Source organism: Neodiprion fabricii, chromosome 4 (genome assembly GCF_021155785.1).
Source record: "Neodiprion fabricii isolate iyNeoFabr1 chromosome 4, iyNeoFabr1.1, whole genome shotgun sequence".
Lineage (NCBI taxonomy): Eukaryota > Metazoa > Arthropoda > Insecta > Hymenoptera > Diprionidae > Neodiprion > Neodiprion fabricii.
In genome coordinates this window covers 25,442,715-26,591,060 of record NC_060242.1, presented here as the reverse complement: position 1 = coordinate 26,591,060, position 1,148,346 = coordinate 25,442,715, and the positions used below count along the sequence as shown (strand labels likewise).

The 1,148,346-nt window shown below is 37.7% G+C and overlaps 54 protein-coding genes and 2 long non-coding RNA genes across 135 annotated transcripts; 19 read left to right on the top strand and 37 right to left on the bottom strand.

The window, feature by feature from the left end:
* Nucleotides 1–9,944: 9,944 nt before the first annotated feature.
* On the bottom strand, nucleotides 9,945–10,920 carry LOC124181496 (CXXC motif containing zinc binding protein). Its single transcript, XM_046568129.1, has one exon. The coding sequence runs from the start codon at nucleotides 10,592–10,594 to the stop codon at nucleotides 10,109–10,111; it is 486 nt and encodes a 161-aa protein (XP_046424085.1). The 5' UTR covers nucleotides 10,595–10,920; the 3' UTR covers nucleotides 9,945–10,108.
* Nucleotides 10,921–11,563: 643 nt separating this feature from the next.
* LOC124181498 lies at nucleotides 11,564–13,609 on the top strand. Its single transcript, XM_046568133.1, has 2 exons — nucleotides 11,564–11,682; nucleotides 12,106–13,609. Exons 1-2 carry the CDS (start codon nucleotides 11,643–11,645, stop codon nucleotides 12,396–12,398), a joined length of 333 nt encoding a protein of 110 aa, XP_046424089.1. The 5' UTR covers nucleotides 11,564–11,642; the 3' UTR covers nucleotides 12,399–13,609.
* On the bottom strand, nucleotides 12,536–19,454 carry LOC124181488 (balbiani ring protein 3-like). Of its 2 annotated transcripts, none has more exons than XM_046568112.1 (4): nucleotides 19,355–19,454; nucleotides 14,502–14,784; nucleotides 13,866–14,078; nucleotides 12,536–13,717 (listed from the first exon to the last, which is right to left on the bottom strand). In XM_046568112.1, the coding sequence occupies exons 1-4, from the start codon at nucleotides 19,359–19,361 to the stop codon at nucleotides 13,705–13,707; spliced, it is 516 nt and encodes a 171-aa protein (XP_046424068.1). In that variant the 5' UTR covers nucleotides 19,362–19,454; the 3' UTR covers nucleotides 12,536–13,704. The 2 variants fall into 2 exon arrangements, with proteins under 2 accessions (XP_046424068.1, XP_046424067.1); XM_046568111.1 differs by lacking the exon at nucleotides 19,355–19,454 and adding an exon at nucleotides 14,970–15,253.
* Nucleotides 15,480–20,068, top strand: LOC124181463 (dynein regulatory complex protein 9-like). 2 transcript variants are annotated; one of them, XM_046568068.1, is made up of 9 exons: nucleotides 15,480–15,509; nucleotides 15,755–16,041; nucleotides 16,131–16,284; nucleotides 16,405–16,677; nucleotides 16,764–16,937; nucleotides 17,859–18,202; nucleotides 18,275–18,558; nucleotides 19,374–19,621; nucleotides 19,692–20,068. In XM_046568068.1, the coding sequence occupies exons 3-9, from the start codon at nucleotides 16,267–16,269 to the stop codon at nucleotides 20,004–20,006; spliced, it is 1,656 nt and encodes a 551-aa protein (XP_046424024.1). In that variant the 5' UTR covers nucleotides 15,480–15,509; nucleotides 15,755–16,041; nucleotides 16,131–16,266; the 3' UTR covers nucleotides 20,007–20,068. The 2 variants fall into 2 exon arrangements, with proteins under 2 accessions (XP_046424024.1, XP_046424023.1); XM_046568067.1 differs by lacking the exon at nucleotides 15,480–15,509 and having other exon boundaries at nucleotides 15,861–16,284.
* A 344-nt stretch (nucleotides 20,069–20,412) lies between these two features.
* Nucleotides 20,413–25,222, bottom strand: LOC124181466 (dnaJ homolog subfamily C member 3). Its single transcript, XM_046568074.1, has 6 exons — nucleotides 25,029–25,222; nucleotides 24,816–24,926; nucleotides 24,354–24,553; nucleotides 23,514–23,839; nucleotides 23,084–23,427; nucleotides 20,413–23,000 (listed from the first exon to the last, which is right to left on the bottom strand). The coding sequence occupies exons 1-6, from the start codon at nucleotides 25,075–25,077 to the stop codon at nucleotides 22,576–22,578; spliced, it is 1,455 nt and encodes a 484-aa protein (XP_046424030.1). The 5' UTR covers nucleotides 25,078–25,222; the 3' UTR covers nucleotides 20,413–22,575.
* A 5,589-nt stretch (nucleotides 25,223–30,811) lies between these two features.
* LOC124181455 (ATP-dependent RNA helicase bel) lies at nucleotides 30,812–37,137 on the bottom strand. Its single transcript, XM_046568051.1, has 9 exons — nucleotides 36,934–37,137; nucleotides 35,592–35,673; nucleotides 34,402–34,747; nucleotides 33,969–34,203; nucleotides 33,366–33,844; nucleotides 32,284–32,588; nucleotides 31,861–32,160; nucleotides 31,358–31,633; nucleotides 30,812–31,124 (listed from the first exon to the last, which is right to left on the bottom strand). Exons 1-9 carry the CDS (start codon nucleotides 36,976–36,978, stop codon nucleotides 31,027–31,029), a joined length of 2,166 nt encoding a protein of 721 aa, XP_046424007.1. The 5' UTR covers nucleotides 36,979–37,137; the 3' UTR covers nucleotides 30,812–31,026.
* A 1,572-nt stretch (nucleotides 37,138–38,709) lies between these two features.
* On the bottom strand, nucleotides 38,710–41,620 carry LOC124181485 (60S ribosomal protein L8). Its single transcript, XM_046568106.1, has 5 exons — nucleotides 41,483–41,620; nucleotides 41,037–41,184; nucleotides 39,999–40,140; nucleotides 39,351–39,664; nucleotides 38,710–38,951 (listed from the first exon to the last, which is right to left on the bottom strand). Exons 2-5 carry the CDS (start codon nucleotides 41,172–41,174, stop codon nucleotides 38,772–38,774), a joined length of 774 nt encoding a protein of 257 aa, XP_046424062.1. The 5' UTR covers nucleotides 41,175–41,184; nucleotides 41,483–41,620; the 3' UTR covers nucleotides 38,710–38,771.
* A 917-nt stretch (nucleotides 41,621–42,537) lies between these two features.
* LOC124181454 (pyrethroid hydrolase Ces2a) lies at nucleotides 42,538–51,803 on the top strand. 2 transcript variants are annotated; one of them, XM_046568050.1, is made up of 6 exons: nucleotides 42,538–43,079; nucleotides 45,196–45,481; nucleotides 45,811–45,996; nucleotides 46,645–47,412; nucleotides 50,155–50,458; nucleotides 50,867–51,803. In XM_046568050.1, the coding sequence occupies exons 1-6, from the start codon at nucleotides 42,804–42,806 to the stop codon at nucleotides 51,258–51,260; spliced, it is 2,214 nt and encodes a 737-aa protein (XP_046424006.1). In that variant the 5' UTR covers nucleotides 42,538–42,803; the 3' UTR covers nucleotides 51,261–51,803. The 2 variants fall into 2 exon arrangements, with proteins under 2 accessions (XP_046424006.1, XP_046424005.1); XM_046568049.1 differs by having other exon boundaries at nucleotides 42,539–43,079; nucleotides 50,152–50,458.
* Nucleotides 51,804–60,872: 9,069 nt separating this feature from the next.
* LOC124181460 lies at nucleotides 60,873–127,614 on the top strand. Of its 2 annotated transcripts, none has more exons than XM_046568062.1 (4): nucleotides 60,873–61,159; nucleotides 104,482–105,119; nucleotides 123,140–123,503; nucleotides 126,081–127,614. In XM_046568062.1, exons 2-4 carry the CDS (start codon nucleotides 104,891–104,893, stop codon nucleotides 127,258–127,260), a joined length of 1,773 nt encoding a protein of 590 aa, XP_046424018.1. In that variant the 5' UTR covers nucleotides 60,873–61,159; nucleotides 104,482–104,890; the 3' UTR covers nucleotides 127,261–127,614. The 2 variants fall into 2 exon arrangements, with proteins under 2 accessions (XP_046424018.1, XP_046424017.1); XM_046568061.1 differs by lacking the exon at nucleotides 60,873–61,159 and adding an exon at nucleotides 82,867–83,509.
* Nucleotides 127,615–136,301: 8,687 nt separating this feature from the next.
* Nucleotides 136,302–156,388, bottom strand: LOC124180703 (ichor). The gene is made up of 3 exons (XM_046566449.1): nucleotides 156,378–156,388; nucleotides 152,991–156,288; nucleotides 136,302–136,312 (listed from the first exon to the last, which is right to left on the bottom strand). Exons 1-2 carry the CDS (start codon nucleotides 156,386–156,388, stop codon nucleotides 154,269–154,271), a joined length of 2,031 nt encoding a protein of 676 aa, XP_046422405.1. The 3' UTR covers nucleotides 136,302–136,312; nucleotides 152,991–154,268.
* Nucleotides 156,389–189,991: 33,603 nt separating this feature from the next.
* LOC124181486 (beta carbonic anhydrase 1) lies at nucleotides 189,992–193,075 on the bottom strand. The gene is made up of 5 exons (XM_046568107.1): nucleotides 192,782–193,075; nucleotides 191,902–191,986; nucleotides 191,494–191,681; nucleotides 191,216–191,407; nucleotides 189,992–190,958 (listed from the first exon to the last, which is right to left on the bottom strand). Exons 1-5 carry the CDS (start codon nucleotides 192,872–192,874, stop codon nucleotides 190,749–190,751), a joined length of 768 nt encoding a protein of 255 aa, XP_046424063.1. The 5' UTR covers nucleotides 192,875–193,075; the 3' UTR covers nucleotides 189,992–190,748.
* Nucleotides 193,076–193,686: 611 nt separating this feature from the next.
* Nucleotides 193,687–197,502, bottom strand: LOC124181482 (ras-related GTP-binding protein A). The gene is made up of 6 exons (XM_046568102.1): nucleotides 197,055–197,502; nucleotides 196,808–196,907; nucleotides 195,406–195,790; nucleotides 195,126–195,341; nucleotides 194,922–195,037; nucleotides 193,687–194,470 (listed from the first exon to the last, which is right to left on the bottom strand). The coding sequence occupies exons 1-6, from the start codon at nucleotides 197,064–197,066 to the stop codon at nucleotides 194,379–194,381; spliced, it is 921 nt and encodes a 306-aa protein (XP_046424058.1). The 5' UTR covers nucleotides 197,067–197,502; the 3' UTR covers nucleotides 193,687–194,378.
* Nucleotides 197,503–199,325: 1,823 nt separating this feature from the next.
* Nucleotides 199,326–210,411, top strand: LOC124181465 (MFS-type transporter SLC18B1-like). Of its 3 annotated transcripts, none has more exons than XM_046568072.1 (8): nucleotides 199,327–199,554; nucleotides 200,760–200,855; nucleotides 202,284–202,574; nucleotides 204,972–205,092; nucleotides 206,779–207,006; nucleotides 207,081–207,252; nucleotides 207,580–207,748; nucleotides 209,184–210,411. In XM_046568072.1, the coding sequence occupies exons 1-8, from the start codon at nucleotides 199,444–199,446 to the stop codon at nucleotides 209,487–209,489; spliced, it is 1,494 nt and encodes a 497-aa protein (XP_046424028.1). In that variant the 5' UTR covers nucleotides 199,327–199,443; the 3' UTR covers nucleotides 209,490–210,411. The 3 variants fall into 3 exon arrangements, with proteins under 3 accessions (XP_046424029.1, XP_046424028.1, XP_046424027.1); XM_046568071.1 differs by having other exon boundaries at nucleotides 199,328–199,554; nucleotides 206,779–207,002; nucleotides 207,077–207,252; XM_046568073.1 differs by lacking the exon at nucleotides 207,081–207,252 and having other exon boundaries at nucleotides 199,326–199,554; nucleotides 206,779–207,031.
* Nucleotides 210,412–216,279: 5,868 nt separating this feature from the next.
* LOC124181448 (titin homolog) lies at nucleotides 216,280–262,006 on the top strand. 4 transcript variants are annotated; one of them, XM_046568032.1, is made up of 11 exons: nucleotides 216,280–216,518; nucleotides 247,706–248,200; nucleotides 249,415–249,577; nucleotides 250,640–250,777; nucleotides 251,118–251,242; nucleotides 251,427–258,326; nucleotides 258,506–258,920; nucleotides 259,012–259,431; nucleotides 259,595–259,796; nucleotides 259,892–260,086; nucleotides 260,341–262,006. In XM_046568032.1, exons 2-11 carry the CDS (start codon nucleotides 247,798–247,800, stop codon nucleotides 260,512–260,514), a joined length of 9,135 nt encoding a protein of 3,044 aa, XP_046423988.1. In that variant the 5' UTR covers nucleotides 216,280–216,518; nucleotides 247,706–247,797; the 3' UTR covers nucleotides 260,515–262,006. The 4 variants fall into 4 exon arrangements, with proteins under 4 accessions (XP_046423988.1, XP_046423986.1, XP_046423989.1 ...); XM_046568030.1 differs by having other exon boundaries at nucleotides 250,637–250,777; XM_046568031.1 differs by lacking the exon at nucleotides 216,280–216,518 and adding an exon at nucleotides 237,619–238,022 and having other exon boundaries at nucleotides 250,637–250,777.
* On the bottom strand, nucleotides 260,829–264,394 carry LOC124181493 (dynactin subunit 3-like). Of its 2 annotated transcripts, none has more exons than XM_046568121.1 (2): nucleotides 264,361–264,394; nucleotides 260,829–262,955 (listed from the first exon to the last, which is right to left on the bottom strand). In XM_046568121.1, exon 2 carries the CDS (start codon nucleotides 262,952–262,954, stop codon nucleotides 262,388–262,390), a length of 567 nt encoding a protein of 188 aa, XP_046424077.1. In that variant the 5' UTR covers nucleotide 262,955; nucleotides 264,361–264,394; the 3' UTR covers nucleotides 260,829–262,387. The 2 variants fall into 2 exon arrangements, with proteins under 2 accessions (XP_046424077.1, XP_046424076.1); XM_046568120.1 differs by lacking the exon at nucleotides 264,361–264,394 and adding an exon at nucleotides 263,429–263,627.
* LOC124181471 (heparan-sulfate 6-O-sulfotransferase 1) lies at nucleotides 264,078–785,060 on the top strand. Of its 8 annotated transcripts, XR_006870474.1 has the most exons (10): nucleotides 264,079–264,969; nucleotides 267,454–267,857; nucleotides 268,284–268,463; nucleotides 276,975–277,073; nucleotides 287,556–287,683; nucleotides 299,173–299,563; nucleotides 752,138–752,335; nucleotides 781,484–781,587; nucleotides 784,310–784,427; nucleotides 784,489–785,060. XR_006870474.1 is itself a non-coding variant. In XM_046568081.1 (6 exons), exons 1-5 carry the CDS (start codon nucleotides 264,570–264,572, stop codon nucleotides 287,679–287,681), a joined length of 1,209 nt encoding a protein of 402 aa, XP_046424037.1. In that variant the 5' UTR covers nucleotides 264,078–264,569; the 3' UTR covers nucleotides 287,682–287,683; nucleotides 287,955–287,965. The 8 variants fall into 8 exon arrangements, 6 of the variants coding, with proteins under 6 accessions (XP_046424037.1, XP_046424035.1, XP_046424036.1 ...); XR_006870475.1 differs by lacking the exons at nucleotides 752,138–752,335; nucleotides 781,484–781,587; nucleotides 784,310–784,427; nucleotides 784,489–785,060 and adding an exon at nucleotides 297,952–298,186 and having other exon boundaries at nucleotides 264,078–264,969; nucleotides 299,173–300,447; XM_046568081.1 differs by lacking the exons at nucleotides 299,173–299,563; nucleotides 752,138–752,335; nucleotides 781,484–781,587; nucleotides 784,310–784,427; nucleotides 784,489–785,060 and adding an exon at nucleotides 287,955–287,965 and having other exon boundaries at nucleotides 264,078–264,969.
* On the bottom strand, nucleotides 273,407–277,150 carry LOC124181491 (SPRY domain-containing protein 7). Of its 2 annotated transcripts, XR_006870477.1 has the most exons (5): nucleotides 276,697–277,150; nucleotides 275,781–276,058; nucleotides 275,575–275,677; nucleotides 275,226–275,441; nucleotides 273,407–274,121 (listed from the first exon to the last, which is right to left on the bottom strand). XR_006870477.1 is itself a non-coding variant. In XM_046568116.1 (4 exons), exons 1-4 carry the CDS (start codon nucleotides 276,797–276,799, stop codon nucleotides 275,344–275,346), a joined length of 582 nt encoding a protein of 193 aa, XP_046424072.1. In that variant the 5' UTR covers nucleotides 276,800–277,149; the 3' UTR covers nucleotides 273,407–275,343. The 2 variants fall into 2 exon arrangements, 1 of the variants encoding a protein (XP_046424072.1); XM_046568116.1 differs by having other exon boundaries at nucleotides 273,407–275,441; nucleotides 276,697–277,149.
* LOC124181492 (60S ribosomal protein L35a) lies at nucleotides 277,813–297,930 on the bottom strand. Of its 3 annotated transcripts, XM_046568117.1 has the most exons (5): nucleotides 297,785–297,930; nucleotides 291,347–291,348; nucleotides 279,108–279,361; nucleotides 278,231–278,389; nucleotides 277,813–277,888 (listed from the first exon to the last, which is right to left on the bottom strand). In XM_046568117.1, the coding sequence occupies exons 1-5, from the start codon at nucleotides 297,913–297,915 to the stop codon at nucleotides 277,865–277,867; spliced, it is 570 nt and encodes a 189-aa protein (XP_046424073.1). In that variant the 5' UTR covers nucleotides 297,916–297,930; the 3' UTR covers nucleotides 277,813–277,864. The 3 variants fall into 3 exon arrangements, with proteins under 3 accessions (XP_046424073.1, XP_046424075.1, XP_046424074.1); XM_046568119.1 differs by lacking the exons at nucleotides 291,347–291,348; nucleotides 297,785–297,930 and adding an exon at nucleotides 279,947–279,970; XM_046568118.1 differs by lacking the exons at nucleotides 291,347–291,348; nucleotides 297,785–297,930 and adding an exon at nucleotides 279,874–279,953.
* LOC124181467 (probable hydroxyacid-oxoacid transhydrogenase, mitochondrial) lies at nucleotides 280,719–285,932 on the bottom strand. The gene is made up of 5 exons (XM_046568075.1): nucleotides 285,661–285,932; nucleotides 283,739–283,850; nucleotides 282,282–283,175; nucleotides 281,212–281,493; nucleotides 280,719–280,911 (listed from the first exon to the last, which is right to left on the bottom strand). Exons 1-5 carry the CDS (start codon nucleotides 285,711–285,713, stop codon nucleotides 280,828–280,830), a joined length of 1,425 nt encoding a protein of 474 aa, XP_046424031.1. The 5' UTR covers nucleotides 285,714–285,932; the 3' UTR covers nucleotides 280,719–280,827.
* On the bottom strand, nucleotides 288,131–305,488 carry LOC124181453. 3 transcript variants are annotated; one of them, XM_046568048.1, is made up of 9 exons: nucleotides 305,311–305,488; nucleotides 292,400–292,769; nucleotides 292,282–292,318; nucleotides 291,978–292,194; nucleotides 291,290–291,879; nucleotides 290,857–291,190; nucleotides 290,407–290,772; nucleotides 289,943–290,312; nucleotides 288,131–289,746 (listed from the first exon to the last, which is right to left on the bottom strand). In XM_046568048.1, the coding sequence occupies exons 2-9, from the start codon at nucleotides 292,754–292,756 to the stop codon at nucleotides 289,354–289,356; spliced, it is 2,664 nt and encodes an 887-aa protein (XP_046424004.1). In that variant the 5' UTR covers nucleotides 292,757–292,769; nucleotides 305,311–305,488; the 3' UTR covers nucleotides 288,131–289,353. The 3 variants fall into 3 exon arrangements, with proteins under 3 accessions (XP_046424004.1, XP_046424002.1, XP_046424003.1); XM_046568046.1 differs by having other exon boundaries at nucleotides 291,978–292,318; XM_046568047.1 differs by having other exon boundaries at nucleotides 291,987–292,318.
* Nucleotides 323,941–324,636, bottom strand: LOC124181500. The gene is made up of 2 exons (XR_006870478.1): nucleotides 324,578–324,636; nucleotides 323,941–324,128 (listed from the first exon to the last, which is right to left on the bottom strand). It is a non-coding gene; the product is annotated as an uncharacterized LOC124181500 (long non-coding RNA).
* On the bottom strand, nucleotides 326,800–335,275 carry LOC124181473 (zinc transporter 2-like). 2 transcript variants are annotated; one of them, XM_046568086.1, is made up of 8 exons: nucleotides 335,020–335,275; nucleotides 329,446–329,639; nucleotides 329,206–329,316; nucleotides 328,980–329,128; nucleotides 328,559–328,710; nucleotides 327,583–327,784; nucleotides 327,189–327,429; nucleotides 326,800–327,049 (listed from the first exon to the last, which is right to left on the bottom strand). In XM_046568086.1, exons 1-8 carry the CDS (start codon nucleotides 335,049–335,051, stop codon nucleotides 326,904–326,906), a joined length of 1,227 nt encoding a protein of 408 aa, XP_046424042.1. In that variant the 5' UTR covers nucleotides 335,052–335,275; the 3' UTR covers nucleotides 326,800–326,903. The 2 variants fall into 2 exon arrangements, with proteins under 2 accessions (XP_046424042.1, XP_046424043.1); XM_046568087.1 differs by lacking the exon at nucleotides 335,020–335,275 and adding an exon at nucleotides 331,218–331,794.
* On the bottom strand, nucleotides 336,754–348,725 carry LOC124181450 (UDP-glucose:glycoprotein glucosyltransferase). Of its 3 annotated transcripts, XM_046568039.1 has the most exons (25): nucleotides 348,437–348,725; nucleotides 347,593–347,812; nucleotides 346,937–347,172; nucleotides 346,450–346,632; nucleotides 346,208–346,380; nucleotides 345,366–345,561; nucleotides 345,055–345,268; nucleotides 344,712–344,932; nucleotides 344,413–344,634; nucleotides 343,976–344,334; nucleotides 343,330–343,573; nucleotides 343,044–343,238; nucleotides 342,646–342,907; nucleotides 342,421–342,529; nucleotides 342,116–342,301; nucleotides 341,810–342,016; nucleotides 340,602–340,994; nucleotides 340,149–340,326; nucleotides 339,804–339,986; nucleotides 339,616–339,719; nucleotides 339,352–339,523; nucleotides 339,067–339,183; nucleotides 338,716–338,857; nucleotides 337,963–338,035; nucleotides 336,754–336,843 (listed from the first exon to the last, which is right to left on the bottom strand). In XM_046568039.1, exons 2-24 carry the CDS (start codon nucleotides 347,810–347,812, stop codon nucleotides 337,998–338,000), a joined length of 4,554 nt encoding a protein of 1,517 aa, XP_046423995.1. In that variant the 5' UTR covers nucleotides 348,437–348,725; the 3' UTR covers nucleotides 336,754–336,843; nucleotides 337,963–337,997. The 3 variants fall into 3 exon arrangements, with proteins under 3 accessions (XP_046423995.1, XP_046423993.1, XP_046423996.1); XM_046568037.1 differs by lacking the exon at nucleotides 336,754–336,843 and having other exon boundaries at nucleotides 337,653–338,035; XM_046568040.1 differs by lacking the exons at nucleotides 336,754–336,843; nucleotides 337,963–338,035 and having other exon boundaries at nucleotides 338,719–338,857; nucleotides 339,006–339,183.
* On the top strand, nucleotides 349,202–359,823 carry LOC124181451 (cullin-associated NEDD8-dissociated protein 1). The gene is made up of 17 exons (XM_046568041.1): nucleotides 349,202–349,541; nucleotides 350,717–350,886; nucleotides 351,174–351,387; nucleotides 351,495–351,787; nucleotides 351,896–352,058; nucleotides 352,691–352,964; nucleotides 353,773–354,279; nucleotides 354,438–354,721; nucleotides 354,834–354,965; nucleotides 355,084–355,252; nucleotides 355,317–355,614; nucleotides 355,997–356,195; nucleotides 356,294–356,551; nucleotides 356,610–356,798; nucleotides 357,873–358,116; nucleotides 358,676–358,822; nucleotides 359,493–359,823. The coding sequence occupies exons 1-17, from the start codon at nucleotides 349,500–349,502 to the stop codon at nucleotides 359,624–359,626; spliced, it is 3,717 nt and encodes a 1,238-aa protein (XP_046423997.1). The 5' UTR covers nucleotides 349,202–349,499; the 3' UTR covers nucleotides 359,627–359,823.
* LOC124181476 (DDB1- and CUL4-associated factor 7) lies at nucleotides 356,645–399,364 on the bottom strand. Of its 2 annotated transcripts, XR_006870476.1 has the most exons (6): nucleotides 398,507–399,364; nucleotides 397,087–397,639; nucleotides 396,726–396,960; nucleotides 374,303–374,470; nucleotides 372,006–372,238; nucleotides 356,645–356,781 (listed from the first exon to the last, which is right to left on the bottom strand). XR_006870476.1 is itself a non-coding variant. In XM_046568092.1 (4 exons), the coding sequence occupies exons 1-3, from the start codon at nucleotides 398,757–398,759 to the stop codon at nucleotides 396,726–396,728; spliced, it is 1,041 nt and encodes a 346-aa protein (XP_046424048.1). In that variant the 5' UTR covers nucleotides 398,760–399,364; the 3' UTR covers nucleotides 356,663–356,781. The 2 variants fall into 2 exon arrangements, 1 of the variants encoding a protein (XP_046424048.1); XM_046568092.1 differs by lacking the exons at nucleotides 372,006–372,238; nucleotides 374,303–374,470 and having other exon boundaries at nucleotides 356,663–356,781.
* Nucleotides 375,427–390,412, top strand: LOC124181479 (transmembrane protein 205). The gene is made up of 4 exons (XM_046568097.1): nucleotides 375,427–376,017; nucleotides 388,061–388,254; nucleotides 388,446–388,609; nucleotides 388,720–390,412. The coding sequence occupies exons 1-4, from the start codon at nucleotides 375,701–375,703 to the stop codon at nucleotides 389,005–389,007; spliced, it is 963 nt and encodes a 320-aa protein (XP_046424053.1). The 5' UTR covers nucleotides 375,427–375,700; the 3' UTR covers nucleotides 389,008–390,412.
* Nucleotides 400,543–404,646, top strand: LOC124181472 (bystin). Its single transcript, XM_046568085.1, has 3 exons — nucleotides 400,543–400,810; nucleotides 401,920–402,845; nucleotides 403,226–404,646. The coding sequence occupies exons 1-3, from the start codon at nucleotides 400,667–400,669 to the stop codon at nucleotides 403,455–403,457; spliced, it is 1,302 nt and encodes a 433-aa protein (XP_046424041.1). The 5' UTR covers nucleotides 400,543–400,666; the 3' UTR covers nucleotides 403,458–404,646.
* On the bottom strand, nucleotides 403,826–409,021 carry LOC124181480 (ribonuclease H2 subunit B). Of its 4 annotated transcripts, none has more exons than XM_046568098.1 (6): nucleotides 408,758–409,021; nucleotides 408,031–408,269; nucleotides 407,620–407,905; nucleotides 407,260–407,480; nucleotides 407,013–407,095; nucleotides 403,826–405,663 (listed from the first exon to the last, which is right to left on the bottom strand). In XM_046568098.1, exons 1-6 carry the CDS (start codon nucleotides 408,843–408,845, stop codon nucleotides 405,648–405,650), a joined length of 933 nt encoding a protein of 310 aa, XP_046424054.1. In that variant the 5' UTR covers nucleotides 408,846–409,021; the 3' UTR covers nucleotides 403,826–405,647. The 4 variants fall into 4 exon arrangements, with proteins under 4 accessions (XP_046424054.1, XP_046424056.1, XP_046424055.1 ...); XM_046568100.1 differs by having other exon boundaries at nucleotides 407,013–407,062; nucleotides 408,758–409,020; XM_046568099.1 differs by lacking the exon at nucleotides 407,013–407,095 and having other exon boundaries at nucleotides 408,758–409,019.
* Nucleotides 409,719–414,044, top strand: LOC124181474 (replication factor C subunit 4). Its single transcript, XM_046568088.1, has 6 exons — nucleotides 409,719–410,013; nucleotides 410,863–411,138; nucleotides 411,968–412,361; nucleotides 412,878–412,991; nucleotides 413,672–413,755; nucleotides 413,862–414,044. Exons 1-6 carry the CDS (start codon nucleotides 409,901–409,903, stop codon nucleotides 413,952–413,954), a joined length of 1,074 nt encoding a protein of 357 aa, XP_046424044.1. The 5' UTR covers nucleotides 409,719–409,900; the 3' UTR covers nucleotides 413,955–414,044.
* On the bottom strand, nucleotides 415,786–433,364 carry LOC124181449 (mediator of RNA polymerase II transcription subunit 12). 6 transcript variants are annotated; one of them, XR_006870470.1, is made up of 14 exons: nucleotides 432,327–433,362; nucleotides 430,983–431,641; nucleotides 429,505–430,285; nucleotides 429,074–429,396; nucleotides 428,466–428,997; nucleotides 427,764–428,360; nucleotides 425,959–427,634; nucleotides 425,267–425,647; nucleotides 423,232–423,691; nucleotides 421,889–422,157; nucleotides 421,174–421,338; nucleotides 417,370–417,541; nucleotides 417,181–417,271; nucleotides 415,786–416,194 (listed from the first exon to the last, which is right to left on the bottom strand). XR_006870470.1 is itself a non-coding variant. In XM_046568036.1 (13 exons), the coding sequence occupies exons 1-12, from the start codon at nucleotides 432,868–432,870 to the stop codon at nucleotides 417,371–417,373; spliced, it is 6,558 nt and encodes a 2,185-aa protein (XP_046423992.1). In that variant the 5' UTR covers nucleotides 432,871–433,362; the 3' UTR covers nucleotides 415,786–416,194; nucleotide 417,370. The 6 variants fall into 6 exon arrangements, 2 of the variants coding, with proteins under 2 accessions (XP_046423992.1, XP_046423991.1); XR_006870472.1 differs by having other exon boundaries at nucleotides 417,181–417,538; nucleotides 432,327–433,364; XR_006870471.1 differs by having other exon boundaries at nucleotides 415,786–416,054; nucleotides 417,181–417,541.
* On the top strand, nucleotides 433,495–438,513 carry LOC124181477 (presenilins-associated rhomboid-like protein, mitochondrial). Of its 3 annotated transcripts, none has more exons than XM_046568094.1 (8): nucleotides 433,495–433,970; nucleotides 434,040–434,226; nucleotides 435,698–435,799; nucleotides 436,014–436,179; nucleotides 437,304–437,524; nucleotides 437,613–437,714; nucleotides 437,859–437,956; nucleotides 438,021–438,513. In XM_046568094.1, the coding sequence occupies exons 1-8, from the start codon at nucleotides 433,939–433,941 to the stop codon at nucleotides 438,118–438,120; spliced, it is 1,008 nt and encodes a 335-aa protein (XP_046424050.1). In that variant the 5' UTR covers nucleotides 433,495–433,938; the 3' UTR covers nucleotides 438,121–438,513. The 3 variants fall into 3 exon arrangements, with proteins under 3 accessions (XP_046424050.1, XP_046424049.1, XP_046424051.1); XM_046568093.1 differs by having other exon boundaries at nucleotides 433,497–433,941; XM_046568095.1 differs by having other exon boundaries at nucleotides 433,498–433,785.
* Nucleotides 438,942–443,265, bottom strand: LOC124181484 (S-formylglutathione hydrolase). Its single transcript, XM_046568105.1, has 5 exons — nucleotides 443,006–443,265; nucleotides 442,399–442,469; nucleotides 440,779–441,156; nucleotides 439,453–439,678; nucleotides 438,942–439,185 (listed from the first exon to the last, which is right to left on the bottom strand). Exons 2-5 carry the CDS (start codon nucleotides 442,467–442,469, stop codon nucleotides 439,003–439,005), a joined length of 858 nt encoding a protein of 285 aa, XP_046424061.1. The 5' UTR covers nucleotides 443,006–443,265; the 3' UTR covers nucleotides 438,942–439,002.
* On the bottom strand, nucleotides 454,277–468,983 carry LOC124181468 (mothers against decapentaplegic homolog 3). The gene is made up of 6 exons (XM_046568076.1): nucleotides 468,375–468,983; nucleotides 465,498–465,706; nucleotides 465,031–465,233; nucleotides 463,454–463,677; nucleotides 462,938–463,251; nucleotides 454,277–460,693 (listed from the first exon to the last, which is right to left on the bottom strand). Exons 1-6 carry the CDS (start codon nucleotides 468,575–468,577, stop codon nucleotides 460,425–460,427), a joined length of 1,422 nt encoding a protein of 473 aa, XP_046424032.1. The 5' UTR covers nucleotides 468,578–468,983; the 3' UTR covers nucleotides 454,277–460,424.
* On the top strand, nucleotides 483,183–498,494 carry LOC124181461 (serine/threonine-protein kinase Pak). 4 transcript variants are annotated; one of them, XM_046568064.1, is made up of 12 exons: nucleotides 483,183–483,331; nucleotides 483,577–483,727; nucleotides 486,023–486,141; nucleotides 486,981–487,176; nucleotides 487,554–487,565; nucleotides 488,215–488,383; nucleotides 488,676–488,802; nucleotides 489,114–489,231; nucleotides 489,377–489,657; nucleotides 490,263–490,758; nucleotides 491,426–491,644; nucleotides 493,898–498,494. In XM_046568064.1, the coding sequence occupies exons 3-12, from the start codon at nucleotides 486,086–486,088 to the stop codon at nucleotides 493,979–493,981; spliced, it is 1,758 nt and encodes a 585-aa protein (XP_046424020.1). In that variant the 5' UTR covers nucleotides 483,183–483,331; nucleotides 483,577–483,727; nucleotides 486,023–486,085; the 3' UTR covers nucleotides 493,982–498,494. The 4 variants fall into 4 exon arrangements, with proteins under 4 accessions (XP_046424020.1, XP_046424019.1, XP_046424021.1 ...); XM_046568063.1 differs by having other exon boundaries at nucleotides 483,183–483,499; XM_046568065.1 differs by lacking the exon at nucleotides 483,577–483,727.
* On the bottom strand, nucleotides 497,571–503,974 carry LOC124181494 (methionine-R-sulfoxide reductase B1). 4 transcript variants are annotated; one of them, XM_046568122.1, is made up of 4 exons: nucleotides 503,840–503,974; nucleotides 502,556–502,655; nucleotides 500,989–501,161; nucleotides 497,571–498,924 (listed from the first exon to the last, which is right to left on the bottom strand). In XM_046568122.1, the coding sequence occupies exons 1-4, from the start codon at nucleotides 503,925–503,927 to the stop codon at nucleotides 498,734–498,736; spliced, it is 552 nt and encodes a 183-aa protein (XP_046424078.1). In that variant the 5' UTR covers nucleotides 503,928–503,974; the 3' UTR covers nucleotides 497,571–498,733. The 4 variants fall into 4 exon arrangements, with proteins under 4 accessions (XP_046424078.1, XP_046424079.1, XP_046424083.1 ...); XM_046568123.1 differs by having other exon boundaries at nucleotides 497,571–498,888; XM_046568127.1 differs by lacking the exon at nucleotides 503,840–503,974 and adding an exon at nucleotides 502,817–502,971.
* Nucleotides 504,242–511,073, top strand: LOC124181464 (F-box-like/WD repeat-containing protein TBL1X). Its single transcript, XM_046568069.1, has 6 exons — nucleotides 504,242–504,378; nucleotides 505,307–505,594; nucleotides 506,832–507,184; nucleotides 508,754–509,098; nucleotides 509,518–509,886; nucleotides 510,595–511,073. The coding sequence occupies exons 1-6, from the start codon at nucleotides 504,321–504,323 to the stop codon at nucleotides 510,724–510,726; spliced, it is 1,545 nt and encodes a 514-aa protein (XP_046424025.1). The 5' UTR covers nucleotides 504,242–504,320; the 3' UTR covers nucleotides 510,727–511,073.
* LOC124181469 (G patch domain-containing protein 4) lies at nucleotides 509,918–514,294 on the bottom strand. The gene is made up of 2 exons (XM_046568077.1): nucleotides 514,092–514,294; nucleotides 509,918–512,919 (listed from the first exon to the last, which is right to left on the bottom strand). Exons 1-2 carry the CDS (start codon nucleotides 514,138–514,140, stop codon nucleotides 511,619–511,621), a joined length of 1,350 nt encoding a protein of 449 aa, XP_046424033.1. The 5' UTR covers nucleotides 514,141–514,294; the 3' UTR covers nucleotides 509,918–511,618.
* LOC124181495 (succinate dehydrogenase cytochrome b560 subunit, mitochondrial-like) lies at nucleotides 514,461–517,239 on the top strand. The gene is made up of 5 exons (XM_046568128.1): nucleotides 514,461–514,810; nucleotides 514,902–514,958; nucleotides 515,998–516,197; nucleotides 516,285–516,427; nucleotides 516,960–517,239. The coding sequence occupies exons 1-5, from the start codon at nucleotides 514,791–514,793 to the stop codon at nucleotides 517,062–517,064; spliced, it is 525 nt and encodes a 174-aa protein (XP_046424084.1). The 5' UTR covers nucleotides 514,461–514,790; the 3' UTR covers nucleotides 517,065–517,239.
* On the bottom strand, nucleotides 517,901–520,221 carry LOC124181475 (replication factor C subunit 3). 2 transcript variants are annotated; one of them, XM_046568089.1, is made up of 5 exons: nucleotides 519,647–520,221; nucleotides 519,180–519,317; nucleotides 518,796–518,961; nucleotides 518,375–518,693; nucleotides 517,901–518,284 (listed from the first exon to the last, which is right to left on the bottom strand). In XM_046568089.1, the coding sequence occupies exons 1-5, from the start codon at nucleotides 519,731–519,733 to the stop codon at nucleotides 517,927–517,929; spliced, it is 1,068 nt and encodes a 355-aa protein (XP_046424045.1). In that variant the 5' UTR covers nucleotides 519,734–520,221; the 3' UTR covers nucleotides 517,901–517,926. The 2 variants fall into 2 exon arrangements, with proteins under 2 accessions (XP_046424045.1, XP_046424046.1); XM_046568090.1 differs by having other exon boundaries at nucleotides 519,990–520,220.
* LOC124181452 lies at nucleotides 520,835–548,611 on the top strand. 3 transcript variants are annotated; one of them, XM_046568044.1, is made up of 13 exons: nucleotides 520,835–521,484; nucleotides 521,813–521,955; nucleotides 522,396–522,558; nucleotides 522,764–523,004; nucleotides 523,134–523,237; nucleotides 536,438–536,718; nucleotides 539,507–539,852; nucleotides 540,992–541,344; nucleotides 542,173–542,551; nucleotides 542,711–542,978; nucleotides 543,151–543,336; nucleotides 543,724–543,861; nucleotides 544,870–548,611. In XM_046568044.1, the coding sequence occupies exons 1-13, from the start codon at nucleotides 521,285–521,287 to the stop codon at nucleotides 545,113–545,115; spliced, it is 3,048 nt and encodes a 1,015-aa protein (XP_046424000.1). In that variant the 5' UTR covers nucleotides 520,835–521,284; the 3' UTR covers nucleotides 545,116–548,611. The 3 variants fall into 3 exon arrangements, with proteins under 3 accessions (XP_046424000.1, XP_046423998.1, XP_046424001.1); XM_046568042.1 differs by having other exon boundaries at nucleotides 522,384–522,558; XM_046568045.1 differs by lacking the exons at nucleotides 522,764–523,004; nucleotides 536,438–536,718 and having other exon boundaries at nucleotides 522,384–522,558.
* Nucleotides 525,228–527,454, bottom strand: LOC124181459 (prolyl 3-hydroxylase OGFOD1). The gene has a single exon (XM_046568060.1). It carries the CDS (start codon nucleotides 527,132–527,134, stop codon nucleotides 525,233–525,235), a length of 1,902 nt encoding a protein of 633 aa, XP_046424016.1. The 5' UTR covers nucleotides 527,135–527,454; the 3' UTR covers nucleotides 525,228–525,232.
* On the bottom strand, nucleotides 560,110–581,211 carry LOC124181490 (LHFPL tetraspan subfamily member 2a protein). 2 transcript variants are annotated; one of them, XM_046568113.1, is made up of 5 exons: nucleotides 581,075–581,211; nucleotides 563,001–563,210; nucleotides 562,684–562,914; nucleotides 561,782–561,895; nucleotides 560,110–560,717 (listed from the first exon to the last, which is right to left on the bottom strand). In XM_046568113.1, the coding sequence occupies exons 2-5, from the start codon at nucleotides 563,128–563,130 to the stop codon at nucleotides 560,575–560,577; spliced, it is 618 nt and encodes a 205-aa protein (XP_046424069.1). In that variant the 5' UTR covers nucleotides 563,131–563,210; nucleotides 581,075–581,211; the 3' UTR covers nucleotides 560,110–560,574. The 2 variants fall into 2 exon arrangements, with proteins under 2 accessions (XP_046424069.1, XP_046424070.1); XM_046568114.1 differs by lacking the exon at nucleotides 581,075–581,211 and adding an exon at nucleotides 578,957–580,761.
* On the bottom strand, nucleotides 583,701–682,669 carry LOC124181487 (syndecan). Of its 3 annotated transcripts, XM_046568108.1 has the most exons (5): nucleotides 682,426–682,669; nucleotides 592,672–592,870; nucleotides 589,319–589,407; nucleotides 587,964–588,129; nucleotides 583,701–586,887 (listed from the first exon to the last, which is right to left on the bottom strand). In XM_046568108.1, the coding sequence occupies exons 1-5, from the start codon at nucleotides 682,498–682,500 to the stop codon at nucleotides 586,706–586,708; spliced, it is 711 nt and encodes a 236-aa protein (XP_046424064.1). In that variant the 5' UTR covers nucleotides 682,501–682,669; the 3' UTR covers nucleotides 583,701–586,705. The 3 variants fall into 3 exon arrangements, with proteins under 3 accessions (XP_046424064.1, XP_046424065.1, XP_046424066.1); XM_046568109.1 differs by lacking the exon at nucleotides 592,672–592,870; XM_046568110.1 differs by lacking the exons at nucleotides 592,672–592,870; nucleotides 682,426–682,669 and adding an exon at nucleotides 590,429–590,556.
* LOC124181497 (ATPase inhibitor mai-2, mitochondrial-like) lies at nucleotides 683,204–685,829 on the bottom strand. 3 transcript variants are annotated; one of them, XM_046568130.1, is made up of 4 exons: nucleotides 685,300–685,328; nucleotides 685,154–685,219; nucleotides 684,672–684,804; nucleotides 683,204–683,727 (listed from the first exon to the last, which is right to left on the bottom strand). In XM_046568130.1, the coding sequence occupies exons 1-4, from the start codon at nucleotides 685,311–685,313 to the stop codon at nucleotides 683,599–683,601; spliced, it is 342 nt and encodes a 113-aa protein (XP_046424086.1). In that variant the 5' UTR covers nucleotides 685,314–685,328; the 3' UTR covers nucleotides 683,204–683,598. The 3 variants fall into 3 exon arrangements, with proteins under 3 accessions (XP_046424086.1, XP_046424087.1, XP_046424088.1); XM_046568131.1 differs by having other exon boundaries at nucleotides 685,159–685,219; nucleotides 685,300–685,324; XM_046568132.1 differs by lacking the exons at nucleotides 685,154–685,219; nucleotides 685,300–685,328 and adding an exon at nucleotides 685,668–685,829.
* On the bottom strand, nucleotides 687,474–690,106 carry LOC124181483. Its single transcript, XM_046568104.1, has 3 exons — nucleotides 689,651–690,106; nucleotides 688,505–688,895; nucleotides 687,474–687,770 (listed from the first exon to the last, which is right to left on the bottom strand). Exons 1-3 carry the CDS (start codon nucleotides 689,933–689,935, stop codon nucleotides 687,526–687,528), a joined length of 921 nt encoding a protein of 306 aa, XP_046424060.1. The 5' UTR covers nucleotides 689,936–690,106; the 3' UTR covers nucleotides 687,474–687,525.
* On the bottom strand, nucleotides 690,173–698,715 carry LOC124181458 (protein scarlet-like). The gene is made up of 11 exons (XM_046568059.1): nucleotides 696,725–698,715; nucleotides 695,968–696,016; nucleotides 694,709–694,889; nucleotides 694,442–694,640; nucleotides 693,182–693,374; nucleotides 692,709–692,921; nucleotides 692,121–692,226; nucleotides 691,791–692,012; nucleotides 691,075–691,316; nucleotides 690,729–690,829; nucleotides 690,173–690,625 (listed from the first exon to the last, which is right to left on the bottom strand). The coding sequence occupies exons 1-11, from the start codon at nucleotides 697,005–697,007 to the stop codon at nucleotides 690,444–690,446; spliced, it is 1,971 nt and encodes a 656-aa protein (XP_046424015.1). The 5' UTR covers nucleotides 697,008–698,715; the 3' UTR covers nucleotides 690,173–690,443.
* On the bottom strand, nucleotides 698,855–732,475 carry LOC124181457 (ras-related protein Rab-32). Of its 6 annotated transcripts, none has more exons than XM_046568052.1 (6): nucleotides 711,990–712,845; nucleotides 710,439–710,876; nucleotides 709,003–709,580; nucleotides 703,362–703,590; nucleotides 700,753–701,078; nucleotides 698,855–699,755 (listed from the first exon to the last, which is right to left on the bottom strand). In XM_046568052.1, the coding sequence occupies exons 1-6, from the start codon at nucleotides 712,318–712,320 to the stop codon at nucleotides 699,642–699,644; spliced, it is 2,016 nt and encodes a 671-aa protein (XP_046424008.1). In that variant the 5' UTR covers nucleotides 712,321–712,845; the 3' UTR covers nucleotides 698,855–699,641. The 6 variants fall into 6 exon arrangements, with proteins under 6 accessions (XP_046424008.1, XP_046424009.1, XP_046424010.1 ...); XM_046568053.1 differs by having other exon boundaries at nucleotides 709,003–709,577; XM_046568054.1 differs by having other exon boundaries at nucleotides 710,439–710,772; nucleotides 711,990–712,235.
* Nucleotides 736,258–750,704, bottom strand: LOC124181478 (mitochondrial folate transporter/carrier). The gene is made up of 6 exons (XM_046568096.1): nucleotides 750,289–750,704; nucleotides 747,275–747,428; nucleotides 745,212–745,464; nucleotides 743,896–744,009; nucleotides 742,448–742,593; nucleotides 736,258–736,702 (listed from the first exon to the last, which is right to left on the bottom strand). The coding sequence occupies exons 1-6, from the start codon at nucleotides 750,440–750,442 to the stop codon at nucleotides 736,501–736,503; spliced, it is 1,023 nt and encodes a 340-aa protein (XP_046424052.1). The 5' UTR covers nucleotides 750,443–750,704; the 3' UTR covers nucleotides 736,258–736,500.
* Nucleotides 785,061–802,376: 17,316 nt separating the features above from the next.
* On the bottom strand, nucleotides 802,377–919,977 carry LOC124179413 (bromodomain adjacent to zinc finger domain protein 2B-like). 12 transcript variants are annotated; one of them, XM_046563744.1, is made up of 30 exons: nucleotides 918,766–919,977; nucleotides 856,351–856,405; nucleotides 850,087–850,249; nucleotides 839,463–839,690; nucleotides 838,599–838,784; nucleotides 838,226–838,373; nucleotides 837,747–837,764; nucleotides 837,349–837,589; nucleotides 836,603–836,861; nucleotides 835,926–836,302; nucleotides 835,306–835,608; nucleotides 834,812–835,086; nucleotides 834,141–834,222; nucleotides 829,938–830,204; nucleotides 825,622–825,687; nucleotides 824,619–824,663; nucleotides 822,835–822,888; nucleotides 819,120–819,318; nucleotides 818,908–819,027; nucleotides 818,173–818,746; nucleotides 817,774–817,990; nucleotides 816,096–816,858; nucleotides 815,492–815,752; nucleotides 814,431–814,929; nucleotides 813,740–814,085; nucleotides 809,582–809,703; nucleotides 808,986–809,127; nucleotides 808,419–808,546; nucleotides 808,054–808,338; nucleotides 802,377–806,461 (listed from the first exon to the last, which is right to left on the bottom strand). In XM_046563744.1, the coding sequence occupies exons 3-30, from the start codon at nucleotides 850,238–850,240 to the stop codon at nucleotides 806,284–806,286; spliced, it is 6,537 nt and encodes a 2,178-aa protein (XP_046419700.1). In that variant the 5' UTR covers nucleotides 850,241–850,249; nucleotides 856,351–856,405; nucleotides 918,766–919,977; the 3' UTR covers nucleotides 802,377–806,283. The 12 variants fall into 12 exon arrangements, with proteins under 12 accessions (XP_046419700.1, XP_046419698.1, XP_046419704.1 ...); XM_046563742.1 differs by lacking the exon at nucleotides 918,766–919,977 and adding an exon at nucleotides 881,074–882,577; XM_046563748.1 differs by lacking the exon at nucleotides 918,766–919,977 and adding an exon at nucleotides 881,074–882,575 and having other exon boundaries at nucleotides 813,851–814,085.
* Nucleotides 919,978–921,699: 1,722 nt separating this feature from the next.
* LOC124180131 (mediator of RNA polymerase II transcription subunit 29-like) lies at nucleotides 921,700–922,898 on the top strand. Its single transcript, XM_046565241.1, has one exon. It carries the CDS (start codon nucleotides 921,859–921,861, stop codon nucleotides 922,507–922,509), a length of 651 nt encoding a protein of 216 aa, XP_046421197.1. The 5' UTR covers nucleotides 921,700–921,858; the 3' UTR covers nucleotides 922,510–922,898.
* A 2,718-nt stretch (nucleotides 922,899–925,616) lies between these two features.
* LOC124180134 lies at nucleotides 925,617–933,828 on the bottom strand. The gene is made up of 2 exons (XR_006870215.1): nucleotides 933,501–933,828; nucleotides 925,617–933,139 (listed from the first exon to the last, which is right to left on the bottom strand). It is a non-coding gene; the product is annotated as an uncharacterized LOC124180134 (long non-coding RNA).
* A 6,476-nt stretch (nucleotides 933,829–940,304) lies between these two features.
* Nucleotides 940,305–1,096,435, bottom strand: LOC124180123 (probable nuclear hormone receptor HR3). Of its 8 annotated transcripts, none has more exons than XM_046565229.1 (11): nucleotides 1,025,459–1,025,850; nucleotides 1,013,560–1,013,934; nucleotides 1,013,225–1,013,443; nucleotides 965,895–966,122; nucleotides 949,768–949,927; nucleotides 948,872–949,095; nucleotides 947,744–948,088; nucleotides 945,506–945,778; nucleotides 944,334–944,558; nucleotides 943,272–943,611; nucleotides 940,305–940,346 (listed from the first exon to the last, which is right to left on the bottom strand). In XM_046565229.1, the coding sequence occupies exons 3-10, from the start codon at nucleotides 1,013,379–1,013,381 to the stop codon at nucleotides 943,352–943,354; spliced, it is 1,872 nt and encodes a 623-aa protein (XP_046421185.1). In that variant the 5' UTR covers nucleotides 1,013,382–1,013,443; nucleotides 1,013,560–1,013,934; nucleotides 1,025,459–1,025,850; the 3' UTR covers nucleotides 940,305–940,346; nucleotides 943,272–943,351. The 8 variants fall into 8 exon arrangements, with proteins under 8 accessions (XP_046421185.1, XP_046421183.1, XP_046421184.1 ...); XM_046565227.1 differs by lacking the exons at nucleotides 1,013,225–1,013,443; nucleotides 1,013,560–1,013,934; nucleotides 1,025,459–1,025,850 and adding exons at nucleotides 970,879–971,305; nucleotides 971,579–971,632; nucleotides 972,709–972,871; XM_046565228.1 differs by lacking the exons at nucleotides 1,013,225–1,013,443; nucleotides 1,013,560–1,013,934; nucleotides 1,025,459–1,025,850 and adding exons at nucleotides 970,879–971,305; nucleotides 977,171–977,796.
* On the bottom strand, nucleotides 985,889–1,134,549 carry LOC124180122 (structural maintenance of chromosomes protein 5). Of its 4 annotated transcripts, none has more exons than XM_046565222.1 (14): nucleotides 1,134,254–1,134,549; nucleotides 1,133,369–1,134,035; nucleotides 1,131,963–1,132,091; nucleotides 1,131,398–1,131,605; nucleotides 1,131,171–1,131,302; nucleotides 1,130,131–1,130,658; nucleotides 1,129,518–1,129,647; nucleotides 1,129,207–1,129,453; nucleotides 1,128,588–1,128,995; nucleotides 1,127,662–1,127,889; nucleotides 1,127,227–1,127,406; nucleotides 1,126,901–1,126,996; nucleotides 1,104,959–1,105,053; nucleotides 985,889–986,014 (listed from the first exon to the last, which is right to left on the bottom strand). In XM_046565222.1, the coding sequence occupies exons 1-14, from the start codon at nucleotides 1,134,310–1,134,312 to the stop codon at nucleotides 986,011–986,013; spliced, it is 3,111 nt and encodes a 1,036-aa protein (XP_046421178.1). In that variant the 5' UTR covers nucleotides 1,134,313–1,134,549; the 3' UTR covers nucleotides 985,889–986,010. The 4 variants fall into 4 exon arrangements, with proteins under 4 accessions (XP_046421178.1, XP_046421177.1, XP_046421179.1 ...); XM_046565221.1 differs by lacking the exon at nucleotides 985,889–986,014 and adding an exon at nucleotides 1,097,123–1,097,396; XM_046565223.1 differs by lacking the exons at nucleotides 985,889–986,014; nucleotides 1,104,959–1,105,053 and adding an exon at nucleotides 1,124,687–1,125,849 and having other exon boundaries at nucleotides 1,134,254–1,134,548.
* Nucleotides 1,107,742–1,127,639, top strand: LOC124180125 (histidine decarboxylase). Of its 4 annotated transcripts, XM_046565232.1 has the most exons (16): nucleotides 1,107,742–1,107,864; nucleotides 1,113,525–1,113,557; nucleotides 1,115,783–1,116,069; nucleotides 1,116,839–1,117,093; nucleotides 1,117,542–1,117,685; nucleotides 1,118,601–1,118,667; nucleotides 1,118,764–1,118,926; nucleotides 1,119,067–1,119,137; nucleotides 1,119,962–1,119,981; nucleotides 1,120,273–1,120,371; nucleotides 1,121,126–1,121,346; nucleotides 1,122,011–1,122,120; nucleotides 1,124,651–1,124,821; nucleotides 1,125,013–1,125,089; nucleotides 1,125,364–1,125,493; nucleotides 1,125,807–1,125,938. In XM_046565232.1, exons 2-16 carry the CDS (start codon nucleotides 1,113,530–1,113,532, stop codon nucleotides 1,125,821–1,125,823), a joined length of 1,860 nt encoding a protein of 619 aa, XP_046421188.1. In that variant the 5' UTR covers nucleotides 1,107,742–1,107,864; nucleotides 1,113,525–1,113,529; the 3' UTR covers nucleotides 1,125,824–1,125,938. The 4 variants fall into 4 exon arrangements, 3 of the variants coding, with proteins under 3 accessions (XP_046421188.1, XP_046421189.1, XP_046421190.1); XR_006870213.1 differs by lacking the exons at nucleotides 1,107,742–1,107,864; nucleotides 1,125,364–1,125,493 and adding an exon at nucleotides 1,127,451–1,127,639 and having other exon boundaries at nucleotides 1,113,246–1,113,557; nucleotides 1,125,807–1,126,030; XM_046565233.1 differs by lacking the exon at nucleotides 1,107,742–1,107,864 and having other exon boundaries at nucleotides 1,113,246–1,113,557; nucleotides 1,125,810–1,125,891.
* Nucleotides 1,134,550–1,135,041: 492 nt separating the features above from the next.
* LOC124180128 (protein TIPIN homolog) lies at nucleotides 1,135,042–1,137,083 on the top strand. Its single transcript, XM_046565238.1, has one exon. It carries the CDS (start codon nucleotides 1,135,334–1,135,336, stop codon nucleotides 1,136,201–1,136,203), a length of 870 nt encoding a protein of 289 aa, XP_046421194.1. The 5' UTR covers nucleotides 1,135,042–1,135,333; the 3' UTR covers nucleotides 1,136,204–1,137,083.
* A 2,591-nt stretch (nucleotides 1,137,084–1,139,674) lies between these two features.
* Nucleotides 1,139,675–1,144,072, bottom strand: LOC124180127. The gene is made up of 4 exons (XM_046565237.1): nucleotides 1,143,918–1,144,072; nucleotides 1,142,918–1,143,048; nucleotides 1,142,326–1,142,691; nucleotides 1,139,675–1,141,136 (listed from the first exon to the last, which is right to left on the bottom strand). Exons 1-4 carry the CDS (start codon nucleotides 1,143,979–1,143,981, stop codon nucleotides 1,140,807–1,140,809), a joined length of 891 nt encoding a protein of 296 aa, XP_046421193.1. The 5' UTR covers nucleotides 1,143,982–1,144,072; the 3' UTR covers nucleotides 1,139,675–1,140,806.
* Between the last annotated feature and the right edge of the window lie 4,274 nt (nucleotides 1,144,073–1,148,346).

Sequence of the window (1,148,346 nt, the reverse complement as noted above, 5' to 3'; positions counted from 1 at the left end):
GTGGCTGTCAGTCCGCTAATAAAATTTCTCGACTTCCAGGATAAGCGCTCCGTGGTTCCTGGTTCACGTTCACAATAAATTATTTCGAATCGTTTTTCGCGCAACCCCAAATTCGGTGGCTGTCAGTCCGCTAATAAAATTTCTCGACTTCCAGGATCAGCGCTCCGTGGTTCCTGGTTCACGTTTACAATAAATTATTTCAATTCGTTTTTCGCGCAACCCCAAATTCGGTGGCTGTCAGTCCGCTAATAAAATTTCTCGACTTCCAGGATAAGCGCTCCGTGGTTCCTGGTTCACGTTTACAATAAATTATTTCAATTCGTTTTTCGCGCAACCCCAAATTCGGTGGCTGTCAGTCCGCTAATAAAATTTCTCGACTTCCAGGATAAGCGCTCCGTGGTTCCTGGTTCACGTTCACAATAAATTATTTCAATTCGTTTTTCGCGCAACCCCAAATTCGATGGCTGTCAGTCCGCTAATAAAATTTCTCGACTTCCAGGATAAGCGCTCCGTGGTTCCTGGTTCACGTTTACAGTAAATTATTTCAATTCGTTTTTCGCGCAACCCCAAATTCGGTGGCTGTCAGTCCGCTAATAAAATTTCTCGACTTCCAGGATAAGCGCTCCGTGGTTCCTGGTTCACGTTTACAATAAATTATTTCAATTTGTTTTTCGCGCAACCCCAAATTCGGTAGCTGTCACTCGGTCGTTGGGGGTGGTTGAAGATGGTCGGCGGTGGACGAGGAGGAGGACAAGGAGGACGAGGATTTGTGCTCGGTGAGTAAAACACTCTTATAATATTTCATGGCAATTGTAATTATATTTTATTTGAAATATTTCAAACTAGTCATGTTTACAATAAATTATTTCAATTCATTTTTCGTGCAAGCACATATTCAGTAGCTATGAATAATCTCATACAATTTGTTATATTATTAATTAATTAATTAATATTCTTATTATATTTAATGGCAATTGTAATTATATTTCATCTGAAATATTACAAACTTGTCACGTTTACAATAAATTATTTTAATTCATGTTTCGTGCAAGCACATATTCAGTAGCTATGAATAATCTTATACAATTTATTATATTATTAATTAATTAATTAATATTCTTATAATATTCAATGGCAATTGTAATTATATTTCATCTGAAATATTACAAACTTGTCACGTTTACAATAAATTATTTCAATTCATTTTTCGTGCAAGCACATATTCAGTAGCTATAGATAATCTTGTACAATTTATTATATTATTAATTAATTGATTAATTACATCAATCCTTACACATTATTTTTGAAGTGTTCCTATTCTAAAAATATTCATTACTCTTCCAGGTATTACCCGAGGTGGTCGGAGGTGGACGAGGAGGAGGACGAGCTGGACGAGGAGGAGGACCAGGTGGACGAGGAGGAGGACGAGGTGGACGAGGAGGAGGCGGGGTGGGTCGTGGGAGAGGACCTCTCCTCTCCTCAGAGGAGGGGAGGGGGAGGGGCAGGAAAGGGGGAGTGGTGGGCGGGGAGGGGTAAGGGAAGGGAAGGGAAGGGGAGAGGTGGGTGGCGGGGAGGGGGAGGGGCAGGAGGGGGAAAGAGGGTGGGAGGGAGGGAGGGAGGGAGGGAGGGTGGGTGGGCGGGCGGGCGGGTGGGCGGGAGGGAGGGAGGGAGGGAGGGAGGGCGCGAGAGGGCGGGGTGTACTGCTCTATTAACTCTAACAGGCTCGCACCAACATCCGTCCTCCACTCTCTCCCTCCCCCCACCCCGCCATCCCTCCCTCCCTCCCTGCCTCCCGCCCGCCCACCCGCCCACCCACCCTCCCTCCCTCCCTCCCTCCCTCCCTCCCACCCTCTTTCCCCCTCCTGCCCCTCCCCCTCCCCGCCACCCACCTTTCCCCTTCCCTTCCCTTCCCTTACCCCTCCCCGCCCACCACTCCCCCTTTCCTGCCCCTCCCCCTCCCCTCCTCTGAGGAGAGGAGAGGTCCTCTCCCACGACCCACCCCGCCTCCTCCTCGTCCACCTCGTCCTCCTCCTCGTCCACCTGGTCCTCCTCCTCGTCCAGCTCGTCCTCCTCCTCGTCCACCTCCCACCACCTCGGGTAATACCTGGAAGAGTAATGAATATTTTTAGAATAGGAACACTTCAAAAATATTGTGTAAGGATTGATGTAATTAATCAATTAATTAATAATATAATAAATTGTACAAGATTATCCATAGCTACTGAATATGTGCTTGCACGAAAAATGAATTGAAATAATTAATTGTAAACGTGACAAGTTTGTAATATTTCGGATGAAATATAATTACAATTGCCATTAAATATTATAAGAATATTAATTAATAAATTAATAATATAATAAATTGTATAAGATTATTCATAGCTACTGAATATGTGCTTGCACGAAACATGAATTAAAATAATTTATTGTAAACGTGACAAGTTTGTAATATTTCAGATGAAATATAATTACAATTGCCATTAAATATAATAAGAATATTAATTAATTAATTAATAATATAACAAATTGTATAAGATTATTCATAGCTACTGAATATGTGCTTGCACGAAAAATGAATTGAAATAATTTATTGTAAACATGACTAGTTTGAAATATTTCAAATAAAATATAATTACAATTGCCATGAAATATTATAAGAGTGTTTTACTCACCGAGCACAAATCCTCGTCCTCCTTGTCCTCCTCCTCGTCCACCGCCGACCATCTTCAACCACCCCCAACGACCGAGTGACAGCTACCGAATTTGGGGTTGCGCGAAAAACGAATTGAAATAATTTACTGTAAACGTGAACCAGGAACCACGGAGCGCTTATCCTGGAAGTCGAGAAATTTTATTAGCGGACTGACAGCCACCGAATTTGGGGTTGCGCGAAAAACGAATTGAAATAATTTATTGTGAACGTGAACCAGGAACCACGGAGCGCTTATCCTGGAAGTCGAGAAATTTTATTAGCGGACTGACAGCCACCGAATTTGGGGTTGCGCGAAAAACGAATTGAAATAATTTATTGTAAACGTGAACCAGGAACCACGGAGCGCTCATCCTGGAAGTCGAGAAATTTTATTAGCGGACTGACAGCCACCGAATTTGGGGTTGCGCGAAAAACGAATTGAAATAATTTATTGTGAACGTGAACCAGGAACCACGGAGCGCTTATCCTGGAAGTCGAGAAATTTTATTAGCGGACTGACAGCCACCGAATTTGGGGTTGCGCGAAAAACGAATTGAAATAATTTATTGTAAACGTGAACCAGGAACCACGGAGCGCTCATCCTGGAAGTCGAGAAATTTTATTAGCGGACTGACAGCCACCGAATTTGGGGTTGCGCGAAAAACGAATTGAAATAATTTATTGTAAACGTGAACCAGGAACCACGGAGCGCTCATCCTGGAAGTCGAGAAATTTTATTAGCGGACTGACAGCCACCGAATTTGGGGTTGCGCGAAAAACGAATTGAAATAATTTACTGTAAACGTGAACCAGGAACCACGGAGCGCTTATCCTGGAAGTCGAGAAATTTTATCAGCGGACTGACAGCCACCGAATTTGGGGTTGCGCGAAAAACGAATTGAAATAATTTATTGTGAACGTGAACCAGGAACCACGGAGCGCTTATCCTGGAAGTCGAGAAATTTTATTAGCGGACTGACAGCCACCGAATTTGGGGTTGCGCGAAAAACGAATTGAAATAATTTACTGTAAACGTGAACCAGGAACCACGGAGCGCTTATCCTGGAAGTCGAGAAATTTTATTAGCGGACTGACAGCCACCGAATTTGGGGTTGCGCGAAAAACGAATTGAAATAATTTACTGTAAACGTGAACCAGGAACCACGGAGCGCTTATCCTGGAAGTCGAGAAATTTTATTAGCGGACTGACAGCCACCGAATTTGGGGTTGCGCGAAAAACGAATTGAAATAATTTATTGTGAACGTGAACCAGGAACCACGGAGCGCTTATCCTGGAAGTCGAGAAATTTTATTAGCGGACTGACAGCCACCGAATTTGGGGTTGCGCGAAAAACGAATTGAAATAATTTATTGTAAACGTGAACCAGGAACCACGGAGCGCTCATCCTGGAAGTCGAGAAATTTTATTAGCGGACTGACAGCCACCGAATTTGGGGTTGCGCGAAAAACGAATTGAAATAATTTACTGTAAACGTGAACCAGGAACCACGGAGCGCTTATCCTGGAAGTCGAGAAATTTTATTAGCGGACTGACAGCCACCGAATTTGGGGTTGCGCGAAAAACGAATTGAAATAATTTATTGTGAACGTGAACCAGGAACCACGGAGCGCTTATCCTGGAAGTCGAGAAATTTTATTAGCGGACTGACAGCCACCGAATTTGGGGTTGCGCGAAAAACGAATTGAAATAATTTATTGTAAACGTGAACCAGGAACCACGGAGCGCTCATCCTGGAAGTCGAGAAATTTTATTAGCGGACTGACAGCCACCGAATTTGGGGTTGCGCGAAAAACGAATTGAAATAATTTATTGTAAACGTGAACCAGGAACCACGGAGCGCTCATCCTGGAAGTCGAGAAATTTTATTAGCGGACTGACAGCCACCGAATTTGGGGTTGCGCGAAAAACGAATTGAAATAATTTACTGTAAACGTGAACCAGGAACCACGGAGCGCTTATCCTGGAAGTCGAGAAATTTTATCAGCGGACTGACAGCCACCGAATTTGGGGTTGCGCGAAAAACGAATTGAAATAATTTATTGTGAACGTGAACCAGGAACCACGGAGCGCTTATCCTGGAAGTCGAGAAATTTTATTAGCGGACTGACAGCCACCGAATTTGGGGTTGCGCGAAAAACGAATTGAAATAATTTATTGTAAACGTGAACCAGGAACCACGGAGCGCTCATCCTGGAAGTCGAGAAATTTTATTAGCGGACTGACAGCCACCGAATTTGGGGTTGCGCGAAAAACGAATTGAAATAATTTATTGTAAACGTGAACCAGGAACCACGGAGCGCTCATCCTGGAAGTCGAGAAATTTTATTAGCGGACTGACAGCCACCGAATTTGGGGTTGCGCGAAAAACGAATTGAAATAATTTACTGTAAACGTGAACCAGGAACCACGGAGCGCTTATCCTGGAAGTCGAGAAATTTTATTAGCGGACTGACAGCCACCGAATTTGGGGTTGCGCGAAAAACGAATTGAAATAATTTATTGTGAACGTGAACCAGGAACCACGGAGCGCTTATCCTGGAAGTCGAGAAATTTTATTAGCGGACTGACAGCCACCGAATTTGGGGTTGCGCGAAAAACGAATTGAAATAATTTATTGTAAACGTGAACCAGGAACCACGGAGCGCTCATCCTGGAAGTCGAGAAATTTTATTAGCGGACTGACAGCCACCGAATTTGGGGTTGCGCGAAAAACGAATTGAAATAATTTATTGTAAACGTGAACCAGGAACCACGGAGCGCTCATCCTGGAAGTCGAGAAATTTTATTAGCGGACTGACAGCCACCGAATTTGGGGTTGCGCGAAAAACGAATTGAAATAATTTACTGTAAACGTGAACCAGGAACCACGGAGCGCTTATCCTGGAAGTCGAGAAATTTTATCAGCGGACTGACAGCCACCGAATTTGGGGTTGCGCGAAAAACGAATTGAAATAATTTATTGTGAACGTGAACCAGGAACCACGGAGCGCTTATCCTGGAAGTCGAGAAATTTTATTAGCGGACTGACAGCCACCGAATTTGGGGTTGCGCGAAAAACGAATTGAAATAATTTATTGTGAACGTGAACCAGGAACCACGGAGCGCTCATCCTGGAAGTCGAGAAATTTTATTAGCGGACTGACAGCCACCGAATTTGGGGTTGCGCGAAAAACGAATTGAAATAATTTATTGTGAACGTGAACCAGGAACCACGGAGCGCTTATCCTGGAAGTCGAGAAATTTTATTAGCGGACTGACAGCCACCGAATTTGGGGTTGCGCGAAAAACGAATTGAAATAATTTATTGTAAACGTGAACCAGGAACCACGGAGCGCTCATCCTGGAAGTCGAGAAATTTTATTAGCGGACTGACAGCCACCGAATTTGGGGTTGCGCGAAAAACGAATTGAAATAATTTATTGTAAACGTGAACCAGGAACCACGGAGCGCTCATCCTGGAAGTCGAGAAATTTTATTAGCGGACTGACAGCCACCGAATTTGGGGTTGCGCGAAAAACGAATTGAAATAATTTACTGTAAACGTGAACCAGGAACCACGGAGCGCTTATCCTGGAAGTCGAGAAATTTTATTAGCGGACTGACAGCCACCGAATTTGGGGTTGCGCGAAAAACGAATTGAAATAATTTATTGTGAACGTGAACCAGGAACCACGGAGCGCTTATCCTGGAAGTCGAGAAATTTTATTAGCGGACTGACAGCCACCGAATTTGGGGTTGCGCGAAAAACGATTCGAAATAATTTATTGTGAACGTGAACCAGGAACCACGGAGCGCTTATCCTGGAAGTCGAGAAATTTTATTAGCGGACTGACAGCCACCGAATTTGGGGTTGCGCGAAAAACGAATTGAAATAATTTACTGTAAACGTGAACCAGGAACCACGGAGCGCGTATCCTGGAAGTCGAGAAATTTTATTAGCGGATTGACAGCCACCGAATTTGGGGTTGCGCGAAAAACGAATTGAAATAATTTATTGTGAACGTGAACCAGGAACCACGGAGCGCTCATCCTGGAAGTCGAGAAATTTTATTAGCGGACTGACAGCCACCGAATTTGGGGTTGCGCGAAAAACGAATTGAAATAATTTATTGTGAACGTGAACCAGGAACCACGGAGCGCTTATCCTGGAAGTCGAGAAATTTTATTAGCGGACTGACAGCCACCGAATTTGGGGTTGCGCGAAAAACGAATTGAAATAATTTATTGTGAACGTGAACCAGGAACCACGGAGCGCTTATCCTGGAAGTCGAGAAATTTTATTAGCGGACTGACAGCCACCGAATTTGGGGTTGCGCGAAAAACGAATTGAAATAATCTATTGTAAACGTGAACCAGGAACCACGGAGCGCTTATCCTGGAAGTCGAGTTTCACCGCGTAGCGGACCCGGAGCGCGGGATCCGAGAGGTTGAGAACCCCGTACTCGAAATTTGCGGAGCGCGACTCTCATGCGTCCGCTCTACTGCGCGGTTGTTACCAGACTGAGAAATTCGGCTAGCTGATTTTGAATTGGTGACGTCACTTTCTGAACGTCCGACATCCAAACTATGGTTTCGAACTTTGATACTATGTATGATGATGTATGGTGTACGATGTATGATGATATGATATGATGTATAATGCTTTTAGTTTTCACGTTTCATACAAGAAATATACACTTCATCTCTCCTGCCGATTCCAGACTCAAGCGGCCAGGCCCTTCTATGGTCAGCCGTTGATTGAGTATATTCTTCAGTGAACGGCTCGGCTAATAACGCTGCCGTTCTGCGACAGTTGGATGATGAAAAATTTCGCTCGTATCTTTCAAACGTGTGTTAAAATACACTACGCAGCGTTAAATACCGTCTCATATACGAAGCATCCATTTCATCTCGTTCAAAATTAGCGCATCCGTGATGTATTACAGTTACTCTGAATTTTTTTCCATCCGAATACTTTTCGAAAAACAATTCTGCTCCTCTACCCAACGCAGATACTTCACTTGTGACCAGCTAAAACAACGTTTCGATTCTATGCCTATGAAAATTCAAGATCCAGAGAGCAAATGAAAAGTTGTTGGAATAATTATGAATACTAATGTTATGGAATACATCGAGCGCGCGTCGAATAGAATCCCATTTCGAAATGAATAATTCTTCTCTTTTCATATCATAGCTAATCTGGTAATATAGGTAAATAGGACGGTTGGAGGTGTTCGGAAATGTTAGGAGGTGGTCGGCGCTGGCAGAAGGTGATAGGGGGTGGTCGAAAGTGGCCATTGATGGTCGGAGGTGGCAGGGGGAAGTAGGAGGTGTTCGAAAATGGTAGGACATTTCAAAAGTTAAAGTCGACGATGATCCGGTGCATCAATTTTATCGTTACAGATTTTCGTTTCCCATGAGGCGTAGAGTATTCAACAACGATAATGCAGTCCTTAAAATTCATCATTCATCTCTGACTGGAAAGCTAATTCGCAAGGTGTGGTATTCTATTCTATTTGCATTATGAGAAAAATACCCGTACTCTACATACACTGTTTCTCATCTTTTGCTACCTTTGGTTCAATCCCCATGCTTCCACAGCACGATTAGTCGGAAATGTTTTTGATTATCCATAATAAAATAAAAGAAGTAACAAAGCTTAAATTCATTGTTAAAACTCTAATAAATACATCAAACTGCGGTCGAATTCATTTATTATTTGCACATGACCTCTTTAAATTTGATAAATTATTCCTAAATACATTGAAACATATGTATTTATACTGAAATATTATGCAATGGGCTGTGTAAACTATAAACTATAATTTTTATCGAATAGCTGCTTTTATGTCAACAGGGCTTTGAGACTCAGTTCAGTTCGTCCTCCTCCTCGTCCACCTCCGACTACCTCCAACCACCGCCAACCACCTCCAACAACCATGCATAACCACTTCAAGTTATACGTTGAATAGTTATTAATATTTTCAGCATAAGAACACATCAAAAATATTGTGTAAGGATTGGTATAATCAATCAATTAATTAATAATATAACAAATTTTATCAGCGCATTTATAGTTACTGAATTTGTGCTTGCGCGAAAAATGAACTGAAACAATTTATTGTAAACAGGACAAGTTTGAAAAATTTGAGATGCAATATAATTACAATTGCCATTGAATAATATAAAAATGTTTAACTCATGAGCACAAATCTTCGTCCTTCTCGTCCTCTCCTTGAAGTCGAGTTTCGCTAGGTAGCGGACTTGGAGTGCAGGAACAATGAAGCGCTTGTCCCGGAATGCGAGTTTCTCCAGGTAGTGAACCTTGAGCGCAGAAACTACGCAGCGCTTGTACTGAAAGTCGAGTTTCACCAGGTAGTGGACCTGGAGCGTAGAAACTACGGAGCGCTTGGTCAAAAGTCACCAAGTCAAAAACCTGGACAGCCAAAACTACGGAGCGCTTGTCCTGGAACTCGAGTTTCACGAGGTAGTGGACCTGGAGCGCAGGAACTCCGGAGCGCTTGTCCCCGAAGTCAAGTTTCACCGGGTAGAGAACCTGGAGCGCAGGAACCACGGAGCGCTTGTCCTGGAAGTCGAGTTCCTGCAGGTAGTGGAACTTGACCGCAGAAACTGCGGAGCGCTTGTCCTGGAAGTCGAATTTCATCAGGTAGCGGACCTGGAGCTCAGAAACTACGTAGTGCTTCTTCCTGAAGTCGAGTTTCACCAGGTACCGACCTGTAGCGTAGAAACTACAGAGCGCTTGTCCTGGAACTCGAATTGCACCAGGAAGCGGGCCCGGAGCGCAGGATCCAGAACTCCGTACTCGAAATTTCCGGAGCGCGATTTTCATGCGTCCACTCTACTGCGCGGTTGTTTCCAGACTGAGGAATTTGGCTAGCTGATTTTCGTAGTCGACAATAACTGTAGATCCATAACGCCAAGATAAAAAAATTTGAGTGATGTCACTTTCTGAACATCCAAACTCTGGTTTCGAACTTCAATACCATGTATGATATGACACGATGTATAGTGATTATAGTTTTTACATTTCCGACAAGAAATACGCAGTTTATCTTTCATACCAATTTCAGACTCAAGCGGCTAGGCCCTTCGATGGTTAGCCTTTGACTAAAGATATATTCGTCAGTCGACGGTTTCGATCACACCGTCGGTAGTGTAGCTCCGTACTCTCTCCCCCCAAATCATTAGAATGTTGATAACAGTAGGAATAAATCCTGACGGATAATCAAATTTACCGCCAAATATTTATTGATTCTCGACCTGTGCTCATTACGGTGAACAGATTCAACAATTTATTAGCTACATACATTTGACACATCGTTACATGAAATTTCAAGAGCGTCTCTTATTCCTAGAATTACGCGAATTATCGCATTGATAAGGAGGGGATCCTTTCACTTGGTCTTCTCGAACCTGTGCTCGATTTCGTAAACGCCGACTGGATTAGCAATTTTCTCACAATAATCAGCCCATTCGCCCTCGCTGAGGTCAACGTCTGTAAATTCCTTGCCTCCGTCGATAGCCTTAGCCACCCATCCCTGACGAGCTGAAAATTCGGCGGGCTCTATGCCGCGGCAGTCGAAAACAGCGAGTGTCTTGAACTTTCCCTGATCCTCGGCGGTGTATGACTGCGTTGAGCCTTCGATAATCGTCATGGTATTCTCCCTCGAACACAGTTTACATTTGCTGACGAAATGATTCACGCCGCTTCCTCGCTTGGACGGCGTCGATTCCGACTGCGATACGTAGTTCCATTTCTCCGATACTTCGCCGCAGTTGCCGCATGTAAATTTCAAATAATAACGAAAATCATCACCCGACGTTTTCAGTTCCTCTATATTCTCCAGCGTCGCTTTAATTTGCAGTGCCACTTTTACCATATTTGAATAATAATTACTTGAATTTAGCTGCGTATTTTTTTCAAATTCACATCTATTTTTAAGATCAGTCTCTGCTCAGGTTAGGTTTTTCTCTGGTTTACTTACACTTTCTTCCGCAGAGTTACTGCTAACTATTTTCCGAATGCTTTCTTGGACATGAATAGTCCATAAAATTTACAGAATCTCTCGCCGATGAAAATTATACACATACACTTAACAATAGCAGTAATTTAACGTCAACACTTATTGTTAAATTGTACACAACTTATGACCATTTCCACAGTCCGTACGGTTCGTAACATGGATACATAGCGCAGCTGTCACCCGTGGTGTATTCGTTCATACAAATACGCCCTGAAATCCCCAGATGGCAGCGCTCAAACGAGCGGTGGAAAATACTAGCCGTTTGAAAGTCCCAACACATTCGACACTTCCCTAGTATGTTATATTCTTTATGAGTTGATCATTTTCAGAAGCGCTCCACAGTTTTGGGACTTTTATTTTGACTTTATAAACATGACGATCCCTTTTTCATTTTCCGAGCAATTGTCTGAAAACATACCATTTCTGAAATGGTGCGATACAGCGCACACTAGTAACATGCAAATGCATCTGGTTATCGACGATCTCAGAAAAATAGGGCATAAACTCTTGCTACATAAATTGGAGAATTCATTCCTTAATTACGCAATCAAGGCTCGCAATTATTAAGGTATTACATACATTATTTTACAGACAAGGAAAGATGCTTACATACCTATAATAGGATTATATGCGCTTTGAACCTACTATAGATCTACCTTACTTCAGTACCAATAAGAGAGTGGTTTGTGCATCTAATTTACGAAAATGGATTAGTAATACACTGCACTTTTGAGTCATCGTTATCCATAAAAAAAATTGAGTACATCAATCCACCGTTTCTGCTTACATGGATAGGCATTTGACTCGGAACTCGCCCAGCATGCGCGCAAGCGCGACCTTTGATCGATCAATAAGATTTTTTCACACCGTAGTCGACAAATTTCTCTCAGTGCAGTAAACTACGATGAATTCCGATTCCCACACCTGTTTGCCCGAGGCTGCTGGTGAGTGATGATTATGTACTCAGTGATCAGTGATTAGAAAATTGTAAAATAAGTGGGACAGATCAAGCATAATTGTATCGCAAAGTATGCGCAAACAGAATTTTGAATACACTACGAAACCCGTGTCTGTTCGCTTACATACTTTTTTCTACTGTTTAAAATAGTTTATTCATTCACCGGTGGCACAGGAATATTAATGAACTCAAACTCGCAAATTTCAAGTATTTCCCGTGCACTTTCAAATGAAAATCATGATTTTCTTATGAATAATGCTATCCATACGCACAGAGTAAAATGAATATTGATTATCTTGGTTAACTGTATAATAATAGACTGCATTAAAAATTTTCTCAACGCACTCGATGCTCGTATCATTTTCATACAGCTTCGTTGAATCAGTGAGGTGAAGAATATCTTTTTCAGTCATAGGCGACCTTCCCAGAGATGAGGGAAGCGACAACATTGCCGAATCTGTCGACGAGCTGCGAGCTAAGCTGAGCAGGATGAAACGTCTCATGGAGGCTCGCAAAGGAACTACTCTTGGTGACCTCAGTGCGCGGAAGAAGAAGGAAACATCCGACATAATCGACGGGAACTTTTTATCCTGGATTTTCGGCTCCGCACTCGCCGTTATACTGAGCGTCAGCTTCTACGCGTTTTACAACCTCTACAACGCAGTACTAAAGAAGTTTCCTCCACGCCACTCGGAGCTGTAAATATTTTACGCTCAAAATTTGAATCTACGTCTTGGTGGAGGAGTCTTTGAAGTCGTTTCAATTATCATTCGATTCTTAAAATAATCAAGGACGGGATAATTTCTTCTTAGGCATAGAACTAATTTTTGCCCAATAGAAAACTGATTTATATTCACTAGAATCGAGGTGCTTTGTCTTTATCAAGTTGTCGCTGGTTAAGGGACCCCAATTTCAGGGAAGAATTAAATATATTTAAGTGCACAGAAATATTTATGGGTATAGTGATACATCATTTGAATCCTGATTTTTATTTAGTCTTAACTTACGCGAATCTTTTCTGTCGAGTTTATTCTTTCGCGCGATTTACTGGAATGCGAATTAAGTCGCAACGCATACAAATAATCGTATAATAACAGTCTTGAGCGTAATTCGTAAATAAATGATGAAGGAAACTATACCTCTAAGAAATGCCACTTTAGATAATATTTGGCCTTCAGAGAGTATCATGAAACAATCGATTAGCGAACGCTACAAAATTTTTTAAACTTCGAAATAGTTTTCTACAAAATGATTAATTTCGAATTGTCAAAAGTATCGTCACACGATTTAATATTCCATATTTTCTTTCGGTAGAGGTAACAGCTATATTTCAAGGGTAGAATTTACGCACATATTATACCTGTAAATGAATATTTTGCCATATTCAAGCAGGGAATTTATTACGCCCACATTCGTAGCTGTTGGATAAGAAACTAATGTATACAAATTTCTAGTCAATATTTAATTAGATTAATTGAGATTGAAGTCTTTACATTCTGCTCAAAAATAAATTATTTGTCACGACACTTCGCTATGATTATGACACGAAATTCAATTCAAATCGATTGTATACGCGTTATCTAAGATTGCATATAGTCGAAATCATATCGGAAAGTGCCGATGAAAACTTCACTCAGTGAAAGAACGAACCTTTTGTGCCAAACGATTTGTGACTGAGTTTTGATATTATAACTGCCATGTAGTTATGGATAAATAACATACCATAAGTGTTTTAACCTTCAATTACTTATACCGTTGTATTACTGCAGTCGTTATTCTAATCAGTTTGTATATTTATTTATTTCTACAAATATTTATTGAAAGTATCACACACAAGTTGTCTATCAAAAATAATAAAATGAAACCTTTTACCCGTGGAACACAGCTGTCTATACAGCTTAAGATTATATTAGTTAAAGAATTGCAAAAACATGAACTTACGAGGAAAAGGTCTCTGATGAAGATGTGAAATCTAACCCTAGCTCTGGGAAACTTTTATCGGATTACATCATTGAACACATCTGTAATTACATAAATGTCCATAAATATATTACGTAAATCAAAGAAATTGAATGTTCAACAAGTGATAAAGGCTCCGATTGAACCCATCACAGTGTAAATCCTCAAAAATTTGCGGCCTACCTATAACTTTGAAATGACAATACTCACTTGCACTGTTTTTCGTCCCAGTATTGGCCATTCGTACAGAGGACTTCCAATTCGTTGCAATTGCAGGAGCATTCGTCGTCGTTCCATGTCTTTCCCATTTGACGTTCGCAATCCTCCTTTTCCTGATTTCCATTCTTGCAGTCACAGCTACAACTGTCCACATTGTAATCTTGTCGATCGTTGCAATCCTTCGCCGTCCGTTGACATTTACACCTGTATCAAACAGTAAATGTGGTTTATAGATGACATCATGATATCGGTAAAAAAGTAGACTCAGTTTGCATAATTCGCACGAAACATGACTTGATAAGATTTTACGATCACAGTGGTAGGTCTTTTCATAATTCAATGAATATTTTTCCAAACAGCAGATCACACTGTTGGAATATTAGCAGGTATCAATTTCGCGCACACTCACAGTGCAAACTAATGTTCCAGGTATTTAACCTATTACTCATATAGATATAATGTAGTTTTTGTTTTATTACTTTTCATTTTCACGCAATCATAATTGTATTTATTGCAAACAGAATTTCTCAGAAATTTGAAAGAAGTTCAAATTTTTCAGATTCCTGACAATTCATAGCATAACCGAAGAATAATTGATACACGTTCGGGAAATTAATTCATTCTCACCTGCACTGGTCATGTTCCTCGACTTTCACGACACCGCACATCATTATCGGCTGGCCATATACTTGGTTCAAACGTTTTACTTGAACATGAACGTCAACCAGCCTTTTCGACACGGGTACACATGATAAACCGGCGAGGCAGTGCCCGTCACATCGTTTAATGGAAACTGTTGGCGGTATGAAGCGAAACCCTGGCAAGGGTTTCAGATCAACGTGTCGTTCGTAAGGTCTGCAGATGCTGTTCATAATGGTATGCTTCAAACCACGACTACCTTGGCGGCAATCTGCAGAAAAATGCATGAAAACTTTAAGATTCAAGATATTGTCGACTAATCCCGAAATTTCAGAGCTCTGAAAAGAATTAAACGCTCCGATATTATAAATAACACGGCTCGTATGAAACACATAGTCAGAAGAAATACAATTTGTTACTATATATTTTTATTATGATTTGAATTGTAAGACTCACTAATTTCGTTATGAACATCATAATCTGCGCTGCGGTTAGACAGGATTCTTTCACTTTGGGCGATTGCCAACAACGCGACGAAAATGCAGAGAACGAACGAAGCAAAGTTCATGATTTCCGCAGTGATCTGGCAGATCAGACTACAGATCAAAAATGTTTCGCAGGACTGTACAAAATCTTTTCAAGCTCTGAGATGCCTTTCGTCTGCAACGAACAGTTTTATAACTGCGAATATCCTAATGGGAAATTCTCGAGAGTTATAAGACTGAATGGAGTAGGGTTGTCAAGAGAGTAGTTTGATAATCGTGGGGCTTATTTTTTTTCTTCATTTCTCGGTAGAACATTTCTTGTACATGCCTGTAGGATGTGGTTAATGTAACGCAAGTAACACAATCGTTGGAAGACGGACGGTCATACGAATGGTTTAAGTTGGCGTACAGTCGAGTGTCGACAAAAGCTAAGCGACAAGTTGACGAAGAGCGAATTCATTTTCGATTACTGAAATGGTAGCGGAAAATAAACCAGGCAAATTCAAGTTAGGTATACATTAAGTCTACGAACATCTTCTACGCTGTCAATTTTTAGTAGAGAAAAATTACAACATGACTATAGCCAATAGTATTACAATTAGTTGCCTATGGACCACTTACTGGCTAACTTTTATGAACTTAAAAATATGTTGCAACATGAAACTCAAGACATTTTAAAGAATTCGAAGAGACTATCCAGTTGCAGTGTGGGTTATTCGTTACTATTCGTAGTTTAGATTATTTCATTTCCGTCAGAGTACGTGGACAACTCTTTCGAGCCAGTTGAAAAAGAAATAATCGTTGCGACACAAATCTCGCTGCACTGCAATCGTTTAAAAATTCACGGAAGAACATCGACGATACATTACGTGTCCATTACGAAACTGCGATGACAAAAAGATGAAAATATACCTATTACGAGCACGAGTTCATTGAGAAAAGATAGCTTCGTCACAATTCTTCAGTCCAATTCTTACATCATTGCAGAGTGCAGTGCCAACGTGATGAGCGGGCGACAGGAAGCTAAACCACGTGATTCAAACGTAACAAAATACGCGTTGTACGCCTCGTAGAAATAAATATTTCTCGTAATAAATTACCAATTCGAGTGTATTCTTCTTCCATATATCAGCCTGCCACACATTACAACATCTTACGATGGAATGGGACGACTTTAAGGACAAAATATCGGTCCCGATATACGTAGCAATAACGCTGGCGATGTTCCTGTTTGATAAATACGGCAAATTATAAACCCGAATGACAGGATGAATGCGGTAACCAAGGTAGATAAATACTGTAATCGTCTTCTACGGTTTATCGATTCGCTGTAAGGTTACTTCGATTTCTCACAACGTCTAATTCCATAACTGACAACAGCAATTAATTTTCTTGAAACACCGCAGACAGCAAAGTCTTCCAACGTGGAAAACCAGACCAAGGCGAGAACGCAGCAAAGAAATTCGTACACCCAGCAAAGGCACAGCTCGAGCAATGCCCTGGCAAAAATATCGGCCGTAACAGCCGATCAGCGACGAGCTTCAGAAGTCGGACAGGCGACTATTTCTTCGGTACGAAAACACGAGCAGCTGGCCGAAGACACGCGGAGGAAGTCCGCCCATATGGCGGTGACTAACGTCATGAGGATTTCCGGCAGCGAATTGGAACCCAACCTGCAGGTTGTCCGCGCTTTTCTCGGATTAAGAAAATGAAAAATTACAAGTGAGTAACGCGTTTCACTTTCATCCACATTTCCTCTTGATAGAATTACGAGGAAACGCAAAGTGGGCAGTTGGAAAAATCTTACAAAAAAGAAACTAACGAACAGAAACGGGTAATGGTTCAAGAAGTTCCGAGGGATGAACAAGAGACAACTGATGATCTTATCGCCAAGAGTAAACCGCGAATGCAACCGTTTGTGGGCAAGGCGGAACCGGTCGTAAGAACCCTATCTTACTTCGCTTAGTGCTGGATTTAATATCGACTTTTCAAAGCTGAAACCATCGGGGCACCGTTGGACGCATATGAACGGCAGCAAACCAACGCGGTCCCTGTGCTTGCAGAAAACGTGAATTCACTGGGTTCTCAATGCCACTATTAGAACAAGAATTTCTTTCCTCCTTTTATTCAAAGTCGAAAGCTCTTCTTATCCGATTACAAACTTACTTTCAAGGAGAAGCCAACACGGTAGGACGTGTCGATTTCAACAAAATTTATCGACGTACTCTTGATCCGAAATAAAGACACCCGATTCTCGGCATTTCACCAAAGGCGAATTTGCTGGCATTGTATTTATGTTATTATTATTATATTACATTAGGCCTTGTTTTAGACGACTTTCAAAAGCAATCTATTTTTCTAAGAATTTTCTCGACACGCGTTTGCCATTTTTGGATGTAATCGATATCGGATAAGGCCGTATACTTAGAAATAATCGTGCTTTTTAATTCTACACAGCGTCACGAGGAAAGAGAAATTTTGTAGCCATGAATATCTAGGTTACGTTGGAAGTAATAGATTATAAAAATACGAGGTAGACGAAGAAATCTGGTCACTATATTTTTGGGAAATTTGGGAAAGAGAAAAAGCACGTTTTCCAAAAGGTATATCGAAAACAAGTTTATCATGGAATTTTTTCTACTCTGCCAACAAATGCCTATTCGATGAAACGCCGCAACACGGGTCTATTTACTTTGTCCCATTTGTGTGCATTATTTTTATGTTGAAATCGGCCTGCCCTAGTTCGTGACTCCTCTTCGGTAAATATCTTTCTGTAGAACCAGTGCGAAGCCCGTGAGTTCCCAAGGTTTTTTAACCACTTGCGATCAGCCCTAACTGGATAAATTTCTTGTTCAATAAGGCGTCAGATATCGAGTGTACGACACCAGGCAGCCGGCGGACGATCGGTAACAAAGGTTCATCGAGCGACGCGAACGTGAAGAGTTTGACGATGGATCACCAAACGGCGATAACATTATCCAGCCTGGAAGCGGCCAGTTTTTACTGCGTTCTACAGGAATGTCTCGATTTCCTGAGCATCCTGCGCTACGTGATCCCGGCTGAGATTGACGAGCGTTGGGACGAGCGTTACAAGACGATCGCGGAACTTTACGGCGTGCCGGATGAGCCGAAAATGATATTTCGCGAGGACATGGGACTTCTGCCTGTGATACCCAGCGTTGCGGAAAAGATTCAGCGCGACAGGTTCGTCGAAGTGTGGCTTTCGTAGTTTCGTGCACGGGCCGTATATGATTGGAGAATGTTTCGCGGCGTTAGGACTTACGCGTACGAAATTCTGAGGAGGACGACCAGTAACATCAGGGAGAATAAAACGTTCGAATCTCTGGAACTGGTTATCGAAGACATTGTTAAAACTCAAGAGGGAGAACGAGAATTGCAAATAAACTGGGAGCTTTGGACGGAGCAGGCCAAACAACTGCAAGATCTCGTGGACTATGATAAACTAGAATTTGACGATACGCGGAAGCAACGAATCGAGATGGTTCGGAAGGTCAACGCCGACGTGGACAACTCGATATTTCTCAACGGATCTCAACTTGGTACCCGAAGATGATTAATTGTTGAATTAGGGTAATTTCACCAGTGAGTTACCACTTGGACACACTTACTGTGGTGTCCTTATGACCGGTCATTTTCCTGTGTTTTCATCCTATATTCTGAGTCTAGTTTTGTACATATACTGAAATGGAAATATGAAAGAGTCTGTAAAAATAGTGAAGGTTCATTGATTAGGAAATCAAAGGAATTTCAGTCAAATTCATCAACTTTGACCTGTATCGATTTCTACCTTGTCATGTGATTTTCGTTGATTTCCGATATGCCAAGTAATTTTCATTGAATTCCAATATTTTTAGTGACTCTTGGATTGTATAGAATCAGAGAAAATCACATTAAATTACTAGAAACAGCCTGAAATCCTGGAAAGTCAATGGAAATCATTTGGTAAATTGGAGATCAACGAACACATACGATAAGATAAAGGAAAATAGAATGATAATGAATTAATATCATATAACGTTTACAGCTAAACTTACAACCTCTCCCGTGATTTCGAGTGATTCGCAATGATTGACAATGATATCAGTTGTCACGACTGATTTCTTGTAGCTTCAGACAATACATAGCATAATTCCTTTGATTGACAATTTGATTTCAAACTGTTAAATTTTTGACATCATTGACTAAACAGCCCCTGAAGCAGTGTTTATATTGATAAAATCATAAAACAGTAAAACGCTCTAAGTAACTCAGCATGACGTCCATTTCGATTTCGTATTCTACTATTATTGTTAAAGACGTTCGTCATCGGATATAAAAAAAAAAAAAAAAACGTACCATACATGATACACCGCAGGATACGTGGAGAGATGGGAAGACGCTCAACTTGAAAAGCAGGAATTGAAGCTGGCGCAGAAAGAAGGCGAATTGCTGAGCCTCAAGGCAAACTGTGAAAAATTGGAAAAGGCTGATCAGATAGTATCGGGTGAAGTGCGAACTTATCTCGAGGCAAACACTCGGGAAATGGAAGATGAGATTATATCTTGGACAAGCCAATACATCGAGGAGCTTGAAAGACGAGAACAGGAAATGACTGAACTAAAGGTAAGGAGTATAACATCGAGTTTTCTCGTTGGAGATACTTGAACAAAATTGAATTTGTGTATTGCTCCAGGATCACATCGAAGGTCAATTAGTTGAACTAGAGGAACTGAGTTTGTTGAGAGACGCGAGGCAAGTTTTCATCGACGAAGTACTAGCGGAAAAGGAGCGAGCTAGAAAGGAAGAGGAATACTGGCGAGAAATTCATCGGGTCGCCACCCTCATTCAGGCACAGTGGAGGGGGTACATGGTTCGAAAACAAATCGGCCCCTTCAAAGGGCTCCGAGCACGATTAAAAAAACGCAAAGGCAAGGGTGGCAAAGCCCAGAAGATGGCTGGAAAAGGACGTAAGAAGCCTAGGACTTCGCCCTCGAAAAAGAAAAAATAACTATGAACCAAACTTCAGAGTTCTTCGATTAAATATCTCATCACAGCACGTGACGCATTATACCGAAAAAAATAAAATTGACCTAATCACCACAGTGATTTTTTAATTGGAATATTCGAGTCATGTTTGACTTTTTTATTACGCGAGAATTCCATACTACACCCGTTTTTGGAATATGTAATATACGTACATATACTAATCTTCTGACTTTTTTTTTACTACGTTATATTTCAAGCTACTTTGCTGAATTCGACTTTAGTCAGTAACTTGTTTATTTTTACAACAATGTGATATGTTATCCCCTTTTGTTTTATTTCCAAATATCACAGAAATTAGTATTGAAAGATGGGATCCCAATCATCTGAAATAATACTGTAAAAGAGATAAATAAAAATTTTCTCCGTAGTAATATAAATTATTCAAATATATTTTTAAACAAACTTATCAGTGACACAGTATGTACAAGAACACACACACACACACACACGCGCGCATTTGTATATATGCCAACTTCTCGGGATACAAGACTACACATAATAGCCCAGCATCTAAGTATCGGCATAATTTGATGCACAAATTACAAGTATGTACAATCATGCACGTATACATACACCCACCGCTTTTGATCAAAAGGGAAGTGGCACCTATTCCGTAGCTTTTGTTTTGGATTACGACGAGTAGAGATGATACTCACTATCCAAAGATTTACATCACTCGTCCTGTATGTATATAATAATATACGTGTTGAGACTTCTAAGGGTAAAAATAAAACATTTACAAAAGAAAAATTAATTATTCACGCTATAACAATGTCTTTTGGACCCTGGAAGTCTGTTCACTTCACACGTCGTTTCGATTTTTTTTTATCATATTAAAGAGAACTTCGCAACAATTAATTGCACCTACGAAGATTAGAAACTTATTAACGGCTTCACGCGAGTATCCGCAATAGCTGTTTGGCAATTGAGAGAAATCTGTGTCTACTCTGTGAATAAGATCGGAACATTGATATCTCTCGAAATACGAGGAGTTAACTGAAAGTTCCGTGTGCGTGTAGAAGATTCACCAACTTTTTCACGCCCAGTTGCAGAATCGCAAACTGTTTCTAATCCCACTAGCAAGTAATGCGATAAAAATTAATTTCAGGCAGCCTGATTCTTTTTTTTTTACACTAATTGCCTATTCCGAATCAGAAAAAGGAAGAGTAGTGGATACCAGAACGAAATAAGAAGGTGTGCTTTCAATATGTATAACTATATATCCTTTACCGTAAGACCTCGACATGTGTTTGTAAATCATATGAATGTAAAGTTACATATTCTTTTACGAATAAATAAATGCGAGTCAATGAAAATGTAAACTTTGGAACGTAAACGCAATCAGTAAAGAGGACTCCAGCATATTACCAATTATGTGCTGCAGTCTTGTTAACAAGTGATGCTGCTGTACCTTAAAAGTATATTTTTCAACCTGAAGTAATTTAAATTTAGGGTCAAAGAGCAATGTAATAAAAACGTGAGAGCAATTGAAACGATTACTCATAGATATCATACAGTTTGATACAGTAAAATCTGTTATTGCATCTTTCGACAAAGATTGTAGTTCTGCTTCCCAAAAATAAGATGCTAAAAAATTCGGTCAAACTATTGTTAGAATTTGTCAAATTTTATTTTCGTAACACGAAAGCCAAGTAACGGTATAACAGATCAGCCCAGAGCACAATTTGATAAATTTTCTCAATATCTCATAACCTATTTCAGTACGATAATTTATGTATTTAGTTCGACCAGATTCAAAGTTTTGATTATAATAAACATATGGGTATTAATAATGCTTTGAAGATAAAGTAAGAGTAGTTAGGAATGAATTCACGTAATTTCTATTAGATTTTGTAAACCCAGTTTCAGTGAAAACATTCGTTGTATGCAGCGGCTATATAAAAAAAAAAAAAAAAAAAACTAAGTGACAAACACGGTTGCCCAAGGTATTTCACCACTTCATTACTGAACATTTTTTATCGTAAATAAATAAGCGGAACTCGGGTTCAGCTTGAATGGGACGTAGCCACTTCAGGAAGTAATCCTAATAATTTCGAACCCCAATTTACAGTGCTTTGGTAATAATTGCGATATGAAGAGATGAAGCTATCGATTACTACAGGCAGTATGAACGCATGAATTTAAATGTACAACATTGAATCGAAAATTTAAAATGTATCTGAAGCGTTTGCTGAAGATTTCTAGTATAATATCTTGTGAACGTTTATCTCTTGTTTCACTTAAACAAGAAAATCATGAGCAGTTTGAAAAATGTGCATAAATTAGAGACTGTCCTATTACGATTTCGTTGGTATCCAGTACTCTTCGATAATTCGGTCAAGCAATTTGATATAAAATGCACGTCTGCGACTTAAATTCACTCACACCCATTAGATAACCGACAGGAAAAGAAAGGCGGAGTTCTGCAGTGCGTTTAGTTATACATATTGTTGTAATAGCAAATGCCCGACGTGTTTTCGTATATCGTCGTCATTAAAAATTCAATAGAACTACTGAGTTTCTTGATTTTGCTAAGGGAAGTGGAACTTGAATTGGAAGGGTGAGCCGTGAGGGCGTGCGAAGTGTGAAAATTCGTGGAAGGGATTGAATCCTTGTTGTCGTCCAGATTCAGGATCTAGCGGATCCTCGCCCTGATCAAACTTTGCACGTTTTTCAGGATCAGTCAATACTTCTTTAGCTGCAGCGATGTCAATGAACTTTTTCTCTGCACGCTTCTTCTCTTCCCCTTCTTGGAAGTTATCAGGATGCCATTTTTGAGCCGCCTTTCTATAAGCTTTGACGATTTCCTTTTTGGAGGCGGTTCTTGGAACTGAAAGGATTTTGTAGTAGTCTCGGGATTCTGATTGCTTTTGCAATCTCTGCGCTCTCTGAACACCATCCTTAGCTCTTTGCAAATTTGGATCTATTTCCAGTGCCTCTTTGAAATCCCTGATCGCTGTTTGAAATAAACGAAATTATGTTGTACTTGCATTCGATACAAAAAAATCTATACTACAAAACTTATTTGCTGTAAAATACCATCGTCATATTGTTCAGCAGCAATGTAGGCTTCTGCCCTATCACAGAATAGGCCTGGGTCTCGTTGGATCTCGAGAGCGTCGTGACAATTTTCTATAGCTTTAGCAGGATCATTGTTACCAAGATGACATCGGCAGAGCAATTGGGCAGCTAGAAAACGCACATTTTGTACGTGCGGTTCATTTTTGAGAACACGCTTACTTCCGTCAATGCAACTTTCATAATCTTTAGCCTCTTCAGATGTCTCTGCATCGTTTATAAACTTCGCAATCTTCTTGACTTTTTTGTAATGTGGAAAGCACTGTTTGTGTTCCGGATCCAACTTTAAGCACTCCCGAATTTCCCTAACACACGAAATTGAAAGAAATAATTTTTGAACAATATATTAATATCAACTATTGAAAAACTGCTGCTCAAAGAAGACACTCACTTGAGAGACTCGTCGACTTGGCCTAGGCGATACAATAGCGAAGAGAGCTTGAAGTATCCCTGAGTATTGTCGGCCAAAAGTTTTGTCGTCGATCGTATATCAGAAACAGCGTTCATGTAATCACCTAATGCTGCATGGCTCTCGGCTCTCAGTTCCCGAAGGTGCGATGCCCAAGGGCAAACTTCTATTATTCGATTTATCAACTGAATAACTGCTGGATAATCACCACTTTGTGATAACACTTCAGCCAGCTGAATATCCTCCCTGACTGGAGATAATTTGTACAACCCATTCAAAGCATCTTCGTTCGACGGATCAAATGCCAGCTGAATAGACGTAAAAATCAATTATTCAAGTATTTGCCATTTTACTTTATTTGTATTCTGAGAAATCTTAGTAAATCAAGTGTTGAAAAGGCTACTCTCAGAATACATATCTAATCTAATCTGTTTCCACTCGATTATGGTAAAGAAAGTGAAACAGATCGATTCTACACTTTAATACCATATGTGATCACATCAAATGAAGTATTATGTACGTAAACTGTGGTGGCTTGATCACTGCAATATACACGTTTATATTAAAGTAAGCGTCGAGCTTGACACAGTAATGTGAAACAACATCTACAAGAACAATGCTTTCCAATAGAGTTGCAAGGACTGCAATTCCCATTTGCATTCAGTCTTTCGCTCAAAGAAAATCTTAGTAGAAATACGTAACATTCAACATAAATACAATAAGAATTAGACATTTAGACCGAAAAAAAAAGTCAAATACTGGGAAAACTTACATAGCTACGGTTATGAGGAAATGGAGGTATCTTGGGTCAGGAACACTTACCACATTATGAAAGTCGACTTCAGCTGCATCTAATTCGGCCTGTTTCAACAACACGTTACCACGCTGTAATCTAGCGGCATGAAAATCAGGCTTCAATTCCAAAACTTTGTCCAAATCAAATAAGGCGAACTTTGCTTTACCGAGGGCTAAGTACACCGTACCTCTTTTGTAATATGTGAGGTAGTTATTCGGATCACCCTCTGCGTAAGTAAAGGAAATTGAAGCGTCATCACATGTGTTTGTAATTTTAGGGATTGACTGAATCAACTGTGACGTACGACAAAGAAATCAACAGGTTTTCAAAAAGTCTAGAAACATCAGAACGAGCTGCCTCTCTTTGATGAACTATAATTTTTGATGTGTGTAAACGAAGAAACAGAATTTCCGGATAAACAAGAATAGAAACACTTGACCGAGGTAAAAGTTAAATCATATAATTATTCATGTACAAAATTCACTCACCCACTGCGGCATGATAATGGGACAAGGCATCTTGCAGTTGACCTCTGGCTAAAAATTCCCTCCCTAGTTCTAAATGCCTGTCAATCTCGGCCTGAGAAACGCTCAGAGCAGCTGTGAAAGTGAAAAGCGTTCAGATTGTTTAAATGCTCAGCCGAGAGAAGTGCAGGCAATGGGAAGAGAAATAGTTTCGCGAAAAAGGTTAGAGTAACTCACCATCTAAGGACCGTTCTAATACAACCAGTATCAGCCAATATTGAAACATGACTGGAAGAATCGACGTTTGCAGAGGTTGTTTTCCGTTGGATTATGCTTCAAACTTAACAACAGTGTACACAAACGTTGACTCGCCTCCCCGATATCGCAAAACTGACTAGCCGTACCGCCATTGCGATCGTGGTCTATCCTCATTGGTCCAACTCATTGAACTTCATGATCGAGGAACACACGTGATTACGTCCGCAAATTAGGCAGCGTGTCACGACGGCGACTCTATTTCACCTTCCGTAAGTAGATGCTACGCCTATGGCGACCGCGTAATCACCCATAAATTTGAAATTTGATATTCTTTCGCCAACGAAATGGCCAAGGATTAAAAAATTATTCGACTTATCACGAATCATGTAGAATACGTTCAATGTTACAGCAGTCAAATAATAGCCGCATAGTCGTGAGACTCTTGGTTGTTCGAAAGAAGTAATAAGTGAAAATTTATATTCTCATAGTTTTTGGCAGAATACAAAAAATATCGGACGATAATCAATCGAAGCTATTCAGATTCGATACTACCTAATGCCTGATAAAAAAAAAAGTCAATTCCTGATAAAATCCATTACTGGCACAATATTTTTATTGGCATTGCGATTAATATCATCACGGCACATGCTTTGCGACAAATTTGATAGACATCAATATACTTCGCAATTTACTCGAATACACGTAGGACAAACTGTGTAAATGAAAAAATCGTATCGAGATTAAATATGAAACCTTTAAAAATATTTGTGATTTAACAAATTTTTAGTACTATACAAAATTTGTAGGAGTTACGCCTTGTTTATTGATAATACTGAATAATTACATGACAATGCTTGAATTTGAAACCAGACCGCTCGTTTCTCTGACAGTATGTAATATTTATTGGTAACGGTATTATAGGATAAAATTGAGTACCTATTCGGTCACGAAATTAATAAATGTGAAAACGGCAGTTAACGCTTCAAAAATTTACAATACAATCCAAGATAATGAGCAATTTGTATATCACATCTGATGGACAAGTCAAAGTGTTCTCCAAAGATGAAATATTCTGAAGCAAATTGTATAAATGTTTGAGAATGCTCAACTTACAATTTTTCCCACTTTTCAAATCTCGATTATTATAGTATCGGATGTCCCGTCAAGTTCAACGCCGTTGAAAAACTTGAATAACTTGGAAACTGAGTTTGTGAAAAAAGTTTCAACAAATTATACAGACTTACGAATAAAGGGCACAGAAGGGAGAACGGCCTCGGATGTCTATAGTAAATATCTTGCCTGTTTTGCATCCAACATTTCCATTCCACAAAATATTTGAATAACGATTATTGCGGATACAATGGTTCTGTAATTCAACATTGAAATCGGATAATTCCCTGAAATATAATTATTGCTATAGAGACCTTTATTACGGAACTGATAGAAATAAATACACTCGAAGCTGCATCATTCTTGTTGCTTTTATCTTTAATCTTTATTGTATCATTTGCTTTTAGCTATTCTCCTGTCACTCCTCACATCTGTAATAACTAACATAATACTACAAACAAACAAATAACGTTTGATCCGATAATCATTGTGAACGTATGCAGTACGATACATTCATATTAAATCAGATTGTTCCTTTGGAAAATTTAATTAATCGTGGCCTTGCTGCACCAGTTTATTAATTACCCTAAACGGAATTGGGTACTCGTGTGAAATGCAAAGGAAAAACACGCGTTTTTTTAAGCAGTATTTCAGGTATTTCATATGTTTAAGACAATAATGTACGTAGTTTTTTTTAATTATTGTTTTCTTTTTATTGATTGGAATACCTGCACAAGGTACAAGTGATTGGATTGATATATTTTTTTTGTGTTATTTTAATTTTTCTAGGTTTTCTTTTTTAATAATTCAACTAAGATAGCATATTAAACCTGTGATCACTAGTAAATCTCTGACCGAATGGTACATTCGCCAATGCGATATATCTATATCATTTTTTCGTTTACTATGAAAATTGTGTAATAATTATTTATTAGTAAAAATTGAAATGGATTGTGTATTAATTGGGCATGCACGTCGTTCGGTATGAAAAATTCTGTACGCAGATGATAAACTTTACTGCTACTTGTCACCTCGTCATTAAACATCGAAAGAAGTGTATGCATAACGGATCAATTTTTTTCCTTTCTTCTCTCGAAAAAAAAAACAACGAAAAATCATACATACCGATATACAATTATCACGACTTTTTCAATGAAAATCTAGATTGTTTTTTCAATTAGATTATACGTTCTTACATTAGACATTTTTGCCATCCCGCCTTGTACAAATTTTTCTTCCTCCTTTTGTTCCATTTGTTTTTCCTTTACTTTATCATAAATTAATGTGTTACATTATGAATGGTTTATTTTTATTTTTGCTTTTTACGTAACATTTAATGACAGTCGGTGGAGTTTCAACTATACCGTGGGCGCTGACCAATACTCGGACTTTTATTATAGCGCTAGATGAACGTGTTTCAAAAAACTCTGTAGTTGGTTATTGGAATGTCATTAAACGGAACGTGTAAAAATGATAGGACAAAATGTAATACGCAATGTTATGACATGTTTATATTATATTATTATATATTATAAGTTTGTAATTGTGTATTCTCTTAGAAATGATTGCAGTCACAGTCAACATCCTCCTTTCTATATATATGTTTGTGTGCATGTATGTGATAATTAATATCCATAGCCCTTCTTTTCCTACAGCAACGCAGTTTTGCAACTATTGTAAGTGCAACCATGTTTTTTCTGATTATAATCATTCGATTGTTTACATATATACATACATATATGTGTGTATATATACTGTTTTTCAAGGCTGCTCGTCCGATAATCTTCAGAGGACTAAACACAACGTAAAAAGGTGCGCTTCAGAAAGTACAAGAGAAAAGGAAAGAACACACAAATCAACGAATTACAACACAAAAAGAGAGAGAATAAATACTAAATAGATTAATAAATAGATCCGTTTAATTAGTTATTATTTTTCTTCTATTTCATCACCTAAAATATACTAAGAGAAATGTAAATCATAGTATCATACTTTGACAATTTAAACAAATTTAATAACGAATTGATTGCAGCTGCTCAATTAAATGATTTTATCATTTCTGCTAGTCAACTCGCGCAATTTGAACTGCATTTAGAGTCGGTGATTCTATATTACTCACATTCCCATATACAGTAGAAAGTTCTCATAGACAATCTCAATTGATTTTTGTCACCACTGAATAGGTTTAAAATCACAGTGTAAGAAATGGCGAAAGGGTAAAATTTAAAAAATTAATTCAGCGAAGTATTACTGCCGTGTAAATACGACTGATTTAATAACCGAAATGGAATTAATTTTGTTCTGTAACTTTTGTATTTTCAACTCCTAAAATCTAGACTGCAGGTAATTTGTAGTGTATCAAGTAAAAATTTGTACTACACAAAGAACCAGATGTAACAGGTTCAATAACTCAAATTTTGAAACCTAATTTCTCATTACTTCTGTGGCAGGGCCTTGAGCGAATAATTGATAATTGATTATTTACGGTTATTAAAATTTGTTCATATCCGATGCCACTGAAAGTTAACGGCACGTAATTTTGTATAATTTACTTCCGTTTCAAACACCATTTGAAATGTTTATTTGAAATAATTGTCATTCCTCCGAGAGGCATTCATTCGTCTTCACACATTGGTCCATGGTCATACGCACGGCACTACCATACTTCTCACGCACTCGATTGCACTATCTATATAACATGTACGACAAGCTTATAAAATCCTGTCATGCGAACCGAATTTGTACTCTTCTTTTGTTCTTAGTTTTACGTGTCACACAGATTTAATAGTTATTAAGAGTCTGACGGACGCAGAAGAGATATTTTAACAACATTCTATAAAGCCCTACCAACATTGTTATCAATGATATTAACACATTATCATCGCGTGTTTATTCATTTGTTTATTTACTTTTTTATGTTTAAGTAGAAACAATGCCCTAAAATAGTTTTAGGACCGCAAGAGCGTTCAGCCCTCCCCGATCGGACAACAGCCAAATTCATGTTGTTTATTACTTGTAACGACTCAATATTCTTGCCATAACTCAAAACAGTGAGTTGGTATTCTCTGACATTCAATCATCAATAAATTTAATTAATTCATTATTGGTATACTTCGTTAATCGTGCATTTAGCAATTTGCGTAGAAATTGAATGTCCCCAAGATCGTTCAATATCACAGTCGTTCTTTTTTTTCCTTAATCATTTTGTTATATTTTAACGTAATGTATTTATGCATATTACTTAATATGTTTATTTATAATATATAAACATATATACATATATATATATACATATATATATTCATGTTTGCATGTGTGTATATATATATATATATACATATACATATATATATAGCGTAGTATACTGATCGATAGTTATAAAATATTAGAATATGTATGCGCGACGTTGCCTCATAGTCCATAGACCATACATCATCTTTCTTCAAATATCTGGGCCTTTCGATTAGCAAATGCGCAGCACTCGGTTTTTTTTTTCTTCAATTACCCCCTGTAACTGCAACCGTATTAATTAATTTTTTTTTTTTGATAGTTTATTTCATAATCCTTCCGCGCGTATTCTGACGTAGCCATTTCTCTTTTCTTTCATAATGACAAATTATCCGCTCATGTGTACCGCTAAGAACTTACACAGGACGTCATTGCTATATTTAGAAATAGTGTTCCGAATATCTTAATTGCCACAGTCTCTGAACACATTGAAATTTCTGGTAATATAACTTATTTAATGTAAAAATTACTAATATTACTATTTATAAACGAAAAAAAAATATTACTTAAATTCGTTTAATAATTGTTCATTATGTAAAAATTTGCACAATGACACCACCATTGATGATAATTATGATGCCAGCGCCTTTAAATATTACAAAATTTATATACACGTATAACTACCTATATATTGTGGCATGAACACAACAAAAGATTAATTTCTAAAGATATTTCAAGACGTTATCCAGCTCCTTTAAATTCCATCAAGTAACAATTTACTAATGGCTCTTAGAATAGCGCGTTATCATTACACTGTTGCTACATGTGAGTCGTGTGTAGCATTATAATTTTTTTTATTTTCTGGGGACGGCAAACAAACAAATACCATTCGTCGTTTAATGATAATAATAAATTCAAAGAAAATTGATATAGAAATTAATTAATTTTTAGCAACGATACACGCGACTTCAGAAATGTGCTAAAATATTCATTTACGCTTCATTATATTCAAGCAACAAGACTTGGAAATACGAATATCGCGTACCGTTCAATTTTACGATTTTAATAGCACATTTTTCAAACCACGCTCTGAATTTAATTTACTCTAAACCTTAACGAGCCCCATAAGCCCTGACAGGAGTTCTAAAAATTTTCGCTAAGGTTCAATCTACTACATCGTTACTTGGAATAGTAATAACGATTCATTAATAATGATTATTTTCTACTTGTGTTCATCGACGATGTTTTTTTCACCGCAGAGAGATGTCTGTAAATAATTAGGCTAAGGAGCAAATTTTAACTATCGATATTTTCTTATATTTTTCCAGTGATAGGTAATTTTTAATGACTTCTCTAGGTATATTTCGTTCGTTCATGTTTGGTATTTTTATATCTCAGTAATTTTCATTCTGTTGTTTTTTTTCTTTCTTTTTTTAAACATACATCTCGTAATTTAGCGGTGTTTCATCGCGTGTATTGTATAAGTGTATGTGTAAATGTCTGTGTCCATGTATTGAGATTAGGGTTCGGAGTGGAGTGCACGGGGGAGCAAGCGAGTGATTGTGTGTGTTCGTTACACGTAACCCAATTTTAGTGTTATATTTGTATTATTAAATTGTAGTGGATAATCGTCCTCCATCTACTTGCCGGTCCACCAGTCTGTGCCACCGCCACCGTTGTTGGATGAGGTATTGTACGATGAGTTGTTGTAGCTGCCTCCGTATCCTCCGTATCCACCTATCGCAAACAATCATTCAACTGGTATAGAAATTTTAATATATAAAGCAGGCATTCTAGTAAATTATAATCTGCAATTTAATCGAAGTTCACATTGAAAACTAAATTTAGCAATGATGAAACACTCTTCAGAATTGGTGAATTCAAAACGACCAGTTGTAATAGAGCCCTAGATTTTGGCAAATGAACGAATAAAATTGTCATAATGCCATATTATTGAAAAAATCACTAACCGCCATAACTTCCAGGTCTTCCGGCTCCGTTGTTTCGTGCAGATCCAGCACCAGGCTGTTGACGATAATCTCTTGCCCCAAAAGCACTGGCAAAACGACCACCGCTGCTCTTAGTGCCACCTGGTCTTCGTGCACCACCACCACCTCCAGAGTTTCGTACTTCCATGGACATATTCTCTAACCACGGGGGTAAATCCTGGTTGGCCTCTATCAGAAGCTGAACAAGCTCTCTTACTAAATTATGGTTTTTACTATTGAAGAATGAAGTGGCTACACCTGTAAAATAAACGGAGAAAAGTTCAATTACAAAGAACCGTCAATGTTAGCTATTAAATCTTAATATTTTGTAAAGTTTACTACCAGTCAATAGATTTTATATCTCAAGAAATGTCAACGTATGAAAGGCAACGATTCCGGTGTTTTACAACAGCCAAAACTTGCTTTTTTTCTGAACACCCATTTGATCGCCAGAATATAAATACTAACATATGTGCAAAGCGTACCTAGATTTCCCATACGTCCGGTACGACCAATACGATGGACATACTCTTCAACATCGCCGGGCAAGTCAAAATTGATTACATGTTTAACATGCGGAATATCAAGACCTCGTGCCGCGACAGCTGTCGCGACGAGAATAGGTGCTGATCCAGCGCGGAAACGGCGCAACGCATCTTCACGCTCACGCTGAGTTCTATCACCGTGGATACTAGTCACGGGATAGCCTGCTTGGTGCAAGTATTCCTCTAGCGTGTCAGCTCCTTTTTTTGTTTCTACGAATACTAGTGTGAGTGATTCCGCACCTGTAGAAAATGTTTATTTAGATAAGTATAATAGAAAGAAAACCATTGTTCCACGTATAGTGTCTCCAAGTCTTTTCTCGGAATACGTGAATATGTTTGAACAAAAAATTTGAAATTACTTACTAGGCTGAGTGAGGTTGTTGGCTTGGAGTAGATCAAGAAGATAAGATCGTTTTTCACCTTCATCAACCCAAACTATCTTTTGGGTGATGTTTTCAGACGTAGAACCAACCCTGCCGACTGCCAAGAAAATATAATTGTTCAGAAAGTCACGAGCTAGCATCTGAATCTCTTTGGGAAAAGTGGCAGAGAACATAAGGGTCTGTCGTTCCCCGGTTGGAGGCATTGTATCTTGTTCTACTATGCGACGAATTTGCGGCTCGAAACCCATGTCAAGCATTCGATCCGCCTCGTCTAGCACTAGGTACCTACAATACATAAGAATGAAGACTGTTACCATTTTTTCTATTACATAAAAATGTAATCTCAGGAATTAATTTCATAAATGGAAGAAACAATTTCAATTCAGGACTCCAATTTTATCTCATTTCTGCGTAAATCTGACAGCGACGCTTGGTAAGCTTGAAATATGAATTTCCTTGACTTAGCGAGATATTGTTTGAAAGTTCAATAGTTTGGCGATCCTTGAAATGATTAATGACATAATAACAAAATTCACTGTTTGTTAAATTTTTGTGAGTTAATATTACATGCATTATTTTCTCAATAATGACTCTAGACTTTAATACTTTGATCAAATTATTCGAAATCATACTCTGATCAGAATTGTAGGAATGGCCTTTGAGGCTATACTTTTCAACGCTTTTACTTCATCTGTCAGTTTTCGATTTTCGTTCAAATTTTATAATAATACGAAGGTGTTGTCATGATCCGTTCTACATACTTTTCATATCTACGTTCGACTTGAGCGTTCCAAATTTTCAATACAATAAAATTCAAACTGTACCAAACGATGTACGTATTTCGAATGTTAATAAAATTTTGTATTTCACGATCAAGAAACCTTTCTTTTTATATAAGTTATGCCTAAAGTTTAAATACCAAATCAGTGTATTGACTTGGAGCACGAAACCTTCAAATCTTGAGGGGGAGGGAAAAAAAAAAAAAAAAAAAAAAATGTGAAAACACATCATATGCAGAAATATACGTGTACACATGGAATGCAGAATCCTAATTGTACTAACCGGCAATTGTGTAGACCAATTTTCCCGCGATTAAGCATGTCGACGAGACGACCAGGTGTGGCGACAAGAAGGTGGCAGCCGCGATCAAGTTCGCGTAACTGATCGCTAACATTGGCACCGCCATAAACAACAGCAGGACGCATTCTTGATCTGTAAGCAAACTTGCGCGCTTCATCGTATATCTGGGTAGCCAGTTCTCTGGTGGGAGCCAAGACTAGACCCAGAGGGTATTGTTTGCGCCTTCCAAAGTTGGCGCCGACAGCGTTAGGTGGGGGAGGTCGGGGACCGCATTCGTAGATCTGATTTAATATCGGCACTAAAAATGCCGCAGTTTTACCAGATCCGGTCTGCGCGCAGGCCATGACGTCGCGACGCCCGATGATGATCGGAATCGCATACTTTTGGACCGGCGTTGGCTTATCGTAACCAGCAAGAGTGATGCTGTTCTTTACAATCTCCGTCAGCTGTACTTCATCGAACTGAAAATAAGAAATTAATACAACATCTTTTAATATTTTATATCATATTTTCCTTTATTCAAACAATTCGATTATTTGAATTCCCAACTGACGAGATTGAAAATGCTAGAATTATTTTACATACGCATGTGATGTGTGGAGGTATGTTATCGCCGGTGGCCTCAACGGGAATATCCTCATACTTGCTGAAATTGATTCCAGTATTTCCTGTTCCAAACAATTCCACCTCCAACTTCTCATCCCTCGTTGTTGGGATTGTCCAGTCAACTTCATTTCGTCCTCTTCCGCCATCCCTGCCACCCTCGCGTCCGCCGCCACCCTCGCTATCTTTCCATCTTCCACCTCCATTGCCACTCGATCTACGATGTCAGAAAATCAAGATTACTTCCATTCCAAAGTGATACAAGGGATTTGCTGTCAAGATTTTTTCAAAAATTCGATCACTACTTTTTAGTTGTTCATTTTTTTTTTCTCATTAGCATGCTTAGATTGTATTTTTCTTTCATGTATTGCTTACATGTAATGAACTTCCTTAAATTTACATGACATAAGTGTACCTGTTATCATTTCTGGACTCTTGCCAGCGGTCATTTCGAGGTTGCTGTTCCTGCCAACGGTCGTTGCCGCCACCTGGACCACCATCTCGGTTGTCGTTGGTCGGGTAGCGCTGATCACGCCCTCCCCCGTTCTCTTGATTGCCACCACGACGATTTCGACCTCCAAAGTTACCAAAATCAATGTCACGTCCACCCCCACGGGAATCTCTGTAGCCAGAGCCGCCGTCACGGCCTCCGCCACCTCCTCTACCACGTTCCCGATCTCTGTCACCTCCCCTGTCTCTATCGCTAGGTTGCCTCGAGTTGCTGGGTGGTGAATTTGTATCACCGCCTAATGGCGCAGGACCTGTATAATTTTTTCATATCTATGATTCTTGAAATGAAGTATATATTTTAAGAAGTACCAGAAATCAAAATTTGTGTGAATATTTTTTTTTTTTGTTCTGTATGGGGATCAAGAGAAATTTGCATTCCAAGATAAATGAATATAAATGATGAAAAAATAAGCTCCAACTTAAAAATAAAATTATCTCGCAACATATTTTGACTAAATATGTGAAATCTACAAAATAGGTTGCAAAAGTATCATCTGCACTACTACTAAAAACTTTCAGAATTCACGAAGATTGTATTGTCTCAGTGTTTTCACTGATGAGTGAATTTGCAAACAGTGACAATACAGTTTGGTAAAGTCGGCTTATTAGATTCAAAATGATACATGTACCTGATAAATTATTCTAAAATGAGCTACCACAAGTCTTTCGACCTGTTTCAGTTATTCACGAATGCTTACCGACTAGAAGAATAATGAAAACAAGGAAACAGCCTATTTGCAACTATTATCACATCATTTACTTTCCCTACCGCAATCATTGCTCTCATACAAACTAACTGCTGAATGGCCTCATTTTTTCCCCTTCGACATTAATTACGCAATCTCATGGAACTGAGTTAGATGAGTTAATATAAATAAAAAAATTGCAACAGAATGTAGTTACCAGACTTGTGACCAGGTTTAACCAAATTATAAAAGATAGCCAAAGTGATTGACAGCTAGAAAATTGCTGTTTCAAAATTTAGAATATTTATATAAATTTCAATCTTACACGTTTCCAGAATATTGTCTGAAATACTTTTATGAATTTCCAACTGGATATGAGAAAATAGATTAATGTAAAGAAACTACTAACCTCCGGACTTATTGCGGAGATGAGGTGGTACGTAGCGACCCCCACTTGGCTGGCGGGAGTTCTGCAAGTCCAGACCAGCAAACTGAAAAATGGGTTAAAATCAATGCACAAGAAAACTAAAATTTTTATGAAATGTCTGCACAGTTTCCCGAATGTTCTAATTTTGTGAATGAGTGAAAAGAAACGAAGATTATATTTCTTAACATCATGTACCAATAATAAATCATATGATCGCATTATGTAATTACTTTTTCATCAGTTGTTGATCAAATCTACGTGTAAATAGCCAAGGTCTAAAAAAAGTGTACAATTTGAAAAAAATTCTCTGATTCCTGAATATTATCTAAAGAATCAGCACTGGATGTTGACCTACAAGTGTCGACACGCAATCTATATTCAATGTACTTTAAAAGAAAAAATATAAAGTGCATCAAGACTTTTCGCTTTTGTATATCCTATTAATCTTTTTTTTTATCAATGAATCATACGCATGACAGGGAATTTCCCTTTTCCTTTCTCAGTTTATACTCTTGCTCTGGAAGAGAAAATTCGGTTCTTCCAGAAGTAATCGCTAAGACATTCGAATTTCTACAGGTTTAAGCATGTATGTGTGTGCGTGTGTGTGTTCCCACGGTTTACACATGCAGTTACAGAAGGCTTGGTATGATTCATTGGAAAAGTACTGTTTGAGGATTCAATCACAAGTTGAGTGTGTAATTACACATGATAAGAGATCTTTACGCGGAAATGACGGCGGCTAGGTGAGTCGTGAGTGTAGAGAAGGGATTTAACAAAATGATGAATAATCATCCATCGTACGAAAATCAGAAAGATTTCATGATAATTCTAGATCACGATCATTACGCATGTTATAACGGCTTTTCCGAATGAAGAGAATGTGCGACAAGGAAAAAATAATATCACCGGAGAAAGGTAGGTTTTTTTTTTTTTTTTTTATCGACTAATTATATTCCCGTCACGTTGTAAAGCCAGACGAAGTCTAGACCACGTATTGCCGTGTATTCGACATGTCTCGTCAATGAAACGAGGTAAGTTACCTATGCCGTTCTAGGAATCGTTGGCCGCCATTATCCCAAGAGGATGTCATGTAATTTTTGCAGAAAATTAGAAATCCGTTAATTAGGCTTTCTTCTCAGTACCCGGGGGCTCAAAAGCTCGCGAAATTCGGCCACACATCCAGAAAACTCAATATCGAGAACGAGAGCGAAGAGAAGAGTGGCAAAAATTCGGCATGGCACAAGACTCGGTATGCATGGCATCGAGTGAATAGGAACCGCGATGAATAGAATGTGACAAATAATTTATGGGATTGTTTGATTACCTGCTGCTCTAGACCTGATCCATTCTGGTTGGCTGCATTACTCATATTACTCCGTCTCGATACGTAGGTTTCGTGGCTCTCGCGTAGAAACTCGGCTCAATCTATCTCAAAAAACAATTTTTCTCGCACAAAAGATACTCCAGCCAAGTTACACTGGCCGCCTGCCCTGACACAAAGGCCTGACTCCGCTTGACGTCGACGCAAAAAAAAATGGCTGCGGCGATACTCAAAATGGCCGAAACAGCGCTTCCGCTTGCCAATATGACGCTAAGGATGACGCTATTCACTCAACTCAACCGGGTTCCGCATGAATTACTGAGGCGATTTCGGCCGCGGGCGTCAGTCAACGCTCGTGTTCTTCCCAACGGTATTGAGCAACGAGATTTTCTTACGGATGCTTCTTATTAGTTACTAGCAGCTGGCAATAATCCATTGTGATTGGCCTAAGCGAGCGATTGCCCAGTAGCGCCACCTCGGTTCTAGAACGCTGGTTCAGGGATATCAAAATGTTCGAAAAGCTTTATGCCGAAAACAGTCCGGATCACTAGAGTGGATTTTGACTTATTTTTCACTCGTGAGAAAAGCATTTCGGTTTAAAGATGCCTCGATTTAAAGATGGTCCGGATCAAGAGTTCAGTGGATCAGATAGAAGTACTTGATTCTGGATTAGCAAATGTCGAAACTAGTTCGAAACTCGCGGCTGATTTTCAATACTCATCTAGTACCGCGTGAACACTCAAATTCGATCTATATTTCAGAGGAATGTTTGTTACATCCATCTTTGTTTTCCAATGAATCAATTTGATGCCAAGTTTTAATTAATACATTAAATTGTATGCCAATAATTTGCGATAGAAAGATTTTGAGATTCTCTCCAATGCTTTCACTGTAAAATAGGCCACATTAACAGTTATTTGCACCTATTTCACGATACGTTTTCAGTATTCACAAGGGTGAACAACTAGGATAAGTCGCGTCTTATTCACCAGTTAAATTAGAAGGAATGTTTCGTGTCAAGAACCGAAATCTAGATCAAGTATTAGCTAATACCACGCAATATTTCACAGAGATGGAAGCAATAGACGATAAAATAATATTAGTCTAGCTTCATTGAATAAAATCGCTAAGTCATATTCAAAATCCTGAAATAATAGACAATTAGATTGTCATTTCAGCATTGCAATATGTTTGCACATAATATTACAAATTTAATTTTTTATCTTAATACCCAGAATCAGTTCACATCTTACACCATAAGTTCCTGCACTAGTCATTGTTCTAAGATGCATAAAACACTTCGGTCTGAGCTTATCGAATTTTAAATTAGATGCGATATTTTCTTTTAACAATTATCGCGTCTGTCGATTTCGTTGATTTAAATCTTTGCTATAATGAATAAAGTTCTATTATTAAAAACTTGACGTTTTTTAACTCGTGCTTTATATTTTGACCAACTTTATTACCTACACATCGCTAGTACAGCTGCAACTCGACATAGAATATAACGAACCAGAATCAATTGCATTTTCAAGAAATTTTACCGACAATTTTGAACATCGTTTTTGGATCGAAAATACGTCCATTCCCAGAACAGTCGAAAATTCATTCTCAAAATTCAACATTACAAAAATTATTGCCTTACTATCAGTTTACCTGATGGCTGGTAAGGGTTTTTTGTACACGATAATCGAGTTTGTCTATTATATTTGAACACGTCGGAAAGTAAATGCGATTTCTCAAGCAGGGAAGAATTACGTAAATTATTTACAATTTTTATTAGTAGTTTGTTTTTTCATTTTATTGTATAATTTACACCTTGCAGGAAATTAGCGTTTAATCTAATCGTCCTTCTTGGTGTCGGTCTTTCCTCCCCTGATCCTACCGGTACGACGAGCAGCAATCAGACCGACCTTACGTCCGGCGCTGGTTCCCCGCTTGACAGTAGACGCCTTACCAATATGCTGGTGATTACCACCACCGTGAGGATGTTCAACGGGGTTCATAGCCACACCACGAACCTAAATGTGAAATAAATATGTTTAGCAAACTGAAATTTACCGTTCGACAGACATTTGAACAACACGATTATACCCTCAGTTAGTGTTTGTCCACACGGTATTGTGATTCAGGTTTCAAATGTCATACCATCATCGAGTAATTATAAATATATGATCTACATTTTTTTCATACACGATAACATCTATGAAGAATTTTAGTAGTTCTCGATCATTGGTTCTTTGGTTCGAGCGAATATCGTTTGAAAGTTGTTTTAATATCTAAAGATGAGTAAACGTTAACGATCGATGGATTATCTTTCCTTGAAAAACAGCCTTTCTAATCAAATTGCTCATAAAATGCGTCAATTGCCAAGATAAACTAAAGTGCAACAGTTGATAATATTGTTTCTTTGAATTCACCTTAGGCCAGCAGTTCCTCTTGGCCTTGTACTTATGGTACGCACGTCCAGCCTTTAAGATTGGTTTGTCAATACGACCACCACCAGCAACAATGCCGACCATAGCTCTGTTGTTGGAAGGCATAACTTTCTTAGCTCCAGAAGGTAGCTTTACTCTTGTTTTCTTGGTGTCGGGATTGTGAGCAATGACGGTGGCGTAATTACCGGAGGCACGTGCCAATCGACCTCGGTCACCGGTCTTCTCCTCCAAGTTGCAGACAATTGTACCTTCAGGCATTGTTCCAACAGGCATAACATTGCCGATCTGGAGGTTGGCTGTTAACATATTTAAAAAATACTCAAAACAGTTTCCCGATCTTAGCCGTTTATAGATCCTTAATGGGATACTTCAGAAAGAGCCTCTAGATGTTACTCCTCAAAAATCTTAGGCAGTAGGTATTCTAGAATTCATCATGTCAGTTTTCAATTGTACACTTTAAAACTCTAGATTAAAACAGAATCAAAATTGGTCCTTGAAGAGGTTCCAAAAATTTTCCAAGTTGTCGAAGTTCAAACACAAAAAAAACATTCTTACAGCTTTGTTTGTCAAACATTATGAGAGAACAAACTTTTGAGTACTAATATCTTAGGACAAGATCAAACGATTTACCCTTCTTTCCACAGTAAAGGAACTGGCCAGTGTACATGCCCTCGGGAGCGATGAAAAGTTCTTTGCGTGTCTTAAATTTGTATGGATCACGGAAATGCACTACAGCCAATGGAGCACCACGGCCGGGGTCGTGGATAATGTCCTGAGAATAAAAATGTGAAATTGATGAATAATAAATTGGGATTTCAAAGTGTTAAACTATTGATTGAATCTAGTGAGCTTCAGAAAGAGCCTCTAGTGTGTTACACTTCATAACCTTTCAGTTGTAGGATTACTAGAAATCATCATATACTTACAATATCTACAAACATATTAAGATAAAATATTGGTATTTCAGTGTAACTAAAATAAAAAATGCAGCGGATTTTAAGGTACTCCGACTTAATAGTTTCATGTAAATATTCATCGCAAGCAATGAGAATCTAGACTGCTAACTTTTACAAAAAAAGTGAAAGTTTTCTTAATTAAATAAATTTCACCGAGCATGCAGTTTATTGTTATTACAAATACTTCAGACTGCAAATACCAAAAACATGGATAAACACTCAAAATCTATTAAATCGATAATTAATAAATCCCATCCAAGCCATTAATTAGAATTGACATAGTTTAGAAAAATATCTGAAGTTACGATATTTTCAAAGATTTTAAAGTGCCGAGAATTATTCACATCTGCCCTGGCGTAAATCATATTACTGTGTATAATTCTTTAAGTTTCCTAGGGTTTGGTACACAGCAAAAAGAGAAATGAATCTTAGGGGCGCAACGATGTAAGATGGTGAAACAAGAACATGAATGCTACCTAGTGAATTTCTCAAGAGAAATGATTCATCAATTAGCAATTCAGCAGCTAAACTTGAAATTTCCAGCGTTCTTAGCTTTCCAGATTTTTTGACCACGTTGTGTCGATGTGAGACATAAACAGAATTATAACCTCAAAGCAATCACGTCCGTTCGAAACGCCAGGAACTTAATAGCAACTGGTGTTTTATGCAATCGAATTTCGGCGTATTTCATAAAGAATGAATAGCCTCTTACCTTAACGACACCCTTGATGTATCCATGACGTTCGGAGAAGTCAAGCGAGCGGAGTTTTGGCGCTCCCTTTCTCCTTTTGGTGTGGGAGCGGAAGACTGATCCAGCTCCCTTACGCTGAGCACGAATTACACGACCCATGGCTCGAAATCTAGGAACAGAAAAATGATAAATATGAGATTATAAATATCGTGGAGCAGTTTGTGGCCTAGCAGCGGTTCAATCGGCACGTCAAAACTCGCGAGGCATGACAAGATTCCTCAAACGATGGCACTCTAACCTAAAAACAACGAATCACCGGATATAATAGATTTATTTTGTGAAATATTGAATTTAACAGATACATCGATCTTCGAATACTATTCAAATGACATTTAAAAGTTTAGATGGATGTTATTTATCGTAGATATTTTAAGATTTCACGAGTAACAACGACGGAGGAAACGTACCAACGGAGCCAGTCCCAAACAGAGGAAGTTGAAGGCGAAAATCGAATTCGACCTATCGAAAGACCGGGTCGACGATACTTTTGACACTTTTGATCGCGTATTCGATGTCAGTCAGAGTAGCATCGAAGAATTCAAAACGAAATTGAAATAGCAACGAAATAGCTTTTACCGTTGCTATTACGGAACTCATCCCCTAATTCTTTTTTTTCCAAACGAATATGTTTAAACGTAAATAGTCAACGGTAAGCGCAATTGTGATGCAATATTTACTCAACTGCGGTTTTCTTCTGGAGTCAGAGCAGTTTTAGAGAAATTTTAATTACCATTTAATTATTCAATACTTATTACTTCGGTCAGACTCCGATAATAATCTTGTAATATATTCAAAGTTTTAGACAACTTGAACCGTGAAATAAGTAAATGTATTCGAAAACACGTAAGTATTACGGCGTATATTATCGACCACTTGCGCCGTGCTTGCTGCAACCATACATACAGTTGTGTGAGCATTACGAATCAGACCAGATAAATGTAACCGTAAGAAAGTTCCTTAAGCACCCACGGGCACTGACATTTTTAGATTAAATAGGGAAGTCAACGTTCTAATAGCTCTTGGAGCTAAAAAGAAATCTGTGAAAAACAGCCTTCCAAAAAACGTTTATAATTTCCCGGTCATGATTCAGTGTCGCAAAAAATAAGAAGCGATGAATAACTGTTAGAGTGTGGAGTTGCTTTCATAGTACAAAGTGAGACTATTTCAAGATCTTTATCACCTTATTTTTTATTTTCTTCCGTTACATCTGAGACTAACAGCTGCCCGTATAAATTTCTATCAGCATTTGTAATTTGAATGTGTTTAAGCCTGTGCTTTGATGTCTTGGTATTCTTTGAATACTTGAAGTGAAATTGAATAGCGATTAAATACCGCTTTCGGTGATAAGTTTTTTTTTCGGAAAAACAAACGTTTCATTCCACTATACAAGCTTGTAATAAATTCTATTGCTTTTTGTAATCACACTCCAGACAATACACGTATACAGGAAACCGAGAGCAATGTGAAATCTACTCTATAAAAATAAAACGACAATTAGGCCAAGGTGGGGATAGATGATGAAGTCCTTTTATCAGAGGCAGTTGGGAGATCCGAGGACTCATTCTAAAATAAGACTAAACTACGGCTATGCTTGAAAGTTGACTGTCATTATTCGTCAAAGTTTTACAACTCTTTAACATTGCAAAAAAATTAGTGACCAAAATTTTTATAACCGATTAATCAACGTCATATCGGTGAAACTAATCAAACTTATATTACTTACACACGATGCACAAACATCAGTGCAGCGTTATACTCTTAACTATAATCATTGTGATAGCTGAGTATACGGCAGGTGATCGCCTGTCTCCTTTATTAAAAAGGCGAAAACGAATTGTCGGAGGGATCGAAGCTGCTCAGCCACCAGAAGATGATCCCGTCGTATTTGTCAGCAGAAACGAGCGAGATGCCCGGATTTATGGAACTCGGGACGAGGGCAAGGGCTTCTACGTATTTCGGGGAATCAGATTCGGAGAACCCCCAGTTGGTCGGCATCGATTTCAAGTATGCGGTTGCATCGAATGATGAGTACCTAAGTCAATTAGTTCACGGATCACTGCATTACGTAACACAAACCATAGTTACTATATTCATCGTTCTCAGAATTCCAATCATATTTGGTCTCCATAATTAGCTTATACTGAATTCAGATCGAAATGACACCATTTTCTAATGGAGGGAACAATGAATGATAGTTATTCAAGATAGATGACGTATAATGGCATACCAAAGTAATATAAGCGGATGAATGCTGAACCTAATTATCAACTCATTTAGCAGAAGGCAATGACCAACAACTCCCTGCCTCATATGCTATTAATATCCTACAATATTACTTCACAAAAATTTTCACTAATTATATAATGTATAAACATGCCAGCCTTCGATGAATTTCATCTATCAAGCCAACGAGCGAAATAATATGAACTTTACTCTAGCATCTAAAATGACATTTGACCAAGCCACAAGAGATTGGTTTTAGAATAATAAGATTTATACAGCTTTTAGAGAATTTGATTATAAGCATCAATTTCGTTATAGGTGCCAAGTCGTGTACATGTATAGTATGTTACACCGATAACCCTGCAGGGGACGTTTCAGTTTAAGTTAATGTGGGCCTCGGGATAGTCGATCGTTTAACGACCATCGTAAAATGCAATGCTCTTCACTTGGACCGCTTATATCGCTCCACATCCGGTTGGTACACCCCCGCGATTACATACCGACTGGCGTAGATAAATTTTATATCATTACTGTTTTCGTGGTCTGCATGAAATGCGTCGTATCAAAAGCCTATTTTTTCACACCAAAATGGCGTCCCGTAAAATGGCTGCATCATTTTATAGGTATCGTTGTCTGTCAATGAAAAGAAACACACAACAGAACATATACAATATGTTCGTACGATTTTCTATATCAAATGAAGCTGGGATAATCAGATCTTAAACTTGATTCATCTTTATAATTCTATATCATAAGCGTAAAAGAAACAGCGATATATTAGAAATTAAATTTAAAACCCCGCACAATTTAAAGTCGCAACTAAAGATTACGAGTTTCGAATTTGCTTGTATGTTACCACAATTCAGAATTAAATCTTATAGAAATGCGTCCAAGAATTTTAGACGTACGACTTAAAGTGTGTTATTTGAAAGTATAATAGCCAATATTCTCTTTCACTACCATGAGAAAGTCAAAAGAGTACAAAGAATTATGTATTTATATTGAACGTCAATTGGGAATAAGATTTATAATTTATACATTTATATATAATTTATACAGAAATACAGAGTACAACAGAAATGGAAAACAATAAATATTACGTATATCCTCTTAGTCAGTTTCCGTTTCAGTTACGATTTGTTGTTCGTACTCTAAAATTATAATCATCCTATTTCAAATCAAAATCAGGCTATCTCCGCAGCCAGTTGCCAGTTTCCGTTACGTGTTTAATTGTCCAAGAGCCTCGCCAAATGGAGATGATATAATGCAAGGCCACCCAAAGGCAACCCATGCTTCATTAATTTATTGTTAGCTACGAGGCAGCGTTACGAACAATCCGAGAACTCCGCATCCCGCGTTGCCTATTGTTACTATTGTTAAGCGCTGTTACCGAGCAGGATGAAAACTGGCCGATAATCGAAATCCAGAAATCTGGATCTCCGCTCCGTATTTAAACCAATATAGCAATTTAATATTCATAGTATATCAATTCACAGAGTATCTAATCTCCGTCTCTCTTGTTTCTCCTATTTCCATATTCCAAATGAATCAGACGCTTATACCTCTCAAGGGTGACAAATAATGAGCAAACTTAAAAGCATCGCAGAGACTTGCGAAAAGAATTTACTGAGAAAAAACGGAATACAGCAATACTGTGTTACCATGGTGGTTCTTAAATATGAAATCAGTGAATGAGAGAGAAACGAAAATGAACGAAGAAGCTAAGATAGAATTTAACCGGCCCTAGAAAATTCGACTTAATTTTTTATCGCTGATTGTAAACGTGCCAGTTAATTTCTCACTCAGAAGCTTGCAAGCTGTGTGATCGTAGGCCAGAATCGGGATGCGATTAATTGTTTCCCATATTTCAACATCGCCGTGAATCGTGTGTTTCCAGAGACCGAGAAGAGTGAATTTGGAGGGTGACTTAAACGCGACGAAATGGGGAGCGCCCTGCCCGCAGCCAGATTCTTCAAAAGAGGGTGGCGTAATCGGATCTGAGGACTGTTTGTTTTTGAACGTTTTCACTCCCGCCTTGCCAGACGAGGGGGACGGTTACCCGGTTCTGGTATGGATTCACGGCGGAGGCTTCAGACGCGGTGCCGCCTGCCAATACGAGATGAGAAACTTAATCAAGAAGAAAATGGTCGTTGTCTCCATACAGTATCGATTGGGTTCCCTAGGCAAGCCGTCTCGCCATTCTTGACTTGAGATATTTTCTTTTTATTTTTTGTCGTACGCTACGATCAGTGCATCGAATTTTCATTTTTACATATCCTCTCCATAGTTCGGCCAATCGGAATTAGTCCCTGAACAATTGAAGAGCTTGGAAACTACAACTTTATGATTAATATGTCAATTGCACAATTCTAGTTGAAATAGAACATCGATGCCCACAGATCACAAAAGAAAAAAAAAATGCTATTTCTGAACGTTGTGATCGGGGCTTTTCTACCGATAAGATTCAATGATTTCCTATTGTAAGATTAGCCACGTATACCTATTCGCACAGGATTCTTGAGCACCGGAAGCAAGGAGTTACCGGGAAACAACGGCATGTTCGATATGACTTTGGCAGTCGACTGGATCAAAGATTACATCGAATTCTTTGGCGGTAATCCGCGGAAAATCGTCGCTTTTGGACAAGGAACTGGAGCCAGTGCTGCTATGATGCTGTCGCTATCCAAACTGACGCAAAGTAAGATTAGAAGTAATTTACAAATTGTGTCCACACACTTAGAAAGTTAGCGCAGCATTTTATAGTCTCTTCAGAAAACCCATGGAAATATCAGTTGAAGCTGATTTTATACGAAGTTTCGAATTTCTCGGAATGCGAATCTATACCATAAGGAATACCTTAAAATGGAATCTTGAAGCCTTTTTTCAACATTTTTAGCAATTTCTTCAACGGTTCCGATGTTTTACCATGCATAAACAATCAATTTTGGTTAGTAAAACTGAAGAAGTTTTTTCTGCAATCCTTAAGCAATACCTAGACATTTTTTACAGATTATTAAAAATTATTTTTGAAACCAAAAAATCACTTCTGGGGTGAATTTCACTCTGTGTGACCTTTATGCGAGGTGTAACCGACTAGGGTTAATTAAGTTCCTTTGACTTACAATTTGATTTTCAACCGTTCAATTCATGACATTCTCGAGGGAATCGCCTCTGAGAACTGCCGACTCCTTTCCGTATGAGGCTTCGATTCTTCGATGTAAAAATAAATTCAAACATATCAGTGAACTAATATCAAGAAATATATCTTTCATTTTATTTTTTATAGTTATAAAAAAAAGGGATTAAACTCGCTACTTGTTAAATGTTCGAAATAACTCGTTTTCAGGCCATTTCAGCGGACTAATCGCGATGTCTGGTTCCGTATTGTCCCATTTCGCCATTGACAAAGACCCGACGACAAGCGCGAAGGCTATCGCGATGGCGAACGATTGCCCGGTCGAGGATGTCTCGGAGATGACGCGCTGCCTGCAGGAACTTCCGCTGGAGAAATTAATCGACGCCGATTCGTCCCTGGAAAGCATCCGGGCATCGGTTCAAGGCTTCGTCGGCGGTTTGGCGGGAGTTTTGGGTCCGGGGCCCGTGGTGGAGGGCCAGGACGATCAGCGGTCGCTGCCTAACTTCATGACCAAGCCGCCCGAAGGATCCTTGGATCTTGGAGAGTTCCCGGAAATTCCACTGCTCATCGGCGTTATGAAGGACGAAACTGGCGGCGCGATTTCCGGTCGTTTCCGCGAGGAAATTCAGGAAAAGGTGGACATGATCCCGAATTTCGTCGACAAGAATCTGGTCGAAACTCTTCAGGGAACGATACCGAGTTTCGGAAATGCTGAAAACCAATGGCAATTCGTTCCCGAGGCCTTCTCCAAGTATCTCAATATCCCTGACGGTACTCGGGACGAAGGGAACCTCTTCTCCAAGGTGGCCAAGGCCACCGGAGACGCGCTCTTTAACGCGCCAGCTTTCCTCGCTGCTGAACAATGGTCGAAGAAGGGCAAAGCCTTTTTGTACAGCTTTGATCACACCAACGGGAAGAATTTCGGCAAGGGATTTCTGCAAGGATTGCCGTTGGCTGAGGCGAAGGAAAATGACGGAGGTAATTGCGGGGCGGAAATCGTGAGATAGGCATTATTTTTAATTACTATTATGCGTGGAAAAATTGATGCAGGAAATGGATTATCACATCGAGGCTTAAGGATGTTTCAGATGTGCATTTCTGTCAGAAAATGATGAAAGCGAAGAAATTCAGGAAAATTTGAGATTTGAAATCGATAATTGAATACGTTCTGATACAAGGTTTGATAGAAAATTATTTTCTTAGAACGGAAGAAATGTGAAAACCGTGAATTGAGGTCGATATCGTTCAAGGAGTAACAATTATAATCGGAGACAGCTCACGTGATCGTGGATATTTTTTCAACGTCAGATTCGTAGAGTTAGTCCAATATTACAGTGAATTGTAGCTCATTTGGTTCGCGATAAAGGAATTCTATCAACAAATCATAATTAAGTTAAAACATGCGACCTATATTGATTTTACTTATTAGACGATTTGTAGATAATTCGATGACAAACAATATGAACTTTAAGATTTGTTAAAGCTGCGAATGTGGTGTACTTTTTCCATTAGAAAAAAGGGGAAACAGTAAAATATTTGAAATAAAAGAAAAGTTAATAACGGAGATTATTCATGTTAATCTTTTTTTTTCTCTCTTGGTGTCTCTCTACTCAGGGGAACTTGATTCAATCGTTTTAGTCTAGCTCGCACTTGTTCACTCGTTACTTCTTTGATTTCCAAAATCGTATCGCTTGTACAATTTCGATGAATGCTCAGATGAGAATTTTGTTTCTTAATAGATTTCTTACGTCACATTGGATGGAGTTGATTTGAAATAAGGTTAATAGGTTTTCTTTCATACTAAAAAATAACGACTGTGTTAATTTGAACTTATCAGGATGATTTTTCATACAGCTTCACTGTTATTAAATGTGGATATAATTCGGAAAAAAACGTCTAGAAGTGATTCGAATTAGTATCCATTTACAAATAAAATGTGTTCCAAATTATTGAAATTGGACAAAGATTATACGTCTTTGGCATTGATATTTTTAATATTTATTTTCTTCAAACGACGCGCTCAAAATTATACCTAATACCGGTTTCTCGGTTAAAACTGTCCGTTACAAGATTTTTCTTATACTTCAAGGACAAGTTACTTTAATTGATTATTTATCTTTCTAGGCTGTGGAGCCAACAAATTCGCGCATTGTTTAATAATATTTGAAAGAATCTTCGTTCGTAGATTTTCGTACGAAATTTTTCGAAACACAAAAATGCATTGGTTCAATTTTTCACTCCTTAATTATCCTGATAGTAAAAAGTACGCGTCGGATCGTTCGTGTAACTTTTCTGCACGCGCTTCGTACCTGGGAGCGAGTCTAATTACGTCCGATAAAACGACTCGCGTTATATACGAGTTCCAGGATCCCAAATAATTACCGAGCAATTATATGTGTAGGTATATATATGTACATACGTATGTACGTGTATATGTATATACAGGGTGGGCATTTAAAGTCTGACAGAGCAATAGCACTCAAACTGTCGATGATAATGAAAAAAGTTTCACATGAAAGTTACATTGTTTGAAATGGCCGACATACTGGACCATCCTATTATTTTTTCGGTGGAGGCGCTGAAGCTACGTCAAGGTCAACTCCACTTTTTTAAATAAAAACATTTATTTTTTTTCCACGATATTATTACTGACTTTAATATATATATATATATATATATATATATATATATATATATATATATATATATATATATATATATATATATATATATATATATATATATATATATATATATATATATATATATATGTATATATACGTACTTCCTGTGTAGCGCACAGCGAATAGCGTGTTAGATGTCATGTGCCTTAACGACTGCAGTTTAGAACCAAGGAGGACCGGTTGCAAAAACAATCTCATCTCACTCACTCTCACTGTGTTTGCTTTTTCTCTATGAAAATTACACGCCGGTGTAACACGTGCAACGTATAGGGATAAACGAGTATAAATGAAGTTAGGTTGATTTTTTTTCCTCGTCATAAATTGTGTTCATCTTCATTTAATGCAGACTTCAGAAATATATGTATATATAGTATTAGAAATTTCACCTCGTTGCTGAGCGTAATTGAAAAGCATGCGTACGAGGTTATTTGAAAAATATTTAACCACATAAAAATCTGTTACGATAATTACTCGTTAGACGGTGATTCGCCACTGTAACATTATGAATTACAAGTTGATATTATAATATTTTTGAAATAATGAATAAACGCGTTACGATTGCTGGTATGTTCATTCTGATTTCGAAAGCGGAATGAATACATTTGTTTGACACAAGGCTTGAAGAGATCGGAAGTTGTTGAAAACGCGAATAATCCACGATCGTGTATGCAAATGTATTCGTCGATGATAACGTGGTGCTAAATCAAAGGATCTTTTTATTCCGCAAAGGCATAATTCACTCTGACGAGTCACCGTATGCAGTGCGTAATTCTCTCGAACTATAAATTTACAGGATAGCAAAAAAATCGGATGATTATTGTAGATTTGCAAGTTGCAAAATGAGGGAATCACTATTTATGCGATACTTCAATAATTTTCCACCGTCTTCCGCGTTCGAGGATTCAGTATTTGCTTACAACTTGATTACACAGACTTTTTAATTTTTAATTCAACGAACATGCGATGACACCATATTTGTTTTTTAACCAAATGCATGAAAACAACAATAATGAAAAATCCATCATGCCTGCAGCAGTTGCCAGCCACGGTGATGATTTGGGATACATTTTTGGGAGGAATTCTATTATTGGCGAACGACTCACCGACGGCGGTACAAGCGCAGAACCTGTCGACCCCGAGGATGCGGAAGTCACCGACGTCTTCACGGAAATGATAGCGAACTTTGCGCGAAGCGGAGAATTGTCGGTACCATCCGCGAAGCCCGGATTCCCCGGCGGAAATTTGACAAAAATTCCGTCTTTCACCGGCGGCAAAGATCCAGCAAAGACCAACCCATTTGTCAGCGTCACATCGAAGCCCAGACTTGTGGAAAATTTCAGGTTGCGCATAAACGATAAAACACGCAAACCATGACGAATGTCCTTTATATAAAATTCTGCCGAGCATTGTGTCGCAGAAATTTGTGCGGCTGTTCAACCGAATGTTTTTTTCTTTTTCTTTTTTTTTTTAAACACTTACGATCCTAGCAAGAATCTTCATTCTTTTATAACATATATTTGAGAATTGGAAAGGATTTACATTCAACAATGCAGAAATTGTAGCAAATTTTCCGTTTTTTTTTTTTTCTTTCGTTTGTTCTTCAAAAAATCTAAGCGTCCCTGTGACTTTTGAAAAAATGTCAGTATTACAAAAGACAGTATTACATTCATTCGAAAAGTGAATACAGTTGAAAGTGTTTGTCAATTGACTGAGAAAAACGATTAAACGTGTTATATACGTGCTTACAGATACTGTGAAATGGGACTGTGGACTGGATCACTCGAAAGGATTCAATCCTCAACTTGCGGTCTGTTCAAAGCGAGCGTCGAGAGGGTGGAGAAGGTTGGCCAAAAGGCTCTGGGGGCAGTGATGAAAATTGGTCAGGAGACGTTCGGAGTCGGTAGTAAGGTTGCCGAAGACGTTGTCAGACCGGAAAAGATCGCCTCGGACGTTGAAGATACGGTGAGGAAAATAGTGAAACCCCCGGCGGTCATCGGGGGTGCAATTCGAGGTCTAATCCCCGGCTCTGGGATAAGCGAGTCGCCTTCCTCGCAGTCGGAAAGAGTCCAACATCGTCCTCTTCGGCCGTCCCAGCCAAAGTTCGGTAGTCTGATACCTCGGCGAGGATTTATGATCGGTTGACGGCCAAGCATTCTTTTATTTTCATACACGCGGAGAGAAATTTCTAGTTCTCGTTACCACACAGTAATTGACTACTTACGCTTTTTACCATAACCAAAAAATATATAAAATATAGCCTATACACACATATATATATATATAAATATTATAATATAATACCAAATGAAATAGTTAACTGAATAAACAGATTTAACGTTACTATCACCGAAAAAGTTAGTACTGACAGTTGTAATCTCTAAATAGTTATCAGTAACAAATCTGTTCTTCTAATTCGAATATTTTATTAAAATATTCTAATAACTCTAATAAGTAATATTTACCCCAGTGCTGCATTCAAGTAATATCTTAATTTGTTTTTAATCGTTCACAGGATTATCGGTGGTATCAACAGTTATAGTAGCAATAAATATAATATTTTCTTGTCATTCAAATATTTCACCGAAATCTTCTAGTAACTATGACAAGTGAAACTTTTCTCAGTGCAGGCTTCGAATAGTGCCTTGATTCTTTTTTAATGGTTCGAACGATCATTGTTTACTATTATTATCATTATTACCGGCGCAACGACATTTTGCCGCGTATATAAAATTTGTTCTCCCCGTATCAGAATCAGTTACTGAGCTTGAAATCACGTTTTAGAAGCGTGATATATTTAGTGCTAATTCACGTACCTGGAAGCGAGTCGAGAGAAAAGGATATCGTTTAGGCGAATGAAAATTAACTACATACGCATGGGATTAAAATAAATTATTTATGTAGTCGTGATTTCGTAAGATAGTTAATCCATTTGCGTTAGGCGAATAAATTGAGATATAACGATCATTCCACTCTGCTTCCACTTGTTATATTTATATCCATAGCTTGCCGTACGATTTATAGATAACATTGAATGGGAATAAATTGCCAATAGCAACAGGATCCAAACGTCCGATATTCTCGAATCACACTTTCTTGTTTCACCTTTGATACTCTGTTTGAATAGAATTTTATTCAATAAAATATGTCAGGGTTACGTTCATATAAGTTAAATTAATCGAATGTTAATCCCGCTGTTCAGAAAAATGGAATCGAATAATTCGTTTCAGATCGTTATTGGCTTAAGCTAAACGATATCAGCGAATTGGTCCCTTACGGACCGACTAGTAAATTCCTCATCAAATCCTACGAAGTTATTATGATATACCAACGTACACGTATCGCATGTTCCGCATGAATTGCAATGCCTAAAATAGATTCTGCCATGTATTATTAATATTCGTGATATCTGAATTATACTTTCCACAAAATTCACTAATGATTTTATTTGTCTTCTTTTTTGCCGCATATCATCGATTTCACGTCCGAGTTTTTTCTACCTGGAAGATATGACATTACGTAAGGTATCTACGGCACGTAAAACTACCAGACTTTAATTACAACGTATACAACCATAATGTAATTTTGAAATAAATTGAAATTCACGTCAAGAGAAGCGAGAATAAAGTTAATATCGCTTCCTCTTGAATTAAACAGTATTATAATGATAACTGGGCAGGCTAACTCGTGGACCGGATGCTGGTATCGACAAGAAAGAACCGTCCTGGCCAGTATCGCTTTACTATTGTTATTACATTCCCTGTCCCTACGCCCAAACGATTCTACGCTTGTGCGATATTTACACAGATGTGTCTCAACCTTCGTAGGTCAAATTATCTTACATTTTCCGTTGTAACGTGAAATACAGGAACACTCGCTGGTTTATATTCGTCGCGAATCGAGCGGCTTTCAAACCGTTCTAACGATTTAAAAAATGCAACAATAAAATTGGCCGCTACTTTTTCACGGAATATAGCACTTTGCATCAATTTTAATGGCAGGACTATGAATTTCTCTATTTTCAAAGAAATACGCCTCTAAACACAATTAAAATCATATAATTCTAATTTTCACAACTCGTCAGTGTAGTTTTACGGAATCTCGCACGCGTATTATTTTTGTAAGTCAATACCTCGTTGTAATGGTAATTTATTTTCCAACCACAAAACAATGTGTTGCTTTTTGGAACTTTTTAACTTCTCCAAAACTTTCGCGTACATTATAGAATAAATCGTTTCAAAAAGTTGTACATAACATATGTTTCAAACGTGTGTGCAAATACGTGTTCGTATAATTAGTAAAGAAACTTTTTTCACGGTAAATTAAAAAAAATTCCGTGTATAATATGTATGAAACATTTCCTTTCAGAATTCTCTTTTCAAGAAAGTTCAAGACAGGGATTTTCATGGTAACGGGGGAAATTAGAAATACGGAAAACGAAGAGACGAAGAGCGAGAGAGAGAGAGAGAGAGAGAGAGAAGCGTTTATTCAGAATGTCCTGGGGCAAGGTACCTCCTTAGAACAACAATACATTACAATGTTGAACTCTCGATAGAACGTAAAAAACAGAAACATGTAACAGAGTGAGGAACATTTAAATTAAATTAAATGAAGAACACATGCTGTCGGGGTGGTACTACAAACCTAGTTAACTAATGAGCTAATCCTACAAGGAACATACATGTATGAGTCGTAATACATTGACATTTGGAAAATAAGATAATCATATATCAGATGTTAAGTGAGGCATAGGCAGTGAGAGTTACGAACACGCAGTACGGCTGGCCAGGTATTCTTTAAGTTTCAGCTTAAAAACAGGCAAGGAAGATGATTCACGATAGCAGGTAGGCAATGAATTCCAGAGGACACAAGCGGATATCAGGAAAGATTTCTGATACACTGCAGTACGGTGGACAGGGATACATAAATTGAGTGGGTCACCTCTAGTGTCTCGGTGACGTATTGCCGACATAAACACTAACTCGTCAGACAGATAACTAGGTGTCCCAAGACTCAGAACATTGTATAAAAAGGTTCCCAACAGGTACTTGTGCATATATATAGGGAGAGAGAGAGAGAGAAAGAGTTCCGATCAACACTTGCAACTAGGAAAAGAGAAAAATACCGTTCGAAAAATACGGGGCATCGTTATTTGCGCAAATGATAACGAACACGAATGAACCAACGTCTCTACCATGTGACAGAATGAGTCTGAGCAAACCCGAATAGCACAGCCTAAGAATACGATATCAACAAATTGAATTCAGTGCGGTAAAAGGACGTTGCCGCATCCGCTTGGCTGCAATTTTAAATTTTACGCAGTACAGCTTTCTTGGCGCATGCGCATCTTCCAATAACTTAATTTTACGCACAGCCAGTTTGAGCGAGTTTGGGTTAGATTTCGTGAAGCTTGGTCTACTTCTTTTGAATTATTGTATTAGATTTGTTCGCTTCTTGAATTGAACTTTCCTCCACGGGTGTTGGAAAAATAGCGTGTATCACTCGTGCGGATCGGCGATATTTGACTTATGTCACTTATGTGTTTACAGCGTTCACCACGGCTCATGCTGCAAATTTTACACACGCCAGGCAAGTACCACTTATCGCCAGAGTAGATAAAAATATATTTGTGTAAGTGCGGTACAATAGATATTCGCCATCGATTATAATCGTTACGAAAACATAGGTTCTAACTGTAATTGAAGCTTTCTTGAATATTTGGGCAATTCGTAGGTATCTTATCAGCGAACAAATCGAGTATGTACGAATTAGAATTGGTTCAGAAATACCTGAGTTTTATTATTTCGAAGGTTCTAAGTATAAAACCTTTTTCGCTGTTGTCGATATCTTAGCTTGTCGGATTCAGATTCACTCAGATTCATTTCTACCACGTTAGTAGGGATTTTGTTAACTCATTCGTGTTCACTATCATTAGTGCAAATGACATGACTGAATATTTTTCCAACTTTTGGTTCAGACCGTCCAGCCAATTCATCCTTAACTCGACTTGGCATATTATCAGAGGCTTCAAAACCACAGCGATAAGTTTCTAATAATAATTTGTCTGTGTAATAAGCGAGTTATAATTGTGCGGAAGAACGCTTGGCGAACAGTTAGATTACGTGTGTAATTCGCTTCAACGACTGTCTTGAATCCACGATGTTACGCAAGAGCAATATAGTCGATAGGTGAAGTTGAGGAACAAAACAAAAGGAAGAAGATGAAAAAAAAAGAAAAAGAAAAAATGGTAAAACTGGTATAATTCATTGTCAAGTATAATTACACCGGCGGTAAAATTATATGACGTCAGAGACTGCGCAGTGCAGTCTACCCGACGTGCGTGCGGTCTCATAACCACATGAAAAATCGAGTTTATCAAACTCCAGTAAGATGGCGCAGCCGGCGAGTGGGTCAGAGATGTTTGAAGTTGCTGGCGGCGCGGACTCAACTCGACTAAAACTACGCGAGGCCGACCTGCTGCCCATGTAGAATATTCATTATGCGTCTTCGCATCGACGCCACGCAATACGATTGACCCCGATTCCAAATGGAATTATGTAATTTGCATCGCATTCGTACAGAAAAGTCCCAGTTCATTCATCGCTGTTATAAATGCACATATGCATATAAGTGTGTAATATATATATATATATATATACGCACACACGGATATCGCATTATCCTCATGCAAGTCAAAAACGGCGGACACTGAACTTCTTTCAATATTCGCTCATTTTAGAAGCGTCATTACCACCAGTACGCTGGAATGCAGTTTCAAACCGTCTGAAATTATCGATCTGGTTCGTTTCTGCTACGGATGCGTTCCGAAATTAGCTGGTAGACCTGGCAGCGGTAAAAACTCCCTAGGACAAAGTCAGAGATACTCACGAACTCGACAGCACAGAAGAGCTAAAGGATTGACGATAGCACCGGGAGCTAATGTCGGAACGCAATAACTACCTATAAGGGCAGATTATTATCGTACAACGAAAATATTGCGCTACGATATCTGGTGGCAGAAAATTTGCGGCTCTGTAACCGGCCTGTATTTAAATATAAACGGTATTCGTTGCTGTATTTTTTACAAAATATACGCTCAATTTAACTAGCCAAACGCCTCACAGGCTGCACAAAGTTTTTTGTATCTCAATATTTCTGGTAATTAAGCTAGAACGCTCGTTTACCAAATTTTAAATTATACTCTTTGTCTCGCGGAGCAGAGTACACAAGATTCAGGATTCGTTACAAGAAAAAAAAAAAAAAACACTTGTTTACAAATATACTCTGTACAGTTAATTAGATCTTACGACCGACTTTCACGGATATCGAAACGCGGATAAGCTTCTTCGATCGACTTATGTCTACTATCTAACCTCGCGCCGGATATCGCAAAACCTGATTACACTTTGCAATTCTATTTATATCGATAATTATCGCCTGCAATGACAGGGATGACTTGTGTATAATAATTTTAGGCTGATCGGTTACGTCAGCGTCGCGACGATAGTCCGGTATCAGTGAAGAAACTCGATCAAAGATTGAAAATCTGAAAATTCCAAACATCAAACGTCACGTGGAATTGTTGCACAGTCGAATGTATTTACCGTACAACTTCAGCAATGTTTGTCTGACGTGAATGCATATACGTATGTACGTATAGACAAAGTTCAGCACGATCCGCAGGTGGAGCGAATCAAAAAAAAAAAAAATAACACACCGGGTAATTAGAAATTGTTCAGTGCAGGGGGACAGTGTAATTGTTAATGGCATTCCATCCTTTGTCGTTGCAGGATGAGCACGTAATAACATTTAGACGGTGTACCGGCTCGGTTTAATACGTGTATTTATAGAATTGTTGTTGTTTTCACCGCATGCAACGATTATTATACGCTTATTTTTTATCGTTCTCTGTCGCATGCTCACTGCAAATGTCGCTGCAATTAACCAAACAGAATAACTGCACGGTAAAAAAGAGGATACGAAATCAACATGAGTTATGAAAAATTCAACTTATAATTGTCGCTACTGAACAATAATTTCATTTTTTAACGCTACATCAATATTCTAGTAAAATGTGCATGGTTGCAATTACTGTTGGTATTACAGGGAAACGTGTTACAAGTAACTGAGATCAGTACGATTATTGTTGCCCACATGCTGCAGTTTCTCGTTATTGCAGCATTAAATCTGTGTGCTTCGTTTACTACATTTTCAGTTGAATAAGTTTATTATTCCACCAACATCACATTATCGCAATGATTACAAGATAATATAGTACGAGTGGCCATAATCAAAACTCACGCTTTGATTTTTTGGTTTCAATTAGGAAACTCAATTTATTATTGTACGCAGAAGTGTATATTCTTTTGTTATGGTAAAAAGTGAAAATAGTTAAGATAACTGCGTAGTATCCATGGCTAGAGATTTTTCTCGGTATGGAATTGAAATTCAGTTCGCATTAAAGTAGGAATACAACTAGTTTTTATCGTGCTGCGTGAACACCGATCATGATACTTGAAAAAATATCGGAAATCTAACACTTCTACGATATGAAGAAAATGCATCAGATCTTAATCGAATTTTCCGTCTACCGTAATATAGTAACGGAAATTAATTCACATCACGTTTATCAACTGAATATTGTTTTGTTCCACATGGAACCGCGTTGATAAATGGAGAAACAGTGTGAATAAATATTTCAGGCTTCATCTATCTTGGTGATCAATGAATTACGTAATGGAATTCATTACCTTATTGGTAATTTGATAACGAAATAATCGAATAATGAGCTAATTTAGCGAATTTATGTACTCGTAAGCTGGGACGATTATTTGCGAAATTCACGAATGCAAGTACCAAAATTATGCACAAGAGCTTAGAAAACGATTTTCAATTTCACATCGGTCGAAAATAGTAAAAAAAAAAATTAGCAGATTCGTTAGATTTTGCAAACGAACGCAATTGAATTCGGGAAATGAGCGGACGAAAGGCTGTAAAATTAAAATTAAATACGGTTCGAGCAAGGTATTCTGAAACGATGAAAAAGTTCACGGCAAGTCAAGGCTCAGAAGCGAGTCTCCGGTGCAATTCATCGTTATGTAATCATTTCGCAGAAGCAAAACAGAGCGTATTTAATAAAATACCTCTGGACAATGAAACAAAAAACCGCAACGATATTTATGGCCTAAGAAAAGGTCGAGTCGCGGATGCTTACTTTGGCACGTAGGAGGAAAATTATGAAATATCAGCAGTATAGATGTAAAATTTTTTTATACGTACACTTCCAACTTAGGTTCATGCCTGTTGGTATATATTATATTTACGGAAAAGAATTACGACCGTAATGTAGTATTTCCGAAAATAGAAGTTCGCTCGTAACGTAATGTGGTTTTTAAATATTGCTGTGAATTCTTTTCGTTCGTGTAATTTCTGAGCCAAAGGATTGTTAATTTTTTACTTACATCTTGGCATATTATTGATTGTAGTTATTTACAATTGCCATTAAAATTGGCGGAGCATAATTTAAAGAGTAATGGAGAAAACGTGTACAAATATACTACAATCGATTAAAATAATTTGTTTAACGCAACGCAATAATTTACGGTTATCCGACGAGTAAAATTTTACGAAAAAAGACGGTCAGTGAACTTTGCGACCAACTTTGCAGTAATCGTAAAAACATGATAAAGAATAAAGTAAAAACAAGGTTTAATCAAAAAGTTTATCCGACTTGAACACAGTTATCAATTTGCTTTGAAACTTTCAGGGAGTTGCTACGCGGATTCAAATTCACTTGGAATGTATGTTATTCAATTATTATCATAATAAAACAATTTGGTTTTCAACGACAACTTCCTGCCTTTTTAATTTTACACATTTAACCACAAAGGTATAATTTCGGTTGAGATAAAATATTATCCAAAAGTAATGTCGCGTCTTTCTTGTTGAGAAAAATAAATCATTTCCAGAATTGATTCGACATGTTTTGGTTTAGTATTAATAATCGAATTCAAGAATTTCTACGAAAACAGGTTTACGGCTATTTAATTAAATTTTTCGTTTTGCAATGGACCGCTTACAACGAGTAGAACAATCTCAATGGAAAATCAATATCGTTTGCACAAGGTCTGCTTTGAACTTTCGAACGCTACGTGGATAATGAATTTTCGCATAATTTCTAAACGAATAAATAATTTTCATACGTATCAACTTTTTGCTAACGAATTCCTACAGTTGCTATCAAATTACCGTTACGTCACACCTTGATCTTTAATCGTTGTACTCGGAGTATCATTCAATTTTATTTGTGAACTTTTTTACTGCAAGTACAATTTAGTTGTTCAAGGGAATAAATTGGAAATAGCTGTTCACTGGATCAGCGTTTTGTCTTCAAGTGTAGATTTATTCATTCCTCTTGAAATCCCGCAAAAGTTAAGATTAATAGTTCAATCTCAATTGTAGCATTATATTTATCAGGAGTAAAGAAAGTGGGTAAAAGACAACGACTAAATTTCTCAGTTAAAGCATCATAAAAAATTGTTCTTTCGCGTATAATCACACAATGTATTTACGAGCCTAATAAAAGTTTAAGACGCCATACTTTTCTCTCTTGTCTTTATTTAATGGGTTCCATATGGCACATTAAGTTGCGTGAACGAGGGCGTCGTATCAATGCTGCGATTCGATGCTCATATAGCGTATAAAACAGAAGGATAGCGATAAAAGGAAATTAAAAGAAAAAGAACACAGTTCCACAAAAGGATCGTAAAAACATCACCTTCATAGAAAAAAAAAAAAAAAAAAAAATGAGCTTTAACCATTCGTAGCTTTAGAACAATCATTATGAGAGCAAAGTTGTATTCTACTTTTTTCTACCTTATTCGATTATTCGTTGACGATATCATTCATTTTTATTTTTGTTTTTTTTTTTTTTTTTCATCGCACCAAAGTCCGTTTTTGTCTGAAATAGTACTTTGTAGCAAGTCGTAGCTTTGGAATGACAATTAATTTGCAAGCAAATTTCTATTGAACATTTTTCTCTTCCATTTAATGACTTAATCACAGTTTCTTTCGCATCGTTTGTAGATGAAGAAAAAAAAAGGATACTTTTTTTTACAAACTAATACCTGTCAGCAATTACACGTGTAACTCTAGCTCGGAAAGGATAATTATTTTGAAATCAATGTTCTATTGAACATGTTTTTTCCCTCGTACGATTATCCTTAGTATCGAGATTTTAAAAAAAAAAATTAATAATAAATTTGTCCACGGTAGATAATCGACCGAGGCATAAAATTATTCAATGATATCTGTGTAATGTATGCATTACTTGACATTTTAATGATCGTTAAAAAGGTATGCCTGTATATTTATACACCTTGCCAAAGTTCATTTTCGGAAATTGCGCAGCAATCTAAAACGTCAACGTAAAAACTAGTGTTTACGTTTTCGAGGCAACCGAAGACTTGTTGTCTGGGCGTTTTTACGATAGTTCCCAGACTTCGTACGCCCCGAAAATTCAGGTTTCCAAGTCCCAGAAACTACAATCCGTTGCACGCCCGAAGAGTCGAGAGAGTATTTAATATCCGACTTGTTCCATCGGGGCCCTTGCAAGGCCCTCGGAGTACGCAGGCGTCATGCGCGCATTGGGACCGAGGGCCCACCTACGCCAGCTCTTTCTCTTATTCAGTATCCCCACCCGAGCAGCCGGTGTCCAGTTATGTTGCCGCGGCGAGTCGGGTCTGCTGGAATTGTTGTGCTGCCGGCCGTCTTTCGCCGAGCGTACCTCTAATAAGTCGTCGATACCGTTGGTGCTGCGCGTTTCGCGCGAGATAAGCGACGTAGCTTTTGTCCCTCCGCGTTCGAATAAAACGGTGCGAAATTGTTAACAAACAACCGAGCTGTGACCCGTTCTGCGAACGCCCCCCTCTTCCGGCGAGCGAGAAGCGCCAGGAAAACAACTCGGGCCCAACGCCTAGACGGTCAGGCCCAACGTCGTCTGCGTCACAACTGCACAGGATTACGTATACGTACACATCGATCAGGTAAGGTGCCAGCAGCCTGTTTCTGACGTGCATCGTCGAGCACGTGCAAATCCACATCCCCCCTCCTGCCCGCGGGTCAGAACTCACTGAAACGGCCCTCAAAATGGGCCCGATCTCGTCTTTGGTATGCAGCGGTTCGTTCTTCGCCGCGAGAGACGGAGACACCCGATCGGCCGGCGGTCAGCCGAAGCGGAAGAGCCGAGCCGAGGGGCCCCACCTGCCATATTGAATCGCCGGACCCCGGACGTCCCAACTTTTCTTTCAACGGGCCCCGTGAAACTTGCGACTTTACCGGCTTTTCGTGCCACCGTTCGCAGGTGTCGCAACGCAGCGTTTTCATTTTTGCGCAAGACTCGCAATCCTTGGCGCCCGTTTATGCCCGAGCTTAGAGAACCGGTGCCTGCAGCGACCGCCGAGTCTAATGACTTTTTGGACACCCTGTATATACCGTATTATACGGTTTGTGCTTAGATATGGGGGATTATATACGCAGTGTGCGTGAAGGTTTAGAACTGTTGCTGCAGGAAAGTTTTTTGGCAAATGTTGAAAGGTTATGGTTTTCCGCATAAAGGTTACAGACTGAATATTTTGCTGGAGAGTTGATTGTGAAAATTTCGATTACAGTAGCGGGCTTGGGTCTTATACACATTGCTTTGGCGTTATACGGTTTATGCAAATTTCGTACGTTACGGTTGTTAGAAAATTTTGGAAAAAATTGATTACACCGTTACAAGGAGAGTTTAAATATGGTTCGAATTACAAAAGAATGTGATGCGAGTTTTCATTTTTTACCCACAACTATTACACTTTTCGATGTGTGGTAGAAAATAGAAATAGTCCAGGATTGTTTTTGAATAAATTGAGAAAACACAAGTTAAAATCGTACAGTTGCAAAATAGTCAAAAGGAAAAAAGTATATCTTCAGTTCTCGAAAAGTCTGAAAAGCTTGAGGGTTCCATGTTTCGTTGTCAGTTTTGCTCGGCCAAACATGGGATTGATTGTATAATATTGTCAACTCAGTTTCACCTACGCGCAGACCAAATGGGGATCACGTGTTTGCATTACTGTCTTTTAGACTAGATTACAGCCCACGCGATTCGAAATTATTCTGAATCATTGCGGTGAAAACACAGGTCGTTTTCCATTTTGAATATTTATAAATAACGTGAATAATTGCATAAATAATACGATACGTGGTTGTAAGAAAGAAAATTTGTTCGTACAATTTTTATCGAAAAAAGAGGCGCAGTTTGTTTCGAACCTTGTAACGCTATTCTTGGGATGTTTTATTAATAGAACAATTATACTGATGAGTCTGCTTGATTTCAAATTTGTAAACTCATATCGGACGTCAAGAATGATTTGAGGATTATTTGTTGAACGTTATAACGACTGTATTTTATTGTTAGTTGATTTTAATCTTTTGTTTCGTAAAAACATGACTGTCATCAATTAATTGTGAGAAATTGTGTGCATGAATATTTCCTGCTGAAAAGAGATGCAAATTTTGTAATATTACGAACGCTTCGCTGTTTTGTTGATTTTCGCATTTTTTGCCAACTTTGTTGCAAATTTGTAATTCAATTAATCAACACGTAACTCACATGGAAAAAAAAGCATAAAAATACGTAAACCGATGTATTTTACTTGTTTACCAGAACTTAACGGGCTCGAGTTAACTTATACATATTGTTACTAGTATTACTAGTATTACATAATATATACACAAAATATTGAGAGTATTTTGATCGAGATTTGTAAGCTTGTTACTTTTGAAATCCACCAGACAAATTATTGGCAAACGTGTTTAGATATAGGATATATCAAAGAATAGACCGGGAACGTAAAAAGTCATTGTTGTAGAAAAACAAATTATTAGTTTTCTATAGAATACGTACATATGCTTATATATACATGTGCGCATAATCTACCTGAAATGATGTAACGATTTTCTGACGCATTTGGATAACAATGAAGATATATTGCATAACGTTTGGTTTGGTAAAAGATTTCGGCTCTTTGTAGTTTCCTCGTTTTGTTCAAGAATGTGAATATTGTGCATAGGTATAATATGACATAGGTACATTTGTACTCTTTTTTTTTTTTTTAATTTCATTCATGAATACCACCGACGAAACACGACGACACACCCTTTTATTTCATATTTCAAATAATTTTTTGTTATTTTCAATAACTATACAACATGCAAAACCAAATTCAATCGGGTTCAGGGCTTTTATTTGTCGTCTATGTTATACCGATAAAAATCATGCGCTTCGACTATCCTTCGTGAAAATTTATCCGTAATCATTCAAAACAATACGATCGATTCCTCCAATCATTTTATAATTTTTATTCTTCCATATTTGACAAATTTGTTTCCTTCTACATTGTTTTATTTTTTGTTTTATTATAATTTTTCAAAACGTTCGCCGTTGATAATTGCGACCAAATTAATAACATAAATCCTACCTAGATCAGTCGCGGAGTTTGACTCGACCGATTTAATTTGTCTTTAACCGTCCGCGTGAAAAACGATCGGTTATTTCACTTCGCTGCGTAGTTGATTTCGGTTCGTTGATCGATGCTACGACGGTTTGAAACACCTCGTTATACTCGTATAGTAAACAATACTCGCATTTTGCCCCGTGGCAATTGTAACAAGAGAGATTTTTATTGTCTCTTGGAAGTATCATGCCCAATTTCGCTTCGAAAAACACACAAAAATAATTTCTAGACGCCTCGTTATTTTCCACGGAAAATTTTCACCCTTTAAGAATACGACGCTCGCATATTTACGCATGCATGAATGCATGTTTTGACACCCACGATGACACCTCGAAAAGTGCAACGAAACGGTGACAAGACACTAACGATCAAGGAACCATCGTCTATTCGGATAATAATTCATACAAGGTACGGGAACAAGTGAGAGGAAAAGCAGCAACGTACATTCAGAATGTCTTTCCGATTCAATTCGTATAAATGCGCAATTTCTTCGTTCATCACTTACATGGCATTTGAATCGCCCGCCATTTAACGAATTTCCGGTCACTTATAACTCTACACATATTGAATTCGATACTCCAAGAAGAAACACATTTTTGAAAAACGGCACTGCAGCCACATAATCTTTAATTACCAAATTCCCTCTGTAACCATTGATTATTATTACATTACATTGCAAAAGGTATCACAGTTCAAAAACAAATTCACACTAAATAATTAAATTGGTACTGAATTTTTTTTTTCAACTCCACGAGACGTAAGAAAACAGTTTATAGGTACATGTATCGGATTATGAGGAAGCACTTTCTTCAACTCCTTCACAACATGTACGCCAAGTGTTTTATTTGTTTACTTTTTTACTTTCGCAAACCGGCTTTCTGAATTGCATAAAATTGACCATGACTCGTTCAACCTTATCTCTACGACGGAAATTCAATGACTGGCAAAATTGTAAAATAATGCAATGTGCCTGAGAGTAGCTACAAAATACACATATACACATATAAGTCACATGTTAACACAACATGCATATTGCTTTTTTGTTCCCATCACGCGAATAAAATGTCTTAATCGATTCATTCGATTAAACTATTGACGCACCTTCGTCGATCCCCCTTTAATTCTGGCACGTGTAGAAGTTTTCGATCTGCAGATTCTCTGAGGCATAAAAACCGAATTTAGAATTACTGCAATAATTGATGCTACCGCTAGTTTTCAAATAACAGTTTCTGAGACTCTCAGTTGAAAAAATATACCGCTGTTATAGTTACACATTCAGTTATCCGTCAGCTGTTTAATGCGGTTGCGAAACTAGCTCGCAGAAATTAAATTGTGAAAACTGACGCTGCAGAGAAATTTGCCATACATTTGTACATATATACGTATGTATATATATATATACATATACATATACATATATGCATAGGTTATTCACCTATTATAACACGTGAGGTGAAAAATTGCTTTCAACACTCACCTGTGTGTCTGCAGCTACAAAATATAATAAGCATTACAGAATAAGGTTGGAATGCTACCGCGGGTATTTTTATTTACGTTCTTATCTTCGTATCGGTTTTCTTTCTCCATTCTCTAGAAAATATTTACATCAGAAAATTTTTCCTGAACTCAAATTATGGACTCAGGGATTCCGAAATTGTACACACGTTGCTTTGCGTCAATTCTGAAGGACCCGACAGGAAATGATGGAAATTTTCTGTCTAACTTTTTTGTCTTCGGAACATATTATTTGAAATTCACTCGAATGGAAATCCGGTGTGTAAAATTATTCACGGATTCTCATGCTCACAGGTGAACGCAAGTCAATACATATACATATATTCTCGTGTTTAACCGAACTCTGTGTTCGAATTGAAAAATAATTAGACTCGACGTGAAGAAAACGTGTACAGGCACACACGAGAAGAAGAAATAACGTCGGTTATCTCAGGTCTCGAGGTATTAGGTCAGGCGAATAAATTGGCGTAACTTATCTCTATACTTTTTATTTATCACCGCGTATATAGAAAGAGGAGTACCAAACAGAAGATAATAAATGATAACAACCAGTGACAATAGGTATAGAGATGCGTTATTTAACGGTTTTTGAGATAAAGTTCAGAGACGGCTAGAGAGTGATAAGAAATTAACTATTTTTGAGTCGGCATCGTGCGATTCCATGACGCAATTATGAAAAAAATCTTAATGTCAATTTTGGATGACACATGTGACGGACTTCGTCCCACCATTCTCAAATGGCTCTTTCATTAAACCTGCGGCTTGTCTTTTGTTTGAAAACTCTCAAATCTCTCAATATTATCACTCATAAATATAGAAATAAGTTTACGGTATAGATAACGAGAAATACGTTGCAGCAAAATGCGATGTTAAGCAATTATTCTGAATCATCGGCCATAGAATTGCTACAGATGGATATTGGAGCTGTTCAACATTTTGACGCGGTTTAAAAATTCGTAGAAGCTGCGGTATAAAATGTACAAACACTTTTTCGTACAGAATTTGCAACGGAAAAAGCAAAACGGTATTTTAATTTAACTGAAAATCGGTCATTCTTTTTTTACTGCGCTTTTGATCCACCGTCGTTCTAAAATCCCCCGTTCGAAAAACACCGATCCTAATTCAGACGCAACGAATATCTTCTCCCCACCCTGTTCAGAAATATAAAATATTACGTCACGTTCCCTTCGCAGCGTGTTACTAGTTTCAAAAAAACGAAAAATAAAAAAATACTCTCCAATCTTTTTCCGAGTAAAAATTTTCGTGCCATATAATAATCGATCTTAGTATATCATGAGGGAGTTTTAACCCTTATTTCAGCAGACAGTCGTGCGTAGTAAACTGAATGCGTTAAAATATAGTTAAATCCCCGCGTATTCGTCGGACACATGCGAACGGTGCACGTATGCCTTCGTCGTTGTATACGTACGTTTGGTAGAAGGTAAAAGAGAGATTTTTATCAGCTGAATACGGGATATGGTCACGATAATTTTCTCCACGCCACGAAAAAAACCAGTCTGTCGACCCGGAATAAATGCACGTGAAAACGACGAATTTGTACCTAAAATTGTAGAACAGTGTACGATGCAAGTAATTTTATTTCTTGTGATTATTTATTTCACTGTTTCGAAAATCATCGGGTGATATAATTATTTTCATACTTACGGTGTAAGTTAATGTAACGTACCTAAATGAGTAGGTACGGTATAATTCGTCGATTTGAATTAAGAAAGTTGGAAAGCCTGCAAGAATCAGCTTCCGTTTATTAAATTCACACGTTCGAAGGGACGAGAATTTTTCCAAGCTGAGAGAAAAAAGGTACAAAAAATATAAATTCAAACCTGGACAAAGATTTGTTACTTCAAAAATCACTTCAAGATTGTCAAGTATATGACAGATTCGTTCGATTCTATGCCACGATAATTTATTTTCTTGAAAAAATTACTCTCTACAACTCGGTTGACACATTTTTTTTTTTTTTTGCAAAATACTTGTGTCGGTATATATTTAATTGTAAAAGATTCCACTGATACTGATTTCGATTAAAACAGTGATATTAAATTTACCATTTAAACCAGAAAAAAAAGAAAAAAAGCTCATAATAATAATAAGTGAGGATTAGAACGAATCCATCACGCTTTTAACATTTTAAATCGATTTGAAGTGAAAAATTAATGCTGAAGCTGTGATTTAAAATCTTGAGTTTGTTTATTTCTCTCGAGATTTAAGAAAAGTAATCGTAGCTTCCACGTATGTAAATTTTATAAATTCTCAACGTATGACCATCTCGTAATTAAACCAACAGAGCGGTATTGAATTTCTACTCACCAATTTTCCTACAAAGAACAATCTGCACGTGAATAACGAATGCCATTAACTTAAACATACTTACAGACCTACCTGTGCAGTAAATACGTAGTTGAACATTAGGGAATTCGGAGAAGTTACGTAAAACTGAATTCAGCATCTCCGATTCTTTTTGTTTCTAAATCGTCTCAGCCATTCTCGTTCGAAGCATGAAGATTGCATAACCTGCTAATTACTTTGATTTCCGAGTATGCCTGAATTTGACGTCGGTAACATGCATTTGTCAGAATCATTAATAACTGATTTAGCCACCAACACTGAGTGAAACTTGTACGCAAAACACAAAGAAAATTAAAATATATATACATGGGGCATTCCACGCCGATTTCACCAGAGTTTAACTCTCAACCTCTTGGATTTGGTCCACGAGTTTTACATTTGACGTTGGTTGGGATGTTTTTGGTTTGGGCTTCAGAAATTATGTAATTTTTTTTAATGATTTTCAAAAATGTCGCAATTACTGTCGAAATATAACAATTTAAACGACTTTGGGGATGTCAAGGGGGTTATAAAAATCTGAAAAAACAACTTGAATGCCTTTCGAGACCTGGAACAACCAGATAAAAGAGGGTGAGGGTCAGACAGACCCTAGTCAAATTGCCTTGGAATGCACCACATACGTATATGTAACAAAAAAAGCGTTGCTTCTTTCCGTCACACTGTAAATCATAGCCGCAAAAGGAAAGAGCGTTTGCCGTTTATTATCAATATGTACTCTCTGTAACATGAACAATGTAGGTACATAAATGTTTAATGTATGTAAACAATGTCAATTATATATTCGAACAAATTGCGGCTTGAGGTTACATACACTGGTTTTTACTGCACTCCTTTATTTACTGCTTAGTAGGTATGTAGGTACGCATGTACACGTGTATTATAATAAAGATTAGTTTGTTGAAATTTTCTTTGATTAGCGCGTGAAAAAAGAGAGAGAAATAAATACCGCGAAGTGCGATACAATTTAAAAAAACAAACGAGGCAAAAAAAGAAAGATCTTCGCTGTGTCACGTCAAACTTTAACCACGCAGTTGTAGCGAGGATCCGTTCTAAGATAAACAAATAAGTTATATGTTTACACGCACGTTATCCAATTAGCTACAGTAATTCGTCATCTGAAAATCCTGGTGCTCTAACTGGAATGTATAATAAAGCATGAAAGAAAGAAAGAAAAAAAAAAAAAAAAAAGAAAAGACAAGCAGCAGAGGACAAAAATGGACGTGAATTAATGACACTTTTCGTATCGTATAAATATTATAACACCCGTTTCTTACGTTACGTTTACGTCACATCTAGAAATCCAATGATCTTGAACGTTTTGGATCGTTATTCACTTTTTTTTTAAAACCGTCACCTTAGCCTCGGTTAGAAATTTGTTATGTTTGTTCAACTTTGTCAACTGTCTGACAAAAATGTTTGCAGCCAAGTTCAAGTGACTATATTGTGAGAAATAAATTGCGGAATATAAAACATGAAGATATATTATTTGTTATATTACGTATTGCTAAATATATATTTGAACATAAAAACTAAGAATGACTTCTTCAAGTTGTTACGAACTAAGAAGATCAAACTGCAGCTGTTTTAAATCGATTACGAATTAGAAATTAATATCGTTTATAAATATTCTCAAAAAATTCCAGAGGATTTTTAAATCGGTCCACAAAGACATTAAAAAATACAACTATAATTGTAATTTAAATCAAACTGTGTAAATCGATCTGTTTTTTCGTTCGGTTTCAAAACTCACGTGACAATTCATTGTGAACCCCACAATTCGTTGAAATTGAACAGAAATTCACATCGAGTGCAAATTTTTGCATTATAAATTTTTCACCTGAAAATTCATCATCAGAATTTATTATTGCGACTGACAGGTAAAAACGTAATTTCAGAATTATCTTGCGGGGTTTTTAATATGCAGCAATTAGCAACGGATAACCGTTTCGAAGCATCCGTTAAAGAATTTCCGAACGCATGTGTCGTAACGAAAAATAATGACTATGGAAAAATACATCAAATTTTAGACACAACCAGATGTTAGAAATGAGTCAATTTCAAATATTAGCCAGCGGTCTCATCAGCACGTGATAATATAACAAGTTTTCTTAATTTCAACTAAATTGACGGTTTCAGTGAATTCTGTATATGAATATAACCATTAGCGCAATGTTTTCATCTCTATTATAAAACAATGTTTATTAGTAAACTGCAAACACGCATAAATAGCTGAGGAACTACCAAGTAGCAGAACATTGTGCACAAACAAAGTTGGCATGCCTGCGACTATAATTTCCACCTATATTATTATACGCATCGGTTTGATTATAAATCATCGCGGTAAATTTTATTCTCTGCATTTTTATTTCTCTTCTTTCTTAGATTTTCATCAGTAGAACATAACACTCGATATTTCTGAATTTATCACGAATGATTAAGGATGTTCGGGACATATAGTCGGCTAGAAAAAATAAATAAATAAAAAGTCTATCATCGTCTCAATCTAATCGAGTTGAATCAGATTTTTACAGTGAACATCTCGTCATTAACAACGTTAGAGAAATCACATTTTCCCAATATTTTTTCACCGAAAAGTCCCTATAGTTCGTCTGATTCGATAAAAAGTAGCTCGTTTTGTTCGTAAATGACTTCCCTACGAATTATATGTGAGATAGATTCTTGAGTTCGTGAGTTGACAAAATTAAGTCCGATATGTGCAATCGTATTAATCTACAGACGTTGAACTTATTATTTAATAAGTAATATTATAATCGTTGATCACAATTTGAGTCAGACGATCTGTGGAAAATTGATCTACGAATTAAATCACCTATTCCATTCTTTCCAGCTAGACAAATAATGAGATTTTTGTGATGTCATAGTTAAAATATCAATGACTATATTTTCTTTTCCAAATATTTCAAGACCGGGCACACGACGGGCTTATTTATTTCCATTTTTCATAACTTTAAACATTCGTAAATATTTCAGTAGTCGAATACAAAATCTGAAAAAATTCGGGGTACCGTTTCAGAGTTGTGACGATTGCAGAAAAAGTTTTGAATAAAATCAGAAACGGTGAGGGTCGGACGTTTGTCAGGCTCGCAAGGCATTCTCTATACTTATATTGCACATTTTGTATAGGATGCGAATTGCCAGATCGTTCGGTTTAAGCTTCATTGGAGCTTCCGTTAGTTTAGAAAAATTATACCCACATCGTTTTTATACCTAGATATATTACATGCAGTTTCCGTTTTAACCGATTAAATCTCGGTGGTCAGGGGAGCCGAATCACGCGTGGCGTCGCAAAACTTCGAATCAGCGATGATGGAATACTCATACATAGGGCATTCCGTGCCAATTCAACCGACATCCGATCTTCACCTTGCTAGATTTTTTACCGTCACCTTTTATCCCGTCTCTCGAGGCTAAATCGAGTCTCGGTATTTCTTCTCAGCCTTTCAATCACGAACGGCTTTCATTATGTACGTATAAGTTGGTCAATATTGACTGCAGTTACTTCAATTACTGCGCACATAATCGAATTATCAAAGTCGAAGTTTGTTTTCAATTGAAGTCTCGCAAGACGTACAAGAGGCTCTCAAGTTATTTGACACAAATTTTTACCGTGAAAACAAAGTGCTTCAAGCCGGTTACCGAAGTGCTTGTTTTGTGTTTTCTATTTTTCCACGCATATTCAATTTTACAAATAGTTCTTTCGATACAGCTGTTTAAATGAGTCACTGTTTCATTTGTCACATCCCATATCGCGTTCCGATAAGCTGGTCAAAAATTATTGCGCGATATTTTTTCATTTTCTTTTTCGTCAATTATTCTACCATTCAATTTTTTATAATAGCACGTATATTCACAATATATTAACAATCAGTTCCAATCATCGAATAACAAAATTTTCTAAAAGGCGATGCCAATCTTGTTCAAACACATTAAGTGAACAAGTAACGGATCGTGAAAAAAATCTGTATTACCAATGCCGTGCAAATCGGCAGCGAAAATCGAGTAAAAATGGGCTTAAAAGTTACTCGAATTCTCATGGAAAATCCCTCTTTCACATCTCGCGTCAAACATACGAACAAAAATATTTTCTCCTCTACTGATCCCCGGCGTTTGACAAAGATTTCATCTTAATAATTGTCAAATCATTTTACAATATCTTTTATCTAGACGAATAAAATAATGCCGTATGTACAAGTATTATACCTATATAATTATCAGCAACGAGATCGAGGATAGTTGTATTATTACGTGTGAAAGGAAAAATTTATACCTATCGCTAATTGGATCTCATTATGCCCAAGAGACTTCTGGCACACAGCGAGTCGCACAAATATTTACAATAAAAATATTCCACCGTTTTACGTATAATTGACGGTGGGCTCAATTAGACAAATACTTACATAAAATGCACAAAGTAAAACGGAAGAAAACTTTCAATATTACAACTCGAGCGAAGATTTTCGCGACGAGAAAATTGAAATTTTTTAAAAGCACAAGACTTGGTGAAAAATTGCAAAATTTATAAGCTTTGCACTGTTTTTTGTTCGATTTAAGCCCCGGTACTTGAGTTTTTTTAACCCCTGTACGGAAAGTATGTCCTATAACTGTAATTAACAGAATCGTATCGTGTTCAATTTAATTGAAAAATTATTTGAAAAGAAATAATTAACGCGAATTCAGTTTTCTTCGATAACAAAAAAAAAAAAAAAAAATCCCGGTTCTATGGTCGATTATTCTTAATAATAACGAACCTATTGGTGTACTTAAACGTACGACGTGGGAATAAAAATATAGATGAATATCTGTCGAATGTGGTTTATACGACACGTCGTAAACACATAATGGGGTGATAATTATTGATCTTTAGCTGTGTAGGTTTGTTATAAATGCGTCTATTATTAGTATTATTATAAACTGGAAAACGAGGGCAGAAAAAAAATAACTGTTCGCACGCATGTGCGATGTTACACCCATGCAATACAGGACACACGGCTATGTATGTACGTCAGGACGCGGAACGGATTGATGTATCAATTTAAACAATTTAGCCTGATTTTAGTTCGCTTTGACACATGACTATATTCACGTGAGTTAATACAGCACTCCAGGCGTGTGTCCGTGTTTGTACTGCAAAAGGCCTTTACGTGTGTACGAGAGACGGTGAATAAGATAAGTGTATAGTGAAAATGAAATCGTCGACGTTAAATTTCGATACAGTCAAAATTTCTCGGCGAGATAATACCGCTTTAAAAACTAAATTAAAAACAAACAAAACAAACAAAAACATCGCTTCAAGGTAACGATAGTTGTTCTTAAATTACAGCCGCTGATACGCGAGTGAGATCATCCACTAAACTTGTTTCGTACATTTAGTTTGTTTAATATTTAATTGAACTGCGACATATAGAGAGTCATGATTAAAAGAGCTCGAAACCTTAAACACCTTTCTCTCCTTTCCGCAGCCAATTATGGTGAATTTGCTTTGTGGCAAGAATTTATTTATTTTTTTTTCTTTGTCTCATTTGTAGCAAGGAAAAAAAAAGAGGAAAAAAACGCGTTGTGCAAACGACGCGGCGGATTCATTTCCAGCATGATACTTGAACTTTTTCAACGATCGTGTTTCTTTACGTAAATGTGATACCCATCTCCTATAATGAATAAACGTAGGTAGGATTATGAGCGAACAGCCGTCGACTAATTGCTTCACAGTCGAGTTTTTACCGTATATTAGGTGTATACATAATAATATTATATTCGCGGTGATATTTGTTCTGGACTAACACATAGAACGGGTGAACGTAGTTGTTTCTTTTCCAAGGTATAACGTTGCTACAAGATTGTTTTGACGGATATGCAAAAAGTGACTAATCAGACGGTGTCTGCGTTAAAAATATAAGAAGCTGCGATTACGGCGAGTAAACGACCGGCGGGGATTATAATTGTGTACCAAATCGTAACGACAGTCTTGTCATCGTTGCAGCGTAACTCTTTGAGTTTGAATCATTGAAAATTCACCGATACTCATTTTCAAGTGTACGTTGTTAGGAAAAAATCGCTGCGTGTACGATGTGGAAATCGGTAAAAAAAAATTGGTGGAAAATTACTGAAACGGGAATCGGTGAATTTTTAATGATTAAAATTTAGAGATTACAGCCGATTTTTTTCTACTTGTGAGTTGTATTAACAATAAGAAAAAAGTAATACCGACTGTGCAGTGCAGCGGAAGGAGCGGAATGTTTATTTATCGAAAGTAGTCTGGAGACCGAATAACAAATTATAATTGTTTCAACGAAAGATTATTTCACAGTTGCCGTAAAAGACGATAAAATCGTTTCTTGATACTATTTTTTATTACCACAAGTTTCGCGAAGAATCGCAAGTAATGAAAAATAACAAAATACGAGATACAAAGCTGTTGTTTACCTCGAACACTTGAAATCCCGTCCTCGCTGAAAAATCCGTTTTGTTGTACTAGGTACCGTAGGTTATTACGTCATATAATTTTCTACTAATTTACTTTCGTATATTTCGATACTCATTAGGTCGGACAATTATTTGCAGCTACTTCGTATTATGGCCTGTAATTTTCCCTCGAAAAGCAATAAACGAATATTAACGCGAATTTGGAATTCCGCGTATTGTTTTGATTTGAGAATAAAGTTAAAAAGAAAATCAGCGTAGTCGCTAATTATTATTAGTATTTCTTCTTTTTTCTTCTAATATTACCAGGTATAATCTATACTTTCACGGTTGTCGATAAATGACTTTGTAATACAGTCTTGCCGTTCTTTACTTCTCATTTTTCTTTTGCTTTAAAATTCTTCTCTTCTTTTATTTGCGGACCATTTTGATCGGATCACATGACCCTCGCTAATTTGAATCATGTTTTACTCTCACGACATATTGTAGGACTTGGAGAAAAAATACGATTTGCAAAATTGTACATGAAAAAGAGAAGTTAGTTTGCGGTTAACCATTTTTAACATAATTTACAGGGTAAAGTCTTTACGAAAATAAGGAAAATCTGAGCCTGAAACAAAACGACACGACGCGACATTCGAATAAATAAGTTAAAAGGGTCAGTCAGAGTATAAAAACATTCAGTACGGAGATTTTTTTATCAGTGTTTTATCAGTGTGCGGTGTTATTGTAGACGCTTCACACTTAAAACGGTGGGTGAATCCTTCGAGAATACGATATTATATTCAGTTTACAAAATAAAATGTAGAAAAAACGGAGAAATATAAATACAAGCGAAAAATGTTTTTAAAATTCTACTACTCATTTTGTACCTAAAAATATTATCTCTCGGTCCCGTTAAAAAATGCGAATAGTTATAAGGACACGCAGCTAGATATTTCTCTCGGTGTGACGTTATCTCTGATTTGACGCTGAGTGTAAATCACCTGTAGAAATAACGTTGACACCTGTGTAAATTATGCACGGAAATTTACCTGATTGCGAGTCAAGTTCAGCCGAAGATCTTTACCACCAGGCAAACATACCCTCGAAGATCGTACGGATAACGCCGTTTCGCATCTGACGCGTCCATTTGTGCATTCTCGTCTGTGTGATGATTCCTTAGGCGTGCGATGTTTAAAACGTGCGTTGACTCCTGGAAAAAATTCTCCGCTGTACATAACTTTTAATTATCACTTCGCTCCTTTATACGTACACACACTTGCAAGCAGTTTTCTACGTTTTACATTTGTCTGGGTCGTGTTACAGAATTGTCGCTGCGCGAAATTTTCCAACGGTAAAAGAACGAACATAACTCGGTCATTGGAATCCTGGCGACTAATCCTGACAGATTGGAATCGTTCTTTTATCCTTGCGCGCCAAAAGGAAAATTGTATGCGTCTGAAGCTTATGGTGAAATGCGATGTACATATTATACGTTAAAACCTTTTTTCAAGAAACGCAAGTAAATGCGTCGCGTGAAAATGTGGGTGAAAAATTTTACCATCCGCATTATACAAAGTAAGCTCATTTCTCGCTAAAGATAAATTCCCGATAGTTTTTTTTTACCCAGTTTCGAAGCGCATAATTAAGCCGAGTCAAGCTTTGCCAATGACTATTTTGTGATAGAGCACAGTTTTCTGACAAGTACGTGATATTTTGCAATTCGATCAATTACTTATTGTCAAGGCACGCATGTCGACCAAGTGTTGACTCCGTCGTCTTTCTTCTCTGAGAAAAGAAATACCGAGCAAAAAAGTTAGTCCATCGTTACGGTCTGTTTCTATTATTCTTATTTTCCGAAGCAGTTTAACACACCGTATGCGGATTTTTTCTCTTCGTCGATACATTGCATCGGCAAGGATATAACGAAAAGATCGGCGTATAGAAGACAAATCACAGCCGATTGTCGTATTAAACACTCGAAGTGGGACGGAGAGGCATCTTGAAAATTTATTCCTCGCGTTCTTCGGTGTATTCTAATTTAAATAAAAGAAAAATCAATCGGATGTACGACTTAATCTCAATTACGAAGCCACTTACTTCGATCGCTTCGATAACTAGATGTTGATGATGAATGCTAGTCTGCTAAATCGTCTTTGAACTTCAGATCTAACGTTCAACGTTTCAACAATTACTCGTCGTTTCACTGTAACGAAAAAACTAAAGTACGACGATTGGTACAGTTTGTTTATTTTCATAATTTGGAGGGCTTCTGGAGAAAAGTTTCTCGAGTTAATAGATTGTACATTTTCACTACAGGAAGCAAGAAGAAAGCTGGGCGTAATTACTTCCAGCGTAATAATATCGTCTCTTAACGAGATGCGTAATAGTTCCCAAAAATCTATGAAAGACGTGGTATACGGTATTTGTGAAAGTGTTCCGAGTGGCACGATGCCTGGAAGTTGACTTTCATTTCCGATCCAGCCGCTAAAGAATCGTATCACGTATACACCGACTTACAGTCCTCACCTACGGCGCAACGGATGTTTCGGGAAAAAAAATTCACGCAAGTCCCAAAGAAAATATACAGCCCTTATAACTCAATAGTCACCACAGACGATCATTAGACCATAATTAGAGCGCTAGAAAACGGCAAAGTTTAAAGAATTCAACGTCAAGAACATTTCATTCCCGGAAAGAACAGCGCTCGGAAGCCCGAAACGATTCTCTCGTGACGCGACGGTGTTTCTGTTGTTAATAGGATGAACGATCAAGTGCCTCTCAAGTACCGAATGTCAGCTCTGACCACACGAGTGTCTAAAAATAATCCCCGCACATTGGTATTAAACCGCAGTTTAACGCGATGTGTCGTAGGGTGTAATTCGACGACTCGGTTGATTGATAATTGCACGTGTCATGGATTCCGCGGTTTCTAAAAGGAAGAGATTCGGCCTTAGGCTACGTTCCAGTAATCCCGATCGCCACTTCCTAATTGGCAGCGACCGTTTCCTGCATCACGGTCCATCCATCCAGCGCTGTGAAAGCGTCAGGAGCTGACCGGCGAGACCTTGTCAATTTCCAGGGTCAATTTCATCACGAGGGGTCGCTTGGTCACTTAGTCTGTACGACTTGACGAGCGAGTAGTTCTCCCCCCGCCCCTCCCTCTCTCCCTCTCTCTCTCCCTCTCTCGCTATTTCAAAACACGCGTCTTAAATCGCCTCGATTATCCCTCTCTCTTGAACGACTCGCCTTTTAAGGTTCTTCGGACACGTAGAGCAATGTAAGGATAAAAAGCTGAATTTTTTGTATTTTATTAATCGTTAATAAATACGTGTAGGATAATTTTTTGAGAAAGATCTGACGTGTGGTTTTTGTGCGATTAGTTATTAAAATATGGATATTCAACGTGTAGTCAATAGGGTAACCCTTTGGATGAAATTTAATCACAAGTGCTAAAGATATTATTACAAAAAATTGTATTTCATATTAATCAATTAAATATTTTTATCTAAATGATCGAAAATTCAAGTAGATATCGATTAGCCATATTCAATGATGAATGACGTATCTGACACGTGAAATTGTGGCAACGTCGGATAAAAAAACTTTTTACAATTGTTTTCTTTGCAAATCGTCGAAATTGAGTTGTTTCATTACTCATTTTGTAAATTTATAAATGAAATTCAATTAAACACTGGCAACAACTACATAACACATATCTATTTTATGGACGGAGGAATGATGATCGAGATAGCTGAAATCATTGTGAATTACTTGGAATGAAAAGCATGCCAGAAAGTCAGAAAAGTCGTGAAAACCATTTTAGGTCTTACGGTCAACGCCAAATGATTTCAAAGCGATAATATTGGACAGATTTCTACCTTATCGTGTAATTTTCTCGATTTCCCTTAATTTCCAATGATTTCCCAGCATTCTGGGTGATCCCCAGTGATTATTTGTGATTACCTGTAACTCTGTCGAGAGTCGGAAGGCATCGAAAATCGATGAAAATTACTCGACAGACTGGAAATCAATCTTACTGAATCGGCATCACTCATTTCACTTCCAAGTGAATAACCCTTCGGTGCAAATCCTAACAACGAATGTGGAACACCGACGCAACATTTTCTCGCATCGCTGTAATCCGCTAAAATTCCGCAACGCCGTTGATCGATTCAATATATTCAAACAGCGCGCGAGAACCGCAACAGCAGTCAACTTCGCACCGACGCCGATGCCTGTGCAGTTTCACCGAAGCCGGCGAACTTTCTGTACGGAAGTTTTCTCATTTTTCAGTCTGCGCATTACAACGTAAATCACGGTGACGAATTCGTTGATGTAATCGGTAATCATTAAGAGCCACGGGCACATGTATTAATTAACCCGCACGCGAAAATTAACTCTGGAATGCTTTCTCCTTATAAAAGACGTGTATACGTTTTATTGGAAAAACGCGTCAGGCGATAACGACGGATCGGATTCGTCAACAAGACGCGACGATGCCAGTGATTTAGCGATAAGGAATATCTCTAGATCTAATCGCATAGTCACGTATGCGGTAGACAACTGTTATTTATTATACATACACGAATCCTCTTCTGAGATTTGCTTAATTTCAGTGGCGATAACGCGCCTCGCGATTAAAACGCGAGATCATCGGACATCTGCACTGCGTTATAATAAACATATTCGATAAAAATTTCGGTATTATAGTAACGTTACGCAACGATTGTTTATAATTGATATATGTATATCTCGCTTTTATTATTGCACACACACACACACAGACGCACCGTTATTGGTCCCAGCACGTGTTCAAAATTTATTATTAAACACATCTGCCGCTCCTCTTCTTTTCTCGGACAAAACACAATCTGTACCTACGTGCAGACATTCATATATATATATATATATATATATACATACACACCTACGTAGTTTATACACACGTATTTGCAGACGTGCAGGTAATAGCCGTGAGCGCCCTGGCATGCCGCTTATTGTTAATCATGTGCGTGACAAATGTTGAACGGAATGGATTTCGCACGAAATGATACAGGCATTGCACGCATATACACGTATGACAATGAATGCAAGCGGAAGACTTGAAGTGAAGAAAACAAGATGTATACGGGGAGTTACATACGTGATGTGCAATCGATTTGTGCGATGTGAAAAAAATAATTACAAATTTTGGACTCGGTGTAACTCGCAACTTGTAAAAGGTGGAATTGTTATTATTTAGAGGAATTTTTTTTACAACCCATTAATTGACTTGACCAAGTTTGAGACAAATCGGAAGGGGCGTGGACAATCGATTGCACGTTGCGTATGGAACTCCCCATGTATGGAAGAAATGGGAACTAATGACTGAATATAAATGACAAACATTGAGAACAGCAGTTTGATGTTCGTCAGTGAACGTGAAAGAAAAAATGAATCGGGAATGATGAAAAAAGAAAAAATTATTTAACCGGCGTTAATTCGCTCGGAGTCATTCAAATGTGAACAATCTGCTTTGTCCCAGATTCTCATAATTAGTACCAATAAAAAAAAAAATAAACTTGAATGTCCAATAATGTCCATCGGGTCATTCGCCTGTATTAAGAAATGATAATTACATATCAATGTTATTATATTGACACTTTTTTTGAGAGTCAATGAAACATTTATGCCGCAGATGAAACTTTAATCTTCTATCTTGACCGAAAATTGTGTCCATAAATCGTGTAATAAGAAAGATAATAATTTCTTTCGATTTATAATACGTGTATTACGAACGCGATATAAATTTCTGTACTGTGTCTAATTATTGTGCGCGGCGTGATTACAAAGAATACTTGGAATGCTAGTAATTAAGAAGAGAAAAGAGAGATGAAAAAGTAAAGGAAAAAGATCGAATTCACTTGGAGCAAATTATACCACTACGACGCTATCAAGCACGTAAGATTATAGACGAATAAATATTTACTCATTCGGATCAAACATCTTCGTTTTGGGTAATATATTTCTCATAATAAACATTTTTTGACGGGATTTTATCTACGTACGCGGGTGTCTATATTACGCTCAAGTATACATATATTATCGTTTCCCAGTCACATCCATACAGCGTGTTCTACACAGTAGAACCCCAATTTTATAGTCCACGGATCGAATGATTTTGTTATAGATTTTTTTTCGTCACAAAACTCAACATCTCACAATGTTTCAAATACCGCATCTACGATTCGATAATTCTTTTCAAATTTACGAATCTGTGTGAATTTTTTCCGTTAATTAACACCTTCGTCAGGATTGGCAAATGAATAGGAATAGAGTATAATAAATGAGCTTCTAAAACGTGTTAATTTCAATACCCACGTATACACATATATATATATATATAAAACTTTTGGTCCGGATAATTATTTTTATTTACAACAGCGTTGAATCATAATCTGCAAACGTTTCGTTAAATGAGGGAAGAAAAGATGTGTAGAAGTTCGTTGTCAAGATACGGGTTCTACCGTATAAATCTGCACGTGAACTCTCGCTGACATGCACTACAGTAATCGAAAAAAAGCGATGCAGTTACGTGTACATCTTGTTTTTCTTTTTTACCATATATATATACATATATATTTTTTTTTTTCTTTTGTTTGCGGTCCGTTACATATTACAAGTATTATTTCACTGGGCTAGAAAACAACGTCGTGGGCGGAAATATCGTTAATTACTTCTCAGAGTTTTTATTATACGCATTTGTGTGTACACACACACACATACACGCACGCACGCACATTATACGTATATGGAAATGATTTCTTTCAACGGCGAAATCACTACTCCACGTGTATAATGCATGCGTCAAACGTATTCGAGCCACTTCGTAAGATGCGATGGGCAACTAATCGTAACCTCTGATACGCCTCAGGCGTTGAAGATGATTCGAACTCGCGTAGGTAAACAATTGGAATTAAAAAAATACTCGTCTTTCATGTTCTAGGGAATAACAATGCCGATTTATTATAAACAACGACGATTGAGCGTTCAATGGGTCGCGAAGAAGAGTGCCTGACGTAACATTCGAGTTGAGAAACTTTCCGCGTATACAATAATATGTAAATATACAACTTTTCCGCGCGGGCATAAATCAAGGGGTAGGGTTATAAAATGCCTTTTCATCAATTTATTCAAAGTATAAAATATAAAGTGGTAATAAATTTGTATTCGATGCGGAACGATGGGAGTTGGACGATCGCTTTGATTACGTCTGAAATACCAAATTTATTTTACCTACTTCTACGGTCTTTCAAATCATTCGTAATTCGACGATCTTGTCAAAATAAGTTCATTTGACATCCTTCCCCGAATTTATTTTAACGTATTTGTAGTCGTTCTAATTTAACGGAATTAGTTCGAAAGGGACACTCAAAATTTTCAGACACTTCTCATTAAGTATCGTACGATTATTTTAAAAGCTTCTTGTCGCAAAGATTTCGGACGAATTTCATCACGTTGGTAAAATTAGCAATTCCTTTAGGTTCATTTTATTCTCCGTAAAACTCTTCGGAAACATTTTAAAAATATTTTGCGAGAATTGCAATTCGTCAAAAATTCAGAAAGCCTGCGTAGCTGGAATTTCTCGGCTTAACTTTCCCATAAAAAAAAAACTCAAGCGTATCGTTTCAACGCAAATTTTTTTATTTGAAATATGTAATTATAAAATGAAAATAATGGTTCGTAGAAAAAGTACGAAATGTATAGACGAGAAAAATGTCGATTACACTACAGAAATCACTCATACATTAGACCGTTGATCTCAACTATATTCTTTCTGATTATAGATAATCATACTAAACTTTCCTGTGAGTATTGGGATAATTTGATATTGGTGGAATATTAAATTCATCTTAAGGCTCTACTTCACGGAAACATGTAGTAAATTAGTGATCGTAAAATGTTCTACCTATGTATTAGAAACTACAATAATTGTACGTTAAACGGTTGTTGTTATAAAATTTCCTTGTAATTCAAGCAATTTGTATTTCAAGCGTTATTTTGCACGATACAACCCATTTTACTAGAGTTTTCAGTGTCCGGTATATATGATCTGAAAAGAAGTGATAAATTTGGCGGACCTTGATGGGGCAAACCTAAAAACTTCCCGCCGGGATACGTTTTGTGACGTTAAAACATTCGCGAATGAAATTGAATTTTTTTTTCCCCCCAATATGGTTATTACAGCAACTCAAAAAGCACGTGACCGATAAAATCTAAAATTTAATCAGTTCTAAGTTGAGAAAATCTTGGTTGATATAGACAAATGTCATCAAAATCCATTGATACACTCTCAAGATATCATAATTTTCATTTCGTTCCTGATGCTGTCAATCGAATAACTCGAAAAACCACCAAACGGATCATATCCAAATACATTGAGAAAAGCCGTTTCAATCGAGGCCCAAATCATAAAAATCCGTTAATACGTTCTTCTGCATGCAACCTCGAAGAAGAAATGACTCACACGGGCAAACGTCGAGATCTGGTGAAAAATCATACTTTTCATTTTCCTTGCGATTATAACAAATTCCCTGATACTTCTATTTCTTCGTCAGCTATAAAAAATTGAAAAAAATAAATAAAAAATGAACAAGAAGCGGAAAGTTTAAAATGAAATTTTCGTCGGTGTAGCTGACTTTCGAGGAAAAGGCAAAAAGCCGAACTCTTGTTCGAAATCGGATGGCGCATCGCGATTCCCCGCGAGTTCCATCAAACCAGATCCACCTGCCTGCGCGGCGTCAGGTGCCCACGTCAGGCGCCGCGACGCTCCCCGCCAAAGCGCCCGACGCCGCCGTCTTCCTCCCGGCATTGCCGGACCGCTGCGGCACCGCGCTCGGTTAGCCATCGCCGGAATCAACTCAGTTGCGCGTTGAAACCCAGACGAGAGAGTTGCCGGTTACCGTCGCTAGCCAGCACCTGCTGAGTTCGGTGTTTCCCCAAGAATTTTTTAACGACAGTATCGAGGCCGCGACGAGCTCGATACATACCGGTTTAAATTCATACAACAAAACGCAGACCAGCCCGCGAGAGATTTCCACTCGGGATATTTGATTTTTTTCAAATATTTTTACAATTTCTTGTAAAACGATGCATTTGACGCAGATAGTTTGTATCGGTTAAATTGTGTTGAATTGCATGTAGCAGTGTGCGAGACTTTTTATTTGGATGAATATAACATCGCGTATACTACGTACGTGTTTAATGCAATCTAAGAAAGGCGTTGCGTTCGCGCCGAAATTCAACTTCGTGACTGTCAAAGTTACCTGCACACAACGGTAAAACTACTCGCTTTCTCCAAAGACGTGCACCGCTGTACGGTTCCTTGCTGGGAGAAAGAGAGGTGCTTTTTTTTTCTATACGATATATAAAAACGAAAAGCCCGAACCGAGTAAGTGCGCGCAACCGATGAAGTAAAGAAGGAAAACGGCGCCGAGAACTCGCGTGGATTATCGAAACGGAAAGCAAGAAAAATAGAAGGAAGAAAAAAAAAAAAAGGTAGGATCACGATCTAAAATGATCTCGATATCTGTGCCGCGCGGCGAGGCGAAACCACCGCTGATACTAGTTTAAGACACGCGTCTCGACTCTCGTAGGTATGTAGGTAGATGCACGTAGAGAGACGTAAGGCGTCTAATTATTTGCCGAGGACGTGCCGGAATGCGTCCTTCTGCCGACAAGAGATACAGAGACACTGAAAACCCTGAAAGCTGTCCGCTCTACGGAATTACAGATCACGCATGTGATGCAGAAAAGCTGCAGCGGTCAAACAGTTTTCGCAAAACTGTGCAAGAGACATTAAATCGAACGCGCTCGTTGTCAGTTTCGTTTCTGCTTCATTAGGTGAACGGTACGACGTTGTTAATTAATTTTTAATCGCCAAAGGTTCACCTATTCTGTGCTTTGCGGGTGTGTGCCGTTTCACCGTGCACGCGGCGAGCGACGCGGAGAGAAGCGTAAGCGTCACGCGCACCTTCCTACGCATGTGTGTGAAGTTGGTTGCGAGTGTGCAACAGCTGCTTGGCTTGCATCGGCCGACCCGTAATCAGCGTTTCTACTTCGGCCAAGCGACGCACGCAAGGTTTGCAAGTATGGATATAATAGGCGACGACTGCTCGCCAGCTCGTTGACTCGAAAGTGAGCGCGCGGTGCTGGCGTCGGTTGCCTTGTACGAGGTTACATCGAGCTGACGTGCACCTCGAGCGACGTGATGCGGGATGATCGAACGATCGCTTATTGTTACGAGGGTGCCACCCTGATAGATTTCGACGTCGACGCTTGCGTATCAAAATATCGGAGTCCGCGTATTTCGAACGCAAAAATGGGCTTAAGGTCGCGCAGTAATCGCGCCCTTACCGACCGAGCAAACTCACCCTTTTTCTTCCTATATTAAACGTAAACAAACGGACGAATAGGGCTTAAGCTTTGACGGTGCATCGCTCTTTTGTAGCGGAATTGAGGAAGGTTATTCATATTCCGATAATCGTGAAAAAAATTTGTAATTTTTATAACCACATTTCTCGCATTTCAAGGGCCAAAAAGTGCGCGGCTGAGATACTTTGCGCTATTCCGGAAAGAATGAGGAATAAAATGAGACATCGTTGAACTGTTTTTATGCAATAATCATGCATTAATAAATAAATGGCACGAATTCGACGAATTTACTATAGCGATTTCGTAGAATCCATGCCATTCCTTTAGTTCTGCGTCAAATGAAAATGCATCGGAGCGTTTTGTTCAGAGTTGTGTATAGAATGCGGCTGTTAAGCGTTTGAGATACGCGGGCTTCGATATTTGAAGATATGTGTGTGTCAACATGGAAATCGATCAGGGCACCCCCTTAAACCGCTTCGCTGGAGCAAGAGAGGCATAAATGATGATGGGCGGATCAATGGGACGTTTACGTCTTTTGGACAAATATAACCCAGCTCATTTTACATATACATGCGTTCTTAGGTATCAAGGAAATCCCGAGTTATAAAGATCCTAATTGAACCTCGAACCTCTGATGTTCGAGGATATACCGCGATCCGAAATTGGGACTCGTTTAATCCACGGAAGCCTCGTTTGTAACGTTCCTGGCTTAGACCTCAATTGATCCTTGAGGTTTTCTTTTCTCGAATTCCGTGGATTCGCGGCACTCTTCGAGTTTGACTAAGACCTGACAATCTCGATGACCAATTTCGATCTAGAATTCTTGACAACTTCGAAGCTCTATTCTTGTCAGTCAACCTGAGCTGAGAGGATCTGGAGAGTGTGGAATGACATCTAAATTCTACTCGGCATACCTGAACGACAAAGGAATTATAGAGGGTTGAGAGGTTCGAACGTGTTCCAAATTTTTCTCTCGGGAGTGCGGTGAAACAAATCGGTTCAAATCCTGCGGAGGACATAAAAATTTCCAGGAATATTTAATCATGTCAAAGTTTGTAATGTTGCATAAGAAATCACGAATCGAACACTTGGAAATCAAATTGCAAAAAGAAAGAAACTCGAGAGATTGAAATATTTATTATAACAACGAGGAAGCGTGACCGAGTGAACCGAAATCGTAAGAAATCATTGCGAATCATTTCAAATCACAAATGATATAGCACTCGAGAAATCGCCCGGCAAGTGTTGTAAGTCTGGCGATCTGACGAACGCCGAATGGTGTCAATTCATTAAACTTCTATTGACTTTTAGCTCATCGTGTGATTTTTTAAATCTTCAATGATTTCACAACGTTTTCGATTATTTCTAGTAATTTCCATCGATTTTTTTGTGATTCCATATAATCCGAAAATCACCGACAGTCGTCTTATCGACCGCTCCGAAGTCATCGGAAATCAGGAGTGATATTGGAGATCAGTGTTGATAAATCGCGACCATTAATTTGATCTTCGAGTAGGTAAATGGCCTCTATATTTTACCATTTGTGGCCACCTTCGTAAAATTCTGCACCAACTTGTTAACCTTTACTTTCATTCTGTTCGATTATTCAATATTTTTCATCACCAAAATCCGACTTTAAGCAAGTTCTTGACAAAAGTTTTCGACAATCGACACACCTTATTGTCTTACGAATAGTTTTTGCGTGGATCAAAGCATCCCTGTACCATTCATTCATCGTCATTACCTTCGATCACGCGTCATGAGTTAGAGGACCACGATTCGATCGGACAATAATCACATCAGGTGGCCGAAACTGGTAAAAACTCTGCAATTACCACCGGAAGTTTTTACGGGATTACGAACAAAAAATGAGGATAAAATTTGTTATTTGTGTAATGATTTACTTGTTTGTTTCTTTTTTCCTGCTATTTCGTATACTGACCTTCGATAGTTTTAGGAGCTGGATTTCGAATTCATATCCTGAGGAGTTCACCTTGCGAACTTCAACCTTTCGAAATTTTTTACCTATAGTCGGAGTAATTTTGTGAGAAAAAACCGTGTGGCAATGACGATAATGGATCACCCATCTGCAAATCGCGATCTTCAAGCAAGTTGAATGTTCCTAATATCTAGTAAAACGTTGAACGAAGTGCAAGACGAATGTAGAAGTAGTATCACAAGTCTTTGGAATCCTGAAATCTCGAAGTTATCCGCTAAATTTGCAATTCTCAATCAATTCTCATTGTTAAACAGAGTTGAAAAAACTTTCGACTTTGCGAGATCCATGCAAAAGCAATGTTATTCTTCGGAATGTAAAAATATGGGAACAATTCCAAGGTTTCAGAAGAAAGCATTGAGCTGTTCCTCGTTTCGTCGTATTGTCCGAATAAGCTATTCAAATAAATTCAATTCACTTCTCCAAGTCACAAGTTACTTTATTCTTGACCAAATTGTGTTATCGATCGATTAACATATTCTCCAGGTTAAAGAGGACTTTAAAACGAACCAAAAAAGATTTTCTTCATTTCGAAAATATCGTATTCTTTGAAAAATGTTTGTTCTTCGACTTGTTCTACTTTTTAATCCATTACCGCAGTTGCTTGAATGCAAATATGTGAAGAAGAGGAAGAATTCTCTGGGATGCATTTGGCGTTCCTTGAGTACGGTTGGATACTTACGGATTAGCGTGTGGCAGGGACATTACGCAGTCACTTTAGTCGTGAGCCAACGCAAATACACAAACCGTACCGTGACCTTATGGAAGGAAATGCACGAGCGTGCTGCGAACACTCATGCTGCAAGCATGTTTGGTGTGCAATATATTGTGCACTCGGCGATCCTTACTTCGATCCTTCAAGAATTGGCCGATTGTCAAAAGTGACGTTGATTACGTCACCGCGAAAATTTCAAGCAAAAGATAAAAGAACCGTAAGATAATGTTTCGTCGATTAAAACAATCGTAGTTTCACGTCTTGATAAGAAAAAATGGTTCTCATCGCTAATTGTTGAACGACAAATGATATGTCACGTTAGATCCAAAGCAGAGAACTTGTCTCGTGATTGGTACTTGGCAGAGTCAGCAAATCCATTCATCGTGTGTGTACGAAAGAAATTGATTCGTGATTGGACAAAATACGAGTACTAGTCACACGAGACAGGCAATCGCTCGTGATACTTTTCACATACGGTTTACCTCGTCTCGTTTCGATATCGTTACGTTAAGCGGGGAAGAATAATAATGCACGTACGTTGCACGCGAGTGTAACGATCGCCGAAAAGTTGGTGGCCGTTTCCGAATAGGAAAATAAACGAGCTCGTGACACACGGATATTTTTAGCGGATAGTTATGAATATAGAGGAGTGGCGTGTGTATATTGTATAATGATTTCTGCATAACCAATCTTGCGGATAGCGATGATTGCCGATCCGTTGACGGGAGGAGGATGCCACGGTACCACTGCCAATTAGAAAACTGTTAGCATTCATAACCATCGAGCTCAGCTGTGGTGCCTTTGCGAAGAGTTACTACCATTACAGATAGTCCTCGTCGCGCGTCTCGGAGTTCAAAACTACTTTTCTCCTCTATATATGTATATTATCTATACGCGTATGTACACGCTACTATACACGCATAATGTGACTCGTTGATAATTGTACATCAGAAATGAAAGTGAACGTGCACGTTTGTAGATATATACGCTACTCGGAAGCTTTCACGAATGTCGCAGTATTTTTTTACTCTGCAACGAGGTTGTTTATTGGTCAAGCTATTTATAACGCCGCACACTCACCAGTGATTATCGTATCGGAGTCGAAAGTTTGTGTTTTCGTTTTTTGGTCACCGGAAAAAATTTTGCAGTAATGTTTGGAAATATTTTTACGATTTCCCCGCTTCTAAATAATAATTTCTCCCAATCACCGTGCACCCAGACCCAAAATAGTACAATCTTCTGTCTAACATTGCGACTCTTGTACGATCCTTGATTCGGCTCGACGCTGGACACGTTCGCTTCCGTTATGCTCGTCGATTTACTCGAGAGGTAATCGGAGCCTTGTCTATCGGACGCATGCTCGCGATCGCTTACATTGTGCCCGGCGTTGTATCACACACCTTAATTCAACGTAAAGCAGGGAACATCGCTATCTCGCTATCTCTCCGCGCATGGTGGGGATTTCCCCGTTGTGACGTACGAAAAAAATATAGAGAAGAAAAATAATCAGAGCATCATCTCTCATCGTCGCAGGTTTACACACTGGCGCGTTTACTACGTGTGTTACTACGTATCATACACGTGACCGAGAAAAAGTTCCGATCGTTCCTAGTGTTGGTTACACACCGTGTTCGTCACGGAGCGTGTCGGTTACGGTATACAGAGAGGATGTTACAACCTTTTTTTCATTCGATTATTCAGCGGTAGATAAGAAAATCCCCGGTCGTCAATTTACGATATATTTTCAACAAGAATAGCTCGATTTCGATTTAATTCTATCGCCAAAACAATCGGCTTAACGATGTTGTTCAATTCTCTCGAGTACGCACAATAAATTTTCTGACTTTGTAAACAGTTGGTTATTTTATTGCAAGCTGTTGAGATTAATTTTAGCGTACCTTAGCGTAGAACCCGGTACTCGAAATCTGCGGAGCATGATTTTCGTACGTCCGCTCTATCGCGTGGTTGTTTCCAGACTGAGGAATTCGACTAGCTGATTTTGGTCGTTACGATTACTATAGATCGATGACGTCACTTTATGAACATCCGAACATCCGACATCTAAACTTTGGTTTCAAACCTTAATACTATGTATGATGTACGATGTACGATGTGTGATGATATTATAGGCAAACCGTCGGATTTCGTATCCTTGAAAAAAGGTTACGAGATGCTTGACAGAAATGACGTCGAACGGTCAGAGCTACAGCTGTTGTTTGCGATTGTGTAAGAGAGCGATCGATGATCGACCTTCGTCAAATTTTTGTACATCAATTATCTTATATCTGTACTCGCGATCTTGTAATTCTCGTTACAAGTTCGTTAGATTCTTTCTCCAATATCGATGACGCGTGACATTTGTTCGAAGCGTTTTTTAATTCTGCGAAAATAATCGGACTTGGCGCTGCTCACTTAACATGCAAATTCTTGTTCACGATCAATTTCAGCTATGAAATGCTACCCGTGCTGTTCTTACAAGTTTACGTTTCAGTTATATTTTTTCTCTGTTCTTGCTATGGAATTAAAGTAATGACACAAGAAACAGTCCCTTTTTACCGACTGAAATTATCGGAAACTAACTTTCTCGACAAAGGAAGGACATAAGATAATTGGTAAAATCGAATGTCAAAAACAGTCGTGCCAGTGGAAGAAAAAAAAATTAGAAGAAACACTAGACGTCGATAACGTTTTTTTTTTTTTTTTTTTCAGCCATCACAAGCACACCGTTCGTCTTTCATCTAAACAAAATTACAATCAGTTTTGCTGGCTGATGAATTCCATCCCGACAAATCACCTGACAATTAGATGATGCGGTATAAATTCGAAATGTGACACACCTATTACAGCGAAGCAGCTCTGTCAGGCATACAGGATACATATATAATATACAACACACGCGTGTAGACGCTGGAAGTGACTTGAAAAGCGAGTTTATATTTCAGTACATGTATCGTGTATGCGTCGTGCATAAATCAACGGAATGCCAGAAGCAGGAGCATTCTTATAATTTCCTCTCCGTTTGAAATGGGAGCCGCATTGAACGCCTTTGCACCGCCTCTCCAGCATGCGCATACATATTAAGGAAAGGGAAGTGATTATACGACGCGTAAAATTCGCCATACGCGACACGAGTGTCTGGGTATTGGTAAATATGATTCAGCCATAGACTGAACCATGGGTTACGTAGTTATACGGTGTGCTATACGCTGCACTAGATGCTGACTAATCGGGACTCGTTGAGCGTTGTACGGCTTCAGAGTGTGTGGTTCAAACGGTCAGTGTAGACTGTAACTCACACATGAATCCTGCGTAATGCTGTATACGTATATATATATATATATATATGTACGCGTAATAAAATTTACCGTACTATTTTACAATGCTTCACTGCATATCGAGATATCCTGCACCCATTACCATGCACCACCACCACCACCACCACCACCACTACCACTGTACGTAACTTTGTGAAACGATGCCGCCAGCACATTGCACACTCTCCAGTCAATTTCATTCCACTTCCGCACCTCTCTAAACGGCTTTTCTTACGTTACTTTTAGGATCCAGTTTCTTGTCTCCTGTTGTTCGTCGGATAACGAAAGATATAAATTTACCTCGCGGTATTGAGTTGTAACAAAGTTTGTACGATTTTCCACTTCTCGTTCAAAGAGGATGTAGGTGTGTTGTAATCCTGAGAATTATTCCAAGCTCAATGCAGGAATCCTGATGCCTTACGATGAAATCCTTGACTAACCGTTTCCTCGTTTGTCTTTTTTTCTCATTCTTTTTGCCTCTATGATTCAGACAACGGAGAGCAAAATACGGTTTCGAAATGAATCGTAGAACACAGAGTCAAAGTATTTGGAAAATTGTTGAAATCAATCGAATATCAAAGTACGATTCTTTGGAGAGAAGCCAATATTATATATATGCGCTGCATTCGAATCGCAGCTGACTAAAATTCCTATTTTAAGATGTCTCTTGTGCAAGTTTTGAAACTAGTTGATTATGCAATATGTATATTACGTAACGAGAGAAGAATGTGTTTTTTCATCCAATCATTTGAAAAGAGTCGATTTACGTTTAACATTTGAAATGAGACTGGGCAAGAACGAATAATATAAAACTATAAGTGTATGTTTTTTTATCCAAACGAAGTTATGAAGCGAATTAATAAATGAATAAATAAAATCTCTTCTTCCTTCAAGGTTATGCAGTGTGAAAAGCTGTTTAGCGATTCAAAAATTGTAAAAAAAAAATGATGGTAAAATAGCGAAGAAGGGGATTTACTCGTATCGTATTCCGAAGCCATAAACCAACTAATACATCAAACGAATGAACTTGACAAAATTTGCCGAATCAATCCAACGTTCAAAAGTTGTCCGAAGTTGGTATACGTTAAATGGGGGTGTATTTATTACCACGAAAGAAATTTCCACCACAGAGTCTTACCGCGTGCAACCAATCGCGTCTACAAGTTTCCTCTTACAAATATAAACCACGAAGAGTTTGTTTTTCGCATTAGCGTTCGAAGAGTTGAGAAAATGTGACACTAAAAAATTACGAAACGCTTGCCAACTGGGAGGAAAAATAGAGAAGAGGAAGAAGATCTCGCGTGTGATCAGCTTCTGTATGAATACCGCCAGTGACGGCGTTTCGTCCGTTTGCTATTTCGCGTCGTGTTTTTACTTTGTTATCATACGTCTCTCGCTTCCTCTAATAAACCCAGATATAAATGAAATATCTAATTCGAAGCACATCGCTGCTGTTACATTCGAGCTGTCGTCGTTGCGGAATTTTCGCATAGAGAGAAAGCGTCTTGCGAGTTAGACAGTTTCATGCTTGCCTAGGTTTTATCTACGTTTCTGCACAGTCCATCCGCAGTCTACATGCAGGCGACCGAATCCGCCTGTCCGTATAAATAGGCGAATGCGAAATAACTGCATATTTTACCCGTCGAGCCGTCAAGGCGAGATTCTAAAACGATACGCGGTACGTCTTGCAGTACAAGGAAATAATATCGTTGCCAATCTCGCTAGAAAATCGCGAATCGCCGAGTTTAACGCCTACTAAACGACATTGCTGCAATTCAAGTACGAAAAAAAATTCCCATCAACGAAACAAAGTCATCACATTTAATAGGTCATAATCAATATACATAAATGGATAAATGATAAATATGGATAAATAATCGACAAGTGATTTCTATAATATCACTATTCGATATTGATTTATCGAACAATCTTGAGGCAACGAATCGATTCAAGACTCTTAATTTTCAAAGTTCGTGTAACCGCGTCGAAACGGTGAAACCCGATTTTAATGTTCATTCAACAAAAATTAAAGGGTATAATAATAATGTCTTCCTCAGGCCGTATCCCGTATGTACATTATTCAACTATAGCTGCACGAAAGACAATCAGGATCTTTATGATCGTTCGTTAATGATTTTTTATCGACGAACAGGCTGCTTCGTAAATCGCAATATCCCGGCAGCACAAGTTCGTAGTTTTGTTGCGAGGATTATTTATCGGACGAATTGAGAATTCCAAGTCAGCGTCTCGAGTTCGACACGCACTTCACACACGTGAAGGTAGTTTACACTCGCGTGCGTTGTACCGAAGGGTATAATATACGACCAACGTACGGAATACTGATAGACGCCTAGTTTCGAAGTGGATACCTAACGCATATAATTCTTACGAAATAATTTCTTATTCTCATTCGAACCAGGAATTTGATACGTCCGCGATACGTGTCGTTATTATCAAATGTAAGAACTACGCACGCTGTTAAAAATTGTTGTGAAACAACAAGAGAGTTGTCAATTTAAAAATTCGGTGCAGCGGCGCAAATAACTGTGTATTTGTCTTCAGTTTGCAATACAAATTTTTGATTCTGATAAATTGTGTAGTATATTTATTGTGTTTGTAAATTGAATAAACAGTAAATGTACAGCGAATTCACCGTTCCGTATCCGAATAAAACTTCCAATGCAGTGTAGTAGGTTTCGTACAGAAATTTTGAACAGTGCAAAACACGAGAAGGAAAGAAATATCGAAAGAGAAAAAAATGACAAAGAATGAAAAAAGCTGCCTATACGCGAGTCTAACGGATGTTGAACCTCGACTTCCGGTTGGCCCGGTGGAATATTGTTAATTCGTTCGTCGGGAACTGGAGCAAGTCTTTAAAGTCGAAACGATTTGCCTCTCATTCGAATGTACGCGCATACGGTGGTAAGATAATTGACTGCAGAGAAAAAATATATATGAAACGACAGAAACTTTCGCAGAGTTTCGCTGTCGTTATTACAGGCATTATATCTCAATGTAATAAAATCCGTTGTGCAGATTCTTTAATTGCAATATTCACCGTGCAGAGAATTCTTTGGATTTTAGACGAGGCTTCAATTCTTCGTCATTTTTCAATCGCAAGGATCATTTAACATCGCGTGTCCAATGATATAAGGCCGTTACGTCTACATGACGAGAAGGGCGATTTCTAATGGTAAAAAAGTCATATAATTTGTTTTTTTCTTCTCCGCCTTGTGGTATTCGACATTAAAATACTGGAATTACACGGATACATTGTAATTAGTCGAAAAAAGAGATGAAGGTAAAGGACGGTGCGTTTATTGATGGATACAGCTTTAACCTTTGAGCTAATCAACTTTTTTACACAGACTCGACGGTCTTAAGGTCACACATTTAGCGGATACGGTCTTTCAGAACAATCTCCTTCTCTCTTACACAGTTCGTGACGTTGAAAAGTCGGATGCTTGCCGGATTTGCGATTCGCGTTATTTCTTACCGTATAAAAACCAAAGATCACAATCGCTGATCGTTTAAAACGACATCGCAACAGAATTTCCGCAATCTTAACATCGATCGTACTTTCATGTTTTTTGCAAGAATACGAAAAAAGTAAATATCTTTGACGTTTTATACGACTTCGCGTAGCATCGGACACATCGGGTCTCTGATATAGGAGAGAAAAAAAAAAATGCTGTACATACTTCACACCCGAGTGCAGAGTAATGCAAACGTCTCAGAACTCACCCAGCTTTCCGTCTTGAACGATACGCCGTGCGACAAGTTTAACACGAAACGCACCACGAGCAAATTTATATCAGTAGGCAAAAAAAAAAAAAGAGAAAGAAAATCGAATTAAAAAATAAGAATAAATATAAAATAGGTATTCGATCGGGCGAGGGCGATGCGCGTACCTGTGTAGGAAGCCCACGCACCGGCTTCCGTTCTCGTCGACTCTGCATCACCGGGGACGAAGAGTGAGCCGCATCCAGGCGATGTGTAACGTCGTTGTCGCGCGTCCCACGTGTAAGAACGCAGAAACGGCCAGGCGTTTCACGGCTGGGACTTATAATGATTCTCCGGCGGAGTCTCGCCGAGACGACTCTCGGCGACGGAGATGGCAATTACAGTGGCAAGAGATCATAGATAAACAACCATACCGCCGCTATATCTATTTAAGCGTCCGAGCGCGGCAGAATCCTCCGTGAGAACCGCATCCTCGCGAGTTCCTTACTTGAGAATGATAGGTACCCCTCATTGATGAAAATTGATGTGGAAATCCTTTTACCATGGTGGCCACTCAATTCCGCTCACGGAATTCCCTGACTAAAATCATTATTTTTCCCTCACATTTTGACGCACAATTTGTGCAGAAATCACTAAAAACTATGGTAACCTGGGTAAAGTTATAAAATTTTTTTTAAAAGTTGTTTAGTTCGTTCATTATGATTTTTGAAACTTGACCAAAAATGAAAATTTCCATTTCCGTGGTCTTGTTAAGTATATATTTAAGAGGGGGCTCCAAGAAGCGAAATATTTTTAGAGCTATTATTTGAACATTTATGCTGTTTGAAATGAAAATCGAGGTTCTAAGAATTATGACTAATTAACGAATGTCTAACTTTTTGAAAAATAAACTTAAAAATTTTTTTCCAACGGGACATTTTTCTATCAAGTGTTAAGAATACACCACGATTTATCCAAATTTTTAAATTGATATTTAATACAGCAAAACAATTATTTTGTGTAACAGTTGCGCAGAGCGCTATGTTCAGCGTTAAATTAAAATTACTAATACCGAAGATAGAATTACGGGTGCTCGTACTTTTTTATTAGAAACTTCCTCCTCTTTAAGAATCTTTTTAAAATTTTCGCTAGCGCTCTTACTTTTTGAGTTATTGCCAAAAAACTGAGACTTCGTTTTTTTTTTTTTTTTTGTTTGTTTTTTAATAACAACAATTGCAACTTTTATCGGCAGGGAAAATGAAAAAAACTTCTTTCTTAGAATCGCATTTCGAATCGAATGAACGGTCGCTCATACTTTTAGGAGCCTTGGAACAATTTTTCGCAGGAATCACACTCGTGGACTAGACTATTAGGCGTCGGTGAACGTGCGTCTCCACATGCAGTGACGGCCATATATAAGTCACACCGATGTCTGCTCGTTCTACTGAATTCACGTGACAATCAACAACTAGGAGTCACGTGAAGTCACGCGAACTTACTCGAAGTCACTCGTAGTAACTTGAATTTGTTTAAAATCACGCGAAGTTACTCGAATTCACCTAGAAATTTATTTAAAGTTCACGAATTCGTTTGAAGTGACGTTAATTTGAAGTTATTTGAATTCACCTAAGGTTACTTAAAGTCTCTTGAAGTCACTCGAAGTAACTCAAATTTATTCAAAGTCACTTGAACTCGCGTGAATTCACTCGAGGTCACGAAGAAACTCGAAATAACGTTACGCCTTGTAAAGTGAGTTGAAGTCATAAAGTCTTTTCAAGTCTTAAGGTTCCGAAAGCAGGTGCATCTATACCCAACTTCAAGAGTACTTGTATCGTCTCGATGTAAATTGAGACGGCTAATTGATAGAAACCTTTATCGATCTAATTAGACCAGATGACGTCTACTGCAATAAACATTTTTTGGCAGCTAAAATTATTTACCGACGAAATTTCCGCAAAACGCACAACGTCCTGCTCTAGTAAAAAGCCTCCGTAGTGAGAATTTCAAAAATTTTCCACGATTGAAGGACGAATTACCTTGTCGTAACGAAAGGTTGTAGTAAAAATCATTATTTCCTAAATACGAGTATATGTTACCTCACCGTATCACAGTTTACTGTATTTCGGACAGTAGAAAACCTGAAGTTTGGCCGAAATAACGGTGTTTCCAAAACGTTTCATCGTTTAACAGTAACGCTGTGAACCTCGACCTCGTAGAAAGTCTTCACGAAAGCTTGACTCAAAGTTTCAAGTTTCGGGTTCATCAAATTCTGAGAGTAAAAGACAGTGATTCAATAAAACTGGTGACCAAAATTTTCTGGAGAATGTCGGGATCATCTTCTTCGCGGGCTTCCGTAACACAAAAGCCTCCTTGAATCAGTCGTGATCGGTACAACAATGCGAACGGGTCGACGCGACGACAAACAATCCCAGAGTGGGTACTTTATATACCATTTCATTGTCGGAATGCGACGATGCATGGGGACGGCCTGTAACGCTAACCCAAATTTTAACAATTCCATTTCAAGTCAGGCCTTTTTCGCACGCTGAGTATACGCGTCCGCTCAAGCCTTCGAAGGAAAAATTGAACCACATTTGAATACAGTTATACCAATTATTCAGTACCTACACATACGAAATTCCAAGAGAAACTTGTTTCCTGTACTTTGTCACAATGGCTCCATGATTTACTTCCTCGCTCGAAACAAGTCAACAATTATTTCGAACGATGTATAAAGCCAAGCAGAGGGTCGATTATCTATGGCTTTACTTATTCTCATCGGTATTCGTCTTAAACAAATGCAGGCCATTTGTTCATCAGCTTCAACATATTGCAAACAATCAAAATGGACAGTTATCTTTCGACATGAATCGGGATTTCCCACTTAAATGTCCGTCGCGTGAAAGTAGTTTGAAAAGCCAAACACAGGCAACCGATTCGTGCCATTGTCGCCTGACTCCTTGGAAGAATGACATTGTACGTATGTTAATTATCAATCGACGTACGGTTACAAAAGTAACGATTTTTGGAATACCTTGGTGCAGCGGTAAAGTACCGAATGTACCGTCTGTTGACGAACGTTGGCGGCTTGGTGCGGCAGTAACGATATCCTTTGACTTTCTCTTCGGTCCAGAAGTCAAATTCTGTCGAACACCGCGCCTCGGCGCACAATGTATATCCATCGAACGAAAAACTGGGCCGTGGCTAACGCGAGCGAATCGCTATTTTTCGTTTTATCAATTCTTCGATCCTCTCGCCGTCTCCCTCTCTCCCTCTCTCCCTCTCTATTTCTCTCTCGTTTCGAACGGTACACGAGTCGGAGCCGGCCTTTAATACCCAAGGTGGAAACACATTGGTGCGTTACCAATCGATGCGCGAGTATTGCCACGAGCATCGCGGCTGGTGTATATCGGTATACGTATCTGCCTGACTCAACGCGCGATGGATTTATTGCCGATTTCGGCAGCCGCGACTAATGGCCGTAAAGACACGCCGTAAAATATCGGTCAATCAACGGCTGGGTACCTTCGGGGGACTTTTTTCACCTCACTTTTCTTCTCTTTTTGCACCGAAAGTCATTGACCATTGCGGCATATTTGCGACGGACAAAAGAGACGAGGAAGAAAAATTAGGAACGTAGAAGAATTTCTAACGCAACGCAAAGAAATTTTAAACCATAGGCGTACGTGTTGTACGGCAAATAGTCGCCGTATGACGGTGAATAATGAAACACCGGTGGCTGAAGCGAGCAGGACGTTGACTCTTGATACTTTCGCCACTTTCATGTGGAGCGGAGAACATATAATTCATCCAGATTGTCCCATGCATGGAATTAACGCTCGGGCCGCGTGTAACGTATGCGGATCATGTGAACGCGTATGAAAAGTCAGGACTATACCAACAGAATGTGCAATTTTGCGGAAAATGGGTTACAAGCCGAACAAACCGAACCGTATATGTTATAATTGTATTACTAATTTGCATACAATTGCGAGACGCTTCGTTGGCTCTTTTTTATAGTTTGAGGGAAAACTTGCGGGTAAATATTATATATTCGTTTTAACAAAGGGCAAATTAGTTTCAGTATATTATATGCTAGAATTTTGAAATATCTAAGGCGTGTGATGTGAACTAGACGTATGATTTTTTTTTTTTTTTTTTTTAGCTGCCGAAACAAGGTGTTATTTTTTACTTCGGTAACGTTTTTCTTTCGATGTTCTACTGTTAAACTAATTCGGATACGAATATTATCGTCTCCATGACTGTGAAACAAGGAGAATACGATTAGCTTAAAAATCAACGTGTAAATTGCACACGAGGAGATGAAAATCTTTCGGTACCGTCATTTTGAATTGGAATCGTTTAACTGCGGTTACGAAAAAATTTGATCAGTTTGGCATCGGCTGACATAATTTTTCATTTTTCGTCCGCCTACGTTGGGGACAATCCGCCGATATTCGAAGCCCCGTAATGAAATAAAATCAAACTTGGCATACTGGGTGAACGGTCAAAGGACCCTGCCGAACAAATCAGTATACAATTCTCAAAGATCGACGCGATATAGAATTTATATTCATAGAATTATAAATTCTTTGATTTAGTTAGGAAATGTTAATTTTTATATTGTAGATCAATCGTTTCTCATACGTCCACTTTACTTGTCGTATCTTAAAATAGCTATGTCAATATTGTCGTAAACTATGATCAGTTGTTCGAACTTTTCTTTCTTTCAATGGGTAAATTCTCAAAGTTTGCTGAAAATTTTCGACTCCTCGAGTGGTAATTTTCAATGCAATTTTCACCGACAGATAAATTACGTATTATGAAATGAATTTTGACTAATAAAAAATCACTTTCATTGACACGGAATATCGTTTGAATCGATTATAAATTGACGTTTTAGTTGCGTAGATTCCGTCAGGTATATCAACAGTGAAATCAACGTTTAATAACATTCTCGTCAATTTCAAGATTCTTTGTCTGTAATACACGTTTTATTTTTCAACGATAAGCATCTGCACGACCGTGCATTGAATTAACATAAATCTGTAAGCGAACCTTGAAAAGTTCCTCGGTGACATTCAAAACATGTTAAAATTGATATTTCAATGACTCAAGTTTAATCAGCATCAGTAAATCAAGTTGCGTTCAGCGATTTCGCTCGATTTCTGAAGAAGAAATACAAAAAAAAAGAAAATAATGAAGAAATTTTTATATCGGTTTTCATCATAAGAAGTCATTGTTCAAATTATACAAATTTTACAAAACTCTTTTACTTGTACAAAAAATTCCAATCTCGTTCTGTCGCGTAAGTCTTGTAAGAATCCCTCCTTTTTATAAGAATATTATACGTGCAGTAGAAAAAAGCGATATAACAGGGACAATTGAATTTTTACTCGCACTTGACTTTGTTAAAAGAAATGTAGCGTCAGTGTCCAGATTCGTCAATTCAATGTAAAGATACAAATTATCTCAGCCAAATTGAACCAAATTTTTTCCAGGACTTTGTAATACGGATTTTCACTTGTTATATGATATTTCTAACAACTTTATCACCACTTTCCGGTGCATAGTTACAACTTACAATCACTCGTTATTAGCCCCGGATTATTCGAACTGAATTCCGTACAGTCACGAGTAAATCAATTGTTCGGTTGGGTAAATTTTCTCGCTTGATTATCTGACTGCGATGTTTTCCTTGAAATTTATTTATACTTATTTCAGCCCTCGTGTTACGCAAGCGTAATGGAAGTTGCCTCGATCAGAGTTTGATACTCATGGCGATACTTTGCGCATACCTTTGTACGTAAAATTGCTTACGGAAAATGGGCCCCTGGGCAGAATCGTCGTAACTGGTTGGTTGTAAGTAACGGGTCATCCCGGCTCGAAGCCCGCGGTTCGTGATGCAGCCTGCGTCTCGATCCTTCTTGATTGTATTATTTATACGTTCACCTCGGTTGCCGATCGAGCAATGCGGTGAATGAATGTGGGTCAGGTTTACCCTGGCAAAATAAAGACACGTATGTGAAAAAATAACGACGCATCTGTTTGTCCAACTCGGATAAGAAAAAGGGGAGGGAGAGAGAGATTGAGAGATGAAAAAAGAGATAAGACGACTAAATGAATCTCGGAATCTCGGACGGATAGACGAATCGATGAAACATTCAAATGATCGTGTTTATCGACTTGAATTATCATTATTATTATTAATAAGGTTATAATTAAGATCGTTGTCGTCGTTTCAGACAACGTTTTTTTTTTTTTTTCTCAATTTAAATTTCAGAAAATATTTTACGATACCTGATACCACCTATTAACGACACTTTCAATCTAATTTGAAAATATCTTTTGGACGACCGAGTCCAAAATTTAATCGCTGTCTTCGATATTTCTAATGTGTATTGAATTTAGGATATAATCATTTTTTAATGGTTTGAAAAATTTTCGTCGTTCGCATAATCCTTGTTTCTTAAGTAAAATTTCTACTTTCCATTCGCACGGTAATGCTGGATCGCTTGTGCCGAATGTCGCGGATAAATTCGTGGTCACCTGTTTCCAAATTTGATGTCTCATTATTCGCAATCGTGAGTTTCTGTGGTTAAATAAAAAAAAAAAATAAAAAAGAAAAAAAATTTTACACGCTGTATACACATCACGATTATGTTTTACGATAATTGTATACATACCACATATCTGAGGAATTGTATTTCCTTGTTTTGGAAAGAGAAGGAAAAAAAAAATTGGAAAGCGTTACTCAGTCACGTATGAAAAAGTTATTCAATCAGTTCGTATATTATAATTATGGTAGAATTGATGAGGGAAATCTCTAGATATTTATAATAGGGTACACCATGAGAATAAAAAATTTAGTATACCAAAAATACCTACTAGATTCACTTCTTTATAGACTGTAACGCTCGCATAGATTTCTCGAAATAACTTTGATCGATTACATCAAACTTTTCCATCATCATCAGCTGACGACTTCTAAAATCTGAATAAACATATGGAAAAAAGTTACGCGAATATACATTTGCATTACTCAACTCTGTTAATCGACAAGTTTGAAAGTTATCGACGATACGTTTAATAAATTCCAGCCGATTCTTTTTCCCCGCGGATAAACCAGCGGGCGAGCGTAACAACCCGGGAAAAAAAAATTAAACGGGATAAATGTATTGAATTTCAAGTTCTTATTCGCATAATAATTACTAAATCGGCAAATCGATGAATTTCACCAGGAAATATAATAATTTCCGCCTTCCGACAGTAACTTTTCTGAAAAATCCTACACGGTGAAGGTTTTCGTATCGTCGTGCGCAAATTAGTAGATATAGCAAGAAATAAATTGAAAAAAAAAAGGAAATAAAGCAAAGTAGAAAAGAGACGGATTAGCGAATAACAAGTTTTTCTACGCCCGTGCGGCTCGCAAATTAGCACTCATGTCGCGATAATTAGAGAGGGCAAAAGGTCTCAGCTCGTATTTTCGCGTTAGATATTAGACAGAGAGACACGGCGTAAAGAAAAATTGGAAAAAATTCCGTTTAAACCCGATCGTGAAACCATCGGGACGTCGCGTTTCAGGTGAAATCAAAAGTACGTACGTACGTACTTATCTACGCGTGTGTAACAAGTTGCACAACATTGCCCATACCGGGCATAATCTCACCGCTGCTCTTGAAGTTCGTCACGATATTTGCATACCGATCTCTCGTTTAGCCGATTGGCCATCGGCCGAGTCTTCCTCCGTGCACTTGGCACTGATCTGACAGGCTAGTTTCTGCAGCGTGCAAAATACTTTTGGCTTACGTAATTTTCACCGTGTATAGTGAGGTAGACTTCTTTTCGTTCGTACGAGAAAACCAATTCATCTAACGAAGAAATTTTCGTCGCGACTTACGTCTTCGGTATTATATAATGATCTATAGACTTCGTGTGTACGAAAATAAAAATGCAAACAACGGGAATAAAATATGGAGATTCATAAAAGCGAAATTACCGCCGAAGAGAAATAAAGCAAAAAGTGTAAGACGCAAATTCCGACGTACAATGTATCGAGGTATCGAGGAGTAAAGCTCGCTGCTTGTAATTAGTATCAACGACCAATAATTCATCATCGCATGTAACTCGACAGGTGGTTCTTCTTCTTCCTCTTCTTCGTGCAGTTACATATATATATACATATATAATATATATATATAAACATATACGTAACTACGTTCGTATTATAAGGCAACCGTTGATCACGAGCCTTGAACCCTGCAGCAAACTCAATCCGTGTGCATGTGGCGCAAGTTTCTCAAGAGAAGCTTCGAGGCATTGGCGTTACACGTGGAGCCTCGGGCTTTTCACACAGCCGTTTTTTATCTGTACTTAATTTCTGCCAAAAGGTTCTTCGCTAGTGACGCTGTTACGAATGTAAAATTACCGCGATTAGCGATAATTTGATACTAATTTACACAAAAATTTTTCATCAAAAAATTATTCATTTAAACGTATTGCTGATACAGTCAGGAGGCTAAAGTTAATTACGTCACTATTAGCGAAATAACTATTGGTTCGTATTAAATATGGTAGAGGTTTCTTGTCCGAGAAAAAAAAAAAAAAACAGAAACAACCGAGTGAACAATTGAAACTAGTTTAGCTTCTTCAAAACCGGTAAATCCTGAACTGAACTTTTGTTCTTAATTGCAAAAATTACGTTTTCCAGACAACAATAACGATGTCTGAATAGATCCGTATTATATCTTTGCGTATATATATTTGAAAAATATGCGCTAATAAATTGTACGCATGATCAATCGATCTTTCTCAACTTGAATGCGATTGTGTCTTGTTTATAACGCATATATTTACTCCTTCCTTATAACGCGGTACGCGGTATAATAGGTGTAACATACCTTACATAATGCGAAGTCACGTGTCGCGTAAGTCAAGTATTGGTTGAATATTTTTTACGTCTAATCCTGTCACGGAGTGGAGAAAAAAAAGTAGGCAAAGAAGCAACAAACAATGGGCGGAAAGTATCGTTCACCAGTTGCATCTTGTCTATGTCAATGCAATGCGCGTCTGTTTTTTCGTTCGATGTCTTGGACTTGATACGCAAGAAGGCACACCTTCAATCCGTACGTCATATTACGAGAAATATTGTAAGCAAGCTCCACGCTCGAGTAATTTGACCTCTCATGCGATGGTCAACAATCGCCATCCGCGAACATGGAAATGGCGATAACGTATCCGATGTTAGAAAATGAATAAGGAATCCCGTATTCATGGAATTCGAAAGGAAATATTACAGGAAAATTACCCACGAAAGTGTCGAACTCAAATTTACTCCGACAATTCCGCAGTGTACACCGTGCGTGATTATTTACAGATGTACAGAGAGATATTTCTAGTTGTGTGTGCTTACTCTTGCAAAGTCTTCAAGACGATGCCCAACCGAGTGAAACGTAACCTTACGTTGACGCATCATTAACGCAAAAAAAAAAAAAAAAACTACTTGTAACGCCATTCCATATTCTAAATTCTACATACCATAACATCCTCTTGACTATACATTTTTTACCATGATCGAAAAATATATTTCTGGGTATGAAATGAGAGTCAGTCTTGCAGCGGTAATCGGAATATCTAGTACGTCTAGTAAACAATCATTTTTGATTACCGTCACTCGTAATATATTTCAGTAAGTTGATGTCAAGGCCCTTTTCGACTGAAAATGAAATATTCGATATGGAAGTAACCAGAAAATGTAGTACTGCCAACTATAATTCCGAGTACCACATTTTCCTGCATTTTAACGACACCCGTTTCGCTTTTTTTCGAATTTTTCAGCACAACTGTATTTTTTCCATCATATTGTTATAGTCTGTATCGACTGGCCTGTAAGTTTTACCCACGCGTTCTTGTACCCGTGATGTACGCGCAGTAAACTTACACGCCGCTACGGCAGAACCGCGCGTTTCCCACTTCCGGTTGAAGTGTAGAAACACAGAGACCAACGGACCGATAGTGCTTCTGAAACTGGCACGATAACGCCTCTGCGCATAGGCATTAAAAGGGATGTGGTTGCGAGTCTGCGGCGATTCGTTTTACGCTGTAAATCGTTTCAAACAACCTTTCTGTATAATTCCCATCAGGCGTGACTGTACGTTGGGGTGTGTAAGATAACAAAAAAAAAACAACATTTTTTCTATGCCTGAATGAAACTTTCGACCCTGTGTTCGAGAAAAAAAAATCTCTGACACACCCTATCGCACATGTTACATGCAACTAAGCGTATAAAAATTTTCTCGAAAATCAAGCAGCTTCTTCGATTTCTCATTACGTTTTTCTTTCCTTTCAGATATCAGGAAAAACGATTCGGTAAAGACGTTTTCGGTGGTTCTTCGAACGCAGACAAATCCCAGAGGACTTGAGGAAGAGCTGTAAGGTGAGCCGGCGAGTTTGGCCGAGGATCGAAAGGAAGAATCTGAATCCGTCCGTGATCGAGGATAAATATCTCCGGTAAATTGGATCCTGTGCGTGTGCGCGCGTGTTTGTGTTATTTTGCGCGAGTGTGAGGATAGAGCGGAGTCTCTAAAATGTAAGGCAACGACGAGGAAGAAACGCGAGGTTATCGACCAAGTCGCAAGGCACGGCTTGTAGAAAGGAATACATCGAAGAAGAATAAAAAACAAAAAGAGGACAACTTGCAACGCTTGGAGGAGCTGCACCGAAGCAACGAGGAATCGTCGAGGGATTATTTTTCCGTCATGAAAATGATGAGCGACGTGGTCGCCGTTAACGTCGACGACGGATCACCGATTAACTCGTCGGCGTCGGCCTCGAGCAGCAAGGAATTCAGGGAACGTACCTTGAGGTCCCTGAAAAAGGGATTGGGCCGATTGTGGAGGAGGCACAGGGGCAATGCATCCATCACCGAGTACGACCCGAGCTACAAAGTCGCCTATCTTGGCAACGTGCTTACGGGATGGGCCAAAGGTCAGTTTTTAAATATACGCTTGACGCGTTTATTCTTGAAATCAGGCGGAGGGAAATTCTTATCAATCGTAACCCAAGCGAGCAGATAAAACCAACGACTCGACGAACTCGAATATATGTAATCGCATCCGCACTCAGAACTTTGGGGTAAAAGTCGAACAACACTTTCTCAGTTTACCGATTCTTCGAGACTTCAAGACAATGTTTTGTCAAATCGTAAGGCTTGTGGGAACCTGGTTAGCGGGTAAAACGAGTCCGCGAACGTTGGAATCGGATCAAAACCACCTGGAGTCTGATTATTTTTCACGTTTCTAACTGTGGAAACTTTTATCGAGTTCTTGACGTCTCGGTTTGTATTGTTTGAATTCACTCGGACAGAGTTCTATCGGAAAGTAAGAATGTTGTTTCATTCGTATTTACTGGCACTGACGCGAATAAGATTGTCCGAATTTTTTTTAATTCTCTCTTTTTTTTTCCTTCTTTTCCTGACCTGCGATTCAAACGGTCCGGCACATCTGTGATTAATTCCCAGACGATGGAATTGTTTTCACGAAATTGGCACCTCCTGCTATCGAAGAATTCGAATGCTACCGATGACGGGTATCAAACCACTTTCGTCAACACTGACATTCTGGAAGTGTACGAAACTCGCGGTTTGATTAAAGCGACGCTGTCTCAAGTTCCGAGGTTCGGAGCGTTAATGGTGTCGTGAATCTTTCGGTGTAATTAAATTCCCTTGAAACGGTCATCTTAATCAGGTCTAATAAAGCTGCCAGGTACGAGGTCGCAAAGTATTCTTCCGCAATAAATCGTGTCTGGCACATTTTGTACTCCATCGCTTGCAGTCGAGGCGTTCAATTCTTATACTCTGGTTTTAGTTACACTACAAATACGTACGGAGGAAATAAAGAAACATTTTCATTGACTTGCAGAAAAGACTGGAACGAATTTCGCTTTAGACTTGTCAGCTGTGTTCGGGCGTAAACGAGCAAAGGGATCTTTCGAAGGTTGCGGATGGCGCTCGAGTGTTCGATGCCTTAAATGTGAATGAAACGAAGTGTGACTGAATTTCCCTTTATTTTTCTACAACGATGCAAAAGCGTGCATGGAGATCGTTTGCGGTGTTTGCTTTTCGTGTATGTAATATACAGATTATTCAAGAGACTTATCCGCTTTGTTTTTTAGATTAGTTCAAAGTGAGTTGAATAAACGAAGGAAGTGAGTGTGACGTTTTTTTTATCTCTCATTGTAAATCTCTCTTTGTCTCTCTCTCACTCTCTCTCTGCTAATTCTGCACGCAAAGTTTATTACACAATAACAATTTACAAGAGGAAACGCGACGATGGAAAATTCCCGCGTTTATTTATAATTACATTATACGTAGAATCGTTGTCTCCGTTTCAATTGTTTATCATTTTCCGGCTATAAATACTCTGGAATGCATCGCAATCCATCCACATTAAAATGTACGACGTAGTTTATAATTAGATGCGTAAGCAGGGAAATTTTATAATTTCAAAAGCACAAGACGCGTAATAATTCTAGCTTACAATCAGATCAGTTCTAGGAAACTCTGCTCAAATTGTCGTCGATACGGACATAAATTGTAAAAAAGGCTTGCGCCCAATATTGTCACGAAACATCATGCTCGCGAAGAATCGCAACTCAATTATTCTTTCTAAAAAATATTCCACTCGACGCAGTAGCTAAACAAAAAAAAAAAGTTCCGGAGTAGCTGAATTCGAACGAGTGGAATCGTTCAAATTACTTCGCGCGTTTATTATACCTCTATAAAATAGATGATCAGACGTTGAGCTGCGATACCTTGCGAATAAATTCCAACGGGTAAGGCAGACGTTGATTAATTCGGCTCGAATGGAATGCCTCGCCTTTTGCATCGCATTGTAGCACGCGGACGCGATTTCATTAGCATCGTGTCATAGACGGTTGGACAGTTAAGATAATAAATATTAATAATGAAGAGCGACCCTCAGGTTTTATCATTGAATTCTTGTTACCTAGGTACGTATTTGAGACAAGACTGCAGCAGGCGTTAAACCCTATAAATCCAGCCACCGAATCGGACTCACTGGCAGAAAATTGCGCAGAGTTACGAGACGAGAGAGAAGGAAAAAAAAATTAGAAAAATTGTCGGTGCGATGAAAAAGAGAAGAAGAAAGAGAAAAAAATAAAAATAAAGGAAACTCGACGAGGTAAATGTAATGTACGCGGAAAGAAACTGGGCTGCTTTGGACTTGGAAGAGGCTGGTAGCTGACACAGTGCGCGACGCTAGTTTAATGTCACCTCTTGAACTTGGACGAGTTTAATTTGCATACAACTAGAATAAAAGAGGTATACTTGTACGCAGAGACGCGTATTCGTACGACCGCAGGCGAAACCGGCCTAACGGGGGTTGCGAAAAGGAGAAGAAGTGTAAAAATGACGAGGGAAAGAAATCTTATAAATTGAAGAAATTTTTATGAAAATAAAAACAAGCTCTTATTCAAATCGTGTAACGCAAACACCGTTCAACCATATTTATTGCTTGTACACAGCTCGCTGGTCCGACGCGTTAATTCGCGGAGTATGTGTAAAAAAATTCACGAGTAACAATTATGACGGGATTATTATTTTGCGCGCAAAAAATTGTTGATGAGATTATTAAAGAGCACGGTAGGCGCAATGCGTGGATGAAATATATATATATACACTATACGTTTGCACACGTATGCGTATATATATATGCACATATTATACACATATATATTATATGCCGCGGTTTATTTTTCACCGTTTCTTTGCACTCTTGTCAGCTCTCTTTTCCAAGTATTATTATACGACGATGATGGCGATGATTGTCCCGCAGCTGTATCGCAGCTTCATTTATCTAAATCGCATGTGTATAATTTACTCGAGCTGGGCGGGGATTTATATAGTACGTGTCGTCTAAAAGGCAACGCGACGAATGCAGATTTCCGCGGATATTTCTGCACACCACGTGTTTATTCCCATGGATTTTTCACGCGCGTGTGATCTCGGCACGTGATTATTATAAATACACCTCTTACAGACACGCATAATATGTATATATATACATTTATATCTGTCTCGATTTATTTAATTCTCTTCACCAGTGATAAGATATATCGGATAAACGGCCACGTTATATTATAAATATCGAAGATCTTTCAAGAAAGTGATTTTTATTACCTTATGGTAAATATATCTGTGTGTCCGCGCGTATTTCTGTACGTATACAATATTGTACCCTGTGTCTATTTTATGCCTTGCATACCTTATACACAAGTGGAAACTTTCCAATACATGCAAACATGTTCCGATGTTGGAACATTTTGTCGACTGAATAAAGGGGGGCGGGGGGCAGAAATCGACGTTGAATTGATAATTAACGCGGTAATCAAGCGCTTTGTCGATAATTGACAGGCTGAGCACGTGGATTAATTCCTATTCAGGCCGGAAGTGCGCGCTGGTGGAAAACCGTTCATGCAGTAATTTGTTGTACATATATACAAGTTAACAATTGGCATTATCTTGGCTTCAAATCTCTGCATAATAATTTCTGACGATTCATTGTATCGTGCAGGCATTCCGCATCGTTCGTTTACAATTTCAATCTGGCTAAAGACTTCTTTTTTTTTTTTGAAAAACAAGATATCACTCCGTTAGCACTATTCTAAAACATTTCATTCCGTGGGTGAAAATGATTCTAACCGTAGAAATGTTTTTCCAGCAAAATTTATTTGATTTGATCGAATGTACGATTTTAATATTTTATTAACGAAACTGAGAATGACGATAATAATGATCAAAACACTAGAGGTATTTTCATAATTTTACGAATCCCGTCGTGTACGCAGCGCACAATCAACTTGCGCGTAATTTTATAGTGTGCTTTCATCAAATTATCGTATCTCGATCTAACAGGAAGAGAGATTATAAATTAAGTGTGTGCGCGATCAGATCATTTGTCAATTTTAAATTAATTTTTTTCGTTTATTGTTGGTTTAATTGTATTTTTCTTTTGAACCAGTTTGCTGTGATATAAAACATGTGATTTGGATTAATTGAAAACTTTTTTCCTACATACATATGTACGCATAAATTATACCGTAAAAAAATACGCGGTTACGTCAAGAACATTTTTTTCATCCTACTGTGGTTTCTTTTTTACAGACCTGATGTATCTGCACGCTATAAGATCTCGGCATACATGTTCTCAAGCTTAATTATAAAAAAGAAGCTAACACACGCGAGAAAACAAAATACTAAAAGTGTAAAACCACAAGAAAAAAGGAACTGTTGGCATATCGTAAAATTTACGAGCAACGCTGATATATTATTTGTCACCGCGAATAAAAATGAGCATATAAAGTATCATCAACGATCATTAGAAATATTTGTAATTTTCAAATGTAAGCAAATTTTCAATGCATGAAAGGATTTTTGCTTTTGCAATTTTGATGCAATTTGTTGATCACGGTACAAAGTTTATTGAATATTTTTGGAATTACAGTGGGTATTTTCACTATTTGTTCTTGGCTAGCGCCTTGCGTTAAGTCTATGTTTTTAGTTCATTCATTTTTTTTTCAGTTGAATAAGGCATTAACGTGAACTTATTGTTCCATCAAAATCAAATTATCGCAATAATTGAAAAAAAAAAATATGCATACATATCACACGAATGACTGTAACAGATATTCTAGTTACAGTTAGCAGAATTGATTTTCATTGAGTATGTAGCACTGTTTTTCGGTCACGATAAAAAATGGAATGGTCAAGAATCGTACAGTAACCAGAACTGTACGGAAATTTCTGTCGGTGTGGATGATGATCGGATGCTAGTTGGTACGAATAAAAGAGACGTCAGGTCGCATTCTTACGTTTCTTGGCAATAGACGTAAAAACTGAATTAAATTTTTAACATTGGTTTTAAAATCGAGGACGTGGCCAAAGCGCTGCGGCGACTTGCCGCTTCGGGCATGAGTTCACATTCACCGGTATCCGATGATAAAACCTGTACTCATACGGTCAAGAAGCGAAAGAGACGAAAAATAATTAAAAAAGTAAAAATCAATTTCAGTAAATCAACCGTCGATCGCTGATCTTGTCTCGGAATATAAATAGTACTGCTAGTCAAAAGGCCAAATTGTCTGCAGCGCGTTCACTAAAACTTTGACGTCATTTTCGAGCATAATCTGCCCGATTAGTGTTCGGGTTCGTTATAACGATAAGTTGAGGAAAAAATAAAATAAAATATGTATGAAAAAAGTATTCCTCAAATCTGGAACTCTGACATTCAACGCAAATTCCTTTTGCAACTCAATTGAGAGATTCTCCATGTATTTTGTTGTGTTATTTATCGTACGGATTATTCTCGACTTAATACGTCAAGGTGGTTTTCTTTTGTTTAACTCGGCTGATTTTAAACGACCTCATACGAATTTCGCAGTCTTACACCACGCAACTGATTATATCTATATGTATATGTATACAAATTGAAAGCCATCAATATTCGCCATTTGTCTACAGTGGTGCGAATCGGTAAAACCGCTACGCGTTGAGAATAACAATTTGGCGCTGGGGAAAAATATTAATCGTGGACGGAAGAAATGTAATTTCCAAGAGAAAAGCAGAATTGAAACTATCTCACGCATTCGATGTTGATTGATAAAAAAAAACAAAAAATATATATATATATATATCGTTAAAGTTACCGTTCGTCGTTAATGATCCTTAACTAATTTCATCTCTCAGCATAACTTCCAGATAAATCTGAGTAATGAAATTTATTTCAGTGCAAATGCACACTGACTTGCCTCGAGTTTTCACGGACGTTGCGTCGCCCGGCGGTCGGAAAAATAAAGAATCGTGGGACTATAAAAACGTAGAGGTGAAAAATTCCCGATCACCCACCGACTGGTACGCAGTCAAAGGCGTTGCCCAAGGGATCTCCTGCTTTCTCCGCGCATACCTGCACGGCATACCGTCGAGGATATACAGTCGCTTCCGTAGCTCGATGCCGGAGCAAATGTTGGAAGGGTACAGGAAATTACACAGTAGGTACCCATCGGCATCGAGGTCTGCCATAGCTGCCAATGCCGAGGCGAGGCGAAGCGAAGCGAAAGAGCGCGGCTCGTGCGGTACAGTTGCTTTTGCCGTTTGTCATTATAACGCTGAGGTTCCTTTAATCAGACCCGCCGTTATGGTTTTCGAAAGGGTCAACCCTTGATTAACACCCTGGGGTACAACCGACCCCCACGTATTTTCTTCGTTAATTTAAAGTACCTGCATGTAATGGCGCCATCTGCCACTTTCATATTTTGTTATATAACCTGTATAGTTTCAAAAAGTAACCCTTCAAGAGCTTCGAAAAAAATTTTCTAATCAAAATATGTAACAACTAATTTTTTATCACGATTTTTGTCGCTGGGGTACAAATGACCCCGGTGTGTCAAGCATGTGGTTCTACAGAAGTGTGTCGAACAAAGGTTAAACGCGATGTTCGAATCTGTTTAGAGAATATGTGAAGTTAGAGACGACGGATGAAATACGCGTATATTATGTAAATAGAAACTTTTACTATGACATTACAAATAAATGTATCTAATTACAGACTTTGTGTATTGTTTTATCGTAAATGCAATGCAAACAACGAATTTGTTACACTACTTTCGACATTTTCGTTCTGAACCAGAACCCAATATTGAGAAGTAACACATTCCCGTATAACTTGTAACGTTTGGAATAAAACGATTGTAGCAATCGTCGTAACAGCAATCGGTACGATAGACCAATTTGTAAGTTAAGTCACGTTTACGTGTCCGCTCGTTTTGATCGTTCGTTGATTCTACCGCCAAAGTACGCCATTTTTTGTCCAATCTGAACAGCCGATGAAGACAGGTCAACGACGAATTGTTCGAAATCTTGATCTTTGAAAGTGTCACTGATCAGCAGTCGTTCGTCAGGATTCATCTTCCGTTATTTTACTCTCCCATGTTTGAAATTTCGATATATCGGCCATTCCAAATACCGATCCTTCCAACTTTCAATCCCCACCGCCTTCGCCACTTGTCCTAGACTCACGACACCGACAATGCGCTTGACCCCTTGCCACGAGACTGGGTCAACGCACCGCGTGTTGGATCGATGGCCCGGCATGCCAGAGGACATGTGACGTTTGCACTTTGGTGTTGGGAGCAGTTGTGTGACTCGTTAATTAGCACGTGCTTTCGGAATTTGTTTTGGCGTTCCGTCGTTGAACCGACGTTTACCATTAACGGTGCGGGCCGTTGAAAATCGACGTTCGTATTTGCGCATTTTCGCTCCGACGGTAGCTGCTGGTGCAGCCGTCTTTGTCTGGACTCTGTTTGTTTATCTTCTTTTCAACTTTAAACAAGCCTTTCCAAGTTCAAGGCGTGGCGCGTGTAATACCTTCCAATAATAACACGTGTCGCTCGGCTCTTTAACCATCCGCTAGACTCTCGGGTGCAAGCTTACCGAAGCTTTCCGATATCTGATGTGTGAACTTGCGCGGAACCAGACCTTTCCACTTTCTATCCAGGCGCAGGTAAGCATGCCACGCTTAAAATTGTCACACACTCGAACATCTTCGGTCCTCGGAATGTGTTTTGTTAACTCTTTCATCGTCGCGTCTGATCGTTTCTGGTTTATTGTAACCTTTTGTACCTCGGGGCACCTTGACGAACAAAACACTTGGCTGAACACTTTCCGAGTTTCAAATACTGTTGTTACGGCTTAGCTGTTTTCATTATTTTCAACCTCGTTGCACATAACTAGTTACGACATTTAGAGCGTTGTGAATTGATCAGTTCGTGAGTGCCATAATTTGACGATTAGATGTCGAACAGAGAGCCGTAATTTGCTGTATTCAGTACGGAGTGTGTCGCGAATCTATGAAATGAAGAATAACAAGGGAGCAATTATGCCGAGTGAAGTAAACACGGCGAGACTGTTTGAGTTCCGATTACTCAAACTTCGATATTCGTTTGAAAAACACAAAAAGCATCGCAAATCGATGACGCGTGAGCATGTTTATCACAGAACGTTTAGTAGTCACGAGCAGCATTGAGTAGTGATTATCAATTCGTTCAGGAAGATGATCAGAACGATGAGAAAATTACTAGTATTCATAACTCATACGACTCTGCGTACGCGTCGCGCAATAATTCCTCTCGAAATTTTCAATAACATCGTGCAGATATGATCGGTATTTCAACAGATATAGAATCAGTTCATCACAGAGAGGGAGAGAGAAAAGGTGACTTGCGATCTCGATCAATCGGCTGCATGTGGAAATCGATCGATAATTGCGCATAAACATTTCCACGAAATGCCTACACGAACCGAAATCGTTGACTGCATTCCAATCTTTCGCATCGCAACATCGATCGATCTTAGTCGGACAGTTTTTGTTCTATCATTTCAGTCTTGTGATCAGAGAAAACGAAGTATCCGCAATTTTTATTACGATTTTTACAGGCACATACCTATATCTTCATTTGTACACGGACGGATGAATAATACAAGCTTCAAATGAGTTATGTAAGAGTGTTTATCTCCCGGTTGAATTAAATTATACGAAGAAAGTTACAGACCAGGCGATTCCAGGTTGAGAATTCACACTGCCGACCGACTGACCGTCCGTCTCAGATCAAAGTACTTGTCGGGCTGTTATTGCCTTTTTTTCACACTGCCTGAGAGCCTGCTGGATTTTACTCCCAATAAGGTAATCCGACGTAAAGGTACTCGTTCGCTTCTTGCTCAAGATGCCTGTGCAATCATCCCGAGCAGTGAATCTAATCGACCCCGTGATAATCGATCGTTCTTCAGTTTAGCCGGCAATGTTAACGTCACAAAAGATTTTGATATTTTTCCGTGACGCGGGTTATTTCTGGGTACAAATTGATCACGCCGCTATTTGGGTAACGGATATGACATGCAAAACTGTGTACAATCACCTGTCGCGTTAGAATATTCGGTGGTCACCGCTGGAGCGAAAACGCTGTAAGATTGGCTTAATCGCGATAAATCGGATTACGTATTGATCGCCGCATTTTGATTCAGCCGAGTCGGCAGGTATCGATTATTGCGAAATGACCGATGACTTACTTGTTAGTCGATTTCTGCATAGTCGGTAGCTTTGTTTTGTTTCGGCATTGTCACAGAGTTGAGAGATCGCGAGCTTTTCAGAAAAAAAAAAATAAAAAATTGTACGAAAACTGAAAAGCGTAACGCAGCACCGTTCACTGGGTGAAAAAAAATACCCATTGTTCGGAAATTGGTGAGGTTCTTTTTCCGAACCATCCACCAGACGGTGATAATTATTCGCTAAATTGAAAGGAACAATTTCGATCTGGTTAGCAAGATCTGCAAATAGAGAGGCGTCGTTGCATATTCGTCTACGTATCACACGCCTCGATTTCCGACGAGCAATTTTAGCCGGCGGCGAAATGTCGTTAAAATTCATCATCTACTTTCGTTATCTATAGGTTGTCTATCTCGGTTCGTTCAACTTTGAGAAAGTCAGACCAAAACGTTTCAATACGTTAAGTAGTGAGTAATTACGTGGCGGAGTGATTGCGGCATGTCATCATCGCCGTATATATTCGTTTGCAACAACCAAACAGAAAGAATCGTTACACGTCCGACTGATGATTCCGCAATGCGGATATCCAGCTACTTATTTATCATTCAAGGTTTGACGGGAGATTAGATTAACTCGTGTTATTTCGAGACTTATCATTCCACGTGCAAATTGGAAACAGTGTGTCGACCAGTCATCGGGATATTTTTATTTCACCCAGTCGGTTCAATTCGAAACAATACCTCGTGAAAATCTGATCCATGTGTACGCGCTATACTGCCTCGTATCAATCAATCATTCGGTTTCGACACGTTACACGCGATCAATAACACACTAAACTACAACTGGCGTGAGCTAAAAAAAATTCGGTATTCGATGCGTTTGTCACTGCGTAGGTAGTTTAGTTAGACGAGCGGTTATCAAACTAACCCTACAACGAATTTGGATGCGTAGGTTGCTATTTTCGGTTTGTTTTCGTCTTACGTGCACTGCGATACCGTATACGACCCTTCCCATATTTAAGGCGGTTGATAATGAGACAATATTTACTGTAACAAGTATGACGGGAGTGAGGAGTTTCGGGAATGATTGAATGTGGAAGAGAGAAGTTAGCCAGAGAATAAGGTGTTTGTTGGAGGAGATTGGACCGTTCTTGTTTGAAGAGTGACGTAAGAGTAGATAGCTTCTAGAATATTGTACATTTTATGCTGAGGAAGATGCGGATGGTCGATCAAACGGGAATACAGGATGGAAACAACAGGATCACTGCGAGGAACGTGGGAAGATAGGAAGGACGTATGGACTGCACGTAACAAGTCGTAGAATTTTTTATACTAAAAAGAAACCCCGAAATTTCATTTCTTTTTAGGAATAATAACCTCATTTGTATTTCCTGCGTTAACAAAGATTTTAGTATTCCTGGCCTTATCCTGAAGAGATTAAGATGCCTGATTGAGGATGCTTTAGATGATTTATCACCGATCACGAAGACGATGTCAGAATGATACATTGAATTGAATTTTTTGAAAAGTTTACTCCGACATCGAATAAATTATAACACTCACGCGAATTGAAGTATTTTTCGCAGGGACTAAAATCATGTTAAAAAGTATACATATTATACATAGCTACGAATCCGTGAATTTCAACTGAAGAATCACACGCGATGCATTCAAGTCACGCGCCATGTTTATGGGGCCAAGAGTATAAATTCTATTGAGGTATTTTTTTAGTCCTCGCGTCGTTGCAGGAATAAGGGATTCCTGAATTAGAGCCGGCTCTTTTCATCGCATCAATTACAAGTAGACAAGGTTGTATCGTGCAACGGAGGCTACAAGTATTCCAAGCTAAACATCTCCGTGTATGACTTCCACGGATGAAGTACGTTTCCACTTGATCGCGGTGCAACGTAGTTTTTCTTTTTTCTTTTATTCACTCTACGTAAGTTTAGGCAGGTAACGTTGAACTTGACCTGAAACTGTTACGTAAAGAATTTTGCAATGATTACGAGAACCGCAGTGCGGTATTTGCGTGCGCGTGTAACTTGATTGTAATTTTTTTTTTCTTTTTTTTCTCGGTTGTCTCGCAACGAATTTGAACTTCGCAACTTCGATTCTCGTTTCTTAACCCCATTGCTTACACTCAAAACTAACGACCAATATCGTTAGGTACTTTAGATGTCGGGACAAATGGCGTCACATTGTTTACAAAACGTCGTTCATAACAGTCAACGTTGTTCCCAAAAATCTGGACATACTTTAACACGTTGTGTTTTTAATTGACACCAATGATCTTTCCATTTTTTCCGTCATTATTTCACAAGTATAACACTGAAAAAACATCGCATTGGAAACGTCACCGATATTTTTTAACGGGCATTCTTTCTGAGAGGCGTGAAAGTTTATAATCGTCGAGCTTGTCTCTTTCTCAACGATCTCGTTCGTTTATAATTCACTTTGACTTTTGCCCCGCATTGTAAAGGCGACTTTCTTACGAAGGAAATGATAAGGTCCGCGCGTTCTTCGAATCCATGTCGCTGCTGTGTAAGATCGCACGTTTTAACCGCACGATTATCAAGTGTTGATGCAGATTGTGACTTGGATGAATCGATGCGAGAATAAGGCGGCTAGCGGCTGGCAAAGATCTGATCTTTAATCCCTGAACTAAAATAGCCGTTTTTCACCGAAATCAGCTGCGAGCTGAAGCCCGGAGATCATCATTTCTTGCATACCGTAGCTGGGCGTTAACAATTTTTCCTGGAAACCGTTGATCGGTTTTACTGTATACGCTGGTATTAAACCTCTGTGCGTAGAGTGATGATGCGAGTTATTATGCAAATGATCGATATGGTATTCAAACGATTGTAATTAGGCTCTTATCATGACGTCAGCAACGCTGTATAATTTATTCGCATTGTGATATTCGATCGATGCAAATCTCTGCTGATTATAATTATTGCGTGATTAGTCTCGATAACTTTACTCGACGATTAGTGACAACGCGTTATTCGTTTTGCACCTAATTACTGTTTAATTTTCATCTTTTATACGCACATACGTGTGAGAAAATACTCTTTAAATTTTTTCAATAGTTGTTAAATTAAATTTTCTGATTTTTTAGTCAGTTCAATTACGTATTGAATATTCTCGCGTAAGAGTTTTAAAAATTGTAACGCTATCTCGGTAACAAGTTACATTTGCGTCATAAAAATATTGCGCGTTTACAGCAGCTTTTTCACCGAATCGTAAATCCGTCAATTTTCACACCGCGTAACAGCGTCGATTTTCTACTTGTTTACCGCAGAATCTAAGAGTAGACGTTTACCTCTGTAATAATGAATATATCAAGCAGCGTTTAAATTCCGCTTATATCAATTTGAAATTTTTGAAAGTATGAATTTATAACAATGCAGAAAACGATTTCCTCGGTTCTAGTCACGGAGGTCTAGGTTTCATAGAAAGTCAGTCATCTTTCGAACTTCGTACGATTCTAAGACAAAGGATTTCGATGTAAGCTTCCGTAGATCGCAATAACGTAGGTAATCGAATGTCGGGAACTCCAATCTCCTGTCAGATAAAATGTAAACCATGGAACGATAAGGGCCGCTCCCAAATATATAACATTGTGTAATCGCGTAGGCGGAAAAAACGATTTCGCTTATAAATCTGACCTTGAATCGTACAAAGTTCCCGTTCTCCTCGCGTGCCTGCTTTAACACGGTTTTTACAACACGAACGATTACACATCGTAGGAGCATTTCGTAGACTTGACACCGCAGACCAATTTATGTTTTGAAAAATTTTCATTCGGATGGGAGAAAATTTCCATTCGTAGACATGCCGGCACCTGGTTGAAACAGACAGAAATGTAATTAGAATGTTGTATCGAGCGGTATCCGAATTGTCGGCAATTAACGATTACACACCAAAGGTGAGGATCGAGTGAAATAACACGTCCCGTCCCATCAAACGTCCCGTGAAACCTTCGTTCAACGATATTCTTATGTATATACATATTTGCGTAACTGTGCAAATTGGGTTCCTGCACACATTTATCAGACATAACATTCCGCGAAAATTCCCACTGTTTGTTCAACACTCGATTCTTTTCCTCTTTCCCCAACGAGGCATTATTCTGTATTAATATAATGCCCGTGTGCTTACTTCCGAATAACTGTCATCGGTTGCTCGCCGATGTTCGCATAATGAACCGAAGTCGATTCAGGAAGCGTTAACGGGCTTTGTTCAAATGTTCTGTATTTTTCTTCAAACAGATTAAAATATCGGAAGTTCTTTCTCCAATTCGTCAAAGTCAACGATCGAGAAACTTTACACAGGCTTAATTTATGCATTGTACGTACGAGTTTAACTCGCGCTAGATTCGACAAGACGGCTTGCAGTATATAAATTTTATCGATTCTCCAGAGAATTGTGTTCTAGTTGTTTTCCCTCACATCCGCACCGGCTGTTTAAAATCAATGGAACAAAATTAGGCTCGGAATGAGGTTACCCCAAATCGATTTTACCCCACGCGCAGCTTGTTGTCTCGGTAAAGACGAAAGTTGACTCGATAACAGTGCGTGCAGCACTAACAATCCGATCAATCCAAGATTCCTGAGAAATGTCTTACCGGGTATCGCATAAGTCGCGAGTTCTTGGCAACGAACACGCATTTGGTTATAAGCTGGCGGCTTTGTTATCCGAGAAAATGGTGGAATCAAGACCGCCGAGCTGATTTCATTCGCTTTATTCCGACTTGGCAGACCGACGATCGTATTCGTGACCCAGTGTAACGTATTACACGCGAAGGGCTTCGGATTACTGTGAATTCGCTCGCTGGTGTGATCCAGATTAGCAAAACTCAACCGCACTTGACATTCGTCGAACATATTTTACCTTCGCCATCTTTAAGTAGGTATCAAAATACGATCTCTAATTCGTTGGAGAAATCAATTCGGTATCGAATAATGTAACCAAAGAAGAAACACTGGCAATCAATGTCACTTGCTGTTTTTAAACCAGTTCGGTTCGATGATCAGCGATAAAGTTTGACAGATCCAACTTCTCTACGGATTCGATCATTTTTTACCATCACTCTGCTATCTGAACGGCCAAAGTATATCGGGATTCAATAAGTTCTTGGTTTCGCTGTATGTTCCACGGATCAGAACTGAAGGTGACGTAAATTTTCCGAGCATCGATATCCCACGTTCAAAGATATCGTCCTGCAAGCCCAGTTTGCAAGAGTTTTGAAATCCTCGTGAAACTTTATTCATTATCTGCAAGAATCGACGATTATTTTTCCTTGGATCTTTTTGGATATTAGGCCCAAGCAACATATTTCGAACAGTCATTATCACAATTTCTCGTTCTGGTCGTTAGCTTGTGGACGAACCGAAGAGACTGATGTCATTGTTTTCGTTATCAGATCAGTGCAGCAACGCACATGCTTCGCATCTTGCACGCCATATTCAGTCCTTCCCCCGACCGTTCAACAACCGCAAAAACTATTGCTCAACATAGAAGATCTACGGAGAATTGCGTACACATCATATATTAGACGGAAGGCGCTGGTAAGACACGTGCGGTATTTTCCACTTATTTTTCACCGCGCATCATTCAGACCCAATCATAGCGTCGGTAAAATTTCTTGCAACCGGACCAAAGCGCACAGCGCTCTTCACCGAAAGGAGAAACCAGCTACAACTCATTGCGAACAAACCTTTGAGACAAACCAAGGTCGTGTTCAATCACCGATATTCAATGCATCCAGTGCACCGAAGTGTAACGGTTCTTTTCAACGGTAAAAAACACTCTTTCTTACGCACAAGGAATGTTTGCTCTACAGTCCCAGGGCTTCGAAAACTTGCTCAAGTACAGACAGGCGAAAACCTCGAAGAGAACGCTAACTTTTACACAGTGTTCTAGTGGATGACGTGACAAAAAATTAAACGAAGCACCGTGCAATCGACCATATGGTGAATACCGAGTACCCATCTTGCAGATCCTCCTGGTTAGGATAATCAACGACGGCTTTCCTCGATAAATACTGATCCACGTTTCTATCGACGCGGGATAAAAGTGAAAATTGAGAACTGTCGAGCCTTGAATTACGCGTCTGCACTGAGAGAAATTTTTAGTTCCGGTTAACGCTCGGTCCTTGACTGTTTTCATTTTTTATCAGACCACAATCGAAAAATATAGTTCTAGGTAGAAAATGAAAATTCGTTTTGTAACAGTTACCGAAAAGTCTAGTATCCGATACAGTTCTTTCTCGTTACGATCGCTGTTGCTATATTTTCTTGCAACTGTTGCGAAAATTTAATGCTCGTGCAACGATAAATTAACGTTAAAGCCGCATTTAACTAAAAAAGTAGAGCAAACCTCAGAAACTGATTTTGCGTTGCAATTACCAAAAAAGGATCGACAACGGCGCAAAATGGTTAGGCGCACCTCGTTTTTCCTAATCCCAACAATATTCAAACAGTTTTTTTTTAACGTTTTTACTCAGTTTTACTGAATTTTTCTAGTTACTGTAACAAATGAAATTTTTCTCAGTGTGATTCCGTGATCAAAAAACTCTCTGAAACAGATAGAATCTGTTCGCACACAACTCTGATCGGTTTACGATGTCGACGAGTTAATGTGTGCGTGCAGTGCCCACACACGAGACGCTGCCCACCATGGTTGATGGCCTCTTTAGAGCGAGCGATACCGATTGCAGAACCGGGACGATACCGACTTGGTAATTAACGAATTAATGCTGCACGCTTATGCCTCTCGAGGTTCTCTCTTTCACCGTGTACAATATTCAATATGTCCGCTGTTTTAGATTCTTGTGCGGCTTGTATCGTACGCTCAAACCTTGTCCTCGCAGGTTTATTCCGTCGGAATAGTTTATAAACCTGTACAACGGCATGTCGACGAGTTTCAAATCCTTCCCCCCTCCAAAAATCACCGTGACTCACTGCATTTTTTTCCTTCCACGCTTCGGACATCTTCGGATCCTTTGTTGCAACGAAATATGTACAACGATACTGCAGTCGGCCAAGGCGACTAATTCATACGGATACGTTTTTAACTGTTATAAAATTAATCGGTGCTATCTACTTGCCCAATAATCGCGGCGTGAGGTACTTATTATTTTTTTCCCCCTTTTTTTCTTTCGTGGATCTGTTGCACACGTCTGTATAATTAGTGATATTTCGACATCACCTTTGAATTTATTTATACCCTGCCTAGACATTGTATCTTTGGCTCGATTGGAGCCAGTTTTATATTTTACGGCTCGGTTTAGACGCGATTCGATTATCATTCGCGGAAGGAAACCTTGCCACTCGATACGAATAGTCAACGAGTTTTTTTTTCGAGACGTTTGCAAAAATTCTGACCAACATTCCGCGATACAATTCATTTCCGAAAAGTAATTAAATTTACTTTTTTCATCTTTCAAATCCTGAGGATTTTGACCGAACAATTTCTGGCTCTGTTCCATTCTCTCTTCAATTCGATATCGATGTTTCAACGTCGACGTTAAATTATTGGAATTTAAATTCACCGTCTTCTTATTCCTCGGCCGACTTGACCAGCCTGCGATTACTCGAACCGGCGGAACTTGCGTTTAATTATTTCCTAGCAGCTCGAAGACTCGGATGCGAATACGTACACTTTGTATCGCATGATCCAATCGCGAACGTAAATAATAACCCTGAAGAATTGAAAAAATAGTCTTCCTCAAATCGTCCCAGAAGCCTGGAGTAGTCGATGGTTGTCAAGGTGAGCAGGGCGGTTGGATACGTCTGTAACAAGTATACCTGTATGATACCAGCCTTATACCTGGCACGTGGATAACCAGGATCAAATTTCACAGCCGTATTTTCGCGACGTTCCGCAAACGTTCCGTCGACTCTCAACCTGATTGGATCCTTTGTCGTTAGAATTTTTTCGATCTCATCGACACTTGGATACATTTTAAAGTACCTATCGATTCCTCGCAATCTTTTGAGGTCTAATTTCCTCGCGTATCGAGAACAACGTGTCGATTGAATAAAACAAGCCTTATCGCAACCGAGTGCCGTAATCGGTGTGATTGAAATAACCGAGGAATGCACAACCTCATCTCTGTGTCCATTATGCAAAAACAACAACCTCCAAATGATAAAGTCCCGAGGATTTACCGCGTACGGTATAATCGATAATTTATTCTATCGTACATTTTACACTTCTGATAATGTGTCTGTAAATTCCTGGCCCGTATTTATGTTAATATCATATCTCGGTATAAAAATACATTCGTAGGCAACGCTGATCGGCCTTCAAGGTTCTCCTACCAGGGCGTGATAGATATATTGCGACTTTCTCTCACCTGCTGCCTTACGATCGATATTTCAATGACGGTTTTTCGTTGTAGATACTTGACGCTTCGATATCGAATTTCCCGATTTGTACCAATTCGAATCCCTCTTTTGCTATTGAAAACACAACGATTGCACAACGAATCAATTTGTAACACGTACGTGTGTACAAAACCTAACGGTTGGTCACGCGGCAAATTTCGTACTCGAAGTACAGTTCGGAGAAAAAAATGTTGAGATTGTTACAGATATCAAAGTTAACTTTATCCCGTAAAAATGATTGGCGCATTCTTTTTTTCGCGGCAAATGAAACGATTCGGTAAGGCGGATATTTTATATTTCAAACTATACCCTGTGATACTTTTTCTCCAATGAGTTTCATTTCCACACCACGAACACGGACTCAGTTTCCCGCACAGGCGAACTTGTCAGTCCAATCCGAGTTTTGCGAACAAAACACGCCGCTCGGTTAAACTCGGACCTCTCGAACCCTCTTCGCGATAAGTATCGTCCAAAGTGGTCATCGTCCTCTCGTGTTTCAGGCGAAGGCTGCGTTGAGAAGCCAGTGGCAACTTTGTGGAGAAATTACGTCGGAAGTAGTCGACCCGACGTCTCGATGCGGCTGACGGTGACGTGCGGCGGACTAACGGCGACGACCAGGGACCATGGACTAACGGAGTACTGGGCACACAGGATCACTTACTGCACGGCACCGTCTTCCCATCCTCGCCTGGTCGTCTGGGTCTACAGGCACGAGGGCCGCCGACTTAGACCCGAGCTCAGGTGTCACGCAGCCTTGTGTTCGACGGAATCCACGGCGAGGAGACTCGCTTCTACGCTGAACGCCAGGCTGCAGCAGGCCTTGATGGAATTCAGGAGAGATAAGGTCTCCAGGCAAAACGCTAGGTAATTACGATTATTCCTGCGTACGATAAAGCGACGATCGATCGGGGAGGTCGTTTGAACGGAAACTGAAAACATTTATTAAATTTATAACGAGACGGTCGAACCGCGCTTGTATTCCTAAGCTACGAGGATCTGTTTGAAAATTTCAGAATTGGAACTACGAAAAAGACCTTACGTATTCGCATCGCTCATTTCATTCAAAAGATTTTTACCTATAAATTCATCGAAGCACCTTTTTGTTTGTCGTTTTGGCAGATTAGGTATCGTCAAAAAACAACCCTAACGAATCGACTGATCAGAAATAAGTAAACCCGTATCAGCGACTTTGTAGAAAACAGTTTTCTGATCACACGAGTCAATGGTCGTGGAGTAGATTTTTAATAATTTTCAAGCGCTTTGAAACGTAGCATCGATATCTAAGCTCTCGTTAAGAAATTGCAGTATTCGTTGCTTCGTTTCATTTTTAAAGTGACCTCTGTAATAAACGTCAAAATTTAACAAATAATCAAAGCGCAAGTATCGCGTAATCGAATTAATGAAAAATATCGACATTTGGCCAACCGGCAACGTCAAAGCTCAACGATTCAAGATTCGCGGAAAAACCGCAACCGACGTCCTTTTTGGTTAGTTTGTTTGAACTTTATCTTTTTCCTCACCACAAGCTTCGATTATCGACTTGATTCCGGAGAATTATGTGTTTTTAAAATCAATTCCATAAAGAACAGGCCGCAATAAATCTTTTCGATGATTTATGTCGCTGTATTTGGTCGTTCCTTCAGAATATTAACAAACTAATTAAATTTATACGAGTTTCAAGAAATATAATTTTAGATTAGTAACAAATTTAGCTGTACTGAGAACAAACATATATCAATAACGGTGTAAGAACAATTTTTTTGAAGTACGCAATACTTTTTAAAAGAATTTATCACTGTATCTGATGTGAAAATTCGATTCTTTTTTCCTCCTCGTTCTTCTTGGTAGTCGGCTTACAATAAATGTTTCGGGAATTTGTGCACCGAACTTGTGGGGCTCTAGAAAGTTCATATTTTATTTTTCTCTTCTTTGTCTGCGATAATAATTGTGACTAAGATCTCGTTGCTGTTCGGAGCAAAAAAAAAAAAATTGATTCATGCGAAGCGGAATATCTTTAATACGGCAACGACAACCGGTTGCGGAAAGAATTTTTGCATAAACTTACCGCTGTGTCGAAAAAACTCTACTTTTTGCTCGTAAGAAACCGGATAAATAATCGAATATTCTCAAGCAGAAACTTCCGAGATAGGCGCGAACGTTTCCTATCAGAAAAAACTCCTCGAACTTTTATGCGTTCGAATATGGTTACATCTGAAATTCAAATGATAGCACTTATACACGGTGTTTCGACAATTAATTCTTAGACCTGAACTTACCATTAATCCATGCACGGGTAAAATAAAAACCCGCAAGAAAAGTGACAAAATAAAAAAATCAATGCAATACTTTATAAAAATGGTTATTTTCTACCAATATCCGTGCAATTTTTACTAAATGCAATGTAAAAATACGAAGTTTATGCTATAAACCTAGAAACTATTTTCATATAATCGCAGTGTACCACCTGTCGAGTTTTTCAGTAATAAATAAACATGAATTCGCTGCACGATTCGATTTGGATATGTCAAATTGAGCTTCTCGTTCACCTTGACTTGTCGCAAAAATTAAATGAACCCGTTGCATTAGTCACTCGAGTAACACATTTATCGACGGAAAATGTAATTCACACGATTAACCTCGTCAACTGAAATAACGATTTTATTGCTGTGATTCAAACGCAAACTGAGCAGATTTGCTTTCTTATCAGATCTGCCTGATATAATTGGTGCCGAATTCACTTATACATTTACATATTTCGTTAGGTTTAGCTTTTTTCAAGTTCTCAGTTATTATGAATTCGGTCGAGGTGGAATCATACCGCAGCCCGTCTAGCCGTCATTTCGTTTGGCGTAGAGTAGCATTTCACGTCTAACGACTGCCAAAAATCGTCTTAGAGCGGAAACAAAGTTTCGAGTGCGTCCGGAAAGCCATTTTGATTCACCGCCCAAGCTTCGGTTGATCCAATTTCTTTGCATTCTCTGTTTTTAGGACTTTTTTTAAGGCAAAATCATACTACAGTGCATCTAGCCGTCGTCTTATGTGGCAGAAATTAGCATCCAACAGATAACGAGTGCTAAAAGTAATCTCAGAGTCGAAATGCAAGTGGGTCCCAAAGCGGCCACGTTAATTCAGTACCAATCGTTTGAATCCGCCTGTCAAATATCTCAAACGTAAAATTGTTTTCTTCGATTACGACGAAATCTCAGTACACAGGGTGCCTAGTCAACGAAATTCGTTTTTACGGCGCATACATATACACGAGAGACAAGAATAATAATAAATCAACGATAAATTGACGTTTATTTTTATCTCCGCACTGTCTTTCCGACCATTCATTATCGTCTTCATCCGCATATTGTCCCGAACAAATCAACTTCTGTTACAATTAACCCCGTCAAAATCCGAATCACTATATAAATCCGAATGAATTTTTCACTTCAGGTTATCCCTGGCGAACTCGGTGTACGAAAATCCGTCCCTCCCCCGCAGGAAGATCCTACTGAGCACGGGCGGTCAGAACTACAAACCTCCGCTCGAGCGATCGAAGAGCGCCCCGAAGTTATCGGCGATCGAGGAAGACGCGGCGGCCGAGGAGCTGGAGCAGGCTCGTCTCCTCGAGGAGTTAAGGACGCTGCGAAGCGTGGCGAGCAGTTGGCCAGACCAGGACCACTGGCGTTTGGCGCGGCTGGTCGAGGCGTTGAACCGTGGGAACTGCGGTGAGTTCTCGGACGAAAACGGGAGCATATCGAGCGGTTGCGAGACGGCGAGCACGGCCAACAGCGAGGAACGAGCCCCGGGCAACGAGGACTCGAACAACAACTCGGAGTGCGCGGAGCCGCGGAGTCCCAGGAGGGTCTACTTCTCGGACGAGGGTACGGAGTCGGGTCTTAGACGGAACTCGGACGGCTCGCCGAACTTTATGACCTGCACCGGAAGTCCGAAGTTCAAGCTCCAGAACCGGAAGATATTCGCTACCGGGTCCGAGCCCGGCCACGTATTCGACTTCGAGGACGTGGAGGAGGACTTCTGCGAGGAGGAGGACCTCGTCGACTGCAGTCCTAGGGGCGAACACCCGAGGCGACCTCAACTCGAGGCACCGAGCCGCGAGAGGCGTCTAAAACGCGCCGACACGTTTCCCTCCCCAGGAAGTCAGCTCGACCTTCACGAGGAGGACGAGTTCTCGTCGGTCCTCGACGCCCTGGACGAGGAGGCCGACAGCGACGAGAGCGGCTACGTCGAGGCTCCGCCTAAGGCGCTGCTCCTGCCGTCCGAAGGTGGCGCGCCGAAGAAAGTGGATCCGGACAGCGACGAGGAACTTAGGGAGAGGATCGCGGAGCGCAAATCTAAGGAGAGTAAGAGGCCGACCGGACTTGCGGAGGACGTTAAGAGCTCTTCGACCTATCCGATATCCGAGACGATAAAAAAGCTCGCCAACGTATCGGTCAAAACTTCAAAGTCACTAGATATATCAACTAACAATTGCCCCAAGACCCTCAACGGCCTGAAGTCTTCAAAGTCATTCGACAGCTCGCCGACGATCGACGAGCAGACGGAGAACTTCGAGTCGCCGAGTTTGCTTCAGAGGAAAAAACTCCTCGCTCAGCAGGGTGTCAAAGTTTAACGGGGATGTTTCTGATTCGCGCGCAGAAATATTCACGAACCGATATTGCGTAATATCAAGTGTTTCGTACATGCATCGATATAATATTGCCGTATCCGTGTATAGACGACGAAATTTAGAAACGAATATATGTATATTTGCACGACGCATGACTTGTATATATATATATGTATACATATGCTGTTGTAAGGCGTCACAATTTGTCAATATAAAATCACCGGTGCACGAGTGCCACCCTTAAACGGTGGTTGCATAATCGTAGGGGAGAGTGGGCAGAAACTTTTAATGGCAATACAAATATTAACGTGTATACTTTATACAGTTGTTAATAAATTTTGTGACTATTTAATCCCAGCTGAAAGTTGTTTTTCTCTTCGTTTTTTTTCCATTTTTTCATTCTTCCCCAAATCGTTTACGATTAATTTTTCAGACAAATCAATCTCGGATTCCCTTTCTTACGTATATTTTTTGAACAATTTTACCGAGTTATTCTGCAACTGAGTATACAAATTTTAACACTTTGCACATTTCCTTACTTCTCTACAATTGTATTTCATCCGTATCAAAATCACAACCTTTACCCTTATCTAAGCAGAATTTCTTTCGGTTCACAGTGAGTTTGAATTCGAAATTTATTCAAAATGTAGAACAATCAATACGAAATGATAGTCAAATTGAAACAGAACGAGTCAGGTATTGCTTTCATAACGCACTGTATAAATTATGTAATGAAAATTTCCGTTCCTCGAAAGTGTTTCGGCTTTTGATATCGACTTCGGTTTTCGTTTCACGTGAAATCCCGCAACTGCGCTTGATAACAGGGATGCTAAATCAGTTTAGGAGACCGCAAAATAGGACAGCGACCACAGGATATTGAGTAACATGACGGCATGCGGCTTCGCCCTACGAAATTCGTTATCGAATTTTGGTCGTCGATATTCCGAAGCCATTGAATTAAATTTCGTTGGTTTTGAATGTTATTTTGGAGCGATTTAAAAAAATTTTATCTCAAAAAGGCGAAGAGTGGTTAATAATAACGATGTTCTAGTTAACCTTGTCAGGAAATCAAACAAAGTCTATCGATATTATATTCTATATTTATCGCATCTCGAAAAATGGTATTACCTTCTAAATTGTATACGTTATTCATAGCTCGGATCGAAATGTGAACCACAATATGCGACATCTCGTCACCGTCGTTGGGTGTAATAAGGTATAAATAAGCGAAGGCCGGGCTATTGAATCTTCCCTCACTATCTATCTCTCTCGCTCTGTTACAATATTGTAACAAGTTACGCAAACAATAAATGTTTCGCGTTGCTGATTTGTATACAATAATAATACACACATGTATACGCACATAATACGTATACGATAATAATATCGAGAAATACAAGATTACCTTACACAACCGCTGCTGTTACGTTACATATCCGCCACGGATTCACACTTTACCCACAATGCATTTTTCATCTAATTATCAACCGCACCAAATGCGTGAGTAATGAAAGTACCTTAGGCCAATAACACGACTATCGATCCCTTGTTGTTATTATCTGGGCACGATGTAATATGATTAATTTCAAAGTCACCGCATACATTTATTGTTGTTGTTGTTTTTGTTGTTATTATTATTATTATTATTATTATTATTATTATTATTATTATGTAAATAATTGAAGAAATATGTACTTGCAGATTGCACGAAATCGTATTTACGTATTGTAGTAAATATTGTAATAATTGTTGAAAATTATTATAGTCAATGACAGCTGCCGTCATATATTACACAGCAATATAGCTCCGCATTTATACGCGATTCGTTTTCTTTCTTTTTTTTTTCTTATTTTTCCTCTCTCCCCCGCTTTATCTTTCTTTTCTGTACATAATAGATTATGTAATTCCTGTCACAATACTGTGTATATTCCGGTTGAACAACAAGTTCATACATAGAGTATTACTGAATTATACATTATCTTATCGCAATATACATATATAATAACATAGTTCGAATACTACCGTGACTTTAAATAAGTAATTAAGGACTCGTTCCCCTCCCCCTCGTTTTGTTGTTGATTAATACTTATATTGTTATCATTACCGTCATTCTCATTTGTTTTGAACACGATTCATAACAATAGTAGTAATCAGGATCACAATTACTATTATTATTGTAGTTGTTATTGCTATTATTACAGCGTTCATGACGTATAAATGTAGTTTAATAATAAACGCACTCCGTTAGACGATTGTAAGACATACAATAATTGTTATATTATCGATCAACGTTACGTTTTTAATTAAACGTGGACCTGTCATTGAAACCGTCGCAAATCGCTGCAGGTGAGACGGTTAACATTTAACCGCGGACTTGACGACTTCGTTCTTCATTCGAAAATCAAAACCCACGATTTCCGATTACCCGATACGTTTGTCCTAACGTTCCAAGGAGAAAATTATCCCATATAATGACGTTGAAACGGAAAAATAAATTTTGAAATATTGTTGATTTGTCGGTGCTTTAATTGATATTTAATTAATCCATAAATATTGTGTTACAATATCATGAGATGTATCATTTGCATTGACGTGCGATTGAACCGTATCACCAATTCAGAAACCGTGGGTATTATTCACGTATCATTTATACACATTATACATACACCGCATGCGATATTCTCGTTCATAATAATCGATCAAAATAGGTAATCCGATAAAATAAATGTACAGCTGCTTCCATCCCGCGTTTAAACATTATTATATATTAGTTATGAGAAACGACTGTATAAATATATTATAAAAAATAATAGCTGATCTTTATTGAATATTTATATATATATATATAAAAAATATATATATATATGTATACACATACCCGATTCCATTGACGTTATTGGTATTATCATTATTATTGTTTAATAATTTTATTACTTTATTATATTACGTGTGCATGCGCATGTATATATAATATACAGAATTGTATAAATAATGATCACTGGTGAAAAATAAATGTTTCCAATGCAATAAATCTTCTGTATTTTTATTCCGCATCTTCGTGTCTGCCGCTTATACTCATTATTTTACTTTTTCTTCTTCTTCTTCATCGATTGCATAGTATTGATGAATAATCGCACGCAGGAAATTAACCTCTGCATTGACCTTACACGCCGCATATTTGTAAATTGATGAATTTATGGGCTGCTTAGTTATGGTATAAATGATTATTTATCCGCGGCTATCCGTCGTCCGAGGTGCAGGTAGGTCGAAATGCAAGTTCGTCTCAGTTTTCACTACTGAGATCGTCGGTATACGATATAATAATGCAGAAAAAAACATAAACTGGTAGACATTGATTCAACGCTGCAGGTATCGGTGTAACAACAAGATGTTATTGTATATTTAATCTCCCGCCGCGCCTGCGGTTTGCAAAAATTAGAATTACATCATTGGATGTTGCTAATTCCGGTATACGGCAATTCATATTTTGGGTGATGGTAATCTTTTTTAGCTGGACGTTAATTGTTACTCGATTCAATCATTTTCTTTATTGTATGTTTGGAGAATTGTATTTTTTTTCTATTGAAGTATAATTGTTGTTACGCAAGGGTTGAGAAACATTTAGCCTGTTAAATATATCAGCAAGGGTTGTGCCTTGTTGTAGTCACGGGAGACGAAGCAGCTGATCGATACCTGATTCTTACGGTGAGAAGAAATAGCCGATCTATATTAAATTGTATAATAGATCAAGCAAGGAAGACAATTTTATGCGATTAATTAGATAAAATAGTGCTGAACCGAACGGTGAATCGATTCGAAGCAGGATGAAGTAAAATGTCAGTTGAAATTCGGCTTTTCATTTTCTAAACATTTTATTCCGTATAATTACGTTCTAAACTGTCAAAGTTAGTTTCAGTATGTTAATAGGTATAGCAGGTTTGACATTCAGAGAGACATTTCAACGACAAATATAAAGCTCTGCTTCAGCCTCTTCGCCATTAAAGCAAATTTTTGAATTGCTAATTCAGAAAGAATTCCGTCGGGACGTTAATTTAAAAACCTGGCATATGCATTTAAGTTTATCACTACACATTTTCGATACGTTTATAACACGTATAAAATAGAAAACGGCAGCATCGTAAAGCAAACTCTGGTAAGAATTTTTTCTACAGCTTTTATAAATTAAGTCAAGTATAGCGAGACTTTGGTATTTTTCTATACGCTATTCGAAATTCAATGCCCGCAAGTATTCTGCAGGAAAATATTATTATCGATGCCTAATTTCCCCACGGGCTTGATTTTTCAGGACTTTAATCGAATTCGGTGAGAACGAATTTACCGCGCGGCTTTTGTCGTTTTTAAATACTATAAAATACTTTTCCCTGACAAAATCAACGATGAAAAAATTTGAAAAATTTCCAGACGGCCATTCACAGCAAGAATCCTTTTTATTCTATCGGGAAGATTTAGGATCTCTAGGATCGTACCGGAGACTCCGATCGTAACGTTCCTCGTTACCAAACCGTACAACACAATAACTAAACTAATGTTTCTCGTCTGACTGAACAAAGGATCGATTTTCCGTATAACCAAGAGCACCTGTCTTATCGTGCGATGAACTCCGCAGTACAAATGCAAAACGTCCGCAACATAAATTTACACAAGATAGAGAATATCGATTCTATTTTTGCTGCACCGCCAGCCACGGCTTGCCTGCCAATTTCCATTTTCACAAGAATAGAACCGGCGTATTGTCCGATCGTTCCGACTTACGGACACTGGAAACAACGCAAAAAATGATTAACCCGATATTTCATCGTTTTAACAAGTTCGGTTTTAACGACAGAATAGTTACACGTAGAGATAATTCGGCAATGCACGTAACAAGTAACGGCCTCGTAAAATATTACGACTAAAAATTGCCTGCCAAGCGTTTTCCTACAATTGGCCAACTGATAAGTAAAAGTTGATTGCAAAAACTGCGACGTCGAATCCCTAGGACTGTTTGGTGCATTTATCTATGGTTATAAAAATTCACGTAAACCATAAGAATTATCTTTAGTGGATTGTTTTCGCGACTGGAATTGAAAATCCATTCCGGACACCGTGGAAAACTCTGTGTGATTCATATTTCCAGTTTAGTTCGAGGCGTACGTTTCTACGGGGGAGTGGAAAACTACGGTGAAACATTGCGGTCTATCGATTCTCAAGCCTTTTGTGCAAGCTGTTCTAGCAATACAACGTAAATATATAGGTATATATAAATACGTATGTTGAGTGTTAACTTCGATGACACTTTCGAATATAAATTGAAAATTCCGGTGAGTTACAAAGGTGTTGTAAAAGTATTTGGGAAAAAACGAGACATGCTTACAAACAGATAAAATATAAAGGGCCTTTAAAAACTTGTATATAAAAAAGTTTGTGAATAAATTTTTTTTGGAACTGATGCGTTATTGTTACCGCAAATATTGACATGAAGGTCGTTTTGAAAAAAATTTTAATTATCACGTCGCAATTGATTTTTCGAAAATGCTACTAAATTTGTAAAATTCGAAATAGAATTTTGGTCCCTGCAATAAAATTTGACCGCGTCTCACGTGGACATATTTTTAAATCGACGATAATAAATTACCTTAGTATTTTATATATTACGCATTTTTAAATCAATACCTTTGAAATGCATTTCATGATTCAGTCTAAAAAAAAAACATCAACCGCGACTAATTAAATTCAATCTTAACACATCGATGAAAAATCGAATTCCGATAATTTTTAATTCGTTATGCAAAACAATTCGTAAACTGATAATTGATCATCACAGGCATTTACAACAAAATTATCTAAAAGCACTTTTTCAAAATAGCAGGCATCTACATTATAAATATGTGTGTGTGTCTATAAACTGCTTTACCTGTACCCGTACAATCTTGAGGGGTATTTTACACGAAATATCAATTACCTTCTCACTTTACGATTAGAAACCTAGAAACACGGCAATAAAATACTCCGAATTTAGTATCGGATTACAAAAACAGAATTGTCGCATCAGCGATTCTCTTGACGTAATTACAGGCTGCGCATTACAATAAGCCTACATTTAATACAAACGCGAATACAAATTCTTCGTATCACGATTTTTAGTCAGAATTAATATAATCTGATTTTTTGGAATTTTTGCGTATGCTGTAAGAGGTTTGCGTAACAGGGTTATCAACACGCGCCCAAGACTTGTGACGTTTTCCGAAATTATTGTGTAATGAATTTGTCCGTGGATTCTTTTAACGCTGGGTTTTTACCAGATTTAAAAGCGTGCCCCGCATGAAGATATTTCTTTGTTTTTATTTCTCTTTTTATTTTGCAAAACATGTCAACAGAATTCTGTAGGTTGAGACTATGTACTGAGGGTCAACTGCGCAATCATTTAAAGATGTGCGCAAATGACGAATATTATACTTTCCATGACAAGATTCGTATTTTACCAAAGAACCGTGACAGCCATTCATATTTTCTTCACAAAAATTAAAAGTTATATTACAATATTACATGTTTGAATTTTGTAATATTGCTTTAGAACTTCACACAAAAATAAAAAGATATTCTTGCACACTGATCGGAAGTTTTACGGTACGATAGATGATATTGCCAGAAATTATCAAAATATCTTTACTCCTCATCCACATGTGATTATAATTATAATTATGGCCCAAAAAACTAATATATGAAGTAACAGATATTACGCAAATGTTGTGAAGTGGATTTGAAATTTTACGTAACATTTGTACAGGTGAATGATTGTAGGATTTGAAACGAAGCATTCGACCTCGTTCGTCGAAATTGTTTGCTGCAACTGACTGGCGTGTAATATTTGTGAAGTTGTCCAAAGAAACAATCTTTCTCGCGAATACGATGAGCAATAAGTAGGAATTAAAATTCAAACCGACTACGAGTAGTTTCGATTCAGGTCGATCAATATTCTCGATTCGTGTCACGCTTCAGCTGCACACATATTTATTCGGACTATGCATATATATTCGTTTGCGTTGCTAATACTCAATTGATAATACTTATCGACGACAGGCTTACCGACTGTTGGTAACTCAAATGATCTATAGTGCTGTTGCGCGAGGGTTACGTTTCACGGAATCTCAGGTGTGTAAGCTTTAGTATTGATGGCAGCACTTGTCATTTCTTGCTTCGTTAGATTCTTCAAATTCGAATATGTCCAAGTGTGGGTGAATTAAATACTCGCACATTACAACACACAGTTGTAAATGTTGTGAAAAATTTAGACTCACTTAAACATCATTTACTAGCACATTACATTTCACTAAACGGGAATTTCAAAGACGTTTGAGATGGAATTTGTCAACCATATGGTCGTTTCACAAGATGTCCCGATTGAACATCGCACTATTTTATAGATCATCTATTATTATGATCCAGAACACTACGCAGGTATAAATTATCACGTATGTTTCATTCGATCGTCTTCCAGTTGATTTCTGGAATAAATCGCATTATTCTATTGCCATCAAGCAATAAAACGTGGCTATGTATTTAAGTGCAATTCTGTGATCGCATTGTATATACGAAACCACGTGTCGCGTCGGGGAATAAGAAAATTGACCAGTTAATTAAATGTAAATTAATGAGGTGTGTCAAGAAGCGAAACGAGTGATTCGAACAATGGTAATCATGCAAAATGTTTCGTAATAATAAACAAGTGCTGAAATTGTTTAACAGACGCTGGTGACGGTTCGACAAAAATGTATAAAATTTTTAAAAAACATTGCGTACAACCCCGATAAATTTCTAACGCAATTTGTAGGCATTTATAAATATTATACATAAATATTCACACGTACACACGGAGCTCAGAATTCACATGCGGTGAATTTGTATAAATTTATGTATAAATAATAATGCAGACGTTAACGGCAACTGAGACAAACGCGAAGCGAGCTCATCGCAAAATTAATTACCCGTATGATAATTAACAGACAAGTTCGATTTCTCTCGGCATAAAAAAAAAGTGAGAAACTGCAGACGTTCAAACATGTATTCGGAGAGTTTGACGATCCCTGCAGCTTAAGCCCGGTCGTACAAACATTGATACATGTCTCTCAATCTGTACACACGCATCAAACGACTTCTGTATAATCCATACAAATTATGAAGCGATGAATTTTAAGAATCAAAAACAAGGCTTGTTTATGTTCGTAATGTTTAAAGGCAAAAAAAAAATATCTCTCGTATGCTTTGTACACAGAGTTGTATCAATTTTTTCTTCAACAAGGTTAGTGATCCAAAAATCAATTCCTTTTTTCAATTTCGTTACAAAATCGTTGCAGATTGAGTATTCCTTGAATTAAGATATTCGCAACCATCGCAGCTAAGAATATAAGATCTTGATAAACACTCAATGTGCGACGACACGGTGATAAGATTAAGACAAAGTATCGAATTTTGATCCATTACAACCTCCTTAAGGAGGTGCCTGGGTCGATTTCGACGTTGAAGTATATATCTCCAAATAACAATGTCTACGTATCTCAAAATGAAAAGGGGCTTAACAGTGCCATTCCATACACAAATCTGACCAAGAACATTCCAATTGGAGATATAGATATACTCCAACGTCGAAATCAACAAGTGCATACCCTTGAAATTAAAGCACAAGAATAGTATTATATTTTCATTCATAATTCGTTGTGAGTTTATAAGCGAATTAACCGCGTATACGATCCCAATGCAGATGAATGTTACATCCGTCCGGCGCAATGTTTCGGAAGTGATCACGAGTGAGAATAATTATTTCTCAACGTGAACAAGTGCGAGGACTGCCGTTTGAGCCTTGCAGCGAGTCAAGATCAAGGCGTCGCAGGGTCTTTGGCTTCGTCTGTGGATATGATAATGTCGCGTGTGCACGTGGAGAGTGTGTGTGGCCTACTAAGGCACCCGGAATATCTACGTGACAGGGCTGCCGAGCACGCGGTAACCTTCGGGTTTAACAAATTCAACGAATTGAGCGAAAGAACCTTTCTTTCGATCTCTCGCCCCGCCTCTCCTCTCCTCTCTTCTCCGCCACTCGTTCCCTTCCTTCTTCACTCCCACCTCCCAGCTATTTCCTTCCTTATTTCTTCGACTGCACCGCGTCTTGGCGAGCGGGCGGCTAAGGAATCGCTAGATCGTCTTCGAATGAAAGTAGTTCATAGACAAGGACGTTCCGGCTACCGTCATTCGTCGACTTACGTGTGCAACCTGTATCGCCGCAAACATGCGCCTCTACGAACCTCGCACTGCAGGGACTGCCTTCGCGATCGGTACGCGTATATCTTCTTCGGAAGTTAACAATTCGAATATCGTCCGAATGATTTACAGAATCGAACCTTTTGTTTCCCTGCTATTTCCCTACCTTGCCTTTACTTCGCCGGATCTGGTCAAACCACACGTGAAAGACTACTTCATTCGTTATTCACGATACTCGCGGATGATTAAAGCGAGTAGAAAGCAGTTAAAATTTCGACCATTGACCGGCGCCAGGGCTTGAATTTATATCGACGCTGCAATTAAAACCGAGCGCCACGATCTCTGGGAATTCTTACAGAGACCCGACGCGATTGAATCGAATTACCAGGGCATGAACTAATCAATTGAGAGAGCGACTCCGCGGCCGGAGTTTATTTGAATGAACCGCAAAGGCGGCTGCTGGCTGATCGGGGTGCCGATCATGATAACATAAGTATTATTCATGGTATAAATTCGTTCAGATAACATGTAAAATATTTCATTACGCAATCATTTATAGAAAAAATTAAATTCAACCTCATTTTCGTCTATGAAATCAAATAGATGACGATGGAAATGGGAGATTCCTAATACATCATTGAGAAATAGTATATAATACTTTGCAGCAGGTAGGCAAAAATAATGACTCTGAATGAGTGCGGATATCATACGTACTCAGAATCGTCATTAACCATGAGTTGCACATGATATTTTTTACAACAGACATGTAAGATTAAGCGATTTTGACCGCCTACTGAAAATCAACAAAAGACGCAATTTCAACGAACGACGCACGCTTTGGGAAATAGCGAACGATCTCGCTACTATTGGTCAAATATTTTTCAACTAGTGAACAAAAACAGTTTTGGAGAAATGGTTCGCCATTTTCCAACGCGTACGTAATTCATTGAGAAATTGCGTCGATTGTTCATTTTCAGTAGCCGGCCAAACTTGACTATTTTTACGTTTGAGTTGTGGAAAAAGAATTGTTACATACGCGAGATGTTATACACTTGATGAACTCGACCGGACACGGCAGTTTTGTCGAAAAAACAAATGCTGTCGAGTAAAATCTAGTCCGATCAAACAAAACATTTCTTCCGCCACCCGCAAAAGAGAATTCGTTAGGTTCGAACAATCTTTTTCCCAACTCAGGAACAGTAGATTCCGAATCCTTTCTCTCAGTAAGACTTTGTTATTGAATTATACTTACTCTGGTAGAGCAACCACATCAGTCTTGACTCCGGATCATCACATAGCCTATATGTTTCAGTAAACACCGGATTATCTCGTCTCGATACCGTAAAAACAGATGTAAACGAACAGCAGATTCATCCGTACAAACGACGACGAAAACCGAACACTTGACTCGGATAAAATTATATCCACACAACGTCAAAGATCTCGTTCTTTTTCCCAATATTATTAACTCAACTCCCTTCTCGACAATTTGTTCAAATATTGCAAAAATCCGATCACTAAATGCTCCACTCTATCGAACTCCTTGTGACTGGTAACAAACCGTGGCGCCATCTGCGGTGATATTACCGTACTACTTTATTTTGCTCCGTACGTAATTAACTACCCCTCGTCAGTCAGTATTTCGTGTTCTCAACTACAGCCTACCTGTTATCGTAAAAATCTGCCAAAATTCACCTCGCAATTTTCGTCAGATTGCTAATTCTTCCCGGCAAAATCGTCTCGCTGCAAGATCTGGCCGCGAAGAGGTTGAACGAAACGAAAACAGGTAACGTACGATTCCGCTTCTCGATTATCTTGCCGGTTGGCCTGGCCGCGAGTTCTCTCGTCGCATCGCTAAGGGAGGCTAGAGTTCGCGGCTGCTGCAACGCCGCGGCGTGTGCGGAGCTCCAACACTTACCCGAAGGCGAACGACGCCGGCTACGCCGAGTGTGTAGTGTTAACGGCCTTGCTCTATGTGGGTCATGAAACAAGGTCCCACTACCGCGAGACCCAGGCGATGTACTCGAGTCGCGGCGTCGTCGTCCTCATCCTCCGCGCCGCGTTGCGCCTGCATCGATGTATTATTGCATGCCGTATGTCAGGTGAATACGTATGTGGACGGCCTGTGTTCCCACTCTAGGACTCCGCACGGGGGCCTTGTTTTCATCCGGGCTTACGGTGTAAGCTCGATTTCGTAACGCAGTCGTGGCAGGCTAATTTTTGTGAGTTTTCAAGAATTTTCAGGGGTTTACCGACTTTGGGAATTTATAAATCGATATTCGTTGGTGAGGGTGTGTTTTGTTGGACAGTAAAGTGGATCGAGCTTTATTAATGGATGTGTTTTTGCTTCGTTGGAATTAGTTTATAGAGGGTATATCGTTGTTTACGATAACGTTAGTCGTTTCGCCCGGTGACATGGTTTGCACACGTGTACGTTGTGTCAAAAATGGCTCCAATGATTTACTTCAAATTTGAAAATAGTATTTTCGGATGGTTGATCCTCTTTGCCACGATATCCAACTATTTTCAATTTTCATACTGTTTGGTGATTACGTGAGGAAATAAATAGTCGTAAATTTTTTACGAAAAATCGAATTTCAAATTCAAGTTGCCATCGTTCTATTGAAAAATAAAAGAATACCATATTTCGTATCGTAGCAAAGAAGATAAATTATCCAAGAATACTAGGTTTCTGTTATATATGGGGAACCCATAAATATTTCAACAAGGAAACCGGTTCACTTTATTACCAATAGCAAGACTTTCTATTAATTGGTTCCATCAAAAATACGTAAATAAATCTCGGTCTGCACATTTTTGAACAAAGTCAACCTCGATAGAATCGAATAATTGCACTATTATTTCGGTGAAACATATTTTGATATAAGCGAGTTTTGTAGAAGTTTAGCCCCTGTTGTCGTAACTACCTGTCCAAAATGATCTTTGCAGATTCGATCTGCTAATATTTATTCAATTACCCGAACCCATACGATTCGGATGTATTTTTTTACGGATCGAATATTTTCTCATTTCATAATCACAGTCTTTAGAAAAAATACTGTACCAGATTCAAGCTTTTTTGGAACATTATAGCCACGAGTGACGTAGGCTGGTTCATTTATATTTATAAAAACGTGAACACCGAATGTCAAAATGCTTCTTACGTCAAGAGCACCAAGTTATCTAGTTCACACTTTGTTCATGTAATTCGGGAATATTATATCAAATAAGATACTCCGTCTTCGAAATAGACAATAATTTCATCTTGTAGGTTCGGTGACAGAAATTTGAAGAAAAAACCTGTTTAACAATCATAATATATTACAAATACTATACTTATACATTCGTATTACGTGTACTTTTTTTAATTATACGAACATGTCAAATACCAAGTCAAGTTCCTATGCAAACTGTTGTTCCGAAGCAGTCATCAGATTTTGCTAACGGAATGTATGAGCTCAACATTTCTAACACAAGAAGTATTGCAAGATTTGGTAATCGCGATTCTATAAATATACATGATCCGGTATCTTTTAGGCGTTGCTATTTCAAATCGGTTCGAAATCAGTACAACATTTCCGTTGAAGAATTTGAAAAACTGGGTCAAAAGCAGCCGATTTGAATCTGAGACCTGCGAGTATGGGTTTATATGTATATCAGTATCCGGGATCCTTGAAAGAATAACTAAACCTCAGCCGTGAGAGAGATGCCTATAGAATTTTTTCTCAACGCATCTCGGTTGGCCATAAATGAGAATTTGCAGACATCGTTGCACGTCTGAAGTGAATAACATTCATCCGATTAGCCGATCATTCGAAAAATTATTTTTTTCGACGATTTCTCACTCTCGTCCAATCAGAAGGATTAGGGATATGCAAGTAAATTAAAAACAGGAATAAGGAGTCCTCGGAAGTAGCAACCCCGTTATTTATACCTCATTTCGTTTTTGCGGACGAGTTCAACCGATGCTACCTCGCAATCTGTTGGATACTCGAAGATCGTTTCACTTCAGCACTCGATTTACGATTAGTGCTGAAAGTCACGACTGTCTCGACGGGTACAATTTCCACTCTGTGCTTATCAGCCATTGGCTGTATCTGCCGGTTATCTTGTAGTCCCAGGACGAGAGATCGCTAATTTTGCAATCTGCACGCTTCCGTCCGCATGCAGAATTAATTGTTCGTCCGCTTGTGATGGTAGAAAAGGACAGACTGTTTACTCGCGCGTGCGAATGCGTCTGATGCGAACTGGTATTATACCCATCTTCTTTCTTAACTTTTTACGGGATTTGAAAAATTATACTTACCTACGGTCTACACCTGACAAATCGATGCAGGCTTCTGGGGTTTTTCACAACCGTGTATCTTGCAATTTTTCAAAAGATCTAAGAGATTCGTTCGATTTTATTCCACCAAGATCCTTTTTTATTTGCTATTTTTCCTCGTATCGATTGATGTTAAATTTTTCAAAATTTCACTAATATTACATATTTTTATTCAAAAATACAGCCACAATAATTATTGAAAAAACAAAAACTATTTCAGTGAATTCGTGAAAAATTATTTTCCTATAAAAATATAAGCCATCATGCATGTAGAGATGCAAAGTAAAGTCGAATGGTTTCATAGATTTTTCAGTGAGTTTAAATTTATGTAAACTGTAAATCGATATCTAAGCTTGTGTTTAAAATTCAGTATTTTTTCTTCGCGTATTCTCAGGAAAATCTTGCCGGCTTATAAAAATATATAAATTTCATACGTTAATTCGGAACGTTTTACTATCTCGTAATATAATGACCGAAAATGTATTGAATTTCGACTGATCGAGTGGTGAAAACCGTTCTCCCTATCATCTCGATGCAGAATGCGCCGAGCGCTTGCATGTTTAAATTAAATAGCCGGTAGGTATCACAAAATGTCACGAAATGACCCCGTTATTAAATGCCACGAGTTGAAACGCCGGATCCCGCACAATCAGCCATCCGACAAAGTAGGTAGACACGCGTATATTTACCAATATCAGGTACAACCAGTAGAGGAATGGGTATTCCCAATTATACACATAATGTTGCTGAAATTGATGCGGAAAGTGCACGACTTGCATTCCTAATGCATTTGGAGTGTTTTCCAAATTTTAACTTTCACTCCGATGTATGAACAGCAGTTTGTATACCGAATTACCAAATAATTGTACAGTCGCTGCACCTGACTTGGTAATCCAGCGGTGTAATGAGCGCAAAATTTTCAACCTATGAGAAGCCAAAATGGCATGCGCAAATCTGAAAACACTTCCTTACATCCTTCGAGCTTTACGTGTGACTAAAATATCGCTGGGTGTGAACTGATTAATGTTCTTTTCAGCGTCGTCGTTCTCGAGCAGAAAGAATTTTGCTGAAAACCTTATGTAGCCAGATATTTCGAACGGTAACATTAAGCTTTTGAAATTGCTTGTATACAACAAACGAGAATAACGTCTTTTGGCTCACCGTACATTTTGACAAATGACCGTACAATTATCCAAAAGAAGTTCATGTGTCACGCAGCGTCTACAAAAATTTGCCGCAACTTGGTTGGTTACAACTTATATGATACTCACCTTACGGTATATTCGGAAAAAAATTTTTGCTTTTTTAATTAAAAAATTCAATTCATCGACCCATTATGCAGGAAATTTTCTCTTGGAAACACGACATTTTGTTGTAAATACGAAAATTAATGAAATAATTCTCTGAAAATCGCAAAGCAATTTAATTGTCTAAAATATACTTATAGATTCGAAATCTTGATTTCAATCCAGTCAATTTAGATTCGACTAAATCGCTTGATACACTTCACTAAATCCATGCGGTGGATAAAGATTCGTCTTTACGAAATCATAAGAGCTACTAATTGATTAGCGCTGTCAAAAAATATGTTACATCGTAAATCTACAAATTTTTTTTTCTGAAGTGTCAAAAGACATTCTGTAACGCGTTAAAAATTCTTTCTCGCAAGAGAAGTAAAATGAGCAGTTATTAGGAGGGGCTCCAGGCTTTTGTCCAATATAATCAGCAAAACCAAATCATTCGTGATCTAATACCATTGAATCAGCCTGCGAATACACAATGGCATATTTTTTTGTCATTGATCGATGCGGCACATAATTCATGTAGCATAAATTACAATCAAACGATAATTTTTTCAGTTAGAACAATTGAACAATCCATTCAATTCTCACAAAATGATTTTACCGTGTGGATGTGATTTCGCAATCGCAACAGAATATATGGGATTGCAGTACCAAACCTTTTATTACTAACTTATATTACTAAAACATTTCTTTTTCTGCACGATATAAAGTCAATCAAACTTCTTTGTCGTGTTAAAATAATGTTTGGTCGGACGTATATTAACTCTGAAATTTCGTTTTCAAGACCAAATTTTCTTAATTACGGACAAGCTTTTTTTCGAGTGTACCTTACAGACACGGAAACATTTGCTTCGCGTATAAAATAAGGCGCATTATATCCGTACATAGCGACTGACTTTCATTCGACGAGGTATTAGAGTTTGAGTCCAGGCTTAGACGCTTACAATGGTAATTAAAATTTCCCCATAAAATAGATCATCTGATAACCGACCTGACGCCGTCGTATCGCGCAGCGAATTCTTAACTGTTGTAGGTATAACGTACAAATAAAGTTTAGGGGTAAGTGAGGGAAGGAGACATAATCGTACAAACCGTAAAGTTGTGCACGGACATGTGCAACGTGACCGAGCGCGCTTTCGCAAATTGATATTGTACGCACTTTCATACAGTTATATGTACATATATTTATTGGGAATTTACAATTTCCAAACTCGCGTTCCGCATTTTCACACCTCCGGGATCATGAGTTCCGCATTCGCAAATTTCAATTGTCCTAAATTTGAATATACCCACACATGCAGGTGTAGATATAAATCATGCACAGTTCGAAAGATTGCGTCGTGTACTCTAATTATTTCACGGTGGGAACTTTGCCACGGGAATTACGAAGAGCTTCATTTTCTCGTCTTCATTATATTCATGCATGGCGACTACAGCCCGTTGTTTTTTTCTTTTTCACAGTTTATCATCACCGCGTTGATTCTTACATCGCCGCGAACACGTTCACTTGTTATATTAATCATTTTCACCCACTCGAGGGTGTATTCGTACGCGTTCTATATTTATTCCTCCCGCGCTGAGCATCAACTATTGCAACACTGAATTTATAAGCCTGTGCGAACACTGAACCGTTCCACTCGCATGACCAGAAACCGATCTAGAAATATTTTCAGTTAATACTGCAAATCATGCATTTTCGAAATTGTTAATGGATCCTTGCAAAATCGATTTTAACTTACTATTAATTCCAACGCGTTGTTGATTTAATTAAATAAAATAACGCGATATTCCATAACTGTATACTTTTGCTGTACAAAATTTCTGACAAACTTGTCAAGTAATTTAAGACACCCATTTCTAATTCATTTTCTACCTTTGATCGTGTTGTATAATATTTTGCATACATGTACATTTTTTTTCAACATCGTTGTTATTTATTCCGCTCAGTTATCGTCAACGCCACAGTATTTTGTATTTGTGGTATACTAGCTTCTGCAAGAGAATCATTTTCTAAATTTGTCATTGCATATTCTGTCCTCGTATTATACAAGCGATCATTTTGCCAACCGCAATTACATCATATTATACGAACACAGAATTTGTCACAACGATTTCTGAGAAAGACCGTCATTTTACTCGATATTACTGACACCCGAAGAATATATACATACGCCTATTATAGATATTACAATATATATGTATATATCATCAGTTCCAATTAACCAAAAAAAAATAAAAATAAATACTCGCTCGCAGCGCCAGCTCATTTCCTGTGAAAAAGCGACGAAACCTACAGATCCCGTCGATTCTTGTTGAGAAGAGACGCAAAGATGTTCGCAGTTGCATCTCGGCTCGAGGTGTGAAGCCAATTGGTCGCATAATTACCTATGTAAATTAACCTATTCGTTAGAAGCCGCGCGCGTGAATCCGACACCAGGGACGAAATGTGGAAAAACAGTATAACCGTTATAACAGGATGTAACGTCGCCGTGGATCCGTGAAGGAAAATAATTTCGATTTCTCATCGGGAATTTGAATGCAGAGAAACTTGGTCGTTTAATTTCGCAGCGTATGTGCTCACATATTATTATTATTATTGTTGTTGTTGCTGTTGTTGTTGTTATTGTTGTTGTTGTTGTTGTTGTTGTTATTGATACTATCAGTATTCATGCTCGACGTATCGATCGCGACTACGCGACTAAACGCATCATTACGCGCGTCATTACAGTAACGGCTGTACGAACGAATCCTAAATTTAGGTGTTCAAATTTAGTTCCGAGTGCACACCGGTAAAGGAAAATTTTCTAAATTCACGGCAGTACCGGTAGATTGTGGGAAATAAGCGCAAAGGCCAAATGAGAGTCGGAAACCACCCCCATTAGAGATATGATTTAATATGGTATTTTCGAAACGCCCATTTGTAAAAATTTTACAAATTTTTCTAAACATTTAGTCTAATGTGACAAAACTCTTGAGCGCTTTTCAAAACCGGAGTTGTCGTTACAGTAAAATATCGATCACGTTCAAAAATAATTAAAGACTTTTTTTTTAAATTAATACACATTTTATATTACAATGTATTCGTTAGTTTCCAATTTCCGTAATCTATGTTTATTTTGCCAAGCCACTTTATCAGATACTTTTTTTCTCTTTATTTTGATATCAAAAAATCTTTTCAATCTTCACTTATATATTGTTTCAAATTGTTTTTAAATATTTCACATGTTCTGCTGAGACGCAAAAAAAAAAAAATCAATTTTGTTCACTATTTTTTACTATATTTTTCTGAGCTTTTACCAGATTTTAAAGAACGGATGCTCCAGGAATACACAACAAATTAAATTATATCTCGGATAGAGGTGGCTCATACGAATTGTTTTTTGTTTTTTTTTTTTTATTCGAATAGATAAAAAAATATATATACGAGATATTACGCGGTCATGTATATTTCCTGTTTTCAAATGCGAAAAAAAAAAAAACAAATATAGCTTTTCACGACGAATTGAAAAGAACAGACTTACGGTTTCGTGCATACTAACAATAAGATATATCTAGCTATATACATGTAGCAAAAATATTGAAATTCAATTGCCCGTAACATTTACAATTGTTACTATCAACGAAAAAAAACAAAACGCTATAATTATTTTAATCGTACCAAAATTCGAAATTAAAATTCAAGATAAAGGCTAATTCTCGTTTTTATCGATAATTCGTCGAATGCCCAATGTACTCGTATAAATATACAGTACGGACAAGCTCTATACGGTCAGGAATTCCTCTTCCGACTTGGACCAGTCAATTAATATCCCGTATCACGTGTATCGCCTTGAGTTACCATCGCGCGCGTCCGTAAGTCCGAGTGCCATTGAACAAGGTGGACGTATGTGTGCTTCCGTATGCACGCGTCTCCTTCCATAAGTATCCGTGCGCGCGCGTGTGCGTGTGTGTGTGTGCGAGTGCGTGGGTAGAAAAAAAAAAAAAAAAAGTAAAATTTGGAACAGTAGCTGCGCGATTTAATCAAGCGTTTAAAATCCGCGACGAGATTCGTCGTGCGATATAATATCAAGAAGTCGAAAAGGCGAGTTCCGTTGCCTCGGCGGAGTCGATCGTTGTTCGATCCTCTGAATCGCGACGTAAAAAAGTGTGTCACAAATTTCGTGCTGGCCTGGTTCCTGCATAATCTTCCGACCATGAGGGCGGCATGGGGTGGGGGGAGGGGGAGGCGGAGGCTACCGGCCACCGACTCGCGCGCTAAAAATTGTGCATGTACAGTTTCGAGTGGTTGCGACGTCTGGCGTATAAACGAGCGAGCTTTCGGGCTTCCTTCCTAGTGCTCTCTCGGCGCTCCACTCGACTCACGGCAGCATGCCGGGTCGTCTCGTATTCGTCCTATGTACCTAACGCACCCACCGACGAGCGACGACGATAAGAGACGGACGGACATGTCGGACATGCGTGCGTTCGCCTGCGCGTGCACGACTCTCCGTCCCTTGCATATGCGCGTGTGCGTGCGCACGGGGCTCGATGTGCGCGTGAACGAACACGGAACCAATCCTCGTCGAGCAGGCAGGCAGGCAGCCTGGAGATCCTGAACTGCACCGAGTAAGTGTGCCGCCTAAGTGGAACAGCGCTGCGCTGCCTGGCACGAAACTTGCCCGCACTGTAGGTACTCCGCTCCACGTCGTTCGGTGCGCTTCGTCGCACGGTGAAAGACTTTCTTTAACACTCTATACTCCGTATGTTGTACCTGTGGAACACTGGCGCGTCTTAATACTTGCGCCGAATGGCCATGTCGATTTTACACACACAACGCGCGCGCTCGCTTCGTTCTCCTCCATCTGCGGCTGCACTTGTGCCCAAGTGATCTTGAAAATATTTCACATGCTGGAATATACGGTCGCGGATTCGCTTGTTCAACGATTATTATTCCTCTTTGTACAAATTATACAGGATTGACTCCTTCCGATATCGATGTTCAGACGGAGCTTCCGAATTGCATTCTACGCTACTGCGCACTGGCAAATTTTTTTAATTTTAATACTAACGCTTGATCAAAATTTTTTCATGATAATTCAGATCGATTATTTCAGAGTAGAATATGAATACGATGAAGAGATGACTCAATTTCGCATTTGCCACTTCGATCGTTACCGGAACTCTTTTCGACCACGTTTGATGGACGCACGTTTCGGACACGTGTGAAAAGCTCGACTTACATACGCGCCTGCACGCGTCGACTTTGCAGCTTCAGACTGCGAAAAGATATTTATATGGTGGTATAGTTATTTCCCTGAAAAATTTCCTTACGTTTTGAATGGTTAGAGAAATTTTAATACAAATTTAAGATCGATTTTATTTGGACATTTGCAAAATCATTGCTTATTATATATTTCTACCTATCTACGATCTTTCTACAAAACTGTCCAATTTTTTTTTTTTTTACCACGTTCCAATTACTTCACACAAATTAGTAATCCGTTTTTTTCCTGTACTTATGGGAGTTGCAGAATTGTTTTTACTGCCGACGAGTGTAATTTTAATGGAAACTCAAAACGTTTTGCACAACTGCGGAGTAAAAATAAATGTAACAATATCGAACCAGCTTGTGAAAATATAAGGGAAATGGAACCGTGATTTGCAATGATAGTCTATAAAGTCTAGGTGTTGGATAAAATTTGATGCATCTAAGATTTTACGAGCCGTATACGCACCTACATATATACATTATATACATATACCGAGTCTCATCTCGCGTCGAATCTTTTGGCAAGAAGCACGCCTTTCTCCATTTATTTTACCTCTCTCTCGTCTATTTTTCGTATTTTATTTACTTTTTTATTAAACGTATTTTTATGTATTCCTCCGTCTATTAACCTGCAGAAAAGAGAAGTCGACGCTTCCTAATCGTTAGAGGATCGTGTCACGCGACGTAGATGCTTATCGTGGACGAAAACGTCGGAAGAGTATATAAAAAAAAAAAATACGGCCAAACAAATAAATAAATTCAGTAAAAAAAAGAAATTTAAATACAAACAAGCGTCCGATCGGTACGAAATACTTTTACTTATACTCCTAAAACGGAGACGATTCATGCATATAAATTCAATCTTCCGTTGCAGTATTCTTCCGTTTCCTGTTTCACCGGTATAACCATCAGCAGCGTAATGAAGAGTATTATACAAATTTCTTTTTCGGGTTGACGATGAGGAAAAGAGAGAGAAATAGAGAGAGAGAAAGAGAGAGAGAGAGAGAGAGAGAAAAGAATTCTCTCACCGTGGACACCGGAGCCTCGCGATAGACTCGAGAAGGTATCTCGACGGCGGTCCTAGCAGGTCCAAAAATGTAGGTCACAAGGCAGAGGCAAGGCAGCACCGACTATATACCTAGTCGCTACACGTAGGTCGAGCAAGTCCCGAGATGTTTAGCCTCTAACTGTTAAACTCGAAACACACGCAGGCTGCTCCGAAAGAGAGTCCCATGCAGAGCCGCGGGTTGGTACACCTAACCAACGGACATCTTGGTCCAGCGGTGACGAAGACCCGAACAACGCAAATCCGTTGCGTTACGAACTCTTGTAGCGGATATGGATGATCGGCAGACGGGCGAAACAGTCGGTGAATTTTGGATATTGACAGAGCGACGAGTGGTCGAGTTCTTTAATAGGCTTCGGGTATTTCGTACTCGGAACTATGCGTATCCAGCTCCGTTGGCATATTTTTTTGTCTTTTTTTTATTTCAATCAATTAATCATGAGATGAGATTTTGTGGTCTCCGCGGGATATCAAAAACTACTTGACTGAGTTACTTCACGTTTTGGGACAATATTCTAAGATAATTCGTCTTATTTGGCACAATATCGTTTTGTTGGTACACATTTTTTTTTTTTTTCCCCGATCATATAAAAACGTCGTAAATTTTTTTTACGTCAAATCGAATTTCAATTTTAAAAGGTCGCTCTTAATTTTAAGTACACAAATCGGTTTTAACCGCTTTCGAGATATCGTGAGCACAGAAAAACTCGTCACCTCGTGAAATAGTTGACGTTAGTATCAACGGCTATTCTACTTATCAATTGATTCTAATAAAAATGATATGCAACTGAAGCCCGAACCGCATATTTTCGAATACCTGCAAGAAAAACCCCGATCGAATTGAATGATTGGTTATCGATTCCCGAAATTCAGCCACGTTTTCAGATGTCATTTCGTTTACAATGCATGTTGCGTAGATTTCAGCTTCTTTTCAACGATCCACTGCAGGCCGAGTCGAAGGAGAGCGTCGGGATGACGACGGTGCGGTTCTTCTCGTACGACGCGAGTTACGTACCGTGTTGAGCGGTATTTTTTATCCGGAGTGTATTATATGCACGCGTGTAATTGCCAGAGAGAGAGAGAGAGAGAGAGAGAGGAGGGAATTACACTGCAGTCGACCGACAAACCTGCACACCGCCGACAGTTTGTAATTGAGGGGTTACTGTGTGAAACGTTGCGACTGGAGGAGTTTCGGATATAATACTGTTCCAGTCGTGTTGCATGATTATTTTCTGGAAGACTTCATTTTTCACAATCGCGAACTATACACGCGTATGACGCATCTGCAAATAACGCTTCCAGCTTTCTGAAACCGAAAATAAGGGATCACCGTGTTTCGACACTTTCATCTCGAAATAATCTTCGTTTATAGCCTGCAGATTCTTTCACAAAAATCTATTTTTGTTTTTTTTAAAACATTATAGTAACGAAGAATGATCCTCTAACATGAACGAAAAAATTCATCTCTCACGGACAAAGAATTAGTTTCACTTCCGAAGAGTTGTACAGACTGGACGGTAAAAGTCGAAGGGTATGGGTAGAAAACTAGAATTGCTGGTTGATAAAAGTACCAGAATATCGAATTTTTATAGATAAGAAAATTTTATTCGTAGAATTAAAAAATGTGGAAAATACAAGTACGGAAAATGGAAAATACAGAAACATAAATTATAGAATGGTCAAAACGTGAAACAGAAAAATCGTGAATCTGTACATGATTCTATATTATCGAGAGAACACCCGACGATTTTATAGTTTGGCATTTTCTAATCTTTTACTTTGCCATACTTCGGCTTTCAAGATTTTTAAATTCTATAAATCGAGTTTTCGCTTCTTTAAAAATTCGATATCATGGTCTTTCGATTTTTCCATCTTTCTATATTTTTACCCTCACCCTATTTTCGGTGACGTATTGCAAGTCTCTTATTACCAATTGCACCGTGAGATCTAGAATAAACCCATGTATACCAGCCTGTGAGTAAGGCGACGAAAAATAACCATATTTAGCCGAACAAGAAAAATCAATGCGAACGTGAATATGTGTCAGAAACGATGGACATGGATCAAGGATCACGTATTTATTGCACATCCTGTACAAAAATTGAAATGTACAGGAATATCAATGTATATTCGTTGAATAAGAGCGAGAAAGAGAAGAAAAAAAAAACTCAACAGACATTTTGTTTTAAAGACAATATAATAGGTGTGACGTTTTGAATTGAGTAAAACAGTGAAAACGCTATCAACAACAGAATTAAGAAAACAATAATAATAATCATTATTATTATTAAAAAATCACTTAGACATCTAGATCCTATAAATTAATCGTATAAGGTGTATACACGCTATTTTAGGTATGTGTGTTATTATTATTAACGTCATTAATGTTGTTATTATTATAATTGAAACACAACGCTGCGTTTCATTTACTTTCTAGCAAAAACAAGAGTCAAAATAAAAAACGAGACAAAATTAAACAATCATCCAAAAGCATAGAGAATGATTCCGTGGGTCATATATTATTTACGTACGCTTGCACGTTATAAAATCATATGCTACGTATAGTTTTGGATATTACAATAATAACCTATCATTTATTCAATTTATTCGTTTACTTGTTTCTCTCGTAAATATTAAATAATTTCGTTAACAATCTATAACAATTTTGCGTAGCCAGCTACGCTAGGTACCGAGTAATAGTCGCAATATACTGAAAATATATTTTTCATCCTTTGACCATTGCGCGTGAAATGGTCGAAGAATCGAAAATACAAGAACAGCTTCCAAAACGAAAGCAATTGCCGTTTTATATGTATTTCATTTTCTCTGCAGGAAAATGAAACATTTTTCTTGCGAAAAACCAAAATTTGGAACTGAGATCTGCGGGCAGCTTGGGAAAAATTTGCCCTAATTGAATAGCTTATCGTACAAACTACATATTCTTGCGCTATATTTATTTTATCCGTCTGAAACTCGACGTTTTATTTCCGTTAAAATGGTTCTTTTTTCACATGAAGAAAAAAATTGCTTGTTTTATTTATTCATCGGCTCATGCGCGAGTATAATACCGCAGAATAAAGGATCACAAAAAAAAAAAAAAACAACCGTTACGGTTATACGATGCGCCCTTGGACAGAACAGCGAGGAACATGAAAAACAACCTTACAGAATAGTATAAACACGAACAAAAACGAAAACGAGAATAAAAATAAAAAACGAAGGAATTAATGTTAATAATAATAATAATAATAATAATAATAATAATAATAATAATAGTAATAATATCTACAAACAACACTAAGCTTGCATAAATAACATGAATTAAACCAATAATGTAGTTGTATATATAATACAGGAAAATGTAGAAAAGGGGGAATAAATAAGAAGGAATATACGTGTGAAGAGACAGAGTAGCGGAAGACAAAGAAAGAAAGAGAAAACGAAATAGAGAAAGAGAGGAAAATATTGAAATAAGAAACGGACAGTTGTTTTTTGTTTTCGTTTTTTTTTTATGTTTTTTTTTTGTTTTTTTTTTTTTTTTGTTTTATGAAATAACAATTTTAATTCGTAAATTTATATAAATAGTTATGGATATCTAATTTTATTGTACAAATTGCAATCACCGACCACACGCACATTATACCTATACTGCAGTAAAGCAAATGTGAAATATTCACATACGTTTTCGACGAGTTGCTGTGGATATTTGAAGTACGATGCAACTCGATAAGAGAGAAAATCAACGAGAAAAAAACGAAGTAAAAAAAAAAAAAAGAAAGTAGGGAAGAAAAAAAATACGCTGACATAAGAATGAATGTACACAGATATAATTAGTCGCTATACATATATATATACGTATATGTATACGTATATAATAATACAAGCAGAGATAAATTGGTGAAAAATAGTCTATCATAAATCGATACTAGAATAAATTATTATTCCCACGGGCGTTTTGAAGCGTGCCCCCCCCCCCCCCCTCCTCAAAAAAAAAAAGAAAAAAAAACGAACAAAAAATGAATTCGAATGAGTAAAGGCCTCTGCCTTATGTGCAGCAGTATCTATGTACACGAATAAGATTCACAATATTCTGACAAACGTTCTCGGTTGAACGTCATTATTGTGTAGCAATGTTTTCCCTCAAAGATTTCATTCGCAAATGATGTATTTGTTTTTTCGTTTATTTATTTATTCAATCGTCTTTAATTGTTACCTTAAAAAAACCCGTATGTTGGCCCTAACGAAACGATATGGTTAACTTATATTCTATACTCGGATGGGGAAAAAAAAAAAAACAAAAAAAAAACCAAACGGTAATGGGGGAAATGTAATAATTTAGGGGAAACGACCACTATATAACTTGATTCGTAAATTATAAGCTTATATCCTTTAAGCTATTAGAGTTTCTTAAATACTACAACATTCTTCTAATCAAAACCGGACGATTATTTTGGGTATTTTACAACAACGGAGGAAAAACAATAGAAAAAAAACAACAATTAAGAAAAGTAGTGAAATAAATAATGAAGGAGAGAATACGGCATTCATAGACGTACAGTATTAGACAGTAGAGGGTATAGTATAATATAAAAGGAATATAAATAACGGAGTGATTAATAGAACATAATACAGGATAAAATAATGTTAAATATTCGCATTTGTATGCGTATATACATGTCATTGTGTATGTGTATATATATATATATATATATATATATATATATATATATATATATATATATATGTAAGTGTCTATCTATGTAGTATATCTATACGCGTAGGTGATTACTATTTACACTCACGCATATACATATCTACGTATACGTATATCGACGATAATCGATTTTATTTACATGGAGCAGTAATTCTCTGCACAAAAATAATACATACATATATATATATACATATATATACATGTATATATATATGTATTTGTATATATGTATGTATATACGTATATCACTATATAACATTTAACCAGATCACGTGTGTATAATAAATATAAATTGTTTCGGCACGATACATATTACATGGTGAACTATTGTGCTATTCTTGCATTACATTATCACGGACTGCATGATATTTTTTACTCCATTGCTTTTTTTCATCCCCCCCCCCCTTTTTTTTATCATCGTTCACTGCTTATGCCGACCGGAAATCTAGCCACAAGGCTTCATACCTTGTCAAGAGGCTGTGTGCGCGTGTGTGTGTGTAGATTTATAAGAGATAACGGTGCGATATGCTCAGCTCTGTGTTCATAGATCTCACTTACCCACCGGCGATCCGTCGGATCAGCGATCATAAATTTTTGCTACACATACGATAATTGACTTTCACGTCGTCCGCACGATCATACAGATCTCAAATATATTTCTCGTATTCCCCCCCCCCCCCCCCCCCCCACACATCTCGGGCTAGTCGTAGGTACACGATGAGACAAAACGGCAAACGCGCCGATTCTTTCTCGACCCTTCTCCTTCGGGACTCCATTACTCGAGGGATCGCAGATAGCGTATCACGCGTCGACGGATCGTTCGCGACCGACTTCGTACCGCACTCGTTGTTACCGTTGCGTCGCAATTTCTACTGGTAAATGTTCCCTCAGATGTAAGCGAACGTCGACGCATGCCGCCACTGACGCTGATCAACGCTGTAAGAAACGAGGCGACGTCTTCGTCGAGGCACGAAGCGTCCTTCCGCCTTGGTCGAACACCGCTCGAGCTTTTCATGCCAGCCAGACAGCCAGCCAGTCAGTCAGTCAGTCGTATCTCTGTCATTCTACTGTGTGATCCACTATCGCCATCGCTTTCCATTTTCCTAATCCCGTCCGATCCTCTTGTGTATCTGCTGGTGCTTTATCAAGTGTGCCTTCTGCCTGAACGCCTTGCCGCATACTTCGCACCTGAACGGTTTCTCCCCGGTATGCGTTCTCAGGTGCACCTTTATGTTGCTCTTGTTGAGGAATCCCCTGTTGCATATCGAGCACCTGTGAACGGGCTTCTCCTTGCCGCCTATCAGTCCCGACTCGGTACCGTAAGGCAGTCCCGTGGTGGTCGAGGGGTTCTTTTTCGAAGCGTTTTGTCCTCCCGTTGGTTGTCTACTCCGCTTTCTGGACATCGCCGGGGTGGTGAAGGACGGATGAAGGGGATGGTCGGGACTGCAGGAGGTCGAAACTCGTCCCGGCGGACTGACCGGAGGATAGGGACTCGTCGAGGAGGGTGTCTCGCCGCAGGAGGCGTTCTGGATGCTGTTGTTGGGCGCCTGCAGTCGGGCGTAAAGAAGCGGCGTGCCGTTCTGGAGCAGGTTGTTCATGGTCGACGCCGCGTGTTGCTGACCCTGACTCGAGTTGGCGTTGGCGTTTCCCGCGTTCGCGTTACCGTACATCTGAGAGAAGGGACTCGGCGACGAGTTGTTGTTCTGCTGTTGCTGTTGCTGATGTTGCTGCTGCTGTTGCTGTTGTTGCTGCTGCTGCTGTTGCTGCTGCTGCTGCTGCTGCTGTTGCTGTTGCTGCTGTTGGGTCTTCGGCGAGCACTCGACGGACATCCAGTCCTGCAGTTCGAACCACTGTTCGTCCCGCGAGGCGCTCGGATCGTTCTCGGATCCGGGTCCGTTTCCGCCCCCAGGTACGGTGGTATCGGCTATCGCCGAGCTGATGATGGCCGCGATGTCCTCGATGTCGTAGTCCTCCTGTTGCGTCGACTGCGGCACCTGCTTCTGGCTGCCCTGGGGACACGGAGTGCTCGAGGAGACGACCTGCGTGTCGTAGAACTCCTGATTCGACGAGGGGGTCGGCGACGAGGACGGGATCCCCTCGGGCCGCTGACTCGCTATCGCGTGAAAGTGCCGACCCGGGATGCCGTTTATGCTGAGGTGCCCGGTGTACCCGGTGAACGGCGGTAGCGGCCTCAGCTCGGCCAGTGACTGGGAAGGGACTCCGACCGAGTTGCCGAGGAAGTAGCTGTCCAGAGCATCCTGGAAACCGGCCGCCGTTTGCTTCACGTCCGCCGAGTCGAGGAAGTCCGTGCCCGTCTCGCCCCACGGCGAAAGGAGGATGCTGTCGACGCCGACGACCTCCGCCGGCGAGCCACCCACCACTATGTTGTTCCCCTGTACCGCGTGGTGCGACTGCTCGACTCCCGAGTTCGGGCCCATAAGGTGCGGCGGGGCCCCCTGAGGCCCGCCCTGCTGGGTCTCGTACTTCATGCCGACGATGAGATCGGAAGCCGACGGCGGTGAATCGTCGCAGCGCGTCGTCGTGGACTGGAGTATCCGGCGCAGGTCTTCCTTGGACAGAGCGCCCGGCTGCAGTCCGGACCTCGGTCTGTTCGAGTGGCGGTTCTGGGAGGTCGATATGACGTTGTAGGGCGAGGTGGCGGCGAGGTTTTCGTCCGGGTCGTCCAAGACGTCGCAGCAATACTCGACCTTGACCCCGGACGAGCAGTTGGTCCGCTCGTTCGAGAGGCCCTGATTGTACTCGGACTTTACGGAGTTCGGGGTGGCGACGGCTTCGGCGTTCGTCGAGGATGTCGAGACGCGGGAGGTCGAAAGCAGCGTGCTCAAGAGCGAGGTGTTGAAGTCGCGGACCGAGCTGCAGGGCCCGTCGGCGGAGCCGCGGGGGCCTGGCGCTGAGTCTGGAGCCTCCTCGGACTTTATCCTGACGTTGAGGGAGGACAGGATACCGTGCAGCGAGTCGGGGGAGGTCGCCTCGGCGACGCTGCTCCCCGGGAAGTCCTGGACCCCGGTCGACGCCAGGAGCGAGCAGAGGATGTTGCTTTGGGTCACCGATATCCCGTCTCGCGGCGGCGGCGGCGACGCCGTTTGCTGGTGCTGCTGCACGCTGTCCGACGCCGTTGACGCCGTGGCGAGGAGGGCCGACAGCACGTTGCTCTGCCCTGAGGAGACGTGTTGGTAGCCCGAGGAGACTACCGATCCTGCATTTGCCTCCCGCTGCTCCAAGTTCGCGTGCTGCTGTTGCTGTGGCTGTGGCTGTGGCTGTTGCTGGTGCTGCTGCTGGTGCTGTTGATGCTGCCGCAGGCAGCTCGGCCCGACGTCGAGGGCCGATATCTGCACGCTCCGCGTGGTGCCGCAGCTCGAAACCACTATCCCCGGGTGGTGACTGCACGCCGTCGAGCCCGACGACGAGTACGGGCTGGGTGTCGGCGAACTCGGGGTCGTCGTCGCCGCTGGACTCCCGTAGTTGCCGATCGAGGCCGCTGACGACGTCGACCTGGGCCCCTCGTCGACGCGGGCGGGGCCTGGGGGAAAGAAGGGACCAGGGCTCCACCAGGGATCCACTCTACTGCCGGGGGTGCTGCAGCCTCCAACGGCCCCGCGAGGACCTGGAACAGTAAATGGAACATCGAAACACGTTAGCCGGGGGCAAGGAATCCGTCAGGCGAGTCCGTACTGGCCCGTCATCGATGCCTCGACTCGGTCAGCTTGCGAGAGCCAGTTGTAAACTCATACCGCGAATACTCTTTATTCAAAGAATCAAATTGGGGGTAGCCGACTTGTTGTCGCAGCTTGGTTACTGTACTGTCACTTCGTCTCGATAACTGGAAAGAACCCCGAACGGTTCTTGGATACCAAACGAAACAGTATTAAATGAAATGGAGTGGAAATGACGAGGTGCTTCGATGAAAATGAGTAACTCGGTGAGCGCTTGGCAGTACCGGAAATGTTCATGGCATCGATTTAAATTTATTTACTGTCAAATCTTGACGCATTTCTTTTTCCGTAGGTAATACGTAATTTTGCGAGCGTCACGCACGCAGGTGCCACCCTTCTCGACAAAAGAACCTTCACGAAAAGACGGAACAGTTCCAACCACCTTTTCGATAACAGGTCTTTAACGAGCGTCTATTTTCGGTGGCAATCGAGGAGAACCGACGGATGGTTAGTGACGCTGATCTCGAGGATGCTATATTCCTTAGATTCCTATCCATCTCTAATTTCGACCACGGTTGGTAGTCGTTATCATTGTTTTGTCGCAAAAAACAACTTCTATAATCCCACGTGGAAACGGGTATACAAATAATTCGCACACGGTATGGTACGACGACTATCTCGATTCTGCAACACGATTCTTACTACACTAAAATACAACGTTCTATCACGTAGATGAGTAATTCCCATATAGTTTCAGTAAACCCTTTGCTCTGTGTGGTCGTAAAGGTCGGCCGCGTCCGTCTAACACACCCAAGTCATCGGTAAAAGCAACATCGGAAACTGCGTTAATGAAAGACAATGACTCCACGATGTTTCCATAAAAAGTACATCGGAGTAGCGATTAGTTTTTGAGAGAAAGCAAACTCGGCGACGATGCCATAGCGGCGAATAGACTAAAACCGTCTCTTCGTACCATATGCTCAAGATTCAGGATAAAACCGCGAGCCGTTCGAGGAGACAACCGCCCGCGGGGGAAAAAGGCTGAGGGGCTTATATCGCGAGTATCGTCGTCGATGGTAGTCGAGAAGGCTCACGCAGTCGGTGATCGAGTGACCACCACCACCACCACCACGCTGACGATGGGTCGAGAAGAAAGACTTGCTCCGACTAACTAGGTCAGTGGCACAGAAACCAGCCACGGACGGGTACCCCGCGACGCTTCACCAACCAAATTGTTTTGCTCGCGGACCCTTTTTTTCAGAAGTCACGACCGCCATTGGAATGGCTCGCATGACACGCGTTTCGCCGTGCAGGTCCGAGGCTTGCCGGTCTGTTTTTAAGAAACTTCAAAAAATCAAAAAAAAACAACAAGAACGAAAAAGATGAATCCTCCCAACCGTCTACACCGCATCCGCGTGTTACACCTACCCGGAAATAAAGTAATTTTGAAAATCGAACGAGGTCATCGAGGTGCAGGCGCGTATCCGGATCTCGGAGATCCAAGGCGTGTAATGCAAATCAGGCCCATCTCTACCCGCGGTTTTATTTTACTTGATATTTTTTTTCATCTTCACGGTATTTCCTTGTCTCTCTCTCTCTCTCTCTCTCTCTCTCTCTCTCGCTCACTCTCACTCTCCCGATCCTCCTCTCTCTCTCTCTCTCCCTCTCTTTCTTCGATCCCCGCTCCTCGACGTGTCCCTCTTTTGGTCCGTCTCGCGGCTCTTACGCGCTCCGTCTAACTCGGGTCCGTCCTTGTCTGGCCCACGAGACGCGGGGACGCCGGGCCCCGCGATGTGAGGGAGTGGGGGGGCATCGAGCCGTGACGCGCCCGGTACCGTTATCCAATGGCGCGGAAGGGGCTCAGCCATCGCGGCGCGTCGCGGTTCCCGTGTTGAGGCCCACTTTTCGGCTCTACGACAATGGTGGGCTACTTGTCAATGAGATCACTGGGTATCCAGCCCGGGCGAATTCGGTGTAGCATATATTTACATGTCGTAAATACACGCATACAACCGTCCGCCTAGCAGCTGCTGCCGCGAGCTATCGGTCGTATCGATGATTCCAGTTTCCCCCTCCTCCCGCCCCCCCCCCCCCCTTTTCCAGGACCCCTCCCCATCCCCCGCAAACTGAAACCCGTATAACATTTACACCTACATAGCTTTATGGGCAATATTAATACATTATCTCCTCCCCGCGGATCCGGACCGCCTGATTTTCGCACAGATCGTTGCAGCCGCGGTAACGGGACCGGGAGAAAAATTTTTGCATGTTACGGCTCGGGTTACGTGTCTGCCAAAGAAACGATATTCGCGCCTAACCGTTCGCTCGTTTTTACTACCAGCTACATCGACGCTGTTCCGAAAAAATCACCGCCGTTTACCAGCGCGCCGGATTCGAGGGTATTTAAAAGTTCACCCAGTCCTTCAAGAATGATACGCATCAATTACCGCTACCGTACACGGTTAGACAATTACTGTACCTGCAGTTTCCGCGCAACATGCATATACGCGTACACATACACGCATCGTAATACAGTTTTACAGACGGACTACAGCCTGCGTTGTTGTAATACTACATTGAAATGCTTACACGAGTATAATACGGACGAGTTTAACTTGTGACTGTGTGTTTCTGTATAACGTGAAGCATAGGCGCGGGCGAGTTGAAGAGGAGGGGGGGAAGTAACCAAAGTAGGACGAAGCACCGTTAACCCGTTGACAGAGAGCCTAACCTAAGCTACAGAAGATTTTGCTAGTCAAACGGAGGTTGGGAGGGGGAGGGAGAGGTCCGCGTAAAATATCGCTTTCCTTTTCAACGCGAAAATGGCGCGTGCGAACCCTTTGACGACCCACATTCCCCCACCCTCCCCACCGATCAATCAGCAACCGTAGTTTTTTTGTTTTATTTCGCGACTTTAATCAATCTGAACTGATTTTTACCTTGGTTATTCTTCGGATCAAAGACTTAACGCGGAATCAAAGATACTGTTGCAGTGACCGAAGTTAGTCTGTTATTTTGTAATTATCTGCACCTGCGATGATTAATTGGGAAACGAGGAAACGTTCGTTTCACCAAAAATTTCAACTCTGTTCCAATCGTCGGCCCGCAGGTTTGCTCGCTGATTCGCGAACGCTATCGCGCAGTGATTGTGGTCCTGTGTAACCTAGATGCGAACGGTAGTCAGGCTCGTTGTAACGACATAACGACGACAATTATTTGCGATGATATATCGCGACAGGGTAGGTAATACAAGCGGTGAGATAGAAGCTCGGGAGAATGAGGGCCTTATCCGGACTTAGCGGTATTTGGACTGAGCTGTTATACTACCATGCGCGTGGTGTAATACATTTAGCACCGAGAACGTTAACTCTGCCGACCGCAGGCTGGTGCTCGTGACATTACACACGTGCAACGCAACCGCGTAATTACTAATTAGAATACGCGAGTGTTTACTAGGCGGGCCTTGTGTTACGCTTCTATGTAAGGGACACCGGGAATGATCATCAACGTTGAGTCGTAGGTCAACGAGCGGCGCTCGTTATTCCTCAAAGTTCGCCTTTCCACCCGAACGTGCAGGCTGAAATTATCCTTCACCTTGACTCGAGCTCGAGATAAGTCTTGGAAGTATCGTTTCCACAGCGAATATGCTCAGAAATACCGTATTTTGGATCAGAAAAAAGCACGAATCAAGGTTGAGGACTCGGAGAACGATGCCGTGAAAGACTAGCTGAGTAAACCGTATCGACAGCCTACATCGCCAGAAGTGAATATCTATAATACCCATCTCTCAATGCGGGCTGCCCGATTATATTGCCTCGTATGTTACATAATTCGATTCCCACCGCCCTTCGCGAGTCTCCTCGGGTGACCGGAATCCCCGAAGATATTTCCAGCTTCAACCATATACGCAAGGTACAAATCCGAGCTAATGGCAGATAAAACTGGTTCTGTACCTACGTGTGTACACGGAAATCGTAGCTGAATCGTTGTTCCGTGATCGAACCACGGTGCACAAGAATGATCGAGCAGCGAGTCCGGCTTATGCGGGCGTTCAGGTTTCCCGGCGTCCGTGTCTTACCACTCGCGGACCGCTACTACTTCCCTTCGAAGCTCTGTCCCAGCTGTTCGATCATTTCCGCGCTCAGGATTGTTCACTGAAATAGATCCCCTGACACAACCGCCGCAGCAATTTTGTCACCATCGAATTCCGAAGACGCGGCAATTCTCACCCGCAATTGCTGCGAGCAGGGTGTGTAATTGGTCAGTAATAATAAAACCCATGAGAATACGGCCTGTACGGATGGCGTAATTTAGTGCGGGGGCGTAACGGTAACTGTACCCTCGACCGAACGCCTCTGCACCTCCTGACCTTGTCCTCCGAACGGGGTTCGATTACGCACTGCAGCCGTCTGCCTCCTATTCGCCAGTCCTCATCTCCGTACGTTTCCACGAGGGTTCTAGGTCACGGCAAAGGTGTACACGTATAACGCATACCTACACAGGGATGTGTGTATCCATCGGAAAGACAATGGGGCCCCCTGGTTGCCCCCGAGCTTGAGGCCGCGCGATCGACGACTATATCGCGGACAGCGAAGAGGTGGGCGGAAGTTCCGGGACCGGGAGCGGGCGACGCGCCCCCCTTTCACCCCCCCGCCATCCGCGCCCGTCGCTGCACGTCGCCTCCGTTGGTATTTGCGGAACCGCATCGCGAGTCGGAAGACCTCTGCGTCAACGATGTGGTACACTGACCTACTCTCCGCGATTCCCCGGCCCCCCACCCCGCCCGCAGATTCACGCCGCAACCGCCTCTCTCTCTCTCTCTCTCTCTCTCTCTCTCTCTCTCCCTCTCTCTCTCTCTCCCTCTTACTCTGTACGTGTGTGTAGGCATGCGTGAATGTGGAACCAGCCTCGCATCGGTATGAGCCAAGTGCCGATACACAGACTCGGAAAGAAAGGCAGTGGGCAAACAGGTTGAAGCTCGTAATTCCACGGTATTCCAGCACCTCGTTATACCTGATAGAGTTCGATTTTTAGAAGAAGTGCGACCCTGTCATTGGTTTAACCCTACGATTTAAGCTCGCTCTTTGTCGATCGAGATCGATTATACTCGGGTCCAACTATCGAGGTCAAGGCGATCGGCGTTATCAGAGATCCGTCAACTATGTACATACGTTTTGCGCGCAAAGGTCGCGAGGATCTGCCGATGCGATTCGGGCGCCCGAGAAAAACCGGAAGACGATGCTGAGGAGGTGGAAGGGAGACGCGGCCCTGACACTGAAATCGGTAACCGACGAGGCTCTTAAAGTCTCCAGCCTTCTTTGGTACCCTCGCTGTTATATGCGCGGCGGCGAATCCCCGGTTCTTACAAACCGCATCGCGAGTAGGTATGTACATGGTAGGGGAGAAATTTCACCGAGGAGTCGACTGCCTCCCGCAGTTCCCCGAATACCTAATGCCCGTGTCGCTCGGCGCAAATGTCAAAGAACCAAGTCGCGGACGACGACGCTTTATCGAATTTTCGGACGAAGGATGGATGAGGTGGCGATGATTTTTGATAACAAGGGAACGAAACTTTGCCGACTACTCACATATAAGCAGCGTGGTATCCAGAGTGGATTTTTTTGAGGAGCCTGACGTCTTCGTATATTATTATATATCTATCCAGTGGTAACCACGCACGGAAGCACTGGTCACCGAATTTCTTGGCTTCTTGTCAACTTGCACATTCCAACTTGCACGAGTTATTATTACTCTTACTATCAGGATTATACGATATCTCTCGGCTATCGCCTATTTTTATTACCGATTTAAGATTTAACGATTCGTGCGTCCGTGCTGCGTCTAGTCCGTCCGTCCACAGTGTCCACCAGCACACTATTGCCGATTTTTTAACAAAAAATTTTACACCCACGGCACCGTTTCTTTCTCGATCTCGGTAATTCGGTCGTACAGAAGCGACCGACCGAGATGATTTTCGATTGAGAATCTTGAAGACTTCGTATGTACGCTTATCAGGATTGATGATGACGAGGGCGATGATGATGCTGCTGCTGCTGCTGCTGATGTTCCTATCTTGTAGGATTCGATTTTTCGTAAAAATTTCTTCTGACCTTTACTTTTTAAATGAAAACTTTCAGCCAGCAACGACACACAGATTATATTCACGATTAACGCTGGTACTCATCCAAAATCCCGTATATCCCTTTACCGGTTTTATTCGATGTCATATGACAATAGCCGTTGTCATTTGTCGTTGATCTCGCGTATATTTTATCCACACACAATAGTAGGTATTAAACGAAAGAGTTGAACGTGTACCGCGCAGAGTCGAGTACGTATCAGTTACTTTTTATCGCAACTCAATTTCGGGGTAAAAATATATTCGAAAACTCATACAAGTTTTCAAATATCCAATATGTACACAATATGCACGGAAGCATGTCTTCGTTGTTTTTTCGTGCTTCCTTTATTTTATCTCACTGTTTGTTTATTTATTTTCGTTAGTTTGCTCCCGTGGCGTGTTACTCTTGTTATTCAATTATTGTCGTACTCGTCGCCTGCACTGTTATTGTTGTTGTTGTTGTTGTTTTTCTTCTCTACAAACGCCTGCACTCCCGGTTTTTGTATGTGTGCACTGTAATACGAAATGAAACTAATTTTCTAAAAGTACCGAAGAAGCGAACTGGATGGCCTGTGGGCCCTTACTGTGAGGGGCCTTGCTTGGTTTGGACGGGCCCCTACTCGGGGCCTCCTTGGGTCCCCCCCCCCCCCACCGCCGCGACAATTTCAAGCCATCCCCCCTCCCCTTTCCCCTCGGGTTCTACACCCCCACCGCCGCGGTCACTTCCCTCTCGCCTCTTCCTACCGCCACCTGTGGCTCTGTGGCTCTGTGACTCCGAAGAGCGACGCTATCTGTACCACGCGGAAGCTCGTAATGGTCCCGCATGAAATGCCGTGTACAGCTACGCGAAACTCAGCCGTTGCCAAAGATGATGCAAATTTTTACACGGATGAACGTGCATTGTGATATGGTGATGAGGATGGGGTAACGGGCCGAATTTTGTGCCTTGCCTTTCTACGCCGACGATCGCGATTTGCTTTTCGAATTTTTCGCCTTTCGTTGTACCGAGGTACGAACAATAGTTGCCATTTTTCACCAACGTCTGTTTTACGCTCGGTCGAACGATTGATTTTTATATGAAAAATTAATTCGCTAATTGAATAATTTGGTTTTAAAGACTGCGCTTTTGCTAATGAAGAATGAAGTTGTGGAACAAACGTAAAAGCTCGGAAATTTTTTCACCTTGTCGATTATCGTGTCAATGAAAAATATTATTCGAGACCTGAATGTAACCGCTGATTCGTTATACTACGATTGTCTTGGCAATTGCGTGAATAATTTATCCATTAGATCTAATTCACAATGTATTTGCTTTTATTCTGGGATGATCATTTATCTTGGTAGCTTTAATTATTTCGGTAATCAGGAACAAGTGGTTTACGTGTACCTGTTAACATGTAATGTTCGAATCAGGCACATTGAAAAGCCTGTTCTTCCAAATAGTTTGACGTGTGGATTTTTTCCTCGTGTATTTATTATACAGATATATATTATATGTACAAAACGCCTTTCGCAAACATGCGAAATACAGTTGATTATCTTCGACTTATCTTTTGCAGTCTGCATGTATAACAAGGTGTATTTAACCGTTACTGCAAGTTACGACGAAATTTACTGGTTAAAAGACAATATTGAGACTGAAGTATTGACTTTGGTAGCCTGTTCTTGCAAAGGAAAAAAAAATTACTCGTTAGGTCAAACTCACTCTCGTTACGTGATAAAATTTAAACGTTTGAAAGAATTAAATGTTGCAACAGGGTAGCAGATGTGATTAAATATCATAATCGAACAAACGATTGCGTTGTGAACGTTTTTAAATTTGAACCATATTTTTGATCGATTACTTTACCAACTTATTTTCAAAAACCCGAATGTTTGTCGGACACCGCTTATTCCGATAAATGTAAAACTGTATTTCCTTTCTTTGACTTTAGGAATGTATATTTAACCACCCGGTTGAATAAATACCGTTGCTAAATAGTCGCTGCACGTGGTTTAACATCATTTGAAGAATAGTGGCGTTCTTGTCCGATGTGTCGCTATATTACTCATTCGTTCTGTACGAAACTGTTATGACATTATGCCTACGCTTGGTTGAACGTGTACCTGTTTAAACCCCACGAAATTGGTTCGATCAAGTGTGTGTGCGAATATTGTTTTCAGCTTCCTACGTAAGAAGTTGAGTCGCCTTCGCAAATTTCACGCGTGTATAGTGTATAATAGTTAACGGGAGCTGGATTTTAAATAATTCAAATATCAGCCGCTACGATTTTACACAAATCAGCAAGCTCGGTCCATTATACCTTTGCAATTCGGTTGTATTCATCATGCCGCGGGTGATTTTTGAATTTATTCTACTTCTGTACGGTAGGCAATCAGAATTCGAAGGAATTAATTCGAATGGGCCTTCGACCGTCAGGGATTTCCATGTGTAATATCAGCAGCCGATAACCATCAATTTAGACGGCGTGTGGTCGACGACAGTTGCGGCTAATTAGCCACCAACACAATTCGCTTCTTGCTAAAAGCATTTCGGCTCAATTTCACCTGACACGCAAGTTCGAGACAGCGATACAAGTTAAAACCATAGAACACAATTTTAGCTTGACATCGGAAATATATGTTGTATTATCAGGGCTTTAATTGTGCAGTAAAAAAAAAAACCCGATTTCAAACTGCTAAGAATCGCGAATGATTTACTGCCACCATCAATCAACATGACGTGGACTGATTTTGCGATAAAAATAATGTCACTCACGTCAATTGTGCGTTTAATTAACGACAGGGATTTTCGCGTGGTGCAGCCGAAGTTGCAGCGATAAGTTTTGAGAAAATACAGCGATGCTTATTAAGGCAAGCCAGTAACGGTAAGTTGGTTAAAAAAAATTTGGGGATCAGATTTCTTGGCAAAAAATCACGAGTTGAAAATCTTTAATACATCTATTATATTTTCCAAAGACTTGCCTTGTGTCATGCTGAAACATTTAAAAACCCAGTATAACACGTAATCGACCGTAAATGATATTTGAATCAACGTTTTTGTTTGTTTCAAGTCAGAAGATCGGTTATTTGTTCAGAATACAGGCTTTATTCGATTAGAATAAGACTGCCTTCAAGGAGGGAAAGACGTTTATTATAAAATCGTAGTTTGCGATTGACCAATTTTATTTCTCCCCAATATTGCTCGCGATTACAAAGTACACGGCGTATAGACATCCGTACACATCGCAGGCTTCCGCAGCAACAAGTTTTTAACACAACACACCGTCTTATAGGTGCGTATATAATTGGCAGATGATTTCGCAAGCCTGTTACGCGGTTACCTTCAGAAGGTAACTCGTATCCACCGCAGCTGCCTATTCGCCGTTTCATGTTGTACGAGTCTATAGACGTGAAATTAATTAAAACCGTTGCAAAATTTTTATTATATCGTCTAATTTGTCGAGAGTTTAGCCGTGTAGTAAAGGGGATGTTTCGTACGCTTTCAGCACATACCTCGTCATGCTGTTGAATCCCGAGAGACCGACTGCAGAGCGTTATACCTCGTACGCTCGCCTTTTGCATCACGGAAGAGACGCGCCTTCTTCATTCCAACCTGCACACAACGTTCCGTCCATTTGTTCCCCTCTACATCCTCTTTTTTTTTTTTCGTCTAAAATGTAACCGCTTCCTCGCGCCTACTCTGTAATTAAACGAAATGATTCTCAAATGTAAAACATACCGCCGGTGCGTGTATGTAAAATTGTAACGTTGACGAGAAACTATAATTCTTTGAAACTGAAACCTTTTTTTTTTTTTTAAACAAACGTGTCGCAATACGGCGTCCAACACGAATGATGAAATATTCATCTTCTTTTTTTAATCGAGATTCGAGTATCGTCAAGTTATCTTTCGAATCTAAAACAGCGCGTATATTACGTCTTTTTCAAAGTTGAACGAAGGCGTATTTCACGTCTTACGAAATGGTTGAAATATCAATCTTAACCCTGCGCGTCTGAAAGATACATGATAAATTCCAACGATTTAAAGCGCAGAATTGTTATACGGCACTGTCCCTTTTCTTGTGAGGTCTTCGTTTTGACCGGTACCACGGAAGGGAGGAAGGAAGAAAAGAATGTAAGAAAATTAACGGAAAAATGGTGAGGTGAAAAAAAGTTGTGTCATCTTTGCCAGGAGTTTGGGTGACCTCGTCAATTGCGAGGTGGGTTCGACGCAAGCAAGGGTTTTATTGCAGTTTACCTCTAGTTCGGAATATAATCGAAGAAGAGGGAGGCGGGGAAAAAAAATCGTGACAATGAATCGCCTGGCAACAAGGTGGTGTAAATAGCGGTCGGTAACGGTGTGTCCGAGATTTTCGAAACGGTAAGGACAGAAAAAAAATGTTTCTCTTTCTCCTTTAGGTCCCGAAGGACCGAGTGGCACAAATTTCGAATAGCGGTTTCTAGCGTTTTTTCCGCAACTTTTTATCTTTTACCGTTTCAAAGTTCGCTAAACCCTTTAACTGTCTGTGACCGTTTTCTCAACGGTTTAGCTTTTTGATTTCGGAATGTTTCGGGGCACTCAAACTCTCCGAGAGGTAAACTGCTATTTTCGTTCAGGATTAAACACACCAAGGTCACACCAAGAGAAATTTCTACTTATCAAAAAATACAGTTTTCGGTACGAAGTGAAAATTAGTTTTGCATGTGTAGCAAGAAAATCTAGTATGTGATACTGTCCTTTTATGATTATGAAAACGATGAATTGACGTTGAGAGCTTAGTTAACTGGAAATACGTATCGAATCCAGCAAATGGATTAAACGTCGCAATGACCTGAAAATATAGTACTAAAAACCATAATCACATTGAACAGTATCTCATACCACAATTACTTCTTGTTTCAAAAATCTTTAAATTCCTATTCTGAATCCAGAGCCGATTCCATTAATTATAATTTCCCGAGAACACGTGGATTACTTTTATCATCGAGGAAGAACTTCGTCCAACTTTCCTCGTGGGTCGGACAGCTTTAACCGTGGCAAATGAAAACGACGCTTTTTACGTGTGACAAATGTTATACAACCGTCCTGCAGCAGTTAATTAATTAAAACTCTTACCGCGCGTTCAGACCAAATCTGTTATACAGCTGTGGCTCTCCTACCAGTTCCTACAAGTTCGATTAAACAATAGTTCGATTCACTGCACGTTGAGCTGAAACATACCTGTGCCATAGCCATAGCCATAGCCATAGCTGTTGCTGTTGCTGTTGCTGTTGCTGGCCGCACAAACGCGGCAGGCGTAAGAGTGGCGGGTATAATAATACTTTCTTCGCACTGCAGCGACTGGCGGTACCATTCACTCACTCTTTTGCGAGCGTTGATCCAGATCCTGCTTGAGGTGTAAGCGTGCATATCCGTGTGTGAAGCTTACGTACATTCGCGTCATTTTTATCCCAATTATACACGACGAGGGCTTTTTTGCTACCGTATGATCGTTACACATGTCGCATCCCATCTAAAAAATCATTTGATGACGCGGAAATCACTCTGATCGTGTTTACACTGCATTGAAAACTGGAAATAGTATCATTTTTTCATTATTTGAAAAATAAAACGTCTGATAGATATACCTCGTGAGGTTGGACGGGTAGCATTTTATTAAAACGAAACTCTTTCGCATAGGGAAAAAAGGACTCAATTTAAACCATAACTTAATCCACAGTCTTTAAGAAATTATATTTTATCGTACGATTCAGTTATCACCGAAATTACACCATTCATTCAACTGAAATAATTAACAGCTCTCTTATTCTTCGCGAACGAATTTTCCATACGAGACCTCTGAGATAAATATTTTTTTTATGAATAGAAGAAAAAAAAAAAAACAACACTGCGGACTCGATTTATCTGGATATGAACTAGTGAAACGATTAATCCGAGGCAGATTGTATTTCTACTCGTCACGTACACATCACATTATAGTTCATTGCAATGAGTAAAAAATCCACTATTTATACACCTGTAAAATGAATGTCGTAATAAATTGTCATAAATAAATGATAAATTGTAAGTTTATATTTAAACGAATCCGTTTCTTAATTTTCGAACAAAACTAAAAATGTGCTCGTGATCTTGAAAAATGATTTTAAATCGGTACCCATTCCTGATCCGAGAAGAATTTCTTCCCTCCGATCATTTACATGTTCGAGTATTTCCCAGCCGCGTGTCAAGCCTGCAAATATTATGACAAGGGACCTTCCGGAACTGGGTAAAATTTACGATCTGTTTGTACCCCGGAATCTTGGAAGACTACCACCGGAACGGTTGGGCAACGACGTCGGCGACTGCACCCTGACCGTGTTCCTTCACCGTCATTTCGCCCCGCACAGCCTGACCGAAACTAACTATCGCAAGGACGAGTAGAACATCTCCTGGGGTCATCTTTTGCCGGTAAGTTTATTGGGACCAATAAATTGGCGACGACTTATTCGGCCTCAAGGCCTTCTGACTTTATGATAAACTTTCGTTGCGCATCTCTCCGTATTAACACTCTGCGATTCCTGTCTTTCTCTGAGAAGAAAATTTTTTTTCTCTCGCTCTTGGCCAAAAAATTTGTTGCAGGTATTTTGAAAAAATTTTGTCTCACCGAGTAATGCTGTTGAATACAATTTCGCAAGTTTAATGATTTGAATAACACGGGAGATTGTCGGTTTTTACTTGAACAATTTTTGTCACCCAGTCGCATTTAATCATAAGGAATTAATCATGAAGGCATTTTTAAGATTATTAAATTCGCTACAAAAATGTCGGTGGCACAGAGAAAAATCCGTATCTCAAAGGATACGAGAAGTACACGGGCGGAAAAGTTACAAGCCTTGACTCGATAGTCAATTTCACCCAAGAATTCATTTTTAAACGTCTTTTGTGGCTAAACTGTTGAATAATACAAATCAAAAGATTGGAATTACAAATTTGAAAGCAATTCAATTATCTGAAAAAATATCTCTGCCGAATAAAGTCTGTAAATTCAACGGCTTGCAAGTTAAAAGCCTTGAGAATCAATTTAACGGCTAAAATATTAAGTTTTCACCAAAACTTCAAATGACAATCTACTAAAAAATTTAATTCTCTGCTAAACACTTTCGTCATGAAGTCCGTATTATTAAATTTGACTGTATATAAGTAACAATCTGATAAAAATGATGTTTTCCGAGTGTTGTTCACGCGAGAATTTCATTTCAACTCGAAAAGCGATCCTTTGATGTTGGATTTAAGACATCCTTCCGGCAGGATTATTTTTTCTCGATTGTGTGCAAGAAGTTGCGTCCGAACGAAACACTCTGACGTACACACGCAGTCACATCTAGTCATATACTTCTATACATATAATTTGCGCAACGAATCGGCTTATATAGTTTCGCAAATAGCGAACAGAACGACGATTTCGCAAATAAGTTTATTTACCTATCCCACAGCATAATAGAGGTCCGCCGATTTTTCGCTTCTACTTTTGTCGCTTTTCCCTCCTCGGCTCCGCGCTCCCTCCACGATCCGCAGGTTCCTTGATCGGTGCTGCAGTGACTCGTGAACGAGGTGTTTTCTTTTTTGAATCGATTCGCTGACCGCCTTAGCAGCAGTCCGCGAAACGCTGAAAGGTATCAACGCCTTCCGTGAGTCTGTCAATTCAATCCGTCTGTCTCGCGTCATCGAATCGACAAGAGAGAAAGAGAGAGAAGACTTAATGAATTTGACATTATTTTCCCTCCCAATTAGCAGATGGGCCGATCTGTTGCAGGCTACGTGGAAACGTCGTTGAAAGAATTCGCCTTTTTCTGCATTTCTTCCCCACTCGCAAAACGCGACACGTGTACCACGTTTCAGTTTTGACTCCTTGACCCAGTGAATTTATTGCAATCCATACATTTTTGCAATTTACGACAGTCGCGCGCCTCTTGCTTACGTCGCACAGCGCGAGACGAATCGAACACGTTTGAACACAATGCGTTTGTTTGACGACACATTGAAGGGCGGGCATGAACATGGTGCAAATATTGTACCCGAAATGCTGCAGTTACCTCCCCGAACTCCTCGTCCTTTTAGGCAATGCTCCGACAACTGTCCGACATGTGTTCCTGGACGTTTAGACCTCTTCAACTTCCGTCATGGACGAATCTCGAGGTCTGTATATTTTCGACAAGCGGGCGTAATTCATTGTCCGTAACAATGCGACACCATTTTTTCACAGCGAAATTGCGTCAAACACGCGCCGAGACACGCGTTCGAAGATCGTGATATACGGCTCAGTCGTGTGCCTGCAATAAATTTGCAGAATTCTCAGTTTTCGCAAACTCCGATCACATGGCGGGTGCGAAATCTCAGGCAGAACACGTGCCGAGAGGTGCGGAAATGATTAAGTAAGTCCTTGAATCCTCGAGTTGGACGGTGCAGTCCCATCAACGTAACAATTACCGATTCAAAACTCAGGTTTGCATCAACAGTTTACGTTATTGAAATTTTGAAATTCCGTCCAAGTAACGTGGCTTCACTGTGCGAGAAGAAAACATTTTTCGTAGAGTCAAAACACTTCAACGTCGGAAACGTTGACCGTATATAATCCATTATTTCACCAAACTTGCGATTATTAGAACGACCCATGGATTTTCGGAAGAGTTTCGAAAGAAAATTGGCTCCAAAAGGTCCTCGAATCGCAATGGTATAGCAATTAGTTGAAGATGAGCTTGTCGAAATCTCAAGTCAATCGAGATTTACGGTTACAAGTATAATAAGCATATCCACAGAGGAATGACGATGGCCGTCTTTTGGCGTGGCTAATGTTTTGCGGAGCCAAGTCGTTGAAGTAGTTACACGAGATGGAGGCGATTTTTAATATAAATAAGATCCCTTCTCGTTTCGTCTTTGACTTGCGCTATCGCATGTAAATTCAATCCGTTTCCAGCTTCTGTTACACTTTTATACAATACATAACCCATCCTGCACATCATCAGGAATGGTTTGATTTTCATAAGATCGTTTGTTAATATACTCGTGCACTTTTCAGACTTCTGGCAAACGCGGATACCACCTCAAATAGTTCCGCGTCAATGATGATCAAAAGACTTTCACCGCTACTACAATAATATTAGAGAGTTTCTATGGCCGTGTTGACGTCAATAGTCGTTACTAGTGATCGTGAGTAATCCACAACCTCTTGTAATCCTCGAGTAGATAAAAAATGCATCACCATACAAAAATGCGAAGACTTGATTACGGCCTGTCTCAAGAGTGTAAATAAATCAGCGATTTTTTAGTGTTCTGAAAAAGCGTTCGGCATCTCCTGTAATTATCAGATAAAATTTCAAGCAGACATTTTTCAGGATGTTAAAAATCTGCTGATCTTGTCGATAGTCTGGTTTGCAATTAAACTGTAGGTATGTATAACAGTACAGTGGGTATTATTGTTGACTTTAAATAGTAGGTCGCTACTGTGGTTACTCAATTGCTTTTTTTTTCTCATGTTTCTTAAAGAGAAAATAAGGAAATAATTATTTAAAAGTAGAATATATAATTATCGTTCGAGTTGATTGAAATCGCTGGCAATTAACCGAGGGCAGTAATGCGGTGGGTAATAAACTTTTGACGACGGATTAAAAATGATTAAAAAAAGAAAAAGAACCGCTCAAAAGGAATTACCGCGTTCCGTACCGAGAAACAGTCCGCAGCCGACGTCTAGATTCCAAATTCTCCTATTGCGTGCAATTTCATTGATATTTTATCGAGTCGTTTATTCGTTCTCTTCAGTTTCATTTTGAAAGTTACATTCAGCCGTGCATGGCTGAGCAAATCCGGCCACCGCATTATCTAAGAACACGACGTAACGAGATGAAAGAAAACTAGGAATAGATGCGGCGCGGCCGCAGCGACGGGATAAGGAATTCCCGCTGAGTCCCGGAATCTAGCTAGTCTTAGACAAAGAATTAGGCCGGAGCGAGAATCGGGTTCAATATTTTGAAAGGATAATTTTCACGGAAACGGTATTACCTTGTTGGGGGAGGTAAACATTTTCGGGTGGAAAAAATTGAGCACTCGGCGTATTCCGGGTGCTGTGACTTCCGTGTTTTCGGATCTGCACGATTTGCCAATTTATTACCGTAGCGAAAGGAGGTCGGGCTCCCGGGGCTCGCCCCACCCTTTTGTGCATCGCTTCCGTGCAGAGTTGAGATATCGGTTTTCGGTTCCAAAATTTCGTGACTCTCTCGCTCGCTCCTTCCTTCCTTCCTTCCTTCCTTCCTCCGATTTACCTTCGCGTGTCAGAAATTCGCAGGTATTATTTCGCTGCAAACCCCTCGTAAATGTATAAATTAAGCCGAGATCTTCGTTACGGCCTCTCGGCTCCTGTCCGCATCTATATCCCCGGCCGAAAATTATCCTTGGTTCGGTAAGTTCGGTGTCGCTGTGAATACAGCCACATTCAAAAGTACTTTTCGTTTACTCACCGTCACCGCAACCACCACCACCATTTATCTCGTAGAAATTTACGGTGGTTTTCATAGAACAGGTCTGCGGGCTTCGATGCGGACAGTGGTTGTACCATTGAACCATTGGGCCAGTTTTACTGTCTACTAGTCGTCGACCTCCTTCTACCCTCCTCTTCCTCCTCATCCTCCTGCACTTGGCAAATTCGAATTCCGGACTTGGGCCGGTGCACTCACGTCAAAGATAAGATGGGACCTCGTAAATCTACCGCGCCTTCGAACGTCGGATCTGCAAGGACGCGGTTCGTCGTTCGTATTTCTTTACGGTACCAATTCTCTCCTCGATGCACTCTCGCTTATAACACCGCTCGACGATGCAGATATTTTCAATCATCCTGTACGGTTGATTTTTTTAAGACTATTTCGCCTTTCCTGTTACTTCGGTAAAAGTGAAATTATAGTCAATCGTCGGCTGAGTCCACTGATTTTTTAAATCCCTGAATTGAGCTGGAACCGTGAAATCCGATGAAGTTGAGCAATGCCATTACCGCTGATTAAATTCGAAGCATTAATTTTCAACACCATTTCTTAACGCTCATTCTAGACACAGTCTTCTTCTTCTTATTAACCATTTTCTCAAATATCATCATAAAGAGTGCTGAAAAATGCTGAACTAATCGTGAGTTTTGGGTGAACAGATATAAGCTTGAGTCGGTTGTTCTCGAATTTCACACCGAAACTCTCTAGCATCGGTAATACTTCATCCCTCGAGGCTACGAAATAATTTCACAGCAACGAATGATTTTCGCGGCACAACAGGTCAATGGTTTGAAATTTTTGCCAAGTAGGTGGATGCCTGTTTTATTTTTCGCACGTGCCCATGCAGTGCAAAATATATATAACTTTCAACTTCGCAGACTGGTGTACGTGTGTAGTCGGTGCTTTAATAGCATTAATGCGTATCGTAGCAGCGGCTAGTTATTCTCGCACAGACACGAGCACACCTGGACGTGTTCCTCACGCGTACGTTTTCTTCCCGTTAATGGATGGATGTGTGTGTGTGTTTATGTGTGTGCACCGCGCAAGCTCAAGAGTGGGAATGGGAATGGTCGACTCCGATTCCTAAGGCCTTGCAAGGCCGCGAGCGCTCCATCTCGATTCATCCACTTTTTTCTCTCTTTCTTTATTTATTTCTTTATTTTTGTCAATTAGCTTCGTCGCACGAGTATGCAGGTATGGCATAGGCGAAGCAATATGGATCGAGCACAGGCCAGGGGTCAGGGATGAATGCTCTTCTTGTTCGTACGGAACATCATGTGAATTTTCTGCCAAGGCACCAAAAATCATCCAAGCTTGTGCAATGTGTTTCGATACACACACTGCGCGCGCACTAATTTTACGCGTCAAATTCTCAGTTTTCAGGCTTACGTCGAAGGTGAAACGGCTGATGAACTATTCCTGCCACCGTCCCTCGGCGTGTGATATAGCTTTCGATAACCAACAAGTCTCAGAAGTGACGTTACAGCCGAAATAAAACTCGAAGCGTGTCGATGGCGGCCATCTTCTTTCCGGTGGGACTTTGAATTTACCGTAAAAATTTTACACGCAAACATCGCGCTTGTAACTCTATAACGTCAAAGTTTTCCAAACATATTTACTTCCGCAAACAAAAAAATAAAGAAATAAAAACGCAAACAATAGATTAGAATTTTCGGGGAATTCGTGATTCTCAGCGAATCACTGTATGTAGGTGCTCGTGTGTTTGTGTCAAGAGAGGCGCGGTTCCTTCTTATAATAATGTTTACAAACTCGCGTGTATAGAGAAACTATAAAGCGATCGTGAGTGCGTATAGATTCGATCTCGCGACGAATTTCTAAACAGCGGACGTAGATCGTACGGGTTGAGCGAGGTAGGAATAGCCGATAGAGCGAGTGACCGAGTCGCCGTGAATTCTTGCATCGTAATTACCGCTGCACCGCTCATTGGTGCTAAATCAACAATCCGTGCATGTAGAGGTGTGTACCTATTATGTATAAAAGTTTTCATGGTGCAGCTGTGCCCTGTATATCCCACACTCACCTCTTATCCGATCATCAATTAATCTCCGAACAGGTGAGACTCCGCATCTCTTGCCAGTCTTGCCCTATAGACACGTTCGAGGTATGTAGGTTGGCACTCGACGGCCCTAGAAACCTACAGCAACGGTCGACTTGGACGGCGTTTTCTATTCGTCCGCATCGCGATATCATGCTTCGTACCTTACACGTGCATTCGTGATACTCGTAATTTGTGTTTGTAAAACCTGTGTTTATATCCAAGTTATAATCCTACTCGGTTGAAAGTTCCATATTCAATTTACAAAACTTGTCACGGAATTGCGTTATAAAATAATACAATTGATTTTAATTACTGTGAAGTCACTTGTTTGCCCGCGATAAGTTTTCCTCGATGGCGTAGTGAAACAAATGTTGGTACTTTTACGCGAATTAAGTAAGAAATCGCAGTCGGTTAATGTTGACCGGATCGACGAGTCGACTCGTTTGCGAATATTTTTACTCTCTGTTCAATATTTTACTACCTATTTACACAAATCACCGTCTTGGCGGAGAATTTCACACACTGTGAAAAGGAACCGTTTTCCCAAAATCGAAATTGGTGACTTTTGAAATTTTATAACGCAGAGTTTAAATTTAAAGAGAAAAAAGATTCCGTCGCGTCTGTAAATTCGTTTTGGAAATTGAATATGAAATCACGATGTACGCACATTTTCCAATTTATTTGACAGGCTGCACGTAATAACTCAGGAACTAAAGTGCATAATTGCTAGAGATTTTAATCGAAACATACAATGAACGAAGCTCTTGATCCTTATTCTCAGACACTTGAGATCTGTTTACAGTTTGCACGTCGTACTCTTCTCGTGTTAAAGTCTTTGAAATCTTGATTGACGGGAAAAAAGGAACGGTACATGGTGTAGGGAATTTACAAAGTAAAAAGTCCCCGAAAGGCAGGATAGGCTGTTTGTTTCTTGACCTGTGCGGTTATGCCTATAATGACGGAGAAAAGAAACGTGCCAGTGCCTTAACGTCGATGATACGAAAGCGGCGAATGACGTCCGCGGCAGCCGGACTGGTTTGATCGCATCTTTTGCAAGTACGGATACTCTGCACTCGTACTGCAGTTGAGTAACGAGTAAGTTGTACATAGGCTGTAAATACGCGTATATATTGTATATACCTACGTATCATCCAGACGAGGAAATTACGCGGAGAGTAGGGTACGCGACAAGAAGTAAAAAGCAGACGAAAAAAGGCGCCCCCCCCCCCCCTTTTCTCTCCGTGACACGAAAAAATGAGGACACCGTCTCCGAATGTCAAGCGCGATCCGATAGGGCCGAAAATATCTGCGTGCGTGACGAGGCTTACATCCGTATATCTCATTGCGGGTCTTTGAAAAATAAAGCAGCAAGGTTCGCGGAAATTGGCAAACACCGGTCGTTTCAACTTTCGTGATTAATATCGTACGGATTTATTAGCGATCGACTCGGATCGGAGACGAAATTTCGATACGTGTCGAAGCTCGTCGGTTTTCTCGACTTTGCGAAAAATTTAGTTCATCGCCGACCGAGCGGTGTGAATATTTTTAAAAGCGATGTGGTACGTGTGAGTTTTTGATATCGCTGTTACAATAGTCTTGCCCTGTTTCCTATTCAGCTCGTAGAAATTAAAAGTGGGTAAATAGCGCGGAGAAGTAAGAACGGTGATTTTATAAGCCTGCACAAATACGCTCTCAGCCGCAAAAATCTCACTCTGCGGGATGATTCTTGGCTATACGTTATAAGATCGAATAAAGTATACACGTGCGCGCGCTTTGCGAGTGCCTCGTCGTGTTAAGACCCGTGTACGAGATCCCACAGCTTGATCGCGAAGAGATTAAACCCATTCGTTCCGTGTACGTATACGTCATTATAAACACGCACACCTTAGCGATCGGCGTGTAATTTCTCGGTGCAATATCGAATATACGTACATTCGTACGCGTAGTTATAAGATTATGATGCGATATTGAAAGGGGATATTAATGTGAGAAGAAAAAATATCCATAAAAGTGGAATAAAAATGGTTTGAGAAGGATACAAAAAAGAAAAAAGAAAGGTAAAAACGGTAAGAGGAAGGAAAGAAAAAGGTCTCCGCTGCACGGATAAAAAGCAAAGTGTAAAAAGAAATGAATATAAAGAAAAAAAAAAAAAAAAAAATGTATAAATAAAGAAATAAAAGAGGAACCCGGTCTTCCCACTAGTTTTGTCCTGTTTCCCAAGTGGGCCAACAGAAATGGAGAGTGGAGTCTCGTGGTCGCGGCGGCGGTCGGCTCGCCGGTTTTCGAAGGCGTTATAGGATAGCAGGAATCCGTCTAACTGTTAGATCGAGCCCGTTACAAGCTCTCTCACTGGTAAACTGTATCCGCGTAATCCTCCTTTCGGCTTCTGCCATCTTTCGCCCTCCCCTCCGCCGATCAAGGATCCCTTCCTCGCGCGACGCTGATGGATTTATACTCGTACTTACGTCGTACGATAGAGATGTAGGTGAGACAAACACGGTCGCGGTTCGGGAATTGCACAAGGAACCGTATTGCCGAGGACGTTGGCGATGACTCGCCTCTTCGAAATGGAACGAACTGTGTCGATCCCCTTCCCCTCGATCGTTTCATGGAACTGCGGAAAGAGTCGGTCACGTTTACTTTTGCCTGGTGTATAAATAAATAAAATAAAAGTTATGGAATCGGGCTTATGCATTGCTTGCTAAAACTATATTACAGCTACGGATAATCGCATATTACCGATGCACTTTTCTTTTTATTCTCCCACGTGGCTCGGATCGATCAGTCTTGTAGTCTCAAAGCGGTGCCTCTTTGAATTTTTTTTTCTTCTTTTTTCGTAACGAAACAAAAATCTTTTACCGCGAAAGAAAGGAGATGATTTTTGTACAAATTTGTCTGTTGAAAAATTTTACCGAAACATTAATTCAACTCCGTTAATTTTCTTCGAAAAATATGCCTACGATGTATGAAACTTGCGAATCCACGTAATTTATTTCCGCATATTATTTTACCTCCTGTTGTAATATTTTTGGAAAGTCCTACGCTGAACAAGGAAAATAAAAGAATATTTTAATCACATTTCGATTTCGAAACAATGGAGAAATGCATTAATCTCGAATTCCATCGGAAAATATTGCCAGATCGAAGTCACGAAATCCGTTTGAATTTTTCACATTCAATTTTTATTTTCTTCCGATCTCTATAATGTTGTTTGAAAATACACTGTACACGGTAAAATAATGAATTTCACATTTTTGGCAAATACGTTTGAAAACTGCAGCTATTCCTGCACTTGTAATTATAACGGATTTTCGTCGCGAGAAATCTACTTATTTAGGCTCAAAATTTATGTCACGTGAAAATGTCTGAGAAATTCATTTTTTCAAATAAACGGTATAATTGTGGGTAGAAAATGTTAAATTCAGGAAACGACATCTCAGTTCCACATGACGGTTGATTCTCGGCCTGCGAACTGTATTTAACTGTAAAGGCATTTAACTTGGATCACTAAAAGGGTGTTAAATTATAAATATTCATAATTCGGTGTGTTTACTGATATAATCATCATCCGTGCCACCGTAAATCTTTATTCAAATATTGTAGTTATCGGAATAACTGCGTTGTCTTTTTTTTTTGGGGGGTTTTTTTTATTCTCATTTTTTCCATTTTATCCCGATAAATTTTGTCGTGTGTATTTTGTTCCATTTTTGATCATTATGAAAAAAAGAAATCAAAAAGTACCAACCTACGACGTCTTGCATTAAATCGAGCAGGTGGAAACTATTTTTAAAATCATTTCGCGTGTCAGCCCGACGCACTCGCTCTTCGAACAATGAAACCGCAATAATCATGCAAATGAAATACGGAATAAGAATAGAGTTTAAAATCAGCGAAAATAACTTGGCGCATTTACATAAGACACGGATTATACGTTTTCGAGTCAATGAATCGTGAATCATGATTAATTTTAAGCTTATGTCGCGTTACGTTTAACCGGGAACAATTATATTTCGTTGCCCGCACGTGTAGATGAATTAATAAAATTCGTCAATTATACTCAATGCAATTGCAATAGCCGAACAATGATAACAATGATTACAATAGTAATACCGGCCACTGTTCGACACGCCTGAATTATGCTAATTATTGCCTGCACATCGAGGTAGCGTACGTGATCTTGGCTTCGTACACATTTATACCGTACACAATACAATACTAGGTGACACAAGTAAAGCGCGTGTCGACAATCAAGTACACGTATAAAAACCAGTGGAACAGGACGGCTGCTTACTTATTATAATTTCAATTGCTCCAGTCCATCGATTCAGACGCGATGATTGATCAGGTTTGTTGGCCAAAAATCTATACCTGTACATCGAGTATTTGAGATATTGTAATATTTACGAACTACGAAGATCACTTATCACTACGAATGCCAATATGTAAAATACTAGAATTGTAAACAAAAGCTTACATCGCTTGAAAATTTCACTCGTAGAAGGATCGTTTCATTCGGCAGACTATTTTCATTAAATTCTCTGACACGCTTATTCGTATCGTATCGAGATCGTCAAGTATTCAATTTTCCGACCCAGTGTTGATATCGATTACGATCAACGGATGACGATGTTTCCTTGACTGCTGCAGGAAAAAAAAAGGAATCCGTTTCAGTAACTTTGTTTGGAAAACAGTCTTCCGAATGAATCGCGCCGTGGTAAAGTGAAATCGAAGGAATTAAATCTACCAGGTTCCAAACAACTTTGAACTACTTCAAAACGTAGCATCGACGTACGGTATTTAACCTTTGTTCCTAATTCCAGTGTCTTCTGTTTTTCTACTTTAAAATAGATCTTCTCAGCTTGCGAGTATCCGTAACAGTTCGCCAAATACTCGCAGTAATATTGCCCCATTCGCTTTTTTGCACACTGCAGTGTACAACCTTGATTTTCATTCTTAATTATTAACCGTCAGGTCTGTAAAACAGGCGTAAAAGCTTCTGACAAATCGATTGCCGCTGTTCATTTCGTAAAATTATTCTCACGTTGCGAGAAAAATTTAATTTGTCGAAAAAAAAAAGAAACCAAATTTCTGAAACACCTCGAAAAATCGTTTCTTTACTGAAATCATGGCATTTCGAGTAAACATCTTCAGTTTAAATTGAACGGGTTACCTACAAACAACAAAATCAACAACAAGGATCGTATTTTCAAGCACACGCGTCACACGCGAACACGACGAATTCATCTCACGGCGACACGCGTGAGCGTTGTACATTTACGGCGGCGTTTGTATACATATAGATAATGTTACGTTGCAGTCGGGCATAAGTATCAAGTACTCGCGTAGCATAGGTAAGTGTGTTTATAGGTCAGTGGCACGACACGCCGCCACAATACAACCCAGCCTGGCAAAATTCTACGCTATATATCGCGGTTGTTCATTGTTCTTGAACTTGCGTGTATCACCGAGACCGCTGATCCGGCCATATTCCAGTCAATGACTTCCTCTCCCAACCCTGCCTGCGTACGTACTTGTCTGTGTTCTACGCGAGAATAATGCCCGTTATTCACCTCTTATCTTCCGAGCACAGAAGGTGCAGTTCTCCGCTCGTTACTCGACATCGCGATTATCTACTTTGCGACTTTTTTTTAAACATGTTTTACGCCCGTCAAAACTATAAACGTCGATTAAGAATACCTAAGTCGCATTTCGCAGGCTGGTGTTAATCGGTGGCTCAACTCTTTTGAAATGCATTTTTTTTTCCCGTCGATCGGTATCTTGAAATTGATGTTAATTATTAAAGTATCGATCGACTCTAACGCTTTCATTTCATCGTCAGCTGACATGGATGGATAGACTGATATAAGTTTCAAAAAATCTGGAGCTGAATAGATGGAAAATTCGGTTCTTCGGAGCATGATTTTAATCGACGCAGAGAATTTGCAAATCTTCTTCATTTTTATAAATTAACTGATATTGGTTGCCTCGGGTACTCGGAAGAAATTTTTTTTTAAATTCACAAGTCCGTGAAAATTGGAAAAAATGTCAACGATCGAATGATTCTGTTCAGTCAAAAAGCACTCGTCGTTGAAAGAACCGTCACTTCCGCTGTACCCACGTGACTCTCTGAAATGATTACATTTTCACGACACTTTTCCACTCTCCTGATCACCGTAGAGTCTGGTCCATTTAAATCGCAAATTTAAACTCACTAGGAGTCTCAAAATGTAACTCAGAGCCACCTCGAAGAGTGAAAATTATTGACGGTGAATATTGTTCTCCAAATGAACGACATAAGTTACAGTTGAAAAAATTTTACATGGCAGAAGAAAAATGAGAGGCATTTTCGGTTTAAAAGTTAAGATACTTTCAGCGAGAATTGAAGGAGTTATTTGATAATCGGCGAAGAATTAAGTGCATCTTTGAAATGTTTGACAGAAGAATTTTACCAAGTCATTGTTGGAGAAATTCGATTCCGTCGACACGTAGTTTAATCCTATATACATACTTGGATTTTTGTTAGATAACTTAAGACGGCGAAGAAAGGTGAAACAGAATTGTTGACGGGGCGGAACGATTTCGTGATTACTTATTTTTTGGCAAACAAATACCCGCGTGTTTTATCATACATAACTTTTACTACCGTGTGTCTAACCGAATAAACAATCAGACCTCTCTCAAAATTTGATGAATTTCGCTAGGTTTGAAAGAAAGATTCGATACTACGCTCGCCTAAAAATATTTCCAATCAAGGAGTAAACTTTGTTTATTGTTAGTTAGGAAAATCACTTCGACTAGTTGACTGGCGGTAAAAAAAATTAACCACTAAAAAATGGTGAAAGAATCATAGCAGGTATAGTCGATATCATAAAATCTCTTGAAAATATACACGTACGGAACTGGTTTTGAAGTTGTAAAACTTTCAAAATATCGCGTGTACTTTTATGGAAGAGAAGCTTCTCAGACTGCAGGACACGATCAGTTTTGAATCGGATTGGCTATCAAACGACCTTCCTAAAATTCATGAAACTTCGAACATCAAATCGTTCCTATTAACACTTATCAACGAGTGTTTATTGTTTTTTTTTTTTTTTCAAGTATTTAGGCATCCTCTTTACCGAAGGTAAGGAACTTCCTCAAAGAAATCAGCGTCCGGTTCAAATTATACGCACAGTGTTTACGATTTGAAATATCTGTAAGAAATATAACAGGTAGATTCCAACGACGGCGATCGTTGAAATATTAATAATAATAATTTTTTTTCCCCCTTCTGTCGGCCAGATATTTCTTTATCGTCCTCGACTGAACTGTTTTGTGGCGATTTTACATAACTTCGTACTGACATTACGACATTCGGTGTGTATAAACCCGAGGCACCAGGCGGTATAACTAAACATAACAATGATTTTTCGCCGATTGTATAACGCCGTCTACGTGCACACAGCCGATCTTTTGCCGTCTAACTTACACATCGGCACAGCCGGCGGTTGTCTAAGTTTCGAGTTCGTTGCACCGAGCGCGTTGCAACATTAATTACGCGCTGTTATTCTGTAAGTTGGTAGCAAAAATAGGTAGGTGGATATAGGCAATGAGTGAGCATTCGACACACTCAGCCTGACTGCTGACCAGATCGTTTACTCAATTTCTACAATATGCAAAGAAACCCTCCAAGTGTGTATCGTGCCGACTCTCAATGGCAATAACCAAGTCGAAACTCTCCTTCTAAGGATATCGAGTTACACGTACACCCGGACAATCCGCAGCCCCGTGTGTTTCTTCACCATTTTTACCTTTTTTTTTTTTTTTCAACGTTGCGATAAGTGACCCATTTTCCAAATTCCCGAATTTACACCTACGGCAAAATTTCAATGCACTTATAATCGACGCACGTAGATTAAGTCGAAACAGTCATTATTGATCGCACTTTATTGAATTTTTCTCAACTTCGAATAATATGTTATTACTTGGGGAAGAGAGTGATGTATGAATTATACGGTAGGTATATGTAATATATAATATACGTGTGTTTGCATTGCGTAATTATTATTATTATATGGCGAAATAATTTAATTCGTGTTTTCTTGTATACCTGTTATACATGGTTTATGATTTTCTGTAACAACGTTGTGGAATTGTATTTTATCTGAATTTAACGAGATTGAGAAATCAGGAAATCACCTCAAAGCAACCACGATCGCTAGGCAACGTGCAAATTAATTCTAGATTGATTTTCCGGATAATTCTTGACCGAAAATTTATCTGCAGATGATTTTTACACAGCCTACATTTAGGACCTTGGGAGAATTCTTTTTTTCAGACGACACTTTCGGATCCCTTCATAAAATTTTCCGTTACCACGCTCTTGGAAACGAAAGACCACTGGAATTTCATAAAGAAAAAAAAAATAATCTAGGACTTGAACTATTTCCCGCAAGTTTTCAAGTACCTACGACGCGACAATATCGAGAGATGAAAATTGTCCACTTGCAGCAAAATGTGGAACGTAAAGTACGCAGATGACGCTTGTTGCTTTCCCACGATATTAAAAAGACAGGCTATATTCATCGTACTTTCTCGGTACTTCTATAAAGTTCTATCGATACTCCTGCGGCATTCAATGATGTCGTTAAAAATACTGAAACCCAAGCAATCTCGTTATAAAATAGTACGAAATAATGAACCAATGTCGAATAGCTTAGCCTAACTGCGCACAAGTTTCCGTAAACGATGCCATCAGTGACCCTTCACAGCCGTGAAGTAAACGTCAGACGGTTCCTGTTGAAATGTGAATTTCAAATCAACGAATAAAAAAATGTACCGCGCAAGTGGGTTTTCCCAAAAACTGGTAATGTGAGGTCGAGATAATGTTGTGAAAACTGAAATTTTGCGCGAGGATTTTTGAACGCCGTAAAGCAACGGGGTTAAAGATTGAAAATTGGGGAAAATTTGGGTTAAATATTTAAGGCTTCTAACCCAAATCGTACGGTGACCGGTTGTAATACGAATAATTGACTTTTACCCGAAACGCGTGCTGCCCCAGATTCGGATTCAATTGGGCACAAGAAACGCAGAAATTCGAGCCCACGGGGCATGGAAAGGAGGGGGTTGGACAATAATGCTACCGGGTTCTAATTCTACGCGAGTATATACCAAGGTACGTGTGCGTGCGTGTACAGTGAATGTTCTAACTTGTTGAACTTATAACTGTCACGAATTATCACTAAGCCTAACTCCACTATGCGTAATTAGTACCATACATACGTACACGCGTTAAAAAAAAAAAAAAAAAAGAAATATGATACATGATGCGAACTGTAAGACGTTATGTTATCATTAGACACGCGTGAAGTTTATAAATTGTTTCATCATTTTTGTCTGCCAATAAAATGTTGTAGAAAATTCTAAACGAGAGATTTTTCAAATTTTTTTATCCAGTCTAGTGCGACAATATTCAGTCCGGAACACGTACGTGATTGTCAGCGAAGTGTTTCGTTATTATTTTTGCAATATGTAATCTTCACGGCGAAAAATGTTTGAATATTTTCACGGCAATGTTGAAAGGTAGATTTTTTTTCTTTTAACGAAGGAAAATCGAACTAAAAACCAAAGTAAAACGATACATTAGCGATTAGCGCGATCTAGGATAGATCTGATTTATAATTCTTCCCCAATCACTCCTGATAATTCTACCAGTGGATCACGAAGCGGGTAATCCGAAGATTGGATACAATCCGATCAAGATCGAAGCTCAGTCGTTTCGGTTAAAACAAATCAATTAGCACAAATTCGAATATTTACCGTTGGCACTGTTGACGCGGGTGTCCGAACGATGTCACGATTTCGTGTACAATTTCTTCTCGTATTGTAAGAAAAAGAGTTGGCAATCACTCGTGGGTGTCGAACCATAACTGTGTAGGCTAAACCCGCTACCATACCGCATTGCTATTTCGTTACACCGCGTTCTTTTTTTCCTTTTGGCTTTAGTTTCAGTCCAACATTTTTCTTTTTGTTTCGTTAATCCTCGTATTATTTTATTTTTTTCTTCTTCTCCCACACCGTGTAAAAGTGTGAAAAATTATCCGAAATAGCTTGTAACGTACGCTACGGGTATACGTCAATATATACGCAACTATGTAACAAGACAATAAAAACGATGGCAGCGTCTGCAATCAGGTCTATAGACGATAAAATGCGCAGAGATAAACAAAGAAAGAAAAAGCATGAGAAGAGCGGAAGGCAAATAGAGAGAAAAGAAAGCGCCACCGCCACTCTGGACGGGACTCCAATTTTAAACACCTACAAACGCGATCCAAGCTTACGCGTCTCAAATGCACGAGGGCAACGGTAAATAAGTAAATAGAGGTGCACATAGCCCGTATTATTTACCACGGAGTGGATCCGTTCAATTTTCGACGCAAGGTGCAGCAAGTTGACGAATTGCGGTACGGGCAGGTTGTATATTTCTCGTCCTTTGAGGTCGAGGCGCGGGTTTCGGGTGACTTCCTAGTTCCTCTTCAACTCCGGGGGACCACGTCACCCGCTGCGTTTCTGTGGGCTCATTTTTGGCCACAATTTACGCAAGGTGCAAGCCGCTGCCCAATTCTCAACGTCAGGTACACTCGAATTTTGCAACCGAAACGAATTTCTTGTTGCACGGGAGACCCGGAGGACATTGGCATTATACACCTACCGCAGATTTCAGCCTCGCGCTGCCCGTGTTCGCGTCTAAACCGTTGCAAAAACAATTCTCGTTTCCTCGCCCGTGTCATTGATTACGTGTGAACTCACCCACGCGTATTCGGACATATTTACCATATATTTTTACCCGTATCTACTTTGCAATAAAGTATACGCCGCTTTGGCTGATGTTTTGTAACTTGACGACGACTTTGTACTATGTATAAGAGATGTGCAAATAGTGCTCGAGTCAAATGTAGGTATATATTTCGAACACTTTGAATGATTGGCCGAGCTATTTTAGTAATTTAAGTACGATTGTTTGACTTGAATAGTCGTTGAATGAAAGGTGTGAGGTCGAAATTTTTATCGGAAAGATATTAAATGTGATTTCTAGATATTATTGAGTAAACTTTTTTAAACGACGATCGGAAAACTTGAAAAATAAAAAGAAAAAAACTCCACGATAACTGTTAGATCTTTTCAGAAATTCGATATTTGTCAATACGACAGCATTATTCGGTTATTTTTTTTAAAGGCATTCAGAATGAGAATCGAATATTCGCGGTTCTGAGCGAATGGTTCGAGAAATTCGAATTATTCAAACTCGAACCGAATAAATCAAAAAAATTCGCTTGGGAAGTTATCGTATTATTCTTTAAAAATATTCTTTTCGTAGGCTACTGTCAAGATTTTCTAGATGCATTGTACTTTGAAAAAAATTCAGTAAAAAATCAGCTATGGAAACATTGGTATCCGCTGAAAAATCCTCGTTAATTCTGCTCTATTATTGCTTATTATTTTAAACAATTTCGAAACAATTAAAATTAGCCAAGTTTTCTTAGATTTCTAGAAGAAAATCTTGTACGAAAACTTAGGTCGAGAGCAATTTAATAGTTTTTCAGCGAAATATTCATTTTTTTTCGGTTCGCAGACTCTATTTCATCGATCAATTTAGCACAAATCTATTATGCCTCGACAAATAAACATAATTTTTTTGTTTGCCAACCAATCCTTACTCAATCTACTGCAAACGTCATTGGCGCATTTAGCGGTTTGCCGAATTTTATTTCTGATTAAGTTTGACAAATGGTAATCGACCAGATAAATAATCATGGTTTTTTTTCTCTTTGCTAATCTGCAATAAAATATTTTTACCAGAAATGCGAGTATCCTTAATCTTACTCAAAATAACCTTGATTGAGACGGCACAGTTTTTAATTCCACATGTAAATTCACTTGGAATACATACGTTGTCGAAATTGAAATTGAATACCGTGAATAACGAAAAAAATGTCGTTTACAATAAATAACGAAACTGGACGAATAAAAGATGCAAAAATGTACCGTAACGTCACGCGCAAGCGGATATAACAAAGTTTCGAAGCATCGTGTTAACGTTAACGGCCAGAGTCCAATTAAAAAGATCAATTCCACAAAAGAATTGGCCGGATGTATCGTATATATACAAAATACAGACACGCACGTACGAATACGTATACGTATAGAAGGGCTTAGGTCGTTTCTAGCCTGTGCGCGCATCTTCACTTTTACCGCGAAGCGAAGAAATGCGTGCCTCGACGATTTTCGCATGCTTCGAAGCCTAGCCAGCCTTCGCGTTGTTTTGCTTTCTCTTTCGGGAGTGGCACGCTCTAGTTAGCCTCTCTATTCCATTATCTATGTGTATACAGGCAACTTATACCCACGTTATAAACTTAGTATTATAGTTATAAACGTCCGGACGCAAAGATTCGCTCGCCAAAATTCACCGTATAATTGAAACCGTTCATTTTACTTCTGACCCAATTGATCTAAATGTACTTTTATTCGTCAATCAAGGATCTCTCGGGTATTTAACTCGCATACGTTAATTGTCACGCACAATATATATATACATATATATATATATATATATATTATTTACAGCGAGGTATCAATTAATACCGAACTGTGCGAGTGAAATTTTGGAATTCAACCGTTTACCATCGGCGTAAAGTAAAATCGATTTCGCGCCGTGTGATTCTTAATCTTGAAGTCTTCGTTCTAATGCACGAGGGAAAGCGGAGCTGGTTGACGACCTTAAACTTCGGACTTTATTTATTCGTGTCCGTTCTTCGACTCGATCTAATGGAAAATTGACAATACAATGTACGTTTTTCAATAGATTAAGATTTTATAAGGGGGGTATTTAATTTTGCTATGCAAGTATGATTATTAATTCGATATTGGGGCAAGGCGAAAAATTTTCAATCCTGAAACTAGTCGCAACTAAATTCAATAACGACGCGTTGATCAAAATATGATAAATCAACTTGTGTGAAAAGTCCTGCACAATCTGGCAAAACGAATCACTGATCGACAAGTTTCGATGTTGAATGCATGGTTTTACACTCATGATGACTAGATCAAAATATTCGTTAAATTATAGCAACGCGCTCTCGGCGAGAGATTTTATCGAGATTTAATTCGGAGTAATACGTTTACCCGATGGAGGACACGAATTTAATCGCTGTATAGGGTTATAATTCGCGAATTGCTGCTGAAAAATATTGATTTTACACGGATACTCCATTCAGTTCCCGTTATAATTCAAAACAATTTATCGATGCTATTCGACATAGATCAATTTACTTGCACAGAAAGATTAACGAAACGTGAAGAATATAATTATAGCGAAAATTCTTTTTACAGGGTACTACCGGAATTTTGAACCGGAAAGCTGTGTTTGTCTTTTTAAATTTTAAATCTTGAAGGAGTTTCCCACAAAATGCACTTGGCCTACTCGCAAAGCACTGAGTAATGCACTGCCTATATTTACTCGTGCAAATAATTTGAATGACAGTCTTTCGTTAACTATTCTTTAGTCTTTTTTCATTCTGAATCCATCTCTTTGTGTAAACAACGTCAAGTATTTTGGATTATCATTATTTGTATAGCAGGTGGTGTATCAACCGAGTCTTTCGTGAGGTAGGAAGGATATTGTGTACGACTTCTTCATTTCTAGAATCTATTTCTGAAGGGTCTGTGGCCTATTTGCGAATACGTTTCGATGCTTGGATCGGTTGTTTGTGTCAAACATTATCAGGCAAGTGTATTGAATTTACGATTATGGCCATCTTATTTTCTGTCTTTCGCTAAGTTAACTTATTAATCGGAAAACCCGTTTTAATTGCTTGGAACCCAAAGTTACAATATGTTAGAGTGTATCGAAAAATCACGTTTTTCGAATTTCGACACGGACTAGTGTGGAAATATTGGGTCTTGACAAAAAAATAAAGTGCTTTCAAGGAAAACGTTTTTGGTTAATATTTTCAGCTTGAAAAAACGGTTTTAAATTTGGGAATTTCCTTAATACAGTTAAATGTTCCTGAATATAGTAAGGAAAACAAAATAAGTCAAAATAATTAGAGCCGAAGAAATTTTAGCGAAGATATTTCACCGCTGCTTGTTGTTTGTTAGAAAAATAGTAACCTAGTGATACTTAGATCGTAACATAAAGATCGTGTGACTAAGGATAAAATGAATATCAACATTTAATACAATGAAAATATTTTCTCGTAAGGAACATATTTAAATATATTTGTACTAACGCGGACAATTGTACAGAAACAATCGAATCAAAACTTTTTGTAAGGTATAAAATAAAGCATATAAATTTATAAAATGATTAAATCATCGTTTAGTAACATCTGATTATTTTAGTGTCATTTTAAATTTTGCCTTATGCTCGTTGTAGCTTGCAATTAAGTAAACCCTATCATCGTTGAAAACTTAACCACATCATTGTAATTTATTCATTTAATAATATTTTGTACAGTATTTATTCAATAAGTCATTCACAGGTTGTTCGACTAACTTGCACAATCGTACTTTCTCTCTATCAAAAGTATTCTTAGTCCCAAAAAAGAAAAATATTTATATAATTACAACAGCCTAAGGACGCGTCGAGAAGTTATTACGGATCGGAATAACAATAAAACTATAAAAGCGAGTCTTGGATCCCAGAATTTCATTACATCGTATTTGCGGTCCATAGATGTTTACACGTATGACTTAACATAGATATTGTATCAGGGTATGCCAAATATTCCTGCTCAACGCAACAATTGCTATTCACACAAAGAAAAACATATTTTTTACGGTTGAAAAATTCACAACGAAAGATCCAAACGAAAATTTATTATTTTTTGCTTATCAAAATAAAAGAGAAAAGAACTTTTTTGCCAATAATTGTCCATAATTTTATTCAGGCCTATAATAGGTATAAACGTTAACTGCGAACCAGATTTCCATAAGTTAACGATAAAAAAAACTGATGTATTAAAATCACTTATCTGATAATTTAATGTTAAAATTGAAATTATGCAATTCGGTTCACTAGCTAATTCCGTTGAGCTAAAATGTAATTCACATGTAGTAATAAATGTGTATAGAAATCGACTGAGATTATTCTTGTTCGAAAAGTTTGATCAAAGTGAATGATATTACGGGTACCTACTTAAACGTTATAAAAATATGCATTAATATATTAAACATAATTTGATAACACCAGTTTGAACTCTTCACGAGTAATATTTTTTTATTTCTCGAAGCAATGGAGTTTCTGTGAGTTCACTTATCTCGATGAACCTTTTATTAGCTCGACTAAAATAGTATATATCTCCCGTATAAATGTCGAACCACAAAGCATGTATATGCAGGTCGTGTCTCTCTAGTCGCCTTTTTAAGAAACCATATGACGCTACGTTCTGCAACTGCTGTAGAGTGTTGATCTGAAAACAATGTAATCACACAGTTTGAATACAATTAATAACAACAAACAATGTTGTGTACCAATATATCTTACATATCAAGTTTTTAGAAAAAGTTTTTTCTAGAAAAATCATGGAGTTTCTAACAGTTGCGGTAAATTTCAAATTTTTAATGCAGTTTCAAGACTCATGTTGACTTTCCCAAATTATCAGATTTGAAGATACTCTATAACTGTGCTGAATATGGTAAAAGCATAATGCACTCAAATTTTTCTCACCTGCGATAGTTTGTCCTCGATGGCAAATTTGTCTTCCGGGTCAATATAGGCAACAAATTTACGTAGAGGCGTTTCAGCTTGAAAAATGATTGGCTCGTGAAACCCAGTGATTTCTAGCTGTTGAAATTTAGCTAGACTACTGCTGGCGTGGGCACATAGCCATGCTCTGAGTGGTGATATTCGTCTGTTTACCTGGAAATGAAATATATTCATATACTTATGCATTGACAGTATGTACTGGTCTGATTTTTCATTGATTAACATTTATTTATAGCTACCTGAGAAGCAAATTCCTCATCACGCAGAGCGTAGAGTAGATTCATAGCTTTGCAATCGCTGTGGCCACAGACGATTATATGTCGAATATCGTTCACTACGCAGCCCAATTCCAGAGCAGCAGGTTCGCACATTGTCAACTCATCGGAGAAGTGTTGCGAGTGTGGTACGACATTTCCAGCATTTCTGACTGAAAATTAAAAGCAAATATAAATTTTGTACATTCCATTTACAGCTGAAACTGCAGAACACAGTAGAATTTGATATGTTCAAATTTCAAACTTGCATCAAAATATGGTATCGTTATACAGCTACATGGACGTATCGAAAAGTAAACTTTGCTTTGATCATGTAATTAAAAAAAAATTTATTTATGTAGCTGCAACTTGAAATATTTTCCAGTTTCGTACCAACAAACATATCTCCAACATTTGTTTCCGTAAATCTAGTAGGAATCATCCGAGAGTCCATACAGGTGAAGAAAACTGCCTTTGGCTGTTGAATGGAATATATTTTATTAACGAAATAGATCTAAAATATTTTTACAAGTGTAAAAGACATTCGTATTTCCCGCCAAATGTGCGACCTGATGGCGCTACCTAGAGGAGTTTTCATGAAACTGACAAATGTCAAGATACAGGCTGCCTATTGGTTTGACCGCACTTCTGGCGGTCGACTTCTGGAAACGCTGTACTCGAACCAATAGTATTGCAATATAACTCGTCACCAATCGCATGCCGTTCTCGTAGAAATCTGGCTGTACTTAATCAGAAATCAACTATAACCACGAGTATAGACTTTAGAGCTATATTATATTACAAAGGTCACTGGTCAACGTTGAACGTAAATTTTCGTAACTTTACTAGGTATCGTACAAATTGAAGATTTCTTGTTGTTAGAATGGTAGTATGTGACCCGGTATTACGAGTCTGCAATTGTTTGACCTCTCGAAGAAGTTGCGCGCTCAATATTTGACAATATCTTGACAAGATTAATTTTCAAAGTAGTAGATTCGCTGCTATGAGTACAAAATCAATAAGTTTCGAAACTCGTCAATTGTTTCAATCAAGGTCAACGATTTAGTTTTATATGTAATTATGGAGTAGCAATTAAATTCGAGAATCGTGATTTCTGTCTCATTGTCAGTGACGACTTTTCTTATTATAGATGAGTAAATCATGGTAAATAATCCGTCGGAATAGGTCGGGAGAAATGTGAGATGGTCGAAATCGTGTAAGCCAAGTCTACTTTCACTATGACTGGGCGAATAATCAACTTCTTTCAACTTACTTCGGGATGGTCCTTAACCTGCTTGAATTGCTTTACCATTCCCTCTCTGTGACATTTTCTGTACTTCATCACACCTTTCAGTATCCTGTCCATTTATGATACGTATTCACGCGCCACACGATATCGCTCGATTCTGTTGACTTCGCGTAAAGTAGAAATTCTAAAGATTTCACGCACCACCGCAGTTGAGTAAAAAAAATTGAGTGTACTTTGAATAGACCTCGACCACATAAGCTACGACTTTATGTTGAAATTGTAAGAATGCAAAAACTTATCAGCCACTCATACAGACTTTGTACAACGATGTCTACACTTTAGCGGGAAATTCAAAATCAACGTAGTAAATATTCATCCACATTGCATTGACTGGTATTACGTTTACGTAGTTATCGCAAAAGATACGCGATAGCAAACTAGAATTACATATCTGCCTTTGCTATATACATGCTCGAATGTAAAAGAGATACGTGTTGAAAAAAAGTATACTTTTAGCAAACTGCGAACTTCGTCTGGTCCTTCATTAGTCATGAATCCGATTTGGTAGCGATAAATCCCAAAAACTTGGGTAACTGCAAATCAGTGCTTTCAAAAAAGGTCACGAAATGATCGTTAGTGTTTTATTTAATAAATGTTATTTCCTTATTTTTTCTTTTAAATTCACGAGTAGTAGCACACATTTATCAAACTCATTTTATAAACTTAATACCATGGTATGATGATAATAATAAGAATAATAATGATAGCAAATTGAGATAAAAATAATAATTGTAGTAATAATATTATACAGAATATTTATAAGATAATGATTTATAATACAAATATAGTCTATTATACAATTGATCTACGCGAAATCATCAATTATCAAGCCAGATGTTACATGAATCTATGGAGCTGAGTTTTTTTTCGAAACATCTTGCGAACAATGATGAGAACGCATGCACAAATTTACCCTAAGAATAGAATAATAGAGAACGAGTGCTAGAAACCATAGAATAGGACATGGAGAGCTGTGTATACTCTTAACGGCTTCTTCCAAGATTACCGATTGATTGATGAGAAGAACGAGTTTATTTGTTTTCAAATTGAGAAATTACATGAGCTAACGCATCTGATCATGCATTTAGAATTTCTGCAATATTGAACTGTTATAATTATGATTTTAGCACTCTTTCCCTCGATATAATCAAGTTCAGTGTAGTAGTATTAATAGTAGTAGTAACATATGGGCAGCACATGTACGTATATATACGTGTTTGCATCTTACAGCATATCATTTATAATCGATTGGGGGACAGTGATTAATACTTCCTTCTTCATCATTCGCACAACAAAACGTATCATTACAGAGAGAATGGGTATCTTTTCAGAACACGAATGGCTTCATAGTGAGCTTAAATTAAGAGAAACAGAGTGGATATAAAAAGAAACTGAGAATATTGACTCTACATCTCATGCTCACATTAGCCATGGCATGAATCGGAGATAAGTTACAATTTTCATGCTAATAGTGGTCACTGCTCATTTTAATTATCGAATTATCTCAACAGTGGTGAATTGACTGGACCCGGGTGATGCTGCGCCTGGGTCGAGGTAACTTCTATCTGCTCAATGCTGAACTCTGACTGGCACGCTCCAATTTTTCAAAGTGCTTTCGTGCATTCCGAATATTTATAAGTGTTGCTGCTGATGCTGAAAGTTAAAAAATCAAACTTTGAACTTCGGTATTAATTGTATAAGTAGTAGTTAGTGTTATTTTTGTCAAGAAGCCAAAAGCGGAAGAAGCACTTATCATTTACGGTTTGAAAAACGTATTCAAGATGCTGACCATGTTGGTGACAATCATATTTTAAGTGTGTAACGAGTATGGAACTACGAAAATTATACATCTTTCAATTGCCTTCTGTTCGTCGATTATCGATAAAAACCGTAGGTTACAATAATATCAAGAATTAAAATCGATCTCTTTATATGACTTCAAAATTCCCTGAATTTTTGCGACAAATTATAATCACTCGTGTACAATAGATACGGGACTACAGAGATAAGTAATAATGGTTTTGATATTTTGCACCGTGTCCGTTGAACTCGTGTTAATTGGATAAAGATAAATCTTTCATTAAATCGCAGTCTGTGAACTTACGTATGGCTGGGTCGGACATGATAACCATGACGTATGTATTTGACGTAAAGACATCAATGAAGGCTGCAAAATTTGTATTTCTCACTTCCATGCTTTGAAATTGAGCCGCCAATTTGCTGAAAAACACAGAATATAAGTAAATATTAATACGGATATTTTACCCAAGTCACAAAGTAGAAGTTTTTGAAATGTCTGAAAAATTACCTGCAGCTAAGTTTGAACTGCTTGATTATGTTCGAGACTTTTTCAAATCTGTGAACATCTCTGTGCACTCGTCTTTGACAATGACTGATTACTAAAAACGTTGCACGTTCAAAAAGTAGAACCTCATCCGCATCTATGATATTCGCAAATTGGTTTAGGCTTAGCTCTAGCTCTTTAACATTTGGGATCAACATATAAACAATTGATGACCATGCTCTGTAAAAGTAGAAAAATGTCTACATATTAATATCTACCAAAAATGTGATATGTTTTGTTTTACCTGTATAGTGTTTCATCCCATATGCTAGTTCTGAAACACGTGCATTCCAATGGCAAGCTTAATCTCTTCAGATCTTCTTCACGCTCTCTGAATATCAAATCTCTTTTGTCTTCCTGAACCAAATCCATTTTGTGGACCAAGCAGAATATCTTGGCATCAGGACTATTCTGCAGAATGGCTTCCAGGCAGCTTTGATAATAGTGCATGTCTTTATCTAACTCTCGAGACTCGACGTCAAACACATAGATCAATACTTCAACATTTCTAAATATGTTATCCCTTTGGGAAGCGAAATAGTTTTCCATAAATGCTTCTTGACCACCGCAATCCCATAAATTCAACACCAAGTTGCCGAGAAATCTAACATGGCTGTGCTCCACGTCAACTGTTTAAGAAAAACGGTAAACATACAATAAATAAATATGTACAAAACTTAAGTCAATCTTACAATCATCTTATTTTTAATTCTTTGAGCACATTCTATTGGTGTTTGAGATGTATCAGACCTTCGCAAGTTGGCAAATCCAGGTTTGTCATACAGTAATGAAACTCCAAAATAAAATGGTAAGGCATTCATTCTCACAGAGAGCATAAATTGGGTGCTCTCGTGAGGAGAAAACTACAGAACATCTTTTGAAAAGATGAGAACGGAAAGTTAGTTACAAAATAGAAAAAGGTTTCTTTAAAGGAATGACAAGCATGTCATGGTTTACAGTACAATGAACGCAAAATATTCCATGAGTTTTTGGGACTGGAGACTTGATCTTTCAGTAACATTATTGGAATAGTAATTTCCTCTGGTGAATAGGCTAGAAAAAGGCGACTATTTTCAACAAAAGTGATTGCATGTACTATTATATGAACTAATTAAAATTAAAAACAATAACGTTTTATCAACAAAGAAACATATAATTAATTCGCTTTAATAAACCGTTATCGGCTGTTCTCAAAACAAAATCAAAGAACATTGACAAGTGGAAAAGTACAAAAGACGGACATTGATGAAAAGCGGAGACATTTCCAAAAGTTGAGAAAAGCTCAAACATATTTCTCCATTTTTTTAAATTGATTATTAGCGTAAGTTTCTAGGATATTTCAGACATTCAAAATTCCAGGATTCTGTGACTGACATATCTCTTGTCACCAATTCATAAGCTAATAACCAAATACGAGGGGACTGACGAATGTCACGTGAGTAATAATTAAACGAAGTATCACACTATCAGAGAATTATTTCTGGTTGATAGCTTTTAACGCATATATGTCCTTGTCCCATTGCCCCTTCTCCATCTTTTCCCTCTCCCTAATTAAACTGAGTACAAAGGTCAAGCTCAATCAATCTTGTTGGAACAAAGATGAACAGAGTTGAAACCGAATGTTTTGTAGAGCGCAAAATCCTTACTGGTTGCTCCAAGACGCCGTGTATCCCGAGCGATGTAGTTGGCAAATATGATGCTGCGCATACTGGTCTTGCCAGAGCCACTTTTGCCCATTAATAGAACCTGCGAAGGAGCGAAGAATTGTGTTATTAAAGATGAAAACAGGCGATAACTGCGAGGGTAAATCGTCACGCAGAGAGCATCGCAGATGCTGCCGAATTGTGATAAATGAGCTGCGTATTCAAGTACATTCTGGTATCGTTGACGAACCTTTTTCTTCATCGTGGAAATTTTGATGTTCGTCAGGAACGTGTGTCAGGTGGAAAAACTTGCTCCGAGTTAAGCAAAATGAGAAGGCCCAATTCGCGAAAAGTGAAAACACCCACTGAGCACCGTCAATCTCTTGTCAAAGTACTGCTAAGTGTGGTGCTGCTGTCTGCTATCAAATCGTGGCTGTGATTAATACTTGTTGATAGACCTCGGGGGCGGCTGGTGCAGCAAATGTGCCGTTTATCAAGCGCTGGAAACGAGTCTCGCTCGCCGTACGGAACAGGATTGAATCTTGTTGCTGCTCATTTCTTCATGAATTTTCAATTTACACAATAAATGTCACCAGTCTTTATTCTTACGACAATCGTGCGTAATCACATTCTACCCTGCCATTCAGCAAGTACTGTTAAACGTCTCAGAATTTGCCCTAGCCATCTACAAAATATAGGTAGTACTCGCTTCGCGCAACGTCGTGCGACAGAATTCTCTGAACCATCGGTGGGAACAAAGCTCATTGGATCAACTCCGACTTTAGGTATGGTTCCGTCATCGTGCAACGGGAGAATGAGCGGAAATCTGTTCCGTCGGCAAATTATCGAGTGAGCCAAGCAGCGGTTGTTAGGAATGTGTTCGTAGTAAGTAAGGCGTTGATCAGTAACGACTTACAATTAGAACCTAGGGTTTTCTTACAAAATATTCATTGCATGAAAAGATTTGCAATATCTTGACGATAAAAATGTCAAAGAAATCAAATGTATCTGCGAAAAGTTAAATTATTTCTGGTTATTTTTATATCTGGTCACGCGAATTGATCGCTTATTCGACGACCGTGATGCAGGATGAATACTGAAAAACATTGATTTGATGTATAAAATACTTCTGAAATCCTGTTGAAATATTGTTAAGCTTTATGAAATAATCTGAAAATTATTGGTCATGCAGTACGGATAAAAGTTTAATATTTTCTAACTAGTGATTGAAAGCAACATGAAGAATTCCTTTCAGTCAGTGCGAATTTCTTTACGTTCTAAAATATAAGGCTAAATACATTGATTCAAAAATGAATCGATAATATACTAATTCATGTAGTTTCAGCATGAAGTGTGATCATCAAGTATAGCCCATTTTGATGATTTGTAATAATGAAATTTCTCAGTCATCACGTATATGCAATACCTATGTAGTGCGGCTAATAGTAATATCGCGTAGATAAAAAAAGGAAATTGAGTAAACACCAAAAACAAATAGCGATATCTACGGAGAGGTCAAAATACAATTTGTAACACTACGTCATAGCATAATAAATAATCCACTCAATATTAAACAATTCGATAGTGAAAAGACTTCATTGAATTGCATTTGGACCGAGCAATTCCAACCGACTATTACGTTATCCCACTTCCCAGACTTGTCGCTTTTTCTCATTTGTGGACCGAAACGTCAAGACGCCCGATATCAATGTCAAAAGACTTTGCCTGATGGCAAAAGATATACTATATAAAGAGTCCCATATGTTTTTTATATATAAGTTATTTTTTGACAAATATTTATTTTTGCACCAATTCGATGTACCAAAACTGAAGTCCTACTGCTGTCAGGAAATGTTTCATATACCTCAATATTCGCGTGATATATTTTCATAAAACATTCTCGTCACTACAGCGCCATATTGCTCACCCATGCCTACAAGACAGACTCCGATATATTTAATTAGCAGACGAGATATGCCGGTTTGTCGACGCTGCTTCTTTTCCTGTACTTCTCAAGCCTTGGGACCATCCATAAATTAAGCAGGGACAGATTGTTGGATAGCCCCCTCCATGAAAGTCCTTACGTAATTAACGGACGGCTCCCTACTCACGGTGTTACTTTGGTAAACTCGGATGACCCAAGGATAGAAAAGCTACCATAAGTCTGATGCAAAGATTTTGCGTGGTAGATTATAAAATTTCGCACTTCTTCCGACCGCGGGAATCTGCGTAAATTAGAATGGAAGCGGCGATCCCGAATCTCCGGAGTATAAGCTATACAGTATCCTCATGATGTTAGATCGATAAAAAACGAGCTGCGACAATATTAAACGCTGTTTATAGATCGTCGGCCCCGGTCGGCGCACACTGACCGCGTGTTGTAAGGCAATGTTGTGATAATGAATCAGAGTCGCACTGAGACATATCTTGCGACTTTTGACCCAAGCCGTTACAATTAGACGCACGATGTTTTCACATACACGGAGATCTGTCGGTATACGTTTATATTTACTAGATTTACTACCCCTATCGGCGGTCGCGGACGTAGTCGGCATTCAGTGCTTAGCGTGCCACGTGCCCAGGACCAAGATCGTACAGCTCGAGACCACGGTGTTCCTGGCTTTGAGAAATTGCTCGCGATGGTCGGACAATTCACAAGGAGACAATGGCTGACCCTTATCGTCATAAGCATTGCCGATTTTGCAAACGCGATCTGCGTTTCTCTCCAAGCACCCTTTTACCCCCAGGAGGTGAGTTAACGAAATTGACGATCTGCCTGAAAATCGAATTTTCTTACTCTCATGGCATACGGGTATAACTATTTTCAAGCGCTTTGGTAAGATTTTTTTCAAACTCTGATTTTTTAATCTCCGAATTTCATGATCGTTGACTAGAATTTAATTGGTTGCTATAGTGCTATCTTAATTATTATCATTCGTTATCACAAACGAAGACCGTAGATTTAGGTACGAAATGAAAATTAGTTTTCAAGCTGTAAACAGAAAGTCTATTACGCGTGACTAGTTGCTTTGAATATGGTCACGCGTAATCTATTTTCTTGTAACTGTTGTGACAATTTGATGTTGGTACCATAGTAATAATAATTGGGGCTTCATTTATGTGACACAATGTAGTAGATCCAGATAAACAGATTTAATGTCTCTCATTCTCTTGTAATTCCAGCAATATTTAAACCATTATTGTCACGATAACTGTTATACTAGAATTATATAGTAATTGTAACGTAAATTACATTTTTATCAGTGGCCACAAAAAATCGTGTTTATTTTCAATCAGAAATTACCATTATTTCGATCAAATCGATCAAATATTTCACACGCTCGATACTCTAAAAAACAGAAACAAAAATTCAACCTTGAATCTTTGGCGTCTGATTTTCACCAGAATAAATGCTTAGATCAATCGAGAACTCGGTGCATGTGAAGGAAGTTGGAAAGTATGTAATAATCTTTTATCGTGTAGGAAAGTTCCAGGGGTATGTTATAAAAACTACGTAACTGCGCGATAAAAATTTAATTTATATACCATGTATCGTATGGTTTTGAATAGAGTGGCCACTTTTTGTTCGTGTAGGAAAAATGTGTAACTATCGTACACAGCCCATTTCCTCGCATCATTAACACCGGAATATGGGGTATCATTTGTCACGAAAATAATTCTTGATCCAGCGATGAGTTCATTCCGTTCAGATTTATCAGAAATTTATATCCTACGAAGCTGCTTAATAACGATATAATATTTACGATTACGTGACAAACTAATTGCGTCTCACATTCGATGTTCCGTTCTTTTTATTCTCGCGTTTGTAAATACTAATTTTTTATATCAGTTTAATCGTATTAAATTGCGATAAGCAATTAACGTACACACTTTAATGACATTTTAATACGTGGTTCAATGTTATATCACCTCATGAAATTGTTTTATTTTGCAGGCAGAGAAAAAAGGTGCCTCAGCTTCGGAGTACGGACTTGTTTTCGGAATATTTGAATTGGTCGTATTTTTCATCAGTCCAGTATACGGCCAACACGTGAGTAATATTCTTTCATTAATGATTTATTCAAACTACCTAACTAATTATCCGCTTGAATTCATCTCACACTTGTTATTTCAATCTCCAATTCGACGAATTCCATTAGAAATGTATGTGTACGTATTATAACACTACCATCTATCTTATCGTCAATAATTTAATAACGTATGCTATCAATACACAGTTTATGATTAGATGCTTGCTATTTTTGGGGAATCGTTATAAAATTGAAATGATAGCTTGTAATTAAATTTCGACGACAAAAAACGATTGTGAATATTCAGAAGCTCGAACATTTGCGGATCTGAATGTACAGTAGAGCCTCTAGTACGGGTGAAATTTTAGCAATCATTTCAGGATGATTAAGTTATATTTGCTCTGAGAAGGAAAAAAGCACTTCCCGCACCATCGTTTTTTTTTTTTTTTCTCGAAACAATTAGAATCTACGTGTGGGATAAGCTGAGGCAGGATATTTAATTAATCACAAAATTTTTCGTTCCTTTGGACCCGTGCCGTGACTAAGTAAAGATACGCGCATGAAGTATTTCTAAAGTCCACAGCACCAGCAATATTTGAACCCGGATCAAGATCTGTCTCATTTACTTATTCAAACTATTTATTGTTGTATTCAATATGTCTATACGTGAAATCTACGTTCAGCATAATGTCCGCTCAATCGTCGCTGCGCAGTAAAATTCTCTTTGACAATTAACCTTTGACAGTTGATCTCAACTTCCGCTTGAAATCAGTTGCAGGATACGTATATTATAGGCGTCAGTTAGTCACGAGTCACTGATCTATCAAAGAAACCGCGACAGCTGTATCATTTTTCATTTGATATTCTAATTCCACCCTGGTTGTGTAGTCTTTAGGTTTTGTGCACACTGGGTTAAAGTGCGATAACCGACGCGAGTTTACAACAGATCCTGAAGCAATGCTCGAGGTTGGAGAAAATTCAACTACACGTATATTATTACACAAATATTTTCATCGTCTTCAACAACAATAGTCAGTGGGCAATCTTTGAAACTGTGATTCGAATACTTATAGAAATACGAAAACCAACAATAAAGAAATTCCATTTTTCATGGAGAAATAAAGAAATCTCTCATGAGAGTTAAAAAACTTGTAAATATTGCATTGAAATATGAAAAAAAAAGAATCAAGATTATGCTGAAAATAGCGTCGGTATTACAGAGTTTTGAGACATAACGCAGATTCTGCGTGAGTTTTTAATTGTGTTCAACTATACGTACTAACGATGATTTTTTGCGAATCCCGAATTGTGCTTGATCACGTTTCAATTAAGAGAACTAGTCGAAGCGTCGTGATTAAATGGCGTTATCAAAAAACTCCCGTCACGCATCGGGGTTTTTAAAAGCTGATACCGAATAAGCAAAGTATATATTATTCTTTGCTTCGCAGTTAAATCGAATAGGTCCAAAGCTGCTTTTCAACGGTGGAATATTGACCACCGGGACCTGCGCTATATTCTTCGGTCTCCTGGACAGAGTCGCGGGTCACTATCCATTCATAATTCTCTCCTTCGTGATTCGGATCGTAGAAGCCTTGGGCAACGCGGCATTTCTGACGGCTAGCTTCGCCATAATTGCCAAGGAATTTCCCGACAACGTCGCCACAACATTCGCCAGTCTTGAGACCTTCTTTGGCTTGGGCCTTATCGTGGGACCCACCGTTGGCGGAGCCTTGTATCAGGTAAATCGAATGAGTGCTTAAATCAAGGGTAAAATCTGCCAACAATTGAGCATTGATTTTTCCCTCACTGCGTTTCGGAATCAGATTCTTCTGACTTTCGAAAATACGCGGACTTCGACGACGCCTGTAAGCAGGCAACCCGTGTTACTTTAGTGCGATGCGTTACTCTGCTGATCTTCACGCGCTAACGAAATTTGAACGGTTAAACAAGAAGTAAAGACCCGGATGAAAGACAGCGAGAGAGTTGAACTCGTTCTCAAGGTTATCGTATGTTTTTCTTTTTCGTGCCATCTTCTACTACGCAGTACCGTTTTCAGAATTTTTTCTGCTTGCCTGCACACGTTCGAACACGAATAGTATATTGTGTCACAAGTGCGGAAAGTGGGTAATTGCCAAAGAATATGGAGTTGGAAAAACTAATTTTCGTACAATGCATCGCTATTCTGTAAGCAACTTTTTTTCCATCCATGTTTCGTTGCGCTATTGTGTATTATACATGTATATATATGTACAGAATAATAATATATACATGTGTAAGTGTTTTAAGTGCGTGGGTACGATTACGAGAAATTAATTGATTATTAAAATACAGTCTCCTCGCATCTCACTCTGTTTTCAAAACATTATTTTGCAATAAGTTTAATCACGGCGGATTTCAAAACAGTTTTTCATCATCGAATAGACGATTCATTGTGAATTTAAGTGAAGCTAAACTTCAGGGAATTTTAAATGCTTGATTCACTTGATTTAGAACAACTTATTTATTTCAGACTGAAAGATAATCTTTATTCTTGTTTAATCCAGAAGATTCCAATTATAATCAGATAAACGGTTCAAATTGATTATAATTATTTTCTTTTCTTGCCTAGCTTATGCAGAATAACTTATGGAGTAATTGAAACTCGATTATTGTAATTAACTGCGCTGTTTATAACAATTATACCTTATCAATCTTATACACTATCGCGGTAAAAAGCGTAGACTCATATTCCAATCTGCGAATACAGATACAAAATACTTACGCATAGAATGTACAGTTGAGCTCATTAAGAATCTCGTGACCGGAGACAATAAAGGGTGTCATGATAGTCGAGAGGCAATAAGGCTGCGTGTATTTTAACTAACTGTATATTTTCCCTAATTACTAGGTTTTCGAAAACTGAATCTTAGAACGAAAACCCACAGCATGAGCGTTATTTACCACACTTAGAAAGGCTTGTAATCTCGAGTATCGAGAGAAAGAAACGATATGCACCTCACTTGATTTGCATAAACCAGAAATCTTTATGCGACAAATCTAATCCCACCGATGCATAACACGTTTTTTTATTTATTTATTATTTGAATCAATCGAAGTGATCCGGGTCGCTAGAAGTGAAGGTGAATTTTTATTAACTCCGAGGTAGCTTATACCTAATACCAACTATCGCCGGAGTGACTGTATTTTTGCACTGCCTACGTCACGTTTCATTTTTGTGTACCTCTCGTCATGCCGCGGAGATTAGCGAACGTGACACAAAGGTATAAAATCTCCACGATCTTTCGTTATCTAGAAGCGATCACTGCACTATGAGATTTTTTTAGAAAGTATATACCTAAGTACTTATACACATAATTGCCGGGTTACTTCCGGTACTTTATGTTATTGTTGTTGGCATCCAATAAATGAATAATAGTCACCGCTCGTGATGCCAAGTATAGATAGATACACTTGCTTGTATTCACACTATTCGACAAGGCCAATTTCTACGTTCAGCCTCACGAAATGTTTCCTCGGAATGAAAGTTACTTGTATCGCTTGTGCATTCCACTTTCAAACTGTCATTCCTTTCTCAAATTCTTTGATTTTTCACATGGTCTGAGGCTGCAATCGATACCCGTACGGTTACCAGGATTTCACCTTCACTTTTGCGGTGTGAAACAATTTTAGTCGAGTGAGCAAGACCAAACGCATTGTGTCTTTATTGTAAACAAAATAAAAAAAAGTAAATAAATATTATTTATTGCGTCAATTCTAAAGGAATTTATTGTAAGATAATTTCGGCAGACGGATTCAATCTCGCGTAGTCATTATTTTCTGGAAAATAATACTGAAACTGTATTATCCGCTTCAGACAAAATGTCTATACATGTCGAAAACACTGGAGTAAAAAATATGCTACGCAAAGATTCGATTCTTTCGTATTCTTCACTAATTACGAAAAATACCGTGTACCGTTTCCTGGTCACTAAAAGATATATTCAACAGGCAATTATCTTAGGAAAAAATCCTGTTTTTCATACGTTCATACAGTAGAAAATTTTCAAATAATTGGGTTCTATTTTCTCATTCCCTTTGAAAACGATATTTGCACAAATTTCTATTGGTGAGATGTTAGTGAAAATATGTTTCCGTAGATCGGAGGTTACACAACGCCGTTCGCTGTCCTGGGCTCGGCACTTTTCCTGGCCGCAGTGATGACATCATTTGTGCTGCCAACTCACGAGCAAAACGCAGAGGATACCCAGCTGGTCGGAGGTAGAGGATTGTTCAAAATTACCGCGTCCACTTGTCATTGGGCATTATCTTCGTAATTTCTGAAAGAGTTGAGAGTCAACTTGACGTTAGGTTATTACAATCATCGAATTACCGCATAACAACGTCATCTGCCTAGAATGGAATGAAGGCTCGAAGTGGCGTACATAATGTAGGTAGAAACAAAGTAAACGCAGTCATCCTCGTTGTGTGAGTACAAATGTCATTACTCTCGGTTTCTTCGCCCGGCTGAACCGAAACAATCGGTAATTACGATTACCTTGCGTTAGAAAAGGTCACGTGTTTCACCGGAAATACGTTACCTTGAATTGTCATTTGGTATCCTGATCTGTCAGGCTGTTTTTTGGCGGAGTCAACGACACTTTTCGGATCCAGCTGCGTTTGGAATTATCGAAAAATCGCGGAGCGGTTGGAACCGGGAGATGAGTTGGAAGTATCGCAGTTTTGCAGTTGAGGAGAACTCCGTGACATGTTGGAATTTGAGAAACTAATGAATGCTTACTATTATGAAGAGAGTGTTTCACCAATCTCGGAATACGCGACAATGATAGATTTAGTGTACTTTTCGGCTTGCAGCGTCAGAATTTTTAATAATACTACAACGTTCAGACATTTGCGCTGAATCAAGAATCGTAAATGTTATTGGTGTTTCAAAAATTTAGCCGGTTGAAGCTTCACCAAATATGCAATTTTGAGATCACATTTTATCTAAATCGGTTGAGTTATTCTGCAATAATTTAAAATCTGGAATTTGTTTCGTTTACATGGGTCACAAGACTTGGATAATTTTTTCGAAACTAAACCTTGCATGATCGGAATTAACTCGTACGATACCTCATTCATCGACCGCGTTCAAAAACAGGATCTCATATGAGCAAAAAAAAAAAAAAAACGTCTTCATCCAATTCGATACTTAAGTTCCAGGATCAATGAGCCAAACCGTCTTTATCGAAATTTTGAAAAATCGTCTGCAAGGTTATTCGTGCTCGTGATGGTAAATACGAATAAAAAAACATCCCGAAGCTAAAATATTAACAATTTAAGAAAAAGTTTTACAATTAGAACATTCAAAATGGTTAACCTAAGTGTTTTTGATCCGAACCTCAAATTTTAGTCTCATTTTGATCGCTATAGAAATTTCCAGAGATCGCATGAAAAAAATCTTACAAATTGTTGCTTACAGAATGGATAAAAATAACTTTGTGTAAGTACAGCACAAGAGGTGTTTGTCAACAGTTGCATTTGTGCGTTATAATTATAGATAATGATATAAGATTTCTCAGATGGTTTTCCGGCAATTTGTGGAGATCTGGCCACCGAGCAAAATTTCTGATGAAGATCAACACAGAGTATAATAATTTTAAACGTACTAAATATAAAGCTTTTACGACATTGTTGGTATTTTAGCTTGTGATTATGAAAGGATTCACTCAGATTTATTTCTACCACATAGCAGTGGTATTAAATCATTCATATTCACCTCCGCCGGCACTCGAAACATTGCTGGAGATTCAATAAACGGTTCTTTCTCTCTTCCTAACTTACGATTAAACCGATACGGTCCTTCCCATTCGTCTCGAAAACTGAATTCGTTGCTCCACAGAGTACTTTTGAATCATCGCTACGCTACCACCGCTGAAAAAACCGAATTGTCATAAAATCTTGCAGGTTTCCTGAGAGTCCTAAAAATTCCGGGTGTAATGGTCGCCTCAGCATCGATTATCGCGACCAGCATGAGTATCGGGTTTCTACAGGCGACCTTGGAGCCCCACTTGCGCCAGTTCAACCTCAGCCCGGTAGTCCTGGGTCTGATGTTCGTCATCAATGGTGGCTTTTACGCCATGACGGCGCCAGCCTGGGGATGGATATGCGACAAGTACTCGAAGCCACAGGTCGGTTTGCCTCGCCGCGCTGAACCTCGGTAAGCCAACCAAAGAAACGGTTCCATCAAGGCGTTTCTTTTCAGATCCCGACTATAGCCGGCTGCGTCCTGGTCATGGTGGGATTCGGGCTTGTGGGTCCAGCGCCATTTATCCCTTGCGAGACGCTGATCTGGCTGACTGTGCTGGGCCTGGTAATTCACGGTTTCGGAATGGCCGCGCAGCTGGTAGCCAGCTTCACCCACGCCCTGACAGAGGCGATGTAAGTTGATCTCGAAGCGCAAATGGATCTGCGGCTTGTCCGTAGAAACATGGCGGCATGCATGGTGGTAACTGCGGTAATCCGACCCGCCACGCCGCGCGGTGCTTTGCAAACTCCAAACCCCGAGCCGAAGACCAACGAGTAGCCGGAACTACTTCATTAACGGCGAAAGGAGGACTCAGAGTTATTCGACATTGATTCACAGGGCGATGCTATGCGACAACTCTGAGTGGGAGTAAACGTGCGAGCTCGGCGGGATAACATTCGATCTGTAAACATGATCCTACCAGCTCCAATTTAGTATTGATTTCAATTGCGTTATTGCAGAGCCCATGGCTTCTCTAACAACCTGGAGACCTACGGTCTGATAAGCGGACTGTGGACGAGTACTTTCGCTTTGGGAGCTTTCATCGGGCCCAGTATTGCCGGCATTCTACTGGACACCATCGGCTTCAGGAATGCATCGATGTTCATAGTCATACTCCATCTTCTTGTGGTAAGTTTCATCGCCATTAATAAAATTCTCAAGTTGTTTGCATTGGTGAAAATTTGGTGAAAGACTTTGGTGAAAATTCGACTATGGTAATCGTATAATTCCATGCACATCCTAAGAACCAATTGATTCTTGATTCGGGCCGGACACTTTGGTAAGTATAGAATGAACATGATCATTGCATCCACATTAAATCGACCTAATGTGCAAGTGTACCCTTTACACGGTGGTAATACGAACTTGATCTGACCAATGTACAATTAGGTACCATATTCACAGCCTTTTCTTATTGTAACAGCTAGCACTTCAAGTTACGTTTCGAAAAGATTTAGGGTATGCGTGAATCGTATCTACAGTTTACGATACCCGGGTACATTACCCAGTATATTTTATCAATTGAAACCGTTAAGACACTCATTTACAGGATAAGATTCATCACGTACTAGGTAAGTTCGTTTGATCGCCCAATTATATACGTCGGGCTATGAGAAGATGAAAATATTTCGTATTGAAGTAGTATGTAACATTAATGAACAATTGAAAGGTCACAATTTTGATAATTCGATTATCTTGTTTGATATTTTTCTTTTCACATTTTTCACTGTAAAGTCGCCAACACAACAAATGCTGATTATTTAAAGAAAAAAAGTATTCTTGGAATGAAATGTGCAAAGAAAAAGTATGAAATACCTACCGTAACAATAACTAGTTATTGGAAGACGCACAAGTCTTTTACCCAGATTTAACAACTTTGTATATTACGCACATTTATACCCCCCCCCCCCCCCCCCGTGGAATTTAGTTAATATTCGAAATTTGTTGCTGCTAAGGTGGTTAGTGTTATAGTACTAACTATCAATTAAAGCGATACTTTTGTTGTTTCATTGTCAACTAATGATAATTCCAGACCTCACGGAATGAGTAAAAATATTGAAAGTCCTTTCGATTTGGAGAAAATTGTGTATAATGGTACTTTTTTGCCTCCGCGGATTGGTATTTACCGTAGAGGCTTAACTTGAGATATGCAACCTCGACTTTTATTTGACCCAGATTGATGAGCAACATCCTGCATGTTTCGGGGCACCTGTTCTTGTGAATCTTTCACACTTTGACCCGAATTTTCTCTTATAAAATGTATTTACTGAGTCAATTCATGGCGCGCTATGACCAGCATGTTCAAAGGAGTGATTGAAACGAGAAATAAACCTCCTCGAATTTTGTTGTGTAATCATTACAAAGTCAACTAACAGATGCCCTTACAGAAATGGGATTCCCTAGTATTTCGTTAATATCAGATAACGTTACGTTGACCTCAGATGGTGTTACATTTACATTGGATAATGTCGTATCGACATCGGATAGCGTAATCGGAAATTCTTCTCACGGTGCATCCTTACTCATCCTTTTAATATCTCGAAATGTTCTATCCACGGTTTAGGCGATCGTCGCCAGCATTTCGTTGAGCTGTTGCACGGGCGGTCCTAAGCCTTACACGGAGATAGGTTCGAGGGATGACATAAGGGAGCCTCTATCGTACAGCGGAAGGCACGACAGTTCGAGTTTGCCGCTCGGCGGCCGAGCCCAGGGTGTTCCGATAGACAGACCGAGTGGGATGAACTCTCTGATCGCGTGCAACAGTTATTCGAACAAGGCCAACGCCTGGTCCCGAGCTTCGTGCAGTGGAAGGTGTTCGTACAGTTACGGTTCGGTCGAGCGCAAACGATACTTGGAGAGCACGACGTGATATTCGCGGGGCAGAAAACGAGGAGTAGTTCAGTCAATTGTCGTCACATCTGGAAACCGAACCCGGACGAATAGGTACGATCAACCTTGCCGATGTTCTTCGACACTGTCCTTGATGGTCATCCACAACCGGTTCGACCGTAATAAAACCCTCAACGATTTTCCATAAGTCGATGCTTCTTTTTATCCGTGTAACAGAATCCAGTATTTCTCTCGAAATGCATACGTACCTATACATTTACCTATGTATAATTGTACATACAGGGGAAATAGTTGCCGTACGACAATTTCCACTATCTATCCGCACTCGTGTCTCGGCTGAATGCGTTATATTATACTAATAATTAGCTAGTTAATATATTGTTAGGCCACGCTCCGTAATTCATTATAATTGTTATTATAGATTATTGTAATTATTGTTGTTATGTTTAAAACGAAGAATTTATAAATTTTTATCGTTGTTTTGCGGAGTACGTGTCATATGGCAGTACATACTGCGATGACGTTTACGTACCCTGGGTTTAGTAATCTTGTTGAAATCCTCTGACAATCAAGCTGATCAAACCTGAAATATGTTTCAACCAACTGCGTCGTACGTTGGATGCATGTATAGTAAAATTTTAGTGTAAAAATATATTCACGTTGTTCAGAGAACGGGACTCCCCGTTTGTTTTAACCAAATGCATAATACGTTGAATGCACGTATACTGAAATTCTGTTTTAAAAATAAATTCACGTTGTTCAGAGAACGAGACCGTACGTTTCTCAAAATCTTGGCTATTTCAAGAGGCCGTTGTTTCGTTATTTATTCCCTTACCGAGCCGCACACACTCTTGTGAATATTTGCGACAGAAGGTTTTGAGAACATCAATGAGTCACAGGTTGTATGTCTTGAAATAAAAATGATAATTTATGATAATTAAGACAAGGAAGGAGTTCTTATAACGTGAAACATTCGAAGCTTTGTTTATTCTAAAATATCATGTCCAAAATATGCACAAATATTTCCTCTGTACCTACCCTCGCTTGTGATAATTATAGAACGCAGTGTTTATTATGCTCAAACTTAGGTTGGTAAGTGTTTACAACTATTTTCCTTTGTCCTTATTCAAATCTAAACAGGTAATTGACAATAAGATGAGGCTGATCAGGTAATTTTTATGCCAGCTGCGAATCGAATCGCCAAATGAAAATATAAGATCGTAGAATTGTTATTGATTCTTGGCTCTTGTATAAAAAATATAGTTACACTGTTTTACATTAAACTTCCGGTGTAAGAAATTTTTAGTGATTCAACTTCAGTCAACCGGTAGACGGTTTGCAAAAATCCTACGGTCAAGATCGAGGTCAGCATATGCTTATATGACTCCAGTTTTCAATTTTTGGAGACATAAATCACAATTCGCGTGTTTCGGCGACTATTATACCGTAAATTTCAAAAGCAACTGTTTTGTCTCCTTCCTTTGTTAATCACTTTGACAATGGTTCAAGGATTAAATTTTCTCGAGTGCTGCAACATTAACATCGAAAATGAATGAAAAAACTTACAATTATAATTAAAGATCGTACGTGACAACGATAAAACAACTAGCGCAAACTTATTATTGCTACCACGCTATAGCTATTAAAATAATTAATCAAGACACTTGTGCCTTGTATTTTTTTCTCGTCTCACAATCAATTACGATACCTATGTCATTCATGTAATACTAATCTGGTTGATTACTATTATAATTTTTGCACTATATTATTGTACTGTGGATATCTTTGTTTTTGAAAAGTAACCCTGAACTGGAAAAGACCTGAGTGAATAGATCTCTTTCCACGCTGGATGTACGTTAAACATCTTACGTATAGGTCAAGGTTAATCAACGTCAAAGTCCCTCAGGCGTCGAGGAAAAATATCGTGACTCAAAGATAAAACGTCTATAAGGTAAATTGGTTCATATCGCGAGCAAGTATAACATTCAAGACCGTAAATTTCATACATATATCCAACAATAATGGCTGTCAATGATATGCCAAGATTTTATTGTAATTTAAATTTCTTAACACATACATACCCGGGCACATGAAAACAAAATTCGAAACTCACTGGTGATAAGAGGAATTGACGACAACAGAGTCAGGGCGGCTAGGTGGTCTGGTGGAGTAAGTCTCCGGTAAAGCATCTCTAGACGCCAGGTTCGATTCCTGGCTCCATCGTTAATTTTTCGAAATCACCAAATTTTCGAATTTTACATTCTTTCATTTTATTGTACCCGTTATAGCTACTTGCAATCTCGTTATTGAAGTTAATTATTATCAATCACCTACGTAATATATCTTTTATACTATACTACGGGATTTATTCCAAGTTATGTTCGATGAAATTTTTACATGGCATGGTAAGGCGGACGAAATCCATGCTGCAATTTAAAGTACACCAATTATCGGCAAAGATCATGCGTGTTTCTACTGATATTTTAATCCCGCATTACATATTATGAGTATAGTTATCCGTATCATAACAATTTTGTTGCATGCGCATAGCGTTCGTCCAATCCGTACATCCAGAGGCGCCTAAAGCGACGTGGAAGAATTTCAATTAAGGAGCAATTATCTGTAGCCGCTGCATACATACGCATGAAAAATTTATCGACGAGTGGAATTAGTTTTGTGGAATTCATACTTATCGGAACCTCAAGTTCAATTTCAATGCCATTTGATTCATCCGCGTCTGTGTCAACGATGATCTATCCTTCTCGGATCTTCCATAACAACTTGGAAAAACAAGACTGAAATACCTCTGGAATAATCGTTGTGAGCCGGCATCTCGACGTCACGAAAAAATGCACGTCTTTTCCCAGCTCAAACAGCTTTTCACTTCTCATTCAATTCTGTGTCAAAGTAAATATACGCTTGCGTATTTATAGCGTTCAATTTGTCATAATTTCACAGAAGTTATCAATTAGAATGTCATCATTTTCTTTGTTTTTACATATCAATCGTCGTCAATACAATTCATCGTATTATACAATATCATCGCGTCGTGCTATTGTTGAAAAAACGATTGTTCGAAAATATTTCTGAAAATTGTCTGGAGCACAAAGACTCTGCTAATACAAAAACCCGCTCAACTCATATTTGGTTTATTTTTACTTAGAAAAATATTCTCTTTGAGAAACCACATGTCGAAATGTTTGCTTTTTACAAAAGGACCCAAAAACGAAACACGAGTGTGACACGATCGACGAATTTTGTCGAGAAGAAAATTGTTTTCCCTATACCGATCATTTTGACAAACTTAAACGCCTTAGAATTTCAAAAAAATTGTATTCTCACCTGCAAGCAAACTAAAAGAACGCTCCAGCTTTGTAATTGGTCTAAGGTTTTTTTTTTTATTGCAGTACAAAATACGATTGAATGAAGTGACAGAATGCAATAAAATTGGATAGTAGTTGCAATATTTGTCAAGTTCATATTTGTTTTTTGATGAAAAATGAATGCGGTAAGAGAGTTTCTGCGTATAAAAGAATTGAAAACTTATTCCACCAGACCACCACATATAAGGTTTCGGTATTTGTGAAAATTCGATTGAGAGTATTATTGCAAATTTAATACCATTTGTAATTTTGCACCGGAATGATCTGAGCTGTAGATTGAAACCTCGCGTCTATTTCCGAGAAATCGTGAGTACATAGGTAGATCGATAAAATTGGCAACGCAAATCAAGGAGCTTGCACATTGCAGCTGGTATTAACGATCGTGAATGCACTATACTGGACTGGCAGTACGCAATGCTGGAATTTAGAGAATTCACTTTCAAAGGAAACTAGTCTGATGTCGATTTTCACTTTCGATCGCGTCGCTTATAAAACCGCCTCGCCTCATTCACAATATCACAATTGGCATTCTGTTGCATCCCGCATTTGTCCAAGCAGCTGAATTTTGATTTCATTGTCAGTATGTGTTAATAAGCTTCCGGTGAGTTACATAAGATGGAATCTGAAGACCAGATCATCCCCAAGAAACTTGCCACCATAAAACCATTGTTATGAACGCAGACCCTTGAATCATGTAGAACGTGATTATTAACTTTATCGGTATAATATTTTGCCCTGAATAGCCTGGTCATATTCCGATCGTATTCTGATCGAGATTTCAGTGATAATTTAATAAGTTATTAGAATGTACTCGGTCGTAATAAACACGTCAACGCCCAGGATATCACCTGTAGGGACAATACTTGAATCGTCGTCTCTATTCCTGCCTGAACTTTTGAATCGACGACTAAACTTCTGTTATGAAAATAATCGACGCCTGCGCCATGTACGGCAAGGCGATGCATCCGTTTCCACGAACGTTGTCCGGCAGCACGCCGTGACCGGACTTGCTCAAATAGCATCTGACTAACCGATGCGACGGTCTGCACGCACCGGCCGTCTATTTATTCGCCTGGGAGATTCTTCGGCCGATAGTTACCAGAGTTTACAGCGGCGCTCGGTTTCCGCCATACGTCCGCCCACTTCGGCCCTTACGACACCAGATCGTCGGGGGCGCCATGTGCGGCGCATGCGCAGACCTCGGATTAGACGAGATGGCGTAACACTGACGCATCGCGATGCGCAGGTGTCCGTGTTTCGCCTCGGCCATTCTTCTACGCGCGGGACGATCACTGATGTGCGTCCGAACATCCGGAAGCTTATCCATTCACCTGTGTTACACACATGCTTCCCCGCTAAGCAGGTACATCGTGCCTATGGCGAATCGCCTTGGCTAGCACACACGTAATATAGGTATTGGGTACGTATATTTATATTGCGTTGCGGGTTCGTTATTTCCACGGATGTGTAACTTCCATCTAACATTTCAGCCAGCTGTGCCGAAGCGTATATTTTTATAGCGCGCTATAGTATTTCGATACATTCACCTGATCTTCATGCACATTTTAAATCTCTTGCGCCGTTCGCCTCACGTGACTCATGAGTCTGTTAATTGTACAGTTAGGTACATGCGCTGTATCGGTACTACGAATGGTTTCTACTGGCTACAGTTTACAGTCTTCGACCCGGGGTACCTGACCCCTGACAGGGTGGAAAATTTCCTTTTTCATAATTCATGGGGTGGGCGTGAAATAGGGATAGACTGACAGTGAACTGAACAAAAAGAGTGGAACAGCTTCGAAAATGTTCGATATCAATGCAGAGAAGGTTGGGCATCGCTGTAACGTCAAACTAAATCGATCAAGATTTTGACTGTAATGTCATTCCAGGGGAATAGAGCGTCTAGAATAACTTAACATACATGATTTTGTTTATCAGAGAATTTTATTATCATATATCGATACGTGCGAACCCTACTTTCGATCAAAAAATTACAATACTTGCAGTAATCTATTAACGGATGTCAAAGAAAAGAAACAAAACAGAAAAGATTAAGTTTTTACGAACATTTGTAACTTGCAATTCGTTGTGCCTGAGAAAGGATCGCAATATTAAAGCGTTAAGTATCTTGTAATTTTATCAAACGTATAATAAACATGTAAAATATCCTATTAGACAAATGAGCAGAAGCAATCACTAGAAGCGTGCAGTCACGACATGTCAAACTGTCAAGGACTCGATCTTTGAATTCGCACACACATTTTCTTATTTCCTTGTCACGTCCGCTTCCTTTGCCAAAACCTTGTATCCCAGTTTCACTTACAACTTGTACGTATTCTGACTATTTAATCACGGAGACTAACTCACTCAAGATAGTCTCCTCACCAATTGTTTATCGCGATTCATGCATATGCATTATTTGCCTTCGGCCGAGGCACAGAGCGTAATAAATCCATCTCTAATTCGCTCTTTGTCTGGACCCAAGTAGGTAAAACGTAATCCGTACAACGCGCTACTTAATTCCGTATAATTATGATCATTATTATCATCGACGCGATGATGTCAACGCAGCAGAGTGTAGAGTCTCGAGACGAAATGAACGGGTGAATTCGACGGTTCGTCAACGGCTTACGCTCTTCGTCTTCTTTCGTTAAACGGTACTCGGGGACATTAGAGCTTCCAATTATTTTTTCCGCATACAATCCGTATCATCTATCAGGTGTCTTCTGTCAAACTCGCCATTCAACGCCAGCAAACTGGCAATCGAAGCTACGTTTTAAACATCCGCGTATAGAAAGGAATACGAAACAGGTCGAGTAGCGAGTTTAACAGAAGACTCCCCGTAAAATCTGTGCGACGCGATGATCGAAGCGATGATCATCTTTGGCCCAAAGAATGAATATTATCTGACCGCGTTTAACCGCCGGCTCTAAAGTGTGACAGGGCTTTGTGGGTCAGCACGTCCTTTCAAAATTCTGCACCGTCTGTTGCGATGATCGTCGATTCCTTGCGCGACGTTCGCCTAGCTGGAAGTAGCAATACTAGCAATATCAACAATAACAACAGCAGGAAGAAGAAGAATGGGAATTGCGAATGAAATAGTCGAGGGTGATGCGACCGGACTAATCGGGGCTCAAGACGCATGGTTCGAATGCGGATTTCATGCATGTGGAATAATTTCCGGCGAGGCGACGGGTGCCACCTGAGAGTCTCGACACGGCAACGCCACAGGTGAACGGAACAGGTCGGAGAACCTGACTCGTCACAGGGGTTGGGATAGGAATAAACTCCCACCTCGTCTCGCGGCGCAACTCCGGGCGAGCTGTAGGCACAATTCACCCGTTTTGCGCAGGCGCGTATCGAGCGCCGCCGACGAATCTCCGGGCGAAGCGAAACGCGGCCCCTTACCAAGGCCCAAAGCCGAAGTCCCAAAGTCCGCTTTCCATCGGAAAGGCTGATCGACGCTCGACGAGCCGCGCTCAGGACGATTTCAGTTCACCCGAGACACCGGAAGGTCCCTTTGCTCGTCTCTCGAGTCACGTTTTACTCTTGTGGATACGTTCGAATAGGATTTTTACTAACCCATTCATCCGCTCGACCACGGACCCAAGTTTTATTGTGATATACAGTGTGATACAGTGTCATGGGGATCTAGGGATTTTAAGGTGAGTTTTTACCCTGTGAAATATCATACGCAACACGATCGATCATTCGCTCGGCTAATTCTAGTCCCAGGCAATGGTTGGAATCATTGTGATGCAGAAATTAGTCGTGTATAGTTCATACAAGGGATTGTGCGAGGCGGATGATGAATGAATGATTTTTGAATCGCCTTGCAAGTCGGAAGGGCAGACGGTTAGGAGCGGTTTAAAATCGGTGAACGAAGCGTGACGATGAAAGGCCCACGATCGCGACTTGACTCGACTCTTGACTCTTGAGAGAAACCGAGCTGAAAGCTCGCAGGATGCTTACGATACGTGGATATGTTACATTATCCTTTGAGGAATCTCGAGTGTCCTCGAGTGCTTCAAGTCCTTTCCGTACCGAGAATCAAGGAACCTGATTCGAGGCTTCTCACGCGTTACGTTATAATTCAAGATTCCTTGTTCTCGTTAGATTTTATCCTCAAGTATGATGTACAAACATCCAACGGCCATGAAAGAGAACTCGCGAAGTCGGGGATAATTTTTATATCACGAGTATCTTTAGTTTTTTAATCCGATTTTTCGTGTTTGCGCATCGATAGAACTGCATTTTCAACATTTACGACAAAAATCATATATTCTAATCTAAATCAGGGCCATTATTAAATCGCCCGTGAAGCATATTGTATTACAAAACTCTGCATATATACAGTATACGACGTATATATCCGCACACTCACCGTTGGCTGAAATGTTAAAAATCATACGAACCGGTTTGTCGTATGAAAAAACACAAACTGGCCTCTGCTCCTCATTCCCTCGGACGAAAGATTCGGGGCAAAGCGACAATGCTTACAGCACTTTTAAATATTAATTATATCATCGGTCACAGGATCTCTGAGACATCTGAAAGTCGGTACAAATATACAAGGCCCAACCTGGTCCTCCATACTTTTTTTTCTCTCTACTTTACGCAATCTGAAGAAAATTGAATTTCAATATAACAATATCGACGCTGAGCGGGAATATTTAGTAGCGTTGGTATAAACTCGGAGCATGAGGTAGCAGGAAAAGGTTAACCGGCAGTAACTGTGAATTTTCTGCTGTATTGTGTTTTCAGACATATCAAGTTTTCGGTGAATTCTATAGAAATCAATCTGAAAAAAGTAGTCCCTTATGTTATTTTTCTGATCCTAGATGACTCTACGCCAGGAATTTTTATACCGAAAAAATATTTGACCATTTTTGTACTTCCGTTCATTGTACGTAAAACATATTGAACCCTGACAATTTTACACGAAGTATGCGGTCGCTGTTCTGTTTAAATAAAACTCGGCTTCACAAGTGTCTGTTTATAAATTAGTTTCTTCATTGCTTTCGTCAATTTGGGTTTCCCAAATTCCACATCCTAATTCACAGACAGTGACTTAACGAGAATAAATTGAATAACGAGCTGCCCGAAACGATACGCATATACACTGCGATCGGTAATCGATCCACAACCGATCCGATCGAAACCGATCCGATCGAAACCGATCCGTGTACCTACACCGCCATTCATGCAGGACTATAATATTCCATTGGCAATCAGCGTTGACGGTAAGACACGCTCTGGGTGCAAACTGAGAGCTGTGAACGGGTCGTCGCTGCAAGTTTGAAAAAGAACCAACCAACCAATTTTCCATGTGTTTTGCACATGTGTCACTGCGCGCACACGTACCTAATTCATATGAGGGTTCTTTCGCTGGCTCGAGGACCGCAAAAAAATGTGTGCCCGAGTCTCGACACTCGGGCGTCTCTGCGCAGTGAGAAGAATTTCGTTTCTTAAAGTTTGACTATAAAAAATGGGTATCGGTACGGTAGCGGTTTAAATATTGTTGGACTTACCAGAGAATGAAGTACAAGTAACTATTTAATCTGATTATGGTTGCCAATACCACATTTTCTGGTCACTGTAGCGTTCAATCTGTTTCCCTAGTCATTTATATATTTATTCATTGTCAGCCAAACAAGGTCTTAACGTCAATTTATTGTTGCAACAGCATCAACTTCTCGAAATATGTTGTAAGAAAGTTTAATTGGAGCTATATATTATAGAGAGTGATCGAATAGAATGGTAATGCGTATCAGATATTCTAGTTACAGTTAGAAACCTAATTTTAATTTTCTACCCAGAACCATATTATTCGGTTATTGTATAAAATTGAAAACAGTCACAGAGCGCATACTGTTAAAAATTTCCGACTGGAACTTCCTATATACGCTTTATTAGAAGTTTTATTCGGATACGGAACGATGAATTCACAATAAATTTACTGTTTATTCAATTTAAAAATACAACAAATTTAATAAATTTGAAGTAAATTGAAAAATTTTCACAGCTTCAAGACAAATACATAGTAACATACGTCGCTGCACCGAATTTGTAAACTTGCAGCCTGATTCCGGAAACTGCCAACTCTTTTGTTCAATAAATATCTAGTAAATTCCCCAATAATTTTCAACAGTGCATGCGGTACAACCGCAGCCAAAAATCTCTCTCCGGCAGAATATGCCTATTTCCACACGTCTTGTCGCGTCCGTGTATTCCCACGTGAAATGTAATCCGACCCACGCAAGCTGCGTCTGACTGACTTCGAGGGCCCCATGGGCACGGGGCCCGAAGTTGGAGGCTACTGCCGTCCGCCAGGATCTCTTCGTCCCGGCCTCTGGGCCCCTCGGGTTCCGTCGACGATGCCGCGAGGATCGTTAAACTCGCGCTAGACTCCACGAAGTGCGGCAGAACAATGCCCCACCGGCAGTGACGTCATCGTCCGCAGCATATTCTCGCTCCGTGCATAGCCGATGTCTGTACTGCTGCACCGCTGCAAGTCGTGGGCGCAGTGTGAGCTCGTCGTTGGGTTGGGTTAGGGTTATAATGCCATCGCTGTGTACAGGGTGGCTCAGAGTATCAATTTCCTCTGGAGATCACGCACGGATTTACAAAATTCAGCGGCGAGGAGTCAAATTTTAACGACCGAAGAAAGGAACTCGATTACCGTCGTCTCGTTGATTAGATTTTCCCGAAATTATGCAATGGACGGTTAATTGCCTGATGAATTATGTTTTCGTGTATGGGATAGTTTGAATTTATGCCAATCATTAAGAATGAAATGGGATCGATGGGATGTCTGAGCTTGAATATTCGAAATCGCTGTTAAACGTGAATGAGAAAAATACAGGTTCAGGTTAGTCTGTAATCGTTTCTGAAAATAATTAGCTGAAAATCGAAAAGCGAAAAAGTTCAATCTTTATGAACCTCATTTCGATCTATAGATTAACAACAATCGATCTAGTTGTTATATTTGACGTATTTGAGAATCGAGAGAATTTCTCATCAGAACGACTATCTTCCTTCATTCAAAATAGGAATCGTACAAATCATACAGCAAGTTCAAAGCCTGCCAAAAAATGTTTAGAAGATCTTTAAATTTGACCTGCCAAATTTCCTCTTACGATAATACGACAAACCGTTATATTTATGAAAAAGTTGAAGACCGTAATAACTAAACTAAACTGAATAAAAAAATTCGGCTCAAAATTCGTCGACTTTAAAAGTTTCCACCACAATCGAGTGGATTTTTCAAAATCATTTTATTCGTTGATATTTCCACAACTAAATTCAATAAATCAGAACGAGTCGCACATCGTGCGAACCTTGAATAACAAGTATCTGATTTTTCTCCGTTGTGATGTGACAAGTTCAGTGTGCCGGGAATAAATAGCGACTCGATGGAACCTGTATTCTCCTCTGAGAAGCTGGACCACCCTGTACAAATCCGGATACTTGTACGTGTGTTTATCTACCCGCCTCCGCTATAACGTACAGAACCGTATACTCAGAGCGTGGTGGAACGGAGGCAGCGTTAGTTTGCGACCAGAGACTGAGAAGCCGAAGGTTGGCTTCGTGTTCCAGAGGAGGAAACGATCCTTAAGCCCGTTGCGCAACGAGAGGTGAACAATAGAATCATGAGAGACGTTCGACAAAACTGCACAATGTTTATAACACGAACGCTTACAGCAAAGAAAGGAATAAAGAGTTTCGTATAATTTCCTGCAGCCATTTTGAAATGACCGAGTAAGCAAGCGTTTGCGCGTCTCCAAGGATGTTCGATACGAAATTGTGCGAAGTGGTCAGCTGCGAAAGGCAAATATTTATCTGTTTGCCAATTGACCGATACACTCCGAGTTTTCTTGGCCGAAGCGGCTCTCCGATTCTTCCCGATACGTTTAAGAAATCGGTCAATATCGGAAGCATCGGACTTTCAGACAGGCTGCCTACCATCGGTGCATTTACATTTCCGCCCGAAGCTCTCTGCTCGAGTTCATTGCCTCGGATCTTGCTGAGTGAGCTCAAACTCTATGTTTTTAGCGTGTAGAAGCGCGTTTCCGAGCGGTATGAATGATTTTTGTGAAACTAATTCACGAGTCATCGCCAAACGGCGAGCAAACTTCTTTCAACGCGTAGATTTCTCTTCGATATTCATTTTGAGGACGGGCACAATTACGTCGCGTTGTTTCGTTCGGTTTTTTCAAATATTCGTTTGCATTCGTTACAGACGTCGGTGTAAAAAATTGTCGCAGAATGATTTTATACTATCGCGTATCTGAATCGACGAATCTTCGCATTGGTTCGAGTATTTTGTACCGAGAAACTTTATACCTTACGGTATATACCTAAAGACAGGACATAATGGCAGTAAATTCCATGCCTCTAGTCTGAGATTTTTTTTTTTACCCTGATCGAGTTTGATTCAGGTGGCTTATAATCTAAAGACTTCTATTACAAACCGGTGTGGATACCGATTGAAAGTTAACTTGTTTCAGGAAAGTTGCCTGCAATTCTCGTGTATAATGCTCTGATCTCGTTAGAAAGTCCAAATATAAATTGCTCGCTGATTTGTCGCAGTGTTTAATGAAATCCCTTGTTATAGATGGGAAAAGTATGTTATACGTTACATTTTTAACGTACGGAAAATCAGATTATTGTAATAAAAAAAAAAAAAACTTGATCTTCTCATTTTTTAATTTCAAAAAGCAACTTTTCCTGATTCATTTCTACGCATGCAGATCGACTTTCTAAACGTCAGCAACTCTTACGATTCCTCGCATCACATTATACCCGCGTAACATGATTTATTATGCAACAGGTGCAGTAATTAACATGCTGCACATTTTCAATCAAATAGCGTGGCATTTTTGTAAGTGAAATGTCGTCGAAAATTGCAAGCGTCAGCGAAAGAGACCCGCAACACGATTTTCATACGCGTAAGAATCAAATGAAACTTGAATGCAGGTTGCGCGGTTATTCGGTGTATTGTACATCGGAGAAATTAGTTTAGTGTAACGAGCGGTAGTTCAGGCAGGCGTTAAACTGCGGTTCGAGCCATAAAACCTAGTGCCGTGGCGTTAATTTATGCGAATTGGTCTAAAACCCAATTTTTTTTTTTTTTCCCGAAAAGGAATCTAAACGGGCATTTATACCCTTTTTGTAAAGTTATATACACACGTATCAATCACCGCATACGACGTAAGTAATACCCTTGTCTCTTTTCTATAGTAATGAATAGTCGAATCGTCTTTTTATCCTCTGCTTGACCCTGTAATATCATAATACGACGGTGCGAGCCAGAATTAAGAGACCTAGTAAAGCCGCGGGTCTTCAACAAACAACGAGTAGTCTCACGGCTGCGATTACAATCCATGATTGTTAAAGTGGTACAGGTATAATTGGGCATAGACGGTGTAGTTAACGATTCATTAAAATCAAAGACGCCGCGCGTCTAGTGAACCGAAAGAATTTTTGTGGTTTTCACCGCTGCTGTCGCCGCAATAAGGTAGACGGAATAAGCGTTAATAACAGTCTTTTTACGAGCACCGCAAAAATATCCGGGTGGCTACTTTTGTCGCGCATGCATCTTGTAATTGAACATTTGGTAATTAATACGCAAATCGTACACCGATAGTCGTTGTAAAGTAATGAACAACCGCACTCTACGATTTGCTTGAAGATTTTGAGAGAAGAGAAACGGAATTTCTAAACGATCATTAGTCACCTGAACACGGTGATTTAGGCAGCTCATGTGTGCATTAATAATTTGTACATTTACCGGTCATAAAAACTCTCCCACTTATCGCTTCGCGCTCTACATTTAATTATCAAATTAGTTGTAATTTATACACACCCATGTAATCTGAATACGTAACGCGGGAGTATAACTGATTTTTATGAAACTGTCGAAGGTGGGAAGCGCTTAGACAAAAGTACGTAAGTCTTATTAGGATGCGAAGAATAACGGACGCTTAGATTGATTTTTCATCTGCGAACTCGACTTGACAATTTGAATTTATTTAAGCAGTGCAATTTCAGATTCATCTCGTTATTTCGCAGCTTTAAAATTACCTGAAATGCAGTAAACCTTAATAGGGAATCAAAAAACTCATATTTTGCAAATTTAGTGCACTGAGAAAAATTTCATTTGTTATAGTAACTAGAAACAGGTATCGTTAAGAAAATTGTTTGAATACTAATTGAATTACGAAAAACCAGGTACACTTAACCATTTCGCGCTATTTTCGATCCTTTTTTGGTAATTGCAACGCAAAATCAGTTTCTGAGGTTTATTCTACTTTTTTAGTTAAACAAGGCTTTAACGTCAATTTATTGTTGCGCAAGCATTAAATTTTCGCAACCGTTACAAGAAAATCTAGCAACAGTGATCGTAATGAGAAAGAATAGTAACGGATGCTAGACTTTCCGGTAACAGCTAGAAAACTAATTTTTATTTTCTACCTAGAACTATATTTCCCGACTGTGGTAAAAAATGAAAATAGTCAAGGAGGAAATGAGCGGTAACCGGAAATAAGAATTTCTCTGAGTGTGCCTTGAAAGTTAAAAAAAATTCTGAATCTGCATAACGGTGATTTTTATTTCAACGTAATTCATACTCATTGTAAAGCTGATTGCGAGTCGCAGTAATTACCGAAAATTTGAAATTCTTTAGCGCGATTCGCGGGCAATATTGTCCGCCTTTTAACGACACTGAGATGAAAAGATGGCGGTTCGAGTACCCGATTCATACGGGGACGAGCGACGATCGAGTTGCCTCATCCCGTCTTTCAGCTTTCCTTTAAGTTTCTACGGCTCCGATACCTACTGACTGCATTTTAAAGAGGTCGCCGAATATAAAACTCCATGCAGCTCGTCTCTTCTTCGTTCTTTTTTCTCTTTCGACTGGGCGGGCGGGCGTTTCGAACAGGTTCGGCTTCTTCGCGCCCTGAGCGATTGCCTTCGTCCAAAAGAGCCTGCGCAGGCAGCAATTCTATCGACTCGCTCGACTCGCGGGATGGAGAGTATTAAAATTGTTCCGAGAAAAAGGACCTACCTACCAAATACCAAGGAGATATAATAATCGGATCTCGTTTACCCGGGAACCTATAATCGCAATAATCGTAATAATCGGTGCTCGAACCGCCTCCGGTTTAATTTTCTCAATGGGGGGAAAACGTCGACCTTGAGATTACTTCAGTCATAATCATATCGCCACTTGGTTTTCTCAGACTTTAGACTTCGATCAACCGCATTTTCCAATTGATCGATTAATCGGTTAATCGAAGAAAAAAGAAACGGAAGATCGATAAGGCCGTTGAATTGACTGATCGAAACACCGATTGATTGGTAGAATAATTAAACCATGAGTCTGCGAATTATATATTAATCGCCCAGCCCTTGTTCAGTCTTCAATTTTCAAAATATATGTATGCCGTTCTTGTATTTCCGTCGAGTAAAAGTGCTCTCACATCGCAAGGTCCGGAAAGATTTTCCTGCTGTGCAGAGAAACGGGTTTCCTTATAATACTGGTCGTAAATTTTCACCTCATTCCTTCTGTGACTAGGTATATTTTTATATTTTTACAAAAATTTTCCACGAAACAACAAGTGCACGGTCGTTTTCATATTGTATAAATATTTGGATCGGGGAAAAAAAAAAAAAAAAAATTCGAAGAAAAAACGAAATTATCATTCAGATTTCCGTAGCGATTCGTCAAACCCGATAAGGTTAAAAATAATTTGTCATACTTATCGCGTATGCGCGGCGCGTGTACGTCGCATTTATGCAATGAACAAATACATTTAAGTACATAGCGTTGAATGTAACGGTGTGCCCGATTCAAAACGAGCGATTGCTTTTAACTCAAGTAGCGCGAATTCCACTGCCATTCGACCGTATAACCCATGCATCGAACGACTCGACTCGACTACAGTAATCACACGACTCTCACGCAAGCTGCGCACATCTTAATACGACTTGGCTCATCGGCCGTTTCCAGACACCCGCAATATACGTGGACCGATGACGTCCCATATTTACGCCTCGTACGAATTTGAGGTCCACATTTTTTTGTGAAAGTTGAATAAATTTCGTCTCTCGTTACTGCACTCGCCGTTCACAGTTTCTCGCCACTTTGCAAATCGCCCTCATATGCTGCAAGTTTCCGAATCGTTGTACCAACTCTTTATCGCATTAATTCTTGTATATTTTTTATAAACATTTTATGAAAACTGTTAACGATAGAAAATTTCTGTGTTATGTTTCAGATCTTTTCTTATTGGTTCAGCGTTTTTATTTATTTTTATTTTCTTTCTCAAATTTCTGGGATATTGAATTGATTAATCCTCATTGGAAAAATAGTATCGCATGGCACGTTGAAAATTTTTTCAAAAATCAGCTTTGTTGGCGATGACGCAATTAACTCACAAGCAAAATCAGAAAAATTTGAAGGGTACCAGAATTCAATTAACAGAGTTTTCAATCTTCGTTCATACGTATGTATAATACGTAGACCTTGGCTTTCTCCTCGTTATTCTGAAAAGTGCACGCTTGCTTATAAATATTTGTCAAATTCTGGTTCGATGAAAGTGATTGGTGTATAAAGTTTTCACAATTGCACATATCTCGACTTACGAAATCGTTGTTACCTTACTTAGCATATATATACCCATAAATCGATTGTTTGTACCATTGGCAAATCTTACTGGAATACCGATGTTATCAATGTGCCGTAGAAGAGTTAAATGGAAAATTTGGGCCATTGGGGTGCCCAAGGCGTGCAGCGAAATTCGTGGAAATAAATATGGTTTGAAAAATTACAGGCGTGTATTAAACCGAGGCAGAAAATACCGGCAGGATTTGTGGTACCTTAAAACGGATAGTGGACAGTTAAATGTTTATGACGTCACCGTTAAGACACGAGGCCGATGTACGGGAATCGACGCGGCGTGCTCGCCATTTTGCTTTTATTACACACCCGGTTTCGGTGCGCGTTTCTTTGCAACAAAAAATTAACCGCCAATCAATTTTCCAACCAACGAAGCGTGCATTAGCTCCGATCATTCGGCCGCCTACCGATGTAAAGGATCTTTTTTTCTTCCCGGTATATACGTGCTTCGATACACGCTGATGTACGTACGTAGATCGTGCGGTGTATTAATAGCCTCGCGATCTGTGACGTCTAGACTTATTTACCGCGAATAACGTTAGACGAGTCAACTTTGTCATGACTGTTCGATCCTTTTCGACCGCCTTGAAGCTTAGATTACACGAGGCTTGGCCTTGATCCCATTCCTCACACTCGACTTGTGCGTTATGTAGGATAATTATTTTCACATCGATCTACACGCACAATCGCGAGATCGTTAGAGAAAAATCCGGGCACGGCCAATTGGACGGCATGTCTGATCTGAATAAAAGGTCGATGAAAGGCGAAGACCGGGCGAGTATAACGTAAGCGAGTGGTCCACGAGCGTATGTATATAATAATCGGTTTAAGAAGCGATTTCTCCTGCACAGCACGTCGAGGAATTACCGTTTCGACAACGATAATAAATAATAACTGTTTTCAGGCTCGGAATGTTTCGCGAAAATTGACACGAATTCGCAAAACTTACGTAGGTACACGGTCATGTTGGAAGACGAGTTTTTTCGGGAAATGAAATGACATCTAATCGGCAGTCGTATCGTATTCCTGAAAAAGGAAGCCGATTTTTTTCATAGCGTCCAACGATCGCTATCGGCACTCGCTTTTTGAAACGCCGAAAGAATGATAGCCTGAACGATTGCACGCGATGCAATCTGACTTGATCGAAACGAAGTTAGACGAAACGATGTTGAGATTTAAAGAAGCGGTTCTTTGCGCCGAACGAGCCATCGTGTAATTTATATGAGTGTCACTCAATGCCGACCGCCGGTGGCTGCATGGATGTTCCTTGACTCGATATAATCCTGCGAGATTAATGGAGGCGAGGTTACAAAGGCGGATTCGGTCCTCGAGGAACGGTGTAAATAAATTCCAGGGTTAAAGGCTTTGCTCTACCGCGTGAATTTGGATCCCTTTTAAGGATGGATGTACCGGACCGTTTGAATCAAGCGTTAGGGAAATAGAAAAAACTTTTTCAAAAATCTCAATCAACTTTTATGCACTCCGGAGATGACTGTAAAATTTTTTCTATCGGGAACTTCACGGTAAACAAAATAAGTCTAAAAACTTCAGATTCAGATCAAACACGCCAGTGTTCAAGCATTTGTAATTTCCTGATTACCAAAACCTTTTCTCAAATTGTTGATATTTTAGCTTGTCTTATTCGATAATTTGTTGAAATAATTCATTTTTCTCACGTATAGTAAGATTGAATTGTTCTATTCTCGTTCACTATCATTCGCGTCAACAACATCTCTGGAGATTTTTCAAACGGTGGTTTCTCTTTTCCTAACTTTTGATCCAGACGGTCCGGCCGATTCATTCATTCACATAATCGTTTCCCCGGAGCCCGTTGCTGCAGGAATGACGCACCCTATTTTCACCGAATGCCCCAAACCAATGAATACTCGTATTGACTGATAAGTGTGCACATTGTTTTTCAGAGATTCGTTCAGTCTGTGAAATCCTGACACGTACCATCCTGAAACACGCTTTACGAGGAATTTCGAAAAAAAAAAAAAACTTGCCTCGTTGACTAGGAGACATGTGCACCGGACGCTTCTACACATTTATTTTTCATCGCGTATCGCTGTACGCGTTCATTGTCTACGTGTAAATTATACGAGTGTAAACCCGCATGTTTGATATACGTGCCTCACGATTTCACGACCGGTTCCCCGAGTTTAGACAATTTTCAATACTGTTAAACAACGCCGTTGACACGGGTCCTGAGGCAAGATGACGCATTCTGAGGGAATAATTTTAACGCGTACACTCGATCGGAGTGATGGTACCATTATAATGCTGAATTGAAAAAGCGGCGTTCTAATTCGGTAGTGTAAAATACGTAGCGTTCCGCTTCGCCTGCTGTTGGATTCAATTTAAACATCGTTTAATGGAAATTGACAACGAATAAGACCGGGAAAAGTCTTATAATTCTTCCTCAACTGTCGTCTTTTACACCCAAAAGAAACTTATTCACCGACAACTCGAATCAACCAACGATGTTGAACTCAGCGTGATAAGCTGTTTGGACATTGTCTATTTATGTAATACGGAACTTGGACGATGTGTCAAATCAGCACCGGAAATCGCGCACATACTGTAATCAATTCCATTAAATCTGGTATTATATAACAGAAGTGGAAGTGTCAATTTATTCGCAAATAGTATTATAGCCGAAGCGAACGAACGTGTATCAACTGCCATTCTGCTTCATAGGTATTGCATTGATTGCCTTCGACTGCAGTCAACGATATACGTATGAAATTATATTTCCAACGTAGCGCACGGCTTCACGTTTTTATCATCGATCGACGTTTCACTTGCATTAACCTGGAGGATTGTACGAGAAGAGTTTGCACGAGTGTATGAAAAATCAGCTGAACACGTACAGTTTTATAAAGTTATTCTGCACAGTATATTCAGAATTTATTCAAAATTTGTATTGCGAAAGAGAGAGAGAGAGAAACAGAATCTTGCGGATGAAAGCCAGACTGGATCTTCAAAAAAATCAGAGTACCCGCACTGCTATTAACAGACTTTAAAATCAACTCGTCGGATATTCTTAAACAAGTGTCGCCAACTTTTTGAGAATAATAATCTCGACACCTTGGCATAAAAACGTAACTCATTTAAGCTATGCGGTATGGAGCGTTAAACCACATGTAAATTAAATCGCGTTCTTTACGTCTACGTGTTACAGTTCAACCGAACAGGTAGAATTGTCAATTTATCCTTTTGCTCGGAGTATGAGTAATAAACCGCAGCGTTTACGCAGAGATCGGAACGGCGGACTTTATACTTGTAAAGCGATCAAGCGATACTTTCACTTACTGCCAACGTCCGATCGGATCGTGTTGACCATTGCGGCTTATCGAGAGTCCAGATGGCCGCCACCGATCGGCGCATGCATGCGGCAAAATAAAAGGCTTCGCAAGCTCGTTCAAACACGCTGCATGTGCCAGACTGCGAGGCAGAGATCGGATCAGGGATCGTCGCGATCGAGAAGCCGCAAGAATTTGCCAATTTTTTACTGCGGTCGTAACGAGCGTAACGTCAGGGATGAACCTACGTTTCAATTCTCAGCAATGTAAATAATTTTTCCAACGTATCCGGAACCCATTTCCCGAACGGATCGGTGATGGTTCCTTGAAGAATACCTCACTGGAACGACAGAAGCAATTACATCCCATCGGCGGGAACGAAGCGTTGCCGAAACGTCCTCGATTGCATAATTCGTTCAACATTGACTGCAACAAAAACAACAACAATTACCTCTCGGTGTCTGAATCGCGAACCATCTTGATCACAGCCAGCTGTTGCTAATCTATAAAAAGAGCCCAGGAACTTGAAAGTATAATAAACGATTCGACTGTTCGCCACTATTCGTCGAACCGGTTCTACACCTGCAATTCGAGCAGAATGAAACAGGTACGTACGTCTGCATTCGCGCTGATTGTGAGTGGGCGCGATGCATACGGTGCATGTGATACAAAATGTGAAACTGCACGAGGAACGGAAAGTTTTCACCTGTAGGCGATAGTTGGATACACCATGCTTGGACACTGCAATACCACTTGTGGCCACCTTCAAAAAACGCAGTATTCATGAACGTGACATCTAACTTCTTGTATAACTCGGTTAATCGTGACTTATACAACCCGTCTCTGAGTAACTTTTTGCCACAATTTTTTAGCACTTGGTAAACGGATCATTGTTAGTAATTTAGTACGATCGTTGGTGTCGTTTGTGGTCATAACATCGTACAACACGATAAGAATGTGGCGACGACGGATGAGAGACGTTTTTCGAATCTACTCTGTTTTTCGTTTCAATGACACCGTAGTCAGAGTCTGGTCGTCAAGTGGTTACAGAAGGAATTGTCCCCGCAGGACATGTAAAAGGACCCCCCAAGTCCCGGGCCCGTTTACCATTCCACACGCCATATACCGATAAATGAGAAACGGAAAGCAGAAAGCAGGTACGCCATGCCTTCTCAGTAAGTCCTGGCACGAAGCCATATGGTTACTATCGCCAGGACGTGAGGCGGTAGGCTGGGCCCCATGAAAGTAAAGGTGCAGGCGGCGAGCGGGCCCGTTGCGTACGAACAACACTCGGTGAATAGACGTGTAGGCGGCGTCTGCACATGTCGTTCATGGACGGATGCCAGCTATTTCCTGAATCTCCGATCTGTCATAAAGCAGAGCGCGAACTCGTCCCAGGCCAGCGAACATCCCGAGTCTCACGGCAAACCGTCCGTTTTACGACTGCGGTGTATATCAGGTTTTTACGTACGATTTCGCTTCCTGAAAGGAGAGCAGTTTGAAATGCAAAGTTGCCCACTTCAGGATCGGCCGTTTCCCTTTTCGCATCTACTTTTCGTATCGAAACTCAGGAGACGTGCAGTTTCGTCGACCTTTTCAACATTGGCACAGGCTTTAACGGGACTTGCCGTATCTAATCAGCTTATGGCCAGGCCGAAGGGGTAATTGGACTCGGGTGTTCCGTTTTAGATACACTTTTGTGCCACGTCAGGCGCCAACACTTAACGCTTTAAAAGTGCATTTTATGATTTTAACCTGTTCGTGCTGCGGCCTTACATGTGAACTGAACAAGCGGACTTTATTGAGTGAACCGCTCAATTCTGTTACGTAACTTGGAGATCAATGGTTTTATAGACTTGACCGTCTGGAACGGTTCATTGATCGGGAGAGTTGTTCAAAGAATATTATTTATACTAAGAATTAGTTCGCGAATCGAGATTTTTGTTGTAATCGCATACTTTTTGCGTGCAATCTGTTAAAGGTCGGTGAGACATGAATTTCGCTATGAATTGGGAAAGTTTGTTTCAAAAATATCTTCAACTTATACAAATTGAAAACATCTCAAAAATTAATCGAGGGTATTTTTTAATTTTTGTCACCTAAGACTGAAAGTTGTGAAAGTTCTTTAATCAACCAACACCGTTCTTTAAAAACAGAAAACCGTTCGATACTTTATGATAAATTTCGTTACACCTTGGACGAGTGATCTGATTTAAAGTTGGAAAACTTGACTTGCGACATTTTTCGTTTTAATTCCTTCTTTAATTATTCCTCGAATTTCAATCTAATTGTCAGTCTTATACTGAAATTAGCGATGCTTCAAAGCGGTGAAAATAAGTCTCAGAATGTTGTTTTGTAAAAATTGTACGAATATTTCTTCACTCATCATATGACGCCTCGGTATCGATTATTTTTTTTTTTATCTTCGTTTCTTTCAAGTACCCGAGAATTGTCGCTTCACGAATGACGAAGAAGGTCTTTGGTCTGGACATGAATTTTGTAACCCCTGTAATCAGAAGCTCATCAGCTTAATAATGTTTATTATTATCATTAAAATAATTAGTGTTGACCCGCATTAAGTTTTTCGAGTAATTACTCGCCCACGCAATCTTACCGCCTGCTTAACACCCGAGTTACGTCGTCGCTTAATTAATCATACACATTTCCATCAGGCGCTCACAATTTTCAGCAAGGTCACACCGTCGCAACACACGATCGTCATCGTCATCGTCGTCGTCGTCGTCACCGTCACACGATTGCAATTCCGCAACTGTGCGAATCGAACACATTTGCAGGCTGCTCTGCAGCGTGAAGGACGCCATTAAAAATCATCCAACGACCGAAGGCGCATCGCCATTCATCTCCTCAACCACTCATGGAGAGTTCCGGTGTTTCCATATCCCGATGTCCGTTTGCAAAGTCGTACGTGACGCGCCGATTCCTGGAGGCCTCGACGACTTCCGCTTATCCTCACCTGCCGCAATCAACGAAACCGAAATCGGCACTCTCTTACCTGACTTCCTACCTTCTCGCCCCTGTGAAACATCCTTAGATCAACACGTTAACGTTTGCCTGTAAACGTGCCGCTCGCACAGCACCGGGTACGATTCTAGCTCGGCAACTAATCCGGACAGCTTCATTGCGGCAAGGTCGTTCTATGGTAACCACTTTCCTTTCGTTTTGTGCTGCTTCGGTAGCTTCGTGCCTCCGCGTCTCGGTAGCTTGCTCCAACTCTTGCTGCACTGGCATGCCATTCCATCGGACTCGTTGGTACGAATTAGTTCTGGCAAACGGAGGGAATGTTTATTCGGTATCGTTGCAATCGGTGCTTTCTTTTGTAGGGAGCATCGATCGACCGTTCTTGAAAGCATCGCTGAAATCAAATGGCTTCCTAAACGAACTCGAAATCATGTGAACTCACATGACTGAGCATTTGGTATCATTCGGTGTCAAACAACTTTCTAAATGAACTCGTATTCACGTAGACCCACGTCACTGAACACTTGGAATCATTTGGCGTATGTGGGCGATCGCTTCTGAAACTTCATGTGTCGAAGTAGATAGTCCGTTTTCCACGGTAAATAAACCTCGTTTGTAGAAAAAAAGCCGCAGGTCACGTCAAGTGAATATTTCTTGCCAAATACATCAATAAAACTGAAATGTTCTCATCGATAATCATTGCAGTTAACTGCAGCTATCGGTAAACGAAACTCTTTCTCGAAGCCTGGAGTTTTTGACGTTGTGGCCTTTTCGCTTTGGTCGCAGAAAGTGTAATTAACACCTCCACCAAATCTATACTTCGTCATAGTCCCCTCGAATAGTTCCAAGTCTTTGACTTGGCCGGGTCTAGCCGTCGGTTAGCTTGCCTAAAACTGCGCAAGAACATTATCATCGTCGGCTTACGTCAGGCTAACTCAACGAGACTTAGGAGAGGCTGACGAAACGCCGGGATGAATACTAACCATAAGCCATGTGCATCAGCCTCAGCCTCATCGTCTTCGTAGCTCATCAAGAAGGGGCGTTCGAGTCCTGTTGTAGCCTCCGGTGCGTGTTGCACGAGGCATTAGTGTGGAACGGAAACGAAGGTGCATCTAGGTGCACTATGCTGCTGCATACTCGGAATCTTGGCGAAGTAACGGAGAGGAATGCAACCCAATGAAGGAGACCGAGAAGTCGCCATCGGCCGATTAACTCGCCCCGACAAAAAGGTGAAAGGATCGAGATCCACTTTTTGCTGGAATTATTTAGTCCGGCACCATCGGTGGTTATGGCGAAGCTTATAATTATTCCGCCAAGTCGACACACCGCAAGTGCTGAACTGACGTAAAGCTGCGGTATAAAGAGTTTCGGATAATATACCTGTGCGGATGCAGGAAATGCAGTACCGTTTGAAAATATATGTAGGTACATATCTCGTGCGAAAACTGGACTTGCCATATTATTCAGGGTTACGTGATCTCTGGATCTCAAGTGTTCTGAAACTGGCCACGGATGAAAAACACGTGGAACTCACTCGCACTACGGGCAGTATTTTTAATTCGACAGAATTTTTTGTCTTCCTTAATGACGGCATACGCGTGATTTATTCGATCTCTTCTTTTATTCCTGTCAGTTTTGAGACACGCACAAGAAAGTCGAGCAAAAATTTTTACCGCGGCACGTGCTGTCTGCAATCGAGATCGAATAAAAATCTCCGCACGATTAAAATATATGTCCTGCCCACCTGCCCACCTGCGCTTCAGATACACACTCACGGTTTTTGGATTGGGGAAAGCGATTCATAATTCGTTGATCTACATACGTCTATAATATTATACTCAAGTTGACGTAATAATTAAAGTTCGGATCAGTTCTCTGTGGCGGCGGTAAAGCCGTTTTATAAAAAATTTGTTTCGCAATTCATCGATCCGTTTGATTGATTAATGTCGGTTGTACAGTTGTGTTCGGAATACATTAGAGATCGCGCGGTGAGCTAATAATGATTCAAGACGCGGGACGAGGTCCTTTTACAATGCGAAACGCAGCCTGAGCGGTTAATGTTAGGTATCAAAATTCGTCGGGACACGGAGGTCACAAAATTCTTCGCAAATTACGTATATCGTGTTTGGTTCCTTTTTATATTCTACGTCTTTCGCCGTTTCAAGGCCGTCGTCGTTTATAAATCTTCTCCGGTCATCAGTTTTTAACCGATTCCGATCGGGGAGACAGAAAAGCAGTCGCGTTAAGTGTAAATATTATAATTTGCAGCCAGGTCATTATTGCAGTGGCGCAATATTAATTATTTAAATAAATAATAATATCTCACTTTAACTACCAACTTACACGTCGGCGCATCAGCCAGTCAACCAGGAATTGCGCCAATTCAGACAAACGAGTCCTTGAAGACAGGTTCACTTAGTGATAAGGATCGCTTCAAAAACGCATTAACACAGACTACCCTGCAATACGAAACTGTATGCAACTAAGTACTCTTCAGACTGACTCGTTACGTGGGTTAATACAAAGTAAAGAAATAATAGCCCGTAATAATTGTTTAATTACAGTTATTTCAAGTCCGAAAGATGCAATTAGTAAAATAAGGAAGAAAAAAACTCATTGGCATGAGTCTGTTGTGCACGGTAAAATATCCGGACGATATTAGCTAGTTGTTATAGACAAAATTCGTGTCCTCAAATATCTTTCTAGAAATTACGAAAAGTGTTACATTTTCACTCGCGATAACTTTGGATTTTTTCATATACATGCGAAACGATGAGGCTCAAGTCAGGACTTAACGAAGCAATTAAAAAAGAACAAGAATCGCGAATCGGATACCTGGACACGACATTAAAATGATTCGAAGGAGGTAAAAATTTATGAAGTTAGATGTACATCATTCATTGCAATCCGTAAAAACAAAATCGAAAAAAAGTAATGAGGTTTATATTCGTAAGACAAATTTTATAATGATACGGTATTTTTTTTTTACCTAAAATCAATGTTTTACAGCTACAGAATTGTATAAAATTCAGTAACCCGTGCATATCCATGTATTAAAGCAAACGTATTCGTATTATGGAAACTAATAACTCTTTCAAAGTAATTCTCAAATTACAAAACAATGGTTTCTTGTTGCAATTACGTTTCGTTACGTTAACGCGTTGTACCTACTAATTTGAACCTCGTGCGAAACGAAAGTGTGTTTTTGTTCAGACTAAGCGGGGACTCTTTCTTCCGTCAGGTTCTTCGTACACTACTTTATACCCACGGCCGCTAGACTCAATTTCAGTATTACCGAGTATCTAGATTCTATGGCTCATCAACTTCTCGGACTCGGACAACAAATTTTTTTTACGTCGAAAATATTGATTTTTTACAGAATATATTTCAACTGTCTATCCTTACCAAAGTAATTCACTATTTTCAAGCAAATTGGCAAAATTATGCGTAATGTCTTGATTGCAACTTGAAATAGTCAACCTTACTTTAATTTCATTTAATTTTTCTCAATCTGAGTTACTCAACATTTCAATAAACATTCGTCATTCTTACTTGAAGACAATAGGCAATGATAGGTACATGTAGGCGTAGGGAAGGGTGGAGCATGACGGGGACATTAAGCTTTGAACATAAATAAAACACATTATTTTTACAATTTTAGTTTTTTATTAATAAGATATGTGCAGCTCTTTGGCAATCAGTCTTACAATTGACGTTCAAGTTTAATCAATTTTCATTATAAAAATTAAAAAATCGAAACTAGTAGGGCCTGTGGGGCAAGACGGGAAACGCTAGTGGGGATAGTTTCTCACCATCCTAAAACAAGAGGTATTCAATTTTAGTACCTACAGTGAGATACAGACGAATGGGTAAAAATGCACGGTACCTCTGTATTTGGCCTACGAATATGGCATGGTTCAAGATGGGTTACAGTTCATAGCATTGTCCCGTCTTGCCCCGGTAGCTAATTTATAACGAAAACAAAAATTGTGACAGAAATATAAGCGCTAATTGAAAAATTCTCTTCTCACCTGCCGATGCACTAATTTCTGCTCACATTAACACCTGTATTCGAATTATTAGGTTCAAATATTATATCAGTGTCACATAAACTATTTAGAGGGAACATTATAAGGAAAACGATAAATTCGTTGAAAGACACCAAACGTCGCTTACTCCTACGTCATACGTGCCCCCACCCCCGTCTTACCCCGTCCTCCCCTACGAGGATGAAACAAATCATACCCAAACAACTAGTTCAGTTCGAGAATGTAACACGCATTGAACAGAGTGAATTACTCTGAGTTTTCGGTTATTGGCAAGATTTGAAATTTTTCGTGAAATTCACAAAGACTGGGAATTCAATTTATACACATAGACTTTTTCACACCAATATGTTTCCTACAAATTTAATTTATAATATTTGTCTTTGAGGTTTAACGAAACAAAATCGTAAAAATTCCAAGGAACTATCCAGGAATTCACCGACATAAACTCCCTGATTTATCCAGAATGCATGGTAAGATTTCTTAAAACTATCCGGTTCCCCAAAAATTCTCTGCCGCTACACATCCTGAGTCCGTTAACGAATATATTCTGCATAGAGCAAAATCCACAGGATTATTGGCACAGGCGGCGCAGGCAGCGTCAGTTTGCGTCTCTAAACTCAAGAGAATCGCCGCGGTAGCCGGATGAGGAATGTCGCCGGCTCGTGTCTGTATGTATGGAATAAAAGAGTGTGTGGGCAAACGAGGCTTGCGCGACGCGTAGGTGTTGGCCGTAATGCGATTTGCCCGCATGCGCGGCGCCGTGCGCACGCGCAGAGCCCGCGGCTGTTGGTCCAGCGCGCTGCGCACGAACCTAATCCGCAAGCGTTTGCTCGCCTGCGCGCACCTCGAGCGAACCCGGCGACAGCCGAGACTTCGCAAGTACGCGCGCAGGGCTTTATGTAAGCCTGAGCTAACCCCGGGGGCTGTGGCACGAGCTGCTACTGCAGTCCGACTGGCTGTCCCACTTTCTAATCAAACCGATCCGGCGTGATGTGGAACCCGAGTCTCGGCTGCCCCTGTATTCGATGGTATCCTCGATGGGTGGAGGCCGAAAAGTCGAATGAACGGGCAAGACGACGAATGTTCAGAAATCCCGTAACTCGATCCTTGTTATTTTAAAATACGGTCAAAAGTAGAAAAAAGCGAGAATCAAGATACCTAGAGAATTAACAGAAAATATGTGATATAGCACCGTCGTCAAAATTTGTTCGAACGTTTATTCTATAGGTATTTAAAGAATTTATGTTTTAAATAATTTCATCGTGCATATTTACCTGAAATTGTACATAAACTGGTGTTTTTTTTTCTTTTTTTTTTTTGAGCCCGTGTCAAAAAAAAAAAAGTTAATTCTGTTCTTCTAGACAGACGTAATATAACTATATACATAATATGCGATAAGGTAGTAAAAGAACGGGACTGTGAAAAAATTCTAAAAGGTAAAATAGTGCGATTTTGTATCTGATATCCTGATAAAATAATTAATTTTATATCGAACTTTGACGCATGGAAATATTACGGCAGCTGTAATAATACATCTTCTCTTGTGAATAATTTTAACGCTGTGAAGCGTGAATCAATGGTCAAAGCGTCATATTACACAGGTCTGCAACGAAATCTGGCAAAAAAAAAAAAATTATACATATAAAGGTTTTAATGTGCCGAATCTATATCTGTTTCCATTTTTTGCTGTCACGTATATATATTACATGACATGGTTATTATTATTTTTTTTATACTAGTTTTTTACGGTGCAAGCTCAAAATATAAAATCCAAGCAACAAATCCTAAGCCACCCAACGGCCATTATGTACTTTTTGACCATCACCTACGAATATCGGCAGATCCCTGTCGGTTAATTTTGATATGTGCGACGCAGCTCCGAATGCGCCGTACATTTTGATCAGCGAAAGATGATCCTGCGGTTCCGCAAGGACGAAATGTCCAAGGACGTTTCTGCAGCTTTCAACTGCGAATGTACGCTCGGAATCGCTCGGAGACGGTTGTTCGAGCTCTTCGAAAACACATCGCATCGCGGCCGACCGCTAATTGAACATTGGGAAAAACAAATGTACGGTGAAAGGCTGCAGCCGACATTCTCCAGATGCGGTGTATAACGTTCGCGCCAACCAGAGCCGGTATTTATTTAGGAACCAGGTTAGTCCTGTTTTTTTATTACCTTGCGAAATTACGACGAGCAGAAATAAGAAGGCTTTTAGACTGATGCGCACACGAAATCGGACTCTAATTACAACTCATGCTCATAATTTGCGACTACATTTAGAGTACATTTAGTTTGACATAGATAGTCATCACCAAAGTCTTCTTAGTTGAAATGTTTTTGTTCCATCAGATACGAAATTTTGACAAAAAGTCTTTTAACGATGCCAGTTTTTTCTTTATCTTTGAAACAGATGTTGTTTTAGAAAGTATCCCGCTCGAATATATCATCAATACTTACATGTTTCCAACTTAATTGATTTTCCAATCATAAATACGAGAATATTGAAAGCAAAATTAGCTCCGCATATCAATAGAAGTTAGGTTATATTAGGCTGTAAAACAGTAGATAATAGTGTGGTAATAAAGAAATGATTTTTCAAATATTACTAATGAAAAACTCATCATTATAAATCAACACTGTTCCAAGCATCGATATTTCGATGATGGACTCATGTCGAAAGATGAAATGAAAAAATAATTTAAAACTTTGTTCGATATTCATCACTGTTGAGAATTGTCTCGTTCATTCGAATATGACGCCGCAGTTGTAAAGACGGTATTTTTTAAACTATTTTGCATACTTTCAAAAATTATGAGATACAGTTTTCAGTTCATCGACCCGGCCGTAACGCCGATAAAGTAAATCATCAAATCGTCAGTTAATTATACCGATTGGAAAAGTTTACATCGTCACGATTGGCTGCTTTGCTTAATTGCACGTATCTGTATTTGAATAAAGTCACGATTCCGGCAATATTGAAATAACAATTTCGAGAGTGTTCGACGTGATGCGAAGATGTATCAATTAGACGTACAAAACTCGGCTGAACATTGAACGTTTCAAAACGCAAACGAATCGCACGACAAGACTACGTCAAGTATGCTCTCTCTCTCTCTCTCTATCTCTCGATGATATCATAATGAAGAAAAATAAGGAAAAGAAAAGAATGCAATACAAAGAAGAAGAAGAACAAGTGATGCAGAGATTTCCTCTGCGAGTACCCAATGAATTAAATTTATTATGACGCATGGGATAAAACGATAATAAAATGCGTAATGGCCGAGACGCGGATGCTCTTCTCCGGTGCTGAGCACGTGCCATTCATTCTATCCCGAATGACACTACATACAATATTAATGAAGAACGAACAACGCCGGTCGCAAGAAAAACCGCACGCGGTGAATTACCCGTTTTAAGTTTGTAATGGTTCAGTTAATTATCGTCTTCGGCTTCAACAGACGCGCTTGGCATAATAACCGGATTATTTGTATTTCCCTTAACCCGCCATGTTACATACCTATATATGAATGTACTGCTCCAAGATCTGCACAATTCTCGGCTACACGCTCGTTAGCGGAAAATACATTAATAATAGCTCTACACTCTGCAGATGGATATGTCCCATTATTATACACGTTGTAGGTATTCTAAGCGCCGTTTGTAGATAAATTGGAAGATAAAAACAAAAATTTGGTCAATCTGTCAGCTTGAAAATCATTTGTTTGATCAATTTTGTCAAATAGCGAAGTTTTATTTTTCGCAATTATGGCTACTGTACAGTCCTGAATTATTCTCATGGTAACAATTTGATGTTGTCGTAACAATAAATTCACGTCAAGGACTTATTTAACTGAACAAACGTAGTAAACTAAAGAAACAGATCTAATTTTGCAATAACCATAAAGTAAATCGTTATTGTAAACAGTACTTTGAATATAATTTTTCAACAACCATACAGCAAATTAAATTTCCCTCAGTGTGTAAATACAATCATATATTCTCGGCCCAATCGAAGCTTTTCAAGCGAGTATCAAAACTTCAAAGCCAAGCTGACGATAGTGGGCTGTAAAATATTATATATAAATGTACGGAAGATGTGTAATAAAATACTTATACTTAGCTACATGCATATTCGAGAAACGGTGACACGCCCTGCAGCAATTCTGCGGTGTCTCCTGGAGAAAGGGAGCCATGCCTGTATAAATCTACGATATAAATAGTATGCGGGCATAAGAATACCTGTATCCAGCTATAATAGACAAGGACATAGATCGTTTTTACGCGAATCATTTCCTTCGATAATAGGAATTCGCTTTTTTAACCCGAGGTGACGCATAAGTCGAGAGTGTTACAGCTGTAGGCGCACCCTGTTCTTGAATGTTTCACGATTACATATGTATGTATATTTTGCGCGCGCGTGTGCGTGTATAAACACGCGACATACCCTTGGGTATGTAACCTGCATGCACGCCTATGTGCCTTATACCGCATTGTTCGAATGATTAAAAGAGGCGATTTTTATTAATAATTCATCTCGCGTTAGATAACCTCGTATATACCTTGCACCCAAGGGTGCCCATATTATACCACGGCTCAAATTGAACGCTCATCGCGTCTTTTTTCCCCATTATATGATGCATATCTCATACCCATGATCACACCTCGTCCGAGACACGTATATCGTGTGGCTGTAGCATGCATATATGCATCGGGGGGATCTCAACGACTGGTCAGGATAGGTATTCCTCCTCGGTGACACGTATTTTATTTATTTTCCCGACTCGCTACGCGGTGATTTCAACGTCCGCATAAGCGGCATTCTTCTCTTCTCGCTTATCGGACCGCATATGCCACATTCTCCGGTGAATTATAATACCTACGTAACGTATTTAAATATACGTAGAAACTGGCGTCTGTGGGTGTCTGGCAATACCTGCATACTTGCGCTTGACGTGCATGACTGCACAACTATTTTGTTTACAGAGCCGAAAGAAACCGGTCACGGAAATCTTTAAAATGTCACAACTCCCCTTCCAGCGTGTTATTGCAGCGATCGGACCGTTTTATATTTCGATATAGGAAGTCGAAGGTGACCAATCGACCGCTGGTTGTTGAAATATTTCTATACAAATTGTACATGCATGGCGATACACAGACATGTGCGTACTTATTTATATGTATGCGTAGTGAAAAGTTGATCAGCCATGGCGCCTGGCGGCCACGTCCTCGCACCGAATTTCATTGTTATTGTTCCAAGTTACAGGACCGAAAGGAAAATGGAATTAAAATAGTTGCACGATATGTCCGTGTTATTTTTTTCACAAAAATTCTTGTCGAACCAGAAGAATCGTAGTTAAAATACATCTATAATTATTCATCATAATTACATCGTTTTTTTATTTTTCCGTGTAGGCACGTGTAAATTATACTGCAAACGTATTTATTAATATGTACCTGTTAGAGATATTTAGTTAAAATTACAATTCAATTTGGATGTACGGTAATTACAATATTTTCTTCCATTGTTGCGACTCCGATTTGAATTAATTTGACAGAATTTGGAGTAAGCTTTTTTCAATACCTTTTCTCCCTTCCAATGTAATTCCGTAAGAAATTGGAACCACAGCAATATTTTCAATTCACACAGAAAATTTTTCTCCCCACATCTTTCTACGACAAAGACGACAATTCAAAGAATGCGTTAACAAAAAAAAAAGAAACATAATATTTCAACTCTAAAAAAATAATGACCGGAATAAAAGTGATTGAAAAAATGTTCTCCTGTTTTGAAATACATGCGAACCACAGTGCACGATTTGAAAATTCGAATCTTACAGCCCATTCGCATCGTGCAAAATTTCAATCACGTTCAATAGATATCGACATCTGCACTCAAGTTACACCGTGCAGCAGATATAGAAGTGTGCGACCACCAATACCCGTGAATACAATCCGTGGAGGTAGGTAATATTGTCTCGCGCGGAATGTCTAGAAAGTAACTTAGGTAATCCGGTCGAGTAAGCAACACCGAGCAACCGGTGTAAGGACGGCTTCTTGTACAAAATATAGGTATAACACCTATACTATGCATTCTTAAAACCGTGAAGATGCTCCCCCACATTTGCCGGCGTCATAGGTCATTCAAGTATATAATAGGCAATATACACAGAGAAATACGGCTACGCAATAACAGCGCGTTGTAAGTCAAGCCCGTGTGTCGGTTATAATCGCGTTGTTCGTGCATTATCTTCTCATCCACGCGATGTATCTCACAACCAGCGGGAGAAGTAATCCTCGTCACTGTAGGTATTTAATTCGGCCATGATGCATGCCGCCGTCCCGGCTATTATTCCATAACCGGGTGTGCGTTATGCAATCACGTGACACGTGTATTATGCAGGTTAGAAAATATGTGTAACAATGACTTGTAACCTGCGGTTATTGGAAATTCTTTGTTGGGTGTAAATGCTATGAAATATTTTTCGGGCGAACCGCGCGATGAATTAAACGCAATTTTTACTATTTTCACACAATTTCAAGTTTGGAATAGGTATGGATTTTTACACGGATAAGAAAGTGTCGGTTTTCCCAATTCTTAACAGATATATTTCATTTTGATTGCCAGATATTAGTATCGGACGAATTTTATCTGTACTTATAAGCAGACCTCGACACCTTCGATTTCTTTACCGTGAGGGATTTTTATAAACCACATTACGAAGTATCATCCCTGATTTTTTCGACATTAGTCGAGTTCCCGTTCCGCATTTTTCAGCAGATAAACTTTGCCAATTCTTGAAATTATAGAATATTCATTCGATCATATTTCGGGACTGAAAAGTCGTATTAACAAAAACCACGTAATCATCGGATTGCTATTGAAGCCATCTTTTCAGATGAAAAGTATTGAATCACCCTTTCATCGTCAAAAACTGTTTGGAAAAAAAAATCGATGTTACGGCAGCCTGGACGTTTTTAATTGAAGAAAATTTTCATTTTACAATACTCGTTGAACAGAGCAAAAAATTTCACGCTCTTACGCGTGATGGTATAATCCTTAATGATTTAGATGTTGTAAACATTGTCAAAGACTAAGAACGTAATTATTTTTTGCTGAAAATTTTAGAAGATGAATGCTTTGTCCTTTTTCTTTGAACAGTTTTTTGGCTGGCAAGTAAATTCGATTTCGATTCGTCAAAAATGGGCCTATACAACGAAGAGAATGAAAATTCACGGAATCATGTAATGATGTGCATGCATGCACCATTTTCTTTCAACTTGACGGTAAAACATGAAAATAGTCAAGAACTGTATGCAACACCACCAAAGCAGTAACCTGTATAATTCAAAACTTCTTTTGCTGCAGAATTCTATTGAGGGATTTGAAAATTTTGAAAATCAACACAATCAATCTCCGTCGATATGTGTAACGGATGTAAAGCAAAGAAAACTGCCCATCAAATCGTGCGTCATCTCATATCCATTATCCTACCTTATCACACCGATATAAATATAATTTGTATAATCTGCGGGGTGACAAAAATATCGGAAAATTCGATAATTTCTCAAGTCGGCGCGTTATTTTTAGAATAAAGTATCAGGGTACGTAAGGGTACCGATGAAAGTGTAAAGGCGACGATTTTTGCGTACATCACACGCTCACACGTCTCTGTATACGTAGCGTATTACACTCGGACGCTTGATATACTCATATTACTGATAAGTTAGGCACACAACGTTATATAACTGACAGAGTACCGGATAACAACCACTACACGTTCTCTCAGCGTATATATTAGACCTCAAGGACGGAGAACCGATTTTAAAAGCACTCGATTTGGCGATTTTTACCCGTCATTCAGGTTTTCATGCAGCCGACCATTATAAAACACATTCCTAGCAATTAATCTGCGATGTGTGTGTTACCGATTCACCCGCATAATCTTCACGTTAATATATGCGTAAAATATACGTTTTTTAGTCATTTTCCAATTCGATATTTATATTATCATTATTTGATATGAATTGAAAACACTGATCCGTTTCAACATTGAATGTAACGTAACACGCCTGATTTGTCATTTATCACAGTCTGGTCAGATCCTGGAATGAGAAATATGTTAAATCCAAAAACCAAAAATATGCTGCCTCGCTAGAAAAATTTCGGACTTTAATTATATTGTTAACTGTGCTATGCGACGGTAAAAAAAAATTAAACAAAATTTTAATGTTCGTTAATGTTATTTTCATTTTTGGTTCCGTAAGAGACACTGCAGAGCATGTATCTTATCACTTTTAAAATTTTTCATGCCTGGTATATTTTCTTTCCTTATCTTTCAATCAATTAGGAAATATATAATCTCTGTGCACTCAGACATAAAAAAAAAATATTGACAAATTAAAAGTTACGAATTTAGTAAAGCGGAAGACAGAAATTGACTTGCAGTACCCGAAAAACAAACTGCTCAATTAACACGCTCGTTTTTACAGTATCGAAGCGTAATGTGTGACGTATTCGAATTCAAACTTATACATGGATGTAATTACTGACACATTTATACAATTGGTATCTGCAATGTGTATTATTATAGTATATTATTATTATAATAAGTATATCATTGGCGAATATTTGTGAGTCTTAGATAATTTTTCCAAGTTCTGGTAAACACGCTGACTGGCATTGATTTTCAAGAATATCTGTAATTCAAACTCGTTTGCGTAACGAAATATTCGTAACTTAAAAGGTCCACCTACTCCAACGCTGTAATATTCCGCTAATTGAAAAACAGGCATACATAATTCCTCGTCCAAAAAAAAAAAAAAAAACAACTCATCGGTAAAATCTCCACAAACAAAATCGTCATCAAAATTTTTAAATTAAACATCTCTGGTGATCATTTTCACTAAAAATCTTATATCCAAGCCGACGTTACATTTTGAAAGTTTTAATCACAGCGTTCAGTGAATTTATCTAAAAAAAAAATGTCTCCGGGGATGCGTGAAATCACGCTTACGATTAGTTTCTTTCTTTTTTTGTTACTCGGTATACGCACGCAGATTGGTTTTGGGAAAACCAAATATGATTTTGAGCACTATCTATTCCTACAGCATATGCGAAATTCTTCAAAACTGTCAGGCATAGATCTTGATCTTCGCTTTTTTCTTAACGATATCAAATGAAAAATAGAATATAAAAATCAGAATATTTTCTGCACACTGATTGGAACGTAGAAGTCCGCAAGCATAAAACAATAATCATAGATAAATGACGCAAAACTCTTAAGGATAAAAGCGATTTATTGTGATGTCGTCGAAGGTAAATTGAACATAGCTTTTTTTCAAAAAAAAAAGCTGACGCGAGTGCTGAAAAATTGAATATTTATCGATACCAATGTGATGAAAAAAAAGTGGCCTAGCAGAATCGTAGAAACTACCATTTCCTAACGAGTATCACCGTGAAATTAAATTCAGCCGAATCTATTCAATTCTTAACCATGATTTTAAGGTGATTTGAAATGACGAGTCGATATCTGGGTTCGTGTTTATGATTTTTTCTAGCATTTCTTTGTTTTTGAATTTTTATAAAAATCTTCGTAGCTTACGAATATAGGAACTTAATGAATTCCTGAATGTTAACAACTATCTCATGGTATATCTACATAAATATAAGACGCACAGTCAAAGTCTTTCTGAAGTACGTTCGCTTACAAATCCAGAACTACTGAAACGATTTTGATTTTTTTTTTACACCTGTAAATAGCTACAACGTTTGGCCAGATTTTATGCTACATTTCGTTAAAAACAGATCATTAGTGTCGGGGATATAAAGATATTTGCAAGCTAATTCGGATCAGGATCGACACTTATGCGAACGCTGACTAAACTCTTACAGATAAGAAGGTGAGTTGGATGAGGAGTTTGGTTCGGTGAGATACTATGAATTTTCATTCAAATAATTCTCAACCGTATGCAAGATTTTTTAATCCAAACAGAATTTTCATTTCATTTCATTAAATTTAAATGCCGGCGAAACCGTGACGGGCTTCCAGTATAAACAATAATCTAAAGATAATTGATTCTTGACTCATCGGAGCACGTCAAACTATTTACACGCGTATAACATGAACCGGATACGTAATTGTCCGGACTCAAACAATTCCCGCAAGAGAGGCAACGACTCCAAGTATACAATATACGCGATACACGGGCAACGAAGCGAAGCGTTGCTCCTCGCTGCATGAATTTCTCATTCCTCTCCAAGTATAACCGAGTATAACAGCATTGCAAACTCTCGGTGATTTCGCCGCACGCCACAGGATCGTTTTATCAAGATCGATGCAGCGGCACGTTACACCCTGACCTTTGCCAAGCTGGGACGCGGAGGAATTGTCCGAGAGTAAAAAATGCCTGGATGAGAGGTCGAAGAATCGCATGCCCGAAGGTGGTAGATGATCCTGTTTATCGCAGGGACGTTTTTCTGCCGCATGGAAATCGCGAAACTTGGGGCTGTGGCGTAAACAGCGGTTCCGATGATCCGGGGTTAGAAAATCGGGGCCTAAATTACGCTCGGTAATAATACGAACCCAGTCTCGAGTCGAGACCAACAGGGGCCAGCCAGAACCCCGGTGAATCAGTCCTTTGTGGTCGTCGTCTCAGGGTCAGCCGGTTTTAGTACCGCTTGAGCTTGCCGCGGCGTTTCGAGACTCGCGCCGCGCCGAGTTGCTCGCGTGAATTCGTTTTTTCACCCTTTTTTCATCTTTTTTTACTTCTACCTCTCGTCCGTTTTGCTGTTCTGAAGCCCCGGTTTATCGCCTCCGAGGTACGACCTGAGGGGGGAAAAAATTGCCAGGAAGAAGTAATATTCAGTGGACAAAATACCCGTCTGCAATCGGTGTGTGATATTATGACGATACGGTGATGCTGGATCGGCAATTCTCACCGATCCGATGATTGTAGAACGGAATATCTCACGATCCTGTCATTGACTTTTGAATACGCAATTTATCCACTTTAGTACAGATATAGTACTGCATAAATTATTATACGGTGTTTTATACTTTTGTTGACATTTACATCTGCATGCTAGGGAGGATACGAATATCTTCATACTTCGAGTCACAGAATTACTGATCTGTAAATGTTTGAAGTATACGATTTAACTGCAATCAACTCTGACATTTTTGCTTGTTCCTTAAATATTTCACCTTACAATATGATTATTCATGAATTTCGTAACTATGTGCTAATTGCTCATCTAAGATCTATTAATTTTTTTTTTTTAGGGAATATTTTGTTACAGTTTTATTGACGCGCGTCCGGTTCTGTTTTTACTGTTTTCGTTCTTCCTATTCTCTCTCTGCATTCTCTGTCTTTGAACGATCTCAATACTGGCTTTAAAATTGAATAAATTATTTTACAAGTATTAAATTTAAAAATTGTTGAGAAAAAATACAGATTCATTGATGTTGTAATTGTTGTCGGCAAAAAATTCCATCTCTCTAGGCACAATAGAAAGACCGGTCGATGAAAATGCAGATATTAACTTCTTGGAACTCATTTTACATTATGAAGTCAAAGGCTAGGTATACATAAATGATGAAATTATTATACCATTTTTTCATTAAGTGATTGGGTTTTCCTGAATATCCAAATTGATCGTTGGCGTGATTTTTGTGTATGTGAAACGAAGCTTCGCAGTCGTATCGGTAGAGAGTATCGTTATTAAGACATTCTTTTTAAATTGAATAGTTACTAAAAAAGTTGATTCCTGCTTCGCTGCAAAGGATTTCCAATTGCACCCTGGATCTAAACACACGCTTTCAACATTCTGTTTCAGAAAAGACCGCATGACAGAGGAAAAAGGGGAAAGATCTCACCGGTCTGGACTCTGGACTTAGGTATAAAAAGGAAGGGCGAAATCCGTGAAAAATGTCAGACGGAGGAACGGACAACCCGGCGTTTTCGAACGACGAAGGCCATCACGGCTCCGACAACTCGAACTCGACGCTGGAGAACAGCCACACGGAGAGCTTGCAGAACAGTCAGATAACCGTGGAGAGCGATTACAGGACGCCGATCGACGAAGCGTCTTCAGCAGCGACGAGTCAGAAGGTCGATAACGGCCACCGACAGTCCTTCGTGTCGCAGCACTACGTTGAACCGGTAAGAACGAGTCCGGAACCACAGTACAAGACTGAGACAAGGATAGAATTGCCCGCCGATAATCAAGAGAAACCGCCGAGCGCCACAAAGTCCAACGGTGTTCATGGAAACGGGAACAACAATGACGCCAGTTTCCTCAACACGAGTGCTGCCAGCATACAGAGCAATGGTATGTTTTCGATCGGTCATTCGGGTATTGAGGGTGATTTCATATGAAGGTGTAATCGCTCGTTGAAATTGCAAGCCACTTTGGAAAGTAGTCACTTTGAAATAACTTAAAATAGCTTGAAATCAGTTGAAGTCGCACAACGTCGCCTGGAGTCGCGTGAAATCACTTGAAATCACATGTGATCATTTAAAATCTCTTGAATTCGTTCAGAGTCATACGTGTATTCACTTTTTAAAATCGCAAACCACTTTGGAAAGCGGTAACTTTAAAGTTACTTGAAATCATTTGAAATCGATTAAAATCGCATGAAATTATATGTAATCACTCACTCAATCTATGTATAGTTGATCCGGATAGTTGCGCGAGTTTGGAAACCAAGGAATGTGACTTTAGACTTCATGTCAGTAAACCTTGATCTTTTCGCCAAAAGTTATCTTTCACAGATTGACAAATATTCAAAGCCCACTCGTAAGCGTTCGATTTCATTATTGGAAGGCCGTTTGACCTTGCAGGCCATTATTATAATGAATGTAAGAATCTGTTCAAACAATGTGACGCTAACTCTTTTTCTACGACTCTTGTCTTCCTTTTCTTTGGATAGAATATAAAACCAACGATTCACATATGTCGGTTACATTTTGTCTCTTACACTTGAGAACATCGGTTGACATTTAAATGTGACCGCGGTTGAGGAATTTTTGCTCCGAGGTGTTCAACGTACTGAACGGTCGTAAAAGTTTAGGCCCACAAGGTAATTTAATTCGGAGATATTCTTAGTCATGCCATGTTTGCGTACATGGATGTCTATCATTGCCACTGCTGAATCGCTTCATCTTAGAGTTTCTGCTGAAATTTGCGATGTATGTATAAAACCGCCAGTAACGTAATCGTTGTGACTAATTTTTCAAAAATACTATGTCACATAGATTGTACATTCGCAATGTCCTTGACAGACTTTCATCGCACTTTAATTGTATAGTTGATCTGCGCATTACACTTATACGTCACGCCAATCGATCAAAGTAGAGTATATATATGAATAGCTAATAATGGAATGGAAGGAAAAAAATTAACAAAGAATTTTAACAAAGTGTTTCTCTTAATGTTGTATGAGGGTCAGTTGTAGCAACTGCAAAAACGATACAGAATTCATTTTTTTACATGCTTTGAGATCGTAATTGGAAAATGAACTCAATCTCTGGTGATATTTTTAGATGGAAAGAAGGAACAGGTCGAAGCCGTTAACTTAGAATTGGTGTCTATGAGGCCTTACAACGGTGCAAATGCACAAAGTAAAGGCCAGGAAGCCTGCGAGGTACCCGCAGACCCTTACGAGGAATACTTCGTGCCCGTAAACGAGCACAGAAAGTACATCAGGTAACATTAATTTTTAATTTCCACACTTAACTATGTACATCGATACGCGTCTTCACCTAATTTTGCTACAGGTTTGGGATTGTTAATCCTTCGTAGAAAAAGTTTGCACAAGGAAAATAGAAATAGATAAAATAGAAATTTGAAGGTTGAAACCTACGTTAATGAAACTAAATTTCGGAAAAACAATTACGTTCGTAAGAAATAAATAAAAATACCAAGTTCTTTTATTAATCCTTATTTTAAAACACATTAGCGTCTATCTATTGCCAATGTATTGAACAAGCATAACTTTCTTTAATCGTAAAAAATTGTACACTGATCATAATCAAGATATGTATTTTTTGTTCAGGTTCTCACTCGTTCGTAAAACCATTGTATATAATAATGTTATGCACTTAGAAATAGACATATGCTTTCTTAAAATTAGCGCTACACAAAATCTGTCGCAGAAATTTAGATCAAACAAGACTTCGCTAACGCCAGTTTCGTTACTTCACTCGTAGTTTAGACTGATTTTATTTCGTCAAAACTATTTGCACAGGCGAAAGTAGATCGTCTGAGTTCTCTCTGTAGTTGTTCTGTGACTCGAAAATACGTAACTTGACTTGAAAGATCAAAGCTTACGTATACATGCCTGATCGCTATTCTAATTGTGTAACACACGATCGGCTTTTTTCAATATAATAAAAATGCACATTCCATCCTCCTTCAACTGTCAACAGATTCGTTTCGAAAAACAACCAACTATATAAAAAATAAATATAGTTCTGACCAGCATATAAGCAGTTTGCCAGAATTAAATACTGCGCGAGCTCCACGACAACATCGTACGTCATAAAAATCGAATTTAATAGGTTAAAAACGGTCTATGGTTTCCATTAATATAAAATCTATCCTCTTCTGGTCTCATTAGGAAATGACTCGCCGTCATGCTTGCTCGACGATATTACAATTATCTATTGCAGAATATGGCGTACATTAGAGCGTTTATAGAGTTGTGATAGATAGCTAGCTTAGAGCTGAAACTAGTTAGAACGAATTTTTTGGTTCTGAACATAGCAGAAGTCCTGATGCTGAAGTTGAAACGACTGTGGCTGGGGTTCGTTTCGATTTGGGCCCAGGACTGGGGCGCGAAGGACTTAGCCTGAGAGACCCGACTGCTGGACTGGTCGACTATTCCCACTGGCGGAATGCCCTCAGGTACTCAGGGGTTTCACGGAGTTGGAGGATGGAAATCGCGTGGGCACGTCAAGACACTAACAGCTTGGGGAGCAAAACATGTTATGGGGATTCAGACATCGCACTAAAGATTTACTTATATTATACCCATGTCTAGGTTTTAGATTATACAGACTCCTTAGTTTATAGAAAACATTTAATTTTACTACATAGGTGCTTCTTATAACTTCGTGGCTGGTCGCAGATGATTATGATGGTACGATTGCTGCTGTACAAAATGCTTCCCATACAGATAGAAAAAAAAAAACATTGCTCCCTTATCGATTGCCAAACGTTCACTTCTAACTTTTTTATGTTGCAGAGGAGAAAAATTGTACGTCACTAAGGACAAAAGGTCTCGAAGTTCGTACTGGAGACGAATAGTTTGCTGGGGATGCGGTCTTTTGGTTCTGGCCATTGCTATTATTATTGCCATATTGGCCGCAAGTACGTATAACATTCGAACTAATGATCATTATTGAAATTGTCAAGCGTTGAAAGTATTTAATTGTACACGCAAATGTATTCTGCGTGCGTGACATTTTGCGAAAGTCAAAGTATTTCGGAAGTTTGTTCATTGACAGCTCGATCATGTTCGCACAGTAAATAAATTCAGCTTATTCGTTTTCAGCTGGTGTAATTCTTACGCAAGAGGAGACGCAGCCTTTGGAAAGTGACGGACACACAAGTTCACGCCAATTTGGCGACATCAAAACATCCGGCAGTCAAGAATATATGAGAAACCCCCCCGCTAGTCCTCCTCCTGAAGCCTCAACTCTACCACCGTGGCAAACAACCGACGAAACTTTATATGAAACGGTTCCAAAGGCCTTCGACGGATTATTGACATTGGACAATTTCAACTGGACGGAAGGCATGGACAATCCAAAATCGAGGGTTTACAGAGACGTTTCGCAAGAGATTGAAGAAAATTTGAAAGAAAAGTTGCACTTGGCGGCGAACTTGTCCGTTGTCAAAGTCTACAACATCAGCAGGAATGGAGAAGTCAAATTCAGGATCAGTTACCCTCCGGTACCAGCGCCCGAGCAGATGAGGAACGAAGTTGAAAAGACGTTGCAGGAGACTGGCAGTATGGTCGGTAAATACCATTTGTCGAAGTTGGACATCAGTCGTCTGATCGACGATTGTAAACACGGTGAAATGAATTGCAGTGATAGTTGCCGGTACGATTATTCCGAGGGTGTGTTCGTTTGCTCTTGTTTGAACGGGAAAGTGCTGGAAGCGGACGGAACGAGTTGCCGCGACGAGAACGATCTGAGTAACGTCGACATGAATGAAGACATTTCTCACGTTCACGGCACCGAAGGATACGCGCAAGACGGCGTTCAAGGAAGAAGCCGAGGACACGAGACAACCTTCAGTCCCATACACCAGGAATTAGACAACTCGCAAGCCGTACCCGTAGAGATGGACGAACCCCATATTACTTCCGAGATGCCTACGATGCACGAACACCATCATGAAACGGTGTATGAACCTGATACGGTATCCGAGCCTGAGCCCACCGGCGAACCGAAGTCAGAGCCTGAACCTACTCTGGAATCCGAACCGAAGGTCGAACCAATTGTTACACCCAAATCAGAACCTGAACCGACTTCTGAACCCAAAGCAGAACCTGAGCCAACCTCCGAACCCAAAGCAGAACCTGTGCCGTCTGTTGAACCCGAACCTGTATTCCAACCCAAGGCAGAACCTGAACCTTCCGTCGAACCCGAACCATCATCCGAACCCAATGCAGAGCCTGAACCATCGGTCGAACCGGAACCGTCATCCGAACCCAATGCAGAGCCTGTACCATCCGTTGAACCAGTGCCAGTATCTGAACCCAAAGTAGAAACTGAATCATCTGTTCAATTGGAACCAACATCCGAACCTTCTGTCGAACACGAATCAATGTTCGAACCAAAAGTTGAACCTGAACCTTCTGTTGAACCGGAACCAACGTCCGAACCAAAGGCAGAACCTGAGCCTTCTGTTGAATCGGAGCCGAAATTCGAACCAAAAGCAGAACCTGAACCCACTGTTGAGCCTGAACCAGCAACTGAGCCTAAATCCGAACCCGAAGCGAAGTCTGAACCTGCGCCTGAACCAAAAGTGACGGTTGCTGAACATGAGCCTGATACAACGACAGCTGCGAATTCAACAACAAAACTCGTCGAACCAGTTGAGCCAGTATCCGAACCGCAACCATCTGTTGAACCAGAACCTGAGAACACACTAATGGCTGAACCGAAAGTTGAACCGGTCGCGAATGATGAAATTCAAACCGAGTCTACTTTGGTGACACATTCCAGACCTGAGTCTGATTCACCAAGTATTTCTTCAGATCATTACAATACTGTCCTGCATACAAATGTAGAATCTGAAGAAGGTACACCATCGTCTACTGAATATTCGCAGGTTTCTGGAGACTCTGCGGGAGCGAACGCTCAGTCTACCGCTGACGGGAATTCCAACGCTGATGAAAAATGGAACACACTTGCACCCACATCTATGCCAGAAGCTGAGAAGGAGTTTGAGGGACAAACGGAACATAATCTTACATCAGGAAAAACTCTTCAGGCCGAAGAAAATTCTGAATCGATGAAAAGTGATAATCAAACAGAGCCGATATTACCGTTTTCGAATATCACACCAGTTCATGAATCGCAACCTAGCCAAAATGAGTCTGAACATAATATCGTACCGTCCGTTGATTCTATTTATCATCTTGAAGGCCGCCAAGGCATGAACAATGAAACTTCTGTTATGGTGCCACAGAATCCAGCACAATTCGAAAACGTCACTACTTCCGGAGCAGATGTCGAACACAACTTGCGGTCCGAGAATAACCCTGAAGTTACTCAGGCTGAATCCTCTACTGCACCAGTGAATGATCTCGCATTGCAAGATGATCTGGTACAACATTTCGTACTTCCATCCGAATCGCAAAGTGAAGCAGCTCCGGTTACAGAGTCGAGAGAAAATTCGACCGTTTCACATGCACCTGCGACTCAAACTGTACAGTCAGACGAATCCGAGAATAAAACGGAGACCGTCGAAAAATTCGAACAGCCTCAAGGAGTATCAGGAGCAAAGATTGGAGAATCTAGGAGTAAGGCTATTCCTGATTATGACTCATTTTTGGACTCAGTGATTCAACCTACAAGTACACCAACGCCTATTCGAGAGAGCATTCCAGTGATTGAACTAGCGGCAGAACCGGAATCAGAATCAGACTCCGCGCCATTCTTTACAGCTACAATCAAACCATCAGCTTCCGTAGAGCCTGAAAGAGTAAATACGTCGGACAAAATGCCTGAAACAATGGTTGAAGCGAAATCTGGCTTTGCCAGTGAAGATTCAAATTCCAAATCTAATTCCAGCATGGTCGAACCATCTTTGACGACAATGAATGATACTGGAAGTAACGGGATTGACGGCATCCCGAGTACATCGGGTAATGAGCAAACACTACCGGAAACAACAGAATACAACGTTATAGAAAACATGCCGAAAACTGTATATCAAATACTGCCAAAGCTCTTAAGTGAAAATGTCGAACCGTTAATAGAGGCTAATAAAAATGTAACGTCATCTGACGACCAGCACATCATGGTCATCGCTAACACAGAGTCTTCTACTGAACACTCCGCGCATAGTATAATTCCGGAGTTATCGCCCGAGCAAATTGCAAGCGTTCACTCAACGGAAAACTCAATTCACAATGATTCTAAGCTTGATGATGTAGCAAAAATTAACGAATATCATCCAACCGAAAACATTGATCACACTGAAACGCTACAAAACAGTCCGAAGCAACCACCTCTCCTACCGGAGAATTCCATGGTCACTGAACATCCATCATATCCGGTAGTTTTTGCTGAGAATTCCGTTGAACATTCTGCAGACAAAGGTGAGTTTTCTGATGAGAAGCACGTCGAAAACATGTCACCATACTTACCAGACATCCAACACGAGAAAGAGATATCTAAAAAGGCTCCAAGATTGGATAAAGATGAACAAGATGAACCGAACCCGTTCGATGCTCACATACCAGACGTCATTGCGCATCATTCTGAGGAAAGCGGTAACAAATCCAAATTGCAAAGTGATTCGAGTAACATCTACTTTAACGGTGCCTTAAATGAAGTTCGTGAACACCTGAATGATACTGACTTTGAACTATCTGTTCCTACTGAAATTAACAATGAAACACAAATGCACCAAGAAGGTTACTCTGTAGAAGATGTAAGAAATCAAGAACCAGTAATTATGTCGGGTGTTGCTGTTGAAAATGCGGAAAGCTCAACGCAAGTTCATTTGGAAAATAATCCCGATGACACATCTTCGGAAGATTCAAATAATCTTCAGAATACAGACAACACCGAGGAAGTATCACTGCAAGATCTTAGTAACAGGAATGGTCACAATCAGTCGGTAAGCGTAATTGATAATGGTTTGAACGAACATCATCTACATGTGACTAATGAATCGTCGGTCGAAGATAAAGCTGGGCAGGCCTCGAAGGATGAAGTTCACACCGATGCTGAACATGGAAATGAACCTGCTGTAAATTCTTCTATCCACTCGGAGGGAACAAACGATTCGGAAGAGATTTTGAGCGTTATACCGTTGGAGGATGACGATGAAACATCCGACAACCGTCAAGCTGTATCAGACAGTGAAAACGAAAGCTCGTCGCCGCAAAATAGCGGAAAGAAAATTATAGAAGGTACCACTGAAACTGCAAACATTTCAATATCTAGTAAGGAAATAAGTAATACATCGTCAAACACACAGAAACCCGTACAATCGGAGAAAGTTGTAGTTGATTATACCGAGAGAATTTTTGAAGATCACTATAACGATATTGTGGACGAAAATGAATCGAATCTAGCTAAACATTTCGGAGAAGAAAATAAGGAGCAAAACATAAACGATGTAGTGGATACAAGTAATACTAGCGCATCGTCAAATGCTCAAAACACGACGGTGGTACCAGTTCAAAGTGATGTAGATATAGTAAAGAATAATCAAACTTTAACCGAACAATCTACGGAACACAACGAAATTTCACACTCTTCTTATACCGACTTAAACGAACGAACACCGGTACAAAATACTCGAGAACAAGTCTCAACCATTCCTAACAATACCAATGTTGCAGCTGATGCAAATACTCTTACCGATCACACAGAAATAACTACTGTTGAATCGATCTCTGATACTCAAACGACGATATTACCGGAAATAATTAACGGGCATTCTAACGAGGCTAAGCTTACTACCGAAATCCCCATTCTTCCGTTGGAATTAGAACGAATGATTCCTGTAACCGAAACTGTTCTTCAGAATGACGAGACAATAACCACTGAAAAGCACCATGACCAGCAAACCAACGACACAAACACCGTGTCAGCTGTTTTAGGCGACGGCGAAAAGAGTGCTACAGTCCTACCACCGCCAACGTTTATTCACGGATCCAGTTTAGAAGGCAATGCTACTACCCAAGTACCAATTATGCCTGATGAGTTACAGACAACCGAAAATGAGATTTTTACCACTTCAACTCCCGCAAAAATACTACAGAGTGAAGAGAAGCTGATGGATCATAGTATTAACTATGAACGTGGTCAACATGAGCACTTGATCAACAACAATAGCCAAGTGAACCAAGAAGAAATGGGCAACGATCATTTACGAAATATTCAAAATACATCCATTCCCGTTCTACATCTCACCACCGAATCACAGACACTCCCTTCTGTTCAAGATGGAGTGGTGCTAATTAACGTTGAAAATACTAATGCTACTGAAAACGGCAATCTTTATCCGCAAGAGCGCACTGAAACCGTTGAGAATTCAACGCAAAAATTAAAGCCACACAACGAGACAGAAATTTCACAACCTGATGTCACGGGAATTGAAAATGTAAAATCAACCAACTCGGAATACAAGACAACCATTTTGAAACAGCTCACGCCTTCAATTCCGGAAGAGACAGAAATGCAGCAGGACAAAGAGACGAAGGTTACAACACAAAGTCCGATGATAACAACGGACGATATCAGACCCGTGTCCGAAGCAGTGGTAGATGATGTAATGCCGTATAAATTTGATTACAAGCAACTTTTCACCCCGACTGGAAAACCTAAATTTGTTGAAGAAGATGAACTGTCCGACGACGAATTACGAGTAATTCCGTTAGAGAAGCAAGATGTTAAGAAAAAGGCAGTTGAAAAGAAGACACTCGATAAGTACAAGTACAAGAAGGAAAAGGAGTTGAGCTTTCAAAATATAGGAAACCTGGCTACTGCAGTTGCCGAAGATCGCGAAACACCTACAACAACAATGCTTTCTGTTGAAATTCCTCCAGCAATTATCACAGAAATAATGAATAATGAACCGTCTGTTCAGCAAGAAGAAAATTCGACCAGACAGACGTTGGTTAATACCTCGGGTTCTCCTAGAACAATTGTAGACAATATTGAGCCTAATATACCAACGATATCAGAAGCGGTAGTTCATGAGATGACTTTAGGAAATAATAAGAGTGAAACTTTACTTCCTCGCACTGACTCTAAGATTCATGTTATGGACAACGAAAATAACACTCACGTAGAATCATTGAGTGATATCATCTCGCCTGAGGCTGAGGACATCTTGAAGAATTCCGCAAACATTCCTGCTGAAGAAACAATTGAAAACAGCTCAACGAGTTCCAATATTCCATCTATCGAAACAAAGATTGGAACTGACAGTGAAAATAGGCCAGAAATAGAGTCAAACCAGAATGCAAGTGATACAGTTGTGCTAATACAAAATAATCCAAGCAGTACAACTAGTCGCAGTGTCATCGATCAATATATTACGAAAATAAATGACGCTGTACCCGAGGCAGTGCACATTGAAGAAAATCTTAAGCAACATAATAGTACAGACACCTTGCCAGTAGCAGAAACAACGGTAGCTGCACCTAATCCAACATCCGATGTTCAAAATAATGACAATATTTCAAAGATCGAAACAACTGATAACGTTTCGAGTAATCATGAGACTTTTTTAGCTCAAAGCACTAGTTCCTCCGAGGCAAGCATTGATTCTGTTACCAAAGGAGAAAACACTTATGAAGTAACTGAAAAACTCACGACAACGACAGGATCAATTGAAATTCCTGTTTCAATCATCGAAAGCGTTAAGCTGTCGACAGGTGGTCCCATTGAACTGCCGAACCCTCTTTTCTCAAAGTGCGCTGCTGGACAATTTCAATGCGTCAATGGCACATCTAAGGATAGTGCTTACTGCGTTAGCTTAGCCGCGAAATGCGATTCGGAAAATGATTGCTCAGACGGATCCGACGAATTCAATTGCGAAAAAGAAGGTTGTCCAGGAAATTTCCAATGCTCAAGTGGCCAGTGTCTTAAGCGAAACCTCGTTTGCAATGGAATTGAAGACTGCGATGACGGTAGTGACGAGAAAAGCTGCCAGGAATGGAAATGCCAGTTCGACGAATTCCAATGTCCTAACGGTGAGTCAGTATGTTGCAAACCCTGCATCCTTTAACAACATCTCTTCTTCGTCATTATTTTTTTTTTTTCAAAACACTATTCATTTTACGTTTTCGAGTACCAGTGCTATCAGTTTTGGATGAAAAAATTGTGGGTTATACCGTTCTTTGTTATATTCAATTCGATGCTCGCATTTCAGGAAGGTGTATCCCGATTTTGTGGCAATGCAATGGTCGTCCAGACTGTGAAGATCATCGTGACGAGTATTCCTGCGCAGAGAGCTGTGGAAACGACGAGTATCTATGCCCGACTGAAAAATGGTGCATTCCACTAACGTGGCACTGCAATGGAATACCAGAATGCGCCCACGGAGAGGATGAAAAACTGTGCGATTGTGCTTTGGATCAATTCAAGTGTCAGACTGGAGGCTGCGTCCCGGTCGACCTGGTTTGCGACGGTGTTGAACACTGTCCGGATCATTCGGACGAGTGGGATTGTTTGACGGCGAATTTGACCGTGGGTCTAAGCGCCGTGGAAATCCAAAAGGAAGAAGACGACCGCGAGAATCACGGAGACAGTGACCTCATCGGGCGAGCAACCATACTGAAGATAAAGTAATTCGTGTGATTTATCTACCATCACAAAACTGTGCAACGTAGTCTGACGATAAGAGGAATTTTAATCATCTAACGCATATTTTTCCAGGCAACCAAATGGTGAACGTCGCGTCGTGTGCGCTGACAATTGGACTACCGAGCTCAGTGACGCTTTCTGTAGAACACAGGGATACTTCTCATCCGAAGCCACAGACATGATAGCATCGGACGAAGGTCTGAAGCTACTGAAACTGAAGTCTACGGCTGATCTGAAGGCACCGTTCGTCACGAATTTCGAACAGACCGACATCTGCGAAACGGGAAAGATCGTTCAGATCTCTTGCGAGGAATTCTCATGCGGTTCGCATTATCCAGAAGGACCAACTGCGAGATTGGCCGGCGGTACGCCCGCTGGTGAGGGACAATGGTCAAGTGTGGCTCTGTTGAAGGAACGAAAACACGGTATTGCTTGCACTGCTAGTGTTCTTAGTCCTATGTACGCACTGGCAAGCTACTCCTGTGTTCACAAGTGAGTCTAACTACACGCTATACTTTGTTACATATGTATATTAGAAAGATATGTAATGAAAATTTTGGATACTAGCACTTGCAACACTTCCAATTATAGGTATCGATTACGAGTTTGAACCACTTTTGGATGATCTATAAAAATGATACAATGTTCTTTCCAGATACAGACAGAGCAATGGCTGGCAGTTGTTCACAGGTAGTGATATGCTCATTCCGCATGCAGTTAAAAGTATCGTGCCATATCCACAAGTGAAGTATAATCAATTTTTGTACAATAACGACATGACCTTGGTTGAGCTCGAAGAGCCTTTGGTCTTTTCTCGTAACGTCAGCGCCGTTTGTCTTCCGCAACATCCGATTCAGGTAAATCGCAATATCACGTTTCTATGCATAGCAAATTGAATATGTCATCGGTATCTTCGAATCCTTATAACTTTTGTTTCTTGTTATGCTTCCAGCCAAGACAATTGTGCGTTACGGCGGGTTGGGGCTTCCCGATGAACGGTGAAGTCAACCTGCAACAGTACTTGAAATTCTTACCCGTGCCTACCTACGACTCTGAAGAATGTAACGCGACGAGTCATTACGCCGGTTTCATCACCAAGGATAATATTTGTGCTGGGTTTACCGACACGGACAAGGGACCTTGTTACGTAAGTATCGTGAGGTGGCATCATAGTGAAAATCAATTTCAGAATCTAAATATTTAGCAGCAAATTTCTCTAACGTTCTGTAAAAATCCCTGACGGAATGTTGAAACTGCTTTCACCGAGAATCTATAAAAAAAATTGTTCGACCTGTACCTTCCATTATTTAATTTGTCAAGTTTTCTTGGAAACGTATAGACTTTGTTATGAAAATCGAAAAATTAGTAGACAAATTATGAACGTGTTAACTTAATCTTCAGAACGACGAAGGTGCACCATTGATGTGCGCAAGCGAAACTGGCAGATGGGAACTTCAGGGATTGTTGAGCCATCACAGTCGGTGTTCGCGAGGTCATCCAGCTATTTACTCGAGCCTTGCCCCTGCGGTGTCCTGGTTGCATCATTCGGTACCAGCCCTGCAAACTCGACCATAGACCAAGATATTGCTCTTTTTACGCATATATATAAATGTGTACGTAGAACTCAATGCGGTGATATTTGGGTGACAAAAATTATTGTCATAAGACAGATAACTATATGGATGGCTGCCCATATTATATGAGACACGGTGCGTAGAAGTCCCTTGATGATGCATTTAAATGCGTGCTGAATGAATAGTTGCCGATGGTATTCGGCAAAAGATTATATACGTATACGTGTTTAAAATGACGAAGATACTCTTCCGCATAATCAGTCTAGTACTCTAAATATTTTATTTTTATTTTTACTTTTATTTTTTCGTGGAATATACATATATGTGTGTGTGTATTCTATTATACATGCGACGATCAGGAGGACTATTGAAACGCGTCAATGAATATTATCTCTGTGAAGAAATGCTTCGACGAGTACTGAGAACTGGAAACTTGGTAGATCATAAACGGAATCGGGCGAACAGTATATCTGCATAGACTAAGGAACCACATTGTACATATTGTATAAAGAAACTGTTTGATACGGTAAATGATTTATTTTGTTCAATTTTTTTTTTTTTTTTTTAACATACTTTAGGTGATAGGGTCCCTTAACTGTTTATTACGTAAGACAGAGATTGATTATTCACGAAAATGAAAGGACCGAATATTAATTGATACGGTGCTTCATCAAATTCTCAATGATAAAATCGGAATTTTGATGAAGTAATTGGGCGTATTAACCAGTCAAAGATTGTAGTGATACATACAAAATTTGTAAGTTTGAATATCAAGTAAAATATCGTTATTATTTTTCGGCATGGATGTAACCGACGTATGATGATTGAACTTATGATAATTGTTTCATTTAAGAGACCCTTAACCACCTCTAATACGAACCGTATGTAACGATAAATTTGTGTCAGAAATTCTGTTGCAGAATTCCTGGAACGAATGTCGGCAGTAGTTAGAACTGAAGTATATCTATATTATATATATAATCTATATATATAGATAGAATAAATGTACATAATATATAATTATATTTTAAATTACATTGTTACATGGAATATTAACAGTATATAAAAGTAAACAAAAAAAAAAAAGGAAAAGAAAGAAACATGTTTATGTATGCGCATAGTCAGTGATGAGTGCCTAAGTATTTTTATATCGTAAGCGAAGAAAATCAGTAAATGTAATTATAACAATCCATACAGTTCAAGATTTTTTTTCTATAATATTTGAAACCAGTTTTATACGAATATCGAGTTCTTGAAAAATGAAAGTTCCTGTAATTCATTCAGTGACTCGTGACAACTTTAATATTAATTCGGTAACAACTTGATATAACGATAATTAGTGAATATATAAGGAGACCACCAAGATAAGAGGGTACGTACATAAAATGTAGCGCTCACATCATTGCAAAAATGTGTGTTTTCGAGAAGGCTTTTCATTCATGGGAACCAGACATTAGGTAAAAACTGTACATAAAGTATTTACAAGTGATAAAGTGATGAAAAAATCCGTTAATAATCTCTTGTTCTGTATTTACGTGTTGGTCGTGTGTACAATTTATTACAGTAGCTTACAATTTCAATTGCTGCTTATTTAATAGTGCAATAAGAATCTGGCCATTCGTTAATCATTACTCTTTCATCCAAGACATAATTGAGAGCCGTATTAAAATTAAAAAAAAAATCGTATGACATTTTGGATGGTTAATGAATAAAATTAGACTCAAAAATCGTAAAATGGATCAACAGTATTGAGGAACGGTAGTACGCAAATAAATGTTGCTTAAATCTGTAATAATTGATCTGAATTAAGTTACTTTCAGCTTCGTAAGCTGGGGCTGCATAAAAAACTTTTTGAGGTAAAACAAGAAATAAATCTAATCCAGTTGCTTGACCGGTATCGCCGCATTTTCAGCAGCTGTTACCGTAGCATCTAAAATGATAAGTGATCTAGAAATATTATTTATAACAGAATTATATTTAGCAATAACATCACAAATTTCACTTGTAAGTTCTTCCGATTCATCGTGCAGTTTTGTGTATGCCAGTGTCAAGTTATTCAACTTGTGCGTTGCCTCGGGCACGCTGCGAAACCGCTCTGATTCCAATACCGGTAGAAGTTCCTCCAGTTTGGTTAACAGATGAGCATTGCCCCTCAGTTCAGGTTCCAAGGTAAGTATAAGTTCCGCTCTTGCTTCCATTTGAAGATCCGAATTCTCAAAATTAGGATCTAAGTAAGAATCTAACTCCCCAATTCGTTTCACGACTGCATTTGCTTTTTCTCGCCCAGAATACGACGATGAGATCAAAGTATAAGCATGAAGAAGACTGTCGACGACCGAATTTTCTATCGGTGGATCATCGATCTGTGGCTTATTTCCATGACTAAAAACTTGATTCTCCAATTCTGCAACTCTCTCCTCCAGTAGTTCTATGTTGGACATTCTGCAACCAGCGGAACAGCAAATACGATAGCAAAATTGAATACCTTAAAGGTAAATGTGAATACATATAAAAATTTTTATACACTAATACTCTTGACTTCGAATTTTGAAACACATTTACTCAGTTACCATAAAAATGTGGCAACACAAGGCAGTGTGCTCTTATAGTATCAGTCTAACCACTAGAATAATATTCTCATGATTGAAAAGTGACAACACGAAAATCATAAATGATAGAAACGTTCAATAGTATAACTTGAACAAGGACTTTATTTGAAATCGCTGAATAGAACCACGTGTTTGCACCGCCAACGACTTTGATGGGATAATTTATATACTATGCAAAATAAATTTGAACGAGATCGTAACGAGATCCATAATCAGTGATAAATAACAAACTCTAGAACGGTGGAACGATCAATTTTTACTAAATTGAGGTTATGTCGACCGTTACACGATCTGATTTCTACTCACGTTGGACGTTCTCTACGGAAATTGACTACTTTGAGTTTCGAAATAACAGCCTAACAACGCTCGGCGAACCGTAAAATCAGTATGAGAAACGTTTCACACTCTGAACGTGAACGATAGCCAATTTTGCGCCAACTTGACACCTGTCATTCACCCTTCTGACAGATCATGCGAAACTGAGATCAAAGATGGCGAGCAAGAGACTAGCGCTCAAGAAGTAACTTCCTGTCCTCCCCCTGCACCTATCGTCTTACTTGCTATAGCACACTGAAATATAATAATACTGGCCCGCATGGTGAAAAAGAAAGGATTTTCTTTTATGGAGCGGCAGAATGCTTTTGTAACGCTTCTTAAGGATGTTGTTGGCCAGAATTAGCAAGGTTATTTTTCCATCGTAGATAAAATCGCGGTCTGTCAATATAGCAAAACCTCGACTGCACATATTCCGCGAGAAATTCGAATAACCCACCGGGCGAAGATAAATATAATACAAGCGCAACGTTCGGCGTATTCTATTTTTGAATCGTATAATGTTATTCCCAGATCAGCGAAGAACGTAGGAAAATTCTTGAGCATGAATATACGCGTATATAAATCGCGTGAAAAGTCTACAACCCGGCAAAGTTTTTCTCGCGCGTTACGGTAGCTCTTGAACACATAAACATCGTTGCGAATACACGCGTCTTCTCATCAGGGTGCAGAATGTGTTTGTATAAAGTTCGGTGCCGCATATAAACATGCATATCAGTACAGTGGTTTGAACAACGAAATCGATATCTCGAGCCCTGATAAGTCCCGTAAGTTATCGGATAATAGGGGGGGGGGGGGGGGTTTGTTTCCAATATCCGTCCAGCCACGAGGCTGGCGAATGTGACGGGGAATTGCGGGGATTCGCATCGCGTCGCAATGGTTAAATAATTGTAAACAGTCCTTGCCTTATCCACAGAGCGCTCGCAGCTCGGTGGGGGCGACGAGGAGCGCGAAGCGGACTAGCAGAGTAAGGAATCAAATAGTGGAGGGGGAAACGCCGTCATGGCTGACATGTGTGGATTGTGTGGCCCGCAGGCGACGAAGTGAACAGGCGCGAGTGTTCCAGGTCCGTCCGCGTTGAAAACGCGCGTTTGTTAAGTGAATATGGAGAGAAATGGGCCGGGGATTGAACGTGGAAGTCGCTAGCGACCGACCGGCTGCCAGCCAGGGAGACAGATGGGCGAAATCTAACAGGATGGAGCCCAGGGTGTGGAGAACTCGGCTCCGCGGCGTCGCGGGCATCTGCCTGGTCTTGGCATTGACGGGTATCGTGTATTTGGGATACTTCTGCCCAGACCACGTTTGTGCCTTGACCAACCGTGACCTCAAGGAGTCCACGCGTCTCTCTGAGGGTTTCACATCCGGGGTTGTCGACAGGAACTTCCAGGGTCACCCTTCCTTCAGACTTCAGAGCATACAGGGCAGTCTCGCCTATGAGGATGTCATCAACAACACCTTTCAATTCGACATCAATGCCCACGATGTTATGGTCTTTTTACACATACAGAAAACTGGTGAGAAACATTTTGCATTTATACCCACTCGTTACTCAATCGTCAATTGTTTCTCGATCCCGCTGGCTTGTGTCAATTGGTTTCGACGTGAAAACAAATCTGCCAACAAAAACACTCCATCCCATCTTTTTCGTTTGAAAATTCAATTTGAATCACGGATAAAATTCACCTTTTAACTATCGTCAGATTCGATTTGCTCAAAAGTTAACTCTGTCAAGGTCAATAAATTCATTGTTTACTCAAGTAGAGAATGCTCTCAATGTTGCGTTATTTTAATAACGTTACCAACTTCAACCTCGTAAAAATTCATTTCATTCCTTGTCAAGATTTCATTCAGTTGCATCTCAAAAGTGGCTCTAATGGGGAGAAATGTTTTTGTAAACATTAAAAATCAATTTTCTGGAAAAATGTGACATTACATTAAGATTACCAAACCAGCTTCGCTTTAGGCATCAACAGAATCTTTGTAAGAAACTCGGTCCAGATAACATTTTCGTATATAACAATAATCAGTTTATTTTGGACAAACTGACATCTCAGTGATTCACTGCTGTAAGGGTAATGTTTTTCAAGTAGAATTTTGTTATGACAATACACAAAATGTAATTAATAATAGAACGATGACTAGTGTGTATCACATTTTCTTTTATTCTTTAATACTATACATTGACCACGTGATTCACAATTGTTTTTATCTAATGCTTTATTATTGAAGTATATAAATAATCACATCTGCAGAGCACAGTAATACGTGACGCAAGTTGTTTATAGTGAGATATATTCATACCCAGCTTTGCACTTTGGATTTGCAACAGTTGACTAGTGGCCTGTGGCTACTACTGGGTCGTGCTCAGAAATAGCAATTGCTTATTTTCCTGTTAGCCGATTTGTTGCGTCATTCAATTTGATAATTTACCACTTGGCTATTTGAGATTTGAAAAATTATAGCCAACTTTTGAGAAATTGCAGCATCTCTTCGAGAAAATAAAGGAATACCCAACTTGTTACGTAACTCCCACTGTGATGCAAAAGTAAGATGCAAAAGAAAGAAAGAGAGAAACATACAGACAGAGAGAGAGAGAGAGAGAGAGATTACGTAATCAGCTACACGTGCAAAAATTTCCGTCTTTATTTCCCTTTCCACTTTCTCTAAATTTAAATGGCAAGTCTTCAACGTCAAAGAGTTTGCCTTGAGACTTATTTATGTTATACAACCTCATGGAATAAGAAATCTCACAAAAATACAAGAATAGAAATTCAGGTGTGGTTTTACAATTATTCTGGTAAAGTTTGACCTTGTTCCAATCAAAAAACTAATGATTTCAATTTGCACATATAAAGCGAATTTACAGCCTGAAGGATCTCAAAAAAGTGGGAAACTTAAAAGATTGTATATATATACTCTTTAAATCCCTCAACACAAAACAGATCCTGACATGTTTTACCACATTATCATTGTAGCAAAATTTTCAGAAGCTTTGCAAGCGGTTTTAATATTACCCAGAAATCGGTATTTAAATATGCATCTTTGTATGAAAGATAGGTGAAGCAAAATTTATGAAGAGACAGATTCCTATCTTCCTCACTTGACTAATTGTTATTTATTCTACTATCGAATCACTAAACCTACGGTAAGATAAATTCAAGAATCGAGCTGATACTGATGCAAGTTCACCATATAATTGAGCATAAAACTGGTAACATTCGACTGATATAACCTACGAAAAAACTTGATGACAAAGAACCAATCTATCTATTATCAGCGAATAGTAAACCAATTTTGTATAAATTCAAAAGATCAGAAAATTACTGAATATTTTTCATATATGCAACACTGATTTAAGAAGGAGGGGGGAAGTTCACAACTTTAATGTAACTATTCATTTTGAGGAAAAGTAATGATTTTACAACTGTAGGATCATCTCAAATTCAGTATTCTACTTTCGAAAAGCAAAGTGTATTCAGATTTTGGTAACTAATTGTCTAAAGTCGTTTTAAATTTTCAAAACAATGATTTCAGTTTCAATATTTTGTTACCTTAACGTTACTTCAATCTTCCCAATATTTGGGAAATGGTTGACTCTAGTCTTACAAAACGTGATAAACAGGTATTGAATTTCAGTACCGATTCTTTGAACAAGTTCTGCACATTCTGTAGAAAAATTTTTGCAGAATTATGTATCGAGGGTTAAATATAATTTGTAAGTTCAATTCTGTAACTCATACAATGCGATTGAAATACAAATTTCTCACATATCAAAGTTTTGTGATGCTATTTTTGCGTTTGCATATGTTTTCGCATTTAAACAATTTGAAAATAATTATTGATTCATATTTATAAAGTATAATTTAAATTAAATTTAAAAGTATATTTCTGAGGTAAACAATATTTTTTACCTAGTTTTTTGCCATAGATTAGTTTAATTGTAAATTTCCTCCAAAAGTCGGCCATTCAAATGAAACCTTTGTATTCGCTGATTGCAGGCGGTACATTATTTGGTAAACACCTGGTGCGCGATTTGGACCTGCAAAGACCGTGCTCGTGTCATAGGAGGCGAAAACGTTGCTCCTGTTTTCGTCCAAACCGGAACGAGAATTGGTTATTTTCCCGGTATTCAACAGGCTGGAAGTGCGGCCTGCATGCTGATTGGACGGAATTGACGAATTGCGTTGATTCAGAATTAAATAAGATAGAACCAGAGGGAGTGAAGAGAAGATATTTTTACATAACAATCATCAGAGATCCGGTAGCGAGATATTTGTCGGAGTTCAGACATGTGCAACGAGGTGCCACGTGGCGAGGAGCGAGACATTGGTGCGGCGGCATTCAGGCTAACATACCTCAATGTTATTCCGAGCCAAATTGGCAAGGAGTTACATTAGAAGAGGTCAGTCTGATAAAAATAGAACTAACTAATTTTTTTCTAGAATTTCGAAAAGTAACGGGATTCGGAAATTGATTGCCTGATTCCAGAAACCAACCGATGTTCGTTATTGGTGCACTTATCTAACTAATTGATCGCTTATAATTAAGGGGTCTTAATTTTTTTCCAGTAACGATTAACAGATAAAGGGCTTATCTCTAGCATTTCATAGACTCGCTTTGGAAACTCATTATGCTTCCTCTTATCAATTCGTTCCTCTGCTAAGCGTTTGAGCCTGAGGTTCTGTTTTCCTCGTTATACTTGTAATGAGATATGCACTGACATATAGAAAGCGAGCACATTTTAGAGTTTGGATTTCCTCCTCAACTGTTCCACAAATAACAATTTCACATATTCTAATTGATGCATTTTTTTCCCATCTCATTAAAGTTCATGCAGTGTCCTCACAACTTGGCAAGTAATCGTCAGACTCGGATGCTGGCTGACCTATCCATCATAGGATGCTACAACTCGACGCTAAATCGAACTGAGAGAGATCGTCTCATGCTTGAAAGTGCCCAGCGTAATTTATTATCCATGCCGTTCTTCATGCTTACTGAGTACCAAAAGGTGAGAAGACCATTTTATGGTATTTTAATTCTTACATTTCTGAAGTGGTTGTGATTTATTTCGGGTTGTCATATTACTACAATATCACTTTCCTTCATGACCGTTGAATGTTATCTTTGTTAATTGCTGATAGAGCAAAGCAAGCTTCAGTTGCATGTGGTAACCCAATCACTCGCTTCCTATTCTCCAATTTCTATGCATTGCGAGTTTGACGTATCCCAGCCTTGAAGGTCGCTTGATATCGCACAGATTACTGAATATTCAAAACTCATTAATTATATCTGCAATATACATCTTTCTACAAGTTGAAAGGATGTCCAGTGCTTCGAGAGAATTCTCAAAATATCCTTGTATACGACTGTTCGAAGTAATTCCAGAAATGTCCTGGAAAATTTACTCACCGTTTACACATTTTGTTGATCTTATTTCCATGATCTTAACCTTCCGATTTTCTGCAATTTACTTTGATATTATTCTTCTAATCTATGTTGTTCCATATTCAGGGATGCCACAGTTCTTCAAGTTATCATGTTTCCGCGTTATCAAGATTCATTAGGCGTATAATATCTATTTGATACCATGTCGCGCGTTTTGTAGAGTACAAATTGTCTTGTGAAAAAACGTGGACAATCATTAAAAAAAAAAGATACTGATAAAATAGAAGTCCTAAATTTTTAAAGCAATCCCTTGTATAAATGCTTTTACAACTTTTTCTCACTTTTCCGTTTTGATACTCTGTGTAATTATCCATTCCACAAATTGAAGTTACAATTAATAATGAATTAAGAGTGAAGTATGAGCGATTCGTTTTTTTATCGCGAATTTAGTCAGATAAATTCGAATATTGTAGGATCTAGTTTATTCTGCAATCATATTTCGGTTACTTTTGCGGTTCGTTTATTTCGCGTGAAATACTGCTTTTGGTAGCTACCAAGTACTGAAATACATCGTTGAGCTGACATGAAATTACAACTGTTTCAACAATAGTTGTCTATGAAATTCATTGACGAATATCTTGAAATTGTGTCTTCTCCAAATAGAGACGTGTCTGAAATTCTCTTTCATTAATTCATGCCAACAGTTTTATCCTAGTGATAATTTATGCACTAATGGTTTTAAAAATATCTTACCGTTTCCTAGAATTCAGGCCATGAAAACATCTTGTACTTGTGTCGGTGAAAAGGAGCAAAGATGATCGATTGTTTATGTTTGACCACTAAGAACAAATCTGATCAATAACCGAGCTTCAATCGGACCGAAATTTGAGCTTATATTGTTGTGTTAAACGGTTTCCCGAGTGAAATCATTAAAATATTATGAAACTGAAATCGCTTTTGTTATCTTCTGTCATCTATTTAGAATTTCGGTAATTTCTGTTCACTTTCATAGTCCCTTAACTTTAGTAAATAGCGGCATAACAGCTTGAGTAATTATTACAAGAGACACATTATCTTGCAAACTACCCACTGTGCCAGGCTTCAAATTGATGTTTATCTATTCTTGTCCCTGTTCAAGAATAATGGCCGTAATATAAATATTTATGAGAAACCTTCTGACGCCATGTGTGTCCCATTCCTGCCTTATTCCTCTTATCCAGCCTACCATTCAATTGTTTATTTGGCTTTTTGGTCCACGTTTTCACCCCGTTTCTCTTCAACCCGGTAAAACTTATGGTCTTTGTATACTTGGATACTTCAATATCAATGTGCACTTGACTTCTAATTCCTACTTGATCTTAGCGAAATCAATTCTAATTCTGAAGTGACAAGTGTATGATAGTGAATTAACAAGAGCACACTCGAAGAACAAGTAACAGATACACTTCCTCGGCGCAAGTTAATAATACAGAAGCAATAAAGATTTCGTATTTGTGTTTTAATTGTACGTATAATACACGCATGCACGCGCGCACACACACACACAACCACGATAGATGTGAATCCATTTTGTAAAATGGAATGCAGAGACGGTTTCCGTTTAACTCGTAATGAATTTTGCAAATATTCGATATTGGCTTTTATCGTTCTTTAGGTTGGCCAGTATTCATTTGAGGAAACATTTGGCATGCGATTTGCAGTAGCGTTTAAACAACACAACGCAACACTAAGTGCGGCGACAAGGGCGACGCTAAGTAAAGAACAGCTTGATGCTGTGGAACGGCTTAACGGGCTGGACCTGAAGCTGTATAAATTTGCAGAGACTCATATGTTCCAACGTTTCGCAATGATTAGGGAACGTGATCCACATTTCGTTGAAAGGTTTAAACATTTGGGCGAGTTGTTGTCGCGACCAAGTGTTACAGAGTTCAACTGGGATTCTGTTATTGAAGATACAACAGATAACGACTAGTATTAATGTAAATAAGATAACATTTCAATATGTTTCCCTATCATTGTCTGAGCAATTTATGCTGTTCGGTTGATTATCCAGTGATTACGAAATAGTGCGCTTAATTACACTAAATGAAGAGTGCTAATTAATCTGAAGAGTAACTGGCGAAATTATGAGCGCAGAATTGGTTTACTTACAGGAATATCTGTGATTTTACCAGGTGCACACATTTCTTTTGTTTTCTACATTTTACCTCTACCGTATTAGAGAGTTCTTTATAAAGTTTATCTTTATAATCAAGACTCAAAGGAATGTGCATTGAGTGCCACTGATTAAGCTACCAACACTCTGCTTTTTTTTTTTTTAAAGCTTTCGTTACAGCTTATGTTCGACAATACTGTGTTCATAAACCATATAATATTCTTTTATGCAGCTATTTTGAACTTGACATAATTAACTAGTGTCAAATGACTATAAAAACACTTTATGCGGTGTAAATTTCACAACTGTTTAATTTGTTCCGCATTGACGAGCCTTAACGGGTGGGAAGTTAGTATATTTAAATAAGGCCGGTATACACTTACAAGTAAAAATACGAGTTGTTTTTCATTTGGTCAATTAGTAAGTACAATGAAGCATTCGAAAATCGTAAAAATACACGATACAAATAATAAGAAAAGGTTCTACCGAAATTTCGTGCAATTTTCTTTACTTTCGAAGAAACTGTAAAAGCAATTATTTGATGTCCTTAAAATTAGGTTTTCGTCAAATCTTTATCTGAGGCTTGGAATATGAAAGAGAAAAGAACATTTCAAATATTAGATTTTCACAATCAGCTTATTTAGTTATATGCAAGGATCGGAGATTCGATGCCGGTAGGAAGTCATTTGTACAGTTTTATGGAGATCTCAAATTAGTATGCAACCCACAGTGACTAACAGGAAGGTTGAAACATAAAAACTTGAGCCTGACTAGATTTCAGGATCATTGTATTCAATGTGATCATCATATCCTTTTTTTTCTTTTTGTTTCTTTCTTCGACATGTTAAATAGAAATCATATATAGAGATGACATTTTATTTTGTAAATATATATTAAGATTGTATATTTTTAAATAAATAAGTTGCATTACTGTTTCGAACAAGGCAGTATTAGGTTTAATAGAGAGGGTCTCGAGCGCTCAGGCTATCTATGATAGGTTTTTCATGCTTTATCGCATTTTCAGAAATGTTCACTGGTTTTATTTTCTATCTTTTATTACTTTTTCTATGGTACGATTTAATACCGAAAACTTGCACACGAGTTTCTCCATATCAAATTCAGCACAGTTACGAAAGTATAAATTTTCTACCACAGAGTAGAAAGCACAAGTGAAATTCATAAATAATATGTATTTAAGTTTTATTATTCCAAAGAGATTGTACATATTGATATCTTCATATGTGAGTGTTCTAAAATGCGATAACACAATGTAACATTTATGCACATATGTATTTAGGTTCAACATTTTTCTGTGTAGATTATTATTTGCTGATAAATTCTTCACAATACGGACTACTATTATTAAAGTATCAGTCACCGTTCATCCAAGATAATTGGATGTAGATTAAACTTTGAAAAGGAATGCAAAAATCAGTTTAAAGCGAATGTCCACAGATTGGAGGTAATACTATATATAGCGTTACGTCGGAATTCGCGTATCGTTCATATCATTACGCTTTCATTTTAGGTAAGGGTAAGCCGAAATAGTGATAAATGTAACTAAAAACTGAGTAATTAATTTGTATCATGCGTACGCATTTTGTCTTGAGTTGTATATAAGAATTAACGACCTGTGAATTGTCAGTATCCTTAAAATATGTAGATAAAAACGGTTGATTATTATAGTTTCGAGGATTGTTTCATTTCAATCAATTTTATAATAATTCGCATGTATAGGCTAGTACATTACGTAAAAATGTTGAACTTTCAAACAGTATTTAATTTCAAGATATTTTCCGCTCGTATCTATTGAATTTGAATGCAAATCAAAAATGAAAGTGAGTTGTCTAGAATAGTAGTAACGAACGTTGTAAGTGCAATAAGACTCGCTGGGTTACCACAATAATAGTTATCTCATATGCCAACCAGTCATGAAACATATAATATGTAATATAATTAATAAGATAATGTCCTAAGGAAATCGTTTCTCAAAAATACTTTAGGCTTTTACTATTATGCGTTATTTAAAGAACAAACAAAATATATATATATATACATATATATATATATATATTCTATAATAGAAAAGTTGTTATTAAAGTCAAGTACTTTTATGTTGCAGCTATATTCTAATTAAATATGTTAGCCAAGTCTTTATTTTATTTCAATTTATACGTAATAAGTTGAGTTTTTTTTTTCTTATTTACCTTATGTACGTGTGATATTAAACTTGTCTTCGTATGTCTTCCAAATAACGTTTCAATTTATACCTATAACTTGGCTATACCTATTACGAAACTTTATCAGAGTAATACCATAATACGAAGTTTAATAACTACTTTTCTAACAAAGATCCGAAAGTAAAGTAAACAGAAATACGAAGGTATGGTAGACATTTTTAGTTTAAATAATTTCATATGAAAATTGTATAGCGCACCATAAATAACAATAAGCAAATGTAATATTAAGGACCAAAGATACCCACTTACGTCTTTGCAAGCTTTATCAAAGGAAAAGCTTTCTCAAAGCTTGCAACACCAGCAATAATAAGAGACGGAGTTTTTATACCTATATCATCACAAAGTAAATTTTGCATACGATTTGGGTTAAGAAGGGAAAGGAAAATCACCAGAAGGACAATAGGAAAAGAAAATAGGTATCGTAAAGAGTTTTATCATATGTCAGATGTGTCGTTTTAATCGGCTAGAATCAAGGGTCTTGTACAGAATATATACAGCTTGTGATCAAAATTTATTTTACACTAATTCAAGTGGAATATTTTCCAAGTAAAATTTTTTTCAATTATGTACTGTTTCGTTACATTCGCTACACTGAATATCATTTTCAACTTAGCTATCAGCAAAGGCAAAACATTGATTTGCTCTTTTACAAGTATTTTTAGTAATTTTTAAAACAAAATGTTCGGAGCCTCGACATCTGGGTAATAATTAAACCGTGTCAGTATTGACTGGACACGAAAGTGAAGTTGTAAATTGTAAAAACACCATCCGTAACTGTACAGCGTCGTTCAATGATATCTATTCAAAATCGTGCCATATCATTCTGTGTTTTGTATGTACGTTGCATAATACCTGTAGCTTGCGAAAAAGCATTTGGGTAGTCGAGCTAGAAGTATATCACAAAAAAAAAATCGGTTTGTACCAGTGTTTAAATAAGCAAATATCAGTTGTCCTGTAATAATTGAAGCTTTCAATTATAATCGTTACAACTTTGTGATGAATTGAAAAAAATTTTTTTACATATTTTGTAAATGAGGCAAATTTCTAAAACAATTCTTAAAACTGCATAACATTTATGAAACACATGAAAAAGAATATCAAAATCAAAATATTTTGTTCTAAATGTTTTACTTCTTATTGTGAATACAAAGAAAATAATAATAATTAATTAAATAACAAATGAAATGCATCATTAACATAAGCTAGATACTTGAATGAAATAATTATCTGAATATAATTTGAATAATTCTATTTTGTTCAACTCTAGGTTTATGATACGATAAAAAGTGTTCCTAGTGCATTTGTCGACGTAACGCTTCGAACATTATCATCATTATCGAGCATTGTAGAACGTAATAACGACGCATAATTATCTATATCATAAATCAGATCATCACTACAAGAGATTTAGTCAACGAATAAACCATGACGTTCGTCTAATGGAGCGAATAACAGGCCTAATGCCTTTCGTACCTTGTTTCAGCCAGTGTACATATTATACCATTAGTCATTAAGGATTCGAAGAAATATATAATAATAAGGATTGAACGATACTATATAATTATATATAAACAAAACTAGGCTCATAAATGATCTAATCAATTATTAATTATGTAAACCTTCTAATAAAACCTGAAAATTCTGTTAACCATTTTTATAGCATTTACGGGGCTCGGACTAAATTTTCCATAATCCGTTTTACTGAGATTTATAATTAAACGGGCATCGTTTATTCCGTGACATCATCTCATCAGGTTTTTTTCTTTTTTTTATGTACAATACAAAAAACAAACATTACATATTTGCTATCTCAAAAACTGCAGCTTCCAGATCAAAGATGGATTTCAATAAACTCTTCCTTCTTTTAACGATTATTGAAAGTAAATATTTAATCACTGTATTCAGATATAATTTTAACTCATATTATTATGCTAATTGTTTATTATATTACATCGATAAATGCAGTATCATTAAAATATTTCACACTCACAGCCGTTGTGTGTCAACTTTGATCAGAAAATACTGTGTGAGCGTAGTTGGGTTAGTTTCTCTTCTTATTATTGAAATGCTTTCTGTGTGTTTTTTTAATAGCCAGCTGAACACGTATGCTAGAGCAATGATTGCTCCAGCATTATTTTTTCAAACCCATTTGGTGGCGGGTATATGAAATCATCCAATATTATATCTAAAATAGCTCCGTCGTCGACTGAAAAGGAAAATTTTCAATAGTCATTACAGTTCACAATAGAAAATCTAGAATAAGAAATTGCGATTTTAGATTATCCATGTCCTCAAATCATTCAAATATTAACATAAGAGACCCAAACTTGATTTCGTACCATAGAGGATGGGATATGTGGTTACTTTTATTCCTGTAATAGGAACATCCAGGAGCTTTCCATTCAAATAGAAGTTCAATTCTATATGATCATAGGAAATGCCCTGTAAATAAAATATGAACAATTATTAACATTTCGAATTTTAAGTTACCGTGGTAACTAATACTAATTTCATACAACAACGGTAGGTGAAACATATAACTAACAATTATGTCGCCCTCCTGAGCGATGTTCTGGACCTTGTGCAATTCCTCTGAATTATGACGTATTATGCCATCTGAATTCAAGGCCCAACTTTCCTGATCACTTCCCCCTACGGTAGTATTCAGTTCCGTAGAACGCGTTGCTAAACCAACCGCCCAAACTCCGCCTTGCTGGATTTTCACCTCGAAGTAACTTTTGCTCTGTGCCAAAGGTGCATTCGTCAGAGCTGCGCCTCGCCCACATACTCTCAGACCATTCTTTACAATCACAACCTCGTGACCTGTAAAGTATAGATATAATTTCTTGATACAATTACTTAGAGAGGCATGTAGAACAAATTTTTTTGTGTAATTTTCCAACATTTGCTGGAAATTTGGTTGTGCTTCTAGATATTTTATTATATTGAGGTGTTGCAAAGAAATTAATATCTTTATCACCCTTCAAGTCTTCTGATTCTAACATAAAATTAAATACTCTAGAAATTGAATCAAATTGAGCATTTCTAAAATTCCAGCATTGCAATTTCAAATGCATTCGTTTTGAAGGAAAATTAATGTTTGCCAATTTGTAAATTTCAGATTATTCTGTTAAAATCAGTTCATTTCAAGTTACTTATACAACTTGAAGTAATGCATTACTTTTAACATTTCCTATTACATTCTAATATTATACAAAACTCTCGTATGGAATCAAAGTATGAATTACAAAATTTTCTCCGTCAACATGTTTTCTCTGAGATATATCAAAATTTTAAACGAACTTATATTATGGAAAAATATTGATGCCATTGTGAAATCTTGAGGTTAGGGTTATCGTAAGATACAGTTAATTGTTATGAGAACGAAGGACAGTCGAGGTGAATTTGTCGGCAGAATTTGAAAGAGATAATCAATTGAGAAGAAAGGAAAAGCAAATTACCCATATGAGAAGTGTCTAGGGTGATAGGGTTCGGTTCCCTTTTTGGCATTTGCGTTGTCGACAGGCCGAGGCCGTCGAAGCAGTTTCTCAAACAGCAAAACATCGTCTCATTCGGTTACAGTTACCCTATCTAAACTTCAAAATTCATTATCTCACCGCGCCACACTTTCGTCAACAAATGGCAATCAAAACGAAAATAGCTCACACTACGCACAAACTGTTCGTAATTGTCCGGCAACACACAATTTTACATGTATCTTTTGATTTAACTGTCACAGAGCAGACGGCATCTCGGCCGTATTACAATGATGACAGATCGTAAAATTGGACGCGCCGCCGCTTCGCTTTATGGAGGTACATGGATAGGAGTACAAAAGGTATAGGTGCTCATACATTCATACATGCGTACATTCATACGTACGTACAAAGAGCGTACGTACATACTAGAGGACTGCTACTGAAAAACGAAAGATATAAAAGTTTTTCTTTCTCTGTCTAATGACGTATTTGGTTTAGTTCGGTTACTGCGCATGCGCTAGTAGAGCGAGTAAGACGGTGGTCCTACTTATATTTCAGTGAGTTGCACACATGGCGTTGACTGAGAATCACTCGGAGCCTATTTTCATTTCTACGGGCAAGTCGCTTTCACAGAACCGCCTAAGCCATACTTAGATTCTTTTTCGCTAGAGGCGCTGATCGTCACCGAAACTGACAATGACTGAACGCTTGCGTTGGATTTGAAAACGGATTTCTGGTGTGTGCGTATCGATTCATTTGTCCGTAAGGCACCGTTGACTGGTGTTAAATAAATACTTGTTACGGTAATAACCACAAATTCTTTACGGATTCGCGGCAACGTGTAAACAATTAAAATCATTCATCTGTTCAAACAATTGCTAGGTTATCGGCTTGACGAAATATTATTTCTAATATTGTTTTTATACTCATCCCAATTTCAATAATGATCTGTTAATCAGTTTTTTACAATATTTGAGAAAGACGAATCTAACGTTCGATAACATCATCATAAGGGATAGTAGAAATCAATTTCCTAAAATGACTTTTTGTGCTATGCTTACATGCATTAGAATTTGTTGGAAGGATGTAAAATTCACATTTTGGTACCAAAATGGATTTTATTTATTTGTTTATATTGTACAGAAGATTTTTACACTCGACTCGGGTACAGCATCTGAAAAGAAATTAAAGAGTTCAATTTACAGGCATGTCAATGAAGAAAAGCTTATTGATTTATGAATATTTAAAGTTTCGGCTCACATATGTTTTATATAAAACAATAATTTTATAGATTAAAAACACAAGACACATTATTAAGATGTGCAGAATTGCTTGTTTGTAGATTGCATTTGAAATAGAGCCTCATATTTTTTAGAAGAATCAGCCACAAATTGTCAGCATTTTTTCAACTATTGCCAAGTAATCTATTTTGATTATTGGTATTTAAATGTTGTCGACGGATCGAAAATTCAATTCATTGTTGGAACTTTTGCGATATTACGGTACGTGTACGTACAATCCTAATGCGGTGTCCCATAGCCTTGGCAGGTAAATTCCTCTTGAACTTGGCGCGAACAGATCCGCTAGTTCCATGGGGACGGGTAACCTTTCCCCAAATAGCACGCACCTTAGACTTCTTAGTAGTTTTACCGGGAACAGGGGTCTTGTTCTTGGCCTAAAAACAATCGTGATTCGTGATAGTTTAAATTTATCTACTACTATTGTGTCAAATTAAATAATGTGACTGTGCCGGAAGAATATATACGGTGGTGTAAAAAAGTAATTCGTTGTGAAATGAAGCTCATTTGGAAGATGTACTTGGGGATCTTAGAAGGAGGTAAGAGTAATTTTACAAGCTTCATAAAGTGTTTTTCTTTTGTAATAGCCGTGCCGATTAGAATCAAAATGTCTTAAAGATTTTGTTACAACCTAATCAAGTTTTTGCAGTAATATTGTTAAACCAGATTGAACTCAAGTTTCTAATTTGAAGTTATGCTAGAGTTGAATTACTTATGCATTACAAGATACAAGGTATATCATTAATGTGTCGAACTGGAATAGATAATTAGCATAACACAAAAAGTTCGATAAATTATTTCAATTAAGTTTTTCCAATGCAAAATATGGATCTGAATTTAAAGAAATGGAGCTTTTCAGCAGATCTTGAAACAGCATAGCGATGATATCACTTTCTCATTGTGTTTTCATAATTGAATTTACCTTTAGTGTACGACACGGTTTGATTAAAACTGATCATATTATCAGCATTGTGGGATATAAAGCTTCAAGCATATAAATTCGTTTTGTTCACAAATGTACATAAGGTGCTGGTTTCATACTCCAAACACGCAAAATTCCTAAAGAATAAAGTAACAATCAACAAGTCAATTTACCTTGTATACATAGACGCAGCGTTTACCAATGTAAAAGTCTGAATCAGGCTTGACACGAGCACCTTCGATTCTCAGTAGAGCCGTGTGTTCATGTTGGTTACGGAGTCCACGCCTGTAGCCAGTGAAGATAGCTTTAGCATAGAGACGTCCATGCCTCTTGAAAGGTCGCTTTTTAAGAGGGACTGGTTCAGCAGCCTTCTCTTTTGGCTTTTTTGCCACTTTGGGCTTTGCTTTTGCTGCTGCGTCTGCCATATCTGTAAAAATGTAACAATGTTATCCACTAAAAGCGGGACTACGACTTTGTACTCGGACTTATTCCCTACACAATTAATATTGTATGAAAGACTTTAAACAGCTGTATTTTGCCAAGTGATCAGATATGGTCAACCTCGAATTATCGAAGCAGAGTCGACGTGAAGTTGTATTATATCTCTTAAAACCGAGGATCTAACAAGTGCAAAGTGAAGATTTTGAGGTTAGGCGACCAGCCTCGGCTTCTAAATACGTGTAAATACAAGTTTTAGGTTTGTCGCAATGAATTTGCTCGAAAAGTGAACTTAGTCGAATACAAAAGACCATGTCACTCTCAGTTATCGACGGTATTTATTGTTAAAAACAGCAACATGCTTTTGTTGTCAACTGTGGCGTTTGATCATACAAGACAGCCCGGAAATATCCGTTTCAATCCACCCGAAATACGTGAAATCTAAACCCGCTTATAATCGAAAGAAATCACGAAAGGGTTTATTCACGAATCTTCACTTACATTTAAACTATTTTACAGTTAGTTAAGATTATTTTTAACGTTAAATACGGGAATCAGGAGGTGCGGAACGTACCGGATGTGTAACGCGGATAAAAAGAAACAGGAAGTCAGATCCCTCTGGTGGTGAACTCTTGCAATGTATCCAGCTACGTGAAACCACTCTCTTTCTTACCGACAGTTCAGAAATATTTTTCACGCGGCTATTCGAACTAGTGACGCGAATACGTTGCTGGATTTGATTGCGATTCTATTTCCGACTTATTCTCAACTTGTCAAACTTTCGCTTATCATGCTATTCAATTACACCAGACGTGAAAAATATCTTATCATTATTACAATAATGAAACCATGTAAGGCTTGGTTGAAAGCGAATGAGTTAGAGAAGTTGTAGAGCGCTGTGATAGGGCGCGTTAAATATAGTGTTATAAACATAGATTGGAGGTGAAAAAAGAATTATTCTCGATGAGAAATATATTATCAAATGTAATTTTTCCAATTTTCTTGATTTTATCTTAACTTTTAGTCAAACTGATTGTTCGAAAATTTATTAGTCAGACTTTATTGTAAATTTATAGGATGAGTTATGATTATTGTTGAATTTTCATGGTTCAGCATTTAGCTTTTCCACTAGTTTTTTTAACATTCATTTTCATTTTACATTTTTCTGAACACAACCCTAAGGCTCTTTTCAACATATATTTGAAATGATTTAGACAAATTTCACAGAGGGTTTATCCTTGACAGTTACTAAATTTTTTAAAAACGACAGTAACGAAGTATAATCCATCTTTCATAATGACATGCGACAAGATCAATCGATGAGAACATAAATTCAGTAATCGATGTTTGAAAATATAAAATATTTTATTTATTCACAAAACATAACAATCAAATTATTCCATTTTAACAATTTATACATCGTATTATTTACAAGTATCAGCGAAGAATTCGTGATTAATATATCTTGAACGAATTTTCGAATAGTTGAGCCAAGTCTTCTTCTGATTGTTCACGTGGTGCCAATTTCGTGATGCGATGCTACAACGAAAAAAATCAGCCGTGTTATACTCATTGTTTCGCTGCTACATTGCATTATCGTAAAATACTAAACCCGTTTTATAACTTCTAGGTATTGTACCTGGGAGTGGACATATATATTACCTCAGAGATAAAAGTAATTCATGCAAATTGTTCAATTAAAGTTTCTTTCAGGTATAACATCGAAATTATTCAAAAGTGAATTTCACTGTTTAAAATTTTCACGTCTTTTGTTTAAAAATGTGTTTTGCAAAAATTCTAGCCAGTAATGGATTTATATAATTTTTTTGCAATGATTACCTGGGGTAGTGTGCCTTGCACCATTCTCGGTATATCGTCTTTGAGAAAACCGAGTTCTTCGAGTCCGTTTTCGACTTTCATGACTCGCATATACTCTCGCACCGTGTCTGCGAGTATTTGCCCAGCATCCTCCTTCTTCGCGTTTGTCACGTCAGTTCCCAAGAGTTGCGCGGCTTCCAAGTGCCTGTCTGGACAAGATTGTCCGGTGAACGCGAATACTGCTGGGGCCGAAATTACGACCGAAAGACCGTGCGGGATGATCGGATGATCTTTGGTGTATCCCTGTGAATAATGTAATAAATTAATAAGAACGTTTGTGCACCTTGGCAACTAATTTTCTTCGATTTGAATCAATGATTTGAAGAAGAAAGAAACATAATTGTTAGTTTTTCAAATGAAACCAACAATTAACTTGAAACGCTATGACAATCTAATCATTTTAACGTGAGAAGATTATTATCTCTTTAATTAAAGCATTCAATGAGTATAATAATTCGTTGGTAATCTGTACAATTGAAAATAAGGTCGGTAATTCATTGTGTTAAAATCCTCATTCATACCTCTGATACTGTTCAAGAGTTTTTAAGATTGGGTTGTTATTTTAGATAGAGAAAAGAATGGTAAGATAATTGAATGACTTGAAATTTTTACTGCGATTAGAGAATGTTGCGAATAGGAAACGAAAGCGTAGTACTTGTATCAAAATTAGTGTTTCGATAAAATTATAAAAGATGAATATGATAATACGGAAACTTTTGAAAGACATATGATCGAAACTTTTGCAAAAGCCTTTCGCAGTTTAGCGTGAAATTATTTTCACAATCAGTGGAATGGGAACAACATATTCTTTGTTAGAACAAAAAATTCGTTAGTGCGAAGCCCTTTGCTATAATTCGACATATATAATATAATATCGACAATATTTGCCATCGACAAAAATACGTTACGTGAGACTTGGTAGAAATTTTTTTTTCACCTGCACCTTGATTCGTAAACCGACCATTAAAATTGACCAAAATCATAAACCGCTATAAAACTTTGACCAAAAATGCAAATGTCGGTCGGCTTACCTCTGGCTGAAATTTTCTAACATTGCCACTGATGGCGTATGACAATCCATGGCAAAGGTGAACCCCGGCATTGCCGAACCCTACGCCAGCCATGGTACTAGCCAAGTGCATACTGCTCCGGGCTTCGACGTCATCCGGGTTGTAAACGGCCCTTTTGAAGAACTTCTGCATGACCTGAAGGGCGTAGCGAGCCCAGACGTCACTGACGGGATTCTGGCCCTGATAAGCGGGCCTGAGAATGGGATTCGTGGGGCAGGGCGTTCGTTCGGTGTAATGGATCGCGGTGAAGGACTCGAGAGCGTGGCAGAGCACGTCGAATCCGGAGTAGGCGCAGACCCGTTCGGGCAAGGTCAGGGTGTGCAGGGGGTCGATCATCCCCATGGTCGGCCTTATGGCCCTGTTCGCAATTCCCGTCTTGGCCTTGAGCGGTCTGTAATCAAAGATGGAGACGCCGGTGGTCTCGGACCCGGTGCCGGATGTCGTCGGTACTGCAATCAGGGGCTTCAGGGTAACCCGAACCGGGTTCCCCTTGCCGATCGGCGCGTTCACGTAGTCCAGAAACTCGGCCTCTGGGTCCGAGGCGTAGAGATTAGCGGCCTTGCACGTATCGATCACCGATCCACCACCGACCGCGATGTACGCGTCGTACTTCCCCGCCTTAGCGAACTTCGTCGCGTCCTGGATACTCTCCTCGGTTGGTTCCACTCTGACCTTGTCATAGAGGTCAAAACTTACACCGTGTTTCGCCAGACTGTCCAGCGCAGCTTTTACTGGCGACAGGCTGATCAAGTTCGAGTCCGTCATCAGGCACACCCGCTTTGCACCTAGGTTTTGCATGTCCATTCCGAGCTCTCGCGTCACTCCGAGACCGTATCTTATCGTCGAGCAAGCCATCTGTAAGCATGTTCAAATTTTCTCAAGATTCTAGTATTGCTATCTGGAGATCATAGCGTGACCAAAAGTGATATAGGATGTGAAAATTTCACGACTAAGGTAAAATGGAAAGTCAATTTCTTGAAATGGTGTATAACAGGTGAAAATGTGAAACGATCTTCCTGAAGAGTATCATGCATGCAAATCCAAGAGAACATCTGAAGCCTGACCAGTTTAAAACAAACAACGAAATGATCGATATTGATACTTGCTACTTATGTAACGGTAGATCGATCTTCTGGAGCAACCAATTGAGAATCTAGATTGACACGAGGTACAAAATTGCTTTCATAAATTTTCTTGATCGTATTGCGTCGAGTAATAATAATCTTCAAGGTATATCCATTAAAATCTTAACTAGTTAGTGTTTCTGTTTTTCCCTGTCTTATTGATTATTAGTGCACTATGTATTATCGGTGCGATAGCCTGATCGAAGTATTACGTGGCACTGTTCTATATGCGTGGACTCTCGAGTTTGCAGCACCAATCGGTGATTGGTTGCTATCGGGGATCTGCATACGCACCTCAAATGCGTATTCCTTCGAAGGAGCAGTAGTGGAAGTCGTGCTCTGGAGACTTCCAAGGTTGTGTTGTACCCCATATCCTCCTGGATTTGCGTGAGCGGGGCACTTGCATCTGTGCGAAACATTTGACAATGATCAGAACTATGATCAAATACTCTAATGGGAATCAGTGCTTTTCTCAGCACACATCCTTTAAACTCTATACGTACATAAAGTATATGATATATGCATGACCATTCAAAGTTGGCTAATACATATGTATTATCCGATGACTCGAGCACTTGCGTAACTCATGTACATTTCACATTACATCATTACAGACAGTAACCAGCCGTATCTGTTTATTATACGGCAGTAACTCGCCTTATGCGCTACTCAGCTAATTATGGAACTTTATTCTCACGATTGGTAGCACCAGCTGTTGAACTACATAATCGTTCGGTGGATAATAATCTCAGCCCTGTAATATATTGAAGATTCGTTTGATGATTACCATTTTCGAAACAGGTAATCGCAGTTGCAAAGGCAATCGTAGTCCCGAATTTTGCAGCATGCAGAATGCATATTGGACTCGGTAGGAATGGATGTAGGTATTGAGAATTACTGGGACAATGCCATCTTATTCCTAAACAAGTGGGGGGTCATTACCAAAATACCCTTGGAAGACGTTAGCATTACTCAAACTGAAGCGTTACCAAAATTTTCAGACGTTCCAACCGATACGTAATTCTGCCATCGTCGAATTCTAATTTATAAACGATATCTCTGAGTACTATATCGTACAATCATACGTAATTTTTTTACTCTTTACCTTATCAGACATTCATATTTATCAGAGCATATCAAGCCAATTCTTCAACAATTCCGTATACTTGGAACTCCGTGTGCAATACTGATTGGTGATCTGGTATGGATAGTATCGAAGTATTATAAGCGTGACGCACATGCCTGTGTACGTTCAATAACAATCATGACCTGAAAGAGGCCCGTTCTGACATTTGAATATAATATGTACCGCGGCTCAAGTGTTTGTCAAGCCACCGCAACAACGATGAAGTGCTGATGACACAAACAGAAATAGGCTTCAATTCTAAAGGTTCAATGTTTGGATCGCTCAGATTTTGTTTCAGTATTCCAAACATGTTATCTAGGAAGAAAAAATTTTGTCTAATACCGCATGGCTTTCGTATAGTTTCAGATACTATTGAATAGCAGTTTTGTTGTTAGATAATCTCTTCGTTGTTATTTATCCTCGCGAAGAAATGATGTGAATTTAGAAAACGAAAAGAGACAGTCTGTTAAAACCTTCTTTGTGCAAAAAGCTTAATTATAAAGGAAAGAAATTCGCTTGGACTACGTGATTGGTGGTCACTCATGAGTGAAAGAAATGTGTAATATTGAAAAAAAAAATTTAATCACGTTCGGAAATTATTCAATTAATCGGTTCGTGAGAGAAATGATCCAAGATGCCATGGTTATGGTCACACAGGTCTATTCTTCAAAGCATGTAGGCTTAAAGCAGTATTGAAGTTCCTATTCGAATCAATCAGACTGCATTATTTGACTACAATCAAGTGTGAACTAAAATAACCAATGATGTCAATAAAGTCCGGTCTGTTTCGATTTTGTCAAACTAAGTATAATCCCAAGCTTGGTCCATAACAAATATTCGACGCCGCGACTCATTGTCAGTGTGAAGTGGGGGATGAACATGGAAGGAGTTAAGAAATAGCACGATGCGCAGCCGTTGGTATCGGGCAGTTTACACCGTGAGCCTTTACTGTATCTCGAATACGTTTGACATGTATGCGTGGCGTACAGGATGCGATTGACCATTGGACAAGTGGTACAAGATAAAATGACCACCGTCAACTTGTCAGAGGTTCGAGACTTCTCAGGTACGATTTTATACGATCACTTACGATTGAGAAGAGATGACTTGCAATAGATCCACGACGCGCCTTCTTCGCAGCATTTTATCCGTATTTAAACTAGCAAGTCTAATAGCTCGTAAGTACCTCGATCAGGTTGGATGTAACTTCCGTGAAAACCGGAAATGGGCAGGAGGCAACACCGGGTAAACGTACTGCGAGTACTTGGAAACGAGGGCAAGATCTAACCGACTCCAACTTCGAGGTTACTAAACCAGTTGGCTAAAGAAACTTTTGTCACCGAGCCTAGTATGAACTGGAGGGAGCACCGCGGCAATGGCGCCATGCGGATAGAGGTTTGTCCTTGAAAGAGCGAGAGAGATAATGGCCATTGGTATTTTTGTCACTCTCTAACGGGGTCGCGACGTACGTGATAAGCGGTGTTTGTGTTGGTATCAACGCAGAAAGAGGTACCTAACATCTAACTCTCTCATTCTCTACGCTGATAGGGCACTCCCACTCTGCCAATACACCAGATGCCACTGTCCATCGGTGCAGCCGGTTGTTTCGCCAGATTTGCCATCTCCGCGAGTTCGCCATGTTACACGACGATGGGAGCGACGAGCACCTGTGGGGCCTGGTAAAACCAGTTTCATGATTGTACAATGCGAGATACATGCAACTGTTTTTCGTTAAGGAACAAAAAAAAAAAACAGGTATAATTATTCCATCGCGCCCAGGTTCTGGGTCTCACATCTGTAGCCCTACCATTACCGCATCGCCAACTCGTATAATGCCATCTCATATACTTATTTTTAATCTCTTGAGACGATAGCACGCGGAATCTTGTTTACGGCAATAGCTTCTACGGTACGGCGCTGATGTTGAGATAACGTATCCGAAAAATTCTCCTATACCATGTTATGGCATGATGACGTACTGATCGTATCTTACATGTGTTCGCGCTACGCGTTTTTCTTGGCATTTATGAATTTTTTTCACCGTTTATCAACAGGGAATTACGAAATTTTCATTCTAGCGGATAACAGAATAATAAGTTGGACAGAGTTTATATATGTATACATTATAATCGTAACTATCTATAAAAGTCATTTTTTTTTCGTCTTTTTATTCAATCGTCGCAGCTGACGTTGAATGCAATCAAAGAATACCGCTGACTTGTGATATATGCTGCAACGTCGCAGAGATCAGACAGTGTTAGGAAAGAGTTACAACTACTTTGCCTTTGCGGGTAATTGTTTGCTGAATTTATACCCTAGAGTCAGCACAGTCGTACTAGGATTTTCGAAACACATGTGCATGACTGACTGACATGCAGGTGCAATCTTGAGTAGGTTCTATCAAACTTGGTTTCAAAATCGTTTCCACAAATTCTCCGAAACTTATGCAAGATTACATGTGACGTATACCTAATGGAGACACCTTTAAAATCTATGTTGACTGCACTTCGAAAAGCGATTCGGTGTATTTTTCGTTATCGTTGTAGAGACTGTTATATTTTTCTGAGCGTTACAGCTGGCTTCATGTTTTCTTGACGTCGTGTCATTGTAGGTGTGTAGAATGTTGATCTAAAATTAATTAAAGAACACATTTTCGTTAGTCCTTGAGTTTGCTAGGTTCTTTCGATGTGTGACTTGTTTGCACCTTATCTGATAATTTTAATTCAATTTGAGGTAAACTATCATCAATTTTGTCGAGGACGTATGTATTTGTGTTACTTGCCATTCTCGAGCAAAAGTGGTTTGCCGTTGTAATTCTAAATTCCATGTCATATTTAAGTTTGTTAAACAAAAATGATAATAATATTTGGACAAGTGTTACGTGTAGAGTAGGTGCGTTGCACATTTGTTTTGTTTTATATTTTTGTAATATACAAAAGTGAATCATGATAAAAGTAAATAACTAATCCAAAAATGACATTGCAGCTCAAATTTCATGCCTCTCTGGGACCTGCCCTACTTTTGAAGAAACGTCTTATCGCGCCCATCTGTATGGAGAGTGAATCGATGAAACCGTCATACGAATCCGTCACACGAGTTCAATGCAATTAGAGGTATGAACATTTTTTATTATTTCACTCAACCATTAGCATCCATCGATGTATGCCACTTGACATAAATTAAATATAAAAATATAAAAACGGCCAAGAAGTTCGTTCTACTTTGCGTCCCGCGACGGCCACACAACAACGGGCATTTTTTATATTATAACAGCAGTTAACATTATTTCCAATTTTTTTTTTCACGTCCCAATTAGCATGACATATTTAGTCAGTTGCATTGAAAAATTACTGGAAAAGTTAATACAATATTTTACTTATGCAGCCATATATCGGGTATCGAAATATTTGTTTTAACAACACTGAACAACAAGAAATAACAAGAAGGGGGTAAATAAATATTTGGCAAGAATATTTCTTCCATTGAGTCTTTGAGGATAGACTTTCTAATTATAATTTTTTAGGGAAGCACTAAATTGGCAGGGTAATTAAAATCATCACTGATGCTTCACTAAATTAATACTTTATTAATATATTATGTAATATTTACAGCAAGTAGAAAGTATGTATATTGTATAATCTACTAAATACTAAGGGTATCAATTCTTAGTCCTTATTAATACATATTATAGTAAACAAAATAATTAATGAAATATGCATAATTCATAATAATTGCGTGGTCTCTAGTAAAATAGAATTACTGCGCTCAGACAGCTCCATACTGTTACTACTTTCAACACTACCACCATTTCAGGTTAAATTCATGTATGCCGTCGGAATTCATTCTAGATCGTTAGTGTTATCTTTTTAGTGTTTGCATGTAGCTGGCTATATTGACTACGCGAGAATTCATAACAGAATTAGTCGAAACGGGTATATTTCGAAAATTAGCATTTGACAATTGGTAAATATGGATAATAATAAAGACGACGTAACATTTTACGAATTTATTCATATATCCATCTATCGCATAGTAAATTTAAATACCTTTACCTTGTTCTGTAAAATTAGTACTCGATGTGGCGAAATTAGTCGAAATAATTCGGGAATAAGTGTTCGAAAAATTTCATTGCTTAAAACTCGTTGGCTCTAGCTAGTCTTTGTTCGTCATCACGCGTTATTAACACTGGAACTACAGAAACTCGTCTTCAAAAAATAACTAATAATAAAAAAATTACATATCATATTGGCATAAACATATTCTATTATTACATATTTTTAAAGACCAGTCAGTCTGACTGGTGTAGCAGTTCTAGTGGTCACAAGGATCCAAAGCAAATAGTCATAGATTTATTTATCATCAATAAGTTGCCATTACCGCGCACGTGCATTGTGCGTGTGTATTTGTGGAAGTTATTTTTGTTATTTATTTTTTTTTGCCTTGTAATACATAAAAAAATAATGAAGAGAGATCGAAACGGTAAATTTTTTGGTGCAGTCCAATTCAAAAAAGTATCACTTTCATAATTGCTTCTCTTTTTGTCTTCTCATTTTCTCTCCGGTGAGCAGCCGAGAAGCTGACATTGTTCCAGCTGTACGCAAGTTTCAAAATCAATAGTTAGGACGTCACTTTATAAGTCGTTGCTGTAAATCTCAAAAAGGGTATTTTTGTTCGAGCATATTACTGCCCTGTGAAAAGTGGCCTTCGTGTTGTCCGGAGCCGTTTGCTCTTGAAACCTCAGCTAGCTCAAGGTGTTGGATAGTGAAAACGTCCTTGGGATTGTCTAGACGCTCTCGGGGACAATCTTATCGTAATGGAAGGTGCTGCTCGAGTAGAAGCTTCCCCGCTTCGGCATATGCGGGGTCGGAATCTCCTCTTGGAGTGGCTTGTAGACCAGACCACAGTTCTTGTTGTCGATCAGTCCGGGGCGTAGAATCATCGGGGCCCGAATCACGGGACCACGGCCTCTGCGCTTCGAAAGACACATGGCTAGGTTCGCCACCAAAAGCACGACTGCGAGAGTCACCAGAATGACGGTAAGCACGGGCCACACGACTCCCGCGTACCAAGGCTGATAGTGCTCACCGACTGCGCCATATTCCTCATATTCCGATTCCTGGGATAACCAGGCATCCTCCAGCTGCTCGTCCTTCTGTGCGCGACCTTCATCGAACGCCTGAAAAAAATGGTTTTGTAACTACAGGAACTGTTTTTGCTTGCGGGTGATGGACGCTTATACAAGGTAAAAGAATGCGAATAATGTCCATTCACTCTCTCTTTCTTTTCTGTTACACGTTCCAAATGACATTTTTTCATCTGCGCACTGATGCGAAAATTGGTGAAGCACCTCAATGCAGAAAGTGGAAACTGACCTGGCCAGCTAGTTCATCTAGGTCACCGATTGGTGGCTTGAAATCATTAACGTTATTCGGCGTGTTTGGTCTACGCGGTAGAGGTCTCAGAGGAGGTCCACCCTCCATGCTGTCGCAGACCACCTTCGCTATGTCTTTCCACTCGCCCAGATCGCTGGCATCGGTGTAGTCGTCGAGAGCGTAATTGCTTACGTAGCGCAGGGTGTCACTGGGATCGACACCGTGGTCAATCAGCCATTGAATAGCGGCATTGAACTCCTGGTCACAAGCGAGAGGATTGTTGGAGATATCGAGGCCGGAGAGATGAGGGGTCGCCTGCAAGTCACCGACGCTGATTTGCTCGATTCGGTTGCCACGAGCCAACAGGTACCTGTTGCGAAACCAGATTATCAGTCGGCGTAACGAGTATCCAAATACGGAATACGGTTCAAGGAAATCCGACAAGGCCTACCGAATTAACTCACCTCAGGTGTGGAAGCGGCACGACATTTTCGCTCCAGATTCTGTCCAAACCGCACCTGCTAACGTCTAATCGTTCCAAGTTTGGAATGAGCAGGAATGGCGCAACTTGAAGAGTGATCAGTGGGTTTCCAGCGAGGTTCAATTTCGTCAGAGACCTTGCTCCTTGGAACGTGTCGACTTCCAGAGCGTTGAACAGGTTGTCAGAAAGGTCCAAGTCCTTTAGTGCTGACATGCTTCTGAGGAGCCCTCTCGGCAAACGGCTTAGTCGGTTTCTTGCTAGATTGAGGTGACGCAACGCAATCATAGGGTCAAAGGTTCCTGGCTCCAGGTCCAAAAGTCCACAATCAGCACACTCGAATTTTTCGAGGCTGCAATACCGAATAAAAATATTATTGTCAATTGTTTGACACGCGATAAACAAACAAGAAATATGGGTATGTGTAAAAGTATACCTGAAGGTGCCCGCCTGTGATTTGAATACCGGTAAAGTTTCCAAACCGGGATTGTCATTCATGACAAGAGATTCGAGGCGAATATTGGTCCTCAAATGATGTTCCGTCAATGTGTTCAGCTTGTTGTCGCTGATATCAAGGCGTCTCAGATTAACCAAGTCCGCAAACGCATGTTGGTGAATCCTCTTGAGACCGTTCGACCTGATGTAGAGTTCTTCGAGTTCGGTAAGGGCGCTAAGGTCAGACTTGCCGATAGTTTTGATCCTGTTTTTGGACGCGTCGAGTATGCTGATTGTTGAAGTCTTGATGCTCGCCAGACTCGTGAAATTGTTTCCTGAATTAAAATTCATTATGAAAATTTACGTATCATGTTGAAAAGGCTAAAGTGTCAAGCAGTGAGAAGAAGAAAAAGAGTAACAGCATAAACACTAACCGGCAATTCTCAGTACTTCAAGATATTCGTTGTCGTCGAACACATCGGACGGAAAACCGCTGAGTTGGTTGTGGGATAGGTCAATTTCATCCAATTCAATCAGAGGGGTGAAAATCGCTCGTTCAACAGCCCTGAGCCTGTTCGCTCTGAGGCTAAGATAGACCAGTTGCGGCATCCTTACAAAAGTCGTCGGTAAGATACGGGGGAGATAATTGTTGGAGAAATCGAATTCAGTTACGCTGGGCGCGTCCAAGAAGTACTTGGCGAAGGGATTGTCTTTTCCCTGAGTGTACTGCAGGGGATTCCCGGATATAGTCAAAAGATTGAGCTGTGTGTTGTTCTCGAAAGCGTCGGGAGGTATGTCCATTAATCCGTTTCCAGTCAGGTTAACGGAGAACAAGTCCACGAGGCCGTCAAATGCGCTCCTGTGAAATTCGGCAATGGTGGTATTGACAACCGAGAAAGCCGACAACTGTTGCAGATCCTTTTCGCGCAGGTCGTGTGGGCCCAGTTTAAGCTCCGGTCCATTTTCGATTTTAAGAAGAGCAACGTCCATACCGAAAGACTGTTCTTTGTTGAACTTGGTACATCTGTAATATCAAAGTAACAACGACGGGTCAGTGATTGTTCGGAGAAAGGTACGTGTAATATATAAAAATCATTCTTCCTCCTTCGAGGATAGGTTTACCTAACTGACTTTACGGTCATGTGTCCAGTAGAGCACGAACAATCCGTGGGGCAGTCTTGGTCGAAGAGAATCTCTTCGTCTTCGTCAAGCTCATCGTCAAGAGCGTCCTCATCCTCAAGGTCCCACTCCATGTCGTCGGCCATCAGAATATCCTCAGTCTCGTTGTACTTCAAGTCCTCATCCTCCATCAGCTCCTTCACGGCATCCTTTTCGGGATCTGGCTTGCCGACAGGTTCCGATGGAATGACAACGTTTGATTCCTCGTCTACAAGCTCGGGTAATACTGGTATCTTATCACTCTTACCGTTAACTTTCAATGTTTCGATATTTTCCTCCTGGACCTGTGAACGTCACAAATAACAGTCGTCATCACTTAATCATATAACTACGAGAAACAGGCGCCTCAAAAATTTCTCACTGACCTTGTCGACAAGCGTTTCCTCGTCCAACGAGCGGATCTCCTGCAGGAGCATCTCCTGTGGGTTTAGCAGACCCGCAACGCGCCATGGTGCGTCCTTCTTCATCATGGATAGTGCGGGTAGAGACGCTGACGAAGGTGGTGAGCTACCATTATTCGGGGGTGGGGGCGGTGGAGGTGGATTTCCCGTTGGCGGTGGAGGTGGACTTCCGGTCGGTGGCGCAGGTGGCCTTCCGGTCGGTGGTGGAGGTGGAGTTCCGGTGGGTGGTGGAGGCGGACTTCCAGTCGGTACCAAAGTTGGCATGACTCCGGCGGTGATCGTCAAGATCACCACCAGCAGCAAAGCTGCTCCTTGCTTCATCTTTACGCAGGATCTGAACATAAGTTTTTTTCAAGTTATAGACGTTTGCTGGTTGAATATTCGGTAAATCAAATTATACGTCAATTGTCTTTTCTTATAAAGTCATTTTCACGCACATTCTTCGAGAGCACTGACTAGGAAAGTATATCCAAGATGTACCTCGCCGATTTTCATTATTCTGTGATGTGTTGTAGTACGTCAAAAAGCGTCAGACGTGCATACTCTTGCGTGTACTAATTCAGTTGTTTCAAAAGTAAAACCACCCTCTAAAGTTTGACACCAAAATTCCATTTTTTAGGGTTTCTTGATAACGACGTCAATTTTTTTTAATCAACCAAATGGACATCAGTCACTATCAACAGACGTAGAAAGTTCTGGCATTCCTTATTTCTCGAGGGTGAAGTTTAGGTTTTCAGTTCATAGATATTGCTAAATAGCTTTAAAGTTATCTCGAATCATCTGGTCGAACAATATTTCAAGACTTTGCAGTCAGTAACGAGGAGAAGCATTAGCACGACAATTTGGAGCACGATTTTGTTTCGATTCAGTATATTGACACGAATTTCATTTGCGATCCAGTTGATAACTTGATAAAATAAGAAACTTAACAACATTTCGCATGTAATTCCTTCAAGTGAAGCGCAGTTTTTTTATAACTAATTGTGATACAAAATGACTAGTATATGCCGATATTGCGAATATTTTTTTAATCTTGGTACAATAGCTGTGTGTCAATTACTTATGCAAACATTCGTTCATGGCGGTGTACTTATTTTATTCGGTTGTTCGCGAAACGTTATCTCTCCAATTCACGTGAGTTTTATAATTCCAACTGCTGAAAACGAGATATACCTAGGAATTAGAAGTTTCCTCATGGTCATGTGGCTATAATAGTTCGACAGACGTTGCAGGGAACTCGGCAGAACGCGTGACACGTTCCTGTATAATGTTCCTGGCAAAGCAGCCAGACCGTTGCAAATCTTTTATTCAAATACAAGCGTGGGAGGTATGTTTCCTCGTATTATATTTGCCCTAACCATTTTAGTCTGATTAGTCTCCTCGTGACTGAAATGACTGCTTGAAATGATTATCCTTGTAATATTTTTCACGGAACCTTATTGCGGCTCTTAAAACATTAATTTCTCACCCTCCAGGCTATAATTGTGACTCACATATCAGCTGTATCTAAACAAACACACAAGTCTATTGTAAACATTTTCTGTCGTTATCGTGATCTACAGATCGATTGCTCAATATCTTGAAAATACTAATCGGTTTGATCAGTCTGCAGAGTACCTGTGCATGTAATATGTATTTACGTCTCATCGCAAAGAGAAAGAGTTTGACGATATTAAGGAGCGAGTGCCGACTAGTGTTGATGAAATAAACTCATCCGAATACATCGACGATTTATTGAATATTTTTACTTTATACATCCACGTTAGCGTTAAACCGAAATTCCAATCGGTATTTTTCTTTTCTATGTTTGCAGTTACTAACGATTCGAAATTCCTCGATCAGCATAATAACGCGCATAATATCCTGCTTGCGAAATACATATTCTAGTCTGCAAAGATAATTCACGTGGGTTAATCATCACACACTCCACATTCGCATAACCGGTTGAGTCTATTGCGTGTGGAATAGCTTAAAATTCACCGGTACTATCCGACCAGTGAACAGTAAAACGAAGCATCAAACGATGCTTGCAGGTGCTCGTTGTAAAATTCGATCCATGCGTATAGTGCGACATATATTTGAGGCATTCCACCTCAAATCAACATATGTCTGACCCTCGCCATCGGCGATGTTATTTATTTTTAAGTATGGCGTAGAGTGTACACAAAATAAAAATTTTCACTGAGTTTAAAAAATTTTTTAAACCACGGATATAGAAAGATCTAAAACTCAGTGATAGATGATTTTTTATTTTTGTACACTTCGATGGTGAGGGTCACGCGTAGGTCAGTTTGGTGTGGATGTCTCATTTATAAGTTGATTTTACTTCACCTAAGATGGCGGTTAATACATACATATGATTCGCCAATAGCGCGATAATACGCAATTCTATAAACGTTCAATTTGACGTAGCAACTGCGCATCGATATGTGTGACCTGAGTCAGTGGAACACATATTCACACAATTATCAAGCATTCGTTTTATCAGCCAGATGACTAGGCCTTGGGATATCGGTATCAAGATTACCAATTTATCACTTACACGGCTTGTACCGTTTCAAACTTTGCCCGCGTGTCCGTTTAAAACGAATATTATTAATTTATAATACAGATTTTCGTGTGCAAACGAGTCATTGTATCTTGGCACGAATTTCAACTTCCTCGAACTTCGGACCCTGATTCGATGATTCGACATCTCCTCCCCTGGGCAAAGTTATTTGATACTCGAGTCTTCGTGCCTTCTCCTAAGAGCCATGGAACGCTCATCTTCATCACGTATTATATACATAACTTGTCAATCACTTAAACGAGGAAAGCTAACAAAGTGCCATATTGCGCGAGATGAATTCTCTGCATCGAGGTCATTTTTTTTTCCTCACAACTAGTGTTCAAGGTGATCAACGACATGTGCGGTGTCATTATAACAGGAACACAACGAATTCGAACCATTCATTCATCGGTTCATCGGAATAAACTTGCGTAAACAGGTTCTAAAAGAAACAGCGTCACGTTCGTGTTATCTTAAAAATCGCCGAGTACAATTTCGAAGTCGGAAATCGTCTCGCCCCGCAATTTTAACACCTAGTACGGATATATGAATGATGCAAGCACGTTCTTGCCACGAAGATGATGACGGCTACGGATTCGCGGTACCTGATGTTTCCTCCTTATCTCCTACGCAGGTCTCACGTGAGTGGCAAGATTTGTGTTTCTTTCCACAGCAGCTCTAGGTATGTACCTATATAAGCTGCGGAGATCAGCGATTCGATTCAAGGATGTATAAACACCCGCGGCAATCGCGTCGTTGACGAGAAAAGAAAGCCGAAGGAGAAAAAAAAATGAGTCAGTCGCATTCTCGGTTCTCTATCATTATAATCACCAAGCGAATGACTGTAACAATTATCTTTTTATTCGATAAGTAAAAGTATCAGAGGGTATTTCATCCGCTGTTCTTAACGGGTATTAATATATTATACCGACGACAAATAAACCCTGCAGCGACCGTAAAAAGAGTTTCGGTTAAACCAATGAAATATATATATATTTGTTACAAATCATACTTCCATTGAGCCGAATAAAAGTATCGACTTAAAATTCACATCAATCAAATTGAAATCAAGTCGACTAAATGTGAAGTTTTAGGTGCTTGGATTTTCTCGTTCTCTTGAATTGCAACACATTTTGTTTACTTCGCCAATATCACATCACAGTTCAAAGCAATCCGTCTGTAGATTTGGAAAATTTAGACTATTCTGTTTCTCACTGTATAAAGAGGAAATGAATTACGAGTGTAATTGGTGTAATGTATAGAATTATAGAGTGGAACGCGAAGTTGCGTAAGAGATTCGTATGTGGGTGCATGTGTCTCGGTATCGTTAGCAACAATAGGTATTTTTTTCGTAGCAGGTTGCACATTATTTAGCGGATCCTGCTTCGCGGTTATCCGACACCTTTGCTTTGCGCAATGTGCAGGTGTGACAACGCTCCGTACTGTTTTCACATCTGCAACGATGCATGTTTTTGTTAATTCCAGTGCAAGGTAACGGCCATAGAGTTTGATACCCATTACTGGTCACAAAGGTCTATAATAAGTCACCAGTCATTTCTGAGTATCTAATAAGCAGTCTCGAATGGCAAACTTGAATTTCTAGAAATTCTTCGAGACGGCCAATTTTTCGCCCTAGTTTGTTTCTGCGATTACGTTTGTGGGAATAATTGTAATTGTTTTTTTTTTTTTTTTTTTTATATTGGTGCATGATACATAATCCAAGGATTTTTACCATATCGATGAGTACGCTTAATTTTCTAAAGAACTCGATTTTCTACTCGAATAATACCAGCTCAATTACACATATATGCGAGTGACTCTTGCCTTTATAAGATTGAAAAATCATGTTTTCCAGAATATTATCATGTAATATGCGACATTAATTTTCAGTGTAATTTCAGAGTAATTACGGTCACAATGTATCAACGTTGATACCAATCTTCAAGTCGTTCTGTTATCTCGTCGAGTGTAATCTACTACAAGAAAATTGACTTAATATGATTCAATTTGAAGGAAATAAGAAGTCGAGTAATCAATTTTAAATCTTCACAATTATTATACACAGACAACAAGGTGTATGAAGTGTAACAGCAACAAAGCAACACTTGAAGTCGATAAAAAAGTTGATTCAAAAATCTCGGATTCTAATTGAATTTGCTGTCAAATAATCAAGCCCCGAAAAGAAGGTGGAAATTGTAACGGAACAGAAGTGACGTCGAGCATGAAGCTATCCCTTTATATTTTTGGAATTTGTGTTTTCGTGAATTCTTACACAGAGTTCAAAGAGTTCGCACTGCGTGGCAAGACATAAACGATCATTATTCATTCCAATCCTCTGAGAAGATAAAATACACACGTTATACCGCAAACTTTATACTTTTTACAGACTGTGTATGTTAAAGTGCATTTGTCGGTTCCGCAGGGTAGAAAATTCTTTGAAGATAATCGTTTCGGCGAAACGATCACCGACACCGCAAAAACCGTTGCGGATTGTATATCGAAGGTTGAAAAGTTGAAAGTTTGCTTGGCTGTACAAAAAGAAAGAAATTTTAACATCGACGAAACGAAAAACTTGAACCCTTCGTTGGAAGAATATCTTAAACCACAATCTCCGGACATACGTAAATTCCATTTCTTGTGATAAGATTTTGAGTTAACGTATACCAAGGCGTTTTATGGCAAAATAAATCGACTTGGGAAATCTTTTTTTGTTGGAAAACAATTTTCAAGTCAATATTTCACAGCCTGATTTAGCGAATTCGCGAATACGAACCTGTGCGAGGCTCCGACAGCTGTGTCACGAGATTAGAAGCGCGACACGGCGACGCTGCAGTGACGTAATTATCAGGTTCCAGTGAGCCAGCGACGCGTACTTATCGCGAAATTCAGTTTCGGCGAACGTATTTTTGCACGAGTTGCGAGCACTCGACATCTCAATGCCCGCACGTTACAGTTAAAGGTTTCTTAGAATTTAGTGGAAAACGCAGGGTTTGGACGAAGCGGCCGCTTCTACAACCGTGGTGAGGGATGCCAGGTAACTTCGTTTCTGGGGAAACGCGCCAGGTGGATCGGGCAGCCCTTTGTCCAGGGAATTGTACCGCAAATGCACACCGTTTCAGGTAAAGTTACCTGCACCAGCACCATTCTAGGCAGGTGGTCCCGATGCAAACGCGGTCCGAAGAAGGAGCGGGACTTACGCTTCGGTAAATCTTACAGAAATTATTCGTATCGTCGCCATAGTCCAGTCAATATAGGCAAAAAATCGAGCTGACTTTGCATTAATTCCGTTTTCGTTTTTTCTTGGTTCAATCGTTGGGGGGTTCACTGGGAGTACTCAAACCAAACCTATATTGACTCGACTACCAAGAATTTTCACCAACAACCAGACATACACGCGCAATCCTCGTCGATGTTTTACACCGGCAAGGAAAATTCCTGCCCGAAGTATATACGACCGATTTTCTTCGTTCCGTGTTATGTCGTAGTTAAACGTTAAAAAATATTCCATCTTATTTCGTTTACCTTCAAATTTCACATCATCTGAAACGAACAAGTTGCTTGTCGAATGATGCGAATCAAGGATAAAAAGTCACTGTATTCAATACTGTAAGGTATTGAGTAAATTTTTCACCGAATCTAGTTATTCAGCCTTGAAGTTGCTTACAGTTTATTTTTTCTCCAATGTTTTTACGCTTCTTATTTTATTTTTTAATTTATTTATTTTTTTTGTCTATCGTTTACGATCAGTTTCAAACCAGACATTTTTTCGAATGCAAACAAGTGTACACATATGACTATGCAAGTTGAGAAGTGGGAGCGACGAACGAGGACGAGGTCGTACAGATTTCTATACACGGAAACGGATATAGAAACAGCTGCATAGAAACAGATGCCGATCACAGTTTATTTTAACCGGAAGAAATTCTTTCACTTCATTTCAGATCACGTGGTGTATTAATTTAACTAATAACTAGTGAAGACATTTAGATATTTAGTCAAGTTAGATTTCTGAAGTGGTATCTGTGAAAGATGTCAAAAATTTGACAGAACTGAAGCTTTTTAGAAAAAGCGCTGAAACAAAGAGTTCGGAATACATTCAGAGTGTGCATTCGGATCGTTGATTTTTCTGTCATAAACACATTTCTATAGTAAAATGTATTTTAAACAGTTTCTTTGTAAACATTTTCAGAATGCGCCATGGAAATGATTCAGCTGGAGGGATTGGATGGGGATTGGAAATGCCTGCAACGAGGCGATGATCCCACAGTGGTTTTGTCGGGTCGGCTCAGATTGAACCCTACCAACAACCATAAATCCGAAGATCGTAAAGCCCGACAACGGAATGCGATACTATCGCGTCAAGATCCGTCCGAGAAACGAGCCGCGTTCCGTATGCCGCACGTCATGTCAGTCTCAACGCACTAAACGCTTCGATTTCGTTCCAACATCAACGACGTAAGCACTCATCTTCGCTCCTGGATTAATGAAGGATCCCGTCAACTGATGCCAGGATTTTGGCTTAATGGATGACGCCGGATTTAAAATCGTCGCTCACGGATTATGCCGACGATTTTAAGCAGGTTGGTTGGTCCAGCATCGATACCTTTTATTACTTCTGTTACGAAACAATCGTACATCGAGTATTTGTCAAGTTGTCACATTCGTGAACTGGGAAGTTTTATCTTAATATAAAAAATGGAAAATAAATGCAATTTTGAACAAAAGTTCAGGTATAATCGAAACGAAGCAACTGTTATACGGGAGCATGATCGATTTTTCACAAATCAGTTTTACAAGGCAAATCTTTTATAGAATATGTTGTACAGACTCCTAACTACAGAAATTTTTGTACAGAATAGTTTTCTAGTTTCATATATCCAACACAACACACATTCAGCACGCATATAAATTATACAAAAGTAATTTAAATTAAATTAAATTAAATTGAATCAAAACGTACGAAATTGACGGTTAAATGTATGATTTTCAACGATTTGATGATTACTCTGAATGTGTCTTGTGTAAACATAATCTGTAAAAAAATATTCGGTCGAACAATTATTTTGTATAACAATGTTCTGCGGATGAAATATTCTGTAGCAAAAAATATTTTGTAGAAAAACATTCTGTAGGAAAATCCTCCTGTAGCATAATTGATGCAGAATTATTATTTCTGATGTGAATCTCGAATTCCTTTCTGTAGAAACGATTCCTGTAGAATTAAACCGCAATCTAATAATTTGATAAATACTCAATGCACGGCTATCTCGTGATAAAATTGATAAAGTGTATCGATTTTTCGGTAGTCAACCTCCGTCATTCATGGGTTAATTTTTGAAACTGCTCATATGTACCCTGGCAATTTTTTTTCCTTTCATATTCGCAGCAACAAGATTAATATCATTAATTTTTAAATAGATTTATTCATCTTTTCTAACAAGCACGTTCTTAAAAAGGGACCGAAGTGGAAATGATAACAGCTCCTAAGGTCGAAGATACTATTTTTTAGCCATCATACAGTTACTCCTAATTCAGATTATAATTCGACCGTGGTATTAACGTTATTTCATGCATAATAGTTATTTAAATAAAACCAAACGGCATATTTTTAGTCCGTGGAAAAAGAAATATATTGTGTTTCGCTGCAGGTTGATTATATACAAAACATTGAAGAGAAAATAAATGAATAGCAATAATTATTAGCTTTAAATATTAAATACGAAAACAAAGCCGCAAGTGGAAAGATTATTTACTTTTCAACGCTGTAATAGCGTTGAATAATTGATTGATATCGTTGCGAACTCCGATATTCGATAAACATCGAGTTTGATAACCTGAATGCGAGGTGAATTAACTTATTGTGCCTGTGACGAAAAGAAATCAACCGTGCAATAAAAAATAATTAATATACAACATCGAGGGCGGATATGCGATAAAGTTGACGAGTCTTTGAACCTCTTCATCGCGTGCACATATATTTAGGTATATATAATATTTCATCGATAAGTTTAACGATTCCTAGTGTTGCACAGCATGGTCACTGACCAGGCATCGTAATCATTATTTCCTAGCATTAATTGCTGTCCGTTCATCGTTAATCGATTTCACGCCGCAGCCGATACGTATTCAATTCTTCCTTTCTTAAACACACGCGCAAACAGGTCTTAAGCGAAAAATTTCAGGGTTACTCGTAATAAAATCAGCGCAGAAATTTTGCCGTTCTACAAAGAGTACAGAATTTCCTTCGAGATAATTCGTAAAAGTATGGTTACGCGTTTGAAAGATAAATTCCGCTACACTCAGTGAATCGGCGTTTTATTACTTTTTAAACTACAAGTTCCGAAATTTTACAAAAATTATCAATTTCCAATTTTCAGATTTTCCGGGCAAATTTTGAGCGGAAAATTTGAGCTTAAGTATCAGCATTTACTATAATGGGTGAAGTCATTGACACCGAATCAGTGATTTGACGATTTCGAATTATGATATTCCTCGGTTATGCTTTCGGCGTCTTTTGGCCAAAACGATATGAATTACGGGCAGTAATTAGTCCAACTAATGAACCGGCACGTGATCGTTTGTTTACCAGAGACACGCATACAGGCGCAACTGAGCATATTATGCCAGATCGAAAATTCTCTGTAGTGGTAGGCATTAGTCGTAGGATCATCTGTGACCTCGATATGTGAGCATTTGAAAAGGCACGCGGTAACGGGTGCTCACTTTATACCTATGACAAGTTTTATGCGTGTATACGGTAGAACGATGTACAGAAGTTATTGGTTATGCAGATAACAATAAAGACGTGGTGAGCAAAGAACATGAACGCACGCGGAAACTTCCACTATACAAGCGCACAAGGAAGTTGATGAAGTACATGGGATGAATTAATTTATTGCATATATTTAATACATATATTGAAACCGAATTAGCTGACGCGTCTACAGTAATTTCTGCAGTAACAGGAATCACGCAGTTGCTGAATTGGCGAATTATTCATCGAAATCGCGAAGTCACGCGGAACTTTTTCGTTTTCCTACCTCTATTTATTCTATCTACTTTTTCCTCTTACACTTGAGCATGTGTTGAAATCGCAGCGTTATAAAAGTCATTGGCCAACAATTGCGCGATTTATATTAGTTTCGCGCTTAATGATGCACAAAAATACATATTCTATATATGAGCAAGTAATTTTTGTAAATAGGAAGATAAAATAATTTATCCGCAAAAGCGTTAGGCCTTATCTGAATGTGGTTTCTTTTATCATCACTCTGAATTGCGGTTTTCGACATTTTTCAGAACGATTTTCAATTATCCTTTTCATCTCCGTTTGTACAGTATATCAGAGTAATCTTCTTGCAGTGAATTTTCGATTTAGAAATTCTTTGATTATAACGATTCATCGACGCTGTATGCGCTATAAAATAAAGTCCCGTAAGTTACAAGTAAAAAAGTTGGTTGTAAGTTTATTTGCAAGAACAAAGATGTTTTTCAGAAATAAATAAAAAAAACATCTACCTATGAGAGATCCGCAGCGACGGTATTTATTTATCTACAGATAACGAGTCGCGCGCATGTTCTTATCACTGAAAAAAGAACCCTTATCAAACTTGTGTATCTCTAACAAAAGCACATATTTGTTTAGTCTATGTAGGTAGGACCGCGGTGTTTAAGTCTGGAACATTCTCCATATATTGGTTGGTATATTGTACGGTTAATACAACACGTATTCGTGGACCTAAAACGAACGTATCATGTGCATAGAATATGTATAACGCACATATACATACATAGATATTTATATATACCCATCTCGCGATCGGTTGCAGCATCGTCTTATATTCAATCAAATTAGCAAATATTTTGCGCTGAAGGTAGACTCGATATGTAAATTCGACTTTAATTAACGCTCCCACGATACGTAGAAAGTACAAGTGCTTATATACGTAGCGTAAACGGGTTTACAACCAGGTTGCAGAAATGCGTGCATCACGGTCCTATTACGTTCCTCATCGGTGGAATGAATTCATTCCAAATTAGCAATAATAAAAGAAAAAAAATAAATAAAAATATTAAACGATCGAAAAGAGGGAGTAGCGTATACATATATTAACATCTTGTCGCTGCTGCTATAGAATATTTTGTATGTTTTCATGGTACAAAAATCACAACAATTCGCAAGAGAGCTCGGACATCAGATGCAAAAAATTATGCGATTTTCTCGACGATTTCAGGACTTACTTATATGTATAGAAGAAGAAGGAAAGAGACGCTTCTCTCTCTACCTTCAGTTTTTGGATATCGATAAAGTGACGCGCGATTAATTATACATACAAGCACCGATTGGCGCCATCGTGCCATAATTAAGATTTGAAGGTCTTCACGCATGCGCGTCGCGTCGAAAATTTGCGACGCCCCGAAAACCTGACGCACGTACAATACGAAATACGGAATGCGACGCTAGATGCGAGATGATAAAGAAGAAAATAAGACAAATTAAAACATTAAATAAAAAATAAAACAAATTTCGTTAGATTCGTTATCAAATTTGGTGAATCGGAAAGTATGTCACGTTTCGTAGGTATGTACGTATGTACGTACATGCCATGAATATAACGACAGCGATTCGGTACGCATATAGCAGAGCCTAGATTATAAAAGTGTGTGCCCACAATGTGCGTACGTCACTGATAAACTTGCCCAGACTGACTCATTCTCAGACTGTACGTATATAGCTATGTTTTTTGTTCCACTCTTTGTCCATTTATTGTCAATTCTTATCGAACGTTATAGATTGAATTTTAAACATGGAATGTGGGAGTGTGGATATTGTGAGTATAACGAGACGTATCGTATGACCGGGATCGAGTCGATATGTCCTCGCGATTCTGCCAACTCGGTAAAAAAAAGAGCGAAAAAGAAGCAAATTATTGTTATTGAATTACTCCGCGTAAAGTACAATAGTAAAAATAATATCTCGCTGTCTAATAAACGATAAATCGATACCGTACAGCGGATGAAAGACTCGCGCTAAAACTGCAACTTGCTTTTTTTTCATATATAAAATTTATGCGAAATACACACGCACGTACGCAATGTGATATGTCCTCAGTTACTACACCTCGCGATGCTTTCGGACGATTCTTTACAGGTGCGACTAAGTGTTGGCTTATCTAATTTTTTTCGCGAATTAATTTTTTACTTAATTTTTATCGCGTGTTTTTGGACTTCTTAACGGATCTTCTGCTCGAATCGAGGACAGTACAGGAATACGATCACTGAAATGATATCCGGTGTAATTAACGTTACACTTTCTGATGAAACGGAATCTAGGACGGTATTTGCTTATACTTGACTCGGCAACGTTCTGCAGTTGCAAGAGAATGAATTCAGACAAAAACGAGTCAAGTGGTAAAGGACAAATACTAAAAACCTCCCGTGCATCGTTCTAGGATAAATCACAGCCTTGAGTTTCACAGCGTTGAAAGACCTTGTCCAAAACTTCACCAGATCAAAGCAGCGTGACACGTGTGTTACAGGCATTATAAGAACGCTGTGCAAAATTTTTCAACATTTGCGAATTTTATAAAAAGTCGAGGTTTCGCCTTCATTTCTAGCTCGCAGGTTGAGGGTTTGAAAAAAAAGTAATCCTCACGTATCGCCACGTATAATACCGTTCACGAAGCGACGATATCTGCGCTCGAACGCGTGGTTGAAAATATGTGAAGTATGGTTGTGTTTATTCAAGTGGCACAGGCTCGCCGCGTACAAACGACTTTAAAAATAGTTGGAGATAAATGCGCGTTGCTCGGAGGAAATAAAAAAAGAAAAATAATAACAATGAAAATGAAGATGACCATACAATGAGCGAGGTATTACATCAGAGGACACACGTATAACAGCCCGACGAGTTACGAATGCGGTTTGCGGATCGCACGAACACTAACGGTTATTATTTATGGGACGAATTCTTTCGTGAGGATACAAGTGTGAATTCCCTCTAGCAAAATCGCGAGCTGTCGTTTCGTCAACGACGCCGGTCTCATCGAGAATAGATTTGAGAGCGTTATATATACGCATGAGAGAAAACTAGAATCATCCTTGAGTCTGAAGATAGTCGACGATCTACAATACCGCTCGATCACTGCAGGTACCGCGGCGACGCGTAGCGGCCATTGAGCTGGATCCTACGCCTCGGCACGAGCCGTAAGATCGTGAAAGAAAGGCGATAAAGCACCCGAGGACTAATTCCGATCCCGCAGGGATCTATATCGAAATTCGCGCACCGATCACCGTTAAACTCTTTTAATTGTAACAACTGACTCACCCGACAAATCTAATGAAGGTTCCCGCTCGGAGGTTCGGACCTAATTAAAATCCACTTGGTTTAAAAACTTGGCTCTGCGCAGCACGGTAACTCTCTTCTCGATGGACGTCCACAAAGTACAGTGCGATCTCGGAAATTTAGATCCACCGAGTGGCGGCCAACGCGTTTCGAATACGAGAAGTGGGGTCGCATCGCGGAACCTCAAGAGTCCCCTCGGTACCGAAGGTGGGGGAGAAACCGGCGCCATTTTGCGCATCTCGACGAGCTTCGCGGCGCAGGTAATTCAGCTTTTGACGCAGGTAACAGGTTTCGGACAATCGGCCAGGTCGCAACTGCGAGGCCACCTATACAAACGAGACGCCAACCAGTTCGTACAGCCTGCTGCACCTGCGCCTCCTACTTCAGGGGAGTTGTACGATCGGTAAACCGCGCAGCTCGATGCGCTCTGGTGCTTGAAATAGACCGCGAATATGCCACGACGGCCAGACGTCGGATGGTTTTCGAAGAGGCGCCGTTCGTTGGAGGAGGTGATAAATTTCACGGGTGGAAATCGGATTGTCGATTGGCGGAACTTGGATTATTTAAATATGTTCTTTGAACCGGCAGGGTGAATGAAATCATTGCGAATTATTTGGAATCGCGATTCACGCCATGCTGTTGAAGAAGTCATGCGGCTGCAAACGTTGGAAATCATGGATACAGCTGTGAGGCTTGCGGTGAAGGCTTTTCTGTTGGCTTCTATCTTATTACGTGGTTTCGTTGATTCACAGGATACCCTGTGGTTTTCAATCGCTTGTAATCATTTTTAACGTCCCATCAGGTGGTTTTCAGTGATTCTATCCGAACTGTAATAGAAATCAGCAAAAATTATCTAGAACGCTGGGTAATCATTGGCGATCAGAGGTATTAAGCTGGAAATTAATAGAAACCCTATGTAAAGTAGAAATCAATAAAAATCAGCATTAACGAATCGGAATCATTCATTTGATGTCCATGCGAATGGCCCCTCCGTTGTTGACGGATTTATGGTAGTTTTTTTTTTTACCGATGTCGACTGTCAAAAAAATTTCTCATCTTCGTATGTGTGGAAGTTGAAGCACCCAGTTTTGCTCGTTATACAAAACTTCAGTCAGTTGACGGTTGTACAAGAGATGAAACGAATGGATTGGAATGATTGACACACAGCCTTATGGTAAAATCACTTCAGAAGTTTTCATTGAATAACTTTCGTACGTAAACGTTTAGCCCGAAAGAAGGCGCCCAATATAGATAACTACACAATTATGATGATTCTAAACAATGTGGAAAAACCTTGGTTTGATGGACATGTTAAAAAGACATTTAATGCTAAAGACTTCGAAAGTTGAGATTATGTCGTGTTACAATACAGAATCATTTTTGTGAAAATCAGAGGAGCTGCTCCGTCATTCCAAACAGTCCAATGACCTTTAAATGGGTTTGCCTACCACATGTACTATTTCTTGGTCGCGTTGATAAAATTGTGTACGCATAAACATGGAGAGATGCAAATGAACCCGCACAGAGTACTGATCGTGAGGTGAAGAGCCACCGGTAACAAACTGTAGTGAAAAGCAGGTTTTCTCAGTCAATTCAAATGTCGCCGATTTTTTGAGAACCCTGGATGTTTTATTCGGAGATCGATTTGGATCGCATTGTCAAAGTTCAGATAATAACCAATGGAATATGTATCTTTCATTTCGTTAAAATTTGTATGCAAATTTTCATCTGCGTTGAGATTTTGATTTGTTGCAGTAAATATAATATGGAAATGAAAAATATGATCACGATGTCAGCAATAATTTTTTCTCTTATTTCAGATGCGAAATTAGCCCATTGGGTAGTAGGTACTTATACCACGACACGATCTGAATAATATTTCATATTATTTGCATGGCTTAATACCGTGTCAGTTATTTATTATATGTATATTATGTATAATACCGGTTAATACGAGTTTTGAATCTGAGTTCTTAACGTCAAATTCTGGTTTCTCCCAAGAAACTAATAAAGAAAAACAGTTTCATTAGATAAAGTTTGGTTTTTACTTCGACCTGCTGGTTATAATATCTATGAAAAAATTCAAGCTTTACGTATCATCGTAAAAAAGACAAAAGCAAACTTTATCAGTAACAAATGAAGATTTTGGTTATTATTCGATGTCACAATTTATTCATTAATTAATTTTTTTTTTTAATGATCTGAATAATCAATTATGTTGTATAGTATTGTTACACTATTATTTTCACTGCTTAAAAGAATAATTATCGTTTCAAACATGTCAGAATTACTGGAAAATGGAGAGTTAATTTCGCGGTGGAGTTTCTCGTCTCTGTAAGCCTCGAACAAGGACGTCAACTTCACTCTAGTATAAATCTGCGAACTACAACCAGCACGATAAACAACAATTTTCTGACTTGACGGTAATGCGATAAAATTCTTGTCTTCACTGTAAACTTAGATATTTCTTGGTATTATTATACGTATAATAAATTTTTCTAATATGTAGGCAGATGCTGTATATCGTGCGCCAATTTTGGAAAATTCTGTTGGATTGTGAATGAGGATTGCTGGTACCTTGTTTAAGGCAAATGAAATATATATATATATATATATATATAAAATTTTTTATGCTGTGCGGTTGCGCGGTAATGAAACTGTTATAATATGTTATTAATTAGGGTGGTAATTTTATTCGTTTATTACTCAGCAATATTTAATTTGCAACAATAATAACGTTAAAAATGTGTGCAACAATAAATGAATATCGATTCGTGAATCGTTTGCTATTACATAATGATGATTTTATTCCTTTACTAACGACGTAACATTAAATTGACTTTGAGCCAGATAATTCGTTGTTATATTATAACCCAATGTGATGGAGTATTTGAAGTGTATTCGTTGACAAGATCCTGCATATTTTACTGTGATCGCGCAACTCGTTTAAAAGTTGATCAGAAATTAATGCGGTCATTTCGTTAAAAAATCGAAATAATCACCATCTTGTACTATCAGTGAACATTCAATTCTTATTTTTAATTATCAAATGCGATATTATTCGGCAATAAACCCTTTCACTTTGTGCTATCGAGAATCCAGCTAACGATAGTCGCCACCTAGCGAGAAGTAGTGAACGGTATTTATTCACATATTCATGCATCAATTGAGTGTAAATTTTAATTTCTGTCGTGGACGAAGCGATGCCAATAATTAAGTTATCGCCTAACGTTTCACACGGCGCAATATTGCCACACGTGCAAGTCGAATATTTCTTTACCCAACTGTGTTTACAGGCTGCAGGCACACTCTGCCGCAAATCTCGATCTGTATCTGGGTTAAATGTGCACAGCTCGTCTCGTGACGAACAGGTCGTATTATGATACGAAAACTGAGCGATATGGTGTTCTTAATGAGACGTAAGTTCGGTGCAAAACACAAGTTTAATCATTATCAACGAAACTAATTGAGAAAAATTATTTGTAATTTCAGCACAGTTTTTTATACTGAAACGGTAATGTTTAGATCAAGTTATACTTGCCGTTGTAAATTATTCAGTTGCGACAATTGCGACACTGGAACAAAAGCAAGACAGATATATTTTTTTTTGTTTTTTTTTTTTAACCTATTTACGAGCATATTATTTACAGGAACATTTTATTGCGGTGAAAACTGATTGCTGACTTAATTTGCGGGTCGCAATCTTAGTGGTGTGGTTCTTTCTGATAAGTTTCAATACAAACTTCAGACTGTTGTTCTTTTGCGCGACACTGGTGATATGTTGAATCAAGAATTGTCGGCCAAGGTTTTATCACGTGGGGTTTTATTTGCATGAAAATGGAGAATGCGGTTGAATGATTCCTCGGTATTTTTAGAACAAAAATAAACAGTTGACAACGCGTGAATAGCTCAAACACACGTCGAGAAAACAGTTACTTGCAATTTTTTAATCATATTGTGTTTCGGTCATCTGTGCCTCAGTCTTTGTTTCTGCGCATGTACGTTCGAAGATTTCTTTTTGAGAACCGGAAATTTTTTAGTATTTCATCAGATGAGCTGCGACTTGTACCGTATTCTGAAAATCTATTAAAATGGCCTCGGTTGGAAAGCATTATTCACAGAATTGTACACAGTACAGTTAATACAAAGTTGAGTAACAACAGCGCTATTTGATTTCTAGAAAATATATTTTCTCTGTAATACCAAACCGAAGTGATGTGAAAGTCGGCGGATGTTGGGTTTAACCAGAATCCTCTAGACGTGGAATTTGATTAAGGGGGGATTTACTTTTTCTAAACTGAAAATAATGCCTTTTTGGATCATTTTTGCTGACGAAACTATCCGGTCGATTAAATTCGAGCTTTGCACACATATTTGTTATGTATTCAGGTAATTACACATTTTTTTTCAATCCTTTTCTTGCTGATGGACGCCTGCTACCCATTCTCGACCATGTCGTTGCTCCGTCGCTGGTTCGCATGTTGTCTTCAGTCCAAGCGATCTGAAACAAAGAAATCGTCTTGCTGCAAGAAAATTACTGAAAAAATTGTGTAATTACCTGAATAACGTCCAAACATTCTTCACATATGCGTAATAGATATCCCAATGGCAAAAAAAAAGGCTGATGACTCTGGATTTTTTAGTCAGAAGTTTGCCAATTTTCAATAATAATAGAACAAGTTTTTCGATACCTGATATCGACGTCGCCTTGGAAAAGATATCGATTGCTCATGGTTTCGAGTCGCCGCGAGTAGCGGGTCAAAAGTTAGAGCCTGAAAACGCAAAATTTCCAACGTATTTCCCCAGCCGTTGCTCCAATATAGTTTTAGATGCATTTTATGGTTTCCTTGGCGTTTGATTAGTCTAGAAAGGTTCATTGGAATCGATTCCAATAAAAATAATTTCTTGTTAAAAAAACGTAGAAAAAAGAAGGTTTTTTATTGCATTATTTCAGCTGAAATTAATCGCGCAGGGTTCCGGGTTAGTGGGAGCAGCTAATCAAAAGTTGAGCAAAACATGATACTTACACTAGGGTTTTGAAGAGATGGGGGAAAAAATGGCAAACTCAGAGCTTTAATGTATGCGTTTTATTTTATTCAATGTGTTCTGATTTCGGTACAATTGTTTAGGTGTCAGTGTATAGTATTTGAACATGTGGCCAAATATTACAACAGTCAAGTTCACAAAATAATGTCAACAAATCATCTTTAAAATGTCTAAAACTATGAATCTGATGGTTAATTGAAATAACACAGAAAATGCAGACAACCGGTCTTCAAAATGGGAATACAATACTATGAAAAGTCATCAGCACAATCAACGAAACACACAAATAGGCTCAACTGACATCACACATATCATGTCGAGTAAGACGATCATCTCCTCACCTTCATCTCTAATCCCCTATTAGCACATCTTCTGTTTTATCCAGGATCACCATGCCTAAGATGGTGAAACAAAAAACAAACTTATCTCATTTAATATACGTAAACATATACAACAATAAATAATTATGGATTATTAATCGTAAAACATCAGTAGCCTACAAGAAAACTTAAATGAACGAATCAATTAGCTCAGACTTGTATACAATAATCGACCTAATTATGCACGTACCCAGAAAAGGGAATAGTGACCGATACCAAGAAATACGAATAGCTAATTATTGCTCGAAAAACTGTATAAAATTCAGGGAATATTATTACCGTAAAACCGCGGCCACTCGGGGTAACATATTGTCAGTCACTGTGACGTAGTGATTGTTCGTTGATAAGCACATAGTACATTGTACTATTGTTATCGACCGTTCCTGCAAAACGCACTGATTTCTGGATCTACACAATGGTCGTAACATTCGACGATCACAACGTCGGTACTGACGATACTCTGCCTTATCACGTTTTCCTAAAGTCGAAACTTGGCGTCGTACTGGCTGACAATGAGTTACAGCCTGCAAAGCAGTTATATTAATATTAATAGTTATTACAACAACTTTTCATTTGCTCTCTCGATCTTGAGTTTTCGTAGGCATAGAATCGAACCGCTGTTTTAGCTAGGCGCAAGTGAAGTATCTACGTTGGGTAGAGAAGCAGAATTTTTATCGAAAAGTGTTCGTATGGAAAAAAATTCAGAGTAACTGTAATACATCACGGATGCGCTAATTTTGATCCAGATAAAATTGATGCTCCGTATATGCGACAGTATTTAACACAGTGTCCTGATTTAAAGGCCTAAATAGGTGATTGTCGGCGATTTTTTTTCTGATAGAGAGAGAAAGAACGAAGCTTCTTACAACTTCAAGTGTATTTTAACGCATATTTGAAAGGTAGAAGCAAAAAATTTTATCATCCAACTGTCGCAGAACGGCAGCGTTATTAGCTGACCCGTTAACTGAAGAATCTATCTTAAGTCAAAGGCTGACCATCGAAGGGCCTAGCGGCTTAAGTCTGGAATCGGCAGCAAGGATAAAGTGCGTATTTCTTGTCTGAAATGTAGAAGCTAAAATCGTTATAGATCATATCATCATACATTATATCATCATACATCATACATCATCGTACACACATGGTATAAAAGTTTTAAACCAAAGTTGGGATGTTCGGATGTTCAGAAAATGACGTCGCCTAAATTTTTTTTTCTCTTGACGTCATTGATCAAGAATCAGCTAGTCGAATTCCTCAGTCTGGAAACAACCGCGCAGTAGAGCGGACGGTTGAGAGTCGCGCTCTGCAAATTTCGAGTACCGGGTTCTCAACCTCCCGGATCCCGCGCTTCGGGTCCGCTACCTGGTGAAACTCGACTTTGGGGACAAGCGCTTCGTAGTTTCCGCGCTCCAGGTGCGCTACCTGGTGAAACTCGACTTCAGGGACAAGCGCTCCGTAGTTTCTACGCTCCAGGTCCGCTACCTGGTAAAGCTTGAATTTCAGGAAAAGCGCTCCATGGTTCCAGCGCTCCAGGTCTGCTACCTGATGAAACTCGACTCTCAGAGGACAAGGAAGACGAGGAGAACAAGGTGGACGAAGAGAACGAAGATTTCTGCACGGTGAGTATAACATTTTTCTACTATTCAATGGCAATTGTGATTTTATTCTATCCAAAATTTTTGAACTTGTTATGTTTACAATAAATTATTTCAATTCATATTTCGCCCAAGTCGTAATTCAGTAGCTATCATCGTGCTAGTAAGATTTCAAAAATTTTTCCTAATTTTCTCATAATCTTCTTAATAAAATCTGTCCATAAAAAAATGATATTATTCGTTACACAATATTTTTGATGTGTTATAATACTGAAAATATTTATTACTATTCCATGTATAACCCGAGGTCGTTATCGGTGGGTGTTGGAGGTGGTCTGAGGTGAACAAGAAGGAGGACGCGGAAGACGTGGAGAACAAATTGGGGGAGGAGTACGAGGATTTGTGCTCGGTGAGTGAAAAATTTTTATAATATCTGATGGCAATTGTAATTACATTTCATCTGAAATATTTCAAACTTGTCATGTACACAATGAATTATTTCAATTTATTTTTCCCGAAGCACATATTCACTAGCTTTGAATGCGCTAATAAAATTTATTATATAATTGATGAGTTCATTAATTACATTAATCCTTACACAATATTTTTGATGTGTTCATATACTGAAAATATTTATTACTATTGAAGGTACAACCGAAGGTGGTTATCGGTGGTCGTCGGTGGTCGTTGGAGGTGGTCGGAGGTGAACGAGGAGGAGGACGAGGAAGACGAGGAGAACAAGGTGGACGAGGAAGACGAGGATTTGTGCTCGGTGAGTAAAACACTTTTATAATATTTGATGGCAATTGTAATTATATTTCATCTAAAATATTTCAAACTTTTCATGTTTACAATAAATTATTTCAATTCATTTTTTGTGCAAGCACATATTTAGTAGCTCATGAAATTTATTACGTATTAATAGATTATTTAATTATATTAATCCTTACATAATACTTTTGATGTGTTCTTGTACTGAAAATATTTATTACTATTCCAGTTATAACCCGAGGTGGTTAGCAGTGGTCGTCGGGGGTGGTTGGCGGTGGTTGGAGGTGGTCGAGGTGGACGAGGTGGAGGACGAGGATTCGTGCTCGGTGAGTTTAACATTTTTACAATATTTGATGAAGTAGAATCAGCATCAGGAGTAGGATCAGGGGAAGATGTAGAAGTAGGAGTAGTGGTAGGAATAGGACTCGGAGTAGGAATATGAGTAGAAGTAGGAATAGTAGGAGTTGGAGTGGGATTAGGAGTAGGAGTAGTCGGAGTAGGAATAGGAGTAGTCGTCGTAGTAGGAGTAGGAGTAGGAGTAGGAGCAGAAGTAGGTAGGGCGGGGTGGGTCGTGTGAGGGGAGGGGAGGGGTGGGAAGGGGATATTATCATATCAAGTTATCAGTAATAAGCAATTGCGGGTAAAATATTGGCTTACTTGTGTAAGTATTTATGAATATAGCCTCTATGAATATTCATTGTTGATATGTAAGGTCTGGCAACGTACCTACTTTCTGTAAGAGAAGTTGAAGATTTTTATCATTATTATGTTTCAGTTCTGTGCCCCACCTAGTGATCCACTAGTACATATCCTCCGACGTGACATCGCTGTGCTACGTATGAAGGAGAAAAGATTGATTAAGATGCAAATTGCTCCTCTCTTCTTGCCATTTTGCTTTCAGCCATTGTTGTGCCGTGTGTTTAAAATTTAGGACAGTATATAATATAGAATAACAGGTACAGCTACGAATATAACACTACAATAAATTTTATAGAAATGAGCTCTCATTGAGATTTCTCTGTATTTATAACTCGGCGCGAGAAGGCAAAAATCAATGTAATGCCATCTGTAAGGTAATTTGACTCGTGTTTGCACAACGAGAACTCGTTGGGCATTTTGCGGTGAAATTTGAAAAATTGTTGTACAAGAAATTAAATAACTGTAAAAATGGAGAAATAATATTATCTCTAATAGTGAATGTAGCTAATACAGCTTTAACCGTATATTGATTATGTTAATGATCTATTGTGACAAGATCGGCATTAGATAAGCTCTCTAAATACTCTTTTCTAGACTATTAATTTATATTATGTATATGTAAATGTATATTTCTTCAGTTTATACAATCACTGCACTAGGATTACCCTTGCCACGTTTTATGGTGCGCTTGTGTAATTTGTATATTATTAACCTTACGTTTTACTCTATTTGCGACAAGTTGTGAATGTTTCTAATTTCTTGGCAATTATTTATGTACACGTATGTGTATATATGTATATGTATACTTATGCATGTGTATATACATATGTACACATATTTAAAACTAGATTTTTACAATAAACACAGAGGTTTTAGTATATTCACACACGGATTTCTGTGTATAGGTATACTTGAACTAAAATATCCTTATCTCTAATACGGAGTTCTTCGTAATTCGCATTTGTTCTTGTAATCCAATGTCCTACATACGATGGCAAAAATCGAGATCCAACTTAACTGAGTCTCAAAGCTCTGTTGACATAAAAGCAGCTATTTGATAGAGATTATAGTTTATAGTTTACACAGCCCATTGGATGATATTTCATTACAAATACATATGTTTCAATGTATTTAGGAATAATTTATCAAATATACGATCAAATTGATGCACCGGATCATCGTCGACTTTAACTTTTGAAATGTCCTACCATTTCCGAACACCTCCAACCATCCTATTTACCTATATTACCAGATTAGCTATGATATGAAAAGAGAAGAATTATTCATTTCGAAATGGGATTCTATTCGACGCGCGCTCGATGTATTCCATAACATTAGTATTCATAATTATTCCAACAACTTTTCATTTGCTCTCTGGATCTTGAATTTTCATAGGCATAGAATCGAAACGTTGTTTTAGCTGGTCACAAGTGAAGTATCTGCGTTGGGTAGAGGAGCAGAATTGTTTTTCGAAAAGTATTCGGATGGAAAAAAATTCAGAGTAACTGTAATACATCACGGATGCGCTAATTTTGAACGAGATGAAATGGATGCTTCGTATATGAGACGGTATTTAACGCTGCGTAGTGGTTTAAAGACCTAGAAAGGTAATAGGGAAAGAAAGAACGACGCTTCTTAACACTTCGAGTGTATTTTAACACACATTTGAAAGATACGAGCGAAATTTTTCATCATCCAACTGTCGCAGAACGGCAGCGTTATTAGCCGACCCGTTCACTGAAGAATATATCCTCAATCAACGGCTGACCATCGAAGGGCCTGGCCGCTTGAGTCTGGAATCGGCAGGAGAGATAAAGTGCGTATTTCTTGTATGAAATGTGAAAGCCAAAATCATTATACATCATATCATATCATCGTACATCATACATCGTACATCATACATCGTACATCATACATCGTACATCATACATCATCATACATAGTATCAAAGTTCGAAACCATAGTTTGGATGTCGGACGTTCAGAAAGTGACGTCACCAATTCAAAATCAGCTAGCCGAATTTCTCAGTCGGGAAACAACCGCGCAGTAGAGCGGACGTATGAGAGTCGCGCTCCGCAAATTTCGAGTATCGGGTTCTCAACCTCCCGGATCCCGCGCTTCGGGTCTGCTACGTATTTCGAGTACCGGGTTCTCAACCTCCCGGATCCCGCGCTCCGGGTCCGCTACGCGGTAAAACTCGACTTCCAGGATAAGCGCTCCGTGGTTCCTCGTTCACATTTACAATAAATTATTTCAATTCGTTTTTCGCGCAACCCCAAATTCGGTAGCTGTCAGTCCGCTAATAAAATTTCTCGACTTCCAGGATAAACGCTCCGTGGTTCCTGGTTCACGTTTACAATAAATTATTTCAATTCGTTTTTCGCGCAACCCCAAATTCGGTAGCCGTCAGTCCGCTAATAAAATTTCTCGACTTCCAGGATAAACGCTCCGTGGTTCCTGGTTCACGTTTACAATGAATTATTTCAATTCGTTTTTCGCGCAACCCCAAATTCGGTAGCTGTCAGTCCACTAATAAAATTTCTCGACTTCCAGGACAAGCGCTCCGTGGTTCCTGGTTCACGTTTACAATAAATTATTTCAATTCGTTTTTCGCGCAACCCCAAATTCGGTAGCTGTCAGTCCGCTAATAAAATTTCTCGACTTCCAGGATAAGCGCTCCGTGGTTCCTGGTTCACGTTTACAATAAATTATTTCAATTCGTTTTTCGCGCAACCCCAAATTCGGTAGCCGTCAGTCCGCTAATAAAATTTCTCGACTTCCAGGATAAGCGCTCCGTGGTTCCTCGTTCACGTTTACAATAAATTATTTCAATTCGTTTTTCGCGCAACCCCAAATTCGGTAGCCGTCAGTCCGCTAATAAAATTTCTCGACTTCCAGGATAAGCGCTCCGTGGTTCCTCGTTCACGTTTACAATAAATTATTTCAATTCGTTTTTCGCGCAACCCCAAATTCGGTAGCTGTCAGTCCGCTAATAAAATTTCTCGACTTCCAGGATAAGCGCTCCGTGGTTCCTCGTTCACGTTTACAATAAATTATTTCAATTCGTTTTTCGCGCAACCCCAAATTCGGTAGCTGTCAGTCCGCTAATAAAATTTCTCGACTTCCAGGATAAGCGCTCCGTGGTTCCTCGTTCACGTTTACAATAAATTATTTCAATTCGTTTTTCGCGCAACCCCAAATTCGGTAGCTGTCAGTCCGCTAATAAAATTTCTCGACTTCCAGGATAAGCGCTCCGTGGTTCCTCGTTCACGTTTACAATAAATTATTTCAATTCGTTTTTCGCGCAACCCCAAATTCGGTAGCTGTCAGTCCGCTAATAAAATTTCTCGACTTCCAGGACAAGCGCTCCGTGGTTCCTGGTTCATGTTTACAATAAATTATTTCAATTCGTTTTTCGCGCAACCCCAAATTCGGTAGCTGTCAGTCCGCTAATAAAATTTCTCGACTTCCAGGATAAACGCTCCGTGGTTCCTGGTTCACGTTTACAATAAATTATTTCAATTCGTTTTTCGCGCAACCCCAAATTCGGTAGCTGTCAGTCCGCTAATAAAATTTCTCGACTTCCAGGACAAGCGCTCCGTGGTTCCTGGTTCACGTTTACAATAAATTATTTCAATTCGTTTTTCGTGCAACCCCAAATTCGGTAGCTGTCAGTCCGCTAATAAAATTTCTCGACTTCCAGGACAAGCGCTCCGTGGTTCCTGGTTCATGTTTACAATAAATTATTTCAATTCGTTTTTCGCGCAACCCCAAATTCGGTAGCTGTCAGTCCGCTAACAAAATTTACTCGACTTCCAGGATAAACGCTCCGTGGTTCCTGGTTCATGTTTACAATAAATTATTTCAATTCGTTTTTCGCGCAACCCCAAATTCGGTAGCTGTCAGTCCGGTAATAAAATTACTCGACTTCCAGGATAAGGTTGCTGGGTGAGTAAAACACTTTTATAATATTTGATGGCAATTGTAATTATATTTCATCTGAAATATTACAAACTTGTCACCTCTACAATAAATTATTTCAATTCATTTTTCGTGCAAGCACAAATTCAGTAGCTACGAATAAGCCTAAAGAATTTATCATATTAATAATTAATTATTTGATCAATACCTCAATTATATTAATCCTTACACAATATTTTCGATGTGTTCTTATACTGAAAATATTTATTACTATTCAAGGTATAACCTGAGGTGGTTGAAGGTGGTCGGAGGTGGACGAGGAGGAGGACGAGGAGGACGAGGATTTGTGCTGGGTGAGTAAAACACTTTTATAATATTTGATGGCAATTGTAATTATATTTCATCTGAATTATTACAAACTTGTCACGTTTACAATAAATTATTTCAATTCATTTTTCGTGCAAGCACATATTCAGTAGTTATGAATAATCTTGTACAATTTATTATATTATTAATTAATCGAATAATTACATTAATCCTTACACAATATTTTTGATGTGTTCCTATACTAAAAATATTCATTACTATTCCAGGTATTACCCGAGGTGGTCGGAGGTGGACGAGGAGGAGGACCAGGTGGACGAGGAGGAGGACGAGGTGGACGTCGAGGAGGCGGGGTGGGTCGTGGGAGAGGACCTCTCCTCTCCTCAGAGGAGGGGAGGGGAAGGGGCAGGGAAGGGGGAGAGGTGGGCGGGGAGGGGGAAGGGACGGGACGGGAAGGGAAGGGAAGGGTAGGGAAGGGGGGGGGGAGGGAGGGAGGGAGGGCGGGAGGGAGGGCGGGAGGGAGGGAGGGAGGGAGGGCGGGAGGGAGGGAGGGAGGGCGGGCGGCGGGGGGGGGGGGGGTGTACTGCTCTATTAGCTCTAACGGGCTCGCATCGACATCCGTCCTCTACTCTCCCCCTTCCCGCCCACCCGTCCTCCCTCCCTCCCTCCCACCCGCCCTCCCTCCCTCCCTCCCCCCCCCCCCCCTCCCCGCCACCCTCCCCCCCCCCCCTTCCCTACCCTTCCCTTCCCTTCCCGTCCCGTCCCTTCCCCCTCCCCGCCCACCTCTCCCCCTTCCCTGCCCCTTCCCCTCCCCTCCTCTGAGGAGAGGAGAGGTCCTCTCCCACGACCCACCCCGCCTCCTCGACGTCCACCTCGTCCTCCTCCTCGTCCACCTGGTCCTCCTCCTCGTCCACCTCCGACCACCTCGGGTAATACCTGGAATAGTAATGAATATTTTTAGTATAGGAACACATCAAAAATATCGTGTAAGGATTAATGTAATTAATCGATTAATTAATAATATAATAAATTGTACAAGATTATTCATAACTACTGAATATGTGCTTGCACGAAAAATGAATTGAAATAATTTATTGTAAACGTGACAAGTTTGTAATAATTCAGATGAAATATAATTACAATTGCCATCAAATATTATAAAAGTGTTTTACTCACCCAGCACAAATCCTCGTCCTCCTCGTCCTCCTCCTCGTCCACCTCCGACCACCTTCAACCACCTCAGGTTATACCTTGAATAGTAATAAATATTTTCAGTATAAGAACACATCGAAAATATTGTGTAAGGATTAATATAATTGAGGTATTGATCAAATAATTAATTATTAATATGATAAATTCTTTAGGCTTATTCGTAGCTACTGAATTTGTGCTTGCACGAAAAATGAATTGAAATAATTTATTGTAGAGGTGACAAGTTTGTAATATTTCAGATGAAATATAATTACAATTGCCATCAAATATTATAAAAGTGTTTTACTCACCCAGCAACCTTATCCTGGAAGTCGAGTAATTTTATTACCGGACTGACAGCTACCGAATTTGGGGTTGCGCGAAAAACGAATTGAAATAATTTATTGTAAACATGAACCAGGAACCACGGAGCGTTTATCCTGGAAGTCGAGTAAATTTTATTAGCGGACTGACAGCTACCGAATTTGGGGTTGCGCGAAAAACGAATTGAAATAATTTATTGTAAACGTGAACGAGAAACCACGGAGCGCTTGTCCTGGAAGTCGAGAAATTTTATTAGCGGACTGACAGCTACCGAATTTGGGGTTGCGCGAAAAACGAATTGAAATAATTTATTGTAAACGTGAACCAGGAACCACGGAGCGTTTATCCTGGAAGTCGAGTAAATTTTATTAGCGGACTGACAGCTACCGAATTTGGGGTCGCGCGAAAAACGAATTGAAATAATTTATTGTAAACATGAACCAGGAACCACGGAGCGCTTGTCCTGGAAGTCGAGAAATTTTATTAGCGGACTGACAGCTACCGAATTTGGGGTTGCGCGAAAAACGAATTGAAATAATTTATTGTAAACGTGAACCAGGAACCACGGAGCGCTTATCCTGGAAGTCGAGAAATTTTATTAGCGGACTGACAGCTACCGAATTTGGGGTTGCGCGAAAAACGAATTGAAATAATTTATTGTAAACATGAACCAGGAAGCACGGAGCGTTTATCCTGGAAGTCGAGTAAATTTTGTTAGCGGACTGACAGCTACCGAATTTGGGGTTGCGCGAAAAACGAATTGAAATAATTTATTGTAAACATGAACCAGGAACCACGGAGCGCTTATCCTGGAAGTCGAGAAATTTTATTAGCGGACTGACAGCTACCGAATTTGGGGTTGCGCGAAAAACGAATTGAAATAATTTATTGTAAACATGAACCAGGAACCACGGAGCGCTTGTCCTGGAAGTCGAGAAATTTTATTAGCGGACTGACAGCTACCGAATTTGGGGTTGCGCGAAAAACGAATTGAAATAATTTATTGTAAACGTGAACCAGGAACCACGGAGCGTTTATCCTGGAAGTCGAGAAATTTTATTAGCGGACTGACGGCTACCGAATTTGGGGTTGCGCGAAAAACGAATTGAAATAATTCATTGTAAACGTGAACCAGGAACCACGGAGCGTTTATCCTGGAAGTCGAGAAATTTTATTAGCGGACTGACAGGTACCGAATTTGGGGTTGCGCGAAAAACGAATTGAAATAATTTATTGTAAACGTGAACCAGGAACCACGGAGCGCTTATCCTGGAAGTCGAGAAATTTTATTAGCGGACTGACAGCTACCGAATTTGGGGTTGCGCGAAAAACGAATTGAAATAATTTATTGTAAACATGAACCAGGAACCACGGAGCGCTTATCCTGGAAGTCGAGAAATTTTATTAGCGGACTGACGGCTACCGAATTTGGGGTTGCGCGAAAAACGAATTGAAATAATTTATTGTAAACGTGAACCAGGAACCACGGAGCGTTTATCCTGGAAGTCGAGAAATTTTATTAGCGGACTGACAGGTACCGAATTTGGGGTTGCGCGAAAAACGAATTGAAATAATTTATTGTAAACGTGAACCAGGAACCACGGAGCGCTTATCCTGGAAGTCGAGAAATTTTATTAGCGGACTGACAGCTACCGAATTTGGGGTTGCGCGAAAAACGAATTGAAATAATTTATTGTAAACGTGAACCAGGAACCACGGAGCGCTTATCCTGGAAGTCGAGAAATTTTATTAGCGGACTGACAGCTACCGAATTTGGGGTTGCGCGAAAAACGAATTGAAATAATTTATTGTAAACATGAACCAGGAACCACGGAGCGTTTATCCTGGAAGTCGAGTAAATTTTGTTAGCGGACTGACAGCTACCGAATTTGGGGTTGCGCGAAAAACGAATTGAAATAATTTATTGTAAACATGAACCAGGAACCACGGAGCGCTTATCCTGGAAGTCGAGAAATTTTATTAGCGGACTGACAGCTACCGAATTTGGGGTTGCGCGAAAAACGAATTGAAATAATTTATTGTAAACGTGAACCAGGAACCACGGAGCGTTTATCCTGGAAGTCGAGAAATTTTATTAGCGGACTGACGGCTACCGAATTTGGGGTTGCGCGAAAAACGAATTGAAATAATTTATTGTAAACGTGAACCAGGAACCACGGAGCGTTTATCCTGGAAGTCGAGAAATTTTATTAGCGGACTGACGGCTACCGAATTTGGGGTTGCGCGAAAAACGAATTGAAATAATTTATTGTAAACGTGAACCAGGAACCACGGAGCGCTTATCCTGGAAGTCGAGAAATTTTATTAGCGGACTGACAGCTACCGAATTTGGGGTTGCGCGAAAAACGAATTGAAATAATTTATTGTAAATGTGAACGAGGAACCACGGAGCGCTTATCCTGGAAGTCGAGTTTTACCGCGTAGCGGACCCGGAGCGCGGGATCCGGGAGGTTGAGAACCCGGTACTCGAAATACGTAGCAGACCCGAAGCGCGGGATCCGGGAGGTTGAGAACCCGATACTCGAAATTTGCGGAGCGCGACTCTCATACGTCCGCTCTACTGCGCGGTTGTTTCCCGACTGAGAAATTCGGCTAGCTGATTTTGAATTGGTGACGTCACTTTCTGAACGTCCGACATCCAAACTATGGTTTCGAACTTTGATACTATGTATGATGATGTATGATGTACGATGTATGATGTACGATGTATGATGTACGATGTATGATGTACGATGATATGATATGATGTATAATGATTTTGGCTTTCACATTTCATACAAGAAATACGCACTTTATCTCTCCTGCCGATTCCAGACTCAAGCGGCCAGGCCCTTCGATGGTCAGCCGTTGATTGAGGATATATTCTTCAGTGAACGGGTCGGCTAATAACGCTGCCGTTCTGCGACAGTTGGATGATGAAAAATTTCGCTCGTATCTTTCAAATGTGTGTTAAAATACACTCGAAGTGTTAAGAAGCGTCGTTCTTTCTTTCCCTATTACCTTTCTAGGTCTTTAAACCACTACGCAGCGTTAAATACCGTCTCATATACGAAGCATCCATTTCATCTCGTTCAAAATTAGCGCATCCGTGATGTATTACAGTTACTCTGAATTTTTTTCCATCCGAATACTTTTCGAAAAACAATTCTGCTCCTCTACCCAACGCAGATACTTCACTTGTGACCAGCTAAAACAACGTTTCGATTCTATGCCTATGAAAATTCAAGATCCAGAGAGCAAATGAAAAGTTGTTGGAATAATTATGAATACTAATGTTATGGAATACATCGAGCGCGCGTCGAATAGAATCCCATTTCGAAATGAATAATTCTTCTCTTTTCATATCATAGCTAATCTGGTAATATAGGTAAATAGGATGGTTGGAGGTGTTCGGAAATGGTAGGACATTTCAAAAGTTAAAGTCGACGATGATCCGGTGCATCAATTTGATCGTATATTTGATAAATTATTCCTAAATACATTGAAACATATGTATTTGTAATGAAATATCATCCAATGGGCTGTGTAAACTATAAACTATAATCTCTATCAAATAGCTGCTTTTATGTCAACAGAGCTTTGAGACTCAGTTAAGTTGGATCTCGATTTTTGCCATCGTATGTAGGACATTGGATTACAAGAACAAATGCGAATTACGAAGAACTCCGTATTAGAGATAAGGATATTTTAGTTCAAGTATACCTATACACAGAAATCCGTGTGTGAATATACTAAAACCTCTGTGTTTATTGTAAAAATCTAGTTTTAAATATGTGTACATATGTATATACACATGCATAAGTATACATATACATATATACACATACGTGTACATAAATAATTGCCAAGAAATTAGAAACATTCACAACTTGTCGCAAATAGAGTAAAACGTAAGGTTAATAATATACAAATTACACAAGCGCACCATAAAACGTGGCAAGGGTAATCCTAGTGCAGTGATTGTATAAACTGAAGAAATATACATTTACATATACATAATATAAATTAATAGTCTAGAAAAGAGTATTTAGAGAGCTTATCTAATGCCGATCTTGTCACAATAGATCATTAACATAATCAATATACGGTTAAAGCTGTATTAGCTACATTCACTATTAGAGATAATATTATTTCTCCATTTTTACAGTTATTTAATTTCTTGTACAACAATTTTTCAAATTTCACCGCAAAATGCCCAACGAGTTCTCGTTGTGCAAACACGAGTCAAATTACCTTACAGATGGCATTACATTGATTTTTGCCTTCTCGCGCCGAGTTATAAATACAGAGAAATCTCAATGAGAGCTCATTTCTATAAAATTTATTGTAGTGTTATATTCGTAGCTGTACCTGTTATTCTATATTATATACTGTCCTAAATTTTAAACACACGGCACAACAATGGCTGAAAGCAAAATGGCAAGAAGAGAGGAGCAATTTGCATCTTAATCAATCTTTTCTCCTTCATACGTAGCACAGCGATGTCACGTCGGAGGATATGTACTAGTGGATCACTAGGTGGGGCACAGAACTGAAACATAATAATGATAAAAATCTTCAACTTCTCTTACAGAAAGTAGGTACGTTGCCAGACCTTACATATCAACAATGAATATTCATAGAGGCTATATTCATAAATACTTACACAAGTAAGCCAATATTTTACCCGCAATTGCTTATTACTGATAACTTGATATGATAATATCCCCTTCCCACCCCTCCCCTCCCCTCACACGACCCACCCCGCCCTACCTACTTCTGCTCCTACTCCTACTCCTACTCCTACTACGACGACTACTCCTATTCCTACTCCGACTACTCCTACTCCTAATCCCACTCCAACTCCTACTATTCCTACTTCTACTCATATTCCTACTCCGAGTCCTATTCCTACCACTACTCCTACTTCTACATCTTCCCCTGATCCTACTCCTGATGCTGATTCTACTTCATCAAATATTGTAAAAATGTTAAACTCACCGAGCACGAATCCTCGTCCTCCACCTCGTCCACCTCGACCACCTCCAACCACCGCCAACCACCCCCGACGACCACTGCTAACCACCTCGGGTTATAACTGGAATAGTAATAAATATTTTCAGTACAAGAACACATCAAAAGTATTATGTAAGGATTAATATAATTAAATAATCTATTAATACGTAATAAATTTCATGAGCTACTAAATATGTGCTTGCACAAAAAATGAATTGAAATAATTTATTGTAAACATGAAAAGTTTGAAATATTTTAGATGAAATATAATTACAATTGCCATCAAATATTATAAAAGTGTTTTATTCACCGTGCAGAAGTGCTTGTCCTCCTCGTCCGCCTTGTTCTCCTCGTCCTCCTTGTCCTCCTTCTCCTCGTCCACCTCGATCAGCCGCAACCACCCCTATCCACCTCCAACCACCTCCAAACACCTCCAACGACGACCGCTAACCACCTCGGGTTGTACTTCGAATACCAATAAATGAGCGCTTGTGCCGGAAGTCAAGTTTCACCAGGTAGCAAACCTGGAGCACAGAAACTACGGATCGCTTGTCCTGGAAATAAAGTTTCACCAGGTAGTGCACCTTGAATGCAGAAACTACGGAGTGCTTGTTCTCGAAGTCGAGTTTCACCAGGTAGCGGACCTGGAGCATAAAAACTACGGAGCACTTGTCCTGGAAATCAATTTTCACCAGGTAGCGGACCTGGAGCGCAGGATCCAGGAGGTAGAGACCCCGGTACTCAAAATTTGCGGAGCGCGATTCTCATACGTCCGCTCTACTGCGCGGTCGTTTCCGGACTGAGGAATTCGGCTAACTGATTTTCTTCTACACAGATCAAGAGAGAAAATATTTTTGGTGTCGTCACTTTCTGAACATCCAAAATTTGGTTTCGACTTTAATACTATGTATGTATGATGATATGATGTATGATATATGATGTATGATGACTAGTTTTCACATTTCAGACAAGAAATACACACTTTATCCTTCCGGCCGATTCCAGACTCAAACAATTTTCGCTCGTACTTTTCAAATGTGTGTTTGAATAAACTCGAAGTTTTAAGAAGCTTCGTTCTTTCTGTCCCTATCAAAAAAAATCGCCAACAGTCACCTTTTTATGTCTTTAAATCAGGACACTGCGTTAAATACTGTCCCATATACGGAGCATCCATTTCATCTTGATCAAAATTAACGCATCCGTGATGTATTACAGTTACTCTGCATTTTTTTCCATACGAATACTTTTCGAAAAACAATTCTGCTTCTCTACCCAACGTAGATACTTCACTTGCGCCTAGCTAAAACAGCGGTTCGATTCTATGCCTACGAAAATTCAAGATCGAGAGAGCAAATGAAAAGTTGTTGGAATAATTATGAATATTAATGTTATGGAATACGTCGAGAGCGTGTCGAATAGAATCCCATTTCGAAATCAATAATTCTTCTATTCTCATATTATAGACGTATCATTGTAGATAATTTAGTTTGTCTCCTGGAAAATTATCAAATTCATAGTATGCATCACGTATTAATCGTAAATGAATCATATATATTAATATCGCACATGGACCGCATATACATATATACTTTTTGGTCTCTGCATCATTATTACATCTGATACAGACATCGAAACTCCACTACTGAACGAACATACAATAAGATGTCGAATCAATGTCAGGAAATTTTTCAAATGATCACTATCGCTGACTGTCTAAGCAGAAGCCTATTCGCTCGTAGCAACATACACGACTATCGGGCATGGCAGTTAGGGATCGTGATTATTAATATTATAATACAATGTTTTGAGAATAATTAAATTTTCGTTGTATTTTCAAATTTTTTTGCAGCATTCATTCAATCAAGATATCTCTCGCTCTAAGTCACGTCCGGTGAATCCAGAATTGTAAGGAAGCAATAATTCATGAATACACATTCAACATACATTTCATCTGCCAGTCTTAGCATTTGAATTTAAAGTTGACATGAATAAATTTACTTTCTATGCCTCTCTTCGTGCAGTTTGTATTTTCGCTGCATTTTCAGAACGTGATACAAATTGCTTTCAGTATACAGTGTGCTATGATCATCTACTGAAGGATATTATCTTATTTCAATCTATGCTACGATTGAGAACGTTACTAGACCTTATAACTAATTATATATATAAATCATCTAAAAAAAAAAAAAAAAAAATTGTCATCCATCTAAATGTGTAATACTACCTATGGTAGAGTTTATTTTTACAATGATTTAAAATGATCTTTACTCTAATGAAAATTGGTGAACATATAATACACATTCATCATGCATTATATTGGTGGTGACTTGCACTGATGGCAGTTTTCCATTTTTTGGTTAAACTCTTCAATTTGCAACGTCATTTCGAAGAAGTTGTAGCTTTCGTGAATGTTTCTAGTTGCTGTTCGAAGGATTTGTTGCGGCGATATACCAGGCTCTAAAATGAGATAATTCACCATCATTTACTTTTACCAAGTTTTTTTTTACCTTGTAATTCGTAAGGATACATAGCCATTCATGTTCATCCAAGTGAAATTTTTTATAACACAATACAATTGATACAAGGAGGAACTTACTTATTGCAAGGTGAGCAGAAAGAGCAGTTTTATCCAAGGAAAGAGCCCATATGCGTAAATTGTGGACTCTGATGACACCTTCGATTTCCATGAAAGTACTTTCGACCTGAGAATAATCAACACCAGCTGGAATTCCTTCCATCAGTACGTTTATTGTATCCTTCATTATTGCCATCGTAGTAGCCAAAACAAGAGCCGAGAAGAAGAATGTGCAGATGGGATCTACGATGCTCCATTGTGGCTGAAATTTCATTTTTTCTGACTGAACGTGACGAACTGAACCAGATCTTTATAATCATCTAAAATCTAATTATACCAAGTCGAAGTATTTTCAAATAAGAAACATTATAGCCATTATCCATAAGGGATACTTTGAGTAATTTTCAAGCTTTACCTTGAAGTAGATAACAATGGCAGCTATAAAAACGCCAAGACTCTGAATAAAATCACCAATAACGTGAATAAGGGCTGCTCGAACGTTGATATTCACGTCGTGACTATGGCCATGTGCGTCGCCGTTATCACCGTGCGCGTGATTATCCTTCCCACTTGTGCCACCATGAGCATGGCCATGTTGGTGTAGAGTCAATCCCATGCTACAAAATAACAATTATACCCACCAAAAATAAGAGTGATTAATGTCATTTCGATATCTGCAGTTTGTATAGTGCATACAAATGTTGAGTATAGGCGGATTTTACTCGAAACTGCAGCAAACGAGGGACACGTCAGGTTGTTTGATAAAATACACTTTGTAAGATGCAGAATTTATTCTAGAAACAGTGAAAACCACTGTGTGCAGAGTAAAATCTACTACATTTATAGTAAAAAATACATTTGACATGGGTATTTTTTACTAGAAAACTTTGATGCGTCTTTCTTTTCCCGCAGTTCCGAGTAAAATCTACTCTTTTTCTTCTCCCCATGTAAGTGACCGGTCCATACAAGCAAATATTATTTTGGCATCCTCATTAATTGCTATTTCATACGGCAGCATTCAAATTTTCAAAAATGTTTTATCGATATTATAACACTCGACACAACCGCACATTATACTTTCAGCATATTACTGACACGTATCAACAGAGTGCTAAACGAAACATTATATCCCTCCAACGTTTAAGCAAACGGAAAAATTGAACGTCAAATTTTACATAAATTATAACATCTATTGTGCTAGCAACATTTTTCAGTACAATCTGCAGTGATTTTTGATTGTATAAGAATGCTTTTCCCAAGCTGCTGACACTGTTATCGATTACTCGAATTTCTAAAACCTCAAACTTTTCGATCATTAGTGAAATTTCACGTGCTGCACGGGATCCACTTTATTTGATACTGCTATTGTTATTATGATTGTCAACACTTACATGAGATTTACCCCAACGCCTATGGCAGACGTGATGAGCATGACTGTTGAATCAATTTCAAAATCTTTGTTAATTATTCTTTGCACGGCCAAGTATATTAATACAGCAGTCACAACCCAAATCAGAAGGACGGATGTCAGCGCTCCAATGACCTAAGAGTTTAGATCGATTAATAATAGGAACATTAATAATCGTCATATTTACTCATGATGGCTGGTTAGTGTATCATTAGATGTTGGCTTGACCAGTGAATAATCGTGTACCAAGACCGAAATTAAAATCACTATAAATATAAGTAGACATGTTCGTTGTGCATCAGGTCATTCACTGTTACCCAATTCACTGCTGTTACACTTCCTCTACATGTAGTTCGGTTTTACGAATCATCGATTAGTCATGAAAATACGAGTGTGAATATTACCTCCGCTCGATACCATCCAAAGGGCATTTTCCTGGTTGCTGGCCTGCTGGCGACCCATATCGAAAATAGAGATATCATAAAAGACGCAAAATCTGTAAGCAGATGAGCAGCGTCTGTTGCGATGGCGAGACTGCTTGACAATACACCACCTGTAAGACAATTTTCAATAAATCTACATTTAAAGGAGAAAAATTTCACTATTACGTTCAAGTTATTGAAACCTTACCTATAATCTCAGCAATCATGAAGAGAACGCAGAGAATACTCGCAATGATCAATTTCCTCCTTGCTTTTTTGTCTATTTTGTCCTCTCTATCCCGATGACAATGATCTTCAACTGAAACAATTACAATCTTATACATTCATGGCAGCTTAAAGTATGGTACGGCTGGTAATTCGGAATGATATTCTGAAGAATATATTCAAGCAAAAGGCAAAAATTATTTTTCTGTAATTTGAAACTCACACAAGGATGGGCTACGTTGATAAGACGGGATCGTCACCGTTTCGGAAGCAGAGCCTTTCACAATTGTGCAACATCCGGATAACTTTCCATGGACACAAAATATCACCTTCTTCCCCGAACCATCCGGCCCATCGGAGTCGTTGTTGTTTGGTGGTAAATTCGTTCCATAACCAAATCCAGCGTTTTCATTATTTCTGCCGGAGAAAAAGCGATCACATGTAAAAGAATATTATGCTCAATATTTTAGATACATGCAGCCACGTTTTCCGACCTGTGTTTTATGTTTTTTTTTTTTAGTTTAGTCTAGGTTTTAGTGAACAATTACGAAGGATCTTAAACGTCTTTATTATCTTTACACGAATCTGTTCGGAAAGTTAATTTCACATCATCCACAAAGAGCGTTTTTTCTTAATCTTCCCTGTTCTTATAACTTCCCTTATTATGGTCATTAGCTTGAACGTAAATAATTCATGTTAAGCATTCCATGTCAAATTGTCGAGGTTTCAATCTCACTATTTTTAATTTGGTGGAAAATTTTTAATAAAGACGCGTATGGGTTGGAATTCGAAATTATCATAGTTCTGACTGACTGTGGCCGAAACCAAGAGTATTCTAAGTAGAATTGAAGCGGACAGGCAAAACGGTATTTCTTTCAATAATATTTGAAGTAATTAATAATTTTTTTCATGCATTTTCATTTTATTTATTTTTTTTTGAATTTTCAGGGTTCAATATAGTATCTTCCCTAACACAACAACAATCTGTGAATTTCGATTGAATTGAGAAAAACAATTATAATTCAAAATCATTTTTTTAGTTCTTATTATATGATAATTTTAAATTTTTTGAAAAATTGATTTCACATAGTATATAACTGTATACATAGACTTATAACATACACATGTACAGTAGTTCCGATAAGGATACTAAAGTTTACGTACATTGGTGATAAAAAGCAGTAACTGCCCAACGCCTCTATGCAATAATAATTTTAACGTGGCGCTTATTGTAAATTGATTATGATGAAGCCAAAACTTCATTTTGTTAAAATAGCAAGAGCCAGAATAAAAAATACGGGTACCTTTTCTTGCAGCGATATGTTAAGCGTCACGTCTACGTCTCGCTTCATAATTTTTTATATTGAACGCGAGCGAATATTGTTTTGAAACGATTTATGTGGTAAGCGAAAGTGGTCAAGAAAACGGGTCTCATTATACAATCTCAGACTGTGGAAAAGCGTGGGTATTCTTTGTACGCGTTTTTGTAATGAATCGATTGAAGTTTTTAAAATTAATTGAACTTTATCACATCGCGAAACTATTTTTTAACTGTATTCATTTGATGGCATACCAATTTTTACAAAATGGTAACACAAATAAAATCACTGGTAAGCTTTCGCCGTCTTATCGACACATCTCAATCAGCTGTAAACTTTATTCTTTACCCAAAAGTGCAGTAGCTTTCAATTGTTTCTTGAAAACGCGTAAAAAAAAATACTCTCAGCAAGTGTACAAAATACAGTACAATTAACTATACGTGCAATTCAATTCAAAAGTAAATATCTGCGCTTTCGTTATACACGTCCCGATGCCAACATTTCACAGTGAATAACTATAACTCCCAATCCTAACTAATCCACATACCGATGTACTTGTGACAGGTGTGCAATACCGTGGATGATTATTATATAAGCTATATAAATTTTCGAACAATGTAACGAATATTTGGTGTACATGAAATAAATCGGAGGAAAAAGAACGAGTGCAACTCACAGCTTGATGGTCTCTTCGTTAATCATGACTATGACTGGGATTGAATATTTTTTCACTGCTACCGAGACACTAAATTGTAGATAATGATCTATTTGTTGAGATCTATCGGTGACCGTACACACACGTCACTGGTTAAATAAACAAAGTACGGACGTCCTTTTTCCCATTCCTTGAGTAGTACTTGGGCAACGTTGAACAAACGCGTTGCTCCTTCTAGCCAGATAACTTGACTCTTCTCAAGATATCGTGCGCGTTTACTGTGTGCCCCTGTAACTGCCTGGTGTTATCACTCCCAAGTTGGAGAGTTTAATCGTAATCCACGTGTATATTTTTATATAAGGTAATACGGCAGCCGAATCCGATTGAATAAACTAAATTCCCTAAACTCTGTTCGGATTTTATTCCAGTACTTATCCTTTCCAATATTATTGCGTAATAAGTTTTTCAAAAGTCTCGTATATTCGAATGCCACTGTACTACACCGATTGAGTCATCATTTCGTCTCTGAATCGACACTTATAAATATGATTTTCCGTAAAATCATCAGTATTATTTTCATGTTTCACTTATCAACTCAACTGCGTTGTTCAAGACAATAATATGGCACTGAGATTACTGTAATCAGCGATACAACATAACATGCTGAAGTAATGCGAGGTCATTATACTTCACAGAAATCGATATCAATAATTTTTAGCAAGATATCAAAACTGAATATTTATATGCAAAAGAAATGTAGAATTTTGATCCCGAAATTAATAATTTAATCCGTATTAGTTCACAAAACGTCAGTTATGTCATTTCGTTCATCCAGAATCTAAATATTTTTTGAAAATACGAATTTGCAGTTCCAAGCACGTTGGATTATTGAGAACTGCTTGTAAGGAACATTAGATTGTTAAGAAATTACGTCCGTTGTTTATCTGTAATTTCCTTACGCTTGCGAATCATTATTGAAGGTCGATAACGATTTTTGATATGGTTAACATTTGATTGCCTATAAATAATCGCAGTTCGCTGATAAGTTAAATCCGAATAGTACGTGGAAGTTGAATTGGCATAGAACTGGATATTAATTGTAAGGTTTCTGTAATACAATAAATATGGAAAATTTTTTGCCAAGTTTCTCCAATTGATTTCACACAGGAAGAAATCGATTAGGTAAAAATTGCTTTGACGACACAATAATCGTCTATCGCTGTCACTTATCTACGGCGGTTTCGCCAATTAACCACTTTCTGAAATACGATGTCGTTAATAATCGCCTGCGGCAATACCGGAACGGTAGGAACAAACAATCCAGTAACGCCATTTGAAGACGTGTAAAATTCAGTGTCTTGGTCAATTACACTGAGCAAAAAAAGCGTCCTATTAAATTACAAAACCTTGCAATACATCATCGATTTTATAGTCAAGAAGCGAGACAGCCTCGACCTTCACAATTGGAATCTATTAATTCATTGTTATCCAGGGTCACTATAACAATAACTACATATAAATAAAGAATTTAGATGCTTGAACCCATCTATCTATGACTCGAAAATTTCAGATTACGTATGGCTTGTATATTTGGTTAATTCGTTACAAAAAAATTATGTTAAAGCAAAAGCAGATTCACGTTTAAATTTTAACATTAGATTCTCTACTAATTATTAAAGCGTATCAATTACGTGTTTTAACACGTAATACACGAATCTCTAACATCAACTTGTTATTATTAAAACTAATCAGCGACTTTTTTTTTTTGAAACTCTTGGTATCATATTCTTTGAAGACGAAAAACTTTCTTAATTATGTTGAATTGTGTTGTAAGCGCACATAAATGTTGTTCGGCAGTTTAGTGTTATATCATAATGTGCACGTACGCACACATATTATTATTATTATTATTATTATTATATCATTACCTGCACAACTTATTGACCCGATTTAATTTGTGTTAAATATGTAACTTAAATCAAGTCGACTTCAGTATGCACAGGTGTATGTACAGCTGTACGTTTGGACCTAAGTCGATCACTTTATGACATAAGCACACAAAGAGCTATATATGATGTAGACATTGTATCGATGTAGTTGCGTTAAAAGATTTACATAATTACAACAGTGTCTCTGTGGTTGATCAGCATTCTTACTGTCTACGGAAGACTAATTACTATACACTGTTAAAAATGTTCGTAAATATGCCAAGAAATTCGATTAGAGTTTGATAAAATTAAAAATATACTGTGGCATGTGAAACCAACGTAAATCTCTATTAATTTTACTCTGCAATTTCGAATATCCCATAAGTATAGATTCGAAAATCACGCATGTCGACTTAAAATTCCGTCGTAGGCTGATGACGAATTTCCTAAAACTGAATTCTGATATGTTGAATGTACTGGATTTGAAAAGTTTGGTAACAGTTTTTAGATATTATGGAATTTTCTTCTGAATCTACTCTTGTGCAGGCATAAATTCGATACGAAATCCCTAAGAGTTACAGATTTGAGTAATGCCTAAAAAATTACTATGTAAATTTTGGAATTAGTAATCAGATTTTAAATTTACGACAATTGCACCGTTAATTTACTGACACGTTCTGAAAATTGATTGGATTTCGCTAGTAACTGGGTTTGTAAATTCGTTTAAAATTGTATTGTGAGAAGGAATTTTGCAAATATTTACTGAGTGTATTATTTGTCATACCTGTGTGGACCGTCCATTGTATTAAGAATGAAATGAAGTCATAATATTGCATAAGATAGTTTGACGTAGTAGGTAATGCGTATGACTAGTAATCCGATCATTGCGAGCGAATAGGATTTACCCGAGTAGGAACAAAAAATAATGCTAAGATTCTTCTATTCGATTTAAAATTAGTTTTCATCGAGTACAGTTACTGAGAAGTTATTAAAACGAAGTCTCTGCTCACAAGAAGGCAATGAAATCAATTATCGAATCGTTTTTTATCGACTTTTTCCACTTCGCACTTTTAGTATACATTTGTCATAAAGTTACTAAAGTCGTATGGTAAATTTAACAAACTGTAATCACACAGCGTAATAACCAGAAAATGTACAACAGACGACTATAATCACACTGAATAGTTAATTGTATTAGATTTTATTGAGATTCGAATAATATTTAAAGCGTTGTTCTAACGATACCTATTTTATTACTTTTTTAGTCATGAAAACAAATGAAATTTCTCTCAGTCTGATCCGATGAAACGAATCGAATGTTCTGCCCATAGAATATCAATGCGATTGATCAACGACGTTTTCGCAACAGCAGTCCCTTGTAATCGGAACGATGATTCAACTTGGATTGAGGTGTGATTTATTCTGTGCGATACAGAATTAAACTAGTAGGATATTAGCATCGAGGGTAGACGTCTTAATTGATTTATACGTACACAGTCACGTCCGTCAAACCTTATCTCATGGTCATACACACGAAGACACACAAGTAAAAATGAGACGTAAAAAAAATAGCCACACACCGCGTTTGGTTTAAAAATAATTCAAATCAGTATTTTGTTCGAATTGATATCCTCACCGCGGCCGAACGAGAATGCGTTGACAAATAACAATGGTAAGCATAATCCGAACAACACAGAATTGAAGTATAGAAAACTCCTAAAAGACGCCTCATTTTGCAGATCTCGTACTATTGTCTTGAAATTTTCCACGACATATTTTCTTCAGCGTGCAAATTATGTTTTAAGATAGGCGAAACTATTACAATAATTTCTTTCGAAAGTTACGTTCTATTTCACTATCACCTTATCAGATTACACAGTTAAATGTTTATTTACTTGCTGTATTCGGTATTCGTGGTTCCTTCCATTTCTGAACAGTCACTACTAGGAAATCCTCCCAGAGTTTCATGGGCCAGTCAATATTGGATGATAATAATTGTCGACCGTTTAGCATGAATTTGAGAAGATCGTGAATTCACTTCTGGCGGACGTATGTACAGGCTGACCGAGCAATCTTGCTTTATACTTACGAACACCGTCTGATTCTGACGGCCCAGGAAGTCATTCGATTGTGTTTATAGTCTAGCCCGATGTTTACAAAAATGCGGAAAGATACACGCTTCAAGTACCACTACAAAACCATTGGAAATACTGAATTCCATGACCTACATTATTTCACTCCGTTACACAGCATTTTGTAGTGTACATATCGCGAGATATGAGATTCCACCTTACATTTTGCAGCGATCACTAGGCAATACAGCATCAAGCTATTATAGATTATCTTTCCAACTGTCAATACAGAATCATTCGAATTACAATGAGGTGCATTTTGCATGCATGCCCACGTAAGATTCATCCTAGAAGCTCATAAAGATACGAAAGAATTAAATCCGAGGGCTATATGCTAAAACTGTAGTTGCTTTCATTCATCAACTAGGAAATAAAAACCGGAATTCATACATAGATACTCGATAAATGTATTATAACGATGTAGATTTTCTGTTTAACTGTAAACGAGGTACGGAAACATACGTTCAATGTGTAACTTTAATTGACGTTATATTCCAACGTAAATACAATCTATTTACGGTATAAAGTATACACGTGTAAACTTTATAACTTATATCGGCACCATTTTCGGGGATTCTACACTACCAGAGTTCTCCGTCACACGTGGGAGGTAATCTATGTGTGTGTATTTTTAGACAGTTCCTAGAAACATTGATCATCCTGCCATTTTCAAGAATTTATCAATAATTCCTTGAAAACAATGACAAATTACAAAGGCAGCTGTATCCCTTTTCCGGGTTCTGTATAACCCAGATAGTCAATTACCTGTGTCCGCGCAAAAAAGTCTACGTCACTCATAGCTGCAATTTTTGCTGCCTCTTAGCCGAATACCTATTTCCTCAGAATAATTTATAGGCAGCAAATCTGCAACAGTAATTGTTGTGTTATTACTTTATAGTATATAGCAAGGCTCGCTTGCGTTTATCTGTTGATAACGTTTAGTCAGGATTTTGTCTGATCTAATTTTAATAACAATTGGAGACATATCTTATTCTAATACTGCTAGCAATACCTTGCAAGCATTGCTGTTATTTTGTTGTAAAGATTGCGGGCAAGTTGTTATCTGAGTACCTACACAATTGACCCTTAAATATAGTTCGAAATGGGGGGTGTCGTTAAATTGACCCTTCGATGCGAAACTGAGTGTTTCATACCCTGACCTTTTTCCTCCCCCGTGCGATACTTTTGACTCTATCCTTCAAACAACTAATTAGGTCTAATTACGGTCAAGGTTCAGCCATACTTCAAGGCTTTAACCGCGAATCCCCCCTACTTTTCATGCAAATAACGAAAAAAATAAATATACCTCTGTGCAGTCAAAGCTGAAATTGGCATTGTTATTTTTTTTATATCTAATGAACATGACCCTGAACCTCCGTATCATTTGTAAAGTTGGTGTGATAAATACAGAAAAAATTATGTGTATAAAGGTTTCCATACTACGTACTACCGTTTAAGTAATCGGAAATTATCGAAGTTAATATATCAAATTAATAATTAAATTACAAACGATACGTTTAATGAGAAAGTAAGTGTTTACAAAGTATCTGCAGTGTTTACGCAGTGTATCTGGCGGTCAGGGGAGATCTGAAAACAAAAGCGTCTCTGATTACTAGAATTCCAGGTTTTTTTCAGTTTTTCACAATTATTCACTTTCATTGTTCGATTATGATATAATCAAAATATTTCATCCTGCACTATGTTTTATTTATCACACGAGCCTTATGCGAACTTAATTTATTTTTCCACGTTAAATTCCACTTGCTCAATCAATTTTCCTCACAAGGAAAAAACAGAGAAATTGTGTGATTCAACCTCGATAGCCTGATACGGGCTACACAGCAAAACGTGTAACATAACATAATATGTTGTTTCATAGTTGGTAGAAGAAAATAACAAACGCAGGAACGTAATATTTTAATTTTATAATGCTAAACTGAGAACAAATATTTCTGTGTGAGAACTTGACTGTATATAGAATCATCGTTATGTTTACTGCAAAGTTTCATTTCGCATTGCTGTGATTAGGAAATTTCATTGAATAAAGTTATTGTGATTGTTACTGTAGTGTTATTTTCTGCTGCAAATTTTAATTAATATGACTCTTGTTTTCCATAATCATAACAATATGAAATTACCGCTGAATTTTTTACCATATACATAAAATCCATATGGGTTCTTATGGTATTAAAATTGACCCCATTAAATTATCACGAAACTGTTTTTAGACTCATATGCTAAAATAGAAATTAAACTTTCATGAGTTAAGATGAGTTCAATTATAAGATGTTAACCCTCGTAAAATGTACAAGTACAATTTTTATGTAAAGTTTAGGTATACTATCTTATTATATCATATTAATTGATGGCTATGTATGAATTCAGATAGCTATATATAATTTTAACAGACATTTATTCGAATTTTCAGTCCTTGTATTTACAAATAGGAAAAACGAAAATTCAATTGTTACTTACAAATGATACAAATTTACCAGAACGTTGTTACATACATTTGCCAATGTCATACATTCCCGTTCACGTTCAATGTACAATTAAATGTTTTAATAAAATTTTAATGTTCTACATTAATAGTGTTCTTGTCGAGATATTTTTCTATTTTCAACGCTTGTAAAATGGCTTGCTATTATGAAAGTGACATGAAAACTGCAATAAATGAACTTTAATGATAAAATACACCTCACACACCTTACAGTAAAAATGCAATATTCACAATTCCAGGTTTACAACTCTTCATGTGCTGGAGAATCATCCATCATTTCTGAAAAACAAAATTGAGTATATTGATGACAAATGAAAACCGCACGAAGGGTCCCACTGCATATTTCATTTGTGTCATTTTCATTTAACAAGGATCGATACCATTTTTTTCAAAAGTCAAGGCTGCATAACGAAATAAACAAAACAACGTTTCATTTTCGGACTCTATTCAAAGTGAATTAGGAAATTTTATAAAATTCTTTGAAATCTCTCAAACCCCATAAAGTCTTTTTAAATTAGTTGCTATCTCGTGAAATCTATTGGAACTCTAAAATTCTAAAAAATCCTTTGAATCCCGTGAAATCCGTTAAAATCGTTTGAAAATCTACGACATATTATAAATTCTGACGAAATCACTAGAAATCTCTGCATTCTTTCCTGCATAAAATTTAAAAATTATTTGACATTCTATCAAATCTTTTGTAAAACAAATCTTCTAAAATATGATAAAATCTTATATAATCTTTGAAATGCAAAAAAAAGAAATCTGAAATCTGTTGAAATCCTGCAACCCTGAAATCTCGTGTTTGTGGTTAACCCCGCAGTTTCGTTAATAATTAGTTTTTTACTGAATGATGAAGTCATATCATGGCAATAATGAATAATAATAACAAGTAAATGCAACAGGAGGATATAGTATTATTTTTATAAATCTTTATAATATTGTAAACTTTTACGCACCACCTTCCTCTCTTTCCGTCTGTCGATTCGCGTTTTCTATTTCCTGTTGTAGCCTCTTTATTTCTTCATCGTATCCAACCCATTCCGGTAAGATGCGCATAGCAGCTTGGAGCTTAGCTTCTTTTGTCATTGGGTTATTGCACTGTTATGGAAAGTATATGTTACGTTAGATTGTAATTTCCCATGCAGTATCAGAACTAGGCTTATGAATACTGCATATAGGGACTTATTATTGGACTATTGTGTGATCAGTATGAAATAATTTGCAATGCATATTACTGATACTACACTTTTCAATGTACTGTGGCTCGTTCGAGGGGTTGTACCATCACCGTGCATCAAAGTACTTACCAAGTCAATAGTTTTGGCATATTGCTTGGAATCATCATCGCACCACGTTTCACACCAAAGCCATTCCTGAGGCAAAGTCTTTATAGCTACTTGGTGTATCATATTATTTGGAAGGTCCTGGAGAATAACAATTCAGTTGGATTTACTGTGAATATTATATGCTATGGTATGAAAATTGACATCTTTGTAATGTGTACTGTTAAAAATCTATTTTTAATACATGAGAATTTGATTATTTTCTGCTGATATCTCAAACTTGTTATATGTTATTCAACTTTTATTTACCTGGTCGAGATTTGAGAGGCTGTTAGGGTCTTGACTAAGAGCCTGATATTGACCTCTGAGTCTATCACCAGCAGCTATGCGCCTAAATCGTTTCAAGTCTACCACATATAAAGCACTGATGTGATAACGTCTTCCTTGTAGATGATTTCGCCAGTAACCTTGCTGCCAAAATCTGAGGAAAACAAATGTAAGATTCGAGTTTAGGAAAAATTGAATTTGAAATTTGATATTTCCATTTATTTCTCTCCCTTGTCACATCTTTACCTGAACCCATCCATTTCCCTTCTGCTTTCACAAAATGGCGTGTATGCATACGGTGCCCCACCAAGATCTAAATTGGCTAGTTCCTTCAAATCAGCTCTGACAACCTGTATGCGAAAAAAATCGAGTAATTCATTTATTCTTCGATGACACACTTGGCACTGAATTAAGTACAGTTACTGAATTTTTACCTGGTCTGCATCAACGAAAATGATTTTCTTCACATCTAACGGGAACAACACATCTAAAAAGAGAATTTTGTATCCCCATATGGTTCTTTGCTTTTCAGTTTGTTGGTGGAGCCAACGGGGCCATTTATATTGTACCAATTCGTATTCGAAGCCATATTTATTGGCCATATGTGGCAAGAAATCCTATAAAACATAAATTTGGACCTCACATATTAGATGGTCAATTAGCAACATACACGACAATTTTCTTTCAAACTAGAAAAAAACAACAGGAGGGAATTCCATCGTTAACTTAAAAATGTTGCTGGTAAGTTGTTAACTAATTTGTACGTTACTTTTGCTCACCTTCAAAGTAGGAGAAAGATAATTTTTCAAGAACCAAAACTTGACAGGTGTTTTAGTATGCTTGATTACACTGAGCATCATAATTTTAATAAATCTCTCATACAGATGTCCAGAAGCTAGAGAAAATATATTCAATTTTTCATCTTTATCTTCGCTTTCTTCAGCCGCAGTGAATGTTCTGTAAATTATCAGTTGAAGTAATATGAAACAGCAGTAAAAATGTAGTTGTAATATACTAAGAATGAGTGATAGTGTAGACTGTAAACTGATTCTTTGCATGTTTTGCGATGACGTGCTTACTCAGTTCTCGAATTACTGAATAGTCTATCAATGCTTGTGCAAGATGCAAGTGAAATAACGCTATAATTTGATAACATTCACGTAGATCTCACAAATCAGCTGTTTCGGAGGAAGATTTAATGATAGGAATTGAACACGTATTGATTTGTTTACCTAGATATTGAGTTCCATAAACCAGAGCTTGATTCATCTTCTGATAAAAGATCTACATTTGCTTTATCTGGTTTCTTGGAAACTTTCAGCTTCAAGACATGACTGCGCAATGAACTTATAACAACCTTCACATTGTTTTCACTCTGAATAACATCTTGACCATCAACGCTCGTGATGTCGTATATCTCAGCAGACCTTCCTTGCCTTAGTCGTAAAAGCCACTCACCAGGATTAGCTTTTAGCTGAAAATATCCCAGATTAGCCATAACAATGGTGTCAACTATTACGGGTTCATTTTCAGTGCCCAAAGTTATCTGTAATCCTCTGGGTGGATTCCCCATTACAGCTTCGAAACAGTGCCCTTCAAGAAGAAGGTGCTCCAACTCGAATTCACTGTCAAAAGATGAAGAGAATTCATAAGTAAAAATGATGAAACATAAAAATACCATTTAAAATAGGAAAAGATAGACGACTAAAAAACTGGGTGAATTTCAGAAATCAATAACTCAACAACCAATCATTCAATTCAATTGGGGTTTGTATCAAGCAAAATTATGTAAATTGAGCATCACTGACATTTTTCTGAATTAGAATCATTATTTCTGGTGATGACATACATCATTTCACTTGGTACCATGTTTTGCAATGTGGTCTCTCAAAAATGGCTTGACCAATCTACTTTAATTTTGGTGATAGAATTCTTGAACAGTTCATCCTCTTTAATACGGTTCCATTTTTTTCAACTATCATATTTTCTTTTGTTAAATAATTATAAAAGGATTTTGAAGCTTTGAAAAAAATCGGTGTTGAACTTCAATTGGTTGATACCTCTGGCCTGTGGCTATGTGTGTAACACGGTCTCCATTTAGGCGAATGAGAAAAAAATGTTAATATTTCGGATCGTGGCAAGGGAATAAACTGTTCAAAAATGTCATCTGCAAATATGAAGTAAATCGATTAAGCCGTTATTTAAATATCCTGAATACCACAAGATATGTTACCAAGTAAAGTAGTTGACAATATTGTTGAAAACAATACCTCCTATAGTTGATTACAATCATATAGACAAAAAAATGTGAATGCAGCTGGATTTACTTTTTCACGCATCTAATTGTATACCTATACTCCGTTGATAGTGATATAGTAGGAAAAATCTGTACTGCATCACTCCTGTACATGCATACGAAATTAGTACGATAAATATTTACCTTTGCACACCCATCGCTACATTATCTAATTTAATGTTGTCCAAGTCATATACGCTGCGCACAACTTCAACCAGCCAATTTTCTGGTGCATGGATATGCTGAGTAAGTAACGACGAAGTTGGTAATTTATTAAACCTAGCAATTGCACCAGCGATCTGGCCTTCTGGTGTAAATTGTAATTCCGGTTCCAGTACAAATCGATAGAAACTGAAATAATCGTAAAATTAACATTGAAACGTGTTCGAAAAAGGAAAAATATATTTACTGTGGTTTACACAGATCTGATGGGTACTAAACTAAATATACCTTTTCAATGGCATATCACTGTTTTTGTCCAAACAGTTTAGGAATACTTTTACATGGCAGTTTAGGGTCTGTTGCAGAGTGCTTATAATCGGTCCAAGTTTTTGTGCCCCCCGAGAAACTGGGTCAACAATTGCAGTAAGATCGAATGCTACGCTGTCAGGATCTCCTGCTGGTATTTTGATGGCGCTGGAAATATATGATAACTCGATCAAAAACAATAATTATAATCAAGTCACAGCTGGACATAGTATAAAAAACATGTGAATTTCAATATGAAGCTTGTCCTTTAGAAATTGCAAAATTACCTGTGTTCGTCACTGTGAAATGGCACATCAACTCGGCTCCTTGTCTGTGGTCTTGGTACCAACAGTGCTACGATTTTTACAATCATATCATCTGTGATATCAATTTTCTCTGAGAACAAAGGTCGTACAATTTTTTTATGAGCATTTTTATAAACCTTAAAAATAATTTGATGCTTTTTTATGCATTAAAACAAAGATATCCATTTTTATTACATATCATCTTACCATATTCGTCATCGTCGTCCAAAGAATCTGCTTTCATTACATGTTTAAACAGTTTATTACCATAGGTATTTTGACTGAACCTTTCCAACAGACCAAAGTCTTCACTTGTAAATTCCTCACTTTCATCGAATGGTCCAATTATACGGCCATTACATATGATTGCTCTCATTCCACTTTCCAAATGTAGTGCATTTCTTACATAGTGCTTGTGCACCTCAAGTGTCATTGTTTGTTCATCAACTTTCTTTTTCACATCTTCATTCTAATAACAGTATTTCTATTATAGAACAACACCCTTGGACATTTTATTCTTATGGGTATGTTAATAGTACGTAAGATTTGTCTTTTATAATATTGTAAGTAAGAGTGAAATAGAATTATGGATTGAACGAGCTCACCTCAATTTCATATTTGCCATTAGTGATAAGAGAAATTGCATCATCCTGTGTAACTTGAAGAATGAATCTCATGGCTTCTTCACTTGATAATGCATTTAATGCGGCAAGCACAACTTTGTTTATGTCAATTTCAGGTCTACTATTATTCTCAATGCCATTTACAATAATACTGATCCTTACATCTGCATTCGATTTCTACAAAAATAAAATGACGATGATGATGACGCTGTGAGGAATGATAATTAATCGTAGATACTTCATTCATTTGAAGCTTTTCATTACTTACCACATATTCAAATGCTTCTCGTAATAATTGTCTATCTATAGATAAGTTCAAATCAACTACGATCCAGAAAGTAAATAAGTGGTGTACAGCGCTGCGTCTAGATATATATACGTATTTCATCCGTTCCATGAGCCAGTTGGAAGTATCTTGTGAACTCCACTTTGAGATTTCGTTAGTTTCAGGCATGCTTCCAATCAAGTCAAGCCAATTATGCTTTTCTACTTTCAGAACACGCTCATTCAACCTGTGCAGAAAAATGTTAATTATGTCAAAGCCGTCACAAACTCAAGGTGTGAATAGATTTCCTGTTTCATCAAATACATTATAAAAGTGACTGAGATTTCGAATTAAGTAACAAAATGTTACATAATTAATATTAAACAAATATAAGAATATGTATAATATATATGTGTGCCGATCCACCAACTTTTGACTAGATTTTTAGGGTCAAATTTGAATAGATTAAATGGTGTACACTAAAAGTGAGATCGAAGAATTTCCATATCTCAGTATATACTATAACATATCCAAATTGCAGCAAGTTCAAAAAATTACCCAACAAAACTGACCAAAACTTAGTGCACATCCAGTACATGCATATAAATGTTAGATGATTAATACTAAAATAAAAATTTAGTAACTTCACCTGGGCATAACATTAGGTTGATTCATGATATAATCAATGACATCGTCGCCTTCGGTGAGCTCACCCCGGTATACAGCTTTTTGAAACGCAGGTGTCTGCGTCATTATGGTGGAAAGAACTGCTTCTTCAAATAATTCTGAGCTAAGCTGGTTAGATGGTAAAGGTATTCCATTCAGTAAGGCTTGAGGGAATTTATGGAATCCAGTACGTTTTACAAAGTCATTAGCTAAATGACGTCCGACATCATACTCTGATTCTTCTCCAAGGATATAATTTACATCAGCAGATGAATCTCTAGCCAGAATAGCTTTTCTTATTTCACCCACATCTGTATCGTCTTCATCGATAAAGTGTCTCAGCTATAACATAAAGACTTTTATCAAAAACACAGCTAATGACGACTCTCTATACGAATTAGGTAAATAAGAGAAACTTGCATCTGAAAGAAAACGCATTGCCTCTTTGTGTCCGAGTGATTCAGCAAAGTAGTGGTATGCATTATTGACTGCAACACTGGCATCCGTTTGACCTGTTACAGAAGTGTTATAATTGGTGATAAAAACGAAGCCAACACGAAGCGGAGCGGAATGTGTGTATAGTGACTCAGCCAAGGAGATTAGTGGTACTGCATCTTTGCTCAGAGGGTCAATGATTATGACCTAAAAGTCGAAATAAAACCACAGTTTGATGAAAATGTCTATAGCGTGTTTGTTATCTATAATCTGACATTACTAACCAAGTTATAAAGATTCCTTCTTATGTTTCTGAGCATGCCAGGAAATGTTGGTCGTAAAAGCTCAGTTAGTGATGGTGACCATCGTTTGTATCGTGAATCGTTCTCAATATCATTAACCCATATGATTGCTGAATCTCTGATATCTATAGCAAAATCTTGGCTATCTCCGTTCCCTGACAAATCTAAAGCCAGTAGCTTATTCATTTTCTTATTTGCAAACCCTGTAACACAATTGAACCTTGAATAAAATTTGCAAAATGAAAATTGGTTTTCCTTAATGAGCTGAACTAGTTTTATATTGACGATAAATCTATGATCTATAACAGAAGAAATTTAGAATTACCAATTTTATGGAGTAATTCCATTACACGCAATTCTGCACGTAACGACTCCAAGAGAGTCAAAATGTCGATTGCTTCCAAGTCGAAGAACAGTCCATTAAGAAATAAAGCTGTATCCGTGGGTTGAATATTCAAGTTTGCAGAGAATATCTCTTGGTTCAGTTTCATTTCTTTCTTCATTTCAGAATTCACTTTTGTTCTGATCAAAGATTTAGCCTACATAGTTGATATAAATGTGATAAGTTATTATTATAATTATTAACATTATAATCATTACATAGATGAGCCAATACAAACTAAAGATCATGTTGACCTGCATAGGAAAATTCTGAGCGATATCAGTAAGTGCATCGATTGCTTCACTTGCAGGTGATTTCATAATTCTTTCAGCAGCTTGATGACTTAAGTCTTGAAATTGCCATACTTTTAATGCTCCAATCTCATGGCTATTCTCTAGTAAATGCGTCTGTAACTTATCCAGTTCGGCCTGCTTGTCTGGGTATAAATTCCTGCATAAAACGCATCATATTCAACAAATTGCTCTGGGTCATTGTGTGACGAATTTTCAATTTTTCGCAGCCAAAAATATTGTCCTGATTGTGTATAAATATTCGATTCGTTGTTCATACACGGTGGACAGCAGCTGGTTTTTACTGGAGTATTATTTCAAGAAATTATTTACATGTATCGAAATCTAAACACGGTGCATGTAACAAATCATGGGCTGATTTCATTTCACAAATCAATTACCGGAGCTGGTAAGGACCAATGATTTAAATCACGTTGGGATTGATTACAGTATTTTCTGGATGATGTGTTCATGAATTTCTTCAAACATTCTCATTCTTCAACAATTACATTTTTTCGTTGACTAGCTAATTTTATTCTGAGCAGCCGTCGTCGAAAATTTCGTAAACATATCATAATATATCATAACTGCTTCACAAATTAGCAGAAATTGTGAGCACTTGAAAAATTTGCAAACGAAAAAGTTCATAAAAAATAGAAGACTGGTGAAATATCACTACAGGACTTGGAACATGTTTTTGATAAAAATCTGAAAACGCGATTCCCTTTAAATTATCAACTGAATGCGATATTTATTTGCCAAATGATTTAAATTTTTGATTGTTTTGAGATGGAATCAGCTCATACTTTAAAATCCCAAAATTAAGCCCATCAATTTCTTCAATTCCATCACTTGTTGAGTCGGCCTCTTTGTCTGAATTGTCTTTAATGTCAGAGTCATCAGTAGCCTTGTATTCTGTAGATTTCATTTGAAGTTCAACCCCATATCCTGATAAACGCAACTTCTTTTCTGATCGATTCTAAAATTAATAATGTTCTATAAATAAATTTAGCAGAAAGTAAGATAGCCTTAATTTAATTTTCCTTACGTTTACATAGTGGCGCAAAACATAATCAATTTTCTTTTGTTCAGCCAAAGACTTCAATGTACTATGGAATTCGCTGAATTCCGTTGTTCCCATTTGACCATAAAGAATCACAGTCTTATCAGATTGCTCGCCACCAGGATAATGATGATCCACACTATAAGTGTCTATTTCTACTTCTGCCTGCTGCAAAGCACGAATGTTGAACAGTTTAGTGACGAATAAATTCCAATGAATATATCAGGCAATATAAGAAGAAAACCAACCAAAGAGGAATTTAAACTACAATATCTTACAAGAGTGTGATATCAGGTTTTCAAACATATCTCAATCTGAAAATACACTTTTGATTATGAAGAAGTGTTAAGTTCACTGGGCTGCTATGAGATGATTAAATATATATAAATCATGTACGTGTCACAATTTTTCAAGACTTTGTGGTGAAAATTGCACTATTTCTTCTTCCTGTATATCTATTAAATATGTCTACCTTGTTCACTAGATCTTCCAAATCTTTCAACGAACAAGTAAGCTTTCCACCAATGTCCATTGCAACACTGCAGCCCAGATGCGAAATGTTTCTATTCTCTGCCATTTGATTGAACATTTCAACTCGCGATGAATATGTTCTCAGTGAGAGTCCTAGCTTGAGCACAGCTATTTCAGCTGGAGTTAAGAACTTTTTCGTAGCTGTGATAGCGACATTGTATGCATCTCTTTCCATGGCTATAAATATAATGCGATGAAGAGATTTGAATTGCAAATTTGATCATTTTTGCAGCAACAGATTTAACATGCAGGTTGCTTCCAGTTTGAGGGATATTCATGATATTACAGTTCCTTCTCAAGAAAATCACAAGAAAGATGGAGGCTACACGATGATGGGTATATATAAAAAGTTAATCAGATAATTAAATAATTTGTACACGTAGAGAAATTCAGGGTGTTTTTTGCAGGAAGTCAAGTTACGGATGTTAATCAGTTTGCTCATGGCTGAGTAGTTGTCTTCAATTACAGAGAACATGTAATTTTTCAATTTTACTATTTACAACCATTACGTCATGTTGTTCTATAATATAGAAATGTTAGAATTATATTTGATAATAAATTTAACATGTAGTTGAATTTACATTTAAATCAACTTACCATTTGGTGGCAGCAAATATGAACTGCTCGATATTTCATCGACAAATCCCCAGAAGTAGTCATGACTTTCATCACTGAGATACTCAGCTACCTCTAGTATCAGAGGAGTCTCTTTCCACTTGGCATCGATTAACGTTGTTACATATTTATTGACTTGTTTATCCGCAGTAATTTGGTTTAAGCATAATACGAATGAGTACCAAAGTATAAAAACCCACATCTGTAAAGATAAAACCTCAGCATTATAAACTATTCAACTAAATACCTAAAATCTGTCTGGCACGATTGCTACAAAATCACAGAAATATTAATTTCATGAAAATTACATGGAAAAGATAATAAGCGAGCTTCTCACGAACGTTATTTCTTTATTTAAGCCATTTCAGTTGCATTGACTGCAGAAACCCGATATATCGCAAATTAAAAGCAATTTAATTAAAAATGCTTAATAGCACATTATTCTGAACCAAAAATTAACATAGAGTTAATTTTATGGGAGATGTATAAGTATTACTTATCACACCTTGCAATATGTAGTCATGACACATTTTCGAATAAATTTGGTCATAGATTAGGTATAAAGAAAGTGCCTGATATAATTAAGCTTATCAAAATTTAAGGAAGCAATAACTTCCGTTTCTTCTTTGGAACATGATAGAGCCATACATCCTCATATTTCTGGATTTTATTATTTATATAAATAACGTTCAAATGAAATAATTGAGAAGTAACTAAGAAAATTTAGCCTGGGAAAATAAAAATACTTTCATATACTGGCGAAACTTTCAATTTTACATCAAATTGCTAATATGCCATGAATAGTCTGTTAGAACAAATACGGTACCTTGGAAAATAAGTTTAGTTTTTACGTTATACGTTATGAAAAATTTATTAATGACAACAGCCAATCCATGCAGCGCACGTGCCACCGGGTACTAGTTACTACTACACAATCGTAACTTTGAAAAAAACTAGCCTCATACTAGCCTCGTCAACTAAACCACAATTATAACCTGCACGACCACCTTGCGAATTTTCAACTATTTTTCACTACATAACTGGCATGCTGGCACTTTGGTACAAAAGGCAACAGCTTCACCGGTTTTTGACGGCGGAGTAGGGACAGACCACGACTGAAGCAGAAAAGGAACTGAGAGAGCCTACGCTCGGGTTTTTCTTCTTCCCGATTTAGTAGCGCCCTCTGACACGTAATAAATTTTTGTAACTAACTTTCGTGGCGCGTGGTCGGTAAGCCGGCGGTACATGGACGGTGCGCATGCATAGAGATCTGTGGATATAACGCAATGAGCGAACAATACTTTGCGGTTCAGCCATGGAAAGGCTAGAAAATTAGAGAAATTGCATTCAATGCACACTTTTCCTATGATTTAGGGTGCATTCGTATTGTCTATTTGGTCCGGCGGTCCACCGACTAGAGTGTTCGTAAACTTCACTCTGCGGCGGGCAGCTTACAAACACTGACTGTTGCGTCAGCTAAATTCGGATTCACAGTCAAAATTAAGTCTGTGGTCAAACCCTTTGTTGCCTCATAAAAAAATCACTTCCGAGCTGGCCGTCTATTTACTACAACGTTCTGCCTGATGAGCTTTAGAACACGTATTCAGTATTAACATTTCCTACGTCCGTGGTACTAACCGTCAAGTTTCGGCACTTCACAGTACTTCGTACAGAGGGTGGAAATGTTGCTTACCGTGGTATCTCAATAGAAATATTTTTTATGGTGATTTTTGACTCACCACGGAAAGTTAAGAGTAATATAAATCTTGTGTCTTGACGGCACGGTTTAACACACGAGTTGACTATTTCAATACTTGCATTTCATTATCGGTACCGTGCCGCGATATAAACAATAATTCGGCCGGCTGTGGACATTTTTACCCATTACCATGGCTAGCGTTTCGTATCAAATAGCAAATTTGCTGGAAAAGGTGATACATGAATATACTTCTACAAATAATAAACTACTTTTGTTACAATTTATGCAATAATTCGCCAGTAACCAAATCAACTTGTCATGCAATGGAGATAAAACTCTCGTTACTTAACCTATTAATTCGTTTGCTATAGCCATTGGAATTTATTATTTCCAGGCTATCAGAGCAATTCGTGAAATCAGTTGCGTCTTTTACCAATAATAAATTATTGCATTACGTAGATAATATACATCAAACTTCCTGTTTAAACATGTTATTCTAATTCTCTGTACGTCAAGTTTTCCAAAACAAAGAGGACCAATACCTTATGAGTCAATAATTTTGAAAAATATCGTTATAAATACTCAATCATTTCAGAATTAAATTTCAACTATTTCTTTGATGAATAAATATCATCATTGGATAAGAAGCAACGAACTCTCTCAATCCACTTGAGGTTATTGGTCGACTTTCACACTTCATTTTTAAGCTGACTTCGAATAGTTGTTATTAATACAGGAAGATTCACAAATAACCACTGGTTGTATGGTTGAAGGTATTTTATCTTCATTTTAGGCTTTGAAATCGAACAAATGGTCACTTGCGAACCTTGCCGTAAGAATAGCTGCTACTTGAACTTAATTCGAACATCAAGTACACACACTGAATTGTAAAAACAGGGGATTTGTCAGAAACTCGATATTTTACTTGGGCTATTACAGTTTATACCAGCATACTATCTTTATTAAACCTCAATCATCGATCATTATAGGCTAAAGATTCTAGTCATACTCTTAAAACATTAGTCTGGGAAAGCTGTAGTGGAAAATGTTCTTTATGAAAACAGTAAACTTTAACCAGTTAAAATGTTGTGTAATCCATAATGAATTTTACAATTTATTTCTTTGACTCTATTAGTGCACAAGACAAGATATGTATATAACTCAAATTAATTGTCTGTTCACTGTTAAAAATCCGAATGACTTTTTTACATTATCCATTTAGGGGTCTCATATCTGATAAGGCATTTTACATAATTAAATTTATTTATCTTGAATTGTTTTGATTCTTTATACTATACACGAGTGACATTGTAATATGTCAACTCATGGGTCGTTTCGATATCGGGTCAATTGATATTGATGCTTCCTATTGTGAAATATATAGGTCTATATTAATTTTTGTTTTAGATGACATCCAGCGACAAGGATTTTAGATTTATGGCAACGAACGATCTAATGACTGAATTACAAAAAGATAGTATAAAACTTGATGATGAATCAGAACGAAAAGTTGTCAAAATGCTTCTCAGATTGTTGGAGGATAAAAATGGAGAAGTGCAAAATCTTGCCGTTAAATGGTATGTCTTTGATAATATCAGTCATGGACTGAATAAAAATCCATTCCACTCAATCGATCTCAATTCACATAAAATTATTATAATTCACAACCAACTAATGAGATACCGAAACAACCGAAATTGATATTTTAATTACAATAGTTTAATTCCGACACAATTTGATGGAAATTTGGCATGAGGATGTTTGAATGAGAAAATAAAGCGATACTGAAATTAAAACAAGTCAAAACTGTAGATTGTAATAATAATAGAAATCTTGTAGAAATTTACATTTTCTTTACTTTCAGTTTGGGTCCTTTGGTCAACAAAGTGAAGGAATATCAAGTGGAGACAATTGTCGACGCTCTCTGTGCCAATATGTTATCTGATAAAGAACAACTCAGGGATATATCGAGTATAGGTTTAAAAACCGTTATTTCGGAGCTGCCGTTAGGATCAAATGCACTCGCAGCTAATGTTTGCAAGAGGATCACAGGTCGCCTTAGTAGTGCTATTGAAAAGGTAAATAGTAGTGAAAATATTATTGGATTAGTGATTCGACTAATCCGAGTACAGAAATATTGTCTCTTTGAAATATGTTCCGCTTAATACTCCAAACTTTATTCTAGCAAGAAGATGTACCTGTACAACTCGAGGCTCTTGACATCCTTGCAGACTTGTTATCTCGATTCGGAGCTCTCCTGCTAACTTTTCATCCGACAATTTTAGCAGCTCTGTTACCACAGCTGTCTTCTCCACGACAGGCTGTAAGAAAGCGCACTATTGTAGCTCTCAGTCACCTCGTCACATCGAGCAACAATCATTTGTATAACAAACTTTTGGACCATCTTTTGGATGGACTCACGTCTCAAAAAGTTAAGAATGTTATTCGAACTTACATACAATGCATTGCCTCGATCTGGTTAGTACATTTTCACTATTCTAAAGTATACATTTTTTGCTGTGCCTTTCGGTAAAGATTTAATGTATAATGCAATTTCCATATTTCAACGTATTCGCATTGTCACAGCCGTCAAGCAGGCCACAGATTTGGAGAACAAATCGAAAGAGTGATGCCATTTATTGTACAGTACAGTAACGAGGATGACGATGAACTAAGAGAGTACTGTCTCCAAGCATTCGAATCTTTTGTATATCGCTGTCCAAACGAGATTACTCCACACATAAACAAGGTATTATAGGTCTTTTTTATATTTGATATCACCAATGACCATCGATATATGTGCACAGAGAATATTTTGTTGAGGTAACTGACCCTGTGTTCAAGAATTTTTGAATCTCATGATCTATCGTAGTTCAAATACGATAGGCGAAATAATCAAATACAGCTCATTTTTTGTCAATTATCTTTATCCATGAGGCGATAAACGAGGAAATAGTCATGGAACTTCATTGGATGAAATATTCAAAAAATTCTGGCATCCACAGGGCATTAACACTATTCCTTACTCATTTACTGTCGAATTTTTCATGCTTAAACAGCTTTTGATGAATTTAACGACTAGTAGCAGGAAAGAATTAAGATGAATACGATTTCAAAATGGCAATGGCAATGAAAGAAGTCTAACTTTCGTTTTATATATACCAAATATCCTGATATCATAAATATTTTAGTGAACGGGATAAGGAAAAATAATCCTTTTTATTGTGAAAAGGAAGAGATATTCATTTTAGTTTCAGCTAATTTTTCATCACTTTCAATATGCCATAAAACATTCATTGTCATGTCTATAAACACTGTAATTAATCAAATGACTGCAAAGTGGTTAACTCAGATTTGTTAAAACTTGAAACCCAATTTCAGATCATCGAGATTTGTTTGTCTTATATAACATACGATCCAAATTATAATTATGATGATGATCTGGGTGAACAATCGGATGGAGATTGGGTAGTTATGGAAACTGAGGAGGATGGTGAAGAAGACGGAGAAGATGAGTACTCAGATGATGATGATATGAGCTGGAAAGTACGCAGAGCGGCAGCAAAGTGTCTTGAGGCTGTTGTTTCGACCAGGCGTGAATTGCTCCCTGAATTATACAAAGTTGTTTCCCCAGCACTTATCACCAGATTCAAGGGTGCGTTAACTTAGTTCATAATACGTCTTAACTGAATATATTTCGCTTCTGCTTTGCACCTTTTCTCACCCATCAAACGTCAAAGTGTCTAGAGTCGGGAAATGTCCAGGAATTTAAGACAATCTGGTAAAATGATAGAAATGTCAGGGTTTTAATGGCTTAGTTAGCAGAATTTTACTGATTTTTTTCATTGATACTGCTCCAAAGCAAATATTCTAGCCATCATGTACTACATCTGTATAAAGCAAAGACGTACAAAGAAGTACGTATGTTATAATTAGAACTTGCGCTTGTGTTAATTTGATGAAAAATGTAAAATTTTTTCAATAATCAAGTACTTAAACTAGTTCACACTCTTTAATGCTACGTATGCTTTTATTTCATGAAAATAAATATTTACCATGAATTATCTTCATGTCAAAATGCCAAATGTTCGTTGAAATATAAAGTCTTGACTATTTCAACTTAATACAAAAATATTATGCGTATAATTCAATGAATTTATGTGAGAAAAGTAAGTTCCCTTGGTAAGGATAGTTAAAATGAGCTCTAGGATAAAATCAATATTTTTTCCTGGAAAATCAGGAAATTTCAGGGAATGTAATGTGGCATTGACACTGAACATTCTGTTAATGCACATCGCTCTCACAAGGGTTTGCCATATTAACTAATTTTCAGTCAACATAATGTTCCGGAGTAACGCAATTGCTATTTAATCAAGCAAATGTATCATGTTAATATTATACTTGATTCCGAATAATTCAGTGCTGCATCCAATGTGAAGGTAAAGTTCAGATCTGTATTTCAGAGCGAGAAGAAAATGTCAAGTCTGACATCTTTCATGCGTACATTGCATTATTGAAGCAAACAAAGCCAACAACGGGTTTAGCACTTGATCCTGATTCTATGGAAGAGGAAGAAGGGCCGCTTTCACTGCTTCAACAGCAGGTGCCACTGATAGTTAAAGCGGTTCACCGACAGATGAAAGAGAAAAGCATTAAAACTCGACAAGATTGTTTTTCCTTACTCAAAGAACTTGTACTGGTCTTGCCTGGCGCTCTGACGAATCATATCCCTGCACTTATTCCTGGTATACAATACTCTCTTGGCGATAAAAATTCTTCGTCAAACATGAAAATTGACACTTTAGCATTTATTCATACTCTGCTGGTAACTCACCACGCTGAAGTTTTTCATACTCACATGGCAGTTTTGGCACCACCTATAATAGCAGCTGTAAGCGACTCTTTCTACAAAATTACAGCTGAAGCTTTGCTGGTATTGCAGCAATTGGTGCAGGTCATCAGGCCCCATGGTAAGTCTTGAATCTCAATTACGGGTTTTACTACCAAAGATAATCACTTTACAGCATGTGATTTTGTTCGTATTTGACTAGAAAAGCAAGTAAAAACATCTTTAATTCATTTTGTTTTATTATGAGTTCTACTCAATTGTCTTGTTTCCGTTTTAAAGGTAAGCCATGCAATCCTGAGTTTGCAGCAATTTCTCATGAGTTATATCTCTCTACACTGATTCGACTTAAAACATCAGATATAGACCAAGAAGTGAAAGAGCGCGCCATAGCATGTATGGGGCAAATTGTAGCACACCTCGGCGATTTTCTTCATCATGAATTGCCTGTGTGCTTGCCCATTTTTCTCGATAGACTGCGCAATGAGATTACACGTCTTACAACAGTCAAAGCACTAACTTGTGTTGCTGCATCACCACTGAGAGTAGACCTGAAACCAATTATTGTAAGTTTTTTGTCTCTTTTAAATAGTTTTATCTGTCTCAATAATTTTACTAGCCTTCTACTCCAATAGATATAGCCCCTTTTAAAGTTCAGTTTACTTATTGGTATAATAGGAGGAAGCAATCCCAATTCTTGGTTCATTCTTGAGGAAAAACCAGCGAGCGCTAAAGTTGTGCTCCTTATCTCTTCTGGATACCTTAGTACGTAATTATAGCGCCGCCATGCATACGGACCTCCTGGACAAGGCAAGTCGAAATCTCCAATTAATTGCTATAGTTGAACTTGTCTTTCATTGTCATTTTAAGTAAGGTTGGAAATAGCAATCAAATATTGCAACAACTAATTTTCACTATCTCTCACTAGGTTACAGCTGAATTGCCTCCCTTGCTAAACGAAGCTGATCTGCACATAGCGCAATTGACACTTACTCTCCTGACTTCCATTGCTAAGCTGCATCCTGTTGCTCTGACAAGGGTGTCAGATAATATACTTCCAGAAATACTTGGATTGGTTAAATCTCCGCTTCTCCAAGGTAAAATTGGTTTGACGTGTCTCACAGAGCATCACTTATAAATAATTATTATGGATCAATACAGGTGCGGCGTTAAATTCCTTGTTGGAATTCTTCCAAGCTCTGGTTCAGGCACGTATCCCGGGTTTAGGCTACAGAGAACTTTTGTCAATGCTCATAGCGCTGGTTAGCCAACCTCAGACTTCAGTGCTGCACAAGCAAGCATATCATTCTCTGGCAAAGTGTGCCGCAGCCCTGACCATCACATGGCATCAGGAGGCTCAAGGAGTTGTTGAACAATTTTTAAAAGATGTTCAAAATCCACACAGTGACTCGCAACACATCTTTGCATTGCTGGTCATTGGAGAAATAGGCAGACATGTGTATGTTTAAATTAATTTAGAGTTTACCTAAAGTAGATGTGAAGTGCTTTGACGAACTCACATTCAATGCGCTACTCCCTCAATTCGTGTGGTATAAAAGAATAATTTTAAAGATCAAAATCACATCCTATTTTCAAGTTTATATTAGATCAAACAAAGTCCTTTCATTTTTTGATTTTGTTTTCTAACACTCATATTTCAGTCACGTTTAAAATGTGTTAGACTTGCATTCAATGAACGGTCCTGGAAGAAACATCACTTCTTCTAGATTCATTGACAGCACGCCTAAGTATCTGAAAAGGCATTAGTGAAAACAGATTCTCTGGTTACAATAAGGTCAAACTATCTATAACGTGGGCATTGTTGAATAATACTTTTATAGAGACCTGAGCAGAATCAGTTCGCTCAAGCACGTGATACTGAATTCATTCTCATCGCATTCTGAAGAAGTCAAATCAGCTGCTAGTTACACATTAGGCAACATAGCTATCGGGAATCTTCCAGAATATCTTCCGTTTATCCTCCAAGAGATTGAGGCGCAACCCAAGCGTCAGTATCTCCTGTTGCACTCCTTGAAAGAGGTACATAGCTTAAATCCATATTTAAAAATTTATCAACGTTTATTTCATATTATAATATAACGATACTTAAACTAATTTCTTTTCCTGCATAATTACAGATCATCACAAGTCAGTCTGCGAGCCCGTCTGGTGTATCTCACCTCCAAAATTTTGTGCCATCGATCTGGTTGCTGCTCTATAGGCATTGCGAGTGTACAGAGGAAGGAACTCGCAATGTGGTAGCCGAATGTCTTGGAAAACTCACTCTTATTGACCCTGCCACTTTGTTACCGAGATTACAGGAATCTTTGAAATCGTTATCAGCTTTAATGCGTACTACGACAGTCACTGCTGTTAAATTTACCATTTCGGATCAGGTACATATTAGGACTATAAATACGGTATTACGCTACTATAATTTTTGTTATCCAACAGCCTCAGCAGATCGACCCGATGCTGAAGCAATGCATGGGACATTTCTTGGTTGCGTTGGAAGATCCAGACTTGAATGTTCGAAGAGTAGCTCTCGTAGCTTTCAATTCTGCAGCTCACAACAAGCCTAGTCTGATTCGTGATCTTCTTGAAATGGTACTGCCCCAGCTTTATGCTGAAACAAAAATCAAAGTAAGGACAGATGTTGTATTTCGAAACAGTATTAAATTACTTTTATTTTTTTAAATATTCATAACAAGATAAGGCAAACTAGTTTCAGTTTAACAAATTTGTTACAAGCAGAGAAAATTTTAAGTATTTGATTGAAAAACTGGCATGCAATATTATATACGATAGAAATTCGCATACAGAATAGCATTATTCAAGTCGTGGTTGATTAATGATTTTATGTCATGCTGCAACACATGCAGTGAAAGAGCACAGAAGTTGCCACGAATTGAGGTCAAATTTCGCTTGTGGATTTTGCATACAAACGAATTGACATATATTTCAGCTTCGCTTATCCTATTTTTGCGATTTTTGAGATATTTATCGTCAAAGTTGCACATGGACCTCTAGTATATTTCAACGAAAAGCGCGCGAAGAATATTTCACGACATTCTATGTCAAATCAACCGATCAGTTTGTTAAAAATTGGACTTCAATGAATCATCTATTTTTCAGAACACTGTAACTTAAAATCTGGATATCCTATCAAAAAAGTTTGCGGCTTTTTATGAAATTTTTGACATCCATTTTTTTTTTAATTTTCTTCATTTCATTAAAATGAGGTATTTACCGAAAATCTACGTAATCTTTCTGTAGCGCAGAAGTGCTTAATTCCATTCAGTTCAAAATACATGGTGAAATATTATTTTAGACAAAAGTCCAAATTTCATGCGTCTTGTAAATAACAAAACAATAAGTTGACTGAGACTCTTATTGTCAATTTTCGTTCATATTCACATCCTACAATATTTAACTTGAAACTAGAAAAACCAACCAACGTTTATTTTGGTGAACAGACCTAAACATGGTATACACATGTGCAAAAATCTCTCAGCAGGTTTAATTTTACATGGAATAATATTTTGTCTGAGGCTACTCGTAGCTGTTCGTTTTTCAATATATTTGTTATTCTAAGATGCTTCCATTCTTGATCAGGAACTCGATTGTATCAGTTAGGCATATCCTTTTTGATCTATGATCATTAATCCAATATTTAGAGATATTAACTATCCAATATTGCTTTTCTATTCAATTCAGAAAGAGTTGATAAGACAAGTTGAGATGGGGCCTTTCAAGCACACTGTAGATGACGGCTTAGATTTGCGGAAGGCAGCATTTGAATGCATGTACACACTGCTCGATTCGTGTCTAGATCGACTTGACGTCTTTGAATTCTTGAATCACGTTGAAAATGGTCTGAGAGATCACTATGACATCAAGATGCTGACGTATCTCATGACTGCACGGCTCGCTCAGCTGTGCCCCACTGCTGTCTTACAGAGTAAGTAACAAATTTTGTCTAACTCTTGCTCGGAAAGTTTGATTTTTAAAGCCTGCGAAGCGTGCATAAAATACCGCAATTTGGACAATGCGGTTAAACAACGTTTACGTGTGCGCACAGTTGAACAGTTCACACAATTCAATTTTACACTTTGTATCATTAAGTGTAAATTACCTAATCACAAACTTATGCGCTGTCAGTGTCACCTTCGTTGCTTCTCAAATGAAACTTTCCTTCACAGGTATTGAGAAAAGTAGCATGTGTCACACTTGCGGCTGAGTAATATTTTACTAATGTAATTATAGCATTCGCATTGTCCTGCATTCACACTAGTACTTGTGTGGCTCATGCTGCAAATTTCACACTCATCGGAAATCACCTACTTTTCGTACTTGTGGCACAACACACTATTTCGCAGTCACTGTGTAGTTAAAATTTGTGGGCAGGTCTAAAAATTATACATTGACGATACGAGGGCAAAATTCTAATTATTTTGCAATTTTCATATCTTTTTGATCCAACTGAAAAAAGCTAACCTTTTTATTCTTTACCATTACAGGGCTAGAAAGATTAGTTGAACCCTTGAAAAGTACCTGCACTATGAAGGTGAAAGCTAACTCTGTGAAGCAGGAGTACGAAAAACAGGACGAATTGAAGCGATCTGCATTGAGAGCAGTTGCTGCGCTGTACACAATACCCGATGCTGGTAAGTAGTTATTTTGACTGTAGAAGTTAAAGATGAGTACCCCTGGGTTTTGATGATGGATAAAATTGTGGGACCAATATTTATTTATAAAGGTGATATTAATAACAATGAAAATACATATACACGGGGAAATTGATTCTGAGACGGTTAACTTTTTCGTCAGGTCAGTTATGTTGGCAATGCCGAATCAGCGCGCAGCACTACCACCGGCCGGTTGCGAAACAGGCTCAATCTTTGTAAAGATAATGTAAAATACTTGAATTTTTTATTGTTGGGTTCTGTTATATTGGTTATATTTACGAAGATTGAGCCTGTTTCGCGGCCGTTCGCCATCTCAGAAGCCATTTTCCCGTGTGTACGCACGATATAAACTTCATTTTTCTTAGTACTTCTACCATTTTGTGTTTTACCAATAAACTGTTCAACTAAATTTCTTGACACATTGTAAAGTTTCCTATAGAATGATTGAATAATATTAGTAATGGAGATGCATAAAAAAAAATTTTCCACATTCAGGACTTTCCTGAAACATTCAACTTCAAAAAGTTCTTTTAAATTTACCCAATGAAAATTTAGGATCACAAAGATTTAATGCAATTATATGTACTGCCACAAAAGTTTTGGACGTAACCATCACAGGGATAATATATTTCATATTTCACGATTTCAGAAAAGAATCCCTCTCTGAGTGAATTTGTGGGTCAGATAAAGGCAAATGCAGAACTGCAGCCACTATTTGAAGTGATACAAAAGGACTGTACAGGAAGTACCATGAGCGAAACTAATATTATGGATCAAAGCTAAAGATTAATGATTTAATTTTTGTAACTTATAGACACCGTCGGTTAAGTACTTGTGGTAATATTATTCATAGTTTATTTCTACATGCTATATTTTCAATTATTTCAAATTTAACATAGTTTTTGAAAAAATGTGATTTCCTGTAGTGCGTTGTGTATAAACTTAAAAATAAATTTACCCTACGGTAAGCATTTTCTCATTAAAACGATTCGTGTTCTTCACCCGTGTATCCTCTGATATCCAAATCAAGTCAAGATTTCTATCTAAGTCAGCCTAATTTTTTAAATGTGCTGCGGTTTTACGTGATACTAGACAAAAGCAGATATGAAATTTACCTCATATGATAAGTTGATTTCAGGCTTCTATATTTAGGACTGTCTCTACCGGAAAAATACGATACCCGTTATATCGGTATGTATCATCTAATACTTCGTCTGTAATTAATAGAAAAATTAATAGCAATCCATAAGAATTGATTTCAATGTGCGCTATGGTGTATATAATTAAATTACGCGTAAGTATGATCATGGCCATGGAGTTGAAATTTCAAAAACACATTAATAATTCAGAATTTTTAAATACATATACACTACACGTATACTCATATGGGATTCATATGGGATCCAGTTGAGATTCAGAGGTCAGTTTGCTACCATTCAATGCTTTTCGATGCTCATATCTCACCGTTGACTGAATAGAGTATTATGTTTAAAATTCGACAACTTAGAATCATTAAATTTGTTATTTTGCTATTTTTTTTTTCATTCAACCTGCTTACCAAGGAGAGTTCACGATTTTTTCAGGTTTTCACTTTAATTCGTTAGCGAATTATGAATTTTTAAAACGTACCGATTGAACTTTTGAAATTAATATTAACACAACTCTGAAAAAAAAAGATATTGATAAAAGTGAATACACATTTCTTTTTCTGAATCCCATATTTTCGAAAAAAGACTATACATGTATCTCCAATTGTTTTATCAAATTGGACAGATATTTTCGGTTTTACACAATAAAATAAAAAATAAAATCCGTCATAAATGCCCCGTTTTATTTTCTTTTAGATACTATCCGTCAAACAACGAGCTATATCTGAATTCTCAACCGAGTATCATTATGGAGCGGCTATTCGTTATACTTTGAACGTTTATTTTGATTCAATTTTCGTCAACTTTTTGTAAAAAATGAGCTTGCTTCTTACCAGACAAAACATTTGATTCTTGCGATTTCAGGTCGACTGAAATGTACTTTGTAGAACAGTAATAGATATTAAAAATATGACGAATAGTCCTCGCGTAATAATACTCGTATCAAAACACATGGAACAGCCAACTCTTTGACGCATATTTTCTGCAAGAAATAAAAACATTGTGCAGCGTGCTATGGTAATGAAATAAGTATCCGAATATTAAAGTCGCTTGTTAACTCGTGTAATTGCAGCGCTCGCCTTGGCTCATATTGCATTTACATTAGTCTCGTGCTGTCAACTTCGCACTGGAATTTGTGTGAACGCAGCACTCGCCTTTTCAGCTTACGTCGCAAACTTCATATTTCTCGTAAATCGCTCACTTTCCACAATTGTAACACAATATACTATTCAGCACTTTCTCTGTACCCTCGCGTTTTTAATTGCAAAAATACGCTGCATTGAAGGGAAATAGCGGATCAATTAGGGATATCGTCATAATGTAAAAACTAAATTAACTTGATCCTGATACTTTTAAAAATTCCTGTTCGGTTGTAATTCTTTCGTTTATATACTAGCCTTTTCTCAAAAATCACCGGTCATAACTTCAAGAAGAAATCTGAACGTGTCAACCGCCCCCTCACTTAATCACATTCGATTCACCTGTACAAACAGCAAGGAAACACACAATTAAACAGCTACTTTGAAGTAGGTGTTTTTGAAAATCGGTTTGTTTTCAATCTTCGGAAAGCCGGTAGTGTTGAGAATGTTCTGTGTAAATCTTACATTGAAATTCAAATAATTGCGGAAGTTATGAGGGATTTACCGAACTGCGGCTGTTCTCTCTCCTTCTAAATTTCTAATTACGGCTTCAACTCGGTGCACAGACCACGCTGTCTAGCTCTATGAGTCTATGGCTGGTAATACCATGCGTCTTTGTAAACGCGCGTCGGAGAACACCTGATTAAAGGTAATTCAATATCAGCCGAAAAAAAATGATCCACATTTATTTGTACGATGGAAATAACGCGTGAAAACTATACCGAGGTCTGTAACAACCAACCGATTGGAGCGGTATAGTTTTTTCATTTAGGCTCTCAAGAGATAAAAAAATTTGTTTAGTTCATGACAGCTGAAAATTTATATTTACGCGGGGAATGAATACATCTACAAACATGTATTATTAGACGTGTATTTTCCCTGCAAACCATGGTTTAACGTACTTGATGCCAATTGAATTAGCGGAATCGTATTAATCAACATGTCAATACGTAAATCGAAGGAAAAAACCGCATTATTTTTAGATCTGTTTCTATTTTGGCCTCTCCGTTATGTTTCATGACTATGCGGGCGAGTACTATTCCGATCTGAAAACCCGCAAGAGTGATGACCCAATAAATGGCGATCATCTCGACGTTCCTTCTGAAATATCAAGGTCAAAAGGAGTAACATGTCATGCATGATTTCGTTTTATTAGCTTCGCACGTTTCTGCACGTAGGCACTGGCAATTCAATTTAAACGCTATTTAATTGTAACTAATGGGGCACTGATAAGTTCAACGATTGGTGTCACCAGCCAATGTAACACTAATTGACAGGCAGGATCTGTAAATCGACAGGGCAATCGTTCCTTCGTAATAACTTACACTCCATTTATCTGCAGACGCAGAACCGTGACATACTTAAAAAAATACTTGTAAAAGTAAAGTCTGGTCCAGATTTTTGTTTATGCAGCGTTATCGCGATACAAAAATTTTATAAAATCATACACGCATATTGTATATTCGTCAGAATTACGGCGACTTGCTATCCAGATTGGTTGCATATCGGTACGATGCAACCATGCTCGTTTTTTTTTTTTTTTGCATTACGTAAAATGCAAATCCGCACAAGTTACGAGAATCCTTTAGTCAGTCTTATTGATAGTCGATCGAGTAAAATAGCAGTTATTTTGACTATTATCAAAGCCTACGCAGCACTGATGCCAAATTGCAATGTCGAACAAACGTATTCGAAAACTTTTTGTTTCCATGCGAAGATAACACCAAGAAATGAGTTTTTGTGTATGTATGAATTATCGCTAATTACACGAATACGTTTTCTGGCATCATTCTTTCATGAAGCAGACGAAGGTTTTATGATTAGAACGTTCGAAATAATTAAATTTCAGTGTTTTTAATCCGATTCCAATGTTTCTAATCTTATTTTGTCCACTATAGATATCTCCAGCGATCGCCTGAAAAAGATTTTACAAATTGTTTTATCCAGAGTAATTAAAAATAAAATTATGCAGAGACGATGGAACAAATATTCGTCAACAATTACATTTGAGAATTACGAAGAAGCTACGATGTGTGATTTCTTGGTTGTTTTTCAGACAGTTTGTCAGGATTTGGCCAGCGATTAAAATGAGCATAAAAATATTCGACTGTGATCGAAAGGAGCAGAGTTTAATCATTTTTTATTAACATTAATTGACTATAAAATATTTTCTCAGATTGTTTACATTCATTTAGCTTGTATTATTCGCGTTTGCTGTGAATGGTTCTTTCTCTTTTCCTAACTTTTTATTCAGACGGTCCGGCTGATTCCTCCTTAACCAGGTCAGGAACTGCTACAGCGACGTTAGCATATCACATGCAAACGTCGTTTTTGACTCATTATCATGAAACCGTCAATTACAACAATGTCAATTTAAGCTCTTCACGGTCCACAGCGATATTCACGCGTTGTTTACTTATCAATTTAACCTCATCCTGTTTAAATGCAAAACAAAGAAAGACCAACGAAGCCTACAAAAATTGACCACAATTCACGTAAATCGATCACAATCGACTCAAATGTTAGTCATATGAAACTATCAATTCTCGTAAAGCAGGAATAAGAATAAAAGTTCTTCAACAGGATCTTTTGCTGAAAAGCATTCGCTTCGCATTTATGTGATCGGCCTACATTTGGTTCTGGTAAACGACATAAAAAATTAATAAGTAATGCCAGTAATGATTATTAACAACAGCTGATAAGTCGTTGATACTTTGTCGTCTAACTTTTCTCGTTATTATAGGCATAAAGTATTCATACGATTAACTATGGTAATTCGTTTAATGAAACCCCGCAGTGCTCGTGTCAATTGCCATAGTTGTATCAAGTACATTATATTATATATATAATATATGCATAATACGTATATTTCATAACGTATTGCAATATGTTTGAAACAATTATTGATTAAACATTATCAAACTGTAAATAATAATCTCACCGCAGCAATAACGAATACGTGCGAAACTTTGTTTGACATAACTTAGCTTTGACGCATTACGTACATGCATTACGTATGAATACTCACATCAGCATAGGCATACGTGCACTACAAGCGCCGCTAATAAAATTTCGTTATCTTGTGCAATTGCTATTTGCATGTGCGCATGTGTGTAGATAATGTTAGGCTGCACAGACGTATCTATTATATCACTCCTACACCTTAATGAGTATTTTATATTACGATAGTTTTAAGTACCATATGCTTCGGCTTCCTAAGAGTAACTGGCACGCGGAATGGATGAGTAGATAAAGATGGGATACATTTCACATGCAGATATTTTTCACGAAAATATGTGATAAATGTGTTAACGGATGCGTGATAAAGCATCCTCCGTTTACAAACAGTGCGGTAAAACAACGTTCGCGGCTTGGGCATGCGCACTGCCGAAATGCTTCATTTTACACACTAGGGCTTACACTGGTGCGTGCTCGCTTTCGAATAACTCAATTTTCCACACTGTATCATTGAGCGTAAGTTACCTGAGCCCGATTGTACGCTTTTTCGGTGAAACCTTCGTTGCTTCGCAAATAAAACTTTCCTCTACGGCTGTTGGAATAATTCCTCTGTGATACGTATGCGAATGGGCTATATCTGACTCCTGTGATTACTGCGTTCGCCTCGGCTCATACTTTGTTTACACTATACTATCGTGCGATTGCAACACTCGCATTTGCGGCTCACGCCGTAACTTCACACTCATCGGAAATCACTCACTTTCCGCACTCGTATCACAATTTACCATTTATTTTTCATGTCTCTCAATGAGAAATCAATTTTATACAATATTTTTTTCTCCAATTTATATCCTCCAATGGATACTTGCTCTGAATTAAAGATATTTGATTAATCGTAGATTTTGGTGAATCAAATAGTCGAAAAATGCGTTGATTGAAATGGCTGCTTTATCGATTAATCGAGTAAAACAGTCATTGATATATAGGTTTGGAAAAATGGTTAATTGTAAGGTTGTATTGCTCTATGGATTGGGAAAACAAGTAATCGAGGTCTACAGTTAATCGCACAATCCTCTTGTACGTAAACGTAACAAAGGCATTTTTCTAACAATCTAATTCAAATATCTGACACAATTCGCAGAGAATGCTTGATTTTTATGTGTACCTTGAAATGCACAGTTGATAGAATTTGGCATGAATTAATTTAACGTAAGGTCTTCGTAGGGAAATAATTTTTCAAGAAAATAATATTTTCCCCGTACATACGATACCCTCCCCGTTATATTCTTGGTAGAAACAGGTCTTTTTACAAATTTTCAGCGCGTACGCCGTTGCAGCGACCAAGTAATGGATATAGGGTATGTAGCTGACTGACACCGAGGCTATAACTCGTCTCGGAGCTCTTATAACCCGCGTACAGTCCGCTCGCTATTATGCGACTCTTCGTCACGTAGGCCGCTGTGCATTTCGCAAAAACGATGAAACCAACCGAGGCATTTGCAGTTTTCTAAAATTGTGCGGCCGTTATTTTGCGGTGAAATCCTCCTTTTTGCCACATCGTTAATCGGTAGTCGGTTGTTTCGCACTTCTCACAGGCTAATTACAGATGCGTAAAATGTATCGCACTGTTGGATAACTTGGGTTGCCAGATTTCGCCAATCTCCGGATCAAATGGTGTTAACGCTGGGTTACTATGGTCAAGATCTGTTCAGCAACCAGTAACAAGATAATAGGTTACATAGATCAGTATTGGGTACTGCAAACTTACAATTTGTAATTATAATTATTCATTTCAATTACAAATTGTATGTTTTTTCGATAATAATATGCGAATACGTCGTGCATAGAAAAGGTGCCAAACCTTACCAGCAGATACCGTGTCTATGATTGAATTTTTTTTATCAACACCTATCGACTATAAGCCGTTTTCGAGTTGGTGCCGTGTAAAAACTGTGGTTTTGCAATTGTAAACTGAAGTAGAACAGTGCCGGTGGTGCACAGTTGGCTTGTTGCTAACACTAACACTAGATAAAGTACTCAAAATATCAAGTTTGACGAATTTTGTAAGAATAAAATCCGCATTATGGTTTTGAGGGTCGCTGATTTCAAATTGAGCGTTCGAATTATGAAATTCAAAACGGCTGACTGAATATGGTGACTTACATCTACCAAATTTAACCGGCTTTAATTCAAAAACGATTAATCATTGGATAGGTGTGTAAATTTTTGATTATACCTAGAATTAGGTAAGATTTGGTACTTGGATTTTTTTATGGTTTACCCTGTGAGTATAATATTACAGATTACGAATATAACTTGTATTTTATCGGCGCCTCTACTACAAATTATATTTGTGATATATAATGAACTAATTACAATTTTGTTTATCACTGGTATACGTATATTCTGGCCATCGCGACTAGAGCTAACAATAAGCCCTCTCAATCCGTCTGTCGGAGTTGTTGAGCATGATCTGCACAATTTCAAATTTAGTACAAACATCTGCAAAATATCGGTGTTTAAAGCACACAGTTTTATTTTGGTTTGCGGTTTAAAAATACGTTTCCACGGGTGTTTTATAAATCAATGCGAGCATGTGGTTGCGTACCAACCAGCTGTCTTTGTGATAGTCGAAATATTTCCTCGAGTAATCACTTTTTCACGTCTAAATCGATCATTGTAATTGAAATAAAATTTCAGAGCAGGAAATTATACTTATAAATTTTATAGAAAATACCGCGATTGGTTGTTATGAATTTAAATACTGGACAAATGAAAATACAGAGTCCTCTCACGATGTATTAGCAAATCAGCTTGTGAAATTAGGATTTCGTCAAGGGATGAAAACGAGGCACCGAGGTATAATTATTTAAATATCTTAGGTAAATATTAACATTTTAAGAACGACTAATTTTTCAGAGCTCAACAACTCTTTGTTGGAATTGTTCTCTATGCAAATAAATTTTTCATCGCCTCAACCGAATTTCAATTTCGGATTAAACCCGTTACGTTTTACGATTATCGAGATTATGTAACCAGAAAATGGGTGTACAAATATTACCTAACCCAACAATATTGAACTTTATTACTTGTACCGTTGTTTCACTGTAATAATAAACGATAAGCTATCACAATAAAACCCCTGCATTGACTTAAAGCTCCTGTGCTGGAATAAAGATTTTCTCTCCGGGCAACACGCCATTTATAATGAGAAGAAATAATAAAACTAATAAAACTTAGCAGGTCGAGCGTCCCTATTGAAAATTCCGGCGTTTGCAGAACTCATACAGACGTCCGAAAGACGCGTGTATGTCACCGTAAAATAATTCCGAATCTGCGTTTGAGCTTCTACGTCCGCAACTATATGCTCAACGATGTGCTAATTTGGGAGCGCATATGCCGTCATTTCGACGTACTCTATGACGTATCCTGTGACGTATTTTAGGGACTTCTCCTCTAAGTCACATACGTTATTTACAGACGAGCATCGCGATTGAATTCCGCACGTTGGATTATAGGATTCAAAATCCGAAAAAATCGAATTTCATTAAAATATTCTTACACAAACTTAGAGTGAAAGTAAGATTTTTTAAATGTTTGAAATCGGATTTCTTATTTTCATGCTGATGTGTTGCGTTTCATATGTAGTTCGGAATTTGTTAATGGATTTCGTATCTGAACGTTCCGTTTTGAACATTTTTATTCGGTTCAGTTTTGGTAATCAAAAATTAGGCGTGTAAGTAGGATCCAGTCTTTGAGATAGCAAAAAAAAAACCGCGAACCAGAATATCATCGACACCCGAATTTGATGATTTTGTAATGATTCATAAGAGGAAAGAATATGTACGTAATTTTTGCGCACTGAGAAATTTAAAAAATCAACCTTCATAAATTAACCTGAGCGTTTTTCTTTTTTGTCGATCGATAATGCATTAGTTTTTTTTTTTTCTTTGATTTGATTTATTTCCCTATTAAAATGGAATGTAAGCCCACTTTTCGTTTTCAGGCCTTCTTGAAGGACCTCCAATAGGTTGCATTTTGTTATTTTGATTGTTTATAAGGTTTTTGTGTGATATTGCGTAATGTAATATATTGTTACAAAGGGTGAAATCACTCGTCTTGCCCCCTTTTAATGATCTAGTAGTCATCATAGATAAAAGAAGTTTATAAACCTCTTGTGTCTTTAAAAAGAATAAGGTTGCTGCGTCAACCAACATCACTGTAAAAGCAATCTTGTTTCAGACTTTAAACTAGAAACACGTTCTCTGCTATTAAAGCTTTTTCACAAAATTTTATTTGCGCCTTTAATTTGTCTCATTACATAAGCTCACGGATCATTATTAATTTTTGCAACGTCATAGAACGTTACAATATATATAATTGACCGCGTTTCAATTATATATTGTCTCGCTATTCGTAGATTTACATAATATCAGATACAAAACTAATTTGAATTGCCAAGCTGTGATTCGATCGGTTCTCTCATGATGAAGAGTGCAACGGTGTTTGATCCCGCTGGGGAGAACTCTTGATCACCCCTTTCAAAATATCCTTCATTATTTAACAATTGACACGTACCGACGGCTAATGGGACGTTGGTACTTGGACTTTTATCTCTTATTCGATTGGTACCACAGCCCGACAAATGAGTATTGAAAGAAATAACTAGTCATTGAGTATCAATTTCGATCTAATATCGCCACGAATACTCAACCGTTTTTTTTTTTTATACATGATATACCTTTCATATATCTTGCAGAGTGGGGAAAAAATACGGCGCTCTGTGCACAGTCAATTCCCCAATATCTACCGCCAGCAGTTACGTTCAGATGCCTATTGAATTTATAACGTGAAAGAGATCGCGTGCAAGACCCGTTTAAAAAAAGAGCCACACGATTTTCGCGCACATTATACATTTATATATTTAATGTGCTATCTTTATTCGTGTACACGCAGCGCACGTATGTTAAAGACTTTATTTCATTTTTCATTTCTCTTTTCCCAGAAAAAATCGCGAGCCATATATTCTGTAGTATTTGACCGTTTCATACTTGGTAAATATTTTTTTTCTCCTGCGGAATACGGTCTGAATATTTTGCCGAAGCTCGAGTGAGAAGGGGCTTTATTCCATATTTTGATACGGTCAAAATTGATGCTTAATCCTTGTACCAGGAAAAAAAATACCACCCTATTTTAAAATAGTCTAATAGGTATATTGGTCACGAAAGTATGACGTTTTTCACTGGAATAATTATTTTTTTCCAACACCTGCTCGGAAATTTTGATCTTCAAAGTAAGGAACCTCTAGATCGTGCGTAAAGTGCCCCATTTCTAAACAGTGTGGTAAAACGACGTCGGCACATGTTCGCAACTGGAAATTGAAATGCCCGGCATTACACGCCAGGGTTCGTTGCTTCTCAAAGCAAACTTTCCTTCACAGGTGTTGGAAAAAATAGCCTGTGTCACAAGAGAGAATGGGCAATATCTGACTCGTGCGATTACAACGCCCAGCTTTGCAGTTCACGCTGCAAACTTCACACTCACTGAAATTAATCACTCATATTCCGCAGTTCTAACTCAATGTAATGTTTTGCTTACTCTTGAAACGCTTTCGTTGTCTAATGTTTCTGGACTTCATTCGGACTTCATTCGGAAAACGCTTTTTATAATCGATTCCTGGTTCTAGCCAAGTATGATACAACTTTCATTAGACTTTACAATGGAAGTGTGTGTGTGTGTAGACACGTTTCGCCAGTTATTATACGAACCCACCTCTATGAGAAGAGACGTATTCATAGCAAAAATCTCTTGACGTCAATGCGGTTTGCGGTTTACTTCAATATCTATCTGAAACATTCAGCTTTTTCACTCCCGTAAATTTCTGCCTCATTGGGAAAAATTAAATCTTAGTTAGTTGCCTCATTTTTTTGCGGTAAAACAAACAATCAATTTATCAGGAAACGTCATTCCAAGAGATACTGCATACCTTGTATACTTAGCGGGAACGTTCCTTTCTATAGTTTACTTTTCTTCTTTGAATATTGCAAGTTCTCGAAGAATTATAGAAATAATAATATGATTATGCTAATACGACGATAATTGCCTCTGATGGATCATGGATGGAAATGGATCAAAGCAAATCCGAATAACTCAAGTTAAGATGTCAAAAATTTGAGAAAAGGTTGTAGAATTAGAAGGTTTAAAATTATTAATCTCTGGTGCTTTTAATTTGATTTTAATTATTTCGGGCTCATTTTCTTCGCTCATCTGATCTTCGCAAATCTCAATGTCCGAAAAACTTTTAAAAAATCTAGCATTACTGTATAGTTATAATGGGCAAATTTTATTCTTCACGAACGTAATACGTTGCACCATACTTATATAACACGATGTCTATTCACTATTGACTGCCAAATTTTTTATCAGGCGATCTCTGAAAATTTCTATGACGAAGAAAATCAGCCTAAATGAATTGGAATGGAAAAAAACAAAGTTTCATTATTTTGAACGTTTCAGTTACGCAAAGCTTTCTAAAATTGTTGGTTTCTTAAGTTGTGTTATTAGAATTTGTTCAGATTCATTTCTATTAAAAAGTCCGGATACTGTTTTATTAACGAATGTTCGCTATCGTTAACGCAAATAACACTGCTATAGTTTTTTCAAAATTTCATTTTTCTTTTCCTATATATAGACTGATTCCGACGGTGGGGCCCTTTCACCTATAAAAGTCATGCAGCCGTGCTGCAGTTTTCGTTTCGAAATGCGACGTAGCTTTTATAGAATTGATAGAACCCATACGGACGAGTAGTTAATGTGACTGCTCTCAACGGCAGCTCGACAGATATTTCCTGACCGGAATAGTCACACATTTTCTAATACGCAGTTTTTCGGGTCTGTCCTAGTTTACTAATAGAATATGTAGTACGATAGTTTAAAAAAAAGACTCGCTAAATGAACTTAAATCAGCCTCCACACTCAAATATGGAGAGGCTGATGTCTTCAAAGCGATTTCACAGATTTTGTGATAAGTTTATAACGATCGCGACGTCTTCTTACGGATCTCTCAAAAATTTTAGAACTGACAACGGACCCTAAGCGTCTGAAATTTTCAAAATAAGAACCCGGAAGCATCGGTGTTCCAAATTGAATATAATGAGTGACTTTGACATCGCATAGATCACCTCTTTTATCAGTGTGACATGATTTCGTCTAATTAAAGAGACGCACGTGTCATTCCAAAATTGAATAGAGTATTCATTTATACTTATTTACGAAGGGGCACTCGGTAGGGAATAGAACTAAACAGTCTACAACTGTAGTTTCGATACGTTCTGCGAATTTAATCCTTAAGTATTTTTGATTTTAAAAGGTTGCTTTTGGAATTCGAAGTTTTCCCCATTTAAATAAATTGGGGAAGGTCTCGTTTGAGTGGTAATTCAAATGAGACGAAAAACACATCACAGGCAAGAACACTGGTATCAATTTTACAGAAATAATACGAATAAGAGTTGAAACTACGGCAATTGATTCAGCGTTTGGAATCATGTTTTTTTTTTATACATAGTGTTCAATAGTCATTCAAATTTCTTGCGCTGACCCAGCTAGACTGGTTTCGTTACTAGGGTTACTTTAATTCTATATCTTATCTCCGCATACGTGTGTCCTACATAAGACTTTTTCGAATCACATCTTCAAGAGGAACGTAATGACCGTCATCTGTCGAGTGAAATTAATGGGACTTTAATATGAATACAATCTTTTCACCGAGTCTTATCGTAGTTATCCAAGATTGTACATCGAGCCCACAGTAGCTACGTACTTAGGAAATCGGTATGACCCTCGGAAATGATTCTCTAATAAAAAATAAGTCAAACCGCACCCCCAATATTTCAATGATCGTGTTGGAGTCGCACATACCTCCTCGTTTCTGGAAATCCCCGCAAGAATGACATCGAAATGCAGGCTAATGCCAGGAGGACCCAATATGGGAATTTAGAAACGTCATCGTTTAGTTATTTCCACCCATGAAGCCTGACCTTCTGCACGTACACCCTTGCAGCTGCAGACGAGATACGGGACCATACACGCACAGTTCTCACGTCCGAGTGTGCGTCACACCGTCAAGTATGTGTACATGTGGAAGTACATTCCTGCGGAAAAAAGGCTTCTCTATAAATATATTCGAGGCACAAAGTGTTATTGACGTCTGAGTTAAATGGAAACTCCTCTGCAGGAACTTTCTAGTTCTGCTCAATCATCTTCTCATGAGTCAGGAGCAATAGACAGATCTGGTAATATATGTACACGGCATATTTGATGAACTCGGCACTCTGATACGCCTTCTGACCAAAGAAAAATTCACTAAAATGAATCTGTATTTTACTTAGTCTGTGTTCAATCGGATGAAATTAGATGAACAAATGTGAGTTGAGTAATTAAAAAAAAATTGAAGAATTAAAAAATCAAATATCTACAAATGCACAAAATTTCTGACGGCTATCAGCGAATCATTATTTAAACTTAAACTTGGAGTACAACCTGCTATCGAGTCTGGTTTAAAAAATACAAACAATAACTGTAACGAATAATATAAATCCTTGAAAACTCTTAAAAAAAAAAAACCTATTTTCCGTACATTCCACGCTAACTATGAGATGCTCTCCTTTTCAGTCTTCCAATTATTTCTAAGAGACGGAACCGCTTTGAGTCTGTACGCTTGTATAAAAAGCGTGGAAAAAAAGTCCCGAGAGAAAAGTGCGTTAACCGACAAACTGATATCGCTGGATTTACCGTCATTTTTTGCTCTCACAATATCATACTGACAATGGGTCATAGGAGGTGGTGTCACGACGTCGCTACATGGCGTTTCGTGGCGGTTTACAAGTAATGAACAAGGTTTACGACCGCGCTAAATTCGTCCCTTCCACTCGAAGGTTCTCCGTGGTTCTTCACCGCTTTTGGTACGTATATAGCAATGTTCTGGCCGCTGTTTATCAACTTTTTTAGTTTCACGCGAGATCTGCGGTAAAACACCCGCGGTTTTAAGCCTTACATTCGTTCTTAGTAACAAGCATGACGTCCGGCCCACAAACCATTCGCTAAAAAGCAACGTTTATACAACTGTTGTAACGTGATTATATACACGAATCAAATGTATGTGCAAGATACTTTGTATATGCACGGAGCCTGTATTCACAGCATGCAGCTGCAATATTTACCTTGAATCGGGCGAGCCGGTGATTGTAATTCTTTACGGAAATATCGGATGGGATTTCCGAATACTCAAATTTTTTACACCATATGTAAATTCTGATTAGTAACCGAGGTGGAAACGTACGTGCTACTGCATACATCTCGCTCTTATTCACAGCAGCTGAATTCGCGCGTTCATCAACCGATGATTGTTTATTTAATTCTACATATAGGGCACTCCGTACCAATTTAACACTTGATATATTAGAACTGTCTGGTTGTAAGATACAGAAAGACTGAATTCTCACATCACAGTTTTGCTTTAAAGAAAAATCACTGAACGTAATTAGATCGGAGTAGTCACTTGTCCATTTGTTTTTAACAAACTCTTTATTCACAATCGGAATATCATCCTGGGTCAGCTGAATTTTTCTCAAGGGGTATTCAGTATTCAGTATTTCTGTAGCTATTAATACGTAGATTGAGTGATTTTTTTTTCAGATTCAAATTTGCATCAGTTTATACACTGCGTATCGCATGTGTCGCGAGAATGGCTCCAGTGTCGCCATATTTTGATATTTGTTGATAATCGTCATTTTTTATTATAGATACTTAAATATACGCCTAATAGCTTCCTTAAATATTACTATCTTATTACCTTTTCTTCCATCCAAAAAGAAATGATCAAATGAGCACTTTTATTTTGCTTTTACCGCTGTGTTATCCCTCAACATCACCTCTGCCGACGGCGTTACTGACTTATTTCATTGAATTCCTTGATACAAGTTTGAATGACAGGTTTTTCAAAACCGCCAGATTTGAAAAATTTACTTTACAAAAACCACTTCAGCTAAGAAGTTGACAAAAAAATTTAGCATTCATTTTCTAACAAATAATGTAATTAAAAATCAGAATAAAATTATTGTAATCGGTGGGTTGTATACAGAATGCTCCAAATATCTTAGAATGTAGGATGTTTAGCTCGGATCTCAGATGTAGCTCCACGGCAATCGAAAGCTTACCTGAAATAATCAAACCACGTTTTGGGCGCGACGCGATGAGATAATCCCACGCAATCCCACGTAAATCCTGCAGCACGTGATTGTGCACACCAGACGTGTGACCGATCTAAAGATATCCGTGGCACATGTGAGGCACGTTCTCTCAACTCAAGCCCCTGATCACTGAATCTGCGGAAAATTTACGATGGAATTTTGATTTTCATTCAGAGTATATAAAGAAGCATACATACACATGCATAGGTGACATCATTTCGGTTCGGAGACAAAATTATGATCTTTAACCCCTCAAGTACAGAAAGCCGATAAATTGATAGGTATCCAAAGGGTTACAAGAGTTCAAGGAGTTAGAAGGATAACATATATAAGCCATAGGTCGAGTATTTGGAGAACTTGAGGCCAGGAAACAATGAAACAATATACAGTAATGCGTTCATTGATCACAGAGAATAGTTTATATAGTGTAACGAGGAGATAAACTGGATCTTTTCGGGCCGAGCGCAAGTTTGTGAACGAGTCGTAGGTGAGCCGAAGACGAATCTTGCAAATACGCGAGACAAAAAGACAGTTGCGTCCTTGTTGCACGCGATTATTTACGTAACAAGCGTATGTTATCCGTTGTTTCGCAGAGCACGAAATTGAGGTTAGGGTCGCGCAATGTCAGACTTGTTCGCGACAGCGCATGCACGCGATACCGAAAAGACCACATTTAACTCCTAGGACTTAAAAGTCTTTGCTGTACTACGCGCATGCGCATTCGCAGGCTCACTCTATCGTCATATAAACGGATACTTTGCGTACTGAAAACACGCAAAGAAACAAACGTAAAACATGCCCGCGTTATATAAATACGTTTATTTCGAACGGGATGAAGGAAGATCTTGAGATGTGTGATCAGGGTTGTATCGTATATAATTTTTTATCTCTTCGATTTTTCTACGATCCGCGGAATGCTCCACTCTGTTATTTTTCAATAAAAATATTCTGCATTCGTACATTGTAGATATACAAGCAGTTCTTCTCGATCATAATCGGTCGGCTAGTACCAGCGGCCAGGTAAACGTGGGGATGAGTTGGGATGGTGGGGGAAGACTTGCAGTTGTAAGTATAAAACAACGGATAGGCCGTGAAGCCGAGCAATTCCCAGCTGCCGCTGTCGGTAGGTAAATCAGACATTTATGTCGACGAAATTGTCAAAATTTATTAAGAATCGTGAGACGTGAGTGTTTTCTCGTGTGTATTGTATATTCGAAATTTGGTGATTATATTTGGTTAACGTGCTTGCATAAATCTTCGATCATAAATCACAAATCGATTTTCATCGAAGATCTTGTAACAAAATAAAAAATACGAGTAAATTCACCATTCGATTCGCCGACTGTAATAAACGATCGAATCAAAATGTGCATGAGAAAATTATTCGAGGATGAAGAAGTTGGCGGCGGCGTCCTTCTAAAGACTAACAATAAGTCGAATCAACCCGAACATCAGGATCTCAACGAAGACAAGCTGACAAAGGCAAAAAATCGATACATCAAACAGCACGAAGAAATGCTACTTCGCGAGGCTGAGATTGCTCGACAAAATGAAAAATCTGAGGAAATTATTGTCCCAGTTATTCACACAGACGCACTCGCAAAATGCACTTTCTACTACAGCGTGTTGATCAATCTTATCTCCAAGTCGTATTCAGCGTGGAAACACTCTCCAGCTTACAAGTGAGTTCGTTATTTTTTTTTTTTGTTTTTCTTCTTTCTTTTAAGAATAATACTCGAATACTTTAGTTTTGATGATTTCGTGTCAGATGGTTAAGAATAAGTTGAAAATTTCGTCTGTAACTTCACCGTTTGTATCATATAGGTAGTTACGGATGTGGTTTCATTATTAGATAAAATCGTCACGAGACTAGCGGCCGTGAATTTTTACTTTTACATGCGTATATCCGTGCTAAAAAGATTTGTACATGATCGTACGTACGTGTATCAATTTTGACATACGGATCAAGCGGTTGAGAAAAAACTCTTGATAATTAATACATGATCCGCTCTTATTGCTACAGTATGTTAGGCTTGAATGATGCGACGGATTGACGAACCCACGCAACCGTATCTCGTTGTTTGCAGCCACGTTCACAGCGGTGCAGCAGCTGCAATCACGTGTCATTTTTATTTACGTTAATCCGAAGTAATATCGCTCGCCGTAAACTCTTTATAAAACATGTTAAGCGCAACAACGCGTCTCCAAATTCTTGTACAAACTATACAAAGACATAACGAAATTACAATTCCAGTGTCCTGTACACTATTTATAGGATAACAGATCATGCTGAAAGACAAGCACTTCAATTTGTCAATCGGTGCTGTAAAGGGATGAACAAAATTTACGATAACTAATGCAGATTACGGTCACAATGCCATACTGCGAAATTTATGACGGCACCATGGTGAAATGAATAATACGCGCAGAATTCGAGTGCACAGAGATTATCGAGCTATTCAACGATAATCGTCGATAATGGATATCCTGCCTTATCTGAGATCAGTGTTCACGTTAATCCATATTATACAGTTTTAATATTCCCACTATACATTTTTTTTACCAGAGAATTTTACAGAGATTTTACAGAGAATTATATACACGTCGATAACGTATCAACGCAAATCTCAATTTCTTCACTGATTTTTTTCCATACGTATGCTATGCACATCTGATTTAGATATAAGTTACAATTAGGTTTCGAATTTATCATTGGTATTTACACGTTAGGTTTCCCCTACGTAAAATAACGTGAAGTTAGGTGCACTAAAAATCGCAATGGTTCATAAATTCGAGCCTTTTTTGTACCCAGCCATAATACAGGGTCATTTAATGTATAAGCTTCGCCGAAATCGATTAGACAGACACCTAAGAAGTCCTGCGGTTCTTCTGTAGTACAGATCAAAATAATACCGTCCGATTTGAACTCATATTTGGTACTATGATTAGACGTTTTTTTTTTTTTTTTTTTGCAGAGTATCGTTCGTACCGCGAGGTCCTTGTTAAATGTTATAACAAATTACGCCTCCGTCAATTCGTTCACATATGTAGTTATCGTCAGTGAGTTTAACCAGATTAGATAAGTATAAGGAGCCAACTCGATACTGATCGCTGACTCTTTAAGGTGCCAGCGATTGCAATCTACGTGTTCTTAATCTTGTGATCTGCAATATCTGGCAAGCCATAAGTACTTGGCGGAAATATAAATGCCATGGTTTGCTCAAGATACGAAATAAGTTTAGCAACATTTGAATAAGTTTGCAAATATGCTGTAGCTAAATTTATATGCTGGTATCCACAAAACTGTGACATGAATATTACAGTCGGCGTTTACACGAAAAGAAACTAAACTGATTTCGGGCATTGGTGACACGTCGTATCGCTGATTGATTATTTCCGTGTTGCGATATAGCGACCACTTATAAATTATATAACGTTATTTAGTTGTTGAATTCGTAAATATTGTTTTTGAAATTAAGCTGACTAGTGATAAAAGCGTAAATGTTTAACATACGTACGTGTAGTAGGATGGTCCTTAGGGGCTTGAGAAAATATTTTTTATGTCACCAACCAAGTAAATAACTGGAAGACTCTACAAAAGTGAAACTTGGGGTACCTATCTCAATTATAAATAGCGCCCGTGAGAAAGTTTCGTTTCTTTTTCGAAAAAAACTGTATTCTGGTAAATATACCGTTAATAGGGGAATATTTCAAGCACTCCGGATGCGATATTATCCTGATATTTAGTTTCACACTACGCCTGAGTGATATTTATTGAAGCTAAATGCGGCTGAAAGTGAATTCTGAAATTAGATTAATTCACAAGTGTGACTAGCGGTTATTCAACCTTTCAATTCGGTCGTCGTATTCTTCGTTATTACGTTATTTTGCCGACTGGCCCGCTATAATCTTTTTCATTGAAGAGATTCGAGACTGAGGAATCGCGTAGAGTCACTGTTCGCGTTAAAAGTGTGCAAATTTCTAGGAAACCTTCGCGTCCGATTCCGCCTCATTGCTTCGAGTGTTATACCGTGGGAGTTGACTCACAGATAATTCGCAATCTCAACATTACAATGTACTATATGAGCTAGAATCAACAAAAAATAACCTTGCTAAAATGATTATGCGCTTCGTTGTTGGAGATTAAATTAATTTCGCGAAGTTTGCTGAAGAATTAAAAAGTCAAATATCTACAAATGCACAAAATTTATGACGGCTATCAACGAATCATTATTTAAACTTAAACTTGGAGTACAACCTGCTATCGAGTCTGGTTCAAAAAATACAAACAATAGCTGTAACTGAATAATATAAATCCTTGAAAACTCTTAAAAAAAAAAAAAAAATACTATTTTCCTTACATTCCACGCTAACTATGAGATGCTCTCCTTTTCAGTCTTCCAATTAATTGTAAGAGACGGGCTGCTTTGAGTCTGTACGCTTGTATAAAAGGCTTGGAGAAAAAGTCCCGAGAGAAAAGTGCGTTAACTAAATTAAAGACAAAATGTATGGATATACGCAAGAATTGCTCGCGTACTGATCGTCTGTTTGATGAAGTTCATCATTATGTATAAAAATATGTTTAGATATCCGACTTAATCATCATCAGACACGCGTGACGTTCGGAAATGAATGGTTACGAACAGACGGTGGAGATCATTTTATGTGAACAGGTGTAATACGTACTTTAATGCAAGTCTGCGAGCAGGTTTATATCGCGAATACGACGGTTAGTATTATCGGCGACCCGTTACAATCCTGTGCAGTGTCATAAGTACTGGAAACTGTATTTATAGTACTGTAATAGTCAAGTACAACGAACTATTGATGATGATACATATGAGGCATTCTGTCTCGTCTCTACTAAGTTCGAAATCTCATTTTTTGTTTTTTCCAAATTTTTTTGTGAGTGTAGTAGGACTTCGAAAACACCCACATCAATTTTTTTAGATCTTTCTGAAAAATTCTATATGAGCGATGACTGTCGAAAGTCGTGAAAAATGCCCAAATTGTAAAATCTGAAATTTTTCAAATTGAAACAACGAAAATGCCACATTTTATGTATTTTCATAATTTTGCCCCAAGATCTATGAAGGCAAAGGAACTCCTTCTAGGTGTTTGAACATCTGGAACATTCTTTGTGTCACCAAAGCGTGGGAAGTGATATTATTTTTTTATACTGATTTTTAAAAGTAAAATCGCAAATCTTTTTTCGTCAAAAAAGTCTAAATTTCAAATTCCCCCCGAAAAGTGAAGTAACTATTTTGTCGATTTTTTAGGACACTGAAAATTCCATAAATATTTTCTAAAGAATGTAAAACATTGGAACTTCACTGTTTAATTTAATTAGAATACGTAATAAAATGAAGCCTTTAATCTGTATCCCGGTTTTGCAGGCGAATAAAAATTGTACAGTTTAGACAACGTATTTTGACATTTCAGAGCTCCATAACTTGTTTTAAATTAAAGGTACCATTGCATTTACAAGTCGTGTGATTTGGAAGCGTAGTTTAGCCGTCATCGTGACAATTAAAACAGCAAACAAAAATATTTCGTCACTACAAACAAAACACCTAAAAAAAATTGATAAATTTCACTGTACATAAATAGATTTACGTTACATGTATTGTATAATTTTACGCAGTTGCGTGACAGATATGAATTGATGAATTGATCAGAGGTGAAGCGGTACAAAGTCTGTAGTCGATTTTAGCGAATCTCACAATTGGAATTGATTGCTCAAATCTTACAACGTAATTGTTCTTAAAGCTGCAGCCTTGCGTGTGGAAAAATACGTTACAGATTGGAAATGAACTGGCGCTGCTTCTCCAGCTCGTGTCGAATAAAGCAAAGATAATCTGATAAATTTATATCGGAATTGAAATCTTCTACTATAAGCTATAAAACTCAAAGCAAATACAGACTGTGTCAAAAAACGAAAGTTGAAAGGCTTCATTCTAAAACGTGCAAAACTTGTCGACCACACTAATTGAAGATGTTTCGTAATATTCTCTTTTTAACGAAATATTGAACAGTATTTTCGCTTCATCTAGTCACACGCACGTGACGGTGAACCACATAGTCAAAGATTTGACGTCTTGCCAAGACTTGAATCCTGGCAGCGAGGTGATACTCCAATTTACATCAGTTTTTTTATTTTTATTTATTTTTTTTATTTACTTCACATCGTAAAACGTAAATCCATCAAGAATCTATTCACAGTCCTAATGTGTAGAACTTACGTAAGTCGTTGTCCTTCGGTATCGAAAAATTAAAGAGATTAATCTTCGAATTGTCCAAAAGTAGATTTATTTTCAAACTTTAGCCAAATTTTCAACTCTCTTTAATTCATGGAAAATCAAACACCTTTTGAACAGATTCTAATTAACGCATAGTTTAGGTATATCATATAATATAAAAGAATATTTTTAAAAACTTGGCTAAAGTGTCGAGAGATTTAAAATTGACGATACTTCGAACAAAAACCATAGACAAACGATGAGACGATGACGTAAGACGAAATTTGTAAAGTGGAAACATATATCAGTATCCCGGTTTTTCTAACTTCCCGCTTTCTCTGTTTACTCAGAGAAAAGGGAAAGTTGTTACAATCATCCCGAAAATGAAAACTTGTGTTTTCACTTACAGATCTCAGCGCTTTTAGGCCTAAAGAATAACGTCCGATAATTTTTCGATTGACGTTTTTTTGTGCGCGATCAGTATTCTATACGTCGACAGCTGGAGACTGAAAGAGGAATTTTATTGGTATAGTGGTAATTAATCGATAAGGTTCTTCCTTACTTAAAACTTATCAGATTTCTAATGGAAGTTTTCGTCAGCGCCTCGATCGGTAAAAGAGTCATTGGCCCGCCGGATCATAAAGTTGGGTTTATTGATAAGTAAAGAATATGTTTTCGACGACGGGCGACGGGGCTTATACTTGACAATGAGGCAAACGTGAATTATACGAGCGAAAAATGTCTCGAGTGACGGCGAGACGGGAACGTGCGATCCTGCACGTTGGCCATCGATGATAAGTGACTAGACGTAAGCAATCGTAGGTTAGGTTCGATACAGGCACCTACACCAATTCCTACAAAGGCACGCACACAAAGATCCGTCTCTCTGCCCCTAGAATCAAGCGCGAACGAACCGGTTGCGCGGCTTCACAATATGCAGCAGAAAAGACGTCCCACATACTTAACCCTCATATTAAACCGAATCATTCGTAGCCATTGGGATTGCTTTCGGCGTTCCAACTCGCCATGGGACTCGTTAAGATAACACGTGTATTCCCAGACGACCGACACGAACTTTAGCCACAATTTCAGCCTGCTGTCGTAAATTTCGGCCAATTGATCTTTTTGCATCGTAATTTGCTCGTTTTACGTACAACGGTGCTTTATGCAGTTCGCAGTCGTATCCTACGTATAAATACCGCGACTATCGAATTGAGCCGCGACCTCGTGTTTCGCCTTTTTTCGTTCACTGACATTCGCTTGCCACGTCATCTGACTGATCACTGATCTCGGTACCCGGTATACGATCGCATTAGAAATGGAGTAAAAACAGCACGACTCACGATCGGTGTTACATATCCTGCTTGCCATATCCGTGCCAGTGGTTTCACGTCTACCGGGTTCCTTAAATTCGGTAGACACGGTCTGATGGGGGTAAAGACAAGGCGGAACCTGTACCGTAAGTTACTTTAAAAGTAACTTATTTCTATCGCGTATTTCACCTTACGCTGTCGCAATGCCGGAAAATGAAATCTCAACAGTTTGTACAATATGTTCTCCCCCTTAATATTTCCAAAAATGAGCTGCGAAATGATCAGCTGATCGCGCACTTTCGACTCTTTCGACTTCATCCACATTTTAGCACCCGCCATCCCCTTTTCTTTTTGCAATACTTGTCCACCCGTACAATTGATCTTTGGGCGGAGGGGGTAAATATTTGGGAATCGATAAGTATTCATCGAATACTTGGCACAAAAATTACTCCTTTGGCAAAAACGGGTGGGGTTAAATCAACATGGCCGTTATCAGACAGTTAGCTTGTAGTTTAAATTCAGCTCATGATTAAATATCATTGTTTCGCCTCTGTACCGAGTTTCGAACCTCGCTAAATATCAAATATCACTTAACGCAAAACAAGATGATAGTTGGAGCAGATGAAGTGTAATTTCGCCTTAAATTGGTTTTTATTAACCGTGTATTCAGTCCAAGAGAATCACCTGCACGTGTTTAAATGTGTTGGGAAAAACGGGTATGGTTGGCTCTTACGAGTCCCCCGATAGAACTACCGTTGTTAAAAGTATACCTGCAAAGGGTCAGTTTTCATACCTCGAACTCCACTTCACTGGGTCATGATTTTTTTCGATCGGCCCTGTCACGTGATCTCTAAAGAGTCCATTTTAAAAATGGGAATTGAACATTTAGTTTGAATTCCTGTCACCAAACAGTGCATCGCTTCGCGAGCACCGTGATTTTGTAAATTTGGAATAAATTGTACGCCAAACGATGGACAAAGTGTCGATATTCTGTACATTCCTGCACGTCTATCAACGACATTTCAGATCGATCCGCGGGAACGGATACCGTAGGGTCAATCGCCCCCTGCAAACAGCGGAGCATTTCAATTACGCAACTGACCTATTTGTGGTGACTAATTTAGAAAATGTGCGTACGTGACTGATTCGCTGCACTCGTGTACGGCGATTCTGTACAACTATAGTTGCAGTCTCTGCGTATAACAGCTGTTGGCTTATCCAAGTATAATCTATACACGTGTAGCCGTCCGGGTTCAAGACCATTCGCTGTATCTATAACTGATCGCGAGGTCATATGACACGTAAAGGTGCGAGCGATTATTTCACGTCTTCACACTTACGTGCGAACTACGTAAGCATGCTCTACCAAGTTCAAGCCTGGAACGAGTCAATGAGCTTCGAGTATTATTTGCATGCACGCAAATTCTATGGAAAAAAAAATTTCTCTTCTTCTACCAGGTAACGACGCAGTGAATCACCGCTGTATCAGCCTTAATGTGACACCACCATCATCCGTTAGTTCGTTTGGTTAATTTCAAAGGAATTACCGACTACGTGCACATCACGCTCTTTACGGTATAATCCTATGTATGGTGCATTCTCCGTCAGCTCATAATTGCCTACCACGTACGTTTTTTTTTTTTTCGCCGACTCCGTGAATTTTTTTGAAGCTTTACGAATTATTATAAGACCGGTTGAATATTCTTTTTGTCGATACTTGTCAAATGTTTCAATCCAACTGTTTGGGAAACGCTCGATTCTTTTCGAGTAAACGTACGTTGTAGAATATTCGTTTCAGAAGAAATGTATCGGTAATATGTAAAGGCATTAATTAATTTCTGCGAAGTTCCAACGAATTTCTTTTCTTACGTATACTACACGTCACGTGCATGTATTATATATTAATCTATACTGCGTTGATATTTTAAACGTATAAGTATGAAGCAGAAAACAAATGTTTCATCCGTTATAAGTAGCAATTTTTTTTTCTGTAAATAGGAACAGTGTAGATGTAAATAGTTTGGATAGCAATTTACTATAGCTGATATGTATACGTATTTTTCGATTTAAAATTAAACGCTGAGTAACAAATACAGTAATGATCCGGTTAAATATTGATTCTTTAGGTGTTAATGAAATATCTAATTGATCCACCCTAACACAAGGATACGTGATGGTATTTTTTTTCGGTACACATGTAGACTCAAAATTAAATGAATCAACCTTTAATCTAATTACAAATACCCATGATCAAAGAGGTAATTTTAAAATAAGGTTACGCAGAAATGCAATGATTCTTCGGTATTATCAGCTATCATAATTGATCACACCTTTCCGATTTCGGTCTCTCAGTTTACGACTCTACCAAAATCGCGGCGACGGTTCATCATATCTTTCGTTGAACGATATCGAATACACGGAATATGTGTAACAACATCGTATCAGTGAATCACAATAACGCGACTTAAAATTCGCATGCAAGATGCGATAGGAACGACATGTATTCAATTCTCTGCTATTTGCTGTCCGAAGTAAACAACGATATTATCTGAATCATTGAATAACAAAATGATAGGGTAACCAACCAAATCAACGACTGCCGTCGGCTGAGTAAAAGGCCAAGTTATGTCAAGTAGGTATTTCAAGTTCCAATCGTACGTATTATTTATACTGGATAGTTTTCTATCCCGTGACGTATATTACCCAAGATATGGGTCACTCGACAATAACTCCGAAAAGGTTTCGTCACATCAGTGCCACGATTGATTTAAAGTTTCTCATTTTATTGTGACACCACCATGGTTGATGAAATAACTTTCTATTCGATTCGCAAGGTATGCTACTCTGTTCTGATTATAATGAGATGTGTATACGTTCTTAGAGGTCTACATGCATTCAACAAAAAGCGTCTCGCGTCGAATTTACTACTCGAGAATTCCACGAAGGAACAACCGTAAAATTAACGAGTTCGTGCAAACGTCCGATTCTGAAACTTCTTTTGGCTTTACGGACCACCCGAGTGAACATCAGCTATACATATAGTATACTCTGTATGGGTATACCGAGTTATAGGCAGAAATATGCGCCATGACGTAGAGAAGCAATTTACGCGTGAAGAAACTATGCCTACATTCATATGCATCAATCCCGCATTATTCACAACCATTTGATAACACATTTCCATCCACAGTGTAACTGAAATATGTTTTCGATACTAGTGCGCAAAGGTGGCAATGCCCGCACAAGCGTGAAGGCGCAGTCACAAAATCAGTTTGTGAGGTTCATTCTACTTTCTTAGTTAAACAAGGCTTTTAACGTCAATTTATTGTTGCACAAGCAATCAATTTTCGCAACAGTTACAAGAAAATATAGTAACGGTGATCGTAATGAGGAAGAATAGTAACGGATACTAGACTTTCCGGTAACAGCTAGAAAACTAATTTTCATTTTCTATCCCGAACTATATTTTTCGATTGTGGTAAAAAATGAAAATAGTTAAGGACGGAGCGGTAACCGGAACTAAAAATTTCACTCAGTGAGTAAATGCACAATCCGGTTTAGGTCTATTAACTGCAGTTTACAATATCATTTCTCTACACATTTTGTAACAAGTAAGATAACTGATAAAATTTGAAAGCTGGTTATGTGTGATGAAAAAAAAAAAAAACAACGACTCAATCTATATTTAATCATTTAAAGGCACATATGATACTATTTTAAAAATCAGGCAAATATTAAACTCGGAAAGCACTTGCGTGGTAGATGACGCGATCAATTATAATTACAAAGTACATTACGTAATATAAATCTGATTTGAATTCAAGTATTCTAGAAGGTAATCTTATAATTTTCTTCATGTTACCCGGATACGTCAACTGCGTATGACAGAGTTCGTCGAACGGTGCGAGTTATTTTTAACACTATAGTATACATAGATATATAACCCATGCCCATTATCGGAAGAGAGTAATTGATAAGTTATACAAAATGTCACGGATATGAAAGCATAGATATAGGTAAGATAGAAAGACTATTTCCTAACTTCGAGATCATTGCTTTTAAATATACGATACGAATGGCCTTTTATTCACCTGGGCTAAATAACTATCGGTTCTAAATACGCTTGACCGAGACTATTCATCATTTGGTTTGCTAAAGACTGTATACCATAAAAGAAAGAATGTTTAATCAGACCGAAAATAAAGGTTCCCGTCCGTGACAGTAACCGCATATACACTGAAAATCCCAATTCTCCGACTACAACTGTTACGGAAATAATAGAATCCGTTTGACGGACAGTACGAAAGACCGATATTTCGCTAAAAATTTAAATACTTAATATAAAGATACGTCGAATTACCCAAAAAAAAATTACGATGCGTCATTTCTTTTCAGTTAAGTGCTGAAAAGTAAAAAATACGCACCTATGTGTACCACTACAATATGGGTCGAATGTTTGCTTTGAAAATAGAAAATTATACGATAATTTTCATTAGTTAACGGTGACAACTATCAGTTGAAAAGCAAGAATGACTAAATAAAATAGTATAACGTTCGTAACTGGTGACAGCGCAGTTAATTATTGTCAGCTGTGCCAAAATATCCAAGGTGTGCCACAAACAACGAGAACATGTGACAAGTTGAAGTTGACAAATTATGAAAAAGATCTACATTGAACTATCTTCGCACATAGTCTGTTTATAACGTACATTATGTTATAATATTAGATCACATAAAGCACGGGACTAAATCTGTACATAATAAATGCGGCTCACTATTATACTGTAATATACAACCTAGTAGCAGTCACGTTTTCAAATCTTGAATCGGTGCGCTTCATCACTTGATTATATTTTCTTTTTATTTTAATTCTCACGTTCATTTCACCGCGTATTGTTTATAAAAACTATATTGGCCATCAAATCCTAGAACCACTTGGGTGAATTATACGATGTTAATGCAGTTTAATGTTACGCCATGGTTGCGACATGTTTTAACTAATTAAGTTATCATTGCACGTGACAAGACGGAAACAATGCATCCTCACGTAAAAGAATGATCATATCTTTGATCGTATCTATCTTTTTGTCGACTAAAATTCAATACGTTACTCGTGGGCCAAAAAATTATAATACGGTTTACGATGTTACATTATTATCTGCTGACTTTGATGGAAGTAATATGTTTGATTATCTGCCTCGTCTTGTGATAAATAATGGTCACCCATGTTTGCTTTCGAAGGAAGGGAAATCTGTAGGTACATCGTAATCAAATAAAATGAAACTGAATAATCGTAGCCTTGTATGTATAAAATTTTTCTACTTTCCATTTTTCAACGATATTGTGAGAATAATCAACTTTCAGCCGCTAGCAAACGTAATTTTTTCTACTCATTGTGGTTACCCAGAATTTTTTAGACCATATTTCATCCTTCGGTTCGTAATATAAATTCCGATTTCCTGAGGCGCGATAATTGATCTTAAATAAATTCCGTAGTCAGTCTCTATCGACCGAGATGTAGTCTGTTGGAATTGCGGGAAATACTACGAAACGATGATAAAGATGAAATAAATTGAATCGGTGACTCGCGAGGAATAAGTTTTAGCTGGCACCTGAAATTTTCTGAAATCCAAACTTAATTACTTTTGGTGCATCGTGAAGTCTGGGCATATATCATTTAATTTACTGGTAATGATTAAGTGTAAGCCAGTAATTGTGACGCAACTTTAACGCAATCCATAGCCGAAAATAGTAGGTGCCTAAAAATGTTTTTACTTCAGACGACGATAACGTTAGAAAATATATTCGTGTAATTCAATTATTCACTGCAGAAATAGATCCTCTGGCGTTCTTATCGCATCAAACAAAAACATCTTTCGACACTTATTCGCATTCGGCATTTCATGTAGAATATCACTATCCGCAGTAGCATTTTCACGTCAGCGATGCTTAGGCTGTGATAAGTGACATTTTACTCTTAAATATATACGATAACGCTTTTATAATTGTACACCTAATTATCCGAACATGGTTTACGATTAATACGAATATAGTAGCACTGGCCTTCTGGTAGTATGTAATTCAATACAATGTGTCCGTGCGCCAGCAATTAAGATTAAGTAATTCAGGTCTGAGAAAGCTATGAATAATCAAGTTTCTCTCTTATTTTGCAGAATTCTTTTCTACACGACGCAGCCAGCTCACGTAATAATGATTGCTGCCGTTCTTTGCGTGACTTCGGCTATGGTACCATCCACGGAACGTACCAACACAGCCGGTCAGCCACATTCCCGCACAGCTTCCTTTATTTATCTTACTTCTTTCGTAATCCACTTTGGCGCACAGATATGGATGACTTTCGTATCAGGTAATAAAATTTTATGATAAATTTATGTGTAGATACCTTTCTTTACCTACTTGCGGAAAAAGCGACGAGTCCATTTGTGTGGGTACACTGTTAAATGTTCGGGACCCAATTCCGGATAAATTGAACTTTTCAATTATACCCAATATATAACACATCCATTTGTTCTAATTACTTCGTACTCATTGCTACAGGCTTGACGTTATACTTCGCACTGCCAAGACATTCGTTTGGAGAAGTTCAGCGCGTCTTGTTCCCGCGGTACTTCAGCCTAAACGCTTGCCTCAGCCTAATAACGCTCCTGATATTCGTGAAACATCATCCTATGAATACCTGGGACACAGAAATAGCAATTCAGGTATTATTTATATTTCAATAAACATAATGCTTTGCTATTGCCATAGACGTGTTGTACGTACATACATATGTAAAGGTTGGTAACGAACAACTTTTCGTGGTCCGTTGCAGGTCTTTGGAATGTCGGGTGCATTCTTCTTGGAGCTGTTGATACGTTTGTACCTTACTCCACCGCTTTTACGCCTGATTATACAAAAGAATGCGTTGGAGCGTGCAGCAGGAGTGGGCACTGAAATTGGCCGCCACAATCCAGGACCACTGAAGCACTGCCCTCACTATTTGATTATTCATCGTGCTTTTCGTCGCGTTCACGTAACCATTGCCATGGGGAACATGGTTACTATGGCGTGCACGGTATTACATCTTCATTATATATCTAGCAAATTATGCGTTTTGTAAATTAGATACGAAACCATGTAGAGAAGGAAGGTATAATTCAGTAGAATTTGTCAGGCGTGTCGCTCACTAGTATAGTGTAAACTATCTCACATATCACGTCTGTATTGACAGCTAGGAGTGATGGTCACAACTCTATCCCATGTATTGGATGTAGATACGATGTACATACGCAAGTATGACAGCATTAAGACTGACAGTAAGAAAGCTCATCTAATCATTTCGGTAGAGTCAAGATTGAGGCTTTGATCTCAATATGTAAGTGAATTAGTTTGGATGAAAATGACGAATAATAATTTCGTTTAATTATTTCACTTTTGATTCGTATTTGCGTTAGCAGTCATCGATATAGTACATTGTATAGGTAAAATTTAATTAGAAAAACATAAGAAAAATCTCTGCAACACTCCATACAGTTATGACCGTGGATTTGAATTGCAGTACATCCAATTGTTGTGTAAAGTCTAGGTTTATTCTATCGTTATAGAATACGTCATTAGACACACATACACGTAATTCTTGTCATCTTTATTTTGCTCCGTAAATCAGTAACTCGTTATTCGTTTATGGTTTCGATCTCTGAGGGGGTACTTCTGGGAACTAAAGTCTTATTTGAGCAAACGTAACACATCGTGCATTAAGCATTGCAGTGGGAACAAATTTGATCCAAACTGGATTACTTGCATACTTGACCAGCTTTCGCTACGATCACATCAGTCTGACAGCTTTAATTATACTGTGGACAGGTTGTGTGAATTCGAAAATTTGCCGTATTGTAATGAATTCCCAGTAGGTCGTTTGAATATCTTACTGCGGGTCAAGAATAAAACCCGAAATTAGACTTACTGAGAAAGTGATCAAGAAAGGGAAAAAATTAAAAATATGTGCAACTCCGATTCATGTCATAAGCAATAAGCATAGTTTGGATGAATTGAATTTAATCGCATTTATCTCGCCTGTTTGTTGAACAATATATGATGAGTTATTGACCTACGGTACCAAAATAAAGATGGCGTCATGTTCATAGACACAGTTAAACGAAGATGAAAAGGATGCAATTCGGCGGAATGAATAATCATACACGTAATTATTATGCCTGAGCTCATTAATTGGCAGTTAAAGACAGCGAAGAATGTGTGAAATGTTTATCATACCATCCGTCTTTAGGATACTCTAATTCTCAAAAGGAGGTGTCTCATACCGAAGCATACAGGGGCATTTTCATCTTTCTCAGTTACAACGCTTGTTCATGAAAACTAACCCATTGAGATCATGTAACTACAGTCAGTCTTTACTAATCGAGGAACAATGTCATTTATTTTTACTATTATCAGAGCCTACGCACCACTGACGCGAAACTGTCACATATAGCGCAATTTCACGTGCAACGCGAAACAAAAATATCCAATAAATTCAATTCAATAAAAGGTTATTCAATAAAAGGAATATAACTCCTGGCATTATTTTTACATGATACAAATTTTTTTTCGGTACCTATGTTCGGCTTTACACCTAGAATTGTACTAACAACGATGCATAGGCTCTGATAAATTAATAACTGACATCATTTATATTTCACTCTGTAACAGCAAAGACTGATTACAGCATAATTGTAACGTATAGAACTGTAAAGAGGGGGCGTGATTGTTGTTTGGAAAAGTATATTAGTTTATTTAAATATCGAAATATGTCGCACTAAGGTGAGGATAAGACGCCCTCTTCACAGTCCAATAATCTCAGAATCTTACATTATTCCTACATAGGGGCAGACGCAATGTGCTTTTGAAAACATGTACCTGTGACAAATCCGAAAAATAAGCCAGCAAATTTAAATTGACGTGAGTGTAACGCAGCACACCGTTTCACGTAATTTTCATTTTTCAAGTCACTATTAATCGAATTTTCGACACTTGATGGATCAAGGTGTTGCTTCTTCTACAATAAGGGGTAATCCATCCCGGAATCCCGGATACACTAAAGTCTATACCAAAGGTTATCAAACATTACGATATACTTGCCAATACCTGACTGATATGTGTGTTTGCGTTTTCATGAATGCGGCGTTATCCGCGAAGTACAATGCAGTATAGACTGGTTAGATTTTTGCAATTCGTGCAATCTGCTGCTAGCAGTTCGGTAAAATAACCGCATTTCCGCCTACAATAAATTCATACCGTTAATAGTTAACGGAACGATTGTTAACTCGAATCTGTACTTCACGTGTACGCGTTTAAACCTTACACAACTGCATGTACGTATCTAAATACCATACTACGATTGAAATGTCACGAGCTTGATACAATCTCATATGATGTTTCAAGATAAAGAATCATACGTGTACAATAATGTCATAAGTTATTTTATCGAATTTAAATATTATATAAAAACTACTCTGCATCAGAGTAAGTGGTATTTACTGAACTAATGATACCTACTCAAAGTTTGTAGACCTTCAAAGTGAATGAAATTATTCTATGTAATAATTACCACTGCTACCATTTCTATAATTATTTACTACAAATAGGACGAATGTGACGTCACGATTTTTTCAAAACCAAAAAGTTCGAAAATCAGCCTATTTCAGAGATTTACTCAGTATGCCTTGTGAGTGACTAGATTAATAATTAATGTTCACGTTGTGCTGATTATATATAACAAATTTATGGAGGAAGAAATCGTTAGGTGTTGCGACGTCACCCTATGCCTAAATTATCCTATCAGACTGACATCTTTAATTTATAATCATGTAGCAATAATTTCATTGATGTAAATATGACACTTTTATTTTCATAAAATAGATTAAATCATGGGCGACTTCACTTGAAAATATAATCACTGCTTTTTCTAATGTGTTGTAAATTTTATTCCTGTCCCTTTCCCTTTCACTATATTCAATTCATTTGAATATATATGGATAATATACGTTGCACAGAAATTACGTAAAATGCTTCAGGCCCAAAGTGGGAGTAAATAACGTAATTATGTTTAAGAGTGTATTGACTTGTTATTGTCGAATATGGGTATAAGAATAAAAAAAAATAATCGTAAAGTATCCAGTTGTTGTTCAAATTAAAATTTTACCTCAAATTCTTTGCTTCTGCTCATTACGTGTTTGCAGTTCAGTAAAAAAAGAAAATCAAAATTATAACTTTGAAACTCCTCCAAAAATTTGCCTCGTAAAAAGGAACTTCGCTACAAATATCATGCATTTTGAACAGGAATTTCATTTGAATTTGCTCATTTAAATCAAAATTTATATATTTCCAATGATATGAATTTGAAATAAAAAAATGTAGTCATTCAAACCTTGGAGAACAACACAATATAACTTTAATACATTGATATTTGTAATGTACATTAAGGAGTAACAGCACTCTAGGATTTTGAAAAATTCTATTTTTTCGACTTAAACAATATTTTAGGGCCTGAAAACAATATCCAGTAGGTGGTATAGTGAAAAACTTTTTTTTAAAGGTTCAATTCTCGATTTTGCCACAGTGCCCCCGAACGCGCGCTGAGTGCTCGTAAAACTTTTAAAAGTATTTTTCTCGAAAACACCGGGTCTCCATGATCGGCATTGATGATTTTAACATATCATATCTTCTATCCAAATTTTTAGCATAAATTTATAAACATTCAAATAGTTGTGATTTTTGGAAACAAAAATTTCTGTTAACTTCTTATAATTGAAAAATATTCTTCTATGTTCGATATACATTTCAGAATTTGCCAACAGATTTGGACAGTTTGTCTCTTAACTAGGGCTAATCGAAAATTGCGTAGGCTCACGGTGATCAAGTATCACAATCATTCGAAAAAGAAAGCGTGTTCTCCTAGGGTGACCGTTTTTTGTGTTGAGACTTCAACAATGGGTAGGTTTTATTTACCAATTGACCGATCATAGTTCTCAGTTCTTCAGTTTTCGAAAGACGGCAAATAAAACACACCCCTTATATGTTAAGAATGATATTGCACGATTATTGGTATACAAAACTTTATTAAATACATATAATTTTCTGAATTCATCAATTGAAAACAACAATGTCTAGGATATAAGGATTGAATGATATGGCAGTCATTAAATCCCAGTATAAATGACAGATACTTAAAACGAGTGTCATCTTGCTCTTGGTAACTTTTATCATTGAAATTTATTATCAAATTAAACTACTGGTGTTTTCAATTAAATCAATTCGGTATCTATGTAATAGTGCTTATAATGATTATCTCATCACTTCTATCATCTATTTATAAATAAAATGGTTTGACCTAGAGATTATGCTCTAATATGAAGATACAAGTATAGAAAATTAACAACTAAAGTTCACTTTTAACGAAATATAAACCGACGTATCACAGGTATAACAGAAGATGCTGTCTCGAATCACGATTAGAAAAATGCTGTTCCAAAATATATTTGAAAAAGATGCTACCGCAAGAGTAAATTGATTCTTTCCGCAAATAAATTCGGCAGCACTACAGTGCGGTCAATATCAATTAAAAAAACTTGCATATACGGTCAACCACTCGACTAATTTGTAGTTTTTGACAGGAACTAGCACGAAAAGTAGTATTTGTGACATGTGCGCATGTAGGGACTCGTTGATTCGTCTGAGGTTCTTAACACTCGTCAGGAAATCTCGATTTTATGCGCACCCACCACGAAAATAACAGTTTGACGATGAGTATTTTTAATGCATGAGCATCGTTAGTTACCCAAATTTGTATTCTCAAAACGGAAAAAAAATAATGTCAACATTTTGGAGTAAATACTAGTGATAATCATTGTTATTAATTTAAACGATATCGAGTTAATTTTACGATCAGAACTTTGAAATTAAGATGTTCCGATACATCTTGAAGAATATCTTCGACTTTTTTCATGATTTTGATTTCTATAAAAGAACACCGGAATTTGCATTAGGAAAATCTCTAATTTACATTTATTTCGTCCCTTGAAGATTTGCATTTTTTTCAGTAAAAATACTTTTTCTATTTTTTTTTTTTTCATGAGTTACCTATAGTTTCAAAAGACAATTGATCTAAGGTCAAACTGGTATATGTAGAAATAAAGAATAATTTCTTTGTCAAGAGCCAGTTGAGTTATGGCGCAAATATTTTGTAGATCATCATCCCATACCTCATAGAATAAGGTATGAGATCAGCAGACAAATCAAATTTCACAAGATTTTTAATTAACATTCAGTTCGCTGTGATAGCATCATTTCAAACGTATTTTGACATAGCGTCTTTGCCAGTCACAATTTGAGATAGCGTCTTTTGCATTCATAATTTGATATAGCGTCTGTTTCAGTCAAAATTTAAGACGTCCTTTCCAATCCCATTCTAAGATAGCATCGCTTCTACGCGAAATTGAAGATACTATCTTTTCCAGTAGCATTCTGAGACAGCATCTGTTCCGAAGATATTTTGAGATAGCATGTAATGCCTCTGATACGTTAAAACGACCCTGAATATATGCAATAACGCACTCTGCTGAGTCCATAGATCTGATGTACATCTATAATTGTCTCGTGACAACTTTAGTTTCAAATTTAAAGCAAAGAAAATATATCTCACTTGCATATGCATAATTTGGAATGAACAATAAATAAGAAATTAATTCAATTGTTTAAAATTATTCTGTAGATCATCAGCTATTGTATTTAACTTAAATCTTACTCATAGGTATGCGAATTCATAGGTATACAATAGAGGACAGCCAACTTTGTATACGGGTCACACTTGCATTGGAAACATTTTACGAACCTAGGGTAAAAATTCCTATTTGTCCGTAACTTACTTAAAGTTCATCCAATTTCGGATCGCTACTGCTTTTCCTTCACAAGAATAACTTGTGAATAACATATAGAATAACTAAAATTTCAATGACAAGTTAGAAGAATATTTTCTAGGTAACGGTATGAAACTTCATACACTTTCATATCTCGATCCACGCTAAGAGTGATGGAAATTAGAAACGAAAATTACTCGACTTACTACACTACCAAGCACACTGCCTCGTCAGGATGATAAATATTCTGAACATTCCATAGTTTCAGCTCTTAAACGTTATGTGTTAATTTTCGACCGCCGATACCGTTGAACTATTATATATTCAAATGTCTTTTTTGAGTCCCTTTTGATGTTCTCTGACAATCGTTCTTTCTGATGTAATTATTTAAAAATAACAGTACGGTAAACTATAAAAATTTTGTAACAGAATATTTTATATTTCGTATGAGACATAAAATTTAATCATACCGAAAACTGACGCTAATAAAATCAGAAGGAATTTCGATTTTTATGTAATAAATAATTCGATTATTGATTAACTACTGCTAATTGCCTGCACGAAAAAAAATTAGAAACCAGTTTACCAAACTATTGTACCTGGATTACAGGTGATAAAATATTAAATTAACCCCATAAATTATCATAAGATGAAACAGCCTCAAACTCAAATCTACTTTCAAAAGCGCTCAATTGAAATACATATCAACTATACTATACTGTTGCTGTGCAGGGATTCATATCTGTTAATTATTAAATATAGCATGTACAAATTATATAGTCAGTTCAAAGTTGATAATTCGTTAAGAATTCGTTAAACAGCTAGAAACCCGAAAATTTAGTCGTACACTGCATGCACAAAAGAAGCAACGAATTTAAACAGAATATTTTTTGCAATAAAATTTGTATAAAACTCTAGACCATTATACCCACTGAAACAAACAAATAGAATTAATCATGCTATAACAAATTTTTGAAAGGTACATCGGCGAAAAATACTTACGTACAAAAAGATAATTTGATTGATATAAAAGTATCACAAGACTGTAATAATGAATGTTCCAAATTGGCATCATATTATTTCGCATTTATTACGACGATTAGGTTGAGATATAAAAAGAAAGGATACTGTTACAGGTAGTCCGTGATACTGAGTGTGGATTACCAAATTGTAGAATTTTTCCAGATATTCCAAGTCGATGTTCAGTAAAATTTCAAGTCATTTTTAATGCATAAATATCTGTCCTCACAATAAGTTTGAAAGAGAGGCTTGTAAAAGTTTCATTAGGAATAATTTTCGTCCAGGAAACGTTTATCTGGTGTTCCAAGCATTTATAACCCTATCACTCAATACAGCTAAATAATATAATATACACACAGAAACCGGACTTGTTGATTTTATCAGATATGACGAATGAAGAGGGATTTCATTCGGCTTTAATAAATGCAGTATATATAAAAAAAAAATATTGCAAATGATCTATTCTTTTTTGCGAACCCAATTATAAAATGGATAACCATTATTAAAAACAATATAGCGAAATGGAAACATTGAAATGTTTTCATTGTAATGAACTTTTGGTTTCAACTATGTTCTTCAAATTAACACAGATTTTTGTGCATTATTATGCAATGAATAGGAGGCCTTTATGTAGGTTTTTCCTTTATAAATTAAAGGAAGTGTTGTCCCTGACCGATGCAGACATTCTTTTTATTTTATCAATAAACTATGGTTTTCGGATAATTTGATCTGATCTACATTCTCCATACTGTAGCCACCCTGTGTCTGATAATAGATTATTATTAGCTGTACGAATTTTTCGGTAAAGAAATCTACGTGTTCGAGATTTTATTTCCGTATAATTCCATGTTTATTTGTATGTGCAACCTCAATTTTATTTTAAAACAAATAACGTAGCAGATATTACCTAGACTCGTAGGATTTCAGCAGACTTATTGTAACAGATTGCAATCCAATCCGGTTGTGTTGCACCCCATTGGATCTGATTAACTTCACCTTCTGCAGCTGTGTACGCAAGAATTGGATCTTCTATGGCTCTTGGCATCTGCTGAATGTCCCAGATTAGTGCTTGGTGATCATCACCAGCCGTACAGATATGACAACTTGAATGCGGTGCCCAAGCTATTCCATTTACGCTCGCTCTGTTATAATAAACAAATCGAAAATATAATTATTATCTATAGATTATTTATATATATAGTAGATATCACGATCCATAACTTTGGAGTGAAATTGTTTATTCTATACGTGATTCGTGTCATATGTACCTGTGGTTATTTAGCCTAGCCACTGGTGTGCAAGGAACTCGAACATCCAAAATAATTACTTCGCACGCATCCATGGCAACGGTGGCTAAATAATTTGGATCTTGTTTGTTCCAAGCAAGGCGCAACAGTGGCGTATGCTGAGGATCTTCATATATAATTGTAGAATGTTCCAAGTGACGCAAATCAAACATTCTTACAGACCCGTCAGCTCCTACCGATGCAAACATATCTCTTCCTCCGCCTGCTCGACTGAATGCAATATCATAGACCTCCTTGTCATGAGCAATCAATTGCGTTTTAACGTGACCAGCGACCACACTAATTCTCCCAACTACCTGCCCAGTTTCTAAGCCCCATATTGTGCAAGTTGTATCAATACTTGATGTTCCAACTAAATTTGGATCCACTTCATTCCAGTCGAATGATGTGAGAGGTGCGCAAAAATCCGAATTTTTGTTATTATTCAGTACACACTCCAGTCGTGTTTCTGCGTCTATTGCACGCCAAACCCGCAGGTAATCTCCAGATGTGGCCAGCAAATCAGGAAACAGAGCTGCAACAAAATGTGTGTTATATTTAATATACCTATAAAGTTATTAATTTATACGATTGAAATCGGCCACAGGTTTTATCAACATATTGTGCATGAAATCATTCAAGATTCATTGCAAAGAAACGATTCTTGATGAGGCAGCAAATTTAACAGGTGTGGTTAGTCACAGTAATCGATGCCACAATTTATTGTCTATTTGATATAAGGCTGAGCTTTGAGGTTAAAGTTTATAGCAGTGATGTAAATGGTTCCCGTAACATACAAATTCATAAATAATGGAACATATAAATGTGAGTTTAATACAAATTGTAGACTAGATCTAACTGTGAAAGTCTTAGATGTACAAAGCTGCTCCCACGCTTGCAATTGTTTATTGATATAAGTATTTAAGATTAGTTATGGTACTATTAACGATATTTATTAATTTCGCCGAAGATAGCACACTACAGATTGACTCAAACTTGCATAAAAAAAACTATCTCATTGAAAAATATGGTTTCGACCAAGCAGAAAATACCAAAAGAACTTCATGCCTCTGAGCATTGACATAAGAGGTTAATAAACTGTTGGCGATAATTCAAGCCAAAAAAAAAAAAAGCGAATTCAAACAAAAAAAACAGCGAATTCAAATAAAACAAGTTTTGTATCGAAGTGTGACTGTGATAATGAAATGCTGTTTTCAACATAATGATCACATGTAATCAATAATTCTTGAAAAAATTCTAAAAGATTACATCAATGAAAAACAAAAGATGACCAGTTTGTTCAGCTTTAAACTGAGTTATTTACTTTCAACAGTATTATACAATAAAGTGAGCTCGTTGTTTTACTTTTTGAGGATACAGTTGGTATAAGTGAGCTACGTACACTTGGCGTCAGGTATCCACATTATTTTGGTCGTTGGATAGGGATGATCGAAGGTACTTTTGGCAGTAAACTCGGAAGTTTCCTCATCGAGCGAAACAATCTGTACTTTGTTGTTATATTCTTCAACGAAGCTGCCTAATGCTAGACGAAATCTTTTGTCAGGGCGCACCGACCAGTTCATACTGTAAAGTGGCCACGGTGCTTCATATTTGTAAATTTCTTTTCGCTTCGGTGGAACACCATGTAGAGCCATTTTTTACCAACAATTGTTGAACTATTCAGTTCAAGTATTTACAGCATTAAAGCAATTTCTGCTTATTGTTTTTCTTCTCACAGAATAGCCAAGACCGAAATTCGGATCTTAGAATGCTACCACTCTATGGACCGGAGAGGATTTAAATTTGCGACTGTGTTACTCAACTTTCAATCATTGTTGACATTTTATACACAAGAGTAATACAAGATTGAAATCTTCGAAATCACTAAACTATGTGACGATAAAATGTGAATGTTCGTTCATTTAAAATTCGTCCTTATGCACATTTGTTCGGAATTTTTTGTAAACACAATGGCAATCATAAAGTAAACACAATCGTATAGATCATCGACTGTAGCACTTCACTAAGTCACAAATAACGTTCCGACTGTTCGGCGCCAGAAGTACAAATACTTAGACACTGACCCCTTCGATATCCCTAGTAGTTTTTTTACGACCCACCAACTCGGGTCGGATTTTCATGGGCAGCAAAATGCTTCTACAGTATTTGCTGTCGAAATTTTCACTTTATTGTAGGTATGCGAATAAAGCAAGGAAGCGCTACTTAAACTCGGACCAAACCTTTATCCGTGAGCGCTGAAACCGGACTACCGTCACCTCCCACTCAGGCACGCTACTCGCTCGCTTTGCGCTTCTGGTTCTGCGCATGCGCGCTACTCGCTTACTTCCCCCACTCTCCCCCGTCTGGCATTCGTGGTGCGGAGACTACCCCACGGTACAAAAATAACGGCGCGCAGCGTCCACCCAATAACTAACGTTCACTATACTGCACATATGCATGGCGACAGAATTTCTACGCTCACCATGTCATATAATTTTGAAAAGATCGTTTATATTAGATCGCCATATCAATCGATAATATACCAGCTGAAGGTGATTTCGTTTACTACTAGGGTGAGATCTATGGCATATATGATAACTAGCTTTACTAAGATGATTTATTGACTAAGGTAAGTGTACCAATTATCGACACGTCTAGACCCAATGATTGATCGTTTTATTCTTCTAAATTATAAATTGAAGGCACACATTGCAAATTTCTCGATGACTAAAACCAATTCCTAGAAGGTTAGACACTACAAATTTATTTTTAATAATTTTATAACTGAGGATTAAGCATATGCAACCAAAAAAGGTAAATAATTGGGCCAGGCTCAATAGCTGGGAAGGCTGGCAGGTTTTGTGCAAAAATTAAATCTATCACAAATATGATTAGTTAAGAATTACCATTTTCAATTGTAAGCCTAACTTTTCAAGCGACAGGTAAGCGAAAGCAAGATCCACGTTTATCATTGTAAATTACGAAGTATCTGTTAATCAACATAAATTTAATCAAGTCCACACGTAAATGATGTGGGCAAACGTATAAAAGATAAGGAAAAATTAATAAAAGTAAAATATATAGTTAGCCACATCGGATATCGATCTAGCGCGCTACCCGGTGCGCCACGGACTGCGTTGTCGGCTCTTGACCGTTTAGTGTATATAACACGCTCGTAGTATTTCGAAATTGATTTTCTCAAAACCTATAGACTTCGAAATCGAACGTCTTTGGGGAATTGTTATTCAAGTCCTCACCGCTGAGTATCATAAGTATGAAAAATATGCAAAATGTCATTAGTGTAGCGTTCCCTTGTTAGAGCATATATACTAAGAGGGTGGTAACAGAGATGATAGCCGACATATACCTCTCTCTGTTACTCCTCCGCTACACTTTCTGTACACGCGAAGCTATCTCCAGTAGTACATGCTCTAAGGTAACTCCTCGCCCCTAAGAACATATGCTTCAGTGTTGGTTATGTATGTGATTCTAGCCACTATTCCACGTGTTGTGATTACTTCTCGATTCATCATTGACAATAAATTAAAATAATCATTGTGAAATGGGTAAAGCGAAGAAAATAAAGGTTTCGAAGCGAGATCGTCAGGATGTTAAAATTGGCTTAGCAGAACTGATCAACAGCGAAAAAGTGGTTAAGCCGAAGAACAGGACAAAAATTAGGCATCGACAAGATGAAGATGAAGAAGTATGTGTAATTCACCACAAATAAAAGTGGTTTTTTCATAATATCAGTCTCTGAAATTGAGTTGAACAAAAATTATCCCAGTTTTTCATGAGGTCGAAGTTCGTCACGTTAATTTAATGACGCAATTTTACAAAACATTTCCGGACTTTAGAATTTATATCTCAAATTATGTACCCCGTAATGAAGCAAAACATTCTCAATTTTTGAAACATCAACTCTTAGATAATCCTATGGTTGCTAGTTAATAATTAGTTGCTCAATGTTCCATTTAGTCATTGTCACCAATGTCAAATCATTACAATTTTGATACTGTTTAATAATTTTACACCAATTACAGATCATGAGTATATTCTCCGCATTGTCTAAGCAGCTTTGCAATAATATCTTAGAATGCATGTTCTATTATTGTTTGCTACATTTGAAAGGATCCTATAAAATTGCTAAATACCGTAGAATCTCAATTATCTGAACCTCAGGTCTTCAATCTCTCAATTATCCGAACATTGACTCAAAAAAACATTGTTAGCACAAAATATACATTGTTGTTCTCTGCCGTTTGATGAGAACCTCGCATGTTTGAACATACTTGAGCAGATTTCTCGTTTTTCGGCGCTATTCCACTTATAATATTACTTCTACCGATAAAATAAGCGTTCGGTGTGTGAAAGAGATTTAATATAATCTGTTTATAGATTCAAATTTGTGTTGTATATGTTATCATATCTTGAGATAAAAATTGCATTCCAGTTATTCGAACTTTTGATTAACTGAACTAGGCTCGGTCCCAATTAGTTCGGATAAAAGATGTTTTACTGCAATGGCTTAGCCTTTATAAACACATCGTGACATAAACATTACGATCCTCAGGCTCATAAAAAATTTTGTTGAAAATATCTAACGTTTTCTTCACATTTTCATTCAATATATGTTCCATTGAAGAATTATCTTTAAGCTGTACAGCATAATTTTTGTTATAATTTTAAACATTTTGTTTGATTAATTTTCAACCTTGCGTGCACATCTTGATAGATGCTAGTGCAATAGAAACATAACAGTATGAAAAATAAAAACTTGTTTGAGTGGTTATTAGAGTAAAATGAATATTTCAGTTCGTCGACTCTGGTCTTTCACAAAAGATTTTATCACAAGCCAGGCGTCAACAAATGGAAATGGAGGAGGAGGAGGATGAAATGGAAAGACCTTCGAAGTCTCCAAGAAAACCTGTTACTAAACTTGGCAATGATGATAGCGAGGGGGAAGCAGAATCGAGTGAAGATGAAATAGGAAATCACTTTTACGACAACATAGAAATTAATGAAGAGGATGAACAGGCTTTGGAAATGTTTATGAACAGAGATAAAGCGCCGATGCGAACTCTAGCTGATATCATAATGGACAAGTTGACTGAGAAAAAGACTGAAATTCATACACAATTCTCTGATGCTGGTTCCATTCAGATGCAGGAACTTGATCCAAGGGTTCGACAAATGTATGAAGGAGTTAGGGATGTGCTGGCTAAATACCGCAGTGGAAAATTACCAAAAGCTTTCAAAATTGTGCCGAATTTGAAGAATTGGGAGCAGATATTGTACATTACAGATCCTCCTAAATGGTCTGCTGCTGCCATGTATCAGGCAACTAGAATTTTTGCATCCAATTTGAAAGAGAAAATGGCACAAAGATTTTTCAACCTTGTTTTATTACCTCGTGTCAGGGATGACCTTGCCGAATATAAAAGGCTGAATTTCCACCTATATCAAGCATTGAGAAAAGCTTTATTCAAGCCTGGTGGTTTTATGAAGGGCATACTATTACCACTTTTAGAATCTGGTTCTTGTACACTGAGGGAAGCTACCATAATTGGTTCGGTGATTGCCAAAAATTCTATTCCAATTTTACATTCGTCTGCAGCAATTTTAAAAATTGCAGAAATGGATTACACGGGTGCCAGTAGCGTTTTCTTGAGAATATTTTTGGACAAAAAATATGCCCTTCCATATCGCGTCGTGGATGCTGTTGTATTTCATTTCCTGAGGTTAGTAATTTAGTATTTATAATTAGTTCTTCTTGTTACAAGAATATACCATTATTTTTCGGATTTGACAATTCAGTGAAATAGATATAGAGAAAAATAATCAATTCTAATTTCTGTATTTTTGGTTGAAATGAAAACTTGTAGAATATTACTTTTGGTTTTTAACTGCATCAGTCAGTCTGGAAAGTAAATTGATTCTCTATGTGTAATGAACATGCGATAACTAATTCTTATTAGTTATTTTGATCAGTCAAAATTACACTTTTAATGGTGTGGCTCCCGATCACGATTCTCGGACACTAACGATATGTAACACATCCAATGTAAAAGTAACAGTAATCAATTGATTAACAATGTAAATGTTACTTATAAAATTTCAGATTTAGCACAGACTCAAGAGACTTGCCTGTTCTGTGGCATCAAGCACTTTTAACTTTTGTTCAGCGTTACAAAAGTGATGTCAGTTCTGAACAGAGGGATGCTCTGCTGGAATTATTGAAGAAACAATCACATCACTCGATTACTGGTGAAGTACGGAGAGAACTGCAACATGCCAAATGCAGGGATATTGAAGCCACAGAGCCGAAGAGTGAACCTATGTCGATTACATGAGAGGCTATTCTCGGAATTGGCTCAAGATGAGATGATATTAAAGCAATTACGCCTGTAATTCATTGTTTGTAACATGTAAATATTTAATAAAATGTCTAACATAAAATAAAAACCGTGTATCTTGATCAAGAATGTGTCGATTAATTTAAATAAATATTTAATAAAGTATCTAACATGAAATAAAAACCGTGTATGTTGATCAAGAATGTATCGATTAATTTGAGTCAAGTCACTGAAGTTTCTTTATGTGTTTTTTAGTCAGATTACAAGATATTCAGTCATAATTTCAACCATATTTTATATGTTTGACGTGTTCTTCTTGAAAGTAAATGAGCTTTGCATGGACAGAGATAGGGATAGAGCATAGCTGTTTCTGAATGTATATTATTATATTACATCTACAATATTGACATAATATTTCATCGTACAGCCAGGACAAAAACAAATACTTATCACTTATCCTCATACACTCTTTTCGACTCATACATACTTCTAATTCGAAACTTTTCATAGAGCTATCACAATCGACACCTCCAACTAATCATCAATAATATTCATCACTAATTAAGTACGACAAATATAAAATTGTAGTTTTCATTAAAATGACAAAACGGGAAAGTCGATTCGACGCAATATATAAAATAAAGTACAAAATATTCGTATACTGTTCAAACTAAACACATGGGATAATTTATGTGACTCCACATATACAGATATCAAATATGCTGTACCTCAGTGTCAGCGGTTTTCTGTTTTAAATTACAGTAACCATCAGATATCGTTTATATAATTTAAAAACAATCATATATTTACATTAATATCCTTCATGCATCAGGTGGAACTCAAACACATGTCATTGTTAATAGGATGCAAATCCACAGTAAATGACAATTAGCATTGAAGGTAGCTGTTTTCAAGTATTTGAGAAAATAAAAATGAAGTGCATGACTCTAGATACGAATTCACAAATAGAAATCATAAAAATATGCAATAAATACTGGATATAACACAGTTCAGATATCCAGATGAATGACTTCAATTTAAAGTAGCAAAAGTCGATTCTCGATTTGGATTTCCTGCGTGTAACATAGCTGCGAGTTTTTCAATAGAACTGCATGATAATCGTAAAATATGCTATATTCTAGATTATTATAACATTTCAATATTACCCTAATATGACTTTTGCAACTTTGGCTTTGAAAAATTACAATTAGTGAGGAAGAAATTTTCTGACAATTTTAAATATGGTTACGAAAAAAATTATTGCTTTTTGGGACAGTCTTTTAAAATAAAGGATATTATAGGAAGCAAAAAGGAGCTAACCAACCAATAATGAAAAGGCTATAATATTACAAAATATATGAGACAAAAAAACACTCGCTTTTTTTCTTTTTCTATTTTAAGTATTACACAAATTTCAATTGTAGGATTCGTTTGTTAGCTCCTTATTGCGTAAAATGCGTAATACTAGAATTTTATATCTAACGTATTCTAAGTTAAACATTGCAACAGTACAGGATAAATGTCTTCAAAAAACGTCGAGTGTTTACTTTTCACTTGATGTATTAATCTTCGCAGATCAACACCCTAAGTCTTGAATCTTTTCTTTTTAATTAATTCGAAATTCATCCCAAATGTTGAATACTTTTGTATCAGGAAAAGAAAATCGAAGGAATCAAACTCTATGTAAGAGTAATAATAAAATATAATTCGATAATCGTGAAATGTGTTAATATAAAATAAATCTTACTTATGCATTTAATGGAATAAATGACTAATTTTCGTTGAAATCTTTTGAGCAACAGTTAACTGACGCAGATTTTGAATTACGTTTGACAAGTGAGATCAAATTATATATTATGAATCCATTGTGATGATTGATTACCGTTCTAGATTAACAATTGCGGGGTTTTCTGGGCTATTTTTCCAACAATGTGAGTAGATAATTGAACATTGCTTAACCTTCAAGTTTCCTTCAGATATTTTTACCAATTCAAATCTAAAGTTTAACACCAATAGGAACGCAGAGACTTCTCAGAATATTTTGAAGATCTCTTATAAATTTGGAAAACCAACTGGCGATTGATTGATTCATTGACTTGGTCACCGCTCATTTCTTCTTAAAAAAACTCGAAATATTCTTTGAACCAGCTGCTGCCTTCTGTCTGGACATCTCTTTCTTCGAAATGGTCAGAGGTTTTTGGGGCTACAATATTTGAAAAGATATTTTTAAAATAATCTGACACTTAGCTCTGGTAACTGATACATTTTAATTCACCGTCACTGTGAGCTCATTTCATGTAAATTTACAGCGAAACTATATTTCCTAACCAAAATTAATATAAGACTACCCGATCGAGTCATTTGTTTGATTCCTATTTCACAAGTGCTAAGGCCTACGTTTGTTTTAGAAATTCATCAAGCATTTGACCAGTAAGTGTTCATAATTTATTATCCATTGAGCTTACTAATGTGGAAGTATAATATTTCAATTGGCAATGCATTTCAATGAAGGAAAAGTTGACTTTAAATTGCTGGTATAAAATGTATATTTTTTGTTATAACGAGTATATGTATATTCAGAGTACAGGGAAAACAGGAAAAACATTTGCTATTATTATCAAAATGAAGACAGTTATGAAATAATTTTATATGGTTTAGGATTGGAATATTCCTGCTCTTCATTCAAGGTTCATTACGAAGATGTAATTTTTTACTGTCATACAAGATGTATATCTTTGACAGATACTGAAAGTTATTGAAATCTGTTTTATTATGAACATCGATTGTTGAGTGAGATAATGCCCTCCCCTGAAGAAACAAGTTCACTCAGTGAAACATAATGAAGACAACATTTGGCGAGTTATGAGATCTCAGATGCAAGTCTTCCAACAAGCCAGCTAACGAGAACAAAACTAGTTTTCATACTGTTTCAACAAATTGGTTAGAATTTCCTGAATTAAAGCAACCTTTCCAATGCATAAATAGATATTGTTAACTCTGTTTAGAGTCTAAGAAATCAATCAATAAATTTCGTTAATGATACAAACGACTGCTTGATGATCATGTCATGATACTTTTTACACAGCTAGTGTATCCGAAGATATTTGCCACCTGATCCCCAGCCCTACAATCTAAGTTCGCTCACTTATGTCTTTAAGTTGCAAAATAAATTTTGTATGAGAGGTTACAAAAACTAAATGTTGTCAGGGTTTGTAATCAGTTCTTTATACTTCAGAATAATTGTCGAACAAGGAATGATTTTCACTTATAAAAGTCACTTTTTCTGGGTTTATTGAAAACTTATTTTATATTCAATCTGGGACAGCAATGTTCATCATGCTTGTCACATCATAAACTATGAACCGATATATCATTAGAAAGCCGTACGAAATTAGGTCTTTGAATGGAAAAAAAGAAAATACATTTTTTAGATGAATATAAAGCAGAGAAATGTAAAACAATATGGTGGAATTTTTTGTGTTTTGTCAAAAAAGATGATTGTGGATGTTACAAGCAATTGAGTTTCACTGATTCTGTAATATATAAATTTACCTTAGCACGGGTGACGTCACATCGTTGTAGTTTTGAATTGGTTGTATTGGCTTCAATTTTCGTTTAATGGAAAAAAGGTTTCTCTGTTTTAAATGCATATAAAATTTTTATATGCAAAGAACAAAGTGTCTAGAAAGCTTGCACAATGAATTTTTCACCTAATTCTGTGAGATCTATTAAAAAGTTGTCATATGAAAACAAATCCCCGAGATTTTCAAATTTTCTATAATTTAGCATACATACATACCTTTTCAGGTTTTGTTAAGTCTAGTGCTCCATTTCTTGGGATAGACTCTGACTCTGGTGTGTCTTTTTTAGCTTTCTTATCGTCGCTACTTTCTTTTGGACTGTTTGACTTTCGTTTTTTATTTTCTGGATCATCGGGCAGACTTAAGTGTTGGGCTAGTTTTTTAGACAAGTCTTCAGCAAGGTATTCCGAAACGATGCCATGTGCATACTTAAGATATTCTGAAAGAAATTGAGACTGTTATTATTGATTAAGTTAGTAAAATCAAACATTTATATATCACGGGATATCAATGCGTTATTGCATGTCGAGTCCATAATTTGATCAATAGAAAATGAGAATTCCTATCCAGATTCTCACCAACTTCTGTGCCAGATTCGTGTTTGTTGCTTTTAACGTAAGTAGCACTAACAGCTCCTTGGGATACGTGTACACCTTTCTGCCTAAGTATTTCTGCGACTCGCCCAACTTTTTTTTGAAGCCAGACCATTGCTTTGTCTTCGTTAAACTTGAAAGCTTGCAGTTCCTCGTCCCCCTTACGATCTGCGATCAAAGATAGTTTTAGATTTTGACATCGTGCAAGGCGGGATGTTCCTGGGTAATCTTCATCACGAAGAATTTGGTCAAGAGGCATTACTTGTTGTGACTGAAATGAAATATAAATTGTACATCAATTTGTGATGTGAAGTTTCATCGTAAGGTTCCACCTATTCCTATTAATCACATAGTTTAGTCTTGAATTATGAAATAATGATTGGCATGAACACTTACCTTCCTTAGATATGGTAAAACCAAGAATATTGGATCAATTGGCGTCGACAAATGCATCTTTCCATCTGACTTGACATTGTCGTCTATGAACCATGATCTTTTATTCTCATCAAAGGTTAAAACTTCTTGAACGGTGGTATCACCTGGGCTGAATACAAACATAGCCGGTTGGTTGGAGGCTGGGTGTCTGAGTTTAACTACATCCGGAGAACTACCGTCGGTATTCTCTAAGCCATCACCTGAAAAAAAAATCAATGAGAAAGAGTGACACAACAAAATGAATTGGGAAAATGTAAAATTTTCATGCATACAATTTTTTAGTAGGTACCGAATTCATACAATGCCCCAGTTTTCTAGCCGAATTATGAACTTTCAATTGCATTTCAAAACATAACAAACTAGACGACAGGGCATTTACATTTGAAAAAATAAGTAATCTCAGATTTTTCCTGGAGGGAATTTGTGTAAGTTCAGTAAATTGATGCTGGTCTAACAATTGTGGAAGGACAGTAGCAGTCTTTTGTAATTACATACAGAATAACAACCAGCATCGTTCTTTGATCGATGATAGTATTGATCCAGGTATAAAAAGAAATAGCATAGGACTAAAAATTCATGAGAATAATGGTGTTGGGAAAAGAAATGGGTGAAAAAATTGATTGCAGCTAATTTTTACCCTACAGTTGGCCAGTTGTTAGATTTATTTATTCTCTTTTTTTTTATTTACCTTTCATAAGGAACACCCAAGTGTTGGCTGCCGGGTGCGTATTGGACGTTTTGACGCATTTTTTCGGTGAGGCTTTGACACGCGGCATGTTACTCAACGTTGTCAATTGACAAAATTGATAATTAATGCTGATTTTTATTTAATGTAATGGGGGAGACATACAGGAATAAAGTTCAGAAGTCGGCCATTTTTAACAACTACCCAGTACCCGGCCGTCGGCCTGTCCGCAGGTTCGGCAATACCATTTTCACTGCTAAGTGCAGCCAAGGTATAAAACATAACATAACATACAAAATATCTCCTATAACTCGACGGAACACCACGTGCAATGCCCTCTAGTAACGAAAATATGAAAATGCGAGAGGCCATCCAGTGCTGGATTGATTGAATCTCATGACTCAGTCGTCCTATCATATTTGCTTAATTTAGTTATGTATTGCATTTTGTTTGTTGGAAAATTAAACTCTCTAGTATTTGCCTTACCGCAACGGGGGGGGGCACGTCGCGCACGTCGCGCAAAAGAACGGCTAACGTTTTCGTGTTTCGCTCATCAATTTTTAGGACTTTTTTGGAACTTGAGCGAAAAATTTTTTGGCCTACGTGATTCTTTATTAAAAATTGTAAAAAATGAGACCCTACAGGGCCCTTAACGATATGTTGTACCAGAAAGATGGAATTTACAAGATTGGGACATTTTTTTACCCCCGTTAACGAGGTAAATAAAAAAATAATCTTACCCCTCTAGGGTTAATAGCTAAATTTGACAACAATATATAAAATTGAGGAAAATTATTACTGAAAAATTGTAACATTAATGTCAGCAGTTTTGTGTGTATACAAATAAAAATAGATCGATTTTCACTGTTTCTATTCGCACGACCTGTTGTATAGGGACTCAAGCACGACGTTCTACTTGTGCTGATCGCCGCATCTTGGCGTCTCTATTTGTAATATCCCTTTGATATCCCTTTGCTTATGGCAGTTTTTAGTTATTCCTGTAGTCTATGCTTACGAGTATCATGAATATAGGAAAACGTATCTTGCGCATGTCGTGAATTTTTTTACTGACGTATGAACGCGCGAAGTTAATACATTGGCCGGTTTTCTATCAGTCAACGTTCAAGCGATATAATTTTGAACAAAATGCATGGTTTTTTGAAAAGAGGTAAACTCGGCCCCAGTGACAGAAAGCCTACTTCAAGTTCGAGTTCAAAGGATAAGCGTAAAGGACCTTCACCACCATGGGTTGAAAAATAGTATGTCTAAAGTAATATTATTTATTCGTGGTAATGAGTATTTGTCGAGTACGAAAAAAATATTTTGAAAGGAATTCTTTCACGACGTGATATCTGTGTTATTATTGAATGAGTTGCACTTGAACTTTTCAACTTCGTATGCAAAAAATTTCAGGATAGGTTACTGAACAAATATACTAGAAAAACGTCTGAAATCCCAATCTTCAGCACGTAGTTTCGTGAGGAGACTTACTTCTGAAGCAGTTTGGTTAGATAATTATAATACATAGATATTTTAAACTTCTCTCGAATATAAGTCCTCTGCGGTACATATTATGCTGATTCTTGATTATGTTAAAACATTGGATCATAGAAAGTTTTGAATTTTTTCAATCTTGCAAACCAAAATTGAGGTTAATTTATGTAGTTTCATAATAATTTGCAAGGAAAATTGAAAGAGCTACATCATATTTACTTGAATTTTTCATCGAACCAGCTTGATTGAAATCTGGCTTCTGCACTGATGTTGAGTACCTTTTATCTTTATCTATTAAATCTTTTCATTTTTTTTTTGAGAGTGTCAAATGGTGAAATTATGTGTAGTGTTCAAAAGCCAATATGATAAGGGTTAGATGTTCATTCAGTTGGCATGAAATGCTTAATTTAGACATTGCGCCATAATAAATTACCCACTAAAAGAGACCTGACTGTAAGAACCTCTGTAAATACTTTAGCTGTATACTTAGATTATCAAATTTGACTGCCACAATTGGTTGAAATAATTGTTTCTAAATATGCTGCGATTCAAAGTGTAGACCAATGTCACAATTCCATTATGACACGTTAAGCACATTTTTCTCAATTCCACAGTAGACCCAAAACTGTAGAGGATGTTGTTGAACAAGGCGAAGTAGTCAAGGTCTTACAACAATGTCTAGTTGGTGGCGATTTCCCCAATCTGTTGTTTTATGGCCCACCAGGGACGGGGAAGACCAGCACAATATTAGCTGCTGCAAGACAATTATTTGGGGACATGTACAAAGATAGGATATTAGAATTAAATGCCTCTGATGAACGTGGCATCCAAGTAATCAGAGACAAAGTTAAAACTTTCGCACAGTTGACAGCCAGTGGCACAAGACCCGAGTAAGTGAAAAAACTAATTCTATGTCATCTACCTTTGAATTTGAAATCCATATTATTATTTGAACCATTTTAGCATACATTACACAATCCTTACAAAAATAAGTATTATAAACCAATTTAACAGAAGTTCAATACGTTCGGCCATGAATTGTAGCCCCTGGTCTCAACTTCATGTATGTTTCTGAGATTAATGAACTACCAGACTGATTATTTGTGTCTGCTGACTAGATTAGAATTTTCTACATCTCCAATTTTACATAGCTGATATAGTGTAATATATATTGTAATATAGGGTAAATTTGACATTATTGGAGATGAGTGTAGCACATACCTAGATCTTTCTTTCATATAATCAACAATTTACACTGCAAAGTACTAGCAATTAGCAAACATAAAGACTGTGAATAGTTACAAATATCTATTGCCAATGATGATTTAGTAAAAGGTTTGAGAAATATTTTGAAATAGCATTTGTTAAATTTGGTGGAAAGATATCCCCAGTTGAGCTCAGGAGTTGTTATAAAATTCTTAACAGCCCTTATTAACAACGGGACATAAAATTTGCTTGAGAGGATATTTGGAAGTTTTAAGTATTGACTTTTTATCTTTATAAAGCATACATCTATCGAAATATGCAATGCATTTTCCTTAGATTTATTTTTTGAATATCATTCCCAAGAAATGTAATGTTATTTCAGTATTTCGTATGACAACTATTCTATTCTGAGGCAATTAATTAATAAAATTTTAGTAAGTATTCCTTTGGCAAACGAAAATCCAACAAAAAAGCATTGTAATAACTCATCTCTAATTTCTTTTTACATTGCAGTGGTAAACCATGCCCTCCATATAAGATAATAATTCTTGATGAAGCAGATAGCATGACTAATGCTGCACAAGCAGCGTTACGACGCACTATGGAACGTGAATCTCGCAGCACACGATTTTGCCTAATATGTAACTACGTCTCTCGGATCATAGAGCCGTTAACATCTCGGTGCACGAAATTCAGATTTAAGCCATTGGGTCAAGAGAAAATCATTGAGCGCCTAGAACTAATTTGCAATATGGAAAATTTGAAAGCAGATAAAGCTGTATTGATGAAGGTAGTCGATGCTTCTGGTGGAGATATGAGACGAGCTATAACATGCTTACAATCTGTATCAAGACTAAAGGGCAAAGGTGCCGAATTTGCAATAGATGATGTACTGGAAGTTACCGGGGTTAGCATCGTTATCTTATGTGAAATTTTTTTATTTTACTGTGTAAGAGTTGTACGATTCATCAATTAATTGTGGGTTTTGATTAATTATTTCTCCAATCAATTTATTAATCCTTTTTTCGACCAATCAGTACGATCAATTATTCGTTTATAGATTGATTGACAGATCGGCACTTTCAATTAATTGCTATTTCAATTAATCGGTCAATTACACAGCTCTAGTCCGTAATGATAGTATTAATATTGAAAAACTGTCAGTCTTTATACTGTCCTTTAACAGTTCTGGCGTAATCATAACCTGAGTATTCAAAGGAGCTGACTTTGAAATAATGAGTCCAAAATATTGTTATGTTATGCACTGTTTTTGCGATTGTACCTATTCTAATTTTCTAAATTGCAAAATAAAATCAGTTGTCGTATGAAGATAAAGGACAGGGTTATAAGAAAACACTAATCCTTCAAGCCATTGAAAACGCATCATCCTATATGTCTAATGAACTGTTTTAATTACTTCTAGGTGATTCCCGATAAATGGTTGGATGAAATGATTGAAATGTGCCAGTCAAAGGATTACAACAAAGTGGAAATGTTCATCGACAATTACATGATGGAAGCTTATGCAGTATCACAGGTGAGTGTAGAACATGGTAATTTTTTTATTTTTATCCTACTCAAGTATGATTGCAAAGATGGAAGCTTCTTGATTTAAAAAAATTGAATCCAATGTGATTATCTAATTTATCGTAAGAAACCTCCAATAACCTTAATAAATACTCTTTTGCATGGTCTCAAAGTCATTACTACCAGTATGGATGGTACAGAGTATTCCAGTCGTCAATATTTTTATGGTATAGAATATCTTGGAACATAGAGAAATTGCTTCAAAACTTTTTTATTTAGAATAATTCAGAAATAGATAAACTTACTGATGATTTTAGTAATTGATAAAAAGAAAGATTAAAAACTTCTGTTGTTGGGAATGTGCATAAAAGCAGAGTATAGATTTTTGATAACTGTAAACGTAGTAATTCCCACAGTCTGAAGATAATGGATTTTTCAGTCAATAATTTTCTCTAGATGTACCAGTACTATCCAGTACTATCCAGTATCACGAGTATTATTGAATCATTTTCAATAACAATAATAATCGTAGTGACATCCCTTTGTAGTTTAAGTCTCAGTTTTTCAGGTATTCAATTTTTACATTACATTGGAAGCACGACAGTTTCCGTTTATAAATATTACTAATTAAATTCATTAGTTCTATGCTAAATATCCATACGATTTTTATTTACTTTACATACGTTGCAGGTTATTGAACAATTGAATGACAAAATTGTTTATTCCACCGAACTCTCTGACAAACAGAAGGCGATAATTGGAGAAAAACTTGCGGTCTGTACCATTTTTATTTTGCATATGAGTAATAAAATAAAGAAGTTTATGGGTCATTTATGGAGTAAACTAATAAGAATCTAAATAGTGAATTTTCTATCTATAGGAATGCAGTTATCGATTGTTGGAAGGCGGAAGTGAATATATGCAGTTAATTGATCTTTGCTGCGGTATCATGAAAGCCTATGAAGTTGATTAAAGTGATCTAAAATTTCGGTGCAAATGCTGAATTAATTTTAATTGTGTATCTATATATTTTTTTTAATAAAGAAATATTTACGTCGATAAATTAGTTACTCAAATTTTCCAAAAGGAGACTTCTAATATTGATGCTGTACTACTACACAGCACAGTTGTGATACAATAAAATGAACGTGCAAGCTGAACATTCGGAAGGTCAAGATAGTTGAGGAAATGAGATGGGAGATGAAAAGAAAAAAAGGATACTGGAAGTAGGATGGTAAAGCTGAGGTTTTGAAACATAACGGGGTTAAACAGAAACAGGGTACATTTTTGGAAAGCAATAGAAAATTGGGATGTAATACGATGCTAGAAACAGGTACGGCAAAGATTGATTTGTCCGAAACGTGATCCATGTAGGCCGGAAATTACAATCTGCTACATGCAGATTACTTGTAATAATTAGTTCATTATTCCTATCATAATCTGTTATGCAAGTTTCTAATAACAGTATTTTATATGTTTCAATGTATATTGTGATAAACATTCTATTCTACTGTACTGCAATGTGTGATGAATATATGATTGAGCTTGAAATAATTAGAATACAAAATGGCAGTGTTTAGCTATGGTGTATGACTGTGAAAGTATCAAGTCTGCTGTAGAAATGGAAGTAGTGTTGAATATTTAATCTCACATCTTTCATCTTGTCTCCTATCTTTCATATCTTTTTGGGCTCACACATATTTTAAATGTACTTAGTCAGCTATGTGTGACTCCCTATTTCACCTAATTTGCAGTTTTCAAAAACTGTCACTCAGTACTTAGACTCACTCTTCAAGAAGACTTCTCTTAAAACAAACTCCAAATCTTTTATCAAGTTCCAATTGTAAATAACCATCAATTCAACTTTTTTAAGTAGACTACATTTTGTCAAACATTATGAATCAATCAGCATCCTGCCAACATTTTCATCAAATCAAGATCATATCAAATTATAACAACCTTTTAGGTGTAAACACAATTTAAACAGGAAAGAACCTAAATAAAATCAATAATCTGTAACGAATATAAGACTGAAAGCGTTGTTCGAATGAAGGTATAGTGGTAGGATTAATCTGAAAATGTAGTACTCTGATAACTATGAAAACGTGAACTCTAAGTCGTTTGAACACTGGTGACAATTGACTTCAGTGACGACCTGATGTGGATATAGCGCTGTGTTCATTGACGTGATGCTAGGTTAAATATTTACAATTGCCCTTCGCAACTTTATAATTAACATATTTTTTGTATGGGTAAATAATGTTTTCGAAGTGAGTGACGTATTGTTACGGACTTTATAGTTCTGCCACAAAAATTGAAAAAAAGAATATCATATCAATATTATTATTGAGGAATCGTGAACCCTTATGAAACAACTTCCCTACTATGAAATAGACATAATTCTGAGTAGATTCGTATAACATAAGCTAAGGTATCAACAATTTAAGAAAAGATTATATAATTAAAACGTTGGAAATGCTTAACCACTCTTGTTTTTGATACGCATTAAACTTTGGGACCAAAAGTGACATGAATAGCAAATTCCACTTACAGGGAATTTTTAATTCGATGAGGTGCGAGTGAGAATTTCAAGGTTCTCATACGTTTTGTAATAAATTTCAAGGGGTATAAGGTAATAAGCGAGAAATTTCAGGATATTTCTGAATAATTTAATAACTTACGTAAAGAAAGGCAAGGAGAACACAGAATTCCTACATCTACATATACATACTCATATTGTATAATTTCTGTGATTCATTCAATTTTTATTTTCATAATTAGAAGTAGATGAAGACATGGTGTGGTTTGTTTACAAATATTCATTTAATTTAAATTTACATAGCTAGTATATACACATACAATGAGTTGGAAAATGTGGAACACAAAGATCTGAATGTTCATGATTATCCTGAAGAAATTTCAACTTGAAATATACGTTCAGGTAGCAGTCAATTTTCTGATGAAATATCGTCAGTTTACACACAGGAATTGGTTCATCATTTCATTAAAACACTGCTGAGACTCAAGTGTCATCCACAGTCTCTGTAGACCACAATGCGACTGATAGTGATAACTGAAACTAAGTACAATCAATGCACTAACACTTACATACGTCCACATTAACTTTAATCTATTTTTTTGCTTGTCAATATTCAATGTTGGATATGAGACAAGCTTCAGGTGCACCTATATTAGCTTCACTGAAATTCAACTCTGCAAAAAACATAATAAATAATTTTTATACATCTCAGCATAGTCAATAATTAAATAAAGAATATTTCGTAATCATTAACTCTGACAGATACTAATTTACTGTGTTATACGAGAAAAAAAATGAAATTATTCTTACTTTATTTCAGAAAAAGTAAAATCCTACGTTCATGAGCCTATTTTGTTAGCACATCACCCACATAGCAAAATGGACGAATTTACGTTGATATTCCATTATTAAACAAAGTGTCACATAAAGCTGACGATATTATATTTAAAATAAATTTATTGTGTATTTGCAATATATTTAATTCCTTGTACCCAGGGCCGTTAATTCAATTGTGTGGGTATTAAGGATGCAGATATTCATAATATTTTGGTTGAAAATAGTTTGTAATGTCAATATATATACAAAATTTGGCAAGAATTCACAGATTTCATAAACCAATTAGAATACATTAGGCAATCCTTTTTTCCTTTATTCGACATTTCACAGTTGACTGTTGATTACTGTGGATAAGGGTGGGTGATATAGAACGTAATTTTACTCACTATGTGTCACTATCTAAAGCTAAAAGTACAAAACTGCACTATCACCGGGATATATGTACTAGGGTTGCATCATTTTGTACCAGTAAAAAAATCTCCTTATTACATATCACAATTTAGTCATATTACACCTCTGTTAAAAATGTCTAAATAGTTGTTTTATGTATATGCCAAGAAATTCACTTTCACTCTGTCTTCAACTACACATTATCAATACTTATGTATTGTTCTCTATCAGGGGCATTATGGTCATCGCGATAATGTTTTTAAAACATAAAATCTTTGGAAATTGACGTTACATCATTTTCAAACCAGCATAAAAGGCCAGGTGACTTTTTAAGTGTAAGTAGTATCAACAATAAACTTTCCGGGGGAAAGTGAAAATAGCATAACTAATTTCGATTTATCGATTTTTTATAATTCATCTCAAGTAAAAGAACCTCTTATCTGGATTTCCTCATGTAACTCATCTGTTGAATTGTAACTCTGCGTACAATAATAGCTTGTTGTTTGGATGTGGATTTTCAAAAACTGTAATCCCCGCGAATGAAAAATGTATATAATTTTTCGAGATATAGGGCGATAATGTCTGTCCGATTTTTTCAAATATTGAGTCATATTTTAGTCACCTTAATACGGCGGAGGTTGATGTTGATAAGGATGTTGGGGTGGTTGATTTGAATGTCGTTGAAGGTGAGCTACCAATTGAGGTGTCGGCTGTTGTCCACCACCTCCACCTTGCTGTTGTTGTTGTTGTTGCATGGCTAGCATATGCCGCATGCGTTGCTGATTTATGGCCTGCTGTTGGTCAGTTTTCAACGTCAGTTTTAAAGAAATATTATACGAAGACTCTTTCTCCAAAAAAAAAAAATGTCCCTAATTTTCATGTAATTGATTGGAATAAATATATTCTTATTTTTCCAACTTATTAATAGTAAAACAAAGTAAAATTTCAAAGACTACTCAGTGCAGGTAACTAAATTTCAATCAAAATCCTATTTGAAAAATAATTGAATCAATTGAGGGTATGAAGAGAGAATAATATAACTGATGGATCTACATCTGAAATTCATTCTTGTATAAATTCGTAATATAAAAATAGTTCTTAGTGCTATGTCACAGTGCTCTGGTAAATAGCTTCTGCGACAAGCGATTCCGATCAATAACGATAGCAGGAGCTAGGTGCATGTAGTCTTGAAATAATGTGTGAATATTAAGTTAAAACTGAAAACTACGCGGCTTTTTCAGTTACTTTTGGCGTAATATTGCAGATATTCTCTTAATTCTGCATGTTTCTAGTCGTTGGGGAGGTAAGACTTTTATGAGAACAGATTTTGCTTGCTATTTACAAGTACAATATTAGGGTCTGTACACCCATATGCCTACCAGCACTGGTTTACAAACCACTTCTTAGTGTAATTTGGATCTTAGGATTGTGTGTATCTACGAAAAAAAGCTCAGATTCCATGCTTGTAGATGTACACAACTAACATAAAAAAGTAATCGTGAAACAATAACTGCGGTGAAATCGTATTAAAGTTGTATCGAAAGTCAAAATATTCGACTCACAATCAAACACGATTTTTAAACTTATTAAAATGTTTTCGAAAAATTCCGGATTTTCTCACTTATACGTTGTAATCACTTCGTATCTGCCAGGGTGTCTCATAATTATGATGTTGTCGAATTATTCGAAGCATACCCCCAAACCAATTTCAAATAATTCAAAAATAACTGCCTAATTTTTTCAGATTTTTATCTCAATTTTTACCCGTGCCGACAACAGGGTGGATATCCCCATTTAAAATACACAATTTTATTATACGCAATTACAAATATATCATTTTTTGAACATTATCACTTTTATAATAAACTATATACTGAGAACATGCCTGAAATATGTGTATTTTAAACGAGGAAATCCGTCCTGTTGTCGGCATGGATTAGAATAGAGATAAAATCTGAGAAAATTAGGCAAATGTTTTTAAATATTTGAAATTGATTTTAGAGGGTGTGCTTGAAAAATGTGTCAACACCCTAAATATGGGACACCTTTCTATCTGCCTCTGAAAAATGTCTAAATAGGATATTACTCTGGTAATAGTGTTTGGAAAAATATCTACTATTTAAACAATTTCCCAAAGATAGATGAAATTAATGAAAATACCACATCGTTACAATAGCTCACCAAATGGGTGAAGCATTGACAAATCGGACTTTTTCATATTACCATGTTTCAGAATGCGTACAAGCGCAAAAAAAATTCAATCAAATATTCATAGTCGATATCGAGCAGGCTAAAGAGATGGGGCTCATTGTCAGATAGCTAAATGGTACTGTCAATGCTGCTAGAAATATTTAAGATTTAATTTTATCAATAAATATTTCTAAAGTCATAGTGAATCCGAGTACCCACTTCTAACTGCCGATCCCTTCCACAGCGTGTTGGCCTTGAATCTGCCCTTGTGTGATCCCATTTGAAGTATTGCTTATTCAGATTTTTTTATTTCAATAGGGTGAGCTATGACTATATTAGGTCCGACTTAGCTGGTGCAAATTAGACACATATTCTTGAATGCAGTGGATCAATCAATGGCTCATGTTATAAAATCATTTTTGAGTTTCTGGTAATACGCCAATAACCAGGTTTCAATTGTCTTATTATCCCCAATGGCTTAGTGCAAATTCGAAAAGTGCTATAAAAGAGAAGAAGTAGATACATAAACTATATAATAGAGAACATGGTTTCAACGGTTATTATTCAGAAATGAAAATACTTCGGGTAGGACTCAAAACAATGGTAAAAAAGATTGCGTAGTCTAATATTGAGTGTCTTCGCATTGGCATCGTGGGACTTTGCTGGCAGTCAGAGGTATGATCACGATGTCCCTAGTTCTATGTACTTAGATAAACGCGCGATTGGGCCAAGATATGGCAAACTTGCTCATGGCTTGTTTTTATATCGTTGATGATGATGCAGTCTCAACATCTAGCAATTCTTACCTTAAATCTGATTTATGTTTCGCAAATTTCTCATTGAGTTAAGCTGATGTAAATGGTAATCTTAAGATAATCATGACATATTCTCCTCCAGGACAAGATGGGTTGCATCTCCTATTTGCAAACACATGTGGCTCACTGATTACACAACCATTACAACTAATTTTTGGTAATTCAATCAAAGGATAGAACCTTTCCAAATTTATAAAAATTCAGTTTCCGGATGCTTTTTTATATGACTGGTGACATAAGAAAAGTTGAAAATTAGAGATCTATTACCAAGCTTAATGTTCTTACAACAAATCTTTTCTGCAAATGTCGAGTGCACTTTGGCCACCATCCTCAGGCAATTTATTATCCTGAACAGGACAGCTTTATTTGTAATAGATTTTCTGTAACTAATTCAATGGTTTATAGTTACGATTTTTATTCTCAAAACCGACACAGAACACGTCTTTCAAATTAATATCGAACGTTTGCAATACTTTAACATACAGGGTGAGTCAATTGAAACGCTGAGAATGGAAGGAGCTTGGTTGATGAATTAGCCGTATTCCTCAGCCAATCTGTAGTGAGTCAATTGAAACTCCAAGAATAGGAGGAGCTCAGTTGTGTTGATCAAAGTAAGGTTCGAAGTTTACATGTAGCCGAAGCCGTGTGACACTCTATGCAAAGCCGACTAGACAATAAAGAAGGGGAGCAGTTTGAACACTGTTTACTTTAATACAATGTACCAGCCATTATTACAAATAGAACTCTTATTGTCATATCGTAACTTTATTTCTTATTACCACTGAATACCTGTATGTAGACCTCGAACCTTATTTTGATACTAACGCAACCAGGCTTCTCCCTTTCTCGGTGTTTCAATTGACTCACCCCGTATAGATGTGTCTAATTTTTGAAAAGCTTTCATCTTTTGAAAATGTATTTTTAAATCAATAATTAAAAAATCAACTTTTTTGCGGTATATTTCCCTTGTTTTGTTGCTATCAACGTCTATTGAAAGAAAAACTTATACCCTAGCCATGTTGACGATAGAGTCATTAATTTTTAAACTGCTAGAAACTTTCGATTGTAAATGATTTAATAAATGCATTATTATTTAGACAATTCATTGGGACGATAATTCAATTTTCCAAAGACGATTGACATGCAGAATTAACAAAATATCCCAGAGACAACTGATCCAGCTCACATGCTATATCCCGTTATATATCACACAACAAATGTTTATCAAATGCACGAGTAGTTTAAGACCAACGTTAGATTAAAATTATTAATGCATTACGCCAAGTTTCAGCATACATTGTATTGTTCTGAATATAAGGCGAACTTCTTGTAGTCCACTTACATTAAGGGTTGACTTGTATTTGGAACAATGCAACAATTAGAAGTAGAATCAAAAAGTTCTTGGAGTGCATGAACCTTACCTGTTGGAATTGTTGATTTTGTTGCTGTAACCCAACACCACCTGCTCCAACACCAGCAACTCCAACTGAACCAGGCTTGCCACTAGCTTGTCTGTATGGGGGAGCTGGTTGATTTTGAACTCCCCCACCCATTGGCCCCATAGTGTTCATTGTGACGTTTGGTGCCTTTAAAATACGTTGAATGCAACAAAATACTAGTAGCTCTAAATATGTATGATATGTATGATATTGAATATTTGGGTGAAACTTCTAATTCGGGGTGTCTAGCGACTGAACTGTATATCAGTTTCTTGCTAATTTTAGTTTCTTCAAAGTCCAATTGAAGACCTGAATGCAACTGTAACTTAAGCAGGCTTAACTCCTTTTCCTATCATTTTCCTATAACTTTCTCAAACTTGTATATTTCTCCTGAGTGTTAGACATCCGATAATTCTCAGCTATAAGTTACGTGTTTCTGTTTGTTTATATGAAAGTTCATACGCATATGTATGGATGTTACAAGGACTTGGGCTTCGAAATTGGTCGTCATGGACCGGCCACAGTAGGTGCCGTATCATGAATAACAAGAATAAATTGACGAAAATATGGTAAATGTAGTATCATCTCTCCTTGCCCATTCATGTTGTTTCTTATAAAATCTACTGGATATATTTACATGAAATATTTACGTGAAATACACTGTAATATAGTACACATTCATTTTGATTCTTCATACCTGATGATAAGGCGGCCGGGCAGTACCTGGCTGCATTCTTTGCTGTGGCATATATTCTTGTCCTCGTTGAGCACCAATCATTTGCTGTGGATTCTGGAACATCATATTCTGCTGCTGATTCATCATGCCTTGTTGTTGCTGCTGTTGTTGTTGTTGCTGTTGTTGCTGCTGTTGCTGCTGCTGCTGCTGCGGCTGCTGTAACATTTGCTGCTGTTGCTGCTGTGGCAACATTTGTTGCCCTCCGTAACCTGCATAGTTTTGATTCATTCCTGAAAGTGACCATCGATCTTATAAATATCAATCGATTAATGATTCTAAATAACTCTTGATGCTTTAGCTTTGCACAAGGCCAACGATTCGCACTAAACAGTGTTCTACAAGATAATTAGTATGATTATCATGATGGAGATAAGATTATTCATACACAAATTCATCTAGGTCAGATTATGATCGATTTTATCCAGATAATTAAAATGATAAGAATAAGAAGGGAAGATTCTTAATACACTGAGAAAGAAGTATTGTTCATTTGTCAAAATATTCCTATGTAGGTACTGAAAAGTATATTGTTGCTGTGATTAATTTTTTTGTTGAGGTAACAAAAGATTTAGCGGGATGAACCAGACAGCCTAAATTTGATGAAATAATGAAAGATATGTTTTTTCAATATCACATCAGAGTCTTGACTTCGAATGGTGTCACCTATGTTTCAGGAAGCAGTTTATTTCATCTTTATATCTTGAAAAAAATATGAAGGTGAGCAGTTGATTTATCACCATTGGTCCCAAAAATTAAGGGGTCACCCTTTTTTACTTTAGAAGACTAGCAATTTGAAAGTTGGATAACTCTGCGAAAAATTCATGTGAAAAACTGATTAAACTAGGTCTAAATTTGGCCATGCAACTTCACCTGGTACACCTTGAGTAACTCTAATACCATAGGTAACATTACAATCCTGCGTTTCTGTTTAAAATTGAATGTGTTGGAACACCTTAGAACCAATTTGAAGGGTTTTGAACAGAAGAATCTCTAATCTTTAAAATGTTAGTATGGACTACGCAGGTCATTATTATTAGGCAAGCTATTTCAAGCTTCAAAATACTTTTTAACGGATTTTTGAATGAGTGTTTTGCACCTTTAAAATTCTTGGTTTTTGCAAACAAATAATGGGTGCCCCCTTCATTTTTGTGATCAGTGTAGATGAAGATGAAAGATGAACTTCACACGCATTGACTCTATAAGACGAACAAATTAACTCAAAATGATTATTATAAATGAAATTATCTAGATAACGTATAATACTGCTAATACCGTACAATGTGAAAAAGTTCAATATAAATTACCTTGTTGCATCCCAGCATATATTCCTTGCTGCTGCTGTTGTGGTGGGAACATAGTTTGCTGGGGATTTAATCCTGGGCCAGCATGCTGTGTTCGCAATTGTTGTCTAATGAACTGTGGTCTCTGCATACCCTGGTATGCAGCTGGTCCAGGTCCTGGGGGTGCACCAGGCTGTTGTTGTCCTCCCATAAACTGATTGGATGGTACGCGAAGGCGTAGCATATTGGATAGTGCCTGTTTCGACTGGTTATTCATGCCAGGACGTTCGTATCGATGACCGCTGACTTGAGCAGGTGGAATTTGCTGTCCGTAACCATACTGCTGCTGTGGTGTTGGTCCTTGTTGATTTGGGTACCATTGCTGTTGTGGTTGTTGCGGTTGCCCGGGGAACATTGCTTGTTGTTGTACCACCTGCGGTTGTTGACCATACGGTATCTGTTGCATTTGCGGTGGACCTTGTTGCTGGAATAAAAAAATATTATGCATAAATAATTTGTTTATATACACAATACATAAAAGTTACTAGCAAATGCTTTTCTTTGATAAATTGAGAAACTATTAATCATACAAGATCCTTTCTTTGTGTATTTAAAGCAAGGATTAATAACAAACATTCAGTGTTTTGATGGAGCATTAGAATCTTTTGAATTAACACACTTTTTCCAACAGCTAAGAGATGGTTCAGAAAGTACCCTTTTACAACTTGACGCCTGCTTATTTCTTGTACCCCCCATTTTGGTATTTAAACGATATATTATTGGTATGAATTGTGGATCAAAATCTATGTAGTATCAAGTGTTCAACATTCCTTTCCTATCTCATTAAATGAAAAGGCTTAGCAAGGAAATAATATATATATCTAAAGACAATACAGTCAACAAAAGTACTGACAGACAAAAACTGAGTCAACTCTATTCGGACATCATCTAAATTGTTGTGTAAACAATGAGGTCAGTACACAAACAAATATGTAAACAGGTACTTGACTATCACATACTGTTGTTAAAATTGACCACTAAAAGAACAATTCGATTAGTATAGTAAGGTTGGTATTCACTTCCTTCTCGAACACCATGCAATTAGCAAGCGTTAAGGAATGTCGATTTATGCAAGTGTTAGATAATTTAATCTTCCATAGCAGTTTAAGCAATTAGATAAAATATTAAACGTTGGCATTTATGTACATTAAGAAATTTAAAAACACTATAAATCATTTAGATGCAATAGAGATGAATAATTACCTAGCTGTGCTATATTCTTAATGTGACAGTTAGTGAACAAGTGTAAGTCATATAACAGTGTGTTATTATTTATATTAAAGAAACGTGATGTTGGTAGGTGAAGCCTGCCGAAACGTCGTACAGAAAATAAAATTGATTGCTTAATGTGCATCATTCCAACCCTGACCGACATCCAACAAAATCAAATATTCATAATATCTACACGGTCAAGAACTTCAACTCATCTACCTCATTAAAGGAGAAAATGAATGGACTGTAAGAGTTACTCCAAACTAGGAATATGAATAATAAACTTCAAAATACGGAACAAAAATATCTTATCAAATATAAGAATTGACTGCAGAAGTAAATTCTTTGGCTGATATAAAAATGAGCAAATTAATCTATTTGTACTAAAGAAAATAATTATCTATTTTACTGCGGGACCCACTGTATGGCCAACTATCTGGTTTTGCATTACATACCTTCATTCTAATTATAGCCACATAAAACTTCATTGTCAACCTTGATTTGTACTGTTCATCATTTTGTTGTGAATAATAAGATCATGTCTCATGTGAAATGTGTAAGATTGTGATAAATTCGATCCTATTCGAAATGATAGTGTCAAAAGTATGCATGCAATTCGTTGATAATTCGTTGATAACTTGAAAAAACACAACGGTTACCAGAAAAAAGTTGAAGCAACAGTTTACTTCCTGGTACAAAGTCAGCATATCTGTGTCCGTTCTGTTAAGCAATTTACCCGAGAATAACACAGGTTTTTCGGAAATACATTATGAAAGTCACAATTTACCTGCATTTGCTGAGGTATTGGTGCCGTTGGAGTAGCTGCGCCTTTGTTTTTTCTAGGTTTTCTAGGTTTCATAGCCTTTCCTTTGCCTGTTCTGCCAGGGGATTCAACACTCATTGGTGTATCAGCTTTTCCAGGTTCTGATTCCTTTTTATCTGGTTCTAAATCTTCGGGAGGTAGTGGCGGTGGGTCTAAATAATGACTTGCAGGTTTTATTGCACTATGAGTATGATAACGTAGCAACTTTTGAGCTCCTTGATAAGTCAGTGGTTTTCTTTCCATTTTCACAGCTCGAAACCAGGCCCAAGATAGTGGTGCTGGATTTTTATGCCCTTCTAATAACTCCCAAGCAGATACTTTTTGTGAGTCACATACTTGTAAACCCTATTAATAAAAGAAATTTATGACCAGTATGAGAAATAAATAGAAAAATTACATTACTGATTAAATGTCAGACTGATATCGTATCAAGAGTAAGAATGTGTAATATATATGTAAAGACATTCTCTAGCCGTTCCAAAAAATTTTGTTATAATTCAGATTGATTTTTCTGTTCTTCACCATGATCGAGGGAAATTTTTTCCCCATTTTGGTACATATTTTACAATTAAACTTGTATTAACAAACCAGACACAATGTGTGTAAAATTCTATGAATCAATTATGTGGCGTAACACATATTCTTCAATGAGTTACCTGTTTTTTATCAATGCTGTCAAATCCAGCTATCTTGTTGCCCTTTGTATCCGTCAAACAGCCGACAGGTTCGCATGTGATAACTTCCATTGTCACTTTGGGCAAAGGTAACAACTGTCTTACAAATTGTATGCTCTGTGAATTTCTATCACCCAATTCCTTCTTAAGTTTTTTCATCAGATTCTGATAATGCTTTTTGTTTTCATCTTTCTCAGACTGCGAATCCGAAACAAGCGTGGAATGTATTAGAGTTGCTAACATATCTATTACCGTTGTAAATAGTTCTGAATTATTGTTCAAGTCTATGACACCATAACTAATCAATTGTACAAACAAGATCGCCCAGTCAGTTGTTACGGTGGTATTTCTTTGAATTGTGTCAAAAACTCCACCCACCAAACTGAACCTCAGTTGAAGAGCATCCTGCAACACTTCCCTGGTTTTTGGATCTTCCAAACCAATATTTTTTTCTTCCTTGCTCATATTCAAAAATTGTGTCAACTGTGAGTGCAGAGATGTTAACAACCCTTCCCTTTGATCATCTTGTCCTTTTAAACAGGTTAATACTAGAGATAAAAATGGCTGATGATTGAACAGAGACGGTGATTTCGATCTGCCTTTTTCTCTGCTTGCTTTAGACCAATTACCAGATTCTAACACTTGTCCAGCTACTTTTAAAACACGACCTTGTACAGCACTAGGCAGCTTCGATACCAAAGGTGCTACCAACCATATAGAACCTGACTTCTTGTCCGGTTTACCGGAGGTAGTGTTCAGTTGGAACACGTCAATTGCTGCTTTAGCCACAGTATCTAACCATTGCGTTAAATCACTCGAACCTGCTGGATATTGTTTGTACATAAGCTGCAAGTCAAGCCAAGACATTCGTAGACTCCATTGTTCGAGGTTTTCCAGTATATTGGTGATGTGCGTTTTCTGGTCTAAAAATGTGTCTATAAGCGTGTCAGGATAACATATCATGTGCAATAATCTTTGAGCTTGACGAGGAGTTAACATGTTGTCCAAAAGCATGTCGGGATGACACAATTCTTCGGGATTTTGTAGACACCTTTCCAGCACCCATTCTTGGCTGCATATCTGGCGCAATACATGCTGAGCAAAAGCTGACAAACCTTTAACATTTTCTGTCTCCATGTTAACATTGCTTGATGATAATCCAAGGTCGAGACCCAAGTCATCGCCTCCGCCTAAAATGTCACTGGTGCCCAATATGTGACTAATAGACTCTCTCTCACTAGCACCCACGCTGCCTGGACCAGCTTTATTAGAGTGAGCCATTGGAATGTCTGGCTTTTTAGGCGGCAGTTTACCTGCTGTAGCATCACCAACAACCAGAATCGCTTTTAAAACTGCTAATACAGGTCCGACTCTGATATTATTGTGGGCAGCTGCTAGCAGGTGTCTGTCACAGCTAAGTTTTATACTGTAACGTCTCAAATTCCCACTGGGCAGCGGATGCGGACTGGTGCTAACTGAATATAAAGCCGGTTGTGGGCACTCGACTGTTTTGAATAGTTGTAGAAGTAAGTGGCAAGTTAACAGAGCACCTGCTTCAGCTTCCATATCCGCATCACCGCGGCCTTCATTACAAGCCTTTACAAGAGACGGCAATGCTATGTGCACTACAAAATCTTCCAAGGAGAAGCAGTGTCTGGCTGCAACACAATCACACAAATTATAGTGCATATAGTGATAGAGATTTACAACACGACCGTAATCTTTGAATCAGCTCGATTATTACTTGAAATCTTTCAATTGTTTAAAAATAGTATAAGAATATTTACCAATCAAAATCGATGTAAATACGGCCAAAGAATTACGGACATTCAAATTTTGAACATCAACTTGATTTAAAACATCGATATAAAATGATGAACTGTTGGATGAACAACATAATGCCATTAAGACACCCAACCACTCGGCACTCAGAGCATTACAGCAGGCTGTGAGCTCTGCGCAAATTATCGCAACGTCATTTAATTTATCATTATCTGTCTCACTGCTCACAGCAACAATAATTGCATTGCATACAAAGCTATAACGATTCGCCGGAGTTTCGTTCAGCTGTCTGGCCCATTGAGGCTCAATTTTTCCACTACGTCTCGGACTACTAAAGACATCAATCATGAATTGAGAATTGTAAACGTGGTTCGATGGAGTTGGTTGTAATGCACTGTACAAAGCTGTTCGAATTTTAGGGTATGCATTACTGAAAGCTTCCACACCGTGGGGTTTTGTCTTCAATAATGAACAACTTGAGTACAAATCGTACAGATGTGCCAAAACGCAACGTTCAGCAGAGCTACAGTCACTTGGATTCGAAACATGCTTGACAACTTTGCAGAGGAGATCAAACACTGCTGTTGTTTGTTCTGGAGCAACTGCAAGTTGAATAAATTTGGATGATTAAAAATACCTAATTATGGAGAAGGGGTATACAACAGAATATATATATTATCATGGTCAAAGTTTGAAAAATAACTTACGTAATAAACAACAATGATATCGCCTTAGCACTCCGACAACATATAAACTCAAGCTCGTGGTGTAACTTCTGACGAGCTGACTATTTCTGACTGTCAATTGTGCTTCAATCTCTGGCAGTTCTTTTAATATCTGAATACAAACATCAATAAGTCCGTATATGTTCAGCGCAAGTTCCATTAGGTCAAATAAGAATGCGACATGTTCCTGAACAGGTAAGTAAGATGATCCGGCTAATGCAAATGTGTTTAGCATTTCAATGACTTGTGTAGCACATTGCCACGTGACGACGTGTTGGTCAAAATAACTCAAGTTTTGAAACTTTTGAGTAACAGCTTCAAAATTGAATTCACTCCGTGAGTGTTTTTTTACTTTGCCACCTTCTGCAACATCGATGCTAAATTTTTTTCCAAATAATTTGCAAATTTCTTTTGTCATTTTTCTAACGACATGTCTTGCTTCGTCTCGTACTCGTCCTACACCATATAACAGAACGTGGCGTTGATTGCAGTCATGTTGACTGCAGGTTTCATCCTGAAACAATAAAAAGTTTCAGAAATTTTCCAATATCCTTCTGTTCAAATCTATAAGTACGAAATCATACCAATACCTGTGGCAATGGAAAATGTGTAGTATAAAGTAAATGTCTACATGGATTTGGACTTTTAGAATCTAGCCCATCATGTGCGTTATGGCCACCCAAGGCATCTTCCTTTGGACTGTCTGGAGCATCCATGCTATTCTGTTGATCTTCTTTAATATGTTGTAGCAGCTTATCTAAATCATCATCAATTTTACTATCATCATAATCCATTGTTCTTCCGTGATCCGGCACTTCCAATTTAGCTGGTTTCAAATCAATTCCAGGAAATAAGCTGTCTTCGTCTATTGGTTCACGATTGTTCGGTGTACTTGGTTTACTAGCAGCTGGTCCTGTAATATTAACAGACCTTACTTCAGTAGAACTTAGTAATAATGTTTGCCAATCGTAGAATACCTTCAACTTTGATACTCTAATGTTTTAATGTAACGAACAATTACCTTGGATCAGATCCCCTCGAGATATCAAAGTACACATATATGCGTCATGCGAAAAGACGTCGTGACGAATAAGCTCGGAAAATAAGTGAACCAAATTGGTGAACTGTGCTTTGGACTGGGAAGAACTATGGTCTAAAATCGGAGCATCGGTATCTAGAAATTTCATGAGTAGCGGTTGAAAAATTGGCAACCCTGGTGGTGAAGCATTACTACAAACACTGTCTTTGTCATCATTATCATTAGTTTCTCCAGTAGCTTCACTCTGACGTTTTTCCAATAACTTAGCCACAGCCATTGCTCTATGCTCGCCCCATCGTTCCGAACTTACCGCCCATTCACATAAAATTTCTATAATAGCGGCATCTTGCTGCGGAGAATATTCAACTTTCGTGTCTCTCTCATTTGTATTTTCCTTAGGTGTAGCAGTGAATATTTTAGCATACAGTGTATCCAGAGAGTTTAAGGCATCCATTCTGTCAAAACTATGACGATCTAAAGCATCCAGAGCAGCTAAAACCTTAGTCGTTGTCATACCGGCACTACTCTGCTGCCATTTGTCACACGACCATCGGCCTTCAGCAGCTAATGATCGTCTGCGAATACTTTCTTGAGCAACCTTGATCTGTTTCATCGTCGGATTTATCGAACTGGCAGGGGGGCATGGTAAGGCTGATGGAGGACTAGGCAGATGATCTAATGGAGACCCATTTAAAACTGATGGTGCTTTACCTTCTCCGACACTATTCCAAACTAAGGCGGTCGGACACTCGATTGTAATTACCTAAGGATTTATAGGTAATTAGAGAAATTAGAAGATTGGTCTACTGATTGTACAGACTAAGAATAGATTATCTTAGTCAAAGCTGATGAGGCACAAGCAATATTGAACAGGAAACGAAATAAAAAACCTCATTGAGTCATAAATTTGTTGAAGATCAATTTAACTAGATTGGAAAAGCTTCCATTCTACTCACTTTCCTTAAATACAGACCACTTGGGTATATGTTCAAAGGTTTCTTCTGGATAAGCATTTCAAAAGTGTCTCTTGAAATAATATTCTAGTTGGCCAATTTATAAAATCACATGTAAGAGTTGATTTGAAAAAATGCACTCCTATTTCGAGGTGGGTTAGTTCTTGATGAAAATAATAAAATACTAAAATAATGATTTTGCAAGTTCTACCTTTAGCAAATGTGATAAGTAATAACGAAGCATAAACATAGTTTATAAAAGTTAATTTCTAATGAGGGAAGAACGACTGATTATCTTTTATGAAGAACGATCGTTAGATGCGTTTAAATGCGTGTTTCTAAAATAAATTTGTCGTTCTCAAGTTAGTTTCTGCACCAAAGACAGTGTTCTTCAAAAACCTTTGTGTAGAGTAGTTGTATGTGTTTATATTATTCGTCAATTAAAATGACTTGTGTCTAATTTGGTGACGACCAAATAAAACTTACCCTACATAATTAAAAAGGTACCTGAATTATAGCCGATAATCCCAAGATTATGTCTCTGTGATGTGGACAGTTAATATAGTCGTTGAAAGTCACGGTAAATGGATTAACCGGCATTGGAGCAATGGGATTCTCTTTTATATTACTCACTTCTGATTTTACAGAGGCAGTGACCATAGGACTTTGAGGATTATTGCTGTTTTCTACATTGCTGCACATCTGTGCGATTTTACGACAGCATAAGTATGCCAATTTTCTAGCTAACAACTCCGACTGAACAAACTCTTCTAGATATTGCAAAGCCAATGGTAATAAGAGCTTCAAAATCCCATCATCCAACGGAGCAGATCTCATTTTATCGAGAAGTTCTAAGATCCATTGTAACAGTTCTTGCCTATCGAGCAATCCTTCCTCAAACATGTATTTGGCTAATTGAATACAGTAATGCCACTGTTTAAGTGCTAATTTATGATCTTCGTTCATAGCTGGACCCGCAGTTGTCCCAGGATTTGGGTTTGGTGTAGTTGGTTGATTATTCACAGTATTATTGGTGCTGTTATTATTCAGATTACTACCATTGGTACTGTTGCTCATGCCATTAGAGATATTGTGATTCATGTGATAATATTCTTGTAATTTGGTCAGCTGATCTTTTAGAAATTTTATTAAAGTACCAGTCCATTCTAGAAGAAAAATAAAGGATCAATTGTATTTATTGCCCCATAAATATTTATTTTCACTCTACTTAAATTTATAGATTATTTGAAATAAGAAAATTCATACCAACCCGATTCATAAGTTCATTGATGAGAATTCAACAAAATAATTAGTATATATTTTGTATCATAACAAGGAAGTTAAGTTCTGATGAATGTGAAGTCAGTCAAGTTAAAGTAACGAAACATTAAATAAGAAATCACTATTCTACAACTGTAGAATGACTTTGAAAGAGTTGAGTTAATGAAATATGAGTCTAATTTGGTTCATTATGCTTTACTGATTATAATTTCAGACAAACCTCTAGTTGTGGAAGAACAAATTTTTCTAAAAATGCATTACTACATTAAAATTACTTTTTAGTACCCTTTAATATTTCAAATGGAATTCTAACAGTCTTTTACGACGTATGATATAGCATTTCGTCAAATTTGTAAAACAACCTGTGAATATTGAAGATCAATAATGATAAACTAAAAAACAATGTGTGGTTTCTATTTTCCAGTCTGTACCCATTTTGTGAGTATAATAATTTTGGATCAAGTGTTCGATATATCTGTCTGACTCATATAATGAAAATTACAAATCTGATAGATTGTAACAACACATATTGTTTTATTATTTATTGTACTTTTCTGTTTTGAATCTTACCAGTTGTTGGATCAGGTAATTGTCTTTTCTTAATTTTTGCTTCAGAAACAGCAACGGTATAAGCAGAACTTAATTTAATAAACCAAGCGGCTCTCAGCATCGGTACTTGATATTCACATAACATCATAAAAATTTCTTCTTTCTTGTTAAAATTAGGGGCTTTCTTGGCCAATGCCAGCAAAGGCTTACAGCCAGACAGATCTTTGAACCAAGCTTCGATCCCATTTTTAGTTCTGGCAGTTACAGGCCAAAAATTATCCTTAGGATTAATCTGCTGTCTCTTTCTTCCCGTATCAGGCATCGTGGCAAATTCTTCTTTCTTAGCAAGTATACCGTTGAAATATGCACCAACTTTTGCAGCAGTGACATTACATTGCTTGGCTGATCCAAATTCATCGGATAATTGAGGCATTGTGGCAAAACCATGTTTAACGTTCACTAGTGTAAGCTCATCCTCCTTTTGCTTAGGCTCTTGTGGATATACGTCGGGAGGGCCTAATCTTGGCCTTTTTAAAGGCCGTTTTTCATACAATATGCTCATCATGGTAAGTAAAAACCGGGATCAAAGACAACAGGAACCCATGTACAGTTCACAAATTTAAAGTGGAATTAAACGAGACTATAACCTTCAAAATAATATAAAAAAAAAAAAATTATGTCGAAGCTGGCGATCAGACAATTAGTTAAACACACATAAAGTTCACAAAACTTTAATAAAACGACACAGGATGAATGAATATATACAGCATTTTGAACGAGAGATCAATGCAATATATAACCTTTAAAAGTTGACAACGTAGAAAAAACAAAAAAAAAATTAATTTTCATTGCTTACAGAAAAATAGATCGTGTATAGTAGCAGAATACTGTTTTTTAATATATACATGGTTAAAACCGTATTTTAAACTCTGTAGGCGATTAAAATTTCACCGAACTTGTCATCCTTGGGGCAAGTTGCCCACAACGCCATCTTGGCATTTTCTACGGTTACACAGCTTTAAATGACTACGACCTGAAATAAGCCGCCTACACACTAAAGAATTCCCTAGGTGTAAGACGGAGTATCATTGATAATCTGGTAGAGCAAGAGTGACGCAAAACTTCTGTCAGTGCTGCCAGAAAATAACTGTTAATAACGGAACCTTACAGCATATAAACATGTGTATATATGCACTAAGAATTACGGACGCAGTCGTTGTCAAATTCAGAGTGTCAAATATACGGTTATGTGCAATGGTGAAACCGTTGTAACGTTGCAAAGCACGCGTGGTACGGTGAAGTTTGCATTAAGCCTGAATTTTCACGGGCGGCGAAGTGCTGCCACAGCATTTTGCTGCAGAGTTCTTGACCAATAGAACCGCCAATAAAGCAGGAAAGCACTGTCTGTTGTGCACTGAGTGCGAATCTTCTATTTTATCGTCATTCCTATTGGCAAAGAATTGTGGAAATTCACACTAAAGTATGCATAACCGGGCTCCCGTATGAAATTGACAATGTAGTTAAAGATAGTAAAAATTGATATAAGAGTACACAAAGTGAACGAAAGAATAACTATTTCCTATACAATTATGGCCACGCAGGCGTTGCTCAATTTTGGAAACATGTCGGGCAAATGGTAAACACTAATACAAAACGGCATCGTTGGTAAATTTTGGTTATGTGACGTCATGCGTCTGAAGCCGATACAATATTTTGATTCCTCTCTTTAATCAGGCTACTATCTGGTGTGCAGTATCACAAACCAAAAGCCATGTCGCAAACCACCCTGCACCATGTGAGGTATTTTCGAAGAGTAACCGATGCTTCCAAACAAACCAAATCGCCGTTTACTAGTGAACTTACCAAACCAGGTCCTATTCACCTCACAAGACTATGGAAGCCACTTGGTTTTTCTATTATGGTAATTCTCTCTTTATTCACAATAGTTATCGCAATTTTTGGATAGTTTAACTTCTCGCTCAAAGTCGAAGAGAATGATTAATAAAAAGAACATATATGACATGATCCGTAACTCTGATCAATCTTCACGAGTAACCCTGCAAAACTGTTCCGTGCCAACAATATTAGCCACAAATTTGTTAGTGGAACTGCAAAATTTCGCTAGTGTTACAAATTTTGAGCACTGTTGGACAGTTGTACAGCTGATGGTGATCGAATCTTCATTAACGCAAGTTCTGCTAGCAGTAAAGTGATGTTAGTTTTTATATCATGTAAATCCATAGGCTGAGCCTCTTTCATTATTAGTTCTTCTTTATTAGCAAGCTTATACTTCAGAGTGTAAACAGATACAGAGTATCTATCGCTAAAGAATTTCTGGAAAACCAAGGAAGATTAGGAAATTTCACACACTTTGAAACTATTAGCGGAATGTCAGGAAATTCGACCACGGTTCCTAGAATTTTACTAATTTCTTCCTTTAATACTGCTCCAAGGCGAATATTCTAGTCAATGCACACTACATCTGTAGAAAACAAATGTGTTGTACAAAAAAGTACATAAATGAAACTTGAGTTTTTGTTAATTTAATGAGAAATGTTAAATTTTTCTGATAATTATAATTGAACACTAAAATTAATTCACATTACTGAATGCATATTTCTGAATTCAAATAATTGTTAGGTATGATTTTCTTTCATGCAAATCCATATACCATGACGTATTTCTTTCGAGTTGAAATGCTGAACAATTATTGAAATATCAAATAATTGAGACTGAGCCAAATTAAATTGAATATGAAAAAGATTGACTATTTTCATTTATAATTAAAATATAGGTATAAAGCAATGAATTTGAATAAGAAAAGCAGGTTCATTCAATAAGAGTAGTTCAGATGTGTATTAAAAAAAATCAATGTTTTTTATGGGAAAACTAGAAAATGTGTGGGAAATTAATACGCCATTCACGCTGGATACCCTGAAACTCCTCCTAAACCACTAATACATTTCTCTGAAAATTTCGTCACGGAAATTATAGCATTCAATACGATCAAGTCATTTTTGTTACTATCGTTAAATTAAAAACTGGAGAATTAATTTCAAAATGTCATTTTCAATACGTGATCTTGCGTTTAACTATCGCGTAGTATTTATTACCAAGATGTCTGACAGCCAGATATTCATACCAAAGCTGGTATTTCATGCACAAATTCATTGAAAAAGGGGCTATGGACATGATATGACTACAACATGCTGAATATTGTCCAAGAATTTGAAAAAGTTAAACATTTCTAACTGGCCGCACGTGAAAAAAATTATATATTTCAACAAAACACGTGCAACTAGATTTGCTATAATATGCATAATCTTACAGTTGAAATAGCTTTGCTGAGTTTTGAAATTTACAGTCAATTTCTTTTCATTATTCTTTTACAGTTCAGTAGCGCATCAATAGTTGGATCAGCAATTTGGGAATATGAAAATATTAGGGCGCGCACCCAGAGGTTGGTCCATCGATTCGAGTTTACTCGAGTAAGAGTATGTAAAGTTGTTCATTTTCCAAATACAATAATGAAATTATTAGGAGCTCTGTTTTTCAAAGAACACATATTTGTCATGTTTAAATGGATGGCGAGAGATCACATACAACTTACACGTCCAAAAATAACGGAAGTGTGCTCCTTGGAAAAACAGAGTGAAGAAGATGAAGTGAACAGAAAAATATAGACCTATTGTTGCTCTCTTTATACAGCGCACTGGATGGAGGGCGACGGTTCACAATTGGTGGAATAGCTTAGACGAAGGAAAAAAGCTATTTGTTCCTATTTGCTTCATAAATGTCTTGGTATTTTGCGCATGGCGTGTACCGGCTCTTCAGGGCACCATGCTACGATATTTTTGCTCCAATCCAAATTCCAGTAAGTTTTTTTCAGGAAAGTGTCAAAACTGGGAAAAGTTTTTGTACAAGAGGTGTATAATCATGCTGATTTCTTTGCCACGCGATTGTCTCTGAAGAACATGGTCATTAGGTTGAAAAATAATTTTTTTATATTAAATAGCAAACCTTATTACTTTTGAATTTATGCAAAATTTTCATTTGAAAATGCTAGGCTTAATTTGTCAAATGTGACTATTTAAAGTTTGAACAAAATGTCTAGGCTTAAATTTCAAGATCTATAAGAATCCTGCCATTTTTCATATAAAAAAAATGTATTTCTTGATATGGATTTTCTGATGGGAGTTGTAATGATAAGAATTTCACACTAGTCAAGATACCGGATCTGGAAAAAAAATTCTGTTCGAGAAGCGGGATAAGTTAATAACAATTCACTTGCTTTTTCCTGGTAGGAAAAACACACTGAACGAATGTTCATTCCCCTTATGTAAAAAAAAAAAAAAAATATGAAACTCATATTTGAATCTCAAGACTTGGAGTAGCCACTTCACTTTTTGATTGCAACAAATTACCTCTCATCGTTCTGACTTTCTGTGCTCCACAGGTTCGCGTTATATTAGTACAAAGTCCTGCAAGTATGTTTCGGAAATATATTTTCAGGGAGATACTTTTAGTATAGATCAATAATAATCAACTACCACAAATATAGCTTACAATTAGACACATAAAGTGCAGCAAAAAAAATAACTATTCAAAAATAATGCCTTCAAATTTGAAGTGAATCAGTTCAGTAGTTCTTAAGATAGCGTGGCAGCGCCAAACATATCACTGAACCAAATAGTTGATGTTATCGTCAGAAACAAGACTTCCTATTATTTGATTTTAATGAGAAAAAAAATATATAAATGAATTCCAATCTATGTACTTCTGGATTAAACAAACTTGTTTACCTAAAGAGATTGTAAAAAAGAAATGCTTTGTCAATTAATGTGATGCATGAAATCAAACTCTAAAATTGTTCAATGGTATGCAGATGTCTCAATTGATGAATTAAAAATACATACTGAATCTTCAGAATATTAACATTTGCGATGAACTGACTCAAATCCAATTCCCATTAATAATGTTATTTCTTCTTAACCCAAGGTGCGATGTGTTGGCCAATGGTGTTATCTACATTCTCACACTATACGATCCTGCACTTAGCTGCGAACATGTTTGTTTTGAACAGCTTTAGCTCTCCAGTTGTAGCAGCACTTGGCAAGGAACAGTTTTTAGCTCTATATCTAACCAGTGGTGTGATGTCAAACCTTGTTAGTTACTTTTACAAGACTGTGTTTTCCAGACCAGGCCTTTCTCTTGGAGCTGTGAGTTGTTCTTGATATTTCCATTACTTTATTTCTATAAATATGTCAATTGAGCAGCAGATGATCTAACATATCTGATTCGTTTAAGTCAGGAGCCATAATGGGAATTCTGAGCTTTGCCTGCACACAGTATCCTGACTCACGACTCAGCATTATTTTTCTTCCAATGTATACATTCACGGCTGATTCGGTGTGTACTGAAATTATACTCATTTTGTAAATTAAGTTACCGCAATCGTTGTTAATTAAGAAACTACCCTATTTTTACAAAGTATGGAGTCTCATCATTGAAATGCAACACTCATTTCACAATAGCTGTCTATATTCTTCACAGGCTATTAAGGCAATGGTCTGCCTTGATACGATAGGGTGCATAATGAAGTGGCAGTTTTTTGATCATGCAGCACATTTAGGAGGTGCAGCATGGGGAATGTGAGTATATCTGTTCTTGATCGGTTCAGTCAATCATATTTGTAAATTTGCATTATTTAAACAGATTCTGGCAGAAATGGGGCAACGCATATATATGGCAGAAGCGTGAACCGATTTTAACTTTTTGGCACGAATTCAGAGGACCACCTAGGTCTCGCTCATGATACGCTCTCCACATAATGAAATTAATTCTATATCACGATTTTGTAAAGTATTTATATGAGGGATGTAAGACGAACAATGTGAAAAAAAACTAGACAATTTATAAGCAAATATTTATAATGAAAGTTATTACTTTGTTATTACTTTTCTGTCCCCTGATATAGGAAAGTAAACTAAATTCAAATCTGATTCTTTGTTGAAACATCATTATCTGCAACATTTACAATAATTTTTAGTTAGTAATAATGAGTCATGACTCCAATAGTGAATCTCAACTACATCAATAAGATAGGTATAGAAATCTACGGGTGCTACCAAACAAAAAAGAAAAATGTATCTAAGAAATATGAATGAAGAGACGCATCTCAAAGAGATGAATAGAAACAGCGTAATTTGTCATTTGGGTTTAAAATGACATGTAGAGAAATTTTTTTATTTGTTTGGTTGAGATTATCTCTTGGGATTTGCTGAATCTTGAAAATCCTATGAATTCTGCTGAGCTATGGAGTTTTATGTGACATTTAATATTATTTTTACAAATGCATCTATAGACATGGGAAAATAGATATTACATTACAGGTTACATATTACATGCCTGTCTGATATATTGGAAAATGATATGGAAAGAGATTTTAGAAAACCTACTTACATTTCAACCAAGAACGTTTTATGAAGTACAAAACATACATAAGTACGTCTCATATAATTAGAGTATGAAAACGTTAAACACGCTGATGTAAAATATATTTTTCATACAATTTCTGTCAGTATTTACGCCATACGGGAACGAGGGTTTCATTGACACTAAAATGAAGCACGTTTTGTATCAGATTTTTATTTGTATAAAATTTTTCTTATTTCGAGTTTCACCTAAGTTAACTCAATCAAGCTTTCAAGTACTTGGCGTGATGTTTGATGTGATCTTCAATAAATGTTGATATGAAGTAGTAACTGTGGTCGTAACCTTCTTGTAGCCTCAGATTAACAGCCACTCCAGATTCCTTAGCTGCAGCCACCAAGTTTTCAGGTAATAATTGCGATTTTGTCAAGAAATTATCGTTTGTACCCTGAAACAACATTTCAATTTTATCTTATTGTTTACATGACTTTTTCAATATTTCAATGTGTTTTCATATGACCAGATTTCTTTTAGTCACATACTTAACTGCTTCAGAAATGTCCTATATTTTACTGGGAGATTTTTAGTTTTGTTTCATTTGTGAAAGGTGCTTGAACTCACTGTGAAATTTTCAATTTTTTCACAATACTACGTTCCATACACACTGTTTTTTCAAAATTAATATTTAACAATATGACAATGTTGTAGATTTCACCTGGTCAATTAGGATATCCAGTTGAGGTCCATTATATTTTTTAATTAGTTCAGTAGAATCCCAATCTTTCCATTTACTATCTCCTTCCACGCCACCTAAATATCCATTAAAAGCCTTTTTTCCCCATGGGCAATTTATAGGATTACAAATCGGTGACATTGCAGAGACTGATCTGTATAGGCCTGGGTTTTTCAGAACAGCGATAAATGCTCCATGTCCACCCATACTGGAAAACAATAATATGTGTGTATTATTATATGCATGTATTTAAAACCATCTTCATTACTTTGTTATTTTAATCACACTTTGATTAATATTACAAAAGCACTTTGAAGTTATGAAAATGGTTTCACAACGTGAAAGTCATTCCATGTGAAACTAAACCCCCTTGAAATATCACTAATTTCAACTTTTCACACATTCTTCTAACAAAAACATGAGGCATGTATTTTAATAAAAAAAATTCATATTTCCAAATTCAGAATATGATCTTTAGTTTTTATATAGGCTTTTTAGTGGTTATATTTCTGAACTTAATGCAGATAGTCTAAGAAACACAGCAACATTGGAAGCAACATGAAATACTCTTGTAATTAGTGCAATATAACTATTTTTTTATATCCATTTGATTGTAAATCTAACCAGTGAAATTATTTGACGTTTTCTCTTAATATTGACTGCCAACTTAAGGATTCTAGAAAACTATGATTTTTTTCATTCCAATTCTACATTACATCACCAGTTTTCAACCTGTAATAGATTTAATAGTCCTTTATAATAAATTAAACAACCTCACGATGTTGCATTAATAGACAGGGAGATTGAATTCTTTAAATAGGATCTATTACAGGTTCATTTTTTACAGTTATTGAATGGATACAACTAGTTCTTTTCTCAAATTCTAAAGATGACAGGTAATGACAAAACATAATGTTATACAATGCAGTCATTTAGATTCACGACCAAATAGATGAGAAAAATAATTATTTTATCTAAATTTAAAAGGTATTTCATACCTATATCACAGCTTTTTCGTTTTTTGGGTTATTTTCATTACTTCTAAAGACAGAACCGCTAAAAGAACATGTGTGTTAAATTTTAAATTTGAGGTGATATTGTGAACTTGAAAATATGGATTCGGAATTTCTTTTATTAAATATACGTCAATTTTATCGCAAGCAGAAGAATCGTTAAAAAAACTGGACAAGTTGAAAATATCGATGGATATTCAACCTTTAGTATTCCGTTCAACATGGGCTTATATTCTATCAAATATCACGTCGAGTTTTTTTTTTTTTATTTACTAAGCTGTGATTGCAACGTTACCTATGACCTGCTATAGACTTTCGATCAGGGATGGCTGGAAACTTTTCATTTATTAATGCCGGTAATTCCTTTGTAACGTAGGAATACATTCTGTAGTTATTTTTCCATGGTTCGTTTGTTGCATCAACGTAGAATCCGGCACCTGTTCCAAAATCCCAGTCATCATCTTCGCCTGGGATGTTAAGTCCACGGGGACTAGTGTCAGGTGCAACAATTATGACACCATACTGAGCTGCGTACTTTTGTGCTGCTCCTTTTTGAATAAAATTTGCTTCGGTACACTCTAAACCAGACAGCCAATAAATAACTGGAACTGGGCCTTGTTCTGTTTGTGGTGGTAGATAGACACCAAACCTCATTTTACATTTTAACTCCACACTGAAAGAAAAATTCATTTTTTGTTAAAAAAAAGATACACATCTTGGTCCGTTGTATAGAGTTTTATTTGTCATGGTTCCTAGAAAATTAAATGCGTATTGTCACAAATAACGGTTGAATATTGATGGAATTACAATAAAATATGATGCAAGTAATTATTTGATGCGATTATGGTTGTCAACTATCGATATCTGGGTGTTGCAAAATGTAATGTGTGTTTTTAGTAAACTACATTTTTCATAAGGCCTTGACATCAATTCATTGTTGCACCAACATCAACTTATGGTGATAGCTACAACAAAATATAATATGATTGACTATAATCGAAAAGAATAGTAACCCATACCAGATTTTCACTTTGCAACTATAAAGCTTTCATTTTTAATTTGTACCTGGAACCAAATTGTTCGGTAGTGGTTCAAATAAAAATGGTTAAAGACTGCTTGGCAACCACAATTATAAATTTCTGTCGGTATCATTTTCTAAATCCCAACACACTATTAGATGTCATGATTGCAGATTTGTGTTCAACTTTATTGTGGATCAGTATTTATCAGACTAAGTTATGCGCAATTATCTATGATTTTTAAAGAGGAACCAAACCTTCAAATCTAATAAAAAGAAGAAAGAATTTTTGTTCACATTACCATACTTTAGTAAATAAAAATGGACTTGTAGACAAATGTTTTAATACTTTAAAAACAATTAATTGATTGACATCATAATTACTGTAAGATAACAGTTGATTTCTTTTGCAATATCCTGTAATTTTATTTTGAACAGCTTTTGCATTACTAAATGAATATTTTAAGGGGAGAAAACGCCACTGGAAGACTAATTTCTAGTGAAGTCATAGTTGCTTAGGGGAAATACATGATATTATATGTACTTTTTCTTTCTCTAACGGCTCACAAGAAATTATAACATGTCAGAGATATATCGCATACCTTTGAATATTACAAAGTAAAGACAAGTGGTGAACATTTTTTGCCAGAATGTAAAAAACAACAAAATCCGTGTATTTATGGATGTCCTATATTCTGTTAAGCATCTAATGGCTTAATTTTACATGGACAAAGTTTGTGACAACAATGAGTACATTAATATTAACAGATCGAAACCTAAATATATTTTTGGAAACAAGTTACTCAATGATGAGTAATATAAAAGTTTATATACGGAAATCTCCTTTTCTATAAAAAAAAAAATATCATTTATATCTCGGATGATCAAAGTATGTACCTGTCATGGGTGAAGACCTTTTGCCATCCACCAAAACTCTTATTTTGGGATACTAATGTGATCTCAGGCATCTGTAAATGTGGAAAAAGATAATTTGCTTAATAAAAAAACTTTTAGACACCAACAATGTTTGAATGAAACACAAATATGGTTATTTTCAGTGGTCAATCGAATTCTGACAAAATACATGTAGAAGGCAGCTAAAAATTATATAATTAAATGCTATCTAAAGTCACATCAGTTAATTGACCTATGCTAAACTGATAAACTATAGAATTGCGACATCATTTCCTAATCCAGCCAATTCACTGAAGAACGGATCAACTCCAATAATACAAGAATAAAGGGGTTTTCTAAATTTCGTGGATTTTCGTACGGGGGTAAAAAGAAACTTATACATATTCAGTATCCGAAATAAACAATAGAACCAACTTATATGGTCTGTGGACATTGACGCGGATTTTATAATATTGCAGGCAATTAACCGATATAACCTCTTCGTCAGGAAGCAAAGTGGTATATAAAAAATAAAGGCCAAAAATAAAATAAACGCAAATTCAGAGCTACAAAGTTTATTCGCAGTAGCTGTATTATTTTTAAAAATTACCTTGAAACCGGTGTTATCTTCGGTCAGGTATCTTTCAGTTGATTGAATTTTTGGCAAATGAATGCAGTAAGGTACAGAACGCGAACCAAGTTCGGTTACTAAACGGACTGATCGACGGAGAATTGTGGATGTTAGTATTCAACCCGGCAACAACTCAGCCGCGGCTAGTCCACCAATGGCGGGCGTGTTTTTTATCATTGCCTAGAACGTTTCGGCAGATAGCGTCAGAATTACGTAACTGCTATCTAACCATACTGCTACCATGCTTTCGGCTCATGCGTGACTACACTAATATGAATAAGTATATTTATCGGTACAATATGTGTATGTAGTATATGAATGTATATTTAAGTATGCATATCTGTGTGAGCATTCGGGGAGGAAAACGTATCACGTGTGAATGCCCAATCCGTAGCGAACCACATATTAGATTTCTTCTGGCTGCTCACACCAATTGTAAGTTACATCCCCCCCATCAAAAAATGGAGTGAAAACATTTCTATAGAGTGCCCAGACCTGCTATAAGACCGTAATCTTGACATACGTCACACCGTAATTCGCAAAAAAAATGGTGCGCCAAGTACCTAACAGATGGCAGAAGGACCTGCGCTACTGCTGCTTTATCGAGCGATTCAAGGTGCACATACATTAGTAGTTGTGTGTGAAACCGGCGTCTGCTTGACGTGCATGCAGATAGTGAATACCGCCTCGAGGACATAACTAATTCTCTTCCGTCGACACGTCCCGCGTGAGAAGGTTAGTGGTCTTTCATCTTATTGGAAATTTTACGTAATACGCGGATTTCTGGCGCCTCCCACAGGGTTTAGCGTAAAAGAAAAATTGTTAAAATTAGGCGAGATTATCTAACTTGCTACTGTATCACTGTAACCTGTACACGCAACTAACGACCGCCAACTAGCTATTGCATGCGAGATATATCTTATGCGCTGTGACCCATTACTCTTAAACAAAATTCTATTCTGTTACGTTGAAGCATTCGAAAACTGTTTTTCCCTATTCTCGATTGGGGACTAGCCAAATGCGTGCACAATAATTTTATATCAACTCAAAACTGTTCCTGGATTGTACTTTCTTGTGAAAATATGCCATTTAAATAGGTGTTCATTTTGGGAAAGTGTTACGCTGTATCACCATCAAAAACTCATAGGTTGTCATACGAAAATACCAAGCTTCTTTTTCAGACTCAGGTCAGGGCCACATGTCAAAAGTATGTCTCAAATTGGTCCAATATCGTGGTACTTTTTTCCCGATATTTGGCCGAATGATGGATTAGTACATCGTGATGAAGATTCAATTTTACATAAAAATTTCCACTAAAATATCAAAAATATCGTCAAAAGAATTATAAATCTCACCGAATCATGCTTAGAAATAGTTGAGTGAATGAATGGGGTGGCGACAAGTGAGATAAAACTGAAAATAATTTTTTTTTCTTAATGAAACCAGAAAAACGTTATAAAGTAGGTATTATTGAAATGATCAACTCTATGAAATCTTGTAGGAAGCTTCTTAGGGCAATACTCAAGCTAAATCATATGTCAGCTATCAAATAATTGGATTCACAAAGGAGATCTATGAGAAATAGAGTTTTTTTTTTAACTTTTCTTTAAATATTGCCAAATTGAAATATTTGGGTTTGAAAGTGGCACGAATTAACTGTTACTAGATGTATTGCAATATCTTAAGATGTGTACAAAATAAACTTGTAAGCCAATTTTTGACAATCATTCACAACTAGAGGATCAGGAACTGAATTGTACCAACTTTTATTGTCATTCAAGGCTGGGACAAGCAAAAAGTATTGTATCATAGTACATAACATTTATTCTATGTAATTCTAGAAGATACTGAATATTCCGGGTGAAATCAGATATGCAAAACCTGAGTTGAAATCAGAGAAAGAATATCTGATGAGGCTAAAGCTAGCCACTAGAGCTGCTGATTTCTCAGACAGTTTTTGTACATATTGTTTTTTATGATCACACTATTTGTATCAGCGTGTAAGTATCAGAATGTTAACACGCCACTCGACTGATTTTTCCATCAAAAACATTTTGTGAATCTATAGCTCGTTTCAGCATCATCGTGAATATTACTGATGTAACTGCAATGTTTATTTGAAGTGTATATCGGTCGAAACGTCATTTTCATGTAATGATAAATTAATTTTGAATGCAGAGATTGATAAGATTGATTTCTCAAATAAACAACATGTCATACTGCTCTTTGAACCTGAAATAGATCGCAATTTATTCTTAACAATCACTGTCCTCTTCATCACGATCTAGTTTGCCAATAAAATACTTATTGTTTACGGTAATTTTTTCCTTTCTCAAGTATCAATTGCGTAACGTCATTGCGAGCACACTGTATAAAACTTGCCTCCAGTTTTCACAAACAATACATTATGAGTGAAATCATCCTTGTTTCTACATTGCATCTTTTTTGATGCTTCAGATTGCTGTTGATCATTAGCAAGCTTTAATTTGTTAGTTTTTTACCACGAAAATTTATTTTGATTATACGTAAATTACGTACGATTCTGAGACTCAAAGGAAACGAAACATAAAATTTTCCTATACGAAATTCAAATATTTTTAGAATAGTTTCAAATTTTCTATTTGCATATAATCTGACGTAAAATCGTAAAAAAAAGGCTGTATTATATCTTGGTAAAAATTATTATATTGCATTTAAGTTTCTATAGCTTATATACCTTATATCTTAATCTATCATTACTATCGTTGTTGTTATTCTTGGTATCATTATTACAAATTTATGTTACAGTATTATGCAATTCTTGAATAGCTGGTACGCCAGATCTCCTATTTGGAGCTGTCAATTTTAAACTGGACAAATTATAATTTCTGGTCATGTGTAGTTTTCTGTACTGTATAAGTATTGTAATACAAGCGAGCCCGCCCACACGAATGCAGACGTCCTCAAGTTCAAATTCAAAGACATTTCCGAGCTACTTTCTAAAGGCCGGCTCCAATCCTGTCTCCCTAAATTTAACTTCTAGATGTGAATCGGGCGCAGTGGGGTAGAGAACAGAACCGCATGTTGCTAACTATAAAGCACACAATCTTTAGTGTTAACAAAGCCAAGGTAGAGAGAACTGCGGATTGAATGTAGATTCGTAAACGGATTTTGTTTGTTTCGAATAACGCTATAAGATCTGGCTTGAATTAGCATTGCAACTAAAAATAGTGCAACTTGAGTATATAACGCACGTGCACTTTGTCGCAATCATCTACAACCGACTAAAGCTGCGACTACACAGTGTATGTAAATTCATGAGTGCTCGCTGGTCGACTCTGTACAACTCTTCGAAGTAAGAAGATCTTTTAACAATGCATTAACGAAAAACATCACGGCTTGCCATTTCCTAATTTGAATCTCAAGGCGTCTCTGCGATCTGTACATAAGTATGAACTGAATATTGCACTTGAGTAATTATAGACTTGTTCAATCTCATGGCATTGTGCTACGTCAGACCACAGAAACGCTATTTAAACAACGTGTCCAATGACCTTCTTGCACGTAGCTAATAATTCGAAGTTCGATTACGCATCGATAAGTGGTGCAGTTTTACATATTGTTATGAATGTATTATTACCAGGTGTTCGTTGAAAATTTTCAGACGTTTAAATTGAGACATGATCTTTGTACATAATTTTGATTTCGTTACAATCCATCTCGAACAGAGTGTAAGGGAACGTAAATGGACTTTGCCATTTGTATAAAACGCAAATTGTGATCCGTTTATTGCAATGGCGCTGGACTATTTATTACATCGCGTATCGAGCTATCGGAAAAAAGTTGCAGCCCCGAGTATCTACAACCATAACTTATTGTTTGCAGCTAATATGTCCATTGCGAATATAGATAGTTCTGTAGGCGCCAAAAGATTAGAATGTGATTATACTTTGACTTCTTTAAATATCTTGCTTTGTTCATCAACGCATCTTTGGCGTACTGTTATGGATCTTTTTTTTTTCTAGAGCAAATAATATTCTTGAATGATTTTTTTCGCTTACGTGATATAGGAAAAGTATTTTCTTCAGTCGAAAATAACTTCTTCCAATTTCAGTGAATCATTACGTTTTCAGACGACTAGTTTCCGAAAAAAAGGTTGTTAGAAAAATTTCCCCGAGTTATTCGATCTTTTCAGAACTCCCGCGTCAATTTCGGAAACGGTTTAATGAAAAAATCTGAAATTTGCACAACTTTACCCGTAAGTGATGGGGATAAAAATTAACATGTTTCCTTTTTTTGTATTTTTTTTTTATTTTCCTTATATTGAAAAAATTCGACGCACTTCGATACTATTCATACGATGTTTGTAAAAAGTTTTGTAGAAATTACTATAAAATTAATAAAATAATGCAATAGGAAACAATTATATCAGAAATGAAGAAACTATCTTATGAAAAAAGAGTATAACTAACGACAAAATATTTTGATCATAGATACTGATAGTAATTTCACCAACTGGAATTGATTTGTAGAGTTGTAACAAAATGTGAAGAATATTGTTTTTACGGTTTGTTTGTATTATTTTATACTATTTATATACTCAATACAACAGAATATTGGAAGAACACATAACAATAGGTTAAAAAAGTCTTGCAATAAATCACGTGAGAATTTAACAGAAATAATCGTAGAGTGCAAGGTTTATCGTATTCTTCTGTTACAAAGCTTTGGAGGCACGTTATTGGACTTTATTGTCTCTAACTTTTACCTTGTAATTCCAACATTTAAAAAAATGCAAACTTCTTGACTCCATCGGCAATTTGAAATTAGTTCTTTTATTTTTTCAGTGATATATTTTATTCTGTAATGATGTTTCCGAATTGAATATACCAAATAATTATACCATCCTCTGGATAAAATTTCGTTAATAGTATGTTTTGCTGGTAATATTTGTAGGAGTGGCATATATAACGAAGCTTATCAGAAAAGGTCATATTGGGTTGGAGCATTTTTCTAGAGACATGATTCCTTTTTTTTTAAATGGAATGCACAGCCATTCTTACTTATAATCTGAAGACTCTGTTCACTATTGTTACGTCATTTTATAACCTTTTATCACCTGTTTATGAATGAATTGTTGTTGAATTTTGATAGTTAAATGAATAAAACTTCGGGTAAATTTATACACTTAGGAAATTTCGTATTCTCATAAAAGTTCACCGCCCTAACATGACTATCCCAGAAAGAATTCTTATCACAGGCGGGGAATTTGAGATTATTCCCGTGCAAATTTGTTCTACGGAGCATAATTTCGAAACAAAATGGGTTAACAAAAAAAAAAAAAAAAATTACCATTGGTACGATGTAATTTTAGTTGAACAATATGATTAAATTGTTTAGTAATCTACTAGCTGTGGAAGTTTAAAAAAACTAAATTGCTCCTCGACTATTTCCATTATAAGTACAACAGCACTTTTAATTCGTAAAAGTTGCTGTACCTATATAAGATTAGAATGTATGTCACTCCAACATCGTTAATTATCTTTCATTTAATTGATTGATTTAGTACGTAATTGATAGGGGCTTTAGTAGATAATTGATAATACGAAAAAGCACGTGCAGGTTATCGAAAATTCGCAGATTATACTTCACTATGGTTCTGAAATAATAATACATATGTTTACACTTAAATCTGTGTAAATTAATATTTCTGGCAAAAATACACAACATTTTTCATTGAACTGCTAAAATAATCAGTTTTAACCGGAGTAAAGATCAGCACAACGAATGAAACTATACATCAGAAACTCGATATTTTGGGGCAAAGAAACACCTTCTAGAAGTTTATTGGCGAAATGTAATTGGCGAAATTGCTCGTATGCAGTAGCACATTTATTACTACGGAAAATAAACATGAAACGATACGTAAAAAATAGAGTGAGTCTGTACGATCACTAGTTAAAGTCGAAACACAAAAATTTTAAAAACAAGTATACACAGTTGAACTCTGAATAATTATAATACAAAAGTATTATCAATCTATCGATAAACTGAATATTTATATCTTATAAAAGGGTGGTACTTTTGTTCAGGTAAAACTGAGTCTTCTGTATTTTTACTGTTTCAGGGTGCCGGGTAGCAGCGTGTCATCCGAAATCACGAGATGCATTTAACAAGATCTACATTATATGCTTTTCGGCTATCACTCAACCAGGTAAATTAAATATATAATACGGATTTCGTAAATATAAATTACTTTACGTTAATCATTACAAAGCGTGACACGAATGAAACGGACTTCGATACATTCGTTCGACTTCCTTCATATCAATTGGATCACACTGAATTCATCTAAAATGGACTTTATTCAACGTAAAAGAACTAAAAACTTACTCAATAAAATTTTTTAAAGAACAATTTTTCTTTCTTAACAATGCACTCCGATGGTTTTTCGAAACCGTTTACGACCAAGACATTACATAACATTTGGGACCTAATGTGGTAAATTTGGCCGATGGAACGTTCATAAAACATTGGTAATCAACGATTTCACTGATGTGAAAATTTTGTAGTCAGTCTAATTCTACAGGCCGTATACAAGTATCCGTAAAAAGTTTTGTTTTACGCAACAATCATTCCAAGAAATTTATTATACGTGTTGTACCTGTTAGTATAAGATCAAAAACTGCATTCCCATAATAAGTGGTAGCTCAATTACAGAAATACATTTCTTAGTATCATTATTGCGGAGAAGAAAACTTTTTCTGAATATTTATATTAGCTATTGCATGTAGAATGGCGCTATCTGCAGCTTTTTTGTGTCAGTTATGGGTAAGCGTGAGTAACGGTCAAAATGAAGTGAAATTTTACTCGGTCGGTAAAAACTGACTATACCATCCCCTTAAGTTTACGTGTTTTTACGAGAATCCAACCCGTTATTTCGTAAAGCATGGGTTCGGTCTGAATTTTTTTTTTATGTATATATAATAATATGGTCGTTCTGGTATAAGTAAGTGCGCTCTGGTCAGCTCTGACCGAAAAATCGTCGTATGAATCAATAATTGAAAAACATCCTAAACATAATCTCAAAATCCACGTCGCGCTTGAAAAATTAGTACGACTTTTATTTACTCCTAGCTGATTAGAGCGCACTGACAGTACATTGATCATTTTACGAAAAAATTCCAAATTGATTTATAGTTTTTAGAAAACTTATTCCAGTCTCGTAAATACTTTATCGGTTACGTGACACCATTGCAAAATATATGTACGTTTTGCTGTATTGCAATATACCGCAATTTGGATAATCTATATCAAGTTGAAAAATAATAAGTTTTCCTAAGAATACATCAATACATTGACGTGATGCGGACTTCAATTTCGTGGATTATAGTACCTATTAGATGCAACAAGGGCATAAAGCGAACTTTTTCGCACGAGTATCGCTTCGATTCCAAGAGTGCAAAAACTTCACACCCGAATGAGCATAGAATATTTTTCGACCCTTCTGAGTCAAATTTGTGTGTATAGTGCCGATTTCTGAGTGAAAGTGAACTTTTACACGCATGTGTGTAAAGTAATAGCTTTTCACTTCACACAAATCGTGTGCCAAGAAATCGACACTTAGCATCCTAACTCTACGCACACAAGCCTGAAAAGACCATTTTACCCTGTAAACTTTTGTGATCTTTACCGCCGAAAAATTCCAGACATATACTGCCCTACTCAATTTCTCACCACTGCACGTCTACACCTAAGACAGATTGATTAATCGTGATTATTTCCTTTTTTCATATTTTTCAGAGTGCTAGCACATCAACGTACAGCAGTGGTGGCGTTGATCGTAAAACCGTGAGATCTGCACTTCTGTTGGCTACTGCAGGCTTGTCCCTTAGCACATTTTCCCTTAAGCAAATGTTGTCATCACCAGCTCATCATCGCCGCTTCCGTAGGATCAATTAAATACAAATGAAAAAAAGGAACCTCATCAGCCAAGAAAAATTTTTAAAATATGAGTAAAGATTAAAACGAAAGATATCGCCCAAGGAATAAGCTAGAAGAAAAGTATGTAAGAATTGTTGAAATCATTGATTCGAGATCCGCTGCTGTCAGAACTTTAGTTTCTATTCTATGAAGTGTACAACGGGTGAATAAAATAGAAGAACGTACATGAGACTGTAGCAAAGTGGAGTACCTGTTTGGTTTTTTTTTTTGTTTTTTTTTTTTGTACCTTTTCAACATTTCTGAGTGATATGAGGTCCAGCAAATTTTTTCACTTGCATTGTTGGACCAAAAAAAGTTTGTTGTCGAATTGAGAGCTGTCAGATATTATTGCTACAACCTACCACCAAATTGATTATGAAATGAATTAATTGGTACTCGGATGTAGTCATTTAATTGGCGAGAGAAAAACGAACAACATGCATGAGCTGCGAGAAAGAAATCGTTTTAGTTATATTGAATTTAGTACTTGGTTTAGACTGCACTTAATATAGTCATAATACTAGAGTACTTGTACGGTTACAAGTCAAATTTGAACTTGCAACAACAATCAGGTGAATCTTAACTAACATTTATACCACAAAGATACCTACGATCTATAGGAAACAATGTAAAATTATTTAAGTAAGAAAGTGCATAAAATATAAATTCAAACTAGATGTATATTATACTTGTTTGAGAATCAGCAGAGCGATTCTCAGCAGAGTTATATAAACGAGATGAAAAAAAACCTCACTGTTCAAGTTTATAAATCTGATACAGCAATAAACACCATGAATAATTCGCCTGTTTTACTTCGATTTCAAAACCTTTTAAAGCAGTAACCTTTCACAAAAAGTGCTACCTGTATAATTTGTAGAGTATTATTGTAGCACAAATATTTGCAAACTTGTAATCTATTCTGTGTGTATGTCCTTATGCGAATAAATAAATTTCAATTGAATCTAATTACCCGAAAATCAGTTCAATTTAATCCTTCTACAATTCTTTTGAATGTGTATCAACGGATTTACAATCAGGTTCGATCAATTTATGATTCGGCGCGTTGAACAGTAGTTGTTGATTGGTAGCACCCTTTTGCGTGTACAATTGTAATCTCATACTCGGAATTGTGTCCGAATACGGCTGATTTTACCGGACTCTAATTTACGAAGTGATTGTATTATTACAAATATTCGTATTATGGTACCTCATTTTAAAAGAGTCTCGCGATGACAGCGTAGTTCCATGAAGCCAACGAACCCACAAACGCTCAAAGAGTGAAGAGAAAATTTACAAAACGCATACACGAAGTGCATGGATGTAGATGAGCAGAAGTTAGGGCGTGGGAGCAGCACCTCCACCTGAAAAATTAACTTTTTGAAATAAAATTGAATATAAAAAATCCATGAAAGTACAATAAGAAAAATTATCTGGCATTTATTCTGCGTTAGCAACATCAATAATTCAAATGGTAACCAATTGGTCTTTACTTTTTTCACTGTAACGAAAAAATTTTCTAACTTGTTCGGATTTTTTGTATACGGGTCAGAATGACGGATCTTAACAGACTTGGTGGGTGACAATCTTCTATGGTAGCCAAAGGTTACATCGAATGTTCTATCTACCACCAAAAGAAGAACGCTTTACTCGAACAGTAAACCTACCCGCGGAAATAATCGACTTTTATTCCTGTGTTAGATATAGGACTTTATTCCCGACTTAACTCTGGCCACATTATTGAATTAGAAGTGTTTTCCTTTTATGCGTAACTGTGATCTATCAGTCTGAAAACTGTAATATTATTGAAAGTTTATATTAATACCGAGAGATGTAGTTCAAAGTGGTAAAGAAAAAGAAATAATCGGAAAAACGGGAAAGTTTATTTGTGGGAAATATTTCCCGTAAATGCCAATAATATGCCAATTTCGTTGCGTTTTTCAGGTAAAAAAAGTGAACATTATGGTTGAGTCGGGAATAAAAATGATTATTTTACATTTCTTTTTATTAATACTATTCTGTCTAATTTTAAATTGTAAACGAGTATTGGAAGATGTAGTCAACTACCAAAGTACTCGTTACGAATTTATGGGGATGGAATTGGATTTACAATAGCTTAGAGCAATATGAGCAATACTGCTCACTTACAATAAGTCAAATTTTGATGTACTGCAAGAAATGTTTCAACTGTGGTGCGCATGCTAGTTAGCGATTTCCTGAGATTCAAGACTATTTGTTCACCAGTGTAAGTGACAGAAGTTGTGAAATTACCTATAATTATTATTAATTATGGATATTTTCATAAATATGTAGAATATCTTATGTATTAGAGAAAATGAATATTTGAAAAGCTGGTCTATTGAAAGAATGACTGCAAAAGGTGCAAATCATATTTTCACTTACGACTTACGACATACGAAATTTTTTAATTTTTGGTCATTACAATGAACTATACATATTTTAATACGACAAAGGAATAATAAGAATAATAAAATACGACACAACGAAACATATATAAGTATGTATGATTTATTTATACATAGGATTAATCAGAAGTCATAGAATAATTATTTTAATTCTATTGACAGACAATTCTTTTCAAAACTATAGTTCAAATTTAATGATTATAAATTCAATAAAATTTGTACAAGAAAAACTCTAACATGATCTTTTAAATGATGTAAATAAATTCTCAAATTTCATTCTTCTAATGTGACAAACGTTACTTACTCCAAAAATATTACATCAAAATATTGGCCGATTTCGTTCATATTAAATAAAGTTCGGTCGTATACTTGGTAAATAATCATCTATACAATTTTAAATTATATTTATATTTCAATAGAATATAACCCCTGTGGTATACCATCAATCTATTCTGGATATGAACTGCTGCTACATCAAAAAACGATTTTTTCCTTCTTTTTTTCTTTCTTCTTTTTTTTGATGCTAATAAATTCAAATTTTTCACTTATTATAAATTCGTACAATTATGCTAAACACAAAATATAAGAGTATGGACCCTGACACAGATAGTCCCTTGTAGCATTTTAAATATTCTGATTTAATTAAAAATATAAACGATCTGTACCCTAATTTTAAATATAGGTATGTAGTCAAACAGTGTTTCTTAACTTCATTTCAGTCCCAGAATTAATAAAATGCACAATACTCTTTATAATTATTAAAATGGTATAATCAGAAATCTTCCCTTAAGATGAAGTGAGATTAACTTTTTTGCACTCTTCATCATTTCAATCTATCTGACGATGACGTGATTTTTATCAGAGTAATCAACTCTGCATATACTTTCGGAATAAGTTGAATAATAGTCAGATAGTTGATAATGCAAGCAATGATAATTACAGGAAGTTCAACTGTTAATATCAGTGTCTAATTTTTTTGAGGATTGCACAAATTAATGTTCTTGGTCTAAAACTACAATTAGTTCCTACTAGCGAATGTGGTAGAATACAGCAGTTACCGGTTTCTTATTTCATTAAACGTTTGTTTTCACGAATTCAAATCACTTTCGTATTGCCATTCATTCCAATTTGTACAAGATTTAATTAAATTACTACTCACCATTTCTTTTTGTCTGACAAAATTTCATGCTTTGCATGGATAAAGAATTTTTATTATTAGTACTATAAGATAACAATTAATATTATAGGATATATTACAAATTTATAATTATCAACTAATTTTATACATCTATTTTACCTCTAGATTATTTATTTCAATCAATGATTAAAATAGTCTATGCCCAGACCGTAATTTGGTACTTCGAATTTTTGAAATATATGAATACAGAGAACTGTAATCAATAAATAGTGAATTTTATGCTTATTTTCAAGAGTACCAACAGTTTTTAAAAATTATTTTTAAATACATAATTTTGTCATTCAATTCTGGGATATGGAAAATTGGTCAAAATATATTCTTGCAAAATATTTTACAAATGTTTTTTAGTATAAGAGATACCACGCCAAAATAGCACATAATACTTTAACACATTTGAAGATTTTCATCCGCTCTTGAGTAAGTCCAACAAAAATTCTCGCATCATAAAATAGGTAATTGTTAAGTATTACGTACACCTAAGCACATGCTCAGTCACTGGTATCTCAAAAAGTACCACGAACCAGGTAAATACTACAATTGTTTTACAATTTACTTCATCACAGCCCATTGCCAGACATTTGACGGACCCGTCAATACTCTAATATTTGATAACCCACAAGTTAAGAAACACTGCATTACACATACGTATACAATATCGTTAATTTGGAATCAAATTTAATATAATTGATAAAGCGCTGTGTTGTCCCTCTATGAAAGTAAATTGATTGTAACATAATGTCTAGTCGCAACGGGGTCACCCTGTAGGTAGCATGATTTTCATTGTTTTGTTATAAGGGTGGTTCACTATAACTTACCCCACTTTCATTCTGCAATCAGTTGTTGCTTTATTCGATAAAACTAATTAATCATTTTTAGCAGGCCTTCCTATATGTTACATGATATTTCAGCTAATACATCGAATCAAGATTTTTTTCCCTACATAACGCAAAAAACATAACTTTGGAAACCTCAATATTCGTTTCACGCTACTTCCAACGGTTCAGCAAGCTCAGTACATGGTATTTGATCTTTTCTTCAATATTATATTGTATTATAAGTATGTATAATATAAGACATTTCGTTTATAGAATGTATACTCTTATCATACTTATTAATAATTAATATGACATTAGATACGATAAGACACCATAATACGTAACGATATTTTTTCTACCTTTGGAAAGGTAGCTTGGTTGATTTTACATTCATTGTATACCAGGTGTATAGTATACGATATAGTATTAGAAATTTTTATGCAAGACATTCAGTTAACGTACTACGTTTAACGTGAGTTAAACATCCATATTTCCTACAGTAGTAGGTTCGTTTGCTGTCGGTTTTGAATCTTATCTTTCATTCAAAGTGAGAATAACAGTATAACAGCTGCATATTTTTATTGCTACAACAGTAAGTTCATACTATAGGATTTTCATTCTGTTTTTAATGCGAATGGAAAATGCCGATTGTTCAAATTGTAACTTCCAATCATTGTGTACTTCAAATATTAATACTGAACTACTTTTCGTGTAGGCATGATTCTTATGTAATGCCTAGTTTGAGGAATATTTATAAAAAATAACAGTAATTGTATCGTGTATAATAAACGTACATTACGATGGAATCACGATAATAACGCAACAGATTGACTGAATTGTTGTATCTTCAAACTATTTATGCCAATACTAGACGAAAATAATGAACTGATCGCTAAATCCCATATTTCCAAAATTTGGTATTATAAATAACACGCATAATTAGAAATAATGACTGGAGATTATTTACGGAAGCTCAAAGATAATAAATTTTGTAAATGTTTCACTTTAATTACCTTTTAAAAAATTCACTTTATGTATAATAGAAGAAAGATGGTTTGCTGTGGCTAACTTCTCAAGTTTCTGTTCGCATGAAGTTAAGCTATCTATGTGTTGCGTTAATTAATTGTGACTTACAAAATAAGTAGGGATGAACCAAACCCTAGGTTACCATCTTGTAATACAGCTTCAAAGTTTCGATTTAATAATGAACAAGAAAGAGGCCAATTCATTTTATAACAATTGTTCTGATTAATTCGTGAATAATGGAATTGCATCATCAATCAAGAATTAAGATGACTAATGTTAATAACGTTAACGTGATAAAACATTGGTTCAAAAATAATTGTATTGCAATTTCAGAATGAATTTGAAGAAACTGGATTTCCAAAATATGAGTATGTTTTTCTTTATGATGATTTAGGCAATTGCAATCCTAAGTTTCTAAATAACGAAAATATGCATTCGTGAGATATTTCCCAACACTGGTCACTTTTTAAAATAAATGCGAGGAATAAAAACACGTAAAGCGCTACAGGCATGAAACTCGTCAAGCTAAAATTTTTGCCTATAAAGAGATAATTGTAATACTTGATGGAAAAAGCCTGACTACCGGGAAAACAAAATAAAATTATAAAAAAGAAATTGATTAGAAAACAAAAGAAAATCACATCAATTCTAACTTGCTTTAACTCACGATCAGACGATGAATGGTTTTTTGACTTTAGATTTTTCGATTATATTTCTGAGTGTAATCTGCAATAGACAGTGTGCTGTAAATTTCCGAACTTCATTACTAAATATATTTCTTCTTTTACCTGCAAATCATTGTCCAAATCACGCCTTTAGCACTTTGGAAGTGCAAACAATGATGTACAAGCTGAACAATATTTATATTTCGCCATAAAATTTCTTAGTTACAGGAAGTTGAAATTAAACTAACACAAACTTCCTGTGACAGAAAAAGTGACTTATTTTTGGGATATCATGAGAATGTGTGAATTCATGATTTTTGTCAAATATAAGAACATACCCGCGATTAGGTTTCCAAGTCGTCCATTTTTGTTTCAAAATCAAAATCGAAAAATACTGTACAAGCAGCCTGGGGTCGTATAAATTCAGATAAAAGGAATTATAGTATGATATACAATCAAGAGCCCTCAACTATGACTCACAATCAGCTACAAAATCGGAGTAGACTTGATTGTCAAGTGTGAGGCAACCTTTGGCACTATTAATGAGAACTATGTATATTTCTACTAATAAGCAAAGTAAGAAATTACTGAACATTGTGAAGATGCAACGACTAAAAAAGATACCATAGTAAGTTGCATAAAGCTTGTAAACGCCGCTATGGTATGCAGCCAACCAGTGTTGTTTTAGTAATTAAAACCCTGAAGTATAGAAAAGTGAACATTAACACTGTGTAATCTTGTTTAGGAAAAATGAATTGATTAGAAAATAGGTAACTTCAATGGCATGGAATTGTAAAAGATTTCTAAACATTGCAAATATAAAAGTAACAAACTAGATATTTTGAATTTGAATAATAAACCTTAAACCATAGTAGAAAAATATAAACCAATTCATAAATTCTCAACAACATATGAGCACTGATAGAATATACGTGTATTTATCCCCAATTATTAAGGGAGGTTACTACCTTCTTGGGCCGAAAAAAATCCGATTTTTATCAATTTGTAATGCAAAAAATATGAAATATTAAATGTTGATATTTGGTATGTTTACTAAGCGGTCTTTATTGAACATGATAATATTTTTTAAAGTTTGACAAAACATGGTACTGGGAGTGGGAGGAGCCACGTATGTTGCTGCACCTGCGATGATATTCTTCATTTGCGGAAGTGCTCCTCGACGAGACGTTTGTTTTACATGTGCTTGCCAAATTTTATAACAATTGCTCATATAGCGTGTGGAGAAGTACTTCCGCTAGCAAAGAATATTATCACTGGCGCAGAGACATACGTGGGGGGCTCTTCCCACTCCCAATACCAAGTTTTGTCAAACTTTAAAAAATATTATTATGTACAATAAAGACTGCTTAGTTAACATACCAAATATCAACATTCTAGATATAATATTTTTTGCATAAAATATTGATAAGAAATGGAAGATTTTTCGGCCCAACAAACTAGAAACCTCCCTTAACTCATTCAGTTTATATATTGTTAAACACCAAATTGATGAGTAATGTACGAACCAGACCACAGTACACAAGAAAAGATAATTACTTTAAAATGATATAATATTAAGGATAAGTGTAACTTCTTTCACATTCAGCAAAGATTACAGTTATGGAAGTGATGTGGTTCGTCAGCTAATATCAATACAAAATCACCATAGTAGTGGTGTTAAGGAAATATTATGCAAGATTCATATCTGCTGAACGCAACTGTTCATAATGATGTATGCATAGAATCAGGCTCATTTTTATACAGTAATGCAAAAAAGAAGAATGCTTGCAAATTAGCTTGCAAATATGGGATCATGTATGTTTCTCATGACTCATTTCCATTTGACAAAATTCAATTGAGTGAATCTGGTTATTCTAAAATAATCATCCTCGACATTAAAGCAAAAGACAACAGTGAAAAAAATGCCTCACTAAATTTTTGCCTAATATATTTCTAAATTTCAAACCATGACGAATGATGTCGAAATAATGTACAGTTTATGTAATAAATAATACTCTAGTAAACAGCTTTGAAAATAGTTAAAGTGGAAAGGTTCAATCTGGTATTAAGGTTGAATTGGAGAATAACTTTAAAGCAACGTACAATAAATATTTTTGCTATACGTTAGACTAGTAAGAAGAAACAATTGTGTAAGCAATCTTCCAGTGGACTGTAGTAAATTATCAATTTTCTCGATACTTGAAACTTGTTAATCAATTGTGAAATTGAAAAACGAAATTTCTCAATTAATGATGTAAGTGGGATTGGCAGCCAGTTCATGTGCGTTGTACATAAACATATGTATGTGTGGGTTTCCATCTTATTAAACTTATTATTAATCAAGGAAGATAGCGGATGCTGACTTTTTCGTCAGATTGCTTTCGGTTATACTCTGACAAAAAAAAGTAAAAAACGTGGCTGACCATTTTCCGCTTTGGCCCCCTCTATTGTTTTATTAATTACATTAATTTTCCTGATTTTCGTAACACGCGTTTTGTAATTGGTTTCAACATCAGAAATGTTAGTACTCCGTTGACATGAGACGAAAAATGCAGCATAAGATTCAGGCATCCTAAAATAAATGTTAAAAGATTTTCATCTTTCTTTGTGATAGAAAAAATTTATGAAAATGTTATTGCGGTAAGCTCAAATCTTATGACACATTTTTTTCTACGACCATTTTTAAGAAATATTAATGTTCTTGGTATTGGATCTAATTAATGAATGTCTGTTTTCGAAAATATGATGAAAAAAGGGATATTTGATAAAACCAATAGAGGTGGCGAAAAATGGCCAAACATCAGATCCGAAAGATAATTGGTAAAAAAAATTGACGTCATTGACTTTCACTGATTAGATTAAATAAGATGGAACCCGTTATATGTATTTACAAATACAACAGCTGGTAATGTATAAAAAATTCAAAGTTCTTGATATTTGTTTTCAAATTTTCCTTAATACAGTCGTCATTTACAAATCAATGATTTCTAAACCATAGGCATTCTGAGAGCTAGGTTTGGTATTCAATCTTTGTGACCAAAATGTGTATTCCTGACATGGAGTACCATCGCAATCACATCTTTGCCTGGTCCACTTGCATGCATATTTTTTATCACGTTTTCCATGATTATTCGATACTTGATCATCGCAACTAACGGAGATTTTGAAATGAAATAATTACAATTTTAAATTATACATGAAACGATCAATTGGAAGTTTTCCGTTCGTCTTAGCCCATTAATCTTCCAAAGGCTTAAGCAGAGTAGCGAGACATTCGACCAAGCAAGGTCATCCTGAAGGATTTTTCTTTTAAGACATCGATGAACATGGCAATCTAGGTGAACCCATCTGCGTCAGAACTCTGTCGAGCCATTGGAGTGGTCCATTTAAATGCAATTCTATCCAACATGGCGTTGAAGTAACAGTCTGGCGGCGATATTCGGCTCCCCAACCCTTTACAAAACTCATTCGGATCGTACACATTCGTGTCAGCTGATATACAGCTTCGAAACCTTGAGATACCGACTGCGACAAGAGCGCAGCAAACTCTTGATTGTTGAAAATCTTAAGATTACAACCTAAAACACGAGGAAATCAATAAAAGTAATTTACTTTGGCTTAATTAGGTTAAATGAAAAAGAACTTTACGCTAATTTCATTGATAGTTTTTGATCAAATATAATAGTTTGTGATAAAATATAATGTACAATATTTATACTCGATAGTTTGTTCCTGAGAATGACTAATATTTATTGTAAAAATGTCTCAGTGAAGTTTTTAAGATTTCATTTTACATAATTCGTAGAATAATGAGCTCTTATGGTAGGTGAAGTAAGGGTATTTGGAATATTAAGAGTTTCCCCATATAGCCATTGAAGCAGAAACAGGAGAGACGAGATATGTCTGCATATCTCCCATGAACTATGAAGTTGACGTGGGTAACGTTAACATTAAGGAACATGAAGGGGGTATGTATGAGTATATGGCTAAAAGAGTGGGTGAATTCCAGGGATATTTATCTCAACAACTAACTGTTCAATTTGATTTTTTTTTTGTTTTAATTCTCTACTAAATTGCAGTATATAATTGTAAATACAATCTCTTGAATATGAGCCTAGGAAAGTCTAAAATTTATTTGAGAAAGAACACGAATTTGAGGCCATCTGATAATTCATTTAGAACTGCTTGATTTTTTATCACAAATGAGCAATCGCTTACAGAATTATAGCTAAGAATAATCATTGAATTTTCTGATTACGAATGTTGGACTTGGATTAATAAATTTGACACATAAAATAACGAAAGATATGCATCAGAGTTTTTTTTAAGATGAACACAATTCTTGGCATTGGGATTGAAACTGGGGGGTATTGTAGTAATATGGCGTCAAAAAACAGGGTAACACCTGATCGTTTCTATTCATTTAGACAGATACCAATAAATAGAAAAAATGTTTGCAAGCAACAATAAAAACTCAATAGCTGCACAAAGTTTTTTCTGCTTTGATATTTGTATAATTCAACAAACACAATCATCTGATACACCGCTTTTAGGAGTTTGCACTTATAGCGCCAGTGAGCAGGTCATGATTTCTCTGATCCCATATTTTTTTTTTATGACTTACAACACTTTAAAATTCCAATCTAATATCGGGCAATGAGGTCATTGAAGCACAGAATTGAAACAATACAATTATTATATTGTGAAATAGTGTGATTTACCAAGTTATGTCACTTGTAAAATTGACTTAGAAAGATTGTGACAAACTTTAAAAAACCTAAAACATCGAGAGCAGAACTTTTCCGTTTTAGAATATGGCTCAAAGATTTTGCGTTATAAAGTATAAATTCGGGATAATTTTGCAGAATAATTGAAAGAGATAAACTGCAAAATTTTAACTGTTGTACTTTGACGTTGAGCAAATAGTTCTACAAAGAATGAAAACATGTTGCTAATATATCCATTTGAGTATATGATCAAAGATGAGCGTGTTGGTATACTTATGTACATTATCATATTCAGCCATTTGAAAATTGATTGACAAATTAGAGAAAGATGATTTTTAAAAATCGGTAAATCGCAAACGAATAAAAAAATGCATATAGAAAATTTTTTACTGTTTCAGGCACACAGGTCAATGGTAAAAGTAAAAGTTGATAAAATCAAAAACAGTTGAGATCAGACGCTCGTCTGTTTGGTGTACAACTCCACATGTGAAGCTCATATTCTTTCAGAATGAGCAAACTGTGTTGAATTTAGGTTGAGTATTCACTTTGGAAAATCAATGGCTGAATAAAGTCAATGATAGCTAATGCGTCAGTAAAAATTTTAATGACTTCTGCACATTCATTTACTTTAAGCAAGGTTTAGCCGAATCCTCTAGAAAGTAATGATTTGTTAGGGAGGTTTATGAGTTGAAAATTATTGCCGTTCTTGGTAATTTGATTACGAGAAGGTCGGATGTTAAGTGTTTATCAAATGAATACATTTGTAAGCTGCGGTAATTTTCTTAAGAATGGAAAATAAAGCAAAATTGTCAACAAATGATCAGATAGCGACATTTTATCTCGAATTGCTTCGAAACAGTAGAAAATTTGGTATATTCATTGGATTTCACCGTGCATCGAGTCAGTTTATTCATATGACAATTCTTTACAAACCCACCATGATAAATTTTTTTCATCAAGTTGGTATTGTTATGTATTTAGTTTTTCAGTGAAGTCATTTGAAAATATAAAGGGTTATAACAGTACAGTTTTTAAGGATTCGGCTGAGAATAGTAATTACGTATAAATATTGAATAAATAATTAAATCAACTCACCAGGTGGTATTTTGCAAACAGTTGCAGGATGCCATCCATAACGTTGGTTACAGTTAGGGCTTTGCACAAAAATACTAGAATCTGATAGACATTCAGCAAACACTTCGCCACCAATGTAATACAGCCTTACTCCTTTCCCAATATGCCGTCGGGTTTGTTCAACAACTGTGTTTCTGTTTACATTGGATAAAAGGCCAAGGCAAAAGCGTTCTGAATTACTTGGATCCGTGAAACCATCCACTGTAATACTCGGTTGAGAGGCATGAAATGTTTCACCTACTCTTGTATTAAGTTCATAGTAACTTATTGAACACCTTGAAAGAAACATAATATTTCATTATAATATCATATCTGACAACTATTTTTGAACAACTTTGTATTTATAGATAATATATTTTGTTCCATTTGGTTTCTTTTTAAAACTTGCGATCACCTCAAATTGAACATGCTTATTTATTTATTTTTTTCGCGCATTGGTAAAACAGTACATAAAAAATGTTGCACTTTTTTATTTACCAAAATGCAGGCTCACAGTACATCACTGGTTGCGCATCTACCGGACTAGGAGACAAACGTGATAGGGACATATTGTCGTTATGATCCATATTGTCACCATCTTCGCTAATATAACCAGGTGGAGGCGTATCAGCTGGAGGATCCATAGATCCTGGAGCCGGCCGTGGAGACCCTTGGACGCTTCCTAAACTACCAACACTCGCAGGACTTGTTGCTTGCATGCTCTAAAATATGTAAGAAATAACATGTGAGAATAGTGAATACATATCATTATAATTCCTCAAACTCTCATAGCGCAATAAAACGCAAAAGGAATTCGATACGATGAACTATTAAAAAAGAAATACTGGGACAAAACGGAAATGTATTGGTTATATTTAGTCGACCTCCTAAACTTGTGACCTATTTTAAGTCTGGGGTACTAAAAAATTATGCAATTCTCCAAAAAAGAGGGACAAAAATAGCATTACACTCAAGAAAAGAAATTCAGACTATTTCTGGGCAGAGTTTTTTCTTTTCAGTTAGTTGCTCATGATTTCTTATACGCAACATTTATTGCTCAATTGTATTACAGAAAAAGAAAATGGTCAGTAAGAATATAAAACTTTTGTCTAATTACTTCGTTTGGATCGAAAAGTCAATACGTTAAGTTTTTTACCTCCCAGTATAAAGTAAGTGTCAGTCATTCGCTGAATAACATGCAAAGATTTAGAAAACGTGTATTTTTTGTTGATAATATTTCAATATTATAATGTGACAGAGAGTGATATTCATCTTCCAACTAGGATAGAGGGTAGGGTAGTAGAAAAAATCACCATATAATGAAGTTTGAAGACTCCATGTAATATTAATGAAAAAATACAATAAAAACGAACAGGATTATCGCAAATATAATGATAAATAAGAATAAAAATAAATAAAATAAAAGAACGACGAAATAAGGAACAAACTGCATGTGGAATAAACATTTAAAAAATTTTTAAAAAAGCATTAGAATAGGCAACAACCCCATATACAGAAGCATACAGATGCTCGTAAATGGAGAACAGAAAATAACATCGAATGGGAAATCAAGAAACTATACAAGTAGAACATAGAAATGATGTTTCCGTAAATGTAAATCTTAGGACCAAGATGATACCTGACGGAAATTGTGTTTTCAGAGCCTAATTGTATCGTCTTTTCAATACATAACAAAAACGCGGAAAGGTAAAATCAGATATTGTTACACACATCACACATCATTAGCATGAATTTAGGGTCTACATCATAGCTGATGAATCACATAATATATTAACTGATAGATTTAAAGATTATTTCTATTTATAGAATCAGCAATCTGAAATAACAACACTGATTGCCTGATATAAACGATCTTGTTACCTTCTTCAGAATGCCCAAAAATCTTGTTTGATTTTTTCCAAATTTTTTTATTTAAAATTGATCGATATATTCAAAGTAACAGCTGTTTCTTTGATGCAGCAAATTTTCTACAAAAACTGCTCAAGAGATTAAAAAGAAAGTTGAGTATTGAAAATATTCTATTTTCATCTATAGATGCAAAAATTTCTCATCACCTGCATTCCTTGATAAGGATTATTCGGTTGCTGCTGTTGCGGAGATTGCGGAATGCCCTGTTGGTTGTGCTGTTGATGGTTTAATGTTGCGTGAAAGCTTGTGTTTTCTGGTACACTAACGCTCAACTCTTCTAGTGAGGTATTATACAAAACTGATTCGTCACCAGAAAGACTATGCCTTGGCACCAAGATTGCTGGCAAAACTGTAACAATTGATAAAGGTTTAGTATCCTGCAATTTTATAAGCAATTAGTAATGTCTTCAGAGCGAATTAAAGTAGCCTGCAGAATATTTTCGACACACTACCATTTCACTCGGTTGTTCTGGTCGTATCGAAATCTAAATTTGATAAATAATTCCACCATCATAATGATTGATTGATCATCAAAAAATATTCTAATCTAATGAATGAGAATATAATTATAATTACAGAATTTTTGCTAGTTTTCAAACGCTTTTCATTTTACCTGGAGTTTGTATTCTTTGATAATGATATGGATTCACACAAACTTCGTCTCTTTTTTGAGTAAATGCGTATTCGCAATGTTCAATAGCTCGCAACTCGTGGTGCGACTGTAAATCTGGCCAACGCCACAATCGACAGTAAATTACGTGTGGTAGACCCTTTCCCCGAATGCCCTGGACTCCGTTATCACCGATTCCTCCTTGATTGGGTCTGAAATTAAAATATATATGCAGACTGGTTATAAAACTTTTGAGCATTTTATGTATGTGAGAACATTTTCAAGGCATTTCTCATTTTACAGCATTCAATTTTATGGGCTAAGTATAATGAGGAAGAATTATACTTTCATTCGTAATTTTAGTTCTATTGCATTTCATACGGGTTTTCAATGTGCATGACAATTTATTTTTCTGTACGGCAAATGCTGTATTCGTAGTACGTATCGCATATCATATATCAAAGATCAATGACTACACTCATATCGACGGAGAATTTCATTAGCTTTTTTGTTGAATACAACTAGGACGGCTGCAATCCATGTGCCCAGTTAAAGCGATATTTGGCAACATGACATGAGCACCAATGTGAAGCTTATAAAGATTTTCAATAAAATGGCTTGCAAAATTCTGTGTAGTTAGTTAGTTCTAATACTACTAAATATGTGTAGGAAACCTCTACCATTTAAGTTCGATATTTTTTTTCAAAATTACTTCCCAAATAACACCTCAAAATTCAGTGTCTAAATGAGATACCCCCTCAATCCATGATATACTAATAAACCAATAGACATTCATTCATTATAAGATAAATTAGTTACTATTTGTCGAGCAATGACTAATGAGAAGTAATCAAAAATTGAAAATGAAATAGGTCAACATCCCCATAGGACCATGGGAGTTTTTTCGTTTCAGATATATGTAACTGAAGTTTTAAACGATCAGGTATTATCAAAAACTTATATTTTCATGGTTACTGAGTTTCTACAAGAACTCTGAGCTGAACACTAAGCATGAGTCTGCTCAAGATTGATATGCATCAAGTTTACCATTTAGATTGCTTACCAAGTTTCATTCGCCCGATAAGAATTCGGTACCTACATTGGGTTTCCCACAAACTTTTTTTTGTGCTTTTGGAATGTCACACATGAACTGAACATATTTCGTAAAAGTGTAATGCTTGTAGTCAAGGTTAACATCAGAATCGATATAGTACAATATTATGTTACAGAGAATCTGATCACGTAAGTGTACATAATTCATAATGATGGAAATTTGAAATAAATCTGATGTTACTAAGGTATCGTATTCACGATATAAATAATGAGGTAAAAGAAACTGCAAAGTGAAAAGATCCCTTTATCTGGCTTCAAAAGTAATTTATTTTTTAGAATAGCAGTTTCATTTTGGATTGGTTTTTTGCTTCCATCGATAAGATACTCAATATATTGATGATGATGGTAAGTATCTCATTTATTCAAAGATCATCAATTAATTGTAAGGTAAAAGGTGGAGGTTTAATCAAATCTTCATGAGTATATTCACCACTTCATGAATAAGATCTCAACGGTCAGACATTTCTTCGCAATGTACAGCAAGGTACTGGAACTAACGGTTACCTTCTCATATATCTGTATCGGATTATTCAAGTCAAGATCTAACAAGCACTTATTATAAAACATCAGATGTGTTCAAGGTTTGATTGTGCTTGTCATCAAACACAAGTCACTTCGTGTCATTCAATTATTGTTCGAATATACCATAAAAAGCTCATTTTGTGTGTTGACTACAATTTGGTAAATATTTCAAGTGATTTAATTTAGGAGTGAAATTTTAACTGAATTGTTAAAGAATCAATTTTTGTATTGGACTTCATGTATTACGTGGCAACATGAGGCAGTACCTGAGGAGTCAGTCATTATATTTGTAAAATGTTATCTGATTTATATCAGATACAAACTTATTCTTCAGATAGACAAAGGATTATCAGCCTGTATTCAAAGTCTCATAATAATAACTATATCTACGAATGTAACATTGTTTACCGTATTTTCACAATTGCAACAGTGTGATTATTAGCAACTTTCGATTAAAACGAATGTGATTGATTCATGTTTATATGTGTTTTTTCAGGTATAAGCGCGTATATTCTCATAAGCCTCAAAATCGGAATGTAATCAGATAATCTATGTACTTTAGATCTATTACATATAAAATTTTAGCGGTATTATTTTGAATAAAAGCACATTTTGTCATAAATGACTTCTATGCATTAGATATTGATTACGGATAAGTATGAGCAGTTCACTTGATAGCAACTTTCTTTTGTTTGTGTTTTCACTCTAGGAATAGAATAAGATTTTGACAGCGATGCAGAATCAGGCTCAACAACTTCGTTGCTTAATAAATTGCACCAACTGTGTTACAATCTTAATTCTTGATATTAAACATTTGGATTTGCTTATACATCATATGTCTGATATGTGTTATATCCTCTTTGGATGATATCTTGAAATTAAGATTAAAGCTATCACCAGTTCCAAAACATTAAAATAATATAAAATGCCAATAAAACCACTATTGAAATGCATATTATTCACGGATATGATACCGTTCTATTTTTAGAGATTTAGAGTGTTTTGTCGGCATTTGCGGTGCTGGGAGTTTAAAATCGTGTAATTTGAATAATACTGAGCTGAAAATAAAACTAACTCTGTCAATCAATCTAAACGGGTATAGATCTTGTTGCAGTAATTATGTAAAAGTCTCAACGCAGTGTCATCTTAGTTTTCACGTAACAATGAATGATGATAAATATTCTAAACATACTAATGAAAACAAAAATAACAACAATTATAATAACAAAAACACAACTTGCGCACCTTGGTATAGTAATGCACTTGGTATTACAACTCTGCGTGGTGATCGCTTTTTCAAGTTCGTCGAGCCCCGCGGACTTTTTTAGTTTTTTCACCAAACTCTTCACAGCTTTTTCACTCCATTTGTCTTCACCCTCGCCTTTTTTCCAACCCAATAGCCTCTTTACGATCGGTGGATTGAAACTAGGCAGCATTGAAGTCATCATTTGCAATAGGCGATTCGTTTGCGACCCGCATCAGGCCGACGATACAGTTCACTAATCAAAACACACACTAAGATGGAATTAAACTGATATAGTTCACTCGCTATACACTTCGGAATAATGTTACCCCAAAGTACAGACGACAAGTGCGTCAAATTATAAGAAGATAAATTACACGTTCAACGACAACTTTACGGCAACCGCCATTTTGTCCTTCGTGAACTTAACCGTGGACTATGATTGTCATGATTACCATAGTGGATTATCAAAAGCACTGAAATGTATTCAGAGGCAGAGTTACACTGGAACGTGCACTAAAGTGGTGAAGGCCACTTGAGGGCGATGTCGAGATAGATGGCCGAAATGTTAATACGTTTACGCATGCGCCCTGCACACGTTAATTAATGTGCATAACTTGTACAGACACTCAGGATTGATTCTGAATTTCTAACCCTTGCAATATCCCTGGTAATTTTACGACCCACGGTTCCGAATGAGATCCGAATTGCCGGCCGCCTTCGGACTGAGCAGCGAGCGGACAAAAGCTTGAAGACTGAAGTGCAATTTCGGAACGCACGCATAATAGCTTCAATAACTTGTGCGATTCGTCTAGGGCCGAACAGAAATCAAAAAAGTCTGTGGCAGGTGGCCGGCAGTGCGAACGGTGCTCAACCAACACCGTGCCTCGTAAAATTGCTAGGGATATCGAACGTGTCAGAATCTATCTAAACATGGAGCGAGTGGGCGAAGTGGTCATGTTTGTTAACTGTCACTAGACGCGTTGACTCAAAATACATAAAGACTGCTAGCTAAAGGGCTTTTCGTAACTGAAAATGGCAGACATAAATTCATCGTCACGTATTCTGCGTCCTCCTCTACACGGGCAATTCCGTAACTCATTCCAGTAATCGGTAGCTTGGTAGAGGCTGTACGACATGCCCCACATGGCAAAATTCGTCTATGATTACTATATGGATGAACCTCAGGCAATCATTATTCCAACAGTAATTTTAAAAAATTTCAAGATAATCAAGGTTTTTTTTCAACTTCTACTCATATTACTTGGTCTGACTAAACTAGAGAAATCCGAAGGTATTACGATTCCACATACGTTACACATTATCGAAGCATGAGTTTTATTGACGATAAATTGAATTTACGCAATAACAAAAGTGTCATTTGAAAAACTACAATATATTAGCATTTGACAAGTGAAAATAAGTTCACTTAGCTCGTTTCCACACCACCGCAAGCGGTAGAGTACCCGGTACGTTTTTTTTTTTACGTCGTATCCCCAAGTAGGCCTACTCCACGGAGAATAGTAGCAAGATCGATCTTTTCTTATATTCTTTTTTTATAAGGTATGAGATAACCACTAAAATGGAGAACCTGGTGAATTCGCAAAACAATAAACAACTAAACCAAGATGGAACACATGAATCGCTGTAAGACATTGGTATTTACCTGCCCTAATTGTAAGACGATGTAGAAATCTTTGAAGAAATGGAAACAATTCAGAGTAGAATACACACAACCACCAAAATACGACAAAGATGTAATTCTACAGTGGAATACAAACCGAACATGATCTATGAGCGTCTCAAGAAAAAAAAATTCTTGACACTAAAACGATAGCAAAAAAAGATTGTAAAAGCATTAAAAAAACTACAGCTGAATAAATTTTACCATATTTTGTGATCATGATGATTCTGAACTACATCGCTAAATCTATGTATAGGTGAAAACAAGATGACTAACCCTGAATCGGACCTGAACCAGACCTAAGCCTAAAAAATGAACCGTTAAATTTTCAGTAGTCAATAAAACTCAGTTACCTGGAACAGATGAAAATATAATTAGTGAAATATGTCGATACAGACAAAAATATACTTAGCTTAGATACGAAAAAAATACAATTAACGAAAAAGAGACAAATGAATTAGCTGAAACAGACAAGAGATTTGTTTAACTGAAACAGACAAAAAGTTTGATTAGCTGAGACAGACAAAGCTTTCATTATCTGAAACAGATAAAGAGCTTGGTTAGCTGAAACAGACGAAGGTCTGGTTAGCACAATCACATAAGTCCATACGCTATCGAAAAATGCCTCGAGTCCAACATGGTATTCGTTTTAATATTCGTTGCTTCGATAATTATTGATTGTATTGATGAATTAAATACATTCTAAATTTTTTGACCCGACATCCCTTTCTGCATTCAGTTTTTAAAATGAATATCTTTTTCGACTGAACATTCTATATTTCTCAGTGCATTTGTTAGAAAATTGGTTTTGTTGCCCTGAAACAGAAAATAATACGATCACTTAAACGAGTGTTTCTGTACATTTCAGATACATTTCATAAATACTTACGCAAAGATTCTCCACTATCGCTATACACAACCGAGATTTTTGTACCTGCGCGTTGAGCGCCAGGTTTCAAATGCAGCGCTTTCTCTCATAATTGAAAGGTATCAAGTCCACGCGCAAAAGGCGCCGTGGAACTTGAAAACTTCATTTTTCGTAAATAATTGACCGAAGAGTTGAAAGATTAACACATCGAAAGTGTGTAACTCTTTTCTATATACCGTTTGCAAAATCGGCGCGTAAAAACGTGTCCGAGTCCCGTGGTTAATTTACGCGCACAAGGCTGCGTCCAATTCTCGTGATTAATCTAGGCGCAAAAAGGCGCGACAGATTAAACTGTCAAAAAATTTGTATTATGTGGAACTTGTCCCAAAAATTCTGTAGAAGCCCAATCCGCATCTGTATCTTTTTGAATGAGATACATTGCTATGCGGATTGTTGTTCTCAGATTACAAATCAATTTGAAATGAGGAAGGAGGTTGGAGGGCATGCATTATTGTGTGGCGTGACGGTCGGCGGTCCTCTTCGACGCGAAGTCTTCGAGCTCAGCATCTCTCCCCATCTAGCGTACCACGGAACGCGATAGATGGTCCAGAGATGCGTTTTGCCCATTCAGACGATCACAGAGATCAATTGTACGGAATAATCATCGGTAATGACTTAATAATTGAATTGAATAACGAGCCCAACAACTGAAAAAGAATAGAAACGGAATTATTAGCAGAATTATGGATCCCGTTTTTATAGGTCACCGAATTAAGCATGTTTTATTCCAATGAGAAACTGTTCGTTTTAATCTGTTTATTCGTTTATATTCGATTTGATCTGTTCTTTCCTATCCCGTCCTATCCGCGACAATGCCACCTCTCACAACCTAATCATTTCAATTATTCATTTAGAATAGGGGGATTGCAAATTATAATCCGATTCTGTTCTTTCCATGCGAATCAATTCGTTTCAAAGAATATGAAAGCATACGAATCGGATTCGAATGAATTGTATTTTTTGAAACGAATGGATTCGGATGGAAAGAACAGAATCGGGAAATTGCAATCCCATATTCTAAATGAATAATTGAAATGAATAGGCTATAAGAGGTGGCATTGTCGCGGATCGGACGGGACAGGAAAGAACAGATAAAATCGAATATAAACGAAGATACAAATTAAAACGCACAGTTTCTCATTAGAATAAAACATGCTTAATTCGGTAAACTAAAGAAACGGGATCCATAATTCTGCTAATAGTTCCGTTTCTATTCTTTTTCAGTTGTTGGAATTGAAAAATGGTTGCAGAGTTACAGGAAATAAGAAATTCAATCTCGTTCTTATTCAAATGCTTGGAAATGGTCAAGAGACTCGAATACGGAGTCTTTTGAGAGCAAGATTTCTGTGATCGTTTGACGCTGTGGATTACAAAAGTCAGTAACATCACGGTATATCGCGACCTTCCTAACCTTACCCGTTCCCCAACGGAACCACCCAACGGAAAAGAGAGACTCACGCACACATGCATAAACCCCGCGACGGATCCCAAAACGTCCACCTACCTACCCGGTTACCTATATTCGATCTAAACGATTCGCCATTTTTTCCAACACACATCATTCTTCATCATTCGCGCCGTGGTCGCTGACTTACATTTTCGTTGGTTACCTGTTGGGAGCAAAATGTTTTCATATCATAGTCTGCCTACTCAGAATAAGGTATCGCGGTTATGTCCCGCCAACTCTAGTGTTGTATGTATTATTTTAGTAAATGTTGGCAGACTATCGGTACATTAACATTTTGTAAAATAGATTAAAAACATCCTGTATGCCAATTAGCATTTTTCTAAGCGAGCTAAGCCTGCAGTTGATCAATATTTGTTGACTTTTAAAGGGTTGAAAATGATATATAATAATATAAGATGCAATTTCACTACGTTACGTTATGCCAGACTTTGGAATTTTATCGATTTATCAATATTGTGAATAATTGAATACGTTCAAACCTCAGGTGAACCCATCACTTAAACGACATCATCGGTAAATTCAAACGTAGATTATTACATCATTTGCGGAACACAATTCGATCTCGCGAGTGCCGAGTAAGCGACGGTTACATGTCGCGATGCTCATTCCACTTTTAGCAACGTGCAAAATTTCTAACTTCGAGTAAGCTACGGTACATTAAATTGCGAAAAAAAATTATTGGACTGCAAGTGAAGCACGTTGTGATCGTGAATGAGCCTATCCATGCAGCTAAGAAATCGAAGATTTGTGTAACAATTGTTACCGCCACGCCACGTGACAGAGGAATCCCAGGGGATAAAAAACCGTAACCCAACACATGCAAACTCACCAACGTTGCCAAGTAATGGAGAAGTTACTCGGATGTCTCCGCTGAATGCTAAAATGAATACAGAAGTAACGGTTAAGCTTAGAAAACTGTAGTATCATACATGCAATAGCGTGATGTTTTTTAAATTCATTGTACAGAAAACTGAGTACCGTCGTTTTTCAATTTACAGATGCATAAAAAATGTTAGAAAAATGTAGATTATCATGTATGGGAAATTTTACCTTGTAGCTTCGTAGCTCCACGGCATGAAAGCGGTCCGCGCACTGCCTGTCTAGATGAATCCACCTAAGACCACACTGAAAAATAAACAGAACAAATTACTTAGTCACATTGTTTATGCAATAAGTAAAATAGAATAATGATATGATGGATGATTTGAAGAATATATGACAATTATAAAATCGTTTTGTTTGTGTACCTAGTGTAAAAAAAAATGATCGGTTCCGCTGTTCCACATCTTCGACATGTTTGGATTGCCTGACGCTGCATTGTCACAATCACCTCAGACTCTACTTTTTGAATAACTTACACCCGCCACGAATAGAAAAATATACGTTTTGACGAATTGATTAAAAAAGTTATCACTGTGAATGTAAACTGGATTTTTATTTGTATGCCGGGTACATGAAAAATATTTACATTCCAACTGGAATCACGGAATGAATTTTGTATTCCTATGAAAAGCACTGGAAAACATTTGAATTCCTGCTGAAATCACTGAATGAATTTTATATTCCTGTGGAAAGCACTGAAAAATATTTAAATTCCTGCTGGAATGACGGAATGAATTTTATATTCCTGTGGAAAGAACCGGAAAACATTTAAATTCCTGCTGGAATCACTGAACGAATTTTATATTCCTGCCGGAATCACAGAACGAATTTTATATTTCTGTGAAAAGCACTGAAAAATATTTAAATTCCTGCTGGAATCACTAAACGAATTTTATATTCCTGTGGAAGGCGCTGTTAAAATTTTTAAACTGCTACTGGAATCACTGTACGAATTTTATATTCCTGTGGAAGGCACTGAAGAATATTTAAATTCCTGCTGGAATCACAGAACGAATTTTATATTCCTGTGGAAAGAACCAAAAAACATTTAAATTCCTGCTGGAATCACTGAACGAATTTTATATTCCTGTGGAAAGCACTGAAGAATGTTTATATTCCTGCCGGAATCACAAAACGAATTTTATATTCCTGTGGAAAGCGCTGAAAAATATTTAAATTCCTGCTGGAATCACTGAACGAATTTTATATTCCTGTGGAAAGCACTGAAAAATATTTATATTCCTGCCGGAATCACAGAACGAATTTTATATTCCTGTGGAAAGCACTGAAAAATATTTAAATTCCTGCTGGAATCACAGAACGAATTTTATATTCCTGTGGAAGGCACTGAAAAATATTTATATTCCTGCCGGAATCACAGAACGAATTTTATATTCCTGTGGAAGGCGCTGTTAAAATTTTTAAACTGCTACTGGAATCACTGTACGAATTTTATATTCCTGTGGAAGGCACTGAAGAATATTTAAATTCCTGCTGGAATCACAGAACGAATTTTATATTCCTGTGGAAAGAACCGAAAAACATTTAAATTCCTGCTGGAATCACTGAACGAATTTTATATTCCTGTGGAAAGCACTGAAGAATGTTTATATTCCTGCCGGAATCACAGAACGAATTTTATATTCCTGTGGAAAGCGCTGAAAAATATTTAAATTCCTGCTGGAATCACAGAACGAATTTTATATTCCTGTGGAAGGCACTGAAAAATATTTATATTCCTGCCGGAATCACAGAACGAATTTTATATTCCTGTGGAAAGCACTGAAAAATATTTGAATTCTTGCTGGAATCACTGAACGAATTTTATATTCCTGTGGAAGGCACTGAAAAATATCTAAATTCCTACCGGAATCACTGAACGAATTTTATATTCCTGTGGAAGGCACTGAAAGATATTCAAATTCCTACCGAAATCACTGAACGAATTTTATATTCCTGTGGAAGGCACTGTTAAAATTTTTAAATTGCTACTGGAATCACCGAACGAATTTTATATTCCTGTGGAAGGCACTGAAAAATATCTAAATTCCTACCGGAATCACTGAACGAATTTTATATTCCTCTGGAAGGCACTGAAGAATATTTAAATTCCTGCCGGAATCACTGAACGAATTTTATATTCCTGTGGAAGGCACTGAAAAATATTGAAATTCCTACCGGAATCACTGAACGAATTTCATATTCCTGTGGAAGGCACTGTTAAAATTTTTAAATTGCTACTGGAATCACCGAACGAATTTTATATTCCTGAGGAAGGCACTGTTAAAATTTTTAAATTGCTACTGGAATCACTGTACGAATTTTATATTCCTGTGGAAGGCACTGTTAAAATTTTTAAATTGCTACTGGAATCATCGAACGAATTTTATATTCCTGTGGAAGGCACTGTTAAAATTTTTAAATTGCTACTGGAATCACCGAACGAATTTTATATTCCTGTGGAAGGCACTGTTAAAATTTTTAAATTGCTACTGGAATCACTGTACGAATTTTATATTCCTGTGGAAGGCACTGAAAAATATTTAAATTCCAACAGGAATCACAGAATGAATTTTATATTCCTATGAAAAGCACTGGAAAACATTTAATTACTGCTGGAATCACTGAACGAATTTTATATTCCTGTGGAAAGCACTGAAAAATATTTAAATTCCTACCGGAATCACTGAACGAATTTTATATTCCTGTGGAAAGCACTGAAAAATATTTAAATTCCTGCTGGAATCACTGAACGAATTTTATATTCCTGTGGAAAGCACTGAAAAACATTTAAATTTCCACCGGAATCACTGAACGAATTTGATATTCCTGTGGAAGGCACTGTTAAAATTTTTAAATTGCTACTGGAATCACTGTACGAATTTTATATTCCTGTGGAAGGCACTGAAAAATATTTAAATTCCTACCGGAATCACTGAACGAATTTTATATTCCTGTGGAAGGCACTGTTAAAATTTTTAAATTGCTACCGGAATCACTGTACGAATTTTATATTCCTGTGGAAGGCACTGAAAAATATTGAAATTCCTACCGGAATCACTGAACGAATTTTATATTCCTGTGGAAGGCACTGTTAAAATTTTTAAATTGCTACTGGAATCACTGTACGAATTTTATATTCCTGTGGAAGGCACTGAAAAATATTTAAATTCCTACCGGAATCACTGAACGAATTTTATATTCCTGTGGAAGGCACTGTTAAAATTTTTAAATTGCTACTGGAATCACCGAACGAATTTTATATTCCTGAGGAAGGCACTGTTAAAATTTTTACATTGCTACTGGAATCACTGTACGAATTTTATATTCCTGTGGAAGGCACTGTTAAAATTTTTAAATTGCTACTGGAATCATCGAACGAATTTAATATTCCTGTGGAAGGCACTGTTAAAATTTTTAAATTGCTACTGGAATCACCGAACGAATTTTATATTCCTGTGGAAGGCACTGAAAAATATTTAAATTCCTACCGGAATCACTGAACGAATTTTATATTCCTGTGGAAGGCTCTGAAAAATATTGAAATTCCTACCGGAATCACTGAACGAATTTTATATTCCTGTGGAAAGCACTGAAAAATATTTAAATTTCTACCGGAATCACTGGACGAATTTTACATTCCTGTGGAAGGCACTGTTAAAATTTTTACATTGCTACTGGAATCACTGTACGAATTTTATATTCCTGTGGAAGGCACTGAAAAATATTTAAATTCCTACCGGAATCACTGAACGAATTTTATATTCCTGTGGAAGGCACTGTTAAAATTTTTAAATTGCTACTGGAATCACCGAACGAATTTTATATTCCTGAGGAAGGCACTGTTAAAATTTTTACATTGCTACTGGAATCACTGTACGAATTTTATATTCCTGTGGAAGGCACTGTTAAAATTTTTAAATTGCTACTGGAATCATCGAACGAATTTTATATTCCTGTGGAAGGCACTGTTAAAATTTTTAAATTGCTACTGGAATCACTGTACGAATTTTATATTCCTGTGGAAGGCACTGAAAAATATTTAAATTCCTACCGGAATCACTGAACGAATTTTATATTCCTGTGGAAGGCTCTGAAAAATATTGAAATTCCTACCGGAATCACTGAACGAATTTTATATTCCTGTGGAAAGCACTGAAAAATATTTAAATTTCTACCGGAATCACTGGACGAATTTTACATTCCTGTGGAAGGCACTGAAAAATATTTAAATTCCAACAGGAATCACAGAATGAATTTTATATTCCTATGAAAAGCACTGGAAAACATTTAATTACTGCTGGAATCACTGAACGAATTTTATATTCCTGTGGAAAGCACTGAAAAATATTTAAATTCCTGCTGGAATCACTGAACGAATTTTATATTCCTGTGGAAAGCACTGAAAAACATTTAAATTCCTACTGGAATCACGGAATGAATTTTATATTCCTGTGGAAAGCACTGAAAAACATTTAAATTCCTACTGGAATCACAGAATGAATTTTATATTCCTGTGGAAGGCACTGAAAAATATTTAAATTCCTACCGGAATCACGGAATGAATTTTATATTCCTGTGGAAAGCACTGAAAAACATCCAAATTCCTACTGGAATCACGGAATGAATTTTATATTCCTCCGGAAAGCACTGAAAAACATTTAAATTCCTACTGGAATCACGGAATGAATTTTATATTCCTGTGGAAAGCACTGAAAAACATTTAAATTTCTACTGGAATCACGGAATGAATTTTATATTTCTGTGGAAAGCACTGAAAAACATTTAAATTCCTACTGGAATCACTACTCAATCACTCAAACAACTCAATCACTAAAACAATCGCAATAAAATACTGTAAAACCATCAAGAAAACCAACATCTGAATAACTTTTACCACACTTTGTGATCATGATGATTCTGACCTACATCGCTTAATCTGTCTATCGGTGAAAACAAGATCACTGACCCTGAACTAGACCTAAACCAGACCTAAGCCTAGGAAAAGGAACGATAAGTTTTCTGTACAGTCAATAAAATGCAGTCACCTGAAACAGATGAAATATATAATTAGTGACATATGTCGATACAGTCAAAAATATTCTTAACTTACAGTTAGATAAATAAAAAATATAATTAACGAAAAAAGAGACAAATTATTTACTCGAAACAGATAGAAGATTTGATTAGCTAAAACAGATAAAAAGTTTGATTGGCTGAAACAGACAAAAGGTTTGATTAGCGAAACGGTCAAAAAGTTTCATTATCTGAAATAGACAGAGGTTTCGGTTAGCTGAAACAGACAAAAAATTTGATTTCCTAAAACAGACAAAAGGTTTAATTAGTAGAAACAGATAAAAAGTTTGGTTAGCTGAAACAGACACAGGTTTTATCAGCTGAAATAGATAAAGGTTCGATTAGCACGATCGGATAAAGGGGTGATTATCTTAAACAAGCAAAAATTTCATTACCTGAAACAAACGAAGGTATGGTTAGCACAATCACACAAGTCCATAGATTGACCAAAAATGGATCGAGTCTAACATGATATTCACGTTATTATTCGTTGCTTCGATTATTAATTATATTGATGAATAAAAATCATTTAAAATTTGTGTTGAATCCATATCTTTTTCTGCATTGAGTTATTGAAGTGAATATCTTTTTCGACTGAAAATTCTATAGTTCTCAGTGCATTTGTTAAAAAATTGGTTTTGTTGCCCTGAAACAGAAAATAATACGATCAGTTAAACGAGTGTTTCTGTACGTTTCATATATATTTTATAAATACTTACGTCAAGATTCTCCACTATCACTGAACACTACCGAGATTTCTATACCTGCGCGTTGAGCTCCGGTTGTAAAATAACGCGCTTTCTCTCATGACTGAAAGGTATCAAGTCCACGCGCAAAAGGCGCCGTGGAACTTGAAAACTTTATTGTTCGTAAATAATTGACCGAAGAGTTGAAAGATTAACACATCGAAAGTGTGTAACTCTTTTCTATATACCGTTTGCAAAATCGGCGCGTAAAAACGTGTCCGAGTCCCGTGGTTAATTTACGCGCACAAGGCTGCGTCCAATTCTCGTGATTAATCTAGGCGCAAAAAGGCGCGACAGATTAAACTGTCAAAAAATTTGTATTATGTGGAACTTGTCCCAAAAATTCTGTAGAAGCCCAATCCGCATCTGTATCTTTTTGAATGAGATACATTGCTATGCGGATTGTTGTTCTCAGATTACAAATCAATTTGAAATGAGGAAGGAGGTTGGAGGGCATGCATTATTGTGTGGCGTGACGGTCGGCGGTCCTCTTCGACGCGAAGTCTTCGAGCTCAGCATCTCTCCCCATCTAGCGTACCACGGAACGCGATAGATGGTCCAGAGATGCGTTTTGCCCATTCAGACGATCACAGAGATCAATTGTACGGAATAATCATCGGTAATGACTTAATAATTGAATTGAATAACGAGCCCAACAACTGAAAAAGAATAGAAACGGAATTATTAGCAGAATTATGGATCCCGTTTTTATAGGTCACCGAATTAAGCATGTTTTATTCCAATGAGAAACTGTTCGTTTTAATCTGTTTATTCGTTTATATTCGATTTGATCTGTTCTTTCCTATCCCGTCCTATCCGCGACAATGCCACCTCTCACAACCTAATCATTTCAATTATTCATTTAGAATAGGGGGATTGCAAATTATAATCCGATTCTGTTCTTTCCATGCGAATCAATTCGTTTCAAAGAATATGAAAGCATACGAATCGGATTCGAATGAATTGTATTTTTTGAAACGAATGGATTCGGATGGAAAGAACAGAATCGGGAAATTGCAATCCCATATTCTAAATGAATAATTGAAATGAATAGGCTATAAGAGGTGGCATTGTCGCGGATCGGACGGGACAGGAAAGAACAGATAAAATCGAATATAAACGAAGATACAAATTAAAACGCACAGTTTCTCATTAGAATAAAACATGCTTAATTCGGTAAACTAAAGAAACGGGATCCATAATTCTGCTAATAGTTCCGTTTCTATTCTTTTTCAGTTGTTGGAATTGAAAAATGGTTGCAGAGTTACAGGAAATAAGAAATTCAATCTCGTTCTTATTCAAATGCTTGGAAATGGTCAAGAGACTCGAATACGGAGTCTTTTGAGAGCAAGATTTCTGTGATCGTTTGACGCTGTGGATTACAAAAGTCAGTAACATCACGGTATATCGCGACCTTCCTAACCTTACCCGTTCCCCAACGGAACCACCCAACGGAAAAGAGAGACTCACGCACACATGCATAAACCCCGCGACGGATCCCAAAACGTCCACCTACCTACCCGGTTACCTATATTCGATCTAAACGATTCGCCATTTTTTCCAACACACATCATTCTTCATCATTCGCGCCGTGGTCGCTGACTTACATTTTCGTTGGTTACCTGTTGGGAGCAAAATGTTTTCATATCATAGTCTGCCTACTCAGAATAAGGTATCGCGGTTATGTCCCGCCAACTCTAGTGTTGTATGTATTATTTTAGTAAATGTTGGCAGACTATCGGTACATTAACATTTTGTAAAATAGATTAAAAACATCCTGTATGCCAATTAGCATTTTTCTAAGCGAGCTAAGCCTGCAGTTGATCAATATTTGTTGACTTTTAAAGGGTTGAAAATGATATATAATAATATAAGATGCAATTTCACTACGTTACGTTATGCCAGACTTTGGAATTTTATCGATTTATCAATATTGTGAATAATTGAATACGTTCAAACCTCAGGTGAACCCATCACTTAAACGACATCATCGGTAAATTCAAACGTAGATTATTACATCATTTGCGGAACACAATTCGATCTCGCGAGTGCCGAGTAAGCGACGGTTACCTGTCGCGATGCTCATTCCACTTTTAGCAACGTGCAAAATTTCTAACTTCGAGTAAGCTACGGTACATTAAATTGCGAAAAAAAATTATTGGACTGCAAGTGAAGCACGTTGTGATCGTGAATGAGCCTATCCATGCAGCTAAGAAATCGAAGATTTGTGTAACAATTGTTACCGCCACGCCACGTGACAGAGGAATCCCAGGGAAATACCCATAACCTAACACATGCAAACTCACCAACGTTGCCGAGAAAGGGAAAAGTTACTCGGAAGTCTCAGGCTAAATCTGTGAAAAACAAAATATAACACTTGAATTAATTTAGTAAATTGGCTTTTCAGACTTCAAATTAATTATTACTGTTGTCTAGTTTCATATTTATGCATTGCATGTTATACAAGAACAAAAGTTCGGCACTAAATTCACCACCTTGAATTATCAATCAATAATTAAAATAAGGATTGTTACCTCGACTCTGGGCTGCTCGACACTACATGTAGTAGTTGTTGTAGCATCTCAGGTTTATTGGTGACGCGACGCACTTGTCACGTCATTTAGATCTTCACTCATTACTTGTAATCCAAAAATCCGCACTGCAATAACCCTTGATTCTACACTCACTTTTTGTACTGTTGCTGTCTGTTTCGACCGACTGAATAAACTTGCTAACAATGCAACTGCGCATTTGCCGAAAATCGGCCAAAGAAATCATAAAATTGACACACGACTCATCGAAAAAAAGTAGACTTCACTGAAATCTGAAGTTATACAAAACAATGAAAACTCGAGACACGAAACACACTGATCGAACAACGCGACACAACTTGATCAACACGGTTTTAATGTTGAGCTGATACCGGTAACTCGTGATTTCGTCCCGATTGCTCGGAAACGACTGATGCCGCATGGCGCTCAGAAGAGTCTTGTATCAATTCTCTGAGTGACGGAAGATAATAATTCTCCCTCCCTCTTTGTTACTCTTTCCATGGAGTGGGGGTTGATTGAGTTGAATCGCGAATATCTCGAGCACGGTGATAGATACGGCAAAACAAACGAAATTTTGGAGGTCACCTGAAGGCGAAATGACGTAGCTGTCCGTGTCATGACGTACCATCCTGATTCTTATCCAGACCTGTTCGCGTCCTGAGAAATGTTCTGCAAACTCAGCGATGCCGGAACGGCGGGCCGCGAATCTTGCGTCGCAAAAATCGCGGACCCAGTTCGGAACCTAGAAGCCTGACAATAATGTGGAATGATAACTGATGATAAATAAAACCGTCTGTACGAGGTTGAGATTATCGAACGATGAGAATGAATATTTGCTGTTGGACTGTTGAGATTGCAAACTTTTTTCCGCTGCCAAACCGTTCATCGTGCTTTTATGGTCGATTCTTGGCGCAAAATATTTACCGCCAGATCAGAATTGAATAACACTTTCCGACGTAGCTTCTTGTTTTGTACCCGTTTTTCAGTTCCTCTACGTGTCGCTAGTAGACTTCTGACACGCTCACCAGAGATGAGTGGGGAGATCTCTAACGCTCGGCTTTTGTTATACCAGCTAGGTTGGAGCATCGACGCGACACCTAGGCGGCCATGCACCGAAGGCGGCCCACAATCGTGTGCCAGGCATGAAATTAGGCGCGCTCGCAGAGTATATATAGATATACTCGGTCGATCGAGCAGGTGGCGCTCCCAGTGCTGTCAGCAATCTTTTAGGTTTTTTGCCCTGCCGGGTTCGTGAGTAGCTCTGCCCCTGTCCTAAAGAGTTTTTAGCGCCATCAGCTAATTTTAGAACGTACTATCATTTATTTCTCGTTTCAGTGCAATTTGAATCAGTCTTTTATCCTTTTCAAAGTTTTGGCTCGAGGCTACCAGTTGTGGACACCTAACGTAACGAATCGACCGTGGTGGCACGGTAGTAGCCTGTAGTTGCCTTTCTCACTTTCGTGTTTGAATGCGTATGGTCTGTGGCGATGGCGGGCGGTGATTCAGGCCCTTGTCTGAAGTGAAAGGATTTTGAAAAAATCGAAATATTAAGTAGAATGAATTGTCGTTGATCACTTTAAGTCATACAGGCACGCGACTAACGCCGGTCAAGAGGTTTGCACGGTATAAATCGTCCGCAATACGTCAAGTACATGAAAAAATCGTGGTTCCTTCTTATTGTGAGCTGGTATAGATGCGTGGTGATCAGATCGCTCGTCGTGTGTGATTCACGCTTTAGGGGCTCCCGGATGGCCAATATCCATTCTCTTCTTTCCTGCACTTCAAATATCGGTCCGTCTGCAACGAACTTGACATTTCCTCCTCATCCCACGGCTAAAACATACCTTCTTTTTTTTTTGATCTTTCAGCTGTATTTTCCAAACGGCCGGTGGAATTATGTTTCAAATGCTCTGTTCTGTCACAATTAGTGCAGTGTCGGGCATGCTTTTCATCAACTAGATCTTTGACTATCCTCGACTGTGATACACTTAAGGCTGCTGAAGGTTCAAATAATAAATGGTAAACCTGTAACGCTGAATTCGTACATACATATGTATTTTTTTGTCTAATCTAAACCAAAGAGAACTCTAGTTAATACCCGATAAACTTGTAGTGTTGGAACAAAATTTCTCTATTATAACTGTGAATAATCTACATTTGTAAGTCAACGTTTTATTCATATTCGTTACATGTACTCATTGTTGTTCCTCGTACTTGCTCTCAACTTGTCTCTTACCAATTATTTGAAACTGAACATAGCTGTAAACATGTTCCTGCCTTTTAATACCGTTCAAAATTTTATTAATTTAGTAGTTGTCTTGCAGTAATATTTTATTGCTTCTCAATAATACATGTGATTTTGCATTCAATCTTCCATATTAATGGCTATTCTTACTACGGAACAAATCTACATGGATCACTCTGAGCACTCCAAATGTGTGTACGTCCTAAATTTATCACTGAGCTTGAATTAGGTTTGGTCTTTGTTATACTGTCACTTTTGTTTTGATAAATTGTTATATTCCATTGCTATCCTAAGCCAAAACACACATGTAAGAAAAATCATACTGCGGGTGTTTCTCGCCTTTGGATGGTCGTAAATTAATATAACAAAAAGTCTGTTAGGTACAAGATTTCTGTATGAAAATGCAATACAGTTTTTTATTCATAGTTTGAAATCTTTAGTAAACTTTGTGGATAGTTTGCCAGCTCTTGTCTCATTAACCTTGAAACAATGAAGATAAATATCATCACTTAGTGCAGAGAACTTGAAAATAAAATCCAGTAACAAACAAGTAGTTTTATCGCTATCGATAATTTCGACTTGTTTATTGATGAAACTGAAACCTGACTGCCCAACATTAAAAAGTTTTAGTCATTTGGATACACGACTATTTGCAATAAAAAGAAAACTTGGAAAAGTACAGAACTTAATACGTGCAGATGAGAATGTAACTACTTTTTTGATTAGCTTATACTGAAATAAGTCTGAAACAAGTTGATTCGCATTGTTATTATACTCATCTATTTAATCTGTGCCAGAAATTTCCGCGAAAGATGCAAATGAATGTAACTGCAATGTTGAATAATGGAACTACAGTAGAGCAATGATTTGTTCGAACTCATAAAATATATTTATTTAAAATCGTTCAACATGTTTACAATAGATTTTTATTTCACCTCGAGACAAAATTGACGATTCTCCTTTGTTTTACAACGTAAGCTCATTTATAATAACATGTAAAAATCAATGACGTGTCTCATTGTTACGAGATTGAAGTACACAACGTTATCATAGTGAAAAATGAGGTAAAAATTCATTATTTTCTTATTTTAGAATGATGGTCAAGAAAGTAAGATTTCAAAATATGAGTATGTCTTAGATCATAACAGTTCACTGAATTTGAAACAATGCCAAATTCGTGAAAAAAAAGATTTTTTCTCAGCATAAATCATTACGATAACGTTATTAACTTCTACATGATTCATTTTTGCATGACTTTTCAAATGAGTGAAATAAACGTGGAATCAGAAATTGTGATTCGGATAATCCCTAATATGTACAGTTGATATTTAGATAACTGACATTTTACTTTAAGATTACATCAAAAATCAGACCCACTTAAGTTATGAAGCTGAAGTTAATAATGTCAACGTAATGAAATATTAAGAAAAAAATCAATATTGCACAATTTTACAACGACTGTCAAGAAGTTGGCTCTGCAAAATATGAGTATATTTTATTTATCGTGGTTTACTAAATTTCAGACATTCCTAAAGGTGTGACGTAACGATTTTTCCTCAACATCTATTGTTACAGTATGGTTACTAACTTCATCCATACCTTAAGTTACTACTTGATCTCGTATTTCCATCGAATATCATGAGTTTTAATCTTTATATTAGATAGTAGTAGATGCATACAAAGTTCAAGTTCGTAACACTGAAATATTTTTTTTTTTTTCAATTGATATTTTGCCAAATCCGAATTGTAAGAAATGCATTAAACGGTAAATTAAGGCTTTGTCAGAGCAGAGTTTACTCACTTTGCCATTAGAACCCTGACAATCTTGTTCAAAAATTGTTACATAATGATTTGTTTTTATAGGTTTTTCGAGCCATATTAAATTTCAACATCGCAGATACATTCGGCTGAAAAGTTACAGTACAATATGATATGAGCACATTAATAATTAGATGGTTTCAAATTACTTCAATGTTTTTAGAAGTTTTTGAAACATTTTGAACTAATTAATGATTTAGGTGTAAAAAACGATGACCTACGTTTAATAACTATTACATTATGTTCACTAGTGAATAAGTGGAAGCTCAGCTATAAAGGAAAGGTAAAGAAAACTAAACACCACGAAGAGCATAATGTCAGATGAAGAAGACAAACCTCCGGCACCACCGGTTCGCCTCACCTCAAACAGGTACTGTTACAACACTAAATTTAATGTTTCAAATATTGAATTACCATGTGATCCTTGTTATCACTTTATATATTCAAGGTTTTACATGAAATAAAATTAAAGTTCGTAATGTAAACATAATGATGGATTTTCAAGAAGAATCGTTGTTTCGTAACTGCAGGGTTAGCTGAACTATCACAAACCCTAATAAAGCCAAACATACTCATACTTTGATAACTTTAATGCTGTTGCGTGCAGTGTTCGGATCTGGCATTAAAGATTTTATTGAAGTCAGTAAATAATCAAATCTTTCATTCAACGATCATAGCTGTTATATTAGCTGCAAATTTGGTTCATGGTCTTTTCTTTGCAATATGCGGAGTCCCTTGCCCCCTAAAAATAGAGGAACAACCACTAAACTTGTAACTGCTAAATATAAAAGCCCTCCCATTCAGGAACCACTCTATAATATATGTTCAGAGACCAAAGTCATTAAAAATATTCTCTTTCAAGTTTTCACACACACGTCATCTTACAAGTTTCACATATATGTACATGCTTATAGGGTATAGGAATCAGCTCAGCAGGTGTAATTGGATTATTATGTTCACAATATGAAACCGGACAACTATATTATATTATGATACGTTTGAATGACGAATATGTACCAGATTTTGTTACATAATAAATAATAGAAGCTTCATCCCCCCTTAAATCAGAATTTACAGTCAAAATCAGTATTCCACAGAATTAATATGAATATGATTTAAATAATGTAACAATTATAATAACCATTAATTTACATCCCTATTGGATTATAGAAGATGATATATTTATCAATAAAATCTCTTTCATTATAGAGGTGAGTCAACGCCTAATTTGCCTGTTGACATGCGTCCTTTGCCTAAAGAACCGGACTCGGATGAGCGTAAGAAAAAAACTTTGAAAGGCAAGATGAAGGTGAAGGATGGCAAAGACAAGCCGAACATAAGTTATCCAACTAATTTTGAACATACGGTACATGTTGGATTCGATGCTGTTACCGGCGAATTTACGGTAAGCGCAATAAAAATTTTGCAATTTATTATTACAATTAACAATGCACTCGCTTTTCGCTTTGCTATTGGTTTGTTGGTATGGAACATCTAAATAAATCACATACAGTAATTAATATGGGTTCAAAATCTTTTACTATTCACTTTTTAATTCTCCTTATTATGATCGACATAGAAACGGTTTACCATTAGTTTTGAAAAAATCATATATTTATCTAGATCTTTCCATACAAACCGACCAAGTTAAAGTTATAAAACACAGTGTTCACATATGTTATGAACAGTGTGGCGTTGTGGTCGGTAATTGGTATGGTGCTTCTTATGTCTATTTTTTTTTCTTTCACGTAAAAGACTAACGCAACACGTATTTTTTTCAAGCTGCCGTTGAAAGTAAGTAAATTGAATTGACCACAGATTTAGCTCATCTATACCTGAATCACTGCCTTATGTGTTTTGGTTACTGTACAATTTGTTTTTGTTGCAGTCTATAAAACCCAAATTTTTATTTTTTTTTATTTCTCCTGAATTCAAATCTAGCCTAGCAGCTTTTGTAGATTCTTACTTGTGTGGAAGCTTTAGTCATTGTGGCTTACAGGTTCTTAACTTATTTCACCTTCTGAAGTAAAGTAATTATTGTCATATTATTGAAACGTAGCATGTTGGTGACTTTTCATAAAATCAAGTTTTAAGTTTTTACAATAATGTCGAGCATTCTGTACATAAAAATTTATCATCAAAATAAATATTGCTCCATAAATTCAGACATAAGAAACTATAGTAATTGTGCATCCAAGGAACGTTTCCGCCAAAATTTATTAAATTTTTGCTCGCAATTTTCTACTCTAAACAGTTGAACACATATTACCCTCAAATTTCAAGTATCTAATAGAATTTTCGTAGTGAAAGAAATATATCATAATAGATGTTCAGGTAAGTGAGGGTGACAATACAATTTAGCGTTGTAGCAAACTATTTGTCTAGTTGTAGTCAGACTTTAATCGATGTCAACTCTGAGTACAATGGACTGTTTTTTTCCCAGGGGATGCCGGAAGCATGGGCCAGGCTACTGATGTCTAGCAACATCAGTAAGCAGGAGCAAAAGAAAAATCCTCAAGCAGTACTGGATGTCTTGAATTGGTATGATAATAGTAGCAAAGAAGCAAAGGGCTCAAAGTATATGACTACTACTAAAATGGTTGGGGTTGTTGGTGAGTTGAGTATTTTATTTGAATCGAACTATGCTAACGTAATTGAAACTATTTTGAATCATTATTCGATTTTAAATAGTATTTTTCAAATTTTCTATTACTGTGTAGTGATAAACCCTTGGTTTTCTCATTGAAATGTCATTCCTCAGCATTATTACTTCGTTGTAATTGATAAGTGGTAATATTTTCCAATTCAAGTAGAATGTTACGTATATTACACACTTCTTTCTTCATTACATCTGTCCTCTGTCACAAAAACCACAGCTTAATTGTACTTTAACATTTGGCATAGCGCCGATTGAACGGGCCAGCAGTCCGCGAAGTCTGGGCATGGGAACTGGTATCAACATTGGAACCGTTCGTGGTCAGGCCATGTCCCAAGCTTCCGGGAGTTCCCATTCACAACATTCACTAAGCAGGTAGGGATATTTTCTTCATTTTTACTATATACTAAATTTTCAAATACAAATTTAAAAACAATTCACTCTATTTTGTTATCAATATGTGATAGTCTCAATATTTATCCATGCATAACTATCAAACAACTTTTTTCTTAATAACTACAATTTTTAGCGAACATAACACTGATATTGCTAAATCTATAACTTTATAGCGAGAATAAATTGAATTAATACTTGTAGCCACAATTTGGCTGCACGATGTGTAAAATTACAAATTAAACCTTATGGAATTTGAAGTAAACTCTTTATTCATCTAAACCAATATTTAGGGTGAGCAGTAGCAGTCCAAGCAGTACTCCAACAGATGCTTGTGCAACCAGTTCAGAACAAGAAGATGAACCACCTCCTCCACCGATTACCGCCAGACCTGAGCGTACCAAATCTATTGTAAGTAAAAATGTTTGGCATACTAAAGTACTTTATTTAGTAATTATCAAACGAAGAATTTTTTTTGGAATGTATGTTTCAAATTTATATTTAAGCAAGCATCGAATAACAATGTATTATCATTGTTCGTGGTTTTGTATTCTAGTATACCAAACCAATTGAAGAAGAACCACCTTTGCCATTACCAACATCATTGGGGTCCCCACAGCGAAATGGAACGCAGCAACAGCAACCATCAGGACTCGATAGAAATAAAAACCAGGCTACACCCACACCGACGACTACTGACCAATCAAGACCCACGCAAAGTGATAAAGCCAGAAAAAAGAAAATGTCTGATGACGAAATATTGGAGAAACTTAGAACCATTGTCAGCGTTGGAGATCCAAATAGAAAATATACAAAGATGGAAAAAATCGGGCAAGGGTAAGTATTAACTGTTTATAGGGAATTCCCCCAATTACAAGCACAACTTGCAAATACGAAGAAAGAAATTTGCCTGTAATAGTTGGAAGCAAGAGCAAAATTAACAATTCGAAATTTTCCCAATCAGGGGTTGTAAAGACCTACAATTTAGAGATACTCATAACTAGATACACACAAATTTTGACAGTAAGGTCCCTTTTTGGCATTTGGAAGTCGTGAGGATAGCTAGTAGAATTTCTTTTACATTACTTGTTATGTATTTTATCAGTTTCAAATAATCACTTTTAAAGAAAAAAAGTATATGTATTTCAAACTAGAAGGCTCAGATCTTCAAAAGCTTTGGTCTGAACACCTTATCCATATGTATAAGAAACATGTCTTTTATTTGGGAACAAACCTCTGGTGAATTTGTCAAATAGAGACGAAGTTAGAGAGACGTAGACCTAGAAATTTTTTCACAAGGACTAGTGTGTTCTAATACGAATATACTGGACAGTACTTTCACTCAGATACATATTGCATGGCAATCGGTTGTTAAATTAATAAATCTTATTAAATTTAGAGGATGTATAAAACTAACATTAACAAATCAATTTTTTGTATAGTGCTTCAGGAACAGTGTATACGGCGATTGAGACCTCCACGGGAATGGAAGTAGCGATAAAACAGATGAACCTCTCACAACAGCCGAAGAAAGAGCTGATAATAAATGAAATTCTTGTCATGCGGGAGAACAAGCACGCCAACGTTGTTAATTATTTGGACAGTTACTTAGTTGGTGAAGAACTATGGGTGGTTATGGAATATTTACCTGGTGGTAGTTTAACCGATGTTGTAACTGAAACGTGTATGGATGAAGGACAAATAGCTGCGGTGTGTAGAGAAGTGCTTCAAGCTCTCGAATTTCTGCATTGCAACCAAGTGATACACAGGGATATCAAGTCGGACAATATTTTGCTGGGATTAGATGGAGGTGTCAAGCTTACAGACTTTGGCTTCTGTGCTCAGATTTCACCCGAACAGAGTAAGAGAACCACAATGGTCGGCACTCCATATTGGATGGCACCTGAAGTAGTAACGCGGAAACAATATGGCCCAAAGGTATTTATTAATACGAAAGTCATTAACTTTGAATTCAATTCTATATGTGAACTTTTATTTTAATTGATCATCATTTTGTTTTATTAACTTTGTCACGTTGGGCAGTTTTGAAAAGTGTATACTCAGCCAATCTGTACAAAATATTTATTTTCACCAAGAGAATTTATTATCATCAAGTTGTATATGATATTGTTATCGTGTACGAGAAGTGATGAAAAATCTGTCCTTTTTTTTTTGTTTAAATAGAATCACTTCTGTTCAATGACCCTACAAGATATAACAATGGCATTCCCTATTTCGGGTCGATGTATTTTGGATTTGTAGAGACATTTGTATCGTTTATCCCACACCACCATCATTACACTATACAGGACTCAAGCCTGAGTTTTAAATAAATTTTCATTACAATTTACCAACGATTTCAAAGCAATAATCTAAACTGAAATTACATTTAGACAAGGTTCCAACGGATCTTATTAAATTCTAGTACGACTATATATAAATTCATACTACGCATATATTCATTTGTATGATTATTTCTAACTTATTAACGATTTGTTGATATTGAACCTCTCGTGTTTTTCTTTTAAAGATAAATGTATTATTATTGTTTCCCACATAATTTGTATTGTATGTAAAATATATGCAAATTACAATTAAATTTCAGGTGGATATATGGTCACTGGGTATAATGGCTATCGAAATGATTGAAGGAGAACCACCGTATTTGAATGAAAACCCTCTGAGAGCCCTATATTTGATAGCAACTAATGGTAAACCAGAAATTAAGGAAAAAGAAAAACTGTCTGGGATATTCCAAGACTTCTTAGACCAATGTCTTGAAGTTGAAGTCGAAAAACGTTCCTCAGCCTCGGAGCTTCTAAAGGTTTGATTATTGCTTATTTACGTATCGTATTGCTGCAAACATAAGTCGATGTTTTCTGTCATCGACAGTACCCGCCAAAATCGTTCTCATCTTATATGCAAATCCGTCATGTGCGCGGGTAACTAAAAAAAACAACTTGGAATACTGTCCCAGAATTGGGGGTCGTTTTATATGCGGGGTGGGCTTATACTCGGAACAACAGGGTTTATAACATTTGGTTTCATAGACGAACACTAGAGCAGTTTACCTATAATGTTCATGGCAGTGAAATGCGGCGATATCTCTAGTTTGGATAGTAGTGTTTCAGATTAGGACAATATTTATTTTTTATTTTGCTTGAACAAAGTATGTATGTTACTGAATACAGCAATATAATGGATGAAGTCCTTAAAGTATAGGATTTTCGGCTCATTTCTAAAACGTGACTTTTTCCCATTTAAATAATGTGCAAAAGGAAGGATACAAATTCCAATTTCTTCGCAGAATTAGTATGGTTTGACACTCACCACATTTTAATACAAATTACAATACGTTTGTTCTTGTCGATCTTGGAAGATCGGCTTTGGCCACTATTTTGAGCAACACAGGACTATTATCTTTTATGAAGATATTCTAATTATCTGCACGATCATAATCATACTCACGATTATTTTGGGAAATCCCGCAACGAAACTTTAATATGTATGTTTTTTTAAATATTACTTGAATGGTAAAATTCACATGTTGTGAGGTATAACTTCAGTTAAAAATGCTTCGAAAAGATTTTTGGACAAGAAAAACTGTTCTTTAGACCTTTTTCTAACAAAATAATAATATTGCATATCCTAGTTTGAAACAGTCTACTGGCTACCCAGCAGTTTATCAGCTGCAATTATTAATTAACAAGTGAAGAGTCATCCGTCAATGCCTGAATGATTGAGTATGGTGTCCAGCGACAGGGAATTTCTGGAAAACCCGAAATTGTACAGGAACTTGAAAGTGTCCTTGAAAATGTGGTAAATGTACAGGAATTTCATGTAGCAATCGGCAATTGTGTCATGAAATTAAACTTGCGTAAAATTTTGTTCTAAGTCTAATAATGGGAGCCCTTACTCAACTCATTTCACATTAAAAACATATCTTCGAAATATTATATAATAACTCATCTAGTTATATTATTAATAAATGTAAGCCATGTAAGAGTTTATTCTTTTTTTCCCGTTAATTTTGTAACCACATCTTATATGCGTACAACTGCTATAGATACATTTCTTAAGCAGGCATAAGGATGCTTCACCCTTTTTTTTCGCAAATCCAAGTGATACGGAAATTTATGTTCATTGACGAGCATATTATTTACAATAATTATCATCCGTGTTTAAAGATTACTATTTAGAACAACTGTTATTTAGTAATTATGCAGCGGTGGAGGTATTGTGTTGAGTTCATAGAATACCACTGTGCTAAAATTGACCAATTAACTTGAATGGAAGCAATTGATGGCAGCTGCCAGCCTGTAATGATCTTGTTGCTTCTTTGGAATTTTTCGACAGCTTTATACCTACATTTTGTCAAATGTAAAATAATCGGGTTTCTAGCTCATACACATTCAGCTTTCCAGAAAATTTAACACATTGAGATAAGGATTGTTATCATTTTAACAGTGAAAATATCTTTTTTTTTTACTGAGAGCTGCAAGCTTGCCTAAAATACTATACGCTAAACAGTACGCACTAATGAGAAAATGTTGACATGCTCATGATACTTCTTGCACAAGATGCTAGGTCATCTTCAGTGAACTACTACCGTATGACTATTATTTTCCCAATATTTGTGTTACTTCCTCATTGGTTCACATACTGATAGATAACCACTGCCACTTAATTCGATGTGGAATGATTGAAGTAGTCGTAATGAACAATGGATTGAATGTATCGTCAGAATTATTATGAAAAGACAATTAATTCACCTAGAGGTCGAATTATGTATATTGTTGAAGAAGTTGAATTCAAGTGAATTTGGTTTGAGAAGATTTATATTGTTAAGAATTAGATGAAGGTGCAATCGACTTGATGAGGTATGGAATAAGAAATAAGAATATGAGAATTGTGAAGGAGTTGGAAGAGTGCGGAAGCTACATTGAAATGACAATGTATCGTGTGACTTTGAAAGGATAGTTGTAGTATAAGCATCAAAAGCCAGCTATAGACTTACATTATCAGGAATAGGTATTAGTTGAAGGAAATAGTTATGAATTTTTCATTTTATTTTCAGCATCCTTTCCTGAAGTTGGCAAGGCCCTTGGCGTCATTGACACCGTTAATTATGGCAGCAAAAGAGGCAGCTAAAGGTCACTGAGTGAATAAGTGAAAGTGTTACAACTGGACATTCGAAACAATTGAAATAAGGACGAAACGGCCTCAGAGAAGATTTAAAGAAAAAATTTTTTTAAATTAAACACCCTCCCAAAACGGTAACGGCACAATAATTGAATAATATAATATTAATAAATAACGTATACATATAGCTAGGTAGAACGTATTTGATACTCTGTACAGTATCGAGTATTGATTCGGATTTTTCAAAAAAAATTCCACTTTTAACACTAAAGATCAATAAAGTTAATGAGAACCAAAAACGTGACAAATGATGCAAAGCTTGCTGTATGCAATAAATATTCCAGCACGTGAAGCTTGATGTTTTGATGTCATCTTCAAAACCGAGATCAGAAAATTACTAATCCAATTGAACATTTCCGTCAGTGTTTGAAATAAATTATTCGTGTCACAAGAAGAGAAAAGAGAAAAAATCGGTACGCTCCAGTAGAAATAAAAATAAGCTGGTTTAGTACAGGTTCAACATGGTTTGCACGCAGAGCAAGGCCAAATAATATATATTAATAAAGCAAAATTAAGTGGCAGTTATTTTTCAATGATATAAAGTTTCAAACTAGTATTATTTTTCACTTCAAAGTTCGAGCTAATTCAGCTAGGAAAATCCGTTACTTGTAGTAAACCTTGTTGATACTATGAGTAATCCTAAATTAATATAGTGTACCTGTACAAAGTGAAGCATTAGTGATTTTACAGTGAAATTGGCCACTTGTAAACTTGTGTAGGTATGCTGTTTGCCGCAAGAGTAAAAAGAGAAAATGCGTAACTAGCTCATTTTACTCTAAAAGCATGAATGCTTAGCGTTGTACATAATGAATAGTAAATGCCTAGGCATGGTAGCCTGAATTGCTGTTTGGTAACAAAAAAAAAAAAATTGTAATGAAAAAAGTGGTCTTCGCATTGGACTTATATTTTTCAAGCAAGGTGTACGAAGTGAAATGAATGAGATGATTCATGATTTTCTTTTAACTTTGCATAAAAGGCAGTCTAGTAGTTTTTATTTTTGTTTTCCTCGTATTTTTCTAGCATTTATTATTTTTGTTATACTAATGCAACTGTGAAAATAGTTACATACATTATAAATCAACTTCCTTGAAAAAAATTACAATTATTTCATCATTTTTTATGAATCATTGGCACATGTACATACCGTAGTTACATAATTTTCATGCTAATATGAAACATAAATCGATAATAATGGGAAAAGTTGCTAATTTGCGGAGGTGATACTCGTAGCAGCACTATCAAGGCACGTTAGGACATCAGTTGCAGCTTTCTAATATGTCTCTGTAAATATTTTTTGTTATCCATTTTTAATGTCGCAGTTTTACCCAATAAATCGTAATTCAAGCTATAAATGTATACAGAACAGATTTGTAGGTAAAAATGACCATGAACAGTTTTTTTGGTTCAACACTGGTAGAGTCGAATTATGTTCAACGTGCCTTGCAAAAATTGACCAGTGAAAGATTGAAAATCGGTTACACGTTCGAAGAGTAGAAACATTTTTTGACACTAAAAAGTGCCTGTCATGTCATGTTTAGAGACACATACGAACCCTGTGCAAGTTTGTTCGCCATTTTGAAATTATTGTACAGGTCGAGTGATTTAAAATTGTCAAAAATGCATAGACACGGTAATACTGATTTAAGATAAGGTTTCTGCGTGAGTATATTAACAATAATTTAGTATAAGTGCAGTATGCTTGTCTATATTGTCAGAAACGATGATCATAAATGAAACCTTGACATTTAGTTTAGAATGTCTAGATTTTTAGAATTGTGTAATTTTTTTAAAACAAACTTCTGTTACACATAGAACTTTGTATTGTATAACGTAAAAGTGAAAAAAATGTGAGAGTACGATAGTTATCGAATATAATAATTAATTAACATATATTGCATACAAGGAGAATAAAACACATATATTATTACATTTTAAAGAAGCATGTAACATGTATGTAATGAATTTATCATTTCATAGAACCCTTTTTAAAAAGCCTGATTAGTTTTTTATGATTAACGTTAATGTGTAACTATGTTTAAAACAATGAGAAAGCTCAGTTTGCATCAGGCTTAAAATTCGGTTTAATTTAGATTTGGCTTGATCAACTTTGTATTGCAATTCATTACGAAATTACAACAGAACATAATCGAAAAGCATTGTAAAGAACGTACAAAGCCACTACTGCACATTCACAACTCTAAATTATGCCAAACCTTGAAGCATTGCTAGAAATAAAGTAAAGAAATAATGCACATCTAGTATTAGTGCCGCTATAAGTATAAAAAAGGAAACAGTCTACTATGACATAAAAAAATATCTTGCACTATAAGCTGAAATGAAGTCTCACATTTTCACGAGTATCTGGATATAACTAATATTTCTTTAAACTCTAGTGCTACCAAGTCATATGAATGGGACAAATTAAGAAATCGCTTCTTAATTTACAGGTACATTAGTACTAGTTACATGCAGTATTCAACAAAACTCCAAAATTTTCAATATGATTTAGATATTTGTGAAAATGTTAGATCTCAATACCGAATGGGGTTGATGCTTAACAACAAGATGATAATATTTTAACCAAGTATTCAGTTTTTCCCTTGACGAAAAGTTAACTATTTTGAAATTTAACCCACCAATTTTTCAATCAGGAAATAACATTGTTAATAAAATAATACGATTGTGAAAAAACTTAGTTTCTTAGAGGAGCTAAGCTTTTTCGAAATCATAAATAATAAAGTAAAGAAAAAGCAAAGATAAAGAATTATTCTAAAGATAAGAATACCTACATTTTTGCGCCTATGTTACACTGTAACTCCTTTTGCTTTATTTTAAAGGAATATAATATAAGAGTACATTTTATATGGAACATCGGAATCGTGAAATTTTGTTGAACCATCTCATATATACACACACACATACACACATATATTTTATCGTTCCATAAACCAGAATTCGTGACTTATCATTGCTATGAATTGATTATAAGCTATACTCTACATTATATGAACAGCTTATCTGTGCTTGTGCCGTATGGTGACTGATCGTACTTATTTATTATTTCATTTTCCAATTTTCTCACCTGTAATTTAATTTATTCTCTGTATTGATAATTTCTTATCCCTGTCGTTCCTTGGTATTGCGATCCTATCCTTCGAGCTAATCATGAGATTATTACAACTTCAGTATTTTACAGATTTGTCAGGCAAATATAGAACTGACAGGTTTTGCAGGATCATCACTTTCCAGTGAAATAGTCACATTACTTGTAATCCTCAAAACATTTTTTTAAATATCTTGGTAGGTTTAAGGTACAGATTTAAAAAGGCTTAGTAAAATAAATACATTTTTCGAGACTTTAGACTGAAAAATTGTCAGACGTGTTATACGAATGGTGGAGGAGCAATGAGTTATACTAGGAGCAATCTTTTACATATTGACTTTTATTTATATGTACTTTATAAATATGAGTGTTACACCTTTAAGCTCGTTTCATATTCACATGTATTTCTTTTAAGTAGGTCATAAATTACAACTTAGACAATAGATGCATTTTATACAACCAATTTATTAATTTTTCTTGTGTTAATAACATATTTGTTACATATGACGGTGTGACTACAGATTATGGTTATATGCATAACTAATATTTGTTTGCCTAATTGAGTATATTAATCTGAATTTCATATCTTTATAAAATATTTACAATATTTGTGACTTATAATTCTTCAAATAATTTTTCTGTTCAGATTTCCAATTGCATATATATATTAAATTGTTAATCAATAACATTTCACAGAATGGTTAGTATATTTATTTATAAAAATAATTTTTAATTTTATATTTCCATTGCCATACCAAAATAATAATGATTTCTTATTAAAGAAATTTGAAATTTTTTGCATTCTATGTATTCTATTCAATAAGTTATCAAGGTCAGCTGAATACATTGATATTCCCAATCTGCGTTTGACATATCTGACATATAAATTGTGCAAGATTTCAGCAATTGAAATATACATTTCGAGAAGGAGAGTTAAGCACTTGCTTACTAATCGTAGAATGTACAAAAATATAACAGTTGCAGAGGTGGGTTTGAAAACCTGGGCATTTGTTTATAAATATAATTTGTATGTAATTTTATGATGTCGGAACTAGCAGGTGAAACTAGCAGTCGAACCATTTTACCAAAGGATCAGGCGGATACATTTGAGTTGCTCAGCTGCTAGTCATCAGTGCCGTCACAACGCTACTCAACATTTTTAGACTCAAGTATGGTCAATCAAAAGAAAATATTAATCTTAAGTAGAGTGGAACAAGATATATACCCAATTTCATAATGCAAATCCTATAGGAAATTATAGACTGAAACATTGCCAGTTGATTGTCATTCAATATTAAAGACAATGAATATTCTTGTTAGTCATTCATCTGGTAAAAATTGGCGCAGCAGCTTCCTATTTACTTTAATATCAGGCCAAAAAAAAAAGAATATGTTAGTTAAGGAACATCCTTGCTAAAAGTCAAAAAATGAATCAACATTTTATTTATCTCGTTTTGTATATGATATCAACGGAAAAGTTCTTATATTATATCTCGCAATATTGATTTATTGATACTTAGTCACGTTTTTTTAATGTCATGCGAACGTCGATGGATGATGAAAGTTTTCCTATCCACCTGCAGCAACGAGCATTGGTTTCTTCACCAATTAGGAATCAGATTTTTTCTTATCACCGGCTGCATGGAAGCTGATAGAAGCAGAGTTGATGCAAAATCGTTTTCTTGTTGGTTTCGGACCGTCATTAAATACGTGGCCCAAATGTGATCCACAAGTTGAGCAGGTCACTTCAGTCCGCACCATATCTGGGTTTGCGATCAGCAGTAGTAGATTGCCACCGACTATGCGTCGTGTGTTGGTTTTGTTGTGGGTTTTCATGTTCAATGTCAAGCGGTTGTGGTTGCGGTAGGGATGTAAGGAAAAGACAGAACAATAGAGTGTGATTAAATGCAGACCTGCACCAGAGTAGAAATAGAGTTTAATGCTCGAAGATGATTTTTTTTTTTACAGAATATGCACTGAATGTCTCCACAAATTCTTGTAATACAGCCAAACATGATGATAGTCAAAAGAGAGAATACTAAATTATACGTGTCAGTACTGGTACATTTATTTTTTGATTTTTTTACCCTAATTATGGAATTGAAAGATGGCCACATCGTAATAAGTTATAAAATTCAAAATGATTTGAGTTTGGATACGTAAAAATCTCAATAATGAGAAATTCAGTTTCAATTTTCATTCATCTGCACATACCTACGATTGCAACAGTCATTGCAATTCTACATGTAATGCTGCACAATAATATGCAGAAACTTTTTTGTTTAATGCAAGAATAAGCCAGAATATGTATTCCTATGATCAGTGGTAATTCAATTATAGGAATACATTTCTTAGCCATATTCTCATATGAAGAAAAAATTTTTGGCCACTTTTGTTCGGCAATGTATGTAGAATTGCGTGATTGCGGCATTTTCACATGAATGTCGTGTAAGCTTCGATAATAGTAAAAAAGAGTGCCATTTTACCCAGTCGGTGAAAACTGTCTCCTCTTAATAAAAATTCACATTTCAGAAGAAAGAAGTAATTTGTAAGTCGAGTTAAAGAAGCCTAGAAATCAAATTGAATTTATGAGATTCAATGAAAACCTACTGCAATACTTTGCATATATTTTAAACTTCAGAACGGACTAGCTAAAAATTATTTATATACGGTAAACAAGATATATGATAGAAACTTTATTTATTTGATATCTACAAGTTCCGGAATCATGGCAATATTTATGTTTAAGACAAAAGAATAAAACTCACTTTCTTCAGTTTTTAAATTTTACTTTATGTAAGAATAAGAATTCAGTACAATATTGATGGCTTGATCATTTAACTTTGTACTGCTGTAATATTACAGAGATCAAATCTATCATGCACATCAAAATGCTCAAAATAATCTAAAAAGCAGATAGCATGGTTACAGTAAAATATTGAGCATAAAACAAAAGTTACAGTAACAGATACTTACAATACTATAAACACTGCTTCATGATATTGCCATATTAAGAAAAGCAATGGTTAAAATTTATTTCTGTTAAACATAATGTTGCTTTGCTCAAACATCTAATACTAATAAAAATGATTAAAAATCCATCCAACATCATGTATGAAATTATTATGAGACCTATCGATAATGAATTGATTGAGTACTCAAAAAGTACGTTATTTCTTTGAAATGATCTGAAGAAATGACTGATTTCTATATCATGTGTTGCGCAATGATAGTTTTAGTTGAAAAATTCAATAATAAGTGATGTCAGTCTAGCACAATCACACTCTAAGCACTTGACATGCAGGATATTCAGGATGATCAAGGTCATGTCTATGTGATAGAGAATAGTGTATTTTTTTGAAACTACAAAATATGTGATTATTAGAAGTCAGAAGATGAAGTACTGATAGGAAAAATCTTGTAATTAGTACACATGGAATCTGATATGATCTATTAAAGTACTTGCCTAACTACCAGTTAAGTTTGATTAAACACTGTGACTTTTGACTAAAAATTTAGTTGAGTTTATGTCTTACAATTTATAATTAATACTCATAATATGGGAAACTTCGATTAAACAACTTCCCAAAAATGCTGTACATTTTAACACATATTTTATAGTTTCAAGTTTGTGTTATATCACGTTAGGAAACAGAACATGTCGTTTTTTTTTTTATATCAACATAAAATATATACAGCACCAATATTTAAAAATTACATAAGTATAGAATAATAGAATTAAAGTAAGTAACTGGATCAATATTATGTATGTGTGTGTATATATATACGCACACACACATTGAATATGGTTTAATTAACAGTAAGCTTAAGTGCTTTAGAAATAACGTATAAATCATTCTTACCATGAGTTGTGTCTTTAGTTAGTTTAACTCGACCTTGGTCTAAAACCTCATTGAATGCTGGCCAGCCGCAACCACTATCATATTTCGTCTCAGAGGAAAACAGTTCCTGATCGCATACGACACAAGTATATGTTCCTCTTTCATAGAATTTATTATAAGTGCCAGTGAAAGGCCTAAAATGAAAATAAATTGAGTTTAAACATAATTATTTGTTTTTCATAAATCAATTACACGCGAATAAAAATTAATTATTTTCCAGTCAAAGAAACTGAATGGTCACTGTCTTGCACAGATTTCTCAATCTAAATATGAATTTGTTAAGGATTACCTCTGGGCAATCTCAAATTTTGCGGGGCAGGGAAGACCAAGAGAAGAATATATAAGTTTATACAATTACACAAGTTTGTTTCCAAGAACATATAAACTTTACTTTATCTCTCTTTTGTGATTGAGAGATGGTGACCCATACCATGAACAGAAACTTTATACGTATCATTATATAACATTCGATTTTAGAAAATTGACTCCAACCAAAGCAAACAATACTTCTTTGGTTGTTTTTCAGACTGAAAGCAATAGAATCAGCCGCGATCTAACAGAATATAAGATCCAACAAAAATGAATCTTTTCAAGGGCAATGAAGTTCAGCATTTTATCTATTATAAATCAAATATTTGTTGATTTCTTTTTTATAGTGTTTTGCTACATCAATTTTGTTCTCATTTTCAATATCCATTAACAAATATTTCTCGTCAATGAATAGGTATATTTTGGTTAATTTAGTAACGATTTTCTGAAAAACATAGTGGACAGTTTCTTTTGGTCTAGTAGTATTCAGCATTAAAAAACTGCGTGAAGAGAATTAATCACACTTGTGATATGGAAATTATGTGTAGGATAATGTTTGCATTAAATTACGATCGGACTGAAAATTAACAAAAGTCAAGTTTTATTTGAATCCCACAGCAATAAGAAAAACGGTAATGGAATGTGAATTTTCATAGTTATGCAATATGAAATATGATGAACTTGCGTAATTATTGGTATGAATATGTTTGCATAAAAATTTTATATGCATGCAGATCTTTGTTGGCCCAGTGCATACTAACACATGTGGACGATATGAATACACTTGATGTTCACATTTAGTCAGATTTTTATTACAAGTGACGCTGAAAATTGTTTATATGGACAGAATCACAAATAGTAATACAATGCTTTTGCAAATATGTACAGAGTCAATCAAAATTATGCCGTCAGATTGCTGGTGACGAATACAGCTTTACTTTGAAATATGATTGATAACCAATCTCATGAACTGATATGTATGAAATATTTAATATCACAATTAAATTGACAAATAAATCAGTCACACTGGAATTGTTACAAGTAATAATATACACCCGAAATATGGCTCAAGGGCTTATCCGGATTTAGACTGCAAGGTCGAAGCTACGACATGAATATAAAGGTAAATATAATTTATCAATTGCCCAATTAATCGGTACTAATGCTGTAAGAATTGATGTATCATTTTATAAGGCGTTTCGTACACAATTGATCATACCTTTCGGTGCCTTTTTCTTGGGTCACATGCCACTGGATAGGTGTTAAACGCTTCTTGAGCTCATCCTTGTCAATTTCCGTCGTCATTTTGGTAGCAACGCCTAAAATGTTGCGTAAAAATTAACGATGTCCGTCTCAAATATATAGCATGAATAATCCACTAAAAGGGCCTCAGGAATGTACGTAAGTGCGGACTATCGGAGACGTCACTTCGAACTGAACAGAACTGAATTCGTAGGCCATGAATACATTCATCGCACACCTATCAGTGGGCACACCGCTGATGTAAAGCGCCGTTGACTACGCCGCTGCTTTTTTTATTGCAATCGTGAATCGTTGAACAAATAACGTTGGAGGGTCACCGCTCCATACGAATAAGGTGTCCCATGATTCGGAATCCAATCCGTATTTACGGATCCGGTATCTAGGGATCTTTCAAGCACCAATCAGAGACGTTCCGCTAGTTTCATTCCGTGTGCATTGCCATTGACGGAAAATATACTTATACCATCTATCATGGAATCAGCCGATTGCGCTTTTTACGTGTTTGAATACAAAAGGGCGACGAACAAAAATTGTAGTTAGTTTTATATTAGTGATTATCTAATCATAGTGTCGTTTTTGACCGGAAAATTTAAGAAGAATTAATTCGATTGGCTACCGATCGTTCTACTCTTGATATTTTCGGCTCATGGGATATGGCGTTGACTGAAGATTGCTACAGACAGTCAGCTAAATGGCACTCAAAAAGGATTCTCTTTGGTGCGCGTATCTTCTGTATTGGAGTTAGACGTTTACTTCATAGGAATCCTGGTCTGGCATCCGGGACTAGACAACGACGCCTACGACTCCAATCGTTTCCAATGCAACTTTCTTTTTCTACGCAACTATCGTAGCCGTTTACACGCTCGCTCATGACTCGCACGGTTTATACTTAATGTGTCTATGGTATCTTCAGTCAACGCGTTCCCGATAAGAGTTGTGGAGTTATCGTTGAAGTTGTTATTTTAACAATGATTTGAAAGTAGCGCGTGAATAGGGTTTGCCAATATGGCAAACGCCTGCTATAATGACGAGTTGACTACCACCACACCACAATAGACACTACGACTTGTATTCTTCTCACCCTACCTAATTGTAAGATTCATATACCCCTCGTCTATAATCCTACTTGCGCTTTGTCCTTGGCTTCGTCTATAGGTATATCCCACCCTAGATGACCGTATCGTGTGCATCCTTACATGCATGGACGCATACATATACAACACATATACATTATACGTACCTCGGTAGGCTCGAATTGTGAGACATGAAGTTGTGCGCAAACTGTGTCGATAGATATTCGGTAAATTTTTCAGGATAAGATTGCTCATGATTCCGGTATAAAACTGACGGAGAGTAAATAATACTACGGTGCAGATTTACTAGAACGTTACTGTTTATGGGTGCTATGTGAAAATTTCTCCCTCTTGAAACTCTGCCTGTTTAATGCGATATTTACTTCCGTTTGTAAAAGTGGTGAGAGTGAGATCGTGACACCACCGCCGTGAGTGTACGGCTGAGAGACGAAAGTACCGTTTACTCACAAATGCTAAGTTTAATGCAGTCGGTACAGGGAGTTGTTCATTTGTTTTCTTTATCCTACTACGGCGACGCGGAAAACCAGCGTCGGTATACATAACATAAACTGATGTGATATCATTTAATTTTGCTCTTTGTGATAATATTAAGAATGTTGTGCTAAGTTAACCAGTGAACGGAAAAAAATGAGTTTCTCAAGTGATGAAGTCAACTTTTTAGTGTATAGATATTTACAGGAATCTGGTACGCTGTTCAACCTAACCTAATTTAACTTAACCTTTGAACAAAATGTCTTAAGTATTTAATTACTTATCCAGGATATTAAGAATATATTTTATCTTTTGTTAACGTATTGTTTGGTAGTCCTATCAGGGTAGCACTTGGTATACTAATTTCATGGGATTCGAGTTCTACTGTCACGATAACTTGGTTTCTTGAAATTTATAATACTATAAATTTCCGTAACGCCCGTTTATAACCAACTTCGGAATAAGATTTCATGAAATCGTTATCACATTGATATAAAGAAATTTTTTTTTGTTTTAACAATCAGTGCAGAAATCAAATTTAGAACAGCTAATGAAAGTTTATCTCAATTTATAAAAGAAAGTAATGAAATCAAAAATCAACAAAAAATATGGCCATTTAATAGATTTAAGGGTGAAAACGGAGCTAAAAATCACATACTCATATTGGATGTGTCTGAACTTTCGATTAAATAAGTTTTCAAACAAAAGATCAAGTTTTGCCTGTTTGGAGCTTTGATCATGGACAAACGCTTATTGGTTGAACATTTAGTCTCAAGTTTACCATTTCGTACTTTTGGATAGCTTATAAAGTTTTAGTTAATCCTCATGTATTTAATATGACAGACTTCAGTCAAGCTTTATCGATCTAAATGTCTGGAACAACATATTGGTTGAAAAGAGAAGAATTGAAAAGTTTAGAAAATTTCCTCAAAACCTAATACTGTTTTAGAATCCTAAGCATTGAACTTAACTGCATTATTCCATTTTAGAAGATTAGAAAAAATGAAAGAAACAGTAAATTAAAGCTTTAATAATTGATGACTTATTCTACAAACTTGAACTTTGTTATTTATTTATTTTCATTTTGACAAAATTAAAATTCAAATACAATAAATTAACAACAATCTGATTTAATTTGATAGGTTTCCAACATTCTGCATATACCTTTGGTATAGAGTCTCATATATCACAGAGTAACATAAATGGTGCGCTGGTACCACCTGCAGCCCTACTATCCATTCTTCAAAAAGGTTTACAGTATACAGAGGCTGAAATATCAATTGGTGAAGATGGCACTGAACAAAGAATGGTCGAATCCTTGTCACTCATCGATGCTGTTATGCCAGACGTTGTTGCATCACGGCAAAATCAACAAAATCAGCAAAAGCAGCAGGTTAAAACTGAAGTGCAAGATACCAATGGGGAAGAAGGTAAAGAATTGCATCTACTGCAAGAGTCCCTGTATTTTATGTTGTGTAATTTTTTCTTTTGAAAGGGTTGAATTTCATTTCTCGTCAAGTGACCAGTGTAGCTCCACTATGAAATCCATTGTACTGTTATCTCATTAAGAATTGATCATTTTTTATTGTGTGCATTTAAGGTGAGGTACTTGTAGTGGAGGTTATTATGTTGAAATTCAATACTGTGGCAGTTTTATCATGAGATGATCTCACTTTGTATGTTCATCAAATTGTTAGATTTGTACGCTATGGTGATTCTTCTAGAAATGCAAAAAATAGAAATACGAAAATTATAGCAAAAACTTCAATATCGATTTGAGACTCCTTTAATCTCACTCCATGATTGATTACTTTGTTACGAAAATTGTTTCTTACAAATTAACCACAATAGATTGTTCTCGATATCAGACACAACATTAATGCAATCTTGAAAAATTCAATACGTTATGAATCCAATGTTATGAAAGAAAAATTGTTGTTGTGGGATTGTAGAAAATTGTCTTTTAAATAACATTTTATTTAGTCATTACTTATCGCAGAGTGGTATCAAATGAACATGTCAGATATTTGACTGTTTTAAAAGCTTGTACATCCATCTCATAATGAATTACCTAAAACGTATTGACTTTGAGCTGATAAACCTCTTTAGGTGTATAAATTGACTAACTTTTTTCCAGAAACTCATAGAATGCTAATTCACAAAATTTCCAATATTAAAAAATATCTTAAATAAATTTTGGCAGATGTCAAATCTTCTGGCATGAGAAACATACCTCGAACCTAATGGATCAATTTTGAACAACACATGTTGCTTTTTTTGTTTTTATCGTAACCTTAATTTATTGAAAATTTCCGGATACACCCTGGTTCTTAAAAAATGTAATTTTTTTGAACCTCCTCAGCAATCCCGGTATAGAAAAGGACTGCCAACATTTTCGGACAATTTACATTTCAGGGCTTTCCACCATATTAGTTTTATTATAACATGCTGAATGCTTTTTTTTTTCTATTTTGGTAAAAAAGAAGTATTTGCTAATTTGCTATAACTAAGATATGTGTAGTGAAGCAAAGTTCTGTTACAATAAATGGTGAATTGTCCGTTAAGTATGGCAAACACACATAATAACATCTTTTTGTGTGAAAGCGTTACTATAAATACACAAGTCAAAGTTCATGAATGAAGTAGAAATTGTTATTCTGTCTGTAGTAACGCCAAATGTTGGTGTTGGTGTGGGGATGAACGAAAGAGTCGGTGATCGGGGAGAGATGGAAGTTGACGAACAGCAGCAACAAGGTACTAGTGCTAGTGCCGGTACTAGTGCTGTTGAAATCCCGGCAAGTAAGGCGACCGTCTTACGAGGCCATGAATCCGAAGTTTTTATTTGCGCGTGGAATCCGACGACAGACTTACTCGCATCTGGTTCTGGAGACAGTACAGCACGAATCTGGGACATGACTGATAACTCACAAGCACCAAGTCAACTCGTACTTCGACACTGCATTCAAAAAGGTGGAACTGAAGTTCCCAGTAACAAAGATGTCACTTCGTTGGATTGGAATGTAAGTAAAATAATATATTGTGCAGTCAGAGAGTTATGTTGATGATTGCCGACGAGTATGAAGCCTTTGGTTCGTGCAGCATTTGTCCAAGTCAGGAATTGCAAACCCGCACTAATTACAATCACATTTTTTGCACAACCTGCCATGTGGAGTTCGGCTATAGAAAATAGAAATAAAATTTAATGAAAATATTACTGAGTTCCCGTGGCCGAGTAGTATCTCAGCCGAGTTTGGCTCTCATTACGCCCGGTGGTGCTAGTTGCACCCATTATGCATATCAAAAGCATTCGCTAATCCCTATTCTCTGCGAGAAGTCGAATTTTCCATGCAGGTATAAAAAAATAATTTCTGGTATATATGATATCTTGATTTATTAGTTTTATCAGCTTATGTACTGCAAATCTAAATCTGTAAATGCTGTTAAGTACAAAATCCAGGACATTCACCTATCGTCAGATGAATTATATCTTACTTACATTCGAAAACAAATGTTGAATATTTTTAGTACTTACCACAAATCTGAAAGTTTTTTTGACATCACATTTTTCTTAAAGTTATATTTTTGATTCGCATTAGAGCCATAGTACCATATGTTTGTATCATTTCGCTAACAATCTTTCTACAGCTTCTTAACATTTGTCTTTAAACCGACACAAATAATAAAAGTCATGAGTATCTACAAAACCAACTTGTGGATTATATAATTTTTCCAAAGCTGAATATTCCTTGACACAAACATGATCTGCTTATGTCGTGCAAAATAGGTGGTGTCATAGAGTCTTGATATACTCAACAGTAAACAGACAGAATCTATTATCGGGATGTATCTCAGTGAGTAAAAATGGTCAAGCATTCGGAAAGAAACATCGTCAAGCTTATTTTGTCCTCATTTTCAACTAGCTTGACAATGCTTTAAGATAAAGTCAAAGCCAAGTATCTCCATTTTACGACTCAATACTGAGGGAAATTATGCGCTTTTTTACTAGTAATAATGGCCTTATTCTGAAATAAAATAATTAAACAAATATTGAGGTTCATATTTTAGTGACTTCAATCACTTACCGGCTAATCAGCGATTCCTGCACCATACAAAACGCCCTCAGATTCTTTGCAAAGTTCATTTTCTTGGATTCAATTAATAAAATAATACGCCGAGCTCTGCTGACAGCTCCTACCTACAACTGAATGATGTGAAGTGTGCTTGCCAGCAAGCTCGAACATTTCAAAATATCGTTTGTGTAACTTCGATATTGTTTATTCGTTCCCATTGCAATTTCTGTATCACGCAAAGTCATCCCACTAACATACATACCTATCTGGTAGTTCAGGACTCGAAGGACTTGAATTTATTTATGGGCTGTGGAATTTAGATTCTTGAAAGGTTATACTAACATTTTATGGAATAAAAAAATGTTCGAATTTTTGAAGCTGCTAAATATATCCCTTGCCTTAACTATCCTCCAATAACAGCATTTGCAGATCTTTATTTGTACCAGTTATAAAGCTTGAGTTTTTGAGCATAAAATTGATTTAGCAAGCTTCTTTTCCACTTTGATTGTTATCAATTAGTGTGACGGCAAGCTGCTTGCTACTGGTAGCTATGATGGATATGCCAGGATTTGGACAACCGATGGACAATTAGCGTCTACACTCGGGCAACACAAGGGTCCTATCTTCGCCCTGAAATGGAACAAACGAGGGAATTATATTCTCAGTGCAGGCGTTGATAAAACTACTATTATTTGGGATGCTGCGAGTGGTCAATGTACTCAGCAGTTCAGTTTTCATTCTGCTCCTGCTTTAGATGTTGACTGGCAGACGAACACTTCCTTTGCCAGTTGCTCCACTGATCAGTGCATTCACGTTTGCAAGTTGAGTGTTGATAAGCCAGTCAAGAGTTTTCAGGGACACACGGTTAGTATATCTTGAGTTCAGAAACAAATATGAATAATGACCTTATATTTATATTGAATCAATAATACTTGATCGTCGGATCTAAATGTGATTGCCAGTAATAATTAAAGTATCCACAGTTGGTTTGTAAGCATTAGATACACAAATAAAATTTAGTGTATATTATTTAATGGTGCAGCCAGAAGCAATTTCAGTTCAATGTTCACCGTAATTTTTGTTAATCTTTTATTCATAATTCACAAGACGTCAGAAATCTGTTAAAAAATACTGAATTTTTGCACTAACCTTCATTATTCTTTCTTAAAATTGTTTGCACCTTATGTGATTATAACAAGCATGTTAACATTGATCTTTTGTAATTGAATAAATAATAATAAGCTTAAAATTATTCTTATTACATTGCTTCGTTACATACACAGAATGAGGTAAATGCGATCAAGTGGGATCCCCAAGGAAATTTGCTTGCTAGTTGTTCAGATGATATGACTTTGAAGATTTGGTCAATGAAACAAGACACCTGCGTACACGACTTACAAGCTCACAGTAAAGAGATTTATACTATTAAATGGTCACCTACGGGCCCAGGAACGCACAATCCAAGTATGAATTTAATCCTGGCCAGTGCATCATTTGATTCTACTGTGAGATTGTGGGATGTTGAAAGGGGTGCCTGTATACACACGCTCACAAAACATACAGAGCCTGTCTACAGTGTAGCCTTCAGTCCGGATGGTAAATTCCTTGCCAGTGGTAGCTTCGATAAGTGCGTCCACATTTGGTCTACTCAGGTTAGTTTTTATTACAATGTTATCACGAATATCATTCTATAACTGTGTTTTTATTGTTCAGCCTTAACTGCATTTGCTCAAGAACAGCATGTACTTTATATTGTTGATACGCAAATATCGAAATTCAGTAAATTCTCATTTGTCATCAGCTACCTCAGTTTAAAGTAGCATATACATTACACGCCTGTGATTGTGAACGACATGACGAAAGACCAGACCTACTGTTTTTCATGTTCATGAAAGCGGAATCAATGATGTTTATTGAGACGATGAAATAAGAAGGAATAGATGAAAAAACCAATACACCAGAATTTTGCAAATTTGCAACAACTAAGTTTTTATCTAATTGAAATTAGTTTATCTAATTATGGTATATAGAATCAACCAAACGAGCCAAAACAACCAGCTACCTTAGAAAATGTTGCTGCTAAACTGTTCTCTGCGCCATTGAGTGGTGCGCTTGGCAACAAGTTCACACGCCATTTGAATACCTGGTTGTTGAGATATAAACTCCCAAAATTTTATAGTCGCCTTCTCGTATATACACTTATGATATCGAATTTCAATCCATTGATCATAGATTTATATGAAGAATAATTTGTCATAAAATGCGACAACTGATAATTGTTTTGTTATTACTAAAAAATGCATCTTTCGTGAAATGTTCAACTTGTTTATGACGAATTAATCTGGATTTCAATCATTTAGAGTGGGCAGCTGGTACATAGTTACAAAGGCACCGGTGGAATCTTTGAAGTATGTTGGAACAGTCGTGGAGACAAAGTTGGGGCCTCTGCCTCCGATGGAAGTGTTTTCGTCCTCGATCTACGCAAATTGTAATCATATCTTTACCAGACTGTATCTATTTAACATAATATTTAACTACTTTTTTATTATTATTATTATTTTGTACATTTGTTGTGCAAAAATAAATCCGTCGAATACATCCAGTAAGTCATTAGTTATTCATACATCAGAAGTCTGGCATTCATGCAAAGGATAACTACTTTTCACTCTGAATTTCCAAGCTGAGATATAGCATCTGCATATTATCAACCATTTAGTAATTTTACAACCGACAGTTTTAAGATGCAAAAACCGTTTAGACACATTATTATTATAACTACCACCACTAGTACTAATTTTATAGAATGACAAACCGATGAAAATAAACTTCTATGAACAGACTTATACCTTGGTTTATTGGATTATGATGCATAAATAGTTACCTAGTTACAGTGGAACAAATCTTGCATTAGTTTTTTAATTCGGAACGAAAATATTTACTTTAGATTTACTTCTGTTTCGTTTTTGACAATATGTATTCGTTCTACATACTAAGTATGTTTTGCAAGTTTTTTATTATAAATACTTTTACAAATGTGGGTATTTGTATTGATGAAGAAACTAAATCCAGTATTATCCGAGTTAAATCTGACTAAACAAACATACACAAATTATGTTAAATAACTAATTAAATATGGGAAAATATTGAAAGTTCTTCAACACTGTACGTTTCTTGCCCTTCGAAAAATTGAAATTGGACTTTTCCAGATTTGAGAAAATTTTTCTGGTTTTAGCTGTGCAATGCCTCGAATCTTTCGGCATCGATATGAGTACCAAACGATCAGCAGAGTTTAGGTACATTTTTGAATTACGAGATTTCAAGTGTCCAAGTTTTGCATGATGCAATGTACTTTAGTATTAGACTGCTTCACATTTTTTCCATTTTTCAAAATTTATTCCCTAAATCAACTGACATTAACTTTTTCGTGATACGCTCTAATTTTTGCTTGTCTTTACATCGGTGCGCATTTCTTTTTTTCTTGAAAATTCTGCTATTCAATTTATGTGCTTCATCGCTAACACTATCCTGCTTATGTAGTTTGCATTTTTTGGCTGTCGAACTATATTGTTCAAAAATGGTTGTCAGTATATCATTAACGATTTCGCGACTCTCCCCCTTCCGTTTTCTGGATACAATTATAGATTCATCGATCATACAGGAGTTGTCCAGTTGTTCTGTTAGGTCGTTAATTTTTCTCTTTTCTTTTTTTCGACTTTTCTTCGATTTTACATGCAGTCTTGGCACTTTAGTTAGTGGTGGAATCACAAGCTCACTGTCTTCGTCAACGGCGTTTGCATTATCATTCAGCACTGATTGATTAGACTCAATAGTATCTAGCCATTTACACTGATTTTCAATGACATCTACATCAATTTTCACTGATCCTTTAAGAATATTCGATGACTTTCGTTTCCTTGTTTCGATCCTCTTTTTTTTCCAATTAGAATTCGGTATATCTGAATTGTCCTCGGCATTGGGACATTCAGCATAGGAACAGCTTGGCTGTGGTCCTGTACCACTTACTGGCTCGTTAGCATTTTTTACTGATTCACGATCAGTTTTTGCTATTTTCTTTTTAGTTTTGGCATGCCTTTTAAGCCTCACATTATCAAAGTTATAAGTGGCCTCTATCACTTGTGCAAGACTACAACTCAAGGCATCTTTCTCTGCTTTGATTTGATTCATTTTTGCTAGCAGCTGCTGTTCTTGCTTCGCAATTCGTGCCAATTTCCCATTTAATGTTAACCCATGTCTTGCACCTTTGTGTGCTGTTCTTCCTCCACAAGCTTTAAACAATTCTTCATCCGTTAATTCCACATGATTCATCTTGTTGTCAGTGGTGTCTATATTTATATGTGGTGTGTTCTCGTTGATTACCTTCCCATCATTCAAGAGTGTAGAGGTCTTCAAGAAATTCCCATATTGGAGCTTCTGCTTTTTTTGCAAAACTTTGAGGTTTGATTTTTTTGTAGTTATATTAGGTGTATCGTCATCAATGACCTTCATTGAAATCCCCTGATCATTTGAATCAATTGATATGTTTTTAGCTGCTTCGTTGAACACATTTTCCCACCAGTGATATGTGAATTGTTCAGCTGAATCATGACCTATTCCTGCATGATCGAATTTTAACTTGGGTTTTATAGGCTCTGGAATACCGCTTTCATTTTTCCCAAGACCTTTGCCTGTAAAAACAAAAAATAAATATAATACTGGTTTTCAATCTTTGTGTAAACAATATTAATTGAATAACTGTACTGGGATTGGAGATCACTATATTAAAACAAAAACTTTCTAATGGATAACAAAAAATAAAAATTACAATATGAAGTCCATAAATTAAATATGTTTTTCCCCAGAAGCCACAACTAAACAGACATAAAATAATCAAAAAGTAACTTCATTTATTTCAAAAATGCTCGATTAATATTCTTAAAATGAATTTTTCTAGCATATGTATCGAGGAATTATGTGTAAACATGAAATGACTTCTTTCGGCACATTCATAAAATATGAACTAGCACCAGAATTATAGGGCAGTCTAACTTACAATCATTTTCAGTTTTTGAAGGAAAAAGCTGTATCACGAATATTACGGTCACGTACTAGTTGAAGCTTCAGAAATTGGTCTAAAAATTGTCTTATGAATTTCGCTTGATGCACTGGCACAAAGTATATTCCTGTGGTCAAAATAGATTTTAAATTTTGCAAAGAACATGAGAGATAGCTTGGCTGATTTTTTCTACAAACTGATCAGTTTTAAATTAAATGAAAATCTTTTGGATCAAATTTTACGTAAATTGGTCCTTTTATTTTGTAGTTATTGCAAGTCAACTAAAGTTACAATTTGGCAAATAGCCTGGGAACCACTTGCTAATTTTGCCTATAACCTAACCAGTTCTAGTCAAGCAAAACCACATCAGTCGAGGCAGAATGATGAGAATTGTTTGTGAAATCTCAATGGACAAGAAAATGCATCATTCACATATGTACCACATGACAATGATTGTAAGCGATTCTCTAGATCTCCGAAAGTCAAGATCCCGTAAAAACTCGATTTTTATTTTCAGAATAAATGTAATAACTTCCCGTTTTCTCTGAATACAGAGAAAAATGTTTGTATGTCAAATGTATTGAAGTATGATCGAATGCAGTTGTGAAAAAAACTAATTCAGTATTTATGTGTTATTTGCTACCATGCAGAATGAGTGGCGACAAATGTAGGTTATGTTTAACTTTAACGCGGTCTATTGCGCCGCAGGAAATGAAGCGATAAGTAATGTTTCTTCTCTGAATGTGCTACGTTTATAAGGCTCAGTTTCCTACTCGATATTATAATCCAGAACACCAATCTTACCTTCTGTCCATCCGTACTTCAAGAGCTGGGCTTTGGCAAAATTTGCCATGTTGACGCCTCAACTAACCTCGTGTTGCAATGGCTGCAAGCTGCATGCGTACTGCGTCTTCCGCATTGAAATGTCACCCGGCTGCAGGGTGATTTTTAATCACGAGTGGCTGTATCCGGTCGCTGCTACTGGACGCATGCGATTGGCCACCTTCTTTTGTAAACAGATTTTGATTCGCTCTGAAACTAACTGCTGACGCTAATAACAACTGAACGCAGCGCGAAACATGAGGTGAATACCATAATTATTGCATCTAAATATTGAAAAAAAAAACCATCAAGATTCACTATATTCCCGTAGTATATGCTCTAAGTTCTTATTGTAACGGTGCTGCTCGGACGGTTGTTAATGATATTTCATTTCAAAAAGTAGTATAAACAAGAATTAGTCGATGTGTCGGTAAAATAGACGTATCACATACCCTTAAAAGTTATTTCAATCAGGTGTGTGACATGTGTAACACTGCAGAGAAGAGTTGTCTGCTGCGGTGTTCGCTCGGTTTCATCTTTTCATCACATATTAACGATTTTTCAATTGATACAGCATTTAATACTTGCCTCGACTGACAGCGTAATTCTACGTTTATTCAATATAAATATCAGACCTGACACTTATTGTTCATTACCAGTGGTTTAATTAATTTCGGTAACATGGCTCTCAGTTACACAAGGTATGATTAATTATGTGTTATTGTTAAAGAATTGTCGAAAGTTTGATAAGTTGCACTGAAAAAGTAGGTTTATATAACGGTGGAATTTCAGGTTGCTTTGTAGACGTAACTTGGGTGTCAACGGGTTCCGAGGGTTTTACACCAGCAAGTAAGTTACGTAATGGCATATGTATGCTTTATTTATAAATCGCATAACCTACAAACTTTATGTATTCAGTACCATTTATCAAATGTATATCTGTTTTAAGTAATTACCCGTTGCTGATGTCAATTTTATTTTCCTAGATGATGTAGAGTTTAAATAACGTTGATATGAGCTTCACTCTCATAACACTACACCTTGTGTGATTTCATAGTTGTTGACTTTCATCTGATGCAGTCGAAAAAGCATTATAATGAAACAAACGGAATGTATAGCTAAATACAGAAAGTGACCACTATTAGAATGGGATGTGATAAAAACTACACAATACTATTTTGACGTATACATAATTATGTACAAACATAAAACTGAAGTTACCTTCATTCGAAAGTTTGACTATTCAACCATTTCTTTTGAGTACATCACATTCTTGTATTATTTTTTATGAAAAATAAACGTTTGTCTGGCTTGAAATTGCCATAGCTTGCTTTGATTTGTAAGAGTAAACTAAACTATGGTTTCACTTCCCATTGGTTGAATATTTCATAATTTGTAATAGTATCAACAAAGATAACGCACTACAGTTTCATTCAATATTGCTTCTTAAAAAGTGCGAATAAAATTTTTATTAATTTCTAATATCAATAGCAATGAATTTGGAGTCGACAGTTCTCAATCGAAGTTTTAATGTACCTATAGTGTTCTTTTCCCATGGAAATTGTTAGAAATAATGATGCAAAGATATATTTGCGAAGGTTGTGTCAATCGAAATCAAATTGAATTCTCTATATATTGTCAGAAATAATGTGCTGATGATATTCACCCCCCCCCCCTCCCCCCCCCTTTTTTTTGAACGAAAGTTGTATGAATCGATTGTTTGCAGTTTTATCAAGGAAGAAAACAGTTTGTTTAAGATGTTATAGGTACACAATGAAGATTTTAAAAAATCAAGAGGTGTAGAAAAATTGCATAAGTCTATGAAAGTTCATTACTTGAATATTTCATTTTGCTGCATTTATGGTTTATGCTTTTTTTGATTTCACAGAAACCTAGCTGTTTCCACATCAAATGCTGCATTAGAAAAAGTAGCAGTGCATGAGAATCACGATGAGAAGAATATGCGTCTCAAGAGACCGATGTCTCCTCACTTGACCATTTATCAAGTGCAAATAACGACTCTGCTTTCAATCTCACACAGAGCTACAGGGATAATATTGTCAGGTTACGCAGCAACAATTGGATTGAGTGAGTAATAAGATAATGTCAAGATTATGTCCGCAATTATTAAAAGCTGTATGTGACCATGATCTGTCTTTTACTTTCATATTTTAGGTACTCTTTTCATGCCTGGTGGAATGCCATGCATGATTGAAGCTGTGCACGCGTTATGTTTGCCAGCAGTTGCGATCGCAGTTGGTAAAATCGCTCTTGCTTTTCCAGTAGCATTCCATTTTTGCAACGGAATTCGTCACTTGGTAAGTTATTTCTAATCGTAATTGTAAATTATTTTACCTCGCCACAGCCTTCCAAAGTTTGTGTAACACTATTGGTGGTGATTTCATTGTACACAGAGTGCCGAAATTTGCCGTGCACGATTAGTTGTATAAATCGCTGCACATTTCAAAAAGCAGCAGTTAACAGTCAATTTTAGTTTGTAATTTTTTTACTATTTGCGACCTTTGATTCAAAAACAGTTCCTTCTAACAGTCTAAGGTTCATCAGTTTACATGTCACAGAATCTTGACTATGCGATTAAAATATCTGGCACTCTAAAGCTTCATTGAATTTGAATTCTTGTTACTGAAATTAAACAGTATTTTCGGCCTTACACTAATCACTCTCTACTCACCAATAGTTGTCTCACGTCGGTTCTTGAAAAGTACATCGTTTCCATTAAGAAAAATAAAAAATGATTTATCTATTGAAAATTTAAGATTCAAGAGTTGCTTTTGAGGCATTGCATGTACTACTATATGCGCAAAAATCTTAATCAGTGAATTTGTACAGGCTTGGGACTTGGGAGTGTTTCTCAGTATAAAGGATGTTTATACCACTGGCTATGCAATGGTCCTCGCAGCTGCTGCTCTGTCTGTGGTATTAGCAATACTTTGAAAGTTTTATGAATTTCGGAGGTATTTCATTGAAGGTTGAGCAACTGAAGTGAAATCATTAGTATTATTTGTCTAATTTGGATTGTTCTTTGAATGGAGCCAAAATTCGAATTATTTCCTTTCTTGAATGTCAAGTATGTATAATACAAAATAATAAAAATTATGTTGAATATCAATTGATTTTAATGAGTTTTCAGTGTGCTATCGGAACTCCAAAAATTGTTACTTAAAGACTCTACCATGAATTACAGTTCCTGATATCTGTGGTGTAATATTCAAGCTGTAAACAATATCCTGAATATTTGAAGAAAATGATAGCCTCAATGACAGAGTTAAATGTTTTTTAAAATGCTTTAGTTAATTCTGTTACTAGAATTACGAATTCAATTTCGGCAATTCATACAGATACGAAACCAAAAGGAAATACAACATAGTTGCCACAAGAGTTCAATACTCTGCCATTCAGGTGTCACCAATGTCTTATTGCATTTGATAAAGTTGGGTAATCTGGATAACGAGCAGTGAATTTGACAACTACGACTATATGGACTGAACTTGCATATGTTTTTGCAGAAACGAGAGTCAGTTTGTCAGTGACTGTACATGAAATGCGGTCAAAGTTGTATGAAAGCTATGAATATTGCTGTAAAAAGCCATGGTACAGCCTTGAGATCTCTACTCCAGGACTGTATCACTGTAATATACAGTGCATAGCTTTCAGTTACGGAAATGTGGCCCGCATATTTTAGAATGGTATAGGACAAAGAAGTTACGTTGGTAAACGCTGATGAAAAATCATCCATAAAATTATGACACAATTATTTCAAAAAAGTTCTCTCACATTTAATGCCGATCAGTGATTGTTACATGAAAGCTTCAAGGGAGGTTTCCATGAATTTTTTATAAATTGCCATAAATCTTGCTACAAATGCTTCTAAGTGGAATATAGCTTTTGATCCATGATGCATTCTGTGCTCGTACTCTGCAGCGGTAGTGGCTATTTGAGTTTTAAGCTCAAGATCACAATTTTTCACTAATTCTTGCAGCAGCCCTTTGAAAATCAAGTCACAAGGTATGCAATGTGTCAGTAAATCATACAGTCTACTGCGAACTTCCAACAGTTTCTTAGGTGACTGTTCCGCTATTATTAACTTAGCAGTGTTCTGAATATAGACTTTCCAGTCAAGTTCGGCAATGTTTTGATTCACAGTGAAGGGATATCTGAAACATGTTGAATGAATGAATATACATTAAAAAAGACTATGGGATTGATACAACATAATAAATAAATTCACTACAGTAGTCACTCACTGTTGAACTTTGCAGGCCTCAAGCATTAAAATAGCTCTTCTCAAATTTCTTTCACTAGCTTCAGCAATTCTGATTGCTAATTCATGTGGTACAGTGACTCCCTCGCGCTTACATATTGATTCCAGAATCGTTGTAATTTCATTGATCTTTGGTGCTGGTATTCTTATGCCCAAACAACGAGATCGAATAGCTGGTAGGACACGTGAAGTTGAATTTGCGCACAGTATTATTCTGCAAGTAGCCATATATTTTTCCATTGTGCGTCGTAATGCGTGTTGTGCATCTTTTGTTAATTGATCAACATTCGTCAGCAGAACAACTAAAAATAAGTATGTATTTTTGATAAAATTTTTAACAGGTGGTTGTTGCATGCTTTGAGATCATGATTCATTTATTTTTTTGTAGATTTCTAAAACATTACTTTTGAACTCTCTTTGACCCGTTGCATCAAGCTGATGTGTTTGGGCTACGGTCTTTATGAGGTCCATCACAACAACCCTATCGTACATGCCCACATCGCTAGGATTAACTTCGATATGATAATTACTGCTGATAGTCATTATTTCAAGTTTTTTTCGAGACGGAGTCTGAAAAACCAGGTGGTAAGTGAATCGATATAAGATGAACAACGGGATGAAATAGAGATATAAAATTTTGCACAATTAAAGTGTAATTCAATAATAAAATAGAAAATCTTGAATGTTAAATTATTAAATTAAGACGAATTATATTAAATAAGAGTACGATAGTCGATTATGGAACTCAAGGCTTACAATTACTGAAATAATTTTAGAATACCAGATACCTCGAAATTCATGCTTTCCATTCGTAATTTCTCAGCACCACTGCCATATAATTCTTTGATTATTCCCATTATTCGTGTTCTTTTCCCAGCTCCTGGGGGTCCATATACTAATAAATGTGGAAAATCTCCTTCTTGTACCTATATTGAGAATATATTAAAGTTGGAAGTTTGGGCATAGAATACTTTTTATAAACTGGGAAAAAGATTTGCAAAGGAATATTATTTCAATTTAACGATCATTGAATATGTACTTGTATTGATGCAAAGTTCGTAATGTTATGCTCAAAAGCAGTATGAGTATAATTGCAAAAAATGCATGGGGCTAAAATTTGTAACGTCAAAGAATTTTTAAGAGAAATTTTGTAGCAAGTCTAGGATTTCCTTAGATTCATTAACCGTAAGACAACCGAAAATGTTCATATTTAGGAAATACGTTGAATATCATATGTATAACAAAGGAGGATTACCATGTTCACTAGACGTGTGGCTTGTTCAATATGATAATCAAGCTTTCCCAAATTAGTGGGACGATATTTGTCAACCCACAAACTCATTTTCAAAGTATGTAGTCACTCTTTATGGGTTGAATGTAATTAAGCCTCAAGATTCAACTGAATAATTGACAATTGACGAAAACCGAGTCCGATTAAAACTTTACGGTCTATACAGATCAAAATTTATATATTATGTACGGATTTAGTGCCCGGTAAAATAATGCTCAATATTTTAAAGGGGGTGGATGGATAGTTTGCTCTAAATGCTATTTAAAATAACACGAATCTCCAATAAGTAAATGTTCTTTTGCATAACCTCACTCAAAAATTACAATTGGCGCCACCCATAGAGGTTACTGAAATACAAGACTGGAAACACTGAAATGTAGTGGGAGCTTTCCAGCAAGGAGACACAGTGTGACACTGTGTTACACGGTCGAACACTGTGCCTTGGTGCTTGTTGGAACGCCTTGAGGTTCTTAATTCAGTTACTAAAGTCCGCTCATGCATTAAACGAAAAATCTAGGATCATTGAGCGCTTCAGGAAAAAAAAACATTTGTGAAACGCGTGTAGATTATCATTGCATTTAATAAATAAATATAAACAATACCATGTGTCGAAAATAAAATCTCTAACTAAAAAATTGGCAGCAATGAATCCGACACAATGTCCAACCATGCTCCGCAGCTGTGTCCGACTGTGTCGTTCTGTGTCGTTGTTTAGCCCGATTAGATTTATTTTTACGGAAATCGTTTGTAAATCGCGTATAGGTGATTGATAGCGTAATTCCGATGTTTGATAGTCAATAGATTATTTTTAGAAATTGAAACAAATTCATCTAGGGAATTTAAGTGACTGCGGCCTCTCATTGAACATATTTCATACACATACAATACATACGACACATTAGTATGTCAGCCTTCGAATGGAGTTTCGTGGAAAGTGGGAGAGAAACATTATTTAGAAAGAAAACCTGGATTTGTACCAGTACTGTCTAGTTCTTACACCGTGGTATAAGTTTATTAATAGTTGGAGACAGAATTATCTAGTCAATACAAAATGCGGAAGTGAAATGCTCAACGTGCCGTCATGTTCTCGTTCCTCAGGCAACGAGAAGTTTAAGTTCGATGTGTGTCCCGCCGTGGTCCCGCCGCTAGTGCACAGTTTCTATTACAAAGTGTCAACGGTGAAGTTTTCAATGAGTTTGGGTGATTCTGTAGAATTGTATATACACCCATCTACTTCTCTTTAATAGCACGGGATTAGTGTAAAATCATAAATATCTGTAGGTACTCACTGATTTACATAGGAATTCATATTCCAAAGGTGAAATACGTCAGGTTTATCATACATTAATGAGTGTGATTGTCTCACAGCACACAGTTCGAGTGCACTTTTCGTGACCCTGATTATTTTTCTATATGGACACGTTTATTACAGTCATTCGTTATTGCTTTTCACTACTTACCAAGATTATGAAATCAATTGTAAAATGTTGACTAAATTTCTATTGTCGAAATATTTTTAATCAAAACTAGACGCACGAATTGCAAGAATTGGCCTTATGAATTATATCCGTACTAAATAGTAGCAAAATAGAATTCAAAATCATGAACTGCACTTCCAAAATCGAGCTAGTCCCCAAACTTTCCCCGCCATCATCCATTACACAAAATAATTCTCAACCCTTGGAAAGTGTCCAATTAAGGGCAGCGTATAGTCACGTTAGAGTTGGAACTTACAGTACCGAATCTTTTCAAATGTGCAAGAACCGCCCACCAATTATTGATACATCACAGAAGTGCAAAAAGTATGTACTATTCATTAAAAGTTGGACATATATTCGGCAGCCTCGGTAGTCGATAGATATTGTATTTAAATCACAAATCACAGCAAATCTATTACATTGGAACAAGCCAATGAGTTACACTGCTCTTTGAATATAACTTAATTGGATCTAACTGATTTAAAAAACGAATTTGTGTCTGAAACATACTTGAAATGCTGTTAAACTGTTGAAGTTCTTTTAAAAAAACTGTCTGTTTCTAAAAGAATGTCATGGTATTTTTTTTTTTTTTTTAATCAGTTCAACTATGTTTTGGATGTGTAGATGTAATAAATGTTTTTTCTTTCATCAGAAACACTGGTCCAATTTTACGCCTATTAAAACGGCGTCAAACTTCTACCTACCTTTCAACGAAGTCGTGTGATAATATTTACGCTGTCAATAAAAGTTCTAATTCTCTGGATTGGCATCTTGGAAAATCTGTTAATCATCAAGGTTCGCTTTTTGAAGAATAATTGAATTCCTAAATTGGTTGTATTTACTTTTAGATTATTATCAATTTCTGTGGGTAGAATACCTACAAGATACCTTTAAGTCCTATTTACATTGCAGTTTGCAGAATATTCCTTTAAATATCTGACATGCCTTAATATTTGGTAGCATTTGCGCCAGATCTTAGCCGCTATAACTTATTAATGATAAAAAAAACCAAACAGAATATAAAAGAGTTTATTACAAGTAGAACAGGTTATTGGTCATGAGACGAAGAAAAAAGATCTATGCATAAAAAAAAATAGAGAACCTATCAGTAAGTAGAATTGTATGCAAGAAAGCTAATACTAGCTATTGTTGAATAAGTTCCCCTTAACAATATATCTGAAATACTGAATATAATTATATGCCTAAATATTTTTATATTTGAGATTTTTTGACAGGGTTCAGAGCTTCTCAAAGTAACAGCTTAGACTGGAGAATCGGAAGAACTGTTACTTCATGTTCTAATCAACTGGAATCTCAAGGTGGGACTCGTAGCGCTGAGCAACTGTCAAGAAATATCCCTTCAACACCTGGATATTTGCAAGCAACTTCAAGTGCTAAGTATGTACACTTTGTATAAGTACATGATGGCAAATTTTTTCAAAGCAGGCCAATTTAGTTAGGAACGTATATATATATAGTCAGACATCAGAAAGTGGGACTCGCGTTAGGCCACTTTACTTGAATTCCGGTGAATTTGCTGTTTGGTTATTAAACATAAATTAAAATTGACAGATTTTGTATAGATTTCATTTTAATTTTATAGATCAAAGCTTGTTTCTTTATTGAGACGTCTTTCACCACGCCTCTCAAGACCCAGTAAAAATTCAGTACAATCATCCCCCATTATCTGCCCATGGGTTCAAGTTGAGTACTCTACAAAATCAGCCGATGATGATAAAAGAGATGACTCGCAAGAAAGCGATGCAAGCTTTCAGCAGGAATTAGAAAGGAACGAACTTAGAAAAAAAATTGCTGAACACTGTGTACAGATTTGTATCTCACCGGTAAGGTTTTTCTTCATGTAGACTTGTTTTATATGGACAAGCTTTTCAATAATAAAAACAGACAACTGTCTGACGAACCTTCTTCACAGTGTTTGAATAACATAATTCACTCTTGACATTGAATTACAGACATCTGGGGCAAGCGCTGCTTGTGTCGAAGATCAACCGGCGTCTTATCCTAGCATTCGTATTGAAGGACCAGAAATCCAATGTATGTCTCATAACTCAAGAGCGTGAGTATTCTCATTTATATTTTTTCAAGTCATAAAACCTTGAAAATTTGGGTTCGTGTAATATGTTGCAGAACTTTGCTAAATAACACCTTGAAAATATTTTTTTCATTCATTTTTGTATTATTTTTTATAATTCTAATACTGGACATACGAATCATGAACATGTTATCAAAATTCGCAGTACGGAATTAGTTTGTTGTTCTTTTCAGAATCATTCCATGTTCACTAGACTTTTCTACATTCAGATGTGTTAATTTAACATTTTTAATGTATAAGTTGGTTTTTTTTTTCGCAATTTGTGGAACATATTATCTTGCATGCACAAATCGTGAGCCTGAACAATAGCAATCTTTTTTTGTACATAAAATATACCATATATAATAAATGTTTGAGAATATCTTTTGTATTATACCTCAATTTTATCCCTTGATCTCCACTGTGGCGCTACCTGCTACCCTTGGTCTGCAAATAATATACGATAGACGTTCTATACAGCATAATATTACCACCACTGCCTGAATAATTTCCGTTATTAAACTGTGATTAAAAAAAAAAAACTAATTGAATCTTAATCAAATTTAATTAATTCGTGAGTTCTAAGTAGCTTATATCTTCAGAAGATCAAAAATGTTTATAGCCTTGATATAGTTATGCAGATTATAGTAGCAACTAGCAGAAACACAATGCATGTGATATGCCTGCAGTCATGTTATTTCGTGGTATGTGTTCTGCATATAATCTAAGATTCTGGTACATTCGATCACAGCTACTTTCAAGCAGCTTCAGCGTACTCTGGCATAGGCTTGTGAGCATTCAAAATTGTGTGAAAAAAAAAACTAATAGTGATACTTGCCTACCTGTTCAGAAGCTATAATCGAACTAGCTTTTTCTAACAACAAGGTACATCACTGTTTGTAATGCTAAAAACTTACGTTGTCCTTGGGACAAAAATGGACTGATGTCAATGCATGCGCATATACCAGGTCATATTACACAAAGGCCCCATAGGGTGCTACAATGTACAAAGTGAGGGATTCTAGCATAAGAGGTCGGTATACCAAGAGTCGTGCGTTCAGTTTGGTGAGTGATTCTGACAGGTGGCGATGCAGCTCTCTGTTTAGAGCTCCATATGTGAACTTCGCATGAAATACCTAGTATGAAGTGGTGCTACTGGTCATAAGTAAAGAAACATTCTTTGTGAATCACAGTTACTCTGCTAGTTTCAAATTGAAAACAAATGAAAGGTTTATGAAGTGGGAGGTGGAGTTCTAGTTTAGGATTGTATTGTATTTCTTTTTAGAGTAGAGACTATGGATCTGCTGAAGGTAGTGCTTTAAAACAAGGCCTACATTTAACACTTTATGCTCAATGTTCCTGTTCGGAATCCTTTTCATACAGTGTAAATCAATAGGATATGTATTTTTGTAATTATATTTTTACAAAGTTGATGCTGACTTCGACTTCATTTGGATGCTATTTACTTTCAAATTGATTAGTAGTCTTGTTTTATGGCAGAACTTGCAAGATCCACAACCAGAGAAAGAGTGAATATGCATGGTCTATCTAATTCGAATCTTGAAAATTGATCATGCTGTAATTTAAATTTATAATGTTTGTAAAGTTAAAAAAAATATTTTGATCAATCCATTTTAAAACAATTATAACAAAGTTGATTTTTTTACTTTTAAGCTAGGTACTGGATTGTGAAACAAATGATCATAAATTCTTTCATGAAAGTAGTAATTAATGTTTTTTGTAATTGCTGATACTTTTAACAGTTGAAGTAACCAAGTGTAACTTTCGATTATATTCATCCAAACCAACATTGTTTCTCTCTGACTATCACTTACTTTTAAAGAATGAAGTGATTCGTCACGACATAATATTTAGCGTGATCAAGAAGTCTGCATTTATTTCTCAACATCAAGCAAACTGTGTCGTTTTATATAAATCAAAAATAGATAATGCAAGATAGGAAGTTTTTTCTAAAAGGTTTTATTCGTAGTAAGAACATACTAATGTGTAAAAGTAGCCTTTACAATAATGGTTAACATATTCGTTACAGCGACAAGTGTCAGCAGTTCTATAAACTAAACACAAATGATTGTCTTGGGGTGGTATATGAATCAATGCACCATCCTTCTGGTTAGGGTCAATATAATCTATCGTAGTATCATCTGTTGCATTCTCGGTATGAAATTGTAACAAAACATCCAGAGTGCCTGGCCTATTATCCTTCTCTTCATTATCAGATTGTGAAGTATCAGACTCTGGGTCGCTCGGTGGGTTTGACGAGTAATCTTCTGTATCCGTAGAGTCAGATTGGTGAAATGCGACGGACATCGATGCTTTCCCTACAGATTTGGTACAGTTTGCTGACGATGCCATTCTAGATATTGGCAACTTCTCTTTTCCTTTACTAGATTTACTTCCAATACTATTTTGATTTTTGCCATGTGGATTTTTGACTACTATTCTGTCTTGTGTAGCAGTTTCTTTATCAATTGTTGTACTAATGTCGTGCTTCGTGCTGAAATTAGGTTGATCATCATTTTTTGCACTCTTTGATTCGTTAGATGTGTCTTCTATTTTACCTGCTATACTTGATCCGTCTTTCAGCTCTGCTTTTAGGCTTATGTCAATTTCATCAGTTTTATGATTCTCATTATTTTCTGTTTCTGCATCCTTTTTACTGTAAGGCTGAATGACTTCTTTGTCATTGATTAACATGTAACAGCCCCGCGACCACCTCTGCAGTTCAATTTTCATTCTTGGTTTCATATGGTCGGCTTCCGGTACCAAATCCAACTCAGTGTATTGTTTAAGAAGGTGAAAAATATGGATGGACTTAAAAATATTATAGAAATTTTTCAGCACAGTGGGTAAAGTATCTTCATTGGCGATTTCGTAATTCTGTACATCAGCTGGAGTAGTTTTTTCCCACTTGATATTTTCATTCTTTACATCATCACACAATTTTTCATATATATTTTCCAGTAAAAAGTTGGGAAGGTATATGAACGAATCTTTTTCAATAGTCCTTTGAATTTTCTTAACGATTGTTGTGTACAAATAAATCTTAGAAATGTAAGACAGCAAGTCCACCTCGGTCTCATCAGGTTTAAAATATTTGTATGTTATTTCTGGTCTATGCTGTATTTCACTTTCCAACAATGGTCCATGAAACCATCCATTAATCGATATTCTCACTTTGTCTGTAGATACTACTTCAGAAACTTGATGGTACGATTTATCTGAAACTTCGAAGAAAATCAATGAGTTATACTCAGGAATTAATGAGCGCACAATGCAGTTCGGCTGTCCGTTTTCATCCGTATCGAATATATCTAGTGATCCACCATCCTGCGCAGTCCAATTTTCAGACAAATATAAAATGAAGGCGATTCTTCTATCACCCATATTATCGTCGTGACATAAAAGATAATCTGTATCAGAGTAACGTGCGCTAGATATTGATATTTTTCCACTCAAATCAATTTTCGTATTATTTTTCATCCAATCAGTCAAGTCTGATTCAAAGGTTCTGTACAATTGTACTATGCTTTCAGATTTTACGTTTGCCAGGTCTTTCGTTTGTTCAAACTGATACAAGTCCATATTTTTGCGGCAACTTTCTACGTCTTTCAATTCGTCTTTTATTTTCGAAATGAACGTATTTTCGGCTAGAACATCTGAAATTTTGCATATTCGGTACGGCTCCGTTATTATCTCTATTCTATCTGTTTTCACAGGCTTTGAGCCGTGCCAATGATTAGAAAAGATTTTTTGGAATTCCGTTGACCCCACGTGTTGCGAGATTATTGAACTTTTAAATCTTTTTGCAACAGGTTCAATTGCGTCTGTTTCTTCAACGTGTTCATGCATCTCGTTGGACATTATGTACGATACTGATTCCTTCACCACCGTATCGTCGCGCTCAGGCTCGCTTGTCTCGTGTCATTCGGTCTGGGCAAAAAAGAGGTTAACTCAGTTGCCCATGTAGTTAAGTGTTTTGAAATTGAAGTATAATCGGAATCCTCTGTACTTCAATAAAAACCAATAAGAAATGAAGAATAAATGAAACTTGACAAACAATAACTCGTCAAGTATCAATTGTTATTTATCGTCAATATTGGAATAATTTACATTCGAGGACAAAAATTACAGAACTGACTGTCCAACGGCTGTGAACAGTAATAGATCGAATTGCACGTGCTTTACGATCATGCGCAGCCGGTACTATAGATAATACTTTTTTTATCTTTCGATGTGCTGATGAGAGTACCATACAAATTTTAATCTTCCGAATATTCTTACTCCGTTTTATCGTAGCTCTATTGCTTGCTAGTATTGTTTCGTTCCCGTTATCCCGTCACTCTCGGTTGATTCCACCTTAAATTACCCATCCAGGTCGGGATCAAAAATGCAAACAACTTCGCGATGAAATATACCTTTCTTTGAGTGATTTAAGGGAACATTTACTTTTATTTACTTTTTAATAATTACTTTTATCGATTTTTATAGCTTGTTGTTCAAATATGCGGAGTTTGGCAGTCGTTAAACAACCCGCCGATTCACCTGGATAGGTGTAAAATTGCTACTGTTATTGATGTATATACATATTATACGAAAAAACGCAGCGAAACTTAAACTTGATTTTTCATAATTACATAACTGTTGTTCTTCTTGCTAACTTCATTCTGAACCATTTTTGAAAAGTCCCAACATCGCGTGAGAGTTTTACATGATATCTATAACATAATAGTTATTCATTTTGTAAACGATTTTAAAACATTTATAAATCCTTTAACGTGCAGATAGGATTTTTTAAATGTTATTCGAAATAATATTGATGTGGAAAATAAGAAATACGTAACTGTTTAAAATCGAGCTTCGATTTCGTTTCGTTTTTCCACACAGTATTAAATCACTCTAGCAATTTCATATTGATCTAGGCAGATTAATTATTTTCTGAAAGCACGCTCGGAGACTTGGCAAATTTGTTTGAAAATAATCACCCAAAGAATGATACATGGATACACTTAACGACCGAATGACATGAATTATTGGTTCCGACCCGCATCTTCGATTTGATAAGGAATCTGTCTGTAAGAATTTAAGGACAGTGCTTTTGTGTCAAGAAGTACCGCAATACGGTATGATTATAAATTATTTAGTTTTAATATCTGCTGTGAGGTATCGATATTTAATTTGTCGATATTCATCTACCATCTGATTCAAGTTTTTTGTTGTTGTTTTTACTCTATTCATTCCTATCTACAGGCCCGTCATGCTTCAGGCTCATAAAATTGTTTATTCAAGTGTACACGATCGTTATGTAGGTTGAATAGCATGACGAGTGGATACCGTTTGAAAAATAGCGCTCTCGAATGAGGTTGGCATTCGGTTTGTTAGATCGCGCGCAAGTGTCAAACCAGCAACAAAATGGCAACCGGTTTTCGTGTTTGACGGATGTGTCGGGCAGTGTTGGGCGCTACGAAAATTTGGGGCACACCCTGACCTCTAAATTGCCGGAGTATTATTCGCGAAATATTGAAATCGGTTAAGAAAGGTTGACTAGAAAACGACGAAGTAGGGTCTGGAAAAATCAGGGGACAACTTGAATGTGAGTAACGAATAAACGACTACGCCGAAAGTGAAACATTCTTTCCGTTGTAAAATGTGACATATAGCATGTATGTGAATACGTCTTTAGGTTGGATTAACCATGTGTATTGAATTATCCTCTAATTATAAGGGTGAGGTGTTTATCGGGTTAGCCGACAATTACGACGTTGGCATCGACGCATGCGACTCTATTCATTATTTTCATCCTTTGCACGACGTTTCCTCGAAAAATTCGGTCTTGTCGGAAAGATCGAGGCGTGCCACACTTACTTGGGCGCTGACAGTTCCTTAACGCTTTATATACACTGTCGTATCTTTATTTCACAATGCAGCAATGCTTGTTTAGTTTACTGTAAATATGCCTAACTGTTCATCCATGTATTTTCTTTCGCTCAATTACCATGATATCATTGATGTTAGTAACGTCTGGGGAAGTAAGCATAATTCGAATCTGAAATTGCGTAAATAATTTGTCTAATTCAAGTATTTCTCGTACCCACCTACGTCTAATTTCGTGATTTCCGGTCAGTAAACTGTTTCTCAACGTTAATCTTTAAGGCAATGTTACAATCCTGCAAACCGCAGGATTTTAGAAGGATTAATCTTACACCTGAAACATCAGTTTGAAGTTTTTATACGTTTCAATTTCCAAACAGTCTTTGAACGAATGTATAAACAGGCTTATATACCACTCTAATTGGTTTGCAAAATTTTTTTTAATAATTTTCTCCAAAAGTAGTACAAACTAATATATTTACAAGTTCGAAATGAAAGTGCGAAATTTACAATTGAAAAACTAAGAAATTGATGAAAGCGACATATTAAAATAAGAAATCACAAGTAATTGTGCAATGTAATTTTTATTCACAGTCTTGGATATGTTATTGCAAAATATTTCAAAGATGTTTAAAGTTCAATCTAATGTAGCTATCCGCTTTACTTTTCGAACATGTATTCAAGCATTTAGTAATAGTAATTGGTTTGATACACTTAATCTTGTGAAATGTTTAACACTATCTAAGTCGGATATTGATTTACGTTCTCAATTCGAATCTTTGGTGTGAGAAGTAGTATGCAATACATAAACAGGTTCCTCTGCCGCCTCTCAGGAGTTGTTATAACTGTGTAGGCGTCTGCAGTATAGAAAACTTGTGCCAGATTATTTGGCATTTGAAATAATCGTTGGAATGCATGTTCTCTGAATTGACATGAATTTTTATTACAACATCAAGGCTATTAAACATGTATTCTACAATTCGATTCATCTACTTTGCCTGGAATTCTCAATCATTCAGCTTGCAACTACGTAGAACATATGTTTTGATTTTTTTTTTCTCTTCATCGCTGGGTACCTAAAAACAACTTCCTGACCAATTTTACTTCATTTTTATGAATTTTCTGAGTATTGGAGTTTCTATCACTTTTATATTGTTAGTTTCATTAATTATTATCGTTTCATTACATCTCACTATGAAAAATCAAATCGCATTTGTTATTTGCAATGCAATTTATCTATTTTGTGAAGTCGCTCTGGGCGAACTGCATAGATGATGATGGGCGTGTAGTTTTCCTGCAGTGTCTTGCTTGGCTAACTTAGGACGCAATATCCTTTACACTATTGTATAGCTTGTATATTGTATATTGTATAGGCTATCCTTACAGTCATTTTCTTCTGTATATTCATCGTATTTCTCAAATGTAATAATGATACGTTTATTATTATCAAATTGTTTTAGCTAATTATATTTAATCTCTAAACAATACCACATATTTCAATTACTTTTTCTTCATCTACGCAACGAATTAGTATCCTACTTACACAGACATCATCATTATTTTCATTCATTTCGACAAAAGTAATTTGGATATATTCATATAATAAAAGGTTTTTTTAAGGTGGGAGACAGGCTAAATATTTTTATACACCTACATAAAATGTAAAGAATTATATTACACTCAACTGGATATGAAACGTGCAGAGAATTTTTAATGGATTGGATGTGATTGCAATATCGAATGAAGTTCTCCTTTCTTAAATTTAATATTGGCTTCTCTTATTGTGAAATATAGGTAGTAAATATGTCCTTGAACACAGCTAGGTGTACTGGCTTAGCTTCAATTTTTACGGTCTTTAATAGAACTTGTTTAATTTAATTACCAAACCTCAAAAGTGTGTTATGCTGATAACCAATGTATCTACAGATATTATCTTTGAGTCAGTGAATGCACGATGTTGAAGTTAACTGTAGGTTTTGGCCGATGTGTGCATGAATATCTTTGAGAGCTACTAATCATCATTTTCCGAGTAGGATTGCAAAGTGTTAAAGAATGTAAGATCCAAATTGCAAGAAAGACAATTTAATTAAATTTTTTCATGTGTGTTTGACAGCTGAAATCTGCAATTAATTTCAGCGTTGATATGATTCGACATTTATCCAATACAATATCACAGAATTTATTTTTATGCACCTTTTTATTTTGAATTGTAATACTGTTTAAATCACACTCTTGCTTCTTAATATGCATTCCAAATCTTGCTTCAATTGATGCCCAGTGTATGTTGATTATTACTCTTTGCACTAACAAAGAGTTGATCATTTATTTAATTGATGGTGTCCAGTAGTCCTGAAAGTCTTTGAGGTTCTGAAAATGTCATTAAATTTTTCTTGTGCAGGAAATATCCCATTTTGAAGCTTTCCTGCGAATGATCTATTTATTTGTAATTTCTGAGTAACTGTTCGCAAAGAGTGAATTTCTGCTTCAAATCGCGTTTTTTTGTTGTTCCCTACTAACAGGTTGTAGTAGAAATAATGTATATGACGTACATCATGCCGCTATTGTACAGTGCCCTCTGCATTCGTGTATCTTTATTTCTCTTGAATGACGTTGAATTTGCTACAGATCTTTTACTGGACACTATGTTAATGCCGAAAAAGTTTTTTTTGCTAATTCAGAATAAATTGTAGCTATTATGGTAATTTATAATCCATTCAATATAATTATTCATTAAGAGTACAATACATAAAGTGAAGGTGGTACACTTTGAATTCTTTTAATATTATTTAAATTGCTACCAAAGCATAAACTGTACAGATTTGCTTTGAAGTCTTTGATGATTTTTAGGACGGTGTATCAAAAATTTTATCGCTGTTATTAAAGAAGATTGATTGACCAAAAATCGATACCTTCTGTTAATTTAATTACGACGTAGTCGTTCATTGGATACCTATCAAATTAATATATTCGTAAGCTCAGAAAACCTTAAGAAATACAGAAATAGAAAATAGTGAAATTATAAACAAAAGTTTATTGTTAGATATTGATGCTTCATTTCAAATTTCTTCAAACTATTTTTTACAAATACAATCAAACTTTTTTTTTTATTATGTCAGTGTAGTTAAATATATAATTTTACAACATTATTCCAACATGTTGTTTATAATCAAAAAATGCCAATATTGAATTGAATACTCAGAAAAAAAAATCTTTTTCAATGACTGTAAAAAATAATCCACCAGAATCTACTAGATTTTTTTACCATTTCGAAGAGATTGAAAATGAAACATCGATATCTAAGCTTTTGTTTGCTTTGGCAGTATTTTCTATTTTTGTATTTTTACAGATTTTTTTTTGCTCACGAATATAAGAATTTCTAGATACTCAATGGGTTACTCTTCATTAAATTTATGAAAAGTACTGATTTTAGGCCAACGAACCTCCTTAATTTGGCATGAAATAGAGTCTATTGTTAGTGCAACCGATAAGTACTGGATATAATTGTACAACTGAGAAGATATTGCAGGCTTTGGCAATGGTGGCGATATAGATTTTGTTCCAGCACTTGAGTTTGCCTGTTGATTATTGAAAAGACTCGTTTTCTCAACTTAGGCTCTGCTTATAATAACGTAAGCTTAACACTCTGGATGTGTTACATTCCCATCGAAACTTTTATTCACATGTGTGTACAGATTTGTATTTATGTCAAAATGGGTGATATGTTATACTTTTGGTTATACTCAATAGATCAACTGCCTATTTATTTCAAATGAATTTCGCAAAGACATACCATTCTATACTGTGATGTGAAGTTTTTGTTTTAAAATTAACGTTTTATGTGTTGTTGTAAACATAAATATGTGATTATTTTTTTATGCACCATTTGTGGATCAACTTAGCAATTTTTCCCACACTTTTATCCAGACATTTACCTGAGGAGAAATGGTGTACAGCACATTTCAATTTCCTAAACATCTCAACACATTTCGCCATGCCACATCATGAAACTCATTCCAAAATTTTACAAATTCGTGCAATATTCGAAACAAAAAACTATAAGTCTTCAAGAATGTCTGCAAATTAGCCAAAATCTTCCTGCAATATTGCTTATCCTCTCCAAAAATCTTGTAATAAAACTTGCCTGTTGTACACCAAATCTCTCTTATGATTCACCCCTCACTTTCACCTGTACGATTAACATAAGTTACGCCTATAGTACTTTTAGCTGTATCGTATTTAGTTTTGAATTGGAATGCTGTATAATAATTATAATTTTGTATAATGCACAGTAAATTAGAAATATCCAGCACTGATTCTTCTCTAATTAAGATTATTAACTCAAAATTGTTTGACAACTCTAAACAATTTTTATAGTCTTTAGTGACGGCTTGTAATGTAAGTAATTATAGTGTAGTTATTATCGATAAACTATTAGCATGGAAGCACTGCCTTTGAAATGAATATTTCAGCCTTGAAGCCTCATTTATAGTATAGAGTATATCGTAGTTAAGAGTAGTACCTACTTAATAAAAGATTAATCATCATTTAAGCATGCAAACTATTTCACGTTATTGAAATGTACTATTTTACAAAATGTACTTCTAGTTCTAATCTTTATTTGCTATTGCTGGATGCCATTAACGACACCTGAATGTTGCAACTTTGATATCCAAATACTGCGCACAATTAATATCATATCTGCTCTATTTTAATTGAATTGTCTAATCAATTATTATCTATTACGGAATACAGATACAGCAAGTAGGTACTTTCATAAGTAGTTGAATTGTCGAATTGCGAACAATTCAAAGTTATGTACCAAGTTTGGCGTTATTTACTTTGAAATCACTGATAAATTTCATAAGGTTAATTATATTGGTTGCAGTCTAAACAAACGCAAGCACATGTACCATTGACAAATTCAATGTAAGTCATCATTCAGTTTTTTTAAACTCAGAAGATTAGAATCAATGTACAAAAGGTGCTCTATCAATTTTATATTTGTTGAAATTGATGGGCATGTGTCGACAATAACTTCACTGACATTATCAATAATAAGGCAGTATTTAAAAAAATTAAATCTCATTGCATATTTATCTGCTGAAGAGTCTTTTTACCGAAGTAGTTATCCAGAATAGGATATCTTTAGACCGGTCTAGAAGGGGCTCCTGGTAAGTGACACTGGAGCTAATCCTAGGTGTCTATATATAAATGCAAATAAACTACCCCAACTTCTGAATTCCTTCCTTGCTGACTATCTCTGCGGTACTTTCTACTGCGTTGAAAGACCAAGCATTTACAATGTCTGACACGAAAGAGAAATAATATCAATTACATTCAATTAATGAAAATTTCGTATTGGCAATATTTTTCTGTAACTTTTCTTTCGTTCTACAAACATTGGATGGTGGTTAAAAATTCGGATGAGTCTTGGAAAACGTTATGAAATTTTTTATAGAATCGTGGATTATGAAGGATAGTTTCCTGAAATGGTGTCATTGTTTTGCATTATCTCTTGTCTCATTTATTAGGACTACTAATAATTAATTTTTGAAACCTGTTTTCGCATTTTGTCAACATTAGTGAAGAGCGTATTGGTATTGAATGCTTGATATGAGTGTTCGTGTAAAAGTATCTTGTACTTTAATTCAGAGTTGCATTTTCAGATAGAGTTGATTATTCGTAATAATATATGTAGTAAGTTAATCTTTCAATAATTTATGTAGAGTGTTTTTTTTAAGTGAAACCAGGTTTTATTTCGAGATCTATTATTTAAATAACAGTAACAAGTCATTAGAATTACATACATGGATATAGTCTTCAAATCTGAGTCACACGCATCTTTCTTTCATTCTAAGAACAGTTGTATATACATGGAAACGCACCACAGATTTTTTAGTGTTCTTAAAATATCCAGGGGAACCCTGTTCCCAGTTTAAAGAGAGAGAGAGAGTTGATATGTTGGGAATTGGGATTGTCTGCATACCATGTCAGTCTTCCCTCACCAGTCGGGTTAATAACGTGTATCGTTACGCATTGTTTTTTAACGTTGCTAAAAATTACGTTCAACGTAAAAGTGGCCACCCTGTGAATGACCAGAGCTTTCGCAACTATCGTTTCTTTAATTCGTTTAATCTAGGAAAAACAAAAAAATTAGCTTGCAATTGAAAAATTAGAGTATTTCTGATATTGATATACATATAATAATTTGGAGATCTAATTACATTAACAAGGAATAATTCGAATGAATCATGCCTTTAAAAATTGAAAGTGGTAGTTATACAGTAAATGAAGTGGGAAAAAAAAATCTGTCTAAGTTTTTGCCATGGAAACATTGGCGACGAAGGTACCAAGCACAATTAAAGTTTGTATTAATTTTATTTACGGTATGCGCGGTTTATCCTGCTTTTATTGAACAGAATTAATATATTTCAAACTCCGAACCTGGGAAAACAGAAGCATTGTGACAAGATGAATACTTTGGAAATGAAACTATTGATAGTTTAACTACTTCTCAAATTTTGAAGAATTTATTAGATCCCAGTTAGTATACCCACAATCATTTGTATTTTATTGTAAATTGTAAACCAAAATTGTACAGCTGATAAATATGTTACTTTTTTACTTCGATGCACGAAGTTGGGCAATATGAACATTTATTTTCCTTTGACGCAAAACAATTTTCAATACAATGAAGCAATTTGTATAGACTTAGTCAATGCTGGTGAGAATGAAAAAAATATTACTATTAATATGGATATGGCTATTCGTACGGAAGCACTTGTCATGTTTGCATCAGTAATTGCTTTATTTTGCACTTATCTATGGCTGTGCATCATTCTGTATTAATTTTGATGAATGTTGAAACTACTTAGCTACACAGCCAATACTTGAAATTCATGCTATGAATGTATTGCAACCACATATTTGAAATACGTAAACAAGTGATATCCTATTAATATATTTATGCTTTTAAAACAACGTCCATTTTTATACTTTGTTATCATCCATGTAAAAACATCGGAGTGATAATAATTTAGTGATTTTACACGAACAAAACAGATATTTTCATTTTCAATATCAGCTTTGTCAAAATGGTGTTTGATCATTTACATTTCACGGCGATCGAAAGGTACAGGATTTTGAGAATACTTGGACATGGAATGGACAAATTCGAAATTAGTATTGATTCAACTATAAGTGCATACATTTGAAGCATGAATTGTACTCAATCTGATTTTCAGTTTTATGATAGTTTTCTTGTTTTATTTTTAACTATTGTGAAAACAATCATAGTGTTGACAACGCTCGTGGAAACCATCGTAACACAGTGGTTCACAGTGAAGTGGCAGGTCTGGAAAGTAAAACATCGAGGGAAGACTGTGCCGGTGAAGTGGTGCCAGGCGGAGGAAACACCAGGACCACCCTTCGCCTCAGGCCACTGTCCCTCGCAGTTCAGCCCTTGCATTATCATCAACTCAGCTCTGAGGTCACCAATAAACATCTCAATATGACTAGTCAAGAGAGTATTGGCAGTTGTAGTCTCGACGTGGATACATCTGCATCTGACCGATCAGGTTCGGCTCTCGATTGAGTATCTCGGAATGTCCTGGAGTTCGAAAATCATAACTATCTAAAGTACCTGCTGCTATTGCCCGTCTTATTATGGTTGAAAATTATGTTTTAATATATTGCTCAAGGCGTTTACGTTTTTCTAGTGAATTTAACTAACGTATTTACCGTATCATTATGCGTAATTGTTGAGAATTTATGTTTTCATGTGGAAGTATATATTGTGAAGCCCATAGCAATTCTTTAACTACTTTTGCATTGGAAATCTGCGATATATTTTTTTGCATGTTGTGCGTACTGTGTTTAGTTTTGGAATATTGATTCTTACCTTCATGTGTATTTTACAATAGCAAGTTTCAAGAGAAATTGAGGAAGGATTGTTTTTGATCGAATATAGTTTGAAAGTCATGCAATTCGTCAAATTTTTCTGTCAAGTTGATTTTTGTTATGCGAAACATATATGAAATATTTAATTGCAATTTAAATCATCATCGATGGAAATAAATGACTATGCATGTTTCAACTCATGTAGGTGTATTGAAAACGAGTAATTTTAATTATGCTACCACTGTTTTGTTGACTTCTATCTTTTATCTTTTTTGTGGCTCCCAAGAAAAATAAGTATTGCCAATAAATGGTGTAATATATTCAAAATAGCTTTATTAGAAGTAATAGATCAGTATTCTTTTGATGATTTGTAACGGATATTGTAAAACACTTTGAAGGTCATACAATTCAGTGTAAAATTTATTCGAACAACAAAGTTATCAGAGCAAGGCTTAGAAAGTTGAACTTAAATTAATTGATTTGAATATCATTGAGAAAATCGAAATTGGACAATTAAATAATAGTAACTTTCGTACAAAAAACGGATTATGAATGTAATCTTGTTAAATAGCAGAATAACTAAGGTTTCTTTATGTGAATTTGTTGTACTAAATTTTTTTTCTGTTTCGAAACAAGAATTTCTGCTGACGAATAGAACTTCAATTAACTTGAGTTCAACTTTGTAAACACTGATTCTTTTTTGTTTGCGTAACGTTTCCACTGAACTGCATAGTCTAATAATCATTGATTGTATGATTTTTTATTGTTTCGTCACTCCTGTATTCATTATTTTTTAATACCACAGCATAACCGTCAGATAAATGATTACACCTATTTTGATAAGATTACTTGTTGGATTATAGAGCATAGTTACAAATTTGGAGAATTATATAAATTTTCAATCTTTATTCAACCCGAACATATATTCGAAACTTTATTTATCTAATCACGGTCACAATATTCTTACGTAAAATATCAAAACTAGTCAGAAGGAATCCTACTTTAAAAAGTCAGCCATAATCAGTCATATCTTGCATCTGAATTTTGCTTTTATTAGATTGCGTCCATTAAAAATCCTTCATAACAAAAAGGAAACGCTGTATAATCATCCACACTGTGTGTCGCGATTTTGAATATGAATACCATAAAACCATTTAATATATTAAGGGGCGGCAGAGGGGAAAAGGGAGAGGGAGCTTACCCTACAAGTGTACCGATAAATGGTAATGGCTGTGAAAGCTTGCCAACTCTTCAAAAATTCCATCAAAATCAAATTCTATAAGTAATTAATTTCTGTCAATTGAAAAAGTCATTCTAGTGACATCAGACATTTTGTAAATTATTTTTCATACTTCCTGTATTGCTGTAATTGCAGTCACGGTGTTCTAATCTAAGAAATTAATGGCAGGTATTTTTTCATATCATTATGATTGGGGTGCTGAATATTGTTATTTGACAGATAATACAGTTATAACAATTATGATACACATTTTGAAGGATGAAGAAAGTTCCATCTGTTTACTATTTGAACCAATCTAGTAAGCTGATTGTAACTAGCTTAGTATATTCCTAGAATAGTACTTTTGCCTGACTTGTGCCAAGCCAAGTCAACTTTACTTGCTTTCATTGTATTGCAAGTGTATAGCTTGCTGATGTGATCCCAGGCTATTCCTGTGTCTGCGGCAACGTTGTTAAGTACGCATTCACATCTAGCTAATCCAGATTATTGTCTCTGTGCGGCCTGTGCGGTGGATTTAATCAAACAATAGTATTTAAATATTTCACATAACACGTAGACTGTTAACCATTTTACAATTTTAATACAAAAGGTGTTTAAACTTTTCGAACATTCCCTGTATTGTATTTTTCTGCCATCTTCCTTTGAGTGGCTTTTTAGGTGGGTCACATTGTTGGACAATATTCTCCAATTGTTTTGCATGAATTTATGACTAATTGTGTTCGTACATTGTTGACAATTTTTCCTCGATCCTCAGCGATAGAATCAATGAAATTAATTTATTTCATACTAGACACGGTGATTCTATTGAATATGGTGTTTCACTATTAGTGATACTTTGAAGCGTAAAAAATGGGGAGGATGGCTTCACGTTTTAATTCAGTTTGTTGTAAAAAAATCATATAAAGAATTCTTAATGAGCGATTTTTTGGAAAGACTTTATAGATCATTGTGATAAATTTTCAGATTGGGATCTAAAGAATTGTGGAACGATGTACCAAAATTAATATCTTTGTAGAGAAGTCCAGAACAGTGTTTCTAACAATTCCTTGGTTCGGATTTATAATATTCATTTAGTAGAAAATCTAAAGTATGAAGCAAACTTAAACTGAATTCGACTCTCAAACGAGGAGCCCTTCTATAATTTTCTTGAAAATGACTAATTATTTTCTAGTAATTTATATGAACTTGAACGACTGAATAATTTGATTTAAAATTTCTTTTTACAGATACTGCAGTAGGTTCTATCTCTGATAAAACCTTACACAGTCTGAGCTTTTCTTGTAACGGTGAACTCACTCCGTCTCCCGACATCTTACCAAACGGTAAAGAAGAATCAATACAACAAATAAATTTTGACGCAAACAAAGAAAACATAAGTAATATTCACCATGACAGCTCAGAACCAGAACAGCTGACAGCCAAAAAACCATCATACTTGGGTCTTGCCTGTAGCATAAGTGGTTATTCTGGTATCACAAGATACGATAGCAAATTACGAGAAGGATTCAGATCTCGAGATACGAGTCCTGGCAGCAGACTCATAACAAGGGATACAAGTCCTGCAGGCTTCAGGTATATCTACACAAACAATACATTTTTTGAAATGACGGACAAACAATGTGAAATTTCTTATACTAATAAGTGTGGGAAAAATTTTCACTTTGAATTTTGGAATTTTAATTTCTAGGCTATTAAACATCTTTAAAAAATATTTATGTGGATCGTGTCCATCTGTCCTTGAATTGAAGATCTGTTAAAGTCAATTTTGTACATTACACTTCATTCTTCCCTTTGCATATATTTTTCTATCCATCAAACTTAGAATTATCAGCTTCAAACTGTGTACCATCTTCTATGAATTTTAATGACAAATTTTATAAAACTGTACGGACAGTATTTTTTATTGATAGTGTAGTTACTACAAAACTATTCTTACTAACTTCAATTAAATTCTATAAAGGCTTAGAATACATAAATCTTGGTTTCTAAAAATCTCTTAACAGTTGGCAGCCTAACTGTTTCTAAGAAAACTAGCTAATGCAAGTAAACCTGCATAAAAACACCAAATCATTCGTCATTAACAATCTTAATATCATTTTTCGTATTTTCGATTATTAATAACATATGTTACAAATATGAACGATGTTCGAACGACGTAGATAATTTTTTTTTTCAATGCACTGCAAAGTGTAATTATAGTAATTGTAGATTCATTCGGGCGTTTGGTGATGCCATTACATTGATTTAAGCAATTACACTCTTATTCAACAAGGGTTTTGAAGTCGAAACGCTGGCGGGTTTTTAAAATTATATCGTCTATTGCAAACGAATCAAAAATGGCAAAATAATTTTTATACTCATGAAATATTTCAAAATCGAATTTTAGGATTTGAACACAAGTATTTGTTGCTAGTCCAAAATTTTAAAGAAAGAGCTGTTTCCAGGCAACCTGAATGAAAATATGTTCCGTATACTATGCACGACTTTACAGGGATTTGAAAAGGAACTTTGGTCCATTTAAAGCTGTTCTTACTTCATAGAACGAAAATACTCAAGGCGGCTGCAATCGAGTCAAGTTTGAATATGATGTAAAAAGTATAGGATTATAATGAAGCTCATTTACGGAATGCTGCATACATATAGAATATTATAAACAAGTATATAATAGAAAGTACATAATCATTTTGTGAAATTGTTAATTGATTGGATAGATCCAGTGAAAACCTGAGCCTACCAAGTCATCAACCCTCGAAAAGTTTGTCGATTTCTCCACTCGCAATGGAGCGTCAAAATGGTTTCTCCAATGGTGTCAGAGAAGAATATAAGATCCATACGTTCGTTGAGACTAGAAATACCGTAAGCACCTGTGAAAGCTTTAGCGAAGTTGACAAAGGCGTACCTTTGCACACAACATTCGCTGATATAAGCCCAGTGCACGGTAATCCGGACATATCACCTATAAAAAAAAGCCCAGGAATGGTTAGAGTCGTCGCATTTAGTCAACAAAATAAAAGTTTCATGTCAAACGTTACGGATTCTTCACCGAAGTCCACGAGTTTCAATGGTGAGTATGATCCGGTAGTTTCTTTATTGCGTTTTAAGGATGTTGGTTACCTAGAGCAAGGTAGTTGAAAATCGGCCCAATTTACAAGTGATGTTGATATGTTACCAAACCAAGCTCAAACCTAGATCTTATGATATACATCGAGAAAAATTTCATTTATTACATATACTAAAAAATTTTTGTAAAATGAATTTTTTTGTAATGACGGTTTGAATTTCGGTCACTACTGCAAGTCACTATTTATTGTAATTCTTACAGCATTAAATCTGTTCCTTTACTGACATTACATATTGTACTGACATCAAATTATTGCAATAGTTACAAAAACATATGGCGCAAGTGACCATAATCAGTAAAAATGAAAGCGAATACTAGATCTTCTAGTTGTAGCTGCAAAATTCGTTATAATTTTCTACCCAGAACTATATTTTTCACTTTTCTTAAAAAATGAAAATAGTTTTTGATCTGTATACTAACCACAATTAGAAATTCTCAGTATAGGCATGGATAAAAATTTTGGTTTCAATTCAAAATCAATAGTTGAAAAGGATTCAATTAAACATAAAACCGTCGCAACTGTCGAACCTATGTTCCTAAAGTCCCGCATGAAGTTTTGAACAATTTTTTTGACACCACTTCAAAATGAACAATAGAAATATAAATAAAGGTGTGAGCTTACAGGTTTTACAAATCTAATAGCACTTGGAATCGGTCCTCGGTTTTCCCTGCAACAATCAAACTACTCTATTCTAATCTCCGGTAGATAACTATGTTTCATAAAATGTGATGTAAAAGCATAAACTAATAATTTTGTGGTTCAATTTCCAGTTACAAATACTTCAATGACAGAGATGAGCATGACTAATGGTTCGTCTGTGGAAACAGAAAATCATACATTCAATTCATCGTTTAGTAGTGAAAAGTCTTTCATCCAACAACGAGTGGAACGATTATATGGTCCTGGTGCATTGGCACAAGGATTTTTCTTCAAACGAAGTCCCAGTAAATTGAATAACAGTGATTGCTTCTTGAATAAGTCATTGAATAACAACAACGATGTTTCAACCGATGACGTCAAGGAGGAAGAATCATTAAAATCTCTTCCAGTTTTAAGACATCTTAGACCTGAATTCCGGGCTCAATTACCAGTTGTTAGCCCTAGGAAACCGACTGATGGTAGCGAACAAGTAATCAAATCGTTACAAAGGTGATTATAAATATTCAGTAAGCAACGTTTCTCAGAAATTTTACGTTAACACAAGTAATTGTAAATCCATGTACTACTGAAAGATTTGGCACTGCTGAATTTATTATGGCAATCAGGCAACATATTTCATTGCACTGATATTTTGTATTTGTTTAATAGAGTAACTTCGTCCGTTCAAAGAAATGAGCAGAAAAGTAAAGCTGTCTCAAGTACGATAGATCTGAATAAATGTACAGCTAGAAATGAATCTATCGCCAACTCAAAGCAAAGTATGACCAGCGTAACAAATATTCCTGACCATCAGCCAGCTGCATTGGAAGTAGTCTTACCTGTTTTGGAGCCAAGCGCAAGTTCACATAATATAGCAAAGCATGTTCAAGAGACAGAAAAGGTAGCTGAAGAGAAAGATGGTCATTATTTTATAGAGGTAAGAAGAAACCCAACTTTCGATTGTCAATTGGTTGTTTCAGCGATAACATATTTTATACTCTTGTAATTTATTTTTTCATTCTTAACTCAAAATTTCCCATCTTCCTATTAAAAATGAAGATCTCTGGACAATTTCAAAGTTGCATTGATCTATGCCTAATATGTTCTAGATATTGAAGGCAGAAACAGAAAGGTTATTGTCTTTAGCAGCATCTGCAGAAGCTGAACTGGCAGGTGGTGATCCAAGTGTACTTCCGGAGGAGGCAGCTGGCAAGTTGAGATCAGCTGCTGGCAAAGCTCGGCTATTAGCGACTCAAAAAATGCAACAATTTGAAGGACTCTGCCAAAAGAATATTGTAAGTATTTATGTTGGCATAGTTTCTTAAAAAAACGTTCATTATCTTTCGGTTTACGTCAATATTTTATTTTATCCTAGCTAATAAAAATATGTTTCTACTTAATTGATAGAAAACCTTAATTTAGAGTGTCGAGGTAAATCAGATAAAATCGTTCAAAATTAAGTGATGATTATTGGAAATCGTTTGTTTGAAAATGGCAATACAAATGAGCTAATTTGCGATGAATTTAAATACAAGTAAATCTGTATCGATTCTGCTGGTATTTGTAGAATGTATATAGTTTGTATTTTTTTCATATGTGGAAAGAAATTTATTAATTTTTTAAATGTGCTTTTTGTATTCAGAATTCCTCGCACATTTCATGCTACATTTTCATTTGTATAGAACCAAATACCTGGGGAAGAATTTCCGACTACCAACGAAGATTTAGCAGGCTTCTGGGATATGGTGATGCTACAAGTTATTCAAGTCAATGAACTTTTCGATCAGATTCGAAGACTGAAAAACTCAGAGTGGAAAGAAGTATGTATAATTTTTCATTCCATCTAGTGTCAATGAAATGGTTAATTAGTGGGGATGACAATTTTAATGATAATCAAACAGGCACAAAGACTATATATAAAATAGACAAAGTATATCCGAAGAAAGATTTTCAGAAATGCCGTTACAACGATGCCCGAAAGATGAATTACTTCATTTATTAAGCCGTGATTCCAAGTTATTAGAACATGTTCAAAATTTAAAAAGCCTTAGTTTAAATCAATTACTAATTAAACGTTATCTGAATTTCGAATCTTGAATCCAATTTTCGGGTTCATCAACAATAGGATACATTGATTATAATTTCTGATGAAATATAGAAGCAATATTGAAACACGTGTGTCCATTTTGGCTGAAAGAGTTTACTCTTCTTGTTCTGTGAAAAGTGCCCCTTTTCAAACCTGAATGAACTTTGTCACCATAAAATCACAAACCGAATAAAGCAAAATCGTTTCAGAATTAGTTGATACTGTACCATTTTAAACTCAAATTGATTCAAATTGAGATATTTTGCGGTAATTTGGTATTATAGTGCAAAAAACTTTATGCAGCCAATCTTTGAAACAATTAGTGTGATACCATTGGGAGCCAACAAACCGTATTACTTTTTCTCGGGGCGACATTGAAATATCAACTGAAAGTAATGTCCGTTTCAAATTGTTGAGAACTAGAAAAAACAATGATGAATTCAACAGAAATTGTCCAGCAGAATATGAACCGAATTTGAAAACTCCCAAGAATAGACGTAAATAACTTGTTAAATATTGTCTGAAACCTTGTTCATTCTTTTACTTTGAGTAATTTTTTTCTGGAAGGAAAGTAGTTGCACGGATCTTCATCAAAAGTTACAAAATGATACTAGTAGGAAGCTTTGTCTAATAATTGAAATCAAATTACTGGTTCAAAATGTATGTAGAACTAGTTTATTTTTTATAAATTTTAACTTTTTTTAACACTAATATTTTACAATAATGAACATTTTTCTCTCAGGTTATTCCAGATTCAAAGGCAATTACATCCTTACCACAAAATGGGAGCAGCACGAAGCGTCGTGTCAATGTCACGAATAAAGCAAAATCAACTGTAAGTAGTGAAGCAAATCGCAAAGCTCGGGAAGCTCGCGAACAAGCTAGACGGCAAATGATAGAAGAACGAAGACGAGCAATGCGTTCGCAGGCCCAAAATAAGGATCAGAGCGATGCGGATTCTGTCAAAATTTTCGTTCCAGAAACGTAACGGTGAACTGGCGTGAAAATGAAACGCAAATGAAATAAATAACGGCACTTTTTACACTGTTTTAGATTAAATGTATTCAAACGACTACTTACACAGCTTGCTAATGCTACGACGAACATTACAATTCTAGTATAAACTGCATTCGCATCTAAAACTGTAACATTTTATAACAGTATTAAATTTCATCAAATGTTGAAGATTCGAAAAAATTTTAAGTTTTACGATCAGAGAGGATTTACTGACAAAAAGCGTATTTTAATATTTTTATTGTTCCAGGCGAGAATGTATTTTTTGAATATTTGTTATTGTATTATGGGTTGAAAAAAAAAGATTGCAGAAACTCAAACATCAGTTATAGTAAATGCATAGTTTTAGTATCAGGTTGTGTCCGTTTAGTCAATCCTTTCGTGCAGATTGTGTCATGCGTCTTTTTCCAAGATGGGTGAGTGAGAATGAAACAATATATGACTGCGAGCCGAGGTCGAATGAAAGAATACTTCCTTACTGCGCGTTTTCTTTCACGACTGAAATAAATTAAAATCGAAACATAAGGTAACTTTCGGATGTACAGTTCTCAGATGTGATAATTTGTTGCGATTTATAAAAATCTAACGTGAATCAATGTGTGGCACTAGTGTTATAACATATTTTTCATTATTATCATTAGCAGCATGGTAAGTTCTATTTTTTCGCGTAGGCAGACTTTTTGTAAGAAAACTTAAATTAATTATTGATATTAGGTACTCTAGCTATTTAAATTTTTTCTATTGCGAGCCTAATGATTACTTAGTAACTTATAAATAGTAAATTGTAAAAACGAAAACACAACAAAAAAACACTAGGAATAAAATTTAATTGATTTTGCGTAACTTGTATAATATTCTTGTAATTAAATCATACTTTGGTGCAAAGTTACATGTTATGTATATACTTATGTTATAAATAATTTAAATACACATGGCTTTGCTTGTAAATGGTAAATTTAAAAATCGTTTTGGTGTTGAAAACGGCAGAAGATTCCAACTGTTATAAATAATTGTGTCGGCTCTTCACGTTAATGTGGAATATTTGCAATATTTCATATTTGTCGTGTTTATTATATGCTAAACTTCTTGAAGCAGAGTACTTTCTTATAATATTATTTTATACTCTTTTCTCTTTACATTATGTTAAAAATCCGTCGAATTAATATGTAGTCTAACAAATTTTGCAAAAACTGACCTCTAATAGTTAAGGATTGAATTCATGGGCAACCGAATATTTACATTAATGCATCCCTCAGTGCAGACATATATCTACGTATGATAAATGTTCGTTTCGATTCGGAATATCCAGGAGTCAAAGTTTTTCCTACAATTAACGTAAATCTTTGCGAACAGCGCGAATAGTAAAACTTCAGACATCGGTGATTCAGTAAGTTTATAGCTCAGACTTTTTTTTTAGTGTCAACGGAGCGAAAAACCAATCGCTAGATCCAAATTCGGACTCGAAATGATTATTTTTCGAAATTCCCAAGGTAGATACACACTGTGATTTTTAAACTCTGTTGGGTCATTCGAAATATTCTATATGCATGCGTTGTAGCAAACAATATCTAGATTCGAAGAATCAGTTCCTATAGCTATTCATACATGTGCTAAAAAGTATTTCCATGCAAAAGTCCTTAGATTAAATGAAAAAATTACATATGATGAATGAATTTAAAATTAAGGCCCTAGTCTAGTCATATAAATAGGTGCGTATAGAAACACAAATATAGATTTGTGATGTCTGAGATAGAAAAATTTGTATTTGAATTTACCATCGCATCATTCACAGGTCCTTCCGTTTTAACGACTATTTGTAACATGCCAAAATTTGAAGATCAAAGCCACGAAGCTTATAGGAAATTAATTGAAGATGTATGATCGAGGTACTTGACAAAAACAAAAATTGACGAGCGATTTGTACTTACTAAAACATAACTTTGTGGTGAGACTATGCATTTTTATAAGTAATGAAAGAAAAACAAAAATCAAGTATTAGTGCTGAATCACGTGACGAATTTGTCGACTGACATCACGACCGTATGTTTGTGTTTGTATTAAAGAAAACTGCACTAGGTCCTTAAATCTCCAAAGATTAATGATGCGTTAAAAGTTTCAAAGCTCTAAAATTAAAATTAAACATCTTATTTCAGGGATTGTTAGTTTTCCTAATGAAATAATGCGTTACCATCACATATGTAATTAAAAGTCCGCCGCATCATGCCTCAATGCCTTAATAAACAGAAAGATAATTGCATAACTTAATAAATGGGTGAAATTCTACTAGAATCTCGTTTAAAAATACTGTGGTAATGAGGTCACGGCAGGTCAGAAACGTTGACTCGAAATACACTTTTTACCCAAGAATACTAAGTTATTTATATTTAATAAAATTTTGTATATTTACATCGTTAATTATCAATTACGTTCATTAAAATATCGATACTTTGATATGCTTGAACACATAGTGAAGCCGATACCGAATCATTAGTTCTCTTCCCTTCACGCATCCAGGTGGTGAAATCACAACACACAAATTTGTTGTGATTTTGTATTTGTTTTCAAAGGGTTATTTATATTTTCACCTTAATTACATTTTGGGTTCTTGCAACTTTTAATGGTTTACATTTTTACCAGATATTATTATTGCGTTTGAAGCAGTTGATTAATCTATCGAAAATCCATTGAAATCAATACATTTTGCCATACGATTTTCTGATTCTACTCTGCGATTATTTTTTTTTTAGCCTTAAGTTTTTTGTAATTGTAAATGCATGACATCATGACATTTTATGCAACGCGCCATCAAAATTACACATTCATAAACAATGTTATTTTCTCAAGAATGAGTGCAACGTTAATTTGAATTAGTGAATTACTGAAATTTTAATAATTCATAAATATTGCGTCCTGCAATTGGGGCTTTTTGATACTTTAATAGTAATTTATATTCAGATATACCTGATTTTATTCAAGTGTTTATCATTTTATTCAGTATCCATCTTTTGTACTGAATATGTGTGAAAAAAGGAACACATTCAGCAGATGAAAATAGTATAAAAAAGTAAATAATTCAGCTTCGTGATAATTTCTTCTGGATAAAAATTTGGTGACAGACATTGCACACATTCTTCATTCGTCTGATATACTCACATCGTTTATTATTATTTATGCCACATTTTATTGAAAAGCGTATTATTTGTATTGTCGGGATGACTTTGGTTGAATAAAGTATTGACACGAGGGGAAAAATCATAAATAATGAAAGCAGCATAATAAATTATCATATTGCTCTTGCTGCATGGATGAGTTTTCATTTTTCGTTAATTCTTTAAGCCAAATAGATTGAGGTCCAACTATATCCGCGTGTCTTGCCATGCTCAACTATAATTTCGCATTGCCATATCAAACAAATTTCAACGCGACTACTTCGATATCGGAGAGATAAATGGGAAATAATTTTCACACAAGAAAAACTGTCGAGTAAAATACTTCCGAAATAATGCTATCAGGCAATGAGAAAATATTATTAAAGTAAGTGAAAAATATTGGAACATTAAATCTAGTTTTCTCGGTCTGCATATTTATTTGGTTTAAAATCGGCCTACTATGTATTCGGTTATATTCTAATCAGCTCTCTTTTATACCAAATCATAAACCGTAATTCAGTCTACAGTTAATTCAGACTTAGAAAAAGTTTATAATTAATTTTGTTCGGATATATTTTGGATAGTCTAAATATCAATCAAGGTCATCAAAATGGGAACGAAAAAAACTCATTTCATTTTTGTAAAAATGGTCTTCACGATAAGAATTAAATGCAAGCTTTCTGAAAAACGTTAACCTAATTGTGAAGGTATTATCGAAAACAACTACAGGCCATTTTAACATACGATGTAATGAAAGATAATTTGAGAATATGACGAACTGTACTATATTTTAATAAATGAAATCACTGCTCTCTTATGCAGATTCATATATTCTTCACGCCAGTATTGCGTATATTAATTAATTTCCCCTACAATCAGTATTTTAATTGGGGCCAAGAGTAAAAATATTTTCAGTGATATTGATTTTCCCCATATACGAGGGCGAAAGTTTCATTTGCAGCCTCAAAGTGTACAGCATTCGGTTTTTATCATCAGTGCTGACTGCTTAAACAACAAACGGAATCTAAAACGATTATTGCTCAAATAAAAAATTTTCTGACTGTGAGAGGAAATTTACCATTAAGAACTAGAACTAACATGTAGAAAGTATTACTTATTTTTCCAAATATACGAACAATAAATTGTTTTCTAAATGATTCTATTCATTTGTTTATATGAGCGTAGGGAGCTAGTCATTTTTCTTACTTTCTTTATAAGAAAAACTAAATTTAATAACTTCTTCGATAATTATTTTAATAGACTACAAGATTACAAGGATTATATGAGATTAAAAGAGATAACAAAGCTCACATAAAATTACGGGGCGTTTGCATCTATACCAGATTATAACAGTGATTAATCCTTTGTAAAAATACTCCAAAAATTAACATGTTTGGTCAGGGTAATGATTACTGAAAATATTAAAATAGAGGCCTGATTATTTTTATCGTGCTAATTAGGCACGTTGGAGTTAAGAGCCAATAAAACGAGTCAATGTCCAGCGTTATTGAATATGGTAAAAATTTGCACCACAAATCCAAAGGGGCTTAGCTTTTTTTCGACGAAAAAATTGTTGAATATTTTTTTTTTATTGTGATTAAATCAATAAATTATGTATGTATAAATTTACGCTATCGAATTCACTCCCGCCTACAACGAATGCATCATCACCCGAGTATAATTCGGCAAGGGAGGAGAGAATCTGTCAGTCGCTATCCTAGAATTGTGACGTCACCGAGCGACTGCTGAACCCTCGATGATGCGACCAACCACTTCTTATAAAACCGCCACCGCGGAGCGACACTCACTGCTCGTCTGACCAGCGCCGAGTCGACATCAGCTTTGATTATCGAAAGACCCCATATCTTGGTTAAATAATAGGTTGACAATTAGTACCCTCTTTTACTTTATCGCACCGAGTTTGTGCAACTTTCTTGAGAGCATTTAATTCATGCACTGTACCTGATTGCGCCTAGTTCGTGCAATCTTTTCCGCAGCGCCTAGCTCGCGCTATTTTCTCCAAGGGAATCGTTCGTTTACAATCATGAAACGCATTATGTGTACTACTTCCTTTAAGTTTGGACACGTTGTCTACTCACCTTTGAAAATAACCAAATTGTGCCTACATTTCTGGACAAACCTCCTCAGTCAACAACGAATTAACACTGTACTTTTCAGATTTTTCCGATACAGAGCTAGTCATGTTATAACACCACGATTATTCTTCTGATTTCAATTAATTTTCTTATCCTACCTCACTTATTATAATTATCTTTCACATATATCTTTTCTTTCCAAAGACTCAGTCTGATTCTTTGGACGATTCATCCGAGCCAAACCCTACTATTATACACCATTGATGGTTGAACATTCTGACGTATAACGAATACGATGTACGTACATAATTTATTGCTTATTACAAAAATTGTGCCACACCATGGCTAAATAGTGCGGACCCTTGAAGGGCCAGAGATTTGAAGAGATAATTTTTCAATTTTCGAAAGTTCGAGAATTTCGTCGTTTGCCTGTTCATTGTGCATATAAGATTGCTAGGATAAAAAGTGTGACATCAAAGAGTTTCTGAATCTCGTCTTGGTCCTCATTTGTAATGCTGACGAGCAAACAGCGCTTAAGGTAGCTCTGTTACACTTTATCGTTTAAAAATAACCAGGCTAGAAATTGACGTTCATACTTAACAATATATAACAAAATAAAATCACTGCATTACTCTGTGATCCATCATCGATGATTAACTTATCATATAATCATTTTATTCTGACCGTATTTCATACAACTGGAACATATTTGAGATTTCGCTGTAATGATACACATAAAACGTAACATCTATACACGTTTCAGGATATTCTTAGTATTGCTGGAATCAATTCTTCGATGCATTATACCGACGTAATGTTGCAATAGGAATTGATTGGACGCAATTTGAATATGCGGCTAGCAACGAGTAATGAGTGGCAACCAAAAACCGAGGAAATTTTATAGTATATTTTCTGCTGTCAGTCCAACGTTGTTCTAGATGTTTTCTTAGCATTACTTATACTCCTCTTAGTCTGAGAACAGTCAATCAACTCGATTCCAGATGGAAAATTTATGAGTTCGAAAGTCGCAGAAAGAAGAAAGATTAACCCTTTTCATCACTGAATCAATAGCTACGACCAAAATACATGCAATTTATACGGAGTTTTTGAAAAGGTGGAAAAGAAAAATCACAAATGTATAGCTACGACGCTCCAGCTGTTTATTCAATATGCCTGAATTCTAGTACAACTGTTGGGTGTCTGTGTGTATTATTTTAACAATTAACCTACTGGGCTGAAAGTGGCTAGTTAAGTTACAGCCTAAAAACAGGAGATTTCCTCCGTAACTTTTCTGCTGTTGGTCCCACGCTCTTTTCGATGCATTTTCAGAGTTCCTGGGTTTCCAATGAGTCGAGAGAGGGTCATACGGATCGAAAAATTTTGGGCTCCGAAAATGAAGAAAAAGTAAGGCTAACCCCTTTGCATTTTTGGCGAAAATTTTCGCGATTTTGAGAAGTGCCGAAATAAATTCTTACACGCACCATTCCGACGTAATTTTGCGAGAGAAATCGATTGGGCGCAGTCCCAATACGCTGCGATCAACGCATCAAAAGTTACAGCCAAAAAACAAAACCTGTGATTATATGAATCCTTACGTAATGTTTTTGATGTGTTCTTATACTGAAAATATTTATTGCTATTCCAGGTACAACCCGAGGTGGTTATCGGTGGTTGTTCGAGGTGGTTGGCGATTGTTGGAGGTGGTCGGAGGTGGACGAGGAGGAGGACGAACTGAACTGAGTCTCAAAGCCCTGTTGACATAAAAGCAGCTATCCGATAGAAATTATAGTTTATAGTTTACACAGCCCATTGCATGATATTTCGTTACAAATACATATGTTTCAATGTATTTAGGAATAATTTATCAAATATACAGAGGTCATGTGCAAATAATAAATGAATTCGACCGCAGTTTGATGTATTTATTAGAGTTTTAACAATAAATTTAAGCTTTGTTACTTCTTTTATTTTATTATGGATAATCAAAAACATTTCCGACTAATCGTGCTGTGGAAGCATGGGGATTAAACCAAACGTAGCAAAAGATTAGAAGCAGTGTATGTAGAGTACGGGTATTTTTCTCATAATGCAAATAGAATAGAATACCACGCCCCGCGAATTAGCTTTCCAGTCTGAGATGAATGATGAATTTTAAGGACTGCATTATCGTTGTTGAATACTCTACGCCTCATCGGAAACGAAAATCTGTAACGATAAAATTGATGCACCGGATCATCGTCGGCTTTAACTTTTGAAATGTCCTACCATTTTCGAACACCTCCAACCATCCTATTTAGCTATATTACCAGATTAGCTATGATATGAAAAGAGAAGAATTATTCATTTCGAAATGGAATTCTATTCGACGCGCGCTCGATGTATTCCATAACATTAGTATTCATAATTATTCCAACAACTTTTCATTTGCTCTCTCGATCTTGAATTTTCATAGGCATAGAATCGAAACGTTGTTTTAGCTGGTCGCAAGTGAAGTATCTGCGTTGGGTGGAGGAGCAGAATTGTTTTTCGAAAAGTATTCGGATGGAAAAAAATTCAGAGTAACTGTAATACATCACGGATGCGCTAATTTTGAACGAGATGAAATGGATGCTTCGTATATGAGACGGTATTTAACGCTGCGTAGTGGTTTAACGACCTAGAAAGGTGATAGGGAGAGAAAGAACGACGCTTCTTAACACTTCGAGTGTATTTTAACACACATTTGAAAGATACGAGCGAAATTTTTCATCATCCAACTGTCGCAGAACGGCAGCGTTATTAGCCGACCCGTTCACTGAAGAATATATCTTGAGTCAACGGCTGACCATCGAAGGGCCTGGCCGCTTGAGTCTGGAATCGGCAGGAGAGATAAAGTGCGTATTTCTTGCATGAAATGTGAAAGCTAAAATCATTATACATCATATCATATCATCGTACATCATACATTGTACATCATGCATCGTCACACATAGTATTAAAGGTCGAAACCAAAGTTTGGATGTCGGATGTTCAGAAAGTGACGTCACCAATTCAAAATCAGCTAGCCGAATTTCTCAGTCTGGAAACAACCGCGCAGTAGAGCGGACGCATGAGAGTCGCGCTCCGCAAATTTCGAGTACGGGGTTCTCAACCTCCCGGATCCCGCGCTTCGGGTCCGCTACGCGGTGAAACTCAACTTCCAGGATAAGCGCTCCGTGGTTCCTGGTTCACGTTTACAATAAATTATTTCAATTCGTTTTTCGCGCAACCCCAAATTCGGCAGCTGTCAGTCCGCTGATAAAATTTCTCGACTTCCAGGATAAGCGCTCCGTGGTTTCTCGTTCACGTTTACAATAAATTATTTCAATTCGTTTTTCGCGCAACCCCAAATTCGGCAGCTGTCAGTCCGCTATTAAAATTTCTCGACTTCCAGGATAAGCGCTCCGTGGTTCCTGGTTCACGTTTACAATAAATTATTTCAATTCGTTTTTCGCGCAACCCCAAATTCGGCAGCTGTCAGTCCGCTGATAAAATTTCTCGACTTCCAGGATAAGCGCTCCGTGGTTTCTCGTTCACGTTTACAATAAATTATTTCAATTCGTTTTTCGCGCAACCCCAAATTCGGCAGCTGTCAGTCCGCTATTAAAATTTCTCGACTTCCAGGATAAGCGCTCCGTGGTTCCTGGTTCACGTTTACAATAAATTATTTCAATTCGTTTTTCGCGCAACCCCAAATTCGGTGGCTGTCAGTCCGCTGATAAAATTTCTCGACTTCCAGGATAAGCGCTCCGTGGTTCCTGGTTCACGTTTACAATAAATTATTTCAATTCGTTTTTCGCGCAACCCCAAATTCGGTGGCTGTCAGTCCGCTGATAAAATTTCTCGACTTCCAGGATAAGCGCTCCGTGGTTCCTGGTTCACGTTTACAATAAATTATTTCAATTCGTTTTTCGCGCAACCCCAAATTCGGTGGCTGTCAGTCCGCTGATAAAATTTCTCGACTTCCAGGATAAGCGCTCCGTGGTTCCTGGTTCACGTTTACAATAAATTATTTCAATTCGTTTTTCGCGCAACCCCAAATTCGGTGGCTGTCAGTCCGCTGATAAAATTTCTCGACTTCCAGGATAAGCGCTCCGTGGTTCCTGGTTCACGTTTACAATAAATTATTTCAATTCGTTTTTCGCGCAACCCCAAATTCGGTGGCTGTCAGTCCGCTAATAAAATTTCTCGACTTCCAGCATAAGCGCTCCGTGGTTTCTCGTTCACGTTTACAATAAATTATTTCAATTCGTTTTTCGCGCAACCCCAAATTCGGTAGCTGTCACTCGGTCGTTGGGGGTGGTTGAAGATGGTCGGCGGTGGACGAGGAGGAGGACAAGGAGGACGAGGATTTGTGCTCGGTGAGTAAAACACTCTTATAATATTTCATGGCAATTGTAATTATATTTTATTTGAAATATTTCAAACTAGTCATGTTTACAATAAATTATTTCAATTCATTTTTCGTGCAAGCACATATTCAGTAGCTATGAATAATCTTATACAATTTGTTATATTATTAATTAATTAATTAATATTCTTATAATATTTGATGGCAATTGTAATTATATTTCATCTGAAATATTACAAACTTATCACGTTTACAATAAATTATTTCAATTCATTTTTCGTGCAAGCACATATTCAGTAGCTATGAATAATCTTATACAATTCATTATATTATTAATTAATTATTTGATATTCTTATAATATTTGATGGCAATTGTAATTATATTTCATCTGAAATATTACAAACTTGTCACGTTTACAATAAATTATTTCAATTCATGTTTCGTGCAAGCACATATTCAGTAGCTATGAATAATCTCGTACAATTCATTATATTATTAATTGATTGAATAAATACATTAATCCTTACACAATATTTTTGATGTGTTCCTATACTAAAAATATTCATTACTATTCCAGGTATTACCCTAGGTGGTCGGAGGTGGACGAGGAGGAGGACGAGCTGGACGAGGTGGATGACCAGGTGGACGAGGAGGAGGCGGGGTGGGTCGTGGGAGAGGACCTCTCCTCTCCTCAGAGGAGGGGAGGGGGAGGGGCCGGGAAGGGGGAGAGGTGGGAGGGGAGGGGGAAGGGAAGGGAAGGGAAGGGAAGGGGCGGGAAGGGGATGGCGGCGGGGGGGTGGGAGGGAGGGAGGGTGGGAGGGCGGGAGGGAGGGAGGGATGGAGGGAGGGCGGGCGGGCGGGAGGGAGAGAGTGGAGGACGGATGTCGATGCGAGCCCATTAAAGTTAATAGAGCAAAACACCCCCCCCCCCCCCCCCCCGCCCGCCCCTTCCCGCTCCCGCCCTCCCTCCCTCCCGCCCTCCCGCCCTCCCTCCCTCCCCCCCGCCGCCCTCCCCTTCCCGCCCCTTCCCTTCCCTTCCCGACCCTTTCCCCTCCCCGCCCACCTCTCCCCCTTCCCTGCCCCTCCCCCTCCCCTCCTCTGAGGAGAGGAGAGGTCCTCTCCCACGACCCACCCCGCTTCCTCCTCGTCCACCTGGTCGTCCTCCTCGTCCAGCTCGTCCTCCTCCTCGTCCACCTCCGACCACTTAGGGTAATACCTGGAATAGTAATGAATATTTTTAGTATAGGAACACATCAAAAATATTGTGTAAGGATTAATGTATTTATTCAATCAATCAATAATATAATGAATTGTACGAGATTATTCATAGCTACTGAATATGTGCTTGCACGAAACATGAATTGAAATAATTTATTGTAAACGTGATAAGTTTGTAATATTTCAGATGAAATATAATTACAATTGCCATCAAATATTATAAGAATATTAATTAATTAATTAATAATATAACAAATTGTATAAGATTATTCATAGCTACTGGATATGTGCTTGCACGAAAAATGAATTGAAATAATTTATTGTAAACGTGATAAGTTTGTAATATTTCAGATGAAATATAATTACAATTGCCATCAAATATTATAAGAATATTAATTAATTAATTAATAATATAACAAATTGTATAAGATTATTCATAGCTACTGAATATGTGCTTGCACGAAAAATGAATTGAAATAATTTATTGTAAACGTGACTAGTTTGAAATATTTCAAATAAAATATAATTACAATTGCCATGAAATATTATAAGAGTGTTTTACTCACCGAGCACAAATCCTCGTCCTCCTTGTCCTCCTCCTTGTCCACCGCCGACCATCTTCAACCACCCCCAACGACCGAGTGACAGCTACCGAATTTGGGGTTGCGCGAAAAACGAATTGAAATAATTTATTGTCAACATGAACCAGGAATCACGGAGCGCTTATCCTGGAAGTCGAGAAATTTTATTAGCGGACTGACAGCTGCCGAATTTGGGGTTGCGCGAAAAACGAATTGAAATAATTTATTGTAAACGTGAACGAGAAACCACGGAGCGCTTATCCTGGAAGTCGAGAAATTTTATCAGCGGACTGACAGCCACCGAATTTGGGGTTGCGCGAAAAACGAATTGAAATAATTTATTGTAAACGTGAACGAGAAACCACGGAGCGCTTATCCTGGAAGTCGAGAAATTTTATTAGCGGACTGACAGCCACCGAATTTGGGGTTGCGCGAAAAACGAATTGAAATAATTTATTGTAAACGTGAACCAGGAACCACGGAGCGTTTATCCTGGAAGTCGAGAATTTTTATTAGCGGACTGACAGCCACCGAATTTGGGGTTGCGCGAAAAACGAATTGAAATAATTTATTGTAAACGTGAACCAGGAACCACGGAGCGCTTATCCTGGAAGTCGAGAAATTTTATTAGCGGACTGACAGCCACCGAATTTGGGGTTGCGCGAAAAACGAATTGAAATAATTTATTGTAAACGTGAACCAGGAACCACGGAGCGCTTATCCTGGAAGTCGAGAAATTTTATTAGCGGACTGACAGCCACCGAATTTGGGGTTGCGCGAAAAACGAATTGAAATAATTTATTGTAAACGTGAACCAGGAACCACGGAGCGCTTATCCTGGAAGTCGAGAAATTTTATTAGCGGACTGACGGCCACGGAATTTGGGGTTGCGCGAAAAACGAATTGAAATAATTTATTGTAAACGTGAACCAGGAACCACGGAGCGCTGATCCTGGAAGTCGAGAAATTTTATGAGCGGACTGACAGCCACCGAATTTGGGGTTGCGCGAAAAACGAATTGAAATAATTTATTGTAAACGTGAACGAGAAACCACGGAGCGCTTATCCTGGAAGTCGAGAAATTTTATTAGCGGACTGACAGCCACCGAATTTGGGGTTGCGCGAAAAACGAATTGAAATAATTTATTGTAAACGTGAACCAGGAACCACGGAGCGCTGATCCTGGAAGTCGAGAAATTTTATTAGCGGACTGACAGCCACCGAATTTGGGGTTGCGCGAAAAACGAATTGAAATAATTTATTGTAAACGTGAACGAGAAACCACGGAGCGCTTATCCTGGAAGTCGAGAAATTTTATTAGCGGACTGACAGCCACCGAATTTGGGGTTGCGCGAAAAACGAATTGAAATAATTTATTGTAAACGTGAACCAGGAACCACGGAGCGCTGATCCTGGAAGTCGAGAAATTTTATTAGCGGACTGACAGCCACCGAATTTGGGGTTGCGCGAAAAAGGAATTGAAATAATTTATTGTAAACGTGAACCAGGAACCACGGAGCGCTTATCCTGGAAGTTGAGTTTCACCGCGTAGCGGACCCGAAGCGCGGGATCCGGGAGGTTGAGAACCCGGTACTCGAAATTTGCGGAGCGCGATCCTCCTACGTCCGCTCTACTGCGCGGTTGTTTCCAGACTGAGAAATTCGGCTAGCTGATTTTGAATTGGTGACGTCACTTTCTGAACATCCGACATCCAAACTTTGGTTTCGACCTTTAATACTATGTGTGACGATGCATGATGTACGATGTATGATGTACGATGATATGATATGATGTATAATGATTTTAGCTTTCACATTTCATGCAAGAAATACGCACTTTATCTCTCCTGCCGATTCCAGACTCAAGCGGCCAGGCCCTTCGATGGTCAGCCGTTGACTCAAGATATATTCTTCAGTGAACGGGTCGGCTAATAACGCTGCCGTTCTGCGACAGTTGGATGATGAAAAATTTCGCTCGTATCTTTCAAATGTGTGTTAAAATACACTCGAAGTGTTAAGAAGCGTCGTTCTTTCTCTCCCTATCACCTTTCTAGGTCGTTAAACCACTACGCAGCGTTAAATACCGTCTCATATACGAAGCATCCATTTCATCTCGTTCAAAATTAGCGCATCCGTGATGTATTACAGTTACTCTGAATTTTTTTCCATCCGAATACTTTTCGAAAAACAATTCTGCTCCTCCACCCAACGCAGATACTTCACTTGCGACCAGCTAAAACAACGTTTCGATTCTATGCCTATGAAAATTCAAGATCGAGAGAGCAAATGAAAAGTTGTTGGAATAATTATGAATACTAATGTTATGGAATACATCGAGCGCGCGTCGAATAGAATTCCATTTCGAAATGAATAATTCTTCTCTTTTCATATCATAGCTAATCTGGTAATATAGCTAAATAGGATGGTTGGAGGTGTTCGAAAATGGTAGGACATTTCAAAAGTTAAAGCCGACGATGATCCGGTGCATCAATTTTATCGTTACAGATTTTCGTTTCCGATGAGGCGTAGAGTATTCAACAACGATAATGCAGTCCTTAAAATTCATCATTCATCTCAGACTGGAAAGCTAATTCGCGGGGCGTGGTATTCTATTCTATTTGCATTATGAGAAAAATACCCGTACTCTACATACACTGCTTCTAATCTTTTGCTACGTTTGGTTTAATCCCCATGCTTCCACAGCACGATTAGTCGGAAATGTTTTTGATTATCCATAATAAAATAAAAGAAGTAACAAAGCTTAAATTTATTGTTAAAACTCTAATAAATACATCAAACTGCGGTCGAATTCATTTATTATTTGCACATGACCTCTGTATATTTGATAAATTATTCCTAAATACATTGAAACATATGTATTTGTAACGAAATATCATGCAATGGGCTGTGTAAACTATAAACTATAATTTCTATCGGATAGCTGCTTTTATGTCAACAGGGCTTTGAGACTCAGTTCAGTTCGTCCTCCTCCTCGTCCACCTCCGACCACCTCCAACAATCGCCAACCACCTCGAACAACCACCGATAACCACCTCGGGTTGTACCTGGAATAGCAATAAATATTTTCAGTATCAGAACATATCAAAAATATTACGTGAGGATTAACATTCAATAAAAGCTGGCATAAATATTTTCTGGCACTATTCGGACGCAATTTTGCGAGACGAATCGATTTAGCGCAGTCCCAAGACGCTGCGACCAACGCATCATAAGTTACAGCCAAAAAACGAGAACTAGTGTTTTCGACATTCCTCAGCAGGTGTTCTTTCCTTCGTATTCTCTCTTCTGTTGATTCGACGCTCTCTTCGCTGTGTTTTTCGCGTTGCTGGGTTTCCAATTAGTCGGGAAGGGGTCATATGAATCGAAAGTACAATTTTCACCACGTAAATAACGCACACAGACTGAACAGAGATAGCTCATGTATTTAGACGGAGACGGAAGATGGCGATGAATGTATGTTCTAATTTCGAACTTGGTAGTCCAGGAAACAATAATTAGGTCGTTTGTTTATTTGTATAATCAGAATATATTTGTATATAATCTTTGAAATTACAGTGTGTAATGGGAAACAAAAAATACGTCTTATATTCTTAATTATCTCATTTTATGCACACATGAGAAGTCAAACCCTCGTTTCAGGCGCAACTTTTTCAGTATCAACATTTTCTCCATATTCAATCACGTGTCATATTCATGATTATGTATCAATCTAATTCGGAAAAGCGCAAAAAAAATTGACTGCGTAAAGTTTTTGAATTGTACGTGTATGTTTAATAATTTTTCTCAGCATCACTCACAACATTTCACTGCATTATCCTTACGAAGCCATAATTCCTTAAAGGAGTAGCAATATCAGCCGTTTGTGGTAAATAAGTATTCGTTAGCTTACACGTAAAATGTTACATCTATAATCAACGTACATGATGATTTCGGATAATATTTTCAAACTGACGTTTCAAATCTATCACGCCGGCTAGGCTTGGGCTCTTATCTTACAAACTAGGCTAGGCAAATAAGAGTCTTCCCTTCGTTTATCTGGTCCTGTACTTTATCACTGGCCGTTGATTTTTCAGCCTGGCTGCTGAAAACCGCAGACGCAAATGTCAGGAGTACTCCTAGCACAGCCAAGTAGGATGCCCAGCCTGAAAATACATGAATTTCAAGAAATTGACAGCGCATCGCTTATAATTTATGTGCCTCAGATTTGCCCAGAATCGAGTTATTTTGAGTCTCAAATTTAAGTGTGCATTCAGGTTTTATTCACTCTCCAAAAATCATTGGAACTCAGTACTAGTGGCAACTGAAGTATTGTTTCTATCATGTTTGATTGATCGGAACTTTCGGCACATCAAAATTATAATAGTGGGTGTTTGGTACTTTCAAGTAAAGCACAACGGCGATTGGTTCTTTTACGTGATGTTATATTTTGGGTAACACACATAGAAGTGAATTTGGCGAGGTGAAGACTTTGCAGTTTTTAGAATTTAGTTGATAGTTAGAGATCTAAAATTGTTCATAGTTGTTTTGTGTTATTAGGGGGGAGTACGGTCTAAAAACAGCAGAAAACTTGAATCCAGTTGAAACTGTTTTTCGATAGCAAAGTTACATATAATCGATAACAAGCTTGCACGACTGGTTCAATGTGTTTTTTCGCAGAATATGAATGGTTAGAGACGGAATTGCATATTACAGATTGGAGTGAATTGAAATTGCGTAACGTAGAATGCAAACTTAAACAAATTGAACGAACCCAAATCCGCAGGCACGTGATATTCGAGACAATAAAACGATTAATTCGGATAGATTTGAGTTATCAATCATTTAGTTTTATCTTAACATTCGAATTGGCAGACATCAAGTCGAATCTGTCTCAGTATATTTTGATTTTTTTCGTGTACTGCGAATTTGACGTAACGTTCCATCAAGAAGTTTATCGCAAATCAGTTGGTGTACAGTTTGTCTATTTGGTTCAGCAGTATCTCATACGTCATAGAAAGTAATGTCACAGCGAAAATAAAGGATCAAGCCCATTGTTTTCATCATGATATTAAAAATTTGATATTATCCAACAATTATTGCGAAGGGTGTGACTAAACCGAGTGGATAAACTGTATTATATATAGGTTAGCAAAAAATCACAAAGATTTACGATTATCTGCTACACACGATCACTAAATATGCAATTATACACGCAGGTATATCTTACCAAGACTGCAGTTTCCCAGGTAAAAAGGCACTGCTTCATCACCGCAAAGCCCTTGAATTTTGCTTGAGCCCCAACCCGCAACGTACAAAATCATCCCAAGGAGATACATGATACCTTAAAACAATTAAAGTAAATTCTTACAGATTAGGAATGGGTTTTAATGTAGCAGGGAAAATCATATTTGGGCACAATATTCGATTCAAAAATTTTTTTTTTTCTAATTACGAAAAATGATTTTCTTACCGAAATCTATCTTATCGTTAGTCAAGCCTCAAAATGAACCGAATGAACGAAATTCGACTATTGTGGATTTTTGAGAAGAGTCAGCTCATGTCTATATCTTTTGCAGCCGTTTATTTCTTAACGGTAAAAAATCTGCTGAAAATGAATTCTTACAATTTGATTCATTTATACTTTCTCTTTCAGTTGACAAGCGTTATATATACGTATATGCTAATCTCATTTGCAGGAAAAATAAACAATTTCCCTTATATGCCTGTAGCTATCTTAAACCTAAGCGGATTTTGATAGCCGTTGGCTCATAATGACGGAACGGATCAGCATCGATGATTTTCACGAGAATAACGAATAAATTCACGTCCATGGTGAAAAGGTTATAGGGGATTTTATGTTGTCTTTCTGGCTGTTTATTCTGTTCTGCAAAGAATCCAAAACTAAGAAACGAATCCAAACGCAGGTTTTTAAAATTATTCAGTGCCTTTCCACGCAGATTTTAGTCCGTATTACGTGACGTTATACAATTTTCTGGAATGGGAGTAAGGTGTAGGCCTAAAATATGGAGCCGTCACAAAAATCATCCAGTTTTTCAGCCAATTACTTACATACCAATATCCCGTGAAATATAGTACAATTTTTTTCTCAATATCTTTTTTTTCACCTACCCGCAATCGATTGTGCAACGCCAGCTAAGTCGAAAATACTCTTCTTGCCAATACTCTGGACGCAGCAACCTATCAATGCGGCTACTACCGTGGCTGTCATTACAGCCAATCCAAGTGCCAGGAAGAAGAATGCGGCTTTCCAACAGTCAGGAGATGTCGAGGAAAGTGTCGCAAGACCATCAAAATTAAAATCTTCCCAATTTGGTTTGCCATGAAGTGCGGTACCATTTTCTACGTGAAATCAAAAACGGCACTGTATTTCCGGCATTATTGCATATAATGGTTCGTTATGATCGAAACAGTTCGGAAAGTCTCACCGATATCTTCACTAGTCGGGGGCCCTACCAGCCATCTTGGAGTCATCAATGCCGAGAACATAGCTAACACAGCACTCAGGGACATTAATGTCCAAAAGAGACTGCGACCGGTTACTATTACGTAGCACATTGTTCCAAGTGGTTGATAGCATTTTAAATTATGGCGACGCAGACTGCCATTTTTCTTCGATTTATAGCAAATTTTCTTTCCTGAAACACAAATAGAGCATTAGTTATGTATATATATATTGTATTATTATAGACGTTGTTCATTAGTCACATGCCAATTATTAAGGTTTCCCTATGCCTGAATAAATTTGAATTTGACTATAGAAGCAGAAAATGGCGGTTAAAACGCGTTTTCAGTGTATGTCTGTTGATTTTTTTTTCTCTGAATGATAAAAGTTTTTTTAATCGACATTTCCGGTTTAGATGACTCTTTGTTTTGCTAATTTCGAGAGCCGCAGAAAACAGCGTAAGTACATTCCGTCATCGTCGTATCGCAAAAAGCGCGCGATAAAGCGCGGCAGTAGCCGGTATAAACGAGCGATTATCAACGTTACGATATACCGCAGCCTTTATAATTTTCAGTTAGATTTCGTGGAATAACCACATTACTGTTGTACAGTTCGAATCGGCATGGCGGCCGGGTCACGAGACGTATAAGCATCGTACGTACGGCATTATGCGGGTGTCGAAATAAATAGATTCAAGATGGCGAGGCATAGGACCCCCTAACGCAAACACATGCGACGATGGGATGTATATGGTAAAAGAACAGTTTTATACGACGGGGACATCTCGTCGAAATCTGTCCAGCTCCCGTCATGTTTACGATTCATTTGTAACGAGTGTCGCCGCAACGTGACACGTGAAACAAATCGAACCTACGCAGGATATGGAGCCATAAGCGTGTATCCCGGCAGGAAGAATGAATTGTACAGAATTTAAATTGGGCTGTGACATAACACACTGCGTATACCCATATTCGACTTGATGGGAAATATTATTATTACACGTCAACGGTCGTCGTGATAAGTAGACAAGGTATACGGGACAATTTTTTCTTTCACTTTAAACTGCAATTATTAACGATGAAATGGATAAGTAAGACATAACAGACAAAGGTCGGATATAATCATCATGCGTGCATCTCTTCCATACGGGAATATTGTCCTATGGATTTCCACCTGCCTAAGTTTTGCGCACAACGAAAGCGATCGTGATAAAGGTATTTAACTGTTTAGGTGAAAACTATTCGAATGTGATAATTTACTTTCGTGAAGAACCACTTTAAAAGATTTGGTACAGGTTATTGTTGGTTATACATCGAAATACCTGATATCAATCGTTGTTCACGGATCTTATAATTAATTACCTCATTTTCTTATCTAAAATCGTCGAGGCTGGGCCATTTTCGAGAACGATTATACTTCGGTAGGGTACAATATGCCTATGTATAAGCATGTATGATGTATACGGCCCTACCATCTCCGTTAAAGAAGACCCCCGGAGTCGCCACATGTTTCTGTGTGGTCTCCAGCTTGTACAGCAAACTCGATCGCACCGAAAGTAGCGTTCGGTATATTCATACCGTCTGTTGAAAGAGATGTCGAAATTTAAAAAAACCAATTTCCCTCGATTAATTTTAATAAAAAGAAGTTATTGTACTCGATGCTTTGTCTATGACGATTTTTTAATACGCGACTCTCTTGTTCATATTTTTATTGTACTGAATATTTTAAGACACCGTATTATCGTACAGTGTAATGAGGCTAAAGTCAGGAATACTTTTCATTTATATTACAAAGGGGGCTTTCCGACTTCGGTTTTCTTTCACAGTATTTCGAATAAGAAAGCGAAATATGACAGAAGAAAATTTAACAGAATGAAGAAACGGCAAGAGGAATGCATAAAAATTAGGCAAAGGAAAGGGGAAGTAAGATATCTTGCGGAACCTTGTGCAGGGGAAGAAGCTTCAAAACTGCTATAATCAAACTTACGATAATTCAAGTATGGCCCCTTGTGTCTATACTTTATACAGCAATCTGTAAAGTAGGGCATCGCATTTTTTTAATCTTTGCTTCCACGACGTTTATCGCACATCCGTGATTGCTCGTTCGCTTCTGTTTTACAACAATGACAATCATCCTCGACGTATCTCTCTTGCACTAGTTACGTTGAGAATCAGCTATAATAGTATCGCATCAAATAATTATACGCTGCATGCGACCGTTTCAACGGAGAGTTCAAATGCAGCAATTACAATGTTGATTTTAGAATCCTCTAAAGCAGTACTTCTCGGTTTCGTACCGATATACCGTTATTTGAGTTTGACAAGTACCAAAAATTACTCAAACGAGATCAGTAAAATATCCCTCAACGATGACAATTACAAAGACCCTCGTTCCACAGAAATTTGACTATAAATTCTTTAAAAAGTTACGTTATATGCTACGTCAGATTACCGTCAAATTCGATTGCAAAATTTTATTTCTCTCGACAGCTGAAATATTGTCAGAGGTAAAGTATTTTGAAGGTTACTCATCAATTACGAACGTCACAATATGGCTATGATCACGTTACGATGAAACTGTAACGACTAATTACAGGTGTAATTGTCATCTGTTCAGAAGAGAATTTCACCGTCAACTTGACTAATCCCTACAATACCCAATAACGAAATCGTGAAAAATGGCTGTTCGTACCAGATCAGGCAAAATTTCACGGATTTTTCTTAAACAATGACCATACATTTTATATTTTCATACCTGTATATCACGTCAACTTGAACTCCAGCTCAAGACTTCTTTGCGTTACGCATCCGTAACGTCGTATAAAAATGTGTAAACTTTGTGCGTCTGTCAATTTCAAACTGTAATCTATATCTAATTAATTAGTTTTCATCGTTCAATGCAACGTTTCACAGACGCTCGTACATTTGTACGCGGATGAACATCGCCTTCAATAATAAGCGCTCTTCGTCGTGTTGTACATCTATATATATATATAATATGTATTTATATACACACACATGTACGTATATATAACGTAATAATCCATAGATGGAGATTAGAGATGTGATGAGATTCTTTCAACTTAGAACGAGTTTCGACCAAGATATCATTATTTATTGCCTATCTCTTCTGCGCTCATAGCGCGTGAGGAGAAACGATGCACTTATGGGGCCCTTGACTCAAGGGGATCCTTAATAGGGCAGTATACTCGTATAGTTCGAGAGGATAGCGATCCCGACTTGCTTTGGTGCAGGGTGCGTTATATTTTTCTAAGTTTAGATCGTGCCGTGGGCGGTTGGTTCGGTTTAGTTGTTGTGTTACTCCGAGTCCTTTCCTCGTGGCCGTTGGACGATTCGACCGTTCAGTCAGCACCGCTGCACGTAACAGGCATATGGTTTTCGTTTATTCTTGCTATCTCTAAAACTGCAATCGTAATCTCTTTCTCGGTCTACTATATCCAGGGTCGTTTTGATCTTGCCGCAGCGTTCAAAAGTTCTCGTCGATCGACTTAATTATTGTTGGATTTGTGAGCCATATACGTCGCTGCATTATTCACAGGAAGCGCGATGAGTAATTCTTCGATCCTACAAGATACTTGAATTTTATTTTTTGAAGATACTTTATTTTGCGTTGTGTGTCTCTTTGTTGCAAAAAAAAAAAAGATTAAAAAAAGAATGAAAAAATTGACAAATTTTCTTTTGTAACATATAATTAGCTCTTACAATTAGCAAGGTTCCTCTATGAGTGAATCATCAAACTGAAAGGCTAGAAATACCAGCAGAAAAATTTAGTTGCTTGCAAGTAAAACAAGATCAGATCATCTTGGGAATTGCATGACGTACGTCCCTTCTGACGTCGGTATTGATCATTTGATATGTAATCAATGACCGCGATGAGATTGGCTATACGTATACATATAAGGGGTCAGTCGTTCACGCTTGTCTTATCCCGTTCTGTCTGTGAGCGCACGCTTTACGTGTAGACCTTTATCGGCACAAGTGACTCACCACCAAGAATAAGTACAGCGGCACCACGAGAGAAGGGCGAAGACGAGGCACTTGGTTTAATTAAAAAGTATTTAATATTCGATTACAAATCGAGGCTAGCGCAATGCGGAATAAGACACACAGCGTCGACTGCAAAGCGTGAACAATCAGTTGTGCAATATTTTGAATACAGAATCAATTTCACCATCAATGAATTGGAAGACTCATGACGCGCTGATGTACGTTAAAGCGACTAAGCCTTGATTATTTTTTCTGCAATTATGTACCATCATCCCGTTGTTTTGTTTATAGCTTTGCTCTTTGTTCCCGGAATGCAAAGCGTTCTATTAAACGTACGTTATAGGTAATGTTAAAATACCGAGAGCCTCATTTTTTGGCTTGATGTAGATGGCAATTTTGGATCGATGTTTCTGAAGTTCGGATCAATCAAGCTCGATCGAAATCTGAAGTTCACATCAATTTTCAATTCTAGTAATGAACGGATATACATCAGCATACTCTAGTTTATCAATTTTTGATTTTGGATATCTTACCGAATTTCATTTACTTCTGAGGACCTTATTCTTGGAGCTTCAGATCAAGCTTGATCGATCGAAATTTAAGGTACATGAACCAATGAGATACGTCAGTACAATTGTGAAGTTCATTGGTTAATACGAAAATTCTATCGATAATAACTTTCTTGAAACGGTAAGTTGATAGCTTTTCTGGTAGGATAGAAAAATCGAAAATCGAACTTTCCAAGCAGATGTTGGAAAAACATGTTCAATATTCAACATCCAAGTTATTTCTCATCATGAAACTTTTTTGAATTGAAAATTTATCTGAATATCGGGACAGGACCAGGTGTACAATTATTTGAAACCTTTATGATAAAAAGTGAGTGAGGAGACATTTGAAGGAAATCAATTTCCGAGATAATTTCACTTAAATACATCTGGAAATAGACAGGAAAATACTTGTTCTGTCAAGTTTATTTTGTGACACTTCACGTTTCACATCAATAGATAAAATTTGGATAGTAACTGACGAGTCCTTTTTAGCCCACAACGAACCGTATCCTGAATATACCTGTACATGATAAAACTTCATGACAGTGTTGCAGTGCGTTAGGAATCGTTAGGAATACCTATACCTTATTTATACACATCCTGATAGACGAATGGATACGATCAAAGTTATTTTCATTCGTTTTTCGACGCGTCAATCAATTCACATTAGTTATACGTTGCTCGTTGGGTAAATATAAAACATAATTTCAGTCGCATCGCTACGCATGCCATGTCCATGTATGTACATAGGAGAGAAAGCATCGCACCGTGTCCGTCGTCAATTATGATGTATCGATGCTGTAACCACAACCAAGTCCAATTACTATTTCGATATGCATGTAGGATAAGTTGTAAGTCTAGGCGTAAATGAAGCTCATCCGAAATGACTCAAGTTTTCCGATGCAGCCAGTATATAAGTAAATTATAAGTCACCCGATATCGATACCTAATATCGGTGGCGGTCTGATCTGCGTGAAAATACGATCCGATTTATAAAAGCGACAAAGTTTGTCAAGTATAAGTTGCCAAAAATCGAAGTGAACTGAATTCAAACTTTATTACTGAATATTCAATTATTTATAAGTAATATTAAAATTAAAATAAACACAACTAGTGACATGATATCAGATAGAAAATCGAAGCACGTCACTCGACTAAAAATTTTCTTCGTCATTTCCAATCGAAGGGTAAGACAGGACAGTCCGTCAGTCAGTGACCCTGTAATGGACGCCCACGTAAGTATGACACAGAAAGATTTGCTTCACATGCGCATACATATATTCATGAATCAATCGACCGTCAGCGTGAATCTTCCGTGTAGGAGTCAGAAAGAACTACTTCTCGCTCGCTGTGATACAAGCCCTGCACATATCTAAATATGCACCCACGATATGTACATATGTACGAACATACATGCATGTACGTAAGTATTTATATCACAGAACCCACGCCTCCGTGTACGGGTAGAATTGTCCGTGTTTCGCATATCCAGATGCTACTTTGACTTCAACTATTATCGCTGGACTATTTTCTAGATGGCATTAAATTTGTGCCAAGTAATGTAATAACAAATTAGGGAAGATACGAAAGGGGTGACGGTCAGATATTGGTCGAATATGTTACATGAAGTGTTGGTCTTTTTACAGTAGAACTAGTGATGAGAAAAATGGTAATTAGTCACTTATATATTACAAATTACAAAACATAATTCGATAATGAGACGACTACAAAATACAAATTATATTCGCATTTCGTATTTGGGAACAAGTGAAATACGAAATACATTTGTAGGTTGTAAGTCGATGTAAATAAAATATAAATTACATTCGTATTTTGTAATTGGGAAGAACTTACACACGTGATGTGTAATTACAATATAACCCATTACAAATTGTTAATAAGTCGGTGACAGATAATGGTATCAATACAGTTTATCCTAAAGAGACGTAAGAATAATGGTCTTCGTGTAGAATTTGGATTTCAAACCCTTATAGTGTGCGTCGTATATAGCAATTATTTTGCTATGTTGTAGTTGACAAGGTTATTTCTTTGAATGAGTTTATTATTGTAATTGCTACTTTCAACGTAAAAGCTTTGACGCCAAGAATTCCTAAGGGGGGAAAAAAAAAAAATATGAAAAGCCGAATGTCTCAGAAGCGATTGTTTTCGAACATTTCGACCCGGAAAAATGTTTAGTGGTTGAACAAAAAAAATTCCTTCAACTCAGTCTGGATGTCACAGTAAATTGAATGAATTTGTTTGGGAATCAAAGAGGTTCTAGAGTTGAAAATCCGTACTTTTCTGATAATTTATTACAAGCTGATCGTAGCCCAAGTATTTATCAAATTATTGTAATGTTAAACTACGGTATTCAGCCTAGAGCTGCAAAAAAGAAACAGACTAAATTATCAACAAGAGCTTGAATATGCATTTTTTATTTTATACTAATTAAAAACGGTGGGAAATTTATTAGAATCGTTCAATTTCATTCCACGATGGCTCATTTCGTGTGAATTTTTTTTTCCATAAACTAAGCATAGATATCAAATTCGTTTTCTCTCTATAGTCAATTCAGTATTACTATTTGTTGATCCGAATCTATCGATATCAGTGATCGACGTCAGTGCAATCTTAAACGTTGTGGTTATGGTTAAACGTTTCTCAAATTGTTGATACCTTGTCGTTAGCTTGTGTTAATTAATCGTATTTGCTCAGATTTATCTCCATTATATAATAGTGATTTTGTTTTTTTTTCTGCCTTCACTTTCATCGGCGTAAGTCACGCTGCTGAGGACTTTATCAACGGGATTTTCTCTTTTTACAAAGTTTTGATTCAGTCGATCCGGCTCATCCATGTTTGGGTTGCGTGGGTTGAGTCTTGCCGCAACTGGCGACAGCACAAAGGCGCACCCTGCACTCTTGCTGTAGGCATGCATGTACAGTGTGCATACATCATACGTATGCATAATACATAATATAATGCACACGCTACGCGCAATGATCGCCATAAGAGTTGAACTGCAGTTGCGGCAGCTGTATAAGGCAGGTGCAGTTCTGTAGTTCATTCTCGCTACTTTTACTTATTTTTATTTTTGCTTACGCGTGTGTTCACTTGATTACTTCCTGGTTTACTTGCTTTCCGCAGTCTCCCACATAATGACGTCCACATTTCCGTTTTTCATTGCCTTCACTTTCATATTACTTTAATTGTAATTTTCGAGATAGTAAAATTCACGTGATTCGTATTCGGAAAATTTGTTTTCTAACAGAAATAAAAATTTCAGTTAGTTTCGGCTTAATTAAGTTTACTGGGTTTATATATTTGATTTCATTCTACCAACGATCAGGCAGCTTTTTGGGGTCAATGTTTTGATTAGTTTACAATTGAATAGTGTTGTGGGATTAACAGTTTTCGGAATTTTTCTTTACTTTCGTTTATGGAGAACTAGAAAACACACCAATTGAATTATGAGCTGAGTTTTGTGGAGAACATTACCGCCGGAATATTTATTTTTGACAGGGTAATAAAGATTACGTGATATACTGATTAACGCAATTTACAGTTAAAGATATGAACTTCAATGTAACTGATTTCTGTTATTGCTTAGACAACTAATTTATGCATGTGTATGACGGAGTACATAAGAAGAAGTGAAATTCTTCGAATCTTCAATAAGAATATTGGAATATTGTTTGCTACGACAATAACGTATCAAAATGTGAGTAGAAAGTAGAGATTTTGTGAAAATAATGACAAAATTGAAGTTTGAAATTAGTAAATTTTCTTACAAAAGTTAAAAATGTCACACTTCTTGAGAAATAATTTTTGTCATGAATATCTTACACGTATTTCAAATTTTCTTTGTTTAAAAAGTACATTTGGATACGAGCCAAGTCAAGTTTTGACATTCGGTCATCTGATTTGACATTTCAGATATATAGCAAAGTGAAATATATATATTTGTTGGAGACAGTCATCAGATTGGAAAAAAATACATAATTTCTCCAAATCGGAATTCGCAAGTCTCCTTTGGTAAATTGGGACGTTTTGCTTGTGAGTAAATAACGAAATATCAATTCACGGTATTAACTTAACTAAAAATTTCGTTTCGCGTCCGTGATTATTACTATGAGAGTCAATTGCATCCTAACAAACGTGACCTGATTGCTTTTGGTTTCATTGGTTCATAGGAACTGGTATAAAATTTTTTGACAGAAACAGCCAATAGTAGTGCCATCGAAATGTTAACCCTGAAGAACTGCAACTGCCTGATAGTTGGTGAAACGATCCGTGTAGGTAAAATATCCACACGATACCGCAGACGTATAGTTATTGTAGCAGACTGCGCGGCTACATTCTGCGTGTTAACTTATTTTTGCGACGGTAGAAACACAGCCGTGACCGGAAACGATGCAGACATTAGTATGCAGTTGGTGTGAGCTAAACTTAATTCATGCAAAGGTTCGTAAAATCGGATACGATGCCTTTGTGCATTATTTATAAACTCCTCGGAGACTAAGCTATGTACGATAATTTCTCCAATTGTTTGAAAACGACGAGAAAAATCTATCTTACATTCTTCTGCGACTATTATTTATATCCTATATCGCAACTGTTTCTGCCCATAACTATTCAAGACTTTTTAGCTTATGTGCAAAAATTACTGCGTGTAAGAACTTTTTATAAATCGTTGGCTCGATATCGGCGGTTAGCTTCAGCATTATCTATGCCTTGCTCCTAACTTTGAACTCTGATCGATCCGAACGCATCGGCGGGAATTAGGATTGAGTCGATTGGTTTTTATCGGTACCCTGTATCTTATAATCTTTTCCTTTGGAAATGAGTATTTTCTTTACCTACGTTATGCCTGACAGAAGCTAAAAGCTTATTCGTGTAGTATACAAAGTGTCCCATAACTCCCGCAATATAATACGCCTGTAGCGGTGTTGTGCTTGAAATATGAGCGTGGTAAAGTGCAATAGTATACGTGAAATATCTCTATGGCACATATTAACGAAGCTCAGACGCTACACGAGAACCAGGATATTTCTACATTTGCGGTGCGATGTATATTTTTCTAACTCTGATTATAAGGTCGTTGATTACGAACCTGAACTCAAAATTTGGATTTAAAAAATAGCGGATTCAATTTGGACGATGAAAATGCAAGGAGTTATTTAATTGATTGTATCTTGATGCCCGGAGGTGTCCGAAGTCACCGATTGCGAATCTGAAGTGAAGTAAAAATTGAGAAATCTAAAATAGCTGGCTTTTTTTTTACCGTTACTGTGAATTTTTGAATTTCCGTTCCAGACGCGTAATCGTTGTTTTCAAAAATTCCCGGATAGCAAGTTTCATCCAGATTTACTAGTTTCTCACAATTTACCCCGACAAATTTTTTGTTCAGAATCGTAATCAAGGAAATTTATAATTTATACGACGATAATCTCAGGCAACTGAACACCCGACGAGCGTACATGCGTCAAGTTTTCCGTTTATTTCTAGAGGCTAGCCAACTTAGCATGCGAAAGCTTTTCGAGATTAGTACCAATCCGTCACATTTTGACAATTTCAAATTCCGAAAACAAAAAATTAACCTCAAGATGCCTTCCAAATTCGATATCCACCGTCTGGCCGTAACTGAGATGGTCAACTTGACCAGCAGACGAAAGATTCGGCACGAATTCGGTGAATCTACAAATGGAATCACACGATTTGGCGTACGCACATTTGGGTGTTTAGTTTCCTCTGACTTTCACGATATCATCTCGAATGGGTAAATAATTACCTAGGCTATTATACAGGCGCACTAAGGAAATAACATTTATACTTTCCCAACGTCATTTCTCATGCCAGCACCACTATTATAGCTTGTCTATACGCGAATAACGGGACACCCTGTGTACGTATAGTGAATACACATCCACCGGTTCCATTTCGACATCCGATCAAACGAGTCGATATTTTCCTAGCCAGCCGAAGACGCGCTAACGTTGGCTCCTCATTATCACGTATCCACCGCAGTCGAACTAGGATAGAAACGGAGTAGCATTCGAGGCGCACACACAAAGATACGCTGTAGATGCGCGAGCGTGATGCCGAATTATTTAACGCCTGTATTTAATGTAATTAGAATGGGCTGCGTGCGGCCGAGTCGCGTCTCGACTGGGATCAAGGAAGGGGGCGAGGAGGTGCCGAGGACACAAAAAAGACACGAGGAAGACAAGAGAGGAAAAAAGAGGATAAAAGAAGCACGCGTGCCTTCAGACTCGCTGCCCTGCCGGCCCCACGCATATTCGGCTTATTCACGAGGAGAGGAAAAAATAAGGAAAAAAAAATAAAAAAATAAATAACGACAACCAACAGCGTGTGGGACAAAGAGAAAATAGGGAATGCGTTATACGTACGCAGACGACGACTTCCCCCCTCCCCCCCCGCCGTTCGCCCTGCTTCTGGCCCATATATTCATAACAAACAAAGAAAATTGTACCCGCCGTAGAGTGCGGAAACGTCACGTATCTTGACCTCCACGTTTTTTGTTTATTTCCTGTAACATCCTTCCGTTTGACGTTGTGGAAACTAGGAATGTCTACATCCCTCGCATTCGCTAGAATTTACGTACAGTGTACATACGTATATAGGTATACAGATGTTATAGATTTACGTTTTCGTGTCAGGATGACATCTCACTGAAGGAAGTGAGAAATTTATTTTGAAATTTACAGGAATTCGTGAGAGAGAGAAAGACGCTACGCGTTGTACGGAGTACTCGTGTGTAATATGACGACCAGAATCTACACTCACGTATCACAGGATTTGTAACGTTATTTTATGATGTGTGTATAATTGAAGATGTTGTGAAAATTATTTTGTTAAATGAATTTAACGGCATTTCATGTGGCATTGCCTTCGCTGTGACGAAAAATCATTTGCACGGCATGTGTGTGAATGCTTCTCGTAATTGGACTCCGTAAAATCTCGTTCTTGTTATCTACATGTGCGCTAAATTTCCTCGCCGACTTTAGTTACCATTCCTCTGACCGGGCAAAAGAAAAAGAAATGAAATTTTTATGGCCTGGAAGGGTGGGCTTTGGGAATGGGAGGGGATTTACGGGACACGTGCAGTGCTGAACGCATTTTTTTACATTTCCAGTCGAACTGGTTACCGTAAACGTCTTTCATTTACGGCTCGTTTCTTATCCAATAAGTTAAACGCGATGAACAGTGCTTAATTTTGTATCGAACTTTCAAACTGCTTCGTGTTTCGGTCTTAAATTTGCAAAGCAGTTAGTTGCATTACTCAAACTCACCCCCCAACTGACGTCGCACGAATAATAATAAGATTTCAGTCCGAGGTCTTTTCAAAAGCTGGGGGAACTTTGAACAGGAACTGAAAATTTCATTTGTTATAGTAACTAGAAAAATTCAGTAAAACAGGTATGGTTAAAAAAACTGTTTGAATATTGTTGGAATTACGAAAATCGAGGTACGCGTAACCATTTTGCGCTATTGTCGATCCTTTTTTGGCAATTGCAACGCGAAATCAGTTTGTGAGGTTTACTCTACTTTTTTAGTTAAACAAGCCTTTAACGTCAATTGATTGTTGCACAAGCATTAAATTTTCGCAACAATTACAAGAAAATATAGCAACAGTGATCGTAATGAGAAAGAATAGCAGCGGATGCTAGACTTTCCGGTAACAGCTAGAAAACTAATTTTTATTTTGTGCCTAGAATTATATTTTTCGATTGTGGTAAAAAATGAAAATAGTTAAGGACTGAGCGGTAACTGGAAGTAAAAATCACTCTCACAATCAGTGTACGATACAGCTTAGAAAGCGTACCACATACTATCATCTTTCGAAAAATGGCTAATCATATTTTGAAGCTCTAAGTTACAGCCTCCGAATAACTTCTGCACAAAACCTATGGATTTGATTTTTACATCCGATCGTAACTGTCACTATAATGCAGCTTATCGAAGAATTTAATGGTGGTTTTGCGAAACCTACCTTAAAATCCCAAAACCTAGTTTTTATGGCCACTCTATATCACTTTACGACTTCTCTAATCCGACCCATTTCAAAAAAAAATTTCCACTATGCAAGGTGCAATGTATACACGTAATTTTACACATGTCCTGCGAGTATTTTATGTTTTATGTGGGTAGACGTTTATTTGTCATTATAGATATACCCACGTTTACGGGGTAAGGTATCATGGTATTTATGTACCCCATACCTATGCCACGACATATTTATGGCATGATGTTACAGTCTCCCCATAATCTTGCCCAGTGGGCCTGACCAAATACGGGGCTATACTTACAGTCATGCACGTACATAATACCAGCCTGGTTGAAAACGTTCTCGACGCGTTGAGTAAATACAAAATTGCTTGTTAGATAATTATAGTCATTCACAAAGGTAGTGATGATGAGATTAGGGAGGAGCAAATTGAGTCGGTACCTGCGCTAAGCTCGAAGAATATAATATTGTACATGGATTCAAGTCTCGCACGTGTTTCTTATATCTAATGTACTCTTTCATTATCAAATATGAGATTCATTAATTGTTACCGCTCAGTGAAATATTTTCCTCTACATATCCCTATAACTCACAACCAATATAACATCGTTTACTACTGCTGAAGTCTTGGAAAAATTTCCAACTGTAACGTTGTTATTCGTATGTACTAACCCATTCCCTTTTTTTGCACACTATAGTGTACAGTTTTGATTTTCGATTTCTACAATTTTCTCATGATATAGTGCATATTAAATAATCGTCAGATGTATGAAATAGGAGTAAAATTTTATGACAAATCGATTGCTGCTATGCATTTTGTAGAATCATTCTCACGTTGTAGGAAGAACGCAAATTTTGAAAATAAAACTCAATTTCTGAAACATTTCCAAAATATCTGTAATCGTCAAAAAAGTGTTGGTTTACTCGAATAAAGGCATGTTGCTTTTAGATAAATGAAGACTCGAATACACTAAGGCCACATCTTTGATGCTTTGTCGAGTGTATAAAAGAGATGCGGAGTAAAACGGTAACTTTCGGTTGAATGAATGAATGAACATGAACACGAACGCCACCGTCATCCTGTAAAATAAATGCTCCATTCCTCCTGGGATGGGCTTGCCGCATATATAATATCCATCCGTGTGATGAGTGCCATGACTCCTAGCATTATGCACTTCGGTAGATTCAATTAAACCTAAACTCCATAATGCACGCGAGGTACGCTTGGCATGAAAAAGCAATCGTTTGGTGGGTGCGTTAAATGAAAATCAATACGTTTGTAATCTACGATGATTATTATAGGAATGGAAAAAAGAAAGCGAGGTTAAAAGTATGAACAGTGGCTCAGACCACGATTTTTTTTTATCCCGATCGTTTTAACATGGTGAAAAATCTGATATGCCCATTTGATTTCAATCTGCAACGAGTAATTTGATTCGGAAGCCAATTGCCTAGAATTCCACCCCGACAATTAATTTTCATCACGTTAATATCGTCGAATATTCAATTTACCAAGACATTGCACCGATATTGATTTTTATCAACAGATAGAAATATTGATTTGACCATTGAGAGAAAAAAAACACTGTTACGATGAATTTTGTAAGAAACAAGTTTCCAAACCGGTCAATCCGTCGTGAAGTGAATTTAAACAAGATTACAAAGTTTTTCACCTTTCTAAAGTGGTTAGAAATAAAAAATCGATAACGCAGCTCATGTTCTAACTTCACTCTTGATTTTTGCATTTCTAGGAAAATTACTGTAGCTTACCAACGTGTTAATTTAATAACTGCACTCAATACGCGATCATCTCGTAATATAAGATGATGAAAAAAGTATCGATTGTCAATTATTATGCCTACAAGCTCCTAAATCAAACAGAGTGTTAAATGACGTCATGGGTGCGGTGGATTATAAATGACATAACGATGAAGACGTTGTATTCGGTACCTGCAATGCGGTTGCGGCGAAGCATCGTTCTTAATTGATAACGAGTAATTTCATCGCGTCATTTCTTGGTGGCTACAGAACATTTCGCATGATCGACTCTTGCGGCTGCTCGGTAAAATGCGAACGCGACCGACAATGAGCTAATTGGTCAAGAATAAATAGACAAAGAAAATGTGACGTTTCAAATCACTTGTAGCAATTGAATTGTAAGGGTGAAGAATAATATCTACCGGCACGGTATTCATTTACGTACTGGAAAATGGAGAAAGTATACACATTGAGGTTGATTACATTAGGGGAAAAAAATATAGACGCGTATAACTTATGTGTAAATGCACGAGGGGTATGTGGATATGTATATTATAGCTAGAACTGGGTACTTGCGAGAGATTCAAACGAAGCGTTGTAAGGAACTCGACACACAAAATAGACAAGGTTGAAGTTGGTAACGTTAATCTGATTAAATATTACGAAAAAAATCATTACTTTGCAACTTTAGAATGAATTTGAAGGAGTTTGTTGTTCAAAATATCCGCACGTTCTGCGTTACTGAGGTTTTACAAATTTCAGATAATCTGAAAGTTGCAAAAAGACAGCTTTTCCTGAGTATGCATCGTCACGCTAACGTTATACTAACTTCAATCTGATAAAATTAGCTAGATGTTAAACATTCATATGGTACTATATCTGTAACAAGTCGATACGGGAATTCAGTGCATTGGAACTTTACGATTTTCGGATTGTTTGCACGCCGATTCGATTCACATGGATTATTTTCGATTGTAAGCACTAATTATAGGCAATATATTGCAATTTAACCACAAGCTATTTATCTGAACCTAAAGTTTACACTTTTCCAAAGTTTTGATAATCAACGAATACACATCAACGCGATATTTATGGCCAAGGCTATCATTTTGCATTTTTCGATAACTAATCAAGTTTCATTTACTCTTTAAGACGTTATTATTGTAGATTTTTTACCAACCTTGATCGATCGAAAGTCGCCGATACTTAGCGTACCCATTTTACACATTCAAATTTCGCATAAGAATCGTATGTCATACAATTGAAAAATAAAGAAATTAACGCATAAATTAGTGGAGCAGAATTCTTCGGTTAAAAATAATAATTAATTTTATATTCACGCAAAATATATATAAAAAGTATATAATAATACAGATGTATGTATAGAATGTACGTAAGATTCAAAAGTAAGGGTAGATATTCAAACCTGTCAATGATTGAGAAATGTTTCATTCATAACAGTGCAGCGTTATGAGAGGCGCGTGAACTCGTATGAAATAAAGTTTATAATATGTACCGACGGAATGAGTCACAGGAAATGTTTCACAAACACAATAAGTACATAATCTATGTGGATTATAAATTCTATCTACTCACATTCAAGAGTAGAGCTTGTATCAATTATGTTTGCAGCAGAATTTGGAACTTCAATATTCGCCGTATACTCCGATTAAATTTAAACTTCTCCCTTGGAACGGAGGCGAACGCACTGTAATAAATGTCGGCACGTCGAACAATTAACGATGTGTAACGCGGCTAATCGAGCACAGGGTGAATTACCGGCGCCGACAAACTGTCGCCTAAGACTGAATCGCGGGGCTCGGATGAACCTCTCGAAGCGTGCAGAGCTCGACTCACGTTCAACTAGCTCGCGACCTGCAGAGACGAGACTGCCGTCGAACGCATGGGGAATGTATGGGGAATGCATGGTGGATGGCAACTGGCGCGTTAGAGAATAATCGGAGAGGGGAGACGCACGCGATAGTCAAACATACAAAAAATTACACGGGGCTGAAGGCATTGCCATTGTAAATTCATCTTGGGTTACAAATTTTTATTTCTTACAACGCGTCAAATTTCTGGATCTTTTCAGAACCTTTCACGAGGATTAGAACCCGAGCTTACCGGCTAACATGTTTTTTGAATCATTTTTGTTGAATTAATTTGAATTCTTTCTTAACTATCGAACTGAAAAAATGGCATTCACCAGTGTTTGAACGAACCTCAGGTGCATTGACGAATGAGACGTTTACTAAGCAATTTATGGGGAATTGTTTCTGAGAGGACCGGGTTTATCTAGTTTGTGGTATTTTTTTCTAAAATAAGCAATATCTTGTCAAAGCTGAATTGAGTTTTGAAGAAAAGACAATTATGTGGAATAGGAGAAATCCGAAGACTTTATATTTTATAACGCACGTAGTTGATTTAGGTGAGTATCGCGTTGTCCCCCATTTCCTTGAACTAATGCTTTTTACCCTGCCTACTTTTCAACCCCTGTTATAAAAACGACCCTCCGAAAACTGTTACCCATTTACCCAAGAGCCCGGCACCCCTTATATGCATCAACCCTTGGTGGACTCCCTTCATACGATTCGATGCAGTCACTACTTTTTAGGTATCTAGTTTCATCGATTTTTTTTTATATCTGGCAGCCGTAGGAAGTGACAATCTTGCGATAATTGCCCGATTGTTGGACTGTTTCTTGTACGAAAACTGTCGGTAAATGTTTGCTACTCATTAACAGTAGTATAAATAAGTGATTCCGCGTAGGTCCGTTATTTTTATTGCTCATTAAAAAATGCATAAACATAATTTTGTATTCAATGGTCGAGTAGTTCTCGAACTATTTGAGAAACGAATTTAAAAAGAGACATCATTTGATAATGTTTTATGAATTCGAAACGCAATACGAGCGCGAACTTTTTAAGCTGGCTGATTAAGGGCACCTAAATTAACCACTTTTTTCGTATTAGTTTGATCAAATTATTGTACTATACAAAATGAAACGACTACCCTTGATCTCGCTTGATTTTTAAGCTAGCTTTTATCAGTCGCTCCGACACGATAAGGAAGGTTTACAAATAGCTAACGATCATATAGCTGGAAGATATTAGTTTTTCGTTCCTTTCAAGATTTGAATTTACAAAAATTTATCCGTCATTGTTTATCTTTGCATTCATCTTCCTATGAACGACGTTTTTCAACGTTAGTACTCTGAAAGATACCCACAACCAGCCGTATTTTTCTTTTTTACATTTCTCACCATTCCGAACGTAGAGTCGCTAATTTTCGAATTTTTGGCCCATTTTTAAAATTATGACATAATTACAGAAAATTTTACGCAAATTTTGAAAAATTTCAATTATTTGATCATTTGTTGTAATACGAATAGTTATAAGTTATATCAGCTCAAATTTGATATTTTTCTGCAGAAACAAATATTTATCTATTATATTGTGATGACAATTTCTGAAAAAAAAAACGACTCACTATGAGAGAAGTTTAATTTACTTCGGATAATTAACTCGAGTATTTCACCGACTGTCTAATTTTTGTTTTCTCAAACAACTCAGAAATAGAAAAGTAGCTCAAATAAGATACTGAATCTGTGAATTATGCAAATTGGTATGGAGCTGGTAAGTTTTTTTTTTAATATGTGTTGTCGACTAAAAATATGTACGTATCTTCAGTCAATGTATCTCCGATGTTACGTACAGATCTGTAGAATTTTTGATGAGCGATAGCAGGTGACGGGGATGGATAACACTGTAGTCATTTGCAATTATCGACTCGGTGAAGAATATATCATTTTCTCAGATTGTAAGTACAGGAGACTGATATCATCCTATTTTCCCATTGGATCAGACACGGTAATTTTCCTAGAAATTTATAAGAAATTATAGAAGCTCAAACAAAATGTGCAGGGGTTTATTATAAGATATAGGGAATAAAAGATCAGTGCATAAGCAAGTCTGATAAAATGCTCTTTACGCACCTTCCTTAAAAGACTTTGGCGCCTCGTTGACTGTAGATTGCAGGATCGTGTGCGGGTATTAGAGAGGATTATTCCTGAAAGTGAAAGCCCTTGAAATATGTATCTTATACATTACAGTATTTATTTACAGAATAGGAGCGATGACATATAGTATTGTTTTTTTTTTTTTTTTGTTTGTTATAATATATAATATATGTATGTATTTATAAGTGCAATTATTATTAATTGTTGTTAATTAACGATATTTAATTACTAATATCTATGCTCTAGACACAAAAGATATAAACTCCACTTTTCCTAGACTCACTCGATTGTTCGCACTATTTTCTGACCAAAAATTTCATCAATTCAGTCCCCAAGTGGAACTACCATCTTTTAATTCCAAAGTATGGATATATGTACACCATAGAAACGATACTCACACTTAAAAAATAATATTCTGAGTCGTTATAATTAAATATTACTATTTTATTATTAATGTTGTTACTACTATTTTTATAATAATTATTGTTATGATTTAAAATTATTATTCATTCGTCCACCTGGCCTATAGTCGTCTAATAGACACTTCATAGTTACTATAATATTATCCATTATGGAATATATCTCCTTATAAAATATGATTTCATTAAAATCATGTCACATACAGAACTAGATAGTACCGCTTGAAATTATTTACCTGCATTTGAAAATAAGATAAATGCCCCAGAAGCAATTCGCGATGATTAGTCAAGACTGATTGGAAGAAAATGGACAGCAATATTGAAAATCACGGTTTTAACATGTTGGCGAAATTATAATTATACATTTTCTACAATCACTCTTAATGAACAGAGTTTAATGTAAATAGTTATCTAATTTCTGTATGAATATGATAACCTACCAAATAAATAATTGGTGGTGCAAATTTTATTCTCCTATATGTTTGTATCGATTTGGTTTTAGTATTACATGCGAATCTACAAATAATGTTAGAAAAATTACCGACCTTGTCATTTTTATTGGGGACAATTTCTACTTTGCATAGATTCAAATGACAACATTTAATTCTCCGATTTTTTACTTTCGTTATAAATCTTTTGTATAATGTCTGAGAAAGTACACCTAATCGATTGGAAATTAACAGCGATAAGGGTTAAGGTTGTTATTTATTAAAACTTTACGATATACGTATCGATACGAAGTATTCAACTTGTACTTACTTTCTTACTTTTAAAATTAGAACAAAATGCAAATTTATCTCTAGCTACTTCATGGGGCATTTATTTGATTTAATTTCAGATGAATAATCAATCACTATCTAACTCTGTTTGATGATTAATTTAAATTATGTTTACATCGTGTAATAATAATCCATGCCTCAATACGGGCAAAATTTTCATAGTCTTTCGATATAATAAAATTAAATTACCCAGAAATCTGGGTAGAGACATGGTAACAGTGTAGAATTTGATGCAAAAATGCTACCTTGATCATTAACTTTAAACATCTTGCAAACGTCGAAATATCATTCGAAATGAAAATATACGAAATGAGAACTTATTTGGTGAATGGTGTTTGTGTATTAGATATTTCTCTGAAAATTCATCTTCACACGAAAATTTTTTCCTACAAGATAAGCTTTACATAAACGCGTCAGTGTCATGTGTCCGTGTAATGTCATGTACGAATATATGGAATATAGAAAAATGCCATTCGAGTATTCATTTGCTTTTGCAATCACTTATAGATTTCCAGCTAAAAAATATTTGAACGATTTTTTATCCAATGAGCACAGGAAGTGTACCAATAAATTTTGCTTTACAACACTGATCTGACCGATATTGCAGTACTTTAAGAAGATAAATAAATGCAGTTACTGAAAAATACGTACATCTCAGTCATTTGGGAGAATTCGTATTATCAAGTTCAGTCGGTTCTGTGATGCTAGAAAAAACATTTTTTTTACAACTTCAGCAATAATAAAATTCGTAGTCGCGAAATATGGTTTCATAGTTCCGACCGTTATCAACGTATACGGCGAATATTTCAAACGAAGATGACTGGTGCGTATTTATTCATTCCCTTCTTTGCATCAATGAATTTTGTTCTTCGTCTATAGAAGCGTACCAAACTTCAAAGCACGAATTTTTCTAATTGATTGAGAAGAGCGTATTTTCTACTGACTACGCGTATCTTCTAATGGACCTGGGAATCAATGTTCATTATGACTGAACTCTAGTACGCAATTAGCGTAAATGCGAGAGCTGAGTTTCTGCGAAAATTCAGCCGAATCGGTGAGACAAAGAAGATGTTATACGCTTCAAGGAAAAGAGAGGACGATAGTAAGGAATCTATTACGAGATCTGTTGGAGTATAAAAATTTACTCATAGGAACACACTCGCACGATTTCAAATAGTAGGTTTACAATTAGCTTTTGTCGAGATAGCAATGTTCAATGCGACGAAAAGCTATTTCTACCATGACATTTTTATTTCGAAACTATGTAGCTGGTTATTAGTAAATTTTCGCTTGATTCAAATATTGTTGATTCGGAATTAAACAAAAAAAAAATGTTATATAGGTAACATTATGTTTGCCATTTCTAACATTATTCAGCTATTTATAATTACGCATTATTATTAGTTATTATTATTTATTTATTATTAATTAATTTATTATTATTATTATATTGGACATTTAACAATAAAAAACTGTTGAATTTGAGAATTCTTAAACCATCAATATTTTGGTACCTAGCCAAGTGAATGTAAGCATAATTTTTCACTTGTAAAATAAAGGTAAATAAGATAAAGATGAATTTGTTCTGCTTTCAGTCAACCAAATTAAAATATGTCATTTCGATAACCTCATGAAATTCTGGCTTTGTACCAAATTGCTTTCCTTACGTAATATGGCAGTATCGGCATGATATTTTTTCAGTTCCATATTTTCTAACCGAATGTCAGATTTTTTAAATACGAAACAAAAAAAAAAATTTTTTATATTACCACCGAATGAAGAAAAATTCAACACAAGCAAATATCGGTGATCAAGTGTTAACATTAAATATTACACAATAATTATACGTAGATATAAAACGATGTCCTACCGATATTGGTAGCCATCGCAGCCGAACTGAGAAGGAAAAATGTGTGTACAAGTTAGTTAGTCCTAAAATCAATAAATAGTTCAGTTACTTGATAAATTTTTAGTAATTAATTACATACAGTAATAATAGTTGTAACATAATTAAAACTTATGGCAACACGTGTTCTTTCCTTGATTATAATTATGTGCGCAGTTAGCTTGTCTAGAGCGTCTTACGGTTGCTTGTTACATATGAATTATCATGAATATTTTAGTCATCGATTGGAAAACATTTCTCATCCAGTTTCGAACACAAAACAATCGTAATTACTTATTTTTATATCGATTGTACTGACCCGTCGGGACATTCACAAATATTTCGAGATATTCTAAACATTCTTCAACGAACATATCGTTCTTTATTTATTTCAGTTGTTGGTTAACTTTATTAGAGGTACGAATGTCAGAAGAGGAGTCGGAAAGTAGATAAGTTTAGTCGGTTGCCATTTTTCCAGCTAGTCTAAGTGGCTCTTCATGTGATTTATTCATTCACATGTTTCTTTTGATGAGATTACATTCCATTGGTCATTACAGTGTTTTCATAGTAAATACTAAAGTATCTGTCACGTTTTCGCTTGTGCGGTAGACACAATTTAAGAAGTATATTTGGTTCTGTTACGCTAAGGTACTATCAACGGTTCAGTTCAGCGTTTTTCACTTCTAAGATTGTATGTCTTATACAGATATTAAAATGTAGGTGACTCTGAACTGCGTCATTGACATTGTTAGTCGCGCATGCGTTTCACTATTGGACAATAATAATTAAATGCATCTCTCTTTATATATTAATTTCTATATGTGTACTACACGTTTTGCTGTTACTGGTGGTTGGCAAATATTTTTATAAATCGGGCTACAGCCGAATGCGAATTTAGCTGAATTTTATGACTGATAGCACTTGCATTACGTAACATGACAGCATGAACTGTGACAAAACACATCTTCATTTATCACTGTTAAATTCGCTCACCTTCAATATTTATTATATTGTCTAATGCAATAATTAGTTGTCTAACGATTTAGAATGGATCTTACGGTTAATCTCATGGTCAAAAATAGCTAAGGTATGAGTTGTACAAGATGTACGCCACATAATGTGTAGATTGGTTGATCTTCTTGGGAAACGAATAACGTATGCATTAATTATACACTTTCAACGCGTCTGGGGTAGTTTAAAATTGATCAATTTGTGTCTGGCATGATGGATTTGGAATTGTTAAAACGACAATCAGTATACTTGTACGACATATGTGATTATTTATGTACAAATTATAAAAAAGATTGATACTTAAAAATCTGTTCGTCACCATACGCTGATTAATTTGTTCCTACATCATTGTTTGGCATTGAAAGGCAAACTAATAAAAATTATTTGATACCATAATCATACGAAGAATGCAGTTCAATTGCTCGATACGGAGTATGCATTATGAGAAAATTACATAAAAATATAGGGAACGTAACAAAACCAAATTCTATACATCTTGATTTACAGCAGAATTTGTTCATGCAGCTGACAGTATATAACTGTGATGATTGAAGTATTGTATCTACAGCAAAATACTTGAAACTGAAATATACAAATTCCATTCATTCTCCAATCTGGATTCGTATTCAAATAAAATAGAAATATTAACTGCGGTTACATACTTTTAGCCATGGTGTTTCGATAGCAAATTGCACAAAAAAATATTATGTATGCCAATTTCTTTAAAGTCATTGCAATACTCATAGTAAAAATTGACCAATCATTTCATAAATATTTGAACAAATAAATTTGGACTCAAATTCGTAACTTTGAACGCTCTTTTCGATGGCTACATACTCTTTTTTAAAGGCATGAAAATCATTTTTACGTGTGAATTCAATATTTGATACTCTTGAAGAAGGAATTTGTATATCGTGTCAAGTCTATTGAACACTGCTTGTACGTGAATGTAGCCATTGCCAAGAGGAATCTATTATTGTTCAAATAGGCGTCAAAAATTTTGGAGTAGTTACATAAATGAAAGAAGATTTCAATTTATAATTGTTTAACTCCATCCCTAACATAAGCGCGCTGTCTCAACGAGCATTGGAATAGTTTGGAACTTCCAATTATGAATTTTTTGTTGATACAGTGTCAAGATTGTTTTACGTACTGACGAGTGTAATTGCCAATTAGTCAGTATCTATCTTGAGGCTGTAAAGGGTATGAATCAGTTTCTAGACAACCAGTGCTCTAAGCATAAAACTCTCGGTTATGGTGTGGTGCTCCTGGTTTTGGATATGCTTGGGCTGCGGGAGATCGACGCGGTTCATCCAGAGCGTAAGATCCTTCGTCCTTCTTACGCATTCTGTATACAATGAACATTACCACTAAGATTGCGCAAAGTAGTCCAACAACTGCGCCTCCGATAACAGCTGTAACAAAGAAAATTCAATCAGAAAATAAGACAATGTCTTCGATACTTGTTACTTTTAATTTTCTTCTCTTTTGTTTCTTTAATAAATTAAATACTGCAATTTTTTTAATGTAATACCAGCATCTTCTTACAATAAAGGCTACTATATCCATACTTCAACTTCTATCATAACTAACTTAGGTGTATTGTCTTTGACGCAATTTGTTCGCACTATGTTCACACCAATTTCGTCATAAGTGGCTATTGTTGATCATTTAACGATCAGTAAGTATATGAATATTAAATCACTAACCAGACATTTTATATATCACAGTACAATGCGTCGTTCGACAGGTACAATAGCCTGTGATTCAGGCAACTAAGCACTCTGCACGTCTCGTCTTGAGTGTCATTTAGGCTAGATTAGATAAGTTAGGTAATATCTTACCGAAATAAGTCTGTGATTCTTGCGCTCTAAGTAAGTATAGTGTGAGATAGGAGCACTGCTCCTAATCATTAATTACCCTTCAAAGTTGCTGCATTCTTTTATGAGACCATTTCACAGTATGCATTGACTGCTTTCCAAGTTTTGATTTCAATAAATAATGTTGCATTTTTAGTACCTCAGGCATTTTCATTCAGATACTACTGTTTCGTAATTATATTTACAATTAGTATCTTGTAAGTCCAAAACCCTTCTTCTTATGTCTTTTTCAAGGAAATTTCTAAGGATCATTGTTAACTATTTTTGATATTAGGATGAACTTGATCTGGGCGGTTTCACCAAATATAGTGCAGTGAAATTATCACACCTTCGGGGTAAAAACAGAGATATTTTACCTCAAAATACTGGCATTTAAAGAATACTCTCCCTAATAACCGTAAGCATTCACTCAAATACAGAAATATATGATGTATAAAATATAACAAGCAAAGTGATTTTGAAAACTTTTTTCTCGATAACTCTCCTCCGAAGTCTTGAATTCACCAGGTAACGAGCGGTGGGTCAAACAGTTTTTTGTGTTGTAACACATCATACGTGAGAATCTTGATATGAGGAAACCGTAAAAGATGGTAATAATTGCAAAAGCTTACCAGCCAAGACGCCAGGTTGTGCAAAGAAGGAACTTGCACGGTCTTCCTGCTTAGGATTCATGTCAGGGCCGCTACTGTCTCCGGTGTCTTCGTCGTGGTCGTATTCGCCCGCAGGCTCATTCACATCAACTCCGGTATCTGGTTTGTTTACTGTCTCAATGACAGGCTGAAAGGGGAATGAAATTTAAAGCCTATATTTAGTATTGGTAGCATACGAAAAAAGTGTATAATAAATAGTACGTTTGGGCTAAAGATATGTAAAGTATCTACGTGTAGACACAGGTTATTCAAAGGCTCCAAAATTTGAAATATCTATACTTAAAGAATTGCTGTCACGAATCTGCAGCAAGAGAAAATTTGTATTTCGTCAAGAGTCGGCTATTGATCACTTGTAACGTAATATTTTGGTTTCATACGAAAGTTTTCATTCAATACTCACAGATGCAAGCATAAATCTAACACACTAGACTATTTCAAATTTGTTTTTTAAAATTTTTTTCCGAGATCCGGCCAGAAACGCAGTGAAGCTTGGTCTCCCAGAAAGGCTACGTCGAAGAATAGGTCTGCGAACGAAATCTAAGAGGTGTCGCACAGCGATTTTGTATCTGCCACCGTGATGGAATAATCAATTTAATATTGAACTTCAATACATGAAAATATCTTGACAAGCATGCCTTCTTTGAATGATAGATCTTCGCGAAGCCTGAATAAATGATCAAATTGTTATATTATTGACGATTAACTTATTGAAGATTCATTTCATTTTCTTAACATCAACTCTGATTTGTGGGAAAAAGACGAGAGTTATTTCAGATGTTCAGACTCATTAAAAACTCTGTAGGTTGTTCACGACATTGCAAAGAGAGGATTAACTTTGATCGAAAAGTATAAGACTGATTCAACAAAAAATGTAGAGACAAAATAATGTAGTTTCCAAATCGTTCAGAATTATCGTATATTACATTCCAATTGCAGTAACATAAATATTTAATAAATTAACTACCATGAAATTTTACATAACTAATTACAGACTATCCGGGTTTTTTTTTCCCCTTTAATTATTCAATATGTGACGATTTAATCATTCATTCAGGTGTCATGGAGGAAAAATTAATCAAAGACGATATTATTGCCGAGATATTTCAATATATTATAGTTTGACATTATAATAACTATTTCAGCCAGATGTGGTCTGTCTGAGAGATTGAAACTTACTTTTTATACAGCAAGTACAAAAAAAATTAAAAAAAAAAAAAAAAACAACAACCTACTACACATACATCTATATCTGCCATGCCTTTACAGAGAAAGTAATGTGCAGCTTTTGAACTCAATTGTCAAGTTGAATAACTCACCTGATTTGTTTTGACGACGGTATCTTCGATGTAAGGGGCCTTTGTTTCAACCTTCTTTGGCACTGTTTCTTTTCTCGTTGGGATGAATGCTGAAATGTATAAATTTTGATTCAACACGATATCAATTTTAAAAATTGGCTTGACGATAAGCAACTTTATATGTTGTACCAAAATACTCATGGTATATCTTATGATATTATTAGGTTTATATCGATATGCATAGGCTTTAGAAGGAAATATCGAATTTCTCAGTACAACAAAGAAAAATCAGCCTACATAAAGTTTTACCCAAAAATTTGCAACGATTTCAATGCACATTACAGCAGTATTTTAATGAAATTTTCATGTTAAGTAAACTAGTCCGCTTGTGTATGTGATTCTTATTACACTTATTCAGCGTGAATATTGCGTAAAAAAATAAGAATTTAGTGGTACGTCATTTTACTCCTTATTAATTCTAAGAATACGTACATAATACAAATATGACTAGATTTTACCGATCGCGTAAAGTGTCACTTACTTTGATATAATCATATAATCAAAGCTTACATATTACTGACGCGAAAAAAATCGACGGTAGCGCAATTTTACGTAGAATACCAAATACAATCATCCAAAGAATTTTTAGTTTCGCGCAACAACAACGCCAGAGAATGCATTTATGTACTTCAACTATCAACAACTGTGGGAATACATTTTGTGGTGTTATTGGTGTGTCAAATAAGACATTCTTTGCACGTGGAATTTTGCTGCTCAGTATTTTTCACATCAGTGCGTGAAGTAGGCTTTGATACCAGTAAAAATGAGTGATACTTATCCATTCTTGACAATAATTATAGTGTAATTTCGGTAGAACTTTGCGATTTAAATTTTGGTTGAATGTTGAAAGCTGCGATTTTGTAATTTGAAAAAAATATTGAAACAGTGCAAACTCATTGTCAGTGCCTATACAGTTTAAAAAAAGCGCACACACACACTCATTTTGTTACGACTCGATGTCTCTAGATCTGTTGGGTTTAGGCAATTATAGAACAAAAGTCTCGAAAAACTACGAAAAATTTGTTGGATTACGGCACACAAATTCCTGACAACGAGTAAAAAGATGAATACCAAATCAGGAATTTTCTTTGCACTTTTGCTCCTCCTTTCCGTTAATATCGGTTTCAATTGTGTCTCGTATACTTCAGATTCGCGACACGATCTGATTCCGTATCAGTCCGCTCGCATTCGTCATTAGCCACGTTTTCCTGTCCACGTACTTCTCAGCTGTTGAGTCAACATGTGCGCCGGTCCATGCTGGCTGAGTTATTTCTCGGTATGTAATGAGTCGAACGGAAGACCGCAACGTTTACAGGAAGCATTCCAAGATTGGTAATTAACGTTATAACTTTATAATAACTTTATAAGATCATCGGCTGGATGGTATTTATTTTATAATGCCAGTCATTTAGGCGTGAATGCCGAGTACGGAAAAGCGTTGAAATTGTATTTCAATTTACAGTACGTCGCAGTTAAGGATGCTGGTTTGTACAGTCTAGTGAAAAAGTTGGTCGAATAAGAAAACAATGAAATCAGAGTTAGAAAGTTGAACTTGGGCCAATTGAATTTTATTAAAAAGTTTCTTCTTCATGTAAACAAAATTTAGAAACTGCAAATTCAAGTAAATAGTCCAGTCGGGATAGACATAAAAATAGCCTTAAATGGAAATTTGAATGTCTGTCTCGACTGGACTTTATTACATTAACCGTCCTATTTTTACGGGCCGAGGGACTTTTGTATCATACGCACTTCCGAGCAATATTTCATACCTGGGAGACTTTTCCGGACCTTGTAATAAGTAATTCCGAGTTTAATTATACGCATCACAGCACTATTTTTATGCAAAAGTTACGGCAGGTAAACTGTGTTCTAAATTAGGACTGACATTCACAGCTCTAATACTTTAACTTTACTGGCATAAATATTTCTTGAGAATAGTGCTATGAAATTTTACTCTTCATTACTTATAAAATTTGGGAAAGTCCTTCAGCTATGGCTATTGTGGCTGCACGAAAATCGCTCGGTCGGTAAAGAGCTTTGCGGCATCTCAAGCTCGACCAAAGCGTGCCATACACATCGTGCCTCGTAACTCGCGGATGGTAAGTCCGTTTGGCAGTGTTCTGCGTAAAAAATGAAGATCATCATATATACCTATATGTGAAATTCCTGTGTCATCCATCTTGACAAAGTCATGATGCAACAAAGCTTGCACATTTACTGATTTGGGATATACATAAATTTCTTCTTGGTTCGGATTGACGCAAAACTTGGAAATCGGGGGTGTCGTAGGTTGCCGATTACGGAGGTCAAGTGAAAAAATTTTTTTTGGAGCTTATCTTTAAATGAATAAATTTTGATTCTGTACATCGAATAATAATCAAAATCTTCATTTATTACTTATAAAGTTTGCTTATGTCTTTTTTCCGTAGATAAATAAGTCTTGAAGTTTTTGGTTGATAGTATAAACAGCAGGTAGCAGCACGTTGAAATAAAAAGCAAACCTTATTCAATAAAACTATTTTTTTCGTCTATTAGTTACGTGACAGAAATCAAAATCTGAAATCTAGAACCGAGACTCAAAATTCGTGTTGAGCGATGTTGTGATTCTGAACTAGAAATTCAATATGGTGGATGAAAATACAAGAAGTCAATTTATTTTAATGAAAGTCGATTATGCCCTCGGAGTTTCTGACGTCACTCATTACGAATCCGAAATCTTAGTTTGTAAATTCGAAATGGCTGATTTTGTATATCTGCTATTTTGAATTTTTTAATTTCGAGTTCAAACACGCAATCAACCACACAAAAAACTTTCGCGTATAATCGAGTTTCATCCAAATCAATTGACTCTTTCCATTTTCGTCTCCCGTACTGGATCCGCTATTTCACGTTCCCAAATTTTTAGTTTAGAATCATATAAATATAGTGACCTTAAAAATACCCAAATGGGCGAGCGAGATTTGCTGCATTATAGTTTCGTCAATCAACCATCGTCACAGTGAAAATTGCACTTCAATATGTATCCTCATTTCTTTCAGGGATAACTAAGTCCATGTCGAAATCTAGTATAGCATCTCTTTAAAGGTGAAAGACTATATTTGAAACGTATTTACCTTCGCCTTTAACACCAAGCAAAAATGGACTGCATTTGATACTAAATTTTTATCGTAACGAAGAAAAAATTTGCATATCTTATCCCAAGTCTCGATAAAAATAAGACCTTCAACTTCGAAATGAGACAGAGAAATCGACGCTATTTCTGCTATCTTCAAAGCATATGAGTGGGCTAAAAGGGTTCAAGGCCCATGTCTTACATCTGCCGTCTTCACCATCCTCATCGTCAGGACCGAGGCCACTTCCGGAGGCTTCGAGATCGTCGCGAACTTCACCGCCCCCGCGACCTGATCCTTCGAATTCCCCTTGATCTTCCAAGTAAATGTCGTCGTCTAGGTATGAATTGTACGACACGCTCCCCGCCGACCTTTCTTTGCTGCTCTGCTGTTGTTGATCCTTCTGTACGGGAAAAGAAAAAAAGACAACAATATAGATATCCAAAGGGATCCTACAGAATGCGCCAGGTATAAAATACCTGTCGGCTAAAATATACTAAGAGAAGATATTATGAATGAACTTTTCTTATTGAGAATTGTTTTCTTTTCTTACGAACAAGAGCTATTTTCTCACGAGTGCTTACATAGCTGTAATTTGTACTATTACGTGGAAAAATGAATGGTCAATAGTTATATTACTACATAAGTCACCACATCTGATGTATTTGTGAGACACAAAAGATGTCAATACCTATAGGGATTGTATGAAAAATATGCATCGGAAAGTTGTTCCTAATAAACTTATATCTTTATTGTTAGATTATATAACCCAAATTTTGGTGCCCTGCGAGAAAAAGCAAATAATATTTAAAATATGTCACGCCAAACATTCATGATCCTCGAAACAAAATGTTCACAGGAGTGCAAAAATTATTCGCGCTATAAATTTTTAAGAACCTTTAAAGAATAGCATAGAATGCCAGCACATTAAGTTGAGGAGTGAAAACATTAGCGAATAAAAATTGAATCGTAAAAAATGAATTTTGGAAGTCGATTAATGCGAATACAGCGTGAATTACACGCGAAATAATAACCGTGAAATCTGGCTTCCGAGGGTTCAATGGGTTACTGAATTCAAATTTGGTCGTGAAATTCTGAAATTCGAAATCGTGAATCCAATTCTAAGTTATGATAGCAAGGCTTTTACAGTCTCGCCGAATTACACGCCACTTAATAAGAACTCGCATGTGGATTAAAACCCCTCAAGAATTGTTATTCAAGTTGAATTATCTTGTTAATGGCTAGCAATAAAGTGATGAAACTGGTAATCACAATACTATAAATATTCTGATGAATTGTAAATCCGACTGACTGCATCATGTATATGACATTCGTTAAATAAAAAGAAAAGGTTATCTTATTATCGATGATACCGCAAAACAGGAGCATTTGTATCGGTGAGGGTCAAGGTAAAAATAAGTCGTGAACTCATTCAAGAAGCAATCAATTCTCGGTATATAACCACCGCATATATCAGTCAAGCAAGACGACTGCGATAACTGTCGCAACATAAAACAGGTTTCCATCTTTGTTAAAAGAACCCTTCTTTGGACGTATAAACAAATTACGCCCACCAAAGTTTTTCGGTACATGACGAGCATAATTATATCGCAACAATGTTTCTGCAACATAATAACATATTATTTCATACTTGTATAACTTATCAATATTTAAGTATAATTCACATTGAATATTTCATCAGTCCGTGGCATTATTCGGAAGAATTTCGAGATTACAAAATTTTTCCTAATGAAAGGTCTCGGGGAGAAGGGATCCGTTGCGCTATATGTATATAAACTTTTTGTTAATTTGTTCAGCAAACGGCTTCGAGTCACCGACAGAAGCTATGTAATTTGGATTAATGTTGTCCATTTCTTCGACTTACATTATCACAGTGGCAAAAAAGGGTCTCGGACAAACGAGCGTCGCAGACTCTGATGGTCTTCATGTCTGATAGGATAAAGTCGAGGACATTCGGCTGTTCAAGCGTGAGGATTCGAGTACACCCAAGTTTCTTTCTAAACTTCGACGGTAAGGATTTACGAATATCTACTTAATTAAAGTCGAAAACATCGTTGCAAAAATCATCTTGCGAATTATAGACTCGCTAGCATTGCACGGGACTTCAAGTGAAACTAAATACATACAGCGAAAGGACTGTAAAGCAAATAAATGATCGTAGATTACTAGCTGTTATTCGAAAATCGAATTAGTAGTGAAGTAGTGGTGAGACTGGATTCACAACTGCACAGAAACGGTTTTTGCCAGTATAAACTCGACCCTAACGATAAGTACCAACCGTGGCTGACCAGGGTTCACCGGAGGTCAAGTGGTCTGGGTGCTTTAATTACGATCGTGGCGCCGTTAGACTCGTGACCGAGTTCGGTCCGAGCGCAAGTTTGTTGATTTGTTTGAATTGTATTTTTAGTCTTCGAAACAAGGGGCGCGAGTCAGGGTGTGTCACATGTGGGTTTGTGGTGAACGAGGGCAAACAGGGCCTACAACGCACATGGCAGCGAAGACATTCGTACACTGAGAAATTTTTATTTCCGGTTACCGCTCATTCCTTGACTATTTTCATTTTTTACCACAATCGAAAAATATAGTTCTAGGTACAAAATGAAAATTAGTTTTCTAGCTGTTACCGGAAAGTCTAGCATCCGTTGCTATTCTTTCTCATTACGATCACTGTTGCTATATTTTCTAGTAACTGTTGCGAAAATTTAATGCTTGTGCAACAATAAATTGACGTTAAAGCCTTGTTTAACTAAAAAAGTAGAGTAAACCGAACAAATTGATTTCGCGTTGCAATTACCAAAAAAGGATCGACAATAGCGCAAAATGGTTACGCGTACCTCGTTTTTCGTAATTCCAACAATATTCAAACAGTTTTTTTTAACGATACCTATTTTACTGAATTTTTCTAGTTACTGTAACAAATGAAATTTTTCTCAGTGTATAAAATTCAGAAGCTAAAGTCGCCTAGACTGATATCGCATTGCAGAAAATTTGGTAGGAAGATTGAATTGTGGAAGTTCTTTTTCTAGAAAGCTGATTGCGGAATAAAAACGAGCAGTTGATGTTCTTCTTCCCGTTGATGATCATGATTTTTGAGAATAACTGGGAAGATATTACACAAATCATATAATACGAGTAATTTCATCCACGCAACGCGACGTTAGATATTTTGGTAATAGCAGTAGGCATCTCTTCTCGGTTTGACACAGCATTTTTTGGCATCCAGCAGTCTTACTTTTTGTGCATGAACCATTGCAAGAACAACCTAGTTTAAATTTTCGTTTCCGAGTAACGAAGGAAACTGTAATGAAGATATTAAGGCTCCAAGTAATTGTGATTGTTTCTTTTCGAGTCAGTTCACGACTCTGTGGTTAGGGCAGACGAGTCCTGTATGAGTAACATTCCGTTTCCCTCTTTCGTTACTACAGTCTTCTTTTTGTATCACTAGACTAAACTTCTTGAACCGCAGGCTGTCTGTGGGGACTCGTGTTGATAGAAGGATCTGGGGATCAGTGGTATACTGACTTTGACCTTTCCGAACATCAGGGGTTTCGTTATTAGTTTTACTGAAAATATATCATGTATTTTTAAAACTTTCAAGCTCTACCAACGGTGTTGGATCCTAACAAAGCGTTCTTCTCGGTATCGGTATGACTGAACCTTTGACTTGCATGACTTATGTATTTATTAAATAATCACCTTATTTATAGCTTTTGTTTTTACTAAGGAATTATCTCTCATGTTATTGGAACGCCATTACTGTAACCATTGAAGAGATAAACCAAGACAAGAACATCGGATGATGATAATGACGTGTGAAAAAGAATCTTATATGTCTACAAACAACTTGGCACCAAAAGCAATGATTTTTTGTACAAGTGGGTATCCGAACCAGGTACACAGTGCAAGCTCTACCTTTTTTTGAAGTTGGCAAAGATAAGTCGTAGGAATATGCATATGCAGTAAGTGCAAAATCAAATTTGATTTCATTGATTTGTCACTATTGCAAAGACCAGTGTCACACAGTACGCGTTTACGATAAAAGCTTCAGAATCAACGTCAGCCGATATGAATTTGAAGTTCAATTTTAGGTTTGTACCGCAATTTCTGAAAATATTTATTTTGCAGCTGACGCAGACTCGATCAGTGAGATACGAATATCTTTTTAGATATGGCTGAATAGACCAAAAAAGTATAAGCTTCGGTTTCCTATCAGCTGGCGGTGAGGTCGAGTCTTTCACGGAAGCGCACGGTGTAAAATCACGAGGATCGATTTAATCTTCGTATAAGCTGTAAGAAGAGTAAGCGGCTTTGGTGGGTGCGCGATGGGTTTTATTTGGTTTCTATAAACGACTTGAATCGTGACTCTATAGCTATACTCTCTCTCTCTTTTGGGCTTTCCTGCGTCGTGCCTTTAAAGTAATTCAATTTACCGCAGGATCGTATCGCTGGGTGCCGAGAGAAGGAGTCACGAACTTTTGTCGTGAGAGCGAGGAATCGGTGAAAGAGTCAACGTGTTGAAGGGGTCAGAAATTTTACGCGAAATCGATCTTCCCGAACAAAGAAAAAAGCACTTGAGCGTTACGCGAGTGTGCTAAAATTTTTGTAAACGACGGTGTAATAAATTCTTACAGACACATCCGGAGACTGATGTTTATTATCTGGGGGCAACAATAGGACCAGTCTTGTGAGATTCAGTCTTGTTAAATTAAGAATAGCTATAGAATAAGTATATACCTGTACATACTCACAGAGAAAAATTTCATTTGATACAGTAAGTAGAAAAATTGAGTAAAACCGGTATCGTTAAAAAAACTGTTTGAATATTGTTGGAATTACGAAATACGAGGTACGCCTAACCATTTTGCGCTATTGTCGATCCTTTTTTGGTAATTGCAACGCAAAATCAGTTTGTTCGTTTTACTCTGCCTTTTTAGTTAAACAAGACTTTAACGTCAATTTGTTGTTGCTCAAGAATAAAACAGTTCGCAAGAAAATATAGCAACAGTGATCGTAATGAGAAATAATAGCAACGGATACTAAACATTCTGGTAACAACTGGAAAATTAATTTTCATTTTGTACCTAGAATTATATTTTTAGATTGTTGTAAAAGATATATATAGTTCAGGACCGAGCGGTCATCAGAACTAAAAATTTCTCTCAATACTGTTATGGTTGCTATCATGAATCGATTTATAAAGAAATCACATGCCGCAAAAATCCTTTTGAATGAAAAAAACATGTGACTCGTAAAAGATGCGAGGTTGTCATTAACTGAGGATAGAGGAGACCGGTGTCGGTTGAAACAACGCTAATAGCTCAAAAAGTAATAGTGATAGTGCGGGGGAGGGGGGTAAGGAGGGAAAGAAGCGGCTTTCGTGTTGGAACGTGCTTGTTTAATGTGATTTCGTGTACAAAAGTAAGTATTTTTCTCGCTGCTATGTCAGTTACGATTGTTTTGATTCTGATTGTTGAAATTATAGTTGATAACAGTGATTTCCCAGAAAATGTTTCAACCGGTCCCGGTTAGGTTTCGCCTAATCGAGTAAGCGAGGAAAGATTGTAAATAATTGGAAACGATAGAAAGTTCAAATCTGGCTTATCTGTTTTTCTGATCCTACAATTACAATTGAAAATAACAGCATGAATGACTAGTTGAATATACTTCTTCGCGCATTAATAAATGGCTGGAAGGAATCAAATTTACAGCGATTGACTTACTTGCCCTGAAAAAAATTCTACAGAAAATCGCTGCGGTATTGAAATAGAAACGAATGAATAAAAATTGAATGACTCTACCTAAGAAACTTTATTCCAAACGAATTTAACCTCGTGCAAAAGAATCGATTAGGAATATATAGCGATAGAATTGTGTATTAACGATTGGATCGAATTAAAATTCGTGCTATGATTGAAAAATCATACTTTTATACAGGTGACGCAAATGGGTGTAAGTTTCTACTATAAATGTTCCACATTTGACTTTCTGCTCTCTTTTCGAAAGCAAGCTTACTGCATCTGAAAATGAGAAACGAACAAACACGACACGTCTGACAATGAGATCCTTCGGTATTGGCATAAAAAAAAAATTATTAGAGGTGTAGTGATTTGAAGGCGACTGTTTCAAGAAAGTCGGAATTAAGTTTAACCCCGATAGCTCTTATAATTATTGTTAGTCTGAGAAAAAGGAAACGAAGGTTGTCAAAAAATTTGATTATAATTTACAGAATATAATAATTACATCATGAAAATAATAATAATAATAATAATAACAACAACAACAGCAACAACAATTCGAACTAATTACCGCGTATCGAGTCGAGCTAATTGATAATAGCGTGAGCTAGTATATCATCGATGTATTATATATATCACGTCTTCGCAGATTAGGAACCCTTACAATATTCGTAGATTTTCGTAACTTGTAATGCTTCGGCGCAAAGCCCGCTGTGGCGTAAGTAAAATAAATTTAGAAAATTAGAAGTAAAGCTTTCGGAACGTGACAGCAGCTGTACGAGCCATCGGTCAAAACAACGAGGGAATAAATTTGAAGAGCAGTAAAATTGAGAGTAGTCAAGCAGTTCTATTCTCCGTCGGTCGGTAGTAGAATTGGGCGGTTGCCGTGAGACGAGAAGATGTTCAACGATTGCGCACAATCGGTGGTTGTCACATAGCAACAAGCTGTCGATAAAGCTGTCGGCAAGTCAAAACTGACCAAAATTGCCTCTCGTAGATAAATTACATCGTTAGCTGTTTGTGACTTGGGTGTTTAGGCAACGAGTCTAGGGTGCGTGATATATGTTTAAATTTACACAAGCGTAGGCGGCTGTAACCCAACAGCTTTGCTTCACGCTGCGAGCTGCGAGCTGCTGATTTCTCGAAAAGGAAACACGGGGAACCAGGGAGGAAGCTGGACGGAAAGGTCGGTGAAATATTCATGCGAGTTAAAAAATTGAAGAGCTTGCAAGGGCGGCTGACTTTGCTCGCGGGCGAATTTCAGGTGTCGCAAATAAGTTACAGGCTGAGTCTCCGACGCGTGTCTAGGAGAAGGCGACATGCAGGACAGGCTGTATCTACTTACAACTTAGCTAAGATGCTTTTGTGGGTGACCTAGTGCCTTGGTGTCGAAGGAGGGAGGATTCGGATGGTCTACCATCGCTTTAGGCCGGGTTCTGACTGCGCCGCTCTAGTACGAAGACGTGCCGCAAAGCGGCGCGGACAGCCGGCAGCAAGTCTGGTAGCGAACAACCCTCGGCAACCCCCAGCCAAAGCCAATGGCGTAGGTATTCGGGGATCTTTGAAACGGGGGTGAAAAAGCTCGGTCGGTGAAAAGGCTGTCTTGCGGCCTTGCATGATCGATACGGCGTTTTCAAATTTTGGGTCGGGCAATTTCGTGTCGCGGGAGGAATACACGGAGAAAAATTCAGTAAAACAGGTATCGTTAAAAAAACTGTTTCAATATTGTTGGGATTACGAAAAACGAGGTGCGCTTAACCATTTTGCGCTATTGTCGATCCGTTTTTTGGTAATTGCAACGCGAAATCAGTTTGTGAGGTTTACTATACTTTTTTAGTTAAATAAGGCGACAATGTCAATTTATTGTTGCACGAGCATTAAATTTTCGCAACAGACACAAGAAAATACGGTAACAGCGATCGTGACGAGAAAGAATAGCAACGGATACTAGACTTTCTGGTAACAGCTACGAAATTAATGTTCATTTTGGAACTAGAACAATATTTTTCGATTTTGGTAAAAAAATGTAAATAGTTAAGGACTGAGCTGTAATCGGAACTAAAAATTTCTCTCAGTGTATGAGGCATATCGAGTTTTAGAGATAGTTATTGCCATGTTTCTGATTATAGTTTCATTCTCTCGAAACGGTTCGCAAAGTCGGTTTTTCCAATTTTATTCAGTCAAAGATCGTATGACGCATTTCTGAAATGAATTTTCATGAATAAATGTCACTCTTACACGTACAGAACTTGACTTATAAAGAATAACAATTGAATCTGACTCTGAAATTCTTATTTTACGGTCGAATACTTCGAACGTACGAAATTGAATACTTTTATTTATAAAAGCCTAGTTGCAAGTTGGGAGGATATATTTTTGGTCTCGTGAATTGAAAGAGTTCCGATTACTCTACTATACGGAAATGAAGAAATAATAATTGTCACAGCAGTTATTGGACATAAGTATTTTTATCAAATCTAATACGAGAAAAGTAATGAAATTCAAACGGTTTGCTATAATGTACGAATCTGAATATGGAAGGATTCTTCATATCGGATTTAAAGCGAGGATTTACGATTCACGTAGGTACTCAAACGCTTATGAATATATTTTTCAGCCTACTGCTCAACTTTGCAAGTTTTATGACCCCGATGGAAATTCCCGGTAACTGATGTGAGCTATGACGTGATTTGTGGAACGCCGATTTCCCTTTTTCACGGTATAATACAAGATAAAGATTTTACGCCGAAAGAAATATGACTAGAGAATTTATGTCAAGCAATTTTTCAACAGCGAAAATAACGATCGTTATCGTTATAACCAAAGCCACTAATATTATCGTTGCAATATAATACAAATGCGTCTAATCTGTCGTACATAATTTACCTTGTACATTCGTTGTTACGTAAACTGGAATTATTGTTCCTATACGTATGCGTTATACCACCATTCTGTGCCACGATGCGCCTCAATTAATCATTGGCATAGCATTGTCCGTTGTGTTTAATCGACGATGATTCAACCAAAAATTTCAAGGCATTCGTTAGCTGCTATTAACCATCTTGGTGTCGCTGTAACGATCCCTTTTATGTAACATCATCACGGTCGATCAACAATATTTATTGGTAATTCGTTTGTAAGTTCAAAATGTGCGTTGGATTTTTCACTCAGCTTATATATACGGTCGCACAAGCACGAAAGGATGTTTTACGGTAAGAAAATATCCAATTGGAGTGTCATTAGGATTTAAGGTATGTATAAGTCGTAGGTGAGCACGCCTACGAGCCAAAGACTAACAATCAATTTTCAGTCGTAGAAATGGGTATCGTGTGTACGAAAAGCACGGATGAAAAAACGCATAAAACATGCTCGCGTTACATAAAAATAATTTTACTTTTTTTTAAGTTTAATAAACGAACCAAAATGAATTTCGTCTTAAACTCATCAGAAACACTATTTCAAAGATGTGTAAAAAATATCGTGTTAGAATTGGCCGTTGTAGACAACTGTGGTACAATTTTAATCGCCAAGCGTTGGATTGACACCAAATTACAGTCTACAGAAGTCTTCCACACAAAAATTTTTGCATATAATGTATTATCCTGTCTCATTTTAGGAATATACCGTGTTCTCGCACCCAAAGAAAACCAACCGAGTGTTTGTTTGAAACGTTGAAGTTTATTGACGTAACTACATTGTAACGATCAACAATTCTAAAATTCGTGCGAACCCGAATTGAAGACAAATAAAATAACATACGTGCGGTTTGCGTGTAAATACCTCTACCAATTTTATAACAATTCGATGAAACGCGATCCACGCATTCTTACGGATTAAAGTTAACGCATAGATGACGCAGTTCTATGCAGGCCCGAGGATATGTAATTCAAAGATAATTAGAACGCTTCGCAGGGCTGATTTCCGTGACAAATTCATCATTCAATTATTATTCAAACAGGGATGCCAAAACGCGTCCTCCGTATCCTGCGGTCGAATTTGCAGCTGATGTAGCATGATGTATTCCCCAGGCGTGTTATAATAGCAGTTCGTTCCCATAAAATGCCCACGAGGTTTCAGCAAAATAGAACAATTACCGGACCGCAGTTAGACAGCAATGTTTCGGATCCGCATGCCGCAGCTTGGTCTGGTGATAAATTGTTCAGGGTTTTCGACCCAACACTACAGCTGTTGTTGCCTTCATGCAACAGAAGGCAGCGTTGACAACAATCTTCGTTGAAGGAAATATTTAAAGCGATATGTATTTTTTACCTAAAAGAGAAAGACAAGACGTAATAGCGCAAATTTTATATTCCTAAACCGGCACTCACGATTTTATGTCGCAACGATGTGTTAGGAAAAGAATATTCGAACAAGGTTTGCTAAAACGAAGCATATTTCGCTTCGTCTGTAACCTCGATTTCATCAACAAGACGGGGATTTAATATTGGACGAGTCGGGGTCGTCGAAAGAAGGAAATGAACTTGCTAAATACTATCGATTAGCGAGACGAAATATTGATAATTCCGTCAACGGTATGAAACGTGCAATAAAGGGGGGATCCTTAACAACGAATGATTTTACGGATAAGCCTTAATCCTGTCGCGAAGACGTGGAGAAAATGATAAAGCCTATCTGCGAAGAATGGGACAGGGATGAGTTGCTAAAACGGTGCTTACAAGTCATGGATATAACTTCAAACAAAATTTCCAGAGAAGATAAAACTTCGAGAAGATGCGAATATTTGTATCTTAAAAGTGATTCGATAAATTTGAAAAAAAAAAAGAAGTAAGTTGGAGACTTTACAGATGTTATTATCACTTAAAAAAGTTTAAAGAAATTGAATTGCACGGAATACCCCATAAATAAGCAGATACTTCGCTAATACCATTTTCAACGATGGAACAACGAGTCTCGTACAAAAATTTGGTCTGCATCCGACCTGAAAATTGGGCTAAACGTACAGGAGTATTGAGAGTCAATCCAATTGCTATGAACGGTCGTCACGAAATCTCGCTTAATTTTTTAGTTGGAATACAATTATTTCATTCACAATCAGCGGAGACAAACGGATATGAATAGCGACGTATTCGTGTGCATGTAACGAAATGTGGTGTTCAGGTGTCAAATCGAATGAAGCAGGAAGTCGTACTGTACACGGTATGTACAGCGCATACATGCCTGACACTTCCTTCTCCCACCCACATACATGGGTCAGCGTCCGACGGGTCAGTCTGTGAAAAGACTGAATTGACACACGTCTTGCTTTATCCTTCACTATATCATAACGAAATCATGTTTAGTTGTTACACGACCTTAGAGGTTATTTTTTGGAGCCATAAGTTGAATTGGATTTTACAATAAGGTGTTTGAAGTAAAATTGTAGGATTTTTTTTTAAGTCCAGTTCGCATTCGATATGCATTTTATATTGCATTATAATTATGAGCAAGTGGAGAAAGAATTTTCTGGAATTATCGAATGGGTTTAGTTATAAAGAAATCTTTCGCCTCCGGAAGAATCTGAATTCCAAAGAATTTGGCTGAACGAATCAAATAAAACCTGTTCAACGTAAACGTTCCAGTTAAAAATAATTTTCAATGTTGATATTACGCAATCGAAGATATCGTCGCTAGTTTGCTATGAAATGTACATGTATAATTGAAATATGTAACAATGAAATGCTTCGGTATAAATAAAACTTGGTTAGTAACGAGTGCAAAGAAGTTTATTTCTAATCTGTATTGTCGATGAAAATAAAGCAAACGATTCCAGATTCTGAAAAGGATTCTTGTTCATAAAATCTGGAATTTTCTGGGAATTCCAAATTGCTTAGCGAATGGAATTCACAGGACAAAATAAGACTTTCAAAGTTATAATTTAACAAATGTGAGAAATATTCGAATTTGAAGACTGTATAAATAAAATCGATTTGTATTTGTAACGATTTTATAACGGCGAACCAATATTCGACGTTACAATAACATAACGATACATATTTGATAAGGTGGAATGTTAGAATATTAGGGATAAAACTCTGTGTCACGTATCATTCAGGCCACATCTCATCCTGTGTTATGCCAAGATGAGAAATCCAGTAAACAAACATTAGCCAGATTTTTATTGCCAAATAATAATAGAAGTATAAAAATTGGCCCACTCCTTTATTTTACACATTTAAATATTTCTATGGGTCGTACCTTGCCGTTCGTAATTTCAACAGGTAAGGTTGATGAAAAAAACGGAGAACAAAATTATCCCTCCGTCTATACACCGGGTCTTTCAAGGAACAGACGTTTTCTGAATATCAATTTTTATCAACAATACTTCAAAACTTTCGTGTCTGCCAACTTTCGGATAATATAGTAGACACTTTGAGAAGAAACCCTGATTTTTCCGATTTATTGAAAGCTTAAAAGTCTTCGAAAAAGCGTACGGACTAAAGGTATAAAAAACAAATGTACACACGTAGGGTTAATATTACGATAGTAATAATAACGAGTTTTGTTAAATACACCGATTTCATAGCGAATAGTTAGTTGCAGCGTCAATTAGGAAAGGCGTTGAACTCCGATTCTACGGGGTTACGTTCTGCGATATTAGAATCAACCATTTTTTTTTTTTTTGGTTTTAACATGCTTTAGATTTTTAAAACTTTTCAAATAGAAAATTCAAAGCCACATCTCAGAAAGGATCGATTTAAAAAATTGTTGAAAAATAGAGATTTCCTTTCCGATAAGTGTTTCTATATCTTCGGAGCAGATTTGCAACGCGACCTTCCAATCTTGATCGAGACTTTGTGAAATGCCGCGAATCGAACGCGACGGTCAAGTATAAATTAACGACTTCCGTCGGCCGATAGCCACCATGAAAAATCTGATCATGTCTCGGATTGACTTCTAGGATCGCGTAATAGAGATTTTGCCGGCTGTCGACTGTCTGGAAACAAAATTAGACACTAACGTCATTAGGAACACTAGGCGTGGCTAACCGGAGGATGGAATCACGGCCTAACCTAACTCAACTCGAGTTAAGCCAACCAAACTGACTTTATTATCATCTTAGGAGCGGCACACGTTGCTTTGTAGTACGGAACCGGATCTCGAGCAGCGCCTCGCTGAATCTTACAGAATTTCGCTAAGTAATTCGCCCAGCTCATGGATAAGGGTCACATTACAGTGGGAAATTCGCTGGAAAATTGGCCTCTCAAGGAATCCAGCAGAGGTTGATATGACCTTTCCCGCACCGCGGCTATTAACAGTTTCCTCCTCTCGCTCTGGAAATAGACTGCGATATTATACTTCGTCGCGGATCTTCTAAATGTCTCTGTAACGTGATAAAACGGCAATATTTCGCCGTGGGCTTGGAAAGTGATGCGACAAACTTGTTTTTTGCTGGAAGAATATATCACGTGTATCCAAGACTGAAAGGGTCCTTGTATTAGCTTTTTATTCAGCGCTTTTTACTCTTCTTGTCAAGATCCGAGCGTTCTTCCACGAATCATGTATAATGTCTCGAATAATCCAAACGTAGGTACAACACTTTTTACATAAACGTTATTTTCATCAAAGGATCAGGTGTGGGTCCTTCCCAAGCTTATAAGGATGAACGGCCAAGACCGTATGAATAAAAAGTTAAAAAGACAATATTATTTGCGCCAATGATAGTAAACACGAATGAAACGCATAATCCCTTCTTATGTAACAAAAGTGAATCCGAGCAAACTCGAATAACGCAAGCTGTGATATAAAGAATTTAAGAAACGCTACGTATAATTGAAACATTTGAAATGATTGAATTCCGCTGTTAATTCTCATCCGAATCTAATGTCTTTGGGCTCACTTTAGTCACCATAGAGATCTCCAGACATAACCTAAAAAGATTTGCAGAAATAGTTGTCAAAAGTTACTTCCAAAGTGGATGTAAATAGATTTGTGTTATCACGGTAGTACGAGTGAAGAATGGTTGTCAACAATTATATTTGCACTTTGCGATTGTACTACAATTTAATATTTTTAAAAATATATTCAAGTCAATTTGGAAAAATCTGGTCAACAGAAAACGAGTAACAGTCGTTTGACTTATTTACAGCATTTGCCTAGCACTTGAAGTTTCTCATTCGACCCATTATACGCCTTTGTCTGTAGTAAGAATTTCGAACGAAACGTAAGATTCGGGGTAATCCTGTTTCTGTATGGAAATATAAAAGGGACCGCAGGAATTGCTAAGCCAGGCTTTACGGGCGACGTAAAGCTAATGTAAAGATGGCTCGGTGGAAGCGGCGCAGACATGACGTTTGGATGAAAGCAGACGTATCGATTCTCCGAAAGAGGGTGAAATGTATGCGGGGGAACAAACTTTCGGAAGGATATAAGACGGACAGGCGTTAGGCATGGAAAATTTAGCGATTGCGTTACGTCACGACGCCATTACCACAAGGGATTCGAGGGCACCATACGGCTTTGGTTGCCTGGCTTGCATTCGGGTCGTCAATAACCCCTAATCGGCGGGTAGGTGCCGATACTTGAGCAAAAGTATCAATATAAAGTCCAGCAATTTGTCTTCGGTTGTCGAGCGTATGCTTACGAAAATTACAATTTGCAGCAAGCGTATTCGTTAAAGGGAAAATAAGACGCGGAGATAAAGGTCAGTGTTGTTTAAATAAAAATTAACCACATCGACGTTTTTGCATGAATCAGTAGGTCTATCTGTTACATTCTAAAATCAGTGTATATGGACTCAAAAATCTTTCGATACACGTGGGATTCGCGTTAGTAAACCCGAGATGAGATCGCCGTCCCGATTCGGAGACCAGGGGTGATTCGAGTCCGCAATCTTCGACCCAGCCGCTCTTCATTATCGAATAACTGACCGCTTTCCCAGGAAAAATACGATCCGAAGTTTGGTTTCCGCGCAAAGTTTGTTCAGTGAAAATGCCGGTCAAGCAGAACAGCATGGCCTGAAGAAAAACCTCTCGAATGATGATGTCGGAGCGATACTTTTACCAATTTAACCTTGGCAATCGTAAATGACATGAAAATAATCACAAGTTTGACGTTCGTTAATCAATCAATCAAAGTCATCCAAAGCGGTTGGTAATTAATTCATGTTGAATGTATTGTAGTAGGCTTTAACGGAAATAGTAACAATCGATTTATTGATGGATGATCTTATTCAGATGCCTCTGAAATTGATAGCTTCTCAAAGATAATCTGTACAGGTTATATCATTTCGATATAAAACGTTCCGTTGTGCTGTGTAATAAACGCCATACAATTTTATGGTTTAAGTATTGTACTCACTGTTGTTATACCCTTTTGTAGTAGGCGTTTCCAATCGTTGTCGTAAACAAGTTTCAAAAGAGCACTTCTGGCCCAGTGATTAATTACTTATTGACGTCCTATTAACAACGGCATTGCCAAACATATATAATAAGCCAACACCAGAGATCTTTGATAAATGTGTTTTAGATCCCAGTAGCTGATGCAAAACCCGTATAAGGCGGGTATACTCTAAATCAAACCTGTCAATTAGACTTAAGGTCTGCCTATAAATTAAACTGATTATCTCCACGAAGCTTCGACCTTAATCTATTTACCAACAATACGTATCACAGTTAATTTCATTAATTGTAACAAATTCGTTCCAGTATTAGCTCTGCGATGAAATTAAAGAGCTCGAACGAGTGAAATTAAACGTGTACTTGGTATTGTAAGGCATTTATCGATGATAGCAAAAACTGTATCGGTGCTCGTGTAAATACCGTTAATTAAAAATATTCCAATTTCGTTTGTTTTTCAACAAGTATTCGAATGGGGAATTTCATGTTCAATTTTACAGTCTTATACACGAAAATTGTTGAACGGTTGATTATAACCACGAATATTGGAGATTCACTTAGTTAGTCTTTGTTTTTCTATTAAATTTTAACGACTCTATTCCATGAACGGGAGTCCCAGAAGAGAATTGCGTTAAGTGAAATAAAATAATTCCTAGGGAACGCCACGGTTCTCAACGCCGCGTCGATTGGATAGAAGTGTTTTATAAACCCTGCAATACCTACAGCTCTGTGAAATTTACCGAAAGTATACTACCACTCAATTTTTGTCAAAGCTTGCTAGAGAGCTTGAAAGAAAAATAAGATACTGCAATATTGAATAATAATAATAGTAGAGTTATAAACTTTTGTCAGAAACAGATAAAAACCTAATTGAGTAAAAGGTGTTACGTAAATTATTCAGTATCTTCGGATTTACTATTTCTGACGCGAAAATTTCACGCAAGATTTCGAAAATTCTTGAAGACCAATTTCGAATTCCCTGTAAGGCTGAAGATGAACAAATTATAGATGCTGCAACTAATGAACGCAAATAATTCGTATAAAATATTCAAACTATAAGACTCAAAAAGCGACCAGACAAATAAACGTCGACTGTAATGCTAACAAATTGGATTGTTTGACGTCTATTCTATCGCGGATTGGTACACCAGAGCGTCGAAGATGCTCCTCAAGTTTTCAATAAAGCTAACAAGTTTCACTCTGTGAAAAGCTTAGAGCAAGTACAACCGAGGTGTCATTCGGCTCCGTGATTTTCCTCCGCCATTTATCCTCGACCCTTTTTTTCTCCTTCCCGCTTCAGCCTCGCTCGACTTTGCAGAGCTTTTTGCTTTCTCCACATTCGGCACCTTTACAGTGATTTATAATTTGCACTCGATGATTTTCATTTTGCACATCTGCTTTATTTGCTGCGTATCTGTTATCGAAAATAGTTGAAAATGAAGATGCGGACTTTATAGAGTATAATTCGTGTCAATCAGGTGTACATCACCGACACTATCCAAGGTTGAATTTCCAAATTGAAACAAACATTGTGTAGTAGATCACGGTGGCTAATTTTGGTAAATTTTAACATCAACCTCTTTTACAGCGTACTCTAACCCTCTGTGTCCATTTCTCGTAAACGGGTGGGAGAGATCGTACAACACGTCTCAAATTAATATTATTGTACCGTCAGACCTGGGTTTATACGTTTGAAAATACTCTACCTACCGAAATTCACCCACAGACCTGATGAAGTTACGTTCTTCCGACTGAAACCATGGATTCTAAGGAAAAAATAGCTATGCATGGGAAAAAGATATTCAAACAATAACGATACTTGAAGTGAAAATCACGCTATAAAGAAACTTATAATGTAATTCGCATAGACATGAATTTGACATGATACATCCAACGACGACGGCATAGGCATCCACTCTTGCGAACTTCCACAACTTTAAATTTATGGACACATCGATTATTCAACACCGTTAGATTCGGTTCAAGACAGAGAATATGCGTTGAAGATTGATTGAAGGAATAGACTTTTGGTGTAGAAAAGTTCTACCTTTGAATCAATGGATTCGATACTGACCGGTCAAAATTCCAGGTCCACCGATCATTAGGTACAACGGGAAATAATTTTGGTAATATTTACCACACGGACACGTTTCCCACGGTTTTTTATTCGCCAAATTTTGATCCGATGCGAAATCTTATACTCAACGTACGCATTCAGAGAATTGCACGCTTTCTTCATTACGGATGATGAACGAATAGAGGGAAAAAAAAAGAAAGAAAAAAAAAAAACGGCCGGAGAAAAAAGGCAGGCTATGAAATCATTGTCCTATTAATTTTTCTATTACTTTGAAATCCTCGCACAGGTTCTAACTCATGATTATTCTTGAATATCCGATATAAAAGCAACGCGACGGAACATCGAAGGGTTCCGTTTCTGAATAGAGAATCCCAACATTCCATCGGGCGTATCGGCATGAGTGGAGCCGAAAGAGGAGCTAAGAATTACTTATAAATTCCATTTCCAATAATACCAGCGAGCCATCCTCCGCATTTTCCATTTCCTTCCATCCGTCTGGACGGTATAGTCACCGAGTCACGTAGGCCCCTCAGACCCCCATGCTCTTCGACCTCTGCAGCCCGGCGCAAATCCCCACAACCGTCATCACCGAACCCTTTTCCAATTCTCCGTGGTATTTCGCTCCCGCATTCAGGAATTTTTACTCGGAAATTCCGAGGCCTGCGCCAGTGGTGAGCGGGGCGCTGCTTCGGCCCTCTTTATCCGCCTCCCGCCTCCCAACCTCCGGAGGTGGGAATAGTGGGAATAGGGGTTGTGAATCAATACAAGGGCAAGCAACCCTCCGGTTATCCCCACCATACAACCACCACCACCGTCACGACTCGAATGGCGGTGTGTCTTCACCCGGGTTTACATTCACCCACGAGGGCGCAAAAGCGTTCAGGCATCCCGTGTGTGTGCGTATATATATATATATATATATACTCGCGCGCATTGTACCGCAAGTATCAAGCGTACAATGCTTTTGCTATCAAGATTGTAACAACAATCCAAATACCGGAGCCTGAGCGGAAAGTTTTTGTATTCAAGTGGCGAAACGTCAACTGTTGTGTAAAAGTTTTCAGAGAACGTTTCGATCATGTATCATATAGGTCGTTATCTCATGTCTGTAATCGACATTCCGTCGGTAAATTTGGTTGATTCTATATACGACGGACGGCTAATAGATACCTAGAAGCGTGTGTAATGTACGTTAATTTAGTTATTTCGATTCGCTCGTGTTAAAGGGAATAATTCGGAGGAAAGGGGGGTGTAGACTTTACTGGTTAATGGATCGGATCGTATCGATCAGTGAGAGGGTATAAATTTAATCTCATCACTCAGGCACGTGGGACGAACGAGTTTTGTTAGTGTCGATTTGCACGAATGTAGTTTTTACACGTTTTCAACTCGAACGTTCTGCGAAAGGTTTTATCAGTTCACGTATCAAGTATTCTCCATGAGTTGGACCACTTCTTTTCGATTACCACGCGAAATTTTCTAAAACAATGCCAGTTTTTAGCACCTGTTGAAAATACTGCGAATTGATTGAGATTTTTAAATCCAAATGCGTGGAAAATATTTTTTTTTAACCCTAATTAAACGAATTTCACGTGTAATCAAAGCGAAAAATGATAGCGTTAACAAGGAATGCTTCGTATAATACATAACGAGTCACTCGGCCAAAATGAAGGACAAATGCAAACACTGTTAAAAATTTATGTATGGATCTTCCTACGCTGTATCGGAAGTTTTATTCGGATACACAATAGTGAATTCGCCGTATACTTACTGTCTATTCAATTTGCAAATACAATAAATTTACTACACAATTAAGTAAATTGAAATTACTTTTTTGTGCTTTTCCTATAAATTGTAGTAAAATCAAAAATTTTCATTGTAAATTTAAGACTTAGCTGGATCGACTGTAAATTTGCAACCTGATTTCGTAAATCGACAACCCTTTTTTACAATAAATGTGCAGTAAATTTACAATTATTTCTAAAAATGCAGGTGTATGTATACGTGAGCGTTAGATATAATATGGAAATGCATATGGACCGGAAAACTTTATTGCCTCGAGGTAAAATCGAGCAGAAATATGCACCCCATCAATTTCTGTGCGGCAGAGCGGCCATCTTTGATAGCGTTTACGACCTGTCTTTGTTAAGGGGGTTGGCCCTGGATTCTCTCGTCTCGCTTTCTCTCTTCGGGGAAGAAAAGCGCATGTTGAGCTATATCCTTTACCCCTCGGCGACCCTCGCGACCCAAAGGAGTCCGTCTATGGCGTTGTGATAACCTCGAATATCTGGAGTGAGATTTCGGATAGAAAAAGCGATGACAGTCGCCAAACGAGTCGGTGGCCAGGATGTGGATTTGTAAAACGGTCTCTCCCATCGCTGAGGTAAATCGTTGTCTGGAGTACGATCCGCGGTCGTATAAGCGTTGACAAAGCAAATGGGAGTCCGGTTCATTAATCTAACCCCATTTAACGAGTTGATAAGGTGGAAAACTAGACGGCGCAAGATAGGCTTGGTTCACCAACAGGCGTGTTTGTAATCGCGCGAATTTCTCTCTTTCCCAGAGAGAGAAAAAAAAAGAAAAAGAAGTAGAGAGAACGAAGGAGAGAGAGAATGATCAGGGAGCCGTGTGGTCTGCGACTGATAAAACTTTCGGCGGTTGCAATATTTTGGTAATGCTTTTTGTATACTTTTTGTAACCAACACGAAGCATGGTTTGTATTGCATACCTCAACCTATTACAGGAGTTTATTTAACAACGACTAGGTGTGTCGTTTTTTCTTAGATTTTTTAAATTTTATGAATTAAAGAGCAGATCAAACTTGTCGATGAAAAAAATTAACGGACGATCGCGGGAATCGAATGCGGGACCAGCGGAAACTCATTCGTGAATTTATACGAACTCGACCATCAGGCGTCTAGTTTCAGACTACCTTGAGAAATTCCAGACGATTTGTTTAATCAAGAGCCGAATACAAGTTGCTGGCGCTCATTTACTCGAGCGGCTAGTCAACATTGAATTACAACATTAGCATTTTACGTTTTTATAAGAACATGTTGTTTCAATGAAGAAATCTTTCACGTTAAGATCTTGTATTTATAGAACGTATAATATGTTTACGGCGCTGAAAGAAAAGCAAAGAACTTCCATTTTGTATGGTTGATTGATTGAAGTTCTTCCCGTTACTGTAATAATTATGGCTGAATGATGGCTTGGCTATACTTTATACGTATTGTTGGCGCAATTATTTTTTTCACCACATTTACTTTCATTGATGAATGTCAGCGAAATGACAAATAGTCGGGGTATCGACTTTAATCAAACTCACGGATAGAAGACTGAGGGTCACGAAATTATGCCGAAGAAAAGCTAATTAGAAGTACGTGTACCGGAATATACTAACGATCCAAGAGTCGTTAATGATGTCGGTTTTCAGCCAGATTTCAGCAACAGCTTCGTCAGCAAATGTGCAAAAAAAAAAAAAATACACTATGGCCATCTTCAAATATGTAATCGCTGCATCAACGTGAACTGACCGAATTATCGTGGCTCTCTGTCAGCACAAATTCCGTCCGCTCACGTGAAGGAAAATGTCATTAATTTTCGTAAGCAGAAAGGCAGAGCTATAGAATGAACAAACACGGATTAATATTGGACGAGGGATTGAACATTTTTAAAATTATTTAAATTTTCCGCAGGTTCGATAAAGTCATCTGATATCTGGATTATTCAAAAACTCATGGGATACCTGAGCCCTCGAAATCAGGTACGTAAATACTCTGCTGGTAATCCCAATTCAATGTCAAATTTTGCAGAGGTTTTTAAAAACTAAAACTTAGTCATACCACTTAACGCTGGCTCGTTGGGGCTGGATCATTTTGATTTCGGGGCGAAGTACGGGTACACTAAGAGAAATTCATAGTTCCGGTTAGCGCTCAGTCCTCAACTATTTTCACTTTTTATCACAATCGAAAAATACACTTCTCACCTCACAGCCGGGTACCACAAGTACCCAAATTTCCTTTTGTACTAGCTATAGGTCTCACAGTCACCCTTCTTGATAGACTCAAAACAATAATAGTGGGTTCGGGGTCGACTTATTAACGATTAATAATATGTCCACCAAATATGAAACTGTACTTCAGGGTTTATTTGAACAGACTTTACATTCAATCAATCAGTAATCATTCAACGCTTGTGTCAACTTTGATAACTTTCTAACTGTTATCCGTTCAACACGGGTCTCGTCGCGAGCAAAACCGGAGTAGGTCCCAAGATGACGTGTACAGGTACCATCTCACCCAAAATCATCGGTCAGTACCTGTACTGTTTTAAATTTGTGTGATTTGTTATATATTTTCAAGTGTTCTTGATCCGCGGACTGTAATAACCACGTTGGTTTCCCAACGTGTCAACCACCCCGGGTCAAAACGTCAACCATGAGGCCCCGGGAAGGCCAGCGCGAGAATCTCCAATCGGCTCTGACCAGTTCTGTTCTCGCATCTAATTACTCGATCACAAGTACGTTAGAAACACGATCCAACGTCATTTAATAATAAAATCGATCGTTATGAGCCTCGATTCGTGGAGTTGATAGCCCCACGTTCACACGGTTCACTGTATCACTCTCTCACACATAACGACCTACTGTCAATAAGACTCACGTGTTATCTCTTCCGATTTTCGACTAATACTGATCTGGTCTGGTTTTGGATTCTTCTCCAAATTTTCGTCTCGCTCGCTCTCGCGGGGATTTTGAGAACTTTGGACTGTATTGTCTCGTTGACTACTCGCTGCAGCGTGCGTGAGATTATCGTACTTGGATTCATTCCCTTTACGAATCGTACTCTTATTTTACTATAGTTACTATATTTTCTTGTAACTGTTGCGAAAATTTAATGCTTGTGCAACAATAAATTGACGTTAAAGCCTTATTTGACTAAACAAGTAGAGTAAACCGAACAAACTGATTTTACGTTGCAATTACCGAAAAAGGATCGACAATAGCGCAAAATGGTTACGCGTACCTCGTTTTTCGTTATTTCAACAATATTAGAACAGTTTTTTTTTCCACGATACCTGTTTTACTCAATTTTTCTAATTACTGCAACAAATGAAATTTTTCTCAGTGTACCATAGGCTGAACGAACAATTTGATTACATTAGAACGCTGGCGTATTCTGATTGGTTCATTATACCCGCGGGATTGAGTAATTTATCTGGCGGAGCCAAGTTCTATTTAGCAAGGGATCAGCTGTCCTAATTAAGCTCAATTTATCGTCCTCCGAAGCCTCATACGCTTCCATTCTCGAAACGATAGGATCCCGTGACGTGAGTAATTTATGATATATGCGAGGGGTACCGCGCAAAGTTCTCCAAGGACGTATCTTTTTCCCTCGGGGATTTACTTGTTCCCTTCGGACAGGGCAGCCTGTCCTTAGAAAGCGGCTGGCTTGATTGTCAATGATACGGCTGATAGATTTTTGTTAATCATTCAGGCGAAGCGAGGGATTATAGCGCTGATTACGAGATGGTTCTACGCCATTTATCCGACAGCCGATCATTGGTATGTGAAGAAAGTCAAGATTTCAGATGCGGGTCAAAGTTCCGAACTGTCAAGACTCAGACAGACAATTCTACTGATTAGTCAAAATTTCAAATGGTCAAAACGACGAACACTGAAAATTGCGAATGGTCAAAGCACTAAATGGTGGTAAACATTTAGAAAGATTAGGAAACAGATGATTATCAATATCGAATTTAAAGAAATACGAAAGTTTATTTAGGTTTTATGGAATTAATTGTAGAATGCCTTGATATAGAAAAGCCAAAACCCATAGAGGTCATGTGTAGAAAATAAAAATATAGAATTGTCAGAATTCCGACGATTCTATGTTATGGCTTACCGTATTCCCTTGGAATTTCCTTGCTACGTTAAACGTGACTGACCAGTGACTAACGGATAAACAGCAAATATTCCACACTTAACGCGGAATATTATTGGGTTTATTAAAACAGCGCAGGGTTATTCTCTGCATGCAGAAACCCTATTTCGAAAGCCAGCAAAATAATTTACAAGGTGAAAAGAAGATTTCATTTATGATCACTGGGTTGCAATGTTCACGATTAGAAGACGCGCAGTGCTGTACGTTTCAACTGAAATCACTGACGAGTGAAAATTGCATATCTTTCCGTAAGCGATCCAACGTCCATTAGATGAAAATTAGGCCGCGGTAAACGCGCCTCACTATATTTCCATGTAGCCATCAATTATGGACTTAAAATTACAATTCGTGATTTCTAGGCTTCAACTCTGAAGGACTTTTAGGTAAGACCATCGCAGAGAACGTTACGTGACGGTTTTATAGTTACCTGAATTACCTTTGTTACATTTCACCCCATAAGTAGCCAACCCTTCGAAACCAATTTCAATTACTTTCCCGCGGTAAAAAAACATCTGTCCATTAAAACAATGCCGAAACTTCATCAGAGCCAGGAACCTGAAGGTTACACTGTGAAATCAAAATAGATAAACAATCTTATTGCATAATACACGGTTAGAAACAAAATGTCCCAGCAGGTCCACTAAAATTTTTTAGTTGATTCACCATTTTTTAATGTATTACTACACTGAGAAAACTTTTATTTGTTATAATAACTAGAAAAATTTAGTAAAACAGGTATCGTTAAAAAAAACTGTTTGAATATTGTTGGCGTTACGAAAAACGAGGTACACGCAAAATTAAATTTTCGCAACAGTGACTAGAAAATATAGCAACAGTGATCGTAATGAGAAAGAAGAGTAACGGATACTAGACTTTCTGGTAACAGCTACGAAACTAATTTTCATTTTGTACCTAGAACTATATTTTTCGATTGTGCTAAAGAATGAAAATAGTTTAGGACTAAGCGATAACCGGAACTGAAAATTTCTCTCAGTGTAAGTGAAAAAAAAGTAAAATGTCAAATTAAATGTTGGTACGACGCTTTAAACGTTGATATTACAAAAATGTGTTCCATATTCACTGACAGAAATGTAACAAACAACACAAATATAAAATAGTGAATCTGCTGGGACATTACGATTAGTTAAATTTTTGCTAACAGTGTGTACCCAGCAGATTTCGCTCGAGTTTTTTAGATTCACATGGTTTCTTTTTTCGCATTTCATTCCAACGTGGTCAACTATCTCTCGTCTTGGATAGTACCAACTTACTCTAAAAAATAAAACGATCAGAACTTCATTTTAACTACCGACGTACGAAAGTTCTTGCATACCGTTTCATATTGAATATATTAAATGATTTGGAAAATCCAGGGACACGTATAAACGCGAATTAAACTGACCACCGAGCTATATCACAATATATCCTTTATCGTCCGATTTCATTTCATTGCATGGACCCTGCGTCCGAGCAGTGAAACCCTCTTCTCTGTCATCCGTGAATAGCCGAGCGTCCGGTAACTGATAAGTTCGTTGATTTAGATTGGTGACACTGAAAATTTATTCGAGCGTGGATTGGACAGCCTCGAGGAACGCTACATCGCTACACGTTACTTAATGTCAACATGAAGGACGCAGGTTGACTCGCTGTGGAATTGGATGTGAATTTGACCGAAGAACGAATACTTTCAAGTGGAATAACTATTCTGTTCTTCGATTTTTTCCTCATCTCTATTTGATATTTTTCTTTGTTTGCAATTCTAGCCTTCCGCCGTTGGGAATTCGATGTGCAGACGTAGGCGTGTACGTATAAGTAACCGTGCAAGGATCGGGAATGTTAATCGACCCTCGTCGGGGAACCAGGTCACGTCTGCCAATTCAGGTCAACCACCGTGATCATCTTCTCACCATCATCTAATTCTTAAAGTTTCGGAAAGTGGTCCGTTTAAACTCACGATCACATCAAGCTCGTCTTTTCTGGTACGAAAAAAATCCCTTCTAGTCAGTACGTATGTGCAAAGTGCGCGGAAGAACACGAAGGACGGTAACCTAATTAAATTATAAACCAAGATAACTACGCGCCTTTATCCTCACGTTCGTAGATTCAATGACTTACAATCAATTCAACGATCGAGAGGGTTTAAAGATCACTTTTCCAAAGCTGAGGGAAAGCGAACGCTGAGGTACGAAGACCCTATAAATATATACGCTTATAGGAGAGCGGAGAGAATATGGAAATTGAGGGCTGCAGGCGGGGTGGAACGTCAGAATGGAATCCGGCAAATCCCGTCAAACTGCCATATTTCGTATGTAGGCCAGGGACTTGGGCTCGTCGTCTCCTTCCAGTTCTTCCAGGGTGAAGTGGGTAAGCACTCCAACAGCTGTTGTGTTCGCTCGCCCAGCGTATATGCGCCACTTGGTCTCGCACCCTGCTGTGCATGTACCAAGGCATAATACGTGTGTGGATAATGTTCGGATCTCCACGTCCTCGGACCGTTCTGCCGGTATATCGGAGGCCGTAGAAGCGAAGCGGCTCCGACTTTATCACTTTCCCGATAACTCCGGCGAGACTCGTAAATTTCAGGCCTCTTCTGTGTATTTTCCTGGAGGTTCTTGGCGGGTTGGTTGCAGCACGGGTACCTTATACGTCCGTAGTACCGACTAGTCGAACCTGAACGGAGGAAAACGGACTCGAGGCGAGGATCCGCGGGAACACAATGCCGAATTTCCGCCCGTTTGTTTTCCGCTATCGGGAACGCCGAAAGTGGGATTTATTCGTTACCCTTCGTGAATAGAAATCCACGGTTTGAACGGAGCTGATTGAGCACCGGGAAGGATCACGGATTTAATGACTCCCGGATACCGGGCGGATCTTTGGCAACCGTTACCCGGCGATCGAACGAGTTTGTGCAGCTGTAGCCACGCAATTTGCTTGGATATTGGTCGGGGGTGGATGGATCAGGAGCTGATTACGCGTTAGATTTGAATTACAGCGAGCTAATAATTCCAAAACTACTTCGAGCATCTCTGAAGTTATCGCTAAAGATTTTTGTGAAATTGTGAAACATTAGTTTTCATTACTTCAAAGCGAAATGTCTATCGCACTATCCGCCAGACGAATGGTTTTCGTTATCTCCGAACGTTTGTAGATAGAGATCTGAGTATTTCATGACATACTTGGCAGCCATCCAAGATCGAAACCCCGTATTTTTTGCCGGATACGATTTTCGATAAATTATTCTGAGCAACCAAATTGCGAAAAATTCCGAGGAAACCGTGGGTATCGCCTAGTTTTCTTTTCATTTTCATTTTCAAGTCTTTTTCATACGTATATTTATTTTATAGAAGATTCGTGAATTAGGACATTTCTGAAAATAACGTAGCCTTCTGAAGGAAGAATAAGAATAAAACTTGTAGGACCAAAATATCCGTTATAATTTAGTTTCTTCACCCTTGATGCATTGGTTTTTGATAATGTTTATTCGTATAGGGATCAAATCAAAGTTTTGCTAGAGTTCAATAACAAGTCGAGTATGCGTTTCTTGGTGAAACTAAAGACATGTCCGCAAAGAATAATTTCTTGAACGACCGGAGATTCGGGAGTAGAAAGTAATTTTTATGAAAATCATATTATAGCTGTAAAACCTTTTCCAATCACTGACTTGAAAACATTCCTATTTTTTATAATTACAAGGATAAAAGTAAGACAAACTTTTTTCAGCCATTCGTATATTATGTAAGGAAGTTTTACCTGCATACGAATTTACGCTGCCGTTCTTCGTACAACACTTGACTCCGACTACTGTTATACGACCTTGCGTTGCAAGCACTCCCCATTATGAAGGCTCGTGTTAATGAATTTTAAGAAGCTGTATACAACCTCGCGAATTTGACGTTAATAAGATCTGAGAATTACGAGAATTTAATGAATAACACGATTCCTTCACAATTAGGTAGTCGAGCTGAGTGAGATACAACGTGAAAAGGAGAATTTGTCAGACGTCGATATATTCTCGGAAAGGGTGCATTTGTAATGAAACAGGTTGTAACAGAGTTGACGTGAGAGATCCATCTTAATTTGTTTGCGAAATTTCATCACTGCGCATGTACCATAAATAATATTGTTTTCCGTATTACCTGGATTTCTCTTGCTAATCCGAGCCACTCTCTGTCCGTGAAAATATTAATATTCCTCGGAGCTTCATGCAAATGAAACAATTCTCTCCTTTGCTTCTGTACATGCATACAGCACAGATCTCAAAAGAAGAATGAATATCGAGAACAGTCGGATTTGGAATTAAAAAAAAATTGACAACCAAAAAAACGGAGTGAACCAATTTTTGGAAAATGAATTTCAAACATACCATCTTCCCAATTCTCGCTAAACTGAGTACGCAATAAAGATTCTGTCAACTGGAGTCTGGTTCGTCAACAATCATTTCCATGATCCATGGGGCTGACTGGCGAAACAAAAGCGATTGTTTCGGAATCCACAGCAGATGTAGGTATCAGGTAACGTTTCTATGCATGGATGGAGTCTCGCCAGTTGTGACAATTGTCGTTAATCAAAGTTTTGCTGAATGGCGATGGCGCTACATGGAATCCCGAGTTCGCCAAATCGATTGTTTCGACGTTATTCAGTTTCAATAAAGAGGTTATAGAACAGCATTGGCTGAGAATGAGCCAACTATTACGAAACGAGCAACTATCCAAATAGTAATTAATTATTGTGAATTGAAATTGGACGCATGTTTACTTGAAATTGAAAATATTTCGACTCAATTTCGTTTCGCTAGATTAAAAAAATCCCCTTTTCGTGTGTACCTCGAGTTTTATTTTATCGTAGGAAAAACTTACCTCCATACTTTTGGGCCGCGGGACGTTAGAGCTGATAAATTTGTCCGCACGGTTCACGATGAAAGATGTTCTTGGGATTTAAGGAGAGTAAAAAAAATAAAAAAAAAAAAGTTACGAATATCGTTTTAGTTCGACCCTTGGGATACCCACGTAGGGTCTAACGATAAGTTATATCTAGAGCTATGAAAAAACACCCGGCACGATAGGCGATAAATCAATACGGTGTAATGGGGAATGTTAGCAGAGGTTACACTCGGTATTTTGCTCGAACTATTGCTGGGTATGATACTTTCGTAAAGTATTCATATTATAGACTGCTGAGATTGTTTGAGAAATGTTTGTTTCCGTGTTTCGTGCCACTCACAAAAGCGTTTGCAAAGTTGGTACGTTACGTTAAAATACAATGTTGACTTCAGGGAGTTTGATTGCACTGAGAGAAATTCTAAGTTCCGGTTACCGCCCAGTCCCTAACGATTTTCATTTTTTACCACAATTGAAAAATATAATTCTAGGCACAAAATAAAAATTAGTTTTCTAGCTGTTTCTTGGATCTTGGAAAGACTTTGGTCTTTTGCAGTAAAGCAGGTTGACCTACAAGTTACAACGAAACGAGCTTTCGATCTTTGTAGTCTGAAACAACGGAGCATGACTACCGAAACGGGTGTAGTTTATTCTGTGCCGCAAAGAATGTCTAACTATGTAATTAGACGCGTGGGTTGCGCTCTCCACCCGCCAGCAGCCAGCTGAAATCCTCATTTCACGGACTTTAAGTTAGGAGTCGAGTATAGCTACCGCGATTTATTTTAAACTTTCATTAGAGGATTCTGCAAGTTTCGGCCTTTCCGGGGTAGAAGAAGATACAAGATAGGGTAAAGTCGCGAAGATGACGAAAACGAAGAAGAAAGTCAAGCCGACTGGTGTCGTTGAAAGAGTTAATTAATCCTCCTCGTCATAATCCAAATTGCGCATTTTTGTCATATACTACAGCAAATGCTCCATCTCTGTTCATAAGGCGTGAAGGAATGCATATTACATTTTGACATCCGTAAAAAGTTTAGAAGCAAAAACCAAATCGATAGCGCATTGGGCCTAAGAGATGTGAAGCGAAACGTGAAAACACATTCTACGCTTTTCCAACCCCTGAGAAATCGAATTCATAAAACTCTCTTCTTAGTCGATGCTTACGTCATAAAAGGAATATATTTCCCAAATTTCACGTTGCGAGGTCCAGGAGTTTGGGACATCTTTCTTTACAATTCAGGTTTGTCAAAATCTCATGGTTTGAAAATTGGACGAGATTGGGTTTAGGCAGAAAGGTTTAAGTTAATTATAGGAGTAATTTTCAAGATGTGTGTGTGTATTTTTGGGATAAGAGGGGCGAACAAAAGATCGGTATTTCATTCGCCCGATCCGCGAGACTAAATCCATATTAGATGAATCTGAAGAACTAGGACATCAGCAATAAAAAAAATTCTGCGATGTACCGATATCGAAGCCGCTTTTATAAGGAGATCATGTATAAGAAGTAATTGACAAACAAATAACGAAAAATTACACAATCCGGCTGGGACTGGACGATGGTGATGATTAGATACTCTCAGAATTCGACATACATTCGTCACAGTGACAAAGAGTAACTACTGTACTTTTCATTAAATTATCACTGGAATTTCCTCGATATTTCAGATTCCTAAAGTAATAACCTTGAGGCTGATAATATCCGTGGAATTCGTCGCAGATGAAAGAAAAAAAGAAATCACGAAAACTGAGGAGGAAACAAATAAAAATGAAAGGACGAATCCACCTCCCATGTTGCAGCTTATCCCTTGAGGGACAAAAGATTTTTGCGTTAAATTTAGACAAAGTGTGTCGAGACTGACGGTTACGGGAAGGTCGTGATGGACGACGAAAGAGTAACGCCGGTATAAACAACAAGGCATTAATCATTTGGTGAGGGAGGATCCCTGCTTTAATTATAATTGCGTTATTAGCGACGGAGAAAGGAAAAATTAATCTAGCGCTTTTTTTTTACGAAGGATCGAATCACAAGGAGCGTGACGGCGATCTTCGCTATATTTCCTCCCAATCTAACGTAACGTTTACTAACTGAAATTCTCTGTCGAATGACGATCAATTTCGTGTTCCTCATTTATCTGAAAAGACAAATTAGTTCTCGTACTTGAATCTTATTCTTACTTGTGGGAGAAATTGTTGTAAGTAAAAAAAAAATAATATTACAGACGTATGGAGGTATTGGATTGCAAATTCATTAATAAAGTTTGTCAAATTAATTGATCTTATCTTCTTTTTACAGATTTTAAAAATGTAGTTGAAATCCCAGAAATCTCGTTGTGGATAATTATAATGGTTGATACTTTCCGGATTTGAATCACTTGGAATAATTCTTGATCAAGTCTCTCCAAGATATTTTCAATCGTTAAAATTTACATTTTACGAATAGAACTTGACTATTGATGGAACTTTCAAGAATCATCGAACTGACAAAACTTGTGGAAGACAAATTCATCTTTCAAACATTACAACGGTTCATTACCGTTGGTAACGACATACCAGAAGGAATATTGAATCTTAATTCAATAACGAATTAACGCTACGCCGATTTTGAGTTCAAAGGAGAAATTATTCGTCAAAGTGCCGGATATTTCAACTTTCAGTCAACAGCGAGAGGTTGTTTACTCTGTTCGGCAAAAGTTTTACCTCTTTACTTGAAGAAATCAGTCGACGCTCTTCGATCGCATTTTTATTTTTTTTTTTTTTTTTACGAATGCGAAGTGATGTCGAACGATACTGTTTTTAAAAATAATGCTGGAACGTCATTTTGAACAGCAACTTCGAAGTCAAGAAACATTTTTCACATAACAATATATTAAAAGGTCGCAGCATGGTTTGAGAATCCGTGTATTTTAAGAGCAATTTCAAACTTTATATCGCTCAGCAACAGCAAGTTTATAAACCCGTACACATGCCCAATAGTTGATTCTACTGTATTTTCTAATATTATGAACAATATTTGACCGGTATATCACCAAACAGACATTTCTGTTCGTGAATTTGAATCGTAAGAAAAGATTGGCTAATGTGATGAAATAAATGATTTGGTAACGCACAGCAGACAATAAAAGTGAATTGAGTTAAGTTGGGTATTTGATTCACTCCGCGTCGACAGATTAGATGCCACATAGTCGAGGCGAGTTGCATATTATCAGCTCGGAAAGTGAGTGAATCATGAGTCATGAGTCGTTTGTAAGATAAACGCACGTAAACGACAATTTAATATAAATTTAAGCAACAAATCGAGGGACCTTCCTATCCTCGCGCATAGACAACGAGTACGTACTTACAATAAATTGTCATTATCTCCTCACTTATCGTCGGATTGGAAGGGAGGCCGGGCTGATTACATTCCGAGACGCGTATACGCGGAATACAGTAACCGCTTCACAGCTTGTGACGAATTTAACGAAACGTAAAACGTTTCCACATTTCGACAGACAGCAAAGCACAGAGATTATTTTGTTATTTTCACCTATTGCTATTTATTCCAGATAACACCACGTGACGAACGACCAAGTTGAATATTGAAAAACATTAACTAACGTTCGAAAACTTGCTGCGACACGGCCAATGTGTGATGGTTAATAAATAATTTGGCAGTTTGACAACTTTTTCAAATTTGTCGATTCCGGAAGTTCCACCAGTAGTTTGTTAATATTCGTGAAATGGTATTTTGAGCAATTCTCGCTGTCTCTGCGTCTCGTCGACTAGTGAATGATCTCATGTGATTTCAGTCAGAAAGTGTTTACAAGTTTTTCTTCTGAATGTTCAGGTGTTACAACATTGTCGTACTTTTAAGAATAACCACGAAGAAGAGATCGGTTGGTTTTTTAATTAAAATTGAAAATTTTCCATCCACGTCATCTGGAATCTGTAATTATCGATAGGATACAATCAAGGCATAAATTCATTCAGCAATAGGCGTCCGACAAAAGCGGATTGCGTAAAAAAATCACGGACAGTGGAACTCGGTGGAGTACTTGAATAAATGAAATTGCTGCAGGATGCACAGCGGGTTGAAATGCCGTTTGAGATCAAGCGCCGAGGAGCTCGGAGGTAATTCGACTAAGGAAACAAACTGTAGGCAGGAAGGCGAGGCTTTGGAACCACGGTAGAGATTTTAAACGTCTGAAATAAATTATCATGCAAATCGGATGAAATATTGCTTTCCGCCCACCATTTCGACTGCCAATCTCGTTCTGAATATTGATATTTCAATGGTAGATACGGAAGAGAGTAGAGATGAATATTAAATCAAATCTACGGAATGTGAATTACCTCGATTAGAAATTTTAAATTAAAAATGCCATTGTTCCCCGATATTTTTCTTTACAATAACATATTATCAATACCGCAAAATATGAAAATTTTATACGCGAGAACTATAAAGTACAAGGAGACTGTTATTGCTTTTACTCTTATTTTCTTGAGAACGCTTTCCAATTTCTTTTATTTTCGCGTATTGCGATATGTTTCTGACTGTAACCAATGATTCGACGTAATAAATTCAATATTTTTAGGTCAGAGGCAAAACGTACAGAGAAGCTTGCATAAGGCGATTAAAATTGAGTAATCAGTGAACGACTATTTCGCAATAAAATCGAAGAGAGTGTAGAAAATTTTGGTGAAACCAGCGTACTCACACTGCGAGAAATTTTTAGTTCCGGTTACCGCTCAGTTTTTAACTATTTTCATTTTTTACCATAACCGAAAAATATAGTTCTGGGTACAAAATGAAAATTAGTTTTGTAACTGTTACCAGAAAGTCTAGTATCCGTTGCTATTCTTTCTCATTACGATCACTGTTGCTATATTTTCTTGTAACTGTTGCGAAAATTTAATGCTTGTGCAACAATAAATTGACGCTAAAAGCTTGTTTAACTAAAAAAGTAGAGCAAACCTCACAAACTGATTTCGCGTTGCAATTACCAAAAAAGGATCCACAATAGCGCAAAATGGTTACGTGTACCTTGTTTCTCGTAATTCCAACAATGTTCAAACAGTTTTTTTAACGATACCCGTTTCACTGAATTTTTCTAGTTACCGTAACAAATGAAATCTTTCTCAGTGCAATATTGAATATTGAATCGTACGCAAGTTTTCCGGTCTGTCGCGTGCGTCTGTGATCTCGGTGAAGATATAGGTTTATTGGCCAGGCTGCAGCGCGGTATTCAAATATTGACATCGCTGCTCGCGCCTTTTCTTCGCCCTTCGACCCCTCTCTTCGCGAAATGCCGCTAACCCTTATCGAGCTGTTGACACAGGAGCAGCTAGGTCATTCGAAAATTTCTACCGACAATATTGACACGATTTCAAAATGATGAAAGGCACTCCCAGCAGCTTCTTCCTCTTTCTCTCTCCCTCTTTCTTTTGTTCTCATTTTTTTTAAAAGAATCCAGCGAAGTGATTGTCAACTTCCAGGTTTTTAATAACAGGTACAATCCAGCCGCGTCCTTTTTTATTTACGCGATTTCAAATATATTTCATTATACCTGTCACAGGAAGCGTTCATGATTGAGTCTTTACCTTGATTCGTTCCCAAGTTGTGGTTTTTGCAAAAATTTAAACTTCAAACTTTTCTCACGAATGTCACTCTCACAATTGAACGAAGTGAGATATCAACAAATATGATTATGGATTTGATCGACTCGAAAGGCGTCAAGTTGATATTGTTCAAAAAAGGATAAACTCGAAACGAGTTCAGGTAAACACAAAAAAAAAAAATCGTATACTCTTTTTATTCGACGAGTAGAATAAAACTTTCTGAAAAACGAGGCAATCTAACCTTTTCCTTTTCAACAATAGAACAATTTGTTCCTTCTTTCAGACCCCACAGAGATGAAATTAGTTAGAAAACACATGATTTCCAACATATTTGGATTATTTATATAACTACAGATGAGCAGAAACCGGAAGCGAAATAAAAGGGAAGGGAACGGCGATAGATCGTGATCTCTAAATTTGGGTCAGTGCAGGCAAGTTTTGTCATGGGGGGAACGGGTCCCTAAAATAGCAGTGGGGTGCCCACGTGAGCGTATAAAATACGGCGTATAACGCGTATAAAGATGCCAGGGAAAAGGATGATGAAATAATCTTCTGCGGGGAGTGAGCTTTCTGTTTGTCATAAACTAAAGACTGCAGAAATACGAAGAGAGAGAGAGAGAGAGAGAAACCTGAGAAACTTTTTCCAAGCCCACGTACGAATCCCGTCGTATTTCGTAAATTCCCTCTCTCGTCACGAATCCTCTCTTATCACGTGTGCAATTTAGCGCTCCATCATATCGCATAAACAATGATACATCATGCTCGTAGAATATTGAGCTACGATACGCGTGCAATGTCTGCAGATTCGTTCTAAAGATGAAATAATTCACGAATTGTTCGTTGGCAAATGCACGAGGTTTGTTTAAATTAACTCTTACATAACACTGGTGTCACGCCGGGGTCGCTGGAGACCCCGCATAAAAAATGATTGCGTAGAAACGAAGATGTCGATTCGAAAAACTTGAAAAAATTCTGGGATACTCTTTAACTGTGATATTTGCAGGCAAATTATTTATCCACAGCAAAATTAAATTTTGAATATGAAAAAAAAATATCATAAAACAACGAAAAACAGGAGAATGGATCATTTTGCGCAAAAAGTCAGGACTCACTGAATTTTCAATATTTCGAGCTGAAAGTTGTCCAAGTAACTCTGAAGGCAGAGATGTTTAAGAAAAAAAAATATGGATGTACTGCGCGACGAAAAAAAGGTATTTATTTAAGTGAGTTTGAAATTTTTCTAAAAAAAAAAAATAAATCGACGATTTTTACAACATTTCATTATTTACCTCGGATGAAATTAAATTATTATATACCAAGCAGCGAAATTTCAAGATATCGAGCAAACGAATGATTATGCAATTCTTGCGATGGTATGGATTTTTCAAGATATTCGAAAATCAAAAATGATGTGAAAATCATCGATTCAACGGTGGCGTTAAAAGCGAAGCAATAAATACACAGCGAATTGAATGATTTATTACTACAAGTATATCGTTAAATTGACACCACGTTAATTAATTCTACCAACTTTTGAACTCTAATTTTGGAAAACATCAGAAGGATTTGCTGTACGGCAAAAACAATGTTTAAAATTTGTTCCAGAGAAAAAAAAAAAGAAAAAATGAATAAACAAATATTGTCCCAATCGAAAACAATCTATTCGGTTTCGTATTTGCGGCAAATAATGTGTTTTTCAGTTGCCTGATGCGTCGTTTACATTTCGACGGTTTAATTGCCTAGTGACCGTGATCGAAAATTCTGCGACGAGCTTGATCGCGAGTGAGGTGCAATCAAAATAGCAACCAGCAGCGACTCGTATACGTGCGTCGATTACGAATTTACATTGTCACTTGAAATGCGAATTCCATAGGATATGCAGTTTTGACCCCATTAATAGTTCGCGTAACGTAACGTATTACTCTCGGTACAAGAGCGAGGATTAACATTCTCTGACCCAATTTGAGCCTTGCGATTGCAGCGCAACTGCGGGAGGACGGTGTCTCTGCGGATTAATTATACTATCATGTTTTATGCACTGTGTGACACACCGTCGAATGCAGACCCATCCGGAAACCGTCTATCAACACGTCTCTCTATTCTTAGCCTTTTCATATCATACAATCAGTTATCAACCTCGGAAATGTGATAAAAGCATCCGCTCGAATCCGAATGATTCAATGTTGAATTTTTTCTCATACGTGTAATCCTAGTTTTGTAAAAGAAAGTTCAAGGAATTATCATGTTTTGCAGGGGTAAAAGAACAAAGTCATTCGTCGGTAAAATTGGATGTACTTCATTGCAGAAGGATTAGACTGTATAATTAAATAATTAAATCGGTAGGTATTTATTTATTTCTGCTAGACGTTGAGACAAGGATTCCCTTCTTTTTTTTCTTTTTTTTTTGTACGCCATCTTTTGTAGCACTATAGTTTTTGCTCTTTGCAGTTTTTGTTGTCATTCATACTTGAATATATATGATCCTGCCATCGAAACAACAACGGAGGACAAAAAGAATTAATATTGTAATCAAAAATACACAACCGATTTCATTTCTAATAGCAATTCACTTATATTTTTAACGAATGAACAAAGGCCTGTTAGACGTAACTACGTATCAGAGGCTTCGTATTTTATCTCATGAAAACGATCCAAAAAGTTTTAGCAGAATCCACGATCTATAGAGATCTGATATCTCACTCATACGCCATGATGTAAGGAACGAATGTGAAAAATGTGACAATTTAGAACATGCGAAATGAGTTTTCTTTCTGAATACAAATTAGTGCATATTTGCTGATATTAGTGATTATTACCTGGTGCTTAAACATCCACTGATTTACATTTGGATGAAACTTGGCTAAAAAAAAATAAAAATAAAAAAAAATTCCTCGCTTTTAAGACGTTCGTTCGAATTCAAAAATACATAAAACTTAAATTTAGACACAACGATTTCATGCCTCACGTAAAAGCGGTTTGATTTTTTGACTTCTTTGAAGAGACCGTAGTGCCTGGATGAAGGTATGGGTATAAAATAAACGGAGACGGAAAAGAGGAACGCGGACGAAATCCTTCGGGAATTTACTTCGCGTAAGCCGGCTTACTTATACTTAACCTCGGGGATTTCGTATTCAAAGATAGAGAGAAAGAGAGATAAGGGAGGGGGAGAAATGAACTAAGAAAACGTCAAAAGTTCTCGTACATACAGGCTTTCAAGACCCATTCGAATTGAGGTGGTCTCAATTTCGTCGTGTGGACATAACCTGACTTAGACGCATGCACAGCTACAGACGACAATCAATATGAACTGCTTATTTCATCGTAACTTATTGTTAAGTGGTTAGAGAGTGATTTTATTTATTTTACTTTCAAGTTGCTGATAAGAAATTCTCTGTACTCATTTTAAACCGCTGATCTTTATAGATAATACAGGTAGATAAAGTTTTCGAGTCTTACGAGTATCTTTAGTGGATGGATTAAGTAACTCGTGAAATGTTCCGTTTCGTTTCATCAAAGTAAAATATCATCTTTAATGAAGAACATGAAAAAGGTTTTCTCCGCAACGCTTACCACCTTGCATAGTTCGCATCGAAGTTTCTTAAATTAACCCCGGATAGTGCCGTGAAGAAGAAATCTCACCTGTAACAAACGGAAGAATGGATTATTTTTCACCGATCAGTTGGGAATGCAGAAAACGGTTGTTGGGAAAAATGGGAGTAATAAAAATTTCTACGATAGCAATTACGTACAATCTTATACGGTAAATTTTCAAACACCATTTGTACACGTATCACAGGCTGTTCCTGATTCAAGAGTCACGTTCAACATCAGGAAAGACAAAATGATCTAAAAGAAAACTGGATGAAAATAGAGATAAAACGATTTGTTTCTGGAACGACGAACAGCGCGAAAACAATATCAGACATACTCGTTTCTCTACTTCTAGGTATAAAATGAAACTTAGTTTTCTAGCTGTTACCAGAAAGTCTAGTATCCGTTGCTATTCTTTCTCATTACGATCACTGTCACTATATTTTCTTGTAACTGTTGCGAAAATTTAATGCTTGTGCAACAATTAATTGACGTTAAAGCCTTGTTTAACTAAAAGTGTAGAGTAAACCGAACGAACTGATTTTGCGTTGCAATTACCAAAAAAGGATCGACGACAGCGCGAAATGGTTACGCGTACCTCTTTTTTCGTAATTCCAACAATATACAAACAGTTTTTTTAACGATATCTGTTTTACTGAATTCTTCTCGTTACTGTAACAAACGAAATTTTTCTCAGTATAGCAATCCAGTCGCTTACCAATCAGTGAACTGGAAATTAAAAATGAACGGAAAAAGTGATTACCGTGAATATCAAAGTAATTATCGTACAGCTGTAACAGATTTAGAGTATCTCCAATAAATCGTATGAAATGGGAAAAATAACTGCTGCGAGACCTTGGAGTAGTAAGTCGAATTTATGGATTGGGAGTATACTTATTGGCAAATGCTAGGGTTATTCCAAGAGATATCAAAACGACGCGGAGTGCCAGGAAGGAACCGGATAGATTGCGAGTGACAATATTGGATTACTGTTATTCACATCCACTGCAAGACTTTGTAGTCATAATGTCGTTAGTGATATTAAATAATTACTCTGGCTGTTAATCGAAAGTATAAATGCATGCTTATTCTCACACTCGACCTCAGCCAGTATTCATTTTTAAGTGATTTATCAATATTTCACTGATTCAAAAGATCGACTAAACGACGCAGGATTTTGAAACAACACGTGACGTTCTTACCTAAATACCTCGATTTCACAGCTCTTTGCCCATCGTTTTCTGCTGATATATGTGTTTGTTCTTGTTTGCCATGCTACGTAGAATTTTTAATCTTTCGGCTGACGTAATGAGGAATAATCCAGAGAGCGAGGAATTCTAATATTCTAATTTCTACTCCAAAAGTACTAATTCCGAGGTATTCCATTACATCCAAAGTTGAGCATGCTTATTCGTTAAGAGAGAGGTTCCGGCTCGACTCTTTCATTTCCGACCTTCGCAGCTATGTGTCAACTGTACGTATGTGTACGTATGCAAATATACCTGACTTCCTCTGCGTGTGTGTGTGTGTGTATATATATATCCCGCGTAATATTATATAGAAAACAAGTTTAGCACGTAGGTACCGATTCATCTGCAAATGAATCTGGTGGCTTAGGAAGCATAGGCATAAGTAATTCGAAGCGTGACAAAGAGTTTCAGGATGAATTAAAACTTATGAAACGAGAAATAAACCGTTGGATAAATCTCCAGCGATGTTATTTGCTCACATTGACGGTGCTGACGAATAAAACAACGTACCTACTGCATAAAAGAGACAAATCTAAACAAATTCGAATTACACAAGGTATCGTATCAACAATATAAGGAAATGTATTATAATCACACTACGTTCAAAATGATTAAACTCTGGCAATTGTGATCCGATTATAATATTTTTGGGCTTATTTTGTTCACCCCAAGACTTCCGGCGACTTATTTCCGAAGTGGATAAAAATCTATATGTACGGTACAACAGACGTTTGTCAACAAGCATACCATACAGCTATACTATGACATAAAGTTATTTGAATGTTTTTCATTCGTTTCGTGGCGATTTCAACTTCACTATCACTGGTTCAGATAACATTTCTGGAGAATTATTTAACGGGTTTTTTTTCTCTTTCCTAACTTTTGATTCAGACGGTCCGTTCGATACATCGTTAATTTGCTGATGCGTCGCGTCGTTGGCGGGTAGCGATAACACGAAGCCGAAAGGCAGTATTTTGTAAATCATCGGCACACGGAGGGCAGCGGACGATTTGATCTCCGCAGCTCCCTCCGTCATTGCGCAGATGTGAGAACTAAATTTTTCAGTATCACGGAAAATTCGATTTCGACTCTCTCCCTCGCCACGTTCATTTTTGTACCCAGCTGCGAAACGACGGTTCGACACTGATAAAGGGAGAACTGAACACGCGAGTTGACAACATGGAGATGGAGTGCCAGATACAGATAAGAAGAAATGACGTCGTAAATCATTCCTAGTGGTAAATATTAAATCGAGAGAAAAACTGGAAAAGAAGCGAAACACGCTTGAAAAAAAAAAGAAAAAAAAGAAAAAGTGAAACTGCTGGGAAGCAGAATTGAATTGTGACCCAGGTGTTATGGAAATTTTATACGCATAAATAATAACGCACATAGGTGTTGATTTCAATATGGGAGTCAAAAAAAAAGAATGTAAGTCGAATGGAAAGTGGGGAAAAATTTATCTCCTCTCCCAGCTTCAATTTGGAAAGATCAAAATGAATATAAAACAATGCCGCAAGTCAATCAAGGGTCAGTTTGGAATTGGATATCCGATCTGCGGTTCTACTCTGTTTTTTGAATTTGAAAATTTTTTATTTTCACCTCCTGTTTGCTCACGGTTTTTCACATTGGTGACTATGAATCTCTACGTATTCGGTGATAAATAACAAGCTTAATTCACGTGATTAAAATTGATTAAGTCAACGGATTTATTCGAACGCAGTTCGAGGCGTTGGTAATTAGTAAACCAATTTATTTTATGTTTAGGTCTTTTTCCCGGATGACCTCTTTTCTCATTCATAACAAAAGTGGAATATTAAGCAAACAGCGATCCTATTGAGAATGGAGGGAAACACGAAGATTCTCTCTCCCTCCTTGTTTCATTGGTTTTATTTCACGGTTGATGAAAACAATGATGCGAATGAACTTTGAAGTTAAACTTCGAGCATGGTTTATCGAATGTCATAGAAATTGCATTGTTTTTAGTAATCAAAGCCTTTTCAAGTATACAGGGTGTCCCTAAATTGCCTCCCACGGACTAGCCAGCATGATACCTTGTTAAAATCCAACCGAGAATTTCTTTTCCGGAAGCTCGTCCGACGCATAGTTTTTGAATTATAAGCGATAGCGTTAGGCCAATCAGAGTGCACCATTTCATCTGGATTTGCCGCCACGGAAATTGCTGTTTTGTTCGTCTGGGTGAATTATTATTATTCGGTTACAAAGTAAATATCGACACCTCCCCTCACACGCTGTTGTACCCCTTCTCGAGCGCTGACCTCGGTATTGTTGCCGCGGCACACGCTGCCGGCCGCACATCCATGGGCGCACACTTGTGTGTGTAAACAGAAGCGCATCCTCAAGAATAAGGGATACAGCAGCGAGAGAGGGGAGGTGCCGATATTTAATTCGTAAGCGAATAATAATAATTCACCCAGACGAAAAAAACCGCAATTTCCGTGGCGGCAAATCTAGATGAAATGGTGCACTCTGATTGGCCTAGCGCCATCGCTTATAATTCAAAAACTATGCGTCGGACGAGCTTCCGGAAAAGAAATTCTCGGTTGGATTTTAACGAGGTATTATGCTGGCTAGTCCGTGGGAGGCAATTTAGGGACACCCTGTATACTGTACCTACCAGGCCGAAATAACGAGTGTAGACGGGTTCGATTCACGCTTCTATGGACGTTTGATACCAGGAAATATTTCTCGGAATTAACGAAAAGCGTGATTTTTCCAGGGGTATCTTATCGCGGTGGGACCAGCGAACGACTCTTTGGGGAAAAAAGAAAGGGGGAGAAAATTTTCGCTGAGAATGAAAGATCCGTCACGTTTTACTCGGAGGGGATTCGTTTCCACACCCCTGAATTGAGGAGGAAATATTATAGCCTTGAAAGAGGTCTGCTACAATTCGTAAAATCGTCTCTCCGATACTTTTGAATTTAAAAATTTTTCGTCTTGCGGCTTTGATGCTTCCACTTGTATCATAATATATATATGTATATATATAGCTGTTATAGAAAGAGGGGGGAGAGAAACAAGTGGAAGCATCAAAGCCGCAAGACGAAAATTTTTAATATATATATATATATATATATGTATATATATATGCTCATAAACATATATATGCTCCTAACCCGTCGTAAATTTTGAGAAATAACATCAAAACGACGCCTTCTGTAATAAAATAATCGTGTTTAAGACAGTAAAATGAATTTTAATAATGTGGTGTTATAGTAGTCAAGTTACCAAATGATTCGTTTAAATTTTATGCAGAATCCTCAATAAAAAAAAAAAAAAGTTTCGCTATTATATGTCACTGAGAATCTCCGAGAACTTGTCAAACTCATTCGGTAGTTATTGAAGTTTCAAAATAAATACTATATATGTTCTTATAATAGCAGAGAATTTCTGGGATTACCTTGTGACGAATTTTGAATTTTATTTACTAGCAAACGAGTCTCCTGATTGTTATAAGATTTTGACAGCAACTTCTTACCATCAACACTGATCATCAGGAACTAGATTTTCAAATGGGAGAAATAAAAATTCACAATAAGATTGTAATGGTTTTCTGAAAACTGACATGAATATTATTCCCGATAGTTTCATAAGTCTGATGTTTCAATATCAATTTATATCACTCGTCAAAATAAACCAACACTGATCCGTTTAAACCGCAATGAAACTCCATTTTGCTTTCAATATCTTGCACCTATAACGGTTATCAACATAGCTAGACACCTACTAGATCTCAATCGGTTATAAAAATTATTTAAATACAATTTTGTTGAACAATACTGTAATGCAACCCACAAGTCTTTTATTCCGATCGCTAGCGCTTGTTTTTCTTCACTTGTATGTTAATCAAGGCTGATTTTTCAGTCGTGACTTGTGTCCTAACGTTTCATGTGCCAATCACTGGTCGATTGTTCCATCAATAGACATGAATTCAAATGTAAGCGAAGTGTATTGAATAAAGATTTCACGAAGTTAATCATTTGCGTTATGTCCGATATTCATCAGATGATAGTAATTAATTTCGATACAAGTTCATCGACGAAGAGACAACTACACGAAGCCATTTAAATTTGCGGATTGAAAATATTCACGAATTTCGCTCTGGCGTGATTCTGCCTTGTACTTCATAATTCCTGTACCCCTTGAAAAATGTATAATTTAAATTTTCACTTCACCCCAGCACTGTATGGGTTATAATAAGGTCACTCTGCACATGGACGTCAAGGCAATCGGTGAAAATCACCAATGAGCACGAAGTCACGTCCGAGCCGGAGCTGACTGAGGTGTTTCAATCAATAAGGAAGTGGAAGACGATATTTGCGGGGTGAGAAACGGTCCTCGGTGAAATCAACATCGGCGTTAAATGGCCGTGAACTGTAGAACCGCAGCACCGAGAGAAATTTTTAGTTTCTGTTACCGCTCAGTCCTTGACTATTTTCATTTTTTACCACAATCGAAAAATATAGTTGTAGGTACGAAAATGATAATTAGTTTTCTAGCTGTTACCGGAAAGTCTAGTATCCGTTACTATTGTTTTTCATTACGATCACTGTTGCTAGATTTTCTTGTAACTGTTGCGAGAATTGATTGCTTGTGCAACAATAAATTGACGTTAAAGCCTTGTTTATCTAAAAAAGAGGAGTAAGCCTCACAAACTGATTTTGCGTTGCAATTACCAAAAAAGGATCGACAATAGCGCAAAATGGTTACGCGTACCTCATTTTTCGTAATTCCAACAATATTCAAAGAGTTTTTTTTAACGATACCTGTTGTACTGAATTTTCCTACTTACTGTAACGAATGAAATTTTTCTCAGTGAGGATTCGCGGATCTGGAACGCATGTTTACTTGCATGTCCGGTCGAAAGAACGAGATTAAAAATTAGCTAGCCGAAAAGTTTCGACAGGATCAAGAGGACTGCGTGCGATGATATCGCGGTTATCCGGAATTCCACCCGCAGAGAGAAATGTGCAGAAGCCGGACTACATTCGCAATTAGGGCAAGCAACACGGCTGCAGACAATACCATTAACTTAATTAAAGTAGAAACTCTGAATACCGCGGGGCTCTAAGTTATTCCAAAGAGCTGAGGCGAGGAGAATGCCAAGTGGGACTGCTGTTGCTCCTGCGTACGACGACGACGTTGTACACTGAATATTATCGCTCTGCAGTCGAGGACGACTGTACGTATAGGACGAGTCGTTTATTTCCGTTTACTTCCGTTTCTCTACATTTTTCATTTTCAATTCAAATGAGAGTAGACAGACTTAGCATCCCTTCATAAATCAGACCGAAGCACGGACAAATCTATTCGTCCTACATATAGAAATGTAAGTTGTTATTCTGATAATAGCGGAGACCGTTGTATCCGAGATACGAAGGGTGGACTCGGCTACCCTTGTCACTCTGCCGTTGCGGCATGGAAATAAACTTCTTCGATAGATTCGTCGTTGTAGGTAAATCCCAGAGACGCGAAGATGAATTGTATCGATTGAAAATTTTCCAATACCTCCGGCGGACTCGTTCGTGATAAGAACTTTTTATTCCCAAGTATAGCGGATTGAGTGGAAGATAAGCTGAGGTGGTAAGCAGATTGCCTTCGTCGGGAGACTGAAATGAACGAAAAAATCTGCAGAGAAAGTAATTTTCGTTATTTATTCTTTGCTTCTCTGCGACAATTTAATTAGCGTTCATCTCAGGGGATGAATAACTTTAACACGTGACTGAGAATGGATCGGCCGGTTCGAATGACTCGTAAAATAGGAAGGGAAATGAAACCGTTTAACCAGTTGAGCACAACGATTTTTTCCAGTTTTCGTGCCAAAACTGATATCCGGGGTTTTTTTGGGTCCCTGATTTCATTTCGGTATTTATTTTTAGAATTTGCCACCCCCTGAGGTTGAAGATAAGAGTGACACAGGGTAAGTCTTCAGTTTTATTATGAATTTTGTTGTTATATTCAAATTCAAAGTTTGGGGTTAGACATTCCATTACAATAGTCATTAAGTACCTTTCAATCATAGAAATTACCGAGTACAACGTGGTCTAAAATATGTAATTTCATTAGAAATACTTCGATGCACTCCGAGCCGTGTAATATCTGCTTAGGTTTTGAACGCAAGGGATCAATTCTTCCTTACACGAAGCAAGAACCAATCAATGCTCGGGTTTTCTTCCAGGAAACGGTCGTTTAACCCTCGTGATATCCTATAGCCGAAGTCATCGACCCCTGTCAATTCCGGAGGGAATATAGAAACGCAGTAATACATTTATACTCGTCTATTCGAGTACTGACGAAATTCGATACGTGCATAAGGAAAAAATATAAATGTCGGGCTTGCGATTAGAGAGAATCGTGACTCATAACGATGGCAGTAATCAAAGCGCAATGTTTTACTCTTCGTGCACGAAAGTTTACACTAGTCAATATTATCGACGTTGTACGAAAAATTGTCGAAATATACCGTAAAAATAAAATTTCAACATGGGGTTCTGCCTGTAACGTAAGGTTTGTTCTTTCGGTCCGATTCTTCTCGACCAATAAATTAGTTCGTCTAAATGTTCGAATGAGAGAAAACCGCGTACAGAAAAATCTAGCAATGTTCAGACGTCGTAATGTAACGTTTATCTTTCTCCATTTTACTCGTTAGTGAATGTGTATAAAAGATAAAGGTATTCAAGTGTGTATGTATCAAGAAATGCTTGTGAAAATAAAATTTTTCATTTCTTAATTCCGCATGGTTTGAAGTATTTGAAAGCTTTCAAACTTCCAAGCATCGCCCGTTTATATTTGGAACCATGAACCTTCGTTCATCTATTTTGAAAATTATCACGGAGTAGGAGAAAATTTGCTTCACAGGACTGAACCACGAGTTACGAATAACGGCGAGCCTTTTCAACTTCGGATAGTAAATCACGGAGGAACAATCTCCGCTTGCGAATAGCGTATTGTGAAGTTGAGAAATGAACTTTTCGCCAGTTTATCGAACGTGCAAGGAGTCCTCGAAGAGTTAGAAATACAGGTAGAGTGCCCCATAAAAGATGCTGATTCTGCATCACCTGCGTCGAGCTGCCCCTACGGAGGCCGGGTTTGCTGGCGCCTGTCTGCCATGCATTATACATAAAACACTCGGAACCTCGGTGCCTTTTCCCTCGATTGCTTAGTCGTCGTTGCTTTGTAAATAACTTGTCTCGAGTTCGCGTCTCGCCAACGAATGGAAAGTAGACCGAGTACGTTGGTGCAGAGCTTGAAACGGACGAGGATATCGATGTAATTGGGTGCTACGTTCAGATTTTCGAAAAAAAAAGAAATCCCGAAAAATTTGTTAAACAATGAGCATAGATTATTAAGGACAAAGGATATAGAAGTTACAGGTTTAGTCGCTGGATAATCGCTCAGATAAAGGATGTGTGTTAAGAATGTACTGGGATACGGTTTGATGCAATTAGCAAACAAAAAAATATGACAATCAGTATTCAAAAGTCAAAAGTCGATTTAATTGGATCGAATTTCACTTAAAGAAGCTCTCGTTAATAATAAAAAAATGAAGCCTGCAAATTCGCGTGAAGAAACTGTAGTCACATATCAACTTCCCTATTCGTCAAGTTTGAAAAATGCTGTAACAAGAAAGATATTTAGATACAAGCACTGACTCGACATCCTGGAAGTCCACCCTATTGTTAGTCTGACAAAAAATCTCGTGAGTGACTTCCGATACCGATATAAAGGTCATCGCGATTGCGTTAATTTTTTTTATTTTTTTTTGTCGCCTCAATCCTTTCTATTATAGTGATTTTTATCATCGACGGCGTTTTGCCAGTCCCGAAAGACCTTTGCCCGAGTTCAAGCGCGTAATCTTCCGTCGATGACTAAACCTCACGGTCCCCTTTTTCTTTATCCTACACGTGAGACGATATGGTAATTTATGGACGACCCCCTTATCTCAGACAAACTTTGTGACAAGGTTTCAGTGTACCCATGAGATGTGAATGATAACGTACAGGGTAAAGTGTCGAGGGAATATGAGACTCAAGGTTCAGGGTTAGGTGAAACGAAATCCGCACTACAGTTCTCCGGAACTCAAGTATGAAATAAGGATGTCAAAAGGAGGGTAAAAAAATCGAGGCTCGCAACACGCGGGGAGATTTTGCGGGGGAAAATTCGCGAAGTAGAAGAGAGTGTTTTATGTAGGGATTGCGAGCCGAGCAGGCTGTACGAAATCAAAATAGAATAGCAAGTTCTCGCATGAATTGTACAAATGGTTATACAACACATGATATGTGTATCTATATCGTTACCACTTGTACATTGAGAAAAATTTCATTTGTCATAGTAACTAGAAAAATTCAGTAAAACAGGTATCGTTAAAAAACTGTTTGAACATTGTTGGAATTACGAAAAACGAGGTACGCCTAACCATTTTGCGCTATTGTCGATCCTTTTTCGGTAATTGCAACGAAAAATAAGTTTGTTCGGTTTACTCTACTTTCTTAGTTAAACAAGGCTTTAACGTCAATTTATTGTTGCACAAGCATTAAATTTTCGCAACAGTTACAAGAAAATATAGTAACAGTGATCGTAATGTGAAAGAACAGTAACGGATATTAGACTTTCTGGTAACAGCTAGAAGACTAATTTTCATTTTCTACCTAGAACCATATTTTTCGATTGTGGTAAAAAATGAAAATAGTTAAGGACTGAGCGGTAACCGGAACTAAAAATTTCGGGTATTATTTTTTTACCAAAAGCCCTGACGTGTCCCTCTTTTAGTACAGTTTTCAGCAAAATCTATTCTTTTTCTCCTCTCCATGTGCGAGAAATGATACACTGATTAATTGATCACGGAAATTACAACTATCGAAACACTCCCAACGACATTTTTGGAACAAAATTTGTCGCATACGCAATTGTTTCAGCTATAAAACTGACGCGTTCTATTGTATTTACACATTTGAGGAGGCCTTGAACAGACTTGTGTTATCAATGTTCACGATCCAGTTTTCCAAATAGATTTTTCACGTCGAACTGGAACCAGCGTCACCGTCAATCGTGGTCATCCCGAAAGTACCTTCGTGATTTTTTTCATCGGAAAATTCGACGGTGCTCTGTCAGCAAGAAGGAGATCCACTTCGTGCGGTTTAGCGAGATCTACGTGTCAGCTAATCTTATTTACAGCAGAGACCGTCACGGACCGAAGGTCGTACGAAGACGTCTCTGTTAATTAACGCGAATCTGTGATCAGCTCGATCCCTGACACTCATCCGGGGAAACGTATATTTATAATTGATCATTTCGTAAAACGCGTAATACGATGAATATTATAGTTCAGAGGTCAGACGATAACGCGATTAGTGGAGGGCGTGACTTCACGGCGATGTTATTTATGAGAAAACAGTGTTTGATTCATTTACTTACAATTAGTTGGGCGACAATCGAATATATACCGATCTCTCTTACGCTGTTGTAATTTTCAAACATCGATACTATCGATGTTAGATTGTATTACAGAGAGAAAAGTATTCATCGCGATACCTGGCATGTATCCAAAAGGATTAGGTTCTAGACTACAGAAGTAGTGTTTAAACTTATATTCCGATGTGGAAACTTTGCGGTTCTCGCTCAAGTTTCGTTTCAAGACATCCCACCCGATTCCAAATAGTTAAGGAAAGACGTAACTCGAATCTTCGAGTACGTTCTCTGTAAAACTGAATAAGAATTTCGTTACCTGTTTCAGAGTTCTCAAAAGTGAAAACCAACTATGCATAACCAAAGAAACTTTCTCGAAATGAACGTAATTTCGATCTGTTAGAAAAATTAAGCTGAACACAATATCACAGCAGGTTCACTTTATATGTGTGCCATTTCTTACTTTTCTATTAGTAAATCAAGCCAAAAATTTGACTGGATCTGCTGGGACACTTTTTTTTCTAACCTTGTAATTTTCACGCTTCCCAGTTCCAATTTTCTTCGGTAATCTTTCAGGCTGTCATAAGAATTTTTTTTTTAATTTCACCAGTTTAATATCAAATATTTGATAAATAAATATGTTATTTATTTCCAAGAATTTAGTGCGGAAAAATTACTTCTACGTCATGTGTGGATGTATTGTAAACAGATACTGATATGGCTGGCTCTTAACTCAATCGTTTCGAAGGATGCCATCGTAATATGTTTGAGATGATAAAAGTCATAAATTTTCTGGATATTGTAATTATAAAAAAAAAAAAAAAAAAAATCCAACAATTCCTGATAAATACTGTGATTAGTGACAAATTGATATGATTTACGAACTTAAAAATTATTCGTCCTGTTTTATGTATCATCGAGATTAGGAGTATCGCTAATCGTATTTTTTTCTTGGCTGACTTTCGAGGGAAATATATTAACATCCGATTCGGTTTCGTTGCATCATCGACCGAACAGCCAACTCTTAGCAGCTTCTAGGAAAATATTTTCAACAGTCAAAGTTCCGTTTTAAAAATTCTTAGAACCACAAAATCGCCGGTGTATGAATACTTGCTCCCACCTCATCTGGATAAAACCGTGTTTGCAGCTAATTCGGTTTCACGTCTCACATCGTCGAGTATTAAAATTCCAACAAAGTCCAACGTACCCAAAGAGGAATTCTATCAGACAAGTCATCTACATACTTTTGGATCATCATTGCCAACGTATCTTTGTCGTGAAAGAAGCCCACACGTAATAGGTTACAGTTTGACTTAATAGACAAACTTTGAGAAGACGTGGAGAAAAACGAACAGCAAGAGTATTGACTTGGCATTTCTTGTGACACGGCAGCAAAGTCCACGACTAAAATGATGTCAAGCATGGCTGAGACATGGACGGGTAACTCGATATGGCTCCGGACCATATATGCCATAGTATATTCCTACGTGTCTAATGGTGCAACACATGCGAATGATGTTTCATAGCTGCACACACGTCGTCCCGGTCCGTGTAGAAACCAGATGCATGACCTTCACCGGACTCTTCGCAAAGCGGTGCGAAGTAAGTGCTCAATCACAGTAATATCCTCGGTCTGACGTCACGGCCTAATTTCTGCAATTTCTCAATTATCAATCAAAGTTGGCAGAATTACAAATTGCATCTGTGTCATTCTGCGGTCCAGCACCATACGCATACGCGTGTTATACCAGTCGTCACCCGATGTGACGAAATTGGTAGCTTTATATGGCTGCGCAAAACAGGACGATTCGACATGGTGTCTAATTTTTTCGACGTGATTCGAGGTTTTTTCAGAAACAAAATAAGGGTTTTCACGAAAATTTAATGCTTGTGCAACAATAAATTGACGTTAAAGCCTCGTTTGACTAAAAAAGTAGAGTAAACCGAACAAACTGGTTTTTCGTTGCAATTACCGAAAAAGGATCGACAACAGCGCAAAATGGTTAAGCGTACCTCGTTTCTCGTAATTCCAACAATGTTCAAACAGTTTTTTTAACGATACCTATTGTATTGAATTTTTCTACTTACTATGACAAATGAAATTTTTCTCAGTGTAGTCTGCAAACCGATAGCGCAAATAATCGTAAGCGTAGGAAATCTGCTTATTATACTAGAAGGTGACTAAATCTTTCCTTAATTTTCTCTGAATTTTCCGCGATAAAAACTTATGCATGGGCGTATGAATACTGATTGTTTACTTCGCTTGCTATTATACTTACAATTAGTCAATTTGAAGACCAGTATTTTTCGTAAACGCCCGAAGAGATCAACCATAAGACAAACATCCCAGAAGTAAATAATATGCGAAACGCATGTGTCCTAATCCACGTGTTACGTAACTATTAAACGTGTCGATGGTTAGTGAATGTCACCGTTAACCTTACGCTAGTTTATGAATGGAGCCCATTCATGAAAAAGGGACACACCTCGATAGCGGAAGAAATTTACATTCCAGTCACGACTCGGTTACCGCAAAATATTCAAGCCGGTGTTGAGGTGGAAACAGTTGATATCTCGTAAGCGAATAATTTCACTTTCACTTCGCGGGTTTAAATGTGAACAGCTTCCAAGTTGATGGGTATTATTTTTCTTCTTTTTTTTTGATGACTGATCGTTAGTAGTTAAATTGCAAATATCAACGTCACCGTTGTAGAAAAATAATATTTTTGCGAATAACACATGACTTATAATTATTAAAATGAACTTTCGACCCAGATGTGTCAAATTTTCCTGAAATCTGATGACTGGATCAGCGGCGTATCTCCACGGTTATACTTGTCGGGTCAAAAATATAATTGGCACAGTTCTAGGCTAGATTATCGAGGGCAGCTACAGAAATAACTCGTAATGTCCGTGGACAAAACCAACACGGAATATTCGGAATAAGAGTAGATAACAAGTGAAAATTATTCGGCGATGGCGAAGAAAGTTTAGATAATGTCAGGAGATATTTTCGAGAAAGTATTTTCAGAAATGACCGAAAAATAAAATAAATGAATAAATAAACAAAACAAAACGTACCTACGAATTTTTATTTCAGCTATGCCAATAACCGACGACACTGAAAACTAACGGATCTCTGGCAGTTTGGTAAATTCCAATTATATTTGCCGATACGGAAATTTTTGCAACATCAATTCGTAGAAATGAATATAAAATCTTGTTTACAACATTAACTTGTCGCAATTGATACAGCAAAAGGTTATCACAGGTCTTGAGTTCTTCTCAATAGCTTATCAATGCTTGAATTTCGTCAGAAATATTCAACGTATGCAAAATTGATACGAAATTTAAGTATCGGTGATGTTGACGCTGATGAAAGTGAATAAGAATAAAAAAAAAGGTCCTTATCGTGTAATGGAAATGTAAAGAAAAATGCGATATCAATACTACGAAACGTAACCAGAACATTCAACATGATTGAAACCCTGGTATTCTTATCAGATTTTGATGTTTTCAGATTATTTTGTTCCGCATTCTTCAAAGATGGTTTTGAAAAATTTGTAGGTACCAATAGTTATATATAGGGCGAATAAAAATATATTTGCCTACGAGTACCTACGTAACAGAAGATGTTTGTCGACAATTAAATTCCAGCGTTAAAACTATACCATCATGTTTGATTTGTCGAATGTTGTCGGTATTTGATCAGCGAGCAAAACTAGCCTAAACAATTAGAATCGGATTGCAAAAACCAAATTTAAATCATTTTGAATACTCCGATTGTAAAACCTTTTCATATTCATTTCTATCACATTATAGTAGAATGTTGTTTTATGGAATCACTATAATTGGCGCGAGTAAAATTTACTTTTCCTAAAATTTTTTATTCACACAGTCCTGGCCGGTCCATCCTTGAACCCGTTTTCTAAACGCTGACGAAAAGCATCCCATTCAGGCGGACGAACGTTGCCCGTTGGGATAAGGTGAATTTGTGCGACTCGGGGAAAAAACTCGGCGAGTTGTGTATATTATACATATACATACATACTTATTTGCGAAATAAGAAGAAAAGGGGAAAATTTTCTGCGAAATTACTGTCGAGGGAAATTCGTCCCAGGACAATAGACGTTGCAAGGTTGGAAGTGCGAATTGGCGACCCATTCGGACTTCTCACTCAAACGCCGTACAGGTAGCCAAGGGAAATGGGCATAGTCGGCGATCCTTGGAACAGACAAGACTAGGTACACAAGTTTACGTCAGAACTTGACCGTTTTAAAGCTGGTGTAGAAAAAATGATCAGAGACTACCTAATAGTAAAGAATCTTGCTTTCAAGATAACAGAAGAAATGGAAGGAAAAGAGCCTATTCGTTGATTGTATGATTAAATGTTCTTTCAAGTTCGTTGAATGGAAATTATATTCGAGTAGAAACATATATCAACCATCAATAATTAATCGCCAGTTTGAAATTATAGATAGAATAAAATTCATACTGGCACATGTGGACTTCCGACTGGCACACGTGTGACTTTATTTGTATTTGAGCTGTAACGTGGTTGTGATATTATACCAATTTTGGGACAGAATGAGAAATAAAAATTAAACTAGTCTCGTAACTTCGATGACGATACTTCAAATATGATGGCTGATAGTACGGACAAAATCAATGTTTAATAGATTCTGTAATATCACTGAGACTCGTGGCTTGATTTCGGTATGTTTTAAGCGCAACAAAGTCAGGGAACGATAAAAAGCATGGGGCAGCAGAAAGAGAAGATGGACGTATCGCGGAAGAACGAAAGTATATCATTGATCATCCCGAGTGCGTACACGTATAATTTACGATAAGACGAAATACACGCGAGTAATTTTGCAGAAAACGCTGCTAAATGGAAAATGAATACAGTATACAACTTTTTCCATCCGGAAGGTTTGGCCAGATTCGAAATTTGGCAGACATCACTCGTGTCTCATAAAATCATTTGAAATTCCCTGAAATTTGAACAATATGTACCATCTGAAATCTCTGAATCCATTCGGCACCACGATCTGAATGATTATTTAATTCGATCAATGAAATCTATTTGTTGGTATTTGGTACAACATTCTACCAGGTGCAGAGCATAAGGTAGTTTATCAAATAAGTCGATCGTTAAATCTAACACGCTGGAATGAAATTCGAGCAGTGCTGGGTCCGTTGACGCGAGTCGTCTTGGTGTGCAAGACGAGACTGCATCTTGGAGCCGCTGCGCCGCGTTCCGTACCAGACTTAAACAAACCATCAATATCACGTAGTACCAAAGAGGACGGTCAGGCGATGCCTTGCAGGAATGAACGTATTCTGAATTTATTTCCCGTAGCACGCGGTCGTGTTTGGATTTCAGTTTCATCTGATTTATTATAGCTAGTTTGCCATGTTGCAAAATATATTGAGAAAAATTTTTAGTTCCGGTTACCGCTCGGTCCTTAACTATTTTCATTTTTTATCAGACCACAATCGAAAAATATAGTTCTAGGTAGAAAATGATAATTAGTTTTCTAGCTGTTACCAGAAAGTCTGGTATCCGTTACTGCAAAATCAACTATCTCTGTTACAAAGTATTCTGGAAAACAAATCTCATGAAAAGTTCTGCACTAGAGATGTTTAAAATGTAGTCTTTCGATGCTAGTTCATTTAAAAGATTCAACTTCATGCCTGGAATACCCAAATGAACCTTTATGAAAAACCCTCTCGAATAAAGCGTGAGTTTGTATATCTATTCTGTATCTACTGGTAGTAAAGAAAAGAACATCAAAGTCCTGTACAAAGCTTCCAAGTTCTGATGTGTTTGTAAATGTTTCAAGATTGATTACTTTTCATTCGTAAAATTAATTTCTTTTCACGCACGAGGTATAATCTGGTTTCGAACACAAACTGCCGGAAAGCCGTCCGACTTCCGCAACGTGGGCACAAGTGACGACGTTCACAGCGTATAGAAATTTATATATGTACGTGATTGGCACCGGATTTTCTGCCAAGCTTTTTATCGACTTGGCTCTTCGGCAGAGACATGAATAATTTCCACTGCGAGAGCTTTCCGCTTCTGAGCCAACCAATATCGATTCGTTGATCCACGTTAATTTTCCCATGTGTTATGCATCCGTAAAAAGACCAAGGTCATATTAATTGGAAGTCTGTAAACATATTTTATGTCAGAAAAATTTGCTTGCCCGTTTAAGTCAGTTTTTACAAACCGAGAAAATATTAATTTCCGCGATGTTGCAATTATTTCTCTACACATGTAAACTTACAATTCTTGGAGACTAACAGGATAAGAATGGTAGACGTAATCAGAAGGTTCTGGTTTTCCTAAATTCATTTCGTTGTTACAGTTTAATAATCCTCGGGAATTGATATGGCGAATATATCAATATGAAGAAATACAATTTTCCAATTTTGCAATTTTCTACATACCATAGAAAAAAAAAACGTCGTGGAAAAAATTTATTAAAATAGATGATATCTTATATGGATAATACCGATCGACTTATTTCACTATTGCGTACTGCCAATCAATTAACCACAAACATGGTACACAACGTGAAATACATACGCATAAGTAGATACGCGCATAGGATTGAAACACTCGACTTTCCACCGCAGCGAAGTAACATTTCTCTACACTTGTGTAAATACGTTTCAAACAGTGAAACGGAGTCGCAGTGCGTAGTTTTTTTTTAAATTTTTTATTTATTTTTTTTCTATTTTTTTTATACAACATGTCCGTTTGACCACCTTGAAAATTCTCCGCGCCTGAAGAATCTTGCGGAAATAAAGAGGTAATGTTTAAAAATGCATAGCTCTACTGTGTGAAGCGTTCAACCGGCGTTCAACGCATCGAATACAACTTGACGAGAGCATCAGTTATAACACCAAATATTCGAGTTGATACAATAACGAGGGTTTCGTTATATATACCAACATCGTTCAATGCACAACAAAGCTATATCTGTTCGCCATGGAAAATTACAGGGACGCAGATGCCCGTCTATCCAAAGCCATTGCGTATCGTATAACGTAGTATAGTTGTTCTCACTATCCAGTAGACACGTCCACGATATCTTTGCTAATTTCTATATTAATTATATTGATAAAACGTAACATTTTTAGCAATGAAATCGAGTTCCGAATCTTCGTTTTTGTCGAATATTGCATTTATACTGAGAATTATAAAATGTTTTACCAAAGGTCAGAACAAATACAGCTTCCCTGTTTAACAGTTTTAAAAACGAGCTATGCTCGTCTGTCAAATCAGTATCATATTACCTCGCTGAAAATGAAAAATTGTTTGAACAGTTGACCTGAAAATACGGGATCAAATTCGGGGTCTTTCTTCTCGGTTTAACGAGAAATAACGTCCATTTGCTAGTCTTCCGAGTCAGTCGGGTGTAAAACACATCGGTAGACGATTTTTATATCCCACGATATTTTTTACGTCCCTTTCAAGAAGCGGAGTCAAATATTTGAGTACCAACGTTCGAGAAGATTCTCAGAGGTTATATTCTTCAAGATATGTCGGGACGGTAACGCGAAGAAAAGAATTTTTATAGTCTAAAAATCATGTCTACATGCCGCTGCGGGCCAACGGTTAGAAAATTTATGAAAGGAGTAGACGGGCGAAGGACCGACTTACGATTAGATGAAGGAAAATCGAGAAAGCGAAAGATGCATGGAAAGAGATACCACAGACATTCTTTCGCGGTCAGGAACGTTCCTAATCATAAATGCATTTAGAATAAATTCGTTAACCTCGCTTTACCACCGGATTGCAAAATATTGCAATGGCTTGTGAATTCGTACTCATCATCTACTTGAAGTGTATCCTTTGCTAGTCGAGGCGTATTCATTATAATATCAAAGTTCGTCTTCCACTTTGATGTTGACTGAAGACTTTCAAGACGGTTAGCCTTGTCAAATTTTCGCAAGTAGGCCTAGGACTACAGGAAGCCGTATTAAACAATGCAGTAATTTCCTTATCGACAGGACCATTCAACAGGCAATCCCATTAGGGTGACCGTCTTTAAGAGTCTTCGGTAAACGGATCCTGCTATTGAAACACTCTCGTGAAATATCAGTTTCAATGTCAAAAACCATATTTCCATCATACAAATTATGATGGAAGAATCTAATATTGCTGTACTGAGAAAAATTTCATTTGTTATAGTAACTGGAAAAATTCAGTAAAACAGGTATCGTTAAAAAAACTGTTTGAATATTGTTGGAATAACGAAAAACGAGGTACGCCTAATCATTTCGCGCTATCGTCGGTCCTTTTTTGGTAATTGCAACGCAAAATCAGTTTGTGAGGTTTACTCTACTTTTTTAGCTAAACAAGGCTTCAACGTCAATTTATCGTTGCACGAGCATTAAATTTTCGCAACAGTTACAAGAAAATATAGCAAAAGTGATCGTAATGAGAAAGAACAGTAACGGATACTAGACTTTCTGGTAACAGCTACGAAACTAATTTTCATTTTCTACCTCGGACTGTATTTTTCGATTGTGCTAGAAAATGAAAATAGTTTAGGATTGAGCGTGATACAGTATCAACAGTAAGACATTGATTAAAAAGTCTTCGAATTTTTTCTGCGTAAGTTATCGGCCCTCGAAATTAGCGAAGTCAAAGAAACGAAAGGAGATTCACAATCAGGCCGACACAAAGTCCGCACACGTTCGCTGTAACGTCACTGATTCAGCGACCATCATTTCTCCTACGAAATGTCAAAAGTCGGCCAACGCTGCTCCGTTTGACAAACGCATCGTCCATTCGACTCTGCGCCGTTCTCCCGATATTTTCCAAACGTTGTCCGTAAACAACGTGCGTGCGTGCACATCCTTCCACATCAAAGTCAACGTCCGCTCGGATGCCCGAACATTCATTCAGCCACCCGCCCACCCCGGTCGAATAGAAACCAACTAGATTATTCCGGCGTAAAAGTTGGCCCACGAGCCGGGAAAGCTGGCGACTGTTCGTTAACTGCGCTGTGTAACAGGATTTTTACTATCCCGGGACGCGATCCAAGTCGTGGGCTCGGAACGTGGGCTGAACCCACGAGTGTAATCGGCCTCGGGGCAGGTGACCCACCTTCTTCAACGCGTGTAGGATTTGGAGAACTTGGTCGGCCGAAACGTCCGTCAACAGCCGAGTCGACGCGGGGCGAAGTCTTCTTCGTTGGTTGCTGTACGACGACCGCGTGGCTGCCTCGGGCTTCTCGCTCCGAGTCGAGGACTTCGAGTGGAGAGGAAAGGACCCGGGACGAATGGAGGGTTCGACGAGGTTCTTCAATTTTACATAACAGTTCTGGAGTTTATTTTTACCGGCCAAAGAAAAGATTAACGCGAGGTTTCTGGAGATCCTTCGAGGGAAAAAATATGCGAGATCCGTTTACCGGCTTGAAATTTTTATCGACCAGGCTTGGTCGGAAAGAGGTGAACGATATATATACATATAAATAAACGAGTCGATCAACGGAGTAGTTTCTAGTTTATTCACACTTTTGGAAACAAAATTCGATGCATTTTGCTAGACAAGCTTTTCTCTAACTTCCAATATTATTGAGTTCAGGACAACAAATCTTTTCAATAGTTAAATTAGCGATTACGTATCATGTATATATTATACTCATCATGATATTCTTTATAGAAAATTTTGAAATCCGGACGAACAACGCGTGCTAATGAATATATTCTTCCAATGATACAGAAGGTGGTTTTTAATGGCAATTTATATTGAAAACGAGCCGATTAATTCCAACTTTATTCCAAGCTGACGCGGCAGCTGAATGAGGAATCAATTATTATGGCAAAAAAAAAAAATGTCATGTGAAAACACTTATACAGAGTCTATTGGGTGATAAAGTTAAATGTTTTTCGCTTGGAAATTCAACGAATTGTGGATGTATTGACAGGCGACAAAAACGGTCGCAGCAAATCGTATCGGCAAAGAAATGACAACACTTCGTGTCACGTTGACAGTTGCGAAGGTTCAACAATATTTCGGCCACCTACTATATATTTTTCGGATATATTCCGTTATATCATTTTACATTAATAAACCCGATTCAACAGAAGTCTTCATCAAGGTTTCAGTTCCCCAGGAAAATGGAAAAACGAATCAGCTACTAGAGAGTGTATAACTTGTTCCCTCGTGAATACTTTTTATTGTAGATCTCTCTAGATTTTTTGTAAAATCCTCGACAGATTCTATCGAACAGTTCTCCAATCGAACTTTAGAAAAATAAATAGCAACGATTAAAAGAAATTAGCCTACTTCTCTCTGAAAGTTTATCAAGTAAAAGAACCAATAAATTTTCAACTAATTTCTATAAAGGATCGAATTCTCGGAGGATTTATTATGAATTTTTCTGTTCTCTGTAAAATTTGAAAAATTTTTTCTAAATACTTGAGAATTTATGAATGATATTTTGCTTGGCTTCGTCAAGTCTTTCGTTGCCTTAACAAAAAATTGTTCACGGCAAGAAAATGTTTCGTTTAATCAAGAACTCTTATTTTTTTTCAGTGTTGACAATTTGCTTCGTATATATCTTTGTTTCGGTGATCCGTTTTGGCCCGCCGCTCTTTCAAATTCTCATTTTTTATTCTGAGCCAGGGAATTACGGTAGGTTTGTCCCGCAACTGCTTTTACTTCTTCTTGTACTTCGTACAAGGTACAGTGTGAATTAAATTCGTGATGCAACCTCCACAGTTATGCGCTCGTGTATAATGTACGTAGGAACTGTCCAAGAACTCGTATAGTTAGTTACGTGCAGCTAACCGGCCAACGTAAGCTGTTCAAACCCACGACTTCCGGTCGATAAACACCATCGACTAATTCTGAAAATAGTTTTAATAAAAACAAATTCCTTTCCATCGTTACTGTGTCCAATCTCATATCTCTGAAAATGAATAATGAATTATCTCTCGCCATTTGGGCCAGTCAATTTAGACAAGAAAACAGGTGATACGTCGCGTAAACAAAATAAAGTATGCATAACACCAGGTATCTAAATATTACATGTACAGGGTGAGTTGTAAATCCTCTTCTATTGTGAAATTTAAATACAGTAAATTACACGTAAAATATCAACAATTTAAGCCTGATGCAGCAAAGATGGCGTGCATTTAATTCGAGAAATACGAGCAAATCAATGGAATGCAAGAAATTTGATTGATAAGCAAAGGGGATCAAGAATGATTAACGGAGAGGAAATTCTTCGGTAGATTTGAACACGTACCGCTAAATCCCAACGTGACGCTAAATCTTTTTCTTCTTTTGTTGACCTTTAGTGGTAAAAATGCACAAAAATTGGAAAATAAAAAAGTCATAGTATCGAATTTTCAAAAATGTGAAAGTCTGTTGTATAAAGATTTTAAATGTAGTTTCTTATTTTGGTATGATTTATAGTTATTCATTTCAACGATTCGATATTTTGGCTTTCTATTTTTTAGACCCTTTAACATTGTGATTTTTCTATATTTCGACTTTCGACATTATGAAATTCTATAAAATAGATTTTTGGCATCTTTAAAAATTCGATACGGCGACCATATTATATCCTGATTTTTTTGCAATTCGATTTCAACTTTCTGAATCCAATTTAATTTTTTTCGACTGACTTGCTGGTATCTCACATGTAATACAATCACTGCATTATCCATAGTATGAAAATCTTGTTTTTTGTTTCACCCCAGAACCTGCGGAATTTAAAAGTACTTGAAAACTGATTGTAGAACTGTGAACTGAGAAATAAAAAGAACTGTACCTACCAAAAAGCAAGGAACAGTAAACTTGGAAAAAAGTTGAATTGCAATAATCCCCGACAATCTTGATAATGAAACTGAAAAATTTGCTTTGTCTATAATACGCTGTATTCATTTTTGTAGAATTTGCGCACCAACCAGTATCAACAGGCGTTTTTCAAAGTTAACTTAACCGACTTTACTTTACCGACCGAGTAAAACTTTATTCATTTTAATCATTACCCACGCTTACGCATTGCTCAAATGAAAAAACTTCAGATAGCAATATACCGCATGCAACGCAGAGTTCAAATATTTAAAAGAAAGTTTTACTCCGCGTAACAATAAAGCCAAACAATGTATTCCTGTAATTAAATTGCCACTTATTGCAGGAATACATTTCCTGGCTTTGTTCTCGCATGAAATAAAAAAGTTTATTACTATACTCGTTTTGCTTGCCATGTAGAATGGCGCTATCTGCAGCATTTTAGCTCGAGTGATGCGCAAGTGTATGGGATTAATAGCGAAAATAATTTACATTTTACTTGGTCGTTAAAGACTGCCTATACAGCATTCCGTTAAAAGTTGAGTACGAAAAGAATGACCACCCCCATTAGGTGAAGTGAAAAACCGTCGCACGATTTGGCAATTCTCTTTAAATCAAGCTCCGCGTCCCTCTGATACCAACTTCATTGAAAAATGAGCGATTTTCCCCCTGAAATCATTCAGCAGGATCCAATCTCGGTCCTGCATCGAGGGGCTTTCGTTTACTCGTTGGACACACGGCGTTGCAGAACCGGTTTCAAAGCGGCATCCGAGTGGAAGCGGGGCGCCGGGAAACAAGGGGAGCCGGGAATACGGGAAGCACCGCAGGCCAGGGCAACCGCTGGAAGGCCCGTCGTGCGGTAGAGAGCTCGATAAAATCGAGGGCATTCCCTCAAGAACTGAACGTGGGTGTCCGGAGGACGCAGGAAGAAGGTAAGGAGACGAGACGAGACGAGACGAGACGCGACGCGACTTGGCGCGGTCAGGAGAGGAGAGGAGAGGAGAGGAGAGGAGAGGAGAGGAGAGGAGAGGAGAGGAGAGGAGAGGAGAGCGTTCGCCAGACCCTCCGAAAGAGAGACGTTGGAAGCGCAACTACGTATCGAGTCTTCCCTGCTGCAGCGACTGCAGACATCGTCGCCGGAGTTCAACGGACGATAGTATTAGCAATTTGACAGACGGTGTTTAACCATTTCTCTTTCACCTACTATGCCCAAAACAGTGTCTGGAGTTATGGGATTGAGCCGGCGTTGATAAAGAGCAATACTCATCCTCGAGGATGTGACCAGACTCTCTACTCGAGTGGAGACAAGCGGGCGGCGCTGTTTTTTGACCATGTTTTACTACGCTCTGTAAATTTACGTAACTTTTGAATCTCATGGAATCCTCGTTTCTCGGAATTTCATTAAATACTTGTAATTACTGCTATCTGTTGTAATCCCTTGTGTTTTTCTGTACTCCCTCTATATGTGATCCTTGATATTCTTTCGATTTTTGTAATGATTTTTAATTAATTTTCTGTACTTCCTTTATATTACTAACATTACTTTTATAATCCTTGAAATTCCTGCAATATTTGTAATGACTTGTAATATTTGTAATTCATTGTAATATTTTGTGTTCCTTGGTATTCTTCGTATTATCCTTGTAATTCTCAAAATTGTTTCAATCTTTGTAATGACTTGCAATATTCTATATTTCCTTCATATTCTTAACAATATTATCATAATCCTCGAAATTCTAGCAATCTTTGTAACGACTTGCAATATTTTATATTTTCGTTGAATTTCTCATGCATATGTCATCACTTGTAATATCTTTAATTTCTTGTCATTATTTGTAATTCATTAAAATTTTTATATTCTTCGTAATCCTCGTAAGCCCCTGTGATTTTTGCAATCCGTTTCTAACCTCCATAATATTTTTAATCCTCGCAACTTTGTCGTCTCTGTAATTGTTGTACTCTGTTTACCATCCATGTAATTTTGTTTCAATCTTAGCAATCTTGTAGTCGCTGTAATTTCTGTACTTTGTGTGACATCCATTATCATTTTGTAATCTCTGTAATTTTTCTGTAATATCTGCAATCTCTTTGCAATACCTGCAATCTCTGTAATATATTTGTAATTTTTGTAATCGTAATCAGTGAACGCAATCGTGACACAGTGCTTAACCTATCGAACCCAATGGTTGGAGAATTTTTTTTTTTTAGAGCATCGTACTTCAAATACGATGTCAAGGAAACAAAATCGCGAATTGACAGAACGTGCTCCTTATCTGCAAAAAAATTGCAGGTGTCAGGAGTAAAATCGATTTTAACTACAGGGTTAATTAGATGCTATAGTCATATTTAATTAGCCGAATGCCTAGATGCCAGTTTTCAATTTACGCGTGAACGAAGTTGTAGAACAGATTTTTTTTCCAACTTACAACAATTTGCAATTATAATGAACAAAATGGCGTTTACTATTGGAATCAATTAAAATTTGAATAAACATGCTCGCTCTGTTGGTAATACGGTGAAAAAAAATTGTTTGTAGATGCAAATCTATACGTGTAATATGTTTAGCAAGCGCCATTCCACAAAGTCTAAATTGTTGAATAATAAAAGAAGATTCTGTCCAATTACTCTGTTCAAGAATAATACGAAAACCTGCAATTATGATAATTCAGTAAGTAATTTACTTGGACATAAAATCGCCTGAATAATTTGAGTTCCCATGAAATCTTATGAAATCCGATAAAGCCTTATGATACGCCTCTCGATACGCCCCGATAGAATCCAAGAAAATCCTGCGAAATATCAAGGCAGTTTTTTAATAGTACTGAAAGCTTTTAGAATGCATTCCATGAAATTTTCTCAAGGCTTATAAAACCTTTCGAAACCCCGGAAAGACTTGAGGCCGTATATAGGCTAGCTTCAAAATTTTTCCTGCGAAACTTTTCAAGTCCGATTAAAATGTTTTTCGAGTTCTCAGATCCAGTGTCGGTAATTTGTTAAAATGATCAATTCCTGGATCATAACGCTATTGTCGATAACTTCAACAAGAAAATTACAACAAATGTAAATAGAATTTTTCAATTCCAAACGCGTAAGGTTATATTGGAAAATAGTTGAAACTGAATCTTCACTTAGTAACAGGTATAAAAGATTTCAGATTTTAGATAGATTTTGTAATTTTGATTATTTAGAATTTTAATTTTTTGATTTTCACCCACCTTGCGTTAGACGATTTTTAGTGTAACAGTTTCGATTGGCCAAGTGAGAGTAAAAATTAAACTCGTAAAAAACAACCTGCTTTGTTCAACCGATCTTGTAACCTTTCTTGTAACACGTTTTTCTTCAAATTTATACCACGTGGTATTTTTTTATTTTTTATTTTATCGGTAACTGGAAAAATAGGCACCTCTGTTTGCTGAAATGTATTAATCACCTACCTACCGACGACTCAGAGTGGTTATGTGATATTTGATAAATTTTTCGAGGAATTTCGAACTGAAGGTGACAATTAAACTCTGTATATTTCACTCGGAGCGGATAGTTAGTTCGGATAGCGGATCAAGGCGAGAAAGTATAAGTAATTGAGTGGATCAGAGGCTTTCGGGATGAAAATAATCCCCCCAACCTTTGGAAAGTATAATCCAGAGCCGAGAGGCAGTGAACGCCTCGCATCATCCCCGACGAAAAAGTTGAACTCAATCGACGCCCTCAAAGGATTGAGTTTGCGAACCAATAACGAATTACCATCGCGACCGCGTTGCAGGCTTCGCTCACCGCCCTTTTTCGCCTACTTCCGCCACCGGCGGCACTGATTCAATTTCCCAAACCCAACCTGCAATGCCGCAAAAATCATACTTTTTTTTCCCCCTAGCAATAATAATAGATTATCGACTTTGTCATGAAATGCGGTAGTCGCTCAAACTTCGTTCCTCCTGCCTCCGCTGTGTACAATTGTCTGATGTTATCACTGTCAAAAATCATAGAGAATTTACTGGACATTTGTTGTACAAAAGAGTTGTCGATTTACGAAATGGGGTTGCAAATTTACAAACTCGGTGCAGCGACGTGAATTACTATGTATTTGTCTTAAATTTACAGTGAAAAGTTTTGATTTTACTGAGATTTATAGGAATAACGCAAAAAAGTAATTTCAATTTACTTAATTGTGTGGAAAATTTATTGTACATAATTGTAAATTGGATAAACAATAAATGTATGGTGAATACAGTATTCCGTATCCGAATGAAACTTTCAATACAGTGTAGGAGATTCCGTGCAGAAATTTCTAACAGTGTATTTAACATTTTTTAACAAAACAGTTATAACCTTGTTGTTGGACGGTTTAAATCGGAGTCCAAATACCGTAGTTTCTGTAAGGTCATATTTCAAGGAAAAAACTCGGCGCCATCCATTTCCAAATACCGATTGCAATTCAGTCTGTTTCAATAACTTTCAGTGCATGTGGTAAGATATATTATTCTACAAAACACAATTCCGTGAAAAAAATAAAAGTTTCTTACACGACGAATGTTACAAAACTCATCGCCATCATTATAACATGCGCGAATATTACGAATAACAGGAAAAACTGCCACGATCGCTGTCGAAATTTCTTTATCGCTTCAGATTTCGCATAATTACTTACGTTCACTTGTTTAAATGTTACTTGTATCAATTCGGAACGGTATAAGTATGTGATATTCCTGGTATATTTTATCTGTACATTTTATAAGGCAAATTAAAATTTGTGGGAGCTATTAAGTACCTACTTACGTATATTGGAGTCTGAACTTGACAAGATACAAAAATTTGTTTCCTCTAATCTCTGGGTCAGAGATCATCCGAACAGAGATTCGAGTGACATTTATCGTGCATTTAATTTATATAACTCCGCGCAATTGGAAATAAACAGATGAAATGAATATGTAACAGGTTTATATTGTATAAGGCCAGAGACAAATTGAACATGTGAATAACATAAACAAAATAAAAAGTGTTGAAATACTACACATAACCTGCTTTTGACGTTTATTGAACGCAATCGAAACGCAGTTCGGTGTTCTTATTAAATGGAAAAAATTTCCCGTCAAAAATTGTCGCGAATATGTTGTAAATAAACAATAAGCAAAGGAAGAGATCAAACCAGAGAAACGAGAATTGCAACGATTCCTGAGCATTATAGTTTGTTTCATTAATTTCAATGTAAAATGCACATACGATAATCCTTGAACTGCAAGGTTTGTTTAAAAAAATAAGGATTTTCCTAGATTTGTACCTAAGTACGTAGATGGTAAAAAATGACACCCATGTAATGATTATTATTAGATAAAAAATTTGGCCACGAAATTAAGTTAAAGCAAAATCAAGGCTGATTGGTTTTCACTAATTTTCACTCGCTCCGGTAAGACATTAGCAACATTGAATGTGTTATCATAATGAAAAACAAACACGCAAAATGATCGATATCTGTGCTGTTATTCGATTTGTTTCCCGAATACTCGAGAGTTTCGGCACTCTCAATACATTTGAAACGCGATAACCCCTCGGATCAAATCAGCCACTTATTCTCCGTACACATTTACATCATATGTATAAATGGACACCGATGGAAGTGGGTTAGTCGTGAATTCGTAATACCACCGATGCGCGATAAATTCCCAATGTTTTCCCAATATTTCTCGTTCCCTTTACAGTCGATGGCGAGTGTCAAGTATCGTACAGAAAAGAACGAATTGCAAACCGTGTGCTTTACAAATCTGTAATAGCCATTGGAGTATGTTAGAAATTTATGAATTTTGTGGGTATTATCTAATCGCACATAATGAAAAATGTATAAACCCAACATCCCATGTGAAATAGATCAATGATTCGATTGTTTTTTAGTTATACTATTTTACATATTGGGAAACTATTTTTCCGTCAAATGGTTTGAAAAATTTTTCCCATCTCTGATTAAAAACATGATGTAAATCTGTCTACAATATATGAAAAAATCTACCTTCATCTTTTAAAATGTAGTTATAAACTTTTCAACACTTTTACTCAACCATTAAAATACCGTAAAAATTGATTCATACTTTTGTTTAATAATAATTGTAGAATTGAGTGTACAGCGAATCGAATGCGAGAAAAGAGTAACGAAATCTTCAACATTTTTCTTGTTTCGAGTTATGATATTTTAAAATATCGCCTGTTGTTTCGTAAGTTAAAAGCCGTCATCACTTCTTACTCGTGGGGTGTTCACCTAAAAATATCTAAACAGGAAATACTATTCAAACGGACCTCTGGACTCCGTCCAAATTTATCCATCTATAAATTGATAGATCGAGAAGAGTTGATGGATGAATGAGGATGCTCACTCATCGTATCTCAGTTATTCCGCAAACTGCCCGCAGTATCGTCGAAGTATTTCGAGGTGAGGTTTATGTAACGCTTATAGCCGCCTGCGAAAACCATAAGAAATTCAATGAGAATTCTACTCTTTCTCATCGTCCTCCGATTTACAAAGTGCTTTCAAAGCCATACAAAAAGCCCGACACCACCGAGGAATATACAATATCTATCCGGAAAATTCAGTTACCCTACAGCACAAAGCTTGTCTCGGTTTTGGAGAAAAAATTATCTTGAATTTAAAATTATCGCGTCGGTTTCCATCCCGCGAAGGTATTGAGAGGGAACATCCATCTTGAGCATTATAAATTGGAACCATTTTCCATCTGTTGGGGGTGAGGAAATGAAATAAATCCATACTCCTGAATGTATTATTCGTTGTAATATATACATCTTCGTTCATTTTCTTTTTAAATTCATGTCGTGGATTTCGAAGAAATCTTAATTCTATATCTCTTTCCTGCGTTTTCATTCAATCTAATCAAGACCATAATGATAACAAAGAAGGTATCACATTACCGGATTATTCTTTGCAGATTTGCGTTACTTTTTATATATAACAGTTATCGCCACAACTCCGTTACTTTTACACACATACAACACGTAAGGAAAAGAAACAAATAGCAGAATTTCACTTGATGGAAAAAAATTGCAATCCTTCTACGCGGAAAAAAAATCACCCATGAGTGAATTTGAATTCCGGCTGGAATAAACCACCACTGCACTGTATTCATACCTTGGAGAAAAAAAAAAAAATTATGAAGGAATCATCCAATTAACGTAATAGGTGGGTATATTTTTCCTCGCAACAAGCACGAGACTCTTTGATCTGCCCCCGTGTTCCGCTAAATCCACGCGACGAGTTTCATACGTGTAAATAAGGGAAAAAAAGCGTAAGAAGAAAAGGAAAAGAGAGTACCGTCAAAGGGAAAAAAACTCAATCAGCGTTTTCTGATCGCGGGTTTTAACCATTGTCTTCTCTTGTGTCACTGGCATTGCATCCTAGCGAGGCGAAACGAGTGTTGCAAAAACTCGAAAGACCAAAAGATTCCTCTCGTTGGTGGTTGTTGTTCGCAAACGAAAAGGAAACCCTGATCAGATCGCGTAGGTCGTTTATACAAGCAGGAGCCAGCCAACAGAGGAGGTGGATGTCACACAACGATAAAACGAGCCTTCGGCAACTCGAGCTCGCACAGAGTGATTAGCGACGCTCTTAATTAGCGAGTTAACGACTTCTCCACGTCGCGCTCTCAAAAGCCGTTCTGCACCAGCTCAATACCGCACTTTTTCGTCTCTCAAGTGCCGCTATCGACCATTAGCGAACACCAAGTCGAGTAGGTTACACGATTTCTGAAGGACATTACGTCGTTTTGCTTTTCCACACATCGAGAGATTTCTATAATTTTGGTTACTAGTCGTTGACTCTATCCAATTTTCCACCGTTACTGTAACGTCGGTTTAGTTCCCTCGTCCGATTTCGTTGCGATTCATTCATGTTGTGTAGAACATTGTACACAATGAAAATATAATAATAATGAGAAAGAATAGCAACGGATACTATACTTTCTGGTAACAGCTAGAAAACTAATTTTCATTTTGTACATAGAAATACATTTTTCGATTTTGGTAAAAAATGAAAATAGTTAAGTTCCGAGCGACAACCGGAACTAAAAATTTCTCCAAGTGAGGGATGTATTTTTTTATCGGCGGTAAAACGGTTCAAAGGGGCGAAAACGACTCCCAAATATGGTTACTTAATGGGATGTTTGAATGAAACCAACGCAGAAATGTTTCGTTTATACCAGTAGAAACATTTCATCGTTGGTTTCATTAACATACATTGAGCGCATCAAAAAATCACCTGGTTGGCTGCCCAATTTTGGGGATAGTTTTCACTCGTTTAAACAGTTATTTCGGCGATAAGAAAAAAGGTATGTATCTTCCAGTTTTCAATATTCTACAACTGATGTTCCTTGTGAGTGTATAATGAGAATGATTTTTGTAGTTGTAACCAGAAAATCTAGTACGCGTGACTATTCTGTCTGGTTATGGTTACTTGCTCGACGTTTTCTTTTAACTATTGCGAAGATTTACGGTCTTATCTAACTAAAAAAATTTAATAAACTAACCAAACAGATTAGATGTTGCAATAACCAAAAAAAGAACAACAAGTTATGCAGTGTTAAATGAATGTAGTAAAGCTAGACGAGCATCTTCACTATTAAAATTAGCATAAAAATGTTGAATCACCTTATCTTCATTCAGCGGATTAGGTCGGGTTCGGGGTATCAGGCGGCTTATACGTTTGTACTTGACCCCGAGTCGAGCGTTAATTACTATTTGAGAGAAGTAGAAACGAAGTTAGCTGGGAATAAAACCATCGAGTCGAGTGTATCGAACGGTCGAATAACTCACCTTGATTTGAAACCATCGGCACCCGATGTTTTGCCGGTTGTCAAAGGAGGAATCAAAAATTATGTTTATCGAAAAAAGTTTCGCCGAGGACGGCAGCTCGGTGTTTTGATAGTTCATTAAAACTTTTAGATTAAGCGTCAGAATCAGTCCTGCCCCCATCAATTTACCGATTTCAAGACCCGATAGTCAATTAACACACTCTCAACGGAGGCGGATCGATTCTACAGAATACGTTCTACGGAATGGAATTGGAGATTCGCATAAAGAATAATCCTGCATAAATTGTTCCACGATAGAATGGTTCTATAAAAAAAGAAAAGTGTTTTACAAAAAATTATTTTATAAAGATTAACGTAATGGATAATTGTAATTTTCCCAAATTAAAATTAATCGTAATCGGAATGAAGAATCGACATTTTTCGATAAATCTTTCCATCCCTGCAAAAAGCACAGTAATACGAAAAGTGGAAGTTTTGGGAGACGGTTCGCGGTCCTCGGTCGGTAGGTATAACAAAGTCCACCGTGTCACATCAGTCTTGGCGAACGCGTAGCTCGACTGTAACACATCCGTCTTGTGTACCTGCAGACCGGACACACTACACACCCTGCACCGGCAGACGTGCCGTAAATCCCAACAGGGGTTAACGCGGATGGAGCTGGCGAGTTGGGCGAAATGCGCGTAGGAAATAATCGTCAATCTTGAGAGAAGAATCAGGGCTCCGACTGGCCGAACAGGCTAAGCTGCGTTTGTAGTTTGAATAAAGGGGATGCTTTATTTGAAAAAAAAACGGCAAATTAACTCGATTTCTTAGTTTTCACGCCATTTCTTTATATTCAGAATTTTTTTTAATCATAATTCGACAAAATTAACACTCACTGTTATATTTTTTAATATGGAAAACCTTAAATCAAGTCACCGACTGAATAATACAAAGAAAAAAGAAAATGAAATCATGATTTTTACACAGGATGTAATATGGGAGAACTATACTCGATAGATTCAGGTTAAATAACAAACTAATTCCTAAAAATTTGTATCACGAAAAAAACGAAAAGTAAACAAGGCTCACGTTATGGATTTCGTGAAAATTTCAAATTTCATAGAAAAATATTAGGGCTCCGAATGGCGTGAAAAAGGCATGTAATATGTAAAAAAGTTGGATAGTTGCAACGTTTGATGCAAGAAAATAATTTTCAAATTACTTCTCTGGAAAAAGTAGTTCGGTATAAATTAATAAGGATTATTTACTCTTTTAGGTAACCAATGTATCAATTTCAGTGCATAACGTTAACGGGACAAAATATTTAAACAAAAATCACTATATTAGATTTGTTTAAAAAATTTAGTGTAGTCGAGTGTCTAAAAATATATACATATGTAAGTATTGCTTTAGTCTTGTCTTTCTTGCGTTGTATTAAATGTTCTTCTTCTTCAGCCATATTTTTATTAGTGACTGACAGATACTGAGAAAATTAAATAAATCTAACCGCGATTCTTTTATTTTCTAAGACATGAATATCAACAAGGTTTATCGATGATATTTCTTGACACTCTTCTTTTGGCGCATCCGAGTAATTTTATTTGTCAAAAAAGATATTCTTCCAAGAGAATTCATATAATTCAGATCCTCTCGCACGCGAAACAAAGTACGCGTTGTTAATCCGACAGCGCTAACTTAAATTTCTCACCAATCCCTCCCATTTCCCATGTTTAACACACATTTCTACGAGTCAACTGCAAGATAATCCGGTGTTTGTTATTCTCTGTCAACCAAGTCCAGGGATAATATTATTCCTTCTCAATTAACAGGCAAACCAATGACCAATTAGGGGATTAACTTTTTTCCAGCACGCAGCCTGCTCATGTGTGTAGAAAAAAAGAAAAAAAAAAAAGAAAAAAAAATCAACCCCCGGAGGCGGGTCAGTTTTACTTCTTTCCTCTTTCCTTTCCCCACCCTTGCGAGTTTCAGTTGTTTCGCTAACGACCGCCAAATGAGCCTTATTACTAATTCCGTCCACCTTCCGCACCACCGCGAAATCGCAACGAGTTTTCCGCTCCAATTTCCAGCGCGGCTCCTCGGTAACCTCATATTTCAAGCTCACGAAATTTGAGAAACTAAGGGTAGCCATTTCTCAAAGTGGATGGAATGCTTGCTTTACATTTTCATTTTCATTAAAATATTCTCCCACGTTCATTTCGATTCGCGATCAGAGACACCTCGGTACTTATAATATGTATAGGTACAGTAAAGCACTGTGGAGATTTATGTTTGAAAAGAAGACTGAAATTTTTTTTTTTTTCGATTCACCGATGAAAATCGCATTCGAATAATTTTAATTTTCTTAATCGAAAGACAGTAACTTAATCGTAGTCAGTACGGATCTATTCTCCCAATTAGAAAATAATTAGTATCGATTTTTTTTTTTTAATTAATAATTACAACTGTATACTGTGTACCGTGTACTTTGTAAGTAAGAGAAATTTAACTACAAATTACAGTTGCAACGCCGTTAATTATAACATGTAATTGGTGGTGGGCACTACTGCTGAACACAGTAACTCTGTTCGGCTAGATGAATATACAGTACGAAATTTAAAAGCGGAACAATATTAATTGCGACGAAGGAACGATGTTATTGAAAATCGATTTTCGCCTTGAAAATCGGCAGAAAAAAACTGTAAAGGGATGATAAATTATGCGATATGTTACGGTTTCCTTGTCAGTGGGAAAATTTTTGGTAACAAGTTTATATTCGGATTGGAGTGAAACAATCATCACGTGACAAAGAGTGAATTTCTTAAAATTGAGATGTGATGTAACATTCGTAGAGCTGAGTTCTTGGTTTTCGACGTCAACGTTCGGTTTTTTCAATCTTAATAATAGCCGCGTACAGAAGATTAACAAAAGTATTCCGATATTGGTAGGAGCACTTCAGATTCATGGCTGCGGTTAATAATAGAAAAATGTGATTTCGCAAAGCCCAATTTTTCCGTATATCATGAAAAATAACGAATGAGTAAAAGGGGGAAATGTAACTTTCGAGAATTACTGTAAGTTGTACAGATTTATCGGTATTCTTCAACTAGAAAAACGAATAAAAAGGTGAAAAATGATGATATCGATTTACTACTAGTGCTATAATAAAATTTTCAGGCAAAGAGTGGATACCTATACCCACGAAATTCAAACTATCCATCACGGCAGTCCCTCCTTCTCCATAATCGTATATAGAGGTTGCGAGGTGCCAAAAGTGTTTTTGAAAGAATAATATGCAACGTCGTATACGAGAATCGGGGTTCTTTTCTTCGGCACGTACTTTGCTTGTCGGATTCAAAACTGCGCGAAATTATATTCAATCAAAAAGCGTTCTGTCGGAAGATCTGGAATTACAATCGAAATTGCGCATCGCTCAAGGATTTATTGTACCACAGGATAGCGAAAAGTTTCAGGTGAATTTTGCTAACCGATGGTCCGCACCGGTGCACCAGCTTCGTGCTCGAAAAATAAAATGCAGGAGAAATTGATTGGAAGATAACAGTGCCCGTATGATAATATGTCTATCTACCTAAACTGCAAGGCCTGATCACAAGTAAAACGATGAAAGAATGTCACACCTTGCCAAATTCCACGTGATTTATTTCGCAAAGTTACGTACTGCAGGGTCCTTTCACACCGGTCGCAGTTTTTCATGCTTGTTTTTTAAGCGTAATCGAAGTATTCGATGAAATAAAATAGTATTAATGACTGCGTAGGTATGAAAAGTTGTTCCGTATTTATGTAAATGTTGAACGCTTTTCAGGGTCGAGTATACCTAACGAAGAATCGAATTTCTATAGGAACTTAATTTTCCAACATGACCGAGCAGTAAAGCTGAATACTTCTCGTTTCTTTTTTAAGTATCAGATTGAAGGCCATGGCTACATGGTACAACGTAACTTCTTTCAATTAAGACTCATGGGAAACCATGGAAACGTTTTCATAGCGCCAGCCTTTGACTATTACTCCTGCATGTTTAGCCGTTCCGAAAAAATAAGCATCGTTACTTTCACGAAAAGTAGCAACGTATGAACTTGTTTCGCAGAAATGCAATTTTTCAAATTTATCAATAGAATTTTACGAAATCTGGTCTCCGAGGGTTTTTTTAGTAAGTGCTTCGATTTAAATTTGAAATTCAAAAACTAATTGTAATATACCTGCCTTTAAGCGGAATAAAATTAATCAATCACTGGATAAAGACCAAGGTTGATATGTAAGGATATTACGAAAATTTCTGCACATACTTAATTTTCATTCGGAGTAAATGCCTAGATGTTTCTTTTTGCAGTGATGTCAGTTGATTATAGCGAAGTAACGCAAGTAACGGATTCAAACCAGTAGAGTGAAGTGCGACCTTACCTGCAACAAAGAGAAAAGAAAGGTTATGTCAGAGTAAAATTATAAAAATGGTCAAGACATGTCATTACGGAAATCAAAATATATATTTCGTTTTCGAATATTTCTCTTGTCAAATCAAAAAAATCTACTGCAACATTATACAGACAACTGAATTTTAAAACAAACAAGAGGAAAGTTTCAAAGTTCACTCGCATCCCATGTCGGACAAATTTCTTAGCAGTGACAAGCATTTTCGCACTAAAAAACGAATGAAACTTCACAGTGTGAGATTATTAATAACCCTAGTTCGAAAGTAAGGTGAAGGTAATCGTTCGCTGTCGTATATTATAAGAAAGAAAAGTACAGTGAAAAAATATCGTCAACCTTCATCGGAGGTCAAGATAAACCAATCAATAAATGTCATCGTGCAGATGTATAAGAATAGTTGAAACTAAGTACCATATTATATGTTTGATACATCAAACCGTGAATCGAGGTTGAGATCCCTAAACTCACCACACACAATTATTCTCTCTGTATTCGTCCTGAAAACCATTATCCAGTCATCTTCATTTGTTCGTTAATTCGTTCTGTATTTTAAATGGAAAAATGATATCGCTTGGACCAGAAATTTGCAAACGAGTAGGGAATAAGCTCTCGGTTCATTGGTCAGAGTGCAGAGACAACCGGTGGCACAGAGATCTTCGATCCGTGGTTGAATGGGAATGCCGTGGAGGGTTTTGCGTTGGTGATAGGAAACGCCGACGAGGCGGCCATTTCCATACCAATTTCTATTCTATTTCCGTCAACGGTGGCAATGGCTTTCAATTATAGACTGCAATATTGAGAGGCACGTTTTGCCAATAACCGCCGTTGCTGCTGCTGCTGCTGGTGGTCCAATACCACATGCACAGCTACCCAGAGGCTTTGCCTGCATTCCTCTGCCAATACCCGCGACGCAAGCTTGGGATTCAGCGTCTAATTCCTGGGGCTTCCCGACGCCGGTGGAGGTGGAGGTGGAGGAGGAGGAGGAGGAGGAAGGAGACGCGGGCTTTGCCGGGGACGAAGAAACATCCGCCGATGGAAAATATGAACGATGTTTCTCAAGGTGGAGGGATGTGAGCCGATGAAAGGTTACCGTAAAAAACTGTTGAAATAACAAATTTTCAATTTTTTTTTCCGGATTCTGCTACAGGTTTAAAAGGGACTAGAGCGTCGAAGCGATCGAAAATGCACTGTTTCTTCGGAAATTAATTAGCAGCAAATTGATGCCAGTAAAAAAAATTCCTTTGCACATTCCTTTCCATTTGTTGATGGTTCGAATATTGTGAAACAAATTTTTTTAGTTACATAAGGTTAACGATATTGACGGAATATAGGGTCAAAGGTTAGGTCATTTTTTTACATATCCTACGCTACCTTCAGCAGCGATATCTTGAGTTTTACTGGACCGATTTCAGTCAAGTTTCACTGGATAGCTTCTAGGACTTGTAGTTTTTGGGCCATGTTTGGAGGAAAAAACAATGAATGAAATTCAACGATTCGCCACATGAATCGGAAAAAGTAAATTTTCTTACGTTATTACTGATTTTAACCCTCGCCATTTTTTACTTTTGTTCAAACTTTTATATTGAATACTTAATTCAATCACTTTTCAGTTACAAACATTCGAATTTTTTCAAAGTTGCGATATTTTCAAAATTCTTGAACCAATGTCAAAAATTACATTTCTTGCAGTTCAGATCTTTTTGAAATTGGTTTTATGACGGAACTATGTTTCAATGTCTAACTTTTCAGGTATATAGAAGAAATTATAAAACATTTACCACTCCACGAATAGCACGTGAAACTTATGTAAGCTCTGTTCGAGAAAGTGGAAAACTTTGACTTTGGCATGGATCAAAACATGATTCTAGTCATTAAATGTCATTTTACTAGTTTGTCGGCTTACTGATGATTAGCAGCTAGTTGGGTCGAAGCGAAAACGAGGAAAAACGAGCGAAACAGACAAAGATTGGGGGGGTAAGAATTGTCAAAGGGATTTTCGTCAAAGGATGGTAAATTTGATTTGCCTGGATCAAAGCTAAGATCGTCAGATACGATGGGAAGAGACGACAAAAGAATAAAAGCGGAGCGTCGACAAGAGAAAAGTGAAGAAAGGTAAAATCAATGAATGGTCGGGCTGAGGCAGAGCAAGTATAAAGCCTGTAAACGATTATGTAACTTTTCTTGAACTTTACTTTACATTCTCTCGGTGAGTTGAATGAATTTCATTTTTTATCGCTCTAACCAAACACGTCTAGTTCATAACGATTCCCCAGCTTTTCAAAATCCATAAAATCGACCTTTTTCACACTTAGATGCGATTTTCTTTCAAGACGTCAAATTCAACTTTGGTTTCATTTTTATACAATTTCTGCAAAATCTCTGTAGCAGGTGAGCAAAAATTCATCGTCCTACGATTGATCAACCGGAAAGATTTTACAAAAAAAAAAATTACTGACAAAGATATTTTAATTCTGTTCGAAAATGATGCAAATTTGATGAAACGAACATCTCATCTGAAGAGGAATGATCTTTTCTTTTTTTTTTTTTTTTGAGAGAAAACATTGACAATATTCTAATTAACTTGTATATTGTTAAAAATACAATTAGACTTATCGACTCATATTGATTACAGTACTTGGCTTGAAATTCATAGAAGAACTAATGTCAGTTTTATTAACATTTCGTGTGAAAAAAAACAAAAAAATATTGCCAGACTTTGATGGAAAATTTTTGGTTTTCTTTTTTTGAAAAAATTATTAATTCTCATCGGACATAATTCTTTAGTAATCATTTCCGGAATTTCGGATACGAGGTGGCGAACTGTGTATATACTTTCGTAAATATCTTATTTTTTCCGAGAGTTACAAAATTCGTTTCGAAACTTCAAAGTTGAAATTTTCGAGATTTCTTAAACAGTGAACGGATTGAAGCAAAAATTTGAATTCAATCACGAACTCTCCTTTCGACGAATAGAATAAAATGTAAAGAAATCAAGCAAGTCACAAATTCTACCTTTCAAAGCTATGCGATTTTACAAACAATATCCCATATTTTTCATTAAACTATTTAGCAATAATTAATTGCTGAATAGTGAGTTTCAGTCAGGTCAAGCACGTAATGATCCCTAATTTTTATCTTTACGTCAAACTGAATAATGCAATTTATCGCTGCCGAAGCTAACTAGAACATGACTGAAGTCAGGAGAAAGATGACTTCTGAATGGATTAAATGCGCGCAAGTTGCAATAATAATAATATTTCTACACCGATCGCGAGACGAGCGATTAGTGATTGATGTTCATTAATTACTGTGACCTAACCAGATCTCCGACCATGGGAGGCACAGTTCGCAAGTTATCGTTAATTCTTGTTTTGCATTTATATTGTCTCTCGCGGTCTCTCGTTTTCGATTCTTGTCTTGTTATTGCTTTCCAGTGTATGCTAACAATAAGTAGAATCTGTTGATGCATTTGGTGATGGGCAGCCACCAATAGGCTGAAACTGATTAAAAGAAAAAAAAAAACAGCAAGCACAAGGTTTCAAAGCCTCTTGCATCAACCTTTTTACTCATGTATTTACAAAATGTATAGGCATAGTTTTTCAGGAATTGAATTTTCAAGACAAACAATTTTTCTAGGTATACCATGAAGATCTTGAATTGTCAAAGATTATTTCAAAAATCACTGACTCAATTTGCGACAGTGTCAAAGCACAAAATTTCCATATCCATAGTGGAAAAATCGAATTTGCAATTGTTTTCTCAACCATCGATGTTGCTTTCAAATGTTCAAAACGTGTTTGCATTACTTATACCACGTATAAAAATAACTTCGTCACGGGGACAAAGAAGAAAAGAATTCTGCGAATATTTTTATCAGGCGTAGTTAAATCGTGAGTGTGCGCAGGGAAGGGCAAAGATACGGATCAGGGTGCGTAATCTGCCTTAGGTTGCGTAATGCTTCGTTCGAATACCACATCCTTCAAAAGGGAGCCTCCCTTTTCTCCGTCTTGGTCCGGTTATCCGAGGCCTGAATCGAGCGGGATAAAAAGCCGTGCTGTGTGCGTGAAGCGAAGAATACGACACCCACTAACGCATCCGTTTCTCAAAACGAAAACGGTGTATAAGATAAGTTTATCCTCGCCATCCGGCAAGATGCTCTGATCGCGTTATGCCTACTTTGCGTTACAGAGCAATGCTTACAACGCGCGAGTCTCTGCGAACCCTCTTTGGAGTTTCGAGTACTTACGAGCGGAAAGGAAAGGGACGGTAGAAACAATATAATCCAAATGGAAAAAAAAGATCAATCCGTAGTTGGTGGAACCCAACTGCGTCACTCTCAGCTACCTATTTTATATCCATTTTTTGTATATTTAGAGAACTTTGAAAACATACCTCTTCGCGGTTTTTTTTTTCTATTTCTTATCGTATATCTATTAATAGGTTTTCAGTAATCGAGAGTAATTATTGCGATGTGATGTAAATTATTAGTGCTAGAAAAAAATTGATCGAAAAAAATCGTGAAATTCGAAGCAATAATTCGTTTCCGAGAAAGTTACTCCTTTGCATATATATTACACAATGTTTTTGATGTTTTGCATCAACTATAAATTTTTGAGGTCACTGATGACGAATCTAAAATCGAATTTAAAAAATTGAAAATAGTGGGTTCGATATGGCGGACGAAAATCTGAAATTCGATGGAATTCGAGGAAAAAACTTTGTCAGGGGTTTTTGGGGTCGCTGATTACGAATGTGAAATCAGATTTTAAGAATTCAGCATGGCGAATCCAATCAGCGACCTCGAAAACCCCGACATAGAGTTTCTTGATCATATTCGGAGCCCAAACATCCTCAAGGAAGCAAAAATCCTGGATGATTGAACAAATCAATTCTACGATTAATTTGAAACCTGAGATTGAAAAGAAGTGAATATACCGACGGAGAAATTCTGTAGCGCTGAAGACGTATAAACGCGTCAAATAATAATCAGCTCAATTACACCGAACCTAAATACGGGAAATCAATAATCCCAGTCTGGGAATAATTACGTGGAAACTGACTGCTATAGTACCAACCTATAACGAGACACGGGAAAAGTAAAGTATAGACCGAAAGCTGTCAGGTCGGAGAGTTATTGAAAATTAATTATAATAAAAAGGTATAATGTGATACAAGGGATATCAATATGTTTCGATCGCACATCAGACGTGCGAATCTATTTCGTTTTTATTATGGCTAGTGACGTAATCGGTCACTGCCACGACTGCCGGATTGGCTGGCAGCAGTTCGGAGCTCCGAGGGTTGGGTGTAATAAATTTCGACACAAACGGTTCACCTGATATATGCTTTTCGATTATTCGTCCAGCGAACCCGAGTTGTGGAAAACTGGGTTTTCAACACAGCGATGGGATCCTGCCAGCTGCACTGCGGCAAACCCCCCAGAGAGAAGTTTCTACTTGCGGTTATTGTTAGGGATCTTAATTATTTTCATTTTTTCATTAAAACCGAAAAATATAGTCTCGCTGTTACAAAATGAAAATTAGTTTTTCACCTGTAGCCAGATAATCTAGCAGGGTACGTGTCTTACTGGTCTTTTCAGTTATGCTCACTGGCTCCACATATTTTCTTCCTACTGTAGCGGTAATTTGATATTGGTGCAACGATAAATTGACGTCTAGATCTGACCTGACCAAAATAATGTCACCAACTAAACGAACAGATTTAAGATTGCTGTAATCGGAAAATGTAATAGTAGCAACTTTAATTACACTGATTAGTAACTAATTTTACCACAATATCTTGTAATCCAAATAATATTAGAACCATCATTGCAACAAATGTCGTTTCACTAGAATTCTCTGGCAACTGTAACAAATGATATTTTTCTCAACGAGGTGTTGGTAAAATTGAATCGTTTTTACATTTATAAATTTTAACGCAACTAATACTAATCGCCAGTCACGTCATCAACGAACTGAAAAGTAACTCGAGATCTTTATCGTTACGCTTAATTTTCACATAACTTTTCTGAAACAGGGAGTAAAATTTATCAGCAATAACATGGTTTTATTTCCATCGGTACGAGAACGGCACGGAATTGTTTAATGCGAAAATTTGCAACACGGTCGTTACATAACGCCGAATTATACCCCACTTTTCATTAAAATGTCGTATTCCAGTCACGATTAACATCCGGCCCGGGTTTGCAACGCGTCGAGTGAGAAAGAGAAAGGGTGAGTTTTATTGTTAGTAGCTCATAATTCCAGCGTTTTATTTCGAGCCTTACACCCTGACAAAACGAGTGTTACACTTTTAGTGTCTATATATTATATATATACCTGCCTCCCTCAATTATACTCAATGACAACTTGACGCGCCCCACGTGAATAACCTGTGGCTTTCACAATTCGTCGAAACTTTCTTCCTCGACGTGTAATGCCGCCAGTTATTTTATATAACCTGTCCAAGACCATTGTATAATTATATAATTCAAATTAGTTGACTCACATTGTTTACAGTAAACGGTGTAAGCGTGTTTCCACGTAACAAGCATTGCAATGGGAAAATTTTTTTACAATTAAAAAAATTATTTTCGGTGTGGGAACGTCGCGAGCAAGGGGAAAATAACTCACTGATTTAACGTGTCAATAGGTTTGTGAATTGATTATAATTCACCTGACTCAATAAGAATTAATTAAATTATTAAGAATCGACTGAGAAATAACTGAATTATGGAAGATTGACTCAAGTTGATTTGAATTAGTTTGGAATCGTGCCGGAATATAATTAGTTTACGGGGAAAAAAAAAAAAAAAAAAAAACAAATCAATAATTTTCGAAACTCAATTGAATTAGAATGAATTATCGAAAAAAAAAAAAAAATTGAACCGAATCAAGCTGAATTAAAGAAACTGATCCGATTGAAAAAAAAGTCAAGTTGATTTGCGTAAATTAATTTAAATTAATTAAAATAAAAAAAATCATCGTCTTACCCGTATCTCGAGTTATTTCCCCCTCGTGCGAATGATATGAAAAAAAAGAAAAATGTTTTAAAAACTTGGAGAGAAAGTTTTTCTCAAGTCCATAAAAATCGTATAAAATCCTCGACCGTGCCCTGAGATTTGAAGGCTCGTAGAAGACCGCTTGGAAGCCTGATTAATTACCGCATGCCGGCGTGCAGGTTTGTCGGCACCCCTTCGTATTGACATTCGTATCAGCTCTCACGGCCAGGTGTTCGGAGCTCAAGATTCTTCTCGCGCATTCCTCCGCACCGGGCTAGCAGCCAAGTAAGGCGATGCTTGGACTTGTACGCGCTGCATCCGTTCGCGCATTCACCTACGTTACACCCACACCCAGTAATTGCGTATAACGTGCGTTCCGCTCACGGGTAAGGATTACGTTATTCGTCGAACCTGGCGGCCGGTCATTTGGGTTAACCAATTTCTTCATCGCGAAACTCGGGCTTCTACGCGTACCGATTCAAAGTCCGCTTATCTCAAAGGCGAAAAAACGGCTCGACAGCCCCGTTCTATAGACGATTCGGAACAAAAACACTCTCCAATGCGTTTTCGTTTGACACAGAAGTAAAGAAACGCTACGATGTCTACGAATTTAATATCGCAATTTCGTTGAATCTCAGCCATTTCTTAATTACTCTGTCAAATGAGAATGGATTGGAGTGTTTTTGTTCGGAATCGTGTGTTTAAAAAATTATTACATTCGTAAGCGAGGGAGATTTTTTTATGAATGCGCGGAATAGAAGAGACTGAAATTTGTATGTATACATAGACGAACGCTTAGACATCAATACTTCGTATCAAATAAGAGGTTGAAGTTAGTAATGTTAAAGTGGCGGAAAATTATGAAATAAAAAATCGATACTTTGAAACTTTAGAACGGCTTTTAAGAAGTTGGGTATTCAAAGTATGAGGATGTCCTGCTCTGTTACGGTTTACTAGATTCCAGACAATCCTATAAGTTACGAAAAACCATTTTTCCGTTCGTTACAACCAACATTGCTACGCTGACGTTACTAACTTCGATCTCATTATCAAATCGTGTCAAAAATGCTAAAAATTTTGCAAATTCCTTCAATTTCGCTCTACGATGGCTGATTTTATTCGGATATAACTATTTTCCATAAAGTTACTGATTGTACGACAGATTTTCTCATTTTTACAGTAGTTAATTCAATACTGGCGTTTGTTGATTATAATCAATAACATCTAAGCAACATTGTCGGAGTCGATTTTAAACGACGTCAACACAATAAAAACAAAAATCACCCGTGAATTTTCAGAAAATAGTCTTTGAAATCCAACAGATTTACAATATTTTCAACAGTATCGAAGCAATTTGAAACGAAGCATCGATACGCGCAAGCTTTTTCTTATATTTCTAGTATTTTCTATTATTGAACAATTAAAGAATTTTTATAGCTTCCAAATATCATCATTTTACCTGTCATTTTTATTCCAAATGACGTGCATGTAAATAAAACAGATTGTTTCGTACGTTTTTCGATGAAAATTTTACAGAAGAATATTTCATTGTCTATTTGATCATGCGATACGCGTATATTCACTACATGCTTTGTTAGAAACCATTTTACAATTCTCAAGCATTGTTTCCAAATTATAGATCCCTCCCTTATTTCGCTAACGTTTCAAGAGTTTTCAAACTTTCCACATTTCTATCGTTAATCATGGTCAACAGAATAATCAAACGTTTACATGGAATATGAAAACCGGGTTATAAGAGGTTAAGCATATATAATGTCGAAACGTTGACCCTCAGCTGGGACATTTCGGGGCGTAGGTACACAGAGGTTGTTTGATAAGGGACCCGGTGGTCGTTGAGACAATTTCGTTGACGAGATAACAATTGTTACACATCGCGTCTATTCCAAAGTGGCGTAATTGACGCAACATCGATCAAGCAACGCCGCATTTTTACTTTGACAGTATAAATTGTTGTCTCGTCGATATTGGCTGGATTATTTTACCATTAAATGTACATAATTGAGAATTCTTGAACAACAGCGAATGAAATAATTGACAGGAATAATAATATTCAAACAGTTCTTCGTTCTGCTATGTCAATTACGCTTCATTCTCCTCGTCCAAGTTTTTACAATGCTACGGTAACGAAGGTGAGTTAAGTAATTAAGTATATTCAAGCAAATTACAGATACTAACAATATTATTACGTTCAAACCTCGGACAAACATGATTGTCCATTGTGAGTCATACGGTAATGTGAAGTATATGTAATAACGTTTAAACAACCGAATTACCAAAGCATGCCTGAATTCATTTGATACAGAGAAATGACAAAAACTGAGTGGTTCGTAGATAAAAAAAAAAAAAAGCAGGAGCTTCTATCAACTGAAATTCTACGTTCATTACAAATCGTCAGTTCTATATTTTTCAAACAACCATTACTGAATATTGGGAACGCTTCGAAACACAGCAAATGAAGAACGATGTGTAATGATTCACCTTATCGCCTATGATATGACGTAACTACTGAAACACGATAAAACAACTATTTCACGTATTGTTAAAGCCGTAAGACAAAACACCTCAACCATAATAAAGCCACAAAAATAAATATGACACGTAGATTTTTTTTTTTTTGATTCCATTTCCTTGTTTCGAACTTTTCGGAAGTTCTCCTCTGTTATACGACAGCTGTAAGTCGTAACTTGCGAGCAGTAAACCCGTAGCGATCTTTCACGTGAAAACCGAGGAGGATAGTAAAGTTCAAGTGAAATTTCTATGTCGAGCATTTCGACGAAACTATGAGGAAAAAAAATGTCGCAATAAGCCAAAAATCGATGCGTCTTGTCGTTAGTTACATCGTTACGAACAGCAGGCAAGAATGATAACTTTCGCTTAAATTCAAAGCAAAACGCTTACTAATCTTACGAATGCCTGATGCTGGGTGGCATCATTCACGGTTATGTTCGGACAGCGTAATTCGCAATTGGTCAAATCTCCCCAAATTACCCTAAGTAGCCAACATTGTTGTATCATTGTAGGTTGGTCAATACAATACGCGATACAGAAGCGGTATTTACGTATACGTTACCTGCTATCCTTATTTTCCATTTGTAACCACCCACTGACTATCCGATTTAAGGGGAGATCGAAGTGACGTCGAAGTGATCAGATCGTATTTTACAATTTCCTCATCTCCAGAGTAAAGAAATTGCTTCCAATTCAAGGAAACGATAGTTGGCATTTGTACTTGTATGTTGTTACATCAGAGAAGTTTCGAAAATTTTTGCAACAGATTCTCACTCACTTCGAGATTATGGTAAGTTAGTTATATCTGAATCCCCGTATATATTTTCGGCATTTTCACATCAATTTCAAAACTTTTTTGAGACAATCGCACCCAAGTGACAGTGCAAATCATCATTTGCGAAAGTTTGAAGAGCAATAGAATTGAAAATACAATTTGCTCACTTCGTCGACACGTTGACCTCTCCTTAAGGAGTGACATTTTTATACATATACATATATATACAAGGCATAAACCGTAGATTAACGATGTTTGAATAATTTTGGGTTACGATTGGAAACGGAATGTTAAAGCGAGAGGCAGAGAGCAGAGTTGTGAGATAACAGACACTCGATAGTGCGATAATAAACAGCATCGCAGGGACGGGTACAACTTATTGGTCCGTTCCTTCAACCGGGTATACATAGAATTAGGTACATAATAGGTATGTGTGTAGCATAATTATCATACGTCACATACCGTGACAGCTTGAGAAAACTATACATTCAAGGGCGTTTGCGTCGAATATATAATTCGATTTCATTGATTCGTCAAACTGAGCGGCGCCAAAATTTTTGTCTGCTCGTCAAGTTCGCCAACTGAATGTTAGAGTTATATATGTGAACGGCGAAGGTCGCAAGGAAAATTGATCGATGATTTTTTAAAACATCTAATATTGAGCTGACAATTCCCGAGGAGCAGAATTTATTTCTGATTATTTGATCCTTTTGCAGAAGCCATTGAAATTAGGTGCGTTGAAAAACGATGGAAAAATTTCGTTCAAGTTTTACAAAAAAATTCAGTAAATTGTATTCGCGCTTTTTTCCTTGGGCGATAAAATCGTTTCGATGTTTCGGAATTCGTCAAAGTAGACAAAATTCGTTTTTTTTTTGTCACTGTAAAACCTGGTAAAATTGGGTTGTATTCGTTACATGTTTGTGATACGTTAATCATTGTGTTTTCGTTTACTGTCACTGAACACGAAATCAGTGAGATTTGGTTATTTTATTAACTATTAATCAATATTTTAGCGTATGAATCAAACCACACCATAAAAAATTTCTGATTTCTGCAAGTCCGCTATTACAGTTTTCGTCTAATAGATGTCCATGATATACTAATCAGTTCGGAAAAAAAAATGTCCCATCGGGTTCACTGAAATTTTTGGCTTCATTTCACCATTTTTTGCTGTACGACTAATTTAAAAAAAAAACGGTAGAATTTTCCGCCATGCTGCTATTTCGTTATTAATCTCTATTGAAAAATTCAAAAATGTTCTTGCAACTATAAATAATAAAAGCCCTCAAACTCAAATTGCTCGAAGTATTTTCATCCTCTTGAAAAAAAAAAAAAAAGATTTGAAAAGCATAGAGAAGTTACGGGATAAGCCGTGGCTGCGGACACAACTTAGCTACGAGATCGAGCACATATTTACACTGTTAGAAAGGTTTGCGACGAGCAATCGATCCGCGACACCGAGGAGGGTCAACGAGGACCCGACGTGCAGCAGGGATAAGTTCTTTTTACCTCACCCAAGAAACTGTAAAGGATATCTTTCTTCTCTTTCTTTATCTGCGTAATGGACGCTACACGAAATACCTCAAACATCTCATCGTATTTCTCGACATGATCTTACAGCTTTGATACACATGTTTTTTGTACATCGTAATACGACATCATATCGTAGTTTGTTATACAGTTGACAGCGTTCAGGGAGGATAATTTGGCTGGCTGCTGGATGAAGAAACGCGCGAAGCAAACATGGGTGAAGAATCTGTGAACGGAAATGAACGATTAACTTCAAACAAAAATTCATTGCGAGGGCTCCGGTCGTTATAATTATATTCACGAGTTATACGCTCTTCGTTTTTATCGATCGAGTCGAGTCGAGCTGCAGGTTGTGCAGGGCTGAACTCGCCCTTGCATATTGTTAGTTCTGGCGCACCGCACTGCACGTTGCACTTGACATTATGCGATTGATGAGGGAAACTTTGGAGTGGGTCGTAGAACGAACAAGTCTTGCGATTAATTGAAAGTACGGAAATCCACAAAGGGGCGAGTAACGAGAAAAATATATGAAGAAAAAAGTAAAAGAATTAATGCATGGATATAGGCGAGTTGGCGAGGTTGTATAACGGGAAAAAAAAAATTCTCGCAGTCCAATTCCCTGCAAACTTATACAAGTGAAATATAATTACACCTACAGGGAATCGGAATCGCGGGGCAAGGAGGTCGCAGGTAATTGAAAAGATATATGAATTTCCTTCCAACTCTTCTTCTCTCGCTTTCTCTCCGTCTGTCCTCTTCTTCTTTTTCCTTTCTCTATAATTCCCAGTCTAAGTACACCGCGTCGCCGCGACAAGCCAGCGATTGAGGAGATACAAACGCAATTTCGTTATAGCGGCGAAGATCCGGCATTAGCGAGGTTAAAATGGTGTAATTACAGTCGGCGTGGGCTTCTGGCGAGAGGGATCCCTCACATTAGTACGACAATCGTTCCCATTGAATCTTATACTATTCCATGTGGGTTGGCCCAACCGCTTAAGGCTGCATCTCTGCAGACGTACAGTCGAGTGAAAGAATTATGAAACAGTTGAATATGAAAATCAGGGTTTCAAAGGTGGGTCCCAATTTGATTAATATAAATTGAATTGTATGTGAGAAGTATGTCTCTTCTTTGAAATAAAATCATTGTGAAAAAAAAAACACTGCAAATTCGACTTGAAAAAAAAATCTGTTCATATTAATGACCTTACAAAGATATCTTTTTATTGTTTTCTTGTTTGAAATGCCATGCTCGTGTTGTTTCTTTGTTATGGATTAATAGCAGGGCTAGTTTCGTAGGTATAAGTACGGGGGATACTCTGAGGAGATAACCAGAAATAAATTTAAAATAACGTCTCAATATGCTTTTTTTTATTGAAACATAAGTTCGTTAATCACAGCCTATACCGTCTTGCGTAAATTGGTTTTATTACACAAATTGAAGACCGACGATGAAAATCGATCTCGGTCAATTTGTTAAGAATTAACTTTGGAACGAACAAAATCACTCGTACCTAAGATTCTTGTTGATGAGCGGACTTTGTGTAGTTGAAAAAACGTGAAGAAACGAAACTTAAATTGAATTCAAATCGATCGACCTTGGTAGCTATTTACTTTCAACCTTCGTCGTTGTAACACATTTTTATTTGGATACTTTCGTGTTTGGTTTGTACGCCAGATCTACGTTTTTATAAATACGCCACTGCCAAACCAGCCAACGAACGAATCACCTCTCACAGGCACTAACACACGCACTTTGCACCCTATGCAAAAACCGAGTGAATCACGTGAGGGGTGTCTTCGTGTCCGCAACCCTCGCGAGCAAGACGAATATCCCCCCATCCATGATTTACGTAAAGCAATCATCACGCGCGTGATGAAAGTCTGTTCCATCGAATATTACACCGAAAGACTTTGCTTGCATCCTTATAGTTTTTTATGAATAATTGCCCCTCGCCTCTTTAGCCCCTGTGCCAAAAACGCACTTTAAGTATCGAAAGAAAGAAAAATTTGACTGACTGGAAATTCCATCTTTTACTAGGATTTTGACGACATTAAACAAGTTCATCGCTTTTACCTGTTAGTATACCAAGTACGTACGTGATTCATTGATTACACTAACTTCTAAACGATGGCGAATGAATTGCAAGATGTGTAAATGGAAAAACAAATTCGTTGTTGTATTATTTCGAACTACTCTCCAATCGCAGTTTGTTGATCCTGGTCGTTCGGTTTTCTTTTCCAATTCAAAATGTTATCTGAAGCAAGCATATCGGTTTGATGGTACAAAACATGACGTCTTCAATGATGAAACTTGTAAACTTAAAAATTAGTTCAGAAGGTCAAAAGTCATCAGGTCAAGAACCTGGACAGCCAGAACTACAGGGCGCTTTTCCTGGATGTCAAAATCCACCAGGTGGAGGACCTGGACAGCCAGAACTACGAAAAATTAGACCTGAAGGTTAAAAAAAATCACCAGGTCAAGGACCTGGACGGCCAGAACTACGGAGCGCTTGTTCTGGTAGTCAAGTTTCACCGGGTAGCGGACCCGCAGAGCAGGGTCCAGGAGGTAGAGAGAGAACCCGGTACTCGAAATCTGCCGAGCGCGATTCTTATCCGTCCGCTTTACTGCGCGATTGTTTCGAGACTGAGGAATTCGGCTAGCTGATTTTGGTCGTTACGATTACTACAGATCGATGACGTCGAGAGAAAAAAAATTTTGGGTGACGTCACTTTCTGAACATCCGAACATCCAAACTATGGTTTCCAACTTTAATACTATGTATGATGTATGATGTTCACTCGTTTGCAAGAGCACTTCTCGACCCTTTTGTATAATCATTTGTGTTCTTTAACTCATGTTCGCTCACCCACCTGGAACATTTTCTGATTGTCAAAATTTATAAAATTCGGAGGCACTTTTCCACATGAACGAATTGCAAACAGATTATCAACTTTTTGTCCTATTTCTAGTCAAGTATTTTGCTTTATTATTATAGTCTGCATAAAAAGTACCGTTCTGTGCGATTGCAAATTCAAGGTTTTCAATAATACTCACTATAAATATTTTTTCTTAAATTCCCCAATTTTCCTTCACCAAATTATGAATTTCTCTTGGGTAAAATTCCAACTAGTAGTACGAATTGGAGTATCGAATAAATAAAACTCCGAACTAATCAGTTTTCAAAAATCCGTGTATCCATATATTTAAGGGTCATGAAATTGAGCACGTGAGGGAAAATATTGTTCTTGTCTAGTCTCTACTTTTCTATCATGCCACTATAAAATTCCCTCACTAATTACAAAATGTTTTGTCCTTTCCATAAATTTCGTGACCACTTTGCGATTCCGTGTTTTCCTAATTAGTCAGAAGCTACAGCAACACCATAACTGAGGTAAAAATCATGATCGGAATGTAATATGTTCTGAAAAATGGATTATGCAACGATGCATTCTTGTATACGCGCGTTTCCGAACGCTTATGTAGCTGGCTGGAAATATATTCCTTGACGGCAGTCAAGTAGGAAACTTCCCTTTAATAGAATAACGAAATTCTTTAATATTTACGGAAGTTACCGCAATTTTCTGGCGAGTCTAATCTGGTCTGATACAACCGTCATTTATTTATTTTATAACCCATAACGTTTTCGTAACATTTTTTCTCCCATGGTGAAAAAGTAATAGAAACAAAACCATCTTTCATTGGTACGCAAATATACAAACTACTAATACAAATACAAACTAAGAATGGGTTATTTTACGAGGTTTAAGTGTATAAAGTTAAAATATCGAAGCATAGCAAACTAACAACTACGTCTCACAAAATATAAGTGACAGGCTTTGCTTGGTCAAATTCCTAATTTCAAGCTTCGTTTACAGTTGACTGCATCAAAGAGGCGATTAACATGAAAAATTTTCCTCAAGTCAACGTTACGAATTTAAACCTCGTAATGAAATGTGTGAAAAAATATACAATTCACTTTTATTCGTTTCTTTGAACATCGCGGTTAAAAACGTCGAGTTTTTTGTTGTGCCATATTGCAATTTGCACGTGCAGACATGGAACATATTTTCGGTTTTGATAAAACGCTACCGTTCACACTGTGAGAAAAATAACGGTGTCAATAAAAGCCCACACTGATTAGTGTAAAATTAAACATCATCGATGTAAATCGTTCGATTCTTGACACCAAGTGGTTTTAAAATCAACACCAAAATGGTGTGAACTTCTATAGAATATTTTCGTTGTTACATATAACACCACATTTCTAACAGTGCATCAACAGAGTTCGTGCAAAACGCAGTTTACAAAATTCATCGCTCTCCACATTATATGTAATTTAAAATAGTTAAATACAAAACCCATCGTTTGTACAGTCCATAAACAGCCTCAAGTGAGATATAAAAAGATTTGTAATTTGTCGAGTAAATATGAATGATTTAGCGCAAGCATTTCCCAGAAATCATTTTCCGTCGCGGTAATGTAGCTTCGATATGAAAAAGTCAGAAAGAAAGAAACTAGGATTACCGGATATTCAGATCTGAAATGCGACTTTTGTAATCAAGCTCCCTGACTTTCTTGACCTTCCTCCCGGTTTTTCCAGATTGCAAACATCTCTCCCCGGTGTTTCATTGACGCAATTGTTTACATCTCGAACGCGCGTTTCCTCGTTCCTTATTCGTTTGTTTTTACAATCGAGCATATATTATCATTTAACCATGGCCGTTCGCTATCGTTGTTATCAATTTCTGCCAGTTTTCAATCACGGGGACGTAGACCAGGATTGTATTGAATTAAATCGACTCTGCTTACGCGATGTAATATCCCGTCATCGGGTCTTTACCAGGCATCAGAGGGCACGAGGGGGTTGGCGGGGAGGTTCGTCGCTCCGCTTATAGGACGCGTCCGTCACACATGGTTCTCCGTTCTCGCGGAGATTTCCTAGAGCCGCATCCGTATATAAGCGATGCATTTTCCCCCGTAACGCGAGGGTCGGTCAATTGATCACGTCGTCTGCCGCGTTAGCCAGTTTTCGAACTGCTCGTAGGGATGAAAGGTGTCGAAAAAATATTCAACGAACACGGACGAGCGAGGTAAGCTTCGCAGGTATTATTCGTGATGAGAAATGAATCGAAATGCTTCGAGTGGAATGACTCGGGATGCGAGAGACTAGACGGGGTGAAGACCGAGGGAAAATGAAAAGTGACAGACGTTCACTTACCTCTGATGCAGCAGCGTTGCATCCCGATAAAATAACGCCTCCGAACGCCAGAAACAGGTATATCCTTGGGTGCATTTTTGTTTATTCCTTCGCGAGGGAGGGGGAGGGCCCTGGACTGAGCCCGAGAGTTTCACTTTATTTCGTTAAATACAAAACTAATCAAATACAACCGAAAAACCACCAAAACTCGAGAGCAACAATGCGAACACACCACACTGATCAATGAATCCTACGACACTGAGGGCGCGACGGTCGTCCCCGCTTCTTCTGTATTACGCGCCATCTTGCCACCGGTAGTGCCACCTGTGCGGATTTACGGCGAAGCTCTCGTGTCGGCAGAAGTTCGATAATGCGTGACTATGATAGGGTAGGTCCGTGGCGATATTATGACAAACCCCTATAACGTTAGCAGATTATTTATCAGATGCGTCGTTGACTGAGGTTAATATTATTCGACTCGTATTGTCGAGATTTGAACTTGGGTTAGAGTCATTTTCAATTGATATTCATCACTGTTAACACCTTAACAGGGATAAGAAGTTTCAGTTGTTTTTCGAAATGAATTTAATTTTTTTTTACTTTGCAAAGAATATCCGCGTATTCAACGATCATTTTTATTTTGTACGCTCGTAAAGTTACGCGAGTGTACTTTGAAGTAAAATAGTTCAAAGCGGTATTGCATATCTGCCTGACAATGATTTTTGAAATGCATTTTTACAGTATTTAGGCTACCGAAGCAATGTCGTACAAAATGAAAGAAAGTCAGACCCATATGTAACAAGTGGAATTCCCATTTTTATAACGTGACAATGTGATAAAACCTGATACAGATAGTATTATACTAGCAATTGGAACTTACAAAACCAAAAATATTAGAAATAGAAAAGAATTGCATCGTTAAATTAGTTCAGTTAAAGCTGGGAGCTAGTATGCCAAGTGTGCAATAGCTCAAAGCTTAATTACAACATAGTTTTGGATGATGAAATATGAGTTCGTACAACTTTTTTAACTATGAAAAGCTGTATACTTTATTTCTACATAATATTTAAAGATTTAATAGTTTAAAAAAAAAAATTCCATTCAAGATGTCATTGACTATCATTGACATTAAAAATACAATGATTTAATTTGATGTATGGCGGTTCAGCTATTCGTCAAATCCTGCATACATTTTTACTTCTCCATCTTTCCAATTCGAGCCTTGTGGCGCTCTATGGCCTCCTGATGACGCTTTATCTGTTCCTCGTGAAAAGAGATCTCATCATGAAGACCGTCACGCAGATTTTTCAACTGCTCCTTTTGCTAGAACAGAAAAAGAAAATTCAGTGACTGCATATTAAAGTGCGTGAGAATTATCCTATGGAATACAAATATGACGCAACCTCTTATGTTGGCTATTGAAATTCAACTTTTTGATCTTGGTAATTACTCACATATATCTTGTGAAAATGAATTTTGTAACATTTATACAATGTTGCAATTATAAAAAGTCTGCTTACTGCCCAATTTTGGGATTATATAACATTTGGTGAGGCATAATAAGGAAAAACACATTCACGGTTTGCAAACTCAACTCTTTCAAATTAATGCGAGAGTTGAAATATATAAATTTTTTGTTGGATCTTTCGTTACGTCAACATTACTGACTTCAACTTTGTTATTTGGTTTTGCCATTCCAAAAGTTCAAGTCATTCATCAAATTATTTGAGACAGCTTCGAAGTATCTTTGCTAACATAATTCAGCAATAGTAAAATATATATTTTTTCTATTCATTCCAAGCAGTGTCTCCATGGAAACAATCAACATATCTATCAGTCAATTTTGCAACAATTGCATAAACTAATTGTTGAAACATAATGACAAGGTTGAGAAAAAAAATTTTGCTCAGTTAATAGGAGTATCATGAAATATATCTTAAAAAGTCATTAATTTTATAAAATCAAACATTGATAGTGACATAAAAGGTTGAAGATCACCACATCAACGTTAAGAATAATTTTCATCTTTTTTTTAGGAAGAGCTGTTATTTTTTCATTTTAGGTTCATTGCTTGCAAGAAAATGTAACCAATAAAAGAATATGTTCACTTTTTGCAATCTTATTTCTTTTATAATCATTTCAAGGTTACAAAACTCTGAATTTATTTCAACTTGACAAACTCCTACTAACTTTTCATTTCTCAAGTTAATGAAGAATAGTGTTGAGGACTGCTTAAACAGCTATCCTATCCTATGCTAGCGTTATACCTGATTGTAGAAGTATTGGTCTTCGCGTGCTGCTTCCATCTTGCCAAAACTTCCACCAGCTTCCCTGATGCTGCCACCGCCACCACCACCCTTTCCTGCGCCACTACCTGGTTCACCAGACATTCTCATGTGGCTGAAAAAATAGCAGGATACAATCATCGTGGAAAATCTTGTAACGAGGGATGATAGCCTACGTGGATAATTGCATGCAGTTTATTAATTCTTTAGTGATGGGTATACTTGACACGGTAGGGTAATGGCTATTTATTGAATATGTTTGTATATTTCGATCAGAAAATTCTCAAAAAATTTGACAAAGTATATTATACAGTATATCTACTTGGCTACAGATATCGGAAAACAAACTGTTTCAAAACTCCCGGTCTTCGTGTATTTTAACCCAAAGAAATGTTCACCAGTTGAAACAAAATTTTTTATTTTGAACCGAAGAGTGTGTCAGACTCGAAGGGTTAATAAATCACCATACACTTGGAGTATGCCTAGTCTGGGTTTGGCCCCCACCACTTCTGGCCAACGACGTACTTTGTCTGCAATAGGACGCAAATAAATTCTACCAACAACGCACTTGGGGGTGACGCATTTTGGTAGGTGTCGGGTAAATACACACCTACGTACATGCATTTTTCATTGGGTTGCGTAAGGTCGTTATACCTGCTTTATTTGGATGACTGGGTTATGTAATACTATAAATTTGAGTTGACTACGGATTATGCATGTGATTCGATTTATCATTAACGAAACTGTCTGTCTTGTCGAGCATTGCGACAAACGAGCAACGTATGTGCACAAGTTTTGCATTCCGTAGCGTAAATTGCTTGACAATCAGCCAGCAACTAGTAGCAGACGGCTAAAGAGCTAGAGCAGCGAAAATAGCGCAGGGTGAGCCGGTTACGCACCGTTGTGCCGGGAGAATAATTTCGATCTGTCGATCTTTGGTACGGTAATCATAATAAAATATTGTGTATTTTTCGGTACCTGAGGAACGCCATGTTCCGCGATAAGACGGTTGGTATACGCTGCATGTTCGATCAGGAATTCAGAAACACTGTGCAACACTACGATGAATTTTCACAGATTTATAAAATTATGTTCGAAACGCGGGTTATGAGCGAAGGAAGAATACTGACTGCCGAGGAATGTCCACGAACTGGACACGACCGTTGGTTACAAAATTACCCGTCATAAGCGGTGGCAGCACTGCAGGCTACGATGACAATAAGCAAAAACATGAAAATTGTACCATGTATTCAGAAATCGAACCACCGAATCCGTTGACTGATGATATATAAAGACCTTCAGCTCTGAGCTAATATTTCCACCGTCTGGGTGGATCCGTAGGTAATTCTATTGCTCTGCACTTACCGACCCATCTTGTGAGATTCGAATATTAAATCGAGTCGGCAAAGCAAAATACTGCAATTTCCCGCCGGTCTTTTTTGACTCTCCTTACTATGCCTTTACTTTACATAAGATTACCAATCCTTATATACCTTCGTAATGTGTAAAAACGGCATGACTTTCAGTACAATCTTTGAATTTTTGACTCCAAAAATATTCTGTAAGGTTGTTGGTAGATCGTCACCTACTCGATATATTGAAAATATTTTAAGTTTACAATTAGATCGTCAATGAAGCTTCGTAAAAGCATGAAGACAAGTCAGTCTTATGGTCGGTCTCTACGCGATTCGATTTATACTTATGCAAGTAACCCCGATTTTTGTAGCAATTGCAATTTTTGTACAGTTATGCTATTTTGAGTTCACAATTTCTTTCTTTATCGCAAATTTGATTCAGGGGTGCAAGGCAAACTAAATCTTTCAAATTATTTCGGTGATACGTGTGAATTATTTTGGCAAGGGATTCTTGACGCACAAATTTCGAACTTCCTCGATTAGTGTAGACAACGAAGGGTTTTCAGCTCCCAAAAATTTAAAATTTCATGAATATTCAAGGGAATATGTACAATATATTAAATACTCAACTGTCACAGCTTTGACTTACCTGCAGGTGTTATGGCTGTGCTAGCCTGTATTCACAGCTGTGTATAATTTCTGAGTATTATTTTATAACATTCGAGAATTCACTCGCAAAAAATTGTCTGGCGAATCTTACGTGATCAACATTAACAAAATAAGGTGCGAAAAGTAGCTCCAAAGGGGGTGAAACACTTGCAATTAATTACAGGGCGAAAAATTATGATTTGGAAGAGCTAGTGAGGAATAAATATAGTATTTTATTTTAATAGTCTTATGTAGTTGGTGAACGTCAAATTTGATATTATATAGTTGTATAACAATAGAAGTGTCATTACTTACATAAGTTATATTCCACGTCAACTCAACATGTAACTTTCCCTCACCAGCTTTAATTTTGTCCATAATTTTTTATACGATTGTCATAATTCTAAACAGCACTCCTGAATTATATGAGATTTTTATATCCGACCATTTTTTTTTTTTTCTAAATTTTTAAAGTCAAAACAAACGCCATTTGTGAAATTTCCCAAAGAAATTCTCAAAAATTCTTCGATCAAAAATCATTTCAGGCCAAATCCAAAACTGATAACTATTTTGTTTATATTATATGCGATAGAGAATTAATAACAGAAATTGTTCAAACTAGCTAGTATCAGAAACTTCATGTACAATACAGTCTACAGGCAAAAGCAAATAAAAAAGATATTTCACAGTATATGCATTGAGTCCATGGCAGGCACTATGATTGAAATTTTTTTATGAAAAATATTTACGAGATAAGCACTTAGTTAAAAAAAACCAGAAATTGTGAGACACGATCGCGCAACGTCTCGTGTATTCATTCCAGATGTACGAATTTACCTGTGAAATTTAGCAGCTTGATTTTCGATCAGATGTTTTTTGAGCTCCGAAATTTTGAGCTCATTAAGAGCAGCCTGTCTTTGAAGTTCAGCTCTTTGCAGCTCGAGATGGAGCATTTCAAGTTTCAAGTTGTGCTGTTGCTGCGTCGCTTCGAAAATCCAAATTGCTTTCTGCACATCGCTGTGCTGGCACTCTTGATAAAACTGAGAAAACACATCACTGCTGCATTCTCCACTCCCACCTGGTTAAGAAAAAAATAGATAAATTGAAAACCTTGGTCGAAATTGGAGCAGCGTACTCGGACACTTGTTGGCCCACCTCTTCAAGTTTCACATTACGCGGACATCGATATTTCCGAAGTTAGTGAATGGGTTTGGTGTTATGAAAACTAAAGGCATGAGGAGGCAGCTTGAAGTGTTTTTTCTTGGTCTTTGAACACATTTTTTTCACATTTTATACGGTATAAATACAAGAGAAGCATTTCAGAGTAGTGATGTTCGTAATGAAAAAAGGTATCGGAGACGTTAAAATTCAACTGAAAATCTGAACCACGTGACAGTTAAATTTCAAAAGGAATCTCTGAAACATCGAAAATTCACTGGCATCTCCGGAAAATTGCTTTTCATTCTAAAAGTCCTTCAAGGCAACGTATTATGTATCAATAATCGACTGTTTTATAGACATAATTGTAAACTTCGGTGAAAAAAACAACCTGAATTGTTGTACAAAACGGTAATTTTTATTGTGTTAGCTTGAAGAACTTTCTGTACGAGAAACATATATTCTGCTTCGAATCACTTAGATCCGTGAAGTCAGTTCATAGATGTACAGCGACCGATGAAAGTTACGAAATTACCAACTTCAAAAATATATAATTTTCGAAAATTTCAATTTGCAAAAGTTTTCATATCAGATATATGTTCTTCTTGAAAAAAAATCTTCCATAAAATATTCGAAACATGTAGAAATATTCACCTTGTTCGATATCCATGAATGAATCCTCGTTCATCTTGGTCCTCTTTCGATTTGTTGCCGTTGTCTCCAATTGTCCATTTTCGCTTTTCGGCTGTTGGAATAATTGCTCTGTCGAGTTTCTCGGCTGTTCATCATTGTGTTCATTAAATCCATCGCTGTTGGCTTCGACTTTCATTTCGTGCACCGATACTGTCGGGGTTGATGAATTTGTCATGTTGTCTAGCAGTTTTTCAAAACCTTCTGGTCTAACAGCCTTCTCATCTCGATCACTGCCGTTCGACAATCCAGTTTCGTCGTTATGGTTTCTCGATCTTTCCATCAATCGCCATACTTCGATCGAAAGAGTCGAGGGCTGATTCTTCGACGCTTCTTCCGGTCCAAGTGTGCGAACCTGTTGGAAGTTGCGCCGCCAACCCGTGTCAGTAGTATAAGTATTATAGTATAAGCGGCACCAAAATTAAATAAAATTCTGGATTTTGACGCGAAAGTGAGTGAAACAAGTGAGAGAGAGAGTTATCTACACAATTTAGAATGTACGGTGACAAAAAGAAAAGGCAAGGAATGAAGGAGAAAAAAAGGAAGAAGACGAAAAAGAAGAAACAGGATGATTTCTTGAGTTCTAGTCTTCACGGCGTGTAGATCTATTATATATTTGTCCAAGTTTGTTCGATTCCGATCTTATCAATATGCACGTATGAACATCTAACATTGATAATTTGATGCCATTTGTTCATTAATTATTATTTGTGTGACCATTTTTACTTGGTTCACACGAATGATATAATAATTTACTTGTAAATGTCTAATTGGAGTTCAAGACTGATGTTTCTCAGCAATTAACGAGCTCAAGAAAAAAATATGCGTAAGACGGTTTGTAAAAAATTCTAATCAAAATTCAAAATTCAAACCTTATACATGAATTTTGTGTTGAAAAGGCAGTAGAACAACAATATTGCTCTGTTGTTAATAATACAGGTATTCACAGTTGAAATTCAGTATCTAAACTCTGATTTCTGAGTCACGGGAAGTTTTCAAATTAAGTGCAACTTGATTAGCTTCAGCTGCACTCTTGATACGTGTCTTCGTTTCATCATGTTTTTGTTTTGAAATCATTACAATTTCAAGTAGGTATACACATACACAGACCTTTTCGGCGAAGGAGTAAATTTCGAGTCTGGCCTGCGCCTTCATACGCCGCCACTGTTCACGCATTCTGACGATATCTCTGTCCGTTGAAAATCTACCCCGAAAAACGGAGTGAATTTGCTGCCAGGCAAGGGTTTTCATGGCGGATGCCGTAGCGTCAATTTTCTTGTTCTCAATGGCTCGTGCGTGGAGTTTTATAAGAGAAAACAGGGCGTTTTTTTCTTCGGGTATCCAATTCTGTGTGCGTTCCCGTTTCTTGACGACAACCGTCATTGACGAAGACATGCTCTCAATAAACTAGTGAAATATTAACGCTTACGCTATCGATATTCTGCCACAATTTACTTTGTAAAATCAACGATTTGCAGTTAGCCGAATTTGTTGACTAGCCCGATGTCGTTTACTGTTATTTTGTTTAAGCGTGGTTAGGGTAGTCATTTGTCTACGTATCTCAGCGGTTCACCGTCTAACGGAATATCAGCTGACAGACATTTTCATTTGTTTACAAAAAATAAGAGATTGTCGGAATATCGCCTTTCTGACACAGCCCAAATATTGGGTGACCCAGAAGTTTGTATTTTATTAGGAAACGCGTATATAATAATTATAATAAGTACATATGCATAACCGTTAGACTAAGGATATGTATTGGGCGTACAGTTTAGTAATAAAATTAGTAAAATACTTTCACAGTGAAATACGTTGCATAATACGAAACAAACAAGGGATCAAGTTTGGGATTCATCGATACGCATACGTGATATTATTTCGGTTGCGCAGGAAAATTTTATAATCAGTACATCGCTCTTACAATTCTGAGCCTCCTCACCCCGAGATATCCTACAAAGTGCATGCCGAAGGTAAGCAAAATAAGCCCGCATAGGTCTGTCTTTAAATTATCTTCACCGTATCCATATTCGGTCAAAACTTCTCGCCCATTTCTGTAACACGGCAAGTCTTTGTCCGGGTAACACTCTGAAATGATTTTGTATTAAAACATTTTAATTTTTGTTTTTTTTTGGGCAGTAAAAAGTACTCTGTCTGTCTTGTCGAGCTAAAACAATGATCGGTTTCTTACCAATACTATCTACGGTTGTCCAATGGATGATCGCCAGGGCTTCGTTCGCGTAGTAAAAAATCGACAAGTATTTCACCCATGACAAGTATGCGGGCATGGCTCTAAACAGAAAATTTATCAATGAACACTTTGAAGATTTTCGTTGGCCAACCTGCGAGCAGCCAAAAACTCAACGCCGATTGGGTGAATCTAGCAACGGAGTCACGTGATTTGATGCGTGCGCATTTGGGTGTACAGTTTTTTGACCACGTAACGATGTAAGTACGCTTATAGCGAATGATCGCCGTGGAGATGAATTGCTAAGTTGAAGAAGGAAGATTGGGGGGATTTTGACCCCTTGAGATACCTGATATTGTAGTAAACTCCAGACATCAGATAACCAACAAGGTCGATCGGTCCCATAATGCTCATCATAATATCGGGGTTCTCAATCCAGCTTGACATCATTGAGCCGTAAGCTGAACTCGTTAAAGCAGCCAATATGATGCAGGTAACGAATTTCATGAGAACAAAGAAGTTGATATCCATATCCAGAGAAACGAGCATTATTGAAAAAAAAAGAATGCAATGGCAAACAATCTTGGGAATCTGATGAAAGGAAAAGAAACACTCCGTTACTTACACCAGCTTGATAGGAAGGGACGAAAAAAAAAAATAATTCAAGTAAAACTGGCACGATCGCAAAATGAAGTGCTATATTGTTTATCACATTCGGATAAACAGTAGGGTTTTATCGATGAAAGAAGTTGAAATAATGTAATTTCTCTGACATTGTTAATTATAAGTTGTTTTCAATTCTTACTGTACGTCAAGTCATTTTCATGTTCAATTTTTCAATTAAATTCACACTAATTCAATATCTGGTAAATTATGTTTGTGATGAATCAGAAGGAGCAACAACCGTTTTTTTGGCTTTGGAAATGCCAGTGTGGTTTTTATCAACTTTGGAAATATTAACAGCTTGAATGAACCTCAGTGCAATCGTACCCCCGGTATGAAAGCAAAGCCATTTTATTTTAGCGGCTACTAGTTTCGTTTTTATATCAGTTCCATGAAAATTACCCAGCTGATAACAGTTGCGATGTAATAAACTGCCGGCGTGTACATTGAATTTTCCTGCAAGTATAGAGGTAATTGTTCAGACAGTACGCAAGCGTTCGAATAAGTTGACGAAAAGATGATCTCAGCACTAATAAGGTAAAGAGCACCCCGCATATCCTGAACGCCAACCTGTGTGTGCGAATTCACACCGAAGTAAAACCAACTGATAAGTATCGATGATACCTGAAATTTAATACCGAATATATGTATGTAGATATTATTTACCGATCATGGTACCCGAATAATTTATTAGGATCATGTAGCTTTGGCTCTGGATCGTATTATACTCACTAAAAAAGGATAATAATGGCCCGCCTCGTGGAACACTGTCCTTCGCATCTGTATTGATATTCTCCACATGAGCCAGTAAAATTGTACTAATTGATTGGGTTTAAGCCTAGAAGAAGAATTGACGATTTACTTGAACGAAATTTTACTAAAGAATCATGTATTCGCCGGAGATTGATGATATTTTTTTCAATATTACGGGTAATTCGGTTATAAAATGGCAGCTTCCGTAATTTTCGACAACATTGTTAACGGGAATGCTGAGTCAAGTACTTGGATAAAAATTCTAAACAAATTCATACGCTACCTAGAAGTTACATGCGAAAAGTCACCTACGAAATGATGTAAGAATTTGTTGGAAAATTCAGGAGCATGCATTATTGAAAAAATGAACGTGAAGTTAATGTTTAAACATTTAACGAAGTACCTAAACCAAGCTCTGCAGATTACCGCAGAGGTGATCACGCAGTCGTGCTCGTGGCAGAAAAGCAAAGCTTTTCGTTTGTCCGGCTAGTTCTTTTTGATCTTCATTGTTTCGCAAAACCACCTGTACATTGATGTACCCCTTAAGCAATTGAAAAGTTTACTCACGTTTGAGATTTGAATTCTATCGAACCATTCCCCGCAGGGACTTCTGGTGGGTTGTAGTACGTTGAACGAGTAAAGGAGCTGCAAATCTTTGCTAGACGTTCAGAAAGGAGAAATGAATCTGTAGCGTTCAGGGAATCAACCAGGTTCATAGTTGACACAATTTTGACGTAAAATTCTGCCTCGTTGAACGATTCCGGGCAATGAAATCCTTCGCTAATGAAAATAACGCGAGATTATTGTCCACTGCTAATGTTATATGAAATATTTTGTAAGTTCTCATCTAGCTGGTAGAATCAGATATTCTGTTGTAGTAGCAATTTTGAGGTAACCATTAAATGTTTTAGAATTGTTTTTGTTGTTTTTTTTTTTTTGTAGGTACGACTTCATAATCCTACCCAATTATCCGTTTCGATCAGCCATTTAGGCTCAATTACTTAACCAGCGAAAAATTGACTAGAGCATGACGTACCTACCTGTTGAAGAATTTCCTTGCATTTACCAATGTTCCATAGTACGCTGTTCTTCCATTAGCCAGATATACAACGTGACTGAACATTTTGTAGAGATCCATTGCAGGCTGATGAACCGAGCAGAACACGATTGTTCCTGATCTGGTCGCAGCCTTTGCTGATTCAATTACTCGCATCGCTGTCCACGTATCCAAACCTATGAATACCGGAAATTGGCATCGTTTCATTGCAGAAATGTAACGATTCGGTGAACACGAAGTTCAAGTGTCTATAAGCTCTGAGTATATTGGGGTGTTCCACAAAAAAAAAAATTTGCAAATTTCCATGGTGACACCATCTGAAAAGTTTTTTTGGGTTGAAAGGAAGATTCTCTCCAAAGATGAGCGTTCTACGTTACTTTTTTCAGGAAAATTGAAAAATCAATTAAGCACCATCTTAAGTGTAACTTTCACCGCTCGTGTCACGGTGGAAATTCGCAAATTATTTTTTTGTCCAACACCCTAGAGTGTAAAAGAGAATAAAGTACGGGCGCAAGAAGCAAACGCTCTTTACGAGATTTGATTGAGTTCAGTCGTATTTGAAACTAATGAAGATTTCTCAACAAATATGCAGAAAATTCCTGGGAAGCATTTCAATCTTATTATTCACCAACGCGAACACTTTTGAGGACTTTTCTTCTACCGCGAACCATTTGGCGATCAGAAATAAAGGTTACCGAATTTCGTAGAATGACTAGGTTTGCTTTCCAGAACTCTAATCAATGCCACTCTGACTACCTTTTCTCAAATAGAATTCACGATTTATGCCCAAAGAAGTTCTAAGTTCGTCAGAAAAATATAAGGTGTCGGTAGTGTTTAAGAAACAAATGAGTGTCGAACAATATTTTTCAACGAACAATTAACCTACATTTCTAAAGTCGGTGAAATAGTGAACATTTTCTTTTTCTAAACTTAACAGGAAACTGTAACTTATGAAGATCTCTCGAGAGTCAACATTTTTCAAGGTATAAAAATATTTACTTAAGAAAAGAATATTTTTCGAACGATCGGTTTCGAAAATATGAAATAATTGACGGAAATTCATTTTGACCAGTGTCACAAATTGAGAAACTTTAATAAACTTCCGCAAGGCCAATGAAAATTGAAAATCACCGAGTTCCCGGACAAAGCTTTCCATAAGCAAGTCTTGCAATTAGAAAAACAAACAATTAACTGTTAGCCGATCAATCATAATCATCAAATCAAATTATCGATCCATATTTACCAGATGTGGGCTCGTCCAGGAAAAGTATTTTCGGTTTGGTAACCATTTCGACTGCCAGCGACAGCCTCTTCACCTCACCACCTGACAACTTCGAGATCTGAGTGTCTCTATGCTTCAGTATTCCGAGGTCCGTGAGGATGTTCACCGCCAAAGTGTTTCTGTCCTTCGCCGACATTCCTTTGTCCAGCCTCAAAGCGCACTGCAATAAAATATTCACCCAACGTTTAAGCGATTTCTGCTTGTCAATATTCATTCTTAGGCATGTACCGTGAATATCATGTATTCCATTGCTGTTAGTGCAGGTGGCAAGGCGCAGAATTGAGGTACGAAGCCTGCTATCTTGGACATCAAGTCTCTCGACACGCTGCATCCATTTACTCTGATGCACCCAGAATGCAGCTCAATTTTTCTCGCCAGTGCGGCCAAGAGCGTCGTTTTACCTGCACCGCTAAATGGTTGAGCAACAAATTAACTTCGTTTACACTGGGTATTTGACAAAACGATGAAAGAATTATATGTCTTTGTTTTCCACCGTGTCAAATTTACTCGTTTCAATCTCCACTATTCTTGATTTTATCCGCGATGTTTCATGTCGTTCTACACCAGAAGTAAGGAGGTGTGTTTGGAGACCAGAAAAAATATTGTTGTATGAAATTTTTTTTATCTTCTTGTTTGAATAACATTAAAACTACCAGACCGATTAAATCTAAAACCTCATATATATATATATATATGTATAATATAGCACGTGCCTTGTGCTTAACATAAACTATACTGATAGAGGGCGTTTATTTAAACAGACAATGTTCCCCCGAGCTTACAATTGTTTGCTACTACAATTAGTTGACATCCATCATCAAATAGTGTTCGAATCGATGCAATTGTAAATAAATACATCTATTATCTATCTATATATATATAAAGTATATAAAGTATATAAAGTATATTTTTTTATGAAAATTATCGGTGAATTATTTTCCGGGCCGGTGATGTACATTTTTCCTGTTCGACATTCGGCACCACTTTGATAAAATATTTTAAGACAGAGAAAATCGAAATCGGTCCTTTTTTCGTTATCTGTGTGCGCATGATATTTCAGTACCTAATAAAGATGTGTGTATAAAAACAGACAGTCCAATGTCTTCAATTTTCATTTTAGAAACTTGCAGTTTACACCCTTATCGTTATCGCTATCTGAGTTCATGTATGACGTGTACATGTTGTGATCGTCTTCGGATCGGTTCAAATGTCACGCACATGCGCGCGGAAAATATTTGAAATAATATAAAAACGTTGTGAGAAATGTGTTAAAATTTAATATGCTTCAGTACGAATGCCCGTAAAATATGATTATGTACGTATAAGCGGATACAACTTGACTCGAGTTCGGTTCTTGTTGCATCCAACAGCTTTATTGAGTCTCACAATGAATTTATTAATGTTACTGTATTCGTCTAACAATGAGTTCGATCTTCTTCGGTAAACTGAAATTATATGACGCTTATCCTTTAAAATATATTTCTTACCTGGGACCCATGACCGCTACCAAACTGCTAGAATCCGCATGGCCAGTGACTATTTCAAAAATGTTTATTAAAATTTCGTTCGAATGATATTTATGAGTGGCATGCCGAATGAATTCAAAGCAGTGGTTCAACTATTATATTATTATAGATTTACCACAATCACTATAGTTCTGTCAAACTGTAATCTTGTAAATTGAAAACTTTATTTCTCGATCAATCAGAAAATCAGTGCAGTCAGTGGTAGAAGTATAAATTTACCTGTCCACAGTGAGTGAATTAAATCTATTTATCAATCCCAAGAATGGGTATAATACAATACAAACTAGGTTTTGTAATATTCTGAAATGATAAAAGTTGTTCCAATTTACTTAAGAACGTAATGACTGATACTAGATAGATGTGTTCATTTTCTGAACAACAAAAAAACCGGTGAATAATGTAATTTTATGAAAAAGATATTTTACAGTACATTTATTGGTGATCAAAATTTATTGCTATTAGACATTGGAATACGTACACTATCAAAAAACGTTGCTGATTAATGACCAGTTTTGAATATGTTGAAATTTTACGTAGTGAAATAATTCTTTTATATTTTTAGTGAGACTCCCGGTACCTTTGCCAAATATTTCAAAATTTTTCAGCCTTTAAAAGGCTATAGTCTTCTAAGTGTCGTGTGATCTCAAATTGGGTAAAGTACAATTTTTTCTGGCACTGTTATGATGTACGGAGTAGAGTCGAGTTAGTTCCATCATACCTGAGTCAAGTATCTTGATCGGTTTGTCATCGCGAGTGGAATATCCAAAAATCTTCTTTGCGATACTTTTGATAAAAAAATCAGGCTTGCGTCGGACATGAACGGTAATATTTTCCCAGGAAATAGATATTGGAAGTTCGGGAGGTGGGGAATAAGACTCCGATTCGACGTCTTTGAGAAACATTTTGTAACACAGAATTCCGAGATACACGATATCCGATTTAGGTCCCACTGTCTTGTCGCCTTCAGAGTTCACGGCACAATGAACGCAACGTACACGCATCGTTTTCACTCCCCCGGGTGCTTATCATTTTGCTGTTTAACCAAGTTATCTAATAACCGCGTACGTGAAATGTCTGCGTTACATAAATTGTCATACTTTGTCATCATCCACTGCATTGTACTCTGGAATGGACTTTTTCACTTATATCTTAACTAGGGTTTCTTCGTCATTGAAACGGGGAGTGATGAGTCAATTTATTATTTCTCAATACGCCTATTCCAAGGCATCGAAAAACCTCGACTCAAGATTTTTACATTATGAAAAAGTAGTTTCATTTCGTTTAGCAGAAGAAGTGTGCCTCGACACTATCTTACTGTTTGACATTATTCCTTAATGAATTCTATCCCAACTAATATCATAAAATAGATGTGTAACAAGTATATTGACATTTCTTTTAAGCTTTCAGATTCACTAGACTTAGAGTACTCAACAATTGCTCGTTTTCAACATCAGCTAAGGATTGCTCTCAGTCTAGATTATATTCTATAGTTTTTTTTTTTTTTTTGTGCAGCACATCAGCCCGAGAAATGGGGTTTTTTGTATTCTTAAAACTGCTATACTGTTTTGTCACAATTCACCAATCTCACGAGAGTTAGTTAAGTGCGATCTTTAAATATTAAAAGTGATTATCTTTCGGCTGAGTATAGATTCTAGTCATACGAAACCTTTGATATTCTTATACAATACGTAGGCTAACTTCAGTAAAATGGAACGTTATAAGCTAAAGGGCCTGACAAAACATTCAATTCAATTGATTGTGAACAAAATCAATAGAAAACTACGCTGTTGCGATATGAAAAAAAAAAGAAATAGAAAATGAATTTTGCAGAACGAGCATGGCCACCTTGTAGACGGGATAGTGAAAGTTATGTGAATCATATTCTAGCATGGGTACCATTCTAAATTTATTAAAAATATTTTCACTGACATGGAAATAGATAACTTTTCGTTCAACTCACAAATACGCCAAGTTTTTGCAGAACATTAAGAGATGTCGCAGGGGAAGGCGTTGTGTAGGAAGTAAGGGTAGAAAGAGTCGATAAATAACAAATGAATATAATTTAATAATATCTCGGTCAAAAACATACATAAGAAAGTAGATGGAGAATGGAGTATAAGTAAACCGTTATAATCGAGTTACGGATACTGTTGGAACATTTGTGTCTTTGTTTGCATATTCCTGAAGCTACGTATTAATTATACAGTCGGTTGTGTATAAAAGTGCAAACTTGCCAAAGTCTATGTCAATGAGGAATTTTCTCCTTCTACAATACCTGATTTTATCATCGTTGCTATTTTTAGTTATGATTATTATTTTTCAACCGGATTCTGTATACTTTATTATATACATGCATTTGTATTTCTATGTACAATTATTAATACAATAATTTACTTTCAACGAGCAAAGAATTTTTTGGCACTTTAATATTGGAAGGCGTGTACAATTATCATTGTACATCGAAATTGGCCGATATTCAAAACGTAACTTATCTCGAAGCGAACGCTATCGAACTAATCATAACTATAATTTCTTATTTGACTTATTGAATACATACAGTTAGCCAATCAAGATTTTGGATTGAGTTTTACACGCACGTTTCGAGACAGTATTTCGTTACGAATACAAGCCTATACATGTAGGCTTTCTTACAGACTATGGAATAGCTTCGAATTGAAAAATCGGTGAAATTGAATTTTAATAAATTTTATTTGAATTCATCCGAGCTAAAATGGATAGAATGTTAAAAATTTACTTCAAGGTTTCGTTTCTTCTTTTTCTTGCAAAGACCCGTGTAATGATTGTGAATTATTTTTCATAGAGATCGAACGTGTGGTTGGTATTCTCATTTTCGGATTAACGTATTTGAAGCGAAACAGGTCTTGAAAGTTATCAGAGGCGATACATCAATGTATAATACGTACTTATGCAACCTTGCGTGTGTTTACGTGTTACGTACAACGGCGTTTGAATTTTATTCAAATGAAATGGCACTTTTCTTTAGTACAGCTTATCAATACCCATGATTATACTTTATTCGATAAAAATGTTCGGTACGTACTTACGGGTAACTTACGCGAGAAAGGAACTTACTCAAAGAGAATTATCGAATATAATCGCTATACATAAAATACAATATGTGATTAAAAATTCTACCGAACTTTAAGGCATTTCGTAATTTTATTTCATTTAATTTCTTTCAATTTTCAACGCTTATTCAATAGTAATTAAGTAATTTAATAAATTACTCGGATGATCGTGATGTAAATATGCGTGCAATAAAAACGATACTCACGTGCGGGAAAGTAACAAATTTACACACTGAGAGGAATGTTTACGCCAAGTTATCACTATATTGCGAGTCCGTGTATTAGGAGGTGTGCAGATGTGGGAGGAATAAATGCGTCGCGACACTTCGTGAGACGGTCTGCGACTGGATGGATTAATGAATGAATGGGCGACTTTGCGGTAGAGTTTTGGTTCGCGTAGCCCTGAAACCTAAGTCTTCGAGTGGCTTGAAGTCCGCAGGGTGAACCTTGTCGTAAAAACAGCGGGCGTGCTTAATTTCTTTCAATTGGTCAAAGTAAGTGCAGGACTGTCCTGGCGGCGTAGTGCCTTAGACGTGAAAAATGATGTCAGCAGGAGCAGGACTTCTTTGTGTTGGTCGGTGACTGATTCAGAGCGAATCTTTCGCCGTCTGATTGCTCTTGCGCACCGTTTCCCTTTATGATTTGATCGTTCTGAAGAATCTGTCAACAACAAATGAAATTCAATCACAATATTCAATAGCTGGTTAATTACGCAGCAACGACAAGTTTTTGTATAATACTCGATATCTGGTAGAAGTGCAGAAGTCTATCATGCAAATTTATTTATATTTCGTTAATTCTTGCAAACGGATTAGCTTTCGACGAGTTAAAGAATAAACGAGCTGCATTTCCACAGCTGAAGATTTGAAAACACAAAAAATTAATTTCTGCTTGGGAATGTAATCACAGTAAATAGTCAGTGTTGTAACTATTCGTCGGTACAAGTGAGCGACTTAAATTTTTTGAATCATTCCTACTCAAGGTCCCTTGAAAGAAAGTTTAAGATCCAAAGTTCTTATAGACTGTCTATGAATATTTTTTTAAATGTTATTTGCATCTTCAGTACCAAGTTGATTGTACTGTTTTTGAAGAAATATTAAACTTGGTAGTGGATATATTTTACAGAATTGGGTCATCTCCCATAAATTTCGTAACGACGTACTTCCGTCGAACGATAGTTCAGCAGTATTTTTCAGCAGCGGGATCAAATGCAATATCTATTTTATGTGTTCATCACTGGCTGAGAGAAATCAAAGAAATTCCAGTCTCTGATATTTCAAAAAGGAAGTCCACACTTGATTGCGTCAAGTGTTTTGAGGGCAATGTCGAGAAATACGATCAATTGAAATTCGACAAATTCCAAAAGAGCATCCAGCTGATGCTACAAGTTATCGTCTATGCTAGAATTATTTCATCCAATATAATAACAGTTCACAAATGAAAAGAGACTTTCAGATCGAAAGTTCAAGTAGCAGTTAGGCACGCTCTCCGATTTGTAATTCTTACTATGGTTCAATTTCAGAAGACTCTACGCAACTGTAAATTTCTGTAAGAGAACCGCAGTTTGTAAAATTGCCCCCGAAGCACTCCAACTGTTGGGAACCTAACTAATCGAACTGTTCATTTTGAAGAAGCTCGCAAAGACTGTATGCACTACCTTGTTGACGAGAAACCTCGCCGCCTCCTCAATGTTAATGTTTTCCTTCGCCGAGGTCTCAAACCAGCCAGAAAAGTTTTTATCTTTACAATACTCGTCCATTTTATTCGGAGAATTGACGAGGCCTTCCTTTTGCTGGTCACATTTATTGGCCAAAAGAACACATGGAATGGCTGACCCATCGGGGAGCTGGACCTTTGAATCCAGGTCCTGTTTCCACTTGACTACCGCGTCGAGGGTGGCGCTTCTCGTTACGTCGAAAACTATGAAAGCACCTACCGCCTCTTTGTAGTAGACCCTCGTCATGTTTCCAAATCTCTCCTGACCTGGAAAATTCGAATTCATTTTGATCCCAGTAAAATATGAGAACGTCATTCTACCGAGGCGATTAGGTTGCGGTGGTCAGGGTATACGCGACTATCAATCTTTCCTGATTCCTCAAATTATAACGTACATCACTTTAACCCTTTCACTCGAGCCATTCTCTTTTTTTTGGCATGGAAGTGCGATTCTACCTTTCCTGTGCATTTTAACTTGGAAATAAACAACCTCTCATTTTATTTACAAATTTGTAAAAGATTTTCAACCGCAGTATTTACGACGCTGAATAATAATCTGATGTAAGAATTTATTGAAACAAAAAACAACCCTTAAAATGGGGTGAAAACACGGTGAATTAACAGCATTGCTTTAGACAGTGATCTTGAATGAGATTTATATGAATATTTATCTTGGCACGGTACGATTTTAAACCATGAATTGGTGCAAGCCCCAAGACTATCTATTTGCACCCATAAGAAGGGTGAAAACTACCCCTATGCATTGAATTGTGGAAATCTACTGGCCATCTAACTAAAATACGTTTTTTTCTGAATTTGTTTATTTATAATATTTACGAACAATTATGGATTCACAAAAATCCTAATCATTACAAAGTTTAAGTATTTTTTACCTGAAAATATAAAAAAAATCAATATTTTACATGAAATATAAAAGAAATGACGAAAAAAAAAAATAAAATAAGTAAACGGTGCTCACTACAGTAGCTTCTGTGACTGAAAGGGTTAGACCACATTTATTCGCTCACGATGTTATCGAGATGAAATACAGAGCGTGAAATAACTTCTGTACAGAGAAAAATATTCACGTGATGCAACAACACTGGGAAAGTCTGATTCTTGCTCACCTAGACAGACGTGAAAACGACACGTGCTCATATTTGCAGACTGATTGACTGGAGCTATCAATAGACATAAGGCTATTTATGCAATAAATATACAGTAGAACACGTAGTCGTTGTTTCTGTTACCAGAAGTGGGCCGAAGTGGGCATGATCTTGACACTTTTTTTTTCGTCAATGTGTTACCTTCAATGATCTCTAAAAGGTGATGTGAATTTTCTCGCGGATTATTTGTGTAGTAAAGAAAGAAGGATAGTATTTGAAAAGTGTAAGAAGATCGTTAACGACTTATCCAACAGTTGCGATGACGAGGCGTTGGAATGTCCCGGTATAAAATTTTAGGCCAGAGTAAATTATGCGTCGGTCTGCTACACTGCAATGCAAATTCTAAAGAGGATTTCAAGCGTCGATGCATATGTGTCCGATAACGATATGTGAATCTCACAAACAGAGAACTACTCATAAATATATAGCGAGACTGGACAATCCGATAAGTGCGGACGGTGAGATTCTTCGTATAGGCATTACGTGTACATAAACAATACACGCTGAGAAAAATTTCATTGGTTATAGTAATTAGAAGAATTCAGTAAAACCGGTATCGTTAAAAAACCTGTTTGAATGTTGTTGGAATAACGAGAAACGAGGTACGCCTAACCATTTTGCGCTATTGTCGATCATGATTTGGTAATTGCAACGCAAAATCAGTTTGTTCGGTTTACTCTACTTTCTTAGTTAAACAAGGCTTTAACGTCAATTTATTGTTGCACAAGCATTAAATTTTCGCAACAGTTACAAGAAAATATAGTAACAGTGATCGTCATGAGAAAGAATAGGAACGGATACTAGACTTTCTGGTAACAGCTAGAAAACTAATTTTCATTTTGTACATAGAAATACATTTTTCGATTTTGGTAAAAAATGAAAATAGTCAAGGACTGAGTGGTAACCGGAACTAAAAATTTCTCGCAATGTATATATTTATACGGAAAATTCCGTGCTGTTTCACCTAGTGCCGGAGATCGTTCCAAACTTTGTTGTAACTTCGTTATATGGTCATACTCTCAAATACAACCACCCTTTTTTTTCGTTTCTTGATATCACTTACCGTTTCAAAGTTAAATGCCAGAAAACTTTTAAGTTTGAGGCAACTTTTAAAACTTTGCAGAAAATCATATTTTCATTGACTCGGAAGTCATGAATTAGGTACTTACGACCTAAGCTTGTACATTTTCCGAGTTACAAATAATTCTAGGCCAAATTGCAACAACATCTGACTCCAAGTAAAACCGCATGGAATTCTTCACGCGTAACACGCGTTGATTGGCCGATAAAGATTCAGCAATTAATTATTTCAACCATGAAAAAAATATGTACAATAGCATCCTATTATTCCTCTTTTATCGGGATCGTTGTGAACTTGACTAACCTGCGATGTCCCAGAGCTGTAGCCTTATTATTGTATGCTGGTCCCAGTTGAGAACCTTTAGGGCAAAGTCCACCCCTATGGTGGCTCTGTAGTGCTGAGAAAAGAATTGATGAACGTATCTTTTTATAATGGAGGTCTTGCCTGCGCCCAGTTCACCTATCACGAGTATTTTGTACAGGTGTTCCCGCTTTTCACCAACACCCGCGGTCGGTCCACTGTTCTGAGATGTCTGCAACAAAAGGAAATAACCAAATATTTTTAACTCCGGTTAGGCGAGTCATAATTTCCTTCAGGTTGAAAACGAAGTCGAGCATTAAACGACGCGAAGAGAAATACCGCTGATGTTTTTCAGCTATAACTTTATAAATATAAACGTCGTACTGATATTTTGCGGGTTACGCTATCCGCCGACTGACTGAACCGTTCGAGCGATACGCGGCAATTGCTTTCTGACACGACACTTTTTTTTTAAAATGATTTTACAGCTAAAAGACTGAAATAGAACACCGCGTTACCTTCCATCTGAAAAAATCCACAGCAGCCAAATTTCGCCAAAAAGTAAGTTCCATCTGAGAGTTTGTGGTATGAAAGTTACCAAGGAACAAGACACTCCGGTTCTACCGTGGACAACCGGCCACCCAACTGAATATGAATCCAAACGTGGCAACGAGTGCATCGTCAGATAACGAATATTAATAACCCCATTTCACTGTTGGCTGTCTGGTTTTTATATTGGTTTTGCGCCGGTCGAATGGAGTGGGTAATAACAAGCGCCAATGCAGTTCGGGCTGACAACGAGCGATACAACGAAGCCGACGGAATTACTGGTGTTTGCTTGAAACAGAATTTCGGAAAATTTGCATCTGGAATTACCCGTCCTGATTCGGTACTTACAGAAATTGTTTCACCGCTTGTTCAAATGTTTACCTACCCTTTTACATAAAAATCTGAAGGATAAACTTCAACCGTGAGAACGACTAATTCTCAATGACAAGTTCAAATGAAGACAATTAACACCAATTGTCGGACTAATCCACCTTTCAAGCAATCATCCCAAAATACCGTGCGTTCTCTGCGAAAATCGGTAGTCGCCCGCAGCCACGCAACTGGCTAACACATTTTTGCCCCGCAATAACCGACGGTGAGTACATTGCAAAGAGGCAAATCAATTCAGAGTCAGGCATACCGGGTATGCACTGCCGATAATTCGGTCTTTTATTCTATACTGCCTTAAATTTACGAGGCTTAGACCCCTTTGGGTTCAGCTTTGAGGAGACTGTTAATTGTTAAAGAAAGTTGATTATCCTGTCACAACTACCTGTGGTTGCCATTTGCAAAATCGTTACTTTTTGTCAAGTGACGACGAACGGTATTAATTTCTAGAGCGAAGGGTAGACACAATTTTGTACAGTCGGGTATAACGAAGCGGTAGGGGAACGGCGGAATGAAACACCTTGAAAAAGTGTCACGGAGTATACGAGTACAGGTACGTCTTATCTTTCAGCGTTTGGATACGCCGTCAGAACGAATTTGTGCCGTGACACTCATCCGTGTCTTATAGTCTTATATTCGCTGAACGAAGTAGGTATCTAAGCAACTTGTGATGCTGTAATGAAATTTGTATCGATTATTGCAGAACCACATCGGAACACTTGAAGGATTAAATTTCATGGAATGGATAAGTCTTATCGTGTTATCCGAGAATTGTCGTTCATCGTGTTATTCGATCATCCATAATGTTGTATGTGCCGTGTTGACCTTGAGATCGGTAATTACCTGTCAGCAACTGGTTGAGTCAACGCGTGGATAGATTAAAATAATATTAGTGTGAAATACTACGTCTGTAATGAATTAACGTCGCTGTTCAAAGTTTCAAGTACGACTGTATATTTTATAAGTCAGATACTAGTGCATATCATCTGAAACACTATTCGATGAATGTTGACGGGTTCTGTCACAACAAACGTAATCAAAAGCGAGTTAATAAATATTATGAAGAGCATATCTAACAATTTCCAAATTTGTTTTTTTTTTTAGATTGCGGTTTTTTTCAATAACACTTCAATGTCAGATGGTTATTTCTATTTATTCGAAAGTATGCGGATTTCAATATGAAAAGGTCTCGAATCGCTCTAAAACGTGTTTGAATTTCAATAGAATTTTGTTCAAGTTTGCGATAGTGAAAACCTTAGAAAAATCACGAACGTACGATCCGTTTGTCTACAGCTCGTTTTCCTTTTAGATATCTATTTAATTTTTTTGATCAATATCATTTGAAATCATTTCGTAATTTTCGAAATATTCAAACAAAGTTCAGCATTGGTAATCATCAAAGTAATCATTGGCAGTTATGAGAAATCGTTCAAGATTCACAGGAATATTTCAACAATCTTAAAAGATCGTAACATGAAATATTAAAAATTACAAGATTAGTATTGCTGCCGTTTGCTGAAAGCTCTAGAATAATTGTTTGACGTGTCAACGAATCGAGGGTAGGTGTAGATTGGTACAGAATGAGGACGAGTATTGTGTCGAATGAAATAATTTCTGCTGATGGGTCAACCGATGGTCGTTCACCCTGGTCTGATGTGTAAACATCACGACCATTGAGGGTTCGTGCGTCCGATAAGATTAAAATCCCCCGTCTACGTATAATCTTCAGGATATGCGGTTCAACGTGAAGATTAAAAAAAGTAGGTATCGAGCGTAAATTGAAGTAAAAGAATCGATGTAACGAAAAAGTATTGAATTCGGGATCAGGAAAATTGAACCAAAGTCAATTAATAATCTCTTTTTGACGAGAAAAAAAAAAAATTCAATGCGGCACAAGTGCCCAGAAAAAAGTTTAGTTATTTGCCAGTTCAAAAGCTTTGTATTATTGCTCTATTTTGTAATATTAAAACTCATCTATAGAAGAGATGTGTACGTGTGTGTGTGAATGATTTTTGTACGATGTTTTTTCGAAGCGTCTCAGAAAGAAAATCATTACACGCGATTTGTAGAGAATTAATTTATAACGAGCACAATTACCCGGAATTCATTGAAACTGGACGAACGGATACGTTTTTGGTAAAACGATACAATAATGTAATTGGTCCGAAGTTTGAAACTCGTGTATTTGATCAATCTTTCATTCGGGAGAGTCGTCGTTTTAAATTTAACTTGATTGACTTTAGTTGCAATTTATAAACCTTCGTTTCACTACTTTTTGTTTTAATTGTAATCATCTGTATTCCATTGAATACGTTAATTTAATTTATTGAAAAAACAAAAACACAGTGTATATGGTACTTTTCATAACCGTTGGTAAAATATTGCAAAGGAGTGCTGGTATCGCTGAAGATACGTCGATTCCAGTTCAGTTTAAACGAATGTGAGAAATTGTCAGTTTCCTTCGATTAACAATCGATTTGACCGATGCAAAATATCTCGCGAAGCGTGAACGTCGGTTTAACACCTGATGGCGCAATTGTCGTAAGGATTTCACGTCCTGCACCTTCTATATTTCAGGCAATCGTATCGGACAAGGTATATTTTTCAGTCGCTTCACTCCATGGACGCATAACGAGCGAACGAGGGAGCGAGTGTGTGAACGATAGTAGGGAAGTCTGTCACCCTTACCGAGCAGGGTGAAACTTGAAACCCGTGAATGCTTCTCGACAGCCGTCGACCACAGCTCAGACCACAGAAAGTTACTATCGATCTGTGTCACGAAAGCATGTAGCCGAGTGACTGCGTATATAAATGGTGCGCGTATAGTATGTCAGTGAATGCGTCCATATGTGGCATAATCATTGCGCATGAAAAATTTCCTTGACGTTAGGATAACAGTCAGTTTTCATTATAAATTACGCAAGCTTGAGACGTGGAAGGATATCTCATTCCAGCTCACAATTGTACCGGTGAACAACTGCGTACGTTTAGTGAGATTATCAGAAAACTAAACACCCGAATGCGCGTGCGCCAAATCGCGTGATTCGATTGGTAGATTCAACTAATTTGAGCGAAATTTTCAGTCCGCTTGACAGGTTGACCAACCGATTGTACGCTGCAGCCAGACGTTTACAGCTGTCTAAATTTGCACGCGTTTCGAAGTTATGTTGCCTTGAGAATTTGAGATTAGCAAAAATTTGATAGGTCTGGATTCGAGTGAAAACAATCTCGAAACGATTGCGCGTACAGATAGGTCCCAATTAGAAAAAAGTTGGCCAGCCTGTCTAAGCAGACGACAGTCGAGGCGCATGCACACTTGGGTGTTCAGTTTCCTGCAACTGTCACGGTATACGCCACTCCGGGTTCCACGCAAAGGTCCTTTACCCGAAGCCCCGCTGGAGCAGTTGGGTTTCGTTAACCCTCGGGAATCACGCAAACCGACACGCCACATTATAGAGACTTTTCTACAAGAAGGTATAACCTTTCTCTGGAGTCTTGGGAAGTCTAAGGACAGCCTTCCAGCATCACGCACAAGCTTGCGGTGCTCGAAATAACTGGTGAGGTAAGTGCACCAATTATTGACACGTTTAGACCCAATCATTGACCCTTTTATTTTCCAAAATTATAAATTGACGGCACGAACTGTGAATTTCATGATGACTACAACAAATTGCTAGAGAGTTAGACACTACAAATTTATTTTTTGGTAATTTCAGAAGCATGCATCGAGCAGATACAAGCAGAAAAGGTCGATGATTGGGACAGAGTCAATAACTGGTACACTTACCTGAATGAATAATCGTAGAATAGAGAAAGAAGATAAAAGATTCTCACAAAAACAATTGGTTGGTTTTGGTTACAGCCCTGGAAGGTTATTGTCATACGTTGGACTTTTTCAATCAAAAAGTCGTCTCCTCTGTTACTTAAACACTAGCCAATGTACCAAAATAATAAGTAAACTAGTAATGATTTTTTTTTTATGGTACATTTGCGCCATGTATTTTGTGGGTTGATTGGTGCGCGTTAATAGAGAAATGACTTAAAAGTTACAGCTAAAATGTTTTTCATTTAGCTACTATTATCTGTGGTCGAAGTCTCGATTCCATGAACATATATATCAACGATAAATTCAAAACCATTGAATATTGACGCAGGAAAATGTACGAAGTGAACTTCCAGAGATTTGTAACAACGAAAAACAAAATTCTAATATCTATATTAATATTCACACGTATGATTGCTGATTATAATATTTGCTCTATTAATGCTTATAGGTAAGCTTAGAGAACAAAAATTCCAGGATTAAAATCGCGCTTTACTGGGACATAAAAAATGTTTTTTGTATTTTAAGGGATATCGAAGCTGATCATCAATTGACTGTAACGTTGGTCCATGAACGGTTTCGACAAAATTGGGGGTCTAATTTTGAACTTGGTTGTGTAGAGCCATCAGAAAATCATTTTACACGCGTATGAAAGCCTCGATCAAAAGTCGATTGTCACGCACTCGAGAGAGTCTCTGTGTGTAAAAATTTCCACATAAACTTTCCCAATGGAACATGGTCTGTGCGCTCTAATCAACCGCCAACACTATCGAATCATACAACCCAATACAGAAACGAGATTAAAAGCAACGAAAACGAAAATCCTAAGAGAACTTAACAGTCGGAGTAGAAATAATTGAGTAAAAGTAATCCTGGTTATCTCACCGCGCTTTCTTGACTAGTCGATCGAGATTTATCCATTATGTCCGCGATCGTCGGCGCGTTGCTCATCGTCCTGAGACTCGCGCGTCCCGTGACTTGTTGATCGAAGTTCTCCGCGCGATCCTCTTCGATTCCTTGGAGATATCCCAGGCCGGTTTCCTCGTCGAATGTTCCTTCGAAGGTTGAAAAGGTGTCGAACTTTTGCACGCTTATGTGCCGCGCTGGGCCCCGGATATTCCCAGTGAAAGTCTGAGCCTTCGAATCGATCTGACTTCTCGCCGGAATTACCGTGTCCGCAGATGATTCTTCGGAAGTGTCGAACCTTCGGCGTCGAAAAACTGCTCGCTTCTCATCGAGGAGCGACAACTTGCGGCGAAGCTCAAGCGGTGGAGTTTTCGCGGGATGTATCGCCGATTCGGAGTCTGATTTTAGGGACAGCTTCGGTCTCCGGATCTCAGGATTCCCGTACTCTGGACCATCGGACCATTTCGATATTGCGTAGGGGAGTGTTGAAACCACGCGATGGGTTTTCTCGGGTGAGTCGCTCGTTTGTGTCACTTTTTCGGCGCTCTGCGTTTCTGCTACGAATTTTTTATGATAAGCCAGTGAAGAACTCGGAATCCCAGATGCGCAATGTTATCAATATTCATACGCTGAGAGAATCAAGTTTGCAGAATGAAAAAAAATGTAGCAAGATTTGTATTCCTTAACCGGTTATTTGTCCATTCGACTTGAATGCAATCGAAACCATGCACTTGTTGTTGGGTTGTAAAGTTTTACGATGTAAAACTACAAGGTTGTTAAAACGAGTGCCTGGAATTGCAAAAGCTCAAAAAAATTGCGAAAGCTTGCCATGTAATGCTGCTGAATCAAAGTTCTTCCTGCTGTACGTAAATTGTGCGATTCGATTTTTATAAAAATTCAGGTAACAGTTAATCGCCCGGAGAAACTAATAGAAGCTACATTGAAACTTGAACTTTCGAACGATTTTCTAATTAAAATAGATTTCGATCTTACACATGAATTTTAAAAACTTCATGCTCCATTTTTCAAACATCATTCCATTCTTTCACCGGAAAAATAACAAGGCAATATAACCAAAGCAGATATTATTTTGCAAAGAAATGCATCCCGAACCGAAAATCTCGATCTCTTCCAAGTGCTTTTCAAATAACCTCACAAATCCCGTGACGCTGTGTACCAAATTTGAAAAAAGAAGCAATGCATCTTAGAAATCGTTGAGACGATCAAGGCACTGTTTACACATCTGCTCTAGAACGAAGATTCAATTCTGGCATTGAAAATAGGTATAATTCTTACCGGAAGAAGGTGAACAATAACAGCGAATTAAGTTGACTTAACGATATCATATGCTTGCAGATTGAAGTCGGCCTTGCGCAGACGCGTGTAATATGAAAAAGCGACAACTTTTGGCTCACCGTAAATTTTCGTCAATACTTCTCGATTCGGTATGCTTCTAATGGTCAGAGACGGTGACCTGCGCTGCACAACCGTGACGGTGCTTACAGGTTTCTCCAGGCTATCGAGCCTCGTCGATCGCGTCGGCTTCTTCGATCTCTGCTCTCCCTCCTCTCGGAGGTGTCCCTCGGCGACAAGCCTTTCCTTTTCGATATTTTCCTTTTCCAAGTCTCCGGCCCCCTTCCGCAGGGTGACGCCCAGCTTGCAAGGGCTGTCCGATTGGCTCTGAGACTCTTGGGACGATTGGCTCTGCGAACGGCTTCTGTCCCCACCTTCCGGTGTGCGTCTCGTTTCCTGTTCCGATCCCGATAATTTGAACTTGTTCAAACTGAGCTTACGGACGAGTGAATTAGACTTCTTCTCTTTCTTCAATTTTTCCACTTTCTTTCGCACGCCCCCTACACGGAGTTATGCAGGAGATGAAATATGTTTGATTCGACTAATTCTTACATTCCTCGTCATTGCCTAGCTTGGTAATACCTGAGCCATGAGATGTTCGACAGTCTGCACGACTCGATGACTACGAATTTTGTCAATTAATTGTTTCAAGTCTAGATGTTTTTAATCTACTATTTCTGTCGAAATACAAAAGTTTTCTTTCCATACCAACATTCAACTGTCGAGAACGCTTACTTGTTGGTTGTGGCCGAAGACTGTGAATGAAAATATTAGAAAATTTTCTCTGTCAGTTTGGTTTTCGTCGAGTCAAAAATTGTTGCCTAGGTAGACATTGATTTGGTGCACCAATAGGGGTCTCTTTTTTTACTTTCTAGTAAACACTACAGACACTAATTAGGAAAAGAATTAGTCTTCATGAGTTTTGTAAGGTGTCAATCTGCGATAGATGTGATTGTCAAGTTCATCCAAAAAGGGTGAGAGGGAACGTATTGTTTCAAGCATTTATCCTTTATACGCAGTGAAAATAATAACAATTAATTTTAGATTAAAAAAAAATCTTATTGCAATAACGGAATTAGACCTGACGAAAACGACAAACTCAATCAAAGCGTTACTGGGTCATAAAAGACTGCTCCTTAAAATTTTAACCCAACCGATTTAAACCAGCTGTAACAACTCAGAATATCGTATGTCTATAAAAATGTCATGTGAATATTTCAACAATATCAGAACATTCTTCTCAGCACAAAGCTCTGCACACGAATCCTAGCCGTTAACGAATTCAGGTTCTCTTTTTTTAACGCCACTTTCAATTTGCGTTCTCAAATACCTGAGTCTATAACTGACGATACTTGATACAAGACATGCGATCGCAAGCCAGTCAATCAAATTTACTGTTTATTGAACTAATGTTAATACAGTCAACTGTTCAGTCCTATTCCATGAGAGAGTCGAAGAAGCAATGTCGTAAATCAATCGAACTCTACAGGTATTACCAAGCGATTAACCATCCGACTCACAGTCCATTCAATTCCCATGAATTTTTCGAAGTGAATCAGACGAGAGTGCGGCGGTGCAGTGAAGTTTTACCGTGTTACACAATTATCGATAACCTTTGGGACCGTCTTCGTCTCTGAGTGCGAGCTCCGGGAGCGAGGCGTCGGAGCCTCGGCCGAAAGTGCGATCCCCTGGTGATTTTTTCTTGATTTTGAAAAGACCCCCATCCTTCCGAAAGCTCTTTTTCAGGGCGCCAAAACGGCCGCGTTTCTTCTCATCCTTGCTCGCCACTGTATCCAGACTCGAGTTACTCTCCCCCGCGACGGCAACGCGATCCGTCGACGCTCGTTCCGGTTCCTCCTTTGGATCCTCTTCCTCGAGCGACGACCGGGCAATGACGGTGTCCACCGAGCTTTCGCCCTCGTTCGCGCTGTCGCCGTGATCCATCCTAAGAAACTGTCTCCGCAGACGGTGCTCGGCGTGCCTTTAATTTGTCGAATTTGGCTTCCTCGCGGAAACCCTAGAAACGGCCAAACTGGTCGATGCTTTCGACGCTCCGAGCCGCCGTTTCGGAGGACTCGGACTTTTTGTCGAATAAGCGACTAGGGTTTTACTCGCCAGCAGCAGATCATGGCTTGTTTTTATTTTTATTGTATTTCTTTTATCGCTGATACGATTTTTCTTTATTATTTCAGCCGAGACTGTTCGTTGGAAATCTTTCTCATCGGTGTGATATTTCTCCGAGATTCGTCAAGACCCGACCGTTGCCACAGATTTTTATTTTTCTGGCTAACGTGAAGGGAATTCTGCAATTCTCCAACGATTCGCTGATGCGGTAAATGAAAAAGCACAATTATCGTTTCTTTGGGTCGTCGATTTCTATCTCATGTGCTCCTTTTTTCTTTTCCCAAACAATATTCGGGCAACCCGCAAGTACGTGGAGGACCAGAAAGACACTGCTGAACTAGCAGACTCTTGTTATGCACTAAATGCGTTGACATAAAAATTTACAGACCAAGGGTCGCACGGGCGGGGATTCCCCCCCTCTCGTCGGTCTTACACACTCGAACCTTCCTATATTTACGACGATACACGGTGTACCTTTACCTCTTTGCCCCACCCTGAAAACCACACCGCAAGTTACATCACTGCGTCTATACCTAGGAGGTTGTGCTCGAGAAACAGAGAACGGCCCGAGAAGCGATCCGGTGGCTCGGTTTGAGCGGAGGTAAAATTTTACGATGCGAATGGAAGTCACAGCGACGTAGGGATGGTTATAGGAGTATCTTTGAAACTGATTGAGGAGAATGCATTCAACATGGCAGCCATCGTTCGAAAAAATTTTAACGTCAAAATCTTGCAAATCTATGCTTGTTCCATTTTGATTTACGGGGAAAATTCAGCTCGAGGGCTTCATGATATTTGACATTATTTTGAACTGAGGATGAGTCGCGCAAGTTTGGGGGGGTGTTTAATTCTAAGGCAGAGGAAGAGAACACTTTTGATTAAATATCTTAACGTTACTATAATTGAAAAAAAAAAATAATATTGATAACCTGGTGATCAAACTAAAAAATTATAATTCACCTCGTCAATTTCCAATAAAAGAAATTGAACTTGAACAAATTGATTTCGTCACACTTCTTAACAGCTCTTTGCAAATCTTTATTGGATATTCATGTAGGAACATCGTTAATTGTTCAAATGTCATTTAAATGTTTTATGGTGAAGATGAACACGCGAGGCTGGAGTGATTATTTATTTGAAGTTGGTTGTACTTTTTTTTCTCTGATGAGAATATTATTGTGGAAGTTTGGAACAGTATGACATTTTTAATGCAAGCATTGAAACAATTAGGTTGAACTGATGAAATAAGAGATGCTCCTAACTACCACGTATTCTAAATTCAACACTGCGCATGATGGTAAAAATAATCTAGCACCATAATTCAATAACTTTAAGAGACTTACAGCGGGTGCAACTTGATGCTTTAAAGAAGATTAGCTGACTTTCATCACGCTGATCTTAATACCTTCGTGCGTGATTAAAATCACATATTTGTTTACCCAAAAGGATGTCAACATTGCGAGGAAAAATTTACTTAAACTTTATACACATTGTCAAGTGAATGCATATGCCTTATTTACGCATCATTTTTAGACTCACAAAGATTGTGACTCGAAATCCCAGAAACGAGAACGAAACCAATTGAGGTTAAAAGAAGAAACTTTCAGGTTCTCGTGGAAAGATTTAAAAAAAGTCTTGGAATTGTTTTAACTAAAATGACAAGACAACGTAGTTCCTTACCAAAAAACCTATTTTTCGATTTAATAGCGTAATAAATATTTGGTCAAGAGATATCAAATATTTGTAAAAGTTTCTAACTTCGCGCTAGTGAAGATCAAGCTCTCGTTTGAAAATAGGCTTCATTTATCAACAATTTGTAATAAAAAATCAATTGGCATCAACATCTGAGAGGTACACATGAATCAGGCTGCTTTTTCACTGTCAAATTATTCCCTGAAGCGTGTTTTTTCTCCATTCATTTCGAATAATAGATTTTGCAACGTGTCAAAGAATTGTCATTTAACACGAATTTATATTCTTTTTTGACAAAACGGCTTATTATAGAAAAAAAATGGCCAACATGAAAAATGTTCGCTATCGCTAAAAATCTTAGAGAAAAAATAATTCAAACTACCATCGTCAACGATAATCGAATACTTTCGAATTTGAGCACACAAGATTCAAGATTCCCAAAATACACCATTGCGTGTAAATACTGGTTCGATAATCGATTTAAAATTAGAGAGGTGCATAAGATACAAGTATAAGGAAAGTGTTACGTGATTCTCCATGCCTGGCTGATTACGTTTTCCAGCGAATGGAAATACAAGGACAGGAAGGAGGTAATATGCAGGTTGCCATGTGAACAATGAATTACGATATAGAGAGATGATAAGTAAAATTGATTAAAACCAAGAAGACGTGTAGCCGACAAGTTGAACACGACGTATTAACTTGGGAATAATTTTGCTGTGCTAAAAGTTATAACAAAAGAAATTTTCAACTCTTTCGCCCGTATAAAATCACCCAAACACAATGCGATGCTTCTGGTAAATTTCTACGAAAACGTGTGACGGTTGAACTGCTAATTGGTATATTTGCATAAACCGTAAACGAGAATCACAACGAATGATAGAAGTTCGTAAAGATCGATGACCGTGAGGCACAAAAATTGCTTGGTACTCTGTGCCGGATGAAGGAGCTGTCATGTTACAAGAAAACTGACCGTGGTCATGAGCCGGAAAATTATGCATTAGAATTTGATATTAGACGAGCAGTTTAGAAACAGTTACGTAATGAAATCATCGAGCATACTTATTGTTAGTATAACCGGTAGCGTATCGCAGCATCAGTGTCATGCTACGGGACATTTCAAATGAGATCATTCAAGCTGTTTTTCTGGTAGTTCTCGATTGTTCATAAGTTGGTGATTGAATTCTTACGCAATTGTTTCATCAGTTTTCATCATATTTTGAAGCAACAAATTACGTGAAGGTTATTTCGTCATGAGACACAAAAATGTGTCAGTTGCAATATTTATAGAACGGTATTTTTTCTTTTTTTTTCTACAATTACTACCTTGGGGTAAACATTGATTTCGTGTCAATATATTTCGTCAGAGGTTCATTTTGAAGATTGGAGAACTGATTTATTGTAACTATATTTTATTCAAATTTGCGATAGTCAACGCGAAAAATATTTCCAAAGAAGTCGACCAATCAGATCAGGCACGGTAAAGTTTTTGTAAAACAAGTATTATATTATATAAATTTATATTAAACAGATTATAAGAAACAGAGTGCGCGCGTAGATTTCAAATTTGAACTTATATTAAAAACTTAAAAATTTTATTTCCTAAGTTCGCGTTTCATTTCCTTGCGAGTAGAACACGTGACAAAAGATTCGTGTAAAGTGTGAAACGACGACGAATATTTTACTCCATCAGAGTTCAAGATCAACGCGCATTTCGCGGATAGGCTTTATCTTTATAGGTTCGTAAAAATTTGTATTGCCTAAACGGTTTCAGTTTTCATATTGCTCTTGTCGGGGTATTTATATAAGATATTGAGAAAACTATTAAAAATTTGCAAATTAAACAAAGTGACGAACCGATTGACCTATGGAACTTTTTATGTCAGCAGCTATTTTCGGACTGCAACGCTCAACCGATTCAGAGAAGACTCAGATTATATTAAAGAGCGTTTCAAGACTTATTGGTCTACGCAAAAAACAAAAAAAAAAAAAAAAAAAAAAATGGAGAATACTCCAGACAATTGAAGTCGATAAAGAATCTACCAAGTTCCAATCAATTCTGAAAAGGTCAAGTCAGAACTCGCCAATATTTTTTCGCCCCGATATCAAATATCTCACGAATGGATACCTATACAGTATACATACGGCTTATTTCTGTTCACCTAATCAAAGATGACGTATATGTGTAGCTGGCGAAAATCCGCAAAATTCTGACGAGCTTAGCACGATCATAATTGAATTAACGTCGACCCGTGTAGGTCGCCGAAAACTTGACGCTCGATACTCGCCCGCGAATTAACGCAATAAAATTGTGCGATTTCTTTTTTGTATGATAATAAAATATCGGCACGTGCGCTCCGTTGCAATTCCACAACGCTAAGCACATTTGTATCTGATGCAATAGCCGGACGTTTTACGAAATAATTCAGTATGTAATGTAAGCGTTTCAATTCTCGATAAGAACCTGGGAAAACTTGAAATATTGAACGTGGTTAAGTTACAGAAGCGCGTGTAGCGTCCAAACTCATTTATGGTTTGAGACAATCGAAGCTTTAAATTTTCGCAACAGTTGCAAGAAAATATAGCAACAGTGATCTTAATGAGAAAGAATAGTAACGGATAGGCTAGTCTTTGTGGTAACCGGAAGTAAAAATTTCTCTCAGTGCAGGTGAAGAAGAGACCCTGAAAATTGAGTCCTCCCTTTGTGCGCGGCTTCTCATCCGCGTTGCCTGAGGGATCGAATGACAGCGAAGAACAGTCCTAAGTCATCTCTCCGGCTTTCTGACCGTGTGTCGAAAACCTTGCGTGCAATAACCGTATACAAAATTTTATTTCGTGGGGAATTTTTTATTTCCAATTTAATGGCTGATCGGAGAACTTTTGGCAAAGTTTTCATGCCGATAAGAAGTATAAGTATTATTATTACAGACGAGGACCTTGCCGAGAATTACGGGACGCTTAATTGTGCGTATATTGCTGTGAGTGATATCAATATTACGGTTCGATCAAGACTGAGACGGGATTAAATATAGCGTAAGATAGATAATAACAAAAATAATATGTATAAATTTCGAAGCATGAAGCAACGAAAATTAACGGCACTCGTCCTGCCAGACGAATGAATCATTCTTCCTTGTTTACATTGCATTTACTGCACTAATAAACATAAATATAGTGCATGAGTGGCTTCGTGTATAAAAAATTTGGTACTTGTAACAACATATCTTGATCTCAAACAAATGTTGAGCACCAGCTTCGCTATGTTTTTCTTTCAAAGTATTTACCTACTCCGTTTGTTCTAATTTTTTATCGTTAAAATATTTGGTTGTAAATTTGATGTAAAACCACGCGGTCGTGATATGAAGTAATAAAAATCGGATACAAGAGTCAGAAAAAACTCACGATTTCGCGTGTGTAAAACAGCATAATTTCAAACTCTTGGGTAAGTTAGAATTAAAATGGGAAAAACAAGCTTAGGGAAGTTGTTCCGAATGTTATTGAGGTGTGCCCAAAACGTCGTACGAATAATTCGTGAAAATTAATTATTTTTTTTCCTGTAGCCACGTTTACTGTGCATGGGTCTTATCGCACATCATACGCGTTCCGAGCGACATGATTCTGTATTCGCAACGGGTTTGAATCACAATCAGTGTGACATCGTACACTGACATTATTTTTAACGAGCACCATACACTTAAATGATTAAAAATATACGAGACGAACCGAACTAATCTCTTACAGTCTTGCACAACCCGTGAAAAGTTAATGTCATATTTTTGAAGCGTTACTATGAATCAATTAATTATAAAATTACAGAGAAAACAATTTTTTTTTTTTCTTTTTAATTATTTTTCACTTCAAGCGTCAGATTATATCTAATAACGAGAAAAAAAGAGATAAGGTAAAAAAATTAAATAACCGTTCACCCCGCAGCTTTGATAGCATGTACAAGTGAGCAATTAATTATAAGAACGAGTTTTCCTCAAAGTGACGACGCATCGAACCATAAATATTCGCCAAGAGGATGTCGTTATTTATAAAAATTAAACATCGGACGTACCTTTCTCTGCCGCCTGGCGTCTTCCTGTTTACTGTTTTCACTGAAGTTCATGTTCAGGTCTAGATACAAATGGTTATTGTTGACAAGCTGCGGCGGAGGTTCCATCGGCGGAGGGTTAGCTTCCTTTTTGTGCCTCATACGTCTCTCGGTGCGTTCTTGCCTGGTACGTAGAACCAGCATCACGTTACGCCCTAGCATTTCCTCAATTTTGACAATTCTTGAAGACTGATTTGGAAATTCGATCCTACGTTATCAGCGCGATTGCCGTGTTAATTATCGTTTAATAATTTCTTGCGCAGTGATTTAATACTTCTGGTACAAATTTTTTTTTAACGAATATTATGTCTACGATTATGATTACGATTATTATTATTATTATTATTATTGTTGTTGTTGTTGTTGTTGTTGTTGTCGTCGTGTTCGTCTTATACTTTCTCTCACATCTAGGGCATCGAAGCCATTTTCGACACACCGATCGCGAGTCAGGACTTGCAAGCAAGCAAAGGAATTCGAGAACAGTTTCTTCAGTTTATCGGCTCTTAAGCACGATCAATAAAATTTCAGCATATAACAGCGTTCGACAATTTCAAGATTCCATTTCATGACTGCCTGGACGCGTGTTCACCGATTACGGTAGAATTTTCATAGAAAGGTGATTTGTTCAACAAGTCGATACTTGTCTTTATCGGTACTACGTTCACTTTGCCCAAGGTACCGAGCGTGTACCGAGTGAATATTTGGCAACGATATACACTCCTCGTGAAATTCACTGAATCAAGCTTCCGTCCCGTCTCGTCACTGTAGTTTCGGAGCACAAACGGAAAACTTTAGTAGCTCCCTTTCTTCCAACCTCGCGAGGATTTGAAAGCTTGGTAGGAAAAAGCCAACGTCGATCTGACAGATGTGAACAGTTTCGAATCACTCGATGCTCTTCTCGGTGTAAGAGTTGTTGCGTTTTTACCGTATACCCGTTGTTGTGGATGAATGGATAGGTGGGTGGGTGACGATTGCTTTATTTACTATCTTTCTCGCGCATTTGGCGCCACGCGATTTGAGGACACGAAATTCTCACAGAATCTGGTAGAATGTGGTTTGACGGTGCAAAGTCCTCGTATATATTGGTCGGCCGGCTCCGTTATCGCAAGTTCTTTATCGACATGGAAAAATTGAGGCGCCAGCCACACACCCGCTTCTTCCCCCTATGGTGCACGCCGCCAAGAGAGCCGAAGATGACTCGGAGCCGCGAGCAGAAGGGTCGACTCGGAGTGTCAGTTTGACGTCAGAGTGTCGCATCGCTCGACTCGGGACGCCGTGCGACAAAAACTGCATTTTATTTACCGATTAATTAACAGTGACGCTCGACTGTTACATCGAATGGCCAAGAGTGGGCGAGAAGTTCAATGCACCAACTCGGCTTTGTAATACGTATGTTATAACGTGTTACACGCCGTTTACCGGAAAGCTCGTGTTTACGTCTTCTCGCGCACTCTGGTTTTGTTTACATCGTGTTTTTCCCATTTTTTATTACGAGTTTTCATTCAACTCGCGTACAGTCACGTCCCCTTCTTAACGCATGGTAACAACTACAAGGGAGACGAATGGCGCAAGCTGAATCTGACGACTGCTCGAACCTTCTCTGGAGTGCACTGCAATTTCGGAGTGTAGTCTGACGTCTGTTTTTTTATTTCCAAATTTTTTGCACCGACGGAGCTTTATACCGTGAAACTTGGCAGATTGAGCGTTCTACTACGCATGCGCGATCTTTCTTCGTCTTTTCATACACGCTGACCACCTTATAGCTTTAGTTGTCAAACTTGGTTTGCGGAGGTTACGTTTGTGATGAAATATTTCCTCGCTCGAATAAATCTCGAATGCGTAGTTGATTCAGTGATTCGACAATGCTTGGAGCACTTCTTTTGCCAACTTACCGATGACCGACAACCACCGCGAGTCAATATGACGCACAATTTCGTTTGTCGGCTTAACCCATGGAAAAGTTAATCCATAAACCGAGGCGGAAGCTCTGCCATTTACAATTAGTTGCATTAACCGAAAAAGTGGAATCTACGGTATTGTCGAAGATATTCACTGTTCTCAAATTGTAAACCATTATTGCACGTATTTCGTCTGATTTTCATTTGCAGTTATTCAAATATACGACCGTGAAATCACGGTTGTTTTATCACGACAGTCATCTAAGAGAGACGCGGTATGATTTTCGAATCGTAACAAGTCGAAACGTAACGCATACAGCTGAATTTGCCGGTTACGTAATCGGTACGATATAACACGATATGCCGCATAACACGCCTATAATAAAAGTCTGCAGAGTCTACCGATTTGGGGCGACAAGTACGTGACAATGAATTGAGTAATCCGACTCAGGAGTCAGGAGTCGGGTGGATGGTTTGTAATTTCATCGGGCCTGCGCCAAAATATGACACACCAGGAATGCCAACTCGAATTGAGGCGCAATCGTCCAATAAGAGCGTCAATTGTTCCGACAACAACAAAAGCGTTGTTATTGTCATCTAAATCTTGTTAGACACTCGCATCTCACAAAGTGTACATTGCACAAATGTCGCAAATATGATATACGAGGTTTAGCGATTCGTATAGGTTTACAATATTATCAAGCTCGTGTAAGCTCGTAACTTGTTTATGTTGAAAACAAAAATCTAACGAACAACTGTGTCTCGGCTGAATTATATCGACGGAAGTATTAAATTTTTTATTAAGAGCATAAAGAAGTACAATCAAAGTCTTTTCTCACATGCCGACAGTCAAATCGACACGTAATTCCAGATCTTACTTACTTACTTATTTTTTTCCTGTGAACTCGTTTTGTGCTATACATACAAGTTTGCTACAGAAATAACCAAGAAAGAGTTCGCATTAAGCTCCTTGACATAACATCCTCTGACACGTGAATTGAATTCGCGAGACATTTGTGACGAATTCACATTACAGTGAAAATTTATTTACAAAGAATTCAATTTGATTTTGTGGAGAATTCATTGTTTATTTCTTGATAATTATAATCGGCGAGAAGTTTCTGTGTATATTATGAAATCTTTCCGTTTACACCGAGAGTATTAATAAGATTATTAGTTAATTGTTCAACAATGTTTCTTAAATAGTATTATTCTTGTAATATATTAAGCATGCAATTGAAGTAGAATTATCCTAGTTATTGTTGGGAAGCGAGCGGGGGATTAAAGTCCATCTTTTCCTAAACATACGACGCCGAATGTTTCCTAAATGACTCGAGTCAAATCGTATCCTATACACCAGGGTTTTCGGTGGTGTCAATTAGATTACCACTAATTGCAGGGATATTACATTTTGCGGGATTATTTTCGTACAAAGCTTAGAAAGTTTTCGTATGATTTTTTGTCAGTCAGAGATGCGTAAGACCAAATATTAATCGAAATTAGTAAAATTATACACGGTCAGTAAAGACTCAACTATGATATTATTTTATTTTCAAGGTGAATCATCGGTTCCACCATGTTTCGGAAGAGAGTATTCCACGTCCAAAATACGAGTTCAATCGAATTTTCTTGGCATAGAAAAGATAAGATCGCACGAATAAAGAGCGCGTCAAGCAACGAAATGGTGAAAATTTATAAAGAATAATGCGTTTAACTTACAGGTAAAAATTGAGTACTCGAGGTTCAAGGATGGTATATTCGTCTTTGAATTTACAGCGATTTCTGTTATTATTTATAATCATATTTAAAAAGAAAATCTTAATCAATACTTATAGAAAGGTGAGTTTTTCTTTCAATTACAGAACTCAACTATTCTGCCAAATCGTCAACTGGTGACTCGGAAAACCCATTTCAAAATCATTAAATTATCAATAAACGTAACCTGAATGTGAATAATGTCATTGATTATAATTCGTAACGTTATTCATTTTTTTATTATGATAATTTTATTCAAAGTAGAAATGTGCAAAGAGACAATCAAATGCATCGATCGATGTGGTTCGAATCGTAAACGTAGCCGAAATTTTAGTTTGAAAATTAATTACACAAAAATGGAAAACCATGCGATGAGGTTCATCACGGTGTTTAATCATGTCAGGCTACGGATTAATTTCCCGTCACTTTTCTTTGTCACACTTTACAGCCTCCTCGACTGTTATCAGCGCAAGTGCAATGAACTAAAAATCCTAGAAATTACAAGGGAGTCCGTGACTCAATTCGTTGTCTACGCGACGTGTCGCATCCCGCGCAAGAACATTAAATACATAACCACGTGTCGTTGTGCCTCTACATCTATCTTCTTTACTTCTCTGGTGTACATTACGCAAAAGATAAACTAAAAAGTTCCACTTCTTTGTCCATAAAGTTTATAAAGTTGATTCGGTTTTGACGGATGACACACGGTTCGGAACGATTTGAGACACACCGGCACTGATGGTCTCCGAAAGAACTAATCGAGCAATCCGTAAAATACGGAGAGTATTTTTGTGTTGTTCGTTCTGCATGGCCGGAAACTGCGATTCGAATTTATGTGCTGTATTTTTTCGAAAAGCTTCAATTCTCGTCGCGCAAGTCTAAAACCTTGTTCAGTTCCACGACGCTATAATTTTCTAGAACGAAGTGATGGATTTTCAAGACGAACAGAATTCGAGGCGCAATTGTTGAAGGTACGATCAGAAGAAAAGACGCTATCTTCCGTTACACGTTGAAAAATGGATGGATGGAGGTTCGTGCAAGATTTTACCGAAGACGTAATTACAGGATAATGAGTGAAACGGAAAAATACCTTGGAATCGAGTCTATTCGTCATTATTTGCCTGGGTACTGTTTATTGTTGGTTACCGTGGGCTGTGAAAAGTTGTAATATACCAATTGCTTATATTTTTTTTTTATCAAAGATAACGTTCAGATGCTTCAATTCTCGGAACATGATTTATAAACGTTCGTAAGTAGCTTTCCGGCGATTTACGATACTCGTTTAACGAATGAGATATTCATTTTTGTAAACGAAAAATACACATTTTTTGCATGTGGAAAATTATATATCTCGTAACATTTTGAGAATGAACAAACGGGCCAAATTCGCGTGCGCACTGATCTAGCTACCTTATACATACATTGACCATGTGCAGTCTGCTTTCTAAAAACGCTTATTTAGGTATTTGGAGATTGTGGAATAATGCGAATTGATGATATCGTTTTTAAAGGGTATAAAAAAAATGTTAAGCCCAGAAAAAAATTCAAATTATACGTTGCTAAAATTATACAAGAAGAAGATTAAAGTACAAAGTGATTAATAAGTAACTAGCAGCTGTTAATTAGCCAGCAATATAATTAACGAGCGTTCGCACCATTTCTTATCCACATGCACCGCACCTACACTCAGGCATGGCATGTTTATTTTTACGTCAATTCGTAATGCATACGGTTCATACGCAGGATAAATAGATAATAATTTGAAGTTCATCATTATTATCACCAACATGCCAAAGCTATATGCACATCGAATGTCACATAACCAAAGATCATAATTTTTAAACACGCGTATGCAGCAGAAAATTCACTTGCAATTATTTGCCATAATGGCATATTCATTCTCCGATAGAATTGAATAACAATACAAGTGAGAATCCTGTTCGAATTTACTATGTTTAAACAGATTTTCGCAAGTCCAATAGAAAAAGCATTTGGATTACGCTGATTTTATTGATCACAGTCGAGCATTTGAATATTTTAGAGAGCTCTATTGGAGAAAATCAAACACAAAACGACCCTTCGAATTAGAAGCTTCATGAGCTTTGCATTTTTATTATACTTGAAACATGTAATAAAGTGTTATTTCATCTACCCTATGTTTAGCGAATGAAATACGACATTTGCGCTCTAAAAATCTGCTGAGATGTTAAAACAATCGTATATAAAGTATACAGGTAAATCAATTGCAGTTACCAATTGCCGTAGCATAAAAAAATAAAATAAAAATCTTCAACATGCCTCAGCTGCCAACGATTGATACTCATTTTATAGTACACTACTATTTTTTCAGTACGTCAATTTACTCTGAAGTTTTTAAATTTTTATACTGTCACGAACACGGAAGCACGTGAAAATGAGTTGAAAATTTTTTATAAAAAAACATTTGACATAGGTACGTGATTGAAGATTTTCTTCGACTCCGTAGACATCTTAAAAATTTCTAAACACATCAAATTCATGTGTTTGTCAATTGCTCTTACATATAATATAAACTTCGTATAATAAATCACTGTAACGAAGAAGTGCCACCCGCGTGAAAATACGGGAAAATACATTGCTTGTTTGGTTACAATTAATGTAGCATGTTAAAGATAAATCGTTGAAGATTGATCGAATATTCTAGCATCAAGTCGGTTGAGGCAAACTATTATTTGTTCTGGCGGCCGGCCAAAGAAATCCACTCTGACCGTATCACTCGTGAGAAATAACATCGGTTCCAACATATTCCAATGAATAATTGCCGCATTTGTTTTTCGTCTAAGATTCGGACAGTCGGCAGCAAGAAGCGTTCTTTAGTTATGTTTTTAAACTTCGCGGACATTTTTTCACGAACGATAAAAATTTCAAGCCAGTCTTACAACGCGATGACCCAATCCTGATGTATACGTGTTCTTATCGGAGTAAATTGAGCGAATCTAGGTCACCTAATTGCCAAAGTATATACGTACAGGGGAGTTGAGACATGGCCTCTGAAAAATGAAATATCTTTCGGAGGTTAGTTCATCCTCGAAAAAATAATCGTCGACGTTAATAGAAATTCTTACGAGATTATTCCAGTGGAAACGAAGATACGCGACTTCACGGAAGATTAGCATCGCAAATAATACGAAGCAAATCGCCGAATACTCGTAGGTCAAGCTTTTGCCAATTATATGTGAAAATTGTTGAATTGCGTTCCTGATAAAACTGGTAGTTATAAATTAAATTCTCCCTAAGCGAGGAGTTTCAATTTTTATCCTTCAAATGCCTCGCACCGACCAAACTTATCATTTTCAACATCACTTTCCTTCAAAGTGGGTCGTAAAATTGCGTATAGAAATATCGGGCCGTTGCTTAATTCGAGTGAAATAATAAGCGGTAGGTCAAAGGTTACGATCGAAAGGTGTGTGAAATAAAATACTTTCACAAAGTCTCGTGATGCAAGAACAATTATTGCATATCTACACGCGGACGGGTTTTGGATACGTGCAATTGAATAAACCTTGATTTTACCTTGTCATGCTTTCCAACGGTAATTGTGTTTGTAAATAGCACTTAAAAATATTCAACAATACATTCTGTCTCTTTACATTTAAAACATATTTCTGATTCAAATTGTCTTTTTTATGCTGTCGTGAATTTCTAGTTATTTTTAATAATAATTGAGCCTTTCCGCGTGAAATTCGGTAAAACTATTGTCTACGGGCAGAAAGCGGAATTCGAGAAAAAGGTATCAAATAAAAAAATAAACAATCCTGTCAAAACTCGACATTTTTTGCTGATATAATTTTTAATTCGGATTACTAGTTAAAGCAATAATTAATAAAAATTTCATTTTTTTCATGGCGACCAAATTTCATAGTTTTTAAAACAAGCGACAACGTCGTTTAATATTTGAGGTCACAGTTGACAAATTAAACACTTTGCACAATCGAACACTTTATTGCGCACAGAGTTTCTGAAGTTCGGAATATATTTACATCAACCTGAACTATATACATATATATATAAATATTTTCCTTAGGACGCGTCGCCCACTCGCCGCTATTGTTTAATTATTTACGAGTAAAGTTTTACGCTCCACGTGTGAACTCTTAGAATATTCGGATTAACTCTAAAAAAGACGTACTGTTATTTTTGTTGAAGAATATTAATCGAAATAATGTATACTGATGAAATGATTTTGATGAGGAAAATTATTGTAAATTTATGATTCGTTCTTGAACGGTTATTGTTTGCCATTAGATGTGCCAAAACTAACCATCACAAATTAATTGTATCGTGTATTGAAATAAATCATCTGAAAAAGTATCAGATATACCCATACATGTAACGAGCAAGTGTAACATATTTATAAAAAGTGATCATAATCGAGTTATGAAATATAAACACTCGTGATTATTTTGGAGGACTAGCAATTTAATGGGCAGAAAAAAGCCTTCGTGTATCAATTCGACAGTGCTTCGCTTTAATTAGCGAATCACATCAAAGAGCAATTAGAGCTCGAGAGTGAGAACAGAGGTCAAGAGTGCGCCGTGTCAATGAACGTCGCCATCTATACCAGAATTTTTAGAGACATTCATGAATTAAAATCGTATAATCGAGTGACACAAATAACCAGTTATAACTTACGAGGCGCATTATCGCATCATTACACAGATCGAGAACAGCGTATATATTTCAATAAAACGAATGGCGTCTTATTACGCGGTAAATGTGCAATCTGTTAGAGAACACATGAGGCGTTCCATGACACTTCGCTTACATCAAAAATTAATATACCCGAAACTTTTTGCCAGAATCAGGTTATGCAAATAGCGCTTTCCGCAGGTCGAAACGAATACCCGATTTTCCTGACCCCTCTTGATTATTTTACCACATTGCACAATTCAAGCATCTATTGAAGGGATTTGCTGTGAAATTTTGACATTGTTCCGATGAATAACAACGTGCGGTATTTAATATTTATGTATGATTTTAATGGATTGTTACGAGCACTTTTATTTTTGAATTGCTATTAAAAACTGTAATTTATTAATAACCGTCATACTAAAAACGTCACAATGACAAAAAAGCTTATATAACGACAATTCACTGATTCTTTCAAGCGAGCATGAATGTTTTTTCAACTGTCAGTGCTAAAATAGTATTCCTGTATTTGCAACATAATACAAACGTAATTTAATACAGGCGAATATTTTCCAATTGATTAATACAAGTGGACAATGAGGAAAAAATCCGAATAAATTCCCTTTTGTGTTTGAACAAAATTTCATCTAAGAAGTTCAATGCAATATTTACCTTCTCTTTATTGTCTGTTCCTATTTCAGAATTTAAAGACTATTAGAATCCGTTCAATGTCTTACTTCGTTGAAGTCAATAGGCATTATCGGTTGTGAATCATCAGAAGAGGAATGATAAGTTAATCAACAGGTAATGGAATTACGGATGTATCAGACGTACAGTCTAAACGTGAAAGTACAGAAAGAGAGAAACGTCACATCGGAGGTTCAGAAGCTGCAATTACAGTCAACGAAGTTGAATTTGATTTAAAAAAATATCTCCCGAATAAAAATAATTAAACTCAAATCTTTTGACGGTGAAAAAAAGCCCAGCTGTGCGATAATTTTCAATAACAAAAAGGTACCGTTCATCAAATTTTTACGAATTATAAGTGATTTTGTTCGTAAAACGACTCCGCTGTGTATTTGATTGAAAATACTTTTTTCCCGTAAGTCCCCTGGTCATTTATTATGAAAACATTAAATTATTGTTGATAAATCTGTGCTTCATTATACGAAGCACATTAACTTTGTTCGAAATTCATTTCAGTTGATTCATCGAGTATCCAGTTACAAATCAAACGATTCATTTCGTACTCAAAGTACTTAATCGTTTCTGCGACAGTACAAAAAAGCATCAAAGTACCTACTAAAAACTTCTCATTTTTGTGTTAAAAAACCAAAAAAAAAAAGGTGCGAACCACACTTTTTGTTACACAAAGTGTCGTGTGCACAAAGGAGGCAAGTCCTTATCTTGCAATACTCCTCTTCGGCACGCAGACAATTTGCATTTTGGTAAATCCGTCTCTGTGTCGCGCAAAGTATAATCTCTGGCCCTGACACTGATATTGCCAGGCGATAAGTGACTTTGTAAAAATTATTGTAATATAATTGAGAGCCCATTTGGATGGAGACGGGTCGAAGACTGCGCCTATCATTGACGACACGCCGTTGCGACTCTTAACAGACAGTCAGCCTACACCTTGTGTCTCATTCAGCCACATGCGTAGAATGCCTCAAGTTCAGAAGCATTGTCCACTTGGTTACACGGTGTAGTACAATGCAGGTGAATTTTTACTCGTACAGTACCGTCTGAATGAAAATTTTACACGTGTTTCAACTCGTTCCCAGGTGTTGCCACATGCGTAATCGAAGAGAATACAAATCAAATATCGATACGCGATAAATAACGATTGCACCAGCCCTCGGATTTCTTTTCCATCACATGCGTGTTAACTCTCACTGTATTAAACTATGCGCCCTGCGACCAATTGTACTTCCGATTAATTGTTTTTAACGCTGTAGCCACGATTTATTTGGTTTCTCTCAAATCTGGAATTGCCAATTAAATTGACTACATGTTTTTTTTTTTTTTTTCGAACTTCTTCACTTCGTTTGTGGATAGTTTTTGAACGGGTTACAATAAAACTCGTAAACTATTTTACCCGCCAAAATTGTAGTACTTTTTATTTATACATATTATACAAGTGTTTGGAGGATTATGACATTGACGACTGCAACTATAAATCAGCGTCTTTAATTTACAGATTTTATCACTTTTGAAGAAATAATGTGTTCTAAAAATCGGGAAAATGGTGTGATTGTGTTACAAGTATAATAATACTAACATTATTTTGAATAAAAAAATTCTTGTAAACACTCTGATATGGTATTGATGCAGTACATATTATACCGTGGTGAATATGATGCACCTTAAAGCGTAGTAAATAGTCTGGATTTCAGGTCGAACTCACAATACATTGAATCGCATGTTGGTACAATGACCTATACTTGTGTGTCCCAATGTAATTGGACAGTCGAAATTACCCCGGATGTGACCAGACCTTCCCCAAAGTTGAATACGATTTCATCGCTATAATATCACTGTGATGAACTATCGGCATTTTATCGGATAATGTGTAAAATTCAACATGACCCTATTGGACATTTTTTTACTCTGATAGTTTTGATTTTACATTTCAATTTTTAATTACCAACTGTGGAATCTGAGAACTTTATCCACTCGAGTACATAACGACGTATTAATGTACGTTTATACAAGTTCTTTAAACGATTAATAGCCTGCAATAGGACCTGCATAAGTGCACATATTACTCATAACCGCAGTTGTACAGGCTTAAGGATGTATCAGCAGTACAGTTCAGGATAAAATTAATCAATCAAGAAAGTAATTGGACGGTCTAAAAGCGAAAACTAAAAGCACTATTTTGATGTCGTAAAAAAGAAAGCTAAAATTTAGACTATTTTTGTAGATATTTTTGGTTCTTTTTGTTGCCAAATCACGGTAAGTGGCGCTTAATGTTTAACGAAATAGCCCAGATAATCCCTTTTTATGCATAAAATCAAAGTAAATCGTAGTCTTCATTGCATGAAAATATTGTTACATCTCATATTGGAGAAAAGTTCCTCACGTATGCATACAATCATTGCATCAGTCCGAGATCCACATACATTTTTGATCATCTTCGAATATAAATGTCTTTTCCGAATTCTATGATGAGAAAATAATATTGCACCGTCGAGATTCGAGGGCTGAGATGATTCGATCAGTAGCGGTAGGAATGTTACATGGTTTTTAGAAGTATGCGACAATCGTTCTTTATCAACCGCATTAAAAGTCACTTATTCTCATTATTATCGGAGCCTATTATGCATTGTTACCCTGAAAAAGTTGCAGCAGTAGCGATTCTACATGATATGCCAAACGAAAAGCTTAAAAAAAAGAAAATCTTTTCTCTACACAAAAATTATGCCAAAAAATATTCCTATAATTGAATTAGAACCAATTAAGGGCATATATTTTACATCGTTATTCTCGCATGAAATATAAAAGTTTTTGGACAATTCTGTTCATGGTAGGATAAGGAATTGCGTTATCTAAGGCATTTTCATTTCGATATGACAGTAAAAATAAGTGTGACATCTTACTCGGTGTCGGTATCGACTGACTACAGAATCCTCTTAACTATTCAGATTCTCTCATTCGGATAGCAATTTTAACGATTGAAAACTAAATGAGATTATTGGCATTGATAATCTACATCAATAGAAATGCTGAATTTAGAGGTAAGCGGTTTGATGGATTGCGTATTCTAATCTTACAAAATGCAAATAAAAGGATAAAAATATGGCAAATATATCGGCGCTGAATCATCGGAAGATTATCCTTGTCACACGACTTGTAGAGAATTAATTTTATATCTCATAGCAACAGAAGGATCGATAAATTTTTGGCTTAAAAAAATGATGCACTGCGTATAAAATAATCTGTAATCGTGATATTTAGTCTAGATTGAAAAAATCTTAAATTTTTACAACTTCCACAGGCATGCATTGTTCGAATGAAATTCTCCTCGATTAACTTTAGTCACAGCTTCTGAACCTCAGTTGAACCATTCGGTTGTTCCGCCGCCTACTTTCGTACTTGTCTCGACTGTACGCACGACACATCTTTATTGCTAATTAACATATCGAGTAGTATAATAACACATATAGTTTGTCGCACTTCATACGCATGTGTCACCCACGCCGTCAATCCGCGAATGGGTGATCCAAGAGAGTTCCTCATTATACAAGGTTGTAACGACGAGTTACGAGGTAGTGGGTATATTAATAGCCGCGATTGAGAAAACAATCCAGGACAAACAACTTTCTTATTCATATAGGTATACCTCAGTTCAGCCTGTTCCGTACCTTGCAACTAAACCTACTACCGCGAATCGGCGCCTTCCGATCCCGGGCGACTCGAGTAATTAGAAATGGTTCGGTGTGTTGAAACGATGATTCGTTTACCTACTCATGTCGATAATTACACGATACTTCACACACACATGTACACACGCTGCAATCATGCCAATGAAACGTGCAGAGTTATTTGGAAGTCAATTATATCGATAACAGGCGTCCGGTTAAGTGGATCGATCAAACGACGCATCGCATCATCTTTACCGATCTGCGGTGGATAGTAATTCTTTCGGCTCGATAAAACCTCAATTATATCAACGCCACTATTACTACGTATTTTTCTCAGCGTACGTATTACACGCAGATACGCGTGAAATGGTTGACACGAGGCAACGGTGACAGTCTCAGGGAGACAACGGAGATAACAGTTGGCGCGGTGAGTCAATTCAGCGATCTACCTACCTGCAACCTTTACTCGCATTTTACGTAACAATTTAACAATCGTATCTCGTTGAAGCGAACGATGCTCGACGGTATTTGCGTAAAGAGAACACGGCAGGGTAATTTTTCTACCTGCTTCGAACGTCGACGACGAGTTACTTTGCTTAATCGATCGTTTCATTTTTCAAATTCCAGGTGCGAGTGGATTCGACGGAGTGTATCGAACCGGAACGCGTCTCCGTAGCCTTTTACTTTCACGAATAAAACCGACAACGATTTTCTACGAAGGTCACGACCAAGGACGAAAAAATACGACGGACATCGTAGTAAATCCGCACGTGCCAAAAAATCGATGACACTTTCATAGTGATCGTGAGAGAAATGACTACTTGACGTTTTAACCAGAGGGATGAAACTTTCCAGAATCGAAATATCCTGCTGAATATTTCCAACATTTGATAAATGCAACGAGGCGCGATTCCAGCGTGAAATCCAACGTTGCTTCCATCACGTCGGAATATTTCAGAAACAATATTGTTTTCACACGATTAGATAAGACAGACGAGCATATAACGCTATCTACACCTCGGTGCGCATGCAACAAATCATGTATTTTCAAAACGGCGTCAATTTTTCATTCAACGAATTCACGCGGCTCACGAAATATCTCGACGCCGTTTGAAATCCGAGTTTCAAGTGTTGACGCATAGACGTGCATTCGCACAATTGTAAGCACGTGTTCGGGCGCGTACGGCACAACGCGCTAAGAGGACGGGACCTCGTTGAGAAAATGAGAACCTCTCTGTAGTCTGCTAGACTTTCAAAAACAGCGCGCGAATCGAGCGTCGGGGCAAATTTAACTATAAGCGAACGGCCATTGGCCGTGCTAGCGATGCGTTACTCACCATTTGTTGACCGGAACTATCGCTGCGTGTATCCTCTGTCCCCCGGACAAAATCTGCCTCGTATCGTTGCTTTTTTGTCACAGAAAAACGCGAGCGTCTCACGGTCGATCTGACCACAGCTGAGCCCATTCGGCCATCTTGTTTGCCGCGGTACTCGTCGTAAGACGGGCTGTAAGATGACGCGATTACGCACCGCCGGCAGGTTCTAGCTACGAAACCCGGCTTGCGCAACGCGCGCTCAATTTAGTTTCCGATGTGTCCGCAACAATCGATCACCGCTGCTGGAGCGCCTGTATAATAAATAAATTAAACATTCTCTCCGAACTCTTTGTCACTTTTTCTCGACACGAGCATGGAATCCTTGGAAAGCTTGCCAGTTCGAAACTGTGCTTGGCACGACTTACTTTCAATTATTTCACAATCGGATTATGAAGTATGAACGTTCGGGCCTCACGGACTGAATCAAAAGTTACGAAAAGAGAAAAAAACCGTTGCGAAAAACTGCAACGATGTTATTTGTGCCAATAACAGTGAGAACAAGCTGATCGTAAGATAACGAGGATTCGAGAAAAGCTTTCATAATTATCGAACTGGGTTTATTTTATCATGTTCGAATGTTCTTACCATTGTTTGTTTCGAATCTAGAATAATGATTTTTGTGGTAATTCATTGTCTATGGGAAAGTTCGTACCAACTTGAACATCGCCGGACTTTCACTCCTTTGGATGCTGTTGCCAACTTTATACTATATTTGTTTTGCAACGAATTTTACAAAATTCCTTGAAACTATGCTACAGTTGTATGTATGAGGGTTTTCTCTAACGTGACAGACTTTGAAAACCTTAAAATTGAAATGTCATGTTCCACAGGTTTAAATTAGTATTCTGAATGTTCACTCACTCCAACATAAATTATTTTGAACCGATCATTGTTTTATTCTAAGAATGTCTTGAAGTTATTTTCACAAAACTCAAAAATGCCATATCATCGGAAAAATTCTTATTAAAGTTTGAAGCGTGGTTTCTTAGTTCTAATCATCTCGTAGATTTTTTATGAGACTTCTACCCTTGAAGAAATTACTTACTATACATACTGTTTAAGAAATTTGCATCGCCTCGTCGCTTTTTTACGCGGGCACTCTGAATTGTTTGTAATTTACTCAGCGTTATTTTATTCGTAAACTTCACTCCATCTGTTTGTCGTTGGTGTAGATTATTTACACGACAAATCAGGTAATTGTTTGTATGAAACATTTCAACTATTTCCCCAATAATTTTGAAGTTTCTCTGAATTCGGTATAAGTACGGTGAGAGAAAAAAATCTAAATTGACAACTGTATTTTTACTGAATACTTGGATTGAACATGTCACACCGTCACGCGAAGACATCGTATAATTTGGAAGATGGTTTCATTATACTAAATTTACATGTTGGTAGTATATTATTCATCGAAACAATACAGAAGTAAACAAACATTCGCTTCGATAATTAAGCATATACATTGAGTAACGGTTTGCTTCGTCGAAAGAATCCAGAACGGGTAAAAAGTGCATCATTATGCGTGACACAAAAAGATAATTAATCTAAGTACTAAGATTCGTTACTTTTTGTCGTTCATTATTTGTATGTGAAATCTCTCACGTATTTACAAGTAAGTAGTTAGTGCCTATATAATTTCACTTCTGTAATATAGAATCTAGAGTTCTAGGCATGCAGAATAAGCGCTCGTCTCTCTAAACTTTCTAATCCGGCGATGAAAAGTTAAACCAGTGTTTCCCAAAGTGCAAGAGCTTCGTGCACGTATTTGCTAATATATTCTAAATGTATATTGATGGTATCAATATTTCGCAATACTTGGAAAAAAAACATATTTTTATCAAATTCCCCTGTAATTGTGATTCGGTGGCAGAAATTTGACGGTCTCGCTCGCAATGCCCAACTGTACCGAATGTATCCACGATATCCATCTTTGTCACATGATTAAAATGGTTCAAGACTATATGCTCAAAATCAATTTCGTTAGTGTATGCCGATTATCTTTATCGTCGGTCACCAAACATCGATCGGAAAACTACAGCTAAATAAATTTCCGTCACGAATAAAAGTACTGTTGCATCGAAGATCGAGTACGAATTCAAACGGAGAAGTCAGCGTTGCAACCTTAATAGGCATGAATAATGCCGCGATTTCCGTTCAAGCTGCAAATATAATCGTATGTATGTACATTGTACACACATATACTGGTTTTCAAAATTTCATTGCAAAAGAGTACGAATCAAAAGCGGTTTACACAATTGCAGCGCGTTGTGGTTACCGAAATCTTTCAATTAATGTTCGAGAATATTTTCATCATGAGAGCAGCACTGCTGCTGAAATATCGACAATATGCGATGTAAACCGGTATTCGCATAGAAATGGTAGAGGTTAACCGCACGGCGGACAGTCCTGACCGAATGAAGAACTTTCACGGTGAAGCCAAAGGACATCGTAAGCATCTCAATTTATGACTAAACAGGATTAGGACAGTGTCGCTTTACACTCGTGCAAATGCGAACGATTTTTGTATGCGCTTCGAAAGTGGCGTGACAAGTTTAACAGTTTTACGTTATCTCACAAGTAGATAAAATTATTTTTACTTTACTTTGCTACGATTTATGTAATTAACGCACGGGCTATTCCATGCCAACTAATCCGTTCATTGAGACTAGTTTTTTAATAAAAAACAATTTACGGTCGAAAAATCAATCACACAGCAAACGTTTACCTGAAAACGATAGGAGGTTGGATATTGTAGGGATCAAAAAACGTGAAAACCGAACTATTCGTTAGAAACGATTATAATAATTTCCCCCTTCGCGGAAAATGGAAAAACGGAGGTTCGAAGAGAAAAGAATTTGGTTAATCAGATTTCTTTAATTCCTACGGCCTCTTAAAATCAATTATTACATCACCATGCGATTACAATTCATTCATCTTCCGTATTTCTATGCCGTTGCAGAAAAGAAGATGTATGTATTAGCTAACTCTACTGGTAGAATGACACAGGGCAGTAAAATAAATGAATTAGAGGGACGCGATCCATTTTCCCACAGTTTATTTTTGACTACATTACCTTGTTACACGTTGACCAAGGTTCTTTTCGATTGTTACAGCTTTTTATTACTTATTACTACCTAGCATATTCTCAGAGTTAAGTTTTCAACATTATTGCCATGTCGTTCCGAATATAAGTCGAGATTTTTAATGCTTGTACGTGAATCAAAAAATATGTACCGAATTATATGCAGAATTGGCTTTATTATAGATATATTTATATAATAATTACCGAACTCAACTTACATGTGGGGTCAAATTATATTCGGAACAATATTGAAGTAGATTGCGTAGATATACAATAAATACAATAATTTACTGGATTCTGTAACAATAATTAATGTTCAATACTTAAAGAGTGCGTTTAAACGAAATATGCACGTCTATTGAACAAAATATACAACTTGTGCACTGAACGAAGGATTAGAATGATACGCCCGCGCATCGAAAGCTTAAAAGTAAATACAAGATGTTTGGAAATATTCGTATGCTTATATTCCTTGCAAGCCAGAAAGTAAGACAAAGGAAATGCGAAGGAAAATAGACGCAAAATGAAACATAGTACGCCGACGTATGCAAGCATGTGATAATGAAAATTTGTTGTTCATGTAGTATTTTGTCCTCAATACATTCATCCTGTCTGATCAGTGATTTCATCCACTTGCACATATCTGGAACTACTCGCGATCTCGAGCATGGATTTAAATTCTACCAACTAAAATGTGTATCGGGTGTTTTTAAGAATTTACTATGCAATTCATTGTAGTATTTTGAAAAGAAGATTGTATTTTCCATAATGTACTAGTTGTTATCTTTCAATTAAACGATCTGGTTACAATAAAATGCAGAGGCTGATGAAAGGATTATAATGGCAGGAACATTCAAATACTCCTATCTTTACAAAATTCAAATTTAACATTAACAACTTATAGTTACACTTGCAAGTAACGAAATTCAGTACATAGTCTGTTTGGAACATAAAAACATGCAATGGTGAACCTTTCAGTCATTGCTCTTCACTGTCCGAATATCTTGAACAGTCTTTGAATTATATGGATAACTTCCGAATGGGTCGGTTCTGCGGGGAGGTGGACTCAATTCGCTGTTACCTCAGTTTTTGACGTGTTCAATATAGCGACAGCGGTAGTTGCCGGTAAATCCTCCGTGCGGGATGACTTGGCGCGTAGCAGTTTGTAGGAAACGTTCTCATAGGTGACGAATGTGATGATAGTCGCGGGCGTCACTCTGACAAGATTAGGGCCTAACCCTTTGTAAAAGCCACGCCAACCTTCACCCCTGTAACCACCAGCAATACTTTATTTCACTAATGGATCTCAGCAATAAATTCCGGTTCTTAAAAAGTTACGTTCTTTTACACATCGCCGAGAATATCTCAACGCGTCTCTCAACGTTTGGTATTAGTTTCACGTACGATTATTGACGCAAATCAGACCCCATTTTGCGATAAAACTTGGGCGCACTAAGCACGCGAATTAAAAAGAAGTAACACGTACGAGGGAACGGAATCATGAAACTTTATTCAAATAAGTAATTACGTTTTTGATTTGAATTGCATGTAATTCTCGAGTATTTACATTTTCATCTTGGTGCTCGTTCAACAATATATAAACAAAGTAATCGTCAAGGTGTCATCTTATTTAAAACAAATTTTGAATAAAATATTAGCCACTTCACATACCGTAGACAAAAAAAAAAAAAAAAGAAAAAAAGAAACAAACACGAAATAAACAAATCTCCAACAGATAAGCACACGAATAAGATACGATATAAATTTGTTTGGTTTGCAAGAGCACATGCTGCACAAATCAAACATGGCAATGATATCGCAAATTACGATTACGTTCCATGAATTATCCACTGCACACATAACGAGATACCTACACATCTGTACATAGCAAAAGTCTGCTGTTAGTGGTTTTCATTGCAGGTACTTCAAAGCAGTACGACACAAATATTTTACATTTTTCTATTCGTAGTCAATTCCTTTGTTATACCACGGCTATACTGGTTTCCAAAATATTATAACAATTACAATTGTTCGGACATATTTTTTTTCTTGGACAAAGCTAAATTTTTTTACCATCTGAATCTTGCAAGTTTTCTTATCTTTCACATCAACGACTCGAGTGACAAAATACCAAAGAGTTATTAGAGTTATTTCATTGCCAACAAAATTTTGTCCCAAAGCTTTGCATTCAGTGCTGAAATACTTTATAACCTCTTCTGCAATCGATCGGAATAGTTCCAGTTAATTGCGTCAGGTAATCGCAATGCGAATAATAAGTCGGTGACAAAGTTGAGAGCGAATAAAAAAGTTATAAGTTCGATTCAAGTTGCAGTAAATGAAGTTGACAATCTGATCGGTGTCGGTATTATTATACGCGCTATGTTTTCGTTATACCAGTCGTTTGAGAACACATGATTGGATTAAAAATCGTACTGCTGGTGGTTCACCTAGGTTTAACCTATGCACTTACCGTTCGTACATCTAGACGTACGAGTAGAACAGTTGATTGCATTGTATCGGATGAATCAAGTCAAGTTTACACACTAAAGATAAATAATCTTTTCAAAATATGAAGGAAGATATCGATTCAGCTATAGTCGATCGCAGATGCAAATGCCAAATACGTTTTTTCTCAACATGACGAATTTACCTGCAATTTGCAAATGTGCAGCACCGTCAAAATGAAAAATCACGTGCGTACATTTTCAATGGCATGACATCATTGGTGAGTAATTACAGACCAACTAAGTTTACGATACATTTTTTTTCTTTTCTTTTTTTCGCGACACATACATGATCGTACACATTGAAGAATTATATTTAGTTAAAACCTACATTTCATTGTTAAATCAGTTTCATTTTTGAATGGCGATACAGTTTAGAATTTGAAGCATTTGATCCGAAAGCATGAAACTCTTAATCATAATTTGTTATCTTCATACTCATAAACCTAGGTGCAACAAAATTGAAGAATTAGTCTTTCAATGTTTTTCACTATCTGAAACATTCAATATGTGCACTGAAAGTATGGTTAAGAATGTAAATTAAGCTTGTAAATCGATTATTTAAAAAGATCCAGTTTGTTTGGAGCAAAGTTTGAAAGATACAAGACAATTTTTTGCGAATCAATCTACAATTATACAATATCTGGATAAAAAATATATTGCAAAATCAATTCGATAAATTTTTTCATCAAAGTATTAGATCGATTACTTCGTTAAAAACCTAACGCTTATTCTCGTTTTTATAATTCTTATTAAAATTCTGATCGCTTTTGAAGCAAACTGTCAACGGATCAGAATATAAATGACGAATGAAAATGTGGTTGTGGGATTCAAAGCACCCCGTATCTCAGTTTCCATTGCGATATATAATCAAATAAACCCATAGAAGAAAAAATGACATGATCAGCATAAAACAAAAAAGTTCAAGCCATGACACTTTGTATGGACTTCGGGTATTGTGAGATTGGGCGGTCCGTGTTACTGTAATACTAGTATTTCGGTATAACGATCTAGATTCCTTCGATTCTTGCCTGCGGTTAAATAATTTGGAATGCAACCATTTTCCAAAGCAGTGTGTATATGAATGAAAAATTGAATCTGTGTGCAATTTCACAATTCTTAATGTAATACGAATGAGCATGTACGTGAATTTTTCATTCCGAATGAAATTGCGGCATAATGAATGAAATTGGAGAAAGTGCCTTGAATTAGGTACAAAGCCATGAAAAGCACAAAACCATGTTGAATTAAGGGCGTTTTCAGCTAGTTCGGAAAGTACTCATCGACATCTTTCTAAATGTGCAAACACACATTTTGTCTTGACATGTTAGCACATTACTGCACATACGATATCATATGAAGGATTTGAACTACAGAGAAAAAATCAATTACTTATACGTTGATTACCCTACAAATTATTGGTCAACAATCTAGGGTCCACGATGTTGATTTGACTGTAATTTTTATCACTTCCAGTGGACATAGAGATAATCCCCCTCCCTTCCAAAGGGTTAAACCTCAAGAACCTAATATTTACGCAATGCCTGCGAATTTAGAATGCATCGAGTTCCGTTCTTGAATTTGTGTACTCGTACTGTTTTGCATGTAAATTAACATTGTTGAACGAGAAAAAAATTGCTATTTGAATAAGAGAATAAACTTTTATTTTTGGCAATTACTTCGAAAAATAATATTGAATTCTGAGAGTGAAATTTATCACGTACATATCACTGTTGTTCATTTTCATTCCAAATGAAACGCACCCGGTACAAATTCGAGAAAGAAATGTAATCCCCTTTTAGTTCCAACATAAATAGGCAGGTTTCTCATAAACGGTGACTTTCAGAAAACTGGATGTCTAAGAATCGAGGGATTATCGGAACTCTGTGCTCACTAGAAGTGGTTAAAAACGGTTTGTCGCAGTTCAAATACTTTTCGACATCTCTGATGTGTCAGCTTAAATTTACTTTCGTGAATTATGAAGAAAATAAAAAGTTCTCATGCGGAATGAATGTTATCCCATTAAAGAAACATCCCAACAAATAGAAAACTAATCGTAGCTAAATGATGTTCAGATTGTTTATGAATAATCCCGCTAAGTAGAGAAAACTGTTGTGACGATAAGCAATGCAGTAAAATGTAGAATATTTTGAGTTAACCATAAGATGACACTTAATTTTGAATATTACTAATAAAATCAGTGATAAGAATAATCACAATAAAAATCATAGTAATGATAATAAAATTGGTTAGCAAAAAGAGACTATCACATACAGCACACAGAGAAAGAAAATAAAATTGCAACTAAATTGGTAATGTCAAAGATAATATTATCGATATTAATGATATATCATGAAAATAAGTTTGATAACTATCAGCGCAATGCAAGGCTTTGGTTAAAATTAATTCGACTTTGTGGATGTTGAGCACATGACTTCGACAATGGTCGAGGTCATGGTTTTTATAATGGACAAGGTTGATAATTATTTGGTGGCACGAAAGTGTGTTATGAGCTTATCTTATGAATAATAGTTCGAAAATAAAACCTTCCAAGATACAGATTAATATTTATATTTGTTTAAGAAATTCATGTATAGATAATATTAACATTATATAATAACTTATAGATTATTTTGTCTCTTAAATTCTTTTCTATACGGTACTTTTTTTTTTTTTTCTTTCATGTTTTCCAAGCGATCTAAGAATAAAGAGTTTTAAAGAGAGATGTTCATTTTCATGGCTAACATAAATAAATTGTACTAATATTTACAGATTGCGACGATATATATTCATAACTGTTACTTATCAAGCAGTCATAATCAAACTGTCATGATTTATTAGTTGCTGAGATTTTATGTGCCATAAATTGATCCAAATGTTATATAAATATTTATCGAATATTTTTTATCGTCACAGCAATAATCTACTGTTATTCTCGGAAATTTTTTCAATACCACCTAACCACATTCGTGGCCACGAATAATAATTGTATCATCAGTTTTCAACTATTCAATAACAGATCAATGCGGCATAATTTCAAACACCAATTAGACATTTATTAACTGTATCTTTGAGAAGTTCATTATCTAATTCACACCTTGACGTAGGTCCTTCAATTTTGTTACGTATTCTCGAAAAAATATTCATCAATATTTTCACAATGCTTGATCACTCTCAACCGATAATGAAGAGGATTATTAAAAAAGGCTGTGTCAATTTTTGAAAATAATTTTCGTTCTTTAGAAAACATTGGTCTCGGCACATACATACTTTCTACTGAAAAAATTACAAATATAGAAAAAAAAAAGGTACTAACAAACAGCTTTTTTAACTCTCCTCTTCAAACGTACTTCAATTCAAATGTTTTCTTTTGGATTTAAAGTTTCATTCAAATAAATACATATACGTTCATTGTATTTCAGCGTATTAGAAATTATATGACTAAATGTTTCCAAGTAATCACTGCGCTTGTAAAAGTAAAATATATGTAAAGGATATCGAGTAAGAAAAGGAAAAGAAACAGTAAAACATACTACATAAGTCAGAAGTGAAAGTTCACTTCGATATTGATCTATTTGTATTGCAATTTCACATGAGCTTATCTTGAAATATCATATGAGCAGAAACCAACATTTGCCAACTGAAGTGATTTGAAATATATCACGAAAAAAAAGAAAAGAAAAAAGATGTAGAGAGGATCTAGTTTAACTGCAATTCAGATTCATCTTTTAGCAATCCATTATCCGCTAGACATAATACAAGATGAAATAAATTATTATAGGTATTGCCCGTACATTTTACACGTTATTAACCCTTTCAATGTTTGCCGCTCATATGCGTCAAAAACACAACTGTCCACCTAATGAAAAGAATTATACAATTTAATACTGGGTAATCTAATCTTTAAAATTTCATGACTTTTCTTTGTCAGACATATTTTGTATTCTTCTTCTCAGTGAAAAGCATAATTAGCAATAAAAAAAAAAAAAAAAAAGTAACATTTCTCGCAAGGGAATTCATAATAGAATTTGGCAATATCTATGTAAAAGAATAATGAATTACTTTCCTAGATAGTATTGCAGTACACGTGTATGGACAAGTACATAAGAATTGTAGGTCGAATTCACTATTCTGTCACAAACATGGGATTGAAGTAACGAATGTGTAACATCACGTGAAATATAAAGCTTAACTTCGAGTTACTGCGCAAATAAGAGTTCCTAAGCCAAGTAATGAATTTAAATTTAAATTCAACCACTTGCATTGTATCTAACTAATATCATTTTTATAAAATGATAATAAAAATTATCTAAAGTCATTAAAATTATACGTGAAATCAATTGTCTAGAATCACTTATATCGTTTTGACTGATTGAATCTCATCGTAGGTGTAAGTGAGGGGCTTAGTTTGCAAATTTTTCATAAATCAGCATAACCAGACAAATGTTTGGCAAAACGTGTAACAGGTAGGGTGTGAACCCTTTATAAAATCCCCTAGCTTTTTCTAACCTCCATGTTAGTTGAATACAATGCCAAGTTCCTCTGTAGTCGTGATGGTGATCCTGAAGTCGAGCCCTCACTACTTGATACGGGTACGTCGCCATAGCAGCGAACAATTTTGATAAGGCGGCAAAACCAATATAATCCGTTGTACTCTGCAAAGAAATGAAAAGAGGAAATATTAATACAGAATTAAAATCATTTGTTAAGATTAATATACACGTGAGAAATGTTGCCAGTCATAATAGATGATAATTAAGAGCTTTGAGTTATTCCTAATTCATCGTCGTTCTCTTCTTTCCGTTCATATTTCATATTTCCAGTAATGGTATTCTTAATTCATTTCAAACTACTTCCGGATTCCATAAATAAACTTTGTGGTCGTTATGCCATTTTTAAATTGTTGTATATTATCATTATTATAATTCAGTATATTATCATGAGTACAAGGTACTGCTGTTATATGATATATGTCTATTATATGGATAAGGATCTTACAATGAATAGCTGGGACTCTCTTGGAGGTTTAACTTGGGTATGAAAATGACCTATTAGGTCAAAGTGCAAAACAGAGAGTTTTAGTTGAAGCATGTATGCATTCTTATATAGGCAAGTCATTCAAGTGGGAAGTTCAATTCGGTATTTTTCGTATTTCTTTTTAATATAGTGCATGTCTGTAAATTTAGCGAATAAAAAATGAGAGGATCGGAACGTTTGGAAATGTCTTCTAATTTAGAAATCAAGAAATTATACGAAAAAGTTAATTTGGGTTTTCTTCAAAATTTTTTTTCGTAAACAAAATTTCTTCTGCCGAAATGAGTATAAATTTTTTAGTATTCTTACTTAAAATACCTCCTTGCAGGGAGTTTTTTTTTTAGTTGAGCTGTTTTAGATAAATATTGAGATAAAAAGAAAACTTAAAATTAAAGTTACATTCTCGAGTGTAGAGCAGTTAACTAATAATGGAGGTAAGGGGTAGAAATTTGGTTGAAAGTAACTTATTGTCATGACCAAGTGCGGAGCAAGAAGCTTTGCCAGCGTCTTCACACGCTGACCAAATGGACCGTTCAATATCATGGTAAAAATAAATCATATCGCAAAATAGTTTTTGTTTCAATTGTCAACTAGATATATGTGGCCACAGTTTACTTTGATCAGAATTTGAGAGCTTAGAAAATTAGCTACACAATCGAGGATTTGTTTCACTTCAAACTTAGCTTTAAACTGCACAAAATTTTAGCAAAACTAACGTAATTTGCGATTACACATCAGAGTAATATGTTAATAAAGGGTGACAGATCGTACAATACCTGTATTTAGAAATGAATTTAACAAGGAACATAATGCACGCGGTTTATGCTATATCTATTGTAGATCTATTTTCAAAATTACGCTTAGACTTGAAGGATAACTAGCAGCATTCTATTTTTTTTTTTTTTTTTTCAAATACTACTTACCAGTTTTGTGTCTATGGGTAATCCTCGGTAGTCGTTATAGCTATTCTTCATTTCCTCATACGTCATAAACTGAAGCGCGCCGTGTGAGACACCGAACATTCCGGGAACAAGACCCTATTCGAAAAAAAGTGCGATTAAAACTTCAGAAATTTCAATGTGTAGAAAGTATTGCAATTCGGATTTCAGATTTGAATGTAAAAAGAGCCCATTTTCAGAGGCACAAAATTCTTGGCCATTCTGTTTACATGGGAAGGCTTTTTCCTGGGATAAGATCGAAAGAAAATTCATCAATGATGATGTTTCGCCATTGTTTGAGGTTGTCCTCAAATTTTATTACCTAGTCAAGTTTCGGCCAGATTCTCTGTTGCATTGAGCAAAACGTTGTGAAAATAAAACATCTATACCACGTTAAAGAAATAATGCAAAGATGTTGAAGCGATAATTTTTCAACATCCTGAAGTTGCTCAAGGGGGGTGGTAAATTTTTTTGTGCTTGATTAGCAGATCCATAATCTTTGAAAAACAGCTATTCGTACAGAAAGTTTCGTAAATAACTAACAATTACGTGTTTGAGAGATACTAGTTTGATCTTTATTCTAAGCTTCAAAAGTAGAAAGATTGTCTACAATTGGTCAAGTTATGACATCATCAACAGCTAGCAGGATTCTTGTCAAACCTGTACCTTTCACCTCATGATGTTGTTCATTATGTGAAACAAAAAATCTGTATACTCTTAATTTCAAAACACTTATAGTTATAGTTGGAATTAAAAATTTCGATATTGTCACTGTACTTTTTATTTTTGATACGTTTTCCGTATTTTTATGGAATTTCAACACATTTGGAAACTACAATTCCCAGTCTAGTTGGAGCACAGATCATTTTAGTTCCCGTAAAAACAACGTATCGGAATGGAATGTGAAAAATTTTATCAAAATCATATGAACGATTTGGAAATTACCATACGAAAAGAGTTGAATAACATTGTTTCGAATAAAATGAGTGCAATGTTAAAAAACTATAAGCCATTTGTAAAATTTTAGAGGTTGAAATAAAGATGAAACTACCATCTTTCAGCCATACAATCGGTGATTATTTGCGACTGTATCTATAGCACTTATTCAGAATTAACTTGAAAATTAAGTGTGAAAGGACGACCACCCCTTTAAGAATAAATGTGCTTCCAAAAGACACAAGACGGTTACGAGAATGGTTGATCAGTGCAAGAAATATTTTGTACTGTATTATACTTCATTCTAGTTTCATACAAAAGGGCTCTTTGTCTTTTACTTTTTTATTTTACACAGTGAAAATTACCTTGTAGAGTCCTCGAATACCCTCTGTTTTATATATTTTGGTGAGAGCATCAACCAAGCCGGAGTACCTTTTGCTTTCTGCAAGATTCACATCACTTGTATATTGAAGGCAAAGCCGCGTCTTAACTACCCAGATTGGATTCGTTATTAACAGTGTCATAATCCCAGCATCGGCTGCAGCCAACATGTGCATTACTGGGCCCACAGGCTTCTTTGCATTTCCACCTTGAATCCATGTTTTTATTGTGTTATAGCTATAAAAAATGGAAATAGATATTAGCACGAGGAATGAAACAACAATCGTGCAACACTATAATTATAGATGCATTCATTTTACTTTCCCTTAACCGGGTTCATGGATTTAGCAAGATGTAGTTACTACAAAAGTGTTTCAAAAATTGATCAACAATTAATCAATCATCTCATTTCTAGAGATGGTAAATATTTTTAAGTTGCTAGCATCACAGTGTACACTATTTTACAAACAACCAATATGCGATTAATACATTGCTTATTATACTCCCGTATATTATACTGTAGATCAGATAGTGCAAAAAGTTGAACACAAATAATGTTTACATATACATTCCCTAAATTAAAAATATTATCTTAATAAATAAATGCGTAAATACAAAACAGAATAATGATTACAAGGAATCATGTGCTGTTTTTGATTCAGTAGTTGCTCAGTGATCTACAAAATGTGTATGGCAATGAATCAAATACAAGTTCATTGAACTAAGCCTATAGTTCTTGGTAATGCCCAGTAGAGATGATTTAAGTATTTTTTAATGGAATCGATTTTTAATAACGCACAAGGCAATTACTGAATTGGTTGGGTCAATAAATTTTTTTCTGTGCATCATGTCATTGAGGGATTTTATAAATAATCGGTTCGAATTAGTATGAAAATGGTATGACGCCTCACTGCTACGAGTTAAATACATACAAGATTTAGGGCTCTTATTAGTTACTGGTTAGTTGAAAAAAAGTTGGCCAGATAGAGATCACACGATCACAAGGGTCAGAAACCTAAGAAAAAATAAAGGAAGTTGAAAAAATTGGAAAATTGAATCTGATATAAAATTAATTAATTATGTATAATTAATTCGTACAACTGCAGATGAGAATGGGAGAATTATTATTACTGAATACAGACTTTTATGCTCTCTACTGTATTGTTACATTTATTAAATAAGTTGTAATAAATGATAAGAACATTGACGGCAATAGTTTTTTTCATACCAATGTTAAAGAATTTAATGCTCATAGGCGGATATCGGCGAAATTTGATTGGAAATGACAAAAATATAATTGAATCAGGAGAAAGAAAATTTCTCCATAAAAATGTTGTTTGGAATATTAGATATGCAAATAAAAAAAAAAAAAAGAAGATAAATCTTTGATGATGACAATGCAAAAGGTAATGATATAAGTAGTTGCTCCTAAATCGGTCACATGATCCCATGCTCAAAACTTCTTGATACGTTCCACGAGATATCACAGAATTATGACCGTTGTAAATTTTCCTTTCAACTCTATTACTTAATACACTTTCTCATACTATTTATAGAATTATACTGAATAGAATATGGGGGTGTAATGTCCTAAAAGTGTATAGTTAAATACAGGACAACGAAGAAGATATTGGCTGATTAGATTTTACGCAGATAAACACATGGAGATGTATTGTTGGTTATTCCATTAGATCTAACCGAAACGGGATTGCTTTGTCGTAGAAGATCAGTTTGAAAGTAAAACAGATTTAATTTTTTACCCAGTGTAGAACAAACTTTAAAGAACTCGTTATCTTTTTTATGTTGCTGCTGATATTTACAACACAATTACAATATTCTCTTTTTACACAACCAAGCAAGTTAGTGTTATCTCTGTGAAGTTGACACTAGGAAGCTACGTAACGATGAAAAGTTTCTTGAAATTCAGGGAAATTGTACACACAGTTGTACAAGAATTTGTTCCTTTTTTTATTTTTACGTATAGCAAAGAAGGAAATCATGAATAACTATTGGCAGTAGAGAAAAGGCAAGCAATTTGAGCACTTACAAGAAAAAATAGAATCCCCAAGAGCTGCCTGAGCCCAGAATATTTGGTACTACCCCTCTGTAGAGGCCTCTCAGTCCCTCTGTCCTGTGGATTTCTACGAAGGCACCCCGAAGACCACTGTACTGTGGAGTAGAATGTGTGATGCCATCGTTAACTGCAAATGGAAAACATTAGTCTTGTAATAAAAGTACGGAATCTGGTGTTCATATTATGATTTGCGACCAGAGCGCATGTCGAGAACTGTTGAACAGCTAAGTTATGACTTATTGATACATAAGCCTTACATTTTACAACATTTCATCATTGACAGTGAGACGCGTTAAAATTGAAAGTTGTTGATAGCAGCGTAGCATCATCTCATGTCGCTCCCCTAAAACCTAAGACTTTTGTTTGGAAGATTATTCTATACAAAAATAGGGAATCGTTATAAGTTTAATTAACATTGTTATTTTGACCCGTCAAACTGGATTCGCGATGTGGGTGGAATTTTTGTAATTTGATATCGGACAACGACATTGCATTCACGGATTATTAGAAAAAATCATTTCATGTACATCACAATTTTGAGGAGTGTCTGAAAAATTCATTGATCCACGATACAAAAAGACATACTGATGTGTTGGAAAAAAATAGTCACTCTTGATCTAATATTTCGTTAAGTCAACATCACAAACTTGAATCTTCTGAATTTTCTAATCTGAAATTCAGTTTTTCATCCGGTACACAATACATCATCAAACTGAAGAAAACGTTGGGATTTTACCACATGTTCGTTGGAACATATCATAATGGTTTTAAAAAAAATCGCATCAATGCCAGATTCATATTAATTTATCTGAAGTAAAGTAATAATTAGTGAAAAAACAAGCATGAAAAATTTGTGCTGTTTTTTTGTTTTGGAAATATGTAAATTGAAAATTTGTTTTCTATGATACAGCTGTAACAATAACAAAAGAAAAAAAAAGGAAAGAATGTGATCAGCCTTAATCTGGGCTTGTAGATCAGTAATACGGTGAATATAACTAATTGTTTTGATGAAAAATATATCTCTTCCATATTGCGGAAGATATGTTTTCGAAACATTTATTATCCATAATTTTGTACATTTTATGAATAACGAATTAGGACGAAAATCTGATGTATTCACTTTCGTGATCAGATTGCTATTTTTCTTTTCCTGCATTATATTATGCCAGCATGGACTAAAGCCAGCAGCTTTATTTATTTAAAAATTGTCACAGCCAAAATTTTGAAAACACGAATGTTACGAGGTGAAAGCTTGTTGAACATTCTGTACTGAATTTTTCAATTAATTATAGAGTACCAAAGATTACCGTTACACTATTTAACTCGCTTTTTGCCTATAAAGATACACCTAAAAAAACATTCCTACTGATTATGAATTAAAGTATTGGAGAGTAGTCACGATAATGGCGTAAGTTTGTCGGCGAGATTCATTGATAGTTGGATATAAGGTAAAGCCACACAATCCAAAATATAGTACGCAAAAAAAGAAAAAACAAACACAATCAGATGCTGAGGTAAACGATTTTGTAAATTACAGAGGTGCAATTGGTAGAAGTAAAGAACAGCTTGGTAATATATAAGAGGCAATATCCGTCGTAAAATGTGCTGGCCCCTTACCAGAAACATGAGAAATTTTACCAGTTGCATTAGAACGTGTGAGATTGAAGATGTGAGTGTAAACCTTCACAAGCTGAGTTATTTTTGAAAATCCTACAAGGAAAAGTTTTAATCGCATATATAACGGACCTTCTTTAACTCGAATTAGACAGTTTTGTTTTGACATATCAACTTTTTGTGAGGAAAAATTAAAGATATTTGGTTTCAAATATATATTAATAAATAAAATGACAAACAATATTTTGGAAAACCAACTCCTTTAAAATTATTCTGAAACTACAAAACAATGATTTTTAATTCACTGTTTCGTTGCTTATTATTATCAACTTGAACCTCGTACGTAGACAGAATTTGCAGTGTATGAATGATTCATATGTACTTTGAAATATAAGTTTCTATTGTGGCACAATCTATATTGGCACAAGAACAACAGATCAACCGGACTGTGAAATATGTACGATGTGTTTAATCGTTGGATTAGCCACAAACATGGATCAATGATGTTTATGTTAGTAAGTGTCCAACAAAATTTACGTGAAAAATTTCGTCAGGGTTGAAGTTTGTAAGACTGATGTAACGATGTATTTTCATTGAAAATCGCTAGTTCACAAATTTTATGTTTGTCTACAAATCATTGAGGCGTAAAATATGCAAACAAAGCTCATATTCCACAAACATATCTTATTTAAAGGCATTTTAAATTTGTGAAACAGTAATTTTAACTCAATGTTTTGTTAGGTTAACGTCACTCATTTCAACCATGTAAATTTAAGAACTATGTATTTAGAAAATTTCAGGTTAGGGATTTCAGGATAAGCTGTTCATATCTTTGTTCTTCATGTATGGATGGATAAAGAAACAAAATGCATGCCTAATAAAAAACTGTTCAAGTGTTATTTTCCCTGTGCGTACGAACCCTGAATGGTAACAGTACTAGGAAAGTATCAATGTCTGCCATGACGCGCGTTGCTTGCTCAGTGATAACTCGCTAACGGGACAAAGAGCGATGAATTGTTGCCTGACGACGCCGATCGCTAATTAACTATGAATATTATATATACGAAAGAGACACGAACCGGCGATGCGATAGCTACGCATACCTACTTTGCATACACGTGGTAACTCAGTAGACGTGTTGCATCATATTATGCAGGAAATCTTATCGGCGAGAAAAAAAATAACCAATTTCAAAAATTCATAAATTCATAAATTGGCAAAAAGAACGCTCAAAACCGTTCCGGCATGACGTTTCGCTGAGGTTCGGGGGTACAGACCACGTGCACCGCAAGGGGACACTCGAAGCAATGACAGCTGAACGAGTCCGAAGGTTCGACACTTGCTCTGGCGGTGTTACATTGTCGTCTACTTACCGGCAAATCTGATTTTTATCAGGTCCAAGGGATGCAGCATCAAGGTCGACAAGACCCCGCCGGACAGACCAGCAATCAGATGTTCATATTTGACATGACTGAACACCGGGAGAACTCGCGTGGTTCCCGTCCCTGTGGTTTTTATCGTAGACATGTTGCGTGTGGACTCTTCGTGCGTTACTGAATTCTCGATTCTATCGTGTTCGGGTCGCAGATTTCCAACAGTCGTATCACAATCATTGTTTCCAGCAATGACAACACCACCGTCCGCCTCGGAACATTTCTTTTGACTCGTCGTAGTCACCGTTATTCTCGAAACAATCGAGAAACTGATATATCACGAGGTATATGGCTTACGTAACAAAATACGATGCTTCCTTGCGCTTACACGCCGCCATACTGAAACAGAGTTCCACTTCCATTGCACACATCGACGCGCAGACGTTCCGCGCATGCGGATACGACGGTCGTGTGACGTCGGCAAGGGGAGACGTTCTTGGACAAATTGAGTTCAGAGTGAGTGGCTGCGGTGAGTGGCACGGAGACCAGAGTCGTTGACTGAAGACTATAAAGGCAGTTACCCTTATGGGCTTTGGTGTGAAAACCGAAATTCGTCGCGCGCTGGCGCTCTCTGCGGTATTCCAGCAGCAGAGTTGGGAACTTATTGCAGAGCATCAGAGGGTTACCGATCACGTGATGTTGGTTGCAATAACCTCCGAGCAACACAATCTTCGTAAGGTATGCCCAAGTCAGTATTTAGCTTGTGCGTATTTACCGACTTAGAACGTTACCGAATCGTCAGCGATTCAAGAAATTAATAATGAGAATCAATTTCTTCCAAAATTCGTAGCAAAAACGTGATTTAATTAAAGTATAGATACCCGGGAAAAGTATGTATACATGGATGATATATAATGATGATCAGATGTCATAACAATGCAGAGACCAAAAAGTGTATATGTATATGCGGTCCATTACGATTAATACGTCATGCATACTGTAAATTTGATAATTTTCCAGGAGACAAACTAAATTATCTACAATAATATAGCTATAATATGAAAATAGAAGAATTATTCATTTCGAAATGGGATTCTATTCGACGCGCGCTCGATGTATTCCATAACATTAGGATTCATAATTATTCCAACAACTTTTCATTTGCTCTCTCGATCTTGAATTTTCATAGGCATAGAATCGAAACGTTGTTTTAGCTAGTCGCAAGTGAAGTATCTACGTTGGGTAGAGAAGCAGAATTATTTTTCGAAAAATGTTCGTATGAAAAAAAATTCAGAGTAACTGTAATACGTCACGGACGCGCTAATTTTGAGCGAGGTTAAATGGATGCTCCGTATATAAGACAGTATTTAACGCAGTGTCCTGATTTGAAGACCTGAAAAGGTGATTGTCGGCGTTTTTTTTTTTATCGGGAGAATGAGAACGCAGCTTCTTAAAACTTCGAGCTTATTTTAACACATGTTTGAAGGGTACGAGCAAAAATTTTTATCATCCAACTGTCGCAGAACGGAAGCGTTATTATTAGCTGACCCATTAACTGAAGAATATATCTTTAGTCAAAGGCTGACCATCGAAGGGTTTAGCCGCTTGAGGCTAAAATCGGCAGGAAAGATAAAGTCCGTATTTCTTGTGTGAAATGTAAAAGCTAAAATCATCATACATCATATATCATACATTATATCATTATACATCATACATACATAGTATTAAAGTTCGAAACGATATCTTAGATGTTCGGATGTTGGTACTTTCAGAAAGTGACACCCAAAATTTTTTTTCTCTTGACGTCATCGATCTATGTACACGAAAATCAGCTAGTCGAATTCCTCAGTCCGGAAACAACCGCGCAGTAGAGCGGACGCATGAGAATCGCGCTCCGCAGATTTCGAGTACCAGGTTCTCTACTTCCTGGATCCTGCGATCCGGGTCGGCTTTCTGGTGCAACTCGACTTCCAGGACAAGCGCTACATGGTTCCTGCGCTCAAGGTCCAATACCTGGTGAATTTTCACATAAACCAACAACAAAAAGGTACGTTACTATTTGTGCACGGTGAGTAATACATTTTTATAATATTTGATGGCAATTGAAATTATATTTTATCTAAAATTTTGTGAACTTGTCATGTTTACAATAAATTATTTCAATTCGTTTTTCGCGCAACCCCAAATTCGGTGGCTGTCAGTCCGCTAATAAAATTTCTCGACTTCCAGGATAAGCGCTCCGTGGTTCCTGGTTCATGTTTACAATAAATTATTTCAATTCGTTTTTCGCGCAAGCCCAAATTCAGTAGCTATGAATGCGCTAATAAAATTTCTATAATTTTGTCATAATCTTCTTGGTAAAATGTGTCAATAAAAAAATTATAATAATCTTTATACTATACTCTTGATCTGTCCTAATTTTTACTGAAAATACTTATCAGTATTCGAGGTATACCCGTCAATGTAACTTGTTAAACGTCTCTTGAACAATCAACTTTTTTGAAAATATGTTAAATACGTATTTTCTTCACGTTGAATCCATTGCAGTTTACATTTACGTAACTCTCTGAATGGTGCTGGAAATAGAACTCGCCCAAATTTTTTGCCGTTTTGGCAAACAAAAAGGGTCAGAGTATAATATTATAAGAGTGGAAGAAAAAAGCTTTTAAATGACACTAACAGAGTCGATTTATCTTTCCATGCGATACTTTGAGAGCCAATCGTAGTTTTGACGGTTTCACATCGTTATGACGTAATCACTTGCAATATCGGACTCCGGTTTCCAGCAACTTTTTTAGAAGACAAATACATAATTTTTCACAAATTTGCAAAAATATACAACATTTATTTGAAAAGTTATAGCGAAACGAAAAAAGAACAGAGAGGAATGTATAAAATTAGATTTTTACGTTTAAAATAAATTAATATTTTGACGTACATAATCTTGTGTAAAATTTTCCGCCGAACATGCTTTGTTGAGAACTTTTATGAAGCTGACCCTAGCAGCTAAAGTTAGTAGCTAAACGTCTTAAATGTTTTGGAAGTATAAATGTGCAATCCACATTTATCCTCATAACTCTATAATAATATTGGGGGTGCAAAGTACTTTCCAAAATTTTCCATTTTCGGTTTTCACCACCTTATTGGAATGAACATTACAAGGTTTGGCTGCTAATTCTGGCGGCTAGCTTCAGCCTTGTGGAAATTTTTTTTGTACGACCAACGCGAAGCGATATAATCGACCACAACCAAAAAACCGAATGTCGGCTAGATTTTGGACATTTTTCAAACATCCCGACTAGATCGATTCACCAACATTATAACATATTGTAACGTTCTTAGACTTTACGAAAATAAAATATGGATCCGCGATTTTAATTATCAAGTCAAAATCAAAAGCGTGATTAAATGTTGTGAAAAAGCTTTAATTGCGTAATATGTGTTTCTCGTTTAAAGTCTGAAACAAGACTGTTTTTACAATAATGTTGGTTGACGCAGCAACCTTATTCTTTTGAAAGACTTCAGAGGTTTATAACGTCTTTTATCTATGATGACTACTAGATCATTAAAAAGGGGTAAAACGGGTGATTTCACCCTTTGTAACACTACTCCCCCCGAGGAAAAGAGTCGTCCCGACTCGGGAAAGATAAAACAATTATAAAAGTATTCTAGTAGTCAGTGCTCAAAGGTGAGTTGGAGCTGTGGCTCTAAAAATTTAAGAACTCCCTTTTTTACTATCTGGCATTTGCCCACAGTCTCAAGGTAAACCACAGAAAACCTTGAGCAGATAGTTGAGCGTTAAATAATCTCAAAAATTTATGTGCCTTGTTTTTACAAAGGTAAGTGTTATCTAGTGTCATGTGGCTTCATGAATTTGAAGACAACAAAATCTTCCGGATCACCGTCGAAAAGAAAATCCATTCCTCTTCAGGGAAAATAGTGCGGTGAAACAAACACTGATGAGTACGACGAGGCAGGAAACCATACATGGAAGAACTCTGGGTCCTGGGCAACATAAAAACTGATTCCCTCTGAGAACCGGCACAGGAGACAGGGAAAAGGAATGGGTGACTGAATCCAAAGCTTCTTCAGAGAGAGCACACCCTAAAGTTTGGAGGACAAATGTGAGTGGTGGTATAACAATTCAAATTCACTTAGTGAATTTGGGAGAATACTTGAATAAAATAAATTAAATATGTATTCAAAAGAAAAGAAACGATCTTATCTGAATCATTTCTGCGTCCTTCTTCAAAATAAGACCACCAGTCATCTTCAGGAATCGGGGAAAGATTGGATGGGAAAAGGCTGTGTCAAGTAACCTGAAAAAGTGCTCACAAAAACTGACACTTAAGGTTAATAAAATGTGAAAATCAAGCAATCGCTCATCGACCTCGAAAAATAATCGTGGCTCTATTTACATTTCAAAAGAAACCAAACCTATCCGACACAAAACTCGATTCCAGAGAAGAAGTTTCTAGAAAGAAACAACCGAAGAAAACAAATTTCAAGTTGATTAGCAACTCAGAAATAACAAATCATTATAAGAAAATCTTCTATCAAAGACAGTCTTTATCCAACTCTTGAACCACCCAAAATGAATTCAAAAGAACATACTTCATTAAATGCGGCGGGATTAACAAAACGCCGATGAGGATTTCCTTCCCTTATTTCTAAATCTTTTTTCCGCCAATTATAGGAGTTCGGATTCGAATTTTGCATCGCTTCTCCAGTAATTTTCATAAGCAAAAAACAATGGTTGACATCATGTCCAATTTTTTACAAAATAAGCAAAACAATACAGTTTGATCAGACGCAACTACATTTTTAATTTCGCCTCTGTTATTCTGATTTTGAAGAGAACCACGATTTCCTTGTTTAAAATTATTATTACTTTTTTTATTTCTATAACTCTGAGACTTGGTCTTTTCCGAGCGCTCAAAATCCCGTCTTTCTGAGGAGACTTTTGACACCTCGATTTGGCGAAGTTTGTTTGACCCAAAATATTGTTTACACATGGCCTCCACCTCGAGGGCTTTCGCCGTTGCCTCTCGCAGGGAAGTGAGACCCGACGTCCTAACGGCCATTTTAATTTCCGGGTCAGTAATTGCATTAAGAAAAGCCTGTGTTGCTAATAAATTTCTAGACGGTTCATGGTCTGGTAACGCTACTCGAGATAGTCGTTCTATGTCTTGACTAAGAGACGCGAGGTCCTCGCCACGTCCTTGTCTCCTCATTTGTAATTGTGCTGTATAGAGTTTTGTTAAATAGTCATTGCCATATCTCAATTTTAGCGCAGAGCTAAGTTTGTCATAGTCTGAAATTTCTTCCTCTGATAATGCTGTTAAAACGTTTAACGCGGGAGTTCGCAAACAAGAGGCAAGGCTGTGGGCCTTCATAGCGGAGTCCCACTGATTATGCTTTGCTATTGTATTAAACTGTCTCTCATACTCGGAATTTTTCCATCGAACATAGGCGGTTTCAAAGAGCAAATGGGTTTCTCGTAAATTTGAGAAGTAACCCCTGGTAATCTTGAATTATTCAATTGACTAAGATGAGAATATCGAGGCTGAACATAAGACAGAAGCTCGGAAAAGCCAACCTCGTTATCTACTCTTCCTCTACGGATTGGGGATTCGTTTATTTCCCTAATAAAAGGCACAAACCTTGAATTAAGAGCCTCTTGGGATCGTCCTGGGTATTATACCTCCTGAACAGCAGGAGAAGGAATAGGAGAAGGCAGAGGAGTAGCAGCTCCGGAACCTTGAGGGGTGACGGCCGGTTCTCCAGAGCCGTTCACCTGTTCACCGTCTGAAGAGCCGCTACAGTTGTCCGGAACAGGTCGTGTAGACTGGTCTCCGAACGTTCCTGAGCCTCACGATCCAATCCCCGCTGTTCTCGTTGATCGGCGAGTTCTTGTTTACGCTGCTCCTGTTGGTTCATAAACAGCTGGAGAAGTTGTTGTTGTTGTTGGTTAGCTGCATCCAGAAGCTGCCGTTGATGTCGTTCGGCGGCTTCTTGTTGCTGGTTCATAATCCTTAGTGGATCGATCTGTGTGATCGAGACCACCGAAGGTACAGGAAGAGGGTCCCCCTGACCCCGAATTATTGCTATTGTTATAAAGGGTGAAATCATCAATCACCCGTGTTATCATGATCTAGTAGTCATCTCAAACTGTAAGCCTTCATATGTCATAAAATGAATAGGGTTGCTGCGTCAACAAATATTTTTGTAAAAACAGTCAGTCTCTAGACTTTAAAAAGAGAACTTCGGGTCAAAATATATCGACTTTATTTCTCAAATAATCCTCGTTTCGTGAGACTCTTTTGGCTCGGCGTACGCTTAATTCGCACAAAGAACCCATTGATTCTCTCAGTCCATTCGTACACTTCCCCGTTGTTACAATATGTTTGATCGTGTATCGCGGAGAACAAATTCATCCACACCAAATCGGATCCCAAGATGAAAGACAATTCTCGCTACTCTTCACCGGCGACGGAGACAGTGGACACTTTGATGTCTTGCAGAACCTAAATAAAATTCAGGTAGTGAGTAATTAAGTATCAAAAGTAACAAGCAAATGATAGTAAATCAAGTCGCCAAATACAATTGGGGTTGCATGGCATCGGGGGTTTTGTACATGTGAGTGGATTCGTTTACTAAAACAATCTGAGCAGGCCTGCATAGGGAGCCAATAGCAATGTCGGGTTGATCGGAAACAATCGATCAACAGTTGCAGACCTGTCATCAAATCAGCATAATTGAATTCACCTGTCTAATAGACAATGTATAAGGAAATAGTGGTCGCCGAGGTGGGGTTGGCGCACGAAACGCGCAGGGGCGGAGCCCCTAGTTGATAATAAATTTGAACAACTCAAAACTTCTGTTTGATTCTTTTGCATTAATGGACTTTGGGATAAATACATATATCATCGACGTAACCGATCACTGACCTGAAATAATTAATTAATAATTCTGTAGTAAGAAAATTAGGTACAAGATTGCATACGAAAGACACAAGCAATATATCCGTGACTCACACAAAGTGATCTCCAACGTGAACTTCATTGTTAAAAAAAATCAGTTTTTGTGAACGGAAGCATAGTCAAAGATTCATGGGCGATGTTAGGCCTCGGAAGCGTAGTCGATGGTTCATGGGCAATCTTAGACATTTTTGCCGCTGGTTCCGAGTTTAAATCACCATTACTCGAAGAGCTTGAACCTTCGGTACACGACAGAGAATTTTTACGGGACGACATACTGATAATCGTAAGTTGATTACTTGAAATTTTTCACGCAGAAATTTCTACGCCGAAATTGACAGTTTAGATGCCACGATTAGTTTTTTTTTTTAATCAATATATCGATGTTCATCGTTTCGAGTACCATTTGTTAGTTGTTGTTACAGTGAAATTGAGACGTTCGGTTCAAATTTGAATGATTTTAACATTTGTGACCAGAACCAACAGGCAATACAGACCTATACGCTAACCTGTGACAATTAACTGTGCAAGAGCTATTTGCAATCAATATTGAGGTAATTCTCTACATAACTGTTGAGTTTCCGAGGGAAAACATTTCACTAACAAATAATTCAACTTTTCTTGATTTTTCGTGTCGTGACTGAACATAATATTAAAGTACGAATTGAAGGCGATGGAAATTGTCTATTTAGACCTTTTGCTTATTTTTTGTTCCACGACTAGAAACATAGGGATGTTAGATTAAGAATTGTCTCGAACGTGTATAATAATTGGTCTTTTTATGAACCTTTCATATAGCATCGAAGGACGGTCAAATTCGACGTAATTTTGATTTATGTATATATCCGAAAAATATTTCAGAAAATGATACGGGTGTAGAAGTATTAAGCAAATTATCATGTCATTTGGATCCAATGACCTTCCCTATTATTTTTCCTTCTGGAGATTTAGGATGGAGTCCGTCGATAAAACAAAATAAAAAAAGCACTAGACGGTTAAGTGCTTTACAGTATTACTCATATCGGTGTAAAAAGAACACTATAATAACAATAGTATACGCATGAAGTTGGCGGTGGGGTGAGATCCCGAAAACAAAACAAAAAGCATCTAGCAAACCCTTTGACAGCTGTCATCGGCTGTTATGACAGTCTTTGACAAATATCTTTATAGGTATCTGTTTCTGACGCGCAAAAAATGAACATGCAAATGAAAATTATCAAGATGATTCCCGACGGGAATTGTCTTTTTCGCGCGTTGGCGTATTGTGTATACGGCACTCAAGATCGACACGCAGAGGTGAGACTGAGTATCGTTTCAAATATAGTGGATAATTGGTCTACATTTGCGGGTTTTATTACAGGTAATGAGTCAAACGGTGCTGTGATTAGGTCACCTGGTGATTACAAATCACACATGAATAAAAATGGAATATACGGGGGAGAAGCAGAATTAGCTGCAGCTGCGGACATTGCTAAGATATGTTTAATCGTGTATCGCGAAGAACAAATTCATCCACACCGGATCGGATCACAAAATGAAACACAATTCTCGCTACTCTTCACCGGCGACGGAGACAGTGGACACTTTGATGTCTTGCAGAACCTAAATAAAATTCAGATAGTGAGTAATAAGTATGGAAAGTAACAATCAAATAATAGTAAATCTAAATATATCACCAAACAGTCAAAAGGATAGCCAGGATTTACGATGACAATGGAGAAAGGAGGAGTTTCAACCAGCAGACAACGCGATGAAGATGGTGGATGGTCGGAAGTATCACAAAAGAAAGAGGAAAATAAAATTGTAAGTGCGAAGAACCAAATAAGCCATAGAATAATATTGTTACAAAGGGTGAAATCACCCGTTTTGTCCCCTTTTAAATGATCTAGTAGTCATCACAGATACAAGACGTTTATAAACCTCTTATGTCTTCCAAAAGAATAAGGTTGCTGCGTCAACCTACATTATTGTAAAAACAGTCTATCTCGAGACTTTAAAATGAGAGCTTCATCACTAAATAAATCCGTTTCCTCTCCCAATTTTCCGCTTCGTAACATTGGTGTCAGAAGCGGGATTCTTCTGAATCTCGACAGAGTTTTGTGTGGATTTAAAGTGATAGGAAGTATATACAAAATAATGCAACGATCTCCTACGTCGAGGACATCACGCGCGGAGCGACGAGCTGCCGGGCGCGTTTCGTCCCTTGAACCGGCGTTTCCTCCCGTTTCTCCTTGTTTGGAAGCTCAGGTTCAGCCCCAGCCCCAACTAGCTCTCTTGGCAGAGCTCATCCAGGGAAACCAAGAGCGCGTTATTAGTTATTTCAGTCGGGTCTTGTCTAAACCGGAAGGCAATTATTGTGTTACCCGTAGGGAATTATTGGCGATAGTAAAATCTATTTGCCATTTCCATCATTATCTTTATGGAAGGAAATTTTTGATTCGAACAGACAATGCTTCCTTAACTTGGCTTCTTTCGTTCAAATCACCTGAAGGCCAAGTAGCTCGATGGTTGGAGAGGTTAGGTCAATATGACTTCGAAATTAAACACCGTCCCGGAGTTCTGCATGGTAATGCTGATGTACTTTCTCGTCGTCCGTGCGGGGACGATTGCAAACAGTGCTCTCGTTTAAGTAAACAGCAAGATTCCTCGCTTAACGTTCGTCAAATTTCTCTCGTTGAGAATAAAAAAGACTGGATCATCGCCCAGGAGAAAGATTCAGATCTCCTCCTAGTTCGGAATTGGAAATCCACAGGAGTCAGGCCTCAGTGGGAAGAAGTATCTCCTATGAGTCAGTCTTTGAAAATTTACTGGGCGCAGTGGGACTCCTTGTTTCTCCTCGATCAGTTGCTTTATAGGAAATGGGAATCACCTGACTCTAGGTCGGTACGTTGGCAGCTTCTGGTTCCTAGAGAAAAGATAGCCGAGATTTTGTCAAGCTTTCATGATTCACCTGTCGGTGGCCATTTCGCTTCTAATAAGACTTTAGGTAGGATCAGAGAAAGTTATTTTTGGGCTCACTGCCGAAATGACGTTGAAAATTGGTGCAGAACTTGCACGGTTTGTTTAGCCACGAAGGGACCTCGTGAAAAAGGGAAGAGCTCTCTTCAAATGTATAACGTAGGAGCTCCATTTGAAAGAGTCGCAATGGATATCCTAGGCCCTCTTCCTCTTTCTAGGTCAGGAAATCGGTATGCCCTGGTGATAGCAGATTATTTTACAAAGTGGTTAGTAGTCCCAATTCCGAATCAAGAAGCTAGCACCGTCGCTCGAGCTTTCGTTCGAGAATTCGTCTGTCGTTACGGAGCTCCTCTTGAATTACACACAGATCAGGGTCGAAATTTTGAGTCGAATTTGATGAAGGAGTTCCTTCAAATTTTAGGGATTAGAAAAACTCGTACCACCGGTTAGTTCGATGTTGTTCGATACGGGAAATTTTGATACATCGATTTCTTTGGCCTGCGCTTGGATGAAGTAGTGAGCGTTTGGTCGATCCTCTCTTTTTTGTTTCTAACCAATATATCAGTTTCTTTGAGTTTTTATAGATTTTCCCCGACGAATCTGCCGTCTTTGGCTGTTCCCGATGTTACCTCCAGCTGTACTGTTTGTCCGGTCTTAGCCTGGGTTCTCCGGATATTCAGATAAGATCGTTCCTTTTCTTTTATTGAATGAGTTATAAATCCAATCAATCGCCAAATTTGCTTTGCGAATTGGGAATCATCCGCTTCCTCTCACTTTTGTCCTCCCAACTCTAGGGTGTGCTGTGTCCGGAGGAAACCCCGGGTCGGTTCACCTGTCCTTATCTTGGTCCCCGCAAGAACTTTGAAAGAAAATCTCTTCCTCTGGGATCCGTTCTGTCTCCTGCCCTTCGGTCTGTCTCGTGTCTTCGGCCAAGGAATCTCATGAAGAACTCACTAACTCACCCTTAACACATACCTTTATAAAACAAGGCACACAAATTTTGAAATTCAATTTAACGCTCAACTATCTGCTCAAGGTTTTCTGTGGTTTACCTTGAGACTGTGGGCAAATGCCAGATAGTAAAAAGGGAGTCTTTTAATTTTTAGAGCCACAGCTCCAACTCACCTTCGAGCACTGACTGCTAGATCACTTTTTTTGTAATTGTTTATCTTTTCCCATGTGATTTTGGAGAATAACAGGCAGAGCGGTAGCAAAAATAATTCAGCAATGGTGAGTGGTAGCCAAAATAATTCAGCGAAGGGTGTCGAAGAATTAGAAGAATCGATTGTGATTATTGATTTGGAAAATAAATCAAGAGGACGACCAACCAATATTATGGACATAGAAGAGAGAAAAATTAGACGACGAGAGCAGCAGCGAAAGTATAGGGAAGCGAACAAAAAATATCATACTGGCAAACATGTCAGCATAAGTAATGAAACAGAATTCGAGGAGAGTGAAGAAATATCAAGTCAAGGAGAGATCGATATCAATGGAGAGAAGGAAAACACCAATTTTCAACCAACGAACAAAAGCTTACAATTAGATTGATGAAAAAAAGAAAAGTAAATACAGAATGAAATTCATGTTTGTGAAGAAATATTAAGTGACAGTGATACGTCGACATCGATGGACAAGGAACTGTCTGTATTCAACTTTGTTTTGTATTCGGTCTGTATTCTTTTTGAGAATCATTACCAGTAAATTCTACATCTAGGCATAAAAAATGTAAAAATAATTACTTATATACAATCATTCGTCAAAATTCGTATGAATCCCTAAGCAAATAATTTAACACCTTTTTCACCATAAAACAAGATGACGGGTTAGATCTGCTTCTGTGCGCAGCAGCAGAAGCAGCAGAGGAGGAGCTGCTGCTTGAGACGGACGACGTAGAGTGGTCCGTCTACGTGTGGTAAATGAAAATTATACAAGGAAATGTAAATAAAATGATAAAAAATTTATCATTCCAAAGCAAAAACATCCCAAAGTGAACGATTTTTCGCTCCCTGGTTAACTTCAAACTAAATTTAAAGTGATAAATGTACAAGACAAAAATTTATTTGAAAAAAAAACTAAAATAATCTGAGCAGGCCTGCATAGGGAGCGAATAGCAATGTCGGATTGATCGGAAACACAGACCTGTCATCAAATCAGCATAAATGAATTCACCTGTCTAATAGACAATGTATTAGGAAATAGTGAGGCGCGTAGCACCGAGGTGGGGTTGGCGTGCGAAGCGCTCAGAGGCGGAGCCCATAGTTGAAATAAAAAAAAAAAAATCCAGGGAAGTCCTTATAAAGGACTAATTAGCTGCCCGATTTAATTTCGCCTTTCGGAAACCTACCATATTTCGTTGGTTTTGCCGTATCTATCACCGTTCTCGAGATATTCGCGATTTTAAATTGGAATTCTGTAAATTAATAGCAGATATTGAATATTGTTACAAAGGGTGAAATCACCCGTTTTGCCCCCTCTTTAATGATCTAGTAGTCAGCATAGATAAAAGACGTTTATAAACCTCTTATGTCTTTGAAAAGAATAAGGTTGCTACGCCAACCGACATTATTGTAAAAACAGTCTTGTTTCAGACTTTAAACGAGAAACACATATTAGGCATTAAAAGCATTTTCACAATATTTTATTCACGCTCTTGATTTCTTTGACTTAATAAGTAAACTCGCGGATCCATATTTTATTAACGTAACGCCAAGAACGTTACATTTGGTGTCAGAAGCGGGATCTTGAGTTTCTTTTTAATTAAGTCGATTCAGTGCGTGTAATAAACAATGAGCAGTAGTCGTGTGACGCGCTCACGTCGAAGGGAAAGTGGAGAAGAATCTTCTCTCATGAAAAACCCGAGGATTCCAGAAGAAATTTTATCACCTTCAGTGGACCCTCTTTTAACTCCTTCGACGGTCTCTCAACTTGATCTACTGAAGATCTTGACACAACAATAAGAAACTGCTGCTCAACAACAGCAACAACTAATCCAGCTGCTTCAAGAGCAACAAGAGGCTCGAGAGCGTTCAGAAACTAATCTTCAAGACCTTCTTCGGACGACTGTGGCGGCCCTTCAATCCGTTCATCAAATGAGTGGCGCTGGAGGACCGGCTGTTACACCACAAGGTTCTAGAGTCGCTACTCCTGTTCCCTCTCCTGTTCCCTTGCCTGTTCCTATTCCCGTTATTCAAGAGATCCGACATCCAGGACAAATTCAGGATGTTCGAGACTCAAGGTCTGTGCCATTTATTAGGGGAGTAGTTGAATCCCCAGTTTGTAGAAACAGAGTAAATAATGAGGTTGATTTTTCCGAGCCTCTGTCTCAGGTTCAGCCTCAATACTCTCATTTGAGTCAATTGAATAATTCGAGACTTCCTGGGGTTACTTCTCCGATTTATGAGAAACCCTTTTGTCCTTTGAAACCGCCAATTTTTGATGGAAAGATTCCATGGGCAGAGTATGAACGTCAGTTTAATACAATTGCAAAACATAACCAGTGGGACTCCGCCATGAGGGCCCACAGCCTTGCCTCTTGTCTTCGAACGCCGGCTTTGAATGTTTTAACGGCATTGTCTGAGGAAGAAATTTCCGACTATGAAAAACTTAGCTCTGCGCTTAAATTAAGATACGGAAATGACCACTTGACGAAACTGTACACGGCTCAATTACAGACTAGGAGACAAGGACGAGACGAAGACCTCGCGTCTCTTAGTCAGGATATAGAACGACTTTCACGTGTAGCTTTGCCAGATCACGAGCCGTCTCGTAATTTATTAGCAACACAAGCTTTCTTAAATGCGATCAATGATCCAGAGATTAAAATGGCCGTTGGAACGTCGGACCTCACTTCTCTGCGGGAGGCAATGGCCAAAGCCCTCGAGGTGGAGGCAATGAGGAAACAATATTTTGGGTTGAACCGGTTTCGTCGGATTGAGGTGTCCGAAAACACCTCAAAAAGTCGAAGTTTTGAACACTCGGAGGAGTCAAAGCCTCAAAATCACAGAAATAAAAATAATAACAAGTATTATAATCGTGTAAATCGTGGTTCTCTTCAGAATCAGAGTAACAAACACGAAATTAGAGGCGCAGTTATGACAGATCAAAATGTAGTAACGTGTTTATTTTGTCATAAAATAGGACATAATGCTAATCATTGATTTTTACTTAAAAAGAATAGTAGAGAAATGATACAAAACTCGCATTCAGATTCCTATAATTGGCGAAGAAGAGATAAAGAGGTTGGGGAAGAAAATCCTCAATCCTAAAACTAGCTCTTCTTCTAAGGCTGGTTTGAGGAACTAGTTTCAGACGTTTTTATATAAAATTATCATTGGAGTTAACCTCTTTCTTTGAATTATTTTGGTTATGCGTGACAGGCATTCCCAACCTATTTTATTGCCTGTCAGGGAAATGAAGCTCGTCGAAAGTTAGGTAATTTTCGCGACTTCGAATCTCATTTATTGACAAAAAATTTTGATCTCATTCGCTCGTCTGAGCTCAGAGTAGATTTGATTGTTTATTTGCGAGTTTCCCCAGAAACTTCTTTTGCTCGAGTTAGTTCCCGTTCTCGTGAGGAAGAATCGAGTATTTCTTTAGAGCTACTCAGAACTATTCATGAGGTTCATGAAGATTGGCTAGTAAAACAAACCTTTTCTTCTTTATCGGCCCCTGTTTTAGTTATCAATGCAGAAGCTACGGCCGATCAAGTTTTTAAAGATTTTTGTACTTCTTTAACAAGCGGATAGTATATAGTTAACTTGTACTTGCTTTATTAAGGGATACACTTAATTAAGTAAAAGACATAAAAAAATGATAAAATAGATTTTCTTTATTGAAAAAAAAAACATAAAGATTGTGAAAGGTTATGTTTTAAAAATTCATTTTCTAGCAATTGATATTTTGCGTAGTTGATCTCCATTTTGTAGGTTCAAGGCGTGATAACGCTTAGACGAAATCGGGTTTTGGTCGGCTCGATTTTACTACGTTGAATCCAATGTTGCTTCAAGCGTTGCTCTATAAATAAGAGAGAGTGATTTTAAGATGGGTTTGCTCTTTTCATTTGGATCTTTTAAATTAGAATTGAATCATTTCTTTTGATTAATAAACTTTTCAAAGAGCTTACATTTATTATCGTTGAGAAGGAGTCAGATTTCAGCGCGTCTCCAAGGACCGTTGCCGTGTCGGACAGAGTTGAGTCCTGGTCAAGTACCTTCTTCGGGCTCGCGCTTCGTCGATGGGGTGCCGGGCAGCGGGGAAATGGTCTTGTCCGACACGCTATCGACAAGGTCTGGGGCGATGAGAAATTAAAAAAAAGGGATGATGCCCCGGCCGGCGTCCGTGCCGGCCGGAGAACAACAACGATCTGATGTTTTCAATATGAGAAGTTGTTTGTTTTCAAGAGATCTTTTGTTTTCCTGAAGGTTTTGTTTCCTTCTAGAAATTTCTTCTTCAGAATCGAGTTTTGTGTCGGATAGGCTTTGGTTTATTAATGTGAAAAGAGCCACGATTATTTTTCGAGGTCGATGAGCGATTGCTTGATTTTCACATTTTATTAACCTCAAGTGTCAGTTTTTGTGAGTACTTTTTCAGGTTACTTGACACAGCCTTTTCCCATCCAATCTTTCCCCGATTCCTGAAGATGACTGGTGGTCTTATTTTGAAGAAGGACGCAGAAATGATTCAGATAAGATCGTTTCTTTTCTTTTGAATACATATTTAATTTATTTTATTCGAGTATTCTCCCAAATTCACTTAGTGAATTTGAATTGTTATACCACCACTCACATTTGTCCTTCCAAAACTCTAGGGTGAACTATTTCTAAAGAAGATTAGGATCAGTCACCCCACGATTTCCTTATTTCCTATGAAGAGAAGTCTGTTTTTATCTTATTTGGTCCTGGAATTGTCGGTTTCCGCTTCGATGTTTTCATCCGAACCTGTTTCGGAGGGATCCTTCATGAAGAAGATTGAATTTCTTTCCGACATCAATCTAGACCGTTGCTGATGACTTCAAATTCATGAAGATACATAACACTTAACAACACTTACCTTTATAAAACAAGGCACATAAATTTTTGAAATTATTTAACGCTCAACTATCTGCTCGAGGTTTTCTGTGGTTTACCTTGAGACTGTGGGCAAATGGTAAAAAAAGGAGTCTTAAAATTTTTAGAGCCACAGCTCCAACTTACCTTCGAGCACTGACTTCTAGATCACTTTTGTAATTGTTTCAACTTTCCCGAGTTGGGACGACTCTTTTCATCGGGGGCGAGTATGTTCGAATTTAGTAAAGATGAATCGGTGCCAGAATATCATTTGTATTTCATCCGTCCGGTTTAGAACCTGCGCGATTTGTTTAGCCAAAACGGATATCGTGAAAAAGGGAAGAGTTCTCTTAAAATCTATAACGTAGGAGCTCCGTTTGAAAGAGTCGCAACGGATATCCAGGACCTCTTCCTCTTTCTAGGTCAGGAAACCATTATGCCCTGGTGATAGCAGATTACGAAGTGGCTAGAAGTCGTTCCAATTCTTCTGCCATTATGGCCCTCCGCTAGAATTCCACACAGATGAGCGTCGAAATTTTGAGTCAAACCTGATGAAGGAGATCCTCCAAATTTTACGAATTATGAAAACTCGCACTACTGATCTTCATCCTCAATCTAATGGAATGGTAGAAAGATTGAATAGGACACATCTTCGTTATCTTTCCGCTTTCGTCAATGCGAATCAGTTTCCGAAGGTTCGTCCCACTCGATTTACAATTCGATTTTCCGACGAAAATTAGATGTGGTTCATGAATTTGCTAGAGAAAGAATTCGTATAGCCTCCGAGAAGACTAAAGATCGCTATGACATTAGAGCTAGAAATTTGATATTTGAGCCTGGAAACTCTGTTTGGTTGTATCAGTCTAGAAGGCAACACGGGCGTTGCTCTAAGCTCCAGAGTAATTGAGAAGAACCTTATGTTATTGTTACAAAGGATGACGTCACCCGTTCTACCCTCTCTTCTAGAGATCTAGTAGAAGAGTTCTTCTGTCTTAAAATGAATAAGGTTCCTACGTAAACCAGCATTCTTGAGAAAACAGTCTTGTTTGAGACTTTAAACCGAAAACACGTACTCTGTCATTAAAGCCTTTCCTCAACACCGTCTGCTAGGTCACCTGTAAAATTGTTTTAAATTATGCGAATCGGGTCGACTCTCTTCAAGGTGTGCGCGGGGAGGGGGGGGGGGGGTAGTAGTTTTTTGCTCAACTTATTTTCTGTAATTCACTGCATTTTGTTGAATTATCGGAAAACCCATTAATTTGTTTGTAACATAAAAACGTTACAATACTTTTATTGACCGAAAAATGCGGTCATCTAAGTTGACATTTCTGCGACCTATCACGAGTTGCTGAGACGCTCACTGCCTTCACGTAAATAAAATGATGGTTCAGCTTGGTCCAATCAGATTTACTCAACAAAGGTCAAGTGGCATATCGCGGGCTGCGCTTCAACGATTTTGCCAATTTTGAAACACCAATATTTAGACTGCAATCACACAAACTTAATAATCGATAAGCTCAGCATTATGGAAAGCCCAATCCTATTTGGGTTCAGAAGATCGTCGCGGGCTGAACAAGATTTTTGAGTTAATCATCACTGCGATTTTGACCTGGGTCACTGATAATAACGCTAATCAACGATAAATACGCAAACAATAACGATAAAAATTGAAACCTAATCATCCGAGACAACCCGGATCCGCGACTAAGCCCTTCCCAAATCTACAGCATTTCAATAAACGTAATTTATGAAGTTGGACAAGTTCCTGGTAGCGAAGAATTGAGGCAAAGCTCTAGATAAATTGTTCCCGGTTAAACCTTCGCGCGCATCACGTTCCAATAGCCGTCTTTATTTATACATGTGGTAGCCAAATCGGTTTTTGAAAAGTTTTTTCGGACCCTAACCGGAACCAAAATAGTTACGGTCCTTTCGGTATGAAACATGAAAATTTGTAGGGAGTTCACCCGGAAATATTAGGCGATAAAGTAGCATTAAGCTTTGATAGGAATTCAAGACCACTAGAAGTGGCTTTAGTCACGTCGTGAGTTTTGCTTTGTCATATTCTATGTTGATGATACTTCCATAACTTCCAAATCGCGTTGAAAGTTTGAGCTCTATTTTTAGAATAATTAATCATCTATTCGAATATTGACTTAGGTATTCAATCTTAATTGTTTACTTTCTTTTTCTTTTCAATTGCGACAGGTGCATTTCGGAATCAGCTACCAGTTCTATCGGAAATCTTGTATATACTTGTTTTAATCTTTCAATTTCAAAACTAGCTCTGGTTCTGTCCTAGGCAGTTTTTAGCGCTGGCCACTGATTTCGGAACTCACCCAATAGTCCTGCGTCCGGCGACAGGCACGGCCGTTAACCATCTTGCCCATTTCCCTCATGGAAAAACACCATTATAAGAGAAGCTTTCAAACAAGAAGGAGATAGAGCGTCGTCACAGCTACTTATGATTTACATATATTATTATTAATTAAACCTTAAGTAATATCACTTCATTGTAGGTTAATGATTGCATTCTGGACGTGTCAACTTTACCCATCGTATGATTACGTATTCGCTCTCTTAGCCACATCTAGGAAAATCTTGGAACTTTACAACTTCCTAATTCTTTGACCTACAGCTATTCTGAGGCATGGACTTCAACCGAATGGAAGAGTGTCTTTCCCTCTACTTAACTGATGCATTACCACACATTATAATATGCATATTACATCATAACTATACCCTTAGCGTATTTTTTTTTTTACACATTAGACTCGATTTTTTTTTTTTTGTTTCTTTCGTCTTTCATTCTTTTTTTTATTTTTTGTTCTATTTTTTTTCGACTTTTTTCTTTTTCATTCATGAATTCATTTTTTGCGACTGGCACCCGTTGATAGATGAAAGTGACTATAAATTCACTTTTCTTATTTACTAAACATAGTATTGTATTTAAATATCAAAATTCTTTTTTTTCAGCACCCTGCCATATGTAGGAAAGTACATATTATTGAGCAAAGTAAAGATATTGGTAATAATAAACTTTAGGACCAAAGACTTAATCTAAAATTAACGAACATACTCTGGACTCCAGGTAACTTGCACGCTTTCAGCTCATTATTTTCCCCATACGAAGATTTACGCTCAGAGCTCCCCCCCCCCCCTTTACGTTGCGGGCTTTTTACCCTCCACCCCGCGATAATCCTTATATCCTGTACCACCGAGTTGTGCAGCATGTAAAGTAGGAGCCATGATTAATATGTCGATATTTTCTTCCATCCACATTAAAGCGTGCAGTCAACGAAAGTCCAGCGCAGTTTACAGGCATAGAATACAATATCTTCTTATTGTGAGATCCCTTCGATGACTTCAAAAAAGTTTCAATAATCTGAATATTTGAGAATTACTCTTCGTACGCTGCTTCATCCTTGGTGTGACTTGTTCTATTGCTTCTTGTTTCCAAAATTTTTCCATCAGCTGTTCGCGTAAACCGAAGTTTTCACTTGGTTAAATACTGCAAGAGATAAATAAGCTTGCATATTAACTACCTCTTCCTCGATTAGCTATCCTAGCAGGGTTTACTGTAACGTCGGTGACTCTTATCTTGCTTAATCTCCAAATCAATTTTGCCAGAAACACAGCAGGTTGGATCAGCTCAAGCATATATCAGTGGGATTGTTTATTCTGTTTCGATTCTCTCGAGTCTACGGCATTTCTCCAATTTACGGTAATTTCAAGGATTTCAATGGAGTATCATAGGTTGTAAATGTTGGCTTCATTATTTTTGACATCAAATGATAAACATTGGTTCATGTTCAATTGATTCCACTAATTGGTACGTTCGCTTTGGATTCTTTAGTCGCCAGGTTTGCCTGTTGACCTAATCGTGAATCTAACAGCGCTGCATCACTTAAAAGCTTCCATATGCACCTAACTCGAGTATTGGAACTTTGCTCCGTTGGGTTTCACTTGAATGCTAAATGACAGACTTCTTCGTTTTCAGATTCGGAATATCGACTATTACCTCTGGATACGGCCTGTACCTACAAAATCCTCTTGGCCGAGATGTAACGGAAATTGGAGTTGTTTGGAGACCTTCGTATAATTTCCAGTACCTAGGAAATTAAGGCAAAGGTTTATTTTTTAGCTTCCTTCATTTTGTGACGTACAAGCAGTTTCAAAAAATTCTTGACAGCAATGCAAGGAATTGACCTGGGCCAAACCTGCAGGCCCACTGACTGTCATCAGAACGACTGGCTTTTCTTTCGGGTTCAAAGTTGATGCTACGACATGTTCGTAGCTGGCGTATACTCATGACCTCTGGCGTGCCACTTTGTTTGTTGATCAATTTGAGTAGCTCTTCTATTTTCGGCAAGATATCTTCACTGGGCTTGTTCTACTTTATGCTCGTGATGAGTATGAAGATCCAGCACTTCAGTTGTCAAGCGAATCGAGAAAGCGTCTGCGAATGATTCTAATTCGCTAAGAGTCGTTTTAATGTGCTTTACAAAGTGATGCATCATGGTATAATTGTGCTCCATTATGAGTAGAAACTATCAGGATCTTATTTTTGTTAGGCTCATTGTATCTTCGTAGTTAATTTTCGTAGCAATCTACCAATTTCCATATAATGTTGTAGTTTGGTGCTGTTGCTGAGTGCGATCGAATCATTCAACGCCATTTTCCGAGAAGCTTGCATTTTCACAAATAAGGAAGTAATCTTACAAAGGTAGCGTTAGTACACCCGGATTGCTGAATTCATCTTTTTGATTTTAATCAACGGTCCAGGTTGGCAGCATGTGAGGCAATGCTTTTAATTTGATGATTTTTCATAATTTTCCATTACCTTTAGGTTTTTTTCAAACTCTCAATCGTCGTTTTCGCTTCTACTTCCAGTTCGAAGTATCTATCTGCCACGTCTTCTGGTACTGCTGAATTTTCCTATTCTCAATGAAAATAGCGATTTAATTTATTTTTGTGCTTGTTAGTTAGGAAGTTTTAGTTTTTCTCCATAACGTTTATATCTTTGTTTGTCGAGTCTGTTGGATGTCTCTTCCCGTCGATTTATTATTTCTTTAGCATTTTAGTTCTTTCTTTTTTAGGGAAGTGTCAATGTTGAAACTTTTTTTTTTGCAAATCTCTGGCATACGATGATGATTTTTTCCTGACCGTTAAAACTGCTAATTTTACAGTAGTAGAAAAGTCCTTGTATATAATACAAAGAAATACATTAAAAAGAAAATACCCAGATTTCTCCGAAAAACGGCTATTCTTATTTTCAGTATGGTTTCACACTAATATTACCTGCTAATTACCTCCTTCAAACGTTAAATATGTTTTAGTCTAAGGTTCTAAAATACTTAGTACACAAATGTTAACAACATTCTCTCTGAGATTCGAAGTAAAATTCGGATTCGTGATGACGCATGAAATGGAGATATATATTCGATGCTGCGGAACCTTGATCGAAAAATACCACATTGTGGGTTATTTACCGTAGCGCTAAATGATATATAAGTAATAAATAACAAATAAATAAGTACAGATTTAATTTATACTGAAATCGAGATTCTCGGGATGTCGAGCATTATCAGTTGCGTGCGCAACCCTCCCCGCTCCGTGCTTGGCGATGAAAGGGGGGATTTTCTGACCGTATAAACGATCGCGCTGGAGCGAGAACTGTCTGTCTATAGAGAACTTCGGTAATAAATATATCGTGACAGTAAACGAATTTAGAGACGAACCTTCCTTGTTATATATATAACCTCTTTCCTTAACCTAACCCGAACAAACAGCATTTATTTTTGCGTCGCACGGTGTCGGATCTATTACCTGTAGATATTGTGCTTTTTATAACGAGTTTATGGTGTATTCTTAAACTTACAATTAGTATTCATTATATTAGTTTGTATTTTTTAGAGTATTTCTTTAGAGGATACATTTGGCCCTTATTCTTAAAGTAGAATATAAGGGAGACCAAGGCAAAGGGGCAAATTTTTATCCTGTTCTACCTTATCCCGAATGCCCCGGTCTCCCCTGCCAAGTTTGAGTCTAATTTACCAAGTTCAAAATAATGTTTCTTCCGTATTGACACAGCCTGAAGATTTCCTGGTCTAATTTTGAACACAAATCAATTTTCGAAGACTCTTACAACATTCAACAAAATTTTTAGGATATGACAAGTATCCTGTCTTGAATGTCTTGACCACTGAACCGGTTAATTCAAATCCTAGTTTTGCGATTTGGAAGAAGAATATCAACAACACTTTTTCTGAAACAACATATTTCTAACAATACTTTTAGTATATAACAGAATCACAGGAACAATTACATAACTTAGCTGTTGCCTCAATTGTGCGTTACCGGATTGAAACTACTAGTCGTTGTCACCACCATGACGATTATCAGGACTTGTGGGGAACTCATTTTCATGGCGAAATTACCAGACCCAGATACTATTCTAACAAAAATACGATTTTGGGATACCTCATTACCTTATCTATCTAATGGCAGGACAAGTCAAGCGAACAAAAATATCGTTTATATTTATTGCAAATTCTTCAAAGACATTTTGAATCTCCAGAGACAAGATTCACTTATGTTCCGCAAGAAACGACTGATAAGGTGACTCTAAATAGCTGCAAGTTAGTAACTTCACTTTCGAAGATTGCTCAGGATTCACCTAGATAGCGCGTTGAGGAACATAACGCGACGTATTTAAATCTCAAACCACTTTATTCTGAATTATGGTCATTGTGAATAACAATCTATTCGGGACTTTGATACTGACCACACGTTTTCTGTTTTAAAAATGACCGTTAAACTAATGGACCGTCTCCAGCCCAAAAATCTTGTAACGGGGAACACGTCTACATGAATTGACGGGACATGCCAGGGTGAATGAAAGCATAATTAGTGTTATAGACACGTTCTTTATTTAACCGAGTAACTGACATTCCATTCGACACGTTTATTATTTTACGAGCCGCTACCCAGATCGATAGGGACGGTTTAATTATGTTACAAAAGGTGAAATCACCCATTCTACTCCCTTTTCTTAAGATCTAATAGTCGGCATAGATAAAAGAAGCTTGAGAGTTCTTCTGCTTGAAATGAATAAGGCTGCTGCGTCAACTAAAAAAAACAGTCTTGTTTCTGACTTTCACCAAGAAAAATACTTGCCGATAAATAAAAGACTTTTTCATAACTTTACTTTGCCGTGCCTTTAAACCCGTTAAGTTCTTGTTATGAAAGGTGAAATCACCCGTTATACCCCTCTTGTTCTGATCTAGTGGTCACCATATTGTTACGAAGGAACCTTTTCACCCTGTAGGATTAAACAAGGATATCACAAAAAGATGACTTACTTGGTTGCTGTGTCAACCGATATTATTGTGAAAACAGTCTTGTGCTAGACACAGATTGGGATTGACCTATTTCTCTTGAACAACATAATTTCCTCACGAGTTTTCATTACTTTTTATAATCGGAGAACCCTTTAACTTTAATAGTAACAGTTGTTACATTGGTGTCAGAATTATTCCGATTCGAGTCAGTGTTAGTGAGAATTTAAGGATATTTTGGGAATTTTCATTTCAAGGAGAGATATCGATTCGAAGATGCCTTGTACAAGATCTTCTTACCGACTGGCGGAAACGGCTCCTGTGAAGTCATTCCTACTACTTCGGTTGAAATTCAACCTCAACAAACACAGGATCAATCAACTCAGGTTTTGAGTTTAATTCAAGAAATTCTTCAAACTCAGCATGAGGAACGTCTTGAACGAGAGGTAATGATGGTACAAATTAATAATTTGAAGAATCAGATCCAGGAAAATTGTTCTCGCAGGAATAGATCTCCTTCCCCTGTTGTTTTGAGAGATTTTCCAATAAATCAGGATCAGGTAACAGGTATTACCCCCAGGTCAGTGTCATTTTGCCCCTCTTTTAATAGAGCTTCAGTAGAAAATAGAGTGTGTAAGAACAGAAATCTGCAGAGATTTGAACTCCCAGAATCCTCACACGCTCTAAATTATCATCATCAGATGAACGCTAGATCATGCCAAAATTTGGTAGATAACGTTCATAGAGACAGCATTTTTCATTCTGTCTCTAATAACAAACTTAAACCTGTAACTTTTGACGGTTCGACTTCCTGGACGGATTATGAACGTCTGTTCCAAATCATTGCTCGAATAAATAATTAGGAGCCTGCCATTAAAGCTGCTAATTTAATCAATTCTCTAAGATGTCTAGCTTTGACTATTTTGTCTTCTCTATCGAATTCCGATAGACTTAGATTCGGAGATGAAAATTTATCTAAATTGTATTGTTACAAAGGGTGAAATCACCCGTTTTGTCCCCTCTAGTAGTCATCATAGATAAAAGACGTTTATAAACCTCTTATGTCTTTCAAAAGAATAAGGTTGCTGCGTGAACCAACATTATTGTAAAAACAGTCTTGTTTCAGACTTTAAACGAGAAACACATATTACGCAATTAAAGCTTTTTCACAACATTTTATTCACGCTTTTGATTTTGACTTGATAATTAAACTCGCGAATCCATATTTTATTTCCGTAACGTCAAAGAACGTTACATTGGTGTCAGAAGCGGGATCTTGAGTTTCTTTTTAATCGAGTCAATTCAGTGCGCGAACTTTAACTATGAGCAATAGTCGTATGACGCGCTCACGTCGAAGGGAAAGTGGCGGAGAAGAACCTTCCATTACGGAAAATCCGCGGGTTCCTGAGATAATCTCATCACCTTCAGTGGACCCTCTTTTAACTCCTTCGACGGTCTCTCAACTTGATCTACTGAAGATCTTGACACAACAACAAGAAACTGCTGCTCAACAACAGCAACTTCTTCAGCTGCTTCTTGATCAACAAGAGCAGCGAAAGCAAAAAATCGTCATTCAACAAGAACAGCGAAAAAGAGAACAAGAACAACGAGAAAGGGAAATTGCCTCTCAGTTGGAGCAGTGGAGGCTTGATAGAGAAGCTCAAGAACGATCCGAGACCAGTCTGCATGAACTGTTCCGGACAACTGTGGCAGCTCTTCAGGCTGTTCATCAGGTGAACGGCTCAGGAGAACCGGCCGTCACCCCACGAGGTTCCAGAGTCGTTACTCCGCTTCCCTCTCCTGTTCCCTCTCCTGTTCCCTCTTCTGTTCCCGTTCCCGCTGTTCGGCAGGTCCATCATCCAGGACGGTTCCAGGATGTACGAGACTCAAGGTCTGTGCCTTTTATTAGGGGAGTAGATGAATCCCCAATTGGTAGAGTAACAGTTAATAATGAGGTTGGCTTTGCCGAGCCTCTACCTCAGGTTCAACCTCGTTATTCCCATTTAAGTCAATTAAATAATACAAGATTTCCTGGGGTTACTTCTCAAATTAACGAGAAACTTTTTTATCCTTTAAAACCGCCAATTTTTGACGGAAAGATTCCATGGGCAGATTATGAACGTCAGTTTAATACGATTGTTAAACATAATCAGTGGGACTCCGCCATGAGGGCCCACAGCCTTGCCTCTTGTCTTCGAACGCCGGTTTTGAATGTTTTAACGGCATTGTCTGAGGAAGAAATTTCCGACTATGAAAAACTTAGCTCTGCGCTTAAATTAAGATACGGAAATGACCACTTGACAAAACTGTACACAGCTCAATTACAGACGAGAAGACAAGGACGAGACGAAGACCTCGCGTCTCTTAGTCAAGATATTGAACGGATTTCTCGTGTAGCTTTGCCAGATCACGAGCCGTCTCGTAATTTATTAGCGACACAAGCTTTCTTAAACGCGATCAATGATCCAGAAATTAAAATGGCCGTTGGGACATCGGGTCTCACTTCTCTGCGGGAGGCAACGGCCAAAGCCCTCGAGGTGGAGGCAATGAGAAAACAATATTTTTGGTTGAACCGGTTTCGTAGGATTGAGGTGTCCAAAAGCACCTCAGAAAGACGAAGTTTTGAACACTCGGAAGAGTCAAAGCCTCAAAACTACAGAAATAAAAATAATAACAAGTATTATAATCGTGAAAATCGTAGTTCTCTTCAAAATCAGAGTAACAAACACGAAATTAGAGGCGCAGTTACGACCGATCAAAATGTAGTAACTTGTTTATTTTGTCATAAAATAGGACATGATGCCAATCATTGCTTTTTACTTAAAAAGAGTAGTAGAGAAATGATACAAAACTCGCATTCAGATTCCTATAATTGGCGAAGAAGAGATAAAGAGGTTGGGGAAGAAAATCCTCAATCCTAAAACTAGCTCTTCTTCTAAGGCTGGTTTGAGGAACTAGTTTCAGACGTTTTTATATAAAATTATCATTGGAGTTAACCTCTTTCTTTGAATTATTTTGGTTATGCGTGACAGGCATTCCCAACCTATTTTATTGCCTGTCAGGGAAATGAAGCTCGTCGAAGGTTAGGTAATTTTCGTGACTTCGAATCTCATTTATTGATGAAAATTTTCGATCTTCTCATTCGCTCGTCTGAGCTCAGAGTAGATTTAATTGTTTATTTGCGAGTTTCCCCAGAAACTTCTTTTGCTCGAGTTAGTTCCCGTTCTCGTGAGGAGGAATCGAGCATTTCTTTAGAGCTACTCAGAACTATTCATGAGGTTCATGAGGATTGGCTAGTAAATCAAACCTTTTCTTCTTTATCGGCTCCTGTTTTGGTTATAAATGCAGAAGCTACAGCCGATCAAGTTTTTCTAGAAACTTCTTCGGAATCGAGTTTTGTGTCGGATAGGCTTTGGTTTATTAATGTGAAAAGAGCCACGATTATTTTTCGAGGTCGATGAGTGATTGCTTGATTTTCACATTTTATTAACCTTAAGTGTCAGTTTTTGTGAATACTTTTTCAGGTTACTTGACACAGCCTTTTCCCATCCAATCTTTCCCCGATTCCTGAAGATGACTGGTGGTCTTATTTTGAAGAAGGACGCAGAAATGATTCAGATAAGATCGTTTCTTTTCTTTTGAATACATATTTAATTTATTTTATTCAAGTATTCTCCGAAATTCACTTAGTGAATTTGTATCGTTATACCACCACTCACATTTGTCCTCCAAACTTTAGGGTGTGCTGTCTCTGAAGAAGCCTTGGATTCAGTCATCCATTCCTTTTTCCTGTTTCCTATGCCGGTTCTCAGAGGGAATCAGCCTTTACGTTGCCTAGGACCCAGAGTTTTTCCAGTTATGGTTTCCCGCCTCGTTGTACTCATCTGTGTTTGATTCACCGGACTATTTTTCCCTGAAGAGGAATGAATTTTCTTTTCGACGACGATCCGGATGATTTTGATGTCTTCAAATTCATGAAGGTACACAACACTCAATAACACTAACCTTTATAAAACAAGGCACATAAATTTTTGAGATTATTTAACGCTCAACTATCTGCTCAAGGTTTTCTGTGGTTTACCTTGAGACTGTGGGCAAATGCCAGATAGTAAAACAGGGAGTCCTTAAATTTTTAGAGCCACAGCTCCAACTCACCTTTGAGCACTGACTGCTAGATCACTTTTATAATTGTTTTACCTTTCCCGAGTCGGGACGACTCTTTTCCTCGGGGGGGAGTAGTGTTACAAAGGGTGAAATCACCCGTTTTGCCCCCTCTTTAATGATTTAGTAGTCATCATAGATAAAAGACGTTTATAAACCTCTTATGTCTTTCAAAAGAATAAGGTTACTGCGCCAACCGACATTATTGTAAAAACAGTCTTGTTTCAGACTTAAAACGAGAAACACATATCTTGCATTAAAGCATTTTCGCAACATTTTATTCACGCTCTTGTTTTCTTTTGACTTGAAAATTAAACTCGCGGATTCATATTTATTTTCCGTAACGTCAAAGTACGTTACAATATTATACACAATTAGAAAATAGACGCCAGGGTCGAGACGAAGATCTTGCTACCCGAAGTCATGAACGATTAATCCGAATTCTTTACCGGGTTGTCCAACTGAAATTCGAGAACAAATAGCTTGTGCTAGATTTATCAATGCTCTATCTGATCAAAGTCTTCAACAAATTTTAAGATTGCCTGCTCCCACTTCACTTCATCAAGCAATAATTAAAGATTTAGAAATAGAAGCGATAAATAAACAGAATCTTAGTTCCAAACATATTCGACAAATTGAAACTCATCAACCGATAAATGAAATAAAAGAACAATGCATTGAATATCAGAATAGAAATGTTTCTTTTTCAACTTATAATTCTCAGTCACAGAATTATATTAATAATGATTCTAGAAAGCTTGAGAGGGAATGTCTTTTCTGTAAAAAGAAAGGACATACTTTTGAATTTTGCTTTTCATTACATAAATCATTTAAACAAAGAGAACAAGAAAAATTGAAAAGGAAAAATAGTGATAATAATAATAATCAAACCTGGATAAATTCCAATTCACAAAATAAATCTCAAGATGAATTTGTTATTCGTAGAGGTATTAATTCTGATCTCTATGCTAGGAACCATTAATGGAATTAATTATGGATGGATTATTGATACTGGAGCTGAAACATCTGTTATTCGTTCAGATTTAGTAAGAAATGTCCCTTTGAATGCGTCTTCTTCAATTTTACGCATGGCAATGGGACAAACTTCCAAGGTCTTTGGCAAAATTTTTGGCGATATTGATATTGAGAAATATTTTCAAATTTCTCATGAATTTTTTGTTGCTGATATTGAGGATGAGGGGATTTTGGGAATGGATGTTTTTCAAAACATAATTGTAACTTGAATATACAGTCTTACTCTCACATCTAAAGGAATAATTATTCCATTTCTAACAGTAAAACCTGCAAATTCTAATCAATCAAATCAAGACTCTGCTTCTTTAATAAGAGGAATAAAAGAGATTCCAGATTTACTCAATGACCTTTACGAAAAATCCTCAGAAAAATCAGATTCAATTCAGAAAATCAATTGAAAGACTTACTCTTAGAATTTCGTGAAGCATTTGTTAACGGAAAAAATGATTTGGGACGGTGTTCGTTGGCCGAACATAAGATCAATGTTGGAAATATACATGTTGACTTACGAATTGGATATTGGCAAGTTCAAATGCATCCTGAGGATAGAGAAAAGACGGCATTTGTGACTGGGCTTGGAGGACTTTGGCAATTTAAAGTTATGCCTTTTGGTTTATGTAATGCTCCTGCTACTTTTGAAAGATTAATGAAAATAGTTCTTAATGATTTAACAGGGTCTGCAGTTCTTAATGGATTTTTTCGAATTCTACCATCCCTATCTCTTGGTCTTCTCGTTTTGGTCCCAATTATTTGGTTCATGGTTCTACCAACTGTGGTTTCCCTCGTCTGGATCTCTTTTAGTCTTTTCATCTATACCCATTCTACCGAGCCATTTTTCTGGAATTTCTCCGTTGGAAATCTTCTTTCAAAATTTGCCAAAATTAAACCTGTTTCTGAGAAGCAGATGGCATCATTCTTTCAATTTTCTTCAATGGATTAGTCACTGACTTTGGCGAAGTATATTTTACATTCCCCGAGGAGAAGACGGAAATTGGTACTCGTACTGCCTTCTCAAGGTTTTGTTGTGGTTTTTTCCTTGAGAGGGAAGGCAAATGCCGGACAGAATCGGGGGGATTTTATCATTTTCGAGCCACAGCTCAAATCTCCCCGAGGGATGAGGGAAGAGAGTACCCAACTCCAATATTAAAAATTTAACTTATTAAAACGTGTTATGTTATTCTCATGTCAGTTTTATAATTATGAAACTAAAAAAAAAAAAATTTTGTTGAGTAGGGACGACTCAACTTCAGGGAGGGGGGGAGTGTTACGAAGGAACCTTTTCACCCTGTAGGATTAAACAAGGGAATATTACGAAAAGATGAATTACTTGGTTGCTGCGTCAACCGATATTATTGTGAAAACAGTCTTGTGCTAGACACAGATTGGAATTGACCTATTTCTCTTGAATATACTGTTTTAAAATAATTTCCTCACGAGTTTTCACTACTCTTTATAATCGGAGAACACTTTTACTTTAATAGTAACAGTTGTTACAATATATAAAAGACACATAATAGCTATCACATGTCATCAAATGAATAAGGCTGCTACATCAAACCGTATTATTGTAAACACAGTCCTGTTTCAGACTTCAAACCGTAAACACGTATTGCCAATAAAAGCATTTTTCTTATTTATTTATCTACGCCTGTTTGACCACTTCCCTCCGCTCAACGACCCTCAGTGTTTTCTCTAGTAACTCCCGAGAGAGTTGTAATACTTTATGCGATCGAAATTTTAAACAAACCTTACGTTACAGTATGTTTCAGTATAGTGACTCCTGCCGCAAATTGAGTAATAATGAGAAAAAAGACATTAAGAAAATTTTTTAATAAATATAATAATAAATAACCGAGGAAAACAAAATGGATATTTAATTCAACTAACTTATTGAAAAATTCTCTATTACGATACAGATAATATCGTATAAATTCACAGGTTTCCATTGTAAAATGTACTGGCCACGTAGCAAAAAGTGGTATAAGAATCATATTGCAATTCATAATATCCTGAAATATGTAATTATTATGTGACTTTGTAGTGACAAATATTAAGCAAATTGAATTGTTACATGATGGGATTTGGATGAAGTTCATTATTTTTCGATTTACGTATTATTTGGCTTGTTATTATCATTTATTTCATACACTCAGATTTGAGATTTTTTCACCTTAATAACGTGAAAAAATTTGAATAAATATGTAGGAAAAGTGTAAGGAAAAATTGACAAATCGTTTAAAAAATTATTACTTTTCAGTAATATTGCGGAGAAATTAAATTAAAAAAATTGGAAACCAAGATCAAGGGAAAGTTCAGGCTCAGACACTGTATAAAAAAATTTATGCTGATTATTTTAGGACGGGCCACCCACAATCACGGATCTCACTTCGGCAACGCATGGCAAAGAAAGTTACATTGGGTAGTTCAAATTTACCCCAATAATTAATAAATCAAACTTGAAAAATATGAAATGAATTTTTTAAAAAAATAATCTTCAATTTTATTAAATAACTGATGACAGATTAGACCAACATTAAGCATTATGGAATACGAGGATGTGGAACAAGCCGATAATTATGAGTATTAAAAAAGGAATAGGAGAAAGTAAATTAATGTAAAATGTTCACGCAGTTTGGATATCGTGAAAAAATGACAATTCATGAACTGTTGATTTTAGCGTGAAAGAGGAATTGGAGTCAAGATGATCCGTGATGGAAATTGTCTCTTCATCTCGTTATCGATTGCCTTTTCAATGCACAAGAGAGACACGGCAATGCCGGGGTAAGCAATTATACACACATAAAACGTTATTGACAAAAAGTTGACAGAATTGCATTATTGGCGGTGAGTCATATCGTAACGAAGGTGTGTTCACACCCCTTATACACCCTGGCACGACCGATGCCGATATAATATTGATCAAATGTTTAATCATTTGTCTAATGTAGTCAGTCTGCGGACAAGTATACAGGAGCACTTCGTGCCTAAATAAATCCGCTTTTCGCATATTATTCTTTTTTTGTGAGACATTTATTCTCGTGGACGCAATTCAAGATTGCCCTTTATTCTTTAACATGCATGTAATAAAATCCATAAATTACTGGTTGCTGTGACAACCTAGATGATTGTAAGAATAAACAGTCAAGCTTTCCAGATTTGGAAAGGGGTACACGTATTTCAACGCATTTTGCAAAACATTAAATCATTTAACGCCATGAAGTAACATAAAATCGTGACAAGCTCAATTAAATCACATAAACGTTACGCGTATCATACGAGGAAATCTGGGCCTACATACGAGTGATGTAGAGCACACCGTACCTACTTGCATTAATTCTCAAAATGGGTTTACCCGACGGGACATTCACATGCAAAACACGTTATTTTTCCAAGGGAAACCATCCGTGAAAAGTCGAAAATCTCATAAATTTACACGAGATTGTACCTTTTTCCACACGAATAACAAATCTACATGGCTATCCATGAAATGTAGGGAATTAATTGATCATTTGTTTATTCATGTACGGTTGTTCAGGCAACAGTTATTGTTGTAAAAACAATTCAGTCTCATGACTTTGACCCGAAAAAAATTTACTTGACCCAATGACGTCAAGTACTACATGAAATAGTATTGGGGAAAATCGTAAATCTAACAAGTTCACTTTGCTTTTAGGATTGAGATCGCCACACGGGTTTTCATATGTTAACTGAAATCACTATATCAGTGATTTCTCAGTGATTTCATCTAATACCGAACTATTTAACCGATTTTTAAGACTCGATCATACGCTAATCGAATTCAGCTATGTGATAAAAATAAAAATAAAAATATACGATCCCACGGTCATCAAAAATCAATAACAAATTGTCTATAAAACGCGAATGAGCGAATGAATGTGAATTGAAAAAACTGACCTCGTGGTTTGTACACAAACCAAATTTTCGTTGCAGGAGATCGAAGATAAACGCCTACGCGTTCGTTCCTCGTTAATCAGTTTGCGTAGCGTCGCATCTCGGAAAAATGTTCGTCTCTCTGGTGTTGCGTTGTGTTCGAAGCTCGTGGAACATTTCAATCATCAGGTCGATGAGTCTGGCTGAATCATCGGGCTCTCACCGTCCTTGCCTTCCTCTCGTAATCACCACTTCATATTCGGGATCAACCAACCATAGAATTTAATTATGGCATAAATCACGAAATCAGCATTACTTCTGGCGTATTTGAAATAGGCAAGAGGAAAAATTACGAGCCAAGCCGTTTAATTTGGACACTCGTAAACACGTCTTTACTCTTAAATATCTCGTGAAGAACTGTTTTTCTTCACAACTGTTTATCACCTAGATACGGGTTCCTTTTATTTCGTTTATTGTTAGTCTTCTGTCAAGTATTTTTAATGGGCCATGTATCGCATATACTGGGAGACCGTAATTTTAGAAATCACACACCGTAATATTGTTCATTGTGGAACGCCATTTAATAAGCATTACGTTAATTAAGCTACATCGAAGGGGAGGGGCAAACTATTAACGTAGTATTATAGTTATGTCGGATTGTTTCATCGGTTCGACTAAATATGATTTCAAATGTGCAAAATAGAAATAAAATGTTTGCATCAAGAACGAATATATGGCGCAGTCTCCATGAGTCCAACAAACAGAATCTTCATAGATTAGGAAATCTATCCTTTTGGGAGGTGATTCCATTTATTTGTGGGCCATATTACTGATATCGATAGAACCTGGTTAAAAAGTTGGCTATACTAAGAAAAATTATTTTCCACTGCACTTTGCAATGCTATAGGTCATATGTTATTTATTTAATTTTTTTAATAGAACGGCCATTTTTACAGCAAAATATTGAGATGTATTTTTGTGACTCGATCGGGCAAACGCGTGCTACATTTATTTTACATTGGTTTTGCAATTCGCGTTAAACTTACTTGTTTTTTAAATTCACGTAGGTATATCGATTATTTGGATCTTGAATGGAATTCTGATGGCATACATTCGGAATCCATCTATATTTCATACTTTCATTTGCATACATACGATTCTTTTAAAACGTGTTCGTAATCTTATTTGCATTTCATGGATTACTTCGTTTTGCGTAAAAAGGGACTAATTTGTGATATGACTTGGTAAGACGGTGTTTACTGGCTCATTGAGTGAAATATCCAAGCTCGTCGCAAAGCCTCGCTTCGACGAATGAAAACTTGGACGGTGATTGGGAAAACGTAATTATTTCGGACCAAGCTTCTTTTCGAGCACGTTCTCCCATCAATCACAGCTCGACTAGCCACGCCAATAAGCTAACATAGCGAACCGTGAAACACACAAAAAACTAAAGATTTTCTTCGTAATTTCTCTACTGTTAGACCCACGCTCATTCAAATGTGTTTTCCGTATTTCTGAGGGTTTAAGTAGCCCAGAAAGGGTCTAGCAAATCGATTCTAAGACTGAACAGTTTTTGCTCAAAAAAGTAAGGCTAACCCCTTTGGATTTTCAGTGACATTTTTGAGGATTTTGGATGATTCTGGGATTCATTCTTTGATGAACTACCTACGTCGACGTAATTTTGCAAGATGAATCGATTGAGCGCAGTAAAAGTTCGCTGCGAACAACAGGTGAGGACAACCAACGAAATTTTTTAGTATTCTTTCGGCTGTTGGTTCAACGCTGTTTTAGATGTCTTCTTCGTACTGCTAACGGCCCATCCAGTCCAATAACAGCCGTACAAAACGATACCAGACGGAAAAATTTCTGGGTCCAGAAAGTGCAAAAGAAGCAAAGCCAACTTTCTCAGTAGTGGATCAAAATTCACGACCAAAATACATAAAATTTGCACAGGGTTTTCAAACAGGTTAAGAAGTAAAATCGTAAATTTATATTTTTATGTTTATTCAATAAGCCTTAATTCTAAAACAAGTGTTTGTGCGTCAGTGTGTAGTAATTTAACAAGTTACCAAATAGCACAAAAATAGAAGACCAGAAGGAATTTGAAAGTATAATTGGACATTAAATAATAATTCTGATTATCTGGGAAAAACTAGATCTAATTTTACTTAGAAATAAAAAGTTAGATCTTATCAAAAACTACAAACGCCTAATAATCGACAAAGACCTAAGCGATAGTAAGAAATCCTTTTCCTTAATCCTTTATCCGGCGATAGTTAGCCTTAATACTAGCTCATGAGAATACGTGAACTTTATGATTTCATTATGGTGTAAAAGAACATTAGCCCAAATCTACGATGCGCTTTGTCCCCTAAGTCGAGTTTCAGCAGGTAACGGACCTAGAACGCAGAAACTACGAAGATCTTGTCCCCGAAGTCGAGTTTCACCAGGTAACGGAGCTGGAGCACGGAAACTACGAAGCGCTTGTCCTGGAAGTCGAGCTGCATCAGGAGCGCAGGATCAGGAGGTACAGAACCCGGTACTCGAAATCTGCGGAGCGCGATTCTCATCCGTCCGCTCTACTGCGTGGTTGTTTCCGGACTGTGGAATTCAGCTAGTTGATTTTCGTCTCTATAGATCGATGACGAGTATATACGTGTATAGCCGTATTGTTATAGATAATTTAGTTTGTCTCCTGGAAAATTATCAAATTTACAGTATGCATGACGTATTAATCGTAAATGGATCATATATATTAATATCGTACATGGACCGCATATACATATACACTTTTTGGTCTCTGCATTGTTATGACATCTGATCTATCATTATATATCATCCACGTATACATACTTTTCCCGGGTACCTATACTTTAATTAGATCGGGCCAAGTACTGGCTTGGGCTTACCATGGCGATGACTGTGTTACTCGGAAAGCGAATGCAGCCAGCATCATGTCGGAATCGGTAACTCTCTGATGTTCTGCGATAAGTTCTCAACTCTACCCTTGGAAAATCTGTGGGGGCGCAGGCGCACGACGATTTTTGGTTGTCACACCAAAGCCCATTGGGACAACTGTCTTTATATTCCTCAGTCAAGGTATTCTTCAGTCAACGGATAATGTACGTACAGTGATTTTCAAATCTGGCTCGTCGTTGATCACGGGCTCAAGTAAGCGACGTTACCAAATATTCGCACGCCTACAAGCAAACGCGTTCGGCGTACGTTCTCGTTGGTTTATCGTGAAATATTTCTTCAGAATTTCCGAGAACCCTCGTTTTTTTTTGGCACCTATAGAATTCTGATATTTCATACTACGTATACATCGGTTTTTGTGTAAGCCGTAACTCGTTAAAGGTAAAAAAACCTTCAACTGCATTTTTGACAATGATAGATCGGCCGTAACCCCCGTTTTATAAAAGTTCATTCTCATCGGTTTTCAACATAATTTATTTCTGTTATGTGCCCGATAACTAACCCCTAAATTTCGGACACTTGGACTACTTCACTTTGTGAACAATATACCAAATCTTAGAAACTCTCCTGAGTCAGTCGATTACCGGAAAAACCACTTTAAGCTTACTCTTAATGCGCTGCGATCAACAGATAAAAAGTTACAGCCAAAAAACAGAAGATTTCCCTTCGAACTTTTCTGCTGTTGGTTCCACGCTCTTTTCGATGCGTGAAACTGTCGGCTCCGAATATGAAGATAAGAATTAGGCGAGTCCCTTTGTATTTTTGGCGAAAATTTTCGCGATTTTGAAAAGTGCTGAAATAATATCTTTCATACACTATTCCGACGTAATTTTACGAGAGAAATCGATTGGGCGCAGTACCAATACGCTGCGATCAACGCATCAAAAGTTACAGCCGAAAAACGAAACCCTGTGATTTCGACATTTTTCAGCAGATGCTTTTTCCTTCGTAACTTCTTTCCTGTTGATTCCACGCTCTTTTCGCTGCGTTCTCTGAGTTCCTGGGGATCCAATTGGTCAGGAAAGAGTCATACAACTCTCATCTGAGACCACAAATTTTTGGCTCCAAAAATGAAGAAAAACGTAAGGCTAACCCCTTTCCATTTTTGGCGAAAATTTTTGCGATTCTGAAAAGTGCTGAAATGAATTCTTTCTGGCACTAATCAGACGTAATTTTGCGAGACAAATCGATTAAGCGCAGTCCCGATACGCTGCGAGCAGCGAATCAAAAGTTACAGCCAAAAAACAAAACCTGTGATTATATGAATCCTTACGTAATGTTTTTGATGTGTTCTTATACTGAAAATATTTATTGCTATTCCAGGTACAACCCGAGGTGGTTATCGGTGGTTGTTCGAGGTGGTTGGCGATTGTTGGAGGTGGTCGGAGGTGGACGAGGAGGAGGACGAACTGAACTGAGTCTCAAAGCCCTGTTGACATAAAAGCAGCTATTCGACAGAAATTATAGTTTATAGTTTACACAGCCCATTGCATGATATTTCATTACAAATACATATGTTTCAATGTATTTAGGAATAATTTATGAAATATACAGAAGTCATGTGCAAACAATAAATGAATTGATTCGACCGCAGTTTGATGTATTCATTAGAGCTTTAACAATAAATTTGAGCTTTGTTACTTCTTTTATTTTATTATGGATAATCAAAAACATTTTCGACTAATCATGCTGTGGAAGCATGGGGATTAAACCAAACGTAGCAAAAGATTAGAAACAGTGTATGTACAGTACGGGTATTTTTCTCATAATGCAAATAGAATAGAATACCACGCCTTGCGAATTAGCTTTCCAGTCTGAGATGAATGATGAATTTTAAGGACTGCATTATCGTTGTTGAATACTCTACGCCTCATTGGAAACGAGAATCTGTAACGATAAAATTGATGCATCGGATCATCGTCGACTTTAACTTTTGAAATGTCCTACCATTTTCGAACACCTCCTACTTCCCCCTGCCACCTCCGACCATCAATGGCCACTTTCGACCACCCCCTAACACCTTCTGCCAGCGCCGACCACCTCCTAACATTTCCGAACACCTCCGACCATCCTATTTAGCTATATTACCAGATTAGCTATGATATGAAAAGAGAAGAATTATTCATTTCGAAATGGAATTCTATTCGACGCGCGCTCGATGTATTCCATAACATTAGTATTCATAATTATTCCAACAACTTTTCATTTGCTCTCTCGATCTTGAATTTTCATAGGCATAGAATCGAAACGTTGTTTTAGCTGGTCGCAAGTGAAGTATCTGCGTTGGGTAGAGGAGCAGAATTGTTTTTCGAAAAGTATTCGGATGGAAAAAAATTCAGAGTAACTGTAATACATCACGGATGCGCTAATTTTGAACGAGATGAAATGGATGCTTCGTATATGAGACGATATTTAACGCTGCGTAGTGGTTTAAAGACCTAGAAATGTGATAGGGAGAGAAAGAACGACGCTTCTTAACACTTTGAGTGTATTTTAACACACATTTGAAAAATACGAGCGAAATTTTTCATCATCCAACTGTCGCAGAACGGCAGCGTTATTAGCCGACCCGTTCACTGAAGAATATATCCTCAATCAACGGCTGACCATCGAAGGGCCTGGCCGCTTGAGTCTGGAATCGGCAGGAGAGATAAAGTGTGTATTTCTTGTATGAAATGTGAAAGCTAAAATCATTATACATCATATCATATCATCATACCTTATACATCATACATCATACATCGTACATCATACATCGTACATCATACATCATCATACATAGTATCAAAGTTCGAAACCATAGTTTGGATGTCGGACGTTCAGAAAGTGACGTCACCAATTCAAAATCAGCTAGCCGAATTTCTCAGTCTGGAAACAACCGCGCAGTAGAGCGGACGTAGGAGGATCGCGCTCCGCAAATTTCGAGTACCGGGTTCTCAACCTCCCGGATCCCGCGCTTCGGGTCCGCTACGCGGTGAAACTCAACTTCCAGGATAAGCGCTCCGTGGTTCCTGGTTCACGTTTACAATAAATTATTTCAATTCGTTTTTCGCGCAACCCCAAATTCGGTGGCTGTCAGTCCGCTAATAAAATTTCTCGACTTCCAGGATAAGCGCTCCGTGGTTTCTCGTTCACGTTTACAATAAATTATTTCAATTCGTTTTTCGCGCAACCCCAAATTCGGTGGCTGTCAGTCCGCTAATAAAATTTCTCGACTTCCAGGATCAGCGCTCCGTGATTCCTCGTTCACGTTTACAATAAATTATTTCAATTCGTTTTTCGCGCAACCCCAAATTCGGTGGCTGTCAGTCCGCTAATAAAATTTCTCGACTTCCAGGATCAGCGCTCCGTGGTTCCTCGTTCACGTTTACAATAAATTATTTCAATTCGTTTTTCGCGCAACCCCAAATTCGGTGGCTGTCAGTCCGCTAATAAAATTTCTCGACTTCCAGGATAAGCGCTCCGTGGTTTCTCGTTCACGTTTACAATAAATTATTTCAATTCGTTTTTCGCGCAACCCCAAATTCGGTGGCTGTCAGTCCGCTAATAAAATTTCTCGACTTCCAGGATAAGCGCTCCGTGGTTTCTCGTTCACGTTTACAATAAATTATTTCAATTCGTTTTTCGCGCAACCCCAAATTCGGTGGCTGTCAGTCCGCTAATAAAATTTCTCGACTTCCAGGATCAGCGCTCCGTGATTCCTCGTTCACGTTTACAATAAATTATTTCAATTCGTTTTTCGCGCAACCCCAAATTCGGTGGCTGTCAGTCCGCTAATAAAATTTCTCGACTTCCAGGATAAGCGCTCCGTGGTTTCTCGTTCACGTTTACAATAAATTATTTCAATTCGTTTTTCGCGCAACCCCAAATTCGGTGGCTGTCAGTCCGCTAATAAAATTTCTCGACTTCCAGGATAAGCGCTCCGTGGTTTCTCGTTCACGTTTACAATAAATTATTTCAATTCGTTTTTCGCGCAACCCCAAATTCGGTGGCTGTCAGTCCGCTAATAAAATTTCTCGACTTCCAGGATCAGCGCTCCGTGGTTCCTCGTTCACGTTTACAATAAATTATTTCAATTCGTTTTTCGCGCAACCCCAAATTCGGTGGCTGTCAGTCCGCTAATAAAATTTCTCGACTTCCAGGATAAGCGCTCCGTGGTTTCTCGTTCACGTTTACAATAAATTATTTCAATTCGTTTTTCGCGCAACCCCAAATTCGGTGGCTGTCAGTCCGCTAATAAAATTTCTCGACTTCCAGGATCAGCGCTCCGTGATTCCTCGTTCACGTTTACAATAAATTATTTCAATTCGTTTTTCGCGCAACCCCAAATTCGGTGGCTGTCAGTCCGCTAATAAAATTTCTCGACTTCCAGGATCAGCGCTCCGTGGTTCCTCGTTCACGTTTACAATAAATTATTTCAATTCGTTTTTCGCGCAACCCCAAATTCGGTGGCTGTCAGTCCGCTAATAAAATTTCTCGACTTCCAGGATAAGCGCTCCGTGGTTTCTCGTTCACGTTTACAATAAATTATTTCAATTCGTTTTTCGCGCAACCCCAAATTCGGTGGCTGTCAGTCCGCTAATAAAATTTCTCGACTTCCAGGATCAGCGCTCCGTGATTCCTCGTTCACGTTTACAATAAATTATTTCAATTCGTTTTTCGCGCAACCCCAAATTCGGTGGCTGTCAGTCCGCTAATAAAATTTCTCGACTTCCAGGATCAGCGCTCCGTGGTTCCTCGTTCACGTTTACAATAAATTATTTCAATTCGTTTTTCGCGCAACCCCAAATTCGGTGGCTGTCAGTCCGCTAATAAAATTTCTCGACTTCCAGGATAAGCGCTCCGTGGTTTCTCGTTCACGTTTACAATAAATTATTTCAATTCGTTTTTCGCGCAACCCCAAATTCGGTGGCTGTCAGTCCGCTAATAAAATTTCTCGACTTCCAGGATAAGCGCTCCGTGGTTTCTCGTTCACGTTTACAATAAATTATTTCAATTCGTTTTTCGCGCAACCCCAAATTCGGTGGCTGTCAGTCCGCTAATAAAATTTCTCGACTTCCAGGATCAGCGCTCCGTGGTTCCTCGTTCACGTTTACAATAAATTATTTCAATTCGTTTTTCGCGCAACCCCAAATTCGGTGGCTGTCAGTCCGCTAATAAAATTTCTCGACTTCCAGGATCAGCGCTCCGTGGTTCCTCGTTCACGTTTACAATAAATTATTTCAATTCGTTTTTCGCGCAACCCCAAATTCGGTGGCTGTCAGTCCGCTAATAAAATTTCTCGACTTCCAGGATAAGCGCTCCGTGGTTTCTCGTTCACGTTTACAATAAATTATTTCAATTCGTTTTTCGCGCAACCCCAAATTCGGTGGCTGTCAGTCCGCTAATAAAATTTCTCGACTTCCAGGATCAGCGCTCCGTGGTTCCTCGTTCACGTTTACAATAAATTATTTCAATTCGTTTTTCGCGCAACCCCAAATTCGGTGGCTGTCAGTCCGCTAATAAAATTTCTCGACTTCCAGGATCAGCGCTCCGTGATTCCTCGTTCACGTTTACAATAAATTATTTCAATTCGTTTTTCGCGCAACCCCAAATTCGGTGGCTGTCAGTCCGCTAATAAAATTTCTCGACTTCCAGGATCAGCGCTCCGTGGTTCCTCGTTCACGTTTACAATAAATTATTTCAATTCGTTTTTCGCGCAACCCCAAATTCGGTGGCTGTCAGTCCGCTAATAAAATTTCTCGACTTCCAGGATAAGCGCTCCGTGGTTTCTCGTTCACGTTTACAATAAATTATTTCAATTCGTTTTTCGCGCAACCCCAAATTCGGTGGCTGTCAGTCCGCTAATAAAATTTCTCGACTTCCAGGATAAGCGCTCCGTGGTTTCTCGTTCACGTTTACAATAAATTATTTCAATTCGTTTTTCGCGCAACCCCAAATTCGGTGGCTGTCAGTCCGCTAATAAAATTTCTCGACTTCCAGGATCAGCGCTCCGTGGTTCCTCGTTCACGTTTACAATAAATTATTTCAATTCGTTTTTCGCGCAACCCCAAATTCGGTGGCTGTCAGTCCGCTAATAAAATTTCTCGACTTCCAGGATAAGCGCTCCGTGGTTTCTCGTTCACGTTTACAATAAATTATTTCAATTCGTTTTTCGCGCAACCCCAAATTCGGTGGCTGTCAGTCCGCTAATAAAATTTCTCGACTTCCAGGATCAGCGCTCCGTGATTCCTCGTTCACGTTTACAATAAATTATTTCAATTCGTTTTTCGCGCAACCCCAAATTCGGTGGCTGTCAGTCCGCTAATAAAATTTCTCGACTTCCAGGATAAGCGCTCCGTGGTTTCTCGTTCACGTTTACAATAAATTATTTCAATTCGTTTTTCGCGCAACCCCAAATTCGGTGGCTGTCAGTCCGCTAATAAAATTTCTCGACTTCCAGGATAAGCGCTCCGTGGTTTCTCGTTCACGTTTACAATAAATTATTTCAATTCGTTTTTCGCGCAACCCCAAATTCGGTGGCTGTCAGTCCGCTAATAAAATTTCTCGACTTCCAGGATCAGCGCTCCGTGATTCCTCGTTCACGTTTACAATAAATTATTTCAATTCGTTTTTCGCGCAACCCCAAATTCGGTGGCTGTCAGTCCGCTAATAAAATTTCTCGACTTCCAGGATCAGCGCTCCGTGGTTCCTCGTTCACGTTTACAATAAATTATTTCAATTCGTTTTTCGCGCAACCCCAAATTCGGTGGCTGTCAGTCCGCTAATAAAATTTCTCGACTTCCAGGATAAGCGCTCCGTGGTTTCTCGTTCACGTTTACAATAAATTATTTCAATTCGTTTTTCGCGCAACCCCAAATTCGGTGGCTGTCAGTCCGCTAATAAAATTTCTCGACTTCCAGGATAAGCGCTCCGTGGTTTCTCGTTCACGTTTACAATAAATTATTTCAATTCGTTTTTCGCGCAACCCCAAATTCGGTGGCTGTCAGTCCGCTAATAAAATTTCTCGACTTCCAGGATCAGCGCTCCGTGGTTCCTCGTTCACGTTTACAATAAATTATTTCAATTCGTTTTTCGCGCAACCCCAAATTCGGTGGCTGTCAGTCCGCTAATAAAATTTCTCGACTTCCAGGATCAGCGCTCCGTGGTTCCTCGTTCACGTTTACAATAAATTATTTCAATTCGTTTTTCGCGCAACCCCAAATTCGGTGGCTGTCAGTCCGCTAATAAAATTTCTCGACTTCCAGGATAAGCGCTCCGTGGTTTCTCGTTCACGTTTACAATAAATTATTTCAATTCGTTTTTCGCGCAACCCCAAATTCGGTGGCTGTCAGTCCGCTAATAAAATTTCTCGACTTCCAGGATCAGCGCTCCGTGGTTCCTCGTTCACGTTTACAATAAATTATTTCAATTCGTTTTTCGCGCAACCCCAAATTCGGTGGCTGTCAGTCCGCTAATAAAATTTCTCGACTTCCAGGATAAGCGCTCCGTGGTTTCTCGTTCACGTTTACAATAAATTATTTCAATTCGTTTTTCGCGCAACCCCAAATTCGGTGGCTGTCAGTCCGCTAATAAAATTTCTCGACTTCCAGGATCAGCGCTCCGTGGTTCCTCGTTCACGTTTACAATAAATTATTTCAATTCGTTTTTCGCGCAACCCCAAATTCGGTGGCTGTCAGTCCGCTAATAAAATTTCTCGACTTCCAGGATCAGCGCTCCGTGGTTCCTCGTTCACGTTTACAATAAATTATTTCAATTCGTTTTTCGCGCAACCCCAAATTCGGTGGCTGTCAGTCCGCTAATAAAATTTCTCGACTTCCAGGATAAGCGCTCCGTGGTTTCTCGTTCACGTTTACAATAAATTATTTCAATTCGTTTTTCGCGCAACCCCAAATTCGGTGGCTGTCAGTCCGCTAATAAAATTTCTCGACTTCCAGGATAAGCGCTCCGTGGTTTCTCGTTCACGTTTACAATAAATTATTTCAATTCGTTTTTCGCGCAACCCCAAATTCGGTGGCTGTCAGTCCGCTAATAAAATTTCTCGACTTCCAGGATCAGCGCTCCGTGGTTCCTCGTTCACGTTTACAATAAATTATTTCAATTCGTTTTTCGCGCAACCCCAAATTCGGTGGCTGTCAGTCCGCTAATAAAATTTCTCGACTTCCAGGATAAGCGCTCCGTGGTTTCTCGTTCACGTTTACAATAAATTATTTCAATTCGTTTTTCGCGCAACCCCAAATTCGGTGGCTGTCAGTCCGCTAATAAAATTTCTCGACTTCCAGGATAAGCGCTCCGTGGTTTCTCGTTCACGTTTACAATAAATTATTTCAATTCGTTTTTCGCGCAACCCCAAATTCGGTGGCTGTCAGTCCGCTAATAAAATTTCTCGACTTCCAGGATAAGCGCTCCGTGGTTTCTCGTTCACGTTTACAATAAATTATTTCAATTCGTTTTTCGCGCAACCCCAAATTCGGTGGCTGTCAGTCCGCTAATAAAATTTCTCGACTTCCAGGATAAGCGCTCCGTGGTTTCTCGTTCACGTTTACAATAAATTATTTCAATTCGTTTTTCGCGCAACCCCAAATTCGGTGGCTGTCAGTCCGCTAATAAAATTTCTCGACTTCCAGGATAAGCGCTCCGTGGTTTCTCGTTCACGTTTACAATAAATTATTTCAATTCGTTTTTCGCGCAACCCCAAATTCGGTGGCTGTCAGTCCGCTAATAAAATTTCTCGACTTCCAGGATAAGCGCTCCGTGGTTTCTCGTTCACGTTTACAATAAATTATTTCAATTCGTTTTTCGCGCAACCCCAAATTCGGTGGCTGTCAGTCCGCTAATAAAATTTCTCGACTTCCAGGATCAGCGCTCCGTGGTTCCTCGTTCACGTTTACAATAAATTATTTCAATTCGTTTTTCGCGCAACCCCAAATTCGGTGGCTGTCAGTCCGCTAATAAAATTTCTCGACTTCCAGGATAAGCGCTCCGTGGTTTCTCGTTCACGTTTACAATAAATTATTTCAATTCGTTTTTCGCGCAACCCCAAATTCGGTGGCTGTCAGTCCGCTAATAAAATTTCTCGACTTCCAGGATAAGCGCTCCGTGGTTTCTCGTTCACGTTTACAATAAATTATTTCAATTCGTTTTTCGCGCAACCCCAAATTCGGTGGCTGTCAGTCCGCTAATAAAATTTCTCGACTTCCAGGATCAGCGCTCCGTGGTTCCTCGTTCACGTTTACAATAAATTATTTCAATTCGTTTTTCGCGCAACCCCAAATTCGGTGGCTGTCAGTCCGCTAATAAAATTTCTCGACTTCCAGGATCAGCGCTCCGTGGTTCCTCGTTCACGTTTACAATAAATTATTTCAATTCGTTTTTCGCGCAACCCCAAATTCGGTGGCTGTCAGTCCGCTAATAAAATTTCTCGACTTCCAGGATAAGCGCTCCGTGGTTTCTCGTTCACGTTTACAATAAATTATTTCAATTCGTTTTTCGCGCAACCCCAAATTCGGTGGCTGTCAGTCCGCTAATAAAATTTCTCGACTTCCAGGATAAGCGCTCCGTGGTTTCTCGTTCACGTTTACAATAAATTATTTCAATTCGTTTTTCGCGCAACCCCAAATTCGGTGGCTGTCAGTCCGCTAATAAAATTTCTCGACTTCCAGGATCAGCGCTCCGTGGTTCCTCGTTCACGTTTACAATAAATTATTTCAATTCGTTTTTCGCGCAACCCCAAATTCGGTGGCTGTCAGTCCGCTAATAAAATTTCTCGACTTCCAGGATAAGCGCTCCGTGGTTTCTCGTTCACGTTTACAATAAATTATTTCAATTCGTTTTTCGCGCAACCCCAAATTCGGTGGCTGTCAGTCCGCTAATAAAATTTCTCGACTTCCAGGATAAGCGCTCCGTGGTTTCTCGTTCACGTTTACAATAAATTATTTCAATTCGTTTTTCGCGCAACCCCAAATTCGGTGGCTGTCAGTCCGCTAATAAAATTTCTCGACTTCCAGGATAAGCGCTCCGTGGTTTCTCGTTCACGTTTACAATAAATTATTTCAATTCGTTTTTCGCGCAACCCCAAATTCGGTGGCTGTCAGTCCGCTAATAAAATTTCTCGACTTCCAGGATAAGCGCTCCGTGGTTTCTCGTTCACGTTTACAATAAATTATTTCAATTCGTTTTTCGCGCAACCCCAAATTCGGTGGCTGTCAGTCCGCTAATAAAATTTCTCGACTTCCAGGATAAGCGCTCCGTGGTTTCTCGTTCACGTTTACAATAAATTATTTCAATTCGTTTTTCGCGCAACCCCAAATTCGGTGGCTGTCAGTCCGCTAATAAAATTTCTCGACTTCCAGGATCAGCGCTCCGTGGTTCCTCGTTCACGTTTACAATAAATTATTTCAATTCGTTTTTCGCGCAACCCCAAATTCGGTGGCTGTCAGTCCGCTAATAAAATTTCTCGACTTCCAGGATCAGCGCTCCGTGGTTCCTGGTTCACGTTTACAATAAATTATTTCAATTCGTTTTTCGCGCAACCCCAAATTCGGTGGCTGTCAGTCCGCTAATAAAATTTCTCGACTTCCAGGATCAGCGCTCCGTGGTTCCTGGTTCACGTTTACAATAAATTATTTCAATTCGTTTTTCGCGCAACCCCAAATTCGGTGGCTGTCAGTCCGCTAATAAAATTTCTCGACTTCCAGGATAAGCGCTCCGTGGTTTCTCGTTCACGTTTACAATAAATTATTTCAATTCGTTTTTCGCGCAACCCCAAATTCGGTGGCTGTCAGTCCGCTAATAAAATTTCTCGACTTCCAGGATAAGCGCTCCGTGGTTTCTCGTTCACGTTTACAATAAATTATTTCAATTCGTTTTTCGCGCAACCCCAAATTCGGTGGCTGTCAGTCCGCTAATAAAATTTCTCGACTTCCAGGATCAGCGCTCCGTGGTTCCTCGTTCACGTTTACAATAAATTATTTCAATTCGTTTTTCGCGCAACCCCAAATTCGGTGGCTGTCAGTCCGCTAATAAAATTTCTCGACTTCCAGGATCAGCGCTCCGTGGTTCCTGGTTCACGTTTACAATAAATTATTTCAATTCGTTTTTCGCGCAACCCCAAATTCGGTGGCTGTCAGTCCGCTAATAAAATTTCTCGACTTCCAGGATAAGCGCTCCGTGGTTCCTGGTTCACGTTTACAATAAATTATTTCAATTCGTTTTTCGCGCAACCCCAAATTCGGTGGCTGTCAGTCCGCTAATAAAATTTCTCGACTTCCAGGATGAGCGCTCCGTGGTTCCTGGTTCACGTTTACAATAAATTATTTCAATTCGTTTTTCGCGCAACCCCAAATTCGGTAGCTGTCACTCGGTCGTTGGGGGTGGTTGAAGATGGTCGGCGGTGGACGAGGAGGAGGACAAGGAGGACGAGGATTTGTGCTCGGTGAGTAAAACACTCTTATAATATTTCATGGCAATTGTAATTATATTTTATTTGAAATATTTCAAACTAGTCATGTTTACAATAAATTATTTCAATTCATTTTTCGTGCAAGCACATATTCGGTAGCTATGAATAATCTTATACAATTTGTTATGTTATTAATTCATTAATTAATATTCTTATAATATTTAATGGCAATTGTGATTATATTTCATCTGAAATATTACAAACTTGTTACGTTTACAATAAATTATTTCGATTCCTTTTTCGTGCAAGCACATATTCAGTAGCTATGAATAATCTTGTACAATTTATTATATTATTAATTAATTGATTAATTACATTAATCCTTACACTATATTTTTAATGTGTTCCTATACTAAAAATATTCATTACTATTCCAGGTATTACCCGAGGTGGTCGGAGGTGGACGAGGAGGAGGACGAGCTGGACGAGGAGGAAGACCAGGTGGACGAGGAGGACGAGGAGGAGGCGGGGTGGGTCGTGGGAGAGGACCTCTCCTCTCCTTAGAGGAGGGGACGGGGAGGGGCAGGGAAGGGGGAGTGGTGGGCGGGGAGGGGTAAGGGAAGGGAAGGGAAGGGAAGGGTGAGGTGGGAGGCGGGGAGGGAGAAGGGGAGAGGGGCGGGGGAGGGAGGGAAGGAGGGAGGGAGGGTGGGAGGGAGGGAGGGCGGGAGGGAGGGAGGGAGGGAGGGAGGGAGGGCGGGCGGGCGGGCGGGCGGGGTGGGGGGAGGGAGAGAGTGGAGGACGGATGTCGATGCAAGCCTGTTAGAGTTAATAGAGCAGTACACCCCCCCCCCCCCCCCTCTCGCGCCCTCCCTCCCGCCCTCCCTCCCTCCCGCCCTCCCTCCCTCCCTCCCTCCCGCCCTCCCTCCCCCTCCTTCCCCTCCCCGTCCCCCTCCCCCTCCCCGCCACCCACCTCTCCCCTTCCCTTACCCCTCCCCGCCCACCACTCCCCCTTCCCTGCCCCTCCCCCTCCCCTCCTCTGAGGAGAGGAGAGGTCCTCTCCCACGACCCACCCCGCCTCCTCCTCGTCCTCCTCGTCCACCTGGTCCTCCTCCTCGTCCAGCTCGTCCTCCTCCTCGTCCACCTCCGACCACCTCGGGTAATACCTGGAATAGTAATGAATATTTTTAGTATAGGAACACATTAAAAATATTGTGTAAGGATTAATGTAATTAATCAATTAATTAATAATATAATAAATTGTATAAGATTATTCATAGCTACTGAATATGTGCTTGCACGAAAAATGAATCGAAATAATTTATTGTAAACGTAACAAGTTTGTAATATTTCAGATGAAATATAATCACAATTGCCATTAAATATTATAAGAATAATAATTAATCAATTAATAATATAACAAATTGTATAAGATTATTCATAGCTACTGAATATGTGCTTGCACGAAAAATGAATTGAAATAATTTATTGTAAACGTGACAAGTTTGTAATATTTCAGATGAAATATAATTACAATTGCCATCAAATATTATAAGAATATTAATTAATTGATTAATAATATAACAAATTGTATAAGATTATTCATAGCTACTGAATATGTGCTTGCACGAAAAATGAATTGGAATAATTTATTGCAAACATGACTAGTTTGAAATATTTCAAATAAAATATAATTACAATTGCCATGAAATATTATAAGAGTGTTTTACTCACCGAGCACAAATCCTCGTCCTCCTTGTCCTCCTCCTCGTCCACCGCCGACCATCTTCAACCACCCCCAACGACCGAGTGACAGCTACCGAATTTGGGGTTGCGCGAAAAACGAATTGAAATAATTTATTGTAAACGTGAACCAGGAACCACGGAGCGCTCATCCTGGAAGTCGAGAAATTTTATTAGCGGACTGACAGCCACCGAATTTGGGGTTGCGCGAAAAACGAATCGAAATAATTTATTGTAAACGTGAACCAGGAACCACGGAGCGCTTATCCTGGAAGTCGAGAAATTTTATTAGCGGACTGACAGCCACCGAATTTGGGGTTGCGCGAAAAACGAATCGAAATAATTTATTGTAAACGTGAACCAGGAACCACGGAGCGCTTATCCTGGAAGTCGAGAAATTTTATTAGCGGACTGACAGCCACCGAATTTGGGGTTGCGCGAAAAACGAATTGAAATAATTTATTGTAAACGTGAACGAGAAACCACGGAGCGCTTATCCTGGAAGTCGAGAAATTTTATTAGCGGACTGACAGCCACCGAATTTGGGGTTGCGCGAAAAACGAATTGAAATAATTTATTGTAAACGTTAACCAGGAACCACGGAGCGCTGATCCTGGAAGTCGAGAAATTTTATTAGCGGACTGACAGCCACCGAATTTGGGGTTGCGCGAAAAACGAATTGAAATAATTTATTGTAAACGTGAACCAGGAACCACGGAGCGCTGATCCTGGAAGTCGAGAAAATTTATTAGCGGACTGACAGCCACCGAATTTGGGGTTGCGCGAAAAACGAATTAAAATAATTTATTGTAAACGTGAACCAGGAACCACGGAGCGCTGATCCTGGAAGTCGAGAAATTTTGTTAGCGGACTGACAGCCACCGAATTTGGGGTTGCGCGAAAAACGAATTGAAATAATTTATTGTAAACGTGAACCAGGAACCACGGAGCGCTGATCCTGGAAGTCGAGAAATTTTGTTAGCGGACTGACAGCCACCGAATTTGGGGTTGCGCGAAAAACGAATTGAAATAATTTATTGTAAACGTGAACCAGGAACCACGGAGCGCTGATCCTGGAAGTCGAGAAAATTTATTAGCGGACTGACAGCCACCGAATTTGGGGTTGCGCGAAAAACGAATTAAAATAATTTATTGTAAACGTGAACCAGGAACCACGGAGCGCTGATCCTGGAAGTCGAGAAATTTTGTTAGCGGACTGACAGCCACCGAATTTGGGGTTGCGCGAAAAACGAATTGAAATAATTTATTGTAAACGTGAACGAGAAACCACGGAGCGCTTATCCTGGAAGTCGAGAAATTTTATTAGCGGACTGACAGCCACCGAATTTGGGGTTGCGCGAAAAACGAATTGAAATAATTTATTGTAAACGTGAACGAGAAACCACGGAGCGCTTATCCTGGAAGTCGAGAAATTTTATTAGCGGACTGACAGCCACCGAATTTGGGGTTGCGCGAAAAACGAATTGAAATATTTTATTGTAAACGTGAACGAGAAACCACGGAGCGCTTATCCTGGAAGTCGAGAAATTTTATTAGCGGACTGACAGCCACCGAATTTGGGGTTGCGCGAAAAACGAATTGAAATAATTTATTGTAAACGTGAACGAGAAACCACGGAGCGCTTATCCTGGAAGTTGAGTTTCACCGCGTAGCGGACCCGAAGCGCGGGATCCGGGAGGTTGAGAACCCGGTACTCGAAATTTGCGGAGCGCGATCCTCCTACGTCCGCTCTACTGCGCGGTTGTTTCCAGACTGAGAAATTCGGCTAGCTGATTTTGAATTGGTGACGTCACTTTCTGAACGTCCGACATCCAAACTATGGTTTCGAACTTTGATACTATGTATGATGATGTATGATGTACGATGTATGATGTACGATGTATGATGTATGATGTATAAGGTATGATGATATGATATGATGTATAATGATTTTAGCTTTCACATTTCATACAAGAAATACGCACTTTATCTCTCCTGCCGATTCCAGACTCAAGCGGCCAGGCCCTTCGATGGTCAGCCGTTGACTCAAGATATATTCTTCAGTGAACGGGTCGGCTAATAACGCTGCCGTTGTGCGACAGTTGGATGATGAAAAATTTCGCTCGTATTTTTCAAATGTGTGTTAAAATACACTCGAAGTGTTAAGAAGCGTCGTTCTTTCTCTCCCTATCACATTTCTAGGTCTTTAAACCACTACGCAGCGTTAAATATCGTCTCATATACGAAGCATCCATTTCATCTCGTTCAAAATTAGCGCATCCGTGATGTATTACAGTTACTCTGAATTTTTTTCCATCCGAATACTTTTCGAAAAACAATTCTGCTCCTCTACCCAACGCAGATACTTCACTTGCGACCAGCTAAAACAACGTTTCGATTCTATGCCTATGAAAATTCAAGATCGAGAGAGCAAATGAAAAGTTGTTGGAATAATTATGAATACTAATGTTATGGAATACATCGAGCGCGCGTCGAATAGAATTCCATTTCGAAATGAATAATTCTTCTCTTTTCATATCATAGCTAATCTGGTAATATAGCTAAATAGGATGGTCGGAGGTGTTCGGAAATGTTAGGAGGTGGTCGGCGCTGGCAGAAGGTGTTAGGGGGTGGTCGAAAGTGGCCATTGATGGTCGGAGGTGGCAGGGGGAAGTAGGAGGTGTTCGAAAATGGTAGGACATTTCAAAAGTTAAAGTCGACGATGATCCGATGCATCAATTTTATCGTATATTTGATAAATTATTCCTAAATACATCGAAACATATGTATTTGTAATGAAATATCATGCAATGGGCTGTGTAAATTATAAACTATAATTTCTGTCGAATAGCTGCTTTTATGTCAACAGGGCTTTGAGACTCAGTTCAGTTCGTCCTCCTCCTCATCCACCTCTGACCACCTCCAACAATCGCTAACCACCTCGAACCAGCGATAACCACCTCGGGTTGTACCTGGAATAGCAATAAATATTTTCAGTATCAGAACATATCAAAAATATTACATGAGGATTAATATTTAAAAAGTGCTGGCATAAATTTTTTCTGGCACTATTCCGACGTAATTTTGCGAGAGAAATCGATTGGGCGCAGTCCCAATGCGCTGCGAGCAACATATCAGAAGTTAGAGCTAAAAAACCAGAACCTGTGATTTCGACATTTTTCAGCAGATGCTTTTTCCTTCGTAGTTTCTCTCCTGTTCATCCCACGCTGTTTTTGCTGCGTCATCTGAATTCCTGGGGGTCCAATTCGTTAGAAAAGCGTCACACAAATCGAATCGGAGACCAAAAATTTTTCGCCCAAAAAACCAGCAAGGCTTACCCCTTTGCATTTTTGGCGAAAATTGTCGCGATTTGAAAAGTGCTGGAACAAATTCTGTCATGCACTATTCTGAAGTAATTTTGCATTAGTCCGGATGCGCTACGAGCAACGGATCTGAATTTCTCCGAGTCCACAACACGGTTAAATAAACACACGGCACGCGAATCTCGTAAAAAGATTTTCGCACAGCCCTAAATCATCGATATCACCGTAATAACCATTCGTTTGTTTATTACTGATTATTTATTATTTCTCAATACAATAATTAAGTCTGTTTATTCGTTTACATAGCATTGTGAGCCTAAGTCTAGGCACGCACGTATTAGCTACTTAATATTACTTCTGTTTATGCTATAGACAATCATTATTTATTATTAACTTACATTTTTTCGACTGCATTTCGTTTCATCGTAACGGATAATTTGACATTTATAACTAAAGTTCGTATAAAAAGCGTTGTTATCGTACTAATAACTGTACTATATAATTTAAATAATTAATATACCTTAAAAAATTACTTTTTTGTGATATCTATCGCGTCAACTATAATCTAATATATGTCGCTTATTGTAGGCATATTTAATATTAGATTTTTGTGCAAATACTGTACTTTTTTCCTTAACTAATGTACTGACAATAATTTACATCAATTTCTTACAAAATAAGATATTACATTTCAATTAATCATTTTCGCAATGGTCATTCTTGTGGTTATAAAAGACTATAACTTGTTCGATACATTACAACACTCATTCACACGTTACATTACAAGTATCTCAAAATCAACATCTCACACACTGCGAAGTAGCTTTTCATACTAGTTGTACGTTTAGAGAACAAAATTATGCCTGGAACATGGAACATGAACTTAAGTTTTTTTTGTCAAATGATTGAGAGCAAGGAGTAGGCACTTGTTACATCTTGATATAGATTAACAAACGTGGAAAATGCATTGCAAGATGAACCTGGAATAGAATCAGAGACATCGAATATCACAAGCACAACCATGTTCCACTTTCCACATTTGAGGGTAGACACAGAGTGTATCATATCGGAATATAGCGTGATGGAAGAGTTCTGGTTACCTTCAATGTCACACAATATTTTTCCCACTTCCTGCATAACTAAAGCTTTTACTTTAGCGTTTGTTTTTATATTAGAATATCTATCATACGACGAATGGAAAGTTCAATAATTTTTCATGAGCGTTTGGTAGAATTACCAAAATATGTGACGTAAATCATGTCGGTACAATTAGATTATCGTACCAGAGTCTAACCAAACATGCAGAAAATCGTCATAGTTTGAACATGTACGTGTAATGTAAAGCAGATTCGTCACACAAGACTGCAATCAATTAAGTTTCTAAAATTCATTTTCAGTGGTAACCAGAGCACTTTTTTCGAAATACTTCGAGTAGAATACGATTTGATACGGGATCAAATCACCGTTGTTAAGGTATGCACATTCCAAAACATTGTTCGTATCATACAAACATATTTTATTCTATATACACATATATTTTATATATATATATATATATCGTCGAAAAAAAAAAATGACGCACACATATCCTAGATGCTTATTCTATAATCTTGAATGATGTTTTACATACTGATTTTCTATACACTTACATGAAACGCTTTGTTCAAGAACACGTGAATTCATGGACTTGTTCTCAGTCGTTATGTAAATTATATTTTTTCGTACGCTAGACCGTAATGCCATTTTAAGTTTCGATAGCTTGTGATATACAGTTCGGATGTATAATCAAATCTTAACTAATTACTATGCTCGTTCAGCAATTTTAGAACTCCGCAAGATACCAAATTCGAAATATTTCTCTTTAAACGCATAGTGTGTTTTAAAATTAAGAATTACTTTATTAAGTCTCATAATGAATGCATCGTACAAATAATTTCACTTTACAACTTTAAAATACTGACAAGCAAATACGATTTAGAGGATTCTCTATGCAATAAAAAAAAAAAAAAAATTGTGAAAACAATAGTCAACAGTGGAATGGCATTTCATTCTATACCAATGTATTTGGATTATGCTACACAATTTTATAATTCTATAGTAACCTTACAATTTTATTCGCCTCCGTATTCATTACTGTGCAAAATATTTTTCTCTGTCTATAGTATTATTACGTTCATGATATTATTGGAAATTTGTTTAGGCAAGAAATTATTGCAATATAAGTACGTGAATTATTATCATTCCTTTGAAATACTTAGCCATATATTAAGTATGTTATCCAGACAAATTTAAGAAAGATGATCTGTTACCCATATTGACTGTAGCCACAAATTATTCTTATGAAACATCAGTAAGTTTGATTCCGATGAGAATACTCGACTAAATATTTTGACCTATACTGTAAGTTTACTCCACTAAGTGCAGGCCATGGATAAAAATTCGATGATGCACGGTCTCTACTTATAATTTCGAGAATTTCCCACTTGAATAAGTCCCGTTTGTTCAATATCAGTAGAACATTTAAATAAGGTTTTTTCGTGTGAGCTCTGAAAATTGGGTGAATGATTCTAAAATAAAATAGAGCGATCACACGAAAAATTTATAGATATGTGGATAAATAATTCAGATTATTATCTATAGGGAAAAAATGATTCATCAACGTTTTCGTTCAAACATGCAGAGAAATACTTAATGGTATTGACAAGGTTCGAACTTTAACGAAATAACACGAACTGCTGGAAGTGTATCCAAGTATTTTACATAATTGAAAAAATGTAGGAGACTAAATTTTTTTTCCGATCTATTTCATTTCAATTGGCACATAAGCTTTGTTGTTCCTAGTTCACAGCAACGAAAAATATACCCTTACTGAGATTGAAATATTGAATATCCTACCAGTCGATTGATCAATTTTGTAGAAAAGATATCTTGCCAAGATTTAAAAAGTGCTTTTGCGAGTAGTCACAATACTTCACTACGTTTCAAATTTTCATTCATAAATACGAGATGTGATGTTAATTTTTCATTACCAAATAAACAAAAGTGATTTATTTGTCACTACGCATAACAAGCTCTCAGCTTTCCAAAATACCTGTCGTTAATGGAGCGTTGCATTTATGACAGAATAAATGAGTGATAAAGGAAATATACTAAAATATATTCCAAACTTCTTTTGTCAAGAGAGATTCGTGGAGTTCTAATTATTACTGAAATTCTAGTATTAAAAGAATGAATGACAAGCAGGATGTGAGAGTATGAACGTAGTCTATTACAGCATCAACAAATAATGAATTTCATCTACATTACAATAAATGTTATCATTTTTTATTTATCACAGATGCAACAGAATGCTCAAGATTTTAGCTGACATTTTGTGTGTGTCGGTAATAACATTACTCACTGATAAAATTATTCAAAGCAAACAAAAATAAACGTCCACGATGTGGGGACATAAATTTCATGATTTACGAGAGTAAATACTCAAATTTAATTACTTCCATAACATCATGCAATGTTGTAGAAATATTTTGACAACTTAATCGATACTACGAATGATTTCAGACACATTCCTAAAATATAAATGCAAATTTTGTGCTATCAAGGTTAACTGATCATAAATGTCAAAATCTAAATACCCAACAGTAATAAATTACGAGAAAATAAGGTCAGAATTAGCTCGAAATAAATTTGAGTCGACAATAATGGACCACTAATTGATTTAGGATATGTTACTAAAACGCAGAGACCACACTTTACTTTTACACTGAGCCAATGGAAGCAAGTCGCAAGGACATTTGATGATTGTGTTAGATAAAAATTAAAGCTTTTCATTGGTGTGATTACAGAATCTCTTGACAATATCAAAACTTTTGTTGATGTAAATTTATCGTATTATATACCTAATACGATAGTAAGTACAATAATAAATACGGTATTTCAATATTTGCAAAACTGTCTGGTAATCGTATTTTTCGTTAACATTACAAGAATTCAACACGAGCGCACAATTTTTAACAATAACAGTACTAAACAATCATAGATATCTGGACGACAGATCTTGTAATTATACATTTGGTGAAACCTTACATTGGACTAGTAATAGAAGTGCGCAAAACTGTGACAGCTGTTGCGTGAGCGTGCTGAGCCTCAGCTATGCGTCGGCGGAGGAGGTGGTGGCACTCCTGTAATCTCTGTCCAACGCATTTCAAAAAAGCTACGCATTCCGTGACCAGCTTTGCCGACAGGACTGTCATCTTCATTGAACACCTCGCAGTTTATGAACATTTGTCGGACATCAATGCAAAATTCATCTCTTGATTTGTACCTGAAATAAATGTAAACAATCTCACTGTTATTTCTTTGCAAACTAAAGATGATGTCGTTTTTTGTTCATGTTATGTACTGATCGCTATTCAACTTCAGTTTGTATATTAATTTTACCACATACAAAGAATTTTTTCTTCAAAGAAAATTGTGGAATTGCTTATCAGAAATGCGGAAGCGTTCATGTGCCATATGCATCTTACATTTAATTTTAAATCCAATTCTTCAGTAAATAAACCGAGAATATTATTCAACAGGCAAATGCACGTTATTTAATGCTGTGTAAAATATAAAATCAACCTTCTATTTGAAATAAAATTCCTTGAATTTGCGTGGCGAAAAATGTAATTTTTTTTAGTCACTTTGTACGGAGTAAAAAAAATTTGAGTTACGTTGAGTAAACAAATTCAAGGGATGGATCCCATTGATTCCCATTCTCAATGGAATTACATCATACGATGTTTTTTGATACTATATATATCGTTATTATATTTTCCTGAAAAGATATTGAATATGAAGCTTAATAATGTCTGGTTGTAAAAAATGTATTTTCTTTATGGACGAGCATAGTTCCTTATTTTTTTCAGACCAATGAAAGTCCCTGACTATTCGCCAATTTTCCGATATCAGAAATGTTGTTCAACTACTTCTGGACCTTTTTTTTTCAGATCTAGTTGAAAACGGTCAATTAATTGGTACACAAATAGTCAAATTAATTGATCTTAAGCGATTTAAAATTCATCTGAATAGGCGAATTTTAATGCTGTGTAAGAATTGTATAAATCCACTTAAACGTTTCATTGAAATACACCTGTCAACGGGTTAAACAAAAATCTGTGTCTGGATTACGAATGGTATTTACTTGATGTTCAGATTAAGGTATAAACGGAACGAGATACCTATAAGAGAACTCTATAGGTACACTGTTTAAGATATATTATTTTGTTTAAAACGTAGATATTTTACTATCCCGTGAAAGTAATTTAGTCTATAATCGTTACCCCAACAGACAAAAAAAAAAAAGAAATTAAACAGTACATCTTCAAATTTCCATTCGAAGTGGCTGATTTTGTGTAAATTTTGTCAAAAATTAACCTGTCTGATAGTTAATAAGTTTTGTCTCATTTTATTCAAACAATCAATTCAATTTAATTCAATAAACTTCAAAATATTGCTTTTTTGATCACAGAAACAAAATTTGAAAAGAACAATAACGATTTTATTCATTTTTACGATGAAAGGAAGGAAATCAAACTATGCATTATTCAGGCACAAGAACCATGTTGACTGATGTTATTCTCGGCATTATGTTACAATTATCTGACTTCAGATCTGTACAAACGGCTATGGTATACATGCAGCAAATTGAAGCTTCAATGAGTCACTGAAATCAATTCTACTGGTTCACTAATGAGTGGAAATTAAAGAGTTTTACATGGAGCCTAAAATGCGGTATGCAATTGACTGTACAAATTGCTTTTTTTTTTTTCTTTCTTCCGAATGAAGAAAGCCGATGTCAGCCTCATTTTGAAAGCACGAATGTTGGTATCGAAGTCCTTTATTTATGGTGTTAATGAAAAACATCTAACTTACGCACAGTCCTGTAACTTTTTCTTAATGGTACTGAGATCCATTGGAGTTTTTATAATTTTCTTATACGTTGGAAACTGTTTTGTATTAACTGGCAATAAAAAAGGCCACGCTTCATCTTGTTGCTCTAATTGTTCTAGTAAAATTTTACATGGTGCCAATTCTCGTTGTTGCTTTTTCGTCAGTGCTCTGCTATTGCCTTCTTTGCGAGGTGATGCAGTAGGGGTAGGTGGCTCTGAGGAACTAACATCTTCGACATGGGTGTTTGACGCTGTTGATGGAGTTGGACTGTAAATGGAATAAAATAGTTTTTTTTACCTATTATTCAAGTGATGTGTATACCTTAGATTTTTAATCAAATTTTATACCTAGTTGGTGGGTGGTCAGAACTTTCACTATCCCTTGTTGCTCCTTTGGTATGACTCCTTCGACTACTGTTCCGTTTCTTTGGTTGTTTGCTGTGACAATTGGAACAATACCACTTTCCACGAGGCATCTGTTTGGAGTGACATTCACTTAGAAAAATTCGGTGAAGCATTTTCAACTACCTGATCTATTCGTATATTAGTTAGCCATCAACGAATGGGGATCCTCATGCCAAACTTGGCTATTAGAGATACTATTGAAAAATATGGTTCAAACGTTGGGTTCGATTTTTATATTGATAATGAAATCCTATAACAAAGAAATTCAGAGCTATTTTTGATTCTCTCGAGTAATAAGATTTGCATAGAAGTTATAAAAGACATAAATATCAAGCACGAAGAATTTGATTGAATGAAAGCATCCATGTCGCTTTGAAACAACTTAAATTATCAAGCAAACACCAGTTTCATGACTGCTATCTCTGGCTCTTCACTACGCTCAGTTTGTCATGTCCGGATTCCCATTGGAAAAATAAAAAGTAAAACATAATATTGGTTCAAACACCTTACCTTAGGCATTACAGGATTGTGGCAGTCGGTATGATAAGCCCTTGGGCATAATTCGCATAGAACTAAATTTTTTCCCATTCGTTTACCGCATACCAAGCAATTTCTTTCACCTGTTGCTTTATTCATACACTCGTGGCAGTACCTGAAATAAAAAATTAATTTATAATATACGCTACGTTAGCCTTTTAAAAACGAGATTTAAATTTCTGTTTAAGCATTGTAAGTATAAAATCTTTGAAAATGTCTTTACGCTATGTGACAAACTCTCGTCTCTCAAAGAAATATATTCACCATTCATTCAAAAAATCAGTAATGTACTAAAAAATGTGAATGATTCCAAAAAAATGCTTTTCGCTTTATTACTCTATACTTCGATATTGAAGTAAATATTTGAATTACATTTTAAGGCATTTTTTACGTAATCTTTATTTTACAGTAGTGATTTTAGTGGAGAGATGGGCATTATATCAGTAAAAGCAAATTAGATTTTGTCAGTATTCTGATTTGTGAGAAATAATCCAGATTAAAATTCTGTATCATAGTTGAAATGCGACATTAGAGTTAGATTTTAGCTGTTCTTAAAAAGCAGCACTTACCAGTCACCATCGGGAATGTTTTCCATTTTTGGACGGAAGCAATAAGTATGATATCCACGGTCACAACCATCACACAACAGTAGTTTGTCTTCGTTGTCGCCGCTATGACAGAACTGGCAATTCTGGAAACAGAAAAAAAAAGAGACTCGTTGATTAGCAAAGTGATGAGCAACAGTTTTTGTCCTATTCAAGATTGTGCTGTTTAATTGCATTGTAAGGATTACAAATTTTGTGGCTATTTTGACAGGTTTGATTTTGTATAAGAATAGTAAACAGCTTTGAAAATATAGTTCGGGAATTGAATTATTATACATTCAATAAATCATTCGTGTACAGTGTCATTTTCTTGAAACTACATACAGGGAGTACATGCTTGATGTTCCGTTTCCCTTATGCTATTTATGTATAAAGGTAGGTATCTTGAGTCTCACTCGCAAACTCCTCGCATGTAGATCCAGGTAAACAACCTTGTATAAATAAATCTCGGGACCTATCGGCTCCCAAGGCTGAATTTTTGGAAATAATGATGAAATAAAATCATGATAATTGAATGTAGATTAGGTATTCAATTAGTCGTACACAAAGAATATTTTTAATTGTATTAGTTCAAAAGATGATCACATGAACTTTAAATCAAATAAATAATAAAAAAAAGAACAAAAGATCCCAAATAAGAGTAAGTCTAGATGTTCCATATGTATCAAAAAAATTAAAGAATAATCAGCACAATCTGAAACGATTTAAACGCTCCTCAATACTGTACATGTATTTTAATAGCAAGCAAACATGCTAGATATTAATAAAACAATCGTTAAAAACTAGTTTGAATGAAACAATATAATATCCAAGTAGCTTTAAATCAGCACTGGCAATAAATTATATCTGTTGGTATGTATTGAAAAATCATGACTGCACTACACAAAAAATTTCAATCATAAAAAAACGAATACGTGCCTACGTAATGCAACACCAAAAGTGATACCTCTTTTGCAAAGAGAGTAATGTATTATTTGTACAAAGTTTGGACCAATTTTTTTAGAAGTTAAGATTCGAGCACACATGATAGCTATAATTCCAGGCAGACACAGTTTGAAAATTAATACACTGCGAGTGAATATTTAATGCAGCTGAATTGAGTTAGTCAAAGTATTCAAGTCAGTCAAGTGCAGACAACAAAAAAATTATGTGAATATCAATTTCGCCAAATTTTAATTGATGTTCACCTTAGAATTCTTATACAAATTTGACTCAACTTGATTGAAGTAAATCAATATTTAAACCAATCATGGCGGCAGAAGTGTTGTGTTGACTTGATACAAAATTAAATATTACGTAAAATTATGCACACAATGTTATTGCTAGTTACACTGCAAGCATTAGTTTAGTATAAGAAAGCAAATTTGATAACACCATAAAATAGATGATTGTAAAAGCGCGTTGAATGTGTGTTTACTTAATACAGCGGATAGTGTACTTTATAGTTTACAATATGGTTCCTGAAATATCTGACAAGCACAATTTAATCAATGGAAATTATATGCGGCACATTTTTCAACTATCTACCGGCAAATTTAGCTTTGACAAAAAATAGAACTGAAACTACTTCTTCCACTTTCCGCCACACTGTGCATCTCGCACAACTACTCACTATCGACAACGTTCGTGTTAATGCTCGGAGAGCGACTTGCTGCATATATATAATGAGTTTTGTGACGTAGGGTTAGTTGTAAATTTTTTTCTTGAATATTGCAAAACTTGAAATTTACGGGAGTTACGATTAGTTTTAGAAACATCTCTTTTGTTACTATAAAATGAAAATCTGTACTATATTCTTTTTGTAACTATGGCGATGATCTGGTCTTAGGACAACAATAAATTTTTGTTACAGACTTATATAACTGAAAAAATATAGTAAACCCAACGAACAGATTCAATGTTGCAATAACCAAAAAATATAGTATTATATATATATATAATAAGTCGTAAACAAAGAATTCGAGATGACACGTAATTGTTGCATAGAAACATTGACCATTCCTTTTTTTTCTCGCTAAGCAGAAAAGTAATGTGACTAAAGTCGAAGCCGTAAGCAAATTTATCAATTGTGACAAACATAGTATCAACTACTCCTGCATAGATTTGTGTATGAAGATCCTTAAGCATATAATGCGCTAATTTTTCATCAAATATTTCATACATACAACAGCAAAAAAATATGTAAATTAATCAACATCGAATGCAAAAATATAGCAACCAAATTACATGTTTATGCCAAAGTAACGCGAAAAGTGAAAAAAAAAAAACAGAAAAACGCTAAACACCATCGGTATATTACTATATGAAAATTCATGCTGATGTAATTCAAGATTCCTGTGCATCTGTAGTTTGACCAGAAACTCTAAGCCTCCATCTATCATTTTCTTCGTAGGTTTCAAAAGAGAATGTTGTGATAATTTAAAGAACAAATTCAATTTCTGTACTATACAGTATACACATTCGAATAGATCAAATAAAAAAATTATTATTGACAATTGTAATGTATTTCATACAAGTTTGGAACGTGAATTGGAACGTTTCTAGCTGTTTCAATATATCATATTTCATATGAAAGAATGAATTTGTAGATGCAAAAACGAATTACAATGCGATTTTTGCAGTAAACATGCTTCTCATATCCATTTGTAAAACTGGTTGTGCAATAACATGAATGCTGAAACAACGTTTTTAAATATGAAAATATAATATTGATTTTTAGTTTTTGAATACTGTGAAAAATGCTTTATCTTCATTCTATCAAATGTTTGCTGTAATTTGCTTACCACTTGCTTCAACTTCATAAATCAGAAGAAAAGAATACAAGATTTTACCGTTTTTAAACAGAAAAATTGATTAAGAATAAAAACAGATAATAAAAAAATAAAAAAAAAAAAAGGAACTTTTAGATCAAACGAGAAAATTGGAAATGCATAGTGGAAAGTTGTAAAAAAAATCTGAAATTTTATTAGAAAATAATATAACACATGATTTGGAATAAAATGCTCATATTCTTTTTCAATATAAAATTCAAGCCTTTGCATGGAAAAAAAAGATAGCTCAACGTCTATACTATTGTAATCTATTGTTTCATAAACAACATTTTAGGAACCTTACAATTTGTCACGAGAAATTTCTATTACGTGAAAACTGCAATACAACCATTTATTGCATCTGTAGGTTGAATATTGTTATCTGGATCGTGTTTGTCCGTTTATTTATGGTGTGCGCACAAATACTGTAGTGTAGTAGCAAAAATAATTTATAAAAACGTGTCAAGTCTACAGGCCAATTTGTTAATGATATTTGATGAAAAGCTTTACTCATCATTTGAAAATATTTGAAAATGTTTGAAGACGTTTGCAATATTGAATACAAGCATAGAAATATTGCCAGTTTAGCCTGGTATCAAAAAGTAAAAGTGTTGATGATGGTAGATGAAGAAATTTTGATGTTTACTATAAATATTGAAATTCCTATGAGTAAAACCTTGGATGAGCATTTTTTAGGGTTTCATGTAATTACAGATTAAAGAGAAATTTATTAGACAATATAATAAGGTAATGTGATACCATTGCTTTGAACTCACTGTGTGAATGTTGATGTTCTTATAATTAAATGATTGAATTTCAAATATTCCTAACATGTATACTGTAATTTCAACATTTCTTTCCCAGAGAATGTCTACGTTAAAATATTTCAGGTATCCGAATAACTCTTGAATACATGAAGACTTTTAGGAATTAGAATATTTCGGATACCCAATACAACGTGGAAAATATTGGCAAAAACCAGACGAAGCAAAATAAAAATTCTATTACCTCGGTGTTCCTGAGGTAAAAAACATGAATATATCATGCCAAAGAACCGCTTGTGTAAAGGTTATTTTTTCATAGCACACCGGATGTGCCGAAAGGAACATTAAGCCTTAGTGGGTATGCGAATACTCTTCCTACTCAAAGTCTCCATATTTAATGAGGTTTAGCATTTAAATGTTCCATAGTCAATGCGCAACAATGTATTGCAAGTTAAACTTTGATAACATTCTCTTCGGATGCCCTTCAAGGTAGGAAGAAAGAAAGAATGAAAAGAGAATTCGGTTAGTAAGTTAGTGCGAATACCCACAGAGGCCTGAGTAGTAGTCAATAGCTGATTGTATTGAGTGGTAGCTTTGAGTGAGACGCAGCGGTTTCGCAGCATGATGCAGACCGAGTTTCTAGCTGGTGTTAGACTCACTGCCTTCATGATGCTCTTGTCCCAGGCGATGCTGGCCTCCAGCATGTAAAGCGCCATTGCCAGCTGTGCTGATGTATGCGCCCTAGCAGTTGCCTCTCGCCAGTTATTGAGGCCCCGTGGCGTTGTTTCCTCAATAGGTGGTGGCCCAAGAGTATTCGAATCTGAGTTGTTCACAATGGAATTTGTTGCAGCTGCTTGCTCTGCCTTAAGAGCCGTAAGATTTGGATCTCCGGTACTGTAATGTAAAACATATTGTCACATGAAAAACTATTTTCGTGTAACAATCCTTAACCTAGTTCACTAATAAACTGACTTTCACAAGTCCTCTCTTAGCCACTAAAGGGGAAGATATTGGAAAAGAATTTCATCTGTGATATACAATTTCGATTTTAACCATTTCTATTCGATTCTTTTGTATAAATTTTAATACGCCTCAAACAATTCAATTTCTATCCAATCGTTTCCGTTTGAATACTGCAACGATTCGAATTCATATGAATACGTGAATGATTTAACCGCAGCTCTACTCAGTACTGTTTTTGGATGAACCAACTTAAGTTGCTTGTGTTATATAACTTACCAGATACCGAGAGGTGGTTTAAGATACCTTCTCTCGATTGCTGCCTCTAATGATAATAGCCTTTGTCTTGCTTGTTCAACAGCACTAACTTGTTCAACTTCATTAATTTTTTCTAATTCCTCGGCTTCGTCTGTACCAGATCTGGGTGGTAACTTCCAGCCTTTAACTTGCATACTGGCATTGGCAACCTTGTCTTCGAGTGCTTCAACCTGCTCCAGTAGCTGAGCATCGACTCGCAAAGCTACTTGTTCACTCCAGTCATCAGGCTTATCAGGTCTTGGCGTAGGAATGTCTTTCTCATCATCATCCCCTTGTAAATCTGTAGCTGCAGTATTACCAGGGTCAACGTGAATTTTCCCTGTTATAGCTAAGAAAGATTCCATCGTTGCCCAAGTCGTCCGTTTCAGTTCTTTTTCTCGCACACCACGGGAGTGAAGTTTCTCCAACAACGCTTGAAAAGTATCAATGTCTGATACTCTCCACCAACCATACCGGAGTTCTGCATTATACAAAATTCATATGATCACTTTGCTATGCTTTCAAATATTCATTGACGTGACATGTGAGACAAATAAGTAGGTTTTCCCATTGAAACAACAGTCACAATTTCCAAAATGACAGTATAACTAGTCGTTATACTATACAATAAATATTGAACCCTAAAAGTGCACAATATGTTTTTCACGACATAAACTGTACACTAGATCAATTGAAACCTGAGTGTATTTTTTTAATTTCTCTAATTTCTAATAACGATGCGAATCGAAGTTGTTGAGGTAAAAAAAAAAAAAAAAAAAAAAAAAACATGTATCCAAATACTTTGTTTTCCGCCATTTTTAGAGAAAAATGCGAAAAATATGTTGCACCACTTATACAAAAATGACCCACAAGAAACTCCAGTTTGGTGTTCCACTCAGATTTCGTTACAACTCATGTATGTATGTACAAGTAACGAACCAAATTGTTGTTCTTCATCGGTGATTTTGGTGAGACTTTTCTCAGAAAGAAAGATCACTGGGTGGCCTACATATGTATAGTTATCAATATATGAAATAGCTCACCTTCTGGTACTGGTTTCGGATCGCCAGCTGGAGGCAAACCATGGACTTTCAAGTGTTCTAACTGAGTAGCTTCATCCTGAGTTAAAACCAAGGGTGCTGGACTATCACACCTGTCATAGGATGGACTAGAAGGCGGAGGAAATACAGGTATCCTGAGTTCTGTTGTCTCTGCTATTCCAAAAATAGCCTTGGTACACGAGCCTGGTGTATCACAGGTTTCCCGAGGGAAAATAGAAAACCAAACAGGCTCAGTATTTCCACCTGCATAAGAAAAATATCACGAGATTTGAGATTTAGTCTTGAAGCATGTAGTAACGATTTATAGGGCAATAGCGTGTTAGATAATAAGAAACGATAAAGTTCAACATCCAAGATTTGAGAGTATGTTCTCATAATCAGCTACCTAAGGTGTCAAGGATATTTCCTGTGTTTTTTACATTCATGTATTTCCTTAACTTTAGAAAAAAAGAAAGAAAAAAAAACTGGAAATATTGAATAAAGCAACAGTATTTTATATCGCCACCATGGGCGATTACGCTGAAACTCTAAGTTTGACATAAAGCTAATGCAAGTTTCATTAGTTCCAAATATGTTTCAAGCTTACCGCAAATAAATGTTCCATTCAATTCTTTGCCATTTGGGTAGTGAGAATTATTTACATGGTTACATTTTTCGCCATTCGGTATAGTCTCTACAATCTTATCTTCCATAGTTTTCGTGGCCGAACCGGTTATTTCTTCATCTGTATTATTTTCTTCATTCTTTATTTGCTCAGTTGCGGTTTCAATATTTTGGACTTCAGTCTCTTGTTTAATCTCTTCGGATGTGACATTTGTTTTCGCATCAGATTTAATACTGTCAATATTCACTTTAACTTCATTTTTCACACTCGTTAAATCCTCTTTTATGGAATTTTCAAGTTTTTCCTTGCAGCTAACTTCATCAACTTCCATTTTAACATCATCAAGTTCAGACTTAACTTCAACATTCTCAACTCCCTCGGGACATGGTTTGTCATCTGTCGGCGACTGTTTCGACACTTCATCATTGAGGTCTTTCTTTTCTGTCGTTTCTTCTACCATATCCTGCTCTTGTATCTCTTCATCTTCGGGTGTAGGTTTATAATTTACGTCTAGTACAGCTTGAACATCAAGAATTTCGGGCTCTGCACTTTCCATTGCTTCAACATATATACCGCCTGCACACGGCAGCTCCCAGTACCTTCGCCAATACCTATCCTGCCCCAACACATGAGCGCGAAGTTGTTTCGACGAACTGTTCAATTTTTGTAGTTGTTCTTCGGAATTTTTCAAAAGACGATCTAGTTTCTTTCCCAATTCTTCTCCAGATAGATTCTTATCTTCCTCCTGTTCGATCATCAAATATTTTTTACTTATGTGTCATTCATACCTCTATCTAACTCTAATTACAGAGTTGTCACTCATTTTGGATTGTAAGATTCTCCGAATTTTCCAGGTTTTTCAGATACAATATTTTAATTTTCAGATATTTTCTGTCATTTGAAATTAAAATTATGAACGAAAAAATTTAAACAATCGTGAAAAATCATACATTATTTATTTCAAAGAGTTTGTACTTCACCCATACGTTTAAATTTTTTGTTCTAATTAAAATCACGCTAAGTATATATTGAAGACTGTAACATTGTGTAATTTTTCCAATACAGACAAAAACCTCCGATTATTTCCGGTTATTTCCAAGTAGAGTGACAACCCTGGATGAAACATTTGTCTGATAATTGCTAATACGATAGAAGGCTGATATAATGGATGGATTCGCTACAAAGTGGCAATAGTTCAATACAACTAGGTGTTGGAATATACAAGATCGACCATTTTTCCAAGTGATTGTTAGCATAGCAATTCCAATAAGTCAAACGTCTCGGCGTGCATATGCCATGATTTTTGAAGACATGTTTTACGGATGTGTAAACGCATATCAGTGGCCATAATAATCAAACCGAGTGTGGTAGCCAAGCATACCGTATCAACTTTTTCTGTAGATCTCTGCCCGTATTGGCAATAAATGCTCAGTCAGAAAACTAAATACTGATCTAATGCTACATGTCAGATTCAAGTGTTAACTACTGCAGCTTCAGGTACAACGAATCACTAAAACGGCATATTGCTCGTCTAAGGCAAATTATCGACTCTGTAGATTGCGGAGTGTTCGTTTCAAGTTATTGAATGAGATGATCAAACTAGCTGTAATTGGAGAAATGATGTTGATTTTTCAAATCAGATGTAAGAATGAAAAATTACCTCTTCAGGTTGAGTGCCTTCACTTTCATTTTCTGACATGTCTTCGACCTCGTCCTCTTGGTGTATTTCATCCAAAGTAGGTGTGGCTCCGGCAGCCGTTGATGGGTTACATTCCTCGTCTCCTTCTTTTTTCTCTATTGTTATTGTATCGCCAGACTTGTTCACTATAACACCCACTGCTTCCATGCGTACTTTTCTGTTGTGTAGTTGTCTGAGTCTGGAAAGAAAGTGTAATTTCAATGTTATAATCAGAAAATATCACACGTTCAAGAACTTCAACACGGTTGTTTTTTTTTTTAATGCAATGAGTAGACATAACTTGAAAAATTGAAGTACATGAAATTTAGTGGTTTGTTGAGTAGGAATAAGTTGCAAAACGAAGAAATGAAAAGTACTTACTTTCTGATCTTAGTATCCAGAACGAATCTCTCTTTTTTCATCTGCGCTAAAGTTTCTAAGCTCCCTTCAATTTGTTTTATCACAGCCTTATTTTGAAGTAACTCATTGCACAGAAATGCAAGCATTTGTGCTTTTTCAGTTGGATTTAAAGCTAAAAATGGTTTATCTCTCAGTTTCTCGGACATTTTCCATGTCTCGTTACTGTGCAAATGTTCATAGAACTGAGCATTTTTTCCGGAGCAGCTCGAATTGTTGTCACCACCATTCTGATGGTGATCAGCAAATTTCTTATCCCTTTCACGCTCTAGGCAAACGCCAGTCAAAGCCTTGACTTCACCAGTAGCGTTTGCGTATAAATAAATTCTCAGAACTTCACTGATATTGGCATGAGTTATATCTGCTTGACGTAGACTTTGTCCTAAGCCAGTAGTATGACGTGCTGGTTGTGGAATTCCGGGATCTTCTATTGCACAAACTAAAAGATGTGTCATCACAGACAATAATTCCTCTTCAGCTTCCTCGTCGTTCAAAAGAGCTAGTTGAAGACTTTTCAAACTAGGTAGTGACTCCATATCTATTGAAAATAAGTGAAAAATAAAATTCCCTTGTACAATACAGCATAAATTTGTATAGTAGGCATTTTTAGGGGATATAAAAGAGAAAAAAAATCAATTTACAGATTCATTGGAAAAGATATAAAATAATTCTATTTCACCAATCAAACTTAGGACTTACCAAAACCAAGTGTTTCGCCAAAATTGTGCAGGAATTCAAACACCATGACGATGTCGGCGAATGCTTGACCAGATAATTTCAAACCTGGTATCCTATTCAACTTTGGCAGAGGTTTTTGATCTGCAATAGATAGTTAGTTGTTCGAATAAATAATTGGTAACCTTGCCAAAAAAAGATAGTCAGTATCTGGATAGAAAATCGAAAATACTAACCCGTCAATTCCGTATCTTCAACGGGTTTCCTGATCTGTTCAATCAATTCCATTTCAAGTTTCCTCTGCTCGATACGCTTTTCTTTATTTGCAATTCGTTCAGCTCTAGCTTCTAGTCGTTTCTTTTCTCGTTCTTCCATTCTTCTACGATTCTCCAATGCCCTCACTAATGCCATGTGTTGTCGTCTCCTCTCTCTTTCCTGGGACATTTAGAATTTCAGTTAGTTTTTAGGACTTTTATGAGTTCGTGTGCTACTGAACAACTAACTATGTAAGGAGAAATTGTATTCAACTGTGAGCCGGGTTTCAAAAATTATTGATTCTACATGCATCAAAAAATATTTGGCAAGAACCACGAACAGTAAAGTTTTGAAATATAGTGCACAACCTATGAAAAATTCTATGTTGTATTTAGATTGAACCTAACAATAACCATAATAGTCTTGAGAAGCTTTTTACTTGATAGCTGTAATGGTTGAATAAGTAGAATGAAATCTCAGACTTGTCGCGTGGTGAGAAATAAGTGTAACAAGGGTTTCAACAAAAGTTACGCAAACTGATATAATCGGTCTTTACAATGATCAGCACCAACACCCTATCGTTTTCCATTATATTGTATATAATAGCGTGTAATGATTTAGATATTTGTATGTATCTTCCAAAATTCAACAGATAAACTTGAATGACATTGATCGATATCATTACAAAACATTATTCTTCAAAGTAAACACAATTCTACGGTAACATGGAATACGAGACTAATTATTTGTTTTTTTAATGGAATTGACTCAAAGGTATACGTAGATATAGACTGCAAAAAATTAGCGTTATGCTTTCGTTTTCAAACTAATTATGTAATCGGATATGAACAGGTACAAATAACAATCTTCCTTTTTTCATGCTTTCGCAATGTTAACATATAGGTAATACCAATTGCCATGACAAATAATGGTAGTTACAATACGGTATCGATGATCCTGAAGGTATTGAAAGTATCACATAAATTTTCTGGTTCAACTTTTTCAACAGACGTGCAAGAAGTAAAATGGCTTCCAACAAGTTAAAAGTTTTATCACGTAAACCCAAACTTGTTCTACATCCGTCACATACTCGAATACAGGTTGACCAGAACTTAGTCTGAGAATAATCAAATATTTTCTATCACGAAATAATGGCAATCACCTAACTATCTTTCATTGTTATAACGTGTATGCTGCTGCAACATAATTATTTACATTGTCAACTGAAGTCAGTGTAATAAATTATTTTTTTCGTTATCAATCAATTAGTCAAGTATTCCCCACGAATAGAATGATTTTAAATAATGTGTATATTATACAGGCAAAACCACTTTTACTTCACAGTGAAATTAATTTATACCTTCAAATCATGACTAAACAGATTTTTGTAATAAAATCGTGTAGCTTCTTGTATATCATCTACTAGGAATTAATTGTGTGTACTTTTGTACTACCGAACTGCGATTCTTCATACTACTTAAGATGGGCGGTTTATTACTGGCTGCCGTTAGTAATGATGCATAAAAAGTAATTAAAAAAAAAGGAGGATTGGGCTGAAAATAAGCGTCCATTTATTTTCAAAAATTATGATATTCAATGATTAAAGGATGAAACAACTAACGTTGAATTTATTAGTCGGTAGACATACGTTAGTTGCAGGTTAATCAACGTGAGAAGTACGCATTTAAAAAACTTTATGAAAAAAATCATTATCAACTATGATATAATTCAGATTTAGTATAGTGATTTTGATGGAGAATAAATCGACTTTGACATAGTTTCCCGATATCCAAAGTATTAGGGCTGGTAAAAGAAAATCCGATAAAAAAATAAATAATAATAATAATAATAATAATAATTATAATTAAAACATCGTCAACGTAACAAGTGTTTTTAGTTACTAAATCAACGATGAAAAATGGTTTTTAACGCCAGCATCAACTATAAGAGAATACAAGTTTATGGTAAATTTGGTAAATTTATCTACAACAGGATATCTATTGATTTATTTATCAAAACTGTATCATGTCCACGGCTATTAACTTTGAAGAAGCAAAACACGTAACACCAAGCAACACAGAAGTGCAACTAAACAAATTTCATAATGTGGAAGATAATTTATTTTTGGTATCTTGTTCGAGTGAAAGATAAAAGGAATGAATAAAGCAAGGAAAAAAAAACCCACAAAATGTACGATTTGTGATATGATTGATATGAATGAAACGATAATAAGCAAACTTGACTTTCTTTTTATGTTACACGTGACATGTATTCTACAGTTAAATAAAAACATATTTCAAGAGATTTATCAAATATAGCATTCGGGTAGTAGATTTTTTTGGCGTTATGCATATCACAATGTGAAAGATGATGTTAATAGTTCTACTTGACCGGAATTTTTTAGTCATCTACATTGTATTCACGCGTGAAATTTATCGTTATTTTGTTCTCTACAGATGTTACACAATCAATAATAGTTACCTATCATATACCGTGAATGCTTTGTTGAACGCATTCTGATTCACGAAATTTATAACATGAGATATGTCATGGATGAAAATATTACTTCTTATAATATATACCAAACACCTTTGATCAAGACAGGTTTTGATAGCCTTGACAAATATTTCCTGAATAATTTCAGGAATATCCCAATTTCATGCATTTGATGTATAAACCATAACTACACACGGATTCGAATAAGGAATAAAAATGAACATGTTCATTTGAAGAAAATCGCAAAAAATCCGATACTATCTTTATTGAGGTTCATTATAAGTATTTCCTTCATTCAAAATTCATACCAAATCACCAGTAAGTTGTTTAAAAAAGAAAAAAAAAGAAGAAAAATCGATGATAGCTAAAAAATATTCCCACTACCAACTAATGCAAATCATTCTTAGAGCCTTGTGTAGAGGGTAAGATGAATGGTGTCCATTATTAATCATCTGATCTTCCAATACATACAACATGCATAATACATAATAATGATCATTGTAACATTTGTAATCATTTAAGTCTGTTGTTAGAAACCCGAGAAATAAAAAATTATTATTTTTGATATGTGACCACCAAAAAACTGAACGTGTATGTTGAAAAATTATCAGTTAAACCGGGACATTCAGCTTAATTGGAAATTCGTAAGAAGAAAAGAATACGTTTAACATCTACTATAAGTTTCAACTAATAGAACGTGTAATTAAAGAGATAATCGAACAAGTAGTGCAATTTAAATTGACCTAAAAATAAATAAATAAATAAATAAACAAAAAAAAAAAAAGCATTCGCCCAATGATTATAACGAAGAGGTAATGACAGCGATTAATAATGTGTAATACACTGACTCAGTGTATGTAAATTGAACATAGTAGAAGTATTAATTTAGTTATAAAAAGTATCATCATTTGATGTTATTTTTTATTTTTAATTTGTGAATTAGAGTAAGGTGCGTGAAGGAAAAAAAGAAAACAAATTCCCAAAATGAATATATAATAATTTTTTTTACGCCCCGTCACAGTGATGTGATGAAAAGTCACTAGCAAAGCAATGCGGTTAATGGGGAAAATAACGTATCGGCAGTATACATAATATGTGTGAACATATTCTTCAGCAAACCTTCATTGAAATCGCAGTATATAATACTAAGTGAGTGGGATGGTATTTGTTTCAAAAGCTACGGTTAGGTATGAGACATACCAGCTCGACGGTGTAGAGCATCTCGCGCTGCTTGCTCAGCTCCTGCATGTACATCTGCGGCACAAAACACACATCCAGTCCACCAGTGCTCAATCCACCGCTAACATTCGAACTAATATTTGTCTAAATGATTGTTTCTGTACTAATTTGTACTAGTAATTGGAACATTCAAAGAAACAATGGAAAAAATAAATAAATAAATAAATAAATAAATAAAAAGCGAGGGGGGGGGGGGGGGGAGGAGGAGAGAAAATAAAATAAAATAAAATGTGGAATAAGATGGAAGTGCCAATACAATACTGTCCTTAGAACCATGGTAGAATGTAAAATTATTTGAAAATCTATGATTTTCCAGTGAAACGTAAGAGAAGATATAAGTTTCGTCCTGATACTGCAAAATTTCAACAATGATACGCAGTCTACATATTTAATGAAACACATGCAGATGCAATGATTGTTGTTGAATTATGTGACAAGTGGCCAGTAGGAATCTATTCTCTATTCGTTCGTTTCCGTACGACTTACATCAATAGCAGTAACATCGCATACTATTCTTGACATCGTTAAAGCGTTTCTTAGAAGTAAAACAAGACTCACATGACCCAATAGCGAAACATATTACGTCAGGTTTGATAAGTTTTTTTTTTTTGTAATAGAAAAGTAGCAATAGTCGCTAAGTTCCAGTCCACCTAATGAATTTTAGTACTTCAAACCTGGGTGAACATTGTGGAATATAATGCTACTCGAAATCTCCTCTTGCCAATAAATAGATATGTCTGATTTGCCAAACATTGTTAATTAATAAATTCCACATTTTTTACCGATCTGGTTACTGACCGTTACATCAAAGAATTTAACCCAACATCTTAGACACTTCTTTCTCTGTGTCCTTCATTTAACCATGTATCACAGGAGAATAATGTACCGTTTGGCAATTTATTTTATAATAATTAGCTCTGAGCTATTCATCACTTGGTAGCAGTGATGGCGAAACTGTAGATATATTGGATGGATCTTTTCAAACGATTTGTACAAGGTGATTTTATAATTGATTTCAATGGTACCTGGCCCCACTATACTGCTGTGTCAATATTACGTCTTATACTTCACGTCATAATAAAGGCAATTGTTTGAAAAATGACTAATTGGAAAAACTAACACACGTAAAAACTGAAGAAAACATTTAGATGTCCATTTATCCATCATAATGACGGTAATTTAACAATGTCTGATTGTGAGGTATTTTTAAATTACAAAATACATTCTTTCTTTGTTTTTAATTATTCATGATCCCCCAGCCATGTTGACATGATGCAAAGCACAACAGAGCAAGGAAACATGTACCTAAAATAGACATTTGGCATGGTAGTAATATCACATGTATTAAATGAAAAAGTAACAGGCAGCATTTAAAGCAATTGAAATGATCGCGATGTATGAGATTTAGTAGGAAAAGCACGTAAGAAAACCTCGCCATCACTGCTATATGGCTAAAAAAAACCACGGGCAATAATTATACTCAGCATGGTAAAATGATATTCTGTAATGGAACAACTAGATCGTAATAGAAACAAACAGAAGCAATTTTTAAGTAAAATTTTTTAAACAGTATTTTATAAAAAGAGATGTCCTACGTTCAAACTCAATTCAAAACATTAACATTTCTCTCCGGTATACAATAATAAAAGCAGTGGGAAACATAACATTGACTATGTCTACAGCATACACTCTAATCTACTCGATAATAGGTATTGATAATTTATAAAGCATCCTGTCGTGCTCACCTGTTCCTTAAGCATCACAGCTTGCTGTCTTTTTAGTTCTCTTTCCTGCAAAGAAAATAAAATAATTCTTTATATGTCGCCATTGACATCGTTAAAAATCTACATTCAAACACGACTCTTCCTACTTTCTCTGTAGTACAAGTTCATTTTAGATTGAAATAATATAAGAAAGTCTTGTTTTCAAACACATCCATCATCTTTTTCAGTTGGAATTCAAACAACGCATCTCTAAGTATTTCACAGTCAAGTACAACTCAGACCTTAGAGTGAGATCAAACCAGAAGAACGAGTTCTGTACATCACTAAGATTATGTGAAGATATGAATTTCTCCAGCATACTTTTTTTTTTACTTTTGATTTAATACTATAGACTTCAATAATTCAAGTTTACCAATAGATCAGCCCGGGGCACTTAGTTCAATCACTAATTGAGATTGTTACTACGGTTCGTAGCTGATAATAGCATTGAGTATTTTGAGAAATCTAAACTGGAATACTAGAAACAATTCGATCTCATGACTGTATTCTTATAAATCTGCAGTAAGTAGATTCATTGAGAGAGAAATAACATAAAAATAACTTACAATGTGTTGCGTACAAAAAATGTTACCGGGCTATGAATACTACGGTAAATCGGAACGTGTAAAAAATTTAAAAGCTTTGATTGTTAGGATAGTTGAGAAAGTTTAGTCTAACGATAATTATGAAAAGCAACATGATGATTCAATGAACGAGAAACTTTGTTGATAGTGTAAAAGAATGTGCTATTATTTTCAACAGAGAAAAAAAAATTTACACAATAAATAATACAAGAACAAAAATATTATATCACTGACAATCTTGGAAATTGGTGTTTAAAAGCATGCGACATGAAGCAGCCAATAGCAACAAAAAAGAAGATGACATGTTCTTTTTTTTTTTTTTTTTAAGATTTAAGCTTATTTTTTTCTTTCAATTTCTTTAAAGAATTATACACGGGTGAACTAATTCCATATGACATTACCTGCTGCTTTCGTTGTTGTTCTTCCATGCGAATCTTCTCCATCTCCTCCTGCCTCTTTCTCCGCGCCTGCGCACATGCCACACACACGTCACCCACATCCATAATATTGATAAACAATCGATGTTATCTACTAATAATTGGTAATTAGAAATTTCGATTGAAGAAGTTTCAGATAAACTTCTCTCAAGTACGATTCTAATTTTGCAACTGAAACATAATTCGCCTGCAAAACGATATTCTTATCGCCGCAAAATTTTTGCATTGCTATGAAAGAAATTAGTCAAATTATTCGATGAATACTTTCTAAGTTTCTTTCCCAGCTACCGTTGTATAAGGATAATAACGTTATAAGAAATAGAAAGGTTTTGAAATCCAAAATCCAGGCACACATATACAGAAAATAGGTACAGCATCCGTCACACTTAACAACGATAAGTTATCAAATAAAATTTTTACGTACATTGGGTTTGGGCAAAAGTTTTTTTTTTTTTTGTTTACTTAAGAGAAAATTTCAGCAGGAAAAAGGAAAATACAATAATTTTGAATTAGGTGCACTGTATCTAAGATTCGAAAGCAAAAATTGAATGAGGTTGAAGATCGTAATGTTAATATCACGATGTACGTTTATTAAAAGTTTATAAAAGATTGTCCGAAATGCAAAAAACCGTATCACTACAAAACATACTAGTTTTTTTTGCAACTCCAACTCCTTTAAATTTATACTCTAAGATTGTAAGACTGTGAATTTTTTTTCAATATTTCGGTACGTCAACATCACTAACTTCAATCCCGTAAAATAGAACCAATCAACAACAAATTGAGCTAATAAATGTGGTGAAATATTTATGCTTTAAATGAGAATACTTGACAAGGCGTGTAATAATTTTCTTTTTTATCCAACGTGCGGTAAGCACTTCAGTCGAATACGTTAAAATAATAAAATATGTTCAATTAGACATTAATGAAATGACACTAAATCGTCGATGATTATCTAATTTACATAAGCTTGCAACTAATTTTGATGATTCGTCTTGCAAATAGTATGTACTGATAAACAATGTCGCTCATAAGGTGTTCTTACACATTCAAATATTCCAAGGTGTAATTCAAAAACAAAGAATCTCAGTCTACGACTATTCTACTTTTAAACTAATTCTTATAATTATTACTGATCAGATGGACCATTTTACACATATGTCGCCTCATTGTCAGGTAAGTGAAAACCGCTCAAAGAAACATTCATACGTGTAATCTACGGATTTTTAAAACCCAACACAAAATTTATGTACGTAACCGAGGCGAGTTGATTAGGTCCAAATATCGCATAAGCAAGTATTATCAAATATCTTAACAAATTTTCTGAAAATATATTGTCTTCAAACATTCTAATTGGGAATTTTTTCTGATCTTTGGATTTGTCAGCCTGTGACAATTAAATTACCTTAAGACTATGGATAAAATCTGGCATTCTCCTTAAAATAGTGTCATAAAGACGTTCATGCTGTAGCTTCAATGAAATCGCAATTTTACTAACATTAGAATTAAGAATTATACCATGGAAATTTGAATGTATACGAATAAGGTTTACCCGTGTTTGTGAAACATTTTTTCGAAATTATCGGATTTTAAAAAAAAATAAGGTATTTTTCGTATTTTTTGATCTTTTACTGGTTAATGAACTTATCTTGCGAAGACTCTAGTTCTGTAATTGCCAATAATAAAGCTGTAATAATATAACTCGAAATTCGTCACAATAAATCCCGCGTTTTATCAATATTAAATACATCTGCTATGTCATAATGGCAAAGCTGTATTCCATTGTTTGAAATATTTTATTCGTTCTTTGAAATCCTACTTCTTATTGAAAAAGCAAGAATAAAGTAAAACAAATTTTTCTATACCAAAGTATAATCAGTATTATTTTTATGACGCATAAGTCATGAATCAAAAATAAAGTTGCAAAATACTGTATGCTAAAATGCACAAATTATCTCTTCAAGGGGTCAATGAAGAAAAGTCTAAAACACTTGTTGTATTATTATTATCGTTATTATTTGTTTACTGCAGTACCTACAGCACTTACGATATTTAAATATATCGTTATTTGCAAATTAAATTGTGTTTTGTGGAAGTTGCGTCAGTGAAAATGTTATCAGATGCAAAAAATACTGTGACACCTGTTTTGTCTACTTTGAACGTCTGTAACAGTAACAACCGAGTACGTATGCACTTTTATAATAATAAATTAACAAGTTATTCCCCAGTTTACTTATTTTCCCACTTTGTTCAGAGTTTTTATTCCATACTTGGATTGTTAAATAAATAAAAAAATTATTAAAAAAATAAATCATATAAAATATTATTTGAGTTACAATTCGACGTGTATTATCATGTATTTGTGTGTGAAACTGTACTGTGATTCAACGAAATACGATTTGCTAGATTATACATCAAAATGGTTGTAAGCTAGATTGTTAGAACAGATTATATTCATTAATGATCGTCAAAATACCAACTTTAGTCATCGAAGTGCCTCTACTCTGATATCAATTAGGCACTTCAAATAGAAATTCAATTACAGATGTAGAAAAAATTGAAAGCCCTGAGTTACCACCCACCACGAGGAACGTGATAACAGCCACTCAGTGAAAAGACTTGAGTTGTAAAAGAAAAAATCAGTACTGCGTCCCTCGAGCTTAATTCATGTACTGTGCTAAATACTACCAGAGATTATAGAAAATTGTTTCAACACCTAATGAACCGAGATACAAATGAGAAGCATAGCATCCATGCAGGGGCCAAGCAATGATTTTCTAGTTGTACGCAGGAGAATTATCACCTAATCCACCTGGCATGTTAATTGTACAGTAATAAACTACTTATTAGATAAAATATATAATAGTAAGAGTAATTTTTAAATATACATATGGCATGCTGGTTGATAGCTAGCTGTTATATGTAGTGACAGGAGAAGCTAGGCACAGGGTAGTGTTGCTGCTGTTTGTATTTGTACCTAATTTAATTATTTATGCCTACATATTGTTTAGTTTCTGAAAAATACCGTATCAATCTGATTACAATTTTATCATACCATGTGATTATATTATGAACACACAAGGTACAAATGTGGGCCGAATGTTCGTATCATGTACGTATTCATTGGCACGCATAGGAGACATCCATTTTTTACTATCCATGTTTATATTCCGCATATTCTTCAATTTCATCAATCCTGCACGTGTCAAGGAAAGTAAAATGAGTCTCGAGGATAAAATTTGTACTGTAATGATTACTTCTCTGTTATCAAGAGTACAGTTATGTAATATGATGTGCTATTTTCCTTCGGTGTCGTTTACTAGCAAATAGAGAAAGTTGTGTGACTGCGCAACCTGATTTACATTAGATAATTTGATAAAGGTGTTTCTCAATTTTTTTTTTTTTTTTTTTTTTTTCAGCAGTGCATGTATTGAGTGCATTAATTTGTGGCCAAGTGTAATTTCAGGTAGACATTAGCAAGCAACTAAATTCGTGAAATACTCAACCTTTTCAACGGAGTTTCTGATATTTTCATAAAATGCAATATTGAAAACGCTACGTTAATTTTCAATTCAATTTGTATTCGAATGTTAAATTTCTTCAATGCTAAATCAAATAATTCAAATAAAATCTAGTTTAATTTTGTAAAACAATACTTTAGAATTGACGATACTGGAAATGATCAATTGGAAAGAGAGAAAAAAAAAAACATTCAATGTTAAAGTAGAACAGCGCTGTATGCATTTCGGGTCAATGTTAAGAACTAATTCAGAAGTTTCGACATAGTATTCCAAGCCACCGTCTACATTACTCATATTAGTAAGTAACTCATTAGTCAGGTACTAGCTAATAATTTCTCTGTGTGAATTTATATTTCTACCATTCTACAGACGATTAAGTACATATTGATTGTGGGTCTATATTTTTGCTCTTTTAATTTCAATGCTTTGTACAGCAATCGAGATTACTCATGTACGCATCAGCATAATGAGATAATTTGGTATCTACCTGAAGTATTTATGCTAATAACCGATATTCATTACATTTTATCCATATTGTAACCTTATCATTTACGTGTACAAAGAAGAAGAAAAAAAAAAACGAACAAAACGAAAACGTATCCGTTTTACTAATGGAAATTAGCCAAACCATATTTTAGCAGCTGTAACCGATTACAAAAGTGACATGCCTGATGACTGTTGTGCTTGTGTGTGTCGTGTTGGTGAAATTTTTGTGAACAAGTCAGGGCAGGAGGGACAGTCAGGGTAACGACATCTTACCTCCAGCAACTCATGGTTTTGCGTTTGCTTCTGGACCTGTTGCACCTCTGGGATTGACGTCACTTTTTTCAAATCAGTATCTTCCATCTGCATTACGTCTCTATTTCGCCAACTTTCTGTGATACTTTCACGATTCTTCCAAATCGTCGCAACGGTACTGCTAGCCAATCCGAGCTCTCGCGCCACGTCGCTCTTGCTCTTTCCGCACTCGATCTCCTGGATGATCTTCATTTTCTGTTTGATCGTGAATGCTAGGCGCTTGCGACCCTGCATTCGTGCCGTAGCCAGTGGCTACTGTCAGTGGCAGCTTTTATGTTTTTTTTTTATGGTTTTTTTTTTTTTTTTTTTTTTTTGTTTTTTTTTCCTCCCCATGTTTATGTGTATGTAGGATGGGGCAGGGCAAAGAAGCCATTGCAGCTAGGGGTCAATTCGGGTCGACCACATTCTCGTAATTGGTGAGGCTGTGTTTTTTATACTTTTTGAATACCAATGCAAAGTACACTCATTTTTACAAGACACCGATTACGCGTCAGGTTTCATATTTAATAATAATTTACATTTTTTGTAAATATTTGATACGAAATTTATCACGACGGTACAATCAAATACTTGAACCTGTAACCGGTATATGCCTTATTTCTACATCTCATCTCAAGTATATCGACAGCAATTATCCAGAAGCTGTTGGCTTTCTTCGATAATAAATCAACACCGCACATCCATGCTCTGCGTATTTGCAGTTATAGGTCACAATAAAGTCGAAAAAATTTCATGCTGGTTCACAAAACAGAGCTCGTACATTTCCAGATAACTTCAATGAATATTCATTTTTGTATACGTAAGTATATGTAGATGTGTACGTATATATCTTCATTCCTGTATAACCCGATAGAAAGTACGTTTGTATGTACGATTGTTATCAATATTTTTCATTCTAATAGGTAGAACAAATTTTTACAGATAAAAGAGAGTTCGTCACACATCTCTTGCGAAAATGTACTACTGATCAACACTAGTATCGAGTACTGGAGTCGGGTGTGATAAAAATAAATACTACTGGTTTCTGCTGGAATCAAACTTCGGTATTCAAGTGAATCAGTAGTGCGAGTAATTTGCATAATATAATTTTCAGTAGAGGTAAGAGTACGTTATCATCGACAATTATGAAATACGTGCCAAATGAAATCAGCATTTGTGCCTGTGGTCAGGTATTTAAGTTGTTCTATTATATCAAATAATCTTTTATTTCTACTTAGAAACGATATCAACAGTATTTTCGGCCTTTCGCGTGATATTCAATGTTACGAACTTGATATTTACGTGACTGGAGTAAAGAACTTTTTCAGTTACAAGAGAAAAAAAGTTAAGAACATCAACAATTAATATGTGAGAAGAGTAGAATTTCACCACCAAAAACCGATATGCACAAAATTTGAATGGAAATTTCTCTCAAAACGGCTGATCATGAATCCCTTGAAGAAATTTTCAACTTATTCCTAATAGAAAATTGTTGAGCAGCAGTAGGAAAATGTTTTCTACTTTGACTGCTTTCCAGTTATGTGAAATACTGAAGTCCCGTATTGCAGAAGTGAGCTGCAACGCTAGTCTTCAATATTAATCCGGTAGTTAAACATGACTGATCCCCAGTATTACAGAATTTCAGCATTCACTAAACTGCGGTTCTTCAGAAGTGCAGTAGTAAATTTTCGTAAGTGTAATAGTTATACTCAATGATGATAACGGACATATACATACACATATAACTATTTGATATACAGAAATTAATGCTCTAATCGCTGACGCTGATAAAATATGCATATACATATATATTACTCAGCGATAGCTTGATACACACGTCTTGTGCTTGCATAAGCCTTGAATGCAATCTATCAGTCAACATACAAGCACTACGTGTACGTATGGTAGTGGACTTGTAAATTTAAGAAATTACAATGTCTAAGCTTTATATAGCAGCAATTTTTGAGTGATAAGGAAAGATATTTTTCGTGTACATATTTAACATGTATTTTCTGCAAGTGTAGAAGGGAAGAAATGATTTTCTAATATATTGTTTCTTGTTATTCAAAAGTTTACAAAGAGACAAACTGCAAAGCAGATCTGCTCTGTCGACATTTCTGTAAGCAAACACGATCATTACTCTAGAGTGTTGGTTCTGTTTTAAAGTAGTACACGACGACTGAAAAAGCGAGTGAATTTGAGTAATTTATATCTTTGCAGGCAATTATTGAATTTTGTTGGGGTATGTTTTATTGAAAGGTTTGCAGATTAAGATTCATCTAATTATTTTGGCGATCGGAATCATTTAATTAGAAGTATTATTATTAACAATAAAGTCAACTGTTTTGCACGATGAAATAATTTGCAGTGTCTGTTATATCTCAAAATCGGTTCAACCGATATACTTCAAGTTTGGAGACAATATTCGTGGATAATGTAACGTCCTTTGACGGTTTTTTTATACCAACATTGCAACTGCTGAAAGTGAATTTTAATTTTTTGTCCTGAATATAAGATATTTTTAAAAAATTCAATTACAAAAGAAATACAATAAGTAAAAGAAAGTTGGATTGTTGCACAGGGGATAAATTATCCAAGATCATTGACTCCAAATTTGAGGTAAATTGGTCGAGCCTTTTTTGAGATATCGTGAGCGCTGCTAAACATGTCACTAAGAAAAATGGTTCACGTTATTGTCACAAACAATGCTTTCAAACAATTCATTTATAAAAAAAAAAAAAAAAATTAAGCTTGATCTAAGTGCTTCTGAATAAAACAAATCGCAATAAAATTGGAGAATTGGGTAGCGAAATATTAATTATCAAAACTCATCCACTTTTTCAGTTATCTACTCGTATATATTTCCAAATAACATTGCACACTCAAAAAGTAGTGAACTTTTGTAATATTAAGTTTTTATGCAATCACCAAATGATCAAAACTATTTTGTAACTCAAGATTTTCAAAATGTCAGCGAAGACTTCCTGGTCAATAGTGCTGAGTAATATAAAATGTAATTCTAAATATTACGATCAAGTACAGAGCTCTGTCAGATACAATATAATGATTGTAATGGTGAAACCCTTAAGGTGAATATTTATCATCAATTATATCAGCCTCACCTAACTGGAATGTGGCTTTGCGACTAAGTAGTACCAATTGTAGTAATTGGTAAACGCATGTAACGAGAATTCATCAATTATGATGAAAAATAAATTCATACATGGAATGATAATATGGACCTTGGTATAATGCTTCAGTCGTTGCATTACAATTAATTTACAGTGGAACAGGTAAATTTTGAGATGGCACTTTAATAAGAAAGTAGCAACATTGAGGTGAATTAGACACTAAAATTTGCACAAATCTCTTGTAAGAATATCTTGTAATATCACAGTAAAAATAATAAACTGCAAACTTGATGCTTTCATGCTGGTACTAGGTGAATTTTTTATTCAAAGCTAATCTACAGTCGTATAACTTTCAGTATATACAGAGCTTCACAATTTGTAATTGAATCACAGTTCATTCAATTAATTTTTTTTTTTAGCGTTCTTTCCTTTTTTTGGTAAATAAAAAAAATCAATTGTACGTCGCAGCGTTGTTTCAATGAAAAGTGACATCTATCCTTAGCGATAAGTCGCATACAAACTTTGAATGATAAAAATTAGACTATATGAAAATCTGTTCGTTTTTTCAATAAAAACATATTGGCAAGAATCAGCAACTCGAAAATCGTGTTGCAAAAATTTACTTCAGGAGCAAACTTCCACAAAATGTTCATGCTTTGCTAAGTACACAACATTAAGAAATAACCGTAACATCAACACTAGTGCCATCTCTTCGTTTTTCTTTTCCTTTTCTGTCCAGCCCTACACGTCATGTAATGTTTTAATTTAAATCGATGTTAAATAATAAGATAAAATAGCACACAATTCTTAAATAATAATATTAACAAAATAAACGGTAAAACATGCTAGGTTCTCCTGTCACTATGGCTAGCGGGTAAATATGGTGGACTTGTTATAAGTGAAATTTGTCACCTCTATTTTCTATCGGTTAAAGGAATATGGCACACATAGAACATGCGACACGCATGGCAGAGAGACAAGTACGAAATGTATCCCAAAGAAGAGAATAGTCGTTATAATTAGATGAAAAATAAATATATTTAATAGCACTTACTTCGAGCAGCTGTTGGTTTCTGAGTTCTCGCTCTCGCCTCACCGCCTCTTGCCTCTCAGACTTCTCTTGTTCCTTTATTAGCCTGGGTAACAATAAAAAAAAATAATTCGCTTGTTATGAAGTTCAATTACTGAATGAATAATCAAATAATTAATTGAGACTATATCGAGCTTGTTCAGGTAAAATTTTTTTTAATTTTTTTTGACTACGTATATCCAAAGAACAATTTTACTTCAACTAGATTACATATTGAACGATGTATAGGACGCACTGTCAGCTCAAGAATGCATTGAAACAGAAACATCAATAAACAGAAATTCAATAGGTATAACTAAACTTCAACGAGTTGAATGTAACGTTGAAAAACGTACCAGGGTGTGTGAAAAAAAAATTTTAACAATACATTTACGATACACCAACTGATCTAATAACTTACACGCGACGAGTCACATTATTTTACTATTTTTGCAAGGAAGAATCGCTAAGGTTCGTCGGATTTTGATTAACAATAAGTTAGCATAAATGAATACACCACAAATCATCCGACAGATGTTTTTCTCGAACTTATTGATTGTTAAAAGTAATCTGATAAGTACGCTCGAAAAAGTGGAGTCAAATGAAATTGAATGTCAACAATAGTGAAACCAAAGTATACAAAGCTTATTGCTTACCTAACTTGCTCTTTGTATCTCTGAGCTTCTTCTTTAGCCAGTTTCTTAGCATAAGCCAATTTATCTCTGTCGTATTGATTGTTTGGTCTGGCATCACGCAGACCTCCTGCTACCCTTAACTCTTCCAATCTTCTTGCAACTTCTTGGGATCCAAGTCTGACGAATTCCGCCTCAGCTAAACCCATTGTTGGTTGCAGAAATTCACCGACCAGTGGTCGCGACGAGAATGAAAAGTTAGCAGTAGTGAGCTCCGTGGAATTCTGTTGTTCCAGAAACTGTGAAAAATTATGTCATCGTTATTTTCAATCATTGAACAAGATGTACCAAATTTCTAGCGTTAAATCGTAATGAATCTCTGCGTACTGAAATTAGTCTCAATTATTATTGGATTACAAGCATATCGATTACAGTGATGACATCAATATGTCATCGAAATGTTCCGTCTGCAAATATTGTACTTTTTTATAGACTTATCATAGCGGATATTGACTTACTTTTAGAAGCTCAAGAGTATTTCTGAATGTTTTTCCACAAGGGCTGTAGTAAGTAACATCTCCTTTAATAACACCTGTCTTTCCAAGTCCTTTGATAACGGTTTCGCGTTTCCATCCATGATCCAAAGCTAGTTGCAGATCTTTTTCACTAGGATTCAATTTTCTCTTTTTAGCACTAGGTATTCCTTCGACGTTGTCGTCATCAGTGTCTGTAACTACGTCTGTATTACTGCCACTTTCGCTTGTCACATCCATATTGCTCTCTTCTCCGGACACTTCCAGAAGTTTGTTCTTCATTTTTTCCTGCAACAGCAGTACAATGTAGACATTTTCGTTCAACTTTCCCCGGATAAATAACGATTTAGGCATTACTTATGTTCAAGTTTTAGCACAACTTTAATCACAAATATAGAAGCTCGATAATATACGTATTCAAAAGGCAAAATTGCATTCATATTCATCGATGATAGTAGACCCTGATATATTCCTGTTGTGCAGCTAATGATGGATGTATGTGTGTCTCAAAAAAGTTAACGTGTGTGCATAAAATCCATGATTCAACAGTGTTACTGTAAACCCCAAACTGACATTACAATGCATTAACAAACATGGATTCGTACCTGCATCTTCTCATCCAACAATCCTGTACTTGCATGCAACTGCGCAGCGAATATGTTAGATCTAAGCAGAGACACCTGATGCGCTAATGGCGCACTAGGATCTAAAGCAGGTGTGGGTTTAATACCAAGCGCTCTACTTTGAGCTAACAGGGATGCAACAGTGTTCTTCTTCGGCTTCGACACACCGCGGCCAAGATTTCTAGGTCGCCCATCTTTGTGGTGGGCTGTCATGCTATCATTTTCTTCGCTGCCGCTGCTTGGCCTTTGCGGTGAATCAGCAGCGGCAAAAAGCTGAGCAAGCGATGGACTAGGTGAGGCAGGTACGGGGACCGAATTCTGCGGCACTCGTCTCGGTTTTGGACCAGGCTTCCGCCGTGCTGTATTAAAAATAAAATTCAAAGAGCGTAAATTTGACAATTGTTCAACATTTGAAAATTGATACAATAAATATCGCCTTCTTCGAGTGCCTATTTCATGAGTTTTGTATTTGATTAAACATTGAGACAGTATTAAAGACGTTTTGAAGCTTCCGATCAGATTAATTCACTTTGTAACTTTTTGTAGTCGCAATAATAAAACCTGACATCCTAATCTAATGAGGTTCATTGAAGGACAAAAATTTGATTCAAATAGTAACGAACTGGATGAGATGGAATATATTAATTTATTAGACTTACACGTTCGGTCTGAAGCTAAAAGAGACTGGCTCAAATTGCTCAGCTGAGTAAGAGCTTGAATTCCAGTTATGGGTGTACTGCTACAAGTTGATGCAGGTTTCAACGAAAGATTGAGAGGCGCATCTGTATCACTGGTATTACTCGTATTACTGGTGGTATATGTAGGCGGTGCTGTAAGGACTGATCCGTTTGTTGAATGTGCAGGTAATTTAATTACTTCCACCCTATCAACGGAATCTCTGTAGTCATTCGCATCATTCTGAAAGTTGCAAATAAATAGAATCAGTAATCCGTCAATACATATTCAATTATTATCTAAAACAATACTGTCTATAACCGGTGGAAACAGTATTTTAAACAACAATAAAATCATTTATTCAACTAGACATTTTATATCAACACTTTATAAGAAAAATAGTAAATGAAATATGCATCCACTATCATCAAAAACTTTAGTGATCTCATTTGTGGCAATCAAGATGTCTTATCGAACGTACACTTTCAAGTTCTCTAAAGTGAGGATTTGCTCATTTTGTCGAAATTTAAAGAATTTCATCCAAATTTCAAATTGAAAATTAAATAATAATCGTTTGAATAGATCGCAAAATGAAACCTGTGATTGCTATGTTCGGCATTACGAAACTGTTCGAAATTTTGCGGTACTGTCCAGGTACTCAGGTTTTTAACCAATCTAATATTGGTTATTGTACAAAAATGAAAATCATATTGATAAAAATGTTACATACCCCAGTTCGATTATATTTTCGAGGGTCTAGCATGAGAGAGGAAGAAGTATTAGTTTGATGAGCACTTATAGCCGGTAGAGGCGGCGGATGAACGCTGACACTTGGAGTGTCAAGTGAAATCGTTTTCTTTCTCCCTCGATTTGTCGTTCCGGGAATCTTGGGACCGACTATACTGGACGTGTACTTGATGATTTCTGTATCTGGTGGAAGCCGAACACCACCCAAAATACTGCTGGGGTCACTGTGTGAAAAAAATTAGATTTTCATTGTCGCAAAACTTCCGTTGGCAAATAATCAATTTATCGATAATCTTGCCCTATTTATCAATGACGAATTTCTCATTGCTATGTAACACTACTAAGTTACAACTAGATGTTATGACAACAAAAAATAATCACCTTCCTTCCTTAGAAGAGCTGTAGCGGTAGCAACATACAAGTATGTTAATAATATGAATTAATATTTGCCTGTTTTGTATTTAGTTGTAATTTTATTTTTCACTCACAGACTCTTTTGTCCGAGTTATTATCATTATACGTGAGAAGATTGAAATGAAAGTTTTCTCAAGGGAATATATACGAGTATATGACTGAAAAAATGAATAAATATTAGGAATTTATATCTCGAGAAAGAATTATTAAATTCTATTCAAGGTCGAGTTGATTTAATTTAAAAGTATACATAACGAGCTTCATTGAAATATTATCTTTTTATATTAGAAATATATAATAAAAGGTTTTAATATTGACAATAACGTTAACCATTTCGCTCGGTGACATGTTTTGTGGTGCCCGCAATATCGGTTTTTCACTCAACTAATCGTCTATAACCCCTGAAGAAAATGATATATTTATCCGTTATAATCATTGATGTTTACCTGACAACATTCGTCTGCGAATTAGACGTACTAGTAGTTGAAGTACTGTGATGCGAGATTGGTGTTTGACTCACGGCCAAACTGCTCGTCAGACTAGCTGTTGCGGAACTACTACTTGCGGGAGTCTTATGGCTCTTACTAGATTTAGCTGTGAGATAAAGGTGAAAGAAAATTACAATACATTATGGTTTGAAATTGGCTGAGATGAATTAAATTTTCAAGATTTACGATCAATTTTCTTCATATTTTAATCCGTACAGAAACGAATACAAGTCGGAATAAAATAATCTATTACGTGATACTTTTTTCCTCCGTATTATGCTTTGTTCTGAGTATCTCATTCACTTCCAGTCAACATTTTGCAATGACTTACATTTATTGGACTTGTGAGATGATAACGGTGGCGGATTGAGCAATGAGCCAGGATACGGTGGCAGTAAGCTTTCTGCGCTGGGTGGAAAGCTGGGGAGCCCGGCGGCTCCTTGTAACCTCGCAAGGTAATCATGTGCAGCAAGATGCGAGGCCATAGTCCACCATGCTGCACTAGCTGGATTGATACCTGTAAAATAAACGAATTTCGTACCTCGGTTCAAAAATCATTGTATGCCAACAAAAGACCAAAGAATGTTGTATTCTTCACCTGAACAACTGCTAAAAAGATGTTACAAAGTTCGCAAAACTTTAATCCGAACACTTTTACAAATTACAATGTATGATTGTATTTATAGGGAAGATATTTTTTTCATTCGCTTTGAAGATAACTATTTGCAAAATTTATTTCAAACAATCACTAGAAATCTCTATCACCAACACAATAAGCCAAAAACCATCAGAATTCAATGAAAAACACTATAGTTTAATTAGTTTCAACGTTCTAAATGTTCTAATTACAAAACTTGTGTAATTCGAATTAGCTCAGATTCATTTCCACCACATGATGAAGATGTCGATTCATTCACGTTCATTATCACTGGCTCAAATAACATTGCTAGATATTTGTTGAATGATTGGAGTCCGTTCATCCTTAAGAAGTTGTTAGAAAGATGACGAAAATTTTAGGAAGTATGTACATGAAATTCGTGATATTATTTACTAGTCCGTTAATACGTAGAACTCTCTTCTCCTGCTGTGTTTTCACTTTCGTGAAAAACAAAAAAGTATGAAAAAAAAAAAAAAAATCATTTCATCAAAGATTGACGGCGTTGATTAAAGCAAGAATAAAAATGGTAATAATTACCCAGACTAGCGGCCTGACTCGCAGCCACACTCAAGGTGCCTAAACTGCTATGGGAATACGGTGGTGGCGGTGGCGCAGAGGTGGGAGTATGACCTCCATATCCCTGCCCTGAACCACCCCGACCAAGTATCGCATAAGCAGATGGCAAATGATGAGGACTCAGACTGTAACCACCTGGCATTCCACTGAACAGCGATGATGTTGAGCTGTCTCCTCTAGGCCAGTATGCTAAACCAACACGGAAAAAACGAGATTGTTAGTGTGTACGTATTGACAAAAGTGCTACTTTTGTGAGAAAAATTTCAATTTTCATTCATATCATCCCCAGCGTATAATCAACTCGTTTACCGTCACGTGATTGTAGGTAATTTAATTAACTGAAACAAAATACGACGTTAAATGAGGATTTGATTCCGGGGTGTCTATACTGAATTAATGAAAATTTCCAAGGAATTGCAAATTTTTATATACATACAATTTAGAAATATTGTCACATCTAAAGGAGAAGATCTTTTTCATTAACATACTTCCAAGGTCTGAATAGTTGAGGTTTTAATCATTGTAGGTATTTTTGAAAATCACATTAACATAGCGCAACTAAATTACGCGTTTTTCATGGAAGGTTTGAAAAATTTGCGGTCACACATTTTTGTCCTCACATTATTCCAAGTGTTTCGGAAAAAAATTACACGTGCCAGAAATTACTAGTTTCTCTCAGCATAAATAGTCACTAACTTCAATATGATGAAATTTTCTACTGTTTTTAAATCCATAATGAAATACAGTGAAAATATTGCATCGAAATATAGTTATAACCTTAGGTTTTACACGTTGTTATGTTCCGAAAAATTCGGTATTACGTTCGATATCCTTGGCAAAGGATGCAACATATACGGCACTTACATTTTCCAGTAGTAACATACGGTCGAAAAAAATGTCTGTTAGGGCAGTAACCAAAGAAAATATCGGTAAATTAAATAAAAGTTTCAACCGTCAAGATCAACGTGCCTCTAAACTTTAAATCAGCGTTATGTGAAATTAGATGTATGCTTTGTACTTGAGACGAAACAAATTAGGTACAACTGTTTAAAATGGAAAAACATTATGACGGAGTAGAATACATCGGTAATTATATCGCGCAATTAGTGCGACGCTACAGAATCCAAATGAAGTACTCGTCTCGTTTATATCAAAGCATTTTGCTGCGTTCATTTTTAATTTACAAAAAATGTCGATCGGTACGTTTTTACGGCTGGGATTGATTCGAAGTGGTAGTTTCGGAACGTTTCTGCGCGCGATTCGAGGGATATGGACCCGCTATCCTTGCCCCGACCCCTCGTCAATCGATTTCATAACACGGCCATTTTGCTTTTCTACGATATGAGGACGCGAGCGATGGGTAAAAAAGAAAAAGGAGAAACAACAAAGATGGCAAGGAGACGGCAGCTCTCTTTCAAGAAAAACCCGATAAGGATAAAAAAAAAGAAATATATATATATGTATGTGGAATTTTCTACATCTAAACGAGAATACGTCAACTTTTTGGGTCTCTGATTTTTTATTAATCAAAATTTTGAGTCGTGGTATTGCAGATCCAAAGCCTACACGCACTCGGATAACTGTTTCTTTGATTACAACTTTCGTCTCTGTTTGATCAAAATTGAATATTTACTCAATTCTTTTATGAGCTTGACATTTTTTTTTCTAATTACAGCTCTACGAGAGGTCAAAATACACAGCCACGAAATGTTTAGTTTTAAATATACATTGCAATTATACAACAAGTTTTACATTTTTAATTATTTTACGAACAAAAATAAAAATTCTGCATTTGTGGTAAAACTGTACCTCTGATTTCCTCAGATGTTTTTTTTTCAGTAATCAACTGGATATTGCCATACATGGTAAAATTAAATATTTAATAACGTCGACATGTAAATAAAAAAGTGATTCAGCGAATTTGTAGAGAACAGTTTTCTTCATAAATTGATCTATCGCAAAGTAAAATTGCGAACTAGTCTGTTCCAGATTTTCAACAATTTTGAAGCTATTCCAAAACGAAGCATCGCCAGCCTAGTATTTGTCGATAAATCCAGTACGTATTTCCTGTTTTTGCAGTTTTATAGAAGCCTCCGAAGCTTACGAATATAATGATTCGACAATATATCGAATGTACGGCTATCTCGTAATGAAATCAATAAAAAGTATGAAACCCTTGCGTGCGTCGCCATGAAATCTACATTTTCCTCATTCGTCGAACGAACTCACAACAGGTTCAGTCATGCCGAGCTCCTCGAAATATTCACAATACCACCTCATACCTGTGATTAGATAGATTCATCCCATAAACTCGATCTTTCGTTCATTATTTTCAAGCCCAGAAGTTTACCGACGCACCATCGTAAATATAATAAATTAACATGCAGTCACGTGTAACAAAGTTTGGAAAATTTTCTGCTTCCCTGTTAATTGTAAATCCAACGGAACTGCAATTTGCAGAGCACAAACATTCGTCTCGGTCAACGGAATTCGAGCCTAAAACGTAAACATGCATATTCGATTCTTGTTTCCATCGATTAGTCTCATCTTTGTCGTGTATAAAGTTTGCACAGTAATGCCTATCACAGTACCAGTTTCTATATTACAATTAGACAAACGTGTTGGTTGTTTCGAACGAGACAATTCAGGATCCAATACCCAAAGTCCTGTCTTTCTCGTATTTTCCGCTAGAATTCCGTCTTATCAAGCTCTTCCGTACACTAATCGGACAAAAATCATGCACGCGTAACACTTGTTTTCGTACCCACGACATACGACAATACGGAAGTAAAAGTTTAGTTTCCAAGACGACTGACTCTGACCTACGAAATGCAGCAGTCACGACGAAGAAACGAGAGAGAATGGGGCAAGTGCAGCTTTCGTAGACAAACCTGCGCTCTTGTCTCACCTCGAACCGGCAACTGTAAGTTTTATCGTTCTACCTGACCGCGCCATGTTGTCAAGTGATTTCAGACCAGTTTGGTATCGGCGAGGCGATCTGCACTCGGTTGATTCAAGGTCGGCACTTTCAATGCGACAAAGTTCGACGCAGCCAGACGAATTCCCGTGTCTGTATCTCGTAATCAATTGTCCGTCGTTTTACGCCAGGTATATACCTGTGCCTTATAAATCTACTACACCGGCATCAAATTAAAAGTAATACCAAGTTGGCATCGATGTCTCCGTAAGTTTATACGAGTACTGCACTTGTATGAAGAAAGTTCAAGGATTTAGGAAACCACTGCAATTATCACGCGCCGCGATGCGTCTCGATTGTTTGTTCAGCCAATTGACGGTATGCGATACTCGCACCTGAACCACTTCTAAACCATAGAAAATTGAACGTGATCTCAGCAATCCGCATGTTCCATTTGTCAAAGTAGCTTATCGTTTCGAAAAGTTCAAATCTTCAATCTTGATTTTTAATCCGTGGTTTAAAAGGAAGGTGGTTCAAGACTATAGTAGTTACATGCAATGATTGAATTTGCGTTAAGAGTAGCCGCATGCTGATCCCTCTTAAAGAAAGCGTTCAAAGTTTCACTAAACCAGCAGATTTGAGAACCGAATTTCAGTATCAACTGATACCAAGAACATAAAACCAAGTTAATTATACATGTATCAAAAATTTTAGGTTGGACGGTTGTTTGACTGAACCGTTATACGCGTTTGTCATCATGACTATGATGCCATCTGAGAATCTCGATTATCGTCTATCAACGGACCAACTGTACTTTGAAAATAAGACATAAGCAATAATTGAATGTAAGAATATCCGATAATACGTAAGTTGAAAAAAAAGAAGAAAAAAAAAATATAAAAAAATATTAGACACGATTGAGTCGAATGAGCCAAGTTCAAGGGAAAAAAGATATGCTGAGTCTTTGAAACGTGGCAGACTAACTAAGCTTACTAATTGTACGTGTACATATCGACCTCTTGTGAGTTTCGCTAGTGAAACTTTGGACTCTGACAGTAGTAGGAGTGCATACCAACGTGTCCGTACCTCGTCAGAAAACCCGAGACGGAAAAAGAGAGGAAAGGAGGCGTCCTTTTCGGCCTTTCCTTACGCCATGTTTATTACAAAAGGACGAGACCATAGTCAGCCTCTCGTATCCACCAAAGTTCTGTTCGCTCGTTGAAAGATATGAAGTGAGTTGAGCCCGAGTGACCTTTTTGTTGTACGATTCATTAACATTGTTACACCTAATTTCGAATGATTTTCAGTGATTTCTATATTATACATACGTATACAAAGAACACCACGTATAGAAAGCTAAGAAATCATTGGAAATCAATGGTATCACCAGTTTGTTAAATGACGGGATTTTGAAGCCCACTCCTTAAAATTTAGTCGTAACTTTGTCATTTGGTAGTAAAAGTAACTTTCAAGCATCCCAGGTTTTTGTCACGCAAGCTTCTTTCAGTTACGACTATTCAACTTTTTCATAGTTGCTCCTCTTTCGCATAAGTTTAAATATTCATAATTCTAAGACGTTTGTCGATTAATAATGTTAACGAGCGAGGGCAAGTATTAGCTGTAAACAACACGAGATGATAAGTTTTTACGATACTTGTCTTATTTTATGAACCATGCTCGGTAATTGAATACATCGTGGGATGGAGGAGAGGCATTTGTTGATTTTGTTCTTGTTCTTTCGGAATTGTATTCGAAACATTCGGCTGCAGTCTGATTATTTGTCGATTTCTCCACTACGGCTGCAGGCATCTCAACATGAAACTCAAGTCATCAATTACCCTTTCCAAATTTCATTAGAGATTCTTGCTTTGTGCTTTCTAAAACGAAGCAAAGCGACCACTTACATGCAGACAATACAACCGTATCGAATTTCACGACCAGTGACTGTTTTAAGTTCGTAAAATTTAGATCTTGGTCATCAACTCAACCGTTTCGAAGCTTGTCAAGAACCGTCTGATGAGTAGCATATAAGCTTTTTCCGAGTTTTGATGAGGGTATAACCTATGATTGTATTCAGGGTAATTTCATTTCTCAGATCAAACTAATAAAGCATAAATCCCGAATGAAACTATCAGCAAGAACTTTTATTTATTCAAGCCTGAACCCATTAGCAAGTCAATTAATATTATTATTTGCTCTACATTTACTCAGTGCAAGAATTCATAATCGACTGATTCAATTCACATACCTGCGTGTTAAGAATTTTAAGTATGCATTGGCAAATAAGATAGAAAAGAGAAAATCCAATGTTCTAGAAGTTTCACTGCTTTGTGTACGAAATTTTTCCGAGTGTCGATACTCTGATGATTTACTGATGAGCTAGCTCTGGTATTTTAACATCAGTGATACGTAGGTTTTGAAAATATCGGTATAAGTGACATTCAACGCGGTCGTTCAAAGCTAATTATAACATCCTGTAAATGTAAAAGACTTTTCTCTACTTTTGCAATGCGGCGAAATTTTCCTAGAAATGTCAAATTCAACGTCGCAAACTTTGTGGATAGCTACTTCGTCGTTGCAGAGCTTAAATACATCATCGGATACTCGACAACGCATCAATTAACCAACTCGAAATATTTCCATAAGGATCGTGATCGAGTACAAATTTTTTTTTAATTAGAATTCTACAATTTACGATAACTACATTACTTTTCTCATACTCCACTTGTTTCAATACTCCATTGTTCCACTGTGATGGAAACTTAAACAGTCAAGCAACTCCTACAAATCTATTTCACCAGGAATAATTAATTTAAATTAAGTTCTTATTCGACTCAGTATCCTCCGTTAAAAATGCGAACATACCGTAAACGACGTCGAAGCTAACAAAAAAAAAAAAAAAAGAAATATACAAATTACATCCAAGCACAAAAGTATCTTCCGGATACGCATACCGAAATAAGTATAATTTTCAGAACCGGTCAACTCCCACGAAGCGGCACTAATTTTTGTCAAAATATAATTAGGGTGAAAAGACGAAGCTTACGTACTGGAAATATAATCCAATTTGAAGACGGATAGTAACGTCCTACGATGATTATCGACACTATCATTACGATTCGAGAAATGATTACGTTGTTTCAGGTTTCTGGGCAATTTTATGCAGCGGCCTGCTTCTGTCTGTCTACCTTGGTCGACTTGCATCGGCAATTCCTCGAGAAGGTCGTCGTCGGCGGTTCAATAACTGTACGTCGTCACGAGAAAAGCTGTTCAGTCTGCATTTCGCATCTGCAGTCGTGCCCCCCCCCCCCCCCCGCCCCCCGTCCCGCCGCCAACCGCCTCTTCATCCCGAACTGCGTCAAACAGCGGCCATTTTAACCTGCGATCAATCCGGTGCATGCATTGCATCGTTGCCGAGACACGCACGCATGCAGCTGCAAACAGCGAGAAAGGACGACTAAACCTGATCCGATCTTTACCTGCTCTCTGAGGGTAATTCATTCCAAACGATCCGAAGCGATCACACTATGGATAAATATAAGAGTTTGAACGTGTCGCGTGAAATTTGTCGGGTATCTATAGAAAATTTTGCTATTTCCACGACGAATTTACACGAATCTCTAGTCGAGAATTCATTTAGACAAAGTCATAACGATTTAACAATGAAGACGGATCAATTGCTCGACGATTTCGATCAACGCATTAGCGCATATAATCAAAAGATAGATATTAAAGATTAGGCGCTTCAATTGGTTACCTGCGAGTAACGCAGGCTTTCATTATTGACATTAAACTATCCTGAAAATTATGCCGAACCAACGAAATGTTTACACAAGGTCAACAACTCGATTAACTTCCGACGATCATGTTCAAGTTTGACAAAATTGTTTTCGCCGATTACTTGAGACGAGTAAAAAGTAGCAATATTGTAGCGTTTGGATAAATCAATGTTCCCCTGCAATCTGTTGTTCATCGATATTACCAAATTTGAAATATTTGATCCAGATTCAGGTCCAGATTGTCGAATTTTCATACATTGTAAAGATTCTAGGTCACTACAGCCAGTGAAACAAATGGAATTCAAATTAGTCAAGATAACCCGAAAATATGAGATTAATTATCAAGTAACCGTGTACCTATCACATGTTAAACAATTACTCACTGTGGTAACATGAATTATTGTTGTATAAAAACGATAAACATACAACAGACGCCAGTCAAATATATAATCCAAAGTAGCAGGTACGTGAAACGTCCAGAACAAAGAATGAACGGGAATCAATCAGTCGATCAATCAATCAATCAATAAACTTGTAGAAATAGTAAATCGTTATATCCCCGTAACGACCTTCCGCCATAAAAACTCAAATATTAGTGATAAATAAGCGTGACGAAAAAAATAATAGTGCAAGTGACGAATACTCGTTACAAATATACCGTCTATAAACACGATGGAAACGTGGAGTCGCTAACAAGCTTAATCGTAATAAACCAAACGGTTCCCACAATCCTTGATCAAAGTTCTACACATCGCAATAAATATCCATAAGTGATTATTCGACTACCTTATAGAGCGGCTGCTGCATCGATTACAGCAAACTTCTTTTTCCAATAGCTTTCCCACAAATGCCAACATCCCAACTCTGAATGGATTAAATTGCAAAGAAATCGACCGGCGTGTATCTATCTGTATACCAGTAACTCTTCGCGAGTGAGACATGGTTGAGTGAAAAACAAATACATTTAAAAAAAAAAAAAAATCATGCAAACAGAGAAGGAACCTTAACCTTAGCATTTGGATTTGCATTTTTGTTTTCACCCGACACTTCAATGACGAGTGATATTAAATTGATACCGAATCATCTTACGGCGTATTCACGACCAAGTTAATTAACGCCGTAACTCCCGTCAAACGTTAGCTCCGGATCGTTGACGAGTTATCGTCTTTTGCCGGTATCCTCGTATACGTTGTAAAAGATTATCGAGCACAGTTTGCGCCGTATATACTGTACCTTGAACGTAGGTAGTTGGAATTACTCCGGTCACGCTTGACGCTCCGTTACGTCATCGCTGAGGTTGTCGAGACGAAAAATAACGAATGGTGTATTAGCGTTCCGTATTAACGAGGTACGTTCCATAATTGCAAGTCAAAGAGATGTATCTTTTAGTTCGAACGGTTCTCTACCACAATGATTATCAAGATGAATTACGAAAAACGAACGGGAAGTGGCATATTTGTAAAAAAAAAAAGGCTAGAATTGTTCGATGAAAAAGAAGCCAGCCAGTCGGCCATGCATAGTTAAACCATTGTAAATTCACGAAAAAAATTATTTCAGAACCATAAAATGGTTAAGAACGATACATTTTTAAGATAAACCCTGGCTGCCAGATTTCAAATTTTTACTTTAAAAATATCGCAAAAATATTTTTTTAGGCCCGTAAAAACACCATAGAATTTTTGTGAGACACAAACAACCCCAACTCGAAAAGTGCCCGGTCTAAGAAATTTTGATTCTACTTTGAAAACAAATATACTTAATAATAATTAACTTTTTAAATTGAAAAAATCTGTATCATCGCCAGTATAGGGAATTTATAAGTCGTATTTGTTCGAAAGTGAACTCAGTTGACGGACAGCCATATAAGCGTAAGACTGTCGCTCTGAAAGTGATAGTGCGTCAAAAGACCATAAGATCATGAATTTCACGAATCATGAATACTTGCGAGTTTTTATTGTACAACGTCAACTTCGACCCCGTATAGTATCCGGAAATAGAAATACCTGTATAATGTGTACTGGCACACTAATCTGTTAAGAAAGAGAAATGACCGAAGTCGGTACTGAATAAAGGAGTTCATAAAACGTCTTTCAAACCGGAGATGAAAGCTGCCTCAAGCTATTCGCATACGACATGTCAATTTCATTTTCTCGAGAAACAAAACAAGCTTCTAAAAGGCTGTTACACTCGCTCCTGTCGCTAAAACAATATAAAAAGAAAAAAGGATTTTTACGCTCGTATGTACCTTGTATAACTGGCAGAATACAGTGCACGTTTGAAACTTGAATTAGTTTGATTTATAGTAAATTGTAAATGCAACAGGAGTTTACCGGCAATGACGATGCGCAGAACATTTGTGATTTTCAACTTTGCAGCCCGTAAATCAATACAAAGTTGTCGTTACGAGTCGAATCAACTGCTTGTTATATCAGAACTCTTCTATTTTGATTCTACATGGTCTTTCGATGCATTCAATACAGGTGAGCGGGCGTTGATTCACAATTCAATCGTGAATCCTCTTCGAATTTTAAAATGCTCCAACTCTCGAGTGTTTGAAATTGACTGCAATATTTTTACATCTGTAAAAAAGATGGTTATCCTATCAAGAAATCCGAGGTGACCTCTGCTTACTACTACAATTGCTAGAAAGGTTATTGGCAGCACAATACAATATCCCCCACAAAGCCGGAAAACTTATTATATCCAAAACGATGTTCCGTGAAACCTGTTTCACCCGAGATATTGAATAATTCACCTCAAAACGGTACGCTCTGTAAAAAAAGTTCCTCAAATTACGTTTCCAACTACTATATGACGGACGGAATCCGGCGTAGAGAAAAATCGTATCTGCACGGGTAACTCGGATTTAATGCCGAAACTCTCGTTCCTCGAGTGCCCCTCTCTAGTCAAGCCGACTTCCTGGCGGTCCGAAATTCTTCGGACCGACATTCGAATGGCGAGGTTGTAAAGAGAGAATAAAAGAGACGGATAGACAGAGAGCGGGAACAGCGCGGGGGCTGTTCGACGGAGGAACCCCGGGGATGGGTTGGGATGTGCCGAGGAGAGAGGAGAGGAGAGGTGAGGAGAGGAGAGGAGAAGCGGGCTAGGTGAGGTGGCAATCAATAAATATACAGCGAGAACCGGCATAGCTGCTCCCCATCCCCGTTATAACCGGAGCCCTGCTGCCCCTCTGTCCCTTCGCTCGTCCTGACGGCAGGAGCAGCGGCAGGACGGACAGACATTCGTGGTGGAACGGGGATGAAGTGGAACTACGACGTCGCCGGTCCTCTTTTAATACCGCGCAGTATCCCGGGACCGATTCATTTCGCCAGTCCCTGTAGCAGCGTTCGCAAATAAAAGGTGAAAGGTAGTTTAATCGGCAGATTATAGACGTGGTGGCGAAGAGAGAGAGCGAGAGAGAGAGAGAGAAAGCTTCGCCACAGAATTCGTTGCTCATTTTCGTTGATCGGACAATAATCGTGGCGATGCAGATGGACTTGTCAATTAGGACAAATTATTACAGGGTCTTTGAATGAAGTTTAAACGGACGCCTCGCACCGTACAATAGTTTTTTTACCGTTCAAATATTATGTAAAAAAGAAAGAATATGCATACTTATTCCAGTTTCATTGCGGAATATTCTCAATACGTATTCCCTGTCTTAAATCGCAGAGTGCGCGAAGAAACACGAAAGTGGGTCAATCCACGAATCAACGCGTATCAGCGTTATCTTTCCCCCTCGAAACCCTTCAGGGTTTGTATCAAACTTTTTCTCGTATCTCTTCCAGTTCCCGAGGTATTCGCCTGGGGCGATTAAAAAAGACCACCCAGTAGTCTGCATCGCTCGGAATGCTTCGTGAAAATCGCGATGAAAATGACAGGCACTTACCATTGAAGAGAGCTGTCGGGTCCAGCAAAGGGTTCGCTTGATCTGCCTGAATTTTTTCGGCAGCTGAACCTGATGTAACCGAAGCCGCAGACGCGGAGGTCGAGGTCCCTCCTGGCGCGTTGTCCGCGCTCCCTCCGGAGTTCTCTTTCTCCATGCCAGTCCTCTGGAAGAGAAAGGATGCGCACAATTATTACTTGGATTGATCTGAATAAACCCGGACGTTGCGAGTCCGGAAAGAATGAAAGGGATGGGACGTTCGAATTTCAACGTTTTTGCTCATTAATCACTCACGCTCGATAAGCTCTTGAGCTTCCAAACGTGCGACAAAGAGGATTCGGAATGATATGTAAATTAGAAAGATCCTTGAAATATGTTTGGAGAAGTTTTAAATGGGCTTTTAAAATACACTCGTCTTTGCCGTATTTTCAGGATACTGTATTTTGTCACAACGGGGACTTAATTACTTGCAAAAATAATCGTAATTGTGACCAACGTTAGTGGGCATTGATGCTACTATTTGGTCAAAACACTGTATAGGAAAATTGCAAACTTTGTAAGAATGAAATCAATACGTAACTCTGCTTTAAGTGAAATATCGGTAGGTCGATGATTTATTTTGCGCCAATTAAAGATTCGAAATAAGCGTTGGTCCTATTCTTAATTCAGAAACAGAGCATCTGAGATGTCATTTCCAATATTCCGACAAGTAGGTTCAATTTTTACAGAATTAGAGACTGTGATTTCAATTCAATCTGTCATGTCAAACATGAGATAAATTCCCAACAAGTGACAAGAAGTGAATGGAAAAAAATTGGGAAATTATAATTACTAATCAATGAACGCTGGCGAGATGAAATTTGCAATTCAGTCACTGCTACGGAAACATACTTGCGATCGATGAGAGATGTATACAGTAGCAACTGTCGTGTTCGTCGGCATCAAAACGTACAACTACATATTTCTATCGGAACACAATTCGGAACATTGACAATCGGTTTCGCATTGATGGATTGGAACGAAGAGCGAGCCACTTTGATCTTTCGCATTCCCTCCGCAAACCTATTACGTTTAATTGATAAATAAAGTCAGCATCTGCGGTGCTGAAATATTGATTGCTTGGATGTGTTTCTCGATTTCATTATATTCACGATAGGTTAACACAAGAGTCATTGGATATTACTATTTATGAATAGTTGTACACAAGATTCATTTGCTGCTTACGGTCGTTATTGAATCGGATTATAGAATCCACCCCACATCGTGAGAGACTGTTTATTCCGTTTCTTTTTTCCCCGGAGTTTTGAACTGGTGTCTTACTGTAATCGTACGAGCTGCGTAATTCCGTCGATGACTTCGTGTCAATCCATCCTGGCCCTGAATTCCCACCTACTTCCTTAACGATGTTTATCGTGGTTATAAAATTTGATTTCCTCACCATTGAATGTTTAGAGAGTGAGAAATAACACGTGCATCACCTATCGGATAACAAATTTAATATACGATGAGACTTTGATCCATGAAACTTTTCTTAAATTCGTTAACTCACATTATTGGATAAATTTTTCGAAATGATACGAATTCTTAAAAGCATTCTCAACAATGGTTTATATTAATATCCGAATTACATATTTTCTCGGAACACCAGCATAGCCCTCAATTACTTATTCAACTAGTCTAGCTACCTTTTCAAATAAATTCCCTCAGTAAGTATAATATAAAAATGATTAAAAGCACGACAAGTAAAATTCACGGTTACTTAATTACCTTACCTACACTGTACAATTTATCGCGCAGGTTCGCATTTGCATTCATAACGTTGTGTAGTTGTAAACTCATTGCTACGCTGATGTAACTCGTAATAGTAGACGGTGATCGTTAAACGAAATTTATTAGTAATAAACTATCATCACGAGTCATTTAATGTATGCATTATCTGTATCAACTATAAACGCAATGATTATTTCATCAGCAAAGTGATTCAACGCAATCGTAACATTATCTCCAAAGCGCTTTTTTGCAGTAACAACATTACAGAAACATTCAAGTAAAAATCAGAAATACTTCATCCAGTCAGACGCGTGTCTATTTCATTCAGTAATTCAATCCTCTGTGAACGTGTTAAGTATTATGATGATACAGATATTACAAGCGAGCTAGTTATTGGAGTGATGGAACCATTCAAATGGTAATCAAAGTTGATTTGTAATTTGTATCGTTCGGAAATTTCTAAAATCATCGACAGTCAAGACAGCAATTACAGGACTCTCTGAACAACTGACTGACTAACGATTAAACCATTGATCAGGCTTGTCGATATGTGCAAGTTTATCAGACACGCACACTTCGCTTTTTCAATGCTGTTACAAGGTACGAAATACCGTCAGTGCGCTGAAGTGCACGTGTGATCAAAGTTAATACCGTTATTGTAAGAAGGCAAGTTCAGGAAAAAAATGTCTACTTCGCGCCATTAGAATTGTCTGACATTAAGTAAATCATAGCGAACCAAACATAGCCATATTTCTCAAAACAGCTAACTCCTCGTCGAAAGTCATTCTAAAATTACGAAATAATGAACTTCCTCCTAATGTTTCGTGACGTTAACGTTAGAGTTAGCTTCAATCTCCCAAGTGTACACAATGCAAGCACACATCCTCCCGTTACTCCTCTTCCTCAAACAACATATAAAATTTATACTCGTCAGTGAAGCTTGTGACCCGTATAATAAACATCACTGCAGTTACATATCTTGATAAGCTCAACCCGTTGCAAAACGGGGAGAATTAATCATATTTTCAGCTAACTCACGAGTGAAAATGGCCAAGTGGCATGGCACAATACGATGGGTGTACAACAATGTTTCCAAAGCGAGAGAATTTCTCCCGAGTAAACTCTCCGTTATGATGTTGTGGCGAGTGTAGAGACATGTGCAGCCTACGTATAGATGGGAAGCATATATCTCAGCGAGTATCCAACGACGTTGGGTTGGAGGGGTCAGGTTGACTCGGGCTCGGCTAGGTTGGAGTGGTTTTGCTGTCGGCTGCGTATTGATTGCTGCTATCTCTCTCTCTCTCTCTCTCTCTCTCTCTGTTTCTGTTTCTCTCTATCTTTCTCTGTCTCTCCTCTCCTCTCCTCTCCTCTCCTCTCCTCTCGACTCACCTCTGCTCCTCTCCTCTTCTATTCGCTTCTCTCCTCTCTGCGCCGTCCACCGTGATTCCATCCTTGGCACGAACTACGAGTAAACTACGAGTGTACGATTCCTTGGAATCGCGTAATGGCAGAGAGCCGGGACAGCAAGCCGCCATCTTTACCCGAGTCTTAATATACAGGGATGCGGACCGGGTGGGTCGCGATTAAACGCCTGCGGTTCAGGCTGACGACAGTAGTTATCTTATGGTCTTGACGCTTCTCCATCGTGCCCTTTCACATCGACGTTTAACGAATAATTACTACCGACGTTACCAAAAACATTTGTAATCGCAAGGCCACCAGCTTATGAATACATCGGTTGCTAAAGCGACAATAAACGAGATTGAACATACCAGACGATATATTTCTACGACACATGAAGACCCCAATGGACCCCATGAAGTTCTGCGATTTTTGGCTATCCGAACGCTTTGGTAGTCATCAAACTTTACTCTGTTTGTTATTATCCAGAGAAACACATCCCAACTTACAGTAGGCTCCTAAATTTGTTTGAAAAAGATAATTGTCCAATATTCGTTGCACGATGTTTCATTTGTAGAGTTACGCGAATAGGGCGTCGTAGAGTCGAAGTTTGAAGTGTGATTGATTTCAAGAAAATGAGCCGAGGTTCGGAAGACATTTTTCAGGGAAATCTGTTATAGGTACGGTATGGTGCTTGAGGTTTAGGTACATTGAATTGGCAAGTGTACGAAAAGTATACAAAGCGAATGAATATTTGAGCTCAGGTCTTGTTCCTAACACCAATTCATCCTCTTTTGCCAGGACTGGAATAATCCATCCATCCATCGTAAGAGTCGGTAATTAATCGAATAATTAAAGTTCACGTTCGTAAAGCAGACCCTACTAGAAAAAAGCACAATATAGCCATTTGGCGAGCACTTTAACCGCTCCTAAATATTTCGTGATCGTTTACATTTGATAAATGTGATTACGAGAAACCATTTGACAAAATAAATTTTACTTTGATTACGTGATTTCCCATGATTTCTAAAATTTCATACGATATCGTAAGATGACAGAGATATTCCGGTGATTTTAAATGATTTCGCACAACTACCCACGATCGCTTTGACGATTACCGGTGCAGAATTTCGTTTCAATATTAATAATTTCAGTGTAATTTCGCAGATTACAAAATGATTCCGAACGATATCAATCGCTTCGGTGAAACACCCCTTGACACCGCAGTTACAAACCAAAGGGATTTACACACTGCGGTTAAAGCAAATTCGATAACAAAGGAATCAAATGGAACGTGTCAACGATATAAAAATTGTATTTAAAAAAAGTAATCAAATGCTCATTCAAAATTGGGATTCAGAGAACAAAGCATCCTGCGACAGGAAAACCACTAATCAATATGGAATCAGATCATTTGTCGTCGCATGTAGCTGACCCTCATGGAAGAAAGACAAAAAATACTTCACATTAAGGGGGGGGTACACCATGCAAGCAAAAAAAAATACTGCAACTTTGCGATTTTTTTTTGAAAAAACGGATTCATTTATGAACATGCGGTCTTGAATACATTAATATATAAGTCTTTGAGAACTTTAAAAAATTTTTTTATTGTCGAAAAATTTCAAAATGGCGTGGTGACGGTTGGATCCCCAAAGCCGCTCGGAAAAATGGGGTGCGAGATTTGGTGGAGTCGTGGATAGTCCTAGAACACACAAATTACAAAAAATTAGTTGTATATTATGTTTTCTTGTCCACTACGTACCACTTTTTTGATATCTAGTCTCAAAAATTTTTTATGATTGTTTAAGTGACGATTTTTTTTTTTTTTCAATTTTTCGACCACGTTTTTGCGACTTCAAACGGTCAAAAAAAAATTTTCAGACTAGATATCAAAAAAGTGGTACGTAGTGGACAAGAAAACATAATATACAACTAATTTTTTGTAATTTGTGTGTTCTAGGACTATCCACGACTCCACCAAATCTCGCACCCCATTTTTCCGAGCGGCTTTGGGGATCCAACCGTCACCACGCCATTTTGAAATTTTTCGACAATAAAAAAATTTTTTAAAGTTCTCAAAGACTTATATATTAATGTATTCAAGACCGCATGTTCATAAATAAATCCGATTTTTCAAAAAAAAATCGCAAAGTTGCAGTATTTTTTTTTGCTTGCATGGTGTACCCCCCCCTTAATGAAGTACATCGTATAAACATTCCGTAATGTAAGACGCTCAAATAGTTTTCACGAACGACTGACCTGCCCGTCAATTTTCCGATTTCAGGATGAAGTCTTCTTGTATTTAGGTTAAAAATTCGCAAAATATACTGCTCGACATGTCCAATTGCAGTGAAACAAATAAAAGTAATCGCTCGTGAGAATTTTTGTCGGATCTTATTGTCGAAACCCTTCGAATAACGATGACGTAATAGCGTGTTTAGATAGACTCCAGATTTGCGCACGCCGAAAGTTTTATATTATATTTTTCTCCGCGAAAACAAGACGGGACGTTTAATTTTCCGGATTAATTTACAAAGCGCAGGAAATATCGAACTACATATACGTCTACTTTTCACGAAGTACGTCGATATTTTTTAAATCTTCAAAAAACTAACCAACAAATTAGCAACTGAAAAATTTTACATCGAATTTTTCACATCGCGTACTTTTTTCTGAACCTGTGAATCTAGAGACGTGCCTGTTCAAAATAAAACTTCGACTATTGTATTATTATAAAATAACAGAATAATTTAAAAAAAAAAAAAAACTTTGCGAAGTTTTCGATTGCAAATAACTCGACAAATTTTGCTTTATGTGAGACTTAAAAAAAACATCCGAAGAAAATTAAGTGATCCATCTCATTCATAGGTTGTTTCATCAAATATTATCAAACCGATAGGTTGATACTTTTCACTCAAAGATACCATAGGTTTTACAAATTATTCGTAGTCGTATAGGTTTCTTCGATGAATTTAGTCCCTAGGTGTCCATATTCGAGCAATAATTTAAATCGCGATTATCTTATACTGTAATATATATATATATATATGTATACACAACCGACGTGATATATCTACAACAATAAATTATACTTACAATTAGTTATGCTGTCTCAGCTCATACTTGCTGGCGTCAGTAAGCCCCATCACACCTGAAACAGACGTAAACGCGAACATGAGAGTGACATCTAGATTAAACACAATTAATGAATAAAGTTACATCACGCCATCGTCGTTAGCTGCGAAAACTGTTGGCGCAATCGTTTCGCTGTTTGCAATAAACTCCAAAGTAACGCCACAGATTCAAATCGCAAATGATCTCAAGCATTGGGCGAGTATCTCATCCAAAATGACAATACGCTGCATTTACTCGGAGGGCACATAATCGATTACAGCTGACCCTGTTGTCGTTTAATTATGTGTTCCGGTTCGCGGGATCCAAAGCATTATTCGATGTTTTCAACATCTGGTATAATGTAACAACCCAACAACCCGTCAACACCACCGACTGAATGACAGAGCTGACGCGTTTGGCACAATGTCAGCACCGAACGTGAGATTTGACGGTTTAGGCTGCGGTTTTTTTTTTTCTCTCTCCCTTCTAAAATTATATCAAATTTCCAAAAATTTTCGGGCGATAGAAGCGTTTTTGCTCTTTCTTTCGTACAATTAACCGAGTACATTACATTACGGTGCACTGTACCTGATGCTGATCTCGGAGTCGCCTAAGGATCGTCGATTCAATACTATGTCTCAATAACAAGCAATGTTTAACAAACGAAAAGTCACTAGTTAAGTCGAGCGTTTGATAAGATATACGATTTTTCAACTATTCATAAACATTTTCGAATAACCGCAATATTTTTTCCAAACATTGAATCAACAATTGCGATTTAATGACGCAATTGATAATTGCGAGATGTTAAAATTCTATTCTTCGCCGATTTCCTTGCTTCAACTGTTTGCGCCACTCTATCCCAGTTTCAAATTCAAATTGTTCTATTCGAGTCAATCACTAATGGTTACTTTCGGTAGCATGCCTATGACTGGTCACAACTTTCTAAGGTTTTCCGACGAAATTTGCTACAGTGTGCATCTTAAAAAAAGCTCCAAATAATTTTCAATCACATGTAATTATAAGGAGACTTAAAGTTAAATATAACATTGACTTGGCTGCCTAATTGGAATTCATAAGGTTATAACAGTTTATAAATTGCTGTAATAATTAACGCTTAAACTCCTTTCAGTTACACAAGTTCATCAACAATTCCTTTTCAATTAACCAAGACCAGTATGACAACGTCGAATGAATGAATGAATGAATCTTTGTATGTAAGTATGTACGAATGAAATGGAATTCGATAATCAACGAAAGCTAAAAATACAGTTAAACCCGATACCATTAATAATTTCAAGACAATATAATAGAAGTTACAATTAATAAGCCGATTGCAAAACATCGTTTATCGAGGCATGTTTGAGACTTTCGACTAAATAAAAAGACTGATTCGCCAACATTTCGAGTCACCCTGTATTTCACCGCGTGATCTGATGCCGCGTTGATCATACTTCAGAGACAAGACGGTTAAAATACAACGGCATACAGTCCAGGTTTTCCCCGATTTGTTAAAACGAAGTTCAACGACACGAGATAAATATTGGACAACGGTAAGAGAAACTTACGGAAGAGTTTTGTCGACTTTCCGCACTTGTATTCAAAACATAAATCGTCGAAACAGAAAACGGCGGAGAAAAAGAAGAAGAGAGAGAGAAGAAAGAAGAGAGAAGAGAGAGGAAAGAGAGAGTCTTTGCCGGAAGAGACATTGACCCAGACACCTACATACGATACCTACGCGCACAGGCCATACCGTGTACATAATAATACATATATACATGAAGGTCATGTAATATATATGCAAAGCATGGTGTGTTGTGATACGCGCACACAACGCTCGCACTATACGACTACTCCATAAAATAACAAGCTATATATTAGCTCGAGCCGCGCCGGCGCACCACGGACCATATAAATGTATGTAGTACGATGTGTGCGCAGCACGTTTGCCGCCCGCGACGATGTACGAACCGAGGCAGAGAAGAGAGAGAGAGAGAGAGAGAGAGAGAGAGAAAGAGAGAGAGGGGGGGGGAGAGACGTTGTTGGGAGGGGGGGCATTTATGAATGAAAATATGAGGCGTATCGGTGACTCACTCGCATCATTATTTATGTATGTCTCGGTTTATTTACGATTCCGTTTATCACCGCTATACGCCACGAAATCGCATGTTGTAATATATGTGTTATATATATACATACGTGTTAATGTTGAAATTTTACAATTTATTGTATACATGGATATGTATTTATAATTTGATATACAAAACGATTTGAATTCAATTGAAAATCGTCAAATTTTTTGCGTCACATCAGTTTTTACAAATTTTAAATACATCGTCGTAATTAACCGATGCAATACGTCGATAAAAGTCGACATTAATTATACTGCTCGAAATAAGATGCCGCTTTCATAATTGAACGAATGAATTTTGTACATTCTTTGTAACGGAAGATTCACGGCGTTGAGGAAAATTTTTATTGCAGCAGAAATTTTTTAATATTTTCGACAGTTTTGATACATTGTGAAAATTGTCAATTGCGAATTATTGGTACAATTATGGGGTAGCTTGTTGGAACTTTTGTTTCCTACGCTGCATCGATAATTATGAAATTTTTTAAAAAATTTAGAAGAATTACGACGCAAGGAGCTGTTTGAAAAATACCGTTTCCCGACATTAATTTAAATAATATCTGAACAAATGTGCAACACAAATGTTTGATACCGGATGAAAACTACTCGTTTCGTTAAAGCCTATTATGAGTTTAAATTTCGAGCAAATACAAAAATTATGAAGTTTCACAGATGTGCGGATCATCAGTTTTTTATGAAGTAGAAATGGTTTTGAAAACGGGGAAAAAAGTAGTAGTAATTCAAGTACCTCTCATCTTCACTTAATCAAAGTGGTAATATGATGAAATTAAATATGAATTTTCTAAATCTTCTCGGTTTCTCAACATCGCGATTAAGTTTCTTTCCAGTCTCTGAATGAAAATATCAATCCATTTCGTATGACAAATTTGGGTGAACGAAGATTAACTAAAAAAATGTTTACATTACTATTTATTTTCACTTGTAACTATCCTTAACAATATTGTGATAATTAAAAGAAAAATCATGTGTTATATCAATAGTTGCGTCAATGCTTCAACGTCGCGCACGACTCTCGAGATTTGACATGAATTATTAAATCTAGTAAAATCAGCTTCGCTATTTTTCTTCATCTCTCCACGATTTATCTTATACCGATTAGCAAGAAACTAACCGTACTTGCTTTACAGTACGGTAAAAAGAAGAAAATCGTTTAGTACGGTAATAAAAAAAAAAAAAGACAAACTATAAAGCAATTGAATAAATTTAAAAATTCAACGAGTCTCGGGAATAGAGAAAGAAGCCTCCGGACCTACCGCAACAACCTTACGACATCGCGGGACGAGCGGCTTTTTGCGTAAGTCACATACACTGCAACGTCTACATAAATAATTCATAAATCCGACACAAATCGATCCAATTACGAAATAATTATGGTAATAAACATACCTATACACAATACATATAATACACGCATACGCGCGGCAAAATAATAATAATTAGTATCAATGAAACTTCTATCTATGCAAACGTGCAGGATCTCAAAACTTTTCGATCACTGTGTACATGCGATTTATTGAATCAATTATTTCATATACGTGAGCATAAGATCGCGTGAATGCATCGTGTCCATGTTTTAATAGTCCGCCTCGATTTATCGCTCTCTTCCTCAAGTACTAAAAGTCTCAATGAATCTTGGCTTTTGATTTTTTTTTTTTTTTTATTTTTTGTTGTTCAATAAACAATCCCGTCATACGGGTAATCACGTGGCAGCGAATTTTATTGTACTACATCAAAAAAAGAGGCAACGGATGCGAGGAACAATTTTGGAATACCAGATACTTATACTAGATTGTAATTATCGATAATGCATTTTCTGGTTATTACAACATTGAATCGGTTTGTTCAGTTTACTGCGCTTGAATAAATAAGTAAATAAATAAACAAATAAATAAATAAATAAAGCCTGAGCATCAACTTACTGTTAGACCAACATTGGATCATAGCAACAGGTACAAGTGACCGAGTTATCAAAAAGAATAGAAACAGACATTAGATTTTATGGTTACGGCTATAAAACTCGTTTCCAATTTGTACCCCGAAGAAGGATATTTTTCAATTACGTTAAAAAAAAAAAAATGGAAACAGTCAAGGATCGTAAAAACTAACAACAACTAGAAGTTTCCCTCAGTGTACAGACTACCTGACAAGGTAGAGAAAATAGTAGAGTCGCCACTTGATCCACTTGAACGAAATTTTTCCACACGAGTTTACCGTCGATTACCAGATTATTCGGGATTTTCAATCCAAAATCGTAAATAAACATAAATACCAGATAAAACAAAGTGTATCAATACACTTGCTACACCAAATTCATTCGACGCCGATTTGATGTAACTAAAAGTTCGACAGTATGTAAAATTTCGAAATGAAAGAAGACGCTGGATAAAATCTCAAGTGATACCTTGAATCTAACGATGCATCTGCAGAATCACGGGAGTGCTGAGCCTTTATCCTCATCCAGCGAACGCCCGTTCCCCTAACATAAGTAACTGACATTTGCGATAATTGTTTGTTGAAAACGCCTGTACACCGCAAGTGTGACGAAGAAACGAAAAATGAATAATCGATCGTGATTGAAAATCACTTCGAATCACACGTCGCGGGGGAATAGGATAAGTAATAATACGGTTAACAACAATCGCGACACTGCACAGCTTCTTTGATCGTATAAATTTATACACAAACACAACTCGGACGATCTTCCGGCCCGTCTAATCGTCAGGATTAACAATTGTCGCTCGTCTCCGGCAACCTCTTTTCCCTCCTCTCCTCACGAATGGCCGAGATGGTTTTTTCCGCGCAAGGACAGAAGCGGCGTAAGCAAACCGTCAAGTATGGCCGCCCTCTCGTCCCGTCTCGTCGAGTCGACGACGTCCACGCCATGAAAACTACACGTTACTGCGCGGCCGTTGCCTCTCAAGTCCCGGGGTTCCCGCCTCGCTTCCTTTCCTTTTATTTCTCCCCTGCCCCTCTGCTAAGGGGGGAAAACGAGTATGGGGCCCAGTGCACCCGCTGCACCGACACCACCGTAGCCGAGTCGACTGCCGTCAATTTTGATCGTCCCGGCACCCAGGTATGCAACGTGACGCAAGAAACCGACCGAGTGTCCTCGAGTCCGCATCCTCTGAGCCAAGGAATATTCCTGGCTGAAGTTATTTTCGTTCGAGTTCGGGTCGGAGGATTTTAATTGGCCACGCCGAGTCGTCTCTCGATACTCCCTCTCCTCGTATCTCAAATTGGTACGGAGGTCGAACTTTGTGTAAATTAAAACGCCGTAAGTCTGCGGCAAGAAGTCTGTGAAATGTTCCATATTTTTCACACACCTGTTTGATTCGTGTAAAGATAAATAAAATAATAAAATCATGCAACCAATGTAGGATGATTTGTGTAATGAATATGAATTAGAAGAATGAAAGTGACAATGTGAGCGAGTCAGAGTGACCGGACACGCAGAATTCGGTGATTGTACGACGGAAAGAAAATACATTTGTCGGTGAGATCCGGATATAATTAAGTCAGCTTGTCAGCTAAATATTTTGTTATAAAAACTGAAACATTCGAGTAATGTGTAATAATAGGTATAATAAGTGTTCGGATCTGTATTAGCTCGTAAATTAATGATCTTGATATCGGTTGTTTAAATTTTTCATATCCGTGTCACATGTTCCGCAACATTCGCTGATAAAAATTCAAAAGGAAAAATCGTCGTTCCGTAAAGCATGATAGGTGAACTTTGAGCCGCATCAACTATAACAACCACTCGATTAATCGAGTATGAATTTTATCGAGCTTGTAAATATAATTTGCGTTCATCGTCTGTTGTTTCTTTCCTTATTCTCGCGTTTATACTAGTTCCCGTTATTTGTTGCATTCTTTATACTCTAGCGGTAGGTTGCATGCGATTTCGGTTAACGATGGAAGATAAAACAATGAATGACTGACGTTTTAGCATCGCAATGTCGGCTACAGGCCACAATAAAATGAATAACAACAAGCATCGTCATTGACTTGGTCCATTCATTCGCTCACTCATTCATTCATTCGTTCGTTCATTGTCAGTCGTGAAAGATCGTTCGTTCGGGTCCATTTATGCAGCGAAAGAGAAAGAGAGAAAAAGGTAACGGCATTCGAAATATGGTTATTAGTGTATTAAGGAAAAGAGAGGTTAGCCACTAATCAATTACTCGATTATTCAATTTTCTAATCAGACGCAAATATCTCACCCGACAGCTGAGCAAACCGAATACAACGCGAGTATATTCGACATTCCTGACATGCCGTGGCTCTACACGCGTATACATTTCTCATTCGTTCATTCATTCGGCATTCATTCATTCGCTTCCTTACATTACGCCACTGCATGTACCGTACACATATACACGCCACGGTTGTATTAAACTATACGCTGCACCATACCACGTGACATCGCTAAAACGACGGTGATCATAGCGATCAGCGATATAAACTTCAGGCTATTTATCAGAACATTTTTATATACATGTAAACAAATGAACGGTACAAATAGTCCTGACTTTGATAACTAATATATCTCGTTTCCGGTACTTTTAATTTAAAAAAGGCTACCGTCGTTTCTAAGGATAATTCAATTGTATAAAAGCTTATATCCATGCAAGAGCACACTCGCGACTTTTTAGGCAAATTTTAATAACTACGTACTTTTGCTTAAATGTTTATCCGAGTTATAGGTAAAAGTCACATGTTGCGAAGTGCCACGGAGGGATTTTTTCGTACGGCAAAAGCTCGTATTCAGACCTTGTTTCAGCCAAAAAAACAAAAAAAAAAAAGAAGACAAATTTATTGCCACAAACTGAAGCAGGCTACCGCTTCAAAACAGAACGAATCAAAAGAATCGAGGGAAGATTTCTTTTTCCACCGTCATTGCTAAATACCAATTATTTTCTTTTGGTGTTACTTGATCAAACGAGCTACCTAGGCAAAACAAACCTGCATATTGGCTCAATTCCCGATTCATACAGCTATACCTTAGCAATTTCGCAACTCGATAACTGACTTTCCGATTCGTAACTTTGCCCATTGCGCGAAGGTTCGCACTTATCAATCCGATTCGATCGATGCAATTTCGGACTCGTTCGTTGCATCGCTTGTAAATCTATTCTCCGTCCTCTCTATACATAAATATTTGTAATAATTTGAAGCTAACGGGGCCGACGGCGAAACGTAATGTCACGTAACGCATCGCAAGGCAAGGCAAGGCAACGCAACGCGGCAGCCTAGGATCTATTTATTGCTCGATAAGTCCAAGAGCAGCCAACGGCTACCCACCGCATCGTGTCCCGTGGCAACGAGACCTGATCACGTGACACGCCTGCGGCCGTTGCGAACGAGACGTGAGGAGAGGAGAGGAGAGGAGAGGAGAGGAGAGGAGACGAGAGGAGGAGAGAAGAGAGAGAGAGAGAGAGAGAGAGAGAGAGAGAAGAGAGTCCTCGTCAACCGTATATAGCAGGCCCGGCTAAGAAGAATCAATACGGAAGACGTGAAACTGAATAAGTATTGGGAACAGCGAAGCGATGGGTTCTTCCATCATTGCTTGCAGGGCTGTGGGATAATGAATTGCGTAACGAGAAATTTTTGTACAGCGCGATGCTGTCGCCGCAATTGCAGGGGAACAAGGCGGATAAACGTGCGAAAAACGGAAGTGGCAGGAATTCGTTAATTTTTAGTGATAATCGAGGTGTAAATTAAAACGAGTTCAATGATGCGACTGACGTATCCCGCGAAATTATCGAGGAATCAAAATCGAGATAACAAAAATCGTTGGAAATCACTTGACATCCATACGACAACGTTGATGAAATCGTTGGTTGAAAGTGTTCCGGTAAACGGCAAATGATCTCACAAATGATTTAAATTCATCAACATTCCATACATTTCTATCTTATCACGTGCTCTCATCTAGTTCCAATGATTTCCCAGCATTCCGTAGAATCGGAAAATCACTAAAAATCAGTGGAAATCACCCTTAGAACGGGAAATTAATGTAGATCACATGACCGAGGTAGAAGTTGAGAGAATTAACTGGAGATCGATTCGAATTTAAGCAATATAAGAAAAATTCAGAAAGGTCGCATGTGATCACCAACAAATTCCAGTCAAGATAATTATAAATTCCGATGAGGTTTTCCGAACTTGTTGATTAAAAAAACTTAGATAAAGTTTGACGAAAATTTACGTCATAGAAAGAAAAGTAGCTAAAAGTGGATTTATTTACTTACTGACAGTCCTAATGTTAAAAAAAAGACTTTCTTAAACAATTACACTGTCGGAAGTTGAAAAGAAAAACTCAAGGAATTACGACGATAAGCTTTTGCACTGCAAGTAAGTGTGGTTAAGTCGGGCTTTACAATTAGATGTGTAATACCATAAGGGATACTAGTGAATTGGTCACTTTACGCGATGCGCGCATTGTATATAAGAGGCATCGTATTTTCACTCGAATTCAAAGTATGTATTTTATTTACTCGTTAACGCACTGGCGTCAAAGATGTGATCAAATGTACAGTCTACAACTGTTCAAATAGGAAAATGGTATCGTGTGAAAAAGAATAACGACAGAAAGAATCAACAGCTACGTATCACCGGAGAGACAAACAAATCGAGTTTAATCGTAAGAACATCCGTTTGACACTGGAGCAACAATTACATTTATACAAGTTTTTCATTTTGTCGAAACTGTATACTTACGTATGAGAAAATTATTGATGTCTTTGAATGGAAAAATATTGCTTGTACAACAAAAGATGTTTAATCAGATCAATCAGCAGCGTAAGCTAGGATCTTTAATAAACTTTTCTTCTTGATAATCGATGTAACATTTTCTCTCCGTAAAATAATTCTTTCCTATATCCGACAAAGAATTTGTTCAATAAAATCTATTCACGTACTTCTAAGACAACTTGATTATTTTTTTGAGATGAAATAAGGTTTAGTTGAAAGTGAACCATTGTAGGTTACGTTTAATGAATTCAGGCATGTCGAATTACGCAAAACGCAATATCAAGATTACTGATCATACATAATTACAATACAATTATACATAACGATTTTTCCATTAAAAAATAGAGTGACAAGTCTTTTCAGTGTCATCGACAATTAAACTTTAGTTATACATGTTATCGGAGTTGATAAAAAAAATCAAACAAATTTCATTTTACGCACTCAAATTTCACAATAGTTTCGTTACAATAATTTCTTTTACCATACAGACCCTTCCTACTGATTCTGGAATTTATGGATGTTTCGAAAAATGGAATAAAACAAAAAAAAGTAACGGCGTTGCATACATATAAACGTAATAAAAATAAATTCAGTTATAATTGTATTATAAAACGATAATAAAGTGTTAATCAATATTACTCGAGTGAATAACGTGAACAAATGATCAAGATCATCCTATCATATCATCATCATCATCATCATCCAAGTATTGTTCTCTCGTAGCAGACCTTGCGCCACGAACGCAGATTTATACTATGTATAAAATCGACTATATTACTCGCGTTGATTAGACGTAATGACTTGCTTCGACATCCTACCCTTGTACCCTCCACGTGAATCATAAGATGCGTATATCTCGCTTACAATTAGATATGTAGGTACTATCGGTAGGTATACATACAGCATCGAGTTTATTGATTCCGTAACGTTACTTTATCGCTTCCTAACCGATATCTTAATACCGGTATTGCTATCACCATTGCCATTACTGTTACTGTTACGATCGAGACGTTCGACGATCATCGCTGCATGACCTGATAAACAACTGTACCTTCGAACCTCGGGTCGAGACATCTTTGTTACGTTAAATCACGAAACAGCCGTTTACATGATACGTTGTATTTGTTGCGTGCATCATTCCGAGCCAGGATTACAGTCAAAGCATTTTAGGCCCACGCAGCGATATTTTAAGCGTGTATGCCAGGACGTACGAGTCAGCTCGAAAATGTGTGAATATGCTCGAAGGAAAAACATGAATACAAAAATTTAAAAACTGTAAATAAAACTCCCAGAGTTGCAAAATAATTAGGGAAGTTGGTATAGCACGGAGGAGGAGAAAATTGTAACATAATGTTATTTCTTTGAAGTTCGTAACATTCCGAGATTTTAACATTTAAAATTCAACCTCTCGAGATTTTCTGATCGTTTTGTCACATTTTTTCCAAGAATATCACTCGTTCATATAGTTTACAAATCAGTGATTTTGTAACAGCGACTATGACATTAGTGACGGGATTCATTGAACGAATGTTACGTGCCACACAAAGTGCGCGCGATCTGAATTCAACAATTTTGCCAAGCTTTGAATAACGAAAATGCAACGTATTAACCTAACCGCTGAATGGGGTGAAAACTAGAATAGAATAATGTTTTCATGACAAATAACCCGAAGTGAAAAAATCACAACAAATATAATATTTCTCTATCAAAAGTGACTTTTTGTTACCTACTTCCTATAAATACAAAAACGAGTGATCCAAATTTAATTTTAAATTTCTAAGGTAGCAGGGATTGAAGTTTTTGATTCTCTACTACGTAATCATTCCATCTGTACGTTAATAAAAAATTTTGAGAAAATTTCGTCGACTTAAAACTTCGGTTTTACGAACCACGCATATATTATAACATACATTACCTTATAGTAAAACAGAATTAAGAAAGTGCAGTAAAAATTTCATCAATTTCCGGAGAATGTTGCTCGCACGCGTTGTCGATAGTTTTTTAGCGTCGCGGAGGTTTTGTAAAGACTATAAATATAAAATGTAGAACAAGCATCGTGGTTACCGAGAGAAAAAAAGATCACTGCGTCGCCGAGTCTCCGAGTTATATTATGCACATGGCAGTGTTAGTACATGTGGCTGTTCCCCTGCAAGAGAACGACGAGGTCGAGAGACAGGAGAGCTTTCGTCACACACATCGACCTAACAAGGGTTGCGTAGCTTAAACGAAACGAATGAAAATATGCTCTAGGTGTATGTTACGAACGTCGAGGGGAGGAAAAAAAAAAAAACGTCTGCAACGGGAGAAAAATTGTACGGAAATCTGGCCTATCATTTGAAATCGGATGCCAAAATTCAACAAAGAGGAAAACATTTCATACACGGTACTTTATACGTGGAATGCAAGCGTGAGAAAAATTGATCCGACTCAACTGGGGTGCGGAAAATTGGGTCTTTGTATGAGAAAAATATTAAACGCCGTTTTTTGTTTTTGCATTTTTGTTTTAAATATTTTTTCAACGTAACCAAAATAGAAACAAATACAATGAGATTAAAAACTTGTACAAAAAAATCTATGCACTACAAAATTGGTGAAATTGAATTGCTCGTAGTAACATTCACGAGTTTATCTTTTCTGATGAGAAAGGATGTTCGATCTGATTACTTTGCATTTCTCTGCTCTACGGACGTGCAAAAGGCGGTGAAAAAAAAAATCATTTATTTGAAATACAAAGACCAGATTGAAGCGAGTTTCAACAATTTCATTTGCACGGGAAGAAACGCTGCGCTTATAATTAGGCACGTTTAACTAACGATGAAGAAAATTGCACATTATGATATAATTGACATAAAATATCAAAATATAGTCGCACCAATCTCAGTATAAATTACGTCCGTTACTTCGAAACTCGTGTAGTTTATTGCAAAACGTATCGGTTAAATCTTCTTCTATTTTTTAACATGAGTTATTAAAATAATTTCAAGTAATTTATTGCGAGTTTACTAAACATAAACTGATTTATTACATGATGATAACAATGATGTTATCACTATTGTACGTGCGTAAAGTTTTATGATAGAAGAAAAGCGTGAATGTGAGCTTTCAATACTCGTTTATGTTGTCAGTTGGATGATTGAAAAATTGATATTACAAAATTGAGAAACATTACAAGAAACTGTTCGTTTGTACACATTAACAATTCAACTCTATTACCGTGGGAATGCTCTAGAAATTCCGAACATATAACCGACTGTAGATATTCAGATACTTCTCTCGATTTCTTACTTCTTTATACGTCAAACCTGTTTTCACATGATTCAGAATTCTGACTGTGTTAATATTTCTGAAGTATCTAATGAATATTCAACGATAATACGATTAAATATTAAGTTTTCTATTATGGAACGTATTTTATCCTAACAAAAGAGTAATATCGCTAGAGTGGCAAATTAACAAACACTTCGCGTTCGTTTCTAAATTTTAGATTACCATTTTTTCCGAATCAACGGCTGGTGGAAACACGTGCCTGAGAGACGACGAAAGAACCCGTTGACAGCTTTTTCATCGAGTTATCGACCGTCGATTCGCGTTCAACGACGATAATATTCATGGAAGCGAGATACAGTCAAAAACTGATGTAAAGGAGCTTTTCTTGTCAACTGGTTAATCATTTCCCCTCAATTTACCCCGAGTATATCTTATAATACGTTATATGGTTGTAAATAATTTATACACCACACAATACAGACAGATCGATACGAATGTGAAAATAAGTTTCAAAATCCCTATAAGAAAGCGGATAAAAGTGTAACCTCATAAAAAGAAAAAGATCAAAAACGTTGATTCATCAACTCACTGACAGTCCTGATAAGTTTTGTTTAGATTAGGTCAAGTATATTCCGTCACATCTTTAATTTCCGTAGACCCAACCATTGCAATGGGATTTTAAAATTCTGGCCCCCACATGACGTCATTATGTCCACTATTTTTAATAGTTATAAAACAGCCATTCATTCTCAACATCCACCGAATCTTGTTTGATTGGATAATAATATTCAAATATTAAATAATTGATTACGGATGTCATGTATTGTACTTTTTACGACGGAAGCGGAATTTTTATCGTGACGTCATGTGGGGGATCACGTGACTTTGCTGCTGCGCATCGCCGTTTAGAGCACGACTTGTTTCCCTTACACCATGGAACGAATCGAAAGGCTCGGTAAAGGTTCTTCCTTTGGGGAAATCGACAGCGAGAAAGGAGACTTGTCCACGCCGAGTCTGACGACACGTCTCTCCGTTATACATGCGTAAACGATGAACGATTTGTATGCGTTACATAGCACATGTTACTGTGCAGGATGGTCAGAAAATAAGCCTGACGTACCATCCGAGATCCAGGTCGAACAAATCGCTCTTTTCTTTAACGACCGATGGTTTGACCGAGACTTTGTCGTGTTACACAGAGTGATCATCTATCGACGGAATGATCCATCGTCTGTGATAGTTTAATGCGCATGCGCTAAAATTCGATAGCAATTGTTTGTCAGGGTGACCAACCGTCGTAAAATCCGGACGACTTATTTTCGCCGCGATGTATGTAACCTAAAAAATTTTCACAGCTGTCGGTGTCGAGCACAACTGCTAGTGACAACTCTCAAAATTTTTTAGGTTAGTTTAACGACGGTTGGTCGCCCTGGCAAACAACTGCTCTCGGATTTTAACGCATGCGCGTTAAACTGTAGCAGACGACGGACAATCGCTCTGTATAGGTACTCTGTATTATTATAGCCGACTACGTGTAGGCATTCATGAACCGTTGACGACCGGATTCCACATCGCGCAACTTTTGACAAATCGAGGAGGAAACATGGTTTTCTAACAGTCACGTAATCATTTTCCTAAACGTTTTCTTTCCTCGTACATTATGACGAAACTCTCGTTTACTCGGTGATGTGAATAGAGTTTCAGGATATTCGAAATTCGTTGGAGTTTATTCATGAGTTTGAAGTTCCTAACGTTGAAGTAACGATACATTTCGCAAAGTCCGAAATCAACTCCCGCAAATTTATTTTGAAATTGTAACTTGGAGATTTTTTCCTCAATGTCTCGCCACGTTAATGTTACTGACCTGAAATTCGTGTTTATTCGTTTACTCGTTCGGATTAGGAAAGTATCTTTTTTTCACCGCAAGGAACAAGGTCGAAAAAATTAATTTTTGCTAAGCAAAAACTTCTTTTGATGTACCTATAGGATTTTCGGCTCAAGTCTAAGAAGCGTCTTGAAAAAAAAAAAAAAACAAAAAAAAAACACGCACAGGCTCTCGACATTCCAGATATACGAGGTTGAAGTTAGTACCGCTAATGTGACGGACGTCGAAAAAAAAATCCGTGTTTTTCAATTTCAGAACAGATTTAGAGTGTAACAGTTAAGTTTCTAAAATACACGAAGTATACAGTTTTGATTTGTTGCGGGATTACTAAACGTGAGCTAATTCTAAGTTGTGAAATAACGACTATTTTCATAGAAATGAATCGCTGCAGCAACGTTACTAATTTCAACCTTATACAGATAGAACTAAATTTGACCAAAGAAACATCTTGTATGAGAAATTTTCAAAGAATTTTTATTTTTGATGATAATATGCGTGAATAACACGTATCAAAGAGTATAATATTTAATCAGAATGACAAGAACTGGACATTTGAGATTCGAAGATTGAATAAAAATATGTACAATAAAATTGCGTGCAGTGTAACGCGACTTGGTTTCAATGAGATATTCAATCTTGAAAATATGCCAATACCGTTTGTTATATCCATTTGAAAACGAGAAGACTAACAATAAGTCAAGTCAATTAATTCACGAATTAAACACTCAATGATGCATCGCCGATAATATATGAACACAGCTCACCGCCGTCAAGCGTGACAGGTTTTTAAAAAAGCACGTACGAACGCGTGAATAAACGAAGAGAAGGAAAAAAGAAAGGTATAAAGAAACGAAACGACCGTGTATACAATTCCCTAGCATTATAACACGATATAAGCTTTGAATGAAATAAACGATCACCGAATTATCATCTCGCTTGGTAACTCCATTACGTCATTTTTCAACATTTAATAATGACGATAATCGTTCATGTCGGGCGTTGAATATCCCGATGTTTTCGTCGCAGCGGTATAAGTACGAAATAACCATACATGCGTAAATGAATATACCAAAAGTCATATTATCGAATTGTCATCGCGTGGAAATGATGATTTAATCATTAAAAGTATAATGTGTATGCTTGGGGTATTTTAGACTTTTCTTCTTCGCTTCCGTTTTCCTTCACATGTCGTTTCAATTTTAAAACCCACATTGGACTTTCTCAAGTAGGTATCCTAAGTAATTTATGCATTTCGACAAGAAGAAACTCCAAAAATTTCACGTTTGGATAACGATAATAAGTACTTATATATATTTTTATGGCCATTATGTGCTGCTTCATTTCTTTTTTTTTTTTTTTTTTGTCGTTTCAATACTTTCGCAATTAAATTTCTACGATCCAAATATCCTTATATCTGGAACACGTATGCAACCATTCAACTTTCGTAGAATGATCTCGAACGGGTCCAAAAACACGACCAAGAAATGCATACATTGAAATACGGATCAAATCGAAAAGCATTTATATCCGTGCATTTTTAATAGCGGATAAACAGCGCTCCGAATGAATCGAATAAACAACTCTGGTAAACAACTTTCGACGTACAAAATAAGGAGTTGCAAAATATATACAATTCGTCCCTGCATCGCGGGACCGAAATTCGTTACTGATTCAGCATTTCTGCAACCGGTTGCGTGACAAATTGAAATTCGTAACTTCGTACAATGATACCTGTAAATAATATTTGTATTCCATTTTAATCCTTCGTCAAATCTGATCGCGCCTGTCGTCAAATACACGAATATTGTTACTTCCGGATGGTGTTATCCCTCTCTCTCTCTCTCGGACAAACGTTAACATGTCAAATGTATTTAAAAACGCGGAGAGAGGGTAGCGAGTGGATATAGTTAGGTTGAGAAAGGTCACGTCGGTTCAGGGTCAGGTTGTAATAGGTTAGTTTAACGACTCGGACAGCCATCCTCTAACTGCCGTTACATACATTTACGTACGTACGCTGGAGAGATAGAATTATGCACGATCCATTGAGTGGAAGAGTTGGACGAAACTGAGATAACATTCTTTTTTAAATTTTACGTTGGGTAATTAATGATCACTGATCGCCGGAGCAGCTCAAAAGTGGAAGAAAAATGTACGCATATTTTGTTTCGACACTTTCCACCGTTCAACAAAAATAAACCTGTTTTAGATAAGCAACGAATCGAGATATTGAACGTATCGAACTATCGAATGAAACCACAATTTCAAAACTTTAGAACGAATTAAGTTTGTCTACGTGAAATGTGAGTACGCTTTCAATCGTTATAACAAATACCTAGCGCCGTAGACAATTTTATAAATCGCGCAGTGAAATAAAAATCTTTCCGAAATTTGCGTCGTTTATACATTAACGTGACAAATTTCTATCGCATGATGCAGATTGGAAAACCGTACAACATTCCACAAAAACCGAGGCGCAAGCTATAAAAAGCTTTCTAATTATTCAAACATATTAGATTCTGACGAATAAGAAAATCCTTTCCGTTGCCATTTTTATCTTGAAATATTTCGAGTAACTTTGTGAACTTACCAAATGGAGTTGCTTCACTTTGTGCACAATATTGGAACTCTGATAACTAGTTGACATTCGTCAACGTTATTATAAAAAAAAACCGAAAAAGACTCTTTGAAGCATAATTCACAAGATTATATTCTGTGAGTGAAAACCGTCATAGGCGTTTACCTCGTTACTTTCTCACTGTATACGTACAGTCACTTAAGAGACAAGTGTATCACCATCTCAGCAACGGCAATATAAAACACGATATAATTCAATCGTGCCGCTGCGACAAAACGAACGTATCCAAAACTCGTACCAAGTGATAAAAGTTGGCATAAATTGCGGGCATCCGTATGCCGAATAAAAAGATAAGAAGCGGGTATCCGTGATTGAAAATATGTGTAAAAGTGAAACAAGCGTGGTTGGTACGTACTTGCCGAGGATCCGGGGTACCAGGGGAACGAACAGGTGAGATAGTCTCTAGGTATACGTACAAGAGAGGAGCTGCAGGGCTGGAAGGCGGGCGCGTTTACAAAACGACGACGACGACGACGACGTCGAGAGAAAACGGGGCCCGCCACGCTACACTCGCTAACTTTAATGGCTGCCTAATTCGGCGAATTTATTGATTCGCAGAGTCGGGTAGGTATACGCGATGAAAGGACCTGGCTGACTCAGCGCTTATGACGAGGATACGCGACCTGCGACTTTCGGGGGGCGGGGATTAAATTGTTGAGAAAAAAAAAAAAAAGTATCAAGAAGACGTAAAAATTGAACAAAACTACCGCATGTCCGAAATTTTATATCCATATGTAAGATATAGGCACGAAACACGTGTAAAGATTGTTTGCAATAAGAGAAATTGTTCCTTTATTCGGTGGATTTTTTAATATATATATATATATATATATATATATATATATATATATATATATATATATATATATATATATTGGAACAAGATCCAAACGTTGGTTTCTGTCAAACTAAATAATCCTCTTGAAGTATACAATTTTTCCACGAGATTAAAGTTCGCAACGTCAAAGTAACTATTCATTTTTAGGAGAAATCATAACTTCGCAAACAACAGGTTTGTCCGATTGTAAAATTGAGTAATCCATCTGCAAACATCAAAGTGTATTCAAATCTTCATTATTAAATTCTCTCAAAGTCGTTCTTCATTTTTGAAACAATGATTTTCGCATCAATATTTCGTTACGTCAACGTTACCAACTTCAAATCCGGTAATTTTAGCTAGCTCAGGTATGAGAATTAACTCCTTGCACGTGATTCCTCCCCATCTGAACAAACGAGCTGAAAATTCTATCTCTCATTGTCAGGATGATTTTCTTTGCGGTAAAAACTAACGATCGGACCTTTTTCTAACAAAAAGTAAAACAATACATACACAGCCGTATATGTATACATTGCATATTGCCGTAATTTGAAGCAGTCTAACCGGTATAATGGGAAGATCAATAAGTGCCAAAACGACGTGGCTGTTACTGTGTATACGTAGCACCATGCGGCATGGAGACAAAGGCGGTGGTCACAGAGGGCTGCGGATACCAAGTGGTTAAAATCATCCGTCAAACATGGTTGCAAGGCTCGCCATAAACCAAAACCCATCGCTCTACGATAGTAGGTACATAGCAAAATCTTTTTCAATCGATCTACAATTATTGACTGTATTTTATGGATGATGATCATGGAGTTTACAAGCATGGTAGAATGTTTTCTAAACGTTGTTAAAATTATTAATGATAATTATTCGAGTTCTTTAACCGTCAGTATCATTTGGAGACCATCACTGTGTTGTGATAGCGATGCCGTAATAGTTCAGAGTGACTTTTGCGAATCGCGATATCACAGACAATCGTTTCCGATATTGATGGATAAGAAAAGTTTAGAATTGAACGTGAAAGGATGATTTCAATCAATACAGACGATTAAAGACTTTGACGTTAATACATAATTGGTAATGAAAGGTGCGAAGTAGAAGAAGATGAATTTTCGAAGGTGTGAAGAAAAATTGGCTCAACAACCGACATATCAATTTTTTCACATCTTGACTTGTAGAGTCCGGTGAAAAAAGGATTTGGATTGTAAACGAGTATTATCAATCGTGAGAGTTGGAGAGAACACAGAATCTCTTACCTAATCGAGCCAAGTTCAATGATGAGATTAAGGTTTGTAATATTAACATGCAGCGATGATTTAAGGAAACAATCGTTTTTCCCAACTTTGGATTACCTGCCTGAAATTCAGTAAACCGTAACATCGCGAGACTTACACCTACTCACATGTTGCAAATTTGACTCTATCAAAATCCTTCCGAAACGACGAAATTTTAATTTTACGGCCGATAGATGTTTCGCGCATTATTGATAATTCAACTACAGCTGTAGTATACTTCACAACCATGAATATATACTCGACGACCAAAGAAGTTGGCCCAAAAGCGTGGCGAAAATGAACGAGAATGAAAATTGAGAGGTATTGTAGTGTTGAAATTATTTTTTCCTCAGGGTGAAACGAATTCGGTACACGGAACGGGCGGAAAATGGAGGAGCTTCATCCAGCCCTCATTCTCCCTTCGACCCGGCTCGACGTATTCGCCCAACCTAACCCAACCCAACCCAATTAACCCTGGGAAATCGATAGCTTTCCAAACCTGCATCTCCTCATCGTTGAAACCGGTCGTAAACGAGTATAAGTACTGGTATATACAAGGTGGGCAGAAAAAAAAAACGAGACCGATTTATAACGTCAATAAAATCTGAACGCGTTGACAGATTTCCAAAAACATTTTTTCCGTCTCGAAAGAGTTGAACATTCTTTAATATTAATTTTTTTCAGTCTCCCAGCAAAGTTTTCAAAGCATGTTTTTCGACAGCTTGTATCTCAACTGCAAATAAAGATTTTCCAGATTTTCAAACGCGTAATAAAACATTCGTTGTTCTACTTTGGAGAGGAACAAAGTTTTCGAAAATCGGTCAACGCGTTTGGATTTCATTCACGCTTCAAATCGGCACCCTGTATATATAAACTTATACGAAGGCGTTCGGCGAAAGTAAAAAAAAAATGTCAAAAAACTTGTACAATCCGCCGTTGAATAAACCGTTCACATTTTTCTCCTTCATTTCTTCATCATTCAGTTTCAGTGTGATTCATATTTATCGATTATCCAGACGATCACTTTCCGAATCGAAGTACACTTTAATTGGCTTTCTATCCTTGCAGCCGGTCGGCTACAAGTCCTCGTCGTCCTCGTGTGTTCGTGTAACCGATTAAATAAGACGAACGTCAAGACGATCGATGCATCGTCGTATAATAAATAAATCACTGTAATAAAATTTCGCATAGCTCGTAAATCAGCGAAACTCGTGCGAGCCTGTGAACGTTGCTCGAAAAACTTTTCAAACCGCGCATAATAACGGCGCATCGATTAAAGTGTAATGAATTTCACATTTCGTTATGTATACCTGGGTACATCACACTTGTACACTTTCACCGGTCATAACGTATTCGGATTGAATGTCAACCGGAATTCGATCGGTTTCGATAATGGCAATGAATCCGCATATTGCCAAGCTTTCGTGGTTCATCTCCGACGACGAGTATAAGATATGTATAGGGATACATACCTACAGATACGCACATGCATGCATATCTCAAATTTAGATGAATTAATACATTCGTGCACTACGCTACTTCGTCTAAGCACATTGGCAAGCAGCCGTATCTTTCAGGTAGTTAAAAATAACTGCAGTCAATTCCGCCTGCGTTGTCAGTCGTCGTTCAAAGTGTGTTAAATAAAACGAGTACACTGTGTCAGAAATACATAGCTAAAAACCAATGTGGATAATTAACTCGTTATTCATCACATTTCTTTTTTTTTTTTTTAATACAAGAGTACTTGAGCCGGTGTACACAGGTAAGCGTGTGTACCGACAAAACGATATTTCGCATGATTATCGTAGTTATACCATTATGCGTACATCAACATGTACATAGTATGCATAGTCTGAAATTAGTAGGAAAGAGAGAAATACGTATAAAAAAATTAAAATAAAAGAAAAAAGATTTTTTAAAAACACACAATCGTTAATTACAGCTCTTTTCGGGAAGATACTACGCGCGTACCTGTTTGTATAATATAATACAGTAGGTTATTATCATAGTACCAGACTCAACAAAACCGGTTAACAAAAGCATACAACACGTTCGTTACTTTATAGATTATAAGTAAACATTACATATTCGATCTCCATACGTGCAAAATAGTAGGAAATTATCATCCTGATTCTCATTAACCGTTAAAAGTGAGTAAAAATAAAATAACGGTATTATCAGAAGGCTTTCAAACTTTTTTTTTCCCCTGATATACACACATGGAAATAAATCACACCTTATAGTTCATAGTAGAAGAATGTTGATCCTATACTAGTATATATTATACATATATTCAGCATCTTTTTACATACGTACATGTTTTTTCTTCCTTTTATTTTCTGCAGCAACGTGCGGCAAAACCGCGTATAATGTCGACGAAAAAAATAAACGAATAGCGAATGACAAGGTGAGCAATTTTCGCGTAAAGGAAAATTGCATTATTTGTCACGGAATATCTCCGTCATAACCTTTGCACCATGATTGCTCAGGTATTTTCAATATCTACCTTTTATCACGAGGTCGCGGGTGATGACCGAGACAAAATAAGCGCCAATTCGTTCATGAGATAATAACACACATGTTCGCCGATTCGTCGGATCAACGAATTGCGGTAAATCCCACGTGATTTAGTAGAAACCACAGGTAATTACAGTTTCAGTAATACATGCTTACTACGCATGTATACGGAAACGCTGAGTATAAAAGCGTGTAATCTAGACTGTAGATTCTAACAGTAAGACGAAGACCGTTAGAAATTCAACCCCTCGTCGATATTTGGAACACGCTGGACTGTCAAATCGTCGCTATTTTCCCTCTATTTATTGTTATTCTTATTCTTATTCTTATTCTTCTTATTATTATTATTGTTATTATTATTAAGGTTGATCGTGAGGGATTTTCATAACACCAATTTCCCTAATGAGAAAAAAAAAAGAAAACTTGGGGTTGAAAAAATTTCAATGAATTATTCATAGTGAAATCCGATTTTGCGTGTATTTTTCCTTCAAGAGTAAACGCACGCACAGAAAAAAAAATAGAAAAAAATAAAATAAAATGTAATTAAAAATAATAGTAATACGTAGGTACAATCGAAAGGATGAATTTACTTTCGAAGAAATTCAGTTCACCGCCGAATTACGTCAGCAATGAGTAGCAGACGTAAAAAGAGGAGAGCCGGATCTCGAATTGAGTCCAAAAGCACTTGGTCTTCGATATAAATCAACGTAGAGGTAGTAATTTTCACATATTACGACAGGCACGCTTGAATTAACGATTGTAACGAAATCCAATACCAAAACGCATATATAATGAAGAGGAACACAAAGATACATCTCCCCTCTAACAAAGTCTCTTCTAAAACGCTAGCAGTTATGTATGAGGCGTTCGCCGCCAATTCACAATCAGTCACTTTTTATTTATCCACTCGGTTCTGTTTCATAATTAGTTAGTACTACTTACAATTAGAGGTACTCTCTGTGAATTTTAAAAATACAACATAAATCGCGTTAAATAGTTCATGGAAAAGAGGAACTCAGATATACGTTGATTCACCTTTCTCGGTAAAATATTCTTTCTACTCGGCAAGAATGTCAAGTTCACGATGCCAATTTTTTTTTATCCTTTCCCAATACATTGTCAAACACCCGATAATATTTAGACGAAATCAAAGGTGTGGCCGTATTGAAGGGATTTTTTTTTTTTTTGCTGAAATCAGCTTTTTTATGCCATCAAAAATAAAACATATAAATGCATTAAATAGTTCATGGAAAAACACAACTTATTCATGTTAAAATATCCTTTTGTGAGACTTCAATCTTCCATGATATACGGGTTTAAAAGAAGAAGAAAAAAAGAGCATTTCAGAAACGAGTAAATTAAAACATTTGAAAAAATTCACAGAAGCTACTTTTAAGTCGTACTACCGTGTAACCAATTATGAAAGGGACCCGAAAGGATGCGTAAAAAAAAAAGGTGGCTGAGCAGTGGAGAACGCCTCGTACATTCATTTGTCAAAATTGCCGAGAAAAATCGTCCAACATTCACCATTTACTCATTCGGTGTATATCGTGTGACACTCTACTGACGATGAGATGCGTCACGGTGAGATCTCGCGAAACCAGAAGGAAAAAAAAAATAATAATACACTCATGTTTAATCTAATCAGACATTGCATTTATATATATATGCGTGGTCTACAGATATAACGTTATATACCATAGTATCCACGGAGGATCGCGTCGGATAATTTCATAGCTGGCGTGACGGAAAAAGAGACTATAGGAACAATATTTTTAAGGCAACGGATCGACCCGCAACTCTGGTCGTAGTCGTTGTCTCGGGGTCTCACGGCGTATAGAGTCGAGGAGAGAAGAGAAGAAGGAGGATGAGGATGAGGATGAGGATGAGGAGAAGGAGACGGAAGGGATCCCGAGAGGGGAATGTAACGCTGACGCGTGTGTGCGCACGGTGCACAAACACACGGGCATCGAGAAGACACGCATGGATCCGTACATCCGTACGTGTCCCGGCTTTCCGAGCCGCGGAACGGGTTTCAGGAAGAATGTCCGTCCGGTTGTCGGCTTTTTAACGCGTGCAGAATCAGACTGAGACGGTGAGGGAAGGCAGCCAGAGGGGAAAGAATCGGTCGTTCGTGTTCGCCGATTCCAATCCGCACCGGCAGCAAGTATCGAACGTACGTAGTTACGCACAACAAACAACACGCGTCACAGCGAAACCGACGACTAATAAAATAAAATTAATACAAGTGGAAACTAAAAGTTTGCCGGGTCTCTCTGTAATCGCATTGCCAAAATTATCCACACCGGTAAACATGAACGATGTCATCGTGTATCGAGTCTGTAAATCGAATTGGTATCTGGTTTGATAAAAAAAAAAAAAAAAAAAAAAAAAATCACACACCGCAGTTATACCTGCGTCCGTAACGGTGTGCATAAATAACACTCCTACAACAATCTCATTTCCACCACCCAGGTAGACATATCTCCAAATTTTTCCTACCTAACACAGATTCCGCGTATTTTTTGCGTGTACTCTCGCTGTTGCCGGCTGCCAGCTCGCCGATCTCACCGGTTAAAAGTTTACCTGTATGTTTTTACGCGGCTGCTATATAGAAGAAGACGAAGACGAAGAAGAAGACGGGGAATGGAACGGAATATGGTGGCGGTGAGGGGCGGGAAGGGAAGGGGAGGAGAGGGGAAGCAGTCCGCGAACGAGACGACCCGACCACTGACCGTTGGGTTGCGTTGATGCGAGTGATATCGAAGGTTCTCCGCCACGCCGGTGTACTTTTATGTAAGCGTACAGGGGGGGGATGAGGGGGATGAGGGGGGACTCGAGCGGGCGAGCTAGCGTAGGTATCATGCGTGTGACATGTACGTACGTGCCTCGAGTGCGGTATAAACGTCGTACTCGTGTGCGTGGTGGACGATGATTTGCGCGTGTGCGAGTTAGCCGAGGAGAGAACTCTGTGAGCCAAGCCCAAGCATGAAAGGTGCGTCACGTACAAAAATATGCGTGGTTGGACACAGCGGCAGAAACGCCGCCGTAAGAGTCACGACAATTATAACGATTCGTATATACCCTGGTTTAACGCTTGTCCGTTAGTTTCACACGTTGCCCGGAATCGTAATATCATCGAAGACGCTCATCCTCCGACAGCGTATCACCGATTATAAAACCACGCGTACGTAGATTACGTGCAACGATACAATTGTCACACGCTGTGAATTACGGGTGAGAAAAAAAAAAAAAGATGTAGGTACTACTCGTGATACACGTCGATAACGGCACAACGTTACAATTGCAATTCATCGTTTCGATCGGCGAAAAATAAAACGCTGACAATAGGTGTACGTAGGATAGAATTCTGATTGTTAAGATGAGAATTTTTACCTGAGTATTCCAACGCCGCTGGCTGGTGTGCTCTCCCCAATGGTCGATCGGTTGGAGTAGCTCTCCGAGCCTCCTGGGGGTCAAGTATGTAGTCACTTCCCTCGGTATGTGTTGATACAACGATATATATATGTCTGTGTGTGTCTGTACGTGTGCTTGTGTGTAATTATTCCTGCACGTAAAGCCGGCTAGTAGTTTAACACGCAACTGTAAATCTATGCAACAATTTCACGTGGTTTACGCAGATACAGAGAGCCGACGGATCGTGAAGCGAAACCGAGCGTATGCAGCGGTGAATCGGTGCTGCAGCAACAGCAGCAACAGCAGCAACGGCGGCAGAAGCAGTCTAAGCTCGAGAGACAGACACACAACTGCTCCTCAGACAGCGGCGGTGGCACCGGGTCCGCGGTTATACTCAACCCAACGACGACGACGACGACACACCAACACGAACTAAACGAGAGTACGAACAACGCACACTTTGGGCTTTCCCACCGAACCGAATATCTCTCTGCAAGCAACCGCTCGCTCGTTCAGCTCGGTACGAAGGGCTTGGCTCGCTCGGCTCGGCTGCGGCTCGTTCCGACTGCGACTGGCTGGCGTTCGTTCCAGATTTCAACGCCTCGCTATAATAAGTGCACGACGACGACGACGACGGCACACGCTGGTTAACGTTGTCCACCGCTGCTAGCTCCGCGTACACGTCACTCCTGGTATAAGTCCGTGCATGTGTGCACGTGTGTATGTATGTAGATGACACAGAAGAAATCGCGTGCCTGCCTGCCCACGGCGTTCCTTCCCCCCTCCGTTATTCCCCGCACGTCTCCTCGGATATTCGAGCTCTCAAGCTGTGGGTATAATATGCGCGAGGAAATTGCTGCGCCGCGCTGGGTCTCGAAACTTGGGTTACCTGGCCGCGAAGGAGGAACGTAGCTCGGCAAACGACGCTCCTTGACGTGACCCAAGTATTATACCTGTGGCTGCCGTATAATACCTTCGGATTTCGAATCCGTCTCTCGCTCGCTCTCTTTCTCTCTCTCTCTCTCTCTCTCTCTCCCCCCTTCTCCCTCTTCCTGTCTTTCCGTTTCTCCAGCTATCTCACAATCGATGCAGTTCGCCAGCTACGTACAACGGACTCTAAACTCGCCTCGGCACCTCGCCGCTATCCACTCCACAGCGATTCTTACACTGCAGCGGCAACGAACAAAGAAGACCTTCTTTTTACGAAGAGGAGCTTTGGAGACTGGCTCGTTCTCTTTCGGTGGATCAACAGCAGCGTTATAGATATATATAAGTGTATGTATATACACTTCTTATAAGCAGCGCGAAGTCATTTAATGACAATGAGTCGGAATCGAGGAGGATCAAACTCGTAGCGCGGCTTCGTAGCGCATAGATAATAATAATCCTTCGGGCGAAAGCCGATTGCCGTGCTGATCGATCAGCTGTTCGGCCTCTGTAGCGTTCTTCCCGCAGCGACACACCGCTCTACCGCAACGTCCTTTGCTTCAAAAATGAGCCTAAATAAACATAAGAAAAGGAAAGCAAAGGAAAAAAAAAAAAAACTGCACAAAACAAGTACGCGATTGTGTATTAAAAAACGAAATACACGCTCTCTCGCCACGTTTGAAAAACGTCAAAACACAGTTTAAACTCGCGCGGCAAACCACGTGGTCACAGACACACGACACACACACACAAACGCGCGCGCGCGCGCGCGAGAAGTTTATCCACGTGCTCGGAGTGTTACGCAACCGTCAACAGCGAGATACACATCGTACTACATACGTGTACACGCGCATACAAACAACGCGCGTGCGGTAGAAAAATTGCCGCTGAGAAAACGAGATTTCTTTGTAATTAATGAAAATTTGGAGTATTATCGTAACCCCGCCGCGGCCGCTCCTCCGCTCGTCGTGTCTCTTCCCGAGCGTTGCATCGCACACGCAAGATGGTCGCTCGCTTGCCTCGCGCTCGGTTCGTACTCGCTTCCCGTCCCCGATCTGCCTTTGCTCGGGCCTCGCTTCCACCGTCGTGCCAGCGGCAGTTGGGCTCTCCTCCCCCTCTACCCCCCCCCCCCCATCGGCCCCATCCCCGCAGCCGTCGTCCCGGGTGTCCCCCCGGGCTCCCCCTGCAGCCGTTTTCCCTTCTCGTTCGGTCTCACCGTAGCTCGGCGCTCGGTGACGGTGAGGGTGACGGTATACGTGTACCTACATCGACTAGGCGGCGTTCGTTCCTTCTCCGAGGTTCGGTTCGTATCGTTGCGTTCGTTCGTTCGTTGGCACGTCGCGTCGACTCGTTGGCTCTCCTCGTCCTCATCGTCGGTCTCGTCACTGCCCCGACGACGCCGTGTGATTTAGGAAGGATTCCGAACCGATGAAAAATTCACGCTGGTTCAACGGTCTTGCGTGAAATATTTTCAACCTCGCGATACGTGCACATACGGGTACTCTTCGACGCTTCAAAGAATCTTTTCATGACGGGATCCTGAGTCGCGGTAGGTTGTACATTGTTGTACATCGTCGTACATTGTAACCTTTGCGATATCGCGCGGTGCGACTTTGACCGATTAACGTACCGATAAACGCGGGACGAGACCGCCGGATACGTTCCAAGTACACGTATGCTGGATCCCCGTGTTCTCGACTGTTATTTGCAATTCGAGACGAAGATTCATCGCTCTTTATATCATGCGCACCCGAAACGATTGCGAGTTACATGTTTATGACAATGTCCGTCACGTCACGCGACTTCGGAATTATGGCATATTCCGTACGACGTTAGAATAGCTGCAGCGGTGATCTGTACAGTAGTAAATATTAAATGCATCGGTGGTTGCGTTCGAGTAACAGCCTGCTAGCCTCAAGCATTCCGGTCGTGTTGGCATTACCATTTAGAGTGGGTAAAGCGTACGGTTAACAATCGCACCGACGCGACGCGCGAGTCGAGCTACGATCTAAATGCCACCTTTACACACCGGCAAGTGTAATTACGGGACTTGTACGCAACGATAAGCCTCAATAACGAAAGATTATCGATGATGCGTACATCGACGACAACAATTTAGACTGAAAGTTGTGCCGCAATCGTTATCTTCGCTCGACTGTTGTACTATGACTAAACTCTCGCCGTGTAGCTTGAGATTCACAGATTCAAATGTGAATGAAATTTATTTATGATATGTGTTTTACATGCCGTTTATTGTTAGCTGTTTTTTCCCCCTTTCTTTCTCCCAATATCCCGACAGACCGTGGCTAGACGGTGTTCACTTTATTAGTGAAATAAACGCAAAGCCGTATTAACAGGGACACTGTCAAGGTCAGTATTTCGTTAATGGCAACGCTGGCCGTGGTTATCTCCTCGACGTTCGTTTGAATTTCGCATTAATAAAGTTGGAACGTGATCGAGCACGTTGAACAAAAGTCCGAGGCTGTAAGCAACACGGGTAAATCCAACGGGAAGAAAAAGTAGACGGAGAAAGAAGGAAAGAGAGAGAGAGAGAGAAAAAGAAAGAAGTAGCCGGCTGAGTGGAAGGAGATGGAAACTACCCATACACTTATCGTTAAGGAGAGAAACTAGTCAAGGCCCTCCGTTCGGCGGAGCGTTCGATTGACCTTCCTTCCCTTCCAACGTGCATCCAACGTTCCAACGATCGCATACTCAAGACTAGCCCGACTCCACGTTTTCTCGCCGCTGCAGGTACGGATCACGTCGAAGTAAAAAAGAATGTTCGCGTCGGTAGCTAAAAAGGCTCGTACCTCGCGGCCGCAACCCGGCTGTAGGTCACGACATGAGAGGGCGAAAGTAACAAGCACGACGGGTGAAGTTCCACGGATACGAGGGGATTCATCTCCGGATTTATCGCGCAGCGTCGATACTAGATCTCGAAATTCAAGAAATAACTCCCAGCAAGCCGAGCCGGTCCGTTCGCAATAAAGGATTCATCGGCCGACCGACGATAATCAATCGAATACCTGAACCGCCTAGTATCGGAGCGCGGCTCCTATGAGTAATAATGCATCGGGAACCAAGTCAACCAAAACTCCCCTCGCATCGCGTAGCGGTTCGATGCCGCAAACTATGGACGGACGGAGTCCGAACTACCCTGCGCCATCCCCGCTCGACCTGAAGGCCCGTATCACCTCGGCTCGTCCCATGCCGTACCTTTTGCTGGGCTCGACTCGGCTAGGCTCGGCTCGGCTTGGTTTGCCCCGGCGGCCTGTCTCCTCCGTTCCGCTTCTCCTCCCTCCCCCGGCGACCCCCTAATACCGATTCCCCTTTGCTTTGGACGGAACGGGCGACTCTGCGCTTCGAGCCGACGAGCCGACTCGCGCGTATCTTTGCCCTCTGTGTACATGCATACATGCATTGCGCGCGCGCGCATACACACACACCTATAACGGAGAAGAGCGCGCCGTCTCTTTCTCTTTCTCTTTCTCATTGCCTCTCGACCGACGGGTATGCCGGGAAGTGGGGAAAGAGGGAGGGCGGGAGGGGCGCGTGCTCGCAACTCGCAAGCTTCGAGGCAGACCTCCCCCCTTCCCATCCCCTTCCCTCCGCCGCCCCCCTGCCGACGCCCCGAGAAGCAGTTCGTATCTGTGCGGCGGTGGCTCCCTATTACCCAGCGGCCCCCGCTCGCCGCCTCTGTACCTACTACCTACTACTATAGCTGCGAGCGTCACGACAGCCGCGATTATCTTTTGTCCGATCGTGCGGTGCGGTGCGCTGAGCGCCTCCGCCGCCGTTTGCGAGTGTGCGTGTGCGTGTGTGTGCGTGAAATACACACACGTACGACGCGAGACGAGAGAACGCGTATGCACCGAGTATGTATCGTGAAAGCGTCGTCTATTACGACCGTACCAACGAATTCTTCCCTGCACTATTTTCGCCCAAAGTTAACGGTAAGTACGTACGTCTCTCTCCGACCTGTGCGTACCGGGTGTTTTCTGTGAAACTTGCCGCGTGTTCGAAACGCAGCTTCGACGGACGCGCAAAGTTTCCACGCAATACACTCGATGTTTAAGTATATGCCTGCAGGTGCGACGGGAAGAGACGAATTACCGCATTCCAAGGACCGGTGCGCTGCGGGTCATTACGGTACGCTTACTAGCCAAAAATTCCCTTCCTTAAACGCTAGAGCGCATTATGCATTTATATTACATTTGTTGAGCGGCGAGCACACCTGCGCCGTTTCGTATTTCGCATCGTCGGGTATGTGTTACCTCAAAGGTGAAAAGTTTTTTCTATCATGTAAGTGCGCGGTGCCGCGGTATAGACGCTGTCGAAATTTCCCACCTCGATTTGTCTCCTCTCCGCAAGTCCGAGCAAACTCCTGCCGTTGTCTCTTTGCTCCTAGTCAAATTTATACGCGTATACATGCGTGTGCGTGTGTGTGTGTATATATATATAGTTGGGTATTCGCGACGATTCTCAATTCCGTATGTGTTGTGTGTTTTATTCACGTTGCCGCCGCTCTCCGCCATGCGCCGTCTCGTGTAGTTCACATATATATATATATATACTCGTATATCTGCGCCCATACACCTACTCATTCCCTCCTTCCGTCGTTTCTCCCGCAGTTTCGCATAACGCCTCCGTACAGTATTGCATTTCTAGACCTTCCTTGTTACGCTATTTTCTGATTGTACTAATCGTCGTCTTACAATTAGTCTCGTTGCCGTTGGATCAATTTTTCTTTTTCTTTTTACCAATTTCCGTTTTCACCGACAAGTAGAAATATAGACAAGCTTATACATTACGATGATCCATCGAGTTACAAATCGAATACCCAAAGAGAAGTATGACAGATTGTATTCACGCATAGATGTTTTATATATCCTGTAGATTATTCTAGTAATTTATACGCGAAAGAACGCGATAAGCACAACTCTGCGTGTGCGTATACATATATATATATATATATGTATCTGTACGCGTCACATACTGTCCGGTTACTCATTCTGTGCCGAGCGAATATTTATAGTCCTGTTATTATTATTATTATGTTTATTTTTCTTAATTTCACATCTTCGGTTTAAAAATAATAAAAAAAAAAAGGTCAGCGGCTTCGCGTATATAGATACACTTTACTTGTGTGCACCGAACCTACCGAAGCGAGAAGTTGGACCTGACAGGAAGGGAGGGAGACGATTGTACTACCTTACAATCCCCTCCCGGACTTGAACGAAGTTTATATATATTTTCTACAAAACCAATTTGACAGCTGCTGTACTAGTGGAAAGCAACAGAATCGACGTTTAAATTCCCCCCGTCAACAGCTGTATAGTTGAAATAATAATTTATTCATATGTTAGATCCGCATGATTTCCGAATTGTATGTGTATGAAATAAAAAAAAATTGCATTGATAAATAAGCGTTATTAGTGTATTATGTAAAATACATTAGAGTGGTTGAGACACACCGACTAACCTGTGTATGCATATTTATATGATCTGTAGATGTATGTTTACTCTATTTACACGCCTAGTGCCTGTACATCGAATTTCTAGAAACATTTCGATTGGGTCATGTCGTACAGGGAAAGGATTGCATATCGTGCGTAAATGTGGTTTGAGTATTGATTGAAAAACGCGCACATCCTCCTGGTTCAACGCATGCGGGATACTTTGCCCAGGAATAATCACAATCGTGCCTGAATGATTTCAACGTCAACTGACAAAAACGCCTTTACGGAACCTAACGTATCCGAAGACTCGATCGATTGTCTAGATTCGTCGAAACCTCATCAAGTTTTTACATATTTGCGAGTTTTGATAACGAACAAGTTAACAATTTTGTGCTCTTGGAATAGGTTACACCAAGTTTCATTCACGCTTCGAGACATCAGTACCTATTAGAGTTTTCGATCAAGCTGTTTGATTGGTCGAAATTTCAGATGTAACACCTAGTTCCTACAGACTGTTAAGAAAAATGTGTAGATAGGACAGCAGAAGCACCAACAGTGGTCAAAGTATCACTTGTGATAGTCTTTGTCGTCTTTTAGTCTCTTCCTTTATTGTACGCGATTCAAGACTAAAATCCGACATTTACCAAGTTTTAGTGTTTCGTCACGCTTCGTTGGTAATCAAAAATTAAGATATACGTATAAATCACCCAAATGCTCAAAACCGGTAAATCTGCCTTACCATCCTTTGTCAAAAGGTTGGTAAAGATCGAATGACCGGATCTCGTTTTCTCACCAGAGTTCGTGACTCCGGACTCGCTGCCTAGGTCTACGAGGCAAAAGAGATTGGGAACAACGTTTCCATGAAGGAGAGTGTCCGCGTCTTCGGTCCACACTACGTGCCCTAATATCATTGGGAACACGTGCGTGCGTCACTCGCGTGGACGTGTGTAACGCGTGTAACGCGTTGGTAGCACAAGGCGGATTATATACCTATCGTCCAGGCCACACGGACGACAGATGGAGGAGAAAAGTATGGTATTAGTCGTTCGTATTCGTTGTGCCCACGCTGCAGGCGGACCAACTACACATACACGCGCTGCGCCAAGCCCGGCGTGGCCTTTTAAGTTTTACTCGTGATCATAGCAGGCATTTAGGTGGTACTCGGTGTAACAGCGGCAGGCAGCGCTGGCCGATTCGTCGGTGTTGCTGGTAGCGACACGTATTTAAGCGAAACATCAGTTGCCGCATTAACCCTTATTCATAGTATTAGGTATTATTCTTACCACCTATTTTATAAACGTTTTCTGCATGGTCGGAGAACATTCGAAACATATTTCTTTGCGGTTTTTTACTATTTCTCGTAGTGGACTAATAGGTTTTCAATGTTCGATAATGATTATTGCGATGTAACGTAAATTGTTATTGTTAGAAAGAAATGGATTGAAAAAATCGTAAAAATCGAAGGAATACTTCATTTCCGACAAAGTTACCCCTCTACACATGCACAACTTTTACATAAATTATATAAGTTTTTAAAACCATAGAATACTATATTGGTATAAAGGTTGTCTCGGCACAATAGCGTGTGATTCGAAGAGTCGACAAGTTGTTCGATTTGTATGTAAATAAATATCGCCATTTTCATTTCTTTCGCAATTTTTATTCCTACCATTGTCATTTCCTTCACTCGTCCGATTGTCTCGCTTCGAATATATATATATGCGTGATTGAAAATTGGCGTGGGGGGGGATATCTCGAGGGCGATACGAAAGCACGGAGACTTTTTGACCAGAGAACGGAACTTACTTACCGAGATGCTTACTCCGATACATAATCTAAAATAGGAAACCCTGTATACCTGCCTATATTCGTCCCAACACTCTCGCCTATATATAGCAAAGCGACGTGGGGCGGATCCGTCTGCGTGTCGCTCAGTCTCGCGGACGATGGACAGGCGGCACCTATGTAAAAACGCACACCGACACACCCGTGTTAGTAACATGCCGGACGGCGCAGCGGCAACCGACCAGATAATTTTGTTGGTGGAAATTTTTGACACCTCGTGTGATCCGCAAAGTTCGGTGCAAGAATAAATCGACCGGAAACCGTTTAGAACGTAATACATTCTGCGGAAACGTCGTTTGCGTTAACGACGGTGAACACAAATGAAACAACATTCCTGGTACATGATGGAAATGAAGCTGAGCAAATTCGAACGACACACGCTAGCATATCAGTAATTTATTATTAGGGCAAAGTTTTGTGATTACAACGTGCAAAGTTATTCAAATTTCATGTTGCTAATCCTATTCTTAAGTTTTCGGCTCCTCTGTCTGCTAGCTGATAAGATCTTATACGCGAGGTCTGAGAAATATTCGGTAAATGTTATAGCTGATGGTATATTTATAAAGCGCAATACGTTTGTCGATAAAAATATAATTTACCCACAGTATGTAAAGAAATTTATTTTTAACCCCGATCGTGATAATTATATGTTAAATGGGAAAAAACATTCAGGAGCATTATGCAGATTTTTATGGTAAGTAAAATTAGATCTGAAACGAGAGAATCGGGACAAAAACAGCAGAGTTTAATCGTTCTGAAAGTTCCAATTACAAAACCTTTTCGCAAATCGTTGATGTCTTAGCTTGTGTCAGTCGAATTTTCTCAGATTTATATCCACCACATAGCCAGAAATGTTCTTCCTTTCATATCCGCCATTATTGACGTAAGTAAGATTTCTGGTGATTTTATATACAATTATTTCTGGTTCCTAACTTTCTACTCAGGCGGTCTAAAGAATAAAGGCGGATAAAGAAAGTCAGAAATACGGATTGATAGAAAACAGCATAAATATACTTGTTGCTGATTCTCACTCGCATTTTAATCTGGAAATTAAATGAGAGCTTTTAATATTCAAAGATCGATGACTTGAAATTTTTATGGCTTAGTCACCAATAGTGCTAAATAACTGAGTTTATCCTGTTCAGCCGACTAGTTAGTTTATATATTTTATTTCATTCAAGTACTTCGACATCATGTTTCGATCAATCCGTTGAATCTAACTAGGAGTCTTGAACCGGTGAGTTCTTTTGTGAAAAGGCATGGACATATCTTTTCCAAAGAGGCACGATGAGAACATTTAAATACATACTTGCCCTGTTCCATCTGAAGCAACAATGTTTGTATGTGGGATATTTTTCTTGAAATCATAATAACTATCAAAAGTGAAATTTTGATTAGTTTCATTTTTTTCGCATCGTGTTTTAACAAAAATTTACATTTCATATCGAAAAGAGCGGTTATGCTTTTCAAGAATTTGAACACAGAAATGAAATGAAGTGGTATGGAAATCTAATAAAAATCAAGTTGATGTTTTTCTTCCATAGAACAAACGAAGAAAAATTTGAATTTTCGAAGCTATTCGATTTTGAGAATAATGTCCCATATACTTATTGCATCTTTGTTTCGGAAGCGTTGGCGTATAACGAGAACACCTGTCAGTCGACAAATGTTGCAAACCCCAATGGAGTGAAGAAAAAAGATGTCCTACCTGCAACAATAAAAAGAAAAACCATTTGAAATCGATGGATGGAACCGGTAACTCGATATTAAATAAACAGATCTACGATTTTGAAGCTCTGCTTTGAGTTTGTTGATGACTGAAAGATCAATCCAGCAAAATGTCTGTTACACTCGTTGCAGAGGTCGGAGAAGTGCGTAACTCACCGAGGAACTTCAGATGCATTGTTTCGAGATACAAGTGGAAAATAAATTTAAAAAATCCGTGAATACGCAATCGGATGTACCTAAATAATTTCCCACCATTTAAATTTACACTATTATTTTGTAAACCATGTTTGCACAAAATTAATCTGCCCCACAACGGTAAAGAAAAAATATGACGATTCTTATCTCCATTTTAAACTGACTTTTGTCCGCTACAACGGGCATAAATTTGTTCACCACCTGGCGTATGCACAGCGATGTACGAAGGGCGTTCAACTTGGTCGTTACGGGTCCCTGAGGATACTTGTTTCAGGTACGTAAAATAAGGCCCAAAAGTTCGGGACCACGTTTCGAATTCTCGATCGGGAGGAAAATTTAGACGCCACGGAAATAAAGAGAAAAGCGCGACAGAATGATACGGGCGGAATTTGACAGTGGAAGAGACCATCTTCGAGATACTATTTTCAAAATAGGTATTTCAAATACGCTGTGATTATAAAGCAACTCCAAACTCTCAAATCTTTCCCTATAAATAACCATGGCTATGTAGTTCAGCAAATCGATCTGTCGGTTAGTTCTGTTTCACATCATGTGAAAACAATGATGGAAAGACTTATAATTGTTTGACAGAAGTTCTTTTTCAGTCGTGAAAAGAGATCGACATTGACGAAAAACGTCCTAGATCAAAAGATTAGGAGTGTTAAAAAATGACAGTTCTCTTCGTCAGTCAAAACGAGTTGCATCGTAATCTGCACCAACAGGACGTGATCCAATCTCAAGATTCCAACGAGGCTATTACCGACTAGGATTACAAGTTACATACTGCGAAATTCCAGTCGTTGCATAATCGATGCGTCTTCTATGCATAATATGTTTAATCTTGCGACCCGCTTGGAAATTTAAATCATTCATGAAATTGTCAATGTTTTACGTAATATGCGTGTTCGTTAAAACAAGTGTCTTTGCTTTCATTTTTCAACTTGATGTTATACAGATAAATTTGGCACGGTCGGGTGATTGTTAATTCTTAGTTCATATCCTTAACTCGAACCTGAAGTATATAAGTTTTGCTAATTCAATTAGCAAGAGGCCTAGAAGCGTAAAAAGAACTTTTACAGTTACCGTACAATCAGTGTGTCTTGCGGTCATTACAACAAGTCAAGCTTCTTGATAGTTTATGCAAAGATTATGGATCATTTTTTATAACAAAGAAAATCATCTAAGCGCCCGAGTCACCGGTGCAACCTAACGTAGCCCTCAACTTACTTCCTTTTGTTTTTTCTTTTCTTTACTGGCTTTTGACGCCGGTAGCGAATTCTTGTGCCAATGAGCCCTTAACCTGTTAACACCATCCGGTCTGCAGTTTACCGCCCCACTTCAGTGCCGGCATAATAATTAGACACTTAGTGTAAAAAGTACACTCAGTATAAATTAGAAAATTGAGGTTGCGTACACCGTGTGTAGAACATCAAGGGGTTAAGACGTCGAGGGAAGAACCTGACATAAAACCGAAGCTAACCGCAACTGCAGTGTTGGCAACGAAACTTGGTATTTTCTTTAAAATACGCGAGTCACAAGTCTACTGAACAAAATTTTGTCTAACCTCGTAGAAAGAAAACTAATACTGTCAGAGAATATTAGGTGTTAAACCTTACTGAATTATCCAATTTATGAGAAGTTTAGTGCATTTTGTTCATGGAATATCACTTTCGTGGATCTAAAGACAGTCGACCTAATGTGGACTTTACGGTGGTAGGTAGAAGGAAGTGAATACTACGGGTGAAATTGCAATTTTATGCAGTTGCCGACTCATTTACATCGAAATCCCATAAAAGAGTTGCCGGTGAGTGTAGAGAAAAGTGCAATTACCCCCGGATACCAATAATTAGGAGAGGGGCGACCGTCTTTACCTACACTTTATCTCCAGTCAGCGGTTAAGGATGAATGGGCCCCAACATCTTAATAAAAGGTTGGTAAAAGGGAAAGGAAAACTGAATACGGACTCAGAAAAAAAAAATGATATCTCGATTTATAATGAGAAGAGTACCAGATCTCCGGATCACAGATTCTTCTGAAACTTCTGGTTTTCTTTTTTTTTTGCCGAAAATAGGTAGCTCCACTTTTGACGTGTAATTCCAGTTACACTTCACCATGGCTCTCAAATAATAACACATCCACTTAAACTTAAATCTACGAGTACCTGTCGCCGAAACTTTAAGAGCAACAACGAAAATGAATATTTCAGGCGAAAATACGCGACAGATTTTGTTTGTTAAGACGATTCACTCAGTGAATTGCTAATTTTAACCAAAGTGAGGAAAGGCCAAATGAATGAAATTACACATCAGAGGCTCCATGATTTGGGGGAAGAAAACACCCCTAAAAGATACTACTCTCCTCGTTGGATTCTCTTCCATTGCATAGTAAGAATGTTGTTTTATTCGTGTTTACTATCGTCGTTGCGAATACCTTTAGTGATACAAGAAAAGTATTAGTTTCAATCGAAAATCAATTATCTAGTTTCAACGATTATTAACGTTTTCGAACCTCTAGAATCCCAGAAATAGAAAGATGTCAGTTCGTTGGTCAGTCCGACAAATTCCCGCGACAATCTCGGAAACCGCTCGATGAAAAAATTTGCAGCTTGCAGGATTTTACAATCAAATGATACGCGTGAAGAATCGTATGACCAATTTAATTTAAACCTTTGATTCTACCAGAAGACGGAAATGAATCGATTTTAATATTTTACCAACAAACCTAAACTTTTTCCTCTTCCCCTTTCATGGTGCTGAAGCTGAAAAGTATCGCGAAAAAACTATTTCTCCAGCTGGTCTCTACCCTTTTCCCTACAATCCTCAGTTTAGATGACGGGGCTTCTATCCACTCTCGAGGTTCAACCGAAGGCAACGAACCATCCTAAATAAGACTCTCTTGTCCCTTTGCCCCGCGGGGGCGGTCGTGAACCTAAGTTTTCAACGTATACCATTTTTTCACCGAAATTCCCCGTCGAGTTTACCGGTCGGAGTTCACGGGCGGGGCGACTGCGACAACGACGAGGACCTCGGAGGACGACGACGCAGTGCTGAATGTGGATGAGGAGGATGAGGAGGATGAGGGGGAGGAACGGGATGGGGTCAAGGGGCTGCCGGGGTATGGGGAAGGACGACGAAGCCCGGCAGCAGCAGCAGCAGCAGCAGCGTTCCTTTCGTGGGGCGGCGGGGGCGGTCGAGAGAGAACGACGCTGTCTTTCCCCGGACCGGATCGAACGCGAAGCGCCATCGCCGTCGTGTCGTCGTGTGGCGATGGCGTTGCCCCGGTCGGCCAGTCGCGAGGCGAGGCCTAGAGAGTTATCCAGGGAGGGACAGGGCACCCGCGACACCATTGCGGTATGGGTATAGTCCCTTCTGGCCCTGCGTAAAACGGATCTCCTTCGACGCGGTCCGATTTCGCGCGCCGACGGAGGGAGAGGGACGCGACTAGGTCTAACCAACGCATCGCGAGGGAAACCTGCCAATCACGAAACTTCGAATTGATCAACGTCTTCCCTCCGCGCCCGCCCGCCTCAATTTGGGTCGTCTGTGCCGAACGCGAGCTGCTGCACGCGGATCGATCGCGGGGGAAATAGGAAACGCGTGTTTAACGGTGTGTATGGACGAGGTGTACCTTTCACGGAGGTGAAGGATTATTTTGAGTCGAGTGTCGCTCCTTTGAATCGACAACAAATGCGGTGAACGCGATGCACTTGCTTGATGCAACGAAACACTTTCGTTGGTGCCTGTAACCAAATTTTGTCGAATCAATTAAACGATTGTTTTTTTTTATTAGAACTACACGTAAAGTTCGTTCGAACTTTTTCTTCTTTCAATATTGACTCGCGGATGGGAAGTTGCACGTGAGAAATTTGGATCGCCGAGTATTGTTTAGCTATCGCGCGTATTGGCCAAACTACGACGCGACGAAACGTCCAAGTCTGTGATTCGCTCATTAGAGACGTACGTTTTTGCCTACCTTCGAACGAAACGAAAGATTAGAAATCGGGAGGTTGGAGGACGTTGATTATAAATCTCAACTCAAATTCGGATGTTCAAAATGACGGTCTAAAATAAGAGAAATTACTTCGTTTTAACGAAACTTGGTGCTCGACGTACTTTGAAAAGGCTGCAGATCACGTGCCTGAGGTTGGAATGAAAAATTTTCAAACAACGGATCGAAAGAGTCGGCCATAATGAATTTATCAGCGACTTCAGAAACTCCAGGATACCAATTTTCATCCAAATCAAATGACTTGTGCATTATTATCGGGTATGTTGAATCCGCCAATTTGAATTTTCAAATTTTGGATTCAGATTCGTGTTCAACCTTGTAGAAAACCTTGGAATCAAATTTCGTTCAAATCGAATAGTTTCCTGAATTTTTGACCAACACATAGATCCACCATTTCGAATTCCAGAATTCGAAGCTTCGAGTCAATCGAAAGGGAAAATAGTTAACTTTGTTGCATCAAGACTTGTTCAACATAGGCTACAGAGAAATTTGACTCGTCACTGAAGCACCCTTATTTTTACCAGTACTGGTTTACAATCCCTGATTAACGGAGGCTAATCATCGCTAACATGAACGTTCATGCCTCATTCAACATTACAAAGTTCTAATAAATTTTCCAGAAATTTTTGCTAAACTGTGAAATTTGCGTCTGAGAAGACTGGTTTAAAAAAGAAGAAAACAAATAACATGATTACACGCGATGTTAAGGTGAAACTTTTGCAGGCACGTATTATTCTTAAAATTCTTAAAAATCACAAAGACAAGGTCAGCAATCTGTTCTAGATTTCAGCTGATACACAATTTTCGAAAAATTCCAACTCGTGCATAAGCTTCGAAGTTCACGTTATCATCATTTTCCAAGATGATTATAGGCACAGGCCGAGATTTATACCTATACAAGCGTCGAACGCAATCAAGATAATTACGAGTGGGCACTCTGCGGAACCCGCCTGTGCTTGTTGATCTGCCGCTCTCAAAACATCAAAGCCGTGCGGTTGACGGGATCACCAGTTTAAAAAATTGCAGATATACATTCAGATAATTTAGAATGCATTATGTGCTCGTACATTTTTAACGCAAGATTAAAAATATCTACACCACGTGACAAAACGTCACGGTTTTCTCTCCAATCACGTAAAGGTAGGTATACTGCAGGATTCACAGAACTCGACAAACAGTCTGAAGCAAAAGTTGGGAAAAGAAAAGAAGAAAAAAAAAACCGTTTAGAATATCTCCGACAATTTCACTTGTTGAACAACATTCCTACGAATGACAAAAAAAAAAAAAAAGATCGACATAAGATATTTATACTTTAAGAAAACGTTTTATAACTAGAATTAGATGTTTCGTTTGTGTTTTTGTACAATTTCTTTTTTTTTGTTTTAATTTACTTTTGCTTCAGACGTTATGGTCCATTCATCCTTTACCGAATACACACCATGTTCGTCCTGATTAATATCATTAAATCAAAGTGGTGAATGTGTGATTTCGCGGGAAAAAAGGAACAAAAGGAAGTTTCAAGTTACAACAAGGAGGAAAAATCTAATCGGATTAAAGAATTGTCGCAATAACGGATGTATAAAAAGTGTGTAAGCCACTATTTTGACGTATTACACGATCGCTGCGCAATTGAACAGTGAAAAGAGGGCGCTTATAATATCGACAAAAGATTTTTCTTTTCCAACTTGCAGCGAAGGTGCGATGCTATCGGAGATATACGGTAGATTACGCTTTATCGAATTAGTGGGACTTGATATTCACTCCACTCAACGCTGAATATTTTACCATTTCGATCACAGCCATTGAGTAGAATTAACTCACAATCAGGAGTGCCTGTTTCGTTTTATTGTAACAATAAATCATTCACCTCACGGTAGAAAAGTGAGTCGTGAAAAATCGCGGATAAAATAAATAACTAATAGATGACAGTTTAAAAAAAAAAAAAAAAAACACGTTCATTTCATTAGGACCTATGATTAAACTCCAGTATCAATCAGTAGGGTAAAATTTCAGCAACGTATAAATAATTGGAGAATTTGATCGAATAATCCGATTATTTCCATACCTACTGAAGAATCGACATCAAAACCACTGGCTTCGGGCCAACAAACTGGAGATATCGTTCTGCACTAATCGTATCTGTTCTCAATTACGAAATGAAAATGTATCCAACCTGTATCGTGCGCAGTGAAATCATTGTGTGGCAGTGGGAGAATACAAATTGAATTATTTTCAAGTTTCATTCATTTCATCACTAAGTTTGAACAAATTTTTTTCACCCACCCTGAATTACAATTAATTTCAGATGATCGTCGTCGTGATTAAGGAGTAGAAATCTGACGATAACAAATTTTAGTACAAGTTAATTTTAAAGATTCGTTACATCACACAATTTTTAATTCATGTTCATCGCATTGGAAAACTCAACTAGCGTATCATGGAATATTGTCCTTTGGATTTTAAAGGAAGGAACGTTAACCGACGACTTGACTACGTGCTTTTATGGAGGATTCTCCTTGTATAAATCATTATAGTTGAGGCTGTAATTTTTCCTCCTTTGATAACAGGCTTCGCTTCTTGTAGTTACTTGGCGGATATGAGATCCTCGTAAGCTATAAATCAACATGGAAGACGTAGAAGTGAACAAAGTAGCTATAACGTTGAATTTTGTACAAGTCGTAAACGTCACGTTACTTCGGTCAACACAATGCACTAAACATTTCTTTCAACGCAACTGCAGCATAGGTGCACGTATATTAAATTCTACATCAAAAACTGTTCTTTCTATGAAAAAGAAATCATATCAAGGTATCAACACAAGAAGTCTCGGTAGAAAACTTTTCGGTATAATGTTATTCATGAAGAATAAATTTTTTAACCAAGTACTCAGTTTTCAAGTTTTTCTTATAATGGTTCTGAATGGAAAAAAAAATTCACGAATAATTAAAAAAATTCCAAATCACTCATAAAAGAAATGTGCTTATTTTAAAAATTTGATTATTCCCGAAAAACTGAATTTTTTTTTTTGGAGGTCTGCTGCTATAAAAATTGAAGTTGTGTCAAAAAAAGAAATGAACAAGAACAGAGAAAGTTTTTCGAGGAAAAAAAGCAAAACGCACGTTTCATTTAACGAAATGGCTTAAACTTTTATTTTGTATTACACGTGAATTTTCGCGTTAAATTATTAGCTCGATTTGCATTCAATGCACAAGACAATTTCTACCCCATCCGAATTGTTTATTTCAAATTATTACAATATATGTGCATATTGAAATTAAGGTAAAAACTCGCTCTGTACATGTCGTATCATCAGTGTAACATGTGCGTAATTGATGTATTAAAAATCCACCGATTTGTGTAAGGTGATTGATGACGAATGACGAGTACACGGTATGGGAATAAAAAAGTAGAAAATAAAATGAAATAAAATAAAAAGTACATGTGTACGGAATATATATCAGAGAAAGAGTAGGTATAACCTGGGCGGTGATTTATGGGGCGAATTTGACTCCTTGCCCGTCGTCCCGCACGTGAAATTGGCGAGGTAAAAAGTCTGATTTATAGTGTATCCCTGCTACTGGCGACAATTTTTTACGGTTATATACGTGTAGCGACTCTTTGGAACGAGAAATAAGAAATAAGACAAGTATGATTAAGGGATTTACAGGGAAGAGCGGTAAATAACGCTCCAACTTATCTGCTGTATAGACTATAATATAACCACGATGCGACTTCTTGTCACATCTCTCTCGTCCCTCTTCTCATTCGTATAAGAGAGTATACATATACAATATACACATTACACGTACAATTGACCGACCCAGACAATTTACTGATATATACAAAAAAAAAAAAAAAGTAAATTTGTGACTCAAGTACGATGGAAATATTTAGGACAAAAACAAAATCGGTCGCCAGCGTTACAATTTTACGTTAGACGAGATGAGCGTGAATTGAATTTGACAAGTGTAAAAGTACAGATTAGGATCACTGTTCAATTATTAAAAAAAAAGAGCACAATTTATCCTGAGTAAAAGTACTCGTAAAAGTGTTAACTCTATTAACTTAAATAGGAAGACAATCGAAATGTGTTTTCTAATTTACACATTATTTTGAGGAAATCGGGATGGATAGAGAAGTGACGAGTGTGCAAATCTTCCCCTCAAAGAAAAGTAGAGTTGTTTATTTAGTTATATTTCCGATATCGACGTATGAGAGGTGTAAACATGCCTACGTTTAATCTCATAATGCTGTAGAAAAAAAAAACCCCGCTGCCTCAAGTATAAATTTATGTTCTTCAAAATTCAGTGTTGCCAACACCGTGCGGCGAGCTCAATATTATCTGCGGTCTGAATTTTTTTTCTTTTTTCCAACCTAAATTCTTGGCAAAATGCTATTTAAACGTTTTTCGTATGCTGAAAATATGTGAGACTCTTCAAGTCATGATAATGATGAAAAATAGGAAAGAATGTTAACACATTCGAATAACTAGTAATCACAATTGACACGTATAAATTGGAATAATACGCAAAACTTATTTTTCGGAAGAACGTCTCGAGTTACGTCCTGGTAGCTGCACCAGCCAAATCAGCCCACTAAAAAATCGAACGGAAGATCTCATTTTTTATTACTAATTTATTACCACACTACTAAATTTATTAGGTGCCCCTACTAGTTCAGCGTAATCGTCTTGTGGCTCAGCTTTGGTCAATATCCTAACTTCCCTGTATTTTACTTTTTTACTTTTTTACAACTCTTGAATAATACTAACCAAGCATTAAGCATTCTAACCCATGAGGGGCAAACGCAACCCTTATTTCCTTATTTCATGCGTTAATCATCTTTCAGGCTTAATACTGACCGAAATTTATTGCATTTGTCGTTTGTTCGCACCTACAGGCGTACCTTTACGTACTCGGAAGCATTTTCGGACATTTGAGGTACAGTGAGTTGTGGTAAGGGAATAACGCGCCCCGAAAACGTTCGTTTTCACCGAATTGCGTCGACATCTCGCGTAGCTGATATTTTTTACCCATCTCTTATGTTCTTTCAAGTTCCCGGATTACTTACATATATATATATATATACGTAACACGTATGTTGATTAAATACCGGCAAAATAAATGTACATATGCGTGACGATGAGACAGCGTCTTTTCTATCCGCATCTTGAGATAAGTAGGTGAATGTGTTGACTCTGATTAAAATGTCAGTTATTACACAATTTGTCAAATTGTGCCTTTCTCATGTCATCAAAGTTCTGACGGTAAAAATGTTCGAATTTATAATACGCAGATATAAATGAAACATTGAACGCGGATAAATTCACGGATGATGTAAACGTCGTCACACTGAGAAAAATTTCATTTGTTACAGTAAGTAGAAAAATTGAGTAAAACAGGTATCGTTAAAAAATTGCTTCAAATTGTTGGAATTACGAAAAACGAGGTGCGGCTAACCATTTTTCGCCATTGTCGATCCTTTTTTTGTAATTGCGACGCAAAATCAGTTTCTGAGGTTTACTCTACTTTTTTAGTTAAACAAGGCTTTAACGTCAATGTATCGTTGCACAAGCAAATTTTCGCAACAATTACCAGAAAATATAGTATCAGTGATCGTAATGAGAAAGAATAGTAACGGATACTAGACTTTGCGGTAACAGCTAAAAACTAATTTTCATTTTCTACCTAGAACTATATTCTTCGATCGTGGTTAAAAACGAAATTTTCAAGGACCGAGCAGTAACCGGAACTAAAAATTTCTCTCAGTGCAGGTTTCAGCTCCCAATATCATACCCTAGAAGTCGGCTACACCTTTCTCGTCATCTCCGGCACGTGAAAATCTCGTCAAATTGCAGTGTGTAAACTGTAAAGAGTAAAGAAATGGAAATTTCTACGGGAATAAAAAATTGCAACACGCCGAAAACTTTTTTATCTTTCCCTATCGAAATATCGTCGTCATGATTTTCGCTCCGGTCGGACCGGTTATTTGGAACCTGGACTCGGCGATGGGCTGGTGCGAGGTTTTGTGGGGAGGTTGGCGTCGAAGGGAGAGGCTCGATTTTCTCTCTCTCTCTCCCTCCCCGCGCGTAGCCAACTATATAAGCGAGCACTTTATTGATCTTCGTTTGAACCGCGGGTAGGTACGAGCACTCGAAAGCTCGAATGGCATCGGATGACGCACGACCCAGCTTCCGGTTCTCGCTGCTCTCGAATCTACATTTGTCCAGCGTAATTTCAACCACGCCGGTAGTTTATTCGATGCTATGCACAATGGGAAAACCGAATCACAGATCCAAGGATTTTGAGGGTAAGTGGACCTCATCGTCGAGTCACAAATTAAGAGAAAAAGAGTACCGAGCAATGTGTTTTGCACAAATTACAGTCAATGTAAATAAAATATTAATAGCTAAGTTATTGTCAACGTAAAAAGATTTCGTAAGATTCGAAGATAGCAATAGTTCATTACTTATCCTGTGCGCAGTTTTTCTTTCTGAAGGTGTTTCGCTATTTTTGATTTTTAACCTTATTTTTATAAGCTCATCTTTTTCTTCCTAAGACAATGCACGTCAGTTTACAGTGAAAGAAATAAGAAAATGCGAAAGCGAGGGTCCAGGAAAAATGCGGTATATATCTAGGTAATGTGTGTGTGTGTGCGCGCGCGTGTGTAATGGTTATATAGTTAGGATGTGACGATATTATACACGGCGAATGAATAATAATCCATGCCCCTTTCCCTCGAGTCTTTACACCGCAGAAAAATGCAAATCGGCGATCTTCTTTTGTCCGTGCATTATATTTATAGTATATGCAGCGCCCCCGGTGGGTAAAGTTATGCACGTTCATGCCTCGATTCGCGTTTCGTTCTTACAACAGCAGCAGGAGCAATATTTTTCAACCGCAAATTGGAGCGCGCCCACCGCGTGATGTCGAGAAATGAGAGGAAGGGAGGGGAGATGATGATAAGAGAAAGAGAGAGAGAGAGAGAGAGAGAGAGAGAGAGAGAGAGAGTCGGTATAAGAAATTGCACATTTTTCTCTTTTCTTAAGGTGGTTCTTTATTTAATCCAAAAACCTCACCTGTAATTCAGACTTGGACTGATTGTTAATAGAAATGAAGTGAATCCCTTCGTTGTATATCAGACCAGATTACCAGCCAAAAACGTGAAAACAAGGTTTCTGAATGTTGGATTATTGACACAGCGCTTACGACCGTTAAAAGTTTTTTCTTTTTTCAAACGGAAGTGCTGTCACAATTATTTCATAAACTCTATAGACCTTGAAAAAAAAAAAAACGAAATAATATTTATTAGAATACTGATTTTTCCAACGATATGTTGTACAGTAAACATTGCCGCGGACCATTTCGAATGATAAACACGACGTTGTACAGATTAGAAATGTCGGATCAGAGATCCGATGATATGGCGCAGAATTTGGATATCATGAATCGTGTTTTCACCTAACCTGGATTTATGTATTACTAATAACAGCAAAACGAAGAATAAAACGTTCATTTCTTATTGACAAAAAAATTTATTGTACTGTGAGATGTACGACAATAATGGAACTATGTTATAATATACTATATAATATACTATACTCTATATAATATACTATAATCCAAAATGTTCTTAGTATTCATGAATTCCATTATCGTGCATTATTCCAATAACGTCTAATTAAATTATACACTTTTCCAAAATGATGTTCCGATGACTCCGCAGCCAATAAAGAACCACCTTAACTATAGAATCAAACTCCTCGACCGACCGATTCATCCTTAATTTGTTTGTTGCGAGATCGAAGTTGCAAGTATACACTGAGAAGAAAGTCACCGTTCATCAAATGAAGTTGACATTAACTTTTAGAGGGCCTGCCTGGCTCTTTTAGAAGTCAGCAGATAACTCGGAAACTCCCCCGGACGTGTTGACTACATGCGTAAATCATACCTTTAAAAAATATCAAATTTCAAGGGAAAAATATCGACTCTCTGAAGATAAAAAAAAACAAAAAATTCAGATAACCTCAAAGTATCGCATCGCTATATCAACGTCACCATCGTCAAGCTCGCAATTTTTATTGCCTCGCGATTATTCTTTCAATAGTCCCTCGAAATATCCAGCTCTCTGGCCACATTACACCTTCCTGATTTTCCCCCATCTCATTTTTCGTACACGTTGCTCGTCGTGTTATTTCGCAGCGTGCCCGTGAATTTCTTTATTTATTGTAATTTATACGCGAGTATTTCAGGTATCCATACACAGGTGTAAGTATACAGTAATTGCCTGCCGCGAATCGGTTTTCCTCAAGGCTTACTACAATTAGTTATCCATCAGCTCGGCGTATGCATGCATCTAAATACGTAGGTACCTGTAACTATATTACCGGTAGGTATTATTTTCAGTGAATACTCCAAGATCCGGGCGGCACGCAGCCTTTCTTATGGCGTGACTCCCTCTCCACGACGACGACGACGACGCGTTTTATGTTTAATATACCGGAGAGATGAAACACACCTGTATTTCACGTACAGAGGTTTTAACGACTACCCAACTTCCGGCTATGATCGTCGCTCATCGTTGTTGCAACACCTTCACTCTTTTTCTTTGCCCTCTCTCTCTCGTTCTCTCTAACTTCTTGCACGTCGTTTCATCCTCAGCCATTCGTATAAAGACGAATTGAATACAGCGCACAATTTGTTCACAAACGATTTCGTATCAAATTTATAGCCTAGATCCCGAATTTTCGATCTTCTTTTTCTCCTACCTTCTTGGACACCCATATTTCAGAATACGCCAAGTTACTCATTCAATGTGTGTTTTACAAAGTTTTAAACACCGTCAACGTACAGTCGTTATATTTATAATTGTAAATATATTATTCTCAAGAATTTAGCGAAAGAGTTCAATTATTACGTGCATGTGAGTATTTAATGTGATTATTATTGTCGGTAGCAAATTTTGTGTTTATTGCAACGTTAGAAATCTGGTCGTTCACGGTAGACTATATTTTTTCCATTAAACAAAGCTGTAAGATCATTTCATTGTTGCATCAACATCAAATTATCGCATTGGTTAGAAGAAAATGTAGAACCAGTGACCATGAATGAAAATGATAGTAATAACACGCACTAGATCTTCTGGTTGCGGTTACAAAACTCACTATAATTATGATAAAACTCGTTCGATAAAATATGACAGTAGTTACGGGCTACGTAGTAACCACAGCTTATCTCACACATATCTCTCCATGCAGAGGTTTGCAATTTGACATGTACTCTCACAATCAGTCTAAGAACGACCAAAAATAATCAATTTTCGATTAAACCGATTATTTTTTCCCAATTGGTTTTTGTTTTTTACTCCAATTAACGACGTAATAAAATATCAATTTATGTAATCAAAGTATCAATCATTATAATTGTCTTACCGAGTACCTATTTTATATAATTATTAAAAGATAAATGAATATTTTTACCAGAAATTTAAAAATACTTCAAAAAAGAAACTATAAACTATCAAAAAAAAAAAAAAAAAAAAAAAAAAAAAAAAAAAAAAAAAAAAAAAAAAAAAAAAAAAAAAAAAAAAAAAAAAAAAAACTTTTCCGCCGTTAAGACAACGTACTGAAACCTACGAACTTTTGCTTTCAAATGCAACGTTTTAAAAAAATCTAAACTTTAACCGATTTGTTCGAGTTATGTTCGATTATTTTTTTAGACTCGATTAATCGATGCATCGATTATTTTTAGCTTACGCATTCTGACGTAACCCGTAAAATACTTGCGTTGCAGATGAACAAATATAATGATGGCCCTGAAAAGCTGTAACCTGACAGTTTGTCGAATGACCCATATATGTTACATACCCGTACCTGCTCATCCTTTATCACGTCGCTACCCGCGGTACGATTCGTGTCACATACCGGATGGCTTCGACCGGCAACCTTTTCGTTCGAATCATCTTTCCTTACTCTCCCGTTCTCACCGCGCGATGCTGTTGCAACAGCGAAGAAGAACTCGGAGGAGCGAAAACTGGTTCGGCCTTTCGGCTTTGTCCTCGTCTCCTCGCTCGCTCCACCATCTTTATAACGCTTTTATACCTTGCGTGCACCTCTATTTCTCGTCCAAACGCATCCCAGCATTCCGCCCCCCCTCGCCCCGTTCGAATTTTATCGTTATAGTAGAATAACGCCTGCCACTTTTTGATAGGCTAGATATCGGGAAATTTCATGATGTTGAAGTAAGAAACGCTAACGTCACGACATATCGGGAAGAAATTCATTGTTTTTCAGTTTCAGAATGACTTTCGAGTAGTTGGCTTTTGAAAAATATCGGTGTGTTTGATTCGGTATAGTTTACTAAATTTCAGACTATTCCAATGGTGCGATGTAAGGATTTTTCTTGAACATGCATCCTTACAGTAACGTTACTAACTTTGATCGCAAGAAATTTCCAGCATCGTCTATTCAATAACGCAGATGAAATTCACAGAAAAATATACATTTTTTTTCATTTCACTCCGTCAATCCAGAGTAATTGGATTTAAATATTTACAATTCAGTAATTAGATTTTACCACACAACTGTTGTAAATTCTAGGTATTGTAAAATTTTACTCCTGGCAGAATATAAGTAGGTATGTACCATTTTTCTCTTTTTCACGTGATAAAACCTCAAATATACTGATAATTCGGCACACTCGAGCAACAACCTGCAGGACTTTCTGTCATCAATAATGAAATAAAATAGAAATAAATTCTAAGAAATTTTTCTTTAGCCAAAGATCGACGTCTTTTGAACTGTTATACCCGTAAGCTACATGGATCTCTTTAAAAATATAAAAATAGAAACTACTGGAATTACAAAAAAGAGCTTAGATTTCGATGCTTTATTTCAAATCACTTTAAAATTAGGTTTACTCATTATATTCTCAAGGCTATATTCTCTCAAGTCACAGTACGAGATTGTTTTTTTTTTTTTTCAACAGTCAATCTAATATTGCCATTCGCTGATCGTAACCCAGCATCAATGCAATATAATGAAATCGAATATTCAACCGTGCCAAGTTGATAAAAAAAAAATGTTTCAACGAGAGTATAAAAAATCGTCTTCCGAATGAAACGAGTAAAATCGTACGAATCGACCGAATTTTCAACAACTTCGAAGCTATATAAAATGTAAACTTGAAATCAAAACTTTTCCTTCAAATTTCAGTATTTTCTTTACTAAAAACAGATCATCGTTTCTAACGAATACAATAAAAATTCCATAAAAACCCAATAGTAAATACGATCGACGATCACTCTCTCGTAATAAAAAAAATCCGAAAAAAGTATTTTCTTCTCAACTTCCACTAACGTAAAATAAATTCCTTAAGTAGTATTTTTCTCACAGTGCGTATAACATCCCATTTACTTATACATAGCTTATATTGTATTAATAGCAGGACGATTACGAAGTCAAGACCATGCAGTAATTGCCCACCCCCCCCCCCCCCTTCGCCTCCCCCTCCGTATATTTATATCGGCCATTAATTTTCTTCGCGTTTCAGGCAATCACCGCGGTATTACTACCAGTTTACGTAAGGCACGATCAGCGTTACTCAGGTAGGTACCCACTTTTTGCCAGCGTACCTACCTGCCTACCTGCGGCGGAGACAGACACGCAATCAAGTCGTGTGTGTGCGTGTGTAAACGCTGCTGCTGCAGTGTTTATGTGTGAAAGAAAGAAAGAAACAGAGAGGTAAGGGCCGAGGGGCGGGGGAGGGGGGGGGGGGGGGGGGGGGGGGTTGAATTTTTGCGGCATCGTCGTCCGAAACGCTAGCGACCCCGGCTACGAGGATGGCAGATGGCCGAAGCCAGGATTGATTCTTAAGGCCATGTCCCCTCCGCCCCCGTTGACCCCCCGCCCCCTTCCATCGCGGCCCTGGGCGAACGGCATCGCGCACCCTTCCCACCGCCGAATCGATTCCGTACGTACGCCGCTCGGGCGAAACTTTTTTAAACAACCAACCACCAACCAACCAACCAACCAACCAACCAACCGACCAACCAACCAGCCAACCTACCTACCTACCTATCCGGAGCTCGGGACTTTTTTCGGAATCTTTCCGGGCGACGAGGCTTCTCTATATGTACTATATATTCATTCACGCAGTTCCGTATCTGCACGTATAGTTCGAGCTTTTCAGAGTGGGCCCAATTTTCCCTGAATAAGTTACAAACGCTGAGTTTTACCCGACGTAAAAAAAAAAAAAAAGAAAAAAAAGAAAAAAAAACGAAATAAAGAAGGAAGAAAGAAAGAAAGAAAGAGAACATTTTTTTCATCTTTTAATATTGTTTTTTTAAGAAAGGTGAAAAGCGTATACATTTAAAATTATATGTGATTATTCCGTACTGAGAAACCGTAAGAATGACCGATTGATCTTTGAATGATATGCTATAGTAACTATTATCTTAAAGTAATAAACATGAGCTTGAACTCGTTCGTAGTGTATCATGAACACTTACTGGGCGAAAACTGTACTAGCGCACTTGCAGAAAACAAAAATTGTTTATAGTGTGGTTTGATTTGAACATTACAATATTGATTAAAGTTAATAAAATGACCAAACGGGTTACCTCACTAATTCCATGTTCAATGACGTTAAACAAAAATGCAATGATTAAAGCCTCACGAACATGTACAAGGAATTAAACTCAATTTTATGCGGGTTGCTTCGGAAACCTGGGTTTAAAAGACGAAAAAAAACCGGATTTTCAGCTTACAAGCGTCATATGCATAATCGCTGTTTGTAACACAATTCGTGTAACGTATAATAGAATAAAATGTGGAAGCGCTAGGATATGGATGGAATGGCTTGCAAACTATCAACGACATGATAGAAATATTTCTCGTTTACTGTCAGGTTGAAGCTCGTTACGTCGTTATAACGATGCGATTCTCTTTTACGACAAACTTGTTACGTACTTCGCGACTTCGTCATTGTTTGATATTCGATAAATTGTAATACGGCATTAACAAACTGACGTTATGCAAATTCAAGTTCCTTATTTATTCTAAAGAGTCATAGAATATACTAGTGATTTTTATTTCAACGTGTTTCCTTCATATTTTAACGTTATCAATTGTTTCTATGCCATTCTATAGTTAAATTTTTTATTCTATCACATGCAAACTATATTAAAGAAAGTCAGACTCGAAAACTTGTTCATTAAAATGAATGAAAATTAATTTAAACTAAATACAAGCGCGGACCTTTAATCCTTCAGTCGTTTCTATAGTAAATTGATTACATTCAGACTGATCGCTGTTGTTGTCGTTGTTTCGGTTGGTTCTTTTTCTTTTTTCTTTTTTTGACGAGCAACCACGAAGCATCGGTTTCATAACAATTTCAATATGCCAAAATATTTCTAATACACTTGTGGGAAATGATATTTATGACTATTTGATTTCGTTGGATGACGGTCAGGATTTAAATAATGCGAATTAAACGCCTAACTTTATTTTTCTATACGACGTTAACAATCTTTACATTCAATTTCGCATACAATGTTACTTTGTTCTAGTATGTCTATTTTCGACTTTAAAGATGTAAATATATTATTCCAAGTGTTAGTAACTTTATACGATACATTAATGCTCTCTTTCGATAGTATCTTTTTAATGTTTTGTGACAGGCCATCGATGAAACGAATTGATCCAAATGATGTTTGCGAGTTTCGATTATCCTTAACTACACGTAACGTATTCTCTCAGGTTACTAATTATTATAAAATTTTTTTTTTTTTTAATAGTCCGACGATTTCATTCGGACCCTTGTCGGCATTTTTTTTTTTTAATCGTACAGGATCGAAATAAAAATTCGTAGCAGAGATACGCGTAAAGGAGGGTGGTGCAGTAAAAATATTCCGCCGTTTTCAACCAAAATCTATTTTATCGGAAGCCGAATTCCTTCCCACAAGGTCAAGTACCTTCCGGAATGAACAAGTTTGTCTGCATATGCAATAACGTAGTTGCTTTTACAACAAAGGATTTCAGTTTACGAAATCTTTCAAAATTACGATGCACTTACATATAACGGTATACGTTTAACTCCGTTTCTAAATCAAATCCTAAGATATTTCAAGCACATTACGATATAAAAATCCTGACATTTTGTTTTTGGATGCGATACGGTAATTAAATTTTTTCATCTCAATAAAAATCTTCGCGATGATATGCCGGATTTCAACGACAATTTAGTAGCGCGAAAATCATGACAAGACTTGTATAAATTTCGGCAACTTTTTCAACATCCGAAAAATCATCGATCAACACAAACAAAGCTATCGCATAATTCCTCCGATTTACTTACCGTGCGATCAGCAAAGTCGTAAAATAATCAAGACGTACTATGGCTGTTGTTAATCACCGGCGTAATTTAGGATCTCAGAAAATCTCGTATCCGAAGTTTTGATGAAAAATTCATGATTGTCATTGATATACTGACAACGAGTTTCAGTCTTTAAAACCTTAGTAATCATAAAGTGTTGAACATCGGCTAAATGACGCATTCCTTCGTCACCGAAACTCGTTGTCATTGTCACGCAGAATGTAATTTCTAGTTGCGGCTACCAAACAGTCCTCAACTACTTTCATTTCTAATCAAAAACGAATACGACCGTATGGTAATGGTTAAAAAACGAAAATAAGTTTTGTAGGTATGTGTAACCAGGAAATAATCCAGTATGTCTAACTATTATTTTAGGTATGGTCAATCGTACTATATTTTCGTATAATTATTGGGATAATTAGATATTCATCGTTGCAAGAATGAATCCGTGTTAACCAAGAGGACTGATTTAACGTCGCAATAACTATAAAATGTAGCGTCGACGAGTATAATCACACTTAATGGTTACTTCAATCCTATTTCCTTATAATTCCAACAATATATCTCGATACCGTTATCATCCAAACGACACCCGTTTCACTAAAATATTCTAACAACATACAAGGTTTGACATTTTTTTCATCCGCAGTGCGACGACGGTTCGAGTTTTAGATCAAGCACGATAATTCGCAAAACTTGATATGCCCATACTCTCGAATCTCTCCAGAGACCGCAATCGCGACGAGAAATGACCATAAGACAACCGTGAGCAGGTACAATTAATATCCTACAGCCTGCGAAGTCCTTCGCCAGGATCGTTTACCAAAGAACCGAATATTCGTCCAATTTTTCTTGTATCCGATTCGCTTCCATGCCGTCCCTTTTACAAAATACCCATCACTTTTTGTCCTAGTTGCAGTGAGTCAGGTAGACACCCGGGGTCCGACAAAAGTTCGGTTGTGGGTCGCGCGACTCGAGCAAGAGCTGTGCTGGCTGGCTTCTCTCTCGAGTATTGAACGAGCTTGAGCCGCACCAGGCAAGCAGGCCGGCAGGCAGAGGTGCGAGAGAAGCAGGACGGCAACGCTGAGCGGGATGGTCGAGGGGGGAGGGAAACGAAATAGGAAAAGAAAAAGAGAGGAGAGGAGAGGAGAGGAGGAGGAGGAGGAGGAACGAGAGAGGCCAGAGGAAAGAGACCACCTCCCTCTCCTCCCCTTCGCCCTGTCGTCCGCCATGCAGCACGTCGGTAAGGTCCTCCTCCTCCTCCTCCTCCTTCTCCTCCTCCTCCTCCTCCTCCTCCTCCTCTACTACTACTACTACTACTACTACTAGTACTTCTTCTTCTTCGTCTTCTTCTTCTTCTTCTCTGAACGCGGGCTCGCGATGCTATATAAAGGTGTGTATATAAGCGTGTATGCGCGCCTGTATGAAGGCAAGCATCCCTCTTCTGCCAGCCTCCCCTCTCAGCCCCCGAAGATCGCGTCGTTCTCATCTCCTCCGCCATCACCCGGGCAGAAGCAGCAGCAGCAGCCCTCGTTCTGCTCCGTTCGCAGCGAAGCTTCGTACCGTGGTGGAGAAATTACTTGGCCGAACGAACGAACGAACGAAGGAACAAACAAACGGTATATACGAAACATCAGCTTCGAGTGTACAGAGGCGGCCAGGCTGGTCGACTACTGCCTTGCCTGCCGTCTGGGCTTGGACATGCAGCCGTGAATGCCACGGTACACGTAGAATTGACAAGAAGATGCCACGAATCCACGCGATTAATCGCAACGGTGTATTTTTTACCGATAAATACATCTGGGTGGTTCTTAATATGGTCATTACGGTACTTCGTTACTCTTATGGGCTGAAATATCTCTAAATAGCTGAAATAACGCGTTACCGAAACCCTAAGCTCCACGTTCAGTCCCAAAGTCTTCAAATTTTTTTCCCCATTCCAATGATGTAGGATTTTTGGTAGTTGGCAGTTATTTTCCCCTTACATATTTTGTTGCATCGAAAAGTTTGAAACTTGGTAATATATAGCCTGTTAAAAAATCAAAGCTGTTTTGGTAAATGCATTGAACCCGAGGTGCCAAAAAACTTAGATATGTTATTCAAAGGAAAAAATCGAAAGGGTTTGAAACAGAACTCATCTAACTCTCAAATATAAGAAGCTAGAGTTTCCTTCTATTTTCTATGATTTATTCTGAGATATACTTCAGCCCGTGGTAACGCAACGATATTCGATAATGACCACATTTAACGCTAGAACAGTAACAAGGGTTGAAAAACATATTCCACGCGAATTTTTTTTGCCCCACGTGATTCTTTATTGAAAGAAAAACGAACGAGATGGAATTTACAAGATCGGGGCGTTTTACTCCCCCCCCACTCACGTTGCCGGAATGGATAGAAAAAAAAGTAACGTTACCGTTCTAGGGTTAAGCACTACCACCTTCAGGTAGGGTGCTAATCCAGAATCATTCTTCTCGTAGGTTCGGATTACACAACACTGAAGCTCGTACCGACTACAAAGGCTAAGCGGCCACGCGGACTAATGCCTGTTAGAAAATCACGAGCATCGAAATCTACATTATTTTATTCAAAAGAAGCTTAGAGTCTGCGGCAGCTAGCTTCAGATTTACCACCGGATTTGACGTTGGCGCATTTTATATCCGTACTTGTAGACTTGGTCTCTGTAATGGCTGTTGTCGGGTTCTTAATTTCTTTCGAGTTATGATATCCACGGATTCGAAACGAGCTATGCCCGAAAGATACAAGTACGCGGAACAAGCCCTCGTGAGAACTTTTTCGAATTACTCCACTACTGTGCGCGATTCGCGGGTTCAAAGAAGCTTGACATCGCTCTGATAGTCCAACTAAAAGTGTATGTTCGTATGATTCATAAGCGGATACTTTGAGTGATGAGCAGTTTTTAGAATTTGTTTTTCATCTGGAATGGATTGGGTTCTGTAACAATGACTTTATATATACTCTAAACGTTGCGTATTGTACTTCAATGCACTTCTACCCCGCGTTTCCAAATTCGAGAGAGCCACCATTCCACGTGAACATACTTTTACCTAACGTTTGATCTCGACGTCAAAGTCAAGATATATGAAATAAAACATCGCAACATAAAATTAATTTAAATAATCCAAGAGCATGACTGAAATCAGCAATTGTCGGTACAGTGATTACACGAACTTCAGCTATGCGTGGGACTGAAATGGAACCGATAAAAGATTAGACTGTTATTTGTGTAATAATCGAACTTGTGGTAGCTACCTTTTTTGGAATATTACATGATAAATTAGAAACCCGATACGTCTATAGTTGTAGTTTGTTATTATATGTCAGATGGAATTTTTTTTCTCAAACCAAGGGAATTAAAAATTGTCTCGGGATATAATATACAAACACTACTGCATCGAGTTACTCGTACATAATTTCACTATAATGTTTTTATATTCCACGTCCAAGACGTCGTTATTTACCTCAGTCAGAGTACATGTAAATAATTACTTATCTGATTCAAGAAAATTTTTGCTCCAACGACGAACAAAAAATGAAATATTACACTATAGTTCTTTTTTCGGCTCTCGTTGTTCTGTTCCCGTTTAATTTACGCGCAACAAAGTAGCAATCGAGAGAGAAAGGTGTCAATAAATTGACCGAAACAAAGTTCTTTGATTTCTCCCGGGCCAAAAATTTGGCCTGTCCCGATCCTTTTCGACAACGTCTGAAAAATGATGAATAAAAATAATCGCCATCAAATTGAATAGAAAAAAAAAGATCTATAAGGGTGCCGCTGATTCCGTAGATCGCACGCACGTAACGTTATATACCGAAGATCTTTTTGAAACGAATGGCCGCGATAAAATCGGAATATCCACGACCGGAACAGTGGCATAATTTAACTCCCTCAGCAGTTTTCAGTGATTCTTCTTTGAACCCGTACGTATCTAGGTTTATAAAATAAACTCCGAGCATCATGCACCAAGGGCAACGCCGTAAACCCAACTGCAAAACGCCGATGCTCGCGGGATTTTATTATACATATTACATCCGTATTTGTAAGTACGGCGTAGCATATAACCTCCCGTGCCAGTGTTGTGTAAGTATGTACCTATTGCCAGTGCAGGCAGGTTATTTCGAGCATCCGGATTCTCTTTTCTCGCGTTCCCGCATGCCACACCATGTTTTTCACGAACGAAGCGTGTTCGCAGTGTAAGTGTACATCGAACTTTGGCACAACCTGTAGGTACTCGGTAGTTGAGGATTATAACGATTGGATGAAGCAGAAGTTACTTAACGCTCGTTAAACTCTGAATTATCTTAAACTAACGATAAGAAGCTTTTCGTCAATCGCGGATAACTGTGTCGAATTCCGACGTGCAAAGGTAGATGAGAAAGACGGTTTATCTCGTTTTCACAAAATTGATGCCTCGTACGAGAAGACCACGACATGTGCAATTGCAAAAAGAAAGACGTCAAGATTTTAGGCCGGAAAGTAGGCATGGTACGGCACACATGTCGGGTCGCTTAACGTATGCAAATATTCGTTTCAAGTACGTCAAAGATATAATATTTACTCAAAGTACGATAAGACGGCCGGTGACCCTACACGCCTGGCCTCGTTATACTCCCCTCGCATCGCTTGTCCGACTACGTGAATTATTCTCGCCATGCCGTGCTGTATCATACGTGCTGACGAAGGTTCTGCGGTTCGTGCTTACCAACCACGCCGTGGACAATAAAACTTATCGCGGATGCAGGGTTAGGTATCATCGTCGTAACATCGCGATATCTGTAGCCGAGTTCAGGATGGGAATACTGCCGTAGTTGGGGTTGGTTATTGGCAAAATTCATGCTCATCGGACTGTTGGAAGTAATCCCTTGGCAGCGATTTACGGAAATTGGTTGATCGAATAGTAGAACGGTGTAGAGAATTAGAAGAAGAATTAAACGAGTTTATATTATGTAGGATAGTAACAAGTATGATATAATAAGTGAAGAAAGAAAATCCGACGAAGCGTTCAACGATCGAGTTGGTTTCGACATCTCAGTGCTGCACCAATTAGCCAATCGATTATGCAACTCCTCGTCATACGTTGTGTGTCAAACGCGGTACACTACGCGTATTCCACGTTACGAACGTTCTTCGGCTTTGGGGCCCTGCAGGCTTGGGACTTGTCTCATCAAACCTTGAGGCTCAAGGGTTCTTGGCTTGCAGATGGCGCCGAGGATTACAGGGCTGTATACGAACGGTTAACGGCGAGTGGAAGGAAACGAAAGAAAATGCAGAAGGAAAAGATTATGTACGTATTGTATACGCATGTATATATATGTATACATACATGTCCAAAAAGAGGAAGCGAACCGACGAGAGAACCAAGCCTTTGCTTCAGTCTGCGCTGCGCGTGCTTACAACTGTTGATGTATGAAGGAAATGTAGATTTACACACGAACGAACGAACGAACGAACGACCCCCCCCCCCCCCCCCCCGAGCTACGACAACCTGCAACTAGCTTTTTTATTTCGAGTAACGAATCTGATCAATAATTTTATCAGCTGACAAAAAGTCTTTTTATCTTCCTTTGGACATAGTTGAATTGTTTACCTAAACATTTAGTCTTTTCCTAACCATTTCTCGCAGCGAATCAAAGTGAATTTCTTTTTCATTCAATCGCAAAATTTTCCTACGAAAAGGTAATCGATCATTATCTACAAAAACATTTTTTTTTCGTTATTTCAAGAATGACGAGAGCGATTTTATTGGTCTTATGAAACTTTTCATTGTGTCGATTAGACATTTTTCTGATCATAAATTCCATTTTTTAGAAGTCTTATCTTTTAACAACATTTGGTGAATGTTTATTCGAGCCAGTTTAATATTATTATTGTTATTACAAGTCCTTGGAAATGTTCGTAGATTTCGGGTACATGATATTTTATTGTCAGTTCACGATATTGTACCTCCGTAATTTATTCTCATAATTGTTCGTCGATGAACGAGCACGTGATGCGAAACGACGAAATGATTCGATCGAATTCGGTATATATCGGAGGAGATATTAATTATCACGCAAAGATAAGAACAAAATAACATTTCCCTCGGCGTGTTAATGTGACAGTGTATTAAATGAATGCTGATCTCGCATAATGTCGAAAAAAATATCGATGTGTATAAAATGTGCATGCATGGAAAACTGTAGTATAACGATGAGACTGATGTATTGCAAATAAAAATTCATTTTATAAAGCAAAGTTACAAGCGTACCGTCATATTTTTATATTCAATCATCGTCGTAAGTCTCCTGCTTTTTCTAGACCTACTTTTCTTGTGAAACCTTGTGAAATTTATGCAAGTTACAAGCTATTCAATTCCAACCAGTTTATCGATATCCAGTAGCTACGTTTTCTCTAAATCGGATTGAGCCCGACGTTTTACAATATAAATTGGTTTTCCTCCGACGCGCGAACAACTGATATTTACTTTAATATGTATCCACTCTTTTAGTCGAGAAATGTGCAAGTAATTTTCTTCCACTTAAATTCGTATATGCGGAAGCATTACAGATTACAAGAATTTTCCGATAGTTCTCAAAAAAGTTCCAATCAGATTCCTGCAGGACTTACAGATCAACAGTTGGTACGTAAACATTATCGCCGAAGGTTGCCATTAAGGTGGCGAATATTGGATTGCGTGTAAACAATTTTCTTGTGTGGAATAAGTGCATCGCTGTAAGCTTCAAATTAAACTTACAGGCGTAAAAGTGATTCGCAGAGTCGTTCTAAAATTTTTTTTATATCCATATTGTCCCTGGAAAGCGAGTTTATCAAACAACTGTCGTGAAAATAAATCTGGCTAAGGCAAATAACGCGCTTCTTAAATCACGAAACAGTCAACATCACGTTTAGAAACCAGTGAGCGTCTCGTGCCAGGTGAGACTTTACTTGAGTGTGCATACGTACTAGACGGAGCCGTGTTTTTGCAATAAGATTTAAAGTTTCGAGTGACAATATTAGCGCAAAAGATCGAACAAAAAATATCGCTACTGCTCGATCAATCGTTGATTAAAAACTACTTTATCCCTGGATTATTGCTGTAATTTACTTTCGATGATCTGTTACACATGCATTTCGGTACGGTATGAACCATGTGTCATTGTTGACTTCTTTGTTGCTTGCTTCCACGAGTCAGCGAGCTCTGACCATCGCAGAGCAACGTTACACAGAGGCAGAATAATTGACGGAATATACACGCAAATACAATTTTATGCAAACAACGTTGTGTCTGGCCGCATAATGCGGCTTGGCTTGGTCGATTGTATTTATAAGTGAACGGATAATTTCGTTTGCACATACTCGCAATGGTACGAGGCTCTTTACTGTCGTCAAACGTATCGTTTGTATGTACATAATTCGATGATGCTCGCAGTATGCATACGTATAATAATGTACCTAACCCCGTATAAGTCATACTGTACAGACGCATCGCATATTACAGCACACTTCTGTCACTCTCTATCTCTCTCTATTCATCTTTCTCTTTCTCTCTCCCCCCTTCCTCACTCTCTCTCTCTCTCTGTCTCTCCTGTTCTCTTGTCAGGCATTGAAACATTCAGCCTGCATCGACGAGAAAATAATTTAAACGACATTTCGAAAAGCGTAATCTGAACGAAATTGCGATCAGGTTCTGCATGCGAAAAAAATCTCACGTGGCGTGTACCGATGATGCAACCGCACGTAAAAGAGTATTCTTTGATATTCACTGTTTTTTTATACGTGTCAAAGTAAAAGAATAAAATTTGTAACAAGTTGAATTGGTCGAATAAAAATATATAACAAATTTTCATATCGTTAGTTTTTACTAATAATTCAAATTCCTAAGTTGATTGTCGACGAGACGTTTATAAAAAAAAGAACTGGTTTGAAATAAAATTATACGTATATATTTTATTATTATAATTTTGTTAAAGTAAAGTATATAGTTTATTTATAAAAGTCTAAAAATTCGTTACGCTTCTGTACACAAAATTATTTGAATAACCGAACGATTGAAAAGGGAAATCTATTTCAGACGCTTCTCGTGGATAATCTATTTACTAACGAAATAAACTGTAACACATTAAATCCAGACAAGTGAGATATGTAGTCGATTCTCACTTGTTATTTAGTCATTTTCTACTTGCTCACTATCCGGACATCTGTAGATATAGAAAAAAAAAAAAAAAAAATATTCTTAACTTGTAAAAAAAAAAATTATCACATATCTAAGATTAGAATTAACCGACACAAACGTGAAGCTGACGCTAGCGGCTAGAGTTGGCAGTCAGATGTGTTAAACTTTTCGGAAATAGAAAAATGCAGTGCAGTTTTATCCTCATAATTCTACAAGAGTGTTGGGGGTTCAAGGTGTTTAACAAAATTTTGATTTTCGGATTTCACTACCTTATTTCATTGAATATTATAACGTTTGGCTGCTAGTTTCAGCCTCGTCACAAGAGCATAAATTTGCAATGCAAATAACAAAGAACGCGAATGAAAATTCGATTAATGAGGAGTATCGTGTACGTTCAATTGCCAAAAGGCCAGTAGCTTCGCAAACTCCGTTTTAGAATATTCCCCAACTGTTCTTTTCTTTTTGTAAATCATTCAAAACAAAGGTCTTATAAATTCGTCTCAACGTGAACGGGATACTGCATTGCTAAAATTTAACCCGCGTTACGCATCAATAGTTGAACTCTTGTATTATCCTATAATATACATATATTTCAATACGGTGAAACTTTCTTTTGCACCTTCATTCGTTCGTTTTCAACCGTCATTATTATTTTCGGAATAAGATCGGATAATTCATCGTGCGAGAAAATAATATCAGCGATACCGGTTCAGCCTCTCGGGGACTGGTTTAATGTCTGCGCAACGGTCGAAATGGACGATCCCGACGACTTTCGCTGCGGGCGATGCGATGGGGTCGCAGGAAGCTCACGGAGCTGTGGAATGGAATGGCTGGGACTTACGGCCCGACAACGCAACATGTGCATCGCCTGCATGAGAATGCCCCGGCTTCCTTGCCTGCATCTCAGCTTTGCAGCCGGCGGCGGGCCGCGTGAATAAATATCAAGCCAAGCATCTTACCTACCTTTGCGTTCGAAGAGAGGAGGATGTCGGGTAGCGCTGGCGTCTTTTGTCCGCTGGATGATGATACGGTCTTGCTTGTTCGAAGAGAGTAAAGTTTCTATGGTGCGGCGACGATGACGAAGACGATGACGATGACGATGACGATGACGATGACGACGATGACGGTGATGGCGACGTTTTACGATCTAGGATGCACCGTTGGCCCCGTTATTCAATATTATTCAATTGAGCCTTGCCCACGCATCTGCTATGCGGTGCGTTATTATTTCACGGGTTATTTATAACGAAGGAGCGCGACTCGACGATCACTTTTTGTGTATTTAATCTTACCGCCGATAACGCAACACTTTTCCTTACATTGCGACACTCGTTAGTTCACCCGATTTTCTTTTTACTTTGTTTGCTACACTCTATTGTCGTTCACGATATTTGCGACACGTATGGATGCTTCGGCTCGGCTCGCTTCACTCGATCGATCAATTGCAACGCTAACGCGACGAGGTAAACAAACAATTGCCTATCGCCCGATGATGGCGGTGGACTTCAGACGCGTTAATAAACCGTTTCTGCTCGAATCTTGCCGATATTTAGTCCCATTTTAACGATATGTACCGGTAAAATAATCCCTCGCGTTACTCGGCGCTTGTCCTTTGTTGATAAATAACTTGCCGGTAAAAATTTAGTAACAACATTGCGCCCTCCCGTACGTACAGTATAACATAGAATTACGACGATGTAGTGAAAAGTAAACAGAAAACAAAGGAACGAGTAGCAAAGAAAAAAAAGAAAAGATTTATAACACCAATGATTGATAGTGCTGCTCGCGTAATCGATAATAATTAATTCCGTTTAAATAATTCGTTCGTTGCAATATCACGCAAGATTTCCATGAGAAATAAAAACGAGAAACACTTCAATTTCCTGGTATAAATGAAATCGATGCATAATAAATAAGCCTACGAAACGAACGCGCACGAAATAAGTTGGCGGTGATTCATTCACATAACTCGATGCAGCATAGAAACACTGTTATTGGCACAAAATCACTCCGTAATAATCACAAATGCATCGGCGTTACCCGCGTTGTTTGCTAACGCTTCACTGACTCGATTGCTGCTACAGTTTATTTATATCAATATCTTTCCTTCCTCGGTACGATACGAAATTCGTCGACTTGCCCGCCCGCAAACCCTCGGCAACTGTCCGCGCGTTTCGAGAGCTTCTGAGGGAATGACGGAACGAGCTCGTGGCGCTCGTAGCGTTTTCGCCGCGAACTATCGCTCACCTCACGGACCGATCCTCTCCCGCCCCCCGCCATTCCCCTCCCCACCCCTGCCCTTCATTCTTCGTTTCACCGCTCGACGTAGTGTCGGGCCAAGGTGCGACTCGCAGAGTGCAACGTCCGCCGAATTGTCTTATTCGCCTTTTTTCCCCAATTTCATATGCAGAAAACTGCAACCGGACTTCTCTGCAGGCTGTTTTCGGGAATTTTTACTATTATTCGTTAAAATTTTTGCACATCTTCCGTAGCCATTATCGTATACGGAACGTGTAGGCTACAACTTGCGGTAGTAACATTGATCACGAGCCTGTTTAACTTATGCTTGTTTGAATTAGATTACAGGTATTTTCTGTCGACTGAATTCATTTCGTTATTAGGCGAATAATTGGATATTATGAAAATATATATGTCAGACACGAGTGTCGTCGAACAAGACGAAGTCTTGTTTTATGAAATAATTGTGCATCGACGATACAACATCGAGTTACGATTAAACGATGCTCAAGTGTAACGGAATTTGTTGAAATACAAATTGTTCTGTTCGATTAGAGGCGAGGGGCGTTCATGCTACTTATTTTGTGCTCTGCATAGTTTCTTATTTTTCTAATGTAGAGGTTTGGACATACGGAAAATTCAAAATACTACATACAAACTGCCGAACGGGTTGATTGACTAGAGAACAAATGTCGCAAGTGTAATAGATAGTAAAAACTTGGATGTGAATAATTAGTAATTTGCTTTAAATAATGTTTCATGCAAGTACATGCAGTTTCTACTGAAGTATTCGAATCGGCATTTATGACGCATACACCGTTGAATAAACACCAAGCTATCAAAATCTCTAATCGTAATCTGTGGGCATAACTGAGAACATCGTAATATATGCCGGTGTATTGTCGTTGATGATTTCATGATCGTAAAGCTTTGTTTGTCTTTAGTTTGATTTACATAGGTATGTTATATGGATAAGTTCGATCAGACGTTGACTCAAGTCAGACAATAACTTATTCGACTCCGTAAATACAATCTCCCAAGCCGGTAAATTGGGGAAACCGACAGTCGAAAAAACTCTGATTGCTCGAGTAGTTCAGATCACTCTCGTAAATAGGAAGAATCGAATGACGTAGTGATTCTAGTGTCGGGATGAATTTTCCACATTCCATACGATCCTTTTTCTCGGTTCAGTTATATCCACTGACATAACATGGGTATAATTCATGATTGCGTATATCGGAAATCAGATTAGCAAATATGTATGCATGTAATATTGAATTAAAAATAATGGTACCAAAATATCTACCACTCACCAGTCTTCCCATTCATGATACAACGACTCTCTCGTAGAGAAGAGTGGCGTCATCTGCCAGAGAAAAAAACGCCAATAGATATCGGATGTAATCTAGCTTGCATACCTGAGATTCGTTATAATCCCTGTAAAATTGAGAAAAATCGTACGAATATATGACTGCAGATGTGAAAATTTATTAACCGATTAGTTTTCCGAATGAATCGAGTTTTCGCGCGATAATCTGGACAACGATTCATAACAAAAATAAGAATACCTGTATTACCGACTCACGGTGATGAACGGGAACGGCTTCGTCGACACTGTTGGTTCAAGCTTTCTTGCGTTTCCGCAACTTTTCTGTCAAAATTGTATTTACAAATTACAGGATCATCGGTTGTGACTTGTGAGCCTTGTGGCTCACCGATATATTTCTTTGTGGCGTTCGTTCAATCTTCGTCGGTGGACTTGAGAGAATACCAATTCGTTTGAAAAGAAGGAGTTGAGCGCTGTGACGTTACTGCGACATGAATATATCGCAAATTGCTCAGCCAGGACAAATGGGATTAGGACAAATGTCGCAACCTAACCCCCAAATACCCCAAGCACAACAGCAGCAGCAGCAACAGCAACAGCAACAGCAACAGCAGCAGCAACAGCAGCAACAACAGCAGCCGCAACAGCAGCAGCAACCGCAGCAACCTCAGCAACAGCAACAACAGCAACCGCAACAACAGCAACACACGCAAGAAAAGTTGGATAATATATCGAAGGTGAAATCCCTTGTCGGTCCGCTAAGAGATTCTCTCGCTGTCGCCTTGAAAACAGCAGCTTCAACTCTGCAACAAAACAGCCTAGTCGACGTAGGAACTTACAAAGGTATCGATGTTCCCGTTCAATACAGATTCGACAAGAACATTGAGGAGTTTTATTCGATATGCGATCAGATTGAACTTCATCTGAAAACTTCGATTGAATGCTTGTCCCAGAATTCAAGCTCTGTCAGGTATCTTCCGATGTCCGTTGCCACCACCAGAACTGAGGCTGTCTCGGGACAAGAAGGTCCGGCTCTCACCTATCCACAGTTCCTCATGACCGTAAGGTCTCAGGTGGCTTATGCCAAAGAAATTCACGACACCCTCATATCCGCGGCTCACACTATCACTCCTGGAGAATAAGACTAGGATTAAAGAACGATCTTGTTTTACATTAAAGTGCGACATACTTGATTGTTTGTACCCACTTTGAACGTTATTCGTTCGTTCGGTGAGCCTTGGGGTCCAGATTCCTCTTCCAGCACTGAAAGATTATCCAGCTGACCTAATGTGATTCCATCAGTGGTGATGAATTTCACAAAGTTCTATTTGATAACATGTTATATCGCTGGATAGTGGGATTTTGACAGTATTATAGAAGCCATGTATTTCAAATAACAGTTACCGTGTTACAGGAATTTGAACTTTGAGTATTTTTGACTTGTATACAATCGTCCCTGTATTTATGGCAAGTGATATTGGAATGATTACTGTTTAATAAATATTTTCCGTTATTCATTCAAACTTTCAAACGTCCATCATTTAAAATCCTTCACTTATCACCATTCCTTCTTTATTCTTCCTGCTGCTATTCACAGTACTTTGTATATCAGGTGCATTTTCTACCAAGTCGACTGGCCCTTCAAATCCTATCAGTTTTAATGTTAATCATGTTTTATTCAAATGCTGACTCAAGGGAGTGAGGCTCGAAAAAATTTCATGTACCATTGAATCATTAACTGTTTAGTTTGCAGAAACTAGTTGGTGCATTGATAAATATAATTTCGAATAGCTAGGTACAACAAATTGAGTATAACTAACAGCTCATCCGTTTTGATCTGTAGTTCTATATTATATGCACTTTTATGTTCTGGCTTACTCTGAAAATAAGTCGCCAATGTCCAAGTAGTAAAATTAAACAGACGCGCCCATGGTAAAGATATTCCACAGACAATAATCTTCTAAATTTCTGGATAATTTTAGTTTGTCATAATCTAATTTAAAGCAATGATATGGCGAATGTTTAACAATCTCTATGAACAAAATATCTCCATATCACAAAAACCTTAAATTATCGATGTCGTCAAATCCATTTTACAAAAGAAAATCCTTTCACGTAGAAACAATCATATCATTTCACTACAATACTCAAGATCTTGATTTCATGTCTTCGTAAGGAAATTTCTGATCATCGTGACATTGAAAGCATCTGGTATAAAAAATTATTTCTTTTGAAGAGTAAATGTGATATCAACATATTCGAGTTTGTCCGAAATAAAGATATTTTTCACAAACACAGTCTCATATTGGCCATATTATTGCTTTAGAAACTCTTCAAGTTCTACTATGAACAATTTTTTAAAAAATGGGAAAAAGCTTGTCATTGACAAAATTCATTTGAACTACAATTCGAACCAACTCTTGATAATGCATGACGGCAAATGTACGCCTGTAGGTGGCATTATCTCGCGGTGTAAATGCAATTTACCAGATCAATTGATGCGCTGGGATCGCCGAAAAAATAGTGATACAAATGTTGCGTTGTTACATGTCGGCTGCGTACGGTAAATTAAAGTGTGATGAAAATATATATTCGACTTGCATTAACTATTTCGATAGAATACCATTGAGGGTGGATTTTAATTTGAAATGCAATTCTAACTTGATACAAACGGAATGCTATTATCTGGCGCGATTCATTTGTCATTAATCAATACTACTGAAAATCGTACCACATGTAGTTAACATTAACCAGATGTTCGATTCCGAAGTACGGAAAATTCGCCATTTTCAGAAGTCATATTGAATGAAAAATGAAAAAGTAGCGCTTAAAGTAATCATCTCGCTCTTCAAAGTACATCTGCAATTGTAATAATAGGAAGTTATCTGCCTATAGTACAGCAGTAGCTTTGAAAGCTATAAGATAGTTGAGAAAAATTCATTTTCATACAAACGAGAGTTAATTTATTACCTTCGTAGAGTACAAGTTGTATGTATGTATGTATGTGGATTGCAAAGGATTAAGGTAATCCATATCACACCGACATGCGGCATACAAAATTTTTCGAAACCAACTAATCCCGTTTACATGATTCAACCGCACGTTATTTGATTTAAATAATATCTAGTTTGACCCGGTATTTGAATTAGAAAATCATCAGTTCGTTCAATTTTGTGGGAATAATTGAATAAATATAATAAATATAGATCGCACAGCAATTAATGTAGCAACGTTTTGCTGAAAGGTCCTTTGAAAACAACGTCAAAGGAGATATTTACATAAAAGAAAAACAGATTCACGGTTTTCAAGACAGACCAATTATCGGAGTATACTTTTTCTTAGCTCAAAGTTTGTGCTTATTAGTTTTCTGACCGTGATTGAACATTGAGAGCCTCGATGAGATGACATTATTGTCGTGAATATCGTATCATTTCCTCTAATTGTAAGCGTAATGTGATGTATGTAAAAATTTATTAAATATGCATTAATAACGAGGCTGACAAGGACGGCGTGCAAAAGAAAAAAAAGAGATAAAATTAATAAAGTTCATACTTCAGAGATATAAAACGAATTTTAATGTCTCGTTATATAGTGTATTTCTGTCTCTAAAATATAACAAAATTTATTTTCTCTGGATCCGAAGTTTAAGGTATCCGAAGGGGCGACAAAATGTAGACATAAGCATTATGTAATGTAATAATCAATAATATTATGCGATAGTAATTAACGTGTATACAATTAATTAATAATTTTTGATAATAACTAATTGTTAGTTCTAATCGTAATCATCTCAACAATTCATTGTGTGAAAAATCTGCCCATGTTTGCAGTTATTATATAGTTGTATACATTGCGTTAATTTTGTACCAACATACAAAAATAACATTCACAGATAGTGTGGTTATAATTAGTTATGTATTGTATTTTATTACTTCCTCAAATATGGGCAGATTTCAATAAAATCCACAATGTAATAATTCTAGAAATCTTACAGTAGTCGTTTAATCAAGAGGCTACTTTCAAATAGAACGTACATCCGAAAATTACAATAATATACGAATTATTCAATACATAAAACAAATTCAATACTATATATAAAGTATATATATAATTTTTCTTTACTTTATATATTTTCGTGTGTGTGTGTGTGTGTGTGTGTGTTTGTTCTTATCTGCATATGCATTTATTATATACGTGTTATATATATACTTGTAAAAACAAAAAAATAAATAACCAATATATTACATCGTATCAAGTACATAATTGTTTGTTGCTTGTTTTCTTTCTTTTACCTTTTCTAGTTTCTATGTGTTTTCTTTTTTTTTTTGTCTCTGTTTCCGTCAGTGTATATTAGCTCACGAATATGTTACAAATCAATGTAACAATTTAATGCTAGATAGTTGAGTTGTTGGGAAATAAATTGTGACATTAAAAATATTTCATACCTATAATATCATTCCAAGGAGCTGCGATAGAATGCAAACGATTTACACGACAAATAGCCGGATTCCCTGGCAATGCCGTTATCATTACTCATTTGCATCGCTCGCGAAAAATTAGTATGAATTAGGAAAATTGAGAATTAAATAACGCGGGGCTCGTTGTCAGTTCAGTATTTATTAAAAAAGTAAGGTGCAATTATAAGCAATAAACTCATGTCATTTCAGTTTTAAATTCGTTGCAAATATGTACTTCTGCACTCGAATCGATTTCTAAGAACGAGCCGGTCGAGAAGAAATACGTAAAACGATGAGGATTAATTTACAATTAAGAGACTTGAGTAAACTACTTTTTATCTCGAGCCCGCGTAAAACGTTAAATCTATGAAAAATCGGGTTTCTAGCCACGAAAGTCTAATTGTACGGGTTATAATTTCGTGTCGATGAATAAGGTTCGTGTAGTATTAGAAAATGTCTCGATTCCGCTTCACAATCTAATGTAATAAAAAATCAGTCTAAACATGACCAAGGTAACTATACATATTTATAGGTATAAAGCTAAAAGATGCTACAAAACAAGGCATTTTTATTTTTAGTTTTATTTCATTTTTTTTTTTTTTTTTTTTTCATTTTATATTAACAATTAATATTATGCTGATATATTATCCTATGATTAAAACCCCAGAAATTCATATTACCATACTAAAGTTTGCATGTACATAACATTGTAATTCTTTCAATGCAATACGTTCAAAAGTATTCATAATTGCGTTATATATGCCCACGTTTGTTGTATATAATATAATGTTCAGCTTCGTGGCCATGATTTGTTATTCGGTGCGTGCGCATCTAGTGACCTTATAATTGCATATTAATAACTGCTTACTTCTTTTTTTTTTTTTTAATTTCTTTCAAATTATTTACAATATATCTCTGTTCAACATTATTAATCAATTGTTTGAGGAAACATTATTCTTCCATGAATCTCTACTGTTTGTGTACGTGTTTTTGTGTTTCAGTGTATGTATGTGTGTACTGTGTATGTACGTATAATTGTGAAATTCTTCGATAAGGGTGTTTTTCACTTTTCTATTTCTCTTCCGTCTACTCAACTAGGTACATATATATATTTAAGTATTTACAAAATCAATTATAGTTATTCATTACTTTACCTTTAAATATGATGTACGTATCTCCTGCTTTTGGTTTGAATATAGTTTTAAAATGTATGTACCTATTTTATTACCGTTGTATCAATTGGAGTTAAAGTTCGATACTCAGTGATCAATCGGTTTTGTTAGACGTATTTAATCGTGTTCGCATGTATTTCAAGTTTCAAACTTACTCGGAATATTTTCAACTTTCAAAGTTAGGTTATCGTGTAAATAAGAGAACGTATAGGCATGTAAACTATTTTTTTCATCAATTCAATACAATTTATTATAGGTTACACAAGCTTTCGAATCACTGTGGTTATCACTTTTTCTTTTCAGATTGTAATCATTCTCACACGAACTATTGAAATACTCACGATGAATTAGTTGATCTAGTTAAAGAACTTTTGAAAAATTTCGTTATTCTAATAATATTGCTGATCGGATTTACTAAACATTTACCATTTCTTTTGAAAACTGTGTATCGAATCTTGTGCAATTGGAGGACATTGAAAGAACGTGTGTCGCTTGCTCCTGTACTTTGAACAAAACATATCGATTTAACGGTTGCAGTTCGAGGACGTGATTTTCGGGTGGGGGGAGATGCAAAGATAGTGTTTTAGTCGGAATTGCGATGTACTCGAAATAAAGTACGGTCAAGATACGGAGCGTGGCAATTTTATTTCTCAACTTCGAAAAAACAGAACACATAAACGAGTACAGTTGTAAAAATGTACACCTTCGTTCAACAAATGTACAGGTAAACATTGTTTCTTCACTCGTTCTAACCAAGTCTCAATGCAAATGATGGTATATGTGTGGTTTGTGTTTTGAAAAAAAAATAAATAAAAATCTTAATGTCCGCTTATGAACCGAATATACTCGTGTAATATATAACTGTATGTATATATAATATATGTAAGTAATAAATGTACATCTCCGAACGACAGAACAGCATATACCTCTTTTAAAAATACATATATATCATTAATCAATATTTTACTTTCTATTTTATGCCATAGATATACATATGTATATAGATTAACGGGTATAATTTGTAAATGTCTCTACTTCCGTGTCGAGTTATTCATATAGTTTGTCAATGACAAATTTCCCAGGTAAATTTATATACTCATTAAAGAAATACGGCAAATATATCATATAATTATGGTAATATTGTAACAACTGTCGTAACGGACGCGTATAGCAATTAAATTCTTTTCATTCATATAAAGTTTTACAATAATAGAGGATGCATTAATTCAACAACGTATAACTGGAGAGCACCGACTCCTCATCCTACGACCTTTACAGCTATGGATGAATTATATCACATGTTCGTTATACGTTCGTAATCATTTCGCGCTACACGTTGGTGGGATGCAATTGGATCTGTTGAACACAATTCTGTGATCTGTGTACCATCGCGTTCTCATATGAAGCAACGGAGTAACAATGCCCGAAGTCAGGTGCAGGCAATGAGAGAAAAAAGAACAATCCAGTTCAATGACTTTAAGCCACGAACTTACGTAAAATCACTCGAAGTTATAAAGTCGCTTGAAATTAATCGAAATCTCGCAAAGTCCCGACAAGTCGCGCGAAGTCATCTCAAGTCTTGTGAAGTTACTACGTTAACTCACTTCAAATCACACGGAATCATTCGAAGTCACGAAATCTTTCAAAGTTTCGATACCCCGATGTCAGGTGCAAAGATCCAACTTCAGGAGTGTTTAATTCCTCGATAAGAAGAAAAGGTTGACCCGATTTATTTTCAAGTCAGGCTAATTGTCACTCGTAGGAAAATATCGGCGAGACATCGACTAATTGATGTTGCCGCGTGGTTTGACTGCTAATTCTCGCCTTCGGAAATATTATTTGAAAATGTAATTTCAAGTACTTGAGTATTAATTGAAAATTTCTCGATATTCCGTCCGTATCCCAACCTTATTCTATTTATTCCAATGATTGCGAAAGTATACGCTAAACATGCGTCATTGATCTATTTATCCGTACAATATCCTGCTATAAAACAAAAGTGTCATAATGGAAAGCAGAATCCGTTTCATTATAATAATACCATACTAATATCTCAAGCTCCGTGTTTAAAATGATTTTACAAAAATCTTCACGATTCAATTTTTCAATCATTCAGATGTATTTTATTTATTTCGTTTGTACTAACAGTATATGTGATACCCTGCTCATGGAAATTCCATATAAACATTTCATACAGTATTATACATTATATCATGTACTTTAGGTGAAATTAATCGATCCACATGAATTATGATAGTTTTTAGTTAGATAATAAGTTCGTAGTCGTGGTAAGAAAAAAATTAATAAAAAATAAAAAAAATAAAACAAACAGAAAGAAGAGACGTTAACAAAATAATTTTTACACTGGTCAAATTGCACTCGGGATTATACAGCTTGGTGAATTACTTCATGCGCTTGGTGTGTACATTAAGAGTGAACTATAGGCAATTTTGCAAGTTCATTTGCGTGTTTTCAGTCTTAATCATTGACGATGGATGTTCACCGTGCTCAATATTTTAGATGCCGTTTTACAATTAGAAGCTTTTGAAAGCTAGTGAATGCTCGTAATTATTGAACAACCGAATTGAAATTCTAAAATCGGGAATGGCGGCAATGTTGATTTTCTACCAATGCCAAATTAGTTACATATCAGATATTTCACCCACGAAATTTGCTTTCGCAATTTTAAGTAAGTTGACAGGTTTAATTTACGATCGAGTCGAGTTTCAAATTTGTATTTTCATTCTTGACAATAGACGTCGAATAATTCACTTGCTTGCCAGGAGATTCAGCTCATGGTGCCCATGGTACACTCTTGATGAGAAATTTATTCCGGGGGGTTCGAAATTTGTGCGAATTAGTAAATCGTCGTGATAAACTTTTTCGCGATACATTATAGGTGAGAACGGAACGTTCTATTTCTTTCGTTTAATTCGAAATATTTCCAGGTATAAAGTGCTTATTAGCGACTTAGTAGAATTAAGTTACACAATTTTCGATCGAACATTCTTTTAGATTCACATGATCCTTATAGCGTAAAATTTCGTTTAATTTCATTACTTTTTTCCTTGTAAGTGTAAAATATCCTGTTCAAATGAGGAATAAGAGATTTACGGAGTTTCAAATACCTACAAAAATTTATTACGAATATTGCAGGATCTGAAGAAATGTTTGAAAAATAATTTAAATGATTTGAGAAGCACATGGTTGCTACGATAGACTTGACAATTATTATCGATGCGTTATATCGTGAAAGCGTTTAGTGAAGATGTGTGGAAAAAAAACGTAGGTAAAGCTCATCGAATTCCCAAACCAATGAAGTGCTCGACAAGACGTCGGCTTTACCATACTTCAATCTTTAATTATAATCTTCAAGTTTCAACACTGCGCCTGGTTATTCCGATATTTTGTATCGTATATTTTGTATATTTCACTTGAATTGCACTCAATGACTGAAAAACTGAGCGACGGATAACAATAATTAATCGGTATACAGAACAACGAAAAGATAAAGAAATATCGCGGATCAGCTGCAGGCTTACAATTAGATAATAATGCAGCTCAGTCAAAATTTTAGATTATCACAAGAAAGTATTCACGTAACGTAGGTGCGTTGGCCATGCGTCCCGCGAAATCCAGTTCGATACTAAATTTTTTTCTTCGTCCAACCCCCCATGAATAAAAACGCCTTCTCGCGTTTTGTGTGGCGGGCGTAAAATTACAATTTTCATTTTGGGTGTAACTTTGCGTGGAAGGCGTATTCTCACAGGGACTAGAACAAAAAAAAAATCGCGAGCATCACGGGCGGAAAAGGGATTTCACTCGCGTGTGATCGCCTTCATTTCGCCCTTAACACACAATGTACTAATTCAATTCGCAGAATCAAAAATTTTACCTATTCACATATTCTTTTATGTTTCTTTTTTACCCATATCATATTACAGGCATGTATGTGGTTTTCTTTTCTTTTTTTTTTAGTTTTTTTTTTTTTTTGTCTTTGTATCGTTTTCGATTTTAATTAATTTTCTCAATATATAAGGCGCCCGCACAGTCTCACAAGTATCATCAGTTCTTGTATCAACAACAAATTTTCTAAGCATTAAACGATGAATATGCACATATATTTATGTATACATATATATATATATAGGAGCGCGTGTATACATGTATATACATATTATTACATATACATATGTATGCACGACAATCTACATGTTTAGGTTATAATGCTATGCGAATTACGAACGAAACTGTTTGCTGTTTCATTGTGAAATAATAGAAAAGTCTTCTACTTCAGGTGTGGGTAAAAATGCGATGTCAAAAGATGAGATTCTCGATAATCTGTGTGTAATATTATTTTCACGGTTCTGTACGCACAACTTTGACAGAAATAATTCATGGCCAAGCAGAAAAACTAAAACGTCTATTTAATAAAGTACTTATTCAATTTTTTACTAAGACTAATAATTCATATAGATATTTTGTCGCGTTCAGATAATTTCTCCGATACGTAGTCGCTTTAAATATATATGTGTATCGTTTGGTGTATATATCTATGGCCAGGTAACGCGGGAAGTCTAGTAACGTTCAGAATATATGGTATTTAAAAAAATATATACACATGACTAAAAATAAACCAGTCGAGGCGTTACTGGACGTCCAATATCCAGTTTCTGAAGGTAAATATACAAATATGTTGATTAAGAAATACTGAAGAACACGAAACGCATTTACAATCGAAGTACGTATAATTTTTTTTCCATTTCTTTTTCTATCATATTAAATGTGTGATACAATATCAGATCTAGGAGTAACATTTACGCTAGTTCACCTACTCGCATACACCTAGGTTACGATAAGTTTATGTTTATTAGAATCAGTCCGAAATACATACATATACGAGCTATGCAGCGAAATGTAGAAATTGTTGAATTTACCAAACTTTCGGTTAGACCGGAGCTAGTAATTTAAGACGTAGGTAAAAAAATGCAGTTGCGGTTTCCGCGGGAGCACAGCCGACGGTACAATTATAGTAGACGCGTAAGTATAAAGATATTTTTTAACGTGTACATTTACATTATACAGCAGCGTTGACGTATCTGGACAAAAATCCAGCGAGTATATAATAATTCACAATCAGTCCAATTGCGTTTTACAATTGTTTTTTTGTTTGTCCTTCTTTTTCCAGCCTTGCTGAATTAAAAAAAAAAAAAAAACAGCTTGCACGATCCTCCTTCGTGTATTGTTAGACATCCCTATCGAAAATGTTCAAGTACTAAATCAGAAGATGTTATGATCGGAAGCAACATGTAATTTATTACATGATTTGTCTTGTAAATTTGAGAAAAATGAATAAAAAATCACGCAATAAATTACAAAAGTACGAATCATCAAACGTTCTCAACTCTATATGATTTTTGATCTAGTATATCTGTCGATTCGTGATTTTTCACATATTTTTCTCAATCTATTACAATCATAAATCTTGTAATAAATTACAAGCTGATTTCGGTCACAAGATTATATGATTTAAGATATGGTCATTTTTAGTGGGGACAGATTTACCTCGGCTTATCAGCAATTTCATTATTCTCTTTCCCTTTTCACTCAACTATACTTACAGACTGGTAAAAAGTAACGACACTAGACAGACCTCTATGAACCTCACTTTTCTATCTTGCAAACCTTTCGCGACTCAAGTATTGGGATCCAATGTGTCGAAAGACGTTATCTGGTAGGGGAAAACATTTTGTCTAAAATCCGAAAGAGTCTCATTCGGATAAGAAAGTTTACTCTATACTGTTAACTCCACGGGACAAAATAAATTCACACCAGCTTAAAAAAAAAAAAAAAATGTTCTGCACCTTAATATAATAATCATCTGGCTAAAAATTGGCTATTGACAGTTGGCTTTAGGTCAATTATGCGAATGGAGTAGTACAGACAATTTCGTGCAAGCTTTGTGGCTTCAGTTTTATTATGCGGAATTAAAATGCTGCGAAAATAGGATGCAAGAGGTATTTTAAAATTAAATATGGCCCAGTTAGAGTAACGCATATTTTTGCCACGAGGTGTCCCAGTGCCACATTATCATTCCCAACTCCCACCGGTGTGTCCACGGTGAAATTCGTTGTTGCTATACACTGAGAATAAACGTTGTCAATTCAGCCAAATAAATCTTTTTTTGCAAGCCGAGCAACACGGATATTGTCTAGCCGCGGCTGAACGTTCATTTTCTTTCTACTAAAATTTTTCGCCAACCCAGCAAATATATGTTTCTCCGACATCACTAAATATCGATTTTCTTGGACTAACTGTTTTTTTCTCAGTGCACTAGGTTTCTCACCATTGGAAATTTCTTAAACAGCGTACGTATATGAAATGATGAATAAACGAAAGCTAACCTTTGTTACGAAAGTTACTACGCGGTTATGTTCTATATCAGCAACGGAATCGTTTACAACTATTCAAGTTTAAATTCAACGAACGACAATTTGCTCATACCTCTATTCGTACGTATGAGTAAAAATGTGGTAATTCCAGGGTTCCCCGGCTGGGCTTCAGTGGTGCTCCTTTGTTTATCCGAGTTTTAAAATCCTTTTTCATTATTTTATCATTGTTATTAGTGATGATGATTTCTTTTTCTATCATTATTCTATCTTCAGACTTCCGCTGGGCTTCTGGAGTGGTGACTTTTCTCAATTGTTTCCTTATTATTATTATTATTATTATTATCATTATTATTATTATTAATATTATTATTATTATTGTTATTAAGATTATTATATTATTACAGTTACAGTTATCGTTATTATTATTATTATTATTATTATTATTATTATTATTATTATTATTCTGGTGCGTTACTATTATTAGTTTCATCAACGTTGTTATTGTTATTATTATTATTACTATTAAATATTATTACAGAGGTTTATCGAGCCTTTATATTACGGACTACTGTAACCTCTAAACTATGTTCAATTGCCTAAAACGCTTATATCCTAAAACCACAGCAGGTACTGGTATACTTTGGCGCTGGCAGTATCAATATATACGTGTAACGCATATATCGAAATAGATACACATACGAGGTATGTATACTATAATGCACGCCGCGTGTCCGAATTGTTGCATGCTCATGCTCTGTGCAATGATTGATAAACTGATTGGATAAACCTTCTTTCGTTTTAGTATTTCTTTTTCGAAAATTAGACGGTATTCAGGATTTGCAAGGGATCTGAAGGACTCATCTTTGACCAGTGGACAAAAACACAAATTGATCGTGAGTTACATTGCATCGATTAGCGGAAAACGCTAATTTTTTTAGTCAATCAAAAAATCAATGGTATTTTGATGGAAGTCTACGCTTTCTAAGACCTGTTTACGTTTACGGATCGCTGTAAGTTGATGTTAAAGTTTCGATTTAGAAATAAAAGAATTGCATACTATTTTTCAGGAAGTTATTACAACTGTTACGGTTCTCAGTGACGCAGCCACTGTTTTATGTTGGTAGCGCGAACTTTGAATGCAAAGTTTGTTTCATAGATGCGTCAATTTTGAAATTGACATACCTATTAGTTCTGGAATAAAACTGTACTTTTTAAGTTTAATTTTGTGAAGAAATGCTGCAACAGAGTCATTTTGCTAAGAAATGGAATTCATCAGTTTCTAGGTATAACTGCAATCGATTCCCGATAATCAGTAAATATCATGAATTTCAGAAGCCAATATCAATTTTCCTAATAACTCCGAGCAATAGATTTAATGAGGAAAATTATGTGACTGACTCAGTATTTCACCCTTTTGTCAAATATTATTCGCGCTGTCAGTTTCGAAAGCATTTTCGACGATCTTGAGTTGACGGAACACATCGCTGGTTTATATATTTCTGTGGTTACAAAAATCAACCCATCCTTTCCTTCCTCAGACTCGCTATGAGCTCTTAATCTCACTCACAATCAATTATTTCGGGAGTACCTTCAACATACCCATGTACACTCGACTGTTTCAAATTGGGTTAAATTTTTTTTTCGTCGCGGTGGAACAAGGCCTAAGCATTGGTTTTTGGCTTACACAAAATCTATTCAAAGAATACAAGGAATTTTTAATTGAAGTCTCTGAGGCGCCTCATTGCATGTTGTCTTTTCTCATTTCAATAACTGTAAAAAATATATATATTGAAGTTTGGTCGCGAAATTTACAAAATAATTGTGAGCACGATGTTACATGGATACAATCGTGTAAATAAGATTTTTAGGTCGGTTAAAACTGATGTTCCAACCTTGGTCCAGCAACGGAATAAAAAAACATCAAACAACATTAGCCTCATCTGAAATAGTCTAATGTAGAAGTATACGAGATATTGAGGATCTGTATCAAGACAAAATGATGTCAAAATTTTCTTCTCAACCAGTTTGAAACGGTTTCATTTTGAATAAATAGACGATACCTCTTGTGTTCGTCATACGGAATGCTTGTTCCTCAGAAACAAGAAACTTGGATTATTTCAAATTTCGGTACGTAAGTTATGATTTAGTATTAGATGATGTATTTCGATAAGTGTAAACGTATGTCATTCATATTCACCTCACCATCAGACATTAGATGAACGCAACTATTATCAATATTGTTATTTTATTTTTCTAATGGGAGAAACAGAAAAGTTACTGGTCCCATTTTCTACCGAAGGGTTTTTATCGTCATCCGACTCTCAGGTAGGAGAGATGGAAACTTGATGAGTTCTGCGGCGTTGAATAAAACTCGTAGAACTCAACGAACCTAGTTTTTTAGTCGTGAGTATGATCCACTTTCGTTCAGGTAATCATCAGTTCAGAGCGAATGATTTTTCCTGCTCATCTACCACGATGATAATTGAATAGATCGAGGATCACGTCAAGAGGATGTTAAGTTGTTCTTCGATGTTAACATGTCTTTTTTTTCTATTTTACTTGACCGTGAGAAAGTAGTTAAACAATTCGATTGACAGTAATTGTGGTTGAGAAATCAGTGAACCGATTTGGACAGCTGATAAGGTGTCTCATTCGTTATCCTATCGGTAGCAAAGATAAATGAATTAATGACCGCAAAGTTATTCGAATATTGTCAACAAAAGTTAGTTTCTAGGTTCAAAATCTACGAAAAAACAAGACTCGAAGCTCCACGTGAGAAGTGATTTGTCGAACCATAATGCCCAGCGTCGGATAAATTACAACCTTGGGCTGCAATAATTGCGTGACAGATGCTTGCTTGTGTCGGCCAAATTATCTGTACCCATACCGATGAACGTTACTTTTTGCTTTAGATCGTAGTGCAATGGAAATATAAAGCTGGGAAGGAGAAACGTTTCTGAAACCTCTAAATTAAGTCTGCTTTATACCGATTAATCCGTAACCTCGGGCTTGATTTATATTCGTTTTTACAATATTATCTAGTAAACACCGGTTTACTGCAGTTTAATGCAGTTATAAAATGTAATGGAGTCTGCGACGTGATTCGTAACACGTTTCGAGAGATTTCGAAAGATGGTAGTGTTGAAACAGAAAATCCGTTACTTCGATCGAAGATCCGTTGTAATGATGATGATGACGACAACGATGATAATGATGATAATAATAATAATAATAATAATAATATTAACAAGAATAAAAAATTTTGTTCTGTTTCCTTCTCTCTGATCCTATATCTTCCTATATCTAAAAAAGTGAAAGAAAGAATAAAAAGAATTAAAAGAAAAGAAACCATCGTGGCAACCACAACAATCATTTATGTAATATGTATATTGAATATCTAGATGTTAAAGCTAAATCGAATTATAATATATATGCACCTGCAGAGAGGCGTCGATCTTCGATCGATTCGGCGAGCCTGTCGCCTTTCAAACACTGGTTTTCAAAAACTTGGGAACAACGAAATTACAACGTATAGATTTATGTATGTATGTATATATTATATTTATGCATATACATAAATATACATATAAATAATATACAGACATGTACATAAACTCGATAAAATAACGCGTATAATAATATTACAACAAATTAACAATTTATGGTATAAAAAATATCGACCTATTCAGCGTCGGTTTGTCGATCGGTCGAAAATCGCTGCCCCTTTCCTTTATATATATATATATATATATATATTTATACATATTATATATATATATGTATAATAATAATAATATTCATATATTTACATGTGTGTATATATATGTATAAAATATCTGTAAAAATATATATACACACATATTAAATAATCTGTCAACTTTCTCTAATATATATATATACACGAGTGTATGTATATATATTATTATAAAATTGAACACCAAATCGTAATAACTTCTATAGTCGCAACGTGTGTTCTGTGTCTGCATGTTTTTGTGTACGTGTAACGTGTCTGTTATGTGTTCTGTGTGGGTTTATTTTCTTTCCTACAATATAAACGAACTGCATTTACGTAATCATTAATCAATAGAATAATATTTATACTTTATTTCCGCTACCATTAACGTGTCAGCTGACGCACCTTATTCTTCCCACTTCCGGCTTTTTCCATGACGGAATATTCAAGGTGGAGTACTCGTGAGATACACGCGCAAATAACCAGCGACCTTACATCAACGTGTAGACGTTACTTCCAAATTCAATTGGTAGCATGTACGAGCATTTCATACACCGGATATCCCATTTTTATCATGCCGTTGTATGATGTTTCCAAAATTTATGCCACTGATTAAGAAATGTTATTAATCCCACAAAACGTTGCTTGAGAGTTTTGACGCATAGGAGTCTTATTGATATTTTCAAGAATGCTTTGATTTTCTTCATACGCATGTGCAAAATTTTGATCAACATTAAGGAAAAAATTGGGATTCGTGTCAGTAGCTTGTTTAGGTAATCGTTAAAAATTTGAAAATTTCGGCAATATGTAATTCAAATTTACCGCAAACTGTCTTACAATAAAAGAAAATATGAAAGAAATTATTTTTTACCAAACTTTCTCAAGCAAACAACTTTTGGATGTTTCTACAACTGTCACGAAAATTCGTAGCGACTGTTATTTATTTTCAACCGCTGATAGCAAATTTGTGGTAAAAATCGTAAACTTGAATAAAATACGTATACGTGTAGTTTTTGTCAACATTAACCGTAATAAACATCGCGTAAACAACTATGCTGAAAAAGGAGGAAAACTATAAATGTAAACTCGACGTTCAGTCAATTTCTGTTTATAAAAAGAAGAAAAAAATAATTGCTATGGTAAAATTTGTTTATGGAAAAAAGATAAAAAAATAAAAATAAAATAAAACAGTTAAATTCCTAAATATAGAAAACGAAAACACATCTCTCTTATATCTGTCCATCTCAAAATGTGAAAAAAATTCTGTTTTTTAAAATTAACTTGTTAGGATAAAATAATAATTTGAACTATCGATTTGAAAATAACTTCCTGAATAGATTGGCATCAGCGTGGGATAATCCGAGTGCACTTGTACCAATTTACGCATTCGTATCGTGAAAGAAAAACTGCGATATCTGACAATACAGGATACGTACATGACTCTACGTGCTTAATAGTTACGTGTTTTATAAATATCGTTACAGCAAGTATTCTATTATCCACAGTACGTGCTTGAATGATTTTTGCACCTCCAAGTATGAGTACACTAGGCATGCAGTCAAAATGGTAAAACGAAATACGAATTCAGGCAAACATTAAAAACATTTAGGGCGTAAATCGAAGGTGGCACGATTACGGACACTGTACGTGAATCGAGGATTACTTTAGGATCGGAAAACAAAATTGCAGCTGTTCGATGTCGTTTTATACCTGTATCGCAGAACAACCGTGGGATCTCGAAGCGGTAGAAAGTAACGTCGTCTTATCGAGGGCGTAAAAGGTGTGATATTGTAAATATACTTTACGGTGCGTTAACCGAAACGTTAATCTGTTAATTGTACAATTAAAGTCTAACTACGCTTACGAGAAGCCCGCGGACAGTCCGGGGACGAAGGCCGTCGCGTTATTTACTTTACATCTTAATTAATTTTATTCTCTTCTCAACAGCCGCATTCAGTTTGTATCGTCCAGTCTAGATAATGACAGTGCCGAGTAAAGCTAAGCGCTATTATAAATCTATGTATAATGCATGTGTTTAAATATTTATTTATTCAATTATTTATCCGTGTATATTATAATCTGTTATCATTTCACGTAACACAGATCCAGCGATCGTCAACTAATTTCCGAATTACACACACAAGTGTATGTGTAATGCAAGGTTTCGTCCGATCCATATTAAACGTGTTATGCGTCCGATAATCGTCTATGATAATAATTGTTGGCTCTACTAACGTAAACTACAGGTAATTCATTACCGTATTCCAACGAGTCTTTCATCCACGGACTGTCCAGCGCAACGTGACTTCGATTGACACGCGCTTTTCTCTTTCACCCGTATTTCGTACAATTATTCACTAATCGTAATAGTGCAATAAGATAATAATAAAATACGACGTGGGTTTTAACGGACACAGCCGAAGTTCATCCCGAGCTTCATTGAACCCGCCATAAGAAGCTCGGCATGCAACGCGTGAAATTCGAACGCGCGCGTTAATCGTCTTCACTTTGCTGGCAATTTTGTATAATGATATTAGTCAATATATACTTTTATGTATCATAACAACCGATAGCTTCATCTTTTCTTTAATATACATGTATACGCAGATACAGGCGCGCAGGCATACAAATATCTGTATATAATGTGCACACCCTATACATATGATACGTACATAAATAACATTAACATAATATTGCTAGTCCCTGTATGTGGAGACGGTGCCGATGAAGTTAGACAGAATCGTACTTTGACGGACCAATTTCTCGCGCATGCGTATTACGAGCAAAGTCTTAATTATCATTTCTATTATTTACCACGATTTCCTGATCCCAACTGATAATATCATTTTGATGTGTTTACGTGTGTGTGTGTGGTATACATATATGTATACATAGGGTGTACACGCATATACGTAAGTGCTTGCGAACACGCGCGTACCCAAACATACACGCATATCTTTCATATATGTATACTTTATATTGTTTTATTTATTTATTTATATATTTATATATATTATATATATTATATATACTATATATATTATATATATAAATATATACTATATATATACATATATATATGTATATATGTATAGAGATTTTTTTAATTTATATGTAACAAGGTTATTTCTTATTATTTTACTTTAACTTTTTTTTAATCATTATTATTATTTTATTTTTTTATTTTTATTTAAGGCCCAATACGTTCAATACGAAGGAAATAATCTGCAACAAATAGAATTCGTCCATTATTATATAAATTTCAACATGCTACGAAATTTTCGAAGATTGCCTAACCGTTCGGTCAATACATGTATGTATCTTTATTACATACATTATGTACGATATAGTTACAGGAAGATTTCTTTGTTCTTGGGTCATAAAATATTTGTTCAAAACTGTATCGTTTTTTTCCTCAAAGATTCGGGCTCTCTATAATTCTATTGAAACCGTTTCAATTAATACTTTTGCTTGATAATAGACATCTAACGCCAAGTTGGAAATTGTAGAAAATTTGTTTAATATCCTAGTTTTACTCGCAATATAAAAACTTCAGTAACAATAAAAGAGTATGAGAAAAAACAATGGAATACTGCAAATAGATAGTAAATATTATAATTACGTGTATGTGTTTCGCCAAAATAATAATAATAACGCGTAATTTGGAATATGCTAAACCTAGTTGGTAGATAATTGCATTTCACGTTTGTAAATTATGCAAAAAAGAAAAGCACTAGTTAAAATGATCAGTATTCAGGGAGAGTTAATTTTTTTTTTTTGTTTTTTATACACTTTTGCCGTGTTTACGTTTATTTAGATTGCCGTATTCTGCTAATCTCTCAAATGGGAAATGTCAAGTTGGGATGGATGGAATCCGCTAACCCTTAGGTACGTGATTGCGTTTACAAGTTCGCGCGGCTCTTGGCGGTGTGGAAAAAATTGATCAGCGGGAAAATTTAGTTCTGTGTGACGGATGAAAGGATTTATGAAGTATTATGCAAAAAAAAGTCGAATTGTGATTGCCCTACGCAACAAGTCTTCTACATGGACATAACAAGGTGATAAGTGTTAAAGTGTCGGCAACAAATAATTGAGTTCGTTTCGATTTTTAATCACGTTACAATACGCAGAAAGAAAACTGAACCGTGACGGCAATATTTAAAACTTAACACGAAAAGATAATTCGTCTTTGGAAAAACACTAAATCGCGCGAATCTGAACGCCTTTGGAAATGCAAACGCGATATCAAGTCAGCTCTTACTGCAAGTAGATAGATTTTATGTAGTCTTTGTTTGTTTTATATTGGTAAATAAATAATCGCCGAAAATGTTTTGTGTATTGGTAAATTTAAAAATTGTCTGCGATCTCTAAATGCGGTTTAATCACGGCCATTCTGTCAAGAGGAACCTTATTTAGAACCGAGGGGTTAACCACTTTTGAAATTAGATAGACAGCGGCGTTACAAGTTAGATTCAAGTTCGATTCAAACGTGAATTGTTTCGAGTCATGTAAAATCTCTCAAGTTCGAATGAAAGTTTTTTAAATCTCATGAAACCGTATGAAATATGTTATGAAGGTCATTGAAGTGTTCGGCTCGTTTTTGAATATTTTCAAATCCGTGAAACCAGTGAAAGTTTAGTGATGTCCTCATGAATTGTTACATGTCCATAAGTTGTGGCGTCTGATCAAGGTTTATGAAGTCCTCGTAGCATCTGATGGTATCCTATGATATCGTACCTATGTAGATTCATTTAAGCCATATGTTCGAATGAAATAATGAAAATATCATTTGGTATTTACGCTATTTTAAAATTGCAAATTTAGTTTATTAGTGTGATTCAATCACACGTTATCTGAAACAAATAATATTCAGTTGAATGTCGCACGCTAATTTAAGCTGGATTTTTATTTCGTTTGAGTTGAAATTTTGTTGAAGATGAATTGTTCGAAATCTTAATTTTCGAAAGTGTCACCAATTAGAATGACTATTATACCAATAAGTGACACTTGCAAGTATCAAAATTTCGAACAATTCATCTTTCGTTATTTCATTTTCGCATGTTTGAAATTTCTATATATCGGCCATTCGAAATACCCTTCCAAGTTTTGATCCCGACCCACTGGATCGAACGAAATATCATTTGCATCAAATGAACCGAATCAGGTAGTCCAAGTATTTTTTTTCTTTCGTATTTCCAAGTTCTCAGAAGACCAAATCAAATTTTGTGAAGTGCTGTCCTGTGGAATCATGTCGAGGTTCGTGATGTACTGGGAATTTTTCTGAATTCTTTGAAGCAGTTGAAATGTTGCATGATTTTCTAAGCTCCCTTGAAATCCCGTGAAATGTGCATGAATGAAATCGCGAAGTTGTCCCAGTAAATAATCAAATGTCCTCAGTGAAAACTATCGACTTCTCCGTGCTAACCGTTACGAAGTCTTGAGACTCACACGCAACTTGTAAAATTGCTGGACAAAGTCCGTGAAAATATTGAAACCTTGAGGACCGAACAACGATGTGATTAATCCGTCGAGAAATGGACAAAGATGACACGGTCCAAAGTAATAAAATTCTGCACGGATTGAGCCAAGAAAAAAAAAAAATCTTACATTTGAATAGGAACCTAGAATGAAAATGTTATTTGTTTGAAATAAATTTTCTCGCTAACTTCAAGTATAGAATATTGTGTTATAAGTGCGGCAAGTGGGCAATTTCCCATGAGTGTGAAGTTTACAGCATAAGACAAAGGCGGGCGCTGTAATCACACTAGTTAGATGTGACTCACCCGCACGTGTGACACGCAAGTTTTTTTCCAACATCTGCGAAGGAAAGTTTGCTTGGGGAAGGACCGTAGGTGCCATTGACGGCGCTTAAAATTGATGTCAAGTAACTCACGCCAATGACAGTGTGCGTAAAATTAAGGTAGTCAAAAGTGCGAATGCGCCAAAGAGAATCATAGTGTGAAAAACGGATCACTTCAGTTGAGCGCATGCGCCAGCATCGTTTTACCGCACTGTTCGGAAATGAGTCACTTTACTCACGTTCCACCGGCTTTGAAAATCGAACTCTCCGAGGAGGTGTTGAAAAAAATCTTTTTATCTCGAATAAATTGAGGGTAATGTTTCCGTGATCGTGAAGATGTGCATACAAACCTCGACACGGCAAGGCCTCCAATTCAGGCACTATTCGCGACGCGGACCGTCGTCGGAAAGCCTCGCGTTGCGCCGGTCGTTCAGCTGTCGACGCTGAAAAGCTCCTTGTGAAGAGCCGGAAATTCGAGGAGCGGCTGGGCGCGCTTGAACTTGGCGAGGGCGTCCATGTGCAGTCCGGATACATCACGGAGTTGCGGAATCTTCGCCAGCATCGCGTCGCAGACCGTTACGTCGCCCTTTATCGGCGACACGTGGTTGCGGTCGACCTCCGCCCTCAGCGCTCTCTGCACTGCCTGGGAGAGTCGCGTGATCTCCTGGAGGCCCTTTAGTCCTGGTCGATCTGCAACATCCGTTTGAACTCTCAGATCTATACGTCGAAATGTGTGTCAAGGGGGCTGGTCACTCGTCTGTTTCAAATTAGGGTGATGTTTTTCTGCTTTTTTGCTCATTGCTCGAACAATGTCTGAACAGTAGTCTTCGTAGTACAAACAAACCTCCCAAAACTTAAGATTCTTCGACTCAAGTGAAGTGAAAAAATATTCTTAATCCATTTTCTTCCTGGGATTTTTCACCGTAGTCATGAGTACGGTTTTGAAAGAATACAATAGAGAAGATAATCGAACTATCGTGAAAAATAATAGCATTTTTTTTACGTTGGAGCAACCAGAAAACAGATATTAACAAGAACAGGACTTTTATTCAAAATGGTGGACTTAATTGGAAATCAAGGAAAGAATGCGACAAGACAGAAATAAATAGAATTTCAATTAGTTGAAGCCATTTGGCGTTTACAGCAAGATTGCCAATGATTTTCACGATTTCTTCAACGCTGTCGTGTGATATATCTAGTAATTCGCAATGATTTCAATTATCTCTATTGATTCGTCGTTATTTCAAAGACGATTTCAGTCGTTCAATCGTAGTGCCTTTTAATTTACAATTTGATCTTGAACTGTTGAATTTATGATTTCATCGAGCAAATGACCCCTCATTTGAACAGCGACGCAGGTTTGAGAGTTTGAAAGAGATAAGATGAAAGATGTCGGAACAGGTATATCTCACCAGGGCTGAGGAGAACCGCGGCGCTGTAGAGCGCGAGCTCGGTTTCTGTCAGTTTCAATTCGGCGACACTCCTTGCGAGCTCAAAGACGCAGGAGACTAGGCTTATTTCGACTGGGTCCGTGGTGTAGAAAGCATCCTGAGGCAGCATTGTCCCACCGTAGAGGACGCAGTTCTGTTGCAGATCAAGATACCTGCTCATTCGAAGTACCGCCAACTCGAAGGAACCTGCGTGGAAAATACCGAGTAGGAAATTTAGCGTAATAAGACACGATCAAAGATGTTTGTGCAACATTATGTTTATTTCACCACAAATTGAGGTCACCAAAAGAAACCAAGTCGGCACTCGAACGCGAATGAATATTTTTCTTATCGACGTCGAAAAATAAAATACTTTTACACGATATAAGCGGAGTTATACGAGTCAAACGGAGTATTTCCAATCGGAATAACTTGATTCATTTCAATCGATTAAAAACTTGATCGCATAATTGCTCCTGAAAAGTGAAATTTTTATTTCCGTTTACCTCAGACGGAAAAATCGAAACACTCGTTGTTTTTTCCCCGTTCCAAACAATATTAAAACATAATTTACTCACATCAAATATATTACAAGCTTATTCGTACGAAATAACCACTAATTTCCGGCTGTGTTGTATATTCCATTTGATGCAGATAAATGCGTTTTAAATAGGTATTAAATTTATTTGAGAGGAAGTTGCCATTACTGCACGTATTGATTGTCGAACCCGGTTAAAATTACAGGTACATAAAAAAATATTAATCTTTCCGAAAAGTTGAAAAAAAAATTTTAAAAATGTTGAACGTAATCATTCAATTTTGAGATCGATATATGACTTTTGTACATAGCTTTTGTTTCTAAGATTGAATGTCCCATAACGTAAAGGTAACTTTTCGTTTATAGTATTGTTTATTAGGAATTGTCATTGATACTAATTATTAACATTTTCCTGATTTCCGTAAATATTTCAAAAACCGTGGTCTCTTCATCACTCGAGTGCCTGTAGTGTCACTTGAAATTTAGATTGAACCTCATCCATATATGCACGACTCATGAATACGTCATATGAAAAGGTTTTTCTGTCGATATCGGCGTTGCATATATACATACATATATACCCATATACACACACACACATGTACAGTTCGCTCACCTGCTTTAAGTAGAACAATTTGATCATCCTGTGACAGCTTCATGAATCCTGGTACCATTTTGGCAAATTCAATAATATGCTGAATGACGGTGGTCAGTTTTTGCGCGCACTCGAGCCAAACCTCTTCGTCCGCCATGTTCTTGTAGTATATCAGCTTGGGGAGGTCGTGCGGCTTGCGGAACGATTCCTGGATCTGTTCCGTCGAAAAGAGGCACGTCCGCGCGTGGGCGTCTGCTATTGTCTTTGAAAGGAGCTCGCTGATTTGCGCGGGATCTGCGAGAAACGAAACAAACCTCATCTTTAATACGAGCCCTTCGTCTTCTCTCGTATCTTTATACTACGTTAAGACATTCTTATAACGAACGGACGACACGGATGCAAACAACGCTTTACACTACAATCTGTCAACTATTTACATAGCAGAATTTCCAATCGCAAACGGTGGTCGTTGTGCCTTCAACGAATGAAAAATTGCCTTTAACCTAGGGATCAGTAAAATGGATACGAAGCTGAAACTAACAGCCAAAGTTAGCGGCTAAACGTGTCAAATTTTTTGGAAATAGAAAAATACATTTCAGTTTGAGTCTCATAATTGTATAAAGGTATCGGGGATTTAAGGTGTTTCAAAAAATATTGATTTTCGATATTCACTACCGTATTTGAATGAACATTGGAACGTTCGGTTGCTAATTCTGGCTGCTAGCTGCAGCCTCGTAAAATGAATTAGCTGTGAGCTCAAGAGCGAAAGCAAGGTTAACTTTCAAACGTTAGCTTTGATGTCTATAACAATTCCCGAAAGCCAGGTTACGGGTGTAAACTTTTTGAACTCTGTGCATGCTACGTTGGAATTTGACTTTTCAATTACCGATCGTATAAAATTATCGTACGCCAATAGTGCTGTGACGAATAACAATCAAGACATGTTAAAGTGTTGAAAATGAGACCTGATAGGACTGGTTTGTGTACGATAAACTATACGATTATGAATAATATACAACCATACCGTCATGCAATTGCCAACTCATTCGTTCGTAACACTGACGAAAACGTGATGCATTTCTTAGCAAGCTGTTTATTACAAGAAGCAGTTAGATGTCACATTGGCGACATCGGAAGCGAATGATTTTTAGGGTAGTTGATTAGACTAATGAGTTAAGAGTTAAGTTATCAGCGTAGAAAATACCGTGGGTAAAGAATACTGCATTTCGGCGATTGAATGAGTTCGAACCGATCGGTAAAGCATAGCTATCAGAAATTAGAAACTGCAGATGTGCCGATCAGAATGGAGTGTGACTAACGTATCTTGTTTCTCAAATTTATAAAAGTCGTTGAAATTGTCTACATTAATACATTTTTACCGATCAGTATCGAAATGTATGTTTAGTTACGAAAGATTTGTACACGTGTGGAAAAGGACCATACATTACAGATTTCGAACTGTGACGCCTCGTAGCACTATTCTCAGCTCAAACTTGCAAGAAATTGGTAGATAGTGTATAAATCTCCATGGAAACGGTGTTTTAATTACGTAAATATTAATCACATCGAAAAATGCCGGCAATGCCCGGCTTCAAATTTTTCAAGCTTCTGAAAATTTCCGAAAATATCAGCTTCCAAGACTTTACGAGGTATAATAGACTGTACCGACCATCAAGGGAAGTTGATGCGTTGAAAAATTTTGTATCAAAAAAATTCAGGAGACTTCCCGAAGTATAATTGACTCTTTAGTGAACCAAGTGCGATTTCACCAGATTGTATGATTTTATCTTTACACGTAATTTGAAACAATTCAGAGGATTTCCGTAGGTTAAGACAAAACATCACGGGTACTTGATAAAATTTCCCAAGCCCTTGTCAAGTTTGAAGATTCCACAAGAATGTTAATACATTTCATTAGATTCTTACAAGATTTGACGGGGTTTTATCAGACTCTGAAAAATTTATCGAATTTCATTGGAATTCAAAGCCTTCCTTGTGTCCCGTAACCGTGATACATGAAACTATACGGAACCTGATAAGATTTTGGGATACATGCTACAAGCACATCGCAATTCGATTGAATTTGAGAAACGATTAATCGCGCATTATGGAGCGCCTACTCGTAATCTCCCAGTTTCAATGTATCTTATTTTCGTCACACGCTTTGCCGCAAAAGCTGCTCGGGTTTGTGATAGTCGAGATATGAGTAGGTATAAATAAAAGACATGCACGTGCAGAGAAACACAAACATAGCCTCACATCTCGTATGGGACATACTGGGCAGACTTGGTACTTCGTCCTCTTCCGGTGGATTACTTGGCCTCTGCTGTTGCTGGCTGCTCAGAAAGGTCGTAGAGTCCACCATCGTGTAGGAACCGTGACCAAGGCCAGCCAGTTCAACCGAGCTTTCTTGTTTCACGGCAACTATACCGCCTCCGCTTAAGGAGCCACCATTCGCACCCCCAACACCACCACCACCCCCACCCCCACCCCCGCCCCCACCACCACCACCACCGCCGCTACCACCGTTACCTCCTCCTCCTCCTCCTCCTCCACTTCCACCACCAGTGCTACTTCCGGTAGACGTCGATGACAGCGACTTACCTAACGTTTGTCAAAATATTCTTTAAACGATGTTAGTTATATCGGCTTGCGCCGTAATCAGAGAGCATTGTCAGGCCCGCTGTGATACTGAATTTTCATTTCGAGATGAAGTGAGTGCGTCATTTAATAAGATTTGTGCTTTATGAGAACTTTGAGTTAAGTCGTGCGACTTTAAGTGAATTTGACAACTGACCCCATGACTTTTTAGGTTCATTCAACCGAATATAATATGCATGGTAATTTCCCCTCGAAGGCAGTCCGGTAGTTTTATCAGTGCGTGATTAATTGAACCATTATAATCTTTCTCTGACAGGTACCGCATCGATTTCCATCATTCTCTAATATGTTGAAGTGCATGAAAAAACGTTAGACACGTATTTTTCCAGTAAGCCAATTCTTTCATTCAAGGTGTAAAAGACATTCTGGAAGTTTGTCCCAAAAAAAAACTTTTCTAGATTGCTCGACAGTGAAATTATTCACTATCAAAAAAAGGATAATATATACAGTGCTTGTTACTTTCAGGGTTTGAATCCCTTACGTTTATCGGGTAAGCTTTAGAGGTGAAAGGCTGGACTGGTACAAAACAAAAACATGTCTCATCTTTTTTGATGTACTGCATAAAGTATCACAGAAGGAAGGAAATCGGTGGTGCACATCTCGGAGAGTTGATTCGCGAGAGGTGAGGCCTGATCATCGACCTAAGTTTATACCTATAAAATTATGAATAATTGTTGCGTCCGCAATTGAAGAACGGACATTTGATAATCGTAACTCGAAGCTTACCGGTGGGGATGCCGCTCGACAAGACTCCTCCAGTCGCCGTTACGGACGGCGTGTCTGGGGTAACGTGGTCGACTTGCGTCTGCGTCGGCCGATGGTCGTAAGGCGTCGTGCTATCGGCATAGTCGTTGTTCTCGTTGTAGCTGGTCATAGCCGGATGGCCGTAATACCCTGGTCCTCCGGTTCCCGAAACTGGGGACGTGTACTCGCTGCCGCCGTATGGATAGCTGAGGATAAACACCATCGTACCTTCATTATTTATTACGAACGGAGCCGAGAGTCTTGGCAATTCCTCGTCAATGATTTGTAGCGTTTTTTTTTTTTTTTATGTCGGACGTTGTAAAGAAAATATCCCCCCCCATTTGGCTACTTTTTTTCCACCGCGTCTACGGGCTTCAATTTTTTTCACCCCTACACGAAGTGCGAGAAAAAACACTCAACGTATTATATAGAGAGGAACGAAAGTGCTAGCGCAGTTTACGAACTCGAAAATGGTGTTAGCGGGGATATAGAAATCTGTGCCGAGTAATGTCGGGTGCAGGTAGAAACATGCTGGGAGAACATTTTTCCACTACTGGGTAAAGTTTCATTGAACGACTGCTCGTCACGCGTTCCGATCAGTAGGGGTGGAATGCACTTTCGCGTAACCATAAATCTGGGTTCGTTCCCTCTTGCCCTACTTTTTCACGTGTGTTCCTCTTATAATTTTAAGGTCTGGCGGGATGTTAGGCGGAGTATACCCTGGCTCTTTTGCCGTTTTGGTCACCCTTGGAGCTCGTGAAAGTTGGTGTACCGATTATTTCCGACCACGAATCAGTAGATGGTCACTGATATCAGCAAATTTTCAATTAATCATCCGTAGAAAGTATACCCCATGCATTTGGATGTAATGTACAAACCCGCCATTGTAGGAAGGCTGATCCGAACTGCTCGGCGTCTGGGATTCAAAGCCGCTGCTGTCGGGCGCCGTTTCGGCTAACCTCAACTGTTGTCTGTGATACTCGACCTCCTCCTCAACCCGCTCTCTCTGCTTCTTTGACATGCGTCCAAATTTCACGGCTGAAAACAGAAATGACATAATTTGATTATTGCGTTGTTAATTCGGCGTCGATCGTTCATCGGTAATTATAATTTTGTAACGCGATTCCAAGAAAAGGTCAATAGAGAGTCTGCTCATTGAGGAGTGTTTAGTTTGTTGTTTATTGTATAAATTTTGCACGTCACGAAACCGGCGTGAAATATCCAAGTCGTGGGATAGTGAGCAGCGCGAGTCGTGAGTAAAGAAAACGGTAGTTCCGTTCTCCGCTCATGCCATAAGATGCCTTCGAGGCCAGATTTTGATCCGGTCGGATCGGCCGATCGGGTAGCGTCGGAAACGGAGAAAAGTGGGAGCCGAGTCCCGCTGCTGAGACGGACGTTGCGGTAAACAAAGAGTCGTGGTTACAGTTATTATTGCCGAGTCCGTGCAAACTACATATTATTACAGCATGTAGCACATCCAAAGTATTGGCATCCGAACCCTTGGAATTGGAAGCGTGGTTGTCTCGGCCCTCCCAATCAAAAGGCGAACGAAGCAGGAAGTTAGCGCGCAAGAAGTTACAGAGAATCCATCAGCATTATAAGATGACATCATCTTATTATACTCACAATCAGTTGGAATGTAACTTACGACAAAACTTAAAATGAAGTCGAGCTTATTAGGCAGTGTTCGACAAGTTGCATGGGCCGTTAGGAACAGTGGAACGAGAGAAGAACGGTGGAGTAGGGTGAGATAAAAAGATGTCTTAAGAACTTGATGTATTTGTAGCATTGTATACGGTTATTAAAACTTTTTATATTCAACGTGACTCGGTTATTACTCTCCTACATAAAATTCTCTTTAGCTTAATTTGCACAGATCATTTCCAATAATTTAGTGTCTACTGAATGATAATTGAAAAATTATTGATTCGTATACGAATGAAAAAATACATTTACACGCCTATACGTCATGTATATAATATAGGTATGCGCATAAACAACACGAGTTGTCTATTTGCGTTGGACTACGCTGTGTACAAGAATCAGATGCACGAGGATTAATTGAGTTTATATGCCGAAATTGACCCAGAAAGATTATTTTCACGATGTGAAAGTTTGTAATATCTTGTCAAACAATAAAACACATGATAATCGTATTGGTAGATGCAAACTAATTGTACCCCTTTTTCCCTCCCGTTCACTTTCGTACTGTCAGAATTTAAGAAATAAATCAAACCGTCCGGCTACTTCCTCAACCACGATGGGTGGTCCACGCTACTTGTGTAGAAACTGCTCCTCATCGATCAGCTTCGGTAGTAGGTTACAATGAATTGTTCGTATACGCGGGCGTTTCATATTTGCATGTGCTTTCCATCGGAAATAAAAATACGTCCGAGACTTTAAATTAATTTTTTTCATCGATATCAGTATTATTATTATTAGCTTTCAAATTGAATCGGTATTCGTTATCTCGAATTTGTGAGATGGCTTTGAAAACGGACATTTTTCGTTGATAAATTAGAAAGCTCCTCTATGAAATGATCTATTCATTCGCATCAATAACTTGAAAGAAAATAAATAATAGAAAATTCAATTCAACTTGCTACTTTCTTTGAACAAGCAGTTGATTAGTATAAAATAAAGACACGTGAATTATCGTTTATTCAGGTCAAATTTGAATATTTACTACATATATATACATCATCACGAATTTTTTTCACGAGCCGAGAAAGCGGAATATTTTTGACGATTATTGTATGTAAATAGGAGTATAAAAATATCATTCGAATAACCATTATAATCATTTTCGTTTCTCAAGTGCCCCACTTCACGCTGATTTCCCCTACATAAAATAAAATTTATCGATGAACTCAGCTGTTCAATTGTCAAGAAGTCCCCAATCACATCATTGTCAAGTGCATCGAATTTTGCATTATAATTCATACACATTAATATACAGGCGATCTTATCAATTGGTCAACATTAGCGATTATCGTTCGAATTACGTGCCTGACGATGACGTTATTTTTAAAAATAACTTTCCTCCATATATAACCGTTGAACTAAAATTTCGAGACCGAGGTTAAAAAAAAGAAAACCTCCTCACTCGCAACGTTAACTTAGGTGACATTTGAGAAGTTTTTAAAAAAAAAAGGGCGAGGATTGTTTTTGCGTCGTACAGTCGCCGCGTGCAACCGGTAACAGGATCTCGGCTGCTGCAGGGTGAAGTCACCGCGTCGTTTTACTTCGCCGTCGGGAGAGATCCGAGAGAGCCGGGAACGGCCGTGGGGGAATGCGGAACAGTCGGTATGGCCGAGCTGGCGGAAGTCCCCGCCCGTGACGTCACACCCTATCTCGCCGCATACGTCACGCCGCTACAGAGGCGCGGACGATGCCAAAGACGAGGAGGGGTGGGGGGCACGGCTGTGACGTCATTCGACGTCGGCGTATCGCTCGACGCGGATGGAGGGAGGGGTGAGGGGGAGGGGGAGGGGGGGGGCGAGGGGTGATCGACCGCGAGCGTTCTCGAGAGAGACGCCGCTAGGAAGAACCGGGGTGAGATGTGAGCAGCGTCAGCGTACCTGTAAAGGTGTACGTGTGCGGTTGCCTGTAACGTATGCCCATAATGCCTGGGGGATGCTTCGCGTAACGTGGTATCGTTGTGGGGAGGGGAGTTTGCATTGTGTATTATACTCGTAAAATGTATATTTGCATTTGGTACGGGTTGCGATTTGGGGTAGAATCGTCGAAACGTCAGAAAATGGAAGGGTCGCGGTGTTGAATTTTTAAATACGCGAAAATTTATTTCCGTATCTTTGATGTCGAAATTCAGAATATCAAAATCTAGATAATGAGAATTCTGACAATTCAATATTTTAGTATCCTTATATACTCGATTACCTTTCTTTATAACGTGACTTTTTTATAATACTTGGAATTTTTACTTTTTAAAATTCTATAAGATATAGTTATGCGTTTTTGAAAATTCTTTACGGTGATTATAATCTTTAAAAACACGTTTACCTCCGTTTTGTGTCCATATGTCTTGCAAAGGGAACACGTATCCGTAATTCATTTTTCGTCACTACGGGAAAATAACTCTTCGATAATTTATTGGAATAAATTTGTTGCAATAAGCATTTATTTGCATAGACGCGTCAAGACTTAACCGCAGGCATAGAAAATCTTTTCGTGCAACCGTAATATGTTTGCAGCATTTCAACCTTCGATTCCTGCGACGAGTTCTTTCACAGGTCATCACTAAGTCTGTTCGGTGTGGAAGATTCGATACAAATTTTCGACAAGAATTTTCCAATCTATATATATTCGGTACGTACCGAAAACACCGTTAACTCGGTAAAAACCAAGATTGAAAAACAAAATCGTGTTAACCGGAAAAAATGTGAATTCTGATAGCTGTAACGAAGAACGAAATATCGAGTGTCTCGACGTAACTCATCAGTCAAATCCACGTAATTAACAAAGGTCCGTTAATTTGACCAATTATCTTAATCATTCTCTCCGTAATTTCGGTGTTCGGATACACTTCGGTATTTTGGTGCAGGTATTGAGAGCTGACGCAAATCACCGAAACTAGCTTTTTCGGTTGTTTTTCTTTTCTCTTTTTCTCATCAATATTTTCCTCAGCGCGACAAGCAGAAACGAACCTTCCCGCGTACAACCCGCCCCCACCTCATACCTGAGCGTGTTAATGTTTGATCATAAATGATACATGCATACAGAGTACAATGCGTAACCATGCGTATCCACGCCGGTCGGCCGGCGATGCATGTACTTTCAGGAGCTATATATAGCGCGTGTAACGCGGAGCGTATCGTACATATGTACGTAGTTTATCAACGTTCAGCGTGTGTTGCGAGTCGTCGCGACGCCAAGCTGGAGTCGTGATTGCCGCAGCTATGCGATGCAGGGGCGGGGGCGAAAGCTCATTCGTCCCGATTAATTCGCATACGAATCGCGCTCAATGTAGGCCGAATTGCCAAAGCCATCCGCGGCGGCTCGTAATTCCGTTGCACGCAGACGAGTTTCCCGTCGCTGATACGTCCGACTGCAGATGTTGTAAAAAAAAAAAAATGCATTTTTTCACCCTGAGCTCAGATCTCTTTGCGAAAAATTTTCATTGCGTCAAGTTTTCAAATCAAATCAAGAGATGCATGTTCGATACGTGCAATGTGCATATGCGGTACCAATCACGGGGGACAATTTCCGCAAATACCACGCTTGAAAATGCATCTCGTGTCGGGATGTTGAATTCTTCTTCATATCGTAAAATTTTTTTGTCCAAAGCGATATCATAGAGAGAATCTCGAATTTGCCACTGAAATTATGATTGGATCACAGAGCGAAAGAATGTTTATCGTGGATGTCTTAATTTCACCATTATTATTATTATTTTTTTTCCTCTGTAACTCTGTAGTTACAGATTGTGTGTTCTCTGTAGTTAAGGAAGTAACGCAGAAAATAGAATCGATGGACAGCAAAATACCAAACTTGGCAGAATGTTCGATTATAATGTAAAAAGAACTCATACAAACTTTTACGATCCGAGGTGGGTTTTTACGCGAGATATTTGTAATTCTTTTTATATCTTTACAAGCCACTTCAACATGGCCTCTTATGAGAAATGATGGAGTTAGCTGCACATTATTCCTTATATCTCCGTAATTGTACTTGTAAATAAAAATATTCAAAGGTGACTTATGATAGGAATAATAAAAACAATAAAAAGTACTAATAGCGAATTTTCGGACCCTCGCTAAAAATATTGCAACTTCGCATATTCGAGGTTATGAGCACGCATTTTGAAATTTCAACGTATGTGACAGCTCGTGCAGGCTATTACATTTTTTATAATTCTTCGTTTTTTGATTACACGACATATTTTACCTTTCCAATAAAATCTTGGCTTCTGTGCTTCAGGCATATCGAACTGGCGCTTAAAAGAAATTCACTGATACCGCTGATGAGCTGTCGACGGCAAATTTGACACACATATAAACGCGCACACAATCAATGAAAAGCGACGTTGCCAGATTAAGTACTACTTAGGTCAAACCACGGGCAAATGTTTTTATGACCAAGTGGGTAGTTGCGTTACTTCCTTAAGGTAAGGGGATAACTACCGAGTACTGTTTATAAAAGTAACAGATAGGTATGTACATATCACTGAGCGCTGCGCGCTCCGGCAAAAAGAGGAGTCGAAAATTACCGATCACCAAAGTCAGGCTCTGAAAATGACTTTAGATTAGGGTATAGGTCTAAAAAAACGAGAACATTCACATCCATGATACGGTCGATGGAAGTTGCGGTTCTTTCCTTGGCCTGTCGTTGCCTCAAGTTGACTTTTTCACAGGCAGTATATAGAACTGGAGAACAGTCACGAACAAACTTAACACGGAGCTGGAAGGGAGCATTTAGTTTTCAGACTTTCCACGCAATTCCCCTGCGCCATCAAAGAATGATGAGCTTCACTTGTACAACGAAACGATCGTGTCGCAGCGCTAAGCGGTTGTTTTTAAGGAAATCGGCGAGGCCAGCGGCGTAAAAGCAAATGAAACATACTTATGTATAACACACGTGAGCGCACACACCTACGCAACGAGGGGGACGCGCGTCTTATCGCGGAGTTTGCGGAAGTGAAAAGAGTTGAGGCTTGCGGTAATAACTCGCTGCAGTAACAGTATACAAATGCTGCGGAAACTTCGGTCTTTCGCGATGTAGGGTGTAGCCACTGATAAGCAGCAGCGGTTCTTCTTCCCCTTCTACAGCAATGAAATCGCACCGAACTAAAAGTGCATTGATCCACGAGTATAAGATGGAGCAGGGAGAGCAACAGAGGAACGTAAAATAGAGAACAACCGTTTGTTGGTTTTCTTGCGATACACCAAACGCATTAGAGAATCTTGAAGGCACGGCGCTACAGTAAAAAATTCACGTCCATGAAACAAGATGGGAGTTTTGGATTATAATTTTTTGTGCAAGCACCGCACAAACGAAGCCCAAATGTCGGGTCAGCGCCAATAAGTTTCGTTCCGCTGTTGCCTGCGCTGCACTGACACGTGACGAAGATGTTCGTTGGCGCAAGGGTTGATGAAAATACGTGCGATAGCCGACGAATTTTGGAAAACGAGGAAGCGAAAAGGCGGATTTTTCGTTGCATTTCTCGCCCTATTTTTCGCAACAAAACTCCGGAATGAACGAAGACGTCCTGCTGCACACGTAGAAGTTTCTGCGGGATAATTTAAGCTGTGATGAAAACAATTGGGAATTGCGAATCACGCCCGCGTCACGCTGTTAGTTCAAGTGTAACATGTACGGCGAACGGTAGTCGAGTAGGTATCGCAATTCGGCGAAGCGGTTGCAGATTAGCGCGTAAAGATGTCGCTACCGATTCGGGTTCAAGGAACTGTGCAAATATATATACATGTATCCATAATGTGTAACATTGTTATATTGTAGCTGCTACACTCGAGGGGTCGACGAGGACTTTGACTTGGTTGATCGTAGGAGGGGAAAGAGGAACGAGCGCTAGATTTTTATCCAAGCGTTGTTAACTGTCAACGCCCTCCGGCCTCTTCTTCGCCGCGGAAATTCTTCACTGCCAATTTGTTGTTCGCGGTAAAATGATCGACAGCAAAATGTAACGGAAAGGGTGAGAGACCAGACGAGACCAGACGAGACGAGACGAAACGAGACACGCCGAGGGAGACGGGGATCGCAGAACAATCCGTCATAATCTGGGGGCGAAGCCCTGCCGGAGCATCGAATCACTCCTCCAACGCACGCACGGCTGGTTGACATTTTGTCGTTGCAATTCAAATTTGAGCGGGCCGAGAAGAATGGTGGAAAGAGAGAAGAACGATGGAACGGTGAGGTTGGGAGTGGCGGAGTAGGGTGGGAATGGTAGAAGAAAATAACGACGGAATGGTAAGGTTGGGAATGGTGGAAATGTAAGGGAACGACGGAATAGAGTGAGACAAGACTTGTTCGTGGCATATTATACGGCTTGTTAAATCTTGTTTATAACTAATAGTGACTCACGATCAGTCATTGCCACCCTTCCCAAGGTACCTTGTTCGTTTCAAACTTCATCCCGAAATTTGAAGTATCGCTGACGGTTTGGTTGCAAAATTTTCCGACAATTGCTGAAAGCACTTCAATGTACGACTATATTTATGTAACCAATGGCGCAATGTGAAAAATACAAATGTTATGCAGAACTGAATTCGAAGTAAGAGTAAAGAGCAAATACGAAGGTGCGTGTCGGCGCAGGGATATTGAAATCCCTTTACTTCCTCCCTCGCGTTTACGATTCTTCTCCCAATCAAAGGACTCGGAGCTCGAAGAAGCGAATCGGTTTCGTAAGGTGTCGCAAGAAGCCCTAGTCAGCCAATTTGTGAGCTTTTGGGTATCAGATACGTAAGCTGAGCGTTACACACCTAAACGCACACGCGTGTGTTTGTGACACGTAACTGCGTAAGAGGGACATGGAGAACTACACTCGTCGTCGAATGCAAGGCAAATCATAAGCATATAAGTGGAAATCATCGTAGGGTGATCTGTCATCGAAAGACATCGATATGATTCTTTAAAGAAACTCTTGACAATACAGTAAATAGTAATATTGTTGGATTTGCAACAGAGTTGAGAATGAATGGAGCGTGTCGCAAACGGTCTGGTTAAAATTGTGAAAAAACAATAATCGCGTCCCCTCAACATGTAGCGATAAATTGAAAACTTGAATTTCAAAATTGAACTCCAAAATTTCCTAACAGGAAGATTCTTGGATTATTATGAAAAATGTATGCGAAAATTTAGCTCTGCGATCACACCAAATCTCACAGTGCATGAATACAGATTTATACAGTCGTTATAAGGTAAAAGCTTTCGCAGAAATTCTGCAGTTTTCGGCCAATTGCGAGGTGAAATATCGCATATCAATCGCAGTCTAAGAAATCATCGATACGAAAATATAACAGTCAGAGAATCGCGTGTCGTCATTCATATTCAGAAAAAAGATAGTTGCATTAAAGGCATCTTGTAGTATCTTTGTATGGACTTTTGGAGACCTATTTTGGGCGACATTCTAGACCTTCGATAACACACCAGTCGTACAACAGAATCGCCTTCGTACAACCGTCAACCACACGTAGGTATTTTTAAGAGCTATGCGATTGATCGATTAATCGAAAGAACAATGAACCGAAGTCTAGGATCAGTAGATAAATTACGCATCCGTATATTGAGAAAAATTTCATTTGTTATAGTAACTAGAAAAATTCAGTAAAACAGGTGTCGTAAAAAAAACTGTTTGAATATTGTTGGAATTACGAAAAACGAGGTACGCGTAACCATTTTGCGCTATCGTCGATCCTTTTTTTGGTAATTGCAACGCAAAGTCAGTTTCTGAGGTTTACTCTACTTTTTTAAATAAGTCTTTAAATTCAATTTATTGTTGCACAAGCATTAAATTTTCGCAACAGTTACAAGAAAATATACTAACAGTGATCGCAATGAGAAATAATAGTAACGGATCCAAACTATCCGGTAACAGCTAGAAAACTAATTATCATTTTCTACCTAGAACTATATTTTTCGATTGTGGTAAAAAATGAAAATAGTTAAGGACCGAGCGGTAACCGGAACTAAAAATTTCTCTCGGTGTATGAGTAATCTTATATCCTTCTCGGAGGAAAACCTCCTCTTCGTGCAGACACGGACTGAGGAATAGATCGTCGAGTGTCGTCGCGTCGTCGTCAAGTTGTTTCGCTGATAGTGGAAGACGTGGGGTGAAGCGGGAGCCGAATCGAGAGGGGGAAGCGGTGATAAAAGGTCGTGCACCCCGAGTGGTGCGCGTGCCAGGGCTAATGGCGTTCTATAGCTTCGAAAGTCTTTACGGTTGCGCCTTTCCACGTAGGTGGAAAGGCGTTAAACCTCCACGCAGGTTGTACCCATGTGTAATGACTTTGGTATCAATGTGCATACCTGTACATTCCACTTGCGCACGCGTGTTGTACGTACAATTTTTTTTCCACAATTGCACGATTAGACAAATACGAGCCCGAATAACTGATTAACCGCTTATCTGCGTATGCGAAACAAGTGGGTGTCTGATAAGCGAAAAGGAAATTCTGGGACTCTGTTCGGATATCGATGATACATTATGATTCATGGAGTTTATTTGAGATCTTTACTCTAGGAAATTAATCCCGAAAGCATTCGCCTAAGCATTCGCCTGATCTCCGAATGTGTAAAAAAAACTGACGACGTCCAACGTCGACTGTAGAAATTATGACTAAAATTGTAGTTCTTATCCTCGTGGTTTTTACTGTTTCAGCGATTAATCGATCGATCTGCCCCTTCAATTAACCATTCATCGTGTCTCTGTGACTTTCCTGAAACTTGTACTCAATTTTTTTTCCTGCCGACGGTGTCTTTCACCTGGTGGATTCACTTTGTCGGTTCATAACATAACGCGTCGGGTGAGTCTACTTCTGACTATTGATATTCCGTGATTGATTTCAGACATTCGTGTCTCTCACAAGGAACAGAGAGGTAGGTGGATGTACGGTGTTGGTAGCTATGAAAGCCACGTCGTCGTTCGCCGCTGACCTTTTTCCCTACCGATATATACGATGTATAACGTACACCTTTTTCCAAGGAGCGGATATTATTATGGAACGGTTCGGATTTCACGAAGAAATTTTCCACACTGTGTTCGCGAAACAAAAGAAAAAAAAAAAAAAAATCACACCATATCTTTGCGCTTCGAAAAGTTCTGCCATTCAATCTATTATAGGTGAAAAGTTAACTTGATTAGAAGTTTCGATTATAACTATATTGCAGAGAATACTGGAAATCGAACTAACCTAGCTCAATGCAACTCAAATAAACGTGGTTCATGACATGGCCAACTTTTGCTTAACGTTTTGTATATTACAGTACGTCGACCACTTCCTGTAGACATTCCAGTAGACTGTAACTCTTAGAATCGTGCAGGAAAGAACACGTTTAGAAATTATAATTGAAACATACTTACGTATTGCGTGATATAATTTTGTACTCGAATTCTTTCTGAGAGTTAAGATGAGTGAGAAATTTTACAAGATACATAAAATAGTCGAGTATGCGGCAGTAAGGGGGAAAAATGTCTTCATCCAATGGTACGATGGTTACTTTACAGTACAGCAGAAGTTCTGGTATCTATCGATCGCGACGGACCGATAGTCGTGAAAAAGAAACCTGCAAAAACCATATTTGCACGTCGGTTATAAATCGCAGTGTTATTTAAACCTGATATCCCCGTCTTGTTTCTCTTAAAGGTATTTCCTTTGTTTCCGAGAGTGGAAAACGCGGAGGATGTTATTCGATAAGAGTGTTTCCGGCATTGCGCAATTTGCCGGCTCGTGAATTTCCGGATGTAACTTATACGCGTATGTATTCTGGATGCCCGCACCATATTGCTGGGAAAGAAGTGATCGGATTATAGCTGTACGGGTGAACGTAACAAACGGGTGAAAATTTACGTTTCATTTTCCTTCCAAAAAATGAGTTCACGTGGGTTCGCGTGATATTTCATTTATACACGCACACAGGCTATGCCGCACGACGCGACCGCCGCCGAGGAGATTCTTGCGTGAGAAAAATACAAAGATTTCTTTTATCGTTCAAACCGCTATCCAGCTCGCTTCCTGGCTGTTTTAATACCGCTCGGGTTGCGTGCGAAGCCTCTTTTTTATTATTCACAGTTCGTTTAGGGGCTAGCTTGAATAATTATTCTATTATATGGTAATGACGGATTTCAAAAAAACATGGTGATCTAATTTAAAGAAATTTATGATAAATCGATTAGAATTTTTCAAACATCGTATTGATTGGCAGATTTTATATTCGAAAAATCAGCTTCGACGAAACTCGTGAACCGTCGGCTTACTTTTACGTCAGTTCTATGCCTCTCCCCGTCTGTTCTTTTTTTTTTTTTTTTTATCCAACTTTTTTCTTAGGAAATAATTAAGACGACTATTTCCTCCACGAAGAAACTAATATTTTTACTCGAAGACTGGGTTTTCCCATTTGCAACATCTAATTAGTCAACTCGTACCGCTGCAGTTTGAGTTCGCATTGGCTACTCCTTTAATAAAAACCGACTTGGTGCTTCTGGGAAACGGAGAGAATTTGCAGTCCTCTCATTTTACGCTGAATAATGTACCGTGTGAGGACTTTACAGGCTAACCACAAGTTTTTGTAATAAAAATACCATAACATTTTCAGGTTTCCAAGACTTAAGACCCAGTATTCCATGACATCTTCTCATTTCTGGTATGTTAATAAAATAAGGTAAATAAAAATTCCCTGCCAATGACCCCCTTTAAATTCCTTGATATTTCCAGGTTTTTCAGGTTTTCCAAGTGTGTGGCCACCCTGTTTTTTACCAACGACGATCGAATCTAAGGTACCTGTGAAATCCTGCCACGTCAATCGGTACAAAATTTTTCATAGAATCCAATTGATTTTTAAACTTGTTACAAAAAAAATTTCACCACCGTGCTTGAATTTTTGATGCAAGAAAAATGGTCTAATATTTCCGCAGACTGTTTGAAGAATTTGTTTAAAAATATTCCGAGCGATTATCATCTCACCGATCGCGTATCTCTTTCTGAAAACAAAGTCTCAAGTAATCATCGTACGGAATTTTTCTTTACCATCATTTAACACTGCAGTCTCGTCTCTTTCAGATTGAAGAAATGGACACGCGACTATCGCACAGAGGCGAGTGAATTATAATTTCTACGCGAAGACGTATTCGGTTAGTGTTTACGCGTCAGTGATTAATGGCACTGACGGAAAAATCATTAAAACGAATAATAAGGTTACGCACCGCGAACGAGCCTCATGCTAATCATTGCGCTAATCAAACCGCTATTACTAAACGTACTGGCCAAGCGAAAGCGATGAACGCCTTCGGTGTCGAGTCGCAGTGTTCGAAGAGATGAGTATTCGTACGCTGAATAAGATAGATGAGGTTCAGTCGCACCGCGTCCCTTTTAAATACGACAAAACTTGAGTTTCTTTGGCTCGTAAAATAATCGCGGCAATATGAACGGATCATCCGAGAGAAATTTCTAGTTGTACTGTCCTCCAACTGAAAAATCTAGTATGCGACACTATTCTTTTCGATTATCGTCGTATTTTCAAATAATTTTCAAACCGTTACTGCTACGGTAACTGTTTTTCGGGAACTTTGTAGTAAACGAAATTTTTCTCAGTGAACAACCGGGCGTTTTAAATTTCGTAGATCGGCATAATTTATTGTTAGCAATCGATGATCGTTGGGGACATGGAAACGAACGAATGGCCATGTATCGCCAAAGTGACGCGGTTTTTTTCTTTTTTTTTTTTTGAAGGTTTAAAATGTAACTGTTAATTCGATTGCAGGTTATGTTAGTGTGTTAAGCTATTCAGAGTAAAGAACTTTCTACAAGATATGACAATAAGATCCGGCTTTTGAAAGTCTCTAGCTATTGTAGATACAATACAATCGAGTACAATGAATTCTGAAATGCATTGAACACGGATTTCGACGTTTATTGGACGTCATTCGAAAACTTAGGAAACAGTTACGAGACCTTAAGTTCGCTGAAACTGAATCAATTTCATTTCCATCATACTTGTCAGATACTTTTGAGGCAAATTTTTTCGATCACGGCTGAAAGTGTCCGTTTTTTCCAAATTCCCCAAAATTTAAAAATTCTCTGTTATTTCCAAGATTTCTCTCACTATGCTTCTCCGTGAGTAGAAGAGAAAAAACTTCGACGAGGGGGACACAAATCAATCAAATTTAATTATTTTTATTTTTATTCTTTTTACTCTCCTTCTACAGGTTCTACATCTAATTTCCTATTAATTTCCATAAAAATCCGACTTCCGAACACTAATATCAATAATCTCGTGATTTTCGCACTGCCTTAACGGTTAATCGTTACGCAGACTGATATATCAGTGTCCTTAATTCGTGCATTCTCCAGAGAGCGCCAGGAAGGTTTATTCGTACGTATTTATGGCGCGTGTGCCATGCACGATGTATTCAACGACAACGAACCACCGACGAAGAGTCGTCGTTAGATGACATAAATTAAACATGCAAAGATAACGCAGACGGGAGGTGTATTTAAGATTTGGCAAACTTTGCCGAGGTGATGCGGTAAAAAGAAAGATACAAAAAAAAAAAAAAGAAAGGCAAACAAAATAGTGAGAGCAAAGGAAGGTGTAAAAAAAAAAAAAAAAAAAAAAACGAGAGGAAAAGAACGCGGAAAGATCGGAACGATTAAGCGGGGGAAAAAAAGGCATTGGCAAAAATCAGGAATCTTGACAAACAGCTGTTACACGCCTCGTGACGTGCGTTCGTGCGTATATATGCGACTTATTATATACCCGGGAAGTTTCGGACTGGCAGAAGTCGTTGGCTCTTGGAATTAGGGGGTTACTCTAGGTTAAGTCAAGTTCAGTCACCTGTGTTCGGATGACTAAACAGTCATCGCATAGCGAGCAACGAACGGATGAACGGGCGTAAAAGAAACGGCATACAACGTGTGTTTTGCCGTCTTTCGAATCCGCGCGACAATTTCCGTATTTGTTGTTGTCGTTTTATCTATTTATTTGTTTGTGTTTCTTTTACCTTGGCATATTTTTTGCATAATTCCGTTCTCTTCGCTGTTATCTGTAATTCCTATTTCGTTTCGTCGCAAGAAGGAGGAATTACAAGTACTGCTGAGAAGATCACGAGGTATGCCATAAGATAAAAGAGCGGTTAGAGTCTCGAGCCGTTTAACCGTTGCTTTTCGTTGATGCGGACGGCGCTGGGTATCAAAGAGAACTAGAATTAATTGTGTGACTGAAACCGCCGTGGCAATGAAAATTTATAATAGTTTCGAGGGAATGGGCTATATTTCTTTGCGGAAAATTGCATCGTCAAGTCGTTGCATTAATACTCGATAAAAACAACCTTTTAGCCGGAATACAAAAGTGTCATTGATTTCTTTGGCTTGTACATTTCAACCGGATTGCGAAGACGATGAAATTGCAATTTTATAATGGAAATATAATGCCATAACGTTTTTTACCAAATTTTTTTCCAAATAAGGTTCTTACAAAAATTATATCGGAAAAAAAAAAATTTAAATCAAGCTCTGTCAAGTGAAAGCGAAGTCGATCGAATCGAATTTTGAAAAATTGACAATAAAATCCGTGGATTAAAATTACAAAAGTCCATCCGCCGATAACAGCTTCATACGTTAAATTCAAGTATATTCGCCCAGGTGTAAGTGAAATATTTTGTTTCTTGAAATAAAATTCCGGCCTGCATGACACTCGCTATTTATCATCTCCGGCAATTCCGCTACAATTATTATTCCAAGGAATTGCTTGGATGCGAATTGATAAGCCATTGCAGTGCCTCAGCACAGCAGTCGGCAAGCGAACGAATCGATTTTTGTCTATTCAATAGGAACCCCTCCGGTGATGAATGCTTTTCTGCGCAATTTTCCCGGCATAACTTCGTAAAGTAGATATCTTATTTCGCGCGAGGATTCTGCAGCGGATCGAGATTCTTTGGTGAAAAATCGCGATGAGAAAATATAAGCAATTTATTTCGTATTACACGTCAACATTTAATATTGTAAAGTTACGAGAAATGTGTTCGGCGAATGTCATCCGCATTTACAATTAATTCAAAATCGCGGTTTCCGTAAAAAAGTATCTAAATATCTGCGCAAACGGTTATTGGAAAGCGCGTTTCACTGCAAAATCAATTTCAGTCACGATATGAAAAGAATTTCTCCGTCTTTCGAAAATAGAAAGGAAAAAAAAAAAATTAAAATCCAAAAGTTGAACGATTGCATCAAATCATCGGAGTATTAAAATAATAATTGTCCTGGGGTTGAGGTTTATCGTTCAAAGAAAAATGCAACCGCATTATAATATCGTCGTCGCTTCCATCTCATTCTACGGTATTATTCCAACATCTCGCGTTAAGTCGCCCGTATACTTAATTTAATTGGTTATCATTATTGTTCGTAACTATTTAAGTCCAACTTTTTTTTTCCCCCTCCTGGTTGCAGGTGGTTTCGCAATAAATTACTTTTGTTTCAGAGCTGTGCAGACTGCACTGCGCGTTCTGACTCCTACGTATATTATTATTGCATATTATTATCATTATAGTAATTGTAGAAGTCATAATTATTTGGTACAACTGTTATACAGTCGGTGTTTCTTTTTCGGATTCAAAGTTTGAAATTTTGGCAGCCGAGGGCATTGCCCAGAAATCATTTCTCATGTTCCAAGGAGTTGAAAATCTGACTTGAAAAGAAGTCAACAGTCCGTGTAACCGAAAATGCGATAAATGAATCACCGAACCTTGTAGTGGGTATAGGTGTATATGCATGAGCAGTTCTTCTCGAAAGTTCGTTTTCACGCATCAACGGTGAACATCGTACATATACGTATGTATGTATGTATGGATAGGTATACCTGAACTTACGTAGAGTTCGCGAGATTTGCGGCACGCTAACGATAAGTAAAATTTTAACGGGGTTCTTTTAAGGCTGCTTCGTTTTATGCTCGCGAGTAAACACAACCGTCGCATTCTGAGTGACTTAAAGACTTGAAATCTGAAGCAAGTATAATTGTTCCATTCCAAGACGACCAATTTTGACGCCACCTCTTGGTGTTGATTTTTTTCAAAGTGGTTTAAGTGATAGCAGATCCTAAAAAACCCGCACTGTATTCATTTTTTTTTATCAATGAAATCACTCTCAAGATCAAATTATTCGAATCTTCTTCACAAAAATTTTTCGGTTGATTGAAACATTTTTTACCGTATTACCAAGTTAAAAAAAAAAGGTTCAGACGACAAACAGAAATTTTGCGCTCGGTTTGTATGCAGGTAGAGGCATAGAAAGTAAGCGACGAATGTGTTTTTTGTACTCACCGTCTCTCGACATGCCTAGTCGAAGGCATTTCTGCAATCGACAATACTGGCATCGGTTTCGGTTGACGCGATCGACGACACAATTTTTGTTCCTCGGGCACTGATAGTTCACCACCGACGACTGCGACCTCCGAAAGAAACCCTTGCATCCCTCGCACGTGATCACACCGTAATGGACCCCGCTGCTTTTGTCGCCGCACACTTTGCACGGGATAATCTCGATTTGGGCTGCAAAAATTGATAGAACGAGCACGTTAGTAAAATCCATAATCGTAAAGTGTAGCAATCAGTGTCTGCATATCCAATGGCATCGAATTTCTGGATTAACAGATTAAAATCAGTAAAAAGAAAAGGAATTGAAATAAAATGTAGGCATTCAGGCGATCTTGCGAAACTGGTACCAAATGGTTGAAACAATTAAGGATCCTGAAGTGTGAACTCGCGCTACGAGTCCACGCAAATTACTATCGAAACACGGAGGATTCACCCAGGTGAAAAATTGAAGTAGAGTATATAGTGACATGTTGGACGTGGTCTGTGGTGGTAACTTTGAAGCTCAACGAATCGGTTAAATCGATGTCGTGGAAAGGAAATCATGTGAAATCACTTGGAATTTATTTTCTATCGAGTTAACTGCGCCGTTCGATCGCAATTTGACGGGGGTTTTAACACACGTTGATAGTCTCGAAGCTTTCTAGAAATAAAAATATAATTTAAGAGATAATAGCTTCTTCTAATTCATTCTCGCAGGACTGAACGAGCGTTTCAAGTACGTAAATATGTAATCATGTCGGCGAATTCGATTAAACAAAATAGTTAACCGAAGGATATGATTTTTTTTAACACACGGTGCGTGTGTTTGTACGCTTGAATCCAATGCACGAAGAAAAATTAAAATGTGCATGTGTGCGTGTACATCGGATTGCGACGGGTGAACGCCGTTGAAACTTGCTACATTTACACGCATCATTGCACGCATAATATCAAACATATCATATTCTATATTTAGATTCGACGATAGCTTTTTTCATGGTTTTATTAGCACGTGAGAGATTATAGTTGTAAGTCTGCACATACAACGTGTAGATTAGAATGTGTATTCTATGACGATTCGTAAAAAGCAAAATTGTTTTTTTTTTTTTTTTTTACGTGATTCTGAAATTAGTGATATATGAAGAAACAACGACTCTATTGTACGATAGAAATGAATTTGAGAAAATTCTTAGAATGGGATCTCAAAAACGCCAGCATTTAATCATTTTGAACGTTATAATGATAAAATCTTTATTCGAATTGTCGATATCTTTGCTTGTGTAATTAGAGTTTGCTCTAATTCAATTCCATTCACGCTTACTGTCATTGGTGCAAATAACATTGCTGAACATTTTTTAAACGTCATCTTTTCTTGACTATAAACTTTTGAATCGGGCGGGTTGGATTAATCCCGAATAATGCGTATATATATATTTATATACATGTCGCGAATAATTATCGCTTATTTTTACATTAAGATACAAAGTTTGTTAGTATTTCAGGCACTTTCACTGTAGATTAGACCTTCGGTGCGATGACCTTACTAAATTCATTTGCAAACGTAAACAAAAAATGTAATCAGCTTCGCAGTAATTTTCCCCCGCGAAATATTAATTCACCGACTCGACAAATCGTTATTATACGTACATGTATACTGCAGGAACAGTGTATGAAGCTGTATAAAATATTCGATAAATCTGCCGCAGCTAAATATTTGGTAACCAATGAGCATCGAACGATCATTTTATATCATGTAGTTTACTATGCGGACACTCAGTGATTACCGAAAACTTCACCAAACTTTACTTTTGCTTCAGCACCCAGACGTGGCCATCAAGCTGTCAGTAGAGTTAGATGATTTCAAGTCACAAGGTATAATCTTCTTGTCTCGAGCATCGTGTTTAGAACATGTGCAGGAGGATATATATATATATATATATATACACGCCTTCTTCGTCTTATTAATATTTTGTTAATATAAAGTCCGATTCCCCGGCCAACGAAATAAATCAGTGGTATGATTTTTTTAACACAGTCATCCTTTGGACAAAGTGCAAATTTTTCGATTCCCCATTCGAAATAGTTTACATAAGCCCTCTACAACAAGTTCATTGATCATTTTCTGTTTAAACAATACAAGCTCCTTGTTTACAAACGGATTACGGATTCTAAGACCTAAAATTAGGAACAGCATGAGGTTTCAATAATAACAAATAAATACAGTAAACGGATAAAAGGTGAAAAAGAATGTCGCAGATTTTTGTCGATTCATTGCGAAGACAGTTTTGGTTCACAGCAAAGAGCCCGCTATTTTTCTCAATTCTTTCTATACCAAGCTCAGACTGAATGTCGCAAAATGCAGGCTGAGTTACTGACAAAGACGCGATTATAAATAAATATGCAATAAATACAATAGATTATACAATAAAAGAATCGCACAAAGTTAAAAACTTTTCTCCATTTCTCATACCAAATCATACTCAAAATCAGAGACGTTTAGTGGGATGCAAAATTGTTACTGCGATGATCGTATCATCGGTAAATGTATGCAGGATTTGAATTAATGAACGCATTATTGAAATAAATAATTTAAAATCGCGAGACGCACGGCCATCGACGTCGGTTACTCACGCGAAAAGTCGCGATCGAGCAATCTCCGATGCCTCTGACATATGTGTATATCTCTCTCTATACACATATATATATAATATATATATACATGTATAGCGAAACATGGAAGGTTAGTATTCGCGTGAATCAGTTCCCGCGTTCATTGACCCCGGCTCGGTATACATATAACGATTATCCGAAATTCGATCTGAGACGTGTTTACAAGTATATACGTATGCGTAGGTGTATACAATACACGCGTGTGTGCGACTGTGTGTGTGTCTATAATCTCGACGGTATATAATTTATGTGGTCGTATATCTAGTTCTAATTTGTAATCAGCTCTATTATAGCTCGTGCGGTATAAGAAGGCATATTTATACACATATCTATATCACCTATACCGCCTTATCTGAATTCGCGTACCTGTGTATGTTATATGTATACATGTATACGATGTGCACGTCTATAGCTGAGCAGCTATAACATGTCGCACAGGTAATACTGACATGCGTGAGAGCGAAATTTGATCGTGTACCTTCAATCTCGAAGCCTGCTCGCTGTACACCAACCATTGATGAATATCGCATGGGTAGGGACGATAAGACGCTCTCTATAATACAGTGGGTGCATGCTTGTACGCCGATAAGACGTAAAAAATAACTAAAAAACAAAGAAAAAAAAAAACAGCATATCGCTATCAGAACGAACCGCGTCGTAATTTTCACGCGGAAATTTTTTCACGATGACAATTGCATCTTTGTTGGGAGCTCTTTTCTAGCTCGTCACGTTTGTGCTCGTCAGGCTTTTGCGTGCCGGTTGTTTATTGAAATAAACAAGTAAGCCAAATTTGCGACAATTGAAATTTTGCGAGGGACATGAAATAATATTACAGTACGAGGAATAATTGTTTTTTAATTGATACGATCTTCTGTACCTACAGATCGATTCTGAGGAATAGTGTTTAAGTTTTTTGAGAATTCAATTAACAATTCGACCCCGATGTTACGAAATTTTTACAGGGGTTGGTCAACGTTTGACGCTTGATTTTCAAGCTGATTTTAAATAACTGCTGTTGATACATGAACATTTTCAAATAACTAACAATTAAACGGTTGAGAGGTATTAGTTTCACCTTCATTTCGAGTTTTGAAATTTGAAAAATGGTCTACAATTGTTTAGCTTTGCTGCACTCATCTTTCTCGAAACGACGTTTTTTAAAACTTTTCACACTGTAACTTTGACGCTGTTCGTAGAATTTTTATTATGAAATTTTTTAAGATGAAATTTGGTACACCTTCTATACCTTCAAGTAGCTTTTGCAGGGATTAAAATTATTGATCTAAGAACCAGGTTCTATGAATTTTAAATTAAAAGAATGCTAAAATCCAATGAAATCCGTACATTGTTCGGAATTTTGTCAAATATCAGCAAGCCTTTGTTTTATAACTCTCACAGTTTAGTCCTGCAGACCTAAATCATCATAGTTCCAGTGCAAAACGTGTACAAGAATAGAACGTATAGAAGATTTCGTCAAAATTGTGTGAGATGTTTCGAAGTTATCGTTCTGCAAGTGTTAAAAACGTCGTTTCGAGTAAAATGACAGCACTTAAACAATTACGAACCGTTTATCAAATTTTATAGCTTAAAATAAAGATAGGGCTATCAACTTTCAATCTATAATCGTTGGTTTGTGAAGGAAAACATTCCCGTATCAACACCAGTTATTAAACGTTGAATTGAAAATGAAACGGAAAAAATTGATTCACCCTTCTTGATCGCATCTAATCAGCGATTCCAAGTATTTGCATATCGGTATTTGTACCTTGGAATCTTCTACACGCATGTCCAAATCATTGAAGCGAACGTTACAACTACTGTCAATAACTGATTTACCACGAGGAAGCGGGGTGAAACTTTCAGATTGCGCATCCGGCTGCGCATGCGCGAGTTTGATCGTCTTTTCGTACAGTCTGGCCACCTCGAGCTTCAGCTGTAAAACGCGACTCACGGAAGCTACGTCGGTGATGCGAATTTCTCGAGGTTGACCAGACCTCGAATAACTGATGCAGCGATTCGGGAATACCTGGCAAACTCTTGTTGTTAACTAACCGACGACCGACGACTGCTACGAGTCATTCGTCACTCGACGCGGGAGAGTTTTTTGACACCTCAAGCCCCGTTTCGAGCAAGTTGGCACCCCTGCCACGGTGCGAACTCGCCGACCAATGGAGGCCCAATGAGATCTCACGCATGCGCAGTCGTTCGGCCTGACTGAAAAGTTTCACGGTTTCCTCTCGGTTTGCCGTTGAAAAGAACGTATCGTTACTGCGATTTCTACCTCGTATAGAATTTGCTTGGGCTCTACGATCGTCCAGAACGTTGTTCCCGGCACTCCCGCTCGTCTGCGTTGGGGGTGGTCCAACAACGGTGGTCTGTCCCTCGGTGGGTTGAGGACTGGTACTGTCAGCGCCCCACGTGCCGGGGCCGCCGTATATTGAGAGGTTGTTCTCCATTTAGGCCGTATCACGATATCATCCCTGTATTTTGACTTTTCACGAAGGTGTCGCGAACTTTCCTCATTCAGCATATTAAGCCATTCACCGCGACACAACCGGCGATTCACTTTATCCCGTAAGCGCCGTCGATCCTCGATCCTCGCCTCAGTTTCACCAGTTTTCCCACGTCAATTTTGATACTCAAAGATTATTCCGTGATCCGATACGCAGGACAGACGCAAGATATTTTTCACTATCTCTCGATGTATTCTGAAAATAACAGCCCACCCCGCTCTCGTTCAAAGAGCGTTGATTTACGTGAGCTTCGTTAGTCGTTTGCGGTGATTATCTTTTCTATTATTTCTTATTTCCCCGAGTTTAACGCTTAGCGCGTTCGCGTCTTCGATCTTTTGTGTAAATAATATACGTGTTATTTATAAACCCTGCAGCGTTATGCACTACCGGGTTCATTTGATTTGATATATATATGTGTATGTTAATTATTAATAATTTACACATATGTTAATAGATGTATGCGTATACCCTCGTGTCTATAACGTAAGCTATTAGTGTGCCTATATTCGTCAAAACGTGGAGCTGTAAAAAAAAAAAAAAAGCAGCAACGTTACAAAAATGTATCCCCCACCCCCTTCGACCGTTACGCGTCGTGCGATAAAAATAAAGACAGCACTCGACTTATATATTTGTGTAGTATATATATACCTATACATACAATTATCAAGTTTGGCTCCGAACTCTGTGGAGGAGAAAAGAAAGTCGTGTAAAAATTTCTAACCGCGTCAATTATTACCGCTCGTTTTTGTTTGTTTTTTTCTTCTCTTCTTAATCGGTTCCCTTCAAAATAACTCGGCTTTTTACAGCTGGCAGAGCTCTCGCGAACGCAGAAAAATCGTTTTTCTAGATATACCTGAATATATATCCCAGTCGTTTACACATATACTTGAATGTACGCTAACGCCTTCCACTCATTCCAAGTTTCAAGAAAGTAATTTAGTCACTCAAATCAATGCGACGATAAAACTAACTATAGGTATTACAGAGGCCGGATCAGCTTCCAAAGCTTTTTGCAGAAGTTAACGTAACCGTAGAAAGAACTTCGAAGATGTCGGATAATTATTATACCCACGCAAGTAGTGGTAAAAAGGGAATTTTAAACTTTACGGCCTTTTTCATACAACTGCTTTGGACTCTACACATATTTCTTCTTTTTTTTTTTTTTTGCAACACAAAAGAAATTTATTATACAATTGTACGACGAAAAAATATTTCAGGGAAATGGTTCTTCACGGTGAACAATGGAAATGACTTGAAAAATACTACAGATTTTAAGTTATTTGTTGCAAAATAAAATGATTCAAATCGCATTAATTACCTACAATATATCGATGGAAGGCCTGTAATAAAGCTGGATTCTAACATGTAAGAAATATTTGTAAGTTATTCGATAAGCAATTTGATTTTATGTTGCGTAAGCGTATATATGTATAGGTATAATTTTATGCGTAAAATTAGTTTCGGATTAAGTAATTAAGAATATATACGATGCTGTTAGAGGATTATAAAATACTTAGTCTTATGTACCGATCGATTATACATGTTGTCGATAAAAAAAAAAAAAAGAAAAATAATTAAATAACGACAAAATCTCAGACCTTTAAAAGACTCGTGTTGTGCCAGTGTCGCCGGTTATTGTACAATGATAACGTATAGTCTATTTTTTATTTCTGTTCGTTCTGTTATTGATTATGTTTGAGTTCCTTTTTTTTATCAATTTCCTGGACAATTGCTGCAGAAAGATCATCACGTGGTTGAAATCTGAGGAAAGAAGTTTACAAACGACAAGACCAAGTGGCGTTTTTTCCAATACAAAACGATTACAATTAGCCAGTTATCATTGGTAAACGAATTTCATTACTTTTGGTAGATACTTTGCATTCATTATATTTATCTAGTGGGTTTTTTTTTTTTTTTTGTATACAACAATTATGTTTGTTGAAACACAATACGATTACAAAGATGTGTGTTCAGATATTTTTTTATATCTCGAGCGCACAGAGCGAAGAGTTTTTCGGTTCGAAGCGGCGGCCAAGAAAATGAAAAGTTGTTATTAGGAAAAAAGATGTAATAAACAAAGAACAAAAATTCTCCACGATTTGTAATAATATCGTATAATAACATTAACACGCCACGCGTGTTAAAACGAATCGTTAAACGGCCGAAGAACGGACGCGAGTCGTGCGGCTGATATTCGAAAAGACCGTAAAACTAGTAAGTAGGTGTAATGCAAGGATTTAGAGAGTCGGATCGTCAACGACTACACCGAGGTATATAATTATGTATAAATAAAGGATACGTATAGATTCCCGCTCTAAAATCCGCTTCGTCTTAAAAAAAAAAAAAACTACCCAAGACTTCGAATTCCCTGAGATTTTCCGTGGGTATTTAGAAAAAAAAGACAAAAAAAGGTTATACCGGTTATAATATTCAAACATCGATGATATCCAAGCGCGAACGAGATTTTATTGAAGACCCAAGTCTGTACCGTGTGTGCATATAATGACAATGTACAAGACTGTTACAATTTAGAACGATTAATATAGTGCAGCGTGTCAGCTGATAAAAAAAAGACGAAAATTCGATCAAGACTCCGGTGCTCTCGGGAAAATATTATGTACAGTATGCGTACGTACTTGTTAATATAATACAATTCCAATCAATGTTCACGACGCAGTACTGGGAACGAAGAAACGATCCGGCGCACACACACAGGACGCGATGATGCGGAAACGTTTCTTGGTTTTTTCAGAAATGAGAAATTGTGTCGGGGTCGGATCGGGTATTCGGTGGAAAAGGATATACGTGGTAAATTGGTTGGCGTTGATGATCCGATCACGGTTATATATGTATATAATATATATATATATATATATATCCACGGTAATTATAATATGTTATAACAGCAAATCGCATTTTTTCTTGATGCGTATACCTAGTCCGACGTCCGGGAATTCCGTTTTGTTATCTATATCGTTAATGACATTACGAAGAAAATAACACTAAACCGATGCATGGATAGATATATATGTATGTTGTTATAGAAGAGACGGGTTCATGATCGACCCACTTTAGGAAAGCGCACGTGCCGCAGCTACTAGACTGCAGATGTGTCCATACACGATACTATCGCATCTATACGCGTAACTGTAGAACACATAACGTGTGCCGGTGCATCTGATACCGTATGCCCATACATGTTACACCTAAACCCAACAATCTGTCATTCTATTTTTCTGAAAAACAATCCGCACGTATTATACGTAAATTTTCAAAATTTTCATCGTTACATAAAAATACGATTGAGACAACGATGGGAATGTGGTGAAATATAGAAAGAATCCAAGCTAGAGGAGAAAGAAAGAGAGGAGAGAAGAAAAAACGACTACTTGTCGCTCTATATGATTCTCTACGACGGTCATAAACGTTGTAATATAACCGATGAAGGAATCATTCCAATATATCAATTGCCGCGGCTAACAGGGACTGCAGACAGCACGTATATAGGTAGCGTTCAGTGATAATAGATCGTTTGCCGGCGAAATTGCGCATCAAAAAACATATGCATGTTTTCGTCTCCTATTCTCCTGCGTAGGTGTGACCCGATGACGTCGCCCTGTGACGTCTGCTATACTACGATACGAGATATCAAGTAAATACGATCATATATTATAGTCGGATTGAAAATTTTCCACCTCTCTTTTTTGGACTTTCGTTATCGAAATTCGCTAAACTTGATAAATGTTTTCGATTTCGGGGCACGTTCGGGTATCCAAAATTCAGACACTCAATAAGATCATGTACTCAGAGAATTAACTACGTATAAGTAAAAATAATGACTAAATATTAATCGAAAACTTTACAGTCCGATTTCCTGTATGCTACATCTATTCTGAAAAAGATTCAACTCAACTAAAAACGAATAGTTCAATATTACCGCTGCACTCAGTGCATTAAAAATTGATCAAGATCAAGATGACGACTATTTTCACATTGAATACAAGTAACGAAATTACGGTAAACCGAGCTTTCACGTCGGTTTAGTTTACATAAAATATTGAGTACGCTGACGACAGAATACCGGTGGTAAATGAATTTACTGTTCAACGTGCCCGCAAAAAAAGGGGAAAAAAAAAAATGAAAGAAGACCCTGAACCCCCGGGAGAAGCGATGAAATTGGAATTTTTGATATTCGATAGGGGCTGGCAGGTGTTATAAAGCCGTCAAGGGATGATGCGGGGACGTCGGAACGGTGTGAGAGCCCTGAGAGACGCGGAGGCTACGTCGATCCGATACGGTGTGTTGGTAGCGTCTGGTCGCGTAGTTGGCGACGGCAGCGCCGCGTTGCGGCCTTTTAGCGCGGACTGTTGCAGCGGAGGCAAGCAAACATTACATAACAGAGAACGTTGAACTCGGAGTACAGTCACCCGGCGTTGCTACGTCTTTATGACGCGTAGGAACAGCACGGAGAGGCGCTGCGTGTTCGTGCGAAAAACACCCACACACCCAGAGCCTCGCTACGCGGCTATCGAGGGTTTTCGGGAAAGCGGGATTTTCAAAACTCGGCGCGCCTGTGTGACGGACCGACGGATCGCGGGTCCATTTGAGGGCCCGAGAGGTGATGACGGAGGGACGGAGAGGGATCGGGAGGGAGAGACGTGTGCGTCCGTTTGCCTAATATCGGACGGGTGCAGCGGTCATAGGCGGCCGGCCATCTAGCCGTTCATCTACGTGATTGTCGCGCTGAACACGTGACCCGAAGCTAGATTATTTTAAATATCGTGCAATACCGAAGGAGCGATATCGCCTCGCAAACGATACGATATGATATAACGCTCTTCCGGCGGTGCACAGGGGCTAATTATTTATCGCGTAGTTAGGCAAGGATCGACGTTTTATTCGTTACGTACGACGGTTGATTATATTGGAACTCGACGCTCTTTCAGCTTTTGCGATCGTCGGGAAATAAGAATATGAATGGTCTGTTCCGTTCCGTATTGGTACTGTGTTTCAACAAAACTTTCGCCTATGATTCGAAATTTTTCAATTTATTCAATTTTACTGTTAATAATCGAATAATCGACGCCTGTTTGAATGTTCACAAGGTACATACGATATAAATAACGGAAATCGAAGAGAGAGAGAGAGAGAGAGAGAGAGAGAGAGAGAGAGAGAGAGACGGAGAGAGAAGACGGAAAAGGGAGAGAGCGTGATGCGGAATAAAATTCAATAACTTTTGTTCCTATACACGTGTATATACATAGTTGATGATCGTCGCGTGATGAGGAATTTAAATACAGTGCGTGGGCGTGCAATACTTGAAAGCATTCGCTATTCGATTCATGTATTGAGAATATAACCACGACACTGAGCTTCTGCAGTTAATTATTTAGTTTGTTTATCGCACACATTGCATTTTGCATATCGAAGCGAAAGAAAGTAAAGAAGAAGAAGAAAATATCGAAGACCGTGTAAATTTTGTGCCTTCTAAGGTTCTGTATTTGTTTCAACGGTACCCAACAGCCAGGGAACAACTTCAGCGTTGCCCCGATCGATCTATACCCGCAAAATTTAAATCCACTACTGCACGCACTGTCATTTGTTCGGCAATTCTTTTCGAGTGAACGTTGCGACGAACGTGGATCGAGCTACGAAGCTTAATGATCACGGAGAAAGAAAAAAAAGATAGAATAACCAAATATGTCAATTACAATGATAATAGTAGCGGAGAGAAAAAGAGAGAGAAAGAGAGATAGCGAGAGAAAAAGAAGAAAGATGTTAACGCCACTTCACTAATCCGATGAACTAAAAAAACTTATACGTGACTGCCCACGATGTAAGAGACACAATTTTAATATTTTATATTATGTTAAACGCAACGTTATGAAAATCATCGTAATCTCTCTCCTGATGCGTCTTGTCCTCGAGGTGCCGGGTAATTGCGATATTTTTCATCCCAGCGGTCGGAGCGTCTCGTTTCATTTCCGTGATTTCGTTACACACTCATAAGATACATCCTATATCAATTCATTCATTATTATAAACGTCGGCGAAACGGACCGCTATGTAAGCGTTGAAAAACTGCACCGCCCGTCACTGCAGATAAGCGTTGCGTGTAATAAAAACAACCAAGACACAATTTTCACAATCACTGATTATTATTACTGTTGACGTTGTCGTTTTCTTTGTTGTTGTTGTTGTTGTTACGTATCTTTTCTCACCACCACACAAAGCACCGTTTGCACAAACTTTTTGTATCTTTAAAAATCCCCGGCTTGCACCTGTACCACAACTTGTATATTAATAACAGAAGACGATGCGCGGTTATTTAAATAGATATTGAGTGACGGTAAGACACTCCGAGAGTTCGATGATCCCCCAGTTTTCCGCAAGTCACACACTCACTCGCATCAGGCCGAACGTTAAGATTACATTATATACCGTGTGGGCTCGCGAACAACCGAGGTTTAGGAGTTAGATAAGCGGCGAGATACAACGTTTCACGTTAACGCCGCGATGGGGGCACGGAGGAATAACGAGGTGTCGTCGCGACGCGGAGAACGCGAACTCGGCTAATAATCGAACGAAAATCGAACCTCTCCCAATTTTCCGCGTCCGCACGGTTACGCATTTTTAAAGACAGAGGGAGAGAGAGAGAGAGAGAGAGAGATGAGAGAGAGTGCGAGACGGAGGGGGGCGGAGGAGGAGGAGGAGAAGGAGAAGAAAAAAAACAACAAAACAAACAAACAAAAACAAAAAGAAACGAAACACACACGCACACACGCTTCCTTGTTCGAGCGAGCACACCGCGCGGTCCCCGTGGGCAAGAAGACTACACCGCTTCTCGGTATTCTTTGCCAGCTACCAAGGCCCCGGCTCTTCTGACCAATGCAAGACAAGGCAAGGAAAGGCGTAACTTACGCAGGCAACGGGTGCAGCTGCCGGAGGCGGTTGTTAACGCGATTCGCGGGTTTCTTTCGGCCGGAAAAGTTGATCCGATAATTCGAATGACAGTCGCGGACGAGTGAAACGCAAGTGCGGGAGGAGCGCGAGAAACGTCGTAGAGATGAAAACCGGGGCGCGTGTTTCGCCGGGCGGGATGTATGGGTTTTCGTAGAAAAAAAAAAACGAAAATAAAATAAAAATATATCCTCTCCGATATTAAAGGCATGAAATATTTTTTTCCACGGGGGGGATTTCGTTTTAACCGAACGGTTTAGTAGCCACCGGACCGGCCTGGCATCCAACAATATGTCAGAGAGAACCCCCCACTACTCGGTGCGCTCAGCGAGGTCACTGAACTCTACTTCTAGCGACGATAGCCGAAACCCCCTCAGCTCCCCCACCTCGGCGATCCGAAGCCACGAACTTGCCCGAGTCCCTAGCGCGCGCTTTACGTCAGCGTCGCGACGCGCCGCCTCCGTCGATACAGACGGAAACTTACTTGCCCCTGCGCCCCCGCGGCCGCTCCTCGTCGCGCTGCGCTATGGCCTAGCTCATCGACTAGATGTTATTTTAGAAAAAGAAATTCACTCGCCGTCGCACAGCAACATTTTTCGTACCGAATGTTGTAAACGAGTCGCGGAGGTGTCGAGAGACGAAAAAAAATTTCGTACCGAAACGAACGAACTCTCTTTTCGTCGTTTTCCCGTTTACCGTTTCGTTTCATTCTTTCTTATGCGAAATGAACGTTCTCTTTGTACACATGTAGGACATTCCGTACCTGTATTACGACTTCAACATATGCTATTCGTTATTTCGCAGTACGTACTAGTAATAACATTTTACGGACTGTCGCAAATCGACAACGTGGGATAATTATCAAATTTCTTTTTAATCACTGGAAATTTATTAAATTATCTTTCGGTAAATTGACTGAAGTCTATTGATAAGGATATTTTGAGTATCCAGATTCTTCGTTTCATTGTTTTCCAACAGATGATGCATAGGATAAATTCTTGGGAAAAAAGTTAACATTCTATAACACCGTCATTTATCTATATTGCCATGTGACTTGCGTGCGTTCATTTGTACTTTGAGTACCTCAACGAAAGCCTTGCGTGCCGCGTTCAATTGCCTCGTGTGCAGATTGTGCAACATTTTTTTGCGGAGAGTATTTTTTTCTATTACGACAGACGAGTTCGTAGCTTGCACTTATACGAAACGGCGAAGAAACGCCGCATTTCAAGTCTGGCTCACGCAAATGTATACCAATTAAGCCACTTGCCGGTTGAAGGAAATTTTCAATCGAAGATAGTAATAGTCGTTATAGGGATGTTTGTAGAAATACAAAATTATAAGGGGCTGTCAGAAAATTCTAAACGTAATACAAATGAGATAACGGAGTTACGTGATTAACGAACGGTTCCATTTCTATATTAACCATTGGCTTTTTTTGTGTGTTTTTTTCCTGATGTTATTACCGCGTACATAAACTGTTAGAAAAATTGAGCGTAGGTAAATGTAGACTAAGATTTGGTGTCAGTCCGACACTATTTAATGAAACCAACATTATTTCTGACAGTGATAGCCCTTATAATTGTACCAAATCCCAATTCAAGTCCTCTGATATGTTTGCCTTGAAATGTAACGTACAGAATTTTATTCGGTTACACGGCCTGTCGCTGCTTTCTTACGATCCACGTGATGCGTAACATACGGTGGTGACGCCACGAGGTTATGCCGCGAAGCTGGGTCCATCCGTGCACGTGCCTCGTATGCTAGTGGAGAAAGAATAACGCAACGACGACGAAAAGAAGAAGAAAGAGATAGAGAAAGAGAGGGAACGAGGTGCAAACAATGCTGTTGATAAGCTTCTACGAGGCGAACGCGACGCAAACAACGCGCATCAAGTGCGTCGTCGATTCATAGAACAATATGTAGCGTGAAACCGCATAGAACTTTGAACGTAGATGAAGGGGGTGCCCTGGTCGATTTCGACATTGTCGTATATATCTCCGATTATCGAAATCCGCGTGTTTCAAAGACGGAAAAGAGTTCGAAAGCTCCATTCTATGCGAAATTCTGAACAAAAATACTCCAACAGATTTTCATTGGAAGCAGATATAATGAAATGGGATGAATACTACGAATTTATTACTACCATTTCGTAAAATCTATGCTATTTCTTTATTTTTGCATCAAATGAATATGAGTCGGAGTGTTTTTGTTCAGAATTGCGTACAGAATGGGGCTGTTGAGTCCTTTTTCACCTTTGAGACACGTGGACTTCGATATTTTAGGATATATACGTCAACGTCGAAATCGACTAGAACACCCCCTTAATAAGCTATAAAAATTCACGTCCATGGGCAAATAATTTTACGGCAAGCACCTCGCACACGACATACGGGTATTTAGGCGATTGTTAGACTCATCTCACTTATCGACTTCGTCTTCGTCTTCTACTTTTTAGGCCAGTCGTCCGCTTGCTGTTTTTAGCAACAGTCCAACAATTTCCCTCCGCTACTTTCTTATTGTGATTTTCTATATACGTACATATGTATAGACAACGAGGCATGGCTAGACTCAATCTTTATTAGTCTCCGAGGAATTGCCTCGCGGACTTAACCGTGTAGGCAGTTCGAGAGGCACAATCGAAAGATAAGATCACAAGGAGAAAGAGCGAGTAGGGGGGAAGGGAGATAAACAGTGTAGTTTTTTTTTTTTTTTTTTTTTTTTTTAGTACACTTATTTCAGTTTATCAGTAAAAGCGTTTTAATATACCGTGATGCCGAGTGTTTGCGCAACCGGATTTGCTTTTTTTTTTAAATTTTTTTCTTTCCCCATGTTCGTTTTTTCCTTTGATCATTGATCCCGGCAGTTATACGTGTGTATGAAATATATCTATCATCACTTTCGCCGCGAATACCGTTGAATTTCATTTCTTTTTCGTCCTTCATTGCCTCCGTCCGCACATACGCACAAGGTGAGTAAAACGTATCTGTTGTGCTGGATAACACGGTATAATATACCTACGCCACATGTGCATGTTATTTTTATTGTTGCCATGTTGTATGTATATAAGGTATATCTCTCTGACCCGAAGGGCAAACGCGACAGTTGACAGATGAGAAGAAAACGGGAGGCTGCGATCAATCCCGTTAATGGCGAAACGGAGGAGAGAAGGATGATAAAAAAGAAATAAAAAAAAAATAAATAAATAAGAAAAGGAAACAGGGGTGAGATGTAAAATAAAAGAGGATGCAAGAATGAGAGGAAAACCACCCGAAGCAGCGAACATGGATAGCCGCCTTCTTGATCCGCACGCTCAACTTGTGCAACGTAATGCAATGCGCGACGCTCACCTACGTTACCTACGCCAGCCTAGTCCTAGGACACGTTACCAACGTTAGAAGCTTCTACGTTACCCACGCACTGGCCGGGGTCTGTTTAATGGAGAAACCGGCTCCTATCTCATTGTCAGTTTTAACTGGCACGACAAGCCGATTCTCAAACTGCAGTTCTTCCAAGCCTTCAAACCTGTATGTTTAGTGTAGTCCACTTTTTCGGTCAAACGATGTTGTAACATCATTTTATCGTTTTGTCAACGTCAAATTAAAACCACTGATTATAAAAGCGTTTTCGATGCCACTGCGAATTTGAAGATTGATAATCTGATTTGGAGAGTATGATTTTGGAAACCCCTGAGAATTATTCTAAATAGAATTTGTCCAGTGTTTTGTCCCCGATGAATTACCCCTCGTTAAGACTTCAAGGTACTTCCGTCCCCCTTCGACACTCCGAAGTTAAGTATACAATTGTACACAGAGATGCTCGAGGAGGGACACTTCGGATTTTCGGACTCATCTTCAATTAATTTTACTTCTCAATGCCTCTCGTTTCAAATTCGTTCCTTACTTTAGAACACTTTCTCATTCGCAGGGTTTTCGTTGCAGTACATTACAAGGGATACGTGTTTGGTTATGTTTGAATGTATAATTTAAAAAAAAAAAAAAACCTATGCCGCGTGATCAGAAAAAAAAGTTGATTAAAAAAACCTTATCATCGCAGTCTAGAAATTTTAGGAGGACGCATGAAAAAATGCCTGATAGTTAGCAGAATGACCCGTACGTTGTATATCCCCGCAATAAATATGGTACAAAAATTGAATATGTTCTCGAATTTTGGTTACTGCGTTATAATCGAACAAGTTTTTCTCTCTTTTCCTCTTTCTTTCTCCACGTCTCTCTCGGTCGTATTGCAACTCTCTAACAAACTGCGCAAGCGCGTCTGGTGGGTGTTATTTTATCACATATAACATACACGCATGACAAACAAAGTAGACGAATGGCAGAATATTTTTGCACGATGTCGCACAACGCGGCATGTTTCCATCATTATACATTACAATACCCATACTTACTATTTGTATAATGACTTCACAATTTTTAATACCGCATTCAACAATTCTGCAGGAGAATCTACACATGCACATATACGGCTATTGTTAAATTTTTTTCACACTCTAAAAACGCGACGATTCCTAAATTCAAACTTCCGTTTTCAATAGTTTTTTTTTACGCACGCATCATGCTTTTAAAAATTCGCCTGCGACTTGTAATTTGCTCTTGAATCGTTCGTGCATCGGAAAGTACAAGTACGAAGGTAAGCTAAAGGTAATTTGGTCAAGCTGCGGTGTATGACTGTAAATAGCTTTAGTCGATAAACGGAAAGCAGCATATCACAATGCGAGAATAGCAGCGCATTAACAAAATTTCAATAAAACTGCGCAAATGAGCGTTCAATCTTCATTAAGAGTACGGCCTTCAACGCGTGACTTGTCTAATGTGTTAAGCAACGGTATTTCACTAACAATAAAGGGATCTCTCTCCATCCAATTGTGCATATACATGCGTACTTTGGTACCAGGGTAAGCACACAGGTATTATACCTACCCATTACTTGCGTTCTGGCACAAATTACGGAATTCGACCGTTACTCACAGCCATGATATTCTCATTATTATACGTATAATTTACGCTCATGCGCTCATAAACCGCGTGGATACAGAGCCCGAGGGAGTCCCGAGGGTATTTTTTCTTTTCAATTATTTTTTTCTCTCCATCCATCTACGGAGCAAATCTGTCAGGACGTGCCGAGTTTTGCTCAACCGCAACAGTCCGGCTACAAGGTAAGCTTTACGTATGTTACATGTGTGCAAGTAGGTATTGTGTAGCTCATTGCACGATCGCAGTCACGAAGAGACGCGCTTAACCGAAACCCCGTCTACGCTGCTGCATCCTTCCTTAGGCGTTATTATAACTCATTTATTAACGCCTCAGTTCAGGATACAGCCTTCGCAGCCCGTAAGTTGAGAAGTTTTCTATCTCCACCCTTCTTTCTTTCTTTCTTTCTTTCTTTCTGTATTGTTTTACGTTCTCGTTCCCTTATACAATTAGCACGAAGAACAGAAATCACGACAAAGAAAAAAAATCCCGCGTACGGACACGTGGTTAAAACGGTGCTCGTTAAAGAGAGAAAAAAAAAAGAATAAATAAATAAAGCGAAGATATGAAAACGCTAAATGAATGTCGAACGGTGTTTATTTTTTCTTCCCCAAGTCGAAACTTTTCGCCTTCGGAACGACGTCGGGTGAAGCCGACGCTCCGGTTGAGGCTATACTTTCTCTGGCAGCCACATCGCGTCACCCGCACGGTTCGTCCGTCTCCCTCTAAAGCCCAGCCGGTTCCCAATGCGCGTCCTTGTCTCCCGTTTAACAGCGAGCCGCCTATCTCTCTCTTTCTCGTTCATTGCATAACCGCGCACGGGGTTGCCAACCTGCGACACGTAACGCTCTAAAAATAACACTAGAAATAAATAAATTTTGCACCGCGATGCACTCGCTTCACCCCCCCGCCCCTTCCTTGTTGTGGAAATATTTAACCAAGTTATTTCATGTATACTCGCGCATGTATTATGCAGATTATCCGTACCTTACACTTGTTTTTCCATGATTTTGTTGGAACGGTGCAATCACGTTGTCCGATGAACACGCCGATTGGCGATAAAAGAACAACGAACGGTTCGGTGGATTTCGGAACGCGATTCGCGTTCGAATGCAGATCTTGTCTACGACGACTGGATCCTCGTGTTCCGCGGCGCGATCGAGCAACACTTGGAAGCCCTTACGGCTTGTATTGTTGTGTAAAAAATAAAACAGATGGAGCTAACGTCGCGTCGTTGTAAATCACCAGCTGCTCTTATCCTTGTATACTCGGAGCGGTTTCGGCGACCGCGAGCGCTGGTGTTGAAAACGAAAGAGACGAAAAAGAGTTCTCGAGGGACTACATGGCTCGAAATTCTCGTGTTACATGGGGCTTCGTCTGTGTCGATTCGGCGCAGCTCTCGTTACAACTGATTTTCATGTATGCTAACGGCTGATCTAACCTCAAACTACCGCAATTCCGTATAAGCTGAAACTCTTTTATTTACGCAAAATTTAAGGAATAGCGGAAATTTAACCAAAAATAAATTGAGAAAATTCATTATCTTCAGTTTGTAAAGATTAACAAAACCGATTCAATCAAGTACCTACTCTGATAAAAAATCTAAACATATGTATTATAATAATTTTCACCAAAATTCTTCATCTCTTTGAATTTTGGTCCGTCATTTTCGACTTAGAAGCTCGCGATCAGATTGTTAATCAGTGCCTCCGGAACTCCCGAAGGAGAATGTTCGTCTCAAAATGGGATTGCTGTAATTTCTTAGGCCCGAATCTATGGATATCTAGAGCTTTGTCTTTACGCTACAATATCGTAACTTCTCTGCAGGTTATCAGTAACATTCGTGTGTAGTTTAACCTGATGTGAACGTGTAGTTACGTACCACTACCCCGACACGTATGCACATAGATAATGGTGTATGTGAAGATTGACCTGTTTTGCTGGTTGTTTTTTGAGATGTAATAATGGATCGCATGAGGCTGGGGAAAGATGGAAAGCGGATTGCACCGTTTCTCTGAGCAAGACTAAAAGATTTGGACACCATAATAGGAATAACAGTTATACACTGTATATATATATACATGTACGCGACCGACGGACAATAAGATGTAAGTTCCTTGTCCGGTACATTCACACACGGTTGGGACTTTATCGTGTATGCCTGCTTGCGGTACATATGATATGCATTCGGTATGTATGAAATGAAAGAAGGGAGAAAGAAAAACGAGGGAAAAGAAACTAAGATGAGAGTAGGAATGAGAATAAAACTGAAACGAAACGGAACGACATGAAATGGAGTTGAATGAAATGAAACGAAACGAATGAGACCCGTGTCAAAGGTACAAAAGAGACCGAAGGTACAATGGACACGTTAAACACGCACCGTTTACAAAGGGAACGAACCCAAGACACACCAGCTACCGACTATACGATGTTATCTTGTGTTGCAGTAATTAAAAACGTTACGTAAACAAACAACTTTTGATTGCTGATAAATAGTAACGTTACATATACATGTAACGTGTTCCCCATGTCTTCCCGATTACGAGCGACTCGTATTACGACCTTACAGCGTACGCCAGCATATTATAGAAGTGAATTATACAAGTGACGTTCACGATGCGTGCGTGCAGATGTAATTATAATAAATGTATTACTTGTAAATGTAAAATAAAACGGAAGAAAATTTATTTGTAAAATTAACCACGTATACCAACTTTGATTAAATATTTCGATAATGGCGGATGTGTTAGAATAATTGCGTTTCGTGTTGACCATGAACTATACATATCTGTACATGATAATCATATTCCTCTTCACTTTTATATTTTCACTGTGCGTAGATCGTGGCTTTAGGCCTCTAAGCTTATCTGATCAAACTCCACAGATCCTTTATACTCACCAGCTTACTGCTACTGACCTTCGTCAGTGGATTTAATAGAAACGGGCATCTCACCTGAAACAAACAGAAGAATGCTTGATTAACTTCTGCTCCATGCTTACGATTGTAAAAAATAGATAACAATTTTTCCCAGCGTGGGTGATGTTTGGAAAATTTCACGCAATAATTACTGCGCCGTTCGCAGGGTAAAAACATTCTGAAACGACGATGTGAATTCAGGTGTATACTCGATACACGTATATTGTGGAACAATAAATATAGAATGCAAATTTCTTTTAGTTATTCTTGCATGGTGTAAGGTGCTAATTACAAGGTGTATGTACGTCGCGCTCTAGGCGCGTGTGTAGAAAACAAATAAGGCCTGCAACGGGTCTGCAGGTATTTATACATGCGACGCGACATCCGTGACCCACCGCGTCGATTCATGCGAGGATCTTTACGGCCAGAGCATGCTGCGGCCCTAAATAGCAGCTCATTGATCGAGGTAAAGGGGCGAGTTGTCGTCAGCACCAAAAGCGAGAAAGGAAGCAGAAACGCGTATTTGAGAAAATGGTATACGGACCAGGGCTGCTGCGCAGAAGATCGCGAATGTCGGCCGAGAAGAAGGGTAGATCACACAGTCGCTCGATTGTGTGTCGAGCAAAACGAAGACGAGAATGGAGGGTACGGTTCCGTTAAGAAAGCTCCGGTGTGGCAACGGTCTTACGACATTGGCGAAGAAGATGCGGTATAAACTATCGTACGAATGTCCGATCGATGCCAAGATCGCGAGGCATTTGAAAAGATTTTCGAATCAGGGCCGCCCCTCCGCGAATAGCCGATGCGCGATCCGAACCCGGGCCTTTTTGGCTTTCGCTTAATGTCGGTCCCGTTTTACGAATCGGGGTGCGATCGTTGCGCGCTCTCCTAGCTCACAGACGTCAAACGTTCGGCGGTTGAGCGGGAAAAAAAGAGGCCCTGTGTAACGTAACGCAACGCAACGCAACGCAACGTAACGTAACGCGACGATAAAGTTCAATTGTGCAAAGGCAACATTTTTCCGGCGCTCGATACGCAGAGAGGCGGGTAACGTGCGGCAGGCATCGCCGTCGGCAGGTTAGTAACTTCGCCGGTGAACGACCGGGGAGCCGGGTGAGCATGCGCAGCAGCACAGCTGACCCAGATTCGGAGCGTGATTGGCGCTCGGACGATTCCGGCGGTGTTCGGCTCGACTCGGTCGGCACGGGTGTCTCGCGGCTGACCCACATCGCGGAGCGAATCGCACTTCGGCAACAGACCGCTCTTGGCGGGCGACGCGTCAGGTATGCGCGTGGCGTGGCGGCCTCACGCGGTACGAGCTTAACCCTCGCAATTAGTATGGCCGTGTGCGTTTCTACCTAGAAAGGTATGATTCTCACGCTACGCGAGGAATTTGATTGAGGAACCCTCTCAGAGAGACGATTCTCAATTTCGATGCATCTGCGCTAAACCCTTGCGGCTCACCGCCAACCTTTATGCGCGATTCCGATTTCCTCGCCCATCGATATCTCTCAAGGAGAATTATAATCCTTGTTCGAGCTTGAGGGCTGTTTTTCACATAGCAGGGTTCGTACGCACAGGGAAAACCTGGAAAACCGGGAAAACTCAGGGAGTTTCTTACAGCAGCGAAAAGTCAGGGAAAAGTCGGGAAATTTCGAAAATAAGACAAGAATTTTGAGTTTCTTGAAGAAATGAACTCGTTCTTATACGTAAATTACTTGATATCAAACCTCCTTGCGTTTTTTTCTTACTGAAAATCGCTGGCTGTTGTTTGTAAATTAGTAGTCGGACAGTATATTAATTACTAGGTAACATTGAATGTTATTAGTATTGATATGCAAAAAAATTGGCATTAATCAGCGGCATATTTCTTGGAAGGTTACTGAGAAAAATCCTATTTCCAGGCTGGAACATTTGGAATAGTCGGGGAATTTCGGGTTCCAAAAAGCGTACGAACCCTGCATAGGTATACATTTGTCGTAACTTCTACACTGGATATCGGTATCAATTTTTTAAGATAAGCTCTTTAGTTTCACTGATTATTAAAAATATATAAGTGATCTTTGTCGATTCATCATGTTTTGGAACTACGATTATTATAATTGAATTTAGTCGTATCATTGGAACACTTTTTTTATGTGAGAAACGTACAAGATTCCGGAGAGATATAGATTATATGACTGAAAAGCCTTTTCTAGATATTTGATAATCGTAAGAAAACAATAACATTAAATTTCTTTACAAACTGTGTCCGAATCGATCTTGCTTTCGTCGATTTCATCGTTCGTTCTGACAATTGCAACGGAAGAATTTCTGACATCGACACTTGAAATTGAACAAAGCAAAATCCATTTGAATCTATAACGCTTCGCCGTCGCATTGATTTATCGTCCCATGAAAAATATATGGTTTCTGGGGTCAAACATGACCCAGTGCGACCGCGAAGGGTTAAAAAAATCCCACTGTTGTTTTAAGCACTTTTTGTATTTGCTTGGGCGTATGCAGAGGATAATTGTTTTCTGACAAGGTGAGTCAGCCTTACGATTTGATCCAATCGGATCTGATCGACGATAGGCTTAAAATCCTATGATACGACATCGGAAAGATTTCGTCGGCGGAATGAGCGATGTGTACACGAACGATTCGGCGCAGAGTTGGATACTACATGCACAACGTCAGGCTCGAAAGCTCCGTCTGAATTCCTTCTGGTCAATTTTAACCGTTTCCTCCCTTTCTATATTTGTACCAGCTGTTCTGTTTCTGTCCTACACACCCAGCGACGACTGACTTAGCCACTTCGTTTCGGGTCACTTAGTAAATGGAAGGTAAACAAATATGTGAAAAATAAAAATAGCGGTATAATAAAGAAGAAAATTCACGAGCGAATTCGTAGGTTTTTTGTTTGTTTTCTTATTTTTTTTCAAACTTTTTTACACAGAAATTAGCACCGTTTCGTAGACGCCGGTTCCACAACCATGACCTATGAGCTTACTGCGGCGATAGTCGGTGGTCAGTACCCCAAGTGTATTATACCCAGCACTCATTCTCGGCGGTCAGAGTTGTCAGTGGTCAGTGGTCAGTGATTAGTAATTTCTTGTGTCACAGACACGCTTGCGAGTCGATCGGGTTGTACTGCTTATCCGCAGTATCCGGATGATCGATTCATTTCAACTTTTCCGAATACATCTCCGTGTAAGTGGACCGATCCTCAAACTTAACCGGGCCCGTTTCTCGTGTTGAAAATTTCTATCTGGCAGTAGTTTGGATACGTCATAGTCGCAGTACACCGAGATGTGAACATCCTCCAATTCTTGGGCCTTTCGGCGTTACCGTCTATGAGAAACAAGTTTATCAATTTTACCGTTCTTTCGAGTCCTAGCATCTACTTTCGAATTTTCAGCACTTCCTGAAGTCGGAAACGAAATTTTATGACCTTCGTGGAAAAAGTCTGATCAGAATCGTAACAAGTCTTGCAATTCTTCGAAAGTCAAACGCAAATTCAAACATGACGCGTAGGATGACGGAGCGCGGAGGTTTCCTCTTCGTACGTATCTCATCCGCCTTTGGTGTCCGGTGTATTTTCCTTTTCAAAAAATACTCGGAAACGAAATTTCGCGTGTAGCGAAGTTATAATTGGGTCAGCTCAACGGATTTGCGGTTTGAGTCGAAGGTAAAATCGGGGACGAAAGCGCGTAAGCTGACCGCAATGAACGAAATAGCGCGTCATCGAGGGTTTTCTGATGATTGTATATTTGATTTCGCAGGGAGAACCTACAGATATAACGGTGTCGTGTATCTCACGGAGTAATTTCTGGTTCCAGAAACTGAGATCCTTCTCCAGTCGCGGTGAGGCCTGAATTCTTAACTTCATCGGATCGGGTTTGTATACGTATACGTATACAGAGTATATTATATACAGTCGTATAATGAGGGGAGATGTTGGAGATCTTAACTCTACGTGCAGAAACTAATTTCGGCGAAGTGTGTTTCGCCTGCTTTTTCACAGCTGCTGGCGTGAATTATACGCTTTGATACAACTTTGCTTGGGCTCGTTTCATTTCTGCCCTCAGCACGAGGATCCGTCGATCACGAGGACGTAACGCAGAGCTCTGTTTTTATGCCATTTCAGAACATCAACCTGCAGGTGAGGAGATGTCGGAAAGTTCCCGATGCATGAGACGCATTTCCATTCCAATATTTGACAATTTTGGATCGGTTGAATTGTGTTAGGAGAAAATTTTCAACCATTTTCATATACTGTTCCAAATATTTTTCCAAACATTTAATTTTAGGATATAATTAATTTCGGAGGCTAAGAGGATGCAACAGTTTTGATAGGTCGGGCGGCGTTGGATTTGCGATTTCTATTGAAATTTGTTTGGAGTTCACGCAATATGATTAAAATCTTGTTTTATGCGGATTCGTTTAGACCGCAACGTTTCCTACACGTAATCTCTAACCACATTACGTTGTAACGAGTAGCTTGCTACATGTTCGCCAAACACCATATACATGCAACAAAGAACATAACTCGACGGTGTTGCACCGTGTGTCGAGTTTCGCAATAAACCATCGTCGGATCGGTAGTTTTTCAATTTTACATCCATGATTTGGTGTGAAAGAAAAATTCCCAATATACCAAGTTGACAATAAGAAAAAAAGCTGAGTCGACTAGCAGGTTATTATCGCGTTACAATCGTAACGCATAAGATATTGCAATACGAAACTATAAGACGATAGCAATGAAAGGTCGTATTGTTTAATACCAAGAGTAAAGTTGTATAAATATGATTTGAAGCAAGCCGCAAAAAGCCGTAAATGCATTTAGGTGAGAAGTTTCAGAATGGTATTTTTCGATTAGTCGGAAATGATGCAGTTTTTTTCTCAATGTAATTTTTACAGACAATAAAATTCTTATCATAATTATCATTCCTTGATTAGAAAATCGAATTGATTATAAAATGATCGTACTATCATGTACAAGCATTAAAAGGATTCACATTTTTTACTACCGAATAATATTTTTACAAATTCGAAAGTTGAGGTACAACGGTTGCTTGGTGAATAATCACTGACGGAAAACTCTGCTCAATCTTTATGCAAAATTCGAACTACTAAGATTAAAAATCAAAGAATCTCTAAATGTGGATCGGTTCCCGTTTATAGTCGTGACGCGATAGTTGTTGTATTAAACAGTATCGTTCGTGGCAAAAAGGTTATCTCGTGACGCGAGAAGATTGTAAACAATACCTCATGAGACAACATTACGTTAATAAGGCGGATGCAAAGAAAGTATACACAAGGAAATAAACAGGGTACCGTACTCGATTACCCGTCGTCACCAGTAAAAGTATAAATTAGTTCATAAACATTGTATCAGGTGACGAAACTTTTGCTGAAATACAACACAAGCACTTGAAAAATTTCAATGAACGAACAGTATTGACCACGGGAATTCTATAGAATAGTTCATTGATTGGACCTGCAAGCGAGATTATCTCGAGTTTGACTGCCAAATTAGCAACTACTGCCAATTGGCTAAACGAAAGTAAAAAACATTGCCCATCGGATGTGGCAGAAGTCTCGGCCAAAAACTGTTTCTCTCAATTTCCTTTCTCCTCGGGTGAGGCTAACTGACAAGACGTGTAAATTTGCCAACGCAAAGTTGCCAACGGTACGGGACAAGATTTGAGCCTGTTCATGCGGGCATCGTGCTTTCTAAATTTCTCCGCGCGTGCACACAACGCTGTTTTTAAGTTGGTTGGCTCGAAACGTAGGCAGCTAACAATCGCGATTCAAAACGACAGTAGGCTGTGAGCAAACACGGTGATTATTGTAATTAAAAACCGCTTTTGCGGTCCTGGGAGAAAAAATTTATCGAGCCAGTAAAGACTCGGCCCTGCTATATTCTTGAAGTAACGGTCTTATTTATACTATCTCCTTCAAATGATCCTGAATCCTTTCGAAATATCACGCTCGAAGTGGCGTTCCAAAATTCCACCAAGAATCACATTCAGGTGTGCTTCCATTGGCTTTGGCTGAGTTATGAGAGACGATTTGAAACAACATTCATTTTTCGTAATACAAGTAAATACTATAATAAACCAAAGTTCAGATGTCGGTGCTTCATTTCCAAGTAATTGTAAATGGTAAAAAAAATATCTGGTAGATTTGTTCGATTTCACTCTACGATTGCGCATTTCATCCAAAAGACTATTTTCTACAAATTAACTGCAAGTCTTTTTTTTTTTATAATACACCGGCATCCTTGAATACTAATTTTACAACATTGGACCGATATTGATCACGATCAATAAATGGCAGTATTAAATTGACTACGAGAAGAAATGAAAATATGTTTCACTGACTTTGTACAAAATATTATTTTGAATAAAATGAGTAATTTCAGGCTTGAATCGAACGAATCTACTAAATTTTTAAAAAATTCTTACGCGATTTGAAACGAAGCATACATGTATAAGTTTTTGTTATCGAATCCCAGTACCTATCTCCTATTCTGGCGCAATAATTTCGCAATAAAATTAATAAATAACAGGTATCGATTTTTGATCAACCCGCAACTCCTCTTCAACCGGACGCAGAGAAATTCGGTTTCGCGACAATTTCTTGATGAATTTCTGTACGTCTCAAGTATCGGACAATTAGCAGGCACTTAGGAGGAGAGACCCTTGCATCGGGAGATGCTCGTTGAACGCATATCCGACCCGACAGACATAGGTATTAGGTATACAAGCGTTATTTTTAATTCGTTTCTCCGGTCCAGCCGGGCTGCTGGTGCGGTTCGCCGGCTTCTTCTGCTAGCTCCTGCACTGTTTACCGCTTCTTCTGCGCTCCGTTTCTCCTCCATCTATCTCTCTCGGTTTCCAAAAATACATCAACAGATTTTACGGCTCGTTCGCACACCCTACCGCATGCCAATGCAACGTTGTAAAACACTCATTGCACTGGGAATCTGTCGAAGTTTGAATCACCCTCGCAGGCTTGCAGCAGAGACGCATTTACGGACACGAAGATCCAGGCAATTCCGATCGACTGTGTAGACACGAGTCGTCGTCTCAGCTACCAGAATATGTTTGTTTTACATTTTGCTGCAGGGACAAGCACTACTACGATCTTTGGAACATATTCGGAACCAGGCAAGTTGAGGTGCTCGAAGGAAAAGGGACTCGACTGACTTTTATCTCTTTCACGGAGATAAGACTCTAAAATGTTGATGACTTTTACTGAAAATTCTAATTTACTCAAAATAAAATTCTTCACAATGCAGATGTAACGGACATTTACTGTTTACTTGTCCAGTTTTTGCAATCGTGCATCGATTTTTCTTCAAGGCATCGAATCATTAGCCGGTAATTTAATCATCACCCGAGTCCGTTAAGCGCAGAAGATCTGACCTGTTTCGGTGCAACGTGCAACGATATAAGTAGAAGCCGCATAGCCCAAAAGGAACCGGCTGTTGTACAGTGAACACGTTCACCCAGAATAAAAAAATCCACTATTACTTCAACACTCTAGAATCGCACTAAAGTTTGTTATTTCTTTTCTTACATCTCACGCACGCACACACACACACACACGCGTCAATTTTTGTGTCACTGTTACGGTCAATATCACCGTTTACAGGCTACATTTGTACTCAATAATCAATGAGTTATTTAAAGATAAAAAAATCGTGATCGTCGCAATTTCTGTGCATTATACACATTATATATGTCGAAGTACCCTGTAAACGTTATACCGGCGCGTGGAAACGATTCGTGCATTTTTCAAGCCTCAAGCAAGTTGCCGCGTATCTACCGATCTCTGCATTTTTTATCCTTCGATTATCGGCGCGAATCGTTCTGCCTGCAGATATATATTGTATTGTACACACGCATGTATTGTAATAAGATTTCGCAAATCTCTCTAGTCAGTGATAGTACTCACGGCCATGGTATGGATATGTCGGCGATACAGAGGCATTATATTCATGCGTTAACCGTCGTCTTTTTTTTTTTCTTCTTTCTATCTCCGTGTGTATAAACGCTCACGTAGTATGTACACAAACAAATAATTCACAATCACTCGTAAGCCTAGGGCAACGCCGCGGGCTCGGAGCAAGAAGTAGGTACGAGTATTTTATTTCTATGTCCAGCGCTCACTCGTATTGTCGTAAATATTATACTGATTGTGAATAACGATCGGTTTCACTTGGCATCTGCAGAGTCACCCGCTTTAATTCTGCTTCACCGAGGTTCATTTCTTAAGAGCGCTGCGTTATTGGGGATAGGCGCTTGAAAAATTATAATATATTAGGGTTGACGCTCAATTTCGGATTTCTTGACTCGCTGATTCTCGAAGTATCAACAAAAAAGAGAAACAAAAAAATTGAGGATTCAAAGAGTCGTTTGTGAATCGTTCGATTAATTGCTTGATCAAAAATTGCCAATACCAAATTTCGAAATGTCAAGGTATCAGAGACTTGTTTGATCCTGAGGAGATAATTCGATAAGAATTGAGAAACTTCGTACTTGTACAGATTGACGAAGTTTCATAACATTTCGTTAAAACATTACGAGACTTTTCGGTTGCCAAGAAATGTTAACTTTTATTCAATTTACAGATTCAATACACGAGTTCAACGAATTTTTAAAAAATTCATTAGACTCGACTGCGTTTCACGAGATATTGCCAAGACAACGTGTCAGATTTCAGAGGACTTCAAAAGATTTCAATCGACTTTGACACGTCTGAAGAATCCAGAAGAATTTGTGAGGTTATCCAAAACTTCTTTGAATTCGGTGGCATTTTTCTGATTTAAAAATATTTTATAAAATTTATTGGAGATGAATTTCTACATTTCTATTATACTGTGAAAGAAAAAGTTGTTTCCGTAAAATGGCTAACATCGACTGTTTTATTTTTTCACACACTTATACGCATGTCTGGATTCTTCTATTGTCAAAGATTTGCAGAGATGTTACTGCGATTTCGATTGACCAAAGGCAAGTTTGGACAAATATGAAAAATCAAAAACTTCACTAATTTCAAACAACGTACTGTCGAGTTATAGCGGCTCTATTTACCCTTGTTATGTCACGCGTGTATATTTGTGATATCGCATTCCTCCCACTTTATCTGTCCACTTATACCATATTGCAGTGTGGGTGTAAGTGTTCCCAGTTGCGAGTCTCACATGCATTTGAAATTATTATCATTCGTTAAGAACGCTGCATTCTGGATGGGGCAATTCCCTTCTTTGTTTAGGCACATCGCAGGTAACATTTATCTGAGTGCAGGGTGCATGCGTCACTGACGAGCGCATCGCGCAGCTTGCACAGGTAAGAACGTAGTGAAAATTCAACCACTTCTCCATATCTTCGTAAGTTATGCACACATTGTTTGAACCGAACGGCTAATCGCAAATCAGAAACCTCGATTGCAGAGGCATCGTCTTATCTCGACTTCTCTCTTACGCCCGCAATTTTTCACTTTCGACTGTCACATTTTGTTGCGCAGGTATTGAAAATACATCTTTCACTGTTCACAATACGAGATTTCTACTCTAAGGTCAGCGCCGCGTGCAGAATTTGTGAAGGGAATGGTTCGATGCTTTTCCATTTCTCCATTCAACGACGAGTGAAAAATCGCCCAAGTACACGCGGCTACCATTTAAGTACCTAGCCAGCCACTTCATTCACAAATGGCAACGGAAGACGGCAATGTTGTAGATTGCGCAACGGAAGGTGATTTTCTGTGCGTTGCATACACGCATATCGTGAATGTACAAAACGTGGGAATTATACGGTTGTGTATGCATGCTATACGACTCCGTGCAGTTAGCGTTTAATTGTTTTACAGTACGTTGCGGCACGACGACGCATTTTGTTTTTATACCTCGAGTCTCTTTCTCTTATCGCGTTTATTTGATAGGGGAGATGCGCACCTTTGACGTGGAAAAAGAACAAGCAAGACAACAGAATAGTTCTCTTTCTCAGAGGAACTAGGGCAAGAAGTATGAGTGGATTAGATCCTTAAAAAGTTTCGATTCTTCTCTCTCTCTACTCGTGATAAGAGTATAGAAAATAGAACAAACGAAGAACCTGGTTAATATTCTCGATTCAATTGTAAGAAAGACAACAGCGTGATAGTGGAATGTCGGATACTGAAAACCCATGTTCGAGATGATTGCGAGAACATGATGAGACCCATTGAGCCGAAATGTTTTCAGAGAATTTCAGTCTATGTCTGTGGCAATTTCAGTTTGCCGAGGAATTTTGCTATACCTTCTCATATTTACCGCGCAAAGAGATGAAGGCACGTTCGTTCCGATCTAAAAAATGTTGCGAAAGTGCACAATGCGCGTGGACGCGAGGCGAACAAAAGGAAAAAAAAACCAAGGGAACACAGAAGAGTCGATGTAAGAAAATGAGAAAATTTGCAACGCGCTCTTATCCGCAACACAGGTGTACACAACCGTTGCGAATAATTCTTCATTGTCATTTCGAGCAGGTGGGAACGACCTCCCGGAGAATTGGCAGATATCGAAGCAAACGACGCTGGGTGTTAATTCGCAGTCGAGCGGCAAGGACGGAACCGAAAGCCTTATCCATTATGCTGTACCTTGTCAATTAAAAGTAGGAAAAACCTATCGACATTTATACCCCGGACAAAACTCGGTTTCCGCTTCGCCGGACTTCCGTTTTTGTTCTCCAAGTCACGTGTTTGCTTTTTACCAAACGACTTACTTCTCTTGGGATACCAACATTGTAAAAAATATTCCCAATATTATTTTATCATTGTTAAAGTTCGACAGTGCCTTGACGCTGATTGACAGAGGGACGTAACATTTTTCCAGGCGTATGAAAAGCCAGACTTATTGTAAGACAGTGGCGTGTCTCTCTCAACAGTATTCAATGTGTTGAATCTATACTCTAACCTCGAAAAGACGTCATGTAACAGTCCTATCTTTACCGACCGAGTTATTTTTGCATTAATGGCAGTTTTAAACATTAGCATATGCATAGCTAAGGGACTTTCTAGGATTCTCAGAGTAATCAGGAGCAAAATAAACATGATACGGCATGATACTATTTTCATGAAATATTCATGCTAGGAAAAATAAATCACCAAGCCTGTAAATGTGAATCGCAGTTTACTTCTCTCAGCGTAAATATTACATGAAAATAGTGCTGTGATATATTATCTCATTTCGTGTTACTTTTCGAACCGGAAGAAGTCCGTCAGCAATAGGCGGTTACCCAAAAACGAATACTCAATAAAAAAAAAAAAAAAACTCTCTAGATAAGGGTAGTTTTATTTTAGGAAGACCCAACCTTAAACTCGTGATTTCTTGCGCCAAGTTTAATCACACTGTAAACGGTGACAAACAATTGATTTTGTTTTCTTCGACATCGGCAAGGATCTTCGTAATATCTCGAAGAAAACAGAAGCCAGCCACCGATAGCTGAATATCTAAAAAAAAAAGGGCAATGCAAAAACGACTCCGTCGGTAATGGTGGGATTCTTACAAGCCCTCGACTCAGGTCCAAGATTTTTTGCGTCACGTTTAACGGGGTCGATTCTATCCTCTTCGAAATCGTCAATGATCGCCATAGCCTCTCGACGAAAAACTTCGCCAGTCACTAACGAAATCCCTAAAACGGGCACGATGGAAAAATGACTCGATCGGTAAGGGTAAGATTTTCATAATCCCTTAATCTAAGCTCAAGATTGTTAGTTTCGCGTATAACGGGGTCGATGGTTTAGGATTTTCGTAACTTCTTGATAAAAAGGAAATAAAAAAATAAATAAAAACTCCGTTCATACACATAGGTGTTCGTTTGTTCCCTGGGCCTCGGCGCTGCTGGTGCGCTCCTCTCGGCAGCGCGGCACTTGCCAGCATTTTATCTGGCGTGTCGTTCTCGCGCGCGGGAACGCGTACGTGTTAATGCACACCGCATGCACCGTTCGGCGCTGTGTTGGTGCGTGCGTGAAACTGGGTCGCGGGTTCGACAACTTCAGCCAAGGCTGCCTACCCAGCGGTTCTCAGCCGGCGATGCATTTTCTCTCTCTTGACACACGCCTGCCTGCCTGCCTTGCGGCCCACGTACTTGAGATGCCTTCCGTCGTTGTCTCTTTAAATTTCCCACATTTTCACCCGCCCCGATACGCCGTTTGAATTTTACCGATTTTCCACATTCTCATAGATCCCACCCCCGTTTCCGGTCACCCTGACGCCGTTTTTTACTCTCTCGCGCTCCCGCAGCTTTGGGACAATTTTGAGCCGTAAGATAAGTGCTCGAGAATACTATTTTCACTCTCTGTTTGACGTAACATGTTTTTCACTCACACCTGGAAGGATCTTTCTGTGTATCGATTGACACAGACAAATACCAACGTAAGCGGTGTGGAATATTAGTAGCGGCGTAGATCAATGCCGAAACTCTTTCGAGCTTAATGATCGATAAAAAAATCCGTACCGATGAGAAGGAAACGTGTGTGGTGGCAATCGGCTCTTCGCTTCGCAAATGGTTTCAAAATTGTCGACGTTTTTTTGATTCGATTGAAATGGTAGGCAGTGCATGAAATTGCAAATATGGCAAAGCAATGCGGGTACCGCTTACAATGACTCATCCTCAAACCGTGGAAAACGTGCACCGAACCGATGTTCGAAGCACAGGAAACATTTTGTTCGAATGTACAATAATTTATTTCACCTCTTGATGCAGCGGCGTTAAACTATATCGCGTTGATTTTCTTTCTTTCTATTTTTGTTTCACATATTTGTCACGCATCATTATACAATTGGTTGTATTCGCACTTCTGGCGTTATATTTACTCTGTATATTTGGTTAGTAATTAACGCATCAACGTGAATCACTGAATGATGAACATGGAAGAATTAGACCCCAATCGTAAAGGATGCTCTGAAATATCGGTCGGAAATTTTTTCCAACTGACACATACGACAACGTTACAGGATTGTTGTGTAGAAAATATGTGTATTATATAAACATCAATCTTTTACGAATTTTCGGAGGAAAAAAAAACACATCATATATAACAGATTCCGCGTCAGGTTGTCCCATTTTACTTTTGACCGTTACCCTCAATTTTGTTCTGCTCTCATTTTCATTTTGTTGTTTTTTTTTTTTCTCTTCAAGCAAACGGTCAAAACGATAAGGTGATCAAGCGTGACAAAGCAATTAGAAGCGATTAACGATTTATCGTACTCGGAATTAAAACTGCGATTTTTTTTTTTTCTATCAACAATACATATATAATCTGTGTCATTATATTCGTATATACGCAAGAGGCTAAGTAGAACGAGATGTGTATATTAATATTATTGAATAACTAAAACACGATCATCCGCCGTTACTTACATCCACCGTAGAGTGCGGGAGATACGTAGTTATTTACTCGTTTCGATTTCCTGCTGGAGATAACGAAATTACCTACTTCTCAACTCGTTTATACGGATGGCATTCTGCGTGTATACCAATAATCAATACACCTGCCAGATACCGTGAGAATTAAACCCCAGCCATTTGATCTTCCGCATTGTTTTACCGTTTCAATTTACTTTGCCTCTCTTTATTTTACCATTATTTCGGTAGCATCGTCGGTTATAGAATCCAGGTAAGAAACAAGCATGGAGGTTTATTATTGAATAAATCTGAGCTAATTTTAACGAAAAACCTGTGAAAATGTTCCACGGACATTAATGTGATGTTTGTGATTTTCTAACAGCAAGCCGACAACGACAGTTGTACAATATATATGCGCACAAGTTATGTGAGTTCTTTAATTTTGTTTTTTTTGTTTTTTTGTTTTTTTGCTTATCAAATTGAGAATCTCTGTGAGATGCTATTCAGCAGCTGTCGCAACGCCGTTGCTGCTGTCAACCAACTTCTATCCGTTATTTCTAGGAGTTTCTACGCTTCTACCTGCCGCAATTCGCAGCGTTCATATTATACCCGCGTACAAAGTACAAAATTACTAAAACTCTGCACGGCAGGTTTGTCGATTATATTAAACGCGCCTCGCTGCATCGTCATCGCTATTTACTGTGTGCATAAAAATTTTTCACTCATCTTCAAGTTTTGTTTCAACTCTGCGGTAACAATTGTACACTTATTGGTGTTTGATGATAATTTTACGCAAATAAAATTTTTCACATCGTACAACAGGTTTATTTATTTAGAGACACTATTCGCAAGCGCCGATCGAGTATTTGTTCAAATTATCTAACGCACGTGATTATGCTGGCGTTTGAAACATGCAAGTGAAAATGACCAAAATGAAACGAAGAAAATAAATAAAAGAGTAAAGGATGAAAATACGAAACGGAGTGAAAAAGTTGCGCAATGCGGGTTACACGAAATGCTTTGGTACAGTGACAAACCGTTACATGTTTTGTTACTTCATCTTTTTGACTTTGTTTTACTGCTCTCGCCAGAGCACCGGCGTAATGTCTCTACTCTCGTGACGTCACGGTATCTCGTTGGTTTCAATTCGACAATAACCGCGTATGGTACTTGAGCTGTGTGACTTTTTGCGACCAGTTTTGCCGAGTAACGTTACTCCGATACTCTATTTGTAGAATGAGAATTTGTACATGGAAGAGAGAAAAAAAAACTTGAGAGTAAAAAAAAGCAAAGGCCGGGAAGAAAAACAATGTAAACGCTGCATACTCAATTCAGTTTTATTATCCTTTAACCGGCACAAGGATGAAGGTTTAATGTTCCCCCGGGTATGTGTGTAACTACGTACGTACGCATGCCTCGTGTATTCAAATAGTACCAAGTAAGGACACGTGCTCGCACGCGTGGCTTACGAAAGCTTGTTTTCACCGCTCGCATTGGTGGATTTGTCATAAGACCGCGGACTGTCAGGGTATCGGTTTTTGGGCATGGAGACTCTTCTCGGCTCTGCATCGCCGGGAAAACTTTGTAAAAGAAACGTATCCCGTAAGGTGATCCGAATTGTACGAATTGCAAGTCAAGAGAAGTTTTACTCACAATCAGCTTTACGTGAACCGATATATTCTTCGCATAATATGAATGTTTTGTTATGAAAGTGATGATAAATCATAGGGAAATATTCATCTTTGCACCGAGAAAAATTTTTTGATGCGATTCGCGTACAGTTGGCTTTTTTATTTTAATTTTCACCATGGCCGGAAAATATACAGTACTTGGTATAAAATGAAAATTAGTTGTGTACCCGTAACCAGAAAATTCAGTACCTGTTATTATTTTTTTTGGTAACGGTAACTCGTAGTGTAATTTTGTTGTTGTTACTACCGTGACGATTGGATATTGGTTCAACAATAAATTGATGTTAAGACCTCATCTAATCGAAGAAGCGTGATCAACTCAACAAACAGATTTGACGTCGCAATAATCTCAAAATGTAGTATGAACATAACTGTAATCACAGTATAAACAGTTATACGAGGTTTTCGTGCGATTCCGACAATACCTAATCCATTATGGTAACAATAAAGAAATAAAATTATTGTCAGTGTACCAGCTCGCTAAAAAGAAAATGCTATCAAAAATGGTCGACAGATTTTCTTCACCGAACCTTATTATCGGGGATTTGAGCATCACGGACGCTCAGGGACCGAGGTTAGCGCATTTAGGCAGGAGTGAACGTGACGAATCAATCTGAAAACCTGAGCGTAGGTAGGTAGGCAGGTATCGTGTATATCTGTGCGCGCTTTGTATCGGGGGACAAGAAATTTCTACGTGAAAATCGCGCGAAGGCCATAAAACGAAAACGTGTTTGATTCGGCGTAGTGCAGCCTTGTGACATTGCGGTTGGTATACAGAGGCGGGCGGCGGGTTTATTAAGGTACGACATCAAAGTTTACACTCGTACAAAAGCGTGTATCCCGGCGGTATGAATCCACCTCAAACAATCCACGCGTCAAAATTACGGGCTCGCTTGTATCTCGATCTAATTGTAAGGTCAAACAAACAAGTGACACCGAGCCCTTGCTGTGGCGCAAGAAATAAGCCAAATAATGGCATTATTTAGAACGTCAGGCGCGAATGCCTGCGTGCATCGAGTAGTCCAGCTGTAACACACTTGGAATTAGGACAAAACGATCGTCGAAGGGCAAGCTTCAAGCTCACCTCCGCATTCAGGGACTTTTCTTTTCACCGTTTGCTCCGGCTTTTTCATACCCGCACATACCACCTTGCCTACATAACTGATCGTCGAAACTATCTCGTCGTATTGGAATCGTCATTGAATTTGGTTCATCGTGAGAAAACAAAAATCTTAATGTTCAGCATCGAGATAATAAGCGCGAATGTCCAACTTCGTCATATTTTCGTTAAAATCTCGAGGTTCTCTTAGGCTTCCAGAGTAAAAGAAGACCTCGTTTGATTCTCAAAAACGCGCACAAGTACCGATCTCGATGTTCGAGGTTCTAACGAAAACCAAAATTGGGACTCATCCGACCTTCAGAAGCCTCAGTTGCAATATTCCGGGCTTAGACCGAGATTTATATCATTGAGGTCTTCTTTTCTTGAGGTCCGCAGATTCGAGGCTCTGTCGAGTGCGACCGACGACGCGGTATGAAGATCCGGATGTTCAATCTCGATATAAAATTGTTTCAAACTTCGAGGCTCTATTGACAATAGGATCCAGAGGTTTAAATGGGACCTAAATTCGAGTCAGCATGTCTGAACTACAAAGAAATAAAGTGTCGACAGGTTCAAACGAATTCTACAATCTTGATTTGAGAAGTCAGTCTCATCTGGCAATTTGTCCGAAGTATCGCGGGGTTTTCGCGAAATCTCGCAGATGGTCAATGGGGACGGATTCGTCGTCGAGGATGAAGGAGAGGACGCGACGCCCGGCGTCGCGGCGTTCAGCAATGCTGGTCGCGCGCGCATTGACGTCCGATTGTGTAATTCGTGTGCGAGCCTGTTTACTTCACCGCCGATTATTCTCTTGGCCGTGCAGCGACCACGGCCTGACTTTCTTGAGTCGTCGCTGTTGTTTCATCTCTCGCTCTTTCTCTCTCGACAAAACAGAACCCCCGCGTACTGTAACCAGAATCCGAGAGAACGTGCTGCCGCGGATCACGCTGGTCGAGGAACGTTAAACTCACCGTTAAACGCCAGAAAATAGGCGACCCTGGTTAAATTTTGAATACGTAGTAGTACAAAATTTAGGGTTACTTGCCTGTTTGCTGGGATTCAGCGGAATGTTTCACAGAATATACACGTGATTACTAAGGATTCGTCGCGATCCTCCAAACCGGCGTTCATCTGGCAACCGCATTGACACCAGGTCAAAGTGATTTTTCTATCGAGAAAACCCTTGGAAAAATTGGAAATTCCGAATGTTTGGTGTAATTAAAGTGTGTTTTAACTTTGCATCTGCGAAGTTTCAGGCATCGTTTCGGTGTAATACATGAAAAGAAGATTACCTGCGTGATGGTCTATTTTTTATTACATAGGTACGTCAATGTATCTGGAATTTTGAATATGACGTTAATTGTTCAGTTAGTCATTAATTAGTACGACGTTTTACCGCGAATTGAAATCACATTTTTAAGCATCAACGTATGTTTGCGAAGGTACGCACTCGCAAGTTTTTCCAGCTCAATCGACGGTGTTGTTCGACTGAAATAGTGTCATTAACGCAGGTATGAGCATTGAACTCGGTCTCAGTGCAACGCAATCCTCAAGATCTTGACCATTTTGTGAGTTTCACATCGAGGAACCTTGACAATAAATCTCCGAATGGCTAAATCGCAGTGACGAAACTGCAAATTCGGCCTGGAAGCAGTTCCGTATCGATATTTTCCATTATCTTTTTGGAGGTGCATCATCAACTTAAACTCTTCGAGTTTTCTCATTACGGTCTACAATAAACCATAAATAAGTAGGTTATTTCGAAATCAGCGTCGACGATCTTTGTCATTTATAAAATTTGATTCGCGAGCCTTTCCCCGAGACGTAAGCGTATCAGACATAATAATTAATTCAAGGAAAGAGCAGATCTATGCTCGCAATCTCGATCCCAGTTGATTTCAGCGGCAATATCAGTCGATACGATACACGGAGTTTGACGGGAGTCAATTTCACTTTGCCAAAACTTTCCCTCCCGCCAACTCTCACTTCCTACGTAAGTATACCTATACCTACGTATAATGGTATACACATGCGCTTTAGCAGTCGACATGTTGTATTCGCGATATTCGATTAAGCAAGGCGGTGCAAGTATTGTTTTTTTCCCCTTCTTTTCTCTCTTCAGTTCTCATCTGGTTAGTAATTTTATTTTCTTTTCTACTCCTTTTGAATTCAGAACAACCTGACCTGTTTCCGTGCTTTCCATTTACACACACACACGCACACACGCGCTGTGTACGTAAACGAGCCTCGTAACACAGGTAAGCACATTACCGCATCGTTAAGGAGTTAAGATTAACGCTGTCAAACATGTAATATGTATGCGAAATACGCGTATAAACAATATTTGGTTTCTTTCCTTCGACGAGTATAAATGTTTTAAACGGATTTTAATTGGCAACAACACGAGACAATCTATTTCGCAGAAATAAGTAGAGCAGTGAGCTTTTATCAGACTCTTAGAAAAAAGTTCCCGACAGTGTTTCGATTGTATATGCTCATATATTTACCGTTCGCGAGATGAATAATCGTGAAAACAACGGCAATGCATCATGAAGATGTGAAAATGAGGTTACAAAAAATTCGCTGGAAGTAACTTTGGAATGGAATTTCTTCTCCATTCCCAGATGACCTCACGCTTCGTGCGTGCGCTAACGATTCAACGGCATTTCCGGAACGGCAGACCGCTATAAACTGCATGACTACATGAGATAAATTTCACTGAAGTTCTCGTCGAACCTCACCAAAAAATGGAACCGGGTAATGTTTACGAAGGGCTCACTTATTACCTTGACAGTTTGAAATCAGACTAACGACCCACTTACAAGAACTTTACAAGAATCGAATAATTTATACGAGGAGTGGTTATCTTTATGAACGAGTAAACTATAATCAGGGTCGGAAAGCTTAAGCCATCGTCTTAACGTTCTCCATTCCTTTCATTGCCCCAGAAATTGCTGATGTTGATAAAATACCGACAGCACAATTCAGAATGACAATGCGACGTTCATCTGCCGCCCTGCATGAGTCAAAAGTCGGTAAACATGGCAGGGATGTCGTTTCACTCGCGTTCACCATGACGGTTCATCTTACGGTTCCTTAGGACCCAAGACTCGGTGTCGGTGCATATCTGCAATAATCAGTCGAACGAAGTGCAGCTTCTACCGGCATGTTGCGGCGACCATTTAGCTCGGAATGAAAGGACAATATCGCGCTGCAGGGCGTTGAAAGGTGCTGAGGAAGGCGGTCCTCCTCCCCCGGCTTCGCAGCAAAGCTGCATTTCATTCGAGGCTTCACGGCTCTTATGCACGCGCGGATGTATTGATGCGGCACCGGCGTGTGCAGGCCTCAGTTGCACAGCGGGTATCGATCCCGCCCCTCTGCTCGCTCCTGCTTCACCATCATCTACTTCCTTGCCGTTCCTCTCCTCTCCTCTCCTCGCCACTCTACATCGCTCCTCCATTCTTCTTTTCCTTTCTCTCCTCTCCTCCGTTCAGCCCTCCGTGACGCCAAAGCTCCACGCCAAACACCAGCGCCACTTTTCCCTCGAGAAACGGGAAATTCCACCACCGATGTCATCGCGTTGCGAATTTTTAGAGCACACTTCGAATCGGTGAAAATGTCTCTACAGTTTTCGGAAAATAAACATTATCCGGTAGTCTGGTTACCACTGATCGTGAGTGATGGTAGATGTGACATGACACTGGCTACAGTTGATAAGATGCATAATTATCGTGTCACCTATGAAACACATCTTTGCATTGATGATCCGAAATCCAGCAGCTGAACGGTAGCGAATTCGTGAAACTTGATATGCGCGTGTATTTTGAGGAACGGAATATTGGAGTGCGAACTACTGAAATACTCATAAAATATAACCGTCTTGAAACTCACTGCGGCACGGTGAAGCTTCCTCTGCAACGATACGTGTTACTGGATGTTTTAATAACTGAATACCCCGAAACGTTTAGAAATTATTTAAATTTTTCAATTGAAGAGATTCTCCTCGCCAGAGGTTACTGTTCATCATACGAAATGAATAATATGTCAAATTTTTGAAACATATACTAGGTAAGACGAAGTTCTCCTATTTTTTATCATCGTAGGCGATTTTGCTAGCTCATCAGACCCGAGATGTTTAGAAACTGTGTTGACTTTTCATAAACATTTCGGATTTCAGGCTTAAGAATATGTCAATACACGCACGTTTCGTAATCGGAGATATTTTTTCCGTTTCAACAGAATAAACGTGTTTAAAAGAAGCCTCACTTTTGCCATGAAATCGACACGTCCTGATCCGTCCGAACCTAACCTGAATTACGGACTGTCTATTCCATCGTTGTATTCTGGTTCACCTCGGCGAACGACAATACCAGTTTTTAATCTACTACCAGCTCGGGAAGTAGCATGGTTATCGTTAAACCTAGCTCAACCCGAAGCCAAGTGTCGTTAACTACAACTTGAACTAGAACTGGATCAGCCCAAAAGGAAAGAGTTTCTACGTGTTTCGTAAAAACGAATCGTGCACGGTGAAGGAAATTTACGTGCGTAGGGAATCCGCTGTCGACGATCCTTCAAACGACGAAAGTCCAACTCTAATTTCGTGAAGTTTGAATATCTTGGCATCACTGCCGATTATCATGACTTTACGCTCATTTGGTACTCTGAATACTTTATCACCTAAATGCTGGCTGTTAATAGAACTTTTACGCGATGCTGAAATATTTACTTCAGGTCCGAAGAGTGCATCACGACGAATTCCGGTTCGAACGTTCGTTATTACGCCTTGTTTGTTATTAATGCTCTTCTGGAGTCTGGGGTGAAAAGCTTGGCTTTGCGTATGAGTGAGGGAAAATGGCGGTGAAAAATTGATTTCTGCGCTGGAACATCGATGTTACACAGTTTCCATCCAGACGACTCCATCAACGGGAAAAGGTAATCCGAACGTCGGTTAATCGTATTTTTGTAGTATTAAAGACTGAGAAGGGATAGCGAAACTTATAGACGGCTGACTGCGAGCGACCTACAACGCATACGCAAAATAAATGAACTCTATTGGTCGGCGAGATCGTATCGCGGCAATATTTTCGCATCCAAGGTAGGAGAAACGGGGTACGAGATGTCAAACTCTCCTGCGTCGAGTTGCGAATTGAAATTGTACAGTTAAGATGAATCCCGTAGCACTAATCAGCGATCAGTGAGTTGAGAGGAAAAAAAGTTTGCTAACATTTCCCCAATCACTTGATCCTCTATTTCATCGTCAGACCTGCGGAAGATCAACAAGCAAAAATGGATCACCCACATAACCTCCATAAGCCGTGCTTGACAGCCGAAGCTTAAGGTGACTAGCCCGCATGGAACGATAGAAAAGCTCGCGCATGCGCAGTCGTAGGCTCGATCTGTTAAGTTTCACCGTTTCCTCTTAAAAGTTTATAATTCGTTTTCATTTGAATTTGAAATTGGCGGGCTGATCTTTCGGATAAATATTCATCGCACCGTTGTGATTGATTGCAGCCCACGCCAGCTAATGAATTAGCAATAATACCCACTGTGAGTTTCAGTTTGCTTTCCTAATTCAGATTCAGCTTCGCAACTCGATTTTTTTCTCCCGAGACGCGTATCGGGCGTCAGCTCCGTCCAGGTAACACAACGCGGATGGCTGCGGGTAGTTATTGACAAAATGCGACTAACCTGGACAGTTATTGCGATTAGAACTGTACCACGGAGATCAGGTATATTCGGCTTGCCCGACGAAGAGCTGTTTGAACAGTTAATCACGCCTTTACTCGCAATGTCGTCCGATTATACAAATTACACTCACGTGCTTTCTTCGTATTTTTTCATGCAGCGCAAATGAAGCCCAACGCCGAGTGATTGATGTGACGTCTGTATACCTACCACAAGTATTATACGTGAAACTAACAGAAAACGAAAGCGCTTTAGTTCTATTGTTGCGTAATTGACTTCCTTACTGGAATTAGCCAAATATTCTCAGGGTCGATATATTACCGTATAACAAACTTCGTTGAGTAAAGCGCAGGTACAGTTTCTGCACTCAGCGTGCCAAAATATTGCTGTCACGTCATTCAAATACACGAATTACACAAAAAGAATATTGTTCCAATGATGAATGAATACCGAAAATCATGTTCCGTACATGTATATTTGTATAAAATATTCTGTCAACTTTTGTCTATCAGGAATAAAAAATGTCAGGAAATGTAACGAATATTTTGTCGAAATGAATTTGAATAAAGTCCCACCCAAGTATCTGGTCAATTTAATGTTTCATTCCAAATTTCATGATAATACAGGTACGTTTACGATTTCAAATTAATGAACAGATTTGACGCCCACGCAGCATTTGTTCGGCAGTGATGTCAAGCAAAATATATCCCGGTATTTATCGATGACTACTATGTATTCGATAATTACAGCCACTGATGCGAACTCCAAGTTTCTCTTTCTCATAATCAGCGTATCTCCGTGCCAGATATTTTATTGTCGGTTTTACAGCATACCTACACTAAGCGAAAAGACGTAGCGTTAAAAAATAAATGACTCCCAGTTACAGAATGAATATTTTCGAATCCAAAGAACAAGCTTTCATTTTCTAGAAAACTTGACAAGCTGCATAATTTGCGCTGTTAAAGAGGATCGTTTTCTTGCGAAAAATCATCGAATGCCGAGTCAGAATCTATTCAGAGAAATTCAAGTGTCGGTAATGACGGGAAAAAAAACCGTTGAAAATGTAATTTCCTTGTGATATGAACCACGAATTACAAAAAGACAATATTCCAACATCTGACGAGTCGAATAATAATGCTAGAAATTTTTTTTTCAGCCTTCATAAAACAACAACGCAACGTTTCTTCGTTGTAGCTGAATTATATTTTCTCCTCGGACGATTTGGCCAAATCCGGTAACAAGATCTAATTACGAGCGTACGTGTGTGTACGACGATACGATTGACGATAAGATTTCTGTGAATTATGTTCGCGGCTACTTTGGCTGGATTATACATTTATACTCTCTTGCGGCTGTAACCTGGCGGGTGTTTCGTCATCGGGCTGATTTTTTCGTAAGTGAAAGTGCCTGGATCCATGTGGGCATGTGCATGTTTATCCTGCACACATACCGACCACACGTCGTATGTAACGCACCGCTGTCGTGTCGCTGTATGCTTACACGAGCATTTGCGTATCGGCGAGGAGTTCGTTGGTTGTGTGGCACCTATCGCGATTTCGACCTGGGACCAGTTTTCAATTAATTGCTATTACAAAATAACAACCATCTGTATCCAATCAGGGCCTCTCGCTGCATAACTCTGACAGGCACATTACACACGTGAATATTGCCAGCCAATAATATATACACATTATGCATAATAAACAATTTTATTCTGAGGTAACCAAAATCATTCTCATGTCCGTTCAATTGTCGGCAGAATATTATTTATCGCCGATAAATTTCTCTCGATCATTATTTTTTTTTCATTGATACTAAATTATTAACACCGCTATTTCTCAACTTGCGAGGGATAACTACAATTTATACGTCTGTACCTTGACTCTCGTCGATCGATGATGATAGCAATGAAATGGAATACCTTTCGGAAGACCCGAAACTCCGTTTGTGCAATCAATTTTACATGTAACTAACTACACCGAAGAAAAATTCTTATTTCACCGTCCTTTGATAATTTTTTGCAAAAGGTATTTAATAAAATGTAAAGATTGTATTTAATCGATTCTCGGAGATCGTTCGGAGAATATATAATGTCGATGTAAACTGCGGGAAACGATGTTGAATACTGCTTCGTTTCGCGAGATTGAAGCGTTGTTTGATACGTCACCAAGAGAGAAATTTGCACCTGAGAATAATTTCGCGGACCCGACTGATTCACCGTTTAAGAAAGCGGGCCTAAGCCGTGATCCATGATTGATTGGTCAAACGACGGTGAAACAAAGTCGGTAAAAAAATTAATTAAATAAACAAAACTGCCCAGAGCGACATCGTACGTTATAACGTCGGTGCTTTTGAGTTGAAAGTTGATTTTCAGAACTGCACGTAAGAAAGTTGGTGTTTAAAAGATCGACAATGAGTTGACTCTAGCGAGTTTCAGCAAAGTCTGATTGCGTTAAACCAACCATCAGATATCGGCTGTACTATATAGTGTACAGTACTGAATTCCCCGTGCAATATACGACGTTTTACTGCAGACACACCTCGTCAATTCAAAAGCCGCGACTTTATTCTCGTAGTTTGAAAGGCGATAACTCATGCTTTGCTCATCCAAGTATGATACCTAGTAGATTTATTTCCCACACCTTGCTCGATTCGCCCTCCTATTTTTCATTTCTTACACATTTTTCGCTCTAGATATCGAACAAATGTATAGGAACTGAGAAAAATTTATTGTTATGGTTAACACCCGGTCCTTGACTATTTCGATTTCTCACTATACTCTAAAAATGTAGTCCTGGGCGCAAAATTAAAACGAGTTTTGTCACTGTAACCAAACAATATAGTGGGTATGGGTTACGATTCTCTTCGATTTTGGTCATTCTTCTTACTATATTTTTAATAACTATAACCACACTGTAAATAGCTACTTGTGACATGCTTTCTTGTAAACCTCACAATATTCACACCACTGTTGTACAGCTATACTCATTTTACTAGGATTTCCTAATATAACTACAGTGTTCTAATGCAAAAAACGAAATTTTTCTCATTGTGTCTGATTAAAAGTATTCGGACTAAGGTGGTCCGTAAAAAAATTCCTACCTATCATAGCGTAGACGCGATAAAATGTATTCACGTCGATGATAAGCCAATTGGTTTCTCGTCGTTCTCTTCAAGTTTTTGATTATTTTCACGATTCAATTAATTTTACTGGCGTCAATTTATAGCTGCGGTATTAAAAGCGGAGAGACACTGGCCGAGTGTGACGCTGCACGAAATCGGCAAGGACACCCGCAGGTAGAGGATAAATAAAAGAATAATAATTAAGCCCACCTCACTAAACCCTGCATGCACTCCACGTGTGTATGAATAATATCAACCGAATCGAACGGTTTCAATCGTACGGTAGATTTAGTATTATAGCCACTGGGTGGCCGTCGTTGTCGGATCAGATGATCATTGTGATTATTGTGTGTGCCTGTATACATCTAACTGGTTTCACAACAGTAGATCAAAGATCTTTTGATGGGGATAATTGACTGGTCACGCCACTCGAACCATCGAATTTGTTCCAAGAGGCAAAAATGAAGTATCAAAGAGAGAGGAAAAAATTGTTACGACTGACAGTAGGATGGAAAAAAAAAAAAAACAAGATAAACATTGAAAAACAAACTGTGAGAGGATCAACTTTTAGTGCTCGTGTGTATGCACATGTACTTTCACGAACGTGCAATCGATCGGTAGCTCAAGTTCGATCACTTGTTTGTCAGAATTAACAGCCATTGTTTTTAGTTTTTATTAATGGGAATTTTTTTTCTTTCTTGCTCTACGAGTCACTGTGGTTCCCTTTCTAAAAAAAATTATGATTAAGCCTTAACGCAATCAAACTAGTTTGTAATGCGGGCATAAGATGAAACGTGATGAAATCAAGTTTTTCAGCTCTTACCGCGTCGAAGAACGTCGAACGACAAAATACAAAAATTACAACGTGTTCTTAAATTTCTGCATGTTCGATACCTTTCCATATAAATCGATTGGTTCTAGCGAAGTAGAAAAAAAATTGAAATCCAACGATGAGTGAAAATCGGCTTCCTCTTTAAACATATGGCGGAAGAGAGAGATTATATATGATTGATTACAAGAGACAGCATCGTTATTACGTTCAGATTGATTAACGGCACCTTTCGAATTTGTAACACACAAGTTATTAAGGTTTAAGTAGTCAGAGTTGACTTTGACTAATGCGTGGAAAGTAAGAATTTAGTCGGATTGCCATTTTCATCTAAAAAAAAATTTGCTTCTTCAAACCCTAAGGGCTCAAATTTGAAAGCTGTGGAAACGTTTACAAAAGAAAATTGACCCAAATACATCTTTCAATTCGGGTCAAAAAAATTGTTCAAATCGTCGTTTCCATAAATAGTTCTCCGAAAAATAATTGCATTACAAATTTCCTTGTAAGCTGTTCGTTAAACAATTAGAGACGTGCCGATAACTGATACTACATTAACGATCAGTTTGTTCTGATTTGGTTCGCGAGTTTGAAGATGAACTAGTCATAAAATAACAATCTGTACAACATTACCAAATTTGTGAATTAATTTTCCATTTGTAAAAGCGGACTAATTACGTCCATTGACCTGAATATCGTTGAAACCAACGACGATAATTCGTTCAAGGGAATTTGAAACTTCCCAAATCTGGAACGGCTATAGCGGTAATAGCCACATCGAGAAAAACTGCTAGTTGCAGTTTGTAGTTACGGTTCTTAACAATTTCTATTTTCTACCATGAACGAAAAATGTAGTTCTGAGTACAAAATAAAAATTACTTTCAAAGCAATTACTTAAAAATCTAGTACGTATTACTATTGTTAACTATTGAGATAATTCGATATTTGTGCAACGATAATATATGTATACTAAACTAAACAAATTCACCCTTACCATAATTTACAAAAGTACCGACAAAAATAATCACACTAAATACACTTGTACAACACGAGAAAAATATTACCGATGGATTCACTACAGCTTCGACGAAATGAGAAACCCGCGCAGTTTTCAGTTAACGTAATTACAGTTTTTTGCCAACGTTGTTGCATAAATGGTCCGAGTTACTGTATCGAGAAAAGTTTGCGTTAAGAAAATTACAGTAACGTCAATAAGAAAAGCGCGCGCAGTCCCTCATGCGGTTGAAGTACAAGTAGATGCAACAGCAATTAATTATTATTTCCCGTGTAAATTTTTTTTCAACCACAACGAATACGTTCGAGCGGTCATTGTAACTATAATCATTTCACCGTACCTAATTTTCTAGGTAGCAGTAACTATTGGAGTTATTTGGAGGTACGACGAAACGGCGTCGGCGTAAAATCGCCGTGATTCGGGAGATTTCGTACCTTTTATGCTTCCGGAGGAGGTGTGGGGCGTCTGTGGGGCGTGTGGGGCGTGGGGCGTGTGAGCTCCGTGCGGTGCGTGCGCCATGGGGATCGGGGAACCCCCGGCCGCCCCCGCATGTTCCAGTTTCGTGCTCACCGCACTCCACATCTCAAACATGTTGAACGCCGTTTTGACGGCCTTCTTCTTTATACCGCCGTCCCGCCAATTATCACTTACATCTGTAACGATGTTCACTATTTTATTGGCATCTCACTGAATCTCGTCGCACCCACCCAAATTGCAAACGAAACAAAAACAAAAACGAAAAAAAAAAAAGGAAAAAAAGGAAAAACACCTTGCAGAGTCTCCTTTCGAGTAGGCACTGAAACGCTCACAGAGTGCACTTGCTGCGATTGTAATTCGTGCCACAGGATTCACTGTTTACTGCCTCCTTTTTATATCCGCGTTCCAATTTCTTCGTTTGCTTTTTCTTTTTTTTTTAATAGCGTAAAAGTTTTATTTCTGCATCTTCTTGTTTTCACTACTACGAATTTTGATCGTTTCTTTATCACACTATTATCGATTAAAAATTGAAGGCACAGCCGTTCAGTTCTTTCGATTCTTCTCTCTCGTCTTCACTTTCATTCGTACACACAGATTTTGTACTAAGGGTTGTAAATATCATAGATGTGTCTACGGTCCGATGAGTTTCGAAAACTGATTCTCATATCTAGAAATGTATAATACGTGTTACAATAACATTTGGGTCGAGATTGAAATAAGGAGTATGTAACGTATGATGCGGATGATGATAGGAGTTGGGGAGGAGTCTTCTTGCGTGCAATTGTGCGAAAATTTTTTATAAGACGAGCATACTCGTTTATACGCATATACGGTATGTACTGTGATGTTTCGGTGTTCGCAGATTTTCCCAGGCTGTGAGATTACGGTATAATTAGTATCGTCTACAACAGTACGAAAAAGTGTTTTACCGGGAATAAATGCTACACGAATTGTTGTCCAATTTGTTTATTTACAGAGAACGCTGCAATGCCACTGTGGCAAATATGGAGAGATCGATATTATGGTAGTTCTATATATTTATCTCAATTTATTTTTCCATCTAAGTCGATGTTGTTGTCGTTTTTTGACGGGGGATACACGACGAACGATGGACGACATGGAGGCTACAAGGCTGCGATGACACGTCTAAGAGAAAGTGACTGTGATATTGCATACGTTACGTTGCGTCTAAAAAGCAAAACACTTTCTCCATTTCGACATTATCATACCTAGGATATTAGGCACAGGTGTGTGTGGAGTAGACGCGCGATTTTTAACTATGATTTTCCACGAATTGTTGTCTGTTAAATTTTTTCAAGTTTGCACCGGCATAAAAAGCTATTTTAGTGAGTTGGAAGGCGGCTTGCAGCGTAACCGGTAATTTTTTATCATTCTGTTGACGACTGGTCGTGTCTTCACAAATTATGCAATTTTGACGAGGCGCAGCGGGTAAGAAAGATCGACGTACCCCGCGTGTTTTGAATCACAAGAGATATTCAATGCGTATGCAGTCACAGAACTTGCGGTGAAAGGAGAAAAGTGCAATTCGGCATTTACTACAGCATTAGAGATAAGTCCTATGCCTCAATGATATAGATGATTTTTTTACGTAAATGACATTTCTTTTTAATCTACTATATGAACTTGCAGACATATATTCTTAGTACTATTAAATAATGGATAATTTAAATGCAATTGGTAAATATTCAGAATTTAGAAGTATTCTTCTGCAACTCCAACACTGTGATTTATCATTCTGCTTCTTTTCAATGCGATTTATTAAATATTCATAGCAAAAAAAAAATTTGTTTTCTTATACTCGAAGAAAGTATTCAGTCACATAAGAATTATTTACCAGTTTCGAAACTGTTGCGTAATTTTGATTAGAAAAAATTCTAAAATGACGGAATGTGAGTTTTTTTTTTTTTAATTCGGAAAAGAGAATCATATTTTTAGACGATCCGTTATCAATTATTATACTTGCAAATTAACGGAGTCGATTTTGTCGACAGAGAAGTGTTCGCTCTTTGCTGCAAATTTAAGATTCAGATTCCGAGTTTGGAATCAAATTATCTATAAAATTACGTGGGACTGAATCTTCGCTCGATTGTATTTTTAATTTACAACGTAACGAAAATACGAAAAGAAGAAGCCTGAACTCTCCCCTTGAAAAACTGCGTTGCGTAACGAAAGACGTAACCTAACCCGTAGCCAGACGATTTTAAAAATCGTAAGAAATGTCATAGTATCGTTTTCGGAACTGCGGCGTACCATCTGTAGCCGTAGCGAATTATTTTACCTCGAAACAGTAGTTTATACGAAGGCTGGGGATATCGTGACTCGATTTTCGAAGGAAATATTACTCATATTCCAAAGGAGAATTGGGAAAATTTTTTTGAGTCCTATGCGCTTGTTTGTCCGTAGTTGTAACGAGAGAAAGTAGAACTGGTTGTCATTTAGGACATAGCTGGTAGGATCGTTCAGCAAAACTTTTCGAAACACAATAAACGTGTTCTACAATGATACGATTTTTACGTAAATCGATATATTTCGACATATAATTCGTCCCTTGTTTCCAAGAAATAAATTTTCCTTTTCCACAAAGAGAACGTGATAGTTCTATTGAAAACGTGAACAAAAACAGGTGTTTAAAATAGAATCGTTAAAATTTTATTGGTTCCTACCGAAGTCACGCAATTGTAGAACAGTCGGACCAAATTTCAAATTTCAACAACTCTTGCTTCCCTAAGCTACAAACTCAGGGGTAAATGAATTCGCACAAATCTTACGTCTTGCTAAATTTCGTAACGAGTAATCTGCTGTGAGGGGATGGAGTTGACGAATCATTTTCCGACGATGCACAAATGCGCTTGGAAAAAGCCCTTTCGAGGTCTACACGTCCCGTCGAGAGGCCGCAACTCGGTGGGATCTGCTCGGGCGTTTCCACTTTAAGCTCGAACATCGGGTGCAAGCACGAATTCCCTCTCCCGCCAAGAGGGAGCCGGCGCACTTGCTATCGAGCGAACAGACCAGCAGACCCAGTTGCACCACGACCACGAGGCTCGCCCTCCGCGCGCCGCGTCCCGCGCAACCCTGCAATACGCGATACACAGGTGCATGCGCAGCTACGCGCACACCGCCACAGTCGTGTGAGGGCGCATGTGTGCGCTTCGCTCTCATCTTCGCTACTTTCTGCACAGTAGGTATATATATATATATGTAACGAGCAAAGTTTCTACATAGGACGGACGCGTATGGCGCACTGGTGTGACGCTAGTCGCGGGGCATTATACCTGCGGTAAATGCAGGCGAGGATAAATCGGTGACACCGTCCGAATCGAAGAAGGAATCGGGAAGAGCACGGAGTGGTTGAGAAATATCAAGAAATTTCAATGGCACTGATGGAAGTGAATACGAGTGAAATAACATCCCTGATGTTTGTTAGAAATGCGTCTGACCAAGTTCGAGTAACGCATGCTGAAATATTGACAGTTTGAGAAATGGTTGCGCGATTAGAAGGCTCGAATTCATTGAATTCTCGTGTTTTTCAATTTCGATTTTAATAGTTTTGGCCTCATTTCACTCGCTGACGAGATCCTCATTAATTTTCTGACCAACGTTCGAGATATTTTATATTACGGTATAGTTATAACATATGCACAAATGTAAACGTTAACGTTAACGAACAACTTTGGTATCGCATGTACACAAAACTGTTTTTATCCACTCCGAAAACGACTATTCGTAGAACTGTTTTCAAGCGATCTCTACGGAGAACAAAATAAGCCCAAAACACCAAAATTGGATCGCGAAATCTACTACTAGGTACTTATGTACGTTTACCGGCGAAAGCCAGAGAATAAGTTTGCCGATGATTCACTCTGGGAACTTTTTTCCGAGTGCTCAGATTAAAGCACACTGGAAGGTAACATCTCTGGAGATAGGTTATGAGCATTGCACAATGAAAAATGTTAAACTTGTTTGAATTTTTTCAACGGTGTACTGCCTGTTACTTTCACAAACTTCCTCTGTTCTGAGAAAAATCTAGTTGAAGTTTTTTGTTTTTTTTGACAAATCAAACGAAAGAATCTACGATTACTGCAGTTTTTCACACATTTTCAACGGCTCCTAGATACAATATCTGAATTTTCTCGCAGGGCTAACGACGCCTTTGCTCGCCTTACACATCCACGGCTACGCCACTGCGCCACTTGTATGTACATATACATACATGAATATATGTATCCGTGGTGTGTGGAATAGAGACTTTTCTAACGGCGAGGGGGGATATGTGCCGGGTGTTGGAATGCCTGTGTGCCGTTCACATATGAGCGTGGGATTACACAGAATAGAGACACGTAGTGGTGGTCCTAGTGCCCCACTGACTCGCTGCCGTTCCAGGTCCTCTTTAACGTCCGCGCGACGTTGCTATTAGTGCATCCGCACGTGAGGCTCACATCCACCTTTACGCGCGTACATGTACCTTCATCTAGGGCTATACAGAGTGTCCTATTTTAGACGAACCATTAGGATATTTCGAAAAATGAGGCAGAGAGAAGAAATTTCAACGAAAGAAAGTTCAGGAGGTCGGTTGGCCAGAAATCGACACATGTTATTGACACTATTACGAGATAGTTGTAAAGTGAGTATTTGTTAGATTACTATTTGAGTAGGCACAAAGATCCCTCAAAAAATGCGAGATTTGAAAATAATGCAATTACGAAGGAAAACTCTGATATCAATGCTTTATTCGAAACCACTTCAAAATTGTTAGAAATTGATCAGATTCGTTTGATTTCTCTCGACGACGGATTATTCGATTCGAAAATATTCGGTTATTTTTTTTTCTATCTATTCACTGTCACGCATTTTTTCATCATGTCGCCACCGTCGAAGTTTCAAGTTTACAATGTCGCACAGACATCGGTTATGATTTATAAATGGCGATATTGAATGGCCTACCAACACCAAAGGGAATCTGTTTGAGTAACTTTGCGTAGGAAAATAGTCTTCTCGATAAAATCTACTAGATTTTTGAAGCTATTCGAAGGTTGAACATTTCTAACACCGTCAAACTTGATTTTCAATTCTATTTTTGTTGCAGAAACAATTACTTCTGACTCAATCGATTTTCTCGATTGCTGATATTAATTGTCACGACACGTCACACAAGGTGTTTTCCTTTGTGTTTTGCGGAAAACGAGCAGAATTTCGGCGTACAATTTTTCTTGATAAAATGAAATTCGTATGAAAACATGTTGATTCCTCGTAGCAGTCTAGGTTTTCCGCGAGCGTACATCGTTCTCAACTTCATCGTTAAACGAAAACCGGAAGCGGATTAGTTTAGTAGGGACAAACACAACTATTCAGTGGTGCAAATGGCGTCGCTTGGGATGCTAAATCGCTCTGTGAAACGCGCATGATCCCAGTCACGTTGGCGTTCATGCGTCTAGCTTCCTGGTGCTTTATGAACGGTATTTACGAATAATTGGTAAAATGATCGCCCGCTACTCCTGACCTACCTCTCGCGAGTGTGTTAGAACGGATTGAAAAAATTCATACATTTTTCTAATCTTAGCATTCACCATCGAGCCATTCCCTACGGTCAAAAATTGTTATCTTGCCACGGAAATATTATCGTTTCCTTACGTCACGAGTCGCCAAGTGCAAATTTCAGGCGAATACAATATTATTACCGTACGGAAACGCGTCTCTCTTTTATGATTTACGTACCCCGAGGCAATTCGTTGAATATTATGTATGTAAGTACTGTAAATACGTTACGATCCGTTGTTACGGTATAATTGCAAATTCCATTCGTGTAACGCGTGTATATCGTTTTCTCATGTGACGCGACAAACAGTCGAAGCCTGCAAGGCGTAGAACGTTAATAACTGGAAACCTGCATTCGATTTTAAAACTGTAGCGTGAACGTTCATCCTTACGTGCAGGAGTCAAGACCTCTTGATTTGAAATTCGGTGACGTTTTAACCCAACGCAAGAGGATGCGTAATGAAAAATCCACGATACTCATTTGTCGTTGGTTGAAATTACCCGAAGAAAACGCGCAACGAATATCTTACGCCATTGAATATGTGTGAACGTAATTACACATGATTACACGTAATTATATCCACCCTATACGTGATTCAACTAACACTTTGTAACTCGCACGCGAGCGCTTGCGATATTTGATTCATGGTTAAGAAAATATATCGTGCAGGCCAGTCTCGTAGCTGCCTTCGTAAGCACTGTTATATTACGTGCACGGTGCCGAGAGACGACATGATTTTCTGCTTCGAAACACCATGATGAGCTCTTCAAAGACAGATTCATGCCCGTAAAGAACGCGATGATCACTATTCACAGACTTGGTAATCAAACTCTAATCAAGCATTGATCAAAATGAAGCGTCAAGTAGATACTTAAAACGTTCAAGCGATACCAAACCGTCAAGTCTTCGCTGAGTATGTATGAATTTATTACATTCGTATGCTAAGAAGATCTCTTGGAAAGTTCGAAAATACGAAAATATAAAATACTGTAATTATACGAACACAAACTGAATTTCGATGCATCGTTTCATATCGCTTCAAAATAGCTAAAAATCTAGTAGATTCGTTCGGTTTCACTTTATCATGGCTCATTTCGTTCGGAAGATTGTAATTTCTACGAAGTCACCGAAACGGACTTACTTTGAAACCTGACGTGTTTACAAATTTGACATGACATAATAATAACTCAATTATCGCAGGTTGGTTCAACCAAGTTTCAAGGAAAATTTTTGCGGGAGGTTAAAAAAAAAATTGTTAAAAATAATACGCGCACTCGGATGACGCGCTTTTCTCCGACAGTGACACAGTTTATGTCACAGCAAAGCTATATGTGAACGCGTTACGAATCTGTTTGTCGGATAAGAACTGTGCGTGTATGCACTGTGATTGCATTCGAGGTACACATAGCCGTGGTAGGTTGAGTAAAACAAATATTCATCTATATATCCATGATTTACGAAGGGTAGAAGAGATCTATCTATGTAATCTGGCACAGCGTTGCGGCAGCATGGAAATGCGGAAAACTGCTACGATTCTACACGGTATTCATGATCTATACCGATGCTCGTTAATCGCCCGCGCAATTATGTCGTCGAGTCGCAAATATATGTACGCAATATACGGCATTCGAATTTATAGTCTTTCTGTCTTTTTCTCTTTTTACACTGCGAAAAACATGAGAAAATTTGGCTTCCGAACCGATAAAACTTGACCGACAAATGGATCGATGAAAAATGAGCATGAGATAGATAAGAAGTTTGTTTTGCACATTATTCGAGCTTCGAACTTCCAATTTGAGGCAGTTTTAAGTCTGTTATACGGCGCGCGATGAAGTCACGCATAAATACGTCGCATGGAATAACAGGTTCGATTCTATTTCCTTGATTATTTACATCGGATATTACGTGAAAATTGGTTCGAATTATTTTCAGTAGTTGGTCTCATTCGGGCGTGTCTGCAGTCTTGTATGACTTGTCCAATTGATTTTAGATCGAATTATACCAACGGTACATTTGGTATGGTAAAATCCGACGTGGGAAGATGCTGTATTGCAGGCCATGACGTTCGGATCAAAGTAAAAACTAAACCGTTCCGAGAGCTGGACTAGTGTTGAAAAACGTCGATAAACTTTTTTTTTCACATATTAAGTATTTCAAGTATTTAACCGGTGGAAATTGATGAAGATTTGTAATTAAAAATGCTCAGCAACTTCCGAATGAAAATGCGGTCGAAGTTTGTAACGCTGAGGAAATTGACGTAAGACATTTTTAGAAAAAATCGTTGCACCGCATCTTTGGAATTGTTTGAAAAATTCAACAAACTTTGATGAATCAAGAAAAAACTAATAGGTACTGGAATTTTATTTCGTCGACAGTTTTGTAAAAATTGTAAAATAGCTTTCCTTGTTTGAAAATTTCCTTACGTGGACTGAATAACGAACACAAATACCTCGAATCAAAAGCGGGTAGTTCAAAAGCGCTCAAAAGTTTCGTCAACTCGAGTTTCATTCAATCGTCGAAACGCGGCGCGAAAACAGCAAAGTGAAGTAATCTTCCCAAATATGTATGTAAACGGATTCAACGTTTCACGTTTGCAACGGCGTAAATCGGTGCCCAATTAAGCTCTGCCCACGCGGTGTAAGCGCGTGATTCGCGTGGAGCAACGACTGTCAACCGCCTGGGTAATTTCCCCCTCCCCCCCCCCCCCCCTCATTTCTTTTATTTCCCTTGGATTTTCATCGTGGAAAACCGCCGTCTCATCCTCGGAGATGGGCCGGGGTCTGCGGAGAGATCGATTTCTTATTGTTAGCCGCGAAGCCGAATCGCGATCGACGATTGCTGGCTGCCGATAGCCAAGCCGAGAGAACAGTGGCTGCCAGATCGTCGAGGCGACGCGACGAGAACCAACGTGTACGACCCAAATACGAAGCAATGCCCCCGTGGCGAAAATAATTCGCACACCCGGCGCTGCCACGCCGTACGTTACACCTACCTATCCCACGTATTATATACGACGTGCACCAGACTTGTCGAGTAATTCCACATCGCTTATATTCGAAAGACGCCCGAGCTTCGCGTCGTCCCGCGGATACCGAAGTCAGACGCATCTCGGTCGTAAATTGCGATTAGGAAAATCCTAGATTTGATATTTGACCAGCACGCACATCTTGACGATGCTGCTGGGTCGAAAATTGACGCTTGTTTGGAAAATGGAGTCGCGTGTGAAGCTCGTAAATCTGATTCTAGGGTAGATGTACGTACCATTTTTGGCCATATTCGTTGCGCGCGATAAAAAATGTCTGGCCACAAATGGTACGTAAATCTTTGGCCGGCTTTGGGTGCTATGAAATTTTATTTTCATACAATTGAGTAGTCAAAAGCTGCACTGATATTCACTGCAGGAAGTAATCTTGTCATTTGACGAATAACTGAATAGATTTCTATTACTAGAAACAATTGAACCGCTTTACATGAGTGGCCAAGGATGGCGCATTGATTGACCAGAAACTGCACCTTTACCCTGATTGAATAATGTTTTTATTTCAGACAAATGCAGCGAAAGTATCTCGACGACACGTGAATTTGTGCGAATTAAAAATTACACCGGCTCGAGTAAAAATTTAAGTTTAACGAATTAAATTTACATCAGATTCGTATGAAATTAAAATACAGTAGTTGCGAATACTTCATTTCTCTAGTTGTTAGTATTACGAGATAATCGTGCGTTCAGTATTTATCAAACCGTTATATGTATAATTCGTAAGCTGCGATGATATCTTTCAAAATTAGGGAATAAGAAAATGTTGAGATTATAAACAACAGCATCGATTCAAATCGTTTATACATCTAGTAGATTCGTTTGATTTTACTTTACGACGACTCATTTTATTCAGAAGATTATTATGACTCTGAATCTGATCCGTTTCCCGCGTTTCCGACACGAGTGCGTAACACGTTCTTTTTGATTGCTGTCAAAACTTTGAACCAGTTATTCAAAAATAAGATTAGTCAGTAAGCACAAACCTTGTAATAAATTTCAAAAATTTCCTTGAAGACATTGATTCAATGGTATAACGGACATCATTGGGAGTTCGAGTAAATTAGACTTGTATTTTTCATGCATAACTGATCACCACCGTAATAAGTTAAGACCTTAATTTTCCGTCGTCGATACATCTGTACAATAATGTCTTTAACAATAATGTCTGCAACAACGCGAACGATTAATACCTGTGTTCAACCTTCGCCCACAGTTTTTTTCTAGACGAATTCATAACGCGGCACGACCTCAACGCAAAGTCTCTTTTTCCTTGAAACTCGGGGCCCGTCAGGGTTTCAATTTGTTGTCATACAGTTTGCGCACAGTAATCTGTTTCCCATGATATTCACGATTTTAGAGCAATGATTATACAGCTGCAAAAGTCTACGGTAAAATTTTACAAAAAAAAGAATAGAAACCAACGAGTCGCTGACCACGTGTTATCTACTTTTAGACACGTCTAACACTTTCCACTTAAAGAATTTTCTCTTGTACAGGGTTCGGAAATAATTCTGCTGCAGACACTGAGTCGAAACTGTATTCTACTCATTCAACCAGATGAAAATCCATTTTTTATACTAATAGAAAAACGTTGTCCACGCATAGTTTTGTAGGTCCTGAACCTTGATTCGTCGTTTAATGTACCCCGGACATTTTTAACGACTTATTGCGTGACCTTAAAAGAAGGTTTGCGAAAATTTTCACCATACATTTTTCTTTCAGTCTATCAGTGCACTTCGGTATTGGTTAAAGTTTCCACGTAATTGGTGAGTGTTAAACGTATAACGGTTCACATGTGTCGGGATGGAACCGTGTTTCGGTGGCACGTGGTTAGGGAAATTCCTCGTTATGATATACCCGACATTGACTTCGTCATAGCGAAATAATCCTGCACAGTGTCTGTCTTAACATAAATTATTTCGCAATGAAATGGCAAGCCGTCGCGTCTGTTCAGCCTCGCCTATTATCCGTTCGCCGAGAAGGGAATCTTCTGCCTCCGAGTACCAGGGAAATCATGTCGCAGTTTCCACGGTCTGGTCGGAGTCTCGTTATTGTGACAACGCATTGCGGCATCGCGAGATTGTGAGAACAGCGAAATAACTCAAGTTTTGGGGTTCGTCGGGAGCACGGTAGAGTCAGAAAAGTCCCTGTAGTAAGATGAGGTTGAAATTGTCGTCACGATGGACGTTTTCGAAAAATAGTCATTTTTTAATCTTGGGATTGTGGATTGTCCGAAAATCATTAAACCGTAATAAAGCAAAACGTATTTACAGTGATTCTTGCCGAATCTTCATTTACGTCAACGATTCCAACTTCAACCTCGTCTAGTTAGTCGGGTTTCAATTTGATTTGAAAAGTACGGGCCTCTTATCGTTGAAAAACGAAGTCAAGAACCAAATCCCTTGAATTCGAAATAGCATCACGTGGAGTCGCATGAAGTCAGTGCAATCGTTTGAAAAAATTCAAAAACTGCGTGCTTCCCGTTTGAAAATCAATGAAACTCCAAAAGACTCTTTGGTCTCCGTTATAACGAAGCTAAGAGAACCTGCGATTCACTGATATATCGGTCAATCGATCAAGGGCAATGGAACTCTCCGAGGTGGTTGCCAATTGAGCTTTTCCGCTATCCTAATCATTCCTTGTTCTTAAATTCCTGCTCAGTGTTTAGAGGATACCGTTCTCGTCAAATTTGATTCGATTATTATCATCTCTTTTTGAGTGGATTTTCAAACCTTTACTTCGGGATCGTATCCTTCAACCCTGTTTCCCACTTTATGACTGTGCACGCACCCGATACACCGCACATCCCTAATAATACTTCGAAGCGAATAGGCGCTACTCGATTAAGAGGGTCAGGATCGGAAGCTGGGTCTCAGATGGGTGTTGCCCTACTAGTAGAATGATTCCGTTAATCGTGTCGTATCGTTAACAATGACCGCCAAGGTCGTAAGAAGGTAAAAATAAAACTTTGAAAAAATTGAAATTACTTTGTTTTGACGCAGCAACCAGTCGACAAAGTTGAACTTCGTAACTTGAACGTGACGGAAAATTATAAGAAAAAAGATCGTTACTTTGCAACTTTGGTATGATATTGAAGAAGTTGCGTTTTCAAAATATGGCGATGATGTCCCGCTTTACGGTTTACTGAATTTCAGACAATCCTATAACTTGCGACGATCAATTTTTCCCACAAACCTGCATCGTTACGCTAGCTCAACTAACTTCAATCTCACACCAATCGTCTGCAATTTCTGACTGTGAATCAGTACGGGGAAACTAATTTTTTTTTAAAACTCTAACCCTCCCTAAGTGTCGCTGATTTCTTTCGTTGTTGTAACGGATAAAATTTTTGCCGAAAATGTGTTGTCCTCATTTGTCGAAATCAATTGATTCTGTCATTTTAGTCATGCGGACTGCCTACATAATCGTTCTATGCACTCCGTACATGTGAGCTTGTAGCAACGTGAGGTTAGTGCGGTGAATTACTTGATATAAATCGTGTAACGCGGACGGAGAGGAGATAGGACGATATTACGCTAGATGTAAGTATGTGTGTTGGGAAGAAAAATGAATAAATACTAAAGAATCATCGCCAACCTATCGCACACTGTTAATCCAAAGACTTTCACTGAATTCACGTCACAGTTAACAATTTACGTCTCGGTCCTCATCGAGTTGTCGTTGCGCCTTTCTTTAAATTTTGTTTAGATTTCGTTTTTGCTTTTATGCAGCTGGATAGAAATTTTTTTCACCGAATGTTCAACATCGGCTCCAACTTTACATGTAATTACATTATTGTATACAATTAGCCACAATAACTGAGTTGCACAACTAGGTAAAAATCACAACACTTTTTTTAAATCACAGCTCTTGAATCGTCATCACCAAGTTTTGATTTTGCGTTAAATCTTGTGTTTTTCTTTTTAACGTGTAATAACTTTGTTCAAAATTTTTCCAATTCCAACAGTTTTTTTTCAACGTTTTGTCAAAGAATTAAAAATTTCTGTATCCTGCAGAATAAATGAAAATCGTACTTGAGTAAAGTGTGTTGTGCGTTTCAAAACTCATTCATCAGATCCAATTGTGATTGGTCACACAATGTATATGAATATACACATACACACACACACAGGCCCGAGGTTACACACACAACTCAACGTTACGTATACTTATGGATGACAACAAGCTGCAGTTTGTACTGCATATTGTACAATTGCATACGGAACAAATGAACCAATAAACAGAAGCAGTAAAAAAAAAAGAAAAAACTGTTACTTTCAATTGAGAAACAGAAGAGAAACTGACAAAAATTTTTCAAACACTGTAGTTAGATACTTTGAGTATATTTTTACTATTATACAATATTATTAAATATACCGCTGCGAACACTCTTTAACACTGCAGGGGAGTCGCAGTTCTCTACATCATGTATTATATGTATACGTGCATCGATTCTCACGATAGTGGTTCACTTGTTTTCAAATACATTTCGGTTGTATGTGTACCTCGGCGTAGAGCAAGTAGAGGGGGGAGGTAGGGAGGGAAGAAAACACGGCAGGGGTATGTTTTCAAAATTTATCGAACGATCAATTGTTTTCTTTTCAACCGTCACATGTCACCTTGAATCGTCGCTAATCAATGAAACAATATCGTTCCCTGCACTGTGTACTGAGATTCGTCAAGTCACGATTTGAGAATAAGGAAAAACTAAAAATATGGTAAAAAAAAACTGGAATTGAAAAACGAAACTGATACAAATTTGTTTCTATTTTAGAAAATTCTAAAAAAGAGACAGCAAGAAAGGGTGAAAGAGAGACAGAGAGAAGAGAAGGATAAATAAAAAAAAAAAAATTTAATTTATCAATTTGTTACTTCATTAGCGACGTATTATAGTAAATTTCTCTTTGCGGTAGGGGAAAAATAAAATTCTTCAACCCCTTGTTTTACGTACGTAACTCGTGTGCTTGTGCCAATGTGTTTACACACACACATATATACATATGTGTGTATTATATAATATATGTATATGTGTATATGTATATTTATATACGTATGGTTGTACGTGTGTCGGCGTAGGTGTAGGTGTAGGTGTAATCGCAACGAACCAACACCGGGGTTTACAGTTCGTTCGTTCGTTCCTTCGAAGAACGAATCGTCGACAGTGGTTCGCGCCGCGGTGGCTCTTGGTTGACTGATGCGCGCAGACTTCGCATCCCCACCAGTATTTTCCGCGGGCGACTATAGACCGAGAGAGAGTGAGAGAGAAAGGGAGCGAGAGAGCCGCGAAGTGAAAGAGCGCGGGAAGTTGTGGCGCGCGCGCAAGAGAGAGCGAGAGGGTGGGAGGGAGGGAGGAAGAGGGAGGAAGAGGGAGGAAGGGGGAGGGAGAGGGCGCGAGAGAGAGAGAAATGATCCTGTCGGCTAAATAATGGGAGGGGGGTCCGCGGGGTTTGGTGGGGGGGGGCGGGGGCGGCTGCGTATGTGCCGCGGGAGGACGGGGGTGGCCGAGGAACGAGGGGACCGGAGAGAGGCAGGGGTGCAACGCGTACGACGTTGGGGTAGGTCCGCTGGTCCCGACGCGCGGAGGATGATCCGCCTTTGCGGCGCATCTATCCCGACATCGTCGCGGCCGCCGACGCGGAACTGTACCTATGTATGTACGTGTGCGTGTACGTAGGTATGTACTTTGTCAGGCGTTTCGGTTAAGCGTCGATGCTTTCTGTTCGTCGGATGAAAATTATGGCATCGTAACAGGTCGATTAGAAATTGTTGGCGCGTGGTTACCAGAATCGGCTAAAAACGCGAGTCGCCGATTCTTTGTAATACCGCGGACGTGGTTGGAATGAGTTGTTTTTTTTTGGGAGGGGAGGGGTTGATATCCGTTTATTCTGTAAGTAGGAATTTTCGGAGGTACGGGATTTGAATATTTTTTTGACGACAGTTTATAAATTCAAATCAGTAAATGATTGATGGTGATATTCTTCGTTTTTACCAGAAATTTTTTCACTTGTAGTGTATAACTGCAGTTGAAAAATCATACGATATTGTGTGTTAAAAATTTTTTTTGTAACTTAACGTTCTTACACGGAGAGAAAAATCTGAAAAAAATTACCCCGCTGTTACTAATCGTGATGTAAAAGACACCTAATGCAGTTTTTATTGATGCATGTTACAAAAATTATGAGTTTTTATGAAAAAAATTACCACCTTGCTTAGAAACTATGTATTTCGGCAGCACAAAATTTAAAATTTGACGACGCATTTTTCTGATGCAGCACGGTAAAAACTGCATTAGGTGTCTTTTACATCACGATTATAGTAACAGCAGGGTAATTTTTCTCAGATTTTTCTCTCCGTTTAGTACATGAAATCTTGAGCCTAGATGGCGAAAACGAAAATTTGAAACCGCTCACACAACCTTTTAGAGAGCGACTAACTTTTTTCCACTTTTTTCTTACGTCGGAAAGTGAAAAATAGAAAACATGTCGATCAAAAAAAAAAAAAAGAAAACAAATCGAAATATTCATGAATCTTATTATATCGATATCGCTACTATTCAGCTACTTAAAGTAGACCTTATTATCAACGTATCGTAGTTCAGTCTGGTAGAGATGTTATTACTTTCGGAGATGACGGTTTTTTTTTTATATTCGAAAGAAATCTTTTATTAATTTCAACAGGTGGTGAATCGATTTCAAATAAAATCTTTCAAACATCAAGTATCTTTAAGTCATAGATTATCTTCAACCAAAGAGGCTGCTGCTTTTCGTAGACAAAAAAATCGCAGATTTCCAATCGGGTATACAATAGTTTTAAACTTTGAAAGCAAAGTATACTTCAGCTTGGTTTTAAAATAATCTTCTGGCAGTCACGTCTATATTATTTCACATTTAAGGTGATCATTTTTGCACGTGAAATTAAATTTGAATTATAATTATTACAGTTTCTCTGCTAGGAAAATACATAAATAAAATAAATAGAGAAATAAATATAATCACCTTACCCGACCTGATGGAACTTAATTGCAAGGTGAAGTATCTCAAACCGAGAATTTGTTGCATCGTTACGTGAGGTGAATACCAGGGCGTGCACCTCAAGAGTGAGAAACTCTTCCCGACAATACTGTCATACCTATAATTGTCGTTCCATGCGTACGTAGGTAATACAAATAGATTAAAAAAAAATTTTGGCACCGCTAGAAAAGCGACTAAAATACAGTGACAGAATGAATTTTTCACCACCGTACCGAGAACTTAGCGAATATCTGCAACCAATCAACAGTCCGATCAGTAACGTGTTTTTGTATTTGCACAAATTATTCCCAACCTGGAAGGTTTCGTTCGCGTATGATTAGAATGTGATTGGAGAAAAAAAAAAATTTACAAACGAACAAACCACTTGTTTTGCACATTTTTTTTCGAGGTTTTTTCAAAAGTATCCTGTCTCTGATCACTCAAATGTAGAATTATGATTTGTATTTTCAAATAGCTGAGTATCGGAGTTTGACGAAAAACATAAGGCAAAAGATACACGAGCGTTAGTTGCATGCAGAAAAACTTAAGACGCTACATTCGAGTGCCGATCATTTGCAGTATTGCACTATGGTCCTTCAAGGATGATGACTTAACGACAACAAGTGGTTACGTAAGATCGAGAGAAACAGGAACTGAGAAGCAAAGTGAAGAGGGAAATGAAGGAAGATAATTATAGCAAGAAACTGATTCATTGTACCTGATAGAACATGAGGTAAGATTACACTCGAGTCGTGGGTGAAAGACGGAGTAATAATAGTTGTGTCGAATTTTTGATACCATTATACACGCGTTTCGTGAACGTCCGCATCTCCAATATGGCGCCATTGTACGGCCAGATCCAAAGAGGTCGAACAATGCAAGACTCCACCCGCCGATCTTCCTGGCGATCTTTCGGTTATAGAAATATAGAAACCCGTATAATGGTGAAATGGACGACGGTTATAGCGGCGAATGAAGACACTTGATATCGTACCGTTAGACTCTTTCAACTCTCATGCCGAGCACAAAAATCTATACCGAGGATGTGGGAGGTTTTATTTTATTTCTATTTTTATTTTTATTTTTTTACTTTTAGAAAAAAGAGCTCCAAATACCGTTTTTTTTTTTCACTCTCTGCCTTATAGGTATGTAACCTGCAACGTGAAATGCGGAGAAAAGTTTTTACCCGGAGAAAGGAGATGGTTAGGCAGAGGTAGGAAAAAAAAACACTTCGAATTACGTCTCGTATAAGTTTCCTGTGCATTGTCAGTATCCTACTACGTATAATATCATACACCCAGATATTATTATATATATATATATGTATAATGGGTATATGTATAATACCTGGAGCGGGTGGGTGGATTAGAGTTACCTGATGCGTGAAAATATACCGTTCGATGGGACAAGTTGCGCTTTTCAAAACTGCAGAACACTTGCGGCAGTTCGATATTTTCGTCGGGCTTCAATTATGGCCGTGTGAAAAAAGTACTGCGAGTTTATGAGGATGAAAAAAAAAAAAAAAAGAAAACAACGACAACGGTCACGTTAACGAACATTAAGGCTCGTCGAGACTTGTTACGTGTTTCCGTGATCGTCGCCAAAGACATTAGATGGTAGATCGCTCTTTTCTTATTCATTGAAGAAGACATTGTTGAGAATCATATAATTTTCAATTCTCACGAATTGTTTTCAATCTTGGTTGACTTGAAGAAAACAAAAAAACTACGAGCCAATTATTCGTGATTTTCGCACTTTGTACACAACACGTGAAAAGACTTTTCACGCAAAGACGAAATTGCGAAATATTGAAACGTAAGATTCTTGCATCCACGGTTGAGAGGAAACGTACATCGGACTATGTGCCGGGTAGATATGCGAGATACGGGTGCATCGCATCGCGGTGGAATTATTCATTTATGAAATTTGCACCGACTTGTTTTAACGAGGAAACTGATGTTGCTGCTGCTGCTTATCTTATTGCCAGTCGAAAACTTTATTCACTTCCGAGTTCGCGGTGGGCAGCTCGTAATAAACTGCCTCACAGGTGTAACGTGTATACACATTACACGTATATGCATACCCTATACGTTATATATTCTCCGGTGTGCCGAGGTAATTATATCGTGCGATTAGACCATTTGCTATTATATTACCACTACCTGTTACGCATATCTTTACCGCTACGTGGCGATTTAAAATAATAGAAATAGATATTCTACGTGGGTACGTGTACAGTACGCTTATTACCATGCACTGGACATTCATACCTGTACCCTGTATTCTTTTAAACATAATATACATATAACATACATACACGCAGGCCTGTTATGGTTGTACTTAACGCAGTAATTGAAATATAGGCCCAGAAAAGCCCCGGATACAGGTGATTAACTTTTATTCCTGCTGCAATGATAGACAAGTTACTGTTAGCCATGAGTGTTCTCGAGTTTAATTAAATGGTGAATTATGTAGCTGAAAATATTTTCCGGAGATAAGAAACGTCACGCTTGTCGAACTCGAAGAGCTGCGATTTTTCACCACTTTTGAGACGCACTCCAAGTTCACCCGCAGTGAAGCGAAATGAAATTTGTTTGACTGATCGAAACCAGTCGAACGAGGGGCAGAAAATTTTCGTCGTTTCGGTGAAGCAAGGTGGAGTGAAAAGGTGAAAGAGATAAGGGAAGTACGGTAGATACGGACCAAAGAACCAAGTTCTACGCGCGATCGATCCCTGCAAGCAATCGTTGTAACCTCAGCTATTCCGTATGCGGAAGATTCACCGCCAGTCGTGACATCGTTACTATCGTGACAGCTTAAGCGGGGAAGCAATGAGTCAAAAGTGGTTGAAAATAATCTTGGCATTAGCGTAAGTGCATCGGAAACGGAACTATCGCCATCAAGTTGTACCTACAATCGATGAGAGTCGAGGATATCTACGAGGAATTTGTGAAATTGCGTGACGTTGTTCGAAGCCTTCTTCCCATTGGTCGAACGTCTTCCGACGTCACGATTTGATTTGGCAGCAGCACGGGAAGAGAAGCTTCGGAGCTTTCGCGTAGTTGCGCTGGATGTTCGATCCGACGGGTTGATATGAGGTACCCACTTCTGTCTAACTCACACCAACGCTTTTCTTGACCTACGATAACTTTAGATAACGAAGTAAGGCGTAACGAGATGAATCTCAAGATACGAGAATCGATGTGTGAAAAGTTCGGTGAATCGGTGCATCCGAAAATTATTACCATTTCAATTACAGAACTGAGCTGTTCAGTTATGTGACGAGCAATTTATCGTTCACCCAAAATCGATGGATCAACTGGATGCGGCATTGGTCAAGGATTGCAAAGGTTGACTTCAGCTGCTACTTGCGGAATATTTCAGTGGGGAAATCTGATTGGGTGAGCGGGCGATCTTTGCTACTATTATCAAGAATTTAAAACAAGTTAGAAACTGTTCAAGAATTGAGGGTGTTCCAATTGATGAGCATTAAGTAGCAGCTGATTGCAAATTTTCGTTTTCTACATTTTCAACTTGTACGCTCAACTTCTCGAGTGTTGTTTATTCGAGTCCAAGTAATTTTGACCACGGCAAATTCTGGAACGGTATGAAAATGTAGACTTTAATGAAACATATTACATCCAATTTAGTAGAAGTTCCTCAACAATAGCAGAAGTGATTAATTTCTTCACGTCCTAGATTATAGTCACAATTTTTACAAAAAAATTGGTCCAAGTTTGGAAAATTTTATTAAAAATTAAGTTGTTAAAGAACTGATTTTTTTTTCTCTCAAATTTCGTAGAAGCTGCAGTCTGCTTTGCGATTTGTTTCTATGGATCAACGATGTCTTAATTCTTCCTTTTTCTTCTTCTTCTTATTCTTCTTCCAAAGAGGGGTTACAAAAGTTTCCTCCCCGTAGAGAACAACAGTTTTTCCAACCGGATAAGAGGATCTTTCAGGAACTTTTCCGCGGTTGCAAGCGAATAATACGATTCCGAATCATATACTTCTTGTTTTCCATTCCTCCATTATTATCTCACTCTCACACTACCATCTTCCTCTCTTGCATATATACTCTTTGTCCGACCAGATCAGGACCCCCAACTAAATCATCCGAAGTTCGACTCTGTGCCGCTGGCATACAGCGATGTACGATCGGTCAGCTGAGCTGTTCCCTGAGCATATATCTCTGTTCGTCCGTGGTTACCTCTGAGCGATACACCTGTATAAAAACGCGTCAGTTCTGTTACCGCCAAAAAAAGCAACTTTCAAACTCGTCAGCGGCACGTTGTGCAACTTTTAGCGTTATGCCGTGTATACACACGCACGAGGGACTTACTACGCCTCTACTTTCTACACAACATCACGTGTCTACAGTATGACGCACAGGGTGTCTCCTTGCAATTCGGATATTGGTGTCCGGGCTGAAACCGAGACGAGCGGGACACTTTTTTCTGCTTTTTTCCTTCGGTACCGTAGTACCAAAGCCTTCGAACCCAGATCTGCTTTTTTGCTCTTTGGATACCGAAGGTGCGGAAAAAATCGGGCCGGATTCAACGGTATCTCGCGTCAGGTCTCGTCACCGTGAAAAAACGATCGTCTTCGTAAACTTCTTTTCACTCAACTGCGCCACGTTTTATACGAGCGTATCGTATTCGCGGAATCGAGACTTTATTCCAGACATCGAAGCGGGGCGTTCAAAGTTGCGGAAAATTTGGTTATCAAGCATTTCGCAATTTCAGACGGGTTCATTATTCACTACGGTTTTGAACTATTACCGTGGAATTTCCGAGTGACCAGAAATGTATCACGTAAGAGTTTGTCAAAATTATATTTCCGGGCTTGGATGTCGTTCAAAGACGAAATAAATACTCTGAACTGCAACTTTCTCTATACATAGTTTTTAATTCCTTTTGTCAATCTTTAAATAAATTTTAATATTTACAGATATTTTTAAACTAGTTTCGAAAATTTGACTGATTTATAAACTCGTGTAGACTCGTATAAACTTCACCAATCTCTGATACCAGTAGAATACAGTCGGTTCAAGCTTTCGGCGCAAGCATCAGATTTGGTACCGGCGATAATTGCGATTTTTCGTGCGATTTTAGATGAGATTTTTTTCGAAAGTGATTAAATCATGAGACCTGTTTCCTGACCACCTTGTAGAGCGTATATATTTATCGTATCTGACGTCATACGGCTATTGCGGCGATATCGTTGTACTGGCATATATTTATTTATCGACATAGTTGTACCTATTCCGTATTGATATGAGATAAATTGCATTGACCCTGTCGGAATCTGTGCAGCAGCTAACACTCGCCTGTCGTGTTATATACGCTGTGTGTTCGAGCGTTTAAAAGTGTGTAGCAGTATGTATGCGTGCGTGCTTGCAATAAAGCGGAGCGATCTAATCGTCTATACATATATATGTGTGTGTGTGTATATACATATGTGCATATATTTATAATATTATGAAACATCTATCCACGCAACTTGCCGGGATGGCTATAATAATAACAGAATGTCAGCTTCCTTTCTAGAAAATAACTTGGAGCGTGCGGTATCGCTTCGAGACTTTGGTAAAAAAAAAAAAAAAGAAAAACAACAAATAAAAACTACACCACCGCAAGCTCTGCGTATACAAAAATAAATAAAGATTTGATAAGATATGCCAAAGTGCACGAGCCGTGTATTATGTCTGCTGCAAATTCAATCAGGGTTAACAAAAAAACAAAATGATCGAGCTTTGTTGTTGTTGTAGAGATTTTTTGCGTCACAGTTCGTTCTATTGTTGTTAATGGTTAATCAAAAGCCGAGTATTTTCACTGAAAGGAAATTGCGTGACAAGTTTTGCGGGTTTCAAAGCACCTCGCGGAAAGCATTCAGTTACACGAAAATAACTGTTCGGATTTAGGAGATCAAATGTTTACTTCTTGCTCGCACTATGAGCACTAAGACGCAGCCATAGAAAGTCGGAGGGTCTAAGCTCTCTAGGATTTTCATATTTAGCGTGAAAATAAATTAGGGGGGTTGGTTCGCCGTAGATCGATACTTTTTGTTAATTTTATTACGAGATAGCGTCACATTGACCATTCGTCAAATTTTTATACTCGTAAGCTTTGAAGATCGGTTTAAGAATATAAAATTAAGAAATATAGGATTTGTAAATAAAGGCTTGGAAACAAATGTTTACATTTAAATTACTACTGAAAAAAGGGTAAATTTGTTGCAAGTAAAATGCGCCAACGTAAATTGAAATCGAACTAACCTACTAGATTTCTAAAAATTTTGAAACTATTGGAAACGAATATTTAAGCTTTTGATTACAATCAAGTTATTATCTGTTTTTGTGATTTAACGAGGTCTTTTACGTCTACGAATATACTAATTCGATAAATAATTAATGTACGATCATCTCCTGCTAAAATAAATAAAGTGTACAAATCTTTACGAACCGACCTCCTTAATTACAATATATAAGACACGATAATTTATACTGAAAAATTATGGGAAAGGTTTTATGATAAACATGTATTAATAAATCCGTTATTAGTTGTACCAGTTTCAAAACTTGGATACGAATTGTGCAAAAATTTTGATGTGTTCGTGCGAAATTGCGTCACATAAATGCTGGATTCAAAATTGCAATTGACATACATGCAGAAACAAAGTTGACATTTAATTTTATAATTGTTTATCACGCCTATGTTGCGCAAAAATATGAGTCGTGTAAGTACGCTTTGTTTTAATTGCGATTTGCCCATTAGTGTAACAGTTTATTTTTTTTTTTAATTTAAGCAGTCGCCGTAGCGCTCGCTGTAACGAGCGTAAAAACAAAATGGCAAAAAAAAAAAAAAGTACAATTCGAACACACAATTTCGTTGAGCGTGAAACTAATTACGAGATGCATGTGTGCATAGTTATTCGGCACGTATGCGAGTATATGTCATCACAGTTGCGTATATTCTACGATTTAACGCCCGGACTCGCCGGATAGTTCCTGTAACGTTATAACTTGTAAGCACAGATATTACAAGTGAGCGCAATTTCACGCTCCGTGTGCTTAAAGAAGTGTATTTTACTAATTAGATTATTACCGGTGATTATGAAACGGTGTTATTACACCTAAAGTAGAAACGCATATTGTATGTCATAGACAGTGAAACATGCAAGTTCTGGATTCTGTACAGCTAGTATCGAATAATTCCACATGCGCACGCCTGTGACCACCGTTCGAGAACAGCGATTCAACTCACGCGTCTCATCGTCCATGGCGTGGAATCACGGTATTGGAAAGAATTAGCTGGCTTCGCGCTTAAAATCAACAGCAGTTGAGATACGCTTATTATCCTAAATGCATAACCGTGTATTTATAACGAAATATCGCTAGCTGTCACAATTCATTCACTCTACCGTACTGGTGCAATTTTTCAATCGGATGAACAATAAAATGCTTTCTGCGTGCTGGATAGAAATAAATCTATGATAATTACGGAATAGGCGTGGCCTAGTTCTCCACTCTCAGCTCGAAGCTTGAAGTGACGGTGATTGCGTCCTGATCTCACTTCAATGAATTACATTCAGCTCTTATTCTAACTGCGGCTGGTAATCGGCGTAACTGCGAACCGTATAATACCGATATGGCGGTGTCGGCGTCCGCGGAAACACAGATCGGAGTTCCACCGCGTGAATATCGACCATCGCCTCGGACTCTGTGATTCGTCACAAATATACGTAAGCAAATACATTTCGTACAAGCTCGAGTCACATTTTCAAGTTTCAGTTGCATCCACGTCGCTGTCGCAGATTGTTTCTTCGTGTTAAAGGTACATCGAAAAGATTCGTTATAGTCAACTGCCGAGAAAGTGATCGGTGGAAATAATTTAAGCAACGTGAAATCGTCCCACCGATGTCGAAGTAAACTTGAGGAGGAATGTAGACGTTAAGAAATGAGGAAAAAACGTTTGAAAATCCTCCCAACTTTTTCCTTATAATTGCAGTATTTTCGATTTTTGCATTTTTGAACATATCCTCGTTGCTTGCGAACACAACAATTTAATCAACACCAACGTACGATTATCTCGCCATTTTTTGGCCAACCGCAATCCGCGAATTTTCTTTTAGTTCGCAGGGCGCGGAAACGCGGGCGGTTTGTTCAACGGTTGATACAAAATTGATTCAGCCTTGCATACGCGCAACAAAGATCCGATGGTGAGTTGAAAGTTTCGGAGTTTGCGACGGGCACGTGTAGCTATGTGTGCTTAGTGGGACAAGCAGGTGGTTCGGTGGGCAGGCATGAGAGAATCAGACATGGCAGCGGACTGTTCGTCACCAGAGATAGGAACTATTTTTGCTTTGAGTAAAATTAGAATAGGTGTATCCGACACATACACCGCCATTTTGTGTCATTGTACTCTCTCGCTCATTTAAGGCTTCCGAGGAGGCATTATTCATTCATCACGCTTTGCCAATCTCTCTTTCACGTTCGCCTACACGCGTACATGCATCCTATCTGTAAAAGATACGCCACTCGGTCCGAGATGCTTGTTGCAAGGCCGTTCCCTCGCCTCGCACGCAGTGTCTTAAGTATTCGTTTCGCAGAAGTCGAGAAACCAGCCTGCGCAACTTTTCTGTAAACGCGAGCTTAGTTTAGACGGAATAAGCGATGCGATTTATGCCCTTTTCGGTACAGTTTCCTCCGAGTGCCAAAAATAATCCGTGTATGCGGCGAGGCGAATTTTCGGATCTCGAATTGAGGATAACATTGAATTTTGATCGAAGTTGCGTGGAAAAGGGCGTGGATGAATTCATGAGAACAAACAGTGTGATTCCATAAATTTTAAAATGCATGCAGGCGTCTGACATTCTGACGACTTCGGTAAGTAACAGACCTGCATCACAAAATCGACGATCAACCAGATTTTTCTATTCATGTATACTACGAGAACAGCGATAAACGAAACGTCGATTATAATTTGATACTCGCAGTCGGTATAGGCGAATGTTATTTCTTAATATTAGACTTCCTGCGGATTCGTGTTGGTGGAATCTGACGTTTTCACGTGACGGCCGAAAGAATTATTTTAAATAAATACATCCACGAATGTATCGATCAACGGTGTTCTTATGGATTTAGATATGGAACATCGGAATAAATGTAAATTCGTTATTTTCAGCTATCGAATTCCTTTCGAATCGATATTGTTCCGTATATTATACGTGTAACTCTTCACCCCGAATATATACACATATGTCTGCATCTTTCACGGTTTTCAGAAGTGACCACCCTCTAGCAGAAGTTTTATAAAATCACACGTTAACATTTGTCAATATTGAGTCAATAAACGTTTTTTTCAGTCATATTTTAATCTGCATCCTTCGTCCGCTGAAACACTGATTGAATTTTTGGGATTTATTTTATTCCACTGCTAATCAGTGAGCTAAAATGATTCGTGAGATCTTCTGTGAATTTTATTCGTATGTATTTTCACGAAGGGCCGTGAAAAGATGATAAATCATTTCAGATTTTGGAAGATCATTAAGTAAGGGACTGCCGTTGCGTGAGCATTAAAGGAAGGCGCAAGTTAAGGCAAACAGAGTAAACATACTTGCAGCTGATTTTCACTCGCCATGAGGTTATGGCGCTTTGTATTGTTTAGTTAAATCCTCTCATCGTTCGACGCGAGCAAACAGGCAATCCCAGCTAAAGTTTTCGTCGCTACGTAAGCAAAACGTAGCTTCGGTCGCCCGTTCGCTGGCTGCAATCAGATAATTTGTCAAAAAGCTCCCATCATTTGTTCAATAATCACAGATTAAACTCTACTACGCCGTATCCCAAAAATTCTTCCTCGCCGGATGTTTTAGTCGATGAAATAAAAAACCGCATCCCCTGGGGAGATCGGCGTAATATTTATATACGTGCGCTGAAATTCCAATCGGACCGACAGTCGGAGGGAAAGCGAATGCGGGAACTCGCATGCGGCATGCACTGCACCTTCCCGCGGGAACACGCGCACGTTTCGGACTCCACGACGTGTGTATATTCCGGCGAAGCAGGATTATAACGGCATACCTGCAGGTTTGGCGGCTGTGTGTGGGGGGGGGGGGCAAGAATACAGGGCTCGAGCGAGTTGAAATAAACGTTATTCGGCGGTGCCTCCGATGGTTTTCGGTGCTTTTTACCGTTACCCGGGTATGCCGGACTCGACTGTCAATGACCCGAAAGTTGGCGGATGCAAGCCTTTCCCCCGTGTGCAAGTGAATCCTGGAATAATGGGCTCGTCTCGCTGTTTCCGATGCGCACGTATCGCGTGTCTGTAGGTACACGACCGATTCAGATTAGGGATAGGTTTTTATTTTTGCCCGAATGTAAAAAACGTTGCCTTGATACGGAAAAGCCTGCTGTGGTCCGTATATGCGTTACCAGCTATGTTACGCACCGATAATATGCACCCTGCGTATCGAGGAGAACTTTCGAAGCAGATGTAATCTTCGGTACATATTTTTATCATGGTGCAGAACGCGCAGCTGGTGCATACATATCTGTGTGCGATTTTCCCGGCTTTGAAACCTTCACTTGTACATCACACACAAGTACGCATGTATGATCCTCGGATATCCCATTTCGTATAATTAAGCAACCTCGAAAGTTGCCGCATTGCAGCGGTGCATGTGTGGATTGCATATTTACGTTGATTATAAAATCACGTTTGAGAAGAATTATTTTTTTTTTTTTCTTTCAACACCAAACCGACGCTTTTATAAATCACACATCGAGGAATAAATTTCAGGGGTGGCACTTCGCGTCGTTTGTCTAAAAAAGAGGTCTTTATACAATTTGCCTGAACACTATTCACCAAAAAAATTACCTTGGAATTTCAATTTTATTTCTGCATTTGCATAAAAGATTCTGCTTTCTGATTGCAATATTAATCGACTTTATTCGTGTGATCCGTCGGTAAAATTTGCAGAGTAATCGAATCACTTGGTTTACAATCTCACAACAATCTGCATCCAAGTATTTGGCTACATAAAAGTAGCTATAATCTCGAAAAAAACCTTAAACGAAAGAAAATAAAGAATAATTTTACAATCTTATAGTCTGTTCTTTTTAAAACATTCAGGAATAGAGATAGAAAAATTGATTGTCCACAACAATTACGAATTTGTTATTCGCGAACTGTTAAAAAAATTTTATTTCAAGGACTCTTGGAAAATATTTTTTGCGTGACATGGAGTAAAACTGCACTATGCTAGGTGCGTTACGTATTTCTACGATAAATAGATGTAACATTGTTGTTAAATAAAAACAAAAATCGACTGTTGCTGCAATAAAATATTGTTGGAGTACATACTGTTTTTATTTTACTACCCAAAATTGGCGCGTTTGAGTTGGAGCATGATTGCCGACGTCGTTATGCAGCTCCCTTTTTACGAACCGAGAGTAAAAACTATCTCTGAAACGGTAAAACCTTTGCCCAAAGTTGGCGCACAAAGTAGCACCTATAATTCGTCCCTGATGTGTTTGAACTTAACGTGCGTCGGGCAAATTCAAACAACGTACAAGACACCTTATGTAGCGATAGAATAATTTCTCATCAAAAGGCGTCATTTATCTTCGTCTCGATCGATTCTATGTAATGGATAACGCGACTCCCCCTGCCTGTTGGATATTACCCAACCGCGATGCGATGATTTGACGAAACAACTATCACCCAGCGCGCGTTCCTTCTCATCGATTATTTCCACTTTATACATTGCACATACTACCACACGTCTTACTGTAACGGTATTGGCGCAGCGCCGGCATTAGACGTTTCAAATTCTGTCAACGGAATCCGATGCTCCACGGTTCTATTGCGACGTTAAATTCATTATAAGAAGCAGCATGTTTTGCTTATTTTAGTTTTTGAATTTATGTCCGTCATTCGTATATTTTTTTTCCGATAAAAAACTGCCTTCCTGTTTTTCAGGTAGACAACTTTGGAAGATGCGGAATCCTGTCTGTTTTGACGAGACATATTTGCATACCGAAACCGTCAATTCTGAGCAGATATCCAGAGCAGACCCTGTTGTTTTTTTTTTCTGCGGGTGCAAATTGAATTACAGCATTGCAGTATTATTGTGGTTACACTGAGAGAAAAATTTACTTTCTCGTAAGCGAATATATTCATTTGTTCTCCCTAATATGTCTGGTTCGAATAAGATGCACTTGCAAATATAATAAATTCGCCCTGGGATCAGTGCATTCGTTGTTCGATCCATTTTTTTTCTACTAAAAATAAGTAAATATCGTCTAACAACTATTCGAATGATTAAAGCCTTTTCAAACCCCAAAATATCCTCTTATTGCAATACGTTCTCTATTTATAATATTTTTATAACATGATCTGGGTAAATGTTATTCGAATCAAGTGAATACCTTGAGAATTGAAAGATTGTTAATTACTCGAATACTTCCTAAATGATATTTACTTGCGTCGCAAGTAGGAGAAAAAAAAAAAAAAATTAATAGATCAACCATTGCATTAATCCTAGTGAGATTACTAGATTCAATCGCGTTTTTCAATCCAAACATATTACTCAATCGAATGGAGTAAAAAGGTAAATAATAATGAACAAGTAGATATAGGTACTCAATTTCTCAGTGTTTACGTGGAAGAGTTGTTTAGGAACGAATGGAATTTGAGTTTTAGTTCGCTTAAAAAAGTTCCTCGATCCATTGATCAATCCAAAAATAAAACAAAAATAAAAAAAAGTGGTAGGAAACTTTCAAGATTTGTAAACCTCTTTTATTAAATTTGATGTAATTTTTTTCTCTCGTCTTATAATCATTTCGGCAGGTGGATGAATATCGGTAATCAAGTAGGTATGTATATATATATATATATATACAAACCCGTATACACGCTCATGAAAGAAGCGTCGCGGATTAACGGTTAACCTCGAAAGCCGGGCGTCGGTGATATCCACGTCCAAAAAGCATTCCCCCGGTTTTCTCTGGAAGAGCTGTTATTCGAGCTCGTTGTTTCTTTGGCTCTGCGCGGGTTGTCATGTCGATACAATTCCCCTTCGCGCGGCTCAACTGATTGTGAGCCCGTGGTTAAGCGTCGCTTTCACGGATTACACAAGCGATGCAGCTCGCCGTTCGCGATTTCGGGTGACTTGAATTTAAAACGCATACACATTGTACTTGCCGGTTAAACCTGCCGTGCGGGCCACTCCTGTTCTCTCTGAAAGACTTTACAGGATTTTTCTATTCACGGCGAGAAATCACGGCTGCATTGAGAGTAAAATACTCAGTCATACTTGCATTAATGTGTACGATGATCGTTTTTGAGTGACTTGATTTAGGCAGAGTAGATAAAAACCCTTCTGTACGTGGAATTTCGTGGTGAAAACTGGCTGTGAATAATGCTCCATTGAATCAAGACTGTTAATATCGAAACGTCAAAAACGAAAACCTTTATACTTTCTTATCAAAATACTCTAATTTTGCGTAATTTGCATCATGGCTAAGCCTGTCAGGGAGCAAATATATTTTATTAGTTTCCATTGGTACCCGAAGTATGATCGTGGCTAGCAATATGGCGTCGCAATGGGCAAACAGCTGAACGATTTAGCTTAGATCTTAGCCAAATCGAACGAACACGGAGTAACAGATAACTTTGTGCAAGTGGTTGAATCTTTCGTTTCTTACATTGAATTAATAAAGAGTAGAAAATGTGTTAAGAAACGATTTCCAATTATCTTCTCTGGAATTTCGATTGCAATCCCGTATCTTTTTGCTTCTTCTTCTTCTTCTTCTTCTTACTCTTCTTCTTCTCGCTTACTTTATCTCCCTAATCTCTTTATCGATGAGATTTCACTTTCGCCACAAAGTACAGGCAACGCTAAAAGACAACAGCACGTGTGTCCAATAAACGATAAAGCAAAATAGAAAGTTGAGATTGTTCGACAATATCTTGCAAGCCTCGTATCAATCGCCAGTTGTGTCATATTGTTATCATTATACACTGCTGCAATTAACGCTGTACCTATTGCCTATGTATCTTCGGATATACGTATATGACTTATACACTCGTACCGAGTATCTGCGAACAATGATCGGCAGAGAACAATCGAGAAATGTTTAACACGCGCTTGGTCAGAGCTTGGACTCGGTGACAATCGATTCTTATACAATAAAATGTCACCCCTTAATATGGTCCGGAACATCAAACTTTGATTCGTCTCAAACCGGATCTCGTGCGGCTAATAATCAAATTACGTTATACCTTTACCTACACGCGTCGAATATGCCGAGTCTGCATCTTTGTCAACCCTGAGATAAGACTGAAAATCTTAGAGTACAGATATCAGATATCGTTAAGATATCAGTGATTTTAAAAAAGATTGTAAAATTAGAATGTTATTGATCCGAGTTTAACGTTTACGAGCTTACTTTGATAACAATAAAAATCTCCAGAGATCACGTAAAAAAGTTTTACAAATCGTTAGCTCCGTAGAAGATGAAAGTAGATTTGTGTAAGTACGATAAAAAGAATGTTCGTCGACGATTACATTTTCGGATTACGTTTTTCCAACAAGTTTTGGGAATCCAGTAAGTGAGCAAGATGGGCCCAAAAATATTGGAATAGTTTCAAAAGCATCCAAGATCAATTATTTTTAGCGTTATCATTACGAAACCTTTCGTTCAGATTGTTGATAAGTAATTAGGTTAAGTTGTTCTAATTTTCTCAGATTCATTTCGGTCACACAGTAAGAATCCTGTCTCATTCGTGCTTACCGTCACTGGCACGAACAACATTGCCGTAAGATTTTTCGAACGGTTTCGTCTCACTCTCCAACTTTCGATTCATCCCTTAAGAGCAAAAGCAACCTTGCAGGCCGTACCGCGGTTTTTCACCTGGTGAAGATCGTCTCTGATCGAGGCAGGCATTCACCCACAAACGTGCACATGCACGTATATAGCAGGGTGTGTTGTAAAAGAGAAGAGGGAATATATTAATTTGCGCTGGAGTCGTGCCAAACTAATCAAACGAAGTGAAATCTAGGCCACCCCCCCCCCCCCCCCCCCTCCACCCTTCTTCTTTCCTTCCTTCTCCTGCGCCCATCTCTTCACCACCGGCACTCATTTTCTCTCCACCTTCGTCATTTTTTATCTTTCTTCTTTGAACGCAAGCGCGTATAACATACCTACACCTATACGCACACACGCGTGTAATACTCGCGGGCGATATATTGTCCACATTTATAATTACAACACCGTTGCTTTTATTTATAAATTAAACCAAGTGTCTCCTACGACCAGGTGAAGAAGAAGTAGTCGAAAAACAAAATGGAGAAAACTAAGAAGCCTCGTAAGAAATGCGTGTGTCGATACCTACCGCCGTTCGTGATTCGCTGCTCCATTGGCTTTACTCTTGGCAGTGGATCTATGTAGGTGCAAGTCTTGAAATAGTATCGATTCTTTCGGCAGGTACAACGCCGTGCGCCCACCTATCCATCCTATCCATCCTATCCTTATACCGCACGTTGCTCAACAACTCCGCCTCGAAGAACAATAGACGCGAAGATAATCTGCAAGCTCGGAAGACACGCGAAATAAATCTTTATACCTACCAGCTGCGAATTTTTCTGATATATGATACCGATACAAGTGGTATGGAAATAAAAAATCGTTGTTTTACGTAGAGATCATGGCAGAGGTGGCGTCGTGTACCGAGTATTTTTTCTTCTCTCTTTCTTTCTTTTTACACGGAATAGTTTTGTCACAGAAGAGCAATGAATTTGTAAGAAGCATAATTCCTTCGTCGACCTGAATCGGTTGTAAATCGTATCAGAACTGCGAGTGTTAGCAACGCTACATTACGGAGGAAGTTTTACCAACTTACTTACCACCTGCCACCCTCTTTACATACATCATATGACCACGTGCTAATAAGCGAGTACTCCACTTTTCTCACAGACATTATATACTTATGTATGTACGTACCCGTAACGAACTTCCAGCCAACTACCGGTGGTAATAACCAATAACTTACGCTTAACTTACGGTGAAACGAAGCGATGCCTGCGTTACTATTCGCCGAGTAACTCCTCGAGCTTCGCAACATTCGGTATACGGAGCACGTGGTATTGTGCGGGGCAGAAAAGTGTGAAATGATTTAGTTTAAACAAACAAGCCTCGGAGCTGTTTGGGCGTTCGGAATACGCCCCCTTTCTTCTCGTCTCGTCGTAACGATATCGACGTCGAGGTGGACATGGATCTCTGTTTCAAAGGTTATCGGAGGGCGTTGTTCCGCGCCGATTGCATAACCGCGTCCATCACTTCCTGGTCCAACGTTTTTATTCCTCAGGACGATAGACTTTTATCTCCTGGCATGCGTGAGATAACGATTGAAGGAAGTTGGCGGGTCGAAATTCAATACTTTTTCGCTAAAGGAGTACACGCGAGTAGGGGGGATGAAAAAGTGAGTTAAATTTGGGAATTTCAATGTGGCCGACCGATCATTTAAGCCAATTAAGGATTGTTTCATTGAATTGACAAAAAGTATCATTACACAAATTCACTAACCTTTTTACCAATACTTTACGACAAAAAATTTCACACGAATCTGAATTGGTTTTTCTCAATCCCGAGAGGAAGCCGATCTGCTGACGAAGTGTATTACACTTTAATTTTCACTGTGAATATTAGGCCGAGCGAACAAAAATCAACGGATCATCGCTATTCGGACACTTCAGCTATACCCCAAAGAAAAAGAAGATGTACACGCTTGTCTAAATACGCACTCACACCCACTTATGCGTAACCTATTTAATATATTTGACGTGGGAAACGAAACTTGGGCAAAAAGAAAAATATACGTCCCGTATATACGTTGCGGTATACATAGAGAGAAGGAAAAAAAGTAGCGAGTCATTAACGGAAACGCATTACGATCGCTACAAACACGTGGAGGAGAGCAGAGCGTGTTTACGCACGCATATTAAATGAAATGTACATTTTTCAATCAAAGCGTGACAAGTCGCAGGATAAATTGCCGATTGCATGCAGTGATGTTGGAATATCTGCCGTGACGATTTCGACGTTGATCGACATCGATAACCTTCTCACTTTGATCAAAAACATACGCACCTGAATAAACAGTGCGAGAAAATTATAGTTTTTTTAACATACGAAACGTTAAATTTTTTCACTCTATCAAAATCTTGGGTACAATTGGCAAGTTGTAACGGGGAATTATCTTACACGACAGAGTCACTTGTGTTGGTTGTGAAATTTAGTTGACAGCAATGCACAAAACTTGGGATCATTTTTTAAGAAATTAGGTTCTTCAGAAATCAATCATAACTATGGAATTTCCGATTTACCCTTTAAATCAGAAGCCTGCAATTAAACTTCAGTGAATTGAATTTATTTTCACTGAAATTTATTAACGATATATCAAGAACTCGACGCAAAATACGTGATAAGTCAGTAAATTTACACTGATCAATTGTGGGAGAATAACCAGCGGTTTCTAAGGCTGTCAAATAACGTTTCTGGAAATAAATTCGCTACTTTTCGTTGAAATAAATTTGTTTCGCTGTTTGATGTACTTGCACATTAAAATGATTTCAGTAATTCTCATTCAATAAATAATCCGATGTTTTCGAAAAATTAAACTGGTCTCCTTAGCCAATAACGAAATCTTAGTCAATCTATTCGCGCCATCCGTGTATAATTTCTTTTAATTTCTTTGTATAATTTTGACAAAGTCTTACGTGAATTAGGGGCCATCCATAAATTACGTCACACGAATTTTAGAAATTTTAAACCCCTCCCCCCGTCCTTGTCACAGGTTGTCACATTTTTAGAACCCCCTCCCCCCTGATGTGACGTCACAACTTTTTCAAACTTATGCATGTATTTAAAAATAATCAAAAGAAAATAGTTATTTTAATTTTTTTCTTATTTTTATCAAATAATCTTTATATATAAATTTCGTGTTTTAGTATCTTAAATTTTAACATGTGACGTCACAAAGCTTTTGACCCTCCTGCCCCTTGTCACACTATGTCACATTACAGTGATACCCCCCCCCCCCCCCATAACGTGTGGGAGGCTCCTTACATTCAACTTCCTGACAAGATTTTTTTATAACAGTCACTCTTTCCATTTGACTAATCGTTAGTGCTTTACAAATAAGAGAAAAGTAGAGAATTTGAGATTTGAATTCAATAATTATAGTAATTTGAATTAGACATTCGAATTACTAGAATGATTGAATATATTCTGATTATTCAAATCCGTCGAATACTCTAATATGTGTTCGATTCGATTCCACGACTATTTATGCACTCGTAACAAATATAACACACGGCATAAAATCAGTGCGAAAAATACGTGAATTTCTGTCATAATTTTTTTAACCAGACTGTAAATATTTCCATACGTAAATCGTTTTCAACAGTGATGCACCTACAAACTCGACTGTTTGCAGGCTGATGCAAGAGACAACCGACGCAAGCGATCATCCCGTATCAAAATAATTTCACGGTATCTACGTAACGAGTGACAGCAGTGCGGGCGGTACGTGTCACTAATGGTTATTTTATTGTGCAGCGAGTTACGATTGTTATTGTAGGTGACCTGCTGCCTGGAGCGCGAAACATCTACGAATGCGTCTACGTGTGTTTTGATTAGTCTCGGTGCTTCTAGGATTTGAACGACAGAGCGCTTATTCGTCGGCTTGATAATCGTTTCCATTCAGCTCCATTTTCGTCCAGATAATTATAAGGATAACGATAGAAACGGCAGAGTCTTAAGGTAATGAAAAAAAGAAAGTTAATTTTGTTCGTTCGATAAAATATTTCATTGCGATTGGTAAAAAATACGATGTTGTTCCTGGTTCTTAGTACTTGTTGTAAGTTTTTGCCAAATCGAGGAAGCACTTGGTGCTAAAAAATAAATAGAATAGATTTTACGAAAGAACGAAAGATTTGGCGAGATCAAGTGAGATTTAGCTCAGGTAACAGAATAATTTTTTCACCACCCGCCCAAATGTATTTGTTCGGGTCAAACAATCCTTTTTCGGTATAGTGGATTGCGATAAGCGACTTTTTTTTTATGAAATACGTTTTTATCAAATTACTTATTACCCCAACATTATATTGTCATAGTCTCGATTCCGGATAGCATCGTCAATAAATTACAGTGAGCAGTTTAGTCATTGTTATACCGTAAAAAGGACAAATATGAACAACAGATCTATGTAGATAATAATACAAAAATGAAAGATGTGGGTAATTTAGCTAAGATAATTATTATCGACAAACACCGGTAACATGAGATCATCTTCTCATTGTCAGAAGGCACGGATGATCTAAATTAGGCTTGTTATTTGATTCTAAATCGCTTACTATTAGTACAAGGTATCCAACATCTCAAGGCGGATCTCGCCGCGATAATATCTCGAGAGAACGTTTCTTCTATACCAAATTTGGTAAGAACTGCTTGATCGACGCGATAAATGTGGCTTCAGCGTCTGCAGCTATACCGTCGATAAAATTCTGACCCATTGGCCTCTGAGATTTGCAAATCACCGTTTGATTCATGGGGCTGCTTTTTAAAATGTGAACTTTTCCTCCCGTTTATTCTGTCTCCTCAACGAAGATTCAAGAAAATATGAATCTCTGCTTTGACAAGTTGTCCACTTTCACGGAAACGACCGTAAATACTGCAATAAAAACCGTGTTCACATTTTGGATAACAGTTTGTTGAAGAGCATTCGCAGCTCATCTTACAATTCTACGATCTTTTGCTCTTGTTTCAATAATCTTTCAATGCCAAGAGGTTGTCCGTATTCCATTAACGAAAATGGAATAAAAAATAACTCGGACTTCGCGAAACGTTTGTCTAATAATAAAATTTTCGAAAAATCGTCCACCGCGAAAAGTTGCGTCAGTTTTTACGAGACGACGTTACGCAAACGGTACGAAAGAGGATCGATGTTTCGGAATTAGATTGAAATTGAAACGGGACTGTACGTAAAAAACCGTACCTATTACACGTGAAATTGCTCGTCAGTTGGAACCGTTTCAACGAGAAGACCGTCGTTGAGAAGCTGTAGCGGCGACGTTCGAATCTCCCGAGCTCCAACTTCCCCGGCTGAATGTGAGATTTCATAAGCGGAAGTTTGCACTTCGCGGGGGCGTTACATCACGAAACAATGCTAGAAACCATTGAATTGAACGCGGCGCAGTTTACCAACCATACGAGTAGAAAACTCCTTTCGCAAACGGCAGTCCTTCAAGTCACGACGACGGAAGGTGAAATATTGTAAAAACGCCGGCATTCAGCGGAAGTTGATCTTGCCTCGTTAGCTCCTGCCGATCCGCCCCCCACCTGAGTGTTTGGAAACCTCTTTGATACGGCGAATCCCTGATATTTTAAACGTTAATGCGTGGTTAACAGTTGTTGATCGATGTCCTGATATACCAACTCACAAAACTTTAATCAGTGGTTCAGGATCGACGCGACTGTTCCTTCGGCCGATGATCATTGCATCCATTAGCTTGGCGAATTTTATCGAGCACATTTACCCATTTCGCGTTCATTTATCTAAATGAAAGTTATTTATATTCTGAAGTAGGAACTAAGAGTTTTTTTTTTCTACGACCTTCGACTCGTGGAGCGTTGCGGAGTGCACGCTTTTGAAGATGATGCAAAATTTTGAAACAGACATCGCTTACCGGTAGTTCTCCGGCTTGTACACGGGTTTGTGGATGTGGATGGCAAGTGTGTTGATGATGAAGCACCGCACGCACTTTGTGAAACTTCGAAATAGTCCTTGCGCGAACAACCGCGGGGCCTGGCTATAATATCGCAATAAACGAACGACGCAGTTAGTTTTCGCAAGTTGCGTAACTCGTTTCTTGGCGAATACATTTATGCGGTTCACTCGTACTTACAATGTACACGTGCGAACATTCACCGTGTGTACGGATATACGCGCATGTACAGTGTGTTCCATTTTTATTCAACCATGTGGCGCGTTGAACTTATTCTGTTTGCGGTCAAAAGCTCAGACTTTCCGCAGAGCAGCCTCGACGAAATGAGTTTGCTTTTACCGCAGTTGACGCTAAGCTTTTCTGATATTTGGAAATTAGTTCTTCACTTGGAATTTCTCAAACATACAGTACACGTATTACGATAGTAACCCTGTAGGTTCAAATAGGAACCAGTGCTTGTCTGTATGGAAGTATCTTTTCAAACGTTTCATTGGCTTTGCACGAAGAAACCTTAGCGGATTAGGCTGGACCAAAAAAATTCATATAATTAGTGTTGACCGTTCGGCCACCCGATCCAACACATGGATTTCATAAGCTTGCACCTCTTTACTCTTTATACGCCAAGTCTTTCAAGAGTGGTTGAGATGTTTGCTTTGAAGTTTTCGATAAATTTGCAATTTTGTAACAGTAGTGCCTGACTTGCAGGTAATGGGAACCGATAAAAGTGATCCACATGTCGATGGTAGACGGGAAACGAAAAAGAATTTGACCGACGAAAATGTGCTGGCGTATAAAGCTTGGACTGTTTCAGATCAGGGTAATATTTTTTTCGGCCTTACTAGGCGGTCTAAGCATTAGATTTTTCCGAACTAAAAATTTTCCTAAAGTATAGTGTTTTTAACTGAACGTGTGCACGAGTAATCGTTCCAGTTTCTCCGCGGAATTTTCCAATTATGGTCTGACAGTCAAACGACTTCATTTTCGTGTAAATAATAACACATCGTTTTCAGTCCTGATTTTTCTGACACTCTGTTTCTAGTTGCCCCGAGGTGTGAAAAATAAAAATTATTCTTTATTAAGATAATTTATCTATCCACATTTTTATATCTGTGTACCTAATACCGAACTGACAGATATTTAGAAAAATTTCATGCGGAGAATGGAAAATCACCGTTTCTTGAATCTTATTCGAATGGGAAATAGTCACGTACTGTAAAGCACCCCTTCGACTCGAGCTATAAATCTTCTACCTCGGTAGGGATTTGCAGGAAAAAAACTAATGTCTAAACTTTGCTCGAAGGAAACAAAGTGTAGCCCTGAATTGAAACCATCTAACAGAGCTGTTGTTGAGGTAATGGAAACGGATGTACCGATATCGTACTCGCCAAGGGAAATTAAGACTGGACACCCTGTATGTGCCTGGTTGGAGGGAAGTTGGCGAACATATGTATTGGTGTATCTTTTAACATGTACACGACTCTATGGGACGTATATAGAAAAAATGACGTTCTCTTCGGTGAGGCCCGGAAACAGTTCGATGCCCGGGGCGAAGAAAGCTCACGATCTGCAGGACCGGCTTAACAGATGGCTTGACTCCTTCTTGCTCACACACGTGTGAGTACGAACATGAATACCTACCTGCCCGCCACGTAGGCCGCAAATGCTTGCTTGCCAAGGGGCAATCCGAGCCGCTGATCGACTCGTTTTAGACGATTAACACGTAATACCCGGGCATAATCGAAAGTCAAAGCGGGAAGTTTAGGGATTCTGTTTAACGCGCATGTCCGGCGCGACGCAAGTTGAGGATTAGGTCTAACTTTCGCGTTAAGAAAGTGCTGGAAGTGAGCAATCCTGGAGAAAAGGAGAAACAAAAAAAAAAAAAAAAAATTTCAATTCTTGGCTTAAGAAATTGAGGAACCGAGACACAAGCAGGGTCGTTTTTCGAATAGCAAATTCGGCACGTTCGCAACAATAATGGCAACTCGATTTCGAGAAAGATTTAAACCAAGTACCAAATCTATCGCAAATATTCTTTCTCTCTGGTTCAGTTTAGCGAGACGATTTGGGTATCCATTTCCCTTTCACCCTCTTGAATATGCTGGCCAATTCAACCCTTATAAATACACAACGTAGCGACACGCGGCTGCGCAGTTTTTACAGCTGATAACAGTCGTCAAATTACTCACCTCCGCAACCGATTGTTGGAATTAGTATTTCGCAGCGATGAAACTGGGAATGGGCATTAAATTGACTCACCTGTGAAAAAAGGAAAGAATAACATGTTAAAAAATGATCGATCAATGACGGTTTCTTACAGCTGATTTTTACCCAAAACGCATGTGATATACGGTCGCCGTTCTATGCATATAAACGTCTGTTGGTACTCGTACTGCAGTATACCTCACGTCAATGCCTTGACAGGTAATGACATCAGGTAGCCATAAAACTTAATTCAAATTACAGGTACCGGTGCAAGACACAGTTCTGTGTCGGCGTAGACTTTCAAGTCATATACTTATGCCACGTAGCCTCGGGTACGGAAACATTTTTTTTCGCAATTACGAGCAACTTTAGATGATCTATTATAGATTTTTGTTGAGTAGTTGCAGTGGCCTGACCGTTAATCGGAACAAACCATCGGTCGATTTGTACTTGCGAATGTTTAAGGGGGGGGGGAGGGGATTCAATTTTTTTTTTTCGATTTTTTGAAAATTTTTGAGGTGAAAGTAGCATATTTCAGGAATATTCTGTGAAAATTTCAAGTCGATCCGAGAAAAGTTGACGGTACTACGGCATTTTTAGTATGAGTGCCTCAAATGGAATTTTCAGCACTTCCGCAGTAGGATAAATCGATTTTCCCACAACTTGCTTATTAAAAGTCGGTGGACACTGTCACTCAAAATCTACCGAACCGATCGATTTGATTTTTTACACACTTTTTCTACAGATATTTAGGGAGGTAACCCTGTCGAGTTTTTTTTTTTTTTATCTTAATTTTAAGTATTTTTTATGGGAGCTCAAATGTTGGTTCTTATGGTCGAAAATCGGGTTTTTGACATTAGAATGCCACCACAAATCCAAAAATGAAAAAAAAAATTTCTCGACAGGGTTACCTAGATAAACTTGTAAACTAAAAGAATCGCTTTGGTTTTTGTGTTTTACATGATCCAGTCTTGAGTTCTGATGTCCACCGCAAAAGGCTTTTTTTCCGAGGCGTCTGACAAGAGTTGCTGCCACTGGCTCTAATCTTTATATTTTTTCACGAAAATTTCACAGAGTATTCTCCAAATGTGACTTGACAATACCCCACTGGGATAACGTTATTTATATTAATTGTTTATTCAATAAAAATTCATAAAAATGTGCCATTTTTTGACCGAATTAACCCCCCCCCCTCCCCCTACCCCCTTAAGAACTAATAAAAGCTAGTTTACGGATTACGCCGCGAAGTAATATAGATCGAGCGATAGATTCAGTCGACACAAAAACGTCTGCAACAAATTTAATAGAAGTTAAAATTAATCGCGATTTTCATTCCTCGATTATTTTCCCGAGCAATCCGAGGTCAAGTTTTGTTCGTGAAAATATTTCGTACAGTTACAGTGTATGCATTAACGAAAAGTCAACATCGGCTCATGTAACGAGTCCTAGATTCTATCATCCTAAAACCCAATTACGAAACAATGAAACGGTAGAACAAACAGCTGGCGTTGCAGGTACGAATTTCTTTCCTATGTTTCTGCGGCTTGTGGCATGAGGCCATAGTTTGAAAAACAGAAGGATAGAGTGCCAAAAAAATCGTATCATAATACGTAATTTTTTGCGCTGTAGCTATACCGCATTCAAAGAACCGAATCGAACTTATCTGTTCGTATAACGTAAGTAATAAATTGAAAACAGGCTGCATCAGGAGCAAGTCTACATAGGTTCGATTGGCGAAACCTGATCGACTCAATTCCGCTTCCGATCCAATTTCAAAAGAAAAAAGAATCAACCAGTTTGGGGGATGCGTCAAAATATACGGTTTTGAAAATTGTGAGGATCGCGTGACAACGCGTTTGATCCGATGCTTCACCCTCGCCGTTGGATGATGAGATTTCCCATAATTGATACGGCGTGGAATTAGCAGCGTTTCCATCGAGTCCCTCAAGCAATCACGCGTCAATTTATTTGGCACCGTGACGAAATTCACCCCTCCGAAACAGGCAGGCTGTTTTTTCACCACCGGCTGAGAGTCGGAATCACTTTCCGTAAGACCAAAGGCCTCGGGCACTCTATCCGTGGTCCATTCTACCCTCGAGCTCCGTTGCACCGGCCATTCCGTGTATGACACGTACCACTTTTCATCTGTCGCGCGGTAAGTGATTGTTTTTCTCGGCGCGTTGGAGTCCGGGTTCTCATCGATAAAGGGGCGGGGTCGATATTAGCCAAAGATTTTGAATCACGAGCCGCTTATTACACAGTGCCTTTCAACTGCTGAAGCCCGAAGCCATTCAGAGTCGCACAATCTCCTCAGCGTCGCGTCGATTCGCATTGTAAACATTAAAATAGAGGGGAGAAAAACCTTCGAGGAAGCCTTCGTTTACCGATCTACCTATCCGTATTTCTCTAGAAACGGAATATTGTGCCAAAAAATTTTAAACGCAAAGGTAAAAGGTCCACTTGGTGCAGATGCAGCCGCAGGTACAGAAACGTTCGAGACATCTTTCAACTCGCACAGACCTCAGCAAACACTCGGCTTCTGTAATGACTCCTTTTATAATATTTAAAGTCTGCGTAATATAGTCGAAAGTTTTTTTTTTCTTTACGTAATCCAAGTATTCGATAAGTGTCTATAGCCAAGGATCTACAGAAATTTACAGAATGATCACGCTTAGCTGAAACTTGTATACATTTAAATCGGACGTTATTTTTATACTTTATTTGAATCAGTGATTACGGTGTCGATTATTTCATTCGTTGCATGAAATAAGGACGAATGGAACGTATGCATTAAATATAAAAAAAAAACAGTCCTTTACCAATTCTGATAAATTTGCATTTCTGCCATGTATAAAATAACCATTGCGAGCATCAATTTAGCCTGGTAGAACTTTCAGGTTGGATATCTTCTTGAAGTCTACTCGACGATCGATTGTTCGAATGGCAGTGCACGGTGGTGTATTATTTACGGAAAGCGGAAGAAACACACCGTTCACCGGTTCGTAGATTTGAAATGTGTAGTAATGAAACGGAAGAAAGCATCTAAGCAAGAATTCGAACAATCCCAAACTTGCAGCTGATAATTTCTTTTCTTCTTATAAAAATATTCGCGAATTGGATGCAAGTGATGAAAAATTGGAGTTGTTCAATCCTGTAGAGCCAAGCTATGCAACTTACGACTAAATGCTCGGCAATTAGACGTTACGTTATGATCGGTTAATGGATTTGATCGTTCGGATATACCGAAACGAGATACGGTAAAGTCTGGTCGTTTTAATATCCGCGAACGAAAACGTGCGTGGAATATGAATGACTCTAGATAATACCGTTTGCCCAATTTGACATGCGAATCAGCATAAATTCTTGGGAGTACATCACATGTGTAGTTGAGAAAATAATCCGAACAAATTGAGACGGTTATAAATGGTTGTAAATGCGACTATAAAGCGAACGAAAGTCAGCATCCTCGTACGGGATTTCATGCACGTATAGTATGTGAAATGATTGTATTATATCTTATATACCGCGTGATGAATTCGTGGAAGAAAGAAAAAAAAAACTAATAAATGTAGCTTAAATTGCGTGGGTAGGTATGACGTGTAATATGTAATAATGTCCGCACCACCGATCACTTAATTAATTTTTCAATCAAAAGCCCATATACGTGCCTTCACCTACACGTACGAAGTGGGCACATGACACGAAGACCAGCTGTTCAAATATTGTTCTCATAGAACTGTGTCAAATCTATATGTACTCTGTACACAGAACGGATATGTATATATATAATAACGAATAAGCATGACTGAGAAAAAATTGACCCATGAATGTACTGGGATCGTGAATTTGCACGTGCAAACCGCTGCGAGCATCCGAGAAAAGGACGTCGAAGAAAGAAACGAAGATTTAAAAAAAAAGCGCAAAATGGTTTTTGCAACTCGAGTCGTGACCGGCAAGAACAGTTATTGCCTTACATAATCGCCGATTCCCGGTTCGGCCGACGTCACGAGAGATCCCTTCCAAAACTCCGACGTCTCGCTCTCTCCGTCTCTCTGTCTCTATCTCTCAGCGACGACGCCGTTACAGTTAGACAAACGGACGGTGGGAAAAGTGGTTGCCTGGCAAGTCAACGGTACCGTGTACTACTTACGAATGGTCGTTGAAAATTCCCGTAATAGAGCATCCTCGCGGTGGGGATAAGCGCGGGAAAGATCGGCCGATTTATTGGTACGGTAGATCGATCCTCCCCTGGAGTACAAGATACGCCGTTTGCGATATTTTTATCATAGCCTGTGTCGATCAATTTTACTTTCTATCTCCTCGGTTCCACTCAATTCGCGATCAAACTCCAGCTTCGTCAAAGTTTTTTTTTTTTTTTTTTTAACACAAGTTTCCGATTCATCGATTACATTTCATTGTTTGAAAATTAGCGTTTGTCCGCTGTACCATTCGTGGCCGTACAACCTCAGTTTGCACACAAAGGGTATGCGGCTGCAACTGGTACTAAGGTAACCAAAATCGGTACATCTATACGCACGATGCACCCTGCGGTGCCAATTTGCAAATTTCGCATCTCTGCTGAGAACGGTGTATTTCTCCGAGGCAAACAGCATTTTCATTCAGTAGTCGTCGTAAACGTCGAGTCAATGTCTTGTTACGACACACCGCCGAGTGAGCGTTGCTTCATCAGCGTGTGTCGCAAGCGATTACCCCACACAGGCCGAGGGGCTCGGGCTCGTTCGGCTAGCAGAACAACACGAATCGTTGGCGAATCGCGCTGGGCGGCGCTCCACCTCCATTTTAAATATACGAATGTTCTCGCGCCCGTTCCGCCGTCGGTAACATCGCGAAACGTCTTTGCCGGGGCACCGTTCTTGCCGGTGGGGTGGAAGCGGGTATACACGCCAGATTCTCTCCGTCGGTAATGCAGTTTTCCCGCGCTTTTTATTCGTCACACCAGCGTTATCTGCCGGCTTACATTGGTACGCAACCGTTCGTCGTCATCGTGACCGTCCTTGCAAGGCTGTCGGACATCGACCTCTTGGCCTAAATAACGGATAGAGATGCACGGATGGAGATATATATGTCACGCGAGTAGGGAGTTATTACCAAAACTTTGGGGAGTTATCGTTTCACGGTTCTTTTACTCTCTTATTCTCGTCATTTTCTCATTTTATACAGTGGTTCAGGCTCCCTGAAACCGTACGTACGTAATAGAGATTCGAGATTATCGATAACGACAAAATTGAAATTTCTTTGCTGAAAATTGTTCGGCGACAATTCCTCTCTTATTTCTTTGAAAATTAATATTACCTCTTATTGTTAGTGCTTTTTTTCACTAGAGGAGAAAGAACATTTTCGTCATCTATTGTATGGTGTGTATAAGCATGTATAAATGGTCTACATTTGGAATCCTGTACATGCTGATTTAGTTTAAACAATGAATTAGTGGCGACCTATTCGATACTCAAGCTGTGATATATTGTCACTATAATAAGGTCATGAATGTGACGCAGGTCAATAATTGATCGAATGGTACAGGGTGTTTAGCAATTGAAATGGTTAACAGTTTCAATTAATTCACTTGTATCCAATTATTCTACAAACTCGAACAGTATACCGAACACGAAGAACTTGAAATCTTTCTGTAACTTGACTGGTACCCACAAAAGTTATTCTGCTCAAGTAGTAAAAAAGGATAAGAAATAAAATACTGAAGTTTGCTTATGGAAAACTTGAGAATGTCGAGATAATTTATTGGATTTCATTTTGATTTGTAATCAGAACATATTTTCAAATTAAATGTTTTGAATTGACTTCACGGTTTAATTTATATGTTGATGAATTTCTTCACACGTGTAAATGTAAAAACTGAAAACAAAGAAACAAGCTTCGACTCTAAAGGAGAATCCGCGTAGTTGAATTAATTGAGCAAAATTTGAAGTTTTTTTTTTTCAACCTATTTGTAAATACAACAACCTTGGTATAGATTAACATTCGCAACACAACATTTTACACGATTTTCAGGGCACCACAGTGTTGGTATGCGAGAGAGTGAGCGGGGCTTCGTTTCATCGCACACACCAAGAACACGCTTGGCCACTCTATAGCCAAACTAGCCTTAATATCGTGACAATATAATCTATTAGACCCGATACCAAGGGTTGAAATCGACTGGAGTATCACTCGGATAGTGGATTTGATTTCAAATAACAGTACTCACTTTACGACTTTTACTTTTTACTACCTTTTATCATTTAATAGAGTCTCATTTACAATATCCAGTCTCACTATGCAGCAACTTCTTATCACCGGCCTCAATAACACCATTTACTAAACATAGAGAGTGAAAACTTTTCTTAAATCGTTATAGGTACGACGATTGTTCATCACGCCGAAATCTGATGAGATTTTTGTTTTTACTGTCGCTGCTTTGTGTACTTTTTTAACGAATCGTTATGATTTCTTGGCAATGCGGCGGTAGTGTTGTGAAAATAAAGCGCCTCTCGTTGCACGGCTTATCGTGAACTGACACTTCCTAATCGCAAGTGTCAACTTCAAAAGCATAAACCGTGAGTTGGTGAAATAAATATAAGTAACACGCTCGTAAACGTGATATCTATGTCAATTTATACAGCGATACATGCGTGTACATCAATTTCGTACATTGCCATTTTCAAGTGTGAAAAAATAAGATTCAAGATGCGCACTCAGGAATTCGTTTCCGGACTTGAACATTTTTTTGAATCGTTAATTGACAGGTAGAGTTGCAAAACGGTGGTTAAACGTGAGTCTAATTTCATGCGTGATTCGTTCGAATGGTATGAGAATGATCGTTATTCCATAATGATCGAATTCGATGATGGGTCCCGGGGAATTCCACTAATTGTGAACGCTATTATTATACACCATGCACCCGGTTGAAAATCACACTATTCTGATTGCTATACCACGTGTATACTAAATAAATAAGTTACGCGATGCTTTTCGTTATACTCACGATCGTTAAAAGCCGAGTGTGCAGATGGAAATGTGTACGACAGCTCGTTAAAACGCTTTATCATTTTACGAGCAAGTAAAGAGAAAAAAAATGGTTTCTCGATGCTTGTCATTCGAGCTTTTGAGAGCATTAGATGTATTGAGTGAAGCCTTAAAATGTATAATAATATGACATTATCGACGCAGAGGTTTTTCGTCTATGGGTATACCGGCTACACGTGCAAGGCGTAGTTAGACATACACTCGTGTTCACAGAGCCATGGGAGCTTGATCATTGTATTATACGCGATGGAATTACAAGTGAATGTATTAGCTTATGAACCCGTGTTTCGTCACACACGACTTTCAACGGTTCCATGAATGACGGTAAATTTCACCGTACGAATTCACGCCGCTGAGAAGGCATACATGAATAAATAGCGGTACCGTGACTACATACTTTGTGTTAGGTTTTACCGCAATCCTGAAACGCATCTTCCCGTATAAACGGACAGATGATGCGTTGTACACACGAGCTTCTATGCGGTACTCAGACACGGCGCAAAAAGTTGAAATTCACATGCGACTTTGTTGAGATATTGTTAGGATAAAAAATATTGCACAGTCTTCGCGTCAGAGTGAGATGATGTGGCGAAAACCGATTTAGCAGATTAACGTTTTTACGGAGCGGTAGATCTTTCCACAGTCAGTGTTATACCTGACTTCGGAACTTAGCCGAACTTATTTGTATGAATAGATCGTGACATATATGCCGGTACAAGATTACAATTCGCGCGAGTTTAAACGCGTCCGCGCATGCGCCACAGCGACGTGCGATTTCCACTACCGTTGTAGATACTTCAAATCGAGATATCTCGCGATTGGATTGTTCAAAACCAAGCAACAAGGAGTCGTTGAATTCGCCTTGAGAGCTGCTACGAAATGAGCGACTAAAAAGCCATCAATTTCGTAAAAACGAGGAGAATCTCACGATCGTTCTATCAGAAGAATAGTCAGGAATTCAGTTTTACGACTCATTCGACGATTCGTGATCGCGGTGACTTCAACCACCAGTTATCTTCACCTCCCAATCAACCGTCGTACGTTGTGGTAGAAATATGCTCGGTGGGTGATTAGTTCGTTGTGCGGAATCGATTCTCACGCCCGTTTTCGCCCGAATGTAACGATAATTAATTAAAATCGTCTCTCGTATCTCGCGACAGCCATTACAACTCGGTGTAGCGCCTATAGTTTCATTGATTTTCATTCTACTATACCCCTATACGTAGGTGGGTAGTTCACGCGTGACTCATTCAACGGTAAAATCCCTCGCGAAGGCTACGCAGAGGTACCTACAATACGTATTATAAGGCGCAACACAGGTCCGACGTCTTTTGTCGTCGGGATCGCGTTTGTTAATCCTTCCCCGGTGGGAGAGAGTATAAGAAACTTGAATAACCGTCTAGGAGCTAACAGCGCATTTCTCCAATCATCTTTCCCCGTTCGCAACGGAACTTGTAAACTTTTAAATTCTCATCATTAGCGCCGTCGCTGGTTGCTGCTGCAGGTACGTACATAGGCACAATAACAGCGCCGATCGCCCTCGTGCGATAAACTTCTCCGCGTGCATGTACGTTGTATACCTATGTATTAAGCGAGGATCCCGCGATTGGCGATTCCTGAGTCGCGACGTCGTCACGTGGCTCGCTGTAAATACAACTAAACTAACGGTTATCGGCAGAACACGTCACGCCAGGCCTTCGCGCGCTAGCGGGACCGATTTTACTCCGTTACTTGACCGACAGATCCGCTAGCCGGCAACCCACACTTGCGGGAGTAGCTCTCCTACCTCCTCGTGTGTGTATGTTCTTGTTTACAAACCGTGCATCGCCGATGAAATTATGAGTTGCATCTTGCCCCCACGTAGCTCTTCGAACAATCGCTACTAATTTTCATTCCAGTCCGCGTTTAGCTTACTTTTCGCACCAACGTCTGGACGAAGACTTTGCGTAACGCATCGATGTGACCTGGTTAAATTTTTACAATCTCTCTAACGACTTTCCACGGGCAAAATTATCTGATCATTCAATGTCCCTTGGGAAATTATTTTTTGCCACGAAAATTTCTACGCTTTCTTTGTAAAACGTGCGGAAAAATGGACTACCGGGGTCACTAAGTTTTTTGTTTTTTATTTCAGACTAATTAAACTAAATTTTGGTATTTCATTTTTCTGTATGTACCTACACTTACAATTATTTAAAGATACTTCTGTTACTGGGTGTGAAAATTTTTGACCCATTTCCAGGTATAGAAAATCTCTTGATCACTCCTCATCGTTTCCCCGATACAGCTTTGAATGAAATTTTTATAACCGATAAGTTCGATTAGACGTTCGTGTGCTATCCTGACACAATATTAATACACTCTTACTTCAAATAATGCCAGAAACGAAGAACCGAAATGAATCTGACGACAAGACAAAAATTGTTTTTAAAGAATAAAATTACCGCACGGAGGATGTTTAGGATATTCATTCGATTTAAATGGATTAATTACACTTCATTCTTATCCGTCAACGGTAATAACTATTACGTAACCCAGAAAATGAATTGATGTTTTTAATCATAGAAAAATTGAAGAAACTTTACCTAGACGTATACAGGTAGGCAGAAAATATTGCAGGAGCATGTGAAAGATGAAATTATCCTTCCTCGAAAGTGACTGTCATACACAGTACTTCGAATTGACATCGGCTCTTACCGCAAAATGCGAAGAATACAGTTTTGCGGTCACGTTCTAGATATTCATTTTAAATACTCGATCTCTCGAACTAGTGAAAAGTATCAACGTTCGAACCGGCGACCCAATCTCTGTATACATCGTAACAGGTTATCAATTGTCTAATACCGATGGTTGTTGTACGATAGAAATGAGCGAATTGCTAATTAAGAACAAAATGACTTTGACGATAGAAATAGCTGATTAAAAAAATTATTCCTTTCAAAGTGTGACACTTCGAAAATCAGAACTTTCCTTCTCATCACAAGATGTTTTTGTCTCCAGAGTCGGAGACCCCGAGAATTGAAATCGAGTCCACAATCATTCTGTTGAATAATAATAATTTGCAAATCATTTCGACATTGCAGTAACTATCGTAAATCGCCGATGACCGATAGCTTGAAATCAGTTTGAGAAATGTTGAACCACTATCAGAATAAATTTCCTTTGTTATATTTTCGCCAATCATTTCCTACCGAAAGCGATATTTTTCAGTTACGGTAAAATCGTGAAAAACAGTTAAGGACTGTAAATTTCTCTCGGTCAATTGGCACTGCGCGTAGTTGATTTTTCGCTAGCCTGTAATAATTAAGTACCTGTTCCTGTAATCGGCGGTGAAGTAAGCTGGGAGCTACTAATGTCTGAGGTCGGATGCTGGGGCTGTTGAGTTTGTTGTGTAGGTTGAGTTTGCTGGGTTTGTTGTCGACTTTGCTGCTGCTGCTGCTGAATTCGAGGTTGTTGAGGAGTTTCAGCCGGCGATGCAGAAGCGGGGCTTCCGGCGACTTCAGCCATTTTGTTTACTCGCGATTATTTTCAATATTTTTTTTACTTCCTTACTTTCGGTCAGTACATAATCTCGCCATTTTTCGATTACTTGAAAATTCTCATGGCGTAATTTTGGTCACTGAAAGTTTGACGCGGTGTGTTTAGTTGAAATTCGTACAACTCCTCACGGCGAATGACTTGAAAGTTGGGTCAAATCGATTTGACTTTTTATTGCAAATATTATTATTCAGTTAATTATTCGGTGGAAATTCTTCTCTTCTGGATTATATTCTTAGAATTACGCGGTATATTTAATAATTAGCGATAAAAAGTGAAAATTGAACTACAGTGTTTCGAGGTCATTATTACTAACTAATCAATTGATTAATCAATCAATCGATTTCTGTATCTATATTTATTTACGATTTTATTTTTACGAAGAGTTTAGCATTTATTTTATCGTATGATACTTCGACTTTTCTATAATGTCGTTATATATTGTTTATGGTTAATCAGACTAAATTCAATTTCAAATTGCAGCTACAACGTAAACACGTGCTGTGTGTATGTGCACCTATATATCTGCTCCGGTGGCTTTAACAGTGTATTATTCTACGTGGCATTTGAAACTGTAGTTTTTTTTTTTGTCCGTTCGTTGAGTGGATAACCTTCAACAGCTACTTAAATAGGGATTGAACTTTAAGGCCATGTCGTTCATGGTAGAATTCAGTCCTAGAGTTTCAGTCTTCTCTTCGAAAGTTCAAGCATTCGCCAGGGTAAATTAGATTTTTCAATTACACTCGTATTTAAATTAAAATCGCCATCTGCAGCTTCCGCAGGAATATTATAACGCGGTAGGCAGCTGAAACACCTTAAGTCTTAATTAAAATCGATCCAGTCGAATGGTTTCTTCCTCTCTTTCCTCTTGTTTCTTGTATCTCAAATTCCCAACACATTAATTCCTCATTTAGTGTTATTTCAGTTACGGCTGCTTGTCTTCCTTTTCTTCTTCTTCTTTTACTTCGCAATTTACATTAATTAGATGTTAATTAACAGAAATAAGTATACGGCGCAGTGCGCATCTTGCTCGTTGAATTCCAGTTTTTTCATCGACGATTCGGAGTTCGCACATACCTGCAAGAGCGAGCAGCTACGCGAGGTGAAGCTAGGCCAGGCCAGGCCAGGTTGGGGTAAAGAAGTCAATAGGTTACTAGGGCCAGATTTATCACGGCGACACCTCGCGCATTGTTTATTCATTCCTAGGTGTTGATCGTTGACTCGAACATTACAACGGAGACATTTTTGCCACGCGATTAATTGCCGTTATTGCCACTTCGTGTAACTTGAATTTATTCTCTCGTCGTCAGGTAATCATCGAAAAAAGAAAAGACGTTATATCGAACCTCAGTCGATGACGGAGACTTCTGCGTTATAAATTTGTATAATATTCACGTGCTGTTGAAGAAATATTCCCTCACATTTCGATGGCAATTAAGTATCTTGCACTGTCCTCGACCGTCAAATTTCTAACAACGAGCTTGATTAAATCGATGTACGTGTGTAGTATTTATTCGAGATTGATTTAAATGCTTACTTATATTATTGTATTATCATATTATTTTATTTTTTATCTAGAAAAATTAAGTAACTCATATTCATCGAATATGATGAATTTAACACAAATTACAGTCTTTACCGAATAAATGTCACAAAACATCGCACAAAACTGTCAAACTGATTCAACGTTGATAGCACATCGCGTCTTGAAGTAATTTTCTCTCATTAAACTGCATCAGGATAACGCGATTTATCCATGATTCAAAAAAATTCTCACCCATCCTTCTTATTTACGATTATTTCAACGAAGCGAACCGCAGTCATTCAATCGAATGTCAAGTACGCTCCTCTGGTATCCACCACCACTTTAGTACTCAACTCATAGCTGTGTGCGCTTATAATTTTTTCTTTAATAATTTTCAAAACCTCTCACTCGCAATATTGACGTTTATAATAATTTTTATTATCGAGAATTCGGAGGGTTGGTGAAACTGGTGTTTCGATTCGGTGGTGCACTTGTGAAAAAACGTTCGGCCAGCTTCGGATATCAGCCACTGGATGCCGCTAGCGCGCCCTGCTCCGGCAGAGGCCATTTTACACTCAATATCCTATCCATCTACCCTGCAGATAATTTTTGCCGCGTTATCTGAAAGCTCACTCCTCGCCGGTGCTTCGGCACAAGCCGCTCGCTCGAAGGGGCTTCAAATCGTCGATATTATCATTCCATTTCTTTTTCTCTCTTCGCACCTTGTCACTTTTTTATCCGACACGCACAAATAATGTATGCAAATTATTTTTTTCCGAAACTTGCGCCAAATTTTATCATCAACGGTGGTTCAGCCCTTTTCAAATTACGCTATATTTTTTGTCCACGAATTTGTAAAGCGTTGTAAAATAATCAACGGCAATTTTTCATTGCAAAATCAATCAAGAAAAACAATTTTCAATACTTTCCTATAAATTTTTTTTGAAGGGCAAATAACTTGCTCGTGCCTTGAGAGATTAAAATTATACCCGAACTACTTCTTATCACTAAAGCGAACCCTCGCCGGACAAATTCTTTGACGGCCAATTCGAATCCACTGACAGAATATTCCCCATAAATTGCAAATTCTGTAATAAAAATTATTTCATAAAACAATCGATGTAAAAGGCAATTAGATTTCTGGTTAAAATCCGTGTATAACGATTTGACGGGACGAGAGAAGCAAAATAACCTAGAATTCCAGTTCATTGTTGGTGCTTGGAAGAAATTAAGAAAATAGTACAAACTTGACGCCGCTACTTGTACTTTCGTCGCCTGCATTGAGCGTCATTCGCGTCGACGCGTGTATCGATTCAACAGAGCACGCATTTATGTATAATACATTAGACTTCTTTGGATTAGGGGAATATGTTTTTCACACTGGAACAAGGTTTAAACTATAGTTTAGCTGATCAAAATATCCTTCCTATGTATGGGATTCTTATTTTCAGCCTAGGAGGTACCTGATTCCAAAATAATCCTGTTGTACGGTTTTCACAATTGAACCATTTTCATTTTAACATGAGAAAGAAAATATTTTTTTTCTATATCTGTTAGAAAATCTGCTAGTTCGCAATAAATAAGATTTTCTCACCTGCGCCACGTGACAGGGATCTTTTTATTTCATCCAAATTAATCCAGGATTTTGTTTTCCCAATATGAAGGAACCATTTTCTTCGACCAGTAGATAAATTGAAAATCCTTTTCCGCATACTCGGTATCTTTTGTGTGGATACACATTTATTGTTTCAGAAATATAGGTATACGGATGATTACAGTTAGGGGGAATATTTAAAAAAATTTGCATGATCGTAACGCCTCGATTATTTTTGCATGTATATATATAATATATATATATTACCGATTTTAAGGCGGCGCGCGAGTTGCAGAGGGATAATTATTACTTTGAATAAGTTTTCGAATAATTTTTTCATCAGGTTCATGTTACACGCGTCGGATGAGTATAATTTGAAGCTGGTACCTACCCGGGCATGAATTACAAACCCGCACACCGCGCATACCGATTAAATATTTAAAACCACCTAACGGTGAATCCCATTCCGAGACGCTGCGTGTGCACTGTACATGTAACATATATATATACATGTATACATGTATACTTTAAGCCTTTACCAAACGCGATTACGATTAAAACTCGAAAAATTTCTGGAATAATCATCATTTTACAGTTCAGGTGGTAACCAAACTCCTAATTCATTTCTAGATTTCAAGAATTGATTTCTGAATTTTGTCATTATCAGATCGTTTGTGGCTTTAATTATGTTAATTTACAAAAATTTCGTCACAATTCAACTTCAATTCAATTCAATTTGGGTTTACTTTATTCAATTATATGTAGATCGGGATATAGTTTTTTACTCAAATCAATTTACAACAAGCATAGTTATTGACAATAACGTGAAACATTTTAGGTGCCTGAAATTTTTCAAAAACGGTTCAACCAATTCACGTCTAATTTGAGTTCAGTATTTAAGGATAGTTTATCCTCGTTGGCACGATTTGGAACTCTATTGTAGAAAAAAAGAAGTAAAGGGTAATTTCGTTGTGTCGGTGTACAATATTTCGTTCCAACTGCGTGTCAAGAAGCCTCCAGGTCTTTTTAGATATGGTTATCGAGCTAGACTCTTCGAAATGAATCGTATGCGCCATTTTTGGTACATCGTGAACACCGCAAAACATGCCGTAGAGAAAAATGTTTGATACTATTGTCAATGAAAATGCTTCCTATCTATTGATTGTGATAAAAAATAAATAAAGAAAAACATGAATCAAGGTGAATCTGCATCCTTTCTAACGAAACAAATTGGATGTAGATGTAAAAATTCCCAAAATTCGCCCACTCTGTCCGCCGACTCCTCCTACACATTTATGCATACACACCATGGAAAATTCTCAAATATTGCCGCTCAAAACACAAGCATGTGGTGTGTAACGATTCGAGCGTTTTCCCCGCGCGTAGGTATCTATAGATGGAATATTATCTTGCGCGGCCGAGGGATGCGCCGAGGGTCGTCGTCGTGACGTCACGTCGAGGGTGTATCGTTTTACGGACGGGTGGTGGGGAGGCCTCGAGTGCATCGAGCAATCGAGTGTAACACGGGCTTTCCGAGTCCCGAGACTCCCGTGCATGCGCCCTGCGGCCGAAAGCCCGCTTTGCTTCGATCCGGGGTTCGCTGCCTTCCACCCGGAAACCCGCCGAGCCTTCGAAACTCCCGTGAAACCACCCCCGACGCGCATGCGCACGTCGGTGCTTCGCTATTCGCGCTCTTACCGCACCGATGAAATTTGGCGCCATCGACCGAGCTCCGCTACTTTCTTCAAATGTTATGTTGTGCAACGAGTGGGAAAAAGTGACGATTTTTAGTGAGTGCGGAGTTATCGTACGAACTCAGAAGCGCCGTTACCCGCGAGTTGCACACGATATTTTTTACAATAACAATGTTAAATTAGCCGCTTTCGGCCGGCTACTAAAGATCTTTCAATGAATGACGTGCGCGTTGAGAAATGACAAACCATTTCTTCACTAGTGGGAAAATACACCGATTCAATGTGATTCGCTATTTCCCGTGCGCGCGTAATTCATTCGGAAATAGCGTATTTTGTTTATTTTCGGCAGTCGGTCAGAATCGATTATTCCTACGTTTGAGTCGTGACAAAGAAATACAACTCCGCGGAAAGGAAACTATTTTTCAACTTGCCCTAAAGACAGCGAAACTTTCTTCACGATACTTTTTCGCACGTTCAAATAATCTACCTCCTATTGCAATAGAAATGATGTATCACGTCAGGATGTTAAAGACACCGGTTCACCAATTAAAATGTACAAAAGTGAAATATTCTGTTACATCTCCAATATTTTATTACATCGTTCGTATCTAAAGACCAATGAGACGCCATCAGATTTATTGTACCGAATTATACAAAAAAGATTCATTTAATTAAAAAGGCTAAATTTAATGTTGTGCAGTGTTATTAGCTTCAATGGTAATTATTCTTTTTTGAGGCGGTCAAGATACCCAAACAAGGATGATAATAAAATTTCGTAAAAAAATTTTGGTGATCATTTTTTTATGATAGGAAATTACTGTTAAAGTTTTATGAATTTTGGCAAGCTCCGAATAAATAAATTTCGAAATTTACCAAGATTGTAGACAGAGAATATCCTTCCCCACGGAAATGGGTACGTGAACTGCTTTGAGGTTCTCACAACTTCAAAGCAAGCTTACAGAAGTTTCTTGAAATTTTTTCACCATTTTTTGTCATTTGATTTTTCATTATTAACCCATTAGTTAGAACAGTTTCATATGGTAGAGCCAAATTTGGGCTCGTTTTGACGACTCAAGATCCAGAACACATGATACTCTTCGGTATTCGGTAATCTGGTTATTCGAAAAAAAAAAACCGATGAAGCTATTGTTCAAAATAGGAGTTCAAGGAACTAGCAGTTGGTATGAAGAAAGCGGATAAAAACGAGTCCGTATTGATATTATTGGCAACTGTATTATCAGCCGAAAAAAGCGTAGGTACAAGCTTCCCGAAACATACGCGATGGCGTGCCAAATTTAACCACGTATTTCCTGCCGAATCCCTGCGATGTGAATCCGTAATTTAGTCATTGGTATTGTACGTTTCATGGGCACTGCGCTGCACGTCTTTTAACTTTATTGCAAACACATTTTTGCAATTATTTTAACTTTTATGCGCAAGTCAGATCTTAACTCGGACGGAAAAATAAATTTGACAGAAATCACACTGGATATGTCAAAAAGATTTTTCAACCGTCAAAATCGAATCAGTAATAGCATAAGAGATCGACGATGACGAAATCTTAAAAATAATTGGTCTGTCACGCCTAGTTGACACTCAGTGGATGAATCAAGTATCTAAGAAATTGCATCATTTCCAAGAGAGTTTGAAAAGTTTTGATTAAAGTTTCAAAATTGAATGAAAAATCAAAGTCCGACATATATTTTCGTCCTGGCATTAGAATTAGTGAAAAAAAATTAGGTTCACTCGTCGTTGCCGACAATTTGCAGGTGTTTGAACTATCGTTGTTAAAACGTTGCGCATGTTGCTCATGGTTCGCCATTCAAGTCTGAACGTGGAAAAACCTCGCTTCAATCGTTGACTCAATTTGCTTTTTCTGCGAATTTTACGATTCCCCCAAATTTTTTTGCCCTTTCTCGTAGAACGGTAATTTTTTTGCCCAACTCATCCGGCAATTGTCACCGCTCACGATTTCGTCGCGGCGTTACTACAATTTAATGGCGCAATATCGTAAAAACGAATCTGCAACCGTACCATGTTCACCGCAATTAGTTAACTTCTTCGACGAGTCAACGTCCTCGAGACTTCAACACCAAAGCATATCCCAATTATCGAATTTATATACATTAAATATAAAATTCGTGATGGTATTTTGTCTAATTTCGTACAACTGTTTCTCAATTTCTGGCTGACAAGTTGACTGAGAAAGAATAAAAACTTTCCCTTATGTGGAAAAAAAATTCTTTTCGATTCTTAAGGACGTTGTTTATTCAGAAATCGGTATTTTTTTGGTAATTTTACTACACAGGATAGTTTTACACTGAATATTCATGAAATTTATGTATTCCTAGCTAGAAAGATATGTTTATGAATTGAAAAACAGAAAATCCTAGGATTATAAACAAAAGATGAGAAATCGATAATTTATTTGAAATCGCTTCTAGATTGCGAAACAATTTAGTAGATTAGTTGGATTTCAATCTGCGGTGAAATTTATAATCAGAAGTCATTTCCTTGAAAATCACTTGAAGAGGTTTTTCATCACTCTTGTACCTATTGTTAAATATTTAATCTTACGACATCTCACCAAAAATGATTACGATCAATAAATGACGACACAGAATCGACTGGAGAAAAAAAGAAAATCTTTATCAGCATCGTCGGAAAAAACAAACTTCAGAATAAAATAAATCATCGAAGAGTGAATTCAAATGAATCTACGATGTTTTTAACAATTTTGAAGCGATCTGAAACAATGCAACGATGAGATTTCGTTTATAATTCCAGAACTTTTCATTTTGCACATTTTTAAATAAATCTTTGGAGCTTACGAACAGAGTAATTTTACGAATACTCAATATGTGTACCATGTCGTAGTATTAAAATGAATAAAGATTCGATTTTCAGCCCACCAGCCAACCTCCTTGACTCAATTTTCAATTGATCAACATTCATTCTATACGAAAAAAAAATATATTAAGAAAATCAAATGTGTATAATAGTGATTTGCATAATATTGCATTGAATTAAGGTGTCGAGGATAGCTTGCGCACTAGATCGAATCGGTGCGCCAGTAGTCGCTTCAGTGACAGGTCAGCCAAGTGCAGTCGATGACGCGTATGCCTCAGTACCAAAAAGACTTTTCTTATCCATATTCTGTGGTCACAGGTTTTTTTTAACCCAATAGTGGGCATAGAATTCTGCCACGAGATGTGATTTAGTGGTAGATTACGTAGTCGCAGGTGGTTAATGCTTAGAAAGATTCTCTTTTCGTTCTTTTCTTTCGTCCAAGTGTCGGGTTTTATCCACGACTGTTTTGATGAAAATAAAAAATCACACATCGCATACCCGTGGTGACGGGCTGCCGCAAAGATTTCGACCTGCAAGACCACGAGGCAGCAGTTTAATTTAACGTTTGACGAATTACTGTATACAATATATGTATTCATCGTTCTTCAGTTTACAACAACCTGTGCCTAAGGCTGATGAAAAAGAAAGAGCGAAAAAGTCTGTGATGCACTGTAACTAGAAGCGTATAGAAAGAATACCTCCGAATCATCTCCGAAGTTCGTGTGCGAGAGGAAGCTGAGGTCATTTCACAAAATTACGCAATTTTCTCATTCAAACGCTCATCTTCATTCGTAAGCAAGTAGGGTTATTCACTTGTTACCGGTATTGAGGCAAGACTAGTGTAAACAGAAAAGTGCGCACATCATTTCGTTCAATAGCTTCTTTTCTTATTAGAGCTTTATTAAGTCACTAGCAAAAGGATTTGGTCCAAAGAACACGTTGATTTTCAACATTTTTTTGCGTGGGTATTAGAAGGACAAGGGCGGATTTCGTTTTTTTTTTAATTGAAAAATATCGATTGACAACGGATTTATTGTTAGTAGAAAAAACTATGTTCATTAAGACGACGTTGATTGAATCTCAAATTCTATTCGTTCAATTGACTTGAAATTTGGACAGATCTGTGAATATAATATTTTCTATAAAATGACCGGAAGATTTTGAAAAATGTTTATTCGTTTATTAATGTGAAACGATTAAAGTCGTTTCTCTTTCAAAAGTGAACTTTATTTTTTACCATTTCCACAGTTTAAAATTTTTTCTTTAAACCTAATAGGTCATCGGGGATACTTTTCACCTCAAACATTTTTTAAACTCCTTGTAGAATCTCTTGGTCGTGGAAATGGGCCGCGAACTAAAGATCTTTTGTTCAATATTTTTGACACTTTCTTTAACTTTGGCGATGTTTTAGAATATTTAAACAATCAATTTCGGTTAGGAAAACTGAGAAAGCTTTTTTCGCGATCCTTAAACAATAGCTAGATATTATTTTTATATCTTCGGAATTTTTTTTTTTTGAAGGAAAAGATGACGTTTAGGGTGAATTTCACCCCGTGTAATCGTTATGCGATTCTACTCTAGTGTGACCTATTAGGATCAAATTAATCGGCCATTCTGTATAAACTCATACAATCAAGGATCTGTCCAAATTTCAGGTCAATCGAACGAACAGATTTTGAGATTCAATTCACGTAGTTTTCAAAAGCATGTATGTTTTTTTTTTATTGACAATAATACTCGCGTAAAAAAAAACTGTTGGAAATAGTGTTTTTGGACCAAAGTCTTATGCTAGTACCTAAAATTAGAGAATTACTTAAGAAATATTCGACCATCAAAGAAACCGCTCGAAGTTAAAAACATCACAAATTAATGAGTAAGTGCGATAGTACGACGGATATTATAATTAGACCTATGAGCTGCGAAATGCTCCGATTCGAGCGGCTTGTACGCACAGCTTCGGGACAACTGTTGTTTCGACGACGTTGGGTATACATAGAAGTTTGAATGTCATTAGATTAGAATTCGTAGATAGCGCGGTGACAAACCGAGGTACATACAATATTACATCAGCGTCACAGCGGACCGTTTGTTTGGGAATTGAGAGTAAAATGGTTCGGTGAGTATTAATAGAGGCGTGCATACGCGTCACACACACACAGTGTAGTGTGTATAACTACACCGATCAGATAAGAACTCACTGGCAACTCAGCCATTCCACACGAGAGCGATCAAACTTTGCTGAGTGGTGGAAAAAACGACCCGAGGAAAGGGAGAGTTCGTTGACTTTCGTAACAATGTATATCTAAATGTCCTTTATTAGTTGTCGTGCGTTTTCGTATTCAGTTTCAGAAGTAGCTAAATTCGAAATTTTACAGATTTTGTGGCTCTCTCAGTTTACTCCGTGAAACATTGCAGAAAAAATGTTGGTGTTAGAATTGATCAAAGTTGGACTATTATACAACAATTCTTGTCGACAATTTGAAAATCCAGTAACAGATTGCGTTAGATAATTGTCATCTAATAACTATAGTTTACAAATTTTCGTATTCCATTTTTCTTACAGCGAAGATTCATTTTTCGAGGAAGTGAGGTAAAAACTGAAGCCTGATGACATCCAGAGTCACGTTGCAGAAGGCTGAAATCGTTACAACTCGATCAAACAAAACTTAAGTAGCGCTAAATCGTTCCACTGACACTGCGGTTTCTATTCATGGTTCTGTAATGCTGGGTTTTAAAAAATAGTTAAAGAAACGAGATAATGAGAGTGCGTCACGAAGCAATAAGATTTTATGCCTCTTCTATTTTAGTTTGGAAGGATTAAGCACATTGACAAGTAATTTTCATCTTCAGTTGAATTGGAAAAAAGGTTTGTTGTGCAATCACGGAGATCAATATTCATTTCCAATGTACACGGACCATCATTGCAAGCTGCATTTCAAAAAGATTCGAGGAATCAAGATACAGAAGAACCGTAGGAAGAAAAAAAACTTTGAATTCTCTAATTTGACTTGGAATAAGAATCAAAGTCAAGCCCGTCAGCAAATGATCTCACCTTAAGACGGTGCCCTGGTCGCTCCACGCCATTTCTTCATTTTTGCGTCAAATGAAAATGAATCGGAGCCCTTTTGTCCAGAATTGCATATATAATTACGCTGTAAAGCCCTTTCCCACGTTTTCGATACGTGGACTTAGACATTCGGAGATGCATACGTCACGTCGAAATCGAACAGGGCTCTTCCTAGGTTCGATAAAAATAAAGTGTTCATCGTGCAATTACACCGACACGAGTATTCATTTCCAATTAGGAAAGACTATCGGACGGATTGTCTTAACAAACGCTACTGGCGCCAGCATTGGATAGTCAGAATCATTTCTGCACTGTAATGAATTGTTTTTTTTCTCCCATGCCCGGCTGTAATAGGATTACATCTATTTGTTAATGGCAGAGGGACTACCCGTTGCTGAATTTCTTGTTCATTCAAATGAGAGAGAATAGATATCTTTATACGTGTAAGTAATGATTTGTCGAGTCACCGGCTATGCGCCCTTCACTTACGGAGGTGAGCCTGGCTCTACCTCACCGGCTATCGCAAGATCAAAGCGCCAGCGGCGGTCCAGCAGCGGGTGGCTGAATTCTAATCGGACAAGCCCGTTATCCCTGCAGCTAGTGGGACCGTAAAACCGTTACCGTCGATCTTCAAGCCTTCTCTCAGACTACGGACGCGATAACTCTTATTCTCTTCTAAGCAGGTATAACGTGCTTAGAGATCGAGGTACGACACCGAGTCCCTTCTTCTCTAACAATTTCACCACCAACAATAATCGTGCGATCTTGTTGCTTCGACTTCACGTGCAGAATTTCCTTACACTCTATCCATATTACGGGGCAACCCACCTTCCGCTGAATTCCGAAATCAGGTGCGAATGAACCTTTGGCCTACAACTCTCACGGAGTTCTGATGTAACGCAAATTTTGTTTTTTAATAAACAGTGTCAACAAGACGTAAACGGAAAGCACGAGTTGATTGTGTAGTAACATATTTGGGAAACGGACTCATATCGATCGTTTGAAAGTGCACGAAGGAAAAAAGAGGTATTTTTAATATTTTACTCTAAATCAGACTGAACTTACTATAATCGAGGTGTAAACGACAAATGTGACAAAAGATTGTGTCTTTTCGGCAAGAGAGAGACCAAATCAGTCTGATATTTTTATTTGCAGAAAAAAGAAAACACTTGACAGATTTTCGACTTACTTGTACGCCGGTTTTTTCTGAAAACGTACAGCTTTTTTTTTGAAAAATCGCATAGCACTATAACCGTGACGATACCATAAAAAAATTTGTGCAGTTTCAAGTATTAAAGGAAAAAAACTGTTTCCTACTGCGTAAATAAAAAAATATGTCACTCTACGAACAGCGTAAATTAATTATTATTGGTTCGACGAACGGTTCCCGTTAAGAATGCATAAAACAACGATCTCAAACCATTAACAGCAGCTCTGTTAAGGTAACGTTGCTCATTCCATGCAGGCGTATTTGTTTTATTCGTTTTACGCTTTCGTCCGTGAGTGTTTTTCTACGCTTTAGAATCAGCGAAGTGGTTAAAGGTGTATTTTATTTTATCTTGCCGGGAGATCGGTTCCAGCAGATCGATTATATCCAGTAAAAGCGAATTTGACGCATAAACGTGTAAACGCAAACACACGATGGAGCTTCTTTAAATATCCAGCATAAGACTCGCGGGCGTGAATTCGTGCGCGACGAGACTCGCGCCGGCTGGAAAAATAGATGGGCGTAGACGTGACAATCCCATTTTAAATATAACTACCCGGGGCGTACATACCTTGCACCGTGGCTTATCTTTACACGCTATATACGTATATACACGCACAATGTACGTTCGAGTACGCAGTGTGTATATACACTCTGATTTTGAACGGTAAATAGGCGCGGACAGGTTTTATGTTACAGGAACTAACTTCGAACCGGAGAACTGCATGCTGCAATCTACGTCTGATCGTACACCCGTTAATCTGGTATATCAAATACATGCCTCGCCACGTGCGTACGTGCAGCAATGGTGCCGGTATGCGTACCTTTATCCGTGAGTATTCCACACTGCCATTACGAGACGCGGCGAGGCGGATTGTCCGGTGACTGAAAAATACCTCGGGCATGATGCATAGGCACACCGAGAGAAATTCCTAGTTTTGGTTACTTTGTTCGATGTGCTCGGTGTCTCGTTGTCGGGTCAAAGAGCCAAAAATCATTCGCATTTATATCAGTAAAGAAAGAAAGTTGATTTTGCAGCCGTAACCAGAAAATCTAGTACGTTTTACTATTCCTTACGATTATGATTTTGTGCAGCGTAACGACGTATCCGTTTTATCCGAATTTTCTAGCAAGTATGATAAATGAAATTTTTCAGGATGTACGCCGCACGCAGGGTACGAAACGTGTACGTAGAAGCAAAAAAGATTCGCGGACGACGCGGTAAAAGAAAAACACCGCCTCCTCTCCGATTCGGACTGCGGATGGAGATGGGTCAATGATCTCTGTGCTGTAAGCACGTGGACCATCACGACCCTTCCTGGGAACTCCCGTTGAACCAGCGAACCAGTCAACCAGTCAAGCAGCGAAGCGACGGTCCCCACCAAATATGAAATGTATATAAACTGACGAATATCCCATAAGGAAGTTGTTAAACTTGAGCGGGAAAAGTGCTTCGGCAAGATTACCCGTTCAATCTTCGAAAAAACGACCGATTTTTAAACAAGGATCCGAAAAAAGAAATATTCAGCCTGCTCACTTGCGGTAACGAGCGGAATATGATCGTACATCGTTGAAGCATAACGAGAAGATCTTTTAAGTAAATGTCATAAAATATGATAGTTCGTGAGCGGTTAGAAAATTACTCATAGATTAATTAGCATTAGAGATCCTTCCAAAGCAATTGCCAACCTGTTCACGAAAAATTACTGGCAACTGTTCCGAACATTCTCGGTGTCTTACATGCCTACCGAGTTTAGAAGCTCAATCGCGTTGGTAAACATCGCACGTTTGGCACTTGGATGATGAGAAAATTTTTTCCAACCTTACTCGGTGCCCGGCAGTAAATTTTTTGTTCCGATAAACCTCGTTGTGAGACCTCTCGCGATAATTCTATGAAACACTAAACCAAACTATAAAATGTGTAGAACCGTAAGATGAAACCTTTTCCGCGGTGTAGGTACATAACGTTATGGAAGAACAGATTTTAAGTGTTGAATTTTTTTTTTAAGCTCTACGCGATGCATCGTCAAGAAATCATCGTTCGCTTCCGCTCCGAGACAGACAAAGACTCGGTCTTGCCCTGTTCACTTTTTTATTGCTCTTTGTGGGTGGTTCGAGTGGCAGGAACGGAATTACGAAGACCCTGCGACGGCCCATCGGTATTCGGAATTCTGGGTATAAGTATGGAAGTACGGACCATCGGCATCATATGTGGGACTGCGAAGGGACTCGTGCAGGATCGGGTACGTATATTCATACACGTAGGATCGTAGGACTATGAAGGTGGTTTGACCAGGTGGTCCCGGCACCGATCTTGGTTACCGGGGTCGTTGTACCGCCGAGGCGACTTCCCGCGAGTGCTACACAAAACTATTCCAACTAAAACAACGTCGTGCTTTCGGTCCTCGGATTACAATGATCGAAGATCATCGGCGCGGTCAGAGCGATGGATTCATTACGGGTCCGTTGCCTGCCTCATTGCGCGGAAACCGTGACGAGTAGGTACGAATCCCAGATCTCTTTTCTCCGATCTTCTGGAATCGAGCCGTATTAGCGAACTCCGACAACGAAGGGAAACGTTTCTTAAATCATTGAAACTGCCCGGTATCTTCGTTGACATCGACCAAGTCTCGGACTTTTTCAAATGCATTTCACATCACTGATCATCGGCTTTACACACCTGCACGGCACGATCATTCGCAGTTGAAACAATTCATCAAGTTTGGAACGAATGTCCAAAATAAAAGAAACACATGTTCTTCACTCTCTCAAGATTCGAAATACAACTTAGGATTAACTCGAACACAATTAACTGATGATTATAACCAAACAATTATTCGGACAGTGATGTCCGTGATTCTGAATTGTTCGAACGATCTGGGAGTTGATTAAAATTATCGAAGCAACGCGCATGTCATTAGAATGTAATTCTGCCAAGATCAAAATATAACAGACCAGGACGTTTCTTGGGCCTTCGGGGGAATCGATAAGGACGATTATTCAACCCCTCATCTCGTTTTCGGTAAATGGAATAATTGGAAAAGGATAATGCTTAACGAGCCAATGTAGCCGATATAAAATGAAGAATCCGATAGTGTATTATATAGATGCGTGCAAGATCGCCGTCGCGGTCTAATTTGGCGCTATACACTTGGCGAGGAGGTTTTATGACGTGCGGTGGGTAAAAATACCTTTGCTACTCTTTCAGCGGACAAAGATAAAAGACAGGCCGGCGATCTTGGTGTTGGTATATATTTGGTATATTCAAAGCGCACAAAGACAGCGCTCGCTCAGGTAGGTGAGCGAGAAGGGCAACCAAGGCAACACCTGCGGTCATCGACCTTACACCGCCCGTCGAATATCTCAGAGCAACCAACCGACCGGCGAAATATTCCTAAAACGACAGATTGAATTTACGAGAGACAGAGAGAGAGAGAGAGAGAGCGAGAGGAACTACACTTTTAGTAAAAGAAAAAATTTTCCTGTTTCAATTTCCATTCAATCTGACGCCCACGTCAGTTCAAGAAAAAAAAAACTTCTCAACTCCAAACGGGCAGTTTTAAAGAGTTCGGTTTTTCAAGTTTTACACCTGAATGAATGAATTTATTAATATATTTCTAGTTACGAAACTTTCTCCGCAGTGCCTGAATAGCTCATCAATTTTTTGAGAAGCTTTCCATTAAAATCGATGAGTATATGATTAAAAAATAGCTGTTTAATCAACGTGCCAAATTTGACACACCAAGCAGTGCTGAATGGTTGATAACTTATAACGAATTTGAAGTACTTCTTTGGCTTGGACGAGCGCCTGATTCCCGATGGGCAAGGAGAAAATATTGATAAATCGTTTTCCCCTACCTTCCTCAGTAATACTGATTAACTGAAACCGAACGAGTTGATAAGTGCAAAGGACGAAGTTATTCTATCATCCGGTTGTTCGTCGTACTGACATTGTTTAATTATACCGCAGATCAATGTACCAGATGATGATAATAAATTAGTTGTAAATTAATTTGGGTTAGTCATAACTGAAGTAAATCTTACTATACATACATCTCACAAGATGCACTGAAAATCTTTAAAACGTTGAAAGACATTCTAAACCACGTCGTTATTCTATACTTTGTGCACGTCCACCTCAAAATACAAAATAAAAAGATTCTCATATTGCAGCAACTGTAACTCGACAGGTTTCAGCGTAGTCAGTGAGTGTTTGATTTATCATTGTAAAATCGGGTTTCTGCTACCGATTGTAAATATTTTCGTAAATACTCGAGAAAAAAAATAGGAATCACAATATTTTATTTTGAAATTTAGCGAAATCACCATTTACTGAGTAATCGTACATAGGTTTTCTACATTTAACGTTCGACATGTTTTAGCATCTACAGTCAGCGTAAACTATTCAAATAAACCGTAGGTACATATCGATTTGAATTATCCATTGATTGGGTGGAAAAAATAAAGCTCAAAGTTTGACCCGTTATAACTCCTAAGGATGGTAGTGACGTGACTGAAGATAAGCGAAAATATTTATTCTGGTAAGCGACGAAATAAAAAAAAAAAAAAAACGAATAGAATGAAAAATAAAAAATCGTCCCGAAACTTCTATGCAAAGTAGACGACGTAATATAATCGTGAGTCTTAAAGCGTACGAAATTCTCGATGCGCGCGTGACGGAATGAATAGGTAGGTGGCAATTTCGTGGGGCCTGGCATCAGGACCCCGATACATAGGTACGTAAAATATGGTACGTAGATAGGACGTATACCTAACCTAGGTAATTTTAATCTAGACACGCGTATCTATTAAGCTAAATTTATGCGACGGTTAGACGTACGCGAGTTAGAAATAAAACGAATGTCACGCGGCTCGGAGACGCACGTCGCTCTAAACGCGTTACGTTTACGCGGATTCGTACGTGCGCGTAGAATTGCGTTGAGTGTAACACCTGCGCCAGGTCACGTGGCGAGGCGGAATAATCGGATAGCCATAAAAAAAATCTGATGGAAAACCAATTCTCGATTAAGCAAAAAACTACTTGAAAGCAATTCACAAAACCGCAGGCAGCGCGAAAGAAAACGGCTCAGTTGATAGGAATTACTAAATGTGAAATTTGACGCGTGGAGGTCAACATCGATCTTTGTACTGGTGGCAAAATGTTACTCAAGCAAAATCTCAAATTTCATACGATTTTTCAGAAAATATCATCTTCGGATGAATTTCAAACAGTTTCGTGTTTTTCGTTCCAAAAGATGGAATGATATCGAAGTTTAATCGAAGTGAGCTTGACGGGAGCCAATTGTTTTCAATTATTCGAAAAAATTCTGAGACATCGAAAATTGACGGAAAATCAAGTAGGTAGTTTATATTATTCACGCGTTCCATTTTCAAAATTTGTCCGTCACAATTGTTCGCAATTTTTCTGGAGAATAGAAGTGGAAAATACAGGTTTGCCAAGGAAAGTTTGACGAGTCGTCTTTCCAGTTGATCGATTAATCGGTATTTCCGATCGATCGTTATTTCGATGAATGGATCAACGAGCGCTTCCAATTCATCGTTCGTTCGATGAAACGGTCAACAGACCCTTTCGGTTAATTGCTTTTTCGAACAATGAATTAACTCTACTTTCATCGATTAACCTTACAGTTCTACCTCTACTTCGTATCGCTAAAAACAGATTTTCAAAAAAGTTTGTAAACGCGTTAGAATAGTTACGCGAACAAAATCTGTGTTCAAGATAAAAGGAACAAAAAAAAAAAAAATAAATAAAAAAAGGAAGGAAACGTGCACAAAGAGTTCGTTCCGGTTAATCGCGATGCGAAATCCGCGTATATGCATGACAGTGATAACGAGCGGCGAGCGCACGCGGCGTTCTCCTTGCCTCCGTGATCTCATAAACTGACCTTTAACTTGAGCGTGACTTCAATGAGCGGTACCATGTAACGCGAGCAAGCGAGAGAGCAGACCGAGGGGAGTCGGAATCAGCTGAGAAGCGAAACTGTGCGCGTGCGTTTGTGTGCGCGCGTGTAACGCGAAGTTGGCAAGTTCAATGACTGGGAGCGTGCGCGTACCTACGGCAACTATGAGCTAGCTAGCCGATGGGTAGCTATCCGTGACTCATTACCGACCTCCGAGCGAGACGCGCCGTCGCGATGCTTACTTTACGCGATTCGCGAGAGGCGCTGATCCTCTTTCGGAGAGGCTGTGCCGACGACGGAGGGGAACAACAGCGTGTTTTGGAATTTTGTTGGAAGACGCCGTGTTTCAGAATTTGGTTCAACGACGTTGCATCTCAGAATTTGGCTTAGCAGCGTCGTGATTCAATAATTGGTTCGACGACGTCGTATCTTGGAATTTGTAAAAAAGAATTTTGCATCTCTGAAGATTCTGATTCAAAAACGTTCCATTTCTGAATTCTTTTTAAAAACTTGGAATTTCAGGATTCGATTCGGGAACTTAGTATCTCTGACGAAGACGATTAGGAAACGTCGTATCCTAGAATCTGATTAAAAACCGTCATATTTCAGAGTTTTGATTTATAAATATCGTATTCCAGAAGTAGATTAAAAATCGGCGTATTTCAAGATTGAATATAAATACGCGTCGTATTTTTGCAGAATCTGGTTGAGAAACGTCGCATATCGTATGAGAATTTGATTAACAGACGTAGTAGGTATCTTAACAGAGTCTGATTCAAAAACTTGGTATCTCAGAACTTGGTCTTAAACCAAATTCCGAGATACGACGTAGCCGTCGATATAAGCGAGCATACGTGTGTCTATAAAACCGATGACACCGTCACCGCATAAACCGCACCGAATGCCGATTTACGTGCTGACTCGCTTATCTTGTAATTCTCGTTAGTTGTAATGTCGCTTAGGTACTCCTCAGTCAGCGAATAACTCGATGTGATGCAGCAGAACCGAGCGATTCGCGATGTCATGTCCTGCGACGTTGCTTATAAGTGTTTTTTATGAGCTATCAGATACAAGAAAGTATCGCAAAGTCTTTTTTTACATCATATTTCAGCCATTGAAGGAAAAATAATCTGCGCGTTCGCTTTGTTTTTGTCATTTGAGCAAATTGAAAGGAGATACTCTGTGACGTCACCCATTTCAAAGTATGTCCACGCGTATCAAAAATTGCTGTAATTTTTTTGATGATCCGCATGTTTAAGCTTGTTTGATATACTCGGTAATCGCGACATGTCGAAATCTGTATCCCCCCCCCCACTTCTCAGAGTGCAATGGCGGTTTATTATACTCAGCTACGTTCACTTTTCAAGAAACCGGTCAATTTCGAACGGTATTTAACGATTCCATGGGTAAATATTTATACTTTCCTATTTTATGCACCTATAGTATATATAGATACAGATAGAGAAATAGTCAATCTAGGTGTATGTAATTACTCGAATATAACATGCCTATCACGCCTTAAACATGCTATCCGAGAGATCAAATTATGTCAAAGAAATATTAATAAATCAACAAAAATTTCACGCTCTACGGTCAAGTCAAATTATGTCGTCATTTCATTGATTGACTCGTATTCCCGAACTAACGGACTTACGTTCTACAGCATGACTTGGAGTATGAAGTTACAGCTATCTAGAGAATATCGTTTCCTGTCAAGAGAAATATTATAAATACCAATAGACCGGAGGTTATAAAAAATTGCATCACAAAATACAGTTTTAATTGAACAGCGCCGATTATAACGATCATTATTATTACGGTAAGTTGATTTGAATATTACAGTCGGTGTACTAAAATATAGGTAATTGATGACGGGTTATTATTATACCCCAATTTCAAGTTGCAGGATTTTTTTTAAACGTAGTCACGAAACGTTTCTCATTATGGAAAATGGATCCTAGTCGAATAACGACAATAACGGTAACAACGAAATTGAGGCTTGCACGAGGATCGTATAATCGATATTGTGTATTGTACTTTATAAATCAAAGTGAAGTAAAAAATTTGACGTATCGTTACAACGGATGCATGTTTCGACACATGATTTTCCAGTCGAATAGGCACCAATGGAATCCATCGAGTCATGACACCGGCACAAACGAAGTTTTCCGTGAGGGCGTATTCACGGACCTAGTTCTGAATCGTATGAGATGAAAAAAGCAAGCAACGTTGCTGTACTCCAGTGTGTGTGGATACGTGTCATTTAAAAGAGCTCATACTCACTTTGACCCAGGTCGCAACTGCAGAGAACAATCGGTAAGTCTCGCGTTAGTTTGCCGTCTCACGTATTCTAGTCCATCTCAACGAATAGAAGTTTACGCATGTGTAGATATATATATATATATATATATATATATACACGATAGTCATGCGTATAGAATGTGCCTAGACGTAACTTGGCAGCTGTAACCGTACATTGTATTCCTCTACGCGAGGGTAACTATTATATACCGAGTATCTATCCGCTCATACGTAATGCACCGCCTTTATAATGACAACGATAGAGAAATAATAGATGCGAGCAGCAATTTGCATGAACAAAGATCCTCCCCTGCAAGCTGTTAAATTTTCAATGACATCATCGTTTCAAGTGAAAAGCAGGCATGTATAAATTAAAGTATGACAATTATCGCTTTTGTTCCGCTAGGAATTTACATTTTATTTTTTTTTATTTAACTCCTTCCAAATTGGAAGTTGAGTTTACGGAGCCTGGAATGGTGTTTAAAAAATTGAGACGCTCAACTTTTGGACCAATTTACATAAGTTTGAGTCCATTGGTCTGGCGTCATTTAACTTGTCAGAGCTGATTAAATTTTGAACAAAATCGATGGAGCTATCTCTGTATTATTTGTAAAAAAAAAATAAAAAAAAAAAAATTGGAAAAACACAGGCAGTCAGCCAATTACTTCAAGTAAAAGTCACAAATTTTAGGGCATAGAAAACTTTTTGCAGCCTGTTATGCTTTCATCGTATTACACATTACGTTAATTTATATTAACGAAGAGATAAGGGAAACAGTTTTGAAGTTAAATAGGATTGTTTCGGGTACTCGGTAACACTTACTTGGAATGTACATTGTACGCTTGAATCCTGAAAAAAATCATTCGCCGTCGCGGTCGTCTGAAGTATTTTTCAAAGAATTTCAAACCATGTCGTTAGTGCGACAAGGACCTCTAGCAAACAAAGGTGTAAGTACTTAAGCGTAGGGATAGTCCGTTTGCACAGGTAGATTAGATGTGGGTGAATCATCCAAATCTGACAGTGCACACGGTACGTTTGTCGATCAATTTTATGGTGTCTGTATATAATAATTAAATGAATCGATTCATGTAATATGCGATAAGTAACCAGGTAATTGCAATTAATTACGCCGGCTTATACCCATTGCATGAATCTACGAATCATGCTCTTGAAATTGCAACTCCGGTGTGGAATAATTAACAGGCCTTATCGACAAATAACCAACACGGCCTTATCATGTGAGAAAAAATTGTTTAATTGATAAAAATCTGCCCTATTTATGAGAGCAGCTTTTCATGTTTTTAGGCATTTGGGGCATTTTGAATTTCATGTGTTTTCAACTCCCTGGAAAAGATTATTCGACCAATTTTGGTGAAATTCGTGTAGAAAACTTCTCAGCAACTCTGTGACAGTTTATAAATTGCGACCCTCTTAGTGAACCACAAAAGTTAATTATGAGCGACTTTCGCGATGTTTCGCAAATCAGCAGATGTACGGTCGCAATAATTATGTTCGCTTGATTACGTCGTTCGGATTTTTATTTTCTTCCATGTTTTTCTCTTTACCCGACGACACGTTGAAAAGTTATGGTATAACGCAGAGACGAAGAAACCTTCGAGGGTAATAACCGTAGAAAATGAAGGTTGAGGTTTCAGAGAAGGCGCAGCGAGAAGCGTAGAGAGACGAGAGACTAGGAGATGATCGGAGCGGTTAGACCTTCACCAACTCGAAGGCGGGGACCCTGGACCTCGTAGACCTTGACCCAAATTCCTAAAATTCGAATCCCCGACACGGAGTTCAGCAGGACGCATCGACGCAGCGGCAACGGATATAGGTGTATAGCTAATAATCTATTACACGCATACTTTTTCGAATTGGTGAGGTGAAACTAGGTGAGGCTCATTTGAATAGAGGTGATAAATCGTAAGGCAACATTTCCTGTTTCTGGAAGTGTTTAGAGAGCCGATAACGACCGGTGGTCTCTTCGTTAAGTCGAGACGTACAAGGCGTATTCACCTCTGAACGATAAATCAGAACTCACAATAATTTTATTATATTCATTATACAATAGTTTATGACGGAAAATCGTCATTAAGGGAAGTACGGAGCTACCGATCCTCGTGTTTTACGTCCCGACTTGAACATACATAGTTGTTATCCGTTTTCGATTAGCTCTACGTATAGGTACACGTATAATAAGGAAGTAACATCGAGGATGGCTCTGCAGTGAAAGGATTTATCCGTAGAAATTCCTTAGCCATCGGAATGAATATTCTCTACGGTGCAGTCTTACCAACCCAACCTAACCTTATACCTACCCCTAATCCTACAGAAGATGATAATACTTCCATATTTACCGAAATTTGTTCACGTATTGAAGCAACGAATACTTATTTGAACAGTAACTATATACTGCGTCGTGTATGGTTGTTATCTGTCTTCAAACAAGTACGGATAGAGGTGTAATGCAGGAAACAATAGTGATGATAACTCAACGTGCATATATTTCCAGAAATACTTTTCCTTCACCGGCAGATTTATTAACCTAACCTGACCTATCCAGACTCCGTAAGTAGATGAAAATATTACCGTATTTAGGGAAATGTATTCACGGCTTGAAGGAACGAACAGTTGATTAGACAGTAACTAAATCACGTGCACAATTCGATTTAATTTTGCATCTGTGAATATAATTTTCACACTTCCGCGACGAAGCGAGCAATAAAAACAAAAAAGTTCGTCATCGTTTCGAGTAAACTTTGATCGCTGTTCGCCAAATATAAACGACCCTGCAGTCTTGAAATCTTTGAGGTAGAATTTTACTGCTGAAAAATTGATGCAGTTACTGGAACTCGAGAGGAAATGCGAAACCAGGGCAAATAATTCGATCCGGGGCTGCGGTGCTTGTAGAGAAGAATACATTTTCAAACACGAACGTATTTTCACGTCTTCTTAAAGTTTATATGTGTAATAAAAAGAAACGTTCAAGTCAAAGGATCCGTCATCCTATGAATTCAGACGCGCTTGCTGATACTTTCAATTTTCAACCTAGCTCATTGCACTGCAGCATACATGTGTATCGGTAATCAGTCAACGCAGTTTGAGAAAGTAAAATCGGTTTCCCCACCACCCACGCAACACACGACTGCACAATTTCCGACTGGCTTTATATCGGCGGAATATTCGACGCGTCAGGAGGCGAGTAAAACACGATCGTGTTGGTCGGTATAAGTTGCGGAGTAATATGGAAAAATGAGGGGTCGACGGGCGAATCGATCTTCGTTAACGGGCGAGAAGAAGAAGTAGAAAAAAAAAAGGAGGAAAATGTTTCGAGACCCTAATATTTCGGCTTCCGATACGCACGGCCAGAGGTCAGTAGCCGCTTCCACCTTCCTCCACCCCCTGTATAATATCTCACGCCACATCTCCATCGTCGTCGCCCTCGACTCCAACTGCTGCTGCTGCTGCTGGTTGCCGTTAAAGAAGTTGGTTGGCCAAAAATCGATGCTTTTCATTAATTTCATCGCGAGATAGTCCCAGATTGAGTATTTATGTAATGATTGTATTCGTAAACTACGGAGGTCTCATCGAATATGTAGAAATAGAAAATAAGGAAATTTCAAAGAAAAGATTAAATGTAGCTTAGAAATTGCTGAAACATCTATTTATGGATTCGTCTGATGTTCAGACGACTACTTTCTACAAATTCACCCAAACAGATGTTTTATTTTTCAGCGATAGATTTAATATTGCCATTTGTTGAGTATAATCAGCATGGGTGCATTGCTGTAAAATTAAATATTTAACTATGGCATCATGATGGAAAAATCGTTCAAGCGAATTTGTGGAAAATGTTATTCTGAATAAACTGATTGTGAGCTACTGTACAGTAAAGTTGAAGAAAACCTTTAGATTTTGGAACATTTTGAAGTGATTCAAAATAAAGCGTCGATATCTCGGTTGTCGTTTATAATTCCAGTATTTTCTACTTTTATACTTCCAAAGGCTTGGGGTCACAAAGTATAATAGCCATATAATAGATAGGTTACGATATCGAATGTTGAAAGATGCTGAAGTTCAATGGAGAAAATTTCCAAATGTTGAAAATTGAAAAATCTAAAAGTCAAAATATGGAAACGTATATTTTTCTACATTTCTACATTCATTTCAACGATTCCAAAGTTTGGTTTTTAACACTTTAACCTTTCCACATTTGGACTTTTCTATAATTACACTTCAACCATCTACACCGTTGAATTCTTCAAATGAGACTTTTGCAGTTGTGAAAAATCCAATATCGCAACCCATCCATTCCACAGCTATTGTACTTTTTGCCCATCACCCTTATAAAATAGATCTTTATGTAACTTGCGACTACGCCAATTGAATAAATTCTAACCGCACAACTATCTGATTTTGGGTGGACCAGCCTCCTCGACATATTTCCGACCAAGGAAACGAACCGTTCTTAAGAAGTCTGAGCAGAATTCATTATCCAGAGGCCTGATAGGTACTCTCCTCGTTAGTTCTTACACGCCGATCGGGCAGCTCGCCCTCGAGTAGATACAACATCAAGTCCGCGGTAGCCGTGTGCCTACTTATTTGAATACTCGATACGTGTGAATCGATGTTGCGTGCGACGTCTCTGTCCATGTGCGCACGATGCCCGGAGTTTAATAACGCAACGTATAACCGAATTCGTATAAGACGAAATGTACAAGGGTATGTTAACGTAACGAGAATTTTCGGTTATAGAGTGTGGATATGCGGAAGGTCCGTGCGAGTAGGACTTGGGCGTAAGGACCTATCGGATCCTTAGGTCGTTGACGATTACGTAACTTGAGCCAGCGGCATTGGTCACGCCAAGTTGGATCCTTCTTTTACGTTGGGGGAGGCCGTTGACCTCGGCTATACCGGGTGAATCGTGATTAAGGAATTTTCAACCCGCGCCTGCAGCAGCAACAGGAGACCAAATTTCTTTTCTCTCTCGTCGCGAGGCCGACCGACGCCCACGCCGGTAATATATAATATACCTGTTCCGTCCTACCGTTGCTAATACAATTTCAGAACATGCGCAACTTTCGTTTCGTTTTTTTTTTTTTTTTTTTCTTCTTTTTCGTTTCATTTTTATTCCAGTCTTAATTCTTTCAACGCTTCAAAAACGAGTCTCGCTTTAATCGTCTGTCAGATTTTGGTTCGATCTACAGATATCGATCGGCGGCTATGGATCGAATCTCCTTGCGCTAAACGGCCGCGTTTAAACGGCGCTCTTATTTTTATCCTATCATCACAGCCTTTGAAACAAATCGTTGTCTCGACTGCGTATCGCCTGATTAAAGGACTCGAAATCTGACGTGCAAACTGCAATTTTTTAGACAGCAACAAAGTATTTCTTCATTTCTGTCACGTGACGTGGGTACTTCGCAAAGGCTAAAAAAAAATACTACTTTGTACCGCACATTGACCACGCCAAGGCACGAACGTCATATAGCATTATTCAAATTAGCAGCGAAGTATTATTTAGAATTGTTTTACCATTTAAACCTCTAAATATAAGCGAAACGAGCTATGGAAAATTTTCCTAACGAATCACTGTAATTATGCACAGTACGGCAATCAGCAATATAGGTTAGGTATCGAAAATACGCCTCAACGAGAATGAAACGGTACAATCTTTGACCTGAGCCACGATGCAGAAATGATCGATGGACGAATATTGTAATTTATACACAAATGGCGCTAAACTCATGGAAACAATTGAACTGAAAACATTTGACGGAGCGAGAGGGAATCAAGATGTCCAACAACGATGCACACTTCGCGTTTCAATTCGGCCGTAAATTCGTTTTCAGTGTTCGCTGATTACCCAGCGTAGTTTCAGACCGAAAAGTATCGCGGCAAGAATATTTAATGCACGGTTTCGCATTCAGTGGGAAGTCTGGAAAGTGATAAAATGAGGAATGGTACGAGCAGAAAAAAAATCGTAAACATGAGTATCTCCAAAAACTGATTCTCGTTGCGTCATCCAAAGACGAAAAGAGGGATCAATGATCAGTGAAGCAAGTCTTGCGCATATGTGTCTGACAAATCTCACGTAGACGTCGCGCCGCGTTCCAGACACGGCTATACGTAATACGTATATATACGCCCTCCACGCGAGTCGTTAACTCGACGATAACATCGACGTCGCCACGATCCTTCGGGGTTAACGAACCGCAAATCATACCTATGATTTGGCAAGTGCCATGCAAGCCGATCTGTAAATGTCGTTTGAAGTTAGGTTAGGCTAGGTTAGGTTGAGTTGTTTTAGGCTTATTCGATCACGTAGACTATTATACGAATGATACAGGCGAGGATTTTTACCGCGCGGCGTTAAAAGCTCGTGAATTAACGTGAGAGATTTCTGTACTCAGCTGTTCGCAAATACAATTCGAATATTTTTCTTCTTCTTTTAACATTCCACAAGTGTATGTGGTATTAATTATCATCGTTTATTTACCAAACGATCATTGCGAAATGAGTAAAATTCCATTTCTCATCAAGTTTTAGTTCTTTGACACTAATACTGACAAGACTTTCAGATCTAGTGTCTGTTTTTTTTTTCTTTTGTTTTTGATTATTTAGAGCGAAAATAAAAATAAAAAGTATCAATTGTTTGACCAGCGATTATTATTGAAGAGAGTGAATTTCTCCTTATACTGAATAATGCATCGCGGTTTCGAACCGTTGAATCTAATAATCATTAGGCATATTTCGAAGTATGCTGTGCATGGATAATAGTGCAGTTATTCGAGGTAGTTAATTGAATTTTAGATACTGTTACATGTTCGTTGTACAGCCTTTTTTAATGAACGCATAAATGTATTTTTATGTACTTTGTACTGTATAATAACCATCCGGGCAAAATCACGCAACGTTAGCAAATTCAGCAAATTAAATACATACCCGCCACATATTATAGCTACAGAATTTTTCTCCCAAGCACCAGAAGTGTAAAGTGGCCGGTAAAAATTATCGACATGAAGTTAAAGCTATGGTACGATTATAGATTCGTCGTATACACATATCTGATTTAATTGGCAAAATTATCGCAAAACGGTTTCACGCTCATGAATCAGGATCATCGAGGAGCTGTAAAAATTTTTACGTGAGAATTCGTAATCCACTTTATGTGTGAAATAAAACAGTGCCGAAATAAATTTTGATAAAAACACGCACCGTGAAAAAAAGTAAAGGGCACGTACGGTTCGTGAGATGATTCGAACAGTCGCGCACCTTCGATATGTTTACAACTTCGTATCACCTTTAAAAATGATAGAAAAAACCTGGATCGATATAATTTTAGGAGCATTTAGCACGCGTTATATATTTATAATATATATATTTTAAAGATTTGATCGACGCAAAGCCGTTCGGAAATCGCAACTGCTGTAGTGTTTTAAAGTATTTCATGAGGCATCTTCACCCAACAACCGGTCATTCGCTAATTTTAAAATTTCATTCAAATCGATCAAGTCATTACACAGGAATTCAGTCTGTAAAATTCTTTTCTCAAAACGAACACGGACATGATTTACGAATTATGAATACGCGTAGGTGGAGTAGATTCTTTTCTGAAGAGTCATAAATCCTACTGACAAAATCGTCTCACCAAAAAATAGTCACTTTCGTTTCCACCCGAGTATCAACAACAGCCAACGGTCGACGGTCGACGAATTAAAATCAGTTCGAAAAAAATAATGATATTTAAACTTGTTCCCCAAAATTGGAAAGCATTCTCCTACTTTTATCCAAGTGCACAAGGACATTCCAAAGGATTCGTTGAATCGCCGTACGAATCACGTCGAGCCAACTAAATCCGACGGTAGGCAAAAACAGTGCAACTTGCGTTGTTAACAATCATCGATGCACGAAGCCGATCGCAGTCCGGATGCAAAGAAAAGTTGTTTCTAGCCTGGTCTTCGTAACAGCTGTTAGACCGGGCCCGCAAGATAGGAAACGACACTGGTTATATATGCCTACGGGTTTCCTAGCCCGTGGGTTTGGCTCCAAGTCTAACGCATGTTCGGGGTCGTTGACCCCTTGGCCTTTGTTCGTTCGTGGTTGAACCAGGTCCCGTGTAGCCAGTGTTGTGAGTTCGACTCCCGAAACCGCCGCCCGTTCGGTTTGTCCGTCCATCCAACGGCGGGCAGGGCCAAGCCGAACCATGTTGACTTTCTTACCGAGCACCTCCCGTAACTTCGGACCATGCGATGGTGTGCGAGGACCGCCGATTGTTACAACATTCATACGCGCCTTTGCAATCGATTTCGCGCAAACAAGGTCTATGCCATCTGACACGCTCGCGTCGTCGGCGTAATCCCCAAGGGGTCATTCGCTTGGAAATCAAATCCTGATCCTGACCCGTTGCCGTTCATTTCGAGCGATGTTTAGTCACTTCCAATATTTATACACCTAATTTTGCAACAAGTCGTTGGAATTTGACTAAGGCACGCGGTATGATGGAAGTCGATAGAATGTTATCGAAGTGAAACCGTTCGATGCTTACTGCAAAATTTGCAACGATTTTTATGATATCCGACACTTGCTACGCGATTTTTCCACGCTTTTGTGTGATTTTCAGTGACGCGGAATGATTCTTAATTATTTCAGTTTTTTCATTGATTTCGATAATTCAATTTCTTTCGATTAACAATTTCATTTCCAACTATTAAATTTATGGTTTTCCTGATGAGATGCCAACTTGGGAAGAATTATAGAATACGCGTGGCGAAAATTTTTTCTAGTTTTTTTCTTGTCGAGTCATCCTGGCCTTCATATGCTCTGAAAATTTCACGAACCTTGCACGGTACTTTCTCCTTATCTGCGAAATTTCCGCGTCGTGTTTTACCGTATTTCTCTGTTATAAGAGAACCCAATAAAAATCACTTACGAACCCGTTCACAGATATTCCGAGTTGCATCTGTCGGACAAAGTTAATTCATTCGTTTAATTTCGCTACATTGCACAACGTTATTCAAAAAATTAGCTTCTTTCAAGATGATTTTACAACAATATTTATGAATTCTATAATACAAATCGAGTTTTAATATCTCAGCCGAATCGCAAATACGAGAAGAAATTCGTGGTCGTAGGTATGTCGAGCAAAAGAAAAAGAACCAATTTTCGACGGAGTCGAAATATTGCGTCAGAGCTGAGAATATCGGCGAATGCAGATTAACGGAGCGAAGTTGCCTGCCGGGAATGTAAAGCTTCTACTTCTTATTCGTTACTGACCTGAGTTAAATTTACATAGATATAACATATATGCGGCGGAACTGTAAATACGGATTATTTATACGGCCTGCACGGCTCGTCGACCCGCGATCACTTTTTAATCATATTATTATTATAATACAGTTGTTCTCGAGTCTGGGAGAAACGTTGGGCCAGGTCGGGCGATTATTTTGCGCGTATTAAATCATTGCTGCTTACGCGCGGTTACGTCGATAATTTAGCGCACTTGCCTAAATATATCCGCATATATATACATCTACGGAGTGATTATCTAACGGCCGAACGGTCGGTCATCTGCTACAATGTAATACGCATTTGGTATAATTCGAGAGCCGTTATTTGTCAGGGTGACCAACCGTCATAAATTCATATTACAGTTCGCCGCGATGTATGTAACCTCTAAAATTTTTACAGTTGTCGGTGTTGAACACAATTACCAGCGACGACTGTCAAAATTTTTGAGGTTACGATCGCGATGGTTGGTCATCCTCGCGAACGATTGCCTTCGGATTTTAGCGCATGAAAATTACATTGTATCAGACGACAGACCATTCGCCCGTTAGATATTCGCTCTGCCTATCTATATACGTACATGTGATGTAATAAACGTTATTGCATGTACATGCGTGCAGGTTGACAGATTCTTTGCGGAGATCTGACGTGCATTTAAGTTCCGTATATCATGTGAAAAAGTTGGAGAGTTATGCTAATCGGCATTTTACGTCCCCATATACATATTTTTCACGAATCTTAGTCAAAAAAGACGTTCGATTATTCGATCAATATAAATGGAGGTACATGTAGTATCGGATCAGCCAATGTTTCGTTAATTATTTTTTACCGCTATGTATAAGGTACCACAGTTTTTATGTCGCAATAAACTTCCTCAATTTTTATCGACGGACTTGACGAATCTTGAATTTTTACGAATGATAAATCACGTTTATGAGCCGATTTTTCACGCACAGCGAACGCAAGAAAATAAATTTCAAAACCTACCGAATAAGTACCGATAAATACATGAACCCGTCTGATTGATGAATTGAAAAATATTCGGACCTTTTACCTTATAACGAACGTTTATACACTAAAAATGATTTGATCGAAACAATTTCAGTTTTGTTGATTAAAATATTCACATCCACAGCCAACGAGTAATACCACATAAAATAGTCGAATCAAGGCAAAGGTTTCCTTATTTTTATATTAGAGAATTTTCCTTGCTTGCAGAAGGTGAGTAAAATTGATGCAATAATAAAGAGAAAGATTTGTCCGATGTAGCGCCTATCGACCTGCGGCAAAATCAATTTCTTAGCAGGTAAAATAAATGTCGTTTACGTTTCCGTCGTCGCTGTGCATAAGCCGCAGTAACAGCTTTTATACAGAGGAATTTTAAAATCCAGCATGACAGTGCCGTTATATGCGTTATACGGTTATTTATTTATACACGCAAATAATACATTTAGCCGCTCACAACGTGTTTACAACATCTTCTTACATACTAATGATGTTATTATATCCGATATTCCGCGGGAGAAAATTTTTTGCTGAATAAATTTAGAAAAAAAAAAAAAATCAACATTAAAAAATTTATATTTTTGAAAAAACTTCTACAGCAACTATCTTTGCAGTTAAAAATCGTGCAATCAGTAGTTTTACATCGTTTTATTGTAGCGATGAAAAAATTACGACCACGATATTGTCTTCCAGAAATTTCAAGTGTGGCGCGAAAAGCAGTATTTAAAATTCATGGTAATCCGACGAATTTCAGGAATCCCTCAAGTTGTAAACGCAACGATCGCGTCGTCTCGACCAATGCCAATATCATTCGTATCCATAATCGGTGTTACGTTCGGATCGCACGTTGCACAATTACCACTGACATCCCACGATCAGCTGCTTCGAGATTCACGCGAACTATCCGTTGAAAATGGATCGAATCGTCGGTCGACCAAAGCTCGATTATTATACGCATACACCTACCGTGCATACCTACTTAATTGTGAAACCGGAATTTCCTCGCGATGCGGTAGATCGAGAATTCGGGATTGAGAATCGACGACGAAGGAGCGTCACACGAGGATGAAGGAGGAACGCCTCTTCTAACGGTAACGCGTATTTATACGCAGGTATTACACGCGTATACACGCCGCTGCGCGTGTGCACCGATCATATGTGCGGTAATGCCTGCCTCCACACACGTGCAGCGTGTAGGCAATCCGCGTTGAACCTACGACACACGTGCACGCGGTACGAGGGGGGTTTTACACGAGTGCCTACTACACGCCGTTTCCTTACTACACCGTGCACTACAGGCAATGCCATGCCAGTGTGTTACTGACCGCTTGTGACCTTAACTTGCCTCCGCGACCGCAAGGCTAAGAAGAGGTAGGTACTGTTACCACCGGTGTTAAATTCTTAACTTGGATAAAATCCTCACATTTTTGTCACGCTCGTTGCCATTGTGAAATGGACGCGGAACGAGGTTTCTCCGAGATGCGAAATCGATTATGTTGTACAGTTACCCGGTTTGTTGGGAAACTGCGCCAAGTTCGAGGGAAGCGAGTTAAGTTGCGGTCGCGGTTTCGCCCCCTCGATTTTTATGACAACCTTTGAATGGCTGATGACGCGGATTGCACACCTTGGCGTTACCAGGTTCATCTTTGCATAGAGCTTTGAAATTCGAATTATTTACCCTGATCGGTTAAACATGGACTCACTTTACTCGAAACGACTTTTTTCAACATTTTTTACTCGATAGCCGGATAGCTGTAATTTCACACAAATTCCCTATTTTTGTGTCCGATTTAGAGTAATTTTTAAATTATAAATCGAAGTGGTTCGAGAAACGAACTCGGATGCTTTCCATCGATTTCGCTACCGTCCTCTTTGATTGTATTTCTGGCAGATTAGTCCCTCTTTCCCCTCAACTGACAAAGGCATTGACCCTAAAATTCACCATAATTAACCCGGCAGGTGTCGAAGTGCTTTGGGTAAGTACGGTGGACAAGGTGATTCGGAATGAATTTTATTACGGGTGGTCACAGTTGGCACAGAATTACGCGAGGAAAAAGCAATTTTCATTGCGGGTACTTGGAGTACCGCATACAATGCCTTTTGTACGAATGACAACTGTTTCCATAACACCGCATTGTACATTTAGGTACGGACTATTCGGTTGACACCTGTCGGGTCAAACGGCCCGACACTTTCCGCTTTATACAAAGAATTTCGCTTTGGTACACCGACGATGAGCAATAATTGTCCCGAAAAAAATTATCATCGTCGTACTCACTGTTTTCTTTGCAATATTTTCATCTTACGGAAATTATTAAGAACCGTTACCCGAACCCCGATGTTCACAAATCGTACGCTCGACGAGTCTAGTTTACTTTTCCTAAAAACGAATTGATAAATTATTTATGCAGTCACTGACCTCTGATTGTGCTAGGCATGTTGTCTGAATCGCATATCCTGTTATCCGAAAATGTTTAAGGGTATCCTTCCCTCACTTGGCAACCTTTTACAAATATACAATATGCACACTTCACTGATAAGTTGTCGTCACCAATCGATACTGTAATTAGTATATAGCACGTTGGTAACGAACTCCACCGTTTCGAGTCAGTTACGTATAATATTAACAATAGCAAAAATATGTTTCCGACGCATTTTGATGGAGTGCTTTTGTTTTTTTTTTCCCCCTCGAGTTTAATCAATCTTATCACCGTCGTTGGAGTAATAATAATTATTGTTAACGTTACCACCGATATCCCGTTTTCAATACACTTCTCTCGTTTAGTTCAAGTATTTAAATTGAAAATTATTACTTCACCGGTCACCGATCAACGATATAGCAATCTATGAATTCGGATTAAATTCTTTGTCACAATTTTCAACAAACATCGATGCATTGAAATAAATTGAATAACATCGCGCAGTATCACCGAATAAATGTTTCAATATACGACAATCGAATTCAACACGCGAACAAATTGAAACTGTATTTAACTCCTTTTATCCTTCTCTCGTCTCACAAGTTCCCTCAACGATGTCCCGCGCTTCATCAGCCAGTCAGATTTACTGCGACAACACGTTCAGATTTTAAATATATTATTATTAAGGTTGTTGCCGGATCGCTTTATCAGACGGTGAACATAAGTTTATGCACCGGTATCAATGGTTGCGGATCGTAACACAAAACGACCGATCAACGAAGAGCACGCCGAGAGTCGGTAGGAAACAACTGCAATTCCGCGGATCAGCGTGTACGGATGATACCCGTTGAGTACAGTTCTCGGAATCACCGGCGTCTTCCGCGTGGCCGATTTCGTTGCCGGTTCGCCGCAGGTCGTCGAAGTGTGGGGTACACCACTCCCTCTTAACCAATCAAAGAAGGTATACGAGCGGTACGACTATGATATCTTCTTCTCACCGTAACATCTAACATTCCCGAATCTCGTCTCGTTTACCGTCTTCTTCTATATCAGTGTGTACGTGTACGTGTGTAAATTTTCTTTCGCACATGCGTGTTTTTGTGAAAATCCTTCCGATTGAAATTCTTTTCTTTTTTTTTTATTAAATATATTTATATTTTCTCCTTTTATTTTCCCCCCTTTTTCTCTGGTCGGATAAAAAGGAGTAAAATTTGAGGAAGAAAGAAAAAATAGAAACGTTACAACGAGATAATAACAATAACAACGACGATTGTAATAATAATAATAATAATAATAATAACGACAACAACAAAAATAATATTAACAATAACAACAACGGTAATAACAATAATAATAATGATAACAATAATAGTATTAATAATAATAACAACGATAACGACGAAGGGGTTAAAGAGTAAAGAAGAAATAGGAAAATAAAAATTAAATTAAAAAAAAAAAAAAAAAAAAAAAACGAGAAACAAGGACGGTTGCAGGGGAATCTTTCGAGACCGGGTGATGGTGTAATGTCGTTTTTTTTTTTTTTTTTAATTTTTTTTTTTTATTTTTTTGTTTTATGAGCGTGATACGAAAACGTGTATATTTATGTATGTATGTATGTTTTTAATATCCAAGGTTCGGTATAACAAAATAATTGAGTGAGTGGTTCGGAGGTGCGGTGGTGGTGGTCGCTGAGTGACTCTGAGAGTGCGGCTATCCAAGAGCCACAGGTGTCCGACGTCTCCCCTCCTCGGTGTTCCTTCCTCCTGTAACTCCCCCCCGCCCCCTTGTCCTCCCCCTACCCGGGGCACCAGCTTCTGCCGCCTGATGGTTAGTTGGATTTTGAAACGCTGTGTACATGGTGTGGCATACCTTGTACATACACTCGCGATTCACCGTCCTTTGTTTATATGCACATACGTGCTTGCGCGTATGTATCATATGGAATATCCGTTATCCAGGATTCACCTGCAGCCGGAGAGTTTCAGGCACGAAGTGGCTTCACGAATCGAGAGTAAATTTATAAACGCTGTTACGTTGTACTTCAACGACGATCCGTTATCGAAAGATTCTGTTGTGTTTAATCATTCTGGGTGTAAATCAATGAAAATTAGACTCTTTGTGTTATCATAGTAACTTTCAAAACATCGAATACCAGGATTTGGTTGAACCACGTCGTATAGCATCTCGGGTTAAGATTTCGTTTGCAAAATTTTCTGAGGCTCGGACACTTACGGTTAGATGTGATTTTTGAATACATGTTAGCACCGGTCGACTTACAAAATGTTGGTATATTCGAAGCAGATTCTAACAAGCACCAGGCTTCGAAATTAGCTACTTTTGCGATCCAAGTTACGGTTTGTCACATTTCATCGTTGAATTATTACTTTCGTCAATTCTTTCTTATCGGAGCCAATAAATTTCTTACATACCTATCTTCGGATTTATGTGATTCTTGTTTCGATTATGATATTTTTTCTTTCCGAAGACACAATTTTACATTAGAAGGCAATAGATTGATCGATTTACGAATTTCTGTAATATTTACTGTAATGATTTTGTTTTGAAAATGTAGTCTTGGGTATTTAAATGCGATCCTAACAATAACCGGAATATCACAATTTTCGACGAACATAAAGTACCTAATTGTTAGCGAAATCAATATTTCACTTATTTTTATTACTCCCGTACTCATTGTACTAACACGTTTCGATCAAAAACACTGAATTTCTTGTGCTAATTTAGTATACATGAGCATTTCTTGGGACTGAAATCTCTTTTATCATCCACTACTCATTGATATGGAACAATAAAAAAGTATTCCTATACTTTAATAAAGGTTAGCTCGGTAAGAATTATCTTCAAATATCACTTTTCGGTTACTTTTTAATAATGTAGGAGCAATTTAGGGGTGAAGAATATGTTGAGTCACAAAAGTATAAAATTCAGATTCATGGATTCGCGATCTTTTTTGCACCGAATAAAAAAAAACTCGCATCCATTCAAGTTGATATTCCAGCGAAATATTTGGAATAAGTCTCTAAGGAAAAAAAAAATTGCCCAACAACGATTCCTTCGCACTATATATTCAGAGGAAAAAATTTGCATATAATGTTTGCCGTATACGTATTGCCTAATACATGATTGCAGGGTTGAATGTACCTACGTAATCCGTACATTGATCTATGAATATTATTATACCGCTCCTCCAGCAAGTCGCATTATAACTGTTATCTGGTTGGCTATTGAAAAGATTCGACGATGTTGGTCGTTCCGCCGTCGCACTAATCGCGCAGAAAATACGCGAATCCTTTCACGCACCATATAATCGATCTCACTGAATTTATGTCTAGTATTTTAGGCCTTTCGGGTAACGGTCTGTGAGCAATAGTTTTGATTACAGGTACTGGCTTACGGAATACCGAATCAAGACTCGACACACGCGTATGCTGAAAAAAAAAGGATAAAAAAAAACCTGCATCTCCAGGTGTCGGGTATTAAAAGTGTTTGGTATACGGCTGTACAGGTTATGATATAACATCGGAAATCAGGGATCAGGAATCCAAGTTTAAAGAAAATTCTGTTTAGTTGAAAATTGATTAAAAAGCATCAACCGCTTTGACTTACTTCAAATACTTCAAATTTTAATCAAACAAACTCAATTACTATAATAGTTTAGCGCAAGTGATTATATATCACACTCGATATATCGATTAAGTTTCGACTTAAGCGAGTTTGGGAAATTTCAAGAACCTATTGTTCCTGATTTATATGAAATAGCCCTAAATTGATGTAACTTGTTAGTATTGTTCGAATTTGGCTTATATCGCAGTCATCGAATCCGAATTTATCGGTTGTGTGTGGATAACCGTTTTGCCGGTTGGAACACGAAGGAAACCGGTAAACGGTTCGTTGGGCTAGAGCGAGAATGAACCGAAATATTAAAGCGAATGAGAAAAAAAAAATACACACAGGCACCCACACGCGCAAATACGGAAGCGAAATACTACAAGAAGTTGATTCTTACTGGACATGATAACGATATTGAAGTAGATATTAAAAACGCGCACGTCGCGTTGCTAGGCACATAATTAGCAGTTTCGTACAGCAAATAAAACTAGACGGGGTAAGATATGAAAATAATTGTGAGTAATTAGTTGATTGCGTTGCTAATTAACATCGTTAGATTGAAATTGCGATTCGCTGTGTTGCGCGAATAAAAACCGTTACCGAGACTATTCCACGGCCAACTTACGGAGCTTGAGTTTTGCAAACTTTGCCGAACAATCGGATGTAGAGCTGCGTTGAGCGAAATTGCGAATCCGGCTGGAAGGTTGCGGTTGGTCCGAAAACGTTTCGAACATTCTTCGAATTCTCAAGAGGATGAACCTAGAATTCCGATTGCAGTAATTTCTTCACTCATGTCAAGACTGTGACTATTCGATTGCAAAACTACGAACTCTTCTCTTATATGACATGAGTTTTAATATCCAGTCGACGGCGTCTCACGTCTCACCCGTAACGGATCTTGCAAAATTATTAAAGAGATGGAAATGCAATTAGTCAATAAAATTATGGAAACAATATTAAAAACGTGTCAAGATACGTTGAATTTATATTTATATACCCAGATGTAATCAATTCTAATTCACGGCAGAGCAAATGTTTGCTAATTGGGTAAAATAAGCTTTTGTAACATTCAATTAATAAAACTTATTGTCATGCCTTGTGCACAAAAATGACACGTGAGGCTGAGACCGTTAAGCTCTCTGATTGGATGTATAAATATACCCTTAAAATTTTAAAATAATTGATACAGTAGTTTTTTTTTAATTCCCAAAAAACGCCTTTTTTTTTAGGCTGTCACACCAGGTGTGCCCCTTAAGGCATTCGTCATCATGCAAGCTCGGATTGCCGTTCAAAAATTGAATAATTTACAATAATTTATTCTAATCAACTCAAGCCCTTCTCACATTTTCACTGCAGTGCCTCATTCATCACTGTGAAAATCTTCTGCGATACCAGTAAAATATTTTCCTCAGAATCATAAGGCAATCTGATCACCTCATCAACTACAAAGAGTAATCGATTACATTTCTTGGTTTTCAATTATAATTGTAATCGCTTTGCCCGTGCTCGCGCATGCGCAATAGGGCGTTGAATCTGGTAAAGCTCACCACTTCCTCTTGCAACCAGTACTATAGGGTGTTTTTTTTTTTTTTTGGAGTATTTTGGTTAGAGTGTTTCAGAAAGTCAAACCGGTCGAGTCACCTTTTAGAAATTTGCTACCAAGTTCCGGTTTCACGAGGCTTCGTTTGAGTCTAAAAACTAATTCTACGAAGGGCGCGTAAGAAGGAAAAAGAAAATGTTGAAAAAACAACCACCCTACAGTGAATGCAACATCCCAGGCTTGGTAATTGCAAGGCGTGTATCAGACAACTCGATCATCTGTATTTGTATTCGCGTAATATGCGTAACGGTTCGGGTGTCGAAAATGCAATATGGTGGCACGCCCTTAACGCCTGCAGCGATTGTCCGTGATTGGAAATGCAGACTCTTTGCATAACTCTGCAGTCTGCAGGCCGCGTGGCGCGAACGGCGATAACTCGATAAGCTATTTGCTTCCTGATTGGTATTCCTGCTCCGCACGCAGAGTGTCCATGACTTTGAACAATAGGAATATAATAATAGCAGTGTATATCGAGGAAACGATCATTTGGTCTTTCACCTTCAGTTGACGATGACTCAAGGAAATTGGTTGGCCGAAAATCGACACTTTTTAACTAACAATATCGTTACGAGGTAGTCGTACATTAAGTATTCATCAAATTATTATATTCGTAGGCTGCGAAGATCTTTTAAAAAATGTAAAAATACAAAATACTAAAGTTACAAACAAAAGTTTGAATATATCGTTATTTTATTTCAAATCGCGTCGAAATTGTTAAAAATCTAATATAGTCGTTCCACTTTACACTGCGACAGCTCATTGTATTCAGGAGATTATTTTCTGCAAAGTTGCTGCAACAAATTTTCTTTTTTCGAGCTAAACTCTAATGTCCAATTTTCCATCGAAAAATCAAAGCTATTTTTTAGAATGCCAAGATCTAAAACACAAAAAATCCAGACGATTTCACTGAAACCCAATTCCCATAAGATTATTGCGGCGTTCTTTTTTCAAAAAGTCCTTTTCTTAAGGATGAAAGGTCAATGAAACGTCAGCAATGCAAAAAAAAAAAAAAAAAAAAACAACCTTATTTTAAGCTCGACAAAATGGCATTTGTGTGAGCGATGGTAAGAATGAGAAAAACAACATCTGACTGCATCTAATCAATGTTGAACAATAGAACCTGGGATACTAACAATTTGAAAATAAGTTTTATAATCAGAAAGTTCGACAGGAGTGAACTGTGATGTTTTTCATCCGATTTAAATGGTTTTGGGCTTGTCTTTTTCGCCATAAAAAGCTATAAAGTTTGCCAAAAACTTTGCAAGATGGGTTTGTGCACGTACGGTGCAACAAATGGTTGTCAAGAGTTGTAAAGGCGCTTTATAACTATACCGCGATATAAAATTTTCCCGATGTTTTTCTTGCGAGCGAGGAAAATAAGTCCAAAAACACTGATCGCGAGTTTAATCATTTCGAACGTTTTTACTAGAAAATCCTTTCTCGAATTATTGTTACCTGGGTCTTGTTTATTCGAAATTTTACAGACTCATTCCTGTTATATCGTAAGAATATTGTTTCATTCATTACTGAAGATACTTCGAACGGTACCTTCCGAATAACACGTCCAGGTTCAAATTCCTCCGAACGTGTCTTCACTTCGTCACGTCCAAATTTCTACCGCCTTCTTTATTCTCTACACGTACTCAAAACACCCGAAAGCTCACATTCACGCCCTCTGTAAATCGCACGTATTTTTTACTTTCTCATTCTCTCATACCAAAATTCCAGCTGTTACACATACGTGTGTCGTTAATGTGTTTTTTGTATCAGTATTGTCAACTCTTCCAGATCTCGGGATTTACTGATCCGTACGTATCAACCCAGGTGGTTGACTGTTTTAAATACTTTTCGCATAGAATTTACGGTGAAATTTCCGCGGGGTCATTTTGACCCCGGTGTGTCACGTAAGAGTTAATTACTCACACTCGACCGTTCGCAAAATTGTATCTCGCGCGTACGAACATTTACACCTAGGCCTATACCCATTATACTACCCACTTACTCATCACACACACACAAAGTAGCGTTCACGTGAGACTTGTGTAACGTATCGCGGTATAAAAATGAGACATAGCACCTTTTACCCTGTACCGTATACCGTACACCGCGCTACGTGATTTCTTTCCGCTGAATCAAATTTTGAGGAAACGCGACCACCCGCGGCAATGCGATTGGAATCGACTACTTTACGTACTCTACGTGTACGGCTTGGGCACATTAGACGGGATCGTTGCAAACGTCCAGCGGATCGCGTGGGCGCGTGGGCCATATGAAATAATCATGAGTCGCGCATCATCGTTCATCGTGAGCACCATATCAAATAATCATCAGCTGGACCGGCGAGTAACGAGTCGAGCCGGCAAGGCTGTCCTTCAGGAGTCAAGAACCTCTTCGGCCACGCTTCGACGCCGAGTATGTAGTTGAATGAACTATAGCTCATCGTACGCCGGGCTACAACGGTAAAACGAACCGGTGGTTGAGGGTCGATGTAACACTGCCAGCTAGCGGTATATCCCCCTCCATCCGGACCTTTTACCATCACCGACAGCGATGCCTTAACTTGGCTGCGTGCAATAAGCTTCGTGGCGTAACACACTTACTCACATATACGCGTTGCGTTACGTTACGTTATGTTACCTACGTCGATAGATGCGATATTGCGCATACGTCGATACGCCGACAAGCCCATGGAGCGTGTAGAGCGATGCCTGTGTGACGACGATACTCGCGTGCAAGCTCGATTAATAATTTGCATACGCGTCGCAGACTCGCCGCTTAAATGCGTTACGTTTATGCGTAACCGTATTCGGATGTACGAAATAATCGACGCTGCGCGAGTGAAAATTAGCTTCGCTCGGTTTTTATTTTTATTTTTTACCGTATTCACGTTATTACACGGTGCGGTTGATCTGCTAGCGTGATGTGTGCGAAGACTATGACGTATCGTAAATGTCCCCATGACGTCAGAGCCGGCTTTTCGGCGCCATTTTATTAAAACATAACCCAAGTTTTTAATTCCGATCGAGGAAAATCGTAATCTTTGAGGTCTCAAATACATGAGTAGCATGAGTAATGTCACATAAATTAATTGAACGTAATCACTGGTATACCTGTTCCATTATCTGGTTGTATTAGTTTGATTTTTCACCATCAGATGACGTATCGCAAAACGATTCGCTATGTTTTATATTATTTGTACTAACAGATCGGTGTCCGTTGATTATTTGATAAAACTATCGTATTTTTAAGCTAACGATAGAGTAGTAGCACTCTACCGATAACTAGGTGTCAAATTGCGATGATTGTAGTAAACAATATATGGCAAAACGGCGAAATCCTCAGTTGAATCATTTCGAACGTTCCTACGATGAAACCTCTTCTCTAATTGTTCATATCTTGGCTTGTGCTAATCGAATTTATTCCGATTCGTTTTTATCGCACGTTAGAGACATTGCCTTAATCTAGTTCACCTTTATCAACGCAAGCATCACTGTTAAAGATTTTTTCAACACGTTTCCCCTCTTTTTCCAACTTTTAATTCCAACGGAACGAGTCGCAACGTGTACATCGAGTTTATCGATTTAGTCGAAATGAACATTCTATAGAACTTGTTATTTTCGATACGGGGGTGAAAAACAAAAATTGAATTTTGTACACGTAGCCCATACATGCGGAATACATCACAGAGAGAATTGTAATTATAAAAATTTCGTCAAATATCGTTGTGTTTGTGCGCTTATATTCGTATCGTATACTGTACGTACGTGTATATAAATTTATATACTGTACCGTACTACGCTGTTAAAACTTTGTGGTATATTTATGCGAAAAGAAGTTAAATCTACTTTCAAATTTATTCAGGAACGAATATGGTATTGTTGACGCTTCCATTCGGCGTACATTCTGCTCGTATAAATTGACCAATTGAACTCAATGATTTGATTAATTTCTCAATTTTTAAAAAAACTTTCCCGTGATTTTGTTCAGCATGATTCTTGGTACCCGAAGAATCACGAACATTAATTCTAACAAAGAAGAAAACTTTCGAATACGAAATATGAATACGAAAATCAAATCATCTGTTTAAAAAAAAATTAATTAATTCGTAAATTGCATAGGTAATAGTTATTGGAAAATCCTACCGAGTTCTAAGAAAAAATACAATCGAAGAAACCAAAGTTTGACAAATATTCGTGATCACACTTTGCGTTTCAAAAAATTTCCCACGGCTTTTCCGAGCGGGAACTTTTTTTTATTCGCAAGGAAAATTCATCGAGGCAGTCTGTACAGCCATCGGAAAAGCCATCTGTTGCTATTCCAAGTCGCGTCGGCATTAGAGAGTCGATTTGTTCGGCACGACGCGACCTGTCGGTAGGATTACCTAGCGCCAACAAATGTGTAGCAGAGAAATTTTGCGTTACCTGCATCGCTCTGCGGCTCGAACAACAGTTGCCAGGCCAGAAATGGGATGATGACAGAGGCCCGAGTTGCGAGAGATAACCGCATGGCTGTGTCGCTGAAATAGAAAAAATTTTCATGAGAAATTTGGATTTTTTCAAGGCTGGAAAGATGGAGCAATTTGCAAGTCTGCTCATCGGCAGCAAACTACTAATTTGAGGAGGTTTTGACACACCTTTGACAAAGATGACAGTAGATATTTAAGGGAGGTTTTGGGTAATTTTGTTCACTCGACACTGACGTCAGTTCCCCGACTCCGACATCAGCCTCGATTCCTGCCTTACCCACAGTCATTTTAACTTGATTGACAAAACACAAAGAAGAGAATGAAAGCCAATGTTTCATTTTGAAGAATCGCAAAAAATGACACCATAAAATAATTGCAGCAATTAAACGTAGGCCTCTCGTATTTGCGCAAAAATGTTTGGGATGAAAAATAAATTTCACATGCGATCCGCATTAACGAATCCATTGAAAAAAGCTGATACGAAATTCAAAAACTAATATTATATATTTTTCGCAGGAATTTTCATCTGCAGGGAAATGAATAATTGAATTGTAGTCAGTGGAGGAAGCCTTCTTATTCCTAATACTACTCATCTAAAAAAGTCGATATCTCGAAAAATAATAATAAATCGATATTGCCATTCATAGAATATATAGTGTATACTCCCTATCAAAATATGCTAAATTTTCAGAAAAATCGAAACTGTGCTTTTTCAGGAAAACGACTGTTTATTGATTTTCCAATCACTATAATTTTTGCAAATTTGTTAATTTTTTGGATTTTGATATCTGATCTGAAGGAGTGTGAGATTTTACGTATTCCAAAACAAGAGTTTTGAGAAAAACTCGAATATTGTCAGATTGGCAGTTATTTTTCGGAAATTATACTTCAGTTACGAGGAATTATGGAAAATGACCTCCGCCGGCCTGCATGATTTGAGATGGATTCAACCTCCTATCAGCGAGTCTGTTATTGGAAAGAAAAAACGATAAATGAATTATTTAATAAATAAATGTATAAATTAATAAATTGTCTACCGGTAAGAGTATTCTTATCGGAGAGCAAGTATCAGATAAGCGTATGACCGAATTGTGGGTAAGGCAGGAATCGAGGCTGATGTTGGAATCGGGGAGCTGACGTCAGGGCTAAGTGAACAAAATTACACAGACCCCCCTTATACATCTACCGATGATGCTACAATTGTTTTAAAAAAAAAATTCCTTGATTAGTATGAAATAGGGACAAGTTCACATTTTTCGACAAAATCGAACGAATTATAATCTTCATAAGATTTGAAAGAGAAAAAACAGGTTCCTTAGAGAACGAAAAAGGCTCGCGTATAAAAATGTAGATAAGTCAATTATTGGATGACCGTCATTTTTTAAATTCTGCCAATTATGATACACGACAATCATGTAGCAACGTACGATACTTATTATACAAAGTCAACGAGGTTTTACCAATTGTCGCTACAAAATCTATTGATAATTTTATATTTTTCACATTTCAATACAGACAATTACTAGGATAAATTTAGGTATTTATGGTACGAATAAACTACCAAAAATTCTCCATGATCATTCGTTTCAAAGTTTTGGTTTGCCGAATGCGATAGCAGGACAAGATTCTTATAAAGGGATAAAGAAATAAATGCCAAAACAGGTTTCTAACGCTTGGCAAGTATCAAAAATGGCAGGGGCTTTCCACGCCAATTGAGTAAACGGTTGACCATGACATTTTTTAATTTCACCAAGGATTTTTTCTACGTCGGTACGACCCGTGAAAAGATTATAAGAATTTTTATAAAATAAGAAAAGAAACTTTTGATTTCCGAAAAGAAACATTTTCACGCAAGATTCAGGGTGGGACCATCTCGATTCATAAAAATCAATTTGGGTGTTTTCGATATGGGTTCAAAAAAACCACAGGGTAAGGAAGCGATTCAAAAAATTTGAAAAGTTTTCAGTAGTCGTACTAACGTAGAAAAAATTCTCGGTGCAGTTAAAAAATGTCATGGTCTACCGTTTGCTGAATTGGAGTGGAAGGCCCCAGTAGTTTTTTTAAAACTAAATATTTTTAGCAATTTTGACAATCCGTTTCTAACGCTCTCGAAATAGCTGCCATCAGTGCAGATTCCAACAAACGGCACAAATCTGTTTTAAAGAGACCGTCGAGCGCAAATCTTAAACATCTCGTAATTAAAAGAACAGCTGAGACTCTATGCTCCGCTCCCCCCCCCCCATGGGTAGTATAACTCACTTTGATGATATGTATTTATTTCATGGACAATTATTCACGGATGAATAATTTTATATCGCAGCTAATTATACAGCCGCGCACATCTTCGTGTTTGTCAAAATATATGATACAGCTTGAAGATCATTTCAAGAAAAAGAATGCGTGGCTGATTGATTAGGTAAAATAAGAAATGCGAATGAAAAGAAGAAAAAACTTTGCCGAATGAAAAACTAAAAATCTCGGGGTTTTTGTACCTATAAGTAACTTATACCGATTCGAACCTTGAGGTGGGATTAGGGTTAAATTGCGATGAAATTCAGACAATATTTTAAGCTCAGTTGATGTAGGACGAGGTTCCCTGGAATACCATCTACGTCTCCCGACATAGGTGAACCAAAGATTCGTCTTCTCTTTCTGCGTAAGCGCAGAGACGCGTGCGCCTGTTCCTAGATCCTCTTGGCTATATAAAAGGGGACACTTGTTGAGCGATGCTCATACAGCCACATCGGCCAGCGTAAAATTTTCCGACAAAACTGGTGGTTGTAGTTAATGAGAAAATCGAGCATTCGGGTTTCTTCGCAGATACCGAACTTATTGAAGAGCCAAAAGTGAACCATCAACAAGGTTCGTAATTTTGTTAATTTCCTGTCGTAAATAGAACTAGTTGTAACACCCGAATTTCATCTCTACGGCTATTTATGAAAATTCTCAGTCTCTAAATGTAAAAAGTATCACTACGTATTGTCTTAAGATCATTGCACTAATGTTTTAGTGACAGGAAAAAAGACGCAGACAATCAGCTTCGCATAATTTCACGAAGTCAAATTTTATTACAAATTTTTTTATTCAAAACCGTCACTTGATTCCGTTTGTCAATTTGAAAGATCCAAACTCGAAGAATTTATAAAAATCCTTTCGTGCCCAAGCTTCGTCGTTGGTGATTCTGGTAGATCGAAATACTGGCGAATGCATTTTAAGCGTCTTGAAGCAAAAAGAACGAAGCGTTAATTTGTGAAAGATTGTATTTTACTGCAAAGTAAGTATCAGAAACAAATTGTCTACTCTTTTACAATTTGTTGATACGAATTTGGTTCGATTATTGCAAAATCCCTAATAGCCGATCAACCAAGCGTTTAAAATGCTCCCCGACATTGACTACTGACAACGAGTGATTCAATTCAACAGCATTTCGTGACGTGCGAATTGAAAATCAAACACTGATAAACTACAAGCATGTCACTATTTTATTCACGTGATTCTGCCAACATTTAACTGATTAATTTTTCGAAGAAAAAACATTGCGAGACACCTAAACTTGATTTTTATTGATGAGATGTGCTTTTAAACATCGCTATAAAAAGTATTACACACAGTTTGTAATAGATTTGCTCTGGCCTGATTCAACGAAATCCCAAGCTAAGATAACCATGAGATATACAAACCAGCGCCAAATCAGTCTGTCGATATTGTTAGCGGCTCGACTATCTTACCCCTTCCGACTCCGACTTTTCTAATTTCCCGTTTCTTCTTTCGCCGTTCTATCGACTCGAGGGTAAGAAAATGGAGGAAAATGGAAGTAGAAATGACTGTAAAGTGACTTGCTTTTTCCCCTTTTCAACGGCATTTGGAAATTTGTCGCCACAAGACGCGTGGCGTGTGATCGTTGCATTCTACGGCTATAATCATATGTTTCATCTAAGAGAATAACTATTAGATCAACGAGAGTTATGTGTACATGAAACGATCAACTATTGAGAGATTATCGGTGAACTTACAAGTGAAGGAAATTTTCAGGTGTGGTTACTGTACAGTTCTGAACTATTTTCATTTTTTTAACGTAACCGAAGAATAAAGTACCGCGTGTCAGATAAAAATAAGTTTGTAGGTGTAACCAGAGAATCTAGCACGCGTTACTCTCTAACTTCCCGTTTCTCTGTTTTCAGAAATAAAAGGAACTTGTAAATTGTAAATCACCGTGAAAATGAAAAGTTGAGTTTTCAATAGATCTTCACGTTTTCCCCTCCAATTATTTTTAGATGTACGTATGTGATCAATATTTTTGACCGACGATATCTCGACGAGTTACCGGATTTCAATGATTTAGGTCTAAATTTAGAACTGATTAGATTTTGGCTTTGATCGATTCGGTACGTTTTCAATGATTTAAAGAACGAATTTACAGGAAGTCAAATAAAAATGACGATATCTTGAGAATGAATGAACGGATTCGAATGAAAATTAGTTCCATGAAGGTCAAATTTGGAAAATCTAAAATGGCGAATCCAATATAATGGAAAAAAAGTGAAAAAATATTCGGTTTTTGGTGGAAATTAGTATGCGCAGGTTTTTTGGATCACCGGTAATAAATTCAGTCAGAATTCCAAAATTTGTAACGGTAGATCCATTACAGTGGTTCAAAATAAAAAAAAATCGTAATGGTTTCATGTAATGTGGTATCCAAGGACTTTTGAATCGTCAATCACGATTCTGAATTTGTAGTTGGAAATTCGAATTGGATATTAATATTTTTTTGTTCTGTGAACTTGGAAACTACAGCGTGAAAATCCTAAGGGCGAGTTTTCTGTTTTTTTTTCTTTCTCTTTGACTGTCATCGCTTGTATGATTTTTTCCTAATACTTGTTATAATAAAAACAATAAAACGTTATTTGCTTCATTGTCAATGGTTTCATCGTCCAACATCGTCCAACTGCAGATGATCCCTTCGAACAATATTTATTTTAGTGAAATTACTTGCGGTTATTTCCAGCTGAACAGCTTAGTGAAAACGCAGCTGACCTTGTGCTTGGCTTATGTGTAAGACTTTCCGCTCCACGGATTGCTTATAGTTGACGATGGCTTCCTTTATCGGCAAATAATTGAAACCGTTAACAATCCAATCACGAGTCATCGAATAAAATGTTGTTACAATTCTCCGCAGTATCAGTTACATTATTCGTAAAATTAAATCGTAAAATTGCAGCCTGAAAATATTAAAATTCGGATAATTCGCTAGATAGACGCGACTGCGATTTGTAAAAGATTTCATCGCGAGGCAGCACCGTTTTTCGATATCGCAAAAAACGGATGAAGTTAAACTCAAAGTCGACGAAATGATGGGTATAAGCACGCCTGCGGAGCAGTGACCCCTACCGGTTAGTGGGATTCTCTGTTTAGTAAATGAAGTTACCAACTATCCGTCCCGCTGTCCCGACTTGTTTATTGTCAGAGTCACAATGGCTTTGGAAATAATCGTCAGCTTTGGACAACCGGATTTTATTCGACGTTCAAAACCCTGGCATGTGACCTTATGATTCGCAAAATTGTGACGTCATTATTGGCGGACTATTCTACCGTATATATACGTCTTAATGGAAGTTCGCGAATAGAGAAAAAAAAAAAAAAATCACTTCACCTAGTCTTCTTAAAATCTGTATGTTATTTCCTGTTCGAATATTCTAGAAAGTGCTCATATGTAGAAAAGTGCAAAAAAAAAAAAACAAAAAACATACATGGATATAATTTATATGGTGCCGGATTTGGTTAAAATGCTCTGAACTTTTTTCTTCTGTAATATTTGTAAAAACTGTATGGTCACGTGCATATTTTTGTCAAACCATATGATAAAGCTAATTTTCTCCTATTCGTTATACGTTGTACATGTGAAATAATTATAATTTACGCACAAAATTGTGATGGAAAAAAATTCACATTAGCTCGTATAAGTATTCAAAATTATTAGAAACGCGTGTGAAAACTTAATTAGTTGGAGGAATATTGTAAGGATAAAATTCAACAGTTTCTAAAAAGCTATGCGTTGCGTCTTTAGATGATAATTTATAACGTAGTTGATGCATTGTGACGGAGACGTGATTCTGACGGAGGATGGTGAGGGCAGATATAACTTAATGTACTAGGTGTATCAACGGTTGTAAGACTTCGTCGGGAGATGTCCATGCCCATTTGTTCGCGCATCGAGAAACCTGAAAGTAGCGCTGACGAGGTTAAATTCATTTTCATGGCCAAGCGCAATTCCTCGGATTTTTCCACCCCTGCGGCCGATAATACTTCACTTTGTGAATTTCAATTATACAACCGCGTTGCACCCGCAGCGTCGAGAAATCGAAGTCTAGCTGTTTAACCGATGAAAGTAATTTTCTTTCAGAAAAATAGCATATTTTTATCCGATGCCGAATACAACTGTACAGGTTGTACGAGCGAAGTACAATGATTTAATGCGATTTGAGTTCTGAACTATCATCAAAGCGAATAACCCAATTTATCAAAGGTCGACGCGTCAGAATTTAAGGTTTCAATGAAACTTGCGAAGTTTGATTTGTGGCATTAGAACATTTATTGGGTTGAAACAAACGGGAAAAATAATGAAATCTAATGTCTGCTCATAAAAGATGATACAAAAAAAACATCATAAGTAAATTTATCAACTTCACGGATACAAAAAATTGTGGTTTAAGCAAATGGTTGCTTTTTAAGATTCATTGAAATTACTTTAATAATGCAAAGTCGAATTGAGCTATAAGATAAAGAACTCAACCGTTATCACTTAGCACACACGATAGTTGAGGTCAAATCGTACCGATTTCCAACTTTGAATGTATATTTCCGGTAATCAACGATGGGAGCGAATTTGAATTACGTTAGGTTATTTAGCTAAATTTTTGACCACCGCTCAATTCTTACGTACGATTGTTTACTCAAAATAATTATGAATCAATATTAGCCTGTGACATTATTCTGTTAACATCGTTAAATATTTGATTTTAAATCAATGCATTGATATTGACGATAATAAGCAAATCACAATACTTAATCCGTTACTGAAAAAATAACTGTGTCAGTAACTTTGCAGAAAATAGTTATCTGAACAAAATGAGCCACGGTATAAAAATGAAATTGAATGATACGTCATCGTGAAGCAAAGTCGGTTGTCAACACAATCGTGGACACCATTCCAGCCGAAAATGCATCGGCGATTTTTGATATTCAATAGGTAATAAACATTTTAAGATTGGATACTGATCACTTATGTTTATACACAAAACTGGAGTGAAATATTTTTCATTCTAATTTATTATTATTCGTTAACTTTTTGTACTTTACAAAGAGTGTGAATTAATGATTGTGTGGGAGATGACCCTTTCCGCAAAACTTGTTTCTGCAAGATTCGTTCCTATGGGAAAATAATTCAAATTACTTCAATAATTCCAGAATTATTTGTCTGGAAATTGCATTTGAGTGATTTACGGCACTCAAAGACTAGATTAAGTTAGGCCATATTCCAAGCCACACACATGATTCCCCGAGAAGAATGCAGAAAGGCGACTGTATCACCCCGAAAGCTAAACATGAAAAGTTGAGTTTTCACTAAATCTCGCTGTTTCAACGACCAAAAAATCGTGCGGGTGCGTGTGATGAATTTTTTGTTCGACGATATCTGAACCACGAATGATCGAATTTGAATAATTTTCTTCTCAATCGACAGGGCTTTTCTTAACTTAAAACTGATCCAATCTTAGATCTTCACGGAGATACAGTTTTTGAGTTGCTTGAATAACAAAAATGCAAAGGAAAAAGAAAACAAAATTCATTTGTCAATGTTTTAAGGGTCAATATAATACTACCTGTCACCAATATAACTATCTGACGTTAAAGCTCTGAATTGCTCGCAAAAATTCTTCTACAGTAGCTCACACCGGCCACTATTGGTCAATTTTAACACTGACAATTTCAAATAAAAAATAAAGATTCTTGTTTCCGCGCAAAAACATTTTGGAGAATCGATTCCCTCTCGCCGAAATCGCGAATTACAGAGTATTCGAGGAGACTGATGAAGGGTGATCGGTGGTGGGAAAAATATTCAGTTCTAGGGCATGTGACACTAGCCTAATAAGCTCGAACGAATAATGACTGTCGGTCGATGAGAATCCTTACAACCGCCTTTCGCATCGGTCTCCTCCCCCTGATAACTTATACCGCGATAAGTTCTTGGCTGACGGCATTCGCTTCGACGCCGGCTGCCCAGGTCGCAGAATCTTTCGTCCGCTACCTGGAAGCGCAGGTTTGCCACGAGCCCGAGCCGTTTGAAAATTTTTCGATTTATACCCTCGATCATCTCGACTAATGCGTGTAAAACGGTGCGACCGCTGCTTCGAAATCTGGGTCCTATGATTATCCACATCTGAATATTGAAATCTGTTCAACGTCTCTGAAACTTCAATTGCAAAATTTTTATAAATATCAAGACACCGTTGATATTTGTGTTGCAGCCAGGATGGATCTGGACGATTACCGCAGACACGGTGAGTTTCTCAACCTTCTAACACTGTTGTTTTCTTTCTCCTTTTGCGCTCCGTAGCTTCGATTTCCTCTCGTCTCATATTGCGGAAATAGAATTGTTTTATTTCGATTGAATCGAAATTTTGTAGCAACAGCTTAGTGACTAATAGGTCACGCAAGTGATCAAAAGTTCCCGCATCGACTAATTCTAATCGACTTATTCGATTGAAATAAAATTTACTCACGCAGAGAAAATATTGAAATCGATTTAAGAAATTTGAATCGCCAATTGTGTAACCTTGTAGTTATTAAATTGCTCCGAAAAAAATTCAATTCAAACGCAATACAAATTATTCCTTTCATATAATTATACTAATGCATGCGATAGAATAAAGTAAACTAAATTGGTTTGCTTAAAGAACGCTATTTTACTCGCTCTTATAACGTTACATTTTATTGATAAAATATATTTTATTCACTTCTGCAATATGTTTTTCCCAACTTAGATTCATTGAATAGGTTTTAATAATAAGGCTTCGTATATTATTATTATTGTTATATCGATTACGTGATGGCTAGATATAAAATGCATAAAGTTCGAAAGGAAAAGATGACGTGAAATAAATTCAAATTCAAAATTTCAAAAACCTACTCTTAACGAGTAATTTACGAACGGCCGTTTGGGTAACTAGATATATACATATATATATGTATATATTTACACCGATCATTCATTTGGGGACGAAGGATAAATGTTGGCGATAGACGGAACTCCTGGAAATCCTTAGGATTTAGGGATGGCACTGTAAGCCAATAAAGAAAATCAAGGCGCTATTACCCTGTACCTCGGTAAAAGAAATCCCAGTGAAATAGTTTAATACAGGGTAAAAAGAGTAAAAATGGTCTCAGCTGTATCGATGCTTTGCCAATAAAGTCAAATCAGAGACACGACTTATCGCTCATATACATAGAACAGGAGCCGATGAAACTGGAGGGACGACGATTCAGAAACGACGCAGAAACTCACGGAATAGGCCATGCACGGTTTATGGGAATGGTATTGCTGGGCTTACGAAACACAGCTGATGTTTCGCTACTATCGGAGGAACGTCCGTTCGTTTTAAGTGCCGCAAATTGTTACGGAGTTCGAGACGACTGTATGCGAAATAAAGATACTTTCATGCAACTGTAGTCGAAAATGTTTCTTTACCGGTTTATGGAAAACATTCTCGTGCAACGTCAAAAATTTTTTCGCACGAATACGCGGGTCTGGGTAAAGTTTTCCTTCAGCCAATTTAAGAGTTTTCACAAGCATTGCTTTTTTGTTTTTGTCTCGAGTTAGTACTAACTAGTATAACGGACTTCTAACTACCTAATACGATACGCGACATTTTTACTGGCGTATGAATTATTCCACCGCCTCGAGTGAAAACCGATTCGGTGCAGAACAACAGCTTGACCACTCGAGTGCAAGTCGATCGAAATTGTTCGATAGAAAAACACAGTGTGACGTTTAAAAAGTAATTGCAGTTTCTCCTTTGATTGGGAAGTGATTAACAACTACCGTAGACGGTGAAAGATGTTATCTCAACCTATTTCGGCCTTTTTGTTTTCTTTCAATTCAATTCTTTGTGCAAGGTGATTGGAAAATCTTGACTTTGTTTTTTCAATCCGCAGCACAATCATCCCCCCAGAATTCAAGGGAACCGGTACGTTGCGAGAACTGATTATTATTACGTAGGTTGCAAATATCGATTTTTATCTCTAGTACCAAAAGCTCTCGAGCTTCCGATAAATTCATGGTCAATGTTTCGGTACTCATTGAACACCGTAAGCCATATTTTACATAATTAATCAATTTTTTTAATGTAGAACATGTCGTCAATTTAGTAAACTTTTAGGGAAATTTAAGAAAATTGTATCGTTATTTCGCACATGACTCAGCGAAAAATGAAAAGACATGACTTCGGAAGAGAACAATACCCTACGAAGTTAAATCCGACTTACGACGCGCCTTCAGCCTTACGTACAGGCAACTGATTTAAAGTTCAAATTGATATTTGCGTCCTGTGACAATCAGTTTCCGTGACGTAGTTGACTCTTCGATAACTTTTTCGAATCCCCTAATTACTCATCATTGATATTGATCGATTATAACGAAACGTGGGCCTGACGATCGATAGGATTAAACCACGATCCGATGCCGATGAGTTTGACAAGGTAACGACGCAGCGTTTGTTTCTCGAAGGCAAGGAAATGGTCGACTACATCGCCGACTACCTTCAGACCGTACGATCTCGACGAGTCTATCCCGCCGTGTCTCCCGGATACCTTCGCAACATGTTGCCTGCCTCGGCTCCCGTCGAAGGTGAACCCTTCGAGGACATAATTGGCGACGTGGAGACCTGCATCATGCCGGGCATCACACACTGGCAAAGTCCGCACATGCATGCTTATTTTCCCGCCCTTAATTCGCCCGCAAGTCTACTCGCCGACATGCTGGCTGACGCTATAAACTGTTTGGGATTCACTTGGGTGAGATTCAGCCCTCTTTTAATCTCGATCGTTGACGTTATGTGTTAATTAAATAATGCATGTACTATAGTTGGTAAATCGATTGTTTGTTGTTATACTCGGTGAAGGGAGAAAGATTAAAACTTAAAATAGACCCGTTTTCACGTCCGCCAATCCGAATTTCACGAAGAAACCTAGGGATGTTCGCTTGGATATCGGATGAATGGTATCGATTCGTCGACATTGATTTCGAGTGATTTCTACCTCATCGTGTGATTTTCTTCTATTTACAGGCTTGCGGAGTGATTCTCTTTGATTTTCGATATTAGTATTGTAACAGATTCACGATCACTTTCGATATGGACAGAATGGCAAAAATTTACTGGAAATCAGTGGAAACCAATTAGAATGTTGGGAAATTAATGAAAATCACTTCGTAATCGGTCAGCAGACCTATTTTTGTTAATTGTAATTTTGAGCTCGAAAAATGGAATCGGCCAGATTCAAATTACTTCTTGCTTATAATTGTTTTCGATCTTTTTTTTCGCTGACCGGATAGTTAACAATGAACTTTGTAATGTAATGTAGCGCGACCGATGTTCCTGATTTTCTTTCTTCATTGGATCTTAAAATTGCGAAATTCGAAAGTGTAAATTGAAAACAGCGAACCAAACTCGACGAACAAATCCAATTCTCATGAAAAATGCAAAAATCTTTGATTTCTGTATATTGGTTGAATCCATCGATCATCTAGCTATAGAAGAATAAGAACCTTAACGTGTACCCACAGGCTTCGAGTCCAGCTTGCACCGAGCTCGAAATGATCGTGATGAATTGGCTGGGAAAGATGATCGCGTTGCCTGAAGAATTTCTCCATTCTCCGGGGCGATCTGGCGGCGGTGTGATTCAAACTACGGCCAGTGAGGCAACCCTGGTTTGTTTATTGGCAGCGAGGACCAGAGCGATCAAAGACAATCAGAAGATACATCCGGAAGAGTCAGCTACCAACATAAATGCTAGACTCGTCGGATATTGTTCTGATCAGGTGAGATGGAAGTTCAAAAAGATCTTCGCTCAAGAGTATGTCGAAATTTTCGAAAAAAAAACAAAAAAAAAACTCTCGGTCATTAGTTTCAATGCGACAAAATTGATGTTACAGTTTCGTGAATTTTCAGGAGTTCGTTTCAGAGTGAATTCAATTCAAAACTCGGTCGAAAAAGCTAATCCCCCATAAGAACGCACGCGGTATTTTGAAATATTCATAACTACAACGCAAGTTCTCTAAATTTTAAAAAATTTAACCCATTGGTTTTATGACACTCGTTATACTTGGTGTATAATTTTTTTTCCCGATCTTTTTTTTCGACTGAAAAATTCTGATTTTAAGAGCTTCCAAAAACGATGATTTGTGTAACACGTGTCAATGCGACAAGGCATTATTGATAGTCAATGAACTCATCTCGTTCCTTCATTGTTCTGTTTTTTCAAACCAGGCACACTCAAGCGTCGAAAAAGCGGCACTCATCGGATTGGTTCAAATGCGTTACGTTGAATCCGACGAGAACCTCAGCATGAGAGGAGACAAATTAGCCGACGCCCTGGAACGCGATCGCAAAGCGGGGCTCGTACCATTTTTCGTAAGTAATGAGGATTTTGAGTTCTGCAAATACTAAAGTCTGGACCTTGTTCCAGAAAAAAAAATATATACATATATATATATATATATATATGTATATATTTCCCCAATCTGAAACAGTGATCATCGACTGAAGAAATGGTTTGAAAATAGACGCGGTTTGTGAAATTCTTGCCAATTCCGGCTACAAGTTTTCCTGCACTCAATTTCTTTATTTTTATATATATATATATATATGTATGTATCAAATACTAAATCCCGAGAAGTGTTTTTCCTCATTTATCCTGCAGCAAGCTGAGCGATGTCGATGCGTAACCGGTGACGGAGAAGCAATCTTCTTACTCTCGCCTCGCGCCCCGATCCTCTGGCCCAATTAATAGCGTCTTATTGTTATTTCTGTTGTGCTGTGAGCACTCTGGTATTATTCCCTCGGCTGTTGCATCCTTTACAGATAGTTGGTCCCCGAGGGACTTTTGTGGGTAGATACCTAAGCTGGTGGGAGTTGTTATATGTACCTAAGGTTCAACCGCAAACTCATTATTTTTACAAGACTTTCGCCTCAATAAATTATATCAGCTCTCTTCTGCTGAAGGAGCTTCTCCGATCAGCTGTAGAAAAACAACATACCTATGCGTTGTTATGGCAAATTAGCCGAGTTACGTATGAAATTAATTTACTCTCAAATCATTGACGTCGTATTGATTTCTGACAAAAACATCACGAACTGCAGTTTCAACGCAAAACTGTGCGCAAATATTCGGCAGATCAGATGATGTGTCTACTACGATCGTAACACTTTGAAGCGATAACCAAAATTTGGCATTCCATTTTCGAATCATTAAAAAATCAGAAACACACGTTTCAACGAATAGAATGGATGTACGGTGACTGCAGGGAATGCATATTTTTATTTCAGGTTTGCGCAACCTTGGGCACGACTGGAGCGTGTTCCTTTGACAGTTTGAAAGAAATTGGTCCAATCTGTAAGTCGGGAGATGAAAAGAGGGGGTATTCAACCTAGGATTTCTATTACAATAGTTTGTCGCAGCACCGAGGGTCTGACCTTTTTCCCTTTTTAGGTGCTAAACACGCGCTTTGGTTACATATAGACGCTGCCTATGCAGGAAGCGCCTTTGTTTGCCCGGAATTTCGTTCTTGGCTCCAAGGAATCGAATACGCCGACTCCTTCGCCTTCAATCCGAGTAAATGGCTAATGGTGCACTTCGATTGCACCGCGATGTGGTAAGTCTTGGCCCAAGTTTGTGAATAACCCGTTTTTTCACCCTCCTCTCGCATCTGACGCGAAGAAATAACTGAAGAAACTATGAAGTTGGTGATAAAATTACATACACGGAAAATGGACCGTTTGCTTATGTCATTAGGGTGAGAAGTAGCCAAGCCTTGCATCGGACATTCAACGTGGAACCATTGTATTTGAAACACGAAAATTCAGGTAACTAATATTTATCAACAATTTTTTCACCGCAGATACAAATGAGAATAAAAATTTGAGCACTTTTACTGACCAAATTTTGTTCGTAAAATCCACAAATCTAGGTGCAAAATACTATTTTTAGTAATTCTGAGTGACTCAGAACTACTAAACATACTCATATATATATATAATATATAATTTCTCTGTCAAAATTTTATAGAGAAGTTTAAAAGATTCCAGATCAATATTTCCGGAATTTGGTGAAAATATATTTCCTTGTGAAAACCTACATTGTTTCATCTTACACTTCGCTAAAACATGCTATACAAATTTAAATACATCTATCGCGCTGTAATCAAGATCAGGACCGGATTGTCACGTTTATTTCATAATAATTAATCTCACCTAATGCAAATAGGGTTCATTTCTAGCCAGTAAAATTGTTCACCGTGGTCAAATTTCAATGGAGTCAATTAAATTATACTTCCTCTAACCTACAAAAGTAACTGGTGAATCGTATTCTAAACTTTGCTCGTTTCTTGAACCGCTGAAGCTTCGGAAAAATCCTTGTAAAATGTGTAAACTTGTAAAATTCTGTTATAAAGGCGTCCAAAAATAAAACTAGAGCTCAGTTTTAGTTTGCATCCGTAAAAATATTTTGCAGAGTTAGGTGAAAAAATTTACGAAATATTTTGAACAAGAACCAATAATTTATTTCGCACGATGCCGATGAAATTGGAGTGATATTTCATTGCTAATCATTCAGTATTCGACTGCGCAATTAGAAAAAAACCTAAATATTTTATACTGTGATTTTGTCAAAATTCGGAAATATATTTCAGGTCTGGCTATCGACTATATGGTGAGTCATTAATTGAGATTATTACACCCAAAAGAACTGAAAATTAATACACCAAGTTCGAACAAATCGAACGATAAATTGACTATAAGATTTTCACGACACAACTTTGAGTAAATACTCACTATTTTAATATCAAAGAGCGCGGATTTAGGCAAACACGATTTCTTCGATGCTTCCTTTTCATGCCGATTTGATTAATGTTAAGTGTGTTTCAGTGAACTTTTAAGATCATTTTAAATAATGCCCGTGCGTCGAATTAATCAGCTAAAAACAAGTCATTTATCATTTCAGCACTGGCAAATTCCACTATCGAAAAGGTTCCGCGCCCTCAAACTTTGGTTTGTATTACGAAATTTTGGAATCACTGGATTACAGAAGCATATACGAGAGGCAAGTCTGTGTAAAGATCACAAGTCGATTATTCTTACAACGAGTATTTCTGCCAAATGACCACAAGATTTTATTAATGGGGTGGAGCCTTGTAAAGGGTTGGAGAAGTGGATTTTAAAAATTTATACCTCGACAGCGAATAAATGAATTTAATTGCTGTTTGCTTTATTCAAAAGTCTGTAGACCGAGCTTTCTTTACATACTTTTTTTATTGGGATTAATTGATACAAAGATTTATTAGTGATAATAATATCAACGATGATGTCTCGAAAATGGCTCCACCGATTTACTTCAAATTTGAAGACAGTATTCTTGGATAGTTTATCTTCTCTGCCACAAATCGTAATAATTAATAAAAAAAAATTATGATAATTAAGAAAAGCGACCTCGTGACAAAAAGGATAAACAATCCAAAAATATTGTCTCCGAATTCGATGTGAATCCGTTGGACCATTTTAGTGAACTGCAAAATAGTCGGCGTTATGGTCAATAATAAAGCTTTCTATAGACTGATTGTAATAAAAACAATATTTGAACGAAGCTCGATCCTCACATCCTTGAATAAAAGGCACCTGAATGGAATTGAATAATTGATTGTTGAGGGATAATTTTCCAAAATTTATCCACTTTTTCGGCCGCTTACTTTTATCATATCCATACCCCCAAAAATTTTCTAGCATTGATCTTGAAGTAAGATCTAGTGATAAATGAACGATCGATCATTTGTAAAAATACAAAAATTGGGTTACTACAGGGCGTCAGATTAGCTCAGAAATTTGAAGCTCTGGTGCTGGGCGACGCTCGCTTCGAGATTCCAGCTCCGAGACATCTTGGAATGGTTGTGTTTCGTCTACGGGGCGACAATTCGCTGACCGAACGTTTGCTGAAGAGAATGAACTCGAGAGGGCGGGTTCACTGCGTCCCTGCCGCTCTTCATGGAAAATATGTGATAAGATTTACCGTGACGTCAACAAGGTGTGTACACAAGTTGAACGGCGCGTTTTGTGTCGACTATTCGTCAAGAATTATATCGACACGAAGAAAGCGCAGGTAGTTCAGCGTTAGAACGATTTGCGATGACTTTACTCTTTCCTTCGACTTAACATAGGCAAAAATCCAAATTTACTTGCATTTTTCACATATTTCTTGCCGTACCTTTTCGGGTTACCGAATCCGATGTTCAGGTCATACATAGGAATATACATAGGTACATACAAAGGAATAACAATTCGGGGATTTCAAATTCACAAAACCCATGTCTGTCATTTTGGTATTATTTGTGCGTGAGTAAATTTTGGTATAAAACTGTTTCTGTGGTTTATAAGACTTCCTTTAAAAGTGCAAAGCAGCTGAAAGCTTGGAAAACGTACTCGTACGCGAGTTCGTGGAAATATTTGCGGGTAAAGAACAACTATTTGAACTATTTTAAAATTCCAATATCTGATTTTTTCAACATCAGAGTGTCGTCGTTACAACAAATTTGGTAAACGCCGTTGAATTCAAGGATCCTCGGTCTTTAACTTGACAAGTGGGCATGTTTTCTATTACTCAGAAGTAACTGTTCATTTTTCTTCACATCTTGCATGATAAAATATCATAGCTCAAGTTAGGAAAAAATAAAACACTTGACGTGTTTCAGAACCACCGGGGATGATATCTTGAAAGACTGGACAGAAATTCGAGGCACAGCCTCTGAAATACTGGGAACGATGAACGGATCACCGGCAAGAGTAAAAGTATCCCTAGCAGGTAACTCGTTTCGTTAATTCACAATTCACACAATTACATATGTATTATTTTCTCAGTTTAAAACAATAAAAATATATATTTGATAAAAAAGGTAAAAACGTTTCAGTTCCTGTTCTAACCGTACATAATAGGCGCGTATCGACACCTTATTGCTGATAATTGGCCAAATGAAATCATGAGGATCGCACGTGATATTTTCGTTGTTTTTGACCATACGCGAGGAGGTTCAGAGTTTTTGATTTGATTTTACATTTTATCCTCGGGAACTCGAAAGAAAAAGGTATTTACTTCAACGCAATATTTTTCCTAATTTTTTCGTGCAATCTGAGGCAAAGATGAGTCCGAAATTATTAAATTTTTACTTAGTTTAACGAAATGTAGAAAAAGAACAGCTTTTTTCGCATTGAAAGTGATTTTTTTAATGTGGGGGATTTCACGTCAAATCGACGAATAAACGAGATTTTTTCCCTGACCACTTTTGATGTTTTCGCCAATTTACTCGCTTGAAATTCGTATTGAAAGCATCAAATCTGAATTTTTTCAAATTTTCCTGACCAGGCATTTTCTTACCACAGCTAGTCAAAAAATCAGCTTCTAACGATTTCTCATTTTCTCAAGCTAACATAGCTTGAAATTCACATGATACATGGAAAAAGTTCGCCATCTTTATATGAAATTTCTAAAAATAAGTTTGTGCGATTTTTCGTGCCCCGTTAAAGTATAGTTTTGATGAAAATACTTCGAAAATCTTCTATAAAAAAATAATACCCTAATCGAATTGGCTGAAATTTTCACACTGCATATCTTTTTCAATACCAAAGATTCTCTCTAAGTTTTCGTAGTGGGCGGAAAATTAGTTCAAAAGTTACAAGTAACAGTTTACATGGCGTTGTGAAATGTCTCATCCATACGTACTATAATGTCGCGTTACGAATGGTGAAAGTTCTACACTCGGTATTACGATACGCAACAAATATTTCAATTCTTACCTTGGATGAGTATGCTTCAAAGATATTGTTCTGCGGTACTAAACTCACATATCGTGTCAGGAATCGGGATAAATGATAGACCGAAGTATGCTCCTCGAGAAAAAGTCGACAATCGAGATTATAAACAAGACGCGCAACAATTGAAGATCGCGCTCGGGTGCGCAGCAATGCCACGCGCAGAGTGAGCAAATTGCTTGCCGAGTCGCGAAGTTTGAACCGAATTCTCGCAACTGTATGAATATTTGTTGATATATCTTCCGAACCACTGCATCACCCACTATGAAGTTTTCAGACCACCTTTCGCATTGAAGAAGGCATGCCGTATATAAATTGTAACCCATTTTATTAGGAAACTTTTCAGTTACGAATAATTTGCACGCATTTTGTATCAAAACTACACTGAACGGGGTTCATGAAAAATCCGAAAAAATACTCCCGAGAAGTTCACAAGAAGACCAAAAATTTTTGTGGAGGGACTTTTTTCATATGTTATTCAGCTTTTAAGCTACGTAGACGCGAAAAACCAAAACATTGTTGAAATTAATTTATTGGCTGAGTTGTGAAGAAATCATGTGTCGAAGAAATCTAAGAACATTCAAAGTTCATTTTTTCAATATGTAGTTTGATCGTGCGAAGGGGTAATCAGATTAAAATGGGTCGGGTAAACCGACCGTTCGATTTGACGTGGAATACCCCACATACGGTATGATCGAAATACTCAATTTCATCCACATAAATCTATAGCAACAAGATTTTTCGTTATGAATTCACTGCGTGAGGAATATCCAAATGCGCACCGTTGAATATTGGATTACGATCAAAAAATCGGTAGACGTTACAAGATTTAATACTAGGACATCCGGGAAATTTACGCCTATTACCAACCTGACGATATATTATTCAGAATAGTTAGACGTTATTTAACTCTCACGAAAATAACAGATTTATTTCTTTTGCAAAATTAACTACACTTGATCATCCGTATGTGAACAAAACTATCACCAATATACTGTGTAAAAATAGTGAACGTTACAGAGAGAGAAATTTCTAGTTTTGGTTACTGTACAATACTGTCCTCAACTATTTTATTTTTTACCGTGAAGGAAAAATATAGTTATGGGTACGAAATGAATACGGGTTTTCTAGCTGTTAAAAGAAAATCTGGTACGCATTTTTATTCCTTTTGATTATGGGCCTTTGGGATGTAGTTTTTCCTAACTAATACCACAGTTTGATTTATGTGCAACGAAAAATTGATGCGAAAGCCTTATTTAACCATAAGAATGTAGTAAAATAAGCAAGCAAATTAAACGCGGACAGACAAGAAATTTTAATTTTGACAACTACGTTCACGCTAACTAGTTTCTTGTGGCATATTTTTCTGTGATTCTGACAATACTTAAACTGCTATTGTAATACAAATCGTTTTCTACTCTACTAGAATTTTGTAGTAACTATAAGAATTGGAATTTTAATCCGTGTACTCGACATTTCTCCGTGTCATAATAAGAAGACACCTGTACATAAATTGTAATTTCCAGAAACACGTCAGAAAAATGAAAATTTTGGATCGAGCCTTCTGTTGGCCAATTCACCTATGTCTCCAAAAATTGTCAACGGCAGCTTCGCGGCTATATACGACACAGCCGACGTTTTCAACGAATGCATGAAAACCTTCGGACGTAATCCATCTGAAGCCATGGACAGCCCGGGTAATATGGAAAAATCCTTCAGGCATTTAATTCTCACAAAAAACTCAATTATGGCTATCAATGGTCGATGAATTACACGAATATATGTCAACAAGCATAGTGAAGGAATATCCTGGGGATTTTTTTACCCGCGGCTCTTTTTTCCCGTATTTCAATCACACCAGTTTTCCAAGATTCTTTCACTGTTTCAGCTATGCGACGTCGCATTCGGGGCATTCTGATGTCAGGAAAACAATTCAGCTTAGATTCTCGCATGGATTTAGTACAGGTAAGTATATTCAGAGCATGTAATTGCACCACAATCAAGGTACGATGGATAATTTAAAAATTGCGGTCTACACTAGAATCTCAACACCGTATAAGTTTTTTGCTCAATTGTTGAACTAATTTTCACTTTAAATTTTTGAAAAGCTTCGATCAATTCATTTTCGAATTAACTATGGACCAAATCTTTTAAATTCTTCTGACCGACACTCGTCGAGAACGATCGCGTAGAAACTTTTGATACTCGTTAAAAAATGAAAACTGATTTCGGATTTCAGGGAATTGCAACGTGTTGCAAACCTATCGCGAATTCTGAATCGGATTTGCCTTTCCGAAAAGAAGACGAAAAGTCAGCTCACGGAAAGCTACAGTCCCGTAATAGTAGAAATAAAATAGATTCGTCCATAGGTGAGTTACACCTGTTAAAGGGTTTTTGAAAATTGCTTATTTAATAAGTAATCCCTGTTCAATCATGACAGAATTCAATTCGAACTTGCAACAATTACTACAAGTATTCAGCAAACGCTTTTCACGAATTCAAAAACTGACCTTAATTCAGGTTAAGACTTAAAACTCGTCAAGTTTTGGTTTTTAGATATACTGTCATTCAACTGTTGAATCGACTGTACAAATAATACTGCGTCTTACCAATCTTACGATTCCGTATGTGGTTCATTTCCAAACTATTGCTCGGCGATAGAAGTTAAATTTTCAATTTCAGAAGACGTCATCGAATAAACAGTTCCAACCAACAGGACAAGTTGCTAGAAGAAAAGCATCTGTTTTAACAAAATAATGTGCTGAATAGAAAAATAAACATTATTGAAATTAAAACGCATGTGTATGGCCATTGCGTCTGTGATCATACCTACACATCCCGATTGAACCTGTTAGATCAAATGAAATAAAAGTAAATTCTGTCTTTTATCGCTATATCTCATGGAGGTAAGTTACATCGACGTGATGATTTTTTGGTATAATTTATTATTAAAATTTATTTTGTCTCCTACATTCAATCGTTTTGTTGCATTTCCAAACTTGAGTCTATTATAATTTATTATTTTTTTTTTTTTCAATATTATTTTCTAACACGCGTAAACACATAAGTTTTTTAACTTTGTTTGAAAAGAGCGTAAAATTATCAGTGAGTAAAAACTTAAAGGTACTGATATTTAAAACTTATTTTTAGAAATGAAGCATAAACGAGAAATGGCTGTGTACAAAACAATACATTATATACCGAACATATAATATATTCCGAACACAGTTTTTCTTATTCACACACATTTATATATATATATATATAAATCTGTGCAGAAGTTACTAACGATTTGTCATTGCTGCTCTTCGCTATTTTGGTACGCGAGTTCTTGGCAATATTCGTTCATATCGAACTCCTTGGCTGAGGTTACAAACGGACCGTTGAACACACAGTGAACAGTTACAGTTTCTGTATATAATAATGCAGGCAGCAGCTAAAATAATAACGATGAAATACACTTGTTAGACAAGATATTCCGATTGGAATTAGAAACTTGCTTGAAACAATATTCCAGATTTATTCATTTGTGATTCATGCTGATTAATTTATTCAAAATTCATGTTACTTTCTCGATGTTTGTAATGTTTGGAATTACTGTAGATTATAAAAGTTGTCAAGATATTGCAGAGAAATGTAACACTGGTTAGCAAAAAATTGAGAGTAAAACAATTTGTACTCCAAACTAATTTTCGTAAATCATTGAGAATGACATCTGAATTGCAATGAAATGAAGCTTGAATAAATTAATTGCCATGATAGTTGGATTAACGTACCTTTGGCGTGAGCAAGAAGTACTGAGATCCATTAGATTTGCCTGTGATATTAACAATCAGTTCGAAGATTCGACGCTCGTTGATTGCGTCCATACCCTGAAAATAAATATTAAAATAACATGTTCGTGAGAACGTTGAATTTAAGAGTGTGAAAAACTGTAATAACTAATTGAATCACATGTTTGAAATACCAAACACGAAGAATCTAAGATCAATCAATTTTTACTTATCTTTTCGGAATTCATTATGATAACCAATCACTAACTTAGTGATATGTAGTAAGATTTATGAACAGCACAACACCAAAAGCTAATAATAAGTCCCACCTGATTGATTTCATCGACACAACGGAATGGAACTGTCGACAATTCTTGTAAGGCGATCATGTATATCGCGGTAGTTACTGCTCTTTCCCCTCCACTTTGATGCGTTCGCGTTAATTCTTGAAGTTCATCAGTATCACGAAATTTTACTCGAATCTTTAGTCCGTATTCTTCAAAATCCATCTATGTCAGAGCATTATTCAAAAAATTGTTTCTAACAATTACAGGAATCAAATTTCAATTTCATAAAGGTGCCAGACCTCAACAATTTCCCAACTAAAGGCTTCAGGACAATGAGAAAACAGGAAATGTATCAACTTGTACAAAGGTTCTATGAATGTAGCACGCTTGATTTTCTTATTTTGGCCAACTTGAATTATACGGAAAATCGATAAGTCAGCAAGGAGGAATTTGTAGGATTGGACAAAAATTACTCACAATATTTTCTCCATGAGTTATAGATACTTCTCCGGCACAATTCAGGCTGGCTAGATATGAACTAAAGTTTTTATCTATATCCTCAACTAATTGTTGCAACGGCGGTATCCATTTCTTGCGAATATTTTCCATCTCTTGATTAATGTTGTGAACTTCAGCAGTCTTTGCTTCTATATATTGTTTCAACTCTTCAACGTCAACTTTTACTTTTTCAAACTCTTGAAGAACCTGTTATGCAATGTCAAAGTAAGTTTTAGAAACATAAATTAATCAATTTACCAACGAATTGCATACTACTTCGTCGCTAACGAAGTAAATACGAGTAGCAGGTTGAAAAAGCTGAGGAATTTCTGGAGATTATAGCTCAACAAACAATTATTCAATTCCATTGGGGTTTGTTTTATTAGAACGAATGTAGATCAAGCTTTACTTAGATTTTTTTCTTATAATGAATCAACCGAAAACATTGTTATTGGAAATAACATTGACCAATTCACTCGGTGTCATGTTTTGGGGTGCCCACGTTATCTCAAAAATGGCACACTCGATTCACTTCGAATTTAAAGACAGCATTCTTGGATAGTTTAGCCTCTTTGCCACGTCGGAAATTTTTTCCAATTTTTTAGGTAAAAATGTATTCTTTTTCTTTCAATTGATAAAAAAAAAGTGAGGCCACGGCTAAGAGGCTAAATTATCCGAGAATACCGTGTCGAAATTTAAAGTAGATCGGTTAAGTAGTTTCTGAGATCGCGGGTAGGACAAAATATATGGTTGACGTCACTTTTACTGAAGCCTGATCTATATACTTTTGAATAAAAGAAACGCTAATGATTTGAAAAATGTGTTTTTAAGATGTAAATTTTCAAAATTCATCCACCTCTTCAGCTGTCTACTCTTATAACCCGCTTAAATGATTTCACACTCACATTGTCTCCATCTGCATTGTTACCCAAACAGAAGACTTTTGCTTGAGATACTTTTAATTCATCATTAATATCTTCAATATTGTTAGGCAATTTTGAAAAAGCTTTGTTCAATTTGGCAAAATCTTTATTTTGGGGTTCAAGACCATTTGTCATAACCTTGGCAGCTTCTCGCAATCTGCTTGCTTCGGTTCTCAAGGGCTGTAATTCCATTTCACATTTACGAACAGTTCGTTCAGCTGCAGCGCATCTTTCTTTCATCTCACGATATTCATTTGTTTTGGCAGCTAGCGTGCGTTGCAATAGTTTCATCTCCAACTTAGAATGAGCACCGTTTTTACTGGTCTCTATGTATTCCTCCAAAGCTTCATTATATTTCTTATAAACTTTGATTTGCGCTTTTACGACAGCCTAGAATTATCATCGTAATTACATTCAAAGGCATATACGATTATAAAATAGGAGAGTAATGAGTTATGGCCATATTACAATTTTGCAGATATGTGTAATTAGGCAATGTATACTAAAGTTGACAAACACTGATTCGCGTATGTTTCGAAAAATCTAATAAAATTTGGGGGAATGCAATCCTGTTTAACCAATACAAGACATCCACACTTACCTGAATTTCTCTCTTACACGTTTCCTTGATTTCTTCGATACTCGTTCTCTGCGCCTGTAGCAAATCGATTCGTTGTGTTGTCATCGCGATTCTGGATCTGACTGTCTTCATTTGTTCAATGTGATGCTGACACTGTCCTCTTTCTGCCCTAAGTTCTACCATTTCTTTCTCAGCGTCCTCGAGTTTCTTTTCAATTGCTACAACTTTTTGTGCTACTGCTGTCTTACGTTCCACAAGTAATCTCAATCTAAAATAAAGATTAGAATATCATTTTCGTGCAATAATAAGTGCGCAACCATTCAAATTTTTACCGTTGTTGGATGTCATTCAGCTTATCGGTATCCAGGATTACAGAAAGAGAACCATTGCCTGCAACGGTTGACATTTTGGTGGATTTTTCGCGGGTGTATTTAGACTGAGATACAAAGTATGATTTATTTCCTGCAAGTTGTAGAGAAAAATTGTATTAATGAACACATATGAGGTGATCCGAAACGTCTGTATCCCTTTGTGACGTTGGATTCCTTGTGAAAATGTAAGACAAAAATTATTGACGCATGAACAAACAACAGTCTTCAAAGTATGTAAGGAAAATAAGTACAATTATCACTATTCTTTCATTACCGTTATTTGAAGCTGCATCCAAAAGTCCAAGACTTATTTTGTACAAACTGTAGGTGTTACTAGGTAAATCTTCAAGATAAACTACACAGGTTTATTACTGTTTCTACGAAATTAGAATGCATGCTAAATGCACAACACGATTACTTTGATAAAAATGATTTTGGTAACTAATATTGAAAGGTGATTAAAGTGAGGAGTATTACTAATGATACCAAATTTTTGTAACATTTTTACTAGGAATCCAGTGGTACAAGTGTAGAATAACTATATTGGGTAAATAATTTTACTAATAATACATACGACTATAAAAGCAATTTATTGCCCAAGGAACGTCTTGAGCGTTATTTTCAACACTGTCATTCCCCACTGGTATGTTGTGTATTCGATAGTTCATTACCAAATAGTTGAGAATAGTCTGAGGGGCGTCGACAAGTGAGCTCAAGTAGTACTCAAAGCCATATTGTGCAATATTCTCGATAGGTATATTAGGATTCATGTTGATTATTTTGTCAGGATCTGAATGAACGCAATTGATTTGGAGTTTTTCCTGATCTCTCAAAAACTGCATCAGCAAATTCATGTCTTGTTTGTTCTCACAAACAAATGCGCATAAATCACGATTTGAAATAATATTCTCGAAATACTTTGAATATTTTGCACTTTTGACGTTAATTTTGATTAACATTGGTTCGTGAATTATGCGAGAAAATTTGTCAGTGTTCTCTCTCAACCATACGACAGCCTTGTATGCATCCTGGCTCCTCTGCCTCAACAACGCTAAACGTTGCCTCTCCACATCTTTGACAGACTGCAGCTCTCCCTCAAGGACTGGAATCCATTGCGAATATCATTTTTTCATTAAAACGTAAACGAGTGAGATATTTTACTGAAATTCAACGACTTAGATTCATTACTTTCAAATCTCCAAGTAAGAATTGAAAGACAATTTAAAGTACCGTTAACATTTCCTGGAATATTATGAATTTTCTGATGGATAGGCTATGTAAATATACAGGAAAGTTTCTGCCCAGCTATAAAGACCAAACGGGATGAACAGAAAAGCTATACGTTTTGGTTGTTCAAAAAACACGACTGACAAGTTTCGGTATAGCAACTCTTGACCAGTATTCATCTAAATTTAGTATTTCCACATAATTCAAAGTGGGAGAGTAACGCAATTCAAGAAGCTGTTAAAAATACATAAATTTTAGAGGAAGATGGCTTAATGTGCGAGGAAAACCTCGAGTTTTAATTGTACCAGGTCGAAATTCGAGAATTGCTAGCCTTTGCGATGCTTTAATATGTTTTTATAGGATTATAGGATTTCTGCTAATGCCTACCTCGTATTTGTGACCTGATCTGATCCTCCTCTTGTTTGAATCTATGTACGTGACTTGCGAACTTGTTTATGAAAGCTCTGTGATTTTCGATACGATGTAATATATCTTGTTGTTTTTCCACCAGGGATTTCTCTGAAACGAGAATCATATACCACAATAGATAATTTTATTGTAACGCAAATTTATTGCCAACATATAATGAAAATTTACTTTGCATTATTTCTTACCATCTCCAAACTCATTGGTAATAAGTTCGAGATCATTTTCAAGCTTGCTTTTCATCTGTTGTGCATTGGCAATCTCCTGATCGCGAGTTACTTCTGCATGTATTTGAGCCGCAAGTGATTTGTCTCTTTCCTGAATTTTTTCTTCGTATGATAAAAGTTGATCAACCATACTCCTCAAGTTGCGAGCTTTAGTCACCAATTGTTTACTCTGAAACAAACGAACTCTATACTGTTGTAACGACATGAAAGGGAAGACTGAGCCACCCGTTGCTTACAGCAAAATAAATAAAGCACTTTGGGCAAATTAAGAAAAGATTAAATGTTAAGGTAAATATTCATTATCTAAATTTCCTTTAAGATATCAATCGAATTAGTTAACATACGAAATTATTGAAACTTGCAATAATTAAGTTCCTTTAGAGCATGATTTACTTAGGAGTTTTATTTTTTGATGATAGATCAAAATCCTCTGCATGTTTGTAGAATACCAATCTTCTCACCAAAATCTTATCAGCCTCAATGTTTCAAAGGAACTCAAGACGGCAATTTTTCAAAGAGTACTTACTTGTGAATTAACTGCACGCTCAGCATCACTATAACGAGACGTTATCTTGGTCACATCTTTATCAATTGGTTTCATAGCTTCTCTTAATTTTTCTTGTTCTTTGGAAGCTGCATCCCACTCTTGCTTTGCCTATAAGAATCAAGATCCAGACAATGTAGATTCACTGTTGGATTGGATATACAGATAACTTAAATATTTCGTTCCCTGCAAATAAATAATTTCGTAAAATCTAAATCAGATGTGATATGAGATAAGTTTTCTAAATACTTGAAAAAACAGTAATTTAATTCAAAGAAATGATGAAACGCAGCTTCGAAGTCTCTAAATTTTGTTTTTTACACCTCATTATTGCTTCCGAATTATTTTGTAATATATTTTTATGCATTATGTCTTGAATTGTAGTAAACTTGTAACGCTATAACCTTTTGATTTGAACCACGGAAATGTAATTTACTGTTAATCTCGTTTCCACTAGTTTTTCAAGTGGGGTCCAAAAATCATAAAAGTATGAAATTAAAAAGTTACTGAAAACCTTGTTCCAAGTCATGTAAGAATTCAGCAATTCCCATCAGTAATTGCAGACAATTACCAAATTTTTTGGGGCAGCAATCTCAGGGCTGTCAGTTTCGTTACAAAAATTTGCCCATGGCTGATTGTCTTCGTTTAATTTTATGTTTATTCTTTATGTTATGGTCTCATATACGCTTGTAGTTATTATACCCCTTTTTTGTGAATACGATAAAAAAAAACTGATTTAATATCTGTAAGAGCAGTAGCACAAAGTAATAGTTCAGTAAATTTTTAGAACAAATAAAATAGTTTATAAAAAGAAACTAGAAGTTTTAAAACCGTGTCGATAGTTTCAAGAAATCGATGTATATTTTTCAACTTTTCAAGATTATTTAGAAGATCCCATATGACTCTTGGTTCTCTGATACACCCTACCACAGCTACCAGATACTCGGTTCAAGGAGGTAAGTTGGCTAAAAATCTACTTTTTATCAATTTCATGTAGACATTTCACGTATATTACAATCATAAGTTACGAAGACATTCTTAAAAATATAATGATAAAAAACACTGAATTTATAAATGAAAGCTTGTTGCATGTCACATGGTTAAAAATCTAATAGATTTCTTTCATTTCATTCTACAATGACTCGTTTTATTCAAAAGACTATTTTCTACAGAATTACTGGAACAAAGTTTCTTGTTTTTCAGTAGTCAATTCAATATTACCATTTGTTGATTATTCAATTAATGTGCAACTATCTAAATTTAACCACAACTATATATTCTTAAAAGCGCCATTCATCTCAAATAATTGTGTACATAACATGTGAAAATTGCAAGTTATGATAGTGAATTGTTTTCAGTCTCGTTGTCAGATATATTTAGTAACTTACCTCCATTAATTGCTGACGACCTTGATCGTACTGGAGCCAAGCTTTTTTTTGTTTCAGGTTTAAGATCTTTGTCTTGATAGCAGTTCGTTCTTTAATACCGCCAACAATCTCCTTCAATCTATCGTACTTTTGTGTCTGTCGTTCAAGCAAGTTACCTTTGTTAATCAGTTGTTCCTGCAGATCAATGTGTCGCTTTCGATACTCTTTCAGCTTAGTGTGATATTCAAGCAGTATAGGGTCTCCCACAGATCGTTCTGTGTTTTCGAGCAGCTCTTGGGGATTCATTTTAGAAAAATCTTGAACTTTATCTTGTGGCAAAAACTGACACAGATTGTCAACTTGAATGTTGAGGCTCGTGGTCAATTGTTCCACCTCTTTCAGGCTTACATGTTTTCCATTAAGCATCCATTGCGTATGTCCATCCGACGTTATCGTTCTGGTGACAATATGATTTTTTTTCCCTGGGTTTTTCAACTCGATTTCTATTTTCCCTTTCTGCCGACCAGATTTCACATACTCTCCCACATGTAACGCTCTTCCAATAACTTTTGGTTTCCCTCCCAAGCCCAGGACTATGGCGCACACAATTGTAGACTTACCTGTACCATTGGGACCAATGATAACGTTTAGATTTCGGCCTGGCTTTATTATCGCATGATCGTAGGTCCTGAAATCCATAAATTTATGTGATCAACACTGTTGTATCAGTAAATATCTGCAGTGGGAGTTACAAACATAGCAATAATAATGGTAAGATGAAGATTATTCATCTCTCATCTCGAGGATCTACATGATGAGGTTAACATTGATGAAATGAGAAAATAACAACTTTGTCAGAATTTTCCATAATATGTAGCAAATAAATAGGTCTGTATACAAACTTACACAAAATTTTCAACGCATATCTTGACAATAATGCCACGTTCAACATTGCTATTAGCCATTGTAAATTGGTCAAGTGATTTTTAAACTCAAGCAAACTGCACTTGGCATGTATCATTTTTATCGAAAAACCATTGCTAGAGTTAAAACGAATCTCACGATCAAATGCTTGTCTTCGATCTTACACGAGGTTCAAAACTTTTTATTTTTGCTTCGGTACTACGTACTCCGGTGTGAATATCCCACGGCGACCCACGACGCTGGACGCATACTGCCTTTGGTTTGAAGTTGGCACCAGATGAATTTGTCCAGTTTTGAAGTCGCAAGCCCACTGAGGTGTAGTACCACTGATATATATCAGTGTATGTAGTACACAGTGAATGTAGCCACTTCTAGAGGTTGACAGAAACCACGCTGAATGTTTCTCATTCCTAATTCAATTTTTTTTCATAGTGTGATAGATTCAATTAGCTTATCAGTTTCGTGTTATTTTAGTACTTCGTACTGTGCGGGTATATCTGTTATCGGTCGTGTATATTATCCGAATAAAAATGCCGGGAAAGCCTGAAACGAGCCTGAAAGAAAGTGTTACATGTCAAGAAGCGGAACAAACGGCGAACGATTACCACGAACAAGTTACACGTGAATTAACGCAAACCGATCAGTTGAATAAAAAGTTGCTGACATCATTTCTTGAAAGGATGAACAATTCGTCGGGAGAATTCAGCTCTCAAATAGAAAATCAGGAAAAAAATGTTGATGTTTCGAGCCTTCGAGAAAATGAGTTCTAATAGACAATCCGTACCCTAAATCGTTTCCGTATACTGTTACTAATAACATTACTGTATATACCTTTCATTTTGAGGTTATCCCCATGATCGCCCAACTTTTCGTTACGGCCGCTCTATCCGCCATTTTCACACACCTTGACCGAATGATTGGCGGGAAAGCGGTAGTTGAGTCCTTGGTTGACATTTCGATACAACGATCACCAAGTTCCCAATAACGACTTCGAGTGCTTCGGTCCGACAACAAAGAATTCTCTGTTGCTATCAACCTGAAATTGGATTTTCCGATTTTAAGATGTCCGTGGCCGAATTGTCTGATCCTGAAGACAGTTTGCTTCCGAATGATGTTGACGATGAAATCGGGTCAAACACAGGTGGGTACGCGTCGGATGAAGCGATCGAGGATAATTCGAACTTGCCAGAAAACGGAAATGACTCGGACAATCCTGATGGTTCAGGACAAAGGAGGATCGATCCATCAACCTCGGGCCAGAAACGTATCGTGCGAAACCCTCAGCCAAAATTGGATGCTGAGCGACTGAAGGGGCCAAAAGGGATTCACATGATCGAGAAACACTTCGAGAACTTTAAATTTGAGGGAAAAGGCTGCGAGAAGAAAGACCTTGATCGGATGATGAACAAATTAGAATATTGGGCGCACAGAATATTTCCAAAATACGAGTTCGATGACTTTCTAGGCAAGGTTGAAGTCTTGGGGAACAAAAAGGCAGTTAAAACACATCTGACAAAAATAAGACTTGGAATGTTGACGGATGAAGAAGTCGCGTTGAACGACGTAATGGAGGAGGAGGATGAGCCCGTTCAAGACTCCGCACCCATCGATGAGTTTGACGCCCTGATTGCTGAGGAGCTTGAGAAGCAACGTCACTCCGTTACCCCTCAACGACCCCATGCCTCCATTGTTTCGAGCAATTCTAATGCAGCAATTGGAAAAGCTATCGCAACATCCCACCCAGACATTACCGATGAAATGAAAGAAAGAATGGAGAGGAACAGGCAATTAGCAATTCAGAAAAGACTTGCCAGAATCAAGGCCGAGGAGGCGAAAAAAATCGCTTTGGAAAGAGAAGTGATAGGAAGTCAAGAAGATGTTGCTCCAATGCCAAACCACGAAAGTACAGTAACAGATTCAATCGGTGAATAATTCAAGTTTGATTTTAACATTAAGTTATCACATCACTTTCATCGATTCCCAGGAGAATATTCATGGGTAACATTTTCAATAACTGTCCATGTTTAGCAAAATATTTTATGAAAGAAATTTAGTAAGCCCCGTTGCTTTTACAGAAAATAATCCAAACATACCAAGCTGAATATCTGGTATCAAAAACTGTAACAGTCTGAATTGCCAAGAAAAATTTATTTATCCACAATATTTTATAATACAATATTTTCAAAATAACATTTCACTTATTTTGATGGATTAAATGGTGAAGTTCTAATTTTAGAACTACTACGTTTCAGATTTTATATTTTCAATGTGAAAATTTCTATGAGAAAAATGTTTGTAACCTTGAATTTATTACACTTTACCTTGCCACGCAGACTTTGAAGCCCATTGTTTCTTAATATATTCAAGTATTTACACTTCCGTTTTTTACATTATTGGGCACGAGCGATATATTCATATGTACAGTGATCAATTTGTCTTAAAAGCTGTAAACTCTGCACATCGAGAGTAAAAAGCACAGTGTTTCTGTAGAACTACTATTGAATCGAAAATCTATATCTAGGTTGATAACTAAGAATCTTTGGGTATACTCATAAATTCTGTACAAAATTCTCTACTCTGTAAGTATACCATAGGATCTCTTGAAGCTTATCTTTTCGACTCACTGTGGCAGGAGCATACTTATAGTCTTTAACGCAAAGCATGAATACACTTTAAGTAAATTGCAGGTCTATTTCAAGAGCTCGTGGTGAATGAACCATTGCTTGACGCATGTTAAAGTTAGGTATATAGATAAATAAATAGCATTTAAATTACGAATATAAAAATATTTAATAAAAAACGTAGAATTTTATAACTACTGTTTTTTATTTGCACAACTTAAATTTTCTTGAAATGTTAAAATTCTGCGAATTTACTAGGCGAGAGATTAATTACACGAAGATATAATATAGCGGGGAAACGTCCACCTGATTTTCAAGTATTCGATAGAGTTCCAATTTGACGCTATATCTCCGTATTTCATGCCAAATTTTCACTAAGGTATTACAAAATATGTATGCAGCTTTGGAATATTGCAAGTTTGAGTATTTTTGAAGAGACTCCGTTCGATTATGGGTTGCGAAGCGCAAGAAGTTTCGCTACTGCTTTATATAAAAAAATTCAAGGATCGCTATTGTATACTTATCTGCCGCGATTCCACAGTCTTAATTTTTTTATGATTTTCAATTATGACTTTATAAATGCAATTATAATAGATGTGGTGAAAAAAGATTGTTTGAAACGATACCAACGTCCATTAGTCATCCTAATCGATTCTAACGAATTATAACAGAATACACCTTATAGACGTCTCGGGTATTTTTTTTAGACCTAACTATGGTTTGGGTTATTTTAAACGATCTGGAAAAGCCCATTTCAAAGGCACGCTCGTGCACTAAACTGCTAAATAAGAGAAATTAAAAACAGGAAACGTGGATGTGAGTCAAAACTCCAAATGGTTGGAATTCAGGTTGACGACTATGTGGCATCTCATCGGTTGAAACGGTCGTAATACCGGACGAATTGAAAATATTTCAACGCATCAATATCCTTACTGGTTCGAATTGTCGAGTGTTGAAACTTTCAAACGATTGTAAGGAAGTAAGAAAACCTTGCACGAAGCATTTATTCAGGTAGGGCCTTAGAAAATTTTCAACAATTTTATCATTCTTCAGTTTGGCTCTCCTCTAGATGATTCATACCACAGATTCGAAATTCTAGCGTTCCGCAACGTGGTTACACCGTTCATAATTTTCCTTTTAATAATTCGAACTAACACGAGATTGGTGAAAAAGAAAGTCAATCCGAAAAGTAATTTATTTCTGAATTTGAGCCCAAAACCCAGTAAATGTTTCAGTAAAATATCAAGATCGCCATGAAAAAATCGCCGAGCATTGAATCTCATACGACAGTGTAGTTATTCATCCGATTCCTTAGCTTATAATACGGCGTATCTAGTGACGTGTGTCGCACCAGGCTTGAAATACGAGGATTCTCGCCGCGGCCACGTGCAAGCCAAACATGAGATAAGAAGCGCATATATGCACAGATATCGCGATCACGGTGCATGCCAGTAGATGATACGAGTATCGCGCCTTGGTGCCTAGGCAAGTTCCTAAACGCACGATCGTGGATCAACTTTCCCCGGATGAAACGGCCCAGCAGCTTTAGTGCCTCCGAGTCTTCCCTGAGATTCGTCACGTCACATAAGGCTGTTGGTCGCGGTGTTACGAGTCAATTTACGCGCAACCTGTCAAAACACGCTGTACGCACGTCCGCGGTTAATTAGTTTCCGGATCGTTGACTCCCGCCCTGAATGTGCGGTCGTATCGCGACTGCTCTCACGTGCGCAGCCAAGCGAATCGAGATGACTTACAACGTCCCGGCTGTCGTTGCGATTGTAAGAACGGTAATTTCGCTCGGCCTCCTGCTTCCACCCGCAGCCTCAAGGGCCCTGGAATTTCCGCCAAGCTTTCCGCTGCCGCCGGCCGAAAAAGCTTCGATGCCCGCCGATCACAGACGGACATCCAGAGAGCTCGAGGAAAGCGCCATCGCCGCTCTGTCGAAGCTCGCCAACCTTCGATTTTCGAGTCCCGAAACGGTTCGGTCTTTAGTCCCAGAAGAAATGGCGCCACCGGAAGCGGGGACTAACTTCCGTGAACCATCGCCGATTGCCGATTCGCCGGTAGAGTTTCGGCGTGCCGAGTTCAAACCGAGGAAGTTCCAGTGCCACCCGATCGAGGATATCTTCATTCCGGCGGTTGGTAAGAACGTTCCGGCGTACATCTGCAGCCTCCAATCCCGCCGGTTCGTCATCTCGAGCGAGAGATTCGCTCAGGACTACAGGAACCACCTCGAGGTCGACGTCGACGAGACGACCTTTCACCGGCTCCAGGCACACGGTGACACAAACGGTACTGGAAACTCTGTCGCTAATGTCATTCCAGTTACCTTGACGCAGCGACTGGGCGAACAATTTTACGGGATTAGAAAGAGCTAGGAAAACCCAGAGGAACTTTTTTCGTTTACTCGTCAAGGTGTTTTAGATATCGTAAGGTGATTAATGAATCCGGGGAACTCCGGTGCCGGTTGACACATTTGGCGTGTCGTTATTACCCGGCCAAATTACATTCGACTTGCGTACAACGACAAATTATTCTCGCTTGTTGTCTTTGCGTCGATGTGTAGATGTCGGTTTCCGGTATTTACTCACGCGATTCATACGATAAGAGACACCAGACCCCGGATGTTAATTTGAGACCATAAAATGTGTACCATAAAATGTGTGACATCTTACGCATTATGTGACGAAGGAAAAATATTTTTACCTTTATTTTAATACTGTGTTGAAAATCGACTGATAGTGTAATGTATCGTATGAGCAATGAAAGTAAACACATCAAATAAGTAAGAAATAAAAGTTTATAGACGTGAATAATATGCGATCCGATCATCGCCACTTACACATGTGTCGTGACAATGATCATGCCGCGTTTGACGTCATTCTTAATGCCCGACGACATTCCGAAATTAGCCATCACGCCCACGATTTTTATACATTTTTCAAGTATGAGTAATGATTGCAGTTAAATACCGATAGAAACTATTCCTGCATACAATACCGAAAGATCTGAATAAAGCGACACGATACTGTCCGTTGAACTGTTACACATACCTAAATTTGGATGTGGAAAAACTACATCTATATCTGTAACTCGGTTACCCTTGACACTATTTGTTCGTGATTTTGTACAATTTCTTATGTCCCCTTATAGTTCAAAATGATTACCCTAACTAGAATAGTAAATGGAGAAGAGTAATGAATGATGAGTGAGTATATGGCAGAGGTCTGGCGCTGCGCGCATGTTGAATTATTGAAACTTAGTTTCTACCGTGATTTTTACACACAGGTGCTAAGCTGATTATTACAATTTATCGATGACGTCACGTGCGAGGTTGTTTAGAATTCTTCCTAACTGCTAATGCAAACCTGGCTCAAACCGTACTTGATGAGTTCTATAATAACAAAATCAGGAAAGATGTTTTTTTTTCAACGATTCGAAGACTACGTGTGATTTGTTTTCGAGAATAACATCATTGTTGAATCGACGAAACTATAAAACGTGCGTTTGTAGGCAGTACACAATAATTACTTGTAGAAAATGCTTGATAGTTTTATAAATATTATTTAATAATTTTTTTGGTTTTTTTTTTTTTTTTAATCATTATTTTTATAAAAGTCCGTCTTAGAAATAAAAATGTAGCATTCAATTTGAACGTGTTTTTCTTTTCTGCGTTTTCTTTCGTACGAAACGTGTAACATTAACAATTCGTTACTCGCAATTATTGATCAATTTCAATTAATCGGATTCTCTCCCAGCTGACTTCGCAGCGTTTTATAATCAGCTACACCGTCACGCATAAAGTTAATCAACGAAGCTTCGTTTTGGCAATAGGTAATTTGGCTCCTCCTTGCATTCTTTGCTACAGCTTAACACTGGGTTACGTTACGTTACGTTAACTTAACCAGCGTCATTCACTCGGATACGTTGGCCGCGGAATCATCAGACGCAATGCCGCTGCTCTCAAAGTTATCTTTGTTCCCGTTTGACAAGCTTGAAGAATGCTCGCTCACTGATTCTGCGCTATTGATTTCCCCCATGATGATCATCGGCGAGTTGGCTTCCGGATGACCCTCAGCCGGTGTTCCAAAATCCTGACTGTTGTGTTGCTGCGGTATTTCCGCCGGCAGCTCCGGGTAGTTCGGATTCAAATCGGCAGCGTCGGTCGGCTTGATTTGATCCGACTTCTCTTCAGAACCGAGCTTGTCCGAGTCCTCTGCTTCCTTGGCTGGGACGCTGTTCAACTGAAAAAAAAAAGATATTGGTTCCATTGTTTTATGAGCTTAATTATGGAGGCCGTTTTGGAAAATTGACACGCGTTATTCCAAAAACAAAACAAGCCTCGAACCGGTACACACAGAGAAAATATTTGGTCAATTTACAAAACATGGTGTGTAAACATGGCAACAGAAATATTTTATTGACTTAAACTAATCTTATTTGTCTCAACAAAATAGTGATCACATCGCTGATTCGGACCGGTATTGAGCGAGTCTGCATTTTTTGAATCAGGGAAACAATTCTTTCGCCATGTTTCGTCGCCATCTTTACTAAATTCAATTTGTTTCTTGTGTGTAGACACGTGTGTGCGTAGACACTACTTGTACTTGTAGTTTCGGGCTGTAATGAATTCTCTGCAATTCTGGTTGATTCAATATCGCTGTTGAACATAACCGTACGTCGAGCATCCATCATTTGTGTACTTTTCTTTGAATTCCTGCAAAGTCGCCATGTCCGTCAATATTCATCCTATAATCACCGTATTTATTCTTAGAACGTTTCAAGAAGTACAAGTCGTCTTTTTATCATGAATGTTAAAAAAAATAGTCTTCTAAAGTTGTAATCTAAAACTATAGCCTTACAAGTTCATGCATCTCTGTGGCTAAAAGTATGTTTAAAGCACGATATACGGATACCTCAGTACGGTTACCGTTGTCATCTACTTTCTCGCATATCTATGCGAATTTTATTCCTGTTGCATGTACAATGCAATTATCACAGTCGTAATACACGTTTTGTATTTCTAGGAACGTCTTTACTTTCAAGTTTTCGAGTCTATTATCACGAAGTTCATAAGTTGGGCACGGTTATATTACGTGTTGGCTTGGCGTAAAATAAAAAAAAATATAAAAGAAGAAGGAAATGGATCATTGTTGCCCGTAACTACGCGATCAGTTATACAAATTGTTTTGGTCATTGAAGGGATAGTCGTACAGGGTCTGTATGATCCACGTATTTTCGAATAAAATCAACGCCAATGGAATTGAATAATTGTTTGTTGAAATACAAATTCTCAAAACATTCATCCACCTTTTAAGCCACAATTGTACGACCATTCGAGCATCACATCGAGTCTCCTTATCCATTTTTTTTTCGTAACATTCAATTCGGTTCATGCTGGAATCCATTTAAAAGGTGTCTTTGACTATCTACCTCATTTGCGCTCTCCTCGGAGAGGGAAATCGGTGGCACTTTTTCCGCCTCGGAGGTCTGTTCATCCTCGTGTTCCTGGGCAGTGAGAAGCTGCGGTATTCTGGACCTGTTCACCTCCAGCGTGACCGCCTCGGATTTTTTCTCACCGTCCGATCGGTTCGTCTCCCGGCGTTGCACCGCCGTTGGCGCCGGCTCGTCGAGGCTCAAGACCTCGGCGTTTGCATCGTCGTTTTTCTGCTCAGCGCCTAATTCGTTGAGCTCAAATGCGCCCGGTGTGCTTTTTTCGACCTTGTCCACACCGTTCGAAACCTGCTCGTAGTCAACCGGCTGCAGAGCGTCCAACGCGATCGGAGATTCCTTCAGGTTCTGTTCAGGGTATAACGTATAAACAAGGGTGGAAAAACTTAGCGAATGTACGTATATCGGAAGGGTTTCATGAATTACAGGCATACAAGAAACCCCTTCATGCCCTCTGTAGTCACTTCTCACTATGCATCCTCGCGGACCTCCAGCCTAGGCAGTTCTAGCTGCATTTCTCGAATGCAATAAATAAACACATGGAACCATATATGCGTGTAAGCGTTACAGGTACCTTAGAAGATGAGTGCTCAGCGAAGGCCTCGGCGAGCGCGAGGTTAATATCCTCCAAGGGTTCATCGCCGTTTCGGATGTAGACCGGAACGTACCCAGGAATTGACGGCAAGTATTGCAGAGGTAGGGTGTCTGTATGCAAAATTTAAAAAAGAACGTCATTATAATGTTTATCAACCTTTTATTTCTCGCAAAACTTGTCAAACAACTATCACTACTTTTTATCGACGCAAGTAGTGTTCTTTTTATATGTATATGTATAGTTTGCACAAAGAGAACCAGAGGAAAAGATTCTCACGGAATCGTGTGAACTAGCGATATTTTTTTCTCAAATCGATTTGGATTCAACTGAAACTCTAAGGATTCGACGATTCTACCGCAATAAATATGAAGTTCAATTTTTGGTCAGGTCGAACCTTGTAACGTTGTATTGCACAAACCTACTTCATACTTTGTACTAGCATTACTGTAACTTCAACCTCGTAATTTATGTCCAAATTTAATAAATACTGCATAAAACCTTCGTCAATGATAATCTTAAAATTTGACTAAAACTCGAGAAAGCGGAATTGAACCGTGAGATGGATTTTCGCGAATGAAAGCAGTTTTGCGAGTAAAAACTACTCGTAATTGAAAAAGGCGGTTTTAACGCAAGGACATCGGTCACACAGTCTAACTCAAGAATATGTGCATATTCGTAAGTTAGTATGAGTCGTATTCTGTTGAAAGACAAAGATCTCGTTTCTCTAATCCCGAGTACACCGCAACATTCGTTCGAGGTGTGTCTTGGATGAAAATTTCACTTCACAATTCCACCAAGTTTTTACGAAAATCCGTAAGCAATGAATCACTTGTACGGGTTCACTTTGATATATAATTTTGATGATAGTAAATTGTGCGATTCGAGTATGCGTGATCATTTCGATCGTTGATAAGATAAAGGTGCAGATCTTTTTCTAAGTACGTGCGTACGACGTGGTCAAGTAATATCCGGTACTCACTGGCGTAGGTAATGATAAGGAAGACGAGAATGAACCCCGACCGCAGCATCCCAACGGCTCGCATCTTTGAACGGTACTGGGCCCCCCGCCCAGGGGGCTCTCTAATATATATGTACGCCCCTCTCCTCCCTACAGTGCGAACTGCTAGGCCCTCCCAGGATTCCATCCCGTTAATATCAGAGAATGAGGAGAAACATGACTAGAAACTAAAAGAAGAAGAGAGAAAAATGAGAAGTAAATAAAAAAGAGATAAAAATAGGGGCACTCGGTGTATCACGCGAGCCGGATGAATTGCCGGGATGGAAACGTGGCAGCTCGACTAGCAATCAGCACGCACGCATCATCGGCATGTTTTAATCACGAAAGTCCGCAATATCGCGATGCGTGAAAAATATTGTCCGAATCTTTTTCTCTTCCTCGGATATAATACGTCCAGGTATAACAGTGTGAGTGGAACTACAGAAATGCAGAGCCGTAACTTGTTACGCGGTGTTGGCCGAGACTCTCGGTATGGTCGAAAGCCGGTGGAGACAGGTCCAACCTGTTGCAGAAGCGAGTCACAAAGCGAGATCTTGCAACCTTGAGCCTCATCTTCCTGGTCCAAGATCTACTGGTGTACGGTCGTCGTCGAGTTACAATCGAGCTCATAGGAAGGATGAAAAATACGAGGAAGGCCAGACGGATCAGGTCAGGGGTTAAAGGTCAAATTCGTAAATCCACTCGCAGTAGTTGCTCGAACAATTCGTAGGCATATTATAATAACAAAGGCTCGATGCCCTGCGGAAAGCAAAGAAATTAGTTACACCTGTTGACAGCAGTTACCTGTAAGCAATTAAAGTAATCGAGAAATTTCATCATACAAGCCTATTTTCGTTACAGGGTGACACGAGTATCGAAATCAAAATTCAAAATTAAATTCGAAGACGCGAGTGAACTTTTGTTCAGATTGGTACGAGATGTTGAACTATTCGTACCATAGGAATAAGCGGTTCCTTTTTTAATTCCGTACCGCAAATGGCAGGGATGTTAGCTTGCGTTTTTTATTATGCCAAGCAGTTTTGTAAAAATTTCTCTTTAAAACCGTTCTCGAAATGTACCTGTAACTTGTCGGAATACTAAGACTGCGTGTCCGTTATTGATGTATTAAAAAATCTTAGTCCCGAAATGACGATAGTCGAAAAAAGTATTTCATGTTCTTTTGCATAGGTCTTATTTAACATGACTTTGATATAAATATTAGTTCAAAAAGAAGAATGTTTTTAAAAAATCCGCACGATTCGCAATTTTTAAGATACGAAATATTGCATTTGTTGTCATATTAATATATAATCGTGTTTGTTTGATAGATTACCTTTGGTTACAAATCGTCGAGTCATGGATTCTTAAAAAACTCTATAAGGTACCTAATATTCCACGTTATCAATTCAAACATAACAAATGCCAGTTTTACCTTACACTACGAATAACAAAGAAGTTTGTTAAATTCAAAAATAAAACCCCAATGCATCCATGTGATCTCCGAATTGTCTGAAACGTAGAACGTTTTCGCGTTCTTTAGAGACTTGGACAGGGAACAAGCAGAGGTTATAACCGTTAGACATTTGTCTACTTTTTTTTATTTCAATCTAGGACATTCTTTTTACCAAGCACACTGCAGTCAGCCTCAGCTAATTTAATTTCAGAATCGTTTGGGAGGAATTCGTCATCAATCCGGGTTCATGCAATTACACATTAATCGGTAAATTTGAATATAGTTACGTCGTTCAAGGATTAATCAGCCCCGTCTTCCTTGTTATAGGTATGATCGAATGATATTAATGAGTAACGTTGATGCGTTAATAATAGACCATGTAGTACCTACTCCAGTGAGTAATGCTAAAGGATGGATAAACAGACAGATGGATAAACATCTTCAGCGCGTTAAATGGCCGCACGATTCCTGCGATGATACCTACACTTACACTTTCAACTGACCGAAGATGGATGATCTTGTGTAAATTTTCTCAAAAATAAACCTGTCTGACGGTTAAAAATTTTTATCCTACGTTACAGTCTGTGGAAACGATCTTTGACTGCGTAAGGTTAAATTTATCGTTAGTCAGAATTATCTCTCATTAAGATTTAAAATATTGTTCTACCGGTGAAAATAACAAAGTTTCTTAAGTACAATGACGATTCTCCTCACTTTCAAGGTGTTCAAAAATGAAATCCCACTTGACCAATGTTATGTCGCCGGTAGATGTTGCGGTCTGAAACCTCGAGGCCTACAAGCTTCGGAAAACTTTATGCAATTACGAGTATAATTATTAGCGCGAAGAGTCGAATCGCCCTCGAGCGGCATGGAGAGCTTACTCAAGGTTGTAGACATAAATTATATGCAAATCGTATCCCGTGACATTTAACGAACGTAATCAATTTCAGAGACATAAATACATGCCCATTTGCAGTTTGATAGGAAAGGGGGATCAGCTACCCGCTCTGCGCGATGAGAGCCACTCCCCAGGGAATTTTTTTCCCCATTCAACAGATCTCCGCGTCGCTCCAGACTAATGATAATACGAGTTTAACCGCCATACTCGGTTCTCAATCCCTCGAGGTAATTCTATAATTGATACGGGGTGATTATACATCTCACTCCTGACAGGGAATCTTCTCACAGCTGGCATTCCTCGCGGAATTTACATACTTCGTTCATATTCTTACGGTCGAGTTCTGTTTTTTTGTTTTTTAGTAACTTTTAAAAATTTTATCTACAATTCACTCGCTCGACTTGCTTAGAGATCTATTTTATTCTTACTCACTCTATTCTCGACGAGTCGAATCACGATCCCTTGGAACATCGAAAGGGAGGCAACGACGGGAACAGACCGTTATGTTGATGCTTCAATCCGATTTTTATAATACGTAAATAGAGTGGCAAGTCGGTCCAGATCGAGATATAATGCTTGAGGCCTCTTCCAACACAACTTACACGTTACAAAAAGGAACAAACAATTTTCTCATTTTTATAACGGTTTACTGAAATTGATCGACCCAAGGCATACGACTTCTTGATACTATATCCAGCCCTGGATATTACTTGAAATGGTTTGATATGAATAAATGAGTTCAGAGTCCAAAATGCCTTGAGATGAAACTATTTTTACCTCAAATTTAAAATGTTAAAACGATGTTAAGGTTTGAATGATCATTTTTTTTTCCATCTGTCGAGAAATCGTCCAGCGAATTCCTCACAATGATCATCTGAGATTGTAAATCGAATACGTTAAGCTTGTAATAAAACAGATCGTTAGTTCTGTACGAAAATATTTTACATGCTCTCTGTGACAATCATGACAAATATTAATAAAATGGTAGGTACATGCGTACCCACAATTTAATGGGGCTAAATAACGCAAATCGGTAATCGAAATAGCCAAGCAGGCTGAACAAGCACTCGCTAAAGTTATAGATTTGTGGTAATAATTAACTATTACCTGCTAACTGTAATCATGTACTTTTCTCTACATCGAATAAAAAATCTCTGTAAATTATATGCTCTGTAAATACATTCACGAAGCCGTTGAGTCACCTGGCTCTTACTGTATTAAACTACGTGGACTTAGAACTCTTAACTAATCCCTCAGTTTCAAGTTCATGTTTCATTTTTCTGACGATTATCACACGCTGACCACGATCGTTCGTAACTCGTAATTCAGTTTCGACTATGATCTGTAATCGTCAGGCCCGCGGGCAACAGGCATCACGATTAATAATTACTTTGTTAAACGTCGAGTTTACAGCATCGTAAATTACCACGAGCTTCAACTGTATCGTTTCGACCTATAACAGCGGCAGGTTTGAGTTATGGGCATGCCGCGGTCTGCGGGTTTTGGCACAGTGACGTCAAAAGCTGCAATAAATCCAGGTCCGCCAAAATAACGTCGAATCGAGGCTCCAGCGTCGAGACAACCAAGCGGATGAGACGCCTATCCGTTGTCCAAATTTCTCCGAACTTTACGGTCCTTCTCGGGATTTTTGTTCGTGTATAAATAAGCTCGGCGTAACGATCCGGCTGCAAGCCTGTGGCTGGAATTTTATTCCCAGATTATCGCCGGTCAATCGAATTAACTTTGTTCGTCTAACGAGGCTCGTTGGTTAGCGCGTATAATGTTGTTCGAAGGCTACATATCCTGGGTCGTGGGTCAGGATCGTCGGTCGCGCGTCACCCATTCGCCAAGTACGTCGTTCACACTCGCTGCCAGATTCACCTACACACACGTTGTCGGATTAACCATTAACTAACCGGCTTGGAGGCTCGCGAATATTGCGTCACTTTCGATTTTACACCGCATCACCATTTAACCAGATGTTTTTGCCCGCCGTTCTCAAGTCATCGCCTGACTTCGACTATACACATCTGATTTGGGTATATGTATTTCCGTGGGCA

Excerpts from the sequence above, each read along its gene's own strand:
- LOC124181464 (XM_046568069.1), top strand. The coding sequence starts at position 504,321 with ATGAGTTTCTCAAGTGATGAAGTCAACTTTTTAGTGTATAGATATTTA. Across the intron at positions 505,595-506,831 it reads AGATACCAATGGGGAAGAAG|TAACGCCAAATGTTGGTGTT; the intron begins GTAAAGAATTGC and ends TTCTGTCTGTAG. Across the intron at positions 509,887-510,594 it reads TCCACATTTGGTCTACTCAG|AGTGGGCAGCTGGTACATAG; the intron begins GTTAGTTTTTAT and ends TCAATCATTTAG.
- LOC124181490 (XM_046568113.1), bottom strand. The coding sequence starts at position 563,130 with ATGTGCTACGTAATAGTAACCGGTCGCAGTCTCTTTTGGACATTAATG. Across the intron at positions 561,896-562,683 it reads CGTTGCACAATCGATTGCGG|GTATCATGTATCTCCTTGGG; the intron begins GTAGGTGAAAAA and ends AATTGTTTTAAG. Across the intron at positions 560,718-561,781 it reads CCTGGGAAACTGCAGTCTTG|GCTGGGCATCCTACTTGGCT; the intron begins GTAAGATATACC and ends ATGTATTTTCAG.
- LOC124180123 (XM_046565224.1), bottom strand. The coding sequence starts at position 1,062,408 with ATGGCTGAAGTCGCCGGAAGCCCCGCTTCTGCATCGCCGGCTGAAACT. Across the intron at positions 966,123-1,062,212 it reads ACCGCCGATTACAGGAACAG|CCCAAATCGAGATTATCCCG; the intron begins GTACTTAATTAT and ends CAATTTTTGCAG. Across the intron at positions 949,928-965,894 it reads ACTAGGCATGTCGAGAGACG|CCGTGAAATTTGGACGCATG; the intron begins GTGAGTACAAAA and ends TTCTGTTTTCAG.
- LOC124181488 (XM_046568111.1), bottom strand. The coding sequence starts at position 15,081 with ATGAACTTTGCTTCGTTCGTTCTCTGCATTTTCGTCGCGTTGTTGGCA. Across the intron at positions 14,785-14,969 it reads TGATGTTCATAACGAAATTA|ATTGCCGCCAAGGTAGTCGT; the intron begins GTGAGTCTTACA and ends ATTTTTCTGCAG. Across the intron at positions 14,079-14,501 it reads GAGGAACATGACCAGTGCAG|GTGTAAATGTCAACGGACGG; the intron begins GTGAGAATGAAT and ends TGTTTGATACAG.
- LOC124181477 (XM_046568093.1), top strand. The coding sequence starts at position 433,895 with ATGGCCACGCAGGCGTTGCTCAATTTTGGAAACATGTCGGGCAAATG. Across the intron at positions 437,525-437,612 it reads CAGGCCTTTCTCTTGGAGCT|TCAGGAGCCATAATGGGAAT; the intron begins GTGAGTTGTTCT and ends GATTCGTTTAAG. Across the intron at positions 437,957-438,020 it reads GGAGGTGCAGCATGGGGAAT|ATTCTGGCAGAAATGGGGCA; the intron begins GTGAGTATATCT and ends TTATTTAAACAG.
- LOC124181467 (XM_046568075.1), bottom strand. The coding sequence starts at position 285,713 with ATGCTGCGAAGAAGGCGCGTCGTGGATCTATTGCAAGTCATCTCTTCT. Across the intron at positions 283,176-283,738 it reads CGAAGGAATACGCATTTGAG|ATGGCTTGCTCGACGATAAG; the intron begins GTGCGTATGCAG and ends ACATGCTTACAG. Across the intron at positions 281,494-282,281 it reads TTAGAAAATTTCAGCCAGAG|GGATACACCAAAGATCATCC; the intron begins GTAAGCCGACCG and ends CATTATTCACAG.
- LOC124181483 (XM_046568104.1), bottom strand. The coding sequence starts at position 689,935 with ATGTCTTCGTCAATGACGGTTGTCGTCAAGAAACGGGAACGCACACAG. Across the intron at positions 688,896-689,650 it reads TTTACTCCTTCGCCGAAAAG|GTTCGCACACTTGGACCGGA; the intron begins GTCTGTGTATGT and ends AACTTCCAACAG. Across the intron at positions 687,771-688,504 it reads ATTCATGGATATCGAACAAG|GTGGGAGTGGAGAATGCAGC; the intron begins GTGAATATTTCT and ends TTTCTTAACCAG.
- LOC124180125 (XM_046565232.1), top strand. The coding sequence starts at position 1,113,530 with ATGGATCTGGACGATTACCGCAGACACG. Across the intron at positions 1,116,070-1,116,838 it reads ACTGTTTGGGATTCACTTGG|GCTTCGAGTCCAGCTTGCAC; the intron begins GTGAGATTCAGC and ends GTGTACCCACAG. Across the intron at positions 1,118,668-1,118,763 it reads GAAAGAAATTGGTCCAATCT|GTGCTAAACACGCGCTTTGG; the intron begins GTAAGTCGGGAG and ends TTCCCTTTTTAG.
- LOC124181454 (XM_046568049.1), top strand. The coding sequence starts at position 42,804 with ATGCACAAACATCAGTGCAGCGTTATACTCTTAACTATAATCATTGTG. Across the intron at positions 47,413-50,151 it reads GGCGAAGGAAAATGACGGAG|CAGTTGCCAGCCACGGTGAT; the intron begins GTAATTGCGGGG and ends TCATGCCTGCAG. Across the intron at positions 50,459-50,866 it reads AGACTTGTGGAAAATTTCAG|ATACTGTGAAATGGGACTGT; the intron begins GTTGCGCATAAA and ends ACGTGCTTACAG.
- LOC124181455 (XM_046568051.1), bottom strand. The coding sequence starts at position 36,978 with ATGAGTAATGCAGCCAACCAGAATGGATCAGGTCTAGAGCAGCAG. Across the intron at positions 34,204-34,401 it reads GAGTCCAGAAATGATAACAG|ATCGAGTGGCAATGGAGGTG; the intron begins GTACACTTATGT and ends CTGACATCGTAG. Across the intron at positions 31,125-31,357 it reads AAGACCTGGAAGTTATGGCG|GTGGATACGGAGGATACGGA; the intron begins GTTAGTGATTTT and ends TGTTTGCGATAG.
- LOC124181494 (XM_046568122.1), bottom strand. The coding sequence starts at position 503,927 with ATGAGCAATCTTATCCTGAAAAATTTACCGAATATCTATCGACACAGT. Across the intron at positions 502,656-503,839 it reads CACAATTCGAGCCTACCGAG|GCGTTGCTACCAAAATGACG; the intron begins GTACGTATAATG and ends GCAACATTTTAG. Across the intron at positions 498,925-500,988 it reads AACTAAAGACACAACTCATG|TCGGTGGCAATCTACTACTG; the intron begins GTAAGAATGATT and ends CACGACGCATAG.
- LOC124181484 (XM_046568105.1), bottom strand. The coding sequence starts at position 442,469 with ATGCCTGAGATCACATTAGTATCCCAAAATAAGAGTTTTGGTGGATGG. Across the intron at positions 441,157-442,398 it reads AAGGTCTTCACCCATGACAG|TGTGGAGTTAAAATGTAAAA; the intron begins GTACATACTTTG and ends TTTTTCTTTCAG. Across the intron at positions 439,679-440,778 it reads AAGTCTATAGCAGGTCATAG|TATGGGTGGACATGGAGCAT; the intron begins GTAACGTTGCAA and ends ATTGTTTTCCAG.
- LOC124181472 (XM_046568085.1), top strand. The coding sequence starts at position 400,667 with ATGGGTAAAGCGAAGAAAATAAAGGTTTCGAAGCGAGATCGTCAGGAT. Across the intron at positions 400,811-401,919 it reads GACAAGATGAAGATGAAGAA|TTCGTCGACTCTGGTCTTTC; the intron begins GTATGTGTAATT and ends TGAATATTTCAG. Across the intron at positions 402,846-403,225 it reads GTTGTATTTCATTTCCTGAG|ATTTAGCACAGACTCAAGAG; the intron begins GTTAGTAATTTA and ends ATAAAATTTCAG.
- LOC124181452 (XM_046568042.1), top strand. The coding sequence starts at position 521,285 with ATGAACTGCACTTCCAAAATCGAGCTAGTCCCCAAACTTTCCCCGCCA. Across the intron at positions 541,345-542,172 it reads GAAGTCCACGAGTTTCAATG|TTACAAATACTTCAATGACA; the intron begins GTGAGTATGATC and ends TTCAATTTCCAG. Across the intron at positions 543,337-543,723 it reads GACTCTGCCAAAAGAATATT|AACCAAATACCTGGGGAAGA; the intron begins GTAAGTATTTAT and ends TCATTTGTATAG.
- LOC124181480 (XM_046568098.1), bottom strand. The coding sequence starts at position 408,845 with ATGCCGCGTGTCAAAGCCTCACCGAAAAAATGCGTCAAAACGTCCAAT. Across the intron at positions 407,906-408,030 it reads TTTTACCATATCTAAGGAAG|TCACAACAAGTAATGCCTCT; the intron begins GTAAGTGTTCAT and ends ATTTCATTTCAG. Across the intron at positions 407,096-407,259 it reads ACTTAACAAAACCTGAAAAG|AGAAACCTTTTTTCCATTAA; the intron begins GTATGTATGTAT and ends CATTTAAAACAG.
- LOC124181496 (XM_046568129.1), bottom strand. The coding sequence starts at position 10,594 with ATGGTAAAAGTGGCACTGCAAATTAAAGCGACGCTGGAGAATATAGAG.
- LOC124181474 (XM_046568088.1), top strand. The coding sequence starts at position 409,901 with ATGCATGGTTTTTTGAAAAGAGGTAAACTCGGCCCCAGTGACAGAAAG. Across the intron at positions 411,139-411,967 it reads GCCAGTGGCACAAGACCCGA|TGGTAAACCATGCCCTCCAT; the intron begins GTAAGTGAAAAA and ends TTTACATTGCAG. Across the intron at positions 412,992-413,671 it reads AAGCTTATGCAGTATCACAG|GTTATTGAACAATTGAATGA; the intron begins GTGAGTGTAGAA and ends CATACGTTGCAG.
- LOC124181498 (XM_046568133.1), top strand. The coding sequence starts at position 11,643 with ATGAATTCCGATTCCCACACCTGTTTGCCCGAGGCTGCTG. Across the intron at positions 11,683-12,105 it reads CTGTTTGCCCGAGGCTGCTG|TCATAGGCGACCTTCCCAGA; the intron begins GTGAGTGATGAT and ends TATCTTTTTCAG.
- LOC124181463 (XM_046568068.1), top strand. Across the intron at positions 16,678-16,763 it reads AATTGGAACCCAACCTGCAG|AATTACGAGGAAACGCAAAG; the intron begins GTTGTCCGCGCT and ends TCCTCTTGATAG. Across the intron at positions 18,203-18,274 it reads GAAAAGATTCAGCGCGACAG|GACTTACGCGTACGAAATTC; the intron begins GTTCGTCGAAGT and ends TCGCGGCGTTAG.
- LOC124181487 (XM_046568108.1), bottom strand. The coding sequence starts at position 682,500 with ATGCACCCAAGGATATACCTGTTTCTGGCGTTCGGAGGCGTTATTTTA. Across the intron at positions 589,408-592,671 it reads GGATGGTGAAGACGGCAGAT|CATTCATCCCAACGAGAAAA; the intron begins GTAAGACATGGG and ends TATACATTTCAG. Across the intron at positions 588,130-589,318 it reads CCGTCGTCAAAACAAATCAG|CCTGTCATTGAGACAGTAAA; the intron begins GTGAGTTATTCA and ends TTCCCCTTTCAG.
- LOC124181475 (XM_046568089.1), bottom strand. The coding sequence starts at position 519,733 with ATGAGTTTGTGGGTTGACAAATATCGTCCCACTAATTTGGGAAAGCTT. Across the intron at positions 519,318-519,646 it reads CCACACGTCTAGTGAACATG|GTACAAGAAGGAGATTTTCC; the intron begins GTAATCCTCCTT and ends TTCTCAATATAG. Across the intron at positions 518,694-518,795 it reads GGGTCAAAGAGAGTTCAAAA|TTGTTCTGCTGACGAATGTT; the intron begins GTAATGTTTTAG and ends ACTTATTTTTAG.
- LOC124181451 (XM_046568041.1), top strand. The coding sequence starts at position 349,500 with ATGGCTAGCGTTTCGTATCAAATAGCAAATTTGCTGGAAAAG. Across the intron at positions 349,542-350,716 it reads TAGCAAATTTGCTGGAAAAG|ATGACATCCAGCGACAAGGA; the intron begins GTGATACATGAA and ends TTTTTGTTTTAG. Across the intron at positions 355,615-355,996 it reads GGAGAAATAGGCAGACATGT|AGACCTGAGCAGAATCAGTT; the intron begins GTATGTTTAAAT and ends ATACTTTTATAG.
- LOC124181478 (XM_046568096.1), bottom strand. The coding sequence starts at position 750,442 with ATGTCTACGATAAAAACCACAGGGACGGGAACCACGCGAGTTCTCCCG. Across the intron at positions 744,010-745,211 it reads GTATTCGAGGACTCTACAAG|GGTCTTGTTCCCGGAATGTT; the intron begins GTAATTTTCACT and ends TTTTTCGAATAG. Across the intron at positions 742,594-743,895 it reads TACCCATAGACACAAAACTG|AGTACAACGGATTATATTGG; the intron begins GTAAGTAGTATT and ends ATTTCTTTGCAG.
- LOC124181473 (XM_046568086.1), bottom strand. The coding sequence starts at position 335,051 with ATGGAAGGAACCACGAATACCGAATACAGCAA. Across the intron at positions 328,711-328,979 it reads TTGGATGGTATCGAGCGGAG|GTCATTGGAGCGCTGACATC; the intron begins GTAATATTCACA and ends CTAAACTCTTAG. Across the intron at positions 327,050-327,188 it reads TTCTGCTCACCTTGCAATAA|AGCCTGGTATATCGCCGCAA; the intron begins GTAAGTTCCTCC and ends ATCTCATTTTAG.
- LOC124181459 (XM_046568060.1), bottom strand. The coding sequence starts at position 527,134 with ATGTCCAACGAGATGCATGAACACGTTGAAGAAACAGACGCAATTGAA.
- LOC124181482 (XM_046568102.1), bottom strand. Across the intron at positions 195,791-196,807 it reads ACGGCGTCTTGGAGCAACCA|TTGACGTGGAGCACAGCCAT; the intron begins GTAAGGATTTTG and ends TTTCTTAAACAG. Across the intron at positions 194,471-194,921 it reads CATGTCCGACCCAGCCATAC|CATCAGCAGCAACACTTATA; the intron begins GTAAGTTCACAG and ends TTTAACTTTCAG.
- LOC124181476 (XM_046568092.1), bottom strand. The coding sequence starts at position 398,759 with ATGGCTCTACATGGTGTTCCACCGAAGCGAAAAGAAATTTACAAATAT. Across the intron at positions 397,640-398,506 it reads GTGGATACCTGACGCCAAGT|CTCTGTTTCCTGATTTGCTG; the intron begins GTACGTAGCTCA and ends ATTTTGTTGCAG. Across the intron at positions 396,961-397,086 it reads GCTAGGCTAAATAACCACAG|AGCGAGCGTAAATGGAATAG; the intron begins GTACATATGACA and ends TTATTATAACAG.
- LOC124181453 (XM_046568046.1), bottom strand. The coding sequence starts at position 292,756 with ATGAAGCAAGGAGCAGCTTTGCTGCTGGTGGTGATCTTGACGATCACC. Across the intron at positions 291,191-291,289 it reads TGAAGTACTGAGAATTGCCG|GAAACAATTTCACGAGTCTG; the intron begins GTTAGTGTTTAT and ends ATTTTAATTCAG. Across the intron at positions 289,747-289,942 it reads TAGATGAACTAGCTGGCCAG|GCGTTCGATGAAGGTCGCGC; the intron begins GTCAGTTTCCAC and ends CATTTTTTTCAG.
- LOC124181492 (XM_046568117.1), bottom strand. The coding sequence starts at position 297,915 with ATGTCGAGTGCTCGCAACTCGTGCAAAAATACGTTCGCCGAAACTGAA. Across the intron at positions 278,390-279,107 it reads GCTGCGTCTATGTATACAAG|GCCAAGAACAAGACCCCTGT; the intron begins GTAAATTGACTT and ends GATTGTTTTTAG. Across the intron at positions 277,889-278,230 it reads TGGGACACCGCATTAGGATT|ATGCTGTACCCGAGTCGAGT; the intron begins GTACGTACACGT and ends ATTTCTTTTCAG.
- LOC124181485 (XM_046568106.1), bottom strand. The coding sequence starts at position 41,174 with ATGGGTCGTGTAATTCGTGCTCAGCGTAAGGGAGCTGGATCAGTCTTC. Across the intron at positions 40,141-41,036 it reads ACATCAAGGGTGTCGTTAAG|GACATTATCCACGACCCCGG; the intron begins GTAAGAGGCTAT and ends TTTTATTCTCAG. Across the intron at positions 38,952-39,350 it reads AGAGGAACTGCTGGCCTAAG|GTTCGTGGTGTGGCTATGAA; the intron begins GTGAATTCAAAG and ends TTTCACATTTAG.
- LOC124181495 (XM_046568128.1), top strand. The coding sequence starts at position 514,791 with ATGGCTCTCAGTTACACAAG. Across the intron at positions 516,198-516,284 it reads CGCAGCAACAATTGGATTGA|GTACTCTTTTCATGCCTGGT; the intron begins GTGAGTAATAAG and ends TTCATATTTTAG. Across the intron at positions 516,428-516,959 it reads GCAACGGAATTCGTCACTTG|GCTTGGGACTTGGGAGTGTT; the intron begins GTAAGTTATTTC and ends GAATTTGTACAG.
- LOC124181486 (XM_046568107.1), bottom strand. The coding sequence starts at position 192,874 with ATGGACAGGATACTGAAAGGTGTGATGAAGTACAGAAAATGTCACAGA. Across the intron at positions 191,682-191,901 it reads TGTTGGAGATATGTTTGTTG|TCAGAAATGCTGGAAATGTC; the intron begins GTACGAAACTGG and ends TTTAATTTTCAG. Across the intron at positions 190,959-191,215 it reads TCGAGGACAAACTATCGCAG|ATCAACACTCTACAGCAGTT; the intron begins GTGAGAAAAATT and ends CATTGTTTTCAG.
- LOC124181493 (XM_046568121.1), bottom strand. The coding sequence starts at position 262,954 with ATGTCCAACATAGAACTACTGGAGGAGAGAGTTGCAGAATTGGAGAAT.
- LOC124181458 (XM_046568059.1), bottom strand. The coding sequence starts at position 697,007 with ATGCGTGTACGTTGCGTTCATTGTGCCGTGAACTCTGAAGGCGACAAG. Across the intron at positions 694,641-694,708 it reads TGGAATACATGATATTCACG|TGCGCTTTGAGGCTGGACAA; the intron begins GTACATGCCTAA and ends ATTTTATTGCAG. Across the intron at positions 692,922-693,181 it reads GCAAGGAAATTCTTCAACAG|CGAAGGATTTCATTGCCCGG; the intron begins GTAGGTACGTCA and ends TATTTTCATTAG.
- LOC124181461 (XM_046568065.1), top strand. The coding sequence starts at position 486,086 with ATGTCAGATGAAGAAGACAAACCTCCGGCACCACCGGTTCGCCTCACC. Across the intron at positions 488,384-488,675 it reads TAAAATGGTTGGGGTTGTTG|CGCCGATTGAACGGGCCAGC; the intron begins GTGAGTTGAGTA and ends CATTTGGCATAG. Across the intron at positions 489,232-489,376 it reads CTGAGCGTACCAAATCTATT|TATACCAAACCAATTGAAGA; the intron begins GTAAGTAAAAAT and ends TTTGTATTCTAG.
- LOC124181469 (XM_046568077.1), bottom strand. The coding sequence starts at position 514,140 with ATGGCAAATTTTGCCAAAGCCCAGCTCTTGAAGTACGGATGGACAGAA. Across the intron at positions 512,920-514,091 it reads GAAGTACGGATGGACAGAAG|GCAAAGGTCTTGGGAAAAAT; the intron begins GTAAGATTGGTG and ends TTGTTTTTACAG.
- LOC124181448 (XM_046568030.1), top strand. The coding sequence starts at position 247,798 with ATGTCAGACGGAGGAACGGACAACCCGGCGTTTTCGAACGACGAAGGC. Across the intron at positions 249,578-250,636 it reads GAGCACAGAAAGTACATCAG|CAGAAGTCCTGATGCTGAAG; the intron begins GTAACATTAATT and ends TTCTGAACATAG. Across the intron at positions 260,087-260,340 it reads CGGACAAGGGACCTTGTTAC|AACGACGAAGGTGCACCATT; the intron begins GTAAGTATCGTG and ends CTTAATCTTCAG.
- LOC124179413 (XM_046563744.1), bottom strand. The coding sequence starts at position 850,240 with ATGGAGAAAGAGAACTCCGGAGGGAGCGCGGACAACGCGCCAGGAGGG. Across the intron at positions 834,223-834,811 it reads AGATACAAAGAGCAAGTTAG|GCTAATAAAGGAACAAGAGA; the intron begins GTAAGCAATAAG and ends ATTGTTACCCAG. Across the intron at positions 808,339-808,418 it reads TCTGACCACCCACCAACTAG|TCCAACTCCATCAACAGCGT; the intron begins GTATAAAATTTG and ends TTCCATTTACAG.
- LOC124180122 (XM_046565219.1), bottom strand. The coding sequence starts at position 1,134,312 with ATGGCTAATAGCAATGTTGAACGTGGCATTATTGTCAAGATATGCGTT. Across the intron at positions 1,129,454-1,129,517 it reads CTGAATGACATCCAACAACG|ATTGAGATTACTTGTGGAAC; the intron begins GTAAAAATTTGA and ends TCTTTATTTTAG. Across the intron at positions 1,127,890-1,128,587 it reads ACAATGCAGATGGAGACAAT|GTTCTTCAAGAGTTTGAAAA; the intron begins GTGAGTGTGAAA and ends ATTGCATAACAG.
- LOC124181479 (XM_046568097.1), top strand. The coding sequence starts at position 375,701 with ATGTGCATGAGAAAATTATTCGAGGATGAAGAAGTTGGCGGCGGCGTC. Across the intron at positions 376,018-388,060 it reads AAACACTCTCCAGCTTACAA|AATTCTTTTCTACACGACGC; the intron begins GTGAGTTCGTTA and ends CTTATTTTGCAG. Across the intron at positions 388,255-388,445 it reads ATGGATGACTTTCGTATCAG|GCTTGACGTTATACTTCGCA; the intron begins GTAATAAAATTT and ends TCATTGCTACAG.
- LOC124181465 (XM_046568072.1), top strand. The coding sequence starts at position 199,444 with ATGGTCGGACAATTCACAAGGAGACAATGGCTGACCCTTATCGTCATA. Across the intron at positions 200,856-202,283 it reads GTCCAGTATACGGCCAACAC|TTAAATCGAATAGGTCCAAA; the intron begins GTGAGTAATATT and ends TTTGCTTCGCAG. Across the intron at positions 207,253-207,579 it reads CACGCCCTGACAGAGGCGAT|AGCCCATGGCTTCTCTAACA; the intron begins GTAAGTTGATCT and ends GCGTTATTGCAG.
- LOC124181497 (XM_046568130.1), bottom strand. Across the intron at positions 684,805-685,153 it reads AGGCATACTCCAAGTGTATG|CCACATGAGAATGTCTGGTG; the intron begins GTGATTTATTAA and ends CTATTTTTTCAG. Across the intron at positions 683,728-684,671 it reads ACCAATACTTCTACAATCAG|CAAAAGGAGCAGTTGAAAAA; the intron begins GTATAACGCTAG and ends TTTCTGTTCTAG.
- LOC124181491 (XM_046568116.1), bottom strand. The coding sequence starts at position 276,799 with ATGTTTTGCTGTTTGAGAAACTGCTTCGACGGCCTCGGCCTGTCGACA. Across the intron at positions 276,059-276,696 it reads CCTAGACACTTCTCATATGG|GTCACGAGGTTGTGATTGTA; the intron begins GTAATTTGCTTT and ends TATACTTTACAG. Across the intron at positions 275,442-275,574 it reads CACATATCCCATCCTCTATG|TCGACGACGGAGCTATTTTA; the intron begins GTACGAAATCAA and ends TTTCCTTTTCAG.
- LOC124180127 (XM_046565237.1), bottom strand. The coding sequence starts at position 1,143,981 with ATGCGAGCCGTTGGGATGCTGCGGTCGGGGTTCATTCTCGTCTTCCTT. Across the intron at positions 1,142,692-1,142,917 it reads CTGAGCACTCATCTTCTAAG|AACCTGAAGGAATCTCCGAT; the intron begins GTACCTGTAACG and ends TACCCTGAACAG. Across the intron at positions 1,141,137-1,142,325 it reads CCGAGGAGAGCGCAAATGAG|TTGAACAGCGTCCCAGCCAA; the intron begins GTAGATAGTCAA and ends TTTTTTTTTCAG.
- LOC124181471 (XM_046568078.1), top strand. The coding sequence starts at position 264,570 with ATGGGCCGGGGATTGAACGTGGAAGTCGCTAGCGACCGACCGGCTGCC. Across the intron at positions 264,970-267,453 it reads TTTACACATACAGAAAACTG|GCGGTACATTATTTGGTAAA; the intron begins GTGAGAAACATT and ends CGCTGATTGCAG. Across the intron at positions 268,464-270,494 it reads TGCTTACTGAGTACCAAAAG|GTTGGCCAGTATTCATTTGA; the intron begins GTGAGAAGACCA and ends ATCGTTCTTTAG.
- LOC124181450 (XM_046568039.1), bottom strand. The coding sequence starts at position 347,812 with ATGTGGGTTTTTATACTTTGGTACTCATTCGTATTATGCTTAAACCAA. Across the intron at positions 347,173-347,592 it reads ATATTTGCTGCCACCAAATG|CCATGGAAAGAGATGCATAC; the intron begins GTAAGTTGATTT and ends TTATATTTATAG. Across the intron at positions 342,908-343,043 it reads ATGGCAAATATGAAATTGAG|AATGAAGATGTGAAAAAGAA; the intron begins GTGAGCTCGTTC and ends TACTGTTATTAG.
- LOC124181457 (XM_046568052.1), bottom strand. The coding sequence starts at position 712,320 with ATGGATCACGGCGACAGCGCGAACGAGGGCGAAAGCTCGGTGGACACC. Across the intron at positions 710,877-711,989 it reads AGACGAAGACGGTCCCAAAG|GGGGCGTGCGAAAGAAAGTG; the intron begins GTTATCGATAAT and ends AACTCCGTGTAG. Across the intron at positions 709,581-710,438 it reads AGTATTGACGAAAATTTACG|CAGAAACGCAGAGCGCCGAA; the intron begins GTGAGCCAAAAG and ends AAAAATTCGTAG.
- LOC124180128 (XM_046565238.1), top strand. The coding sequence starts at position 1,135,334 with ATGTCCGTGGCCGAATTGTCTGATCCTGAAGACAGTTTGCTTCCGAAT.
- LOC124181460 (XM_046568062.1), top strand. The coding sequence starts at position 104,891 with ATGAAAATGATGAGCGACGTGGTCGCCGTTAACGTCGACGACGGATCA. Across the intron at positions 105,120-123,139 it reads GCTTACGGGATGGGCCAAAG|GCGAAGGCTGCGTTGAGAAG; the intron begins GTCAGTTTTTAA and ends CTCGTGTTTCAG. Across the intron at positions 123,504-126,080 it reads GTCTCCAGGCAAAACGCTAG|GTTATCCCTGGCGAACTCGG; the intron begins GTAATTACGATT and ends TTTTCACTTCAG.
- LOC124181449 (XM_046568036.1), bottom strand. The coding sequence starts at position 432,870 with ATGATGAGCATATTGTATGAAAAACGGCCTTTAAAAAGGCCAAGATTA. Across the intron at positions 431,642-432,326 it reads ATTACCTGATCCAACAACTG|AATGGACTGGTACTTTAATA; the intron begins GTAAGATTCAAA and ends TTTTTCTTCTAG. Across the intron at positions 422,158-423,231 it reads ATATGCTGGGATGCAACAAG|GAATGAATCAAAACTATGCA; the intron begins GTAATTTATATT and ends GGTCACTTTCAG.
- LOC124181466 (XM_046568074.1), bottom strand. The coding sequence starts at position 25,077 with ATGTTTCAATATTGGCTGATACTGGTTGTATTAGAACGGTCCTTAGAT. Across the intron at positions 24,554-24,815 it reads CCATTATCATGCCGCAGTGG|AGGGTGATCCGAATAACTAC; the intron begins GTGAGTGAATTT and ends TTACTTACGCAG. Across the intron at positions 23,840-24,353 it reads AAGTCGACTTTCATAATGTG|CTGGCATTTGATCCGTCGAA; the intron begins GTAAGTGTTCCT and ends ACGTCTATTCAG.
- LOC124181468 (XM_046568076.1), bottom strand. The coding sequence starts at position 468,577 with ATGATGACTTCAATGCTGCCTAGTTTCAATCCACCGATCGTAAAGAGG. Across the intron at positions 465,707-468,374 it reads AAGTGCATTACTATACCAAG|ACCCAATCAAGGAGGAATCG; the intron begins GTGCGCAAGTTG and ends TTTTAATTTCAG. Across the intron at positions 460,694-462,937 it reads TGTTTGCAAAATACCACCTG|GTTGTAATCTTAAGATTTTC; the intron begins GTGAGTTGATTT and ends CTCGTGTTTTAG.
- LOC124180131 (XM_046565241.1), top strand. The coding sequence starts at position 921,859 with ATGAATATATCGCAAATTGCTCAGCCAGGACAAATGGGATTAGGACAA.